General features: G+C 45.0%; 1 protein-coding gene across 14 annotated transcripts; it reads right to left on the reverse strand.

Annotated features, from left to right (window-relative positions):
• Window positions 1–117,412: 117,412 nt before the first annotated feature.
• On the reverse strand, window positions 117,413–674,767 carry PRR5 (proline rich 5). Of its 14 annotated transcripts, XM_029600065.1 has the most exons (11): window positions 674,468–674,767; window positions 524,253–524,377; window positions 478,104–478,172; window positions 397,601–397,714; window positions 334,021–334,101; window positions 280,937–280,985; window positions 271,469–271,526; window positions 232,985–233,076; window positions 203,754–203,894; window positions 137,317–137,455; window positions 117,414–118,737 (listed from the first exon to the last, which is right to left on the reverse strand). In XM_029600065.1, exons 4-11 carry the CDS (start codon window positions 397,702–397,704, stop codon window positions 118,184–118,186), a joined length of 1,218 nt encoding a protein of 405 aa, XP_029455925.1. In that variant the 5' UTR covers window positions 397,705–397,714; window positions 478,104–478,172; window positions 524,253–524,377; window positions 674,468–674,767; the 3' UTR covers window positions 117,414–118,183. The 14 variants fall into 14 exon arrangements, with proteins under 14 accessions (XP_029455932.1, XP_029455925.1, XP_029455929.1 ...); XM_029600069.1 differs by lacking the exon at window positions 478,104–478,172; XM_029600066.1 differs by lacking the exons at window positions 478,104–478,172; window positions 524,253–524,377; window positions 674,468–674,767 and adding exons at window positions 399,333–399,436; window positions 401,782–401,805.
• Between the last annotated feature and the right edge of the window lie 210,968 nt (window positions 674,768–885,735).

The raw sequence follows: 885,735 nt of genomic DNA on the forward strand, positions 1-885,735 counted from the left end.
TAGAACCATTCCAAAGAACGAAAAGATGATCCGACACTCTGAAGGCATTCGTAACCTCAAGGTAGCGCAAGAGGACCCTGCGCACATCCAACTTCTTCAGCTCCTGGGAGGATGCATCCGAGGGATCAAGATGAGAAAATGACGGGAGATCCACCGACTGGTTCAGATGAAACGCCGAAACCACCTTAGGAAGGAAGGACGGAATGGTCCGTAGTGAGATCCCAGACTCAGAGATCCGTAGGAAGGGTTCCCTGCACGAGAGGGCCTGCAGTTCCGAAACACGTCTGGCAGAGGTGACAAGAAAAACCGCTTTCAACGTAAGATCCTTCAAAGTGGCCCTCTTCAAGGGTTCAAAGGGAGGCTTACACAAGGCCCTGAGAACCAAATTTAGATTCCAAGAAGGACAAGGAGACACAATTGGAGGATGCAGACGTGTGGCTCCCTTTAGGAACCGAACCAAATCGGGGTGGGAAGCCAATGTCCGACCTTCCACGGGACCTCGAAGACAACCCAGTGCTGCGACCTGGACCCGCAACGAGCCACAGGACAAACCCTTTGCCAGACCATCCTGCAGAAAAGACAAAATATCGGGAATGGTAGCCCAGGTCGGACGGAGCGACCTGGCGACACACCAAGATTCAAAGACCTTCCAGACTCGCATGTAGGACAGAGACGTCGACACCTTGCGGGAACACAGCAGGGTGGCCACAACCGCATCCGAGTAACCTTTCCGTTCAGCCGGCGCCTTTCAAAAGCTATGCCGTTAGACAAAAGCGATCCGACTGGTCGAAACAGATGAGACCCTGATGTAGAAGATTCGGCAACGGCGGGAGCCAGAGAGGCGCTTCCGCGGACAGGTTGACTAGGTCTGCAAACCATGGCCTTCGTGGCCACTCCGGGGCCACCAAGATCACTTCCGTGGGATGATTTTCTATGCGACGCAGAACTTTGCCTATGAGGGGCCACTGAGGGAAGACGTAAAGGAGGATCGACATTGGCCAGGGAAGCGCCAGGGCGTCCACCCCCTCCGCCCCTGGTTCTCTGCGGCGGGCGAAGAAGCGCGGAGCCTTGGCATTCCGAAAAGTCGCCATCAGATCCATGGCCGGCCTCCCCCATCTGGCGCAGATGAGCTGAAACGCGACGACCGCCAGTTCCCACTCGCCCAGGTCAAGTTGGTGACGGCTCAGAAAATCCGCCTGAATGTTGTCCACCCCTGCGATGTGGGACGCGGCAATGTGGGGAAGATGCCTCTCCGCCCACTGGATTAGTAGACGAGCCTCCATGGCCACTGGGCGGCTCCGGGTTCCCTCTTGCCGATTGATATAGGCCACCGTGGTTGCATTGTCCAACAGGATTCTGACCGACCTCCCCGAGACCAGAGGAAGGAACGCCCGTAATGCCAGATGCACCGCCCTGGTCTCCAGACGATTGATTGACCAGTGTGACTGTCACAGACCAGCGTCCCTGCACCGAGTGCCACAGACAGTCCGCTCCCCAACCGAAGAGATTCGCGTCTGTAGTGACCACTGTCCACTCCGGAGCCACCAGCGAGACTCCTTGAAGAAGCTTGTCCTTCCGTAGCCACCACTGCAGGCTGGAGCGCGCTACCGCTGTCAGGGGTAATGGCAGTTCGAACTGTTCTGAGAGTGGGCTCCAACAGGAGAGTAATGCCGACTGCAATGGACGCATGTGCGCAAAAGCCCACGGAACCAATTCCAGCGTCGAGGTCATGGAGCCAATCAATTGTAAGTAGTCCCAGGCCGTCGGAGGTCGCATCTGCCGAAAGGCCTGGACCTGACCTTGTAACTTGCGACAGCGGTCCAGGGAGAGGAAGACCCTGCCTTGACGTGTGTCGAATAATGCTCCCAAAAATTCCAGAGATTGTGAGGATTGGAGATGACTCTTGGCTGTGTTGACCACCCAGCCGAGGGAGTGCAAAAGGTGCAGGACTCGTTTAACTGTGGCCCGACAGAGCTCCTCTGACTTGGCACAGATCAACCAATCATCCAGGTATGGGTGGACGAAGAGGCCCTCCCGACGTAGGTGGGCCACTACCACCACCAGAATCTTGGTGAATGTCCTGGGGGCCGTTGCGAGGCCGAAAGGCAATGCTTGGAACTGATAGTGCTTCCCCAGCACGCAGAACCGGAGATATTCCTGATGTTCCTTCATGATCCCGATGTGCAGGTAGGCCTCTGTGAGGTCCAGGGACGCCAGGAACTCCCCTGGGCGCACGGACGCGATCACGGATCTCAGAGTCTCCATGCAAAACCGCGGGTTCCAGAGACAACGATTGACCTCCTTGAGATCGAGAATGGGACGGGAGGAGCCTTCTTTCTTTGGCACGACGAAATATATGGAGTAGTGTCCTCTTCGTTGCTCTGAGACCGGGACTGGAACGATGGCCCCAAATTCTTCTAACCGGAGCAACGTCTGAAGGACCGCCAGCCTCTTGTCCGGGTGACCGCAAGGAGAGGGGAAAAACCTTGGTTGGGGAAGGCAAGCAAAATCTAAAGCGTAGCCGTGTTTTATCACGGAAAGAACCCACTGGTCTGTCGTGATTGTGGTCCAAGCCTCGTAAAATAGGGACAGCCTGCCCCCTACCTGTGGAACCGAGGGATGGACCGGCCGGACATCATTGGCCCGACTTACCACTCGGCACGGAAGAGGAGGAAGCGGGTCTGCCAAAACGTCTCCCACGAAAGGACTGAGGCTGCTGTCTACTGCCGCCAGACCGAAAAGAGGGAGAAGCCGAAGAGCCAGAGCGGGAAGGCCGGGGTTTCTGGCTGTTCTGATACCGGGAGCGAGAAGAGTAGGTTCCCTTGGAGCGTGCCCTGTCCTCCGGCAGTTGGTACCCTCGCTTCTCGCCCACCAGCTGAATCATGTCGTCCAGTTCCTTACCGAACAATAGCCGGCCCTTGAAGGGGAGAGAGCCCAGGCGAGACTTGGAGGCGCCGTCCGCTGCCCAATTCCTCAACCACAGGAGACGTCTGGCCAAGACAGCGGACACCATGGACCGGGCCGAGGTTCTGAGGAGGTCATGCAGGGCGTCCGCACTATAAGTCAATACCGCCTCAAGCCGCCCGGCCTGTCTGGTTTCTTCCTCCGAGAGGCCCTTGTTGGCCATGAGCTGTTGAACCCAACGGAGTCCGGCCCTCAGTGCGAAATTACTGCATATAGCCAGTCGAGCCCCCAGCGCCGAGACTTCAAATATCTTCTTCAACTGGATCTCCAGCTTCCGATCCTGAAGATCCTTCAGCGCCATGGTACCCGTGACCGGAATGGTCGTCTGCTTCGTCACCGCCAAGACCGATGCATCCACCTTTGGCACCCTCAGCACCTCCAAAGCTTCTTCCAGTAAGGGATATAGTTTGTCCATGGCCTTCGTGACCTTCAAACCCAGGTCCGGGGTATCCCACTCTCTATAGAGCAGATCCATGGAGGAGAAATGAAACGGGAAGGTATTGGGGGGACCACTCAGGCCCAACAAGACTGGATCCATAGAGCCACCCTGGGACTCCCCCGGGGGATCCAGTATCCCCAGTTCCCCCAAGATGGCGGGAATGAGGGGGGCCAACTCGTCCCTGTGGAAGAGGTGAATCACCCTCGGGTCATCACCCTCCGAAGCCTGCCCCTGCCGCGCCTTCCCCTGCGCGGGCATACCATCACCCTCTGCCCCCCTCGGGGGCGGGGACGGGGACTCCTGATCCTCCAGGTCCTCTTAAGTGTCCGATGTGACGATGTCATCCCTGAGTGGGACGGCCTGCAGTGGCCGTTTAGCCTTAGAAGGGCCCTGGATGTCCTCCGTCTGTGGGCATACCGTGGGTTACGCTGGGGGGGGTCCCCCAGGGCTCCTGCAGAGCTGGGCGCCTTTTAAGGGCCTTGAGGGCCTTAAATGCCCTATGCATGGCCAGGATAAAATCCGATGAGAACGAGGTGCCTGACTCCTCGGAGTCTGAGTCCGTATCCTGACCCCTCCCCCGCCCCGCGGTCCCCTCAGGAGAGACTGGTCTGGTCGCGAGTCGTTGCGGAGAAAGAGAGGGAGGGGAGTCCCTGGATCCCTCCCCAATAGGCCCGGACACTGCGGGGGCCGAGGGCTAAATGGTGGCGGTGCCCGTGTTCCCCTTAGAGAGCTTCTGAACCCCCGAGGAGCGCGTCCCCACCAAGATCGCGACTGGGGTCTGCCGCACGAAGAGCCCCCGGAGCGTCCCCGATGATCCCTCGCCCCCCGGGATGCAGGCCGAACACAGCTCATCCCGGGAGAGGTGTGCGCTGCCGAAGCCGCAGGCTGTGCAGGCTGTGCCACGTGGCATGCCTGCCCTGCTAACCTGATCAAGCGCGAGAAACAGAAAAAAATAACCCGCGAACCGCCCGGCGCGAGGAGAACAAAGGTGCAGTCGGATCGGGAAGCCGCCGCGAGGAGGAAAAAGTTCTTCTCTTTTTTTTTTTTTTTTGAAAACCACTCACCGGCGCTGTCCCCCGATGAGTCCTGAAACGGTCCGGCTAGGGTGAGTGAGCCGGGCTCCCCGGTATCACCCCGGCTGGGCTGTGGATGGTGGAATCCTCGACCCCCAAGCACCAGCAAAGGGCTCTACCAGGAGGGATGGCCCTCTCAGGGCCTGACAACCTCCTGGGAGCACTAACCGGCACTTCGCAAACTGAAGAAACAAAAAACCTTCTTTTTTTTTTTTTTTTTAACTTAATTGCAAAACAAGCAAGAGGATACAGCATGAACAAAGATCCTGCCTGACTGGCCTCCCACACTTAAAAAAAAACCTTAAACTCTTTCTAACTTCTTTAACCAGGCTGTGAGCTATGCACCCAAACCACTTGCTGGAAACAGAGAAATACTAGCAGGCTGTGGGCGGCACCCTGGTATATATAGTGGAGCTTGACAAGTTTTGCTCTGTTTCCACCTGCTGGTGCAGGGGCATAACCCAGGAGTCTGGACTGATCCAGTACGTACAGGGAACTGTAAGCACAGGTTTAATTATTCAACCCTTTTGGAGGGTTAATAACGGAAGATCATCCTCCAGCCCAGTCAGCAAGGGGTTACCATTGCCTGGCTGTGTCACCTGACCCTTTATGAAAAAGGGTGGGAGTGCAAGAGCATCTTGACAGGATGTAACCTTTACTAGGATCTCAAGTTTTCTAAAGCAGAGGAGTGATTAGAGCAGTGGGCTGCAAATGGGGGATGTCATGGTTCAAATCTTGCTGATACTCCTTGTTACCATGGCCAAGTCACTTCACCCTCGATTGCCTCATGTATAAACTTATGGAGTCAGGCATTTACTAAGCAGTAAAGGTCTTGCATTAGCAATCACACATGGTATCCCCAATAAAATCAAAGTATGCAAAGCAGTTTATTACTAGGCAATTTCATGGTAATACCACAGCTTGCCTGAAAAATCACAAGCCACATTATACTCATGAAAGTTAACTACAACTCTGGTAAAGGGCATCCTGATGCTCCTGGGGCAGTATGTCAAAGGGTCTGAGCAGCCTGAAGCTCCCCCAAAGTGTAAAAATAACCCTCCAGGGGTCCCCCATGCAGCCTCTAGAGGCAGCCCCAAAGCAAAAACATGTTAAATATATATTTTTAATGCACCACACAGAACCCTCCCTCCCTTCCCAACCCCACCACTTTGTCCAAATGCCACCTCTGGGCCAACCGCCAGGAACCCAGTCTCTGTCCACGCTCCCCCAACCCCCGACCATCTGACCCTCCCAGCTATAAGTGGTGCTGGCCAGCCAATTATCAACTAATGCCCCAGCATGTAATAAGGCATAGGTATAAAATTGGCCAGCTGGTGGCATTTTTCAAGGACGGCACAGGGCCTGAAGCCTAGGAGGCATTCTGGGCCCCACTAGACCACCAGGATTTAAAAGGTATGACTGGGGGACTTGAGGAAAGGGGTCCAGAGCCTTTGGAGAGTTCCAGAGGCCAGAGGGAATTTAGACAAAGGGCAAGGTTGGGGAGGAGAGGGCCTGTGACATGTTTTAAATGGTTTTTTTAAATTAAATTTTCTTACTTTGGGCCACCTCTAGAAGTGGTGGGGGTGAGAAAGGGGGCTCTAATAAGACTCCTGGATTTTTTTTAATCCTTTGATGGGTTTATGGGCTGCTCTGGCCATTTAACAAGATGGCAACCCTGGGCTAAAGGGCTGCCATCGCACGATATTTGTGGGACGACTAACCAGTAGGGATGTGAATCGTTATTTGACGATTTAAAATATCGTCAGATATATTTTAAATCGTCAAAAATTGTTAGAGCCGCGATACAATAACAATTCCCCCGATTTATCGTCAAAAAATCGTAAATCGGGGGAAGGGGGAGGGGAAGGGGGAGGGTGGGAAAACCGGCACACTAAAACAACCCTAAAACCCACCCCGACCCTTTAAAATAAATCCCCCACCCTCCCGAACCCCCCCAAAATGCCTTAAATTACCTGGGGTCCAGAGGAAGGGTCCTGGTGTGATCTTTTACTCTCGGACCTCCGGGTGCGTTGTAGAAAATGCGCCGGCGCTACCTTTGCCTTGTCATATGACAGGTCAAAGGTAGCGCCGGCGCCATTTTGTTTTTTGTCCCCCGACGTCAGGTGCGTAGGAGATCGCTCCCGGACCCCCGCTGGACCCCCAGGGACTTTTGGCCAGCTTGGGGGGGCCTCCTGACCCCCACAAGACTTGCCAAAAGTCCAGCGGGGGTCCGGGAACGACTTCCTGCACGCGAATCGTTTTTCCGTACGGAAAATGGCGCCGGCCATACGTGTTGCCTTACGGCCGGCGCCATTTTGCGCAAAATGGCGCCGGCCGTAAGGCAACACGATTCGACTGCAGGAGGTTGTTCCGGACACCCGCTGGACTTTTGGCAAGTCTTGTGGGGGTCAGGAGGCCCCCCCAAGCTGGCCAAAAGTCCCTAGGGGTCCAGCGGGGGTCCAGGAGCGATCTCCTGCCACGAATCGTTTTTCCGTACGGAAAAACGATTCGCATCCAGGAAGTCATTCCCGGACCCCCGCTGGACTTTTGGCAAGTCTTGTGGGGGTCAGGAGGCCCCCCCAAGCTGGCCAAAAGTCCCTGGGGGTCCAGCGGAGGTCCGGGAGCGATCTCCTACGCTCCTGACGTCGGGGGACAAAAAACAAAATGGCGCCGGCGCTACCTTTGACCTGTCATATGACAAGGCAAAGGTAGCGCAGGCGCCATTTCTACAACGCACCCGGAGGTCCGAGAGTAAAAGATCACACCGGGACCCTTCCTCTGGACCCCAGGTAATTTAAGGCATTTTGGGTGGGTTTGGGAGGGTGGGGGATTTATTGTAAAGGGTTGGAGTGGGTTTTAGGTTTGTTTTAGTGTGCCGGTTTTCCCGCCCTCCCCCTTCCCCTCCCCCCCACTGGACCCCAGGTAATTTAATGCATTTTGGGGGGTTCGGGAGGGTGGGGGATTTATTTTAAAGGGTCGGGGTGGGTTTTAGGGATGTTTTAGTGTGCCGGTTTTCGATTTACATGATTTACACGATTTACACGATATTTAAAAAACCCAAACTGCGACGATCCGATTCCCTCCCCCTCCCAGCCGAAATCGATCGTTAAGACGATCGATCACACGATTCACATCTCTACTAACCAGTGTTTTTTTCCCTGTGATATTTTACTGTCAGAGAAAATACCATGTGGTTTAACTTCGGTACCAAGTATTGCAACTTAGTAAACTCCACAGTACTTTCCTTCCTCCAGGGGAAAATACCACTGCTTAGTAAATAGACTCCTTAGATTTTAAGCCTTATGGGGATAGGGAAATATCTTCAATACCTGAATATAATCTACTTTGAAGTATCACAAAAGGTGGAATATAAAAGAAAACAATAAATGAAAAAAAAAGTAAAGGATCCTTGCATACTGGCACACAAGATTTTCCACTTGTTTCTGTTACACAGTATTTCACCCAGAAGCATGGAGTCCCTGCTGTTTATACCCAGTTCTGATCCTGAACAAGTAGATTTGGTCAGACTGGTGCCAGAGAAGGAGAAAAATTCCTTCAAACCCTACACTCATTGTTTCCAACAAAAAAATTACACACAGATAAATGAAAGTGCAATTTATGTGGATAATATTTTCTGGGGCAATAATAAAAGCAAAAGCTTCTGTAGACTTTTGCTTAGATTATTGATACAAATCACCAACATGGGTGGTTTTCATTATTGCCTCCCATGAACTGCCACACTCACCCATTGGGCCGAATCCCAGCTGCCACGCTCCAATGCCATCAGCAGGATCTCCTTCCCCGCACGGCGTGATGCCACTCCTCAGCACAGCAGGACGCCAACAACAGTCTACACCAGGGGTGGGCAATTAATTTTCCCATGGGGCCGCATGAGAAATTGGGATGGTTTTAGAGGGCCGGACTAATATAATTAACTCAGTTCTCAATAGCCCTACTTATGAAAAGACAGCAGTTTACCACCAATGCATGTCCTCTGAGAAAACACAACAAATAAGACCGATACAAACGCTTACATGCTAGCAAAATATCTCATCTCGGTAACAGACACAGAACCGACCTAACATACTCCCAGGATCTGTAGTAATGCACATAAACTAATCCGCACACAGTTACACCTGTATTATGGAATACACTCAAACAGGAGCAACATTATCTATGAAAAGGCAACACTACAAATATTAAATCAGGTCCTAAAAACCAATACACCTCTTATTAGGAAAACAGAACTAGCAAGCACTATAGATCCCCACACAGAAATAATTGTAAAACTGTACTAATAAGCAGAATAAATGTTTCAAAACAGCTGTGAACAGAATAACATCCAACAATTAAAAACTCATAAAAACTATTAAACATTCTCCAAACACCAATAAAATATTTCAAAAAAGCAGACATCACACAATTAAAATGGCAGTCAAGAAAAATAAACTTAAAGCCACCTTTACTTACCCCCTCCAGCAGCTCTCCTACTCCCCTTCCCTGCAGGCCGTGGCACACACCAGAAGCAGCAGTAGAAGCTGCTAAGCTCTATACTTATGGTCCTCTTCCTTAGTGCCCATGTCTCTCACACACACACCATACCAGTCATGCCCCCATGACCAGTTTCTGTCTCTCACACACCAATCATCTCCCAGTCTTTGGCACACACACACCAGTCACCTTCCTGAACAGTTTCTCTCATGCCATACACACACAGGCTTCCCACTCCCGTGTTCTACTTACATATATGGGCTTCTCACTCTCATAATCACTTTCTCTGTCTTTCTCTCTCTCACACACACACACACACACACACACACACACACACACACACACACACTCACTCACCAGTCTCTCACTCCCATGCTTGTTCTCTCCACATGCACAGGCTTCTCATTCCCATAATCACTTTCTTTCACTCTCTCACACACACACACACACTCACCAGTCTCTCACTCCCATGTTCTCTTTCAGATATACAGGCTTCTCCCTCCCATGATGTGTCTCACACACACCCAGGTTTCTCACTCCCATGTTCACTCTTCACATGCACAGGCTTCTCATTCCCATAATCACTTTATTCCTCTCTCTCACACACACACACACACACACACACACCAGTCACCTGATCTCACTCATGCATACACACACACACAGGCTTCCCACTCCCAAGTTCTCTTTCAGATATACAGGCTTCTCCCTCCCATGCTGTCTCACACACACCCAGGTTTCTCACTCTCATGCTCACTCTCTTCACATGCACAGGCTTCTCATTCCCATAATCACTTTCTCTCTGTTACACACACACCAGTCTCTCTCATTTCCATGCTCACTCTCCACGTGCACAGGCTTCTCATTCCCTGAATCACATTCTCTCACATTCACACACACCAGTCTTTTTCTCTCACACACACCGTCACCTTACCAAGCAGTCTCTCTCTCTCATGCATGCACACTCACCCAGGTTTCTCACTCCCACAACACCAGGCTTCTTACGCTCATGCTTTCCCACATACCCAGACTTCTCACTTCCATGCTTTTTCTCTCACACACATCAGTCACCTCCCTGACTGTCTCACACTCTCACATACACATCAGTCACCTCCCTGACTAATGTCTCACACTCTCACATACACATCAGTCATCTCCCTGAGCAACCACTTTCATTGTCTCTCACATACACACACACATCAGCTCTCTGACCAGTCAATCACACACAGGCTGGCTGGCTGTTTCTCTCTCTTTTTCTTACTCACTTCCTCTTCCTCCCCCCCCCCCCCCCCCGAGCACAAATGGGAGCTGCAGCAGCCTCCGCAGGCCAAGAAAGAAGAATCCCATCGGCTGCGGGAGGCTCATGCTGCTGACTCCTTTCTCGATTACCGGCTGTTTCAATTGCTCGGGGACCGACGCTGCAGCCGACGCGGCACGGCTCTTTCTCCTTCCCGCGCACCGCTCCGTGTATCACTTCCTGTTCCGGGTCAGGGGAGGGGGGGTGCAGGCGCGGGAAGAAGAAAAGGCCAGCCGCGGGTACCACAGCTTCTTCTAACACCGCTGCCGTTCCCACTGGGCTTGAACGTGCTGACAGCCCAGCGGCAACGGCAGCGGGAGAGACCGGGAGCGCGTGCCGCGGACCGGCAAAAAACTCCCACGGCCCGGTCCCGGTCCATGGACCGGTGGTTGGGGACCCCTGAGATAAAAGACCACGAAAGGCGGAACTGTGACATACCCTGTTTCCCTGAAAATAAGACATCCCCCGAAAATAAGACCTAGTAGAGGTTTTGCTGAATTGCTAAATATAAGACCTCCCCCGAAAGTAAGACCTAGCAAAGTTTTTATTTGAGAGCATGCCCGTCGCACAGAACACCAGAGCATGCAGCTGTGATTTTTTTATCCTGCAGGATTCACAGTTAGTTGTCATCACAAACCAACATAACCAGACAACTATTCAGAATATAATAAATGTTCATTTTTTTGTTCAACAATATATGTGAATTCTTCTTCATGGAAAAATAAGACATCCCCTGAAAATAAGGCCTAGTGCATCTTTGGTAGCAAAAATTAATATAAAACACTGTCTTATTTTCGGGGAAACACGGTATGTAGGAAAGAAACTCGAGCGAAGGCACGCTGCCCGATTGGCCGGTGCTGGGCAAGGCTTGCCCAGCACCGGCCAATCGGACAGCGTGCCTTCGCTCGAAACACTCCCTCCCCCCCCACCGGACGCTGTAAAAAAAACAGTTCATTCTCCGCTCCCTCGCTCCCCGCCAATCGGGGAGCAAGGGAGCGGAGAATGAACTGCTGCCTTCCCTCTAAAAGGGAAGGCAGCGTGCCTCATTCTCCGTCTGCTCTCAGCAGTGGGCGGGCCGGTCACAGACCGTAGGCGGGCCGGATTCAGCCCGCGGGCCGCCCCTTGCCCAGGTCTGGTCTACACTGTGGGACAATGCCAGTGCTTGCCCCAGGTCCCCCTAAGGCCAAGGGTGGATTCCGGGTAAAGATCAGCCCCGGGATTTTCCGCCCAGGCCGTCCCAGGAGATACCCTGTGGTCTGCCGAGCGCAGCTCTGTCGCGGCTGCACAGAGGCCCCCTCCTAAGACCTGCTGGCCCAGCACCCAAAGGCTCAACCCGAGGGATTCATAGGCTCTTATAGGCAAAGCTTCATTTGGGCCTCTGCCTTATCCAACTCTGCCAGCTGACGGTGGGGATATGCAAAGCTCCACCCTGTGGGTTGTGTCAACTCCACTTCGTTTAGAATTTCTTGATACACAACATCGGTGACATCCAAAATCAGTAAGGTAAATTTAGTGAAGCAAAATTCAAATAAAATTATTAGAGGACCATCATAACACCCATACTGGTGGAATAAGTCTCACCTATCTGGCAGGTCATATATAATCATTGATCCACAATCTACAATTCTTTTTTTAAATTAGATTGTTTTATTATGTAAATAAAATCTGCACTTTCCTTGAAAATTGATTCCTGGATCCAACCTCTGTAGACAACCCGACATAACATTATGTTTTGAGGCATGACAGCTCTGCGTCAGGGGTTCAGCAATGCCATGATGTCACACATTGGCTAGATAAAACATAGTACTTAAAGAACGCGACTGCAGGGGCCAACATTAAATCAATGATTAGTCATTGCAAAGCGTATGAAAACTTTTGTTAATGAAATGTTCGCAGCACAGAATCAAGTGCTCTCAGGCACTGAGACAGGCTCTCAGTGAATTACGACAATGCTGAGACATTGTGATTAAACCAGCCAATAAGGGTGGTGCTATCTTTGTAATGGATTGTATATTCTGCCCAAGATACATAAATGCCTGTGGCACCCCCTGGATGACTGATAGTCTCTGCCTGGGACTCTGTTCTTGAACCTATATGTGTTTTTCTTAAATGTCTTCTGAAACCTCTTCTACCTACAGCCAAATCTTACTTTAAGGACAGTACCCAGATGTTGCAATTCCTTGGGGACTTACAGGTTGATCATGAATGTTTGCACGTGACATTTGATATTGAGTCTCTTTAAACTGTCAGCTCCCAAGATCAAGCCATTGATCTTGGGAGCTGTCAGTATCCCAATGACCTTTTCCCCAGCAGATCCCCTCTTAATTTATCATCAAACTACACAAGCAGCATTCACAAAGAATTTCTTTACAGTATAAGGCAACATTTTTATGCAAATTAAAGGTACCGCCATGGGTGCTGCTATGGCACCCGACATTGCTAACATCTATGTGGCTGATTTCAAGTCAACATATATTCATGCTAGCACTTGGGATAATTGTCTGGTCTCTTGGAAATGTTACATCGATGACATTTTTGTCATATGGAGGGGTTCTGTTGAATCACTACTTCGATTTCACCAATGATTAAATTCTTGTAATTCCAATCTGAAATATTCTCTTAATTACTACATTGATCAGATCACTTTCCCTGACATTTGGATCATGAAATCTGGCTGATCTCTGAAAACTACTTATAGAAAGCCCCATAAGAGAAACAAACTCCTCACATAATCAGAGTTTCCATCGAACCCATCTGAAACAGAATCTCCCACTTAGCCAGTTCCTCTATCTTTGGTGGATCTGCTCTGATGTGCATGAGTATATGGCAGCAATTATGGCAGTAAGATTTGGACAAAGAAGTTACCCAGGAGTCATCATCAGATGAAACTATCGCAGGGCTCTCTTTAAATGACAGGCCCCCGCCCCCTAGGAAACCTTGGATTGACAAATGTGTGCCCTCATGTATTCATCTCTATCTGCGAGGATATGTCAGATTATCCATCAGCATATGGATAACCTGACATATCTTCGCAGATATGTCAGGTTATCCAGCAGCCTATTTTTGACACTTTTGTTTGCACTTGGCCCACTGTACATTTTGTCTAATCTCGAGGTCGGAACATTCATGACTGGGTAATGCGATCCAGTCCTCCTGAGGATGATGCGGTACATACGGCTGGTGGCCTTGAAGCATGCATAGAGTGCACAATTTGCAACATGCAACTTTCTAGCTATATCAACTCCCCTGATGCAAAGACAACCTTGCCCCATTCAGTGACAACTTGCAAGATCAGATTTGTGGTGTATTTATTACAATGTCCCTGTAGCCTGAAGTATATAGGCAAAACTACATGATCGCTACACACACACACCTTCTCAAGTATAAAAGTTGCCTTAAAACTCTAAAGATCCATGCCCCGATGGTGTCACACTTTTTGGAGAAAGCACATTTAATGACATCCAATGGGCTATCTTGGATAACACTGAGAATGCCTGGAGGGGGTAACTGGATAAAAATGTTATTAAGCCAGGAACAAGATATTTTATATGGACACTGTTTTCCAAAGGAACTGAATGTAGATATAGAATGGAATGCCTGTTTTTAACTGATTCTTTGCATTTCTCTATGCTTGCATTGCTGCCTTTGACAGTTGCCACTTCAATTAGTGACAACTGTCATTGATTGAGCATGTATGTCATGAATGCAGCTGCGCTATTCTAGGCATGTGCACCTAGTGTCTCGTGACATTTTTTTTTTTAAATTTTTTCTTTATAAATTTTCCAAAACTTTACAAAGTATCCACTTTGAATAAGCAATCTGGTATTACATACATAGGGAAAGAAAAAAGAAAACAAGTATCTTATTTTTAACAGAAAAAATAATTCTTTCCTATTTGTAATACCCGTTAGACCTCTAGAAGGAGGGGGGGTGAGTATCTGCACAATTTAGGAGATAACAAGGAAAATCAATGAGGAAAGGAGCCTCACAAACCATTTACATTCACATTATGGATTAGACATATTATTGCTCAGTTGTAACAAAGCTTTCTTCCCATCTGCAAAGCTCTTCAGCTGTTCTGGCTGGTAAACAACATAAGTGTCATCTTTATACTTTACGATACACTTGCACAGGAAGCACAAGAAAAAAGACGCTCCCAGTTCTAGCGCCTCTTTTTCAAATCAAGGAAGGCCTTTCTCCTCTGTTGTGTAGTCTTCGTAATATCACTATCTCTGGTTTTATCGGACTTATAACATCGCCAGGTTTGATAGGGGTAATGGAATCTAGGTTCTCAACACTTCCGATGACTTGACCCTCTTCAGCTTCCAGCACAAGGCCCCTGGCGGAACTCTCTCCGGTCTCTCCGGGTGCCTGAGCGGCATCACTCCCCGACACAGCCCCCTCCTCCCGAACTTCTCGAGCGTCCACATCAGGGCTTCCAGTCGGGCGAGGTGTCGAGGATTCTCGCTCGGACGGAGGTAGCCTCTGATCCAAAGGGCTGAGGGAGAACACTTCCGAGGTCGGGTTGCCATCTCCTTCCAGCGACCCGACAGCCGGATCACTCAAGCCCACTTCCAATGGTGGCGGAGCATTGTGGAATGGTCTTCTGCCCGGGGGGTAGCAAAGACATTGAGGGGTAAGTCCTCTGCTTCCTTTTTCGTTTCGGAGGCATATTAATTATTCGAAGAAACTTTCCAAACCTCGTGATATATTTAAAGAGCTCTTGATAGCGGCAGGTCACAGCACTTAATTCTGTGCTGCCTACATTTCATTAATGAAAGTTTTCGTAAGCTTTGCAATGACTATGTATTGATTTACTGTTAGTCCCTGCAATCAGGTTAAGTTCTATGTTGTTTCTTTTATCTAGCCAGTGTATAAAATCATGGCATTCCTGAATCCCTGACACAGAGATATCGTGCCTCAAAACATATAGGCCGATTCATTAAAAATTGCGGGATAGCCGGCGCTCCGTGTTGAGCATCCGCTCTCCCGATGTGCACCCAGGCACCCCTCCTGGGTGCGCAATTCTCTATTTAAATGAGGCTGCGTGCTAATAAGGAGGCACTAGGGACAATAGCGCGTCCCTAGAGCCTCCTTATTAGCGTTAGGGATGGCTGTCAGCAGGTCCGACAACCTACGCTCAATTTTACCGGCGTCGGTTTTCGAACCCACTGACAGCCACAGTTTCGGAAAACGGACACCAGAAAATTGAGTGTCTGGTTTCTAACCCGCCAACCGGTGGGAAGATTTTTTTTTTTAATTTTTGTAGGGCTGACGGCTCTAACTTCGCTAATATGAACGATTCATAAAAGAGAAGATCACTTCTGACTTAACAGAGCTAAGTACAAAATAATACTGAAAATTGGCGAAGTGAGTTGACCGTATAAGAGTGTGCTATTTGAACAAGACCATGAATACAACTTTTAAATAAACACCTCAGGTGAAGGGATGGTATTGAAGGATAAAAGAATCACACAATTGAATATAAAATATTAAAAAAATATATTAAATACGGAATTAGTACCAATAAGGCTATCACCGATTTCTGGTGAAGCCTATTTTACAATACCGAACATCTGTGTACACAAGAGAATATATTGTCCTCTGTTTGTTAGCATTTTGATATATTGAGAGAGGACAGTTTTGGGTTTTATAAAAAATTAAAAGCCTGTTATAAGAGAAAGCTCTTTACCATCTTACTAAATCTCAATAGTGAGTTTTCTTCCTTTAATAGATAGGGTAAAGAGTTCCACAATTCAGGTCCCTGTACATAAAGTAATTGTTCTCAAGATTCATCAAATCTGACAACTCTGAAAGAAGGGACATCTAGTTGTTACGAATCTTGTCCGTGGACCCCATCCCGCGGACAGGCCTTCACCTCTTCTCCAGCACTGCAGGCCTCTTCGCAGCCCGGACTGCCACTGAGCTGCGCCTCCTTCTCCCTTCTCGGCCTGCTGCTGTTCGTCTCCTGCATGGCTGGAGCCGCGCTGCCGAATCCTCCTTTGGGGGAATCCCCCATTGGGGATTTCTCCCTCTGCCGCAGCCCGAGTGCCGCCGCTGAAGCCTTTCTTCGTGGCAAAGAGCCGCCACCGCCGCTCTTTTCCTCTTCTTTGGGGCTGAAGGAAGCCCCTCTGCAGCTCCTCTTCAGCAGCAGGAGCTGCCTCCGGCTTTCTCTTCCTTCCGCCATGTCACTGCAGGCTCCTAGCTGCGCCCACTTACCTTCAGGGCTCCCTCTAGGGGCTGGCCGCATGGCTTTCTTTTCCTTATAAAGGGCCAGAAACAGGAGGCACTCCTGTGCCCTCCCAGATGACGTCTTCAGGGCTCTTCCTGGTCCTGCCCTATAAAAAGGCACTCCTTCAGTTCCTCAGTACCTTCGGATGGAGTTAAATCCTCCATGGAGCTTCTCCTTCGTTCAAGGAGTTCCACCACTTCCATCGTGGTCCATCTTGCTGCTCCTGACCAGAAGACTTCATATTCCATGTCTTCTTGTTCCTGATGTCTTCGTCCGACACTCCAGGTTTCCTTCCTCGTCAGATCATCCTCCTGGTATGTTCCAGCCCTTGGCTTCCCTTCTGTAAGCCTCGGGGTTTCTCGTCCATACCTAGATGTCTCAGACGTTCCTGACTCCCAGATGTCCAGGTGTCCATATGTCCTTCATCCTGATGTCCGTTGTCCTCTCTCCATGATCCTCTGATCTCTACTCATCCAGTAGTCCACTCTTCCTGTGTCCATTTTCCCAGATGTCCAGAGACCCTGATTTCCAGTTGTCTTCTCTTTCTGCAATCTGGATGTCCAGGTGACCTGCTCTTGAGGTTTTTCCTCTTGCGTATCTTCTTCTATCTCTTCTTCCTGAAGAATCTGCCAGCAGCCTTGCCGTCCCCTCGACCTCTCCTCCAGTCATCCATAGCAGAAGCATCCGGCATCCCCGGTCTCAGTCTTCAGGTGACTGGAATCGTCCCCGCTTGGACTTCTCTCAAGTGCTGTCCAGACTCTCTTCTCCTCTCTGTGCAAGTCCTGCTCTCAGCATGCTCCGCAACCAGCCTTCCAGGATGTGTAGGGCGCACAGCGGGACAGGGTGGTCCATGACCAGTCCACTTCGGGCTATGTAGGGCGCCCTGAGGGACACTACTCTCCCAAGACTCCAAGAGCCTCATCTCTTCTTCACCTTCAAGAGTATCCCCTTGTCCAAGTCTTCAAGAGTATTCCCTTGTCCAAGTCTTCAAGAGTATCGTCTTGTCCACGTCTTCAAGAGTATCATCTCATCCAGTCCAGGAGTCCGTTTCTTGTCCAAGTTTCATTAGTCCTCGTTTCCCTATGAATTCTGACTTTTTTGACTCTCACTGGTCCGGAATCTTCTACTCGGTATCTTTCCTCAGAGCTTCCAGCCCTCTGCCATCTGTAGTACGTGTTGGTTCAACAGAGGGTTGACCCACTTTGTCCTCCTCCTGTGTTCTTGCTCCACCCATGCTTGTACTAGCTCACCTGCATCGGGGTGTGTCTTGGGGCTCCTCCCTGAGCCACCTCAGGGCCCAAGGGCTCACTCTCTCTCAGGAGCAAGCGATTGCGCCTCCACGCCCTTCCCAGGGTTCCCAGGGTACGTTCGTAACAGAATCCAAAGGCTATGAGCTTGGTGAGCCCGTGCCTGTGTTGGGCACAAAATTTCTTGGTCAAATTTTAAATTTTTGTCTGGTTTAACTTTTTCCACAAAATTTTCTGGACAAATTATTTCTATGTGTTTGGCCTAATTTTCACCAGAAATTTTTCTGTAAATTTCCTGGACTAATTTCTTAAAATTTTCTGGCCAAAACTTTCTCAGAAATTTTTCTCAAGTTTGCTGGACTTATGTTACTTCTTTTTCTAATAAAATTTTTCTGAACTCTTGTTCCTTATATCTAAGCAGAAAATGTTTTCCCAAGTTCCAAACTTTACTTCTGGTTGCAAACAGACATTTTTTTCTCCAAGTTCTGAACTCACGGGTTCTTAAATTTTTTAAATAAGTTTTGTCTTTTCTTGGACTTACATTTCCTGTTCTTATGCAGGATTTTCTCTCCAACCTCCTGGACAAGTTGTTGTTTTCCACTCAGAATTGTGTACTAACCCCCTTGTCTCTTTTCAGTACGTCTGGTTTCCTACGACCCGCAGGAAGTGCCATCATCCAGACCTTCTTCGTTTCCCTCCAGTCCTGGAACGTTCTCGACCAGCAGGAGGTGCCTGCCACCATTCCAAGGACCATCTTCGTTCATTCCCACTATGATGTTCGTTCTTCCTGGTTTTCACACGACCTGCAGGAGGCGCCTGTACCCAGACCTCCACCTCCAGTATCAACTTTGAATTCTCGTCAATTACCTCCAAGCTTCAAGGAGTACACCCTTCAGCAACTCCAGGTTTCTAGGATTAAACGACCTGCAGGAGGCGCCTGCACCCTAAACCTGGTTCTGCTTCATCTTGCTCACCTTGCTCCTTGTCGGAGTAATTTCTAGCCGAACTTTTTCTCCAAGTTTGAACTTCACCATGGGGCTTCTCATCCCCTTGAAATCTTCTCAATAAGTTCACTTGGGATCCAGCTTTGATCCTGCGTTGCTCCATACAAGTGAGAAGTTCTACCTTTTCTCCATTGCAAGTGACTATACCAGTATTCTGTGATTCCTTGTTGTGCCAAGGCAAGTTGCTACAATCCAACGTTCACTGACATTTTCCTCCAGCATCCTTCCCTGCAGCGCCCTGAGCTGATAAATCAAAACCGGACTTTATGAATTCGCTACATCCGCTCTTCTGGTATTCATCCGGTGCTTAGTAAAGGACTATAAATGCCGTCCTGGCTTACCCATTGCCTGCTGGAGCCTTTGCTACCCTTGAGCCTCATTTCTATTAGCCGGCTCAATTGTCTCTATCCCGAGAGATATTCACTCAACTGCCTAACTGGAAACAATATGCTGAATCAATATCCTGCCTGAAAGTTCCGCACTGATGTCTGTTGACTTCCACGCTCCTTTACTATACGGGAATCTGCATCTACACGAAGTCTTCCTGAAAGACATTTTTCTTCCTTCACAGACTGAAGAGGAGTCACTATTCCTACTCATCCTTTTAAAAGAATTAGAACTGGTAACTTTGAGCTTCCTTGACTTTTTCACTTGTACCAGCTTTTCAGCAAAGGATCTTCATACCTCATGACAAGCCTTCCTTTGGTACCACGTTCTTTGGACTCTCTTGCTTTATCAAGCACACTGGGTTCTACTCGGGTACCTGCTCCTTGGGGGCCTACGTGTGCTCTCTTCAGAGACTGTCTCCTGCCCTTTCCCGCTTCTCGGTGTAGTGCCAACTTGTTTCATCAGAGACTGCCTATGCTCCTCCGCTCCTCGGGGCAGGGTCAACCTTTCACACAAGAGACAGTCTATGCTCCCTGCCCCTCGGGGCAGTCTTTATGTTTTACTTGGATCGTCCTACTCTTAATTCCTTGTGTCTATGTCAAGTTGTCAACTTGTTGCTTGTCTTCGCTTCAATTCCTCCCAAGCATTGGAGTTATGCCTTCCACCCTCAGCCATTGAACAGGCTTTGGGGGGGGGCGGCTTCAGAGGGGGTACTGTTATGATCCTGTCCATGGACTCCATTCAGCGGACAGGCCCTCATCTCTTCTCCAGTGCTGCAGGCCTCTTCGCGGCCCGGATCGCCACTGAGCCACGCCTCCTTCTCTCTTCACAGCCTGCAGCTGCTCGTCTCCTGCGTGGCTGGAGCCACACTGACAACTCCTCCCTCTGCCGTGGCCCGAGTGCCACTGCCGAAGGCTTTCTTCATGGCAAGGAGCCACTGCCACTCTTCTCCTCTTCGGAGCTGAAGGAAGCCCCTCTGCAGCTCCTCTTTGGCAACAGGAGCTGCCTCTGGCTTTCTTTTCCTTCCTCCACGTTGCTGCAGACCCCTAACTCCACCCGCTTACCTTCAGGGCTCCCTCTAGGGGCTGGCTGCGCAGCTTTCTTCTCCTTTTAAAGGGCCAGAGACAAGAAGCACTCCTGTGCCCTCCCAGAAGACGTCTTCAGGGCTCTTCCTGGTCCTGCCCTATAAAAAGGCACTACTTCAGTTCCTCAATGCCTTTGGATGGAGTTACACCCTCCATGGAGCTTCTCCTTCGTCCATGGAGTTCCACCGCTTCCATCATGGTCCATCTTGCTGTTTCTGTCCGGAAGACTTCATGTTCCATGTCTTCTTGTTCCTGATGTCTTCGTCCGATGCTCCAGCTTTCCTTCCTTGTAGGATCATCCTCGTGGTATGTTCCAGCCCTTGGCTTCCCTTCCGTAAGCCTCGGGGTTCCTCGACCGTACCTAGATGTCTCAGACGTTCCTGATGCCCAGATGTCCAGATGCCCAGATGTCCTCTGGTTCAGCCATCCTTATGTCCAGGTGTCCAGACATCCTTTGTCCTGATGTCAGTCATCCTCCCTCCATGACCCACTGATCTCTACTCATCCAGTAGTCCACTCTTCCTGTGTCCATCATCCCAGTTGTCCAGAGACCCTGAAGTCCAGTAGTCTTCTCATTCTGAGATCCAGGTGTCCAGATGTCCAGGTGATCTGTGCTTGAGGCTTCTCCTCTTGCGTATCTTCTTCTATCTCTTCTTCCTGAAGAAGCCGCCAGCAGGCTTCCCATCTCCTGGCCTTCTCCTCCAGTCATCCTTCGCAGAAGCATCTGGCATCCCCGATCTCAGTCTTCAGGAGACCGGAATCGTCTCTGGTTGGACTTCTCTGAAGTGCTGTCCGGACTCTCTTCTCCTCTCTGTGCACGTCCTGCTCTCAGCGTGGTCCGCGACCAGCCTTTCAGGTTGTGTAGGGCATGCAGCGGGACAGGGTGGTCTGTGACCAGTCCACGTCAGGCTGTGTAGGGCGCCCTGAGGGACAGCACTCTCCCAAGACTCCAAGAGCCTCATCTCTTCTTCACCTTCAAGAGTACCCCCTTGTCCAAGTCTTCAAGAGTATCGTCTTGTCCAAGTCTCCACATCTTCGAGAGTCTCATCTCGTCCAGTCCAGGAGTCCTCTTCTCGTCCAAGTTCCAGGAGTCCTCGTTTCCCTATGAGCTCTGACTCTTGACTCTCACAGGTCTGGAATCTTCTATTGCGGTATCTTGCCTCAGAGTTTCCAGCCCTCTGTTATCTCTAGTACATGTTGGTTCAACAGAGGGTTGACCCACTTCATCCTCCTCCTGTGTTCTTGCTCCACCCAAGCTTGTACTTGCTCACCTGCCTCAGGGTGTGCCTTGGGACTCAACCCTGAGCCACCTCAGGGCCCAAGGGCTCACTCTTTCTCAGGAGCAAGCGATCGCGCCTCCACGCCCTTCCCAGGACTCCCAGGGCATGTTCATAACACTAGTAGATTTTGTGTTGTTGAACATAGAGGTCTCAAAAGTCGATAAAATTTAGATGAAGCATTAAAACTGAGTGGTACAAGGCCATTCAAGCCTATAAAAAGAAGTATTACAATTTTAAGTTTAATATGCCAATTAATTGGTAACCAATGGTGCTTCCTTAAAATTATTGTAATATGGGCACAAGATCGCTGCAAGTTGCTAGACACTCTACTGCTGTGCTCCTCTTCGCCTGTTTTAGTTTCCTGCTCTGCTTTTCTTTATGGCTCTGAAGAGGAAGGTGAAAGACAGGGTTTTCCCCACAGAACCCTCCTTACCGCCTGGCCAGCAGTCTATTATTACCTTTCTGTCTAACGTGGAACCTACGCAATTTCCTGGTGGTGTGCTCCCCATTGCAGCATTTGATGAGGGAATATTTATTTATTTATTTATTTATTTGTGGGTTTTATATACCGGACTTCGTAGAAAACATCAGTTCGGTTTACATTATAACTTCAAACTCAGCAAACAGAGGCTTTACATGGAACTAATACAAAAAACAGTGGATAAAACTATACAATTGGCAACAAGATTTTATAAGGAAATTTAATTAGGAGTTGTAGGGAAGAAGTGATGACATTGAGAAATTGTCTTGAGAGGGGAGGAAGGAAAGAGGGCAGAAGAGGGGGGAGGAAGGGTGAGGAGGAAGGGAGAACGACGTAATCCAAAGAATGCAAAGCGGAGGCGAAAAGGATTGCAATGGTTGCATAGAGGGAGGGGAAGTTGGGTTGCATGAGTTACATGCGGTAGGGAGTGGAGGAATTAAACAGGTTGCAGGGAGCTATTTACAGTAAATGCATTGGGGCGGTTATATAGCAGGGATGTAAAAAGCTATTTACAAAATGTACAGTAGAGTGATTATGTAGATAATGACATAAAGTTGAATTTCCAAGTTGGTAGCAACAGTGATTGATATTTATCATGTACGAGATCATAGAGATAGAGCAAGAGAAACTGAAGGGAGCAGGTACGTTGGGGAGAGGGGCGTTAGGGGAGGGGGGAGGGAGAACAATGCGTGGTGGGGAAAGAAGATAGTGGAGAGATTGTGGAGAGAGGCGGAATGAGGGAGTTTTGGTGATAAGGACTATATGAATGCTTTAGTGAAAAGCCATGTTTTGAGTTTTCTTTTGAATGTTGCATGGCAGGCCTCTTGGCGGTGATCCAGGGGATGAGGTTTCCCTCAGCTCCCGGGAATAGTTTCTACTACCTACAGACATACGCACGCTCACTGATGATGCTGTCAGAGTGCTGGCAAGTGATTCTCTACCAGCATTGGTGCGGGTGGGAGCTGAAGGTGCCGCTTCATCTACCGCTTCATCTCTGCTTGTCTCTTGTGATACTGCAGCTACTGGCTCTGTCTTTTCCTGTTTGTCCTCTGACAATGTTGGCTTAGGAAGAGAACTGGTTTCTCCTTCAGTGGCTTCAGTTTCTTTGGCAGTTCCACAGCAGCAGGTCTCTTTCTAGATGCCAGCTAAGCCAACGGTCATAACTTTGGAATCTCTCTGGAAACCTTTGGAGAACTTTTCCAAGATTTTGTCCACCTCTGTTTCCAAAGTGGACTTGGTAATTTCCAAACTGGATCCCATAGTTGTGCTGCAGGATGATAAATCTATTCAAGAGCATTCCAGGAAACTCGAAGCTGTTCAACACAATATTGGGAAGATTCTTGCAATCCAGTCCTCTTCCATACGGGATATTGGCATTTTATCTCGTAGGTTGGAATTGATGGAGAATTTTTCTTGTTGGCTTAATCTTAGATTTTTTAATTTCCCCAAGGTTTTGGGTGAACTTCTGTCTGTTACCTTAAAGAACTATTTTTATCAATTTCTAAGTATCCCATCTGAAGAATACCCTCCTATAAATAACCTCATTTTCTCCCGTCTTCTCCTTCTGTGACTCCTTTAGCTGGGAATCAATTTCCCCCTTTGAGAATGAGAACCACACCAACCAACCAACCAACCAGAAAGTTACGTAATGGAGAAGGTCCAATGGAGAATGGAGACTGTGTCTTTGCGCTTAACTCTGAATTCAGAGTAAGAAAAACTGCAGGCTTTTCAGCAGAGAATATAGAAAGTACATCCATGGGAGTTTGCTTGGACAGCAAAGAGGAAAGGGGAGCAGAGACCAGTTTCAGTAATCAGTCCCAGGAGACAGTTGGTGGAGCAAGGAGGAAACCATCCCCCTGCTGCTACTGAGATGAAGAGGTTTAGTACAGTTAGCTAAGAGAGAGAGGCTGACTGCCTGTAGCATGACTAAGAGAGGAAAAAATAAACCTCCCCTCTTATGTCTGTATCAGAGCTTTGAACCGTGAATACCTGGTAAAGAAAATAAATGCTTTAAGCCTATGCTAGAAACCAAGCAGAGATACTTGTTTATGAACTGCTGGGAACTCAGGGTCATTTTCTCTTCCTACCTACACATTATGGTATAAAAGTACAGAAGCACTCATTGTATTAGACATTTATATGCAACTCATACTTCCAATCACAAGAGCTAGCAGATATTCTCTGATGAACTTAACTTTGTGAGCGTGAGAGCATACCAACACTTAGAGAGAGATCCTATTACCAGCTGGATACCTCAGAATTATTTTCTTCTATAAATCAAGCTTCGGCAAAGACTCTGTTTTTTTTTTATTGGTGACTGTACTTTCCCTAAACACATAACAGCTTGAACTTTTGGCAACCTGCATGCTCTTTGAGTAGTCTGGTATATTAATGTTTTTTCTGTGAGGGACTTATTTTAAACCTCATCAGCAGTCGACTTATTTATTTATTTGATTGATTTATATTCCATCCTTCAGGCATGACAAAGCAGATTACATTCAGGTATTTGTTTTCTTTTTGTATACATTTTATATTTGTTTATAAGATGTTTCTATTTTTATATATAATATATCTATATTCAGTTCTCAGACATTGTGTAACTCTGTTAATCTTTCCTCCATTGAAAGTGTAGTGAAGTAAAATTCTTCCTTTGTATTTGTGTCTACAAGGTTTCTGTTGCGCTCCCCGGCCGCACTAAGGCCACTGCCGGGCCTGCTTACCTCTCTCCTTCCTCTGGGGGCCCCGGTCCCTCCTCGCCGGCTGCTGCAGTGAGTCACCTGCGCCCCAGATGCCCAGCGCCTGCGTCTCCGGCTTTTTCCAGCTCTCAGGCCTCACAGAGTGGTTCGTGTGAGGGCCGGCACCATCTTGTGCTCCTACCATGTGACAGGGGCTGACCAATGGCACCGGTAGCCCCTGTGACATAATGAGGGCAAAGGCTATCGGCGCCATTTTGAATACTGGCAGCCGACGGCCTGAGTACAGGAGGTCGCTCCCAGACCCCCGCTGGACCACCAGGGACTTTTGGTAAGTCTTGTGGGGGTCAGGAGGGTGTGTGGGGGGGGGTTGTTTAAATTTGCTCCTTTAGACGGCCGAATAATTCGGCGAAGATTTGTTGTATTCGTGGGGAATCGAGATATGTTTCGCTTCCCCACAAATGCAATGAATATGGCCCTATACATAGGAAACATACATAGGAAATGAATGCACACCCCTAATACCTGGAACTGACCTCTGCTTGCCTTTGACCACGTTTGGACCGATACCTGGAACTGATCTCTGCTTGCCTCTGACCACGCTTGGACTGATACCTGGAACTGACCCTTGCTTTGGCTGACCACCCTCGGATGGATACCCTGGCTTTGACCCTTGCACTGCATTCGGACACTCTCTTTGCTCCTCCTGCGACCACCAGGTCCACCTACCTTGAAGCTACCTGCAGCCTTCCTAGACCTCTAGGCACTGACTATCCTGCCCGGAGGACCTTCACTTCCTGTCTCGTACCCGCGGTCTCTGGTACTCTCTATTACGGTTTAGCTCATTTGTTCATTGCCAGCCACGCACCCCTAGTCTTGGTGAGCATACCTCTCCGCTACCTCTCCGGGAGCCCACCAGAGGCCCACCTAAGTCTAGGCAGCCCGGGAATCTAAGGGCTCAACCCATGGAGCCCCCGGGCCATTATTGGTGAAGCTCCAGCTTGCCTCTGTCTCCTCGTGTGCTCCACCTCCTGGCGGCAGGCACCCTCTGAGATCCCTCAGAGGGCCAAACCAATCTTGCACCGGGCCAAGGGTCCACCTCCAGTGCAACAGTTTCAGGTGGGAGAGACTGTCAAGTCTTCTGTGCATGATAAAGGGTTGCATATTTCCAGAGATGCTGGGATAGCTGTGTCAGTGGCAGAATGAGAACAGAGGGCCTTGGAATCAAATATTATCCCTTGGGATGAGAACTCATGTTTATATTTATTTATAAGTGAGGGTTAATTTTGTTTTCTGTAATGTGAATCCCCCATTTTACCACATAAGAACATAATATGCCATACTGGGTCAGACCAAGGGTCCATCAAGCCCTGTATCCTATCTCCAACAGTGGCCAATACCCAAACATTAAATAGATCCCATAATACTAATGCTGGCAACAAGCAGTGGCTATTCCCTATTGATTAATAGCAGTTTATGGACTTCTCCTCCAGGAAATTATCCAAACCTTTTTTAAACCCAGCTACACTAGTTGTCTTAATTACATCCTTTGGCAACAAATTCCAAAGCTTAATTGTGTGTTGAATGAAAAAGAATTTTCTCCAATTTGTTTTAAATGTGCTACTTGCTAACTTCATGGCATGCCCCTAGTCCTTGTATTATCCCAAAGAGTAAATAACCATTTCACATTTATCCATTCAAGTTTCTTTATGATTTTGTAGACCTCTATCATATCCCCCCTCAGCTGTCTCTTCTCCAAGCTAAATAGCCCTAACCTCTTTAGCCTTTCCTTATAGGGGAGCCATTCCATCCCCTTTAACATTTTGGTCGCCCTTCTCTGTACTTTCTCCAGTGCAATTATATCTATTTTGAGATGCGGCGACCAGAACTACACACAGTATTCAAGGTGTGGTCTTACCACTGAGCGCAACAGAGACATTAAGACATCCTCTGTTTTATTTGGCATTCCCTTCTGTTATGTTCAGGTATGGTTGTGGACCCTGGATCGTAGTGAGAGCTGACTTCACCCACAGGGAGGAACCCTGTGGGACTCACCACGATAGGTGTGGCCTCAGCTGAGACGGACACAGTTAGTAACGAGACTTTATTACACTGGAACATAGGTGAAGTACCCACCGAGTGGGAAGAAAGACACAGTCCAGAGTAGTAAGGTGGCTCAGTGCTGATATCCCCAGTAGTGGCCCGCGGAGCAGGGTACGCCAGGGAACTCCTCCTTCTCCAGATGAGCACTTCTCAGGAGTAGATCCGGTAGTGGCCCGCAGCGAGGGATACACCGAGAATCAGCACTGATGTTGGTAAAAGAAGTGCAGGAGGTCAGCAGAGAAGAATAGATGAGGGTACTCACTCTGAAGTGTAGAAGCAGGTATGCTGAGGCAAGCACGGTAGTGGCCCGAGGCATGGGGTACACTGGAGGTTCTGTCAACAAGATAGTAGCAAACGAGTAGCGTACTCACAAGGCTGAACAAGGCTGGGTCCCATTATGACTAGATGGATTCTCCAGACAGGAAGGCCCTCCAAGGAGCAGATAGCCAGAACGCAACAAGGTCCCCGAGGAACGGGGAGCATTCAAGACCTGGAGTGCAGGAACAAGTTCAGAGTAGTGAATAGCGAAGCATCTCCAAGTGGAGTGGAATTCAGCAGGAAGGAAGTCCTTGCTAACTTGTAAGAAGCAAAGTCCAAATAGCTTAAATACACTGGCGGGTGACGTCATGCAGAGGGGACGCTCCTGAGGTTCCTGCCATGATGTGTTTAAGAGAGGGCCTGGCGCACGTGCGCATGCCCTAGTTAATCCCCGATTCAAGATGGCGGACAGGATTGCCCACGCAGTCCTGGGGACGCTGGGGAAGGTGGCGTTTGCAGGCAGAGACTGCCATTCTTCCAAGAATCGCTGGTGCAGGGAAAAAGGAGGTGAACATCAGAGGTCGCAGTCGTCTATGACCAATGGGCGCAACATTACTCCCCTTCTTAGGGCCCCTCCCAGGGGGTTTCGGCTTCCTTGGATGAGTTAGATGAAATTTACGAATTAAATCCTTGTCAATGATGTTATTAGCAGGTTCCCAACTATTTTCTTCTGGGCCATATCCTTCCCAGGATATGAGGTACTCCCATTGCTTTCCACGTTTACATATGTAAAGAATGTTATCCACTTGGTATGTGATGTCCACTTCGGCAGTAAGAGTAGCAGGTCTGAAGTCTTATTTGAAAACTCGGAGAGGATGAGTGGCTTCAAGAGAGATATGTGGAAGGCATTGTGTATCTTCATGGAAGTAGATAGTTGCAAGCTGTAAGTAACTGATCCCAGGTGGCAAAGAATGGGAAAAGGCCCAATGTAGCATGCAGCGAATTGAACAGATGGCAGCTTGAGACGGATGAACTTGGTACTGAGCCATACCTTGTCTCCTGGTTGGAATTGGGGTGCTGCTCTGTGATGAGCATCATAACATTTCTTGGCCAGTTGTCCTGCCTTTTGTAAAAGGCCTTTGGTTTATTCCCAAAGATGATAGAGTTCTTCAGCTGAAGCCTGGGCTGCAGAAGATGAAACTGACAAGGGTATTGGTAATGGAGGTAATGGCTGATGGCCATACACTATTTGGAAAGGTGTTGATCCAGTAGTGGCTGATGGGTGTGAATTCACGGCGAACTCGGCCCAGGGAAGCAACGGCGAACTCGGCCCAGTAGCTTTGTCTGGAGTTGACATAGGAGCATAGGAACTGTTTAAGTGTACGGTTTGTTCTTTCAGTTTGACCATTTGATTGTAGATGGTATGCTGATGTCAGGTCTAAAGAAATATCAAATTTCTTACAAAGGGTTCTCCAGAATTTAGCCATGAACTGTACACCTCTATCCAAGAGGATATGCTTCGGCATGCCATGCAGGCAAAATATATGCCATATAAACAGCTTTGCCAATTCTGGGGCAGATGGTAGCCCGGGTAATGCCACGAAGTGCGCCATTTTCGAGAAGTGGTCTACTGTGACTTATATGGTGTTGTTTCCGCTGGACACTGGCAGGTCAATGGCAAAATCCATTGCGATTTGCGTCCAGGGTTCCTCTGGGACTGTCAAGGGCTGGAGAAGACCCCAAGGGCGACCAGCTGGAGGCTTTTGTCTTGCGCAGGTGGTGCAAGATTCAACATACACTCATACATCCTCCTTCATTGAAGGCCACCAATAATACCTCTGTAAGGTGGATAGCATACGGGATTGCCAAGGGTGACCAGCTAATCGGGAATCATGAGCCCACTTAAGAAGTTTCTTTCTCAGGGTCTGAGGTACCACCGTCTTTCCAGCTGGAACAGTATGGGTAGTGGCCAGAATCACCTTATTGAGATTGATAATATGGCGAGGTGCATCCGGGACATCCTCTGAAGTGAAGGAGCGTGAGAGGGCATCTGCAAGGGTATTCTTGTCAGCAGGACTGTACTTGAGCAGAAAGTCAAACCGATTAAAAAAACAAAGGCCATCGGGCTTGGCTATGATTCAGTCGCTGCACATGATGCAGATATTCCAAATTTTTATGGTCTGTGTATACAGTTATCTGATGTTGTGCCACCTCGAGCCATGGGCACCACTCTTCGAATGCTAGCTTGATAGCCAACAGCTTTTTATCTCCTATACCATAATTTCTCTCAGCTGGATAAAAATGTCGGGAAAAAGAAGAGCAAGGGTGCAGTGTATGGGTGTCATTGTTCTGACTCAGCACGGCTCCTACTCTGACATCGGAGGCATCAACCTCGACTATAAATGGTCATCGAGGGTCCAGGTGGAGAAGGCAAGGTTTTTTGAGAAAAGCCTCCTTGAGGATTTGGATGGCAGCAACAGCTTCTGGAGACCATTGTGAAGGGTTGGCTCCCTTCTTTGTGATGGCAGTCAAGGTCAAGTAGTGGTGGATGAATATGCAATAATAATTGGTGAAGCCGAGGAATCGGCGGAGAGCTTTGAGACCAGTGGGTTGAAGCCAGTCCTGTATGCTTTTGGTCTTTTGTGGATCCATTTGGAAACCCCTGCTGGACACCACATAGCCCAGAAAGGAAACAGACTCCTGATGGAAGGCACAATTTTCAAGCTTAGCATAAAGACAGTTGTCCCATAGTCTCTGCAGGACTCTGGCAACTTCTATCTGGTGACTTTGTAGATCTTGGGAGAAAACTAGTATGTTGTCTAAATACACAGCCATGCATTGGTACAGCATATCTTGCAGGATCTCATTCATCATATTTTGGAATATGGCCGGAGCGTTACACAGGCCAAAGGGCATGACTAAGTTCTCAAAATGGCCATCATGAGTATTAAAGGCTGTCTTCCACTTGACCCCTTGACAAATGTGGACCAGATTGTATGCCCCTTTTAGGTCCAGATTTGTGAAAATCTTGGCCTCCTGGAGTCTGTCGAACAACTCTGAAATCAGAGGCAAAGGGTATCGGTCCTTTATGGTGATTTTGTTAAGTCCTCTGTAGTCTATACATGGGCGAAGGTATCCGTCCTTCTTGCCGATAAAAAAAAAACCGGCTCCGGCAGGTGATTTGGAAGACCAGATAAATCCTTTTTGCAAATTTTCTTGAATATAGGCCGACATGGCCTCAGTCTCTGATAGAGAAAGTGGGTACACCCTTCCTCTAGGGGGCTCCTAGTCAGGCTTTAAGTTAATAGCACAGTCGAAGGACCGGTGTGGTGGTAATACGTCAGCTGCTTTTTTTGAAAACACATCTTGAAAGGACGAGTATTGTGGCGGCAAATCTGGAAGAGAATTAGTGGTAGACATGCAGGGCACAGGTGTTACTTTCTTTAAGCATCTGTTGTGACAAGCCGCTCCCCATTGTGATAGTTCCAGGGTGCCCCAGTCAACCTGGGGTGTGTGGTCTTGGAGCCATGGTAGGCCAGTTACTACTGGATGAATGGCTTTGTCAAGGACCAAAAATGGGATGGTCTAGGTATGAAGAGAACCAGTGCACAGGCATATCAGTTATTTGGTGTAGGAAACTTCTCCGGGTAGTGGCTTGCCGTGTATAGAGGAGAGAAGCAGCAGAGTTCGTGTTGGAACGATAGGAATCCATAGGTTTTCCAACAGCCTTTTAAGTATAAAATTACCACCGGCTCTGGAATCTACAAGTGCTAGAGTCTGGAATTCAAGAGTCCCGAAAATGATTGAGACTGGAAGAGTCAGTGGAGGAGATGGGTAGTAAGACCTAGGAAGAGTCCTCCAGCGGATCCTAGGTCTGCATGTTTCCCGGACAGACGGGACAGGATTGAACCGCATGGCCAGGTTGTCCGCAGTACATACAGAGACCTAATCTCTTACGGTAGCGCCTCTCCTTGGCGGTTAGGTGGCTGTGGCCTCATTGCATGGGTTCATCTTCTTCAGTGATAGATGAAGGCATGGTCTGGGTTGCTGATGGATATTTCTTGGAACTCTTTACCTCCTGTGAACGTTCATGCAGGTGGCGATCAATTCTCTTTGCAAGGTCAATGAGTGTGTCCAAAATGTCAGGTAATTCACGTGCTGCTAATTCATCCTTGATGCGGGAGTTAAAGCCCTCTAGGAAAATCGCTTGTAGGCACCCCAGGTCCCAGTGAAGCTTTGAAGATAGGGTCTTAAATTCAATAACATAGTCCGGAAGTGGCTTAGCTCCTTGTTGGAGGTGTCAAAGAGCAGATCCAGCGACTGTCTTGCGAGCTGGGTCATCAAATACTGACTTGAAGAGAGCAAGAAAACCTGGCAAGTCACTGAGGATTGGGTAATTGCGTTCCCAGAAAGGTGAAGCCCAGGCCAGGGCTTTCCCATCTAAAAGAGACAGGATATATGTAGTCTTGGTACTACATTAGGAAAGTAGGTTGGTTGTAGCGAGAAGTACATACAGCACTGGTTGAGAAAACCCCTACACAACAGGGAATCTCCTGAGATGCGAGTGGGGGCTGGTAAAGGTACTGCAGTTCGTACCTTTACCAGCATCTTTATCAGGCATTGTAGAAATGATCAGTCGGGAATTCAACTGATTAAAAGCATTAGCCAATGTCTCTAAGGTCCTCTGTTGTTCAGCAATACGTTGGGCTAGGCCAGGGATGGCCTGCAGGGCTGAGACCTGAGCTGGGTCCATGGAGTTAGCAATCTGTTATGTTCGGGTATGGTTGTAGACCCTGGATCGTAGTGAAAGCTGACTCCACCCACAGGGAGGTGCCCTGAGGAACTCACCACGATAGGCATGGCCTCAGCTGAGACAGACACAGTTAGTAACGAGACTTTATTAGACTGGAATATAGGTGAGGTACCCACCCAGTGGGAAGAAAGACACAGTCCAGAGTAGTAAAGTGGGTCAGTGATGATATCCCCTGTAGTGGCCCGCGGAGCGGGGTACGCCAGGGAACTCCTCCTCCAGATGAGCACTTCTCAGTGTTAGATCCGGTAGTGGCCCGCAGTGCGGGGTTTGCCGAGAATCAGCACTGATGTTGGTAAGAGACGTGCAGGAGGTCAGAAGAGCAGAATAGATGAGGGCACTCACTCCAAAGTGTAGAAGCAGGTATGCTGAGGCGAGCACTGTAGTGGCCCGAGGCACGGGGTGCACCGGAGGTTCCATCAGCAAGATAGTAGCAAACGAGTAGCGTACTCACAAGGCTGAATAAGGCTGGGTCCGATATGAATAGATGGATTCTCCAGGCAGGAAGGCCCTCCGAGGAGTGGATAGCCAGAACATGACAAGGCCCCAGAGGAGCGGGTACCAAAAGCGTTCAAGACCTGGAGTGCAGGAATGAGTTCAGAGTAGTGAATAGCGAAGCGTCTCCAAGTGGAGTGGAATTCAGCAGGAAGGAAGTCCTTGCTAACTTGTAGGAAGCAAAGTCCGAATAGTTTAAATACACTGGCGGGTGACGTCATGCGGAGGGGACACCCCCGAGGTTCCCGCCATGATGTGTTAAAGAGAGGGCCTGGCATGCGCGTGCCCTAGGTAATCCCTAATTCAAGATGGCAGACAGGATCACCCATACCATCCCGGGGATGCTGGGGAAGGTGGCGTTTGCAGGCGGAGACTGCCATTTTTCCAAGCATCGCTGGTGCAACGAAAAAGGAGGTGAGCATCAGAGGTCACAGCCATCTGCAACCAACGGGCACAACCCCTTCCTAATAATTCCTAAGATTCTGTTTGTTTTTTTGATCACCACAGTACACTGAGCCAACAATTTCAATGTAATATCAACTATAATGCCTAGATCTTTTTCCTGGGTAGCAACTCCTAAAATGGAACCTAACATTGTGTAGCTCAGCATGGGTTATTTTTCCTTATATTTCATCTGCCATATGGATGCCCAATCTTCCAGTCTCTCAAGGTCCTTCTGCAATTTATCACAATCCGCTTGTGATTTAACTACTCTGAATGCTTTTGTGTCATCTACAAATTTGATCATCTCACTCGTCATAACTCTTTTTAGATCATTTATGAATATATTTTTTAATAACTTGTCCAAGTACAGATCCCTGAGGCTCTCCACCTTTTACCTTTTTCCACTGTGAAAACTGACCATTTAATCCTACTCTCTGCTTCCTATATTTTAACCAGTTTGCAATCCACAAAAGGATATCTCCTCCTATCCCATGACTTTTTACTTTTCCTAGAAGCCTCTCATGAGGAACTTTGTCAAACACCTTCTGGAAATCCAAATACACCACATCTACTGGTTCACTTTTATCCATATGCTTATTCACCCCTTCAAAAAAATGTAGCAGATTTGTGAGGCAAATACACATTTATAGCATCTCTCTTACATGAAAAATCCTACACACACTGAAACATCTCATTTAAACTGGGGTGAAGGCACTTAGCCATACCTCGGTATAGAAAAACCTTTAAATAAATTTACTGTTTTATGAAAAGAATATGCAAAAGAGAATAGTATTATTAAAACAAAGACTGATTCAATGCCAGTTACCTCCCTAGATATTTTTGATTCAAAGAACACTGGGACAACACATATTTTCTTATATTTCTCTATAGTTCAATTCACACTATGCCTTGCTCTTTGTTCTTCGCCTTACATTCCTTGAAGATGTTTTCAGCAAAACAAACAAAGCATCATCTCTTCCTTTATTTGCAGAAATTACATGAAACACATTCTTTTTTAGCCTATAATTACTCTTCCCTTACATCATGGAAAGACATCCATACTCAAGACACAGGCAATATTTTATTCTCTCATAAAACATCAATCCAGCATGTCCTCTGTAATAACAGGTAATTAGTGGTAGAATCTCTGTCACTGGAGGTTTCAAACAGCAAGTTAGACAAACATATATCTGGGATGACATAAGTGTAGTGGGTTTTGCCATGAGGCAGATCAGATGGCTTCTTGAGGTCCCTTTAGCTCTGTTTTTTTATGATTCTCTGATGCTATAAAATCTGATATACAATATAGCTGTCAGGACTGATTGGGGCTTAAATGGTCAGTTATGGGCTGTGTATCTTGGAGGCAAGAATCCAAGTCCCAGGGCAAGTTTCAGTCAGGACAAGTTGTACAGGTAGGAACAGAAATGGGATCAGGAGTCTCAGGTAAAGGCAAAGTCAGGATCAGGAATTCCAACTGAAAGCAGAATACCAGGAATCAACAGGGAATTGTAGTCCCCTGGAATTGAGTTGTACCAGTAAATGTCATGAGTATATGTGGGGTTTAAATACAGGTCTCTGTGCAGATCCTGGTTGATCACCATTGGTTGAGGGCATGGATTATGCATCCCTAGCATTAGCCAATTTAGCACTGCAGGATTCTCTATTCATCTAGTTCTCCTGCTGCTTCTGGTCCTAGATGTTACTGGCTCATGTCCCTATGTACCTGAGAACAGCAAATAATTCATATATAATTTTTGCATACTATGAAATAGTGCAGTTTGTCCTCCTTCACTCTCTTGTAAGTCTCAGTTCTCTGTTTAAAGAATGCTAGATAATGGGGGTAGAAAGGATGAATGTTTATTCCAAATAGGTAAGGTTTAAAATCTCCAGCCTCAGCTCTACCAAGCCCTTAAACAAAAAGAAAATAGAATAGAATCAACCTAATAAATGAAGGTTGACCGACGTGCCGCAAATGCGCAGTAGAGAGCAGCTCTACCGCGCATGTGCGGGCTAGCACGTCGGTCAGAGAGGAGCGTCAGCTCTTAAAAAACATGGCGGTGAGGCGAAGTATCGGCGGCGGCGTGTCGGTCAGAGAGGAGCAGCGCCAGGAGGAAATGGAGCCGTGTGAGGGCTGTGGTGAGGTGCGCACACGAGAGAGAGAGAGAGAGAGACCCGCGGCTCTGACGGACGGCGAGAGAGCACATCGGTCCGCGGCGCTGGGAGGAAATGGAGCCGTGTGAGGGCTGCGGTGAGGCGTGCACACGAGAGAGAGAGAGAGAGAGAGAGAGAGACCCACGGCTCTGATGGACGTGCATGCAAGGGGAGTGCAAAGGGACAGAGGGTGGAGGGGGAAGAGGATAGTAAGAAGAAAGGGGAGGGCCAGAGGAGGAGAAGTGGGAGAATAAGGAAGAGAAGGGTGCTGGACAGGTGAGGAGCAGTGAGGGAAAGTGGAGTGTAATGGAAGAATGAGGGGAGAGGGGGGCTGCAGGGGCAGACCAGCGGGTGATAGAATGGGAAGGGGCTGCAGGAGAGGACCTGTGGAAGAAAGGAGGAACATTGGGAGAATGAGAGATGAGGAGAAGGGAAGGTGGGAGGGGGTTGGGGAGATGGGGCAGCAGGACAATAAGAGGGGAGGGGAGCTGGAGGAGGGAGCATTGGGTGCAAAGGGAGAGAGGATGGAGGGGGAAGAGGATAGTAAGAGGAAAGGGGAGGGCCAGAGGAGGAGGAGTGGGAGAATAAGGAAGAGTGAGGAGCAGTGAGGGAAAGGGGAGTGTAATGGAAGAATGAGGGGAGAGGGGGGCTGCAGGGGGCAGACCAGCGGGTGATAGAATGGGAAGGGGCTGCAGGAGAGGACCTGTGGAAGAAAGGAGGAACATTGGGAGGTGAGGAGGAGCAGTGGGAAAGTGAGAGGGGGAGGGGGTTGGGGAGACGGGACAGCAGAAGAGGAGAGGGGAGCTGGAGGAGGGAGCATTGGGTGCAAGGGGAGGGCAAAGGGAGAGAGGGTGGAGGGGGAAGAGTACACATCCTGACACCTCCACACACAACACTTGGCTGGCATTTGGAGCAAACATCTCGCCCGTTTTAAAGGGCTTAACGGCTTGTTAGTGTATAAACAAACTACTCTCCTTTCACTAGAACAATATGACTTTACAATATGCCACTTGAGGGGAGGCAGCTCCATATGTTACTTAATGCTTACTTAGCTGAATTACTGAATCACCATGTAAAGTCTTCTTTCCACATGAACACTAGTTGCTCTTTCATTCTAGGAAGATTGGTCCATACTCCCTGCTGACCCACACTTTATGATTTGGCCTCCAGGGAGAAGGAAACAAGGTCTCACAACTAAGCATTGGGTAACATAGCACTTAGCATGAAGAACTTGTAGTCCTTCCCTGGGGACAATCGTAAGAATTCAACAGCATGGTTCAGACAGATAGTGGAACATCATCTTTAAGAATCTGAAGGTTATCTCTTAGAGCAGTAGTTTCAAACCTGGGGTCCACGAGATGGGAGACAATCAACGTGCACTGCTGAGAAAAAGTACAGGCTGACTTCGTCTCTGAGGAACTCTGCTCTAAGGGCCGGATTTTCAAAACGATATGCGTGCCGGGCCTATTTTAAAAAGGCCCGGTGATGCGCATGAAGCCCCGGGATGCGTCTAAGTCCCAGGGCTTTCAAAAAGGGGTGGGGAGGGGGCGTGGTGTGGACGGGGTGGTCCGGGGACGGGTCGGGGTCAGAGGCTCCCGGCACAGCGGCCATTTGACCTTATCTACATCCCATATTCTCACTGCACTAATACCCTTGCATAAATGCAGACTCAGACTAACCATGAGGCAAAAAGCTCACTATTATCCAATGCCAATGTATGAACCCTTCTCTTGAATCCACCAAACTACCCCCACACTCTTGTCAGCTGCCTATATTGATTTTAATTATTAAAATGTGGCCCACTCTATCTTGCTATTCAAACTCTTAGGGGCTAAGGTGCCCCATTCAAAGATACACCTTTGCTCCTATTGTGTCAACAATCTCTGTGTGTCCCCCTCTGCATCATAACATTTTTTAATAATGAAAAACTTGATGTCATCAATAACGTGGCCCTCTTGACTCCAATGGGACACTAACGGAGCTTTATCTTTTTTTGTTCTTACACAACTCTTATGCTCTGTTAATAGTTGTCGAGTCGCTCTATTTGTGTGACCTATATATACCAGAGGACAAGGGCATACTACTGCATAAACTGCCCTCTGGCTGGCACATGAAAACCGACCAGGGAGAGTGTAGGGATACCGCAGACTATCATGGCTAAACTGTTTAATTTCCAATATATGTTGACAAACTGCACAATGTCCACATTTCCATTGTCTGTTTTCTTGTGTCCATTGTGATGCCCCCCCCCCCCCCACACACACACACACACTTAATCTATTTAAACAAATTTTCCCCTTTTTGGTTGCAAAGATCGGATTTTCATGAAAACCTGGCAAAGACGTTAATACAATGCTGGATGATGCATTGTTTAATTTGTGTCATTTTTGATGAAAACGGAGCTGGTGTCCAGAATAATATGTACTTTACCGTTTTCATCAAAAATGAATCAATCAAAAACTACATAGACACTGGAATTATGAAAATGCCCTTCTTGATTTTTCTGTCTATAAGTAATTTTTGATGAAATGTACTTTTCTACCATGCTCTCAATCCATTAAGGAAAATAAATTACATACCTCTTTCTGCAATGTCCACACTATCCACATTGCACAGGAGCAGCTTTCTCAGCAAACCACAGCCATAGCTTCAAAATCTGGAGAGGAGCAACCTACCTTAAAGGGAAGAAGCAACTCTTGAACACTCCTCTTAATTCCTACTCATTGGGGTAGATTTTAAAAGCCCTGTGCGCCGGCGCGCCTATTTTGCATAGGCCGCCGGTGCGCGCAAAGCCCCGGGATGCGCGTAAGTCCCGGGGCTTTGCTTGGGGGGCGTGTCGGGGGCGTGTCCTTGGGGCGTGGTGGTGGTCCGTGGGAGGGGCCGGAGGTGTGACGGCGGTCCGGGGGCGGAGCCGAGTGCTCCGGCACAGCAGCCTGTGCCGGGGCAGGGAGCCAGCGACAGGCGTAACTTAACAAAATAAGGTAGGGGAGGGGGATTTAAGGTAGGGGAGGTAGGGCTGGGGGTGGGTTAGATAGTGGAAGGGAGGGAAAGGTGTGGGGGGGGGAAGTTCCCTCCGAGGCCGCTCCAATTTCGGAGCCGCCTCAGAGGGAATGGAGGCAGGCTGCGCGGCTCGGCGCATGCAGGCTGCTGATTTTGCGCAGCCTTGTGCGAGCCAACCCCGGATTTTAAAAGATACGCGCGGCTACGCACGTATCTTTTAAAATCCAGCGTACATTTGTTTGCGTCGGTTGCGCGTACTTTTTAAAAATCTGCTCCATTGCCTTTTGTAAGGGACTCAACTGCTATAGCATTGTGTCTGCTGCAACATCTGTCTTCCAGACTCCTTCTACCATCTGAGACCATGTAAGACAAAGGTCCCCAAACCTTGGCTGAATTTTATTCAGTCCCCAGCTGCAACAGCCTGAGTTTGATATGGCCTGCAGTGGTGGTGGTGGTGGGAGCACATTTTGCCGCTACCACCAGCTCAGAGACTTGAAGTCAGAAGTGCAAGTGGCAGCACTTCAAAGGGGCAGATAACAGGCTACCACTGACTGGCTGCATTATGCAATGCTGGTGTTAGTGCTGCTTGTACAGATGGAGCCACTTAGGCCAATGACAGGAAAAGAGGCTGCAGCACAATCATAAGAAGTTTTGGCCACTGTGGAGGGTGCTGCAGGCTAAGGGGAAGAAGGCACTGGCAGTGTCAAGCTGTGGGTTCTGTGGGGATGCCAGGGGAACCAGGTAAGGATGGCATTTTCTAGTGTTCCCAACCATCTCTTCTGAGTTTTGGGATAGGAAGCATGGACATAATCTCCTAAGGATGCAGGCCTTGGAGACACAGAGTGCAAAAATTCTCATTATTATAATCTAGAAACTAAGTCTGAGTGTCTCTCCCTGGATGAAAGTCTCCAGAAAGTTTTGGCTTTTTTTTTTTTTTTTGCTTATCCCACAAATCTGGCACATGTTGCAAGAGAGGGGAGAGATAAGAGGGGGAAAGGGGTGGGGGTAGCGAAAGCAATGAAAAGGGGAATGAAGTAGAGAGGGAACAAGAGTGCATGAAGGTCTTGAGTGAGAGATATTTCATCACACACACAAATACTCCATCCCTCCAGCCTCCATCCTTCCTGCCCCCTACTTCTCTGGGTGGGCAGATATTAAGGAAGAAGGGAAAGCAGGGGGCAAGGTTGCTAACTTTGGAGAAATCTAGAAATTAATTACTGACCCTCTATCTACTAGAGATGTGCATTCGTTTTTCACGATTTAGTCAATGCCAACGACATTGTCTAATTCGTCATTGTTGGGGAAGTTGGGAAAAAGAATCAAAATTCCACGAATTTTCGGGTTAAAGTCGGTTTTTTATTACTGCGCATTAACGGATGTTAGTGCGCATGGACTATCCGTTAGCGCGCAGTCGCTGGACGTAGTGCGCAGTACATGGCGCCTCACCGTACTGCGCACTAACGGATTATTAGTGTGCGCTAGGTACATGGCAGTGCGCAGTGATATATGTTAGTGCGCACTAACGTAAATTGATACTAAATTGACACTTTTTTTTAAATTGAAGGTTGAATATGTATTCCTATTGGGTGTCTTCTTGTTTTTTATTCATTACCAAGGTTACCAACAGCCAAGGTGCTGTTTTTTACAGATTGTTTTATATGGGGGATGGGGAATGGGAATGGGGGATAGAGCTATTAGCTTGAAGTTCTAATCCTACTGTAGTAGTGTGTCTGTGGATATTGTGATTATGTCATCAATCATGTGACTAGAATTTGTTTGATATATTATGCATAATATTCATTTGCATCATTTTTGAATTGGCCACTTAAATTAATAGGTTTATTTTCCCTCCTACTTTTAGTCAATAGGTAGCTATAATAGCTATATAATAAGGGGTACTCTGCTTATGTGTTGCTTTTGTTTTGTGAGTTTGAGGAGAAAACATCAGTCAATCAGTTTATAGCTAGCTGCAGCTGTTGATTTGATAGTTAATATTATACAGCCTTTATTGTTATTAAGGGGTACTAGCTGCTAGCTGGCTTAGCTAGCTGATACTAGTATCAGCCTATGATACTAGCAGCCAGCCAGTAGCCATTGCCACTAGCCACAGTAGCATATAGCTACTGCTAGCAGCCAAGTACCACTAGCCAAAATAGCCAATAGCCACAACCAGTGAGCTGAGCTGAGCTCTACTCTTTTTTTCTGTTTCTTGAGTGAGCTCTTTGTTCGCAGCATTCCTAGCCTAGGCATAGGCAGGCACCAGCACTCCAGTCCAGCAGCAGGGCTTGCTTATAAAGGACAAGGTGAAGGTACTAAGGTAGGTGCGTTGATTGCTTTCTGAACATTGCAGCAGTAGAGTTTTAATAGATTTATAAATATATAAAATTATATAATATTATATTTATCAATATTATATAGATGTATGTGTAATCTACTAGATTTATCACTAATAGTGTTTATAGCTAGCTAGCCATAGCCAGTGACACTAGGCTAATAGCTAGCTTGGCTATTAGCCTAGTGTCACTGGCTATGGCTAGCTATTAAAGCCAGTGAGTCACTACTATCAAATCAATTCTACTACTAAACCTATAATTGGCCAATAGTCTGTCCAATATCCTATATTATGTATCTTGTGCTTGGCTTGAGGCTTCTGCTCCTGTGTGTGAGATTTGTGGGTAAGACTTGAAGTGGGAGGGAGAAGTTATTTTAGTTCAAAGAACAGAATAGGCCTGAAAAGGTGTAAGGAATCAGGTAGGCGAGAATAAGGTAAAAGTAAAATAATATGTTTATTGGTATACAATCTTAAGTCCAAGTATTAAAAGTATCTAAGCATATACAGTTCTAAGCATATACAGTTCTAAGCTTAAGCATATACATCTGTATCCGTGCACAATATTTCGGCCAATACTCACTACACCCTTTTCATCATCAGCCTGGCAAGGAGAGAGCACATCACAGGCGAAAAAAGAAGGGGTCTTCACTTTGTACGTCTACAAAGGACAAAACATCACTTTGCTCTTCTGCAAAGGATTTTTCTCTCCCAGTTTGTCGTCCAAAGTTACCTTTCTTTTATAGTCTACTGTATGCCAGGTGCAAGCTTATGTGCGTGCGAAGTAATCTTATCTTTATGCCAGGTGCAAGCTTATTTATAGCCTACTGTATGCCAGGTGCCGAAGGGTTCATGCGAAGTGCAAACTTATTTATAGCCTACTGTATGCCAGGTGCAAACTTATTTATGCCAGGACAGGATTGCTCACTATCTGTTCTAGGGATGTGAATCGTGTCCTCGATCGTCTTAACGATCGATTTCGGCTGGGAGGGGGAGGGAATCGTATTGTTGCCGTTTGGGGGGGTAAAATATCGTGAAAAATCGTTAAAAATCGTTAAAAATCGAAAAATCGAAAAACCGGCACATTAAAACCCCCTAAAACCCACCCCCGACCCTTTAAATTAAATCCCCCACCCTCCCGAGCCCCCCCCCCCCAAATAACTTAAATAACCTGCGGGTCCAGCGGCGGTCCGGAACGGCAGCGGTCCGGAACGGGCTCCTGCTCCTGCATCTTGTCGTCTTCAGCCGGCGCCATTTTCCAAAATGGCGCCGAAAAATGGCGGCGGCGAATCGTTTTCGTACGGAAAATGGCGCCGGCAGGAGATCGACTGCAGGAGGTCGTTCAGCGAGGCGCCGGAACCCTCGCTGAACGACCTCCTGCAGTCGATCTCCTGCCGGCGCCATTTTCCGTACGAAAACGATTCGCGGCGGGAAATCGCTCCCTGACCCCCGCTGGACCTCCAGGAACTTTTGGCCAGCTTGTGGGGGGCCTCCTGACCCCCACGAGACTTGCCAAAAGTCCAGCGGGGGTCCGGAAGGACCTCCTGCCGTCCAATCTTTTTCGTCTATGGCCGCCGCCATTTTTCGGCGCCATTTTGGAAAATGGCGCCGGCTGAAGACGACAAGATGCAGGAGCAGGAGCCCGTTCCGGACCGCTGCCGTTCCGGACCGCCGCTGGACCCGCAGGTTATTTAAGTTATTTGGGGGGGGGTTCGGGAGGGTGGGGGATTTAATTTAAAGGGTCGGGGGTGGGTTTTAGGGGGTTTTAGTGTGCCGGCTCACGATTCTAACGATTTATAACGATAAATCGTTAGAATCTGTATTGTATTGTGTTCCATAACGGTTTAAGACGATATTAAAATTATCGGACGATAATTTTAATCGTCCTAAAACGATTCACATCCCTAATCTGTTCTTGCAGTTCAAGGATAGGTCATCTCCATTCCAGGCCGAATGTCAGTGCTGCAGCTGATTCTGCAATATCCCTTACAAAAGGATATGAAAAAATAGGAATAGGACTTCTCTAACCTCAATGCAGAAAAGCCTAGCCAGTCCTGCCAGGAGGCTAATGTAATGAGTGAACTGAAGTATTGCAGCCTAGTTTCAGTCTCAGTCTGCTGCAGTTTGATGCTCTGGCCAATGCATGGTATAAATTGCAATATAATATATTAGTAAGTATACTATATCAAATTATCAATTGTCAGTGTCACTCACTGACTAATAAATAATCACTATATTCTTCTTTGTCCTGTGGTCTGGGGGTAGCCTTAGCAATAGCTAGCTAGCTAATGCTATTAGCTCAATAAAGTTTTAAAAATGAATACCAAACTAATTTATTAACTTGTTTAATGTACTATATTTATTATATATTTCTTTGACCACAGAATCATAATGCCCCTACCAGTACCCTCTGGAAAAAAACGTGTTGCTAGTGATAGTGCTACTGGAAAGAGCTGTCTGCCAGTCCCTAGGAAAAAACTGCGATTTTTTTGAGAAGAAAGAGGATGTAGAAGTGCAAGGAAACTTGTTGCAAGGGAAGGAATGAGCAAAATTTGAGGGAAAGGTGAAAAGATTAGATGAAAGAATGGTGCTACAGAAAGTATTGGATGATGATGATGAATCAGATATTGAGGAGGAGGAGGAGGAGGAGGAGGATCAGGAGTTTTTGGCTAGTAAACATTCTGAGGAGAAGGAGGAGGAGGAGAACAGAAGCAATGACAATGTTAGTCAGATTGCAAAACAAACAACTACTGCCAGTGCCAGCAGTATTGCTGGTACCCTGTCCCCTACACCATTTGAACATCCATGTGTGACTACTACTACTACTACTACTACTATTTCTACTACTACTAGTATGAAAATGACAAGTATCCAGCCTAGAGTAAGGAACAGTACAAGGACATCAAAGATTTGGAATCATTATCATGTTGTGGCTGACCAGAGATTTGGACAATGTATCCATTGTAAAAAGATGGTGAGCCGTGGAAGAATTATTGGACATCTTACTAACAGCAACATGAAATATCACCTTGAAAGAGAATATAGAGCACTGTTGCTTGCAGAAGAAGCTGGTCCCACCGTGCTTGCCCAGGCTTCAAGTAAAGCAACAGGGAAGCAGCCACAGAAGGAAAGTAGTAGTACTAAAGAAGATACAGATTGTGTGCATCTGCAGAAGCAGCAGTCTCCTCTTCCTCATCCCCAGCAGCAGCGGCAAGCTACCATGGAGCAGATGGGGTGGTGTTCTTCTGCAATGTCACAGAGCAGGAAGCAGGCAATGTCTAAAGTGGGTACACGACATATTGCTCTAATGATTGCTTTGGATGATCAGCCACTGCAGATTGTAGAAAATGAGGGATTTAAGCGGATGCTCCATTATTTCGCCCCTTACTACAAACTTCCTTCAAGAAGTACATTTAGCCGTCAGGTGCTTCCTTCCCTATACAGAAAATGTCGTGCTGAAATGCAGATTGTGATGGCAAGGGCAAAGGGGAGGAGCATCCATCTCACCACTGATGTTTGGACTAGTATGAATGCAATGCATGCATATTTGTCTCTAACAGCACATTGGTGGCAGCTGGATGAGGCATTAATACCTGTAAGCAGCATTGGCAGTGGCAGCAGTAGCACCAGCAGCTCCAAAAAGGTTTCGCCAGGATACCATTGGGCTTTACTGCATGCTCAAGTGCTAGACAAGAGACATACTTCAGAAAATATCTTACACGCAATTCAGGGGATGATGGAAAAATGGAATGGGCTCCTTAGAAGCAGTGATATGGAATGCTTAAATGGATTTTTCATTACTGACAATGGTTCCAATATTATTAAGGCTCTGGCTGATGGTAGATTCAACGGCATCCGATGCTTTGCACATACCCTGCATCTGATAGTGAGGGATGCTTTGGGGCTTAGTGGCAAGGAAGGTGGTACTACTAGTTGTAGTAGTCAACTCCTGAAGCGGTTGATTGAAAAGTGTCGCAAAATAGCTGGGCATTTCAATCGTAGTGTAAAAAGTGGGAAGCAACTCAGAAAGAGGCAAATAGCAGTTGGCGCACCTTTGCACAACCTTCTTCAGGATGTGCCTACCAGATGGAATTCCACCTATCTTATGTTGGAGAGGTTGTCTGAACAGCAGACACCTCTTCATGATTTGGCAATGGCAACTGAAATTGGATTGGAAAATCCTCTTGGATGTCAGGACTGGACAAACATTGCACACATGGTGCATGTCCTCAAGCCTTTCAAAGTATATACTGATGCATTGAGTTCAGCTAATGCCACTTTGGGTGGTGTCATCCCTGTAATAAACTATCTGGAGGAGGTATTAGAGGAATTTCTGCATCATCCAGATTTCTCTAAGGAAGTGTTAATGCTTGTTAAATGCTTAAAAGAGCAAGTTGAAAAAAGATTGAAACCTCTCATGCAAAGGGATTGCTATATGTTAGCCACGATGTGTGACCCACGTGTGAAAGGCAGTATTGCTCTCAAGAACAATGCTCTTACACATTGGAGAAAAAAGTTGATTAAAATGGTTGAAAACATAATGTCTAACAGGGTCTGTTCCACTGGTAACGATGAAAAAGAATTAGTATCATCCTCTCAGTCTCCAACTCCATCCTGCTCAAGTACTAGTATGATCAGCTGCTCCCCTACCCCTTCCATAACACATCAAAATATGAGTCATTCCACATTTAATGAACTGCCTGCCATGTCACAAGCAATCACATCAGCTGTTGGCAGAAGAGTTACTACTACTGAGTCCTACCTGCAGGAGAATGTTTCAGAACTGCATGTTAAGAGTTTTCTGTCTGAGCCAATTCAGAGCATGGACTCAGATCCCTTGAGATATTGGGCACAGAAAGCTTCAATGTGGCCTGATCTTGCAATACTAGCACAGCACTTTCTTTCCTGCCCGCCAACAAGTGTGCAAAGTGAAAGAGTATTTTCAATGACAGGGAACTTAGTGAGTCCACACCGTGCACGTTTGTCTCCAGACTTAGTCGAGCAATTGGTTTTTATCAAAACGAACTTTCCACAGCTTGGGTATCCGAACTTTCCCTGTGACTGGGAGGAGTGAGCCTCTTGTTGAGGGCCGAGATCCAAGGTCAAGGGGTGGAAGAGAGGCTTGGCTCTATGCAGCTGTGCTCCCCACATCGCTTGCTGGGGCGCCCGGCCACAAGAGGCAGCAGCGGCCACAACATTGCCGCTGCTGCCTCTTGTGGCCCACAGGAGAAGCCAGTCTGGGAGTCACAAGACATGAACACTCTGTCCTGCTGCGTCTCCAACACAGGCTTCTCACTCCCAGGCTCCTTTCCCCCAGTGTCCACCTCTGAGGCAGGCAAGTCCTCGCTGGGTTCTTCTGCCTCAGCGTCCATCTCCGACAGCATGATTGTGTGAATGAAGTATGAAAGAATTTCAGGCCAATACAATATTAAATTGCACTTACAGTGCACAGAGAGGTTGATACTCTAACTAAGTAGCTAGTGGCTGTACTAGTAGTAGCTAGCTACTAGCTAGCTACTAGCTAGCTACTACTAGCTACTGGATATCCAAGTACTAGCTACTACTTGGATATCCAGTTTATATCCAACTAGTAGCTACTACTACTAGCTACTAGTTGGATATAAACTGTTACTGTTATATCCACTACTGTAACAATATATTGATTAACCAAATATATACAGACACCCTTGAGTGTAATAAAAAGAGAAAACTGAGCACCCAGAAGTTGTACATTTCTGAAGGATTTTTTGTTCATGAGTCTGCTTTCTCCTAGTCCTTACTCCTACTTTAGTATCACAAGCATTACATTTTTTGCTTCAAATGGCTGTCTTGGTCATGGAGCAATTTTTGGCATTGACGTGTGAGTCATTGCAGTAGCTTGAGTGCTGCACACACTGCACACAGTGCACAATATTGTATTAGCCAGGTTGAAAGATGTGTGAATGGTCAGTAGCCACGGTTGAAGCCTTGACATTGGCGCTACTGCTCACAAGTATACAACTTGTGCTAATTCAGCCAGACTGAATGTTGTATGGAAGTGTATGACTAACTTAGTTACTACTACTAAAACAATGAAATGTGTTGGATTATAATAGACATACATCCGTACATGTCTGCTCTTTGTAATTTAGTAGTACCATACTATATTATTTTGGAATAATTATTATTAGTTAAATGACTAATAAAATAATATATAAAAAAGAACAAGCAAACATTTACAATGTAAACAAATTTATTTTAACATATTTATATTTCACATATTTATATTTCACTATATTTCACATATTTATATTCCACCACCACAGTAGACACATTTAAAAAAAAAAAAACCAGGCCAGCAGCCCAGGTCAAGGCGAAATATGATGCCTTGACTTCATGATGTTGCAGCAGGGTCAGGCTCATGTGGAGAGGAGGGTGCTGCCACTGGAGAAACCTGCTCTGAAGCAGAGGGAACTGGCACCTCCTCCTCATGAGGCATCTCATGAGGAGGAGAAGCCATTTCCCTCTGCTCCTGAGGGGCCTCCTCCAGGGCTAACAACCTCCTCTCCTCATTGCACACACTGGCCTGCACCTCTCCGACCCTCTGCTGCAACATCATGTAGTCGGCATCATATTTCGCCTTGAACTGCCGTACTTCCTGCAGGATCTCCTCCAACTTTGAATATTGTGCACAGCAGCACTTACAGGTTGGAGGAGATCATGGAGGAAGTACGGCAGTGCTGGTGCTGGTGCTGGCACTGGCGCTGGCGCTGGTGGTGGTGCTGGCGCTGGTGGTGGTGCTGGTGGTGGTGCTGGTGGCAGTGGTGGGCCGCTGTGTCCTGGCAGCTTTTTCTTGGCCTGTAAAGAAATTTAAAAAAAATAATAATTCAACATGAGACACAGAACTATACATTATACATACATTACATAGTCAGATATGACAAATAAAAAAGCAAATACTACTGGATGCGTGTGAGCAAGTTTATAAAATAATCTACCCCTTATTTAGTTTATTGACCTTGAGGATTACAGAAAAATGAGGAGTCCATTGCAGGGGAGAAGGAGTGAGGGGGAGAGTGGAGGGATATCAAATCTATCAACATAGATTAGAGAGAATACATAATTTGAAGGATTGGAAGGAGAAATAATAGTCAATCTCAGGTTACACAGAATATGATGGTAGGAGATACACTACAAACCTCTTCTTTTTTTTCACCTTCAATTCTTTAGTTTACTATCATAGCCACTCAGTGTCATTTAATATATACAAATAAATAAATACACACATCCCCCCATTCCCAATCCCCAGCCACTATAACTGACTGATATAAAAAAAAAAGATTTTGTTTTTCAGCCTCAGATAATATATACTACTGTACTGGCCGTGCCAAGATATATTATTTCCTACCTAGACCACTACTTGTTGTTGCTGCCTCCGTCCTCCTCTGGTGACAGCTCTGCCTCCCACTAGGCCCAGGAAGCCCCGCCTCGTCCCTGCCTGGGTGTGGTTCTGTACAAGACAAATCAAAATTCAGAGAACAACAGTTAGAATTTTAAAAACAAGAATGAGATCAGACACAATGATTCATTCACTGTTATAGTAAAGAAACATTTTTAAACACAAATTCCATTACAATTAATTGAATAGTTGTGTAATGTGTGTTGTTCTTGTGTAGTATTCTGAAAACAACTTACCAGGCACGGAACGGGGCAAGGTTCGGCGGACCTCCTCGAGCCACCTACCCTCGTGCAATCGCAGATGGCGACCTGAAAATTAGAGGAATATACAGGAAAAAGAATAACATTGATTAATTTTTACAACATGCCCATGTTTTGCCTTGACCTACTAGATTATTTTTTATGCAACATACAAAAGTTAGTTATACATAAATACTATTTTATTTATATTTCAATGTGGCTTTCAAAAAAATCCCAAATACCACCATTTCAAAAAGATAAATATAAATATCAATAATATACCACAGATAATTTTATTTCCTTTGTAGTCTAGTTATTAAGTATTAATACTAGTATAGTATAGGGTAAGGGTGGTACACTAGTAGCTAGCTAGCTAGTAGCTAGCTACTAGTATTTCTGTTTTTTTTAAATATATTTACTTAACATTATAACTTTTATTACTTATAGTAGTTAATTATTACATTATAATTATATAACTCACTGTATGCTACTAGTAGCTACTGTAGCTAGTATTACTATCATACTCTATTTAATTTTCAATGACAAAATAATATACATAATTTATAATTGAATAATATGATCAACATTATTATTTCTCACCTTTCTTTTTGAGGTCTTCCACCTCACGAGGGTAGGAGGCCCGCCGGCAAAACTCCTCCTGGAGAGAGGCCCAGGCAGCAGTCTCCCTTTGCAGGTTAGGCCTGCTGCCTGGGGGGGGTGTAAAGGTTCCTCTCATCCAGGAGCATGAGCCGGGCCAGGAGGTCCACGTCGGCCTGGGTAAAGCGGGGCTTCCTGGACCTTGCTGCCACCTTGGAGGAGGACGGTGGGGAGGAGTCAGACTCCCTTTCACGTTCCATCCTACCATGAGAACATAAAAAAGAAGATGAAAAAAAGTATGTGCTATAGGACAGCTGTTTGTTCAGAAGCTCACACACTAATGCAGGGAGGGGCTAGGCAGCTCCCCCCTGTCTGTGAAGCCAGCCCTCAGCCCTCACCCTCACAGTGACAGTACACTATTCAGTTCAGTGGCAGGGACATGGGGGGAGGGGAGGAGTGAGGGTCAGGCAGCTGAGCTCCCCCCCCCCCCTGTCTGTGAAGCCAGCCAGCCTCTTACTACGTAATGCAGGCAGGGAGGGAGCTGTCTCAGCCCTCACCCTCACAGTGACAGTACGCTATTCAGTTCAGTGGCAGGGACATGGGGGGAGGGGAGGAGTGAGGGTCAGGCAGCTGAGCTCCCCCCCCCTGTCTGTGAAGCCAGCAAGCCTCTCACTATGTAATGCAGGCAGGGAGGGAGCTGTCTCAGCCCTCACCCTCACAGTGACAGTACGCTATTCAGTTCAGTGGCAGGGACATGGGGGGAGGGGAGGAGTGAGGGTCAGGCAGCTGAGCTCCCCCCCCCCCCCTGTCTGTGAAGCCAGCCAGCCTCTCACTACGTAATGCAGGCAGGGAGGGAGCTGTCTCAGCCCTCACCCTCACAGTGACAGTACGCTATTCAGTTCAGTGGCAGGGACATGGGGGGAGGGGAGGAGTGAGGGTCAGGCAGCTGAGCTCCCCCCCCCTGTCTGTGAAGCCAGCCAGCCTCTCACTACGTAATGCAGGCAGGGAGGGAGCTGTCTCAGCCCTCACCCTCACAGTGACAGACAGTACGCTATTCAGTTCAGTGGCAGGGACATGGGGGGAGGGAAGGAGGGGAGGAGTGAGGGTCAGGCAGCTGAGCTCCCCCCCCCCTGTCTGTGAAGCCAGCCAGCCTCTCACTACGTAATGCAGGCAGGGAGGGAGCTGTCTCAGCCCTCACCCTCACAGTGACAGTACGCTATTCAGTTCAGTGGCAGGGACATGGGGGGAGGGGAGGAGTGAGGGTCAGGCAGCTGAGCTCCCCCCCCCCCTGTCTGTGAAGCCAGCCAGCCTCTCACTATGTAATGCAGGCAGGGAGGGAGCTGTCTCAGCCCTCACCCTCACAGTGACAGACAGTACGCTATTCAGTTCAGTGGCAGGGACATGGGGGGAGGGGAGGAGTGAGGGTCAGGCAGCTGAGCTCCCCCCCCCTGTCTGTGAAGCCAGCCAGCCTCTCACTACGTAATGCAGGCAGGGAGGGAGCTGTCTCAGCCCTCACCCTCACAGTGACAGTACGCTATTCAGTTCAGTGGCAGGGACATGGGGGGAGGGGAGGAGTGAGGGTCAGGCAGCTGAGCTCCCCCCCCCCCCCTGTCTGTGAAGCCAGCCAGCCAGCCTCTCACTACGTAATGCAGGCAGGGAGGGAGCTGTCTCAGCCCTCACCCTCACAGTGACAGACAGTACGCTATTCAGTTCAGTGGCAGGGACATGGGGGGAGGGGAGGAGTGAGGGTCAGGCAGCTGAGTTCCCCCCCCCCCCTGTCTGTGAAGCCAGCCAGCCTCTCACTACGTAATGCAGGCAGGGAGGGAGCTGTCTCAGCCCTCACCCTCACAGTGACAGTACGCTATTCAGTTCAGTGGCAGGGACATGGGGGGAGGGGAGGAGTGAGGGTCAGGCAGCTGAGCTCCCCCTCCCCCTGTCTGTGAAGCCAGCCATCCTCTCACTACGTAATGCAGGCAGGGAGGGAGCTGTCTCAGCCCTCACCCTCACAGTGACAGTACGCTATTCAGTTCAGTGGCAGGGACATGGGGGGAGGGGAGGAGTGAGGGTCAGGCAGCTGAGCTCCCCCCCCCCCTGTCTGTGAAGCCAGCCAGCCTCTCACTACGTAATTCAGGCAGGGAGGGAGCTGTCTCAGCCCTCACCCTCACAGTGACAGTACGCTATTCAGTTCAGTAGCAGGGACATGGGGGGAGGGGAGGAGTGAGGGTCAGGCAGCTGAGCTCCCCCCCCCCCCCACCCCTGTCTGTGAAGCCAGCCAGCCTCTCATGCAGGGAGGGAGCTGTCTGTGTGACACTGACAATCTCTGTTAAACTTTTTTTCACTAAATTAGCATAAAATTAAATGAAGTACTTTGTGTGTTAAACTTTTAATTTCCCCTAATGTAAGTAACTTCATTTAATATTATTTTTATATTATTTTATGCTACTTCACCGAAAAAAAAAGTGCATTAACTATTTAACTTAACCAACTAAGTAACTAATAGTAAAGTAATACTGTATAAAAACTAAAACAAAATCTTATATATTTATTATATTATACACTTACACTGGTAAAGTTGTTGATGATATTGTAACTCTGTGCACAGCTCAAACACTCATCAGCTTCTCACTGGCACTGCTGCTGCTCTGTCTGACTCAGACAGCACGTAGTAAGAAAATAATTATTAGTGCGTGCAGCAAAATGGCCTCTGGGGACCTCACAGAGCATGCTCAAGAGAGCGCGCACTAATCCGCGTTTGTGCGCACTAACCAGCGGTAGTGCGCGCTATCCAGTGGTAGTGCGCACTAACTACGGATGAGTTAAAATACTGATTCTACATTCCCATTGGCTGTTTTCCAGGTGGTGCGAACCAGTGGGAGCCCAGAACCGTACATTTAGCTAACGAACTCCTTAAAAATTGATACGTTTTACTTAAAAGTTGCAATTTTTGGTAGTGCGCACTAGCATTAGTTAGTGCGCACTAACGGGAACCTTGGGCGCACTAACCCCGTTAGTGTGCACTAACTCAGTTCGTAAAAAAAACCAAACCACACGCGAAAAACTAAACTTTTAAACGAATCGGTCGACCGAAGCCCGACCCGATTCCTAAAAACGAAGCACATCTCTACTATCTACCACATCCCTGCAACCCTGGCAAACCTTGCCCCTTGCCTCTGCTCTTGCCCAGCATTCGAGTCACTGAAAAGGGACATGCATGGTTCCTCCTCAAACGTTTCTCAGCAAACTCAGAGGGGCTCTTTTCCTCCTTACTCACCTGTGGCTGAGCAAGCTCTCATGAAGACCTTCCCTCCTCCAAACCCCGCCCTCTCGTAGTATGTGGCCCTTCTCTTGAAGAATTTAGGGACCTTTGATGTAGGCTACAGGACACATGCAGTAGAATACTATAGCACAATCATGACATTAGATTAAATCTTGTTGCATTTACCTTTATTTTCTTGTTTTTCAACTTTCTCTTTAATAATTTCAAATTTTTTTAATCAAGAATGCACTTGATCTCAGAAACTATAAAACATCAATATATATATATTTGAGCTCTGACTGACGTGCCGCAAAGGCGCAGAAGAGAGCAGCTCTGACCGACGTGCCGCACATGCGTGGACCAGAGAGCTGTGACCGACATGCCGCGAATGCGCAGAAGATGTGGCATATAAAAGTGTACTGTAGACATCAACTCTAATTTTTCATTACAAATTTCCAAACATCTCACCCGTTTTAATGGGCTCAACGGCTTGTATTACACAGAAATAATCTCAAGTCAGAAAAACACAAATAATACTATTAGACCTCAATTGGGGAAAACAGAGCAGAAAAAAAGGAAAAACAAAAAATAAATAACAGGGAAATACAAGGCATACAATTACATCTGTCCATATTCACAACTAAGATTACTGTGGAATGGAAAGAGAAGACCTTTATCTCTAATAGTTTATTTAAACTTAATTTATCACCTATCCTGAATGCCCAAGATGAAGTACAAAATAAAAATAACAACAAAAAATAGTAAAAGCAGAAATACAAAATAGACAACCATATAGTAAATATACATATTTGGGCAGATTTCCTCAGGTTGCGCGCGTATGTTATTTTGCATAGGCTCGGCGGTGCGCACAAGACCCGGACGCGCATATGTCCCAGGGCTTGCAAAAAGGGGCGGTTCGGGGGTGTGGCCAGGGGGTGTGGTGTCGGCTCGGGGCGTGTTCGGGGACGTGGCGGCGGTCCAGGGCAGTCCGGGGGCGTGGCCGAGTGCCCCAACACAGTGGCCTGTGTTGGGGCCTGCCGCGCCAGCAGACATTCGGCGCACGCAAGTTACGACTGTCTGGAGGCAGGCGTAACTTCCTGGATAAAGGTTAGGAGGGGGATTTAGGTAGGGCTGGGGGGTGGCTGGTGGCGTCACAAACTGTCTAAATAAAGATATAATCTGTGTTTGTGTGTCCAGAGCTGAGCCTGACCTGTGGGCCCTCACGGGACCTTCCCCCGTGGGCGTGGTCAGCTGCCACAGTGTCCAAGTGTCCACCCAAACCTTACAAAACATAACACATGCCTGTGGGGTTCCCATCCCCTGCACAAGGCCAGAATAAGCCTATTTGGCATCCTAGGTGAACCTTTGGTCATTCACCCAAACTTACCTAATGGCAGCAGTTCCAGCACAGCGCTCTCTGCTACCCATGGCAGTGGCTCCAGAACAGCGCTCCCTTCTTTGGCAGTATTGGCTCTGGTACACCACCCCTTTGCACCTCATGCTGGCAGGATTTTGCAGCTCCCAAAATCTTGGCGCTCTAGATGACCACTTAGGCCTAGATTTTCTAAGACACCGAGGCGACGTGAATCGCGCGGTACAGGGTGGGCGGGGGGGGCAGCTTTTGCACCCAATAGCGCCATCATAAAAGGTGGTGCTATTGGGCGTGAAATAGGCAGCAAAAAGGGTTCTTACCTTTTCACTGTCCGCCATGTCTTCGCGGCATCCACCCTGGTGCCGCCCCAACTCCTCCTGTTCCGGTCTTGACGCCACCCCTTTTTAGTGATCGCACGCGAAAAGGGGCGGCGTGTGAAAAGTCCCTTTTCGCGTGCGATCGCTTTGAAAAATGACCCCCATAGTTTGCCTAATGGAAGCATTGTCCCCCGCAGGCAGCAGAAATAAACCGCAGCACCACATTGCTGATGCACCTGCAGAGTTCCCACCACCTATGGGCAGAAGAAAGGAACCACAGTGATGGAAGGAGAAGGTCACTACAGACCCAATCCTGCAGCAGCCAAATGCATCTGCAGCATGACTAGTGTGGATCCCCACCCATGATGGGCAAAGAAGGGGTCTGATAGTGGCTGTAGAAGAGGCTTGCAAAGCCTGGATGTGTGTGTGGGAGTGGGAACCTGTGTGTGGAAACCTGTTTATGTATGTGTGTATGGGAGTGTATGTGTGGGAGTGGGAGCCTAAGTGCATCTGTGTGATGTGTGTGAGGGTGAGGGAGCCTTTGTGTGTGAATCTGTGAAAGTGAGAGCCTGTGTGGTTTTTTTTTGGTTTTTTTTTTTAATACTTTATTTATCAGTTTGAAAGTTAACACAAATATATTCAATATTAGACACAAATCAATTTGCAAACATTAATTGGTCGGACAAAGCAAAAATCACTTATTAACAATGTTAAAATAACCTAACATTATATTTCTCGTCCTATACCAATCTCTATATAAATCAAACTTGAGAGAGCTGCATGGAAAATAGAAATTAAGGGAGAATATTTTTACCACTATTAACAAACAGGGCAATATTAACTGGGTATTCCTTTTCTTTTTTTTACTTCAGTTATGACAGTGGGGATGAGGTGGTTAATTTGCGTTGTTCTATGAAATTCTTCAAATGGTCGGGCATAAAGAAAATAAAAATCTCGTCTTGCTTTGAGATTAAACATTTGCATGGAAACCTTAAAACAAATTTGTAACCCAAAGCAATGACTTCTGTTCGGAAAGCCAAAAAGGCTTTCCGCCTTTGTTGAGTTGTTGCAGCTAAATCAGGAAAGATTTTCATTTCCTTGCCAAGGTAATTGATTGGGAATTTAGTAAAGTATTTTTTCATAATTAGATTTACATCTTCAATAGATGAAAAAGTTGCCATTAGTGTTCCCCTATCAATTATCTGAGCCATGGAATTTTCTAAAAAATTGGTAAGATCTCCTTGAAACATTTGATCTTCTAAAGGAATTGGATTACTAGATTTAGGTAGAAAGTAACAATTAGTAATCACTGGAGAATTCTCTAATACAAACCCCAAACCCTCTATCAGAAATTTTTTTAGGGAAATCAAAGATACTTCCCCCACCACCCTGGGGAAGTTTAAAAATCTAAGGTTTAACCGTTTGGCGTTGTTTTCGAGATTTTCCAGTCTTTTAGAGATATTTTCTCGGTCTTTGGCCTGTGTGTTTTTATGTGGGAGCTTGTGAAAGCAAGAGCATGTGTGTGTGTGGGGGGGGGGGGGGGGGGGAGCTGGTGAAAGAGAGCATGTGGGAGCCTGTGTTAATGTGTGTGGTGTGTGAGTGTGTCAGGGGAGGGGGAGAGTATGTGTGAGCAAGCATGTGAGAGTGAGTGCCTGTGTGTGTGTGTGTGTGTATGTGTGTTTTGTATGGGAAGAAGGGACGAAATTAAGAAGCAGGATGAGAGAGAAGAAACAGAAAGAAATGAGACTCTGAAAAAGAAATTAGGAAAAACCAAAAAGGGAAAACAGGAAAAAAGAGAAAGGGATCAACTGATTAGAAAAATAAAATGATCAAACTACAAAGGTAAAAAAAAAGTATATATATTTTGAGTTTTTAGCAATTGGAATATGGCATCTTTTGGAATGTGCATTTCTTATCATTTTTTGTATCTTGCTCTTTCTTTAGAATTCCACTAAAGCCCAAGAGTTACTTGGGCTTTTCATTTCAGTTTTGTCTGCATGTTTCTTTTTATTTGTAATCCCCCTATTTCTGCATTAGATAAGGGTCAGTCTGTGTTCTGCATGTGTCACTGAGATGCAATATTTCTGCTAGCATGTAGTTTCTCTGTAGGGATTTAAATCAGTCCAGCTTGTTCTGTTACCTCAGTAGCTGATATATTAGTGTTCTGGGACTGGTGTAATATTTATATTTGTTGCCTTTTCATAGAAAAAGTTGATGAATCCAAAGAGTTAGTGGTGTGCTATGATATGGCTAGGTTCTACATTTTTCTTTTTTTTAGCAGGGTTTACTTCACAAAGTAGTTGGCAGTGGAGGGGATTTTGTTTTGCAGCAGTAACACCAGAATGTAATGGTTTTGGAGAGGGGGGTTGCATGTTTTGTTGTAATGTGAACTTTCTTAATTCTGCTCTGCATCCACTGAAAATCTTAACTTCTTATGATCATTATAATTGCTGCTATTTTATTATAGTTATGATGTTCTCTGCCTTACTGGAAAGAGGATTCTTAAAAAATGCATTCATATTTGTTTTATTGTATGATTGATTGGATCTGATGTTTGTTATGTATTCTTGTTTGCTTTTTACATAATATTCTTGTGTATTTATAAACTGCAATAAATATAAAATAAATTAATACAGATTAATATTACATTTTTAATGTTATTAATATAAAATTGTTAATGTTAATAAGTGCTTGAAATTATTGAGTTAAAATATTTTAAAGTGTCACTCTTGATGAATGATGGCTGTTGCAAACTACTTAGAAATCTATTGTCAGGTGCACACTAAAAGGTGAATTTTAAAAGCCTGGCACACCAAAATCGTGAGATGCATGCTCATGTAGGGCTTACAGGCACCTGAAGTATTTTGAAACAGCCTACACACATGTCTATCTCCCGCTGCACACACATCTGACTCAAAATAAAAAAGGGGCATAGAATGGGCAGGGCATGGGCATTCTGGGGTGAGGCAAAGAGATGTGTGTGCAAATGTCTAAATGCCTGGGATCACGCGCAGGTATAGGACCACATAATGAGACACAGAGACAGCATTTAACTTTCATAAGGTGACTATGATAAAATGAGGAAAATGGTTAGGAAAAAAATTTAAGGAGGAGCTGCAAAGGTTTAGCACAGGCTTGGACATTGTTTAAAAAAAAACATCTTGGAAGCCCCGACCAGATATATTTCACATATTAGAAAAGGCGGGAAGGAAGGCTAAGTGACTACCGGCACGTTTTAAAGGTGAGGTGATAGAATCTATAATATCTAAAAGAACATCTTTCAAGAAATGGAAAAGGCATCTGAATGAAGAAAACAGGAAAGGGCATATGCACTGGCAAGTTAGTTGCAAAGCCTTGATAAGGAAGACAAAGAGAATTTGAAAAGAAGCTTGCCATGGAAAGGAAGGGAAGGAAAGGGAAAGGATGGGTATGTGAGAGGGGAGGTAAGGGGGAAAGGGAAGGAACAGGAGCAACATTGGCCCATATGGCCAGAAGAAAGGAGCAGGAGGGGCATTGGCCCATGTCCTAAGAGGAAAGAGTTGTTGTGCCATCAATGGCGTTGGCTAGAAGTGGAGGCTATTGTTAGAGGAAGAGGGTTGCACCATCAACAATTTTTAGCCAGGGCAACATTTACCCTAAAGCCAGCCATAATTACTTCTCTACTCAGCCTAATATGGAAAACTTCCAAATTTACCTCTGAGTGATTAAAGAAAAGAATCTCAGTCTTGGAGGCATTAAGGTTTAATGTGCTAATTTTCATTCAGTTAAAAATAGCACCAATGCTGGGACTTAGGAGATTGGTGGTGATGACTTCACCCTGGAAGCCGAGACTCCCCCGGGAGGAGCCCGTAGGAGTCCGGCCGCTGGGACTTAGGCGAGTAAGGACGCTGAGAAGGTGAACCAGGATCAAGCAGGTATCTTGGCTGGAAATGAGGCAAGGCACGGAGGCTGGAACCAGGCTGGAACTGAAGCAGGATACTGAGGCAGGAACCCGGCTGGAACTGAAGCAAGACACAAAAGCAGGAACCAGGCTGGAACTGAAGCAAGACACAGAAGCAGGAACCAGGCTGGAACTGAAGCAGGCTACAAGCGAGAAGTTAGCGAACTCCGAGACACACAGCAAATAGGAACCGCAAGGTAACCTCGTTGCAAGGCGTCTGCTAGAGGCAGGCGCCGACCTTATGTACCCGTCGGCGTCTGACATCACGGGAGCAGGTGGAGCAGTGAGTGGCGGGAAAGGGCCTATATCTTTGGCCTCTTTGCATGCATGCGCGCCTAGGAGGAGGGTGGCTGGCTTGGGCGTCCCGATGGCGTCGCCCCCGCGGGAACGCCGCTGATCAGGCCCGGAACCCGGCGAAGCTCTCCAGCGAGACTGGACCTGATGCCAGAAGCCAAGAGGTAAGGCCCCGGTCGCGAGTGCCGGGACCGGGACCGCAACAAGCACGATATTTATTTTCAGATAGAGTCTGTTCCAACATGACCAAAAGAATAATAAATTTGTAGATTATCTGCATAGCAGTGAAAATTGAAGTGATCTAATAACATCCATACAAAGGTGTAGATAAATATTAAATAGTATGGGTGACAAAATCACCCCCTATGGGACTCCACATTCTAAATCAGCGGTTCTCAAATTGTGAAGAGATTGGAGGTGTGTCTGTGTCCTATGCCAAGACCATTACGATACTGCACTCTTCACCTGCTCAGCTGTGGCCTGGTAGGATATGGCCAACTCCTTCTCCACAGTGTCTTTGCCACCCCATTGCCATCACCCCTTTTTCCACGTCCCCCCGACAGTTCCAGGACTATGGAGGAAAGAGGTGGGAATCCCACTACCCTTGCAGAAAGGCTATGGTGCAGCCCAAGAAATATAAAAAACTAGTAAGCGCGGGGTCTATCTGCAGCCAACAGTGCAAGGCCCTAAAGCAACCCAACCCCTTACACGGGTTTCCTAAGTAACAGGGAGCCTGTGCAGCAAGAGGGGGTTTCATTTCATTTTTTGACTGTATTTTTTGTGGTCACTTACTCTGCATTTAGTGAGTTTCTGTCTGTGTTCTTTGTGTATGACAGAGAGATTCTGCTGTTCTGTAGTTAGTTTCTGTGTAGGGATCTATAGCTGACCAGCTTCTTCTGCTATCTTCACAGGAGATGTATTGGTATTCTAGGTCTGGTGTAATATTTATACTGCTGCCTTTTCAAAAGTAGAGCTTTTGATGTGTGAATCCTAGGCGTTAGTGCTATTTTGGTATGGCAGGATTGTAATTTATGTGCTGAGTAATTTTTCCAGAGTTTTGTATTTCATAATCTGTTTGGCAGTAGAGGGAGCTTATCTTGCTGTTACTGAAACAATACTAGAATATGATACTTACTAATGAAATTAGCCTCCAGAGAGGTGTTCTTTAGCAAGGGTTTTACCCACTGCATGAATCAGGGGAGAAAGCTTCACCAAATTCATTATAATAAGTTTTTATTTATATTTTGCCTTTCATGACACTTCAAAGCGGATTACATTCAGATACTGTAGATATTTGTCTATCCCTGGAGGGCATTTTTCGCTGGTGTGGTCTATAGGCCTCTACACCAGACAGAAGAACTGGACAGATAGCTGGCTGAAGACATCCAAAAGGTGGGATGGAAGGGTGAAGTGTTGCTTGTTGGAGGTCAGATGGTATGGTTTAATATAGCAGTCAAGAAGGAGAGAAGTCACATAAATATCATAGTCTTAGATTTCAAAAACACAAACTTTGTTGAAATGGGGAAGTACCTCGAGGAGGAACTAGAAGAATGGGTGAAAATGGTGAAGTGGAACAACAGTGAACCAAATTAAAAGGATGTATAATAAAGGAAACAAATCTTTATGTAAGAAAAGTGAACAAAAGTAAGAGGAAAAGAAAATAGATATGGTTCTCCAAAGAGGTGGCTGAAAAAATAAAGGCAAAAAGATTAGTATTCAAAAAGTATAAAGGAACTCAACAAGAGGAACATAGTGGAGAATATTTGGTGAAGCTAAGAGACTAGGAAAGAAATCAGGATGTTGAAAGCTTGAGTAGAAGAAAGAATAGCCAATGAGGTAAAGAGAGGTGATAAGACATTTTTCAGATATATCAGAGAAAGGAGGAAGACTACAGATGATATTGTAAGATTAAAAGGAGACAAGATGTGTGGAGAAAGATAAGGAAAAAGCAGAAATAATAAACCAATAGTTCAGCTTGGTGTTCACCAAAGAAGTCCTTGGAGGATTACCATTGCTGGTTGACAAGAGTATGGATGGGAATAAAGTAGATAGAACCCTATTTACAGAAGAGAGTGATTTGGTGGAACTAGCAAAACTAAAAGTGGACTAGGCCATGGGGCTCGATGAGATACATCCCAGGATACTAAAGGAGCTCAGAGAGGTTCTGGTGGGTCCACTGAAAGACAAGTTCAATAAATCCTTAGAAATGGAAGTGGTGCCACAAGACTGAAAAAAGGGTGGTAGTGGTTCTGCTTCACAAAAGTGGGAGTACAGAGGAGTCTGGAAATTACAGGCCTGTAAGCCATACCTCGATGATGTTGTGCTCCGTGGCCGTGGCGCCCCACGACCGCGTCCCCCTACCTGACTCTCAGCGCCATGAAAGCCCCGGGAGAGGGCTCCGACTCGGGCCCATGCTGCCCGCTGCAGGGGAAGCCATCCTGCTTTCCTCAGCGGCCACCGGGGAGATACAAGATGGCCGCCGCCATGGGATCCAAAATGGCTGCCATCAACTCATTTGCATTTAAAGGGACCTGGTCCCTTTAACTAGACTCACCTGCTTCCAATGATCCAGAGCAGAGGAAGTATATAGGGAGGCTTCCTCTGCTCATTCCTTGACTTGGCAACGTCTCTTGCGAGTGTTGTTTGAGTCTGCTTGCCTCAGTGAGTTCCTGCTTCTTGCTCCTGTTACGTCTTGGTGTTCCTGGTTCCTGACTTCGGATTGGCTTACTGTGATTCTCTGGTTCTTGACTTTGGATTGGCTTACGGTGATTCTCTGGTTCCTGACTTCGGATTGGCAAGCGGCGATTCTCTGGTGCACGACTTCGGACTGGTGAGCGACGACCCTTTGGCACTCGACCTAGGACTCCTCCAAGACTCCGTCTCCAAGGGCCCACCTAAGTCCCAGCGGCCCGGGTCCCTACGGGCTCCTCCTGGGGGGACCGCGGGCTTCCAGGGCGAAGCTCCAGTTGGCCTTTGCACCGTTGCTCTGACCTCCCTAGGTCCACCTAAGTCCCAGCGGTCGGGTCCCTACGGGCTCCTCCCGGGGGAACCGCAGACCACCAGTGGTGAAGACTCAGCGCCTCATCTCGTCTCTTCGTCGCCTCCGTATTCGCCTCAGCCTCCGGTGCCAAGGGTCAGCTGGTCCAGCCTCCTGTTCTGCCTCGCCACCCGACAAGAGAGCCTACGGACTTTCCGAAAGGTATACCATCCTCTTGTCGGCCAAGGGTCCACAAGCCGGAGCATAACAGATGAAGAGAAAATTAATGGAAATGCTGCTGAAGGAAAGGATAGTCAATAATCTACAATCCAAAGGGTTACAGGATCCGAGGCAACATGGTTTCATCAGAGCAAGGTCATGTTAATCAAATTTGATTGGGCAATTTGATAATACGATAAAAAAAGAGCACTTGATATGATTTACCTAGATTTCGCAAAGTTCAATACTGTACTACACAGAAGGTTCATGAACAAAATGAGAAGCCTGGGAGTGGGTCCCAAGGTGATAGAATGGATATCAAACTGGTTGACTGACAGATGACAGGACGTGGTGGTAAACAGAACTTGTTTTAAGGAGAGAAGAGTGATAAGTGGAGTGCCTCAGGGACTGGTTCTGGGGCCAGTTTTATTCAGTATCTTTTTGAACAACATAAGGGAAGGGTTAGAAGGAAAGGTTGTCTTTTTGCAGATAACACTAAGATCTGCATCAGAGTGGACATATCTGAAGGAGTGGAGAGAATGAAAAGTGGTCTAAAAAGGTTTGAGAAGTGGTCAAAGGTTTGGAGGCTGGAATTCAATGCCAAAAGATACAAGTTGTGCATTCAGGGTACAAAATTCCAAAGGAGTTTTATGTGATGGGGGTGAAAGATTGATGTGCACAAACAGAGAAAGAGACCCTGGGGTGATAATTTCGGATGATCTGAAAGCAGCAAAGCAATGTGACAAGGTGGTGGCCAAGGCCAAAAGAATTGTAGTCTGCATCAAAAGAGACAAAACCAGCAGGAAAAAGGAGCTGATATTGTCCCTGTACAGGTCATTGGTGAGGTCTGGAGATCATATCTTAAAAATGATAGAGAGACAGTATCAAAGTAGTCCAAAGAAAGACAACCAAAATGGCATGGAGTCTGCATTAAAAGACATATAAGATGAGACTAAAGGACCTAAATATATATACCCTGAAGGAAAGAAGGTACGGGGGGATATGATATAGACATTTAAATACTTGAAGGGTATAAATGATACATGGGAAATGAGCCTTTTCCAGTAGAGAGAAAGCTGTAGAACTTTGGGTCACAATCTGAAGCTCTAAGGGGGTAGACACATGAACAACGTTAGGAAATATTTCTTCATGGATAGAGTGATGAATGCATGGAATGCCCCCCACCCCCGCAAAAGAAGTAGTTAAGATGAGAAAGATGAGAATTGTAATGGAATTCAAAAGAGCTTGGGATCCACATAGAGAATCCCTAGTGGCTAAAGGAAGGAAATGAAGATAAGGGGTAACCTGCATTGGAGTAACCTGCGTGAAGTGGCAGTTACTACCCTTATCACAATAATTAAAAGCATAAATAAATAAAGCTTGCAGGGCAGACTGGATGGACCAACTCGGTCTTTTTCTGCTGTCATTTACTATATTACAATCTATGGGCCTGATTTACTAAGGCTTTTCTCCCATTCTGTATTTATGGGAAAAATGCTTAGTAAATGAGGCCTTAAAGGGCAAGATTCATTAAGGCTTTTCTCCCATTTTGTATCTATGAGAAAATCTCTTAAAGATGAATTTTGAAAGCCTTATGTGCACCAAAGCCAGGAAGATTCGCATGTGTCTCAGGCTGGCGACGCCACATGGATTTTAAGGTGCCTGAGTATGTGCGTATCTCCCAGTACGAGTTCTTAAAAGTAGATTTCGCTGTTTGGAAAAAATGGGGGAGCTTTAATGTAGACCTCACTCAGAGTCGCTGAGATAGTGCTGCTCTGCAGTATATTCTATTATCTGGCTCTACGGTACAGAATCCCAGTGGACAGGGATCCTCAGGTTGTTCCAGATCTACCTAAGGATCCCCAACTCCCCCTTCAGAAGAGACCACATGGACTGGCAGCCAGCTTCGGCAAAGTGTCATACAACACTATTTTGCCTGTTACTCCTCATCTACTCCTTCCCCTTCCATGGAAGAGAACCCAGCAGAGTGGTTCAAGATGGTCTCCTCACTATCTTTCTTTTAGTCGAAGGTCCTCTGTCTGGGTCAGTGTGTAACAGAAACCACTTAGGCATAGTTAGACAGCATCATGATAATGGAGCAATAGGTACACTAGACAGTAGTAGACAAAGTACACTCTAAATAAACCTAACACCAAAGAGATGCGGCTGGCCTAATGTATTCATAGTGATTCTCACTCCAAAAGTGTCATATCTCACCATAGCATTCATGTAGGACTGCCAACACATTGTAGATAGCTTGCCATAATGTGCGCTTTCTTGCTTGCCTGGGCTACGCCTTGGACCCTGTCCTCTAGTGGCATAGATATGATGGAATTCTAGCACAGCTTAGGACATGGAGCCAAGTGCTCTAGAAGTCATAGAAATCACAAGTTGCTCAGCTGCTTAAAGGTTCAGCCTGAAGCTACAAGTTGACAGTTATAATCATCAGTCACAAATTCGACATGTTACAGTCAGATTCCTTATCTGACATCCATGTGCTTCTGAAGAGATCCACATGTAAATCAAAGGCATAGTGTCACATGGGCCTGCAAAGACACAGGTGTCAGTACTGCCTCAATTGTTTCAGAGTCAGTGCTGACATCAGAGTGCTCACCTAGCTGGCCTTCACTTACAACCTTTTGGGAAGCACATGTCAACTATTGTGGCAATCCCAAACTTCTCACAGGTCATTGCAAACTAGCATATCTCATAGGGGTTGCACACAAACATGCACAGCTGGGCCCTGCTACACCTAAATAAGCAAACTGTCAACTGTCATGTACAGATGATGAGGGCCTTGGCCCTTAGGCTATCCTGTTGGTTATGTTAGTTGCTTAGGGAGGCTAAACAAAGATGCTGGTCTACCTGAAGGATGGATTGGGAATAGGATGGTGTCATGCCTTCACATGTTGTTGAAAGTCATCTTTGAGTATTTTTTAGTGATGACTATAACAGCACCCACATGTCACATAACAAAAGGTTCACCGCACTGAACCCAAGGCAAAGTTGTGTTAGAAGTTAATCTAGCCTGACATGTCACAGTAGCCTTGGGGAAATATTGAGATGTTAGGATGCAACCAGGCCCTTTGTTTGTTTAGCTCAGGACTGGTCATGTTGTGCTGCTTTATGTAAGTACATGGAAAATCTGAAGGGTAGTATGTTTATTCTGATTGCTAGTAGCATTTACAGTCCTTATCCTGTCTGTGGCCACCCTTAGAGCACATAGGCTAATTAATTCAGGGGAGACAAGCTTGCAGAATGGTCATTTCACAAGCCGAATAGCCACTTTTCAGGTCTTTTCAGGCTTGAGGTCCTTGTTTGTCCATATGGCTGCCCTAACTTGTGGCTAGCATAGCAGAGCTGCTGTCCTATAGTATGGGTGTCCTGTGATGTTTGAGAATTTGTGACTTTGTGGATACAGAGACCAAAGCAGGTATGCTGATAAGACTCTCATTCATCAGTTCTGTGCATAGCATTAAGGCTAGAGGTATTATCAGCTGATGATCTCGAGAGCCAACAACAATCCTCTTTCAGAAGCCTGCCACTGTGCCAAATGTACTATCCAACAGCTCCCAGAGGAGTGCACTTTCATTGTTGTTATGTAGAAAGTCAAGCATTTAGGGGCTCCTGAGGCCTGGAGGGGTCCATGTACAGAACCAGGACAAATCAGTGAGCATACTTGCTTACAACAGATGCCTGTCAGGCTGCCAGATGTAGACAATCTTCTGTGAGGAGTAATGACACTCGCCAGCTCATTAGCAGGTAGGGACAAGTTTGGTACAGACATCATTGAAGGTTGATGACAAACAGGCCAGGAACAACAATATTGGACCTCAGTAAGTAACCAAAGTGCTGAAGGTAGTCTGTAAACAACAATGTCCTAATAGATGTGTGTGTCTATGTGTGTTTGGGTGAGTGACATTCTGTTTTAGCCTCTTTCTATATCTGTGTCTGGAAATGATGTTGGGCTCGTAGTTATTTTCATTACCACACCAATGCATTCACCAGAGAAGGTACTGTATGTGCACCAAATTAGAACACATTGGCTTTGGACACAAGTAGTCCTGTGCTTCCACTTTTTATGATGGTTGTTACAGCTATGCCAATATGTAGGCAGGGAGAAAATGGCCTCACATTGTAAACAAACATTCTACCTTGTCCTGACACTATTTATTCATTCATTCAGTCAAGAGGGGTGTGTGAAAATTGGCAGCATCAGAGCTCAGAGAAGGTGTGCCAATTTGCTGGATAATTAGATATCTGCCTGTACTATATATCTCCCCCCCACCTCTGGCACCTGAGGCTCTTCCACCCAGGACCTGGAGTGGGCCTATTTGTTTTAGTATTGGGGGTGTTCCTGATTGGAAGAGCTTTGGCTGCCAAGGAGGCTGTATTGTTTTGGAGGGGGAATTTAGCTGATGTAAACTTATTTTGGGGATGCAGGGATGGAGGGAATAGGGAGGAAAAATGGCACCCTCATGCCTGGAACTTTAATGTTGACTAAATAAATAGGTTGGGGGAGGGGTTCTGGGACAGCAGCCTGATGATGCCTGGGGGCAGGTGGGGTGGCAGGAGGCCTACCACGACTCCTATTTTATGTTCTCATTTTCTATACAGAGACTTACTTATCCACTTATCTGTAGAAGATATCCTGCAAACTAGACAGTGAGCCTGCCACACAAGACAGCATCACTTTAGGTTTACTCTGCCATATGTACTCGCTGGCAGGTTAGGCCTTTTGTAGCTGCAAATGTATTGGGTGCATAGATTAGGTAGCACTTTAATCCTACTGATTAAAGGGGATAGGTTTTGTTGCTAACTGGAGCCGCATCACTTGTCCACTACCCCGCCTAATGATTATGCACCTCTATCTACTAGCAGTCTGCGAGAACACCATGTCAGCTGATGTGTGACAACTGCAGAGGAGTCACGGAAGTATGAAGGATAGATATTCCCCACTGCCCAAAAGCAGTCAGTGATGAGGCCTGCTGTTGTTTGGGACCAGGCAGACTTCACCAGACTGGCTCCCACCCCTGCACTGCCTTGGATTGTTGATCTGTACATACATCTAAGCTAAGGATGATCTCTGGGCCTTACACCTGCAGCTGCACATTTTTGCTCCCTAGAGATGAACAAGATCTAGTGCTTTATGTATTTTCTAGTAAGCATATGACTAAAGACTTATGTGATGACAGCATTAGGTGCTAGACCCAGAGAGAAGGTCCATTATTTGGTCAGAGTTGATAGATCTTCACAGTGGAAGAGGCCCATGGTTTCTTATAGCTGCACTATGACATTCGCATAGCTATACAACCTATTGGTCACCAACAGCGTGAAGATTTTACTACGGTACCTCTAGCCAAGCATTACTACATCTATTCCACTGAACAGCATATGGAGGGACCACTAGCTAGATTGTGCCCGTCTCACATACATGCCCATATTGGAATCTCTGGATGTTCACTCTACTGTTCTCCACTAGTTTTCTTCCTTTTAACTCACCATTATTTCAGAATGGTCTTAGGCAATTCATCTTCCTCTATTAGGTCTTTAACTATTAGTATTCCTGAAGGCTCCTCACTGACCCCTACTCTATTTAACATCTATCTCCTCCTGTTATGTCACATTCTCTCACAGTTAGATATCTCTTTCAAACTGTATGCTTATGATTGCAATTATTTTCCCTATCAGGACCATTCATGGAAGGATATTAAGTTTTTTATCAAGAAAATTTGTTTGAAGAATGGCGGAGATTTGTCTGCAGCTTTGCGACGTGCAGAACAAGGTTTCATTTTTAAATGGAATACTACGATCCCGCATGGACTCAATGGTCCAGTTGAGTGGAATGCATTCTTTTAGTAATGCTTGTCTTTCTTTTTGGAATGTGTATGACTTTAAAGGCATGGATAGGGTCTTGTGGGTCAGCTGTTTTTTGTGAGTATATATAACACAGGGAAGGGAGTTGGACGTCAATTACGCCCTTTTCAAACGTGAAGTAGATGTCATTTCCGGGTAAGTGTCCGTTGAGAGACCACGTTGGTGAGTTGATGAATTTCTGTTAGATCATTGGGAAAGGATTTGACCATTCAAAAGCATTTTTATATGTTATAGATGGTGAATTCCCCTCCGGGACCTGATGTGGTATGATCATTGGGAAAGGATTTGACCATTTAAAAGCATTTTTATATGTTATAGATGGTGAATTCCACTCCGGGACCTGATGTGTTATGAATAATATTGATTGATTGTGTAATCATTCAGCTGAAGAATTTTTGAAGGTATCGTAGGCATTATGATTATGAATATACGGTTGTTAGCTCATTGGGAAATGATTTGACCATTTAATAGCATTTTTATATGTTATAGATGGTGAATTCCCCCCTGGGTCTTGATCTATTTATTTATTTATTTATTTAAAGTCTCTTCTATACCGATAGCCGTTCGCACATCGTATTGGTTCACAAAAAACACAAACTTTTGGGCAGAGCCCTTACAAGTAACCGAAAAATACAATTAACAGGAAGGGTGGATAATACTGGGAGGCAAGCAAAAACAATAAATAGATACAACAACTATAACATAAATAACAATGTACAATATTGATTGAATAATATTGATTGATCGTGTAATCATTCAGCTGAAGAATTTTTGAAGGTATTGTAGGATTTATGATTTTGACTATACGGTTTTTGGGTTTTAGGTGCGGGTAGTAAGGATTATTTTTTGTCATTTCTTTGTAGAATCAGATATCAATTGGGGCTATAATCTTCATAAGCTCAATATGAGGAGTTAAGAGTGGATATTTGGGTGCGCGATGTAATAGATCTGAAATTGGGATATATACTGAGCAAGTGGGTGGTAAGCAATATAAATCTTTTGGCTTTCTGCATGTCAATAAGGTACCTATCCTTGAGTAAGACGTTTATTGTATTTTTATTAATGTTTATTTAGATTTTCTATGAAGTTGATGACGATATTAAAGATATCTGTTGGAAAGGATTAATCAGGAAGAAATGTAAAGGATTTACCAGGAAGAAATACAATACTGTTTGGGAAGTCATTTTGGTTGTTCCTTGATGTTTAAGTCCATCCCTGAAGAAGCCTTTAAGATAAAACTGGTGAAACGAAGATCTTTGTTGGATGTTTAGGACTAACATCAGTACTTTAAAAAATATTTAAAAAATTAAAAATTATATACATTGTATAATTATAAAATTATATTTAAAAATTATATACATTGTATACAGAATACTTCATGTTCATTGATGCATATTGATTTTAGATGTGGGTGTATGTGTGATGGATGAGTGTGTTAGAGAGATTTTAATGTTAGATAGGTAATTGGTATACATGAATAAACGAATTTATTTGTTGAATATGTCCTCTTCTTGTGTACATTTTATATTACAGGAGAGGCCATGATCTGATATATGAGGAGATACAACATTAAGGATTATATTACTCAAGCAACTATACCAATTTTAGACCTCTCATGAGGTAGGACACAAAGCTATGATATATGTGGTAATTGTTCCCACTGTGCACATGCAGTGACAGATACAGTGTGGGCATGTCCTGAAACTGAAGAGACTTTTAAATTGAAGGGACAAACAAACAGATTGCATGTCCACATGGGTAGTGTATTTTGCTGAATGTGGGTTGTACCAAAGGGGCTATTAAAATACAATTAAATGAACATCAAAGGTGTATTATGACCCACAAAATGTATGCCCCGATGGTATAGCACTCCATAGATCAGAATCACTTTTGATTATCATAAATGGACTATCATTGAACAGATAGATAATTCTTAGACAGGCAGGGATCTGAGGTACAAACTTAGGACTAGCTTTAATAAGCTAAGATATTTTCTCGCAGAAGGGCCAAAATATTGAAGGAGGGTGGTATCATAATATTTAGATCCTTCCCAACAAAATATTGCTGCGACCCCCATCAATTGAAAGAGCCATGTGGGCTGAAACTACCTTCCCAAAAGTCTTCAAAATGCCACCAGGGTTCTTAATAGAAACCCTCGCCCCCCCCCCCCCCTGCTCACCCTGAGAATAACTCAAAAGGGAGCCCCGCAACAAAAGTAAAAAAAAAAGATTTTTAACCATGTGGTAACAACCTGCCCCTTCCCCAGACCTCTTCCCATTAAATCAAATACCCACTCTGGCCCAAGACAAATCGCTCTTTCCTTATCTTAACCTTCTACACCCTGCCAAGTGATGGGGCAAAGGTTGGTCAGCACCATTTTTGGAAAATGGCACCAACTGGGCCTGGGGCTAGGGGATACCTGAGGCCCTCCATTCACCACCAGAAAGATTTTAAAGATAAGGGAGTCAGAAAGCATCCAGGGGGCACTAGCTCACTATGGTAATTTTTAGGGGTTGTGGAGAGGGGGAATCCCTACCTGGGGTTCTCATTAATGGAATGTGGGGGCTGGGTGGTGGGAGGACACCTCTTGGGGGTATGGGGGTTAACAAAAGTGTAGGGGGGCTTGTATTGGGCCAAATGGGGTATTTGATTTAATGGGGAATGGTTTGGGGAGGGGGATGGAGATGGGACATTGCCGTGCGGTAAAAAATTTCTTTTTTTTTTTTTAACTTTATTTTTGCAGGGCTGTCTCAAAAGGCAGCCCTAGTGTGTGTGTGTGGGGGGGGGGGGGGAGGTTTTGTTTCAGTCCACTTGGCCCTTTAATTCTATTGCAGGAGCATCGGGACCTGCGTTAGGGTTCTGCTGCTTCTGTGTTAAAATAAAAAAAACTCAAAAGCTGTACATAAAGTAAGGTGACTGAAATATTTCTAAGTCACTAAGATTATTAAATTTACATAAAATTGAGTATACATTAGCAGCTTTCGATGCATTATGTGATTTTATGCATGCAAATGCATGCAAAGCAGCTAATTGTAATTTTTGTTTAAAAAAGGAGCGATATGGTGAATATTTGTTTATTTATTTCTATTCCGCCTATAGTGACTATGCCATGCTAGACGAATTACAAAGATAAACAAAACAATAAGTGACATAATACAAACATATCACTATTGACAAATTAAAATAGTTAAAAATATCAATTTTTACAGGTATGCTTCTCTAAATAAAGCTGATTTTACTGTCTTTTGAAACAATTTAAAATCTGTCCAGTGTATTTGCAGTGTTAACATCTGGCTGCCCCCTCCCCCCCTGATACCTTTAATAAGATTGTTGGAAGCAAAGGACCCTTCATCTTGCTTCAAGCGCCTCCATGCTGCTCTAAAACAGACAAACCTGGAAGCGTAAACCATACGTTAGGTTTACGCTTTCATTGCTGCCTCTAGTGCTACCTCTAGCACTCAGAACTGGGTCTAAAGTTATCCACCCAGAATTTAGCCAGATAAGTGCTAAATGGCTTTTGAAAATCTACCCTCATGTTCATAACAGAATGTTGCGTTCAGCCAACAAGAAATTTCTTGATATGCCTTCAGCAAAGGCCAAATGTTTTCAGGATACTGTTGTGTTCCGCGGCCGTGGGAGGCCACAACCGCGGTCCCCTACCTCGTCCGTGGTGGCGACCCACCGCCTCAGCTTTGGGGGAAACCCCTGACCGGGTACCCGTTGCCCCGGCGTGGGTCCCCGGCTTGACCGCCGGGTGGAGAGCCGTCCCTGCTCTGCCCCCGTGCTGTCCCTGCAGCCTTTCCTCCGCGGAGGAAATCCAAGATGGCTGCCGCCATCGCCGCCACTATCTTTAGGCATGAGGCTGCGCCTCCTCATTAGAATTAAAGGGACCTGATCCCTTTAATCCCCTACAGCTGTTCCTTATGAGCCAGAGCAGAGGATGTATAAAAGGAGGCTTCCTCTGCTCATTCCTTGACTTGGCAACGTCTCCTGTGAGTGTTGTTTGAGTCTGCTTGCTTCGGTGAGTTCCAGCGTCTTGACTCCTTGTTCCAGTTCCGTCTTGATTCTTGGTATTGACTTCGGATCGGCTAGCGGTGATTCCTGGTATTGACTTCGGATTGGCAAGCGGTGATTCTCTGGTGTGTGACCTCGGACTGGTAAGCGACAACCCTCTGGCACTTGACCCTGGACCTCTTCTGACCATCGCCTCCAAGGGCCCACCTAAGTCCCAGTGGCCCAGGTCCCTACGGGCTCCTCCTGGGGGGACCACGGGCTTCCAGGGGTGAAGCTCCAGTCAGCCCTTGCACCGTACGTCTGTTCCTCGACCTCTCAAAGGTCCACCTAAGTCCCAGCGGCCCGGGTCCCTACGGGCTCCTCCTGGGGAGACCATGGACCTCCAGCGGTAAAGACACACCTCCGTTCCTTGACGTCATGACTCTTGGTCCACCTTCAGTCACTCCTGCCTACAGTGCCGAGGGTCAGCTGGTCACATCTTCTGTTCCTGCCTCGCCTCCCGACGGGAGAGCCTACGGATCTTCCGCTAAGGTATACCATCCTCCCGTCGGCCCAAGGGTTCACAAGCCTGAGCATAACAGATATTAGAAAAAGGGACAGATATTAACCATTATGTATAATGGTCCTATATTATCATTGATGGCAATATAATTATATACTTTAGTGTCTAAAAATTTAAGATAAATCTTTCTATATTTGCTCGTTTGCTACTTTATTGATTTCTCGGAAGTAGTACTAATAGTGCAATAGTGTGGGGGGCTTTTAAGGTACTTTACAAACTATATATTGAACTGTACATTATCAGCAATTCTGTCTGTCTAGAGAAAGAAGCTCTTGCTGTTTTGTACCTCTGATTTCTGCAGGTGTTTCAAATCAATTTCTTTCTCTTGAATACTCTAGAGAGCCTTCTGCATTCTCTTTTGATATTGTATTATTACTTCCAGCCTAACACATGTTCCATTTTTAACAGCAAATAAGAGCCCTGCGATAGTTCTCCCTCACCTTTTTGTAAAACAGTCACTTCAAATATGATTTTGGCATTCTTCTGTTTCATCCTCTGATTACTGTTCTTTCAGCCAAGGGAAGCTTCAGGTAGCTGAATTTAAAAAGCAGACAGCAGGCTTGGTGACCTGCTGGCATTAGTCAAATCTTCTAACTCACTAATGAAGGCAGCTTTGTGATTTTCAGTCTCAAAAGCGGAACTTTTGTAAGTTATAATAAGAGTAATTCAAATATTAATGAGAGTGCTGCCATTGAAGTATGTGAAAGGGAAATGATTCAAGGAAGAGGATGAGTGCCTTAGATGGAAAAATTCATGCACACAGTATGAACTAATACTGATTTCTTCTGAGTAAAAATAAAAAGATATACTGCTATCAGCCTTTAATCTAAACCCTCCAAAATCCCTTTTAAGTTATTTTGTTAAACAGTTTTGCAAGAAACCATGATTTCCTTGAGAAGGCACAGCCTAAGGGGAAGAAAATGATCAAAAATCAGGATGAGGGTAAGGTTCCAAAGCTCCAGCAGTTCTAAATTGAGAAGTCTGGGGAGGAACATCTTAATATTCTGATAAGAGCAGCTCTACCTATCATCCTCAATATCCATCAGCCTGGTTTATTTCTTGTTTTCTCCTTCTATTGGCTCCTGGGCTTCCTTTCTTTTTCTCCACAGATAGTATACACTTCTAATTACAGTGCTCAAAAATACCGTCCCAGGACATCTCCTCAGAGGGAAAGTAACTTTAAAATGGGCGCACAGGTGTGCAACCAGATGCACTGCAATTTTATATCATGTGCACACATACACGCGCATGATATAAAATAGCTCTGGTTCATCTATATGTGCTCCTAATTTTAAGCTTGTGTTTGCACAGTAGCGTAGTGTCGGCTTTGAGCCATGCAACTGAGGGAATTTTATAACAGGCATACATCCAGCCCATGACCAGATTCATCAGTTCGTTTACCAGTTTAAGCAGTCTACAGCTAGGTCCTCCAGACCCCTCTGGTTGTTTAGCCTGCACTCCCCCAGTTAACCCAGACCCCCTCGAGCACTTAAAGGTGAATTTTAAAAAGCTAGATGTGAGCCAAAATTGGGAGATGGGCGCTCAACTAGCATCTGCGTACGTCCACCCAATTTTATAAGCCACCCACATACATGCACAAGTTCCAATGCAAGAATATCTTACATTGGGGAAAAAGGGGGAGGCATATGGGTGGGCAAGGGTGTTCTGGGATGGAGCCAAGTGATATGCATGCATGTTGTTACGTGCCTGGGCACGCACCCAGGTATACTGTAGCACAAAATTACTTCTTCTATGAATGTGGTGTACGTCTGAATAAAACTATTCCAGCCATCTATTAAGATGGTAACTTTAAAACGTGCACGTGGGCACACATATACACATGTGTATGGGTGCTTGGCCAGATGTGCTGCAATTTTATATCATGCATGAACATATTATAAAATAACCCTGCTCCTAATTTTATGCACACAGCAGCTTAATGTCAGCTTTGAGCCACGCAAGTGAGGGAATTTTATAACTTGCACGTGTCCAGCTCATGACCAGTTTCACCAGTTTGTCTACAAGTTTGCCCAGTCTATAGCTAAGTTCTCCATACCTACCTGGTTCTTTAGCCTGCACTCCCTGCAGTTAACCCAGACCCCTCAAGCATGTAATAGATGGACGGAAATAGTTTTATTCAGACTTAGACCTCATCATTAGCAGAAGTAAGTTTGCACTGCAATATACCTGGGTATGTGCGCAGGTGTGTAGGTACATGTGCACACATCTCTTGACCCCACCCCAAACACCCATGCCCCATCAACATTCCAACACTTTTTTTTCCTTATGCAAGATATTTGCGCATCAGTACTTGGCCGCATATGAAGATGGCTTCTAAAATTTATGGACATGTGCATATGCTAGATGCACATGTCCATCTCCTAATTTTGGCATGTGTCTAGCTTTTAAAATTCACTTTCAAATGTCGAAATGGTCAGTAGGTGTCACTTTTATGTTTTTTTTAATAGAAATAGAATAGTTTTTTTTTTTAAATATTGTTTTAAATTCAGTTTAGACTAATTAGGTTTTTTTTTCTCTTAGTTGTGCTGTTTTTAATGTAACCACACATGTCTGAGTGCAGCAGATAACTTAAAGACCACATGTGTGTAGGTGGGTGGGGGAGAGGTAAACACTACAAGACAGATCTAAGTGTAGTTGTTTTAGATGCCTTACCCAAATAGGCAGGATGTAAGTTGAACAGCAGGAGGCAGAGACATCTGGAAAGTACTATTGCTGAAAAAGGTCATGATGATCAATTAGGGTCTGGCACTGGATTGAGTCAATCAGAGCTTGACAATGCATTCTGACATAGCCAGGTATCCCCTGGCATTAGATAAGTTTCAAGAAGTTGTGGTCATAAGATAGCATGGCCTGACCAGAGCTACCTAGTAACCAAAAGGTAGCCAATCATGAACTAGACACCAACAATGACAAGCTAAGTTCTGTCTATGGTGACTATGTATAAAAGCACCAGCATGACAACTCAGACCAGGAAGAAGATCTCACCTGGAAGTGCTGAGACCTGAAGATATCGCAGAGGTTTCTAGCAGCAAAGAAGCACACCCGGTTACAGACTTCCTCAATTAGTCAAAGATATCTAAAGCAACTGAACTTTAGGGTTAGATGGGAGTTAGATATTTCTGTTCAGGATTATCTGATTAACTTCACAGGATAAGCAATGAATATGGTCAACTTGTATAATAAACCTTTCATGATTCTATTATGGTTTCCTCTTCATTTCAAATCTGAGGTAGGACCTGGGATTGAGGTGGGATGGTTTCCTAGGGTCAACAGTGTTCCGTGCGCCGGCCGCAGCAGACCCGCAGCTCAGCCCCCTCATCTCTCTCAAAGTGATCCAGCACCTGGTCCCTGTCTCTGGCAGCTGTTGGCTGCCAGCTCCATCCTCAGGCCGCCCCTAGGGCCTCCAGCTCTGCTACAGTTCCTGATGCTCTGCGTCAAGCCTCTCCGTGTGGCCCACGGAGAGACGCCGTCCCGACCAATGCCGCGCCCCTCCCTAGGCACGTGCACGTGCACAGCTGATCCTTTAATAGGGCCTATGGCGGGAACCTGGCCACGGTCCCAGATGATGATGTCAGCTAAGCTCCGGTATATAAGGCTGGGCTCCGCTCTCTCAAATTGCCTTTGCAACAGGTCCCCTCGCTAGTCGAGTACTCGTGGCTTCTTCTGTTCCTGGTTCCCGATCCTGATTGCCTTCGTTCCTGTTTCCTTGTTTCGGTGTTCCTGTTCCTTCAGCTCTCCTTTGGATTGCTACCTGGTTTGACCCTGCATTGCCTGATGATGCCATTGCCTCTCTCCAGCTCTGGACCGCTGCATCGCCTGACTACTCAGTTGCCTCTCACCAGCCCTGGACCTCTGCATCGCCTGACTACTCTGTTGCCTCTCTCCAGCCCTGGACCTCTGCATTGCCTGACCATGCCGTTGCTTCTCTCCAGTCCTGGACTTCCGCTTCATCTGACCATCCTTTGACTCTCTCCTCGCCTAGAACTCAGCCTTGCTTGCCACTGCTTCCAGACTTCTGGCAGCCTAGAACCCAGCTTGCTTCAAGACGCCTCTTCAGCCTTTGTCCTGGACGTGGTTCATTCAGGCTTCGGCCTGCTCTTGCTTGGGCGCTCTTTGTCAGACTTTTTCCTATTGGCACCAGGACTCTGCCTCGTCCAGTACAGACTGATACCTTCACCAGTTGCTGCATCTGGGCTGACCTCGATCCATCCATCGATGACCATTGATGGAGGCCACCTACGTTCAGCCGACCCCGACACCCAAAGGCTCAATCCGCAGGGAACGAGGGCTGGTATTGGTGAAGTGCCAGCTGGCCTCTGTTCATCAGCCCTCTCTGCCTGCCAATGGCGGGGACCCATAGGATCCCTCCTATGGGTAGTGTTAACCCCACCTCGGCCCAAGGGTCCACCTTCGGTGCAACAAACAGCTTACAAATGTATGCATTGGAATCAGCACAGAAGTGTTTTTACCTTATCATTTCACTATGACACTGCCCTTCAATGGTGATCAAGAAAAAATAAATTAAAAAATATACCGAATTATGGCCCATGGAGGTCTCCATTTTCCCATTCGGGCTGCAGCATGGAAAAGAAAGCAATTTGCTGCATTTCCAAAAATTTCAGGTTACCAAATTGGCAAGACCTAGCCTAGCAGGGCAGTGCCAAGGTTACACAGATCTAGGTATGACCAAGAGTTTACAAAAAATGTCAAACATTTATTTTTCCCTTGTAAAAGATAAAAATTAGAAAGACAGTGAAATTATTAATGTTGGATTCATGGACCCTTGAGCCAACTTGGACAGATGATGGCGCACTGTGGAGATACACAGTGGGTGTCGAAGCCGGGAGGCGGCACAGGCAGGAGACTAGGAGGGTCTTCACCACTGGAGACCAGAGGTCCCCCCCAGGAGGAGCCCGTGAGGACCCGGGCCGCTTGGACTTACGAGCGGACTCCTGCGAGTCGGTTTCCCGAGGATGGAGATGTAGAGCTGGAGCCAGGAGGCCAACAGGAACTTCACCACTGGAAGCCCGTGGTCCCCCCGAGAGGAGCTCATGAGGACCTGAGCCACTGGGACTTAGACGAGACCTCCTGGATGAACGCCGAAGTCAGGAACCAGTAGACGGAAGCCAAAGTCAGAAGCCAGTGGACGAAAGCCAAAGTCAGAAGTCAGTGGACGAAAGCCGAAGTCAGAAGCCAGTGGACGAAAGCCGAAGTCAGGAACAGCAACTAGCAACTCTTAATCAGAGTGAACCTTGTTGCAAGGCCAGGAGTGGAGTTGGTGCAGGGTTTAAATACCCTGGGAGCGTCTGACGTCACTCCTGGGAGGTGCTGTGTATTCCTGCGCTGGCCCCTTTAAGAATCGGGTCCCCACGCGTGCGCCTAGGGGGCGGGGACAGTCCAGACGTCGGCGGAGTCTCCCTCACAGAGGGAACACTGCGAAGAAACTTGCCGGCCTGAGTAGGCCTCAGGAACGCTGCGGCTGCCACCAGACATCCCAGGATAGGTGGAGGGCTGGCCCGCGGACCTCTGTGGGTCAGGCCTATAACAGTACCCCCTCTTCTATGCCCCCTTCCTGGGGGCTTAGCAGGGTGGCATAGATGAAACTGTTGAAGAAGGGATTTATCCAAAATGTTGGAGGCAGGCTCCCAAGAATTCTCCTCCGGGCCATAGCCCTCCCAGAAGAAGAGATATTCCCATCATCTGAGGTGGAATCGTACATCTAATACCTCTTTTACTTGGTAGACAGTGACCTCCTGAGCCGCGGGAGTGGCGGGTTCAGGGATCTTGTTGTGGAAGACGGACAAGACCAATGGCTTGAGGAATGAGACATGAAAAACGTTATGAACCCTCAGCGTAGAGGGAAGGCGGAGCCAGTAGGAGACAGCACCCACTCGTTCTGTGACTGGGAATGGGCCAATGTACCTCTGAGCCAAGCACATAGAAGGAACCCACAGGCGAAGGTGTTTGGTACTTAACCATATCTTGTCCCCAGGAAGGTCCGCGTACCTCTTTGCTGTGACTGCCGTGCATTGTAGTTTCTCCCAAGTAGAGCCCCAGAGATTGTGTAACTGTTTGGCTGTGAGTTGCACGGCTGGTGATGGAACCGCCAATGGCAAAGGCAAAGGAGGTCGGAGACGTCTCCCATAGACTACCTGGAAGGGAGACCTGCTGGTGGCCGAATGCCTATGGTGGTTGTAGGAGAATTCTGCCCAGGGGAGTAAAGCCACCCAGTCATCTCATAGGTTTCACAGGAAGGCTCAGAGGAAAGTTTCAAGGTTCGGTTTGTGCGCTCCGCTTGGCCATTGCCTTAAGGATGAAAGGCGGTCGTGAAGTTCAATTGGACCCCAAATTTCTTGCAGAGTGCTCTCCAATATTTAGCCGTGAACTGTAAGCCCCGGTCGGAGGCAATATGGAGAGGCAGTCTGTGTAGGCGAAAGATGTGCTGAGTGAAAAGACTAGCGAGCTCGGGTGCTGTTGGTAATTTAGTGAGGGGGATGAAGTGGGCCATCTTCGAAAACCTATTGATCGTGACCCATATCACTGTTTTCTCTTCCGAAGGTGATAAGTCCATAATGAAGTCGGTCGACAAATGGGTCCATGGTTGGGTGGGGATAGGTAATGGTTGAAGAAGGCCCTATGGGTGACCAGTCAGCATCTTTTGTCGAGCGCAGGTCGGGCAGGAGCTGACGTAGAGACAAACATCTCTCCTGACCTGAGGCCACCAGTAATATTTGGTCAGCAGATCCAAGGTCCGAGCGACCCCTGAATGACCCGTGGTCAACGAGTCATGAGCCCATGACAACACCCTCTTGCGGAGGCGAGCCAGCATGACCGTCTTACCCATAGGAACCACCTCTGAAGCTGAAAGAAGGACTTTGGCTGGATCGAGTTTATATCGAGGTGGCTTAGGTTTATCCTCCGTTTCTGTTGTGCGAGAGAGGGCGTCAGCTCTAATATTCTTGGAGGCTGGTCTGTACCGGAGGAGGAAACTGAAGCGGCTAAAGAAAACGACCATTGAGCTTGTCGAGAATTGAGGCGTTGGGCTCAGCACAAGGATTCTAGGTTCTTGTGGTCTGTATAGACGATCACGGAGTATTGGGCCCCCTCCAGCCACTGATGCCACTCCTCCAGTGCGAGCTTGATGGCCAGGAGCTCCTTGTCACCAATACTGTAATTTCTCTCCGCCGGAGAGAATTTTCAGGAATAACAGGAACATGGTAAGGGTTTGCCTTTAGTGGATCAGGCCAGCCCCTACCGCAAGATCAGATGCGTCTACCTCTACGATAAACTGACGCTGCGGATCTGGATGGTGGAGACAGACATCAAGAAGAAAGACTTCCTTCAGCCTCTGGAAGGCACTTATTGCCATCGGGGACCAGTTCTTCGCATTGGCACCCTTCCTGTTAAGGGTCGTAAGAGGTGCCACCATCCGGGAGTAATGGGGTATGAACTGGCAATAGAAACTAGCGAAGCCCAGGAAGCGTTGTAGGGCCTTGACCCCTACTGGCTGTGGCCAATCCCGAATGGCCGACACTTTATCAGGGTCCATGTGGAAGCCCGTGGGTGAGACTTTGTATCTGAGGAAAGGCAAGGATTCCTGCTCGAACTGGCACGTCTCTAACATGGCAAAGAGACGATTGTCCCAAAGTTTCTGTAGTACTTGCGGTGCATGGACAAATCTTTAGAATACATCAACACATCGTCGAGTTACCCTATGACAGAGGTATGCAAATTATATCCCTCAAGACCTCATTCATAAGGTTTTGAAAGACCGCAGGGGCATTGCATAAGCCAAAGGGCATGACCAAATATTCGTAGTGCCCATCTCTAGTATTGAATGCGGTCTTCCATTCGTCGCCGTGTCATATCCATACCAAATTGTGCACACCCCGGAGGTCCAGCTTGGTAAAGACCTTAGCTTCTTGCAGCCGGTCTAGTAACTCAGGAATCAGAGGTAAAGGGTACCTGTCCCGCCGTGTGTTGGTGTTGAGGCCATGGTAATCGATGCAGGGTCGGAGTGACCCATCCTTCTTGGCCACAAAGAAGAACCTGGCCCCGGCGGGGGAATTAAAGGGCCGAATGAAGCCTCTCTCCAAATTCTCCTGAATGTATGAAGACATGGCCCGAGTTTCCAGGAGTGATAAGAGGTAAACCCGCCCCCTGGGAGGCGTAGTGCCAGGGATCAGGTTTATGGCACAATCAAAGGGCCGGTGTTCTGGGAGGAGTTCAGCTTTCTCCTTAGAGAAGACATCTTCAAAATCTTGGTACTGTGGCGGGAGTGCCATGGGCATGGTCAAGAGAGACACACTGGGACGAGGAATATCTGTCAGGTAGGAGTCAAAACAAGATGGGCCTCAAGATGCGATCTGAAGTGTATCCCAGTGTATAACTGGGGAATGTTTTCTGCAGCCAGGGCAAGCTCAAGATGATAGGGTGAATGGACTTCTTCAGTATAAGGAAAGAGATTTCTTCCACATGTAGAAGGCCAGTGCAAAGAATCAAGGGCTTGGTGCAGGTAGAAATACTCCCTGGGAGGAGAGTACCGAGAATAGAAGATACCCGGATAGGAGGAATTCGGGGTTGGACACCAATCTGCAACTGCCGGATGAGGTCTTCGAGGATGAAATTCCCTCCTGCTCCGGAGTCGATCAAAGCCAACGTATCAACTGTACCCCTGGGGTAGGCGAGGGTAACCGGTACAGTGCATGAGGAGGCGGAAATTGTATTACCTAGGGTCAGCTCCCCAATGATCCCTAGGTTCTGGCGTTTCCCAGCCGCTCACCACATTGAGCTAGGAAGTGCCTCTTGCCACTGCAATATAGGCACAGGCCCTGAGTGTGGCGCCATCTTCTCTCTTCCTGCGAGATCGTACTTCGACCCAATTGCATAGGCTCAACACCTTGGTCTCCAGGAGAGGCAGAGGAGGAGGGTACCGGTTGGGGAAATGTAGACCCCAAGTTACCGGGTTTATGACCGCACTTCCCTTCACGAAAGCGGCGTTGGATTCGGCGGTCAACCTGCCCAGCCAGATCAATCAGGCTGTTCAGGTCATCTGGAGGGTCCCTCGCTGCTAGCTTGTCCTGGGGTTTTGAAGAGATACCTTCCAAGAATATGCCGTGGAGGCTGTCGTCCCTCCAGGCTAGCTCAGCTGCCAGGATACTGAATTCCACCGCATACTCGGCAAGAGATTGATTGCCTTGGCGTAGCTGGAGTAGCTCAGTGGCGGCAGTGGGTCTACGAGAAGGCCCATCGAAGATATGTCGAAAGGCCGAGACAAACTGTTTCAGATTCCCAAGAAGGGGGTCTTTATGCTCCCATAGTGGAGAGACCCAGGCCAGGGGTTTCCCATCTAGCAAAGAGATAATATAACTGGTTTTAATCTGATCCGTAGAGAACTAGGAGGGCAGCAAATTGAATCGGATGTAGCACTGATTGAGAAATCCGCGGCAGTACTTCGTTTCCCCCGAGTACCGTGAAGGTGCCGGGAGCTGTGTGGGCGTTACCGGTCCGGGATAGGCCACTGCAACTGGCGCAGGAAGTACTAGTGCAGGTGTTCCATCAATCCGATTGGCCAGTCTCTCTACATTCACCATCAGAGCATCAAGACAGACTTGCTGTTGCTGCAGACGCTGGGCAATTCTGGGGATGGCCTTTAAGTTTGCCATGTCCGCCGGGTCCATGGCCTTGCAAACTGTTGGATTCGTAGACCCTTGAGCCGACTTGGACAGATGATGGCACACTGTGGAGATACACAGTGAGTGTTGAAGCCAGGAGGCAGTACAGGCAGGAGACTAGGAGGGTCTTCACCACTGGAGACCAGAGGTCCCCCCCAGGAAGAGCCCATGAGGACCCGGGCTGCTTGGACTTACGAGAAGTCTCCTGCGAGTCGGTTTCCCGAGGATGAAGAAGTAGAGTTGGAGCCAAGAGGCCAACAGGAACTTCACCACTGGAGGCCCGCGGTCCCCCCGAGAGAAGCTCGTGAGGACCCGAGCTGCTTGGACTTAGGCAAGACCTCCTGGATGAACGCCAAAGTCAGGAACCAGTAGACGGAAGCTGGAGTCAGAAGTCTGTGGACGAAAACCGGGGTCAGAAGCCAGTGGACGAAAGCCGAAGTCAGAAGCCAAATGGACGAAAGCCGAAGTCAGGAACAGCAACTAGCAATTCTTAACCAGAGTGAACCTTTTTGCCAGGCCAGGAGTGGAGTTGGTGCAGGGTTTAAATACCCTGGGAGTGACTGACATCACTCCTGGGAGGTATTCCCATGCTGGCCCCTTTAAGAATCGGGTCCCCGTGCACGCGCCTAGGGGGTGGGGCCAGCCCAGACATCAGCGGCATCTCCCTCGCAGAGGGAATGCCGCGAAGAAACTTGCTGGCCTGACTAGGCCTCAGGAACACCGCGGCTGCCACCAGACGTCCTGGGATAGGTGGATGACCGGCCTGCGGATTTCCGTGGGTCGGGCCCATAACAGTTAAACATAAATAGGGACTGCTATTTGAGTAAAAGCTAAAATGAATCTTGATCAATAAATATAAATCACTGCTTAACAGGCACAAAAAAACCCTTCAAGGTCATTAATATTTCACCAACAGCTACTGGGATAATCTGTCATGCTGTTTTATGTCAAATCCTTTATCAATACTAATTTGCTACACTTGTTACTCTAGGGAGAGAGTCAGGGAAAAGCTAATAAATTTATTGTAAAATAAAACAATCTTTTTTATGTAAACCATTTTTTAATGTTTGTAATCAAATAATTAAAAAAAAATAAAATAGAAAGAATTTCCTAAGACAAGAACAAACACACCCATCAACAAACTGTTCACTTTATTGATATTTAAATGTCCCAAGGCAACTCCATTTCTGATCCAAGAAAGAGGTAAACAAATGTGTTTTGTTATACTTTCCACTTTAGTCAGATATTTTTAAAAGAAAGATTATTTAATTATGAATATATGCAAATTGGTGCTACTGCTTGCAAGTTTCAAACTTGTGCTAATTCAAGTCTTTTTTGTGTCTAAGAGAAGTGAAAACATATGCATATTTTTGGGAAACAAAGTATGGACAATAAATCTTTCACTGCATGAGAAATGGTGATTATTAAAAGTAGCATCTTGGAAGCCCAGATAAAATATATTCCATACATTTAAAAATGTTGAAAAAAGACCAAAGTACTGTTAGTATGTCTAAGTGGTGCTGTGAAAGATGCAATTAAAGCCAAAATGGCACACTTTAAAAATGAAAATCAGATTCTAATGAGAAAAGGAAGTGGAACCCTATCCCACTCTCTCTTCATACACAAGGGCAGAGCTGGGAGCTATAGAACCATCATGAACCCATGGTGTTCCCAGGTTCTTCTGACAATGGGAAGACTTGCTTCAGAGCCCTTTGAGCTCTGGACCTTATTTTTACCCTACAGTAAAAATAAAGCCAAACATTACCACATCACATTGTTAAAAGTTTACTGAGGTACTTGTGGAATAGTGATAATTTGATAAAATGTATACCTTCTTTAGGTAATGTCAATAACAAAAACAATCAATTATCAGCAGCAGGAGTTTCTTCTGACTCCAAGACCCCTATCAGGACACTACCTATGAGCCTCTGAGGCTGTGGGACTCCCTATTTGATTCCTGAATCAAGCTGATGATTTCTTCTCCTCTGACAATTGCACGGCAGTTATCCTGCACCAGAATGAGATTCTTCTCACTCTAGTGATTTCTAATCTGAGAATTCTCTTAACATATATTTTAGAAGAAATTCCTATTATTTTTCTCCTGTGTTCAGAATCTCCACAGCAGCAGGACATCCACTACCTGGAGCCTGAACTACTCCAAAGAATATCTCAATGTCTCAAAAAATTCACAAACCTGAGAGACTCCCAAAAGAGCAAGAAACCTGAGATAGGCTTCTCCTCCAAATGAATCTTATCAAGTTTCATGCTCAGAGCTCCTCAAAGCTGCTCCAAGCACACACTATCTCTCTCTTGCAGCTCCAGGGATTCTGGATTGTTTGTGGAGAAAGAGCAGAGAAACTTCTAGACTCCTTGAGTTGAATTTAGGCCACTAAAACCTTAGACATCTCCAAATGGACAGTGTCTAAACACTACTACACTTCCTTCGTGACATCATGGTTGTTTGTCTGTGGAGCATCATACCTCACACTAGTAAAAAACATTTGTAGATCCCCTAGCAAGGTGAGGAAAAAGAATAAGTATTGTCAAATTGCATGTAAAATATTAAAACATTAATAAGGAAGGCCAAGAGAGGAAATTTGTCAGAGGCAAAAACTAATAATAAAACCGTTTTCAAGTGCTTAAAAAGCAAGAAGCTTGTGAGGGTGTCATTTGCACCATTGGATGACCATGGGGTGGAAGGGACACTCAGCTCAGGAAAGATAAGGCCATCAAAGAAAAAGTAAATTAATTATTTTCTTTGGTCTTCACTGCATAGGATGTTAGGGAGATACCCATATTGGAACCATTCTTTGCAGGCAATGATTCAGAGGAACTACAACAAAACTCTGTAAATATGAGAGAAGTGCTAGAGCAGGGGTCGGGAACCCATGGCTCGCGAGCCAGATATGGCTCTTTTGAGGGCTGCATCTGGCTCGCAGACACGTGTCGCCATACTTCGCGGTTCCCCGCTGACCCAGCTGCTCCCCGGTCCTCCGCCGCCCGGGCTTAAAATGCTGTCAGCCCGGGCGGAACGCGGCAGGACAGCTGGAGTCAGCGGGCACCGGCGTGCTCTCTTCTCCTCCCCCCCCCCCCCCCGCGGCCCGGAAGAGGAAGTGGAGAGCATCGGGTGCCTGCGCGGGAAGAAGAGACCACACTAGCGTGGTCTCTTCTTCCGCGCAGGCACCCGATGCTCACCACTTCCTCTCCCGGGCCGCGGGGGGGAGGAGAAGAGAGCACGCCGACTGGAGTCATCCGGGTGCCTGCGCGGGAGTCATCGGGTGTCAGCCGGGTGCCAGCGCTGGAGTCATCGGGTGCCTGCGCGGGAAGAAGACTGCAGCGCGGCTCGGAGGAAAATGAAAATCTTCAACCGCGGCCGATGGGACTCCGCCTTCGCCTCCGCGAGGGCTGAAAATGAAGGAGGTTAGCGTGGGAGGTGGCTGCTGCTGCCGCGAGTTCCCGGGGGGGGGGGGGGAGGGGGAGAGAGAGAGTGAATGAGCGAGCAAGCATGTGTGTTTGAGATCCTGTGTGTGTGAGTGAGAGATTGCATGTATGTGAATGATTGAGAGCCTGTATATGTGAAAGAGAGTAGGTCTGTGATTGAGAGCTGCCTGTGAGAGAGAGAGAGCATGAATGTAAGTTTACCATTGGGAACCTGTATGTGTAAGTTTTGTAATTGAAAACCTGTTTGTTTGAAAGAGTATGTGTGTATGATTGAGATCCTTTGTGTGTGAGAGAGATCATGTGTATGTATGATTAAGAGCCTGTGTGTATAAGTAAGAGAGAGATCATGTGTGTCTGTGTCTGATTGACAGCTGGTTTAGGTGATGGAGCATGTGAGTATGTGATTGAGAGCCTGTGTTTAAATGAGAGAGAGAGACCATGTGTGTCTGTGTGATTGAGAGCTGATTTAGGTGAGGGAGCATGTGAGTATGTGATTGAGAGCCTGTGTTTAAATGAGAGAGAGAGACCATGTGTGTCTGTGTGTGATTGAGAGCTGATTTAGGTGAGGGAGCATGTGAGTATGTGATTGAGAGCCTGTGTGTAAATGAGAGAAAGAGAGGACATGTTGTAAGCATGTGAATGAGAGTCTGTGTGTGAGAGAAAAGACAGCATGTATTTATGTGATTGAAAGCCTGTGTGTGTGTGTAGCGTGAAAAGATAGACAGCATGTGTGTAAATGTGTAATTAAGAGCCTATATAAGTGAGAGAGAAAAAACATTTGTATATGTGAGTGACTGAGAGCATGTGTAGTATAGGTGTGTCATTGAGAGCCAGTGTGAGAGAGAGCACTGGTATGTGACTGAGAGAGGAGAAAGTTCCAAGCAAACCACCCCACCTCCTGCTAATTCAGAACAATCTCAGGACACCTGGATATCAAACGTTCCCAGGTATGCAGAGCAAAAAAAAATTTTGTATCCTTATTATTTTTCATTACTGGATCTTTGTGTCTGCTATTTTGAAATATTTTGTTGGTATCTGGAAATGTTTTATATGAGTTTTTAATTATTGGATATTCCACTCATCAGCTGTTTCGAAATATGTTCTTTTTGTTAGTACAGTTTTACTGCTGATGATTTTATATTTCTTGATTTGTTTTATAAGGATGTGTGATGTTTCTTTTTTCCTTTGTTACACTGCATACAGAGACTCTGGCTTGTTGCAGTTTCCAATTCAGTTTTTGTCTGCATGCTTCTTGTTATGCGTTTTGGTCTCTTTATTCTATGTTAGGTGAGGGACAGCACGTGATTCAGGTGAGGTTTTCTGCTGGCGTGTAGTTTCTGTGTAGGACTCTATAGCAGCCTGACTTGGTCCGTTTTCCTAATAGGAGATGTATTGGTGTCTTAAGGCCTGGTGTAATATTTCAGAGACTTATTGTACTTTAAAAGTGTGATCTTACATAAAATGCACACATTTACTTGTATTTAGTTTTAAACATATTGTATGGCTCTCATGGAATTACATTTTAAAATATGTGGCGTTTATGGCTCTCTCAGCCAAAAAGGTTCCTGACCCCTGTGCTAGAGTAAACTGGTAAACTAAATAGAAGCAAATCACCAGCACCTAATGGTATTCACCTCAGAGGTATGAAAGAACTGAAATATGAAACTGCAGATCTGTTGATTGTAATCTGTAAGCTATCATTAAAATCTACCATTGTTCCTGAGGACTGGAAAATAGTCAATGCAATGCTAATTTTTAAAAAAGGCTCCATGTGTAAACCAGGAAATGCAGACCAGTGAGACTGACATCAGTACTGTAAAGTGGCAGAAGTTGTTTGAAACCAAAGTACTGGCATGTGAATAAATATGATTTAATGGGGAAAAGCCAGTATGGATTTAGTAAAGGGAAGCCATGGCCATGCCTTATTAATTTATTAGAATTATTTGATGGTGATAAGAGCAAGCTAGTTGATATAGTAGATTTGTTTTTTTTCAGAAGGTGTCTGATAAAGTGATTCATGAAAGTCTACTGATGAAATTAAAAGGTCACAGGATAGGAGGTAATATCCCATTGCAGACAGATGAATAAAGGATAGGAAACAAAGAGTAGGACTAAATAGTCAGTTCTCTCAATGGAGAAATATTTATAATAGAATGTCCCTGGGATCTGTACTAGGACTAATATTGTTTAACTTATTCAAGTTTAGCTTGTGTTGGGATGTGTCAGAATACATATTTATATTAAAGGGATGTGCACACATTTTTTTTTTTCATTGGTGTTTTGTTTTTTGGGTCTGGGGTGGGCCATTTCAGTCCACGCGCCGAACCCGAAAACGTTTATCATTTCTATTTCGGGAAAATCCCAAAAAAATCCACCCCAACCCTTCAAATTATTTAACTATAATCCCCCACCCTCCTGACCCCCCAAGACTTACCGAAAGTCCCTGGTAGTCCAGTGGGGGTCCCAGGAGCAATCTCTCCCTCTTGGGCCGTCAGCTGCCAGTAATCAAAATGCAACCGGTGGCCCTTTGCCCTTACCATGTGACAGGGGCTACCGGTGCCATTGGCCGGCCCCTGTCACATGGTAGGAGCAATGGATGGCCTCCGCCATTTTGATTACTGGCCCAAATCCCTGTGCCCAGACTGTCCCACTGAGAGGACTGGGGTGAGAGGCTATAACCCTAATGCCCACCATCATTTGCTCAACTGAAGCTTCAAGGGAAATCTAGAACCAGTTAAGAGAGCATTTTTTCTCTCTGGCAGTTCCCAAGAGTTAGCGGTGATGAAAATGTCCAAGATCCTTGAATGTTTCAGGGCATCTGTGCCTCACTCTGGTTCCATGGTCTCACAGCTTAAGAAGTGCTATACCAGCATAATCCCTGACAAACAGATGCCACATAAGTGTGTATGTAGTTAATGTGTGGCAAACAAAATTCACTGGTCAATACATATTAACAAAATAATTTTATTGTAAATACACTCACATCAGTGGTACATGTTCCTAAACAAAATTGTGGTAAGTGATGTACAAACAAGGACCCTGACATGGCAGTGTTTCTCGTCAGGGCTGCATCAGGGGGAACCAGATGTTCCAGTATATCCATTAAACCAGTAAATAGTAAATACCATATTGAGCAGGAAGGCAAACACACACCTTAAAAATAGTTAACTTTTTGACAACAAACTGAGGAAGAAGGATGGAAGAAAGAAAGAAGAAGAAGAAAAGAGAGGAAGGGCAAGCCGGAAAGGGAAGGGAGAAGAGAAAATAAATTTGAAACAACAAAGCAGGTAGATAAAGGTTAAATTAAAAATTAAAATTAAAATTTAGGACTGGGACAATTAGGGGGTTGGGGTTGATAGAGGGAGGGGAAAGGGAAAGAAAACCAGAAAAAAAGGGGGGGGGGGAAGGGGGGGAGGGGAGAGGGATGGGAGAGGGAGGAGAAAGGGAAAGAGGATAGGAGAAAAAGGGGTGGGGGGGATTAAAAGAGGAGGGGGAATATGATTCATCTACCTTAAATACAGGAGCGTTTCAATGCAGGAACACTTTGAAGCTGACCGTATGCAATCTTAATTAATCCATAAAAGAGGAAAGAAGGTATAAAACCAATGCCTGACAAAATGGTTCCAAAAAATGTGGAGACTTACAAGGATGATGTGAGGGAGTTCGTGATGTAGTGGGAACCCAGACACGAATGTATGAGTGCTGAAAAACAGACAAGACGTGAAACAGTTTAGAACAAAGGAAAATGGAAAAAATAAAATAATAAAAATGGAAAGTAATAAGCAATAGAGATGTGAATTGGGTGCCAGAATCGGTTCTGGTTTCGGTATCGTGGACCCGCAGGAAATTTCGTTTCCCTGTGTCCAGATGGGGGTTTTTTTTTGGCTGTCCTGAGCTGAAAAAAAAAAACCCCTACCCTAACACTTTAGATCTAATTATTTACAATCCTCTACCCTCCCGACCCCCCAAAAACTTGCCTGAAGTCCCTGGTGGTCCAGCGGGGATCCCGGGAGTGATCTCCCATTCTCGGGCCGTCGGCTGCCATTAAACAAAATGGCGCCGGTGGCCCTTTGCCCTTACCATCTGACAGGGGCTATCAGTGCCATTGGCCAGCCCCTGTCACATGGTAGGAGTATTAGACGGCTGGCAACATCTTAAAAAATGGCCAGAGGCAGGCGCAACTTTGCCAACAAAGGTCGGGGGGGGGGGGGGGGGGGTTGGGGGTGGAAGGAAAGTTCCCTCCGAGGCCGCTCCGATTTCAGAGCGGCCTCAGAGGGAACAGGAAAAGCCATCGGGGCTCTCCTAGGGCTTGGCGCGTGCACCCCCTTGCACGTGCCGACCCTGGATTTTATAACATGCACGCGGCTACGTGTGCATATTATAAAATCGGGCGTAGATTTGTATGCGCTGGGTTACATGCACAAATCTACGCCCGTGCGTAGGTTTAAAATCTGGCCCTATGTTATTTACTATTTCTGGTTTATGGATATATGGAACATCTAGTTCCCCCGACGCAGCCCTGACGTGAAACATGGCCAAGTCGGGGGTCCTTGTTTGTACATCACATACCACAATTTTGTTTATGAGCATGAACCACTGATGTGACTGTATTTACAATAAAAGTATTTGTTAATATGTATTGACAGAGAATTATGTTTGACACACATTAACTACGTTATATCTTTCTCTATATGTATGTGCCACTTACTCCGCCTTCCTGTCTGCTTTTGCCCTATATGGGGTAGATTTTCAAAGGGTTGCGCACACCCCCCCAAAAACCTACCCCTGCCTCCCCCTGCGCGCGCGCAAGCCACGAGACACGCATAAGTCCCAGGGCTTCGAATAAGGGGCTGGCCGGGGGTGTGTCCATGGGCATGGCAGCGGGCCGGGGGCGTGGTGGTGTCCATGGGCATGGCCGGAGGCATGATGGCGGTCCAGGAACAGGGCCAAGTGCTCTGGCACAACAGCCCTGTGCCGGGGCAGGGAGCCAGCGGTGGAGTTACACCTGCCAGAGGCAGGTGTAACTCACAAAATAAGATGGGGGGTTAGTTAATGCTAGGGGGTGGGTTAGATAGGGGAAGGGAGGGAAAGGGGGGGGGGGGGCGAAAAAAAAAAGTTCCCTCCAAGTCTGCTCCGATTTTGGAGCGGCCTCAGAGGGAATGGAGTCAGGCTGCTTGGCTTGGCGCGCGCAGGTTGCACAATTGTGCGCGTGCTGACGCATGTTATAAAATCGGGCGTAGATTTGTTCGCGCCGGGTATATATGATAGACACACACATAAACACTTATGTATGTGTATGAGTATATATATATATATATATATGACACAGAATAATTGGCTTATTATTATTTGTGAAAATTATACTCTGCATATTCCAAAGTTATTCTTATTCACACACATAAGAAACATTGAAACAGAAATGATGGCAGAAAAGGACCAAATGATCCTTCCAGTCTGCCCAGCAAGCTTTAGGGATGTGAATCGTGTCCTCGATCGTCTTAAAGATCGATTTCGGCTGGGAGGGGGAGGGAATCGTATTGTTGCCGTTTGGGGGGGTAAAATATCGTGAAAAATCGTGAAAAATCGTTATAAAAATCGAAAAAATAATCGAAAAATCGAAAAACCGGCACATTAAAACCCCCTAAAACCCACCCCCGACCCTTTAAATTAAATCCCCCACCCCCAAATAACTTAAATAACCTGCGGGTCCAGCGGCGGTCCGGAACGGCAGCGGTCCGGAACGGGCTCCTGCTCCTGCATCTTGTCGTCTTCGGCCGGCGCCATTTTCCAAAATGGCGCCGAAAAATGGCGGTGGCCATAGACGAAAAGATTGGACGGCAGGAGGTCCTTCCGGACCCCCGCTGGACTTTTGGCAAGTCTCGTGGGGTCAGGAGGCCCCCCACAAGCTGGCCAAAAGTTCCTGGAGGTCCAGCGGGGGTCAGGGAGCGATTTCCCGCCGCGAATCGTTTTCGTACGGAAAATGGCGCCGGCAGGAGATCGACTGCAGGAGGTCGTTCAGCGAGGCGCCGGAACCCTCGCTGAACGACCTCCTGCAGTCGATCTCCTGCCGGCGCCATTTTCCGTACGAAAACGATTTGCGGCGGGGAAATCGCTCTCTGACCCCCCGGTGGACCTCCAGGAACTTTTGGCCAGCTTGTGGGGGGCCTCCTGACCCCCACGAGACTTGCCAAAAGTCCAGCGGGGGTCCGGAAGGACCTCCTGCCGTCCAATCTTTTTCGTCTATGGCCGCCGCCCTTTTTTCGGCGCCATTTTGGAAAAGGGCGCCGGCCGAAGACGACAAGATGCAGGGGCAGGAGCCCGTTCGGACCGCTGCCGTTCCGGACCGCCGCTGGACCCGCAGGTTATTTAAGTTATTTGGGGGGGTTTCGGGAGGGTGGGGGATTTAATTTAAAGGGTCGGGGGTGGGTTTTAGGGGGTTTTAGTGTGCCGGCTCACGATTCTAACGATTTATAACGATAAATCGTTAGAATCTGTATTGTATTGTGTTCCATAACGGTTTAAGACGATATTAAAATTATCGGACGATAATTTTAATCGTCCTAAAACGATTCACATCCCTAGCAAGCTTATGGTAGCTGCTGCACTGTGCAGGTTACCCCCATGTTTATCAGTCTCCCAGAATGTAACCTTCAGAGCTCTCTTTGGTTGCTGTTTGAATCTAATTCCCCTTTTCCCTAAGGATTTATCCCATCTTCCAGCTATAGAAGCTCAAACACTTGGGATATTGCTCTGTATCCAAATCAGCTTTTGTTGTTTTCCTCTTTTTGGTTCTTTTCCATCCTGGGTAGATGATCATCCATACTTAAATCTGTAATTCTTTTAGGAAGAAATTAAAAACCTATCATTTTAATCAGGCCTTTCTTTGGCTAATCCAGAATTTATTTTATTTCCTGGTTATTAATGGCTGTTGTGATCATTAAAGGCTCACTTTGGTTTACTTTTATGTTTTTATTGATTGGCATGCTTACTGCATTTTATGCTTATGTTTTTGATTACTTTATGGCTTTTTATATTTTTCACAATTTTTTATGTTCTCTGTATTTTATGCAGTTGTCCAGTTTTATATTATTTCTTGTCTAACTTAAATGTTTTGTTATACTTATAAATGTTTTACTGTGAGTCACTTAGAACAATGGATAATGTGGTATACAAATGTTTAAATAAATAAATGAAAAAACTGATTAATGTATTAAATAGTAATGTACACACCAGAATAATGTGTAATGTATAAAAGAACGATTTATGATATAAACTGTGCTCCTGCCTTCTCCCCAGGAGTCCTTCATGAGTGCTACTCCTCTCCATCCTCCTTCACCTCATCATGGCTCCTTTCCAAGTGCCTGAAGTGCAGAAGATATGATACAGAACTTCAGATGCCTGAAGCATGAACTTCAAACCTTTTCCATTGGAAAGGAAACTGTAGAACTGGGGGGTCACAAAATGAAATTCCAGAGGGGACAACTCAGAACTAACATCAGGCAATATTTCTTCATGGAGAAGGGTGGTGAATGCCTAGAATGTCTTTCCAGAAGAGGTGGTGAAGATGAAAACAGTAAATAAAAAATTAAAAAGCATGGGCTAAACACTGCAGATCACTAGAAGTAGAGGTTGGAAATGAAGGAGAGGGTGCATGGGGGTTGTTGTGGTTCGTAGGCTTTGTGGACCCTTGGACTGAGATAGGGGAGACGCCACCAGAGGGGTTGGGCCCCTCAGGACCCCACCGTCAGCAGGCAGAATCAGACAGGAGGTAGTCGAAGTCAATAGGCAGTTCGTGGGGTGGTCAGGCGTAGCAAAGGTCAGGGGCTGAAGAAGATCCAAAGCGTAGTCAGGCGAAGCGGAGGTCAGGTCTGGAGAAGATCCGAAGCACAGTCAGGTGAAGCAGAGGTCAGGGTCTGGAGAAGGTCCGAAGCACAGTCAGGCGAAGCAGAGGTCAGGGTCTGGAGAAGGTCCGAAGCACAGTCAGGTGAAGCAGAGGTCAGGGTCTGGAGAAGTCCGAAGCGTAGTCAGGCAAGGCAAGGGTCAGAGGCTGGAAATAATCCAAGGCGAATCACAGGCAAGAAGAAAGGGCAAGCAACAGGCACCCAGCTAGGAGGCTGAGCAGTTGCCAAGGCAAGTCCTGCTGGTCAGGGCTCGCCTAAAATGGGGCCCTGGAGAGATGACCTCAACAAGAAGGGCCATCGGCCGACTTGCTGCAGGCCCTTTAAAAAAAAGTGGAGAGGTGTGTGCACGCGCCTGGGAACCCAGGCACATGGGGCCAATGGCGGCGGTTTCTGCCGCACTTCTGTCCTCTTTCCCCATCTTCTCCCATCTGCCTTCCTCCCTCTCCCTCTTCCACCCCTTGCTGAGTGCTTTCACTCCTGTACTCCTCCCACCATCTCCCCAAGGCCTCTTCCCAGTCCATTATTTTGTAGACTTGGGTATGACACTGCTTATCCCTGGTTTGGAGCAAGAAGAATTGGATCTAGTCTTTGAGATCCTGCTGGGTACTTGTGACCTGGACTGGTTACTGATAGAGACAGGATGTTGGGCTTCTTGGACCTTTGATCTGATCTACTATGGCATTTCTTATGCTTTTATGATTATGGCTGCTAGAGTTACATTGGTGGAACAATCATTTGGAACATTTGTGCTGCTGAGATGCAATCTAAAGGACATTATTGAGGTTAAATAGTAAAATAGGAATTTTTAAACTGTAAAAAATAGATATTGCTTTAGGATAATTTCTGCATTTCATTTAGTCTTTTGCTAGTTGGAAAGTGTTAGGTTTACAGAGTGCCACACCACAATGGCTGACATGTATTTACAATTGTGGGGGCAGCAGTAGAGCTACAACATTTTAGAAAAGCAATATACAGTCAGAGACCAGTAGGTGTAGCAATTTACAATTCTAGTCAGGTCAGGGCTAAGCTTGAAATAAATCAGCTGCAGGACTGAATTTGAAAAGATATACATCTCAGCAAAATCATATCTCAACAGAATAATAGGTTGTAGCAGCATGCTCATGGACACTCATTTATGACGCCAGGCAGTTTAATTCTGATGCATGGTGGGGAGCATGTTTCCACTGCTTTCCAGGGCGGAGGTAGTTGTGGGGTTTGCAGGCTTTTTTTAAATTATTATTTATGCAGTTTTCCAAAATACAAAGAAGCAAACTCTTGTGTGGAAAAGGAGAAGACAGAAATTAAACATGTTAATTTGTACAGGAAAATAAACAAAATCTTACAAATCTAATAGTCCTCCAGAAGAGGGATCTAATTACAGAATTCAAGGTAAATATTACAAAAGAAAATGCAATAGATAGTCAAAGGAGTACAATATTAAGCAAGGTACTCAAACGACTAAGGAGGTAAATCCAGAGAAGGGACCCTCATCATAGGCTGTGGAATCAACTTGTCACTTGCAGGGTCATTCTTTATTGTGCAATGGGCCATTATCGTGTGCATGCGATACCAGCCACATCACGGTGGTAAAATGCTAATTAGGGAAAGGGGAGGAGTGTGGGTGGGGTTTGGGCGGTGTTAGGACCCGGTAGCGCTGCAGGCGATAATGTTTTACACATTAACGCTGGCAGCACTGCAGGAAATAACACTACCTTTTCCCGTGGCGCTATGGGGGGCGATAGTGTGCAGTGCGGCTGCACCACGGCAGGCAAAACCGCACCACCGGTGTGCAGCCAGCTGCATCTCGGTGCAGCTGGCTGGTGGTGGTGCTGGTGGTACCCAGTCCCATTCAGGTTCCAAAACAACTGTTACTAACATAATGGCAGATTCGGTTAAAGCGGAATCTGATGTTTCCAAAAACTGAGATGATTACTAATTAGTGGGAACCAAAGGATCCATATTCTGTGTGCCCGCCAAAGCCCTTTCTCATAGAAGGAAGATAATAAGACTTTGAAACAGGAGGGACTGCTTGCTCAGGAACTTTTAAGATTTCAATCAGATATCTCTTAAACATATTCTTGGCTGTATATTGTGGAAGTTTGGGAAACTTAATTAATCTTACATTTTTTCCACATATCACGTTTTCCAAGTTTTCCATCTTATATTGGAGGCTCTGATTTTCCTTTAATAGAACCTCCCGAGCGTTTTTTAAACCATGAATAACAACTTTAGCAGCATCCACAGATTATATAATAGAGGTATTGGAAGCTTCTAAGGTAGATAACCTTCTCTCTGAATCTTGTTCTTTATTCAACAATGTTTGCAGTCGAGATGTGACCGAAGCCTCTAAAGTCTCTATAGCGTCCCAAATAGTATCCAAAGTTATAAGACTGTGTCTTACCAGCTCAAAATGAATTTTAGGTGAGTCAACAATCGGTGAGGAAATCCTTTCCCCTTGGGAGCTGAAATAAATCTTCCAACGGTGAGTCTGCCGGCAAACCTGCCGATTCTTCACCTGTACCTGCTGCTGCTTCTTGAGAAATGCTGTCCCCACATCGGATTGCAGGGCTCCGGCATCATCAGTGCTAGCCCCTCCCGCCAGCACATCCGGGTCCTTAGCAGCAGCAGAGGTTTGCAGGCTTTTACTTGCTTCCTGAAGTGGGAGTAGTCATGTATTTGGCAGAACTCTTCTGGGAAGTATTCTATAGGGCAGGTTCTGTATGCGAGAAAGTTCATTGATGGGAATCCATTCCTTTGATTATGGTTCTGTAGGGGATGGTGGCCAGGGCAGTATTTGTAAGACAAGTGTAATGTGATCATGAGGCTTGCATCCCTTTATCAATCATGCAGTGGAGGTTTGTGTTAAATGGAGTTTGTGGGGGATTTATCTATCAATTCCTTATATAGCATGGTAGAGAATTCCAACTGTGAGGTTTCCATGGCATGGATTACAATGAAAGGACAGAGTTTTCACACTATATGTAAATTAGATGAGGCAATTCTTTAATGTTGACTGAATTTGTGGGAATATGGTTAGTTCTGAATCCAGCAGGACTCCAAGCTTTTCACTGTGATTTTAGGGGGAGCTCAAATATTCCAAATGGGATTTTCAAATCTGGGGACCTGGCTGTTTTGTGTTCTTCAACCAGAAAGTCTTCATTTTGTTGAGATTTAGATTCAATTTGTTTTTAGTCCATTCTTGGATGGCTGTGAGACACATACTTAGCTTTTTTTTATTGCAGTTGATGGGTCTGGGTCGATTGATAGAATGAGCTGGACAACAGCCACATAGATATAGGATTTATATCAAAGGTTTGGATCAGCTCTGCTAATAATTTGAAGTACAGAATACATTGAAAAGTATTGGTGACAGTATAAGCCCTGTGGAACCAGACAGGTCAAGGCCTAGGGTGTTGCTGTGTTGTCACTGAAATGAACATACCGTTGTCGTCAGATAGAAAGGAGTCAAACCAGGTTAGGATCATGCCACTTAGGCTGGCCTCTACTAGCCATGACAGCATGATATTGTGATCTACAGTGTCAAAAGCTGCTGAGAAATTCAATAGCACTAGTACCATGGCCTGGTACTTGTTCTCTCCAGTGTCATATGGGGAGCCATGCTTGAGGTAGACCAAAAGTTTAAGAACAGCTTAATCTCTAACATATTGTGAAACCTTGAAATTCAACCTTTTTAAAACTAGAAGATGCTCCTTCTCTGACATAGTTCTACTTAAGTTATAGGAAACAAATCTATGATACTAACGAGCATCTTAGTTCTTCCAAAGACAACTAATTTAGCATCAATCATAGGACTTGATATTTGGTTCTTACATGGCTAAGAAAGTTCTCTGGATAAACTTATTTAGCTAATTTAGCTGGGAAATTCAATGGTGCAGCTGTGCTGCTGAATTTTCCAAATAAGTTTTAAGTTAGCCAGATGTGTTTATAAGGCTGACTTTAGATCTGTTCGATAGATCAAATGTAGCCAGATAAGTCCAAATATTAGCACTTAGCTGAATAAGTCCTAATAGTGGCATTTAGCTGGCTAAATTAGCTGGAAAAATAGTTCCTCCCCATTGCACCCCTGTAATGAAATAATTTAACATGAATGACTACCCTTTGGTGAACTTAGAGGTCTCCCACACAGATATCCTCACAACCCTACTGTGAGAATATACAGAGGCATGTACCTGGCCCCAGGTTAAATATTTTGTTGCGCCGTTCGACCACTCAGGCCGTGGCTGATCGTACTTACCCACTCTCGCAGCGGATCGGCGGGCCTGGAAATGCTGGGAGGCCTTCCTTCGCAGCAGGGGCGCTGCCGTCAGCGAGGCCACGCCCCCTGATGTCATAAGGACGCGCGCGGCGATGTCAGTCCTTCGTTCCGGCCAGCCCCGGAAGTTCCCCACCCCTGTGGGGATTTAAACCCTCTCTCTTTTACTGCTATTTGAGTTAGCAACGGATTGGTATGCCCCGGTCTGAAGTTACTCTGCCGCTTCTATCCACTGGAAGCTATCTTCACCCTTCGGGGTTCTCTAACCTGGGTACCCGCTCCTCGGGGGCCCTCTGCTTATTTATAGGTGCCTACCCTCTGCTTATTTACAGATGCCTACCTTCTTACAGGTACTCGCTCCTCGAGGGCCTGTGTGTCTATTCTGGTGCCTGCTCCATTCTTCAACCTGCTGGGAATCCATCTATCAGTGACAGAGAGTGAGTACAACTTCTACCAGTCTGTCTCTCATCAGTTCCTCGCTACCTCTCTGCATCAGGCCCTACACCACCACTGTGGAAAGGGTCTCCTCTGCCGAGGACCACGGACTGCTAATGCTTATCCTCTCTACTGCTCATTGGGATTCTCTCTACTCAGCTACGGGACTGTGTTTAACATCTGCCAGTCTGTGTCTCCTACAGTGCCTTATTGCACATCTGCATCAGGGCCTTACACCACCATTGCATAAGGCCCCGATGCAGATCTCCCTCGCCAAGGTCTCTCTCTCTTTTACTGCTATTCGAGTTAGCAACGGATCGGTATGCCCCGGTATGAAGCTACTCTGCCGCTTCTATCCACTGGAAGCTATCTTCACCCTTCGGGGTTCTCTAACCTGGGTACCCGCTCCTCGGGGGCCCTCTGCTTATTTACAGGTGCCTACCCTCTGCTTATTTACAGGTGCCTACCTTCTTACCTGTGTGTCTATCCTGGTGCCTGCTCCATTTTTCAACCTGCTGGGAATCCATCTATCAGCTACAGAGAGTGAGTACAACTTGTACCTTTCTATCTCTCATCAGTTCCTCGCTACCTCTCTGCATCAGGGCCCTACACCACCATTGTGGAACGGGTCTCCTCTGCTGAGGACCACGGACTGCTAATACTTATCCTCTCTACTGCTCATTGGGATTCTCTCTACTCAGCTATGGGAGTGTGTTTAACATCTGCCAGTCTGTCTCTCCTACAGTGCCTTATTGGACATCTGCATCGGAGCCTTACTCCACCATTGTGGGACGGGTCTCCCTTGCCAAGGATTACAGACTGCTACCTGCTAACCTGCTCTCTACTGCCACCTCTGGTGGTCATCTTAGCTGTTCAATAAAAAAAACTATCTCTGTGTTTGTGCTATTGAGTATAGCCCGGTGCATCAGTCTCCCTATGGGGCTCCTCCCAGTAGGAGATAACATCACTGTTGCCCCTGAGAATCCACTAAACACCTCGATATCATAACATATTTACTTTATCTCTGACACAGCTGAAGCCAAACATGTCACTGAGGTTATAGGGAATAGGCCTCTTACACCATCTGCTTTCGGGGTGTCCCTTGCAATGTGGCAGAACAGTATCACAGCATAAAAAACTGTCTCAAACAGACAAAGAGAAGAAGAAGGAAGACAGAAGAACATATAGAGATGCCCCTGAGATCTCTTGCAGAAAGGACTTTGTCATATAAGGTTTGTGTCATATTGCATTATTATTATTGTTATGCATGTATTGTTTTTTATTGCATTATTATCATAACTGAGCTACATGATAAACCAATAGCCTGAGATCAATTTTTGGTTATTGTCCCTGAAGGGTGAGCATGGTATGATTGCGGCTCCCTTAGATATCCCCTAAACTGCCTTATGTGACAATAAACAAAGGATAAGCTGCTAACCTCAGTCTCTGAGGTTAGCAACTTATCCGGCTAATTGGCAGCCGCTGAACACAGTCAAATATTTAAACACCACCACTTAGCCAGATAACTCCTCACTTATCCAGCTAAGTGGCACTGAATATTGGCCTCATAAACTTCAAAAGATTATTGGGATCCTTCCTCAATTTTTTCTTTCTGCATTAAACCTGAGTATGCCAAAACTGAGCAGGCTCAGTACAGTAAGTGTTGGAGTGTTTATTTATCACAGGAAATTTTACATATCAAACTGATCATCTCATTTTGGTAAACTGAAAATCTACCAGGTCAAAACTTGGTATTTATTTATTTTTTTAAAGCATAGTTATGTTAAGAAAATCTCTATCCTGTGGAAGAAAATGGCTTTCAAAGCCCTTTTTTTAATTAAAAAATAATGTTTTTAAAATAATAAAATAATAAAACAATAAAATGAAATAAAAAAAATAAAAAATGAAAAAATTCCTTTTTATTTAAAAAGAATGTTTAATTTATTGATTTTTTAATCCTCTGGTTCTCTGGAGACAGGTTTGATTATAAAATTGCCATGAGGATGAGGTTGCAAAAGGACAAAGAATGCCTTGGTATATTCTGGGATGGTTTCCTGTTAATTGTTACATACTGTAATGGGAAATTCTTTGTCACAAATATCATCTTCCCAGCAATAAGTCATAATCAGAGAATAGTGAGATTTTTCAAACCATTAATGGGGATATATTTATACTGCCTGCTTGGCTTGCAGGTCCCTGGGTACATTGCACCTATGTACCTGCAAAGCTAAATTTGAAAGGGATCCCCTTTGAAAATGTAGGCCAGTGGGAGGAATGGCAGGTGCTTTATTCTTTTTTTTTTAAGCAGGTGTAAAGTACATGGATGAAAAAAGGCACAGGCACCTTTTCTCCCCTGACCTAATCAAATCCCCTGTACCCAGTGGTTAAAAGTGTGCACGCTATGAAAAGTGTGTACAATTTTAGCCTTCCTGGGTGAGGAGGATTGAAGTTTTTAGAGAAGCTTTTTATGTGGGTACAGCCCTTGTTTAGCCACATGAAGTTTTGAAAATTACTCTCCGAGGATTATTTTCAAAGTGACTTGTATGGTCAATAAGTGTTTTATTCATGTTACTCGACTGAATTATCTCCTTCCCTCCAAGCAATTGGAAGGCAGCATAGTGTTCCACAATGTATTTTAACTGCACTGAAAGGTGGTGTCCCCAGGGGATATGTTTAGGATAGAGGAGGGAAATAACACACAGATATTGAATTTCCAACACCAGGTATGTTATTTTCCATGAAAAATTACCTGCACAAAAAGGAGGTACAAATGTCCATGAATACTTTGTACCTGGAACAAGCTTCAATAGGGGCACACTTTCCCTTTGAAAATTGGTGCAACATCCACAGGTTAAAAGAGCCCATGGACTTTGTCCCATTGTGAACAGTTTGAAAATTGTCTGCCTAAATAAATATTTATGCTAGAAAAAATGCAGACTTGGAAAGCACTCATCAGGGGATTCTTTTTTATGTTTCTTTTCCTCTTTTTTCTATCTCATTTATCCGTATCACTGCCCTATTCCCCAGATGGTATGCCTGCATGGCTCAAGAAACCCTAGATGACAGCAAGGACTGGAAGAGTGCTTCCTCTGATGCACACTATAGGTGTTTCTTGTTAGCTACAAAGAGCCAGAATAGTAGTAGCAGTTCCTCCATTCCTGGGTCCATCTCCCATCTGGATATTCTGTGCCACAGCATATATTGCTGACTCTAAGAAATACTGGCTAAATATTGCACTATGAAAAAGCAAAACAAAAAAGTAACAGTATAATAGAGTCTTCAAAGAATCATGCAACTCAAAAGAAAGTTATTTGCAGAATTTCAGGATCTGGTAAGCATCAGAAATGGTGTTCACTCCAGAGACAGTGGTGAGGGAGCAGCCAGAAGCATTGAGATCAGAATCCCAAAACATATGAGGTACATTATCAAAGGCTTAGGGTCTATACAATAAACTTTAGTGTTCATGTTAAAGCCTTCCTGAGTAATCTAAAGTAAAAAGATAATAAAGGGGATGGAACAGCTCCTCTATGAGGAAAGGCTGAAGAGGTTAGGAACTGTGAAGGACTTCAAAGGGGCATGGGATAAACACTGTGGATCCATAAAGTCTAGAGGATGTGAATGAAGAGTGGGTGGCTCGCGGAAATGACGGCTACTGCCTGGAGATAATACCCTTATTCAATAAACATACAAATGGTTAATGGGACTCCAACATTGCTCTAAGCTTCAACGGCAAGAGGAAATGTGGAAAAAAGGATTTGCATTCACAACAAAGCAGGGAGTAGCTTGCTTGTTACGGTGGTTACTACCCCAAACCAAATAAGCCTGATACTTCACTTTCAATGCATATCCAGCATAGCTCTCTGCTTCAACGGCAGGGGAGAAAGACCGATACTTCACGCATATTCAGCATAGCTCTCTGCTTCAACGGCAGGGGAGAAAGACAGATACTTCATGCATATTCAGCATAGCTCTCTGCTTCAACAGAAGGGGGAATGAAGAAAAGTGGATTTATATACAGACAACAACCAACAAGGACTGAATTACTTAGTCTGGGTAAACAAATAAGCATGGGTATAGCTTGCTTATTGTGGCGGTTACTACCCCTAACTAATTAAGCTAGATATTTCACTTAAATGCAGTTCCAACACTGCTCTCTACATTAATGGTGGGGGTGGAAGGGAAATAGAACCAAAAGATTACTAAGAGCCAAGAGAAACAGATAAGTATGAGAAGAAAAAAAGTGCGAAGCTTGCTGGGCAGACTGGATGGGCCGTTTGGTCTTCTTCTGCCGTCGTTTCTATGGCTGTTCAGCTTGGAGAAGAGACGGCTGAGGAGGGATATGATAGAGGTCTTTAAGATCATGAGAGGTCTTGAACAAGTAGATGTCTCGATAATTTACTCTTTAGAATAATAGAAAATCTAGGGGGCATTCCATGAAGTTAGCAAGTAGCACATTTAAGACTAATCGGAGAAAATTCTTTTTCACTCAACGTACAATAAAGCTCTGGAATTTGTTGCCAGAGGATCTGGTTAGTGCAGTTAGTGTAGCTGGGTTCAAAAAAGGTTTGGATAAGTTATTGGAAGAGAAGTCCATTAACAGCTATTAATCAAGTTTAGTTAGGGAATAGCCACTGCTATTAATTGCATCAGTAGCAGGGGATCTTCCTAGTGTTTGGGTAATTGCCAGGTTCTTGTGGCCTGGATTGGCCTCTGTTGGAAACAGGATGCTGGGCTTGATGGACCCTTGGTCTGACCCAGCATGGCAATTTCTTATGTTCTTATACCTTTCAAAATTGCTTACATGTGCCCATATATTATAAGCATGTAAATGGGCTCATGTAAATTTACTATAGTATTTTAAAACCTGCAAGGAAAGGATATGCACAATTATAAAATAAGAGTAGATATGTACGCATACGGTAAATATATGATTACGTAAAAAGTATGAGCTGCACAAGTTTGTACTTATCTGGATAAATGCTGATTTATCCAACTAAGTAGCAGCATTTAGCAGGATAAGTCCAAAAAGTGCTTAAAAGGACAAGTAGTGCTTTTCAAACTTATCTGGCTATGTAAGCCTGCTGCTACTTGGCCAGATAAATCAGAATATAGCTGTTAGGTTTTGTAAGTTTCATGGACCCTTGGCCCGAGGTGGGAGTTGACTCTCCCTGAGGGGTTGAGCCCCATAGGGCCCCACCGCCAGGAGGCGAGGTGGAATGGAAACTCCGGCAACTGGACCATGGCTGTGGCCTAGGAGCAAGGAGGCATAGACGAGTTATCTGCGTCACAACCATGTGATCTCAGACACCTGCATTAAGGGCCAGATTTTAAAAAGGCCCGTTGACGCGCAGAAAGCCCCAGGAGGCATGTAAGTCCTGGGGTTTGCACAAAGGAGAAGGGAAGGGGGTGGGGCGTGGGAGGTCTGGGGGCGGGGCAGGGGCGAGGTCAGAGGCTCCAAGCACAGTGGCCATTTGCCGGTGTGCTTGGGATCGTGCGCCGGCAGTTGGCCGGCGCACAAAACTTACTTCAGCACCAAAAAAAAGAACTCAAAAAATATAGGGGGGGAAAGGGGGAGGTAGGGGAATGGAAGGTGTAGTGAGGGGTAGGGAATGAAGGAAGGCAGCGCAGCTCGGAGTGGGCTTGGCATGCGCAAGGTGCACAATTGTGCACCCCCCTTGCGTGCGCAGACCACGGATTTTATAACATGCTCGCGCCTGCGTGCGCATGTTATAAAATCGGACATACATGTGTGAGTGCCGGGTAGCATGTGCAAATGTACGCTCTTGCACAACCTTTCAAAATCTACACCTAAGGCAATACTGCGGGGTGCCCCAAGGACCGGGGTCTGAGAGAACAATCCAAGGTATTGCAATGCCAGGCAGTTCAGGAGACAGGATAATCCAGAGGAAGGATCTCCAAACCAGAGATGCACCGAGCAGGCCCGAGGAGCAGGGAAGCGTGGAGACAGGAACTCCGGTATGGTAACGCTGAGGCTACCCCGAGGAGTGGGAAAGCGGAGAGACAGGATCTCTGGCAGAGCCGCGCTGAGGTTACCCCAAGGAGCAAGGCAGCGCAGGGCAAGTCCCGTAAAGGAAGCGCAGAGCAGGCCTCCGAGGAGCGGGTACCCGGAGCCAGAGTCTAAGGTAGCAGAGCAGGGATCCTGAGCAGGAACCACAGGTCCAGAGAACGTACAAGCACCACAGGAGCTCAGGGAACTCGTTGCCAAGTTGGTTAGTGTAGGCCAAAGGAGGTGCTTAAATATCTCACACTTGTGATGTCTTCAGCCGGGGACGCCCCTGAAGTTCTCGTCATAGGGTCTTTAACGGGAGGCCAGGTGGTGCGCATGCATGCCTAGGAAGGGCCGGCGTCGGAGAGTAGGTCGGCGGTGTCCCAGTCGCCACGTGGAGTCCCGAAAGCCAGGAGGAATGCGGAGGTAGCGGCAAGCCACAGCCGCGAGCTTACTCGGAGTGTAGAGCAGGGCAAGACATGACATGACTTGGGTTGGCCGCGGCCGCCTGCGGCCGACGGTCATAACAATACCCCCCCCCCCCCCCGGGGGTTTGGGTTTCAAAAGATGTGAGGCGTGGAATTGCTTGATGAGATCCTTATCAAGGATATTGGTGGCAGGTTCCCAACTATTCTCTTCTGGCCCGAAGCCCTCCCAAGACAGGAGGTACTCCCACTTCTTTCCATGTTTCCTCACATCAAGGACATCTTGGATTTGGTATGTCATATCTACCTCAGAAGACAGTGGTTTAGGATCCAGTGGTTTTTTGGAGAAGCCGGACAATACCAAAGGTTTTAATAGTGATATGTGGAAGGCGTTGTGGATCTTGAGAGTAGAGGGTAGCTGGAGTTTGTAGGTGACTGGCCCCAAATGACGGAGTACCGGAAAGGGACCAATGTACCTGGGAGCAATGCGAGCCGAAGGCAGCTTGTCACCCGGTTTAAACTGGGGAGTTTCTTGGTGATGTGCATCAAAGAACTTCTTGGCCCTTTGCGCTGCTTGCTGTAGCAACTGCTTCATGCTGTTCCAGAGTTGATGCAACTCCTGGGTGGTCGACTGGGCCGCTGGTGAGGGAACAGATAATGGAAGTGGTAGTGGCGGCAGAGGCTTACGTCCATAGACCACCTGGAAAGGTGATGAAACGGTGGATGAGGATGGATGTGAATTCAAGGTGAACTCAGCCCAGGGAAGGAGACTGGCCCAATCATTCTGCCAGAGATTAATGTAGGCCCGAAGAAATTGTTTAAGAGTCCTGTTAGTTCTCTCTGTTTGCCCATTGGCTTGGGGTTGATAAGCAGAGGTGAAGTCTAAAGAGATGAACTTTTTGCAGAGGGACTTCCAGAATCGGGCAGTAAACTGGACTCCGTAGTCCAAGAGGATATGTTTTGGAAGACCGTGGAGCCGGAAAACATGGCGAATAAACAATTGTGTGAGCTGCTGTGCCAAAGGAAGGCCAGGCAGAGCCACAAAGTGGGCAATTTTGGAAAAGCGGTTAACGTTGACCCAAATGGTGTTGTTGCCCCCGGAGGGAGGAAGGTCTACAATGAAATCTGTCGTGATATGGGTCCACGGCTCACTTGGAATATGCAGCGGTTGCAAGAGTCCCCACGGGCGTCCCACCAGAGGCATGTGGCGGGCGCAAGTGGGACAAGACTCCACATAGGCCTGTGCTTCCTTCTTCATAGTAGGCCATCAGTAGAAATGCTGAAGAGTGGTCAGCGTCCTCGACTGCCCAGGGTGTTCTGCAGTCAGGGAGTTGTGAGTCCAATGGAGAACCCTCTCGTGTAGTTGACGTGGAACCACCGTCTTCCCAGGTGGAACCAGAAAAGTGGCAGACAGATTGACCTTAGCGGGGTTAATTACGTGCCGTGGATGTCTGGAACATCCTCGAGGTTTTTGTGGTCGGTATAGACCGTGATCTGATGCTGGACTCCCTCTCCGCAGGAAGAGAAGCATCTGGAAAAGAAGGAGCATGGATGTAAAGTATGGGTAGTCGAATACTGGCTTAGGACCACCTCTACTCCCACGTCTGAGGCATCGACCTCAACAATGAATGGGCGTTTTGGATCCAGATGATGGAAACATGGCTCACGGAGGAAGGCGGTCTTGACGTCCCGGAAGGCGGTCATGGCCTCGGGTGACAATGGAAAGGATTAGCCCCCTTGTGAGTCATGGCTATGAGTGGTGCGGTCAAAGTGGAGTAATGATGAATGAAGGACTGGTAGTAATTGGCAAAGCCAAGGAATCTCTGTAAAGAGCGGAGGCCCATAGGTTGAGGCCAATTGCGAATGCTTTTCAACTTCTGAGGGTCCATTCTGAATCCTTGATGTCGCCGAGGAAAGCAACGGTCTCCTGCTCAAAAGAACACTTTTTGAGCTTGGCATAGACTTGATTGTCTCGTAAGCGCTGGAGAACGTGAGAGATATCGTGGCAGTGGCTTTGTAGGTCTTTGGAGAATACTAAGATATCATCACGATACACCACAACACACTGATATAACATATCCCTGAAGACATCGTTCATCAAATTCTGGAACACAGCAGGGGCATTGCAGAGGCCAAACGGCATCACAAGGTATTCAAAGTGGCCGTCTCGAGTATTAAAAGGTGTCTTTCATTCATCACCTTTGCGGATTCGAACTAAATTATAGGCTCCCCTGAGGTCCAATTTGGAGAAGATTTTCACTCCCTGAAGCCTGTCAAAAAGCTCTGAAGGTCCTGATTAGAGTCACGAAACAGAGCCGCTCCTATTTCCTCAGTAAAGTAAGCTGTTTGAGCTATTTGATGCCTCCAAAACGCAAGGGGAAAGTGAGGGTTTTCCCCTTAATCCCCACGCAACTTACCGAGCAGGCTTTAATTACCAACTTTCTGACTCAAGGAGCTGTGAATGCCGGGGTGGTGTCCCCACTGTGACTTCAACTAGAGGAGAGTCGATTTCGCCAGGGGTGGAGGTTTCCCTCAGCCCCCCGACATACGACCACCGGCAGTCAGAGGAGAGCCATTGCAAGACGCCCTGCACGAGTCGCTGAGTGATGAGGTCAGCGGCGTGGGACTGCAGGAGGAACTATCACTGGCGATGGCACAACCAGGAAGCAGAAGAGAATTAGCAGGGGAGGATTCTGCAACTCCTGATGCTTCGGCTATTCCATAGTCTTCTGAAAGCATTGGGTGAGCGACCTGAGTTCCTTGTTAAGCCCGCAATCGTAACTTTGGACGCCCTGTGGGAGTTAACTGCTAGGCTTTCTGTAGCAGTGAAAGTATGTAATAAGATGGACTCACTGCTTCATTGAGCTCTAAAGTTCAAGCTCAGGAGAACTCTCGTTCAATTGCGAAGGCATCTGTTGTTAAAGATGTATCTGAAATTCAACAAATTAAAAGCTTTAATGTGGCAATGATCAAGGATAGAGCAGCCTTATCATGGAGGCTGGAGATGTTAGAAAATTGGAATCATTGTCTGAATTTAAGACTGATCAATTTTCCTCGGGTAATGGGAGGACTTCCAGTAATCACTTTTAAGAGGTACCTCTCTGAGGTACTTTTGCCTGAATCAGAGTTTCCACTGATTAATAAGGTGTATTTTTTGCCTTCTAGTAATGTTGAGAATCGTTTAACTACTGATACTGGAGTCCCCAGTTTAGATTTTCAGAATTTAACAACCTTTCTGGAATCCTTGGGTATAGAGATAATTGATCATTCTACTCTGTTAGTATCACTTATATCAGAAAAGGATATTAGTAAGTTAATGTCCTGGTATTTTCGATGTTTAAATTTCCTGTTTCATGGCTCAAAGATTCGTATGTTTCCCAATATCTCTAAAGTTACTCAGGAGAGAAGAAAGGGGTTTTTAATTATGAGAGAGGAAACTATTTCTTTAGGAGCCACTTTCTTATTGAGGTATCCTTGCAAATGTATTATCAAAAAAGATAATGATTGCTACATATATTTTGTCCCAGAACAACTGAGAACCTATTTAGATTCATATTCCACTTAATGCTTGAACCATTAGGGACCCAATTTTGGTTAATATATGGCAGCTCTATAATGTCAGGATAATGCTTTTTCCTTTTAAATTTCCTTAATACTTCTCATACTTACTGCCCCCTTTCTGGCGTGCTGTATTAAGATTTGGTATAACCCATAGAAAATTGTATTCCCTATTTTTTCGTTTGTTTTTGTATATTGTGGTTTCATGTGGATTATTCATGTTTCCTGATGCTAAATACTTATATGTATTGGAAAAGTTATAAGAATTAAAAACAAACAAACAACAAAAAGCTCTGAAATCAAAGGTAGAGGGTAGCAGACTTTTATGGTGCTCTCGTTCAGACCCCAGTAGTCGATACAAGGATGGAGCGAACCATCTTTTTTCCCCACAAATTAAAAACCCGCACCAGCAGGAGATTTGGAGGGTCGAATGAAGCCATTGGCCAGGTTCTCGTGGATGTATTTCGACATGGCCTGAGTCTCTATGAGCGACAATGGGTAAATTCTACCCCAAGGAGGCATCGTGTTAGATAACAAGTTGATTGTGCAATCGTAGGTACGATGCAGAGGCAGAGCGTCCGCGGCCCTTTTGGAAAACACATCTGCATATGAAGAGTATTGCGGGGGAAGGCCCAGAAGAGAAAGCAAAGTACTCAGGCAGGGCAGAGGTGAGACAGGCTCCAGGCAGTTGGCTTGAGAAGAGGAACCTCAGCAGGAAAGTTGTAAGGGGGTCCAGTCAAACTGTGGGGTGTGCTGATGTAACCATGGCAGTCCCAAGACTACAGGGTATATGCCATTGTCCAGAATGTGGAATGAAATGGACTCCATGTGCAGGGACCCTGTATGGAACAGGATTGGTGCTGTGGTGTGAGTGACCTGACCATGTAGTGGCTCTCCGTGGATGGAAGAAAGGAGTAAATGTACTGGGGAGCGGATGGTGGGAATCCGGAGGTGTTCAGCCAATTGTTTTAGAATAAAGTTCCCACCAGCCCCAGAGTCCACAAGGGCCAGGGTATGAAACTCCTGATTGTCCAGCTTGATGGAGATGGGCAGCGTCAATAGAGGAGAAGGCGAAGTCAGGCCTAGGAGCAGTCCTCCTGCTGAACCTAGGCCGGGGAGTTTCCCGGATAGACAGGGCATGTGGCTAAGGTATGCCCAGATTTGCCGCAATTGATGGCGTCGTCGTTCCATGGGAGAAAGCTGGCTCCGGCCCATTTGCATAGGCTCTTCGTCAGTTTTTTTTAAATTATAATTCATATTTTATTAATTTTTATAAAGTAATCATACATCTTACTTTATCAGAAAAAGAAAAGATATGTAAGAATCGAATTTTCACATTAAACAACTCCAGTGAGAAATTTCAAATACAATACTTTTCTGCGAGGTATAAAACTAAGAAATAAAGAAATTAGGCCCATAAATTTAAAGGGAGAAGAAAAACACAATAAGAAAGAAAACAGAAAAGAAAAACTGGCTTAACAGATATGGTGGATTTCAATACATGATTATCTTGATTATCTATGGGAATCCTTTACACAGGATTGTTGTCTAAATTCCTGGCATTTAAAAAGGATTTCAGCTGTTCTGACATGGTGAAAACAAAACATTCATCTTTTCCTCGTATTATAATCCTACATGGGTATTTTAATACGAAGTATAACCTAAGGATAATACCTGTACTCTCATATTTAAAAAAACTCACAGTAAAAACTTTTAAAAATATATCCGAAGCAGAAAGTCTCACAGCCTCACAGGCTTTCTGCTTTGGATATATTTTAAAAGTTTTTACTGTGAGTTTTTGCCTCTATGGCCAACTTCTTTTCAAATTCTCTCTTAGCCTATCTTATCAATGTCTTACATTTAACTTGCCAATGTTTATGCATTATCCTATTTTCTTCTGTTGGATCCTTCTTCCAATTTTTGAATGAAGATCTTTTGGCTAAAATAGCTTCTTTCACCACATCTTTTAATCATGCCAGTAATTGCTTTGCCTTCTTACCATCTTTTTTAATGTGTGGAATACATATGGACTGTGCTTCTAGGATGGTATTTTTTAACAATGACCATTAGATGATCGAGGGGTTAAAGGGGCACTTAGAGAAGATAAGGCCATCGTGGAAAGATTAAATGATTTCTTTGCTTCGGTGTTTACTGAAGAAGATGTTGGGGAGGTACCCGTACTGGAGAAGGTTTTCATGGGTAATGATTCAGATAGACTGAACCAAATCACGGTGAATCTAGAAGATGCGGTAGGCCTGATTGACAAACTGAAGAGAAGTAAATCACCTGGACCGGATGGTATACACCCCAGGATTCTGAAGGAACTAAAAAATAAAATTTCAGACCTATTAGTAAAAATTTGTAACCAATCATTAAAATCACCCATTGTACCTGAAGTCTGGAGGATAGCAAATGTAACCCCAATATTTTAAAAGGGCTCCAGGGGCAATCTGGGAAACTACAGACCGGTTAGCCTGACTTCAGTGCCAGGAAAAATAGTGGAAAGTGTTCTAAACATCAAAATCACAGAATATATAGAAAGACATGGTTTAATAGAACAAAGTCAGCATGGCTTTACCCAAGGCAAGTCGTGCCTCACAAATCTGCTTCACATTTTTGAAGGAGTTAATAAACATGTGGATAAAGGTGAACCGGTATATGTAGTGTACTTGGATTTTCAGAAGGCGTTTGACAAAGTTCCTCATGAGAGGCTTCTAGGAAAAATAAAAAGTCATGGGATAGCTGGCGATGTCCTTTCGTGGATTACAAACTGGCTAAAAGACAGGAAACGGAGAGTAGGATTAAATGGACAATTTTCTCAGTGGAAGGGAGTGGGCAGTGGAGTGCCTCAGGGATCTGTATTGGGACCCTTACTTTCAATATATTTATAAATGATCTGGAAAGAAATACAATGAGTGAGGTAATCAAATTTGCAGATGATACAAAATTGTTCAGAGTAGTTAAATCACAAGCAGATTGTGATAAATTGCAGGAAGACCTTGTGAGACTGGAAAATTGGGCATCGAAATGGCAGATGAAATTTAATGTGGATAAGTGCAAGGTGATGCATATAGGGAAAAATAACCCATGCTATAGTTACACAATGTTAGGTTCCATATTAGGTGCTACCACCCAGGAAAGAGATCTAGGCGTCATAGTGGATAACACATTGAAATCGTCGGTTCAGTGTGCTGTGGCAGTCAAAAAAGCAAACAGAATGTTGGGAATTATTAGAAAGGGAACGGTGAATAAAACGGAAAATGTCATAATGTCTCTGTATCGCTTCATGGTGAGACCACACCTTGAATACTGTGTAAAATTCTGGTCGCCACATCTCAAAAAAGATATAATTGCGATGGAGAAAGTACAGAGAAGGGCAACCAAAATGATAAGGAACAGCTCCCCTATGAGGAAAGACTAAAGAGGTTAGGACTTTTCAGCTTGGAGAAGAGGGGGGATATGATAGAGGATGGGATATGATAAAGGGAGGATATGATAGAGGTGTTTAAAATCATGAGAGGTCTAGAATGGGTAGATGTGAATTGGTAAGAACATAAGAAAACATAAGAAAATGCCATACTGGGTCAGACCAAGGGTCCATCAAGCCCAGCATCCTGTTTCCAACAGTGGCCAATCCAGGCCATAAGAACCTGGCAAGTACCCAAAAACTAAGTCTATTCCATGTAACCATTGCTAATGGCAGTGGCTATTCTCTAAGTGAACTTAATAGCAGGTAATGGACTTCTCCTCCAAGAACTTATCCAATCCTTTTTTAAACACAGCTATACTAACTGCACTAACCACATTCTCTGGCAACAAATTCCAGAGTTTAATTGTGCGTTGCGTAAAAAAGAATTTTCTCCGATTAGTTTTAAATGTGCCTCATGCTAACTTCATGGAGTGCCCCCTAGTCTTTCTACTATCCGAAAGAGTAAATAACCGATTCACATCTACCCGTTCTAGACCTCTCATGATTTTAAACACCTCTATCATATTCCCCCTCAGTCGTCTCTTCTCCAAGCTGAAAAGTCCTAACCTCTTTAGTCTTTCCTCATAGGGGAGTTGTTCCATTCCCCTTATCATTTTGGTAGCACTTCTCTGTACCTTCTCCATCGCAATTATATCTTTTCTGAGATGTGGCGACCAGAATTGTACACAGTATTCAAGGTGCGGTCTCACCATGGAGCGATACAGAGGCATTATGACATTTTCTGTTTTATTCACCATTCCTTTTCTAATAATTCCCAACATTCTGTTTGCTTTTTTGACTGCCGCAGCACACTGTACCGACGATTTCAATGTGTTATCCACTATGACACCTAGATCTCTTTCTTGGGTTGTAGCACCTAATATGGAACCCAACATTGTGTAATTATAGCATGGGTTATTTTTCCCTATATGCATCACCTTGCACTTATCCACATTAAATTTCATCTGCCATTTCGATGCCCAATTTTCCAGTCTCACAAGGCCTTCCTGCAATTTATCACAATCTGCTTGTGATTTAACTACTCTGAACAATTTTGTGTCATCTGCAAATTTGATTATCTCGCTCATCGTATTTCTTTACAGATCATTTATAAATATACAAGCCGTAAAGCCCGTTAAAACGGGCTACAATCCCTCTGTCTCTCACCTCCCCCTCATTCTCTCTCCCCTCACTCTTCACCACCCCCCTCCCCCACCCACTCCTCTCCACCCTCCCTCTCCTCTCACTCAGTCCCCCCCTCTCCCTCACTCCCTCCCACTCAGTCCCCCCTCTCCCTCCCTCCCACTCACTCAGTCCCCCTCTCCCTCCCTCCCACTCACTCAGTCCCCCTCTCCCTCCCTCCCTTCACCCACCTCCATTTCCTCCCGGCGCCGTAAGCGCGACTTCCCGCAACCCTCACCCGGCTCCATTAACTCCTCCCGCTCCTGCCGGCAGATCTCGGGGGGGGTCACTCCCGCGCGCGCGGCAGTGACCCCCCCGAGATCTGCCGGCAGATCTGGGGAGGAGAAGCAGCGGCACCGCGCGCGCGCGCGGCGCCGCTGCTTCTCCTCCCGCTCCTGCGGCCCCACCGCCATTTTTTTTTTCTGATCGACATCCTTGCCCGCACATGCGCAGTAGAGCTGCGCTCTACTGCGCATTTGCGGGCCGTCGGTCACAGGCCATTTATAAGGTAGATTGAACATTAAGGGTCCCAATACAGATCCCTGAGGCACTCCACTGTCCACTCCCTTCCACTGAGAAAATTGCCCATTTAATCCTACTCTCTGTTTCCTGTCTTTTAGCCAGTTTGCAATCCACGAAAGGACATCGCCACCTATCCCATGACTTTTTACTTTTCCTAGAAGCCTCTCATGAGGAACTTTGTCAAACGCCTTCTGAAAATCCAAGTATACTATATCTACCGGTTCACCTTTATCCACATGTTTATTAACTCCTTCAAAAAAGTGAAGCAGATTTGTGAGGCAAGACTTGCCCTGGGTAAAACCATGCTGACTTTGTTCCATTAAACCATGTCTTTCTATATGTTCTGTGATTTTGATGTTTAGAACACTTTCCACTATTTTTCCTGGCACTGAAGTCAGGCTAACCGGTCTGTAGTTTCCCGGATCGCCCCTGGAGCCCCTTTTAAATATTGGGGTTATATTTGCTATCCTCCAGTCTTCAGGTACAATGGATGATTTTAATGATAAGTTACAAATTTTTACTAATAGGTCTAAATTTCATTTTTTAGTTCCTTCAGAATCCTGGGGTGTATACCATCTGGTCCAGGTGATTTACTACTCTTCAGTTTGTCAATCAGGCCTACCACATCTTCTAGGTTCACCGTGATTTGATTCAGTCCATCTGAATCATTACCCATGAAAACCTTCTCCATTACGGGTACCTCCCCAACATCCTCTTCAGTAAACACCAAAGCAAAGAAATCATTTAATCTTTCCGCGTTGGCCTTATCTTCTCTAAGTGCCCCTTTAACCCCTCGATCATCTAACGGTCCAACTGACTCCCTCACATGCTTTCTGCTTCGGATATATTTTAAAAAGTTTTTACTGTGCGTTTTTGCCTCTACAGCCAACTTCTTTTCAAATTCTCTCTTAGCCTGTCTTACATTTAACTTGCCAATGTTTATGCTTTATCCTATTTTCTTCTTGGTTATTTACTCTTTCAGATAATTTTCTTCTTGGTTATTTACTCTTTCAGATAATAGAAAGACTAGGGGTCACTCCATGAAGTTAGTATGTGGCACATTGAAAACTAATCGGAGAAAGTTCTTTTTCACTCAATGCACAATTAATCTCTGGAATTTGTTGCCAGAGGATGTGATTAGTGCAGTTAGTATAGCTGTGTTTAAAAAAGGATAAGTTCTTGGAGGAGAAGTCCATTACCTGCTAATAATTAAGTTGACAGCCACTGCTATTACTAGCAGCAGTAACATGGCCACTATTGGAAACAGGATGCTGAGTTTGATGGACCCTTGGTCTGACCCAGTATGGCATGTTCTTATGTTCTTATTCTTCGAATTTTAAATTTTCCACAAAAACATTTCTTAACATGATTTGGGTGTTTTCTCCCAAGGCACGTGGAAAATTTAGAAATCTTAAATTAAGATGTCTAATATGGTTTTCTAGGGATTCCAGTCTTTTGGACTGGATCCCGTAGTCTTTTATTAATTTATAGTTCATAGATTTTATTTGCGCTGTTTTTTATTCCTCCTCTTCAACTCTGTTATCAAGGTCTTTAATCTGGCCCCCCAGATTAAGGTTAAGGGTTTATATCTCAGATTTCACTTTTATATATTTATTTTCACAATCCTTAACTAGCATCTGAGGCTAGGCACCTGGTCCCACAAAGTATCCAGGTTTACTACAGCCAGTTTTGGGGGCAATTGGAAAAACTCACTCCCTACCTGGACATTAGGCAACCCTGGAGAATAGACCGCTTGCGCCGCCAAGATCCTTCTTTCTTCTTTTGCAGGGTCAACTGGAGAAAAGGATGATTCAAGCTCCTCTATGGCCCTTGTCGATGCTGTTCCCAGCATACTAGAAGAAAATCGAAGTTGCAGCTCCATTCCTCCGTCTCGGCTTCCACCCCGCCGCTGAGTGGGTGATGTCATCTTTCTGCGCTGCACCTTGAACGTTCACTCGTGGCGCTGGAGGCGGTGGAGGTCAATAATCCGTGGGACTGAGAGTGGTTTCCCAATACAGTGCCGGAGCTCCCTCTCCTGACACTGAAGCAGGGACAGTATTGCCTGTTTTCTCCACCATCGAGGTTGCAAAAGAAGTTATCCGCTTTTGTCCATCAGGCAAAGCGGGTTCCGGGGGAAAAACCCATACTTAGCCTTTTCTTTTAGGAGGCATCTTCAAACAGGTAATGTATACACACGGAGCAACTTTCCTTGCAGCCGTTCATGCCACCATCTTGGGCCTTGGCTCTTCCTCAGTTTTGGTTTGAGCCAAGTTCAGCCTAGGTGAAGATGAGCGTTGAATGTGGGATGAGTTAGGTGTAGATCTTCTGGACGCTCGGGACTCCTGCGAACACTCCTGCAGATGGTGGTCAATCCATGCGGCAAGATCTATCAATGAGTCCAGTGATGCAGGTAATTCGCGGGCTGTCAACTCATCTTTGATTCAGGAGCTCAGTTCCTCGAGAAAAATGGATCGAAGACAGTCAAGAGTCCCAGTGAAGTTCTGATGCCTGGGTCCGGAATTCTATGACATAATCTGTCAGTGGCCGGGTGCCCTGTTGGAGATGTAGAAACGAGAATCTGGAAGTGGATTTTCTGCCAGGGTCATTGAAGACTGAGCGAAATAGGGCAAGAAACCCGGGCAGATCTCGAAGAACCGGATCCGCATGCTCCCAGACGGGTGAGGCCCAGGCCAAGGACTTACCATCCAGGAGAGAGAGGATATAAGTAGTCTTGGCAATCACATCTGGGAAGTAAGCCAATTGTAAACAGAAGTGCATGTTGCCTTGGTTCGGGAAACCTGTGCACATAAGAGGGTTCCCAGAAAATCTTGGAGGTGCCGGCAAGGGCATGGTCGGCCAGGGAACCAGTATAGAGGTGGAAGGGTTGAGCTTGGGAGACGTCGTAGTAGTGGTCACTGCAGCATCTAAATGAGTGCTCAAGTTGTCAATGGCAGCTGCTAGTGTTTCCAGGAACTTTTTTTGCTCACTGATTCTTTGTGCCAGGCCAGGGATGGCCTGGATAGCTGAGACTTCTGCTGGGTCCAGGACTTGACAATCTGTTTTGTAGGTTTCGTGGACACTTGGCCCGAGGTGATAGTTGAGTCTCCCTATGGGGTTGAGCTCCACAGGGCTTCACCGTCGGGAGGTGGAATGGAAACATCAGAAATTGGACCACGGCTGTGGTCCAAGAGCAAGGAGGCACAGATGAGTTGACTGCGTCACAGCCAGGAGATTGCAGACACCTGCACTAAGGCAATACTGAGGGGTGTGTCTCGAGGAGCGGGGTCTGAGAGAACAGTCCAAGGTATTGAAATGCAAGGCAATCAGGAGACAGGATAATCCAGAGGAAGGATCTCCAAAGCAGAGATGCACTGAGCAGGCCCGACGAGCGGGGAAGCATGGAGACAGGCTCTCTGGTGTAGTAATGCTGAGAAATGGGGAGGCGTAGAGACTGAATGTCCGGTGTGGTAATGCTGAGGCTACCCCGAGAAGCGGGGAAGCATAGAGATAGGAACTCCGGTGTGGTAACGCTGAGGCTACCCTGAGGAGCGGGGAAGCGTAGAGACAGGATCTCTGGCAGAGCTGCGCTGAGGTTACCTAGAGGAGCAGGGCAGTGCAGGACAAGTCCCAGAAAGGAAGCACAGAGCAGGCCCCCGAGGAGCGGGTACCCAGAGCCAGAGTCCAAGGTAGCAGAGCAGGGATCCAAGGCAGGAACTGCAGGTCCAGAAAAGGTACAAGCACCAGACGAGCTCAGGGAACTCGTTGCCAAGTCAGTTAGCGTAGGCCAAAGGAGGTGCTTAAACATCTCAGACTTGTGATGTCATCAGCTGGGGACGCCCCTGGAGTTCCTGCCATATGGCCTTTAAAGGGAGGCCAGGTGGCGTGCGCGCGCGCCTAGGAAGGGCCGGAGTTGGAGAGTAGGTCGGCGCCACGTGGCGTCCCGAAAGCCAGGAGGAACACAGCGGTAGCAGCAAGCCACAGCCGCGAGCTTACCCGGAGTGTAGAGCAGGGCATGACATGACATGAGTTGCGTCAGCCACGGCTGCCTGCGGCCGATGGTCATAACAATAACTGGATAAGTGCTGCAACTTATTCAAATAAGTTCAAATTTGTCCAAGTAGCGGGAAAGGTGCTACCTAGCCGAATAAGTGTGTGCAAATCATATACCTGTGTATTTGTATATCCAGATTTAAAAGGATATGCATATGGATTTTAATCGTGTTAATTTCACACTTTTACCCTCCCCGTAAGTTGGCTTTTACACACATAAGTCAGGGTATTTTATAACATGCATGTGGCAATGAAATAATCAGTTTTACCAATTAGTCTACCAATTTGTGCATTCCATCTGCAGCTTGTGAAGAACCTCCTGGCTCTTCAGCCTGAAGTCCCCCCATTGAACCGTCTGTCCAGTCATTTTTTCACTTTGATGATGTTTACAATCTCTTACACTAGATACTGAGCAGAAATAAATATGCACAAGTAAAAGAAATACATGTGTCACTTGGGCAGGTTTTAAAATAGCAACTTATGTGCATAAATATTGGCCCCACCTGGGAATGCCCCCCATCTTAAATGTGCAAAGTTATTTGTGTACCCTAATTTACACTTGTATGTTGCAGTTTTGAAAATAGCATATGTATTATTTTATACAAGCAAGTGCTAATTATTATGCGCACAATGTTTGAAAATTCATCACATAGTGAGCAATACAGAAAGGCCTTGCTGTGCACGTTAAAGAAGCCCAAAAAGAAGTTAATTCAAGAAAGCAAAAACATGTATCTCCGTGCGTGCAAATGAAGGACTACCATATGGAAAAAAGGGATTACCAAGTTCACGCTAATGAAGATTCATGATAATACAGCCCAACAAAGGCTGGTTCCAAATGAGCTGGCGGCCCAAAAAGGAGTAGGCCAATACTGCCTGGACAAAACTAGGAAAAGGGTAACAGCTTGGTTGTTCTCAGGGGTTGAAGAGATGTGAGACTGAGATGAGCTGGGCAAAAAAACCACTGTTTTTTAGGAAAAGGGTAAAAGCTTGCTTATGTCCAGGGATCGAGGAGATAGGAATGAGGTGAGTTGATTGTTCTTTCATTTTATTGATACTGTATTTTAAAGTTGTTTTTATAATTTTATTATTTTTCATGATTGTATTCAATTGTGTGGTGCACCGTTCTGATCAGCATGCTGAGTGTATGATACATAAAAAGCTGGAAATAAATAAATAGATAAATAGAAATATATGCTCTGCCGAGACAATACAGAGCCACTCAGGGTATATGATCTGCTGGTGAGCTATGAACTCACTAATCAAAATGACTATTATAGGGGATCAGTATAACATGGCATTTAGTTTTATATTGTGCTCTTGGCAGACTTTATGTTGTTTCAGCTGCCTTGTTGTAGATTAGACCCATTTTACTCCCCCCACCCCACTAAAATTAAAGGAAGTGCTCTCTCACAGAGTTGCTGATAAAATAATGCATCACACCACACAGTGAATATTTTTTTTTCTCTCGCAGTTTATGGCTAAATAATGGAGTGTACACAAAGCATTTTAAGAAACTAAAAAGTAAAGGAGTGAATACAAATCTTACATATTTTGCTACACTTAAATTTATGAATTCAACGGAAAATAGGGCAATTTATTGCTCCACCGCATATTATTGTTGAAGGGACAGTATGTACCTCTACAGTAATCTTCTAAGAAATTAAGACAAATTTCAAATGTGAAGGCTGCTTTTCTTTTGTCTCATCGTCTAAAGAGCTGCATTCTCTCAGAATGAAACCTTCCACTTAAGAAAGACATATACCAGCGTCCATAAGACGTATTACTAAAGAAGGCTAAAAAGGCTGGAGACTGAAAACTGAAAAAAAATAAACCAAAGTAAAAAGGAAGTTCAGACATTCTTCACACAATGCTCTGTCTGCTTGCGTCCATGTTATATCCTGTTGAATTTGAAGAGCCCCGTCCAAAGTCAATGAAAATTCCTTCAGAATCAGAGTCAATGGACTCTAAAATCTGGTCCACAATAGTCTCGGGGCTAGAGGAAGGGGCTGGAATCAAGGCAGAGTCTCTGGGCAGTTCGAAGAGCCTGTTCTGTGTGTCCTGGGAGTGGAAGTGTCCTTGCTGCTGGTCAGCTGTGCTTAGTTTGTGTGAACATTGCACGGAGCTCTTGCAGGGCCTTTCTTGCTCTCCCAGTAACTGATTTTTGCTTGTTGTCATGGAGATTTTGGAGCCGGAATCTGTGATAGTTGTGAGATTGGAGTATCCTTGCAACTCGATGAATGAGGTCATTTCAGACACAGAGTGCCTCCGAATGCCAGTGCCATTAGCTGCAATGACCTCAGTTTCATACTCCGCCACAGGTGTCAACAGAGGATTATTGTAACTCTTAGATCTCACAACTGGATTCTTGGTGATGATTTCACCTGACTTGGGACAACGTCTAAACAACCGTTTTTCTGTGAAAGGTAATGAGATTAGATTAGAATTAATTATAAAACATATGTATACATTTTTCAGTTTTCAAAGTTTCTTATCATTTTAAATCTCCTGGCTTAGCCATACTTGATGCTCCACAGGGATTTTGTGTAATATATTGCTTAGTGAACTTAAGGAAAAATAAATCATGGCTAAGACCAGAATCAGACAGCATCCAGTCTAAGGGCAGCTTCTCTGCACATTAATTAACAAACCTCCTACAGTCCCAGCAGTGGACGCACATTGTGTATCTCCTTTTTGCAGCTCTTTCCTTTGACCACTAGAGGGGGCACCATGCATATTGTTCCTCCTTTAACCAGAATTCCAGGAAAGCACCTGAATATTTCAGGTTCTCAAGCATACCCAGCAGGTACCACACATGAGAGCATCTGCTACAGGAATTATGAGATTGAAGTCCAAAATTATGCATCTTCCGCAATCTTTTAATCTTAAATCCAAAGGAGGCAACAAGTGCATGGCTGCATTTTCTGTCACTCAGTCTTTTTTCTTAGCAATGGACAGAAATGAATGTTCCATCCTCCATTATTCAAAGGATATACTGCAAATGAAATGACAATGCTATGAAAAGCTACTAAATATCAGGGAAGGAAAGTCCAGAGATGATGACATACTGCAGAAGTGGCACAAATCCATTAAAAGACTGTGCAGTGACCAACTGTAAGGTGGTACAGACTGATCTTTCTTTGACAGATTAATATTTACCTACTATGGTATTATTCCTATTATATTGAATTTTAAGACTCTAGATATTTTTATTTCTCTGGGACACTGTTCAATCCAGAGCAGAAATTAAAAATATGTTCACTCAGAAGCAGACAATTTGCATATGGAATAGCCTGTCATCATGAATTTAGATAAATCCCATCCCATTTCGCAGACAGTGCAATGCTCTAATTGCAAATTTCTGTGAGTTGAGTTTGCTGACAATTTCTGTTACAATGTAATATGAGTTATTCTGTAATAAGAGAAAATAATGAATATTATATCTGTTCCGATATGATTGTGAAAAACTGATAGAGTAAGGTGAAGGGAAAAAATTAATTATAAATAGAACTATTAAAGAAATTAGGCCTTGCTAGTATACTGGCAGGACAACGCAACATATCTGAATACAGGTTTTGTGATCGCTATTTTCTACTGGCCACATTTTTTACTTTCAGACACTTCAGGATCTATGAACTAATGAGCATTAGGGTTCACAAATACATATTAACGGCTGTTCCTAATGTCCATATCAAATGCACATTATTTCCATGCAAATTATCATTATGATGCAGTGACATGCATACAAATGAGCCAATTAGCAGAAAACTTTATGCTGCTCGCCTCATTAATTTCTAACGTTAGATCCAGCATTAATACCTAAGTACAATAATGCAAGAAAGTTAACTAACAGCTCAGGAGGGGCTGCAAGTTCAAATGGGAGGAGGACCTGGTGGGTCCAGGAGAAGCCATGTTTGCTTGGGGTTGGGTGGGATGTAGGTGGAGGTTTGCAGACCCAGAGGTAAGAATGTGGTTTGAGGACCCAAGGGGGGCAGTGGGATTGGGCATAGATCTAGAGGCCTAGACTCAGGGGGGCTGGGACTGAGGAGAGGTCACAAGTTTGTAAGCTCAACTGTAGTTGTGCTTGGGAACAAGAGGTCCAGGGATGGCGGTGAGGGTTGTCTGCAGGCTCAAAGACCTGACTGTGGAAGGGTACCAGTGATAGGGAAGTCATGGGCCCAGAAGTCTGATTGTGATTAGGGGGCTGGGCTGGAGGGCCACAGGACCAACTGTAAACAAGGAGGGATGGAAGGATTAAAGGTAGGGGAAACATGGGTTCAGAGGCCTGACTGCAGTCTTTGGGGGTGGAGGAGAGTTAGCATTTATTTTTATTTATTTATTTAACACTTTTCTATACCGACCTTCATGGTTGATGACCATATCAGATCGGTTTACATCGAATAGGGGAACTGTAACAAAAACTCGTTTGAACAGGAAGAGCAAAGTTACATTCAACAAGGATAGTAAACTTGGAAGCGTGGACCGCTGGAAAATAAGGCCTAGGGAAGCAATAAATAAAGAGTATAAACAATAGATGAATCAGAAGTAGTAAATTAAGTCCTTAAAGGTAATCCATAAAGCCATTGTTCATGAGGTTCTGAGGTTCATGAGCTTCTAAGGTAATCCATAAAGCCATTGTTCATGAGGTTGTACGGTTGTCTAGTGTGCATCAGGGGATCTGAGAAGGCTTGGCGGAAGAGCCATGTCTTGAGTTTTTTCCTAAAAATTGAGAGGCAGGGTTCCAGCCTAAGGTCTGAGGGTATATTGTTCCAGATAGCAGGGCCTGCTGTCGAGAAGGATCGGACTTTGGTTGAGTTGAGACGAGTGGCTTTGGTTGGCAGGGCTTGTAGAGTTCCTTTGTATACTTCTCTGGTCGGTCTGTTGGAGCTATGGAGTCTGAGGGGGAATTCGAGGCCCAGATGAAGGTGATTGTGTATGGACTTGTGAATTAAAGTGAGTGATTTGTGAAGGATTCTGTATTTAACTGGGAGCCAGTGTAAGTTATGGAGGATGGATGATATGTGTTCTCCGTGGTTGGTGTTGGTCAGGATTCTTGCCGCGGCATTCTGTATCAACTGTAGAGGTTTGGTGGAAGAGCTGGGGAGACCCAGGAGGAGAGCACTGCAGTAGTCTATTTTGGCAAATAGCAAGGCTTGTAGCACTGTCCTGAAGTCGTGGAAAAATAGTAGAGGTTTGAGTCTTTTTAGGACCTGAAGTCTGTAGAAGCAATCTTTGGTTGTGGTATTGATCATTTTCTTTAGATTTAGGCGGTTATCGATTAGTACCCCAAGATCTCAAGATCCCAAGATTTGAGTATTTTGGACCTAGGGGTCCAATCATGTTCAGGATTCCAGGGAACAAAAACTTGATTGAAGATGGCAGGGTTGCAGGGCCAGTCGCCCAATCATGATCAGAGGATTCAAGATTCGGGGGTATAGGCCCAGAGGCCAGATCATGGACAGGAGTTCCAGAAAAGCATGATAATTTATCCAAGAAACTTTTGTGGCAGCAAGCAGATTTCCAGGTTCTCTTTTCTATTCAAGGTCACTTTTCAAAGAGATCTATCCAGCTGAGTAAGGACTTAGCCAGCTAGATCAAAGCTTTTAAAAACTGACTGGGCTAACTAGCTAATTTTAGCGCCCTAACTTTCACTGGGTGAATAACTTTAACCAGTTAAACTCTGGATGGGTCCTAGGGCAGGATTAGGTGGTAGAGTGGAGGTGGTGGTGGTGGAGAGGGGGGTTGTCGTACACTTCTCCTCCATACCACTTTAATTTTTAGGCGGGGGGGGGGGGGTGGGAAGGGAGACTAGTGACCTCCTACTGTACTTTGAGTATGAGCCATGGTAGAGAACAAAGCTGGCCAGTTCTGATTAGCTGGCCAGTTCTGATTTCAGGTTAGCGCGCACTAACCTGAAATTTCTGGCTCCCCGAAAAAAAGAAAAGCCCAAACCGCAGGAAAATGAAATTTCTCACGGCAGGCCGAAACCAAAGCACATCTCTAATGCTTAATGTATGAACAATTGGCCTCTTCAGCAATCAATATGCTTATACAATATCTCATGTTCCCAGACTACAACAAATCATACATTTTCATAGGGGTAACTTGAAATGCTTTTTGATGAGTTGACAAGATTTTCCCTCTTTTTTCTTCCAGTCTGAAGGATTTCTATATTTTATTTTTGTTTGCAGTGATATATGGAGCATGTGACATACTCAAGTTATACTAACGTTTAAGCAGAAACAAGGGAAACTTACAAAGAGGTTTGTAAACCAGATTTATAAACTCGCACAAAGTTGATGGGTTTATCAATTTAATGAACCTTTTTCTCTTAATCTCATCTGGATTTCTTAAATTTGTGAACTGGCAGTGAATGTACATCAAACTTGAATGGATTTTTCCCTGATTTGCTGCTAAAACGTTTTCAGTTTTTCCATTTAATCTGAGCTAAATTTGAAATTGTCGGCTCAGTATGCTGTGGCGATCAAAAAAGCAAACAGAATGTTAGGAAATATTAGGAAGGGAATGGCAAATAAAACAGAGGATGTCATAATGCCTCTGTATCGCTCCATGGTGAGACCTCACCTTGAATACTGTGTGCAGTTCTGGTCATCATATCCCAAAAAGCATACAGCTATACTGCAGAAAGTGCAGAGAAGGGCGACCAAAATGATAAGGGGCTTGGAACGGCTGCACTATAAAGAAAGGCTAAAGAAGTTAGGGCTGTTCAGTTTGGAGAAGAGATGACTGAGGGGGGATATGATAGACGTCTACAAAATCATTAAAGGACTTGAACAAGTTAATCGGTTATTTACTCTCTCAAATAATATAAGAACTAGGGGGGCACTCCATGAAGTTAGCAAGTAGCTCATTTAAAACAAATTGAAGAAAATTATTTTTCACTCAGTGCATAATTAAGCTCTGGAATTCATTGCCAGAGGATATAGTTATGGTTAGTGTAACTAGGTTTAAAAAAGGGTTGGATAAGTTCCATGAGGAAAAATCCGTAAACTGCTATTAGGTAATTAATAAGCAATAGTAACTTGTGATTTATCTAATGTTTAGGTACTTGCCAGGTACTTGTGACTTGGATTGGCCACTAGGGATGTGAATCAGGCTTCGGACGATTGAAAATATCGTCGATATTTTCAAAATAGTCAGAAATCAGGGGCTCCCCCGAAATGATAGGAAAACCCCACAATATTGATCGTGGGGGTTCTCTTATCGTTTTGGGGGAGGGCGGGAAAAATGGCATACAAAAATAACCCCTAAACCCACCCCGACCTTTTAAAACTAATCCATTTGCTTCCCCCACCCTCCCGACCCCCCCAAAAACATTTTACAGGTACCTGGTGGTCCAGCGGGGGTCCCGGGAGCGATCTCCCGCTCCCGGGCCGTCGGCTGCCACTAATCAAATTGGCGCCGATGGCCCTTTGCCCTTTCCATGTGACAAGGTATCCGTGCCATTGGCCGGCCCCTGTCACATGGTAGGAGCACTGGATGGCCCGCGCCATTTTTAAAGATGGCGCCGGCCATCCAGGTACCTGTAAAATGTTTTTTTTGGGGGGGAAGCAAAGGGATTAGTTTTAAAGGGTTGGGGTGGGTTTTTTGTTTATCGGCTCGGGCGCAGCCGATAAACAAAACCGCGATCAGGCCCGATGAAAAAAACCCCACATGTGAATCGGAACCGGAATCCGAACCGATTCCGGTTCCGATTCACATCTCTATTGGCCACTGTTGGAAACAGGATACTAGGCTTGATGGACCCTTGGCCTGACTCAGTATGGCATATCTTATGTTCTTATTTAATTCCATCAACCTCAAATTAGGCAGGAATCTGCCTGGTTCCTGTCTGACCTAACATTTTCTGCACATCTCTACTTTTAAGGTAAAAAGAAAATGTATCTTTTGAGAAAATCATGGATGTGCAGATTATGTTGCACCCAGACCAGTTGCTGGGAATCATAAAGATTCAAAAGTGCAGTTCATCTAAATGTCCACCAAGTGGCAGCAGTTTATTTTCATTCTATACTGAATTTGACAAAGATTTTATTATACCTAATAGAGAAGAGTAAGAACCTTCTTACATACAGTGGTTTTCAGGTTCACATTTTGTAAAAACTTCACTAATACTACTCAACGATACCATCAGAAAATGTTTGAGTTAGTGCCAAGAATATTCTAGTCTATGAAATCACATGTCAATCTTGCTTCTCCCTAAATTGAAAATGGTCACTGACATATGCAAAACATTAAAGCAGCACGAAGGTAAATTTAATGCATACTTTTAGTACATAAAATTTAGCTCCTAGTCCTGGGCTGTTATAAATTACTGAGTTTGCTGACTCATCATGCTAGCAGTTTACAAATGGAGGAAGGACATTTCCTAGGTCTTTCCCCCAACAACAATGACCCAGTCCCATCCCCCATTAAGATTCCGATTCCTCCTCACCTTGGAAACAAATATCTTTCCTCCAGTTCCAATCTTCTTTCCCCCTAGAAACATATCCTCTTACTGGTTCTGATTCACCCCTCCCTTGCCTGGTTCAAATTTCTACCCCGCCACCTTGAAAACAGAGCCCTCTCTCACCAGCATACCCCATTCTATCTAGGCCAAGCTGGTAGGAGGAGAGTCTTACCTCTTACCAACTTGACTTTGAGCAATAATCTGCCACTATCCAGCGGCACCATATAACTTTGAATCTTGCTCAAGTGGTTCGAGGTTTACGGCTCTGTTAAACAGTACTACATCATCTTTGGTAGCTGAGCAAGTAATAGGTAAGAGGCTATTTTCCTGTTGGCTCAAGTTGAGTAGGAGGGGCTCAGAATTGTTCAGAAGGGGAAAGGAAAGAGGGGAGAAAGAGTGTGAGGTTGTAACAGGGACGAGATGCAGTGTGAGTTTTTTTTTGGGGGGGGGGGGTGTCCTACCAGGGCCGGCGCAACACACTGTGCAAGCTGTGCACTTGCACAGGGTGGCGGCTCCAAGGATGCGGTGGCCTGGGTCCACCAGTGGCCAAATTGAGTGGAGGCTGCAGGGCCACTCAGAAGACTCCACCACGTGGGCAGCCGAAGTGTAAAAAAAAAAAAAGAAAAACCACGGGATGCATATGCGGCTTGCTAAACCTCTGCCTGATCTGATGTAGGGGAAAATAAACACATCCTCTGCACTTGCCGGCAGCAGGAGCAGTGGCAGCATTTGAGCGACATCATCTCCTGCTGCTGCAGGGTCAGTCTCGCAAGAGAAGCAGCAAGATTTAACAGCTCCTACCACGAAACTGGCTCTGCAATAGTAGGAGACGATGTTACTCAAATGCTGCTCCTGCTGCTGCTGCTGCTGGCTCGTGCGGGATGAGGGAGAAGCCTAATACTAATACACTGTGCTAGGGAATCCCTGCACTTGAGTGGGAGGAGGAAGAGCCTGGGAGTGACTGGGTGAGAAGGTGGGGGAACAGCATAGGGAAGGGGAAGAAAGTGATGAAAGCATAGAAAGGGGAGAAAAGAGCAAGGAATGGAGGGAGGGAGAGGGGGAAAGGGGGAAAAAGGTAGTGTGAGAAGGGGAGGGAAGAAAGAGTCTCTGGAGGGAGAGAAGGGGGTGAAAATGGGGGAAGAGAGAAGGGGGTGAAATTGAGGGAGAGGGGAGGAAGAGCTGAGTGGTGAGGTAAGGAGATGAGAAGTAAAAGAAACAGCTGAGGTAATGAGGCCACGTCCGCCTGGGGGACCCTATCCATCTGCTGATGGCCTAAGTAGAGGAGAGGATTTGGGCTGCCGGCAGACCGCATCCCACCAGCAGCTCAAGTGGAGTGGAGGCCACCTTGTGATCCAGACCCGATAGAGGCCAAAGTGAAGAGACGGGCCCAGAGCTCCCAGGGGAGCAAATGGAAGAAAAGAAAAGGTGAAGCCTGTGTGTGTATGTGCGCATGTGGGAGAGAGGAAGTATGTGCATCTGAAAGAGGAAGTATGAGTATGTATGAGAGCAAGAATGTATGTGTGCATATATGAGAGAGATAGGAGAAAGTTTGTATGCCCTCCTTCCACCACTAATCACCAAGTATGGAGAGTGGGAATTGTTTTTTAATCCTTATTAGCTTTAATGATTGGGTGATTGATGTGTCTGCTGTTTTGAAATATTTTACTGGTGTTTGGGAAATAAAAAAACAAAACAATTTGAGTTTTTAAACATTGGATGTTTATTCTTCAGCTGTTTTGAAATATTTCTTTTCATTGTTAATATAGTTTTACTATTATGATTGATATTTTATATTTCTTGATTTTATTATTCGATATTTTAAGAGGAATGGCGGTTTCTGTTTTGCATTGTTGCACTGTAAAGAGTCTGGCTTTTTGCAATGTCCAGTTCAGTTTTTGTCTGCACATTTCTATTTCTACTATATGGTCTCCTAATTCTGTATTTGGTGAGGGTCTGTCAGTGTTTTGTATGTGTGAAAGAGGTGAGGTATTCTGCTAGTGTATAGCATCTGTGTAGGGTTGTATAGCAGCTTCGCTTGTTCTATTTTCCTAATATGAGGTATATTTGTATTTTAGGAGTTGGTGTTACATTTGCAATGTCATGTTTTCATAGGCAAGATTGTTATTGTTTGAGCGTTGGCAATTAGTGATGTTTTGGCATGAGAGGTTTGCTATATTGTAATTGTTTATAAGAACATAATAAATTGCCATACTGGGTCAGACCTAGGGTCCATCAAGCCCAGCATCCTGTTTCCAACAGTGGCCAATTCAGGCTACAAGTACCTGGCAAGTACCCAAAAACTAAGTATAGCCCACACTACTGATGCTAGTAATAGCAGTAGCTATTTTCTAAGTCAACTTGATTAATAGCAGGTAATGGACTTCTCCTCCAAGAATTTATCCAAACCTATTTCAAACACAGCTACACTAACTGCACTAACCTCATCCCCTGGCAACATATTCCAGAGTTTAATTGTGCGTTGAGTGAAAAATAATTTTCTCCGATTATTTTTAAATGTGCTACATGCTAACTTCATGGAGTGCCACCTTCCTTTATCCGAAAGAGTAAATAACTGAGTCACGCTTACCCGTTCTAGACCTCTCATGATTTTAAAGACCCCTATCATATCCCCCCCTCAACCGTCTCTTCTCCAAGCTGAACAGTCCTATCCTCTTTAGTCTTTCTTCATAGGGGAGCATTTCAATTCCCTTTGTCATTTTGGTCGCCCTTCTCTGTACCTTTTCCATCACAACTATATCTTTCTTGAGATGTGGTGACCACAATTGCACACAGTATTCAAGGTGCGGTCTCACCATGGAGCGATACTCAGGCATTATGACATCTTCCGTTTTATTCACCATTCCCTTCCTAATAATTCCTAACATTCTGTTTGCTTTCTGACTGCCACAGCACAGTGAGCTGACGATTTCAAAGTATCATCCACTATGAAGCCTAGATTTCTTTCCTGGGTGGTAGCTCCTAATATGGAACATAACATCATGTAACTACAGCATGGGTTATTTTTCCCTATATGCATCATCTTGCACTTATCCACATTAAATTTCATCTGCCATTTGGATGCCTAATTTTCCAGTCTCACAAGGTCCTCCTGCAATTTATCACAATCCGCTTTTGATTTTCCCACTCTGAATAATTTTGTATCATCTGCAAATTTGATTACCTCACTCATCGTATTCCTTTCCAGATCATTTATAAATATATTGAAAAGCATGGCTCCTGAGAAAATTGTAATCCACGAAAGGACATCACCACCTATCCCATGACATTTTACTTTTCTTAGGAGCCTCTCATAAGAAACTTTGTCGAATGCCTTCTGAAAATCCAAAAAAACCATATCCACCGGTTCACCTATATCTACATGTTTATTAACCTCTTCAAAAAAGTGAAGCAGATTTGTGAGGCAACACTTGCCTTGGGTAAAGCCATGCTGACTTTGTTCCATTAAACCATGTCTTTCTATATGTTCTGTGATTTTGATCTTTAGAACATTTTCCACTATTTTTCCTGGCACTGAAGTCAGGCTAACTGGTCTGTAGTTTCCCAGATTGCACCTGGAGCCCTTTTTAAATATTGGGGTTACATTAGCCACCCTCCAGTTATCAGGTATAATGGATGATTTTAATGATAGGTTACAAATTTTAACTAATAGATCTGAAATTTCGTTTTTGAGTTCCTTCAGAACCCTGGGGTGTATACCATCCGGTCCATGTGATTTACTATTCTTCAGTTTGTCAATCAGGCCTACTACATCTTCTAGGTTCACCATAATTTGGTTCAATTCATCTGAATCATTACCCATGAAAACCTTCTCCAGAATGGGTATCTCCCCAACATCCTCTTCAGTAAACACCAAAGCAAAGAAATTGTTTAATCTTTCTGCGATGGCCTTATCTTCTCTAAGTGCCCCTTTAACCCCTTGATCATCGAACGGTCCAACTGACTTCCTCACAGGCTTTCTGCTTCAGATATATTTTTAAAAGTTTTATAGTGAGTTTTTGCCTCTATGGCCAACTTAAGAACATGCCGTTCTGGGTCAGACCAAGGGTCCATCAAGCCCAGCATCCTGTCTCAAACAGTGGCTAATCCAGGCCATAAGAACCTGGCAAGTACACAAAACCTAAGTCTATCCCATGTTATTGTTGCTAGTAATAGCAGTGGCTATTTTCTAAGTCAAATTAATTAATTAAAAATCTCTCTTAGCCTGTCTTATCACTGTCTTACATTTAACTTGCCAGCGCTCATGCTTTATCCTATTTTCTTCTGTTGGATTCTTCTTCCAATTTTTTGAATGAAGATCTTTTGGCTAAAATAGCCTCTTTCATGTCACTTTTTAACCATGCCGGTAATCGTTTTGCCTTCCTTCCACCTTTCTTAATGTGTGGAATACATCTGGACTGTGCTTCTAGGAAGTTTTTTTGTTTTTTTTAATAATGTCCACGCCTCTTGCACACTTTTTACCTTTGTAGCTGCTCCTTTCAGTTTTTTTCTATTTTTCTCATTTTATCAAAGTTTCCCTTTTGAAAGTTTAGTGCTAGAGCCATAGATTTACTTACTGTCCCCCTTCCTGTCATTAATTCAAATTTGATCATATTATGATCACTATTGCCAAGTGGCCCCACCACCATTACCTCTCTCACCAAATTCTATGCTCCACTAAGAATTAGATTTAAAATTGCTTCCTCTCTCGTCCGTTCCAGAACCAATTCCTCCATAATACAGTCATTTATTCCATCCAGGAACTTTATCTCGCTAGCATGTCCTGATGTTACATTTACCCAGTCAATACTGGGGTAATTGAAATCTCCCATTATTAATGCACTACCAATTTGGTTAGCTTCCCTAATTTCTCTTAGCATTTCACTGTCCGTCTCACCATCTTGGCCAGGTGGATGGTAGTATACTCCTATCACTATACTTTTCCCCAACACACAAAAGATTTCTACCCATAAAGATTCAATTGTGCATTTAGTCTCATGCAGGATCTTTATCCTGTTGGACTCTATGCTATTCCGGTTATAAAGCGTCACCCCGCCTCCCAGATGCTCCTGTCATTGTGATATAATCTGTACCCCGGTATAGCACTGTCCCACTGGTTTTTCCTCCTTCCACCATGTCTCTGAGATGCCAATTAAGTCTATGTCATCATTCACTGCTATGCATTCTAAGTCTCCCATCTTACTTCTTAGACTTCTGGCATTAGCATACAAACATTTCAAAATGTGTTTTTGGTTTGTATTTTCATTCTGCTTTCTAATTGATAGGGATAAATTGGAATCTTTTAGCTCAGGTGAGTTTTTAATTACAGGCACTTGGATTACTTTTCATATTAATGGGATGCCCTAATTCTAATGCGTCATTAGTATCCTTTGAAGATACCTACCTCTGAACTATGCGCTGCTGAGTGACTGTTGGCTTTCCCCTTTGTTCTAGTTTAAAAGCTGCTCTGTCTCCTTTTTATTCATTGCTTTCTCATGGCTTTGTGATGGTCAAGTCCACATTCAACATACATTACAATAGGCCTAATATCATATGGGTATTTTTGCAGGGATTTCTGGTTGGCACCTCAGCAGTGCATGAAAATATAATATACAGGTTTGTTGTAAGGATATTTTCATCTCAGAAGACTGTACTCTAAATGTTATTTTAATGCAAAATCTATTATAGATGCATAATTTGTAATTGTGTGTTTGAGGGCTGGAGTAGGGGAGGGTATGCTAGGGCATCTGATACTCTTGCATTGGCCATGAGGTCCAGAGGAGAGGGGTGTGGACCCAGGTAGAAAGGAATGTCAGATTTTAAAGTTTAGACTACTGGAGGAAGATGAATGAATCATGGGGGCAAGGGGCAGTACACCACTTTTTTATATAGGGCAGCAAAAAATGCTAGCATCGGCCCTCGTTTACTGGTCCTATGATTTTGGGCTAGTTAATGTGGGAGAATAGAATCTTATATAAAGCACAGTTGCAGAATAAGGGTTTTATTCCATTTAGTGTTGTCATTTTATTCCATTTAGTGTTGTCACACTGTTCTGCATATAATCATCTTAGTAAATTGGGCACTAATAGGTAACCTTCCAAAAACAGTGCACTTTTAGTACACAAGCCTGAATTTTAGATCTTTTTCAAGAATTTGAAACCACCAAAGTATTTTCTAGAGGAATAAAATTTAACGAAATAACCCTTCACAAAAGTGGGCAATTCTGTTTGGAAGATAATTTTGACACTTTGTCTTTAACTACTGAACAACATTTAGAAAACCATTGCTTAATTTATATCAATTTAAGTGCAATTAGAGTTTAAACTTTATTATTTAATAGTCAAATCTTGAATTTAACCCTATTAGCTTGACTGTCTCTTTAATTACAGGGATATTTTGTGCAATTAATTAATTCTGCTGTAAAATACAGAAGAAGAATCTGGCAGTAAAATATATATCATTATATCTTGTTCAGTGGCAGTTTGCCAGTGCAGCGCAGAAGGGAGGTTCATTATTAATGAGGCATGGGTTTTCATCTTTTTCTCTTTTCATATGGTGGCAAGTATACATGTACTGGATACCATTCTTTTGATTCTACTTGGGTCTCTGGCATCTACATACTGTGTTGGCTTTCTCACCCTTCCTGGTCATATAATTTCCTTTTCTTTATAACAGAGATCTCCTTCATATTTTGCTTGTGTTTGTCTCATATTTCAGAAGGAGCAGCATTCTGTATTATTTTTTTTGCTTTTAAGACATTAATAAAAATTAAGGGGTAATTTTCAAAGGAGTTACATACGTAATTGTAACATATTATTGTAGCAATTTTCAACAGCCATTTACTTGAGTAAAGTGCACTTACCTAAGTAAATTCTATTGTAGCAATTATCAAAAGCCCACTTACTCGAGTATATGTCCTAAGAGTCCAATTTCCAATAGTTATTTAGGTCGCCAAATGTGCCTGTAAGTGGGCCCATGGAGATTTATGCAAGCATTTTTTAAACTATGTAGTGGGAGCCAAACATCAAATACCGCCTATTTCTGCCCCATAAGTACACAAGTATGTTTCAGTAAGCACATATATTTGTAATTCAGGAAAACGCATACTTTCTCTACCTATTTTATAAAATTACACTTACAATTATAACATGTGCATGCAATAACCCCACGTTGTATGCGGAGGCATGTATTTTGTAAAGAATACTTATACTCCACTTCTGAAAATACTTACATGTCCATGCACTTGCAACTATTGCAACTACCAGTTTACAGACACTTCTCCCAGTTCAACCTGACTCCACCCCCACCAATTAACCTAGACCTCCCACCCAAAGACTGCAGACAAATGCCAAGAGCAATTCACGTCTATGACTTACTTAGTGGTGTAACAGCGAGTGGACAAGTTTCATAATGTATGCACATGTAACACTTCCAAAACAGCAACTTCTGAACCCTATCCCAGAATGTCCTGAAATTGCTCCTCTCTCTCTAGTTAACATTTATGTGCAACACTGTAAGTACTCACGATGTTTCCAAATTAGCATATATGCATGTACATGTACTTACATAAACATATGCTGATTTTACATGTGAACCACCACGAAGCTCTTGGAAAATAACCCCCTATATATAACAAAGTACTACACAGGGAATTTATTTTCAAACATATTTCTCTACTTTTCTGTCTATTAGGAACTTTTTTTTTTGAAAATATATCATTCAATAGATTGCAGGATTTTCTTTGCTATAAATGAAACAGAAATCATAAGATATGTTTCTGTACTCAATAAATAGTATTGAACAGAAACCTGAAATCAGGTTATTTATTTTCACTTCTGTACATTTCCTGCATCAGAAATAAAACTATGATCTATAATTTTGACATTGGAAAGGTACTCTGTTAACTTGGTAATTATTTTAATTGTAAATGCTCTACCAAGAATAAAGCAAAATGACTGCTTTAGGAGGATAATTTTCAAAGAGACTTCTACGGCAAAACCAGTGTTTGAAACGCAGAAATGGCCTCTTACAAAGTTTTCTGCCACGTATAGGGGTAAACTTAGGGGTTTATGTCATTTTCGCTCACAAGTCTACATGGACTGATTGGAGGTGTTTCCAGGGAGGGTCTGAGGTCTGGGGAGGGCTTTGCGCTTTGATGGGACCTTAAATGGCATCCTGGTCACTAAAAATGTGTGCCTTGGCAGAAATATTCAGAAATGCTGATGATGGCAGAGGTTATCAAGGGGAATTTGGTATATCCCTTTAAGAAAAGGGGTAAGGGGGATCCACTAGGGCATTGTTTCCCAATCGCTGTGGCCTGGCACACTAGTGTGCCGTGGCTGCATTCTCTTTTTCTCTTTCCCTCCTGGCCTGCAATATGTCCTCTTGCCACTATGGGGTGTTGGAGAGCAGTGCTTATGGGCAGCTGCTCCTGCTTTCCCGCAACAGAAACTGCATGGGGGCCTGTAGTCTCATGAAACTTGCTGGTCTGTGCAGTTCCCTGGCAAAGGAGGAAGAAGCAGCACTGGGTAAGCCTGCTCCCAGACTTCTGCTGTTCAATGATTGAGGATGCAGTGGGGAAAGGGACACCTGAATATGCCACAGGGTATGGGGGCGAGGGAAGGGAAGGTGACGATGCCAGGAGATGGGGGACAGGGAAGCTGATGATGCCAGGGATTAGGGGAGAAGGGTGGAGGGAGAGAGAAGGTGATGATGACTCAAAAAGGTGGGGAGGAAAGGTGGAAGGAGAAGGAAGGTGATGGTGATGATGATGCCAGGGAGTGAGGCTGAGGGAAGGTGATGCCAGGGGTTGAGGGAATGGGAAGAGAAAGTCATGCCAGGGGATGGGGGAAGACAGAAGATTGATGATAATGTCAGTGGGTGAGGGGAATGGAGAGAGAGAGAAGGTGTTGATGCCAGGGGATAAGGGGGGGGGGGATGATGATGGTAATGCCAGGATGAAGAGATGAAGAGAAAGGGAAGGTGATAATGCCAGGAGGCGAGGGAGAGAGATGATGATGATGATGCCAGGAAGTGAAGGAGAGGGCAAGTGATGCCAGGAGGTGAAGGAAAAGGGAAGAGAAGATGATGGCATGGGAAGTGGAGAGAGAAGGAAGAGAAAGTGATGATACCAGGGGATGGAGAGAGAGAGGGAAATTGATGATGTCAGGGGTGAGGGAGGGGGTGGAGGGATTCAGAAGCTGATGATGCCAAGGAGTGCAGGCAGAGGAGAGTTAATGATGCCAGGGGATGAGGAAGAGGGATGGAGGAAGAGGAGAAAGAGATGATGCCAGGGGGAGCAGGAAGGTGCTGTTGATGTGATGGGGTGGGGAAGAGGTGGTGGTGATGATGCCTGGGTATAGGGAGAGAAAAGGTGATGATAATGATGATGATGATGATGCCAAAGGGTGAAGGAGAGAGACGAAAGCAGAGGGAAGGAGATGATGCCAGGGGGGAGCGGGAAGGTGATGATGATGGGGGTGGGGGGGGGGGGGGAGTGAAGGGAGAGGGAAGGTGGTGGTGGTGGTGGTGGTGAGTCTTGGGGGAGGTCCAGGAGGCCCCCCCAAGCTGGCCAAAAGTCCCTGGGGGTCCAGTGGGGGTCCCGGAGCGATCTCATGCCCTCAGGCCGTCGGCTGCCAGTAACCAAAATGGTGCTGATAGCCTTTGCCCATACTATGTCACAGGGGCTACCGGTGCCATTGGTCAGCCCCTGTCACATGGTAGGTGCAACCAACCAATGGCACCGATAGCCCCTGTGACATAGTATAGGCAAAGGCTATTGGCGCCATTTTGGTTACTGGCAGCCAACAGCCCGAGGGCAGGAGATCGCTCTGGGACTCCCACTGGACCCCCAGGGACTTTTGGCCAGCTTGGGGGGGCCTCCTGACCCCCAAGACTTGCCAAAAGTCCCTGGGGGTCCGGGAGCGATCTCGTCGTCGGCTGCCAGTAATCAAAATGGCGCCGATAGCCTTTGCCCATACTATGTCACAGGGGCTACCGGCGCCATTGGTCAGCCCCTGTCACATGGTAGGAGCACAAGATGGTGCCGATGGCCATGTGACAGGGGCTGACCAATGGTGCTGGTAGCCCCTGTGACATAGTAATTCAGAGGCTATCGGCGCCATTTTGAGCGAGGCAGGTACGCCGGGCATGGAGGGACAAATCGCTCGCGGGACCCTGTTGGACCACCAGGGATGTTAGTAAGTCTTGGGGAGGGATCAGGATGGGGGGAGGGGTTGTATTATATTTAATTGTAATGCTTGCGATGGTTTTTAAATTAAAAAAAAAAAAAATGAACCCCTCTCCCCGTACAAACCCGAAAAACGGATTTTTCCCGAAGTTCGGGGCCCCCGACCCACGACGAATTAGGCAATTTCAAATTCGTGATAAATGAACCACATCTCAAATCATGATTGCCAGGGGGTGAGGGAGAGGGAAGGGAGGAAAATTATGCCAGGGGAGAGGTGTGATTATGATGCTGGGGGAAGAGGGAAGGGAATGATGATGATGCCAAGGGCTGGGGGTGAATGAAGGTGATGATGCAAATGGGATGGGGGGAGAGGGAAGAGAAGAGAAAGTGATGATGGGGAAGTGAATGGTGTGCCAAAACGAAGTGAACCTTATGCCAGGGGGTCACTTTAGTGATGGGAACCACTGCACTAGGGGACGTTTCCTAGGGGATTGATGTAAGCTACTGCTGTGGTTCCTGAGAGTTGATCAGGGAGCTTCACAGTTCCAAGGAGGGCAGCTTGCCTATTCAGTCCAGCCACGCCAATTCAGTGAATCACTTATGGGCTCACAGATAGTGTTCAGTGTGTTCAGTGGTTGTGGAAACCTTTTATAAAGCGAGTAAACTGTACTGATGTGACAATGACAGAAAAGAATTCTGTGATTAGCTGTGGGTACTAAATCTCATCTGAAATGAGGAAGAATGAGAGTAGTTTTTGTACTACGCTATTCAAGAGAAGATTTGGAGGATGTTTATTTATTGTTGCTGTTGCTGCTACCCCAGTATGTGAATCCAGATTTTATCAGTGAATTTTGATCTTGTTAATCTCTGACTACTGGAAACCCCACAAAATAAAAGTTTTGTTTTGTTGAAAATACCTTTTCATTTAAGACCCTCTTTTATTCCACGGCATGGGTTTGAGAGATCTTGCTCAGTCCATGGAAGAATTACAGGTGCAGTCAGAGGGGGTCACAGAGAGGAAAGTACTATGTTGTGGTGCTTTCCCTATCAGATTGAGAAATATAGCCCTTGCCTCTGGCCTAGGTCCACTATATCATCTGCCTGACCATTTTTATTCTTTCTGAATTCACAGATAGAATGGTGCTTAGCTCTCAGGTATCAGACCCCTCTCTAATTTTATATGCCCTGAAAGGGGGGTTACACACTTATGTGCATATATTTGGATTTTAAAAAATGTATGCATAAAATTTCCTGAAAAAAATTCTGCACTCAATTTAACATGTGTAATTCTGTGCAGATAGTTTGAGTGATATAATTTTGGTTACTGGCAGCCGACGGCCTGAGGGCATGAAATCGCTCCAGGACCCGCCGCTCGGATACTGTCAAACTCTAAAAAAAAGAGACCATATCACACCCACACTTATCGAACTACATTGGCTCCCAATACACTCACGAATTCTCTATAAAGCACTCTCAATCATCCACAAAAGTCTGTTAAACACCAACCTCAACTGGATCAACCCCCCCCCCTCCTCCCCCGCACCTCCAATAGACCCACCCGCCCAGCACTCCAAGGAACCCTACGTGCCCAATCCATCAAATCTTTCAAACTCTCCTCCACTATAAACAGAGCTTTTTCTCTCGCCGGCCCCACCATATGGAACTCCCTGCCGCATGATATACGCCTGGAGACCTACACACCCAAATTTAAAAAAAAACTGAAAACCTGGCTCTTCCAGCAAGCCTACTCCATGTCACCCCCACTACATAAACCCCCTCTTTAATTTTACACATCGATCCATGACGAAGAATGCCTTATCGATTTATGACTAAGAATGCCTTTGCCCGCTGATTTTTGTACTTTGTACATTGCTACTTTGTTTTAGAGTTTAGAGTTATGTTTATAGTTCTTGTTGTAAATATTTATTGACTTATTAACATTATATTGTTTAATGTATTCACCTGGTTACATGTAAGGGCTCCGCCCAAAAAACTTAATTGTATTCCGCTGTTATATGTAAGGGCTCCGCCCAATAGTTCTTGTTTTTTGTGAACCGATGCGATGTGCGAACGGACATCGGTATAGAAGAGACTTTAAATAAATAAAATAAATAAATAATTTTCAAAGGGACAGAACATGCGTATTTTCCCTGGTATAACTTATGTTTGTGTTTGCTGCTTAATTTATATGGGCCGGTACAAATCAGCCCCACTATATAATGACCATAATCCTGAGTACAAACCTTGTATGCTTCAAAATAGAGCTTAAAAACCAAAAAGATATTATCTGGGCCAAGCTAGATTATATAACATTAAAAAAAAAAATACTCCTATTAGCCTTACCCAAAACACAGGCGGAGTGTGTAAAGGGTCCCTCGTTGGAGTACAGCCCGTATGTGCCGAGGTAGGGGGAAACCACTTTCTGTATCAGCAACTCCAGTTTCAAATATTCATCAGACACGCCTTTCGATTCATGCACCCCCTGAAATAAGATCCGAAATGTCTTTTCAATGACGGCATACATAGGCAAAAGAGCTCTGCATTGTAGTTATGTTTGATGTTATTTATGCATGTGTTGATTGTACACCACTTCGGACAGCTCTTTGTAGAGTTTGGAAAGTAGTAAATAAGAAATTTTAAATAAATTAATTAAATAAGTCACAATGATTTTCTTTTTAGCAAAACGTGTTTGTTAGAACAAGTATTTGATTACATTGACTGCTGCATTAAGGCTACTTAAGACTACTAGGTAGCTCTCAAACTGCTACTTTGCTCTCAATTAATGCTACCATTCATATTAAACTAGCCGTTAAGCCCGTAACAACGGGCTCGGTCCGTTTCCTTCCCACTCCCTCCCCCTCATTCTCCACCTCTCCTTCACTCTCTCCCCCCTCCCCCTCTCTCTCACCTCCCTCTCTCTCACCTTCCCCTCTCCTCTCCTCCTCTCCCTTCCCTCCCTCCCTCGCTCAACCCCCTCCCCCTCCCTCTCAACCCCCTCCCCCTCACCCCTCCTCCCTTCCCTCCCTCCCTTCACCTCTCCCTCTCTCAACCTCCCTCCCCCTCTCTCTCTATCAACCTCCCCCCTCTCTCACCTCCCTCCCCCTCTCTCTCACCTCCCTCCCCCTCTCCACCTTCCCTCTCCTCTCACCTCCCCCTCTCTCAATCCCCTCCCCTTTAAGATCATCCACAACCGGCAGATCTCGGGGGGGGGGGGGGGGGCTGTCACTCCCGCGCGCACGGCGCCGCTGGTTCTCCTCCCGCTCCTGCTTGTCATCGCGGCTGCCGCCGCTCCTGCTCCTCCCACTCCTGCTTTGCGGCCGCCGCCGCTCCTGCTTTTCACCGCCGCTCCTGCGGCCCCACCGCCATTTTTTCGTCGCTGCTGCTGCCGCCGCTACTGCTCCTCCCACTCCTGCTTCGCGGCCGCCGCCGCTCCTGCTTTTCACCGCCGCTCCTGCAGCCCCACCGCCATTTTTTCGTCGCTGCTGCTGCCGCCGCTACTGCTCCTCCCACTCCTGCTTCGCGGCCGCCGCCACTCCTGCGGCCCCACCGCCATTTTTTTTTTCGGGCTCGCACGGCTCTGACCGACGTGCTCGCCCGCACATGCGCGGTAGAGCTGCTCTCTACTGCGCATTTGCGGGCCGTCGGTCAGAGCCCATTTATAAGGTAGATTCTGCTCTGCATAACACAATAAGGACCAACCTACCAAAGTACATTAAGGGTAATATGTTAGCCAAAATACACTTATGTGCTAGTCCTCATTAATGTTGCCACAGCATTACCATGATAAAAATATTAATGAACCAAATCACATGCAAATATATGCAAAGCAGTTCATTAATGGGTTAAAACAAATCACATTAATCTATGAGATTTGCATTAACTCACCATCTAATGAAAAAAAACCCAACTACATTTCAATAAGGGAGGTGTAGTTAAGTTTTTGTATAAACTGTTGAGGACTAATGCACGGCCCAATAAGACCCGCTATCACCTCCCACCTGTTCAGCTCTGAAAGAGGAACCATGTAGGTTGTACAAGCAAACACAAAATATTTACATGACATTTGCACAGAAAAGAGCACAACATGAGCTGGATACAGAATTACATTACAGAAAAATGGCTGACTTGACAAACATTTCAAACTTGAACATGGCAGTAATCATCGAGTAATCACCTCTCAGATCATTCAGAATCTACATCAGTCTCACAAATGCAGAGAAGCAAACAAAGTGGAAACTTTTTTGAGAGCCATTTTCATTCTGCCTAACAATTCTTTCACAGTCTTCATTTTAGGACACAGACCTAGGTTCTGAACGATAGAAGACGCAAATGACTGAGCCAATGACATAGCTGAAGCCTTGGGAAATAGCATTATCATGCATGAGTTTCAGATGTGCACTAACTGAACTTTTTACGTTCTTTTGCACATGGTTAATATAATGTTAAAGCCATGTACACTTAGCAATTTGCCTGGGTAAAATTGCATGGCTGAAAATTGCTTTCTTCAAATGTAGATAAAGAATGTCCAGGTTTCATGGCACTTGTACATCAAGTTTCTTTATTGGTAAATGGGGTTCTCCATAGACAGCAGAATGGATTAGTCATTATGCATGGTGACGTCATCAGACAGCGCCTGATGATGAGCAGGAGTTTCTGTGTTTGCAAAACAGCCAGTGAGCCCCTTGGTGTCATCTAGAGTTTAAGCTTTAGAGAGGTAGAAGACTCTCCAGGGATGCAGATAGGTATTAAGAATGGCTAATTCATCCTTCTGATTACAGAGAGCCCCATTTACAGGTAAGAAACTTGCTTTCTCTATTGCTAGGCAAACATGATTTAGCCATTATGTATGTGGGATTCCAAGATGAAGGTCGCAATGTGGAATCACTTACTTAACGACAACCTTGTCCCAAAGTTACAGTCTCCTTGGGACATGCTGTCTAGACAGTAGGGGGACATGAAGGTGTGCACAGATGGCCAAGTAGCAACTTTGCAAATGTCTTCAAAAAAAGTGGTCCTGAGATATGCAACTGAAGTTGCCATGGCACTCCCTTGATGAGCCTTGCCAGCTAGTGTTACAATGCACTATATAGTCCGCTGGCTAATTGTACAGTGTTCCATTTGGTCAGCTGCAGGGTAGGCTCGTGACAGGTCACCCTCTGGAACTTACCCCAGCGCTGGTGACATCCACTGAACAGACAAGAATGCTGCTGTGATCCTGCAGGCCCCAGCCTCTGGTGTGATGCCGATGCCACCTGCACGCCACCATCATCGTGCCGCTTCTCTTGGGTCCCAGAAGTGCGTGCACGTGCCACACAGGAATACTTATACATAGAAATGACGGCAGAAGAATGCCAATAGGCCCATCCAGTCTGCCCAGCAAGCTTTCACACTTATTTCTCATACTTATCTGTTACTCCGACCGCTGAGTTGAGGGCCCTTATTGGTAACTTTTTGATTCTCATTTCCTTCCACCCTCTTAAAGTGCCAGTGGCAAGAAAAGCCCCACAGCGCCCAGTGATGACATCAGCAGGATTTTGATACTTAAGCGCAGCCTGCACTCCCTGTCACTCCCTCAAAAATGGGTGTCCTGCCTAGTAGCAGTACGTGTTACTCCTGCATTCCTGACTGTCCTGTGTTCCTGTTTGCTTCTGTGTTCCTGATCATTCCTACATCTAGCTTTGCTTTGCCCAGTCTGTCTCATCCAGCATTGTCTTGCCCAGCCTGTCTTGTCCAGTGTCCCACATGTGTCTTTGTCTATCCTTGGCCTTACTTCGGTTACTGACCTCTTGCTTGGACCTGACTACATTTTCCTGCCACCTGGACCTGACCTCTTGCTTTGCCCCAGACTACGCTTGCTTGCTGCCTACCATGAACCTTGGCTTATCCCAGTACCTCCAGCCTGCTACCAGTTCTGACTCCGGCTATCTTCACCGCCCTAGAGACCTGCCTACGTCCTGCTAGCCGCCAGAACCCAAGGGCTCAACCTACAGGGGAATGGGCTGGTATAGGTGAAGCTCCAGTCTTTCCCGCTACAGGGTATGTTCACAAGCTGTCGGTGGAGGTCTTGTAAGTTCACGTACAAGGCTGCGTCAACTATGCCACAGTATAGAGGCTCACTCCCATGCCACTCATCACAGTTTGCTGAGGCCATGAGCTTGGCATACTCATCCCAGGCCTCCGCCATTGACGGGTTAACTCACCAGCTATAACAGCAGCAAAACAAACTAAATAAGATGGCCAATTATCTCAAGGTTATGGCTATCTGTCCAGCTCCTGCTCCACTTGCTCAGGCACCTCTGGTATGGCCTACAACTTTCATGATTCATCTACCTCCACCTCTGAGATACGCTTGGGATCCCAATAAATGTAAAGGCTTCCTGAATCAATGCCGGATGCAATTTGAACTGCAAGTACTTCTCTTCCCATTGGATCACATCAAGATTATTTACATCTTATCCCTGTTGAGCGATTCTGCTTTAGCCTGGGCTTCACCACTCTGGGAGAGAGATGATCAACTTCTAGGGGATTTGAATACATTCCTGCAATAATTTTGCATGATTTTTTATGAGACTGGTCGCATATTGTGGGCCTGTTTAGGATGAGGAGGAAAACAACATGTATACATTCAAATGTATGCATGTTATTATTTCCCCCCCCTCCTCCGCTCACACAAATAGCAGGTGAAAAAGACTACATGCTTTTAAGAGGACCGGAAGGCTCATCTGCGTACTGCTCCCAGCATCCCCTGGGAGAGGAGTCCAGAAATCACCGTAAGCGTTCCAGGGATTGAATTCCACAGCCCCAGCTTCCAGAGGCCCCGCACCCTTTGCAGTAGAAGAGGACCGGAAGCGCACATTGTTAGGCGCGAATCTCAAACCCTTCAATTATTTGAGTGAAGATCAATTTAATGGTGGTTAAAGAGGATTGGTAAATATAGCTTTGGGAAAACTTTGGAGTTATAAAAGTTTGGAGAAAGGTGAAAAAGTGGGATATATTCTTAGAGTTTTTGTGTGTCTGTTTTAAGCAAGCCAGAGATAGTTAATTCTAGTGTCTGTCTTTCTTACCAACTCAACCCTTGATGTTTTGGCAAGAAAAACGTTTTCATTCCAAATCAAACAGGCTCTTATCTAAACCATACTATTCTACCAGCCCTTATTGAAAGTTAATCATCCCGTAGTAGGACACTAGTTGATTAATTAATAAATTCACCTGTAAATTTAAAGTACTCTAATTTCAACTCCTTTAGTATCCTAAACTTAACTAGGAACTCAAAAAAATTAAGATGAAGGCAGTAGTCCAGCAGCAAGAGGGGGGCTTTCCAGTCTTTTGCATTGAGTGTCACATGTAGATACCAGTCCATCTCACATACCCTCACATTGCTTCACTTACAGGAAAACATGCACCACAGAAGATCTTAGCAATCACTTATCATCACATCTCACCCAAGTAGACTTCACCAATCCGAACTCAGCGCTTCGATCTTGGAACACCATCACGGAATCGATAGCAAACAAGCTATGCCCTCTAACAACAAAAAAACCTCACCCCAACTCCTCCAAAAGGCAACCATGGTTTACCCTAGAACTAAGAAAGCTTAAACTACTGCTAAGACAAAATGAGGCTAAATGGCACAAAAACCCATGCACCATCACTCTATCTACCTATAAATTAACTCTTCACCAATACAAATCAAATACATTAAGATCCAAGAGGAACTACTACGCATCCAAGATCCACCACCTAATCTTCGACGCTAAAGCCCTCTTTAGCTACATCTCTAACCTCACTCAAATAAACCCATCAGAAATCGCTCTAAACCAAGCCAAATCTAAAGCGGAAGAACTAGCGCTATTTTTCAACAACAAAATCAGCAAACTTCTAACTCAACTGCCCCCGAACACCGCTTCTACTTCAACACCACATCAGACCGCCTTCAAAAATTCCCGCTTAGAAGAACTGGAACTCACTTCTTCCATTGAGATCCAAGGTATACTACGGAAAATGAAACCATCTTCTCACCCTTCGGACCACATCCCCTCGAAATTGCTTCTATCAATTCCTGACTCCATCTCCAAATCCCTGTCAGACATCATAAATTGCTCATTAATGCAAGGATCTTTCCCAGATGACCTAAAATTGGCCTCTCTCAAACCACTACTCAAGAAACCTAATCTAGATCCTAATGACCCAAACAACTACCGTCCGATCGCCAACCTCCCCTTCATAGCCAAGATTATGGAGAAATTGGTGAACACCCGACTCTCAAACTACATTGAAGAAAACAACCTCCTTTTCCCATCACAATACGGTTTCCGCAAAATACTAAGCACAGAGTCCCTCCTCATTTCCTTAACAGATCACCTCATCCTGGGCCTCGATAAAGGTCAAGCCTTCTTACTGATCCTACTGGACCTTTCTTCAGCCTTTGACACAGTTAATCATTCATTACTCATTAACCAGTTAGCCTCCATAGGTATCTCAGGCACAGCTCTAGCCATCCAGCAGACAATATACCATCCAAACTCCTGCTACTGATTCCAAACATGATTGCAGGACCTCTAGCTAATATTATAAACTGCTCATTAGCTCAAGGGAGATACCCAGATAGCTTAAAATCCGCTTCCCTTAAACCCCTCCTCAAGAAGCATAACTTAGACCCCAAAGAACTTGCTAACTTCCGCCCCATCTCAAATCTACCGTTCTTAGCCAAACTTACAGAGAAACTGGTTAACACTCAGCTATCAGAATATCTAGAGGATCACAACATCCTATTCCCCTCCCAATACGGATTCCGCAAATCTCGCAATACAGAAACACTCCTCATTTCCTTAACAGACCATATCATTCTGGGATTAGACAAGGGCCATTCCTTCCTCCTAGTTCTATTGGACATCTCGGCAGCCTTCGACACCGTCAACCACACCATCCTTCTGACTCTCCTAGCAGAAATAGGTATATCAGGTTCAGCCCTCAGTTGGTTCACGTCTTTCCTTAGTAACAGAAGTTACAAAGTTAAAATAAATAATAAAGAATCTCCTTCAACAAGGTCCTCACTCGGAGTACCCCAAGGATCATCGTTATCACCCACTCTCTTTAATATATACCTCCTCCCACTCTGTCAGCTTCTAACAGACCTTAACCTTATTCATTTTCTGTATGCAGATGACGTGCAGATTTTGATTCCGATAACAGAATCCATCGCAAAATCACTCTCACTCTGGAACAACTGCCTAAATCGGATCACCACCCTTCTTAACAGCCTCAACTTGGTCCTTAACGCATCCAAGACCGAACTCCTCCTCATCTCCCCTAACCAAGACAACCCACTCCCACAGACCATCCTTAACTCCCAGCTCATGCATACCCACGTACGAGATCTCGGGGTGTTACTAGACAACCGCTTAAACCTCAAGAAAATGATCAACACCACAACCAAAGATTGTTTCTACAGGCTTCAAGTCCTAAAAAGACTCAAACCCCTACTTTTTTTCCACGACTTCAGAACAGTTCTGCAAGCCTTGATATTTGCTAAAATCGACTACTGCAGTGCACTCCTCTTGGGACTCCCCAGCTCTACCACCAAGCCGCTACAGTTGATACAGAACGCTGCCGCAAGAATCTTGACTAACACCAACCGGGGAGAACACATATCTCCCATCCTACGTAACCTACACTGGCTCCCAGTGAAGTACAGAATCCTCCACAAATCACTCACTTTAATCCACAAAGTCATCTACAATCACTTGCATCTGGACCTCGAATTCCCCCTCAATCTCCACCTCACCAACAGACCGACTAGAGAAATATATAAAGGAACCCTACAGACCCCACCTACAAAAGCCACACGCCTCATCTCAACTAAAGACCGATCCTTTTCAACAGCAAGCCCAACTATCTGGAACGACATCCCAGCTGACCTCAGAATGGAGCCCTGCCTACCAACATTCAAGAAAAAACTTAAGACCTGGCTTTTCCGCCAAGCCTTCTCAGATACCCATGACACACAATAGTCGACAGAACTTCCTTTAGGAGCAATGGATTTCCATTTTACCCCTAAGCCCAGAATAAGAGCCTCCTGACTGCTCTGTTTATTCTAATAATTTCTCCGCTATCTCTAGCCTTTCCTTCCTTCCAGCAGTCTATGCCTCCAAGTTTAATTTCCCTGTTAAATGTAACTTTGCTTTTTCATGTTCAACCTTTTGTTTTTGGTTACTGTTCTTGGTTCAGTTCCCCTATTCGATGTGAACCGACCTGATATGGTCTCCACCATGAAGGTCGGTATAGAAAAGTGTTAAATAAATAAATAAATAAAATCTTGGTTCATATCATTTCTCAGCAATAGAGGATACAAGGTCAAGATACAGAACAAAGAATCCTCTCAACACCCGTCGTCAGTAGGAGTCCCACAGGGGTCCTCCCTGTCTCCTACTTTATTTAACATTTACCTTATACCGTTATGCCAACTTCTCACCGACCTCAACCTCAAACACTTCCTTTACGCGGACGATATCCAGGTCCTGATACCCATTAAGGATTCCTTCGCAAAAACTCTGGCTTACTGGGATAAATGCCTTCAAAAAATTAAACTCCTCCTCACCAGCCTGAACCTGGTATTAAATTCCGGCAAAACTGAACTCCTGCTCATCGCCTCAGAAAACAGCACCATCACCTCTGCACAACAAGCCACGCCAACAATCACACAAGTGAGAGACCTAGGAGTCTTAATTGATAATCGCCTGAATTTCAAAGCCACTATTAACAAAACCACCAAAGACTGTTTCTACCAACTACAAGTGCTGAAAAGAATTAGACCACTTTTCCATGCCCAAGATTTCAGAACCATTCTACAAGCAATCATTTTTTCAAAATTAGACTATTGTAACACCATCCTACTTGGCCTTCCCGCTTCATACACCAAACCGCTTCAGATGGTGCAAAATGCAGCTGCACAAATTCTGACAAATACCAGGAGAAGGGACCACATAACCCCCATTCTAAAGAGCCTCCATTGGCTACCTATACACTTTAGAATAATATACAAGGCCATTCTTACCACATACAAAAACATCAACCAACTGGCTCCCATTGACCTACAGATCCCTCTCCAACTACACAATTCGTCAAGACCGACAAGAGATGCATACAGGGGATCGCTACAGGTACCACCGTCCAAATCCACTAGACACTGCACACTAAGAGACCGGGCTTTCTCTACTGCCATTCCACCGTTATGGAACTCCATCCCCTCAAATCTAAGAACAGAACCATGCATCTCAACTTTCAAAAAAAGACTAAAGACCTGGATATTCACACAAACTTTCCCGGACACCAATTGATAGAACACCGCCAAGCTACCCCTAATCTCCAACTATACCATGGTTAACTAATCTCCAACATGGTTAACTAATCTCCAACTCGGTTAACTAATCTCCAAATACACCATGGTCATCCTTATCTTCTATCGTTTACCTGTGTGAATTTTAATAACCTTTCCTTTCTCTTCCTTCTCAGCCAAGTTCTTATCACCCTGTTATATGTAACTGCCTTTTCAACACCATTGTTATAGTTATGTTTACTATGCACCCCTGTTTTATGTGAACCAGCACGATGTGACTGCTGTCTCGAATGCCGGTATATAAAAATCTGAAATAAATAAATAAATATAAATAAATGTATGATTTTCTACCCACCAGTAAGAGATTGTATGTGTGCACTCGGTGTAAAGAACTCCTGGCTCTCAGGGAACGAGTCTGATCTCTGGAGGCTAGAGTAGCAGACTTGGAGGAGCTGAGGCAGACAGAGAGACATTGATCAGACCTTCAGGGACATAATAGCCAAGTCCCAAATCCAGTCTGGAAGCTCCAGTGCTGCATTGTATCAGAAAGGTCTCCCAGTAGGAGAACATCACCCTGGTGCAGCAGGAAGTGATCCTGTAGCAAGGACCTGTTCTCCAGGTGATGTATTGTCCTCTCACACTGAGGACAAGTCTCCTAGGGCTACTGCCCAGGAGGGAAGGGTTAGGCCGGCCATCATAGTTGGTGATTTGATTATTAGAAATGTAGATAGCAGGCTGGCTGGTGGGACGTAAGGACCACCTGGTAACTTGCCTTCCTGGTTCAAAGGTGGAAGATCTCATGCATCACCTAGATAGGATTATAGACAGTGCTGGGGAGGAGCCGGTTGTCATCGTACATGTGGGCACCAATGACATAGGAAAATGTGGGAGAATTTCTGGAAGCCAAATTTAGGATTTTAGGTAGAAAGCTGAAATCCAGAACCTCCAGGGTGACATTCTCTGAAATTCTTCCTGTTCCACGTGCAGGTCCCCAGAGGCAGGCAGAGCTCCAGAGTTTCAATGCATGGATGAGACAATAGTGTAGGGAAGAGGGATTCAGTTTTGTAAGGAACTGGGGAAACTTTTGTGGAAGGGGGAGACTTTTCCGAAAGGATGGGCTCCACCTTAACCAGAGTGGAACCAAGCTGCTGGCACTAACTTTTAAAAAGGAGATAGAGCAGCTTTTAAACTAGAACAAGGGAGAAAGCCAACAGTCACTGAGCAGTGCAAGGTTTGGAGAAATGCATCTTTGAAGGATACTGATGAAACAGGAGAGTTAGGGCATCCCAACAGAGAGCTTCCAATAAAAGCAAACGCAGACCATGTGTCTATATGTAAAAAATCACCAGAGCTAAACATTTCCAAATTATCCCTAAGAACTGAAAAGCAGGTTGTTAATACAAACAAAAAACACACTTTGAAATGTCTGTATGCCAATGCCAGAAGTCTAAGAAGTAAGATGGGAGAGTTAGAGTGTATAGCAGTAAATGATGAGACTGACATAATTGGCATCACAGAGACCTGGTGGAAGTAGGATAACCAATGGGACAGTGTTATATCAGAGTACAGATTATATTGAAATGAAAGGGATGATCAACTTGGTGGGGGTGTGGCACTTTATGTCCGGGGGGGGGGGGGGGGGGGGGGTATAGAGTCCAACAGGATAAAGATCATACAAGAGACTACATGCTCAGTAGAATCTATATGGGTAGAAATCCCCCATGAGTTGGGTAAGAGTATAGTGATAGGAGTATACTACCGTCCACCTGGACAAAATGGTCAGACAGATGATGAAATGCTAAGAGAAAGCAGGGAAGCTAACCAATTTGGTAGTACAATAATAATGGGAGATTTCAATTACCCCAATATTGACTGGGTAAATGTAACATCAGGACATGCTAGAGACAAAAAGTTCCTAGATGTCATAAATGAATGCTTCATGGAGCAATTGGTTCAGGAATCAATGAGAGAGGGAATTATTTTAGATTTAATTCTTAGTGGAACGCAGGATTTGGTGAGAGAGGTAATGGTGGTGGGGCCACTTGGCAATAGTGATTATAACATGATCAAATTTAAACTAATAAGTGGAAGGGGGACAATAAGTAAATCTACAGCTCTAACACTAAGGGGTAGATTTTAAAAGGGTGCACGTGGGCGTACATGTGCGCGGGCTACCCGGCACGCGACATGTATGCCCAATTTTATAACTTTCACACGCAGGCACACGCAATTTATAAAATCAGGGTTCGGCGTGCAAGGGAGTGCACAATTGTGCACCTTGCGCGTACAGAGCCGCTCTGCCTTCCCTCATTCCCTTCCCCCTCACCCCACCTTCCCTTCCCTCCCCCACCCCTTTCTCTCCTACCTTTTTCTTTTTTTCGATTTTATTTCAAAACTTAACTTCAGCCCTGAAGCTGAAGTAAGTTGCATGTGCCGGCCAACTGCCGGCGCACAATCCCAAGCACAGCAGCAAATAGCCGCTGTACCTGGAGCCTCAGGCCCCACCCTCACCCTGCCCACACCCTGTCCCCTCCCCTTTTTGCAAGCCCCAGGACTTACACGCGTCCCAGGGCTTTAGGCCCGGTGCGTGTAACCTTTTTAAAATCCAGCTCTAAATTTTCAAAAGGGAAACTTTGATAAAATGAGGAAAATATTTAGAAAAAAACTGAAAAGTGCAGCTGCAAAGGTTAAAAGTGTTTTACAAGCATAGACATTGTTTAAAAATACAATCTTAGACTCGCAGTCCAGATGTATTCTATGCATTAAGAAAGGTGGAAGGAAGGCAAAATGATTACCAGCATGGTTAAAAGGTGAGGTGAAAGAGGCTATTTTCGCCAAAAAAAAAAAAAAATCCTTCAAAAATTGGAAGAAGGATCCATCTGAAGAAAATAGGATAAAGCATAAGCATTTTCAAGTTAAGTGTAACACACTGATAATCCAGGGAAAGAGAGAATTTGAAATGAAGTTGTCCATAGAGGCAAAAACTTATAAAAACTTTTTAAAATTTATCCGAACCAAGAAACCTGTGAGGGAGTCTGTTGTACCGTTAGATGACCAATGGGTTAAAGGGGCTCTTAGGGAAGATAAGGCCATTGCAGAAAGACTAAATTAATTCTGTGCTTCCATGTTTACTAATGAGGATGTTGGGGAGATACCAGTTCCAGAGATGGTTTTCAAAGGTGATGAGTCAGATGAACTGAACCAAATCACTGGGAACCTGGAAGATATAGTGGGCCAGATTGACAAACTAAAGAGTAGCAAATCACCTGGACTGGGTGGTATGCATCCTAGAGTACTGAAGGAACTGAAAAATGAAATTTCTCATCTATTGGTTAAAATTTGTAACCTATCATTAAAATCATCCATTGTATCTGAAGATTGGAGGGTGGCGAATGTAAACCCAATAATTAGAAAGGGCTCCAGGGGAGATTCGGGAAACTATAGACTAGTGAGCCTGACTTCAGTGCCAGGAAAAATAGAGGAAACTATTCTAAAGATCAAAATCGTAGAGCATATAGAAATACATGGTTTAATGGAACACAGGCAACATGGATTTACTCAAGGGAAGTCTTGCCTAACAAATCTGCTTCATTTTTTTGAAGGGGTAAATAAACATGTGGATAAAGGTGAATCAGTAGATGTAATGTATTTGGATTTTCAGAAGGCGTTTGACAAAGTCCCTCATGAGAGGCTTCTAAGAAAACTAAAAAGTTAGGAATAGGAGGCGATTTCCTTTTGTGGATTACAAACTGTTTAAAAGACAGGAAACTGAGAGTAGGATTAAATGGCCAATTTTCTCAGTGGAAAAGGGTAGACAGTGGAGTGCCTCAGGGATCTGTACTTGGACTGTTGCTTTTCAATATATTTATAAATGTTCTGGAAAGGAATACGATGAGTGAGGTTATCAAATTTGCAGATGATACAAAATTATTCAGAGTAGTTAAATCACAAGCGGATTATGATACATTATAGGAGGACCTTGCAAGACTAAGATTGGGCATCCGGCAGATGAGATTTAATGTGGACAAGTGGAAGGTGTTGCATGTAGGGAAAAATAACCCTTGCTGTAGTTACACGATGTTAGGTTCCACATTAGGAGCTACCACCCAGGAAAAAGATCTAGGCATCATAGTGGATAATACTTTGAAATCATCAGCTCAGTGTGCTGCAGCAATGAAAAAAGCAAATAATGTTAGCAATTATTAGGAAGGGAATGGTGAATAAAACGGAAAATGTCATAATGCCTCTGTATTGCTCCATGGTGAGTCTACACCTTGAATACTGTATACAATTCTGGTTGCAGCATCTCATAAAAGATATAGTTGCGATGGAGAAGGTACAGAGAAGGGCAACAAAAATGATAAAGGGGATGGAACAGCTCCCCAATGAGGAAAGGCTGAAGAGGTTAGGGCTGTTCAGCTTGGAGAAGAGACGGCTGTGGGGAGATATGATAGAGGTCTTTTAGATCATGACAGGTGTTGAATGAGTAAATGTGAAGTGGTTATTTACACTTTCGGATAAGTTCTTGGAGGAGAAGTCCATTAACTGCTATTAATCAAGTTTACTTAGGGAATAACCACTGCTATTAATTGCATCAGTAGCATGGGATCTTCTTGCTGTTTGGGTACTTGCCAGGTTCTTGTGGTCTGGTTTGGCCTCTGTTGGAAACAGGATCCTGGGCTTGATGGACCCTTGGTCTGACCCAGCATGGCAATTTCTTATGTTCTTAAGAGGCATGTAGTACTTTGGGGGGCCTGCAGGATCCTGCCATGTCGAGTAAGTTCAAGAGGGTGACCGGTCACAAGCCTACCCTGCAGCTGGCCAAATGGAACACTGTACTAGATAATTTTCAAAGAGAAATGGCATGGGTAGATTCTTTATGAAAATTTGTGGACAGCATGCACATTAAAACCCTCAACGCATACCCTATTTGATGTACCCTATGGTCATGTCACTACTAAAATCTGGATAACTTTTGTTTAATCAGTGAGAGTGCATGTTAGTATGAGGGAGAGGTTACCATTCAAATTCAGCCCCTCCCTTTGTGGGGTCTGGAATGGCCATCCCTCTGAGACTCTATTTAGCATTTCTACATTGAAAGCTCGAGAGGCAGTCCCTTTAGGTTTCCAGAGAGTTCAAAGGTGTACAGCTTTTGCCTTTCTTATTTTTTCAGGCTCAGTCAGTAGAAACAGGCTAACCTAGCCTGGGAGTACTGGTGGTAATCTGTTCTGAGGAGGAACTCCAGTGTTAATATCATTTTGGGGAAAAGAAAGCATTTTGTTAGAAGATTCAGGAGGAAGTTTTGGCTGCCCTTCCTTCCTGTCTGAAGCAAGTTGCTTGTTTCAAGGGAATCCTTCCCATCAGGGATCCAGAGAGAAGAACTAAACAGTTTGTGCAAGAACTAAAGAGACCCTGAAGATCTGCTAACCGTAAGGGAAGTCAACCATAACTGTGGCTACCTATCTGATGTTTCACCATCCTGCGGAGAGAGAGAGAGAAGATTGGCTGTCTGTGCCATAGACTCTGTAACATTTTTATCAGATTGGAAAGGGTTTTTGTCCAGTTTGAAGAATCCATGCCCACCTGGGAGCTCCACTTTACTTAATCCAAAGAAAGGATGTTTTTTCTGGGCCCTGGTATGTGAGTCCTGCACAGATAGAGGGAAGAAACTGTAAACAAATCAAGATAATCCTGTGGTGCTGCAGTTAGTGTGCCATTCATCATCAGTGTTTAAACAGTAAAGACTTTCATTTTGGACACTAAATCAGTGACTCCAGAGTATTTCTTTTACACTTACTGCACCCACCTTAAGGTTAAGTACCTTCCCCAAGGGAACACAAAGGACCAAAAGGAATGTGTAGAAAGGACACCCCTTTTAACTTTGGAAGTATATCTTCCCCCTCCCCATCTTCAAAAGATAGTCAAAGTCATTGAAGAAGAAAGTAGGAATTTTGATTTCAATGTTATCATCCATCTGGGGACAATGACCTCAATAGAAATGTTATTCTTCAAGTACAGAAAGATTTCCAAAATCTAGGAAAGAAGATAAGATACAAGGCAACGACTATTGCCTTTTTGGAAGTATTACCTGTTCATGGAAAGGGAAAAAATAAGCTATGCCATATAGATAATTTCAATTCCTGGCTCAAAACTTGGTGTACAGAAAGTGGTTTTGGATATATTGGAGGCTGGAGTCATGCATGAAGCAAGAAAAAACTATATGGTAAGGATGGCCTATATTTGTCTGTAGAAGGAAGAAGGATGTTAAGTGAGATATTCAAATCATATATTATCAGACATTTAAACTAAAGAATGGGGGTGGCAGGAGATGGCCAATGAAATTGGCATGTCAGCCCCAAGCATTACAGGAAGTGGGAGGAAAAAATAACAAAATCAATCAGCTCAAAATAGCTGAAAATTGGATTAGGAAGTACAACAAATCAAGGGAGAAAAATTGGAAAGCTATGACCACAAATGCTCATAGTTTGGGCAACATAATCCCAGACCTGCAGGCCCTAATAGTGGAAGCAGACTTGGACACTGTTACTGTTATGAGACATGGCTCATAGATTCTCATGATTGGGATATGTCCATACCACACTATAACTTGTTAAGGAAGGATAGAGAGGACAGAAAAGGGGGAGGAGTAGCTCTTTATGTCAAAAACAATATACAAGCAACTGAACTGCAAGGAATGTGGGATAGAGAAGAAGCATTATGGATTATCCTAAAAAAAGATGATGGTGCATCCATTTTTACTGGAGTGGTCTACAGGGCTCCAATTCAAATGGAAGAACTAGACAGAGATCTGATCGAAGACATCCAAAAGGTAGGAAAAAAGGGAGAAGTGCTGAATGTTGGAGATTTTAATTTGCCAGATGTAGACTGGAGAATCCCTTCTGCAGAATCTACCATAAGTAGAGAGATAGTGGATGCCCTGCAATGGGCTCTGTTCAAACAAATGGTAATGGAACTCATGAGGGAGGGAGTTATACTCGACGTAGTGCTCACTAACGGGGATAATGTCTCTAATGTCTGAGTGGGTGCCCATCTGAGCACAAGTATTCATCAAACGGTATGGTTTGTTTTCGCAAATAGGATACAGAGAGGTCGCAAGAAGATATGAGTTTTGAATTTCAAAACCTTGGAGTTTGTCGAAATGGAGGTAGAACTAGAAGACTGTGAGAATATGAGAGACGTGGAACAACAGTGAGTCAAACTAAAAGGAGCAATTACAAAGCAACAAATCTATATGTCAGAAAAGTAAAAAAAAAAGTAAGAGAAATAAGAAACCAATCTTATTCTCAAAGGAGGCAAAAAGAACAAGAAATATAAATGATCCCAAAAACAGGAACACATGGAAGAATATCTGGTGAAACTGAGGGAGACTAAGAAAGAAATCAAGAAAGCAAAAAGTCTGGCGGAAGAAAGGATTACCAAAGAGGTAAGGCGAGGCAACAAAACATTTTTCAGATATATCAGAGAAAGGTCCAAAGTGGTACAGTGAAATTGAAAGGTGATAAAGATCAATGTATGGAGAGAGAAGAAGAAATGGCCGAAATATTAAACAAATACTTCAGTCCAGTGTACACTAAAGAAGACCCTGGAGAAGGATCTTTGCTAGTTGAGAAGACTGTGGATGGGGTGAAGTAAAGAAATTCTGTTTACAAAAGAGAATGTATGGGAAGAGCTAGGAAAACAAAGTAGACAAGGCCATGGGGATGGATGGGGTACATCCCAGGATACTGAGGGAGCTCAGAGATGTGCTGAGGTCTGCTGAAAGACCTGTTCAATAGATCCCTGGAAATGGGTGTGGTGCCATGAGATTGGAGAACAGCAGTGATGGACCCGCTTTAAAGAATGGGAGCAGAGAGGAAACTGGAAACCCTTTAGTGGTGGGAAAATTAATGGAGACTCTGTTGAAGGAAAGAATAGTGAACTATCTACAATCCGTAGGTTGCTCTACCCAAGACAGCATGGATTCACCAGGATAATGACCTGTCAGACAAATATGATTGATTTTTTTTGATTGGATGACTAGAGAATTCGATCAGGGAAGCGCGCTTAATGTGATTTACTTGGATTTTACTAAAGCTTTTGATACGGTCCCACATAGGAGACTCATGAACAAAATGAGAAGCTTGGAAGTCAACACCAAGGTAGTAGCATGGATTGCAAACTGGTTGACTGACAGGAGACAGTGTATAATGGTAAATGGAACCTTCTTTGAAGAAAGAACGGTGTTAAGTGGAGTGCCACAGGAATCGGTTTTGGGATGGGTTCTGTTCAATATGGGGCAGATCTTAAAACCTGCGTGCGGGCGTAGATTTGTTCGCGCAACCCGGCGTAAACAAATCTATGCCTCATCTCATATTAAATGCGTGCGCAGTCGCGCGCATGTTATAAAATCCAGGGTCGGCGCACGCAAGGGGGTGCACAATCTTGCGTGCGCTGAGCCGTGCAGTCTTCCTCTGTTCCCTCCGAGGCCGCTCCGAAATTGAAGGAACTTTCCTTCCACCTCCCCCCACCTTCCCCACCCTCTAGCCCTACCTAAACCCCCCCCTTACCTTTGTTCCAAAGGTTACGCCTGCCCAAGGCAGGCCTAACTTGCACGCGCCGGCCAGCTGCTGGTGCGCCTTGCTCCGGCACAGGCCGCTGTGTCGGAGCACTCGGTCCCACCCCCGGACCACCCCCGGACTGCCATTACGCCCTCTGACACACCCCCGGGCCGCCCCGGACCACCCCTGACTGCCATCACGCCCCAGGACCACCCCTTTTTCAGAGCCCCGGGACATGAGCGCGCAGGGGCAGCTTTTCGGGGGTTACGCGCGTAACCCTTTGAAAATCTGCCCCTATATTTGTGAGCCACATTGCAGAAGGGATAGAAGGTAAAGTTTGTTTATTTGTAGATGATACTAAGATCTGCAACAGAGTGGACATGCCTGAAGGAGTAGAGAAAATCAAAAGTGATTTAAGAAAAGCTGGACGACTGGTTGAGGATTTGGTAGCTGGGATTCAAAGCCAAGAAGTGCAGAGTCATGCATCTGGGGTGCAGTAATCAAAAAAAGCTGTATGTGATGGGCAGTGAAAGATTAATGTGCACGGACTGGGAGAGGGACCTTGGTGTGAATGTGTCTGGTGATCTGAAGGCGGCGAAGCAATGTGACAAGACTATAGCTAAAGCCAGAAGAAAGCTGGGCTGCATAGAGAGAGGAATAACTAGTAAGAAAAAAAAGAGGTGATAGTGTCCTTGTACAGGTACTTGGTGAGGCCTCTCCTGGAGTAGTGCGTTCAGTACTGGTGCCTGTACTTCAAAAATGATAAAGATAGGATAGAGGCGGTCCAAAGAAGAGCAACCAAAATGGTGTGAAGTCAACATCGGAAGACTTGATGAGAGGCTGAAGGATCTGAATATGTATACCCTGGAAGAGAGGCAGGGAAGATATGATACCTGAAACGTTTTAATGATGCACAATCATCAAACCTTTTCCGTTGGAAAGAAATCAATAGAACTAGGTGGTCATAAAATGAAATACCAGGGAGGATGACTCAGAACCAATGTCAGGAAATATTTCTTCACAGAAAGGATGATAATGAAAATGAAGAAAAGAGTGCATGGGGTTAACTTGCTGGTGTGGCGTTTACTACCCTTAATAAATAAGCCTTGATACTGTTAATACAACTGCATCATTATTCTCTGCTTCAAAGGAAGTGGAAAAAGGGGAATTAGATTCAGACAGCAACCAACGAGGACCCCGACTTTTATAGTTTGGAGAACAAATAAGCATCGGGGTAACTTGCTGATGTGGCTGTTAAGCCTGACATTTTTTATACAACTTCAACATTGCTCTCTGCTTCCACGGCAAGGATAAAGGGAAATTGGATTCAAACAGCATCCAGTGAGGGCCCTGACTTTTATGATCTGGGAAATTGATAAGCATGAGGGTAACCTGCATAGTGCAGCAAATACTGGCATAAGCTTGCTAGGTACACTGGGTGGTTCATTTGGTCCTTTTCTGCAATCATTTCTATGGATCCGGCCCTGGAATGGGAGGGAATGTGAACAAGCTAGGCCGGTGAGAGGGTCCAGTCCTGAAGAAAAACAAATTCTTTTATGGCCCCACCCATGCAGGGAAGGCACACCAGGGTGGGGTTGCCATGTAACTGTGGGCATGTTTAGGATGAAGAGGAAAACAACATGTATACATTCAATTTTCAAATGTGTACATGCTACTATTTCACCTCCCTCTTCTGCTGCTCACACAAATAGCAGGTTAAAAGTACTGCATGCTTTTAAGATGCTTATACTATAGTTGATAATTTTCAAAGAGTTTCTTTTTGAAAATTTGTGGAAAGCACGCACTTTAAATCCCTTAGTACGTATACTCTTCATATCAGTTATGCTCTTCAGCAGTTCATCAAGAAGCTGAACTACCTACGTACAGTCTCTGAATGCAACTTGCCTTGAACTACTAATGAAAAAGGCATGAGCAACATTTATAAACATAAAATAAATAAAATGAATGCATCGATGAGTCTTAATAAAAAGGCCATAACATCCTTATTTTGGCTTAAATTGCCAATTCTTTAGAGAATTAGTAACCTCATTAGTAATCTCATTAGTAACCTATCTTTGTACACCTGGTACAGTTCACTGTCACGTTTTATGAACAATAATCATCATAATCAGGGATGCAAAAATCCTAGGTAGGAAGTCTAAAATTTGGGGCCTGGCTTCCAATGGACAACACACTGATGTGGCCAAGGAGAGCTAAGATGGTTGCCATCAGCAGGATTTTATTGCCAAGTTGAGGGAAAGAGGCTGGATGGGTGGGAGGAATGTGCAGGGAAGAGAGGATGAGAGAAGGAGACAACAAAGGAAATCAATAAGTAAAGCTAAAATAAACCTAGAAAAAGTAAAAATCAAAATTGAAAAATAACAGACAAAACAAAGAATGAAAGTAAAATAGAAAAAAGAAAAGAAAAAGAAAAAAATAAATCTCCTTGGTTCCTAAAAGGTTTTGGCACGTGCCCAAGTTTTCTAAATATTTTTTCCCATTCCTGACAATAACAACAAAATCAGCTTTAGTAACTCTACTCAGATAGCTCTGAGAAAAGCTGGGAACATTCTGGAGCCTCCATCCCCAGCAGATGTCACTATAAGTTAAGCTTGCTACAGCAACTGCAGAATACAAGAATGTAATCAAGAAAGTAACAGAGTTAAGGTTGTGCACTCGTTTAAAAAGAATAAGAAATCTGAACTAAAAATCCCCTTTTCTGGTTTGGTTCATTTTAAAGAAAATGAATCTTCTGTGGTGCTCAAACACCAACATTTTTAGGTTATTCTTTTCAGGAAATAGCATGTGACATTTCCAAACAGTGCACACTATGGGGTAGATTTTTAAAAACAGCGCGATCGCGTACTTTTGTTTGCGCAGCAGGCGCAAACAAAAGTACGCTGGATTTTATAAGATACGCGCATAGCCGCGCATATCCTCTAAAATCCTGGATCGGCGCATGCAAGGCTGCCGATTTTGGGCAGCCGGCGCGCGCAGCCTGCCTCCGTTCCCTCTGAGGCCGCTCCAAAATCGGAGCGGCCTCGGAGCGAACTCTTTCGCCCTCCCCTCACCTTCCCCTCCCTTCCTCTACCTAACCCACCCCCCCTTACCTTTGTCCGTAGATTTACGCCTGCGAGAAGCAGACGTAAATCTATGTGCGCCAGCGGACTGCTGGCGCGCCGTCCTCCGACCCAGGGGCTGGTCCGGAGGCCTGGACCACGCCCCCGGGCCGGCGCCACGCCCCCGGTCCCGCCCCCGAAACGCTGCGCCCCGCCCCCGAAACGCAGCATCATCAGGTCCCGCCCCCAGACATGCCCCCTTCCAAAAACCCCGGGACCTACGCACGTCCCGGGGCTCTGCGCACGCCGGCGGCCTATGGAAAATAGGTGCGCCGGCGCACAAGGCTTTTAAAATCCGCCCGTATTTGTAGATGCTCTGCACCATTTCTGAACAGTGCATGTTAATAGAAATAGTGCGTACTATTTTATGAAATGAATAAAACATGAAAAAAACAAAAAACAAAATAAATTGTCAGCCTACACGTTAAACGAAACAAAACAAACCGAAAGTATAATCTATGGCTTATATATCTCTTGTGTGTATCAGCCACTTTGACAACTTTTCAGCACAGAAAGTTTGTAAGAAAAAAGGATATTTCCCGATTGTCCTAGGATGGTTTATGATCAGATACTCACACACTGCAGGTAATTTAGGACATGCAAATAACCAAACCTAAAGTGAAGAATTTCTTAAGAATTCAGTATCATTCATTTTTGCACAAATATGCTTCACATAGAATCCAAAGCAAAATGTTTTGTATGAACAGTAAGCTGTTCTCTTCCATTTCAAATTCCTATTTTCTTACCCTTGTCACTGGATGGAAGAAAAGTTAGAACTGGCTTAGGAAGAATGATGGATGTAGAATCATTCTCTTCCTTGGGCTTGCAAGAAAGCATCTCCACTATTAAATGCCTTGCACTTATTTTGGAAGTCACTAAAGTGGATTTCACATGATAATCGTTTTAGGTTTAAACATGAAAAGTACTCAGGCCTTTTAAATAATGCCCTTAACTTCCTACACTTTTGAAAGCTGGTAACATACATCAAATATATTTTTTGTATAATCCTGATCCCTCCTCCTGTTTTGTGTTCAACCAGCACACTTCTAATGTCGAGATGCACTTGTAGATTCTATTTAATTTCAAAATTCAAAATGATTGATTCAGAAGAACCAGATGTCTTCTGGTCTGGATCAAGTCTAAACCCAAACCCCTGCAACCTGCCCCACTTCAAAGTTCATGAAATAATTTCACAGATGTTTTATGCAGGGCAGGCAGGGCAAAGTACCTGGCTGCCCAGGATAACATGGGTGCCAGGCTAGGCCCTGAGCTGCTTTGAGCAGGTGAGGGTGGGGGAAGGAGAAGGAGAAAATGCATTGGAAGGGTCCTTCAGGGAATGCTGGAAATTATTGGGGGGGGGGGGAGGTTTTGAATATGGCATGTGTGTTCCTGGGCATCTGATTGGATAGTGCTTGCAGGGACCCAAGGAAATAAGGGAGGAGTTGAGGCGTGAAAAGGCAAGGGGATGGGTTTTTCCCCTTGTATTTTGGTTTTGATGCTCTGAGGTGTTTTACTTTGGGTCACCAGTGTAGAGTTTTTTGTGGGGAATGTTGCGCAAATCCCAGAGGGCAGTGTCTCAGCATCCTGACCAAGGGACATTGGTTGAGCCAGTGTGGCAGTGAGTGACAGCGACACTGAAGGGGAGGGGAGCTTGAGGCGCCTGGTCCTGTGGACGCTGCTGACGCTTTGAAAAGGGTGCCACGGGCGCTCGAAGTGGATTCAGGGCTTTTGGGGAATGCCTGCATGGATACGGGCCTTGGTGATACTAGCGCTTTGGTGCTGGGCCTTGGTGGGGGCAGCATCGGGTCTCAGCGGTGGTAGGGATGAGAATGTTCGAGAGCCATTGCCTGTTTCATGGGGTGCGTGTGTACAGAGCAGGGGGCATGGCCTATTGATGTTGGTGTGGGGCAAGCTTGACGGTGCGAGTGGCAGGCTTTTCTCAGAGGCGGGTTGGGGGGCAAGCACTCGCGATGGTTACAGAAGTAAGTGGCTCCCCTGGCTGCATTGACCCTCTCTGACCTGTGGCAACATTTCAATGCACTCTTACAATGCACACAGAAGAGCAGCCTGCACCTCCCACAGCAATGCCACAGCAATGGCCTCTCCTCCTTCCTGCCTGCATAGGCCTAGGCAACAGCACTTCTTCTTCTTGGTCCTCTGCATGTGGGAAGAAAGCAAGGCTATCGCCATGCTATCTCCAAAACTGTGGAGCTCTAGGTGACATCCTAGTTCTTCTACTAGCCCTGGATATGGGGGACTGGAGGGGATTTGAAGGGGGAGGGAATGAGATCAGAACTACTGTGGAGAATGAGTGACAGAATTTGGAGAGGGTGAGAGAGTGAAGGAATCGAGAAGCTATGGGATGTGAGGTGATCAAGGGGGATGTGCGATATAAATGAGGAGTTGGGAGTACAATCAATAGCTTGATGACAATAGGGAATAAGGTATTTCAAAGAAATCCCTTTGTAACTTTCTCCCCTTCTGCTTGGAACAGGTGTACAGGATGTAGTTAAGTTTGTAGGTTTGCATTACCTCCAGGAAAGAATTACAGATCTGGAAACAAAGGACTAACTGCCAGTCACATCTCCTGAGACTTTCTGGAAGAAGCTACTAGCCAGAAAACACACAATGGATCTCATTTTCACTTCAACAACAACTGAAAGTGAGGCCTGTCTAAGAATCCACGTCCACACAAATTCTCACAGAGCTAGGAGATGAGAGCTTTAGTCAGCCTGTGTCTAATAACAACTGTCCCTTTCAGTTGGCTCCTCTAAGTCTGCTCTGGGGCAAACATTATGTGGCAGGATGCCTGACATCTCCTGTAGTGTGCATAAAGAAGTACATACATGTTCGGAGCCACCAAGATGTACTTCAAATGCATATTCATCTTAGACAAAAATGAAAAGGAAAGCACCACCTAGTTTGTATATAAGTTATTAATTGTGAAAAATCAGTATGGGATGTGTTTCCCCTAGGCCAAGCAAACAACCCCTTCCCTTCTGCTTGGCCTGTCAGACCAATATTGGAAAAGATGCTGTGACGATCACAGCATTGCCTCTTTAACAGCAGTGAGAAATGGCTCCAAAATGGGACTTTTCTCCCTTTCTATTCTAAAGGAATAAAATAAAGTGAATGTGATACAGGCCAGCTTTCATAATTTTCCAAAAACAATAAAGAAAATAAAAAAAAATCTATCTTTGCTCCTATAGGAGACAACAGGAGCTGCAAGGGCTAGAGGGAGTTCTACCAGGACTTACTCCTGCTTTGAGAAAGAATAAATATATTTGACGCAAAGGCCTCAAGGAAGAGATTAAAAGCCATTCTGTGGAAGTTGATGAATAATCCTATGGGACAGGGCTAGAGACAGTCAGCTACTGGAGTATTTGAATGGGCTCTGCCTCCTGCATGTTTCAAATATCTTTTCATAGGCCATTCCACATACATTTTTTGAGTTTCAAAACAGTGGCTGAATATCCCGCAGTATGATAGTACATATTTTCAAAATTCTGATTTTTGACAGCTGTTCAACTATTAGAGGCCCAAACCATTAGGGATGAATCTTGAGAATTACAGAATGAATAGTTTTATAAAGCAGCTGTCTTATCTTAACCCATCTGTATTATTTTGGCTAACTTGAAAACCCTGGGGGGGGGAGGAGGTTCATAGCAAGACAACTAGAAATTTACCTAAGCAATATCAGTTTATAAACCAATTCTGTTATATCTACACTAAGCAGGGCCAGTGTAAGGGTATTAGGAGACCTAGGCAAACCTTCAACCTTGCTCCCTCCACCCCCACCCCAGTCTAGCCCTGACCTCCTCCCTCCCAGCTCACCCCACACAAAATTAAAAATTATGCATTTATAACAACAGTTTTTACATGAAAAAACACAAAGTACAGTCTTCTGGGGTAAAAATAGCACTTACAATATGTATATTTACATGCACGGCTGTACACCAACCAGAAAACCCTGCTAAAAGGCATAAAAAACTCTTAGAATCTATATAATACTAGGCCTATTGTAACACGCATTGGGTGTGGGTTTGGCACTCAGAAAGCTATGAGTAAACAGAATTACAATTACAATATAGTAAACATCCCATACCAAAACAGCACTAACTGTCAACACTCAAACAAAAAGAACCCTACCTATGAAAAAGCAACACTGCAAATATTACACCAGGCCAGGCCAGGCCCGGATTTAAGCATAGGCAACGTACTCCCTGCGCAGTTTTTACTTTATTTCAGGTACCATGAAAGAGGTGGAGAGGGAAGAGGAAGGGAATTTTAGCAGGAGGGATTCTCCCCAACCCACCCCACCACTCCGCAGGGAGGAGAGGAGGATAACACACCTCCCTCCACTGCCTATGGGCACATGTTGCCTTAATCCAGCCCTGATCTATAACACTAATACACCTCCTATTAGGAAAACAGAACAAGTCAGGTTGCTATAGATCCCTACATAGAAACTACATGCTAGTAGAATATCTCACCTCATTCACACACACATTCTTCTCCATACACACTGACTCTCCCATACATACGCTCTTTAACTTTCATATGTACACACTCCCGATCTCTCTGTCACACATACACACATTCATTCCCTCACACAGGCTCCCTCTCTGTCACACACACACTCCCTCCCTCTCTCTCACATACACCCTCTCACTCCCACAAGCTCTCTCTGTCTCTCACACACACAGGCTCAGATTCCTCCTCTCCGTCAAACACATACCCTCACACAAGGTCCCTCTTTCAGTCACTCACACACACCCCCTCACTGCTTAAAGGTGCCCTCTCTCTCATACATTCAGGCTTGCTTTCTCTTACACACACACTACACATTCTTTCTCACACTCGCATACAAATACAGTTCTCTTGCTCTCTCACTTCAGGCTTCTCTACTCTGCATTTTCGGCCGTGGGTGGGATGGGCTCCACCTGTGGCTCTCCTAGGCTTCTCTCCTCTATGTCTTGGCTGCGAGTGGAATGTGCTCTACCTGCCCCTCTCCTCTTCTTCTTCATCTGTGGGTGGGATAGGCTCTGCCCGCAGCTTTCCTAGGCATCTCCTTTTTCTTTGGTCGCAGGCAGGGCTCCAGCTGCGACTTTAGCCTGTCTCTGCTGCTTCATTGACCTGTGGGTAACACGGCTCTGCCCACGGCCCTGTTACTTGAGACTTTCTCCCCATCTTCAGCCATGGGCCAGGAGCTGCCCTGTGACTTTGGCTTAAGGGCCAGGAGCATGTGCTGGCGATTTTAGCACCCCCTGAGGGCTGGTGCTCTAGGCGACTGACTAGCGCCCCTACTGGATGCATCAGCTCTGCCATTGCTTCCCAGACAACTCGTGGTTACGAGTTGTCTGGGAAGCAAGCCTTCCCAGACAACTCGTAACCACCTCCAGTTCCACCCAACAATATAACCTCCTGGCACTGTAAATAATGCAGCCTCCTGGCATTGTAAATAATTAACTTATATTAACCAATACTGCTCTCCTCTTCTTCTCCCAGTTCTATTACCTTGTTCTTTGTAACTGCAACCCTTATGCACCAGTTTATAGTTTTATTGTTACATGCACCCCCTGTTCGAATGTAAACCGACATGATGTGATCTGTTCATGAATGCCGGTATAGAAAAAACATAAATAAATAAATAAATAAATAAATAAATAAATAAATAAATAAATTAAGCAGCATATAGCACTGCATAATGTAGTCTGGGAATTTAAGTTGTTTAAACTACAAAAAACAGCAATCAAGCAAGTTTGGCAGGATCTGCAAGTTATTTGCCATCGGGGAGAGAAAGATTTTTTTGTTGACAGAGATATTCTAGAGGATTTAGCAGAGGCATTGTCAATTTCTGATCATAGCAAAGCTCCCCTAGGGGCAAGAAACCCCTTGAGTATCATAAACCCTGTCTTTGAAATGATGCTCACTTTATTATTATTATTCTTGCTGTTTATCCCTCTTTGCTTCTGGGCAGGCTACCAACAGAAAGAGTTTTAATAATGAATCAGTTTCTTGCTTCATATGTTCTTAATCTGGAAATAATTTTTCTTACTGGGGGCTTTATTTCCTTGGAAGCCACAACATTTCTGGCAGAAACTCACCGGCTCAGAAAAGGTTCATGTTTCAGCTATCCCCAGTTCACTTGGGACAGTTTAGCAGTAAAGAAACTGGAAAATTGGAGGTTTATTTTCTACCCTATTAATGAATATGCTTGTAATAAAATTCAATTGTTTTACCTACACAGTAAAGAAATGGACAGATTTACATTTAATAAATGAGGAGGAAATATATCTGTGGCCCATGTGTAGTTCTAATATTTATGGCTGTGGACAGTTTTCAAATTAGAATCAAGACACTTTAGTGAAAAAATATTACAGCAAGAGCCCCATTACCCAGCATGCATGGGGAACTTCATGTCGGTTAATTGAATTTGCTCATTACCAAAGTTTTTCCACTCAGGTACTTTTGTTGAAATAAAAACCAAGTCCACATTTTTTACAACTTGATACAGAATTTATTTATATCCCACAATTAACAGTATAACACTCAAAGATCATGCCCCACATACTGCTTATCTCAACTCCTCCCCTCCCCCATATCTTATTCCTTCCTCACACACTCACTCCCTGCTCCCACCCCCACTCAATCTATCCCTATTCCCTCTACCACATTAAGGGGTAGATTTTATAAGGTGCGTGCACACATCTATTCTGCGCACGGTTCCTGGCGTGCACACTTGGATGCGCCGGTGCACGCATGTTATAAAATCCAATGGCTGCGTGCACATGTGTGCCGATTCTTATAATCCACGTGCATACTTGCGGGCGGTGTGCGCAAGGGGGGGGAGAATTTATGCAAATTCTGCACGGCGACGCATTCGGGCCTTCCCCAGTTCCCTCCCAGTCGGCTCCTTAATTGGAACTTCCCAACCCTCCTACCTAAACTCCCTCCCTCTTCCCCTCTCCTCCCCACCCCCTAAACCCTACCTATCTTTCTGTTTTTTTTGTGCTGTCCTGGCCTGCCCCTTTGAAGAGGCCCAGCACATGTGCACGTACTAGGGTTTACGCGCGTGGCCGGGCCTCTTTGAAAATTCGCGCAGTGCATGCACGGCCCAACCACGCGCATAAACCCCTGGATTTTATGCGCGCAGGCCTTTTAAAATCCCACCATAATTGTATGCAATTTGTGTAATTGTCAATAAAATACACTTTCATTTCTGTTCTCCGCTTACTGGAGGAGTACTGGTAGATCTCATTGCAGATAAGCAAGATTGTTTATTTTATCATCCTAGGGTAAAATTGCAATTACTGAGATAAGATGTAGGATCCTCTTCACCATTCCCCAAGTGCTCTTCCTTCCCACAATGCCCTCCTTTCTCTACTTCTAAATGTTGATTAGCATTATTTTTACACATTCTTGGGAATAGTCCCAGTGATTTTCTTTCATCCAGTGCTTAGTGTGGGGCTGTTAAGGAGCCAAAACTGTAGCCAAGCAATGTGGCACCTATGGCCAAGTGAAAAACTGAGCCCTCACCCATTACACGATGCCACGAGTTGGGAGACTCTGTTAAATGTTTGTACAGCAATGCCCACGACTGGTGTGTTGTGGAAGTGGACTCTCAGGCCGAGGCGTAGTTGGCGAAACCTGCAGGGAGGAGCCTTGCAGGTCCCCACCATCGGTAGGTGGAGCTGGCAGAAGCAGAGGCCCAACTGGAGCTTCACCAATACCAGCCCTCATTCCCCTAAGGTAGAGCCCTCTGGTGCCGGGGCTGGCTGGACTAGGTGTGGGCCTCTGTAGAGGTGAAGATCCAAGGCTAGGTAGACAAGGAAGGCCAGCACAGTTGGGTCAGACACCAATCTGGACAGGCGACAGGCAGGAGAGTCTGGATGAGACCGAGGTCAGAGGCAGGCAGTGTTCAATCGAAGAGAAAATACAGGTGGTGGTCTGTGGCAGGCGGAGGTCAAGCAGCGTCGAGTCCAGTCCAAGGTCAAGCCATAAGATCAATCCAAGGAAGATCATGAGGAGGAAAATGAGGGGCCACAGGAACATGAGGAGACGCTGAAGACAGATAAGAGGTAGACTGACCATAGACAAGGAGATCCAGAGCCAAACCAGACTGCAGGAGACAAGGATGGAAGACAGGGACTCAGGAACACCACAACGAAGAGAGGAACTAGAAAGCAGGATCAGGAATCAGTAATGCTGGCAAAGCACTTCTCCGGAAGGAGTTGAGCTATTGCTGAGGCATTGGAGGGGTGTCCAGGAAGGCCTTTTAACTAATAGGAGCTGTGATGTCATCAGGAGGCACCTCTGCTGGATTCCCTGCCACTGGCCCTTTAAGAGAGCTCAGTTGGCAAACGTGCGCGCCTATGGGAGGCCCGAGGAGCAGCCCTGGAGGAAGGCTGTCGGTGTTGAAAGAGACAGCTGCAAAGCCGATGGCACCCGGCAAACCGGAGTGCCCTAGAGTGGGGGCCTCCCCGGATGTTGGGAGGTGTCACATTGGGCCCAGAGCTGGCAGTGCTTCTGCCATGGTCGGCAGTGTGATGCACAGGGATCCACCCCCTCCCCCCAATGCCAGGATGCAGCGCACCTGCACGGCCGGCCAGGAAGTGAGAGCGGCAGTCTGCAGAAATAGCCCATGGACCGCCAAGTGTAACACAGTGCAAGGGTATTAGGCACCATAGGAAAACCTTACAGTCTGGCATCCCCCACCCCATCACACCCTCATCACGCACAATTAAAAATGATGCATTTATAACAGATTTTACATGAAAAAGGACATTCAAAGTATAGTCTTCTGAGGTAAATATATCACTTAGGACATGTATGCTATATTTACATGCACTGATGTGGTGCCAAACTGAAAGCCCTGCAAAAAAACAAGAGACTTTTGTAACCCATATGGTATTAGGCCTAATGTAATGCGTCTTGGGCATGGGCATGACCCTCAGAGAGCCAAAGAAAATAGAATTATGATGCAATAAACTTTCTATATCAAACCACATTAACTGCTAGCACTCAAACCGAACTCCTCTACCTATGAAAGTTAACACTGCAAATGTTACACCAGGTCTAAAACAGTAATATGTTTCCTATTAGGAAAACAGAAGAAGCCAAGCTACTATTGATCCCTACATAGAAAATACACACTATTGGAATACCTCACTTCAGTCATACATGAAAAACACAGAGAGACCCTTAACTATGGAATAAAGAGACCATAAAGTATAAACAGAAATATACAGAAAAAATCTGAACTGGAAACAGCAACAAGTCAAATTCTGTATGCAGTGCAACAATGGAAAAACAGAAGCATTACCATTTCTCATAAAACAAAATTAGTAAAACCATACCAATAAAAAGAATAATTCAAAATTAATGAATAGAATAGCAATAAATAGTCATATAAAAATTTTCCAAACACCAATAAAATATTTCAAAACAGACATCAAATAATACCCAACATTTATTTATTTATTTATTTATTTAGGGCTTTTATATACCGACTTTCTTGATACAAATCAAATCAACTCGGTTTACATTGAACAAGCAGTAACTATAAACAACCAATAACAAGAGACAATTTGAAAGGAGTATAAAGTTACATTATAACAAGGATATGTTAACTTGGAGTAGGAAATAAGAGAGGGCACGAAGAGCGGGTATAATATACAATGGAGTATGTGAGGGAGGCGAGGAGCAGTCCTTATAATAACTTTTAAACGTCCTTAAAGTAGTAATTTGTATACATGATTTAGAGCTTTTTTATATGCATAATTGCTAGAACAGATTGAAATCAGACTGTTGGGTTGGTGTTGGGGAAGGCTCGGCAGAACAGCCATGTCTTTAATTTCTTTTTAAAAGTTGGTAGACAAGATTCCTGCCTGAGGTCCGGAGGCATGGCGTTCCAGATGGTGGGACCTGTGATGGAGAATGTTCGGTCTCTGATATTTGAGTGGTGTGCAACTTTAATAGGAGGTACATGTAAGGATCCCTTGTAGGCATCCCTTAAAGGTCTAGCCGTTGAGTGCAGTTTGAGGGGGTGTAGCAGATCAAGGGGGGTCTGATGGTGAATATATTTATGGATGATTGTAAGAGATTTATGAAGTATCCTGAATTGTACTGGGAGCCAGTGGAGATCTTTTAGAATGGGAGAGATATGCGCTCTCCGATTGGTGTTCGTCAAAATTCTCGCATTTTGACTGCCATTAAATGACTGCCATTTAAAACTAATAAGGATTTTAAAAATCCTCCATTATCCATACCTGGGAACTTTTGATTTCCAGATGCCCTGCAGTTGTCATGGATTAGTTTGCAAAAAGGAAGTGGAGCTGTTGTGCACACACATGCTCGCTCGCTCCCTCTTACACACACATTCATACATGCTTCTCTCTCACTCTCACATGTACATATGCTCTCTTTCACTCTCATATACACACTCTCCCACATATATACATATATGCTTTCTCTCTCTCCTACACATGCTTTTTCTCACTCACATACACATGCACACATGTTCCCTCTCTCTCTCCTAAACACACCCATGTTCTCTCTCTCTCTCCCACTCACATATATACATGCTCTTACTCTCCCACATAAATACACACATGTTATCTCACTCTCCCCTTGAAGCAGAAGGCAGTCTCCTTCTATAGCCTCTGCAGCCAAGGAATAACTTCCGGCCATGGGGGTCATCCAGCTTTAGCCTTGGACTCCTTCTGGCAGAGCAGGTCAGGTCAGGGCAGAGCATGCTCCTCCTCCTCATCCGAAGCAGTGTAGTCCCACCGAAATCAACAGTGTGGTTCACAGGACATTAGTAAGTTACAAAGCAATGCAGCCCAGTCAGAATCAACAGTGAGGCTAGCGGGGCTGCACTGCTTTTCCACTTACTAAGGCCTTGCTGACCACGCTTATCAATTTTGGTGGGGCCCTGCTTTTGCTCTTACTGACGTCCCACTGGCTGCACTGCTCTGACACATGGTGGTGTTATGGCAGTCTTCCATAGTGGCACCAATGGTTGTGGACATATTGGCCACAGGCATGCTTCAGCCCTGAAAGGGGTGTGTGTGTGTGTCTGTGTGTGTGTGTGGTTAAGCAGAAGCATAAGATATGGCATGCAATCCTATCAAATTATGGGAGCAATTCTACTGTAAAAAAAAAACTGTGTGGCATGTACTTAATCAGATCACTGCGATGGTTTAACATTCCACATCATCTTATTTTGCAAAGTGTGCTATCTTCAGGGGATGGTTACAAGATCAACCATACTACAGTATGAAGGCTCTACCTGGGTGCTATCAAGCTAGGGTGAGAGAACATTATAGAGATCTCATCTTTGTGTATCTTTCCTCATTCCAAACCACATCAAATCTTCACTGATGTGTACTGTGTTGTTCGTACGTCTGACTGTGCATGTAAAACTGCCCCGCAAACCCTAGACCACCACCAAAACCTTACCTCGAGTTACTAGATGACCCTCCTATAGTGGTGTAAATAGATGATTAATACGTGTGCCACTGCAGAGGCTCTCTCTCTCTTTTTCTATTCCACGCCACTCCCCCTCCCCTCCCTTCTCTGCCCGAATCCCGTTTTGGGCATATCACACAGCTTAACGTCAGGAAAAAAAAGTGTAGATATTTCCAGTGTTTAAACGTGTGATAACGTGAATTACACTATCTCAAGCAAGGTTAAATGTCCCTCATTTCATAAACCCCCCCAAACTCCTCCCCTTTGACTACATTTTCAGAATTTGCATACGCATTGTGCGATCTTGTAGAAAAAACACATGCATTTAGGGCGTTATCGTGGGCGTTAATGCCCTAACGCATTTTGATGAATGACCTTGTAAGTTTGTAGCTGTAGGCAATGGAGGATGAAGTGACATGCAAGTCCTTTGTCCGATTAGGAGTATTACAGCATGCCACATTATATGAGAGAAACATTTTCACATATAACATGTACCAGATTAGAAACTATGAAAATGTAATAAAACAAAACACACAACAAAATACCAAATAGTCTTATGATTTTACATACAGCAACAGATTTTGTTGTAAGAAGAAACTTGCACAGTGTCAGCCACCAAGTATTATTGTCTCTAAGCAATATATTAGGTAAAGGCAGATGCTATCAGCTACATTTGCAAAGTGGCTTTGATCTGCTGTTTAATGCAGTATTTGCTGTCTGTTGCTTATAGATAATTATAACTTTCCCTGAGCCCAATGTCATTAGCCTGAGAGTTTCACAGCTCCTCAAGGGGCATAAGATGTACCAATTTAATAGCTTTCTGATGGATCTCTGAAAATGGTGGCAGATCTGTGGCTACTGCATATGGTAAAAAGAAACAAATGTGAACACAAGGCAGTAAATATCTAAAGCATTTTCAAGGAAAAAAGTATGATTATAGGATTGCTCGAGTCTCAAGGATATCACGGTTCAGCAAAATAGAGAGAGGAATCCAGGATACATTTTTAATAGATAGCAGCTCATCACTCAAGCTGTCTACAGTGTTCAGTAAATTTGCAATTGCTTTTCAGGTTTTGGCATTTTATAATTTACAATCTACTCTAATTTGCACTAAGATGGCCTTTGCAGACATAAAGCACCAACAATAAACTCAGGCTATTTTTGAAGGGGAATTCTGCGCTCCAAAAATTAAGATGTAAAATAATCCCCTGGGTTAAATGAGCTTTTAGACTCAAGCTAATTATGAGGTAGGTTACGATGAAGAGGGCTCTTTACTTCCGTTAGAAGCTTCTGGTTTTTCAAGAGCTCCAAAGCAGTGTTGTCACACTGTATTTATTTAGATATTTTATATACCATCGTTCCATGTAAAGATCGCAACGGTTTACAAAAGTAACATTCATAGCTATGTATTACATAAAGATGGGATACAGAGCTAGTATTCATCAACAGGCATCAGCTGAAATGTTCCATTACATATTAACTAAAGATCTAGGACATAAGGCGAGAGGTACAGAACATATAATAATAATACAGCAGATTTCACATAATAGCCAGTGCATTGCTTTGGGGTTTTACATTCACTTGTTAAATGTATACCTCATGTTTCAATTGAATTCTTTATCTTTCTTATTATTGTTGCTCTCTGCATTCAGATTATTTTAAGTTAGGTTGTGAGCATTTTTGAATAGCCATGTTTTTAGCTCACTTTTGGAATTTTTTTTCTATCTGGTATCAAACGTAGCATTTCAGGTACAGAATTCCATATTTACTGTGGAATGTGGGTTGTTTTTATTTATTTATTTATTTTAGAATATTTGTTGCCCGCCCTTCCTACGTTCAAGGCGGGGTACAAACATACACAATAAAATGGTATAAAAACAATGTTAAATGAAATAAATGGACAATAATAATAAATAAGGATAACATAAATATGCTATCACATGGAATTAGGGCACAGAGCTGAGAAATTGAAAAATTCTGGCAGGTTAAAACCAGAATAGGCCTTTTGGAATAGGTGGGTTTTCAGGGCTGCCTTGAAAAATGTGGGCTCTTTAATTAATCTAATTTCCTTTGGAAGAGTGTTCGGGGGGGGCTGCCAAGAGGAAAAGGCACATTTCATAGTCTCATTAAGGTGAACTATCTTTGGTGAAGGAACATCTAGTAATCCCTGACTCAAAGATCTTAATGCTCTTGGCTGGAGAGTGAATTTTCAAAGATGCTGCAACCCATAGAGAATGAATGTTAAGGAGAAAAGTATGAACAATGACAGCCAATTTGTATTGGATCTGGTATTGACTTCTGTTAACAGTCTAGCTGCAGAATTTTGGATAATTTGAACAGGACGAGTTATGTAAACTAGGAGGCCAAGAAAAAGTGAATTGCAGTAGTCAAGTCTGGAAAAGATAAGAGATTGTAGAACTGTACGAAAATCATTGGGATCTAATAAAGGCTTCAAATGGCGTAACAACCATATTTTGTGAAAAGAAGATTGAGTTAAAGTTTTAATATGGGCCTGCATTGAGAGAGACATCGAGATTGCAGACAACTTTTGATATGGAGATATTTCAATTATTAAAAACCTTACTGGAATAAATGAAAGTGGAAATTGGGACAGAATCATGATTTCAGTTTTTGTGACATTAAGGTCAAGTTTGTTCTGATTGAGCCAGCCATGGATGGTGGAAAGGCACAAATGATAAATTCTTCTGTAAGTGCCCATGATGCTTTAAGAGGGAAGAAAAACTGATTATCATTGGCATATAGCTTCTAGTGTACCCCAAGGCTGGTGAGAAGAGCGGCATAATGGAGTCAAATAGATGTTAAAAAGTGCTGCTGATAAAGCAGAGCCTTGGAGAACACCAGAGCTGAGAGGAATCCAGGTTGAATTCTCAGAACCAACCTTGACTTACTGCACTCTATTTGTAAGATAAGAGGTGAACCAAGAAAGAATAGAACCCATGAGCCCAAGAGACTGTAATCTTGAAAGAAGAGCTGTGTGATCAATAGTGTTGAAGTGCAGCAAGAAATATCCAGCAAAATGTGTGTCTTTTTGACATCATGTACATTGCAGGCCCAAAATGGCTGCCTTAATCCAGATAAATTAGCTATCAATCTGCTTGGATTATCATTCAATTGAAGGCTTACTTTAAGTGGCTAGACAATCAGCCAACAGAATTTGGAGCACTGAACTCCTCTTTAAATATTTCAGAGAAGAGCAGTTTTGTTCATTTCCAGCATATGTATTTGCCGTCTACCAAGTCTGATTTGGGTCAATTGATATTTCCTCTCAATTGTAAACACATGGTATCAAATGAGAAAGAAAAATATTTAAATGGGCCATAGTGGAGTTCTACATTATGAATGCCATTAACAGAGATAAATGTACTCTCTCTATACAGACTAAGTTAGATTAATATTGTTAATGTCCATAGAATTTTAGTGTTTTCCTTTAAGGGAGGTGCACGTTTGTTAATATGCAAACACCATTGTCCTTTGGCCTGAGCTCTGGGTTTGAAGAACCAGGAGAGGTATAAGGAACAGTAGCATGACCAGTTGCAGAAGGAGCAGCTGCTGGTCTGATTCTCACCCTTGTGAGAGGAAGCAGGGCCAAACAGGCCATTGCTATTGCAAAAAGTGAACAGGGGTTTAGCATAGTGGCACTTACAAGATGATGTAGAACATGGTAAAGTGCACTGAAAAAGTTGGAGGAGCAATAGTATAAAGCAAAGGAAAGCCAAATGCTGCAACAACACTGTGAAAGAATCCTTCAGTCATTTCGGATGACCCTTGGCATCGAGTGTCTCATTTTACAGAAAATGCCTATCTTCTTATATAGTACCTCCTTGCTGGGAAATTCCAAATCATCAGACTGGCCATTGTCCGAGACAGGATGCTGGGGCTTGACAGACCAGTGATCTGATCCAGCATGGCATTTCTTATATACGTTATTGAAGTTTGCTAGATATTTAAATGTTTCTTTATCTCCCATTCCCCTCTTTTATTTTTAAAGTATGTCTTTAGCGCCTTAATATTTTCATTGTAAGGCTTAAAGTACAGCACATGTGACATTTTGATGGCTCTCCTTGCAACTGTTTCCACTTTCTCAATCTATTTTGTAAATGTAGGCTCTAGAACTAAACAGATCTATGTGCAGAAGTACATTTACCTGTACAGAGGTATTTTTTACCTTCTTCTTTAGTAGGAATCTCTCTCTTTACACAACACAAAGTATATCACTTGTCATTGCCACTGCACATCAAAGATCATGGCACCCACGACCTTTTCCTGTTTGATGACTGATAGCTTCCCCTACCAATTTGACACCTTTGGCTTTCTGAATGAAAAGTTTAGGATTTTGAATTTTTTTGGATTAGTGTTGTTGGCTAATCCTTGACCTTTCTTTCAATTTCTTAAAATCATCTTTTAACATAACACAGCCAACCCAAAGGATGCTTGTATGAACTTGATATTGAGTGTGAGATGGGCATGTTTTGTGCTCTTTTATATCTATCTACATACACACACATCTCTCTCTTTGTCTATAATGTATTGTTTATGGCAGATAGAATGTTTCTCACTAAATACAATTAGAATGCAAGTGCATGATTTACTCCTAAAATGGTCCAATGGAATAAAAAGCTAAGAAAACCTAGTACAATTGTTAGTTCTTTATTGTCTTACTGAATATGTTAGTGCATGTATTAGACTTATAAAAAACAGGTAATAGTCCTAAATAGATCACTCATTAATCCAATCATTATTCAGCCAGCACAGGTCAGCAGAACAGGCTGGGTAGCTATTCTTTGCATTTTCCCAATCTGCAATGTTCCGCTCAAGCCAAGTGAGCATTAATCATTTGTTAAGTAAGTATAGCACTTCTCGTTCAATTTGTATGTTTTAGCTGACTTGGATGTTTTTACTAGCATGCACTGGCACCACAAGAAATCTCATATTTCAACCATGACAAGATGCTATATACATTTTTAATAAATCACATGAATCCTTTCTGAACCTGCATTTACCAGTTCTGGGAAGGCGCTGAGCTTTGTTGAAGGAAGAAACTATTTGATATTTAGGGATTCAGTCTCTTTTCTGTAGAAGTGCACCCATATATCCATTACAGGAAAGATAAAAATTGAAGGAAATATAAGGTTTAACTGAAGGAACAGCTTCAATTTGAATCTGTGAAGAACAGTTGGGGAAAAAAGTGGATCCTCTACTTTCAAACATTTTATTTAAGTATTGGAAAATATTGTGTGTTCAACTATGTCGTCTCAAATTTTCCAACCATTTTATATTAAGCAATTGAGGTGAAGTACACCCTATTGTGTCTTCGTGCTTAATTAAGCACCCATTCCTGCCAGCCTTTATTTAGCTAATAAAAGGCTGATTTAGTGTTTGCTTAAATGCATTTATAACAATCCATAAAATGCTAGTAATGAGCTGACAGTTCACATCAATGCTAACCTAGCAGTACCTGCAAGCTATTAAATTAGGCTGTATTTTACTGCTGATACCAGATCATAATTATGCGACTAGAGCTGTATTCTATTAATCTCTTTAGTATGGTGTTGTGTTTAACATGATTTTTTTTTTTGCCTGCTTTGACTAACCTTTGTAACTAGAGACAGCAGCTAGCATGTATTGCTAATCATTTTTCTGTGCTCCTGGAGAGTGATATCATTACTTACTCAAGCTAAAACAACACTGGTTTTATTTGTTGGCTTATGTTGAACAATTGCAGATAGCAGTATTGCTTTCAGAGATAAAAGTGAAATTGCAATATGAATGACCTATATTAGTGAAAGAACAAGTGGTGTTCTGGCTTACAGTACTACAGCAGTTCCCTCTTGGATAGAGCAAAACAGTCTCACACAGAGGATAACTTTCAAACCCATAAGTATTAGTGCATATTTGCATTAAGTGAATGAGCAGAGATATATCTTTAGTTTTTTATAAATTGCATAGCAGGAGCTGTGCAGTTTTTAAAATGCTGGGTACTTATGCTCTGAAAATACAATTATATGTTTCAGACACACGCATATTTCTACTGCCATAACAGCGCTTCCTTCTCCTACCTAGTTTATAAACATATGTGAATAAAAAAACAGAACATGCATGTTTAAAACCAGGTATTTTATAATGTACACATGTATTTGAAATCACCAGATCACAGATACCTCTGCTAGTTCACCCTGTTTGTTTCCCATTCACTGAGACCCTCTACCACTTCATCCTGAATCCCACTAGTTCCCCCAGACCTTTCACTCAAAAATTGCAAACAGGCAAACAGACAAGTACAATATCAATTGCTCTAGCTCAGAGGTTCCCAACCTTCTTGGAAGAATGGACCCCTCTTCAACCTCCAAAATTTTTGCAGATCCCCTCATGCTTCTCTTTTAATTTTATCTGCAGTTATGTGGCATATATAGAAAAGGTATTAATGTAATAAGGAAATAATTATATACACACCAGACTCACTGATAATATATAAAACTTATTCAATAATGCTTGCTGATATAAAAACAAATACATTACTGTAGCACAGTGGTAAATGAGCAAGAATGTACTCATATTCAGTAACTTATGTAGTGTAACTACAGGCAGCCATACAGCTTGATCTGTTTGAATCTGGAGCAACCAGATGGAATGGACTTATGGAAGGAAAGAAAGAGACTGGTGGGGTGGGGATAAAAAGACAGACTGGCAAGAGATGGACTGGTAGAGGAAGAGAGAGACTGGAAGAGGTGAGAGAGAGTGAGACTGGTTGGGATGGACTGGTAGAGAGAGAAAGCAACTGGTGGGGATGAAATCTGGTGGAGACAGAGAAACAGAACAACTGTCAGGGATGAACTAGTGGAGGGAAGGAGGGAGAGAGAGAGAGAGAGCAACTAGCCGGGCTGGACTGGTAGAGGGTAATAAGAGAGAGGCTTGCATGGGTGGACTGGTGGAGGGAGAGAGGGGAACTGGTTGGGATTGGACTGTGGAGCAAAGACAAAGAGTGAGAGACTGGTGGGACAGGGGAAAAGAGAGATGTTCGAGACAGACCCACATCACCAGGGGCGGATTCCCGATGACGACCGGCCCGGGGATTCGCCGCCCAGGTCGGGCCCAGGAGATACCACGTGGTCTGCCGAGTGCGGCTCTGTCACAGCCGTGCTCGGCAGACCACGTGACTAGAGCGACTGGCCCAGCGGGGGATGCCCGATCCCCCGATAGGCCAATCCGCCCCAGCACATCACTAAAAGGGAGATATGGAGAGGTTTGATGCACATATTTGCTTCTCAAAATCCCAACATGGAATTTAAAAAATATATTATTTATGAGGCCAATTTTCAGTAGGCCATTTAGTGGATAAGTTTGGCCGGATAATTTTAACCTTAACTGGCCATTGGTTGAATATGGCCTGTTAGACCTAAAGTTATCAGATAACTAGCTACTTACCCACATATCTTCAGAGGTATCCAGGTAATTAGTATACTTTTGAAAAAAAAAAGGCTCCAAGCCGTGGACCTTCTGGCCCAATGCCACCCCACCATCACCTCTCTCAACCCTTCCTCCCCCAGTCACCAAACAAATGGGCCCTAATCTTTAAAAGAGCAGAAGATGATCACCACTGACCCGTGCCTCCAGCCTCCCCTGCCCCCACAAAAACAAAAATTTATTCCTTCTGCCTCCCCCCCACTCAAACATTCACTCATGCCCCCCTTCCCAGCCAGGCATTCTTCAACCTACCCGGTTACCTTGCAAATCGCCCTGCTAGAATCGCTGTGCTAAGTGATCCTGGCATTCGCTTCCAGCAGTACTTAGGTAAAACTGATGGAAGAGACAATTTAAAGGACATATGATTGAAGTTTATAAAATTATGCGCGGTATGGAATAGGTCAGGGATGGCCCAACCCTGGTTCTTGAGAGCTACAAATCAGGTCATGTTTTTCAAGATATCAATAATGAATATGCATGAAATAGATTTGGCATATTATGGAGGTAGTGCATGCAAAAGGCCTCAGAACTATTGTCCTCCCCAAGCTATCCATGGATAACTGAGGGAACTGTGTGCAGAAAGGATCCATATCTTGTTCCTGAGTGCCCCTGGGTGCCAGTTAAAGGATCTATCCTGCCAAGGGGTTACTAAGCAAAAGCAATTTTTCTATTTAGCTTGAAGTATTATGCTTCCTGGAATGCAAATATCAGGACTTGATTTACTAAGGCTTTTCTTCCTATTCTGTGTCTATGGAAAAAGTGCTTAGTAAATGAGGCTCTTAATTTGCTTTGGTCAAAACTGTGGGTGGCACTGGTTTTATAGAATACAAAATTGTTCAAGAAAAGTTAAAAGCTTTCTATTTTCATCATATTATAAATTATACAGTTACAAAAGACAATTCTGAATGCGACTATCACATTTTCTACCAACGCTGAGATCTTGGATGTATGTTTTACTCAGAGCTCACATCATTGCCACTGGCATTACAAAATGTCCTGCACACAGACTGCAATGACTAATAGAACAGGTAGAACACTGCATTAGAGACAGATGCGTACATTAGTCCTTCCAAGCATATCAAATGTTTGGCGTACATACTGACATTTAAATATTTGTAGCATCCTTGAAAATGTTGCTGTTAACATTGCTGATGCCCAGTATTTAAAACTGCTTTCTTATCTAGCTGTATTTGTACAAACAAACCAGAAATGAAGGTAAAGATTTAGCCTAAGAAGCATGATGTGGGAGGAAAAGCTAGCATATATCATTATGTATGCACAGTATCTTCAATACCTTAATTACAATTTCACAGCTTCCAACAGACGCAAAATATCTTGTAAAAAAAAACAAAACAAAACAAAAAACATCTTTACATATTGGGAGGTCGATCGGACCCAGTGTCCGTTCGGCCAAGATAACGTGGGCTCAGGAACACTCGGGGAGCAGGCCCACGGTTTTCGCGGGTAGAAAGGAGGGGTGAGGCGGAGGAGCAGGGTCATATTCAGGGCAGGGCGAGCAGTTAGGGGGGTGAGGGGAGGGGGGAAGGTGTCGCATGGGATCAGGAAGGAGCTGAGTAGGCTCCTTCTTATACCAGGAGCTGCATGCAGGATAGTAATCCCACCTGTTTTGTGACCCCATGTCAGCTGGCCTATCCAGGCCAGCCAACACTCCCGCATCACTCAACTTGCCCAATCAGGGCCTTCTTATCAGGAGCCTACTCAGCTCCTTCCTGATCCCGTGCGATCCCCCCCTCCCCTCGCCCCCTAACTGCTCGCCCTGCCCTGAATATGACCCTACTCCTCCGCTTCACCCCCCCCCCCCCACCACCTGCCAAAACCGCGGGCCTACTCCCCGAGAGTTCCTGGGCCCACGTTATCTTGGCCGACCGGACTCTGTTGTGTCCTTGGTGGCTGGATCCAAGGTGGGAGCGGCCGACAGGGGGTACTCCAGCTCTGGTTGCTTTTTCGGAATTAAGTGAGGAGGTACAGAGATCTCTCTGCAAGAAGATTCGGCGCAGGAAATTCACTGATATCTTTCAGCTGTTGGAGGGCCGACGCGGAAAGCGGAAAGGGAAGAAACAGCTGGGGAGCAGGGATCGTTTCCCGGGAACTCAGATGAAGGTGGCGCGGAACGTCCATAACTGGATGAGGTCCTTCCTGCGCTTGGCTAGTGTGATCGGGCACAGGGACCCGTCTCAATACGGTCCTATGTTATCGTATGCAGACGCGATCTTGGCCGCAAGCAAGACGTATGAGGGGTGGTCGTAGTTGAACTACGACGAGCGTTTTCAGGACTGTATGGAGGAAAATAAGTTCGTGTCCTGGGGCACTCAGGACGTGGGGCTGTGGTTGACACAGATGGCCTCCAAAGCGTATCTGGGTGGTATTGGAGTGGGGGTGTCTCCAGGGGTTGGTAGTACTCGGCCTTTTTGGCAGGGGCTCCCCGCGGGTAGCACGGGTAAGTCGGGTCAAGGAGGTAGTGATATCTGCTGGTGGTTCAATCTATCCACGTGTATCTTTCCAGACTGCAAGTTCCGACACGTGTGTGCCAATTGCGATGCAGAACACCCTGCTTCTAGGTGTGTCAAGCGGCAGGGGGAGGGCCCCGATTCGATCCAGGGTCCCAAAGGCCCGGGTAAATGATGTGGCTGGGAGGGCGCCCACCCCCATTCAGATCATGGCAATGATGCCATGGCTGCAGAGCTACCTGGTGGTGGGGGTGGTGGGGGGGCGGCTGTGTTGTTGTCGTGGGGGTTTTAGGGAGGGTTTTTGTATCCTGTGTGAGGGGCGGGGCCCAGGAGGGGGTGGGGTAAATTGCCCATCGGTAAACGGCTGCTTGGGGTGGTTGCAGATAAGTAACAGACTGAGATTGACCTACCGTATTTTCCGGCATATAAGACAAGTTTTTTAACCCCTGAAAATCTTCTCAAAAGTCGGGGGTCGTCTTATACGCCGGGTATCGTCTTATAGGGCGTATACTGTAGTTGTCGCCGGTAATCCAAAGTTACAGCGTCTGGTGCATTCCCGGCGCCCTCGCTCCTCGAGTCACTCCCCCGGATGCTGTAAAAGCAAGCCCCTTTTGCCCAGCAACGGCCAATCAGGGAGAGAGGGAGCGCAGAATGAACCTTTTTTACTGCTTCGGCTGAAGCAAGCCCATTTTGCCCAGCACCGGCCAATTGGGCAGCGCACCTTCACTCCTCGAGTCACTCCCTCCCCTCACCGGGTGCAGTAAAAAAGTTCATTCTGCGCTCCCTCGCTCCCCGATTGGCCGGTGCTGGGCAAAAGGGGCTTGCTTTGGCAAGCCCCTTTTGCCCAGCACCGGCCAATCGGGCAGCGCGCCCTCACTCCTCGAGTCACTCCCTCCTGCTGTAAATGTTGGAATGCGTTGGAAGAGGGGTAGTCTTATACGGCGAGTATATCCCAAACTCTATATTTTAACTGGAAAAAGATGGGGGTCGTCTTATACGCCAGTCGTCTTATACGCCGGAAAATACGGTAGGTCGAACTGATGGGCCTTTTGGTCTCCCCCTTTTCCGGATTTGGTGTTGTCACCCTTGGCAGTGGTGCCAAAAAGGGAGGTAAGTAAGTACAGGTTGATTCATAACCTGTCCTTCCCGGAGGGCTACTCAGTGAACGACTTTATTCCAAGGGAACTGTACGCGGTTCGGTATGCCTCATTTCATTCAGCGGTGCACGCGATTAAGGAGTGTGGCCCTGGCGTGTTAATGGCCAAGGTTGATATAGAGTACGCGTTTTGTCTGTTGCCAGTGCACCTGGAGAGCTTCCGCATGTTGGGTTTTTGATTTAACAAGGCATTTTATTTTGATAAATACATGCTTATGGGTTGTTCCATAGCGTGCACTTATTTTGAGGCATTCAGTTCTTTTATTCATTGGGTGGTGGAGAGGATTTCCGGATCCATCTCTATCGTGCATTATTTGGATGATTTCTTGTTTATGGGGAAGGCGGACTCGGGCGATTGCGGCGATCTGCTGCGTTGTTTCCAGGAGGTCGCGGTTAATTTCAGGATCCCCCTGGCGTCAGGCAAGATGGAAGGTCCATGCACCAAGCTGGTTTTCTTGGGAATTGAGATGGACTCTGTCGAGATGGTGTCGCGTTTCCCGGGGGATAAGATCGACAGGCTGAGGTCACTGGTGAGTGGGGCTTTTGCATCGGTCTAAGTTGTCTCTGTGGGAGTTACTGCTGGTGGGCAGTCTCAATTTTGCCTGCCGGGTGATCCCTATGGCCGGGTAGTCTTACGTAGGTTTTTGTGTGTCATGTCTGGCGTTAAGAAGCAACATCATCGTATTCGCATGACTGCGAAGATTCGTGAGGACCTGCGCATATGGGACAAGTTTCTAATCGATTTCAATGGGGTGGCAATTTTGGCAATCTGACCCCATGTCCAGTCAAGATCTGGATCTGTTCACAGACACTGCCGGTTCCGTGGGGTTTGGAGCTTACTTTCAGGGTGTGCGGCTGGCTGGCTGGAGGCGTGGGTTGTTTCCGGCATCACCAAGAACATCACCTTTCTGGAGTACCCCACTCAAACATGGGGTACACGTTTGAGTGGTAAGAAGCTTGTCGTCTTCTGGTGTGTGACAACATGAGCGTGGTGGACGTTATCAATAAGAGGGCAGCGCGGTGTCTTTTGGTATCCGAACTGCTGAGAGAGCTGATACTTCACTGCATGTCTTTAAATGTGATCCTATGGGCCGGTCATGTTCCGGGCGTTGCTAACAGTGTGGCCGACTCTCTTTCTCGTTTCAAGTGGGAGTTGTTTTGAGAGCTCGCCCCGGATGCAGACCTGTATGGAACTTCGGTGCCATCTTTCCTCAGGAAATTTGGTTCCCCGAAGCCTGGAAGTTGCTATGAGCATCATTAGCTCCATCCATGTGGACAAGTTATGTAGGCAGCGCCCGTAAAGTCGTGGCATTTTTGTCTTCTGTGGGCTAGCAGGGGGGGGGTCCGGTTTCTGATGTCTTGATGTTGCGTTTCCTTGAGCATGCCCACCTAGAGGGGTGCTCCAAGGCGGCGGTGAGTCGACAGCTATCAGGATTTCCCTTCTTTATGAGGGCCCATGGGTGGGGTTTTCTGGTGGGACGGTTTGTGGTTCGGCGACTGTTGTTAGGCTGGGCACGGGAGGTGGGACGGAATGTGGACAGGCGGTTGCATATCAAGCATGACATTCTGTTGCAGTTGTGGGATGCCCTGCCGGGGATTTGCTCTTCGCAGTACGAGATGGTCCTTTTTCGGGTGGTGTTTGTGTTCGCTTTTTTCGGGGCTTTCCAGTTCAGTGAACTCATGGCCCGGTCTGCTACTAGCTCAGATTGTCCCGGGTTACTGGTGCAGCATGTAGTGGTTACTAGTGGGTCGGTGATATTGTCTATTCCCAAATCAAAGACTGATCAAGCAGGCAAGGGGTTGTAGTCTTGTTGCAAGTGGTCCCTGGTTTGCGTTCCTGTCCGGTGGCCAATGCACTGTGGTATTGTCAGTGTCGGGTTCCGGGGCCGGAGCAGTTTTTGGTGCATATGGAACTGCGGCCCTTAACGAAGTACCAGTTTGAAATGGTGCTTCGATTGGTGCTTGCAGCCATTGGGTTGGATGTTTTCGCTTCGGGACTCACTCCTTTCGGATTGGGGTGGCTACATCTGCTGCGTCCACAGGGTTGCCTGGAGGTGTGATCAGGAGGATTGGAAGATGGAGGTCTGATGCGTATGAGGGGTATGTACGTTCCAGGCTGGGGAAATTTTGAGCTGTACCTAATTCTCTTTTCCTTCCAGGTGCAGCGCCGGCGGAGAGGTCCGTTTGGATCGTTGGGCATTCATACACCTTTTGGGCTCATAGGCATGCTTGCGGACGACCCTATGGGCCTCATTTGGACTCATTAGTTGGGGCAGCGTGGTTCACTGGTTGGGGCAGCGTGGGATGGTTGTGGGACGAGTTGATTCCCTGTTTGCAGAGGGGCCGGGAGCATTGGGTCCGCCGCCGGCTCTGGTGATCCATGTTCGGGGGCAACGACTGGGGGTAAGATGCCTAGGCGTCAAGTTCATCAGCATGTTCCGTAAGGACCTGATGCTGGTTTCTATATTTTTCCCTCCTGCTATTATTTGTTGGATGGATATAATTGCAAGGCGATTTGGCAAAGGAGTAGAGCAAAGGCGAATCAGCAGATTGGCTCATGGCTGGTGCTGCTGTGGGTGGGCCGCCATATTCGGTTTGAATGGTCCTGGGGGGAGAGTAAGGGTTGTTCAGTAAGGATGAGGTTCATCTTTCCTTTCATTAGGGATGGATCTGTACCTTAACTCGATTCAGGATGCCTTGGAGGAGCTGTTTCTGCTGGTAACTGGGGCCGCATCTTTGGTGGGGTCACGGATATGTCATATCCATGTCTATGGCAGATGGCCCGAGCCACTACAGCTCATGTGTTATTGTTAATGATTGTTCCCTGCTATAACTTGTATTGGTTGACAACCGGGCGGGGGGGGTGGGCAGTTTGAGGTACGGACACTGGGGGGTCCACTGGGTTGGCTCCTTGCTGGTAGGTAGGCGGGGGTCTGAACTCGGTGCAAAGCGCTTGAATGTCAAGCCACGTGGCTGGTGTTGACCATCTTGCTGGTGAGTGGTGGACGGTTGGGGGGGGGTGGGTCCGTTGAATTTATAAACTGTGAATGTTATGTGCAGGGCTCGGGTCTCCCTGGTGTTTAATAAAAGCTGCGGCCTTTGTTAAGCCAAACTGATTGTCTGTGTATTATTGGAATTGCAAAAAAGGGGCGGATGCGAGTGAGTGATATCCTGGATGCCATGTTATGCACCCTGCCATTATATGTTCAGTTTGCTTAGAAGATATTTATTATATCTGGCATACTTAACCAAATGGATACCACTATTTCTTTCCTCCATGAGAAGGCTGATATGCTTGTTGAAATACTGAAAACAAACAGCACTTCCCATGGCTTGAAAAATAAATCCTTAAATACCTTCAGGTATGCACTTCTTACAATATTACAAAAAGCCCCAGCATTCCTAAGCATTGGAGCCATTAGTTTGAGCAATTCAGAGGTGTTTAAAACAGTGATAGAAGTAGATCTCCATGGATTACAGTCAATTATTCCATTATCCTGGCCAATCATTTTTTTTGACAGCATATAAAATTTGCCATAGGACCAACATATCAAAATAATCAACCATTTACATGTTTCAGGAATTTTAGAGAATGAACATTGAAGTAAGCAGGGGAAAAGGCTTAGAGGGCATTGGTTGAAATTTTTTCCAAGGTTGCCAATTGTAGGAGATATGTAACATAGCAATTTCCAGATTGTTTTGACAGTTTAAAATGCTATTTAATCTGCTGCCTATAATCATATTGCAGGAAATTTGTTTGCCTGCAATTACAACCAGTCAAGAAACAGTATTCCTACATCAGTTTTCATCTGTGCCTAACATTAATTCTGACTGCCCGATAAGTGATTTTGATTTCCATTTTTCGCTCTCATTAGCATCAGAACCTCAGGTGAGACTTATTTTTGGTCATTAAACATCTCAAGTAATTTCAGCTGTAAACAGGATGCTTTTTGGTGGCCTGGCTCATGTTTTTTCTCAGTCGTAACTTGCTCTATATTGCTCACTGTCATTAATGATGGGGAGAGTGGGGTATCCAAAGTTAAAGGCACCATGGGCTTTAATTCGTGGTTGTCAGTTCTTCCCTGATTGGACTCTGCCTTATGCTCACCTTTGATGCAACTCCAGCATTACTCTCTGCATCAATGACAGGGGATGGCAGAAGGAAATTTGAATCAAACAGTTACCAACAAGAGCCCTGAAGTTGGTGGTTAGTGAAACAGATAAGTATGGGAAATAAGTGTGGAAGCTTGCTGGGCAGACTAGATGGCCGATTTGTCCCTTTTTCTGCCGTCATTTCTATGTTTCTATGTTACAGTCCAGCCAATCACAGCCAAAAGTATTGGTAGTGGGATAACAGAAAAGTTGCTGTCTTTTGGAAGCATGTATGTACCCTAAATCTCACCCACAGGTGTTTTTGTTACATAATGTCTGGGATTTTCTTTCCATGGTTTCTAGTTATGACAGTCAAATAGGTAGGCATGAGGTCTTGAGCCTTGTGACCTAAAGCCTATTTTTTTCTCATGTTACCAAAACCATTCAATAGCATTCTATGCTTTTAAATTGAATAGTCTTCAATGCTTTATTAAAAGCACAGAAGAATAATGACAGAAAAAAAGCATACAGACTAGACAGTCTGCCCATCCACACCAACTGCTTAGCTCCTATATTCCCTACCACTCCTTCAGAGATCCCCAAGCTTGCTTCATGCTTTCTTCAATTCAGATACTGTCCTTGTCTCCAACACCTCCAATGGGAGGCTGTTCCATGCACCCACTACCCATTCTGTGTAAAAAAAAAAAGTTCTTTGGAATACTCCTTAGTCTATCTCCTTTCACCCTGATCTTGTGGCCCCACATTTCAGAATCTCATTTCTACTGAAAGAGGCCCACCAACTGTGAATTTATTCCTTGAAGGTATTTAAATGTCTCTATCATATCTCTCCTATTCTGCATTACCTAAAGGGAATACATATTTAGATCTTTAAGTCTATCCTCATATGCTTTATAATGAAGACCACATATATCAGAGAAAGAAGGGAGGACCAAAATGGTAGTGTGTGTGGGAGGAATGGGTGGAGAGACGTAGAATGGCAGAAATATTAAACAAATACTTCAGTTCGATGTTCACTGAAGAAGACCCAGAGAATGACCATGCTATTTGACAAGACTGTAGAAGGGAGTGAAGTGGACAAAACTCTGTTTTGCAGAAGAGAATGTATGGGAAGGGCTAAGATAACTGAAATTGGCCAAAGCCATGGGGCCAGATGAGATACACCCCATGATACTAAGGGAGCTTAGACATGTGCTGATGGATCCCATTGAAAGACTTTTCAATAGATCCCTGGTTCGAGAATGGTGCCACATGACTGGAGAAGAGGGAATGGTGGTCCTGCTATACAAGAGTGATAGCAGAGAGGAAGCTGGAGACTACAGGCTGGTAAGCCTCACTTTGGTGGTGAGAAAATTAATGGAGTCTCTGTTGAAGGAAAGGATAGTGGAACAATCTAAAATCCAGTGGGTTACTAGACCCAAGGCAGCATGTTTTCACCAGGGGAAGGTTCTGTCAGACAGATCTGATTGATGTTTTTTGACTGGGTTGGCTAGAGAATTGAAAGAGCGCTTGATGTGATGTATTTGGATTTCAGCAAAGCTTTTCTTTCTGTGGTCCCGCATAGGATGCTAGTGAATAAAACGAGAAGCTTGGGAATCAGTGCCAAGGTGGTATAGTGAATTACAATCTAGTTGACTAACAGGAAACAGCGAGTAATGGTAAATGGAACCTACTCTGAAGAGAGGTTGGTGCTAAGTGAAGTGCCACAGGGAATCGGTTTTGGTACCAGTCCTGTTTAATATCTTTGAGAGAGACACTGTAGAAGGGATAGAAGAGTTTGTCTATTTGTGAATGATACTAAGATCTGCAAGAAAGTTGGACACACCTGAAGAAGAAGAGAGAATGAAAAGTGATTAAGAAAGCTTGAAGAGTAGTAGAAGACTTGGCAGCTGGGATTGAATGCCAAGAAGTGCAGAGTCATGCATCCAGAGTGCGGTAATCCAAAAGAGCTGTATGAGATGGGGGGGGGGGGGGGGGTGTGAAAGTCTAATGTGACTGGGAGAGGGACCTAAGGATGATAGTGTCCAGCAAAATGAAGGCAGCAAAGCAATGTGACAAAGTGATAAATAAAGCCAGAAGAATACTGGGTTGCATAGAGAGGGGAATAACCAGTAAGAAAAAGGAGGTGATAATGCTCTTGTACAGGTCCATAGTGAGGCCTCATCTGGAGTACTGTGTACAGTTCTGGAGACCATATCTCAAAAAGGATAAGGCAGGATGGAGGTGATTCAGAGAATGGTAACCAAAATGGTGTGGGGTCTGTATCAGAAGATTTATGAGGAGAGAATGAAGGATCTAAATATGTATACCTTGGAGGAGAGGAGGTTCAGGGGAGATATGATACAGACCTTCAGATACCTGGAAGGTTTTAATGATGCATGAACCTCTAACCTTTTCTGTTGGAAAGCAGACAGTAGAACTAGGTGTCAGAAATTGAAACTCCAAGGGAGATGACTCAGAACCAACAAAGGGAAATATTTATTCACGGAGAGGATTGTGAATTCCTGGAATGCCCTTCCAGAAGAGGTTGTGAGGACAAAAAACAGTAAACAAATTCAAAAGATATGGGATAAACCACTGTGGGTCCTTAAAGGCTAGAACATGGAAATGAAGAAAAGGGTGCATAAGGATGTCCTGCATGCGGGTGGCAGTTACTACCCTTAACCAATAATCTTCCTGATTTTGACACAATTTAAACATTGCTCTCCATTCAACAGTGTGGGGTAAAGAGGAATTGGATTCAGATGACAGTCCTTACTTTTACGGTTTGGGACACTCATATGCAGACATCAGGGAAGAAGTGCAGAACTGCTTCTATGGCCAAGTCCAAAAGCAAAGCATGTTCATGCAGCATTGTCTGAATTATCAAGGCTGCTCACCCTGTAAAATGTTGCTAGTAGTATTACAACCCTTAACATAAGGCTTGGGGGTTAACCTGCACGAGCGGTAGTTACTAACATTAGAAACTTGGTGGGCAGATTGGATGGACCTGCCGTCATTAACATGTTACTATGTATGACTGTTTTAGTAGCTGCTCTCTGGAACTACACTTTTCGCTTATATCCTTTTGAAAGTTCGGTCTCCAAAACTGTACACAGTATTCCAATTAGGTTTCATCAGGATTATACAGAGGCAATATTTCTTCCTTTACTCCATTGACATTCCCCTCGCTATGCACCCAAACATCTTTCTAGCTTTTGCCATCACCTTATCCATGTGTTTGGATTACCTTAGGACTATCAGATATGATTACCTAGATCCTGCTCTTTTTTTCGTGCATAGAAGAATTTCTCCCCCTATACTATACCACTCCTGTGGATATTTGGAACCCAATTGCATGACTCTATGCTTTTTAACATTAAATTGTAGCTGCCAGATTCTGGACTGTTCCTCAAGCTTCATTAGATCCTTCCTCATGTGTTCCACACCTTCCTGATTTTGGTATCATCCGGAAAAAAAAACCCAAAAAAACATTTCAGATAATCCTTCAGTAGTATTGCTTAAGAAAATACTAAAAAAAAAAACCCTTGTCCATGGACATCTCTCCTCTGAGTGAACTCCATTTATCACTAGAGAGCTCCAGAGTTTCAATGCGTGGATGAGTCGATGGTGCAGGGAAGAGGGATTCAGCTTTGTAAGGAACTGGGGAAACTTTTGGGGAAAGGGGAGACATTTCTGAAAGGATGGGCTCCACCTTAATCAGAGTGGAACCAAGCTGCTGGCACTAACTTTCAAAAAGGAGATAGAGCAGATTTTAAACTAGAACAAGGGGGGAAAGCTGACAGTCACTCAGCAGTGCATGGTTCGGAGAAATGTATCCTTGAAGGATACTAATGAAACAGGAGAGTTAGGGCATTCCAACAGAGAGGTTCCATTAAAAGCAAACATAGTTCATATGCCTATATGTAAAATTCACCAAAGCTAATGATTTCCAAATTATCCCAAAGAACTGAAAAGCAGGTTGTTAAAATAAGCAAAAACCACACTTTGAAATGTCTGTATGCCAATGCCAGAAGTCTAAGAAGTTAGATGGGAGAGTTAGAGTATATAGCAGCAAATGATGAGATTGACATAATTGGCATCATAGAGACTGGTGGAAGGAGGATAACCAATGGGACAGTGCTATATCAGGGTACAAATTATATCGCAATGATAGGAGGATCAGCTTGGTGGGGGTGTGGCACTTTATGTCCGGGAGGGTATAGAGTCCAACAGGATAAAGATCATACAAGAGAGTAAATGATCAGTAGAATCTATATGTGTAGAAATCCCATGTGTGCTGGGAAAGAGTATAGTGATAGGAGTATACTACCGTCCACCTGGACAAAATGGTCAGACAGATGATGAAATGCTAAAAGAAAAAAAGGAAGCAAACCAATTTGGCAGTGCAATGATAATGGGGATTTCAATACCCCAATATTGACTGGGTAAGTGTAACATCAGGACTTGCTAGAGACATAAAGTTCCTGGATGTAATAAATGATTGCTTCATGGAGCAATTGGTTCAGGAACCAACAAGAGAGGGAGCTATTTTAGATTTAATTCTTAGTGGAATGCAAGATTTGGTGAGAGAAGTAACGGTGGTGGGGCCACTTGGCAACAGTGATCATAACGTGTTCAAATTTAAACTAATAACTGGAAGGGGGACAATAAGTAAATCTGCAGCTCTAACACTAAATTTTAAAAAGGGAAACTTTGATAAAATGAGGAAAATAGTTAGAAAAAAACTGAAAGGTGCAGCTGCAAAGGTTAAAAGTGTTCAACAGGCTTGGACATTGTTTAAAAATACAATCCTAGAGGCGCAGTCCATATGTATTCCGCGCATTAAGAAAGGTGGAAGGAAGGCAAAGCGATTATCGTCATGGTTTAAAGGTGAGGTGAAAGAGGCTATTTTAGCCAAAAAAACATCCTTCAAAAATTGGAAGAAGGATCCATCTGAAGAAAATAGGATAAAACATAAGCATTGTCAAGGTAAGTGTAAAACATTGATAAGACAGGCAAAGAGGGAATTTGAAATGAAGTTAGCCATAGAGGCAACAAATAATAAAAAAAAAAGTTTTTAAATATATCCAAAGCAAGAAACCTGTGAGGGAGTTGGTTGGACCATTAGATGACAGAGGGGTTAAGGGGCTCTTAGGGAAGATAAGGCCATTGCAGAAAGACTAAATAAATTCTTTGCCTCCGTGTTTACTAATGAGGATGTTGGGGAGATACCAGTTCCGGAGATGGTTTTCGGGGTGATGAGTCAGACGAACTGAACGAAATCACTGTGAACCTGGAAGACGTAGTAGGCCAGATTGACAAACTACAGAGTAACAAATCACCTGGACCAGATGGTATGCATCCTAGGGTTCTGAAGGAACTAAAAAATGAAATTTCTGATCTATTAGTTAAAATTTATAACCTATCATTAAACTCATCCATTGTACCTGAAGACTGGAGGGTGGCCAATGTAACCCCATATTTAAAAAAGGCTCCAGAAGCGATCCGGGTAACTATTAGGGATGTGAATCGTTTTTTGACGATTTAAAAACAATCGTCAGATATATTTTAAATCGTCAAAAATCGTTAGAGCCGCGATACAATAGCAATTCCCCCGATTTATTGTCAAAAAATCGTAAATCGGGGGAGGGCGGAAAACCGGCACACCAAAACAACCCTAAAACCCACCCCCGACCCTTTAAACCAAATCCGCCACCCTCCCGAACCCCCCCAAAATGTTTACTGTTTTTTGTTCGGGAGGGTGGGGGATTTGTTTTAAAGGGTCGGGGTGGGTTTTAGGGTTGTTTTGGTGTGCCGGTTTTCCCGCCCTCCCCCCTCCCCCGATAAAACGATTTTTTAATTAAAAAAAACCATGACGATCAGATTTCCTCCCCCCAGCCAAAATCGATAGAAGACGATCGATCACATGATTCACATCCCTAGTAACTATAGACCAGTGAGCCTGACTTCAATGCCGGGAAAAATAGTAGAAACTATTCTCAAGATCAAAATCATAGAGCATATAAGAGGACATAAGAACATAAGAACATAAGAAAATGCCATACTGGGTCAGACCAAGGGTCCATCAAGCCCAGCATCCTGTTTCCAACAGTGGCCAATCCAGGCCATAAGAACCTGGCAAGTACCCAAAAACTAAGTCAACATGGATTTACCCAAGGGAAGTCTTGCCTAACAAATCTGCTTCATTTTTTTGAAGGGGGTTAATAAACATGTGGATAAAGGTGAACTGGTAGTTGTAGTGAATTTGGATTTTCAGAAGGCGTTTGACAAAGTCCCTCATGAGAGGCTTCTACGAAAACTAAAAAGTCATGGGATAGGAGGCAATGTCCTTTCGAGGATTACAAACTGGTTAAAAAACAGGAAACAGAGAGTAGGATTAAATGGTCAATTTTCTCAGTGGAAAAGGGTAAGCAATGGAGTGCCTCAGGGATCTGTACTTGGACCGGTACTTTTCAATATATATATATATATATATATATATATATATATATATATATAAATGATCTGGAAAGGAATATGACGAGTGAGGTTATCAAATTTGTGGATGATACAAAATTATTCAGAGTAGTTAAATCACAAGCAGACTGTGATACATTACAGGAGGACCTTGCAAGAGTGGAAGATTGGGCATTCAAATGGCAGATGAAATTTAATGTGGACAAGTGCATATAGGGAAAAATAATCCTTGCTGTAGTTACACGATGTTAGGTTCCATATTAGGAGCTACCACCCAGGAAAAAGATCTAGGCATCATAGTGGATAATACTTTAAAATCGTCGGCTCAGTGTGCTGCAGCAGTCAAAAAAGCAAATAGAATGTTAAGATTATTAGGAAGGGAATGATTAATAGAACGGAAAATGTCATAATGCCTCTATATCGTTCCATGGTGAGACCGCACCTTGAAAACTGTGTACAATTCTGGTCGCCGCATCTCAAAAAAGATATAGTTGCGATGGAGAAGGTACAGAGAAGGGCAACCAAAATGATAAATGGGATGGAACAGCTCCCCTATGAAGAAAGGCTGAAGAGGTTAGGGCTGTTCAGCTTGGAGAAGAGATTTTTTATTTATTTATTTATTTATTTATTTAAAAGTATTTATATACCGCTTTTTAAAATAAAATGTTATCAAAACGGTTTACAACAGGTTAAAATAAAGTAAAAATAAAAATAAAATATAACTAAAATAAACATAAAATACATAAATTTAGCTAAGTAGCTAGATAATTGCTAGCTAAAAGAAATTATTAATTAAAAAAATAATAATAATGGTAACATGCCATGGGTAAACAGAATAGGTAAACAGAGATGGCTGAGGGGGGATGTGATAGAGGTCTTTAAGATCATGAGAGGTCTTGAACGAGTAGATGTGACTCGGTTATTACACTTTTGAATAATAGAAGGACTAGGGGGCATTCCATGAAGTTAGCAAGTAGCACATTTAAGACTAATCGGAGAAAATTCTTTTTCACTCAACGGACAATAAAGCTCTGGAATTTGTTGCCAGAGGATGTGGTTAGTGCAGTTAGTGTAGCTGGGTTCAAAAAGGTTTGGATAAGTTCTTGGAGAAGTCCATTAACGGCTATTAATCAAATTTACTAGGGAATAGCCACTGCTATTAATTGCATCAGTAGCATGGGATCTTCTTAGTGTTTGGGTAATTGCCAGGTTCTTGTGGCCTGGTTTGGCCTCTGTTGGAAACAGGATGCTGGGCTTGATGGACCCTTGGTCTGATCCAGCAAGGCAATTTCTTATGTTTATGATGAGTTTGGCAATTTCAACGAAATTGCCTAACTCGTTGTGGTTCGGGGGGTCCCTCCCCCTGAAACATATTTTCCACGAACTACGAGAAAAATTTGTTTTTCAGGTTTGTACAGGGGAGGGGCACATTTTATTTTTTAAAATAAAAAACCACCCCAAGCATTAAAATTTACAATAATACATTAAATACAACCCCCCCCCCCCACCATCCGATCCCTCCCCAAGAGGTTACTAACATCCCTGGTGGTTCAGCGCGGGGTCCCGTGACTGATTTGTCCCTCCGTGCCATCGGGCTGTGTGGCCTACCTTGCATCACAATGGCGCCGACAGCCTTTGATCTACTATGTCACAGGCGCTACCGGTGCCATTGGTCAGCTTCTGTCACATGGTAGGAGCACAAGATGGAGCCGGCCGTCCATTGCTCCTACCATGTGACAGGGGCTGACCAATGGCACCGGCAGCCCCTGTGACATAGTATGGGCAAAGGCTATCGGCGCCATTTTGATTACTGGCAGCCAACGGCGAGATCGCTCCCGGATCCCCACTGGACCACCATGAACTTTTGGCAAGTCTTGTGGGGGACAGGAGGGTCCCCCAAGAGTTGCCAAAGTCCCTGGTGGTCCAGCGGGGGTCCGGGAGCGATCTCCTACACTCCGGCCTCGGTTGCCAGTAATCAAAATGGCGCCGATAGCCTTTGCCCATACTATGTCACAGGGGCTACCGGTGCCATTGAACAGCCCCTGTCACATGGTAGGAGCACAAGATGGTGCTGATGGCCATGTGACAGGGGCTGAGCAATGACACCGGTAGCCCCAGTGACATAGAGGGTCAAAGGCTATCGGCGCCATTGTGATGCGAGGCAGGCCACACAGCCTGATGGCACGGAGGGACAAATCAGTCTTTGGGAGGGATCGGGATGGTGGGGAGAGGGGTTGAATTTAATGTATTATTGTAAGTTTTAATGTTTGGGCTGGGTTTTTTTGAGCTTCGTTTTCCCGCGTCATTTTTTGGGCCATTTCATTTTTCCCCGTTTAGTTTTTTGTTCGTTTTCAAAAAAACTAACCGAAGAAAAACGAACTTTACCCCGAAGCGTCTGACTCAAAAAATGACCAGGTAGAAAAAAACAAAGCTCATCTCTATCACTACTCGTTGTTCTGATTGTATTGTTCTTAACATTTTAGAATTTTTTTTACAATGGCTAGTCGTTGACATTTATTTTCCCCCTTACTAAAATAAACTAGCTTTTAAAATATTGTTGAAATAAGAGGAAACTATGCATATGCAAAGTTTATTACAGATTATACATTCCATCATTATAGTAACAAACATGTAGAATATCATGGCAGATAAGGACCATAAAGCCTGTCTAAACTGCCCATTTTTTATATAATTCCACAGAGCTAACCCAATTTCAGGCTTTATCCTCACATCCTCATAACTAAAGATCTTCTGTGCTTATCCAAGGATTTCTTGAAATTCTGTTACTGTTGGCTTCCAAAAAAGAGGGTAACCAAGCCAAAAACTCAAACAAAAATAGCCAGCAGCTAATACAGTGTAAACTAAATGAAAAGTGTCAGCAAGCCTGTCAGCATGTCCAAAAAACTGGACTGCTCATTCAAATTTTCATTCACTTTCAAGATTACAAACTATTTTTTTGGAAAATGTTTTTAAATCATATAAAATGATCACAACATTTGGGACTGTTATATGTATATTACAACAGTCCCGACAGTTGTGATCATTTTCTATGCTTAAAAAAATGTTTTTTTCAAAAAAATAGTTTGTAATCTTGAAAGTGAATGCTCAAATTTACTGGGCGGTTCAGTTTTTTGGATACACTGACAGGCTTGCTGACACTACATTTAATTTACTCTGTATTAGCTACTAGTTATTTTTGTTTGAGTTTTTGGCTTGGTTTCCCTCATTTTTTTTGATATTTTAGTTGGGTTATCTGTGGCTCTCTTTATGATTTAAATTTTCTACTGTTTTGGCTTCCACCCTCTCTACTGAAAGGCCATTCCATGTATCTACCTCCTTTGTGTGAAAACAACATTTATATAAATTACTCCCATGTCTATCCATTTACAGCCTGAATCAAAGGTCTCTTTTTCTGGAATTTTCTTTCCAGTGGAAAATGCTTGCTTCTTGTGCGTTATTTATATGTAAGGGAGTTTCAAATTTGTCTTTTACTATTATAGCATTAGTGTTCACAAAGACACTGCATGAATTTGTGATATTAAGAGTAAAATTGGTAGGTAGTTGGCACCCTCCAGGGGGAGTGTCAGATATTTAACAAAATAGCTGTGCCCTTGTGATTCAGGATGCTTTGGGGGTGCCTCTCTTACCAGAGATGTACTGGTGGAGGTACTTTTTCTAATGGGAGAGGACTGCCAGGCCTGATTCCTGTCCTAGGAGGGTGGCTAGAACCCAAAATCAGGGTGCCCAGACCCCTAGGACTAGGGAATTTCTGATGAGGGGTCCAAAGGGGAATTCATAGTGTTCCTGAAGATCCATTTCAGAGGGATTTCTTCAAATGGAGAGAGAAAATTACTGAGTTTTGGGTGAAGACAAGGAAGAAAAGTGTAAGTCTATATTCCTCATCTGACCAGAGAGAATGTTTCCAAGCTGGGAAAAGAGTGGAGATTCAAAGTTGAAATCAAAGAAAGACTATCAGACTTTGAGTGCTTGTTTCAAAGCTGCTGCTTGGAGGGAAGCAACAACTCCAGAGGTCCAACCTTATTCAGAGGAAGTTCCAGTTTGCAGAAAAAACTGCATCCAGAGAAGCAGGTACAGGGGAAGTGCACAGGAGGAGGCAGTGCCTGACCCAGACAGCTTACCTCGGTGTAGGAATTGCTTTTGTGAGAGATGCGCCCACATCCCATCCACAAGTTATCTGGTTAACTACTTAGCCAGATATGAACTTATCTGACTTAGTGGTGATGGCTGATCACAGCCAGATATTTAGTGGCTGTTACTTAGAAAGATAAGATGCTATTTATCAGGCTAGAGACTGTTGAATATTGGCCTCATAAAATTTCAATCATAATAGTAAAACCATACTAATAAAATTTATAACAATTTCAAAACAGTTGACAAACAGAACATCCAATATTTTAAAACTCGCAAAATGTTGTAAATATTTCCCAAACACCAATAAAATATTTTAAAACAGCAGACACAAAACCTTATAAATAAAACTCATATGGATAAAAAAGTCCCTTGCTCTCCATACTAGGAACTTTTGATTTCCAGTCACCATGCGATTGTTGTAGATTAGTCTGTGCGTACAAAGTACACAGACATTTTCCTCACACACATACACACAAGTTCATTCTCATACACACTTTCACATATGCTCTCACAAGTGGACACATGCTCTCCCACTCACATACATATTCATCATACCTGCTGACTCACATGTACTTCCACACACTTACTGACTCACATGCATTCACATATGCTCACTGGTTCACACACTGTCTCTCTCTCACATACGCACACATTGGGTCACATGTGCTCTCATGCAAATTGATTCACATGTGATCTCTTTCATGCTCACAAACAAGTTCACATACTCTCTCTCTCTTTCACACAAATGCTCAATGCCTCACACATGCTCTTTGTCACTCTTCTTTCTCTCCACCTCAAATAAGTTAAAAAAAAAAAAGTTTAATTTTCATTGGTGGTTAAAGGGGATTCAGGTAGGACGCCAAATAATTGGTGCTCCTAGGCACCCAACTTGAGCATTTTCTGTGATGGCCCAATCTGATGGAATTCCCTCCTAAATGAGTTGTGCTTGGTACTGAACTAAGAGGGCTTTTGGAGAAAGTTAAAAGTGTGTTATTCATTGAGGCATTCCAGGAATAAGAACAGTTAGTAAGGTAAATTAACCAAGCAGTTTTTTATGTTTAATGTCTATTGTGTTTTGCATTGTTTTATTGATGGTTTTATCTAATTATTTATGCAATCTGCTCAAAACAGCAGGTCCAGTGTGGAAGGGGCAGGCTGGAAGGCCCCCATGCTGTTTTGGTTTTTTAAAAATATATTTTTCCCCACAGCCCGATTATGAGGAGACTGTGGCTGAGTGTAGTGGGACCCAGGAGGTCTTCCTGCTGTGGCTGAGTGTAGTAGACCCCAGGAGGTCTGCCTGCTGTCTCCCACTGGCAAAGGCAGGGTAGGGCAGGTGTGAGGGGAGGCAGCAGGAGTATTTCCCACTGCCATGATGAAGATAAGGAGGGGAAAGTAGCAGATGGAGCTACCAATGTTGCTGCCTTGTGAAAACTGAAAAGGCAGGAAGAAGAGCCTTAGGGTATACTCCCACTGTAAAAGAAAAGCTGCTGCGGGGCCTGGTGTTGGTCACAGTGGCTTTACAGGCATGGTGCTACTGAGACCAACGCCAAGCACGTGATCAGCCTGACTAGCCCACTAGTGCATGCCTGAAGCCCCAATAGGCCAAATTCACCCCTGCTACTTTATATGTTTGCATCAGCCACAAAAGACAAACCTATTCTACCAACCCCTCTGCAATATCACTTATAAAAATATTGACCAAAATAATTTGATCTCATTATTAAGCAGGAATTAATATAAGTTTTTATTTTGGGTTTATAACAACCAAATTCCCCAATGCAACCCTGAACTTGGGGTATCCCCTGTGAGTCACAGGGTCAATCCACTCAATATCAGAGCTAAGTCACAAAAAACATCCATTCTCTTCAAACCCCATCTAATAGATTTTTCATAAGTGTGTCAATCTCCAAGTACAAAAAAAACCAGAGGGACACTTGAATGGTGTTTCAATATAAAATCCATACTATAGCAATTGTTCAACAAGAATGATTTGACATATGATAGCTGTAACGGGGGCGGGCAACATTCTGGCCGCTCCATGAGCCTTTTTGGCCAGGTCAGAGGTGTTCATGCGAAACCCTGAGGCTGGTGCTGGGAGGATAAGAGCCAGTCTGTGAACAGATTGATTTCAGGCACATGTTATGCAAAGATTAGGTCAGAAAGAGTGAAGACTGTTGAACAGGAGGGGTCGAGGCATGTAGCAGGCAAGGCGAGGTCTGGTAACAGGCTAAGTAAGGTCAAGGCAGGCAACAGACAACGTGAGATCCACTGAACAGAGAAAAGCCAAGACAGGCAACAAGCAAAGATATATGGGAACACTCAGGATATATGGTAATAAAACCTGTTGCTCACGCATCACCCAAAAGAATGAGCAAGCTTATTACAGGAAGAGCAATGACATCATCAAGGTGAGCCACAGGAAGTCCAGGGTGTTGGGCCTATAAAACCAGAACGTGAAGAGTGGCTAATGCTAACCAGGATGCAGACGAGGAGATGAGGCCAAAAACTATTTCAAAATTCTCACAAATGCCAGAAGTCAATGCTGGAGGTATGTTACAATATACTTTTTTTGCTGCTAAATCCATAATCCACAAATAAATGCTTTTAACCAGTAACCATGTGGTCCTTTTTACACTATTACTGGGAACCCAGCTATTTCTTCTAGAAATTAGGGACTATACAAAGATATTCCTTCCAGTTTATAGCTCTCTGTAAATGGTATCCGAGTATTACTGATGCTCTGGTTGCATCCTCTCCTTTACTTCCACTTCTCTTTTTGTTTCTTTGTTGTACCAGATAGGTACTTCCTTGACTCTCCTCTGTATACAAGATATCTGCTATAGGTAAGCACTTTGTAGGTGCCACTTCTCATTTCCTTTTCCTCTGCTTGCACTGGATGGCTATATTTTCCTTCTCCAAGATTTTGCTATATAGGCACTGTCTCTGAGGGAGCAAGATGAGAAATAAGCAAACTCCCAAACAACAAGGGAGAAAGGAAGAATGGAAAACCTTCCTTTAGAATGAAGTTCCACAATAAAGAATCTTCTCAAACCTTAAAAAGGTAAATCAATTTAAAAGTCTCTCTAATCGCCAAAAATCCATGTCCTATTGAATTGGGCCTAGGGCAGTGATGGCAAACTCCAGTCCTCGAGAGCCACAAACAGGCCAGGTTTTCAGGATATCTACAATGAATATGCATATGAGAGATCTGCATGCACTACCTCCTTTGTATGCAAAACTATCTCTTGCATATTCATTGTGGATATCTTGAAAACCTGGCCTGTTTGTGGCACTCGAGGACTGGAGTTCACCATCACTGGCCTAGGGTTTCTCCAGAAAAAAGAGAAAGCAGAGTTGCTTACCTGTAACAGGTATTCTCTGAGGGCAGCAGGTTGTCAGTCCTCACACATGGGTGACATCATTGGATGAAGCCACAGCATGGAAAACTTATGTCCAAGTTTCTAGGACTTTGACTGAGCCTCATTGAGCATGCTCACTCATGCATTATACCACATGGGGTCCCCCCAGTCTTATAATATAGAATTAAAATAAAATAATAGTTATAATACTCACTAAGTGGAAATCCAACTCCATGGGGAGGTGGGCCAGTTTCATGAGGACTGACATCCTTCTGTCCTCAGAGAACACTTGTTACAGATAAGCAACTGCTTTCTCAGAGGACAAGCAGGATGGCAATCCTCACACATGGGTGAATCCCTAGGTACTGGTGGCCCCTGAAACAAAAAAGGGGACCAACAAAACAGGTGCCAATGGGCACAACAACAAGTTTTGTTGGTAACAGGAGGAGGGGGTAGCCTGAAGAGAAAGAAAGGGTCCCCCAAGTGGGAATACAGTTGGATTCTAAATCTCAAACAAGTTCCGAAGGAAAGATTGGCTAAACCTGCTGTCACATCGGCCATCCCTATCCAAACATTCATTTCAATCGCCTGTATATAACATGTCTATTACTACTGTTGTTGTTTTAATGTTATTTTAATGTTATTTGTTGTTAGTATTTATTCAATTTTCTCCAAGTTCATTTTCCTGTTCCATGTAAGACTCGCATGTTAAGTCACTCCAATGTTATATGTAAACCGAAATGATTAGCAACATTGTTGCTAGAATTTCAGTATATAAAAAATGTTAAATAATAATAAATAAATAAACAGTAATATGATGTGAATGAGTGGATGGAACTTCATGTTGCAGCTCTGCAGATCTCCATGATAACTGCTTGCAAATGGGCCACCGACGCTGCCATGGCTCGAACAAAGTGAGCCTTGACATGGCCCCCAAGATGCAATCCTGTCTGGGCATAACTGAAGAAGATGCAGTTTGCTAGCCAACTGGAAAGCATCTGCTTGGCAATGGTGATCCCCAACTTGTTCTGGTCAAAAGAAACAAAAAGCTGGGTGGAGTTTATGGGCTTCCATGAGCTCCGGATAGGCCAAGGCTCTCTTGCAGTGCAAACTGTGCAGGACTTGTTCACCTTGTAGCAAATGAGGCCTGGGAAAGAATGTTGGCAGGATGATAGACTTATTAAGACGGAAGTCTGATACCACCTTAGGCAGCTACTTTGGATGAGTACACAAAGACCATCCTATCATGAAAAAACTTATTGTAAGGTGGCTAAGTCATTAAAGCCTGGAGCTCACTGACCCTGCATGCTAAAGTGACCAAAATTATAACCTTCCAGGTCAGGTACTTCAGGTCACAGGAGAATAGTGGCTAAAAAGGAGCTGAAACAACACCATGTCAAGGTCCCAAGACACAACAGGAGGCCTTAGGGGAGGCTTCAATTAAAGACGAACATGCCAAAATGTCTGTAGAAGAAGTGAAAAAAAGAGAGAGATTCAATTCTCTGCAAAATTCAAGGCTCTGCGGAAATGAAGAGACTGAGGGACCCCGCATGGACATGTGTTATAATGCATGTATGAGCATGCTCAGAGAGAATCAGTCAAAGTTCTAGAAAATTTGCCATAAGTTTTCCGTGCCGGGTTCTCTCAGATGATGTCACCTGTGTGTGAAGACTGTTATCCTGCTTGTGCTTAGAGAACTGAAAGAAATACTCCTCTCCCTTAGACTTTCAATACAAAAATCCACAACTTCTTTAGAGGTCTCTGCCCAATACAGACAAAGGAAACAACCGCTATGGCAGCCTCACTTGGGGGGGCTATGGCATAGATTGTGTCTTGTATCAAAGTCACTCCTGAACAGGAGAAACCCTGGAGGGTCACTGGGGAGCAACACTGGATGAGCTCACTCATGAATAGACCTGCTGCGTCTCAGAACGACCAAGGGAGAATGCTACCACTTGACCAGTTCTGGGGGCTGGCAACAAACCAAGTGCGGATGCCAGCCAGAGCAGAGCCATCCCTTCTCCAGGAATGGAGGAATGAGGGACACCCCTCAAAGGGATGCACAGTTGGGTGTCCAGAACGGAACCTGGTCAAATCCCCCCTTCCAGAAGGGAGAAGGAAGCAATGGGATCGAGGCCTCCCGATCTTGAAAGACCTTACAACTCCCCAGAGGAAAATTGAGGCACAATCGCTGTTGAGGTACTGAAGCGATGAACCCACCACAGGCAGCCAGCCTCGGATGGGGGAGGATGCCACCGTAATCCATGGAGGGGTCCCAGTGAAAACTATCTTACTGCCGCTTCCAGTCCCTTGCCCTGGCCTCCATGGAGACACACCGATTCAAGAATCGAGGCCCCAGTTTATAGAAAAACCCTGCCAGGGATGAAGTCTCAGAGGCTTCCTCACAAAAAAGGAATTTTGGACATGGGAGAGGTCAAAAGTCACATTCCTCTGCTGAAGGAGAAGAGGACTCCAAAATCATTCTCCCGATGTCTAATCCCCTCAGGGTCCAAGTCCTAGGTCAGTCCTGTGACTGCAGAACACAACCTGCTGTGTCCACATTGAGGAAAAAACACACACACACACACAGATGACAAAGATGGCAGAGAGCAACCGGAGGAATGAGCCCTCTGTTGTAAAAGCATGCTGAATGGTACTCATGCAGTGGTATCCAATCCTACGGATGGTGGCACACCTATGATCCCATGTGCCATGCCTGTGGGCAGAATTCGACGCCATAGCTAGGACAATGCACCATGTGCCAGAGTCAGTGGCTACATACTGCCCTACGACAAAGCACAGTGTGTGTGATGATACCTCCCCCGCCAGTGCTATTCAGCACTGTATGGTGCAAAACTGATGTGATGATGGCAAAACTCTGGTATGGCTGAGGACTGTACAGACAAGGAGAATATCATCTGCCATTGCCCGAGGCCCTTGGAATAGATGCCTAGCCTTTCCCGACCATGCATGTTGTACACCAATGAAGAAGAACACTGTGACGATGGCATCCCCAGAACCACTGGTGCTCTGGGAAAGGCATGGTGGAGGGTGGCATTCTATGGCGTCGCCCCCTCCAGTACCTGATAATGCTGTGAGAGGTGGGCCCTTGAACTGAATCGGGAATGGCTCACCTTTAATTCCATCAGGGAACAACAGAAGCAAAGTCCCTGGTGACCGAAGGTGCCCATGGGGTTCTGTGGTCTTATCCTGCGGCCTCCGATCGCAGCCACAGGTGGCCAGAGCAGTGACAGGGCCCATAGGGCCCATGGCGCTAATGCGTCACCAATGCAAAGTCACAAGAAGGGCACCCAGTGACTCTGCAACCAGGGCTTCGATGGCACTTGACCGAACCATAATAGGTTCAATGGCATATAGCGCCATCCCTGGTGCCACAGGTGCCCGCGGACACTGAACGTCTGATGGCCCCGTTGAAGACTCCAGTGCCCGAAGGTACCGATGTACTTGTGGTACCAAGGAGGCCATGGGCATCTGCAGGGAAGGGTCCTGCAGCCCATACACAGACCACCGATGCCAAGGAACAGATGACTGCCAGCACCATCAACTGTTCCCCTCGGCTCACTTATTCATCTGAGGGTGTTGATGCAGCGAGCCTGGTAGTCTCATAGGTACTACGGCTCTAATAGCAATAGCCCGTGAAGGGACAGTACAGAGTTCCTCAGTGCCTCGTGGAGGACACCATCAAGGAGCCTCTAGGGCACGAGACCACTGCACTTGGATGCCCCAGCATACCAGAGTGCCTAGAGTAGATGGTGACCCCTGCGTTCAATCCGTTCAAGGCCAAAATCCCCTGCCACTCAATGGCTGCAGGGTCATGCAGGGGCTTCCAAGAGCCCCAGCAGTCAATGGCCTCAGGGATAACCAGGGCGCTCAATAGAAAACCCAGCGCCTGGTCGGTGGTGCTCGATGTAGTCAAGGCAGGAACGAGCGGCATCGTTGGCACGAGGGGCCTCCACATTGGCCCTGTACCTCAATATCCTCGAGGGCATCAATGATATCAGGGCTGCACCGCAGCACAATGGCACTGAGGCCATGCCCTGCGCTGGCATCGAGGCCATGAACAGCCACGACCTCGTGGGCAGCCATAGCCTCAATGGTATGCACCTTGATGGCATCTAGGGCTGCTGAAGCATCGAAGCTATGCACCTCGATGGCACAGAGGGCTGCTGCAGCATTGAGGCTATGCACCTCAACAGCATTGAGGGCCTGGCACCACTTCAAACTCATCAGCCCCGATGGTGGCCATGCACGCACCTTGATGGATTCGATGGCGTCGATGGCATTGCGGGTGACAAGGGCCCTGCGGGTTTCGAGAGCAATGTGTGCATCGAGGGCACAGCAGCACTGATGGCACCGTTGGCACTGTGAGCATGGAGGGCACTTTGGCCTCGAGCATATCGAGGGCATCGCAGCATCAAGGGCACCATGGCATTGAAGGCACTGCAGCTTTGATGCTGCCATGGCACCGAGGGCAACATGGCACCATGGCATCGATGGCAGCACAGCCTCAATCCATGTCATCGGTTTGTGCTGCTACTGCGCCACCTTGATGTCCAAGCTGGTACAGTGAGACTCCACTTCCACTAATGCGGACAGCACAGAAGGCCTCTATGGCATCGAGGGCATACCTGCTTCTCGACATAGTCAAGGGTGACCATGGTGCACAATGGTGGACCTAGTCCCTGACACGGTCCTGACACTGATGCATCAGATGAACGGCACGCTGGTCACAGCTGTGCACAAGCAACCGTTACTGGGCATGGCACCGAGGTACGGCAGCAAGCTGCTAGCCCAGGCTCCTGCTCACCCTGTCTTCCAAGGAGATTGCACTGCCAAGACTGGCAAGCAGGAAGGGAGGCTACGTCTTCCAGAGCTCCCGCCCGTGGAGTCTAGTTCCTTGGGATGTGAGGATGATTATATACTATTCAATATTTTGCATATTATTTTCATTATAGTACAATATTGCCTGTTATACATAGATACAAAATTACTTTAACCTTGTACATGTAATTCCTTTAAAGCAAATATGTAATGGAGAAAATTCCAACCATTGTGTACCATAAACATGCTGAACACAATGCATGCCTACCTGTAGGATTAGAAGCATCTGAATAATAGAAGGTGGGACTCTGGCACGTGGACGTGACAGTGTATCTTCCAGTTTAATATTAAGTGCTATGATGTTCCTGAAATGTAGCAGAGCTAGTTGACGAACTGAAGGCTCCTTTCCCTGGAAACACAATTACAATAAAAAAGAAGACTAATCAATACAAACACATAGAAAGTTTTACGAACATATTGATAAAACTTACAAGAGATTTAAGTCTATCTAGTTCACATATTTCCTTATTGCCTTAACATGTTTACTCTATACTGTAATACTATATAAGTGACTAATCCTGGTTTCCTTGGAGAGGGACATATCCAATCCTGGGACCTGGGGCTGAAGACCCGTGAGCCATCCCTCTATTCCTTAAGGGAGGCATGCACCAGTGACAGCACTACCCAGCATGAGATGTTTGATGGCTAGAACTTATCCTAGTTTTTGAGATTGGGACTGTTTAAACCTTAAATCCTTTGGGAGAAGGCAACCCCTCCCAGACCCAAAGGACAAGGACCTGTGAGCCTTTTTTCTACTCCTTAGAATAGGCAAGCACCAGTGACAGCATAACATTGGCCAAAGAGAGATTTTTTGGAAAAGTAGAAAGTATTCCTATTTTGTTTGTGGGGAGGTTTGGTTGATCCACCCTTCCTTACTGGGAAACAGGGCTGAGACAGTCATTTTCCCATTCTCCACAGACCTTTCCTTCAGAGAACGCACAGACCACTGTAATTCAGGAAAAAGGACTAAGATCATAGAAACCATCTACAGGATCTCCACCCAAACAGACCAGGACACAGACTGGGTGACTGTGATTGAGTACTTGGACAAAGATAGGATTTTTCCGGTTCTACTGGGATTCACTCACAAGTAAGGTTTCCCTGCCCCCTGGGACAGCTTATGAACTTAAAGCATAAGTAATAAATTCAACGCCAGGAACCTGAGAGAAAGCAGAGTTGCTTAACTGTAATGTTGCTTAACTGTAACAGGTATTCTCCGAGGACAGCAGGATGTTAGTCCTCATACATGGCTGACATCATCAGATGGAGCCCGATGTGGAACACTTATGTCAAAGTTTCTAGAACTTTGACTAGGCGCACTGATCCCAGCATGCCCTATGACATATGTCCACACATGGTCCCTCTTCAGTCTTGTAACATAGAATTATGATAAAATAAAAAATAGGAGAAACCCAACTCCACAGGGTGGCAGGCAGGTTTCATGAGGACTACCATCCTGCTGTCCTCTGAGAACACTTGTTACAGGTAAGCAATACTGCTTTCTCCAAGGATAAGCAGAATGGCAGTCCTCACACATGGATGAATCCCTAGCTACAGGCTGCTTCCTAACACAAAAAGGGAACCAACAGACACCCAACCAGGTGCCACCAGGATGACACCGGTGCTATTGGTAACAGAGGAGGAGACAGCCTGAACCCAAACAACGGGCCCTAGGTTGGGAGAGTTGGGTTCTACACCTCAAACACGTTCAGGAGGACGAACTGGCCGAACCTACTATCGTGTCAGCCACCCCTAACCAGACAGTAATGGGACATTCCATGTCAAGTGGACCAATATAGAAAATCAACAACGCTCGACCTCCTTCAAATTGAATAAAATTTTGTGTGGATGTTCATTAGGGCCTCAAACAAAACTATGCAAAAATTTTCTGCTGGATCTCTATTGGTTCAAGAGCTAGAGGTAGCTGAATGGAGGTCACGCAGAGTACTGTGCTCTGCGCAACACAAAATGGCCACTTTGTCTGGGCACTGCAGCCAAACAATCCCTGTTAGGTGCCTCAAATTTTGTGAATTATTACAACCTCTGGTGCTAAGTTCCTATGCAAAGTTTGGAACCTAACATGACCTTGCTACCCTTTTTATGGGCCAGTGAAATATGTGAAACATTTTACAAATTAAATATAAGGCCTACTGTGATGCCTCATTGCTCCTGATGTATACTTTGATTCAGGCCATTACTGGATCAGTAGTCATGGCCCATGACATATATCTAGGATTTTCACTAGGAGGCTTTGCAGTTAACTGGAAGCAAAGATATAGTTACATAAAGACATGGTGCCACCTTTTTTTGCAAATTTTCACCATTTTTTGGCTGCAAATATCTCTACTGTGTAGTTTTAATTTTTTTCATTGTAATGTCATTTGAAAGAGCACCATTTTTGCTACAAGTGTCACCATATTTTATCTTGGACCCAACCTTGCTTTGGTCAGAATTACAGTCCAAAGTTAAGCATCCATTGCATGCATGAATGCACTATGTTAAAAAGAGCCATCTTTGGCACCCAATTGTGAAACATGCAAATGAGCTAGAGATGTGAAATTTTACATTGCAGCTCAGTTTACTATGCTTACCACATTTTTAGCTTTTGACACATTTGTTTAGACATATTTTCATAAATTAGTCATCAAAGTCTGTGCAAAACTTTGTATGCTGATTAGTTACCTTGCATTGGTCAGTGGTGGCTGAGCCACTGCCAATTCAGCAAAATTGACAACCTCATCACCTAGGGGCCACTCCAGATAGCCAGACAAGGTACTAGCCACAGGTTTCCAAGCTTTTATTTAAGCACACAACAAGAAAAGGCAAGCCGCTACATATGAGAATTGCTTAAACTGCAGATATAACAAAAATTCACTTAGCCTTTTTTCCTGCCTTGCAAATGCTTTTGAATTTCCCATCAACGTGTGACAAAGTGGCTTGTAAATAAATGTACTGCCTGCCTGATGAAATAGTTATGAGTAGGGATATGCTACCGTTTAGGACGAATTAGGCAATTTCAACGAAATTACCTAATTCGTCCTGGTTCGGGGACCTCGAAACCTGAATGAATTTTTCCTGAAATTTTGGTAAAAACTTGGTTTTGATTTAGTTAGTGTGCACTAACCCAAAATTTGGGTCCCCCCTGAATTTCAAAGGCCCGAACTGCGGGAAATACGATATTTTCTGCGGTGGGCCGAAAACGAAGCCCGAACCAAAAGGTTCAGGCTTTGCACATCCCTAGTTATGAGTGGATCGAGGGTAGCAATAATGTGCTATTCTGGAACCCAACAGGTGTCTCTAACCTAGTGGCCAAAAAAATAACCTGGCAGGACCTTGGGGGTGCAAGAAATTGACCAATACATCACATTCCTCAATTGAGACTTTGCATATATGGCCAATCCACCACAAATGATCAAAGATGCAAGCTAAATACTGACCAGTTTGGAAGTTGGATACTTGAAGGGCAGGAAAATATTCACGTTTATGCTCTGGAACAGTTGCAGTGAATGAGGTGACATCATTCAAAATTTTGCTAATGCAAATTTTAGTTGCAACAATAAGCTTGAATTGATGATTTTCTCTTGTGGCAGTAACTGTATGATCTTTGCTAAACCTCTCATCCTGAACAGGTCTGATTCTTTCAGTGTTCTCCTTTGGGATAAAGAAAAATTTTGTACCAGGGACACTTATCACAAATGTCAAATAGATCCTGTGGCATCAAAATTTGGTTATTGAGGGGGCTTTGTAGACTAGCATGGGCAACTAAACGTTTTGTGGTTCCACCAATCCTATCACAGGGTGATTTTCCATGGCTGGTGCCAAAAAAGTTCCAAGCTGTAAAATGAAAGTTGTTACTATGATTGCAAAGATTAATGACATTTTTAAAGTTTTTGTATTGAGCAGCAGAGCCATCGCTAAAATAGTGAATGTGCTCCAAAACTGGTAAAACACCCTTCAAATGCTTAATGAGTGTTCTCAAAAACTTGTGCACAGCTACTGTATCATGGCGCAAGCAGTCACTGATCATGCCTCTACAGAGACATTGAACATCAGAGTTGCAATAGTAAACAAACCAAGGGTGGAGTGATGCCTGACTATTTTCCCAATGAAATCCTTGCACTGCATCCTGAACAATAAAGGAATACTTTTCGATAGTTTCATCAAGATACATAAAACATTAGGGTGGGCCAGGACTTGTCTGCCAAGGAGGTCATTATACCACAAAGGGTCATTATACCACAAAGGCTGCTGAAAGTGTGGTTAAACGCGGTTTTGGACATACTAGATGGACGCCCAATGCAATACTGGGATTAGCGGATCCATAAGGCACATGCAAGCCCAGCCTATAGCAAATAGCGCCGATGGCATGCAAATCTCATTTAAATGACTCAATTATCTATTATTACCACCCAATACAGTAACACGCACCCCAAACTTGTGTATACATGATAAGTTTTTTACGTTTGAAATTTTGCACCTGCCTTACCCTGGCGTTATTGTACTGGAGCTAGTGGTAGCTGATGGTTCATGAAGACTCCTATGCTTTTCAATCATGGAAACTCAACATTTTTATTCTGCTGACCTCTTGAGTGAGCAAGCCAGAATAAGGACAGCCAGACGAGGAAGGTCAATTGTTAATGCAAACAATCCTGCCAACGATAGAAGCCGAGAGGACGCATGTGACGGTGCAGGCACAGGTTAGCAAGTAGCTCATTTTTTTAAAATCCTGTAAATTCCTTGTCACTGAATGCATAATTATACTCTCGAATTTATTGCAAGAGAATGTGGTTAGGGTGGTTTGTCTAACTGGGTTTAAAAAAACATCTGGTAGTTCCTAGAGTTGAAGTCCATAAAATGCTATTGACCAATAAGAAATAGTAGCTTGTTTGTGTACTTGTGACTTTTGGATTGGCCGCTGTTGGATTTGATGGGCCCTTGGTCTGATCCATTATGTCTTATGTTCTTATGTTTTCAGATGCAGCACAGAGCCATCCGTAGACCCTGCAGGCAGCGTATTATTCAGCCACAGACAACCCTCCTTGGATTGCCCAAGGTAGATGTGGTGCGAAGATTCAGTCTCAGCTCTTAGGCAATTTTGACCCTTTATTAGGACCTGCACAATGATACTGATTCAGTCACGCCTCGGAACCATACCATCCCTAGGCTGGTGAAACTTTTGTGCGCCTTGCATTTTTTTGCCAAAAGAAGTTTCCAGAATATGGTAGGTCTGGTTTGTAGGATAAATCATTCCTCAGTCTCGTGGCACTTTGGACAAGTCTTGAGTGTTATGATGAAATATATGAGGCAGTATATCTATTTCCCAGTGGTCTCTGGGCATCACAGCTATTTCAAAGAATCCATGAAGGATTTCCAGGAGTTGCCCTATGTGTTGGGTGCAATAGACTGCACCTATAGTGCACTGACCCTGAATTTGGAACAGGAGAGTGCATTCTGCAACTGAAAGTCATTCCATTCGATGAATATGCAGGTTGTATGTGAGTTGTATATCAAGGTTGTATGTGAGTTGTATATCAAGGTTGTATGTGAGTTGTATATCAAGGTTTCCTGGAATCTGCCATGATTCAAGCATCCTTGTCCATTGTCACTTGGAATAATTTCCCTGAAGAAAAATATGGCAATGGTTGGCTGCTCGGTAAGTAACAGTAGCTATATGAAGGCTTTATAGACAACCAAGTGGGATGGAGGCATGCGGGGCCCAGTACAAGTTCATTGTTCTAGCCAGAAAGTATTTTGGTACTACTATATTTGTAGGGGGATGGGGTAAAAAATAAGCCAGGTATGTATATGCCATATGTGTTTGGTGATGCTGCGCCAGTATTTTTTGATGCAATATTGCTTACCCCTTTTATAAGTGAAGGTGGCTATGCATGTAAGCCGTAGTTGCTGATTCTGCTCCTGGCCCTTCGCACCACAGCCAATAAACGGCACAACAAGGCACATGCCAGCACAAGGTCTGTCACTGAGTGGACAATGTGTGTTAAAAAGCTGTTTCAGATGCTTGGACTGGTCTGGTGGTGCTCTGCGGTACAGGACCAAAAGAGTTGCATGCATTGTTATGGCCTGCTGCATGCTACATAACATTGTGTTGCGCTTCAGGCTGGAAGTGGAGATCCCAGAAAACTTGCTGCCAGATCCACCTCTACAACTAGCAGCAGAAGCGGACAACATAGTGCGAAGCTCAGAGGTTTGCTGAAGGGTCATTATAGAATATTTCTTGTGTAAGTTCTTATCAGTGATACAAATAACCTCTTTCCTCTTTCCGAGATATTGATCATGTTGGCAATGAGCTGCTTAATTGTACACAAATCTAAATCCATTGTTTTGTGTTTTCTATTTCAGGCATTGTAATCAGAGGCTGATGGAGGGACTGAAGGATATACCAGACTCCAAAATTTGTTTTGTTTTCTTTAGTTTTTTCTTATTTTTTGTCAATAAATTAATTGTATTTGTTTACCAGAGTGTTTATGTGGATTAATATATGTCCTTTACAACTTTGTAGGTATGGATATCCCTTTCCTTCTCACCAACCCCCAATGTTGGTGTGTGTCCCCTAGCCCTCTCACCAGCTCCCATCGCTGGCATGCATTCCCTCCCCTCTCACCAGCTCCCATCACTGGAGTGTGTCCCCTCACCCTCTCCCATCGCTGGCATGCATCCCCCTCACCCTCTTACCAGCTCCCACTGCTGGCATGCATTCCCTCCCATCTCACCAGCTCCCATCACTGGTGTGGGTCCCCTCATCCTCTCACAAGCCTCCTGCATTGGCATCCCTCTCCTTGGCCTATCTATGGGGTGGGATCCAAAAGCACATAATGGACGCTGAAGTCCTGGATGTTTTTAATTAAGCCCAGGGCTTGGGCCTCCATAAAGGGCCCTTGTGACGTACATAATGCATGCCCAAATCCTGGGCCTTTCACAGACACCCTGGACTTGGGCATCCATTCTATACATCACAAGGGCCCTTGTGTGCATGGTCTTGCACATCCCTCCCCTGTGGCCATGCCCAGGCATCCATTTTGTGCGAGACCATTGACAGCATTACGCGAGGATGGCTGCCCAATTTCATTAGCACCACCTCTTTTTTCGCCCTGGGTGCCGGTGGGATCAAGACCGAGCAGATGCAGCCTGGCCGGCTCTCAGGACGACATTTAATGCCCAGGCCTCCTTTCCTCATGGCAAGTTTGGGTAAGGATTACACTAGGGTATAAAAGCTGGAATTTTAGCATAGACAATTGTTAACACATTTGTGCATTATTGTTGCAATTTTCAATCCAGATACAAATAGCTAAGAATATGCAATTGTCTCTGGCTTTGCAAACATTCAGGGACTGTGCAATTTCTATGGAATGGGTGAAAGCTACAGTCCCTGCATCATTTGTTTGCATACTAATGTTTGCATTTTTATTCCTACTACCAGGTGCAGGCATTGAAAAAGAGGGCCCAGAGACTAAGGCGGGAGGAGAGGGAGTGCATCTAAGCTCTCCGTGCCTGACGTGAGCAGCAGGACAGTGAGTGTATATTTAGATTCGCAGCTGAGTATGGAACCCTAGATATAAGAACATTTTGATTGTTGGTCACAATAATTTAATTATTGCAAACAACTACTCCTTGCATTCTTTGGAATATAGTCCAGTACCTGCTCTTTGCTCCAAAAATATCTACCTATTTGGTTTTGTGAGTAGAGATTATAACTCTAAAAAGAATGGAATGCCTTGCCATTACATCTGAGACAGGATACAAATTTTAAAGTGTTTACAAGGGAGTGAAAGCCTTGCTTTTTCAAAAGGCCTATGGGTAACTTGTTCAACTTATGCTTTATATATATTTGATGTACTTATTTCCTGTTTTATTGTACTCTAATGTATGTTTTTAAGGAAACTGCACTGAACAATAAAATGATGGAATCTTGCAGTATATAAGTTCGATAAGTTCTAAATAATAAGTAATCACTCACGGCAATGATCGGTTTAACTGAAATTTGGTTTGTCTCTATCTGTTGAGTACAATTGATAAATCTTGACAACTACCTCCCTTTGGTCTCCCTTTTCCTTTTGGTTAATGTTAGTAACGCTTTGGTATTTATCATTTCAGACACCTCCAGCACATCCACCGGCACCGAAGAGGAGGAGGAAGGTGGCCAAGTGCCACCGCCACCGGCAGGGAACCTTAGGCTCCACCACCATGGCCAGCAAAACCAATGGACAAACCACCGCTACCACTGCCTATGCATCATAGTCCCCTCCCCATTCCCCCCCAATGTCCCTGGAGGACGAGGAGGTTGTCGTCATTGATGATGAGTAGCCCTCCATAGACATGCCATCAGTGGCCCACCGTCTATAGGAGCAAGACACACCATCTGAGGAAGGGCCTCAGGAGGAAGGAAGGCCTTCTTCACTTGGATGCTCCGCTCGCTCTGCTGGTTCAGTTGAACCACAATATGGATGATATGGAAGGGCTCCTGTTGTATGTGGGGTACAATCTGGCAAAGTTTGTTCAAGGCCAAGAGCATATGATGGAGCTGTTATCAGCTATGGCTGGTGCTCAATCACTCATTGCCCTGTCCCAGCCCCAAACAAGCAGGCCACCATCTCCTCACCAGTGATGCTCCTCCTTGTCCCCCAGGGACCCAAACACCATCCCTCCCTTCCATCCCAACCCCTCCTTTTCTTTTTTCTCTTAAGAAAGTTTAGTTTTTTATTTTTGTAAATATTAAATGTTTTAATAACACTGGGGGTGAACAGCCGGCATGTGATGCTGGACATGGACTCTGATCTTTCTCAAGCTGTTCTCCCTGGCACATTGAGCCATTTGCCACCCATCTGCTCCACTGGGAGAACAAGCTGTGTGCCCTCTCAGCATCTGCAACAATGATGGTCCTTGGCCCCGCCCCCCAATGATGTCACCTGCTCGGGGGCGGGGGAGAAGAGCTGGCCTGCGATGCTGGGGGTGCACACGCTGAGTGCCGATGAATGTCCTTCAACTGTGAGTTATAGTCATTCTAGGTGATTTTAATCTGCATATTGATGCATCTCCTCTTTCTGCTCAATGCACCCTTTTTATTTTTTTTAATTTTTTTTACACATTTTGCAGTCTGTTGGATAGTCTCAAATAATTCATGCTCCCATTCATAGAACTCTGCCACATCTTAGACCTAGTCTTTGTCAATGATTCTTCCATCTCTCACTCGTCCGAATCTTTGAGTACCCAGGTATGACCATTAGTACATTAAATTTCTTTTACATATCTCTAATGCCAATCATATCTCACAGATCCCTACTTTTTGTTCTCATGGTCTCATTGACACCACCCAATTTCATGCTACCATTTCCCCCTTTCTTTCAAATTTGTCTTATGACAATTTTTCTGATGTGCTACATCAATGGAATTCTATTCTACTTTCTGTACTTCATCAAATAGCCCCTCTCAAAACAAATGAACTTCCCAAATAGAAATTTCCCCTTTAGTTAATGACTGCTAATGTTAAAACTGCAAGACAATATCTTAGATGGGCTGAACGCCTTTGAAGGAAAGCCTCTTCCTCTGAGCTTGCTCAAACTTTCCACACACTACTTAAGGATTATCAAGCCCTTACCAATTTTTCCATAAAGGAACATTTCTCTTCAAAAATACGTGAAGTAGGTTATAATCCCAAAGTTTTGTTCCATATAGCCAAGAGACTTACCAATCGTGCTACTTCTCAAAGTTCATTTCTTAACTCTCCATGTGCAGAGCCTGTCTCAATATTTTACAATCTTAGTTAAAAACTTTATACTCCATTTTCCGCAGTACCCGACTGGCACACTCATCCGTCTCCCCAAATTTCATCCCTTTGGAAAAGATTCAAGTTTGTATCCTCCACAGAGGCTGAAAATTTTATAGCCAAGTCCTCAGTCTCACTGCTCTTCTTCCCTTTTCAAATCCTCTAGAAACATCTTAGCCCAAATGTTTTCCAAACATCAATATGTCTCTCAGTGAAGGATCTATAACATTCTTCTTTGAAAAGAGCTGTAGTACGTCCATTGCTAAAAAAAGGATAACTTTGATTCCACTGATCTGGGTAATTATAGACCAATTTCTGCCTTGTCTTTTTCCACTAAAATACTTGAATATGCTGTACTAAGCAAACTCAATGATCATCTAGAGAAATTTGAGTTATTAGATTCCCATCAATATGGCTTTCAATGCTCTCTCAGCACCACGCTCTTACTTCTTTCTCTCACTGATACCTTAAGAAGAGGTCTTGACACTGGTCAACAATTTCTTCTCATCTCATTAGATATTTCTGCAGCTTTTGACACTATTGATCATAACATTCTTCTTTTTTGTCTTCAAGAATGTGGTCTCTCTGGTACTGTTCTCAACCTGTTTAACTCTTATCTTTCTGATCGAACTCAATCCATTAAATTAAAAAATGAATCTTTGACTCTCTTTTTCATCGGTTTTCCCCAAGGATCCGTACTTTCATCAACAGTCTTCAATATTTAACTTGCCTCATCTGTAAAATTCTTTCCACATTGACAGATTGTTACAAACTCTATGCAGATGACATCCAGTTTGTTCTCTGCATTCACCCTTCTTGGCATGACACATTAGAACATCTCAATATCTGTTTTTCAGCTATTAAAAAGTGGCTGAAATACCACAAACTTTCTTTAAACATGTCCAAAACAGAGTTCTTAGCAATACATAGTCCATACTCCTCTTTCAATCTTAACACAATCGCTTGACAATTTTTCTTTTCCTATTAAGAATCAGATTAGAAGTCTTGGTTATTCTAGATAGCACTCTCTCCTTTTGCCCTCAAATAAAACACACATTATTTCTCAGGGATTCTACAGACTTTGGTTCTTTCTGGTCTCAAAAAGCTTCTTCATCTCCCTGAATTCTGCACAGTTTTACAATCATCTACCTTCCCTGTGGTAGACTATTGTATTAGCCTGTATATGGGTATCTCTAATACTTCTTTACGACCATTACAGTTATTACTAAACTCGGCCACACATCTGCTTTTTGGCTTAAAATGAAATGACCACATTACATCCAATCTAATTGAATTATATTGGCTTCCAGTTCATGAAATAATCAAATACAAGGTCGGAATGATTATATTAAATTGTTAAATGACCAAACATGTCACTGGACCAACGCAGTTTTACCAACCTTCGAGATCTTTGCATTTTTCCCAATGTGATCTGCTTGAGATTTCTTCTCCGAGAGTCGCTCCACTGCATATTACCCGAGAGTGTGCATTTTCCGTTGCTGGGCCCACCCTCTGGAATTCTTTTCCGATTGACATCAGGCAATGTGACTCAGTTAAGAATTTCAGAAAGCAAGTTAAAACCTTTCTTTTTAACCTAGCTTATTTTTAAGTTTTATTTCATTTGACATTAGTTGATAATGATTTTTATTATATGTTGTTTCTTTATATGATAGTTTAATTTGTTTATTATTGTATGCTTTTATTTTATATTATTGTATTGTTTATCTTATGATTTTAATATTATGATTGTATTCCTGTTCATCGCCTAGTTCTTTTAGCATTAGGGGATTCATAAATAGCAATAAATGTAAATGTAAATAGAATACTTGTTGCTTGTTCTTATGGCCTGGATTGGCCACTGTTGGAGACAGGATGCTGGGCTTGATGGACCCTTGGTCTGACCCAGTATGGCATGTTCTTATGTTTCCGTGCTGTTGAATCTTCAACTATGATGACCAGCACAGCTCTTCAGTACTATCCCATTGCTCGAGGTAATATGCGGGGGCAATAATACTAGGGAGAGAGAAGAGGTAGTGAAAGAAGGAAGGTGATGATGATGATAATAATGATGATGCTGCTAGGGTCGGGAAGGGATTGGGCAGGGAGGAAGATGATGATACCAGGGGAGAGGCTTCACTATGATGTTGAAGGAAAAGGGAAGGGAGATGGTAATGATGGCTAAGGGTGGAGGGAGAGGGAAGAGAAGAGAAAGTGATGATGGGAAAGTAGGAGTTGTGCTACAATGAAGTGGCCACTGTTCCAGGTATGCCACGAAACAAAAATGGTTGTTGAACCACCTCTCTATAGAATCTTTGTTCACTGGCTGCCAGCGCTTGAGGAAACAAAATCATTGCTGATTAAAAAACATAACTTAATATAAAGGTTAAATATAGCCTGCTATAAAACATAAGTATAAGGAAGGACATGTCAGCATCATTGAAAAGCTGCACAAGACTTGCCCTGGGTCTAAACTGTAGCCTGTAAATAAGACACATAACAATAAAACTCTTTTTTATTGAAATAAGATAAAGCAACTCTGTCACTGTCAGTTCACTGACCTAAAGGCTGTCACTAAGTCTTGCACGGCCTCGATCAATTGGCCCATCAGGGAGGTCATAGTAGTGATGGCCGCAGCATTCTCGCGCTGCATTTGTTGGAGCATCGAGCGAACTGAATTCCACCTCTTGGCGACAGACATGTTGTAATCCTCTTGTCGAGAAATCAGGTCAGTCACCATGTTGTCGGCCAGCCCATTGAGGCAAATGATGGGCATGCCAGCCACCTCCTCATGCTGCTCGTCTGGGGCCCCTGTAGTCTCCACTGTGTTTCTGGGATGACGTCCTGCAAGGTTAGTGTCCAAGGGTCCTTGGGCTTTCTCTTCTCAAGCAGTTGGCTTTCTGGGGGGGGGGGGGGTTACTCTTCAGATACAGTAGGGAATGTAAATTCTGGCGTAGGAGGACATTCTGGACCTCCTTCAATACCATCTTCCACATTCTGGGTGTCCATGTTGCTCAATGTTGGAGCTGCAGAAAAGGATAGAGAAGGTCAATAATTAGTTCTCATGTGTTAACCACCCAAACACTCATGCAAACACAGTTGCCTGTTCAAAAAACATATACCTTTTCCTCTCCCTGTTTCACAGCCGTCAGGTGCACGCACTTCATCCACCACCTCAGGGTGCAGAATTGACTTGATCAGCTCCTCAACGGGAGTCAATGTGAGAAAGCATGCAGGACAACCACCTGTTCTGCACCGTGATGCCTCGATTTTCCTCGCTTTCACCTCTTTGCAGGTGTCACACCAGCAGTGCTGAATTTGCTTCACATCCCGTGTCTTGACCCCCAGGAGGCTGACTTATTTTGCAATCCATGCCCAAATTTGTTTCTTTGTGGATGCGAAAGCCTTGGATCTGAAGAACACTTTGTAGTTTTCACAAATGCTCCAGCACTTCTGCTTCTTCTTGGCATCAGAGAAGTGCACATTGCATGCAAATTTTGGTGGACTTAGGAGACCACTGAGGCCTGCCCGCTCTTCCTGCCCACCAGCCTGTCTATCCACCTGAGACAACTTTCTTTTTCCTCTGTTCATCTATCTGTTTACTTGGTCATTTGCATTGTCTTCGATGTTCTCCATTGAACTTGGTTGCTGTCGGAACTCATTTGAGACGCGGTGGCGCCATGTTTTGAATTGTTTGAAGAGACGGGTCTTTCCGTCCGGGATTGGAGAATATTTGCCTATATGAAGTTACAATAAAATCCCCTGAAAAAGACTGATGTACAGTTGAAACATGAATCATGTTGGGAATGTTGAGAATTGTGGTGGATAAGCTGTTTTTGCTGGTTTAAACGTTTCAACTATTTGGGCTAAGTATTCTACTTTTAACTACTTTTTCAGAATTATTTGATGCTTAAAAATTGGGAGTGTTGAGATTTATGACTCATAAAAATCATTGTTGGGTATATTTAAATTTATATTGGGAATAAAAATTATAGAAGGAGATACATTTTTGCAAGTTACAATAAATGATTAAAATTTCAGACTGCTCTAAAGGCTGAATACAGCTTGCGGCCCATTACGTGGCGAGAGGCTGCAGATTAAAATATCTTGGAGCTGTTTTTTTATGATATTGTCATTTGTGATTTAAAAGACTTAAAGGACTGTTTTATGTGATTTGGACTTTGATCCTTTTCCCTCTCTGTTTGTCTCTATTGTTGAACATAAGAAGTTGCCATACTAGGTCATACTAAAGGTCCATCAAGCCCAGCAACTTGTTTCCAGCAGTGGTCAATCCCGGATACAATCACTTGGCAAGTACCCAAACATTAAATAGATCCCATGCCACTAATAGCAGTTTATGGACTTCTCCTCCAGGAACTTATCCAAATCCTCCTACATTAACTTTTCTAACCACATTTTCTAGTAATGAATTCCAGAGCTTAATTGTGCATTGAGTAAAAATGAATTTTCTCTGACTTATTTCAAATGTGCTACTTGCTAACTTCATGGAGTGCCCCTTAGACCTTCACTAAGGCATCACTCATTCTCATTGCTTGACTGAGAAGTGGAGATGGCAGCCAGAGACAGCATCTCTGCCACGACTACCAGCCACTGCACACTCATATTTCTACAGCTAATTAACTGATTCATATTTATATGAATCAGCTAATTAACTGATTCATATTTATTCTAGTCTTATTCTAGTCTTCTGATAATTTTATAGACCTCTATTATATCCCCCCAGCTGTCTTTTCTCCAAGCTGAAGAGCTATTAATTAAGTTGACTTAGAAAATACCCACTGCTATTACTAGCAACAGTAACATGGAATAGACTTAGTTTTTCGGTACTTGCCGGGTTCTTATGGCCTGGATTGGCCACTGTTGGAAACAGGATGCTGGGCTTGATGGACCCTTGGTCTGACCCAGTATGGCATGTTCTTATCTTATCATTAGCCTTTCCTCATAAGGGAGCTGTTCCATCCTCTTTATCATTTTGGTTGTCCTTCTTTGTAACTTCTGTGGTGCAACTATATCTTTTTTGAGATGTGGTGACAAGAATTGCATACAGTATTCAAGGTGCGGGCTCACCGTGGAGTGATACAGAGGCATTATGACATTCTTCCTTTTATTCATCATTTCCTTCCTAATAATTTCTAACATTCTGTTTGCTATTTGAGTGCCACAGCACACTGAACCGACTGTTTCAATGTATTATCAACTATGATGCCTAGAGCCTTTTCCTGGGAGGTAACTCCTAATATAGAACCTATCATCATGTAACTAAAGCAATAGATTATTTTTCCTTATATGCATCACTTTGTCCATTAGGGATGTGAATCGTTTTTTGACGATTTAAAATATCGTCCGATATATTTTAAATCGTCAAAAATCGTTAGGGCCACGATACAATACCAATTCACCCGATTTATCGTTAAAAAATCGTAAATCGGGGGAAGGGGGAGGGCAGAAAAACCGGCACACTAGAACACCCTAAAACCCACCCCCGACCCTTTAAATTAAATCCCCCACCCTCCCGAACCCCCCCCCCCAAATGCTTTAAATTACCTGGGGATCCAGCGGTGGTCCAGAACGGCGGCGGTCCGGAATGGCCCCCTCAATTGAATCCTGTTGTCTTCAGCCGGTGCCATTTTTCAAAATGGCCGCCGCAAAATGGCGGCGGCCATAGACAAAACCGATTCGACGCAGGAGGTCGTTCCGGACCCCCGCTGGACTTTTGGCAAGTCTTGTGGGGGTCAGGAGGCCCCCCCAAGCTGGCCAAAAGTTTCTGGGAGTCCAGCGGGGTTCAGGAAGCGATTTCTTGCCGCGAATCGTTTTCCGTACGGAAAATGGCGCCGGCAGGAGATCGCCTGCAGGAGGTCGTTCAGCGGGGGACCGCCGCTGAACAACCTCCTGCAGTCGATCTCCTGCCGGCGCCATTTTCCGTACGGAAAACGATTCGCGGCAAGAAATCGCTTCCTGAACCCCGCTGGACTCCCAGAAACTTTTGGCCAGCTTGGGGGGGCCTCCTGACCCCCACAAGACTTGCCAAAAGTTCAGCGGGGGTCCGGAACGACCTCCTGCGTCGAATCGGTTTTGTCTATGGCCGCCGCCATTTTGCGGCGGCCATTTTGAAAAATGGCGCCGGCTGAAGACAACAGGATTCAATTGAGGGGGCCGTTCCGGACCGCCGCTGTTCTGGACCACCGCTGGATCCCAAGGTAATTTAAAGCATTGGGGGGGGGGGGGTTCGGGAGGGTGGGGGATTTAATTTAAAGGGTCGGGGGTGGGTTTTAGGGGGTTTTAGTGTGTCGGCTCACGATTTTAACGATTTTCACGATAGTTTACACACCCAAACGGCAACAATACGATTCCCTCCCCCTCCCAGCCGAAATCGATCGTTAAGACGATCGAGGACATGATTCACATCTCTATTGTCCATATTAAATTTCATCTGCCATCTGGACACCCAAATCTTCCAGTCTCTCAAGGTCCTCCTGCAATTTATCACAATCTGCATGTGATTTAACTACTCTTAATAATTTTATGTCATCTGCAAATTTAATTACCTCACTTGTTGAAATCCTTTCCATATCATTTATAAATATATTGAAAAGCACTGGTCCAAGTAGAGATCCCTGAGCACTCCACTGTTTACTTTTAGCCACTTAGAAAATTGGCGGTTTAATCCTACTCTATGCTTTCTGTCTTTTAACTAGTTTGCAGTCCAAGAAAGGACATTGCCTCCTATCTCATGACTTTTTCTTTTTCTTAGAAGCCTCTCATGAGGGACTTTGTCAAACCCCTTCTGAAAATCCATATATAACATCTATTAGTTCACCTTTATCCACATGTCTATTAACCCCTTCAAAAAAATGTAGCAGATTTGTGAGGCAAGACTTCCCTTGGGTAAATCCATGTTGGCAGTGTTCCATTAAACCATGTCTTTGTTATGACTTTGGAGGTGGACCCTCGGCCCGGCGATGAACATGCGCCCAGCCGCCGGAAGGCGAGGCCAATTCCAAGGTTCACGAGAGGTGGAAGATGGAAATCTGGATGCAGGCGCCTCCTGCAGGTCGTGTGGTCCAGATAGCTGGCGCCTCCAGCAGGTCGTGGGATCAGGAGCTGGTGCCTCCAGCAGGCCGTGGGATCAGAAGCAGAGCTGGCACCTCCAGCAGGTCGAGGGATCAGAAGCTGGCGCCTCCAGCAGATCGTGGGATCAGAAGCTGAGCTGGCGCCTCCAGCAGATCGAGGAATCGCTATGCACAGTCCAGAAATCAGTGCCAAGGGAAACTCCACAGCCGTTCCAGAAGTCCAGTACCAAAGAATATTCCGCAGCCGGTCCAGGGGTCGAGAGCCAGGAGAATACAACGCAGCCAGTCCAGGGGTCAAGAGCCAGGAGAATACAACGCAGCCAGTCCAGGGGTCAAGAGCCAGGAGAATACAACGCAGCCAGTCCAGGGGTCAAGAGCCAGGAGAATACAACGCAGCCAGTCCAGGGGTCAAGCACGGAGGATCAAACACAGGAACAGAACTCAGGAACAAACCACGAGAGCCAAGAAGCCAAGGCAAGGTCTGGGGCTCCAGACCTTGCCTTAAATAGTCTAAACCCCATTGGAGCCCACAGGAAGGTGTCCAGTCATTTCCTGTCGTGGCCCCTTTAATAACCAGCTTCTGCCACGCGCGTGGCCCTAGGGAACTCGGCGGGGGTGGAGCCAATGGAACAGGAGAATGGCCGACGCCGCGGCCATGTTGGTAGCAGCAGGAATCGCTGCAGGATGAGCCCGTCGACGCCGGAGAAGTCATCGTGAGCGGGGCGGTCTGCTGTGCCGGTGAGTGCTTGGCCCCGGTTGTGGCTTGCCGCCACCGGTGGCCATAACAGTACCCCCTCCCTTAGGCCTCCCACTAGAAGGCTTGGGTTTCCCTGGATGAGTAGCGTGGAAGTTCTTGAGAAGTTCTTTATCCAGGATATTAGCAGCAGGTTCCCAGGAATTTTCCTACGGCCCAAATCCTTCCCAAGCTAGGAGGTACTCCCATCTACGACCTCGTCTCCGGACGTCGAGAACTTCTTGACTTGATAAGTCGTATCGTCCTCCAGCTGCAATTGAGGAGAAACAGGAACCTTCCGAGAGGGCCACTTGAGGAGCAATGGTTTCAACAAAGATACGTGAAAGGCTTTGTGGATACGTAGTGAAGCGGGAAGACGTAGTTGATAAGTCACAGGACCTATTTGTTTAATCACAGGAAAGGGGCCAATATAGCGGGGAGCCAGCCTCATCGATGGGACCCTCAGACGGATATTTCTGGTACTTAGCCACACTCTCTCCCCTGGACGGAATTGTGGTGCAGGTCTCTGATGTCGGTCAGCGAATCGTTTTGTAGTATGTGCAGCCCTTTGTAGCATCTGTCGAGTGTGTATCCAAAGTTGTTTTAACTGTGTGGCAGTAAGCTGGGCCGCCGGAGAGGGAACAGACAGAGGTAGAGGCACCGGTGGTATAGGTTCCTGACCGAAAATGATTTGAAAAGGAGAAGACGCAGTTGAAGTACAGGTATGGAAGTTATAAGAGAATTCTGCCCAGGGCAACAATGCTGCCCAATCATCCTGTCGAGCATTAACGTAGGAACGCAAGAATTGTTTAAGAGCACGATTGGTCCGTTCTACCTGCCCGTTGGCTTGAGGGTGAAAGGCGGTGGTGAAGTCTAAAGCAATACGAAACTTGGCACAGAGGTTCCGCCAGTATCGGGTTGTGAATTGTGTTCCTCGGTCAGATGTGATGTGCTGGGGTAGACCATGAAGTCGAAAGACATGTGACAAACAATTGAGCCAAATGGGGAGCAGAGGGAAGGGCCGGCAGAGGTGTAAAGTGAGCCATCTTGGAGAATCGATCGATCACCACCCAAATCACGGTATGTCCTTCAGAAGCAGGCAGGTCAACAACAAAGTCGGTGGAGATGTGAGTCCATGCTCTTGTCAGTGCCGGAAGTGGTTGTAACTGCCCCCAAGGTCTCCCTACAGGATTCTTATGTTGTGCATAAACAGGGCAGGGATCTACGTATGCGTGAATGTCCTTGCACATCCCAGGCCACCAGTAAAATTGCTGAAGGAGATCTTGTGTTCGCTTACGTCCTGGATGCCCAGCCACCTGAGAATCATGTCCCCATTTCAGTACCTTATTGCGGAGTCTACTGGGTACCACGGTTTTTCCGACTGGAACAGAAAAGGTCGCCGAGAGAATGATGCGGGCTGGGTCAATGTTCTGTAGAGGTTCTTCCCCATCTTCACTGACAAAAGATCGGGACAATGCATCGGCTTTGATATTCTTGTTAGCAGGTCGATACCGTAGTTCAAAGTCAAAACGTGTAAAAAATAATGCCCAACGGGCCTGACGGGGGTTCAGTCGTTGAGCTTGCTGTAGATAAATTAAATTTTTATGATCTGTAAAAACTGTAATTTTATGTTGGGCCCCCTCTAACCACTGTCGCCACTCTTCAAAGGCAAGTTTAATGGCCAATAATTCCTTGTCGCCAATAGAATAATTGTGTTCTGCAGGTGAAAATTTCCTTGAAAAATAAGAACATGGATAAGAGGTTCCTCCTACGTCATTCTGGCTCAACACTGCTCCAACTCCCTCAGTGGATGCGTCAACTTCTACGATAAATGGGCGTCTAGGATCAGGATGGCGAAGGCATGGTCGTTGTAGGAAGGAGTTTTTGAGAGCTTGAAAAGCACCTACCGCCACTGCAGGCCAAGTTTTGACATTAGCTCCTTTTCGTGTGAGTGGTGCGGTCAACTTGGAAAAATCTTTGATGAAATGTCTATAATAATTAGCAAATCCAAGAAACCGTTGGAGTGCCCGCAGTCCGTTAGGTTGAGGCCACTCTTGTATGCTTTTCACTTTGGTCGGGTCCATTTGGAAACCTTGTTTAGAAATAATGTAACCCAAGAAAGGTAAGGATTCGGTTTCAAAAACACATTTTTCTAACTTGGCATATAACCGGTGTTCCCTTAGTCGTTGCAAAACATGTGCAACCTGTTGGCGATGAGTCTGTAAGTCCTTAGAAAAAATCAAGATATCATCGAGATAAACCACTACACAAATATACAACAGGTCTCTAAAAATTTCATTAACAAAATGTTGAAAAACAGCAGGAGCATTAGTTAACCCAAACGGCATAACCAGGTATTCATAATGTCCATCCCTGGTGTTAAAAGCGGTCTTCCACTCATCCCCTTCCCGAATCCAAACCAAATTGTAGGCTCCTTGTAGGTCTAGTTTGGAAAACACTCGGGCTCCTTGCAGGCGGTCAAACAGTTCCGCAATAAGAGGCAGGGGATATCGGTCCTTGATAGTGATAGCGTTAAGTCCGCGATAATCAATGCAGGGGCGTAATGTCCCATCCTTTTTATTCACAAAAAAAAAACACAGCCCCCGCAGGAGAGGTGGATCGTTGAATAAATCCTTTTTGTAAATTGTCCTGGATATATTCGGACATAGCCCGGGTCTCAGCGGCTGATAAAGGGTAGACGCGCCCTCGTGGCGGTTTGGATCCTGGAATCAACTTAATAGCGCAGTCGAAATCACGATGCAGAGGCAATGTGTCCGCGGCTTTTTTGGAAAATACATCCGCAAATTGTTTGTATGGATGAGGCAACTCCTTTAGGACTGAGGTACAGATGAGGCCGGAATCAGGAGATGTTCCTTTCAAGCAAGTCACACGGCATTCTGGTCCCCAACTAATAAGTTGTAAAGAAGTCCAATCGAATTGAGGATTGTGGCATTGCAACCAAGGAATGCCAAGAACCACCGGATGGATGGCTCTCTCGAGGACGTAAAAGGTGATTTGTTCTGTGTGGTCAGGCGCAATGTAGCAATCCAGGGGTTCCGTGTGATGGGTAATTCTTCCTGGTAAGGGTTCCCCATGGATGGAAGAGATGACTAAAGGCTTATGACAGAGACGAGTGGGAATTTGGAGTTTGTCCACTATTTCTTGTATTATGAATTCTCCTCCGGCTCCGGAATCTACTAAAGCCAGGGTAGTGAATTCCTGTCCTTCGGTATAGAGGGTAACTGTAAGGTGAGTGGGGGTTTTGGAGCTGTGAGGCCTAGGGACACCCCCCCCCCCCCAAGGTTCCTAGGCTTTGTAGTTTCCCGGACGGATAGGGAAAGTTGCTATTCGATGACCGGAACCTCCACAGTAAAGACATAGGCCTGCTCTGCAGCGTCTCTGGCATTCCTCCGGTGATAAGGGACCCCTACCTAGCTGCATGGGCTCCTCCACGGGTGTCTCGCTGGTGGAGGTTTCTCGAGGGTTCGCAGAGGTGGACTGTGGAACTTGGGAGACAACTGGTCGTCTTCTCCAACTAATACTTTCATGGGCCCTTTCTTGTAGCCGGCGGTCAATTCTAGTTGCTAGCTCGATGAGGACATTTAAGGAGGACGGGAGTTCCCGAGCGGCCAGTTTATCCTTAATCTTGACAGATAATCCCTCCAGGTATATGGTTCGAAGAACACTCTCTTCCCAATGAAGCTCGGATGCAAAAGTACAAAAGTCAATAGTGTAATCCATGAGAGAGCGCCCTCCTTGACGGAGATGAAGCAAGTCAGTAGCAGCGGCTGCTTGTTTCCCAGGTTCTTCGAAGATGGTCCGAAATAATTCCAGAAACCGTGGGAAATCCTGAAATACTGGATCTGAATGCTGCCACAGCGGAGAGGCCCAGGCTAGGGCTTTGCCTTCCAATAAAGATAAGATGTAGGTGGTTTTGGTTATATCGTCCGGAAAGAAAGGAGATTGCAGACAAAAATGCATATTGCACTGGTCGAGAAACCCCAGGCATAGACGAGGATCTCCGGCGTATCGTGGTGGAGCTGGTAAAGGAAGAACCGGGCGGAGACAGCCCTGTACTGCAGACGGCATTGGTGCAGCCAGAGGAGTTACTGCTGGGGTACTGGAGTGCGTAGCGACCACCGTGTCCAGTCGCGCATTGAGTCGCTCCATGGAAGCCGCCATGGATTCCAGCATACTCTGTTGCTCCATTAACTTCTGAGCCAAGCCGGGAATGGCACGCAGTGCAGAAGCCTCTGCCGGGTCTATGGCCTTGGCTTACTGTTATGACTTGGGAGGTGGACCCTCAGTCCGGCGATGAACGTGCGCCCAGCCGCCGGAAGGCGAGGCCAATTCCAAGGTTCACGAGAGCTGGAAGATGGAAATCTGGATGCAGGCGCCTCCTGCAGGTCGTATGGTCCAGATAGATGGCGCCTCCAGCAGGTCATGGGATCAGGAGCTGGCGCCTCCAGCAGGTCGTGGGATCAGAAGCAGAGCTGGCGCCTCCAGCAGGTCGAGGGATCAGAAGCTGGCACCTCCAGCAGGTCATGGGATCAGAAGCTGAGCTGGCGCCTCCAGCAGGTCGAGGAATCGGTATGCACAGTCCAGAAATCAGTGCCAAGGGAAACTCCGCAGCCGGTCCAGAAGTCCAGTACCAAAGAATATTCCGCAGCCGGTCCAGGGGTCGAGAGCCAGAAGAATACACCGCAGCCAGTCCAGGGGTCAAGAGCCAGGAGAATACAATGCAGCCAGTCCAGGGGTCAAGAGCCAGGAGAATACAACGCAGCCAGTCCAGGAATCAAGCACGGAGGATCAAATGCAGGAACAGAACTCAGGAACAAACCACGAAAGCCAAGAAGCCAAGGCAAGGTCTGGGGCTTCAGACCTTGCCTTAAATAGTCTAAACCCCACTGGAGCCCACAGGAAGGTGTCCAATCATTTCCTGTCGTGGCCCCTTTAATAATCAGCTTCTGCCACGCGCGCGGCCCTAGGGAACTTGGCGGGGGCGGAGCCAATGGAACAGGAGAATGGCCGACGCCACGGCCATGTTGGTAGCAGCAGGAATCGCCGCGGGACGAGCCCGTCGATGCCGGAGAAGTCATCGTGAGTGGGGCGGTCTGCCCCGCCAGAGAGTGCTTGGCCCCAGTCGCGGCTTGCCACCGCCGGTGGCCATAACAGTCTTTCTGTATGTTCTGCGATTCTGTTCTTTCAAATAGTTTCCACTAATTTTCCTGGCACTGAAGTCAGGTTTACCGGTCTATATCTTTCCAGATCATCCACTGAGTCCTTATTAAATATTGGGGTTACAATGGCCACCCTCCAGTCTTCAGGTACAATTGATGATTTTAATGACAGGTTAAAATTATTTTACTAATAAATCTGAAATTTCATTTTTTAAATTTTGGATCTCTTGTATGTGACAGATGAGGCTTTAATGGCTAGCCCCAATATTTAAAAAAGGCTCCAGGGGCGATCTGGGTAACTATAGCCCAGTGAGCCTGACTTCAGTGCCGGGAAAAATAGACCAAAAATGTAGAGCATATAGAAAGACATGGTTTAATGGAACACAGTCAACATGGATTTACCCAAGGGAAGTCTTGCCTAACAAATCTGCTTCATTCTTTTGAAGGGGTTAATAAACATGTGGATAAAGGTGAACCGGTAGATGTAGTGTATTTGGATTTTCGGAAGGCGTTTGACAAAGTCCCTCATGAGAGGCTTCTACGAAAACTAAAAAATCATGGGATAGGAGGGAATGTCCTTTCGTGGATTACAAACTGGTTAAAAGACAGGAACAGAGAATAGGATTAAATGGTCAATTTTCTCAGTGGAAAAGAGTAAACAGTGGAGTGCCTCAGGGATCTGTACTTGGACCGGTGTTTTCAATATATATATATAAACGATCTGGAAAGGAAAGGAGTGAGGTTATCAAATTTGCGGATGATATAAAATTATTCCGAGTAGTTAAATCACAAGCAGACTGTGATACATTACAGGAGGACCTTGTAAGACTGTAAGATTGGGCATCCAAATGGCAGATGAAATTTAATGTGGACAAGTGCAAGGTGTTGCATATAAGGAAAAATAACCCTTGCTGTAGTTACATGATGTTAGGTTCCATATTAGGAGCTACCACCCAGGAAAAAGATCTAGGCATCATAGTGGATAATACTTTAAAATCGTCAGCTCAGTGTGCTGCAGCAATCAAAAAAGCAAACAGAATGTTAGGAATTATTAGGAAGGGAATGGTTAATAGAATGGAAAATGTCATAATGCCTCTATATCGCTCCATGGTGAGACCACACCTTGAATACTGTGTACAATTCTGGTCGCCGCATCTCAAAAAAGATATAGTTGCGATGAAGAAGGTACAGAGAAGGGCAACCAAAATGATAAAGGGGATGGAACAGCTCCCCTATGAGGAAAGGCTGAAGAGGTTAGGGCTGTTCAGCTTGGAGAAGAGACGGCTGAGGGGAGATATGATAGAGGTCTTTATGATCATGAGAGGTCTTGAATGAGTACGTGTGACTCGGTTATTTACACTTTCAAATAATAGAAGAACTAGGGGGCATTCTATGAATTTAGCAAGTAGCGCATTTAAGACTAATCGGAGAAAATTCTTTTTCACTCAACGCACAATAAAGCTCTGGAATTTGTTGCCGGAGGATGTGGTTAGTGCAGTTAGTGTAGCTGGGTTCAAAAAAGGTTTGGATAAGTTCTTGGAGGAGAAGTCCATTAATGGCTATTAATCAAGTTTACTTAGGGAAAGCCACTACTATTAATTGCATCAGTAGCATGGGATCTTCTTAGTGTTTGGGTAATTGCCAGGTTCTTGTGGCCTGGTTTGGCCTCTGTTGTAAACAGGATGCTGGGCTTTATGGACCCTTGGTCTGACCCAGCATGGCAATTTCTTATGTTCTTATTTATGAGGTCATGGCAGCAATGCAGAAGGCAGAATACTGCATGGTGTATGTAAGAGAAAGGTTTTGGATAGTTTCAGGTGAAAGCCATCCTTTTATGGAAAGGAAAGCTGTGAGCAAAGGATGCAGACTAAAGATTGTATAGATGGGAACAAGTGTTTTGGAGATGTTTTTGGACACGTGCTGGTCTTGCCTGCCAGCTTTATATCTCATGTCCTGCAGCTTGCTATCTTGGAAGTTTGTTTTTCAATTGTAAAAAGTATTTGTTGGAATTAAGTGGTTTTGCCACTGTTCCTATGGAGCAAATAAGTGTTTCAGAAAGTATGTGGAAGCTGAAGTATGGGCACTGCATGTTTGGCTTCTTGCCCTCAGATCATGCTGACATCACAAGTCAAAGAACAAGATCCTGCTGTGTATGTATGGGTCAAGAATATGTTGTTTCTCTAAGTGACCTCATAATGTGCCCAAGGAGCTACAGGCTCAAAAAGCTTTAAGGAGCATTAGGCCTTTTTAATCATTGGTCACTGAGAGTTTTTAGCAAATGCTCCCGGTGGAAGCTAAACAGTGTGAAACGTGTTGAAATGCCCTCCAGTCCAAATTTTGCTGGTAGTGGCTCAGGAATGCAGTCCATATTTTTGAGCCACTACCAGCAAAATTTGGACTGGAGGGCATTTCAACACATTTTACAACATTTTACATTTAAAAAAATTTATTAAACGCCTAACACAGAATGGCCTAGGTGATATACAAAATAAACAGACATAATAATAAAAACAATGACATAAAAATAACATACATAAATATAAGTTTCATAAAGACTATCATGAGATATTCCAAACTATCATTAACGATATATCCCTGGAAAATCACAGTATTACATACGTGGAGTAAACTCATCAAAAAAGTTCAAAGGTTGACACACCATGAATTAACAATAGAGTTATAGCATGTTAATATTGTAATTATGCACTATTAAATGCACGGGTTAACAAATAGTTCTTGAGTACCATCTTGAATTTTTTAACATCATCCAACACCCGGATTTCAAAAGGGATTAAGTTCCACTGGACTGGATAAGTGTTCTGATAACTTCATCTGTTGAAGTATCTTCTAAACACCGTTTAGCTTCCACCGGGATCATATGTTAAAAATTCTCAGTGACCAATGATCAAAAAGGCCTAACGCTCCTTAAAGCTTTTTGAGCCTGTAGCTCCTTGGGCACGTTATATGAGGTCCATTAATGGCTATTATTTTATTTATTTATTTATTTAAAATTTTTATATACCGGCATTCATGTTGCAAACACATCATGCCGGTTTACATATAACAGGGGTGTACAGTAAACAGTTCAATAACCTATTTGTGTAGAAGGAAGCAGTTACAAATAACAAGGTAATAGAACTGGGAGGAGAGAAGAAAAGAAAGAGAATAACATTAGGTATAGGTATTTACATTAGTAATAACATTTTTACATGTGGAAGTGGTAGAATCTGGCTGAATAGAATTAATCGGTGTCCGGGAAAGCTTTTTTAAACAGCCAGGTCTTAAGTCTCTTCCTGAAGGTTGGGAGGCTGGGCTCCTGTCTAAGGTCCGGTGGGATGGAGTTCCATAGAAGGGGGCCGGCTGTTGAAAAGGCCCGATCTCTCAAGGTAATGTGTTTGGTAGTTTTGGCTGGGGGCACTTGAAGAGATCCTCTGAGTGTGTCTCTTGTTGGTCTGGAGGAGTTATAAATTTGGAATGGGACTTGTAAGTCGAGTGGGGTGTGTTGATGGATGGTTTTGTATATTATGGAAAGAGATTTGTAGAGGATTCTAAAGTGAACAGGCAACCAGTGGAGATCTTTTAGGATTGGAGATATATGGTCCCTCCTCCTGGAGTTTGTCAGTAATCTTGCCGCAGCGTTTTGTAACATCTGGAGGGGTCTAGTATAGGAGGAAGGTAGGCCCAGAAGGATAGAGTTACAGTAATCGATCTTAGAAAAAATGATGGCTTGTAGAATGGTTCTGAAGTCCTGAGTGTGGAAGAGTGGTCTAATTCTTTTCAGAACTTGGAGTTTGTGGAAACAGTCCTTGGTGGTTCTGTTGATGTAAGCTTTAAGGTTCATCCGGTTATCAATTAATACTCCTAGATCTCTCACCTGTGTAGTAGTTGGGATAGTTGGAGGATTAGAGATGGCATTATTATCTGGGGAGATGAGAAGCAGTTCTGTTTTAGAGGAGTTTAAAACTAGGTTTAGGTTAGCCAGGAGATGTTTAATTTCGAAGAGACAGTTTTCCCAGTGAACCAATGTTTTTGTGTAAGATTCTTTAATGGGTATCACGATCTGGATGTCGTCGGCGTAGAGGAAATGTTTGAGGTTAAGGTTGGAGAGGAGTTGGCAGATAGGTAAAAGATAAATGTTAAAGAGTGTAGGTGACAGTGAGGAGCCCTGGGGGACACCTATGGATGCGTCCATTCGTGAAGATTCTTTGTTCTGTATCTTAACCTTGAAGCCTCTGTTGGAGAGAAAAGATTTAAACCATGAGAGAGCTGTGCCTGAGATACCTATAGAAGCCAGAATGGAAGTGAGAATGGAATGATTGACCGTATCAAAGGCGGCTGATAGGTCCAGTAGAATTAAGAGGAAGGATTGGCCTTTGTCAAGGCCCATTAATATGAAGTCAGACATGGAGATGAGGAGGGATTCTGTGTTCAGTGACTTGCGAAATCCGTATTGTGATTGGAATAGGATTTTGTTTTCTTCTATGTATTCGGAGAGTTGAGTATTGACAACTTTTTCTAGAATCTTGGCTATGAATGGGAGATTGGCGATAGGATGGAAGTTGTTGGGGTCTTTAGGATCCAAGTTGGGTTTCTTGAGTAGAGGTTTGATGGAGGCCAATTTGAGGTCGTCAGGATATAGTCCTTGGGAGAGTGAGCAGTTTATGATGTCCGACAAGGTTTTAGCGATGGAGTCAGGGATGGCCAGGAGCAGTTTGGTGGGGATAGTATCCAAAGGATGGGAGGAAGGTTTCATTCTTCTTATAAGAGTTTGTATCTCTAAGATAGAGATGGGTTCAAGTGTTTCCAGACCATTGTTGTTGAGGGATGATTGTTGAAGAGACTGGTAAAGAGCAGGGTCGGTGGGATTAGAAGGCAGATGAGTTAGAAGGCTGTTGACTTTGTTGTGAAAATGAAGAGCAAGTTCTTCAGCTTTGGGTTGTGCTAGGTCGTTGGGAATCTCCTGTGGGATGATTTGGGTGAGATTGGAGACATAGGCGAAGAGGGCTTTTGCGTCGAAGATTAAGTGGTGAATCTTGGATGCATAGTAGTCCCTTTTGGATTTAGAGGTAGTTGACTTGTATTGATGGAGGGTGGCTTTGTAGATGGATCGTGTATTGGTGCTTGGGGATTTGCGCCAGTCGCTCTCTTTCTGTCTTAGATTTTGTTTTAGCTTTCTTAGTTCTTCCGTGAACCATGGTTGTCTTTTGGAGGCGTTTGGGAGTGATTTTTTGGTTGCTAGCGGACATAGCTTGTCGGCTATGGAATCTGTGATGGCTTTCCAAGAGCGGAGAGCTGTGTTCGGGTTTGAGAGATCAATGGATGGAAGTTGAGAGGCTAGGTGGGAGCTGAGGTCTTCTGTAGAGCAGGATCTTCTGTATGGGAAAGATGGTGAGGGCCCTTTGGAGGTGGAGGGTTTGTTCAATGAGAATGCGGTTGAGATAAGTGAGTGATCAGACCAAGTATAATCAATTATACTTAGGGAATAGCCACTGCTATTAATTGCTTCAGTAGCATGGGTTTTTCTTAGTGTTGGGTAATTGCCAGGTTCTTGTGGCCTGGTTTTGGCCTCTGTTGGAAACAGGATGCTGGGCTTGATGGACCCTTCGTCTGACCCAGCATGGCAATTTCTTATGTTCTTATGTTCACTTAGAGAAACAACGTATTCTTGACCCATACATACACAGCAGGATCTTGTTCTTTGTATTATCAGTGGTTTCCTGACTGCTTTGGATTTTTTATTTTTTGACATCACAAGTCAAGCATTCTTAATGTGGTTTTCCCACCTTTTTCTATAGGGGACCAATATACCAGAGTGACTTTGTATGTCTGATTAGAGATAATGAGGCTCATTCATATGGAAAGGAAGCAGTCAGTGCATATTTTGTGACTTGGAATGTGGCAGACATGAAAGGTCTCATTAATATACCCATTCTAGCACTATTTTTCCTCCTGTGCAGCCTCTGCTCCAGCTTTTAATAGCAAATAGTTTATTCATTGGCTTGCCCACATACAGTAACTATTCACCTTAGCTTTCATTTCAGTTGAGACTTGGCCTTGAACTCATTGTCTTCAACCTAGTCCTGGAGGCACACCTAAATCAGGCTGGTTTTCTGGATAGCCACAGTGAATGTGCATGAGATATATTTGCATACATTGGAGACCCAGTGTAAGTAAATGTATCTTGTGCATACTCATTACAGATATCCTGAAAAACAGACCAGTTAGGTTTACCTCCAGGACAGGGATGGGAACTATTCCCTGACTGAATAGTTATTACATTTTTATCCTAGTATTCTCTTCTTTATTTGAGCATAGACAGCAGAGCTAAATGTTAATGCAGCTACATCATTATTCTCATTATCCTCCATCTTGTTTATTGCCGTCAGCTACATTACATGCTTAAAACGGGAAGAACAAAGATAACCATAGACCGTTCTAATGAAAGGCTATAAGGAATAGGTGAGTTTTAGATTTAGTTTTGAAAAAAGAACGGAAAAGCATTCTGATGATCTGATGATAACTTTATCCACAGGAAAAAAAAGATCTTGAAGATGGAGAGAGAAAACAAGGAGACCCAGGACTACTACTCCTGGCTGTGGCAATTTGTTTTTGTATCAGTCCTAAGATGATGGTATAGAGGTACCAAACATTCTTTACCTGTACAGGGTAAAATATGGCCTGGAGCATTGGCAGGACATCACTGAAGAAGAAATCCCAAGTTTCAGCTAAGGTATCCAATAGCTTCTGCCCTGTAAAACAGAAGAGAAGTTATGGAATGCATTCTTGATTAATCCTCTTAAGACAGATTGGAAGAGGTGAAAACACAGTTTGCTTTTAGGGGTTTTCTTATTATTAATTGAAAAGAACAAAATAACAAGAGGCTGTCTCTAGCAAATCTTTGCTTTATTTGATGAACTTTCTACTTGAGTAAAATCGACCAGTCTGAAAATCGCCCTCTTCTGTCCAGCTTAAGTATTTGTGAGCTTCCACACTATGCTTACTTTTAGTCATGTTCCAAAGAAGTGCTTCCATGGCATGCTCAGGACAGGGGAGGAAGACAGCATGCAGGTGCAAACTGCAGGTGCAAAGTGACCACACCTTTTATATGCACATACTTTATTCTGGATAACTTTCCAAGAGAATCTACTCAGGTTGTTCGTTTTATTTTTTGAAAATCAACTACAAAGTACATGCATTGAAAGTGTGCCTGTACTTTGCAACTAAGCAGCCAACTTAAAATTGCTTCCCTAATGAACTGTCAACACATGCCAGAATAGGTACAAATGGTCTTGTCCAAAAGAGCTTACAATTGTCAACAGTTAATGTCCCCTTAGTGCAGGGTCTGAGACCTTTCCAAGAAGAAAACACTTTCTAATTATGTCGTTGACCAAAATATTACGAGCCACATTACACATTTGAGTACTAACACATCCCCCACATACATACATGATACACTGTTTTAAGATGTAAATGGCTCATTAGAAAATTTGACAGTTTTTATGTGAAAAAATTATGCATGTAACTCAATTTTGTGCGTTCTATTATGCATGCAAAAATAAAAAAAGAGGCAATCTGGAGGGCAGAGTTTGGATTTACATGCATATTTGATTTACAATTTAAAATATGGGCCTGATTTTAAAAAACATTTACATGCTTAAAATGGGTTTTACCCATATAAATGCACTTAGGCTTTTGAAAATTACTACAATATATGCCATTGAATTGTCCATAGGATATTCATGAGTAAATGAACTTTGCGCATGCAAATATCTTTTGAAAATTGCTACAATAATATGTTACATTTAAAAGTGTAAATCCTTTTAAAATTACTTCCTATATTCTCTGGTTTTGACTTAATTTTTCTATGCATATACTTTCTTGTATCTTCTATTACATTTGTATTTTCCCTTGTTTTCATTATACTAACATTCCAGGACTGTTTTACAAACACTAATATTTTCAAACATTGATTACTGCAACTCCTTATTACTTGGCCTACCCTCAGGTCTATTAAAACCATTACAGCTACTACAAAATGCCTCAGCAAGTCTCTTATTAGGGGCAAGGAAATTCAACCACATCACCTCCTCGCTGATAGCACTATACTGGCTGCCAATACAAAAGAATCCACTATAAAGTACAATAACTAATTTTTAACATAATTAATAATAGAAATCCCTGCTTATTAGGTGTCACTCTTCAACCATACGCACTAATGAACACTAAGACTGCAAAACAAAGGACTATTAATGGTGCTTACAATATGGAGTACACATTTAACACAAATAAGAGACCGAATATTTTCCATAGCGGGCCCCATGTTGTGAAATTCTCTACCAGAGTCATTACGACTGATAACAGAAAGAACAAACTTCAAACGTGAGCTGAAAACATAGCTCTTCAAAAATGCATATGATCTAACATAAAATAACAATATGAAGAAAACGATTTCAACATTAACAACATAGATCTTGCTAGATGAATGAACTGTAATTATTGTGAGGAGTAAAGTGTAATAAGACAATTCTCTGACTAATATGTAAATGTAATTGAAAAGGAACTCATTTATCACAAATCACTATATATCAACAATCTAGTTAACATGTTCTAATGTTGTGTTCACCCATAATGTGAATGTTGCTTTTGTAAACTGTTGTGATCTGCTGTTGGAATGATGGTATATAAAATGTTCTGACTGGAAAGGTGAACCCTTGGTCCAGCGATGAACGTGAGTCCAACTGTCGGAAGGCGAGGCCAAGCACGAGGTGATCAACGAAGATCTGGATGCAGGTGCCTCCTGCAGGTCGTGTAATCCAGATAGCTGGCGCCTCCAGCAGGTCATGAGAACAGGAGCTTGCACCTCCAGCAGGTTGTAAGAGTAGAAGCTGGCGCCTCCAGCAGGTCGTGAAAGCAGAAGCTGGCGCCTCCAGCAGGTCATGAAAGCAGAAGCTGGCGCCTCCAGCAGGTCGTAAGAGTAGAAGCTGGTGCCTCCAGCAGGTCGTGAAAGCAGAAGCTACCACAGCCAGTCCAGGGAACAAGAGCCGGAATCCTTCGCAGCCAGTCCAGGGGTCAAGAGCCAGAAAGTCCCACAGCCAGTCCAGGGGTCGAGAGCCAGAAGGTACCACAGCCAGTCCAGGGATCAAGAGCTAGAATATATATGCTACCTTTGCCCTCACTATGTCATATGGGCGACGTCAGCCCGTATGACATAGTGAGGGCAAAGGTAGCGCCGGCGCCATTTTGAATATTGGCAATACGGCCCGCGTGCAGGAGGTCGCTCCCGGACCCCCGCTGGACTTTTGGCAAATCTTGTGGGGGTCAGGAGGCCCCCCCAAGCTGGCCAAAAGTTCCTGGGGGTCCAGCGGGGGTCCAGGAGCGATCTCCTGCACGCGTGACGTCGGGAGCCAGGAACCAAAATGGCACCGGCGCTACCTTTGCCCTGTCATATGATAAGGGCAAAGGGCCACCGGTGCCATTTCTATTAACGCAGCCGTGGCCAGAGAGCGGGAGATTGCGCCGGGACCCCCCCACTGGACCCCAGGTAATTTAAAACATTTTGGGGGGGGTTCGGGAGGGTGGGGGATTTATTTTAAAAGGTCGGGGTGGGTTTTAGGGTTGTTTCGGTGTGCCGGTTTTCCTGCCCTCCCCCGATTTATGATTTTTTTGATGATAAATCGGGGGAATTGCTATTGTATCGCGGCTCTAACGATTTTTGACGATTTAAAATATATCTGACGATTGTTTTAAATCGTCAAAAAACGATTCACATCCTGGCCTGAACACAGGGCAAATCCAGCAGCGATTCATAGAGTTGTTTATACACTGAACTCTCCCAGCCTCACAAGGTTGTTAGAGAGTTATGTTCCTCAACGGGCACTGTGCTCTTCAGGATAGATTCAACTTGTTTTGCCTTTAGTAAGTAAGACAAGGGACTTTTTATTTATGGGCCCAAATTTATGGAATGAGCTTTCTTGGCAGTTACAAGAAGAATCTGATTTTTGTAAATTTAGGAAGAAACTGAAGGCCTATCTATTTATGCAAGCTTTTGATTGCTAATATTTTTTTAATATTAAAGATTATCTTTGACGTAAGTTTGTAATGTATTTATTGTATGTGTTATGTATTTGTGTTTATTATAATTGTGAATGTTTTAAGGTGTAATCTGCACAGAAAGAATTTGTTTTTGGAAGCTGCAGAATATAAAAAATGTGTAATAAAGAAAGATATTAACCAGTAGCCTAGATAAGCATGGGCACTGTGTAGAGAGATGAAACCCAATGAACACAAAACAGACATTTATTAATGAGAAGCCCAAACAAAATGTTTTATAATCCAGAATTAAAATTAAGCTCAGTGCAGAGGCTGGGAGTACCTTAACTGACTTCTCAAACTTGTTCCATTTTACTTACTTTGACTTCCAAAACAAATATTTCTAAATGCAATATTTTTGCATTCCTGATATAATAAATGGGCAAACCTGGCTGTACCACAATGCACTTTCTGTGCATTGTGCCTACAGGGAAGGAAATATTTTCTTTGCTTATAGTACACCAAAGGCTACTCTTTAAAAAAAAATATAGAAGATAGAGAAAGCAAGAATATACAAAGTGAGTACTCCTTTACTAAAACTTGGTCAGAACAGATTTCAATAGTGATTTTTCAAAATGTTCCAATTAATTAACTACATTTAAAGTATGTCAACAAGAAAAAGAGAAGCTAATACATTAAGCAAAAGACTATAATGCTGCCCAGAAAAAAAATGTGCATCTTTACCCACTGCATAACTGAAATGTGTGAGACTGTGGGCAGTTCTGCAGCATTGTGCTTTCTGTAAAATAACACAGCTCAGAACAAAATACAGCTTGGCACAGATGTTTCTGTTTCTTTGGTAAACTGGTTCAGTCCATACCAAACAAGTTTTTCTTCTGTGGGATGTGGAGACATTCCTAGATCCATGAGAGAATTTGATAGATCCCAAAGAGAGCAAATGTTTATCTGATTGTCACAGATAAGGCCTGGGGCTTCCGACATGAGGGTTTATGGAATTTGCATCTATTTCAAACAAAAGCCAAATGTGATTATTCCAACATGAAAGAAGCACTTGATATGCTCCAGAATTCTAGGTTACGTTTATGTTTTAAATTGTATCTTGACTTGGCTAAAATGAACAGTTTTTTTTTTAATTTTGTTTTTTAGAGTTAAAAGATGAGCGACAGACTTATTAAAATTATTTAGTAGACTGGCCCAGAGTTTTCACTGCAGTGCAAAAGACCCCCGATCAAGTCTCATTTTAACCCTTAGTGATGTGCTCAGTTCCTGGTGGTAGGCGCAAGAGGGGGAAATTAAGACTATCACCACTGAAGTAGTGTAATTCCTGCTAGCTCTTGAGTGCCAATGCAGGTGTAATCTCAGCAGAGACTTTTCTTCCAGGCTCAGTAAAGGGACCTGATTTGCTTGGACGGTCATCATGGAAACATATAGGGCTTTATTCAAAAAGAACTGTTTTCCAATTCTGCACCTATAGCAATAATCTGTATTGAATAAGGCAAATGGAAAAGAGAAAATTTTAAAAAATCCTCAATTAAGGGACTATTTAATAATATTTTATTCAAGAGAATTTAGATGTTGCATATGGGAAGACGTTTAGACTGTTTAAAACAGTAATAGTAGCTAACTTGATTTTTCAGATAATTCACCCTCCTTAAACATTATAATTAAGATTCCCCTTTTTTCTTTTGATTTTTATTTCACTCCTGGGTTTTTTTCAGTGTTTGAAATCATACCCTACATAGTCACTCTCACCTTTATGAAAGTAAGCAGATGAAGTTTACTGCTTGCAGTCATCACACCATGCACTATTGGCAGATAGATTCAGAAAAGGAGAATTTAAAAAAACAGGGGGGATCTGATTTTTATTGCTGAAAAGGTATAAAAATAAAAGAAACAAAAGAAGAAGTTATACAGACAAAAATAAGCAAGGTAATGTTTTGAAAAATCAAATTACTCCTGCTAATTATAGACATTGGAATTACAAGTGCTGGAAGTGCAACAGCACTCATTAAATTGTGTTGTGATTCGTCTTCTAAATAAATTGATGTGAGGGAAGGCTGAGCACTTGCTCAGGTGCTGGTGTGATGCTCACAAATATTCTAAGTCTCCTACCTTGTCTGGCTGAACTCCAGAAATTTTGACACATCTCTTGGCTGAAATGCCAGGGCCGCAGTCCAGAAGAGAAAAAACAACAGTAGCAGAAAGTGCGGTGAGTTTGTGTGAGAACTGCATGGGCAAATGTCTGTTAGTGCCGTTCTCACTTGCTCGTGGTCCTCATGTCTATCCCATCTTCCAGAACATTTCATGGTTAGAGCAGGTGCATGTGCTCAGAGGAATGAAGAGGAGAGGTAGCTGTGAGCACCATGAGTGGAGTTTTTGCTCACAATTCCTGTATAACATACAGCCCCTGACCCACAGATGAGAGGAGATGAAGAGCTCAAAGGATTAGAGAATGGGATGGGGGAATTAGGTAAAGAAATGAATGGAGACAGATAGAAGGACAGGAAAAGAGATTGTAGTGAGAAATGGGGATGGAAAGCTTGGAGGGGAAGTGGAATGATTACAATTTGGTTTAGGCCTGTAAAGGCCCTTTTGTAACATATCGGATGTCACTCTCTGGCAGAAGGGAAGTAAAATTATACTTACAGGGGCAGATTTTCAAAGGGATACGTGCGTACCCCCCGAAAACCTGCCCCAAGCTCCCCCTGCGTGCGCCAAGCCCATGTTGAATAGGCTCGGCGGCGCACGCAAGCCCCGGGACACGTATAAGTCCCGGGGCTTTCCTGGGGGGAGGGGGGTGTCGGGGACGTCGGGGGCGTGTTGCGGCACTGCGCCATCTGGGGGCGGGGCCGTGGTTCCAGCCCGGGGGCATTTTGGGGCGTGGCCGAGGCCTCCGAAACTGCTCCCGGGCTGGGGAATCGCGTGCCGGCCAGCTGGCCGGCGCAGGCGTAACTTTTCAAAGGTAGGGGGGGTTTAGATAGGGCTGGGGGGGGGGGTGGGCTTAGGTAGGGGAAGGTGCCGGGGGGTGGAAGGAAAGTTCCCTCCGAGGCCGCTCCGATTTCGGAGCGGCCTCGGAGGGAACGGAGGCAGGCTGCGTGGCTCGGCACAGCCTTGTGCGTGCCGACCCCAGATTTTAAAGGATACGCGCGTACTCTTGTTTGCGCCTGGTGCGCGAACAAAAGTACTCACGGGCGAAGTTTTTTTAAATCTACCCCACAGTGAATCCTGTTACATTTAATTTGGTTTCTTTTTAGCTTATATTATACAGTAAAAGTACATTAACCTTTCTCCTTTTCAAGGAGTTTGCCTTCCAAGCATTGTTGAGCATTGATTCACTCAGTGCAGTGTTGGGAACATGGATTCTGTAATGGGGCCCTAAAAGGATCAGTCTTAAAAAAACAAAGCAGTCCTCACACCAAGTGGTGTGTTCCAAACAAAACTAAAGTTTACTAAATTAAAAATGAGGCAGTTTAGCAAAACATAGTCTGATTTGCCATTATGTTTTTAGCTGTTCCCTATGGCTATTTGCTGTTCCCCCTCAGTTTGGGGTCTAAATTTGACGTATGTCTTAGGAGATTTTTTTCTTCTTAAGCATTCTTCTAATATGTTATGTTTAACCATGTACATTGCCTATTTTTATTGTCAAACATTCAATACATTTAATTAAAATGCATAAAAAGAGTTAAAAAAAATAACATAGTCTGCAGTACACAAGGCAGAAAAATAATTAGTAATGCCACACATGTTATTTCAACTATAGCAGATCAGACAATCCAAAAAGACATAAGTAAGACCTCAATCCACTTGAATACTGAGGCAAGACTTTGAAGATCCCTGTAAGTTCTCTGAAAAGGTATCTTTTCCCTATGAAACCCTTGTTATCCAAGAAAATCCTCTTCTCCTACACAAGAATGATAACATTCTACTGCTGGGTATCCCAGCTTCTTGGCTAAGGCTTTGCTTCTTTCTTCACCCTTGGAATATGGAAAGCTTTTTTGGGTCTCAACACTACAGTTTTGCCATGGAATCCTTCATCACCTTAGCAAATAGAAAAGAGGCAACCAAGCCTCTCCCCCTCCTTGAGCCCAGTAAAAGTGACAATCCGCTTGGTTGCCCCTCGCTAGTAACTAGGACAGTACCCATTCAAAACTCTCAGAAACTCCCAATGAACTCCCTCTAGTGATTCATTAAGCCACCTTTTACAGTCCTCCTTACTGATTCCATCCTTTATGAGATGGACCCATCTGTCATCCCTAAATGATTACACCCCTAAGGAACTCCCCTTAACAGAACGTTCTTCTGTTGTAACTTATAGTGGGGCCTATTGAGCCCTACATATAGTTTACTTAAAAATGCTTGCAAAAAAAAATGGAAGTATTTGCTGATCACTTTTAAATCAATCATGCTACAAATTTAAATCTTTTTTTTTTTTTTAAGTGTTGTCTTCGGGCCCGAGTTTCAAAGTTGTATGGTAGAAATTGTAAAAGTTATCCAGCCCAAACTTGAAACATGAAACTGTCAGGAGGGCCACAACTACATGCAATTCATTTTAATTTTTGGCTCAAAATACTAGGAAAGGACAATTATAGTCCAAACTCAAAGCCCTTTTCCCATTTTCTGATCTGGAAGTCAGAACTCCTCCAATTCAAATCTAATCCACATGTCTCAGTTCAACCCAAATCAGTCTATGGCATTTTAGCTGACTTCAATGATGTTTACTGTTGTGTAGGTTTGTTTTGTTCTTCAACTCCAGAAAATGTCAGAGTTGGATCAAATTCATACCAAACAGTATACCAGACTGGCCTTATTAAGGTTTGGCAGCCTGAGCAATCAAATACAGTTGGTGCATGCTTTTCTTCTGGAAACTGAGCTGCAATAAAAATAAATTTACTTTACATGCACCAATCTGACCTTAAGTGGGACTTAGAAAAACAAACAGTTACAAACAGCTGTGCAAGTCTTCAACTGGCCTTTGAGCCTACTGTCTTGTAATTAGGGCTCTTGATTTAAATGGAAATTTTAAAAAAATGTATTTATGCATGTTTACAAATAAATGCCAAGAAACGTCAGAAATGGAATTAACAAAAAAAATAAAATAAATCTGTCAAATCATGCATAAGAAAGAAAACAAACTATAAATCATGCTATGATACATCAACATTAGATTATTTGCCCCCAAGCCCTCAGTTAGTAGGGATCCAAGCCAAACATCCAAAAAGAAAACAAAATTATGAACAAATGATAGCCTTATAGTACACATTCAAGGTTATGCTGTATAGGAGAGCTGACTAATATCTAACCTTTCTTTTACAAACTCAAGGCCTATAAGATGTGTAGACAAAAAGATGATATATATATATATATATATATATATATATATATATATACTGGATATATATACTGGATATATATACTGGATATATATATACTGGATATATATACTTCTGTATATATATCCAGTGTACAACTTCTGTATATAACCATTGTACATATTTCTTCCTCGAATCCCTATTCACATTTCATCCCCATGCATCTGTTTGCACCCTCCCCCTGCCCCCCCTTTGTATCGACCCCCCCCCTCATCCCTCCCCAGTTACTTAGTTATTTGTTCTGTTACTGCGTTTTTACGTTATACACCGTTCTCTGTAAAGGCTATGCCTATATACTTTCTGTTGTAAGTTACTTGTGAACCGGCACGATGTGCAAACGGTTGCCGGTATATAAAATTAAATAAAATAAATAAATAAATAAATAAATAAATAAATAAATAAATAAAATGATATGGATTTGTTACTCAGGAATAATATTGTAAAGGATCAAAAAATACATTATTTATTTAAAATAATTTATATCCCTTATCACAACACTTAAGTAGGTAGCAAATAAATAATGCAAACTAAACAAACTTTCCAAAGACAAAATAATTCAGACATACATTAAATAAATAGTGCCTAGTGTTTTATTATCAACAGATAATTAATCTGACATTTGCGAGGAAAAACTGACCCAGCAGCTCATTAACCAATCTCTTGTATTCAGCAAAAGCTTTCTTTCCTGCGCGCAACCTTTTTAAAATTTGGCCCTAAGGCTTTTCTTCCATTCTGTCTATGGGAAAAGACTTTGATGAAGACTTTCTGCTCCTAACCACATTTGGAAAAACTCACACTTAGGTCTAGAAATGAAACATCGCAATAATGGAAAAACAGTTTTAGGATCCAATCATGCTCCAACTCCAGGACAAAATTCATTACTAATGTCATGCTCATTGCCAACTCTCAGTCTGATTTTTCAAGCAAGATTGATATGTCCATAGTATCAAAAGTCAGCTGACTTCCCTGCTGTTCACGGCAACTACTATACCTTGGCAGTCAGGGCATTGCCTCAGAAGGTATTCTGAGGATCTCAGTGAGATACCGCAAACATTTCTGAGGCTGGAACTAGATGGCATTTAAGGGAAATTAACAAATCTAAGATTTCATCTTCTAACAGCATTTTTTAAGTTCTCAGCTTTAGTATTCAAGACCTCACTTCTTTTATTTAAAAAAAACATCCATGCCCTATGTTCCAGCTCTTCCCTTCCTCTGCAATGACATAATACATTCACAACGATTTTGTAGTTTTTATTCCTGGTCAAATTTTTAGATATGGAATCCTTCATCTATACTGTTTATTCCATTATTTGTTCCCCTAGTGACTTCTCCATCTGCAAGATTGCCTCTCACATCACAATCAGAGTTTCCACAATGTGCATAGTTAGGACTGATTTGATCTCCACTTAAATGATTGGAAAGGGATCCATATGGAATCTTCTACTTCTTAGGGGATTTCTCTGGGTCAGACCCTCTGACCTCCAAACCAACACCAGCACTTGTTCCAGTCATTCCTGTGAGATCACCCATGGTTTCCCTCCAGTACAGCTGTTGAGCCCAAATGTGGGAGCTGTTTCAGCATCATCACACATTCATGGTGCCTTCTCCTCATGCTGATCTAACATGCAGCTTCTCGGTCACAGCATCCGACATGACCAAGGTGCTAGATGGTGACATCACTGTCTGTGCAAGCCATGCATGATCACTGAAACTCGAGACCTTGACCAAAGACACAACCGAAACATCCTGCAGGGCCTCCAAGGATATCACCAGGTAGCTGGAGTCAACATTCACACCACAATTTGATTTATCAGACTAGAAATAGTTCTGACCCTTCCTATTCCTAACCATAACAGGTTAAAAGAAATTAAGTTTAAAAGAAAATTAGCATTCCTAATGCAAGCAACATGCTTAGCCTAATCTGCCATCTTGGATCCATCAATTTTAATAGAATTTAAAGAATTAGTAACAGAACAGGATCTCTTTTCCTAGAGTCAGTAACACTGCCATTTCATTAAGAGCTTTGATACCATTAATATCTTTACTGTTAGATCACTTAAGGCAACACAAAAGAAACCCCCAGGTTGTTAACTTGGAATAAGGTAAGTTGAAACAAATTACTTTCTTTTAAAAGCATTTTATGCCCATGAATAACTTAATGATTTTGGACCTGATTCTCTAAGGGGTAGATTTTAAAAGAAGCGCGCGCTGCCTACATGTGTGCGCGCGCACATTTACACCCAATTTTATAACATGCGCGCGCAGGCGTGTGCATGTTATAAAATTGGGGATTGGCGCATGCAAGGGGGTGCACAATTATGCACCTTGCACACGCTGAGCCGCACTGCCATCCCCTGTTCCCTCCCCACTAACCTGAACTTCCCACCCCTTCCCCTAACCTTTCCTCCCCCTAGCCCTACTCTAGTCCCCCCAAAATTTTTAATTTACCTTTTGCGCCTGCATCTGGGCAGGCGAAAGTTTCGCGCGCCGGCCAAGTGCCGGCGTGCGATCCCAAACACAGCAGCAAATGGCCGCTGTGCCTGGAGCCTCTGACCCTGTCCCCGGACTGCCCTACCCCCTTTCCGCCCCTTTAGTAAAGCCCCGGGACTTACACGCGTCCCGGGGCTTTATGCTCGTCGCCGGGTCTTTTGAAAATAGGCCCGGTGCGCGTAACCTTTTTGAAATATGGCCCTAAGGCTTTTCTTCCATTCTGTCTATGGGAAAAGACTTTGATGAATCAGGTCCTTTCTTGGTAATACTCAGTAAGACTAAAATCAGCATCTTGCTAACTTGCACACTTCTTGCTGCTTTGCTCATTACTCTATACCTTGGTTTCTTTGTGTCACTGTACTTGCTGCCATACCCCTCATTTTATACCTTCAGGTGTTGATTCCACTGTTGGTGCTCTGTAACCCTCTTTTGGTGACTTGGGATGTTCTTTCCACCATTTGTTCTGTTTTGCCCTTCTTTTAAATGTATTTAGATTTAGCTCATGCCTTTTCAGAGGAAGCACAAGCACATTATATTCAGGTACAGTAGGTATTTCCCTGTCCCTAGAAGGTTTGCAATCTAAGGCCTAGATTCATCAAAATGCAATGTGTCTTCACAGTAGGCATCCCACAATTGCTTGTGTGTGTGTGTGTGTGTGGGGGGGGGGGGGTAGCCACAAAGCCACAATAGTGGGGCTCCTCCCCTGTAAACACATTGTGGCTCCATGGCATGTTTTTTTTGTGTCGTGGCCAAAATACGCAACACAACAGAACATGGCAGCGACCCTTTAACACGATGGTGGGACCGCCATCATCTTAAAGGACTGCTGATCATCAATAAAATTACCTGTGCTCAAAAAGGGAGGTTGAGCAGGGGTCACTGTTGACCCCAGTTTCAACCTGGGGCCGTCAATTGAGGCGGCCCCGACTCCCCAAAACAAAATATAAAGTTAAAAAGTATGCTTGCAGTGGCAGCCATCCCACCTTCCCCGCCCCCTCACCTTGTAAATGTTCCCGCATTGGGGACCGATGCGGCCTCACACCCATCCCTGACGGCACCATTTTCCAAAATGGCGCCGACCACATCTTGTCCCAGCCAGGGCAAGGTAAGAGTATCTCTGGAGGGGGGCTGGGGGGACATGGGAGGGGGCCTTGCTCTATCAGGGGGCTGGGGTAAGGGGGCCTTCTTCTTTCAGGGGAGGCCGGGGGTCTTGCTCTATTGGTGGGCCGGGGAAGGGAGGACTTCCTCAATCAGGGGGGCTAGGGGATATGCTGCCGCTGCCATGCACATACTTTATTTTTAGTTTTAGGGAAGTTGGGACCTCCTTGACCCTTGGTCCCAGGTTTAAACGGGGGTCAGCAATGACCCCCGCTCAACCTCCCCATTTGGCTGCATGCTTTTTTTTTTTTTTTTTAATTATTTTTTCCCCTGCTGCTTTAATGTGTGTCAGGAGCCTCGGGACTCATATTTAAAGGTCTATGTACTAAAGGACTAATGCCAGAACTTAACTATATCTCCTGATGAATTTCCCTCTGCAGTAATGCTTCAGGGTTAATTTCGGTTTTAATGTCAGATTCCCTAAATGCTTAGCATAGAGGTCTCCAAATCAGGTCCTTAAGGACCACAAACCAATCTGGTTTTCAGGATTTTAACAATTAATATGCTTGAGATATATTAGCATACAAAACAGGAATAAAAAATATCTTATGCACATTGATTGTGGAAATCCTGTAAACCAGGCAGGTTGCAGCTCTTGTGGTCCAGATTTGGCGCCCCCAGATTAGCGCCTTAACCATTTTAAAATGATTTAGTAGACAGACCTGTTATAAGCATAATTCTTATACACATTTACGTCAAGTTCAGTCTATTACTGGCCAGTCTGGAAAGCCTCATTTGATAAGAATAAAGCAAAACTCACTTACTAGGAGACTTAGGAGACAAGCTTGGGAGTGACCTTGTGTTTACTCATGCAAAATCAGACTTTGATAATTCCAATCTCCCATTCTCCACCAGTGCAGGTAAAAGTATGCTCACAACACACACACCTTAACCCACACACAAATAAAGGGTGGGGGAAGGTTTAGGGAGGCAAAGTACACATGGATATTGCACCATGTATATTTTTTGGGTGTGTACTTTGTGCCTGCTTCAATGTAGGCACAAAGTACACAGGTACATGCCTGCAAGATTTTCAAAGGCAAATTCAATTTTCCCTTTGAAAACAAGCTTGCAGTCTTGGGGGGGGGGGGGGGGGGGGGGGGGTGAAGGGGCTTCCACTCATTATTGACCTAGTGAGAAGGTTCATACTCCTCAGTCTACAGAATGACCCTCTGATATAATAAAGTCATCAAAATTCCCCTACTAGCAGTGTGATTGTCTTTGTTCTCACTATATAGGGCTTTCTAGAGAGATGATGAATAAGTTGTACCTGACAATAAACTACTGTCATACACTCTACACATCTCTACCACAATATCTCTATCATATACCCTACATATCTCTAAGAACATAAGAAGTGCCATGTTGGGTCGGACCAAGTCCATCGAGTCCAGCATCCCAGCTCTGACTGTGGCTAGTTCTGATCACAAGTATCCATCAGATCCCAATTAGTTGATTTATTTTTTGTATCTCACTCCCAGTGATTTGTTGGCTTTCCCAAGTCTACCTGGGTAATAAAAGAAAATTTTCGTTCCTGTAGTACCACGGATCAGTCCAGACTCCTGGGTTTGGCCCCTCCTCTAGCAGATGGAGACAGAAGTTTACAAACAAAAACTCTGCCTATATCTAGGCTGGTGCCACCTACAGTCCGGCAGTATTACTTAATGTCAGAGCAGGAAAATCACAAATCAAACTGGCTAACGAACCTTCTAACCAGGACCAACAACACCAGTCCAACAGAATCCTCATTACCGGTTCTCAACACCCAACTGGGAAAATGAACCCAAGATACCGATAACAGACAGAAAAGGAGCAAAATATCAAACAGACAGCAGCACGTACACTATGGCCTCTCCCGATAGTAGCACTTATCCGGGTGGGACTCTGGACTGATCCATGGTACTACAGGAACGAAAATTATCAAAGGTAAGAACCTAATTTTCTTTTCCCTGTACGTACCCGGATCAGTCCAGACTCCTGGGATGTACCCAAGCGCACTTCACCTGGCTGGGATCCGGAGAGGCCCGCTCTAAGCACACCTTCTCCAAACCCTCCCGCACCGGGAGTCTTGACATCCAAACGGTAGTGCCGGGAAAAAGTATGCAAAGATTTCCACGTGGCCGCCCTGCAAATCTCTTCCGCCGAGATATGTTGACATTCCGCCCAAGAAGTGGCCTGAGAGCGAGTAGAATGGGCACGCAGCCCCAAGGGCAGGGACCGACCCTGCAACATATACGCCAAATTGATGGCCTCTTTCAACAAAAGCGCAATGGTAGTCTTGGACGCCGCATTGCCCCTTCGAGGACCACTCCAGAGCATGAACAGATGATCGGAAACCCAAAACGCATTAGTTACCTCCAGATAACATAACAGGACGCGCCGCACATTCAATTTACGGAGGTCCATAGCCAAAGGATCCGAATCATCGAGTTGCAAGAACGACGGTATCTCAACCGACTGGTTGACATGGAAAGAAGAAACCACCTTGGGTAAGAAGGATGGAACCGTACGCAAGGATACCCCTGACTCCGATATCCTCAAAAAGGGCTCCCTGCACGACAAAGCTTGAAGCTCGGAAATCCGACGCGCCGAAACAATGGCCACTAAGAACACTACCTTCAGTGTCAAATCCTTCAAGATGATTTTGCGAATAGGCTCGAACGGAGCGCCACACAAGGCCCGAAGAACAAGATTCAAATTCCAGGACGGACAAGGCTGACGAATCGGAGGCTGCAGATGTTTCGCCCCTCGCAGGAAACGCGCTACATCAGGATGAGCCGCCACTGGTTTCCCCTGAATCAAACCATGTAAGGAACCCAGCGCCGCCACCTGAACCCGCAAGGAACTACATGAAAGACCCTTAGACAAACCGTCCTGCAGGAACAGAAGGATATCCGGCACGGTCGCTCGCATAGGAACCACGTCCCGGTCCAGACACCATGATTCAAACAACTTCCAGACCCTAACATAAGATAAGGAAGTAGACGTCTTCCGGGAGTATAATAGAGTAGCGACCACCGGTTCCGTGTAGCCCTTAGATCTCAGCCTTTGCCTCTCAAAAGCCAGACTGCTAGACAAAAAGCGATCGACCTGGTCGAAACACACGGGTCCTTGGTGCAGAAGGTCTGGAACATATGGGAAACGGAGAGGCTCCTCCACCGCCAGGTTCAGGAGGTCTGCGAACCACGGTTGCCGTGGCCACTCGGGCGCCACCAGAACAACGTCCGCCGAGTGTGCCTCGATCAACCACAACACCTTTCCTATGAGTGGCCACGAAAGAAACACATAGAGTAATACGTCCGTCGGCCATGGAAGAGCCAGAGCATCTACTCCCTCTGCTGCCTTCTCCCGCCTTCGAGCAAAAAACCGAGGCACTTTTGCATTGCGGAAGGTTGACATCAAATCGATCGCAGGTGTGCCCCACCGAGCACAAATGAGCCGGAAGGCATCCTCCGCTAGCTCCCACTCTCCTGGATCCAGCCAATTTCGGCTCAAGAAATCGGCCTGAACATTGTCTACCCCGGCTATGTGGGAGGCTGCGAAACAACTGAGATGACGCTCCGCCCAGGCGAACATGAGACGAGCTTCAGACGCTACAGCCTGACTCTTGGTTCCCCCTTGTCGGTTGATGTATGCCACCATGGTCGCGTTGTTGGACAACACTCTGACTGCCCTGCCGTGAATGAGTGGTAGGAACTCCAGAAGAGCCAGCCGAACCACTCTGGTTTCCAGACGATTTATGGACCACGACGCTTCCTGAGGCGACCACTGCCCCTGTATTGAACGCTCCCCAGCCGAGCAGACTGGCATCCGTGGTAATGACCGTACAAGACGGAATCTCTAAAGGAACCCCGCGACTCAAGTTGGCCGGACACAACCACCAATCCAAGCTGTCCCTGGCTGCCAGAGTCAGGGGCAGGGGCAGATGAAATTCTTCCGAGAGCGGGTTCCATCGGGAGAGCAAAGCTGACTGTAAGGGCCGCATATGAGCGAACGCCCAAGGTACCAATTCCAGTGTTGACGTCATGGACCCCAGCACCTGCAAATAGTCCCAGACAATGGGCACCTGCTTGGATAACAATCTGCGAACACGCGCTTGCAATGTGAACATTCGGTGTTGTGTAAGAGAAACCGTTTTCTGACGCGTGTCAAACAACACTCCCAAAAACTCCAGGGACTGCGATGGCGTCAACTGACTCTTGGAGACATTGACTATCCAACCGAGCTTGTTCAACAATTGGAGAACCCGCTGGATCGCTGCTTGGCAGAGCGTCTCCGACTTGGCATGGATTAGCCAATCATCCAAATACGGGTGCACCAACAGACCTTCCCTCCGGTGAACGTTCGAGGCGCTGTGGCCAGACCGAACGGGAGTGCCTGGAATTGAAAATGCTGCCCCAGCACTGCAAACCAAAGGAACTGTTGATGCTCTGCCCGAATGCCGATGTGGAGATACGTCTCCGTGAGGTCCAGGGAGGCCAGAAACTCCCCCGGACGCATGGATGTGATCACCGACCGTAAAGTTTCCATTCGAAACCGAGGGACCCGCAGACATTTGTTGACCCCCTTCAGGTCCAGGATGGGCCGAAACGTTCCTTCCTTCTTTGGTACTACGAAGTAAATGGAATACCGGCCCCTGCGAAGTTCGTTGACCGGAACGGGAACAATCGCGCCGAGCTCCCTGAGATGATCTAGTGTGGCCCGTATTGCCCGTCGCTTCACCTAGAACCCGCAAGGGGATACCAGAAAAAACGGAAATGGCCGGTGTAAAAAATCGAACTCGTAACCATGTCTTATCACATCTAGGACCCACTGGTCCGAAGTGATCCTGGTCCATTCCTCGTAAAAACGGCCGAGATGCCCCCCAATTCTGGGAATGGAGGAATGGACCGGCCGCCCATCATTGTGCAGGTTTGCCCCCCTGCACAGGCTGACCGGTGCCCGAACGACCGAAATGGTGCCCGCGAAAGGACTGCGAATAAGATTGTTGACGCTGTGCACTGTGACAAAAAGAAGAAACGGATCCCCGGGAGCCTTGAGGCCGGCGACTACCGCGAAAATGCGATCTGGAAGGGCCAGCCCCTTATTCTCCCCCAGGGATTCAATCAAATCTTCCAATTCTTTACCAAACAACAGTCTCCCCTTGAAGGGCAAGGAACCTAACCGTGCTTTAGAAGTAACATCTACCGACCAATGTCGTAACCACAACAGCCTCTGCGCGGCCACCGCCGAAACCATCGTCCTGGCCGAAGTGCAAAGAAGATCATAGAAGGCATCCGCACTATAAGCGATCACCACCTCCAAGCGACTCACTTAGCGTGCTTCTTCCGGTGACAGAGACTCATTGGCCAAGAGCTGCTGTGCCCAGCGGAGACCTGCCCGAAGGGAAAAATTACTACAAATCACCACACGAATTCCCAATGCGGAGACTTCGAAGATCTTTTTCAGCTGCACTTCCAGCTTCCTGTCTTGCAAACCTTTAAGAGCAGTACCTCCGGTGACCGGAATGGTGGTTTTCTTTGTGACCGCCGCTACTGCCGAGTCTATCTTTGGCATGCACAGCATGTCCAGGGCGTCCTCCAGTAAGGGATAGAGTTTATCCATCGCCTTCGCCACCTTCAGCCCCAAATCTGGAGTGTCCCATTCCTTAAACAGCAAATCTGAGGCAGAAAAATGCAAAGGGAAGGCTGAAGGAGGCCCCCGGAGACCCAAAACAACCGAGTCCATTACTCCGAGCCGGGACTCCTCCTGCGGCACCTGGATCTCTAATTCCCCCAGAATTTTCGGGATAAGAGGTCCCAGCTCCTCCTTCTGAAACAAACGGATCACCTTCGGGTCATCCCCCTCGGAAGCATGGGCCCCTCGGGAACCCAAGGCCCCTTGGTCTCCGTCCCCATCAACCCCCCTCGGGGGCTGGGACGGAAGCTCTGTATCCCTGGACGGGTCTTCCGGCTCATCCGTGTCCGTGGTCGATTCCAGCTCCCCCCTGGGAACCGAGGACCGGAGTGGTCGAGCCCTACTCTGGCCCTCCGACCCCGGACCTGGCTTGAACCTTTTCTCCGCCCGAGGCCCTGAATCCGGAGTGGAGGTCTCCCATGCCCTCTTCTTGGCCCATCTACGGGCCTTGAAGGCCTTATGCATAAGCAGAACAAACGCAGACCCAAAGGACGAGACCGAGTCCGAGGCCTCTTCTTCCTCCCCCTCAGAGGGATGTGGAGAGAAAGCCCCCATGGCAGAAGCGCGACTGTCCCCCTTGGGACCCCCCGCTGCGGGGATAACCTCGGCAGAGGGTCGTCCTCCCCCTCACACGCCGGCAACGTGCCTGCCGCGGCTTCCCTCGGACTTAAAATGGCCGCCGTTCCCGCCGGCGAAGAAAACAAAATGGTACCCTGACCCGGTGTCCCCCAAGCCGGCCCCGCACTAATCGCCGGCCTGCCGACCTCAGGACCGGCGCATACCTGCCTGCTGCCCCGGGACCCTGCCGGCGTCACGGACCCCCCCTCCCCGCCGGAAACGCATGACGAACACAGGCTGTCCCTTGACAGCCGCGTGGCCGCGGACCTGCAGGCCTGACATGCAGATCTCCGCGGCATCGCAGCCCCAACGAAGAAAAAAGGGTAGGCACAGTACAAAAAAGAAAAGATCTCCCCAGCGACGGCGGTCCTCTACCTCTCCCCTCACAGGAACAGGACAGGAAAGACGAGGCACAGACAAAAGAAGAAAAACCGGCAGCACTTTTTTTTTTTTTTTTTTAAACACACAGACACAGTAACCGGTAAATCAGGTCCGGGTCCAGCTGGGGGGAGGGAACCGGGCACCCCGATGTCACCCCCAGCCCTGATAGACGCTGACAGTGGAGCTCCCCCACATAACAGCAGCCTCAACCAGAGGGGATGGTCCCCTCAGGACCTCGCTACCCTCTGGGAGGCAGGCTTTGTGACCAGCAGGCAAGCCTCTGCAGTCCGAACCCCAATCCGTCGGCTTCCTACTCTCAAACTGCATTCCCTTCCTTTTTTTTTACATGCTAACTACCACCTAAATCTAGGCCTCAGGACAGACTGTAGGTTTGGCACCCTCTCCACCTGCTAGGAGACAGAAGAATACTGCCGGACTGTAGGTGGCACCAGCCTAGATATAGGCGGAGTTTTTGTTTGTAAACTTCTGTCTCCATCTGCTAGAGGGGGAGCCAAACCCAGGAGTCTGGACTGATCCGGGTAAGTACAGGGAAATGTTTATAGACACTTCCTTCAGACCTCGTACATTCCTCTTTTGAACTCCCACTATGTTGGTTACCTTGACTACATCCTCCAGCAACAGATTTCATAGCTTGATTGTGCGCTGAGTGAAAAAAATACTTCCTAAAATTTGTTTTAAACCTGCCGGTTGCTAGTTTCATGGAGTGTCTCCTAGTCCTAGTGTTCCCTATGTAATTGTTCCACCCCACTCATGATTTTATAAATCTCAATCATATCCCCTCTCAGACATCTTTTTTACAAGCTGAAGAGCACTCACCTGTTTAGCCTTTCTCCATAAGGGAGCTTTTGGGTTCCCTTTATTATTTTTGTGACCCTTCTCTGTACCTTTCAATGTTCGTTATATCTTTTTAAAGATGGGTCGAACAGAATAACACACAATACTCAAAGTGCGGTCACACCATGAATCTATATAAAGGCGTTTTGCTATACTCAGTTTTGTTCTCTATTCCTTTCCAATTAATTCCTAACATTCTATTTGTCTTTTTGACTGTTGCTGCATACTGAGTTGAAGTTGTTCAAATTATCCTTTTCCTGGGTGGTGACTCCTAACAGAGAATCCATTATTGTGTACCTGTAGTTGGGATTATTTTTTCCTAGGTGTATTGCTTTGCACTTGTCCACATTAACTTGCAGCTACAATTTAGATGCCCAGTCTTCTAATCTCACAAGGTCCTTTTGCAGTTCCTCACAATCTGTTCCTGTTTTAATGATTCAAAACTATTTTGTGTCATCTACAAATCTGATCACCTTACTCGCTGTTCCCATTTCCATAACATTTATGAATATACTAAATAGCATAGGTCCCAGTACAGACCCTGGGGCATTCCATTAACAACCTTTCTCCATTTTGAAACTGATCATTTAGTCCTAACCTCTGTTTCCTGTCTTTTATCCAGTTACCAATCCACAATAGGACACTACTCCTTATCCCATGATCTCCCAATTTCCTGAGGAGGATCTGATGAGGGACTTTGTCAAATGCCTTCTGAAAAACCAAATACATTATATCAACCTGCTCATCTTTATCCACATGTTTATTTACACCTTCAAAATAATCTATAATAAATTGGTAAGGCAAGACATCCTTTTGCAAAAACCATGTCCCCATGAAATCATATTTGAGTGGTGCAACAGGATGCTTGTCTTGGCACTCTTGGACAGGGTCTCTGACAACTCTCTGTAGTCTAGGACAGGCTTGACAATCTGCGGTGTGCCTAGGGCTTTAAGAAGCTGAAGCATTTCAACTTCACAGCCTATTTAAATGTCAGCTCGTCTTTTCCCTCTAATAAACTAAGGCATCAACTTAACTTAGTAGCAGCAGCATTCATGAGGCTCTGCTTCATCATCTTCTGAGGCTAGCTCCATGATAGGTTAGGATTGCCCTTCCCTGCTACACCATCTCCTTCTCTCTCTCTTTCTGCATCTCTCTTGCTAATGCAAAGACGACCCTATTTATTGAAGCTAGCAAGCTTCAGCTGACGGATGGGAACTCCTTGATCAGCTGCTCCTTGCTGAGATCATCTTGGAAGAAGATGGGAATGGTAGTTCCTTAGAGAAAGCCATCTTGAATTTCCTTATTTGGCTCTAATCATCCCCAATCTGAAAGCCTTAGAGCTGTATACTCTTGTGCAGGGATAAAGATCTAGAAATCCTTACAGTGGTGAGTAATTAAAAAATAGATGCTACCATTTTGCCCAGCACCAACGTCAGTCTCACCAGCCTATATTTTTCCAGATCTCCATGAAGCCCTTTTTAAAAACAGCTCTAAGAATTACCCTTGAATCTGCACAGTCACAGTGGGACCTTGCTTTAAAACAAGCTGCTCTGGCTGTCCAGGATTCAGCAGCATGTCATGCTTAAGCTTTAGCACAGTGTTATGACTGTGGCCCTTGGACCGGGACGAGAGATGATAATACCACTGAGGGATGGCCCTCATTGGATCTAGTCACCGGCAGGTGGTGCTGGTGAGGACAACCCGGCTGGAGCTTCACCTATACCAGCCCTCGTTCCCCACAGGTTGAGCCCTTGGGTGCCAGGGCCGGCAGGACTTAGGTGCGGGTCGCCTTGTCGAGGACAGAAGTACTGTAGATGAAGACAAGACCAGAGGTCCAGGTCAGGGCTGGCAGCAGAGGTGTGGAACGAGAGTCCAATACGAGGATCCAGGGCAGGCAGCAGATAGGAAAGGACAAGGAACCAGGCCAAGAGTCGAGACGGGCAGCAGACAAGCACAGACGAGAAGACAAGCCGAGGTCAAAACCAGGAGATCAAGCAGAGGAAGGAAGCACAGGAACTGGAGGGGGAGGAGGAGATTGGAAACAGGAATGGAGGCAAGGGCAGGAAAGCAGGAACTGGAACGCCAGGACTGGACTCAGGAGCCAAGGACTGGAGCAGGAACAGGAACGGAACCAGGATCAGTATCAGGATCAGCAACTGAAGACAGGAACTGGAGACATCTGGGTTAGCAACTAGCACTCCGAGGAGATGACCTGTTGCAAAGGAAAAGAGCTGGAGACTGAGGCAGGGTTTATATACCCCTCTGAAGTGACATCATCCATTGGGGCCAGGTCGAGGTTTCCCACCGCGGCCCCTTTAAAAGGCATAGTCTCCCATGTGCGTGCCTAAGGAGAGCCCCGCTGGATGGAGGATGGCATTCAGTGCCGCGTGGGAGTCCGCAGTTGGCTGGCCCTGGAGTGGGGCACACCTTGCTGGGCAGTGGTGGTAGTGGCCAGCAATGGAGGAGGTAGGGGGAACCGGCCGTGGCCTGCTGCAGCCAGGAGACACAACACACAGCATATGCAGCAGGGTCTTCAAGTGTCTACAACTAAAGTGGCTGCTATTATTAGGGGAGACACCCCGGCTGGAGACTCCGATATCTGAAAGGATTGTAATAGTGATTATGAGGAAGAAGAGACTAGTGAGTTGTGGTAGTGCTCCAGAAGGAGACTAAGGCCGGTTGCTTGTCACTGTTAAATTTTCACAGGATGAGAGATTGCAAGAGGGGGAGGAAGTTGGAGAGGAAAGTGAAATTCCCAGAACAAGTGCAGATAATACTACAGGAAAAAAGGGATCCCTGCTTCAGAGTAGGCAGATCATTACCACAATTTATATTCCCAAACAATTAGTGCAACTGACAGATTTCGCCAAAAAGAAAAGGAAAATCTGGGGGATTGCCTAGTGCATTTGTCAAAACAGGGTGCTGGGTCAGAACAGGTCTCAGATGATGAGCTTGCTGTGATAGGCCCTATCTGCCAAGAACGCTTTGTACATGATTGTGCATGCCACATACTTGCTGCTTTACCTATTGAGATAGAAATACCATGTCTCCTTAATGTAATTGGGGCAGTCCTTCAGGAGAAATATAGAGATTCTGGTGATTGGCTAGGACCTCGTAAGGCAGAAAAGTGGAATACTCTAAATGAGGGTGCCTGAGTACTAGGTAAATTGGGAATACAGTTAGCTATCCAAAAAGATTTACAGTCTTTTGCAGCTTCTTTTGGAATTTACTGGCTTTCACATATTACTTATCACCCAGTGGCAGCAGGCTTGATGGAAAGAATTAATGGGCTTGTCAAACATCAACTGATATTGCAGGGCAATCATACCTATACTGGGTGAGTCACTAATTCACCTGGTGTGGAATCTTACTTAAATGCTCGACCATCGGTACTTAATGTTTTACATTCCAACCTAAAGACCAAAACCACTATTTCTTTCGGAGACATATCAGAAAGGCTGTTCTCTGCTCTGTGCTCACAAGCTAGACCTAGATTAATGATACCTTCTGCTCCCGAAATGTCCCTCCTCCTTACTCATTTAGTTTGTTTCTACAGGACCCTCATTAGTAACAACTCAAATTCAAATTCATGATTTAGCCCATGGCCTCATTTAGGAAACACTACCATTTCATGTAATGTTACCATACTGACCTTTAGAGATGACACAATGGAGTATGTTCTCCCTCCCAAATGTGGGAGAAATACTTCATCCACCTTATGGCAAGCTGTGACTGCTAATATTTTTATTGGTACCATGGAATATCGTAACCAGATATTCTAGCAGTACCAGGTAATCAATGAGATAGCTTCAAAACCAGTAAATCATACTGAACTTTCATCCCAAATTAATACCTCATGCTTGCATTTGTGGAAAGAATGGTTTATTATTAAGATGATTATTCTTGACATCCAGTCCTCATGGCCCATTTCCCATCCTGACTGTTTTTAAACTCCTGTGTATTTCTCTTGCTGAGGGAATAAAATCTGAGCAACTCTTCCTGTTGATTGGACTGGAAAATATACCCCTGTGCATGCTTATTTGCCTATTTCCACTTTTCCCCAGCGCAGGCAGACAACAAGATCTCCCCTTTCTGGATTTGTCTGATCAGGACATTCAGAATGCCTTACAATACATACCTATTACTGCTGAAGAACGCCATAGACTGATGGGTTCCACATGGTTCCCATTTTCCATTCTATTGGACATCTCTCTATTGCTGTCCTGCTTTTACAAGCCTTAGTAGAAACCCTTAAGAATGCTACCCAGGTTAATCTCTGTGCTCTAGTACATCAATTAGCTGAAATTCATCATTATGCCATGGATAATGGGTAGTGGGAGTTATTTGATATTTTATGGATAATCTATGGCATTAGATTTAATCCTGGCAGAATACGGGGGTGTTTGCCAAGTACTAAATGATGAACTCGGTGCCCAGTGTTGCACAAAGATTACTGAATGTACCCCACAGGTACTAAACAGTACTAAATGGTTAAATTAACATTATAATCTTTCCCCAGGATGAGTTAAAGAACTTGATAGGGCTATTAGTATGTATGATTGGTGGGAACAGATTAAGGCATGGGGAAGGAAAATACTGATTTATGTTTGCATTAGCCTTGCTATTATATTTGGAATTGCTATTTTGATATGTATTATGAAAGCTATGACTCGTGTGCTTACTCTTCCTCTACGTAAGGTAGAAGTGCATATGAAGTACTACTAGTGATTACTCTGTTCTAAGATATGGTGGGTGGAATGTGGGAAATTATTTTAAGAAGATATTTAGTTTACATGAAGAACTTTGTAATGCGATAGAAATTAGTGGAGCAGAGAATCACTGATATTACTAGTGTAATTATTTGATATAAGGCCTTTAAGTTCTGAGAATAAATATGCCATTTTTCTTTGCCTGCTTGTAACAAAAAACAAGTCATGAGATCAGATATATTAAAGAGCAGTTACTCAGGAGGCTAACAGTGCAGATAGCATGGGAAAAACAGGACAGTAGTAACTCAGCCACACCTAACCATTTGCTGATGTGATATTTGGGGCCTCAAGAACACATGGAAGTAGTCCAGAGAAGAAACTAGAGCAAAGGATTTGCTCTTTTCTTTGCATTTACCAACCAAGCAAACAATTACTGTTTCAAACTTACTGGAAATTCCATCGGTACGCTTGGCAAGGCTAGACATCACCAGAAGACGTACTTTCTCAGTAGGTGGCCCCACACTCTAGAACTCTATCCCAGATCACCTAAGACAACTAACTTCTCACAAGGAATTTAAATTAATTTAAAGACCCATTTATTTTCAATGGCATTCAGATCCCTCTCTAACACCTGGTAGGCTTTCCCAAGGCATGTCTCTCTTACCTAACTCTACCCACCTATCCAACTCCTAATCCAACCCCTGCCCTTTCTTTAAATAAAATTATATTGTTTTATGGTATGTTTTTAAGTGTATTTATTATGTATGTTATTCCTGTAAAAGTGGTATATAAACATTTCTAATTAATTAAATAAATAAATAAATAAATAAATAATTAACTTACAAAGAGCAACGTGAGACAAATTGTTTTAAATCTGAGAAAGAACAGATCTAAGGAAAAGCTTTTGGACATTACAGTGGTCAATGAAGTGCCTGATGAACTGTTCCTGGTTTCCTGGTGCTCTGTTTCCTGCTCTACAATGATATATCAGACTCACATTGGAAACTGTGAAGGGAAGTATTTTTGTGTATATTCTTTAATGCAAACTCTAATCTTGTATGCTTTTATTGCTTATTTTCAGACTTATAAACTTCTATACTTGTAAATAATTGTGTTATGTATTTTGTGACATATAACCTACCAGTCAGCCACCTTTTACAGCATATGGCAGAGCATGAGAGAAAGAGCTTGTGTATGTGTCTGTGAGATGGCATGTGAGAGCTTTTATGTGGTAGAGAGCACATGAGAGCTTGTGTATGTGTGTGGCTGGGGAGAACATATGGGGTCTTATGCGGTATGTGGGAGAGAGCATATGAGAGCTTGTGTGTGGGGAAGAGCATGTGAAAGTTTGTGTGCGAGACAGCATGTGAGTGAGAGTGTGTGTGTATATTTGTAATAGCATATGACAGCTTGTACATGTGAGTGACAAATTGTGTGTATGTGTGGAAGAGCATGTGAGAGGTGGCATGTTTATGTGGAAGAGCATATGAGAATGCAATTGTGTGTGGGGGGAGTATGTGATAAGAGTTTGTGTATGTGTATATAAGAGGGTATGTAGGAGCTTGCGTGTGTATGTGGGAGAGCATTTGAGAGCTTATGTGTTTTGTGTACAAGAGCATGTGACAATTTGTGAATGTGTGTGGGAGGAAGCATGTGAGAGCTTGTGTGTCTGTGGGGGAAGCATGTAAGAGTTTGTGTGTGTGTGTGGGGGGGAAAACATGTGAAAGCTCGTGTGTGCGGGAGAGCATGTGAACATTTGTGTGTGCGGGGAGAAGAGTATATGAGAGCTTGTGTGCATCTGTGTAAGACAGCATGCAAGATCTTGTGTGTGGGAGGGAGAGTATGTGAGAGATTATATGTGGGAGAACATGTGAGAGATTGTGTGTATGTTTGGGAGAGCATGTGAAAGCTTATCTGTGTGTGGAGATCTTGTGAGAGCTTGTATGTATGTTTGTGTACATGAGCATATGAGAGCTGGTAAGTGTTTGTGGGAGAGCATGCGAGAATGCCACTTTGTGTGTGTGGTAGCATGTGAGCATGAGAGGCTGTGTGTGCCTATGGGAAAGTAGGTGTGAGAGAGCTTGTGTGTGTGTATATGGGAGGATATGTATGACCATGCGTGTGTATGTGGAACAGTGAGAGCTTGTGTCTGTAGGAGAGTATGTGAGAATTTGTGAGTGTGTGTGGGAAAGAGCATGTGAGAGCTTGTACATGTGTGGGAGAGCATGTAAAAGTTTGTGTGTGGGAGGGAATGCATGTGAGAGCTTGTATGTCTGTGTGCGGGAGAGCATGTGACAATTTGTGTGGGTGGGGAGGAGAGTGCATGAGAAGTTGTGTCTGTTTGGGACAGCATGCAAGAGCTTGTGTGTGTGGTGAGACCATGTGAGAGATTATATGTGGGAGAACAAGTGAGAGCTTGTGTTTGTGTTTGGAGAGCATGTGAAAGCTTATCTGTGTGGGGAGAGCTTGTGTGTATGAGTGTGTGTAGAAGAGCATGTGAAAGCTGGAATGTATTTGTGGGAAAGCATGTGAGAATGCCACTTTGTGTGTGTGGTAGTGTGTGAGAGTGAGGGCTTGTGTGTGCTTATGGGAGATCATGTGAGAGAGAGCACGTGTGTGTCTGTGTGTGTGTGTGTCTGTAGGACAGCATGTGGGAGCTTGATTGTGTGGCATAGCATGTGAGAATTTGTGTGTGGGAGAGCATGTAAGAGCTTCTGGGTGTGTGTGTTTGTGTGAGAACTTGTGCATGTAGGGGGAGAGCATATGGGAGCTTGTGCATGTGGGGGAGAGCATGTGAGTGTGTGTGGGACAGCATGTGAGCAAGAGCTTATGTGTGTGGAAGAGCATGTGAGAGCTAGTGCTTATGTTTCAGATAGCATGTGAGAGCTGGTGTTTGTGGGAGAGCATATGAGAATGAAATTGTGCGTGTGAGAACATGTGAGAGTGAGAGCTTGTGTGTGTGTATGGAAGAGTACATGGGATCTTGAGTGTGTGTGTGGAACATTATTTAAGATCTTGTGTGTGGGGGAGAGCATGTAAGAGCATATGAGTGTGGGAGAGCATATGAGAGCTTGTGTGTGTGTGGGAGAGTTTGTGAGAGCTTGTGTGTATGTGGGTGGAGAGCATGTGTGTTTTGGGGTGACAGCATGTGAGAGCTTGAGTGTGTAGAACATGTGAGAATACAACTTTGTGTGTGTGGGAGCATGTGAGAGTGAAAGCGTATGTGGATATGGGAGAATATGTAAAAGCTTGTGTGTGTGTGTGTGTGTGTGTGGGCGGGGTGGGGGGGTGAAAACGACATGTGTGTGAGAGCTTGTGTTTGTGTGGAAAAGAATGTGTGTGACCAGGACAGCATGTGAGAATTTGTGTGTGTGCCTGGGAGATCATGTGAGAACTTGTGTGTTTGTGTGGGATAGTATGTGTAGGAGAGCATGGTAGAGATTATTAGGGATGTGAATCGTTTTAGGACGATTAAAATTATCGTCCGATAATTTTAATATCGTCTTAAACCGTTATGGAACACAATACAATACAGATTCTAACGATTTATCGTTATAAATCGTTAGAATCGTGAGCCGGCACACTAAAACCCCCTAAAACCCACCCCCGACCCTTTAAATTAAATCCCCCACCCTCCCGAACCCCCCCCAAATAACTTAAATAACCTGCGGGTCCAGCGGCGGTCCGGAACGGCAGCGGTCCGGAACGGGCTCCTGCTCTGAATCTTGTCGTCTTCAGCCGGCGCCATTTTCCAAAATGGCGCCGAAAAATGGCGGCGGCCATAGACGAAAAAGATTGGACGGCAGGAGGTCCTTCCGGACCCCCGCTGGACTTTTGGCAAGTCTCGTGGGGGTCAGGAGGCCCCCCACAAGCTGGCCAAAAGTTCCTGGAGGTCCAGCGGGGGTCAGGGAGCGATTTCCCGCCGCGAATCGTTTTCGTACGGAAAATGGCGCCGGCCATACGCGTATGGCCGGCGCCATTTTCCGTACGGAAAATGGCGCCGGCAGGAGATCGACTGCAGGAGGTCGTTCAGCGAGGGTTCCGGCGCCTCGCTGAACGACCTCCTGCAGTCGATCTCCTGCCGGCGCCATTTTCCGTACGAAAACGATTTGCGGCGGGAAATCGCTCCCTGACCCCCGCTGGACCTCCAGGAACTTTTGGCCAGCTTGTGGGGGGCCTCCTGACCCCCACGAGACTTGCCAAAAGTCCAGCGGGGGTCCGGAAGGACCTCCTGCCGTCCAATCTTTTTCGTCTATGGCCGCCGCCATTTTTCGGCGCCATTTTGGAAAATGGCGCCGGCTGAAGACGACAAGATTCAGAGCAGGAGCCCGTTCCGGAGCGCTGCCGTTCCGGACCGCCGCTGGACCCGCAGGTTATTTAAGTTATTTGGGGGGGGTTCGGGAGGGTGGGGGATTTAATTTAAAGGGTCGGGGGTGGGTTTTAGGGGGTTTTAATGTGCCGGTTTTTCGATTTTTCGATTTTTCACGATTTTTAACGATTTTTCACGATATTTTACCCCCCCAAACGGCAACAATACGATTCCCTCCCCCTCCCAGCCGAAATCGATCGTTAAGACGATCGAGGACACGATTCACATCCCTAGAGATTATGTGTGTTTGTGGGAGAGCATGGGAGAGCTTATATATGGGAGAGCATGCGGTGTGTAATTGTAAGCATGTGAGTATGAGCTTGTGTGTGTGTATACCCCTGGCAAAAATCATATTCCATGGCAGATATTTTACAAAATAAATAAATCATCTTTTAAAATAACAAAGGATAAAACATCTGCAGGAAAAACAATAAAAAGTATCTTCAAAGGAAAAATCACAATGGTAAACAAACATTTGTGCTTGCCATGTAAAGAAGTTCAAGGGCAGAAGCCAGGAAAATATAAAATTTTCAAAAGGTACCATCTAAGAGATCAAATAAATCTTCACAAACAAAAGTGTATCGGCAAAATAAATGCAGAAAAACTTAGGCTTCAGATAAAATCATGCAGAATACCTAATCAAGTAACCTAATCCCAGTACAGGCATATTCAGTTCTAGAGATGTGAATCGAAACCGGAATCGGTTCGGTTCCTGTTCCGATTCCGATTCAAATCGTGCATTTTTTTTCGTCCGGCCCGATCGGTTTTTTTTATCGGCTGCGCCCGATACGATAAACAAAAAACCCACCCCGACCTTTTAAAACCGCTCCCTTAGCCTCCACCACCCTCCCGACCCCCCCAAAAACATTTTAAAATTACCTGGTGGTCCAGCGGGGGTCCCGGGAGCATTCTCTCGCACTTGGGCTGTCGGCCGATAAATAAAAAACCCACCCCGACCCTTTAAAACCGCTCCCTTAGCCTCCACCACCCTCCCAACCCCCCCAAAAAACGTTTTTAAATTACCTGGTGGTCCAGTGGGCCCAGGGAGCGAAGTTTTCTGAGTACCATGATTTTTGCATAACCTTCCTTTACTTTTAGTGATATGTGTTGTTTCAGATTGATTTCAGGGTCCATTATTATTCCCAGGTTACGTACTTTTCCCGGTAGTTCAATTTTCTGGTTGTCTTTGAGTATTATTGAGCTTTGACTGATTTCAGAATTTTTTCGTTTTAAGTGTAGAAATTCTGTCTTAACAATATTAATTACAAGTTCCATTTGTGTCAGTAGTTGTTTTATAATGCTTAGGTACATGTTGGCTAGGTTTAATGTTTTCTCTAGAGTGTCCTCTATGGGTAGAATTATTTGAATATCGTCGGCGTAAATGTAGTGTATAATTCCTAGCCCTGCAAGTAAGTGGCATAATGGCAGCATGTATATGTTAAAAAGGGTCGCAGATAGGGCTGATCCCTGTGGAACTCCTGTTTTGAGATTAATTTTTTCTGACAATGTATTGTTGATCTGAACTTGGAAAAACCTGTTTTTTTAGGTATGAATTGAACCATTTTAATGTTACGCCATGTAATCTGATTTCTTCCAGTCTATTTAGTAGTATTTTATGGTTTACTGTGTCAAAGGCTGCCGATAGGTCAAGCATTAGTAGAATATAGTGTTTACCACTATCAAAGCCTCTCAGAATGTTATCTGTTAGATATATATATTAATAAGGAATTTTTAATGTTGATAAATGCTTGAAATAAGTGAGTTAAAATATTTTAAAGTTTACTCATAATGTATAATGACTGTTGCAGACTATTTAGAAATCCACTGTTAGCACTCTAAAACATTATTTATTAATAAGAGTACAACTAGATGTCAATGCCTACTGCTCACCATGTTAACCTTGGGCTCAACTAAAAAATCAGTTCTGATTTTGCCACTTTTTATATGAGAGAGATATAGAGAGAAAGCTTGTATGTGTGTGTATGAGAGCCTGCATGTGTAAGAGAGAGAGCAAGCATGTGTGTATATGAGAAACAGAGCAAGCCTGCATATGTGTTTGAAAGCTTGCATTTGTAAGACACAGAGAGAGAGTGAACCTGTGTGCACAAGCCTGTGTAAGAAAGCAAGCCTGCATGTGTGTGTCAATGCCTACATGTGTATGAGAGTGAGAGCAAGTCTGTGCATGTGGGTGTGTATATGAGAGTGTAAGGAAGAGAGAGGGAGTGTGCATGTAAAAGCATGTGTGCATGTGAGGGAGAGAGAGTGAGTATGTGTGTGAGAGCATGTGAGAGAGTGTATGAAAAGATGAACATAATTGTGTGCATGAGAGAGGAGGTTTGTGCGGCCTCCCTCCCTCTCAATCCACAAAAATCTCAGAGTGACTGGAAAGCAAAAGATCCCCGATATGGAAAGTGGAAGATCATTTTTGGATGCTGTTTTGCAATATTTTATTGTGTTTAGGAAATATTTGAACACATTTATGTGAGTTTTTAATTATTGGAAATTCTATTAGTAGTTTTAAAATTATGAATGATGTTTTATATCTCTAGATTTTATTGCTTGATTTTTGTGATTAATGATGATGTTTGTATTATGCAGTGCAAAATGGAAAAACATAATCAGGCTTGTTGCGGTTTCCAGTTCAATTTTTGTCGGCAAGTTTGAAGTGTTTTTTTGGGGGGAGCGCCGAATCACTAGCTTGCCCTGGGCGCAGTGCAGGCTAAAGAACCAGAAGGGTTTGGAGGACCTAGCTCTAGACCGGGAAAACTGGTGGATGAATTGGTAAACTAGTCATGGGCTAGACGCATGTCTGTTATAAAATTCCCTCACTTGCACATCCCAAAGCCGACTTACGCTGCTGTGCGTGCACAAGTTTAAAATTAGGAGTACTCAAAAACGGCCAGGGCTATCTTATAACATGCACGTGTAGGTGCGCAGAATATAAAATTGCCTGCACACCGATTTGAAAGTTAATGTCCCTGGTTTATTAATTTTCCTAAATTACCATTGGTTTCTCCAAGAGAAATGTTTAAGAGATATTTAACTGAAGTTTTGCAAGTTCCTGAATAGTCAGATGACCTACCCCAGCTAAGGCAGGGAGGCCACAACTGGGGAGTGCTCTGCTTCCGAAGTAAGGGAGGGGGCAGAGGCTGGAGATGGGGGCCAGCAAACAAAATTTAAGGGTGGGGTCGCCCACCCTCCAGCCTCTTCTTTTGGCGGTTTTTGCAGGTGAAATTGCGTGATATGCTTTCCTTCCTGATATCATCCCCCCTCACCATGTCTGTGTGGCCTATCGGTCCACGACTCTAGGGCAGCATGTGTATGGGTTTTTGTTGGGGCAGTCCATCTAACTTCTTTCCCATTAGTACAAGAATTAAAAAAAAAGAATTCTGCAGGTGGGGGGGGGGGGGGGGGGGGAGAGAGTGGAGGCCCTCGAGCGCACAGGACATGCGGGCAGCAGCGCTTCATAGTCTCCACGTGTTAATGAGGGTAGGGTGGCAGCGGGTGAGGCACTTAGGCCTGCCATTGTTTTTGTTGCCCCTGCTGCTTACTGGGTGCCTGGTTCGCGCCTCAATTAGGCCTGTAGCCTTGTGAGCGACAGCGTGTGTCCAGTGAGTTTGGGGTGCATCGTGTAAGTGATGGGGGGATGAGACTGCTTCCCGTGAGTCTGTCTGTGCAGGCCACCTGCATCAAGGTCACCAGACGTGTCAGGGCAAAAGCAGCACAGCTCTCCTCTTACCCCAATGGCTGATGCTCCCTGGCTCAGCGCAGCCCCAAGCCCTGCATATGTTCCTGTCCTGCCTCAGGGGTTTGGAGCTGCTGCAGTGGGTAGTTATTGCCAGGCTGCACATCTTCTGGCAAAGCTCCATTACTTATGAGGCCTGTGGTCTCTTGAGGGTGCATTCCTTTGGTAGATCAGGGCTCTGGAAGTGCTCCTAGGTCAGCAGTTTCCCCACTCCCCATATCTGCCTAGCTGAAAAATTTAGAGATGAATGTGCGGCTTCCAGCACGGAACCTTGAAGTTAGGCTTTTCTTCCAGAAGGAGATAATGGTTTGTGTGGCGAGTCTAGCCTCTGGACAAGTTTGCCATGCAGCGTCTGTCTCCTTTCTTCAAGGGGATGTGCCCTGGATAGCCTGGTTATTCTTTGTCTACACCCGATGTGTGAAGCAGGCAGTTTGAAGCAGTATTAAGGCCCTATCATTAGAGCGGTTGGCTGAGATGGTTTCGAAGGGGTGGGGTGGCAGAGTTCCTGTATTCGATGCAGTCACTATTACAACCCATCAGGGCAACCATCAATGTTGTTCGACTGCAAAAGACAGCACAAGGGGGGAGACCAGAGCAGACAGCTACCTGCCAGAAAAGCCTTCTGTCACAAGCCCCCCTCCCACCAGTGCATCATGCGTGGCTACATCCAGGCAGGGACTGGTGAGAGTCTTCCCTGTCCATATAAGTCCCGGGAATCAGCATTTAAAAATAAATAAATAAATAAATAAAAAGTTTGGAGGGCCCGGGGGGAGCTTGAAGGCTGGAGAGCACTTGGCCTAATAGTGTCCTAGGACGGATGTGTGGCTCTCAGTGTTTCCTTCTGTATGTGGGCCACAACATTCTTTTCAGGCCTGCTGTCATGCGAGAAAGAGGGGGCCCTCACTGCATGCAGCCACTGGTGGCACCTACAAGACTTTTTACACCTATGGAGGGTCATGGTGCTTGCTAATATAAGTACTAGATGTTTGAGGCCTGCTGCCATTCTCGGGGTGTTATGCTGCTCTGTTCCTTTTCTTCCTCTCCTGGCACCTGCTGCAGTTAACATCCCACCCCACCCAATCCTCCCCTGTGCAAAGACTGCATTGCCAGAGGCCTACGGCACTCTTCTAAAGTGCAGGGCCCTACAGCAGAGTGAGGCAACATACAGTTGCACAGGCAGTGGCTGCAGGCAATGTATCTGAGGGTACTTGCAGCCTGTGTAGGGAGCAGCTCTTATCCAGCCTCCAGAAGCATGGCATGTTGTTGGCTCAGCTTCCATTAGCCCAGGTGGGAGGCTATTATATACAGTGGCCATGGGGTGAGGCCACCTGTGACTATGAGAATTGATCTGCTGGGCGGCACCAGAGTGAGGGCCACGGAGACTAGGCGGGGAGGATACAAGGTAGGGCGGGCTGTGCGGCACTTGATTTGGCAGCATGCCTCCTCATGCAGGCAGTTCAGATGGGCCCCTCGTTCGAAACCATGGGACAGCACTGTGTGTACAAATTGCAGTTCCTATCAATGGAAAGGGCAGTCTGCCTTAACTTTTCGCAGTCCATGGGTTAAGGCTCATGTTGTTGAGTGTTTAACGTAGGTGCATTTGAGCCTGAGTCAGAGTGCTAACATAATAATGACAGCAGAGAAAGTCCAAATGGTCCATTTAGTCTGCTCAGCAAGTAGTAACTGCTCAGCAAGGATTAAAGAGCGGCCCGGGAGGGAACTTCTCTACCCCCCTGCCTAATCTTCCTTCCCTTTCTCCTCTCCACCCCGACCCCTAAATCTAGCCTAACTAACCCTTTTTTTTTTGTTTTGTAACTTACCTGCTCTGATGAGCATTGGGTGGCTGCCAGCGCACGCTTCCCCGGGACAGTGACAATGGCGCTGTCCCAGCCTGCCCCCTTGCAGAGACCCGACACTTGTGTGCGTAGAGGGGCTTACATGCGTGGCCGGGCCCATTTTAAAATGTGCATGACATGCGCAAGGCCCGGCCACGTGTGTAAGCCCTGTTTTTACAGGAGCGGGCCTTTGAAAATCCACCCTCAAGTGTTGCAATGGGTATTCCTATGGATGACGACAGTAAAGTGCTAGCCTATCTGATGTCTCTATTGATAGCATTCTACTTATTCATGTTATATAGCATATTTCCGTAGGTATTTTCTGGGATAGCCCCAGTTGCTTTTCCAGGGCCAGTTATCTAGGGTAATGGCTGTAATTTCAAGGCAGGGCAATTCTTCGATTGTTCAAGAAGGTGAAATTCAATGTTGGTGCAACATTGGTGCTATCTTGTGGTTAATTCCCTTCTGGCGGTAAATTTAAATGTGATTTGTACCCATCCCTGCTCTAGTCTCTAATGTAAGTATACAAGCTTTAGAATAACCTGGCAGAATGTCTTCCACTGTATGAGCAGGTCACCATTTCTCAGTTTCCAGCATGCATTTAAGTCTTCCCGTGTTTTCTGATATGGATGCCTGTATACTGAATTATTCTTCTTGTATATTTGGCAAAGTGGTTCCGCCCTTGAAGCTGGTCTTCCATTTTCCTACTCACCATGGATAGGTGGCTGAAGTGATATTTGGCAGTTGCAGTTACCCTGTAGTTATAATTCTATTCACTGCCCAACGCTGTTTTGCTCATGCCTTGATGTGACCAAGAATCTTGGGAGGCCAGTATGGCTCTCGTCCACATTCATTCCTATGGGTGATACCAGTTATGGTTTTTCTGCGCTTCTGCTCTGGTACCTTGGGCTGATTGAGAAATCATGGGAGATCTGGGAGATGCAATGCAGAAAACATGGCAGCTGTGTCACCATATATCAAGCCTTCCAATATGTACTCTCTGACCTCTGCTTGGGATATCAACGCTTGTATCTTGCAGCTCTTCCAACCTTGTGTGCAGGCATGTGGTAGTGTTACCATATAGATTATGTACTCATCACTTTTCTTTACTGGAGTTCTAATTTTGCATCCTCTTCTCAGAACTTATAATGCTGGCAGGGCCCTGCTTTAGTCCATTTTCTTCACAGCTTCCAAAGTGCAGGTACCTCTAAATGCTCACTTTAGTCGATTGGTATGATGCACTATTCATCTATGCTTGGGAAATGTGTTTGGTGGACCCCTGGTAATTTGGGTGATTTGGGGATACCATAATCCCCTTCGAATATTACTGCTTACAGCACATCCCACATAATAAACCCTGTGGTTTTCAAGATGGGGCCTTGATAGGCACTCTTCTCCTTTCATGTAAAGGAGCAATTTAGATATAAACAACTAGGGAGATGGCAACAGAGAGATGGCGATGGTGGTCATTTGAGATGGCATCTATATGTATGGTTACCATGTATTATTTGCATGGCAATGTGTGGGGTGATTTAGAGATATCATATTCCCCTTCGATTACTACTGCACACAGTACATTCCATGCAGAATTCCAGGATGGGGCCTAGAAAGGCACAGGGCAGTATTCAGCCCATTCCAGAATGGAGGCAATCATATATGTTGGTGCAAATAAGCAGTATCCTTCTGTGAATTTAGAGTGGTTGTGCCACTTCTGGAGCAATATGCAGTATGGGGACAGATTTTAAAAGACTTATGTGCATAGGGGAGTTATGAGCGCGGGGCCTATTTTCAAAAGGCCTGGCAGCACGCGTAAAGCCCTGGGACGCATGTAAGTAGCGGGGCTTGAAAAAATGGGCAGTCCGGGGGCGTGGTCAGAGGCCTCTGTATGGCCACTCTGCCGGCAGGCGTAACTTCCACAATAAAGGTAAGGGGGGGGTTCGGGCTGGGGGGGGCGGGACAGGAAGGGGAAGGTGGGGGGGGGGGGGGGGAAGCCAGCTGGTCTCCCCGAGGGCTCGGCGTGCGCAAGTTGCACTACTGTGCACTCCCCTTGCGCGCACAAATGTAGGCCGCACGCGTAACCTTTAAAATCTGCCCCAATGTTTTCAGCATGATCATGTGTTACCAAGTCATTGAACAAGAGCATTGAGGCATGGTAAAGCGCTAGGCAGCATGAGTGGTGGTAAGAAATAGCAGCATCTAGGTTGGTGGGGTGCCCATGGAAAATGAGGTGTCACTACCGTTGGCTTGTGGTGGGGGTTGACCATGATCTGGGATGCAAAGCATGTGCAATTTTTGAAAGCTGGCTGAGTAGAGAATACCAAGTAGCATGGTATTCCTCCTCCTACGTTGCATAAGTGGGTGACAGCGGGATGAGTTGCCTATCAAGTCTTCGGCTTTCATGGCTGGGATTGGCCTGCGCACCACCCCAAATTGTGTTGGCATGCTTTATGAGTGACACCTGCTCTTTTACAGAGCAGGACTTCATTGCACCGCAGGGAACTTCACCGGTAATCAGGCTCAAATTGCTGGATAACCTGAGGGAAGAGTCTTCGACGGCTCTGCGTCATTAATGGTGCTACATGGTGGTAGCAATTTACTAGGAAGCACTTGTGAATTAGAGCACGGCTTCCATGCGTTCACAATGGACCTACATAACTGTAGAATGATCCTATGGAACATTTGGTGAATGGAAATTCAGCAGTTGAGGGCATGGTCACACTTGGAGATAGAGAATATATTAGTAATTGATATGTTTAGTAACTGAATTGCTGTATGCATTGATCTATGCTGTGGTCATATCTATCCAATAAATATCTTCCTATGGAATAATCGTGTGAGGATTGTCTATTAAAAATGTGACAAGAAATGTTGGGTCAGGGTGGGGATGGGGGGGGGATTAATTATAAGTGGGCAAGAGGAGGCAGTCACACCTGAGACGGCTGTGTGCTGCCAATGTCCAAGATTTATTATTTTCCTCCCTTTAAATGAAGAGAAGGAGATTTAGTAGAAGGACAAGAATTAGATCCTGTGGTTGATGAAGGGGATAATCCTAACTTAACAACAATGCTGGAGACTTCTGATTTTTCACTGGCTATGCCCTTTACTATGATTGTTTCCTTGCCTCTTGAGCCACATAGAGATTGGCTTCTGAGACTTTACTTTAGGCATGAGAATGATAATTTTTTACATCTTAAGTTGAAGGTGTTTCACAAACTCAGAAAAAGCAAAGACAGTTTTTTTTTTTTTAATGAGACCTTGGGTGTTACATATTGGTGGTATATTTTTCCTTAAATTTCCTTACAAATGCTTCATTAAATATCATTTTTCATATATTTTTTGAGCCTAGTCAACTGTCTCGCTTTTTAAGCGATACGTGATGAATGAAATCAGAACTGACTTCATTTTCTGTCCTTGACCTAGTATATTTTCCATTAGGTATTGCATTCCTATGATAATTAGGCCATGTTGCTATATTTATTTTCCTCTATAATTTCTTTTGGGTTGTGTAATTGTATCCTCCCCCTTTGAGGACTTGAAATAATAATTTAACATGTTTTATTTTCTGTATTTTAATTTAATGTTTATTTCCATGTTTAATTCTTGATTTTCTTTTTTCAAGATTCTATCTTGGATTGTATTTGAAAGTATGAAAAAGAAGTTAAAAATACACAAATAAAAAATACCCAAAATATAAACTGAACAAAAAAACATTCTCTGTACACGTCTACTAATTATGCAAAACCAGATTGTGGCACTGTTGCTCAGCTAATGCACCAACAAATACTACTTGTTTGTCAAAATCTATAGAAAAATAACAATTTTTCTGAATCTATAAGAAAAATTATTCTAAGTAATGAACAGTTTACAAGTATGAGAGTTGAGTTACCTTCATAAAATCGAATCTTATCTCTCAGTATCACCATGCCTTTGGTAAGAAGCTGATTCTGAAAAAAAAAATATTTGTTTAATTACTAATTAAATCTTCACCACTGCAGATAATGGAAGGAGGTACTACACTTTCATTCCAATAGCAGCTGAAGTACATATTCTGCTCTCCGACCTCAATCCTCTAGCACTTCTCCATTACCAAAGAATGTTTCATTTCCTGAGGGCTCACTGGTTAAACCTTCTAGATCATATTAAAAAATGTATGTTTATATATACACACACATAAACATTCAGTAAAAAATACCAACAATACTGTTTATTTTTCTATTTTAAACTGGCTGAATGAACGAAGACTAGATAGACTGTTACTTTACTCTTTTGCTGATATTTACTTCCTTGTTCCTTTTTTGTGTTTTGTTGCACCTGGTGGACATCATCTAGCTGGAGTGTGAATCATTGGACCAGAAATATTGACCATGCCAAGGGCCCAGGAAGATAATCCCCCCCAATAGACTTGAACCCCCACATTGTAGCACCCTGGATAATGTACACAGCAGAAACGGGGGACCAAAACCATAAAATAATGCCTGAACAGGGACCTGTGGGCAAGGATGTGAAGAAAAGAATCGAGGAAGAAATCCTCAATTTGGGAAGTAATATGTGTGGACTTGGAGTAATTTTACCAAAATTAGACCAATGTGTCAGAGCAAGAAGATGGTGGGCTCGAGCCAAACAACCATGAAGGAGGATACTGTGCACAGGTGTGGAGGGAGGAGCAAGATGTCATCACTCGGCAGCCTCTCATCCTAAGCTAATGTTCTAGGGCACTGTGAGACTCCACCTCACCATGAAGAATAGGGGACATCTGGCTTGCTTGCTGCACCTTAAAGCGACGGATCATGGAGACTAAGAGAGACCAAGTTTCAACCCAAGCCTTAGTGAGAAATCACTGGGTGACGATGTTGGACCTTGCTACTGTGGAGGACAACAAACTGGCTCAACTGGCAGAGGGAAGTCTGTCAGCTGAGACCTGGCCTGATGCAGTGACCCTGAAGCCTGGGAGCTGTTGGACCTATACCAACCATGGCCAACGTATGATACTTCTACCATAGAAGGCAGCAACAGTTGTCTTTACACGGTTGTACCATGGTGGCATCGGCAGAGTGGATCGAGTGCCATACACTTCAGAGATCCCAGCCTGTGGCCCTGTAGTGTTGCCAGTGTCTATCAGCAATATCCCTGGAGGCAGATACCAGCGTGTTTGGACTAGAAGAATCAAATACCAAGACTGTGCTGGTGAGTATTCTGTTCCATGGGGCTCTAAGGTGCTGGGATGGGCCGCTGCTTCCCAAAACTATTGAGGGTTGAGAGGAATCTGAGGTTGTTCCAGTTGAATTAACCCAGGAGGGGCACACCACCCCTCCACTGGAGGCTAGGCTGGATCCCGATGTAATAGTGGAAGAGGTAGTCAGAGGGAGTTTGATGTCTAGTGAAAGTGAGCGGGAGGAACCCTCATAGGCTGAAGCAGAGGAGGAGGTGGCGTAAACTCACGAGAGCTGTGGAATGCTTGACCCCAGTCTAGGACATCCTGCTTTATAAAGATCATTGACCATGAGTTGTGCCCGGATTGTGCAAGCTAGTCTAACTTTGCCGTCATCACAGGATTTTCCATCACTCAGGGCCCAGTCATCTTATGAGAGTTCCCTTGATTACCATAGCACATGGAGTGGATGCATCATCATCAGTAAAAATTATGATTCGAGGGAGTGGAATGTGGCAGTGAGCGCCACTATGGCTCATAAGCATTTCACTATAGTCACACCCAGGAAAAACATGGTGGTGTAAGAACTGAGAATCATGTTGGTCTTCGGCCATATATGCAATGATTTGACCTTTGTGCTTCCCTTAATGGAAGGGAAAGTTGGTTCGGCATAAAGTCAGTGCACTGTTTGACCTATATTATCCATATGTTCCCATTTATGTAATTAACTATGGATGAATGCATATGGGAGCATGCTACAAAGTTATTAAGGACAAGCAGAACAAACATTCAGGACGATACAGTACAGTGCGCTCCGATGGCATGTCCAACCCGCGGCACCTAATAGCGCCCTCAACATGCAAATGCATACCTATTAGGTATGCGCGCGGGATACAGAAAGTAAAATGTGCAGCCAAGCCGCACATTTTACTTTCAGAAATTAGCGCCGACCGAAAGGTAGGCGCTAATTTCTTCCGGCACTGGGAAAGTGCACAGAAAAGCAGTAAAAACTGCTTTTCTGTGCACCCTCCGACTTAATATCATGGCAATATTAAGTCGGAGGTCCCGAAGATTAAAAAAAGTTAAAAAAAAAAAAATTTGAATTCGGCCCACGGCTGTCGGGCCGAAAACCGGACGCTCAATTTTGCTGGCGTCCAGTTTCTGAGCCCATGGCTGTCAGCGGGCTCGAGAACTGACGCCAGCAAAATTGAGCGTCGGCTGTCAAACCCGCTGACAGCCACCGCTCCAGGCTAAAAGGAGGCGCTAGGGACGCGCTAGTGTCCCTAGCGCCTCCTTTTGCCCGATTCTACCGCACCACCTCATTTGCATACTGTATCGCGTGCAGCGGTGAGTGGCCGGTGCGCGCGCTGGGAGAGCGGGCATTCGTCCGCTCTCCTGCGTTTTTACTGAATCGGCCTGATTGTTCTCAGCAACCTGGATTACCCAGAGACCATTGAGTAAAAAATCAGAGACATAAAAGTCGGGAAGAACAACCGCAAAGATGGGTTTCACTACTGCTATAGAGATGGATGAGTAAACAAAGCACACATGGTTGATCTGGCTAGAAAAAGAATTACACCAGCATCCTGTTTCCATTCTTTTTCATTTTTGGGCAGGGGGAGTGTGACCTGGCTTTGACTGTCACTAACATTTTTCTCAAATTTTCCAAAATAGGCATTGGAGGGGATTTTTATTTATTTATTTATTTATTTTTAGAGTCCTTCCCCGGCTATAACTTCACCTTTTTGGAGAAGTCTTTAGTGGGATATAAAAGCTCCTGGAACATGCTCTGTAATTTAGTGGGAAGGCGACTAGAGAGTGGGACGGATTTAGTGGGTTGGGGAGAGGAGGAGGAGTTGGTGTTCTGGATGGTCCTTTCCTCATTCCTTGGGGTCTTGGAGTGAGATTGACTGTTTCTGAAGATTTTTTGGAGAAAATTGAATCAGTCTGGAGGGAAGATATTCAGAAGGATAGCCATGTTAGTCTGGTGCAGCAAAAATGACACGAGGTAGATGGCTCCTTATAGACTAACCAATTTATTGAGGCATACGCTTTCAAGGACAGAGTCCACTTCATCAAATGTAGAGAACGGCAAACCCTGGGATCCTGAAAAGCTGCATGTGTGAGAAGAATTTGTGGACTCTTGACAAAAGAACTCAAGAGACCTGGGAGGTTTATTTTGAGAGTTGGATTGCAGTTGGATATTTTTGTACTTCTTGGAATTTTGAAGATTTCTGAGCTTGGATATATTTTCCAGCTTTTGACCAGTGTATACTGGAGCTACACTCCAGCTATCCTAACCTACAAGGGGAGGATATCTTTAACATGGATGGTGGTGCAGGAAAAAGGAGAAGGAAACCATGGTCTTTCTAACTTTAATGTTTTTGATGCTGTTCCTAGTTTTCTCTATTTTGGCCTGGATACTTATTTTTTATTTTATAATTTGTATTCATTTTTCAATGCATAATTACAATATTTGCTTCCAAATAAATTTCATTTACATAAGTTAACATAAAATTTCTATGCAAATTTTTCCATTAAAGTGACAGACAAATTAAATAAGAAAATCAAGAAAACAGGGGCTTGTAAAAAGCGGTTCAATGAAAAGAAACAATTTCAACATTATAACAATTAGCACACAGGTGAGGTCTGTGACCTTTAATCTATGCATCAAACTTAACTAGCTTCTACATTGGGGTTGCCGTCCAAAAACTTGCGTAAGTCTAGTGGGTCTAAAAAAACATATTTATTTTCTTTATAGCTTAATATACATCTACATGGATATTTTACTATAAATCTACCTCCCCCCTGTTCTCAACCTCAGGCTTCATAAAAATGAATTTTCTCCTTCTCTCTTGCGTAAGTCTAGATAGATCTAGATAGATCCAAATTTCCTTTATGTTCTTACGTTCCAAAATATGAGTGAAATATTTCTTAAACATATCTATTGGGGTAATAGCAACTGAATAAGGAAAATTCAATACACACAAATTAGAATATTTCCCCATATTCTCCAAAGTCTCAATTTTCTTTGAATTTATGTTTTCGACTCTCAAAATTTCAAGCTGGTTTTGTTCAAGTTTTGCAACTCTACTTGTAATATTCTCAATTTTTTCATCCTGTTTTTTAACCCTCCCATCCATTTCCAATAAATGCTGATTATTTTCCATAGTAATTTTCGTTAAATTTAATATCGCAGTCTCCAGATCTTTTAAGCCTCCCCACAGAGAGTCCAGAGTTATTACTTGGGGCTTATCCTTCCCTAGAATTTCGGCAAGTTGTTTGGAAGGCATTTTCCCCTCAGCTGGTGAAGTCCCAATCTCGACCCGCAGTTTTTCTTCCTCCTCCTCCGAGGCTCCAATAGACTCTCCTGATGAAGAACCCTCCTTTGGCTTTGGAGATTTATCTCCCGCTGATCTCAAAGTCCTTCCTGCATTGCCAACCTCTGCAGTACTCTACTGCTTCTCTCTGCTCCTTCGTCTCAGCTTCCACACTGCTTCTTCCGTGGTAGAGGGTGGGGGTGGGGTGTCTGGTGCGCCGGGACTTAGTGAGACGTCTTCAGCCTGCAGGTTCAGCGTCTGCTCCAAGCCTACCTCTGCTGCGGCTCCCTCCACCGGCTTCGGGTCCACATTCTGAGCAAAGAAGGTCTCTATTCTCGGCTGCAGCATTTCGAGTAAGGGGGACGATGTTAGGACATCCCTTACCCGCGCTTTTCTCTTGGTATGAGGCATCAGTATTGAAGGAAAAAGCAATTAAACAATCCGAGAGTCAGAGCGTTCTTTCCGTGCTCCTCACTCCGTGGCCATCTTGCCCCCTTGGATACATAGGGGCAGATTTTAAAAGCCCTGCACGCGTCCCAGGGCTTTGCTTGGGGGCGTGTCGGGGGCAGCGTGGCATTCGGGGGGTGTTCCAGGGTGGGGCTGTGGGTGTGGTGACGGCCCGGGGGCATTCCGGGGGCATGGCCGAGGCCCCCGAACCAGCCCCTGGGCCGGGGAATGGCGCGCCGGCAGCTGGCTGGCACATGCAAGTTACGCCTGCCTCAGGCAGGCGTAACTTTCTGAACAAAGGTAGGTGGGGGATTTAGTTAGGGCTGGGGGTGGGTTAGGTAGGAGAAGGGAGGGGGAGGTGGGGGGGGGCAGAAAAAAGTTCCCTCCGAGGCTGATTTCGGAGTGGCCTCGGAGGAAACGGAGGTAGGCTGCTCGGCGCGTGCAGGTTGCACAATTGTGCATCCCCCTGTGCGCGCCAACCCTGGATTTTATAACATGCATGCGGCAGCGCGCACATATGTTATAAAATCAGGCGTATATTTGTTCATGCCGGGTTGCGCAAACAAATCTACGCCCGCGAATAACTTCTACCCCTTATTTTTTAGTTAAAGTAAACTTTTTATTTTGAAAACCACCAAGCGCTCTGTTTATTTTTCTGTTTTACCCTGGCTGAATGGACAGATACTGGATAGACTGTTAGTTTACTCTGTTGCCAATATTCACTTCTTTGCTCCATTTTTTTGTACCTGGTAGACATCATCCAGCTGGAGTGTGAACCATTGGCCCAGGAAGATAAATCCCCCCCACCGCTGGATTTGACTCTCAGAATCACAGAAAATATGTGATTAAAGCTTCCAGTTCACATGGTAACATAACAATATGTGGGTGTTTGTAAATATAATTTTTTACACGATAATTTAGATTTATTAATATGTAGATTGATTGATAATTATGCTATAACAAACATTATGGTTTTTGCAGTATTTTATACAAAACAGTTTCTAACCTAAAGTATATGTTTTGACTGTGTTATGATGAACACAGTGCAATTTAACTCTTTGCATCCTTCATATCTGAATATTTCATGTACAAAAAACCACATTGCTATGGTTTTTATACAGTAATACTGTCAAAATGTAATGTATGATGATTAATGTAACACTTTTGTTTCTACTGATTTGTCAACACATGTAATACACAGTCACCAACAGATGACAAAGAGTCATCACAATTAAGGACATTTGTTTTGCTGTTAACTACAGAATGAAAAAATTCATAGAAAGAGAAAGCTGTAGAATATGACAGCAGATAAAGACTGCAAGGCCCATTTAGTTTGCCCAGTTTCCCTTCCTGTTGCAATACCACAGACTCTATTTGACCTCAAGTATAACCTTCACTGCCCCAGGATCCTCTTTGCTTACGAGTAATTTCTTTTAAAACTCTACACAAACTGAAGTCAGTTATACAAAGGAAAGTACCCCACCAAAAGCTCCCAAATACAAATTACACCAGATAATTTGCGCATGGAATTTTTCAAGGAAAGTTAATGCACAACATTCAAAAGTATCACATAAATGCAAACCCCTTTCCCCAAGAACGCCTCTGCTCACTGCAGGCGAACTATTGTATATATAGAACATAAGGATATATGTCTTATGGCAAAAAAACTTCAGTGGTATACACCTGTGCATCCTCTACAGTCGCCAGAACACATTTGTTAACAGTCCCACTGTTATATGACTTTAGATCAAAGTGGTATGATCGAGCAGTTGCATTTACTGGCTCTGTTCTTTGGGATTTCTTGCCTGGAACAGTTAGGGCTGAGCAATATTTGAGGACCTCCAGAAAAAAATAATCATTTTATTGAGGCTTTTCATTTATTAGAATGATTTTCTCGTTTTTAAATATTTGAGATTTTCCGTACATTTATTCTGTTTTTCTACTTATATTTTAGTTTTGCTTTTATGTTTTACTAAAAAAATGTTTTCAACTTGACACTGAAAATTGGCCTCCTCATTGTAATCCGACAGCCCGCAGGCAGTGGGTTCGTAAAGCGCTGAACACTATGAAACAAGGCTTGCTGGCTATGGGGTAGATTTTCAAAGGGTTACGCACGTAACCCCGAAAACCTGCTCCTGCACGTGCCGAGCCTATTTTGCATAGGCTCGGTGGCGCGCGCAAGCCTCGGGACACGCATATGTCCAGGGGCTTTGAAAAAGGGGTGGTGAAGGGGCAGGGTCGTGGGCATGGCGCTGATCCGGGGGCAGTCTGGGGGCAGGACCGAGGTCTCCGGCACTGCGGCTGTGCTGGGGGTTGGCGCACTGGCAGCTGGCCGGCGTGCGCATGATACGCCTGTCAGAGGCAGGCGTAAATAAGTAAAAGAAGGTGGGGGGGATTTAGGTAGGGTTGGGGTGGTGGGTTAGATAGGGGAAGGGAGAGGAAGGTGGGGGGAAGCGGAAGAAAAGTTCCCTCCAAGGCCGCTCCGATTTCGGAGCGGCCTTGGAGGGAACGGGGAAAGCCATCGGGGCGCGCACAAATGTATACCCAATTTTATAACATGGGCGCACTGCCGCGCGCCCATGTTATAAAATCCGGGGTCGGTGCGCGCAAGGGAGTGCACAGTTGTGCACCTTGCATGTGCCGAGCCCTAGGGGAGCTCCGATGGCTTTCCCCGTTCCCTCCGAGGTCTCTCTGGCAGGCATAACTTGCGCACACCGGCCGGCTGCTGCGCGCCATCCCCCGGCACGGCCTCCGTGCTGGAGGCCTCAGTCCTGCCCCCAGACCAGCACCACGCCCACAGCCCCACCCCTTCCTGCCCCTTTTTCAAAGCCCCGGGACATACGTGCATCCCAGGGCTTGCATGCGCCACCGAGTCTATGCGAAATAGACTTGGCGCGCGCAGGAGAGTTTTTAAAGGGTTACGCGCGTATATTATGTGCGTAACCCTTTGAAAATCTACCCCAAATTTTATAAATATACCAGACTTTACAAAAGTTTTGTGCTACCTTATATATAATACTTTGTGAGCCTGATTTACTAAACCCTTTTCCTCCCATAAACACAAAATGGGAGAAAAGCTTTAGTAAATTAGTCCTAATGTTCTTAAATTTAGATGTCTAAGAAAATAAGTATTGGATGTTTTTAAATTTTTCACAAATAATTTCTTTTCTGAAAAAAAATAGTTTTTTCTATGTTTTCAAAATTGTGTGTGTGGCATTAAAAAAAAAAAAAATATCCCATAAATCGTTTCAAGCTTTGTTAGATGGCTTGCATAAGTGAAACTGCGGGGTTGCTCATGGTCAACACCAATGCTATACCATATTATTCTTAAACCAACCATAAGAAAGAGAAATAAAAAATGGAGGGACAGAAAAAAGGATGAAAAAGAGAGCAAGAAGGAATAGGGGACAGAGAACTAAGAGGCAGTGAGAGTGAAAAGTAGAGCGGGTAAGAGGAAAAGGGGGAAGGAACAAGATGATGGAGAGAATGCAAAGGAGAAGAGCAGAGATGAAAGGAAGAGGGAGAAGCCAAAATGATGAGAGGATAAAGAATAAAAGGGGGAACAGTCAGGCAGAGGAGCAGACAGTACTGCTGCAGGAAGGAGGAGCATATGCTTTGGCATTCAGTCAATGTCACCATTTTGATTTTGGTACCTCTGGTGACAGGAAGGAAACCAGCTCTATACTGCTGGCAAAGATTCTGAAGCAATTTTCAAGGGATGAATTTGGTCTTGGGGGGTCCAAGGGATTAAGGCAAAGAAAAATCTATGTGTTTCATTTTATTCTAGGATTTGGGCCCAGGAATCTCAAGTTAATGCAGGTGAATGTTCAAAGAAGTTATGCATGAAAATTTAACTACTTTTAGCGACTTTCAAAAGCCATTTACCCACGTAAATGCACTTTACATGGGTAAAACCTATGGACAATGCAATCGCATATATTGTAGCAATTTTTAAAAGCCCAGTTACATGGATAAAGCGCATTTACAGGTGTAAAACCCAATTTGAAGCGTGTAAATACTTTTGAAAATTACCTCTAAGGCTGCAAAAATTAACTGCATCCTAGAAGGTGTAGTTAACTTTACAGTATTAGGTGAGTTGCATTAAGCTTCATCGGTATTCAGCATTAATACCAAATGTGGCTATTTGCATTTTATTATAATTTTGATTAGGCTATTTACATGTGTATTAGGGTTATTATTACGTAACTAGTGATAATACTAACACATGAAAATATTTAGTATTGGGCATGGGTGTTAGCCAACGCTAGTAGGATAACTTCATGTATACTATAAATTTGAGTTCACAGTGACTGTAAAATTGGAATCATAAGAGATTTACTCATTGTACTGCTATTCAGTGATCTACACCCAATTGATGTCTTTTCACTGTTAACGATGTCAATGTGAGTAACTGGAGGTAACTGATAAACAAACATACCTGTAAATACTCAGTAAAAAATGATCCCAGCTCTGTTTTCAATAATTGCCTGTAGAGAAAGAAAAACACAATTTTAGTAATCATTCAGTCCAGTAGTAATAAATGTTTATGAAAGATGAGTACAGTAAAAATATTCTTTGGGAGGGTAATTTTAAAAGGTATTTATGCGGGTAGTGCCTGCATGAAATGTTTTCATCTAAATGTGCCTGCCTGATATGTAGGGAAAAATACATACATTGATGTACGCGCACCCAGAAAAAGTAGGCGGAAAAGGGGCAGGGCATGGTCATTCCAGAGGCAGCGCCAGCACTGACGAGCGTAACCCCTAATTTTCCTCGGCTGGCCCATGTATGATACATGCGCCACTTTGCTATAAGAGGAATTGATTTGTAAACTGCAGTCTCTGCTACCTGCATTGTACAAATCAACCGCTTTTCATCGCTTATAAGGACTAAAATTATTTAATGATGTCAATTTTATAATGAATACCTCTGAAGGTTTCTGTAACACCACCCCCGAAACCCCAACCTATTTCCCGAAAACTCATTCCAAATCAAAGAATCCCCTTACAACGGTGCATATATTGAGTGTTAGGCTGAGCCCTATAAAGAGTTTCTTTCTCTCTCTCTTTCCCCGAGGGTGCGTAAGATATGCGTGTAAAGGCTGCAGACAAACACATGTGAAGAGTATTTTTAAAATCTACGCGTATACTTCATAAAATAGCGCATATCTTTGCGCGTGGCAAGATATGCACATTTATGGGCGCATGCGCAGTCTTTTAAAATCTACCCGAGTATGTGCAATCATCATCAAGAATGCGTGAACACTTCTACACCTGCTATTTAATGTACCAAATTCAAACTTTCATTGACTTTTTTGACCTGTTTGGTATGCTGTCTTGTCATAGTGAATGGAAAGGTCAACTTACTAAGCCTAAAGGCAGAGGGTGGGTGAGGAGGGGAGGCAAACTGAGAAGTCCTTGCCCATAAGTTTTTTTGGTGTCTCATTTAACTTTTTTTTTGTGAGTCTATCTTTCCATCTTATCCCAGGTTTCCTTCCATTCTTTGGGGGAACCTTTCAATAGATGGCACTACATCTGGGGGAGTGTTGGGGAGAGGGAAGTTTGAGTGTCATGAGGCTGGTTTTATGATATCCTATATCATTCATCTGCACATTTTACGTTTTAATCAAGACAGATATTGAAAACTTGTACAAACCTGTTTTACATTTGTCTAATAAAGAGGCATACTGCCAGCTTCATTTTAAATTTAGAAACACCAAGGGGCAGATTTTAAAACCTGCGTGTGGGCGCAGATTTGTTTGCGCAACCCGACGCGAACAAATCTACCCCCGATTTTATAGCATGTGCGCGCAGCCGCGCGCATGTTATAAAATCCAGGGTCGGCGCGCGTAAGGGGGTGCACAATTGTGCAACTTGCATGCGCCGAGCCGTGCAGTCTGTGTCCATTCCCTCCAAGGCCGCTCTGAAATCGGAGCGGCCTCGGAGGGAACTTTCCTTCCTCCCCACCCCCCCCGCCCCTTCCCCTACCTAACCCGCCCCCCAGCCCTACCTAGAACCCCCCCCTTACCTTCGTTGAAGAAGTTACACCTGCGTCCCGGCAGGCGTAACTTACGCGTGACGGCCGACGACCAGCCTGCGATCCCGGGCACAGCGGCAAATGGCCACTGTGCCTGGAGGCTCAAGCAACGCCCCGCCCGCCCCGCCCCTTTTTGCGCATCCTGGGGCTTGCGTGCGCCGCCAGCGCGCGCAGGGTTTTTTTTTTTTAAGGGTTACACGCGTAACCCTTTTAAAATCTGTCCCCAACTGTATAGCTTCAAAATGTATTTCCAGGATAAAGGTTTTATGAGATATCTATTTTTTTCATCCTGTTTTAGTATTTTACGCTTAATATTAAGAAATTGACTCCTGTTACCTCCCAGTCCCTTTTCAAACAGTCATTCTTTGAAACCCTGTTATACAGGGTGATGAAAACATCCCTGAGAACCTACAGTGTACTAATGAAATTACTATTAATTTACATAGTAAGGACCAGTACTACAGTTATTTCAATTATAGGGCTCCCTTGGGATCCCTACTATGGCCTAGTAGCTAGGATATGAAGTGTTGAGGAATGCATCATCTTTGCCACAGCATCCCTATTGCAGGCTGCTGCGATGGTTTATTTCTGCTTATCAGCAAGCGATTCCTAGTGTCTGTGTGGATTTTTGCGTTTAGAGATATCAGGGCAAGAGCTAGACCCGCACACATGCATGCGTTTGCCGGCACACACACATAGACGCGCTGATTTTATAACATTCGTGCGTATTTGCACAAATGTTATAAAATCGGCTGTCCTTGTGTATATGCGTGCATGATTTTATATTGATGCGCGTGTATGCACGTGAATGCCGTCTCGTGCGCGTAATAGGCCTTTTTCCCAGCTCGCTCCCAATTTTCCCCACTAAACCCCCTAGCTAACCTGCCTCCTTTTTATCCTATTAGCCCCGAACCTTAAAACCCCGCTGACTAACCTCTTTTTTTTTTTTTTGTTACTTGACATATACCCCATCCATAGCAGAAGTAAAGTTACGTGATAGGGGACCATCGCACGCACTTATGTGCGTAACTACTGACTCGCCGACTTCATGGTGCAGGCCTGGCCCACCCAGGCATCGCCCCTTTTAGTGAGAAAAAGTTTTATGTGCATACTGGGAAATACCCGCGTACTCGCGCGGGTTTTAAAATCCACACAGCACATGCCAGGCCGAGTCATGTGTGTATGTTCCGGCTTTAGCACGAGTAGGGCTTCTATAATCGATCAGTAAATTAGTGAATTTGTGGTCCCTTAATTTCTTTCTTTGGTCTCTTCTTTCTCCCTAGATGGAATATGACTCTGCCCTGGGCATTCTAAACTTGGTCCTCCTATCCGCCTTAAAAGTTTCCTCTTGAAATTCTTTGGATTCATTGATCTTAAACTCTCCACATTTTCTCCTCTCCTTTTCTCTTGTACCTTGAAGGCACCTCCTTAGCTGTTTGCTCTTAGGAAGCATCAGTGTGGTGAGTCAGTTCTTCCTCTGTCTTTCCAGTTGTGGACCTGCTGTGTATCCATTCCTTTTTCAACCAATTGCCAGAATGGCAACAGAATCCCTGAGACTGAAGGACACCAGAATGACTTGGGAGAAGAAAAGTCTCAACTCTTCACCTCTCTTAGTAGGGTAGAAAGGGTGGGTAAAAATTCCTCCCAACAAAAATCAGACAATGAGTAACAACTCAAGATACAAAAGAAAGATAAATTACCATCCATTGCTTTTTACTTGGAAAAAAATCTCTTAATGAATATGACTGTTCAGCCAAGGCTTTGGGCCTGTGCTATACAAACTGAAAACTGAAAAGAATTAAATGTACTTTACTGTTTACAGTTGCATAGTGGTTACTAGAGAGAGCTGTATCAAATGCCATTCTGTTCATGTGGCATAACTACTTCAATAATTTTTTTTATTTCTAAACATTTGACCACGGTTATGAAACGTCCAGAATCCATCCAAACAGCGTTGTCCTTAAAATCATTTTAAAAAGATCTAAAGACTCATCTCTTTAAACTAGCTTTTCCAAGTTAATCATGGTTCTCTCTTGTCTACTTTTTCATTATACAGTTTCTAATCCAATGTCTGGCATTTATATTTATTATTTTTCACCTATATATGTATGTACAATCTGTGAACCACCGTGAACTGTAAATGTAATGTGCAGGCTACACATTTTTTAAAATAAATAAATATTTCACTTTTTCCTAAGTTAGTCACAAGACAGATTACAATCAAAATAAAAACATGATCTTGTAAGAAATATACAAGATGGATTTCATTAAAAATAATAAAGTAAGTGATGCACGTATACAGAGTAAACTAAGCTGAGAGAAGAGAGGACTCTCAGGTACATTGGGTATCCATTAATGAACAGAATAAAATAAAATGACTCGATGGATAAGGTGAATAGAATACACAGAACTATGGCCTGGATTTATCAAAATGCGGTAAGTACCGCATGCGATAGCAAAAGGGGCATGTTTTATGCTAATATAGTATTTATCGCAATTTGCGATAATTACCTGTGCGAAGAGCTAAGTTAGTGCACATTGTGATACCATTTCAGATTCTGCGATAAGTGCCAAACCTGATGTAGTTCCTGCATTCAACCACTGGGGGACCAGTTTTTCAATGAGAGAGAGAGAGCAAGCCTGGCCATAATATCATGGCCCATAGGCAGGTATTTTTATCCCTAGGGTAGGCCCACCTAGTAACTCGAGGTGGGGATTAGGTAAGTGTGTAGGGGGTTAGGGGCCACTTTGACATGCTACGTGACACCTACGAACAGAACAGTGGTCACTTGTGAAGATTTGCTGGCCTTCGGAGTGAGGAAACTCACTCCAAGATGAGATTTGGGCAAGGTTCTCTCAACCTAGCTTGATGTTACCCAGGTAGAGAGTCCATCAAGCTAGGTTGAGAGAACCTTGCCCAAATCTCATCTTGGAGTGAGTTTCCTCATTCCGAAGGTCAGCAAATCTTCACAAGTGACCACTGTTCTGTTCGTAGGTGTCACGTAGCATGTCAAAGTGGCCCCTAACCCCCACCTCGAGTTACTAGGTGGGCCTACCCTAGGGATACAAATACCTGCCTATGGGCCATGATATTATGGCCAGTCTCTCTCTCTCTCTGTCTCTCCCTCCCTCCCTCCCCAGGGCTCTGGAGCCTTCAAATCATCTGAAATAAGCCTTACGGGACACATCGCAAATGGTGATAAAACCTTACCGCATGGTCACGGCCGCTATCGCACTGCCTAACGCATTTCAAAGAGGTGTAGTTAAAATCTGCGTTATGGCTGTGCGATAGCTCTTCGCAGAGAGGCTAACCCAGCCCACTCTCCGCCCCTAACTCCTCCCATTTTTGGAATTTGCATCGCACCATACGATATGGTGCGATCGCATGCGGTAAACACGTTTTTGCATGCGAAAACGCCTTACCGCATTTTGAAAAATGACCCCCTATGTTAGTCACTGGTTGGGGTTAATAAGAAACCATTAAAAAGCATTACTGTGGACAGTCAAAACTGTGGGCTCGCGGTCAGGAAGAGCTAAGGTAGTCAACGTAATAGGGGGATGAGTCTGGTGTGGGATCTAGGCCAGGTGGTGAGGTAAGAAGTTTTAAAGTGGAAAGATGGCAGTATCTTATATCATATTTTTGGAACAATGCAGCAGAATGTGTGGGTTCTTGTGTATATTAGTCTGGCAGAAATCAGTGACAAGGAAGACTGAAGGGCCAGTTCGGACGATCTGAGTTCTCTTGTAAGAATGTGGACGAACAGGAGCTGGGAGAGATATTCCTGGGCCAGTTGATTCACATATTATGTATCCTGCTTTTGACCTAGAGCCAATGTAAATGACACAAGATTGGTTTTATGTGGTCTGTGGAGGTGGTCCCCCATCAAAACTCTGACTGCTATGCTCTGTACTAATTGGAGATGTTTGAGGTTGTACTGTGAAATTCACTGAATAGAGAATAACAATAGTTAGAACTCTGGGTTCCTGTGGTATATTTGTCAAGATTTTGTGGCAAAAGTTTGTAAATTCTGTGGCAGATTTTTTTTATTATGCGGCAATTCTGTGGTATATTTGCATAAATTTGAACTTGTTTGCATATTAACTATATAAATGTGTGTTTTACTTTATAAAAATAAAGGGTTTTTTTTTTAATATTTCTTGTATCTGTTTAATTTATTTGATTCTTTTGGAGAGAAAAGAATAACCAGTGCTGGGAAGAGAGAAGGGGGATAGAGAATGGGGGAGGGGAGAGGAAGGGTAGGGAAGATAGGAGATTTGTGTGATGATGAGGGACAGGGGATTTGAAAGAGAGATGGAGAAGGGATACCAGGGGGAGTAGAGGAGGGGGAAGAGGGATAGGGGATCAAAGCATAGAGGAAGGGGAAGGGGAATCAGGGAGCATAGGGAGAAAGGATTACAAGGAAAAGGATGAGGAACAAGTAGAGAGAGAAGGAGAAGATAACATAAGAACATAAGAAAATGCCATACTGGGTCAGACCAAGGGTCCATCAAGCCCATCCAAGATCAAGAGAGGGAAAGAGAGAAGATCCACTTTCTGCTGTCACAAGCCCTTCTCTCACACATTTCACTCCAAAGTTCCTCTGATTCCCTCATACCCCACACCCCCTCCAATCCCTTATTTACTCTTTATGCCCACTCCAGTCTTCTCACTCTCTGCCTTAGTAATTGCTCCTTTTAATTTGGCCCACTGTTGTTCCACATCTCTCATTTTCTCCCAGTCTTCTAGTTCTTCCTCCAGATACTTCCCCATTTCAACAAAGTCCGTGTTTATTTATTTATTTAGTTGTTTTATATCTCGTCATTCCAAGTGAAGATCACAACGATTCAATACACCACTTACTGGAGAAACGAAACAAACTCAGTTGCTATAGATCATTACACAGACATTACATGCTAGCAGAATGTGTCACCTTGGTCACACTCACAGAGTAGAGACATACCCACACCAAATACAGAATAAAGGATCACAAATTAGAACCAGCAATATGCAGACAAAAACTGAAATGGAAACCCCAAGACAGACAGACTCTGTGTCTAATAATGGAAAAACAGAACCACCATACTTATAAAACATAAATAAAATCAAGAAACATAAAGCATCAATTGGGGGGGGGGGGGGGGGGTAGGGGTGATTGCGGTATGCTCAAGGGTTACTCAGGGAAGGCTTGTTTGAGTACACATCCCTAACAGTTTCTACATTAGGTAGATTACAATGGGTTGTAGCTTTAACCAGCACAGGGCTTGGAAAGTCTTTCGATACATTTCTTTTAGTGTAGTCATGATTTATGATAGCTTGTCATGAGAATGACAATTTTTCCACCCCGTAATAATGTAAGATCTGCATGAAATCTGCCTGAGTCAACAATTATACAAGAAGGAAACTCCCCATCTAAAAATGTTTCTTCAACATTGCTTTTAGTAGCAAGGTGGCAGTTTGCTTAGGTCATGAGAATGAAAGACAAAAAAGGGGGGTGGGGGAGTTTCAAAGAAGACTTGATCATTTTCATTTTGTGTGCTTTTGGCTTTCATTCCCAGTTATTGTCTCTGGGATCTGTGTCCCAAACAATGTCACATCATCTCTGCTTGCAGCAGCTGGTGATTTCCTAATGTTGAGCTGACATACAGTGCTTGCTAATACGCAACTCCAAAATTATTGTGGTTCCAAATGCTGCCTTTAGATTTGCGCTCTCACAAGCACAGCAGAAATTGAAGTAAACCCTCTGATTAACCAAATTCCTGCAGCTCAAATTAGAGAGCAGCAAATGTACTATAAAGCTAAAGACATAAGTAGTGATTACATAGACATGTGGTATTTAGAATTCCAGCTTGCTTCTGTTCTTGACAACATTCATACATAGTGATTTATCACATAAGAAGAGTGTTAATGATCTCTCTTCCTGTGGGCCCTTTCACCGTGCATCTAGTGCAGTGGTTCTCAACCTTTTTTCTGTCAGGACACACCTGACAGATGGTTCTCACATGCATGACACACTTAACATATGATTGTCACGGGGCTAAATGTAAACATATATTCTGTATCTACAGGATCCAACCTGACCCCCCCCCCCCCCCCCCAACAATGGCTACAGAACAGAACTAGGACATTCCCCGTTCAATTTACCATTCAAAAAACATATTTCTGGTGTCATCTCAGTAACAGAAACGAACACTCTATCCTACTAGGTGCAATAGCCCTCCTTGTAAAAAAAAACAGTAATTTACCACCAATGTATGTTCTACTGAGAAAACACAACAAATAATATTGATACAAATGCCTATATGCTAGTAAAATACTTCACCTCGGTCACATACAAAGAATTGACCTTCACCAAATACAGAAAGACCAAAAATTACAAATATGGAAACAGAAACTGGAATGGAAACCCAAAAATGCCACTCTGCATTCTATGCAAAACAGAAATATAGCACCTAACAGACTTCCAGGATCTGCAATAATGTACACAAACTAATGCGAAGAAAGTTACATCTGCATTATGGAACTCAAACAGTAACAACCCTACCTATGAAAAGGCAGCACTGCAAAAATTACACCAGGCCCTAAACACCAATACACCTCCGATTAGGAAAACAGAACAAGCCAAGCTGCTATAGATCCCTACACAGAAACTATAAGCTCGCAGAACACCCATAGCTGGGTCACACACGCAGAACACAGACAGACCCTCGCCAAATACAGAATAAAATGACCATAAAGTTAATGTTTTTGTGTTGTTGCACTGCATACAGAGTTTGGCTTCTTGCTGCTCCAGTTCAATTTTTGTCTCCACATTTCTATTTATACATTCCTCAAAAAATGTAAAATAATTCTAAAACTAGAATATAATAAATGTTTCAAAACAACTGATAATGGAATAACATCCAAACATTAAAAATTTTCAAAATTATTAAAAATTCTCCAAACACCAATAAAATATTTCTAACAGCAGACGCATCACATAATACCCAATAATTAAAATGGCAGTCAATCAAGAAAGATAAACTTAAAAGGTAAGTAAAAGCCACTTTTACTTACCTTCTCCAGTAACTCTCCTAATCCTTTTTCTTGTAGGCCAATAGGACATACCAGAAGCAGCAAGGGCTGCTGAAGTTCTGTCCTCATACTCTTCTTCCTTAGGGTCCATGACTTGTCTATCTCACACACATACATACACTTTCTCTCTCACACACACACACACACACACACACACACACACACACACACACACACCAGTCATCTCCCTGACCAATCTCTTTCTCTCTCACACACACACATACACCAGTTACCTCCCTGACCAATCTCTTTCTCTCACACAGTCACCTCCCTGACCAATGTCTTTCTCTCACACACACACCAGTCACCTCCTTGACCAATGTCTTTCTCTCACACACACACACACCAGTCACCTCCCTGACCAATGTCTTTCTCTCACACACACACACCAGTCACCTCCCTGACCAATGTCTCACTCTCTCTCACTCACACACACACACACCAGTCACCTCCCTGACCAATGTCTCTTTCTCTCTCACACACACACCAGTCATCTCCCTGACCAATGTCTCTTTCTCTTTCACACTCACATCAGTTACCTCCCTGACCAATGTCTCTTTCTCTTTCACACACACATCAGTTACCTCCCTGACCAATGTCTCTTTCTCTCTCTCTCACACACACACACACACATCAGTCACCCCTCTTTCTCTCACATACAACAGTGACTTTTCTGAGCAATCTCTTGCTCTCACAAGTTTTCTTTCTTACTTACACACAAGCATTCTCTCATACACTTACACATATGCTGGCTCACTCTCTCTGTCTCACTTACTCACCCCCACCCCCAGCACACATGGCAGCTACAGCACAAGGTAGCCGGTATGCTGCTATTAAAAGCAGAGTCCTGACAGGCTAGAAACTGCAGCAGAAGTGACCTCCCCCACCCCGCAGCAGCAAGAAGGCAGCACTCAGCTGTTTTCTTGTGCTGCTATCATGACATAGAGAAGTCAGCCTTGAATATAATTCTATGCTTTTTCTTCTCCCCACCCCAGCCTTTTATTTATTTTTCTTTTTTTGCAGTTTATTATTATTTTTATATTTTCATGCTGGTGAGAGGAGAGGTCTGAGCCAGGGCAAAGGGGGGGGGGGGGGGCAGCGGCACCTACTCCTGCAGCCCCTGGCAAAGTGGCCAGCCAGCACAGATTTTCAGCTCTGAGTCCAGGCAGCTAATGGATGGATTTCCCCAACAGCTGTGCAGCAGGAAATCCCAGTGGCCACATTCTCAGCTGACTGCTCAGTGCCGTGATGATCGCAGCACAGGCAACCTGCTGAGTGTAGCAGGGCCGGGGAGAGCCTTGGGATGCGATTTCTGCAGCAGCAGCATGGCCTTTTCTTGTCATGTGCCCAGTAAACATCACTTCCCCTTCCGGGCCACAGGGACGGGAAGAAGAAAAGGTCACATTCCTGTTGCCGGCTTCCACGAACACTGCTACCGTTCCCCTCAGCGCTTGAATGTGCTGATAGCCCAGTCAGGAACGGCAGTAGTGTTCGTCTCGGTGAGGTGAAAAGGGGGAAATATCAGCGGGTACGCGACACACCTGCTGGTGCCTTGCGACACACCGGTTGAGAACCGCTGATCTAGTGACTAGTAATACACAGATAACAGAATCATTAAAAACACCATCAATATTTACATTTAATGCTGTCCTCCTTATGTATGCACACTAAGGAGAAATCAATATCAAAGATATGGGGCTCAGAACTAATTGCTCTGTTTTAGTAAAATATCGATATATTTAAAAATAAATGTTAATGAATACAAAAGGAAATCTGTTTTGGAACTATTAGGTCTTGAAGGGGTAATTTTATAAACAGCTTGCAGAAATTTGTGGATTGTTATATGCATGGAGGATAACCTTCAAATAACTCTGCGCAGCACCATATATGTGCATATATGGCCGGGAAGAGCTCAGTAACCCACAATCCAGTGGGAACACAGAGGAGATGATCACCTTTCAGGTGGCTGAAAGGAATCAGTAAGTTTGCTTGGGAAATTTTCTTTTAAGTGTTGGGGAGAAGTAAATTATTGGGGTATATTATTTAGTGTGTTGGTGCTTTTAATAGTCATTAAGGCAGCTAATAAACAGAAGTTAGTGTGTTTGTATTTCCCAACCTTCCCACCCATGCCTAGCTCATCCTTTAATTTTTAGGCAGGTGCCACCACTAAAAAAAAAGAAATCAGCCTTTTAACTTCACTTCACGAATTACCCACACCTTATTGAGAGTTTGATCATTAGCTGTAGGCCACTACCAGACATATAGTGAATACATTAATACATTTAAAAGACGCTAATTAGACACATTCCTACTTCAATAACAACCTAACTAGGAACTGAACAAATTTGAGATGAAGGCAGCAGTCCAGCAGCAAGAGAGGGCCTGCCAGTCTTTTGCATTGAGTGTCACATGTATGATTTTTTACCCGCCGGTCAGAAGTTTTACATGTGCATCCGATGCAAAGAGCTCCTGTCTCTTAGAGAACGAGTCCGATCTCTGGAGGCTAGAGTGGCAGATCTAGAGGAGCTGAGGCAGACAGAGAGGTATATAGATGAGATCTTCAGGGATATAGTAGCCAAGTCCCAGCTTCAGACTGGCAGCCCTAGTGCTGCCTTGGAGGAAGGTCTCATGATTGGAGTGTACCAACCTGGTGCAGGAGGAAAGGATCTTGTAGCAAAGACCTTGTCTCAAAGTGTTGCATTGTCCTTTCGCACCGAGGATGTGTCTCCAAGGGCTATTGCCCAGGAGGGAAGGGTTAGGTCGGCCGTCATAGTTGGTGATTCGATTATTAGGAATGTAGACAGCTGGGTGGCTGGTGGGCGTGAGGATTGCCTGGTAACATGCCTACCTGGTGCGAAGGTGGCAGACCTCATGTGTCACTTATATAGGATTTTAGACATTGCTGTGGAGGAGCCGGCTGTCTGGGTACATGTGGGCACCAATGACATAGGAAAATGTGGAAGGGAGGTGCTGGAAGACAAATTTAGGCTCTTAGGTAGAAAGCTGAAATCCATGTGCAGGTCACCAGAGGCTGGCAGAGCTCCGGAGTCTCAATGCATGGATGAGAAGATGGTGCAAGGAAGAGGGATCCAGTTTTGTTAGGAACTGGGGAACCTTCTGGGGAAGGGGGGAGTCTTTTCTGAAGGGCTGGGCTCCACCTTAACCAGGGTGTAACCAGACTGCTAGCACTAACTATTAAAAAGGAGACAGAGTATCTTTTAAACTAGAACAAAGGGGAAAGCCGATAGTTGCAGAGCAACACATGGTTCAGAGGGAGGTATCTTCAAAGGATACTAATGATGTATTAGAATTAGGGCATCCCAACAGTGAGGTTCCAGTAATAAGAAAAATAGTCCAAGTGCCTGTAATTAAAAACTCACCTGAGCTACACAAAATTCCCGTTTATCACTATCAATTAAAAAGCAGAATGAAAATACAAACAAAAAACACATTTTGAAATGTTTGTATGCTAATGCCAGTAAGTCTAAGAACTAAGATGGGAAAATCAGAATGTATAGCATTGAATGATGACATAGACTTAACTGGCATCTCAGAGACATGGTGGATGGAGGATAACCAATGGGACAGTGCTATACTGGGGTATAATTTATATCGCAATGACAGAGAGCAGCATCTGGGAGGCGGGGTGGTGCTTTATGTCTGGGAAGGCATAGAGTCCCAGGATAAACATCCTGTATGAGACTAAATTCACAATCAAATCTTTATGGGTAGAAATCCCTTGTTGTTGGGGAAGAGTATAGTGATAGGAGTATACTACCGTCCATCTAGCCAAGATGGTGAGATGGACAGTGAAATGCTAAGAGAAATTAGGGAAGCTAACCAAACTGGTATTGCAATAATAATGGGAGATTTCAGTTACCCCAATATTGACTGGGTAAATGTAACATTGGTACATGCTAGAGAGATAAAGTTCCTGAATGGAATAAATGACAATTTTATGGAACAATTGGTTCAGGAACTGACTAGAGAGGGAGAAATTTTAGATCTAATTCTCAGTGGAGCACAGGATTTGGTGAGAGAGGTAACAGTGGTGGAGCTGCTTGGCAATAGTGATCATAATATGATCAAATTTGAATTAATGACTGGAAGGGGGGACAGTAAGCAAATCCATGGCTCTAGTGCTAAACTTTCAAAAGGGAAACTTTACTAAAATGAGAAAAATAGTTTGAAAAAAACTGAAAGGAGCAGCTACAAAGGGAAAAATTGTGCAAGAGGCGTGGACATTGTTTAAAAATATCATCCTAGAAGCACAGTCCAGATGTATTCCACACATTAAGAAAGGTGGAAGGAAGGCAACACTATTACCGACATGGTTAAAAGGTGAGGTTGAAAGAGGCTATTTTAGCCAAAAGATCTTCATTCAAAAACTGGAAGAAGGATCCAACAGAAGAATATAGGATAAAGTATAAGCGTTGGCAAGTTAAATGTAAAACATTGATATGACAGGCCACAAGAGAATTTGAAAAGAAGTTGGCCGCAGAGGCAAAAACTCACAGTAAAAACTTTAAAAAATATATCCAAAGCAGAAAGCCTGCGAAAGAGTCAGATGGACCGTTAGATGATCGAGGGCTTAAAGGGGCACTTAAAAAAGATAAAGCCATCGTGGAAAGAATTAACCATTTCTTTGCTTTGATGTTGACTGAAGAGGATGTTGGGGAGATACCTGTTCCGGAGAAGGTTTTCATGGGTAATGATTCAGATGGACTGAACCAAATCACGGTAAACCTAGAAGATGTGGTGGGCCTGACTGACAAACTGAAGAGTAGTAAATCTCCTGGACCAGATGGTATACACCCCATGGTTCTAAAGGAACTCAAAAATGAAATTTCAGATCTATTAATTCAGATTTGTAACCTATCATTAAAATCTTCCATTGTACCTGAAGACTAGAGGGTGGCTAATGTAACCCCAATATTTAAAAAGGGCTCCAGGGGCGATCCGGGAAATCAGTTAGCCGGACTTCAGTGCCAGGAAAAATAGTGGAAAGTGTTCTAAAGATCAAAATCACAGAACATATAGAAAGGCATGGTTTTATGGAACGAAGTCAGCATGGCTTTTTCCCAAGGCAAGTCTTGCCTCACAAATCTGCTTCTCTTTTTTGAAGGGGGTTAATAAACATGTAGATAAAGGTGAACTAGTAGATGTAGTTTATTTAGATTTTCAGAAGGCATTTGACAAAGTTCCTCATGAGAGGCTTCTAGGTAAAATAAAAAGTAATGGGATAAGGTGGTGATGTCCTTTCGTGGATTACAAACTGGTTAAAAGGCAGGAAAGAGAGAGTAGGATTAAATAGACAATTTTCTCAGTGGATGGGGCTGGGCAGTGGAGTGCCTCAGGGATCTGTACTGGGACCCATGCTTTTCAATATATTTATAAATGATCTGGAAAGGAATATGATGAGTGAGGTAATCAAATTTGCAGATGATACAAAATTATTCAGAGTAGTTAAATCACAAGCGGATTATGATAAATTGTAGGACCACCTTGTGAGACTGGAAAATTAGGCATCCAAATGGCAGATCAAATTTAATGTGGATAAGTGCAAGGTGATGCATATAGGGAAAAATAACCCATGCTATAGTGACACGATTTTAGGTTCCGTATTAGGACCTACCACCCAGGAAAGAGATCTAGGTGTCATAATGGATAATACATTGAAATCGGCGGCTTGGTGTGCTGCAGCAGTCAAAAAAAGCAAACAATGTTAGGAATTATTAGGAAGGGAATGGTGAATAAAACGTAAAATGTCTTAATGCCTCTGTATCACTCCATGGTGAGACCGCACCTTGAGTACTGTGTACAATTCTGGTTGCCGCATCTCAAAAAAGATATAGTTGCACTGGAGAAGGTAAGGAAAAGGACAGCCAAAATGATAAAGGGGAATGGAATGGCTCCCCTATGAGGAAAGGCTAAAGAGGTTAAGGTTGTTTAGGTTGGAGAAGAGATGGCTTATGTGGGCATGTGATAGAGGTCTATAAATGTACTATATAATATGTACTACTTGCTGACTTCATGGAGTACCCCCTAGTCCTTCTATTATCTGAAGGAGTAAATAACCGATTTACATTTTCCTGTTCTAGACCTCTCATATTTACTCCTTCAGATAATAGAAGGACTAGGGGGTACTCAATGAAGTTAGCAAGTAGTACATTTAAAACTAATCAGAGAAAAATATTTTTCATTCAATGCATAATTAAACTCTGGAATATTTTGTCAGAGGATGTGGTTGGGGCAGTTAGTGTAGCTGGGTTTAAAAAAGATTTGGATAAGCTCTCGGAGAAGTCCATTAACTGCTATTAATCAAGTTGACTTAGGAAATAGACACTGCTATTACTAGCATTGGTAGCATGGAATCTACTTAATGTTTTGGGTTCTTGCCAGGTACTTGTAACCTGGATTGGCCACTGTTGGAAACAGGATGCTGGGCTTGAGAGACCCTTGGTCTGACCTATGGCAACTTCTTATGTTCTTATGACTATGGACAGCTTTTTTGTTGATAATTATGGCCAAATCTCTTAACTATGAATTGGAAGAACCCACAATTCATTGATAAGGATGGAATAATTTTATTTATTTTTTTTAACAGTCCACCTAAATCTGAAATCAAATATGGGCATAAGTTTCACCACTTTCCGAAGCACACTTAACCACCAAAATTCTCTTTGAAAATTATCCCTGAAAATCTACCCACATAAAGTATCTAATCTGTGTGTAGATTTTTTTCAGGAAAATCTACCGCATACTTATGAATGCAAAAGTATGAGTGTAAATGCAAACCCCTTGCCACCCTTGCTTCCAACTCCATCAGAGTCAACTAGCAAGTTTGCTTATTCATAAGCAGAATGATTTGTAGACAGTAGAATGAATTAGCTATTATGAATGGGTGACATTATCCGATGGCATGGACATGGAACCAGCTCTCAGAGTTCAGTGAAATCTTTACTGAACATTTGGGGAAGTTCCCACGTGCATGCTGCCTTGTAAGCCCCTCAGGCTACATCAGAACTTAAGGTTTTGTGAGGCAGTCAATTCCCCAGGGAGGACAGCAGGTAATGACTAATTCATTCTGCCCTCTATGGAGAACCCTGTTTACAGGTACACAAACGTTTTCTCTATTGACAAGCAAGCATGAAATAGCCATTACAATTAGGAAAGCCAAAGCTGAGGACTGTACAACAGAAGGACTTAACAACCTAGCCCCATCAAGTGGAGAGTGGACTACTGGGTGAACAGTTGATGCAGAATTGCTTATCCAAAGATAAAGTCTACTTGGAACATGCTGTCTAGACAGTAGTGGGATGTGAAGATGTGCACAGATGACTAAATAATAGCTGGGCAAATGTCAATAGAAGTGGACCTGAGATTAGCCATTGGAAGTCAACATGGAACACACTTGACAGAGTCTGTAATCTGTAAACCAGCCAGCAACTAGCAGTGTGCTATATAGTCTGCTAGCTATCAACTGCCCTTCCCAATCTATTGAAATAAAAAATATGAACATTTGAGAAGCTTGTCTGCAAGACTGAGTCCTCTTTAGATGATATGCCAGAGCTCTCTCAAAGTCCAATTAGCCCGTTCTCCTTTGTGTGCACGATGTCTTAGAAAGAATGTAAGCAGCACAATAGCTTCATTAATGTGGAACACAAAATCACTTTCAGAAGAAACTTAGAGAATCACCATATTCTGAAAATATTGATTGTTATTATGAAACCAGAGCCTATAGTTCACTTATTCTTCATGCCAAATTGAGGGCCATGAGAAACTATACTTTATATTTTATTTATTTTTATTTGTAGTATTTATATACCATTGTTCTGAAGTCAATCACAACAGTTTACAAAGTAGGAATAAACAACATAACAGGTACATAAACTTTATATAATACAAAGTGGAATCATATCAAAAAATAAAAACAGGCAAAGCAAGGATAAAATATCATGAGATAAAATAACACAACAAAAATATATAGTTAAAATATAAAAAGTAAAAAGAAAGTAAAAAGGAAGAAAACTGACTCCTAGTCTAAAATCATAACATCCTGCAAACCGAAGTTTAAAAAACTGCCTTAGCTAGACATTGTTCTCTTAAGCTAATTTAAAAAGCCAAGTCTTCAGTCCTTTCTTAAAAACAGAAAAGTCTTTTTGCAGCCTTCAATCCACAGGCATAGCATTCCTTAATTTAAAACTGGCCACTGAAATAGATCTCTCTCTTACCTCATTCAGGTGCACAGTGCGAATTGAAGGAACTGTCAAAAGGCCTTTATTTACAGGTCTTAAGTTCCTTTGAGGAGTATGTAAATGAATGACTGAGAAACTTCAAGTACACTGATGCAAAGAGTTTGAAAGGAGGTTTCATAAGTTGAGCTAAGACTACAATGAGGTCACAAGGCACTGGAGGTTTGCTATGCTACATTCCTTTCATGAATTTTGATATCAAGGGTGAAGAAGACCAGAACCCCTTCCACCCTGCTGGTGATATGCTGCAATGGCATGGAGATGAACCTTGACTGAAGAAATTATAAGGCCTGAGGACTGGAGGCAGAATAGATATGGAAGCAATTCTCTCAAGTCACAGGAAGAGGAGTCTAGCTGACTGGATCTACATCAAGTCAATAAACTCTTCCATTTGAAAACATAGGATGTTCTGCTGAAGGTCTTCTGGCAGAAATAAAAATATCCTTCACTTCTCTTGGAAGCAGCAAGAGAAAGACTACTATAAGCTCAACATCCATGCTGTGAGGGCCAGTGACAGCAGGTTTGTATGTCAGATTTGGAGATATTCCCAAAGGAACCAACAACTGAACTGACAGATGGAGATATGGATACCACACTTCATTTGGCCAGGCTGATGCTATAAAGCTTATCCTTATCTTGTCCCAAAGGACTTTTTGGATGGTCCTGGTGATTACAGGAATCTGTGGGTATGCATAAAGTAGACCACTGTACCAATCTAGCACAAAAGAGTTGAGAGTCTTTCTGCAGCTACTTGGATGCATAGAGCAGAGCTTTGACTTTTCAATCCATGTTGCGACCACACCTTGAGTATTATGTGAAGTGCTGGTTGCCCCATCTCAAATAAAAGACAGAGCAGAATTAGAAATGGTACAGAAGAGGAAGACAAAAATGTTAAAAGGGAATGAAAAAGCTCCCTTATGATGAGAGGCATACAATTGAGGCAGGGCTTCCCAAACTTGTCCTAGAGACCTCACAACCAGTCGGGTTTCCAGGATATCCACAATGAATATGCTTGAGATACATTTGCATATACTGAGTCTCTTATGACCCAGGACAGGTTTGGGAAGTCCTAGGTTAGGACTCTTCAGCTTAGACAGGAGACAGTTCAGAGGGGACATGATAGAAGTTTTCAAAATTATGAGTGGGGTGAAACAGGTAAATAAAGGACAGTTATTTACCCTTTCAATAATAAAACAAGGGGGCATTCCATGAAACTAACAAACATCATATTTAAAGCCAACCAAAAAAAGTACTTTTTTTTTTTTACTCAGCCTACAAGCAAACTGTGGAATCTTTCTCCTCTCTCAACCATGGGGGGATATTTAAAACACAACCCTGAAGAGGATGAGGAGACTTCCACTGTTCTAAAGGGAAACATCTGATAAGAACTTAAAATGAACAGAGTCTACATCATCCCTTTCTGAGTCATGACAGAAATCCAACACCCTATTGTAAGGACTTAATCCCAAATCTGGAAGTTAATGAGGAGATGCATACACCATCTTGCATTGGAGAGGTTCCATCCCTGGTCTCCAGAGGCAAATTAATTCTTCACTAGCTCTGACAGTTAGGCCACCAGAGGCTGGGGGATCCTGTGTGCTAATGGAAAGATACCCTCTTCGGGTCATCATTACTAAGGGTTGTTTGCACAGCCATGGAAGAACTCTGCTCCATGGCAGTCGTCGCTACCTTGATAGCAGCTGGCTCTGAGGAAATCTGTGCTGGTTGTGTTGATACTTTCGAACAGAACCTTGGTCCATTGACAGTGCTGGTGGTATGTCTTGCCATGCCCTAGATTCTGCAGTGGGATCCTTGAGTTTATGCACTGAAGTGCTCTGCTTCTAAATGACTGACGGTGCATTAGCATCCTGTGCCAAGTCAATTGCACCTTTGAGTGGGAGATCAATGTTTATTTATTTATTATTTTAAATCTTTTCTATACCGTCGTTTGGAAGATACCGTCACAATGGTTTACATCAAGGCACATAAAATTTATGATACTGTGATTTGCACATTTACAATGCAGAGAACAAGGACAGCATCCTGGTCAACCCAGGGCCCAGGTAAAACAAATGGCACTATGTGAATCTTCCATGATATGAATGATGATGGGACATATGTTGCTGGGGATATCACCCACCTTGGTGTTGAGGGGCCCACTCTGGCAGAGCCCTACTGTGATAGTGCTGAATTTTTCTTCAGCTCTGGGATGGATGGGACCATCCAGAGTGGGCCCCTCAACACCAAGGTGGGTGATATCCCCAGCAACATATGTCCCATCATCCTTCATACCAAGTAGCACTCTTCTTGGTACTTCTGGCTCCCAACCATGCTCAACACCCCTGACCTGAGGGAAATCGGGAACAAGCATCATAGATCAATCACTGGCCAGCCTCATAACAAGGCTAAGGACTCTTATCAACCATCTTCCTCAAGGTCTCCATCATCCAGGTACAGAGCTGTTGCACCCTAGGGGACATCCAACACAGATGTAGCAATTGATGGAGTCTTGGTCCAAAGCCAGGCAGTGATAGCAGATGGTAGGCATATCCATGATGGATATCCAGCACCTGCAGATACAAGCTTGTAAGCCGCTGAGTGTGGGCTTCCTAGCCTTGTAGTTTTCGGTACTCAGAAAAACTAAAAGGTTCTCTCTGAGGGGCTTCCAATGCAGCAGCAAACAATATAAGAAGCAATGAGGCAGGAAAAAGGTCAAAAGGTTAAAAAATTGTTAAGAAACACTGGGATATGTCTGTGCAGTAGCTCAAAGACAGACTGAGAGGTTCATGAGGCAGTGTGTGTGTGTGTGGGGGGGGGGACGGGACTCCCACACATGCTCACTAAAATCTTTATGGAGCTCCAAGAGCTAGGGACATGAGAGCACCATCAGATGATGCCACTCAAATGTAATGGTTCATTTCATGCCTGGCTGTCAATAGAAAATATGCACTTATATGATAGATGCATGTATGTTTATCCTCATATCAGGTGGGCAATTTTATAAAAAAAACAATTTCTGCAGTTAAGACACTATTTTATCCACAGAAATGCCTTTGAAAATTACCCTTCTTATGGTTTATACATTAAGACAGTAATAAAAACTTGCTAAATTTAATGAGTATTTACATTTGTGGATTGATTCCGATCAGTTTTGTTTATTTTAGCCTCATGTCCTTAGGGTTAATTACGATGGTCAATGGGTTAAGGTTTTTATTTTACATAGATTCACTGGATAACCACGTTACAATAATAAAAATTAATTAACTGCATTATTGTGTTTGTTATATTTCTGAATTACTTGGTCTGTATGATGTTTATATATACATATTAAATGTTTTTATATTGTATATACTGTTTTCTACTATTATAATATATATTTGTACTACCACATTGAACTTGGGAAACGCAGTTTGGGGCCGATGCAAAACAGTGCGCTCAGCCGAGCGCACTGTTTAACCTACGGTTGGATGTGCGTTTAACCTGAAATTAAAAATTAACCTGCAGAAATCTGAGGCTCTTCAAGCAAATAGATATTCTAGTTTAGAATCTCAAGTTTTTTTTATGGCTGGTGTTGAAATACCAGTCTTATCTCTTCGTGTTCAACTGGATTCTCATCTATCCAAAGCTCTCAATATTTCTAGACCTGTCCAAATGTATTTTTATTCTTTACATTTTATTCATCATTTAAAACTATTTTTGGACATTCATGACTTCTGAACTTTAGTACACGTTAGTCTTATCTAGAATTGATTATGGCAGTACTTCATATCTTGGTATTTTTCAGTTTCAAAACTACAGGTTTTGCAAAACAGAGTAGCTTAATTAATTTTTATTTATTGATGGATTTATATTTTGCATATTTCACGGTTCAAAATGGATTCCATAAAACATACATAAAGATACATAAAAACAAAAACATACACATTTAGGCCTGGATTCATCAAATTGCTATAAATATAGCAGAAATAGCACCTGTGATAAAAAAAAATGGGCATGGTTACCACATCGCATAGGCAATTTTCACAAATCACGATACGTTATCTCGTCATACGTTCCATCACGCGCATTGTTTTACATGGTGCGCGTTGACTTATGTGTGGCACATTTTTTTTGTTTCTATATACCAGTTTCCTGTAGCTGCCTCTTTGAAGCTGTGTCAGGCATTGAAGAGAGCACAGAGGAGAGTTGGTGAGTGGATTAGTGGGAGAAGGAGCTTATAGATTTCGGTTTCTGAGTGTGTTGTCTTGTTTTCTGTTATTATCTGTTTCCCTTTACCTTGGTCTTTTGTCTTCTTTGTTGGAGTGAAAGTTTTTGTTAGTTTGTCCAGTTTGTTTGTCTGTCTTTTTGTGTGGAGGAGTGAGGTGGAGTGGTGGTGGTCATGAGGATTAGTGGTAGTGGTGGTGGTGTTGTGCTGTGTTGGGGCTTGAGGAGTGGAGAATATGGAGCATGAGAGGCATAGGGAGAGAAGAGTGGAAGGTGTGAGGAAGAGAGGGAAGGAGGGAGAAGAGGAGGTGAAAGGACAAGGGCAGGAGGAGGAATAGGAGTAGGGACAGGGACAGGAGTAGAGATAGGCAGGAGAGAAAGGATGGGAGGATGTGGGAGGGAGAAGTAGATAGGCAGGCGAGGATGGAGAGAGGAGGACATCAGATTAGGGATAGAGAGAGAGAGCAGAGGGAGGAATTGGTAGGGCAGGTGAAGGAGGAGGGGGGAAGGGAGGGGAGAGGGAAGTGGGAGCATGAGAGAGAGGAAAGGAAGGCTACCTCTCCGGAAGCGGAAATGGCACCCTGTTCTGGCAGGCAGACAGTAGGGCAAGCTCATCTGAGGGCTTTGAGGTTCAGCATGGACATTGAAATGATCATTGCAGGGGGTCCTAGAGAATTATGCAATGCTGTTCGGCAAACTTGAGGCCAAGACATCGAGGGCAGCCAAGTGCCAGATCTGGCGCATGATCACCCAGGCTGTTTCCAGGCATAGCAGCATGATACAAAGTGTGGAGCAGGTGGCCCATAGGTACCGCGACATCAAGGCCCAACTGAAAAGCAAGTTGGCTAACCTCAACAAGTATATACATCAGACCGAAGGAGCCTCTTGTCCCATCATACTGACATCCAATGACTGGGCCCGGATGTCTTCGAGGGCATGGATGAGTGGCTGTAAATGGCAAGGCTGCTACAGTTGTAGAAAAGGGAAGATCTGATGTCAAATGGTACATGTGTATTTCTAAGCATTGGTACTTTTGTCTTCTTTGTTTCCACAGCCCTTATCCAAGACTCTGCCAATCCCAGCCATCAAGCCCCAGGGACCAGCAGCGCAGCAGCACTTTTCCATGGCCCCTTACTAATGGATGCACAGGCTCAGTTCAGGAGGAGGAGCAGCAGCAGCAGCAGCAGCAACACAAGCCTCCTCAGCAGATGTAGATGCTGGCACCCCTTGGCTCAGGAAGCCCACTCAATGTAAGCTTCAACATATCTGGCTTCATGGACGACCCAAACCTGAAATGTGAGCCAGTTGATCCAGCATAACCCAGCATACCACATCACTAGCATGAGTCTGCAGGCACCAAGCTGGAGCAGCTCACTAATCCCATGATGCCATGTTTGGAGGCCCAAACAGCAGCTCTGATCACATCCAGCAAAGCATCAGTACCAACACCAACAGAGCCCTCGATGCATGAGCAGCTGGACCGGCTGGAAAGGAGGCATGGTGTACATCTCCACCACATATGGGAAGAACTAGTGCACATGAGGAGGGCTGTAAACAGTCAGACCCAGGCCCCAGGCCACACATTATCTCACTACAATGGCAACATCGATTAACAACCTGACCAGCATCTTAATTCTCATTCTCCAACGCATGCTGGAGACTCAAACTGTGCCTTCCCCAGCATCCCAGGACTCCACGCCTTGCTGAAGTCCCCGGCCTGACAGATTCCCCCGGGGGAGGCCCCCAAAGATATGCTATCACCAAGTGGCAAGCCACAGTGTGGCAAAGGGCCATGATGCTGCAGAAGTGGTGGCATAGACTGGTAAGTAACAAGACTTGTGGAAAAAAGCCTAGCTGGGCCTCAGTACAGAATTCATGTGCCAGCTAGATGGGAGAAGCCTACTGGGCTCGTCCTCACTACAGAGTTCCTGTACTGGCTAGATGGAAGAAGCCTGCTGGGCCCATCCTCACTACAGAGTTCCTATGACAGCTAGATGGAATAAACCTACTGGGCCCATCCTCACTACAGAATTCCTGTGCCGGCTTGCTGTTGGGGATTGTCTATTGTTTGCCAGTGTTGTCCTTCTGCCAATACCCTGCCCGTACTCCAGCATCGTTGTTGCGGTCTCTAGTCATGGTCCTGCTGCTGTCTCTTCTTATCTCATCTCATCTCATCCTGCTGCTGCACTCATTCTGCTGTGTCTTCTCCTGGGCCTCCTGCCTTCATGCTGTACTCTTTGGTCCTGGTCCTGCTGCCTTTTTGTTGAACTCTGCTGCTGTGGCCTTTAGGCTGTCCCCCCCTATGAATACATTCTTTCAACGTGGACCGTGTGGGCCTTCACTTGAACTTTGTTGCCATGGCCTTTAGGCTGTCCTCCCCTTTTAGTGCACTCTTTCAACATGGACCTTCTCACCTTTTTTTCTTTCCATCAAATTTAACATCACATAGTTCCATCACATAGCTTTAACATTAGAATTGTACTGTAGCTATTGGGTTGCAACTTCCACTTTCTATGTTCTTTGCTGTAATCATGATTGTGCAAAAGGATAACATGCTAATACTGCATATGTAATGTTGCCAATTGTAACAATGTATGTACAGGTCTACACTTAATATGTTGATCACTTCACTTACAATGTCATGTGCTATCTGATATCTTGTCCTTGCAGAATTTGATTACTAAAGTCATTGACTTGCTTTGAAACTGTTGACAACATTTGTTGTACAATAAAGTAGTTACAGGTTTTGAAAAAGCATTTTCTGGTTGTGTATTTTCATTGTGTGGTTTTTGTCTTAAGGGTTCACTTGGTAAAAGGTTTCAGACACACTTGACCTTGCATGCTAGAGTGCCATTGGCCATTCCAAATAGGCACATTTCTGGCATGCAAGACCATATGGCCAGGGCCATACAATTCAAAGCTCACGCTAGCTCTTGCTGTCTTCCTTCTTTGGGAACATAAACAGCAAACTCCTTACCATAGAGATTCACTATTGGCTCCTGTTGGCTTTTCCAGAGAGCATACTCTTAGCTAACTCTTGGGTACATGGACATGCATGTGAGATGGGCACTAGCTAGCTAGTATTCATCTCCATATGCTGACTGGTGGAATAAGGGTATAAATGCTTGGCTAGAGGTGCCATAGCTAAGTGAAGCTCAGAATGCAGTTATAAAAATCCATTGGCCTCTTCCTTTGTGCAGATATATCACTTCTGACCAAAAACTGGACCTTCTCTGTGGCTCTAAGACCGAATGCTATCAGGACATAAGTCTTTAATCAGAGGCTTACTTGATAAGTACATAAAGCCCTAGGTCTGGTTCATTTCCAGGGAACATAAATGTGTAGCTGCAGGAGTCAATGCCATAGAGCACATAGTATGTATGTAAATATTGTGCTGTGTTAAGGTGAAGTTGCACTAAGCACCCACAAAACTTTATCTTGGGCCCATCTGGATCAAACTCTTTTTAGGTCTCACACTAAACAAAATATGTCATCTACTTGCAGCCTTCTCTAACACCATGTCAGCTGCTATGTGCCATCTGAGGAGCAGAGAGGGAGTTGTGTAGGATAGAAAATCCCCACAGGCTAAGAACAGACAGCTAGGAGGCCTGATATTGGTTGGGACTAGGCAGACTTGCACAGCTGCAACCCCTGTACTGGCCTGGATTGTGGATCCATATATACATGTTAGGTAAGGATCATCTGATCATTCCTAGGTCTACTTACTAGCAGATCGATACTCTAAGGCCGCGGTAGAAACAGTGCGGCAGTGCCGGGCGCACCCTCGTTCCCCGCACGCACAGTTCTCTTCACCTACCGCTCGATACTCTCTTCAAATTGCATGCAAATGCATGCCGCGTCTGCGAAGCGTTAGGCAAGCGTTAGGCCCGCGCAACCCATTTTACTGTATAGGCGCTAATACAGCGCCTATACAGTATCCTGGGTGCGCTGGTACCTGTCATTTCAAATGTCATTTCAAATGACATTTGAAATGACAGGCACCAGGAAGTGGATGGTTCCCCCCCCGCCGAAGGAAGGCGCAGGGCGAAAATTAAAACGGGAATAAAGTGTAAAAAATGGGGGTAAAACAAAGTGTAAAAAACCATGGACGACCTCCATATTAACATTGCAGCGTAAGTTGTTTATATATATGTATAAATACCTGTCACTTTCCGAATCCCCCAGGCGTGCGGTCATCGAGGCAGCGGTGGGAGCCGGCGGGCGGGTGGGTGCCCGTTCATCCAGGCGGCGGCGGTGGGAGCCGGCGGGCGGGTGGGCGCGCGTTGGATCGAGGCGGCGGCGGCGGGAGCCGGCGGGCGGGTGGGTGCGCGTTGGATCGAGGTGGCGGCGGGAGCCAGCGGGTGGGTGGGCACCCGTTCATCCAGGCGGCGGCGGCGGTGGGAGCCGGCGGGCGGGTGGGCGCGCGTTGGATCCAGGCGGCGGTGGGAGCCGGCGGGCGGGCGTGTGTTCGATCCAGGCCCCGGGCGGGTGGGCGTGCATTCATCCAGGCGGAGGGAGCCGGCGGCAAAAGCGGCCTCCGGCAGCCCCCGCCGGCAGTGAATGAATGCACGCCTGTTTACGCCCGTGCGATTTCGGCGCTCAAGGCGTGACGTCACGACGCTTGACGTCACGGCATGTGACTGCCTTGAGCGCCGAAATCGCACGGGCGTAAACAGGCGTGCATTCATTCACTGCCGGCGGGGGCTGCCGGAGGCCGCTTTTGCCGCCGGCTCCCTCCGCCTGGATGAATGCACGCCCATCCGCCCGCGGCCTGGATCGAACACGCGCCCACCCGCCCGCCGGCTCCCACCGCCGCCTGGATCCAACACGCGCCCACCCGCCCGCCGGCTACCACCGCCGCCGCCTGGATGAACGGGCGCCCACCCACCCGCCGGCTCCCACCGCCGCCTCGATCCAACGCGCGCCCACCCACCCGCCGGCTCCCACCGCCGCTGCCGCCTGGATGAACGGGCGCCCACCGGCTCCCGCCGCTGCCTCGATGACCGCACACCTGGGGGATTCGGAAAGTGACAGGTATTTATACATATATATAAACAACTTACGCTGCAATGTTAATATGGAGGTCGTCCATGGTTTTTTACACTGTTTTACCTCCATTTTTTACACTTTATTCCCGTTTTAATTTTCGAACACCACACTAACACCAAGTAGAGGGTAGGCAGTAAACTAACAGGTTAAGGGCGCGGCAAAATAGCGGGTTACAAAGGAGATAATCTGAGCGCGCGTCACAGTATCGGAGGGGAATAGCTAATTCCTTCATTATACAGCTAATTCGTTCATTTACATATTATATACATGCTGGGTGCGGAAAGGGTTATGCGTCTGTTTTAAGAAGCGCTAAGGACATGTGAAACTGGAGACTGTATCGCTGGATCGCCTTACGCGTCCGAATTGTGCGCTCACAGCAGGTTACAGACGGGAAATCTTCAACCGCACGTTACAGTATCGATCTGTAGGTTAGTTTACTCAGATAAGTGTTGAAGTTGGTATGTGTCTTCAAAAACAACTTCTCATAGGGATGCCGGCAGGCCATTAGCAACCCACCACCCCCAGCTATTATCAACATGCTGGCACAGAACATTTCCCCCACTCTTTTGCCATGAGGGCAACAGAGGCCCTCTCACTTCCTTACATTCCTGAATCCCCATACGCAGTGGACATTATCTACACCCCCCCCCCCCCAAAAAAAAAACCCCAAACAAACAGATACAGCCTCCCTGCCAGCTGAATTTCTTCGAAACAGGCCCAATCCCCCAAATACCAGTAGAAATAGGCCCATTACAGTTCCTGGGTGGGAAAACATCAGGTATCAGGGGCCGGGGGGGGGGGGGGGGGGAGCTGGTATACACTACAGGCAGGTACTCTTCTGGTAAAGTACTCCAGGAAATCTGAATTTATACACTGGCATTTTTTACATCCCCCTCAATTCAATTAGTAAAAAGTGTCAGGCCAAGGTGCAAGGTGGAATATTAGGTTAGAAAGTGTGTTGCTGTTTGCTCCCCATCCTACACATTCACATAACAGAAGCATCTATCATAAAGAGTGGAAGTACAGGCTTGCTTGTGTCACAAGCCAGTGTGTGCTAAATATGTGCACACACAGTGCATGCTCTGGTGTATGCATTGTGTTAAGGAAGGGAACAATGAGCCTTACACACCTTCAGACACCAATAGACAGAGGCTAACACAGCATGATACTCACACAGATCCATATACATAGAGTGTCATTACTTGGTACCTCCAGCACTTAGGTTACCTATCCAGTCCCAATTGTGATGTTTGATAAATAGTTTGTCATAATCATCAATGGTGTTTGTGCCAAGCTTCTCCCTACCTGCTAATGTTGTTGTCTGAGTCATTACTCCTCACAGAATATTGTCTACACCTGGCAGCATGAAAGACATCTGTTCGAAGCATACATAACTAACATGTATTAGTTACAGACAGGGGCCCCTCCAGCACTCAGATGGTCCTAAATGCTAGTGTTTCTACATAACCACACAGAAACTGAATAAGCCATACTGCCTATCACATGATACCTCTGGGAGTAATTGGTCTATCCATTTTGCACAGTTGCAAGCTTTGGATAGAGGCTGCTTGTGGGCTCACGAGGGCATGGCATGACATCCCGTTTTCTAGTTTTAATTCTATGCACAGAGTTGATGACTAGGAGTCTATCAACATATCTGCCTTGATCTGGATTTGCACAATGTACAAAATGCTCAAACACAATAGAAGATGCATCCTATAGGACATCTACTCTGCTGTAATGGCCATAAGTCATGCCAACCATGTGGACAAATAAAAACCTCAAACCAGAATCTACCTGAAAGGTGGTGACTCTGCTTGAAATTTTCGCATTCTGCAAGCTTACCTCCTGGGAGTCTGTAACATAGGTGCTTTAAGGGTAGCCATAGACAGGATAAGAAGTGTAACAGCTACTACCAATTTTAACAAACCAACTGCTCTGCCTATTTTGAATGTACCTACAGAAAGCAGAACAATATGACTAGCTCTGAGCTGCACAGGCTAAGGCGCAAGCAGCACCCTCACATCACTATATTTCCCAATGGCTACCTGTGGCATGTCAGGCTAGGTCCAGAGCTTAAAACATAGCTTTGACTTGGGTTGAATGAGGGGAACCTTTTGTTAGGTGACATGTGGGTGCTGTTATATTCATCATCCAACTTACTCTGACCTATCCATTTCAGAGGTGATTTTGCAAAACATGTGAAAGCATGATAGCATTCTATTCCCAAAGCAGCTTTCAGATACTCAGCCCAACATTCTTGTCTAGCCTCCATGAGTAGCTAACAGAGCCAACATGTCAGCCCAAGGGCCAAGGCCCTCATCATCTGTACATGAAGAGTTGACAGGTTGCTTACCTAGTTGTAGCAAGACCCAGCAGTGTATGGTTCTGTCCAACCCCAATTACCTATGCTAGCTTGCAATGACCTGTGAGAAGTTAGGCATTGCCACTATCTTAGTCAAGCACTTTCCAAAAGCCTTCAAGGGAAGGGCTGCTAGGTCAGCACTCTAATGTAAGCACTGACTCTGAAACAGCTGAGTCAGTGCTGTCATCAGTGTGTTTGCAGGTGCATGTGACATGATACACCCAATGTACAGGTGTATATCTTCAGATGCACATGGATATCAGCTAATGAATGTGGCTGTCAAATGACAAGCCTGTGATTGATACCTTAAACTTCAACCTGTAGTTTTAGGCTGAGCCTTTAAGCAGCTGAGCTACTTGTGATTTATATGATTTCTAGATCAGTTGGGATCCATGTTCAAGGCCCTGCTGGCATACCCTCATACCTTTGCAACTATTTCACCCACACATGAGGCCTTGGACAGGATCCAAGCTGTGGGACCACCAAGCAAGACAGCACAAGCTAGGAAAAGGTATTTACACTGTGTTGCCAGTCCTACACATGGCAGTTTTAGACTCACTATCAGTCAGAAAACATTAGGCATACCACATCTTTGGTGTAATCTTTACTTTGGGTACACTTTTTGTACTACAGTATTTTGCTCTTTTGTCATGAAGTAGCCTAACTAGGCCTACATGGTTTCTGTGACACAGTGAGCCAGATAGAAGAGCAGTGAGTAAAAGAAAATGAGAGAGGAGAGCAGCTGGAAAAACTCTGCTGGGTTCTCTTCCCCCCATGGATGGGGAAGGGGTAGTTGAGGCCCAACATAAGAACATAAGATATACCATACTGGGTCAGACCTAGGACCCATCAAGCTCAGTATCCTGTTTTCAACAGTGGCCAGTCCAAGTCACAAGTACCTGGCAAGTACCCAAACATTAAATAAATCTCAAGTTACTATTGCTTATTAATAGCAGTTTATGGATTTTTCCTCTAGGAATGTATCTAAACCCTTTTTAAACCCAATTACACTAACTGCTGTAACCATATCCTCTGGCAATGAATTCCAGAGCTTAACTGTGTGCTGAGTGAAAAAGAATTTTCTTTGATTTGTTTTAAATGAGCTACTTGCTAACTTCATGGATTACCCTCTAGTCCTTCTATAATCTGAGAGAGTAAATAACCAATTTACATTAACCTGTTCAAGTCCTTTCATGATTTTGTAGACCTCTATCATATCCCCCTCAGTTGTCTTTTCTCCAAACTGAACAGCCTTAGCCTTTTCTCATAGAGCAGCCATTTCATGCCCCTTATTTTGGTCGCCCTTCTCTGCACATTCTCCAGTGCAACTAAATCTTTTTTGAGATGCGGTGACCAGAATTGTACACAGTATTCAAGATGCGGTCTCACCATAGAGCGATACAAGCAAAGTAGCATTGTTTGACGCTTTGCTGAAGCTGGCTGCCAGTCAGAATGATGTCCTCGGCTTCTATGGCTGGACATGGGGGATTCTCTGGTAGATCTAGAAGTATGTCTATTGAGATCCCATGGCAATAAGCGAGATTATAGAATACACAGCAGAGCAATACTACCTCTGCCACTCTGGGTGGAGCATACATTAAAGCTCCCCCTGTTTTATCCAAACAGTGAAATATACTTCAGAGAACCCCAAAGGTATGTTCTATGATACAGCAGGTAGAACATAAGGCCTCATTGTACCAAGTCTCCACTGGCATGTTGGGAATAGCTAAGGGAGTGAGAAGTCAGGTCCTGCAACTGGATCCTGAATCTCCTGTGGCAAAAACAGAAGGGCTGCATCAATCACACCACCGTGACTTTCTGATATCACTGCCATCTCACAGCATGCTATAAGCTAAGCTCTAGCTTAGCATGAAACTTAAAAGCCTTTTTCACAAACCAAAGTCCATTGTGCCTTTTTCTGTGACACTATATGAACAGTTTAGCACTTGTTTATGCTGTGTCGCATCTTCCAGAATGCGAAACTGCATTTGGAGTTCCTACCAAATGTGTGCGTGTCACTCACTACCAAACTATCGCTACCCGTTAAAAAAAATTCATTGTTCATTTATTTTCAGCATCAAATTAAAGACAGCACAATATCGATATGTCTACAGTACTGTAACCCAAAGGCTGCATATAAGTGACTGTGGGCTGTACTGTGTTTGGGGCCCTCAGTCTATAAGAGCTCTTTAAGAAGAGATCAGTGAAGTGTATGAATGATTGATGCACTCATAATATTTCCTTAACATTGTGCAAAAATAAACAATACACTCATAATACAAATGTATGCACACAATTAATAGAATAATAGAATACAGATTATGCTCCATCATTCTTATGGTGTTTCATGTTGATTCATGAGTACACCACTTATTATTGACGGCCCGGATCCCTTGGTATACTGATCACTGTCACTGTTCTGGGGATGATAGAAGGAACAGAGGGGATGAGAGAAAGGAGGAGGATTCAGGGGCAGTGGCAAATTTATGCAAATGATGGAAGGATCAAGTTTCCCTCTCCCAGTCCTCAAGTGTACAATCCTGGTCTATGGAAAAGTTGACAGCCCCTGGGGAGGAGAGAAAGGATCTATGAGCCAGAGCCCTGGATCTTAGGTGCTTCAAAGAAAGTCCCTGCTTCTGCCTGACATTAGATTTGTGCTGGATTATTTTAAATTAAAAAAAAAAAATTTTCCCCCAAAGCCTTTAATAACCGAGTTTGTACCAACCTTACTCTCATCTAATATGGAGGGCAGGTGGAGCCAGGTCTCTGGATGCCCATGATAATGTGGGCATCAGGCTTGGCTCCTCCTGAGCAAGGCAGTGTGGCTAGGCAGGGGCGGTACAGCCATTAAAGTTTTGAACTTTGGTGCGCTGGGGTTTGAATCATGCAAGACACTGGTGGTTGGTTGTGCCCCAGTGCATCAAGGGAGTAAGGCATGTCCCCAGGGGCTGGTTTAATGAGCAGTTAGCTGGTGTTGCAGCCCCTTTTCCTTCTAGCGTGCCTCCTTGCATCAGCTCTTCTGCCTTTCAACTCAGTTTGGCTTCATTATGCCAGCTAGGGAGAAATCCAGATTGGGAGTGGTTGTGCAGGCTTTGTCCAAGGCAGGAATTTCATCGAGGCCTGATTGGGTGAGCATCGGTAGGCTTCCTGTGGTCTCGAATGTGCCAGTGTTGCTGTTTCCGGTTGATGTCTTGGACAATCAATGGAAGGCAGGGGAGGCATGTGGTTGTGGGTCTGAGGCGCAGCAGGGGCTGCCACATGCCGGTGGTGCATCAAGCGTTTTTCCATTTGCAGCACAAGGGCAGTCTGTGGTGGCTGGGGAACTTGTTATGTACAGTAATGCTACCACTGTACCGCATGGACAGTCAACTGACTGGCCGTGGCTGGGAGGTGCCACTGGGGCAGGCTTTGGGTGTGCGCCTAGGTCAGTGCCTGTTGGTGGGTCAGAAGCAGATGCAGACTCGAGCAGGTTGACTGCTTTGCCGGGTCCAGGGTGGGGCTGTTTCAGTGAGCTCTGTTGCAGTCTCTGTGTTTGGTCAGGGTCAGCAGTTCCCTGCATCATCTGATGCCTTGCAAGTGTGTGTTGGGGATTCTTCAATTTTTTCTTCAGTCTCATCTTTTGGGAGTTGGGGGGGGGGGGGGGGGTTGGTGAGGGTTTTTCCACTGCTGGAAGAACAGGCATTTTTCCTGGTGTGCCTGTGATTCCAGGCAACTTGGGGTCTGGGGCCCAGTTTGGCCATGGGTTTTTCAGATGTTTGGGGAGGTGGACGGTTTTTTGGTCCAGGAATGAGCTGGGGCAGGTCAGTCCGAATCGTGGAGTCTCTGATGGTCCTTTGGGGTTTTCTGTGACGGGCTGGAGGTGTGATCCTTCTGCTTTGGGTCAGTTGCTTATTCCTGTGTCTCATTGTTTTTCTGCTGCTGTTGGTGGGGGGCAGCAGAGTTTGGACATGGTTGGGTAGGGCAGGTTGTGGGGTCTCGTGTAGGGTCTGATCCTGTTTTTCAGGTGGAGAGTCATGGTCCTATTAGAGGAGAAGTCCTGGATCGTCCTGGGCCTTCATGGCACGAAAGTTGGAGTAATCTGCAGGAGATGGCCATACGTCAGATGGCCGTTTCTTCAGATGTCAGAGGAGTGGAGTCTATTGAGTCTGATGCACCTCGAGGAAGTCAATCTATTGCAAAGCAGTTTGGGAGGACTCCTATTCCTCAGGATTCAGTTGCGGTTGTTGAGTGTGTGGCTGCTGGGGGGTGGTGGTATTGTGAGTGTCGGGGTAGCTGGCTCTTCCAGCACTTGGGAGGTTAAGGGTAGTAAGCAGAGATGTAAGCGTCATGGGGTCACAAGAGATCTAATTGTTCTGACTCTAGACTTAAGACTTGGTTATTTAAATGCCTTTTACTGAATATGAAGTGTCAGCTTCGAACACCAAGTAATGAAACTAGTAGCGGGATGCAAACCAGTTAATCGAGCACTATGAATTGATAAAAGTGTTCCTTTTTATTGTTTGTCTGCTGTTTGTGGTTTTTGATAATTTTGATTTTACTCTTAGATTTTAATTGATTTCACCTTGCTTTTACTGTTCTTAATAGCTAACTTATTTCACACTTTTAACAGTTAGCCGTTACTATTTTATAACGTATTGCATTTATTATATGTTTTGATCCATGTAAACTGTTGTGAAGGCACGTCTGATGTAACGGTATATAAATTCCAATAAACTAACTAAACTAACTAGTTCTTCATCTAGTTCTTCTTCATCAGAGGAGAATGCTGAGGCTGTTGGTTAACCGGTTCAAGGGGGTGAAAAGGGGGTTCCGGCTTTGGTTGCTCTTACAGAGTTGTGGGTGGAAGAAAACAAATTAAGAAGCGAACGTTTACTGATATATTTTGTTTATTAGAGGGTAGGTGGGGTGAGCGAAAAGAGAAGAAAATGGGCAGGAATGTGGGATATAAGGGTATGGAATGGAAGGTTCCTAGATTGACACTGAATTTGGTTAGCTGCTTTCACAGACTGGCCAGTGTGGTGGGTCATTTTGACCTGTCTCAGTATGGCTCTTTGTTTACTTATCCAGATACAATTATTGGGGCTCACAAGAATTATGAAGGGTTTTCCTAGCTTAATTATGATGAGCAATTTAGGGATAAGATGGCAGGGAATAAATTGATGTGTTGGGGAACTCAGGATGTGAGCCTCTGGTTATAACAGATGATGAATAAGGCGCATGTGGCTGGTCCCTCAGTTTTGAGTCAGCAAGGACGTGTTGGGCAAGTGGGCATTCCTCAGCAGGGCTGGCCCTTTCATGCGCAAGGTGTTGGGGTCGAGCAAGGAAAACTGCAGCTAGTGCCGCAGACATCTGCTGGTGTTTTAATCGGTTGGGGTGCCTCTTTCCTGACTGCAAATTCAAGCACCTCTGCTCGGTATGTACCGCCGGCCACCCTGCTACTAAATGTCCCCGAAAAGAAGGAACTGGTTTCACATCAGGAGCTAAGTAATTTGAATATGGACAGGGCTCCTACTTCTGTTGTTGTTTCTCCTATGGTTTCTTGGTTGGAGTTGTATGCTAACCGTGAAGCTTCTAGTATTCTGAAGGATGGTTTCACTGTTGGTTTTCGAATCCCGTATGCTGGTAATCTAGCGAGCGGGGGTTCCAATTCGGGCTCAGTAAGCAAGTTGGAGGAGGTGGTACACCAGAAACTGGTTGAGGATCTCTCTTTGGGCAGGATTGCTGGTCCTTTTAGTGACCTTCCTTTTCCTAGAATGATTATTTCTCCCTTGGCTGTGGTTCCTAGAAAAAGAGCAGGGGACGTTCAAATTGATTCATAACCTGTCATTTCCTGAGGGTTCTTCGGTCAATTATTTTAATCCTAGGGCATTTTGTACTGTGTGCTACGCTTCCTTTGATTCATCGGTTCAGTTGGTTGACTGTTGTGGTCCGGAAGCCTTTATGGCCATGGTGGATATTGAGTCCACCGTCCATCTCCTCCTGGTTCACCCCAACAGTTTACCATTATTGGGCTTACAGTTTCGGAAAAGGAATTATTTTGACAAGTGTATGCCTATGTGCTGTGTCTCTTGTGCTTATTTTGAGATGTTTAGTTCCTTTGTGCACTGGGTCACTGAGCGGGTAGCTGGTTTTAGTGATATTCATTATTTGGATGATATTCATTATTTGGATGATATTTTGTTCATAGGGCCAGTAGGCTTTGAGGTCTATACTAGTATTATGGATAGTTTCTACAGTGTGGCTCATAGTTTTATAATTCCTATTGCACAGGACAAAACGGAGGGTCTCATAACACGTCTGGTATTTTTGGGCATTGAATTGGATTCGGTGGCTACAGTGTCCCATTTGCCATTGGCTAAGGTGGACCAACTGAAATTACTGGTGGCTGGTGTGCTGAGGGTGAGAAAGGTTATGCTTCGCCAAATGCAGTCGTTGGTGGGAAGTCTTAATTTCGCGTGTTGCATAATTCCCATAGGTCGTGTTTTCATGTGGCATTTGTTTGTGGCGATGTCTGGGGTTCAGAGAAGGCACCACCATATTAGGATTACCCATCGGATCCGTAAGGATTTGAAGGTTTGGGTTACTTTTCTGAGTGGTTTCAACGGTGGGTCAGTTTGGCAAGCGGAGCCACTTTCTAATTCAGATTTGGAGTTATTTTCTGATGCTGCAGGGGGAATTGGTTTTTGTGTCTATTGCCAGGGAGCATGGTGTGCTACTGTATGGCCTGAGGACTGGGTTGCAGCTGGCTCACCCAGAAATATTACATTTTTAAGTTATTCCCTATTATTGTTGCTCTGGTTATTTAGAGTGACAGATTGTGGGATAAGAAAGTGATATTCTAGTGTGAGAATCCCGAGGTGTGGAAATTGTTGAGGGCATCGACTGCAGCATTGATGTAGACTACTACACCAGTGGATGTTCCAAGGTGTTGCAATTCTTGTTTGTTCATGATTGGTCCTGGGGGCCAGTTTCTGAGGAACTGATGTCCAATTATATCACTTTGGCTAAAGAACGGGGCTTACCTAGGCTTCAGTGGCAGCCAATATTTCAAGTTTGTCTTTCTTTATCAAGGCTCATGGTTGAGGTAATCCGGCTGACAGTCGCATCGTTAAGCACCTGATGGCTGGCTGGTCGAGGGGTCTGCCTCTGACTGATGATGGTAGACTGCCCATCATGCATAATTTATTGCTGCAAATGTGGGAGTGACTTCCTGGCATATGTTTTTCTCTTTTTGAGTCTTATTTGTTTAGGACTGCTTATGTTTGGCCTATTTTGTGGGATTTAGACTGGATGAATTGGTGGATCGAGCTGGGAATTATGGGGATCACTCTGGCTTAAGGGCTGAGAATGTTTATTTGGAGGGGGTCAGGGTGCGTCTGAAAATCCACCGGCCTAAGATGGATAAGGCGGGGAAAGGATATTGGCCTGTCTTGTCAGCAGTGCCAGGGTTGCTGACCTGCCTGGTCTCTAATGTTTGAGCGTAGTTGCTTGTGCACTCAGTTGGGGGTAACCCCTTTTGGTACATGCTGATTAAGAACATAAGAAAATGCCATACTGGGTCAGACCAAGGGTCCATCAAGCCCAGCATCCTGTTTCCAACAGTGGCCAATCTAGGCCATAAGAACCTGGCAAGTACCCCTCTTACCAGGTACCTCTTACCAGGTACCCCTCTTACCAGGTACCAGGTACCAGTTTGCTGCGGTGTTGCATAAAGCTTTGCGGGCACTTGGTCTGGGGGATGGCAGGTACGGGACGCATTCCTTTTGGATAGGGGTAGCCACCTCGGTGGCAAATTCAGGCCTTTCTGGCAGTGTAATCAGTTGTATAGGTCGCTGGAAATCTGGGGCATCTGCGTCTTATGTGCGTTGGGATAAGTCATAACTGAGGCTATGTGGATATTTTGTTTGGTTTGTTTGCTGCGTTAATTTTCTTGTTTTTCAGATACAAGCTAGTGCGAACAGAGTGTTTGGATTATTGGATACTCTTGTGTGGTCTGGGCGTATTGCTGGGCAGTGAAGTGGCCTTAAGGTCCTCATCTTGGTATGGCCCGGCGTGGTGTGAGAGTGAGGTGGTTCGGGCACTGCAGGATGCGCTGGGACCAGTTGCTATCATTTGTTTAGTCATTATTGACCAAGTAGCCACCTCCTGCTGTGTTGCTGATTCATCTTGGGGGGCAACGATCTAGTAGTTTGGTCCTGCTGTCAACTCTTGGATGCAGTTCAAAAGGACTTTTCTGTTTTGATGTTTTGGTTACCTGGCACATTTTTGTGTTGGTCGGATATTATTCCAAGACCTGATGCATGGGTTCGAAAATTTGGGGTCATAAACTGAATAAGCAGATTGGTGCTTGGAGGACTATATGTCATGCATGCTTGGTCTTGGGATGTTTATAAAAGCCTTTATGGTAGGGACAAAGTGCACATTTCTGAGGTTGGTAATGATTTGTTTAATAAATGTTATTCAGGAGGGAGCCTTTGGAGTGTGTCCTGCAATTCGAAGTCTAGGCTGCATCTTTATTTGGTTGGGGGGGGGGGGGGGGGGGTAGTAGGTTACACCTATGGCGGAGTAGAATCCACTAGGTGGCGGGTATTCTGATGCTGTGTACCCTGTGATTGGGGTCAGTCATATGGGGGGACTCCTTGCTGGGTTATTGTAGGGAATCCGGTGAGTGGTTGGATGCTGCTGGTGGTTACAGGCCAACTGGCCTGTGGAGGGGAACATCTTGCTGGGATGTGACAGATGCACCCTTGGGAGTTACTGTATTTGGCATCTCTGGTGCATTATTGTTATGTTAATAAAGCTGTGGCCTTTTTGACATTCCAATCAGTTGTTTGTTGTATTTGTTCAGAGTGTGGGTCTAATCTGTAAAGGGAGCCAAGGTGAGGAGGACCAAAAATCCTGATTTCCCATATTAAGTAGATGGCAGGCAGAGCCAGGTCTCTGGATGCCCATGATAATGTGGGCACCAAGCTTGGCTCCTCCTGAGTGAGGCGGTGTGACTTGGCAGGGGCGGTACGGCCGTTAAAGTTTTGAACCTTGGTGTGCTGAGGTTTGAATCAATCAGGACACTGTGTCCTGATTGGTTAAGCCCCAGGGCATCAAGGGAGTAGGGCAGGATCCCCAGGGGCTGGTTTAAGGGGCGGTTACCTGGTGTCACGGTCCCTTTTCCTTCCAGCGTGGCTCCTCACATCCCTCCCACACTCCCTTGTTCATTACTTGTGGTTGCCACAGCTTGGGGGTAGCGGAGTTACCAGAGCTATGGCTATTTTGGGGGCAATGTTGAAGAATCCACTAGGTGGCAAGTTACTTCGATGCTGTGTACCCTGAATATATGCATGGGATTGGGTACAGTCACATGGAAGGGATTCCTTGCTGCGCTGTGGTGGGGATCCCGGTGAGCAGCTGGATGCTGCTGGTGGTTACAGACCAGGTGGCCTGTGAAGGGGAACATCCTCCTGGGGCGCGGCAGATGTACCCCTTGGGGGTTATTGTATTTGGCAATTCTGGTGAATTATGATAATAAAACTGCGGCCTTTTTGATCTTCCAATCAGTTGTTTGCAGTATTTGTTCAGAGTGTGGGTCTAATTTGCAAAGCGAGCAGAGGTGAGGGGGCCAAGAATCCTGGTTGCCCAAATTATATAAGCATTTTTATTGTTTTATATTTGGCATTAAGATATTTTATTAGTTTGTATTAGCCCTACTTTTGCTTTTATAAGTAATCTTTTATTTTATTCAGTATGGTAATTATTGTTGGTTGTTAGCAATTTGTGTTCTGTTTGTTATTTGTGTAGTAGACAAATTATGCATGTTTTTGGAGACCACACTGATTTTGTTAACTATGCTGTATATCACATTGAAAAAAACAAACATATAGCTGATAGAAAATGTCAAAATCATATCATCTGTGTTTCAGGGTGTTTCCTTCTGAACAGATCATTAAAGAGAGATAAAAGTGTCTCATTCGGGGACCGGCAGAGAGGGGAAGCTGCTTTCAGAGCAGAAATACCACTGGACCATCTCAGGATTCTCCAATCCCTTCTGGCTTGTGGTGGTTGTGATTTCCGGGTTCCCGCCCGGTGTCTGATGTCATTTTCCTGGTGCTACAAAAGATCCTCTTCAGCAGCGCCCCACTGCCGTTGGTGCATCAAAGGGTCACGTGGCTTTGATTTTTTCTTCCTCCATATTTTCATTGAGTGGATGGACCTGGATTTACTCCGAAGTAAGGCTTACTCTCTCTTCCTTTTGCTTATTTGCATTTCCCTTTGGACGAATAGGCAAGAAGAGAAAAGGAGCTGTACTCCTTCCTCCACCTATGCCTGCAGTGGTACCTTCTCTCTCTCAATCAACCATTGAGGGTTATATGCAGCCTTCTGGGACGAGTATTCCCACAGAGCTTGTCGGCTAGGCATGGGCTCCCATGCCACTTCTTTGGGGAATTCTATCTCCCTCAGCCCTGACTTACTTACTAACTCCTTTGAGCTCAGTGGTCTCAGCAAGTACTACGGAGGTCCCTCTGCAATCACAAAGTGATCAGAGTCCCCTCCATGAGGTGGGAGAACTTGCTTTGGTTGAGTCTCAGGACCCGGTAAGGAGCACCAATGAATCTTTGGTTTATTTGACCATGGGAGCTGTTTCAGCAGTTTCAGTTCTTGAAACTCTTGCACAGATAACACTAGAGACTGTTTGAATTGCAATCAAGGGTTTAGAACAGTGTCCAAATTTGATAAATGTTAATTCAGCAGTTGTACAAGTTCAAACTCAAGTAATTGCCCATGATCAAGTCCTTAAAAGTAATATTGAGCGCATTTCCTCTTTAGAAAAACAGTGTTGATTCTTTAGGGAAATGTGATTTGTCTTTGATTAAAGGTCAGGAATCTAATCAACGTAGATTAGAAATTCTGGAGAATAATTTGAGGAAATTACATTTGTGAATACTTAATTTTCCTAAATCTTTGAGTATTTCTCCAATCAAATTGTTAAGGAAATTCTACATAGAGGTTCTTAAAGTTCCTCCAGATTTGGTTCCTCCTATTACCAAAGCATTTTATTTACCATTTAGACAGAGTGGGAATGCTAATAGTCATGTTTCACCACATGTTAATGCATTAGAAAATTTGCAGCTTTTTTGCAAGAATCTCAGATTGAAATACAGGGCACTGCTACTCTGCTTGTTATATTTGCTTTAGAACACGATCGTATTTGGACTATGAAAATGTTTTTTTGCTCCACTAACAAATCCTTTTTAGGTCAACAACTTACCTTATTTCCTGATGTTGCTAAGGTGACCCAATTTAGAAGGAAGCTTTACTTGGCTAAAATGGAACGAGTGCTTGATATGGATGCATCATTTCTTTTGCAATTTCCCTGTATTATAAAAACAGGCGCTGACAAATATATTAACTTTGGTCCTGATCAGTTGGAAGGTTTTCTTCTAAATTGAGAAGGGCTCCTCCCTGTTCGTACCTGATGCTAAAATCCAATTTGTTTTATATAGTGAGATTAATTGGATATTGTGCTTTTTTTTTCGTTTGGATCTTATTTCCTATTTAGGCTCCCACATAGCGGTCTTATAGGATTTTTTTAATGCAAATTTTTCTTTTTCTTTTTCATTTCTTTTGTTAATCTGATATATTCTGGATGTCTTATTTTGACTTGTGTAAATTTAAAAATTCGAAAGAGGAGACCACGTGACCTGATGAGCCGGTAAGCTGTGTGCAGACCGTGCTCCTGGCTTCCCCACTGCCCCGCAGCGATTACAGGCATCGAACTTTTGAACAAAGTGGCGTCCCCAACAGAACAGGGCACGCAGAAGACAATTACAGCCTTCTTTTGCACCGACGAGGCCACCATGTCAGCGAAACCGCAAAGGAAAGACAAGCTCCCTACCCGGCAGAGTGAAGCCAAAATGGCCGCCGGACCCCCGAGCCCTGGAGCCACGACGGGAACGGCGGATATTGTGGGTGAGGTAACCGGGGCAGTGGTCAAGGCGTTGGAACCGAGATTAAGTGACTTGGTGCAAAAAATTAATTTGGGAAATGAAACTCTCTTGGAGATTAAGCATCAAGTGGTCGATACTCAGCAACGTATCGCTGATGTAGAAGCTGAGACGCAGAGTTTATTGCAGTCTCAAGGCACCCTGACTAAGAAAATCTCCGACTTAGAAAATAAAGTTGAAGATCTGGAAAACAGATCAAGGAGGAATAATTTGAGATTTGTTGGGTTGCCTGACTCCGTGGCTGACAGGGAACTCGCGCACGTGGTAGAATCATGGCTGCCAGAAGCTCTCAATTTGCCTAACCTTGTCGGCAAACTGATTGTTGAAACAGCACACAGATTGGGGATAAAAAAACCGGATGCCCCCAAACCCAGAGTGGTAATCGCACGCCTGTTGAATTTCAGTCAGAAATCGGATATCCTGCAGGCATTCCGCAAATGTGACTCACTGCTTTTTGAGAATCACAAAATCTTGATCTTTCAGGACTATTCTGCGGCTTTGTCTGCTAAGCGCAGAGAGTTTTCACCTATTTGTGCTGACTTATTCAAAAGGAAACTGAGATTTAATTTACAATATCCAGCTAAGCTTTGTATGGAACATAATGGAATCTGGCATAGTTTTGACTCTGTGGAGGAGGTGAAGCAATTTATGCATGATAAAATTGATCCCAGATGAACCGCTCTGCTTTACTGAAGCCGCATAGACTTGCTGGAAATATGTAGAGTGAAAGCCTCTTCTAATTCACTAAGCTCTGGTTGGGGAATGTTCTGGTCTCAGCACCCATGTTAGGAGCAATGTTTGGGGGGTTTTTTGTGTTTTTTTTTTTTTTTTTTTTTTAAATCTTTCAATTTCTCTTATGTTCTTTGCTCAGCCATATCATATTTATATGATGGTCAATGTTGGTGGGGGAGCTGGAGAAAGGTGGATCAAGTGGTCTCGCGCCTCCTATTAATGGAGGTTCAGAATTTGGTTTCTAGGAAGGGGGGGGAATGTTCGCCATGGCCCTTAAGGCTCTTGAAATGGTACAAAATGCAGGGGCATAGAAGTGATCGTGCCTTGAACATGTATGAGGAGAATTTCTGGACTAGGAGGCTTGCTCAAGGGTCATCTCTAGGCTGGGAGGGATGGACCCGTGGGAGTATACAAGATTATCTAACCATATGGGGTAATAGATTTCTCACTATAGAGTATGGCTGAAACCCTACGCTGCGTTTCTTGGAATGTAGCAGGTCTTGGGTCTCCCATTAAACAGGCTAAAGTGCTTCAATCCCTGAGATGTCATAAGGCGAACATTGCACTACTGCAAGAAACACACCTTACAGAAGGTGAAAGTCGAAAACTAACTCGAGACTGGGTGGCACAGGTGTTTTACTCTCCTGCTGCGGGTCAAAAAGGTTGGTGTTGCAATTCTTATTGGAAAAAATGTGGTGTTTGAAGAGGCTCAGAGTTTTTCGGATGCGGAGGGAAGATATGTTTTAGTCACTGGGAAACTGTTTGGGACGGTTGTTACATTATGTAGCGTTTATGGCCCCAATGTTTATAGACATAAATTTTTTCAGGACCTGATACACTTCATTTCTATCCATCAAAAAGGTTTACTTTTCATAGCAGGGGACTTTAATCAGGTGCTGGATGGCTCATTAGACAGATCCCCCAGAGGCACTGGGCCACGGCAGCGACTGGACAGAGGGTTGCCCTATTTTTGCCAACAGGTGCAGCTGGTAGACCCCTGGAGACTTCTACATCCGGACTTGCGCAACTATACTCATATAGGGGGTAATTTTCAAAGGAGTTACGTGCATAAATGTAACTACTATTGTAGCAATTTTCAAAAGCCACTTACTCACGTAAAGTGCACTTATGCGAATAAATCCTATAGACAAGTCAATGGCATATATTGTAGCAATTTTCAAAAACCCACTTACTCAAGTAAAGTGAATTTACCCCAGTAAACCTGGTTTTTACTCGAGTAAATGCTTTTTAAAATCAGGCCCATAGCGCGAGCACATTCCACGATGTCTAGACTAGATTATATTTTGGTGTCTCCACAGTGCTTTAATGCGCTCAAGACGGCTGAGATTGGTCCAGAGGAATGCTCTGATCATACCATGATTTGGGTAGAGATTCAACTTGGGGGCCCTAAGTCTGATCAGCCTCGGTGGCGCTTCCCGGCATACTTGTCAGAGGATGTGGGCTTCCGTTCTTTCCTTCAGGACAAGTGGCGAGATTACGCCCTTAACAACGCTCAGCATAGGGAAAACCCGGCGCTATTCTGGGAGGCGGGGAAAGCGACTATAAGGGGTGAGATTATAGCTTATGTCATACGACAGAGGCGGATTGCCAATAAACAACTTATAGACTTGGGAAATGAGGTTACTAGGGCTAGGAGGCACCTTACTAACCATCCCTCTCCACAAGCCAAACGTGATTACCGGGACCTTCTTTACACATTAAACTGTTATATTCATCAGAGGACACAGAGAGATTTACTACACCAGGTGCATAAGTTGTACAGGTTTGGGAACAAAATGGGGAAGCTATTGGCAAGCCAAGTCCGAGCCCAGTGGGGAATGACCTTTATTCCTATGTTAAAAGATACCTCAGGCGCCAGCCATACCACAAGTACCAAAATCTGTGCCATCTTCCGGGCCTTTTACGAAGGATTGTACACCAATGATACCCCTTCGCAGGCACATATGGCTGAAGCTAGTTTCTTTCACAAGTTAACACTTCCAAAAATTAGTACAGCTCAATTAGAGGCTATAAATGCCCCCATTACCAAACAGGAAATTTGGGACAATATAGGGGACAGTAAAGCGCATAAAGCCCCAGGCCCGGATGGGCTCAACGCGGACTTTTACAAATTACTAAAAGTGGAAGTTGGGGATCCATTACAAGCTTACTTTACTGGAATACCCAAGGATGGTTTCACTAAGGAGGCCACAATGGCGTATATTACTGTCCTTCCCAAGAGTGGCAAAGATCCCCTTAACCCGGCCTCCTACCGGCCAATATCCCTGCTAAATTTTGATGTAAAATTATTTGCCCGGATATTGGCCAACAGGATCAACAAGGTGTTACCGGAATTGATTTCCATCAGCCAGGTGGGATTTGTGAAGGGGCGGAAAGCCAGCAGACACCTTCTTAGCCTGTGGATGGCAATGACGCATTGCTCGAAGCATCGCATTCCGGCCTTAGCGGTGGGATTCGATGCCAAAAAGGCGTTCGATCGGGTGGCGTGGGAATATCTATTTTCTGTCTTACAGAAATATGGTTTTCAGGGAAATGTTCTCAGCAGCATTGCGGCCCTCTATTGACACCCCCAGTCCATGATAGTGGCTAATGGTCTATTGTCAGCTCCGTTTGAGTTATGCCGAGGAGTACGGCAGGGATGCCCCCTCTCCCCCTTATTGTACATTCTGTCTCTGGACCCCTTATTAAGGACGATCCAAGGTGACTCAGGGGTGGAGGGCTTGCAATTGAGGGGGTCCCAATTTAAGATTGCTGCGTTTGCAGATGATGTTTTGATATTTGTGGTAAACCCAGTTGCTTCACTTCCCAGAGTCCTGGAACTTCAAGCACAATTTGGGGTTTTTTCAGGATTAAAAATTAACAGGGATAAATCTGAAGCTATAGACATTCTTGGTTCCGTGAAGGGACTCTGGCCTGGAGTTTTCCCACTATGCTGGGTAACCTCCGAGATGAAATATCTGGGTATCCGAATACCAGTGAATGTACATAATTTATATGATGTGAATATTATGCCATTGTTGAAAAACACGAAACGGAAACTGTCGGAATGGATGAACCTGCCACTGTCCATCTCGGGGCGGATACAGTTGTTTAAAATGATAGAGTTGCCCAAATGGCTGTATATTATGCAAATGCTGCCTGTGTGGATCCGAAAGCACCATATACAGGAATTGAATGCTGCCCTTCGGAATTTTATTTGGCACAATAAGAAGGCCAGAATTGGTATGACTACGCTTATGCGACCTCACCACGAGGGAGGTCTTGCGTGTCCCAACATTCATATGTATAATATGGCCCTTTTGCTATGTCATCTGCAGGACTGGATACGGGGCACTAGTCTTTTTATTCCAAGGGATCTACTTAGAGACTGGTGTCACCCACTTGATATTTGCAATCTTATCGCCCCTAAATCAGCACTACCTGAACAAGTGCGGGACTTCCCTTATATTGGGGCGTGTAGGATGGCCTGGAAAAGACTGTGCTCTCAGCTTTCTATCTCCTGGAGGACGTTGTACGTGGCTTCCATATGGGGTCTTCCTCAATTTTCTCCCAGCTGGGACCCATCTATTCTTCACCAGTGGACTGAGTTAGGTCTGACTCATATTGAGCAGCTACTAAATCCCACCGGATCCGGATTAATGACTTTTACCGAGTTGCAGGCGCTTTATGGGATTCCAAAGACCCACTTTTACGCGTACCTACAGATCCGCCACTTTATTGCCACCTGGGACAGGAAAACGAAGACAGGGGCTTCGGGGGCTTCGGGAGAGCGTTTAGAGATGGTTTTCCCTATAACTCCTCATCGGACATCTTGTGCCACTAAGCTCCAGAAGCTTGCCACCTTGAACACAGCTACAAACTTGCAACACCTGACGGACAGTTGGAATAGGGATTTGCAAAGTCAACTTTCTCCAAAGCAACTAGAAGATTGTTTTCGCACCATAGGTTATTATACTGACAATGTACACTTAAGAGAAGTCCAATTTAAATTGCTCCACAGAATTTATATTACGCCGGATAAAGCTTGCCAATGGAAGATGACCACCTCATCCACATGTTTAAAGTGTGGGTATGTAGGGGCCAATCTCTGGCATAATTTTTGGGACTGCAGCTTTATCAGCTTATTTTGGAGGAAGGTTTTAGCCTACATGGGGAGACTACGGGACTGTGTTATTCCACAAGACCCACAGCTCTGCTTACTCCATTTATCGACTGACCCCAGGATGGGTACCAACACTAGTGCAATGGGCCGTTTCATGCGCAAAGGCTTTCTTTTAGTCAAGCAGACCATCTTGTCGCACTGGATGGATAAGGACCCGCCAACGTTTACCCAATGGCGTATAAAACTTCATCAGATGGTGATCTATGAACAGATAACAGCGAAGGCCACATTGTCGGCTAACAAACAAGACCAGTTTCTGGAAATCTGGAATCCATATCTCAGCACATTGAATCAGCGAGCAAGGAGTAAGATATTGGACTTTTACACCTGACCGGGACTAAGTCGCCAGACCCCATCAATAAATGGACTATTCACTCAGACTCAATTTTAGATAACTTTTATTAGCCCATAATACTATCACATAACCCATTCCTTTCCAACATTCCACCATTCTACAGGTCCAACATTCCAACATTCTACAGGTCTCAATTTTCTCCCCCCGGTTAGGGGGTTTGTGGGAGACATGTTTTCCTTTTTCCTTTCACTGGCATCCGTGTTTTGCACTCTCTTCTTTTCTTTTTGTTCTTTTATGGCGCATATTGATGTTATGATCTCCACTATCTAGAAGGTATTGTGTTCAAAGGTATGAAAATGTTAGCACTTGTATGAAGTTTGCCTACGCATGCAGAGTACGGAATGGTCAAGGGGGTATGGCGGAGGGGGAGAGGGGTAGGAGGTTTGGGTTGGGATAAGGGGGGATAGACGGGGACTGTGTATGCATGTAAGTTTTCAATATGTTATGCTCAACAGTTGTATTGATAAAACTTTATAAATAAAGGTTACAAAAAAAAAATTTCGAAAGAGTTAAAAAAAAAAAAGTGGCTCATTCCATAGACACAAAACTGCTGCACTACTTGGAATTAATATCTTTTGGGCATCGGCACAGGAAGATAGGCTCAAAATATTTAGCCAGCTTCTGAACAGGTTCATTGAAAAATATGATTTGCCAGGTCAGAAAGCATCATAAGTGATCATCTTAACTTTTCATCTATGGAGATCTGGGTTCAAATTAGCTTCCAACTGACATAATTTTCAGTTTTTCCTAGTCCTTGTTCGACACTTAATATCAGAAAACTACTATATGAACAGGCACAGTTATCTGTGTTCAGGCAGTCAGAAGAACACAGAAAATAGGATTAAGGTTCCCAGTTTACATTCTAATAATTATTAATGAAAAAGTTAAAGTACATGACAGCTCTGAAAGTTCCTTGTACCATCTTATTTCTGTCATTATGAGGATCCTGCTTTTCCAACTATTGATAAAAACTTGTGCTAGCAGCACCTAAATAAAAGGAATACATGTTAAACAGCTAAAATATACGTTTAAGGAAGATGATACGAAAAGGCTGAAGAGGTGCACTTAAAAATAAGATACATACCTTATGAAATTGCTCAGGGTGGGTTACTATAGAAATAAGAATAAGGACGCACCAAGCTAGATGTTATTACTTGTAACCTACAAATGCATTTTAATATTAAATCAAAACCACATAATATGTTCCTAACAAACAAGCTTAACTTACACACAGGTTTTTTATATTAAATTGTTACCGCTCCATGGCGGCACATGGTTAATTTGTAATCTATACCACTCATATTTTTTCATTATCGTGCCTTTTTGTAAACCGTTGTGATGGTTATCTAACTCAACGATGGTATAGAAGAGTTTTTAAATAAAATAAACATTGTGACAAATACAAAGAGAACAAAACCTATGATAAAATAAAAGCACAATATATAATTTAAATTATATCTATATATATCTATATACATATAGGTGAAAAGTAAATGGCTATATTAGAATTATAAGGAAAGTAGCACAAAATTGGGATATCAATTAATTAAAACTACCCGTGTCGCCAAAAACTCCAAACTAATCAATTGCTGAAAAAATGGCTTACTGAAATATTTGATTCTTAACCACAAAGAAAAAGATCAATCTTTTTTCACTTTCTGATTTTTTTTTTTTTTTGGTCAAAAATCAAATATTTCAGTAAGCCATTTTTTCAGCAATTGATTAGTTTGGAGTTTGGTGACACAAGTAGTTTTGATATATATATATATCTCTATATAAACAAGGACAGCACTCTACTGTTCTGCACTGTTAGCAGACATCTGCAAGGCACAGCTGAATATTCCCTTGTCTGGCTCAAATCTGTATCATAGCATCTAAAAATATTGTGGACGGAGCATGTTCACATACATAGTAATTTATGTAGCTCAGACTTTTAGCAGAATAGAAGCTGTAAAGAATAAATTTGGATAAGAAAGAAGAGCAACTCCGAGGGGAGGAGTTAAGATGGTGGAATGCTAGCTGTGTCTGCTCTGCTCGCTGAAAGTTTCCTCTAATCTTTTTATCCTGTGGCACCCGATATGCTCCAAAAAGGAAAGGGAAAGTTAGGGTGTATCCCTTAACACCCTTGATTCCCATGGGGCAGCGTACCATTCCGCAGTACCCAGCATTCTACCCAGAATCAGAGGAGGTGAATTTCCCCGCTGGTGAGACCGGAAGAGGAGCCTCTGTCTCATCTAGGGAAGTCTCTCTCAGCCCCCCGCCCTGAGGAAAGCGTCTTCGACTCCCTCACAGAGTACTCCAGAGACAGTGGGCTAGATTTTATAAATTTACGCGCGCGCGTACTTTTGTTCGCGTACCAGGCGTGAACAAAAGTACGCTGGATTTTATAAGATACGCATGGCTACGCGCGTATCTTATAAAATCCGGGGTCGGCGTATGCAAGGGGGTGCACATTTGTGCAACCTACGCGCGCCGAGCCTGGCGCGCGCTGCCTGTTCCCTCCGAGGCCGCTCCGAAATCGAAGCGGCCTCGGAGGGAACTTTCCTTCCGCCTCCCCTCACCTTCCCCTCCCTTCCCCTACCTAACCCACCCCCCGGCCCTATCTAACCCCCCCTACCTTTGTTGGCAGATTTACGCCTGCCAGAGGCAGGCGTAAATCTGCGCACACCAGCGGGATGCTGGCACGCCATCACCCGACCCGGGGGCTGGTCCGGAGGCCTCGACTACGCTCCCGGGCCGGCGTCACGCCCCTGACATGCCTCCCGCCCCGCCCCGAAATTCGTGCCGCCCACCCGACACGCCCTCTTTGCAAAGCCCGGGGACTTATGCGCGTCCCGGGGCTTGCGCGCACCGCCGAGCCTATGCAAAATAGGCTCGGTGCGCACAGGGGCCTTTTAAGAGGGTTATGTGCATAACTTATGTGCGTAACCCTTTTAAAATCCGGCCCAGTGTTTGCAACTAGTGAGCAGGTGAGCTCAGACATAGTTGCAGAGGGAGCAACCGCAGAACCTGTGAGACAAACATCTGCGACAGTGCAGGAGAGCAAGGTCCTTACAGCCCAAGCAGATATGCTTCAATCAGCTGGTACTGGTAATTTTTACCCTAAACCGACTGTGGTGACTTTGGACTCTCTCTGGGAAATAGTGGCACAACTAGTGTCTGCTGTTCAAAATTGCTCTGTTCAAATTGTTGCAAGTGTACCAAAAATGGATACTTTTTCACAAGAATGTAACTCCCAATTAGATGACCACAAAAATCGGATTCAAGGACTGGAAGATGGATTTAAAAAAGGGTTGGAAGTTCAATCCACTATAATTCAAGAGCAAGTGTTTTTGAATAGGAAAATTGAATTTATGGAATTATGTGTCGATGCTTGCTCTATTAAACACTTAATATTATAACTCCATCCAATCTAATTCGATATTTCCATCCCTTCGCTCCAATGCTGTTTACCCCAACAGGGTGCCTTGTTTCACCCTACCAGGGCTTCCTCAGGGGAAATCTTTAACCACTTCTGTAATATGAAAGGGATGTTCCCATTCACAACCGAGCACCTACAACACACAATTATGCAATTAACATACCCCAACAGCGTTGGAGCGAAAGGATGGAAATATCAAATTAGATGGGATGGAGTTATTATATTAAGTGTTTAATAGAGCAAGCATCGACACATAATTCTGTATTTTATGGGGTATGGTTTTTATTTGGTATGAATGAGGTGTGATTGTGAGATATGTGTTATTAGTGGGGTGAAGGGTTAGGATATGTCCGTATGATAATATATATGTGAGTCATACTACAGATTTATTATATTGATATGTCCACTTGTTTGATTGAATATGTTTGTACATTTTGATACAGTCTTGTGTAATATTAACACATTGTGTATATAGGGAAGAAGTTCAATATAAATAAAATAATAAATATTTGTGAAATTGATTATTATTGTGTGTATTAGAATTTAATATATACTGTATTGTGTAAAGTGTATGTTACAATATAGAATTAGATGGTTTATATATTTACCGATTCCCATAAGTGAGGTTAATTTCTATGGGCATTTTGTTCCGATATTTCCAGACCTAGCTAAGGCTACTCAGGAGAGGAGGAAAGGCTTCTTATCTTTACGTCAAGAAGCCCAGTCATTAGGAGCTACTTTTAAATTAAAGTTTCTATGTAAATGTATCTTGAAATTAAATAATGAAGTTTATGTATATTTCTCCCCTGAACATCTTAAAATATTTATAAATTCGCAAATTCACAAGTAAGCTCTATAACTCAGGAATAATACAAGGGGTAGATAGCATGTTATGAATTTTCCTTAAAAAAGTTGTTTTTTTCAGCTGTAATTTGTTTGTCATTTGTTCCTCCCTCTGCTCTCAAATACTTGTGGTCTATTATATAATGAATGTTATCTGGAATGGAATTACTACATTCTAATTTTAATTTAGTGTCTTTGTTTCTGTACAAAGTACTAAGGCTTTGTAATTGAGAAAATTAATAAAAAAAAAAAAAGAAAGAAAAGCAACCTATAGTACACATAAGGTCAACAGATAGAAGAGAGTCAAAACATGGCACATATGTAGAACCACTAGCTTTCAGGACTAGATCAATGTAAAGTACTCCAGACTCCAAATGAGATGCATTGGTAGGCCATGTATACACCACTTGTCTGTAATGTGTGTCTAGCTTCTAGCCAGCACTATAGACTACTTCATCTTTAATACCAAGGAATGTATCTGCTTTGAAATATAAAGATTATCTATCATCTGGTCATTGTATTTTCTTTCAAATCAGACCTATTAATCTAAACATTAAGTTTATCATGGACAGTAAACAAATACTTTTTAGTAAACTGGTTCTCAAATCTAATCCTTAAGTATTCTTAAAAGATGTGGCTGTTGGAGGAGGAGAGAATTGCCTATTTCGTGGTAACTTTGCCTGGCTTTGACCCTTTACTTTACCTTGGATGCTTATCGCGCTGTAGGACTGAGTTTGGACTTCCGGGGGAAGCGGTGGCCTGCCCCGACGGCAACAACAGCCAATCACTTTCAGCAACGTCGAAAGGAGGAGCCGGAAGTGGTGGATAAAAAGGCTCTCCGTCGGCGTTTTCTTCGAGGAGGAGAGAATTGCCTTTTTCGTGGTAACTTTGCTTGGCTTTGACCCTTTACTTTACCTTGGATGTTTATCGTGCTGTAGGACTGAGTTTGGACTTCCGGGGGTAGAGGTGGCCTGCCCCGATGGCGACAACAGCCAATCACCTTCAGCAACGTCGAAAGGAGGAGCCGGAAGTGGTGGATAAAAAGGCTCTCCCTCGGCGCGTAGCTGCCGACGGCGCGCGGTTTTGACCAGATTTGCCAGACTCCTTGAAGAATTTTGATAAATATCCTCAGGTAGGTTTTTTACTAGACTCTCTCCAACCTCCTAGGTGAAATACTGAACAAACTAGTAGAATAACCACCTGACTTCTCTGAATTAGATTCTTATTGCTTTATTATATATATTTATACTGAGTAAACGATGCCACACACCAAGAGAAAGGCCTTCTCTTGGTGCTTCGACAGAATCAGTCCAGAGAACAGTATCGGAATGGTTAAAATCTCCTCATAATACCCCTGTGGAGGGAGCCGCGTTAGCTGAAGTTTCGGAGCGGAAACTTCATCTTATGGCTGAAGACATCTCATTAAGTCCGGGGGTGCCTGAGATTCCATCTCCACCTGGTAAAAATGGAGACCTTCCCCAGGAGTTACCATGTACGCCCCAACAAATACAAGATACTCAGGAAGGACTACAAATATCAGAGACACCATCCGAATTAGGAGATACTGATGCCCACTTGTTTGTACCTGATCAAAGGAGTACGCCAAAGAATGTTAAGGATTTAGAACAAAGTAGTTGTCATCTGGCAGGGAATAGATTAGTGGATAATAAGAGTCAAAATGTTATTATAAAACCTGGATCTATTACTATGGAAACTTTGTGGAACTACATTTCTAAACTTGATGTATCTATTATGAAACTTGCTGATGTGGTTCATGAAACCAATGTAGTGGTAAAAAGAAATTCTGATGTGTTAGAAACTCAACAAAAGCAGATTCTTAATATAGAAAATCGTGTGACACCGGTTGAGAAATTCAGAACCTACAAATTAAGGCAGAAGGAGAAATACAAAGAAAGACTGAATTTTTAGAAAACCATATCCGTGCCTTAAATTTGAGAGTTATGAATTTTCCCAAAATAGATAAGATAAGTTCAGTTGAATTATTTAGGTCTTATGTTGTGCAAGTATTAGGGATACCAGAACAATGTATGCCTACTATAATTAAAGCTTTCTATTTGAATATAAATATTACAGCAAAAAATAGAGAGCAAGAGGGAATAGCGGATAGGGATGGCAAACATAAGACAGTTATTGATCCATCTATGAATCTGTCAGATTTTCTGATGAAATCCCAAGAGGAAATAAATATTGACAATCGTGCCACAATGCTGGTTACCTTTGCATTTGTTTCAGATAAGGAAAATGTTTTAAAGTATTTCTTTACGAATAGAGGGAAGACCTTCTATGGGCAGAAAGTCTGGGTATTCCCAGACTTTGTTAAGTCAACACAAATAAGGAGAAAGAAATTTCTAGCCTATAGGAAGAAGGTGATTGAAAGTGGAGGACAATTTTTATTAAAATTTCCCTGCAAATGTTTAATAAAATATAAGGGGCACAGTTATTCGTTTACGATTCCTGAACATCTTGGTTCACTGTTGGGGACTGAAGGACAGGCAGAAGAAAGTAAATGAGGGGGTAATCTACTTTGCATAAATATTAGTTTATTACAGGGAAATGTTTACGCTCCAAGTAACAGTATTTTTCCTATTTTTCCTTTTGGTTAATACAGAATATTTGTATTAAATTGTATAAGATTTTATATGATGTTTTGTTTTGCTTATATCTGTATTATTTTCAACCAAGTTGATCTTGTGAATGTATAAGATTAATAATCTGATAAATAAAGAATTTAAAAAAAAAAAAGATGTGGCTGTTTGACCAAATAAATGCAAATATTGCTATTGTGGAAACTCTGATAGACATGCCCAGTTGGATTACTCATGGCACAGATTTGGGAGTCACTGGTTTCATCTTTGATTTCTAAAAGCAGTTTTCACCTTGGGCAATAATAAAATACATTATCCTATGTTACTGGATGTTGTGCTATGCTATTTTATTGGTTATAGATTTATCTCATGTGTTTATTTCCATTTCTTTCCATGCAGTACTCACCTCACCCCTTCATTGAGATTGTAGAGTTCATGATCTGGAAGACCCTTGCGCTGGAACACAGCAATTACTCCATTGTGGATACTGCAAAAGACAGAAGAATGTGATGGGATTTTCACTCCTTCCATGGCAATCTACAAACAAGTGGCCAATTTATAAACAATTCTTTCTCACTTATTTTTCAATTTAATGTGCTACAGTATAAAATGAAGATTAGAAATACATTTGAAGACCTACTCTAGTCTAAAGAATATTTCTCCGTGGATGCCCATATAACCCTTAAGGGAAGGTCAGAAAAATGTGAATCTCAGAAACATTGTAATTGATGGAACCAAGAAATAAAATTGTCACTTACTATTAGGGGTTCAATTACAAGTTTCACTAAACTTGGAAAGAATATATGACTATAGTCATTTGGAGTGTATATAATTGCATATAACAAACCAGTTTTCCATATACATTTGTGTACAAAAGTTCAAGCATCGCTAATCAAATTGTATGTGTCAATGAATCTCAAAATTAACAGTAGCTGATAACGACTACATGGTACCATGCTAAACACCATACAAATTGTGGAGTAAAGTGCAAGGCACACTTGTAAATCAAAATAGAAGCAGCAAATGTGTGCTGCGAGGGTAAAGTGGTCTGATAAATTCCAGCAATGTCCAAATGTAGTTGCAAAAATGAGATTTTTATTTTTAAGGTTAAGCTGCAAGAAATCCTCTTTAAGTTAGCACTCTTTTCCAACAAGAATTCTTTTCTGCTGCAATCAGTCATATTGCATGCATATTTAATAGGATTTTCAAATTGTTATACCAGTCACACTGCACGTAGGTTTAATCAGGATATTTGCTCATTTGGTTCCTACCTGATGCAGCTTCGGCGAAACACAGTCCCGTGTTGGGGGACAGAGATGTACTCAATGGGGCAGATTTGAAGAGCCCTGTTGCGTAAATCCGCATGGATTTACGCGAGCAGGGCCTTGCACGCCGGCGGCGCCTATTTCCCATAGGCCTGCCGGCGCGCGCAGAGCCCCGGGACTCGCGTAAATCCCGGGGTTTTTTGTCGGGGGGCGGGGGCCGATCGACACGGTGTTTTGGGGGCGGGACGCGGAGTTTCGGGGGGCGGGCCGGGGCGTGGTTTTGGCCCAGGGCGGTCCGGGGACATGGCCGCGCCCTCCGGAACCGCCCCGGGTCACGTCTCGGCGCGCCAGCGGCCCGCTGGCGTGCGCGGATTTGCTTCTTCCCTCCGGGAGGCGTAAATCCACGGACAAAGGTAGGGGGGGGGGGTTTAGATAGGGCCGGGGGGGGGGGTTAGGTAGAGGAAGGGAGGGGAAGGTGAGCGGAGGGTGAAAGAGTGTTCCCTCCGAGGCCGTTCCGATTTCGGAGCGGCCTCGGAGGGAACGGAGGCAGGCTGTGCGGCTCGGCGCGCGCCGGCTGCCCAAAATCGGCAGCCTTGCGCGCGTCGATCCTGGATTGCGCGGCTACGCGCGTATCTACTAAAATCCAGTGTACTTTTGTTGCGACTGGTGCGCCAACAAAAGTACGCGAACGCGCATTTTTTGAAAATCTACCCCAATGTGATTTGGATGTATAATCCTTAAAAGTAAAAATCTCATTTTCGCAACTACATTTGAACATTGCTGGAATTTATCAGATCACTTTACCCTTGCAGCACACATTTGCCTCTTCTACAATGCTAAACACATCTTTCTATAATTTTTAATGAAAAATTAATATTTCAGATTTTAATAGATTAACAATATAAAAACAGTGAATATGGCATGTGCAAAATCTTGACACCCCTCCAGTTGATTCATTATTACTACTTTTGAAAAACATTAATAAGGCTAAAAAATGTTATTGACTCATTAGTCCTTCAGTTAATCAAGTGAGGATAATTCCATGACTGAGCCTTCTAAAATCTCTTTCCTCATCTCTTTCAGTTGCACCAGAATATTCTTCCCTGTCTTCCTCTTTTGAGTTTCTTTGCATTTTTGAATGCTGATCTTTTTGCCTTTATTTTTCAGCCACCTCTTTGGAGAACTATATCAGTTTCCTTTTCTTCTTACTTTTCTTTCATAAAGATTTGTTGCTGTTATAGCTCCTTTCAATGTGGTCTACTGTTGTTCCTCTATAGCTAAGCTTCTCCCAGCTTCTAGTGCCTTTTCAAGCTAGATTCCCATTTTAACAAAGTCCATATTTTTGAAGTCCAAAACCTTGATTCTCTTGCAAATTCTCTCTGTCTTGACTGCTATATCAAACCATACCATCTGATGACCACTGGTGCTCAGGTGGGCACCTACCTGACATTAGAGATACTGTCTCAATTTGTGAATGGTTCAGTATTGTGTCTCTTCCCGTGGGGTTCATTACCATTTGCCTAAGTCAAACCCCTTGAAAGGCATCCACAATTTCTCTACTTCTTGCATATTCTGCAAAAGAGATACTCTGATCCATATTTGGCAGATTAAAGTTACCAGCAAGCAACATCTCACATTTCCTTCACACTTTTTGGATGTCTTCAGCCAGTTCTCTGTCCAGTTCCTCTGTTTGGGTTGGAGGCCTATATACCATACCAGTGTAGACAGATGTGCCATCATCTCTTTTTAATACAGCATACAGTGTTTCCTCCTTTCGCTAAATACCCTTTATTTCAATTGCTTGGCTATTGTTCTCAACACAGAGAGTTACTCCTTTCCTTTTTCTGTCATCACTATACTTCCTTAATAGGTTATAGCCAGGTATCTCAATCATGAGACAAACTAAATCATGTCTCTGTAATAACTTGGAAAAAAATATCCAAGTCCACCTTCACCAATAACAGCTGCAGATCTGGAATTTTATTACCCAGGCTATGAGCATTTGTGCTCATAGTTTTCCAGCTATTTTCTCTTGGCTTGCTGCTGTTCTTGGCTTCCTTTTTGACCCTTCTGCTTAGGAATGGACTATTGAGCTGATTTATTTTGTTAATTTCTACAACTAATTCCTGTATTTGTCGGGGGACATTTCAGTTCCATTGCTTTCCGTCTGCAACCGCTTTCGTCTAGTTTAAATGTCTGATGACCTGAGCTTCTCACAGGATCATTGTTCCTTGCATGAACAGATGTTGCCTACTTTACCATGTAGCCTTATTACTCTTTCATATATGGGCCCCAGCCCCCGATATATCTAAAATTTCTTTAATTCCAGTTTTGGAGCCACATATTAACATCTATACGGCTTAGTCTTTTGCTTCCCTTTCCATGAATAGTAACTTCTGAAATACAATGAAAGAAAGTCACCCTCAGTGATACATAGCTGTGAAAGCATATATTGAAGTACTGTATAAAAACAGTTTTACTCTAGATAGATTAGCCACATATTCACATCTGCTCCCTTCCAAACCCCCTCAAGACAAAAATAGAGAAACTCTAACAAGATTAACTTGGCTACAAATACTTAACAATTCACATGTAATACAACTATCTAATTAAACAAAAAGGTTTACCATGTCTTTCCTGAGCTGCTGCTGTTCTCTCATCCCTATACACCCCCATTGATCAAGCATTCCTTAGCTAGCCAATTGCTGCAGAGGGAGGCACAATCTATAGCAAGATGTCAGAAGCATAAATGGGAACTGGTCACACAGATTGATTAGCAGGGGCAGGATTGATGTTAATGTCCTCTTCCAGAGAGGCTGTTGGTGAGACTATTTCGCTACTTTCTGCAACAGAAATTCGGAGGATTACCTTTTTTTCTCAGCCCTTTGCGTGTCAGCCCTGACGTCAGTCGCAGCACCGGAAGAACTCTACTAAAGGGCATTTGCTGCCACGCTTCAGCAGAGGCTGTTGGTGAGCAGCCCTTTGCGTGTCAGCCCTGACGTCAGTCGTAGCACCGGAAGAACTCTACTAAAGGGCATTTGCTGCCACGCTTCAGCAGAGGCTGTTGGTGAGACTATTTCGCTACTTTCTGGCAACAGAAATTCGGAGGATTACCTTTTTTCTCAGCCCTTTGCGTGTCAGCCCTGACGTCAGTCGCAGCACCGGAAGAACTCTACTAAAGGGCATTTGCTGCCACGCTTCAGCAGAGGCTGTTGGTGAGCAGCCCTTTGCGTGTCAGCCCTGACGTCAGTCGCAGCACCGGAAGAACTCTACTAAAGGGCATTTGCTGCCACGCTTCAGCAGAGGCTGTTGGTGAGACTATTTCGCTACTTTTCTGGCAACAGAAATTCGGAGGGATTACCTTTTTTTCTCAGCCCTTTGCATGTCAGCCCTGACGTCAGTCGCAGCACCGAAGAACTCTACTAAAGGGCACTCCTTCCGCGCGCAGCCGCCACCGGCGCGTTGCCAAGTCTAAGTCGTTGCCAAGTCTATAGTTGGGTCCAAGTCGCGCGCGCCCCTTGGGCGCGCGCGACTTGGACCGACTTAGACCGAATTGTCCGAATTGGCCAGGTTTACTAACTTTGCTTACCTTAAGTTTCGCCTATTAGAATCAGCGCCATAGAATCAAGGATTAAAATATCTCGCAATGCCAGCAAAGAGAAGGGGTAAGATTAGGGTGTTTCCCTCAAACGCCCGTATCCTCAACCCTGACTCAATCTGAGATTATTAAATTTTTGTCTCAGCTGGAAAATCAAGGGGGAACGGATGATTCCGTTGGGGCACATATTGGAGAACTGTGTGGCTCCCGTGAAGAGGCTTCCCTCAGTCCGGACACGCGCTTACCCCCGATACAACGCACTGAGGAAGATGGAATGGTTTCGACGCCACCCAATGAAAGGAGTGTTGCGACGGAACCAGAGGGCTCATCCGCCCCAAGGACTGTTGAATCTTTAATACAACAACCCCCTTTAGAGGGGCAGGTAACATTAGATAAGATACTGGAGGCAGTAAATTTATTTATTTATTTATTTATTTAGATTCTTTTTTATACAGAAGTATAGCGAGGAGCCTTCACTCCGGTGTACAATAGCTTAAGTCTGGTGGTATCTAGGTTAGAGAGGAAAATAGACAATGTGACATCTGATTTTCAAGGTCAATTATCAAATGCTCAAACTCAAAATACCCAAATGTTGCAAAAATTAAATGAAAATGAAAGGAACATAGTATCATTGCAAAAAGTTAATGTCTCCCTAATCAAAGATCAATTAGCAAGCTCTAGGCGTCTAGAGATATTGGAAAACCGGGTGCGTCATCTAAATATACGGATTGTAAATTTTCCACAGGTCCTTGGTGAGATTCCCTATATCTCTCTAAAACGTTATTTTAGAGAGGTATTATTATATAAGGAAGAGGATCTTCCTTCTATTAATTCTAGTTATTTCTTAATAAAAAAAATCCCAAGTTCCTGAAAATTTGACAAACTTTCTCGAGAATCAACTTCAGATGTTGTACACCTTAACACACTTGTAGTGTCTTTTATTACATCTCAAGACATAAACGGGTGTAATGAGGAAATACTTTAAAAAGTTTCCAACGATGTTTCATGGGGGAGGCAGTTAAATTACATCCAGACTTGGCTCCAATAACTAGAACAAGGAGAAGGGAATTTTTGGCTATGCGCCAACAAATAACATCTTTAGGATTCTTGTTCTTTTTGAGATACCCATGCAGATGTGAGATAAAGAAAGGGGTAAATTCATATATTTTTTATCATGTAGAACACCTGAAAACAATTTGTTGAATCCCAAATACCTAGTACAGAAAACAGACTGCCTATTAGCTGAGTCCTCCCCTGTCATTGTGCCATCTAGTGGGATATAGCAATGATCCGGAAATATAAATATAACTCCAGTTGTCTATGTGATACACTTGTATTTAAATGATATTGTTAAAAATTCTCCAAGTACTTTCCTAAACAGATTCTAAGTTATATTCAGCCTCATTTTCCTAAGAAGGATTGCCATTTTTCAGTTTAAGATTTATTTCATGTTACTTTATAGGATAAGTAATAATTTATTACTTCTCCAATTTCAAGATGTTGGAAATTGTAATATTAATACTTTTATTTTTATTTCATATTATATGAGTAGGTATGACTCATGATGCTTATTTAGTATATAATGTATTAAGTAATTGTGTCTTAAAGTATTTCCTGATATGTAAACATGAAAATATCAATAAATAAAGAATTAAAAAAAAAAAGTCCTCTTCCACCTTTTCCACCCTTGACTCCTCTTTCTTCCCACACTTCAGGAATGATCCAAACACTCTAGCCCCACTCCTTGAAACCAGACCCCAACACTCTCCTTTCCCCTCCACCTCATACTTCAGATCCTTCCCCTTTTCCGCTCCCCAGGCCCATCCCCAGAACTCTCCCTTTTTCCCAGATTTTATTCCAGCATTCTCATTCACCCAACAAAATGTTGAGATTACTACCTGATAATCTCCTTTTCCTTAGTGTAGACAGATGGACTCAGAACAAATGGGATAGTATCCGCGTGCTAGCATTTGGAGACGGATCTGACGTCAGCACGGGGTATATATATCCCCACAGGAAGCGTAGCAACTTAGTAATCTTCCTTGCAAAAGCTGTTATGGATGTGTGTACTGACGCTCAGTGAAAACAGGATTCCCCTGACCGATTGATAGTAGCTGGAGACCGCCAGCATTCCTAACCGGAAGGCGTTGACACCTGGTAGAGTGTACGCTCTTATAGAAATAGAGGACATGGCTTACCTTGCATCGGTGAAACCCATGTACACAGGCAGCTGGGCGGGATGCTGAGTCCATCTGTCTACACTAAGGAAAAGGAGATTATCAGGTAGTAATCTCAACATTTCCTGGCGTGTAGCCAGATGGACTCAGAACAAATGGGATGTACAAAGCTTTACTCCCAGCCTGGGCGAGGAGGCTGCCTGAGGCCCATGTAGTACCACCCTCGCAAAAGCTGAGTCCTCCCTGGCCTGGACATCCAGACGATAGAACCTGGAAAAGGTATGGAGGGAGGACCACGTCGCCGCTTTACAGATTTCTGCAGGTGACAGCATCCTGGATTCTGCCCAAGATGCCGCTTGTGCTCTGGTAGAATGAGCCGTGACTTGTAGAGGCGGAGACTTCCCAGCCTCTGCATAAGCTGCTCTGATAACTTCTTTAATCCAGCGGGCGATGGTGGGCCGCGAGGCCGCTTCACCTTGCTTTCTCCCGCTGTGTAGGACGAACAGATGGTCCATCTTTCGTAGGTCTTGTGTTACTTCCAGATATCTGGACAGCAATCTGCCAACGTCGAGATGGCGTAATAAACGCCCTTCTTCAGATTTCTTCAAACCCGCCGTGGTAGGCAAGGATATAGTTTGGTTAAGATGAAACTGTGAAACCACTTTAGGTAGAAAGGAGGGAACCGTACGAAGATGGATAGCCTCAGGAGTGATTCTGAGAAAGGGATCACGGCAGGACAGTGCTTGTAGCTCTGAGATGCGGCGTGCCGAACATACTGCCAATAGGAACACCATCTTCAAGGTTAGAGAACGGAGAGACAGTCCCCGAAGGGATCTGAAGGTAGATCCCACGAGGAAATCCAAAACAAGAATGAGGTTCCGTAAGGGCACAGGCCATTTTAGTGGCAGACGAATATGCTTGACTTCCTTGCAGGAATCGAGAAACATCTGGGTGCTTGGCGATGGTCTTGCCATCCCTCTTGGGACCGTAGCAAGACAGTGCAGCCACCTGAACCTTGATGGAGCTGAGGGAGAGACTCTTCTGAAGTCCATCTTGCAGGAAATCCAACACAATAGGGATTGTGGTCGCATGTGGATTGGTGCCATGAGTGTCGCACCATGCTTCGAATACTCTCCAGATCCTTACGTAGGTGAGGGATGTGGAAAACTTGCGAGCTCGGAGGAGTGTATCTATCACGGACTCCGAGTAACCTCTTTTCTTTAGTCTAGCCCTCTCAATGGCCAGACCGTAAGAGAGAATTGAGCTGGATCCTCGTGAAGGATGGGACCTTGACGTAGAAGGTCCCGGAGAGGAGGCAGGGGAAGAGGCTCCCCTGCCAGTAGTCTTCTCATGTCCGCGTACCAGGGTCTTCTTGGCCAGTCTGGTACCACTAGAAGAACTAGGCCCCGGTGTTTCCGAATCTTGTGGATGATGGCGCCCAGCAGAGGAAAGGCGTTTAGCAGAGTCCCTGGAGGCCATGGCTGAACCAGGGCATTGATTCCGTGTGAGAACGGGTCGCGCTTGCGGCTGAAGTATCTGGGTATTTGAGCGTTGGACCTGCCCTCCAGTAAATCCATGTCCGGAATCCCCCAGTGACCCACAATCATCTGGAAGGCTGTGGGTGACAGCTGCCACTCTCCCAGATTTAGGCTTTCTCTGCTGAGGAAGTCTGCCGTGGTGTTGTCCTTCCCGGCAATGTGGACGGCGGAGATGTCCTGAAGATTCGCCTCTGCCCAAGCCATCAGTGGGACGATCTCCAGAGACACTTGACGGCTTCTGGTTCCACCCTGACGGTTGATGTATGCCACCGTGGTGGCGTTGTCGGACATCACACTGACTGCTCTGTGCTTCAGTCTGTGAGCAAATCGAAGGCATGCCAATCGGACTGCCCGGGCCTCTAGACGGTTGATGTTCCATGCTGACTCTTCTCTGCTCCACCGCCCTTGTGCGGCGAGTTCTTTGCAGTGTGCTCCCCAGCCGCTCAGGCTGGCATCTGTGGTGAGCAGAGTCCACGTGGGTGAAGACATCTTCGACCCCCTGCTCATGTGGTTGGACTGCAACCACCACCGTAACTGGGTCCGTATTCTGGCCTGCAGAGGCAAGTGCGTGGAATAGTTCCATAGTCGGGGGCTCCAGCGAGAGAGCAGGGAGTGCTATAGAGGTCTCATATGGGCCCTTGCCCAAGGTACCACTTCCAGGGTGGATGCCATGAGACAGAGAACCTACAGATAATCCCAAGCTAGGGGCCGACTGGCTCCCATCAAAGACTTGGTCCAGGCCCAAAAACCTGTGGTAGAGCTCATAGGCATTGGAGGTCAACATCCGTCACTCACAGACGTAAGACTTGAAGAGGATGACGACTTGGGCTTTTACCTGGACATATTGTACTTTCAATTGAAAATTATTTATTTTTAAGAGTAGCACTTACATGTGTTGTTAAGGTGCTGCAGAGATGTAAAAAAAAAAAAATGAGGTAGAGATGGAAAATATAGAATACAGAAAAATACCAAGAGTGAATCACATGTCTATGTGGAATCTTGGACAAAATGAGCCTGAAGGGCTCACAAGGCAACACACATGGTAACTACCATACATGCTCAGTAAACGTTTAGTGAGTTCGGAGAGATAAGTCTGTTTGGTGCATTTTGGGTGATGTAATTGACCAGAAAAGTAGCAAACTCCTCTGAGGAAAAGCAGACTGCTTGCTCAGGCAGTGAAGAAGCCTCTATCTGAAGTGAAAAAATCTGGAGGAATTATTAAAAAAAAATTTTAAAAAAAATCTATTTGCTATTACTTGATATAGACTGGATGATCCTGCCCCAATTCTTAGTAAATGTACTTTTGCTTGTACAGCCAAGCCTGGCTCTGGATATTTGCTATACTGAGGAGTGGATGTGCTTGCTGACAGAGAGCACTCAAGTGATCCACAGAGATAGGGTTCTCAAGCTGGTCTTCCCCACTGCCCAGCATATACAAAGAGATATGGGGTATGGAATGCCAGTCCCTACTCACTGAGATAGCCTGTCTACTGCTACGGAGGGACACCTGGGTTACACACTACTATGATTTGATCTGGATAAAATCATGATAGTGCGTAATTGATTTTCGGGCTGAATTCAGTAGTAATTGTAAATAAACATGTCTCCTGTAAATAAAAATCCCTTGCATTCAAGTATAGAGGAAAAACTGTTGTGTGTCCAGGGATGCCTAACCTGACAGTATGACAAATATCTTTACATTATCAATATTAGGAACTGTTCAATCTCGAGTCTCAGACCTGATTTCTGAAACACACTAGGACCCTGCAATTACCAGAATGGATGAATAATGAAACAGGGGACTGCAGAAACAGTCATTTATGGGAAAGAAACGAAGCATCTTATATTACTGAAAGAACTTCCTTTTAACATCTTGTGCTAATGCCCTTCATCGATTCTGTGAAGTCTGGGCTAGTATTGTGTTGCTAAGTTGAGACTCTAGCATTCAGACACACTGCTAATTCATGATCATATTACTTTTGGCAGCTCTTGGTACAGAGTATGCCGTGATGAATAAGATGTGAGCGGTATTTAAAGAAGTGAACTAAGCAAGTGGTGCTGCACAGGTTTTTCTGTCTCGGAAGTAGAAGCTGCACAAATCTTTCCTCTGTACCACAGCTGTAGAACAGTCAATGATTAAATGCCTGCTATATTTAGTTACACTGGTGGAGTTCTTTCTGAACAGTGTTTGCCTTCCTAATAACAGAACAAAGAAACAGCTGGAGCTGATAACTGAAAATGCATCACAATATAAACAGGACTATAAGGAAAAGAAATAAATAAGGGTTAATAAAAGAGAAACAGAGAGAAGTGACCAGCTTCCCTATATTTTCAGGGTGGCAGGCTGGGGTGGGACAGTGCTGGCTTCTTTTCAAAATATTAAAAGTGGGGGCTTAAGCTTCCTGCTTACCACTGATCACAACATCTGATGCTGACTCCTGGCTCAGGATACTGCTCTTTCAGCAGAACTGAGCTGGTAGGGTGGAGGAGTTTTGAGTATTTTCAGCATGCTCAATATGTTCCTAACTCATTAGGGCCCATCAAATTCATACAGTGCTATATACTACTTACACAAAGACAGCAGAAAAGGCCAAAGGCCAATTCATATGTACTCTCCAAGAGGCTTCATGAAACAGTGATGGTCAAAGCATGATAAAGGGCAATGAAGTCATCCTACTGACAAACAAAGGAAGTAGCCCCATGCATGAATACCTCAGCCAGGAAGCTTGCACATTAACTTGACAGGTGTGAAACACAGTGCGGTTCCTGCTAAATCCTGCAATGCACTGAAATAACCACTCTGTTACAACGGATGGAGAATGTGACATAGCAGCAATTAAAAATAGCCATACGTTAGTGTAGCAACATGTTTTCAACACGAAAACTGAAGGAAAGGAAACTGGTAGGCACCCAATTACATGCCTTTATTCTGAAATGCCTTTTTCAGTTCTGTTCCTGCATATAAATATTTTTATTAAATAAGGCTCTAGGGCTTGATGCACACAGTTTCAATTTATTTTCATCTATGAGGAAACTGCATACTACACAGGCCTGGGGTTTCAAATCAAATAAGTAAATATGAAAGTGAAGTATTCTGTTTCTTTATCCTAAGAGCAAAATCGTACAGATCTTATACAGTCTGGCAGTACTATGGCCAGATATATCATCGTGAGGGAATCTTCCTGGCTTAAACTAAATTTGAAAAAATGAGTTTTATTTATTTTCAGCCAAATTTGTTTGCATATGTCACCAAATGTGTGCATAAGTGGGTCTACAGAGATGTCTGCTAGTATTTTATAAACTGTGTAGTAGAGCTGGGCAGAAATATGTGGTATTTTAAAAGCCTCACAGCTGGTGGGTATATCCTCTATTTAAGATAATTGTATAACAGAAAAAAAATTCAAGCATCACAACCCAGCTATCAACATTCAAATTCAGTGTGAGATATATATAACCAGGTCCAAGACTTTGAACTGGGTCCCAAAGTATTTTAAACTGATGTTATTAACATCCTCTATAAGATAATAAAATAGTTTTAGGGACATTCCAGTGCGGGGGTATGCGAGCACAAGTTGCTATTTTGTAAGTGGTATATGCGCATACGTATCAGTACATTTTACACCTGCTAATTAAGTCATAGAAATGAAATTGCACTTCCATCTGCAGTTTTAGGGTGGGGGTCTGAGTGTAGTGCTGGAAGGTCTGGGTCCAGGAGAACTGATGCAGGCATCAGCAAACTGGTGATTGCAAGTACGCACACAAGTATTTTCAGATGAAGTGTATTCTTTATAAAATATCTGCCTCCACAGATAATGGGTTATTACATGCATAAAATATATGTATGCAATTGTATAAAATGGATAGAGAAAATGGGTGTTTTCCTGCACTGCTTAAACGCCATAGGTAGGCTCAGCTGCGTGATGTTGCTCCCCTGAAGTAGCTGCCCTGTGCAAGTGCATATTTCAAACAGTGGGTTATGCCAGCCATGTTTGAACCCACAGAAATAAAATTTCATTCAGGAAAGAAGTTTGCACTAGTAATTATACATAGATATTTGATTATGCACTCTCCTGATCTGTCCCTTTTTCATTGAAGGAAAAACATGGGCATACCTTACCTGCATGGGAGGGAGGGGCAGAGGATTATAATCTCCATTTTTATTTGGGCAATCATGAGTTACAAAACTTTTGATTATTGCCCCATATCATTTTTTCAAGAGAAATGAAAGTCATTGGGATGATATATAATACTTGAACGCCAGGCACATATTGTCTTAACAAGAATTGTGTAAGTTTTGTTTTTTGTCGTCATTTACCGCGATGATTGCTAGATTTAAATCTTGTAATATTCTTATAACAATTTATGGTGAATTTTAAATAATTATTCAACAAATTATTTATTAAGGCCCATTGTGTCAAACTGCAATTCTCTAATGAAATTAATAGGGTACCCAAGATAAGAGAGATGCATGACCTGTTTAATGCACTTTATTCTCTGCTGCTAGTTCTGCGATGTACTTACTACTACTTATCAATCCTATAGCACTACTAGCTATGGCAAGCGCGACACAGATACACAAAGAGACAGTCCCTTCTCCATGGAGTTTGCAAGCTAGTTAAATGTAATCCAAACTTTAGGGAAGAAGATAATTGTTAAAAATATACATCAAAAAGAAGAGTGATGCTATATATGCAAATCAGTACTTTGGCTGTGATTTTGCTAGACATGCAACAGACATTTTAAAGTTCAAGAATAAAAGATGATAAAATGACAGTCATTTAAAAACTTTTAGGATTCTAAATTTTCACAGCAGACTAAAAATGCTAATCATGTCTGCTAAAACTAATTACTGCTATTACTACTTTATGGCAAATATAAAATCATGATTGAAATGGAAAGAGGTTTTACAAATAAAATGCAATATTGCAATACTGCACAACTAAGACCAAACCTAAAATTAAAGCTTTAAAAATTCAATATGGTGTCAACTATTTCAGAACAAAAAAATACTATGATTTAAAAATTGGAATTTCTATGCTACAAAATCACCCTGGTTAATGTGAAGCCCATCCCTTCAGGAAAGACTACCCCTTCCCCAAAAGGTTCCCCTGTTTCTTACAAAACTGAATCCCTCTTCCTTGCACCATCATCTCATCCACGCATTGAGACTCCGGAGCTCTGCCTGCCTCTGGGGACCTGCGTGTGGAACAGGGAGCATTTCAGAGAATGCTACCCTGGAGGTTCTGGATTTCAGCTTTCTATCTAAGAGCCTACATTTGGCTTTTAGAACCTCCCTCCTACATTTTCCTATGTCATTGTTACCCAGATGTACCACGATAGCCTCCCCAGCACTGTCTAAAATGCTATCTAAGTGACACATGAGGATCAAATCAAAGGTCCATCCAACCCAGTATCCTGTTTCCAACAGTGGCCAATCCAGGTCACAAGTATCTGGCAGAATCCTAAGGGGTAGATAGATTCCAAGCTACTTATCCCAAGAATAAGCAGTGGATTTCTGCAACTCTATGTTAATAATGGTTAATTAACTTTTCCTCCAGGAACTTCATCAAACCCAAATAGCTTTCACCACATCCTCTGGCACTGAATTCCAGAGCTTAATTATGCGTTGAGTAAAAAATTATTTTCTTATCCTTGTCTGCACTGTGAAACCTCCCTGGGTAAGTTGTGAAATATGTGGTTCTCGTCCTAATTTATTTCTCCATCCTTATACATGGGGTCAAAATGCTTGTTCTAGACTTTTCCAACCTCTCCTCTTCTCTTATGTATTTTACAGTCACTTCATCAACTCTCTTCTATATACTGGATAGTCTCTTGTGGATGAAACCTTTTGAGTGCCACTTCTCTCCTGCTTCTTCTATCTCTGCTGGATACTGGATGGATATCCTTTCTTCTTTTCCACTCTTTTATCAGATTGGCAAGAAATATTCCTTAAGCTATTTTAGGTTTTCTTGTAAAGATATCCACAGATTTAAGCTGTGGGTAATGCTGCCTGTTTAATAACTGGAATGAAAACAGTTCTGTCCTCAAGCTCCTGATGTCCTAGCTTGTGAGTCTGAACAGAAAGTTAAACCTCTCCTTTTTAGCTTCCAAAAGTCAGAGAGAAAACTCAGATCTTAATACCAAAACATTTATTGAATGATAAACAGTTTGATACTCACTGCGAATAGAATGGTATTGACAATAGCCACAGACAGCAGACCTAAGACAGCTGTGATGTGAAATTCTGATAGCTCAGTCAAAAGCAGCTACCAATAATAGCAGAAGCCAGCAACGGTGGGAAATAGATATGAAAGAAAGCAAGGGGACACACCATGAAGTTAGCAAGTAGCTCATTTTAAAGAAATTTGAAGAAAATTATTTTGTCACTCAGAGCATTGCCAGAGGATGGTGGTTACAGCAGTAGTGTAACTGGTTTAAAAAAGGTTTGGATATGTTTTCTAGAGGAAAAATGAATGATCTGCTATTAATTATTAAGCAATAGCAGCTTGAGATCTATTTAATGTTTGGGTACTTGCCAGGTACTTGTGACTTGGATTGGCAACTGTTGGAAACAGGATACTGGGCTTGATGGATCCTTGGTCTGACCCAGTATGGCAATTCTTATGCTTTTATGTTCTAAGGAAATAAGATGAAAAGAGCAAAGCTTCCAAGAGCCTACAGAGGATTCAAGAGAGCTGCAAGCTTGTCAAGAGCTAATTCCAAGCTGAACTTTCAGCAGGAAGTGAGTTCTTTCAAGGGGCAAAAGACCAATAGGAGAAGCAAGAGAGCACAGACAAAGGGAGAGCAAACAGGAATAGATTCACTCAAAAGCTCAGCAACATTTAAATAATAATCAGGAAAGAGAATACTACATATGCAGAAATTATGAGCAAAGCAAAAGTTGATCCAGGTGGCAATGTAATAAAGAATTACATATACATTTAAATTTGCTGCAGAAGATGGTTGAACTTGTAGAATGTCTAAGCTACCAAGGTGTATACTATGGAATACATGATTTCCTGTTTTACTGGATTTACATTGGTTCCCTGTTGAAAACTAGATTCAGTTTTAAATCTTGCCATTGGTCTTTAAAATATCGCATATGCTATAGGTTCTCACCCCAGACCTCAGGACATATGCTATAGCATAGGCAGGGAGCTGAGATCTGTGGGAGAGAAGTAATAGAGAATCTGAAATAGAGCTCTCTTATGCTGAGCCTCTACTTTGCAATGTGCTGTGAAGATGTCTGCCGACCACTTATCTTTTAGGAAACAAAATCAAACTTGTTTAAATGTGCAATTGGAACACTGAAAAATAAGAGTCCTGTTTCTAGTTCTGCAATTGACCAGATTATAGACTAAAGGTGCATATAGGAAGAGAGAAAGATAATAGCTAGACATGAGTTATTTCATGTCTATACCTCATATTAAATAGGCCTATAATATACATGAAAAAGAATATTCAGTGTTTTAAGGTAAAAATATCACTTATAATATGTGAATTAATTACATGCACCACTGTGGTACCAGCCAGAAAACTCTGCAAAAAAAAAAAAAAAATACCTGCAGCCATATGTAATTTGGACTATTGTAAAGCATGTTGGGTATCAGAAAGCTTGAAGTAAACTGGTTACAAATATAGTAAACTTCCCATACAAAAACAGCACTGTCATCACTCAAACAATAGCAACCCTATGAAAAGACAACACTGCAAATATTACACCAGGCCATAATACACCAATACACCTAATATTAAGAAAACAGAACAAGCCAAGCTGAAGAGCCTGACAGAAACTACATGCTAGCAAAATACCTCACCTCAGTCCCACATGCAGAACACACAGACAGACCCTCACCAAATACAGAATGAAGAGAAAGTATAACTAGAAACATGCAGACAAAAACTAAATTGGAAACCGAAACAAGACAGACTCCTTATGCAGGGCAACAATGGAAAAACAAACATCATGCCTCATTAAACATCACCATTCCTTATTAATCATCAAACAATAAAATCAAGATATATAAACCATTAATCATATTAATAAAACTATACTCATAAAAAAATATATATTTCAAATAAGATGATGAATAGAAAATCCAGTGATTAAAACATATAACAGTTTTATTAAAGTTTCCAAACATCAATAAAATATATCAAAACAGCAGACATCAAATAACACCCAATAATTAAAACTAAAGCTAAAAAAAAATATCCCTTGCTCTCTATACCTGGGAACTTTAGAGTCCGGTCACCCTGAGATTGTCGTGAATCAATCAGGGATAGGAGAACTGCACAAGCTTTAAGAACATAAGAACATAAGAAAATGCCATACTGGGTCAGACCAAGGGTCCATCAAGCCCAGCATCCTGTTTCCAACAGTGGCCAATCCAGGCCATAAGAACCTGGCAAGTACCCAAAAACTAAGTCTATTCCATGTAACCATTGCTAATGGCAGTGGCTATTCTCTAAGTGAACTTAATAGCAGGTAATGGACTTCTCTTCCAAGAACTTTCTTCTCTCTCTCATATATACACACTCTCTAGCATACATGTTCATTCTTACATAAAGTCACTTATATTCTTTCACACACATGCTGACTGGCTCACAAACTCTGGCTCACACATATTCACTGATTTAAATAGTTGTTTTGCTCACACATCTGCTCATTGACTCACTGCTCTTTCTCGCTCACACACATGCTCTGGAAACAACAGCAAGCCTGACTGTATTATTATGCAGTGCACCAACAGAAAAGCAGAAACATCATCATTCCTCATAAATCATTAAGCAAAAAGTCAAGAAATACAAAACATCATTCATAATATTAAAACCATACTAATAAAAATAATGTCAAGCAGGCAACAGCCAATGAACATTCAGTAATTAAAATGATTCACCTTTTTTTTTTTAGTTATTTCCCACATTCCAAATATTTCAAACAGCAGACACATGAAATTTTAAATAATAGGATTAAAAATCTCCAGCATTCCATACCTAGGATCTTTTGATTTCCAGTCACTCACAGATTGTTGTGGATTTGGGGAAGGGGGGCTTCACAATTTTTATCCTCTCCCCCCACACACATACACACATCATGTCACATACACAGGTTCTCTCTCACTCATATATATATGCTGTCACATAAACAGGCTCTCTTGCTCTCACACACCCACGCAGTGTCTCTCATTTTCACATACACACAAACATTCAGACACATGCAGGCAGTCTTGCTCTCTCATGCATACACAGTCTCTCAGACATACACAGGCTCTCTTATATGGACACAGGATCTCACACACATATGCAGGCTCTGTCGCTCTCATTTACATGCAGGCTCTGACACATACATGTTTGCTTACTTTCTCATGCACATATGTAGGCTCTCACACCCTACCACATGCAGGCTGACATATATACAGTGCAGGTGCTCTCTCTCATACACACACATAAGCATACACACCTACAGCTTTCAGGCCTCTCCCTTTCTTCTGGGCCTTGTCTTTTGCCGCTGTTGGATGGCAGCACTTCTCCTCACTGCTCGAAGGGAGGTGGAAGGAAGCCACTGCTACTGCGCAGCTCCTGCAAAGTTAGGGGAAAAGGGGAGGTCATGCAGCCTTACAGGCCTCTTTCCCGGCCCCAGAATGGCTTTCTTCCGGCCATGGCAGGATGGGCTCTGTCACGGCCTCGCAGGCCTCTCTCCCAGCCCTGCAAGTTTCTCTTCAGGCCACAGCCAGGATTGCCAACATTTCCACAGACCAGGATTGGTGGTCAGTAACAGTAAACCATCTCTTACCTGGCGAGTTGGAAGGTTTATCAGGATTAGAAGGCCCCGATTCCTGTTACTTTCCTGTCTCTTCAGGAAAGGAAGATATGACTGGGTTTCTAGAACAGACCCTTATGGCCCCCCCAAGACACCTGGCTGTCCACCCCTACAGGGGGTGGTCCTTTTCTCCATTTCCTGGAGAAGGGATTTCACTGCTCTGACTGGCACTCGCTCTGTTCTCCACGGGATCTGAGAGCAGGTTGGGCGATAGTGCTCTTCTTAGCTACTCCTAAGGCACAGCAGGTCTATTTTGCAAGGGAGCTATTCCAGATTCGGTTTCCCTGTTTACTCAGGGTCTCCTCTTCAGGTTAGCTCCCTGGTGAAGATTAGGAGTTTCTCCCATTTGGGAGTCACCTCTGATACCTGCTGAGCTCAATGGGAGTTTTTTGTGGATGACACCTTTTGCCAACCATTCTCACTTGTGGGATCATATCTCAGTAAGGAGGGTTCTAATCCATTTAATTGGCAAGAATGCCTTTCAACCTCATACCATATCCATGGCTGAGGGAGTTGGAGGACGAGGAACCCTGCAACAGAGGTGCTACTCTTTGATTGTGGTGGCTTGCAAGCTATACTTCCTCATTTTAGGGGTAAACCTGTCTGCAGACAGAAGAGTCCTAGTTTGGCATCTGTTGTTCCATTTACTGGACCACATGCTTCCTTGGGGGAAGTATATGTAATCATGGCTGAGGTACTAGTATTAAGGCCAGGTTGGTGGGCAGTCTGTTCCGAGATCACACTGACTCTGCCCTGGTACCCTTAGGGTTTCCAGGCTGATGAAGAAATCCTGTTCTATAGGGTTTTGTACTTGCAGCACCTCTGCTTCCTGACTCTTGGTGTAGTGTTTCTGGATTTCTTCCCTGGGGAGGGGGGGGGGGGGTCACTCAGTTTCAGCTGTTCCAAGCAGGCTGAGAGCTCTACCTTGGGGGATAAATCCCTACTGGAATCAGCAGGAAGTTATTCGGTTGGGATTGAGATATACAGCCTAGCAGCTTTTTCTCACACCTGCCGTCCAGTGGTCTGTTTCCTTGTGTTCTTCCCTCCTTCCAAATACCAGCTGGAATGCCATGGGGAGGAGAAGAAAAGCTAGGGTATTCATGGTATATCTTAAAAGGTTCTCAACATGGGATAGACTAGTTTTTGGGTATTTGTCAGGTTCTTATGGCCTGGATTGGCCACGGTTGGAAACAGGATGCTGGGCTTGATGGACCCTTGGTCTGACCCAGTATGGCATGTTCTTATGTTCTTTTAACCATCATGACACACCTGACAGATGATGCTCATGTGCGTGACACATTGCACACTACATTTAACAGCTATACAAAAAAAAAGATACTAGATATTTTGTTAAAAATGATGCAGGAAAAATATAACATTCTTTACTTTCAATAACTGCTAATAAAATACCATCATTAAATATTTTTTCACAAAAAATTTAATCTTTGCTTACTGCATCAGTGAGACATCTGGGACTGATATGCATAGGTGGCACACAGTTTTTCGATACAGACAAACTCTCATGCATTTCACTGTCAACTTCAGAAAGTTCTGACCTCTTCTGGAGTTTATACAGCTGAGTTAGGAATTTCCTCTTTCAACTCACGATACAAAAAATAAATTCTGATATCCCCTCAGTAACAGTACTTCAAAATCCCTTCCTTGCCAGCCACTTTGTGAAATAACATGAAAACCTGCTAAAAAGACATTTAGAAATTATATAACATACCAGCTATAACATAAGAGTACTAACACCTGGGACTTGAACAGCAACAACCTTACCTATGAAAAAGCAAGGCTGCAAATATAAAACACAGTACACTTACTACTGAAAAAACAAAGAAAGGCAGACTGCTCTAGATTGCTACACAGAATCTACATCCTAGTTACAGAATCCCTCACCTTTGTCAAATATGCAGAATGCAGACTGACTCTTATCTAATCAGAATAAAACACCATAAATTATAAACAAGCATACAGAGGAAAGCTGAAACTCCAAGAAAGGGGGGGGGGGGAGGGGGGGTTGCGGCAGGATGGCAGGGCAGGATACAGCATACCTGCAACATTTCTGGCTTGGATTGGTGGTGGCAGCGATTGCCAGGGTTGAGGGAAAAGCAGCAACAGGGAGTGGTGATGAGGAATTTTAAGTACCAGCTCCTTACTCTGCACTCTCCTTAAGCAACACCACATGTGGCTGTTATAGAAAGCATAGGCTTGCTATGTCAAAATTTTGGTGACGCACCTTCTATCCCTTGGTGACACACTGGTTGAAAACACTGTCTTAATGTATACCTGCAGGGAACAATACACCACGTTTTCCCTGTTTTTTTTACCAAGCTCTGGCCAGTACTGCCTATAGCTTCACTGGGTTGTCCAAAGTACCTTCCTGCTCACCTGAACTATCCTGTAGACAGGATGGATAGGCCTGCTCTTGATAGGGTGCATTGCAGGTGAGCTTTAAGCCTAGCTTAACTCCCTGCTTGGTGGTTTGGGCTAGCAATCCCATTTCAGTGATTGTCTTTCCTCCCCTGAAACTCTTGGACACTGTCATGCGTGATCAACTACGTCTGATACTTTGGTACATAGGGTCTGTCACAGACCCTGCCATTGTTGCTGATTATTCTTCCAAGCATTTGGAACTCCTTTTCCAAAAGCAACATTCCCCATTCAGCTAACACATCTGCATGTAACCAACTCTACATACATCTGTCTTTTACCAATAGTCTAAACCACAAATTACACGACCTTGTTAGTCCTCTCTAAAATATAGTCATAAACAACCAACAGAGGACTATAGAGTATAATGTACACTGATGTCCGGTATCACTTATATGAGCTGAAACCATACATTGATTGATTATAGCTTCAATATTTATGTATACCGTTTTTAATTTTTATAGATTTTCAATTGTAAGTGTTCCCAACTCGGTGGTATTTATGTAATAATTATTATTTTTTTTATCACTATAATCATTGTGAACGTCTTTTTTGTAATGAATGAATTGTCTAAAGATCGTTCTCTCCCACACGGAGATGGCATCCAACATAGGGACTAGATAAGTGTAAAAAACCTTTTGGATAGCAATATGTGATCTGGGGTGACCGTGTGGGAGACAGCGGTCTTTAGACAATTCATTCATCACAAAAAAAGACGTTCACAATGATTGTAATGATAAAAAAATATATATATTACATAAATACCACCTAGTTGGGAACACTTGCAATTGAAAATCTATAAAAATTAAAATTGGTATACACAAATATTGAAGCTATAACCAATGTATGGTTTCAGCTCATATAAGTGATATCGGACATCAGTGTACATTATACTCTATAGTCCTGTGTTGGTTGTTTATGATTTTACCAACAGTCACAGAAGAAAAAATTACAGAATTAACTGATTTCATCCTAAGAGCTATTTTAGCTTCCATGATGATATTTATTTCCAGATCAAGGAAATTGCTGTGGGTACCAGAAAGGTACTGTTGTGAGACAGCTTATGGGAGCACCTCACAAGTGGCCTCACTCACCTCCCGGCGCTGCCTGTGTGCTGCTACTCTCCATGGCTGGAGATGCTGCCAATACTGCCTCTGCCTTCTTAAACGGCCAAAGCGCTGCTGTCCCCAACGCTGCCTGGGCCTGGCCATAATTTCCTGTGGCTGAGAGATGCTACCAACAGGGCCTGTGATCTTCACGGCCTGGAACACCGCCAGCTTCCTCCCTCACTGCTGTCGCTGAGGTCAATGTCCCCTAGGTGCAGGCTTTCACCCCTGCTTAAGATTAAATGGATGGCAACAGGAAAATCCCCATAGCTTCTACTGATGATGTCACTGCTTCAGGTCTTTAAAAGGCCACTTTTCCCATTGCTCCAGGCCTTCGCAATATTACTGGTACTTCAAGGTCTCTGTGATCCTGGTCTCCTGGTTCCTGCGTCCAAGTCTTCGTTCCTGCGCTCAAATCTTCAGTCCAAGTCTTCAGAGTCCTTTTCAAATCTTCACTACTGCTGGTTCAAGTCTTTGGAGTCTCTTCCTTGAGTTCCAAGTTTCTGAGTCTGAGTTCAGAGTTCTCGATTCCTGTCCCTGTTCTCTGGAGTTCTTGTTCCAAGTCTTCAGAGCCTTTGTCTTGTCATGAATCTTCAGAGCTTTCAATCTTGTCTTGTCAAGAGTGACCAGAATCTTCAGCCTTCATCTGTTCTACGCTCAGCCGATCCTAAATGGTTAGTCTGAAAGGGCTTACGGAGGGCCAAAGGGTTACCCCAGAGACCAGCATGGGTTGCTGGTTCTTATCAGAAACATCCTAGCTCCTGATTCGTCTGTTCCTGTTCCAAGTCTCGCGTATTCCTGTTCCAAGTTTGCAAGTGCTCCAGTTACAAGTCTTCAGTTTCGCGGGAGCCTTTAGTTTGTCCCAAGGCTTCAGTCGTCAGCTTCAGCCTAGCCTGTGACTGGATGTACTCACCTGCCAGTGGCGTAGACCATAGCCAGCCCCGGGGTTGTGTCAGTATTGTCGCGGCACAGGGGCTCATGCTCATGTCTGTCCCGCTCACAATAGGCACTACAATATGTCAACCTTTTTATGGCAGAGTTATTAGGGAAATTCCTGATTGGATACCACACCAAACATTTCAGATATGACCAGTATATTAACAATGTTTATATGATTAGGATAGGAAAAGAGGATCTTGAACAATTTTCTAATACATTCCATCTTTTAATCAGATTCACATTTGACTACACCACAATAAAAAAGGTTTATTTTTGGACTATTGCAGTCTCAATCAACAATGGAAATTTATAAACGTCCATATATAATAAAAACTGAGAGATGCAGATACCTTCACAGGTCCTGTTTCCATCCTTCACATTAAAAAAAGTCTATTTTACATAAGTTGACTCTGACCTATAACACAGGGACAGATATCTCAAATTAGAAACTTAATCCTTCAAATGAAAAGTCTATAATCCCAAACTCACCCTTAGCAAAATTGTATTGTTTCTTAAGGTACCCAGGAGCACCTACTGCAATAAATACAGAGAAAACATACACAGCACAAACATTCTGTAGCAATTTACAATCCCAGAAAAAGACAATCATAAAACATTTGCGGTCACTGCATTTGGAGGATGAAATCACTAAAATAAATGTTCTGTGCTCCTCCAGTTCTAACTTTCTGAAACAAACCTAGTGAGAAGTGAACTTCCAAACGAAATTCAAAAAGAAGACATTAAGTCTAAAACTTTGAAAGATACCACTACAACATAGAACTACATGATGTACACAGCATTGTACCAACACTCAGAAGAGACAGTGCCAGCGTTATGGAGCTTACAATCTAGCCAAGATACACAGGCAAGACACACAAGAGAAACTTTGTTTTCTATCGAAGCTATGTGGCAAACTGTGCCAGCACATACTGTAGGGCTTTAAAGTTACCCCACAAGAGAATTTAGCATAAAAGGTATCACATTCATACTCTGTAAATGTATTACATTGGAGTGGAGTAGCAGCCTGAGCCTAGTGGTTAGAGCAGTGGGCTATGAACCAGGAGACCAGGGTTTGTGTCCTGCTGTTGCTCCTTGTGACCTTGGGCAAGTCACTTTACCCCCCATTGCCCGAGGTACAAACTTACAGGGTCATTTATCAAATTGCTTTAAGGTGTTTTTGTATACATTAAGCCCCCTTTAACGCATGTGAAAACACCTTTATCGCCGGTGAAAGCACCATAACACATGGTGCAATGCAAATCAAAAAAAAGGGAGGAGTTTGGGGTGTGATTTGTGACTGAGTGCGTTCACAATTTTGCGAAGCTGTATTGCATGGCTTTAACGCGTATTCATTTGTGTAAAGCCGTGTGATGTTTTTTTGCAAATGCCATTTTTAAGCTCCTGGAGAGCCAGCCTAGCTATCAGGGCCAGAGAGAGAGAGAGAGATGTTATCAAGCTAAGTTGAGAGAACATAGCACAAATCTCATCTTTGGGTGAGTTTCCTCATGCCAAAGGTCCTCAAATCTTCACAAGAGAGCACTGTTCTGTTCGTATGTCTCACTTTGAATGTCAAAGTGGCCCCTAACCCCTACACTAATACCTAAACCTCACTTCGAGTTACTAGGTGGGCCTCCCATAGAGATATAAATACCTATCTAGTGCAAGGGCATTATGGCTATTCTCTCCCTCCCCCCCCCCCCCCCCCCCTCCCCTGTGGTCCTGATAGCTAAGCTGGCTCTCCAGGACCTTAAAACTACTAAACATGGTCCCCCCAGTAGTTGTATGTAGGAAATACAACAATTCTGGCACTTATCACAAAGTGTGAAAAGGTTATCACAATTTGCTCTAAAATAGCATAAATTGCAATAAACTGCCTAGTACCATAAAGCACACCCTTTTTCCTATCGCATGCAATATTTAGTGCATTTTGTTAAATCCAAGACTTAGATTGTAAGCCCTCTGGGGATAGGGAAATACCTACAGTGCCTGAATGTAATCCACTTTGAAGCACTGAAAAAAGTGCGAAAAGTGGAATATAAATCTAAATAAATAAAATAAATAGTACTTATTAACCAATGCAAAAAATGTTGAGAGAGATGCTACAGTGGTGAAATGAGTCAGAAGTTCAATACAAGAATAAGCCTTCATAAACACAAGATAGCTCACCCCTGAGAAGAACAAGTCAACACTCCCATGAGGGAATGCTTTTTTCTGATTGTACCCAAGAATGTAAGACATTTTAATTTCACATGATCAAATACTTTGAAACAAACACAAACATTAGATTGCTCACTTATTAACAGACAAGGTCTTCCTACAGCTGTAAACCTACTGCCTGTGCCCCTCATCTTTCTTATTCCTGTCTATATACACCTGTCCCCAGGGCCACTGCTTTACAAAACAGCACCCAGGCAAGGATTGCTTACAGTACCTCCCCAACCCACCCTCCTGTAGCACTTAATCTCTGTGTAGAGGAAGGGTGTAGTTCCACATTGTTGCCACATTACAGGTTGGAACAGAACACTCCCCCATTCATGGATGCAGAATAGAATCAGGATGTTTATCCCTGCAACTCACCATACAAAACCCCCCTGAAATTCTAGTGTCACCTTTTCTCAGTAATGGCAGCAAAATTCCCTCCACTGCCAGACATATAGCACCTATTTAGCAAACCTGCCATCCCTAGCACACCGACTTCCAGACTCAAGTAGCAACAACCCTACCCATGTAATATTTGCAAAACTGATTTTTCAGTCAGCCCTAAACACCAATACATTACCTATTGAGAAACCAGAAGAAGACTGCTGTAGAGCCCTAAACAAAAACTACACGCTAGCAGAATACTTCCTCTATGTCACACATATGGGACACATGTTAAATTCACTTAATGGAAAAAGGACTTAAGTTTCACAATCCATGAGAATATTTTGGCTGCCCCTTCCTTCCTGTATCGGAGCAGGGTGAGTTGCATGCTTCCAGGGAATCCCTCCCATCAGGGATCTGAAGGAGACTGAGGAACTTAGAGACTGTGAGAAAACAAAGAGATTCAGAAGACCTGCTAACCATGAGTAAAAGAAACCAATGATCATGGAGGATACCCATCCAGCGTCTTCACCAATGGGAGAGAGAGAGAATTGCCTCTCTGTAGTAAGGACAGTTTCCTGCCCACCTAAGGATCCCCCTTGTCCACTGGGGAACTTCACTTTTGAATGCGCTACAGTGATGGCCAACCTTTTGAGCTTGGTGTGTCAAAATTCGTAAAAAAAACAAGCATAACTCGTGTGGTGATATTTGTAGCTCTAATAGCAAAAAGTTATAATTAACATATGTACTGTATTTATTAATAAAGCAAAAAAAAAAAAAAATTCTTTACCTTACCTGCTTAGTGACGTTTTTGTTGCTGAATTTCATTGGCTAAATCTTCAATTGAAGGTTGGTATTTCGTACACTTCAAGCCCAAGCAAGTGCTACTAACTTCATCTGTCAGTCGGTTTCTTTTATTGGTTTTAATATTATTTAATGCTGAGAATAAGGTCTCACAAAAGTACGTAGAGGGAAAAATTGTGAGTAAAGCCATCGCTAGATTTTTCAGAGTGCTAAAAGTGTCCAGTAATCGGTTCCAAGCACTCCAAATTTCCTGTTTGTAGTGGCACTCCTCTTCATTCTCCAAGTGATACCTTTCCAGATTCTCAAGCTTAGACCTCAAGTCGACAAACACCTGAGCCCAGATGCTGTCTTGAAATTCTGCAAGTTGCATCTCCAAATCATCAATTTGCATACATTGGAAACCATTTAATTCCAAACTACTGTAGACTACTACATCCGGATACTTAATTATTTTCATTGTCCGTTCCAGGCTTCTAAATTGATTAAATCTTTCACCGAACTGGTCAAGTAACGAGTTTAAAATATGCTGGTACTTTATATGCAAGAGCTCCATTTCATTTTGTACAGTTGTGCTGGCCTTCTCAAAATACTTTGTTACTCGAGGAAAATACTTATAAGTTTTAGTTTCTACATCTCGCTTGAAAATTTTAAGTTTACTTTCAAAAGCTTTTATGTATCCAAACAGAACGTCAATACTTTTGCCAAACCCTTGTAACTTTAAGTTCAGTTCATTAATATGAACAGAGAGATGTGTAAAAAACATCAGTGTGTTGACCCACTTATGATCATTGAGCTGAGGAAAGTTTCCCAGATCCTTATCCTCAAGATATACCTTAATTTCTGCTAACCGCTCCAGAACTTTTCCTCGGCTCAGCCATCTCACATTATTGAACATCAGCAGTCCACTGTAGGTTGAATCAACTTCCAGTAAAAGTGCAGAAAATTCTCGCTTGTGAAGGGGTCGAGCAGCTATTAAATTCACTATTTTTGTTACAACTGACATTGTCATTTAATTCAGTGAATTCTGCCTTGGCACATAATGCCTCCTGATGGATAATACAATGAAAAAGCACAAGTGGATGTCCAATAGCTTCCATAAACAATTTTACAAATCCCACTTTTTTCCCCACCATTTTGGGTGCTCCATCTGTCGTCACTGACCCAACTTTAGAGATATCAATGCTTAGGTCCCGGAATGTTTGTATAACAACCTTACATAATTCGCTTCTTGATGTACTTATTGGCACTGATTCTAACTTTATCAACTCTTCTGTCTTTGTGAGATCATCAGAATATCAACCAATAATGGCTAACTGAGCATTTGATGTGACACAGTAGTTTCATCAAGAGAGATCGAAGAATATTTACAATTATTTAAGTCTCTTTTTAACTGATGCTGTATGTTTGTGTTCAGTCTCATTATTCTGTCTTTCATGACATTTCTACTGAGTGGTAACTCAGATATTCGCTTAATAATTGCATCTTTATTCTGCATATCGTGAAATAGAGCTGGTGAACATCTTAGAAGAGTTTCTTTAATAAATTCTCCTTCACTGAGGGCTTTTCCATGTTGAGCTATGGAGTGAGCAATGTTGAAACTTGCAGATGCTAAATTTGTAGAGCCTCTTACAAATTTAAGGATGGAATTTGATTGATTCTTATAGAGGTGTAGCTGCCTGGAAATGTATTCCTTCCTTTCATCCTCACTTTTTTTCAATAGCTGGGAAAGATTAGTTTCAAAATGTCTATTTATATTCCACGTTCTGCTTACTACCGTTTCGTTACACAGTACGCAAAATGATCTGCCGTTTCTGTCAATAATGCCATACATCTCAGTCCATATCTCCTGAAAGGGTCGGCTACTGCTACTATCACTTCCTTTATTTAATCTTGTTTTTTTATTTTTTGGGTTCTCCATCAGGGGGGCAGTGACAGGAGATAGATAGCCTGTTAGCCCTGCAGGCAATTAGGGATTAACTAGACAAGAGTCTCAGATGAGGTGTTCCCTTCCCCCAGAATTGCTGAGCAGTAACTGTGTTCGGGTACAGTGATAGCTCAGTGAGGTCTTGGCAGGGTTAACTGTCTCTGATGGGGTGTTCTCTTCCCCCAGTATTGCTGGGTGGTAACTGTGGTGGGTACACTGGCAGCACGGTAGATTTTGGTACCTGCTTTAAGATAATGGCATGTGTGCAAGGAGCACACACGCCTGAGATGACTCTCCTATCCCCCAGGAGCTGTCTGCCGCTTACAGGGCAAATGTTCCAGTGTTTCCAGCTGCCTGGGTGCAAGTCTGCGGATGGGAGCTCTGGCTTCACTGCCTTCACTAACAGAGGTAAGATGGCGCCGTTCGTGCCACGCTCTCAATAGGAGGGTTGCCCCGCCTCTGGATGCTGACGCTGTCTGCTTGCTGCTCTGGGTTCACTACCTGACAGCATCCGGAGACGAGGCAACTCTCCTACTGACAGCGCGGCACGAACAGTGCCATCTTACTTCCGTTAGTGAAGGGCACTGTATTAAGGATCTGAAGCTAGGAGTTAGCAATCTGTTATTGATCTGATGCCTGATGGGAGGAACAATCAGATAGTAGTTAGCAATCCGCTCGGGATCTGTAGTTATATATGAGAGTTGAGGGTGGATCCTTGGACCAGTGGCAGATGACCACGCCCCCGGGGAATGATCCGGAGAGGGACCACCAGTCAGGCTCAGAGTTAGGAGACAAACACACACTAGTTCTTTATTAGACAGTATACTGAACCACCAGAGATGGCAGTAGTGAGCTGGCAAACCCGGCTGGGCTGTAGTCCCTCAGATTCTGGAACAGTGACCCCTGGAAGCTGAGCTGAAGAGAGACTGAGATATAGTGAGTAGGCAGGGTATGCAGATGTAACACTCACACAATGTTCCAATGAAGCCCAGGAGCTGGAAAGTATAGGCCCTCGAGGAGTGAGTACCTGGTTCCAGGGAAAGCTCAGAGAGAACGATGGTAACTCACTGATGTAGCTGAGATAGTTGGTAGTGAAGACTTCCAGGCAGAAGAGTATACGAAGTAAGTCTGGGATGAGGGTCCTCGAGGAGCGAGTACCGGTTCCAGACTGTCACCTGAAAAAAAAACAAGGAGAGAGTGAGGCCCCCAAGGATCGGGTACTTCTGGTAAGTCTGAGGAGGCAGAGTAGCTTAGACAGACAAAGCAAGTCCGTTGTCAATCCATGTCCTTGCTAACTCCATGGGTTAGCAAATTCCAAGACCTTAAATATCCGTCGCGGGTGACATCATCTTCGGGTGACGTCCCCGAGGTTTGCGCCAATGCTGGTACTTCAATCGGGGCCGCGCCGCACGCGTGCCCCTAGGCCTCCAGGAAACATAGAAACATAGAAACATAGAAATGACGGCAGAAGAAGACCAAACGGCCCATTCAGTCTGCCCAGCAAGCTTCACATTTTTTTCTCATACTTATCTGTTTCTCTTAGCTCTTTGGTTCTATTTCCCTTCCACCCCCACCATTAATGTAGAGAGCAGTGATGGAGCTGCAACCAAATGAAATATCAAGCTTGATTAGTTATGGGTAGTAGGGGAAGTAACCGTCGCAATAAGCAAGCTACACCCATGCTTATTTGTTTCACCCAGACTGTGTTATTCAGCCCTTATTGGTTGTTTTTCTTCTCCCCTGCCGTTGAAGCAGGGAGCTATGCTGGATATGCTTGTAGTATCAGTTTTTCTTCTCCCCTGCCGTTGAAGCAGAGAGCTATGCTGGATATGCGTGAAGTATCAGTTTTTCTTCTCCCCTGCCGTTGAAGCAGAGAGCTATGCTGGATATGCGTGAAGTATCAGTTTTTCTTCTCCCCTGCGGTGAAGCAGGGAGCTATGCTGGATATGCGTGAAGTATCAGTTTTTCTTCTCCCCTGCCGTTGAAGCAGAGAGCTATGCTGGATATGCGTGAAGTATCAGTTTTTCTTCTCCCCTGCCGTTGAAGCAGGATATGCATTGAAAGTGAAGTATCAGGCTTATTTGGTTTGGGGTAGTAACCGCCGTAACAAGCCAGCTACTCCCCACTTTGTGAGTGTGAATCCTTTTTTCCACATTTCCTCTTGCTGTTGTAGCTTAGAGCGATGTTGGAGTCACAGTAACCATGTGTATGTTTATTGAATAAGGGTATTGTCTCCAGGCAGTAGCCGTCATTCTGGCTAGCCACCCACTCTTTATTGACGGCCTCTTGATTTTATGGATCCACAGTGTTTATCCCACGCCCCTTTGAAGTCCTTCACAGTTCTGGTCTTCACCACTTCCTTCGGAAGGGCATTCCAGGCATCCACCACCCTCTCCGTGAAGAAATACTTCCTGACATTGGTTCTGAATCTTCCTCCCTGGAGCTTCAAATCGTGACCCCTGGTTCTGCTGATTTTTTTCCTACGGAAAAGGTTTGTCGTTGTCTTTGGATCATTAAAACCTTTCAAGTATCTGAAAGTCTGTATCATATCACCTCTGCTCCTCCTTTCCTCCAGGGTGTACATATTTAGATTCTTCAATCTCTCCTCATAAGTCATTTGATGAAGACGTTCCACCTTTTTGGTCACCCTTCTCTGGACCGCCTCCATCTTGTCTCTGTCTCTTCGGAGATACGGTCTCCAGAACTGAACACAATACTCCAGGTGAGGTCTCACCAAGGACCTGTACAAGGGGATAATCACTTCCCTTTTCTTACTCGATATTCCTCTCTCTATGCAGCCCAGCATTCTTCTGGCTTTAGCTATCGCCTTGTCACATTGTTTCGCCGACTTCAGATCATTAGACACCATCACCCCAAGGTCTCTCTCCTGCTCCGTGCACATCAGCCTTTCTCCCCCCCATCGAATACAGTTCATTCGGATTTCCACTCCCCATATGCATGAATTTGCACTTCTTGGCATTGAATGTCAGCTGCCATGTCTTCGACCACTCTTCCATCTTCCTTAAATCCCGTCTCATTCTCTCCACTCCTTCCGGCGTGTCCACTCTGTTGCAGATCTTAGTGTCATCCGCAAAAAGACATACCTTACCTTCTATCCCTTCCGCAATGTCGCTCACAAGATATTGAAAAGGACCGGTCCCAACACCGATCCCTGCGGTACACCGCTTAAAACCGCTCTCTCTTCAGAGAGAGTTCCATTTACCATCACACATTGTCTTCTGTCTGTCAACCAGTTTGCAATCCAGGCCACCACCTTGGCACTCACTCCTAAGCTTCTCATTTTATTCACCAGTCTACTGTGCGGGACAATGTCAAAAGCTTTGCTGAAATCCAAGTAGATGACATTGAGTGCTCTTCCTCGATCCAATTCCTTGGTTACCCAGTCAAAAAAGTCAATCAGATTTGTCTGACAGGATCTTCCAATGGTGAATCCATGCTGCCTCTGGTCCAGCAATTCTCCCGACTGTAGATAGTTCACTATTCTCTCTTTCAACAGTGACTCCATTACTTTTCCCACCACCGAAGTGAGGCTAACCGGTCTGTAGTTACCAGCCTCTTCTCTGTTCCCACTCTTGTGAAGCGGGACCACTACCGCTCTCCTCCACTCATTCGGCACCACTCCCGTTTCTAGGGATCTATTGAATAGGTCACACAGCGGACCTGCCAGCACATCTCTGAGCTCCCTCAGTATTCTGGGATGAACTTCATCAGGCCCCATGGCTTTGTCCACTTTCAGTTTCACCAGCTCTTCCCATACATTTTCTACTGTAAATGGAGTTACATCTACTCCATTCCCCTCCAGTTTCTTGTTAACTAGTGTCGGTCCTTCTCCAGGGTCCTCTTTAGTGAACACAGAACTGAAGTATTCATTTAATATTTCTGCCATTTCTTCGTCTCTCTCCACACATTGATCCTTTCCACCTTTCAATTTCACTATACCACTTTGAACTTTTCTCTTTTCACTGATGTATCTGAAAAATGTTTTGTTACCACTCTTTACCTCTTTGGCAATCCTCTCTTCTGCTTGACTTTTTGCCATCTTGATTAATTTCTTCGTCTCCCTCAGTTCTACCAGATATTCTTCTTTGTGTTCCTACTTTTGGGATCTTTTATATTTCTTGAACGCTGTTCTTTTAGCCTTTATTTTGTCAGCCACCTCCTTTGAGAACCAGATAGGTTTCATTTTTCTTTTGCTTTTCTTTACTTTTCTAACATATAGATTAGTTGCCTTGGTGATTGCTCCTTTTAGATTGGTCCACTGTTGATCCACATCTCTCTCGTTTTCCCAGCCTTTTAGTTCTTCCTCCAGGTACTTCCCCATTTCATCAAAGTCTGTGTTTTTGAACATCAAAACTTGGGTTTTTGTGCTTCTTTTCCGTGTCCTTTTTGTGATATTAAACCATACCGTTTGATGATCACTGGTGCTGAGGTGGGCACCCACCTGGACGTCTGAGACATTATCTCCATTAGTGAGCACTAAGTCGAGTATAGCTCCTTCTCTCGTGGGTTCCATTACCATTTGTTTGAACAAAGCTACTTGCAGGGCATCTACTATTTCTCTACTATTATTAGATTCTGCAGACGATTACAGCGTCGAGCCGGTCTGGGAACGCCCAAGGGTCCTCGGCAAATGGACGCCATGGCAGCCAATCTTCCCGCGGACGGAGAGAGAAGCGTCAAAGAGGTAAGGAGGGCGGAGAGAGGGCGTCGGGCATGGACGGACACAACACACTGTGCCGTGCATGTCAGCAAAAACGTCTCGGCGTGTCACCTCTGACACGTGTGTCATAGGTTAGCCATCACTTCGCTAGAGGATAGAGACTTCCCTGCTCTGGTACAAGTTACTCCTGCACAGATAAGGGGAGAAAGACCGTAAGAGAAAAGGAATCGTGTAGTGCTGAAAATTGATTTGTTGTCCATATTCCACCAAGTATTTGAACAGTAGACTTTATTTTTAGTCACTGAACAAGTGATTCCAGAGTGGTTTTTGGCACCTAAAGCACACTTTAAAGACATGTACCCCTCTCCATGGGAATGCAGAGACCCCTCTCCCAGGGACAATCCAAGGAAAGTCATCCTTAGCACTTGGGGCTCTGAAAGTTAACTGTTCCCCCCTCCTCAACAAAAAGAATCCACATCCCGGCGAAAGAAACTGCAGGAATAGCTAAAAACATAAGAACATGCCATACTGGGTCAGACCAAGGGTCCATCAAGCCCAGCATCCTGTTTCCAACAGTGGCCAATCCAGGCCATAAGAACCTGGCAAGTACCCAAAAACCTGGTCTATTCCATGTTACCGTTGCTAGTAATAGCAGTGGTTTAACACCCAAAGAGATTATAAATACGTTTATGAACCCATTAGAGTGCGGTCTGCCTCCTGGGATGGGGTTACATGTGCAACAAACTACAAAGATATAAGAGAGGCATAGTTTCCAAATATAACATATTCCAGTGACTAAACTAAAAATAAAATACTTTTTTCTACCTTTGTTATCTTGACATTATGTTTTTCTAATCGCACTTAGTCAGTCTCTCTTTTCTGCTTTTCTCTCATCTCCCTTTCAATTCCTTTTCCAGAATCTCCTTTTCCATTTTGCATTTCATCTCCTATCTTCTTTACTTTCTGCTCTACATCAGTCTCCTACATTGATCTTTCTTTTTCATCTCTCTTCTCCTTCCCTAAGTTTCCCACTGCTCTTGCCTCTCATATAGGGTCATTTTCCAAGGTGCGATAGCCCATTATCACAAAGGTAAAATTAAAATTAAGGGAAGGGGATGAGTTAGGGAGGAGTTTGGGAGGGGGGTCTAAGGTAATGGGGGGGTGGTTCCTCTGCCAGCGATAATGTTTTGGACATTATCGCCGGCAGTAGCACGGGAAAGAGCACCACCTTTTAGCGTGGTGCTATGGGGGCGATAGTGTGCGGCACGGCCTCACTGCAGCAGGCAAAACCGCACCACCGTTATGTGGCTAGCTGTATACTAGTGCTCTCCACCCCTTTTTTTGCCCCCTCGCCACCTTTACCACGGCAGCTCATCATTCCGCAGGAATGAAGATTCTAGGCCATGGTTAGATTTTACCCTTCCACCTCCTCATCCCGATTCCCTCTTTTCATCTCTCACCTTCCAGCTTTCCACCTTACATTCATGCCCTTCTCAGCTTTCCTATTCACCTCTGTCTCTCCTTCCCCAGCCTATTTTTCATTCCCATTTCTATGAACTCATCTCCTCCTCATCCTTCATCTACTTTACTCTGCCACTCATCCCCTCACTAGCCTTAGCACCTCCCTGCCTCCAACCATTTGTCTCAGTCTTTTACCCTTCACCCAGTCCTCCATTTCCCCTCTTTCACTTCCTCCCCAGTGTCATCCCTTTCCTTTCTCACCCTCCCTCCCCAGTCCTCCAGATCTTTTATTCCATCTCTCAAACCAGCTCCTCTTCTCTTACTCCCAAATTCATATCCATAGCCTCATCTCACACCCATTACTCATACTCCTCCAGGTAATCTAAAATATTCTCACTCATACCCCATCTAATCACTGAATCCTCATGTCCCTGCTCATTCTTTGGGGGCCAATGCAATACAGTGCGCTCAGCCGAGCGCAATGTATAACCCGCAGTTGGACGCGGGTTGTATAGGAGCTAACTAATCCCCAGGGGATTACCGCCTCTACAACGGGCATCCAACACAGAGTGAAACTAATAGTGCTCATCACATGCAAATACATGTGAATGAGGCTATTAGCTATTCACTCCCAATGAAAAAAAAAAAAAAGTGTGTGTCTAGGATGCACATTTTAGTGATCAGAAATTAACACCTGCCTGGAGCAGGCGTTAATTGCTGTGTACCCCCAAAACTAGTACAGAAAAGCAGAAAAAACTGCTTTTCTGTACTGCCTCCTACTTAATATCGTTGGGATATTAAATAGGAGGAACAACTCTAAAAAATGTTTTTTTAAAGTTTAAAAAAAAAAGCACAGCAGTCAGGTGCACAAAGCAGATGCTCAGTTTGCAAGCATCTAGTTCCTGAACCCCTGGCACATCCATGGGTTAGGAAAACAGACGCTGATAAATTCAGTAGCGTCCAGCCTGCTACTTCCATGCTCATCTTCTTGGGCCGGGAGGGCTTCAGCTCCATGCTGGCCCACTCCAATTATATCCGGCCACTGCTTGCAGCAGCTGGATGAGTCATTTAGAAACTGAAGTAAGCCTATTATGGTTTTAACATATTTAACAGAAATCAAAGGCCCTACTTATAGGTAGGGGACCTTCATTTTCAGTTTTTATTTTTGAAACCCCCACTCCCAAGGGAGAGAGTGAAAAGAGCATGCTACCATTTAAGTGAACTGCAGCACAGAAAAAAAAAAAAAGAGGACAATGCAGCTATGTAACATGAGCCCCCAGCCCAGGAACCCAGATTGAGACTGAAAAGGTTGCCAGACAGCTTACTGTGAAGGTGCTTAAATAACCATTGAATAGATGAAGTCAAGACTCAGGTAGGGGTTTGCATGTCACAGCCACCTGGACTATTGAAATATCATTTTAAAAATCGAAGGATAACAAAATACTAAATTACAGAACTTAGACTGGAAAAGTCCTACATTGGAGAATTCTGAATGAGAGAGGGATTTGTGAGAGAAATGTACTGAAAAAACAGTGCTAGGAAGCAAACAGATTCTCACCTTGACTAACAAGGGGAGTCAGACCCTTGGGTACCCAGTTCTCAGACAACAGAAAAAAAATAAATGCCGAGACCATCCAGGCTGGGTAACAGTGAATGACTGGCCATGAGCTTAGCAGAGTTAAAATCACTGAAAGCTAAGGCTGCAGAGGGCCTGAATCACTGAATGTTAAACAAGCCAATGGGCCTACTGGAGCTGTAAACCTCAAAAGAAGAAAAAAACCTCACCAAAGAAGGTGACCCTGGGTTCCCCTTGAGCAAGGGGACCCCAGCAGCAGATTGTGTGATCCCAGAGGAAGGTGTGTGCCCTTGCGGTAGATCAAGCATCCCCCAAGAGGAAGGGGACCACAGCGGCAGATTAAGCAGTCCCCAGGAGGGTGTGGACCCCAGCAGCAGATCGAGCAGTCCCCAGGAAGAAGGGGACCCCAGCGGCAGGTCTAGAGGTGCAGTTGGGTTTCCCAGGAGGGTGTGGACCCCAGCGACAGACCAGAAGGCAGAGTCATGTCTCCAGGAAGGCATGGACCCTCAGCTTGGCGCAGACCTTTTAGCAAAGCAGAAGCAGAACAGAGGAAATGGCAATAGTTTAGATACAACGGCCCCCCCCCCCCCCCCAGGCCAAAACTGCCTACAAGCTCAGTTGCATCTTTTCACATGGGTGAGACTTGGAAAGAAAAGGGGAAGATAACAATAACTCTCGATTAAGTGGGAACTCAAGAGGTCCTTTCTATTCTATATGGTGGTATACTGTGGGATCCACAACCCCAAATTGCCAAATATCAAATGTTCATTCTATTTTGTAGAAATGTACATAGTTGCATGACCTGAGACTACTAACCATGAGTAGATAAGTGTTCAGTTTGACATCCTATTAGCAATGTACATAGTCATGTAGAAATGTTTATACTTATATAGTCTAATAAACCTGTATATATTTGAATATACTGCCAGGCTTGTTCACAGTCCCATTTGTTTTCCTGGGGTAAAGGGAGGGAAATCACCCCTTCTTCCCAGGTGGAGAAGCCAGTCGCCAAGAACGTGAACGACTGACAAAGTCCTGCCCTAGGGGGGACTCCTGCCAGGTTGGTCCTGGAGCAAGGAATGCTTCGCGAGGTTAGCGGTCAAGGGGGCATTACATTTTTTTTTTAATTTTTCCCAGGAATTTATCAGGGTTTATTATGAGAAGAACAAAAACAGAAGAAAATCAGTGGAAAAATCGTACTCATTATTTTTCTGGGCAAATATCGGAATTTATTTTGGTGGACAGAAGCCAGGACAATAAAACAATATTAAACAGATTCTACCACTCACCAGCATACCTATCTCTTCTCCTATCCTCTGACTAGCATGTCACTTCTCTCCCCCATGTTCCCCCCAGTGCAATAGCATTCCTCCTTACTCGTGGTGACACCAGATGTCTCTCTCCTTTGGCAGCATGTTTACTGAGGATCCTGTGCTCTACAGAATTGCATTTCTACGGGGCCAAGGAGCCTGCCAGGAAGTGCCTCTGGTATGTGTAGCCTGCTTCAAATGCTGCATTAGCAGTGCCAAGCAGTAGGCACTTTGGCTGGTGAGAGGGGAAGGGGGAGATAGGACTTGAAACGCCACATTAGTGGCACTGGAGGGCACACACATTCCCTGGTGAGGGAAGGGACTCGAAATACTACAAGTGCTTTAGTCTGCACTGGTTTCCACAGCTGCTGCAAGCCTTGAAACACTGCATATGCAGCTCTGGAGCTGCTCTTTAATCAGCCTAAAATTAGGGTGAAAATCGGTTTAAATGCATTGTCTCATTTAAAAAATGTCGGGATTTTATGGGTGAACATCGGTTTGAACTGAAAACAACTTAAAGGTCAAATAGAGTATTGTGTTCTGCGGAAGGTAATTTGTTATAACTTCCTGCTCTAAAGGCTATGAAATTACAGATAACATGAAAAAGGGTCCTTTCTTATGCGGGTCCAGCACTGTTGACCTCGCTGGCATGGAGTATTCATTTCATTGAGGATTATTTGTGCTTTAGGAAACAGGTTAGAACTAGCTTATTCTGCTCCAAAGTTAATTAATACATGTGAAAGAATCTGAATCACCAAGTTTCTGTTTTGTTATTTTTGTTAAAAACAAGTTTGGGAGTTGGGATTTGCTCTGTAAGTACAGTATTTGAATATAAGTTTGTTTTATATGATAGTTTTGTATTTCCCTTTGTTTCTATTCTGCTTGGTGTCTGTCTATGGATTCAATAAGTGGTATATAAGCAGGGGCAGGCTATAGGAAACTATCAGCCCAGGGAATTTTTTTATAATAGGCCCACAACTTATATGTCTAACTCTTATATGCGCTTTCTGTGCAGCACATGCTTCAACAGCTCCGAAAGCATTCCAAGACAATCCTTTAGAGGTCCATCATGCGACCTAAAGCCAGACTATCTCTAACATAAATTTAATTTTTTTTCCCAAATAACTAAGAAATAGAGCACATACACTAGACTAGTAATGAGCATACTGAACTGCAGTCCCCCTTCTATCCAATCAATTGATTGGCCTCCTGCCCCTTCCCCACAAGTTTGGTTAACACAGTAAATGACATCAGAAAAAGACCCATGGTCCATCCAATCTGCTCAGTAGTTTTTTTTTTTTTTCTTTTAGTGAAGTAACTGCCACTCCATGCAAGTTAACCCCAATTACACAGTTATCACTTTTCTTCATTTCTGCCCTTTAGCTATTAGGGATTCTATATTTATCCCACACCCTTCTGAATTCCATTGCTGCTCGTCTTTACTACCTCTTCAAGGAGGGCATTCTATGCAGTGAAGAAATATGTCCAAATGTTCCCTAGTCTACTCCCTTGACATTTCATATCATGACTCCTACAGCTCTCTTTCCATTGGAAAAGGATGCATAAGTATGAAACATTAATACATATCAGGAATTTAAAGGTCTGTATCATATATCTCGTCTCTCCTCTCCTCCAGGATATATATATTCAGATCCTTCAGTCTCATCTCATATGGCTTTTGATGTAGATTCTTCACTATTATAGATACATATTAACATACTGTAGTTGCCTCTCTCTTGACTGCTTCCATCCTTTCTCTATCCTTTTTGAGATACTGTCTCATGTATATATATATTATATTCTGGATTTCTGGCCTGGTGTCAAGTCTCTTGGCAACCAATCAGCTCTTGAACCAATTGCCAAGCAATGAGGCAACTACACTGCCAACCAGTGGTTCAGCTACAAATAGACATACACTCACTCTCTCTGACACATGCACACAATCTGCTGTTGTGCTGCTGCTCATGTGCACACTAAGGGGCTGATTTTCAAAGCCTTACGTGCATAGGGAGGGTTATGTATGCCGGGCCTATTTTATAAAGGCCCAGAGACGGGCGTAAAGCCCCAGGATGCGTCTAAGTCCCGGAGCTTTACAAAAGAGGTGGTCTGGGGGTGGGGCCAGAGGCCTCCGGCACAGCAGTCATTTGCTGCTATGTCAGAGGATTGCGTGCCGGCAGGCTGCTGGCGCGCAACCTGCGCCTGCCTCCAGGCAAGTGCAAAATGTATAATAAAAATTTTTGGAAGAGGTTAGGTTAGGGTTAGGAAGCGGAAAGACTAGAGGAAGGTATGGGAAGGTCAGGCTAGGTGGGGAGGGAATGGGAGAAGCTCACAGGTATCGGCGCCCGCAGGGTGCACAATTGTGCATGCATGTTATAAAATCGGGCGTATATGTGTGCGCACCGAGTAGCGTGCACATGTACGCCCGTGCCTATGTATGAAAATTCAGCCCTAAGTGAGTGCTGCCAACCTTTCCCCAGTCTGCAACACCTCATCCCTTTCCTCGTCTCACCCCTATTCTCTAGGAGGCTCACTGGTTCCACAGGCAGTTGCACTTCTCAGAGTTTAGGCCAGCTATCTCAGACAGAAGTCTCACTTATATGCATGGGCATTTCTTCCTGGCTCACTCCCTTCCTTTCTGAGACTGTAGCTGGCCTCCAGTTCTCCAGCCCCCCCCCCCCCCCTCCCCCCCCCCCCCCCCCCCCCCCCCCCAAACACACACATGCACACGACTCCAGCACATTCCCATTAACTTTATGCTACACAGAGTCTGCTGCTTTAAAATTTATGGTTCTTCAGGCTCTGCTCTGTCTACCTACTCCAGGGGAGGAAGGACAAGATCCATGCTGCTGGCTTCCTTTGGGTTTAAAAAAAAAAAAGAAAAAAAAAAAAGAAAGTTTTGCAATGGCAGAGACTGCACGCATCACTACTACACTCAAGATTGGAGACATTAAATCAAAGCAGCTTTAATTAAAATTCTGTTTTCCCACATGGAGCCAGTGCAGCCAGGACCAGTGCATGGGTATTAGGCTCCCTAGATGAACTTTATAGCCTTGCACCCCCCACACAAGTTCCACCATCCCTACATGCAATTAAAAATTATGCATTTATAACAGATATACATAAAAAAGGTCATTCAATATACAGTCTTCTGAAATAAAAATATCATTTACAACCAACATGTATACTATATTTACATGCACTGCTGTAGTGCCAATCAGAAATACAAAAAAGATACTTAGAACCCATTTGGTATTAGGCCTATTGTCACAAGTGTCCGATATGCACTTGGCTCTTGGAAAGTCTTGCATAAAACTGAATTACAATTTAGTAAATTTCCCATACTAAACGACTGCCAGCACTCAAAAAGTAACAAACCTACCTACAAAAAGGCAACATTACAAATATTACACCAGGCCCTAAAACATCAATACACATCCTATTAGGAAAAAAGAAGAAGTTAGAGTGCTATAGATCCCCATATGAAAATTATATGCTAGCAGAATCCCTCACCTCGGTTATATGCAAAACACAGACAGACCCTCACCAAATACTAATGTGCAAATAAAAAACAAAATAGAAACCACAAGCAGCCAAAAACTCTATAAGCAGTGCAAAAATGAAAAAAAATGGAAACATCATCATTTTTCCTAAAACATCGAACAACAAAATCAAGAAATATAAAACCTCAATGATAATAGTAAAACTATACCAATAAATAGAATACATACTGTATTTCAAAATAATTGATGAACAGAATATCCAATAGTTAAAAAAACATACACATTTTTAAAAACTTCCCAAACATCAATAAAATATTTAAAAACTGCAGAAATATCAAATACTCAATAATTAAAACCAATAAGGATGAAAAAATCCTCTGCTTTCCATACCTGAGAACTTTTGATTCCAAACAGCCTGCGATTGTTGGGGTGGAAGTATGCATAGAATTTCTCCTTTCACTCTTAATATTCACACACATTCTCTCTCACACACAAACACACCCAGATGCTCAGTCACAAACATGCTTACTGACACAAACACACATTCTTACACTCACTGAGTCACACACACACACAAATGCTCACACACATGCACGCTCACTAATCCACACACACACACAATTGCTCACACATAATTGCACACTCACTGACACTCACACAAAGACAGTAACTTTCAAACAGACGCGTGGGCAAACATTTGCACATGTGCATCGGTCCACGCCCAGGAAAACAGCTATTTTAAAACTTGCAAGTGCATATGCATGCTTGGTATAAAACAACCTGGTCTTGAGCATGTGTGCCAAATTTTAAGTGGGCATGCAGATGGGCGTTCAAATCCCGCTTTACCACATAAATCGGGAGATTTTAAGAGAGGCATGCACCCATACCATTCCCAGTTTACCAGTTCGGCCACCAGTGCACCCAGTTAATAGATTGGTCCTGCAACCCTCCCTGCCCCCCCCCCCCCAGTTTGATAGCCTACACTCCCCTCCCCCTCCCCCCATTTACCCCAGATCCTTTAAACCCCTCAGAAAAGGCTTGATCCTATTTTTTGTTATTTTAACTTACACATCATCCATAGCAGAAATAAAGTTACGCAGCAGGGGCTCTCGGTATGTAAGTATTTACATACACATCTCTTGGCCAGGCCCCGAAATATCCCCACCCCTTTTTGGAAAATTTGGAGATGTGTGCGCCATGGCATTTACATGCATATATGGGCGCTTTTTAAAATACAGTTGGTGCACATAAACCTGACTTCTTTGTGCATCTCCTGATTGATACGTGCGCCAGGCTTTTAAAATTCACCTTAAATGCTCACTCACATCTCACTGACAAACCCAGATGCAAGCACTCACACACACACTCAGACACAAACTCACAGATACACACACTTGCATGTTTACACACGCTTGTACACACAAACGCTCACACACACTCTTTGAAACACACAAATGTTCAAATACTGCATGCTCAATGACACACAAAGGCAAGCAATCACACACTCCCAGACACAAAGTGTTCACACACAATCTCACTGACAAACACCCTGTCACATACATTCTCTCATGCTCACAGATACACACACACAATATCTCACATGCTGACACATACTAATCCCATGTTCACTCATTCACAAACGCTGTCTCACATACAGGCTCACTCAGTCACACATGCTGATTTAAGCACACACGGTCACACACATACTGTCATTCACATACAAATGCTGTCTCAAACACTCCCACATGCTCACTGACTCACACACGTTTATTTACATACAAACGTTGTCACACTCACACACCCATTCGCAAACAAAAACTCAGTCATTCACACTCTCTCATATACTTACTTACTCACTCAGAGACTCTGACTTGCCGACATACATGCTAGTTCTCTCCCTCTCCAGAATGCAGAAGTAGCAGCAACTTCCTATGATAAACTTTTTTTTTTTAAAAGCTTTTACTCACCTTGGTGGTTCGGGGGATGCAGGCAAAACTTCAAGATAACAGATTCTCAGTTGGATGCCTGTTGCTATGGGAGGTGGTGTCCCTTGCCGTGGGAAGGGGTGGACTGCAAGAACCCAATACTCTCTATTTATTTATTTATTTTTGAGGTGGCTCAAGTAAAAGGGGGTCCATGGCAAAGGAGAGCATGAGGCAAGGAGCTGGGGATGAGGCAGGCATGGGAGACCTTCTGCCCATTTTCCATCAAGAGGCGCAGAAGCAGAGTCGGTGAGGGGAGGCGACTGGATTGTTTCCCCACCTCCGTGGCAGAAGGTGGGTGAGGGGGTCCGAGAGAACAGCAGGACAACAGAGCTTCCACCGTGGGAAATGTCAGTGAGCGACAGCCTTTGGGGAGGCTCCCACAGTGCAAGAAGCACAACAGGGGACTTGGTGTTGGTCACAGCAGCCCCCACGGACTTGGGGCCTCTGCAATCAACCCTAAACATGTGATTGGCTAGATCGGCTCACTGAGGCATAGCCAAAGGCCTGACAGGCCAATTTATCCCTGTATATAAAAGTGTAAATAAATAAAACACATGGACTCAGTTCCAGAAATCTATGAGCCATTTACCCGCCTAGTGTCAGAAGCTCTCTTTTGTGCCTCACCATGTTAAAAGGAACAGAGTGACCATAATGAAACATTTTCTTGTGAAGGTGGATTATGTACAGCTATTCTTCACTGCTCTGACATGTGTTAGGCAATAACTGGAGCTTCTATGAAGCAACAGGAACAAAACTAAGTGCCAGGTGCAAGCTGTACAGGAACAGATGGAAGGAGGAAGAAATGGTCTTTCAAAAGCAGATGTGTCATAGAAACACAAAAGACTTACTTGGAACAACAAACTTCAACATTTAGTTCAGAGCTGCAACGCTACTATTGTGTAATAAATTGTTCAGCAGCTAAAAATAAATCCATGACCTGGCAGCAGTGCAATGCACTGGATATGTGCACAGACATTTTTCTTTTGTTTCATTTTGTTTTCCAGTTTACTATTTTTTTCCCCCCCATTTTCTCATTTTGTTTTCTTTGAAACAAATACAACCTGAAATTTAAATGAGAGACAAAAAAAGAAAAAAATATATATTATCGAATTGCTTCTGCTGCTGCTGCTGCAAAAGAAAATCTCCTAAGCCTCACCAAATCCCTCAGACTCTCTTACCAGAATGATATCTTCATTTTGTCTTAAATCTTGAAAACATAACAAAATCGCCACTTGGTTCTAATGTTTATCTAAGGTATTTACTGTAGCCTTACTCAAGATCAGTCTCTGAAATCGGAATCTGCACCGGAAAATTTTTTTTAGAAGGACGGGGGATGGTTTCATATATTTATTTTCCGACAACTCCCTCGGTGCCTTATCGTTTAATCATCAACACACCCTCCAATCTCCGTATTTTTATTTCGAACGTATTTTTTAAAAGACTTTTCAGAGATAGGCATCAGTAAATTCCATTCATTATTCTTTTTTATTTTTTATCTTATGTCCATATTTTCTTCGTGTAAAAACACTAGTGATTAATACTCCAAACCGTCAGTAATTAAGTTGTTGTACTTAGCTTTAAAATGTCTCGAATATTATTATTCGAGACATTTTAAAGCTAAGTACAACAACTATTCGAGGCTACAGTAAATACCTTAGATAAACATTAGAACCAAGTGGTGATTTTGTTATGTATTAGTTATATACTTGGTGGGAATCTCTGCTTTGAAATAGTGTTAAATCTTGAAGAGGCAGGAGTGATCCCTGGTCGATCATGCCCTGCCATTGCCACTATTACAAATGATGACAATAGATCGAGGCTGGCAAGGGTATCTAGGAGAGGCTCGGGAGATTTTATTTTGCAGTGGTGGCAGCAGGACTGAACCTTCATTTTTAAAACAAAATTAAAGAAAATAAATGAAATTTCATTTGTTTTTAAACCTAAATGAAATGGAATTGGAATGCATATCCCGGCAATGCACAGTCATAAGGGAGACTTTGGTTCAATTCTTATACAACCTCTGGTCACTGGGAAAGCAAATTGCTGGAGACAGAGGAGAGGAAGGAAATACTAGCCACAAAGTTTAACAGTTTAAGGAGCTTAAACTTTGTAAGTTATTTAAAGGGAATAGAAAATACCTAATAAAACAAAGATGCAGACAGCAGCCCAACAGCCAGATGGGAGTTATCCAATCTTTTGCACCAAATGCCAGATGTACCATTATCTGCCTGTTGGAGACAGGTTATATGTCTACAACTGGAGCAAAGAGCTCTAGCTTTCAGAGCTACAGTGGAAAACCTGGAGAAGCTAAGATAGGCAGAGAGGTATTTTGAGAAGACCTTGAGAAACATTGCAGAGTGGTCCCACCTCTACTATCAAGAAGAAAGGTCATCAGGAGAGACAGCATCACCTTGGCATGGGAGAACGTGATCCAGTAGCAATGACCTGCCTTCTAGGCGATGTGTTCTCCCCTTGCAGTAAGAATGCATGTCCAGGAAGGTAGGGATAAGACTACCATTGTTATTGGTGATTTGAAAATTAGGAATATAAATAGTTGAATAACTGATAGCTGTGAAGATTGCTGGGTAACGTGCCTGCCTGATATGTGACTTCATGAGTCACATAGAATCTTAGAGAGTACTGGAGAGGAGCTGGCTGTTGCAGTAGCTGTGGATAAAAATGGTATAGAAAGACTCAGGAGGGAGATTCTAGAAGACAAATTAAGGTTTCCACAGTAGAAGACTGAAATTCCTAAACTCGGAAAATGTACTTAGTCTCATGTTCAGGACCCAGATGCAGGATGAGTTCTGAAATCTCAATGTATGGATGAGATGATGGTGTAAGCAGGGGGGTTTAGATTCATAAGGAAATGGGAACTTTTTGGAGCTGAGGGCGTCAATTCCGATGGAATGAGCTTCATCATAACTAGAATGGAATATGTCCGCTGGTGCTAACAATTAGAAAGTGCAGTCTTTAAATTAGAGATTTTATCTGTATTGTCATTATAGTTTTATTTTATTATGCATTGATATCATTATTGCTTATTTGTTATGTATTTATTTTTGTAAAATGCTATATGCTCATTTTTTAATATGTTGCTTTTGATATATGGCTTGCATCTGTTCTCCATTTTGGGAAGGATTGTTTTCTTGAAATGGCAGATAACTTGTACCAAAAAATAAAAATAAAATAAACACAGGCTTGTACATACTGATGTTGGTGAGATCCATAAGCTTGATTTCTTCCAAGTCCCTTTTTTGAAGCCTAAAGTGAGGACAGACATTTTATTCCTCACAAGTAAGAGGTTATTTGTGATGGTGAATCGCAACATATAGTTCTTGATACTGAAGGGGGGGAAGAGAGAGTGAATGGAGCTTGTCAATATCTCATTCCATTACAGTTGTCATCTTCAACCTAATAGTAAGCCTGACGTCCTGGCATGCTCAAGGGAGGAGCTCAGAAAGGATAAGGCCATATCAGAACAACTAAATTAATTCTTTGCTCTGATCTTCACTGCAGAGAATGTTGGGGATATATCCACTAGGGTGGCCCTTATTTTTCAACTTTTGAAATTCTTTGCTCCCAACTGCTAAACTTGCTCCAATATATGAAAAGGTGCTCCTTGCCAAATTTCAGCTCAAATGAACTATTTAAAGGTGACCCCCAAAGGCCTTAAAGTTTCAAATTTCACCAAAAATTAGTATTTCTTATTCAAAACTTTTGTATTTCATTTTCAAATGTTGTTTGGGAAAATAATAGTCAAGCATAATCGAAAGAATTTAATTTTTAACTATTTTCTTCATACAGTAGTTTACATGAAATAAATATTAGCAAAGATATTGAGCAAAAATCGAAACCAAAAGAAAAATACATACGTCGCAAAATGACATCTAAAATGGAAATAGTAACAATAAAAATGTAATAAGATTGTTCCATTTCCTCGTAAGTTCTCTGTTTCCTTTTCTATGCATTCCTGCTTTTTTTCTTCACTGGCTTTAAATTTGCGATCAATGCCAGCCATGGAACTTGGTTGTCCTTTCTTGCATTGCAATAATAAAAACGGCTTATCCTCTTTGTTCTTAATGTTTAACATATTCTCATGTGCAACATCAAATAAATCATCTAATTTATGTAGGAATTTCATTCATTTTTTTGCTTCCACATCTGAGGCTCTACCCAACCGCTTTTGTAAATCTTGCCATTCTTTACATAGTGATATAACTTTTTCAATGCAATGATCAGTTTGTTTTGGGGGAATTTGTCCCTTTTCCCAAAAAACAAGAACTTCTTTTACAACTAAGGTTTCATTTCTTTGATAATTTAACAACACGTAAATTGAAGTCAAGAACACTGAGAATGTGCCAATTTGAAGGTAGTTTCACTCCTACAATTTGGTTTGCTATGCTTCCGATGAGACTACATTTGTAATCTTTCCGTAAGCAGTGCAAAAGTCTTGAAGTGGACGTTGATGATGATGCCATTATGTCGCACAAATGAACTACACTTTAGAAAGCACAAACTCACTAATACGAGAACTTACTAAAATCTTAACGAATAGAACTATAACTTGAAAACTGAGTCTGAACTTAGAAAATTGCTTTACTGGTTGTAAGACTTGAATTGAACTGACTGAGAGTTGTTGAGTGATGCCGTCTATATAAAGGCCTCAGAACTTTCTTGATGGTTGTAGAACTTTCCTCAACTTTCTATAACCTTCCAGAAGCATTTTTTTTATTGGAAATTAAATTCTCTTTCAAACATATTCTGTACTTCTTTTGAAAAAAGTATGATGAAGATAAAAACAGTTTAATATAAAAAATATCGATTTTGTTAAAGTCTGAAACTTCAGGACCTTTGGGGACAATTTTAATATTATCTGATTGAGCTGAAATTTTACAGAGAGTACTTTTACTCTCTGTAAAATTTTGGGGGTTGGGAGATGAAAAATATTTCAGTTCACAAAATCGTATACTACTAAGGGCCACCCTAATATCCACAATGAAACTATTCTTTCTAGGGGATGATTCAGAGAAATTGATCAAATCATTGTGAATGTGGAAAAGGTACTAGAGCAAACTAATAAACCAAATAGCAGCAAATCAGCAGGAATTGATGGTATTCACTCAAGAGCAGAAGGAGCTCAAGTATGAAACTACCATTGCAATTTACCACTGAACCTGAGGATTGAAGGATAACCAATGTAATAAGTTTTAAAAAGGGCTTGAGGGGAGCTGCTTCTTGGTGCCCACTTCCTTAAGGCCCCTATGGTGACTGGTTGAGACCTCTAGCTGGGACTTTGGCAGAGTGGATATCATCAGAGTGCCAGAGCCTTCAAAAGCAAGCATGCCACTACCAGCGAGCTGCCAAAGCCCTGTCATTTCCATTTAGACAGTATGGGAAGAAAGGAAAAGGAAGATCGTAACTTTTCCTACAACAATATCAACACCGGTGAGAAGACCAATGGATGTCAATTTGATTCAGCTAAATTCATCTGTTCAGATAAACCCCAGCAGTGAAGTGACAAACTTCTTTAAGCCCTGGAATGTGCTTCTCGTCTCCTTTACCTCAACCAGTTGAAGAGAGAGGGGTCAGGGGCTCTCTCATGATTACAGATTCACATGAACTGGTTTTGAGGTCCCAGCCAGGTGGAACCCAGGAAGGTAGTGGTTCTTCCTTAGGTGAAGTTTCCCCAGTGATTCAATTACCTGAAGGTTCTAGTACTTTCAAGTTTTTGCCTTCTCAAGGTATTTCAGCAGCTAACCAAAATGCGGTTCCAGAGGCTGTATCTTTTCCTCAGGCTGAAATGTACTTGGATCTGGAGATATGTTATCAGAACCTGTTGACATTCAACTTAATGACATTTGGAGAATGGTTACTAGGACAGAGATCTCTTTAGCTCAGACTGTATCTCAATTATGTTTATTTTCAGCCAGTGTTTTATCTAAATTATCTGACCTAAATTCTAGAATCGGGGGTCTAGAATTTCAGTTTGCATCATCCTCTGGATTGATTTCTACATTACAATTGATTGTGATGGCTGGTATTAAAGACAGTCTAAGTTTACATCTTAAATATGAGTTATTAGAAAATAAGATGAAGGTTAAGAATCTTAGACTACTGAATTTTCCAAAAACATGTTTACTTTCAAGGTTGGTGTTATTTAAGAAATATGTTGCTGAAATCCTGCAATTCTTTCAAGATAAGAATTTTGAATTATCTATTTGTTATTATAATACTGATAAAAAAAAAAGATATCTAACCCAGAGGAGGGAGCTTCTGATGTCTTTACCCCCACTGATAGCTCTGACTTGCCATTATTCTTGCAAAGCTCTCAGAAAAATATATCAACAAGGGCTACTTTATTTCATTTGCTTTAGAGTCAGATAAGGAACTAATATTTCAACTTTTCTTTAAATATAAGGATGTTTTAATCTGTGACCATAAGATACAGATGTTTCCTGATGTTGCATAAGAGATCCAAACTAAGAGGAGACTTTTTCCTTCAGCTTAAACAATGTGTCATTGGCTTAGGGGAAACATTTCTTTTAACATTTCTGTGTAAATGTGTAGTAGTTTATCAAAGGAAGAAGTTTATGTTTTCGGACCGCTGGTGGATAAATCAGGATGACTGATATGGTTAGTTGGGATTTTGTGGGTTATACTTACTTTATTTTTCTTTCCTTTCTTTTCTCCCTCTTTTTAATAGGGACTTGGGATACATTATGTGTGTTATTTCTTATGTAAAGCAGAATTGCTTACCTTTAACAGGTGTTCTCCTAGGACAGCAGGATGTCAGCCCTCACAAGTGGGTGACATCATCAGATGGAGCCCAGCACAGAAAAATTTTGACAAAGTCAAAACTTTGACTGTTCACACTGAACATGCTCAGCATGCCACTATCTATGTAATATAGAATCATGAAAAAATAAAATATTAAACTGGGAGAAAACCCAACTCTGTGGGATGGTGGACAGGTTTCCTGAGGACTAACGTCCTGCTGTCCTAGGAGAATACCTGTTTCCCGTCGATAGCAGGGCTGAATTAGCCATGCTGTCATGGGATCTGTCCGTCAGGTCCAGAAGGCGGAGCTTGATAAAGCAGAGGTTTAACTTTTAATCCCTCTGCGGCTGCGCGTGGTTTCCCGCGCAGGAATAACAGAATCACCTCAGTCTGTTTTTTCCACGCGCCAGAACGCACGCGGAGCTTCTTTTCTCGTCAAGAAAATGTCGAAATCAGGATTTAAACATTGCCGATGCGGCAGAGTTATGGCGAAAACAGACGGTCATGACCGCTGTTATCGCTGCCTCGGCATTCATCACAAAATAAAAGAATGCGAGTTCTGTGCCAAGATGTCCCCAAGAGCACAAAAACAGAGAGCCTACCGCATTCAGGAACTTTTAACCACTTCGGATCCTTCTGAAGTTCAGTCTTCACCGGGACAGGTGAAGACAGGTCATCATCAAAAGAAGAGACCAACTTCCTGTGGAAATATTTCAGAAAAAAGTCAGGGCTCTGACTTTCAAAGGGGTAGGTCCCCTCTTCGGGAACCGCATTCTTCTTCTAAACATGCCAAGCACGGCGCAGGGCGTACTTTACATTCAAGTAAGTCTGTGCATGATTATACGCGCCATACTAAGGCGCAGGAACGCACTCTGCCCTCTTCGTCGGCGCAGCACCGTAAAAAGGTGGCAAAACCGCGCAAACATTCTGCTGCGCGCTCAACGGCGCAACCCTTCTCTGCGCAACCGGCGCCGATGGTGGATCTTACGGGCGCAACACATCATCCCTTGGCGCAGTCGACAGCACTACCTTCTGCGCAGCCGACTTCATCTGCGCCAGTGGCACCGCAAAGATAGTCTCCGGCGCAGACCACCGCGCAGTCTACGCCAGCGCAGTCGGCGCCTCCACAAACGACGGCGCACCTACATGTGCTTTCTACTGCGCAGCTAGCGCAACCGGCGCAGCATCCTTTTTCTGCGCAGCAGACACAGCACCCTACTTCTGCGCAGATACTTCTTCAGAGCTCGTCTATCCACGAGCCAGTGAATATAGACACATCTACGGTACCCACGGACATTGTAAAGCCTGCGGGGTCCCAGTCAAAATCTCTTTCTACTAAACAGAGAGTTCAAGAGAGCACACAGCGACCAAAAGAATGGTATTCCCTTTCGGAAAAATCAAATCGGGGGGAGTTGGCGCAAGGTGTCCAATCAGTGTTGGTCCACCGGAAAAGGAAACATCATTCCTCCCATTCTACAGCTTCATCTAGCTCCCATCCTACTTGTAAATCCTCATCTCACAAACGTAAGAAACGACATGGTTCACATACCCGAACTCACAGCCAACGAGAACGTTTGCATGCTCATCGTTCTCCAGGTAGCCCGCCGACGTCTAAGATATCTAGACGGGTACAACCCGCATCATCAGTCTCGTCTTCCCAGTCTAAATCAATTACGAAGACATCGAGTTCCAGATCACCTTCTCATCGGTCATACTCAAAAAGTAGATCCCATACTCCTGCGCCTCGATCTCCTTCAACGCAACTTGCAATCCAGACTGGTCAGCGACCACAAATGCCGGAAAATGCGAAGGAAGCATTTTTCCAACTTTCTCAATCCTTGTCTGGTTTCTTCGAGACTATGGAGTCCACTTTCAGCATGCCTCCTCAAGATAGTCTACAGGATACAGGTAGTAGATTACCACAGATACGGTCTACGCAACAAACACAACCACTATCTCCTGCTTCAGCGCAGCGTGTTTCGCCCGCACTAAGCGCGCATACTTTTCAGGATTCTCTCTCACCGTCGCCATCCCTTTCACCGTCTTCTTCAACGGGATTTCCTTCTGATCCTATGGAACAACCGGCGGAACCATATTCACCACCGGAAGATCTTACATATCCCCGTTTTTAGAAAAAATGGGACAGATCTTAAAATTGCCACTACAAAAGGAGGCGGACCCACGTGCTGAAACCTTAGGTCTTCTTCGTATTTTCGATACGCCAGGTGAACCGCTTTCTATTCTACCGCATGAACTCCTTCACCAAGTACTTCTGAAGTCGTGGGAAACGCCTCAATCTATCACGGCTGTTTCACGAAAATCTGACTTAAAATTTCGTATGAAGAAGGAAGCACCTTATTCCCTGCCACAGCTTCCACATGAATCCATTGTGGTTGAGTCCGCTATGCAGCGCTTTAAGAAAATGAGGTCCCATTCTTCATATCCCCCAAATAAGGATAACCGATATTTAGACGAGGTGGGACGGAAGATTTTTCAAAATTCTATGTTGACAACCCGAATCTTGAACCATCAATTTTATATGGTTCAATATCTCTATGATTGCATTCAGGCAACTAAAGGCCTTTTATCAACGTCGGCTACAAATCCCCCACAAACGTTACATGATATGGAAGAGTGCACAAGACATCTCCTCAGATCCATTTATGAAGGGATGGAAAATTCCTCCAGAGCATCCGCAGTCTCCATCGCAGCCCGACGTACGGCGTGGCTTCGTTCGAGTTCAATTAGAGAGGATGTCCATCATAAACTGGCTAATCTCCCTTGTATTGGAGACAATCTTTTTGGAACGAAACTCCAAGAAACCGTAGGGAAACTCAAAGATGAAGCCATGGCAGTTCAGTCACTGCAATCATCTACATCGTCTCAGTTTCCTAGACATAGTTATCCTGCTAATCGCCGTTCGAGTTATGGTCGAAGACCTTATCGGTCCTATCAACCATATCGACCTCCAACTTATTCTAATTATCAGAGACCGCAGCAGCAGCCCCAACAGTCTCAATCATCACGTCGAGGTAGAGCCCGTGCCCAACGACCGCAACAACAACTCTCCACGACTGCTGCTAAACCTGCTCAGTCTTTTTGAGTCCACAGCCACCACTTTCTCTCCATGCTCCACCAGGAAAGATTCAGGCATGCTTCCCAAAATGGCAATGCATTACATCCGACCAATGGGTATTACAGATAGTCCGAACCGGTTACCAGTTGCAGTTTCTACACAAACCGAACCTGCCATTTTTTCCCCCAAACCAGTACACGAATTCACAGAATCAGCTACAATCGGAAATCTCCTCCCTTCTTCAAGTACGAGCTATTCAGAAATTATCGCAAGCCCAAGTCAACAAGGGGTTTTATTCCCCTTACTTCCTTGTGCCAAAGAAAACCGGGGGACAACGCCCCATACTAGACTTGAGAGAGCTCAACAAATTCCTAATAAAGGAAAAATTCAAGATGGTGTCTTTGAAGACAATTCTCCCTCTTCTACAACCCAACGATTGGATGTGCTCCATCGATCTCAAAGATGCCTATACCCATATACCAATCCACTCCAACTCCTGGAAATACCTATGCTTCACATACCAGAACATTCATTACCAGTACCGGGTTCTTCCTTTCGGCCTATCTGCGGCCCCCAGAGTCTTTACCAAGTGCATGGTAGTAGTGGTGGCTCATCTTCGGAAACAAGGCATGACAATTTTTCCGTATCTCGACGACTGGTTGATAGTAGCTCAATCAAGAAAAATGTTGCTAGACCATCTTCACCTGATAATCAACTGTCTGCAGGAATTGGGGTTGATCATCAATTTCGCGAAATCCCATCTTCAACCAACACAACAGTTGATGTTCATAGGAGCCCATCTCGACACCACACGGTGCAGAGCTTACCTTCCAACGGAAAGACAGCTTCTCTTACAACCTCTTCTTCAACATCTTCGCAGACGTCATACAACAACCGCGAGACACTTGCTAGTAGTCTTGGGACACATGGCGGCAGCCAATTTTACAGTATCCAACACCAGGCTCCATATGAGACGACTTCAGTGGGGATTAAAACGTCAATGGAAACAGCATATTCAACCATTGACTCACATGATCACAATTACTGCAGCCATGCAGCAAGACATCTCGTGGTGGCTGAACCCCACTGTTCTTTCCAAGGGAGCTTTATTTCGCAGTCCAAATCACGACTTGGTCCTGACGACGGACGCCTCAAGAAAGGGCTGGGGAGCCCATCTGGACATCTACGAGACACAAGGTCTCTGGAGTCCTGCCGAGCAAATTCTACAGATCAATTTATTGGAACTCAGAGCGATCAGGAAGGCGCTTCTCACTTTTCAACCTTATCTAAAAGGTCGCAGAGTAATGATTTATACGGACAACCAAGTGGCCATGTTTTATGCCAACAAGCAGGGAGGAACAGGGTCCTGGGCCCTATGCAAGGAAACCCTCTTAATATACCAGCATGCACATCTCCACTGCATTCATCTGCAAGCCACCTACCTTCCCGGAGTGGACAACGTGAGAGCGGACAGATTAAGCCGCATTTTCCATCCTCACGAATGGGCGCTCCAGGTGGAAGTCGCCCAACATGTATTCAATCAGTGGGGAACCCCAATAATCGACCTCTTCGCGACGGAGAACAATACACAACTTCCTCGTTTCTGCTCCATACGACCCAGTCTCCACAGAGAAGCTCAGGACGCTTTCCTACTGTCTTGGTCGCGGAATCTACTATATGCTTTTCCTCCAATTCCTCTCATATCAAGAACAATACAGAAATGCATGGAGGACAAAGCCTCCTTAATCCTCATTGCCCCCGCATGGCCTCGTCAACCATGGTACAGTTTTCTCCTCCGCCTGTCGCAGGAACCTCCGATTCCACTTCCACGACGTCCAGATCTCTTAATTCAAGATCAAGGGACATTACTGCACCCCATGCATGCATCTCTTCATTTGACAGCATGGCTCTTGAACGGAGCACTTTAACCGATTATAGTATCTCCAACCGTGCTCAATTGATTTTATTAGAATCCAGAAAGTTATCCACCAGACGAAATTATCAATATAAATGGCATCGCTATTCTCTTTGGTGTACTAAACACAGTTTGCAACCAATCACTTGTCCTCCAGAGAAGTTACTTGATTACTTATGTACACTTTTTGACGCTGGATTAGCTGCATCTTCCATTCGCGTGCACCTAAGTGCCATCTCAGCTTACCATGGACTATATAACAATGCCACTATTTCTACACATCCACTCCTTTCTCGTTTCATTAAAGGACTGTATCGCATCCGACCACCTGTCGCTAAACCGACAGTGCCGTGGGACATCAACACCATTTTGGAGCGTCTCATGTTACCTCCCTTCGAACCGCTGGACGCGGCCCACCCCAAATACTTAACCTGGAAGGTGGTTTTTCTGGTGGCTGTTACCTCAGCACGACGAGTTAGTGAATTGCAAGCACTAGTACACTATTTTCCCTACTTGCAGTTTTTTCCTCAAAAGGTAGTTCTCCGAACACACCCATCTTTTTTACCGAAGGTGGTTTCCTCTTTTCATATCAACCAAACCATTGAACTTCCTACATTTTTTCCCTCACCCCATTCATGTGATAGGGAAAAGCTGCTTCACACCTTGGACTGTAGACGAGTGCTGCAGTGTTACCTGTCTAGGACTCAGGCCATTTCCAGACCTTCACAGTTATTCCTTTCCTACGATCCTAAGGCACCGGGTCTAGCAGTTTCCAAGCGAACCATTTCTAGTTGGATTGTCTAATGTATTCAATATTGTTATAAGACTCATGAATTCCCTTTGTCTTCTACGCCTACCGCCCACCAAGTACGAGCTTGGTCTACTTCTTGGGCGCATCTCAGTAGTGTCCAGCCTGCAGACATTTGCAAAGCGGCCACATGGACATCACTGCATACTTTTACTTCGCACTATTGCCTCGATCAACAAACCTCACAAGATGCTAAGGTTGGACGAGCAGTATTGAACTCTTTGTCTCCTAATTTACAGTGACTGCCACATCGTCCTGATCACGTACTGCAGCTGCAGATGACGAACGTGATCCATGCTTTGGACTCCCATGACAGCATGGCTAATTCAGCCCTGCTATCGACGGGAAAAGCAAGTTTGCTTACCGTAAACGGTGTTTCCGTAGATAGCAGGATGAATTAGCCATGCTGACCCACCCTCCTCCCTGGCAGTCACTACGTCTTGGACTATTACAGCTTAATTACAGACTGAGGTGATTCTGTTATTCCTGCGCGGGAAACCACACGCAGCCGCAGAGGGATTAAAAGTTAAACCTCTGCTTTATCAAGCTCCGCCTTCTGGACCTGACGGACAGATCCCATGACAGCATGGCTAATTCATCCTGCTATCTACGGAAACACCGTTTACGGTAAGCAAACTTGCTTTACAGGTAAGCAACTCTGCTTTCTCCTAGGACATACAGGATAGTAGTCCTCACAAGTGGGTGAATACCTAGCTACAAGCTGTTCCTGAAACAAGGGAACCAACAGCCACCTAACCAGGTGGTAATGGGCACAACAACCGAGGTGCTGTTGGTAACATAGGGAATCAGTTGAACCCGAACAATAGACCTGAGGCAAGGTTTTATATCTGAAAGAGATTCCGGAGGACAGACTGCCTGAAACTGTTATTGTGTTGGCCGTCCCTGTCCAGACAGTAGTACGAGGCAAAGGTGTGGAGGGAACTCCATGTCGCAGCCTTGATCTCATCCTTGAGGACCACTCACAAATGGGACACTGAAGCTGCCATGGTTCGAACAGAGTGAGCCTTGACATGGCCCCCCTGCCTCAGTCCTGCTTACATATAGCAGAAAGAAATGCCGTCCGCTAGCCAATTGGACAAGGTCTGCTTGGTCATAGCAACTCCTAATCGGTTCTTGTCAAAAGAAATGAAGAGTTGCATGGATTGTTTATGGCCTGCTGTTCATTCCAGGTACAAGGCTAAGCCCTCTTGCAATCTAGGCTGTACAGAGCCAGTTTGCCCCGGTGCAAATGAGGCTTAAGAAAGATGGTGGGCAGAACGATTGACTGGTTCAGATGAAAATCAGTCACCACCTTTGGCAGGAACTTAGGGTGTGTGTGTGTGTATAACCACCTGATCGTGGAAGAATTTTGTATAGAGTGGATATGACACCAGGGCTTGAAGTTCACTGACTCTGCGCGCCAAGGTGACTGCTACCAAGAAAATGACCTTCCAGGACAAGTACTTCAGGTCACAAGAGCGCAAAGGGAGCCTTCATCAGATGGACCAAGTCCACATTGAGGTCCCAGGAAATTGCAGGGGCTCTGAGGGGAGGCTTCAGCTGAAGCAGACCCTGTAAAAAGTACCCCACGATAGGTTGCACTGAAATGGGTTAACCATCCACCCCCGAATAGCATAAAGATGTACTCTGACAGAGTTGGTCTTCAGGCCAGCCTCCAAGAGGTGCAGCAGGTAATCCAAGAATTTAAATGTAGAACAAGAGAACAGCTCTCACACCAAAAAGAGAATCTCTTCCACTTTAAGCTGTAAGACATCCTAGAGGAAGGCCTCCTGGACTCCATCAGGACCCAAGACACGCCCTCCAAGAGGTCCATGGGCTGTAAGGTCAGCTTCTCAACATCCAAGTCATGAGAGATAAGCCCTGGAGGTTGGGATGATGCAGTCTGAACCGATTTTGCGTGATGAGGTCTGGGAAGGTTCCCAGACTGACCGGCTCTCGCAGGGAGAGATCCTGTACAAGTGGGAACCAAATCTGCCTCAGCCGATAAGGCGTGATGAGAATCATAGTCCCCTGGTCCTGTTGGAGCTTCAGGAGAGTCTTTGACACTAGTGGAAGTGGAGAGTAGGCATACAGGAGTCCTGTGTCCCAAAGGCAGGCAAAGGCGTCCAATGCTGGCTTGCTGTTTCCCTTGGACAGGGAGCAAAACTGATTTACCTTCCTGTTGTAGGGGGAAGCGAAGCAAAGCGATCCATATCTGGGATTCTCCAGAGATGGAAGATCCGATCCGCAACCTCCTGCTTTAGGGAAGACTCGTGCGGGCGGAAGGAATGACTCAGGTCATCTGCTATAACATTCTGCTGTCCTGGAAAGTACATGGCACAGAGAAAGATGTCCTAGGACAGAACCCACAACCAGATCTGGATGACCTCGTGCTTCCCTGCTTGTTGAAGTACCACATCATCACCTGATTGTTGGTCAGGATGCGCGAAGACCTGGCATGTCTGAGAGATAGCTCAGCAATGGACACTAAGCTGAGCACTCGATTCCGGGACAAGAATGCTTGAGCCGTATTGAACTTGGCACCAATGAAGTCCAGCTGCGGTGATGGGAGCAGCTGCGACTTCGGGTAGTTGACCAGAAAGCCCAAGGTCTCCAAGACCCGAATGGTGGAGTATAGGGACTTCAGTACTCCCTGCCTTGAGGTGCTCTTGATGAGCCAGACATCCAAGTAGGGCAAAACCTGCACTCAGAGCCTCCTCAGATAAGCCCTCACTACTGCCAGGCACTCTGTGAAGATGCCAGTCCGAAGGGCAGCACCGGTGTTGAAAATGGCTCTCGCCCTTCACAAACCAGAGGTATTTCTGGTGGACGCGGGAAATTTCGATGAGAATGTAGGCATCTTTTAGATCAAGAGAGCAAAGCCAGTCTCCCCTCTGCAGGAAATGAGTCAGGGCACCCAGCGAGACCATCTTGAACTTTTCACGTTCAAAGAATGTATTCAAGGCCCTCAGGTCCAGAATCGGATGAAGACCCCCTGTTCTCTTTGGAATGAGGAAGTATCTGGAGTAGAAGCCACTTCCCCACTGGCATAACAGGTTCAACTGCCCTGGCCATTGTGAGGGCAGAAGGTTCCTTCAACAGTATTTCCTGATTTGCCGAGAACCCTCAAGAGGAGTATGGGGGAGAGTCTGGAGAGACCTCTTGGAAATTCAACCTATAACCCGACGAATGATGGACAGGACCTACAGGTCAGACGTGACAGCTGGACAATTGTCTGCAAAGAAATGCAGCTGGCCTCCAACCAGAAGGTCCACCATTGAGGGTATGGGTGGTTAGCTAAAGCTCCCTCACACCCAGTCAAAATCCCATATCAGGACTCTGCTGAGGTGCTGGCTGAGTCCTAGGGTTACGCGACTGTCTAGGGTAAGCTCTGGGCCCAGCCCGCTGAGACCGTGCCATAGTCACCAGAGGGTAGTACTTCCACAGGTGGTAAAAAGGGCACCTGGGTCGCAGACACAAGGATTTCTTGCCAGAGGAATGTTGGTCCGAGGTATTGTGTGAAAGATGCTGGAAGGTCTCATGATCTTTCAGCTATGCTACTACCTTCTTAGTCTTATCTCCAAAGAGATTCTCCCCAGTGCAGGGCAAGTCCGCTATACAGTCTTGCACCTCTGGGCAAAGGTCGGAGGTGCATAGCCAAGCCATGCAGTGTGCACCGATGCCCGCTGCGGCTACTCTTACTGCTATCTCAAAAACATCCTAGACGGATCAAACTTCATGTTTGTTGCACTCAAACCTTGCTGAACAACCTTCAGGAAGTCCTCCTGGAACTGTTGAGGGAGACGGTCTACCAGGTCCTGAACCTGCTTCCAGAGGTTCCTGTAATACTGGCTCATATATAATTGGTAATAGGCTATGCGAGCCAGCAACATGGAGCCTTGGAAGACTTTCATCCCCAGGGCATCCAGGGCCCTGTGTTCAGGGCCTGGGAGAACCAAGGCATGGGTACAAGACCTCTTCATCTTTTTGAGGGTGGACTCCACCATCACGGACTGGTGTGGAAGCTGGCGCCACTCAAGACCCATGGTTGGCTGCACAAGGTACACTGCATCGGTTATCCGGTTTACAGGCAGGACCGAGATGAGGTGCTCCCAGAGCCAGATAAACAATTCCTTAATTATGTCATGGACCAGAACTGCAACCACTTCCTTAGGCGCATCCACAAACTGGAGGACCTCCAGCATTTTGTGCCTGGAGTCTTCTTCAGTGAGGAGCTGGAAGGGAACTGATTCCGCGTGGCTCAGACAATGCCTGCAAATGTCAGATCCTCTGGAGATTGTCATCTCTCCTCCAGAGATGGATCAGAAGGCAGGTCCTTGGAATCATCCGAGGAAGATTCAGAAACCTCGTCCCCCCATGGGTCATAAGGGGGCATCATCATTGCTCAGATTGCCCAGAGACACTGGTGGGGGAGCCCTAACTGAGCTCGTGCTGGGGCGCTGAGGGCACCAAGGGCACTGAAGGCATCGAGGGCCTCGATGGTCCTGGCAGCGCAGGCAACGACAGTCACAGGGTTGGACATGGAAGAGGAACCACCAGACCCAATGGCCCTCCCACATCGGAGAAACCCACGATGGGAATGGTCTCCGATCGAGGCTGTACCGGTGTCCCCCATGGCAGCGAAGGCCCCGGAACATCGGCAAAAGCTGCATCAGCAGCGCACCAAAGAGCAAGTCCAGCTGGTCAAGCAATGGTGCCAGAATCAATGGTGCAGGCTCCGGCAGCCCCGAGGGGGCCGATGGCTCAATACCTTGTAGGGCTAGGCCAACCGCCAACCACACTCTGTGCTCCAACTCCTCCTCAAATGCTGACAATGACAGAACAGTTTGAGGAGGAGGTGGCATGAACTGGTCCCCCTTGGAACCCTTAGGGATACTGGTGCCGGCACTGGGTTCAGTGGGACCGCCTTGGGCCCTCGGCCTCAATGGAGGGCGGCGCCTTGTCGGCACGGAGCCACTTTGGGGGCATCTCAGCTGATGCCGGTGCTTTCCCAAGCTTGGAGTCATGAGAAGACGGTCTGATGCCGATACTTTCTTAAGTTCCCATGATGCTCGGCCCAGTCTTTCCCTGTCACCGACAAAGATGGTGAAGACCCAGAACTAGAAAAGGAAGAAATGGAAAGAGGCTGATCCCCAGCACCTAACTTGACCTGGGGAATCAGCAAAGGAGAAGACAGAATGAGACCGGTGACAACTGGGTCCTCCTCAATCCGAGGCATCAACGCCCCCGAGGCAGAGGTCCAGGGCTCAGACTTCCTGGGGCCCAACAATTTCTCCATTTTGTCAAGGCTTGCACGGCGACCCTTGGGGATTATCTGGGCACAGAACAAACACCTCCAGACGTCATGTGTTGCCCCCAGAAACAGAATACAGACCTCGTGGGGGTCTGTTATGGATATAGTCTAGGGGCGCTGGGGGCATCAGCTGAAACCAGACAATTTCATAGAAAAAAACTAACCGACGAAAGGTCGATGGCTGGCAGCCACCGGTAGATGGCACCGTCGGTAATCGACTGCAAAGAATGGGGAACTTACCATGATGCCCTCTAACTAACTGAGGGACCCAGCGAGGAAAAAGAACAAAAAAAAAAATCAAACGTGGCAGTTTTCCAGAGAAAAAGCCAGCACGAGCTCTACATCCGTGAGACGATAGCTCCACGGAAAAGAAGAGACTGAAGAGGAACCCCGCGTAGACGTGTGGATAGAGGCATGCTCAGTGTTTTCTGTGTAGGGCTCCATCTGATGATGTCACCCACTTGTGAGGACTACCATCCTGCTTGTCCTAGGAGAAAATTATGATTGACTGTTGCTTTTTTAACATATTTCCTTTTGTATTTAAATGCATGTATATGATTTAAAATTCAATAACAATAAAATTATAAAAAAAGGGATCCTGGAGAGATTTAGAAAATGACAGAGCAGTGAGCCTGATGTCAATACTGGGTAAAATGGTGGAAGTTATTGTTAAGAACAAAATTTCTTAGCTTATAAGTAAACATGGCTTAATGTGGAAGAGATGGCATGAACGTGGTAAAAGATTACAATTCTTTGAAAGTATAAATAATCATGTGGATAAAGGAAAGCCAGTCATATGAATCTGTATTTTCAGAAGGCCTTTAACAAAGTCCCTCATGAAAGACTATTCAAAAAAATATAGCATAAGAGGCAATGTCCTATTACCAAGTAATCAGATTTCGATCTGTGCAGGCAGTGCTAAAATCTGCATGTAACTTGTACATGCGGACTTTAGGAATATTCAAAATGAAAAGTTCACTTTGAAAATGCTTGGGTAATTAGCCCAGTATGCACACAAATTACCTCGCATAAAGTTACACTTGCTCGTCACAGGATGTACCTTGTGTGCGGTAACTTACACGCATGCATTTTAAAATCAAAGAGCATGCATGCAAGTTCCAACTCCATCCCACAAAATGCCTCTTCCCGTTACATGTAAAAGTATTGGCAAAACAGGGTTACACATGCACTTCTATGTGCCCTGAGCTAGGACTGATTTTATAGTAGCCATTTACGTGCATAAAACGTGTCTTTTATGCTCACAGCTTTGAAAATTCAGCCCAAATAAATGATACCTCACACTATTTACTAAAACCTCATGCTCCTTGAAAAAAATATTTTATTTTTTTTATGAAATGTATTGCAAACCATGCACTTGAGCAGTCATATCCTGCCAGGGCACAAGGCTCTTTAAGAGAATGAATCCCTTTATCTCTTTGTTCTGCTCCCCAGAAGACTGCAGTCTGGTACAGAATCCTCTGTGAGGGGCTATATTCACAGCATGTCATTTAAAACCAGATAAGCTTTTGAAATTGTATTAGAGTCTTTACTTTTTCTAGGCAGCCTTTTGGAGGAGTTGCACTGAGCTCAAATTATATTGTAGATAGCTCTAATATTTCCCCAAGTTGCTATAAGTTATGTTCAACTAATACACTGCAAGCAAACACAATATCTACAGCAAAGTGTGAGAGACATTTCTTTCCAAAGGTAGCATTTAGGCAGGCAATAAGCATACAGATGAAGAGGTTATTAACCTTTGACCCTGCTTTAAACAATAAATCCTGTTTCTTTTTTGCCCTCGCTTTCAAGTGAAGAGGGAATCGGCCATTAATGCTTCTCTTCCTCAGCTGTGCTGTGAACATTAGTTACCCCCTAATCACAGCCAAACCAGCAGAGATCTCTTCTCGAGCATGCTGAATTATTCATCCACACAAACATTAGTGCAAGGATAGAAAACAGCAACTAGGGCATCACAAGATTTATCCCACCTTTCATTTCATATTATAACATTTTCAATTCATAAGTACAAGAACAAGATAGGAATGAGGTTTCAGAGAAACAATATTTTCAAGTATAACCATATTTTTGGTTTTACCTTTCTAACTATCATTGGAAAAACAAAAAAACATCTGCTCATTAATACAGGACAATGCTAATGTTTGAGAACAAATATAATAGGCCTTGCTAGAAAACAGAAAGCCCGATTTAGAGCCAGAAGTAATAAGCATTTTTTCCCCCATGGGAACAGGAGACAAGTCTTAGTGAGTTAGGTCCTACAATAGGAAAAATAAAACCTCTTTAGTACATCTAACCCCTAGTGATTTGTATAGATTAATATCAGCTGCATGTCAGGACTTTATTTGCCAGGAAATTCTGACTCAACCAATCAAAATAGTTCAATCTTAGCATTTTCAGCAAAAATAGTCATGATAAATCACTATTTTTCAAGCGGGGCCACATTTCTCAGTGTGAGAGTCAAGATCATTGCTGGACAGAATGGCTGCACCCTGGGCAAAGAGGATCCCCCTCCAATGACATGCATGTCTAGCCTAGGGGGAGAGGGGAGGGATGTCCTGATCAATGATGTGGTTGGCCCTCCTGCTTAGGTGCCCTCAGACTGACTAGGGTAGCTAAAACAGGCTCTCTCTCCACTCCCCAAACACACTCTTTCCCCTTCAATACATTCTCTCCCCACCTCCTCTGCCCCCAACCCACATGCTGTCTTCCCACAATGCACTCTCCCACAACTCCACCCCAGTCAATCTGAACCCCAACGCCAACATCCTTCATCATCCTGTCCCCACACTCACCCACTCCAAGTCCGCTCTCTTCCCGGTTTGTTAATCCCATCTCACCTCTTCCGGAGACAAGCTGCCTCTAGGACAGCTGTCCTGTTTTCCTCCGGCATCGCATGGCACTCTGTGCGTTTCCACATGGTGGCCAGACTCCTGCACTGTTCTCACAGTCTCATGAGAATGATATGGGAGTTCAGGCACCGTGTGGCTCAAATTAACTGAGCAGATAAAAAAAAAATAGTACAGTTGTTGCCTTCAGCAGGTTTTCGGAGAAGGTGGGGGGAGAGCGTGCATTAGGGGAAGGCTCAAGGAGCCGCAGTTCCGGTCAGTGGGAGCAGCCACTGCTCCCAGGCCTTACAATAAAGAATAATACAAGAAATGGTGAACAGATTAATATGTAAAAGGCTTGAACAAGACCATAGTTAACATCAGGAATTGCAGATGAGAAAAAATATACTATTGTAATATTCATGCTGCATTATAGCAGAAAATATTAATACTGAACTGCATGAATGCCAGTAACTAGTTAATGCTGGCTGCTAGGAGGGAGCACAAAGGCTGCAGGGAGTAAGTATACTGTACAAGACCTTACCTGTTCCAGGTAGCATTGGAGCCAGCCCGTCGCTGCTGGGTTCCTCGCTCATCTAAAGCTGCCTGCTCTCGCTTGCCCAAATCAGTGAGGCTGGGCGAACTCATGAATTTCAACCTGCGAAGAGTCCTCATGGTCAGTGCCAGTCCCAGTCCAGTGTGTAACAGAAACACTATCCTTTTATAATAAAACACATTGTACACGGTCTGGATTCTCCGGGTGCCATTTAAAAAAAATAAAAGGCAGCAGTCTCTACACTGCACTCCTCTGCCAAGAGGCAAACAAACCTTTAATCAGTTGAACTCACAACCCTAGCCTCATAAAGCGTGGTTAATATTTTCTACAGCGGTAAAGGAGCTGAGCTGTTTGCTTCTGCTCTGCATGTTACAGAGTCCTTCACTTAACTAGCAGCTGCTCCAGACACTGCTTTTTATTTCTGTCCTCTGAGAGCCAAAGTAATGAACCTCAGTCCTTATAGCTGCATGCGCCATATGTCATAGTGCCAGTACCACTCTTCAATCAAATATTGTCGCGGCTGCCTGCATGGCTTTTATTTTACAACCGTGTTACTGGAAATGAAAGTAGAGTGAAACAGAGACAGAAAAACAAATCAAACTACTGACATTACAGAGAAACTTTACTGGAAAGTTTCACAAGCTGCTGGCCCACATGTTACAACACACTGTACACGAATGCTCAGCTAAATGGAATTTTGTTAGCTCTAGAAACACCAGATAAATACAGAAGTGAAAGGAAAAAGGAAAGGAAAAGAATCGAGAGCACGGATAATGGAAATATGACAAAGTGGCTGGAGTGGCGTGCACACATACAGAGATCCATATGCTCTAACATAGGAGCCAGCTTTTGAAAATGATTGGGTGTACTGAAACAAAATTATAGAGCCCCCCCCCCCAGCAAAAAATGAAAAACAGAACGTATGAATATAACTGACCAGCCTGTATTTTAATATCCAGAGAGGAGCAAGTAATGTGAACATGGGAAAGCCTCATGTGCCCAAAACAATCAGATAAGACCCACCATTCGTTCTTCTCCCCAATCTCAAATCATCCCCATCAGTTTCTTCCCTCCTGCTCCACTCCCCACCCACATCACACTCTCTTCCGGACCTTCTCCTGTCACCACCACCTTCTCGCAACCTCCCTTTTCTCTCATTTCCTAATCATCTCATCCCATCCTTACTACTACTACTTTATACTTCTATAGCACTACTCAATGTACACAGTGCTACAGAAAGCTTATAAGAGAGCTTACAATCTAATCAAGACAGACTATAAGGTTAATTCTCCCCCTCCTGCATAGACGTACTTTGAATTTTACATTTGGGAGGGAAGGGGTTTAATTCCCCTCTACCACCTCTCCTCTCCATTTCCCACTGACCTATCCTTCTCTTTTCCCTTCTCAGGATCCTCTTCCCATCCCTGTACTCCCTAGCAAGTTTCTCTTCACTCCTCCTTAGCCAGCTATCCTCCTCTGCAGGTTTGGTTCAGTCATCCCTTCGCTGTTTTCTACTCATCAGCCCATCATTGGTGGGCTCAGCTCACCTTTTAATTTGTGATTCCCCTCCTCCATAGGCTTGGATCACTTCTCTGCTCTGCACTCTCTTTACCGGAACTACTTCTACCCTCCCCACCCGCTGCAGCACTTCTCCCAGTGCTCAGATTCCAGTCCAGAGCCAGTCTCATGCCTGCAGAGTCCAAACAAGTCACTCCAGCACCTGAATGTCCTGAGCCTTGGCAGCTCAACAGTTAGTATCTCCCCAGCTGCACGTGGTGCTTCCTGCCCTTGATTTGGAAACCTCAGAGATAACTGCTGTCCCTCCTGTGGGATATAACAGGGAAATGTTTTGTTTATTTTTGTAACAAGGGGAACAACATTCATCTCATTTCAAACCCTTACCTCAGCCCCTTTCAATATTGGAGCTGCCAATTTTTAAGAGAAAGATTTAGAGCCAATGAAATTGCATGCCACCACAATATTGTCCCCTTCCCATACTTCCGGCAAAATGCTTTATTTACCCTGATGACTGTAAGGCTGGAAGCATAGGGCACATACCCCTTGTCCCCCACCCAAGCCCAGCTAACACTGAAATCTCCACCAAACTTAAAATAAAAAATGTATCAACCTTTGTGTCTGTACTTTGAATCTATCCTTTGGTTCTTCTGGCTCTTGACTTTTTCTCAGTTTCCTCTCTGCCTTACTCCTTCCTTTTTCTTTTAAAGCTTATTTTCTGGTCTTCATCTCATTTCTTTATCATTTGTAATTTTTCCTACATGTCTGTAACTCTTTCTATCCACCAGCTCTCGCCTCAGCGAATTAGCTTCTCTCTTCTCCTCCTGTCACTTCAATCTCTCTCCTCACTTCTTGTCTCTTTCCTCCACTATGATCTCCTCGTAATCCTTTTCTGCATTTACCTCCTCTCAGTCCCCACCATCCTCACAGCTCCTTCACAATCCTTTTCACCTCTCTCTTCCTATTAATTTCCTTCATCCTTGCTTTTCTTCTTATTACAGCTCATGTTCTCTTTCCCAGCTTGTATCCCTTTTCCCCTTCTCTTCTCACAGCCCATGCCACCTCTGGCAGTCTGCTCTGCTCTGCCACTCTCCCAGACATTCTCACCCTCACAGCCTGTCTCTACTCTTTTCTCCTACAGCTCCTCTCCCACTCCTTCTCCTCCTCAAAAGTTCCTCACCTCCTCCTCTCACAGCCAGAATTCCTTCTCCCAACCAGTATCCCCCTTTTAAAACCATCTCCCATCGTTTCTCTCAGTCCCTCCTCACCCTCCTTATAGCTCATCTGTCCATCTTTTCCTCTCTAGCCCTTCAATCAGCAGCTTCCCCCCCCCCCTTCACTGCACAGCCTGGCTGTCCTAGACTGCTGCTCTCTGGTCCCCAACTATTCAGACAATCCACAGCTGCTGGGGAAAGCAGGGGCAATAGCAAGGAGAGAGAAGCACTTCTTGAGAGGAAGGGAGCAGACAATCTCTCTCTCCCCCCAGCAGCTTCTGGGCTAGAGGCAAACACTGTCTGGGAAGGAGGCAGGGAACTGCTCTCTCCCCCCAGCTCAGTCTCTCCTCTCCTTCCAAACCCCTGCACAGCTCCTCAGAATTCTCCAGCTTCCCTTCTCCCTCCCCCACCCACTCTGTCCTTCTCACAGGGGCTCCTGTACCTACTGCTGATTCCTTCAGAAGCAACTCCACCAGGTAAAACAGCTCTGGGTTGTTATTTAATTAATTTATTTAATAATTTTTATATACTGACTTTTCATGCAAGCATATCAAATCGGTTTACAGTAGTTAGCAAATATTCATTTAAAAATATTTGCATTTCCAAAGAATAAAAGAAGCATACATAGTTTCATAAAGTAAATAATTAAATAGTAAACTAGAATAGTAGGCTAAGTAATCATAAAATGTAAACAATTAGAGAGGCAGTATAGTAAAAGTAGGTTTTGCTTTGTCTATTGGAGCAGTGGGGGTGGGGTGCTTGCAGCTAAAGGAATCATAGTCGGCTTTTCTTGTTAGTTCTGGAGCAGATAAGGCATTTCCACTTACTCTCTTTCATTTTTCCTCCATCTAACCTAAAAAGCAAGGGTTTTTTTTTGTTTTTTTACTTGCCTGGAAAAGGTTTTTTCCTTCTCTCTTAGTTCCCCATGTGTGCTGGTGTGAGTGCCCCACCCATCTGAGTAACTTTCTCCTTTTGATTTAGGTTTGTTTCTTCTTTTCTTAGTAGCCAAATAGCCACTTAACATTTCTATTTTAAACCCCTCCCCTCACCTAAGTAGCCTAAACATTTTTAGGTATTTTTCCTTCCCCCCTCCCCATTATAGCCTAAAGATTCTAGGCAGTAATTTGTATTTTTTTCTTCTTCCCCTAATTGCCACACTGCCTGTATGTAGCCCAACACAGGTCTCAGTGAGCTACTACCTACAGCTAAGTCAGGGCTACCTTGTTTTTTTCTTTTGTCCTTTTTTATTCTGCACCCTTCCCTCTCAAACTCACACACCATTTCCCACCTTACAGCCATTACTGGCCCTGCACATACACACACATTTCGCCCTTTTTCAAATATCTTTCATATATTTTCCTCCATACTAAAATATCAGAAACATTACTAAAACTAACAAAAAAGACAAGCAAGCTGAGCCAGATATATCCAAATCTCCACCTGTCAATGAAGTCTTGAAAGCCTGTGGCTACAATGTGGATGAGACACCAACCATCCAATCAGCCACAGTATCCATGCCACAGCCTATTCAAATACAAGTAGTCCCAGTCCCACCCCCCCCCCCCCCCCCCCCCCCCGCTCTAGGGAGTTTTCAGCCCCTTCCCAATTATGAAGATAGTTTCAGCTACAACTACTATCTTGGGCAAGCAAGAAAATTCAATACACTTTAGTGCCCACGGGTGCTCCTCGCTTCCAGAGAGAGAGCCTGTAACATCTGCCCCATGCACAATTGCTTTCATCCCTTCCCAAGGGACACCTGCAAAGCAGGACTATGTCATCTTAACCCTGGGAGGGAACCAACAAACCCCAAGTGCTTCTGCATCCACAGGGGAGATGACAATTTTTTTTTAACTCTTTATAATTTTTTTTATACAGTTAAGCATAGACTTGACAAGTAATAATATACAGAGAGGAAAAAAATAAAATAATCAGAATTAACATCTATAAACATTATTTCTCTGTATTATCCTGTCAGACCACATTAATGAGAAGGGTCCACTTGTAGATAAGAAGGAAATATATGACAAGTTATCATAAAAAATAGATATACCACAAGCAGCTAGTGTAAATTAAATTTGTTATAGTCTGAACAGCTTATTCAGAGCTTGTTCTAGCTATTTGAGAGTCTGGGTTGACTTTGCTATTTAAGAAGGAATTTAACTGTATAGGGTCAAAGAAAACCTATCTAATCCCAACATGCTTTATGACACATTTGCATGGAAAATACAACCAAAAAGAAGCACCCAAACTGATTACAGCCGGACGCATTATAAGAAAACGTTTTCTTTTTGCCTTTGTTATTTTAGCAATGTCTGGGAATATACACATTTTCTTTTCCCCCATAAAGACTGCGTCTCTATTCCTGAAGAACATTTTAAGGACAAAATCCCTATCTGAGTCCAAGGCTAGGGAAACAATCATAGTTGAAGTTTTTACTTCTTCTTCCATAGTAGTTTCCAAGAACGAAGATAGATGAGATGTATCTATTATGGGAGATACTGCTGGTCTTACATTCAATTGTGCAGTAGATTTTACCGGTAAGTAATAGGCTTTAGAAATTGGTAGAATCATTTATTCTTTTATCAATAAAGTCTCAAGAAAATATTTACGAAGCATCTCTGTCGGTGTGACAAACTTTTTCTTAGGAAAGTTCAAAATCATAAGATTGCAGTGACGAACACTGTTTTCCAAACTTTCCAATTTGTTTTGTAAAAATGAATGGCCATTTACCACTACATCCACAGATTTTTGCATTTTTACATCTTTCATTTCTTGAGCTGCTTTTTGTTCTATTCAGAGTTAGCAATCTGTTATTTAGGAGAGTTGTGGGTGGATCCTTGGATCAGTGGCAGATGACCATGCCCCAGGGGGAAGAACCTGAGAGGGACCACCGGTCAGGCTCAGAGTTAGGAGACAGACACACACTAGTTCTTTTATTAGACAGTATACTGAACCACCGGCGATCCCTGGAGGCTGAGCTGTAGAGAAACTGAAATATAGTGAGTAGGCAGGGTATGCAGAGTTCATGTACCGAACCTGATGGTAACACACAATGTCTCATAGAAGCCCAGGAGCTGGAATGTATAGGCCCTCGAGGAGTGAGTACCTGGCTCCAGGGAAAGCTCTGAGAGAGCGATGGTAACTCCCTGATGTAGTTGGCAGTGATGACTTCCAGGTAGAAGAGAATATGGAGCAAGTCTGGGAACGAGGGCCCTCGAGGAGCGAGTACCCCTTGTAAGTCCGAGGAGGCAGAGTAGCTTAGGTAGAGTAACCCTTGCTAACTCAATCTGATCTTAGCAAATTCTAAGACCTTATGTATCCGTCGCGGGTGACGTCATCTCAGGGGGATGCCCCTGAGGTTCGCGCCATCGCCGGTACTTCAGTCGGGGCCGCGCCGCGCCGCGCCGCGCGTGCGCCCCTAGGCCTCCAAGAAACATGGCGGGTTGCAGCATCTAGCTGGTCCAGGGACACCGGAGGACGCAGGACGCCGCGGCAGCCAATATTCCCGCAGGCGAAGAGGGAGGCGCCAAAGAGGTAAGGAGGGCGGAGAGAGAGCGTCGGGAACCAATGGGCACAACACTTTTTGAGCTTTTATTTCCAAAATTTGAGATTTAACCTCATTTACTTGACCAGTTAATTCTTGTTGTTGCATTACAAAACGGGAAAACTGAGCCGTTAAATTAGCAATTGCCTCCCATATATTTTCTAAGGTAATTTGTGAAGGCTTCACAAGATTACCAAGAGTTACCTCTGATTCAGGTTGTAGAGGTGATCCTTTCACATTCCCTGCAGAGTCAAACCGGAAAGTCTCTCAATTAGCTGGCCGGCTAACAGCTCCTACATGCCCATCCATCACGGCTCCACCCGACGCTGAGGCAGCCGACTGCCTACGATCTTCACTGCGTGACGGGAATAGGCTGATCACATCAGCCTTCTCCGCGGTGGGGCCAGGTGGAGGAGGGGCCTGACTAGGCTCCAGTGATAGAGATGATTCAAGGTCCGGACCAGGCTGCGTTGGAGCACTACTCGCCTCTCTGTCCAAGGACTTCACTTTGGAGCTACTGTTATTGGGGTTCCGGACTGTGTGTTGGTCCATAGGGCCAATAACAGGCAACATTATGCTTGCTTCAGGGTAGGTTCTTGCCTTACCCTTCCTTTTTCCCATACTAGCTCGAGGAAACTTCTTAAGAGAGGCAATTCAGTGTTTGGATTAGGGAAAAACCGGAGCTCCTGCCACTAGCATGCGGCCATCTTGGATTCCTTTGGGGAGATGACTATTAGGGAGGAATCCTCACGCTGCCCCGCCAAAGATCAGAGAGCCCTCTGCTCAACTGTGCGCTGCCAGGGGAGAGGGCATGACTTCATCTGGTGCTGTCCTGCAAAGAAGTGAGACACATCTTGGTGCCACAGTGGGTGGGACTCAACCTGGGACAGCTTCAGCACTACCCACCACAGTCAGGAGTGGGATGGGATCCCAGTTCGAAGCCATCAAAAAGGACCCCCAAGCAGGTGTCCGTGTCACAGAGGAAATAATTCTTAAACCCAGTATCACAGAATAGAGCGAGCTAGGAAAGCAAGGAGAGTGCAGTCAAGGGGAAAAGGTAGATGAACCTACCACACCCCAAGAAGGAATGGTGCTCATCCCATTGAAACTGAATGTAAATAAGATCGAAGAAATTCCATCCAAGAGACCGAATCTGCCCATGTCCAGCAAGCACAATACTATTTAGGGTGACCATGTGGTGCTCCCAGCTGGAGCCCCAGCCTTAGAAGATACTTGCCGGCCTGGTGGTAAACATAAAGGGAAGTGAAAAAAAAACACCGGATCTTCAGCTCAGGAGAGGACATTCCACCGAGGACTAGTCATTTGCCTCCATGTCCGACCGTGTCCAAGCCCTCGTACACAACTGTGGCGGCTACTGGTGTGGCTGCATCTCTCTTCAGCCAAATGAGGTTATTCCTAGTGGAGCGGGGGCAAATTTGACCCGTAAACATGGAGATCACTGCACCATGCTCCCCAGTGAGGAGCCGCAGGATTATGCCTCAGCCATGGCGAAGTTGGTGGGAGTACAGAACATCATCGCCTGTGGGAAAATGTATGGGAAGGCAGTCTTATTCCTGTTTTCCCTGGCAGCTACCCACCGGGCACTCACGGAAGGGCTGGTGCTCAAGGGGGTTTTCCATCCCCTTGAACCCCTAGATGACCTGAGTATGCGGGTCATCCTTTCTAATGTCCTCCCCCTTCCTGCCCAAGCATGCTCTGGAGTCACACCTCTATGCCCTGGGGGAACTGAGATTGCCCATCTTGGTTCTTCCAATGGGGCACAAGGACCGCACATTCCGCCGGATCCAGTTTTACAGGCGAGAAGTGTCAATCCAGTTGACAAAAGGCCAGGAGGAGGCTGAGGGGTGGTTCGCCATCCCCCACAATGGATATATTAACCGGGTGTACTACTCCTCCTCTGAGGAGGGTAGGTGCTACACAAATGCCTCAACCATGGTACCCTCCTCAGCCCCTCCACCAAAGACCTTTGATGACACCTCTGGCAAGCGGGCTCCTGAGGAGAACGCGGCCCCAGAGAAGCAAGGCAGGAAGATCCCTAACGCCAACCCCAACTCCTCTGCGAAACCACCAGCCCTGGAACAACCCGTGAGTATCCAGGGTCATAAGAAAAAGGTGACCCCCACCAACTCCACCCCTTTGGCAAAAAAGGCTCCTCCTGCATCTGGTGCTGTGAGACCCTCATCGGCTGAGCCTAACAATGAGGTCAGAGCATTGGGCAGTGGAATCAAAATGGGCCAAGAGCAAAAGGCCCCGCACCCCGACCACAAGTAGCCAGGTGCAAAAAAAGTCAATGGTTGAACCTATGACCAAGTTGAAGTCTGAATTATACTAACATACCAGAGGAAACTCGGCAATATTCAATGCCAAAAACAATTTTTTATTCAAGGAACACAATTTTTTTTTTATATATTACAAATGTGTCCGTGCTTTGTGTGGACTTCTTATACATCTATAATTCATTAATTAATTAAAATCTAACAAGTACACAATAAACAACATTGTTATCCATGCACACTTATTGCATTCACACCATACATTCATAAAACCCTAAATACTTATGCATTCATATGGCTTTATACATATTATTCTCCAGCAAATGTTCACAAAAAACCACTAACACATTATACAATACTCCCGACGAGATTTCTCGATTCGCCTGAGCTAACAGGCTTCCTCAGGGAAACTCTACAAATTTGACACTGTGGTATTATAGATAAATGTTCACAATATTTAACAATTTATTTCTCAATTGATGAGATAGATGGATTGCAATGTGTCTTCATTGGATTGTTGATATTCATCTCAAAGATTCTCTATCTTGTGTCGAAACGATGTTTTCAAAGCATTATACTATGCATATGTCATTAAGATGCATGTGATCCCCACAAAGTTTCGGACTACAATTAAAGTATATTAAATATTAATCACCATCTTCTTCTAATATGAAACATTTCTAAAAAACGCCAACCATTTATCAAATAGTGCCAGGAAAAATTTCTTACCGCCTACATGAACATTTCATATACGCCGTGTTGCCAACCTCAGGCATATATTTCCCTATTGTTATTCCATTCACTTCTCTTTCAAAATTTGAAACGAATATAAGGCGTGTATATTCATCTCATTTCAAGTTGAAGTCTGAGCATGCTAACAGCTCCTCAAATGTTTGTAAAAATACCCATATTAAAGCTCCAGCTGGGGGTACCCCATGGTCACCCGAAGATGCACCACCCCAGGAGATGGAGTCGGAGGAGGTGGCAGGAGAGGAGGCAATAGATGCCAGCAAGAGACCAATTATTACCCCTAATGAGAGTAGGGAAGATGTTGGAGATATACCCAAAGCAATCTGCCAGATCCATTGTAGCCACCTTCACCGGAGCTAACGATGGAGGAGGTTGAGCCCGTATAAGCCTCAGAGGCTGAGATTTAGGAACACTGAGGGTACTAGGCAGGTTGTGAAGGGAGATAGGGAGTAGTGAGGCTTGTGCTACCCCTTTCCAAAGTATTGTATGGAACCTTCCACCTTCCTCTTCCGTAACATCCCCAAGCTGAAATGACTGCATTCCCCCCCCCCCCCCCCAGTTTCGGTTCTGGAGCTTCCTAACTTCACAGAGTCTTGAAATTCCGTGTCGCTGTTAGAGGGACCCCCGAGGGCCATTATTTCTCCCCTCCCTCTCCTTTCACCATCGGTTGCAGTACAAGCTGTTATTGCTGCAGTCAGGGAGGGGGAGGGGACCCCCCTCGGGCGGTATGACCGACAAAGGCAGGGAGCTGGGTAAAGCCCTGGGGGTCTAGCCTTGGAGCAGGGCAGGGGGAGGGGAGGCAGATCCGGCCCAATTAGGGGAGAGCGTTGGGTACATTAGGGCTGAAGACACATCTCACAGCCCAGAGTCTGTACCCCTGATGCTCTCTCAAGAACAGCCAGCGACAGAAATAGACACAGCCAGATCCGGGGGAAGGGGACAGGCTGGGTGGGAACGGGCAGGAGAAATTGCCTAGCAGTGCCTCAGAGGGTTTCCTTTCTTAAAGCAAACCTCGAGCCCCCTTTGTTTTTTCTGTAGGCCAATTAAGCCCAGATTCCCCTATCCCCATCTCTGATCTGGACACTTTCCTCCAACAGCTGAGATGAAACATAAGTAGGGTGTACAGAGCTCTCGCGGTGGCCAGACAAGGAGTGTCTCCGCTGAGGCCCTCCTGGGCCACCTCTTGAAGAGCAAGATCGCGAGCTCGATGGACAAAAAACAAGCTCTTCGTTTCTGCTTGCAACTAGAGTTCCTCCCCTGAGGGGCTCAGGTATGCGGCAGTTCAATCTTGACAGAGGATGGCTTTGACAATCAGCACCTTAATACCAATGGCTGCAGGGAGAGTCTTCGCAGGAGCTAAGTACTCTCCTTTCTCCAGAGAGGAGGGTACTCCATAAGTATCCTGCAGGAGACTAACAGCACTCCAGAGAGTGAAGCCAACTGACTTCTGGCATGGCCCGGCAGTGCGCTTTTTAGCCACTCCGTTCATGCCGGGGGATTGGCTGTCCTGTTCGCAGAATCCCTGCAGGCCAACACTCTGAGCGTACGACCTGTCATGTCAGGTTCTTTGCTATGCTTGCGGCTCCTCGTCCAGGACTGCTTGATCAATTTAATCAATGTGTACGCCCCAGTCGAAGGAGTCACCAGGATGGCATTCTTTCACCGCTTGTCAGCCCTAATACATACCTTGAATGCTGCCAAGGAAGTGGTGCTCGAGGATGACTTTAACTGCACCCTCAAGGCCTGCGACCATCAGGGGCGGGAACACCACCCCTCCGCGGCGGCATGCTTGAAGAAGACTGTTAACTGCTTCTTCCTGGCCAATTTCTGGTGGCTACATCACCTGTCTGATTTCAGTTCCTTCACTTGATACCGGGTGGGGAAGGGACAAATCAGCCGCTACCGGTTCGACCGGCTGTACATCAGCAGCTTCCTAAAGTCACAAGCCCTCTCGAGTGCCATTCAGGTGGCAGTTTTCTCAGATCATTATCTGGTGGCCGTGAAGGTGAGGTTCAACTCGGCCATGCCTTTAGCCACTCACTGGCATTTCAATAACTCCTTACTGGAGGACAAGGGCTCTGTGGCAGCGGTCCAAGGGTTCTGGGTGGAATGGCGCACCTTTGAGGTGGATTTTACCTTGAGGAGCCTGTGGTGGGACATAGGAAAGTCCATTTCAAACGACTCTGTCAAGATTATGCCAGAGGCATCAACAGGAAGTAGAACCAAGAGATGGAGCCGCCTACAGGGGGAGGTGCTGCATTTCGAAGCCCAGCTCTCTGATGTTACGAACTAGGCTCTACGACATGAATACATGGAGAAGAAGAGTACCCTCTGTCACCTCGAGGAGCGGTGAGGCTGGGAGCCCTTTGTGAGGTCATGGATCCAATTTCTTCGGGAAATGGACTGCAGCTCGTGCTTCTCCTATGGGTTGGAGAAGAGGAAGGGTGCTCAGAGCAGATAACTTCCCTATTGTCTGTTGATGGGGCCCTCTCACGACCTGGAGAGAATCCGGGCAGTGGCTCTCAACCCTATCCTCTCTGGAGCCAGTCGACCCAGACTCCTGCAGGCTTCCTACCATCAGTAAGAACAGCAGAAACAGGCTAGAGAGATCCTTGACTCTGGCTGACCTTTCTGAGGTTCTGAGCCATGTTTGTAATAACAACTCTGATTGTTTGCAAATAAACAACTCTGACCAAGTCTTAAATCACACAATAATATATTTATTATACTGAGTATAAGCAATGGTATACGCAGGAAGCAAAGGTATACTTACAACAATGTACATAGCACATCTATGGTCTGGAACATTTGCTTAATTTTTTTCTTTTTGCAAGCTCTTTTTATATACATTTTCTGTAAGCTAATTGATAACTACTATTTGTTCCAAAACCACAAGATTTCAGTTAACCTTGCTGCTAAGTGCAGCTACTCTTTGTTCCCGTTTAATCTTATCTTACTTCATATGCACAAACTTTCTTCACAGATACCCTTTTTCAGATCTGTTATCTTCACAGATACCCTTTCTCAGACCTGTCATCTTCTTATCTTATGCTCATCCTGTGACTTCACTTGTTGACGTTTCACCTGGATTCTGCTAATGTGTGTGTTACTAGGCCATAGTTCATATGTTGCTTTGCAAAACTAGGCCATAGTTCACCATAGCTTCTTCTTCTTTCTTCAGAGCCTTAATTCATTTTGAGGCCTCTGGTATTTTTTCCTTCAGGATATTCTACAGCCAGAAGCCCTGCAACAAAAAACTGGGCATCGTTGGCCTGATGGTAGAATTCTTCCACCAATTTTTTGATCTGCTGGGACCCAATCTCCTGTGGGATCTAGCGGAGGCCCTGGAGACCAGAGAGTTGCCGTGCAGTGTTGACCCTGCTCCCCAAATCAGGGGATCTGCCCAACTTGCAGAACTGGTGACCGGTCTCCTTACTCTTCATGGACTATAACATTCTAGCCAAAACGCTGTTGAAAAAGCTAAGGTCCATGCTGGACCAGGTGATCCACAGATACCAATTCTACACGGTCCCAGGCCGCTCAATCTTTGATAACATCTTTTTAGTCTGAGACCTGATCTACTATTGTCGTAGGAAGGAGCTGCCAGTGGCCTTATTGTCTCCTATATCAGAAGAAAGCCTTCAACAGAGTGTATCACCAGTACCTCATGCAGACCCTGCAGGAGTTTGGCTTTGGCACCCAATTCAAGGGTCTTCTCTGCCTCCTGTATTCATCCACCGAGTGCTTAATTAAAGTGAACTGGACCCTAATAGTGCCCCTGGTTTTTGGAAGGGGAGTAAGTCAAGGCTGCCACTTGTCTGAGCAACTGTACATGTTGGCCATCGAGCCTTTCCTGTGCCTTCTGCTTAGGTGGCTCACTGGCATAGTGCTGCAGGAACCCAGACTATAGGTCACTCTATCTGCCAACACTGATCACGTGCTCCTCATGATCCAGGATCCCCTTGATCTGGAGAGGATGTGAGCCTGCCAGCGGGTGTATTCATCCGCATCCTCCACCAAGATCAACTGGACGAAATGCACAGGGCTTTTGATAGGTCTTCAGCGGGAGGACCTTGACCCAAGCACTGTTGATAATTTTTCATGGAGCCCGGGAAACCATAAAATACCTGGGGGTCCATCTTACCACTGAGAAAACTGGTCTTGCTGAACTGGTGAGAACTGGAGGAGAAGGTGGACGCTTGCATGAGGTCATGGTCGGGACTGCTTTGACTGGCGTCCTGTCACAGGAGAATCTTAGTGGTGATTCAACTGGTGTCCAGCATGCTATGGCACTAGCTGACTGCCCTGAGCACCCCCAACGGAGTTTCTTGCCAGCACCCAGAGGAAGCTGCTGGTTGACTTCTGGGCCGGAAAGAAGCAGTGGGTCTCTGCGGGAGTTGTGCCCCTTCCTGAGAAGGAAGGCGGACAAGGCCTCTTGTGCCTGAAGAGTTAGAAACACACCTTCTGGCTACAGACCCTGCAGAGATTTCTGTATGCAGATCCCTCTCCTCAGTGGTGATGACTGGCTGCTTTTTATTTTCGCCAGTTGGGTCGGTAGCAGTATGACTGGCAGCTCTTTGTAATAAAACCAGAATGGTACACTGGTCGCCTCCTGGTGCTGCCACCTTTCTAATGAGGCCTTATTAAGTATTGGTGCATGATTTCTGCCTCTAGGGGATTGACTGACCCTGTGGGAAACTACCGGGAAGAGCCCCACCTCTACAACCCCGCTCTGGGTGTGGAAATGTTGGAGTCCCCTGCGGTATGCAGTCAATTTTCCTCAGCCGGAATCACCAAGGTCGGCCACCTTATAAAGGCTGACCGCAATTCATGGGTGCAGCCCGCCGAACTGGCACTTGAACTAGGCTGACAGATTTAACATCCCTAGCCGGGGCCATTTATGCGATTGCTAACTATACACTCATGATACTGTCCACTCTACTGGAAGGGGCTCCTCAGGCGGGAGGTCCCTGACTATCTTCCATCCCCCCCCTTCTCCAGACCTGCACATAGGCCCCCATCATCAGAGCCTCCCCTACCCCATCCCAAAGCCTAAGCAGGCTACACAAGTTTTCTCCGGTAGCCTTTGAGGTGTTGCTGCAAAAGAAAATGTACAATCTATTGCTCCATAGCGTTCATTATCTCATCTTGGTCTCTCACCCAGATACAGTCTCGTGCTCCCTATTGGGAGACAGGGTAGGACCAAGATGGGAAAGTTTTTATAGCGTATTAACACCAAAGCGCAATGGAGACCTTTTGTGGCGTACTATGCATGGGGCAATATGCACGGGGAGCATGCTCAAAGCTATCATTGGTATGTCACCCCTGTGCTCTTTTTGTTCTTGCAGGGAGTCAGTCCAGCACATTTTTTAGAGCTGTTCAAAGGTGACTCATTTTCTATGCTTTCTAAAAACATTGTTGATGAAATTTTGGCTTGCCTTTTCACCGCACCTGCTCATATATGGGCAACGAATAGGAATGTCTTTCTTTGGGGCCTAACAGACCACCTAGTCAATTACCTTCTAGCAATAGCTATGCAAGCCATTAGGTGCACAAGAGAGGAAGGAAGAGCTGGTGGAGAAGCAGTTGACTGCGAAGTCTATTTCAGATCAGAAGTAAGATCAAGGATCCAAATGGAACACCATTGGGTAGTCACTAAAACCAAAGGATTTTTTTTTTTTTCAAGAATGGGCTATTCAAGATGCTCTCTGCTGCAACTCCCTCCCCCCCCCCCCCCCCCCACACTTATAATTTAGTTTTGCATATTTAGATCCTCCCTCCTTTTTTTTTCTTTATTTCATTTATGATTTTGTTTGGGCAGTGGGATCCCTTACAAGAGTGGTAACATATGATGATTAGCTAAAGGACACACATTTTAAATGGGTGATTGTTTTCTGCCTTCATGGTGAGTGTAATGTGAATACTTTACTGCTCCTTTCCTCCCCTTAGGGCAGTGATTGAGAGCTGTGAAGAAGTGCCATGCCTGATGCCAACTAAGGCAATTAGTTTTATAGTCGGACACGGTTTTTTTTTGTGTGGTGTCCCACGGGATGTGGGGCCACAGCATGATTGCTGCAATTGTTTATTCAGGCCACAGCTGTCCACCTTTGGACCGCTGAGGAGTCTGCATTAAAAATAGAAGCACTTCCTTACTGCCTTTCCCTACAGCTCTGCAGCATGGTGTTCTCAGCTTCCAATCCACAGGAGACAATATTGTTGATGCTCAAGCACCCACAGAGCTGGCACCTATGCGCTCTAGGGGGCTGATGTAATAAAACCTGCACTAAAAAGGGAAATACATTTTAGCACAGATTTTGGTTAATGTGTTCAGTAGAAACCAGCAGTATCATGGGCTACAGTAAGATAATGGGTCTCAAATAAATCAGGTGTAAATAAAAGTGCACTAAATTAAAAAATGTGCTAAAAATATATGAGAGAACCTGAAAATCCACACTTGGGCAGAAAAATACTTTAAAACAGGTGCAGGAAGGTAAATGCTTGAAGTTCGAAAGAGTGTGACCAAAATGGCCTTGCATGCATGACTGGAGCTGTGCATCCTGATTTGGACACAGTCTCACATGCCATGCCATTTGGGCAAGAGATGCCAAGTGAAATCAAAGAGTAAGCTCTCTGGAGCAGGCACCTATAGCTGAACAGAATGCACTGTGATGCTATGCATCCTGACTATGGAACAAAAGAATGTGAACTGTAAACCTGAAGGCGCCCACTTAACTTTCATTTCACTTGGCTCAAATGACCTTGCATGCAATAATGTGCTCAAGTAGAGATGCATGCAAGGCCAATGTGATATAGTGCTAGAGTTTAATGTTCAGCTATAGGTGCCTGTTCAAGACAGCTTATGCTTCAGTCTTACTTGCCATGCCTTGCCACAGTGGGGCAGGCACCTATAATAGAATATATACTGGCAACGTGGCACAATAGCCACTTGTGCAAGATTGACACTGTGCATCAGAGGAGAGGTGGAGGGTGTGTATGTGCATTCATTCTCTCTCTCTCTCCCCCCCTTATGTTGTTCATTTGGTAGTCCTCCCCCCCCCCCATATGTGTGTATGTGGAGGGGGGGGGGGGGTTAGTTGTGTATGTGAGGGGAGCAAGTGTCAGAGATTGTATGCATGTGTGTGTGTCTGGGGGCTACTGAAACTTCAACTGGCCCAATGCTGGAAACTTAACTCCTGGATCTGAGATGGAATAAAAATTAAGTTGCATTTCTGAGGGCCATATTATTCTATTGCTGTGCCCATGTGGTAGTGTGTTTCTACCACCCTGGGCACAACAATAGAATAACATTAGCCACCAGAAATATGAGTTTACATCACCTCAGTCCAAGGAGAGAGTTAAATGTCCAGTGTAAGCTTTCTGGGGCATGCACCTATAGCTGAACAAAAGGTAAGGTCTCTGGAGTGGGCACCTTCATTTTTACAGTACGCCCTTTCGACTCTGTGTGACCCAACTTTGGAGGACTGTTCAGCTATAGGTGCCCACCCCAGAGTTTATGCTTGGCTAAGCTAGCCATAGGTGTCTGCCCCAGAGGTCTTGTGCTTTGATTTTACTTGCCATGCCTTGCTAAAACAGTCTTCAATGCAAGAAATACAAACAATTCAATGTGTAACTGTTTCCGTTACAAAGTCCTATCCTTGACTGATATTTCAGTCAAGAATTCACCATTACCTAGGACTGATGCGTTAGATTAGTTATACAAAGCTTGCAAAGCCTATAGGAAATATCAATGAAAGCCAAATATATGTAACACTTGAAGGAGAAATAGGAAAGCAGAATAAAAATACAAACAAAAAACAAACTTTGAAATGTTTGTATGCTAATGCCAGAAGTCTAAGAAGTAAGATGGGAGAATTAGAATGTATAGCAGTAAATGATGACATAGACTTAATTGGCATCTCAGAGACATGGTGGAAAGAGGATAACCAATGGGACAGTGCTATACCGGGGTACAAATTATATCGCAATGACAGAGAGGAGCAGTCGGGAGGAGGTGTGGCGCTTTATGTCCGGGATGGCATAGAGTCCAACAGGATAAACATCCTGCATGAGACTAAATACAAAATTGAATCTTTATGGGTAGAAATCCCTTGTGTATCAGGGAAGACTACAGTGATAGGGGTATACTACCGTCCACCTGGTCAAGATGGTGAGATGGACAGTGAAATGCTAAGAGAAATTAGGGAAGCTAACCAAATTGGTAGTGCAGTAATAATGGGAGACTTCAATTACCCCAATAAAGACTGGGTAAATGTATCATCGGGTCACGCTAGAGAGATAACGTTCCTGGATGGAATAAATGATAGCTTTATGGAGCAATTGGTTCAGGAACCGACGAGAGTGGGAGCAATTTTAGATCTAATTCTCAGTGGAGCACAGGACTTGGTGAGAGAGGTAACGGTGGTGGGGCCGCTTGGCAATAGTGATCATAATATGATCAAATTTGATTTAATGACTGGAAAAGGAACAGTGTGCAAATCCAAGGCTCTCGTGCTAAACTTTCAAAAGGGAAACTTTGATAAAATGAGAAAAATTGTTAGAAAAAAACTGAAAGGAGCAGCTACAAAAGTAAAAAATGTCCAAGAGGCGTGGTCATTGTTAAAAAATACCATTCTAGAAGCACAGTCCAGATGTATTCCACACATTAAGAAAGGTGGAAAGAAGGCAAAATGATTACCGGCATGGTTAAAAGGGGAGGTGAAAGAAGCTATTTTAGCCAAAAGATCTTCATTCAAAAATTGGAAGAAGGATCCAACAGAAGAAAATAGGATAAAGCATAAACATTGGCAAGTTAAATGTAAGACATTGATAAGGCAGGCTAAGAGAGAATTTGAAAAGAAGTTGGCTGTAGAGGCAAAAACTCACAGTAAAAACTTTTTTAAATATATCCGAAGCAGAAAGCCTGTGAGGGAGTCAGTTGGACTGTTAGATGATCGAGGGGTTAAAGGGGCACTTAGAGAAGATAAGGCCATCGCGGAAAGATTAAATGATTTCTTTGCTTCGGTGTTTACTGAAGAGGATGTTGGGGAGGTACCCGTAATGGAGAAGGTTTTCATGGGTAATGATTCAGATGGACTGAATCAAATCACGGTGAACCTAGAAGATGTGGTAGGCCTGATTGACAAACTGAAGAGTAGTAAATCACCTGGACCGGATGGTATACACCCCAGAGTTCTGAAGGAACTAAAAAATGAAATTTCAGACCTATTAGTAAAACTGTGTAACTTATCATTCAAATCATCCATTGTACCTGAAGACTGGAGGATAGCAAATGTAACCCCAATATTTAAAAAGGGCTCCAGGGGCGATCCGGGAAACTACAGACCGGTTAGCCTGACTTCAGTGCCAGGAAAAATAGTGGAAAGTTTTCTAAACATCAAAATCACAGAAAATATAGAAAGACATGGTTTAATGGAACAAAGTCAGCATGGCTTTACCCAGGGCAAGTCTTGCCTCACAAATCTGCTTCACTTTTTTGAAGGAGTTAATAAACATGTGGATAAAGGTGAACCGGTAGATATAGTATACTTGGATTTTCAGAAGGCGTTTGACAAAGTTCCTCATGAGAGGCTTCTAGAAAAAGTAAAAAGTCATGGGATAGGTGGCGATGTCCTTTTGTGGATTGCAAACTGGCTAAAAGACAGGAAACAGAGAGTAGGATTAAATGGGCAATTTTCTCAGTGGAAGGGAGTGGACAGTGGAGTGCCTCAGGGATCTGTATTGGGACCCTTACTGTTCAATATATTTATAAATGATCTGGAAAGAAATACGACGAGTGAGATAATCAAATTTGCAGATGACACAAAATTGTTCAGAGTAGTTAAATCACAAGCAGATTGTGATAAATTGCAGGAAGACCTTGTGAGACTGGAAAATTGGGCATCCAAATGGCAGATGAAATTTAATGTGGATAAGTGCAAGGTGATGCATATAGGGAAAAATAACCCATGCTATAATTACACGATGTTGGGTTCCATATTAGGTGCTACAACCCAAGAAAGAGATCTAGGTGTCATAGTGGATAACACATTGAAATCGTCGGTTCAGTGTGCTGCGGCAGTCAAAAAAGCAAACAGAATGTTGGGAATTATTAGAAAAGGAATGATGAATAAAACGGAAAATGTCATAATGCCTCTGTATCGCTCCATGGTGAGACCGCACCTTGAATACTGTGTACAATTCTGGTCGCCGCATCTCAAAAAAGATATAATTGCGATGGAGAAGGTACAGAGAAGGGCTACCAAAATGATAAGGGGAATGGAACAACTCCCCTATGAGGAAAGACTAAAGAGGTTAGGACTTTTCAGCTTGGAGAAGAGACGACTGAGGGGGAATATGATAGAGGTGTTTAAAATCATGAGAGGTCTAGAACGGGTAGATGTGAATCGGTTATTTACTCTTTCGGATAGTAGAAAGACTAGGGGACACTCCATGAAGTTAGCATGGGGCACATTTAAAACTAATCGGAGAAAGTTCTTTTTTACTCAACGCACAATTAAACTCTGGAATTTGTTGCCAGAGAATGTGGTTCGTGCAGTTAGTATAGCTGTGTTTAAAAAAGGATTGGATAAGTTCTTGGAGGAGAAGTCCATTACCTGCTATTAAGTTCACTTAGAGAATAGTCACTGCCATTAGCAATGGTTACATGGAATAGACTTAGTTTTTGGGTACTTGCCAGGTTCTTATGGCCTGGATTGGCCACTGTTGGAAACAGGATGCTGGGCTTGATGGACCCTTGGTCTGACCCAGTATGGCATTTTCTTATGTTCTTATGTTCCTATTAGACCTATCAAATAGGGATGTGCAATCCGCAATGCATAAGTCCCTGTTCGTATGATTTGTGGGTTCGTGAAACGCAAGGCGATCCCCCACGAATAAAACATATCATATTAGTTTCATTCTTTGGTTCACAATGATTTTTTAGCGGCCGTTTGAAATTGGAGAAGGCCATATGGGAGTATCCATAGGAAAAACCAGCCCTTTCCTGTGAGTCATAAGTGACCTCACAGCCCTGTCATAGAGTGGGTCAGACAGGTTGGCAAGGAGACAAGAATGCAACCTATCAGACTAAGCATTTTTCTAATGCAGCCAATTGCCGCTCTCACTCAGTGCTCTGTGACGCTGTTCCTGATGATGCTGTACTATTTATACCTTAAGCACACGGTGTGCCACGCTCTTTCTTTGCGGGAGTTGTCCGGGGAGGTGGCTTTACTCAGAGCTAGTCTGAGTGCCTCAAATATGTATTCAATTACCAGCTACTTTGATAGAATTTTCCAATGAAAAAGATATTTGTTCGTTTTTGCTGCAGTGCCAGGCAGGCTTTTTTTGACCACACTTTTTTTTTTTATTGAACTCAGAAGTTCTCTCTGTCTTTCACACTGAGACAAGCTGCCAGCAATGGCATTTTGCTGCTTATCTTACCCCCCTGGAGTAGGTTGCAGGCAGTTTGGGTGGTGTGGGTGGGAGATAGTGTGTGTTGGTATTTTCAAACAAGAAGCAGCATCACTAGGAATTGTGCTTGCTCAGGCTTCCAGTCAAGTCTTTTCTCTGCTGTTCATTTTCTTGTGCACACAGAGCAGTCTCAGTTGTAGTGTTCATCTAGGCACTGCACTGCTTCTGTGGGCAGTTTTCCAGACTCACATACATTGGGACAGCAGTGCTCTTTTAAGCCAAATCCCCAGTAGGCCTCTTTTGTACTTACAAGTTTGGTGTGTGCACATACAGTGGTCTCAGTTGTAGTGTACATCAAGGCACTGCACCGTGCATCTGTGGGCAGTTTCTCAAACTCACATATATTGGGTCAGAGGTGTTCATTCACCAATAAAGAAATAATTCTTTTAATTGAAATCCCTAGTAGGCAGTGATATTAAATCCATGATGTCAGGGAAAGGTAGACGTGGTCGAGTGCTTGGGATTAGCAGAGGAGGCACTTTAAAAGGCAGTGCCAGTCCCCTATTAAAATTAAAAAGGGAGTTGTTCCAATCTAAAATCTCTGGAAGGGCAGGCAGTTCCATCCGGAAAAAAATGAAATTTAAAGATGATGCACCGCCCCCACCTGTTTCTGAACCTATAGTTTTGGAGGTGAGGGAAGGGGAGGCTGAGTCATGCAAGACAAAAGGGCGAGAACCAAAAGCAGCAGTGCGACAGCAGACTCGACTTAGTGTTGAAAATGTAGCGCAGGCACTGTTTGCTTCTGATTCCGATGAAGAATCATCTTGTGTGGGATTCTCAGAAATGGAAGAAGTAATAGCTGAAGAAGGGTTTAGGAGGATTAGTTAGTTCTGTCTTAGCCTCCACTTCAGTGCTGCAGGGGAGAGATGAAACTGACGATGATGAGGAGGAAGAGCAGTCAGCGCAGGCACAGAGTGTGACTGATGCCCCTGGCTTGCTTCTCAGGGTACACCCACTACTTCAACTCCAGTGCCAGCATCCACCCTGAAGGCTATAGAGAAGGAATCACGAAAGAAATCTGCGATCTGGAGCCACTTTAAAGTGACGGAGGACCCACGTTTTGCTCAGTGTAATTAATGTGCCAGGGCTATTAGCAGAGGCAAGGAAATGGGACATCTAACTAATTTTGGCATGATGCATCATATGCAGAAGCAACACCCAACAGTACTGCCATCTGGGGATGGTGGCAGTACCAGTCAGGGGACCCCTTTCTCCAGGCAGCGTAAAGTGCTTGAAAAGGAGCAGAGTCACCCCACACCCTCAGCCCCTTCTAGCAGTCAGGTGGCAGGCCAGCAGCCCCCTGCCATGTTTCAGAAGTGACAACCCACCGTGGATGAAATGGGGTGGTGTTCGGTAACGCTATCCCGGGGAAGGAGGCAGGCAGCCTCAAAAGTTGTAACCAGGAGAATCGGGGAAATGATTGCCCTTGATGACCAACCCTTGCAGTTAGTGGAGAATGTGGGTTTCAAGCATTTGCTGAAGGTCTTAGTTCCAAATTACAATGTCCCCTCCAGAACCACATTTAGCAGAAAGGTCAGTCCCAGCCTGTACAACCAGTGTCGCAGTCGCATCCAAGCACTGCTAGCTAAGGCAGAGGGGAGTGTGCATTTCACCTGCGATATCTGGACCACCATGAATGCTGCATACTCTTACCTCTCCCTGACAGCACACTGGTGGGACCTGGATGAGGCAGGGGCAGGCAGCAGCTCTATTGGTGAACAAGTATCAGGGTGGAGGTGGGCTTTACTGCACACCCACCTGACAGACGAGGCCCATACCTCAGCCAATATTCTAGCATGCATCAGACAGATGCTGGCGGGCTGGCAGCTACACCAGTGAGACAGGAATCTTCAGGCAGGGTTCTTTGTCACAGGCAATGGTGCAAACATGGTAAAGGCAATATGCGACGGGCGCTTTCAGAACATCCGATGTTTTGCACACACTCTGCACCTGGTAGTGAAGTCAGCTCTGGGGTTGGAGTCCAATCACCAAGAGAATGAATACACAAGTGCAGGAACATAGCAGCGCACTTCCACAGAAGTGTGAAGGCGGGGCAGGGTCTCCGACAAAAGCAGACTGATTTGGAGATGCCTTAAAAGCATCTCATTCAAGACACTGGCACCCGGTGGAATTCCACCTATATGATGATGCAGAGGTTGGTGGAGCAGCAAACACACCTTCATGACCTTTCTCTGGAAATGGAGATAGGTGTGCATAGTCCTTAGGGCATCATGATTGGTTAGTCATGAGTCAGCTGGTAAAAATCCTGTAGCCCTTCAAGGATGTCACGGAGGAGCTGAGTTCCAGAATTGCCATCTTGGCTGACATCATCCCTAGAGTTAATTTTTTGGAGGAAAATTTGAAGGGCTTTAGACAGGAAGAGGGAATGATAGCAGAGGTGCTGCATTGTCTGGACTTTTTGCACATACATGCTCGCCACAGTCTGTGGGTTTAATATGATTGCTATTTTTTTTTATATATTTGATTTTAACATCTTTTATTCTGCAATTTCTAGCTATTCAATATGGATAACTAATTCACAATGATAAAAACAACAAACATAAAATAAACCAAACATAAAATACATATCAACTCAAATTGATTCTTTCTAAACTGGCACATTCATTTGTAGGCCTGCTCAAATAATAAAGATTTCACTTTTTTCCTATATTTCAAATCACATTCCTCGCCATTACTGTGCTCCCCTAATTGAAAAAGATTTAGTTCCAGTTTCCTGTAACCAGAAATTATGTATGGAAAGTATCTCTGTTTACTACTTTAATTCAATAAAAATATTTAATCAATGAACAGACAGAAAACAAAACACCACAGCACATATGAATGGTATCTCAACAAAATTCTGAGTAGATGAACATAAAGAACGAAGAGGAGTAAAACATTTAATATCATCAGCTAAACAACGGTTTTCTATGTACATTGCTTTATACACTTGTCACAATTTTAAATTGCATTCTTTTTAGATGTGATGACATTTCTCTCAGCTTTTTCTTTTTCTTGTAAAATGAGGATTATTTAATTTTGCTTGTTTTTTGTTTTGAATGAGAATTTTTTGATGTTGCCTCTTACACTACCTCAATTTTCTGTTACAAGACTTCTTGTGTTTATATTTAAATTTCAATAAAACTAATTCCATTATTTGAAATATAGGCAAGCAAAGAAGATTTTATTTTCACTGCAATGCTTATTTCACTTCAGATTAAATACAGTTTGCACTGCAGCATGCTGAAATAACTGAGGAACTTGTAATAAATACTTAGGCAAACCTAACGATAGGAAATTACAGTAACCAACTTACTAATAATTAGCACTTGTACCACTAAATAAATTCTGTGATTCAATTATCTTCTTCACTGGTCTTAAACACAATTTATAAATAAAAATTCTAGCTACATTACTCACAGGGGATCTCATATTCAATTTAGAATCTAAAACTATCCCTAAATTACAAGCTATCTGTTTTATTTCTATGTTATTACTTTCAATCATTAGAGGAGGTATCACTTTGGGAAATCTAGTATGACCTAACCACAGAATCACTGTTTTATTCAAATTTGCAGAAAACCACTCAGTAATTGATCTTAAACTTTTCCCTAGGAAACTGCCCAATGGTATTAGAAGGAAGATAACACTGCACCTCAGTGTACATCCTATAAAATAATCCAAACTGTGAAATTAGCTTCCTTAAAGGTTGCGTACATAAATTAAAAAGTGAGGCATATCAAACCTTGTGGAACACCAATACTATTTGATTATCCCAGAGCACAATCATCAACTCACCTGCTGCAATGAGAAATTACTACTTACCTGATAATTTCCTTTTCTTTAGACCAGACAGATGAATCCAGAATCAGTGGGTTATGCACCTCTACCAGCAGATGGAGACTGAGCAGGACAGATCTCTGTGTGCCGGAAACCAGATAGGGAAGTCTATCAGGAGCCTTCGCAGACCCACATACTACGATCTCCTGGGCCAATCTGGTGCCACCAAAGTCACCATCCCTCTGTGACCCTCGACCCTCCGAACTATTCTGCCCAACATGGGCCATGGGGGAAAAGCATACAGCAGCATGTCCTCTGGCCATTTCTGCATGACAGCATTGATGCCCAATGACTTTGGATCTCTCCTGCGACTGAAGAACTGAGTTGTATTGAAGAAGTTACCAGCAGATCCACAAATGGAAGGCCCCAGCGATCAACTTCAGCTGAAATGCCTCATCTGACTTTGCTTGCTGCGAAAGTCTGCTCTTAGATTGTATTTTTCTGCATTGTGCGAGGCTGAGATCTCCTGAAGATGTACTTCTGCCCATTACATAAGTTGGTCTATGTCCTGTGACACTTGTTGGTTCTTGGTTCCTCCCTGCCAATTAATGTAGGCCACTGTCATTGCATTGTTTGACATTATCCAGACTGCTCAACCCTGCAATCTGTCATCGAATTGTAAGCATGCCAACTGGAATGCCCGGGCTTCCAGTCGATTGATGTTCCAGAGAGACTCTTCTGCGCTTCACTTGTAACCACTAGGGATGTGAATCGTTTTAGGACGATTAAAATTATCGTCCGATAATTTTAATATCGTCTTAAACCGTTATGGAACACAATACAATACAGATTCTAACGATTTATCGTTATAAATCGTTAGAATCGTGAGCCGGCACACTAAAACCCCCTAAAACCCACCCCCGACCCTTTAAATTAAATCCCCCACCCTCCCGAACCCCCCCCCAAATAACTTAAATAACCTGTGGGTCCAGCGGCGGTCCGGAACGGCAGCGGTCCGGAACGGGCTCCTGCTCCTGCATCTTGTCGTCTTCGGCCGGCGCCATTTTCCAAAATGGCGCCGAAAAATGGCGGCGGCCATAGACGAAAAAGATTGGACGGCAGGAGGTCCTTCCGGACCCCCGCTGGACTTTTGGCAAGTCTCGTGGGGGTCAGGAGGCCCCCCACAAGCTGGCCAAAAGTTCCTGGAGGTCCAGCGGGGGTCAGGGAGCGATTTCCCGCCGCGAATCGTTTTCGTACGGAAAATGGCGCCGGCAGGAGATCGACTGCAGGAGGTCGTTCAGCGAGGCGCCGGAACCCTCGCTGAACGACCTCCTGCAGTCGATCTCCTGCCGGCGCCATTTTCCGTACGGAAAATGGCGCCGGCCATACGCGTATGGCCGGCGCCATTTTCCGTACGAAAACGATTCGCGGCGGGAAATCGCTCCCTGACCCCCGCTGGACCTCCAGGAACTTTTGGCCAGCTTGTGGGGGCCTCCTGACCCCCACGAGACTTGCCAAAAGTCCAGCGGGGGTCCGGAAGGACCTCCTGCCGTCCAATCTTTTTCGTCTATGGCCGCCGCCATTTTGCGGCGCCATTTTGGAAAATGGCGCCGGCCGAAGACGACAAGATGCAGGAGCAGGAGCCCGTTCCAGACCGCTGCCGTTCCGGACCGCCGCTGGACCCGCAGGTTATTTAAGTTATTTGGGGGTGGGGGATTTAATTTAAAGGGTCGGGGGTGGGTTTTAGGGGGTTTTAATGTGCCGGTTTTTCGATTTTTCGATTTTTCGATTTTTTAACGATTTTCACGATTTTTCACGATATTTTACCCCCCCAAACGGCAACAATACGATTCCCTCCCCCTCCCAGCCGAAATCGATCGTTAAGACGATCGAGGACACGATTCACATCCCTAGTAACCACCTCTGTATTTTGAGAGCAGATCTCCACCTGCAGGTGGAGCCAAATTGAATAGTCCTGAGACCGTGGACTTCGAGACAGTGGGGAGTGCTGAAGAGGATATATGTGCACCCTCATCCACGGCACCACTTCTAGGGTTACTGCCATCAATCTGAGCACCTGTAGATAGGACCATACTGTTGGGCAACAGATGCTGTTGGGCAACAGATGCACCTGCACCAATAACTTCTGACTACAACCCTCTGGCAGGAAAACCCTGACTTGCTTCATGTTGAACCGAACATAAGAACGTGCCATACTGGATCAGACCAAGGATCCATCAAGCCCAGCATCCTGTTTCCAACAGTGGCCAATCCAGGCCACAAGAACCTGGCAAGTACCCAAAAACTAAATCTATTTCATGTTACCGTTGCTAGTAATAGCAGTGGCTATTTCTAAGTCAACTTAATTAATAGCAGGTATTGGACTTCTCCTCCAAGAACTTATCCAATCCTTTTTTAAACACAGCTATACTAACTGAACTAACCACGTCCTCTGGCAACAAATTCCAGAGTTTAATTGTGCGTTGAGTGAAGAAGAACTTTCTCCGATTAGTTTTAAATGTGCCACATGCTAATTTCATGGAGTGTACCCTAGTCTTTCTATTATCTGAAAGAGACTAAATAACCAATTCACATCTACCCATTCTAGACCTCTCATGATTTTAAACACCTCTATAATATCCCCCCTCAACTGTCTCTTCTCCAAGCTGAAAAGTCCTAACCTCTTTAGTCTTTCCTCATAGGGGAGCTGTTCCATTCCCCTTATCATTTTGGTCGCCCTTCTGAAATACTCTAGTGATTGAGATGTCCGAAGACTGCTCTTGGTCAGGTTCACCACCCAACCGAGCTCCTGCAACAAGGAGATCACCTTGCATGTCACCAGGAGGTTCTCTTCCAAAGACTTGGCCTGCATCAGCCATCCCATCCTTTCTCAACCCTGCCGCCACCACCACCATAACCTTGAAAAAAGTTCTGGGCACAGTGGCCAGATGAAAAGGCAGTGCTCAAGACTGATAATGACAACTGAAAACCGCAAATTGCAGAAAACGTTGGTGCTCTAGCCAGATGGGACTATGCAGAGCCAAGGAGGTCATAAACTCACTTGACTGCACAGCCATTAGTGAAAATGAGTCACCTGTAAATGACAGTTGATCCCTTTGAGATCTAGGATGGGATGAAAGGAGCCCTCCTTGGGCACAATGAAATAAATATGAGTATTGGCCTGTATTTTTTTTTTTTTTTGATATGTGGGCACTGTAACTACAGCCTTCAAAACTGATCAGCCTTGACAATATACACTCCACTGCCTGTCTCTTCTGTGGGGAGTGGCAAATAGACACCATGAAGATGTCTCGAGGAGCACTGCAAAACTCCAGCACATTTCCATTTCGTATTACCTCCAAGACCCACTGGTCTGACATGATTTCGACCCACCTCTGATAAAAGAGAGTGACCCACTATCTCCTGTTCCCAGGGATGAGTCTGTACCCTTTCTATCAGACCCATACAGCAAACTGTGCGGGTGAGCCGGCGCTCTGAGGCAAGCACCCGCTCTCCCAACGAGCGCCCAGGCACCTTTCCTGGGCACGCAATTCTGTATTTAAATTAGGGCCCGCACTAATAAGGAGGCACTAGGGACGCTAGCGCCTCCCTAGCGCCTCCTTATTGGCGGAAGCAGTGGCTGTCAACGGGCCTGACAGCCGACGCTTAATTTTACCGGTGAGTGTTGTCGAACCCGCTGACAGCCACCGGTTCGGAACACGGACGCCGGCAAAATTGAGCGTCCTGGGCCAAGGTGAGAGTTGTCTCCGCCCACAGGGAGGAGCCCTGTGAGCCACACCGTTGGTAGGCGCGGTCTCAGTGGTGTCAGACACAGCTGTGGAATAGAGTCTTTATTAAGAGAAGAGAAAGGCACAGCCCGTGGAGCGGGAGGTGCAGTAAAAGTATAGTACTGAGCAGAGGGGTATACCCAAGGGTGATACCTCTGATGTGAAGATCCGGTAGTGGCCCGCGGATTGGGGTACGCCTGAGAGGAGTCTCAGTAGTGGTAATGCGAAGGCATTCGACAAAGTCCCACATGAGAGGCTTCTAAGAAAACTAAAAAGTCATGGAATAGGAGGCGATGTCCTTTTGTGGATTGCAAGTTGGTTAAAAGGCAGGAAACAGAGTAGGATTAAATGAGCAGTTTTCACAGTGGAAAAAGGTGAACAGTGGAATGCCTCAGGGATCTATATTTGGACTGATTTGACGAGTGAGGTGATCAAATTTGCGGATGACATAAAATTATGCAGAGTAGTTAAATCTCAAGTAGATTGTGTTGAATTGCAGGATGACCTTGTGAGACTGGAAGATTGGGCTTCCAAATGGCAGATGAAGTTTAACATGGACTAATCACTAAGACCCAGTCTCTTTGCCCCCGGTTAGCCTCTAGCAATCCTCTCTGTTTAAGCCTGTAATTCCATTCAACCTTTAAAACCCTACGTAACCTCCACTAAACCCCCTGTAATTCATGTAATCCTTTAGAACCACTTGTAAACCTGTAAAAAGAGTAACCTTGTTATATTTAATACATTAGTTAACCTTTGTACCTTCTATCCCGTTTCCTTATTACTCTTGTTTTTGAGGTTCCGCTGTTTTTGAGCCTCCTATTGATTGTCCACCCCCCCACCCCTATTACTTGTACTTTCCACCTTTTGTTATTATGTAAACCGATATGATAATGTACTTGAATGTCGGTATAAAAAAGCTGTTAAATAAGTAAGTGCAAAGTGATGCATGCATTATAGGGAAAAATAACCCTTGCTGTAGTTATACAATGTTAGGATCTATCTTAAGAGTTACCACCCAGGAAAGGGATAAAAATTGTCGGCCCAATGTGCTATGGTGATCAAAAGAGCAAACAGAAAGTTAGGAATTATTAGGAAGGGAATGGAAAATAAAACGAAGGATGTCATAATGCCTCTGTATCGCTCCATGGTGAGACTGCACCTTGAAAATTGTGTGCATTTCTGGTCACCGCATCTCAAAAAGGATTTAGCTGCACTGGAGAAAGTGCAGAGAAGGATGACCAAAATGATATGGGGCATGGAATGGCTGCCCTAGGAGGAAAGGCTAAACAAGTTAGGGCTATTCAGTTTGGAGAAGAGACAACTGAGGGGGGGATATGATAGAAGTCTACAAAATCATGAAAGGACTTGAACAAGTTAGTGTTAATCGGTATTAACTCTCTCTGATAATATAACAACTAGGGGGGAGGGGGGCACTCAATGAAGTTAGCAAGTAGCTCATTTAAAACAAATCGAAGAAAATTCTTTTTCACTCAGTGCATAGTTAAACTCTGGAATTCATTGCCAGGGGATTTGGTTTCAGCAGTTAGTGTTACTGGGTTTAAAAAAGGTTTGGTTAAGTTCCTAGAGGTTGAATCCATAACCTGCTATTACGGTAATTAATAAGCAATAGTAGCTTGTGATCGATCTAATGTTTGGGTACTTGCCAGATACATGTGACTTGGATTGGCCACTGTTGGAAACAGGATACTGGGCTTGATGGACCAAATATGGCATTTCTTATGTTCTTATGCCACAGGTAATGGTAAGAACAGAACAGCGTTATGTACAATATGATAGCTGATAAAGAGCAATATTTATTTATTTGTTTGTTTGTTTATTTGAAATCGCTTGTATCCCGTGCCTGCTACAGATCTGTGGATGTTGGAATCTGTGGGAGGGAGTGCTAGGGAGCGCTTCCGATTCCGGGGAGCTGTGTGCCCATGGACCACGACGTGATTGCAGAGAAGAGCTCCGTGGAAGCGCCGCAGCAGGCAAGACGTGTCCAAGCACGGGAGGAGCAGTATATCTCCCATATGAAAACAGCACTGCCAGCACTCAACAGTAAAAACCTTACCTATGAAAAGGCAACACTGCAAATATTACACCAGGCCCTAAAACACCAATACAACTGCAGTTAGGAAAACAGAACAAGCCAAGCTGTTATAGATCCCTACACATACTCTATATCCTAGCAGAATACCTTACCTCAGTCACACATGCAGAAAACAGACAGACCCTCACCAAATATAGAATACAGAGATAATAAAGTACAAATAAACATGCAGACAAAAACTGAACTGGAAATCACAACAAACTAGACTCTGTGTGCAGTACAACAATGGAAAAACAGAAACATAATTATTCCTCTTTATACATCAAACAAAATTAAGAAATATAAAACATAATCAAAATAGTAAAACCAAACTCATAAAAAGAATAAATATTTCAAAACAGCTGATGACCAAAACATCCAATAATTTCCCAAACGTCAATAAAATATTTGAAAAGAGTAGATATATCAAACAGTACCCAATAATCAAAACTAAATCTAAAATAATTCCTTGTCAGAGTACCCAGGAACTTTAGATTCCATCACTCTGTCGTAGATTAATCAGGGATGGAAAATATGCACAAACTTTCTCCTCTCTCATACTGTATTTACAGTCTCTAACTTACTAGTTAATTCTCACACAAACTTCCTTATATTCTCTCTCATGCACATGCTCATTGACTCACTGTTGCTCACACACATTCCCACTGGCTCACTTGCTCTCACTTATGTTTACACACAGGCCCAATGGCTTAAATAATCCTCTTATTCGCACATATGCTCATTAGCTCACTTGTTCTCTCTTGCTCACACAAGTTCACTGACTCATTCGCTCTTACTCACATACATGCTCTGGAAACCACAACAAGCCCAAGTGTATTACGCAATGCAACAATGAAAAAACAGAATCATCATCATTCCTCACAAAACATCAAACAATAAAATCAAGCAATATAAAACATTCTTAATATTAAAACCATACTAATAAAAAGAATAAATGTCAAAACAGCCAATACACATCACATATTTCAAAACTGCAGATTCAGGAAACAACATTCAAAATTTAAAATAGGATAAAAAAAAATCCAGCTCTCCATGCTGTACAATAATTAAATAAATATCTAGGATCTTTTGATTTCCAATCACCCAAAGATTTTTGTGGATTTGGGGGAAAGGGGCTCCATTCTCTTTACATACACAGGTTCTCTTACTCTCTCATACACACATGCAGGCTCTTTCGATCTTATATACACATACAGGCTCTCACACACATGCAAGCTCTCTCTCTCTCTTATGTACACACAGGATCTCATACACACACACGGGTACTCTCTCATACATATGCTGGCTTTCTTTCTCATACACGTACCAGCTCTTTCTCTCATACACATGCAGGCGCTCTCTATCATGCACACCTCTCATTCATACACGCAGGTGCTCTCTTTCACCCACACATGCAAGCTGTCTATCATACACTCGCAGGCTATCACCTCACATGTAGGCTCTCTCTCTTTCTCAAACACATCCAGGCTCTCATATGTATATAAAGGTGCTCTCTCTCTTACACACATAAATACAGACTCTCTCTTACATGAGCACGCTGGTGTGTTCTCTCTCACACACAAAGACATGCAGGATATCTCTCTCTCATATACAAAGGCAAACTTTCTCTCACACACACACATGCATGCTCTCAGGCCTTCCACTTTCTTCTGGACCTCATTTGCACTGCTGCAAGTTGGCCACATTGCCCCTCACTGCTGGACCGGAGGTGGGAAGAGCCATTGCTTCTGGCAGCCACGCCTCACTGCAGACAATTCCTTCTTCCAGCCTGATGGGGGGGGGGGGGGGGGAGGAGTGATCTGCATGGTCCCGCAGGCATTTCTTCAGGCTGCGGCGGGTTGTACTCTGCTGCAGCAGAACCCTTCTTCGGGCCACTGTGGGTTGAGCTCTGCCGAAGCCCTGCCAAGAACTTCTTTAGGCTGCGGCGGCCCCTATTATTTACTTTGCGCACAGGTGGGGATCTCAGCAGGAGCTAAGAAGAAACCATGTAACCAGTGCAACTAGCTCACCAGGGGATGCTGGATCCCCTGATATAAGTGCACACAGGTGGGGCATTTTCAAAGGTTATGCACTATCTTACCCATATGTCTTTGCTATAGCTATCCCTGAGAGTGAATAACAGGATTTACATTTATTTATGGGATCTTCCAGGTTCTTGCAGCTTGTACTGATCACTGTCAGAGACAGGATGCTGAGCTTGATGGAGCTTGGTCTGACCCAGCATAAAAAGTCTTCTGTTCTTATGTAAAATTTCCCTCCTTATGTGTTAAATGTCAAACAAAATAAAGTAGTACATAAAGTATAATATGCAGTCCATTTCTCACCCCTTTAGCTGCTCCTATTCCAGCTCTCATTTATTCCTAGATCAACATCTCTCATCTCACTCGCATTCCTCCTTTCTCTCCTTCCCATCTCTCACCTCTATTTTTTCATCTTTTCTCCATCCCCCTTCATTCTCCTTCTGTCTCTCACTATACTTTTGGGTTGCAATGGTATCTCAATCTGCTGGACAGCGCTGTCCAGCTCAGTCAGTACAGTCATAGCCATGGGCATGGGCCCTTTTATACTGAAGTAACACAGCAGGCAGTGACATCTCCATATGCAGAAACCTGAAACCACACAGGTTCAGTGTCATTTCCTCTGCTTAACTGAAGACATAAAGTTTCTTATATATCCAACCTCTGATTCTTTGCCTTTTGAAAAGGAAATTCATCTGTTTTTAAAGATTTTAGAAAGATTATTTTTGACAACATTCTTGCTCTACTTTACTACATATATGTTCCTCTCACTAGCAGGAGTGGATTTATGCAAAAATATACTAGACCTATGTCAACTGCATCAACAATCTAGATGGAGCAGGCCTGCTCCTGTGGGCCACCAATACCGTCCCTGCCAGACCTCTAATTTCATTTACACCCTTCTTCCATCCTTTATGCAGTCCTCCTATTTCATTCCCACACTGATCACTCCCTATAGCTCCTACATTATTGCTGCAAATATTAAGACTCTGGCCATGCTCTGAACACAAGGCAGTGAGCACAGGGACTGAATTAGCCCATCCTTTGCTCACAAGCACCACAGTGGCTTGTCCCTTCCGGACTGACTCAGTACTAGAGCTCACTGACTTCTGTTCACAGCATGACCTAAGCCTAGATATTCACCACAGCAGCAGCTGCAGGTGGGGATCAGATACTGGATGTACACAGAGGAAGGGGAGAGAGCAGGGAAAATGAAATTGAAGATGTATAATGGAATGGTGAAGTGGAGGAAAAAGAATGTTATCGGAGGTATATGGTGGTGCGTGGAAGAGAATAGTATCAAGGGCTGCAGCATGGGGGAATGTCGGCTAAGGGATTGGGTATTTAGGTCTGGGTGGTCAAATGGGAGTAAATGGGGGTGTCCAAAAGCAAAATCCATCACAACTCACTAAATCCCTTCATTATATACCAACATCAGCCTACAAAAAATCCATCAAATTTATTGAAAGTAAGGAATAAAATACGTGTCAGTTACTCATATTTTTAGGTTATGACCCTTTTTGCTGATAAAAAGAGTTTGCCCATTAATCAATAGAAATGAGTCTCAGGGAAATGCATAAAAAAGGGAAAGCCAAATGTGTCATGACGTGAGGTAGTGAGCCCTTCAGCCTCTGTTAAGTTTGCTCAGCCTATCTTGTGCAAGCACAAGATAGATCTTAACAGGTGGCGGTTGATGCACCATGAAAGATCTTCTGTCTAGCCAACCCCCTCCCCCATGGATTGAGCCCATGAATTCTGGGGGCCAGCAGGACTTTCCAGGTCCGCGTCAAAGGTGGTAGTGAAAAGCTGGATCATGGCAGGCAGTGAGCAGAGCGAAGCTGGGGCTCTGTCCAAGGAGGAGCAGACTGAAGACAAGCAAAGTTGAGGTCCAGTCCAAGGTCAAGGAAGGCTGAAGACAAGGCAAAGTCCAGATCTGATCTGAAGTCCAACTGAGAGAGACAAGCCAAAGGAAGACGGTTGGAGCATGGGCAAGGAAAGAATTGGGACTGGAAGGCATGATAAGGACCAGGAGCAGAACAAGAATGAGAAGAACAGGCAAGAATGAGAAGACAAGGAACCAGAAATGCTGAGCAGCTAGTACTGCGGTGAAGCAGGAGACTTGTTCCGAAGGTGAAGGCTTGCTGCAAGACCGACGTCACCAATCAATGCCACAGGACACTTTCCTGCTGCGGTGCGTATAAAGGCCCAAAGTGCACACGGACACCTAAGGAGCAGGGCAGCGGTGGCATCCTGAGATGAGTGAGGCTAGCTGTGGTGTGGCTGCCAAGGCCGGCCCAAACTTACAGTACCCCCCTTCTAAGCCCCCTCCCCAAGCCTCTTGCTTTGGTTTTATGGTTAGATGAGGTGCCTGGACCTTCTCAGCGGGTTTCCAAGTGTTCTCATCTGGCCTGTACTCTTTCCATGAAATAAAGTGGTAGAGTTTTCCCATATTCTTTTAGCATTGAGGATCTCTTGTACTTCGAACTCTGTGTAGGAGTCCACAAGGGCTTCTGTAGGAGCTGGTGACTGCCCATTTCTCCAGTTAAGAACCACATGCTTCAATAATGAGAAATGGAATGCATTGTACTGGTTTCAGGATGGGACACGGACCAATGAAACGTGGAGCAAATTTTATTTATTTATTTTATTTATTTATAACTTTTATATACCGGCATTCGTAAAAAAACATCATGTCGGTTTACAGACAACTGAGAAAGGAAATTACAATGATAGATGGAGGAAGGATAGGAAGTTAAAAGGTGACAACTTTACTGTAGAGCCAACGGGCGCCACAGTTATTAAATGAGATTACATGTGGTTAACCAGGTTGGACATAAATTAATTATATACAAGAGGCGACAGAGTGGGGGGTAGCGCGGGGTGGGGGATGAAGCGCATAGGGGAGGCGGGAGTGGGGTAGGAACTGTACAAGGGGGCAGGTGGTGGCGATGGGAAGGAGAGGTGGTGACTGAATATCAGGAAGCCATAAAATGGATGGGGTGGTGAGGGAGGGAGGGTGTGTAGGGGGGCGGGGGGACACTGAGTGTTGAGGAGAAGTCAAATGCTAGGGTTGAGAGGCGTTGGGATAGGCCTGTTTAAATAACCAGGTCTTGATTCCTTTTTTGAATTGATTAAGTGAAGGTTCTAGTCGGAGCTCGGTGGGGAGGGAGTTCCAAAGGGTGGGGCCGGCGATGGAGAAGGCTCTCGCTCTGGTGTTTGTGAGGTGAGCAATTTTGAGTGAAGGGGTGTGGAGGGTGCCCGCAAGGGAGTTTCTGGTAGGACGGTTGGCCTGGTGGAAGTGTGGCATATCTTCGATCCAGGGGGAGTTATTTTTATATAGCGTGTTATGTATGATAGTAAGTGTTTTGTATTGAGAGCGATAGGTGATTGGTAGCCAGTGGAGGTTTTGTAATATGGGAGTAATATGATCAGTCATAATTTTGTGCATGAAAGCTTCAGATGGAGGTTTTGGGTGCTCAACCAAACCAGAGGTCCTGGCAAGATTGGAGGCACAGAATGCCTCCTTTTATCAGTACTCTTTTTAAAAGTGTCAGCTGCCTTACAAAGGAGCTAGTGGGTTTTCTCTCAAAGGTCCAGGATGTTGATAGTGGTTTGGTTGGCCACCGGTGTTGCTGTAATTAAAGGTACTGGAAGGGGCACCCTGGGGTGTCTTCCATGAACGATGAAGAAGAGAGAAGATCCAAAAGACTCCCAGGTGTGATTGTTATATGAATGAGCGTGGGTGCAGTGAGTGAAGAAAAGTGAGGGATAAATTGGCAGTAGTAATTTGTGAATCCCAGGAAGCATTGCAGAGCATTAAGACCTACTGGATGGGGCCATTCTCTGATGGCTGAAAATTTGGCCGTATTAATTTTCAATTCTTATGCAGAAATAATAAGGCCTAAGAAGGGTTATTCCGACTATTCGAAGGAACATTTTATCAATTTTGCATATAGATGATTGTAAAAGCATCTATATGCTTTTACAATCAGGAGGACTGTTCTGATCTGAAAATGCTGGGCAATTGTCCAAGAGAAAATTAGAATGTCGTCAAGGTTCACCAAGACGCATGTCTGCAGAAGGTCCCTGAAGACCTCATTCATGAACTGTTGAAATACTGCTGTGGTACTGGACAGCCCAAAGGATATGACAAGATATTAATACCTCATATTAAATGTGGTTTTACACTCATCCCCCTGTCTGATTCTAACCATGTTATAGGCCCCTGAAGATCCAGTTTAGTGAAAATCTTTGCTCTCTGGAGTCGGTCAAAGAGCTGAGAGATAAGAGGTATTGGATATTGATTTGTTTTTTTCTGGTAATGGCATTCAGGCCATGGTAGTCTATGCAGGGCCTAAGAGACCCGTTCTTTTTGGTGACAAAAAAGAATCTGGCTCCTTCAAGTGATGAAAAGGGGAGGATGAAACCCTTCTCTAGGTTCTCTTTAATAGACTCTGACATGGCCTGAATCCCCGGCACAGATAATGGGTAGATCCTCTCACGAGGAAGTGTTTTTCCGAACTGAAGATCTATGGGGCAATCATAGACCCAGTGATGGGGAAGAGTCTCTGCCATCTTCTTCCTATGTACATCCACATAGGCCACATAGGTTCACAAAAGGCCAGGAGATCCAAGACAACGATGACAGTAGAAGGGGCAACCGAATCGAGGCAATACTGTCAACAGTAGGAGCTCCAGGACTGGATGTCTCCTGTAGACCAGTCCACGGTAGGCCCATGTGGCTGGATTCAGGATAATCCCAGGATTAGGGAGTTGACAGAGCATCGGAGAATGTAAAATGAGACCCGTTCATGATGCAGGAGGCCCCCCCTGAGGGTCATGGCCTAATCCTTTTATTTTTCAAACAAGGGACTATGGACAACAAATTCCAGTTCTTATTCAATATTTTAGATAATTTATGTGAAACAGTAGAATGATGTAATACACAAGTGATCACCTCACACTCTGTTTCCTTCTTATAAAAGATCACGATTGCTGAATAGTCCTTTTTTGTAAGCTTGCCTAATGTATTTATATGGATATCCTCTTTCACTAAGTTTTAAACTCAAAATCTTAGATTCCCTCTTATAATCACCAATGTCACTGCAATTATGTCTAACCCTAAGAAACTGTGACACAGGTAGATTGTCTTTTAAGTTTTAGGGTGAGCACTATCATATTTTAACAAACTATTATGATCAGAAACCTTTCTGTATAATCTAGTGGTCAAACTCCTTTCACTGTTCATATAAATAACTAAATCCAAGAAATTGATGCTGAACAATCAAATTGTAGGGTAAATTGAATGTGTTCATTGCAGCTGTTGATCCACTTGTGAAAGGAATAAAGTTCTTCAATAGTCCCGTTTTCATAACAAAAAAATGTCATCTATGTATCTTTTCCAAACTATAATGTTGGTCAAAAAAGGGGAACAATAAATCCAAGATTTTTCAAAATCTGCCATATAGAGATTCGTTAAGAAAGGGGCCATAGCATAACCCATTGCAGTTCCAGCTATATGTTGATAATATTTATTATCAAAGATAAAATAGTTCTTTCTTAAAGCAATTGATACTAAACGTTAAAAAGAGACATTTACCAGTGGTTAGCATTGATCATCTAGATTATGATGGTACTTAACTTAATGACAGTATAGAAAAGTTTTTAAATAAAATAAATAATTTATTTAAAAAAAAAGTTGTAGGCAACATCAAATGTGGACATTGTCTTTGCTGTAAGATCATGGAAAGAACTGATTTTTTTTATAAATCCTTTTGACAACAAATATTAAAAAAAATTTCAATTGCAATAGTAATATTGTTATATATTCTATCACATGTCCCTGTTTAAAAGTTTATGTAGGATAAACTATAAGATCTGTTAAAATTAGGGTTGCTGAACATCTCAGTTGTCTAAGATTCATAATACAATTGCACAGATGGTTTCCCACGGTTTGCAATATGGTCACAAGTTTGAGGAATTAAAATGTATAATTTTGGATAGTGTAGCTCCTCATCCTAGGGGAGGTAACCGTAATTTAGAATTATGCCGTTTGGAACAGTGATGGATTTACAAATTAAGTAGCGTTGAACCGAATGGGTTGAATAGCAACATCGAGTGGAACCTGTTATTATGATTTATAAATCTTTTAGATTTTTTTTTTAAAGAAGTAACTGTTCATGTATGAATAAAAATTAAAATAAAGACTAACTTTTTGTATTTTAATATTCATAGTAAATTCATTGTTCAGCCATTAAAATGAGTCTTTTGAGAATTAAAAGCTGACTTGTTATCCGTTATGTAATGTGCCTATGGCACGTTTACATTGTTACATTGCTTGACAGCGTCTTTGTATAAAAACGTGTTAAATTTTTGATACGCCACAGTGCCATTTTTTAAGATGCTGAACAGCAAGCCTCTTGAGTGATGGCGTTCAATACATTGACAGCAAAGGAGTCTGAATAGTAGTGCTTGCTGCTTGAGTGACGGCAAAAATATATTGCCAGCAAAAGAGTAAAGTTCTAAAATTTAGAATTTGGTATGAGAATGTCTGAAAAAGATGTGGCATTAGCACATTAAATGTTAATTTTATTCTAGAGTTTTGAATAAGGTTAAGCCTAAATGTTAAATTTATAAGAAGCCTGGCTGAAGATATGAGACCTTCCTACCATTGAACTGCGCTCCGGGAATTATTTATTTGTGATTTTGACTTATAATCCCATGAAGTTCTAATGTTCATCGTGGAGAAGTTAACAATAACATACAATGCATCAGCATTTGTATGAGGCACTATTTTGGAAAAGATTGTGTTTCTTTAGGTGAAGAATGCATTCTCATTTGTTAAAGTGAGCAAAGTTTTAACATTGACATTTTTGAAAAAGTAGAGAATGAAAGTACAGGGTAATGCAGATGAGAATGAATTTACTCAATCCTACATTTAAGAAGTAATATTTCAAAGCGATAGTAACTCAATAATATACCTGGACTTGACCAACATTACTCAAATAATTTTATTTATGAAATTGTAACCAAACTTTATTGGCACCTGTTAGAACGTACGATATCCTACATTTACTTACCTTAGTCTATGTGCCTATTTGTAAACCGTTGCGATGGTATATAACTTAGCGACGGTATAGAAAAGGTTTTAAATAAATAAATAGTATTTTATGTTGAATTTTTTTTTTGTTTACACAGTAGCCTATTTGCAGAATAAGCCACGGGTGAAGTTGATGAGATGCACTGCACCTATCTGCATGAAATTCATATTTGTGAAAGTTTGGAAAGCACTTCATTTGTATGTTAATGGGGTCAAGTATGTACTTTACATAACTGATTGTAAAGGTTAATGCCATCTGTTTTTCCTTAAAAATTGTTATTATTTTTAAAGAATATACTTAAAAAGTGAAAATAAGTTTAGATAATTGCAGGGTCTATCTGGCAGTATTTCTGATGTACATTAATAGATAGGTACATGTGAATTATCCTGATGCAGCTATGCGAAACATGCCGATCATTGAAATTATTTTTGAAATTATTCATTAAGTGAGATTGTATAGAGAATCCTATGTTACTTTATTTAGAGCTTTTGTATACTACTGGAAAAAGTACTCAGCTATTGGATCTTTTTGATAAGATTTTATTGTTTTTAGATTTTTGTGTGTATTTCATTTTTGTTATAATAAATATTAATATTGATAATGCCACATCTTTTCAGTATCATTTTCAAGCTACCCAGTCAGTCTAAAATTGTATGGGATGTTTCTATGTTATGATTATCTTTTGATATCCCTTAACTTCGTGGGTCTATTTTGTTATTTGGGTAAGCCTTGCTAGAACACACAGTTAGACTCTCATCGTTGCATCAAAGCTCCATCACCAGGGTCCAAACTGAATTGCATACTGGCCCATATTTCAGAGGAGGAGCAGAAGGTCTGCTGCAGCGAAAGATGAGCAACTCAGTTCCTCAAACAGTCTTTGGAAATGCACCAGGAACTCATCCAAGTTGTTGAGCATGGAATTATTATGTTCACACAGTGGGAATGCCCAGGCCAAAACCTGCCCAGTGAGAAGAGAGAGAATGTAAGCTACTCTTGCCCGGTCTGAGGGGAAGCTTGTCAATTGTAATTCAAACACTGAGTCAGGAACACTATGCAGGCTTCGGGGTTCCCGTCGTATCATGTTGGAGGCAAAAGGTGAATGCCTCCCAGATGGGAGGAGTTGTATTGGGGAATTCAGCACTGCAATCAGTGGTTGTAGAACCATGTTCTGTGGCTGAACAGAGTCCATGCATTGGCAAAAGGTTTGAACAGAGTCTGTGAGCTGCTGAATTTACAAGGCCAGGCCTTGCAAAAGCTGAAACACTGGTGAGTCAACAGAACTCATAGCATTTGCAATATGTCATTACACAAGGTAGTGAGCACTTATGCTGCTATTAAGTTTGTGCAGCACGAGATAGGCCTTAACAGGTGGCGACTGATGCACCATGAAAGATTTTCTGCCTAGACAACCACTTACTCCTTGGGTTGAGCCTGCGAGTTCTGGTGGCCAGCAGGACTTTCCAGATCCGAGTTGAAGGTGGCTGTGAAAGGCTGGGTCATGGCAAGTGGTGAGAACGAAACTGGGACTCTGTCCAAGGAGGATCAGGCTGAAGGCAAGAGAAGTATCCAAGGTCAAGCCAAGAGAGATAAGCCACAGGAAGAAGACGGGGACTGGAAGGCAGGAGAAGGACCAAGATCAGAACAGGAACAAACCAGAACCACGCAGAAACAAGGAGACGAGGAACCAGGAACAAGGAGAAGCAAGGAACCAAAAATGCTGAGCAAGTAGCACTGCGGTTAAGCACAAGACCTGTTGAGAAGATGACGTCTTGCTGTAAGAGAGGCATTTAAATCTCTCAGCAAAGTGACATCATTGGTTGGTGCCGCAGGACAGTTTCCCACCATGGTGCCTACAAAGGCCCGAAGTGTACATATCCACCTAAGAGGTCCATGGCAGTGGGATGTCAAGCTGCGGCTGGCCTAATCAAATGTATTTATCAGTAAGTAATGTGCTAGTTCTTTTTCTTTTCTTTTTTTTTTTTGTCACAGCAGCTTATAATTATTGCTGAAGTTCAGGGCTGTATTAACTATTATCCAAGTGGATAAATCCCAGTCCAGGTAGTTTTAAGTACCTTCAAGGCTTTGGGTATTCAGGATTTTTGCAACTGCAGACTTCAATTTTGTTTTGTAGAACAATCTGTGCATTGTAAAAATGTGATCATTTGTAAACCAAAAACAGGGAATGCATTAAAAAATGCCAAGATCAGATGCCACCCCTGCAATCCTCACAATCCAAAACAATTGGCTTAATTCTACTTAAAACTTTAAAAAACCATAAGGTCCATGCACTAAAACCTGAACATTATTTTTTTTACTGTGAATATGCTAATAAATGTAACATGTATGCTAAAATGGCACTTAACATGTGATACAGTAAATATTTTAGCATATGCCCTAAATATCCTCAATAGCACATGAATACTATTAGTTTGCATGCTAACCCATGCAATTGTAGTTTCTATGTGATAATAGTATCTGGGCACTAAACAGCATGAATCTGCAACAAAAATAGCAGTTATACACTAAATTGAACGTGAATGGTCCTCTTTGACTTAAGATTCAAGCCATTACTGCACACCTGTATAAATGAGGTGCTGAAAGCAGAGGTGATAGAGTATTCGGACACCAGGAGAGCTGTTGAAAGAGAAAAAACTTCCTGGAGATAACAAACCATATAAAAAAAGCACATACCTAAAATGTCTGCCAAGCAGGAGAAGTACTCAAAAAGTGCCTCAAGTGTTGCTGACATTAATTAATCCTTGATATTCTGTCTCCTCCTCCCCCTATTAGTGTGTAGACTTTTTTAAATCTTAGAATTTATTTAAAAAGAAATACATATTTTTTTAAAGGGCTCAACTGGCACTGGTAAATCCATCTCACTGATGCCAGGAATGGAAATCTGCCAGCTCTGAGTTAGGATATTGGCATCCAACTCTCTTTCCTCCAAAAGCACCTTATAGTGTTGGGTCAGCAGCAGCAGCAGCACACTAATTGTTCATAATACCTCATAATGAACTTCATAATGCCCACAGTTGTCTTTGGACAGACTAGCAACAGCTATCACCAGCTGCCAACACCAGTGATTGTCCCATTTCCCATCCTCTAAAATTAATCTCCCCCCCACCTCACCTTCCATGGTATACACTATAGGCCAAATTTTCAAAGGCACACGCGCAAAAATCAGGATTTATGCGCATGGCTGGGTCTTGCAAAACGCCGCACGCATTTTAAAATGGGCCCAGCCACATGCGTAAAGCCCGACACGTGCACAAGTGCTGGGCATTTCCAAAGGGGCGGGCTGGGATAGCACCATTATGCGCTGTCCTGATGACTTGCGCGCTGGCAGCTGCCCGGCGTGCACAACTTACTTCAGCTCTGGGCCTGAAGTAAGTTCAGAAACAAAAAAAAATGGATAGATAGTAAAGATTTAGGGGTTGGGGTGGAGAGGGAAAGAGGTAGGAAGAGTAGGGTTAGGGATAGGAAAGTTCCCTCCCAGTCTACTCCTTAATTGGAGCGGACTGAGGGGGAACTGGAGGAGGCCCGATTGCATCGCCATGTGTAATTTACTAAAATTCACCCCCTCTGTGCGCATGTGACCATGGCCAATGGATTTTATAATATGCGTGCACCGGCATGCGCATGTTATAAAATCGGCGTTTCCATGTGCGCACACGCTCCTTTTAAAATCGACCCCTATGGCTGAGAAGTTTGTTCCTCGATGGTATAGCCATAGGGGTCGATTTTAAAAGGAGCGTGTGCGCACATGGAAACCGATTTTATAACATGCACGTGCTGGTGCGCGCATATTATAAAACTCATTGGCCATGCGCACAGAGGGTGTGAATTTTAGTAAATTACGCATGGCGACGCAATCGGGCCTCCCCCAGTTCCCCCTCAGTCCGCTCCTTTGAGAAGGGCCATAGACCAAAGGCAGAAAGGATGAAGAGGGATATCTAAACTTGGGTGGGAACAGCATGTCTTATGAGCATCTCTATTAGTTACTACACAATGCCTGTTATGAGGGAACTATTGCTCCACTGCTGCAACCTTTTCTCTGCTACAACACCTATCTTGTAGTCTATTCATATCATCTGAGACTATGTCGGTCTTACAACACCTGCAGTACAACATTTCAACACATTCATGACATTTGACTGGAACTTGTAGGAAGGATATTTATTTGTAATAGTTATACATCTGTATAACGATTGTATAACTACTGTGCAGTGTACAACAATGTTTGACAAACAGTTGTCATTGGTGAACCTTTAGACTGAAAATACATTTTCTTCACTAAATACTGTATATGTGGGATGTTTTTAAGTGCTCAAGTGTATGTTTGAGTCTCTCCTTTTTGACCTTCTCCTCCTGCCCTCTCTCTCTCTCATGTTCTCCTCCATCTCCTCCATCTCTTCCTTGTCCTCTGCTCCACAACCACCTCATGTTCTACTCTATCCCCATCTCTTCCATCCTATTTGGCTGAGCCCTTTCAATAACATGCATGCTAAAAACTTAACTCCTGGTCCAAGGCAGGTGTTCAATTTTAGTCCTTACAGAACATGTGCTAAACAGTCCATGGAGGAGAACACAATACACTATTTTGTGTATGCCCTTTAAAGCCTAGTTTGCATATGAGATTCCTTTATTGACGTGCAGATACACAAACTTTACCCACTAAGGTCACTGGGGGGCCAGTCTAGTTTGCATGCTATGTCCTTAATTCATAGCACACTTTCCCACATGCATGTTAAATGGCCTTATAGTGCATGCTAAGTTTTACAAGTAAATTAATTTATTTATATACCGTTATTCCAATATAGACCAAAACTATTTATAATTTAAAACATACATGGGGCAGATTTTAAAAGTTACGCGCGCGGCCTAAGTTTGTGCGTGCTACCTGGCGCACACAAATGTACGGCCGCTTTTATAACATGCTATAAAATCAGGGGTCGGTGCACACTAGTGCACCTTGCGTGCGCCGAGCCCTCGGGGAGACCAGCTGGCTTTACCCATTCCCTCCGAACTTTCCAAACTGTTATTTTTAAGATCCAGTATACCTGCTTTTCTATTATTGTATAGCTGTTCTTTAATAATCTGGTTAATATTGGCACAGAAGTGCTGAGGGGGTCCTTTAATAGGTAAGAACTAGAAGTTTCCTAAGGTGTCCAGTTAAGGCCAGTTTGGGTGTGGCAGAGAAGGTAAATAGTGACCTGGCTGGGCATTGCAGACTACTTGAGGCAGTCCCAGAGAGGTTCCTTCTTCTGTTCCTGTGCAGATAAGACTCTTAAATTTCTTCTGGGGGATAAAAGACTCTTAAATTTCTGGGGTGCTCTTCTGAGGGAAAAAAGAAAAAAACCAAAAAAAAAAACCCTGCTTGTTTTCTTTCACTATTCTTCTAATTGCTTTGTGCTGCACTAAAATCTGGGCTCTCTGAGCAGTAGAACTTCTGTGTTTTATACCTTTCTCTAGGTCTGTTATTATACAATAATTGTAACTGTTGCTTGCAAACTGTTATTTTTAAGATCCAGTATACCTGCTTTTCTATTATTGTATAGCTGTTCTTTAATAATCTGGTTAATATTGGCACAGAAGTGCTGAGGGGGTCCTTTAATAGCTAAAGGACTAATAAAGTTCCAGAAAGTGTCCTGCTTGTCCCAGGTTCAACTGTTTCCCTCCCACCCACCCCTGGGATTAGATTACTAATATAGACTGTCTAAATTAGCATTAGCAACAAGATCAATTAGTAAGTTAACAGCTAAGGACATACCAATCCAAAACTTAACCAATATGAGAACTATCCAATGCAACTGTTGTAGAGCCTTTATTCTGAGGGAAAGCATCTGGAGACTTGGAGCTTGCCCGATCTGTGCACAGCTCTCTTCTTTGAAAACGGAGCTGACTGAGGTTAAAGCTCAATTAGCTTCAATTAAAAGAATTACACCCATATTGCATTACTCAGAAAATAATTCCCCAACACCAAAGAATAACCAGGAGTCAAGAAAAAGAAATACAGTAGACTCAGGTAGGATAACACATGTGTCCCACAGTCACCCATTCTTGACAGATGGGAAGCCAACAAGTATACCCCCCCACTCAATCAGTTCATCAAGTAAATCATTAAAAAACAGGATCACAGTGGGCTCTGGTAGAATTAGACCTGTAACAAGGAGACACACACAGTATCAAATGCAACAAGAACATAAAGCCCTCCCTATATTAACTGAAGAAATTCTAGAGAAAAACATTGAGATGGATAACTCTGTCATCAATGGCACAACTGCAAAAGGAACAAGTAAAGTGAATAACAAATCTCAACTAAAGTCTCATAAGGAGTACAGGAAAAGCAATAACCGTAAAGAGAGTACCTGGAAAGCTATGACTACAAATGCTCATAGTTTGGGAAATAAAATCCCAGATCTGCAGGCCCTAATGACAGAGGCAGAACTGGACATCGTTGCTATCACAGAGACATGGTTCACAAATCTCATGATTGGGATACGGCAATACCAGGCTATAATTTGTTAAGGAAGGACAGAGTGGATAGAAAAGGGGGAGGTGTGGCTCTTTATGTCAGAAATAATATCCAAGCATCTGAGCTGCAAGGAAGTTGGGGCAAGGAAGAAGCACTATGGGTAGACCTAAAAACAGATGATGGAGCATCCATTTATATTGGAGTGGTTTACAGGCCTCCAAACCAAAAGGAAGAGCTGGACAGAGATCTGGTTGAAGACATCCATAAGATAGGTAAGAAAGGGGAAGTGGTGATCATTGGTGACTTTAATATGCCAGATGTAGACTGGAAAATCCCATCTGCAGAATCTAAAAACAGTAGAGCAATACTGGATGCCATGCAAGTATCTTTGTTCAAACAAATGGTATTGGAACCCACGAGAGAAGGAACTATTCTCGACTTAGTGCTCAATAATGGAGAAATCGTCTCTGATGTCAAGGTGGGCGCCCACCTCAGCAGCAGTGATCATCAAACGGTATGGTTTAATATCACTAAAAGAATATGGAAAAGGAGCACAAAGACCAGAGTTTTACAGTTCAAAAACACAGACTTTGAGGAAATGGGGAAGTACCTAGAGGAAGAACTAAATGGATGGGAAAATGAGAGAGATGTGGATCAACAGTGGACCAATCTAAAAGGAGCAATCGCCAAGGCAACTGCTCTATAGGTTAGAAATGTAAAGAAAAGCAAAAGAAAAATGAAACCTATCTGGTTCTCAAAGGAGTTGGCTGACAAAATTAAAGCTAAAAGAACTGCATACAAGAAATACAAAAGATCCCAAAGGAAGGAGCACAAAGAAGAATATTTGTATCAACTGAGGGAGACAAAGAAATTAATCAAGTTGGCAAAAAGTCAAGCAGAAGACAGGATTGCCAAGGAGATAAAATATGGTGACAAAACATTTTTCAGATACATCAGCGAAAAGAGAAAGGTCCAAAGTGGTATAGTGAAATTGAAAGGTGGAAATGATCAATGTGTGGAGGGAGACGAAGAAATGGCAGAAATATTAAATGAATACTTCAGCTCTGTGTTCACTAAAGAAGACCCTGGAGAAGGACCATCTCTACACAACAAGAAACTGGAGGGAAGCGGAACAGAGGAAAATCCATTTACAGTAGATAATGTATGGGAAGAGCTAAAGAATCTGAAAGTGGACAAAGCCATGGGGCCTGATGGGATTCATCCAAGGATATTGAGGGAGCTCAGAGATGTGCTGGCGGGACCGCTGTGCGACCTGTTCAATAGATCCCTAGAAACGGGAGTGGTGCCGAGTGATTGGAGAAGAGCGGTGGTGGTCCCGCTTCACAAGAGTGGGAACAGAGAGGAGGCTGGTAACTACAGACCGGTTAGCCTCACTTCAGTGGTGGGAAAAGTAATGGAGTCACTGTTGAAAGAGAGAATAGTGAACTATCTACAGTCCGGAGAATTGATGGACCAGAGGCAGCATGGATTCACCAGAGGAAGATCCTGTCAGACAAATCTGATTGACTTTTTTGACTGGGTAACCAAAGAATTGGATAGAGGAAGAGCGCTCGATATCATATACTTGGATTTCAGCAAAGCTTTTGATACGGTTCCGCACAGGAGACTGGTGAATAAAACGAGAAGCTTGGGAGTGAGTGCCGAGGTGGTGACCTGGATTGCAAATTGGTTGACGGACAGAAGACAATGTGTGATGGTAAATGGAACCTTCTCTGAAGAGAGAGCGGTTTTAAGTGGTGTACCGCAAGGATCGGTGTTGGGACCGGTCCTGTTCAATATCTTTGTGAGCGACATTGCGGACGGGATAGAAGGTAAGGTTTGTCTTTTTGTGGATGACACTAAGATCTGCAACAGAGTGGACACGCCGGAAGGAGTGGAGAGAATGAGACGGGATCTAAGGAAACTGGAAGAGTGGTCGAAGATATGGCAGCTGAGATTCAATGCCAAGAAGTGCAAAGTCATGCATATGGGGAGTGGAAATCCAAATGAACTGTATTTAATGGGGGGGGAAAGGCTGATGTGCACGGAGCAGGAGAGGGACCTTGGGGTGATGGTGTCTAATGATCTGAAGTCGGCGAAACAATGCGACAAGGCGATAGCTAAAGCCAGAAGAATGCTGGGCTGCATAGAGAGAGGAATATCGAGTAAGAAAAGGGAAGTGATTATTCCCTTGTACAGGTCCTTGGTGAGGCCTCACCTGGAGTACTGTGTTCAGTTCTGGAGACCGTACCTTCAAAAAGATAAAGACAAGATGGAGGCGGTACAGAGAAGGGCGACCAGGAAGGTGGAGGATCTTCATCGGATGACGTACGAGGAGAGATTGAAGAATCTAAATATGTACACCCTGGAGGAAAGGAGGAGCAGAGGTGATATGATACAGACTTTCAGATACTTGAAAGGTGTTAATGATCAAAAGACAACGACAAACCTTTTCCTAAGGAAAAAAATCAGCAGAACCAGGGGTCACGATTTGAAGCTCCAGGGAGGAAGATTCAGAACCAATGTCAGGAAGTATTTCTTCACGGAGAGGGTGGTGGATGCCTGGAATGCCCTTCCGGAGGATGTGGTGAAGACCAGAACTGTGAAGGACTTCAAAGGGGCGTGGGATAAACACTGTGGATCCATAAAGTCAAGAGGCTGCCAATGAAGAGTGGGTGACTCGCCAGAATGATGGCTACTGCCTGGAGTCAATACCCTTATTAAATAAACATACACAGGCTTGACTCCAACATCGCTCTAAGCTTCAACAGCAAGAGGAAATGTGGAAAAAAGGATTCACACTCACAAAGAGGGGAGTAGCTGGCTTGTTACGGCGGTTACTACCCCAAATCAAATAAGCCGATACTTCACTTTCAATGCATATACAGCATAGTTCTCTGATTCAACGGCAGGGGAGAAGAAAAGAGGGTTCGCACTCACAAAGCGGGGAGTAGCTGGCTTGTTACGGCGGTTACTACCCCAAACCAAATGGGCCTGATACTTCACTTTCGATGCACATCCAGCATGGCTCTCTGCTTCAACGGCATGGGAGAAGACTTATACGTCACGCATATCCAGCATAGCTCCCTGCTTCAACGGCAGGGGAGAAGAAAAACAACCAATAAGGGCTAATAACATAGTCTGGGTAAAACAAATAAGCATGGGTGCAGCTTGCTTATTGCGGCGGCTACTACCCCAAACTAATCAAGCTAGATATTTCACTTGGATGCAGCTCCATCACTGCTCTCTACATTAAAGGTGGGGATGGAAGGGAAATAGAACCAAGAGCTAAGAGAAACAGATAAGTATGAGAGAAAATATGTGTGAAGCTTGCTGGGCAGACTAGATGGGCCATTTGGTCTTCTTCTGCCGTCATTTCTATGTTTCTATGTTTCTATGTTTCCTTCCTCCCCCCACCTTCCCCTACCTGTCCCGTCCCCAGCCTGGAAAAAAAAAAACCTGTACCTTTATTTTACAAGTTACGCCTGCCGGCCGACTGCCAGTACACAATTCCAAGGCCCAGCGGCCGTGGAGAGGCTTCTGGCCACGCCCCCGGACCACCCATTTTTTTAAGCCCCGGGACTTACACGCGTCCCGGGGCTTTACGCGCGCCGCCGGGCCTTTTGAAAATAGGCCCGGAACGTGTAACTCCCCTACGCGCGTAAATCCTCCTGGATTTACGTCCATAGGGCTTTGAAAATCTGCTCCATAGTATATAAACTTGGCATAAAACTCCACAAAATAATATAAAACATGGCATAGATAGCCACAAAACAATATGAAAAGCAAATGCCTCTTCTCTATATAAATTAGGGTTCTCTTATCAATTTTACATTCACTCACTGCATTGAACTCGACCTCTCTGTTGCAATCAGAGTATAGGCCCCAAAAGCAGTCAAATAGAAATATCATATATTCTAAGGATAGGGATCTCTTTTTGCAATTTAAATGCTAAAGCAAAGTTGAGATTCTCATAAAAATTATATGAAGACTAAGCAACAGCATTTTCTTTTCAATTAGTAGAAAATTACATAAAGAATAAGTCATAACAACATGTGCACATTGTACTCTAATAACCACATGCTTGTATATGTGCCAAGGCTCAAGATCAAACTGAGTGTTTGTAAAACCTCTAACCCCCTCAGGAAATGTGGTTACTGAATTACTAGCAAGACTAGCTTGTGGAATATATACAGAATATTGTGAAACTACAATTTTCAGAGACAGCTTTTTTTTTTTACTTTACAAGTATAAACATTTTCTATTAGTAATTTTTAAAAGTTTGTTCAGCTGCTTCAGTAAATATTGGTGTTAACTTTGAATGCAATTATATAGTAATAATAGTGGATGTTAGCAGATAAGGATCAATTAGTTGACCCAGTTTGTCCATTTCCCCCTGCTTACACTACTCCAACACTGGTCATCACTTTTACTTGCCCTTACTACCACTTTTGCACTAAAGGAAATCTTCCAACTATCCATCATACAAGTTTGGCTACCTGTAGAAGGTAGTGCTTTATACTTTTTGCAGTTAGCTAGAGTTTGTAGCCACGTCATCCTGTTGGCTCAGACCTGACAATGAGATCTTAATGTCCATATTAAAAATGGTCTGGAAAAATGTTTGTAGGAATATGCTAAAATTAGTGCACCTGCATATATAAATTGAAGGATCATTATACACAAATAAGTGTTTAGCATGTAAGTTAAACAATAGCAAAGTTGCTTAGCTGTAGCAGGTGTTCTCCAAGGACATCAGGATATCAGTCCTCGCACATGGTTGACATCATCTGATGGATCCCGGCCCAGAACTTTGATCTCAAAGATTCTAGAGCTTTCAAACATGCCCTATTGAGCTTGTGCAGTTGTAGTTATCACCCTGCCCCCTAGGCAGAGTCCCTCAATTCTTGATATAGCTAATATATTGAGAAACCAACTACCAGGGAAAGTGGGTGGGTTTCGTGAGGACTGACATCCTCCTGTCCTCTGAGAACGCTTGTTACAGGTAAGGAACTCTGCTTTAACTGAGGACAAGCAGGATGGCAATCCTCACATATGGGTAATTCCCAAGCTAAAGTCTGCCCACACAGGACAAAGCGGGGAACCCCATACTGCTGAAAGCACCACCTTTCTCCCATTTGCCTTTGAGGCAGCTAAACCCATAAATGGGTTTAGGTGGGAAAAGAGTTGGGTTCTACAAAAGAAGAACAAGGAACAGACTTACACCTAGATTTATCATTTTGCTATAAATTTCGCAGGAATACCGCCTGCAATAAGAAAAGGGGCATGGCTAGGAAATTTGAAAGTTAGCGCAACGCGAGATATTTTGCCACAGCGCATAGGTATTTTAACGCACACTGGGTTGCAGTTTCACAAGCCGCGTTATGTCATCATGCAGTGCATCATCGCAGCATGCAGTTTTATTTCCCTGTATAAATACCGGCTTCCTGCACGTGGTGGTGAGTTGGTGGTAGCTGGTTGGAAGTATTTTGTGAGTTCTGAGTGAGGTGTCCTGTGGCATGTTTCTCATCTGTTTCCCTTTCCCTTTGTCTTTTGTCATCTTTGTTGGAATGAAAGTGTTTGTTTGTTAGTCCAATTTGTCTGTCTGGTTTTCTGTGTGGAGGTGGTGAGGAGGAGTGGAGGTGTGTGCTGTGAAGAGGAGTGGAGGTGTGTTCATGTGTGTCTGTGCGTTGAGGAGGTGTGTGTGTGTGTGTGTGTGTGTGTGTGTGTGTGTGTGTCTGTGCGTTGAGGAGGTTGTGTGTGTGTGTATGTGTGTGTGTCTGTGCGCTGAGGAGATGTGTGTGTGCTGAGGAGAGAATGGAGCATGACAGGCATGGAGAGAGGAGAGCAGAGGCATGAGGATAGGAGGGGGAGAAGGCAGGAGAGGGAGTAGGAGGATGAGGGCAGGAGTGGCAGGGGAAGAAGGAGTAGGGACAGGGGCAGGAGTAGAGAGAGGCAGGAGGGAAAGGGATAGGCGGGTGTGGGAGGGGGAAGGGGCTAGGCAGGCCAATGGAGGAAGGCGTAGGGCAGCATAGGGATAGACGGCAGAGGGGAAGGGAGTTTGTAGGCCAGGGTCAGGAGGGGGGGGGGGAAGGAAGGGAGGGGAGAGGAGAGGAGAGAGAAGAGCGGGACAGAGAGTGAGGAAAGGGAGGATACCTCTCCGGAAGAGGAAGTGGCACCCCCTTCTGGCAGCCGGGCAGCACCACGGCAGCATCTCAGGGCCATTAGGTTTAGTGTAGAGGAGAATAAGCTGGTTATCACAGGGGTCCTGCAGAATTATCAGATGTTGTTTGGCAACTGGGCAGCAATGACCTCAAAGGTAACCAAGAGCCAAATATGGTGCAAAATTAACCAGTCCATTAGCCGGCGCGCAGAGTGGCAAGAAGTGAGGAGCAGGACGCACATCAATATCATGATATTAAGGCCCAGCTCATGGCAAAGGTGGCATCTCGAACAAAGTATCAACGAATGACTGGAGGAGGGGCCCCATATCCAATCGTTGTCGCAGAGATGGAGCAGCGACTCATTGAAAAGCTGGGACCGGACGTTTTCAAGGTCATGGCTGAGCAGCTAGACACCTCACAAGCTGCAGCAGGTAAGTTCACCTCACCCATAAATGGACAGGCCGCAACACATGTATACATCAATTGGCATAAGATACTCATTTTGCAAAGAAGAAAATTGCACCTCTGATGACAAATCCAAAAAGGATACTTGCTGGCATATGTAGTAATGTCATCTCTTTTGTTTTCACAGCTCTTGCCCCCCAAGCTGCCGGTCCCTGCCAGGAAGCCCCAGGGCCCAGCTGGGAAGCATCAGAGACCAGCTAGGATGCCTCAGAGGCCAGCCATGGATTACCACCATTCTACAAGCCCTGCCTTATGGATGCACAGACCCAGGTCAGCGAGGAGGAGGAGCAGCAGCCACAGCGTCACCACCCATTGGTCATGCTGGATCCCCTGGACTCACCAACTACACTAGATGCATCCCTGAACCTTGAGGATTTAATGCAGGAAGGGAGCCAGGAGTGGGAGCCTACAGACACATATCCACGAACCAGCACACCACTGCATCAGGCACCACCACCATGCCCTCAGCAGGAAGAGACTACAAGCCCACTAATGCCCAGTTACCAACACCAGAACCAGCACCACTGACACCGGTACCAGCAGCACCAATACTCGTACCCGCAGCACTGACACCAGAATCTGCAGCACTGATACATGTTGCTGAGATGAGGCACATACATGCAGAGCTACAAGCATTGAGGAGGTCTGTAAACTGGCAAAGCAGGATCCTCTAACAGGATAGACCAGCAAACACTCAAAATATGAATACAATGGTTGCTGCCCTCGGCAACATGTCCAATGTGCTCACAAAATCCTCCAAGTCAAAACCCCACAGAAGTCCCCGTTAGGGGACACACCTGAGGGGTAGGCCCTCCGAAGCCATGGCCCCCTAAATGGGAAGCCATGATGTGGCCACGGTCCATCAAAAATAGCAAAACTTGCCCTACAAGCTCCAACAAGAAAATGTGAGAAGCCTGGACTCATCTAGATGGAAAAAGACAGCTGGGCCAGGCCTCACAACAGAGTTGCTGTGCCAGCATGCAGAATCGATGGTGTACTCTCATCCATTTTCATTCAGCACACTAACTGAGAAGGTTTCCTCAGTGCTTTGCACATATTCCAGCCTCTAACTCCCCTCCATTCTGTGTGCACTTGCTGCCTCTTATCATGTCTCACCTGCTACTCAATGCTGTTGGGGTCTCAGCTCCTGCAACTGCTGTGTCCATGCTGCTGGGTCTCCTCCTGGGCCTCGTGCTGTGGCCATGCTGCTGATGTCTCATTTCAGCTCCTGCAACTGCTGCGTCCATGCTGCTGGTGTCTCACCTCAGTTCCTGCAACTGTTGCATCTCTGCTGCTGGGTCTCCTTCTGGACCTCCTGCTACATCCATGCTGCTGGTGTCTCATCTCAGCTCCTGCAACTGCTGCATCCATGCTGCTGGGTCTCCTTGTGGGCCTCCTGCTGCATCCATGCTACTGGATCTCCTGCTGCATCTATGCTGCAATCTCCAGTCCTGGTCCTGCTGTCTTCATGCTGAACTGTTTGCTCTTAGATCCTGCTGCCTTCCTGCTGAACGTTGCTGCCTTGCCCCATAGGCTGCCCCTTGAGTGCACTCTTTCAACATGGACTGCCTGGGGCCTTTACTTGAACATTGCTGCCTTGTTCCTGAGCCTGTCCCCTTGAGTGCACTCTTTTAACATGGACTGTCTGGGGCTTTGACTTGAATGTTGCTGCCTTGTCCTTTAGGCTGTCCCTTTGAGTGCACTGTTTCAACATGGACTGTCTGGGGCCTTTTACTTGAACATTGTTGCCTTGCCCCGGAGCCTGTCCCCTTGAGTGGACTCTTTCAACATGGACTGTCTGGGGTCTTTACTTTACAGCACATAGTAGTGGTGTTGTAACATGTAACATTACAGCATAACTGTTTTTATTGGGGTGCCCTTCCTCTTTCTATGTTTTTAGTTGTAATCATGATTGTGCATTAAGGATAAGATGCTAAGCCTACATATGTAATGATGCCATTTCTAAGCATTTTTGTACAGGTATATACAGAATGTGCAGGTCATGAAATGTACATTGTTTTTTTGCTATTTCTTATCTTATCCTTGTATAATGTAATTACCTAATACCTAATTACCTAATAACTAATACCTAATTACCTAATACCTAATAATGTATATTTCCAACAGTGTATTATATGTTTTTGTTAATAAAGTGGTCACCTGTTTTCCAAAACAAGCTTCCTGGTCGCCTTTCATTGTGTGCCTTTTGTGTTAACATTTGAGATGGTTAAAGGTTTGCCCTCCACATGACCTTGCACATTAAAATGTACTGGCACATTCCTGCTTTTTACTTATGTAGCAGGCAAGACCATCTGACCTAGGCCATACCACAGAAACCTCAGGGTATACTGGTAAGGAGGACAGCCAGAGGTTACAAGGAAGCTCATAACTGGGGCCCTTCATCACTGGTTCTTGTTGCCTTCTTCACACACTATACTGTTAGCTAACTTCTGATTGCATGGCCCTGTATGTGACATGCAGAGTGGCTTCATGGGCAACACTGAATCTTGTGTACATGTACAACATGTGTAGCGGTAATTGGAAGTTAGTCATCCTCTGACAAGACTAGATTTTCTGCCCCCTTTTTGATATAAAGAATAAAACTATGTGAATGCCTCCATTTTTAGCTTGTACTGTAAACCTAATAGGACATGTACGTGCAGATTGTACTGACACAGTGTCAGCTGCTGTATGAGAAGTGGGGAGGAAGAGGAATAAGGGACTAATTTGTGGTCTACAATGTCCACGGGCAAATAGCAGAGGACATAGAGGCCTGGCGCTGGTGCTACAGACCAGGCACACTTCCACAGACTGCTTGCCACTTCTGTAATGGCATGGCTTGTGGGTTAGTATAATACGTGTAAGGTAATGATAACCTTACAGGTAGCATCCAGATACCTAAGGCAGCTCACTACAGGGTGCCTGCTCCCCTGTTGCAGCCCTATACACCCTGTGCTGTTTGCCTGTGGACACTGTGGACCACACAGTACTACTTCACTCCTCCTCCCTACTTTCACACAGCAGCTGTCACTCTGTTCCAACACTCAGCAAGTTCACAGTGCTGTGGCACGGCTTGTTAGGGTACTGTACAAATGAAGCACCTACAGTGGCTATCAAGGCCTGACCCAGACATTTCACTGCAGATATGGCTGCACCACTTCTATATCTGAACAGGAAAGGTACTATCCTTCAAATGGCGCAAAAAAGATTGGGCTACCCTGCCAGTGTTTACAGAGATAGAGCGAGTGTCAAAAGATGTGGACTGGGGTTACTATCCATATGTGAAGTGTGCATTATATGATCCACAGAGAGGAGGCAAAGCAGACCAGTGATGGCAAAATTGGACTGTATAACAGGAGTTCCATTACTCCTCAGCCACCAGGCAAGCTAACCTATCCCCACCCCGACATGCACGTATATCCCTATACTTGGTATATCAATACATGCTGTGTGTAAAGTTGCACAATGCTAACCTCTCATCAGAATCAGCCCAACTGCTATATCATTACCTAATCCTTGCAAATCCATGCTCCATCCACCACAGCATCCCCATATTGACAGCACTTTTAAGAACCAGCACAATCTCCCACCATTAAGTTGCAAGATTCTGTGTCAACCTAAGGTCTTGGTAGGCTGCATAACACCTATTAACGGAACTATTCTGCCAACTCCAACTAGTACATGGTGAAGCACCATTGGGTGGTGGGGGCATAGTGTGCACAACAGCCAAATGTCAACTATCGCAGTCAAGTTATACAGCATTTTTGACATGGCACAATTCCAACCAGCATAACTTGGCCCCTCTATGAACACTATGTATTAACTCTGAGTGTTACTGTACAAGGGGTTAGGCCACTGCAACCACTGCCCATATGCTCGCCTTTCAGAGGCACCTGATTTCAACAGGGCAACCACTCTAACAATGCTGTCAAATAGTAGTGTGCACTTTATGAATGTGCACATACTGCCTGCTCAGGGGTATGGACAGCAATGGCAAGAGAGGGACCTCAGAGTTCTGCAGCACCCACACACAGAGCGATTGACCAGGCAAACACAGCAGCTCATTCACCGAGTGACACACACACTTATGTTTGGAGTATGTACAACCAGATGTACTTCCAGCACCTACACATGTGAAATGAGTTGGTTCATCAAATGATTGTCATCAAACTACATTGAGCTCTGTGTGTGCTTCTCACTAAGGAGCCTACTGAATAAGGTTTTTCTCCCATTCTGTGTGTGTGGCAAAAAGGCTTTAGATGATGCCCTCAGTTCTAACAAGTTAGTCAGAGTCCTTCCAGGGCAAATATACAGATCGATCCAGTAAAGTGCGGCCGCGTTTACCCCGCTCCTAACTCGCGTTCTACTCACTTTCCGGCCACGTTAGCCATTCCTGCGATACACTATCCCCTTTAACCTACTCCTACCGCATCCTAAAATCCCCGGGCAACCCCTTCCGCACGCGGCATGTATATTGCATGCAAACAATCGAATTAGCTATTCCCTACCATCCAGTAACGCGCGCCCCGACTATCCCTTTTTTACCCTGCCGTTTTGCCGCACATTTAACCTGCTAACTTACCGCCTACCCCTACCCCTGCATTAGAGGCAGGGGTAAGGGTAGGCGGCAAACTTTCCCCTAGCCCCCGCTCTCCTGCCCTGGCCGCGTCCATGAGTGCTGGTCTCTGGGGCAGCCCCAGTCCTCTCCCCTCCTTCCGAAGCAACAAAAGCAAAAAAAATCAAAAAAACAAATTGCAAGAGAGAGAGAGGGGAGAGAGGACGGGCAATCCTACGCTCAGGATGGCCAGTCCCTCACCCCTCCTCCCGAGGCAAGGTGCGAAAAGCAGCCTTGCTCCGGGAGGGGGGGAGAGAGGACTGGCAGTGTGAAGCGACCAAGCGACTTACTTTTTTTTGCAGCCCTCCGGAGGATTGCCCGTCCTCTCTCCCCTCGCTCTTGCTACTTTTTTTTTCGCTTTACACTGCCAGTCCTGTCTCCCCTCCTCCCGGAGCAAGGCTGCTTTCGCGCCTTGCTTCGGGAGGAGGGGAGAGGGCTGACAATCACCCGCACGCCGGCTCCCGCCTCGATGACAGCCCGCCGGCTACCGCCTCAATGAACTCGCTCCCGCCGGCTCCCACCAGTAAGTTAACTTTTTTTACACTTTTGTTTTTTACACTTTTGTTTTAATTTTCGCCTGCGCCTTGCTTCGGGAGGGGGGGAACCATCCACTTCCTGGTACCTGTCATTTCAAATGTCAGTTGAAATAACATTTGAAATGACAGGTACCAGCGCACCCAGGATACTGTATAGGCGCTGTATTAAGCGCCTATACAGTAAAATGGGTTGCGCGGGCCTAACCCTTCGCCTAACGCTTCGCAGACGCGTCTTGCATTTGCAAGCAATTTAAATAGAGTATCAAGCGGTACGTGAGCAGGACTGTGCATGCGGGGAACGAGGGTGCGCCCGGCACTGCCGCACTCTTTCTAACGCGGCCTTGCTGTATCGACCTGATAAGTAGCTGAGCACCTAAACAAATGATGGCTGAGATATACATTACACCTACTTAGTGTGAGGTTGTCGCATGGGACCCTGAAGGGCCTAGGTAGCAGTAAATGCATGTCTGGCCAGACCGCAATACAGAAAGGCCATCAGCCAGCATGACAATGATATGACAGCTCTGGGAGCAGTAGGGCTATACATTCAGCACTATGTGCTCTTTACTATGTGAGCAGCTAGTCGGCTCATTACCTCTTCGGCTGACCTGATTTTCTCTACCCATAATGCTATACACAGACCACTTAATTGCCAGTGGAGCAGTAGACCTATCATGGTCAAAACAAACAATTGAAGTGACTTACAGCACATGATCTCAGCCTAGAGGATAGCAGCTCTTCTCGATTCCCTAGGAGTAGTGACACGCATGTGCATCAGCAAGGGCATGCAACCATGAAAGTATGGAAACATATGCAGCAATTTTGCAAACAAAACGCTCTGCAAACAATTTGGGTCAGGACTGCTCAGCCTAAGTGCTTTCCTGGTACTCAGATTTCGCTGCTGCACTGTAAGAGCTTATACGTATAGGTAAAAGTCCAGTATTCAGCATATGTAAACTGTTCATACATATGTACATACACCTGCACCGTATTAATGGCTTTGACGTTTAAGGCACAATGGCTTTGCACGTCTGTGACATCTTCCTATTGAGTAAGGCTATATGTAAGGGGAGAGTTGAAGGCAGGAGGTTCAAACACACCTTATTGTTGGCCTGTATGACATAAACCTTTCTTTTTGCTAGATGTGGATGATGTAAGAGTGGTTAGAAAATGAATTGTAACTGTAACATGTCATAGCCCATTGCAAATGACAAGTGAAGGGAGGACATTATCTGATCCCTAATGCTGCCTTCACTGAACGCGACATACATCCTGCAGTAGGCTCACCAAGAAGCTAATGCTACATATATGACATCACAATGGACAAGGGTCTCACCTTTTTCACAGTTTATTTTTAAACTGCATCGCTATATGTAGTCGGGTGCATGTGTGTTGTGGTGCATGCAAACACCAAGAGGAAGGCTAGTTTGTAAGGAGCTGTGTGCATAGTGTCTCCGACACGACACTTTCAGCAAGGCTGAAATGGAAGGGGTGCAACTACAGCTCTGTGATGTGCACATTACTCTTGCTATGTCTGTTCAATTTTTGTTTCTTGTAAATCCTGTGATAGCTTGGAAGCTATAAAATGCAGGCATTTCCTGAGATTAGCCTAACCAAGACTATCAATACCTTCATGCATGGTAGTAAGAGCAGGACTGGATCTACATATGCTGCCAATGTGGATGCAGTAGCAATTCCTAGTCTGCAGTATCTCTAAGTGCAGAGGCAGTTTTGTCACCTGTGTGGCCAAGGCTATGTGATAGTAGGCAGGCCCTATAGAGGGGTAGCACCTCACATGCACACATTTCTGCACCTTGGAATAAGGCTGTAACCAGCAAATTTGTTCTCTGAAACCTTTAAATATGTACCTGCACCTTTCAATTGTGCTTTTTTAAGGTTCAGTGTTATTTCCCATTTTTAGTTTCAACAGCTGCAGCTCTCAATGCACCAGGAGGAGCTGGGGTGCCAGCACATTGGTTGGTGAACGTCACACAATATCCCCAGTGTCAACACAATATCCCCATCCCTAACTAAGATAATCAACCTCTCACTTAATGAAGGAGTAATGCCAGATACCCTGAAAGGAGCCATTATTAAACCAATAACTATAGACCAGTCTCAAACTTACCCTTACTTGCCAAACTAATCGAAAAAACAGTACAAAAACAATTGTCTAAACATATAGAATGTAATAACATATTCTACCCAACCCAACATGGGTTTCGCAAACATTACAGTACTGAAACACTATTATTAGCTTTATCTGATAATATCCTAAGAGGTTTTGACACAGGAACACACTACATTCTAGTTCTATTAGATCTCTCCGCAGCATTCGACACAGTAAATCACAAAATTCTACTCAATAGATTGAAAGAAATAGGTCTCGCTAATAAAACAATAAAATGGTTTTAATCATATCTAAACAATAGATGTTTTCAGGTACAAATCAATAATACACTCTCGGACAAAGTCACACTGCTAACCGGTGTCCCACAGGGATCAGCCCTGTCGGCAACACTCTTTAACATTTATCTTCTCCCGGTATGTCACCTACTAGCGGGACTTGGAATCACACATTACTTATACGCAGACGATATACAGTTACTGCTGCCAATTGTAAACACCATTGAAGATACAATAAAACTTGCCAATATGTATCTTGAGATAATTAAACAGCTCTTAAATCAGATGGAACTGGTAATAAACATCGACAAAACGGAATTTTTACACCTTGAACGTAAAAACATACATCAAATTCAACCAACAGTCACAATTAAAAACAACCAAACCATTGAGCTAGCAACAAAAGTATGAAATCTAGGAGTAATAATTAACCCTGAACTAAACATGAAACAACACATCTCATTGAAAATAAAAGAAGGATATGCGAAACTAATGATCCTGAGAAGACTAAAACCTTTACTAACTCTAAACAATTTCCGCACAGTTCTGCAGGCAATGTTATTCACAAGTACAGACTACTGCAACTCACTACTTTTAGGACTACCACAATCTACAATCCGGCCACTACAAATATTACAAAACTCGGCTGCTAGAATTTTGACTGGTAAAAAAAAGAATGAACACATTACAGGAACGCTCGCTGATTTACACTGGCTCCCAATTGAACAAAGGATTCAATATAAGGCATTATGCATAATACACAAACTAATCCACAATGAAAAAGTTGAATGGCTCAACACTGCACTGCGCGTACATGTCCCGCAAAAAAACCTAAGATCTGCTAATAAGGCTCTACTAACTGTCCCCTTTGTCAAAACATCACGCCTCATGCAAGTTAGGGAGAGAGCACTTTTACTGGCAGACCCCGTACTATGGAACACCATGCCACTCGAACTAAGGCTGCAGAGTAATTTCAAAATATTCAAAACCAATCTGCAAACCTGGCTTTTCAAACAAACTTTTTATAAAGATAAAGAGAAGGAAAAAAACAGTTGACTGATAAGGACGCACCAAACTAAAAGTAGTTACTTGTAAGCTACAAATACACATTAATGTTAATTTATAACCGCCTAATATGATCCCAATAGACAAGCCTAATTTATACACATAGTTTTTTTTAAATGAATTGTTACCGCACTATGATGGCACATGATTAATTTGTAATCTATACCTTGCTATAAACCTTGCTATAAACCGTTGTGATGGTTATCTAACTTAACGACGGTATAGAAAAGTTGTTAAATAATAAAATTAACACATTTGTGAGCGGTAGGATGGGGTCCGCTGGGGAGGGCTGGCAAGGCACACCATGCTAGTTAGCCCACAAAGAGGCCGATGCAATACAGTGCGCTCAGCCGAGCGCACTGTATAACCCACAGTCAGACGGGGGTTGATTAGGCGCTAATGAATCCCCTAATGCAATAAGGGGATTAGCGCCTATTCAACGAGGATCTGACGCGGAGTGAGACTAATAGCGTTAATCACATGCAAATACATGTGATTGAGGCTATTAGCATTCACTTCAGATGCAAAAAAAAATGTGCATCTAGGAGGCACATTTAGCGCTCAGCAATTAACGCCTGCCTGGCGTTAATTACTGTTAATCTGTACTGCCTCCTACTTAATCTGTTAATCTGTACTGCCTCCTACTTAATATTGTTGCAATATGAAGTAGGAGGGAAAACAAAATTAAATAAAGTTAAAAAATAGACAAAAAAGAAAAAAACACTGGCAGTCGAGTGCAGGAAGCAGCGCTCTAATGACAAGCGTCTGTTTCCTGAACCCCTGGCTGTGCAGTTTTCCTAACCGGCAGACTGCCGACACCAATCAGGTTCTCGTTAGCAAGGAGGCGCTAGGGTCACTTGTGTGACCCTAGCGCCTCCTTGCTAACGCGACCCCCTAATTTAAATATTGCATGGCGTCCCCCTTGTGGGTGCCTGGGGCGCATTAAGAAAGCGGGCGCTGACTGTTCAGCGCCCGCTTTCTGTGCATATTTATTGCATCGGTCCCTTAGTATCAAGCAATACGTGGCTCTTTTAGTGTCATTATCATGCAGAACACACGGTGGCAGCACATGTCTTTGATGTAATTTTTACTTGCACCACAGTTTTCCCAGTACAGTGTACTACTGCATTGTGAAGACCAATGCTGAGTAGGCATACGTGTTTTCTGTTATACAGTGACCTACACATGGAAGCAGTGTGAGAAAGAAAGATAGCGCGGAGAGGAACAATGAACATACTTCTTGACTACCTCCCCTAAAAGGGGAAGTGGTATGTGAGGCCTATCAGGTAAAGTATAAGGTTTTGGTGAAGCTGGATGCCCTTCAGCATGCTCTCCTGGCGTCGTGCAGGGTGACATGGTGGATCTGGGGGAAGATCTGGATGTATCTCCATTGGTACTCCATGTCTTAGAGCGAGATTATGGAATACATAGCAGAGCAGCACTATCTTTGCCACTTTGGATGAAGCATACATTAAAGCTCCACCCATCTTGTCCAAACAGCAAAAGTGACTTTTGAGAAGTCCGAAGGGTCATTCAATGACACATCAGGTAGCACATATGGCCTCATTGTACCTCCTCTCTGCTGGTGTGTTGGGAATGGCAACGGGGGAGAGAAGCCAGGTCCTGCAACCGTAGCCAGAATCTCCTGTGCCAATGGCAGATTAAAAGCATCAATCAGAGCAATTTCACTTGCAGATGTGAGTGACAAACCACACCATCCAATAAGACTGTATAAGGTAGCCTGTACCTTTGACAAGCCTTTTAGGGTGGTTTGTGTAGCCTAAGTGCCTATCACATTGTAGTACACCAGTATATGTGCAGGCTAGCTGTAGCATTAAGGAGGTCAGCTGTTCATCACATGTGGGTATTGGAACTATTGCATGCCATGCTCTCACAACCCAGCAAAGGATACTGGTGTGTAGCAGATTGCCAACTTTGAAGAGATATATAAGAGCTGCTACACTGGTGTTACCTGCAAAGGCCGTACCTCATGGTGTGAATGCTAATGTCTGTGGCAGATGTGCAGTCTGTCTTGCATAGAAAACCAATTGAGAGCCCACATACAGGGAATATGGCAGGCCACCAACTTGCACATGACACTGCTTGTAGTATAGGTGAGTGAGCCTATACTGAAACAGTCTGTGACAATCTTTCGCACACAACTGTAACAGACCACATATGATGGTGCTGTGCTGGCAGTGTGGACAGTTGAAGCTTGTGAATCACCTGTGACTGTAAAACAGTAGAATAGGGGAGGATAGGAACAGGGCCATTTTGCTTATGAAGACATTCTAAGTATATATTGCCTGCTCACTCAGCAAGCTTTACATGACGTGCATCATTGGTGTAAATGTTTTCCACACTCTGAAGCATGAGGATAAAAAGCCATGGCCAGGGAGATTGGGCTGCATACATGATTGTACAAGCCACTTGTCATGCCACCAATCCTTTCCTCCCATGCAACCACCACCCATTTTAGTGCCATTAGCCACAAACACATATGAAAAGATGAAATTCAGAAATAAAAGTGTGTCTTACCTATGAGCCAAGCATCACCGTACATGCCAGCCTAAAAATTGTCAAAGAAGCCCAATTGGCTAAGTATAAAGGAATCATGCGCGATTCCCAGGAACCTGGGCACAATGTCGACTATGTGCATTCCAGTATCACAGACCACTTGCACGTTGATGGAGTGGAAGAGCTTTCTGTTGCGGTATGTCTCCTTCCTCTGACAGGTTGGAATAATGTCCACGTGAGTGCAGTCGATTGCTCTGACAAAATTGGTAAAGTGTGTGAAGGCATAAAACTCTCTCTGCAAGTCCATTAACTCCTGCCTGTTGTGAGGAAATTTAATGTAGTGAGGAATGCGGTCAGTTACTGCTTTGATGACCTGGGTGAGACAGCATGAGAAAGTGTATTAGGACATGCCCCCGACTACACCTACTGTGGTTTGAAAGAAGCCACTTGCCGTGAAATGCAGGGTGGCCAACAGTTTGGGAGACCAGGCATAGCATGGGACTTTTCGGTGACAGGATACAGATCCCCTCAGATGTCTTCATATAATTCCAGGATTGCCTGAGAGCTGAGCTGATACCTGCTAAGCACAAAGTCTTCCAGCATGCCCAGCAAGAATGTTCATGGAGGAAAGATCTGCTGCCTGTATCTCCTGTGCTGTGGCTGCCTGCGTGCCGGAGGGTGGCCCATGCCCTGAATCCATGGGACCCATGGCTCTGACTGCGCTGCTGTTACTTCCCTAGAAGGCCTTAGAACAGGCCTTGGCTGTTCCTGAGGTTGTTCGGGTTCCACTGTTGTCTGCGGCGAGCCTGCTGAGGCATCCAATATGCCTTCACAATTACACTTCCAAGAAACAATATGGCTTTAGGACGGCAGAGTCAGTAAAAATGGGTGTTTTTATTGGGCCAGGAAGGCCTGGTAAGTGTGTCCGTGATCATAGCTTTTTTCATCATGTACGATATTTGCTATGATAATAGCGCGATGCGTGATAATTACTTTTTCCACCATACCGCCCCCCAAAATAGGTGAAGTTATTTCCAGCAATAAATCCCATGATAATGTGCAATACTGTATCGCACCCAGTGCTAGCAGACCCCAATTTCCATAAACCCCACCCAAACTCCTCCCACTTGAATACTAACTGCTATTTTGCATACGCAAGGTGCGATGCACTATTTATCATGTGTGTTACGCCATTATCACGCACAATAACGTGTGTGATAATGGCGTAACACATTACTAACACCATTTGAAAAATGACCCTCTTAGTCACAAATACCCTGATATATAGCAGAGATGTCTAAGGCAGGGTGTGATGCAAAGTCCAGCAAGAAGCATAGTTTGCCTCATGGGACTATTACAGTCAGGATTTTGGATTAGCAAGCCCTGACAAGCAAAGTAGGTCTAGTGCCTCGTAGATACAGGAAAAGGCCTAGAGAATCAACCAAGAGAATGACTCTTGGATGAAGATCGTACAGTTTACATCGGTGTCATAAGACAACCGAAAAATCAACTGGGACCAGACAGCTCTTCAGAAAGAAATTGCAGGCCACTAGCACCTGAAGGACAGAATGCATTTGCAAAAATGCTCCCAGTGATTGGCTGATAAGCACAATGGGCAGAAAAACCCAAGCAACACTTGGAAGAAGAAGTGTCAATAGCATCCAGGTCTGTGGCAGACATTACCTGCCAAAGTACCAGACAGATCTGACCACCCAGGACAGGCATCAAGAGTGTTAGGGGATGAAAGTGTTAAGTCTGTGGACCCTTGAGCTGGCTAAAGGGTGAATTGGATTTGCTGAGGGGAGGCCCACAGCGTGGCTCGTAACCGGGAGGCGGATCAGGGCTGGAGACCAAGCAGGACCTAGGTGGGTCTATTGGTGAAGAGGAATCCGAGGAACTGTCTGAGTCAAGGCAGGCGGAGGTGAAGATCCAGAAGAAGTTCAGCGGTTGTGGCAGGCAGCAGCAGTGCAAAACGAGGAGATGGACCGGCAGTCAGGGCAGGCAGAAGACAGTGAACCCGGAGACAAAGCCAGGAGTCAGGACGGGCAGCGAAGCAGGAATACCAGTGAACGTACCGAAGTCAGGAGCCAGGAGGACAAGCCAAGGGAAGAACAGAAAACAGGAGCAGGTGAGGACGGAGCAGGAATCAGGAACAAGCTGGAACAGAGCAGGAATCAGGAACAAGCAGATGTCAGGAACAGCAACTCACTTCTCAGCAGAGACGACCCATTGCAAGGCAAAGAATGAGAGTTCCAGCAGTGTTTAAATAGTTGAAGGCGTCTGATGTCATTCCTCGGGGTGGAGTTGAGTTTCCCGCACTGTTCCATTTAAATTGCAAGCCCCTGCGTGCGTGCGTGCCTAAGGGGCAGGACCAGAGGCCGAGAGTCGGCGACATCTCCCTCATAGAGGGAGCGCCGCGGGAAGGCCCCGACAGGCCAGGACGGACCTAGAGGATGCTGCGGTCGGCAGAGCAGCCTTGGGTAGGCAGGGGGACCGGCCGTGGACCTCCGCGGACCGGGGCCTCAACAGAAAGGCAATTCCCGAATGGAATCACTAGCCCCAAAAACCCCTGAATAGGGAGCTAAACTAGACCAGAAGCTCACCCATGCTCCACCCTGTTAAGAATAGGCCTATCCATCCTGTCCACAGGGTAGCTCAGATAAGCAAGGAGGCACTTTGGTCAACCCAGTGAAATATGAAAACCTAAAGGCAGTATTGGCCAGAAATTAGTAAAAAACAGGGAAAAGGTGGTGTACTGATCCCTGCAGATATACACAAGATATACTATGAATGCCCTAGCTTTTCTACCCCCACCCCCACCCGACATTCCGACCAGAAGTTGGAAGGAGTGAAGAACACAAGGAGGCAGACCGATGCCTACAGAGATAAGAAAAAAACTGCTAGGCATATTTATCAACCCCCAACCAAAGAACTAACTACTGATTCCAATAGAGAGTTATCCCTGAGGTAGAGGTAGATCTCTCAACATGATAGGAAAGCTGAAACTGAGAGTGAACCTCCTGGGGAGGAAATCCACCAAGAGACAAACAGGATTTCTTTACCAACCTGATAACCTGAAAGGTACCAGGGAAGGGTCAGTCTGATCTCGGAACAGACTACCCAACAACCTGGCCTAGGTATCAATACCAAAGGCCATGATTACTTAGACTTTTCCCAAGGAATCATATGGTCCAATAAATGGAACAATGGTTGCATGAACCAGGACCTCTCTGCCCACAGACAAGTTTATCCATAAAAGGGGGAAGTATAGCTCGCAAGTCACCACAACAAAAGTGTAGCACCTCTGTTGCATGGTTACTCATCTCCTAACTCACACAGCTACAGATATAGGAAAGGCTGAAAGGCATACTGCCAACTGGGATCCAAATGGACCCAAATCCTTCTCACATGAGGTAGGGTCCTGCATGTGAGAAAGACTGGGAAGCGCGGTCATCCATGAAAACTGCACATTGTGCTCAGCAGGTATCAAAAAGTTGACTCCAGCACAGAAGAAACCCCTAATTTTCTCCAGGGAGCTGCCCAAAAGGGAGACCCCAAATACAACAGGGAAACTGAGTCTGGAATAATTCCCTAGTGAAATAGACTTGCTGCACCTTAGGATGATCTAGGAAAGAGCACTAATGCCAGACGTGCTCTCGGATCCCATAGGGAACGAAGAGCAACCACCAGTCAGAGGCAATGAAATCCCTTTTTTGGGAAATAGAGAACGAGGGCCAACCTGTAAGGGTCGTCTCTGAAAACCCAATCATATCTCACCTTTCTGAAGGGACAGGAAAGCAATGGAAATCAGGGCCTCCCAATCTCAAAAATCCTTCCTTCTCTCAAGGAGAGAGTAGGTTACTGTCGTTAATCACTAAGGTTCATAAGCGAACAAATTGGACACAAGTGGCCACCCTCTCAAATGGGGTAGGCCACCACAGTAATCCATGGACTAGCAAGAATGGTGCAATGGCCGCTGTTGCTGTTCCCCTCAATGCCCGCAGGTCCTGGCCTGAGGGGAGGTGCAGTGATTCAAAAGAATCAAGGCTCCAGCTTGGCAACAGACCTGCAAGGGATGGAGGCCCAGAGACTTCCCTCTTAAAGGGATTTGACATAAGTTAACATGGGAGGGGTCAAAAGACATACCACTCTCCTGTGGGAGGGAAAGACTCCCAACATTACCCTTCTGGTATCCATGCACCTAGTGGTTTGACCAGAAATGCAATCCCAGATCAGTCTTGTGGCAGCGGCACACAACCTGTTGTGCTCGCCATGAAGGAAACACATACACAGTTCTACACTAGAGGGCAACTGGAGCCTTCCACTTTTAAAACCACAGTGACAAGAACTCATGCAGCAGTAACCCATCTTGTGGATGGCGGCAGAACATACACACCCCAATGCCACACTTGTGGGTAAAATCCCACAGTACAGCAAGGACCGAGCATCACCTGTAAGAGTCGGTTGCTGTGCCTTGCCAAAAAGCAATCAAAGGGTGTGTGATCACGCCCTCCTCGCTAGTATCCCATCGCATCCAAAATTGTGAAACAAATGAGGAAGCTGATACCTTGACATGATGATGACAATCCTGCTATCTCTGGCACAGCTGTGTATGGCACCAAAAAAGAGAATGCCACCCGTCAGTGGCTGAGGAGCTTGGAGGACTAGATGACCCCCCACTGTACCTGCCCACACATGTTCTTGTTCAATGTAAACCGGCATGATGTCCCTGTCGAATGTCGGTAAAGAAAAGCCTTAAATAAATAAATAAATGATGTGCTCCACTGTTGCATTAACTCCTAATGGAGTCAGCATGCACAGTGTGATGATGGTGTCCCTAGTGCCACTGGGGTTCCTGATGATGGGTGGTGTTGCCCCCATGGTACCCACGGTACCTGAAAATGCTCCAAGAAGCTGATCACAGCACTTGAACTGGGATCATGAATGGCTCACCGCCCTTTCCATCACATAAAGGTGGAAGGTGTTAGGCGTGCCGTCCGCAGCAGACCCCCTCACCTTCTTCCACAGACTCCAGCTCCTGGTTCCTCCTAGCTAGTGGTGGTGGGCCACCGACTCTGACCTCGGGCCGCCCTCGGTGCTTTACCATGGTCCCCAGTCTTGCAGGTCAAGATTCCATTGCTTGTCGGGCCTCTCCGCATGGTCCAAGGAGAGACGCCACTACCCATACTGAGTCCCTAGCTAGGCGCGCGCATTGCTGATCCTTATGAAGGGTTTGTGGCAGGAACCTGGCCGCGGCCCCGGATGATGATGTCAAACTCTTCAGTGTATTTAATCTCAGGCCTCGCTCCATAGCGGTTGTCTTTGCAATAGGTCTCCTCGCTACTCGAGTACTCGTTGCTGCTAGAGAATCCTCTTTACTCTTCGTTCCTGACCTTCATTGTTCCCAGTTCCTGTCTTCTTCGTTCCTACCCTGTCTATGGTTTGGACTGACTCTACGGATATCGACTTTGCTTTGCTTGACTACACTTTAGCCTATTTCCAGAGCCGGACCTCTGCCACGCCTGACTTCGCTATTGCCTGTCGCCAGACCCAGACCTCTGCTATGCCTGACTACGCTATTGTCTTCTCCGTGATCAGACTATTGCCTTGATTGACTAACGCTATTGACTTCTCCGTGATCAGACCATTGCCCTGATCGACTAATGCTATTGACTTCTCTGTGATCAGAACTCAGCACTGCTTGCCACGACTTCCGTTTGCCGCTGGCCTTGATCGAAGCCTGTTATTTCCACCTCTTCTAGCCTACTCCCTGGATGTGGACTTATTAGGCTTCGGCCTACCTTTGCTCGAGCACCCAGCTAATCTCCGTTTCATTGGCACCCGAGTTCCAGTACCGTACCCAGTCCAGGGTAGGACTACGCCACCTATCGTCTGCTGTCTCTGGGCTGAACCAACCTCTCTTGCTAACCAACCTTGAGGCCCACCTAAGTCCTGCCAGCCCCGGCACCCAAAGGCTCAACCCACGGGGAACGAGGGCTGGTATAGGTGAAGCTCCAGTGGCCTCTACCTTCAACCCACTCCACCTGCTGACAATGGGGACCCGTAGGTCCTCACCTATGGGTTGTGTCAACCCCACCTCGGCCCAGGGTCCACCTCTGACGCAACAGGTTGCAAAGGCCATGGACTCGGTGGAGTCACGTGCCCTCCAAGCCTAGCATCCAAGGTACAAGAACAGCAGCAGTTTCTTGAGGCATTGGCCTCCTCCATGGATCATCTTCATGCCCGGCATGATGCCCTCACTAATAATCCAGTTCCTCTTCCAGCTCCTCCTCATCCACAGCCACCTCCATCAATCCCTCAAGTCTTGTTGGCACTCCCAGCGCCCCTGCACTTCAATGGTGACTCCAGACTCTGCAGAGGGTTTCTTAACCAACGTTACAAGCAATTCGCTCTGCAGCCCTCCATCTTCCAGGATGATTTGACAAAGGTCACCTTCATCTTATCCCGCCTTGAGGGGAAGGCGCTGGCTTGGACCTCCCCACTGTGGGAATGCTCGGATTCTTTGTTGAAAGAACTGACTCAGTTTGTGGCTGTGTTTTGACGGACCTTCGATGATCCTGGGCAACATGCCCTGGCAAGCACCAGCTTACTACATTTCCATTAAGGTCAAAGAAGTCTCTTCGACTATACCATCGAGTTTCGGACTTTGGCTACTGAGCCTGCTTGGCAGGAAGACTACCTCCGAGCTATCTACCTGGATGGACTCCCCAAATCTGAAAGATGAGTTGGCCGCCCGGGAACTCCCTTCCTCTCTCGAGGACCTTATAGACCTGGCAGGCCAAATCGACCATCATCTCCAAGAGTGTCACTGGGAGAGTCGGATGCCCAAGAAGCCCTCGCGGGTTTGCTCCCATTCACCACCTATTACCAACCCTGCTCTCAGCAGTGACACTAAGGTGGTCAAGATGGAAGAGCCTATGCAGTTGGGTTGTGGGCGGCTGACATCGGAAGAGTGCCTCCGGTGAAGACAAACCGGTCTGTGTCTGTATTGCGGAGCACCTGGCCACCATCTACAGACTTGCCCTATCTGTCTGGGAAACTCCCTGGCCCAAGTTCAGTAGGGGTCCTGAACTTGGGCGCAACTTCTCTGGCCCCTCAGTTATCTGTACCAGTTACCCTGATCTAGGATTCCCAGTCCTTTCCGGTTCTTGCTCTGGTAGACTCCGGAGCAGGAGGTAATTTCATTCTCAAGGACTTTGTTCAGCTTTTGGGCACAAAGACCCGCTCACTTGAAACTTCTTTATATATTGCTTCTATCTTCGGAGAGCCGTTACCCGGCCGAATTTCCTTGACCACGGAACCTGCCCAGTTGCACACTGGCACCTTACATACCGAGGAATTTGAATTGCTAGTGTTGGAGAAATCCATCCATCCCGTAGTTCTTGGACTCCCTTGGCTACAGACGCATTCTCCCCAATTCAACTGGGGTTCGTTGCAACTGGTGAAGTGGGGTCCTGCCTGCCACCAGTCCTGTCGCCAGAAAGTGATACCGCCATCTGTAGTTCTTCTGGATACTATGTCCTCTGGCATACCTGCTCCCTATGCAGCCTTTGAGGACATGTTCTCCAAGCAAAAAGCCAACCTTCTTCCGCCTCTTCGAAGGTTTGATTGTCCAGTCGATCTTCCAGGAACCATGCCTCCTCGAGGATGCACCTACCCTCTGTCTCTTCCCGATACTAAGGCTATGACGAAATATATCCAAGAAAATCTTGCGAAGGGATTTATCCGCCTGTCTTCTTCTCCCGCTGGGGCGGGATTCTTTTTTGTGACCAAGAAAGATGGGTCACTTAGGCCGTGTATTGACTATCACGGCCTAAACGCCATAACCCGTAAGGATAAATATCCCTTGCCATTAATTTCTGAATTATTTGATTGCCTCCAGGGTGCCTCCATATTTACAAAGCTGGACCTAAGCGGAGTGTATAACCTGGTAAGAATCCATCCCGATGACATTTGGAAAACTGCCTTTAACACCCGGGTCGGGCACTACGAATACCTGGTGATGCCCTTTGGTCTCTGTAATACGCCCTCAGTATTCCAACGAATGAATGAAATCTTCAGAGATCTACTGTACACCAAAGTCATGACTTACCTGGACGATACCCTCATCTTTTCTAAAGACCTTGATACCCATTGCGCTGACGTCCAAACCATTCTTCAGTGCCTCTGTGAGAACCATCTGTTTGCAAAATTGGACAAATGCTTGTTCGAGAAATCCAGCCTACCTTTCCTTGGTTATATCATCTCCTGGCAAGAGTTTGCCATGGATCCAGCTAAACTAAAAGGAATCCGGGATTGGCCGCAGCTGGTGCCTCAAGGCACTCCAGTGCTTCTTGGGATTCCTCAACTATTATCGCCATTTTATCCCACATTATTCTACGTTGGCTGCTCTGTTGGCAGCTTGACTTGTAAAGATCAAGACACGCGAAATTGGCCTTCTGAAGCCGTCACAGCCTTCCATCGTCTGAAGGAAGCCTTCCAGAAAGGGTCCTGTCTGCACCATCCTGACCCAAATCGTTCTTTCCTAGTGGACGTTGATGCCTCCACCATTGGGGCTGGGGCAGTCCTGAGTCAACACACCACCTCTGGTACCATAGTTCCTTGCTCTTTTTATTCCCATAAATGTTCATCTGCAGAGCAAAATTACAGCACAGGGGATCGTGAGCTGCTCACCATAAAACTGGCTCTCGAAGAATGGCGCCTGTGGCTAGAGGGCACACAACACAAATTCACAGTGTTCACCGATCATAAGAATCTGGAACATTTGAGTAAAGCACAATATCTCAACGCCTGTCAAGCTCGATGGGCCTTGATTTTTTCCAGATTCAATTTTGAACTTCGCTATCGCCCAGCCGACAAAAATCTCTGGACAGATGCCCTATCATGATCCTTCGAGCCTGAAGACACTCCGGAAGAACCTACTCATATAATAGACCTGGCCTGTATTTGTTTATCTGCCACTCACTCTGTTCCTGTTGGAAAGACGGTCGTGCCCTGACAACTCCGAGAAAGAGTTCTTCATTGGGCACATGATTCCAAATTCTCTGGTCACCCAGGATGAGCACAAACCTTGGCACTGCTCCAGCGGTTCTTCTGGTGGCCCACCATGGTCTCCGATGCTAAAGCATACGTCGAATCCTGTAACATCTGTGCACAGCAAAAACCCCTGGTCGGTCGACCTTGGGGTCTTCTACAATCACTTCCAGCACCCAAAGAACCGTGGACTCACTTGTCTATGGATTTCATCATGGATTTGCCGCCTTCAAGGGGTCACACCATAATATGAGTAACCATAGACCAATATTAAAAAATGTCCCATTTCATCCCTCTACCAGGCCTACCATATGCTCCAGAGCTAGCACATTTATTCTTCCACCATATCTTTAGGCTGCATGGCCTTTCCAAGGACATTGTTTCAGACAGAGGTCCTGAATTCGTTGCCAGGTACTAGCGCGCCCTCTGCCGAAAATTCGGTATTAACATCAGCTTAACGACTGCCTATCATCCCCACGCCAACAGGCAAGCTGAGTAAATGAATCGCTCCTTGAAGGCCTTCCTGTGCGCTTACATCAATGACCACCAAGACAATTGGTCTGACCTCGTATCCTGGGCAGAGTTTTCTCACAACTCTCACATCACCACTGCAACTGGACATCACCATTCTCAGTTGTCTATGGGAAACAACCATGACCACCATTGCCCATACCTCTATCAGTGCCGCCCCTGTGGCACAGGCTACTGCGAATGCCCTTAAGACGATATGCGTCAGGCTACTTCCCGGGCCAAGAGAACAGCTGTCAGTCGACGTCGCTCGGCTCCTGAATTCCTCCCTGGCCAGAAAGTCTGGTTAAGTACTTGGTATATCCGACTTCGAAGACCGTCCAAGAGATTTGCCCCTAGATATATTGGCCCTCTCTCTGTTACCCGATGCATTGGACCTGTTACATACCAGCTTCGGCTGCCTCCTACGGTGGAAATACATAATACATTTCATGTATCGCTCTTAAAACCTGTGATTCTATCTTGGCCTGCTTGGAAAGCCCCTGAGCCACCTCCATTAGTGGCAGAAACCAATACAACGTACAAGGTACACAAAGACCTAGGCGTCCACCGTAGGGTCCACCAGTGGGAATACCTCCTTTCCTGGGAGGGTTATGTACCCGAACAGAATTCGTGGGAACCAGCTCAGAACATCCTGGACAAAACTCTCCTCCTGAATTACCATCGTGCCCATCCGGGCAAACCTTGACCTCCAAGAGGGTGGTGTAAAGGGGGTGTACTGTTACGTGTGCTATCTGTGGCAGACCCGCGGCGCGGCCCCCTCACTTTCTTACACAGACTCCAGCTCCTGGTTCCTCCTCACTAGCGGTGGTGGGCTGCTGGCTCCAACCTCAGGCTACCCCCAGTGCCTCCGGCTCTGCCATGGTCCCCAGTGTTGCAGGTCAAGATGCCATTTCTCGTCGGGCCTCTCCACATGGTCCATGGAGAGACGCCACTACCTGCGCCATGCCCCTCCCTAGGCGCGCGAGCATTGCTGATCCTTAAGAAGGGCCCGTGACGGGAACCTGGCCGAGGCCCCGGATGATGACGTCAAACTCTTCAGTGTATTTAAGCTCAGGCCTCGCTCCATAGCGTTGCCTTTGCAATAGGTCTCCTCGCTACTCGAGGACTCATTGCTGCTAGAGAATCCTCTCTACTCTTCGTTCTGGACCTTCGTTGTTCCCGGTTCCTATCTTCTTTGTTCTTTTCCTGTCTATGTTTTGGACTGACCCTACGGATATCGACTTTGCTTTGCTTGACTATGCTTCAGCCTATCTCCAGACCCGGACCTCTGCCACGCCTTTATACGCTATCGCCTATCTCCAGACCCGGACCTCTGCTATGCCTGACTACTCTATTGCCTATCTCCAGACCCAGACCTCTGCTATGCCTGACTACGCTACTGCCTATCTCCAGACCCAGACCTCTGCTATGCCTGACTATGCTATTGACTTCTCCGTGATCAGACCATTGTCTTGATTGACTAATGCTATTGACTTCTCTGTGATCAGAACTCAGCATTGCTTGCCATTACCTCTGCTTTGCCGCCAGCACTGATCCAAGTCTGTCATTTCCACCTCTTCTAGCCTACTCCCTGGATGTGGACTTATTAGGCTTTGGCCTACCTTTGCTCGAGTGCCCCAGCTAATCTCCATTCCATTGGCACCCAAGTTCGAGTACCGTACCCAGTCCAGGGTAGGACTACACCACCTATCGTCTGCTGTCTCTGGGCTGAACCAACAAATCTTGCTAACCAACCTCTAGGCCCACCTAATTCCTGCCTGCCCCGGCACCCAAAGGCTCAACCCATGGGGAACTAGGGCTGGTACAGGTGAAGCTCCAGCGGCCTCTACCTTCAGCCCACTCCACCTGCCGATGGTGGGGACCCGTAGGTCCTCATCTACGGGTTGCGTCAACCCCACCTCGGCCCAAGGGTCCACCTCCGACACAACAGAAGGGAAGCCCAAAGTAACTGATGATGCCCATGGTGCTCTGCAGCATCCAACCACTTCTACTGGTGCCTACAGTGGCAATGGTGTCCTCAAGTGCCAATGGTGCCCTTGATCTCAGAAGCAATGGATTGCATCTAAGGCACCAATGATGCTGCGCCCAGGGCTCCATCAGTGCTTGACCACGTGACAGGTTCCTGCAGACCCGAAGGCATCGGTGACTTACAAACACTGCAGGCCAAAAATGTATGAGGGGCAATGGCATCAATGGAGACTGGTGCCTGAAGGCATCGATGGTCCGATGGTACCGATAATGTCTGCAGTGCTCGAAGGCAGAGACCCTGTGTCACTGAAGTGCCAATGGATGCCCCACGGCACTGAAACCCCGCATCAGTGCCCAAAGGAACCAATGATGGTGGGCGTCCTTGATGGTTCCTCTCGGCTTAGCTGCGGGCTCGATGGCATCCATGCCAATGTCCATGGCTGACGCTAGCCTCGACAGCAACTCCAGAGTTCAGCAGCACCGATGGTGCTTGAAGCCCCATGAGGCTTCTGATGCCTCATGACCCCAGTGTCTTTGGTGATGTATGGCAGCTCCGGCCACCTGAGATCCTCAGCACCCTTGGCACCTGAGAGTCCTAAGCCATCAATAGCACACTTCGATGCCCCTTGGTGTCCCTTCCAGATACCACCAAGGAGATTCTTCGGTGTCCCCAAAGCTCGATAATCTCGAGGGCACTGGCCCATGGTGCACCCTGGATGCCTTGGTGCTCGAGGAGCTTTGGGTCGATGGTAACCCCAGCGCTCGATGGCACAGCAGCTGCCACCAGCCCAAAGTCGCTGTTGGCCGCAAGCTTCCATGGAACTTGAGGGACGCTCAAGGTCAGCGCCACTAATCTGCCACATCAAGTCCCGATGGCACTCGGGTCGATGTCATTCCTCTGGTGCATCAAGAGCTCATGGTGCTCAACGGCATCTACAGCTCTCACCGGCCTATGGCATAGAAGGGCTTCTGCCCCCAACCATGGCAATCGACAGGATGCACAGCATTAGATAGCACCCACGGTTGATGGCCCTTACGGCATCAAGGGCTGTCACGCACCTTGATGGCATTGAGGGAACCCCGATACCTCGACGGCTTCAAGGTTGACCATGGCGCTCAATGACAGTTCTGGTCCCTGACATGGTCCTGACATCGATGCATCCGACCAACAGTGTGCTGGCACGGGTATGCATGGGTAACCATTACCGGGCATGGCACCGAAAGAGCAGCAGCAACACTGCTTGCCCAAGTTCCTGCTCACTTTCTCTCACAAGGAGACTACACTGCCCGGCAAGCAGGACAGGAGGATACGTTGTCCAGGGCTTCTGCTGCGGCGATTAGTTCCTTAGAATGTGGGAGGATGAGCTCTCCCCCCAGGAACAGTGCAGTCCTTGATCCCTTCACTGTCCGCACCTCCATCGATGACATGGAACTTCTGCCTGGGTAGAACTCAGGTGAGACCCCAGGCTCAGTAGCCTACATAGATCACCCATGGACTACATTCCATCAGTCCTGAAAGCTCCAGACAAAGGTACCAAAACCAAACAGAGCAAGGAGAGAACACAGAAACTAAACTGCAGGTGCAGTATATATTTATTTATGAATAGAATTAGAGTCTGCTAGGCGCACAGCGACTAAGGCCCACCATGTGGCTGGCAGAAAGTTGAAAGGAAAACAAAAAAAAAATAAAATAAGAAACAAATATAAAAATTACTGTAAGGAAAAGAAAAAGAGCTGCCGCTCCAGAAAAAATTACAACAAAAAATGTGAGGAGCTCAAAGCTGAATACCACAGGGCTACCATAATCTCTCGACCCCTGTACATATTACTCCTCTTGTACCTGTACATATTACTCCTTTTGTACCTGTTTTCACCCCCCCCCCCCCCCCCCCCGCCCCCTCCCCTGTCTCGACCACCCCTACCCCTCTTTCCTCAAGTTTGCTAGTTTTTGCTCTGTTTTCTGAGCTATGTTAAACACTGTTCCTTGTAAAGGCTTTGCCTATATATCCATTGTTGTAAGTTATCTGTAAATCGGCACGATGTGCAAACGGTTGTCGGTATATAAAATTAAATAAATAAAAAAATAAATAAAAAATAAGGGCTCTGCAACCACAGGGCTCCATGGATAAAAAAAGAGACTGAGGAATTCTGTCTAGAGGGCAGGATGATAACCACAGTTGCACATAGGGCATGTCTGAAAGTTCTAGAATCTTTGAGATCAAAGTTCCAGGCAGGGCTCCATCCGATAATGTCACCCATGTATAAGGACTGCCATCCTGCTTGCCCTCGGAGAAATACATGCCCCACTCTCCACACTATTTACCAAGAGCTTGCTAATGGCAAGCTATTTAATACCTGCCTTGGACAGATTTTAACATGAAAATGTATACACAACTTAGAAGATTCAGTTAACTGCAAATAGAGGGCCTGAAAAATAAAAGCCATGTATAGATGACACTGTACAATTAATTTATTTGTTTAAAAGTATTTCTTTGGTATTAATAAGTCCTTAGGATTGAAAACATTTGACCACTCTTCTTTATGACAATACAAACAGCTATAATATTTTCCCAGATATTCTTAAACATACCACAAATAGGCCTTATTGAACACAATAGACACTACAGGCTCTTAAAGCATTGCTTCACACCTTACAATGTACAAGGAACAGAAGTTTCATTCTAGGGTGGAAATGAACATGATTTAAGGCATTGGCATGATTTTTAGGATCACTGCTATTATTATTATAGTTAGTGTGGCCATGAGAACCGCATGTATTCAGAGATTTCACCCTGAATAGCAGTATTTCTGAGGGATCCAGTCATACCCACTGATTAGTCACAAAATTAAGGGGGCCCTTCTCCCAAATATACAATGAAAGTTTTCCAGAACACTAGGAAGACAGGAGGAGATTTGGAGGCAGAGGAGGTGACATAGAAGAAACACTGACACACACTTGAACACTTAAAAATGCATTTGCCTTTATTTACACAAAGTAAATGCATTTCCAAGCAATAGACTGTAGGGATGTGAATCGTGTGCCCGATCGTCTTAACGATCGGGTTCGGCTAGAGGGAGAAAAAAATCCGATCGGTGGTGATGTGAATCGGAATCGGTTCCGATTCACATCGTTAATTTTTTTTTAGTGAGGCCCGACCCTTTAAAATTGATCCCTTACCTTCCCCTACCTTCCCGAACCCCCCCAAAACTTTCTACGAGTACCTGGTGGTCCAGTGGGGGCGCAGGGACCGATCTCCCGCTCTCGAGCCATCGGTGCCATTTTGGCTGCCACTCAAAAATGGCGCCGATGGCCCGATAAAAATAAAAAAACACACCCAACCCTTTAAAAATGACCCCTTAGCTTCCCCACACTCCCGAGCCCCCCAAAACATTTTAAAATTACCTGGTGGTCTAGTGGTGGTCCCGGGAGCGATCTCCCGTTCTCGGGCCGTCGGCTGCCACTCATAAAGATGGTGCCGATGGCCCTTTGCCCTTACCATGTGACAGGGTATCCGTGCCATTGGCCGGCCCCTGTCACATGGTAGGAGCACTGGATGGCGGTGGCCATCTTTAAAGCTAAGGGGTAATTTTTAAAGGGTCGGGTGGGTTGTTTTTTTTTATCGGGCCATCGGCGCCATTTTTGAGTGGCAGCCAAAATGGCGCCGATGGCCCGAGAGCGGGAGATCAGTCCCCGCGCCCCCACTGGACCAATAGGTACTCGTAAAAAGTTTTGGGGGGGTTCGGGAGGGTGGGGGAAGGTAAGGGATTAGTTTTATAGGGTCGGGGTGGGCTTAGGGGTTGTTTTGGTGTGCCGGTTTTCCCGCCCTCCCCCCTCTCCCGATTTACGATTTTTCACGATAAATCGGGGGAATTTCTATTGTATCACGACTCTTAACGATTTTTGACGATTTAAAAAATATCTGACGATTTTTTTTAAATCGTCAAAAAACGATTCACATCCCTAATAGACTGCCAAAGAACAAAGGTCTTTGCTGTCACTGACAATGCTAATGTGGGCCAAAGACCACTGTAAGCGCTCAAAGGCTTGTGACTGAGCTGCAGTTTCAGCTTAAAAAGCTTCTATAAGTTCACCAATTCATTTGGTTTGAGTGAACAGCTAATTTCTGAAAGTTTTGAGGCAGTAGCAAACTATATAGTACAGTCACTATATGCCTACACTACAGAGTAGTTATAGATAGGGGAATGGTCAGATGCCAGTGACCTTTTGAGTCAGCTCAGTCAGACTGCTTGCATACCGAGCAGGGTAAGTAGGTCGAAGTGCCTGGCTGCCCAGAATAACACGGGGCCAGGCCAGACCTTGTGCTGCTCTGAGCTGGGGGAGAGAAGAATCTGTTGGTGAGATTCCTGCCTCGATCGCTTAGGGAATTTGTGAATTATGCTTCCGCATTCGTAGCTCCCTGATAGGGCAGGGAGCACAGGGACTCATGGGAAAAGAAGAGGAGTTAGAGGAGAAAAGGCAAGGTGTTGGATATTTGCCTTGCTTTAGGTTTTGGATGCAGTGAGTGGCGTGCATCCCACCCGCCCTTATTGTTTTTGTATGGAAAATTTGTTTGCAAAGTAGGTGTGGTTGTAGCAGCTTTTGGGGGTGGGTTGCCCAATCCTCATTAAGGTTTCAGAGTTGGCAGGATGGGATAACCGGTATAATCAAAGGACCGGCATTTGGAAAATACCCGTTGGTTGAAGCAATTGGAGCAGTTGCTCTGGGAACAGCTCTTGATGGGTGCTGTCGGGGGCTGTGCATCAGGCAGAGGGAGGCTGCCTAAAGCTTCCAAGCTGGGTGGCCTGGGGGTGTATTGTCTTGCTGGGATGTAGTGGATGAACACCAGGACTTAGGATTGGTTAAGTTTGGCTTGGGCTTGTTTTGTTGTTAAATATTTTGTAATAAAGCTGTGGCCTGTTGATTCCCGAGCGGTTTGTAGAGTGTTTTGTAAAAGGACGGATGCAGAGAGAGGTTGAAGTCTTGGTTACCTATGTTATCCTTTCTGCCCCCAACATCTTCCCACACTGCTCTTTGAAGATCCCCTACTGACACAAAATATAAATGTTTCTAAACACACATGCCAATTTTCTGCTCTCCTGGAACTCTGCTCACCTTTACCTCCTCTCCCGGAGTATAGTGGCTCTCCCACTTCTTCCCATATGCCAGGCTTTCTTGCATCTCCTTTGTAAACAAATAGTAGGAGACAAGAGGAAAAGAGAATTGAACATGCTCAGTTAAGTATGCTCACACTATTTACCTTCCCCTCTATAAATAACATGTTCATGCTGTACATTTTTGTGTTTCAGTGAATGATAATAATGTGGCCATGCTACCAGGAATATTTTTTTACTATCACCATGCTAAATCTTATTATATTACTCATTAAGAGAGTGGTATTTTAACATGCAAGTTGAATTTTTTTTGACAGACTATGATAAACTGCTTTTAGCATGGATTTTATTGCACAGGCCCATAGGTGACCTGCCATCTAACCCTAGTTATACATGAGAATGTCAAAGCCATGTTGTCACTCCATGTTTATCAACCTTCTTTCCACCTGGGAGTTCTATTCAGCTGTAAGGTCACTCCATGTATGTCAGTTTTGTCCTTTCCCCTTTCTGGCTCTCTATCAATCTAATTAGAAGCCTACATGAGTTTCCACTACCATTCTAAAATCCAGGCCCAGCTACTTATTTAACATACTTAACCCTCTCCCCTGCGCTTAACACTGCCCTGTATATCTGCCTCAAGAATTCTTTTTTTCTGTCATGGTTTTGTTTACTTTCACTTCTGCTGGTACATTATTCTAGACATCTAGACCAGGGATGTCCAACTTTGGTCCTTGAGGGTCATATGCCAGTCAGGTTTTCAGGATAACCCTAATAAAATATGCATGAAATAAATTTGCATGCACCTTGGCCCAGCTGTATGCAAATTGGTCTCATGCAAATTCATTGGGAATATCCTGGAAACCAATTGGTTTCCAGCCCTTGTATACTGAAATTTGATATCCTTGATCTATACACCCTCTCAGTAAAGAGGTATTTCCTCGAGGGTGGTCACGTGTTTGAAATTGAGAGTGTGCCCTTGGGCCACAGCACGAGCCCAGAGGAGAACCCAGGGCATGTGCTGTGGCAGGCAAGGCGAATCTGAGCACGGGCAGACAGGCTGAAGACTCGAATACTCTGACCTCTGCTGAACATGAACACACCAGGAGAGACCCAGCAATGCAATGCTGGTCTCTGGGGTAGCCCTCCGGCCACTCGATAGCCCTTTCGGACCCACTGCCTGGGGACGGCAGGTGAGAGGAAGGACTGATGATGACTCTGGAACACGGACAAGACAAAGGCACTTGGAGACTTGGACGAGATGAAGACAGGCACTGCACCTCAATGCATCCTACACAGCCCCTTATGGCCTGGTCGTGGACCCTGCTGTCCCACTGCGCGCCCTACAAAGTCTGAGGATGCTGGTCGCGGACCAGGCGTAGAGCGGGACAAGCACAGGACTGAAGCTCAGGAAGAAAAGGAATCCGGGCAGTGCTTGAAGAAGGGTCCAACTGGAGCAGGGCTCCAATGACTGGGAACAGGACTCAGAAACAGAAACTGGGAACAGGACTCAGAAACAGATTCAGACTTGGATTCAGGTTTAACTCATGGATGGTCATCTGGGGGCGAAATCCGGGCGAAGTCCGGGTCCCCACGGGCTCCTCTTGGGGGGATCTCGGACTTCCAGGGTGAAGACTCCACTTCCGTCTCTGTCTTGGCTCTGCCTCCCGGCCTGAGCCATCTCCACAGAGCTCTCTCTTCCTATCAGCGCACTCCGCCAGGCCGGCCCAAGGGTCCACCATTCTGTCCGCAACATTACCTTTATTTTACAGCTTCAACCAAACAAACATAAATAGACTGTTTAACTTCAGAACAGTGTATTCTCAATACAGCTTCATTACAGCTTCACTCAATGCTTACAACTTCCTTTACAGCTTCAGTAATGGGCAGCTTCCTCCTGGAGACCTGGGTCTGGTCTGACTAACCCACCTGAGTCCCAACTCTTATTCCTCCCCTGATGGGCCCCACTCACAGAACTCTCTCTTTAGGGGAATTAAGGTGGACAAGGAATCTAGCTTGGCCCTGCACAGGTTTAAGGGGGAAAATAGGGGCAATGCCCCACACCCCATTTCTGTTAAGGGTAGTAAATGGCACTCCAAGCAGGTTACTCCTAAGCCTTATATTAAGGGTAGTAATATTTACAATCAAAACTAAGCAACTGCCAAACCCAAATTATTGCTAGCAACATTTTTAAAAGGTGAATAGTCTTGATAATTTAGACAATGCTGCTTGAATGTTCTTTGTTTTTGGACATGGCCGTAGAAGTGTCCCTGCACTTTTTCTCTAATGTCTGTGTATTAGTACCCCAGACTGTAAAAGACAGGGCCCAGCGTTGGCTGTCATCTGAATCCAATTCCTCTTTAACTCTCACTGTTGAAGAAGAGAGTAATATTGCAATTGTGTCAAAATCATGAAAGCTAATTGGTTTGAAGCTCCAGGGAGGAAGATTCAGAACCAATGTCAGGAAGTATTTCTTCACGGAGAGGGTGGTGGATGCCTGGAATGCCCTTCCAGAGGAAGTGGTGAAGACCAGAACTGTGAAGGACTTCAAAGGGGCGTGGGATAAACACTGTGGATCCATAAAATCAAGAGGCCGTCAATAAAGAGTGGGTGGCTAGCCAGAATGACGGCTACTGCCTGGAGACAATACCCTTATTCAATAAACATACACATGGTTACTGTGACTCCAACATCGCTCTAAGCTACAACAGCAAGAGGAAATGTGGAAAAAAGGATTTGCACTCACAAAGTGGGGAGTAGCTGGCTTGTTACGGCGGTTACTACCCCAAACCAAATAAGCCTGATACTTCACTTTCAATGCATATCCAGCATAGCTCTCTGCTTCAACGGCAGGGGAGAAGAAAACCTGATACTTCACGCATATCCAGCATAGCTCCCTGCTTCAACAGCAGGGGAGAAGAAAAACTGATACTTCACGCATATCCAGCATAGCTCTCTGCTTCAACGGCAGGGGAGAAGAAAAACTGATACTTCACGCATATCCAGCATAGCTCTCTGCTTCAACGGCAGGGGAGAAGAAAAACTGATACTTCACGCATATCCAGCATAGCTCTCTGCTTCAACAGCAGGGGAGAAGAAAAAAGGATTCGCACTCACAAAGCGGGGAGTAGCTGGCTTGTTACGGCGGTTACTACCCCAAACCAAATAAGCCTGATACTTCACTTTCAATGCATATCCTGCTTCAATGGCAGGGGAGAAGAAAAACTGATACTACAAGCATATCCAGCATAGCTCCCTGCTTCAACAGCAGGGGAGAAGAAAAACAACCAATAAGGGCTGAATAACACAGTCTGGGTAAAACAAATAAGCATGGGTGTAGCTTGCTTATTGCGGCGGTTACTTCCCCTACTACCCGTAACTAATCAAGCTTGATATTTCACTTGGTTGCAGCTCCATCACTGCTCTCTACATTAATGGTGGGGGTGGAAGGGAAATAGAACCAAAGAGCTAAGAGAAACAGATAAGTGTGAGAAAAAAATGTGAAGCTTGCTGGGCAGATGGATGGGCCGTTTGGTCTTCTTCTGCCGTCATTTCTATGTTTCTATGTTTCTATGTTAAGGGTAATAACTGCCACTCCATGCAAGTTACCCCATGCACCCATTTCATCATTTCCATGATCTAGCCTTTAGGGATCCACACTATTTATCCCATGCCTTTTGAATTTGTTTACTGTTTTCAGGACAATTCTTTTGGAAGAGCATTCCAAGCATCCACCACCCTCTCTGTGAAGAAATATTTTCTGATGCTGGTTCTGAGTTGCCCCACTGGAGTTTCATTTCATGACCTCTAGTTTTATAGTCTGCTTTCCAACAGAAAAGGTTCAAAGTTTGTGCAACATTAAAACCTTTTAGTTATCTGAAAGTCTGTATCACATCTCCCCTGAACCTACTCTCTTCCAGGGTATACATATTCAAATCCTTCATCCTCTCTTCATATGTCTTCCAATACAGACCCCACACCATTTTGGTTGCTCTTTTCTGGACCACCTCCATCCTGTCTCTATCCCTTTTGAGATATGGTCTCCAGAACTGAAAAAATACTCCAAGTGAAGCCTCACAAAGGACCTGTACAAGAGCATTATCTCCTCCTTTTTCTCACTGGTTATTCCTCTCTCTATGCAGCTCAGTATTCTTGTAGTTTTAGCTACCATGTTCCACACTGCTTCACCGCCTTCACCGACAGTCACTGTCACCCCTAGATACCTCTTCCAGTCCGTGCATTCTTCTTATCCCTACTGATTTAACCACAATACTACAGTTTTTTGTGTTATCTGCAAATAAGCATATATTTTCCAAATCCTTTTGCAATGTCAGTAGTTAAGCCAATGAAAAGTATTGACCCCAGAACTGAGGTGCATCACTGGACACTTTGCCTTCACCACAATGGACTTCCCATTTATGACCATTCTAAATTCTGCTACTTACCAACTCACACAGTTAACAACATTCTATCCTATTCCCACAGTAGCTAATTAGCTTATCAGTCTATGCAGAATTGTATCAAAATCCTTTCCAGAATCCTGTAGGCCTGTGCACTGTGATAAATAAAGAATCTCTTTCACTGACCCATCTTCTGGTGGCTATAACCACTGCTACTCTTTAATCTACTGATTTGGTCACCTCAAAGAACTGTATCAAGTCTGTGTGACATGTCATAAGAACGTAAAAAGTGCCATGCTGGGTCAGACCAAGGTACATCGAGCATAGCATTCTGTCTCCATCTGTGGCCAGTCCAGGTCACAAGTTACCAATCAGATCCCCAATATTTGATCTACTTCTTGTATCTCACTCCCAGGGATAAGCGCTGGCTTTTACAAGTTTATCTGGCTAATAACTGTTTATAGACATTTTCTTCAGGAAACTTGTTCAATCCTCTTTTGAACCCCACCATGTCAGTTACCTTGACCACATCCTCCAGAAATAGATTCCATAGCTTGATTGTGCTCAGACTAAAAAATATATCCTATGATTTGTTTTAAATCTATCTGCTGCTAGTTTCATGGAGTGTCTTCTAGTCCTAATATCTGAAAGGGTAAATAACTGTTCCTTATTTACCCATACCACTCCACTCGTAATTTTATAAAATTACAATCATATCCCCTTCTCAGTCTCTTTTACAAGCTAAAAATCCCTAATCTATTTAGCTTTTCTTTATAAGGGAGCTTTTCCATCCCTTTTATCATTTTTGTCACCCTTCTCTGTAATTTTTCTATGTCCAATATGTCTTTTTTGAGATGGGGTGACCAGAACTGCACACAATATACAAGGTGATGTCACACCATGGATCTATACAAAGAAATTATGATATGCCCAGTTTTGTTCTCTGCAAATAGGGGTAGATTTTAAGAGGCGCGCGAACAGCTTACTTTTGCTTGCGCATCAGACTCAAGCAAAAGTACGCTGGATTTTAGTAGATACGCGCGGAGGCGCGCGTATCCACTAAAATCCTGGATCGGCGCGCGCAAGGCTATCGATTTTGTATAGCCTGCGCGCGCCGAGCCGCGCTGCCTCCCCCCGTTCCCTCCAAGGCCGCTCCGAAATCGGAGCGGCCTCGGAGGGAACTTTCCTTTGCCCTCCCCTCACCTTACCCTCCCTTCCCCTACCTAACCCACCCACCCGGCCCTGTCTACACCCCCCCCTTACCTTTGTCGGGGGGGGGGTGTAGACGTAAATCCCCCCCCCGACAAAGACGTAAATCCCCGCGCGCCAGCGGGCCTGCTGCGCGCCGGGCCGCGACCTGGGGGCGGGTATGGAGGGCGCGGCCACGCCCCCGGGCCGTGGCCACGCCCCGTACCCGCCCCCAAAACGCTGCCGACACGCCCCCGCAACGCCGCGCGCTCCGGCCCCGCCCCCCGACACGCCCCCCTCCGAGAACCCCGGGACGTACGCGAGTCCCGGGGCTCTGCGCGCGCCGGGAGGCCTATGTAAAATAGGCTTCCCGGCGCGCAGGGCCCTGCTCGCGTAAATCCGCCCGGTTTTGGGCGGATTTACGCGAGCAGGGCTCTGAAAATCCGCCCCATAATTTCTAATGTTCTATTTGTCTTTTTGATCACTTCACACTGAGCCAAACATTTCAAGGTTTTCTCCACAAGGATTCCATGGCCCTCTTCCTAGATGGTGACTCCTAACATGGAGTTCAGCAGTTTGCATCTATAATTGGGATTGTTTTTCCCTAGGTGCATTACTTTGCACTTGTCCACATTAAATTGCATCTGCCATTTAAATGCCTAGTCTTCTAGTCTCAGAAAATCCTTCTGCAGTTATTCATAACTCAAAACATTTTTATGTCACCTGCAAATCTGGTCACCTCGCTCGGTGTTCCTTTCTCCAGATCATTTATGAATACACTAATGGCACAGGTCCCAGTACAGATTCCCTGGGGTACTCTACTAATGACCTTTCTCCATTTGGAAAAGTGAACAAGTAGTCCTACCCTGTGTTTCTGACTTTTATCCAGATACTAATTCACAACAGGCCACTGCCTCCAATCTCATGATCACCCATATTTTCTAGTGTCCTATATTCAACTTGATTCAAGATCAAGTTGAATATAGGACCCCTCCCCTCCCTTTGTCCGTTTCTCACAATGTACATAGTAATCTCCTCCCTTGTCCGTTTTTCACTCGACCCTCCCTTTGTCCATTTCCCTTGACCCCCTAATCCCCAGTTGTTTGCTCCAGTCATTTACGCTTCCATGTGTAGCCCCACTCAACAATATGTATATTTTTTAAATATATCTTGTATATTTACTTATATAATATGATCCATTTATCCATGACTCCTTTCATGTACTCATGTATTTCATGTATCCATCAATATAACATGAACATATATTGATTTTCCCTTATAACATGTACATTTATGATCTCATGTATATTTATTATACTTTTACAGTTTGCAGTTCTGTTCCTATCAATTTCGCTCCTTCTACCTATCTTTCTTGCTTTTGCTTTCTCTCCTCTCTTCTCCGCTGCTCCCTCTCCCCCATCCTGTTATTTGTACTTTCTCCACCTATTTAACAGTTACAATGTAAACCGGCATGATGTACCCACGAATGTCGGTATAAAAAAGCCAACAAATAAAAATAAATAAATAAAATGTAATACTATCCTTTCCTTTATATAACTTTATATATCGTTCTATAACTTTGACCACTACTGAAGTTAGACTAGCATGTCTGTTATTACCTACCTCTTCCTTGTTTCCATTTCTATGGAATGGAACTAACATTTGCTCTCTTTCAGTCCCCTGGTACCTCCCCTGTTCTAAAAATAAGTTAAACAAAGCTGTGTGGGTTTCAGTCAACATTGCCTTGAGCTTTCTGCCTTCTGTGCATATAACCTATCAAGCCAAAATGCCTTATCTACTTTCATTTGTGGTTGTATCTTAAACACTTTCTCCTCTGCAAATATATTTGTCATAACATAATTTACATCTCTGTTTCCTGCACCTTCTTTATTGCACAAAATAATTTGTTTACAGTTTCTGCCTTCTGCTTGTTCCCTTCCTATTAATCCTTTGCTACATTTATATATACTATTCCTTTACACTTTTTGTCTTTCCCTTATACATCTGAAAGCATCTTACCTCTTTGGTTTACTGATTTAGCAATTTTCTCTGCCTGGGCATTTATTTGTCTGATTGCCTTTTTTCTTTTCTTTGATTTTTTCCTGACTATGCTTTGCTCACTCCTGATGAGGGCGGAGGGCAGAAAGGGAGGGGATGCCACTCTGGACTCTCCATTTGTGAATAGTTAGAAAATGTATTTATTTATTTAAAAAAAACCAAAGAGCACTTAAAGGGTCCTGTTGATCAAAATAAAACAGCAAAAGGCACCACTCTTGTCAAATATTTATAGAGGCTCCAAAACAAATATATATATTTCTTTCACAAAACTTAAATAGTAACAAGATAGTATGTATATATATCTCTTGTTAAATATTTATAGAGTTACAAAACAATAATATATACTTATTTCACAAAATTTCAACAGTGACAATATAGTATATTTATCTATATATCCCATCAGAAAAATTCATATATCTTTTGGAGCCTCTATAAATATTTGACAAGAGTGGTGCCTTTTGCTGTTTTATTTATTTTAAAACATATATCTGCACTAACCAACATTCTAAATGGGTACAATAAACATTCACAATATTTCAAAGGACAACATACAGACATTAACATAAATAGTAAAAACATTCCAATTGATAGGGAGTAAATGTGAAAAATATCTGTCTTAAGCCAAGTTGGTTCTACTGAAGAGGAATGTGTTATATTTGAAGACACTATGGGGCGGATTTTCAGAGCCCTGCTCGCGTAAATCCGCCCAAAACCGGGCGGATTTACGCGAGCAGGGCCCTGCGCGCCGGTGAGCCTATTTTACATAGGCTCACCGGCGCGCGCAGAACCCCGGGACTCGCGTAAGTCCCGGGGTTCTCGGAGGAGGGCGTGTCGGGGGGCGGGGCCGGAGCGCGCGGCGTTGCGGGGGCGTGTCGGCAGCGTTTTGGGGGCGGGTACGGGGCGTGGCTACGGCCCGGGGGCGTGGCCGCGCCCTCCGTACCCGCCCCCAGGTCGCGGCCCGGCGCGCAGGAGGCCCGCTGGCGCGCGGGGATTTACGCCTCCCTCCGGGAGGCGTAAATCCCCCGACAAAGGTAGGATGGGGGTTTAGACAGGGCCGGGCGGGTGGGTTAGGTAGGGGAAGGGAGGGGAAGGTGAGGGGAGGGCAAAGGAAAGTTCCCTTCTAGGCCGCTCCGATTTCGGAGCGGCCTAGGAGGGAACGGGGGTAGGCTGCGCGGCTCGGCGCGCGCAGGCTATACGAAATCGATAGCCTTGCGCGCGCCGATCCAGGATTTTAGCCGATACGCGCGACTACGCGCGTATCTACTAAAATCCAGCGTACTTTTGTTTGCGCCTGGAGCGCAAACAAAAGTAGGCTGTTCGCGCTCGTCTGAAAATCTACCCCTATGTTAATACCTCTTTCTAATGTATTTTTGTATTTTCATCATTGAATCAATAAAAACTAAACTGAAAAAGAAAAAAACCTTCCAATTAATTCTAAAGACTTTAGCTATTGCAACACATTTCCTTCAATTAAGAATTTACATATTCAGATTGTCCAACACAGAAATGTAGAAATGATGGCAGAAAAAAACCATATGTCCTATCTAGTTTGCCTATCCACATAACTGTTCGACTCTACAATTCCTACTACTCCCTCAGAGATCCCCTGTGCTTCTCATGCTTTCTTGAATTCAGATAGATAATGGCCTTTCCTCCACTACTGGAAGGCTGTTCCATGCATCCTGCACCCTTTCGGGCGGATTTTAAAAGCCCTGCTCGCGTAAATCTGCCCGGATTTACGCAAGCAGGGCCTTGCGCGCCGGCGCGCCTATTTTCCATAGGCCGCCGGCGCGCGCAGAACCCCCGGATGCACGTAGGTCCCGGGGTTTTTGAAAGGGGGCATGTCGGGGGCGTGTCGGGGCGGGGTCGAACGACGCAGCGTGTCGGGGGCGGAACGTGGCGTTTCGGTGGCGGGCCCGGGGGCGTGGTTTTGGGCCAGGGCATTCCGGGTGCGTGGCCGCGCCCTCCGGAACCGCCCCCGGGTCGGGTCTCGGCACGCCAGCAGCCCGCTGGCGCGCATGGATTTACGTCTCCCTCCGGGAGGCGTAAATCCATGGATAAAGGTAGGGGGGGGGTTAGATAGGGCCGGGGGGGTGGGTTAGGTAGAGGAAGGGAGGGGAAGGTGAGGGGAGGGTGAAAGAGAGTTCCCTCCGAAGCCGCTCCGATTTCGGAGCGGCCTCGGAGGGAACGGAGGCAGGCTGCGCAAAATCGGCAGCCTTGCGCGTGCCGATCCAGGATTTTAGAGGATACACGCGGCTATGCGCGTATCTTATACAATCCAGCGTACTTTTGTTTGCGCCTGCTGCGCAAACAAAAGTACGCGATCGCGCAGTTTTTAAAAATCTACCCCTTTGTGTTAAGAAATGCTTCCTTTGAAGGAATAACCCTAAAACCCTTCTTTAATCTATGCCAGACCAGGCATCTAGCCTGGTCCACCTTAAATCCTACAGGGAAAGAGAGCTCTATGGGTGGGACCCTGCTGGGAGGGGGATAAGTGAGTGAATCCAGCTGAGATCTCCAGGTCTTCAGGAACAGGAACTCTTGAATCCTCTCTGCATGAAGGTATTGTAGAGGTACACTGCTAAGAAGAAAGGCAATCTATTAATGTGCATGTTTGACTGTGAGAATAAAATTAAAGGTCCATGAAGAAAGGCTGAAGCCAACGTGATTTCTGTCTCCAGCCTGGGAAGATTGCTCAGCTATCCCATATATGGTGTCAGTTTGGGGATTTTTCTCTACATTTGGCACAGAGAAAACCCATGCCTCCAAGCGGAGAAAAGAAAAGAAAGAGAAAGTTTACCTAAAAAAGTGTGTTTGACACAGAGGTAGTTCTGCTAGTACTGCAAAGCATTGAAGGATTGAAGCACTCTGGCTCAGAGAAGAGCACAGAAAAAAGTGTTCCCCTTAAAGGAGAGTGGTCTTTGGGGCCTGAAGGGATGAAAAATTTAGGTTTATAGCGGATAAGAAAACAGGCTCCGCTTGCTTGAGTGCTTGGAACTAAGGGCTGGATTTACTAATGCCGCAAGGCATAGTGAATTCAGCAGTAACGGGGGGCAAAATGGGGGGCAGTCCTGCGATAGCCGGCAGTGATCGCACCTCTGCAGTACGATCGCTGCTGGCGTTGCGTCAAATAACTACACCATAAAAGGTGTAGTTATTCGGCGCGAAACTGGCAGCGAAAACTCAGCGTACCTTTCGCTGTCGGCGAAGTCTTCGCAGCATCAGCCCCGGTGCCGCACTGACTCCTCCTCTTCTGGGGCTGACGCCGCCCCGACTCTGCCCCAATCTTGGTATCGCACACAATAAGGGACTTTTCGCGTGCGAAACATCCCTTATCGCATGCAATCCACTTGGAAAATGACCCCCTAAGTAAGTAAATAGCTGAAAAAGCAGGATTTATTTTTCCTTTTTTTTCCCACCTTTGCACAGACAGAAAAAAAGCAGATACAGAATTAGTGAGCAGAACAGTGTGTGGTCCCTACAGACAGTGAAGCTGCACTGAGCACAAAAGGCAGCCAAGTGAAAGCAAGACTGAGCAGAATGTACAAGTGTTATTTCAGAGCCTCCAGGTGCAGCTACAAAAAAATGCCCTGATATATCAGGTTTTCTGGGCAAATGCCAGGAATGAACAGGAAGCATTCTGGGCATGTGTAACTGCCTCTCTGGCAGAGTTGAAACTGGAAGCTGAGGGTGACCAGCAGCTGAATGAATAACATGATTGCAACTCATCCCTTCAGAAAGACTCTACATCAGGGAGAGCTGAAAGCAGCAACTGGACTGAAGCCAAAACAGACCCAGATTGAAAGAACAGGATGGATACCAGAAGATTGCACCTATAGTGACTGAGTCTGAGATACCAGAAATGTCATTGTGGAGCTTCATTACCTGTCCTGGAAGAAGCAACTCAAACTGCCCAGAAGGGGGCAGTATAGAATGGCCTGCAGGATGCAGCATGCAGGAGCCAGAGAGGAGCACGGCAGAGAGGCTGAAGAGAAATGCTGCAGGCTGGCCAGAGATGCACTGTGAAGAAGCCAGCGGGAGGTGCTTCAGAGGGAGGCACTGCAGAGAGCCCAGAGAGAGGTGCTATGGGAAGCCTAGAGAGGAGTACTGCAGAGGAGCCAGAGGAAGGTGCTGCAGAGAGCCCAGAGAGAGAGAGAGGCATTACAGAAAGCCCAGAGGAAGACACTACAGAGTGCCCAAACACCAACATTGTGGAATGGCCAGAAGGAGGCACTACAGGAGGAGACGATACAGATGAGTCAGAAAATGCCATGGAAAAGCAAGTGGAAAAGACCCAACTAAAGGAATCCACACAGGAAGTCCAAGGAGTCTGGCCAGGGAAGGAGTGGAACCTGGAGCCAGCAATGGACTCAATTTAAGGACTGGGGGTTGACACTGGGCAAGGTGTGCAATTGATGTGGTGATTGTGCTCTCTGGGGTATCCCTAATGTATGGGGATGAGTTTAACCCTAGAACCATGATCCCAAGTCTAGCTGGTGGAAGGCGAGAAAAAGGGGAGTGAGGATTTGAGGCACTTCTCTGGATAGGATCCAGGGGGAGTGAAAATACTTGCACCAATGGGTCCAAGCTGAAGGGGACAGTATGTGAAGGAGTGGCCCTAAAACCCCTCCTTAACCTATGCAGGACCAGGCATCTAGCCTAGTCTACCTTAAATCCTACAGGGAAAGAGAGCTCTGTGGATGAGACCCTGTTAGGAGGGTGATAAGTGATTGAGTTCAGCTTGGAACAGGAGGCCCCATGTCTCCAGAAGTAGGAGCTCCTGAACCCTCTCTGCATGAATGTATTGTAGAGATACATTACTAAGAAGGTAGGCAGTCTACTAATGTGTATGTTTGACTGTGAGAATAAAGTTTAAGCTGCATGAAGAAAGGCTGGAGTCAGCACGATTTCTGACTCCAGCCTGTAAAAATTACTCAGCTATCTCATACTTCCTTAAATTACTCCTCAGTCTACCCCCTTTCACCCTTATCCCATGATCCCTCATTCCAGTCTCCTTTCCATTGAAAGAGACTCATCTCCTATGCACTGATGTTACCTGCACAAACATTAGTATTTTGATTCTTTTCCTAAATATTTTAACGCAATTCTCCAACATTACATTATCCAGCAACATGTTCCAAGTTTTTGGGCTGCCAAACAAAAATGTTCTCTCCCAAGTTTCACCTAAGTGCATTTGACATACTGATGGTACATCTAGTAATTTCTTCTCTTGAGATCTTAAAGAGCATAAAGGAAGATACATTCTCAAGGCTGAACTGATACTGACTCTATGTCATTGATCACTCTTAAATACCATCATACAGACATTGAGCTTAATTTACCACTGTATTGGCAGCCAATATGAGGTACATAGAATAGAAGATATATAAAATGGAAGGAATGGAAGATAGAAAGAAAAATAAGGTATTTCTGAAATGAAAATGTGTTAACAGAATTTGTGTGGGGTACATGGGGGGTGTATGTGTGGGAGAGGGTGATATGGGGTATGTGTGGGAAGGGGTATGGATGGTGTACTGTGCAGTTGGTGCGTAGTGGTATGGATAGGCTGTGGGGTGATATGTAGGAGGAGTATGGGGAGTGTATAGTGATGTGAGTGGTATGTGGGGGTATGTGGGGGGAGAGAGGGTGAAAGAATGCAGTCTTTTCCCTTTGCACTCTGCACTTTATTGCCCTCCACACTTTCACTTTTCCCCCCTCTCCTCCACAACTTCACTGGCTCCTCTTATGCATTCCCCCCAATCCCTCCCCCCATCTTCTTCTGTCCCTTATCCCATGCTTCCCTTCTCCTTCTCTTTCTTATTTTTTATTTAAAAACCTTTTTATACCGACATTCATTTGCATATCACATCAGTTTACATATAACGGGGTTAACACAACAAGATTTAGAAAATGAAAAAATAAGTTACATGAAAACAGGGCGGCGAAGGAACAAGATGGGAAAGAAGTGGAAGGATAAAGGGTCCAGAGGGCGGTTAGATAGGTTAACATAAAACATAGAATAAAATGAGATGGAAAAAAACTATTTACAACTATTTACAAAATTCTTCAACCCCCATGGCCACATCACCTGCAGCTTTTCTTCGGTCTTGTTTGGGCAGTGGGTCTTCTTTGCCTGCAGTAGCCTGATGTCCATGCCATTTAATCTCTGAGATACCAAGTCTTTTTCTGCCACTGGGGCTTCCTTTGTTTGAGTATTGGATCCTCCCGCAGTGACGCTGGGCATATGTGCACGTGCAGACACAATTCTCACATAACACCATAATAGTTTTATAAACAGAGGGACATGTTTGCCTGTCCTCTTCCTCTTGTGTATTTTAAACGTTTTGAATGCTTGTCTTTTTATGTTTGCTATTTCTGCAAACTCTTTAGTGAAACATATTGGTTTACTTATTCACTTCTGTTTGCTAAAAGGTTTTATACAGAGATTTGTTGCTGCATATTCATTCCTGTATTCTTTGTACGTGTGAAGGAGGCCCTAAATCAGGTCCTAGTCACTATAACTTTGTCTCTGAAAAATGTTCTAGGATGTCATTTAACCTCTACTTTTGGATTAGCGTGATAAAGGTTTATTAAGGGGATTTGGTATATTGCTTTAAGTAACAATATGAGGGAAATTCTCTGGGGGGAGTGTTATGTGGGTCAACATAAGGTTGTAAGAGCAAGAAAATGTCTTCTTTTGTCTTTGGTTTGGCTTTCTTCTAGAGTGAAGAGCTCTTGCAGGTGGTCTACTCAGTTCAACAATGGCCAGGAATGGGAAACCAGTGAAACATTGCTGGGCTCCTGGGTGGTGTTCAGTGGAAACCCAGGAGAAATATGGAACACAACAGCCTTGTAAAAATCCTATAGGGAGTAAACTAAACTGATGGGACAATGACTTGGAAGAATTCCATCAGTAGATATGGATACTGAATCTCAACTGAACTGAAGGTGAATGAGGGGTATTTTAGTGCTATGCTAATTTGCCAGAAATGTGTTTTTGTTGTTGCTGCAATATCAATGCTGTGTACCATGATTTAATCAGTGAATTTCAATATTTGACTCTTGACAGATGAAACCCCCAGATTTTAAAAATAAAGGTTTTTCTTGTTTGACGATGCCTTTTGAGTTAGATCCTCCTTATCCCAAAGTGTGGGTTTGTGAGTGGCATCTTTCAATGCAGAAGAATAAGGTTGAAGATTTTGGATTTAATGGAGTGCAGTTAGAGAGGTCACAGAGGGGAATGAAGTATTTTAGTTTTTTAGTTCCCTATCCAGCTGAGGGAATACAACTCTTGGCTCTGTGCCAAGTAAATGACTCCTGCTTGACTATTGATTTTTTTTAACCCACACAGTCTGCTGTTTGCTTAGCTTACAAACAGGCATCATTATATGTGTTCTGAAAGGGAGTTACACACGTTTTCAATGTTAACCTCTTTGCTTTTACCTTTTTAGCCACCTCTTTTGAAAACTATCCCCTTGCATTTCAGTAATTTTGATTTTTTTTTTCATATAAAGAGCTACTCCCCCCATTTTCTTCTGTCCTTATAATTCCTGAACAGATTATAGCCTGATACAGCCATATCCCATTCTTGGGATTTACTGAACCATTTCTCTATGAGAGCAACAATATCCAGGTCCGTGACTGCCATCAGGGTTTGCAGATCTGAGATTTGATTACCCAGAAGAGTATGAGCATTTGCACTCAAAGCCTTCCAGCTATTTCTTCTCTCCTTGATTACAGTCTGAACATTCTCATATCTAGTCAATTTACCTACCCTACTTCTCAAAGACAGGCTTGGGAAATCCTCACTTTTGGGTTTTTTGACAATAGTTTCATTTGTTCCTTATGGGTGACAGACCAAATTAATCAGCTGCCATTTACCATCCCCTCTGCTAATTCAAACACTGGTCAATGCACAAAGTTAATTTCTCACCAAAGATTCTTTATCCTGCCACAGACAGATGGGGGTCATCAGCAAGAATAGTCCTCATTTACTATCTATGGCTCCAGCCCTCAAAAAACTTAAAACCATACATTGAAGTAGCCAAGAAAAAAAGTAGCCTTTTCTTCCCTTTGAGAGTTTATAACTTTATCACTCCTGGAAGACACCACAGCTTAAGTCTCCTACAAGCAGCACCTCCCATTAATATATAATATTCTTTGACAGAATCCATCTTTTCCCTTTGTTAGTCTATTACTGCCATATAAATTGATAAATCCTGTAAATGTTTTCAGATCAACCTACTATAACTCAGGCTCTCTTTGTATCTCCATACTTTTGTGGCTTCTATGTGATCTGGGTCATTGCCCCTTCCCAAGAAGTGTGATCAGGAGATGGTCTGGGCTGCTGGTAGAGTGGACTGACCAAGAGAAGAGTATTGGAGAGTGAAAGATTTGTGAAAACATTTGTATATTTTTGGAGTTGAACCAGTCCTGAAGGAAGGGCCACCCCCGGGTTCTGAAAGGGCTGGGTTCTATATTTTTGTCTGTGCTAATAGTCTAGAACATGGTAGAAGAGTGTAAAGAGTTTTGTAAATCTTGACAACTGCTGAAAGAGTGTTTTGGATTTATCTGTTTTGAAGACTATTTTTGATAAAGGGGTTTTGCCACCTTTTTCCAGCCCTTGTTCATGCTGGAATTTAAAAGAGACTATCCTACCCTCCAAGGGAAAGGGATCATGGAAGTGGATGCTGGTGCAGGGGTGAGAACATTTAGGGAGTATCATGAAAAAAGAGAGAATGGTTTTTCTGACAGATGTTTTTAATGATGTACCTAATTTTTTCTCTGCTGGCTTGGAATTTGATTATTGGATACTAAGTCAGCGAGTGGAAATTGTGAATTTTTTAAATGTTATTTTCCCCAGAGGATTCCCCTGCCCAGTGACTAGAATCAGTGTAGTGAGACTTATTCAGGACAGTCGCATCCATGACCACACCAAGGGCCTAGGAGACTAAGCCTCTCCCCCCCTGCTGGATGGACTCCAGTTTTGTGGCTCCCTGGTTTCAGCCAGCCAATCAACTGGAGCTCCTGCCACATAAGAAAATTTCAACCTTTTCTGTGGAAGCTTCTGTCTCCTTTCCCAATTCAGAAACTTGGGCATCTTTCCATTCTTCAGTGCTCCTCACCACCACATTCCTTGCACATGCAACTTGCAGAGTGTAGATACTGAGTAGCAACTGCTAAAGAAGGAGGCCATCGCTGAGGAAAAGCTGCATCTGCGCCGCTGCCACCGCTGAATGGTAGAACTGTGTTAGATCCTGGATGACCAGCGGCCACTGCTGAGGAAAAAGCTATCTGCATTGCTGCCACTACTGCTGAGAAGGAGAGAACTATGTGGAGCCTGGAGGACTAACAGCTGCCACCACCACCACTGCTACCATCAAATGGAGAGAATTGTGCTGGAGGACCTGTGGCCACCATGGCAGGAAAGAGAAACAGTAATGCAACAGGAGCCATTACATCCAGAAGGAAAAGGATAAACTAATTCAGTCAGCTGGAAGAAGTATATGCTGGGAAGCGTGGAGAATAAGAGGGGATAGGTACATAGAGGTGGACATTGGTAGGCTAGAGGGACACAGCGAAGTATATCGCTGCTGGCCGGAGAGGGGGGGGGGGGGGAGAGGAGATTGTTGATTGTGGATGGAGGGGGGAAAAAGACAGGGGGACAATAGGAGAGAGGAGAGAGAAGGGGGAATGCCAATGTGGGCAAGGATGGTTGGGGATAAAGGGACAGATACTGGCTAGGGATGAGAGAGAGAAAAGGGGAGGGGGTGCTATGCAAGAGGATGTTGGCAGACTGTGCTTGTGGAGATCAAGAGAGGGAAATGCTGATATGGGAAGATGAGGGAGGCCCTCTGCCAATATCCCTCCTTTCTGTATTCTTCCTGCATAGCACCCTTTCCCCTTTTCTCTTTCTCATCCCTAGCCAGTTAAAAAGACTTGGTTATTTCTCTAAGCCTATTTTAACATGGGTGTAGTGTCCATAGTGCACGGGCACCCCCATTTTAAAATGGGGTGTGCCCTGCACCACCAATTCTGAAAGCAATCGTGTCTTTCCTGGCTCTCCCCCCAGATCAACAGTGCTGCTGACCACTACCACTAATGTTACCTCTAAGTTACACGCGTACGCGGGAAAGGTTCTGTGCTCCTGCATGCATGAAGCTCTAAGCTGCACATGTGCAGGCATGCACAGCTTGCCCCCTCTCAGTGCAGGAAGCCTGGCTGGGCCGTGGCAGACCTCATCCCACCAAGGCCCGAAGCAAGGAGGAGGCCAGCGGGGCCGTGGTGAAACCCATCCCGCCACAGTCCAAAACGAAGAGGAGGCCGGCAGGGCCATGACAGTCCCCATCCCACCACAGCCTGAAGAGAAGGCCAGTGAGGTGTGGCCCAAAGTAATGCAAATCTTTTCCCTGTACAACCCCCCCCCCCCCACACACACACACACACACACACACAGAACAGTTCTTCCTATTGTGGGTAACAGTACCTGCAATATCAGATTCACACATACACAGAACCTGCAGGTTGAATTTCAATAAAACAGGATTTTATGAACTTTTATGCAGGATGTTAAGAGCTTTGAAAATCAATCCCTATATGTGTAGTAGTATTTACTATACAAATTTGAAATATTACTTATTGCATGTAGGTTTTCTCCTATTTATTTTTATCATTTTTTAGATGTTCCAGTCATTATTTTAATCTTTCATTTTGTCTCTTATTGAGAGTATGGACTCCACATTCAGTCACTATCTTTATTACTATATTTAATAGAACACACGGGGATAACTTGTACAGCATGGCAGTTACTACCCTTAAAGGAACATATGGGGGGATAACCTACAGAGAGCAGCAGTTACCACCCTTAACAGAATGCATGGGGTAAACTGCACAGAGCAGCAGTTACTGCCCTTAACAGAATGTATGGGGGTAAGTTGTACGTTCATAAGAACATAAGATATACCATACTGGTCAGACCAAGGGTCAATCAAGCCCAGCATCCTGTTTCCAACAGTGGTAAAACCAAGTCACAAGTACCTGGCAAGAACCCAAACATTAAATATATCTCAAGCTACTATTGCTTATTAATTATTAGCAGTTTATGGATTTTCCTCTAGGAACTTATCCAAACATTTTTTAAAACACATTTATACTAACTGCTGTAACCACATGCTCTGGCAATGAATTCCAGGGCTTAACTATGCATTGAGTGAAAAAGAATTTTCTTCAATTTATTTTAAACTAGCCGTTAAGCCCGTAACAACGGGCTCGGTCCGTTTCGTTCCCACTCCCTCCCCCTCATTCTCCCTCCTCCTCTCACCCCCTCTCTCCCTCCCTCACCTCCCTTCCCCTCTCTCTCACCTCCCTCTCTCTCACACCTCCCTCCCCCTCTCTCACCTCCCTCTCTCTCACCTTCCCTCTCTCTCACCTTCCCTCTCACCACCTTCTCCTCCCGCTCCTGCCGGCAGATCTCGGGGGGGGGGGGGGGGGTGTCACTCCCGCGCGCGCGCGGCGCTGCTTCTCCTGCCGGCAGATCTCGGGGGGGGGGGTGTCACTCGCGCACGGCGCCGCTGCTTTCCGCGCGCGCGCACGCGGCGCTGCTTCTCCTGCCGGCAGATCTCGGGGAGGGGGGGGGTGTCACTCGCGCGCGGCGGCGCTGCTTCTCCTGCCAGCAGATCTCGGAGGGGGGTGTCACTCGCGCGCGGCGCCTCTGCTCCTCCTCCCGCTCCTGCTTCGCGGCCGCCGCCGCTCCTGCGGCCCCACCGCCATGTTTTTTGTTTCGGGCACGCACGGCTCTGACCAACGTGCTGGCCCGCACATGCGCGGTAGAGCTGCTCTCTACTGCGCATTTGCGGGCCGTCGGTCAGAGCCCATTTATAAGGTAGATGAGCTATTTGCCAACTTCATGGAGTGCCCCCTAGTCCTTCTATTATCTGAGAGAGTAAATAAACAATTTAAAATAACCTATTCAAGCCCTTTTATAATTTTGTAGACGACTATCATATCCCCCCTCAGTCATCTCTTCTCCTCATAGGGGAGTCATTCCATAATCCTTATCATTTTGATCACCCTCCTCTGCACTTTCTCCAGTGCAACTATATCTTTTTTGAGATGCGGCAACCAGAATTTCATACAGTATTCAAGGTGCAGTTTCACCATGAAGCAATACAGAGGCATTATGACATCTACCGTTTTATTTGCCATTCTCTTCCTAATGATTCCTAACATTCTGTTTGCTTTTTTGACCACCACAGCACACTGAGCTGACAATTTCAATGTATTATCCTCTATGAAACATAGATCTCTTTCCTGAGCGGTAACTCCTAAGATAGAACCTAACATTGTGTAACTACAGCAAGGGATGCATATAGGGAAACTACGTTTCCCTATATGCATCACTTTGCAGTTGTCCACGTTAAATTTCATCTGCCATTTGCAAGCCCAATCTTCCAGTCTCACAAGGTCCTCCTGCAATTTATCACAATCCGCTTGAGATTTAACTACTCTACATAATTTTCTGTCATCCGCAAATTTAATCACCTCACTTGTTGTACCCTATTCCAGATATTGAAAAGCACCAGTCCAAGTACAGATCCCTGAGGCACTCCACTGTTTACTTTTTTCCACTGGGAAAACATACCATTTAATCCTACTGTTTCCTGTCTTTTAATTATTTTGCAATCCACAAAAGTCCATTGCCTCCTATTCCATGACTTTTTAGTTTTCTTAGAAGCCTCTCATACAGGACTTTTGTCTCTAAAAATCCAATACACCACATCTACAGATTCACCTTTGTCTACATGTTTATTCAACCCTTCAAAAAAATCTAGATTTGTGAGGCGATGCTTGCCTTGGGTAAATCCATACTGGCTGTTTCTCATTAAACCATGTCTATCTAAATATTTTATGATTTTATTCTTTATAATAATTTGCATGATTTCTCCAACACTGATGTCAGGCTCATTGGTCTATAATTTCCCAGATCACCAGTGGAACCCTTTTTAAATATCGGGGTTACATTGACCAGTCTTCAGGTACAACAGATGATTTTAATGATAGGTTACAAATTAATTGAAATAGGTCTGAAATTTCATTTTTTAGCTCTTTCAGAACCTTGGGGTGTATAACATCTAGTCCAGGTGATTTACTACTCTTCAGTTTGTCAATCTGGTCTACCACATCTTCCAGGTTCACCGTGATTTGGTTCAGTTCATCTGAATCGTTACGGAATGGGTATCTCCCCAACATCCTCTTCAGTAAACACCAAAGCAAAGAATTTGTTTATTCTTTCTGTGATGGCTTTATCTTCCCTAAGTGCCCCTTTATCCACTCAATCATCTAATAGTCCAACCGACTCCCTCGCAGGCTTTCTGCTTTGGATATATTAAAAAAAGTTTTTATTATGAATTTTTGCCTCTATGGCCAACTTCTTTGCAAATTCTCTCTTAGTCTCTCTTCTCAATGTCTTACATTTAACTTACCAATGCTTATGCTTTATCCTATTTTCTTCTGATGGATCTTTCTTCCCAATTTTTGAATGAAGATCTTTTGGCTAAAATAGGCTCTTTCACCTTACGTTTTAGCCATGCCAGCAATCGTTTGACCTTCCCTCCACCTTTCTTAATGCATGGAATACATCTGGACTGTGCTTCTAAGATGGTATTTTCTAACAATGTTCATGCCTTTTGCACACTCTTAACCTTTGTAGCTGCACCTTACAGGTTTGATTTTTTAAAATATTTTTCTCATTTTATCAAAGTTTCCCTTTCGAAAGTTTAGTGCTAGAGCCGTGAATTTACTTACTGTCCCCCTTCCAGTCATTAATTCAAATTTGATCATATTATGATCATTATTCCCAAGCAGCCACACCTCCGTTACCTCTCTCACTAAAGTCTGGGCTCCCACTGAGAATTAGATCTAAAACAGCTTCCTCTCTCATTTGTTCCTGAACCAATTGCTCCATAAAACTGTCATTTATTAAATCCAGGAACCTTATCTCTCTACCATGAACTGATGTTTCACTTACCCAGTCAATATTGGGATATTTGAAATCTCCCATTATTACTGCATTACAAATTTGGTTAGCTTCCCCAACTTCTCTTAGTATTTCACTGTCTGTCTCATCATTTTGGCCAGGTGGACGGTATCATACTCCTATCGCTGTACTCTTCCCCAAGACAAAAGGAATTTCTACCCATAAAGATTTGATTGTGCATTTTGCCTCTTGCAGATCTTTATCCTGTTGAACTCTATGTCATCCCGGACATAAAGCGCCACCCCACCACCAAGTTGCTCCTCTCTATCATTGCGATATAATTTGTACCCTAGTATAGCACTATCCCATTGTTTATACTTTTTCCACTATGTCTCTGAGATGCCAATTAAGTCTATGTCATCATTCACTGCTATATACTCTAATTCTCCCATCTTCCTTCTTAGACTTCTGGCATTAGCATACAAACATTTCAAAGTGTGTTTTTTGTTTGTATTAACATTCTGCTTTTCGCTTGACAGGGATAAACTGTAATCTTTTAGCTCAGGTGTGTAATTATAGGCACTTGGACTACTTTTTTATTATTGGAACCTCTCTGCTGGGGTGTCGTAACTCTAATGCTTCATTATTATCCTTTGAAGATACCTCCCTCTGAACCATGTGCTGCTGGGTGACTGTCAGCTTTCCCCTTTGATTTAGTTTAAAAGCTGCTCTATCTCCTTTTTAAAGGTTAGCGCCAGCAGCCTGGTTTCACCCTGGTTTTGTGAAGCCCATCCCTTTGGAAAAAACTCCACTTCCCCAAAATGTTCCCCAGTTCCTTGCAAAACCGAATCACTCTTCCTTGCACCGTTGACTCATCCACGCATTGAGACTCTGGAGCTCTGCCTGCCTCTGGGGACCTGCGCGTGGAACAGGGAGCATTTCAGAGAAAGCTACCCTGGAGGTTCTGGATTTCAGCTTTCTACCTAAGAGCCTAAATTTGGCTTCCAGAACCTCCCTCCCAATTTTCCTATGCCATTGGTGCCCACATGTACCACCACAGCCGGCTCCTCCCCAGCATAGTCTAAAATCCTATCTAGGTGATGCGTGAGGTCCGCCACCTTCGCACCAGGTAGGCATGTTACCAGGTGATCCTCATGCCCACCAGCCACCCAGCTGTCTACATTCCTAATAATAGAAACAAATCACCAACTATGATGGCCAACATAACCCTTCCCTCCTGGGCAGTAGCCCTGGGAGACACATCCTTGAAACGAGAGCTGCACCAGGTTCATGCTCTTCAATCAGGAGACCTTCCTCTTCCAAGGAAGCACCAGGGTTGCCAGACTGGGTTTGAGACTTGGTTACTATGTCCCTGAAGGTCTCATCTATATACCTTTCTGTCTGCCTCAGCTCCTCCAGCCTGCACTCTAGCTTCCAGAGATCGGACTCATTCTTTGAGTGATAGGAGCTCTTTGTACCGGGTGCACACATATAACTTCTCACTGGCGGGTAAAAAACCATACACTTGACACTCGATGCAAAAGACTAGGAGCCCCCCCCCCCCCCCCTCTTGCTGCTGAACTGCTGCCTTCATCTTAAATTTGTTCAGTTCCTAGTTAAGTTTAGGTTGCTATGGGAGTAAGAATGTGTACAATTAGGGTCCTTTAAATGTATTAGTGTATTCACTATTTATCTGGTACTTACCTGCAAGGGAATGATTAAATAATTGATAAGACGTGGGGAATTTCTGAACTTATTTATATATATTCTCTTTTTTTTTTTATTTCGCCTATCAATCTAGGTGGTTTACAAATTTTTCACAGAAATAACATTTTTAGCGACTCTTTAATTTCCCCTGTAAACCTTTTTGCTGCTTAACTCTTCAGCCCTGTCACTTTACCTTTAGATATCCTTATAAGCCTCCTTAAAAAGCCAGGCTTTTAGCGCCAGGGCCAGTGCATCCATTAGGCGAACTCAGGCAGTCGCCTTTGGCGCCGACCAGTAAGAGGCGCCGAAGAGCCACCATGTGGTGCCGTGAATGGAGCATATCCAGCTTGTGGCAAAGAACAATAAAGATTCATTAGGCCACGAGCAGCGCCCTACCTGCTCGTGGCCCTGAGAAGCACACAGTCTGCATCTCAAATGAGGTAGAAGTTGAGGCGAGACGGGGGTTTGGAGGGTGCGGCACCACCGGAACGGGCCGGCGCAAAGCAGAAGGATACCTAAGGCACCTAATACCCTTGCACTGGCCCTGTTTAGCGCTACCCTAAATAGCTTATGATCTCTCATTAGCCGTTAACTCCTCCGGCACTGAATTCCAGAGTACTGGTCCTGCCACTATAATTGCTCGTTCATGCACCATGTTCAAGCAAGCTTGCTTCACTGAGGCAGTCACTAAAAGACTTTTATTCACAATAGTTCTCTTTGCGGCACATACTGCTATAATCTGGATCTCAACCGTCCATTTTCCAATTTATAGAGTACCTTATGTATTACTAACACTTTAAAATGGATTCTGAAAGATACTAGCAACCAATGAAGGTCCTTGAATACAGGCAAGTTATGTTCATACCTCCCCACTCCACAAAGTACTCTGGCTGTGGAATTTGGTAATAACTGTACTGATTTAATCATGTTTTTAGGTAACCCTAGAAGAAGTGAGTTACAATAGTCAATATTATTTAGTATTGTCATTTGCATAACTGTTAAAAGGCAGATTTTTTTTTTTATTGTGAAAATGTCACCTGCTTATAAATTAAAGGATGAGCTAGGAGTGGGAGAGAGGGAAAGACAAACACACAAACTCCCGGTTTTTGCCTGCCCTCTGACTAATATGGACATCTATGTTTTTTATAAATGTCTTACGTTTATTTGTGTGAAGTTTTGATTTATAGCACATTGTTCTAAATTATGCTATAGTTCATAGATACTCTGCTTTGCTTCACCATGAGTGCTTTTGTAATAAGGCATATAATAAAAATACATTTTCTTGTGCACCACCACTTAAGAATGATTTGGCAGCTGGGATTCAAGGCCAAAAAGTGCTGAATCATGCATCTGGGATGCAGTAATCCAAGAGCTGTATGTGATGGGGGGTGAATGACTAATGTGCACGGACCAGGAGAGGGATAGTAGGGTAATAGTGTCTGGTGATCTGAAGGCAGTGAAGCAATGTGACAGGACGATAATTAAAGGCAGAAGGATGCTGGACTGCAAAGAGCGAAATAACCAGAAAAGAAAAAAAGAGGTGATAATGCCCTTGTACAGGTCCTTGGTAAGGCCTCACTTGGAATACTGTGTTCATTCTGGAGACTGCATCTCAAAAAGGATAGCGACAGGATGGAAGTGGTCCAGAGAAAGGCAACCAACATAGTGTGGGATCTGAATCAGAAGACCAATCAGGAGAGGCTGAAGTTTTGTATATTTGTATGCCCTCGAGAAGAGGGAATGCAGGGGGGAGATGATACAGACCTTCAGATATTTGAAAGGTTTTAATGATGAACTCCAAACCTTTTCTGTTGGAACAGAAGCTGTAGAATTAGGGGTCACAAAATGAAACCTTAGCTGGGATGACTCAGAAACAACATCAGGAAATATTTCTTCATGGAGAGGGGGTGAATGCCTGGAATGCCCTTCCAGAAGAGATGGTGAGGGCAAAATAGTAAAATTAATTTAAAAAGGCATTGAATAAATACTGCAGACCCCTAGAGGCTGGAATTGAAGAAAAGGGATCATGTGATTAACTTGCACGAAGCAAGTTTCTACCCTTAACAGAAGACATGGGGTAAACTGTATGGAGCAGCAGTTGCTACCCTAAGCATAAGCAGCTTGCTGGGCAGAATGGATGGATTATTTGGTCTTTATCTGCTGTCACTATGTTACTATGTATTCTACTATGGGACAGAATGTGAATAGAAGACAGAAGTTAACTTTCTTGTCATTTATAAAGTATCTTAGAGAGTGTTTGATGTGTGCTGATTAGAAGTAATGATTTCCAATCTTTTTACTTTCTTGTTTACTCTCTGCATGAGACTGTTTGCAGAGGTCTGCTTCTTCAACAAACCTCTCCAGAGAATCCCCAGAAAAAGGAACACCCTTTATAAATATGACGGGTCATGGATGACATCATATTAGCTTAAAGGCACACACACCTTTTTCAATACTGACTGCTAAACAATGGAGAGATTACTAATTAGATGGGTAGAGTTTGAGGGTCATTTCTGTTGGAGATTAAGGATCACATCTATACAGAGCTAAAAGTCATACTTTTGGGACCAAGTTCAAACTTATGGCTACTTATACAAAGAAAACAACAGTAGTAGTATGCTTTAAAAATGTAGAGGCTTAAATTAAATAAAAACAACATTTAACAATGTCTTCCATCTCGTTGTGTTGTGAACAGAATGAGAGCATGCTTTCACTTAGCCATAGGTGTCAAATTGCCTGGCTTTGAATCTGTGTGAATGGCCAGTAGCTAAGATTGAAACTTGTGCGAATTCCGCCTCTTTCTGTGTATGCCTAGAGTAAAATTCTTTGTTGAATAAGGCCCTGTATTTGTCTATGCACACAGAGGCCAATGCAATAAAGTGCGCCCAGCCTGGTGCACAGGTTAACAAGCAGCTGGACGCGCGTTTTGGACACACGTCCATAACCCCCGATGCAATAAGGTGATCAGTGCCTCCAAAATGCCCATACAAACAAAGGCATAGCTAATAGCGCTCATCACATGTAAATGCCATGTAGTTGAGGCTATTACCTATTAGCCCGCAATGCAAAAAAATCACTGTGCGCCATTAAAATTTACGTCTGCTGCGGAGCAGGTGTAAAGTCTTGCTGTGTGTCACGGGATCTACTTAAAAACAAAAAATACTTCTTTTCTGTGGTCCCTCCTACCTAGGATCATTGCGATGCAAGAAGGAGGAACTACAGAAAGCAGCATTCTGAAAACAAAAAAGGCTTGAGGGAAAAAAAAATGTCTGGGCACACAAATCACACATGTACAAAATACATGCTCCAGGGCTTGTGTATACTGTGCATGTATATTGTGCCAGTAAATTCGCTGCTGCGGGATAAAGCGGACATTTCAGTGTCCGTTTTGGTAGCCCGCACACAGCCAACGGCGCACCTGATGCTAGGGACGCACAATTTACCCCTAGCGCATCTGTTTTAGTGTGGCAGCTCATTTACATATTGCGTAGGGCTTCCAGAAGAGGTTTATGTACGCACATTAAATATGGGCGCCCACTTTGGAGACATGTTTTTTACGCACACTTTATTGCATCAGCCTGACAGTGTGTGTAAGCAACATGTGCAAGACTTCGGCTGCAGAGCAAAGCAGAGATACTTATCTAGCAGGTGTTCTCAGAGGACAGATGGATGCCAGTGCTCGCATATGGGCAACTTCATCAGATACAGATAATGTCAGCCATGTGGCATCAGAGAAACCCATATTATCATATCTTCTGTCTCTCCTAACTGTAAGCAATGACACAATACTTTGGCAAACAACTCTGATGGCCAACAGTTGTGATTTTAGAATGAAACATTTTTGTTTTCAATTATTTCAATTAAGTAGGCTCAGTGTTGTTAATCAATTCCATTCATTGATGAATTGTATGACTTTCTCTTATAATGATACAAGAATGAGGTGCACTCAGAAACACACATGCATGCACAGACACAGTTGCTAGAGGCCATGCAAGGTGAAGGGGCTCGTAGTGTTACATTCCTCTTCCATCTGGAAGCTCTGACGAGCAAGACATTTACAAAGATATATCACCTAAAACATTTTCTTTCAGTTCATTTCCTAATATATTCCTATATTTAAAATAAACTTGTTAGTAAAGTACATTATAGTCACACACACTGAAATATTTTATTTATAGCACTGCTTTCTTAAACAGACTGACACCTTTTTCTAAATAAAAAATTTGCAGCTCTGATTTCAGCCATGGCTCTGTCTTTTAAAATCACCCTTGAGGTCACACTATGCTGTTTGACTATTTTCCATATTTCAATCTGTCTGCATCAGATTGGGATGAGGATCAGCACAGCAGGGCTACAAACTTAGCTGAAAGTGGCCAAATGAAAAACTTTCAAAAATGTACCTCCAGAATGCAATGCAAATATGAAACAGAGCGACATAAAATCATTAAGAGCAATCTCCATGCTGACCATACTATATAAAAAGAAAAACTGATGACAGAACTGCTACTTTCATCACAGTCATAATAAAAATTCCTATTTCTTCCCGATTTATCACCAGCAAATGCCATCTTCCTTATGAAGGCTGGCAACTAGGGCATGCCAGTTCTCTGTACTCAGGTTTACCCTTTGTTTCACCTATCTTAACCTTTCTTTGTTTGTGTGTCACGGGCCCAGATTGCTCTCTGCTTTCTTCTTGTATTTTTATTTAGATTTAGCTCCTGCCTTTTCACTTATAGCTCAAGGTGAGTTATAGTCAATTACAGCAGGTATTTCACTGTCATCATGAGGATTACCATCTAAAGGGCTTACCTTCTCTTCCTACCAGTTGTCATCCATCTTTGGCCTGGAGCCCAAAGAAAAAGGTTGCTGTTGACCCTGATCAGGGGAATGTTTAGAGAAGGGGTTGTTTGGAGGGAGGGATCAGAGGAAGGAAGGGTTTGAGAATTAATCAGCTAGAGAGGAACTGACTGTGAAGACTGATAAGATCAACTAAAGAGGGTGGAGGTTGAAAGAGAGGATCAGCTGGAATGCAGAGAGAATGAGAGTGGAGTGATTGTCGAAGGGGGTCAACTTTCAAAGAGTTTAGGCTCCTAATTTTAGAGTTAGACTTCTAAATTGACTCTTGAAAATGTATTAGTGGCAATTGCTTACATTTAGACTTCTAAAGTTCCATATTCAAAAGCCATTTAGACGTATAACTATTACGTTTTCCATCTAAATGGCTTACCCGGCTATATTCAGCACATAACTGGCCAAATTCTAGTCAAGTAACTAGTTCCCCAGTTAGAATGTAGCTGGATAAGAAGGGGGTGCTCCAGGGGTGGGCAGGATGTGTTATGGGGAGGAGCGGAGTTAGCTGCATAAGTTATTTGGCTAACTCCAATATTCAAAATTAGCAAGTTACCTTTTGCAACTAACTTTGCTCAGGCGTATAAAGCCCCCATCCCACCAAAAAACTAATAACCCACCCCACTCTACAGAAACCCCCAAAATATACAAATAAAAATTACAAAAAGTAGTAATTTGTACAAAATACCAATTAGTCTTATGGCATACACACAAAAAGGGGGAAAAAACTTCTCCCAATACCAAAAACATAATGAGACCAGATCCCTTCTCTCAAAACTTTTTCCATCAAAATGAAGTTCCACAAAGATTACCAGATCTATCTTCTTGAAAATACTCAACGCACCAAATCACCCCGCTATCGTTCAAGAGCACAACACATCAATTCCACCAGGAACTTCCAATATCACTACTAAAGCGGCCAAAGACTTCCAATATCATTATTTCCGCTGCATGGGAACTGGAAACTCCTCCAATACTATTCAACAGTCATCATCTATTTTTTTCTCATCTCCCACCAATATTTTCAAGGTACCTCAAACCACTCTTCATCACTTTACTTAAACTTCCTCAAACAATGATATCATCCAATGTAGCCACAAGATTACAAAAAACTGTCAGTCTTTGTGCATGAAAAGCATGTGGATAAATCAGATTCATGCATGCTTTTATGTGTACATAAAAGAGGTGTTCTGGGGGCAGAGTTTGGATTTATGCACACATTTTTTACTCACTCATATTTTGCCCTGTCAATAGTGGGTGTAACTTTGTGCAATTGAGTTTCTGAGTATACCGATGGCTAATTTTCAAAGCGAACGTATGCGTGTACATTTGCTTTGAAAATGTGTGGGAAGTCTGCAGATAACAATACTTGCAGACTTCCATTCTTTGAAAATTACCTTTCCTATGCTTGTAGATCATACCTGGAAAGACAGTGCTAGGCTGCAAAGGAACATCCACACAGCAGCTGAGAAGCAGGGGTGTTACCAAGGGCCAGTGCCCACAGTCTCAGGCAGCAGAAAACAACTATTTGGTTTACTGGTCCATGTAAGGAAAAGCAGGAGAGTAGATGAAACTGGGGTAGACAGAGCACAACTAAGAAGAGCTATTCTGCTCCTTAATCCAGCCACTTCCCTCCTGTCCTGTGTAGAGAAGAGGAGGGATGGGGGATCCTGGAATAGACAGGAGAAAAGGCTAACTATCATGATCCCTAACCCTGGTGATAAGGGAGTGAATACCAAGGCAGTACAAGAGGAGCTGAATGTTAGGAGAAATGAGAAAGGGGAGAATGCTTGGGTGGGATGCATAGAAACATGATTGCAGAAAAGGACTATATAGCCTACCTAGTCTGCTCATCCATACCAACTATTCAGCTTTACAACCTCTACCGTTCTTTCAGAGATCCTCTGTGTTTATCCCATGCTTTACTGAATTCAAATACTGTCCTTGTCTCTACTATCTCTATGGGGAGGCTGTTCCATGTATCCACTACCCTCTCTATAAAGAAATATTTCCTTAGAATATTCCCTCATCCCATTTCTCCTCGTTCTGGAGACTCCTTTCCTTTGAAAGAGGCCTGTCTCCTGTGCATAATACCTTAAATATCTCTATTGTATCTCCCATATTCTGCCTTTCCTCAAGAGTATACATGTTTAGGTCTTTACGTCTGTCCCCCATATGCTTTAAAATGAACACTATTGACAATTTTAGTAGCCACCCTTTGGACCAACTCCATCCTGTTTATATCCTTTTGAAGGTAGTATCTCCAAAACTGTATACAATATTCTAAATTATGTGTCTCCAGGGGCTTATACAGGCGTAATATCACCTTTTTTCTGCTGACCATTACTCTCTCTATGCAGCCAAGATTTCTTCTGGCTTTTGCATGAAAGAGGGTGAATGTTAGGAGGTAAGGAAGAAGTTTAAAGCTGGGGAAGCACAAGGAAAGGAGAATGCAGTCTTCTCCCCCATCTCCCTGATGTCAGTGATACAAGCTTGGGCTGTCTGGCAGATATTGGGGGCAGAGTATGAGACAAAGAGAAACACCCACACACATCCATGCACAAACATATGAGATCCAGAAGTAGTGATTGGGGAGGATTATGAGCCAGAGAAGGTTTTGGAGAGAAAAAAAATAGATATTGAAGGGGATTACTGTAACTCTTGGTTTTCTAGCTACTGCTATTCATGCATTACAGCTATTGCCGAATTCCACAGCAGGACTGATTTCCTGCCATAGCAGGAGAACTCATCTCTCTCTGATCATCATTGACTTCCTGTTGTCTGGCGAGGCAAGTATGAAGCTGCCTTTCTCATACACAAACTTTTTGGGAGTGATCTCTCTGCATGGGCAAACTCAATGCTGTATGTTTAATCCTGATTGGGTCCTAAGGTCCTCTCAACAAGGCTTACTTCAAGTTCCCTCAATCTGCAGCACAAGGCTGGATGGGAACTGTGGGTGATCCTTTTCAGTTGCTGGACAGACAATCTGGAACTCTCTGCCTTTGGTCTATGACTTTCAAATTGCATGAAAAATTTAAAAACAAACTGCTGAACAAACATTTGTTTACGCAGGCTTTTAATGTTTGAACTCTTCAGTTTACTGCCATTCTTTCGCTGACTGCCTCGCACTGACTATTTCAGTCCATGTCTTACCTTTAAGCTTATTTGATTTTAGTTTGTCATGTTTTAGTGTATTTTACTGTGAATGTTTTTACTTTGTTCACCGCTTAGGACTATAATAATTGTCCATATATGAGCTTTTAAATAAATAAATGACTATGGGTGAGAGTTAATGAGAAAGGACGACGGGGAACCATGAGAGGATAATTGTGGGGTAAGGGAGATGTTTCAGACTGGAGAAGCTGAGATGGGATGAGTGTAATGAAACTGTTTGGAGGGCCTGAATATGAGATGGTGATTGGGGAAGACAGACACAGTGTGGAGTTGTAATGCTGAAAGAACCAAAAAAAAAAATGGGTTAGCTATTGTGGGAGAAGGAAACCAAATAGCAGAAGAATGATGGGGGAGAGGAGGCAGGAAAACCCATTAAGGGAGAGATATAGGACTGAGGGGAAAGGAGGTGAGGTTTTGGGACGGAAAGAAGGAGAGGTAAAATCTAATTATAAGTGGATAGAGAAAAAAAGATGAGAAGCGAAAAATCAATGTCAAAGACAGATGTCTGAGAGGAATTGAAAAAGGAGAGGAGAAAGAAGAAATTGAAAGCAGTTTAAAACAGAGAAACATGACAGTAGAAAAAGTTTAGTAAAACTTAATATACCAGCTTTCAGAGTTCTCACAGTGATTTAGAGAGCTAAAACAGCATACACATTTAGATCTGCACAAATTATATAAATTAAACAAAACACACATTTAAAATGTAATATTATAATTTTTAATATTAACGAAGATTCACAGAAAACTATACAAAACACTGAAAAAAGGAGTTAGGGGAAGACCAACAAAAATGTAATTTAATTTGAAACTTCTATTCTGCTTTCTCATAAAAGAGCTTCATACATGGCCAAATACAATAAAAATTAAAAGCAACTTACAGTGCCCTCATCTAAAACCACACAAGTCACACTATACAAATGTGCATAATACAACAACAAAAAGATTACAGAGAAGAAGAAAAATATCAATATCTATTTATTGAATCAAGAAAATATCTTCTTAATGGTATGAACAGAGGGCAAATCCGGAGATGATAATCCCCTCACATAGGGGTGCGCACGCTATCTGGCATGCACACATGGACGCGCACACATGGGCGCACGTTATAAAATCGGCGGGCCACGTGCACATGCATGCCGGATTTTGTAATCCGTGCGTGCATGTGCGCGCGGCACACACAAGGGGGGGGGGGGGGTAGATTTTTGCTAGTTTCACTCAGCGACGCATCCTGGACTTCCCCAGTTCCCTCCCAGTCTGCTCCAATTAAGGAGCGGACTGGGAGGGAACTTCCCTACCCCCTACCCTAACCTCCCTTCTCCTCTCCTCCCCAACCTCTAATTCCTAACTTTCGCCTCTTTTTTTTTTTTTTCACAACTTACTTCAGGGCCTGCTGTACCGGCCGCCTCCAGCTCTGCCCCGCTCCTCCCCCTGGACCACCCCTCCTCTCCCCCCCAGACCGCCCCTTTTGTGAGGCCTGGCTCTTGTGCGCGTAACAGGGGTTATGCGCTCGGCCGGGTCTCTTCTAAAATGTGCACGCGTAACTCCAAGACTTTACGCACGGGGACGATTTTAAATTCGCCTGATAATGCACTAAAGACTGAACAACTAGACCAGGTTAGGGCTGTTCAGCTTGAAGAAGAGAAGGCTGAGGGGGAATATGATAGATGTCTGCAAAATCATGAAAGGACTTGAATAGGTGTGAATTGGTTATTTACTCTTTTGGATAACACAATGATTAGGGGGCACTCCATGAAGTTAGCAGGTCGCACATTTAAAACAAATTGGAGAAATTCTATTTCACTCAATGCACAATTAAGCTCTGAAATTCATTGCCAGAGATGTGGTTAAGGCAGTTAATGTAGCAGAGTTTAAAAAAGGTTTGGATGATTTCCTGCAGAAGAAGTCCATAAATTGCTATGAATCAATAGGGGAAAGTCACTGCATGTTGCCGGTATTAGTGGTATAGGATCTATTTAATGTCTGGATACTTGTCAGGTATTTGTGACTTGGGTTGGCTAGTGTTAGAAACAGGATGCTGGACTTGATGAACCCTCAGTCTGACCCATTATGGCAATTTCTTATGTTCTTAGCATCCGAGACACACCAGAGGTAACTTCACAATCTCTACTGCCCCTTATTCAAACACTGCTCTTTTCAACCAATGTGAATTATATAAAAACAATTTCACAGTCAACATTATGCTATCACTGCAAAATAAAAAGATATCTCTGAATCACAAGAAGAAAGTAAAAATAAAAGAGAATGGGACTAAAGCAATTAGATAAAATGTTCAGACAAAAAAATGAGGACCCTATGGGCCTGAAAATGTATTGGTGGAGGGGAAGGGGGGTCAAACAAGGCTAAAGGTTTGCCTATAGTGACTAGTATCTTTGCACCAACCCTTGAGGTGAGGTTTAGGTATTAGTGTAGGGTTTAGGGGCAACTTTGACATGCAGAGTGCGACGTACGAACAGAATAGTGCACTCTTGTGAAGATTTCATGACCTTCGGAGTGAGGAAACTCACCCAAAGATGAGATTTGTGCAATGTTCTCTCAACCCAAGCTAGGTTGAGAGAACATTGCACAAATCTCATCTTTGGGTGAGTTTCCTCACTCCGAAAGTCATCAAATCTTCACAAGAGTGCACTATTCTGTTCGTACGTCGCACTCTGCATGTCAAAGTGGCCCCTAAACCCTATACTAATACCTAAACCTCACCTTGAGTAGCTAGTTGGGCCTCCTATAGAAGTATAAATACCTACCTAGTATGAGGGCCTGATAGTTAGTCAGTCTCTCTCTTTCTCTCTCTCCCTCTATACTGAAAACAAAGTACAATAAAGCCATATCACACAGCTTAACCCAAATGAAAAAGGTGTAGTTAAAATCCACATTAAAGCTGTGTGATATGGCATTGCAAAGCTGGACCACTTGGCCAGAAACTCCTCCCCTTTTCTCAATTTGCATCGCACCATGCGTTATGGTGTTTTCGCATGCGTTAAAGGTGCTTTTCGCATTCGAAAATGCCATACAGCAAGGCTGTTGCTTTGATATTTGGCCTGCTTGGTCCTCATGGACATATTCAACAGTAATGAGGGTATGGCAGGACAAGAGCAAGCACAGTAAAAGAATCAGGTCAATATTCTGTCTCCATCTCACGTTCTCTATCTGCAACTTGAACCAATAGCTTAACTCCATCATTACCCGCAGACAGTGGAGGTCCTTCTTCAATTCCAAACTTTATTAACAGTTAAAACAATGAACAGTCTTATTGTATAAAACTGAAATAACAGCAACCAGCGTGGTCTGGGTCACTGAAATAAAGACAGGTAAAATGAGGATAAATCTGATGGGTTGACCAGATTAGCTGCTGACTCATATAGACTGAGCAGAGCTAACAGAAAACCATGAGGAAAAACACCTTGGATCCTTTGATTTCCAGTCAGAAATTAAATCTGAACAAAGTGTAGCAGAAGCTGTGAATATGCAGGCTGACCACCAGTTGGCAGTAAAACAGTAAACTGAAAAACAATGCAGAATAAGGCATGAACACAGAATTAGAAACAGAAACAGAAAAACTGCAGATGAAGTAGCACACTGTGAAAGCAGGACAACAGTGAATAAACAGAAAAATAGCAGTGGAGACAGGACAGTCTACTATGCATCAATCTGCAAGTATTTTGATTTGGTATGTTTCTGTCATAAAACCAAAACTTACTTTAGTTAATTCAATTAGTCAATTTAATATTTGAATATCAATTGATTTAACTAATACTGTACTTACCTTGCTTTTGAGACCCAGAGATTTTTGTGTTAAAGTCACTAGCATTTTTTGTGAGGAAATAAAGTTGGAGGCGGACTTGAGTACCAGTAATAATAAAAATCTATTCATACCCTGGAACAAATCAGGCCGGGCGCAATCGGGTGTGCATACCATGCATTTGCACGGAGTGGCATTTGCACAGAGTGGCAGGGAGGCCACGGGCCCCTGACACATGGTAGGAGCAATGGATGGCCCACAAGATGGCGCTGGCCATCCATTGCTCCTACCATGTGTCAGGGGCCGACCAATGGCACCGGTAGCCCCTGTGACATAGTAAGGGCAAAGACTATCGGCGCCATTTTGAATACTGGCAGCCAATGGCCCGAGTGCAGGAGATCACTCCCGCACCCCCGCTGGACCACCAGGGACTTTTGGCAAGTCTTGGGGGGGGGGGATCAGGAGAGGGGGGGGTTGTAGTTAATTAACTTTAAAGGTTGGGATGGGGTTTTTTGTTTTGTTTTGTTTTTATATTTTCTCCATAAGATGCACAGACATTTTCTCCCCACTTTTGGGGGAAAAAAGTGTGTCTTATGGAGTGAAAAATACAGTATATCTTTTTTGAGATGTGGTGACCAGAATTGTACACAGTATTCAAGGTGCGGTCTCACCATGGAGCGATATAGAGGCATTATGACATTTTCCATTTTATTAATCATTCCCTTCCTAATAATTCCTAACATTCTGTTTGCTTTTTTGACTGCTGCAGCACACTGAGCCGACAATTACAAAGTATTATCTACTATGATGCCTAGAACCTAACGTCGTCTAACTACAGCAAGGTTTATTTTTCCCTATATGCAACACCTTGCACTTGTCCACATTAAATTCAATTTGCCATTTGGATGCCCAATCTTCCAGTCTTGCAAGGTCCTCCTGTAATGTATCACAGTCTGCTTGTGATTTAACTACTCTGAATAATTTTGTATCATCCGCAAATTTGATAACCTCACTCGTCATATTCCTTTCCAGATTACTGACATGGGTATCCTGATGGTCTGATTTATACGAGCTGACATTTAAGATTAGAGACTTTAAAATCAGTTCAGATTAAGGATGTGCATTTGTTTTCAACGAAATTGTCTATTTCGTCTTGTTTCAAATAAAGTCAAAATTTTGGAAAAATTAGTATTTCGTGTTAGTGCACACTAATGGTACTTAGTGTGCACAAACTACATGTTAGTTTTCCTAATTTCGGACTTAGTGCGCACTAACGGAACTTAGTGCGCGCTGTGTGTTAGCACGCACTAACTAAAAATGTTACCAATAAGTTAAAAAGTGTCAATTGGGGAACAGTTCGTTAGCTAGAGGTATGATTCTGCATTCCCATTGGCTGTCTCCTTAGTTACTTGTTTGTGTTGTCAAGGTTGCAAGGTGGTTTTTGTTGGGGGATGGCCAGTGCCTGGTAACAAATGTAAACAAACAAGTGATATAATAAAACCATTAAGTTCTAGTCAGAATAAGCAAAAGCATGTAATGTAAATGCATATTTAAAAATCTGCCAATCCCTTTGCATTTTAGGAAAGGGAACCTGGCATTTTAGGATATGCATACTTTTAATTCTCCTGGTATCTGTCTGACCCCCTCATCCAGACAGACACCAGGGGAATTAAAAGTAAGTGGTGAGAGGGGAAGTGACTGGGGTGAATGTATGGGGTAACAGGTGAGAGAGAGACTGGTTGGGGTGATGACTGGTGAGAGAGAGACAGCCTGGTGTGTGTGGAGGTGACTGGTGAGAGGGGGAGTGACTGGGGTGACTATATGGGGTGACAGGTGGGAGAAAGACTGGTTTGTGAGTGGTGAGAGAAAGGCATCCTGGAGTGTGGGGGTGACTGGTGAAGGGGGAGTGACTGGGGTGACTATATGGGATGATGGGAGGAGAGAGACTGCTTGGGGTGGTGATTGGTGAGAGAGAGGCAGCCTGTTGGGTGTGGGTTGGAAGTGACTGAGGCGACTGTATGTGGTGACGTGTAGGAGAAAAAGGCAGCCTGGTGTGTGTAGGGGGGAGAGTGACCGGGTTAACTGTATGGGATGACAAGTCACCCCTCATACACACCAGGTTGAATCTCTCTCTCTAGACACCATCCCAACTAGTCTCTCTCCCACCAGTCACCCCGTACATTCACCCAAGTCACTTCCCCTCTCACCAGTCACCTCCCCCCCCCCCCCAAACCCACAGACTCAAATCAGAGGAACTCAAAATATCCTAAAATGCCATGTCCCCTTTCGTAAAAAACAAAGGAATTGGCAAACTGTAAATATGCATTTGGATTACATGCTTTTGCTGACTAGAACTTGATGCTATCATTACATCACTTGCTGTTTACACTTGTTACCAGGCACCGGCCATCTCCCTACAAACACTACCTTGCAACCTTGTCAACACAAACAAGTAACTAAGGAGACAGCCAATGGGAATGCAGAACCATACCTCTAGCTAACGAACTTTTCCCCAATTGACACTTTTTAATTTATTGGTTACATTTTTAGTTAGTGCACACTAGCTATAGTTAGTGCGCGCTAAGATCCAGTTAGCAAGCACTAAGTCCGAAATTAGGAAAACTACTTTCCATACCTGGGTACTTTTGATTTCCAATCACCCTGAAATTGTCGTAAATTAGATGGGGTGTGGAAGGATGCATAAAAACAGGAAACAGAGAGTAGGATTAAATGGGCAATTTTCTCAGTGGAAGGGAGTGGACAGTGGAGTGCCTCAGGGATCTGTATTGGGACCCTTACTGTTCAATATATTTATAAATGATCTGGAAAGAAATACGACGAGTGAGATAATCAAATTTGCAGATGACACAAAATTGTGCAGAGTAGTTAAATCACAAGCAGATTGTGATAAATTGCAGGAAGACCTTGTGAGACTGGAAAATTGGGCATCCAAATGGCAGATGAAATTTAATGTGGATAAGTGCAAGGTGATGCATATAGGGAAAAATAACCCATGCTATAATTACACGATGTTGGGTTCCATATTAGGTGCTACAACCCAAGAAAGAGATCTAGGTGTCATAGTGGATAACACATTGAAATCGTCGGTTCAGTGTGCTGCGGCAGTCAAAAAAGCAAACAGAATGTTGGGAATTATTAGAAAAGGAATGATGAATAAAACGGAAAATGTCATAATGCCTCTGTATCGCTCCATGGTGAGACCGCACCTTGAATACTGTGTACAATTCTGGTCGCCGCATCTCAAAAAAGATATAATTGCGATGGAGAAGGTACAGAGAAGGGCTACCAAAATGATAAGGGGAATGGAACAACTCCCCTATGAGGAAAGACTAAAGAGGTTAGGACTTTTCAGCTTGGAGAAGAGACGACTGAGGGGGGATATGATAGAGGTGTTTAAAATCATGAGAGGTCTAGAACGGGTAGATGTGAATCGGTTATTTACTCTTTCGGATAGTAGAAGGACTAGGGGACACTCCATTAAGTTAGCATGGGGCACATTTAAAACTAATCGGAGAAAGTTCTTTTTTACTCAACGCACAATTAAACTCTGGAATTTGTTGCCAGAGAATGTGGTTCGTGCAGTTAGTATAGCTGTGTTTAAAAAAGGATTGGATAAGTTCTTGGAGGAGAAGTCCATTACCTGCTATTAAGTTCACTTAGAGAATAGCCACTGCCATTAGCAATGGTTACATGGAATAGACTTAGTTTTTGGGTACTTGCCAGGTTCTTATGGCCTGGATTGGCCACTGTTGGAAACAGGATGCTGGGCTTGATGGACCCTTGGTCTGACCCAGTATGGCATTTTCTTATGTTCTTATGTTCTCCTGTCTCACTATTCACAAACCCTCTAACACATACCAACACTCTCTATGTTCCACATACAATCATACACACACACACATGCTTGCTCTCTCCATGTTCCACATACAATCATACACACGCACATGCTTGCTCTCTCTCTCTCCCCCACACATGCAATCATACACACCCAAGTTCACTCTCTCACATACAATCATACGCACTCTCCCACATGAAATCACACACACATGCTGACTCTCCCCCACATGCAATCACACTCACGTTCACTTGCTTTCTCCCTCATGCAATCACACACACATTTTGCCCTTTGTCACTCCCACATGTAATCACACACACACTTGCCCTGTCTCTCCCACATGCAATCAGACACACATACACACATGCTTACCCTCATGCAATCACACACACACATACTCACTCTCTTTCTCTCTCCCTCACATGGCAATCGAACACACCCAAGCTCTCTCTTTCACGTGCAATCATACAAACTTTCTCTCCCACATGCATCTCTCTCCCCCCAAATGCAATCACACATACACATGCTCAATTGCTCTCTCTCACAAACAATCACACACACATGGTCGCTGTCATTCCCACATGCAATCATACACCTGTCACCCTTTGTCTCTCCCGCATGCAATCTCACACACATAAGAACATAAGATATATCATACTGGGTCAGACCAAGGGTCCATCAAGCCCAATATCCTGTGTCCAACAGTACCCAACCAAGACACAAGTACCTGGCAAGTACCCAAACATTAAAAGAATAGATCCTAAGCTACTAATCCTTATTGATTAAGAGCAGTTTATGGACTTCTGCTCTGGGAATTTATCCAAACCTTTTTTTAAACCCAGCTACACTAACTGCATTAACTGGCAATGAATTCCAGAGCTACCATCTCTACTAAGGACATCACCAGTGTACCCCACTCTGTGGATCACTACCGCCTCTGCTGTGGACCTTCAGTAGCTCATTTAAAACAATCGGGAAAAAGTATTTTTCACTCAACGCATAATTAAGCTCTGGTGCCACTCTATTTCTTTAATAAAGACTCTAGACTGATACTGTGTCTGACGTCAGTTGAGACCTCGCCTCCCGATGGTGAGGTTCACGGGGCTCCTCCCTGTGGGCGGTACCATCTCTCACCTCGGCCCAGGGCCCACACACCACTAACCCTAACATTCACTTCCAATACTGTATCACTCTCTTGAGTTTTTGCATCCTAAATGCATTATTGTGCATTTTTTAGCATTAAATCTTAGGTGCTAGTCTCTAAACCATTCCTTGAACTTCATTAGATTCTTCCTCATGTTCTCCACACCTTCCTGGTTGTCTATCCTGTTGCAGATTTTGGTATCATGGGCAAAACAACAAGCCTTTCCTGACAATCCTTCCTCTAAGTTGTTCACGAAAATGTTAAAGGCTTACCACTAGTAACGGCTCTCTCCTCTGAGTAAACTCCATTTACCTCTACCCTTTGTTGCCTCCCACTCAGTCAGTTTCAATCCAGTCAGTCATTCTAGATTCCATACCAAGGATGCTCAATTTATTTATAACTCTCCTGTGTGGATCCTTACTAAAATCTAAGTACACTACATCTAGCACTGTCCCTTGATCCAACTCTCTGGTTACTCAATCAAAGAAACTGATCAGATTCATCTGACATGATTTACCTCTATTAAAACCATGCTGCCTTGGATCATACAATCCATTGAATTCCATAAACTAAACTATCCTCTGTTTTACTTACTTTCACCTTTATGAATAAGAACCGTATCTGCCCCTCTCCAGTTCTCCGGCACTACTCCCCACTCTAAAGAAGCAATGAAAAGCTCAGCCATTGGATTTGACTGGAATTTTCGGAGTTCCCTCAATACTCTCAGATGTAGCCCATCTGGCCTCATCGTATTATCTACTTTACGTTTAACTAGCTCCTCACGAGCACACTGTTCTGAAAACTGATTCGAGGTTTACCTCACTTCCAGTTTTATTTGCCTTTGTTTTATGTGGTCCTGCTCTAAGTCCTTCCGCAGGAAATAAACAGAAATATTTATTAAGCAAATTTACTTTCTCCTCATCAGCCTCTCCATATTCCTCGCCGTCACCTCCGAGTGTCACATTGCCATTTTGCATTTCCTTCTATCACTAACATATCCAAAAATAGTTGTGTCCTCCCATTTTATCATATTTGGTATTTTTTCTTCTATTTTAATTTTTGCATTCCTGACTACATTCCCAACTTCTCTTATCTCTTCCAGATATTGTTGCTGGCCTTCTACTTTCTGTGATCCCTTATAATTTATGAATGCTACCTCTTAAGAAAACTATAGTGGTCTCTTTTTCCTCTTCCTTTATTTACTTCCCTAACAAAAAGGTTAGTTGCCCTTATATCTCCTTTTAGTTTTGCCCACTGCTCTTCTACTTCCCTTAGATTTTCCCAATCAGCTAATGGCATCTTAAGGTACTCCCCTATTTTAACAAAATTAGTTTTCCTGAAGTCTAGGACCCTTGCCTTTGAATGAAGCTTCATCTCTTGTGCTCTAATACAGGACCTTGGTCCCCCCCACGCAGTTCCTCAAGCCAAATAGCTTGGTTTTTAGGATACCCCTAATATCCATAAGTAATGTTTGCATTCACTGGGAGCAACACATGCAAATATACGTCATGCATATTGATTAGGGATATCCTGAAAACCAGACTGGCTGGGAGCAAGGCATGTGGACCTGTTTGACTACCACTGCTCTAGAAACATAGGTTATTGTAGGTAAATGAGCATTCCAAAGCCAAATTCAAGCAAAAGCTTACAATTTATTGGAATAATATTTAAGTATCATGACTGGTTTCTTTACCAGGACAGTAAGAACTGCAGTTTGCCCAATTCCACTTTTATAAAGGTTAACATGTAGATAGATATTTAGTGCTATGTGTGCTAGAAATCTTGAATTTGGTAAAGTGATTGTCCAGTCGGTATAATGCTCCAACATGCATTCTTGTAGTCCTGGGGGAATTCTGCACTACTGCGGAGCACAGAATTTGCACAGCATTCCCCCTCTGCGCAGAATTGCCATTTTCTGCGCAGAATTACCAAATTCTGCGCAGAAAAGAGCAGAGGAGACCCCTGGCATGCTGCGAACGGAGCGCGTTCCGCATGTGCCGCGGGATGCGCTCCATTCGCGACGAAGATGAAGGCCCCGGCGCGCTGTTCACGGCGAAGATGGAAGGCCCCCGTGTGCCGCGAATGGAGTGTGCTCCAGTTGCGGCGAAGAAGGAAGGCCCCCGAGTGCCGCGAACGGTGAGAGAGAATGTGTGTGTGTGTGTGTGAGAGAGGAGGGAGGGGAAGGTGAGAGAGAGCAGGAGATTTAGAGAGCATGGGAGGTAAGAGAGCGAGTGGGGATGCTTGAGTGTGGTTTCAGAGAGAGGGAGCCTATATGAGGGAAGGGAGTGTGGGGTGAGAGAGAGCAGGAAAGTGTGAGTGTGGTTTCAGAGACAGGGAGCCTATATGAGGGGAGGAGGTGTTGTGGAGAGGAGGGTGAGAGAGAGCAGGAGGGTGTGAGAGAAGGCATGGGAGGTAAGAGAGTGGGGGGATGCTTGAGTGTGGGTTTCAGAGAGAGGGAGCCTATATGAGATTGTGAAGGAGTGTGTATGTGTGTGAGAGACTGGGAGCTTGTGTGTATGAAAAAGGGGTTGTGTGTGTGTGCGAGAGAGTGAGGGAGCCTGTATGAGGGTGTGTGTATGTGTATTAGAGAGAGAGAGCATGTGTGTGAGAGAGGGAATGACAGAAGGAGCCTGTGTGAAGGGCAGTACTGAGAACGGGGTCAAACTCTGGGACTGGCAATAGAGTGGAAGGGGTTGAGCCTAGAGGTGAAGGGGAGAGATACTGGCAGGTGGAGGAGTTGGAGCCTGAGAGGGCAAAGTGGCCAGGGGAGTAGGGAAAGACAGTGGAAGGGACACTCTTACAGTGAATTTTTAGGGAAATTCTGCTCAAAATATTTAAATTTCTGCATCTTTAAGCAATAACTTTTTTCTGTAATAATTTAAAATGTAATTACTTAAAGACTGTCATGTAAATTGTGTTATTTTGACCATTATAAAGTTTGCAGAATTTTGCAGAATTCTAAGTTTCTGTGTGCAGAATTTTACATTTTTTTTGTGCAAAATTCCCCCAGGAGTAATTCATATTTCAGCTGTAGAAAAAGTCCTGATCAAACCCTCTCTGCTTTAATCATTATTACTCTGATAAGGCTTCAAGGCCAGAACATCTAATGTACTAGCAGATCCTGCTGCTATCTGATTATGCTTTTCAATTCTATTATTAGCACATCAAGTAACACAGCTGAGCTTGGTCTTCACTGCAAAGCAACATAAAATTGGATTTTAATTAATAAATTGAAAAAATACAGCTCAAAAGCCAGAGAACAGTGGCATGTACAGTGTCTTGAGAGCTGCTTTAATGTCACTAGAGTCTAAAATTGAGGTTCTCAACCCAGTCCTGTGCATATAAATCTATCTCATGTATATTATTCCTAGCATATATTTTGAAAACCTGACTGGATGGACATGCCTCGAGGACTGGGTTGAGAATCACTGGTGCAAAATGTATAAAACAGTACTGCTTGCCTGGGACAGCACAACGCCTTTTTGATTGGAGAGGAGGCCATGCAAATTGCCCCTAACTCCATCCCAACTTTGTCCTCATCTTCATCCCCAACTGTCATTCTCTTACATACATCGGGTCTGGGAAAGAAGGAGGTAAGGGATCTGGGAACAGGAAGATAGGAGATCACAGAGGAGGGAAATGAAGAAGGAATCTTAGGCAGGAGATGTAGACAGATAAGGAGTAGAGGAGGACAGGGAGAGAGGGAGGACAGGATGGAGGGATTTAGGGGGGATAAGAAAAGGGAGTGGGAGGAAAGGAAGAAGGGCAGAAAAGACAGGTCAAGAGTGGGATAGGAAAAAAAGATCAAAGATGGGAAGCAAAGGAGTAGTAGTGGGGATGGATATGGAAGAGGAGGAGGAAAGATTGGGATGGCATGGAGAAGGAAGGAAGTCACAGCCCCCCGTCACACTTCCATCCTTTTTTCCCTTAGCCCTCCTTCCAAAGCCCCTTTGATCTCTCAATCTCCTTCTCTCACTTTTTCCCCTCACCCATCTTGGTTCACTCCCTTCCTCTCCCCTGTGAACCCCTCACTCACTCTGGTTCACTCCTGTCCCCATCCTATCTCTCTCTTTTCATCCAACCCCCCCCCCCCCCCTGGCCATTATCTCCAGTTCTCTCTGTCTCTCCCTCCTCCCACAATCTAGTTTTCTCTCTCCCTCCTTTGCCCCATTCCCAGTTCACTCTGTCCTTCCCTCCAACCCCTCCCCCGTTCGTGGTTAGTTCACTCCCTTCCACCCCAATCCCTGGTTCACTTTGTCCCTCCCTCTCTCCCCCTGTGATCCCCAGTTCACTTCCCCTTTCTATCCCCATTCCCCAGTTCACTCGTTCCCTCCTCCCTCTTTCCTCCTCTTCTACTTCCCCTGCATGTGTGTGTCGTCGTCGTCCCCCCCCCCCCCCCGCATTGCTGAGTTACTCTGTGTCCCCCGGACCTCTTCACTCACCACTGATTAAGTTAAAAAGGAGGAGGAGAAGACAAAAAGGAAGGTAATAAAATCCAAATGAATAAATGACCGAGCGAACAGGGGAGATGGAAAGGGTATAAACAAAATGGAAAACACTTCCAGGTGGCAGCAAATAAATGTTCATTGTATCACAGCCCCAGGATGTGATTAAACTGAAAACCCAAAGAAGGTGCTGGTCTAAAAAAGAAAGTGTAGAAACATAAGAACATAAGAACATGCCATACTGGGTCAGACCAAGGATCCATCAAGCCCAGCATCCTGTTTCCAACAGTGGCCAATCCAGGCCATAAGAACCTGGCAAGTACCCAAAAACTAAGTCTATTCCATGTAACCATTGCTAATGGCAGTGGCTATTCTCTAAGTGAACTTAATAGCAGGTAATGGACTTCTCCTCCAAGAACTTATCCAATCCTTTTTTAAACACAGCTATACTAACTGCACTATCCACATCCTCTGGCAACAAATTCCAGAGTTTAATTGTGCGTTGAGGAAAAAAGAACTTTCTCCGATTAGTTTTAAATGTGCCCCATGCTAACTTCATGGAGTGGCCCCTAGTCTTTCTATTATCTAAAAGAGTAAATAACCGATTCACATCTACCCGTTCTAGACCTCTCATAAGTGACAGCAGCAAAGGACTATATGGACTATCTGTTCTGTCCATCCACACCATCTATTCAGCTTTACAGACCCTACTACTCTCTGTTTTTACTAATAGAAAAACCTGCTGAAATCAGACAGAATGAAAGCAATCTTCTGTAGAGACAAATGACCAATTTAGCAGATATTGTGTGAATTGTTTAATTGCATTTATTTTTATTTATTGAACTTGTATCCTGAGAATCCAGGCTAATTAGCCAGTCTAGGCTGGTTACAGTAAACCATATAAATTTTGAATTTACACACTGAGACACCACATTATAATACTCAAAATATACACATATACAGATTCACAAAAAACGTAATTGTCTCACAGCGCATATGTCGTGCAGAGCTATAGAAATGTTAAGTAATAGTAGAAGTAGTCATAGGCATGAATATTGAAAATAGAGTTTTCCTAACATCCTATCCAAAGTTTTATAATGACAAAAAAAAATTGTATTTATCAGATATTAACAAAAGGAGGAGATGACCAGAAAATCAAGACAGAATAGCAAGGATTATAGTATGAAATGAAAAAATGATAATGATACTGACATCCTGTGGCTGCTACTGGCATTGCAGTTTCTAATTAATCTGTTACACCATCATTTTGTGGTCACTCCTGGTATTACAGCCTCTTGCCAGAAACAGTTATTAATGGTACATACAAACAAAATTAAACACCAATCTGGAAAAATGTCTCCTCGCTGCAAATGTACAGCTCAAAATTTTCCCAATTAAGCCTGACTCACTGAAATCAAATAAGAAGTGTAGGATTTTCACCAGGTCAGACCGAGTTTAGCAAGAATTAATTCTATGAGTTTAACTTTCAAAACCTCAAGAATACTTCTAAATTTGGAGAACTAGAATTTTTTTTACTTTCAAAATTTAAGATTTAATTGGACCCCTGCCAGTAAATGATGACTGTTGCAACCACAGCTTACCTGCTAAAAAGTATTGAAAATAAAATGCAGTATTAGATACTCCGAGATGTTTATGGTATTCCTGATTGATACTGGGGATAACGCTCGCAGCTGATAAGTTTGGATGGACAGATTTTTTAAAAATTCTGAAAGAGAAAAAAAAAGACAACATTTTTCTAAATTACAAGTTACTTTTATGAAGCAAAATCTGAACAAAAATCACCATCATGCATTTTACTAACATTTTAAGAATGAGACATAACACAATAACAATTAAAAGAAAAATGTGAACCAGAATAGGTTTGGGATTTAAATTTTGCCTGCTATGCAGCCTTATCATACCTTCTTGTCTCTTGAAATGACACCTCCTCACCAGCAGAGGCACTCAGTAAGCCTCACCTTTAGCCTTGTCAAGCTCCTCCTCTCTGCCCTTACCACACCTCAGCTTCAGCCCTATTTAAACCTGCCCTGCCATTCTAGCCTTGTTTTCTCATGGTGTCACTCCTGGCTCCATGACCTGACCCTTTTTCTGTCTTGCTTTGTGGTCTACGTGCCTTCTGCCTTTGCCTTACCTTGTGATCTATGGGTCTTCTGCCTTGTCCTGCCTTAAAGCCCTTGGGCCTATTCATTCTTGTATACTGCTTTGAGGTCTTTGGGCCTATTCTGTCTGTTCCAAGCCTTGCTGCCTTTGGAATTCTGTGTTCTTTATTCTGTGTTTCCCTTATCTGCCTTGTCTAAGTCCTGTCCTAGTCTGCCTTGTTTTCTTGCCCTGTCTGTTCCAGAGTCCTGCCCAGTCTGTCTTGTTGGTCTTGTCCTGTCTGTCCAGTCATCAGTCTTGCTTGTGCCAGAGTCCTGTCCTTGCTTTGTCTCACCCTTCTCTTGTTTAGTTCCAGGTCCTGCTTAGTATCCAGCCTTGCCTTTATCCTGACAGCCAAACCTTCCTGGCTTGTACTGCCAGCCAAGCCTGTCTGCCAAGCCTGCCTTTGTCCACACCTCGTCTCCAGTCAGCCATGTCCAAGCCTTGCATGTGTGGACTCACTACTATAAGGTACAGAGATCTACTGGCCTCAAGAGTCCAAGGGCTCAATCCACAGGGGAGGAGACTGGCTAGGCGGAAGACCAGACTTTGTCTTCTCCAGGTCTTGCCTTGCAGTCCTGTGCTGCTCTGCAGGTGGGTTTCCCGGACTCGGGGGCAGGAAAAGCTGCTGAATTCTCTCTTCTTTGCATGAAGATATTAAAAATTAGGGATGCGTTCTTTTGAAACAACATTGTCTATATTGCTTTATGTTTTTGTTTTGTTTTTTTAAATGAAACAACAGTAAAATACATAAATGTTGTTTTTAATTGTTTTGTTTTTAGTGCACACTAACTTGAGTTAGTACGCACTAAAAACAAAATGAAAAATCATACAAACATTTAAAAAACTAAAAGAAACTAAAAACACAAGAAAAATTATTGCCATGCACACCTCTAGTTATAGTCAAGCCATATTATGTGTGTGATTTCTAAACTTTAGAACAATGAAAGCATGTCAGTCTCAAATGTGGTTCTTTCATGCCACCAATGTTTTGAACACAATGTATTGGGAGCAGGAGCTAAAAAAAAATGTTAAAGTCAAGTTTTCATGACATTGTATTTGTACAAACTGCTGCTTAAGTGATGACTATCATTTGCTTTTCTGCATTAGTTGTCATGCAATTGTAAAATCCTAGCTGGGTGCCTTTCCTCAGGCAGAACAGAAACAGCTGGGGTAGTTATAATCTTTACAAAAAAAAAAAAGCCCAGCAGGGCAAGCAAATTAAGTATCACTGCTCTTCCATTCATATCACAGATTTCCACACTTCCCTTTCATTGCTAAAGTGCTAATACCATCAACTCTGCCTCTCTCCTTCCCTATACGTTATGACTATATCTCTCCTGAACAGCTTCTTGTTAACTTATGCCTCAGCATTACCAGCCAAGAAAAGATGCCCTTCTAGAGGTCTAGGACCTATATGTACTGTCTGCTTCAACTATTGCTAATTAAGGCCAACAGTCATAAACTGCAAACTGCATTGGGCAACCTATGTGGGCTGGAATTGCAGCATAGAAATTGACCTTATATTCCCAGTATACATAGCTAATTAACATACATGCTTTCAGGTCTCTGGAGTATTGATGGTCCACTGGTATTTTATTCCCAAATTGCAATAATTGAAGTAGATGATGAGTAATGACTAGAATTTTAAAAGGGCAAACAATCCAGACGGTTAATTTGAGCTGCAAAACAGACAAATGGTATTGGGGGTTCGGGAGGGGAAATAGTACCTCATGAGCATGATGGTGGTAAAATATAAATAGCAGGGAGGGATGAGAAGTAGAGATCACAGAGCTGGAGGAGAGGATGCTCATGGTACTGGAGAAAAGGGAGATCACCGTACCAAGGAAAAGGCACAGTTTATGCTATTGAAAAGGATGAAGAAGAAATTATTACAACGTTGGAGGGCATAGAAGGGAAGCTCAGAGTCACAGTGTGTGGGGGAGTCAACTACACACCTCCCGTAATTGTCTATGCATTGCAGGAGTGCATTTTCAAAGGCTTACGTGCCTTTTCCATAGGTAATAGAGTTAACCTGTCTAAATCAGCTATATCTGGCTGAGTGGATTTTTAGCTGCCAAGAAAGTAAGTATATATGTCAGAATGCTCACATTTTGGGCCACGCAGAAAGGGACATCCTGGTATATGTTTTAAAACTATACTATACCGGTATATTTATTTAGCATGCTGCTAACACATATATTTTATACAATCATATTAAATGATGGCAGAAAAAGACCCAAGTGGCCCAGCTAGGCTGCCTAGCAAAATGTTTATTTTATTTTTTTAATATTTTGGGTAGTAACTGCCACTCTATGCAGGTTACCCCCATGCAGTTTACCATTTATTTTCATTTTCATCCTTTAGCCACTGGGAATCCTCTTCGTTTATCCCAAGTCCTTTTGAATTCCATTACCGTTCTTGTCTTCACCATCTTTTCCGTGAAGAAATATTTCCTGATGTTCTTCTAGAGTCTACCCCCTTGGAACTTCATATTATGACCTCTAGTTCTACAGCTTTCTTTCCATAGGAAAAAGAGTGATTTGGGGGCATTATTAATACCGTTCAGATATTTAGAAATCTGTTTCATATCTCTCCTGTCCCTTCTCTCCTCCAAGGCCTATATATTTAGGTTGTTTCATCTCATAAATCTTCCAGACCCCACACCAATTTGGTTGCCTTTCTTTGACAGCTTCCATCCTGTGTCTATCCCTTTTAATCTTTTATCTTTATTAAAATGTATGAATCACTTAACATGAATCTAAGTGATGTATAAAAAAAACAATCATAAAGATTTGAAACACACAGAATAAAAACAAAATTGAGCAGATTGTAGGAAAATATCAGCCTGGGGGATTTTTTCAAAACCACCCCACAGGGTACCTGTCTGGCTCCTTCGTATACTTTCTGTGCAGCCCAAAAGCATGTCAAGCTGAGCCTTGTACGTCATGTGACCTGGAGCCTAGCAGAACTGAGCCAAAATATCTCCAAGATGAATTTTAAATTTTTCTTAAATATTTAAGTAGAGTACCCTAGACCATGGGTGAGAAAACTGAGCTGCCATCCGCTTTCCAGCCATTCCATTGTTAATTACCCTCCCACTCCCACCCCATAAGTTTGGTTAAATCTGTATATCATGGATTCCTAGCCTGGTGTTAAAGACTCTTGCCAACTAAACATACATTCTGCCACTGCTCGTGTGCTCGATAGAGTGCCCCCTGCTCTAGCACTGCCATATCATTATGTAAAGGTCTTGCTTGCCAGCCCTTTCCCATTTGCACCCTCCAGGAAACTTACCAATTCTAGAGCCAGAGCTCAGACCAACCACCTCAGAAAGAAGCCTCACTAACACTGCACAGGCACTTTCTCCTGGCTCACCTCTTCCTTGTTATGCCTGTCGGCCGCAGATGGCTGCAACTGCACGCACTTACATTCTGCACCATTCTCCAGCCCTCCTGGGTCTGCTCACGGCACAGGCCAGTCTCCTCCGCTGCGTTCCCCGTGGCTCCTCATGGCGGCTGAGACGCCATCGCCACCCACGTTATCTCCGGGCCCTCCTGGGTGCGCGCACGCACCACCGGGCCCTCCTTTGAAGCCTCTTTGGCGGGAACCTCGGGGGCATCCCTGTTTGATGATGTCATCGGATCAAGGTACTTAAGCTCCATTTCCGCCATCAGCTAACCGACTTGGCAACAAGTTCCGTACATCTCTACTAGCTCCTGCTCCGTGTTCTTATGGCTACGCTATTGGGCTCCGTTGTACCTTGGACTCTGTCTGGTACCCGCTCCTCGGGGGCCAGTGTGCGCTCTCTACGGGTACCTTGTCTCCTGGCCTCCCCGCTCCTTGGGCTGGCCCTGCGCTTCTGGGAGTTCTACTCTGCAAGGCTCCCCCCTGGAACACTTCTACCACTCAGGAGTCAACTATTGTACTTCCCCGCTCTTCTGGGTTGTGCCTACATGCTGTGTTGGACTGTCAGTGCTTCCCCGCTCCTCGGGGCTGTGTCCTCAAACTATACCAGAGACTCTCTTCACCGTCCCACTCCTCGGGGCCGTGCTCTCGTGCTACACAGCGACTGTTCACGCCTCCCCGCTGCTCAGGGTCGTGCTTACGTGCTACTAGACTGCCAGCACTTCCCCGCTCCTCGGGGCTGTGCTTCTCTATCATACTGAGACTGTCTGTGCTCCCCACACTTCGGAGTTCAACCTATGACATCATCTGAGACCTGACTCTGGCTTTCCTGCACCGCGGGTTGGCCTACGTCACTACAGCTTCACCTCCCATGCTTCACAGGGGGGTGTCTCCGGTATACCTCCTGCACGCCAGCCTCACGCCTGCCTGCTCTGCGGCCTGCCTGGAGCCTTCCCTTTCGGGGGGGTCTCAGTCCAAGTACTATTGTCAGCCTGCTTGTCTACTGGGACTTCTCCACAGTCTCACCAGAGCTCCCTGCCATGCCTGACCTCACCTCCTGGCGGTGAGGGCTTGTGGGGCTCCTCCCCACAGGTGGTAACAACTCACACTTCGGGCCAAAGGTCCACATACCCACAAACCATAACAATATCCCAGGATGGCAATATCATGGGCCTCACTGAACTATGTCTCTGTAATAGTAGCAATATCCAAGTCCGCCTCCACCATTAGGACCTGCAAATCTGGAACTTTGTTGCTCAGACTACAATCATTCATGCACATAGCTTTCCAGCTTTCTCTCTTGGCCTGCTATTCTTTCTGGGTACCTTTTCTTTCCTTCTGCTTAAGAGTGGACTAATTTTGTTCTTTTCTGTATCTGTGTGTGTTGGGGTGACATTCAAGTATCTGTGTGTGTTGGGGTGTCATTCCAATTCTATTGACTTCTTTCTGTTACCCAGGTCCTCTAATTTAAATGTGCAAGTGTATGCACATACTTTTAGCTGCATATCACAAGAATATCCAACGACTATGCACACGGTTGGGTTCGTTTGGATTGAAAAGTATCTACATACATTTAGGTGCTCTTTTGAAAATTCACCCTTCTATGTACGGTATATTGGCTTCAATTATGATCCACACACTGAACCTAGAATTTAGGAAGGAAACAAAGAAACTATTGTATAGTTCCATTAGTTCATTGCTTTACTTGCCATATGTAAAGAGTTTTTAAATATATTTGTTCTATTTTGGTCAGTATTCTGCACAAACTTTCCAAATGAACCCGCACTTCTTGGAGTCAGAAAATATATTGGAAGTACTTAAATGTGCTGTAGTTCATCTTCTTTCCTTGTCTTTCTCTGGCTTAGCAGATAAATTGGCCAAATCTAAATAGCATGACCAAGGTTAACCTTGAAGGACCAATGTTTTCTGTCAACTAAGCTATATACCGAATGTGTGCAACCAGCAAAAGCAGACTTAATGGTCTGTATGGGACGCTTCAGAAAGCCATTGCTCCAGACACCCACCATGCTGGCAATTTCCACATCCATTCACAACTTTCCAGTACCATACAGTATCCCTCAGCAGGGAAAGATGTTACCATCACTGCCACAGGGGTTCATTACAGCACCAGGTCTGCTGCATGCCGATAACCTGCTGGCAGAGACAGATGGTTCTTTGTTTGCCACTTCTTAAAGGGTCAGCTTGTACTGTTGCATTTATTTTTCTTTCCTCCTGTGATGTAAATAACCCATGAAAACATCTCTGCAAACTGATAAATTAGGTGGGAAAGCTATTTGCTTCTAATTTTTATTTTACTCCTAAAAAATGTAAAGTATCTTTGTCTAACTTTTTGTTTTATCCTCATGCTAATGAAAGTTATATTTCCTGAATGATGCTTCTAAACATTTAATGAAAGAAGGAAATGATTAGCTTGTGCAGTAAGAATACTGCGCATAGAGGGTTTGCAGGATAGAGGAAATGAGAGAAGTGATATGACAGTGTGGTATAAAATAAATATTTCTGTAGTGCAGAGTGCCATGACTGGATAAGAGCATCATGCCTGAAGTATGGGTAGTACTGCAGAAAGCAACCCTTCAAAAGGATGAGGGGAAGGAAACACTTTATACTAGGTTAAGGACCCATGTGTAAAAAAGGTAATAAAAGTTCCACCATATATATATGAAACTTGCCTCATATCAGTGGACATTCAGGACACTTCCCATTGGCCTATTCACATCCTTGATGTGTCCTTGGAAAAGTCCAAAAATGAACAAAACAAGGTCTGTGTGGTGGATTTTCAATGACTGTTGTATGCAGATGAAATCAGGTTCCAACATCATGTACTCAACACTGGTCCAGGAATCCTATCTTTGGATCCTAGGAGACAGAGACAGTAAGAGGTGGTCTAGGATCACGTCCCTGGGCTGCAGGCCAAGACAGTGAATATGAGAGCAAGGGAATTCTCTCCCCAGGCTCCAGAAGGAGAGAAACAGTGAACAATGGACCAAGGATCCATTCTATGGGCCCAGCAGCAGACAGGAGGAAGCACAGGACCAAGCATACCCTTCTCAGAGCACCAGAGGAAACAGAATTTGGCATAGGTCTAAGGATCACCTCCCAGGAGAAAACAGGAGTCAGAGCAGGACCAGGGATCCCTTCTCTGGGATACAAGAGAGAAAAGCATTGGCGTGGGACTAGAGTCACTCAAGAAGAGAGAGTTGAAATGGATATAAGGATTCCGTCTCTAAGGTCCAAGATAAAATAGGAGTGGGGGAGGGGGGGGAGGGGGAGAGGTATAAATTACTGACCTATACTTAACCCTATCCAGGACACTAACTTCTACCTGTGCTTATGTGACCCCCCTTATACTGTGTTCCTTTTTGGACTGGGAGGAAATGGACATGTGTCTAAAGGGACTGAAGAGCCTAGCATCTAGCTGCAACCTGTGTCAACATATTCAGGTATCTGAATCCTACATGTACTTTGGTTATTCTGCCTGCAAATTAAAAACAGCACATTTATTTATTTATTTTTAACTTTTATATACCAATGTTCCTGTATAGGATACATATCGCACCGGTTTACATAGGAACTGAACTGTCGCCATGGGGCGGGTACAAGGAACATGTAGTACAAATGAATTATAATATGGTATAATAAAAACATAGGGCTATACATGATATCACATCAAATAAACTTTTGGTGAATGCAAAAATTACGGGAAAACTGGAGTAACATGGATAACGGGTAGGACTAACACAAACTAGCAGGCAAGTTAAAAGGAAAGAAAAAAGAATGCATTAAGAACGTCTAACTTACAGGTTCATTAAGGGACTAAGTGATTTCTAACTGCGTGTTGAGCAGCATCTGGCTTACTGAGTTAATGTAGTCTTTGGCTCATGGGTAGTTCAAGTGCTAGGGGATATCTGGAATGCAGGTTTAGTTAAAAGGGCTCGGAGTCAATAAGCTAGTCTGTAGTTGTACATGATGCAATTGGATTAGAGGGGGTGAGGAGAGCTTAGAGTTGTCCTTTGGAAGACCAGGGGGCCTCAGTGAGAGATTATCTGGCTGAAAAGCCATGTTTTCAGTTTCTTTTTGAAAACCTCTGCCAAGAACCAGAGGTTCTTGGCAGAGGTCCGGAGGGAGCGAGTTCCAAAGGGGAGGACCAGCTGTGGAAAGGGCAAGCTTCCTTAATGAGGTTTTAGCCGGTGGGGTATACAAAGTGTCTTTGTATGCTCTTCTGATTGGTCTGTTCGAGATGTGCGGCCGTAGTTGGAAGCTTAGCTTGAGGGGGGAGATATTATGCAAGGTCTTGTGGATCATCATGAGAGCTTTAAAGAGAATCCTGTATTTGATTGGTAACCAGTGAAGGTTCAGAAGGATGGGGGTGATGTGTTCTCTTTTATTAGCATTGGTAAGAATCCTGGCAGTCACGTTCTGGACCATCTGTAGAGGTTTGGTGGTGTTAGCGGGTAGACCCAGAAGAAAGGAGTTGCAGTAATCAATTTTAGACAGGATGATGGATTGGAGCACCAAGCGGAAGTCTCGGAGGTGTAGGAGTGGTTTCAGTTTTCTTAGTACCTGCAGTTTGAAAAAGCATTCTTTGGTGGTGTTATTTACAAATTTTTTTAGGTTAAACTGGTTGTCAAGCAGAACACCCAGGTTTCTCACATGTGGTGAGTGATTAACTGATGTTTTGGCTGGTTGGGAAGAGCTTGGGGAGTTGAGAAGAACATTGTTGTTGTCATGAGCTATTAGAAGGATCTCCGTCTTGTTGGTATTGAGGACGAGGTTGAGGCTGGTAAGAAGTAGAACATAAGAACATAAGAGCATGCCATACTGGGTCAGACCAAGGGTCCATCAAGCCCAGCATCCTGTTTCCAACAGTGGCCAATCCAGGCCATAAGAACCTGGCAAGTACCCAAAAACTAAGTCTATTCCATGTAACCATAGCTAATGGCTGTGGCTATTCTCTAAGTGAACTTAATAGCAGGTAATGGACTTCTCCTCCAAGAACTTATCCAATCCTTTTTTAAACACAGCTATACTAACTGCACGAACCACATTCTCTGGCAACAAATTCCAGAGTTTAATTGTGCGTTGAGTAAAAAAGAACTTTCTCCGATTAGTTTTAAATGTGCCCCATGCTAACTTCATGGAGTGTCCCCTAGTCTTTCTACTATCCGAAAGAGTAAATAACCGATTCACATCTACCCGTTCTAGACCTCTCATGATTTTAAACACCTCTATCATATCCCCCCTCAGTCATCTCTTCTCCAAGCTGAAAAGTCCTAACCTCTTTAGTCTTTCCTCATAGGGGAGTTGTTCCATTCCCCTTATCATTTTGGTAGCCCTTCTCTGTACCTTCTCCATCGCAATTATATCTTTTTTGAGATGCGGCGACCAGAATTGTACACAGTATTCAAGGTGCGGTCTCACCATGGAGCGATACAGAGGCATTATGACATTTTCCGTTTTATTCATCATTCCTTTTCTAATAATTCCCAACATTCTGTTTGCTTTTTTGACTGCCGCAGCACACTGAACCGACGATTTCAATGTGCTATCCACTATGACACCTAGATCTCTTTCTTGGGTTGTAGCACCTAATATGGAACCCAACATCGTGTAATTATAGCATGGGTTATTTTTCCCTATATGCATCACCTTGCACTTATCCACATTAAATTTCATCTGCCATTTGGATGCCCAATTTTCCAGTCTCACAAGGTCTTCCTGCAATTTATCACAATCTGCTTGTGATTTAACTACTCTGAACAATTTTGTGTCATCTGCAAATTTGATTATCTCACTCGTCGTATTTCTTTCCAGATCATTTATAAATATATTGAACAGTAAGGGTCCCAATACAGATCCCTGAGGCACTCCACTGTCCACTCCCTTCCACTGAGAAAATTGCCCATTTAATCCTACTCTCTGTTTCCTGTCTTTTAGCCAGTTTGCAATCCACGAAAGGACATCGCCACCTATCCCATGACTTTTTACTTTTCCTAGAAGCCTCTCATGAGGAACTTTGTCAAACGCCTTCTGAAAATCCAAGTATACTATATCTACCGGTTCACCTTTATCCACATGTTTATTAACTCCTTCAAAAAAGTGAAGCAGATTTGTGAGGCAAGACTTGCCCTGGGTAAAGCCATGCTGACTTTGTTCCATTAAACCATGTCTTTCTATATGTTCTGTGATTTTGATGTTTAGAACACTTTCCACTGAAGGCAGCTATTCCAATGTGACCAAGTTTTGTGAAGAGACTCTATGATAGGGATGAGAATCTGGATGTCGTCCGCATAGAGGTAGTGCAGGATTAACTTGCAAAAGGACTGGGTGATGCAATATAAAATACAGGCAGGGTGTCACACACACTGCTGACTCTGAGAGAATTGAAGGTTCCATTGGTCCAACTTTAAAGTCTGTTAATTTTGGTGGCTCACGCAACACCACTGGTATCTCTTTGTGGCCTAGATGCTGCCAGCTAATGACCACTGCTGAGAGCGGCTTAGGATGCCACCATGCTGCATCCTCCCTGACTCTCCTTAGAAAGGCACACCCTAGCTCTTGCCATTTAAAGGTGCCACAGTGCGGAAATGATACTTGGTGCCTCCTGATGACATCACTGGTTCTCTGTTATATAAGACTTCCTGGGAGTACTAATAGATGCCTCAGCAATGAGTCTCCTACTTTTCCTGTGCATGCTGCCAGTGTCTCGTCTTCTTTGTCTCATCTCTTCAGCCCAAGCCTTGCCTTGTCTCTCCAGCCTGCCTTGCCTCGTTCCATCCAGCCTTCCCTATCTCGTCAGTCCCCCTTGCCTCACTCCTGTTTTTTCTTCAGACTGACTTCTGGATCTAACCCTTGCCTGGACCTTGACCATTCTTGCTTGCCGTCTGCCACTGACCCTAACCTTGACCTGGACTCGCTATCACTTTATACCTCGAGAGATTCACGCCTAAATCCTGTCAGTCCCCGAACTCAAGGGCTCAACCTGCATGGAAAGGGGCTGGTAAAGGTGAAGATTCTGATCGGTCTTGTCTCAGGGTACAACCACCAGCTATTGGTGTGGGCCTAGGAGTTTCACTCCCTAGGCTGTGTCAACCATACTAGAGCAACAAGAGTCCATTTCTATTACATAGACTAACCTTTAATTAGGGGGTTGGGTCTACACAGAAAAACCTGACCTTGGTTGGCACAGGATCACAATGAAGTCATCTAGATAAATTTAAATACTGCGGAATCAAAACACTTAAGTAAAGTTCAAGAGGAGCTTAATTAGAAATACCATAGTAGATTCTTCAGTAATTAATTTTCAGGATAAAAGAGAAAAATACCGTTTGGTATGAGAAAGAACGAGAGCAAGTGAATTAGCTCATTTTGTGTTTTATGCAAATAGAACAAATTAAAGAAATTGCTTGTGAGCTGATTGGTAGCATCCTATTAGATCTTGTGATAATTTCTAGTTGCTCTTGTTTACGTTTATACTTTCAGCAACAGGAGTCTACAAAGAAAACAACCCAAAACTATATACCTCATAAATGTATAAACACATATTGTAGTCTGAAAGAATAAGATAAGACACTTAATATTTTCAAGCATCAATTGAGCATTTGAATGGGACCGCAAGCAGAGACTCTGATGGTAGAGGTGTAACTTAGATTCCCCTGGCTAGCTAATTTCACTTCCAGGACAAGAGAGGAAAAGGTAGGTTCTTTGGCAGGACTTTCTTATATCTTTCAACGGGTACCAGAAGCTACAAGCAATTGAAGGATGGCTGGGAAATATTATATCACCAAACCTGCTGCTGCTGTTACCATTTCTACTGCTGTCCAGACAGATGTCCTGATCCACAGTGAGGAACCTCTTTAAGTTCTGTCACCTTCAGGAAAGAGGTGGCAGAACCTAAAGAGAGGATGGCAAGACTGAGAGGCATCCGGGAGAATGAGGACTACATTGAAATGCTTATCAAGGCATCTAAGATGGAGAACTCGAGCAGAGGGGAAGGTGAAACTGGTCCATGAGATGACAGTGGGACCCAGATTGCTACAGCTACTCTACACCACAGCTCCGATTTCCCTTAAACTGAAGAACTTTTATGCAGCCCTGGAAATAGAAGAGGAGGTGTCATCCCATGAGAAGGAGGAACCAGGACATGCAAACCTCAAAGCTGTGGGCACAGCAACCACTGCACCTAGGAGAAAGAGAGTAGTGGCTGTTGGTGATTTGCTTCTGAGGTGCATCCATCTGTCAACCAGACATGTTGTCCCGGAAAGTGTGCTGTCTGCCAGGTGCCAAAATCCAAAACATTAAGGAGAATTTATTGAAAATCCTCATGTTTACTCACCACTATCCAATGCTTCTCATCCATTGACGCGAATGATACTGCTAGATACTTCACAGATCATATCAAAAGTGACTTCATAGCCCTGGGAGATAGGGTAAAGCAGATAGGTGCACAGGTGGTATTCTCCTCAATGCTCCCAGCTAAGGATAAAGGCCCAGGTAGGGAAGCTTGCATTCTGGAGATAAATAAATGGCTGCATAGATGATGTTGAAATGTGTGTTTGGCTTCCTAAATCATAGGATATTTCAAAGATTGCTGAGCAGAAATGGGATCCATTTGTCGAAGAAGGGGCGCAGCAACTTTCAACACAGAATGGCAAACCTACTAAGAAGGGCTTTAAACTAGAAACATCGGGGATGGGTGAACAAAACCCTAAGATAAGTAAAACATTAAGGGTCAGATTTTTAATATTACGCGCGGGGGGTACATTTGTGCGCGCTACCTGGTGCGCACAAATGTACACCCGATTTTATAACATGAGCATGCTGCCACGCGCATGTTATAAAAACCAGGGTCAGCACACGCAAGGAGGTGCACACTTGTGCACCTTGCGCGCGCTAAGCCCTAGGGGAGGCCCGATGGCTTTCCCCGTTTCCTCCAAGGCCGCTACAAAACCAGAGCGGCCTTGGAGGGAACTTTTTTTTGGTCCCCCCCACCTTTACCTCCCTTCCTCTATCTAACCCACCCCCCAGCCCTACCTAAATCCCCCCCTACCTTATTTTGTTGAGTTACGCCTGCCTTTGGCAGGCTGCCGGCGCGCCAGGCCCCGACACAGGCCGCTGTGTCGGGGCACTCGGTCACTCCCCCGGACTGCCCATTTTTCAAAGCCCCAGGACATACGAGCGTCCCGGGGCTTGCGCGCTCCGCCCGGCCTATGTAAAATAGGCTCGGCGCGCGCAGGGGTAGGTTTTCGGGGGTTACGCACATATCTTACGAGCATAACCCTTTGAAAATCTACCCCTAAATATTCATATACAAATGGGAAAAAAAACCAATACTTGAAAAACTATGTACATAAAGCTCATAGTATGGGGAATGAAGCTTCAGATCTAGAGGAAGTCAAAGAAGAAGCTGATTTAGATATAGTAGCTGTCATGGAGACCTGGTATATGGAAAACCATGGCTACAATCTATTCAAGAAGGACTGGGTAGGAAGGAAGGAAGGAGGCATGGCATTATATATGTATTAAAGCAACAGTACTGCTGGGCTTAAGAAGTAAGGAAGAGACACTGTGGGTTAATCTGGAAAGAGGGAATGGAACATCTATTTATATTGGTGTAATATACAGACCTTCATCACAAACAGGAAATGGATAGAGATTTAATGGAGCATATTCACAGGATTGCTGTGAAAGGGGAAGTGCTGCTGCTAGAGGATTTCAGTCTTCCAGATACTGATTAGGACATTCCAACTGAAACATCTTCTAGAAGTAGGAATATCTTAGATTCTCTGCAAGGAGAACTGTTCTGTCAAGTGGCAACAGAACCTACATGGGAGGGAGCGATACAAAACCTGGAGCTTACCAAGAGGGACAGTATATCTCATGTTGTAGTGGATGATCATGTGGGAGCCAGTGATCACTGGATGGTGTGGTTCAATATTAGGATGCAAGAGATGAAGGTTCATTCTAAAGCAAGGGTCCCAGACTTCAGGAAAACTAACTTTTTCAAGATGGAGGACTACTTCAAGGAGTCGTTAGCTGGATGGGAAAATCTAGAGGAAATTAAAGGACAGTGGGCAAAACTAAAAGGAGATATAAGGGAAACTAGTCTTTTTGCTAGGAAAGTAAATAAAGGGAAGAGGAAATGTTTTTTTTAAAATAAGTAGCTGAAAAGATAAGGGAGAAAAGGTTAGGATTCATAAACTACAAGAGATTGCATAAAGAGAAAGACTCGATGACAATATCTGGGAAATTAGTCAGAAATGCAAAAATTCAATTAGAAGAAAAATAGCAAATATGGTAAAACGGGAGACAAGACCTTTTTTTTTAGATATCTTAGTGATAGAAGGAAGTGCAAAAGTGGCATTGTGAGACTCAAAAGTAAAGGGGAGGAATATGTAAAGACTGATGAGGAAAAAGCAAAATTGCTTAACAAATATTTCTGTTCAGTGTTCACTGTGCAAGGGACTGGAACAGGACCATATTAAACAAACACAAATAAGACTGGAAATGAGATAAACCTCAACTGATTTTCAGAACAGTATGTTCTGGAGGAGCTAACTAAACTTAAAGTACATAATCAATGGGGCTGGATAGGATTCATCCGAGGGGATTAAGGGAACTTAGAAATGTCCTGGCAGCTCTGCTGGCTGACCTTTTCAATGCTTCTTTAGAGTCTGCAGTATTTCCGGAAGGCTGGAAAAGGGGGATGTGGTTCCTGTTCATAAAAGTGGAAGTAAAGAAGAGGCAAGGAACTACAGGCCAGTTAATCTGACTTCTGTGGTGAGTAAACTAATGGAATCACTATTAAAACAGAGGATAATGCCATTTTTGGAATACAATGGACTGCAAGATAAGAGGTAGCATGGTTTTACTAGAGGTAAATCTTATCAGACAAATCTGATCAACTTCTTTGATTAGGTGATTAGAGAGTTGGATCAAGGGAGCGTGCTAGATGTAGTAGATTTCAGCAAGGCTTTTGACACAGAAGACTTACAAATAAATTGAGCACCCGTGGTATGGATCCTAGAGTGAATGACTCAGTTAGAAAATGACTGAGTGGGAGGCAACAATGGGTAGTGGTAAATGGAGTTTTCTTTGAGGAGGGTGGTGTTACTAGTGGTGTGCCTCAGGGATTGGTGTCTGAACAGGTTCTTTTCAACATTTTTGTGAGTGACATGATGAAAGGATTGTTGGGAAAGGTTTTTTCTTTTGCCAATGATACCAAAATCTGTAACAGGAGGGTGGCTACTAAATTGGTCAATGGTCTTCATTCTAAAGCATATGGGGATAAAGATCTAAACATGTATACCCTAGAGGAAAGGCGAGATAGGGGGCGATATGATAGAGAGAATTCAAAATCTTGAAGGAAGTTCTAGAATGAGGGGGTCAGGCATAGACTCAGGAGTAATCTTAGGAAATATTTCTTTACAGAGAGAGTAGTGGATGCATGGAACAGCCTCCCAATGGAAGTGGTGGAGAAAACACAGTATCTGAATTCAAGAAAAGTATGGGATAAATACAGGGGATCTCTAAGGAAGTGATGGGAATTATAATGCTACAATATTTGGACAGACTGGATGAGCCATACAGTCTTTTTCTGCCATTATGTTTCTATATGATGTTCCAGCACCAATAGGATTTGTACTTCTTGGATCTGTTTTTCCTGTGGATGTCGGAGCAGTTGAAGCATGCCTGTTCAGGCTTTTGGAGAAACAGAGGGAGCTATCTGTTGCAAAGAAAAAGCCCCAGGAGTTAGCCCTAGGGAAAGAATCATTTTCAGAGACTAAGAGGGAGCAAAAAAAGAGTCAGAGGTTTTGGAAAGTTCTCTGCTGGAGCTGTGCCAGGAATAAGTCACCATCCCACTGATCCTGCAAAGAAGCAAGCTGTGAGATCTTCACAGCATTAAGTAAGTAAGACAGCGACAATTTGAGTCCAGATAATTTTTTATGGAGAAGTGTAATTTCATACAATTTGAAGAGGAGCCACATTTTTCAAGTAGAGGGCACCTGTGTCAATGGGTACTTTCACAATCTTTGGCTCTATGGGATGGAAGACTCTCTTTTCAGAACTATTACTTAACTTGGAGAATTGGACCTACCCTCTGAATATCATTCCTCTATCTGTATTGGGAATATAATTTCCAGACCAGAGGCCCCCTCTGATTTCACAGTGCACTGATTCGTAGACTGTAAAGCTTTGTGGGGGGAGGGGGAGCGTTCCCTTCCTCTTCTATGCTCATCCCCTATTTTTTACTCATCAAAGACTCATGAGCACAGAGAGGCACTATTTGCCAAGGAAGAGAAACAATCCTGCAGAAGCAGGGTGCCTGTTTATTGGTTGCTTACATTCACTTATTCGTTGTGACTAAGGATATATTAGCAGGACTAGGTTTTCCCCACATCATTATTCTTTCTGAGGTTAAGAGAATTAGAGTGGTGTTCGATCTGTGTCAGATCGATCCAGTAAAGTGCGGCCGCGTTTACCCCGCTCCTAACTCGCGTTCTACTCACTTTCCGGCCGCATTAGCCCTTCCTACGATACACTATCCCCTTTAACCTACTCCTTCCGCATCCTATAATCCCCGGGCAACCCCTTCCGCACACGGCATGTATATTGCATGCAAACGATCGAATTAGCTATTCCCTACCATCCAGTAACACGCGCCCCGACTATCCCTTTTTTACCCTGCCATTTTGCAGCACATTTAACCTGCTAACTTACCGCCTACCCCTACCCCTGCGTTAGAGGCAGGGGTAAGGGTAGGTAGCAAACTTTCCCCCAGCACCCGCTCTCCTGCCCTGGCCGCGTCCATGGGTGCTGGTCTCCAGGGCAGCCCCAGTCCTCTCCCCTCCTCCCGAAGCAACAAAAGCAAAAAAAATCGAAAAAAAAAGTTGCAAGAGAGAGAGGGGAGAGAGGACGGGCAGTCCTACGCTCGGGATGGCCAGTCCCTCACCCCTTCTCCAGAGGCATGGCGCGAAAAGCAGCCTTGCTCCGGGAGGAGGGGAGAGAGGACTGGCAGTGTGAAGTGACCAAGCGACTTACTTTTTTTTGCAGCCCTCCGGAGGAGACGGCCATCAGCAGAAACGGATCGCGGCTCCCCTCCCCTGCCTCCCGGCGAAGATGGACGCCTGCACGGGGGAAAGCGGCCCCTGTGCATGCAATTGGCCGCTCAAGACGTGACGTCACATGCCGTGATGCCAAACGTCATGACGTCACGTCTTTAGCGGCCAATTGCACGCACAGGGGCCGCTTTCCCCCATGCAGGCGTCCATCTTCGCCGGGAGCAGCGATCCGTTTCTGCTGATGGCCGTCTCCTCCGGAGGGCTGCAAAAAAAAGTAAGTCGCTTGGTTGCTTCACACTGCCAGTCCTCTCTCCCCTCCTCCCGGAGCAAGGCTGCTTTTCGCGCCTTGCCTCGGGAGGAGGGGAGAGGGACTGGCCATCCCGAGCGTAGGATTGCCCGTCCTCTCTCCCCTCGCTCTTGCTACTTTTTTTTTCGCTTTACACTGCCAGTCCTGTCTCCCCTCCTCCCGGAGCAAGGCTGCTTTCGCGCCTTGCTTCGGGAGGAGGGGAGAGGGCTGACAATCACCCGCCCGCCGGCTCCCGCCTCGATAAACTCGCTCCCGCCTCGAACACGCGCCCGCCGGCTCCCACCAGTAAGTTAACTTTTTTTACACTTTTGTTTTTTACACTTTTGTTTTAATTTTCGCCTGCGCCCTGCTTTGGGAGGGGGGGAACCATCCACTTCCTGGTACCTGTCATTTCAAATGTCAGTTGAAATGACATTTTAAATGACAGGTACCAGCGCACCCAGGATACTGTATAGGCGCTGTATTAAGCGCCTATACAGTAAAATGGGTTGCGCGGGTCTAACCCTTCGCCTAACGCTTCGCAGACGCGGCTTGCATTTGCAAACAATGTAAATAGAGTATTGAGCGGTATGTGAGCAGGACTGTGCGTGCGGGGAACGAGGGTGCGCCCGGCACTGTCGCACTCTTTCTAACGCGGCCTTGCTGTATCGACCTGACAGTTTCTGTATATTCCCTGCTATTTTAAACCTGTTTAATTTGCTGTAAGTAAAAGTAGTCAACCTGAAACTTTGTGCGCTGTACAATTTGGTATTTGCTGCAGCAGGAGTGGGGGGGTTTTTTCTCCCTGGTTGGGGCCTGGGGTATTTGGAGCAGTGTGCGGAGGTCCAAGGAGTCCAAGCATGGTATCAGGGTTACCTGGAGATCCATTCTCTCTCCTCTCTAGATGAGTGCATGTACACCCTCATACTTTTTTCCCTTTAGTTACTGGAGATCAGAGTAGTTTATTTCTTCTTTCATCTCTTCTTGCTACAACTGTTGTGTCCTCCATTTTTGTAGTAGATGAAGGATTCATTTTTGGAATAAAGATGGTATTTTGTTAGCTTATTTTCTGCTAATGTACTTTTAGATATGCTTATCATTGGATATTCTGGTTATAAACCACCTTGGGTCTCCTTGGATTGAGGAAGGCAGTATATAAAAGTGAAAGTTATGTTCTCCCAGAAGGTTTTCCTACTCATTATTTTGTGGGAAGTGCTCCATTTATCTCTTTCAGCTTTGGGAAATGTGAACCTCTGGTATCTCTGTATTTTGCACAGTATAGGAGGAAATACATTTCTTTTTCTCTGGTGTTGAACTGCAGATAGTCTGGCATTTTGAGGTTTCCAGTTCAAATTTTGTCTGCATATTTCTGTTTCTAATTTGTGGTCAGTTGTTCTATATTTGGTGAAGGTCTATCTGTGTTTCACATGTGTGACCAAGATTAGGTAATATGCGAGCATTTTGCTGTAGAAGAGTCTGCAGCAATCCAGTTTGTTCTGTTTCCAATATGCACTTCCCAATGGGAGGATGTATTGTGTTCTACTGCAGTGGTTGTCAGCCTTTCATGATTACTGTACCCTTTTCAAGAGTTTTGGATGTTTTTGTACCCCCTAAGGTAACACAATTTTAAAATTCACAGAAAATACTATAGCCCCTAATCAAAAATATGCAAGGTGTCATATATTTGTCATAAAAGAAGGTTGAAAGTTATGTGGTAAATTATGGCAAATATTTTGTCATATCATCTGAAACCCTACCTAGGGTCACTGAAGGGTTCCTGCTCTCCAGGGTTAATGAGAGGTCAGTGAGCTCTGTGTATGGGTAGAGCTCTTGCAAGCTGTAAGCATCCTCTCTATTAAGGAGGGGTAAAAGGAGGATGTAGAGAACTGGTGCTGCAAAGGATGATATAATGTAGGAAATAAGATAGTAACTAGAGGAGGTAATTTCCTTCACCAGGGAATGAGTTGGGTATAGTGAAATTCTATATAAGAGGTCCCCAGGCATCTATGTGGTATTGTCTTGTGTCTTGAGAAGAGAAAGGGTTTGTGAGGCATCCAGAGGTTTCTGAAGCAAGGAACAGGAAAGATTCCAAGCTGAGGAAAAGGTTTATAGTAGCCTACTAAAGGGAGGACCCCCTATCAAGTAAAGGGGTAAAATTTTTGTCTGGGAAAGCTTCAGCAAGTTGAACTATTTATGAATGATATGCTCCATGGGCCTTGGGGCTGCAACTGTGGATAAGTGGGATCCCTAAGAATATAAGAACATAGAAAATTGCCATACTGGGTCCATATCAAGCCCAATATCCTGTTTTCAACAGTAGCCAATCCAGGCTACAAGTACCTGGCAAGTACCCAAATACTAAGTAGAAACTTTCCATATAAAAGAAACTAACATGTTTCTTTTAGATAGAGAGTTTAACCCTTTAACATTCAAAGATACAAACTTCAAGGGTACCATGGTGGTAATAATAAAGACACACCTATAAATACCTCTGGCATTATATAAGAAATCAAAAAGCACTGTTTAACCCTACTCCCTACTCCCATAAATGAACCAGCAAGAACCAATATCCTTAAGTAATCATACCCATGGCAATCCACAAGCAATATCAATTATTGATAAATTCCCCCTCTCCTTGCCCTATCCCAGAACCCAACCCCCTCCCTTCCCCTTTCACTCTTTTCAAGTAGAACCCAAATAGGCTCCATATTATAGAGAAAACATAGAAATGATAGCAGAAAAGGACCAAATGCTCCATCTAGTCTGCCCAGCAAGCTTATGGTAGTATCTGGCTCTGCCATGCCATACAATTCACCCCCATAGTTATCAGTCTCCCAGACCATCAAAGTCAGGGCCCTTGTTGGTTGCTGTTTGAGTCCAATTCCCCATTATCTCTTGCCGTTGAAACAGAGAGCAATGTTGGAGTTGCACCAAAAATATCAGGCTTATTGGGTTAAGGTTAGTAACAGCCACATCCGCAAGTTACCCCATGCTTATTTGTTTCCCAGGTCCGTAAAAGTCTGGGCCCTTGTTGGTTGCTGTTCGAATCCAATTCACCTTTTCCCCTGCCATTGAAGCAGACAGCCATGATAAGAGTTGCAGCAAAAGTCTGAAGGCTTATTGGATATGGGTAGTAACTGCCGCGCCAGCAAGTTACTCCCTTGCATTCTTTTCTTCATTTCCATCCTGATGCTTTTAGGGATCCCCAGCATTTATCCCATGCTCCTTTCAATTCTTTCACTGTTTTTGTCTTCACCACCTCCTCTGGAGGGACATTCCAGGCATCCTCCACTCTTTCCATGAAGAAATATTTCCTGACGTTGGTTCTAAGTTGTCTTCCCTGGAGTTCCATTTCATAACTCCTAGTTCTACTGATTTATTTCCAAGAGAAAAGGTTTGTCAAATGTGCATCATTAAAACCTTTCAGGTATCTGAAGGTCTGTTTCATATCGCCCAGGGATTAAATATTCAGATCCTTCAGCCTCTCCTCATAGGTCTTCTCATACTAACCCCACACCATTTTGGTCACACTCCATCCTGTCTTTGTCCCTTTGGGGAGACAGGGTCAAGGGTGTGAATCCATTTTTGTTCCCTTTTAATTAGAATAACCAAGAGATCACCTCCTCTCATCGGGGGAGTCACAACATCAATGACAATAAACTGTAAATCTGATAATGTGTGGGATAGTTGAATCCAATGAGGCACTAAAGGAGCGTTTTCTTTGCCTGTTTTTATGCTCGACTTGTGTTCAATGATGCGGGTTTTGATCTTACGGGATGTCTTTCCTACATACAATTTCTTGCATGGGCAGCTGATCACGTTTAAACGCTGCACTCGAATGGAGTTATTTTATTTAACATCTCTGACGTCATCAGCTCTTGCTGCATCATGATTGGTTAATGTGCCCCCGGCAGCCATATTCGCGCAAAAACGATAGGGTTTAAAACTCCTTCACTGATGTGGTTCCGATGAGCTCCTGAACAAATGTAAGACTGACTTTGATACAGGTATGCTTTATGTAAATCTATGTATGTATATATTTTGCCAGCATTTGCTTCGTTCCCAGTAGTATATTTGGTCTATTTGTATCCTTTCTTGTGTTACAGATGGTTGTGTGTTAAAATTACCCCCCCCCCTGAGGCAGCCGGACTGGCGAAACACGGTCCGTGTTGGGGGAATTGCTGCATAACATTGTGTTTAATTAAGAGGAGTAGCCACTTTGAAAATAAAGACTATCGGGTGGATTTTCAAAGCCCTGCTCGCCGGCGCGCCTATTTTCCATAGGCTTGCCGGCGTGCACAGAGCCCCGAGATTCGCGTAAGTCCCGGGGTTTTTTGTCGGGGGCATGTCGGGGGCGTGTCGGGGGGCGGGGCCGATCGATGCGGCGTTTTGGGGGTGGGGCCGATCAACGCGGCGTTTTGGGGGCGGGCCCGGGGCCGTGGTTTCGGCCCGGGGCGGTCCGGGGGCATGGCCGTGCCCTCCGGAACTGCCCCCGGGTTGCGTCTCGGCGCGCCAGCGGATTTACTTCTCCCTCCGGGAGGCGTAAATCCGTGGACAAAGGTAGGGGGGGTTTAGATAGGGCCAGGGGGGTGGGTTAGGTAGAGGAAGGGAGGGGAAGGTGAGGGGAGGGCGAAAGAGAGTTCCCTCCGAGGCCGCTCCAATTTCGGAGCGGCCTCGGAGGGAATGGAGGCAGGCTGCGCGGCTCAGCGCGCGCCGGCTGCCCAAAATCGGCAGCCTTGTGCGTGCCGATCCTGGATTTTAGAAGATACGCGCGGCTACGCGCGTATCTACTAAAATCCAGCGTACTTTTGTTTGCGACTGGTGCGCCAACAAAAGTACGCGAACGCGCATTTTTTAAAAATCTACCCCTATATGTGAACTTTGACCAGAAAGGATTTGCCTGCACTTCTAATTTATTTATATCTGCTGAGTGCAATTATCGCAATTTATTTATATCTGCTGAGTGCAATCTAATTTATTTATATCTGCTGAGTGCAATTATCGCTCGGTGTGCGATTGGATTTTCTCCCCATGTAAAGATTAACATATTTAGAAGTGAAAGAAAATTAACACAAAACTTTTGGACTTAGAACAGTAAATATACATCTAGAAGCCAAAAAATGAAATTCAGAACCTTCCCCCCAACCCAATAAGAAAAAAAAACCAAAAAAAACCCCTGATAACAGACTTGATGACAGACTTAAAGAGGATAAAAGTGGTGTTTTCCAGCACTGGCTGTCACTCCCACCCACCTACAATACTTTCTGCATATAATGAAACTAATTCAGAAAGGGGTAGATTTTCAAACAAGGCGCGTTGGCGTACTTTTGTTGGCGTTCCAGGCGCAAACAAAAGTACGCGGGATTTTAGTAGATACGCGCGGAGCCGCGCGTATCCGCTAAAATCCTGGATCGGCACGCGCAAGGCTATCGATTACGTATAGCCGGCGCGCGCCGAGCCGCGCAGCCTACCCCCATTCCCTCCAAGGCCGCTCCGAGCGGCCTCGGAGGGAATCCTCTAACGCCCTCCCCTCACCTTCCCCTCCCTTCCTCTACCTAACCCACCCCCCGGCCCTGTCTAAACCCCCCCCTTACCTTTGTCGGGGGATTTACGCCTCCCGGAGGGAGACGTAAATCCCCGCGCGCCAGCAGGCCGCTAGCATGCCGGGACGCGACCTGGGGGCGGGTACGGAGGGCGCGGCCATGCCCCCGGACCGCCCCGGGCCGTAACCATGCCCCCGGACCCCGCCCCCAAAACGCTGCCGACACGCCCCCTAAACGCCGCGACGACCGGGCCCGCCCCCGACACGCCCCCCTCGGAGAACCCCGGGACTTACGCGAGTCCCGGGGTCTGCGCGCGCCGGTGAGCCTATGTAAAATAGGCTCACCGGCGCGCAGGGCCCTGCTCGCCTAAATCCGCCCGGATTTGGGCGGATTTAGGCGAGCAGGGCTCTTAAAATCCGCCCCAAAAAGAATACCAGGCACAAAATCAAGCTAGGAAGATGCCAGTCACTCATCAACAGCAATGTTTCCAGAAACCTAGAAAGAGATGAGCAATGCTCTGCTAATAGTAGGATCATCACCAGTAGCACTGCCCCATGTCGTCACTGTTATCAACATGCACTGCACTGATGAAGCTATTATTTCTTTACTTTGTTGCACTCATCCAGCTAACCTATACCAGATACTCACTTGCGCAGGTGCACTGCTGAATATACCCAACCATTAGGAAGTGACAGCAGAGTTGTTTAGCTGTAAAAGATGATCTCCGAGGACAGGAGGATGTCAGTCCTCACACATGGGTGACATCATCCTATGGAACCCAGCTCAGAACTTTGATCATAAAGATTCTAGAGCTTTCAGCATGCTCCACTGAGCATGTGCAGCTGTTGCCAACTCCCTGTCTCTCAGGCAGAGTCCCTCGGCCCGAATGGAAGAAACTACTCCTAGAGGAGGCAGGAGGGTATTCTGAGGACTGACATTCTGCTGTCCTCAGAGAACCCCTGTCACAGGTAAGCAATTCTGCTTTCTCCGAGGACAAGCAGAATGGCAGTCCTCACACATGCGTGAATCCCAAGTTAGTGAGAGGCTGCCAAAAACAGAAAAAATGGAGAAACTCTTTAGTGCAGAAGCACCACCATTTTCCCCCTCGCTTTTTTCGGTGAGGCAGCTGACCTATAAGGGCTCTAGGAGGGAAAAGATTTGGGCTTTTCCCTTCAAAGAGACTGGTACAACAGACTGAGAAACAGAAACGCCGATACGTAACAAGGCATCCGAAGGCAAGGGCGTAATGTGAGCACAGGGCGAGAAGTCCACTGAGCCGCATGAAAACCAATACAGTCAGAGCTTCCAAACAGTGAACTCTGACAAGTACCAGCAGGCCTAGGACCCCCTGGGTACAAGCAAAGGCACAAATTACCAAGTAGAAGAGAAAAAAGCTCTTGGATCAAGACTGAAAACTTTTACTCTATTTTTTTTTATTTTGTCTTTGGTATCACAAGACAACTGAAAACTAGCTGGGGCTAGAGAGCCCGGCAGAAAGAAAACTATGGTTCACTATCAACCAGGAAACAAGACAGATTGGGCATGCAGAGCATGGAACCTAAATGTCCACTTGGAGAGGAAGTGGCAAGAAGCATCAGGGTCTGCAGCAGACCCCACCTGTCGAACTACTACAAAATCTGACCTCCAAGGTCAGATTACATAAAAACTAAGAGTGTCAAGGCATAAAGGGCTACTCCTCCACTGGGAGCCTCATGCCAAGACGCTGAGCAGGGCAATGAGATGTGACGAAGCTTAGCTAAACTATGTACTTCATCATCAGGGGAAGCCAGGCAAAAGGAAAGCATCTTAGCCAGGGATCTGGCCAAAGAAGGAAAAGGACTGCATACCCTTCCATAAATGAATATGCAAAAACCACTCTCATACACTTCCTAGCTTCCTCCTGGACTGTCTGACTGAAAGTCAAAAGAAGTGAAAAACACAAGTAGCAAACCCCTGGGATGCAGGAGAAATGAAATGTTTATTTATTTATCTCTTTATTTAGTGTTTTTCTATATCGGCATTCGTGATAATGATCACATCATGCTGGTTTACATTTAACAAGGGGTGTAAACAGCAAATAAACTAAAACTGTAACAAGTGAAGAGAAACTCAGCAGTTACAATAAAACAGGGATGTTCAAAACTGGGAGAAGAAGGAAAGGCTAGAATTTAACGGAGAGAGCAATTGTTTACAATGATCAAAGAATGTCTGACTGTGGTTGTTGGTGTTCAGTTGGGTTCTGGAAAGGCCTCCAGACTGTAGAAAACATACAGTTGGGAGACTTCCCAACCATACAAATCTCCTGCCAGGCCCAGTAAAGAGTTGCCTCTGAGATAGGCACACCAACACAGTCCATCTCCCCTCAGCAAACATAGGCAATGTATACTGAGTCCTATATTCCAATAGGATAAGAACAATCTGAGGAAGAAGTCCATAAACCTCTCTGCTGAGAGCAAAAACAGGAATGCTGAAAGAGGACTTCATCACTGATCTGGGAGCCAGAGGGTACCAAAGGAGGAGCAGTTTGATCAGCAGAAGAGACTGCTCACTAACTGAACATAGATATCAAACCCATAGCTCAAGATAACCTATTGTTCCACCTAACATTGTGGCACACAAGAGGAAACGTCCACATGGATAGGGACTGCCTTGTCAGCCAACAAATGCATCTACCAACAGGGTCACCTCTGAAACAGAAAATAAGAACCCTTAAGTAACTACAACATTTATGTATTTATTTATTTATTTATGCCTTTTATATGCCGTCGTTTCAAATGTAAATCACAACAGTTTACAAATATAGCATGAATTACATTTTTAGAGAGATAGTAAATTTCAAACTGCATTAATATAAAAGTATGAAAAGGATCCTCCACCCCTGAACCAAGCCACCTTAGATATAGCAAGCTGTCAGAAGGCAGACATGTCAGTCAAGAAATAAAGGGAGGAGACCTCCTCTCAGAGGTTAAGTGCCACCCAAACCGAATATCAACAAGCAGGAGCAGCACAAATTGAAGCTGTGTACATTGCACTCAGTAGGTATCCGAAGAGGCATTTTGCTCATGTGAGAAGACTCCTCATCTTCTACTGGGGAGATTTCCATGAAGGAATCCCTGACTCTACAAAAAGTCCCAATATGGGTAGCTCATTGGCTGTCACAAGTATCTCCACTGCACAGTAGTGCAAAGATGAAGCAAGAACTCCCAATGAAAGACCTTCGTATCCATGCAAAAAAAATGTCTAAGCTAATCGGGAGGATAAGGTATGGAACACAAACCCTTCCCTGAACAGAAAACAAAGCAGCAAGAGAGAACCTACTGGGGGCACTTCTTGAAAGCCAATAGTCAGACCTTTTATCCCCGAGGAGGGGGGAGGAGTGCGCACTGTTCAACCGGATTGGTTGGATTCTGGAAACTCTCTCACTCCCCAGACGAGAGCGGGGCACAATCACCGACCTATAAGATTCTATTGGTAACATATAGTTTCACTGATGGCCACCTAGACGAACCCTAGGGTCAACATGGCAACCAGGCACAGGAAAGGACAACAAAAATGATCCAGGTGGCCTATGTTGCTGCACTGATTCATGCAAATCAATGGCTGTATCATTGCTCTGGTCTGCGCCACACACCAGAAAGGGAATGTGCCCTGGAGGCTCCCCCTAAACGGGATCCAAAGAGTAAGCCAAAAAGAGAGGAGGCCCTTAAGGGCCTGTCCCTTCTTGATAGGAAGAGGTATCCCTGGCATCAACCCCGAAAAAAAATGGCGTGAATAGGAATGTATTCTTGGCCAAAACATCCCAGTGCACCAGCGACTGCAGCACACAGGTAGGTGATATATTCCGGCACAAGAAAAACATATACACACACTAATGGGAACTTAGTAATGGTGGTGCCCCTTCTCCAAATCTGTGTCCTGCAACAGCAGCACTGTGCACCACACCACGGTACTCCGTGGAGCCGACCCAAAACGCATGTATAGAAAGACAAAGCGCCCATGGCCTAGCAGTCCATGTTATGGCCCACACAGGCACAAAAACTGTGGCTGTGGACCGCATGTGAGGTGTTACCATTGTGTCATATGGCACCCCTAGGGTGCCAGACACATGAAGACACTAGAAGGCATACATAACGCCACCTGTCGATGGAAATCAAGAGCTGCTGCAATGATGCACCTGGCACAGGCAGTCCAGTATTAAAGGTATATCTTGGTATGCGTGGTGTCTGTAATTGATACCAGAGATGCACTTTATTGCACCTATCACATGCAATAGAAGGAAGGGCATGCAGGTACCTCCATAACAGGAATGGTGTCGACGGCACCCGCAGTGATGATAATGCCACCAACCACAGTACCCAGGAACTCCACAGTGCTGACAGTGATAGCAGCGCCCCAGCAGTGTGTGGTGTTGAGATTGGCGGTATAGACAAACCCCGCCAGTGGCAAACTCACCATCAACACACCACTGTCCCAATGAACGCTCTATGGTATCAGCAGTGCTCACCGCACATGAGCAGAGGAAATGGTGAAGACTAAAGCAACCTATGTCACTTGGAGACACCTTTCAATAGTGGCATCTCTACAACATTTACAGCACTTGCTGATGCTAACGGCATTCTGAGATGTCTACATGCTTAATGGAAAGGGCACCCATGGTGCTCAATGGCATGGAAGGTGCCCCAAGCAACTGTTGAAACTACTGGTGCATTATGGCATCCATGGTGCATGATGGCAACTCGGGCACTTGGTGGTGAATATGGCGCCTCACAGCAAACCAGGTGATCAGTGATCACCATGGCACTTGACAGTGGCTATGGGGCATGATAGGTGGTCGACAGAACTAATCCGATGGCATCCATGATGCCCACAGCACTTGATGGCTTCCATGACACCGGATGGTGTCCACAGCACTTGATGTCGAGGTGCCTGATGGCAACCAAGGTGCGGCATGGTGCCCCTGGCGATGGTGGCATACAGGGCAATCCTAGTGCCCGACAGTGTCAAGGGCCTTCAAAAAGCTCATTGGCATCCATGGTGTTTGTAGAACATGCTGTTGGAACAAATACCAGAGGCCTCAAAATGAATTAAGGCTCTGAAGAAAGAAGAAGCAGCTATGGTGAACTATGGCCTAGTTTTGCAAAGCAACATATGAACTATGGCCTAGTTTTGCAAAGCAACACACACATTAGCAGAATCCAGGTGAAACGTCAACAAGTAAGTCACAGGATGAGCATGAGATAACAAGATAACAGATCTGAGAAAGGGTATCTGTGAAGATAACAGATCTGAGAAAGGGTATCTGTGAAGAAAGTTTGTGCATATGAAGTAAGATAAGATCAAACGGGAACAAAGAGTAGCTGCATTTAGCAGCAAGGTTAACTGAAATCTTGTGGTTTGGAACAAATAGTAGTTATCAATTAGCTTACAGAAAATGTATATAAAAAGAGCTTGCAAAAAGAAAAAAACAAGCAAAAGTTCCAGACCTCGATGTGCTATGTACATGTTGTAAGTATACCTTTGCTTCCTAAGTATACCTTTGCTTATACTCAGTATAATAAATATATTATTGTGTGATTTAAGACTTGGTCAGAGTTGTTTATTACAAACAATTGGTGGAGAATGCGGGCATTCGTCACATGTTTGCGGAAGCAACTCTGATTATTTCTTGGGAAGAGTAGAAGATTCACGTTCTTCTGGTGTGATTCCCTAGGGCTCAGATTGATCAACTGCAGCCCAGGAGTAATCGGTAATTAAAGCCAAAAGTCCTGTGTGAATCGTGGTGATAGTTTTGAGAAAAGGCGCCTGAGGTTTTAACGCTGCAGCAATTGTTGTTTTTCTTGTATTTACTGTGTGGGTTAATATTAGCGTGTATATATTTTGTGTTCTTATTTTGTCTCGGTTACTATATACAGTTATATGTGCGTAGCCTAAGTAAACGACAGTTTAAAATGGTTAAAACACACCCAACCCCTAAAAGGGTCCCAGAAGGACAATTAGGACAGCCTAACACGTTACATACATTATATGTTAACAGTGATGATACATGTACGGCTGTCCAGCATGTAATTAATTTATTTCCATTTGATAAAGACCTTATTAAGAAAACAAATGACAAATGGGGTAAATACTCTGCTAAAGATTCCTTTCTTTCCTGGCCCATGGAAGGATCTTTGAAACTTAGTCATCTATTGCCATTGTTAACATTCCTACAAGATAATAAAAAGAAAAATAGTCTAGAGAAACATCTGCATGTGTGGAATTTATTTTCAGTGACAGGTGACTTATATACAGCTGATAAAGAAATAAAAAAGAAAAATAAGGTTATAGGTGAAATAGGATCAAAATCCCTAAATCCGCCCCCATATGTGACTACATGTCCCCTGCTGGAAGACAGTGATCACGAAATTTTAATGCCCATGCCCATACCAGCAGGCTATGGTCCGTTAAAAGGTCCTGTACAAAAGCCTAAACCCTTATATCCGGATTTGGAACAAGCAGCTAAATTTGAACGGGAAACTGCTGAGTTTTTCCCTGGAACAGATAATTTTAAAATTAAGGGATTAGTGCACCTGACACCTGCCAATGGCAAGGACTGTCAGCAATTACGGGCTGATGTGTTATCAGGTGCCCCCCAGAGTCCTTTATCAGAAAAGGCTCGAAAAGAGGAAGGGTCATCCTTGACACCAGAGATAATTAAAGAAAGGATTAAAATGATTGAGGAAGGTTCATATGGGGCTCCATGGTGGACCACTGTTAAGACAGGATTAAGCAATGCAAATATAAACATTCCTTGCCACCCAGAAGGGCCAGTAAATGAAGCACAGCTTGCAGAAATAAGGGAATTAATCAGCAAATATTGTAAGGAGTCAGAAGATTGGGAATATATTCAGAAAGGTCTAGACATATGGTTAAAATGTATACAAGATTTAAACTCGCCACCCTTTAAGGGAATAAGAAACAAGAAAGATAATTTGGAATTTCCTATCTTCCTAAGAGATAATGGGCAACAGCCACCCACTGCAGCTTATAAACCATATACACCAGTAGATATTAGTACAATTATACAAAAATTGCCTAGTATACATAAAGGAGCAAGGCTCTGGCTCGAGGCAATAGATACTAATACGGCCGGAACACATTTAGCCATAGGGGATTTTAAGGCGCTATGTGCAGCTTGCGGCATTAGTTTACCGCAACTATCAGCAGTAAGCGCACGTCCACGACTTATAACTCATATTGCTGATGGACTTCCTTTTCAGGGACAGGACAGGATAGATTTGGTAAATGCTTTAAATGTCCTGTATCCTACCAGCATAGATTTTACAGCCATCACCGCAGCCAAGTGGGATGGCTTAACTGATTTTGCAATGCACTTGACAAAATGTATGGACATGTATAAGGCACAAACCGGGCAGGATGCTGATATACAGCCAAACATCCCTGTATTTTTACATTTATTCTATGCTACTTTGCCTGCAAATATGCAGACTAATTTGAATAATGTTGTGGCACTTTCAACAAAAACATGGCCAGAGGTGAGAAACACTTTAATGCATTTCGCCTCAGTACATTGCAAAATGATAAGAACTTCTAATAAAGAGCAACAGAAAATGGCTAGCAAATTAATGACATTACAGATAGCGGACTTAGAGGAGAAAAAGAATATGAAAACACAAAGAAATCAGGCTACAGTAAACCTACAAGGTAGTGATATACAGGATTGTTATGTGATACAGGGTCCACCGCGTACCCCGTATGAAGGAATATATCAAGGAGCATATCCCTCCTATATCCCCCGAGGTCGAGGGATGAGAAGGGGAAGGGGAGGAAGAGGTTTTGCACAAGGGATAATGAGTAGACCGTCCCCTGATAGAAGAGCTCATGTGCAGTGTTGGAATTGCCAGTCATTTGGACACTATGCAACTGAATGCAGGCGATCAGGAGTCCCTGATCACACACAACAAACATTTTTACAGACACCGCCGGCGCTGACACCGCCGCCGCTTAACCAAACATTGCAGACACCACCGCCGTTATCTGCACCAGATCAGTTACAGGCTGGCCAACAGCCCTCACAATTCCCTGTGTGGGGCCAAGGTAATTATTGACAGACTTCGGGGAATGAAGGAATTATGCAGGGTGATACTGTATTTTTACAGAATTCAGAGCCGTTTGTGCAATTATTAGTAGGTCCTCAGCAGGTTCCAATGCAATTTTTGATTGATACAGGCGCTACATCATCTGTTATTTGTGTTAAACCAAGCGCTGTAAAAAGATCCATTGAAACAAATATCACTATTGGCTTTGATGGCAAGCCCAGTAAAAAACATTTAACTGAATTAACCCCAGTAGTAATTGACACTACACAAGGTAAAAGAGAAGCTTCAGTTAAATTCTTAATTGCTGAACATTGCCCTGTAAATTTACTAGGACGAGACTTACTTACTCAATTTGGATTAACTCTCACCTTTAAAATCCCAGCATCTAAAAGCCTCCTTTCATTACTCACTTCAATAGGAAGTGAGGAGGAGAATGAAATCCCGGATGAATGGAAATGGGATCAACTACCTTTAGATTTATGGAGCACAGAGGAGGCTCCTTATGGTAGAGCAAAAACAGCTCCGGCTTATCGAATTAAAACAGTACCATATGAGCTGGGACCAAATGTGAGCCCTTATCCAGTAAAAGAAAAATTAATGGAACCTACTATGAAACATATTGCTAGATTGTTAAAACATGGTATTATTGAAGAATCACAGTCACCCTATAATACTCCTTTATTCCCTGTGCCAAAAGGAGAAAATGATGTCAGAATTGTTCATGATTTACGTGCATTGAATGATATAGTGATTCCACAATATCCAGTTTGTGCTAATCCTCTGACATTATTACAAACACAGCCCATATATAAGTTCAACTCTGTCATTGATTTATCTAATGCATTCTTTGCAATTCCTCTACATACTGCTTCTCGTGATCTAACATCTTTTGTATTAGGCACAAAAGCTTATCGGTGGGCACGCATGCCCCAAGGTTTTACGGATAGCCCGACTGTATTTTCAAAACAATTGAACAAGGATCTAGAGCAGTTCAGAAGTATTTTACCTAAATCAGTATCTTTATTTACATATGTTGATGACATATTGCTTTCTGCTGAAACTAAAATAGAATGTTGTGAATGGACATTTAAATTATTACAAAGGCTTGGTGAGGCAGGATATAAATGTAATCAACAGAAATGTGTATTAGCTAAGACTCAAGTAAATTTTCTAGGTCAAATAATATCCTCAGCTACTAAACACATAACAAATGACCTATTGTTAGAACTACAGAAACAGGAGTTTCCCCAGAATTTAAAGCAATTACGAGGTTTATTGGGAACTTTTAATTACTGTCGACAATGGATACCAAGTTATTCAGCGCGCATTTCTCCTCTACTGAGGCACTTACAGGTACCGGCTGGTACTGGTTCTTATGCGCAAATAAAATTGACTGAAGATGATGAAATGGTAATACAAGATGTATTACAGACTTTACTACAGGCTGAACCCTTAGGTACTGTAGACCCCAGGCTGAAAGTGCATATATGGGTCCGAGACATGGGAAACACATGGGCTGCTTTTGTAAATCAAGAAGATACACCGAAACAAGCAGTGGCATTTCTATCTGGATCCTATAGTCCAGTGGAAATGGCTCTACCTGAAATTCCAAAGTTATTAACTGCTATTGTCGCCGCTATTGGTAAATGGCGAGCTATGATGCCATATAGCTCGTTAATTTTACATTGCGTTCATTCAATACACCATTTGCTAACGACTAGTCAGGCTGCATTGACAGCAACCAGATTTGGTAAATATCAAACAATATTGACTGGCCAAGATATAGTAACAGCACCTCTCACGAAAGCTCAGAATAAGTTATTAGATTGTTTTTTTCCTAGTAATGTACAGAGACAAATTGAAAGAAAAGACATCCCGGACCTTTTACTGACCCAGTTTGATCCCCTTGACAAGGGACTAATATGGTTTACAGATGGGGCACAGAAAGACCAGCAAGCGGCGTTTGCAGCATTAAGTGTTACACCCAGTTTAGATATTATTACCAAAATACAGTATCAAACAGGGAAAGGTGTAACAGCACAAGAAGCTGAACTCCTTGCTGTAATAGCAGCTTTGAAATCTTCAGGAATGAAAGAGCACTGCACAATCTATACTGATAGTTCATATGTAGTTAGTTCTCTACAATACCATTTATTGAAATGGAAAAGAAGGGGAATGATTACTGCAACAGGTCAGCCCTTACAACATATCAACAACTGGAAACAAATACTGAACTTATTATCAAAAAGGGAAGGGGTTGGTTCTAAAACTGCTATAGTATGGACGCCAGCACATACTGGACACATGAGCTTTGAGGCACAGGGAAATGACCTAGCAGATAAAGCTGCTGCAGAAGTGCTTACCGTGAAACTAATGACTATGCAAACACGGTTTAGCTCAGAATTAATGCATACTCCATATCCCATGCCACTTGACATATTCCATGAACAACCTAGTGGTGAGGAATTACAGAAATGGGTGACAATTGGATGTTATCAAAAAGGGAAAGAATGGCTCCACCCTAATGGAAAAAAATGTTTGACAACATCAGAAGTGTTGCGATACTTCTTTGCATGGCATGCAACCATGCATCTGTCTGCCACTGCACTATTAGCAGGCATACAAAGTAATCATTGGAACCAGAATCTTTATGCTTTAGCTGTACAGATAATTCATAACTGTTTAGTCTGTTCTACTCATATAGCTCGTCGAGGCCCAGCTGTGAGTCCTGGTAACTTGCCTATCCCCCAGGGACCAGGTTTGGAATGGCACATTGATTACACTGATATGATTGAAGCAGTTAAAGGAAAACGGTATGTATTGGTATGGGTGGATAGCTTTTCACATTGGATAGAAGCTTTCCCATGTACAAAAGAAACAGCTCATGTAGTTATTGATACCTTTTTACATAGAATTTTACCAGCCCATGGATGTCCGATCAAAATTGTATCTGATAATGGGACACACTTTAATAATCAAATTATGAATGAATTACAAGAGATCTGTAATATTATCCATCGACGTGTGTCAGTCTATAAACCAACCTCGAATGGTTTGGTAGAACGATATAACGGAATATTGAAAACCAAATTGAGGGTATTGCTAGCAGCATTAAATAAAAACAAAACAAACAAATTATATACCTGGTTGGATGTATTACCGTTGGCCTTAATGAATATACGGAATACGCCAGGTACAATCCATGAGATTACTCCATTTCAATTACAGACAGGACGGATTATGAATCCGGTGAGAATAAGACAAACTGATACTCAAGTAGAGTATTGGAAAAAAGTTCAGCCCCTAGTAGCCATGGCAGCAGATCTAATACAGACTGAATCGAAAAAGGTTCCTAAACAATCTTTTTGCGCTTCCTTTTCAGTCGGTGATCAAGTATTACGAAAGAATTACACCCACAAGACTTGGAAGGATCCGATATACGTTGGACCTTTCACTATCACAGACCTCAGCCATACTGCTGCTAAACTATCTGAACATTCCACTTGGGTACATTTGTCGGATATACGGACATTTAATCCGATACTATAATTGGACTGTTGCATTATCTTTTTTCTCTGAAGTAGACTGACGACTGAAGGAAATGAAAATGTTATGTTTACTAACCTGTTTATATGTACTAACGTATACATGGCCACTTGTTACTTCTTTCCCTCTCCAACAGGCCCCTGTTTCAGGATTAACAAATTTGTGGGTACAGACAATACAAGAATTAGTAAAGGCTCTTCCAGCAGATATTACGGATTGTATCGTCTGCACTCCACATCAAAAAGCCCATTCACATGTCCCAGCCATTTCCTTTCCAGTTCCATTACACCATATTTTAGGATTTAAAGATAATGGACAACACAATATGACCATAGATCCATTAGCAGGACAAACATGGACACAATATTTGGGTAATGCCAAACCTCCCCCACTTACAGCCGATTTACCAAAAAATGGTTTTCTTTGCCTTAGTAATGTTACTTCCCCGAACCCTATTCCTTGCAACTATACTTACTCCACATACAATACAACATGGATTATTCGTAAGGGAACCATCTACCCAGCACCCCCTTTCACTGACATTGTAATAAGCTGTAATTGCACATTTTCACATATTACTGCATCTCCTCCACCAGGTTGCCTCCCATGTATAGCAAATCTGTCCAAGATTGTACATGTAGCCACCGACACCCAATACATACGCACTTTCAATTCCACATACACTGTCTGTCCACGTCTGTGTGACCTCTTCAACATAGCAGACAATAACTGTTCATCTGAAAATGACTTATCTTTGGTTCCTTGTAGTGTATTAGGAAAATATAAATCTCCTTTTGTTTATGGCCCTTATGACAATAGCAATGATACCGTAATACAAAACTTTGCAAATCTTTATGTTGGACATTATTGGTTGTGTGATGGAATAGTCTTCCTCAAACTCCCTGCATACTATGAATTTTGTGTGTTAGTTACATTTAACTATTTTTCTCGAATTATTCCATTAAATCACCCTATGCATACCCGCTCCCGAAGGAGTGTTCCTTCAGCTGTCCCTGAAGATCAAGCAATCCAACTCTCGTTGGATTATATTAACTCCACCTACCCTTTAACTAAAACTAGATTAGATGCATTAAGTTATACCTCATGGTTACCATTTGCCCAACCTGCAGTTGCAGCTGAATTGGGAATGGCCATTCGGCGACTACAATCTGTCCTCCATGTAGTCACGCATGAATTAGAGATCGCCCTTAAAGCCCTTCAAGACACGGTAGATGAATTAACTACTGTTTCTACATATAATCGACACGGTCTGGACTATATATTGGCTGCCCAAGGCGGATTGTGTACAGTACTTAATAGCTCTGAATGTTGTACAGTAGTGGTCAATCGCTCTCATATAGTTTACAACGCAATGCAAAAGATACAAGAACTGGCTAGACTTCAAGTTAGCGATTTTAAGGGAGGAATCTCAGTAACTTGGTGGGATTCCATAACTTCCTGGTTTGCTAACTTATCTAGTCATTTGAAGGGGATAGTAGGAGTTTTGTTCGGATTACTGGTTTTAGGCATAATATTATGTTTTTGTATTCCATGTATTTGTTCAGTATTACAATATTGTCGACCAAAGATGCCAACATCAAAACCAGTAACCAATATGATAGCGTATAGCAATATAAATTTGAGGACTACTAGAATGATCCAAACCACAATCAGTACAGATGATAGCTGGGAAACGGAAAGTGAGAGCAGTTAAAAGGGAGGTCCTAGGGAGGTGTCCACAGATACAAAGAAGAAAACCCTAGTCTCTATGCTGTTCCCCTGTGTGAAGAATGAAGACACCTAATTTGAGCCAGAGTCAATCTGGCTCAAGGGAGGATTGTAGAACATGCTGTTGGAACAAATACCAGAGGCCTCAAAATGAATTAAGGCTCTGAAGAAAGAAGAAGCAGCTATGGTGAACTATGGCCTAGTTTTGCAAAGCAACATATGAACTATGGCCTAGTTTTGCAAAGCAACACACACATTAGCAGAATCCAGGTGAAACGTCAACAAGTAAGTCACAGGATGAGCATGAGATAACAAGATAACAGATCTGAGAAAGGGTATCTGTGAAGATAACAGATCTGAGAAAGGGTATCTGTGAAGAAAGTTTGTGCATATGAAGTAAGATAAGATCAAACGGGAACAAAGAGTAGCTGCATTTAGCAGCAAGGTTAACTGAAATCTTGTGGTTTGGAACAAATAGTAGTTATCAATTAGCTTACAGAAAATGTATATAAAAAGAGCTTGCAAAAAGAAAAAAACAAGCAAAAGTTCCAGACCTCGATGTGCTATGTACATGTTGTAAGTATACCTTTGCTTCCTAAGTATACCTTTGCTTATACTCAGTATAATAAATATATTATTGTGTGATTTAAGACTTGGTCAGAGTTGTTTATTACAAACATGTTCCATGACACCAAAGGAAGATGTCACTCTGGCACTCAATGGCAGCGGTGATGCCAGGTCCTTCTATATCACCCCTCTCTACAATGCAGACAGTGCTTGTTTGCATATCTGGTACCCATGGCACTGGACGGTAACCAGGGCATTTGCTGGTACCCTCAGTACTTGATCAAATGGCATCATTGTCACCCATGGCACCCAATGGCATCCACTGATGGTGCACACGGTGCATGATGGAATCTGTGGAGTTGATAGCACTCCGGCGCTCAATGACCACCATGCCACAGTGCTCGATGGCACTCATGCCACTTAACGGCATCAGTGGTGCCCATGGTGTTTCATGGTACTCATGCCACTCACTGGCAGCGATGGTGTCAATGGTGCCTTTGGCACACAATGGCACCAATAGCCCCCAACGGTATCAATGGAACCTATGGTGCTCAATGGCCACCATGCCAAGATGCTCGATGGCACCCATGCTGCTCAATGGCATTGATGGTGTATGGTGCCCACAGTGCCTGATGGTGCTCATGTTGTTGGCGGGAATTGAAGGTGCCTACAGGATATGAAGGCTTCCATGACACCGAATGGCATTAATGGTACCCATGACACATAATGTCCATGGCCCACGATCCAGGGTGCCAACTGGCATCCATGGTGCTCAACAGGTTTGTAGCGACCATGGCACTCAACAGAATCCAAGGCTCTCGATGGCGTCGACAGTATCCATTTACTCAATGGCATCCACGGTGCTCTAGGGTGTTCCTAGTGCTTGATGATGGCCAGAGCTCTCAATGGTACTCCTGGTGCCCCTTTCACTCAATGCAATCCTAAGGCCATCAGTACTCTGGCACAGATGTGCATGGGAAATTGATTCCAGGCTTGGTACCAAAATGATAAGGGGAATGGAACAACTCCCCTATGAGGAAAGACTAAAGAGGTTAGGACTTTTCAGCTTGGAGAAGAGACGACTGAGGGGGGATATGATAGAGGTGTTTAAAATCATGAGAGGTCTAGAACGGGTAGATGTGAATCGGTTATTTACTCTTTCGGATAGTAGAAAGACTAGGGGGCACTCCATGAAGTTAGCATGGGGCACATTTAAAACTAATCGGAGAAAGTTCTTTCTTACTCAACGCACAATTAAACTCTGGAATTTGTTGCCAGAGGATGTGGTTAGTGCAGTTAGTATAGCTGTGTTTAAAAAAGGATTGGATAAGTTCTTGGAGGAGAAGTCCATTACCTGCTATTAAGTTCACTTAGAGAATAGCCACTGCCATTAGCAATGGTAACATGGAATAGACTTAGTTTTTGGGTACTTGCCAGGTTCTTTTGGCCTGGATTGGCCACTGTTGGAAACAGGATGCTGGGCTTGATGGACCCTTGGTCTGACCCAGTATGGCATTTTCTTATGTTCTTATGTTCTTATGTGTATCAGCGAAGCTGATCGCCCAGGCTCATGCTAACCCTCTTTCCGAATGACATGCAGTGCCAGATCGATCTGAAAAGCAGGAGGGGAGGCTATGTCATCCAGGATACTAGCCAAGGTGACTAGTTCCCTGGAGTATGAGGAGTATGAGCGCTCCTTCCCATGGAAATATCTGGTTCTTTTTTTTTTTTAATGTATTTTTACATCCTTAGATAACAATACATGCATATCATTAGATGGGTCGTGGAAACACAATTATTAAATCTTTAAATCATACAATCCAGCAATTCTTATAATCACAAGAGGAAAAAAGAAAAATTAGGAAATTTTTAAATTTTTCCATCAGTTACTCGGCATTATATCGACCCATTATAAAGAAATAGGGAGAACCACGATGTATAAATTGGAGCTCAATACAACAAATTATCATATAGGAAAATAGGAGGAACAACATTTTTAATTATCCCATGTCTGGTTTAGGTAACACTTTGATTACTAAGGGAATGTGAATCAAATACGAGGGGGAAAGATTACTCCTTTCTGGATCCGGAACAGCTGAAAAACCTCCTTGGGAATTTAGATCCGGTTAAATAGTTTAGACGGGAATTCTATTGTACCTTACTTAAGTGGTTAAATTACATATTAGATAATTTGCTCCTTTTTAAGCTAGGAAAGGATTCTCAAAATGTTCCTGTAGTTAGAAGACCATTTGCATCAATTTTTTTTTTCCTGTTAATATTTCTATTGGCTTAACTATTGATGTATATGCTCTGTAATTGCTAACAAAATATTCTAGTAATTCTTGTAATGTACTGTGAAAATTCATAAATAAAAAATAAAAACAATAAATCTTGAGAATAGGTGGAATTGATTCCTTAGGTATTTGTAGTATATCCATACGTTATTTTTTAAATTGCTCCAACAATGCAATTAAATTAACATGTGGAAAATTCAATACTGTCAAATTTCTTGATCTTATCTCGTTTTCCATATTTTCAATTTTCCTGGAGTTTACCAATTCGCCTTGCACCAAAGTAGTTTGTGTGACTTGTAGTTGAGACACCTGAGTTTCCAAATCTTGTAATTTATTAGTATGAGTTACCAATAACGGGTCTATCTGACATATACGTTGTTGTGTTTCAGACATAATTGTTGATAAATTTACTATGGATGATTCTAAAAAGAGTAAGGCCTTCCATACTATTTCCAGCATAATTTTTTGTGATTTTGCCACATTTGAAACTAGTACAGCACTTACTACACCCTCCTGATGGCATTACTGCCCCAAACCTGGGGATGCAGTCAGGCCTTCTTGCCTCAGAGGTGTAGAGGTTGTCGGGGTCATATTCAGATCTTTACCCTCACTCATTTCCAGCAGTTGCTGGAGCGTGTGTGTAGGGAATCCAGTTCCTCTGAAAATCCGTGCACTTGTAGCTAAATCCTCTGGCTTCCCCCCAAAGGGCTCTGGCCTTCCAGACAACTTCGGTCGTGTTGCCGGTCCCAAGTCCAGTGATTGCTCAAAGCGAGGAGGTGAAGGCATCATGGGAGCCCCAGGGTTTAGCGATGTTTGTAAGTCCTGCGGCGTCGGCATTTGCTCCCTGCCTCCCGTCGCTGCGGACACTCTCTCCGGGGTCAATGCATTCAACTGGGAGAAGAAGTCCTCAATAGTTGCTTGAGAAAGGGCAGGTATCAGGGTGGTCGGTGTTTCCACCAGTATTTTACCCTTCCTCAGTGTGAGGCATAATGGCAAAAGGAAATCGATCAAAACTTGGAGCTCCTTACTGCCTGTCCTCCCTCGCAGTGGCCATCTTGGATCTCCCTGTCTCCGGCACTCGGAAACATCTGGTCCTGAATTCCTCCACAGTCTGCGCCTCAATCGATGCCCAGCAGTTAGACAGAACATCCTGGAACTCCTGCCTGGGTAAGAACTCAGGCAAGTTCCCAGGCTAGAGGCCTACTTGGAACATACATAGACGTCATGGGAAAATAAAAACACTAAGGCTCTGCCTGAAAAACACACAACCTGAAGCTCCAGAACTGTTACAGCATTAGTTATAAGGACAGCAAAGCTGAATCAGTAATCACATGGCTTTGCAGAAAAAGAAAGACTGAGAAACTCTGCCTGACAGACAGAGAGATGGATGCAGCTCCACATGCTCAGTAGAGCATGCTGAAAGCTCTATAATCTTTGAGATCAAAGTTCTGTGCTGGACTCCATCGGATAATGTCACCCATATGTGAGGACTGCCATCCTGGCAAGGGATGAGCTCATTCCCACAATAGAGTGGGAGCACTGAGAAAAGAGGATCACCTTGCTGGTGGCTGAAAAAAATCGGTAAGTACTGCTTGGGGAAATTTTAGAAGTTAAAAATTTTGGGTAGAAGTTAACTATTGGGGTATATTCTTTAGTGTATTTGTGTGTCTGTATTAAATATTAAATATACATCAATTACCTGACAAGAAATTTCAATATTTATTATAACAAAACATTAAAATTTGGTAATCACAATTATCATATCATCACAAACTTAATATATCAACACCACACATCCTACCACTCATTCACAACCACTCATACTTACAAATACAACATTGTTCTACAATTGCACTTTTCACAAAAACACAGTCTTATACAATTACATAATTCTAATTTTCCCCAAAATACTATCTTATACAACAGATCATATAAATTCCTAAAACGATGTTGCAAATCAACTAACCACAATATATGTACCTAAAGTACTATCCCAACATAATTAGCATACACAATTAGATTGAATCAAAGCTCCATTTCCAATATCATTGAAATCTTGTTCTCTATCTTCTCTGCTGTATATTCATTCAAAATCGGTGATACATTGCTCTTCTCCTTCTATATATTCCCGATAGGAGATACAATGCTCTCTCTCTCTTCTCCTTCTATATATTCCTGACAAAGGACCCTTGTTTCACCACCAGTTTCATCAGGTGATATACAATAAACACGTAGGAGATCACCATATTTTCATGCAGAAACCCTTCAAATTCATCCATATACGACATTTCCTAATATAACGATAAAAATCGCGCTTTAATATCCTTTTAACAAACAATCTACAAAACACATAAAAACACCTTCACTTGGAAATTATATGATCAATAATGTCTCATGCAACCTAAAAGCCATCTCATCAATATATAATCAACATTTAATAAACACTTAATTAACCTGGTCACATATAACCCATAAATCTTCAATCATCAAATGTCACAAAATTTATATCAAGTCCATAACACCTAATCTCATCTGTATCAAAACTCAACTACAGCCATCCCACCTAAATAACCTTCAACTCCAATGATTTTCTAATCAACTATCTTTTTTCAAAATAAATTGCCTCCAGTTCCTAAATCCACCCTTTCACTAACCTCCACTCTTTGTTGAAACACCTTATTCCCAAGGGCTACTCACAAATACACACATTGCGCCGTTCCTCTGTTACAAATGCAAACCCTTTATCCACAATCTGTGGCTATGTAATACAGAAACAAAAAATATAGGGGCAGATTTTAAAGGGTTACATACATAATATATGCGCGTAACACTTTTAAACACGCTCCTGCGTGCACCAAGCCTATTTTGCATAGGCCCGGTGACACATGCAACCCCCGGGACGCGCGTAGGTCCTGGGGCTTGAAAAAAGGGTCGGGGAGTAGGCGGGGTAGTGCGTTCTGGAGGCGGGGTGGGACCGAGGCCTCCAGCACAGCGGCCGTGCCTGGGGATCATGCGCTAGCATTCGGCCGGCATACGCAACCTATGCCTGCCCAGAGGCAGGCACAACTTAGAAAATAAAGGTAGGGGGTGATTTAGGTAGGGCTGGGGGGGGGGGGCGGAAGGAAGGTTCCCTCCGAGGCCGCTCTGATGGACTTTGGAGCGGCCTCGGAGGGAACGGGGAAAGCCATCGGGGCTCCCCTACGGCTCAGCGCGTGCAAGGTGCACAAGTGTGCACCACTTGTGCGCGCCGACCCCGGATTTTATAACATGCGTGCAGCTGCGCGCACATGTTATAAAATCAGGCAAAGATTTGTGTGCGCCAGGTTGCGCGCACAAATCTACGCCCCGCGCGTAACTACTAAAATCTGGCCCATAATATCTATACACATGGGATACCATGAAAAGATCTTCATCACTTCAAAAATAAGCCATTTTCACAATTATTGCCTACTGAGAACCCAAACGTTTTTTTACCTTTTAAATTCACAAGACTTCATGCAACTTCATAGCATCACTGCAGACATATGGTTCCCAAAAAACACTGCGGCTACGCTCAACAAAACCCACACCCTTTATATAATCGAAGGAAAATATCCCATATGCAATCAACTCAAAACTACCTCTAATTTATCATATGTATGCACTCCACTCTATATCCTGGTTTGATCCTGCTGGTTCCACCGTTATGGGTTATACAGTATCTGATAATGACTAAAAAATAACAGATATTATCTGGTGGGAGTGTAAGCAGAAGGATCCTTTTCTTTTACTTACTATAGACGCTGAAAAAGTGTTCAATCTAGTTCATTGCCGTTTTATCTTTAGTACATTACAGAAAATGAAGTTTGGACCTTTTTTCCTGCAATGAATCTCAAAACTTTATGATTATCCCAAAGTATGTATTAAAATAAATGGAGGTTACTCATATTTGTTTGAAGTAGCTAGAGGTACGAGACAAGGTTATCCCTTATCTCCATTACATTTTGCAATTTGTTTGGAACCTTTCACTACATATCCTTTACAGTTCCTAAATCTGTGCTGCAACGTTGGCAAAGGAGGTTGCTCCATTTCATTTGGAAAAGTAAGCCAACTAGGGTTGCAAAACGTTATTTGTTTCTTTCTAAGAAACAGGGAGGATTGGGAGTACCAATTTACAGGCTGATACCTGTCATTGAACGCGCGTTTTCCCTTACCCCTTATTCAGAAAGGGGTGGAAAACACGCGTCCAACCCACCGAACCTAATAGCGCCCTCAACATGCATGTTGATGGCCCTATTAGGTATTTGCGCGCGATTCAGAAAGTAAAACGTGCAGCCAAGCCGCACATTTTACTTTCAGAAATTAGCGCCTACCCAAAGGTAGGTGCTAATTTCTTTTGGCACCGGGAAAGTGCACAGAAAAGCAGTAAAAACTGCTTTTCTGTGCACCCTCTGACTTAATATCATGGGGATATTAAGTCGGAGGTCCCGAAAAGTAAAAAAAAGTTAAAGAAAAAAGAAAAAAAAAATTTGAAGTCGGCCGGCGGCTGTCGGATCGAAAACCGGACGCTCAATTTTGCCAGCGTCCGGTTTCCGAGCCTGTGGTTGTCAGCAGGCTCGAGAACCGACGCCGGCAAAATTGAGCGTCGGCTGTCAAACCCGCTGACAGTCGCCGCTCCTGTCAAAAAGGAGGCGCTAGGGATGCGCTAGTGTCCCTAGCGCCTCCTTTTGTCCGTTTCTACCGCCGGGACCCATTTGAATACTGTATCGCGCGCACAGGCGAGTGGGAGAGCCCCCGCGGACTTTACTGAATCGGCCTGTTAATTTGGTATCATGTGGCCTCCCACCTTAGGGTAATTATACATTGGCACACAACTCAGCCGACTAAACCTTGGGTATCCTTGGAGCAGGCAATCATTGGGAAAATGCTGCTACAGGCGTTAGTTTGGCAGCCAAAGAAAATGTGGAGACCCCTTCTTCAGATGCCAAACTCGGTATTGCACACTCTTCAAGTTTGGTAGGCTTGGAAGGGATTTTTGACTGGGCAGTGGAATTTGTATCTTAGTTCTTCTCTTTTTGATAATTCTGCTTTTGCCCCAGGCCTCACATCCTTTATGTTCCAATTATGGCAACAGCAGGGGATATCACGCATAGACCATGTGGGGGTAGGGCAGGGAGGGGTAAATGGCCCTTTAAGTTTCTCTGATCTTCAGCAGCTTTATGATCTTCCAGATGAGGAAGCATTTATATACTTAGAGATTTTTGAAAGAAAATTCCTAATCTGTATCACTCACGATCTTGCTAAGGAAGTATCCATTCGAATCTTGGTGTAGAAATACGGGAAAAATGGGGAAGCTATTAGCTAAATGTTATATTTTATTGAATAAGGACCCTTCTTCTAAACCTGGTTATATTTAGGACTGGGAAAATGACCCAGGGATCTCTTTATCAGATGAAAACTGGAAAAATGTTTTCTTAGCATTAGGGAAGGGACTTATTGCTACTAATCTAATTGAAAATGAATACAAAGTGCTTTACCACTGGCATTACACCCCTGTCCATTTGCACCGTTTTTTCTTTAATTACTTCTGATAGAAGTTGGAAAGAGTGAGGGGGCTTTGGATCGTTCTTTCACTTGTGGTGGGAATGTCTTCTCATTCAAGATTTCTGGAAAGCTGTTTCCAATTGGCTACAAGGAATTTTGGGCCTCACCTTTACACTGCTTCCACTACAATCATTGCTTAATGTACCCATTTCAGAGGGGGATTTATTTCAGCAGAAATTGGTGATACAAGTTGTCACAGGGGTGCAATGTAAAATAGCTAGACATTGGCATTCGTTACAGGCTCCATCCTTATGGGGCTTGCTACTTCGCATGTATAGCCTATACTATATGATCAAGATTATCGCTTTTCAACATTAATACTTTAGCCAAATTTAATAAAGTTTGGCTAGCTTATCTTCAGTGGCGGGATTCTACCTTTTCAGAGGGGGTTGTTGAGGCAGCGGATCTTTCTCCGTGATTTTGGGATTTGAGGGAATCTTTTTGTAATATTCCGATATCTCATTATTGTAGAGGTATGACAATGGGAAAGTATTTCATTATTCATAGGGTTGCTCCTAGATAGTATCTTTTTGGTGATTGATAATTACTGCTGCTTCTTGGTGGGGGGGGGGGGTAAGGGGGATAGGGATTGGGAGGAAAAAGATCAGGTATTTCTTATTCTGACAAACTTTAAAGGCTGAATATGTGTTGGGAAATATTAGGTCCAGTTATACTGTACCAAAAATGTTTTATGTACTATCCTTTGTATATGGACCATGTTCGCACTACTGTTGTTACATTTGTCTTTAATAAAATTTGTCAAATTAAAAAAAAAAAGTTGGTGGGAGAGCAAAGAGTAAGGATGAGAAGAGAGGGGTGAGCAAAAGGTAAGAAAAGAGCAAAAAGGGAGAAATATGAGAACTAGAGGGCAGAAGGAAGATAAAGGGGGAAAACCGAAAAGGGTGCCAAGAGGGGGGGATCTAGGAAGATAACATAGGAGGAAAGGTAAGAGGAATGGAAGAGTAAGCATAGGAGAAAGAGGAGGCAAAATGGTGAAAGGAGAGAAGGTAGGATTATAAGAGAAAAAGGGAGAAATAGGAGAAGAGGCTAGAAAAAGAAAGAGAATTTATTAAAATATCTGCAGCTGAAGGAAAGAGACAAATAAGAAAGAACTAAAATAGCATAGAAAAGGAGAGAGGACATCAGAGAGAAAAAGAAAATAAAAAAAGAGACAAGGGCAGACAATGAGAAGAGGGAGGCTGAGCCAGAAACTATTTTATGATCTTTAGATAATATTACTTTAATTAATTTATTTACTTGATTTATATTCTTCTTTTCGAAACTTCAGAGCAGATTATACACTTCAGAGTAAAAAGGAGTTCCTAGGGATGGGGGAAGAAGCCAAAAAGTCTTTACTGCAAACACCCCCCGCCCCCGCGCTAATCTCAGGGTGAGCCTAACTCAAACGTTTCCAGGTATGCCTGGAGGCGTTCAGAGAGTGGGAATTTTTAAATCCCATCATTTGTCCAGCTAAATTCCAAATTAGGCGGACAAATGCGCTGAATATTGACTTCGAGTACATTTGTACCGGGTTTCGGAGGGAGTCAAGGTCTCTGAACTCTGGCTGAGAACCTTCACTACAATGACTAGGCTGCAAGGGATGGGATTAACTAGTATGAAAAAGTATACTCTCATGAGAGTACATGCCAAGCACTGACTGTCAAACCAGACTAGCATGAAATTCATCAGTTGTAACTGGTAAAAAGGACATCAACACACAAGACGCTACAGCTCCACTAGTATTGTCTGTGATATGAGGTCACAGAAAGATAGATTACATGATCTCTTTACTGTTCTTTACTATACTTTGTACTAAAAAGCCTAAAAATGGTAGTTGTAAATGTAGATTCATTGTGCCATAGTCCCAATAGAGGCCGATTCTGACTAAGTTGCTGAAACCACTTCTCTCCCACCAAAAATCTCCCATACTGATTCATTATTATTTGAGCTATCTTTTTCCACAAGTCAGACAAAAATAGGATAATATCCCCCATCCCCATATGATAAATATTAAATGTACTGAGCAGTTTATGGCAAATATAAGCTCAGAATGGTGGAGGGTAGGGGTTGGGTGGGGAGGACCATATAGCACTTTTAATGTGATCAATTATCTCAGTCACTGACCCTGCCTGGTAATCAGTTCCTGCACTTCACTTTCATTGGGTTCTTCTGATACTGTGTTATATAAAGCTCTCTAGACTTCACCATAGATTTAGAATATAGAAATTCCTAGCATGGGGAGCAAAGTTATAGTTTCAGTCCATTCTTGAAAAGAAAAAGGGTGTGCATTTGCTGTAAGGTTATAAAAGCTGACTCCATGAGTCACTGGCGTGTTGTCGACCAGGGAGCTGGAGAGGTAGCAAGTGGCTGTGCTCTCTAGGGCTCCAGAAGAGGTCAGACTGCCTTTTCCTCTCCACATGAGTGAGTTTTTACTTTCTGATAAGGTTAGGAGGGAGTTGTAAGGGAAACTCAACAAATAATGCTCAGAAGTTACTTTTCCAAGTTCAGGGGGAGGAGGAGACTCATCTGGGAGGTTGAGTGCAACCAACCAAGTGTTGTGATACCAACTGCCTGTGAGAGGATTTCAAGTTCCACATGGGGTCCTAAGGGAGAGGAAGCTCACAGAGAGCAAAGGAGGTCCACATTTCTGCACTAGTTAGTGAATCAGCCTAAGAAACTGATGTCTTGTGATTCAATATTTTTTCTACTGACTAACTGGGACTCTCTAGGTTTATGTGAAGAACTGATTTACCTATACTTTTTCCTACTGTTGTAATGCTTTCCATGATTTTACTACAGTAAAGTATATTTTGAAACGCAATACTTGAAGTGTGGAGTTGTTTATCTAAAGAACTGAGTGTGATCCCCTTGGCTCTTGAGATTTAGTTGACCCCCATGGAAGAAACATGATCCAGAGTTGCAGCTGAGTTTTCCTCAATCTTATGGCATCTGAAAGCTACCTTTTGCCTTATATAGGGAGTGTCCTGAGAAAGGGGATTACAGCTGTGTTATGCCTTTTCTCCTATGAGTAAGCAGTGTATTTCGATTGGCCATGTGCCTACTGCCAATACAGGCCTTGCATTGGCACTTTGGACCCAAGCCCATGGAAGATATCGCATCATATGCAAAAGACGGGAGTAATGCTGCTGACATACATAATTGAGAATAAGAACTCCATGAGCCAGAGATTTTCTCCAGACTAAGCAAAGATTAACTGTGGATGGCAGGAGGGGTGGCCTGTCCTTTGGACAGAATACAGAAGAAAAGAGGAAAGGTGAATGGAAAAAAGTCAGGATGAGAAGCAGAGGAGAGGAAAAGGAAGAAAGGCTAGTGCAGAAATAAAAAGCAGCACAGCAAAGGAAAAAAGTTAATGTGAAAATTTTGCCATTTTAGAAAATTATATTATATCTTTTTAATTTTACACCCCTTATTAGGCATTGTATGAAAAAAATACAATTTTCATCTGTCTGCAGTCTCAAGATATTTAGCCTTTATTAAGCAATAAGCACTTGGGTCTCCTCACTTCCTGTCTGCAATGATCGGTTAAGTCAATGTAAGTTTCTCAATATTGCTGTCATGCACCTAAACCTCTCTCTACTATTCCTATAGAAATGTTGTCCTTTTCCAGCATTTCTCATCTTCAAGGTCAGATTATATATCTACAAGCCGTTAAGCCCGTTAAAACGGGCTACATTAACATTTTTTTTTGGGATCATTTCCTTCCCCCTCATGCTCCCTCCCACCTCCCCCACTCTCTCCCCTCAGTCACTCCTCTCTCTCCCCCCCTCCCTCCTCCCCTCAGTCACTCCTATCTCCCCCTCCCCCAGTCACTCCCCTCAGTCACTCCCCCCTCCCCCTCCCAGTTACTCCTCTCTCCTCCCCCTCCTCCCCTGAGTCACTCCTCCCTCCCCCCTCCCTCTTCCCCTCAGTCACTCCTCCCTCCCTCCTCCCCTCAGTCACTCCTCTCTCTCCCCCCTCCCTCCTCCCCTCAGTCGATCTCCGCCGAAGACCCGGAGCGGCGGCCCGAAGACCCGGAGCGGCGGGAGCGGCAGCGGCAGCCCGAAGACCCGGAGCGGCGGGAGCGGCGGCCTGAAGACCCGGAGCGGCGGCCCGAAGACCCGGAGAGGCGGCGGCATGCGCGCGAGGGAGGGACAGACTTCCTTCTGTCCCTCCCTCGCGCGCATGCCGCCGCCGCTCCGGGTCTTCGGGCCGCCGCTCCAGCCCAGGTCTTCGGGCCGGGGCCGGTGCCGCCGCCGCCGCTCTTCGGGCCGCCGCTGCCGCTCCCGCCGCTCCGGGTCTTCGGGCAGGTGCCGCTCCGGGTCTTCGGGCCGCCGCTCCGGGTCTTCGGGCCGCCGCTCCTGCCGCTCCTACAGCGCCATTTTTATTTTTAAAAGGCACACTGTGACCGACGTGCTCGCATGCGCGGTAGAGCTGCTCTCTACTGCGCATTTGCGGCACGTCGGTCAACCTTCGTTTATTAGGTTGATATACATAAACACAGAATATATGATCTATTAAGGTCTGAAAAATCTAATCTTGTTTTGGGGCTGATGTACTAAATGGTGTAACCGTCAGACATTAACACACATAAATGTGGTGTTTAATGCATGTAGTAATGGCTGATGTAATGAGATGCAGATTCGGTATGTGTTACTACAGATGGTAAAGTATGCACATTAAGTTAGGGGTAGATTTTTTAAAAAAGCGCGTTCGCGTACTTTTGTTTGCGCACCAGGCGCAAACAAAAGTACGCTGTATTTTATAAGATACGCGCGTAGCCGCGCGTATCTTCTAAAATCCTGGATCGGCGCGCACAAGGCTGCCGATTTTGGGCAGCCGGCGCGCGCCGAGCCGCGCAGCCTGTCTCCATTCCCTCCGAGGCTGCTCCGAAATCGATGTGGTAGTGCGATGTGGTAGTTATTGCGTGTGTTAGGGCATTATCGCGTGCGATAACGCCCTAACACACGCAATAATGGCCCATCGAATTTGATGAAAGACCCTATATGTCTATGGGAAAAATGCTTACTAAATGAGGCTCTTAGATTTCTCTCAGCTTGTATTTGGATAGACAAGAAACTAAATCTAAAATCCAAACAGGGAATGATCTATTTTGTACATGTTTGCATCTTCTTACCCCATCTGCATAGATTTTGCATAAACACTAATGCAATTTAATATACATATGTTGACAGCACTGTTAACTCAGCCATTGGAGCATTAATGTTAATGTGCTATAGTATATTTCTTTGTTGTGTGAGTGCAATTTTTTGTTTTTTTAGCCCTGATAACTGTTAATGCAAGTGCACAGCATGGGTGTGGGGTCACAAACTGATATCCAGCACTTACAGCATCCCCTTCTTTCTGAAACACAAATCACTCTGTATGTATAACTTTTATGCTTCTGATTTTTATTGATGACCCTTAGCAAAAATGTTTGAAAATATTGCCATAATGTACTTCAGGGGTTCTCAACCCAGTTCTTGGAACACACCTAACCAGTTTAGTTTTCAGGATCCCCTTAATGAATATGCATGCATAATCTTTACTCGGGATGTTTAGTCCCAAGAGCACACAATCTTTTTTATAACCTTCAGGGTTGCTCTGGCTAGCTGACCCCTTCCCAACTTGACTCTTGATCCCTGGGGGGGGGGATTCTTTCTATGGGGAGAGACTCTTGTCTATGGCCCACACAGTGGTGTATGATCCTGTGTGTGCTTCGGTAGCTCTGGCATCTCCGGGACGGAGATGTTGCAAAAGAACAGGCAGGGACCAGGAACAGAGTGTTAAATAATAATTTACTGATTAGTTTAAGGCAAAATAAAGTTCATCTTTAAATACTTATGCAGTTACAGCTGATTCTTGTACAATTAGAGTGTTTCACTCTGGATAGGTGTCCTTTTATTATAGCAAATTGGTTGAGCTTCCCATGGTGGTGTAAATTGTACACTCGAAGCTCTCCCAGTGGCTTAACTGAGATTTCTAGCTCAGGGGGTCGGAGTTTAGCATAGCAAAACTCCTTACAGTCCAGAGTCTTCCCAAATACCCAGCCCTGTATCCTGGTCCCATGTTGTTGGAGGTTCGGATGGGGTCTCCTTGATCTTACTTCTCTCCTTTAGTTCTTCTGAAAGGTGACTCCTCGGGTTGAAAAGTCTTAGTATGGGAACCTGCTGACCCAGCCAAGTTCACAGTGAGGAAGGGTGGTCCAAAAAAAACCCTCATCACAACAAAAGAGTAATACTTTCTGCTACAAAACCTTTCTAGACTGGACTTCTGCTGTCAGAGGTGCATGCCACATTCATAGGGAGAATGGGCTCACTAGTCTTCAGCCTCTGCGCTCTGAATCCAGCCAGCGAGGATGACCTTCATCAAAAGAACAGAGTGAAATGCAGTCCCTTCTGTGGTAGAGTTCTTCTAGCCTTCATGCATCTCGCACAGCGGCAGATTCCCGATGTCGACCGGCCCGGGGATTCGCTGCCCAGGCTGGCCCAGGAGATACCATGTGGTCTGCTGAACGCGGCTCTGTCACGGCTGCACTCGGCAAACCACGTGACTAGCGCGACCGGCCCACTGGGGGATGCCCGATCCCCCAATAGGCCAATCCGCCCCTGATCTCGCACAGCCAAGCCTTTCACAGGTGCTTGCTTCATTCAGGGAGTGAATGAACTCATTGGTCTTCAGTCATGGAGTGCAAGTTCCAAAAGGATTCAAGCCAAAAAGATATCCATACTAAAACTAAATACCTAAACAGGTTGTACACAGCAAATCCCCCTCCAAAAATGGGACACTGTGAGGTAGGGAGCAACTAATCCCAGCTCTCCTAGGTAGGAGGGCAAGCGGGGATGGATAGCTATAGATTTGTAAGAACAGGAGTGCTCAAACCAGTCCTACAGGCTCCCCCAGTCAGGTTTTCAGGATATCCCTAATGAATATGCATGAGATTTATTTGCATGTACTACTTCCTGCTGACGCCATAACGCATTTTGATAAATGAACCTATCATCTGGATAATTTTGATATTCAGTATAATCCGAATAAATCTGGTCATGCTGCAAGGCAGTCCTAAAGCCATCCAGATAACTTTAACTGGCTATATTCAGAAATCATATCCTATATTTAAAAACACAGCTTAGAGAGTCTTTGCAAAAGTACCTGTAGGAACTGTTTAGGTCCCTTCTGTTGATAAAAGCAATTGCTAATAACTTACTGGGCAAAAAAAAGCACACTAGTGATCTATAGCATAGGAAACAACAGTAGATTTTTCTTTAAAAAAGTGTAATATCTTATAAGATATGCCCAAGGACTTGCCTTGCCTTTCCGTATGAAAAAAGTTATGCTTTTGCAGTTCATTGCAGCAGGTTGGCTAATGGCTATCCATGCACAAAAGTGGCATATATAGTATTAGGAAAGCTGAGCAGAGACATAAGGAACTCCAGCTGGAGTTCCTTATGTCTATGCATCATCTAGGCATCATCTGCAATACTAGTACCGATGGGGAATGGCATGTGTGTTACTTTCTAATAGTGAGAAATCATGCTAACCACACAATACCCCAAAACAAAATCACATGGAGCAACAAGGGCAATAAAATCCACCTCCACAAATGAATGGCAAAACATCTACTGCTTTTGCAATAAATACTAACTCTATGAAGATTTTAGTTTCCATAGGCGCAGCATGGGAAGAAGTCCTTTTGGGGTAATTATTCAAACTGAGGCCTACAAACATATATTTTCATAAGGGAAACTCTCTTTGAAAATAAAAACTTGTCTTTATTTTTGGATTGTATTCTTACACCTCACAACCTGCCTAAAGCAGGCAACATGTATGCAATAATATCCATGCCATCATTCACTATTGTTCAATACTGTTTTTATTAGCTCCTGTGCGGAGTATGACTGCATTATGTGATCTGGCACCCATGCAGCCCAAGCTCTCTGCCTGTAGAATCGCTGTCAAGGGGATGGGCTATGGATATGCCGATACAAAATCTATCCAGACAGCAAACTTAAAATGCATTCCACCTAACTTCAAATTTATATCAGAGTAAGCAACTGCTTTATGAAAACATCTTTAATGTGCACTGTTAGAGAGTTACCCTGAAGGCTATAAAAATAAATTTCAAAGATAAAACATCTTAACTGCTCAAAATGAAAAAGCTGGAGACCTAGCTGACTTTAGAAAAACAGACTAAACAATTTGTGCTTCACAAACCTTCCCTATCCCTTTTAATGATGACAAATTTAGGGAGGGAAACAGAAAGCCAAGGTAACAGATCACAAGTCCAAATCTAAGTAGTAGCTGTTGATTTAGAGGTGATACTCCCATTCCAGAATTAGTCTCGAGAGCCAAGAGGTACGCTGTGATAATGACTAGCCACAGCCGTGAGAGGAGAGCAGTGCAATACATGACGTGAGTTGGGTCGGCTGCGCCACCCGCGGCCGACGGTCGTAACATTACCCCCCTTCCTAAGGCCCCTCCCAGGGGTTTGAGTTTTTGAGGATGTGTGGCAAAGAACTGCTTGATAAGGTCCTTATCAAGGATATTGGTGCAGGCTCCCAACTGTTCTCTTCTGGCCCAAAACCCTCCCACTTTTTTCCACGTTTCCTCTCATCAAGGACGTCTTGGACTTGGCATGTCACGTCCACCTCAGATGACAGTGGTGGAGGATCCGGTGGTTTTTTGGTGAATCTGGACAATACCAAGGGCTTTAATAGTGATATGTGGAAGGCGTTGTGGATTTTGAGAGAGGCGGGCAGCTGGAGTTTGTAGGTGACTGGACCCAAACGGTGGAGCACCAGAAAGGGACCAATGTACCTGGGAGCAAAGCAAACCAAAGGCAGCTTGAATCAGATAAACTGGGTGCTGAGCCACACTTTATCGCCCAGTTTAAACTGGGGAGCTTCACGATGAGATGCAACAAAGAACTTTGACTTTTGGGCTGCTTGCTGAAGCAGCTGCTTTGTGCTGTTCCAAAGTTGATGCAACTCCTGGGCGGTCGACTGGGCCGCTGGTGAGGGAACAGATACTGGAAGCGGAAGCAGTGACAGAGGCTGACGTCCATAGTGATGAAGCGGTGGATGCGGACTGATGTGAATTCAGGGCGAACTCCGCCCTGGGAAGAAGGTCGGCCTAATCATTCTGCTATAGATTAACATAGGCCTGCAGAAACTGTTTCAGAGTCCTATTCGTTCTCTCTGTTTGTCCATTGGCTTGGGGGTGATAAGCCGAGGTGAAATCTAAAGAGATGTTGACCTTTTTGCAGAGAGATCTCCAAAATCAGGCAGTAAACTGGACTCCACGGTCCGAGAGGATATGTTTCGGAAGGCCGTGGAGCCAGAACACATGACAAATGAACTATTTCGCCAACTGTGGTGCCGAAGGGAGACCAGGCAGAGACACGAAATGGGCCATTTTTGAAAAACGGTCGACGGTGACCCAAATGGTGTTGTTGCCTCCGGAGGAAGGAAGGTCCATGATGACATCCTTCGCAATATGGGTCCATGGCTGCCCTGGGTGTCCTGCAGTCAGGGAGTTGTGAACCCAACGGAGAACCCTCCGGCGTAATTGACAAGGGTCCACGGTCTTCCCAGGTGGTACCGGAAAAGTGGCGGACAGGATGACCTTGGCGGGGTCAATTATGTGCCATAGAGTGTCGGGGACATCCTCCGGAACGAAGGATCTAGAGAGCGCATCGGCTCGGCAATTTTTGTTGGTTGGTCAGTAGCGCAGCAGGAAATTAAAGCAGGTAAAAAAGAGGGCCAACAGGCCTGATGATGGTTCAAGCGCTGAGCAAGGTGTAAATACTCGAGGTTTTTGTGGTCGGTATACACTGTGATCTGGTGTTGGGCTCCCTCGAGCCAGGGACGCCATTCCTCAAAAGCTAGTTTAATCGCTAGCAGCTCCTTATCCCCGATTGTACAATTCTGTTCCACCGGAGAGAAGCATCTGGAAAAAAAGAAGCACGGATGTAAGGTATGGGTAGTCGAGAACTGGCTTAGAACTGCCCCTACTTCCACGTCGGGGGCATCGACCTAGACAATGAATGGGCATCTGGGATCTGGATGGCGGAGACACGGCTCCCAGAGAAAGGCGGTCATGAGGTCCTGGAAGGTGGTCATGGCTTTGGGTGACCACTGGGAAGGATTGGCCCCCTTGCAAGTCATGGCCGTGAGTGGTGCGGTCAGAGTGGAATAATGGTGACTAAAGGACTGGTAGTAATTGGCAAAGCCAAGGAATCTCTGTAAGGACTTGAGGCCCATAGGCTGAGGCCAATCGCGAATACTTCTCAACTTCTGGAGGTCCATTCTGAACCCTTGACTAGAAACTATGTAGCCAAGGAAAGGGATGGTCTCCTGCTCGAAAGAACACTTTTCAAGTTTGGCATAGAGTTGATTGTCCCGTAGACACTGGAGGACGCGAGAGACTTCGTGGCGGTGGCTTTGTAGGTTTTTGAAGAATACTAAGATGTCATCAAGGTACACTACAACACATTGGTATAACATATCCCTGAAGACCTCATTCATCAAATTCTGGAAGACTGCAGGGGCGTTGCAAATGCGAAACAGCATCACAAGGTATTCAAACTGGCCATCTCGTGTATTAAACACGGTCTTCCATTCATCGCCTTTGCGGATACGAACCAAATTATAGGCTCCTCTGAGGTCCAATTTGGAGAAGATTTTTGTTCCCTGAAGCCTGTCAAAAAGCTCAGAAATCAAAAGCAATGGACAGCAGTCTTTCAGGGTCATCTCGTTCAGACCCCAATATTCGATGCAGGGATGGAGCGAGCCATCTTTTTTTCCCACAAAGAAAAAACCTGCTCCAGCGGGAGACTTGGAGGATCGAATGAAGCCTTTAGCCAGATTCTTGCGGATATATTCCGACATGGCTCTGTGAGCGACAATGGGTAGATCCTACCCTGAGGAGGCTCTGTGTTAGGCAACAAGTTGATTGTGCAATTGTAGGAATGATGCAAGGGCAAAGTGTCTGCAGCCTTCTTTGAGAACACGTCAGCATATGATGAGAATTGTGGAGGAAGGCAGGGAGGATAAAGCGAAGCGCTCAGGCAAGGCAGAGGCGAGATAGACTCCAGACAGTTGGTATGGCAGGAGGAACCCCAGCGGGAAAGTTGTAAAGTGGCCCAGTCAAACTGCGGGGTGTGCTGTTGTAGTCACAGCAGTCCCAGAACTACAGGATGTATGGCTTTGTCCAGAATGTGGAAGGAAATGGACTCCACATGCAGAGATCCCGTGCAGAGCAGGATAGGAGCTGTGGTGTGGTGACCTCACCAGGTAGTGGCTCTCCGTGGATGGACGAGAGAAATAAAGGCACTGGGGAGCAGATGGTGGGAATCCATGGTGAGACCGCACCTTGAATACTGTGTACAATTCTGGTCGCCGCAACTCAAAAAAGATATAATTGCGATGGAGAAGGTACAGAGAAGGGCTACCAAAATGATAAGGGGAATGGAATAGCTCCCCTATGAGGAAAGACTAAAGAGGTTAGGACTTTTCAACTTGGAGAAGAGATGGCTGAGGGGGGATATGATAGAGATGTTTAAAATTATGAGAGGTCTAGAACGGGTAGATGTGAATCGGTTATTTACTCTTTCGGATAATAGAAAGACTAGGGGGCACTCCATGAAGTTAGCATGGGGCACATTTAAAACTAATCGGAGAAAGTTCTTTTTTACTCAACGCACAATTAAACTCTGGAATGTGTTGCCAGAGGACGTGGTTAGTTCAGCTAGTATAGCTGTGTTTAAAAAAGGATTGGATAAGTTCTTGGAGGAGAAGTCCACTACCTGCTATTAAGTTGACTTAGAGAATAGCCACTGCCATTAGCAATGGTAACATGGAATAGACTTAGTTTTTGGGTACTTGCCAGGTTCTTATGGCCTGGATTGGCCACTGCTGGAAACAGGATGCTGGGCTTGATGGACCCTTGGTCTGACCCAGTATGGCATTTTCTTATGTTCTTATCCAGAGGTGGTCTGTCAATTGTTTTAAAATAAAATTCCCACCAGTCCCAAAATCCACTAAGGCCAGGGTGTGGAACTCCTGATTGTCCAGCTTGATGGAGACGGGCAATATCAATGGAGGAGAAGGCGAAGTCAGGCCTAGGAGCAGTCCTCCTGCTGAACCTAGGCCTGGGAATTTCCCAGACAGATAAGGCATGTGGCTATGGCATGTCCGGATTTGCTGCAATATAAGCAGAGACCTGATTGCTAGTGGTGGCGGCATTCCTTGGGAGAAAGTATGCTCCGGCCCATTTGCATAGGCTCTTCCTCAGTTTTGCTTTGAGCCATGTTCAACCTGGATGAAGACGAACGTTGAATTAGGGACGAGCTTGGCAAAGATTTTCTGGATGCTCTAGACTCCTGCGAGCGCTCCTGCAGACGGCAGTTGATGCAACCGGCAAGGTCTATCAATGAGTCCAGAGAAGCAGGCAATTCAAGAGCCACCAACTCATCTTTGATCTGAGAACTCAGTCCTTCGAGAAAAATGGATCGTAAGCAGTCTGAATCCCAATGAAGTTCTGAGAACAGGGTCCAGAATTCTATGACATAGTCAGTTAATAACCGGGTGCCCTGTTAGAGGTGGAGAAGTGAGGATCCGGAAGAGGATCTTCCCCAGGGTCATCGAAGACAGAGTGAAATAAGGCAAGGAGCCCGGGCAGGTCTCAAAGAACTCGGTCAGCATGGTGCTTCAGAGGTCAGAAAGATTATCTGTTCCCACCTCTTTTAAATGTCATGACATTGTAATTCCCATAGTGCATAAGGAGCCTAGGAGTGATGTTCGATTCCAACCAAAACATGCAATAGCATGTTAAGTCAATACTCAAAACTGGGTATTTTAAACATCGATTGTTGAGGCCTCTCAAGAATATTTTGTCAGGTCATGATTTTCATAATGTTGTACAGGCCTTACTTCTCCATACTATACACTACTGTAACAGTCTTTTGCTTGGCATTCCGAAAAATGCACCACAAACTGTATAAGTGTTGCAAAACTCGGCAGCCAGACCAATTTATGGTCTAAGGAGAACAGCCCATATTTCACCTGCCCTTACAAAACTTCACTGGCTGCCAGTCAAGCAAAGGATCCAATTTAAAACTGCTTTATTGATTCACAAATGTAACAAATAGACTCTATGTCATGGATTAATCAAATGCTTCGCATTTATAACCCTCCTCTTCTCGCTCACTACAGAGTCACATTAAATAATTTTTTCTGTATCAGGTCCAATGCTATGGAACGTGCTTCCGTATCAGATGAGGATCACAAAGGGCACAAAATCGTTCAATAAAATGTTGAAGATTCATCTGTTTCAATAAGCATGCGAGTGTTAAAATGCTGTTACAGATGGAATATCATCAAGGCATTTAACTTTAGTTTTTTTTTCCAAAGCTAACATGCGCATGGTTAAGAAATGTTGTCTGTCTTTGTAGATTGATGTTTTATTTGTATATGTCATGATTTTATGAATGTACCTTAAATACTGTGTACAATTCTGGTTGCCGCATCTCAAAAAAAGATATAGTTGCGATGGAGAAGGGCAACCAAAATGATAAAGGGGATGGAACAGCTCCCCTATGAGGATAGACTAAAGATGTTAGGGCTGTTCAGCTTGGAGAAGAGATGGTTGAAGGGGGATATGATAGAGGTCTTTAAAATCATGAGAGGTCTTGAATGAGTACATGTGAATCGGTTATTTACACTTTCGTATAACAGAAGGACTAGGGGCACTCTATGAATTTAACAAGTAGCACATTTAAGACTAATTTGAGAAAATTCTTTTTCACTCAACGCACAATTAAGCTCTGGAATTTGTTGCCAGAGGATGTGGTTAGTGCAATTAGTGTAGCTGGGTTTAAAAAAGGTTTGGAAAAATTCTTGGAGAAGTCCATTAACTGCTATTAATCAAGTTGACTTAGGGAATAGCCTCTGCTATTACTGGCATCAGTAGCATGGGATTGTCTTAGTGTTTGGGTACTTGCCAGGTTCTTGTGGCCTGGTTTGTCCTCTGTTGTAAACAGGATGCTCGGCTTGATGGACCTTTGGTCTGACCCAGCATGGCAATTTTTTATGTTCTTATTTTGCACACACTGGTTTGGAGCAGCAATGATCGAGTACTTCCACTCTTGAGAAGTTTTGCCTCTGAGACTTTACCATATGGGCTGCAGTATACTTGGCCTCAGGCCTTGTACTCTAAAATTTCCCCTAGTCTGTTCACTGTTTATACCTAGCATTGAGAGAGGGGTGGAGGTGGGAAACTTGACAGTGACACACATCAAATATGCAGTCTACAAGTGTGCATATAAGTTGACATTTGTCTATAATGCACACCGTGCAACCCCTGCCATGGAGGCTTCTCCATCTAGTACTTGGAGTGGGCCTAATAGTCTAGTTATTTGGGGGTGTGCAGGCTACCCAGGGCTTAAACTGTCACTGAGGCTTTCCACTTTTTGGAAGGAGTAAGTCGGTATTAAGAAGCTATCCACTGAATGTGAGTGTGCTGGGATGGCAGGAACATGGAGTGGGTGCCGTAAGGCTATTGACCATTATGGCTCACTGATACTCACGTGGTGTAACTGTATATACATATGTATGTACCCAGAAAATATGCAGAGTATTTTGCTTTGAGCAATAGCTAATATCTCTTATAGTCCTGGTGCAATCTGTTACCACCCATAAAGCACATAGGTTGAGCACTCCTGCTCAAAACAGTTTGCAGATAGTTCCGTTTGCAACATCACTCCACATGTTTCTGTGTTTTAATGGTTGCAGGCCCTTGCTTATCCACATGCCTGTCACAACTTGTGGGGAATCAGGAATTGCTGCTGTCCTCTATGTTGTGCCTCATGTGGTGTAAGTCACTTTTACAGTTAGTGGTGAGCAGAGCAGGAGTGCTCCTACACTCTCAATGATCTGCTCTGTATAAAGCATTAAAACTAGAGAAACTGTTGTCAGCTGATGACTTCATGAGTCTACACGCTGCCTCCATAGTACACAGTGCTGAATGTATAGGCCTACTGCTTCCAGAGGTCTCATGTGGTTGGCATGATGGCTGACGGCCTTTCTGTGTTGTTCTCTTGCCAAACACGCATTTAGTGCCACCTGTGGCCTTGAGAGGCCCATGTCAATACCTCTGATAAAGTAGATGCCCTATATGCCTCTGACAGATTTGTTTTATGTGGCTAAGTATACATAATCATTGCCAAGGAAGGACTAGCAATACCTCATTAGCAGTTATGGACAAGCTGTCACAGACATCAATGTTGTTTGATGACAAACATTCCAGGAACATACACATTTCCTATGTGTAGGTGCACAAAGTGCTGCAGGTAGTACGTACCTAAAGGATAAGTGTGTCAGTGTGTGACTCAATACATGACATGCTGTGCTTCCCTCTGTCCATCTCTGTCTCTGGGAGTGCTGTTGCACAAGGAGGTCCCTCCCTTAACACAGCAATCCATACCATCAGAGCAGGCAGTGAGTGTGCATTCATTTTGCTCAAACTGCTTTTGAGCAGCAGGGATCGAGTGCTTCCACTCTTGAGAAGGGGTGCCTCTGAGAGTTGACTGTATGGGCTGTAATATGCATGGCTTCAGGCCTTCTACTCTAAAATTTACCCTAGTTTGCTCACTGTTTATACCTAGCGTTGACAGAGGAGCATACCACATCAAATATGCAGTCTTACAAGTGTGCATATTAGTTTACATTTGCCTGTAATGTACACCCTGCAACCCCCGTCATGGAGGCTTCTCCATCTAATACTTGGAGTGGGCCTAATAATCCAGTTATTTGGGGGTGTGCAGGCTACTCAGAGCTTAAGCTGTCACTGAGGCTTGCCACTTTAGGGAGGGAGGAAGTGGATGTTAAGATGCTGTCCACTAAATTAATCTGGGATGGCAGGAATGTGGAATGGCAAGGATCAGCTAATGACAGCGATGTTTGCCTGATTCAGATGAATGGTTTGGATGAGGGTTTAGTGGCAGCATCTAGTGAGATACCCGGTGTACGGGGTTGTGTATGTGTGTAGGGTTGGTTTGGTTGGTGGGTGCCCGAGGCCTGGCGGCAGTCCTAATTGAGAGTCTCTTTTTCTAGGCGCTGGTTTCCGTAGCCTCTTCTTTATTGATCATATCATGCACAGTAGACAAAGAGGCTTCCACCCCAAGCTGCATCATTGGACACTCACTCTGTCCTCTGTATACACTGGCAGGGTAGGGCTACCTTCTTTCTACCATTTGTAGGGCTATAGCTATCCTGTACATATATAGAAGTGGTGCAGCCATATCTGCTGTAGAATCTAGGGGACAGGTTTTGCTTAGCACTTTCGGCATTTCACTTGTACACTAACCAACCCTTCCCTTCGACACAGCTGTGTACTTGGTGACTGTTAAAACTGAGTGTCAGCTGCTGTGTGAAAACTAGGGAGGAGGAGTGAAGGGATAGTGTCTTGTCAAGAATGTTCACAGGCGAAGAGCAGAGGGCTTAGAGTGCTGCTGCTGCTGCTGCTGCTGTTTGGGATCAGGAAGACTTCCACAGACTAACCTCCATCCCTTTAGTCCCTGTAGTGGGCTGCCTTCGGGATCTGAATACTACTTGTAAGTCATCCTTACTTTACACGTATTATTTATTTATTTATTTATTTATTTATTAGTTTTTATATACCGCCGCTCATCAAAGATATCACGTCGGTGTACATAGAACAAAAATACGCAATTGCGTGTACATATAACAGAATAATAGTAGCTGAAATCCAAATTACATTAAAACAGTATAATACGGTATCAAGAACAACTTATTTAACTAATAATAGATAATAAAATATAGTAAAAAATAACTGTAATAGCATAACTTAATCTAATATCAAGGCAAAAAATGGAGGGAAATGGAGGGAAGAGAGGGGTGGGGAGCAAATTGGAACGGGAAGGAGAAGAAAGGGTCAAGAGGGAAAGGGTTAAATACATATATACAGAAGGCAAAATAAGAGGTTATAAGAATGGTAACAGAAGTAGAAGGAATGAGCAGAAAAGGGCATGGATGAAGTAAAAATTAAGGGTAACAGAATAGGGAAAAGATAGAGTAATAGATTAGGTAAAGATGGAGTAATAGATTAAGGAAAAGATAAGGATGGGGTAATAGATAAGGGAGAAGATGGAAAAGTATTATACAGATTATACAGATTATACGTATTATACAGATCCCCAAGCCATGCCAGTACAGGGGTGCCAGCTAGTGTGTAGAAGGCTGCCTGGTCGCAAGCAGCAGCTCTCTAGGCCTCGGCTGTTGGCCTGTGGACATTCTCAAGGTGACAACACTCCCTCACTCCTCCTCCCTGGTTGTCACAACCAGTTGACACTCTGTCCAACTATTTAAATACATCAAAACCCACCATTGTACTAGGCAACTTCAATCTTCACATAGACAAAAAGCCCTTATCCAACACCTGCCAAACACTAGTGGATATTATGACGGCACTAGGATTCACTCTAACCACTGACAAGGCCACTCACAGACCAGGCACTCTCTTGATATATCATTCATCAACCACAATCACCTGGAACACATCAAATCAGACTACACACAAATACCTTGGTCAGATCACTTCCTCATACAATCTGCCATTAAATATATTGAACCCCAATCAACATAGGAAAAAAAAGAACCCATCAACTTTAAATATTGACCACCCTATAACTTAGAAACCCTGAGAGACAGCTTAGAAGAAAAACTAACTAATTTAGACTACACCAACTGCCACTCTGCTACCACAGGATGGATGCAAATAACAAAAAATCTAGCTGATGAGACAAAGCCAATAAATTATATAAACATATATAAACATCAAGGAGCCCAAACAAACAAACAAACCCCTGGCACAATGAAAAAATAAAGGAAGTCAAAAGAAATCTAAGGAAAAAAGAAAAAGAATGGAGAAAAGAGAAAACAACCGAAAAACTAACTAAATACAGAAAACAACTAGCTTACTATAAAAAAAAATTCTAAATACAAAAAGACAGTACTACAGCACTAAAATAGAGAAATACACAAACAACCCTAGAACCTTATTTACCATAGTAAAAAACCTAACCACTGACAAATCTGATTCTCCACAAAACCTACCAGTGACTAGATGTAATGAAATAGCCACGTTTTTCAATGACAAAATCAAGAACCTAAAAACTAAAATTCCTATTACAACGAAGCAAGAAATTAAAATGAAAAAAAAAAAAGAGATGTTATACCATGGACAACATTCAATGAGATATCAGAACTAGAAATCGAATCAATGCTAAAAAAACCTAAATCCCGCCCCACATGCAAATGACACAATACCAACCATAGACATAAAAAAAAGTAGCAAACACAGTATACCCAACATTAGCAAAGATCGTGAATCTAACTTTAGAGGAAGGAACTATGCCAGAGACACTAAAAGGGGCAATAGTAAAACCAATTTTAAAGAAAAAAAACAGTGATCCACTTATCCTGAACAATTACAGATCAGTATCAAACCTTCCCCTAATCGCAAAATTAATAGAAAAAACCATCCAAAAGCAACTAGCAGAACACTTAGATAGCAATAATATCCTGTATCCATCACAACATGGCTTTCGAAAACACTATAGCACAGAGACACTACTGCTCGTGCTAACAGATAACATCATGAGAGGTTTCGACAGTGGTAAACATTACATTCTTGTGATGCTAGACCTCTCAGCAGCCTTTGATACCGTAAATCATGATACTTTAAATAGACTAGATGAAATAGGATTAAGTAACAAAACTATCAAATTGTTTAGATCATATCTAAGCAACAGATATTTTCAAGTACAAATCAAAGACGTAATGTCAGAAAAGATAAACCTTCAAACAGGAGTACCACAGGGTTCAGCCCTATTGGCCTCACTCTTCAACATATATTTCTTACCATTATGTCACCTGATGGCTGGTCTGGGCATCACACATTATATATACGCAGACGATATCCAATTAATACTACCCATTGACGAAACAATTGAAAAAACATTAAAAATAGCGAACATGTATCTAGATATCATCAAACTACTAAACCAAATGGATCTAGTAATTAATATTGAGAAAACAGAATTTATACATTTAGAACGAAAAAATACTGAGATCATTCAAAACCCAATCATACTAAAAAACAACCAAAAAATAGAATTAGTAGACAAAGTACGGAACCTAGGAGTAATAATTGACAAGGAATTAAGCTTAAAACACATATCTTTAAAAGTAAAGGAAGGATACGCCAAACTCATGGTGCTTAGAAGACTTAAACCACTGCTAACAACTGCCAACTTTCGATCAGTACTGCAAGCGTTGATTTTTGCAAGCACTGATTACTGTAACACCCTCCTACTAGGTCTACCATACACTTCGCTAAGATCACTACAAATATTACAAAACACAGCTGCTAGAATCCTGACCGGCAAAAGAGATCACATCACAGAAACCCTGGCAGAGTTACATTGGCTACCCATTGAACAAAGAATTCAGTACAAAACACTATGCACCATACATAAATTAATACATAGTGAAAAAGCAGATTGGCTGAACACAGCCCTTCGCGTACACGTCTGAGATCTGCCAACAAAGCACTTCTTTCTATTCCATCAATCAAAACAGCAAGACTAACACAAGTAAGAGAAAGAGCACTATCATTGGCAGGACCCATACTAAGGAACACCATGCCCTTGGAGTTAAGATTACAAAGTAACAACAAAACCTTTAGAAAAAATGTAAAAACCTGGCTCTTTAAACAAGCTTATCAAAAAGAGAAAGGAGAATAGTACCCAGGGGAAAGCAGGTACAAACAAGGGAACAACAAACACATAACCAAAATCAATATGTGTATAATTTTATTTGATATTTTAGTTTAAGTTTCATTTTGAGTTCATCAATAAAGGATAAAAGTACAATGATAAAGCTAATCTCGTATCCTAAACTGTTACGAGGAGAAATGGACATGATTCATTACACTTACCAATTATTATTATTTACAAACTATGTTACCGATCCTGAAGGGCACCTGTGTAACTTGATATACTTTAGCATCATTTTTATGTGCCTTAATGCAAACCGTTGTGATGGCTCCCACTGAACGACAGTATAGAAAAATGTTAAAATAAATAAATATTTATTTATGTATTTATTAATTAACTTTTTTATACCGACATTTGTGGGTACATCATGCCGGTTTACAATATAACTGAAGGAGGAAAATAAAAAAATCCAGGGTGGGGGGAGGGGAGCAGCTGTGAAGAGAGTAGGAACGAGCGAAGGGAGGGAAAGAAAGACAGATGGAAATAATATAGGAACCGTACCTGAAGGAGAAAGGTACAGAGATGGGAGAACCATCCGATAAGCACTATATATAACATTGCAAATTATACACTCAGAAGGGACTATATATAACAATGAAATTATACATTCAAAAAGCACTAAATACAACCTTGCAGGAAGTGATATCATTAAAGGTAAGGGGCTAAGGGAGGAGGGAAGGGAAGGAATATACAATGCTGCAGAGTTATGGGAAGATAACAGAGCATAGGTAAAGGGAGGGAAAAGGTGGGTGGAAAGGAGGATAACAGGGGGGAGGATAAAGGAGGAGGCACTATATACAGGTAGTTGGCTTATACGATTGTCAACATGGCGAGGGAAAGATGAGGTAGAGGAGAAGGCAATCAGTACAATAATGACAGGGCTCTTTCTCTGGTGGAAGTGAGGGAGCAGAGGGACTAAGTTGGGTCCGAGTCTGGGTAAGCCAATTTAAAGAGCCATGCCTTAACCCCTTTTTTGAATTTCTGAGAACATGGTTCTAATCAGAGCTCAAAAGGCATGGAATTCCAGAGAGTGGGGCCTGTGATGGAAAGGGCTCTTTCTCTGGTGGAAGTGTGGTGTGCGATTTTAAGGGTGGGGGTGTAGAGGGTTCCTGTGAGTGTGGTTCTGGTGGGACGACTGGAGGAACGGAAGCGTATCGCATCCTCGAGCCAGGAGTGATTGTGGTTGTGCAGGGAGTTGTGAATAATGGTGAGGGTTTTGTATCTGATGCGAGAGGAGATGGGTAGCCAATGGAGGTCCTTGAGAATGGGGGTGATTTGGTTGGCTTTGCAGGTATTTGTTAGAATTCTGGCCATAGCATTCTGCAACATTTGAAGGGGTTTAATAGTAGAGTAGGGGAGACCTAGAAATAGGGAGTTGCAGTAATCCAATTTTGAAAGTATTGTCGCTTGTAGGACTGTAAGGAAGTCTTGAGTATGGAACAAAGGTTTAAGTTTTTTGAGGAGGTGGAGCTTGAAGAAACCTTCCTTTATAATTGTGTTAATGTGATCTTAGTTAGCAAGTAGATGTCATATTTGATTTACTGTGAAAGATACAAATGGTTGGGTACAGATAGCCTTTGAGTCATGACACAAGTGAGGGGACCGAAGATCAAGTCCTGTGTGATGATCACTCTAACTTCCCCTTAACACCACAAAGCTCTACATTTATTTATTTATTTATTTATCGAGTTGTATATACCATCATTCGGTTTCGCCATCACAATGGTTTACAAGTTTCAATGGGTAAGATGTCAAGATGTTAGGATGGGAATTAACATCGTATTCATATTGGTTAACTCGTATTCAATGGATAAAGTGCACCTGAACTGGATTTAAGTACCAACCATAACAAATCTTGTAGCCATTCTCCTCAGCAAGCATACATCCAGAACTTCCCCGCCTGACTTTCCATATTATGTGCTCCCAATACCTCTCATCAAGCTCCCTCCCTAAATCTTTGATCCAAAGATCCTTATATTTTGCTATTGGGTCAGCTTCTTCACATATACAAATCTGATAAATCTTAGAGATCAATCCTCTATTAATTACTTTCCCAAGGATAAAACTCTCAAAGGGTAAGATAATAACAAATACTCTAAATAGTTGTAAACATATGACAAAATGTTCCACGTGCAATTAAACAGGTTCCTTAGTCTCCCAAGGCAGGACTTTCACCATCACCCCTGCCCCACAATCCTTAGTGTCAAAGTCTTAACTCTGCCCTTCCTCTGTCACACTGTGGCAGCGGAGGGGCAGAGACTCTATGGTTACAGTTGTCTCTCGTCTGTGCTCAGCGATGGAGGCTGCTCTCTGGCCCGTTTTTGCATCTTCTCTATGGTTCTCCATCTCAGCCCCAGTATCTTTGCTTCTGGTCCTGGTATGGGAAGTATTCTGCAATGTTTCGTAAGCTGGTGTGGAGTCTTGGTAATGCTTAGTGTGGTCACTTCTATGATCTCTTACAGATGCCGAAGACTCTCCATTGACCCCACAGTATTTACACTTTTCCTGCAGCTGTCTATGAGTCTTTCTGTGCCTGTCTGATGAGCTTTAGCAGGTTCAAGGGGGTGGGTAAGGTGGCTACAGGAACGCCAGAACGGAAGCAGGCCCTGAGAGTTGGCATGCAGGATGAATGAAATAGCTTCCCCTTACGTCCTACCGCAAACATATCTACTGCTTCATATGGGTTGCTCAGCTTCCCTGGATGTCTAATGTGAGCCCGGAATAACCCCTTGCGCTGTTTTAGGTGGCTGCCATTTTCCATGTACACAATATACTATATTGGGCAGCTAGCTATTGTCCATCTTACATACAAGCCCATGTAAGCAGGATTTAACTAACAGTATGCAGTGTGAAGAAGGCAACAAAATGCAATACTGAAGGTTCCCAGTAATATACTTCTTCCATATCTCTTGCTGTCTTTCTTAGGAGCATACACTGAGTATTTAATTGTATGGCCTAGTCCATATGGTCTTGCATCCTAGAAAAGTGGCTACTTGGAATGTGCCAGGACTTTCTAGCATGCAAGATCATGTGGAGGGCAAACCTTGTACCTAGTGAACCCTTTACACAAAAACCACACAATGAAAGGAGCCAACCAGGAAGTATATTTTTCAAACCAGTGAGCACTTTACTAGGGAAGACATGTAGGCCACTGTTTGAAATCAAGTCAAAGTCTTACATAATCACAATCTGCAAGGACAAGATAGCAAATAGCACAAAACATTGTACACTATGGGGTAGATTTTTAAAAATTTGCGCGATCGCGTACTTTTGTTCGCGCACCAGGCGCGAACAAAAGTACGCTGGATTTTATAAGATACGCGCGTAGCCGCGCGTATCTTATAAAATCCGGGGTCGGCGCGCGCAAGGGGGTGCACATTTGTGCAACCTGCGCGCGCCGAGCCCAGCGCGCGCTGCCTGTTCCCTCCGAGGCCGCTCCGATTTCGGAGCGGCCTCGGAGGGAACTTTCCTTCGCCCTCCCTTCCCCTACCTAACCCACCCCCCCAGCCCTATCTAAACCCCCCCCTTTACCTTTGTTGGCAGATTTACGCCTGCTAAAAGCAGACGTAAATCTGCGCGCGCTAGCGGGCTGCTGGCGCGCCGTCACCCAACCCGGGGGCTGGTCCGGAGGCCTCAACCAAGCCCCCGGGCCAGCGCCACGCCCCCGGGCCCGCCTCCGAAACGCCACGGCACGCCCCGAAACGCTGCGTCGTTTCGGGAACGCCCCTGACACGCCCCCTCCCCGCCCCTTTTACAAAGCCCCGGGACTTACGCGCATCCCAGGGCTCTGTGCGCGCCAGCGGCCTATGCAAAATAGGTGTGCCGGCGCGCGAGGGCCCTGCGCGCGTAAATCCGGCCGGATTTACGCGCGCAGGGCATTTAAAATCCGCCCCTATATGCACAGCACATTCTGTGTAAACCTATACATTCATTGTTTGAAATGGCATCATTACATATACTGGCTTAGCATCTTATCCTTTTGGCACAATCATGATTACAACAAAGACCATAGAAAGTGGAAGTGGCACCCCCATAGTTTGATATGAGCCCTGCTATGTGATGGCTAGGAAGAGGCCCCTGACAGTTCATGTTGAAAGATTGCACTCAAGGGGAAAGCCTATTGTGGCAAGGCAGCAGAGTTCAAGTGAATGCAGCAGGACCAGGACCAAACAGCATAGCATGGAGGCAGAAAGCCCAGAAGAAGACACAGCAGCATGGAAGCCCAGGAGAAGACACAGCTGCATGGAGGCAGCAGCAGCATGAGCTGAAATGTGATGAGACACCAGCATCCAGAGCAGGAGATAAGATATGGTGAGAAGAGGCAGCAGGACCATGACTGGAGGCCACATCAAGGAGGATAGAATTTGAGCAGAACATCAAGGTGGGTTTTAGAGTTAGGCTGCTGGACCACAATGGCTGATAGTAGACCATCCCTTCTGTTTGCTAGCCCAGGAACTCTGTAATGTGGACAGGTCCAACAAGCTTCTTCCATCTAGCTGGCACAGGAAATCTGTAGAGGGGCCCGCCCAGGATTGTTGGTGCAAATCTTATTTGACATTCTGTGCCGCAACCTTTGATCTTTTATTGCCCCTTGCTACATTGTGGCTTGCCACTTGAGGAGGCTCCCTTTTGAGGGCCTACCTTCGGACATCTGTCAGCCTGGGGACTGCTGCAGGGTGTGGACTCCAGTGAAGCTGAGGAAGACTCATTTGGCTGCTCGGGCATGCTTTGCAGGATCTGCATCAGCACGTTCATCATGGTATTGACTGCTGCAGCCAGCGACATAATATTCTGTGTGTTTGCAGCTGTCTGATCTCACAGGATCTGGTTCTACCTGTTGACAACCCTCCTGTGGCACACTAGCTCTGCCTATATGTGTCGGAGGTGTACCCCATGCCTCCTTTCTAGCTGGTTCAGCTGCTTGTGTACGGACTCCTCTATTGGTGATGGTGATGTTGGTGCTGGTGCCGGTGGTGCTGTAATGGTGGTGTGGAGTGCAGGACTTTGGGCCTCCAAATGTGGCATGACAGGGCTTCGGGGCTGCGCCTGCTGAGGACGTGATGATTCAGGCTGGGGCTGTGGTGTGCTGGCTCAAGTTTGTGACGATTCTATAGGCTCCAACTCAAGGCTGTGTTCCTCCATGAGTGGGATGGGTGAACTCAGGGGCTGTAGCATCTGCAATGGCTCCTGAACCTGTGGCTGCTGCTGCTCCTTCTCACTCACCTGGTTCTGGGCATCATCAGGAAGGGTCTGTGCTAAAGGGCTGCTGCGCTGCTGGTCCCTGCGGCTTCTGGCTGGTCCCTGGGGCTTCCTGGCTGGGACCGGCTACTTCTTGGGCAAGAGCTGTGATAACAAAACAGAAGACATAAGTACCATTTGGCATCAGAGGTGCACTTTCCATCTTAGCATTGTGAGCATCTTATGCCATATGATGTGTACACCCCTTGCTCCCTGCCCATTTACAGGTGAGGTGAACTTACCAGCTACGGCTCGCATGGTGTCCAGCCACTCAGCCTTGCCCTCGAAGACATCTGGTCCCAGCCTTTGCATGAGGTGCTCCTCCATGTGGGTGAGGAATATGGGACAAGGGGCTCCTTCTCCTCCAGTCCGCTGTATATATTTATTTCTGGCTTCCACCTTGGCTTTCAGCAGTGCCTTGATGTCCCGCTACCAATGGGCCACCTGCTCCCCACTTCTTTGGGCTCCACTGCACCTGGAGATGCCCTGAGCTATGTTGTGCCAGATCTGGCCCTTGGATGCCTTTGAGGTCTTGGCCACCCGGTTGCCAAACAGCATGGCATAATGCTCCAGGACCCCCTGCAATGACCATCTCATTATCCTGGACGCTGAACTTATTAGCCCTGAGACGAGGGCATCTTGCTGCCTGGCTGCCAGAAGGGGGTGCCACTTCCACTTCCGGAGAGGTGTCCTCCCTTTCCTCACTCTCCCTCCCACACCCCTCTTACCTACCTTCCTCCCCTCTCCTGTCCCTGCCCTTTCAACTCCCTTCCCCTCTGCCCTCTCTGTCTATCCCTAGACAGACGTCTTTCACCCTCTGTCCTGGCATGCCTATCTTCTTCCCCCTCCTGCCTCCTCCTCTTCTATCCTGCCTATCTATACTCCTGTGTCCCTGTCCCTACTCCTATGCCTCCTTCTCCTAGCACTCTTGCCCTCGTCCTCCCGCATCCTCTCCTCCCCCTCCTCTCCTCTCACTTCTCCTCTCCTCTCCCCACACCTCTCACACTCCATCCTTCCCACTCCTCCTCACCACAGACATCACTCATCTGCCAACACTCCTCCACTCATCCTCACTCCTCCACCACACCACTCCTCTTCTTTTCTCCACACTTCCCCACCACTACACCTCCCCTCCTACTCACTCCTCCACCACCATTCCTCTATTCCAACACTACTCCTCCATTCCTCCACCTCCACTCCTCAACCTCAAAAGACAGACAGACAAACTGGACTAACAAACAAAACTTTCACTCCAACAAAGACAACAAAAGACCAAAGCAAAGGGAAACATATGTCAACAGAAAACAAGACAACTCACTCAGTAATCATTATAAAGAACTTCCAACTAGCCACCAACACCTACCTACCTCTTCTCTCCAAACTCCTGACCCACCCTCAAAGAGGCAGCTACAGGAAGTTGGGATACATAAATGAAAAAAATAACGCACCACACACTAATTTTTCGCTAGCCACGTAAAATGACGTGCTGACACAACGCCGCATATGCGGATACAATGCTGCGTGCAGTATTTACTAGGGATGTGAATCGTGTGATTGATCGTCTTAACGATCGATTTCGGCTGGGGGGGGGAATCTGATAGTCTTAGTTTTTTAGGTTAAAAAATCATTTTATCGGGGGAGGGGGAAGGGCGGGAAAACCGGCACACCAAAACAACCCTAAAACCCACCCCGACCCTTTAAAATAAATCCTCCACCCTCCCGAACCCCCCCAAAATGTTTTAAATTACCTGGGGTCCAGTGGGGGGGGGGGGGGGGGTCCCGGCGCGATCTCCCGCTCTCTGGCCATGGCTGCGTTAAGAGAAATGGTGCCGGTGGCCCTTTGCCCTTATCATATGACAGGGTAAAGGTAGCGCCGGCGCCATTTTGGTTCCTGTGACCAGACGTCACGAGTGCAGGAGATCGCTCCCGGACCCCCGCTGGACCCCCAGAGACTTTTGGCCAGCTTGGGGGGGCCTCCTGACCCCCACAAGACTTGACAAAAGTCCAGCGGGGGTCCGGGAGCGACCTTCTGCACTCGGGCCGTATTGCCAATATTCAAATTGGCGCCGGCACTACCTTTGCCCTCACTATGTCGACATAGTGAGGGCAAAGGGAGCGCCGACGCTTTTTGGTTGGGACCACAACAGTACAAGTAAATTTAGGGGTGAATTGCTCGTAAGTACATAGGCCGTGCACGAGAAACTTGTATTTTAAAATCAGTAAATTATGCACGCATGTGCACATAGAGAACACATGATAAAAAAACTGGGCAGATTAGGGGTGGGTCAGGGTGGTTCCAGTGAGGGGCCAACATTTACGAGCGTAAATCCCAATTTTAAAACCACCAAATGTGGCGCACATCAGGCTGTTACCTGCACATATTTATTTCTGCTCTCGTTTAGGTGTAAGCCTGAAAAAAACCTGATTTTAGCAAAAAACTGGCTAGGTGACGGGTCTGGATAATATGGGGGGAGTGCAGGCTGAAGAACCCTAGGCATCATGATGACCTACCGATTGACCACTTAGTCCACCAGTTTCCCAGTCTAACCGGTTATTTCCTTCATGCGCGTATGTTTTTAAACTGGCTCATTTGCATGTGTTAAAGCTGAGAAGTCCTAAGGAAAGATACACAAAGAATATTTTTTCGCATAACTGCTTAAAATTAGGAGCATACATATGGGCATTAGGTATATTTTAAATTACCGTATTTTTCGCTCCATAAGACGCACCTGAGCATAAGACGCACCAAGGATTCAGAGCGGGAAAATTACAAAAAAAAAAAATGGTGTGCTAAACCGGCTCTGTTCCCGGGCGTCTGTGCATCTTATGGAGCAAATTAGGGTAGGGCATAAAATGTTTTTTTGTCCCCATTCCCCATCCCAACCCTTTAAATTTAATTAACTACAACCCCCCCCCCCTGACACCCCCCCCCCCCCCAAGACTTGCCAAAAGTCCCTGGTGGTCCAGCGGGGGTCCGGAGCCATCTCCTGCACTTGGGCCGTCGGCTGCCAGTATTCAAAATGGCACCGATAGCCTTTGCCCTTACTATGTCACAGGGCTACCGGTGCTATTGGTCAGCCCCTGTCACATGGTAGGAGCACAAGATGGCACTGACTAGGTCTGTGGCAAGGGGCTGTCCCGGGCCCCATCGCAGTATCCTCGGCAGGAGTTTTGGGTTTGGGTTGGGGGGGGGGGAGAGGGGGAGTTCCCACTATCAATACTTTTTTTCCCACATCTGAGAGATCGGATGGCACTATACCCCCAACGATTTTGGATTACTTTTGGGGTGGGATGAGGCAGTGTCAGCCTTGATGTTTTTGGAAAGGGAGATAGGGGCCACTATTAATTGATGACAAGTTTGGGGGGGCACTATTTCTTGATGACAGGGCTGGGAGGGGCTGCATCGTGCAAAGACTTATCTTTTTTTAACTTCTGGATGCTGGGGCTGCTTTGAGTAGCAGCCCTATGTTGAGCCAGGAATCAGCCCTGACCCCCACACAACTTTTAATTTTGGGGGGAATTATTTCTGCGGTCAGCCCTTTAAGGCGATGGCAGTCCTTTGAGGTTGGGGCTGCCATCACACCTAAAGCACCGCTAGCCATGCTTTATTTATAAATAAATATATATATATATATATCAGGGGTGGGCAATTCCGGTCCTCGAGGGCTGCAAACCAGTCGGGTTTTCAGGATATCCTTAATGAATATGCATGAGAGAGACCTGCATAACACTGCCTCAGTTGTATGCAAATCTATTTCATGCATATTCATTAGGGGTATCCTGAAAACCCGACTGGTTTGCAGCCCTCGAGGACCGGACTTGCCCACCCCTGATATATATATATATATGTTTTTGTTTTTTTAAATGCTTTTATTCTGCTTATAATAAAAAAATCATGCTAGGCAGATTACAAAGTGAACCTAAAACAATATTAAAACAAACAAAAACCAACAGTAGGACTAACACATATAAAAATACTGCTGTTTACAAATTACTAAAATCTGCATTGCTCCACGATATCAAGGCAATATGCTATCAATAGGCTTCTCCAAAAAGACTGTCCTTAAGCAACTTCCTAAATATTTTTATACCCTGCACCATTCTCAACTTCTCAGATAGTTCATTTCACAACTCCACACCAACAAAGGATTTCTTGTCTCTTATAATCGAGCAACCCTGACAGATGGTACCTCCAGCAAGCACTGAACAGAGAAGCATAAATCTTGCTGGACTGTAAAACTTAAATATCTTAAACACCATAATTAAAATTTTGAACTTTTTGCCATGAGACAAAATACAACATACCATACACCCACAATGGTTTTTTTTCAGGAGAGGGGCCCACTATTGTGGCAACAACCCCCCACGATAGTGGGAACCCACCCGCAAAAAAACATTGCGGTTTAATGCCTCTAGACTTTAATTTATTATATGCCGCTGATACAGGTTGACCACCAATTCAAAGTGGTGTACAACATGGACAAAATCCTTGAGCAGACAATGGTCCCACATCCAGCTTTTTCAGGCCAGTAAAGCTGCTGTTGCCTGGCAGTCATACAGATCTTTGTATATTTACAGATCAATTCATTCATTTACTGGCTAACCCAGATTTTACAAAGCCTCACCTTTGGCTGGAATGCAGGTCTCATGGCTTCTTCAGTCCAGGGCGATTTTGGTTTGGATTCTTGGAACAGTGGCTGCTTTATAACCTTAGCTGACTTATGTCTCCTCTCTCTCTCCCCTCTGCTGAACTCCTCTCCGGCTCTTAATACTTCCCCACCATGAAACCTTTCATTCTTCCTCACATTCATTTCTATCTCACTTCCACTTGGCCTAGCAGTGCCATTTGCATTCTGCTTCTCACCCACACCCTCACCTCTCCAACATATAGCATAAAACCAAAGAAGGACAATAAGGTGCAAACAAATATTAACCTTCACACAAACACAAATTACACAAGGCACATGTACAATCACTTTGATTATGATATAAAGAAAGGCAATCAGATACTAAATAAAGTAAATATAAACTAAACTATACCACACAGGAACAGTTAGTGTAAATGCAAGGCCAAGATATCTCATTCAGGGCTTCCAAGAATTTCTCCAAAAACAATGAAACTGCAAACCTCAGCACAATCTGTCTCACTCCCCCTTCCAAACAGCATTGCCAACACTTATTTTTTTAAACTTGGGTATTTGATAGTCTGCTGTTTTCCTGCAATATTTTGTCAATAGAGAGACTTTAGATAGTGTCATAAATATTGCAGGGATATTTATCATGTGCTACAGAACATTTAACGTATGAAAAGTTTCTGCTAATGAAAATGTTTAAACATACTATTCTGGAATAGGTAAGTCTCATTGAATAACATAACTATATTTTTTAGCAAATGCTAAGCTTTTCCACCTCCTGCGATTTCATGCACTGCTTGTTAAATCAGTGTTTCCCAACCTGTGTGCCATGACATGATGGTTTGCCTTCAGATCTTAGCAGGTGTGCCACGGAAAAGTCACCACTGCTAGCACCTGGTTTCTGCTCTCAGTACCTTGCAGCAGCAAGAGACATTAGTGGTGTCTTAAATTATAGGAGCTCCTGTCTGAGAACAAATGCAATCCTGAATGCCTCATCATTCAAAACCTACTTAATGGGCAGTATTCAAAGAATGAATAACTTGACCTCAAATTGTACAGTGCACACACTTCATATGGCACCTCCTAATCATTCCCCTCCTGATCATTGATCATTCCCCTCCTTGAGTCCTTCCAGCCTCTGTCTTAGCTCCAGGCTGAGTGACACAGAAAAAGTGTGCCCTGAGCATCGGATGTGACATATTCTGAGTGTTGACAGCAACAGCAATGAAGACGCTCTGGAAGCCACATGTGGCAGTCAAAGTAACTAACTGAACCGGCTGCCCACACCACACCAACGTCTCCTTTTCTCCTGTATTTGCATACAGAGGGAGCTGGTCCATTGTGATAGGTTCATGTGTGTCTTTGCCCCCTCCATTCCTTTTTATTGTTAAATTTAGAAGAGAGACTGGTAAGACTATCAGTGCCTCCCTGGCTCTTCTTCTGGCTGAATAAATCTTCTCTTCTTCCTGTCCACACTGCCTACTTGGTGGAAATCCGTCTGCATGAAACTTTTTTGTTAATGCCTTGGACTTGAAAAGTTTGGGAAACGCTCTTCTATTTCACTCTTGGGAATCTAATCTAATTTTTACTCAATCTAAGTTTTACTCAATAAGCCTTCACACAGTTAATGCAACTCCAACATTGCTCTCTGCTTCAACGGCAGGGGGAAATGTGGAAAAGAGGATTTGCATTCAGACAACAACCAAAATGTACTGACCTACACAGTCTGGGTAAACAAATAAGCATGGGGGTAGCTTGCTTATTGTGGCGGTTACTACCCTAAACCAATTAAGCCTGATACATCACTTTGAATGCATATACAGCATTGCTCTCTGCTTCAACGACAGGGGGAAATGTGGAAAAGAGGATTTGCATTCAGACAACAACCAACAAGGACTGAATTACACAGTCTGGGTAAACAAATAAGCGTGGGGATAGCTTGCTTATTGCGGCGATTACTACCCTAAACCAATTAACCCTGATACTTCACTTTGAATGCATATACAGCGTTGCTCTGTGCTTCAACGGCAGGGAGAAATGTGGAAAAGAGGATATACATTCAGACAACATCCAACAAGGCACTGATTTGTGCAGTCTGGGTAAACAAGCATCAGGGTAACTTGCTTGATGCGGCGGTTACTACCCTTAACCTTTAATCCTTATGCTCACCTTTGATGCAACTCCAACATTACTCTCTGCATCAATGACAGGGGGTGGCAGGAAATTTGAATCAAACAGTTACCAACAAGGGCCCTGACCTCGGTGGTCGGTGAAACAGCTAAGTATGGGAAAATGTGTGGGAGCTTGCTGGGCAGACTGGATGGGCCGGTTGGTCTTTTTCTGCCGTCATTTCTATGTTTCTATGTAATCTGAAAGTCTGTCTGCTTAAATAGACCCTGCAGTTGTGAAGAAAACAGTTTGCTATATATAACTGTATCTACTGAAGCTAATTTACTACATACTTTCTGATTTTTGTTTGTGTTTGGAAGCCATCTATGTTTTTGCTAGCTTGCATGTTTGTCTAATTGATTACTTAGAAACTGCCCCAAAAATCTTATGGTCATATGCTTGCTTTCAAAATGAGCTAGAGCAGCTTGTAACATTATGTAGGTAAAAATAGTAAAGAAAAGAACACAAAACAACAAAGTAAGCAGATTTTACAGGTGCACTCCAGAACCTCTCATAAAATGAAAAGAAATGGAATTCTATATTGCCCCACCTCAAACAAATTTTGTGTTATTTTGATATATCCCCATGCACACAAAGTGGTGAGAAAATTTGTCTCAGAAAAACTTTAATATGAGGGTGGCATCCATATGATAAAATTCAAATGATAAAATATACAAAGTGTGAAGCCCCCCCCCCCAACCTCCACCCCCTGTAACATGGACTATTTCAATTGTACTGTTAGTGTTAGGCAATAGATGTCACTTGGCCTAGTAATAAGTATCACCAGTGAGAGTTTGTGCATTTACAGTATGTATGTATGGCCCCACTGGGATCCCTACAAAGATATGGCCTTGTAGAATGGCCATGCAATAGAGCAGAGGCAGGAACATATTATCTATACCACAGCACCTCTATGTGAGGCTGCTGCAATGGTTGTTTCCTGTGTATATTTAAAGATAGAGGGGTTTTGGAATTTTGAGCTGAAAGTCTAAGGGAAAGTCTTGTTTCTATACAGCCCTTTTTCCTGGAGAAATCCTAGACCCAATTTAGTAGGACATGGATTTGTCAAGATTTAAGAGACTTTCTCATTGATTTTACCTTTTGAGATGACAGAAGATACTTCATTTTTTGAGCTTCACCTAAAAGGAAAATTCCCCACCTTTTCTTTCACCTTTATTTGAATATAAGAACTTGCCATACTGGGTCAGACTGAGGGTCCATCAAGCCAATACCCTGTTTCCAGCCATGACAAATCCAAGTCACAAGTACCTGGCAAGATCCCAAACAATAAATAGATCCCATGCTGATATCACACAGTGATAAGTAGTGATTATTTCGTAATGCTATTTGGTTAATAACATTTCTTGAATTCCTCTCCAGGAATTTGTCCAAACCTTTTTAAACCAAAGTACACTAAATGCTGTAACCACATCCTCCAGTAATGAATTTCAGAGCTTAATTGTGCATTGAGTGGAAAAGAATTTTCTCTGATTTGTTTTGAATGTGCTACTAACTTCATGGAATGCTCCCTAGTCTTTGAATTTTTTTGAAAGGGTAAATAATTGATTTACATTTACCCATTCTATTTCACTCATGATTTTATAGATCTTTATCATATCCCCCCCTCAGACATGTCTTCTCCAAACTGAAAGACCTAACCTCTTTAGATTTTTCTTGTAGGGGAGCCGCTCCATCCCTGTGTCATTTTGGTCACCCTCCTATGTACCTTTTTCCAATACAATTCTATCTTTCTTGAGATACAGCGACCAGAACTCCACACACTACTCTAAGGGCCGGATTTTAATACCTACGCGCGGGTGTACATTTGGGCGCGCAACTTGGCACCCACAAATGTACGCCCAATTTTATAATATGCGCGTGCAGCCGTGCGCATGTCATAAAATCCGGGGGCGGCGCGTGCAAAGGGGTGTACAATAGTGCACCCTGCGCGTGCCTAGCCCTTGGGGAGCCCTGCTGGCTTTCCCCATTCCCTCCAAGGCCGCTCCGAAATCGGAGCAGCCTCGTAGGGAACTTTCCTACCGCCTTCCCACCTTCCCCTACCTAACCCACCCCCCCAAACCTACCTAACCCCTCCCCTAACCTTTATTGTAGGAGTTGCGCCTGCCTCTGGGCAGGTGTAGGTTGTGCGCACCAGGTGACGGCCGGCCCGCGATCCCGGGCACAGCAGCAAATGGCCGCTGTGCGTGGAGGCTCTGGCCCTGCCCCTTCCCCACCCCCGGACCACCCCGCCCCCACCCCTGCTCCACCCCTTTTTTCAAGCCCTGGGACTTAAACGCTTCCCGGGGCTTTACGTGTGCCGCCGGGCCTTTTGAAAATAGGCCCAGCACGCGTAGGGCTTTGAAAATCTGCCCCTAAGTGTGGCCTCACCATAAAGCAATACAGGGGAATAATGAAATTCGCCATTTTATTCTCCATTCCTTTCCTAATAATTCCTAACATTCTGTTTGCTTTCTTGACTGCTGCCGCATTCTGAAAAGAGGATTTCAAAGTATTGTCCACTATGACAACCAGGTCCTTTTCCTCGGCAGTAACTCCTAATATGAAACCTAACATTGTGTAATTACAGTGTACATAAATTTTTCCCATGTGCATCACTTTGAATTTGTTCCCGTTAAATTTCATCTTCCATTTGCATGCTCAGTCTTTTGGTCTCACAAGATCCTCCTGCAATTTTACACAATCCACTTGTGTTTTAACAACTCAATAATTTTGTATCACCTGCAAATCTGAACACTTTATTCATTGTTCTCTTTTCCAGATCATTTATGAATTTTATAAAATGCACTGGTCCCAGTACAGATGCCTGAGGCACTCCACTATTTACCTTTCTCCACTGAGAAAACTGACCAATTATCCCTACTCTCTGCTTTCTAACTTTTAACCAGTTTGCAATCCAAAATAGGAATTGCCTTCTATCCCATCACTTTTTACTTTTCTCAGGAGTCTCTCATGGGACACTTTGTCAAACTCCTTCTGGCAATCCAAACAGACTAAATCCTCCGGCTCACCATTATCCACATTTTTATTAACCCCTTCAAACAATACAGCAGATTGGTGAAATAAGAGTTCCCTTGTGTAATTCCATGCTGGCTGTGTCCCATTAAACCATGTCTTATCTATGTGTTCGGTCACTGTTCTTTAGAATAGTTTCCATGATTTTTCCCAGCACTGAAGTCAGACTCACTGGTCTATAATTTCCGGGATCACCCCAGAGCTCTTTTCAAAGATCGGGATTACATTGGCTACTCTCCAGCCTCCAGGCATGGTGGTCGATCCCGAAGATAGGTTACAAATTACCAGTAACAGGTCTGCAATTTCATTTTTGAGTTCTTTTAGAACTCTAGGGTGTATACAAGTTGGTAAGACAATTTGCTACTCTTTAATTTGCCTATCTGCCTTATTACATCTTCCAGCTTCACAAAGATTTGTCTCCCCATCTGGCTCTTTCAGCCTAAGAGAGACAGTGGCCTCAGGGAAAAAAACTTGGAGAATGTAAGAATATTTGACCAGTATACAGTAGAAGCAAAGGAAATAGGAAGAGCATACACTTATCTGGTGTGCATCAGAGAGTTAAGAAGGTGCCTGACTGGCACTTTGAACTTTGAATAAATGGCGCTAAAGCACTGTGTTATTGCTGACAAGAATCTGTTAACGGGAAAGCAATACATAAATTGCCAGCGGGAAAGTGTCTGAAATATTTGAACTTTGAATTGGTAGCGCTAAAGCGCTGTGTAGTTACTCTAGAGTACTGTGTAATACCAACGGGAAAGCAGTATATAAAGCGTCAGCAAAAACACTTCAATTTTGAATAAATAGCGCTTAAACACTGTACAGTAGCGCCAAAGCGCTGTGTAACTTCTGACAAGAATCTGCCAGCGGGTAAGCAATATATAAATTGCCAGCGGGAAAGTGTTTGAAATTTTAACTCTTAACAAAGTCGCCGTGCAACACAGCATATTTTGCTGAAAGCAGCACTTAATATTTGAAGATAGAAGTTTAAAAAAAATGTACAAGAAATATAAGAAATATACTTGCTATATCTGCTCATTGTTAAAAAAGAGGAAAAAGAAAAAAAGGGAAAACAGTAAAATCTGTGAGCAAGACCTATTAGGAGAAGACCCATGATTATATATAAATTGAAAGATGGTGAATTAATGTACCTGTAGAACTACAGGATACACTAAGCAAGAACTATCGATAATTAGTGTGAGTTAAAACCAAGGTATCTCCACGAAATATATATGAGGTCTTTACTCACTAAGAAAAAATACTTTTGAGGTCTCTGCTCATTTTGTAAATTGAGACATGAAAAGTTTCCTTTGATGTGATGTCTGCCAATATTTAAATGGTACAAAAGAGAAACATAGAAGTAAAGAATGCAATCCAACCAGAGCATCAGTATCACTCAGGTACCATTTACAGGGGTGTCCGTACAGAGTCCTGAAAGTCCCTAACTTGCAGACAAATAGATGGAGGAGTTCCTAAATTTCAAGAGGGAATATCGATGGCCCCAGTAACACTGTTGCCACTGTTGCTGATTCAAATATTTGTTTTAGATTTACCACAGAAAAAGGCAGCACCAAAGAAAAGTCAGATCGCTGTTATTGCACAAGTGCGTCAGAGGAACCATTCAAGTGTCCCTCTGGTTCCTTTAATGCACTTGGTGATTCACACATTTAAACACCCAGGGCCTTGGAGGCCATTTTCTCCCCCCACCCCGATGAAAGATCCACCAGATGGGGCTTGAAGAGAATGGATTGTGTCTGTGAATGTAACTTAGTCTGGTATTAAGTGTGCCCTGTCATGGAACTGATTCTCAGATTTCTTGGTTAAAAGTAGAACCAAGATCAAGGAGAAGAACCAGCATGAACAGGATATGCAACCTGTGCTTTACACTGAGCTCAGTGGAAGCATTTTCAAAAATGATCGAACACTGCGTACAATTACAAGATAAACAGCAGAATCACAGCACTGTACAGTAAGTGAGATGAGAATGCCAAAATGTGGAAATTGGGCAAGCTAATATACCTGGTCATATGCTTGACAAATTCCTTGTTCTTTTTTCCCCAAACAGTGCAGCACAGTACAAACAGAAGATTATTGTGAGAACAGAAATTACACCAGCATTACAATGTTTTCACATGCTTGTGAAATTGTAATTAAAGGTAATACAGGTCTCTCTTAAACAAACACACTTTCTTATTAAATAACACTGTTTGATATTTTATAAAACCCATTAATCCTTATAAGTTGCAAGCATAACAGCTTGGCTATATTAAATGCCCTCATTACATGCTCCTACCTGCATTTTAGCCACTGTTAAAATCTGATTATTATATTTTCCCTGATCATCAAGGTTTACAAGCTCTTTTTTTTTTTTTTTTTTACTTTATATGTAAACATATGGACCCAAAAAACAAATCGGTAACCGATCCAGTGAGCTGTGTAGCAGTGACGACAATGAGAATCGGATAAAAGAAAGCCCTTTATTAAAACGCCCGACTCTGGCCGAGTTTCGCTCTTTTTGCACAGAGCTGCCTCAGGGGCAATTCATTCAAGCAGGACTTGGAAAAGTCAATATCGTATTGATTATCAGCGCGGATGATTTCACTCCAAAGCAGTTAGACTTTCATTTGTTCATTGAGCTCAATCAGCTGTAAGACTGCTCGTTATGTGGATTCAATATATATTGAATGCATTCAATTCCATTGCTGACACTACACAGCATCGCTACGTGAACAAATGAAAGTCTAACTGCTTTGGAGTGAAATCATCCGCGCTTGAATGAATTGCCCCTGAGGCAGCTCTGTGCAAAAAGAGCGAAACTCGGCCAGAGTCGGGCGTTTTAATAAAGGGCTTTCTTTTATGTAAACATATGGTCACACTAGTTCCAAATAAATCCAAAGTCAGTAGGGTCATCTGGATTCAATCCAAACGCCACCCCCATTTGAGAGATCCAACCTAAGAAAATTCCGCTCCCTGCCCACAGCCGTTTGTAACTAAGTGTCCTTCTGGTTAAAGCTGGGCAAAATTTACCCCTCATTATGATCTGAGTTGGTAACCATAAACTGACAAATACAAAACTGGGTTAATACTGGTTTATCTCTACCTACAGGAATTTAAATTATTCGTCCACTCCAACATCCAATTCCATCAATTATCACTCAATATTTCCATTGAGTTATGACTAGCCCAAAATGGCCTCCATGCATTGTACAAAATCAGACGATTTGTCAAAACCCTCAATAATATATCTCAGAAAACAAACCATCAAAGGTAAGAATACCAAAAGAAATGGCAAAAACACAATGTACAGTTTACTTTGTGGTTTGTTATGCAGAGGAACCATCATAATGAATAAGTAAGAGCAGAAACTATCACATTGACACCATATCTGTAAAAAACACAAGTGTAATCCCTCGTTGGAAGCTCCCAAGAAGGCAGGGTTCACACTCGGGCCCGAGGTTAAGTCCTGACAAAGTCTCTCATAGCTCCGGGGTGGATTCTCTGAAGCAAGAGAGGGGGATTGACCTGCAAGGCCTTAGGAGCTATATCTCTTTAGTAGGTGTATGCTCAGTCTTTGTGATATAACTCTGTCTCTTGTGCCAGAAACACAGGTCACCTAGAATGGTATTCCAAAATGTAAGTTTACCATTGCAAATCTTCAATTGCTATTAAATCGGCCCCATACACAATTTTCTCTTATTCCCATTCCCAACTTGTACTCCAGATTTCTCCCTTACTAGTACAAGTGTCCTTAACTATCTAGGTCCTGAAATGGTCTTACCCTCCAGGGCATGGAATGGTAAAGTGGGGGGGGAGGAGGAGTCAGAGCCATGGCAGGATCCCTTCTCCTCAATAACCCAAGATCCAGATGTTCTTCAAGATAATCTAAATCTCCCAACTTCTTTTCATATCCTGGGATGAAGATTCCATTGGGGGTCTCCAGATGATATCCTCTTACACTTGATTCTCCTCTTCAAATGTTATAAGAGCTCCAAATGAAAAGTCTCTCGAAGAATAGCTAGGAAAATTTCTCTTCCCCACTCTTGGGCAGGAAGGGTGGCAGAAAAAAAAAAAAGCTTCCAAACAAAAAGCTAAAACAAAAAATACTCACATTTTTTAAGCATAGAGTCACCACTCTCCATCTACTGGATGTGGAATTGGATCAGCAGGTCTTCTCTCTTCCTAGCCTTCCAGGGCAGATATTTCCCTTCCTAAGCCAGGACTAAAGTATCCAGCAAAAAAAAAATTTCCAAAAATAATCTCCAAAAGTCCTCAGACAATTCACAAAATATTGGGACACTACCACCAGCCAGACTATGAACTAGCATTATATTATGGGTATCTGCCCCATCCTGTATAGCCAGGGGTATAAGGCCTAGCCCTCAAAGGGATAGAGAAACCAGAGAAAAAGAACAGCTTATCATCCTTATGCTGCCACCCTGCCTGCCTTTGATCAGACACAAACTCACCACTCCTGCAACTCACAGGGAGTGCTCCTCTCTTAATTCATCTACCCCATGTGTTTGACTGGGCCAAACTAGTGGAAATCTCAAGGGCGTCTCTCTATAGAAGTCTCATAATTTATAGTCCAGATGCAATATTCAAAAGCTTTTACACAGGTAAATGCATGTTTACCTGCATAAAAAATTGGTTTGAATACTGCACTCCATCGTAGCATGGGTACTTTTACCCATGTTAAAACATGGGAAGGGATTAGGTCAGGGGAGGGAAAGTATGCAAAATCATTATGGGTACTTTTGGGCATGCACGTTACATTTGCTTCAAGGCAAGTGCAAAGTCTGTGAGCATTTTGCCAGATTTACAAAGAAACTTGATTATAGCCCTATCTATTTTTTTCTTGGCTTTTTCTCTGGCAATCAAGCATGCTAACCTGACAGGCACCAGAACTGTAAATTGTGATGATAAAATAACCTGGTGACTGGCTTGCGACAAGATCAAACCTGATTATGCAGGATCCAGTCTCATTAAAATACCATTGTGGCAGATAGCTGAAGTAACCTGAAGGAATCTGGACTAGTCAAACTGGTATTCAGATAACAGCAAAAAGTACAATCTAGCCTGTGTCTTTTCAGCCAGAACCATAAAAACAACAAGCAATATATTTTTTTTTCCAAAAGTCAGCCTCTGCAGCAGAAGACCGCAGCTGAAAAAAGACTGGCTTCACCGCACCCAGCAGAACACACATACAAAAGTCAATTTACATTGCATTACAAGTCACCTCTTTTATGACACGCAAAAACAAACTCATCTATAGATACTAACCCAAGGAAACAGCGATTACGATACGCAATCTTGATGCATCATGATGAGAATTTTTACCTTTGCCCAACACTGAAATGTAGGACAATAAGGCTGTTACAGAACAGGTAATGTAACAAACAGTGATTTGCTTTCCTGTAGTTTATGAAAATAAGAATTCTTGTTCAGATCTTTGTTTGTTATGCAGGTCTAATTTAAAGGGGCCTTGCGGAGATAAATAGCACTTTGTAAAGACAAGACCTTTGGCTATCCATGTTTGACTACTATGCGATTTGAAGTCAAATCTCTTTATGTTCACGGTTTTGCAGTAAGTTTTACAACACTACTGCTCAGTTAGAAAGCACAGGTATTAGGAAGCAGAAGGCGATTCTTCCAAGAGCTAGCATTTCTAGACAACACTGTCCTATTTCATGTCAGTTCCTGAAAAAATTCTTCCTCAGGTGTGTGTTCTTGTGCAAACGTTTTCAACGCCAGAGGGATACTATAATAGAAACATATTATAGCTGGGAAATGGTAAAATCTGACGATTAGAACTGTTACACCGCATGCTGTGATCTTTATGTTGAATTAGGTTCCATCTTCAAACTGAAAACAAACCAACAAGGTACTCAGGATTAGAGATCCCAAAAAATAACAGCAAAATTCTACAGTGCACCTCTTGAAGCTACAGGAAGTCCATATTAAAGGAGCAGTGCCCTCATACTATAAATTTTGGAGTGCACAGGAAGTTCAAGGGGAAGAAAGAAATTACAACTTTTCCGCTGGGTCATCATTCTTTTTTACTTAGCCCCTCTTCTAGATAGTCCTGAGAAGGCAGGGGTCACACTCATTCCTGGCGTTAAGTCCTTACACAGTCCAACAGACCCTGGGTATGGATTCTCCAATGGGAAAGAGAGGGAAGATAGTTTCAGGTACCAATGAGCAGGGGGTGACAATTGTGTGAATGCTCTCTCAACAGGTGTACACTGTAGATATGTATAGCAGACAAACACTGTAAAAAGACAGGACTCGTCTCCCTCAGTTCCTTGATTTGGCAACCTAAGAGTACGCGCCCTGCTTTGGTCCATGCTACCGCATCGACTGTCCATACGCTTATGGTTTGGGACCGGTGGAAGGTACAGCTGGCGGGAGATAGACGGTACTACTATAGCTCCAGTTTTCAAACGAATTCTAGATTCCCACAGGGCATGACATCTAAAACCTTTGGAGATTGGCTTAAAAAGGGAATTAAGAACTTCGGCTGATTATGGGGACTGGACGGGATTATTCCATACACCTCCCTACAGGCAACTTATGACCTACCATCGGGAGATATATTTCAATATTTACAAATTAGACACTTTTTTCAAGGGGAAAAGGTGGGGGGGGACCTAATCCTCGGCAAGACGCAATTTGAGGCTTGGTGTGATCAGGCGGACACCTTGAAGAAAGCTATCTCGCAGGTTTATAATTACCTCAATAAAGACCCCGTGGTTAAACCAGCGTATCAGCAGGCTTGGGAGAGGGATTTGCACAGATCCCTGTCGGAGGAGACGTGGGATCAGATATTTTCTTGCACGAAACGGGGTCTACCCTATTCGCAGCTGTTAGAGAACAGGTACAAAGTATTATTACGTTGGTATTATACCCCATCTAGACTACATAAGTTTAAGGCAACCTATGACGACCGATGTTGGAAGGGGTGCGGGGAAGAAGGTACGTTCTATCATATGTGGTGGACATGCCCTTATCTAGTCAAATTCTGGGATGAATTGGCCCTACTCATCCGAGCCATTCTCGGGACCGCGATAGTTCTTCAACCAGAGCAGGTGTTATTGAATCTTCCGTTTGAGTTGTCAATATTACAGGGAAAACTCATTAACTATATCTTGTCTGCTGCCAAATGTCAGGTTGCCCTGGAATGGAGGTTGCCTGGTCCTATAGCCTTTGGGAAAATTCATAACAGATTGCGCACTCTCAGTTTGTTACACGACAGCATCAACACTTTTAGAGCATGTGAAGTAGCTTCATCTCGGAGGGTATGGCAGCCATATAGAGATTGGCAAGCACGACAACATTCATCGATATCCTCATCCTCATAACAATTGTACCACAGTTTTCATTAATTAATGCTTTCCATATACACAGTCTACTCTTACTCTTACTTAATAAGCACATGGGGGATGGGGAGGGAGGGGTACTGAAAGGCAAGTGTGTTGGTGTGCGATGGTCCACGAGTTGAGCGCTAGATTGTTTTGTTACCTTACCATTATTGTATCTTGTTGACTTGTTAATGCCAAAGCTGTATTTATTAATGCACACTTTCAATAAAAAATTTCAATTATAAAAAAAAAAAGACAGGACTCGCTACATGGGTATTCCAACTTAATTTTACTGCAGATTTTAAATCTTTGTGTTATTTTTATTGTATTTTAAACTTATGTTGTAAATTACCTTGGACAGCTTGCTGTATGTTTTAATTGTGCATTTGATAATGAGTTGTAAACCGATGTGATGTTTCTTACGAATGTCAGTATTAAAAAAACAATAAATAGAAAAAAAAAATAAATGCGTGGTATAGAAAAACTGAAAAGTAAATAAATATATAAATAAATCTTATAATGTAATTAACATGCAACATACACATTTAATTCTGGTTTCATACATATCCCGAAGGTATTCTCCAACTTTACTTTCATTCTATCTGTGGAAGTGTCTCTTAGTATTAGGTCCTGAAATGTTCTTACCGTACAGGGTATGCACTGGTAAGCATCCAGATGAGCAAAGAGGTCTCCTAGATGTAGTGGAAATTCCCTTCCCAACAATACCTGAGGTCCGTATGTATTTCAGATAGCCCCCTCCTCTCATCTTCCAGGGTCTCCAGATTAACAAAAAAAATTATTTTTCTTACCTCTCCTCTCAAGATGGTAATATGGAATCTTTCAGAATGAAAGGTCCAAAATAGCAAGGAAAAATTCTTCTTTCCCCACTCTTGGGCAGGAAGAGTGACAGCAAACGTCCTCCCAAAATAAAAAAAGGAAAAATCTTTATAAAATACTCCACTTATACCAGAGTCCCTACTATCCACTCATGGGGAGTGAGATAGTAGCAACAGGTCTTCTCTTCCCAATCCTTCCCAGAGGCAGGGGGCTGCTCCCTTCTTAAGCTAAAGCCAGGGTATCCAGAAAATCACTAAAAATAAAATCTAAAATTCTTCAAACTGCACAAAGAGAAAAAACATAATACTGAGGCAACCTCACAAGCCTGGTTGTGGTCCAGAGAAGTAAACTGCCTCCTTCTTAACCTGGGACACTGGGCCATGAGACTAAACCAGGAATAGGAGCCAAAGAAAATTCCCCCTTAGACTGTCAACTCAAAACTGCCATACTGCTCCCCTGCTCTGCCTGCCTTCGAGCAGACAGGAGCCCACCATTCCAGCAGCCTCACGGAGGGGCGGGGGGGTTTGCTGTCAGAAAATTGTACGCTCCTCTCCCAACTCCTCTTCCCCCATTGTTATAAACTAGGGCCATCTAATGGTGATCCCAAAGGGTCTCCACATTCCGATGAAGTAGTAAAGTTAAAATTGGAGTTCCAGTCAAATAATCGCTTGATTAAAAAAATAATTCCAGCAAAATGTCATGGCTCCTCCTACATTACGTGTCAAGATAGCACGTTGCCCACTGAATGCTGTTTGAAAAGCTCCCAATTAGAGAGTGACTTAGCTTCCGACTAGCTGTTAAGAGGGAGTGGAGAGGACAGGGAGCAATTGTAGCCCGCGACAAGCACCCTCACAAAGCCTACATAACTGCTTAATGGGAGCTCAGATTTTACCTTTCGTGGGCCACATTTAGGTGGGAGGGGGCAGGCATGGATTTGTTTGGTTTGGTTTAATTTCAGAAGGCAGCTTCCTTTTTTTTTTTTTCTGGCCTTCTACCTCCATTGCAATCTGCCCCACCTGAGAGCTATGGCACCATGAGCCTTCATTTTCAGGCACCCAGGGTTTTCCCCCAGTTCATCATACTCCCTCACTATTTACCATCCAACTCAGTCACTGCAACATCATTCATTGTTTCATATGTAGAAATAAAGACAACTGAAAGCTGCCAGTGAATAGCCCTTGCCAGCCAGAGGAGGAGCCAGGTTTGGAGTTGAAGCATGTCTCCCCTGTGGCAATGTACTGTCACTGATCCAGTAGATCTGCCCTCTTGCTCTGGTGTTGCCTCAGGTACAAACCTAGAATGTAAGCCCTCTGGGGACACAAAAATACCTACAGTACCTGAATTTCATCCACTTTGAAGTGCTGTAAAGTGGAATATAAAAATCAGAAAAAAAAATAAATACTGCTCTGTGTAAAATAAAAAGTATAAAAAAACAGATACATTATGTCTTCTGCTTCCATTTGAGAAGAAGTAAATGCTGATTTACATTTAACCTACACAAAAAAATAGGGGCTTGCCTTGTCCAAAAAAAAAAAATTGCGAAACTGATACATAATGAGTTACCAACCTATAATGAAATGATAGTCCCGTAGATTTCTTCAGAAGGGTGGACAAACAAGTTATACTATAGGTGAACTAACTCAACAATGCATCTCTGATTAGCAATCAAGAGCTATGTCCCCTTTATTAGGGCCAGTGAAGCTGCAGCACAGTTACATCTCTCATTCAGATAGTTGGAGAGAAAGGCATGTTCTCCATATGCATTACCTTTCTACGTGTTGATCCATTTCACCATAGTCAGCACATTTTCAAATGATTTTACTTGGAGTAATTAAGCAGTACAATCAGCAGTTGGAAACTGCCCTCCATGCCTGCGGTTAAAAGTATGTAGTTTCCCATCATGGAAATATCTACCCAGAGGGCCAGCAATCTACATGGGAGGACTCATTGTGAAATCCCCCTGCATGTTTTACAGCACAAAGTCACAGGTATGGCAAAACCCGTGGCACCAGCCGACCCCTGTATTTTCAAAGGAAAACTCTTCTGGGAGTTCCCCTTAGAAAATGTACTTGTTGGCCCCTGGTACCACTATTCTCTTTTCATGCTTTTTGTTCATCTCCGCTAATCCACAATCTGTATTACTGACTTTATTTCTCTTTTCATAAAACTGTATGGTGCAGGACACATGGACTCAGCCAATGTGGCATTATTAAATACTACTAATTCTGAAATTATTTGCATTCTAAAATTGTGCCAGTGGCTATATATCTTTTAAATTAAACAGAATTTTCATTGCAGGGTCTGGGAGGAAGGAAGGACACAGATTCTGTGAAAAGGGGTCAGGGTTATCTGTAGGGCCCTAAAAGGCTCACACTTCACAAAATAAACAGTCTACACAAGGTGGTGTATTCTAAAAAGAAAAACAGATTTTACTTAGAAAAAATTCAAAATCAGAGGGTATTAAAAAAAACAAGTACACAATCCCAGAGCAGAAATCCAAGACAACCCATTCTTAAAATTATCCAAATTCATATAAGCAGTTAATGTTCCTTGTGCTTAAGTACAATTCCACAAAACTGTTAGCACCACCGGCCACGGCAAGCCGCAACCGGGGCCGGGTGTCATGGCCGCCGGCCACGGTGGACCGCAATCAGGGCCGGGCTGGCGGTCGCGAAGAAAATAGTTACCAGAGGCATCGGGCGTCGTCGAGGGCTCCTGCGGTTGCAGGCAGTCCCTTCTGCTTTCTCCTGCAGCCGCGGCCGCGTCCAGGCTCGGCAGCATGGCTCCTCGAGGGTTCGGCTCCTACCCCGCTGTCTTCTCTAGGGCCGCGCGTGCGGCTGAAGATTGTTCTTAAAGGAGCCATGACAGGAATCAATCATGGCTCCTCCTGAGACTCCTTCCCCGACATCCTGTACTTAAGGCAAGGTCTGGTCCTCAGACCTTGCCTTGGTATCAAGGTTCCTGGCTGGATTTGGTCCTGTGCTTCGTGGTCTTGTTTCTTCGTCCCTGCTTCCCTGCTCCGTGGATTGATTCTTGGCTTCTGACCTCTGGACTGGCGTTCGTGTTCTCCTGGCTTGACTCTGGTACTGTTTGCGATCCTTCTCCTGATTTCTCCTGGAATGGCTTCGGACCCTTTTCCTGTTTGATCCTGGACTGGACTTCGAACCTTCTTGTGCACCGAATCCTCGGACAGGCTTTGGACTACTCTTTGACTCCGTCCCCTAGACTACCACGACCCGCAGGAGGCGCCTGCATCCAGACTTCTCTTCAGTCTTCAAGGGAGTCTCCTAAGTCCCAGCGGCCTGGTCCCTACGGGCTTCTCCCGGGGGGACCTCGAGCTTCCAGGGTGAAATCTTCGTTCAACAGCTACAGCAGTTGGCCTCACCCTTCGACGGTAGAGACCTAAAGGGGATTGTTTCCTTTTAGGTAGTGCTGACTCTACCTCGGAACAAGGGTCCACCTTCCATTCATAACAAAAATAAGATCCCAAGTCTTCACCCCAATCAGGGAAAAACTGAAGAATCCCCTTGACTCCCAATTACTCACTAGTGGCAGGCTGGTAAAAGACAATTCTCCCCAATTTCAGAATTAGATTCCTTCTTCATGCCCCTCCCCCCCCTGACTACCTATTAAGACAGCCACCTCTCCTGCAGATCTGTTGAATCCCTTGGTTCCTTTAAGGCATTTCTCAATTTCCTTCAACAAGAACTCACCCCTCTCTTCTCACAATGACTAATGGAGTCACCATTTACCCTGTCAGTCTTAGGTGACATTGATCCTTAGGAATCTCCCTACTAGAACATTCCCTACAACAAAATATAGTGAAAACTAGAAACGAATCACATTCATTCTCTTGCATTTTTATGCTGAAGAACAGTTCTTACATGTTTAAGTCATGTAAGGCTGTTTTTTTATCTGTCATACACCTTATCATAAAAAGAGCATGGAACCTGCCCCTTGAATTGCTGATTGGAAGGGGAAAGGCATGTGCTGTGTCCCCTCTCGAGTCACTAATTGCCCCCAGAATCAAATGATGTCAACTATTTGGTGTGCGGGCCCAGTCACATGGGTGGGGACAATGGCAGGCCTGGACCAGCAGTAGGTGAGTTTCAGTCTCATAATGAGGATGCTGCCAATCAAGAGCCAGCTTCAACCATGCCATTGCTTCTGAATGTGACCTATCTCTGGGCCCTGACTTCCTGCCTTGGCCTCCTGGCACTGCCATAGTTGTGTGAAAAACACAAAGCTTTTCAACTACTAGCCCCACTTACCACTACAGCTGGCAATTTTCTCGTCCCTCTCATCCTTGAAAAGCCGATTGAGGAGGGAATGCGGCCAGCACAGCTCTTACCCAGAACTGTGCTCCTTGCCACGAGTCCTTCCAGAGCCACTTCTTGGCTTTGCCACACTAAGGCTCTTTGCTGCGTCCCTGCAGCTTGCCACTAATGCAGCCTAACTTGGGCCCTCCCATCTCGATGCCAGCACCGGAACCCGAAAACAAGCATCAAGCTTGCAGAACTCCCATTGGCATTGGCTCCTGTGCTCTAAAAAGGGGATGAAACAGTTTTCTGGGGTCCAGCTTATAGGGGAGATAGAGACCAAGTGTGGTCTGGTTTGAAGGAGACAGGCAATGTGCGCGGAGTCAGGCTTTGAGTGGTGGGAAAAGTGTGTGTGGTGGGGGTCCTGCTTAGGGGAGGAGGGCAAGAAGTGTGTGGTAAGATCCAGCCTGGAGGAAAAGGAGAAAAGGAGAAAGTGGTGGGGCTTAGGGGCAAGCAGGGGAAGGAGGAAGTAAGAGTGGTCGTATGTGAATGTGTCTGTTGGAGGACCCATGATGTACTAAAGCCCAAGTAATCAATACTCTGCTACCAGCAATCTGCCATTAATGACTGGCTTTCAGCTAATGTTAATAATGCCAGCATCTTCAGAATTCTATCATTCTTGGGAACCTTGGGGTTATACTATTTTTTAGACTCAAATACAGCTGTGGGAGAAACAGGTAATCATGCCTGAAATTGTATAAGAATTGTAAAAGTATATTAAATTCTAATGCAACTTAATTTTGCAAAGCTGTTTAGATAGGACATCCAGTCCTGATCCCCTGAATGCTTATTATACCTCTGGTTAAGTGTAGACCTTGGTTCAAAACAGCTGCTATCGGATCACATTGACTAACCGTCACACTGCATTCTACAATAGGAAAACAGAAGTAAGAATACAGGAGTTAGTGAACCCCTCTCCCCCTATCCCCAAGTTTCCAGGAATATGCAGTTGGTTTAAGTAGCTGAAATGTATAGTGTCCTGCCTGAATATGAACTGTCGATCTTTCAGCCTTCAGATTTACAATGAGAATGAATAAGAAGACCCCTAGAGGTGAGAAGCAAAGCTCCCAGCCCTATGAATTTGTACAATGCATGGCACTGTGAAACAGATTCTGGCGACATCAAATATAACAGCTTCCTAAGCTTCGAACTCTAATTAAAAGAGGAAGATTGTCTGCAATGGGTCAGACATGTAGTTCAGGATATTTACGGTATAACCCTGCCTTCACCAGGGGTCACCTTCAGAGCTTGCTGAACACTGGCCAACTCATTGCAGGCTCTGGAAACAAATACAGGTATTTGTGCTGTGGGGAGCAGGCTTTACCTGCAGGGCCCAAGGGAGCACAAAACAAATAAACAGTCCACATCAAAAATTGTGTTCCAAACAGAAGAAGTTTTTCTTAAATTCAGTCCATCAGAGATAGAATCACACCACAGTCCCAAAGAAAATAGATCCAAAAAATAGAGTACAGTTTCTTCCAGAATATCAACCATCACATATGCAGACACAGATTTGCTGCTGCTTAAGTTCCTCAACACCAGGAAATCAACAAATCCCATCAAGGCTTTACTCTTCAGACCTGTGCAGGAAATCAGAAGAATTCTTTGTTCCACTCTCAGTTACTCACACTGGCTGGCGTGTCCCAGAACAAATCCTCCTACTGCTTTCTGATGGTAATGATCGTTCTTGAATTGGCCCTTGCCACTTGCAGATGAAAGCCCTCTTTTTCCATGGATCACAGTGGAACCCCAAGACAAGACCACAGCCCCTGCTAACCTCCCTGACTCCCCAAAAAACATACATACCCTTCTGGCTCCAGGCATTGTGGAAGCACCATATATTTTCCCGTATCGCTATTGCCTTTGGGCGGAAGACCCTCCTATTACTTTCAATACCACTAATATCTACCTGAACCTCCCATTGCTATAAACCTCTTCATTTACCAACTGCACACACCCTATTGAACCCAGAAAGAATTAAACACACAATTTTGCTAAATAGTCAGATTTTCTGCCCACTCGTTAATGGATATCTAGAAACCCAGCTTCCTGGGGGTTTCCAATAGGAAAAAAAAGAAGTAGGGAGAGTTGTTACCCATTCTTTCTATAGTTCCCTGCTGGATTTTTAACTTTTTGGCTAAGACAAAAGAAATCCTTATTAGTTGGAAAGAGCTGTGGTAAATCATTGACTAGGCCAAGCTAAAATCACAAAGTGCCAAAATCACCAGCAGAATTTGGCAAGTCATGGGCACAGCAGTGCTATAATCTTCAGCAAAAGAATCTTGCCCAGCGGTTCTTCCCCTCCACTACCAGGAAGATGTTGGTCCAGTGGAGGATCAGAGATGGAGTTTGGTCCCCAAGGAGGGTATCACACAGTGACCAATTGGAATTTGGTCCCCAGGAGGAAGTGGACCCAGTACTAGAGCAAAAAAATAAAAGGCAGAGCACGGGTCCCCCTTGAAAGGGCATCAGCCTAGGGACAGAGAACGGAGCCCAGGAGACCACCAACAGCTAAGGGTCAGCTTGGTCATGACAGATCCCTTTCATATGACTTGCAGTAATCACAGGCCCGGATGAATCATACACATGGATGAGATTTGGGACACAGAAGGAAAGAGAAAAGGGGAGTGGAAATGAATCAGTGCAGCAGAACAAAGGGAGCTCAGGAAAGGTTTTTATTTAAATAGCTATTCCTTATGGGGATTAATACCCCTCACTGACCGAATGAACTGTTTAATATCCTCTAGGGATAGATATTTGTACTGTTTAGTATCTCCTAGGAATTTACAGTTACACATTTAATAAATCTTGTAAATACTGCTAGTGCTGTTTAGTCTCATCTGTTTTTGGGTTTCCTGGGGTAGAGAAAGGGAAATCCCACAAATTAAACACCATCTTTCCCAGGTGGAGGCGCTACGCATCAAGAATCCAAGGATTAATGTAGCCTGTCCGAGGTGGGGGAAGGGGTGGCTCCTGCCAGGCAGTTCCTGAACTCAGGAATGTCCTCGCTAGGTGGTTAGGGCCAGGAGGGCATTACAGTAGTTTCTTTCTTCTGTGTGAAAGATGTAGCAGTAACCCTGCAAGACAGCTACAATAAGAAAGAGCACACTTACAGCAGAAATTGGGTTTACAATGATCAATAACCTTGTCAGTTCATCATTTGTCATCAAAAAGGCTATTTGTATGATATTGCTCTTCTCCAATAAAAATTAGGAATGCATCAGTTTAATCATGAGAAAAAAAAAAAGACACCACTACTGTAAAGACCCCCTAGGTCTCAAATGGAGGTCCTTAGCTTAAACCCTAGGTTAGGACGTAGGAGAGGGAGACCATCTTTGACAAACACCTCCAGTGAGGCTGCTTGGATTGGTCAGCCCGCCTATACAAAAACAGATAGAGCGGGAAATCAGAATGAAATTTTTCAGTTAAACATTTTGTGAAAGGAGGTATATGTGGTTTGGAGTTCCTCCAGTCTCCAAAAAAATTCAAGCCCCACAGTCTGATACGAGAGAGGAAGAAGCAGATTCCTGTCCAGTGCCCAACCAGGCTAGCAGGATTTGTCTCAGTTTTGAAAGAGATGTTAATTTTATGAGAGATTTGTGAATCCTGCCTCAGGGAGGATTTCTTTTCTCCCAGTCTCAAGGAAGTCAAGGAAAAGAGGATTAGGACAGCAGTTTTCCTTGCCACAAGAGAGAAGCAGTCAAAGTTTCAAAGGAGATTTTGTGCTTTTCTTGGGAAGAATTTTTCCCCACCACTCCTGCCAAGCAAAAGAAGTCAAGGAGAACATGCGTTGCTGTTTATGGGACTTTCGACCTGAGAGGTCCTTTGGAACATCCAAGGAAAGAAAGAAGACCCAGTACCCCCCTAGGATCCTGGCTTCCCCCACCTGGAAGGTGAGGTCCTAGTGCTTTGCTAAGTTGAGGGGATTCAGAAGGGCCCCCATCTAACTGAAGGGTAGAGCAAAATGTCTAAGGGCAAAAGATCATTTATTTATTTAGATTTAGCTCACATCTTTATTCATTGATAGCTCAAGACAAAATTCTGATAGAAGCTAAAACATTGCAAGGCTCATCTAGTCTGTCCATTATCTTCACCCGTTACAATACTGGCTTTACCTTTAGTTCCTCTCAACTAAGGGATCCTCTGTGCTTATTCCAGGCTTTCCTAATTTCTGTCCCTCTTTTAGCCTTCCTCATCTCCACTGGGAGGTTGTTCTAGCCATCCACCACTATTTCCGATAAGAAATATTTCCATATGCTTCTGAAAAAAAAATGAACTACTCCACCTTGGGATTTAAATAAAATCCCCCACAATTCTAAGAAATAACAGGTGCATGCAGAGATACTTTGAGCACAATTCTGAAGACACCACATCCAGATGCAAAAACCATGTATATCTTGTATCTTGCACCTAATTTTCAAAGGGGATCTTTGCTGCTGCTTTTTTTTCCAGCAAAATTTCTCTGGAAAAATAATACATGATGTTTTGAAAATATAATTTTTGCAAGTTAATTTTCTGGTGCACCCAAAACGCCTCTCAGTTAATGTTGAATATTTCTCCTAAATGTAGTTCAATGTCCATGCATGGTGTGCATACTTTTACTTGTATGTGGCAGGGGAGGGAAGGGATGGGAATTTTCATTTTACCCAGATAAAAACAGATTTTTACCCACTGAATGCCTCTGAAAAAAATTGTCCACTCCATAGCTGTCATAGATTATTTTAAAAATTAAAAAAACATAAAAAATATTTCGTCCACCCAGGATTTAAACAGAAAGGACCTTATTCAAAATAGACTTTTTCCCCTCATTTTGTGCTTCTGGACACATCCTTTATTGAATATATTTCAATGAGCCTTTTTCTCAGTGAACAGTTATCCAACTGTCTAACTGCTCTAGCCTACAGGGAAAAATATGCAGAACTGTGTCTGTGTGAACGCTTTTGAGCTTCCAAATGTTAACCAAAAATAAAGTACAATATTTAGGTGACAGCTGTACAGCGCTATTGTTCAACATGTGTACCACACTGAATGGACACACAAGATTTGGGCTATATGCCTTTGGAAATCCAGAGGAAAATATGGAGCTATCGTTTCTGTAACTAGCAGGAAGTAAAATGTCTACACTGCTTCCTATAAATACAGTTGACAGTGAACAATTATATAACTATATCTGACTCTAAACGTGAGATTTTGGAATCAAGGTTCCCATCTTTAAAGCATTTCTACATAAGCAGTAATTAAGTTACATTGGTGGAATGTTACCACATGAGCTGGAGATCTCAGATTCCATCACTTTTCTGTAAACTTAAACTGAAAAAATGAAAAAAAAAAATTTGGTACACTCTTTGTAAATGATGTTCTCTGCTGTGTTTGCTTTCAATTAAAAGTGAAAGATGAACAAAACGCCACTGTCCAATTAGGCAATGGGTGGAGAAAGCACTTACAAATCCCAAAGCCTCCCCCAACACCACACCTTTAGGTGTTTTAAATGCAGTGGTAATGTTGTGCGCCCCGTCCGCGCTCAGCCCACGCACGGCCTTGCTTACCTTCCCAACTCCTCTGCAGGTCCCGGGTCAGCCTCTCCCGTGGCCACAGCTAGCTCTTCGAGGCCTCGGCGTCCCGCGGCGGTCGCCGGGCCTTCCTCAGCACACCAGGCCTCACGGCGGGGCTCGGCGTCCTCCGTGGCATCGGTCCCACCCCTAGGCGCACATGCACAGACCGCCTGGTCCCTTATAGGGCCAGGGGCGGTTCTTAGCTCCGCGGCGTGCCCTGATTGAGCACAGTACATCAGGAAGTTCCTGCCTTCACTTCCTTGCCTTGGCAATTGGGTCGACACCATGTGTGTACTAGTTTGCCTCAGTGCGTTCCAGTCTTGTTCCAGCCTCCTCCTGTTCCAGCGTCCTTCTGTTCCAGCGTCCTTCTGTTCCTGCATTCCCTCAGGTAGTACCTCTTGGACTGACTCTCTGGTACTGACCTCTGCCTCTTCTTGACTACGCTGATCGCTGCCTGGATTCTGACCTTCGCTTGCCTCCTTGACTATGACTGACCTCTGGAACCTGACCCCTGCTTTGGCTGAATACTCTTGGACTGACCTTTGGAACTCGACCCCTGCTTTGGCTGACTACTCTCGGACTGACCTTTGGAACTTGATCTCTGCTTTCACTGACTACATCTCCTGGAGCCTGGCCCTGCTCCTGGCCTTATCATCACAGACACTGTTCTGGCCTTCCTTGATACCCCAAGTCTCCAGTTCTGACATCGATCGCGCACCCTTGATCCTGGTGGGCACACCGCTATACTTCCTATCCTGGAGACCCTGCGAGGCCCACTTAAGTCCAAGCGGCCCGGGTCCCCAAGGGCTCCACCCGGGGGGACCTCGGGCTTCCAGTGGTGAAGCTCCAGCTAGCCTCTGCCTCCTCCTATGCTCCGCCTCCTGGTGGCAGTTGCTTCCTGAGTCCGACCAGGAAGTCCCTCCTCACTGTCTCAGGACAAGGATCCACCTCCAGGCGCAACAGGTAAAGCTGTTATTAATTTACAATTGGTCATCTCAATAAATAAAAAACATTTTGAAATAATTTAAACCTAAGGAAAGAGGGTAATTAGATAACTACTTGATAGAGTTAATGTTTGTGGATACTATTTACCTGCAAGCTTTCGTCTGAATTTTCAAAGCAGACTTATGAGCTGAAGTCCACTTTGATAGCAGGTTCACCGGGTATGGTGCACGTGGATTCACTACTTATACTTTTGAAAATCGAACATATTCGCGCAAATCCTAACTACAGCTCCTGGAATAAGGCCTAGATATATATGAAAAAGAGCCTGATACTGTATTATGCTGGTCAGAGCGGGAGGACTGTTTTTTTCCCTGAGATATACAGGACCTCAGACAAGCGAGGTGTTTTTGTAAGAGGTGGATCGGTGGGGAAGGGAACAGAAGGGTGATGTTAGTTTGGATTGTGATTGATTCTATTAACCAAACTCAAAACAAACATATTTCTGTTGGAAAAGTTTCTACATTCTAAACTTGAGTGAGTCATGCCATATGGGCTTAATTTTCAAAATGATTTACATGAATAAAACCCTGTACTATGCATGTGAAATTTTGCTTTGACAAATCAGCCCAGATTGTGCATGTAAAAGTACACATGAACCACAATGTTGCTCATATTTTTACTTGCAGTTGGAATAGGTGGTATTCTTTATGATATATGTGGTCTTGCCTACTTGGCACTATTAACGTGAAACTGGGTGGGAAAAAAACCCCATAATGAGCATGCTCAGATTCTGATGTTGGTGCAAAGAAAAGGCAAGAAATCAAACATGCTTACCTGTACTTGAAACAATTTGTTTGAATGTCTTATTAAAAAAAAAAATCCATGGACTCCAAAATGTAGAAATCAATGGGATAGACTTTGACACTAAAGCCTTACTGCAAAAACCTACAAAGTTTTATCATGAATGGGTGGAACCAGACTGCTGGCGCTAACCTTCAGAAAGGAGATAGAGCAGCTTTTAAACTAGAACAAAGGGGAAAGCCGACAGTCGCTCAGCAGCACATGGTTCGGAGAGAGGTATCTTCAAAGGATATTAATGATGCATTAGAATTAGGGCATCCCGACAGTAGGGCTCCAATAATAAGAAAAGTAGTCCAAGTGCCTGTAATTAAAAACTCACCTGAGCTAAAAAATTCTAAATTATCCCTATCAATTAAAAAGCAGAATAAAAATACAAACAAAAAACAAACTTTGAAATGTTTATATGCTAATGCCAGAAGTCTAAGAAGATGGGAGAATTAGAATGTATAGCAGTGAATGATGACATAGACTTAACTGGCATCTGGGGAGCTAGCACGAGGAGGGACGCGCAGAGAGACCAGAAGCGCGGCAGCAGCTGAAACGGCTCAGAGGGACGATTGGTGGAGGTTCCCTGAACAGCCCCCGCTCACCTGATGTCATCACCCGCAGCCTCAATATAATCCTGAGGTTAGCGGTGGTAAGCCGGGAGCTAGCACGAGGAGGGACGCGCAGAGAGACCAGAAGCGCGGCAGCAGCTGAAACGGCTCAGAGGGACGATTGGTGGAGGTACCCTGAACAGCCCCCGCTCACCTGATGTCATCACCCGCAGCCTCAATATAATCCTGAGGTTAGCGGTGGTAAGCCGGGAGCTAGCACGAGGAGGGACGCGCAGAGAGACCAGAAGCGCGGCAGCAGCTGAAACGGCTCAGAGGGACGATTGGTGGAGGTTCCCTGAACAGCCCCCGCTCACCTGATGTCATCACCCGCAGCCTCAATATAATCCTGAGGTTAGCGGTGGTAAGCCGGGAGCTAGCACGAGGAGGGACGCGCAGAGAGACCAGAAGCGTGGCAGCAGCTGAAACGGCTCAGAGGGACAATTGGTGGAGGTTCCCTGAACAGCCCCCGTTCACCTGATGTCATCACCCGCAGCCTCAATATAATCCTGAGGACAGCGGCGCGCAGCCGCCGGCGCGCCGAAGCCGCGCACCAAAGGGGCGCGCCCCTGGGCGCGTTTTTGCGTCTTGTTCTTCCGGTTTTGGACTTGGCTTTTCTGCATTATTTTGAATGGGAAAGAAAAGGAAGATGAAGATGGCAGCCTCAACTCCAGTTCGTGGAACTGTATCCGGACCAATGGACCAACACCTCACGAGGAGGGTAAGTCAATCTACCCGGGTAGATATACCAGATATCTCCTTCTCTTCAGGGGCATCCGTTAGTCCCGCCACAGACCGGGCCCCCAACATATCCCCCGGCGAGATGGGGATCAGTAAGAACCCTGATACCCCAAATTTGGCCTTAAAATCGCCAGAAGCCGGAGGGAAGTCACCAGGGATGCAGGAAGGTGCTTCAGCTAATAATGAGAGGGGATTGCTACCGATAGGTAGCCTGACTGAAATAGAAAGCGATGCTGAACCACCGGATAACATTACCCTGGTTGACGTATGGAGGGTGGTCACAAAAATGGAAAGAATGCTTTCTCTTTCCATGGCTCATTCCACCAGTCTGGAATTGGAAACCAGGAAGCGCTTGGAGGACCATAATAAGAGAATTGTACAATTGGAGAGTGCTAGAGAAATATATGATTCCCAGATGAATACACTACAAGCTACAAGCACAGTATTTATGAAAGATTCACTAATGATCTTTAAAAAAATGGAGACTCTGGAAAATGCAACAAGGAAAAACAACTTAAGACTTTTGAACTTTCCCTGTATTAGGTTATTGTCAGCTCAAGAGCTATTTAAAAGATACGTAACAGAAATATTGGGAATAGTCAAAGATTTGTTGATATCAAAGATGTATTATCTACCAGTTAGAAAGAGAGAGGTAGTGACTTCAGAGGCTGGGCTTGATAGCTTGATACCAACTAGTCCCAACTTAACGGATTTTCTAGAATCGTCTAATGATAATATTCAAACTAGGGCTACACTACTAGTTACGTTTAGTTTGGAGAGTGAAAAGAATCTGGTTCTTCAGAACTATTTTAGAAACAAAGATGTTATGTATTGTGGTCAGAAAGTACAAGCGTTCCCAGACGTTTCCAAAGAGACCCAAATGAGAAGGAAACAGTTTCTAGATTTGAGACAAAGAGCTCTATCTATAGGGGCTACCTTTTATCTCAAATTTCCCTGCAAATGTTTAATTACTTTTCAAAGAAATAAATTTGTATTTCTGGATCCTTCTCATTTGGAGTCTTTTCTTTTAGACAAAGGTGGTTGAGCTGGGGCCACACTCCTAAGTATGGGGGAATACTGGTTATTGAAAGTAGGCATGCACCTAATAATCATAGTAATTATGAAAATTTCCTATATTAGTTACTTATTTTGGCTCCCCTTAATGAGGGCTTGATATTGTTATTCACAAGGTAATGTGGTTGTTTGTTTTGGATATTTATGTTAAATATTATTCTTGTGAATCAATATGTCTTATTTCTTTTCTGTAAAATGATGAAGAAATTATAATAAACTATAAATAAAAAAAAAAAAAAGACTTAACTGGCATCTCAGAGAGATGTGGAAGGAGGACAACCAATGGGACAGTGCTATACCGGGGTACAAATTATATCGCAATGACAGAGAGGAGCACCCAGGAGGCGGTGTGGCGTTTTATGTCCAGGATGGCATAGAGTCCAACAGGATAAACATCCTGCATGAGACTAAATGCACAATTGAATCTTTATGGGTAGAAATCCCTTGTGTGTCGGGGAAGACTATAGTGATAGGAGTATATTACCGTCCACCTGGTCAAGATGGTGAGACTGACAGTGAAATGCTAAGAGAAATTAGGGAAGCTAACCAAATTCGTAGTGTGGTAATAATGGGAGACTTCAATTACCCCAATATTGACTGGGTAAATGTATCATCGGGACACGCTAGAGAGATACAGTTCCTGGATGGAATAAATGATAGCTTTTTGGAGCAATTGGTTCAGGAACCGACAAGAGAGGGAGCAATTTTAGATCTAATTCTCAGTGGAGCACAGGATTTGGTGAGAGAGGTAACAGTGGTGGGGCCGCTTGGCAATAGTGATCATAATATGATCAAATTTGAATTAATGACTAGAAGGGGGACAGTAAGCAAATCCACGGCTCTCGTGCTAAACTTTCAAAAGGGAAACTTTGATAAGATGAGAAAAATAGTTATAAAAAAACTGAAAGAAGCAGCTACAAAAGTAAAAAGTGTGCAACAGGCAAGGTCATTGTTAAAAAATACCATCCTAGAAGCACAGTCTAGATGTATTCCACACATTTAGAAAGGGGGAAAGAAGACAAAACGATTACCGGCATGGTTAAAAGGGGAGGTAAAAGAAGCTATTTTAGCCAAAAGATCTTCATTCAAAAATTGGAAGAAGGATCCAACAGAAGAAAATAGGACAATGCATAAACATTGGCAAGTTAAATGTAAGACATTGATAAGACAGGCTAAGAGAGAATTTGAAAAGAATTTAGCCGTAGATGCAAAAACTCACAGTAAAAACTTTTTTAAAATATCCGAAGCAGAAAGCCTGTGAGGGAGACCGTTGGACCGTTAGATGATCAAGGGGTAAAGAGGCACTTAGAGAAGATAAGGCCATCGCGGAAAGATTAAATGATTTTTTTGCTTCGGTGTTTACTAAAGAGGATGTTGGGGAGGTACCCATACTGGTGAAGGTTTTCATGGGTAATGATTCAGATGGACTGAACCAAATCACGGTGAATCTAGAAGATGTGATAGCCCTGATTCACAAACTGAAGAGTAGTAAATCACCTGGACTGGATGGTTTATACCTCAGGGTTCTGAAGGAGCTAAAAAATGAAATTTCAGACCTATTAGTAAAAATTTGTAACCTATCATTAAAATCATCCATTGTACCTGAAGACTGGAGGATAGCTAATGTAACCCAAATATTTAAAAAGGGCTCCAGGGGCGATCCTGGAAACTACAGACAGGTTAGCCTGACTTCAGTGCCTGGAAAAATAGTGGAAAGTGTTCTAAACATCAAAATCACAGAACATATAGAAAGACATGGTTTAATGGAACAAAGTCAGCATGGCTTTACCCATGGCAAGTCTTGCCTCACAAATCTGCTTCACTTGTTTGAAGGAGTTAATAAACATGTAGATAAAGGTGAACCGGTAGATGTAGTGTACTTGGATTTTCAGAAGGCGTTTGACAAAGTTCCTCATGAGAGGCTTCTAGGAAAAGTAAAAAGTCATGGGATAGGTGGCAATGTCCATTCGTGGATTACAAACTGGCTAAAAGACAGGAAATAGAGAGTAGGATTAAATGGACAATTTTTTCAGTGGAAGGGAGTGGGCAGTGGAGTGCCTCAGGGAACTGTATTGGGACCCTTACTTTTCAATATATTTATATATGATCTGGAAAGAAATACGAAGAGTGAGGTAATCAAATTTGCAGATGATACAAAATTGTTCAGAGTAGTTAAATCACAAGCAGATTGTGATAAATTGCAGGAAGACCTTGTGAGACTGGAAAATTGGGCATCAAAATGGCAGATGAAATATAATGTGGATAAGTGCAAGGTGATGCATATAGGGAAAAAGAACCCATGCCATAGTTACACAATGTTAGGTTCCATATTAGGTGCTACTACCCAATAAAGAGATCTAGGCGTCATAGTGGATAACACATTGAAATTGTCGGTTCAGTGTGCTGTGGCAGTCAAAAAAGAAAACAGAATGTTGGGAATTATTAGAAAGGGAATGGTGAATAAAACGGAAAATGTCATAATGCATCTGTATTGCTCCATGGTGAGACCGCACCCTGAATACTGTGTACAATTCTGGTCGCCACATCTCAAAAAAGATATAATTGCAATGGAGAAGGTACAGAGAAGGGCTACCAGAATGATAAGGGGAATGGAACAGCTCCCCTATGAGGAAAGACTAAAGAGGTTAGGACTTTTCAGCTTGGAGAAGAGATGGCTGAGGGGGGATATGATAGAGGTTTTTAAAATCATGAGAGGTCTAGAACGGGTAGATATGAATCCGTTATTTACGCTTTCGGATAATAGAAAGAGTAGGTGGCACTCCATGAAGTTAGCATGTGGCACATTTAAAACTAATCAGAGAAAGTTCTTTTTCACTCAACGCACAATTAAACTCTAGAATTTGTTGCCAGAGGATGTGGTTAGTGCAGTTAGTGTAGCCATGTTTAAAAAAGGATTGGATAAGTTCTTAGAGAAGTCCGTTACCTGCTATTAATTAAGTTGACTTAGAAATTAGCCACTGCTATTACTAGCAACGGTAACATGGAATATGCTTAGTTTTTAGGTACTTCCCAGGTTCTTATGGCCTGGATTGGCCACTATTGGAAACAGGATGCTGGGCTTGATGGACCCTTGGTCTGACCCAGTATGGCATGTTCTTATGTTCTTATGTAATTAGGGTCAGTGCTAGCATTTTGCTGCATTGTGTTAACAATTACTGTACTGCTCCCCTGCGTTCATTCAGTCTCTGTCCCAGGCCCATCATATAAATCCCATCGCCCTCCAGCAACCTATAATTTTTAAAAACTGACACCTGCTGACCCCACTACGGAACCCATGGTCAAGGGAAAGATATTAGGTTCCCTAGGAAAACCTTACAGCCTTGCACACATGCCATCTCCCCCTCCCCCCCTCCAACACACACACTTCCTCACCCTCTACAAACACACACCATTATGCATTTTTAACAGATTTTACATTAAAAAGAACATTCAAAACTACAATCTTCTGAAGCAAAATTATCACTTATAACATGCATATTATATTTACATGCATTGTTGTGATGCCAGCCACGGAGAAATTACTACTTACCTACTTACCAACGAGTGGGATGTACCAAAGCTAATCTTGAAAAGGGTGGGAGGCTGCCAGCGGATCAGTCTAAACTGCCCGCGTAAAAGCGTCATTCTCCCTAGGCCTAACATCCAAGCGGTAATGCTTGGAGAACGTGTGCAAAGATGACCATGTCACTGCTCAGAAAAGTTCAGCATGCAACAAAAACGAAGTTCCACCCACAATAGCACCTGAGCCCTTGTAGAATGCGGCTAATCTGTTTTGGTAAGGCAACTTCAGCAGCCACACAGGCTGCCATAATGACTTCCTTAACCCAGCACCAATCATTTCCCACATCGCTGGTGCTCCCTGCTTACCTCCACCATGGTGCTCAAACAGGCAATTAGACTTCCGAACATCCTTAGTCACCTCAAGTACTGCAGTAAATGCCACTTGACATACAAGGAACGCAAAAGACGATACTCAGCTTCATCTCTGTCTCTGTCCAAGCCCAGCAGAGAAATTGTCTGATTCAAATGAAACTCCAAAACCACTTTGGACAAAAAGGAAGGCACAGTCCGAAGCTGGACCGCACCCGGAGTCATACGGAGAAAAGGCTCATGGCAGGATAGGGCCTGCAGCTCAGAGACCCAACTTGCCAAACAGATTGCTACCAGAAAAACTGTCTTCAATGCAAGCCATCACAAGGAAAGAATATGCAGTGGTCAAAAAGTTGGACCTGCCAAAAACTCAAGGAGCAAGTTAAAGTCTCACAGAGGCACTGGAAGCTGTAAAGGGGGACAAAGATACTTAACTCCCTGCAAGAACCGGGACATGTCCGGATAGGAAGACAAAGGTCCTCCTACTGACTCACCCCCTAAAACAAGCCAGGGCTAACACTTGAACCTTCAAGATGTTAAGGGACAAACCCTTAAGCATTTTATGCTGTAAAAATTCCAAAATCAAGGCAATATCCACCTTTAGCTGTTGAGTACTTCTCTCAAAACAGCAGGCATCAAAGATCCTCCAAACTAACCTAGGTTAAGAAGAATGGAAATTACCACAGGCAAAAAACCCTGCTTCAACAAACGATCCCTTTCAATGGCCAGTCCACAAGACAGAATCGATCAGGAGCTTCATGCAAAATGTACCCCTGACGTAACAGATCCATCCAAGACCCCAGCCTGAGGAGACTGCACACTCTACAATAGAAATGCTAAGCTAATTAAGGCAGACGACCCCCTTACTTCCTCCCTTCCTAATCTTATGAGATTTGTTTTTTCCAGAGTGTCAATCAGACACTCTGGTAACAGTCCAAGATGGGCCATCACTACAGGTGACATCATTGATATGTGCTGAGTAATGATTTTCAGTGATCTGCTCAATTGTGTCCAGGGAGGGAGCTGCTGTCCCACTAAAGCCAGGGAAGAGGTAGGAGCATTGTATCCCTGAGCAGGGAGAGCCAGTCACAATCTAAGCCAGCTATAAAGCCATTTGTGGGCCAGAGACAGAGTGGGAATTTATTTTATTGTAGATTTTTTAGTTTTAGTTTTAACTCACGCTATTTCAGTGGCAGCTCATGGTGAATTATATTCAGGGACAGTAGGTTTTTCCTTGTCTCCAGAGAACTTACAATCTTATGAGTTAATTTTCAAAAGCATATATGCACCTAAGTGACTTTTATTCACATATGTACTATTTTAGATGCATCATTTACCCATGCAAATAAGGAGAAGTCTAGGAGCATTCCAAGGCAGGGCCAAGAGTTGTTTTTATAAGATACTTACAGAGTACATTTGGTAAAATATTCATGCAATTTTACACCAGCTAATTAACTAGCGCATTTGATATCAGACTTTTCTGTTGTCTGCTACTGGCTGAGTGGGAAGTCTGCATGAACTGGGGGGGGAGGGGGGGTCAGGGTAAAGAACTAGTAGGGTCTCAATGATCTGGAGAAGGAATGGGTGAACTGGAGGAGATATTGCAAACTGATTTTAATTACACACCGCATGATTTAAAATATGCAGACTTCCACATGTAAATCATGGTTTTATGTGAGCAAGTTATATATTTTTGTGCGTAAAATATATGTACCTATATTTATAAAATAGGTAGCAACAGTATGTCCTTTAATTGCTTTGCAAGTATTCACATGTAAGCAGACACACCCAAGTTTTTACCTGAGGCAATGGAGGGTGAAGTAACTTGTTCATGGGCACAAACCGTGTCAGAAGAATTGGAACCCTGGCTTCCCTTGTCCACAGCCTGCTGCTCTACCCACTGGGCTACTCCACCACTTCAGGAGCACACCACCATGGAGAGAAGGCGATGCAAAGCTGTCCTCTGGGCTGCATTACTACAAAGGGTCCAGGTTTTGGAAGGTATAATTACAGGCAAGCAAAGTCTATGGAGATAGCAGAACTTAAAATAGCTCCTGCCATGCCCATCCCTTTATTGGAAATCCTCTCAACACTGCCAGGTTCATTGGGATTTTCTCCTGCTGGTTCCATGAGTTACTACAGGACTGGGAGGAGGAGGAGGAGGAGGCAGGATAGAGCAGAGTCCAAAAGTGGAAAGAAGGATGGGAGGGGGGGTTCCAGGAGTGCAGGTGCAATGTTAAAGAGCAGCTCCCTATCATCCTCTCCCTATTAAAGGCTACATACTAGCAAACAAAAACATCATCGATCTTCTTTTAGTAAAAATCACATTTCCTGATTCATCTATGCTGTATACACTGGAGCAGTCATAAGATAAGTTTATAAATCGAAGAACTTCACTAAATCAGAAAATAAAACTGATTGTGATGTCAGAAGATTTTCAGCATCATGATCAATGCTTAAAACAGCAGTACCATCAAATTTGTTACACTAATTAATTGGACAAACAGAATTGTTATGACCCCATTTTCAGTTCCAATTTATGCCATTCTTGAGATATCAATGTTCAAGATATTTCAGCATTCTTCCTATTGTTAGGTAGCTCCATGAGCAAGGAAATCATGGGGGTGCTCTGCTTAACCTTAATCAAACCGACATCACAGACATATGTAAAATATAAAAAACTGTATTGTAGATTCAGGGAAGGAGATCTTGAAGGACAGAAACGTAACAGCAAAAAAAGACCATATGACCTATCTAGTCTGCCCATCCATTCCAATTAATTTAGCTTTACAATCCCTAACCACTTCAAAACAAAAATCACATCAAAGATCTTGATAAAATATATAAAAATGCTTCCGATTTTGCCCTAGATAGAAAACTACTTCACCTCCAGAACAAACAATTTTTGTTCTGGAAGGTGAAGTAATTTGCCCAAGGCAAGTCAGTAGGATTTGAACTCTGGCTTCCTTGATTTACGACCCACTGCTCTAACCACTAGGCTACAGTTACATTTGAAAAAAAAAAAAAGGTACACAAATTTTATTTTGAAAGTGTGAAAATATGAAAAATAAGAACACATTATGACAAACAAAAAAGTTCCACCCAGAACTAATGAAACCTCCTTCCAGGATGCATGTGTGTTCGTATGCATAGATCCTCCAAAAAACACCCTGCCAGAACCCTCATATTCCCCCAGCTCCAATATGTCCTGAAAATGTGCAGTGAATTGGATACCAAATACAATGGTTTTGTGGGGACGTAACAAACACAGAGATATAGAGGTCAATATTCAAAAGCCATTTAGACAGATAACTCACAATATATCCATTTAAATGCAAATTTTGCCATGTTCAGTCACCTATCTGGCTAAGATTACATTATACTTCCAGCACTAGAAGTGTTAGAAGCGGCACTGGAACAGCCAGGAGCAAGTGAGTTTAGACCTCACTCATGGCTGGGATCATTTTGGGGATCAATTTTCGCAATCTTTATCACAACGAAAAAGGAGTGGTGTGGGTAGGGGCGGTGCAAGAGTATTTGGTGCCCTAGGCAAACTTTCAGTCATGCACCCCCTCCCCCAACTTACCTATAGAGGGACGCTCCAGCCCAGCACTCCCTCCTACCAGTAGCAGTGAGTCCAGCACTGTGCTCCCTTCTTTGGCTGTATTGGCACTGGCACAGCATCCTCTCTGTACCTCATACTGGTGGGATTTTGCCACCTCTAAAATGTTGATGCTTTAGGCAACTGGCTAGTTTGCAGGGCCAGTGCTAGATTTTTGCTGCCTATGTAAAAATTTACTGTGCTGCCTCCCCCCCCCCCCCCCCCCAATTCATTCAGTGCCTGTCCTGGGCCCATCAAATAAAGCCTAGCTCTGTCCTGCAATCTATATATTTTTTTAATGATAAGCCCCCCCCCCCCCACCCAGAATTCATGGATAAGGAAGTTTATTAGGTACCCTAGGCAAACCTTGCAGCCTTACAACCCCCCCCCCCCCCACCACCACCACCACCACCACCACACACACACTCCCACACCCTTTACAGACACAGACAATTAAATTATGTATTTATAATAAAATTTACATGAAAAAAGAGTACAGTCAAGTGTACAGTCTTCTGAGGTAAAAATATCACTTAAAACATGCATATTATATGAATATGCACTCCTGTGGTGCCAACCAGAAAACTCTGCAAAAAAGACACTTGGAGCTCCTATGGCATTAGACATTTTGTAATGCATACTGGATGTGAGCTTGGACCTCAGAAAGCCATCAACAAACAGAATTACCATTACAATATAGTAAACCTCCCATACCAAAACAACCCTAACAACCTTATCTATGAAAAGGCAACACTGAACATATTACACCAGGCCCTAGAACACCAATAAAACTCTTATTAGGAAACCAGGCTGCTATAGATCCCTTCACAGAAATTACATGACAGCAAAATACCTAACCTCAGTCACATATGCAGAACACAGACAGACCCTCACCAAATACAGAATAAAGGGATTTGAAAGTATAAACATAAACATGCTGAGAAGAACTGAAATGGAACCCACAACAAGCCAGTTCCTAATGCAGAGTAACAATCGAAAAACAGAAACATTACCATTCTTCATAAAACATTAAATAAAATCAAGAAATATAAAACATCCATTATAATAGTAAAGCCATATTTATAAAGAGAATATTTCAAACCAGTTAATGAATAGAATATTGAAAATTTCCCAAAGACCAAAAAATATTTCAAAAATCTGATGAATAAAAATTCCAATTAAAAGATATTCTATCCCACCCCCCAAAAAAAAAAAATATATATTTCAAAAGAGCAGAATCATCAAATTATACCCAATAATTACAACTAATAGAGATTTAAAAATCTGCTCTCCAAACCTGGGATCTGATTTTCAGTCATCCTGAGACTGTCATGGACTTGTGGAGGTAAGGCCGCACAAATTTTATCTCTCTCACACACATGTACAATAATACATTCATTCTCTCACACACTCCCTCTCTCTAACATATACAGATACATATGCGACACATAGGCTCTCACAGGCACACAAACACACAAACTTTCACACAGACACATTCACAGGCACACAGGTTCTCACCCAGACACATAAAGAAGCTCTCAGACACACACATAGGCTCTTACACATACACACACAAACAGGCTCTCAGACACACACAGTCTCTCACTCATTCACACATACATAAAAGCTCACACACACACATGGTCTCCCTTTATCATCGGGCTGTGGTGGGATGAGCTCCACCAGGGGAAGAGAGAGAATAGGGCCTCAGGCTCTTTTATTTTCCTATTTCTTTACATTCTGAAAGTGCTAATTACCTGGATATCTTTTGAAGATACTGGATAAATAGCATGTTATTCAGCCACACAAGACTGGATAACTAAAAAAAAAAAACAAAAAAACCCTAAAGGGCTATATTCAAACAGCAGGTTAGGGTTTTTTTTTTTTTGTTTGTTTCTCTTTGTATCCGGCTACATGTAGCCAGATAACTTTAGTCAAGTATATTGAGCGGGATGTTTATTCTGCTGAATATATCGGATAAACTGGCCCACTAAGCCGCTTACTGAATATGACCCCCATATGTCCTTCCCTTTAGAAAGCAGACTAAAAAGAAAGGTGACCTCGGAATAACCAAACAAGGAAGCAGGAGAGGCATGAAATATGCAGGTTGCTAAATCTCCTAAACGTTCACTAGAATAAAAACTGCTCCTCCCGCTCACAAGTAAAACAAAGCAAATAAACCATAAAAATGAAAAATGACTGCTTATGTCATAGCTGACAGACCAGAGATATTTACACAGCAGTCTCCAGAAGTCCTGCCCTTCAACTGTGACAAAATGGTAAGAAACCCAAGAAATACTCCATTATAAAAAATATATCAGCAATACAAATATCTCATTCTAAGTCCATACACATTTATACATTTCTAAATTTGTAGGTGAATAAAACATTTTATCAGAACTGTGTATTCCAATGAGAAGCCCTTCATGCCATAGACATCGATACCATTCTAATCCTTGCATTACTCACTGATTTGTGGGCAAGCCTATTTTCCAGGTTATATGCAAGGAGAAGATATACAAAAGAAAACAGAAAAAAAAAACCAAACCTCTTCATTAGCTACCCTTTATACCCTGCATTCCTGAAGCTCTGATTTTAGAGTAGGGGTCCCCAAACTTTTCAAGGGACGGGTCACATAGGAAATTTCAGATAATCAAGAGCGCCAGAGATTGGGGGTGGAGTGGGTTGGAGTTTGCAGATTGGGAGTTGGAGAGGGGCCTTTGGATGATTTGAAATACTTGGAAAAGGAGAAAACAGGGTTCCTAGCAATGTAGTAGATAACATGTGAATAATATTTATAGATTTCCCAGAAGTTGGCAACCTTGCCACACCCCCAAGAAACCTGCTCCCTGAATTTTCCTTCCTTTGCATCTGTCCCTACCTCCCTCCCCCCCTCCCCCGAGTGGAGTGAGTGTGTTTGTATGTGGTGCACAACATCCTCTTCCCTCTCTCACTTTCATTAAATGCCTTCCCTCCATTTTCTTCTCATTCACTTCACTCTCACCCCTCCCCTCCCTCTTGCTGTCTCTTCCATCTTATTCCCTTCCTTCCCCCTCTCTCATCCTACTTGCTCCCCTCTTTCCTTCTCTCCTCTCCCCTTGCTTCACACACCCTAATCACTGCACTCAGCTCACTCTACTGTCATTCTCTCCCCTTCTTTTCCCTTCCTTAGCCTCCTCATTTACTTCCCTTCCTTTTCTACATCGAGATCCCATCTCCTCCCTTACCTGTACTCACTCCCCCACTGCCCTTCAAATTGGTAGGACAAGGCCTCCCCGCCAGTTGCTTTGTTTAGTACAGCGGATCCCAGGGTATCTTCTGCCACTGGAAGGGCCTGGTCTCCCTGCCAGGAGCAACTATTAATTGTGCAGTCCTGGCACCTCTTCTCCCTGCCAGCCGCAGATAAAAAAAAAAAATCATTTTCTCTAGGGGCCGAATTTGGTTGCGTGAAGGAAAAGCTTGAGATTTGGGCAATGTTCTCTCAACCTAGGTTGAGAGAACATTTCTCATCTTGGAGTGAGTTTCCTCACTCTGAAGGCCAGCAAATCTTCACAAGAGACCACTGTTCTGTTCGTAGGTGTCACGTAGAATGTCAAAGTGGCCCCTAACCCCCTACACTCTTACCTAAACCCCACCTCGAGTTACTAGGTGGGCCTACCATAGGGATACAAATACCTACCTATGGGCCATGATATTATGGCCAGTCTCTCTCTCTCTCTTTCTCTCTCTCTCTCTCTCTCTCTCTCTCTCACATCATTAACAATGGCCCCCTGGTGGTTGAATGAAGGAAATACAACAGGTCTGGCACTTATTGCAGAATCTGAAAATGGTATCACAATTTGTGCTAACTTAGCTCTTCACACAGGTAATTAGTGATAAATGCTATATTAGCATAAAGCACACCCCTTTTGCTATCACATTTTGATAAATCCACCCCTAATTTAGCTAGATACCATGCTTTTCATCCATACTAGATCCCACTGCATGCCACATTTTTATGCTTCAAAACCCTTCTACTTCAGGTTTTGTTTATACTGAGGTGTCTCACAAAGTCTCTGTGTATGCTGATAAATGTTCTATTATACATCTCCAAACCCACAAAGTCAGCTCCACAATTTGTCAGGCTTCTCTCTGCTTGTGGCCTGGTTATAAGTGTATCCCCCATATTTGGGTTTTCCTCCGTGAGTCACAAGGCACACACTCAATACCAGGGCTAGGTCTCGGTGTCACTTTGTCCTTCTTTCAAATCCCTGCCTGGAAGGAACTCTGAAGGCAAAAGGGAGGGGGGATAAACATGGGTAATTGCCAGGTTCTTATGGCCTGGATTGGCCACTGTTGGAAACAGGATGCTGGGCTTGATGGACCCTTGGTCTGACCCAGTATGGCATTTTCTTATGTTCTTAAACATCCTAGGTCTTGAGCATTAGGGGATTGTCTTTTAATGAGTAAGAACATAAGAACATAAGAAATTGCCATGCTGGGACAGACCAAGGGTCCATCAAGCCCAGCATCCTGTTTCCAACAGAGGCCAAAAACCAGGCCACAAGAACCTGGCAATTACCCAAACACTAAGAAGAACCCATGCTACTGATGCAATTAATAGCAGTGGCTATTCCCTAAGTATAATTGATTAATAGCCATTAATGGACTTCTCCTCCAAGAACTTATCCAAACCTTTTTTGAACCCAGCTACATTAACTGCACTAACTACCTTCTCTGGCAACCAATTCCAGAGCTTTATTGGGCGTTGAGTGAAAAAGAATTTTCTCCGATTAGTCTTAAATGTGTTACTTGCTAACTTCATGGAATGCCCCCTAGTCCTTCTATTATTCGAAAGTGTAAATAACCGAGTCACATCTACTCGTTCAAGACCTCTCATGATCTTAAAGACCTCTATCATATCCCCCCTCAGCCGTCTCTTCTCCAAGCTGAACAGCCCTAACCTCTTCAGCCTTTCCTCATAGGGGAGCTGTTCCATCCCCTTTATCGTTTTGGTTGCCCTTCTCTGTACCTTCTCCATCGCAACTATATCTTTTTTGAGATGCGGCGACCAGAATTGTACACAGTATTCAAGGTGCGGTCTCACCATGGAACGATACAGAGGCATTATGACATTTTCCGTTCTATTAACCATTCCCTTCCTAATAATTCCTAACATTCTATTTGCTTTTTTGACTGCTGCAGCACACCGAGCCGACGATTTTAAAGTATTATCCACTATGATGCCTAGATCTTTTTCCTGGGTAGTAGCTCCTAACATGGAACCTAACATCGTGTAACTACAGCAAGGGTTATTTTTCCCTATGTGCATCACCTTGCACTTGTCCACATTAAATTTCATCTGCCATTTGGATGCCCAATCTTCCAGTCTTGCAAGGTCCTCCTGTAATGTATCACAGTCTGCCTGTGATTTAACTGCTCTGAATAATTTTGTATTATCCGCAAATTTGATAACCTCACTCGTCGTATTCCTTTCCAGATCATTTATATATATATTGAAAAGCACCGGTCCCAATACAGATCCCTGAGGTACTCCACTGTTTACCCTTTTCCACTGAGAATATTGACCATTTAATCCTACTCTCTGTTTCCTGTCTTTTAACCAGTTTGTAATCCACGAAAGGACATCGCCTCCTATCCCATGACTTTTTAGTTTTCGTAGAAGCCTCTCATGAGGCTTCTGATTTGTTCCATGTAAATGGCCATGTTAACTGTTCCTTGTAAACTGTTCCATGTAAACTGTTCCATGTAAACTGCCACCCGGCAGTAATTATTACTGTTCTCTGTGAACCGGAGCGATATGTATTGTATACAGGAGCTCCGGTATATAAAAAAACCATAAATAAATAAATAAATGAGGGACTTTATCAAACGCCTTCTGAAAATCCAAATACACTACATCTACCGGTTCACCTTTATCCACATGTTTATTAACCCCTTCAAAAAAATGAAGCAGATTTGTTAGGCAAGACTTCCCTTGGGTAAATCCATGTTGACTGTGTCCCATTAAATCATGTCTTTCTATATGCTCTACAATTTTGATCTTGAGAACAGTTTCCACTATTTTTCCCGGCACTGAAGTCAGGCTCACTGGTCTATAATTACCCGGATCGCCCCTGGAGCCTTTTTTAAATATTGGGGTTACATTGGCCACCCTCCAGTCTTCAGGTACAATGGATGATTTTAATGATAGGTTACAAATTTTAACTAATAGATCAGAAATTTCATTTTTTAGTTCCTTCAGAACCCTAGAATGCATACCATCCGGTCCAGGTGATTTGCTACTCTTTAGTTTGTCAATCTGGCCTACTACATCTTCCAGGTTCACAGTGATTTCGTTCAGTTCGTCTGAGTCATCACCCCTGAAAACCATCTCCGGAACTGGTATCTCCCCAACATCCTCATAGTAAACACGGAGGCAAAGACTTCATTAGTCTTTCTGCAAGGCCTTATCTTCCCTAAGAGCCCCTTTAACCCCTCTGTCATCTAATGGTCCAACCGACTCCCTCACAGGTTTCTTGCTTTGGATATATTTTAAAAAGTTTTTATTATGAGTTTTTGCCTCTATGGCCAACTTCATTTCAAATTCTCTCTTCGCCTGTCAACTAACAAGCTGTATACAAAGTTGGTATTCCAATGCAGCTTTACTGATAAAATTAGCTCAAACAAGAAAATGGCATTGGGCATAATCTCTCTCACAAAATGTCCATAGAGCAATGCAAACTCTGATCTCTTGATCTATCCCTCCCTATTTCCTCTTTTAATAAAATGTGAAGCCACCCTGGGTAGATTAGAAGAATATGGGATCATCTTTTTCCAATTTATATCCCCATCCAAATATTTGGGATCCAGATGCTTGATCTTGAACTCATCTATTTAACTGATCTTGAACTCTTACATGTCTCCTCTCCTCACTCATGTAGGCACCTCCTTAGCTTTTATGCTGTGATTGAGCATTCAGTATGGTAGCTCAGAATCTCTGCTCCCCTTTATGTGATGAAACTGTCTATGCAGCCACTCCTTCCCCACACTTTTGCTAGACTGGCAAGGGAATCCTTTAGACCAAAGGCCTTCAAAGAAACTTCTCTTACTCCTCTCTTTATGGACAAGAAAAGTGGATAAAAGCTTCCTCCTGAACAAAAGCCACACAGAATCATTAATTGTAAAACTCACTAGACATCAACAACTGGGTGAAAGCTGGAAATTACTCTACTTTATATTCTACTTTTCAGCACTTCAAAGCAGATTACATTCATGTACTGTAGTTATTTTGCTGTCCCCAGAGGGCTCATAATCAAAGTTTGTACCTGAGGCAATGGAGATAAAAGTGACTTGCCCAAGGTCACAAGGAGCAGCAGTGGGATTTCAAGCCTGGGTTTGCTGGTTCAAAGGCTGCTGCTCTAACAACTAAACTACTCCGCCACTAGGCCTTTGGGCTTTTACTTTGACAAATTAAGAGAACTGAAAGGAAACACTCAGCTTACTAAACCCAAACTAAAAAGCCAAATAGGTAACAGGGGACATTTCCTTTTATGCAAGCAAGAGCATACCAATACGCAAACTCTAGCATGGGTACTGAGATATACGTGGCACATTCCTTGACTCTATATATTCCATGACCCTAACAGCTAGGTTAAGCCTCTTCATAGGTATCCCAATGGGGACTCTACATAAGATTTTGAAAAGTTACCCCTTCATTTTTCAGATTGGCTTTAAGGGACCTAATTCCTACATGTTTAAATTCAAATTGGCAAGGAATAGTTTTACCTTGTATCATGATGTTAATTATCGGAATCTATCCAGAGTTAGCTGTACAGTAGGTTTTTTTGGCTTGTACAGCAAGTTTCGAGTTATGATTCAGAGTTAAGTTTCTAAATTGATACTCATTATCCAATTTACAAACACTTGATTTGACTAAGACACCTGATCATCTCCCAGCAGGCACACATTGGATGACAATGAGGTCATACCAGTAGGCAGAGTACCAGGGATTTCCTCTTCTCAAAAACAGGGTCACAAACATTAGGGGTTTAGGAAGACAAGCCAGGTAAGAACAGGTGTTTTTATTGGGCCAGGAGTGCCTGGTAGGTGTGTCTGATAGAATACCTCTTTTTATCACATGTGATAATCGCGGCAGTAATAGCTGCGATCATGGCCGCGGTCACGCGATAAAGCAGAGTTGCTTACCTATAACAGGTATTCTCCTAGAACAGCAGGATGTTAGTGACATCATTGGATGGAGCCCTGCGTGGAAAAATTCTGTCAAAGTTTCTAGAACTTTGGGCTCTGCGTGGCTCCCAGTCTCTTTGACCTGGTAGAGAAATGCTGCGGCAGATGCCATGTTTTTTCCTACCCCATGTAGAGCAACTCTGCAGAGCGAATGGGTGCAAGGATGGGAATAAGATCATAGCCCACCACAACCTAGTAATGCATGAGTTGCCAACTCTGGTCCTCAAAAGCCACTAAGAGGCCTGGTTTTCAAGATATGATTTTTAAGGTTTTTAAAGATATGATTATTTAAAATTTGTACTAGGTTTAAAACAATTGTCTATAATTTTTAATATGTTGTGAACTGTTACAATGGACTGTCTTAGTGATGTATACAAAACCTAATAAATAAATAAATAAATAGTTAGTGAATATGCATGAGATATTTGCATACAACAAAGGCAATGAATGCAGGTCTGGCTCATGCATATTTCATTATGGATATCCTGAAAACCAGGTCTGTCTGTGGCTCTTGAGGACTGGAGTTGGCCACCCCTGTAGTAATGGATCATGGCCCCAAGTTTTGAAAAACATTGCTGTAGAGTCCATGTTTTCATACTGCATTTATTAGGCAAATATGCTGCTGCCAGTTAATCTGGTTTTTGGTGAGACCATATTAGAAATCTGTAGAAAGCCCATTAATATTGTGAAATCTTGTGTCATATCTGATATTCTCCTACACAGTAAACATTTTGCTATTTTAATTTTAGACTTCCATATGTTCTCCAGCACTTAAAATAAAGCCTACCCATTTCTAGCAAACCAAGATTATCCCATTATTATCCCCAGTATAAAAAGTATTGTTCTGGCATCCGACACTACCTAACTGACCCTACAGATGTTTATTTAGTTACAGCAAGGGCAAAAAGGGACAAAAAATGCTGCACTATGTTTCAGAAAGTGCAACATCACTTTCAGCTTCACTAAACTAAATGAATACATCCAAACTAGCATGGTTTTACTCCCCTTGGATAATTTACCATACTAAATGTGTTCTGACAGGCAGCATATGGTACTCACGTAGATTCAGTTGTGAGTTTCTAATATTTCCTCTAAAACTAATTATTAATTCCATTTTCAAGAGAACAGGCCAACCAGGCAACTGACATTTGTTCTACTGGTTACATCTATATTTAGCATTACCATAGTTATCTTTTTTCTTTCTGCAGAATATATCCATTTATGTTTGTTAACTAGCAGGCTATTTCCTGACTGTTGGCTTTCTGTACTTAGAAACTGGGGGGGGGGGGGGGCCGGGTAGTCTTTCCAAATGGGTTAAGTTTAGTACATACCATGCAAGAATGAACCTCACTTGTAAAACAGGGTATGTTAGACATTAGCTCAATCAGTATTTTTGCCTGGTCTTTTCTATCATACTGATGAGGGTGATCCTCTGATCTCAGGTGTCATTTGGCATCAAACATCAGAACTATCATGCTGGTCTATGCCGATGACAGTGGGACGATTTAACATTCACTTAGATGTTATCCAGTTGAAAGCTGAACTGGTCATGAATGGCATTGTGAGCACGTGTCAGACTTGCTATCATTACTCAATGGGCCCAAACATATGAGCAATCTAAGATCAAACATATAAGTAAAGAATTGCAGAGCAAGTCATATGTTCATGGATGTTTTTCAATTTTGAGCTAGATCCATAAACTTTATGGGAAAATGTTACTTTGGATCCTATCTTTAATACACATATACACAGTACCTACCTGAAAATGTGGTTGCTGTAGGCTTAATGTGTGTACATTATATCTCAAACCATACTGTTATCCTAATGTACGAAAATGTGGACCCCTTGCCCGAGGGGGAGTTGGCGCTACCTGAGAGGGTGAACCCCCGCAGGTTCCCACCATCGGGAGGCGAGGCTAAACTAATGCAGGGGACGGCTGGAGCTTCACCAATACCAACCCCGTTCCCTGTGGGTTGAGCCTTTGGGTGCATGGGGCCAGCTGGTCTTAGGAGGGCCCCTGTGAAGACAGTAGAATGGTCGATGTTCAGTCCAGGGTCAGAAGCGAGAGAGTCGTCGGGAGCCGGTCCAAGGTCAGAAGCCAGAGAGTCGTTGGAAATCGGTCCAGAGTCAGAAGCCAGAAGATCCGTCCGCTGGGGCCAAGGGATGGAGCTGGAGCAGGAAGAGGACTTGGAAGGCTGGGACATGACTCAGACAACTGGAACAGGACTCAGAGGCTGGAACAGGACACAGAGCACCAAGAAGCACTGAAGACTCCACCAAGGCAAAGCAGACCTGTTGCCATGTCGGGGAGGAGCAGGTGGAGTGGGCCTAAATAGGCCAGGAGGGATGACATCATCCAATGACGCCTCCAGGCATTTCCTGCGCCTTTCCCTTTAAGAGGGATCCCTGGTCGTGCGCGTGCATCTAGAGGGCAGGCCCAGCAGGCTGGGAGGACGGCAGCGTTCCGTGGGCCTGCGGAAGACCGGCGTCGCTGGAGGAGGACCTGGGGACGTCTGGGAGAGGCACTGAGGCAGGCGGCCGGCCACGTGCAGCTGAGAGCCACAGTGAATGGGGGCGGCACGGCTGGTATGCGGTAAACATAACACAGAAAAAGAATACATAAGCAATTTTCTTTTTAGAAATAAGTACTAAAAAAAACTGAAGTGTTGTTCTACAGATCCCTTAAAGGACAGCTATTATGTTTTTAAAGAGGCAGCCTTAGTGTGCAGTCAGGTCCCTAGTTAAATACTTGTGAGATGTGGTTCATCATTTTATAGCAATTTTTCATAACATGTCACATTCATAGATTCTTTTATCTTAAAACTACTAATATTTATCCTCTTATTTCCATACTATTTAAATATTTGGTGTGGGTAAACAATCATACTATGGATCCTAAAGAGTAACCAAGCATAGTCAACAATCATGTCCTATATAAACCAAGCCCTGACATCCTGGTTGCTAGCTATAAAATAAAGAAAGCGTCTGATACAATCTCGCATAGGAGGCTTGTGTATAAAATGAGAAACTTAGGAGTGAGCGCCAAGGTGGTGGCGTAGATTACAAACTGATTGACCAATAGTAAACAGTGTGTAATAGTAAATGGGACCTACTCTGAAGAGAGAGCTGTGTTAAGCAGAGTGCCACAGGGATCAGTGTTGGGACCAGTTCTGTTCAATATCTTTGTGAGCGACATTGCGGAAGGGATAGAAGGTAAAGTATGTCTATTTGCGGAAAATACTAAAATCTGCAACAGAGTGAACACACTTGAAGGAGTAGAGAGAATAAAAAGAGATTTAAGAAAGCTTGAAAAGTGGTTGAAGATTTGGCAGCTGGGATTCAATGTCAAGAAGTGCAAAGTCATGCATCTAGGATGTAGTAATCCAAAAGAGCTGAATGTGATGGGGGGTGAAAAACTGATATGCACAGACCAATTGAGAGATCTTGGGTAATAGTGGATGAGGATCTGAACATGGCAAAGCAATGTGACAAGGCGATAGCTAAAGCCAGAAGAATGCTGGGCTGCATAGAGAGAAGAATAACCAGTAACAAAGAGTTGATGATGCCCTTGTACAGGTCCTTGGTGAGGTCTCACCTGGAGTATTGAGTTCAGTTCTGGAGCCCATATTTCAAAAAGGATAGAAACAGGATGTAGGTGGTCCAGAGAAGAGCAACGAAAATGGTGTGTGGCCTGTATCAGAAGACCTATGAGGAGAGGCTGAAAGATCTGAATATGTATACCCTGGAAAAGAGGAGGTGCAGGGGAGATATGATTCAGACTTTCAGATACCTAAAAGGTTTCAATGATGTATGAACTTAGAACCTTTTCCGTTGGAAAGAAAACAATAGAACTAGGGGCACGCAATGAAACTCCAGTGGAGATGACTCAGAACCAACGTCAGGAAAGATTTCTTCACACAGAGGGTGGTGGAGGCTTAGAATGCCCTTCCGGAGGATGTGGTGAAGAAGAAAACAGTCAAGGAATTCAAAGGAGCTTGGGATATCTACAGGCTAGAGGATGGAAATGAAATGTGTGCAGGGGATAACTTGCTCATTTAGCGGTTACTACCCTTAGAAGAAGGCATGGAGATTACTACCCTTAACCAATATGCTTTGAGACTTTTAATGCAACTTCAACACTGATCCCCACTTAGGTGGCAGGGAGAAAAGTGGAATTGGATTCAGATGACAACAGAGGGCCCCAACTTCCATGGTCTGGGATACTGATACACAGACAGAAGGGAAAAAAGCATAGGACTGCATGTAAGGCCAAGTCCTAAAGAAAACAAAGAGTGTGCATGAGGGTAACTTGTTGGTGCAGCAATTTCCACCTTTAATCAATAAGCCTTCATACTTTTGATGCAACTCCAACATTGCTCTCAGCTTCAATGGCAGGGGAAAAGGGGTATTGGATTCAGACAGCAACCAACGAGGACCCCAACTTTTACTGTCTGGGGAACTGATAAGCATGGGGGTAACCTGACCGGAGCACCAGTTACTACCATTAACAGAAGGCATGGGATTATTACTCTTAACCAATAATCCCTAATGCTTTTAATAGCAACATCACTCTCTGCTTCAAAGGAGAGGGGTGGGGGGTGGAAGGAAGAGGAATTTGGATTCAGAAACAATCAACACAAGCCATGACTTTTTTACAGTTTGGGGTATTGCTGCACAGACATAAAGTAAAAAACACAGGAGTGCTTTTACAGCCAAATCCATAAGCAAAGCACGTCAAGCAGCACTGACTGATACATGGAGGTAATCTGCACGGTGTGACAGATACTATCATGGGAAGCCTGCTAGACAGGCATTTCTATGCTTCTATGTACGCTGGCTGATAAAGCGTAATATACTATCCTTCTGTACACATTCATCTTATGCTCAGAAGCAGCACCAACCTGCAGCAGGATGTCCCCAATCAACCTAAGAAGAAAGATAAGGCAATTTTGCTGCTCCTACAAACACTCCTCAAACAGATGTGACCAGTAGTCAAGTAGTACCATTTTTATGACAGCTGACTATCGATTTACATTTTATTTTGTAATTCGTATCTGGCATAATCTCACATGGTGTTACGGCTCCAGTCCGCAGAGCTCCGTGCCCGGTTCCTCTCCCTACCTCGGGGCTGCTAAAGCTGTCCGCAGCATCCTCTGTGCCCAGCCAGGCCTTGTCGGGGCCTTCCCTCAGCCCTCACCAAGAAGGGAGCGAATGCCAAGGCTTGGCCTCTGGCAGCACAACATGCCTTCCAGAATCTTAAAGAGGCCTTTCTTCTGGATACTTGCTTACACCACCCAGATCCACAGTGCCAGTTCATTGTGGAGGTTGATGCATCAGATCTAGCCATGGGGGCCGTTCTCAGTCAGGTTTCCAACAAGGGCAAATTACTACCATGCTCATATCTTTCTCGAAAATTCTCACCAGCCAAGAAGAATTACAGCATAGGAGATAAGGAATTACTGGCCATTAAACTGGCATTTGAAGAATGGCGCCAGTGGATGGAGGGGGCCCAACATACTATCATCGTTTACACAGATCACAAGAATCTGGAATTCTTGTGTCAGGCTCAACGTCTCAATCCAAGACAAGCCCGATGGTCCTTATTCTTCAGCCGTTTCAACTTTTCACTACGCTTACAGACCCGCTTCTAAGAATATCCGGGCAGACCCCTATCCCGTACCACGGAGACAGAGGACACGCCTAATCCACCTCAATACATCTTAGACCCAGCCAAGGTTTTCATTGCCGCCACGGACGTAGTCCCTATTGGTAAAACCGTGGTTCCAATCCGCCTACGAAAGAAGGTTCTATCATGGGTTCACGATTCTCTGACTGCAGGACACCCTGGTAAGGCTCGAACCTTGGAACTTTTAACCAGATACTACTGTTGGCCTCAACTCAAGAAAGATGTTCAGCTGTATGTCACTTCTTGCCCCACCTGTGCTAGGCAGAAACCCTTGCCTGGTCATCCATGGGGTCTTCTACAGCCATTACCCATTCCAACAGAGCCATGGATGCATCTTTCTACTGATTTTATAGTAGACTACCACTGTCTGATGGGAAGACTGTGGTATGGATTACAGTTGGCAGATTTTCTAAAATGGCTCACTTCGTACCTCTACCCAAGCTGCCAACTGCACCAGAACTAGCACAACTCTTCACCCAACATATATTTCATATACATGGACTTCCACTGCATATCCCCTCCGACCGAGGCTCACCATTTACTGGAAAATATTGGAAAGCACTATGTAAGAAGTTCGGGATCCAGTTGGACTTTACTTCTTCTTTCCATCCGCAGGGCAATGGTCAAGCGGAATGCACACATTGGTCTTTAAAAGCTTTTCTCCAAGCATTCGTAGGAGATAAACAAGATGACTGGGTAGCCTTATTACCCTGGGCAGAATTCTCGTATAACCACCATTGTCATTCAGCTACCGGACTTTCCCCTTTCCAACTGGTTTACGGGAAACAACTCAAGCCTTCTCTGCGCCTGCCTCTGACTGTACCATCTCCGGTAGCGCAACTTATGGCCCAACAGCTGCGAGATCTTTTGGAATCTACACAAACCAAGTTGCAGCAGACAGCCACTTCCGCAAAAAGATATGCAGATAAGCATCGGCATCCTGCTCCTGTATTCTCTCCTGGAGACAAAGTCTGGTTAAGCACCAAACACATTCATCTGTGGATCCCATCCATGCACTTCGCTCCTAAGTACATTTGTTGTCACAGAGAGAGTGGGCACAGTTTCTTATCGCTTACGCCTCCCATCCACCCTAAGGATTCACAATGTATTTCATGTGTCCTTACTCAAACCTCTGGTTTTGTCGGTCTTCCACAACAAACCACCAGAACCCTCCAAGATCCTGGCAGAAGAAGAGACCATTTACCAAGTGCGAGATGTCTTAGATGTATGCTTCCATCATAGGAGATGGGAGTATCTTCTCTCTTGGGAGGGGTGTGGACCTGAGGAGAACACCTGGGAGCCCGTTTCCAACATTTTGGACAAAGCTCTTCTCCATAGATTCCACTTGGATCATCCTGCTAAACCCAGAACCCCGGGGAGGGGGCATAGGAGGGGGGGGGTACTGTTATGGCTCCGGTCTGCGGAGCTCCACGGCCTGTTCCTCTCCCTACCTCAGGGCTGCTAAAGCTTCTCGCGGCGTCCTCCGTGCCCAGCCGGGCCTTGTCGGGGCCTTCCCGCAGAACTCTCTCCATGAGGGAGACACCGCCAACTCTCTGCTGCTGGCTCCGCCCCTTAAGCGCGCGCACGCAGGGGCTGAAAATTTAAAGGGACCAGCGTGGGAAACTTAGCTCCACCCTGGGGAATGATGTCAGTCACCTTCAGACATTTAAACCCAGCTGTGAGTGCCACTCTTTGCCTTGCAATGGGTCTTCTCATTTGAGAGTGAGTTGCTGTTCCTGCCCTTCCAGCTTGTTCCTGATTCCTGCTCCACTCCAGTTTGTTCCTGATTCCTGCTCCGCACCAGCTCATTCCTGATTCCTGCTCCGCTCCAGCTTGTTCCTGATTCCTGCTCCCTCCACGCCTGGTCCTAGCTCCTGCCCGTCTTGACCTCTGGCTTATCTCCGGTTTCCCTTGCCTGCCGCCTGCCCAGACTACTGGTCCGTGTCCTCGTATTGCACTGCTGCCGCCTGCCACGACCTCTGGACTTCTTCTGATTTCTCTCTTTCCGCCTCCCGGCTACAAGCCTCACTATGGGCCTTCCCTCAGTGAATCCTCTTCATCCTCTAGCCGGCTCAAGGGTCCACAACTCAACACATAGCAAATGTGTTGAGTTGTGGACAGCAGATAAAGACCAACTAACCCATCCAATCTGCCCAGCTATCCTCCTCTATGGTTTTCTCATCAAGCAAAAATGAACATAAGAACATAAGAACTTGCCATACTGGGTCAGACTGAAAGTCCATCAAGTCCAGCATTTGGTTTCCAACAGTAGCCAATCCAGATTACAAGTACCGGGCAAGGGGAAAGATTGAGAGGTACACTGCTGTTGGAGGACCTTTGTGATCTGGTGGTGCAGTGGAAATTTCAGTCCCTGCCCCATCATCGGTGCCCCCAAGCTGTCATCATCATGCAGTGACTGGGACACATAAAAGCAGGGTCTCAGTCCTGTGCACAAAGGGGGAGAGAGAGAAAGGTATAGCACCGCTGGAGGAGGACCTTTGTGGTCTGGTAGTGCAGTGGGAGATTGCAGCCCTTGCACCATCGTCCGTGCCTGAGCTGATGTCATCACATGGTGACCGGGACACATAAGAGTGGCATCCCAGCAGTGCGCCGCTGCTGGCACACAGATGAAGCCGTGTGCCAAAGGGGCATACCTCTTCTGGAAGTTTTTTTTTTCTCCACAGGTGTTTGGCTTGAGACTTTGCCCTATGGGAAGGAAAAGGAAGGGCAAGTTGTGGACTTCTTCAACAACTCCTTTAGAAGTTCGTGGGCCTATTGACATCCGGCTAGTATAGCAGCCTATAGAGGGCATGAGTGGAGAAATATCATCCAGTTCTGGGGCTTCTCTAAGCCCTAGCCAGAATCTACCACCACCACCACCACAATCTACAGGTAAGTCTATCCAAGCTACTGTTCTTCATTCCTCTGTTGCTGCAAATTTAATAACTCCTTCATGTGCAAGTCAGGAGGGTGAAGGAGAAACTACCCAGCATTCTGATGCAATTTTTTAGACAGCACAGAGGACCCTATCTAGGTGACATTAATGGATGTTTGGAGAGCTGTGGCCAAGATGGATAAGACACTATCTAATGCAGTCTTAACAGTATTCTAAATTTATGGGGACTTTAAAGTTAAAATTGAAAAGTGTGAGACTCATGTTGCCTCTCCTGAGGCGACTACCAGTACTCTCTCTAATCAAGTATTTAGCTCGTCCTTTGTCAAAACTGTTTTCTCTTGCATAATAATATTTAGGTTATATAAAATGTTCAGAGGGCAAGCAATTTATGTTTTCTTAATTTTCCTGTTACAACATTGTTGTCACCCTATGAATTGTTTGAAAAATATATTCATAAGGTTTAGGCTACCCCTCTGATAAAGAAATGGCTATTTCAAAAAATTTGTATTTGACTAGTTATAAGAAGGATACTAGAGAAGGTAGAGAAATTGATACTTTAATGGTAGCTAGTGCAAATCTATCTGTTTTCCTAGAAGCTTGTATAGATGGTTTTCCAGTAAGGGCCACTTTGCTGGTCTAATTTTGTGCTGAGAAAGATAAAGACTGGGTTTTCCAAAATTTATTTCTTGTAAAGATTTTTCCTTTCGTGGGAAGAGGATTCAAATTTTCCTAGATATAGCTAGATCTACCCAAGTCCTCCTGCCATGACAAAATGTTCTTGTTTTCGGAGGGCCCTTCTATCTCCCTGTAAGTGTCTGGTTGAATATCAAAACAATAGGTTTATATTTATAGATCCTGCACACCTTGAAAATTTTATTTTAGATAAGAGAAAGTAGTAGCTATTTTTCTGCAGGAATGAGGGTGTTTAGCAACTAGATTCATAGAGAAAATATACTCTCATATTTTCCTTTTTATAAATTTTCCTTCATTTTTTTGTGTCTCTTCCCCCTGTTTTTTCTTAATTACTTATTTTTAAACTATGATGGAAATATGGATTACTGTTTTGGTTGACCAAAGGCTATTGTGTATTGGTTATGTTTCTTCTTTCCCGTTTTCCACGTTGAATCTGAAAAAATGTTATAAAGAATAAATTATAAAAACAAGTACCTAGCAAGTACCCAAACATTAAATACTTCCCATGCTACTAATGCCAGTAATAGCAGTGGCTATTATCTAATTCTAAATCAATAGTACAGATGTGCTTCGGCTGAACCTTTCGGTTCGTCCTTCATTATTGGCCCGCCGTGGGAAATTTCGGTTTCCAAAGGTTTGAGCCTTTTTTTTTTTTTTCGGCTGCCCCAAATTTCGGGTTACTGCGCATTAACGGGAAAATCTGCTTCGTTTTTCGGGGTTGCTGAAACAGGAAGAATTAGACAATTTCATTGAAATTGTTTAATTCATCCCAGACAAATGCACATCTCTAATTAATTACATCAACATAAGAGAACTCATAAATATAAACATATGGTATTTGTATAATTTACATTCTTTATTCATAAGATAACATATTAAAACAATCCTAACTAGACAAAAAATTACTATCTAGCACAAACATTGCTTAATTGTCCAAGTGTTGATTTGTTTGTGTATATAAAGCTTTGGAATTGTGTATGGGGTTACATCATCATTACTCGACGTGATGTTGTCAGTTCCGGGTGTGACCTAAGTAGCCAGCCAGTTGAGCGTTTGTTCAGGTAAGCAGACTTTTGTTACATTGTATTACATTTTGTTTCTTTGGTTGCAGTGTGAGCAACCGGGGATAAGGAGATAAAACAATTGAACATGAAGTAGTTTCTTCCAGCGAGTTGAAAGATTATTGCATACAGAGCTGGTTTTAAAGACAGGAGGTGCAAATTTCAAGACAATGCAGAGAAAGCAATATAAAAGGTAGAATTTGTGATTTGATGGGTTATAGATATTTATATTAGTGGCTGTTGGATTGTTTATAATGTTTTTGAATTATTTTTAAGACAGTGAAAAGAGGGCAATGTAGAAGTTCGTTGGCGATATATTTTCCCTGATGAAGCCCGGGGAGTACGGGTGAAACAAGGTGTCCTTGTTGGATGGATCCAGTGGATGGTGCTGACGTAGTCTTTGAAAGTTTTGGATAATACAAGTCATTGGGTGGAAACCTTGTGAGGATTTTGGAGAATAATTGCTAAGCTTTGTTGGACTTGCTGTGTCAATGTGAAAGTATTTACCAAGTGTTTATCCTTTTCAAATGTTGAACAATCATAGTGTATTATACTTATTATATATTTTGGGATAAACTGGGTTTTATTGGTATCACATGGGATTTGTGCAATTTATGGTGGGTGGTTTTAAAGTGAGAGACTGAATGGTGGGGTGAGGTGTGTATGTTTGTGCTAGATAGTAAATTTTTGTCTAGTTAGGATTGTTTTAATATGTTATCTTATGAATAAAGAATGTAAATTATACAAATACCATATGTTTATATTTATGAGTTCTCTTATGTTGATGTAATTATATACATAGAGAGAACCTAGTATAGACTTTACCCTCAGTGTGTATTACCTTGCCATCTCTAATTAATATCATATTATGAACCTTCCAAACCTTTTTTAAACCCAGCTATACTAACTGCCCTAATTACTTCTTCCGGCAATGAATTCCAGAGCTTAATTGTGCGTTGAGTGAAAAAGAGTTTTCTTTGATTTGTTTTACATATGCTACTTGCTAATTACATGGAGTGTCCCCCAAGTCCTTCTATTATCTAAAAGAGTAAATAACCAATTCACATTTACCCATTCTAGTCCTCCCATGATTTTATAGACATCTATCATATCCCATCTCAGCTCTCTGTTCTCCAAGCTGAACAGCCCTAACCTCTTCAGCCTTTCCTCATAGGGGAGCTGTTCCATCCCCTTTATCATTTTGGTTGCCCTTCTCTGTACTTTCTCCATCACAACTATATCTTTTTTCAGATGCAGCGACGGGAATTGTACACAGTATTCAAGGTGCGGTCTCACCATGGAGCAATACAGAGGCATTATGACATTTTCGGTTTATTCACCATTCCCTTCCTAATAATTCCTAACATTCTGTTTGCTTTTTTGACTGCTGCAGCAGACTGAGCAGACAATTACAAAGTATTATCCACTATGATGCCTAGATCTTTTTCCTGGGTGGTAGTTCCTAATATGGAACCTAACATCGTGTAACTACAACAAGGGTTATTTTTCCCTATATGTAACACCTTGCACTTTTCCACATTAAATTTCATCTGCCATTTGGATGCCCAATCTTTCAGTCTTGCAAGGTCCTCCTGTAATGTATCACAATCCGCTTGTGATTTAACTATTCTGAATAATTTTGTATCACCCGCAAATTTGATAACCTCACTCGTTGTATTCCTTTCCAGATCATTTATAAATATATTGAAAAGCGCCAGTCCAAGTACAGATCCCTAAGGCACTCCACTGTTTACACTTTTCCACTGAGAAAATTTACCATCCACGAATTTACCATCCACGAAAGGACATCGCCTCCTATCCCATGACTTTTTAGTTTTCTTAGAAGCCTCTCATGAGGGACTTTGTCAAACGCCTTCTGAAAATCCAAACACACTACATCTACCGGTTCACCTTTATCCACATGTTTATTAACTCCTTCAAAAAAATGAAGCAGATTTGTTAGGCAAGACTTCCCTTGGGTAAATCTATGTTGACTGCATTCCATTAAACCATGTCTTCCTATATGCTCTACGATTTAATTTTTTCATTTTTTATTTTCAGAATTTTCCACAATTACAATACAATATGCAATTAGAACACGGTACATTAATGTATTTATTACAATCTACAAATCAAGAAATCAGGAAATTTCTGTACCTAAATATAAGAAAATGAGGGGCAAGAGAATCATATGAGCGAATTACAAAGAAAATTATTTTATATATATTAAGGTAATAGGTAGGAAATAGCACCTAAATCCCTTATGCCGATTCACCCCTTGGAGTGCTATGCAAGTGGCCAGCCAAGAACTCCTTAAGCTGCTCCGGTTCGAAAAATATATAATTATTATTCATGAAATGAACACAACATTTATTTGGATATTTTAGAACAAAACGGGCACCCATCCTTAAAACCCTACTTCTCATCCCCAGAAACTCTTTTCTTCGATCTTGGGTAGTTTTTACAATATCAGGGTATATCCAGATTTGTGCCCCATAAAATTTGGTTAGCCTGTTCCTAAAGAATAATTTCAAGACATTATTGCGGTCAGTGACGAAGGCAAAAGAAACGAACATAGGCTTTCTTTCGGTAATTTCAGATTCAATTGAAAGTTCAAGCAATTCAGATATATTCATTGGATTCTCCTGGACTTCTTCACGATTTTGATCTTTAGAATAGTTTCCACTATTTTTCCCAGCACTGAAGTCAGGCTCAAAGGTCTATAGTTTCCCGGATCGCCCCTGGAGCCCATTTTAAATATTGGGGTTACATTGGCCACCCTCCAGTCTTCAGGTACAATGGATGATTTTAATGATAGGTTACAAATTTTAACTAATAGATAAGAAATTTCATTTTTTAGTTCCTTCAGTATCCTAGGATGCATATCATCCGGTCCAGGGGATTTGATACTCTTTAGTTTGTCAACCGGCCGATTACATCTTCCAGGTTCATAGTGATTTGGTTTAGTTCGTCTGACTCATCACCCTTGAAAACCATCTCCAGAACTAGTATCTCCCCAACATCCTCATTAGTAAACACGGAAGCAAAGAATTTATTTAGTCTTTCTGCAATGGCCTTATCTTCCCTAAGAGCCCCTTTAACCTCTCGGTCATCTAACGGTCCAAGTGACTCCCTCACAGGGTTCTTGCTTCAGATATATTTTAAAAAGTTTTTATTATGAGTTTTTGGTTATATTTATTTATTTATTTATTTAACACTTTTTTATACCGGCATTCGTAGGACACATCATGTCGGTTTACAAGTAACTGAGAAAGGAAATTACAATGAACGAGGAAAGAGGGCTAACTGGATAATATACAAAAGTACAGGTGAAGAGAGTCAACGAGCAGAGTTACCACTTTTGCATTCATGCTAGGGTTAGATATGCAAGTGAAACTATAAACAATGTTAAGGAAGCATGTGCACTTAAGAACTTAGCATATGGAACTTATTTACAGTATGAAGGAGGCAAGTGCACGTATGTACAGATAAATGCTGGTGCAGGGGGGAGGAAATGAGGGAGGGAGCAGGAAGGGAAAGGAGAAGGGAAAAGGAGCGGGGGGTGGAGGGAACAGGGGTACAACAGAGCAAGGGTACTTTCAGGGAGAGATTGCTAGGGGGTGAAAGGGCGGGGTAGGAGAAGATTGAGGGGCGCTGGGGGAGGGAGGAGGGGGGTACAGGGAAGGTATAGGGGAGGTCAGGGAGAAGGTAGGTAGGCTGAGCGGGAGCTGAGGGGGTTCAAGGAGGAAAATGACTAGGATCGGGAGGAATTGGGGTATGCCTGTTTAAAGAGCCATGTCTTGATTCCTTTTTTGAAATGGCTCAGGGACAGTTCTAGGCGGAGTTTGGCGGGGAGGGAATTCCAAAGGGTGGGGCCCGCAATGGTGAAGGCTCTATCCCTGGTGGTGGTAGTAAGGTGTCCAATTTTAAGTGAGGGGTTTGGAGAGTGCCAGCAAGGGAGTTTCTAGTGGGGTGATTAGCTTGACGGAATTGTGGCATATCATCAAGCCAGGGTGAATTGTTATTGTATAATGTGTTATGGAGGATGGTAAGTGTTTTGTATTGGGAACGGAAGGTGATGGGGAGCCAGTGGAGGTCTTGGAGTATGGGAGTGATATGGTCAGTTTTTCTGGTGTTTGTTAGGATTCTTGCCATAGAATTTTGAAGGATTTGAAGGGGTTTAATGGTGGAGGCTGGGAGGCCTAAGAGAAGGGAGTTGCAATAGTCGAGTTTAGATAGTATGGTGGTTTGCATAACAGTGCGGAAGTCGTGGGCGTGGAGCAGGGGCTTCAGTTTTTTGAGGACTTGAAGTTTATAGAAGCCCCCTTTTAGAAGTGATTTAATGTGAGGTTTGAAGCTTAGTTGATTGTCTAGGGAGATACCTAAATCTCTGACACTGGGCGGCAGTGTGTACTTTTGTGAGGCATTTTGGATCATTTGGTGGATTGAGTCGATTGGTTGATTTGCTAGGATGAGGATTTCAGTTTTAGAGGCGTTGAGTGCTAGGTGTAGATTGGAGAGGAGAGAATTGATGGATGTCAGACATGTTTCCCAGTACTGGAGGGGTCATTGATGGATTTCTGAATGGGAATAAGTATTTGTACGTCGTCTGCATATAAGAAGAATTTTAGTCCTAGTTTGGAGAGGAGGTGGCAGAGTGGAAGTAAGTATATATTGAAGAGGGTGGACGATAAAGAGGAGCCTTGGGGAACGCCTTGTGTGAGGGGAATGTGAGTGGATTCAAAATTATCAAGCTTGACTATGTACTTTCGGTGGTCAAGGTATGAGGAGAACCAGGATAGGGCTGTGTTTCATTTTAAATTCTCAATTCGCCTGTCTTAACAATGTTTTACACTTAACTTGATAATGCTTATGCTTTATCCCAGCGGTTCTCAACCTATGGGTCGCGACCCCGGCGGGGGTCGAACGCCCAAAACGCAGGGGTCGCGCGCTCCCGGTCTCTCCCGCTGCCGTTGCCGCCGGGCTGTCAGCACGTTCAAGCCCAGCGGGAATGGCAGCGGCGCTAGAAGAAGCTCTGCACCCGCGGCTGGGCCTTTTCTTCTTCCTGCGCCTGCCCCCCCCCCCCTCCCGTGACCCGGAACAGGAAGTGAATCGTGGTGCGCGGGAAGGAGAGAGAGCCGCGCCGCGCGAAAAAGTAGCAGCGGCGGCTGCAGCATCGGCCCCCGAGCAGTTGAAGCAGCCGGTAATGGAGAAAGGAGAGAGCAGCACGAGCTTCCCGCGGCCGATGGGATTCTTCTTTCTTGGCCAGCGAGGCTGCTGCAGCTCCCATTTGTGCTCGGGGGAGAAGAGGAAGTGAGTGAGAGAAAGAGAGAGAAGCAGCCACCCAGCCTGTGTGTGATTGACTGGTCAGAGAGCTGATGTGTGTGTGTGTATGTGAGAGACAATGAAAGTGATTGCTCAGGGAGATGACTGATGTGTATGTGAGAGTGTGAGACATTAGTCAGGGAGGTGACTGATGTGTGTGTGAGAGTGTGAGACATTAGTCAGGGAGGTGACTGATGTGTGTGTGTGAGAGAGAGAAAAAGCATGGAAGGGAGAAGTCTGGGTATGTGAGAAAGCATGGGCGTAAGAAGCCTGGTGTTGTGGGGGTGAAAGAAAGCATGGGAGTGAGAAACCAGGGTGAGTGTGCATGCATGAGAGAGAGAGACTGCTTGGTAAGGTGATGGTGTGTGTGAGAGAAAAAGACTGGTATGTGTGTGTGAATGTGAGAGAATGTGATTCAGGGAATGAGAAGCCTGTGCACGTGGAGAGTGAGCATGGAAATGAGAGAGACTGGTGTGTGTGTAACAGAGAGAAAGTGATTATGGGAATGAGAAGCCTGTGCATGTGGAGTGAGAGACTGGTGAGTGAGTGAGTGTGTGTGTGTGAGAGAGAGAGAGAGACAGAGAAAGTGATTATGAGAGTGAGAAGCCCATATATGTAAGTAGAACACGGGAGTGGGAAGCCTGTGTGTGTGTGTGTGTGTGTATGGCATGAGAGAAACTGTTCAGGAAGGTGACTGGTGTGTGTGTGTGTGAGAAAGTGATTATGAGAGTGAGAAGCCCGTATATGTAAGTAGAACACGGGAGTGGGAAGCCTGTGTGTGTGTGTGTGTGTGTGTATGGCATGAGAGAAACTGTTCAGGAAGGTGACTGGTGTGTGTGTGCCAAAGACTGTTTGGGAGATGATTGGTGTGTGAGAGACAGAAACTGGTCATGGGGGCATGACTGGTATGGTGTGTGTGTGTGAGAGACATGGGCACTAAGGAAGAGGACCATAAGTATAGAGCTTAGCTTCTACTGCTGCTTCTGGTGAGTGCCTCGGCCTGCAGGGAAGGGGAGTAGGAGAGCTGCTGGAGGGGGTAAGTAAAGGTGGCTTTTTAAGTTTATTTTTCTTGACTGCCATTTTAATTGTGTGATGTCTGCTTTTTTGAAATATTTTATTGGTGTTTGGAGAATGTTTAATAGTTTTTATGCGTTTTTAATTGTTGGATGTTCATAGCTGTTTTGAAACATTTATTCTGCTTATTAGTATAGTATAGTTTTACAATTATTTCTGTGTGGGGATCTATAGCTGCTTGCTAGTTCTGTTTTCCTAATAAGAGGTGTATTGGTTTTTAGGACCTGATTTAATATTTGTAGTGTTGCCTTTTCATAGATAGGGTTGCTCCTGTTTGAGTGTATTCCATAATACAGGTGTAACTGTGTGCGGATTAGTTTATGTGCATTACTACAGATCCTGGGAGTATGTTAGGTCGGTTCTGTGTCTGTTACCGAGATGAGATATTTTGCTAGCATGTAAGCGTTTGTATCGGTCTTATTTGTTGTGTTTTCTCAGAGGACATGCATTGGTGGTAAACTGCTGTCTTTTCATAAGTAGGGCTATTGAGCCTGGAAATAGAAGGAGTTTGAGTTGCTGTTACTGAGATGTCACTAGAACCAGAATATCTTTTTTGTAGGGTGAGTTGTATGGGGAATGTCATAATTCTGCTTTACATCCATTATTGTGGGTCAGGGGGGTTCCTGTGGATACAAACTGTACTTTTACATCTAGCCCCGTGACCATCATGGGTCAGTGTGCCATGCATGTGAGAACCTATGGTGAGTTGAGTTACATTCACATTATAAATGTCATAATTAAATAAGTGTGCACTAAAATCCAACCCCATCCATAACCCCGCCCCCATATGACCAAAGCCCCGCCCTCACCCCACCCTCACGGGGCGAGGGCGGGGCGAGGGGTCACCGCAACATGAGGAACTGTATTGCGGGGTCACGGCATTAGAAAGGTTGAGAACCACTGCTTTATCCTATTTTCTTCAGATGGATCCTTCTTTCAATTTTTGAAGGATGTTTTTTTTAGCTAAAATAGCCATTCACCTCACCATTTAACTATGCCGGTAATCATTTTGCCTTTCTTCCACATCTTTTAATGTGTGGAATACATCTGGACTGTGCATCTATGATTGTATTTTTAAACAATGTCCATGCCTGTTGAACACTTTTAACCTTTGCAGCTTCACCTTTCAGTTTTCTTTCTATTTTCCTCATTTTATCAAAGTTTCCATTTTGAAAATCTAGTGTTAGAACTGTAGATTTACTTATTGTCCCCCTTCCAGTTATTAGTTTAAATTTGATCATGTTATGATCACTATTGCCAAGTGGCCCCACCACCATTACCTCTCTCACCAAATCCTGCGTTCCACTAAGAATTAAATCTAAAATAGCTCCCTCTCTCGTTGGTTCCTAAACCTATTGTTCCATGAAGCAGTCATTTATTACATCCAGGAACTTTATGTCTCTAGCAAGTCCTGATGTTACATTTACCCAGTCAATATTGGAGTAATTGAAATCTCCCATTATTATTGCACTGGCAAATTGGTTATCTTCCCTAATTTCTCTGAGCATTTCATCATCTGTCTGACCATTTTGTCCAGGTGGACGGTAGTATACTCCTATCACTATGCTCTTACCTAACACACTTGGCATTTCTACCCATATAGATTCTACTGAGTATTTAGGGCCGGATTTTAAAACAGTTATGCGCTAAATCCAGAGGATTTACACGCATAACTGGCCTTACGTGCGCCGGGCCTATTTTAAAAAGTTCCTGCGCTGCTGTAAAGCCCCGGGACACATGTAAGTCCCGGGGCTTTACAAAAGGGGCGGTCTGGAGTGGGGCAGGGGCGGGGCTGGGTGGTCCGGAGGCGGGGTGGGGGCAGGGCAGAGGCCTTCGACAGAGTGGCTATTGCCGCTGTGTTGGAGAATCATGTGCCGGCAGCCTGCTGGCGCGCTCAACTTGCGCCTGCCCAGAGGCAGGCACAAAAGGTAAGACAAAGGAAAGGGTGGGGGTTAGAGTAGGGCTAGGGTGGAAAGGTTAGGGGAAGGGGTTGGAAGGTCAGGTTAGGGGAAAGGGAATTTCCCTTCCAGGCCGTTCAGTTTCGTTCCCTCCCTGGGAGGGAACGGGGGAAGGCAGCGCGGCTCGGCACGCACAAGGTGCATAATTGTGCACCGCTTTGCACGCCCCAACCCCCGAGTTTATAACATGCTTGCGCCTGCACGTGCATGTTATAAAATTGGGCGTACATGTGCGCGCGCCAGGGAGCGCGCGCATATGTACGCTGCGCATGCTTCTTTTAAAATCTACCCCTTAGTCTCTTGTATGATCTTTATCCTGTTGGACTCTATACCCTCCCGAACATAAAGTGCCATACCCCCACCAAGTTGATCCTCCCTAACATTGCAATATAATTTGTACCCTGATATAGCACTGTCGCATTGGTTATGCTCCTTCCACCAGGTCTCTGTGATGCCAATTATGTCAAGCTCATAATTTACTGCTATACACTCTAACTCTCCCGTCTTACTTTTTAATCTTCTAGCATTGGCATACAGACATTTAAAAGTGTCTTTTGTTTGAATTAACAACCTGCTTTTCAGTTGTTAGGGATAATTTGGAAATCTTTAGCTCAGGTGACTTTTTACTTATAGGCACATGGACTACATTTGCTTTTATTGGAACCTCTCTGTTGGGATGCCCTAACTCTCCTGTTTCATTAGTATCCTTCAAGGATCATTCCTCCGAACCATGCACTGCTGAGTGACTGTCGGCTTTCCCCCTTTTATAGGCACATATATCAGTGACTACCTTTGTGCAGTCAAGATAGGCAGACTCTTCAGGTATACCTCTGAAGCGCAGGTTCCCCCTCCTGGATCGATTTTCTAAGTCTTCCACCCAGTCTTTAAGCTTCACATTATCATCTCTTAAGAGCTGCAGTTCCTTCTGAATGCTTTCATTAATACTGCCCTGCTCTTCTAGCCGATGCTCCGCAGTTTCCATACGGTCTCCCAATTCAGCACATTCTTTCGTCATTTCAGTGACAACAGATTTGAGTTCCTGTTTTAATAAACTCATATCTTCCCACAGGTCACCAAACCACTGCTTAAAATCTTCCCTGGAGAGAGGCAGGTCAGGCTAATTTACTGATGCGCAACTCTCCTTCGTGCCTGATGTACCTGTGCTGTCGCCATTTGCCCCTTCATCATCCCCACCTGGGCTGTCAGGAGTTTACGCCACAGTTGATTCAAAAGAGAACTGCATTAAATCAATTAATTTTTTGTGCACAGAGATCTTTAAAGCGCCAAGAAGCAGAGGAGGAAGTTTGGACTGTCAGATTTCCTCAACTACCATGCGAAGGGACGAATTCTCAAAACTGAGGTCAGGAGCATCTATCTTAAGCCACCATTCGTTCGCATGAAGTCACTTCCCTCTGTTTCCTGTCTTTTAACCAGTTTGCAATCCAAGAAAGGACATCGCCTCCTATCCCATGACTTTTCAGTTTTCTTAGCAGACTCTCATGATGGACTTTGTCAAACGCCTTCTGAAAATCCAAATACACTACATCTACTGGTTCACCTTTAGCTACATGTTTATTCACCCCTTTGAAAAAATGCAGCAGGTTTGTAAGACAAGTGGAAAAGGGTAAACAGTGGAGTGCCCCAGGGATCTGTACTTGGACTGGTGCTTTTCAATATATATATAAATGATCTGGAAAGGAATACGATGAGTGAGGTTATCAAATTTGTGGATGATACAAAATTATTCAGAGTAGTTAAATCACAAGCAGATTGTGATACAGTACAGGAGGATCTTGCAAGACTGGAAGACTGGACATCCAAATGGCAGATGAAATTTAATGAGGACAAGTGCAAGGTGTTGCATATAGGGAAAAATAACCCTTGCTGTAGTTCCATATTAGGAGCTACCACCCAGGAAAAAGATCTAGGCATCATAGTGGATAATACTTTAAAATCGTCGGCTCAGTGTGCTGCAGCAGTCAAAAAAGCAAACAGAATGTTGGGAATTATTAGGACGGGAATGGTTAATAGAACGGAAAATGTCATAATGCCTCTGTATCGCTCCATGGTGAGACTGCACCTTGAATACTGTGTACAATTCTGGTCGCCGCATCTCAAAAAAGATATAGTTGCGATGGAGAAGGTACAGAGAAGGGCAACCAAAATGATAAAGGGGATGGAACAGCTCCCCTATGAGGAAAGGCTGAAGAGGTTAGGGCTGTTCAACTTGGAGAAGAGACGGCTGAGGGGGAATATGATAGAGGTTTTTAAGATCCTGAGAGGTCTTGAACGAGTAGATGTGAATCGGTTATTTACACTTTTGAATAATAAAAGGACTTGGGGGCATTCCATGAAGTTAGCAATTAGCACATTTAAGACTAATCGGAGAAAATTCTTTTTCACTCAATGCACAATAAAGCTATGGAATTTGTTGCCAGAGGATGTGGTAGGTGCAGTTAGGGGGTCATTTTCCAAGGAGTTACCGCAGGTGATAATTCCGCTAACAGCCGTTAACACGATTTGCGAATGCAAATTTTAAATTTTGTATTCAGGGGGTGGAGTTGGGGCAGAGCAAATGTAAAGTAGGGAGGAGTTATTGTGTGCCGCGATGAGTTGAGATTTGGGCAAGGTTCTCTCCACCTAGCTTGAGGGATTCTCTACCTGGGTAACATCAAGCTAGGTTGAGAGAACATTGCCCAAATCTCATCTTGGAGTGAGTTTTCTCACTCCGTAGGTCATCAAATCTTCACAAGAGACCACTGTTCTGTTCGTACATCTCACGTTGAATGTCAAAGTGGCCCCTACCCCCCTACACTAATACTTAACCCTCACCTTGAGTTACTAGGTGGGCCTCCCATAGGGATACAAATACCTGTCTAGGGAGGAGGCTCTATAGCAAGGTGCTCTCTCTCTCTCTCTCTCTCTCTCTCTCTCTCTCTCTCTCTCTCTCTCTCTCTCTCTCTCTCTCTCTCTCTCTCTCTCTCTCACTCCCCCTCCACAGCATAATGAACTGCGATATATACTGGCAATGTAGCCCAAATTGGGATAATAGTGCAACTTGTGATAAGAGCTTTTCACATAGCTGATATCACAAATTGCGATACACATGCTTATTAGCATAAGGTACACCCCTTTTTGGTATCGCATGCGATACCAATGCGATATTGGAAAATGAGGCCCTATATCTTTAATCCTTTATGGCATTTTAACAAATCACTTTCCTCTCTTAAATTAATTGATAGCTCATTCCAAAGTTTAGGTATTGCTGCTGAAAAAGTCCGATTTTGTAAGCGCACATACCTAAAAGCTTTCACTGATAGTAACGGGAGCTGAAATCTGTAATTTACTCTTAAACTTCAACCACAAACAGCCCACAGTAAACAATTTCTGAAATAAGGAGGACATACACCTTTTAATACCTTAGAGGCCAGTACCAAGCACTTAAATTTGTAACTTTGTGCAATAGGCAACCAGTGTAACTACCTAATTAGCATACCCACTGAAGAATCAATAACCAGACATGCTGCAGTAGTTTGTATGATTTGCTGTTTTCTGAATGATATATTTGGGAATCCTAAATACAATGATTAATCTGAGACAAAACCAGTGCTTAAGTCACTTTCTTCGAAGTATAAAGTGCTAAAAAGTTTTCAAGTATCTAATCAATCTTAAATTCAAATAGGCATTTCTAGGAACAGTCATTCGATATCTGCTTCTGTAAGAAGAACAGGGAATCTAGTCTTACTCCCAGGGATTTCACCTCTTCCATCAAGTGTCATTTAAACTACTGTCAAGATCAGGTCCCTCCGCTCAGCGTGCTGTGGGGCTTTGCTGGGCTTCAGGCCTCTGGCTTCGCTCCTATGACACGTCTTTTCCCTTGCACAGCTCAAGCATAGCGCTGCTATGGACTCCTCACAGCCTCTAGTCAGAGTGCCAGGCCCAGTCCTGGCACTCCCAAGCAGTACACAGAAAAAGGATCTTAATCAATAAGGAGTTTAATGTGGTGCTGTAGCTCAGCAGCTGCAGCCTTATATTAATGCGGGGTTGTCCTTACAAGCCCCAGGGTACACAGCATTTAAAACACAATTCCCTTCCCGCCTGTCTCATACATCCATACAGCAATACAGGCTTTACCATCCCCCAACCTCCTGGTTATTCCACCTCCATAGAGGAACAGCTGGAGCTTTCCTCTCCCCAGCTTACCTCCATCTCCTCCTCCAGAGACTCCGAGGAGCCGGGCTTTTGTGGCCAGGTCCACCACGGAGGCACGCCCTCTTCTTCAGCCTCCATAGAGCATGCTGAGTCATAGGGATCAGTCCCAATTTCCTCCACCTGTTCCTGCTCAGGCTCCAGCCAGGGGTCAGGTGTTGGTTCGGGGAACCTGGGAAGTGTAGTCTTTGCTACCTTCCTCAGCGCCCTCCGGTGGCTAAGTTTGGTACCACTAGCTTCTGCTCGGCTGTGTCTCAGCTGTTTCTGCCCCGGGCCAGGTCGTACTGCATCACACACCCCCCCCCTTTTAAAAACCCTGGAACTCCTCACCCGAGTTCCAGTCTTCTCCCCCAACCGGGAAAGGAAATCAGCATTAACATGATCCCTACCAGCTCTGTGTCTAACCTCAAAGCGATAGGTTTGGAGGGTAAGATACCACCTGGTTAATCGGGCATTGGACTCTTTCATGAGGTGCAACCATTTTAAGGGTGCATGGTCCGTCACTAACACAAAGGGGCGTCCCGCCAGGTAATATTTTAGTGTTTCAATAGCCCACTTAACGGCTAGACATTCTTTCTCAATAGTGGCATATTTTTCCTCATGGGGGTGAAGTCTCCTGCTAAGGTACAAGACCGGGTGTTCCTCCCCTTTGTCCACTTGGGAGAGAACTGCCCCCAACCCACACCCTGAGGCATCCGTCTGTAACAGAAATGGTAACGTGAAGTCAACCGCCTTCAACACGGGATCTCGGCACAAGGCCCGTTTAAGCCTCTCCACCCTCTCTACCTCCAGTGGGCCCCACCGCAACTTGTTTGGGGTCCCCTTCCTTAACATGTCATTTAAAGGGGTGGCCAGATCGGCAAAGTGTGGTATGAACCGTCTGTAATATCCAATGAGCCCTAAAAAGGCTCGGAGCTGCTTCTGGGTCTCGGGCAGCGGGTAATCCCGAATGCACTCCACCTTATCCAGCAAGGGTTTCACCAACCCTCGCCCCACCAGATGTCCTAGGTATTTAACCTCTCGTTGGGCAATCCTACATTTAGCCGGGTTGGCCGTCAACCCCGCATCCCTAAGCGACTGCAGTACTGCTCTAACCCTTTTTAGATGTGATTCCCACTCAGTGGAATATATAATGACGTCGTCCATATAGGCCGCTGTATATGCTATATGGGGGCGTAACACCAGGTTTAGGAGGCGCTGACAAGAAGCCGCAGCTCCTTGCAGTCCAAACGGCATACGCACGAACTGAAACAGCCCTGCTGGGGTAGCAAACGCTGTTTTCTCTCGCGAGGACTTGGCCAAGGGAATCTGCCAATATCCCTTGGTCAGGTCCAGGGTGGTTAAATACTGAGCCCGTCCCAGCCTCTCTACTAGTTCGTCAACTCGTGGCATGGGGTAGGCATCAAAAGTGGATATCGCGTTAACCAACCGGAAATCTATACAGAAACGTAAAGTTCCATCTGGCTTAGGCACCAGGACAATGGGGCTACACCAGGCGCTACTGGACTCTTCGATGACCCCCAGTTGCAACATCTCCTCAACCTGCCTTCTAACCTCATCCTGCATGGCTTCAGGGAGGCGATAGGGCCTCCTCCTAACCACCTGTCCTGGCGGTGTTGTTATCTCATGCGTGATTAGCGTGGTTCGTCCTGGCAACGGGGAGAACACGTCCTTGGCCTGTTCAACTATCTCCTGTATTTGGGCTCTTTGCCTGGGAGTTAGCTCCTCTCCTATCGGGACCTCGACTTTTTTACTAAGTTCCCTTACTTGTGGACCTAAATCCACCTCTTCCTCGGATATCGTATCCGCGGACATACTTTGCCTCTCTACCCAAGGTTTCAGCAAATTGACGTGATACACCTGGGGTCGCTTAAGTCCTACCTTGACTTGATAATTTAGGGGCCCCAGGCGCCTTAAAATTGTCCCTGGGCCCTTCCACTTGGCCAAAAGTTTGTTAGGGGACGTAGGCACCAATATTAAGACCTGATCTCCCTCTTGAAATTCCCGGTCCCTAGCCCCGCGGTCGTAATAGGTCTTCTGCCTTTCTTGAGCCTGCTCGAGATTTTCCTTGGCCAAACCCAGGGCAGTCTCAGCATGCTGCCTAATACCCCCAATGTAACTTATGATGTCCTGAGGTTCCGCCTCAGCCCCTGTCCACTGCTCGTGTATGACATCGAGCAGACCCCGGGGTTGTCTCCCAAAAATAAGTTCAAAAGGTGAGAACCCTGTGGAAGCTTGGGGCACCTCCCTGGAGGCAAACAACAAGAATGGGATGAGGCGATCCCAATTACTAGCATCTTTTTCTAGACAACTGCGCATCATGGACTTCAGGGTTTGATTATAGCGCTCCACTAACCCATCAGTCTGGGGGTGGTACGCTGAAGTTCGTATATGTTTAATACCGAACTGGGCCCATAGGCCTGCTAATTCCCGGGACATAAAATTGGTACCCCTGTCTGTCAGTAGTTCACGTGGAAAGCCGAACTGGCAAAATATCCTTATCAACTCCGGGGCTACCACCCTTGCCCCAGTAGACCTCAAAGGGACGGCCCACGGAAATCTGGTCGCGTAGTCTAATACCACGAGAATATACTGATGACCGCGTTTACTTTTTTCTATCGGTCCAATGATGTCTACCGCTACCCGATCCATTGGTTCATGTACTACCGGCACGGGTACCAAGGGTGCCTTAGGGGGGGCCCTTGGGGCGACCAACTGACAGTTGGGGCACGAGCTGCAAAACTTCTTAACTGTGCTGTAAATACCTGGCCAGAAGAATCGCCGCTTGACACGGGCTAAGGTGCTATGCAGGCCCAAGTGTCCGGCCAGGGGATGGTCATGCGCCAGTGACATAACTTCGGGTTGAAACCGTAGGGGCACTAACAGTTGTTTATGCGGTCCCTGTCCCTGCAGTCCTTCCTCTACCCTGTACAGTAATCCCTTCTGGACCATAAAGTAGGGGTATATCATAGCCTCTTTATTAGCAAGCTGTTGTATAGATACTTTAGCCTTTTCCCAGGCCACCTTCAAGGCTGGGTCCTTAACCTGCTCCTCTTTAAACTCTGGGAACTGTGCTAGCAGGGAGCCTATCATTTCTTTAGTGGACCCCTCGTCCTCACCTTCCTCTGGGCCAGTCTGTCTCCTCTTCTCCCTCTTTCTCTCCGCTCGGGGCTTACGACTAACCCCGGGAGTTTCCACCACCTCCCCCCTCCTCAAAGGGAAAAATCTCTCCTAGAGGGGGTTCATGCTCACGTACCTCTTGTGTCTGGGCTTGGGCTCTTGTGGTTATCAAAGTTTGCCTGCCCGCCAACACCTCCGCGAGGTGCCTCCACTCTCTCCCCAAAATAAGGGGCACCGGCAATCCTTCCACTATGGCTATCTCTACGATGTCCTCATGGGTTCTCCAACGTACCAGTACCTCATGTACCGGGTACCTAACGGCCGTACCATGTACACATCGTATCACCACCTCCCCTTTTTGGGCTTGGGGCATCTTGAGTCCCAAAGCCACAGCCAGTTTCTTAGAGAGCAGTGCCTGATTAGTGCCAGTGTCTATTAAGGCCTGCACTGGCTGACCATTAACCCGAACCTGCTGAAAGTAGGGATTCGGGTCTCTGGATACTGCTTCCTCCCTTCGCTCCGGTGGGTGGGCATATGCGGTAGCTAAGCGTGGACACTCCCTTTTGAAGTGCCCAGCTCCCCCACAATGGAAACATCGCCCTGGGGCCGGCCTTACCCCCGCCTCCCGTCCTGGGCCTGTCTCTTCCTGCGGTCCACCCCTTCCACCGAGCACCTGTAAGGGACCTCTCTGATTCCTTGCAACCCCTTGACTACCTGCCTTGCTCAGACCTGGTCCTTTAGACCCTTTCTCTTTGTTGGAGGATGCGCCACCTCCCCTAGCTGCTTCTGCCTCCAAGTATCTCTCTGTATTCACTATCGCCCTCTCGAGCCCACTTGCTCCTTGGCGAATCACCCAGCTCCTCATTGGAGGTGGTAGTGCTCCTATATACTGTTCTAGCACTATCAGCTCCATGAGCTTAGTCACCGTTTTCCCTTCGGGTTCTAGCCATCTATATGCGAGGTCCTTCAAATGCTGGGCCAGGGCCCGAGGTCTGTCTTTCGGCTGTAACCAGGTTTCCCTGAATTGGCGCCGATACCAATCCTGGGTTATACCCAGTCGGTCCAAGATGGCTGTCTTCAGCAAGGCATAGTTCATGGCCTGCTCCGGGGCCAAAGCCCTATAGGCGGCTTGGGCCTCGCCTGTTAAACAAGGGGCCAACCGGGCAGACCATTGTTCTCTGGGCCAACCAGCCACACTAGCCACCCGTTCAAACGTGACCAGGAAGGCCTCAGGGTCATCCCCTGGACCCATCTTCTCTAGGTGGATACCGTGCATGAGGTCCATCCGGCCTACTCCGCCAGTCCCAGTCATCGGGTGTGGGGTACCTGCTGTTCCAGTAGCCTGCTGGGCGGCCCAGAGCTGGGTGACCTTGCGCTGCTCCTCCAACATCTGGATCAACGGGAGCTGTTGCTGCTGCTGGTGATCCATCATGCGCTGAATCATGTGCTGCATGGCCTCTTGCTGCTGCTGCATCTGGGTTGCCATCCATTTTAGCACTTCCTCGGACGCCATGCCTTCACTGGGTCAGTAGAAGCACAGGTAGTTGACCGCTGGGTCTGCCCTCCAGTCAGCGAGTTTCAAGGATCCCACTGCTGCCACCATTTGTCAAGATCAGGTCCCTCCGCTCAGCGTGCTGTGGGGCTTTGCTGGGCTTCAGGCCTCTGGCTTCGCTCCTATGACACGTCTTGTCCCCTTGCACAGCTCAAGCATAGCGCTGCTATGGACTCCTCACAGCCTCTAGTCAGAGTGCCAGGCCCAGTCCTGGCACTCCCAAGCAGTACACAGAAAAAGGATCTTAATCAATAAGGAGTTTAATGTGGTGCTGTAGCTCAGCAGCTGCAGCCTTATATTAATGCGGGGTTGTCCTTACAAGCCCCAGGGTACACAGCATTTAAAACACAATTCCCTTCCCGCCTGTCTCATACATCCATACAGCAATACAGGCTTTACCATCCCCCAACCTCCTGGTTATTCCACCTCCATAGAGGAACAGCTGGAGCTTTCCTCTCCCCAGCTTACCTCCATCTCCTCCTCCAGAGACTCCGAGGAGCCGGGCTTTTGTGGCCAGGTCCACCACGGAGGCACGCCCTCTTCTTCAGCCTCCATAGAGCATGCTGAGTCATAGGGATCAGTCCCAATTTCCTCCACCTGTTCCTGCTCAGGCTCCAGCCAGGGGTCAGGTGTTGGTTCGGGGAACCTGGGAAGTGTAGTCTTTGCTACCTTCCTCAGCGCCCTCCGGTGGCTAAGTTTGGTACCACTAGCTTCTGCTCGGCTGTGTCTCAGCTGTTTCTGCCCCGGGCCAGGTCGTACTGCATCACACTACTCAATGCTGAGAAATTCTGTCTCCTACTCAAGCAGTTCGATTTTACTGGAATTCAAGACTAACCCTTTCCTTTTTAACCAATCTCCCACTTTCTGTAAACAGGCATTAGATTGCTGAACTACTTCCATGCTATCCTTATCCAATGGCACTATCTGTATTATCAAAAACGAGCATTTGATATATTATCTTATATACCAAGCTGTTTAAATATGGCATAGAGTTTTTGTCATAAAAGGACCATCATCAACCCACGTTGAGGATACTTAATAATTGTTCATCTCTATAGCGTATACAGGTCCAGTTTAATCATTGGTCCGTATCAATGTAGCATGAAAGTTGCTGCTAACTTTTTGTGCACTTTTTTTTATCTTGCAAATAAAATTGAAACACATGCAAGCACTTCCCTGTATATCTTTTAGGGAGTAGATGAGTTCTTTTCATCAAAAATAGCAGGGGCATGGGCATGATATTTTTGATATTATAATGCCTCTGAATCAGTCCATGGTGCGAGCATGTGCAGTTCTGGAAGCCCCATTTCAAAAACAATATGGAAAAACTAGAAAAGATACAGAGCAGGACAACTAAAATAATAAAGGGAATGGAACAGCTCCCTTATGAGAGGAAATGAAACAGGTTAGGGCTCATTAGCCTAGAATAGGAGATATGATATATAATCTTGAGCACGGTGGAATGGATAAACATGGAACAGTTATTTACTCTTTGTAGTTCTAGGCCTATAGTCTTCCTCAACTCATGCAGCATGGTCCTTCTCTGTTTAAATCCTATCTAGACTCACCTTTTTGAGACTGCTTTTAAATCTTTGACCTTACTGTCTGCTTTTAGCCTCATTAACTAACTTTGTTTTTCTTGTTCTTTTCCTTCTTTTCCTTTTTTAACCATTGTGTTACCTTATGAAATGCCCGAAGTCTATTGCCCTGTATGTTTGTCTTATTAGATTCTAAGCTCTAATGCACAGGGACTGTGTTTTGGTGTGTTTGTACAGCATTGCGTATGTTGTGTAGCACTATAGAAATGATAAGTAGTAGCAGTAGAACTAAGGGACATTTCACAATGTTAATAGGTAGCATATTGAAAACAAATTAAATTCCTTCACTCAGCACTCAATTAAACTATGAAATTTGTTGCCAAAGGATGTGGTGAAAGAATTTAGCATTGCTGGTTTTAAAAGGGGTTTGGACAAGCTCCTGGAGAAAGAGTCCATAAACTATTCTTAGCCATGTAGACTTGGAAAAGCCACTGCTTACTTCTAGTATGGTTAAAAGCCGGGAGGATTGATCTGTTCTTTGGGATTCTACCAGGTACTTGTGACCTGGATTGGCCAATGTCAAAGACAAGATGCTGGGCATAATGGCCTTTGGCTTGAACCAGTATGGCATTTCTTATGTTCTATTCTAATAACTCAGCTCTCAATATCTTCCACTTATTATAAAACAGTGGACAGGGCCAGTTTTGAAAAAAAAATGGTTGAGACAGAAGCAGCTTAAATGTGGGATAAAGGCTCACACAGGCGAGAGTCAATGATCGAAAGGCATTAACTTAAGTTGCAAGGAGAGCAAAAACATATGAATTTTTTTGGTATAATCTTAAAGTAATGAAATTCTCAGCACAGTAGCCAGTGATCCCCGGTGTGGGAAGAGTCACATGCTTATCAAAGATAGTGTTTTCAAAACAAGATGTAATCAGCATTTGTATTTAAATGAAGTAACAAAACAGTATTTTTAAATATAAAAGTCCTAAACACACATGAGCAGCTTTCAAGCTCAGATATTCACAGGCAAGTTTGCAATTAAGATGCCACTTGTAGTATAGTCTCCAAAACTGTAAAAAGTTCAAACAAGTAGTCATAGCTGAGTATTTATCCATATATCAAACCAAGTCCCCAAATAGCCCTCGGCATTCTGAATAGCCAAGTCCCTTGATTTTCCTAAGGCTATTAATTATTTGGGCACAGGGGAAAAAAAGACTAAAACATCATCTTCTCTTTCAGCTTTGGTTAAATTCCAGCTTCACCCTCAGCCACACCTGTCCCCACCCTCCACACTTCCTTCTCCCCTCCCCTTCCTCTTCTTTTACCTCTCCCCTACAAGCCACAAGCTGCCTTTTTAAAGAATCTAACACATCAACAGGCCGATATAGTACAGTGCGCTCCGGCGCACTGTTAACCCGCGTTTGGACGCGCGTTTTCGACATGCTAGCTTTACCCCTTATTCAGTAAGGGGTAATAGCGCGTCGAAAACGCGCGTCCAAACCCCCCCCCGAAACTAATAGCACCCGCAACATGCAAATGCATGTTGATGGCCCTATTAGTTATTCCCACATGATTCAGTAAGTAAAATGTTCAGCCAAGCCGCACATTTTACTTTCAAAAATTAGCGCCTACCCAAAGGTAGGCGTTAATTTCTGCCGGCACTGGGAAAGTGCACAGAAAAGCAGTAAAAACTGCTTTTCTGTACACCCTCCGACTTAATATCATGGCGATATTAAGTCGGAAGTCCCAAAAGTTAAAAATAATTAAAAATAAAATGTTAAATTGGCCCGCGGCTCGCGGGTTGAAAACCGGACGCTCAGTTTTGCCGGCGTCCAGTTTCCGAACCCGTGGCTGTCAGCGGGTTTGAGAACCGACGCCAGCAAAATTGAGTGTCGGCTGTCAAACTCGCTGACAGCCGCCGCTCCTGTCAAAAAAGAGGCGCTAGGGATGCACTAGTGTCCCTAGCGCCTCTTTTTACCGCGGGCCCTAATTTGAATATTTTTTTTACTGAATCGCGCGCACAGGAGAGTGGCCTGTGCACGCGCCGGGAGAGCAGGCGCTCACCCGCTCTCCTGCAACTTTTACTGTATCGGCCTGCAAGTGAGGCATGCCAAAAGAGAGGTCCAAAATCACCTTCCTTGACCTCCACCCCCACGGACCAATTAGCATCCAAAGGCTGGATTCTGTCAGCATAATTACAACTAGCCCCTCCCCTGGACTGTTCAACTTATACATATTCATCAGGCCCATGTGCACTGTCAGTTCACTTCATCACAACCACCAAAAAATGTTTTTAAAAATGTGATTATCAAATAAAACAAATAAGTATTAAAAACAAGATTTCCCATTTTCTTTGTAAATTATATTTCATTCCTGATGAGCTAAAAGAATATGAAGTGTTTGGAAATTACAGGTAACACATTCCAGCCACCACAGATTTAAGAATATTGAGGTTCTGCTGTGCTAATCGCAGTTATATAAACATCTGTGAATATCTCAAATTAGTTCAGCTATTTACAATTCTGGAATACCATCAGGAAAAAAATATTTTGGAAATAGGAGCTGTGTCTATGACAAAAACGTGCACGTTTTCCATTCTTAAGAAGAAATAAAAGAAAGAAATTTAACTGGACAAAAAGCATGACCTGGTTATAAGACCAACAGAGAGAGGAGTAGAGCTAAGAAACATGGGGAACCTAATGCTGCAGTTTTTAATACAATATTCAGGTGGACTTAAGCAGCTAAACATGAGGGGCAAGCTAAGATACACCTGGTCAGCCTTTTATAGCAATATAGATTCGTTTACAAGCAGTCAATTCACCTTTAATTTCCTAACAATTGAAGCCACATGAACATCTTGCACTTCAGATTTCATTAGAAGAGCTACACAACTTCATGTTATTCCCTTCTGTAATTTGTAATCCAAGAATACTATTTTTATCCTACCGCACCAACCTACACTGCTCTTCCCTCACCACCCAAAGTTCTGAGATGTACAATGTTTTTTTTAAAGATCACCACCAACCTCAAAAAAGGTAGTGAAACCCTACTATATAATTCAGTCCACTACCAGCATCTTCCTACTGCGCAACTTAAGTTGCTAAATGCACAGCACCAAAGGTGAAATAGTTTTTACTGGTTGTATAATGTTCTTCTACATAAACCTTGACAATGTCCAGTGACTGGACAGCTCCAGTGCAAGGTTACGCCCTTTAAATATGTAAACTGCCATCATTTACTCAATGTGAAATTAAATTAAGAAACTAATTTCCCACCTTTGGTTAACTTTTACCCACGCTTGATGTATTTTAGCTTAAACAGAAACAGCATCTCAGCAAATACCATTTCATACGCTTGAAATAAGCACTACATGGAGGGCAAACGAACCGAAGAGCTTATGCCCCTCCGGTCTACTGGAGGGAGGATGCAGGCGTTGTGACAACGGACATCAAGCCCATGAATTAATAAATTGCTCCAGACTCACCGTTGCAGGTTTCTCACAGCATCCGCCAGAGCTGCCGCTGCATGTCAGCCCAAGCTGGCAGCACAGACAGTCTCGGCTGGAGGGGAAAAAATGCAAAGTAACCTCGGCACAACGGATCCGGGCAGGAGAAAATCAGCCTGTCACCCCCGCCCCCCACCGTGAAAAAGCAACAAAAGTCACAAGGGCTGTGCGTGCTCCCGCCCTGCCTCTTCTGAGACTGTCGCACTCCTCTCTGTTCCTCGCATTTTTGCTGCCATTTTCGTCTGCTTTGGCTTGGCTCTTCTCCTCCTCCTCCTAGTGCTGCATCGTCCGTGTTTGTGCCGGCTCCCGCCCCCTTCCTTAGGGGGGGATGCAGCGCTGCTGTCTGCACTCGGGAGCTCTATCAGAGAGTGCAAGACTTCAAGCGGAGACAAAATAACGAACTTTTGCCCAAAACATCGCTGATCGGACTGGACTATCTAATTTTTATGACTTTTTGTCATATTGTGGTTGCAGTTTGACTTGCGACTCGAATTGTATGATGGGCTGATCTCCCAGATCACTCAGAACGGCAACTGTCAAAAACCACATGAGTAATTCTAACCCTTCTCAGCTATCATTTTTCATTCTTTGGAACCTGTGAATTGGGTCAGCACGAAGGTGATTTGCTTTTGAGGTGCTAGAGAGGAAAGCAAAGCACGTTGGAGGAAAATGCGGCAGGACTGACTGCTCATTGCTTTGCCTTCTGCAGCAGTTCAGTGTTGTCGCCTTGTGATTTGTGTTGTTGGTGTTTATTTGTTTTTAAGGGAAAATAACTGCACGGTGCACCGCCATCAGTCCAAAAGGAGAGCGGGAACAGGAGAGAAAAGCCCGGCCGGGTTAGGAGGTAAGTAGTGGGGGACAGCGGCCCAGGAACGCGGTGCAGGCCCGAAGCACGTGGCTAGAGAGCGGAGGAGGCGAAATTGTGGCGGACGCCACCCTTCCAATCGCAAGGATTCGTACTCTCCTCTGCCGTTCCTCAGGCCTCGCTCCTTCAACTTCTGCACTTCAGCCGCCAGTGCAGCACAGACGGCAGAAGAGGGGCTGGATTTAGGCACAGTCAACATAGGCACCCGAAAACTGGGATTTCTGGAGTGGCCAGTGGTGACATTTATAGTAGGGGCTTCAGTGTCGCTCCCCCCTTGCCTTAAGACACAAAAGACACTTAGAACACATGACATTACTCAGAAAACCATGAAAAAATAATTATAATATAGTAATTCCCTGCCATACCAAAACAATACTAACTGCCAGCTTTCAAACAACCCTACCTATAAAATGGCAATACTGCAACATATTACACCAGACCTAAAACACCAATATACCGCCTATTAGGAAAATAGAATATGCCAGGCTGACTAAAAATACCTATACAATTAAAAAAAACAAAAACCCCTATATCTACAAATATTGCACAAAGCCTTTTAAAACTATATAGGTTCCTTCTTCAGATATCAGATCAGTGACATTCACATCTGATGACGTCCTATATTATCTCAATAGCTCACATACAGTATTTTTGAATAATTCTTACATAGCTTTTATTGAATCTATCACAGCTTGTCAAGAATACAATTCACCCCCAAGTGACAAAACACTAACAACCAGGACTCAACAACCATACCAAGAAAAAATAGCATTGCAAATATTATTCAGGCTCTAGAAGACAATATACCTTCTGTTGAAAATAGAACAAGTCAAACTACTATAGACTCCTACACAGGAACTATACAATAGCAAAATCCCTCACCTCGGTGAAACATATAGCACACAGACCCTTACCAAATACAGAATAAGGGGTCACAAATTAGAAACAGAAACAAAACAAAAACTGAACTGGAAACCCCAAGATCAGACTCTGCAATGCAACACAGTAAAAATAAAATCATCACTACACCCCAACACTGCTTCCGCCTGCTCCTATCCATCCTCTAGATGCAGCTGATCTTAGGCCAGGACTAAGTCCAAAGGTGCCTACTCCTCTCACCCCAGAAGATTCCCTACCCAGCACCTCCCTTACTTCCCCTCCTCCTTCTGCCCCCTACCCTCTTCCAACCATTGCCCTGACCCCACTCTCCCCTACCCTCTGCCCACCATGCTCTTTAGCCCCTCTCCTCACCCATTCACCAATCCCCTCCCTCTGCCCACTAGCTCCTTGAGCTCTCTTATCCCTCCCTCCTCCCTCCCCAAATCCTCCCTCTGCTCACCATCTCCTGAGTTCTTGCCCCCTGTTCTTCCCCTTTAGCTCCCTCAGCCTCCACTCTCTTCCCCATCCCCCCTGTGCTCCCATCTCCCCAATCCCTGACCCCCTCCCTTTGCCTACTATCCCCCTAACCCCTCCCTCTGCCACCCACTCTATTCCCACCATCTCCCTTAGCCTCTCCCACTGCCCACCATCCCCCTCCTCCTAGGCTCTTCATCCTGGCCTCTTTCCAGCATTCTCTTCTCTCTATTACTCCTCCCCCCCCCTCCATTGCTTGTCATTCCCTTCCTCTCCCTCCCCATTTCCCTGTACAAGAACAAGATCACACTCATTTCCCCCTCCCTTCTCCTTACTGGTGTCAGATCTCTTCATTGTGTTGGTCAGCTCAGTGTGGATGCAAAGGCAGCAGCAGAAGGCAGCACTCTCTCCTTCAGACATGCCACTCAGCATGGACTGTGAATGTGATGGGAGTGGGAGGCAGAAATTCTTCAAGCTAGGCCCTTTACACCATGACCGTGTTCTTTTGAGGCCGGACCAGTGAATCTAATGATAGTGGGACTCAGAGGCAGGCCTTTAGAGCCGGGCTGCCAAATGGAGGGAGGAGGCAGAGACAGAAGTAGAGGTGGCAGCAGCAGCACCATGCAGATTAAACAGCTGCTACATGCACCTCTCTCTCACCTTCGTTCTGCATCTGTGCGGAGACATTGATGCAGTAGCCATACGGACTTTGGAGACAGCAGTGCCTCCTGAGTTTCTTTCCTTCCATTGCTCGACCAGACATTACAGTGGCCAGTTACAAAAGTAACCAGACATTGATAACCCTACTGGAAATTGGGAGAAGCCACTGCAGCTGCACAAAAACACGAAAAAAAAAGGAAATCAGGGCTGGAAATTTACTGAATCCCTTGAAGGCCCTGACCGCATACCACTGGTCTTCTCCCCTCTGCTCTTTGATTTCCAGGAACAAAACACCCCTACCCACAGTCCTCTGTTTATGGGTGCCCTCATCTTAAATCCGGTCCTGGCTGCTACACGCCCCAACCTGCCTGAGATGTTTTCTCACCCAGCCCTTCTTTGTACCACCCTGTTAGGCATTGGGAGTTGCCCTGGACTGAGCCCAGTTGAGGAACACTGCAGTACCTGAATAAAGTCTGTGGAACAGCAATCGGGGTTCCCCTGCCCCCTTTTTCAGTATGCGATTACAAAAAAAATAAAACAGATGTTGCTTAATATTTGGAATTTTTTTCTGTTTTATTACACTTTGCACTGTTTTGCCACAGATACAAATATTAGAAAATGTGCTTTGACCTGCTTCTGTCCAGTAGGGCAAAAAGATGAATTTTAGCTGCAGGGGATATATTAAATCAAATATCAATGCAAACAAAAACAGTTGTAACTAAGTAATATATTTGTGGCACCTAGTTCTAAGTATGTCTTCTAATAATTCCTGGCCACAATAATGCAATTTAAAAAACAGAGGATTTACTGTGGAACACTGCAATATAAGCCACATGGTTTCCAAGCTCCTGCATTATTCTGTTTACAGCCAACATTGTAATTTTGAGCACATAGAAGTTAATTAAATTGCTCTCAAGGTAGCAAAGTGACTGATGAAGAGGGATTTGAAACTAGGTCTTGAGGTTTCACAGTTTTGAGATCTCACCAGCTGGCTAGACAGTGCTAAAAATGTGTGGGCACTAAACATTTGTACTGCATTTCTGTCATACCCCTGCAACACATACAGGCACATTCTTAGCTCCTGGTATCTGGTGAAACTCTAATGGGGAGGGGAGGAGGTGCAAGGCTCTACAATACTTCTGGTGGCAGACTTTGTGAAAATCTCTGGTGACTTTGAAGCTAAATTGGTTTGCAGTAGTTAATGTGCTTGCTGGGTTGTTTGAACTAAATACAATTTAAGTTATTAAGGTGTTGGATTTGATGACCCTTCTTAATGTGCACCTCTATTTTCTATCAACATGAAATTCCACTGAGGAATATACACAATTATATTGCTCTATCTTAATTCAGAATGAGAAGATAACCAAATAAGTTTGCTTTGCATATGTATGAGGTTGTGAAACATAATTGTAAAGCACTAGGGGTGTTCAGCCAGTCAGACTGGTTGCTGCTGCCCTCCCCTCTTTTCCTTGTGAAAAGCCCTGCAGAGAAATCAAACACATCCTCCACTGCAGGCTGCATGGGAATCATTTTTCAGGGCATTCATTATGTGGTCCTCTTGCCAAACAGGCCCACAATAACACAGGCTATGTATTAACTACAAAAAAATGTGTAAATAACCTGTCCTGATCATATTTCACTGTAAAACGAGTTTCATTTACTGCAGCAGATGTCAAGTGAAAAAACGAAACTTCAGGAAAAGTTTACTATGTACATATTTGAACTTAAGATAGCTTCTCTGCTGCCATTAACTTAATAGTCAGTGTCACCACTAACCACATTACCTTCAGACAGTAATCGAAACATCTATATTTAATTAATCTGAAGGTTTTTTTTAATTACCAAAGTGAGATTGTAGAAACAGAAGAGGTAAAGCAGCAGCTGAAGAGAGCCATAAACAGCTTGGCAATACTTACCTGTACCCCTGCCCTTTTGCTAGGGAAAGAGCCGGAATGGGTCTGAGATCAGCCTGAATGGGGAAACACGAGAGGTTAAAATCTTTTTATTTTTAATTTCTAAGGGCTTTTTTATGCTTGCATAGTACTGTGAAATACCAGTGGCAGAGCAGTTGAAAGAGACCTATGAGCAGACTCTAAAATTTACTTTGTGAAGACAAACCTTTGTTGTATTCAAATTATGGCTGCTCCCTGACTTTCTAGTAACAGATGCTCAGGGTACAGACACAATCAATTTTTACACAGTTGAATCCTGCACAGTCAACAAGCCAAAAACATTTTTTAGTGGCCTTCCTCAAGCTAATGTTCTCTGTGTTAGGATTAGTTAGTGTGTTGGCTCTGGTCCGAGGTGAGAGATGGTACTGCTCACAGGGAGGAGCCCCATGAGCCTCACCGTCGGGAGGTGAGGTCTCAGTGACGTCAGAGTCTTTATTAAAGAGAAAAAGCGACACAACCCGAGGAACGGGAGGTGCCAGAGAGGAAGTCTTACAGACCCAGAGACACAGGATCCATGGATAGGAGAATACCCCCAAGTGGATACCTCCGTAGAGTAGATGATGATTCACAGAGCGGGGTACACTGAAGGTCCTCAGCTGAGTTGGTAGTGGTCCGCAGAGTGGGGTACACCAATGAGGTCCTTAGTAGAGATGGTAATGATCCGCGAAGCGGGGTACACAGGAGAGGGTCCTCATTAGTAATGATAGCGGTCTGCAGAGCAGGGCACACTGATGAGGTTCTTAATAGAGATGGTAATGGCCCGCTGAGCGGGGTACTCATGGTGAAGGTCCTCAGTAGAGGTGTTAGTGATCTGCAGAGCAGCGAGCACCAGTGAGGTCTTCAGTAGGGATGGTAGTGGTCCGTGAAGTGGGGTACACCAGAGGAATCCTCGGTAGAGCAGGAGGTAGTCTGTGGAGCGGGGTACTCATGGAAAGAGTAGCGAAGGTTCCAGAGAAGTCCTGGGGAACGGGGCAGGCAGAAGTCCCAAGCGATAGACCCTCCAAGGAGCGGATAGCCAAGACGAGGAGAGGGCCCCTGAGGATTGGGTACCCAAGATGTCTATGCCTGGAAGAAGGAACTGGAACGCAGGTCCTCTGAGAGTGAGGTGTATTTAGCAAAAAGGTTTCTCTTTGCCAAGTCATCGGTAGGTAGGGCCAGCTGGCTTAAATGTCCTAGAGGGATGACGTCATTCGGAGGGGATGGCTCCTGCCATGAAGACTTTAAGATTGGCCAATGCGCGTGCATGCCTAAGGATGTCCGACGGCGGTTGGTGGTATCCGTGCAGCCCTGGGAGGCCTGGGAGTGGTAGGCAGGCCATCGGCAGCTGGCGGAGGCTGCCAGTCTACTTCACGGAGTCAGGGAAGTAAAGAAAGAGGTGAGCAAGAGTGGTTGCAGCCATCTGTGACCGATGGACGTAACAGTACCCCCCTTCTTAGGGCCCCTCCCCGGCGGTTTCGGCTTCTTAGGATGTGAAGTATCGAATATTTTTATCAATTCCTTGTCAAGAATGTTCCCAGCAGGCTCCCAGCTATTTTCTTCGGGACCAAATCCTTCCCATGAGATCAGATATTTCCAACGCTTCCCGCACTTGGTTACATCCAAGATGTCCTCAACCTGATCTGTGATATCTTCTTCTGAAGCTAGCAGTTGGGGTTCTGGAGCTTTCTTGGAGAATTCCGATAGGATGAGCGTTTTTAACAGTGGGATGTGGAAGGCATTATGAATTTTGAGTGAAGTGAGTAGACGAAGGTTGTAAGTGACCGGGTCCAGCCGGCGGAGTACGGAAAAGGGCCCGATGTATCTGGTAGCAAAGCGAGCTGAAGGTAACTTTAGGCAAATAAAGCGGGTGCTGAGCCACACCTTGTCTTCGGGGTTCAACTGAGAAGCTGCCCGATGATGGGCATCGTAGAACTTCTTTGATTTTACGGCGGCTTGTTGCAGAAGCTGTTTTGTATGTTCCCAGAATTGATGCAGTTCTTGAGCAGAGTCTTGCGCAGAGGCTGGCACCCGTACAATACTTGAAAGGGCGATGACCCAGTAGACGTAGACTGATGGGAGTTCAAAGCAAACTCTGTCAACGGCAATAAGTTGGACCAGTCGTTCTGCCGAGAGTTTACTTACACCCAAAGAAACTGCTTCAGGGTGCGATTAGTCCTTTCTGTCTGTCCATTGGCCCTGAGGGTGATAGGCTGATGTGAGGTCCAGGGCGATGTCAAATTTTTTACAAAGCAACCTCCAGAATTTAGCTGTGAATTGGACACCCCTATCCGAAAGGATGTGTCTCGGAAGTCCATGAAGACGGAAGATGTGGTGTATGAATAGTTTGGCTAGCTCCAGGGCAGAAGGAAGGCAGGGTAGTGCCAAGAAATGAGCAGTCTTCGAAAAGCGGGCCACGGTGACCCAAATAGTGTTATTGCCATTGGAAGGGGGTAGGTCCACAATAAAATCTGTGGAGATGTGTGTCCATGGCTCACTAGGTCTGGAAGAGGTTGTAGGAGGCCCCAGGGACGGCCTGCCAGTGGTTTTTGACGAGCGCAAGTGGGACATGATTCCACATATGCGTATCCTGATCAAATTGTAAGCTCCTCTGAGGTCCAGTTTGGTAAATATCTTGGCCCCCTGGAGCCTGTCAAATAGTTCGGAGATTAATGGCAGGGGGTAGCGATACCTCAGTGTAATCTCATTTAAGCCGCGGTAATCTATGCACGGCCGAAGGGAGCCGTCCTTTTTCCCCACAAAAAAGAACCCTGCTCTAGCGGGAGACCTGGCAGGCCGAATGAAGCCTTTAGCCAAATTTTCTTGTATATATTCGGACATGGCTTTCGTCTCTGTCAGGGAAAGTGGGTAGACTCTTCCTCGGGGAGGCTCAGTGTTGCTCAATCAGAAGAACAATGCGGAGGTAAGACATCCGCAGCTTTCTTCAAGAAAACATCCTGGAAGGAGGAGTACTGGGGCAGAAGTCCCGGAATGGAAGGCAGTGTGGCTAGGCAGGGGTTCGGGGACACAGTCTGCAAACATTTTTTATGGCAGTAGTTACTAGGGGTGTGCATTCGTTTTGAACTTATATGTAAAACGCTACTTTTTTTTTTTTTTAACTTAAAAAAGTGATGAAGCGAAAACGATCGGATTTCCAACTTATTCAACATAGCTATGTTGAATATGTTGGAAATCGCGATCGTTGATCCTAAATAAAAATTTAAACCCCTCACCCTCCTTAATCCCCCCCAAGACTTACCAAAATTCCGTGGTGGTCCAGCGGGGAGTCAGGAAGCCATTCCTCTATTCCTTTGCGAGGACCACGTGACGGCCGCGTCACTCCGACGTGACGCGGCCGTCACGTGGTCCACCGCGGTTCCGCTCCCAGACCCCTCGTTGGACACAAACGGAACTTTTGGCCAGCTTGGGGAGGTCAGGAGGCCCCCCCAAGCTGGCCAAAAGTTCCGTTTGTGTCCAACGAGGGGTCCGGGAGCGGAACCGGGTGGACCACGTGACGGCCGCGTCATCGACGTGACGCGGCCGTCACGTGGTCCTCGCAAAGGAATAGAGGAATGGCTTCCTGACTCCCCGCTGGACCACCAGGGAATTTTGGTAAGTCTTGGGGGGGGATTAAGGAGGGTGAGGGGTTTAAATTTTTATTTAGGGAACCGGTGTACGTATGGACATAGACTCAACTTATGGAATTCTCCATATGTCCATATTGACCGAAATTGACCCCCCCTTTTCGACTTATGGACTTATGAACATAAACCTTTTGTCTGCACATCCCTAGTAGTTACCCCAATGGGACAGTTGGAGAGTACTCCAATCAAATTGCGGTGTGTATATTTTCAGCTATGGTAATCCTAGAACCACTGGATGTATAGCCTTGTCCAAAATCAGAAAGGAAATAGTCTCTGTATGCAGAGATCCTGTGCAAAGTCGAATGGGGATCGTGGAGAAGATGACTTCACCAGGTAATGGTTCGCCAAGGATAGAAGAGAGCAACAATGGTGTCGGCATATGGACAGTGGGAATCCATAGATGTTCTACGAGTTGCCAAAGAATAAAGTGTCCACCGGCTCTGGAGTCCACTAGTGCCAGGGTGTGAAATTCCTGGGCTTCTACTTTAATAGTGACAGGCAGAGTTAATGGAGGAGAGGGTGCAGTCAGGCCTAGGAGGAGTCCTCTGGCAGATCCTAGGCCAGGGAGTTTCCCCAGATGGAGTGGGCAGGAGGGTACCGCATGACCCGATTGGCCACAATACATACATAGGCCTACCTTCTGGCAATGATGTTTAGGCAATAGAGGAGGACCAGAAGGCTCATCTGCATACTGCTCCAGCATCCCCCGGGAGAGGAGACCAAAGGTCACAGCAAGCGATCCAGGGATTGAATTCCACAGCTCCAGCTTCCAGAGGCCCTTTGTAGTAGAGGAGGACCGGAAGGCTCATCTGCATACTGCTCCCAGCATCCCCTGGGAGAGGAGTCCAGAGGTCACCGCAAGCGATCCAGGGATTGAATTCCACAGCCCCAGCTTCCAGAGGCCCTTTGCAGTAGAGGAGGATCAGAAGTGTGTGCCTATTGGCATGTGAATCTCAAACCCTTCCATTAACTGAGTGAAGATTAATTTAGCGGTGGTTAAAGAGGATTGGTAAGTATAGCTTTCAGAAATTTTTGGGCTTATAAAAGTTTGCTGAAAGGTGAAATTAAGGGATATATTCTTAGAGTTTGTGTGTGACTGAGGTAACAAGCAAGCTAGAGATAGTTAATTCTAGTGTTTGTCTTTCCCACCCACTCAACCCTTGATTTTTAGGCACGAGACACTCTCTCATTAAAAATCAATCAGGGTCTTATCTAAATCATACTATTGTGTCAGCCCTTATTGAAAGTTTAATCATCCCCTTGTAGGACACTAGCTGATTAATTAGTAAATTCACCTGTAAATTTAAAGTACTCTCATTCCAACTCCCTTAGTCTCCTAAACTTAACTAGGGACTCAGTAAACTAAGATGAAGGCAGCAGTCCAGCAGCAAGAGGGGGGCTTTCCAGTCTTTTGCATTGAGTGTCACATGTATGATTTTTTACCCGCCGGTGAGAGATTATATGTGGCACCCAGTGCAAAGAGCTCCTGCTCTCAGGGAATGAGTCCGGTCTCTGGAGGCTAGAGTGGCAGACTTGGAGGAGCTGAGGCAGACAGAGAGTACATTGATGAGACCTTCAGGGGCATAGTAGCTAAATCCCAAATCCAGTCTAGCAGCTCCGGTGCTTACTTGGATCAGAAAGGTCTCCTGGTTGGAGAACATCACCCTGATGTAGCAGAAAATGATCCTGTAGCAAGGACCTGCTCTCCAAGTGATGTGTTGTCCTCACACTGAGGACAAGTCTCCCAGGGCTACTGCCCAGGAGGGCAGGGTTAGGTCAGGCATCATAGTTGGTGATTTGATTATTAGAAATAACAATAGCTGGGTGGCTGGTGGACGTGAGGACCATCTGGTAACTTGCCTGCCTGGTGCAAAGGTGGTAGACCTCATACATCACCTAGTTAGGATTATAGACAGTGCTGGGGAGGATCCAGCTGTCATGGTATATGTGGGCACCAACAATGTAGGAAAATGTGGGACAGAGGTTCTGGAAGTCAAATTAGGATGTTAGGTAGAAAGCTGAAATCCAGAAACTCCAGGGTTGCATTCTCTGAAATGCTTCCTGTTCCATGTGCAGTCCCCAGAGGCAGGCAGAGCTCCGGAGTCTCAATGCGTGGATGAGACGATGGTGCAGGGAACAGGGATTCAGTTTTCTAAGGAACGGGATCATTTTGGGGAAGGGGGAGACTTTTCCGAAAGGATGGGGTTTAACTTAACCAGAGTGGAACCAGGCTGCTGGCACTAACTTTTATAAAGGAAATAGAGCAGCTTTTAAACTAGAACAAGGGGGAAAGCCGACAGTCACTCAGCAGTGCATGGTTTAGAGGAATGTGTTCTTGAAGGATACTGATGAAACAGGAGAGTTAGGGCATCCAACAGAGAGCAAATGTAGTCCATGTGCGTATAAGTAAAAAATCACCTGAGCTAAAGATTTCCAAATTATCCCTTTCAACTGAAAAGCAGGTTGTTAATACAAACAAAAAACACAATTTGAAATGGCTGTATGCCAATGCCAGAAGTCTCAGAAGTAAGATGGGAGAGTTGGAATGTATAGCAGTAAATGATGAGATTGACATAATTGGCATCTTAGAGACCTGGTGGAAGGAAGATAACCAATGGGACAGTGCTGTATCAGGGTACAAATTATTTTGCAATGATAGGGAGTATCAACTTGGTAGGGGTGTAGCAGGGTATAGAGTCCAACAGGATAAAGATCGTAACAGAGGGTAAGAGTTTAGTGATAGGAGTATACTACCCTCCACCTGGACAAAATGGTCAGACAGATGAAGAAATACTAAGAGAAATCAGGGAAGCTAACCAATTTGGCAGTGCAATAATAATGGGAGATTTCAATTACCCCAATATTGACTGGGTAAATGTAACATCAGGACATGCCAGAGACATAAAATTCCTGGATGGAATAAATGAATGCTTCATGGAACAATTCAGGAACCAACGAAAGAGGGTGAGAGATGTAACGGTGGTGGGGCCACTTGGCAATAGTGATCATAACATGATCAAATTTGAACTAATAACTGGAAGGGGAACAATAAGTAAATCAACAGTTCTAACACAAAATTTTCAAAAAGAAACTTTGACAAAATGAGGAAAATAGAAAACAAAATGATAGGTGCAGCTGCAAAGGTTAAAAGTGCTCAACAGGCATGGACATTGTTTAAACATACAATCTTAGACAGGATTCCACACATTAAGAAAGGTGGAAGGAAGGCAAAACTATTAACAGCATGGTTAAAAGGTGAAGTGAAAGGGGCTATTTTAGCCAAAAAAAATCTGTTGTGCCCGGTTGCAGATGGCTGCGACCTTTACTGCTTACCTCTCTTTTCCCTGCACCAGCGATTCTCAGCCATGGCGGCCTCAGCCTGCAAACACCGCCTTCCCCGGCGTCCCCAGGACGGCGTGGGCGATCCTGTCTGCCATCTTGAATCGGAGATTACCTACGGTACGCGTGCGCGTGCCAGGCCCTCTCTTATTCACATCATGGCGAGAACCTCGGGGGCGTCCCCTCCGCATGACGTCACCCACCAAGAGTATTTATACCATTCAGCCTAGCCTATGCTTCCTACAAGTTAACAAGGACTTCCTTCCTGCTTATTCCACTCCATTTGGAGACGCTTCGCTTCACTACTCTGAATTGGTTCCTGAACTCCTGGGCTTAGAATGCTTTAGGTACACGCTCATCAGGGGTCTTGTTACTTCTGGCTATCTGCTCCTCGGAGGGCCTTCCTGCCTGGAGAATCCATTTATCCTTGTTCGGGATCCTGCCTGTTCAGCCTTGGGAATGCTATTCTCGCTTCCACCATCTTGCTGACGGAACCTCCGGTGTACCCCATGCCTCGGGCCACTACCATGCTCATCCCAGCTACCTTTCTACACTACGGAGTGAGTACCATCATCTACTTTGCTCTGCTGACCTCATGCACCTCTCTGAACTACTACTCGCTGATCCTCAGCATACCCCACGCTGCGGGCCACTACCGGATCTACCCTGAGAGGTGTGTCATCAAGAGAGGAGTTTCCTGGCATACCCCGCTCTGTGGACCACTACCAGGGATATTATCATTGAACAGCCTTACTACTCTGGACTGTGTTTTCTCTCCATCCTGTGGGTACTTCCCATGTTTCCAGTATAATAAAGTCTCTTACATCTGTGTCAGCTCTCACTACAATTCAGGGTCCACAACCATACCAGATTATAACAACATCCTTCAAAAATTGGAAGAAGGATCCATCTTAAGAAACTAGGAAAAAGCATAAGCATTGTCAGGTTAAGTGTAAAACATTGATGAGAGGCCAAGAGAGAATTTGAAATGAAGTTGGCCGTAGTGGCAAAAACTCATAATAAAAACATTTTAAAATATATCAGAAGCAAGAAACCTGTGAGGGAGTCGGTTGGCCCATTAGATGACTATGGTGTTAAAGGGGCTCTTAGGGAAGATAAGGCTATTGCAGAAAGACTAAATGAATTCTTTGCTTCTTTGTTTACTAACGAGGATGTTGGGGAGATACCAGTTCCAGAGATGGTTTTCAAGGCTGATGAGTCAGATGAAATGAATCAAATCACTGTGAACCTGGAAGATGTAGTAGGCCAGAATGACAAACTAAAGGAACTCAAAAATACAATTTCAGATCTATTAGTTAACATTTGTAAACTATCATTAAAATCATCCATTGTACCTGAAGACTGGAGGGTGGCCAATGTAACCCCAATATTTAAAAAGGGCTCTGGGGTGAACCGGGATACTGTAGACCAGTGAGCCTGACTTCAGTGCTGGGAAAAATAGTGGAAACTATTCTAAAGATCAAAATCACAGAACACATAGAAAGACATGGTTTAATGGAACACAGTCAACAAGGATTTACCCAAGGGAAGTCTTGCCTAACAAATCTGCTTAATTTTTTTGAAGGGGTAAATAAATCTGTGGGTAAAGGTGATCCGGCAGAGGTAGTGTATTTGGATTTTAGGAAGGTGTTTGATAAAGTCCCTTTAGTTTTCTTCTAAGAAAACTAAAAAGTCATGGGATAGGAGGTGATGTCCTTTCGTGGATTACAAACTGGTTAAAAGACAGGAAACTGAGAGGAGGATTATTTATTTATTTATTTATAGTTTTTATATACCGGGAGTTCCTGTATACAATACATATCACTCCGGTTCACAATTAACAGAAGAACTACTGCCGGGGGGCAGTTTACATGGAACAAATCTTGGAACAAGTAAGAACAGTTGATCTAAATAAATAGGAAAAAAACAAAACTAAGCTCACTTTAAGTAAATAAATAGGCAATAGATAGTCTTGATTAAATAAGGCAGAAAAACCGTACATTAAAACCAAAGGACAGGGTTGTTAAATCTTCTAGTTCTTAGCTCTCAGGGAATGCTTGCAGGAAGAGCCAAGTCTTGAGTTTTGCCTTAAAGGTAATATGGCACGGCTCAAGGCGGAGGTCTGGTGGTAGAGAATTCCAGAGAGATGGGCCCGCAGTTGATAGAGCGCGTTTTCTCAGGGAGGATTTTGCAGGCTGGGTAATCAATCTGTTTTGGTATGCTCTTCTAGTCGGCTTATCCGAAGTATGAATTTGTAGCTTGAAGGTTAAGTTGAGTGGGGATATGTTATGTAGGGCCTTATGAATCATCATGCTGCTTTTGAACTGTATCCTGTATTTAATGGGGAGCCAGTGGAGGTGCTGGAGGATTGGGGTGATGTGGTCTTTTTTTTTAGCGTTGGTGAGAATTCTTGCTGTGGCATTTAGGACCATCTGGAGAGGTTTGGTAGAGCATGCGGGGAGTCCCAGCAGAAGTGAATTGCAATAATCCAGTTTCGGGAGAATGATGGCCTGGAGCACTGTGCGGAAATCTCTGTAGCGTAGAAGTGGCTTTATTTTCTTTAAAACTTGTAATTTAAAGAAGCATTCTTTGGTGGTGTTGTTAATGAATTTATTGAGGCTGAATCTGTCGTCTAGAATTACACCCAGATCTCTGACTTGCGGTGAGGTGGAGTATCCTGAGGTGTTTGGAGAGTTGCTGGAAGTAGTCAGGGTAGATTTTTCCGGTGCTATTATAAGGATCTCCGTTTTATTGGTGTTTAGAACCAGGTTGAGGCTGGTTAGAAGCTCGTTGATGGTTGAGAGGCATTTATTCCAGTAGGCCATGGTCTTGTGTAAGGTGTCTGTTATAGGGATTATAATTTGAATGTCATCCGCGTATAGGAAATGGGTAAGCTTGAGGTTAGTGAGGAGGTGACAGAGTGGGAGAAGATAAATGTTGAAAAGGGTGGGGGAGAGTGAGGATCCTTGTGGTACCCCCATTTTGGCTTGGATGGGATGAGATTCCTTGTTGTTTATTTTGACTCTGTATGTTCTGTTCTCAAGGAAGGATTTAAACCAGTTGAAAGCTGCTCCTGTGATGCCGATGTCTGTGAGTCGTTGTAGTAGGCTAGAATGATTCACAGTGTCGAACGCTGCTGACAGATCCAGGAGTGCGAGAAGGCAAGGTTGGCCTTTCTCCAGATTGAAGATAATGGTGTCAGCTAGCGTGGCTAGTAGTGATTCTGTGTTCTTTTTCCTCCGGAATCCAAATTGGTTATCGGTGAGGATATTGTTGTCATCAAGGAATTCAGAGAGTTGTCGGTTGACCACTTTCTCCATAACTTTGGCTAACATAGGAAGGTTTGCTATAGGTCTGTAGTTAGCAGGATCTGTGGTGGGAAGGTTGGGTTTTTTGAGGAGAGGTTTAAGCATTGCGGATTTGAGTTGGTTGGGAACTTGGCCTTGGGTGAGAGAGAGGTTGATGATATCTACAAGTGGCTTGGCCACGATGTCAGGGATGGAACTCAGCAGGTTTGATGGGATATGGTCTAGGGGGTGAGTAGACGGTTTTATCTTCTTAAGGATGTTTGCTATTTCCAAGGTGGACGTGGGTTCGAGGGATGTAAGCTCTGCGGTGTAAGTGTTGGGTTGAAGAACGGGAGTTATAGTAGTCAATTTTATAGTGGTCAATTTTCTCAGTGGAAAAGGGTAAACAGTGGAGTGCCTCAGGGATCTGTATTTGGACTGGTGCTTTTCAATATATTTATAAATGATCTGGAAAGGAATACGACGAGTGAGATTATCAAATTTGCATATGATACAAAATTATTCAGAGTAGTGAAATCAGAAGCGGCTTGAGATAAATTACAGGAGGACCTTGCGAGACTGGAAGACTGGGCATCCAAATGGCAGATGAAATTTAATGTGGACAAGTGCAAGGTGTTGCATATAGTGAAAAATAACATGCAGAAGGGATCTAGGCATTATAGTGGATAATACATGGAAATCTTCAGCTCAGGGTGCTGCAGCGGTCAGGAAAGCAAACAGAATGCTGGGAATTATTAGGAAGGGAAATGGAAAATGTTGTAATGCCTCTGTATTGCTCCATGGTGAGAACTGTGTGCAATTCTGATCACCGTATCTCAAAAAAGATATAGTTGCACTGGAGAAGGTTCAAAGAAGGGCAACCAGAATTATAAAGGGGATGGAACAGTTTCCCTTTGAGAAAAGGCTAAAGAGGTTCGGGCTGTTCATCTTGGAGAAGAGACGGGAGCACTGAGAGGAGAAGATTACCTTGCTGGTGCTGAAAGGAATCAGTAAGTTTTGCTTGTGAAATGTTTTTAAAAGTATTGGGGAGAAGTAAACTATTGGGGTATATTATTTAGTTTGTTTGTGTGTTTGTGCTTTTAATAGTCATCAATCAGCTAATAAACAGAAGTTAGTGTGTTTATTTATAAATAGTCAGTAAGGCAGCTAATAAGCAGAAGTTAGTGTGTTTGTATTTCCCAACCCTCCCACCTCTCTCCCACCCACCCCTAGCTCATCCTTTAATTTATAGGTAGGTGCCTTGGGAGACTGTGGCTGGCTCCGCCTACCCTACTCCTCGGCACCGGGAGTTCCGACGGCTCCCGTGCAGCCGCAGGAAGGCCCCCTCGATGCCCACACCAAACCCTGTCTGTTTTTGCAGCTGCCGCCGCCAGGACTACACCATCCTCCGTGGCAGGGGGGCCGACATCTGACTGCCTCTTCACGGCACAAGGCCACAGATCGATGCTTCCTGCAACCCCTTCTGGGCAAGGCCCTCCCTAGGCGTGCGACTGAGCCTCCTGCAACCTTTTAAAGGGCCAGCCACACCAAGTGTGTCCAGCCTCCTGGATGACATCTGAGGCCTGGGGCTACTTAAGGGAGCTCCCTCTTTCGGTTCCCTGACTTGGCAATGAGTCTGCTTCACCCGGTAAAGTCTTCTGTGCTGCGTTGTTTCCTGTTCCTGCCTTCCAAGTCCTGTTCCTGCCTTCTGAGCCCTGTCCCTGCTCCAGCTCCCATCCTTGGTTCCTGCGGACGGATCTTCTTGCTTCTGACCTCGGACTGGCTTTCAGCAACTCTCTGGCTTCCGACCTCGGACTGGCTTTCGGTGATTCTTCTGGCTTCGACCTCGGACTGGCTATCAGCAACCCTCTGGCTTCTGATTCTGGACTGGCTATCGGCGATCCCCCGGCTTCTAAGCTTGTGTTATGGTTAATGGTGTATGGGTGGATCCTTGGACACTGTGGCAGCTGACCACGCCCATGGGGGCAGTCCTGTGAGGGACCACAGTGTCAGGCTAAACGCCGGACAGACAAACCCAAATTTGAATCTTTTATTAAACAGTTTATGGAACCACCAGCGGTGGCAGTAGTGAGTAGTGGTTGTAGAGCCCGGCTGGGTGCGTCTCTCACAGAACGCTGGAACAGCAGATCCTCTGTAGGGCAGTGCTGTAGTGGAAAGAGACTTAGAGTTAGGAGCACACAATAACATTAGCATTCAGAGTCCCAAGTAGAAATAGGAGAGCTCCGAGACAGGGAGAGCAGGCCCTCCAGGAGCGAGTACCTGATACTTTAGAGCAGAGAGACTCAAAGGCGTTGTACTCACTAGCCGTAGCAGAGATTCCACTAGATTCCGGCAAAGCAGTACTGTGGAGAGAGATGTTTTCTGTACTCACTGATGGTGACTGTAAGTTAGTTCTTCCAAGTAGAAGGGTAGATGTTGCAGGCAGTGACACAGGGAACATGGGCCCTCAAGGAGCGAGTACCAGTTTCTTGATAGCACCTGAAAGAAGCAGAGAGGCCCCCGAGGAGCGGGTACTACCTGAAGGGTAGTAAGAGTTCCAGATAGAGCTGGAGTGGCAGAGTAGCTTAGGAACGGAGAGCGAATCCCATCCATATGAATCCTGTTGCTAACTCAACGAGCTAGCAAATATAGGCACATATACCCTGAAGTCATGATGTCAGAACAGGGGGACGCCCCAGAGGTTCGCGCCAACATGAACTAAACGATGAGGGTGGCGTGCGCGCGCCCTAGAGGTACCTTGAAGGAGAATGGCAGAAGGCAGCACCAAAGCCGGTCCGGGGTCGCCAGAGAGAACAGCAAGCAAACGCCGTGGCAACGATCAGTCCAAAGTGAGCGGGAGGAGCCGCAAGTAGAGCGAAGTAGGTGGGGCGAAGCCATCGAAGACTGACGGATGCAGCAGTACCCCCCTACAAAGGACGGCCTCCGGCCCTTTTACCAGGGTATGGTTTGTGTGGATGCATCTGATGAAACTGAAGGAGCATCTCTTTGTCCAGGATATTTACCATCGGCTCCCAAAAATTTTCTTCAAGGCCGTAACCTTCCCAAAACAGAAGGTATTCCCAAGTTTTGCCACGTCTTCTTACATCCAGAATAGCTTCAACCTTATATTCAAGGTCTTCTTCTGTGGTAATAGAAGTTGGTTCTGGAGACTTGGATGAGAACTTACTGAGAATGAGTGGTTTCAAAAGTGAAACGTGGAATGCGTTGTGGATTTTCAATTCAGGCAGTAGCTTCAGACTACGTAATGTTGCCAAGATGTCAGAGAATTGGAAACGGTCCAACGTAGCATGGGGCAAATTGAGTAGAAGGTAACTTTAGTCTCAAGTGCTTAGTTGACAGCCAGACTTTGTCACCAGGTAGAAATACAGGTGCTTTAGAATGATGAGCGTTGTATGATTTCTTTGCTCGATCACCCGCTTTTATTAGCATATTTAGTCTGAATCCATAATTGATAGATATCATCAGCAGTGGATTGAACTGCTGGGTACAACACTGAGAAAGTCAGTGGAAGTGGTGGTGAAGGTAGTCATCCATAAACCACTTCGAATGGTGTTGATCCAGTGGATGACGCTGGATGTGAGTTAATGGCGAATTCTGCCCATGGCAACAGTTCAGCCCAGTTATTCTGACAGTAACTCACATAGGCACGAATGAACTGTTTTAGGGTCCTATTCATCCTCAGTTTGGCCATTAGATTGGGGATGATAGGCAGATGTATAATCCAGAGAGTTGTCAGCTTGCACAAAGCCTTCCAGAATTTTGCTGTGAATTGAGATCCTCTGTCAGAGACAATGTGCTTCGGTAGGCAATGTAGGCGAAAAATGTGGACGATGAAGAGCTTAGCAAGCTCCAAGGTTGAGGATAAGCCAGGCAGCGCCACGAAATGGGCCATCTTACTGAAACGGTCAACCGTCACCCAGATAGTATTCATTCCTCCAGAAAGAGGCAGATCAACTACAAAGTCTGTAGCGATGTGAGTTCATGGCAATCCCCAAGGCTGACCAGAAGTAGGCTTATGTTTGGCACAGTTGGAGCATGATGCTACATAGGAGTACGTGTCTTCCGTGATAGTAGGCCACCAATAGTACTTCTGTAATTTCAGCAGGGTACGGTGTTGACCAAGATAGCCTGCCAACTTGGAATTATGAGCCCAGTGTAAAAGTTTCTTTTTGAGGTTCTACGGTACAATCGTTTACCGGAAGGCATGGGATGAGTAGCCGCCAAGATGACTTTCTTCGGTTCGATGATATGCTGAGGTTCTTCAGGAACATACTCAGAGAGGAAAGAGCGAGACAGAGCATCTGCTCTGGTATTTTTGTCTCCGGGACGATGTTTGAGCATGAAGTCAAAGCGATTAAAAAACAAGGACCATCTGGCTTGTCTGTGGTTAAGACGTTGCGCATGACGGAGATACTCTAGATTCTTATGGTCCGAGAATATGGTAATTTGATGTTGGGCGCCTTCGAGCCAAGGCCACCATTCCTCAAATGCCATCTTAATAGCCAGGAGCTCTTTATCTCCGATCCCATAGTTCTTCTCTGCAGGAGAAAAGCTTCGCGAGAAAAAGGAGCAGGAATGTAAGGCTTTAGAATCTCCAGTTTGGCTCAACACGGCCCCTACTCCAACATCTGAAGCATCAACCTCCACGATGAAGGGTCTGTTGGGGTCTGGGTGACGCAGACATAGCTCTGTGGAAAAGGCAGTCTTTAATTTCTCGAACGCGGAAATGGCCTCTGCAAACCACTTTGAAGCATTAGCCCCTTTCCATGTCCTAGCAGTTAAGGGCACTGTCAAAGAAGAATAGTTCTTTATGAAGCTTCTATAGTAGTTTGTAAACCACAAAAATCATCTCAGGGCCTTCAGACTGGTAGGTCGAGACCAATTCTTGATACTCTCTAATTTTTGGGGATCCATCTGGAAGCCTTGTTTCGATATGATGTAGCCAAGAAAAGGCACAGATTCTTTGTGAAACTCGCATTTCGTCAATTTGGCGTAGAGACGGTGTTCTCGAAGTCTCAGTAATACTTGTTTGACATCTGCTAGATGAGTAGACATATCTTGTGAAAAGATGTCATCTAGGTAGACAACGACACATTTGTACAGAAGGTCCCGCAGAATGTCGTTCATCATGTTCTGAAACACGGCGGGGGCATTGCACAGGCCGAAAGGCATCACCAAATATTCGAAATGGCCGTCTCGAGTGTTGAAAGCTGTGTTCTACTCGTCACCTTTGCGAATGCGAACCAAGTTATAGGCTCCCTTCAGGTCAAGTTTTGAGAATATCTTGGCTTCTTGAAGTCGATCAAAAAGCTCCAAGATGAGAGGTAAGGGGTATCGGTCTTTAATCGTGATCTTGTTCAGACCTCGATAATCGATACAATGATGCAGTGTGCCGTCCTTCTTCCCCATGAAGAAGAAGCCTGCGCCCGCAGGAGATTTAGATGGTCTAATGAAACCCTTTTGCAAATTTTCCTCAATGTACTCCGACATGGCTTTGTTCTCCACCACCGACAAGGGGTAGACACATCCTTTAGGAGATTCAGCATTAGGTTTCAGTCTTATGGCGCAGTCATAAGTTCTATGTGGCGGAAGGATGTCAGCAGCTTCTTTGGAGAAAACATCATGAAATGATGCATACTGAGGCGGAAGTCCTGGCATCACTGGTGCTGTAGGCATACAGAGAATAGGAGTAACCTCCTTTAGGCATTTGCCATGGCATTCTGGGCCCCAACGGGAGAGTTCCAACGTGGTCCAATTGAATTGCAGCATATGCAGCTGCAACCAGAGTAACCCCAGAACGATAGGGTGCATAGCCTTCTCCAACACAAAGAAGGAAATTTAATTCAGTATGGCGAGCGCCGGTGCGAAGGATTACCCGTTCGGTATAGCAGGTAACAGCACTCGGTAAAGGCTCCCCATGTATAGATGATAAGAGTAGTGGAGTCTTCATAGTGGTGAGGGGAATCCTCAAGTGCTCCACTAGACGTTGAAGAATAAAATTAGCTCCTGCCCCTGAGTCCACCATGGCAAGAGTCTGAAACTCCAAAGGTCCGCAGATCAGAGAGACAGGGAGAGAGAGCGGAGGAGAGGGTGTAGTGAGATCTAAGAAGAGTCCTCCTGCAGGACTTAGGCCCTTCCGTTTCCCGGACATATCGGGCATGTTTGGACTGCATGACCAGCTTGCCCACAGTACATGCACAATCCATTCCTCTTCGGAAGTTTTCTCTCTTTGGATGTCAGGTAACTGCGACCAAGTTGCATCGGTTCTTCCCCACTGGCAATGGGAGTCAAAGGAACCATCCTGAGTGCTGGTTTAGCACAAACTTCCTTCTGAACAGGTTCTTTACAAGGCTTGAGCTCTTGCACCTTATCACGAAGCCGGTGATCAATTCTAGTAGCTAAGGCCACTAGCTCATCCAGCGAGTCAGGTGTTTCGCGAGCAGCCAGCTGGTCCTTCAAGCAGGAACCCAAACCTTTGAAGAAGAGAGTTTTCAGGCATCTAGGGTCCCAATGTAATTTAGTCGCAAGAGTCTTGAACTCTATAGCGAAATCAGCCAGGGGTCGGTTGCCTTGCTTCAGGTCCACCAATGTAGAACCAGCAACAGTATACCAGGCAGAATCATCAAAAACGGATTTAAACAAGTCCATAAATCCGTCAATATCCTGAAGTATAGGGTCTTTGCGTTCCCACAGCGCGGAAGCACAAGACAAAGCCCTTCCATCCAGGTAGGATAGAATATAAGTAGTCTTGGCATAGGCTGTAGGGAAATGAGTAGGTTGCAATGCAAAATGCATACAACACTGGTTTAAGAAGCCTCTAGTTCTCTGAATCTCTCCAGAAAAACAAACTGGAGCAGCAAGAGGCACAATAGTCTTTATAGTTACTTCAGGTAACTGACCTTCATTACTGGATATAGAACCTTGATTCTTTTGTGCGTGCAGCTGATGAAACGCAGTAGTCAATTTTTCCAATGCGTCTTGTTGTTCAGCAACACTCAAGGCCAGGCCTGGAATGGCCTGCAAGGCGTTGAGCTGAGCCAGATCCATGGAGTTAGCAATCTGTTATGGTTAATGGTGTTTGGGTGGATCCTTCGACACTGTGGCAGCTGACCACGCCCACGGGGGGCAGTCCCATGAGGGACCACAGTGTCAGGCTAAACTCCGCACAGATAAATACAGATTTGAATCTTTTATTAAATAGTTTATGGAACCACCAGAGGTGGCAGTAGTGAGTAGTGGTTGTAGAGCCTGGCTGGGCGCGTCTCTCACAGAACGCTGGAACAGCGGATCCTCTGTAGGGCAGTGTAGTGGAAAGAGACTGAGAGTTATGAGCACACAATAAGATTAGCATTCAGAGTCCCAAGTAGAAATAGGAGAGCTCAGAGACAGGGAGAGTAGGCCCTCGAGGAGCGAGTACCTGACCCTTAGAGCAGAGAAACTTAGAGGCGTTGTACTCACTAGCAGTAGCAGAGATTCCACTAGATGAGAGGTCTGGCACCGGAGCAGAGAGCAGGCCCTCGAGGAGTGAGTACCTGAATTCGGACAAGACGATGGACCAGGAACCATGGGAACATAGAAATGACGGCAGAAGAAGACCGAACGGCCCATCCAGTCTGCCCAGCAAGCTACGTACTTTATCCTTTTTTTATTTTTATTTATTTATTTATTTATTTTTTATCTTTTACTCTCTCCCACCTGTTACTATTGACTTCCAGTACCCTCCAGCCCTAATTCCCCTCCACCCCACCACCAATGTAGAGAGCAGTGCCGGATCTGCATCCAAGTGAACATCCAGCTCAATTAGGGGTAGCAACTGCTGCAATAAGCAGGCCACACCCCTGCCCCATACTCTTACCCACCCCTGTTTTTTTTTTTTTGTTTGTTTTTGGGTTTTTTTGGAGATGGCAGTCCTCCATCCTTTCGCTCCGTGAAGGTGGAACACCAACCACCGGCATCCCGCTCCGTGAATGCCTCTGTGGCTACTGCCACTCCGTGCAGTGTTTTGCTGTCTCCTCTTTATTCACATCCTCTAGACTTGATGGATCCACAGTGTTTATCCCACGCCCCTTTGAAGTCCTTCACAATTTTAGATTTCACCACTTCCTCCGAAAGGGCATTCCAGGCATCCACCACCCTTTCCGTGAAGAAATACTTCCTGACATTGGTTCTTAGTCTTCCTCCCTGGAGCCTCAGCTCGTGACCTCTGGTTCTGCTGATTTTTTCTGATGGAAAAGGTTTGTCGTAGTCTTTGGATCATTAAAGTTTTTCAAGTATCTGAAAGTCTGAATCATATCACCCCTGCTCCTCCTTTCCTCCAGGGAGCACATATTTAGATTCTTCAATCTCTCCTCGTATGTCATCCGATGAAGACCCTCCACCTTCCTGGTTGCCCTTCTCTGTACCGCTTCCATCTTGTCTTTGTCTCTTTATAGATACGGTTTCCGGAACTGAACACAGTACTCCAGGTGAGGCCTCACCAAGGACCTGTACAAGGGGATAATAACTTCCCTTTTCTTACTCGATATACCTCTCTCTATGCAGCCCAGCATTCTTCTGGCTTTTGCTATCACCTTGTCGCATTGTTTCGCAGACTTCATATCATTAGATACTATCACCCCAAGGTCTCTCTCCTGCTCCGTGCACATCAGCCTTTCCCCCCCATCAAATACAGTTCATTCGGATTTCCACTCCCCATATGCATGACTTTGCACTTCTTGGCATTTAACATCACACATTGTCTTCTGTCCGTCAACCAGTTCGCAATCCAGGTCACCACCTCGGCACTCACTCCTAAGCTTCTCGTTTTATTCACCAGTCTCCTGTGCGGAACCGTATCAAAAGCTTTGCTGAAATCCAAGTAGATGACATCGAGCGCTCTTCCTTGATCCAATTCCTTGGTTACCCAGTCAAAAAAGTCAATCAGATTTGTCTGACAGGATCTTCCCCTGGTGAATCCATGCTGCCTCTGGTCCATCAATTCTTCCGACTGTAGATAGTTCACTATTCTCTCTTTCAACAGTGACTCCATTACTTTTCCCACCACCGAAGTGAGGCTAACCGGTCTGTAGTTACCAGCCTCCTCTCTGTTCCCACTCTTGTGAAGCGGGACCACACCGCTCTTCTCCAATCACTCGGCACCACTCCCGTTTCTAGGGATCTATTGAACAGGTCACACAGTGGACCCGCCAGCACATCTCTGAGCTCCCTCAGTATCCTTGGATGAATCCCATCAGGCCCCATTGCTTTGTCCACTTTCAGATTCTTTAGCTCTTCCCATACATTTTCTACTGTAAAAGGATTTTCTTCTATACCACTTCCCTCCAGTTTCTTGTTGTGTAGAGATGGTCCTTCTCCAGGGTCTTCTTTAGTGAACACAGAGCTGAAGTATTCGTTTAATATTTCTGCCATTTCTTCATCTCTCTCCACACATTGATCCTTTCCACCTTTCAATTTCACTATACCACTTTGGACTTTTCTCTTTTCGCTGATGTATCTGAAAAATGTTTTGTCACCATTTTTTATCTCCTTGGCAATCCTCTCTTCCGCTTGACTTTTTGCTGACTTGATTAATTTCTTTGTCTCCCTCAGTTGAATCAAATATTCTTCTTTGTGCTCCTCCCTTCGGGATCTTTTATATTTCTTGAATGCTGTTCTTTTAGCTTTAATTTTGTCAGCCACCTCCTTTGAGAACCAGATAGGTTTCAATTTTCTTTTGCTTTTCTTTACATTTCTAACATATAGAGTAGTTGCCTTGGTGATTGCTCCTTTAAGATTGGTCCACTGCTGATCCACATCTCTCTCATTCTCCCATCCTTTTAGTTCTTCCTCTAGGTACTTCCCCATTTCCTCAAAGTCCGTGTTTTTGAACTGTAAAACTCGGGTCTTTGTGCTTCTTTTCCATATTCTTTTAGTGATATTAAACCATACCGTTTGATGATCATTGATGCTGAGGTGGGTGCCCACCTGGACATCAGAGACATTATCTCCATTAGTGAGCACTAAGTCGAGTATAGTTCCTTCTCTCGTGGGTTCCATTACCATTTGTTTGAACAAAGTTACTTGCATGGCATCCACTATCGCTCTACTATTTTTAGATTCTGCAGATGGGATTTTCAAGTCTACATCTGGCATATTAAAGTCACCAACGATCACCACTTCTCCCTTCTTACCTATCTTATGGATGTCTTCAACCAGATCTCTGTCCAGCTCTTCCTTTTGGTTTGGAGGCCTGTAAACCACTCCAATATAAATGGACGCTCCGTCATCTTTTTTTAGGTTGACCCATAGTGCTTCTTCCTTGCCCCAACTTCCTTGCAGCTCAGATGCTTGGATATTGTTTCTGACATAAAGAGCCACACCTCCCCCTTTTCTATCCACTCTGTCCTTCCTTAACAAGTTATAGCCTGGTATTGCTGTATCCCAATCATGAGATTCTGTGAACCATGACTCTGTGATAGCAACAATGTTCAATTTTGCCTCCGTCATTAGGGCCTGCAGATCTGGGATTTTATTTCCCAAACTATGAGCATTTGTGGTCATAGCTTTCCAGGTTCTCTCTTTAAGGTTATTGCTTTTCCTGGACTTCTTATGAGACTTTAGTTGAGATTTGTTATTCACTTCACTCTTTCCTTTTGCAGTTGTGCCACTGATGACAGAGTTATCCATCTCAATTAGCTTTTTCTTTTGGTTATGGATCTTGAAATTCTGCATGCATTGGGTTTTTTCTCTCTTTTCTGGTAACACTTCAATGTTTTTCTCAAGAACTTCTTCAGTTTTTAATATAGAGAAGACTTTTTGTTCATTTTGCATTTGGTACAGTGTGTGTCTCCTCATCACAGGTCTAATTCTACCAGAGCCCACTGTAATCCTGGTTTTTAATGAATTCCTTAATGACCCGTTTGAGTGGGGAGGTATACTTGTTGGCTGCCCATCTGTCAAGATTGGGTGACTGTGGGTCACATGTGTTATCCTACCTGAGCCTATTGTATCTCTATTTCTTGACTTCTGGTTTTTCTGTGGTATTGGGGAATTATTTTCTGCAATGTGGGTGTAATTTTCTGCAATGTGGGTGGTAATTTTCTGCAATGTGGGAATTATTTTCTGCAGTGTGGGTGTAATTCTTGTAATTGAAGCTAATTGAGCTTTAACCTCAGTCAGCTCCTTTTTCAAGGAAGAGAGTTGTGCACAAATTGGGCAAGCTCTAAGTTTCCAGATGCTTTCCCTGAGAATAAAGGCTCCACAGCAGTTACATTGGATAGTCCTCATTTTGGTAAATTTTTTGATTGGTATTTCCTTTACTGTTAACAATTTACTAATTTATCTTGCTGCTAATGTTAGGTTAGGCAGTCTTTATTAGAAAACAAACCCCAGGGGTGGGTGGGTAGAGGGGTAGGGTGGGAGGGTGGGAGGGAGTCAAACAGTTTAACCTGGGACAAGCCACAGATGACGACGAGGGAATTCCCATGAAGACAGAGTGCCTTGAAGAAGCTGGAATTGACGAGAAGTCCAGGAGCGGACTGGCTTCTTGCGAAGGCGCTGAAGGACTTGTGGAGAGCCCTTTTATAGTGCAGAAGAGGAGACACCCGGATGACATCATCAGACAGGGCCACGGAGCCTTTCCGCTGCGGGCCCTTTAAATAGGCAGGAGAGGCACGTCTGTGCGCCTAGAGGAGGCAGAAGCATGGACAGGGACGGCAGCCATGCCACGCAGAGGAGGGCTGGAGGCGACGCTAGGCCATGAAACAGGTTCCAGCGTCAGCGGCTCCAAACCTCTAGGGTAACAAAGTCGGAGTTGGCCTCCGGGCCGCATGAGAGGATGATGTGGGCGGCCTCCAGGCCGCAAAAAATGGAGTTGGGACTGTAGGCAGCAGAGGTAAGAGGCTGCTCGCACCTAGGCCCGCGAGCAGCATCGCAACAGGGGAAAGCCAACAATCACTCAGCATTGCATGGTTTGTAGTGAGGTGTCTGCAAAAGATACTAATGATACAGGAGAGATAGGGCATCCCAACAGAGAGGTTCCAATAAAAGCAAAAGTAGCCCATGTACCTATAAGCATTCACTTGATTTAAAAGATTTCAAATTATCCTTGTCGATTGATAAGCAGGTTGTTAATACAAACAAAAAACATACCGTATTTTTCGCTCCATAAGACGCACCTGACCATAAGACGCACCTAGGATTCAGAGGGGGAAAATTTAAAAAAAAAAAAAATTGTGCTAAACCGGCTCTGCGTCTGGGCGTCTTATGGAGCAAATTAGGGGAGTGCATAGTTTTTTTTTTTCTCCCCATTTTGTTTTCGGGTCTGGGGAGGGCCATTTCGGTCCACTCCCCAGATCAGAAAATTTTTCTTTCTGTGAGAACCCCCAAAACCCCCCCCCCCCCATCCCAACCCTTTAAATTAACAACCTCCACCCCCCTGACCCCCCCAAGACCTGCCGAATTAATTTCCTGCAACCCCCCACCCTCCTGACCCCCCCAAGACCTGCCAAACGTCCCTGGTGGTCCAGCGGGGGTCCAGGAGCGGTCCGGGAACGATCTCCTGGGCGTGAGCCGTCGGCTGCCAGTAAACAAAATGGCGCCGACGGCCCTATGCCCTCACTATGTCACTGAGACCTACCAATAGCAGCGGTCGGTCTCAGTGACATAGTGAGGGCATAGGGCCGTCGGCGCCATTTTGTTTACTGGCAGCTGACGGCCCTATGCCCTCACTATGTCACTGAGACCGACCAATAGCAGCGATCGGTCTCAGTGACATAGTGAGGGCATAGGGCCGTCAGCTGCCAGTAAACAAAATGGCGCCGACGGCCCTATGCCCTAACTATGTCACTGAGACCGACCAATAGCAGCGGTCGGTCTCAGTGACATAGTGAGGGCATAGGGCCGTTGGCGCCATTTTGTTTACTGGCAGCCGACGGCCCACGCCCAGGAGATCATTCCCGGACCCCCGCTGGACCACCAGGGACGTTTGGCAGGTCTTGGGGGGTCAGGAGGGTGGGGGGTTGCAGGAAATTAGTCAGGTCTTGGGGGGGGGGGTTGTAGGAAATTAAGTCGGCAGGTCTTGGGGGAGTCGGGGGGGTGTTTGTTAGATTTTTGTTTGGTTTTTTTTTTATATTCGCTCCATAAGACGCACATACATTTTCCCCCCACCTTTGGGGGAAAAAAAGTGCGTCTTATGGAGCGAAAAATACGGTACTTTTAAATGTTTGTATGCTAATACAGAAGTCTAAGAAGTAAAATGGGAGAGTTAGAATGTATAGTTCTGAATGAAGAGGTAGACATAATTGGCATCTCAGAGACTTGGTGGAAGGAGGATAACCAATGGGAATCTGCTATACCAGGGTACAAATTATAATGCAGTAATAAGGTGGATCAACTTGGTGGGGGATTGCACTTTATGTTCTGTATGGCATAGAGTCTAAAAGGATAAAGATCTTGAAGGAAAATAAATACACAGTAGAATTGTTATGGTTAGGAATCTCATGTGTTGGGGAAGAATAGCGTGATAGGTGTATACTACCTTCCATATGGCTAAAATGATCAGACGGATGATGAAACACTAAGATAAATTAATGAAGCTAACAAATTTGGCAGTGCAGTAATAATAGAAGTTTTCAATTACCCCAATATTGACTAGGGAAATATAACATTATGACATGCTAGAGAGGTAAAGTTCCTGGATGGAATAAATGATTGCTTCATGGAACAATTGCTTCAAGAACTGAAGATTTTGGATCTAATTCTTAGTGGAATGCAAGACTTGGTGTGAGAGATAACTGTGGTGGGATTGCTTGGCAATAGTTATAACATGATCAAATTTGACTTAATGACTGGAAGGGGGACAAGAAGTAAATCTATAACTCTAGCACTAAACTTTCAAAAGGAAGACTGATAAAATGAGGAAAATGGTTAGAAAAAAACTGAAAAGTTCAGCTACAAAGGTTAACTGTAAAACAGGCATGGCCATTGTTTAAAAATGTCATCTTGGATGCGCAATCCAGATGAATTACATATATTAAGAATGGTGGAAGGAAAGCTAAATGAATGCCAGCATGGTTAAAAGATGAGGTGAGAAAGGCAAATAACTAATACATTAATTTGTAATCCCGCTACTAATAATCTGTAATCTGTCATTTAAAACAGCCACAATACCTGAAGATTGGAAGGTGGCCAATGTGATACCAAATTTTAAAAAGGTGCTCCAAGGGTGATCTGGAACATTATAAACTGATGAGCCTGATGTCAGTGCCAACAAAATGATGGAAGCCATTCTTAAAAACAAAATCTCTCTCTCTCTCTCTCTTCTTCTCTACCCCCCCCCCCCCCCTCCAAAAGGTGGATGTTCCAAACCACAGTGCAATACACTATCACACAGCTTAACACTCCTGAAAAAGTTGTAGCTAAAATCAGCATTGAAGCTGTGCAATAGGGCTTCTCAAAACAGTAAACCCACTCCTCCTCTTTTTCAGATTTGCATCGCACCATATAATATGATACTATCACATGCATTAACGGGGCTTTTCGCATGCAAAAACACCTTAACGCATTTTGATAAATGAGGGAGTCAGAGCATTATCAGGCTGTGGAATCTATTGCCAGAGGATATAGTCAGGGCGACTAGCAAAGTGGGGTTTAAAAGAGATTTAGACAAGTTCTTGGAGGAAAAGTCCATAAAACATTATTAGCCAGGTAGATTAAATAAAGGTGTTGCTATCCCAGGGAGCAGTTAACAGGAAATAGGTTTACTTCACGGAATCTGCTGGGTCCTCTTGACCCAGACTGGGCAGTGTTGGATACAGGATGTTGGACTTGATGGACCTTGGTATGACCCAGCTTGGCATTTCTTACGTTCTTATGTAGACACAGGCTTACAATATTCAGAATGAAAATACATTACTACAGGCAATAAGGCAAACAAAATATTGAAAACTTCCTACACAAACATCTGGGATAGAGGGAATAAGGGACAGAGAGTTAGGGACAGCACTATAAGTAGGGAATCTAGCCAATTCCGTTTAGTTCAGTAGAAATTTCAGGGACGTCATAGCACATTGTGATGTCATTGAGCATTTTGAAAACTGCCCTACCTGTTATGGGAGTCTCAGTTTAGTGGACCCTTGGGCCAACATGCAGGAGACTGGGAAAAGTTGGTCAATGTCTCTAGTAACTGGCAGGCCGGGAGGCAGATGTTCAGGCTGGATGAGAGGTGCTCTTCACCCTGGAAGCTGGTACTCCCCCGGGAGGAGCCCGTAGGAGCCCAACCACTGGGACTTAGGTGGCTTCACCCTTGGAAGCCGAAGCCCCCCGGGAGGAGCCCGTAGGGGCCCGGCCGCTGGGACTTAGGCGGTAGTGGATCAGGACTGGGAACTGGAACCAGACTAGGACATTAGGTCAGTACTGTAACTGGGTACGGGCTCCGGAACCAGGCAGGAACTGTAGCAGGCTCGGGTACAGGAACCAGGCAGGAACTGTAGCAAGACTCGGGTACTGGAACCAGGCAGGAACTGTAGCTGGCAAGCAGGAACCAAGCAGGTACTGTAGCAGGTAAGCAGAAATCAAGCAGGTACTGTAGCAGGCAAGCAGGAACGGAGCGAATAGCAAAGCAGGACGCTCCAGGGCACAGCGCAACAGGGATCCGGTAGGTAAGCCCGTTGCAAGGCAAAGACTGGGTGGCCGCGGCCGGCTTATCAAGGCCGCAGCGTCTGATGTCAGGAATTGGGCGGAGTCACCACTGGCAGGAAATGGCCTAGAAAAGCACCCAAGTGGCGAGCGTGCACGCCTTGAGACAGGGCATCCACGGAAGGCTTCCCGGCGGCGCGGCCCTCGCAGGGACCCCGCCGAACAGACCAGGAACTAGGCCAACGAAAGCGGGAACAGGTCCAGGAACACGGAGGTAAGGGTCTGGTCGTGGCGCTCACGGCCAGAACCGCAACAGTACCTCCCCTCTTAGCCGGTCCGGGTTTACTCGGGTGATCCAGATGGAACTGCCGTAATAAGTCTTTGTCAAGGATGTTATGGGCCAGTTCCCAAGAAGTATCCTTGGATCCGCAACCCTCCCAGGCGAGCAGGTACTCCCATCGGCGTTGGTGAAACCGGACATCCAAGACCTCACATACTTGATATGTGACCTCGTCTGGTACTGAAGGATCCTATGGTTCAGGAGCCCGGGAGTGGTATCTGGATAAGACAAGAGGCTTCAGCAATGACACGTGGAACACGTCATGTATGCGCAAGAAGGAGGGTAGGCGTAGTCAGTACGAGACTGCTCCCACTCATTCGGCAACTCGGAAAGGCCCACAGAATCTTGGAGCTAGTTTTCGAGATGGAATACGTAGCTGTAAATTTTTGGTACTAAGCCAGACACGGTCTCCAGGGAGGTAGATAGGTGCTGGCTGACGATGGCTATCCGCCCATTTCTTGGCGGACTGGGCGGCTTTACGGATCTTTCCCTGGATAGACGTCCACAAGGAAAGAAGCTGACGAGCTGAAAGTTGCACGGCTGGGAGTGCATTAGGTTCAGCTGAAGGCAAGGGCGGTCGAAGTTGCTTCCCATAGACGACCAGGAAAGGCGAACTTCCAGTAGCAGCATGCGTGTGATTATTATACAAGAACTCCGCCCACGGGAGTAGCTTGGCCCAACTATCTTGGCGTTCATTGACGAAGGAACGGAGAAAGGACTTCAAGGTTCGGTTGGTTCGTTCCATTTGCCCATTACTTTGAGGATGAAACGCAGACGAATGACTAAGTTGCACATTGAAGTGTTTGTAAAGTGCCTTCCAATAACGAGCAGTGAACTGTGGTCCTCGATCGGAGACTATATCCTGCAGGAGACCGTGAATTCTGAAAAAATATTGGGCGTAAAGGTTAGCTAGGTCGAGTGCAGAAGGCAACTTTGGCAGGGGGACAAAGTGTGCCATCTTGGAGAATCGGTCCACGGTTACCCAAATGACCGAATTACCTCCTGAGACGGGGAGGTCCACGACGAAGTCGGTGGAGATGTGTGTCCAAGGCTCCACTGGGATGGGCAATGGTTGCAACAGGCCCCTGGGTTTCCCGATGAGCGGCTTTTGCATGGCGCAGGTCGGGCATGAACTCACAAAGGCTTGGACGTCCTGTCTCACCGTTGGCCACCAGTAGAATCTGTTCAACAAGTCTAAGGTCCCTTTACAGCCAGCATGGCCCCCCCGTGAGGGAGTCATGGGCCCAAGTGAGAACTGCTCTCCGGGAGCGACATGGAACGACGGTCTTCCCTTGGGAGGACACCAAGGTTGTAGCTAGACTGACTTTCGCAGGTTCTAAAATAAACAGGCATGTCAGGGGTCTCTTCGACCACAGAAGAGCTCGAGAGCGCATCGGCTCGAACATTCTTAGAGCCGGGTCGATAGCGTAAGATAAAGTCGAACCGGTCAAAAAACAGCGACCACCGGGCTTGCGTTGGGTTCAGGCGTTGAGCTTGCTTCAAGAATGCTAGGTTTTTGTGATCGGTGTAAATCGTAACCGGATGGTTGGCTCCTTCCAGCCATTGTCTCCATTCCTCCAGGGCAAGTTTCACGGCTAGCAACTCTTTATCTCCAACACAGTAGTTGCTCTCTCCCAGGGAGAATTTCTTCGAGAAATATGAACAGGGTAGCAATTGTCCAGAATCTGAGTACTGGCTCAGCACGGCCCCCACGGCCACATTGGAGGCATCAACTTCCACCACAAAGGGCCAGCTGGGATCCAGATGATGAAGGCAGGTGTCTAACAAGAAGGCTTCCTTAAGAGCCTCAAAAGCTTGGCAGCCAGGAACAGGCCAATCCACCGCGTTGGCCCCCTTTCGGGAAAGAGCAGTCAATGGGGCCACGATGCGGGAGTAGTTAGGAATAAAGTGGCGGTAGTAATTGGAAAAGCCAAGGAAGCGTTGCAACGCTTTAAGGCCCTTAGGTCGGGGCCAATTCTTAATTGCCGCCACTTTCTCAGGATCCATTTGAAAGCCTGTTGCAGAGACTATGTAGCCCAGGAACGGCAGGGACATCTTCTCAAAGCTGCATTTTTCCAATTTCGCATACAAGCCATGCTCCCGAAGTATTTGGAGCACTTGTCAGACATGCTGACATTGCGAAGGCAGGACCTGGGAGTAGATTAACACATCGTCGAGGTAAACGATTAAGCAGGTGTTCAGAAGGTCCCGCAACACCTCATTCATAAGTGGCTGGAACACCGCCGAGGCATTACATAAGCCAAAAGGCATCACGAGATACTCATAATGCCCGTCTCTGGTATTAAACGCGGTTTTCCACTTGTCTCCGGTACGGATTCTGACTAAGTTGTACGCTCCTCGTAAATCCAACTTTGTGAAAATCTTCGCTCCCTGGAGACGATCGTGCAGCTCCGAGATTAGCGGGAGCAGGTAACGGTCTCGCTTAGTAATGGAATTTAGGCCTCGATAGTCTGTGCACGGTCTCAGTGAGCCGTCCTTCTTGCTGACAAAGAAGAAACCTGCCCCTGCAGGCGACTTGGACGGGCGAATAAAGCCCTTGGCCAAATTCTCAGAAATGTACTCGGACATGGCCCGGGTCTCAGGTAATGATAAGGGATAAACCCTTCCTCGGGGAGGCATGGTACCAGGTAACAAGTCTATAGCGCAGTCATATGGACGATGCTGCAGAAGGATCTCCGCCTTGATCTTGGAAAATACGTCCGTAAAGTCCTCATAAGGTGCAGGAGGACCTAGGGCAGAGTGCATCAAGGGAAGTGCGGGACTCCTGGGCACTTTCATACAATTAGCTAAGCAGAAAGGACTCCACTTGACAATCTATAACGTATCCCACTGAATCGTGGGCGAGTGCTTCTGTAACCACAGCAACCCTAGCACCACGGGGTGGACAGCCTTATCCAACACTAGGAAGGCTATCTCCTCCGAATGGATCACCCCGGTGCGGACAGTAATGGGTGCCGTGCGCATCAGGACAGGTCCTGGAAGGAGCATCCCCTGGATAGAGGTAATTCGTAACGGGACCTCCCGTCTTTGCGTAGGGATACGCAACTGGGAGATTAGGGCCTTCAGGATGAAATTACCTCCGGCTCCTGAATCCAGGAACGCCATCGTCTCAAACGAGCCTCCAGGATATTCCAGGGTAACAGGGACGGTACATTGAGGAGCTGTAGCACAGCCTAGGAGGAGATCCTCCCGACCTCATAGGCTTTGGCGTTTTCCGCACACTCCTGGCAGCGTGCCAAGGAGTGGTCCTTCTGACCACAATATAAACACAACTTCAACAAACGGCGACGTTGCCTTTCTTCAGCAGAAAGGAGGCCCCGTCCCAGCTGCATAGGTTCGCAGGTGGGAGCATCTGAACGAGAGATCTTGGGAGCAGATACAGGTCTCGCTAGCCCACGAGCAGGAGTATGGCAAGAGGAGCGCTGCTCCTTGGCCCGTTGTTGTAGGCGGCGATCAATGCGAGCAGCCATCTCTATCAAGTCGTTGAGGTCCTCCAGCAGATCTCAAGCGGCAATCTCATCCTTTATGCATCCGGAAAGACCCTCCAAGAAGATGGCCTTAAGACTACCATCCTGCCATCCTACTTCTTGGGCTAAAGTTCGAAACTCCATAGCATAATCTGCCAAGGAGCAAGCCTCCTGTTGGAGTTGCAGCAGATCAGACGTAGCCGTGGCTACTCGGGCGGGCTCATCAAAGACCTGTCAAAAGTTCGAGATGAACTGTTGTAAGTTCGTTAGTGAAGGTTCATTGTTTTCACAAAGGGGAGAAGCCCTTATTAAGGCTTTCCCATCAAGCAGGGACAGGATATATGCCACTTTCACCGCATCTGAGGGGAACTGCCATGGCAACAGGGAAAAGCGTACAAAACATTGGTTTAAAAAGCTGCGGCAGGTCCTTAAATCCCCAGCGTAGTGGGAGGGTGCTGGCAGCTGAGTCTTGGCCCTCGGGGGCTAGTTCTGGGGCCGACGAGGCCCTGGCATCCAATCGGGCCGATAGCTCCCCTACCGAACCAGTAAGGACCTCGAGGTATTGTTTTTGATACTGCAGCTGCTGGGCCAACCCAGGCATGTCCAAGGGGACAGGCGCATCCGCCGAGTCCATAGCCTTGCAATCTGTTATGGGAGTCTCAGTTTAGTGGACCCTTGGGCCGACCTGCAGGAGACTGGGAAACGTTGGTCAATGTCTCTAGTAACTGGCAGGCTGGGAGGCAGATGTTCAGGCTGGACAAGAGGTGCCATTCACCCTGGAAGCTGGTACTCCCCTGGGAGGAGCCTATAGGAGCCCAACTGCTGGGACTTAGGTGGCTTCACCCTTGGAAGCCGAAGCCCCCCCGGGAGGAGCCCGTAGGGGCCCGGCCGCTGGGACTTAGGTGGTAGTGGATCAGGACTGGGAACTGGAACCAGACTAGGACAGTAGGTCAGTACTGTAACTGGGTATGGGCTCTGGAACTAGGCAGGAACTGTAGCAGGCTCGGGTACAGGAACCAGGCAGGAACTGTAGCAAGACTCGGGTACTGGAACTAGGCAGGAACTGTAGCTGGCAAGCAGAAACCAAGCAGGTACTGTAGCAGGTAAGCAGGAACCAAGCAGGTACTGAAACAGGCAAGCAGGAACCAAGCAGGTACTGTAGCAGGTAAGCAGGAACCAAGCAGGTACTGTAGCAGGCAAGCAGGAACGGAGCGAATAGCAAAGCAGGATGCTCCGGGGCACAGCGCAACAGGGATCTGGTAGGTAAGCTCGTTGCAAGACAAAGACTGGGTGACCGCGGCCGGCTTATCAAGGCCGCAGCGCCTGACGTCAGGAATTGGGCGGAGTCACCACTGGCAAGAGATGGCCTAGAAAAGCACCGCCTAGAGACAGGGCGTCTACGGAAGGCTTCCCGGCGGCGCGGCCCTCGCAGGGACGCCGCCGAACAGGCCAGGAACTAGGCCAACGAAAGCAGGAACAGGTCCAGGAACACGGAGGTAAGGGTCTTGTCGCGGCGCTCATGGCCAGAACCGCAACACTACCATTGGCTGACATGAAGTATTTTAAAATTTGTCCTGCAATGATCAGATAAGAAAACTAGCAGTGGCCAATGGCAGGGCAGCTGTCAACATGCTCCATATCAATAAGAGGTTGATGTGACAAAGTGTGTTGTGCTTGACAAAAGCATTAACATACAGAAAACCAGCAGATAATGTATGCTATTCCATTTATGAAATATTGGCAGTTTTTCTGTGGGTTATTTAGCTAGTATGATGTTCACGGCAAAATCTATGTAAAACAAGGTAATGAGCTGTATAATTATGCAATTCAGCTCATTACCTGTTTTCGCAAAGCTAAATAATGCGTGAACAACTGTGAAAATCTATGCAGTCTATTGAAAAACTTAACTACACCTCAAAGAAGTGTAATTAAGTTTTTTTCTGATAATGGCCATACAAAGGAATGAAATTCAATGTTCAATATTTAGCTAAAAACTGATTTGCATGATTTTATAGCACCTTTGTACATTGGCCCCCAAGTGTTCACACATCGATTTGTTTTATATTACCAGCATTTGAAGCTGTGTTTTATAGTAAGTTTCTGGCCAGTTTGTTTTTTGGGTATTGTTGAAATGTTGCTCTCCTCCCCTTCTACCTCTGATTTTCCTAATCCACCATTATGAACCTGTTGCTCACTGTTTTCAACAAACGCTTAGCTATCTCTCTTTTTAGATACCTTTTGTGGTTTAAGTTGAAAAGTTAGTGCAAAAGGCACAAACACTGTCATCTAATAATATATCACCCTTCAGATACTGCCGGATTATTTTTTATGTCCTTGTCAATGAGCACAAAACTCTGCTGCACACCTAAACAGCTAGTGGCATGTTTTTCTCCATTTTGCCTCACATCACTGCCATCCTCTCTAATAGCACTCTTAATTCAAAGTACTTGTTCTGGTCTCCAAAAGTCTTCACAGTCTGCCCTGCCCTTCCCTTAGTTCTCTTCTCTTATCTCACACCTTTCACTTCTCACCTGTACTTGAAAGTCTCCCTGCATATCAGAGCCTTACTCAAATAGTGACCTCTTCTGGCATCCAGAACAAAGTCCCCAGGCTCTAAAATCCTCTACTTTCTCCTCTTCCTCTTTTCAGCTGTCTTAACAAAAGCAAATAGCCCTTTCCAAGCCATCTATAAGAGCTGCCATAATGGCAACCAATCAAAGCAATGCTTAAGTGAGGTTGATATATAAGGAAGAAAAGTGCAGTTTCTTTTCAGTCTTTAGAAAATCTATATATCTTCTAACATGCACAGCAGTAATGTACTATATAACATTTTTTTAAAATGCTCACGCAAAAACAAACTACTAATTCCCAATGTTATTTTCTCTGGGAATGTTCATGTTTTGCTGTGCATTATGAGACGTGGTGCACAACAAAATTCTTGTCTTTTTTGCACGTATAATTTCATTCTTGTAGCTGTAAAACAACAAGTTTATAGTAGTGGTAGGAACTGCTGGTGGAAAAACATACCTGCATCCTTGACCGTATACCTGGGTTTACACTGGACCTATAATAGGAAATTGTCAGAAGGAGAAAATGGTCATAAGAAAGTAAACCAGTTAACTCCATGACTAAAAAGTGGAAATGCAAGAAAATGAAGCAAAGAAGAAAGGAGCCTTAAATGTGCAATCTAGTGCCACCAAACATTTCCATAGATCTTCCTCAAATTTTTCAACCAGCCATCCCAATGAGTCCCAAAGAGAGATAACTAAGATACCTGCCATTGTTCATATGGTGTCAGCTTTCTCTTCTTCTTTACCAAACAGCAAGATGGACCATTCTGTGTCTCACCAAAAAGTAAGCAGCATGTATTCTGCTCCTGCAACTTGCTGAAAACAAGGTCTGTAGAAAAAGGAATGCTTTTTCATGGTTTCCTCTTCTCCAGTATTCGCACTTGTTTTATACTGAAGCCTGAAAGTATAGTTTTCATTAATACAAACTTCTCCATTGATATTTACATGATATCTCCCTTGAAGAAATGTAATCAAATAAACAGTCAAACTAGGGGGCCACAAAAAGAAACTCCAGAGAGGATGACTGAGAACCAAAATCAGGAAATATTTCTACCTGGAGAGAGTGATGGATGCCTGAAATGCTCTTTCGGAACAAGTAGTGAGGACAAAAACAGTAAATGAAGTAAAAACAGCATGGGATAAACATTGTTGATCCCTAAAGGCTAGAGGTTGGAAATGAGGAAAAGAGTGCATGCTGGCAACCTGCATGCAGTGGCAGTTACTACCCTTAATAGAAGTCATGGGGATTACTACCCTTAACCAATAAGCTTTCATGCTTTTTGATGCAACTGCAACATAGCTCTCCGCTTTGATGGGGGGGAGGGGGGGCGGGGGATTGGATTCAGATGACGGCGAACCCTGGGCCCCGACTTTTATGGTTTGGGATACTGATACACAGACATTAGGGAAAAAGTGCAGAACTGCTTCTATGGCCAAGTTAAAAAATAAAGCACATTCAAGCAGCATAGTCTGAATTATCAAGAAGGCTGCTCACCCTGTAAAAATATTTCTAGCAGTAATTTTGTTATGGGTTTGACAGTTACCTGGTATTGATTGTTAATATTACTACCCTTAACATAATGCTTGAGGGTAACCTACAAGGAGCAGCAGTTACTACCATAATTATAAGAACATAAGAAATTGCCATGCTGGGTCAGACCAAGGGTCCATCAAGCCCAGCATCCTGTTTCCAACAGAGGCCAAAACCAGGCCACAAGAACCTGGCAATTACCCAAACACTAAGAAGATCCCATGCTACTGATGCAATTAATAGCAGTGGCTATTCCCTAAGTAAAATTGATTAATAGCCATTAATGGACTTCTCCTCCAAGAACTTATCCAAACCTTTTTTGAACCCAGCTACACTAACTGCACTAACCACATCTTCTGGCAACAAATTCCAGAGCTTTATTGTGCGTTGAGTGAAAAAAAATTTTCTCCGATTAGTCTTAAATGTGCTGCTTGCTAACTTCATGGAATGCCCCCTAGTCCTTCTATTATTCGAAAGCGAAAATAACCGAGTCACATCTACTCGTTCAAGACCTCTCATGATCTTAAAGACCTCTATCATATCCCCCCTCAGCCGTCTCTTCTCCAAGCTGAACAGCCCTAACCTCTTCAGCCTTTCCTCATAGGGAAGCTGTTCCATCCCCTTTATCATTTTGGTTGCCCTTCTTTGTACCTTCTCCATCACAACTATATCTTTTCTGAGATGCGGCGACCAGAATTGTACACAGTATTCAAGGTGTGGTCTCACCATGGAGCAATATAGAGGCATTGTGACATTTTCTGTTCTATTTACCATTCCCTTCTTAATAATTCCTAACATTCTATTTGCTTTTTTGACTGCTGCAGCACACTGAGCCAACGATTTTAAAGTATTATCCACTATGATGCCTAGATCTTTTTCCTGGGTGGTAACTCCTAATATGGAACGTAACATCGTGTAACTACAGCAAGGGCTATTTTTCCCTATATGCAACACCTTGCACTTGTCCACATTAAATTTCATCTGCCATTTGGATTCCCAATCTTCAAGTCTTGCAAGGTCCTCCTGTAATGTATCACAGTCTGCTTGTGATTTAACTACTCTCAATAATTTTGTATCATCCGCAAATTTGATAACCTCACTCATCGTATTCCTTTCCAGATCATTTATATATATATATATATTGAAAAGCACCGGTCCAAGTACAGATCCCTGAGGCACTGCACTGTTTACCCTTTTCCACTGAGAAAATTGACCATTTAATCCTACTCTCTGATTCCTGTCTTTTAACCAGCTTGTAATCCACGAAAGGACATCGCCTCCTATCCCATGACTTTTCAGTTTTCATAGAAGCCTCTCATGAGGGACTTTGTCAAACGCCTTCTGAAAATCCAAATACACTACATCTACCGGTTCACCTTTATCCACATGTTTATTAACCCCTTCAAAAAAATGAAGATTTGTTAGGCAAGACTTCCCTTGGGTAAATCCATGTTGACTATGTTCCATTAAATCATGTCTTTCTATTTGCTCTACGATTTTGATCTTGAGATAGTTTCCACTATTTTTCCCGGCACTGAAGTCAGGCTCACCGGTCTATAGTTACCCGGTTCGCCCCTGGAGCCTTTTTTAAATATTGGGGTTACATTGGCCATCCTCTAGTCTTCAGGTACAATGGATGTTTTTAATGATAGGTTACAAATTTTAACTAATAGATCAGAAATTTCATTTTTTAGTTCCTTCAGAACCCTAGGATGCATACCATCCAGTCCAGGTGAATTGCTACTCTTTAGTTTGTCAATCTGGCCTACTACATCTTCCAGGTTCACAGTGATTTTGTTCAGTTCGTCTGACTCATCACCCCTGAAAACCTTCTCCGGAACAGGTATCTCCCCAACATCCTCATTAGTAAACACGGAGGCAAAGAATTAATTTAGTCTTTCTGCAATGGCCTTATCTTCCCTAAGAGCCCCTTTAACCCCTCTGTCATCTAATGGTCCAATCGACTCCCTCATAGGTTTCTTGCTTTGGATATATTTTAAAAAGTTTTTATTACGAGTTTTTGCCTCTATGGCCAATTTAATTTCAAATTTTCTCTTCGCCTGTCTTATCAATGTTTTACACTTAGCTTGACAATGCTTATGTTTTATCCTATTTTCTTCAGCTGGATCCTTCTTCCAATTTTTGAAGGATCTTTTTTTGGCTAAAATAGCTTCTTTCACCTCACCTTTTAACCATGATGGTAATCGTTTTGCCTTCCTTCCACCTTTCTTAATGCGCGGAATACATATGGACTGCGCCTCTAGGATTGTACTTTTAAATAATGTCCATGCCTGTTGAACACTTTTAACCTTTGCAGCTGCACCTTTCAGTTTTTTTCTAACTATTTTCCTCATTTTATCAAAGTTTCCATTTTTAAAATTTAGTGTTAGAGCTGCAGATTTACTTATTGTCCCCCTTCCAGTTATTAGTTTAAATTTGATCATGTTATGATCACTGTTGCCAAGTGGCCCCACCACGTTACGTCTCTCACCAAATCTTGCATTCCACTAAGAATTAAATCTAAAATAGCTCCCTCTCTTATTGGTTCCTGAACCAATTGCTCCATGAAGCAATCATTTATTACATCCAGGAACTTTATGTTATTTTGTTACTATATATGTGAATTTTCAAAATGTTACGCACATAAAAATGAGCACATATGCATATAAGTATATTCTGCTTGTGTATTCCAAATTTTATAAAAGTTCTAAATACTTGCATATTTTCACTTTTGTGTGCACATATGCATGTGTAAAAAAGGGGCAGTCTAAAGGCTTTCCAGAGATGAGCCAGCAGTTACACATGTAAGTTGCTATTTAAAATACATTTATATGCATACGTTTTCCAACTTACTTGCATATTTTTACACCTAATTATCTGGTGTAAGTGATATTAAAGATTATTTTTGTGTAGTATTGACTGGGTAGGAGGTCTGGGCGAATTGGGGGGAGTTTAACATGTAGAATCCTACTTCTGATCCTACTCGACCTTTCGTCTGCATTTGACACGGTCAATCACTCTCTTCTCATCAACCAACTAACAGCCATAGGTATCTCTGGCACTGCCCTATCTTGGTTTAGAACCTTCCTCAGCAACAGAGGATATAAGGTTAAGATTCATAATAAAGAATCCTCTCTTCACCCCGCGTCAGTAGGAGTCCCTCAGGGCTCATCCCTGTCTCCTACCTTGTTTAACATTTATCTGTTACCCTTATGTGAACTCCTCACTAACCTCAATCTCAAACACTTCCTCTACGCCGACGATATTCAGGTCCTGATCCCCATCAAGGAGTCACTCGCAAAAACACTGTCTCACTGGGAAACCTGCCTCCAAAATATCAAACAGCTTCTCACAAGTCTCAACCTGATACTAAATTCATCAAAAACGGAACTTCTAATCATCACACCAGAAAACAGCTCCCTCACACACACTCATCCAACCTTACCAAACACTACACAAGTGAGAGACCTAGGAGTTCTAATTGACAATCACCTAAACCTGAAAGCGAACATCAACAAAACCACCAGAGACTGCTTTTATAAGCTCCAAGTGCTGAAAAGAATACGACCTCTCTTCCACACTCATGACTTTAGAACGATTCTACAATCAATCATTTTCGCAAAGCTGGACTATTGTAACACCATCATGCTTGGTCTCCCTTCATCACACACCAAACCATTGCAAATGGTCCAAAATGCCTCCGCCCGTATACTCACTAACACCAGGAGAAGAGAACACATAACACCTATCCTGATGGGCCTCCACTGGCTGCCTATCCACTTCAGAATAATCTACAAGGCCATTCTCACCATTTTCAAAAACATCCATCAATTAGCCCCAATCGATCTCCATATCCCCCTCCGATTACACTACTCAACAAGACCGACAAGAGATGCTTACAAAGGATCACTTCAAGTACCTCCAGCCAAAACTACCAGACACATCACGCTTAGAGATCGGGCCTTCTCCACAGCTGGTCCAACTTTATGGAACTCCATTCCCCCGGATCTTAGAATGGAACCCAGCATCTCAACATTCAAGAAAAGACTCAAGACGTGGCTGTTCACGCAGGCCTTTGCTAACTCCAACATTACTTAACTCCCTTCAATCAACATACTTCGCTAGTAATAGCATTAATAGCCACCCCTTATAATGTTATTATATATATTTATAATTATCTGATCTTCATTTTCCTTCTTACTCCAAGTTATTGATTCCCTGTTACATGTAACTGCTTTTCTGCACTATTGTTCAAATTGTAAAGTTTATTTTAATTGCACCCCTGTTTCTTGTGAACCAGCATGATGGGACTATCGTCTTGAATGTTGGTATATAAAAAAACTTAAATAAATAAATAAATAAATAAATAAAAATAAATAGAACCAGGAGGGTCTTGATAACATGGGCAAACAGATTAAGTAATTGGTAAAACTGGTAATTTCATCAATGTCTGCATGTTATAAATACACGAAATTACACGTATAAATAAAGATGTACTCAGGTAAGTCCTATTCTACTTTTATGTTTAAAAATATGCACATATAGGTAACCCCACCCCAGTGTGCATGTATTTCATGGGTGGGGCCATAAAGGTATTTGTAAGTTCTTGAGGGCAGGAACCTTAGAGTATGGGTCCTTTTGGTTGGGGGGAAAGGTGTCAGTAGTATAATTGGTACACTGTCAATCAAAGTTTGATGCATCCAATCAGCATTTACTTCCAGTCTAATCCCCACCCACTCCCTGCCCATTCCTGCCTCAAACTCCACCCACACTCCTCCCATTCCCACAGAAGTGAATGGGCAAAGCCCCACCCATGCCTCACCTAAAACCACATCCCCTCCTGCCCCAAAACATGCCCACAGCCTCCCCCAAATCATGCCCTGTCCACCCCAAACCACACCCATTACTTCACCCAAATACCTTCCACCTTATAAAAGTGAATAGAGTAGCCCCTCCCATTCTCTGCCCTATACTACACCCCTTCCACACCAAACCACACCCTCAGCCCCAAACCACACCTCCTATGATGTCTCCAGAAATGACACTTGACCGCCTTTTGATGACATCACCAGAAGCAAATAGAATGCTAGGAATTATTAAGAAAGGAATAGAAAATAAAACAGAGAATATCATGATGTCTCTGTATTGCTCCATGGTGACACCTAATCTTGAATACTGTGTTCAGTTCTGGTCACCACATCTCAAGAAAGATATAGCAGAATTAGAAAAGGTGCAGAGAAGTGTGACCAAGATGGTAAATGGGATGGAACAATTCCCCTATAAAGAAAGCTAGAGAGATTAGTGCTCTTCAGCTTGGAGAAGAGACAGCTGAAGGGAGATATGATAGAGGTCTATAAAATAATGAGTGGAATGGAACGAGTAAACATTAATCAGTTTTTACTCTTTCAAAAAGTACAAAGACCAGGGGACATACAATGAAGCTACTGGGTAATACATTTAAAACTAATAAGAGAAAATATTTTTTACTCAACGCATAATTAAGTTCTGGAATTCATTGCCAGATGATATAGTGAAAGCTATTGTTACAATGCTGCTCACAGGCCCCAGCCGCGAACAGCCTCTCACCTTCGCTGGCCCTGATCTCCGACGCTGCCGTCCTCCCGTAGCCCGGAGGCCACCGATGCTGCTGCCTTGCGTGGTCCGAGTGCCACCACCGTGCTTTCTTGTGGCCTGGAGGTCGCTGATGAATCCAATCCTGGCGCGGCAGGGAACCCGTGGCTGCCTTCTCCTTCGTGGTAGAAACGCCGCCACTGATCTCTTCTTCGCGGCCTGGAGGCTGCTGACTTTGCTGCCTCTCTTGCAGCCCAGAAGCTGCCGACATCCCAGCCTTGTCTCGCAGCAGGAGCACTGCCCTCGGCCTTGCTTTGCGGCATGGATGCTGCCACCGCTGTACCCAGTCCTGGCCTCTTCCTAGGTGTGCAGCTGTGCCTCTCTTCAGTATTTAAAGGGCCTGCAGTGGGAAAAGCTCCACGGCCCTGCCTGATGTCTCCCAGCATCGCATCTTCAGCCCTATAAAATGGCTCCTCACCAGTCCTTCGTTGCCTTCACAAGGAGTTTGCCTGCTCCTGGCTGCTCCATTCCAGCTCTTCATCCAGGAGGCTCCGAGGTCCATCGTCTCTCCTTCAAGGTCCGGGTTCTTCGTGGGAGCTCCCTTGTCTTCGTCCGTGGTTCCTGGTCTCTTGTTGGATTGTGCGTCTTTGTCCATCTGTGCCTTGTCTTTCCAGTTCTCTGGTTCCTTACTCCAGATGTCCTTGTCTCCAGATGTCCTTGTCTCTAGATATCCTCATCTATAGATGTCCTCATCTCCAAATGTCTCAGTCTCAGTAGTGTGGCACACAGCCAGAAACAGATACTTTATTAAAAGGAAGGAAAGTAATGTCCACAGTATTAGTAAAAAGGAAGCACTGTCCTGGGCAATGGGAGTTACCCAGAATGAAACTCAGTGCAGAAGATCCGGTAGTGACCCATGGAGCGGGGTACGCCGGAGATCCCCTCTGGAAAGAGCAGGCACCTCTGGATACAGATCTGGTAGTGGCCCGCAGAGCAGACCACTACCCAAGAAAGTCTGTACTGTAGATGTTGGTAACAATGCCAAACTCGAACGCAGTCCTGTGCAGGTGGAGAGCAGGAATATTGTAGAGTAGGAATGAAGATAGACTTTTACTGAAGAAGGGAGGTAGTGGTCCGAGGATCGGGGTACGCCGCGTAGGTTCCTCAGTGTTGTCCAGAAATAATGATGTCTGTAGAAGTAATCACAGTAGGTGATATCCTGGAGCAAGTAGATTAGAAAAGCAGATCGTTAGCAGCTAGGCAGGAAGGCCCTCCGAGGAGCGTATAGCCGTGAATGCAGGGGAGCCACCGAGGAGCGGGTACTCAGAGCGTACAGTAACCAAAGCTGTAACAGGAACAGGAAGTCCTTGAATGAGCAGAGTACAGCAAGACAGAACTCCTTGCTAACTCGAGGAAGGCAAGGGATGGCTCCATTAAATACGCTAGTGGGTTGACGTCATCGGGTGGGAACGCCCCCGAGGTTCCCGCCATGACGTATTCAAATAAGGCCCTTGCGGGCACACGCACACCTAGGAAACTCCAGGTCCAAGATGACAGCCGGCGGCACCCAAGCTGTCCCGGGAACGCCGGAGAGGTCGGCATGAACTGACAGACACCACCATTCTTTCTAGATGAGATGGAGCAGAGAAAAAAGAGGTGAGCATGAGAGGTCACAGCCATCTGCAACCGACAGGCATAACAGTACCCCCCTTCTTAGGGCCCCTCCCCAGGGGTTTCGGCTTCCAGGGATGTGCCCTGTGGAACTGTTGGATTAAGTTAACACTTGTTAATCAAGGGAGCAGTGAGTCACTCAGGCTGACTAACTGAAGTTAGACTGTTTGTACATATAGGGAAAAATAACCCATGCTATAATTACACAATGTTGGGTTCCATATTAGGTGCTACAACCCAAGAAAGAGATTAGGTGTCATAGTGGATAACACATTGAAATCGTCGGTTCAGTGTGCTGCGGCAGTCAAAAAAGCAAACAGAATGTTGGGAATTATTAGGAAGGGAATGGTGAATAAAACGGAAAATGTCATAATGCCTCTGTATCGCTCCATGGTGAGACCACACCTTGAATACTGTGTACAATTCTGGTCGCCGCATCTCAAAAAAGATATAATTGCGATGGAGAAGGTACAGAGAAGTTCTACCAAAATGATAAAGGGGATGGAACAACTTCCCTACGAGGAAAGACTAAAGAGGTTAGGACTTTTCAGTTTGGAGAAGAGACGACTGAGGGGGGATATGATAGAGGTGTTTAAAATCATGAGAGGTCTAGAACGGGTAGATGTGAATCGGTTATTTACTCTTTCAGATAGTAGAAAGACTAGGGGGCACTCCATGAAGTTAGCATGGGGCACATTTAAAACTAATCGGAGAAAGTTCTTTTTTAATTAACTCACAATCAAACTCTGGAATTTGTTGCCAGAGGATGTGGTTAGTGCAGTTAGTATAGCTGTGTTTAAAAAAAGATTAGATAGGTTCTTGGAGGAGAAGTCCATTACCTGCTATTAAGTTCACTTAGGGGCGGATTTTCAGAGCCCTGCTCGCGTAAATCCGCCCAAAACCGGGCGGATTTACGCGAGCAGGGCCCTGCGCGCCGGGAAGCCTATTTTACATAGGCCTCCCGGCGCGCGCAGAGCCCCGGGACTCGCGTAAGTCCCGGGGTTCTCCGAGGGGGGCGTGTCGGGGGGCGGGCCCGGTCGTCGCAGCATTTCGGGGGCGTGTCGGCAGCGTTTTGGGGGCGGGTACGGGGGCGTGGCTACAGCCCGGGGCGGTCCGAGGGCGTGGCCGCGCCCTCCGTACCCGCCCCCAGGTCGCGGCCCAGCACGCAGGAGGCCCGCTCGCGCGCGGGGATTTACGCCTCCTTCTGGGAGGCGTAAATCCCCCGACAAAGGTAAGGGGGGGTTTTAGACAGGGCCGGGTGGGTGGGTTAGGTAGGGGAAGGGAGGGGAAGGTGAGGGGAGGGCAAAGGAAAGTTCCCTCCGAGGCCGCTCCGATTTCGGAGCGGCCTTGGAGGGAACGGGGGTAGGCTGCGCGGCTCGGCGCACGCCGGCTATACAAAATCCATAGCCTTGCGCGCGGCGATCCAGGTTTTTAGCAGATACGCGCGGCTCCGCGTGTATCTACTAAAATCCAGCGTACTTTTGTTTGCGCCTGGAGCGCAAACAAAAGTAGGCTATTCGCGCTCGTTTTAAAATCCGCCCCTTAGAGAATAGCCACTGACATTATGGCCTGGATTGAGATTACTTACCTGATAATCTCGTTTTCCTTAGTGTAGACAGATGGACTCAGAACAAATGGGTATAGTATGCTCGTGCTAGCAGTTGGAGACGGATCTGACGTCAGCACGGGTGTATATATACCCCAACAGGAAGCGTAGCAACTTAGTAATCTTCCTTGCAAAAGCTGTTATGGATGTGTGTACTGACGCTCAGTGAAAAGTGAAACAGGATTCCCCTGACCGATTGATAGTAGCTGGAGACCGCCAGCATTCCCAACCGGAAGGCGTTGACACCAGGTAGAGTGTACGCTGTTATGGAACATATGACATGGCTTACCTTGAATCGGTGAAACCCATGTACACAGGCAGCTGGGCGGGATGCTGAGTCCATCTGTCTACACTAAGGAAAAGGAGATTATCAGGTAAGTAATCTCAACATTTCCTGTCGTGTAGCCAGATGGATTCAGAACGAATGGGATGTACAAAAGCTTTACTCCCAGCCTGGGCGGGAGGCTGCCTGAGGACCATGTAGGACCGCCCTCGCAAATGCTGAGTCCTCCCTGGCCTGGACATCCAGACGGTAGAACCTGGAGAAGGTATGGAGGGAGGACCACGTCGCCGCTTTACAGATTTCCGCAGGCGACAGCAGCCTGGATTCCGCCCAAGATGCCGCTTGTGCTCTGGTAGAATGAGCCTTGAACTGTAGAGGCGGAGACTTCCCGGCCTCCACGTAAGCTGCTCTGATAACTTCTTTAATCCAGCGGGCGATGGTGGGCCGAGAGGCCGCTTCCCCTTGTCTTTTCCCGCTGTGCAGGCGAACAGATGGTCCGTCTTTCGTACTTCCTGTGTCATTTCCAGATATCTGGGCAGCAATCTGCCAATGTCGAGATGGCGTAATAAACGCCCTTCTTCAGAGTTCTTCAAACCCGCCGTGGTAGGCAAGGATATGGTTTGGTTAAGATGAAACTGTGAAACCACTTTAGGTAGAAAGGAGGGAACCGTGCGAAGATGGATAGCCTCTGGAGTGATTCGGAGAAAGGGATCATGGCAGGACAGCGCTTGTAGCTCTGAGACGCGGCGTGCTGAACAGACCGCCAATAAGAACACCATCTTCAAGGTTAAAGAACGGAGAGACAGGCCCCGAAGGGGTCTGAAGGTGGATCCCGCGAGGAAATCCAAAACAAGGTTGAGGTTCCACAAATGCACTGGCCACTTCAGTGGCGGACGAATATGCCTGACTCCTTTCAGGAAGCGAGAAACATCTGGGTGCTTGGCGATGGTCTTGCCATCCCTCCTGGGACCGTAGCAAGACAGCGCAGCCACCTGAACCTTGATGGAGCTGAGGGAGAGACCCTTCTGAAGTCCATCTTGCAGGAAATCCAACAACAGGGATTGTGGTCGCATGTGGATTGGTGCCATGAGTGTCACACCATGCTTCAAATATTCTCCAGATCCGTACGTAGGTGAGGGATGTGGAAAACTTGCGAGCTCGGAGAAGTGTATCTATCACGGGCTCCGAGTAACATCTTTTCTTCAGTCTAGCCCTCTCAATGGCCAGACCGTAAGAGAGAATTGAGCCGGATCCTCGTGAAGGATGGGACCTTGATGTAGAAGGTCCCAGAGAGGAGGCAGGGGAAGGGGCTCCCCTGCCAGTAGTCTTCTCATGTCCGCGTACCAGGGTCTTCTTGGCCAGTCTGGTGCCACCATAAGAACTAGGCCCCGGTGTTTCTGAATCTTGTGGATGATGGCGCCCAGCAGAGGCCATGGAGGAAAGGCATATAGCAGAGTCCCTGGAGGCCATGGCTGAACCAGGGCATCGATTCCGTGTGAGAACGGGTCGCGCTTGCGGCTGAAGTATCTAGGTACTTGAGCATTGGACTTGTCCGCCAGTAAATCCATGTCCGGAATCCCCCAGTGATCCACAATCATCTGGAAGGCTGTGGGTGACAGCTGCCACTCTCCCGGATTTAGGCGTTCTCTGCTGAGGAAGTCTGCCGTGGTGTTGTCCTTCCCGGCAATGTGGACGGCGGAGATGTCCTGCAGATTCGCCTCTGCCCAAGCCATCAGTGGGGCGATCTCCAGAGATACTTGTCGACTTCTGGTTCCGCCCTGACGGTTGATGTATGCCACTGTGGTGGCGTTGTAGGACATTACTCTGACTGCTCTGTTCTTCAGTCTGTGAGCAAATCGAAGGCATGCCAATCGGACTGCCCGAGCCTCTAGGCGGTTGATGTTCCATGCTGACTCTTCTCTGTTCCACCGCCCTTGTGCGGTCAGTCCTTCGCAGTGTGCACCCCAGCCACTCAGGCTGGCATCTGTGGTGAGCAGAGTCCACGTGAGGGAGGACATCTTCGACCCTCTGCTCATGTGGTTGGACTGCAACCACCACTGTAACTGGGTCCGTACTCTGGCAGGCAGAGGTAGGTGCGTGGAATAGTTCCGTAGATGGGGACTCCAGCGAAAGAGCAGGGAGTGTTGTAGAGGTCTCATATGGGCCCTTGCCCAAGGTACCACTTCCAGGGTGGATGCCATGAGACCGAGAATCTGCAGATAATCCCAAGCTATGGGCCGACTGGTTCCCATCAAGTACTGGATATGCGTCTGGAGTTTTAACCTTCTCTTGGTAGTGAGACTGACTGTGTCTGCCTGGGTGTCGAACTGTACTCCCAGGTATTCCAGTGACTGGGAAGGCTGAAGGCAACTCTTGCTGAGGTTGACCACCCAGCCCAAGCTTTCCAGAAGGGCGATCACTCTGTCGGTTGTCCGATGGCTCTCCTCTCGTGATTTCGCCCTGATCAGCCAATCGTCTAGGTAGGGATGGACCAGAATTCCTTCCCGCCTGAGGGCCGCTGCTACCACGACAACCACCTTGGTGAAGGTCCGCGGTGACGTGGCCAATCCGAAGGGCAGAGCCCTGAATTGGAAGTGATGACCCAGAACCTTGAAGCGTAGGTAGCGCTGATGATCCGGATGGATCGGGATATGCAGGTAAGCTTCTGACAAGTCCAATGCAGTGAGGAATTCTCCTGGCTGTACTGCGGTCTTGACGGAGCGCAGAGTTTCCATGCGAAACCTCGGGACCCGTAAGTATCGATTGACTGACTTGAGGTCCAGTACAGGCCGAAAGGTGCCCCCTTTCTTGGGTACCATAAAATAAATGGAATAGTGTCCAGAATTCACTTCCCAGGCAGTTACTGGGATGATGGCTTTCAAGGACAGGAGCCTCGCCAAGGTAGCTTCCAATGCCGCCTTCTTGTGTATGGGACATGAAGATTCCACAAACTTGTCCGGATGGAGATGATGAAAGTCCAGATAGTACCCCTCTCGGATGATGGTGAGGACCCACTGGTCCGACGTAATCTCGACCCATCTGGGGTAGAAGAGGGTTAACCTGCCCCCTATGGCTCCGTCCCCCAGATGAATCAGCAGATTCTCATTGTGAGGCGCGGCCGGGACCTGAGCCCGGATCTGCTCCCCTCTCGCGCTGCTTGGTCCGAAAGGACTGATTCCTGGCCTGAGGACGAGGTGCCTGGTAGCGACTCCTGTAGGGAACGAAGCGCTGTGAACTCCTGCCCCTGGAGGGCCTTGGAAAGGCGCGCTGGCTCCTTCTGAACCGATCTTCCGGCAATCTAGGCACTGGAGAGGCACCCCATGTACTGGCCAATTTATCCAGGTCGCTGCCAAATAGGAAAGAGCCCTTAAAGGGCAATCTGGTGAGGCGTGTCTTCGAAGGCGCATCAGCTGACCATTTCCTGATCCAGAGCTGCCTCCTGGCGGCTATGAAGGATGAGATCCCCTTGGCTGTTGTCCGGACTAGATCTGATGCAGCATCCATGACGAACGAGAGAGCGGACTCCATGTCAGCTGCTGGAGCGTTGTTCCTGACCTGTGACAAACAGGCACGCGTCACCACTGTGCAGCAGGTTGCAATCCGTAAAGAGAGAGCTGCCACCTCAAAGGTCTGTTTCAGAATGGCGACCAGTCGCCGGTCATGAGGCTCCTTGAGGGCCGTCCCCCCTTCAACTGGAATGGTAGTGCGCTTGACCACAGCGCTAATCAAGGCGTCCACCTGAGGGCACGCCAGCAGGTCCTGGATAGCCGGTGCCAATGAGTACATGCCCGTCAGTGCCCAGCCCCCTTTGAAGGAAGCCGCTGGTGCCGCCTATTCTAAATCTATCAGTTGTTGTGCTGCTTGCAAGAATGGAAAATGGCGGGCTGTAGGACGAAGACCTTCCAGCAGGGGGTTCTGCACAGAGGGTACCGTAGCGCTAGGACCTGTAGTATCCAACTCCGCCAGACACTGAGACACCAGGTCGGAGAGATCCTCCTTAGGGAAGAACCGCCTCATGGTTCTATATGGCTCAATCCCTGGGGGAAGTTCCCCCTCGTCCGGGAGTTCGGACTCGTCCGGTGAAAACTCCTGGTCTGACTGATCTGGGCTGTCCAGCGGCGGGAGGTCCCACTCACGATAAGGGCGTAATGGTCCAGGAACAGGATCCGCAGGAGTCGCCACCGCAGCAGCCGCCGCAGCAGCCGCCACAGTCGCAGCCACTGCAGGAACCGCAGAAACCGTAGGAACAACAGGAACAGCAGGAACCGCAGGGCCTGGACGGTAAGCCGTTTGCATCTGTACAAAGGCATGAATCCCCTTAAAGAGATCCACCCAGGAAATTGAAGCAGCCTCTAATCGCCGGGGTACAAGATCCCCCGGGATTCCCGATTGGTCGAGACTGCCCGCTAAATCCGGGGTAGCCTCTGGGGAACTGTCAGCAAATCGTGGCTGAGAATGGTCCTGGCCCGAGGGTCCCACGGCCTCCTCACATTGGGCACATAGGGAGTCTGGCTCTTCACTGTGCGTGGCTCGAAGCTGGCATGCAGAGCAGAGGCCGAGGGCTTTAATGCCGGAGGCAGGCGGCGCCCCCGCTGAAGACGCTGAGGCGTTCTGTTCCACTGAAAAATATGCGCTGAATGAAAAGCGGGCACAATATACGCTTAATATAACAGGCGCACAATAATAATATGCGGCAGCAATATACGCTGAATAGAACAGGCGCTCAACAATAATAACAATATGCGGCCAATATTGCCCACAGGCGTCTAGCCCAATGCGGCTCACAATATACGCACAATGATAAGCAATAGGCTTTCAGCAATATGCAGTTAGCAATACATGCTCAGGGGCATTCAATAGGCTCTCAGCAATAAGCGGTTAGCAATACACGCTCAATGGCATTCAATAGGCTCTCAGCAAAATGCGGTTAGCAATACACGCTCAAAGGCATTCAATAGGCTCTCAGCATTAAGCGGTTAGCAATACACGCTCAATGGCATTCAATATGCTCTCAGCAATAGGCGGTTAGCAATACACGCTCAGTGGTATGCAATATGCTTTCAGTAATAAGGCAATATACGCACAAGGAGGAATAGAGCTGCGCCTATTACGGGCGCTCAATACCTTAACAAGGCCCACAAAATGGCGCCCTCCACAGCGTGCCACGCCGCCGATCCTCTGTTCCTCGGAGACCAGAAAAAAAGAGATGTACGCCTTACCTGATCCTCGGCGCTTCCCGGCTGGAACCCGGGCGGTCTCCGGCTGCGGGGGGAGAGGGCAAGTACCTTCACCGCCGCGTTTGAGGATATGCACCCGCTGCCTCATCCACGCCGGGACCGAGGCGCCTCGTATGCCTCACCCGAACCTCGCCCGGGGGCTATGTCCCTGCCGCGATTCGGCCACCGGACCGAGGACTTAAACCTCCGGGGGATCACGGAAATCACCCCGGGAAACTCTACTGGGGGAGGGACCTTAGGGTATCACCGCAGGAGTGCGGGGCTCGATGTTGTAGAAGTTGTAGTTGAAAGAAAGTAGAAAGTAGAAAATAGAAAGTAGATTTGGAAAACACGCTCAGCGAGCGTGCAGGCTCTCCAAACTGCTTTGGAGACGGAAATTACTAAATTGCTACGCTTCCTGTGGGGGTATATATACACCCGTGCTGACGTCAGATCCGTCTCCAACTGCTAGCACGCGGATACTATACCCATTCGTTCTGAGTCCATCTGGCTACACGCCAGGAAATGGTGGAATTTCCATGTAAATACTTTTTTTGATGATGGTTTGAGTGGGGGCTAGTTGAAACACATCCAAGTATGATTTCAAGCATTCTTCAGACCGCTGATGTACAAATGCCATAGTGCTTTAGAATATATCTTGCTTCCTGGCAGAGAAGTTTTTCTTCTTAGACTTGCAGGTAGGTTTTTGAGACTTGGCACATTTGCGCTCCTTTGTTTTAAAAGGTCAAGAGGCCCCTATTGATTGGTTCTCTTTCTTTTAAAAGCTCTTCTAATCCACTAATCCTGAGCCTGTCTATGCTGTGTTGTCATTCATTTTATTCAGAATGACTGTTGTGACATGGCCAATAAAATCTTTGGTGATATTTCATGCTGGAAAAACTAAAAAAAAGACAGCGTGACTGTTTATATTCATATATCCACATATATAATTATAAATGTTTCAGTTTTCAAAATATACCTTTATTATTTACTCAGTGTTCTTATTTTACTGATACATGTACCTAAACAATTCTTGCTATCACAATGAATTGAATAGCAATGAATCCCCACATTCCCGATTTCTAAAATCCCTAGGATTCACCATTCATATCCCTCTCATACATCCTCACACATCCATCCCTATCATAAAACACTTATTTCCATTGCATAACCATTTGTCTTATCATAAACACATTACAACTCCAAAATGTATTGTGCTTTTCTTATAATCGTCCATCCAATGTTAACCTTTACTTGGAAATCCGCAATGTTATATGCGCTGACATGTTCATAATTTCAAAAGCCACAGTCTTTTTTCTTTTAACACAGGATCCTCTTCATCTGCAACAGACGGGCATAACAATTAAAAGTGCATCAGCCCTGACAATCTCATAGCAGAGACAACAGAAAGGTGTGAGTGATAAAAGAAAGGGAATTACAGTAGCATATTTTCATATTCTAATTCTGAATAAAATATATCTGTCCTGGAATTCACACCCCTTCTGAATCACAGAAATAAAGTACAGAAAGAGTGTAAAAGGAGTAGAATGTAGGGATGTGAATTGTTTTTTGACGATTTAAAATATCGTCCGATATATTTTAAATCGTCAAAAATCGTTAGGGCCACGATACAATACCAATTCCCCCGATTTATCGTCAAAAAATCGTAAATCAGGGGAAGGGGGAGGGCAGGAAAACCGGCACACTAAAACCCACCCCCGACCCTTTAAATTAAATCCCCCACCCTCCCGAACCCCCCCCCCCCCCCAATGCCTTAAATTACCCTGGGGTCCAGCGGCGGTCCATAGCTAAATCGGGGGAAGGGGGAGGGCAGGAAAACCGGCACACTAAATCCCCCTAAAACCCACCCCCGACCCTTTAAATTAAATCGGGGGAAGGGGGAGGGCAGGAAAACCGGCACACTAAATCCCCCTAAAACCCACCCCCGACCCTTTAAATTAAATCCCCCCCAAATGCCTTAAAGTACCCTGGGGTCCAGCGGCGGTCCGAAACGGGCTCCTGCTGTTGAAGTGTGTTGTCTTCAGCCGGCGCCATTTTGCAAAATGGCCGCCGCAAAATGGCGGCGGCCATAGACCAACACGATTCGACCGCAGGAGGTCGCTTCCGGACCCCCGCTGGACTTTTGGCAAGTCTTGTGGGGGTCAGGAGGCCCCCCCAAGCTGGCCAAAAGTCTCTGGGGGTCCAGCGGGCGTCCGGGAGCGATCTCCTGCCGCGAATCGTTTTCCGTACGGAAAATGGCGCCGGCAGGAGATCGACTGCAGGAGGTCGTTCAGCGGAGGTCCGGAACCCTCGCTGAACGACCTCCTGCAGTCGATCTCCTGCCGGCGCCATTTTCCGTACGGAAAATGGCGCCGGCCATATGCGTATGGCCGGCGCCATTATCCGTACGGAAAACGATTCGCGGCAGGAGATCGCTCCCGGACGCCCGCTGGACCCCCAGAGACTTTTGGCCAGCTTGGGGGGGCCTCCTGACCCCCACAAGACTTGCCAAAAGTCCAGCGGGGGTCCGGAAGCGACCTCCTGCGGTCGAATCGTGTTGGTCTATGGCCGCCGCCATTTTGCGGCAGCCATTTTGCAAAATGGCGCCAGCTGAAGACAACACGCTTCAACAGCAGGAGCCCGTTTTGGACCGCCGCTGGACCCCAGGGTACTTTAAGGCATTTGGGGGGGTTCGGGAGGGGGGGATTTAATTTAAAGGGTCGGGGGTGGGTTTTAGGGGGATTTAGTGTGCCGGTTTTCCTGCCCTCCCCCTTCCCCCGATTTAGCTATGGACCGCCGCTGGATCCCAGGGTAATTTAAGGCATTTGGGGGTGGGGGATTTAATTTAAAGGGTCGGGGGTGGGTTTTAGGGGTTTTTAGTGTGCCGGTTCACGATTTTAACGATTTTCATGATATTCTAAACACCCAAACGGCAACGATACGATTCCCTCCCCCTCCCAGCCGAAATCGATCGTTAAGATGATCGAGGACACGATTCACATCTCTAGTAGAATGTAAGTGTATGTCAGACACCACAAGTCATTGCACATTCCCTCTATCAGCCAGAGTAGGGTCCTATGCTTATCTTTTCATTTCTTCCCTAAGCTAGAAGAAGTTCAATTAGACGGTGAAGACACCACATGTAGCAATACCAGTAGTACATCTTTGGAAGAGGGGGATGCAATTGAGTAATTAGGGAACCCATGTTATATGTTATTTAAAGATAGGAAACCTGAATGGGCAAGGAGACAGCTGAGAGAACCGAACTACAGAAAGCACACTCAAAGATCCAGAGGCAAAGATTCATCAATGATCTACAGCATAAGGAGACTGAGTAGTAACACTGGACTTCATTTGGAAGAGTTAAGTGTATTCACCAGGCTTGCCAGGTTATTGTTACGGGACCGGGCCGGGTCCCGGTCCCTCCACTCACCTCGGGGCCGGCCCGGCCCGTGCAACGCTCTCTTCGGCCCCCTGAGCCTGTCCTGCTGCCTGCCGCAGCGCCTCCACCGCGAGGGAGACGCCGCCGACTCCAGTCGCTGGCTCTGCCCCCCAGGCGCGCATGCGTGCGGGGACTCCCCTCTTAAAGGGGCCAGCGCGGGAAACCGAGGATTGCCTGCAGATGACGTCAGACGCTGCAGAGTATATTACCCTGCAGCTGAGAGAAGATCTTCGCCTTGCAACAAGGTTCCTCAGGTCTCCGGTCTGCTGTTGCTGCGTTCTTTGGATTGTATTTTGGTCTCGACCCGGCTTGTCTCCTGACTCTCCTCCTGGACTCCGACTTGATCTTCGTTGCTCCTCTGGTTCCTGGTGTTCGCCTAAGACCCAGCGGTCGGGTCCCTACGGGCTCCTCCTGGGGGGACTCCGTCTTTCCTCTGGTTACCGAGTCCTTGGTCGCATAGGACTCCACCTTAGTCCAGTTTCGTAGCTTACTCCGAGTTCCCCGAACCGCCTCCCGGTTGGGACACTTGCTGTGGTCTTCTATAGCACTCCATCCTCTGTTCCAACCAGTCCAAGGGTCCACGAGCATAACAGTTATCATGAAAGAACAAGTGTTATTTTCCGAAAAAACAAGTCCAAAACACGTGAGATTGAAACTTTTATTCGAATATATTTATACACAGAAAACACTTAAAACACTTAAAATACTTTTGTAATCCACACAAAAAGCTGACTTTATTGTAATAAATTGTTGTAGCTCTCACAGTTAACTAAAAAAAGCTCTATCAATGACAACAGCCAGTACTTCTTTGTGCTCTGTATTGTCAGCATTGTTATGATACATATTTTCTTTGAATCACTTCAGCATTTTACTGGCTGTCAAGAAGTTGGTACAGTAAATACCCCGGTGTCTCATTCCATAACTCACTTGCAATATTGCTGAAAGAGGTGCATTAGCCATTCGATTTCTTGTCTTGGACTTAATTACATTTACTTGAGAGCAGACTCTCTCAACATCTGCATTACTCAGAAGCAGTGCTAAAAGCGAAAGAGCAAATAATGCTAAATTCCCATACGTACATTCATCACTAGCATCTCTGTAGTTGTAAACTTCAATCCAAAGAGCTTCCGGGTTTGTGTCATAGCCATCTTCCATTGCACCAAACCGAGTGATTTATACTGAATGTCTAGCATCCCTATGTCACCTTTGAATAACTTGATAAATTCCAGAGCATAAAGTGGCTGTTTCACTTGAGGTAGTATTGCAGAAGAGCTGAAAGATGTCAGCGATTGCCACAACTTTATGTTCTCTGGGAGTCTGTTCTTTATTTGCTTTGTGGCCTCAATCAGGAACCCCATGCAATGATTCTTTATATCCGACACTTTGGTTTGATCCTGTTTCAGCTCTTGAAGCAAGAGATGGAAATCTGCTCACAAATCAACTGCAGATATAGCCAGGAAGATAGAAGCATCAGAAAGATTCAAAATAATAAGATCCTCATCAGATGATGGTTCAACTGCAGGGATCACGAATTGCAATAATATCGAGTGAAAAAATGACAGCAGGTTATCTTGCATCACAAAGTGATTACCAGATTCTAGTTGAAATAGTTTGTTAATTCTGTTAAACTGCTGCAGTATTCGTATCAAAAAATGCAGGTATAACTTATTGACAAGATCATTGTACATGCTTGACAAAATTTCAGCATTGTAACATCTTTCCTTGAATTTGTACAAGTTAAAGTGAAGTTTTAATTCATCCCACTGAAACAGAACACATTTGCAGCAATTATACATGGGCAGCCATCTGGTGTTTGACAGCTAAACAAGTCTAAGAGGGTCCTGTCCATCATTTATTGTTCTATACAAGTTTGCATAATTTCTGTGTCGCTGGGCACTGTGAGAAAACCAAGAATATGATCTCCCAACTAAAAACTCTAAATGTCGAGGCAGTTGTTCTACAGCTTTGCTTGCACACAGCTGAATTGAGTAACACACACACTTAACCAGCTGTAAATCTGCATTTACTTGTTTCAGGTTGGTGTGTACACCAAGATGTGTTTGCCAGTCATAACGTTGCATCCATCAGTACCTATTCCAATACACTTGCTGAAATCAATGTTCTTTTTTTTTTTTTTAGCAACTCCAGTACAGATGAGGTTATATCATCAGCTGTTTCACTCTGCAAATCAATTAAACCAAAGAATGTAGAAACAATAATGTTTAAAGCTGTGCTGAAGTATCTCAGAACGACAGTTGATTCGTCAAACTTACGTCTGTGCTTTCATTAATAATCAATGAGTGGCACATTGTTGATGTCATCTACTAGTTCTTAGAGTAAACAGGGCACAATCACATTGCAAATTAAGGGGCGGATTTTAAATGCCCTGCGCATGCCGGCGTGCCTATTTTGTATAGGCCGCTGGCGCGCGCAGAGCCCCAGGGCTTCGTAAAAGGGGCGGGGAGGGGGCGTGTCGGGGGAATTCCCGAAATGATGCAGCATTTCGGGGGCAGGCCCGGGGGCGTGGTGCCGGCCTGGGGGCATGGTCGAGGCCTCCGGACCAGCCCCCGGGTCGGGTGATGTCGAGCCAGCAGCCCGCTGGCCCGCGCAGATTTACATCTGCTTTTAGCAGGCGTAAATCTGCCAACAAAGGTAAGGGGGGGTTTAGATAGGGCCGGGGGGGTGGGTTAGGTAGGGGGAAGGGAGGGGAAGGTGGGGGGAGGGTGAAGGAAAGTTCCCTCCGAGGCCGCTCCGAAATCAGAGCGGCCTCGGAGGGAACAGGCAGCACGCGCTGGGCTTGGCGCGCGCAGGTTGCACAAATGTTCAGCCCCTTGCGCGTGCCAACCCCGGATTTTATAAGATACGCGCGGCTACGCGCGTATCTTATAAAATCCAGCGTACTTTTGTTCGCGCAAATTTTTAAAATTTTCCCCTAAGGTTCTACACTTGGTTCTGTGAAGCCTAATGTCTTTGAAATGCATCACAGCTGTCAACTCACATAGGTGATCAACAGTAGTTACTGCACAGTGACAGGCTATAAAACAAGCATACTTCAGTTCCTGCTGTTGCATGGTAATGTTTCGTTTTACTGCAGTAACACCAAATTCTGTGAGTCGTATAGATGACAAAGGAGCCACATTTTTTGCATGCTTCTCCATTTTAGCATGTTGCAGGAGGTCTGCATGATAAGCATGAATTTTGCATTTGCAAAATATGCACATAGCCTTACTCTCATTGCCGACAACAAGCTGAATCCACACTTTTAGTTCACATTCCTCTTCCCATGCTTTACAGTACCTTTTACTGTATTTAGCCCAGTTCCTTACTTTAGCCATAGAGATTAAAAGCATTTAGTAGAGTAGCAGCCAAAGACAGAAACAGCAGGTATGGACAGGCTTCCCATCTGAAACTGGTAAATCAACAATAAAGTCGATGGACAGGTGGGTCCAGGGCTCGGTAGGAATTGGTAGCGGCTGAAGAAGACCCCAGGGACGTCCGTGCAGGGGTTTTTGCTGAGCACATGTGGGACATGACTGAACGTAGAGGCGAACGTCCTTCCTCAGTTGTGGCCACCAGTAGAATTCAGATAGGAGGTCCAGGGTCCCAGCCACTCCTGGATGCCCTGCAGTCAGGGAATCGTGGGCCCAGGCTAACACTCTCTTACAGGAACGGATGGGCACAACGGTCTTCTCTGCGGGAGCCACCTCAGCCGCCGCTAGAGGACTTTGGCCGGATCCAGAATGTACTGTGGCGGAGGGGCATCATCTTCTGTCTCCGTCGTACGGGAGAGAGCATCCGCTTGAACGTTCTTAGAGGCGGGTCGATAACGCAGGGCGAAATCAAACCGGCTGAAGAAGAGAGACTAGCGTGCTTGTCGTGGGTTAAGGCGCTGGGTGCGACACAGATACTCCAGGTTCTTGTGGTCTGTGTAAACAGTTATCTGGTGTTGAGCCCCCTCCAGCCATTGGCACCATTCTTCAAAGGCGAGTTTAATGGCCAGCAGCTCCTTGTCCCCTATGCCGTAGTTCCTCTCAGCGGGGGAGAACTTGCGGGAGTAATAGGAACACGGCAAGAGTTTCCCTCCCTTGGATAACTGGCTCAAAATGGCCCCAACCGCCATGTTGGAGGCATCGACCTCCATGATGAACGGGCGTTGGGGGTCTGGGTGATGGAGACAGATGTCTTGGAGAAATGCCTCTTTCAAGTCCTGGAAAGCTCGTACAGTAGTCTGCGGCCAGTGCTTGGCGTCAGCGCCCTTCCTGGTAAGGGCCGTCAGTGGAGCCACTTTTTGGGAATAGTGGGGGATAAACTGCCAGTAGAAGTTGGCAAACCCCAGGAAGCGTTGGAGCGTTTTCACCCCTTGTGGTTGTGGCCAGTCCCTGATTGTGGCGACCTTCTCAGGATCCATAAGAAACCCGGTGGAGGATACAATATACCCTAGGAAGGGTAACGAGTCCTGCTCGAAAATGCACTTCTTGAACTTGGCGTACAATTGATTGTCTCGCAGCTTCTGAAGTACCCGTAGGACATCCTGGTGGTGTGTCTCCGGGTTCTTGGAGTAGATGAGTACATCATCGAGGTAAATGATGACCGAGGAGTGGAGCATATCTCTGAGAACCTCATTCATGAGGTTTTGAAAAACCGCTGGAGCGTTGCAGAGGCCAAAGGAAATGACTAAATACTCATAGTGGCCATCCCTTGTATTAAATGCGGTTTTCCATTCGTCACCGGGACGAATTCGCACCAAGTTATATGCTCCTCGGAGGTCCAGTTTGGTGAACACCTTGGCCCCTTGTAGCCTGTCCAGGAGTTCCGGTATCAAAGGCAGGGGATACCGATCGCACCGGGTTATGCTGTTCAAGCCACGGTAATCTATGCAGGGTCGGAGGGATCCGTCTTTCTTCGCTACGAAGAAAAAGCCTGCTCCAGCCAGGGACTTAGATGGTCGAATGAACCCTCGGTCCAGGTTCTCCCGGATGTATGCAGACATGGCTTGAGTTTCCGGAAGGGACAACAGGTAAACCTGTCCTCGTGGCGGCGTGGTACCTGGGAGCAGGTTGATTGTGCAGTCAAAGGGGCGGTGCTCCGGGAGGATCTCAGCCTTCTCTTTGGAAAACACGTCGAGATAATCCTGATAGTGGGATGGCAGACCCAGGGTCGAAGTCAGGAGAGGAATCGGTGGCCGAGTGACCGTGGCTAGACAGGAATCAAAGCACGCTGGTCCCCAGGATGCCACCTGAAGGGAATCCCAAGCAATTACGGGCAATTGCTTCTGAAGCCAAGGTAGGCCCAGGATAACCGGATGCATGGACTTCTCTAGAATGAAGAAGGAGATCTCCTCTTGATGCAGAATGCCCGTGCGTAGAACGAGAGGCTCGGTGCGGGTAGTGATGGCACCAGGAAGGATTCTCCCCTGAATGGAGGACACGCGGAGAGGGGGTCTTTGGGGTTGTACTCCGATCTGGAGTTGTTGAACTAGTTCCTGAAGTTACCCCTTGCTCCAGAGTCGATCAGAGCTTGCGTGTCGAACTCCCCCTCCGGGAGGAGTAAATCACCGGCACAAAACATGGGGAGTCGGAAGCGGTATGACCTAGGGTTAGCTCCCCGACTGTCCCTAGGTCTGAGTGTTTCCCGGACGTTCACTACAACGGGCAAGGAAATGGCCCTTGTCGCCTCAGTACAGGCATAGGCCGAGCAACCGGCGTCTCCTTCTTTCTTCTTGGGAGATGGGTCCCCGACCCACCTGCATGGGTTTGATGTCTTGGGCCCCTGAAGAAACAGGCGGGGAACTGCCGCTGCGGGAAGGAGTAGATCCAATGGGCCCTGGCCTATGAGTCGGCCTTTTTTCTCGAAACCGGCGCTGGATGGGGCGGTCCACATGGCCTGTGAGATCAATCAGAGCGTCCAGGTCATCAGGGAGGTTGCGGGCCGCCAATTCATCTTGCAGTTTTTGGGAGAGACTCTCCAGAAAAATTCCGTGCAGGCTGTCGCTCCCCCAGTTTAGTTTGGCGGCGAGAGTCTGGAACTCTACGGCGTGTTCTGCCAGAGGCCGGTTCCCCTGGTGTAACTAGAGTGACTCTGAGGCAGCAGTAGATTTGCGGGAGGCTTCGTCAAAGACCCGCCAAAAGGCAGAGATGAAATGCACCAGGTTGTCCAGGCAAGGATCTTGACGCTCCAAAAGGTTGGAGGCCCATGCCAGGGGTCTCCCGTCCAACAGAGAAATAATAAAACTTGTCTTGACCCGGTCCGTCGAAAACTGAAGCGGAAGCAGGTAGCACTGGTTCAGGAACCCTCGGCATAGATTCACGTCCCCTGAATACTGCGAAGGTACTGGCATCTGGATGGGAGCTGTAGTGGCGGAAGTGGCCCCGGTTCCTGGTACAGTGGAGCTGGCAGCCGTGGCTCCATCGACACGGTCGGCCACCCTCTGTACAGTCGCCGTCAGAGCATCGAGGCAGGTCTGCTGCTGTTGCAGCCTCTGGGCAATACCCGGAATGGCTTTCAGGCCGGCAAGGTCCGCCGGGTCCATGGCCTTGCAAACTGTTACGGTCGAGGACCCTTGGGCCGGTTGGGACAGAGGATGGTATGCTATGGAAGGCCACAGCAAGCGTCCAAGCCAGGAGGCGGCTTGGAAGAGGCTCAGAGGAGGCTTCACCACCGGAAGACCGAGGTCCCCCCAGGAGGAGCCTGTAGGGACCCGGACCTCTTGGACTTAGGTGGAGTCCTGTGCGACCAAGGACCCAGGTAACGGCTGAAGAGACGGACAATGACTGGACCAAGGTGGATGAAGAGACTTCACCCTCGGAAGCCCGCGGCTCCCCCGGGAGGAGCCCGTGAGAGCCCGAGCTGCTGGGACTTAGGAGAAACCTCTGGGCCAGTAAGTACTGGATACCTGAGATGAGGCAGAAGCTGAAGTCGAAGTCCAGGAGCGAAGCCGGGTCAGGAGCCAGGAGTCCGAGATCCACACCAGAGCCAGGGACGAAGCAGGAGACTGAGTCAGGAACGGAGCCGGGTCAGAAGCCAGAAGGTCAGAAGACCATACCAAGCCAGAAACAGAAGCCGAAGATGAAGTCGTGGGACGGAGCCGGGTCAGAAGCCAGAAGTCGAAGCCAAAACCAAGGGGTGGAGGCAGGAGGCAGGTCACAAGCAAGCCGGGTCGAAGACAGAAGCAATCATAGAAACATATAGAAACATAGAAATGACGGCAGAAGAAGACCAACCGGTCCATCCAGTCTGCCCAGCAAGCTTCACACATTTGTTCTCATACTTAACTGTTTCTCTTGGCTCTTAGTAATCTTATGTTCTAATTCCCTTTTCACCCCCACCATTAATGTAGAGAGCAGTGCTGGAGCTGCTTCCAAGTGAAATATTAAGTTTGATTAGTTGGGTAAGCGGCAGCATAGCTCTCTGCCATGAAGCAGAGGGCAATGCTGGAAATGTGTGAAGTATCAGTTTTTCTTTTCCCCTGTCATTGAAGCAAGGAGTCATGCCGGACATGCACCGAAAGTGAAGAATGCCTTGAAAGTCACATTAACTATCATCAAATATTGAAAAGCCTAATAATTGGTAATACCTATAAGCCCATGAACCCATCCCTGTTTTTTTTTCTTTTTTTCTTTTCTTTTTTTAATTGGGAGATGGATGCCCTTCATCCTTCTACTCTGTGAAGGTGGACACCTACCACCGGCCACTGGCATCCCGCTCCGTTAATGCCTCTGTGGCTACTGCCGCTCCATGCAGTGTTTTACTACCTGCTCTTTATATGCGTCCTCTAGAACTGATGGATCCCATCCCTGGGTTTTTTTATTATTTATTTAATTGGGAGATGACAGCCCTCCATCCTTCCGCTCCGTGAAGGTGGACACCTACCACTGGCCACTGGCATCCCGCTCCGTGAATGCCTCTGTGGCTACTGCCGCTCTGTGCAGTATTTTACTACCTGCTCTTTATATGGACACCTACCACTGGCCACTGGCATCCCGCTCCGTGAATGCCTCTGTGGCTACTGCCGCTCCGTGCAGTATTTTACTACCTGCTCTTTATATGTGTCCTCTAGACCTGATGGATCCCATCCCTGTTTTGTTTTTTGTTTTTGTTTTTTATTTAATTGGGAGATGACAGCCCTACATCCTTCCGCTCCATGAAGGTGGACACCTACCACTGGCCACTGGCATCCCGCTCCGTGAATGCCTCTGTGGCTACTGCCGCTCCGTGCAGTATTTTACTACCTGCTCTTTATATGCGTCCTCTGGACCTGATGGATCCACAATATTTATCCCATGCCCCTTTGAAGTGCTTCACAGTTTTGGACTTCACCACTTCCTCCGGAAGGGCATTCCAGGCATCCACCACTCTCTCCGTGAAGAAATTCTTCCTGACATTGGTTCTTAGTCTTCCTCCTTGGAGCCTCAGCTCGTGACCTCTGGTTCTGCTGATTTTTTTCTGTTGGAAAAGGTTTGTCATTGTCTTTGGATCGTTAAAGTTTTTCATGTATCTGAAAGTTTGAATCATATCACCCCTGCTCCTCCTTTCCTCCAGGGTGTACATATTTAGATTCTTCAATCTCTCCTCGTATGTCAACCGATGAAGACCCTCCACCTTCCTGGTCGCCCTTCTCTGTACCGCCTCCAACTTGTCCTTGTCTCTTTGTAGATACGGTCTCCAGAACTGAACACAGTACTCCAGGTGAGGCCTCACCAAGGACCTGTACAAGGGGATTATCACTTCCCTTTTCTTACTCGATATTCCTCTCTCTATGCATCCCAGCATTCTTCTGGCTTTTGCAATCGCCTTGTCGCATTGTTTCGCCGACTTCATATCATTAGACACTATCACCCCAAGGTCTCTCTCCTGCTCCGTGCACATCAGCCTTTCCCCCCCCATCGAATACAGTTCATTCGGATTTCCACTCCCCAAATGCAATCCAAGCTCAAACAGCAACTAGCAAGACAGGAACACCTAAGGAACCTCGTTGCAAGGCAAGGAAGAACCAAGAAGCAGGGCTTAAAATAAGCCAGGGCGTCTGACGTCATCCAGGGGCAGTCCTGACGTTTCCCGTGCTGGCCCCTTTAATTCTCCAGCCCCTGCGCGCGCACGTGCGCGCGCCTAGGGGCTGGGGCCAGCCGCGGCGAAACGCTAGCGTCTCCCTCGAGGAGAGAGAGCCGCGATAGAGACCCGAGCAGGCCTAATCGGTCCACGGCAGCCCGGGCCGGCCTCGAGGTAGGTGAGGGACTCGGAACACGGCCCAGGGCCGCAACAATTGCATCTTTTCCAGCACTCGATTTTGCATCTCAGGCCTGGACAGGAACAGCAGTGTGGTGATTGTAGTGTGGACCAATTGGTGGTGTTGGGGACACCCAAGGACTCAGCATTGTAACTCTTCCAGGCTTGATTTTGCATCTCAGGCCTGGACAGGAGCAGCAGTATGGGGATGAAGTGTGGCCCAACTGGTAGTGTAGAAGACATGGCAGGACTCAGCATTGTTGTGTTGTGGCCCTTGAATTGGCTTTTCAGGCCGTGGAGTCAGCAGCAGTGTGGTTGTTATAGTGTGCCCCCAGTAGTGGTGTTGGAGACACAGCAGTAGTCAGCAGTGCATCTCTTCTAGTCCTCGATCTTGCGTCTCAGGCCTGGACAGGAACAGCACTATGTGGGTTGAAGTGTGTCCCAACTGGTGATGTTGGGGAAACAGCTGGACTCTGCATGGTATGTTGTGGCCATTGAATTGGCTTCTGAGGCCATGGAGGCAGCAACAGTTTTTTTGTTTTAGTGTGGTCCCTCTGTCGGTAAAAGAAAAACAGTATTACTCAGTATTGTATTTCTTCCAAACCTTGATCTTGCATCTCAGGCCTGGACAGGATTAACAGTGTAGTTGTTGAAGTGTCTCCCATCAGGCGGTGTTAGGGACACATCAGGAATCAGCATTAAATCTCTTCAAGCCCATGATCTTGCATCTCAGGCCTGGACAGGAGCAACAGTATGTTGGGTGAAGTTTGGCTAAACTGGCAGTGTTGGGGATCCAACACTACTCAGCATTGGTGTGTTGTGGTGCTTGGATTGGTTTTCAGGCCGTAGAGGCAGCAGCAGTGCAATTGTTGGAGGGAGGGCCCTCTTTAGGTATTGGGAACATAGCAGGTCTCTGCATTGCATCTCTTCCAGCACTCGATCTTGCATTTCAAGCCTGGCAGGAGCAGCAGTGTCATTGTTTAGTGTGGCCCCCACTGGCACTGTTGGGGACATATCAAGACTCAGCATTGTATCTCTTCTAGCACCCAATATTTCATCTTAGGCTTGGACAGGAGCAGCACTGTGAGGTGTTAACTGTGGCCCAACTGGCGGTGTTGCAGACACAGCCAGACTCTGCCTGGTGTGTTGTGGCCATTGGATTGGATTTTCAGGCAGTGGAGGCAGCACCATTGTGGCTTTTTCCCCAATGCCCCACTGGTGGCGTTGGGGAAAAAGCAATACTCAGCATTGTATTTCTTCCACCCTCAATCTTCCATCTAAAGCCTGAACAGGTGCAGCAGTATGTTGCTGTAGTGTGGCCCAATTGTTCGGTGTTGGGGACACAGCATTGTTTTTTTTTTCTGGCCCTTGGATTACCTTTTTGGGCTGTGGGGACAGCAGCAGTGTGGTTGTTGAGGTGTGACTCCAGTGGTAGTATTGGGGTCACAGCGGGACTCAGTATTGTATCTCTTCCAGCCCTTGATTTTGCATCTCAGGCCTGGTCAGGAACAACAGTGTGGTGACTGTAGTGTGACCCAATTGGTGGTGTTGGGGACACCCAAGGACTCAGCATTGTAACTCTTCTACGCTTGATTTTGCATCTCAGGCCTGGACAGGAGCAGCAGTATGGGATTGAAGTGTGGCCCAACTGGAAGTGTGGAAGTCACAGCAGGACTCAGCATTGGTGTGTTGTGGCCCTTGAATCGGCTTTTCAGGCTGTGGAATCAGCAGCAGTGTGGTTGTTATAGTGTGACCCCAGTGGTGGTGTTGGAGACACAGCAGTAGTCAGTATTGCATGTCTTCTAGTCCTCAATCTTGCATCTCAGGCCTGGAGAGAAGCAGCATTATGTGGGTTAAAGTGTGTCCCAGCTAGTGATGTTGGGGACACAGCTGGACTCTACATGGTATGTTGTGGCTATTGGATTGGTTTCTGAGGCCGTGGAGGCATCAACAGTTTCGTTGTTTTAGTGTGGTCCCACTAGCGGTGAAAGAAAAACAGTATTACTCAGTATTGTATTTCTTCCAAAGATTGCCCTTGCATCACAGGCATGGACAGGCTGGGGACCCAGCACGACTCAGCATTAGTGTGTTGTGGTGCTTGGATTGGTTTTGCAGGCCGTGGAGGCAGCAGCAGTGCGGTTGTTGAAGTGAGAGCCCTCTTTCGGTATTGGGAACACAGCAGGACTCTGTATTGCATTTCTTCCAGCACTCGATCTTGCATCTCAGGACTGGACAGGATTAGCAGTTTGGTGGTTGAAGTGTGGGCCAATTGGCTGTGTTGGGGACACAGCAGGACTAATCATTGCTTATCTTCCAGCCCTTGGTCTTGCATCTCATGCCTGGACAGATTCAGCAATGAGATGGTTGTCTTTTCGCCCATCTGTCTGTGCTGGGGACACATCAAGACTCCTCATGGTATGTTTTGGCCATTGCATTGGCTTCTCAGGCATGGAGGCAGCAGCAGTGTGGTTGTTGTAGTGTGGCCCCACTGGCTGTGATGGGGAGAGGGCAGGACTCCGCATTGCATCTTTTCACCCCACGATTGTTAGTCTCTGGCCTAGAAAGTAGCAGCAGTACTGTTGCTTTAGTATAGCCTAACTGGCGGTATAGGGGACATAGAAGGATTAAAAGTTTGTGTATTGTGGCCCTTGGATTGGCTTTTCATGCCGTAGATTCAGCAGCAGTGTGGTTGTTTTAGCATGGCCTCAGGATGGAGTTTGAGACACAGCAGTGTCAGTATTGCATCTCTTCTAGCCCTCAGTCATGCATATCAGGCCTGGACAAAGCAGCACTGGGTGGGTTGAAGTGTGCTGGGGACACAGCAGGACTCAGCATTGCAACTCTTCCAAGCTTGATCTAGCATCTCAGGCCTGGACAGAAGCAGCAGTATGGGGTTGAAGTGTGGTCCAACTGGTAGTGTAGAAGACACAGCAGGACTCAGCATTGGTGTCTCGTGGCCCTTGTGTTGGCCTTTCAGGCCATGGTGGCAGTTGTAGTGCAGTTCTTGAAGTGAGGTCCAACTTTCAGTGTTGGGAACACAGCAGGAATCTGAATTACATCTCTTCCAACCCTCGATCTTGCCTCTCAGGACTGGACAGGAAAAGCAGTGAGATGACTGAAGTGTGGCCCATCTGGTGGAGTTGGGGACACTGTAGGAGTCAACATGGCATTACTTCCAGCCCTTGATTTTACATCTCAGCCCTAGACAGGAATTCCAGTGTGGTTGTTGTAGAGTAGCACAAATGGTGGTGTTGGGGAAACAGTAGAACTCAGCATTGCATCTCTTCATCCCTCAAAAATGCATCTCAGGGCTGGACAGGAGCAGCAGTGTGTTGGTTGTAGTGTAGCCATCAGATGATGTTGGTGATACAGCAGCACTCCACAAGTGTGGGTTATGGCACTTGGATTGGCTTTTGAGGTCATGGAGACAACAGTAGTGCAGTTGTTTTAGTATAGCCCCACTGGCGGTGTTGGGTACACAGCATTACTCAGTATTGTATTTCTTCCAGCCCTCGATCTTGCATCATGGACCTGGACAGGAGCAGCAGCATGGGGGTTGTAGTGTAGCCGAACTGTTGATGTTGGGTACACAGCATGTTGTGTTGTGGCTATTGGATTGACTTTTTGGGTTGTAGAGGCAGCAGCAGTGTTGTTGTTGTTGTAGTAAGGCCCACTGCTGTTGTTTGGGACACAACAGGACTCAGCATGTTGTGTTGTGGCACTTAGATTGGCTTTTCAGGCGATGGAGGTAGCAGCATTGAGGCTGTTGAAGTGTGGCCCCCACAAGTGGAGTAGAGTAGACTGAAGAACTCAGCATTGCATCTCTTCCAGCACTCGATTTCATATCTCAGGGCTAGACAGGAGCAGCATTGTGGAGGTCGTAGTGTGGCCCTACTGGTGGTGTTGGGGACACCTCAGAACTCAGCATTGTATATCTTCCAGGCTTGATCTTGCATCTCAGGCCTCGACAGGAGCTGCAGTATGGGGGTTGAAATGTGGCCCAGCTCGAAGTGTTGAAGAAACAGCAGATCTCATCACTGATATGTTGTGGCCCTAGGATTGGCTTTTCAGGATGTGGAGGCTGTCGCAATGCAGTTGTTGAAGTGAGGTCCAAACTTACATAGTTGGGTAAACAGCAGGAGTCAGCATTGCATCTCTTCCATCCCTCGATCTTCCATCTCAGGACTGGACAGTAGCAGCAGTGAGACTGTTCTGATGTGGCCCATCTAGCGGTGTTTTGGACACAGAAGGACTCAGCATTGCATTTTGTTCCAGCCCTCGATATTGTATCTCAGGCTTGTGCCAAAGCACCAGAGTGGCTATTGTAGTGTGGCACAACTAGCCGTATCTGGGACACAGTAGGAATCAGCATTGCATTTCTTCAGCCTTCGATTGTTAGTCTCTGGCCTGGAAAGGAACTGCAGTATGGTTGTTGTTGTGTGGCTTAACTGGCGGTGTAGGGGACACAACAGGATTGAACATTGGTATATTGTGGCCCTTGGATTGGATTTTCAGGCCTTGGAGTCAGCAGCAGTGTGGTTGTTGTAGATGGCTCCAATGGGGTGTTCAAAACACAGCCGTAGTCAGGGCCGGTGCAAGGGTATTAGGCACCCTAGGCAAACCTTACAGCCTCGCACCCCCTTCCCCTACCTCCCATACACAATTTTAAACATATTTTACATGAAAAATGACATTCTGAGGTAAAATTAATATACATGTTGTTGTGATAATTTCATGCACTGTTGTGATGCCAACAAGAAAACTTTGCATCTTGGAATTCATATGGCATCATACCTATTGTGATATGTTTCGGCATGGTCCTCCCGTATCAACACAGTACTTTCTGCCAACACTCAAAGAATAACAACCCTACCTATGAAAAAGAATACCACAAATATTACACCAGAATCTAAAATATCAATTCACCTCCTATCAGGAAACAGAACAGACCAAGCTACTACAGATCCCTACAGAGAAACCACATGCTAAAAGAATGCTTCATCTCAGTCTTTGCATGCAGAACACAAACCCTCACCAAATACAGAATAAAGCCACATAAAGTATAAATAGAAATGTGCAGACAAAAACTGAACTGTAAAACGCATCATACCAGACTCTATACAGTACAACAATGGAAAAACAAAAATGTCACCATTCCTCATGAAACAATCAATAAAATCAAGATATATAAATTATTAATCATAATAGTAAAATCATACTAATAAAATAATTTCAAAACAGCTGATGAATAGAATATCCAATAATTAAAGACTCATGCAAATTTTGAAAGCTTTACCAAACACCAATAAAATATTTCAAAACAGCAAACATATAAACACTACTCAATAATTAAAATAAGGATAAAAAGTATCCCACAATCCACAGCTGGGAACTTTTGATTTTCAGTTTGAGCTAGTCATGGATTAATGAGAGGGGCTGCTATACAAAGACTTTCTCTTCTCTCTCACATACACAAGCTCCAACACAGCCATACTCGCTTACTCAAACATATTCATACACACACTCACTCTCTCCCCCACATGCTCTGTCACACACACACATATGCACTCTCTAGTCTCTCCTCCATATGCTTTCACATACACTTACACTTGCTCTCTCTCTCCTCTACATGCTCTCTCTCACACACACACACGTTCTCTCTCCCCCTCATACTGTCTCTCCCCCACAGGCTCTCACCCCACACACTCACTCTTCCTCACATGCTCTCTCACAAACACATACTCTTTTTTCCCCACATGCTCTCTCTCCTCATATACGCTTATATACACATGCACTCACACATGCTCACACGCATATATATTTTTTACTCTCCATCCTAGGTGTAGGCAGCATTTCTTCTTGGACTTCCATGGCATCAGCAGTCTTCCTCGTTCAGCAGAGATGCTGCCTCTTTTCTGCAGTGCGCCCAACCGATCCTGCCTTTCTCCTGCCCTGCAGCCTGGCTGATTGATGCCTCTCTCCTGCTGCGTGGCCCAGCTGATCGCTGCCTCTCTCCTTTTGCACGGCCCGGTCAATTGCTGCCTCTCTTCAGCTGCACAGCTCGACTGATCCTGCCTCTCTCCTACTGTGCGGCTGGCCGATGTTGCAATTGACCCTCTCAGTCTTTTCTTCTGGCCACTTCTTCCAGCTACGATGATTGGGCATCCTTCTTCCTGCCCATGCAGGCCCACAACACATTTCCTCTGGTCTTCAAGGGCTAGAAAAAGGAGGTCCAATTGCCTAGGTCAGCAGTTCTCAACCTTTTTTCTGTCTGGCCACACCTGATAGATGGTCCTCACATGTGAGACACACTGAACACATGACAATCACAGGGCTAACCCCACCCCCACCCCGACCCTCAGTAATGGTATAAAGCAGAACGAGAACATTCTCCTTAGAACTCACCATACAAAAAAGATATTCTGGTGTTATCTCAATAACAGCAACACAAACTCCCTCTATTAACAGGCGCAATAGCCCTACTTAAAAAAAGACAGCAGTTCACCACCAATGCATGTCCAATTGACAGAACGCAACAAATAAAATGAGGTATTTTATGTGCCTATGTGCTAGTTAAATATCTCACGTTCGTCATAAACACAAGATCGACCTTCACCAAGTACAGAAAGACCACAAATTACAAATATGGAGACAAACTGGAATGAAAACCCAAAAAAAGGCACTCTGCATGCAGAGCAAACCTGGAGAAATGGAAACAGAAATATAGCACCTAACAAAGTCCCAGGATCTGCAATAATGCACACAAACTAATCCGCAGAAAGTTACACCTGCATTATGGCATGCACTCAAATGGAACAACCCTACCTATAAAAAGGCAACACTACAAATATTAAACCAGGCTCTAAAGACCAATACACCTCCCATTAGGAAAACAGAAAAAGCCAAGCTGTTATAGATTCCCTCACAGAAATAATTGTAAAGCTATATGAAAAAAATGTTTCAAAACAGCTGATGAACAGAACATCATCTAACAATTAAAAACTCTTAAAAATTATAAAAAATTCTTCAAACATCAATAAAATATTTCAAAACAGCAGACACATCACATACTACCCAATAATTAAAATGGTAGTCAATTAAGAAAAATGAACTTAAAAAGCCACCTTTACTTACCCTCTCCAGCAGTTCTCCTACTCCTTGCCCTTGCAGGACACACCAGAAGCAGAAGTAGCTGCTGAAGCTGTCCTCACGGTCCTCTTCCTTAGGGACCACAACCAGTCTCTTCTCTATCTCTCTCTCTCACACACACACACACACACCAGTCACACCCTCAGGACCAGTTTCTATCTCTCACACACCAATCATCTCCCCAACCAGTCTCTCTCTCTCTCACATACACACAAGCACACACATACCAGTCATCTCCCTGATCAGTCTTTCTCACACATACACACGTCACCTCTCTGGCCAGTCTCTCTCTATCACACAATGCTCTCGCTCTCTCTTACTTACACACAGGCTTTCAATCACACACATGCTCTCTCTATTTCACTTACATACAAGCTCTCAATCACACACATGTTCTATCTCACTTACAAACAGGATCAATCACACACATGCCCCCTCTCTCACAGCCACAGCCAGCCAAAAACATGCTCCATCTCTCTCTCGCACACACACATTGACACACACAAGCACCCTCCCTGACTCACACAATATAACCACACACTTACGCACATACACATCACATACACACACACACACAGAAGCACCATTCCTTTCTCACATACACACCACATACACACACAGAAGCACCATTTCTTTCTCACATATACATCACATACACAAACACAGAAGCACCATTCCTTTCTCACATACACACCACATACACACACACAGAAGCACCCTCCTTTTCTCACATGTATACCACACACACATACACACACAGAACCTCCATTCCTTTCTCACATATATACTACATACACACACACAGAAGCACCATTTCTTTCTCACATATATACCACATACACACACACAGAAGCACCATTCCTTTCTCACATATACATCACATACACAAACACAGAAGCACCATTCCTTTCTCACATATACATCACATACACAAACACAGAAGCACCATTCCTTTCTCACATATACACCACATACACACAAACTGAAGCACCATTCCTTTCTCACATATACACCACATACACACACACGGAAGCACCCTCCCTTTCTTACATACACATCACCCACACACAGAAGCACCCTTCCGATCTCAAATACACACACATACAAAGGCCCCAGCTGAACAGCTCGTCTTCGGCCCTCCCGCCTGATCTCCGGTGGCAGCTAGCAGCATCAGTCTTCATTTTTTCGGCCCCCACCGGCCTGGCATAAGCAGCAGCTTGCAGCACCGGTCTTCATTTCTTCAGCCCACATTGGCCTGGTATCTGGCGGCTGCTAGCAGCACCGGTCTTTATTTCTTGTGGCTAGCAGTGATGGTCTTCTTTTCTTAGGCCCCACCGGCTGTGAGTAGCACATGGAAAATCGCTGGCCTAGGTCCTGAAGCTGCCACCAGTGTCGGTAATCGGGACACATTTTTTCACAATTCGGAGCAGGTCTGATGGAAGCAGTTGGTGGCTGCTGGATCGCCCCTAAACCTGTGGCACCTTAGATGATCACCTAGCTCGCCTAGTGCTTCCACTGGCCCTGGCAGTAGTCATCATTGTATCTCTTCTAGCCTTCGATTTTGCATCTCAGGCCTGAACAGAAGTAACACTATGTGGGTTGAAATGTGTCCCAACAGGCAATTCTGGGGAAACTGTAGGACTGTGCATGGTAGATTGTGGTCACTGCATTGCGTCTGAGGCCATGGAGGCAGCAGTGGATTGGTTGTTTTAGTGTGGTACCACTGGCAGTGAAGGGGAAACAGCATAACTCAGCATAGTATTTCTTCCCGCACACGATCTTGCATCTCAGGCCTCGACAGGAGCAACAGTGTGGTGGTTGAAGGTTGGCCCATCTGGCGATGTTGGCGACACAGCATGGCTCAGCATTGGTGTGTTGTGGCCCTTGATTTGGCTTTTCAGGCTGTAGAGGCAGCAGCAGTGCGGTGTTCAAGAGAGGGCCAACTTTTGGAGCTGGGAACATAGCAGGACTCTGCATTGCATCTCGTCCAGGCTTGATCTTGCATCTCAGGCCTGGACAGGAGCTGCAGTGTGGTGGTTGAAATGTTGCCCAACTGACGGTGTTGGAAACACAGTGCGGCTCAGCATTGTTCTGTTCAGGGACTTGGATTGGCTTTTCAAGCCATGTAGGCAGCAGCAGTTTTGTTGATGTAGTGTAGCCTTACTGGCAGTGTTGGGCATACCACAGGGCTCAGCAGTGCATCTCTTCCAGCCCTCAAACTTTCATCTCAAGCTTGGACAGAAGCAGAAGTCTGATGGTTGAAGTGTGCCTGAACTGATGGTACTTTGTATACAGCAGGTCAAAGCATGGTGTGTTCTGGCCCTTGGACTGGCATTTCAGGCCTTGGAGGAAGCAGCAGCAGTGTTGTTATTGTAGTGTAGCCCCACCGACAGTGCTGGGGACACAAAAGGACTCAGTATTGCATCTCTTCCAGCCCTCACACGTTCATCTTAGGCCTGGACAGGAGCAGAAGTGTGATGGCTGAAGTGTGGTCCAATTTGCAGTCTTGGTGACTCAGCAGGACACTACATTGCATCTCTTCCAGCCCTTGATCTTGAATCTCAGTCCTGGACAAGAGCAGCACTGTGCTTAATGTAGTGCAGCCCCACTGGCAGTTTTAGGGACAGAACGGACTCAACATTGCATCTCTTCCAACCCTCGATATTGTATGTCAGGGCTGGACAGGAGTAGCAAAGAGGTGGTTGTAGTATGGCCCATATGTCAGTGTTGGCGACACAGCAAGACTCCATATTTGTGTGTTGTGGCCCTTGGATTGGCTTTTGAGATCGTTGAGGCAGTAGTAGTGCATTTATTTTAGAATGGCCCCACTGGCGGTGTTGGGGACAGAGAATTACTCAGTATTGTATTTCTTCCAGCCCTCGATCTTGCATCACAGGCCTCGACAGGAGCAGCAGCATGGGGATGGAGTGTAGCTAAACTGTTAAGGTTGGGGACACAGGATGTTGTGTTGTGGCCATTGGATTGACTTTTCAGATCATAGAGGCAGCAGCAGTATGGTTGTTCTAGTAAGGCCCACTGCCATTGTTTGGGACACAACAGGACTCAGTATGTTGTGTTGTGGCACTTAGATTGGCTTTTCAGGTGTGACGGGGTCACTATGCTAGACCAGGTAGGAAGAATAAAGCCAGGAACAAAAACTCCCTGGAACCAAAGTCCTAGAAGGAGGGGGAAGAAAACCCAGGTGACACAGTCAAGCATGTACACTGGTGGCTTCCCCTGTAACCATAGAGACAAACACAGGTGTGGGAGGTTAAGGGTGGGACTTCCCTGGAGCCAATCAGCTGGCAGAGGAGGAGGAGTTTGTAGAGTATAAAAGGGACTCCCTAACCCAGCAGTTGCAGTCTCCTGCTGGAGACTGAAGGAGAAGGACCATGCTACCTGCTGCTCTGCAAGACTGGAACTTTGGGGCTCCTGTGTAGATGGAAGATGGATGACTGGTGTGACTTCCAGGAAGGTGAGCCGGGAGATATAGGCTGTGTGACTATCTGGATGTGCCTACTTAAGGATATTATTTGAGAGACTGCCAGCGGGTGGTTGTATCTAAGGGACAAAGAACAGATCCCGAGAGATACTGTGGGAGGTGGCAGTAAGGCCCTGGGGCCAGACTTTTGAACTGCATGACATTATAGAGAACTTCTAATTGAATCTGCAAGTGGCCAGGAAGGCTCTTTCAGGGACGGGACTGGTGAAAGCGTGACACAGGCCATAGAGGTAGCAGCAGTAAGGTTGATGAGGTGTGGCCTCCACAAGTGGTGTAGGGAAGACTTTAGAACTCAGCACTGCATCTCTTCCAGCACTCGACTTCACATCTAAGGTCTTGAGAGGAGCAGCACTCTGGTGCTTGTAGTATGGCCCTACTGGTGGTATTAGGGACAGCCCAGAACTCAGCATTGGATTTCATCCAGGCTTGATCTTGCATGTCAGGCCTGGAGAGGAGCTGGAGTGTGGTGGTTGAAGTGTGGGCCAGCTGTCGGTGTTGACATCATCACTGATGTGTTGTGGCCCTTCGATTGGCTTTTGAGGTTATGGAGGCAGCAGTAGTGCAGTTGTTTTAGTATGGCCTCATTGGAAGTGTTGGGGAGACAGCATTACTCAATATTGTATTTCTTCCAGCCCTCGATCTTGCATTGCAGGCCTGAACAAGAGCAGCAGCATTTGGGTTTTAGTGTAGCCAAACTGTTGATGCTGGGGACACAGCATGTTGTGTTGTGGCCATTGGATTGACTTTTCTGGTTGTAGAGGCAGTAGCAGTGTGGTTGTTGAGGTATGGCCCCACAAGTGGTGTATGGGAGACTGCAGATCTCAGCACTGCATCTCTTCCAGCACTCAATTTCACATCTCAGGATTAGTATTGTGGTGGTTGTAGTGTGGCCCTACTGGTGGTATTGGGGACACCTCAGAACTCAGCATTGGATCTCTTCCAGGCTTGATCTTGCATTTCAGGCCTGGACAGGAGCTGCAGTGTGGTGATTGAAGTGTGGCCCAACTGAAAGTTTTGGGAACACGGCACAACGCAGCATGGTGTGTTTCGGGCCTTAATGGCAGCAGCAGTGTTGTTGATGTAGTGTAGCCCCACTGGCAGTGTTAGGGATACAACAGGACTCAGTATTGCATCCCTTCCAGCCCTCAAGCCTTCATTTTAGGCCTTCACAGGAGCAGAAGTATGATGGCTGAAGTGTAGCCCAATTTGCAGACTTGGTGACTCAACAGGACACTGCATTGCATCTCTTCCAACCCTTAATTTTGAATCTCAGTACTGGACAAGAGCAGTACTGTGGTTGTTGTAGTGCGGCCCCACTGGCAGTTTTGGGGACACAACTGGACTCAGCATTGCATCTCTTCCAGACCTCAAGTCTTCATCTCAGGACTGGACAGGAGCAGACGTGTGATGGCTGAAGTGTGGCCCAATTGGAAGTCTTGGTGACTCAGCAGGAATCTGCATTGCATCTCTTCCTGCCCTTGATATTGCATGTCAGGGCTAGACAGGACCAGCAGCATTGGGGATTTAGTATAGCCAAACTGTTGATATTGGGGACACAGCAAGATGTGTTAAAGCCTAGGGATGTGAATCGTTTTTCAACGATTAAAATTATCGTCCGATAATGTTTATATCGTCTTAAATCGTTATAGAACACGATACAATAGAAATTCTAACGATTTATCGTTAAAAATCGTTAAATCGTGTTAGTGCGCACTAACTCGAGTTAGTGCGCACTAACTCCCCGTTAGTGCGCACTAACTCGATTTAGTGCGCACTAACTGAAAATGATACAAATAAACACTTTCCAGGTCACTGAAGGTCAGTTAGGAATGAATATGTGTTCCTATTGGCTGGCTGCCCTCTTATCTATTGATGTTACCAAGGTTACCACTGAGGTGATGGTTGGGGGGATGGGAAATGGAACTGGAAACTAACGAACACCAACAGAAAATGAAACAAAGTGTTCACACTTCCCAGGTCAGTAAAGGTCACTTAGGAATGAATATGTATGTATGTATTCCTATTGGCTGGCTGTGCTCTTATCTATTGATGTTACCAATATGGTTGGGGGGATGTGAAATGGAAACAGTTGGAAGCTTGACAAAAAAAGTAATGTAATGATCAGCACTCACGTGACTAGAACTTGTTTGTTTATTATTTTTGTTAGCAGGCACCTGAAATGCTAGTGCATGTTGAATTTGCCAATCACTGTGCATTTTAGAAAGGTGGTCCTGGCTGGAACTGTACACAGTTCAAATATATGTAATTGATTGTTGGTAAGTGTATTTTTTAAGTAGCCACACTGGCACCAGTATGTTTACTTTTCCTCCTACTTAACTCACTAGCTCAGCTTTGTAAGAAGGGCTTCTCTGCTTGTGTGTTGTTTTTGTTTGGTGTGAGGAGAGCAGAAACATCAGATCTTTATTCAATCTACTACAGTCATCTCTTACAGTGCCCTATCCCTATTAATACCAGGAGTGTTGTGATCTTCCTGCACACAGTGCCCTAACCCTGATACCAGTCTGAGACAGCTCCCTCCCTGCATTACTAGTGAGAGGCTGGCTTCACAGACAGGGGGGAGCTGCCTGACCCTCACTCCTGACTTCCCCCATGTCCCAGCTAGTGAATGGTGTGTGGGTAAGGGGGGGGGGGGGAGGATGGTGAAGTCTGAGACAGCTCCCTCCCTGCATTACTAGTGAGAGGCTGGCTTCACAGACAGGGGGGAGCTGTCTGACCCTCACTCCTGACTTCCCCCATGTCCCAGCTAGTGAATGGTGTGTGGGTGAGGGGGGGGGGGGAGGATGGTGAAGTCTGAGACAGCTCCCTCCCTGCATTACTAGTGAGAGGCTGGCTTCACAGACAGGGGGGAGCTGCCTGACCCTCACTCCTCCGGGGTATTGTGATCTTCCTGCACACAGTGCCCTATCCCTGATACCAGGGGTGTTGTGATCTTCCTGCATGCAGTGCCCTATCCCTATTAATACCAGGAGTGTTGTGATCTTCCTGCATGCAGTGCCCTATCCCTATTAATACCAGGAGTGTTGTGATCTTCCTGCATGCAGTGCCCTATCCCTGATATCGGGATGTGTGCAAGAAGATCACAACACCCCCGGTATCAGGAATAGGGCACTGTGTGCAGGAAGATCACAACACCCCCAGTATCAGGAATAGGGCACTGTGTGCAGGAAGATCACAACACCCCTGGTATTAGGGATAGGGCACTGTGTGCAGGAAGATCACAACACTCCTGGTATTAATAGGGATAGGGCACTGTGTGCAGGAAGATCACAATACCCCTGGTATCAGGGTTAGGGCACAAGTTCTAGTCACATTGACTGATCACATTACTTGTTTTGTCAAGCTACCAACTGTTTCCATTTCCCATCCCCCATATACTGTCAGTCGGAAACTTGGTAACATGAATAAATAAGAGGGCAGCCAATAGGAATACATATTCATTCCTAAACTGACCTTAACTGACCTGAAAAGTGTCAAATTGTATCATTTTCAGTTAGTGCGCACTAACTCCCAGTTAGTGCGCACTAATCGGAAAAAACGATTTTTAACGATTTTTTAACTAAAAAATCGTGCCTAAGACGATTTTCTTGCCCTGCCACACGATTTCTATCGTTAAGACGATATGGAAAACGATTCACATCCCTATTAAAGCCATTGGATTGACTTTTTGAGTTATAGAGCCAGAAGCAGTGTGGTTGTTGTTTTGTTGTTTGGGACAAAACGGGACTCGGCCTGTTTTGTTGTGACACTTACATAGGCTTTTCAGACCATGGAGGTAGCAGCAGTGAGGTTGTTGAGATGTGGCCCCCCACAAGTAGTTTAGGGGAGACTGCAGAACTCAGCATAGCATCTCTTCCAGCACTTGATTTCACATCTCAGGGATAAGAGGAGCAGCATTGTGATGCTTGAAGTGTGCCCCTACTGGTGGTGTTGGGGACATCCCAGAACTCAGAACTGGATTTCTTCCAGGCTTGCTCTTGCATGTGAGGCCTGGAGAGGAGATGGAGTGTGGTGGTTGAAGTGTGGGTCAGCTAGTGGTGTTGAAGAAACAGCAGGACTCATCATTGATATGTTGTGGCCCTTGGATTGGCTTTTCAGGATGTGGACGCTGTCAAATTACAGTTGTTGAAGTGAGGCCCAAACTTACATAGTTGGGAACACAACAGGGGTCAGCATTGCATCTCTTCCATCCCTCGATCTTGCATCTAAGGACTGGACAGGAATAGCAGTGAGATGGTTGTAGTGTGGCCCATCTGGCAGTGCTGTGGACACAACATTGCATCTCTTCAAGCCTATAAAAATCCTTCAGCTCGGGCGGGACAGGAGCAGAGTTGTGATGGCTGAAGTGTGGTCCAATTGCCAGTCTTGGTGACTCAGTAGGAATCTGCTTGTATCTCTTCCAGCCCTCGATATTGCATATCAGGACTGGACAGGACCAGCAGCATTGGGGTTTTAGTGTAGCCAAAATGTTCATGTTAGGGACACAGCATGTTGTGTTATTGCCATTGGATTGACTTTTCAGGTTGAAGAGGAAGCAGCAGTCTGCTTGTTGTAGTAAACCCACTGCTGTTGTTTCTGACAAATCAGGACTCAGCATGTTTTGTTTTGGTTCTTAGATTGGCTTTTTAGGTCATGGAGGTAGCAGCAGTGAGGTTGTTGAGATGTGGCCCCCACAAGTGGTATAGGGGAGACTGCATAACTCAGCATTGCATCTCTTCAAGCAATTGTTGTACTCTTCCATCAATGATTGTACTGTGGCCCATCTGGCAGTGTAGTGGACACAGCAGGACTCAGTATTGCATTTTTCTAGCCCTCGATCTTGTATCTCAGGCCTGTAGAGAAGCACCAGTGTGGTTATTGTAGTGTGGTGCAACTGGCGGTATCTGGTACACAGCAGGACTCAGAATTGCATATCTTCCAACCCTTGATCTTGCATCTTATGCCTGTACACGTGCAGCAGTGAGATGGTTGTCGTTTGGCCCATCTGGCTCTGTTGGGGACAGAGCAGGACGCTGAATGGTGTGTTGTAGCTATTGCATTGGCTTTTCAGGCCGTGCAGACAGCAGCAATGTGGTTGTAGATGCGTGGGTTGCCTGGCTTTGTTGGGGAGACACAGGACTCAGCATTGCATCTCATCCAGCGCTCAATCTTTCTTCTCAGGCCTGGACAGGAGCAGCAGTTTGCGGTCTTGGGGACTATACAGGACTCAGCATTCCAAGTCTTCCAGCCCAGGATATTGCTTCTCGATCTTGGAAAGGAGCAGCAGTGTGGTTGCTGTAGGTGTAGACCAAATGTCGGTGTTCAAGACACAGTAGGACCTTGCTTTGGTATGTAGTAGTCCTTGAATTAGATACTATTGCTGAGGAGGCAGCAGTAGTGTGGTTGTTGATGTGTGACCCAACTAGCAGTGTTGGGAGTACAACAGAACTCAGTATTGCATCTCTTTCAGCCCTCGGTCTTGAATCTCAGTCCTGGACAAGTGCAGCACTGTGGTTGTGTAGTGTAGCCCCACTGACAGTGTTGGGGACACAACAGGACTCAACCTTGCATCACTTCCAACCCTTAAACTTTCATCTCAGGCCTGACAGGAGCAGAAGTGTTATGTCATTAAGATCATCCATTATACCTGAAGACTGGAGGGTGGCCAATGTAACCCCAATATTTAAAAAAGGCTCCAGGGGCGATCCAGGTAACTGTAGACCAGTGAGCCTGACTTCAGTGCCGGGAAAAATAGTGGAAACTATTCTCAAGAACAAAATTGTAAAGCATATAGAAAGGAATGATTTAATGGAACATAGTCAACATGGATTTACCCAAGGGAAGTCTTGCCTAACAAATCTGCTTCATTTTTTTGAAGGGGTTAATAAACATGTGGATAAAGGTGAACCGGTAGATGTAGTGTATTTGGATTTTCAGAAAGCGTTTGACAAAGTCCCTCATGAGAGGCTTCTACGAAAACTAAAAAGTCATGGGATAGGAGGCGATGTCCTTTCATGGATTACAAGCTGGTTAAAAGACAGGAAACAGAGAGTAGGATTAAATGGTCAATTTTCTCAGTGGAAAAGGGTAAACAGTGGAGTGCCTCAGGGATCTGTACTTGGACCGGTGCTTTTCAATATATATATAAATGATCTGGAAAGGAATATGACGAGTGAGGTTATCAAATTTGCAGATGATACAAAATTATTCAGAGTAGTTAAATCACAAGCAGACTGTGATACATTGCAGGAGGACCTTGCAAGACTTGAAGATTGGGCATCCAAATGGCAAATGAAATTTAATGTGGACAAGTGCAAGGTGTTGCATATAGGGAAAAATAACCGTTGCTGTAGTTACACGATGTTAGGTTCCATATTAGGAGCTACCACCCAGGAAAAAGATCTAGGCATCATAGTGGATAATACTTTAAAATCGTCAGCTCAGTGTGCTGCAGCAGTCAAAAAAGGAAATAGAATGTTAGGAATTATTAGGAAGGGAATGGTTAATAGAACGGAAAATGTCATAATGCCTCTATATCGCTCCATGGGGAGACCACACCTTGAATACTGTGTACAATTCTGGTCGCCGCATCTCAAAAAAGATATAGTTGCGATGGAGAAGGTACAGAGAAGGGCAACCAAAATGATAAAGGGGATGGAACAGCTTCCCTATGAGGAAAGGCTGAAGAGATTAGGGCTGTTCAGCTTGGAGAAGAGACGGCTGAGGGGGGGATATGATAGAGGTCTTTAAGATCATGAGAGGTCTTGAACGAGTAGATGTGACTCGGTTATTTTCACTTTCGAATAATAGAAGGACTAGGGGGCATTCCATGAAGTTAGAAAGTAGCACATTTAAGACTAATCGGAGAAAATTCTTTTTCACTCAATGCACAATAAAGCTCTGGAATTTGTTGCCAGAGGATGCGGTTAGTGCACTTAGTGTAGCTGGGTTCAAAAAAGGTTTGGATAAGTTCTTGGAGGAGAAGTCCATTAATGGCTATTAATCAACTTTACTTAGGGAATAGCCACTGCTATTAATTGCATCAGTAGCATGGGAAGTTCTTGTTGTTTGGGTAATTGCCAGGTTCTTGTGGCCTGGTTTTGGCCTCTGTTGGAAACAGGATGCTGGGCTTGATGGACCCTTGGTCCATCAAGGGTCCATGATGGCAATTTCTTATGTTCTTATGTTCTTATGGCTGAAGTGTGGCCCAGTTTGCAGTCTTGGTGAGTCAACAGGAATCTGCATTGCATCTCTTCCAACCCTTGTTTTTGAATCTCAGTCCTGGACAAGACCACCACTGTGATTGTTGTAGTGAGGCCCCTCTAGCAGATTTGGAGACACAACAGGACTCAACCTTGCATCTCTTCCAGTCGTCAAGCCTTTATCTCAGGCCTGTACAGGAGCAGAAGTGTGATGGCTGAAGTGTGGCAAAATTGGCAGTCTTGGTGACTCAGCAGGACTCTGCATTGCATCTCTTCCAGCCCTCGATATTGCATGTCAGAGCTGGACAGGACCTTGAAAGAGGTGGTTGTAGTATGGCCCTTCTAATGGTGTTGGGGACACAGCAGGATTGCACATTTTTGTGTTGTGGCCCTTGGATTGGCTTTAGACATTGTGGAGGTAGCACTAGAGCAGTTTTAGTATGGCCCCACTGGAGGTATTGGGGAGACAGAATTACTCAGAATTGTATTTCTTCTAGCCCTCTATCTTAAATCGTAGGTCTGCACAAGAGCAGCAGCATTTGGGTTTCAGTGTAGTCGAACTGTTGATGTAGGGAACACAGAAGGATGTGTTGTGGCCATTGGATTGACATTTCTGGTTGTAGAGGCAGCAGCAGTGAGGATGTTTAAGTAAGGCCCACTGCCATTGTTTGGGATACAACAGGACTCAGCATGTTGTGTTGTGGCACTTGGATTGGCTTTTCAGTCCATGGAGATAGCAGCAGTGAGGTTGTTGAGTGTGGGCTCAAAATTGGTGTTGGAGAGTCTGCAGAACTCAGCACTGCATCTCTTCCAGCACTCAATTTCACATCTCGTGGATAGACAGGAGCAGCATTGTGGTGGTTGTAGTGTGGCCTTACTGGTGGTATTGGGGACACCTCAGAACTCAGCATTGGATCTCTTCCAGGCTTGATCTTGCATCTCAGGCCTGGATAGGAGCTGCAGTGTGGTGGTTGTGGTTGAAGTGTGGCCCAACTGACAGTATTGGGAACACAGCACAACTCAGCATGGTGTGTTTTGGTCCTTGGACTGGTATTCGGGCCCCCCAAGCTGGCCAAAAGTCCCTGGGGGTCCAGTGGGGGTCCGGGAGCGATCTCCTGCACTCGTGACGTCGGGTGCCAGGAACCAAAATGGCGCCGGCGCTACCTTTGCCCTGTCATATGATAAGGGCAAAGGGCCACCGGCGCCATTTCTATTAACGCAGCCGTGGCCAGAGAGCGGGAGATCGCGCCGGGACCCCCCCACTGGACCCCAGGTAATTTAAAACATTTTGGGGGGGTTCGGGAGGGTGGGGGATTTGTTTTAAAGGGTCGGGGTGGGTTTTAGGGTTGTTTTGGTGTGCCGGTTTTCCCGCCCTCCCCCTCCCCCAATTTACGATTTTTTGACGATAAATCGGGGGAATTGCTATTGTATCGCGGCTCTAACGATTTTTGACGATTTAAAATATATCTGACGATTGTTTTAATTCGTCAAAAAACGATTCACATCCCTAGTATGTTGTAGTCCTTGAATTAGATATTATTGCTGAGGAGACAGTAGTAGTGTAGTTGTTGAAGTGTGACCTGACTAGCAGTGTTGGGGACACAACAGGACTCAGTATTGCATCTCTTTCCGCCCTCTGTCTTGAATCTCAATCCTGGACAAGTGCAGCAATGTAGTTGTGTAGTGTAGCCCCACTGAAAGTGTTGGGGACACAACAGGACTCAGCATTGTATCTCTTCCAGCCCTCAAACTTTCATCTCAGGCCAGGAAAGGGGCAGAGGTGTGATGGTTTAAGTGTGGCCCAACTGGTATTCTTGGTGACTCAGCAGGACTCTGCATTGGATCTCTTCCAGCCCTTGATTTTAAATCTCAGTCCAGGACAAGAGCAGCACTGTGGTTGTTGTAGTGTGGCCCCTCTAGCAGTTTTGTGGACACAACACGACTCAACCTTGCATCTCTTCCAACCCTTAAACTTTCATATAAGGCCTTGTCAGGAGCAGAAGTATGATGGCTGAAGTGAGGCCCAATTGGCAGGATTCTGCAATGCCGCTCTTCCAGCCCTTGATACTGCATGGCCCCACTGGAGGTGTTGGTGAGACAGCATTACTGAGTATTGTATTTCTTCCAGCCCTAGATCTCTCATCGCAGGCCTGGACAAGAACAGCATCATTTGGGTTTTAATTTAGCCAAATTGTTGATGCTGGGGACACAGCCATGTTTGTGGCCATTGGATTCACTTTTCTGGTTGTAGAGGCAGCAGCGGTGAGGATTTTGAAGTAAGGCCCACTGCCATTGGAACACAATAGGACTCAGCATGTTGTGTTGTGGCACTTGGATTGGCTTTTCAGTCATGGAGATAGCAGCAATGAGGTTGTTGAGGTGTGGCCCCACAAGTGGTGTAGGTGAGACTGCAGAACTCAGCACTGCATCTCTTCCAGCACTCAATTTCACATCTCAGGGCTAGACAGAATCAGCATTGTGGTGGTTGTAGTGTGGCCCTACTAGTGGTATTGGACACCCCAGAACTCAGCTTTGGATCTCTTCCAGGCTTGATATTGCATCTCAAGCCTGGACAGGAGCTGCAGTGTGGTGATTGAAGTGTGGCCCAACTGACAGTATTGGGAAAACAGCACGACTAAGCATGGTGTGTTTTTGCCCTTGGACTGGCATTTCGGGCCTTGGAGGCAGCAGCAATGTTGTTGAGTTCCCCCAGCGAAAACGACCAGACACATCACCATAAGAGATCGCGCCACCTCCACAGCTGGCCCTCTTTTGTGGAATTCCATTCCTACAGACCTCAGACAGGAGCCCTGCCTCCCAACTTTTAGGAAAAAACTTAAGACTTGGTTATTCAAACAAGCATTTCCGGACACAACCCAATGACACATTCCAATGACTCCTAAAACACCACTCCTCTTGTATATAACATTTATTCTGTATACTATATTTAAATTGTATATTGTTTAACCATCTCTTTTCTCTCCTCTCTTCTTCCTTCTCCAAGTTCGGCTACCCTTGTTAAATGTAACTGTACTTTCGGACACCACAGTTCTAGTTTTTGTTTATAATGCACTCCTGTTCGATGTAAACCAGCAAGATATGTTTTCATGATTGCCGGTATATAAAAACTCTAAATAAATAAATAAATAAAAATATAGTGTAGCCCCACTGGCAGTGTGGGGACACAACAGGTCTCAGCATTGCATCTCTTCCAACCCTCGATATTGCATGTCAGGGCTGGACAGGAGCAGTAAAGAATTGGTTATAGTATGGCCCATCTGATGGTGCTGGGGATACAGCAGCACTCCACATTTGTAGTCTTTGGATTGGCTTTTGAGGTTGTGGAAGAAGCAGTAGTGCGGTTGTTTTAGTATGGCCCCCAGGAAGTGTAGGGGACGCAGCATTACTTAGTATTGCATTTCTTCCAGCCCTCAATCTTGCATCGCAGGCCTGGACAAGAGCAGCAGCATTGGGTTTTAGTGTAGCCAAACTGCTGATGTTGGGGACATGCATGCTGTGTTGTGACCATTGAATTGACATTTCAGGTAGTAGAGGAAGCAGCAGTGTGGTTATTTTAGTAACGCCCACTTCCATTGTTTGGGACAAAACAGGACTCGGCATGTTTTGTTGTGGCACTTAGATTGGCTTTTCAGGCAATGGAGGAAGCAGCAGTGAGGTTTTTTAGATGTGGCCCCCACGAGTGGTGAAGGGGAGACTGCAGAACTCAGCATTGCATCTCTTCCAGCACTTAATTTCACATCTCAGGGCTAGAGAGGAGCAGCATTGGGTGCTTGTAGTGTGTCCCTACTGGCGATGTTGGGGACACCCAGGAACTCAGCATTGGATTTTGTCCAGGCTTTATCTTGCATGTCAGGCCTGGAGAGGAGCTGGAGTGTGCTGGTTGAAGTGTGGGCCAGCTGGTTATGTTGATGAAACAGCAGGACTCCTCACTGATGTGTTGTGGACCTTGGATTGGCTTTTCAGGATGTGGACGGTGTCACAGTAAAGTTCTTAAAGTGGGGACCAACCTTATGTAGCTGTGAACATAACAGATGTCAGCATTGCATCTCTTCCATCCCGCAATCTTGCATCTCAGGACTGGACAGGAGTAGAAGTGAGATGGTTGTAGTGTGGCCCGCCTGGCGGTGTTTTGGACACAGCAGGAGTCAGCATCGCATTTTTTAGAGATCTCAATCTTGTATTTCAGGCCTGCACAGAAGCACCAGTGTGGCTATTGTAGTGTGGCGCAAATGGCAGTATCTGGAACACATCAGAACTCACCATTGCATATCTTCCATCCCTTGAACTTGCATCTCATGCATGTACAGGTGCAGTATTGAGATGGTTGCCATTTGGCCCATCTGGCTCTGTTGGGGAAAGAGCAGGACTCTGCATGGTGTGTTGTTGCCACTGGATTGGCTTTTCAGGCCGTGGAGACAACAGCAATGTGGTGGTAGTTGTGTGGGTCCACTGGCTGTGTTGGGGAGACAGTAGGACTCAACACTGCAACTCATCCAGTGCGTAATCTTTCTTCTCAGGCCTGGACAGGAGCAGAAGTGCGATGGCAGAAGTGTGGCCCAATTTGCAGTCTTGGTGACTCAGCAGGATTCTGCAGTGCATCTCTTCGAGTCATCAATATTGCATGTCAGGGCTGGACAGGAGCAGGAAAGAGTTGGTTACAGTATGGCCCATCTGGTGTTGAGGACACAGCAGGACTCCACATTTGTGTGTTGTGGGACTTGGATTGTCTTTTGAGGTTGTGGAGGCAGTAGTGCAGTTGTTTTAGTTTGGAACCACAGGAATTGTAGGGGACGCAGCATTACTCAGTATTGTATTTCTTCCAGCCCTCAATCTTGCATTGCAGACCTGGACAAGAGCAGCAGCATTGGGGTTTTAGTGTAGCCAAACTGTTGATGTTGGGGACACAGCATGTTGTGTTGTGACCATTGGATTGACTTTTCGGGCTGTAGAGGCAGCAGCACTGTGGCTATAGTAGTAACGCCCACTGCCGTTTTTTGGGATAAAACAGGACTCAGCATGTTTAATTGTGGCACCTGGATTGGCTTTTGAGGTGATGCCCCTCATGTGGTGAGGGGAGACTGCAGAACTTAGCATTGCATCTCTTCCAGCACTCTAGTTCACATCTGAGGACTAGACAGGAGCAGTATTGTGGTGGTTGTAATGTGGCACTACTGGAGTTGTTGGGAACATCCCAGAAATCAGCATTGGCTCTCTTCCAGGCTTGATCTTGCATATCAGGGCTGGACAGGAGCAGTAAAGAATTGGTTATAGTATGGCCCATGTGATGGTGCTGGGAACACAGCAGGACTCCACATTTGTGGTCTTTGGATTGGCTTTTGAGGTTGTGGAAGAAGCAGTAGTGCAGTTGTTTTAGTATGGCCACACAGGAGGTGTAGGGGATGCAGCATTACTCAGTATTGCATTTCTTCCAGCCCTCAATCTCGCATCGCAGGCCTGGACAAGTGTGGCTATAGTAGTAACGCCCACTGCTGTTTTTTGGGATAAAACAGGCACTTAGATTGGCTTTTCAGGCCATGGATGTTGCAGCAGTAAGGCTGTTGATGTGATGCCCCTCAAGTGGTGTAGGGGAGACTGAAGAACTTAGTATTGCATCTCTTCCAGCACTCGATTTCACATCGCAGGGCTAGACAGGAGCAGTATTGTGATGGTTGTAGTGTGGCACTACTGGTGTTGTTGGGAACACCCCAGAAATCAGCATTGGCTCTCTTCCAGGCTTGATCTTGCATCTCAGGCCTGCACAGGAGCTGGAGTGTGGTGGTTGAAGTGTTGCCCAACTGACGGTGTTGGGAACACAGCACAGCTCAGTATTGTTCTCTTGTTGGACTTGGATTGGCTTTTTGGGCCATGTATGCAGCAGCAGTGTTGTTGATGTAGTGTAGCCCCTCAGGTAATTTTGGGCACACAACAGGATTTAGCATTGCATCTCTTCCAGCCCTCAAACTTTCATCTCCGGCTTGGACAGCCACAGAAGTGTGATAATTGAAGTGTGTCCGAACTGGTGGTATTTTGTATACAGCAAGACTCAGCATGGTGTGTTTTGGCCTTTGGACTAGCATTTCATGCCTTGGAGGCAGCAGCAGTGTTGTTATTGTAATGTAGCCCCCTCTGGTAGTGTTGGGGACACAAGAGGACTCAGCATTGCATCTCTTCCCGCCCACAAACATTCGTCTCAGGCCTGGACAGTAGCAGAAGTGTGATGGCTGAAGTGTGCCCCTTTTTTAGTGTTGGTGATTCAGCAGGACTCTGCATTGCATCTCTTCCAGCCCTCGATATTGTCAGGGCTGGACAGGAGCAGGAAAGAAGTGGTTGTAGTATGGCCCATCTGATGCTGTTGGGGGGATACAGCAGGACTGCACATTTGAATGTAGTGGCCCTTGGATTGGCTTTTGAGGTCGAGGAGTCAGCAGTAGAGCAGTTGATTTAGTATGGCCCCACAGGAGGAATTGGGGAGACAGCATTACCGAGTATTGCATTTCTTCCAGTCCTCGATCTTGCATTGCAGGTCTGTACAAGAGCAGCAGCATTTGGATTTTAGTGTAGTCAAACTGGTGATGTTGTGGACACAGCATGATGTTGTGGACACAGCATGATGGACACAGCATGGACACAGCATGATGTTGTGGACACAGCATGGACACAGCATGGACACAGCATGATGTTGTGGACACAGCATGGACACAGCATGATGGATTTACTGTTCTGGTTGTAGAGGCAGCAGCGGTGAAGATGTTGAAGTAAGGTCCACGGCCATTGTTTGGGACACAAGAGGACTCAGCATGTTGTTTTGTGGCACTTGGATTGGCGGTTAAGTCCATGGAGATAGCAGCAGTGAGGTTTTTGAGGTGTGGCCCCACAAGTGGTGTAGGGGAACCTGCAGAACTCAGGACTGCATTTCTTATAGAAACATAGAAACATAGAAATGACGGCAGAAGAAGACCAAACGGCCCATCCAGTCTGCCCAGCAAGCTTCACACATTTTTTCTCTCATACTTATCTTCCAGCACTCGATTTCATATCTCAGGGATAGATAGGAGCAGCATTGTGGTGGTTGTAGTGTGGCCATTCTGGTGGAATTGGGACACCCCAGAACTCAGCATTGGATCTCTTACAGGCCTTATCTTGCATCTCAGGCCTGGACAGGAGCTGCAGTGTGGTGGTTGAACTCACAGTGTTGGGAACACAGCATGACTCAGCATGGTATGTTTTGGCCTTTGGACAGGCAATTTCGGCCTTGGAGGCAGCCGCAGTGTTGTTGATGTAGTGTAGCATGGTTGAGTCTTGTTGTGTTGGGGACACAAGACTCAACCATTCATCTCTTCCAACCCTTAAACTCTCAACTCAGGCCTGGTCAGGAGCTGAAGTGTGGCCCAACTGTTATTCTTCATGACTCGGCAAGACTCTGCATTGCATCTCTTCCAACCCTCAAATCTTCATCTCCGACGTGGACAGTAGCAGAAGTGTGAGGGCAGACGTGTGGCCCAATTCGCAGTCTTGAGAATTCAACAGGACTCTGCATTGCATCTCTTCCAACCCTTGATTTTGAATCTCAGTCCTGGACAAGAGCAGCACTGTGCTTGTTGTAGTAAGCCCTCACTGGCAGTGTTGGGGACACAACAGGACTCAGCCTTGCATCTCTTCCAACCCTTAAACTCTCAACTCAGGCCTGGTCAGGAGCAGAAGTGTGATGGCTGAAGTGTGGCCCAACTGTTATTCTTCATGACTCGGCAGGACTATGCATTCCATCTCTTCCAGTCCTCGAAATTGTATGTCATGCCTGGATATGAGCAGCATTGAGGTGATTGTAGAATGACCCATTTGATTGTGTTGGGGATACAGCAGGACACCACATTTTTGTGTTGTGGCCCTTGGAATGGATTTTCGTGCATGGATGCAGAAAAGTTTTGGTTGTTGTAGTGGGGCCCCACTGTCTGTTTTGAGATTCAGAGGACTCAGCATTACATCTTTTCTAGCCCTTGATCTTGCATCTCAGGCATGGACAGGAGCTGCAGTGTGGTGGTTGAAGAGTGGCCCAACTGACGATGTTGGGAACACAGCATGGCTCAGTATTGTTCTGTTGGGGGACTTGGATTTATCTTTTCGGGCCATGTATGCAGCTGCAGTGTTCTTGATGTCGTGTAGCCCCACTGACAGTTTTGGGCACAGAACAGGTTCAGCATTGCAACTCTTCCAGCTCTGAAACCTTCATGTCAGGTTTGGACAGCAGCAGAAGTGTGATGGTTGAAGGCTGTCCGAACTGGTGGTATTTTCTATACAGCAGGACTCAACTTGTTGTGTTTTGGCCTTGGACTGGCATTTTGGGCCTTGGAGGCAGCAGCAGTGTTGTTGTAGTAGTGTAGCCCCACTGGCAATGCTGGGGACACAAGAGGACTCAACCTTGTATTTCTTCCAACCCTTAAACTCTCAACTCAGGCCTGGTCAGGAGCAGAAGTGTAATAGCTAACGTGTGGCCCAATTGGCAGCCTTGGTGACTCATCAGGTCTCTGCATTGCATCTCTTCCAACCCTTTATTTTGAATCTCAGTCCTGGACAAGAGCAGCACTGTGCTTGTTGTAGTAAGCCCTCACTGGCAGTGTTGGGGACACAACAGGACTCAACCTTGCATCTCTTCCAATCCTTAAACTCTCAACTCAGGCCTGGTCAGGAGCAGAAGTGTGATGGCTGAAGTGTGGCCCAACTGTTATTCTTCATGACTTGGCAGGACTCTGCATTGCATCTCTTCCAACCCTCAAATCTTCATCTCGGACGTGGACAGGAGCGGAAGTGTGAGGGCAGAAAGGTGGCCCAATTCGCAGTCTTGAGAATTCAACAGGACTCTGCATTGCATCTCTTCCAACCCTTGATTTTGAATCTCAGTCCTGGACAAGAGCAGCACTGTGCTTGTTGTAGTAAGCCCTCACTGGCAGTTTTGGGGACACAACAGGACTCAACCTTGCATCTCTTCCATCCCTTAAACTCTCAACTCAGGCCTGGTCAGGAGCAGAAGTGTGATGGCTGAAGTGTGGCCCAACTGTTATTCTTCATGAGTTGGCAGGACTCTGCATTGCATCTCTTCCAGTCCTCGAAATTGTATCTCATGCCTGGATATGAGCAGCATTGAGGTGATTGTAGAATGACCCATTTGATTGTGTTAGGGATAGAACAGGACACCACATTTTTGTGTTGTGGCCCTTGGAATGGATTTTCGGGCATGGATGGAGCAATGTTTTTGTTTTAGTGGGGCCCCACTGTCTCTTTTGAGATTCAGAGGACTCAGCTTTACATTTTTTCTAGCCCTTGATCTTGCATCTCAGGCATGGACAGGAGCTGCAGTGTGGTGGTTGAAGTGTGGCCCAACTGACGATGTTGGGAACACAGCACGGCTCAGTATTGTTCTGTTGGGACTTGGATTTATCTTTTCGGGCCATGTATGTAGCTGCAGTGTTCTTGATGTTGTGTAGCCCCACTGACAGTTTTGGGCACACAACAGGTTCAGCATTGCATCTCTTCCAGCTCTGAAACCTTCATGTCAGGCTTGGACAGCAGCAGAAGTGTGATGATTGAAGGCTGTCCGAACTGGTGGTATTTTCTATACAGCATGAATCAGCATGGTGTGTTTTGGTCCTTGTTCTCGCATTTCGGGCCATGGAGGCAGGAGCAGTGTTGTTATTGTAGTGTAGCCCCACTGGCAGTGTTGCGGACAAAAGAGGACTCAGCATTGCATCTCTTCCAGCCCACAAACGTTCGTCTCAGGCCTGGACAATAGCAGAATTGTGATGGCTGAAGTGTGGCCCTATTTGAGTGTTGGTGACTCAGCAGGACTCTGCATTGCATCTCTTCCAGCCCTTGATTTTGAATCTCAGTCTTGGACAAGAGCAGCACTGTGGTTGTTGTACTGCGGCCTCACTAGCAGTTTTAGAGACACAACAGGACTCAACCTTGCATTTCTTCCAACCCTAAAACTTTCTTCTCAGTCCTGGACAGGATCAGAAGTGTGATGGCTGAAGTGTGGCCCAATTGGCAGTCTTGGTGACTCAGAAGAACTCTGTATTGCATCTCTTCCAGCCCTCAATATTGCATGTCAGGGCTGGGCAGGAGCAGGAAAGAGGTGGTTGTAGTATGGACTATCTGAAGGTTTTGGGGATACAGCAGGACTGCACCTTTGAGTGTTGTGGCCCTTGGATTGGCTTTTGAAGTCGTGGAGGCAGCAATAGTACACTTGATTTAGTATCGCCCCACTGGAGGTGTTGGGGAGACAGAATTACTCAGTATTGTATTTCTTCCAGTTCTCGATCTTGCATCGCATGCCTTTACAAGAGCAGAAGCATATGGGTTTTAGTGTAGCCAAACTGTTGATGTTGAAGACACAGCATGTTGTGCTGTGGCCATTGGACTGACTTTTCTGGTTGTAGAGACAGCAGCAGTGTGGTTGTTGTAGTAATACCCTCTGCCATTGTTTGGGACACAACAGAACTCAGTATGTTGTGTTGTGGCTTATGGATTGGCTTTTCAGGCCATGGAGATAGCAGCAGTGAGGTTGTTGAGGTATGGCCCCACAAGTGGTATAGAGGAGACTGCAGAACTCAGCACTGCATCTCTTCCAGATCTCAATTTCACATCTCAGGGCTAGACAGAGCAGCATTGTGGTGGGTGTAGTATGGCCCTACTGGTGATATTGGGGACACCGCAGAACTCAGCATTGGATCTCTTCCAGGCTGGATCTTGCATTTCAGGCCTGGACAGGAGCTGCAGTATGGTGGTTGAAGTGTGACCCAACTGACAGTGTTGGGAAGACAGCATGACTCAGCATGGTTTATTTTCACCCTTGGACTGGCATTTCAGGCCTTGGAGGCAGCAGCAGTGTTACTGATGTAGCATAGCCCCACTGGCAGTGTTGGGGACATAACAGGACTCAGCTTTGCATCTCTTTCAACCCTTGATTTTCAATCTCAGTCCTGGACAAGAGCAGCACTGTGTTGTAGTGCGGCCCCCCTGGCAGGTTTAGAGACACAAAAGGACTCAAACTTGAATCTCTTCCAACCCTCAAGGTTTCATCTCAGGCGTGGACAGGAGCAGAAGTGTGATGGATGAAGTGTGGTCCAATTTGCAGTCTTGGTGACTCAACAGGACTCTGCATTGCATCTCTTCCAACCCTTGATTTTGTATCTGAGTCATGGACAAGAGCAGCAATGTGGTTGCTGTAGTGCAGCGCCTCTGGCAGTTTTGGGGCCACAACAGGACTTGACCTTGCATCTCTTCCAACCCTCAAGCTTTCATATCAGGCATGGACAGGAGCAGAAGTGTGATGGATGAAGTGTGGCCCAATTGGCAGTCTTGGTGACTCAGCAGTAATCTGCATTACATCTCTTCTAGCCCTCAATATTGCATGTCAGGGCTGGACAGGACCAGATGCATTCGGTCCTGTCCAGCCCTGATATGCAATATTGAGGGCTAGAAGAGATGCAATGGCCTTTGGATTGACTTTTTGGGTTGTAGAGGCCGCAGCAGTGTTGTTGTTGTAGTAACGCCCACTTCCGTTGTTTGGTACAAGATTTTTCTTTTTAGGCCATGGAGGTAGCAGCAGTGAAGTTGTTGAGATGTGGCCCCCACAAGTGGTGTAGGGGAGACTGCAGAACTCAGTATTGCACCTCTTCCAGCACTTGATTTCACATCTCAAGGCTAGAGAGGAGCATCATTGTGGTGCTTTTAGTGTGTCCCTACTGGTGATGTTGGGGACACCCCCGGAACGCAGCAATGGATTTCTTCCATGCTTGATCTTGCATGTCAGGCCTGGAGAGGAGCTGGAATGTGGTGGTTGAAGTGTGGGCCAGCTGGCGCTGTTGATGAAACAGCAGGACTCAACACTGATGTGTTGTGGCCCTTAGATTGGCTTTTCAGGATGTGGACGCTGTCACAGCACATTTTTTGAAGTGAGGCCCAAACGTACGTAGTTGGGAAAACAACAGGAGTCAGAATTGCATCTCTTCCATCCCTGATCTTGCATGTCAGGACTGGACAGGAGTAGCTGTGAAATGGTTGTAGTGTGGCCCATCTGGCAGTGTTTTGGATACAGCAGGACTCAGCATTGCATTTTTTCTAGCCCTCGATCTTGCATCTCAAGCCTGTACAAAAGCACCAGTGTGAATATTGTAGTGTGGCGCAACTGGCGTTATCTGGAAAACAGCAGAACTCAGCATTGCATATCTTCCAACCCTTGATCTTGCATCTCATGCTTGTACAGGTTGAAGTAGTGAAATGGTGTGGTGTAGACATTGGAATGGCTTTTGAGACCATGGAAACAGCAGCAATATGGTTGTAGATGTGTGAGTCCACTGAATGTGTTGGGGAGACAGCAGGTCTCAACACTGCATCTCATCCAGTGCTCAGTCTTCCTTCTCAGGCCTGGACAGGAGCAGTGTACTGGTTGTAGTGTGGCCCAATTTGCTGTGTTGGGGACTATACAGTACTCAGCATTCCATGTCTTCCAGTCCTTGATATTGCTTCTTAGTCTTGGAAAGGAGCAGCAGTGTGGTTGCTGTAGTGTAGTGTATGCTGTGGTCCTTGAATTAGATTTTATTGCTGAGGAGGCAGCAGTAGTGTGCTTGTAGAAGTGTGACCTGACTAACAGTGTTAGGGACACAAGAGGACTCAGTATTGCATCTCTTTCAGCCCTTGGTCTTGAATCTCAGTCCTGGACAAGTGCAGCACTATGGTTGTTTAGTGTAGCTCCAATGGCAGTTTTGGGGACACAACAGGAGTGAACTTTGCATCTCTTCCAACCCTAAAACTTTCATCTCAGGCCCTGACAGGAGCAGAACTGTGATAGCTGAAGTGTGGCACAATTTGCAGTCTTGGTGACTCTGCAGGACTCTGCATTTCATCTCTTCCAACCCTTAATTTTGAATCTCAGTCCTGGACAAGTGCAGCACTATGGTTGTTTAGTGTAGCTCCAATGGCAGTTTTGGGGACACAACAGGAGTGAACTTTGCATCTCTTCCAACCCTCAAACTTTCATCTCAGGCCCTGACAGGAGCAGACGTGTGATGGCTGACATGTGGCCCAACTGGTATTCTTGATGACTCTGCAGGACTCTGCATTGATCTCTTCCAGTCCTCGAAATTGTATGTCATTCCTGGACAGGAGTAGCAATGAGGTGATTGTAGAATGGCCCATCTGACTGTGTTGGGGATAGAGCAGGACTCCCCATTTGTGTGTTGTGGCCCTTGGAATGGATTTTCGGGCCTTTGAGGCAGCAGCAGTGTTGTTGATGTAGTGTAGCCCCACTGGCAGTGTTGTGGACACAATAGGACTCTGCATTGCCTCTCTTCCAACCCTTGATTTTCAATCTCAGTCTGGGACAAGAGCAGCACTATGGTTGTTGTAGTGTGGCCCCACTGGCAGTTTTGGGGACACAACAGTACTCAACCTTGCATCTTCATGACTCAGCAGGAATCTGCATTGCATCTCTTCCAGTCCTCAAAATTGTATGTCAGGCATGGAAAGGAGCAGCCTGCCCATACTGGTGGTATTGGAGACACACCAGAACTCGGCATTGGATCTCTTCCAGGATTGATCTTGCATCTCAGGTTTGGACAGGAGCTGCAGTGTGCTGGTTGATGTGTGGCCCAACTGACAGTTTTGGGAACACAGCACAACTCAGCATGGTGTGTTTTAGCCCTTGGACTGGCATTTTGGGCCTTGGAGGCAGTAGCAGTGTTGTTGATGTAGAGTAGCCCCACTGGCAGTGTTGGGGACACAACAGGACTCAGCATTGCATCTCTTCCAGCCCAAAAGCATTCATCTCAGACCTGGACAGGAGCAGAAGTGTGATGGCTGAACTGTAGCCCAATTTGCAGTCTTGGTGACTCAACAAGACTCTGCATTGCATCTCTTCCAACCCTTGATTTTGAATCTCAGTCGACAAGAGCAGCACTGTGGTTGTTGTAGTGCGGCCCTACTGGCAGTTTTGGGGACACAGCAGGAACCTGCATTGCAACTCTTCCAGCTCTCGATATTGCATATCAGGGCCTGGTAGGACCTGCAGCATTGGGGTTTTAGTGTATCCAAACTGTTGATGTTGGGGACACAGCATGTTGTGTTATGGCCATTGGATTGACTTTTCAGGTTGTAGAGGTAGCAGAAGTGTGGTTGTTGTAGTACCGCCCACTTCCATTCTTTGGGACAAAATAGAACTCAGCATGTTTTGTTGTGGCACTTAGTTTGGCTTTTCAGGCCATGGAGGTAGCAGCAGTGAGGTTGTTGGGATATGGCCCCCACAAGTGGTGTAGGGGAGACTGCAGAACTCAGTATTGCATCTCTTGCAGCACTTTTTACATCTCAGGGCTAGAGAGGAGCAGCATTGTGGTGCTTGTAGTGTGTTCCTACTGGTGATGTTGGGGACACTCTGGAACTCAGCACGGGATTTCTTCCAGGCTTTATCTTGAATGTCAAGCCTGTAGAGGAGCCAGAGTGTGCTGTTTGAAGTGTGGGCCAGCTGGCGGTGTTGATGAAACAGCAGGACTCATCATTGAAGTGTTGAGGCACTTGGAATGGCTTTTCAGAATGTGGACTCTGTCACAGTACAGCTGTTGAAGTGATGCCCAAACTTTCATAGTTGGGAATACAACAGGAGTCAGCATTGCATCTCTTTTATCCCTCGATCTTGCATCTCAGGACTGGACAGGAGTAGCAGTGAAATCGTTGTAGTGTGGCCCATCTGACAGTGTTGTGGACACAGCAGGACTCAGCATTGCATTTATTCTAGCCCTCAATCTTGTATCTCAGGCCTGTACAGAAGCAACAGTGTGGCTATGTAGTGAGGCGCAACTGGCGGTATCTGGAACACGGCAGAACTGAGCATTGCATATCTTCCAACCCCTGATCTTCCATCTCATGCCTGTACAGGTGCAGTAATGAGATGGTGGTTGATTGGCCCATATGGCTCTGTTGGGGTCACAGCAGGACTCTGCATGGTGTGTTGTAGCCATTGGATTGACTTTTCAAACCATGGAGAGAGCAGCAATGTGGTTGTAGATGTGTGTCCACTGGCTGTGTTCGGGAGACAGCAGGAGTCAACATTGTATCTCATCCGCGCTCAATGTTTCTTCTCAGGCCTGTACAGGAGCAGCAGTGTGCTGGTTGTAGTGTGTCCAAATTTGCGGTCTTGGGGACTATACAGGACTCAGCATTCCTTGTCTTCCAGCCCTTGATATTGCTTCTCAGTCTTGTAAAGGAGCAGCAGTGTGGTTGCTGTAGTGTAGCCCAGCTTTCGGTGTTCGGGACACAGTAGGATTCTGCATTGGTATGTTGTGGTTCTTGGATTAGATTATATTGGTGAGGAGGCAGCAGTAAAGTGGTTGTTGAAGTGCGACCAGACTAGCAGTATTGGGGAGACATCATATGTCAAGTCTGGACAGGAACTGTTGAGGCTAGACTGCTGTGAGGGTAGATGGTGGACCCTTGGGCCGGCCTACCGGAGATCACGGGGCAGGCCGGGAGGTGGAGACACGATCTGGCGAAGTTTCACCCGGAGCCAGGGACCCCCCCCCCCAGGAGGAGCCCGTAGGGTCCTGGGCCCTTGGGACTTGGGCACTGCTGCGAATGTCCAGAAGGGCTAGTGCGTAGGAAGGCGGAAGGCCCACTAGCAGCAGAGGCGGCTCGAGGATTGCCAGAGAGTCACAGAGAAAGGCTAGGTCAGGAAGCTGGCCCAGGAGGGACACTCGGGGCCAGAGCAGGCAGGCAGAGGTAAGAGTTTGTAGCAACCCGGGGCGGGGTTGGCGGCAGGCTGTAGCGAGGTCGGAAGCAAACCGGAGTCACAGCAGACAGCAGGCTGCGGCGGAGTCAGAAGCAAACCGGAGTCAGGGCAGGTAGCTGGCTGTAGCAAAGTCAGAAGCAAACCGGAGTCAGGGCAGGTAGCTGGCTGTATCGAAGTCAGAAGCAAACCGGAGTCAAGGCAGCGGGCTGTAGCGGAGTCAGAAGCAAACCGGAGTCAAGGCAGGTAGCAGGCTGTAGCGGAGTCAGAAGCAAACTGGAGTCAAGGCTGGAATCAGGGATTCAACAGGAAACGCAAACTGGAAGCAACTAGTCAGCTAGGAACCTCGTTGCAAGGTGTTTAGTGAACGACTGAACGCCGGTTATATCGGGAGCAGTGCGTGATGTCAGCCGAGAGGGCGGAGCCAAGCTTCCGGGAGCTGGACACACAAGAAGAGCGTCTTCGCACGCGCGAGGCCGGAGAGGAACAGGCCTGCAATGGCGTCTGCCACGTGGGAAGCGTGCGAACGGAGGGCCCCCCGGGGCCTGGGCCAGGCGGAATCCTGCGGCTGCCGGAGCGGAGATAGGCGGGCCTGAACCCGATCAGGAGAGGGGGGGGTCGGGATGCAACAGTACCCCCCCCTTTACGGCCCCTCTTTAGAGGACCGGGTTTCTCAGGGTGTTCAAGATGAAACTGCTGAAGGAGGGACTTGTCCAGGATGTTACGGCTTGGTTCCCAGGTGTTGTCCTCGTCGCCACAACCCTCCCAGGCGAGGAGGTACTCCCATCTTCGGTTGTAGAATCGTACGTCTAGTACTTCACGTACCTGGTACGTGGGATCATCGGCTATGGGAGTAGCGGAAGGGTCCGGAAGCTTGCAGTGGTAGCGGGAGAGGACCAGGGGCTTTAGCAGAGAGACGTGGAAGACGTCGTGGATCCGTAGCGAGGATGGCAACCTCAATCAGTAGGAGACGAGACCCACCCTTTCGGCAATCCGGAAGGGTCCACAGCACTTGGGTGCAAATCTCCTAGAGGGAAGCCGGAGATGAATGTTCTTCGTACTGAGCCAAACCCGGTCTCCAGGCTGATACATGGGTGCCGGGCGTCGGTGGCGATCAGCTGTTCGCTTGGCGGCAGAGGCCGAGGCAGCCAACTTGTCCTGGGTTGTTTGCCAAAGAGTCTGTAGTTGCTGCGCCGTCAGCTGAGCGGCCGGGGAAGCACTGGGCGTGGAAATGGGGAGCGGAGGTTTAAGCTGCTTCCCATATACCAGCTGGAAGGGTGAGAGTCCGGTGGCGGCATGATACTGGTTATTATAGGCAAACTCGGCCCAGGGTAGAAGCTCAGTCCAGTTGTCCTCCCTTTCATTGATGAAGGCACGCAGGAAGGTCTTTAGGGAGCGGTTCATCCTTTCGGATTGACCATTGCTCTGAGGGTGGAAAGCGGTGGAGAAGCTGAGCTGAACCTTGAAGTATTTGCAGAGGGCCCTCCAGTACCGTGCGGTGAACTGCGGCCCTCGGTCAGAAACGATATCCTGGGGAAGCCCATGAATCCGGAATATATGTTGGGCGAAAAGAAGGTCCAGTTCAGGTGCGGATGGCAGCTTAGGCAACGGCACAAAGTGCGCCATTTTGGAGAAAGGTCGACAGTGACCCAGATGACCGTTTTCCCGTGTGACAGTGGGAGGTCGACCATAAAGTCTGTATCGAGGTGGGTCCAAGGTTCTGTGGGAATCGGGAGAGGCTGCAGAAGACCACACGGAGGGCCAGGACTGGGTTTTTGTCAAGCACAGGTGGGACAAGAGTTCACGTAGGTGCGGACATCCTGCCGAATGTTGGGCCACCAGTAGAACCGGTTGAGAAGTTCCAATGTCCGCTCCCGCCCGGCGTGGCCTCCAGTGAGGGAGTCATGGGCCCAGCGCAGGGTCTTTAGTCAGTCTCGTCGGGGAACCACGGTTCTATCTTGGGAAAGGACCGTCAGGGCTGATAGGCGGACCTTGCTTGGGTCCAGGATGTATTGGGGAGGCTCAAGGTCCTCTTCAGACATGGAGGTTCGTGAAGGGGCATCGGCCCAAAGGTTCTTTGCTGCAGGGCGGTATTGTAATGTAAAATCAAAGCGGCTGAAGAACATGGACCACCGGGCCTGATGGGGGTTTAACCGCTGGGCTTGGGACAGAAACTCCAAGTTCTTGTGGTCAGTGTATACGGTGACTGGGTGTTTAGCTCCCACGAGCCACTGCCTCCATTCCTCGAAGGCGAGTTTGATTGCTAAAAGTTCTTTATCTCCAATGGAGTAATTCACTTTGGCTGGGGAGAATTTCTTGGAGAAATACGAGCAGGGTAATAATTGACCTGAAGCGGAGTGTTGGCTGAGGACCGCCCCAACGGCCATGCTGGAGGCGTCGACCTCAACGATGAAGGGTCTTGCCGGGTCCGGGTGACGGAGACAGGTGTCGGCCAGGAATGCCTCTTTCAAATCAGAGAATGCCTTGACGGCGGCGTCGGGCCAGTCTTTGGCGTCGGCTCCCTTTCTGGTTAGGGCGGTGAGGGGAGCGACCCTCTGGGAGTAGCGCGGAATAAAATGTCTGTAGAAGTTAGCAAACCCCAGGAATCTTTGAAGAGCCTTGAGACCGAGGGGTTGAGGCCATTTGGTTATGACCGAGACCTTCTCGGGGTCCATCCGGAAGCCAGTGGACGAAATGATATACCCCAGAAAGGGCAAGGACTCCGCCTCAAAGATGCATTTTTCCAACTTGGCATAGAGGTGGTGATCCCTTAGAGCCTGTAGGACTTGTCTGACGTGCTGGCGGTGAGATTCCAGGTCTTTTGAAAAGATTAGTACGTCATCTAAATACACGATGCCGTGAGAGTGTAACATCTCGCGTAAGACCTCGTTCATGAGGTTCTGGAAGATGGCCGGGGCATTGCAGAGTCCAAAGGGCATTACCAAGTAATCATAATGCCCAATCCCTAGTATTGAAGGCTGTCTTCCATTCATCTCCAGGATGTATACGGACGAGGTTTTAGGCCCCCCGAAGGTCTAGCTTCGTGAATACTTGGGACCCCTGAAGGCGGTCCAACAGTTCAGGGATCAGCGGAAGGGGGTAGCGATCCCACTTGGTAATGGCGTTCAAGCCTCGATAGTCTATACAGGGGCGAAGTGAGCCATCCTTCTTTGCCACAAAGAAGAAGCCGGCTCCAGCGGGGGAACGAGAAGGGCGAATGAAGCCCTTGGCAAGGTTCTCTGTCACGTACTGGGACATGGCAGCAGTCTCTGGCAGGGACAGCGGATAAACCTGGCCTCGAGGGGGTGTGGTGCCTGGCAATAGATCAATAGGGCAGTCGAATGGCCGGTGTTGAGGGAGAATCTCTGCCGTCTCCTTGGAGAACACGTCGGCGAAGGCTTGATACGGCTCCGGTAAGAGAAGAGATGAGCAAAGCTGGAGCGGCATCGGAGGACGCGGGACCTGTAGGCAGTGTGCAAAGCAGTAGGGACTCCACTGGGTCAGCTGGAGGGTGTCCCATTGAATTACCGGGGAGTGACGTTGCAGTCACGGTAGTCCGAGGACCAGAGGATGCACTGCCCGCTCCAGAACCAGCAGGGAGATCTCTTCAGAGTGGAGCAGTCCGGTCTGAAGGGTCAAGGGGCCCGTGCAGCAGGAGATGGTCCCTGGGAGCAATGTACCTCGGATGGACGAGATACGCAGTGGAGGAACCTTGGGTTGCGTGGGGAGTGATAGCTGGTTTACCAGGTCCGCTACGATGAAGTTGCCCTCGGCCCCAGAGTCGATGAAGGCACGAGTCTGAAGTTCCCCACCGGGGTATTTAAGAGTCACTGGTATAGTGCATTGAGGAGCTGAGCCCGCAAAGCCTAGGAGTAGCTCCTCAGGGTAACCTAGGCACGGTCGTTTCCCGGACGCTCCGAGCAGTTGGTGAGGAAGTGCCCCTTGCCGCCACATTAGAGGCAAAGGCCCTGCGAGCGGTGTCTCTTCCTTTCTTCCGTGGTCAGTGGAGATCTGCCCAACTGCATAGGTTCTCTGGGACCGGCAGAAGCAGGTGGTACCTTGGGTGCTGGGGCCCTGGTGGTACTCGAGGGAAGCGGTGGGGCCCTTCGATAGGAGCGTGTCTCCTTGTCTCGCTGCTGTAGACGGCGGTCCACCCTTCCGTCAATCTCAATTAAGTCATTGAGGTCATCCGGGAGATCTCGGTCCGCTAGCTCATCCTTGATACGGCTAGCTAGACCTTCCAAGGAAGATCCCCCTAAGGCAGTCATCCCGCCAGCCGACCTCCATGGCTAGTGTATGAAAGTCTGTAGTATAGTCCGCCACTGAGCGCACCCCCTGCCTGAGGTGCAAAAGTTCAGAGGTGGCTGTAGTTTGGCGTGCAGGGTCGACGAAAGCTAGGCGGAAGTTGAGAACGAACTCCTGAAGATTCTGTAACAAGGGATCTTGACGCTCCCACATGGGAGAAGCCCAGTCAAGTGCTTTGCCATCCAGCAGCGAGAATATGTAAGCCACTTTGACTGCGTCCGAGGGGAACTGTGCTGGTAGGAGAGTGAAGCGGACATAGCACTGGTTCAAGAAGCCTCGGCATGTCTTGATATCCCCGGCATAGCGAGTCGGTGCAGGCAACTGGGTTACCGATGCGGAGCTGGGGATGGAAGCAAGGGGTGGAGCTGGAGGCGGGTCCGGTTGAGAAGCCCCCAGATGGCTGACCAGCTGTTCCACGGTGGCAGCAAGGGTGTCAATGCAATGCTGTTGTTGTTGGAGGTGCTGTGCCATCCCAGGGATGGCCTGTAGACCTGGAGCCTCCGCCGAGTCCATGGCCTTGCAAACTGTTGCGGCTAGACTGCTGTGAGGGTAGAAGGTGGACCCTTGGGCCGGCCTACCGGAGATCACGGGGCAGGCCGGGAGGCGGAGACATGATCTGGCGAGGTTTCACCCGGAGCCGGGGACCCCCCCGGGAGGAGCCTGTAGGGGCCCGGGCCCTTGGGACTTGGGCACTGCTGCGAATGTCCAGAAGGGCTAGTGCTAGGAAGGCGGAAGGCCCACTAGCAGCAGAGGCGGCTCGAGGATTGCCAGAGAGTCACAGAGAGAGGCTAGGTCAGGAAGCTGGCCCAGGAGGGACACTCGGGGCAGAGCAGGCAGGCAGAGGTAAGAGTTCGTGGCAACCCGGGGCGGGGTTGGCGGCAGGCCGTAGTGAGGTCGGAAGCAAACCGGAGTCACGGCAGACAGAAGGCTGCGGCGGAGTCAGAAGCAAACCGGAGTCAAGGCAGGTAGCAGGCTGTAGCAGAGTCAGAAGCAAACTGGAGTCAAGGCAGGCAGCGGGCTGTAGCGGAGTCAGAAGCAAACCGGAGTCAAGGCTGGAATCAGGGATTCAACAGGAAACGCAAACTGGAAGCAACTAGTCAGCTAGGAACCTCGTTGCAAGGCGTTTAGTGAACGACTGAATGCCGGTTATATCGGGAGCCGGGCGTGACATCAGCTGAGAGGGCGGAGCCGAGCTTCCGGGAGCTGGACGCACAAGAAGAGCGTCTTCACGCGCGTGAGGCCGGAGAGGAACAGGCCTGCAATGGCGTCTGCCACGTGGGAAGCGCGCGAACGGAGGGCCCCCCGGGGCCTGGGCCAGGCGGAATCCTGCAGCTGCCGGAGCGGAGATAGGCGGGCCTGAGCCCGATCAGGAGAGGGGCGGTCGGGACCGCAGCAGGAACAGCAATGAAGTGATTATAGAATGGCCCATCTGACTGTGTTGGGGATACAGCAGGACTCCACATTTGTGTGTACAGCAGGACTCAGTATGATGTGTTTTGGGCCTCGGAGGAAGCAGCAGTGTTATTGTAGTGTAGCCCCACTGGCACTTTTGGGGACACAAGAGGACTCAAACTTACATCTCCTCCAACTCTTAAACTCTCAACTGAGGGTTGCTCTGAAGCAGAAGTGTGATGGCTGATGTGTGGCCCAATTGGCAGACTTGATGATTCAGCAGGACTGCATTGCATCTCTTCCAGCCCCTTGCATGTCAGGGCTGGACAGGACCTTGAAAGAAGTGGTCGTAGTATGGCCCATCTGATGGTGTTGGGGACACAGCAGGACTGCACATTTGTGTGTTGTGGCCCTTGGATTGGTTTTGAAGTCTTGGAGTCATCAGTAGTGCAGTTCTTTTAGTATGGCCCCATTGGAGGTTTTGGAGAGACAGAATTACTCAGTATTGTATTTCTTCCAGCCCTCGATCTTGCATCACATGCCTGGACAAGAGCAGCAGCATTTGGGTTTTAGTGTAGCCAAACTGTTGATGTTGGAGACAGCATGTTGTGGTTGTTGTAGTAACTCCCAGTTTTGTTGTTTGGAACAAAACAGGACTCAGCATGTTTTGTTGTGGCACTTAAATTAGCTTTTCAGGCCTTTGAGGTAGCAGCAGTGAGGTTGTTGAGAGGTGGCCCCCACAAGTGGTGTAGGAGAGGCTGCAGAACTCAGCATTGCATCTCTTCCTGCACTTGATTTCACATTGCAGGGATAGAGAGGAGTATCATTGTGGTGCTTGTAGTGTGTCCCTACTGGTGATGTTGAGGACACCCCAGAACTCTGCATTGGATTATTCCAGGCTTGATCTTGCATGTCAGGCCTAGAGAGGAGCTGGAGTGTGGTCGTTGAAATGTGGGCCAGCTGGTGGTGTTGATGAAACAGCAGGTCTCATCACTGATGTGTTGTGGCCCTTGGATTGGCTTTTCAGGATGTGGATGCTGTCACAGTACAGCTGTTGAAGTGAGGCCCAAACTTACGTAGTTTGGAACACAACAACCCTCAAACTTTTATCTCAGGCCTGGACAGGAGTAAAAGTGTGATGGCTGAAGTGTGGCCCAATTGGCAGTTTTGGTGACTCAGCAGGATTCTGTATTGCATCTCTTCCATCCTTCGATATTGCATGTTAGGGCTGGACAGGAACAGCATCATTGGGATTTTAGTGTAGCCAAACTATTGATGTTGGGGACACAGCATGTTGTGTTAAGGCCATTGGACTGACTTTTGGGGTTGTTGAGGCAGCAACAATGTGGTTGTTGTATTGGGGCCCCACTGTCTGTTTTGAGATTCAGCAGGACTCTGCATTGCATCTCTTCTAGCCCTTGATCTTGCATCTCAGGCTTCGACAGGAGCTGCTGTGTGGTGGTTAAAGAGTTGCCCAACTGACGATGTTGGGAACACGGCAAGGCTCAGCATTGTTCTGTTGGGGGACTTGGATTGGCCTTTCAGGCCATGTGTGCAGCAGTAGTGTTGTTGATATTGTGTAGCTCCACTGTCAGTTTTGGGCACAAAAGGATTCAGCATTGCATCTCATCCAGCCCTCAAACTTTCGTGTCAGGCTAGGATAGCAGCAAAAGTGTGATGGTTGAAGGGTGTCAGAACTTGTGGTATTTGTATACAGCAGGACTCAGCATGATGTGTTTTGGCCCTTGAACTGGCATTTTGGGCCTTGTAGGCAGCAGCAGTGTTGTTGTTGTTGTAGTGTAGCCACACTGGCAGGGTTGGGGACAGTAGAGGATTCAACCTTACATCTCTTCCAACCCTAGAATTTTCAGCTCAGACCTCATCAGGAGCAGAAATGTGATGGTTGAAGTGTGGCCCAATAGGCAGTCTTGGTGACTCAACAGGACTCTGCATTGCATCTCTTCAAGCCCTCGATATTGCATGTCAGAACTATACAGGAGCAGGAAAGAAGTGGTTGTAGTATGTACCATCTGATGGTGTTGAAGAAACAGCAGGACTCCACATTTGTGTTTTGTGGCCCTTGGATTAGCATTTGAGGTCATGGAGGCAGCAGTAGTGCAGTTGTTTTAGAATGGCCCCACTAGAGATGTTGGGGACACAGCATTAGTCAGTGTGGTATTTCTTCCAGCCCTCAATCTTGCATCGCTGGCCTGGACAAGAGCAACAGCATTGAGGTTTTAGTGTAGCCAAACTGTTGATGTTGGGGACACAGCATGTTGTGTTTGGCCATTGGATTGATGTTTTGGGTTGTAGAAGCAGCAGCGGTATGGTTGTTGTAGTAAGGCCCACTGCCGTTGTTTGGGACACAACTGCATTTCATGCCTGGACAAGAGCAGCACTGTGTGGGTTGAACTGTGTACCAACTGGGTATGTTGTGGACACAGCAGTGTTCTGCATGGTGTGGTGTTGCCAATATTTTTGGGCCATGGAGGCAGCAGCAGTGTGGTTGTTCATGTGTGACCTACTGCCAGTGTTGCAGACACAGCAGGACTCAGTACGCATCTCTTGCAGCCCTTGTTCTTGAATCTCAGGCGTGGGCAAGAGCAGCAGTGTGGTTGCCTTAGGATGGTCCAATTGGAAGACACAGCAGGACTGAGCATTGGTGTGTTGTGGGCCCTTGGAATGGCTTTTCAGGCCATGAAGTCAGCACCGGTGTGGTTGCTGAAGTGTGGCCTCAATGGTGGTATTGGGAAAGTAGCAGTTCTCAGTATTGCATGTCTTTCACACCTCAATCTTTTATCTCAGTCATGGACATGAGCAGCAGTGTAGTGGTTGAAATATGGCCCATTGGCATCTTGGGGACTCAGAAGAATTCAGCATTGCTTCTCTTCCAGCCCTTGATCTTGCAACTTAGGCTTGGAAGGGCGCAGGAATGTGTTTGTTGTAGTGTGGCCCCACTGCTGGTGTTGGGGACACAGAAGGACACAGCATTGTATCTGTTCCAGCAGCCAATATTTCATGTTAGGCCTAGACAGGAGCAGCAATGTGAGGTATAAAGAGTGGAACAACTGGCAGTTTTGTGGACACAGCAGGACTGTGCCTGGTATGTGGTTGCCATTGCATTAGATTTTCAAGACGTGGAGGCAGCAGCACTGTGGTTTATATGGTGTTGCCCCACTGACGGCATTGGGGACAAAGCATTATTCAGCATTGCATCTCTTCAACCCTCAATCTTCCATCTAAGGCCTGGACAAGAGCAGCAGTGTAGTTGCTGTAGTGTGGCCCAATTGTTTGGTGTTGAGGACACAGCATTGGTGTGTCCTGGCCCTTGGATTAGCTTTTCGGGTTGTGAGGGCAGCAGCAGTGTGATTGTTGTCGTGTGGCTACAATGGTAGTATTGGGGTCACAGAAGGACTTAGCATTGCATATCTTCCAGCCCTCAATTTCATATCTCAGGCCTGGACAGGAGCAGCAGTGTGGTGGTTGTAGTTGGCCCAATTGGAGGTGTTGGGGACACCCCAGGACTCATCATTGCAACTCCTCCAGGCTTGATCTTCATCTCAGGCCTAGACAGGAGCAGCAATATGGGGTTGAAGTGTGGCCCAACTAGTAGTGTAGAAGACACAGCAGGACTCAGCATTGGTGTGTTGTGCACCTTGGATTGGCTTTTCAGGCTGTGGAGTCAGCAGCAGTGTGGTTGTTATAGTGTGGCCCCAGTGGTGGTGTTGGAGACCCAGCAGTAGTCAGCATTGCATCTCTTCTAGCCCTCAATGTTGCATCTTATGCCTGGACAGGAGCAGCACTATGTGGGTTGACGTATATCCCAACTGAAGATGTTGGGAACACAGCAGGACTCTGCATGGTCTATTATGGTCCTTGGATTGGCTTTTCAGGCTGTGGAGTCAGCAGCAGTTTCGTTGTTTTATTGTGGTCCCGCTGGCGGTGAAGGAGAAACAGCATTACTCAGTACTGTATTTCTTCCAACCCTTGATCTTGCATTTGAAGCCTGGACAGGATCAGCAGCATGGGGGTTGAAGTGTAGCCAAACTAGCAGTGTTGGGGACACAGCATGACTCAGCATGTTGTGATGTGGACATTGGATTAGATTTTAGGGTCACAGAGGCAGCAACAATGTGGTTGTTGTAGTATGGCCTACTGCTGTTTTTGGGGACACAGCAGAACTCAGCATATTGTATTGTGGCCTCTGGATTGGCTTTTCAGGCCGTGGATGCAGTAGCAGTGCGGATATTGAAGTAAGGCCCAGCTTGCGGTGTTGGGAACACAGCAGGACTCAGCATTGCATCTCTTCTATCCCTTGATCTTGCATCTCAAGTCTGGTTAGCAGTAACAGAGAAGTGGTCGAGGTTTGGCCCATCTGGTGGTATTGGATTTACAGCAGGACTGAGCATTGCATATCTTCTAGCCCTTGATCTTGCATCTCACGCCTGGACAGGAGCACCAGGGTGGTTCTTGTAGTGTGGCACAACTGGAGGTGTAGGGGACACAGCAGGACACAGCATTGGTGTGTTGTGGGACTTGGATTGGCTTTTCAGGCTGTGGAGACAGCAGCAGTGTTGTTGTTGTATGTAGCCCCACTGGCGGTGTTGGAGACACAGCAGGAGTCAGCATTACATCACTTCTAGCCCTCGATCTTGTATCTCATGCCAGGACAATTGAAGCAATGTGAGGGTTGAAGTGTAGCCCAAGTGGGGGAGTAGGTGACACAGAAGAATTCAGTATTGATGTGTTGTGGCACTTGGACTGGCTTTTAGGCCATGGAGGCAGCAGCAGCAGCAATGTAGTTGCTGAAGTGTGGCCCCACTGGCGGTGTTGGAGACACAGCAGGAGTCAGCATTGCATCTCTTATAGCCCTCAGTCTTGCATCTCAGGCCTTGACAGGAGCAGGAGTGTCTGTGTTGAAGTGTGGCCCAACTTGTATGTTGTGGCCATTGGATTGAGGCAGCATCAGTTTGGTTGTTGTAGTGTGGCCCCACTGACGGTGTTGGCAACATATCAGGAATCAGCATTACATCTGTTCCAGTTTTCGATCTTGCATCTCAGGCCTGGAAAGGACCATTTATATGCGGGTTGAAGTGTGTTCCAACTGGTGGTGTTGGAGACACAGTAGGATTCAGCATGGTGTGTTGTGCCCATTGATTGGCTTTTCAGGACATGGAGGAAGCAGCAGGGTGGTTGTTATGTGACCCCACTGGCGGTGTTGGGGACACCCCTGGACTCAGCATTGTATAGCTTCCAGCGCTTGATCTTGCGTCTCAGGCCTGGAAAGGAGAATCAGTGTGCGGGTTGAAGTATAGCCCAATTGGCAGTCTAGGTGACTCAGCAGGACTCTGCTTTACATCTTTTCCAGCCCTCAATATTACATGTCAGGCCTAGACAGGAGCAGCATAGAGGTGTTTGTAGTATGTCCCATCTGATGGTGTTGGGGATACAGAAGGACTCCACATTTCTGTGTTGTGGCCCTTGGATTGGCTGTTTGGGCCATGGAGGCAGAAGCACTGTGGTTGTTGTAGTGTGGCTCCACTGTCAGTTTTGAGACTCAGCAGGACTCAGCATTGCACCTCTTCTAGCCCTCAAACTTTCGTCTCCGGCTTGGACATGAACAGAAGTGTGATGGTTGAAGTGGAGCCAAACTGGCAGTCTTGGAGACTCTGCAGGACTCAACATTATATCTCTTTCAGCCCTCTGCCTTGAATCTCAGCTTTGGACAACAGCAGCAGCGTACTGATTAAAGTGCAGCCCAACTGGTGGTATTTGGTATACAGCAGGACTCAGCATGGTGTGTTCTGGCCCTTGGTCTGGCTTTTCAGGCCATGTCGGCAGCAGCAGTGTGATTGTTGTAGTGTGGCCCCACAGGTGGTATTTGGTATACAGCAGGACTCAGCATGGTGTGTTCTGGCCCTTGGTCTGGATTTTCAGGCCATGACGCCAGCAGCAGTGTGATTGTTGTAGTGTGTTCCCACTGGCAGTGTTGGTGACACAGCAAGACGCAGGATTGGTGTGTTGTGGCCTTTGGACTGGATTTTTGGGTTGTGGGGGCAGAAGCAGTGTGGCCCCACTGGTGGTGTTGGGGACACTGCAGGACTCAGCACTGCTTCTCTTCCAGCCCTCGATTTCGCATCTCAGGTCTGGACAGGAGCTGTAGTGTGTGAGGGTTGAAATGTGGCCCAACTGGCGGTTTTGGAGACACCTCAGAATTCAGCATTGGATCTGTTTCAGCCCTTGATCTTGCATCTCAGGCCTGGATAAGTGCAGCAGTGTTGGGGTTGAATTGTGGCTGAACTGAAGGTGTTGGAGACACAGTAGGATTAAGCATTGGTGTGTTGTGGCCCTTTGATTAGTTTTTCAGACCATGGAGGCAGACTCAGTGCGGTTGTTGAAGTGAAGCCCAACTTGCAGTATTGGGAACACTGCAGGACTAAGCATTGCATCTCTTCCATCCCTCGATCTTGCTTCTCAGGCCTGGACAGGAGCAGCAGTGTGGTGGTTGAAATGTAGCTGAACTGGAAGTGTTGGGGACACAGCAGGACACAGCATGGTGTATTGTGGCCTATGGATTGACTTTTCATGCCCTGGAGGCAGCAGCATTGTTTTTGTGGTAGTGTAGCCCCACTGGCACTGTTGAAGACATTGTTGAACTCAGCAATGCATCTCTTTAGTCCTCAATCTTGCATCTCAGGCCTGGAAAGGAGCATCAGTATGTGGGTTGAACTGTTGCCCCACTGGTGATGTTGGGGACATCCCTGGACTCAGCTTTGTATATCTTCCAGCCCTTGATCTTGCATCTCAGGCCTGGAAAGGAGCAGCAGTGTGGTGGTTGAAATGTAGCTGAACTGGAAGTGTTGGGGACACACCAGGACACAGCATGGTATGTTGTGGCCCTTAGATTAGCTTTTCATTCACAGCGGCAGCAGCAGTATGGATGTTGAAGTGTAGCATCAATGGTGGTGTTGTAGATATAGCAGGACTCAGCATTCCATCTCTTCCAGCCCTTGATCTTGCACCTTCGGCCGGGACAGGAGCAGCAGTGTGGGGTTTGGCCCTAGTGGCATTGTGGCTTACACAGCAGGACTCGGCATAGCATCTCTTCAAGGTCTCGATATTTTATCTCAGGCCTGGACAGGAGCAGCAGTGTAGGGGTTGAAGTGTGGCCTACTTGAAGGTGTTTTGGATACAGCAGGACTCTACATTGGTGTGTTGTAGCACTTGAATTCACTTTTCAGGGCATGGAGGCAGCAGCAGTGTGGTTGTTGTAGTGTGGCCCCACTGGCGGTGTTGAGGACAGAATAGGACTCAGTATTGCATCTGCATCTCAGGCCTGGACAGGAGTAGCAGTGTGGTTGTTGTATGGTGGCCTAACTGGCGGTGTTGGGGACACATAGGGATCTAGTCATTTAATGTTTGGGTACTTGCCAGGTACTTGTGATTTGGCTGGCAACTGTTGGACACAGGATAATGGGATTGATGGACCCTTAGTCTGAACCAGAATGGCATATCTTATGTTCTTATCAGGACTCAACATTACATTTCTTCTGGCCCTCTATCTTGGATCTCAGTCCTGGACAGGAGCAGCAGCATGGGGGTTGAAGTGTCATCCAACTGGCGGTCTTTGGTATACAGCAGGACTCAGAATGGTGTATTGTGGTCCTTGGATTGGCATTTCAGTCTGTGGAGGGAGCAGAAATTAGGTTGTTGAAGTGATGACCCACTGGCGGTGTTGTGGGACACAGCAGGACTCAGGATTGCCTCCCTTCCATCCCTCGATCTTACATCTCAGGCATAGATTGGATCAGCAGTGTGGTGGTTGAAGTGTGGCCCAAGTGGTAGTGTTAGGATCAAAGCAGGATTCAGTATTGGTGTGTTGTGGCCCTTCCATTGGCTTTTTCTACATGGAGGCATCAGCAGTGTGGATGATGGTGCGGCCTCAATCATGGTGTTGGGGACACCCCAGGGCTCAGCATTGCATTTCTTCCAGCCCTTGATTTTAAATCTCAGGCCTGGACAGGAGCAGCTGTGTGGTGGTTGTATTGTGGCCCAAGTGTCAGTGTTGGGTTCACAACAGAACTCAGCATTTCATCTCTTTCAGCCTCGATCTTGCATCTTAGGCCTGGACATGAGAAGCAGTGTAGTGGTTGAAGTGTGGACTAACTGGCAGTGTTGGGGACATAGCAGGACTCGGCATTGATGTGTTATGGCCATTGGAGTAGCTTTTCAGGCTGTGGAGGCAGCAGTAGTGAGGTTGTTCAAGTATGGCAGTGTTGGGGACAAAACAGGACTCAGCATTGCATCTCTTCCAATGCTCCATCTTGCATCTCAGGCATGGACAGGAGCAGCAGTGTGGGAGTTGAAGTGTGGCCCAGCTGTCAGTGTTGGACACACAGGAGTACTCAGTATGGGGTGTTGTGGCACTTGTACTAGATTTTGGGCCGTGAAAGCAACAATAGTGTGGTATATGAGTGGTGACCCACTGGCGGTGTTGTTTATTTATTTATTAAAAGCTTTTATATACCGACTTTCTTGATACAAATCAAATCAACTCGGCTTACATCGAAACAAGTAGTAACTATAACCAACCAAAACTAGAGACAATTTGAAAGGAGTATAAAGTTACATTATAACAAGGATGTGTTAACTTGGAATAGGAAATAAGAAGGGGCACGAAGAAAGAGTATAATATACAATGGAGTATATGAGGGAGGCAAGGAGCAGTCCTCATGATAATTTATAAACGTCCTCATAATAATTTATATACATGATTTAGCGCTTGTTTATATGCATAATTGCTAGAACAGTTTTAAGTCAGGCTGTTGGACTGGTGTCGGGGAAGGCTCGGCAGAACAGCCATGTCTTTAATTTCTTTTTAAAAGTTAGTAGACAAGATTCCTGCCTGAGGTCCGGAGGCATGGTGTTCCAGATGGAGGGACCTGTGATGGAGAATGTCCGGTCTCTGATATTTGAGTGTTGTATAGCTTTAATAGGAGGTACATGTAAGGATCCCTTGTAGGCATCTCTTAGAGGTCTAGCTGTTGAGTGCAGTTTGAGGGGGTATAGCAGATCAAGGGGGGTCTGATGGTGAATATATTTGTGGATAATTGTAAGTGATTTATGAAGAATCCTGAATTGTACTGGGAGCCAATGAAGATCTTTTAGAATGGGAGAGATATGCGCTCTCCGATTGGTATTCGTCAAAATTCTCGCCATTGCATTTTGGAGTAACTGGAGGGGTTTTACAGTGGAGGCCGGGAGTCCTTGCAAAATGGAATTACAGTAGTCGATTTTGGAAAACAGAATGGCTTGGAGGACAGATCTAAAATCATAATGGAATAGGAGCGGTTTGAGTTTTTTGAGTACTTGTAACTTGTAGAAGCACTCCTTTGTAGTATGTTTTATGAATTGCTTTAGGTTCAAGTGACTATCAATAATGACTCCAAGATCTCTAGCGTGGGATGTTTGTAAGTTGGTCTGGAGCTGGTGTTGAAAGGAACTGACTTCAGGAGTGATTAGTAATAGTTCTGTCTTGGAAGTATTGAGCACCAGATTGAGGCTTGAGAGGTGATGATTGATCGTTTGCAGATGAGAGTCCCATAACTTGAGTGTTGATTTGAGTGAATTGGATATTGGGATTAAGATTTGAACATCATCTGCATAAATATAGAACTTGAGTTTCAGGTTTGTGAGTAAATGGCAGAGAGGGAGAATGTAAACGTTGAACAGTGTAGGCGATAAGGAGGAGCCCTGGGGGACTCCGAATGGGGCGTTGGTGTGAGAGGATTCCTTGTTCTTGATTTTAACCTTATAGCCTCTATTGCTAAGGAAGGAGTCGAACCAACTAAGGGCTGCTCCTGTAATACCTATGTCTGATAGACGGTTTAGAAGGGTATTATGATTTACCGTATCGAAAGCTGCAGAGATGTCAAGGAAAGCTAAGAGGAATGATTGTCCTTTATCAAAGCCAATGTAAACTTGATCGAGGAGTGATATGAGGAGTGTTTCGGTATTGTGTTCTTTTCGAAAACCATATTGTGATGGGTGAAGAATATTATGGTCTTCTAAATAATTTGAAAGTTGTTTATTTACAATTTTCTCCATGATCTTAGCTACAAACGAGAGATTTGATATAGGGCAATAGTTGTTAAGGTCGTTCGGATCCAGGTTCTGTTTTTTGAGTATGGGTTTGAGAGTGGCCATTTTGAGAGCATCTGGGTATATTCCATGTGAGAGGGAACAATTGATAATATCGGCTAGATATTTGGATATGTATTCTGGTATGAGAATCAGAGATTTGGAAGGTATTTGGTCTAGTGGATGGGTTGAAGGCTTCAATCTTTTTATCAGGTTTTCCACCTCTAAAGTGTGAGTAGGGTCAAAGGAATCCAAGCTTATGTCTGTGTTCCGTGGGTGGAGGGTATTCCGAGGCAGTGAGTTTAGGTTGGTTGGTAATCTAGCCAGGGTGTTCGAAATTTTGTTCTGAAAGAATACAGCAAGATCATTGGCTTTCGCTTGGGCTGTGTCGTCTGGAATAGTAGGGGGCACAGTTTTGGTGAGTTCCGATACATAGGAAAATAGTGCCTTCGCGTCAAACATCATATCATGGATACGGTGGGCATAGAATTCTCTTTTTGTTCGAAGCGTTATTGTTCTGTAATGGTGGAGAGCGGCTTTGTATATTGTTAGAGAATGTGGGTTGGGATTCTTCCTCCATTCTTTTTCTTTCCATCTTAGATTTTGCTTCAGGGTACGGAGCTCGTTAGAGAACCATGGCTGCTTGTTTTTTTGAGAGGGATTTATGATTTTTTTTGACAGTGGGCATAAGTTATTGGCTATCATTTCTGTGCTGCTTTGCCAAGAGGTAATAGCAGAATTGGGGTTGGATAAATCCAGGTTAGAAAGTTCTTTAATCAGCGAATTGCCGAGGTCTTCTGAAGGGCATGGTTTCCTGTAGTACAAGGTGGTCATCTGAGGGGGTGCCGGAGATCTTGTCAATGACCTAATGTTGGCAGTGATCATGAAATGGTCTGACCATGGAACTGGAAGGCATAGCGGAGGTGAAAGTGGAATGAGGTTGGAGTTTGTAAAAATAAGGTCCAGAGTATGTCCTGCTTTGTGTGTGGGCTGGTTAATGTGTTGCTTGAAGCCCATGTCCGAAAGGGCTGACAGGAAAGCTTCACAGTTAGAAGATCTGGGGTTGGCATCAATGTGAAGGTTAAAATCTCCAAGGATTATGGCTGGGGAATCTAGTTTTAGGTATTTAGCTATGATTTCCACCATAGGAGAAGCATCTTGATCCAGAAGTCCAGGGGGAGCGTAGGTGAGGAGGATTTGGAGCGACTTTGATTTGAAAAAGCCTACCTCCAATTTAGGTATTGTATTGATAGGTTGTAACGTGAGATTTAGAGATTTTTTGGCAGCTATGAGGAGACCTCCCCCTTTTTTCTTTTTTCTGGGTATGGAGAAGATGTCATAAATCTGTGTAGGAAGTTGATTTATTAAAGCTGTGTCTGCGGGTTTCAGCCAGGTCTCAGTAATAGCACAGATGTCTGGCCTGGCATCAAGCAGGTAGTCGTGAAGGATGTGTGGTTTTTTTGTAATTGACTGGGCGTTGAATAGTGTCAAAGTAAAGAGAGCTAGCCCGAGTAGTTGAGTAATGGGGGAGATCATCACCGGAGTTAAATTTCTACGGGTTATAGGTTGGTATCGTAGCGACGGCCTCATCTTGAAGAATGTGTTGTGATGTAAAATGTGAATTGGGTATCCTAGCATCATGATGGGAATAAAGAGATCTCTTTGTGTCACTGCAGGGCTCTGCATTGCATTTCTTCCAGCCTTAGATTTTGTATCTCAGGCCTGGACAAGAGGAGGAGTGTGTCGGTTGAATTGTTGCCCAACTGGTGGTGTTGGGGACACAGCACGACTCAGAATTGCATCTCTTCCTGCCCTCTATCTTGAATCTCAGGCCTAGACAGGAGCAGCAGTGAGGGGGTTAAAGTGTGGCCCCACTGGCGATGCTGGAGATACAGCAGAACTCAGCATTGCATCTTTTCCAGCCCTTGATCTTACATCTGACACATTGAGAGAAGCAGCAGTGTGGTGACTGAAGTGTGTCCCAATTGGTGGTGTTGGGGACACAGCAGGACTCAGCATGGTGTGTTGAGGCCAGTGGATTGTCTTTTCAGACCCCGGAGGCAGCAGCAGTGTGGTGGATGTAGTGTTGCCCTACAGGCGGTGTGGGGAACATAGCAGGATTCAGCATTACATCTCTTCCAGCACTCAGTCTTGTATCTCCCGCCCGGATAGGAGCCGCAATGCAGTTGTTGAAGTATGGCCCAACAGACTGTGTTGATGACACAGCAGAACTTAGCACTGGTGCGTTGTGGCTACTGGATTGACTTTTCAGGCCGTGGAGGCAGCAGCGCTGTGGTTGTTGTAGTGTGGCCCTAATGTCAGTTTGGAGATACAGCAGGACTCAGCATCGCTTCTCTTCCAACCCTCGATTTTGCATCTCAGGACTGGACAGGAGATGCAGTGTGGGGGTTGAAGTGTGGCCCAATTGCAGTGTTGGGGGATACAGCAGGACTCATGACTTGCATATCTTGCAGCTATTAATCTTGCATCTCAAGCCTGTACAGGGGCAGCAGTGAGGTGGTTGTGTGGCCCATATGGTGGTGTTAGGATCACAGCAGGAATTAGCATTGCATCTCTTCCAGCCCTCAAACTTTCATCTCAGGCTTGGAGAGGAGCAGAAGTGTAATGGTTGAAATATGGCCGAACTGGAAGTCTTGGTGACTCAGCTGCAGTTGGTTGTTTTAGTGTGGAGCCACTGGTGGTTAAGGGGACACAGCATTACTCAGTATTGTATTTCTTCCAGCTCTCGATCTTGCATCTCAGACCTGGACAAGAGTTGTAGTTCGGTTGTTGTAGTGTCGCCCAATAGGCGGTGTTGGGGACACACCAGGAATCAGCATCACATCTCTTCCAGTCCTTGATCTTGCATCTTAGGTCTGGACAGGAGCAGCAACTGTCGGTGTTGCGGACACAGCAGGAGACATCATTGGTGTGTTGTGGCCTTTGAATTGGCTATTCATCCATGGAGGAAGCAGCATTGTACATGTTGAAATGTGGTCTAAATAGTGGTGTTGGGGATAGAGCAGAACTCAGTATTGCTGCTCTTCTAACATGCAATATTTCATCTTAGTCCTGCACAGCAGCAGAAGTGAGTTGGTTACAGTGTGGCTGACATTTCAATGTTGTAGCCCTTGGATTGGTTTTTCAGGCCATGGAGTCAGCAGCAGTATGGTTGTTGATGTGAAGCCCAACTTGTAGTGTTGTGGACACAGCAGGACCCATCATTGCATCTCTTCCAACCCTTGTTCTTTCTTCTGAGGCCCGAGCATTAGCACCAGTGTGGTTGTTGTAGTTTGGCCCAGCTGGCAGAGTAGGGAACACAGCAGGACTCAGCATTGGTGTGTTGTGGGATTTGCTTTTCGGGTAGTGGAGGCAGCAGCAGTATTGTTGTTGTAGTGTGGCCCCACTGACGGTATTGGGGACACAGCTGGACCCAGGATTGCATATCTTCCAGCCCTTGACCTTGCATACCAAGAGCAGCAGTGTTTGGGTTGAAATATGTCCCAACTGACCATGCTGGGAAAACAGCAGGAATCTGTATGGTGCGTTGTGGCCATTGGATTGGCTTTTTAGGCTGTAGAGTCAGCAGCACTGTTGTTGTGTAGTATTGCTCCAATGGCTTTGAGGGTTATACATCATGACTCATATCATATATATTTGACTCATATCATATACATATATGATATATATGTATATGATATGTATATGTATATGATATGTATATGATATGATACATATATATACATATATACGTATATATGTATATATGTATATGTATATGATATGTATATGATATGTATATGTATATGATATGTATATGATATGATACATATATATACATATATATGTATATGATATGTATATGATATATCATATCATATACATATCATATACATATATTTGACTCATATCATATACATCATGACTCATATCATATATATTTGAGACACCATATTTATATTGTACACCTGTATATAATTAACCTTCTCTATCTCTCTCTATTTCTTACAATCCCAGTTCATTAGCCCTTGTTAATTGTAACTGCCTCTCTTCATCACGTTATTTTGTTTTTGGTTGTATTATTCGCACCCCTGTTTTCTGTAAACCGACATGATGTGAACAAGTTCATGAATGCCGGTATAAAAAAACCTTAAATAAATAAATAAATAAATAAATGACTCAGTACTGCATCCCTTCCAGCCCTTGATCTTGCATCTCAGGCCTGGGCAGGAGCAACAGAGTGATGCTTGAAGTATCACCCAACTGGCGGTGTTCAGTATGCAGCTGGACTCAGCATGGTGTGTTGTAGCCCTTGGATTGGCTTTTTGGGCCATGGAGGCAGCAGCATTGTGATTGTTGAAGTGTGGTGCAACTGGCAGTGGTGGGGACACAGCAGGACACATAATTGCATGTCTTCCATCCCTCAATCTTGCATCTCAGGACTGGACAGAAGTAGCCATGTGGTAGATGAAGTGTGGCCCAACTGGCATTCCTGAGGACACAGGAGACTGAGCATTGCTTATCTCCCCATGCTTGATCTTGCATCTCAGGCCTGGAAAAGAGCAGTAGTAAGATGGATTACACCTCTAACAGCCCTTGATCTTGCATCTAAGGCCTGGCAGAAGCAGCACTGTGGTGGTTGAAGTGTATTGGGGACATAACAGGACTCAGCATTGCATTTATTTCAGCTCTCGATCTTGAATCTCAGTTCTGGATAGGAACAGCACTTTGGTTGTTATAGTGCATCCCACTGGCAGTGTTGGGGACACAACAGGACTCAGCATTGCATTTCTTCCAGCCTTCAAACTTTCATCTCAGGCCTGGACAGGAACAGAAGTCTGATGGTTGAAGTGTGACCCAACTAGAAGACTTGGTGACACAGCAAGACTGTACATTGCATCTCTTCCAGCCCTTGACATTACATGTCAGGCCTGGACAGGAGCAACAATGAGGTGTTTGTAGTATGGCCCATCTAATTGTGTTGGGGACACAGCAGGACTCCACATTTGTGTGTTGTATCCCTTGGATTGGTATTTTGGGCTGTGGAGGCAGCAGTGCTGTGGTTGTTGTAGTGTGGCCCTACTGGTGCTGTTGAGGACACAGCAGGACTCAGGATTGCCTCCTTTCCAGCCCTCGATCTAGCATTTCAGGTTTAGATGGGAGCAGCAGTGTGGAAGTTGAAGTGTGGCACAAATGATGGTGCTAGGGATACAGCAGGACTCAGTAATGGTGTGTTGAGGCCCTTCATTTGGCTTTTCATTCATGGAGGCATCAGCACTGTGGTTGTTGTAGTGTGACACACTGGCAGTGTTGGGGACACAAAAGGACTCAGCATTGCATTTCTTCCAGCCTTTAAACTTTCATCTCAGGCCTGGACAGGAGCAGAAGTGTGATGGTTGAAGTGTGGCCCCACTGGCGATGTTGGGGACAAAACAAGATTCAGCATTGCATCTCTTCCAGCCCTCGATTTTGCATTTTAGGCCTGTAGAGGAGCAGCAGTATGGGGGATGAAGTGTCACCCAACTTGCGGTGTTGGGGACACAGGAGTACTCAGCATTGGTGCGTTGTGTCCCTTTGATTGGCTTTTCAGGTTGTGGGGATAACAGCAGTGTGTTTGTTGTAGTGTCACCCCACTGGCTATGATGGGGACACAGCAGGACTCAGCATTGCTGTGTTGTGGCACTTGGATTGGCTTTTAGTTCATGGAGGCAGCAGCAATATGGAAGTTGAAGTGTAGCCTCAAAGGCGATGTTGTGGACATAGCAGAACTCAGCATTGCCTCTCTTCCAGCCCTTGATCTTGCATCTTAGCCCTGGACAAGAGCAGCAGTGTGGAGTTTACACAGCAGGACTCAGCATTGCATCTCTTCCAGGCTTCGATATTTCATCTCAGGCCTAGACAGGAGCAGCAGTGTAGGGGTTGATGTATGGCTCAATTGGCAGTATTTGTTGCGTACAGGCGGAGCTGTGGACCCTTGGAGGCGGAGCTGGGGCAGAGTAGCAGAAGACTTCACCCACGCGGTGCGGTACCCCCCAGGAGGCGCCCGTAGGGACCGACCGTGGGGACTAGGGTTTGAGAAGTTCGGGAGTGGCTGGTACAAACTGGAACAAGAGCAAAGGACAACCAGCAATTGGAGTTCAGAGTCTATGGTAGCCCACGAGCAGGACCAGGGGCCGGATGGAGAATTGGGCCCAGGCTGGCAAGGGAGGCAGGCGAGCGTGCCAAGCCTAGAAGTCAAGGTCCAGCAGGCCCAAGGTAGGGGCCGAAGGCCAGCAGGAAAGTCAGGAGCAATCCGGGGTCGAAACCCAGGAATCAGCAGCAAGACTGGAGTCCAAAGTCAGTAGCCAAACCGAGGTCGGGGCAGGTAGCAAGCAGGAGCGTCAGGAATAAGCCGGAGTCGAAAACCAAGAATCAGCAGCAGAACTGGAGTATCAAGCAAGCAGGAGCATCAGGAGCAAGCCGGAGTCGAAAACCAAGAATCAACAGCAGAACTGAAGTATCAGCAGCAACTCAAGGCACAGGAACTGTGTGAACCTCGTTGCAAGGCAAAGTGAGGAAGTCTGGTGTCTGCTTATATACTCTTGCCGATGAGTGACATCACCTTGAGGGCGGAGCAGCATTTCCGGGTACTGAGGCTTAAGTACCCAGCCCTCGCGCGCGAGGCTGGCGAGGTGGGCGGAGTCCGGGGAGGCTTCCGCGGCGTTTTCGTGAGGCAAGGCCGGAGCCATATGGCTGGACCCAGGCGAGCTATGGCGTCCCTCTCCATGGACCGGAGGAAGGCAAGAGAACCCGGGCTTGAGTGGAGCGAGACCAGAGCCGAGCGGGGAGTCCTCACGAGGAAGCACAGAGACCACGCGGTCCGGTAGTCCCGAAGCAGAGCGTCCCCCTCCGTGGCCCCCGGGAAGGTAAGAGGCCCCGAGCCTGACGGGGGTGGAGGCGGTCGGGACCGCAACAGTATTGGGGACAGAGCAGGACTCTACATTGGTGTATTGAGGCACTTGAATTCGTTTTTTAGGCCGTGGAGGCAGCAACAATGTGGTTGTTGAAGTGAGGCCCAACTTGCGGTTTTAGGAACACAGCAGGACTCAGCAATGCATTTCTTCCAGTCCTCGAACTTACATCTCAGGCGTGGACAGGAGCACCAATGTGGGAGTGGAAGGGTGTCCAAATTGGCTGTGTTGGGGACACAACAGGACTCAGCATGGTGTGTTGTGGCCACTGGATTGACTTTTTAGGAAGTGGAAGAAGCAGCAGTGTGGTTGTTGTAGTATGGCCTCACTGGCAGTGTTGAGAACAGAATAAGACTCCATATTGTATGCTTTCCAGCCCTCAATCTTTCATCTCAGGCTTGGACTGGAGCAACAGTGTGGTTGTTGTATGGTACCCTAACTGTGTTGGGGACACACAGGGATCTAGTCATTTAATGTTTGGGTACTTGTGACTTGGTTGGCCACTGTTGGACACAGTTTGCTGGACTTCATGGACCCTTGGTCTGACCCAGTATGGCATATCTTTTGTTCTTATCTTCTTTTCAGGACTCAGCATTACATCTCTTCCAGCCCTCTATCTTGGATCTCAGGTGGGGTAACGTGGGGGTTGAAGTGTCGCCCAACTGGCAGTCTTCAGTATACAGCAGGAATCAGAATGGTGTTTTGTGGTCCTTGGATTGGCTTTTTGGTCCATGGAAGGAGCAGCAATTAGGTTGTTGGCCCCACTAGCCCTGTTGGGGACACAGCAGGACTCAGAATTGTCTCTCTTCCAGCCCTCGATCTTGAATCTCTGGCCTGGACATGGAGCAACAGTGTGGTTGTTGTAGTGTGGCTCCACTGGTGATGTTGTAGACACAGCAGGACATGTCTTCTAGTCCTCAATCTTGCATCTCACACCTGGAGAGGAGCAGCAGTATGGGGGTTGAAGTGTGTCCATAGTGGCAGTGTTGGGGACACAGCAGGATTCAGCACGTTGTCTTGTGGCATTTGGATTGGCTTTTCATTCTGTGGAGGGAGCAGCAATTAGATTGTTGAAGTGTGGCCCCACTGGCAGTGTTAGGGACACAGCAGGACTCAGAATTGCCTCCCTTCCAGCCATCAATCTTGCATCTCAGGTGTAGACGGGAGCAAGAGTGTGGTTGTTGAAGTGTGGGCCAACAGGCTGTGTTGGTGATGCAGCAGAACTCAGTGCTGGTGTTTTGTGCCATTGAATTGGCTTTTCAGCCTGTAGAGGCAGCAGCATTGTGGTTGTTGAAGTGTGGCCTCAAAGGTGATGTTGGGGACACAGCAGGACTCAGTTTTGCAAACTTTCCCAGCCTTTCATTTGGCTTCTTTGGCCTAGACAGCAGCAGCAATGTGGTTGTTGAAGTGGTCCAATTGATGGTGTTGCAGACAGAGCAGGCAGATGCAGTTAGTCAATCACAGTCACTGGATGTTGCTGGATGTTCGACGTAGGCCCCAGTGCTGTAATCGCGGCATGGCAGGCAGAAATGTAGAGCAGCCAGCAGCTACAGGACCTTCATGTTCCTTTTATTCATCTTACCATTTACATGGCAAATCTGGAAAGCCAAGCAAAAGCAGATTAATTTTAAGGAACACTAGCTTCTCCATCAAGTGTGGTGACAGTCTGGAGTGTGAGGGCTTATGATATCTTCTGTCATTGAAAACATTCATTCGTTGGGGCCTGATGTAATATTTGCAGTATAGCTTTTTCATAGGTTGAGTGCTGGCAATTATGATATGGAAGGTTTACTATATTGGAATTGTAGTTCAGTTTTTTCCTGACTTTCTGTGGGCCAAATCCACACTCAGTGCACTTTACCATATATTTATTTATTTAGACATTTTATATACTGTTGTTCCATGTAAAGATCACAACGGTTTACAAAAGTAACATTCATAGCTATAATCAACAAATAACGATGGGATCCAGTAAACTGCCTTGATTACCATGAGAAAGGTAGTTTATTAAGGAGCAGATTTTTAAAAAGTACGCGCGCGCGTACTTTTGTTTGCGCACCCGGCACAAACAAGAGTACGCTGGATTTTAATAGATACGCGCGTAGTAGAGATGAGCTTCGTTTTTTACTACCGGGTCGTTTTTTGAGTTGGACGCTTCGGGGTAAAGTTCGTTTTTCTTCTGTTAGTTTTTTGGAAAAACGACCAAAAACTAAACGGGAAAAAACGAAACCGGCCCAAAAAACGACACCGGAAAACGAAGCTAAAAAAAAGCCACCCCAAGCATTAAAATTCACTTTAATACATTAAATACAACCCCTCCCCACCATCCCGATCCCTCCCCAAGACTTACTAACATCCCTGGTGATCCAGCGGGGTCCCACGAGGGATTTCTCTCTCCGTGTCTTTTGACTATCGGGCCTGCCTCGATCAAAATGGCGCCGATAGCCTTTGCCCATACTATGTCACAGGGGCTACCGGTGCCATTGGTCAGCCCCTGTCACATGGTAGGAGCAATGGAGTGCTCTGACCTCGCCCAAGACTAGCCAAAAGTCCCTGGGGGTCCAGTGGGGGTCCAGGAACGATCTCAAATTTTGAGCGAGGCAGGCCAGACGGGACGAAGGGACAAATCGCTCACGGGACCCCGCTGGACCACCAGGAATGTTAGTAAGTCTTGGGGAGGGATCGGGATGGTGGGTGGGGGGGTTGTATTATACTAAATTTTAATGCTTGGGGTGGTTTTTTATTTAAAAAAATAAAATGTGCCCCTTTCCCCATAACCCGAAAAACAAATTTTTCTCGGAGTTCAGGGAAAATCTGTTTCGGGGAGCGGGGCCCCCGAACCACAACAAATGCACATCTCTAGCGCATAGCCGCGCGTATCTTTTAAAATCTGGGGTCGGCACGCACAAGGCTACTCAAAATCGGCAGCCTGTGCGTGCCGAGCCGCGCAGCCTGCCTCCTTGTATAAGCCCTAAGAGAGAGTGTGTCACACACAGACTCCCACCGTTCACCAACCTCTCACACCCCCAGGGGGCAGATCCTGGAGAAGGATGGGAGGCAGGCATTAGGGAATAGAGTTCTATTTCTAGACCCAGGAGGTGGGGCAGCCAAAGGCCACACCACTCCATTAAACATTTATCTGGTGCCCCCTAGTGCGGTCACCGAAGACTGAGAACAAAAAAAAAACAGGCCCAAAATCTGAGTGGTTAGAGCAGTGGGCTGCAAATATGGGAAACCAGGAATTAAATCCTATTGCCATTCCTTGAGACTTTGGGCAAGTCACTCCACCCTCCATTGCGTTCTCCTGCTCTGGACCTCGGTGATTTCACCTGCACTGGGCAATTGGGGGGGCGCCATTTCATCCTTTGCCTCAGGCAGCAGATCAAATTGTCTTGCTCTGCCCCTACCAACAACTGCAGGCTTCCCACATCCTTTGCCTGACATGATGGACTTTTTTTTATCTGCTGCAGTGCTGGACAAAAGATGTTTTCAATTAATCTTTATTTCTGAAAACTTGGTAGATGGATGCGGGACAAACTGATGACATTTGTGTGACTAACAGACAGGCTGATGCAATAACAGTGCCCATTAAAACAGGCGTTCATGACTGAGCATCTGCTCTCTTAATGCACTCAGGTCCACCTCTCCTGGGTGCCCGATTTAATATTTAAATGGGCTGCCATGGTAAAAAGAAGGCATTAAGGAAAATTTTGCATCCCTAGTGCTTCTTTGGCATCAGTCGCCCAGGACAGGTAACTGTCAGCGGGTTAGGAAAACGGACACTCAGTTTTACAAGTGTCTGTTTTCCTAACCTGTGCACAGCCAGGGGTTAGGAAAATGGACACGCCTTAATTGCGCATTCGTTTTCCTAACCTGACCGCCGGTAACACTTTAAACATTTTTTTATGTTTGCGGTTCTCCTTTTTTCAGTTCCTCCGACTTAACATCGCCACAATATTAAGTCAGAGTTAATTGTTAAGAGTAAAAATGTACATGTCAGGTGCACATTTTTTTTTTGCATCCGGGGGTAATAGCTAATAGCCTCATCAACATGAATTTACATATGATGAATGCTATTAGCTTCACGCTGGTTTGGATGCACGTTTTGGACGCGCTAGTTCCCTTATTGCACGAGGGGTTTTGGGTGCACATCCAAAATATATGTCCAAGCGCTGGTAAAGCCATGTGCTTGGCCGAGCGCACTATATTGCATCGTCCTGAGAGAAAATACACTATAGTAGAATAACTATTATAGCATTTTGCATTTTGCTCTGCTGACTACAGTGCAAACAGATGCACACACACAGAAAAAGCACAGTGCACTAGTAAATGCAGTAACAAAATAAATGTATCCACAAAGTGGCTGGCTGTACCTGTGGTGGTAACTGGCACAGACCTACAGCACTCTTTATGGATGCACTGTCATATCTAACTGACCCAGACCCAGAGAATTAAAATAGCCTTTCTGTGTTGGATATAGTGGCACAGCTCAGCTACAGTTCTGTTACTACACTGGCTAGCAACAGGTTTAAAATTTAATAAATCATTGCCAAAAGACCCATTGCCAGGCAGGTAGCCTGCAGTGCCTTCCCCCAGGAGGGGAGAAGGTGATGATGGAAAATACTAACCTTCCTGTATGTCAGTGGCAGTGACAGTGAGATGTTAAAAAAAAATTAAAAACCTGTGTAGATTAACACAGTGTGACAGCAACTAACAGGATTAGAAAAGATGAAATGTTTCTAATCATGAACCAAAGCACCGTTGATAAGGAAGACTGTAGTAATTACAGAATTTCCACACAACAGCAAAGCAGGATCCTATTTTAAACTGTTGGATGCTCGGTGGGCCACCAAAGGCAGCCCGTCTTAGTGAGAAGAGACAAAGAAAAACAGGTATTAACGTGATCCCACATCTAATGGGATTCACACAGGAGTGAAAGGGAAAAACGTGTCTAACAGTGTAAAAATGAATAGGTCTGTGAGTATTCACATGGATGAATCAATTTAAATTTAAAGGGAAGATAAGTAGGCTGGGTAAGGCAAGAGGCAAAAAACAGAAGTTTGTGTGTTTGTATTAAATAGGTTGTCAGAAAGGCAGGCAAAAAACCCAGAAGCTTGTGTTTGTATTTCCCAACTCTCCCATCCCTCTCCTACCCACCCCTAGCTGATCCTTTAATTTATAGGCAGGTGACACTTTCACAATAAAAAAAAATTAAAAAAAAAATTAATCAGCCTTTTAACTTAATTTCCAAATTCCTGATACAGTCTGAATTAATGCAGCTTTTATTAGACCCACATTCCAAGTGTTTTGCAGCATTTTAAAGTTAGTCTGATCACATATAGGGTTCAAGAGGGGTATATAATTCTTTCTCCCTTATATCTTGTTTTATTTTACTGACTTTCTTCACTTTCATGTGCAGGGACTCGCCCAGGTGATTTAGTAGCCCTACAAAGACATTATTTTATATGTAGACACAAAGCATAAAGAGCATTTCAGTGCAAGTATTTTACCCTACACACACATCTGAATTTGTCTGTAGTTCCAAATGTTTATTCTATTCCTGATTGAAGATTAACACAGTTAATTATTCCTGATTGAAGATAGATTGATTGAAGATAGATTGATTGAAGATAGATTGAAGATAGATTTCATTAGTTGCAGAGTTTCTTTTCCAATTTTTATGGTACAAGAAAATACAGTGCTTATAAGCCATTTTTAGAAGTTATGGTTTATGAATTTGAATATGCTTTTAACAAAACTAGTAATGAATTATCACAGCCATATGTATCCCAATGCAACGTATTTGTTATTGTAAAAGGACAAGGTTGTGTTTCCATTTATGATAATTTTGAATTAGTAATAGATTTGGTCTACTTGGTGGGGAAAACTGTAAACTGGCTCACATTTCTAGGGGAAATTAGCAGTGGTTTCTTATGGTTTGCTCTAGTTCTTCTTATAGGTGTGAAAGCATTGTGAATGTATTTGCCTACCTGTTTATTGTTTTTGGGCCTAAAACAACATCTCCTATTACTTTGAATACAGTCAACATTCAGAGGCCAAGTATGACACAGAACCTCTATGTTTCTCTTAATACAGCAGCTTCCCTAGTAAGAGACCTCCTCAGGATGAGTCATGTTGACAAAGACAGGTAAGATCAGAATCAGCCTTCTGACAACCTAAGACAGTTGCATGGCCCTGAGTGTGATGATTGTCCCCAATCATTAAGAGGGAAATAATTAATGTCTGCTTCATGAGAAAGCTACCTTATGTTAACAAGTAACTGGAACAAGAAGGCCTGAACAGAATGGGAATGCAGAGTAAATGTGAAAATGAGAAAAATGCCAAGAAAGTAAAAGTTATTGAGTAAGCAGAGAATGTGTGATGTCTGAGAGACGCGTGAGGGAAATGTGCCAGCAATGTAAGAGAATATGCGAGCCATGTTTAACAGAGGGTAATGCAAATTTACAACAATACTATGTTTACTCCCATAAGGAAACACAATCTCATTCTTTCGGTTTCCACTATCTTGATTTCTTTGTATAAGATTTGGTTAGCCCACCATTAGGATATGTAATGCCAGGTACGGGCCATCCAGAGTGAAGAATTAGAAGTGCTAATTCTTCAAGAAGGGAATGATAATAACCTGGATTAAATAATCAAATAATGAAATTAATGGAACAGTTTTGCACAAGAGAAAGGAATGTGTTTTGTTTTTATGAACAGGCCTTGCATGAGAGACAGAAGCAGTTTGTGTAGGGAGCTGTCTCCAGCTCAAGGCCTAGCGTACCAAGATAACGGTACTTTTACATCATTAGTTTAGGTAAAGGTTGATTACTTCTGCACTCCAAAAAAGGGAGCTATCCCAAAACAAGAGAGAAAAAACGTTGTAACAGTATTAGTATATAAGGATGTAACGTATAGCTTAGAAACTGAGAAGGCTTTGGCAATATGTCACTATTAGACGCTCCAAGTCACTCCCAGGAAACCTGTATCTTTGCTGTATTCTTCTTCTGACTTTCCTTTGCTTTCTATAATAAAGAGTATTATTGAGAAATATAAAGATTGTGAGTGTTTTTCTATAACAAACCAGCCTGCGCAGTGAAACCTCTGAGTGCAAAGAGCCTCAGATAGTAAATTAAGAACTTCTTGTGAGGTAAGAAAGGTAAAGTCCCTGCCCTGCTGGTAAGGTAGGTAGGGAACTAGACAGTCTCCGAGACAGCCACCCTTGGGACTATAAACAGTTGATAGAGGTGAGGCAGTTGTCCCATGTCTGTAGAGCTCTATGTACCAAGTCTGTGAAGAGGATGAGGATTTGGACATCGTCCGCGTAGATGTAATGGGTGATGCCTATGTTTGAGAGGAGTTTGGAGAGGGGTGACATATAGATATATATGGAGCGACAGCGGGTTCAAGTCCCGCTGTCGCTCCTTGTGACCTTGGGCAAGTTACTTTACCTTCCATTGCCTCAGGTACAAAACTTAGATTGTAAGCCCGCTGGGGATAGGGAAAATACCTACAGTACCTGAATGTAAACCGATGTGATATCTCAGATCGAATGTCGGTATATAAAAATAATAAATAAATAGATATTGAAGAGTGTAGAGGATAAAGAGGAGCCTTGGGGAACACCACGGTTGAGGTTAATGGGATCAGATTCATGGTTACCTAGCAAGACCTTGTAGTGTCTGTTTTCTAGGTAGGATTTTAGCCAGAGGAGTGCTGATCCAGTGATGCTGATATCAGAGAGGAGGGTTAAGAGAATGTTGTGGCGCCATTTTGAGTATTGGCGGGATGGCGATTTTGAGTCTCAAAATGGCGCCGATCACCTTTGCCCTCACTATGACGGCGATCGGCGCCATTTTGAGTATTGGTGGGACGGCGATTTTGAGTCTCAAAATGGCGGCGATCGGCGCCATTTTGAGTATTGGGATCGGGCGGCCGGTGTGAAAGGAGGTCGCTCCCGGACCCCCGCTGGACTTTTGGCAAGTCTTGTGGGGGTCAGGAGGCCCCCCCAAGCTGGCCAAAAGTCCCTGTGGGTCCAACGGGGGTCCTGGAGCGACCTGCCGTCCGACGCCAGGCCAGGACTCAAAATGGCGCCGATAGCCTTTGCCCATACTATGTCACAGGGGCTACCGGTGCCATTGGTCAGCCCCTGTCACATGGTAGGAGCACAAGATGGCGCCGATGGCCATGTGACAGGAGCTGACCAATGGCACCGGTAGCCCCTGTGACAAAGGCTATCGGCGCCATGATGAAACTAGCACCGAGGGTGTGAGTGAGTTCCCGGACCCCACCGCTGGACCACCAGGGAGTTTTGGTAAGTCTTCCAGATAGGAACTGGTATTCACTCCTTGAGGGCCCATGTTCCTGAACACTCTGAAGATTCTCTACTGCCTGGAAGCTATCGTAGATACAGACATTTGTGAGTTACCATCGCTCTCTCAGAGCTATCCCTGGAACCAGATACTCGCTCCTTGAGGGCCTAACCCTTTACAGCTACTGAGCTTCCTTAAGACCTTATGTGACTTTTGTCATCCAGTTCTGGCTATGAACACAGCATATCCTGCCTATTCACTATCTATAGTTTCTCTACAGCTCAGCAACCTTGGGATCGCTGTTCCAGCACCTGAGGGACTTCAGCCCTGCCGGGCATATCACCTCACTACTGCCACCTCTGGTGGCAGTAGACAGCATAGGAAACTGAAGAAGGTACTCACAGAAGGAAGTTCCAGGAACTGAACCTGAGGTTTGGGTTAGGCGAAGTCCAAGGCAGAAAGGCCCTCCGAGGAGCAGATAGCCGAGATGCGGAAGGGCCCCCGTGAAGCGGGTACCCAGAGCGTCCCAATGCCACGAGTAGAACTGAAATAGAAGATCCCAATGTGGAGTGGACTTAACAAGAGAACTCCTTGCTAACTTGTCTTAGCAGTGGGCTGGTCAGCATAAGTATACCAGCAAGTTGACGTCATCGGGAGGGGCGTCCCCGAGGTTCCTGCCATGACGTAAACAAAAGGATGCCCTGCGCACGTGCGCACGCCTAGGTGATTCTGGAAGTAAGATGGCGGTCGGCAGCACCCACACCGTCCTGGGGACGTCAGGGAGGTCGGCGTTGACTGGCGGATGTAGCCACTCTTCCAATGATTGACGGTGCAGGGAAAAAAGAGGTGAGCATGAGAGGTCACAGCTGTCTGCGACCAACAGGCACAACACCTCACAGGTCTCCACTGTCAGGAGGCGAGGCCGGAGAGGAGCAGGGTCCAGCTGGAGGTTCGCCACTACCAGCCCACATTCCCCGCGGGTTGAGCCCTTGGGTGCCGAGGCTGGCTGGACTTAGGTAGGCCCCTGCAAGGACGAGTCTGGAGGGCGTGGACAGCTGGAGGTGAGGCAAAGTCTGGTCCACGGTCAGAGGCAGGAGGCAAGAGGCAAGACGAAGTCCATTCCAGGGGTCAGAGACAGGCAGCAAGAAGCAAGATGAGATCTGGTCTAAGGGTCAGAGGCAGGCAACAAGAAGCAAGACAAGATCCAGTCCAGGGGTCAGAGGCAGGCAGCAAGAAGAAAGACGAGATCTGGTCCAGGGGTCAGTGGCAGGCAGCAAGAAGCAAGGCGAGGAGAAGTCCAGTCCAAAGGTTAAGGCAGGGAGGTCCGTCCTAAGGGGAGAAAGAGAGAAGGGCTGGAGCCGGAAGGCAGGATCAAGAAGGCAGGATCAGGAACGCTGGATCCCACAACAAGGTGACCTGTTGCCAAGTAATCCAATGGGTGTCCGTCATGGTCTTATATAGGGTGGAGGCCCTGATGCCATCCGAGGAGTCCGGCGGCGTTTTCCTGCCGCAGGCCCTTTAAATCCCCCCTGGAGGTGCGTGCACGTGCCTAAGGAGAGGCCTCATCGAGGAGGAAGTCAGCGGCATCCCATCTGCCGGCAGAGCCGGGGCGGACCCAGCGGCATGGGGAAGATGCTGACCGCATTGGGAGGAGCTGGGTGCCGTGGCCAGAGAGCCCGGCGCTGGTGTAGGTGCTGTGGGGCATCGGAGAGCCGGAGAGGCCGGCTGAGACAGCCCACGGCCAATAAGTGTAACAGTACCCCCCTTCTAGGCCCCCCTCCAGGGGGTTTAGGCTTGCTGGGATGGGTGGCATGGAACTGTTTTATCAGGTCTTTGTCTAGAATGTTGGCAGTGGGTTCCCATGAATTTTCTTCTGGGCCAAAGCCTTCCCAGGCAAGTAGGTATTCCTATCTCCATCCCCTCTTTCTTATATCCAAACCTCATGCATTTGGTAGGTGGTGTCGTTGTGGCTCTGGTGACTTCATGGAGGGCCAGGATAGTAATAGTGGCTTTAAGAGTGAGTTGTGGAAAGAGTTGTGGATCTTCAAGGATGGTGGCAGACACAATTGGTAGGTCACAGGACCCAGATGATGGAGAACTGGGAAGGGTCCGATGTAGCATGGGGCCAAGGCATAGATGGGAGCTTGAGGTGGATGAAATGCGTGCTGAGCCAGACCTTTTCGCTGGGCCGGAATTGTGGGGCTGGCCTCCGGTGGGCATCTCTGGCTCTTTTGGCTTCGCGCCCAGCTTGCTGCAGTAGCTGCCGCGTGCATTCCCAGAGCCGATGCAACTCTTGTGCTATTAATTGCGCTGTTGGAAAGGGAGCCATCAGAGGTAGTGGCAGAGGAGGGAGCGGTTGCCTCCCGTAAACTACTTGGAAGGATGATGACCCCATACTGGAGGAGGAGTGAGAGTTGAGGGCAAACTCTGCCCACGGTAATAATGCGACCCAGACATTCTATCGGAAGTTGACATAAGCATGGAGGAATTGTTTCAAGGTGTGATTGGTTCTCTCTGCCTGGCCATTTGCCTGCGGGTGGTACGTGGTTGTGAAGTCCAGCGCAATATCGAACTTCTTGCAGAGAGCTCTCCAAAATTTGGTTGTGAACTGGGAGCCACTTAGGAAGACCATGGAGGTAGAAGATGTGTTGGACAAAGAGTTGTGCTAGTTGAGGAGTGTATGGAAGACCCAGTAGTGGGACGAAATGTGCCATCCTGGAGAAGCAGTCGACTACTATCCAGATGGTGGTCTTGCCTTTGGAGGGCGGTAGATCCACAATTAAATCAGTGGAAATATGAGTCCAGGGTTCTTTGGGCGCTCTTAGGGACTATAACATGTCCCACAGTCGGCCTGGCTTCTGCTGGGCACAAAAGTAACACTCATTCATGTAGGCCTGAACATCTTTCCTCATGATAGGCCACCAGTAGAAGCGCTGGATGGAGGCCAACGTGTGAGCCCGCCCAGGGTGGCCCGCAACACGGGAATCGTGGGCCCACCAGAGAACTTTGTCACAGAGTCTGCGAGGCACGACTATCTTCCCAAGCGGTACAGTCGCGGTGGCAGTGATTGGGACATATGCAGTGTCAATGATATGCCGCAGTGGCTCACAGGTGTCGGCAGAGATGAATGAGCGAGAAAGGGCATCAGCCTTGATGTTCTTGACTGTGGGTCAATAACGGGGAATGAAGTTGAAGTGGGTGAAGAAGCGGGCCTATCAGGCCTGCCGTGGGTTCAGTTGCTGAGCTTGGTGCAAGTATTCAAGGTTTTTGTAGTCAGTGTACACAGTGATGCAATGTTGCGCCCCCTCCAGCCAGGGGCGCCACTCTTCAAAGGCGAGTTTAATTGCTAGGAGTTCTTTGTCCCCAATTCCATAATTTCTCGGCGCTGGCAAAAATCGCTTCGAAAAAAAGGAGCAGGGATGAAGAGTACCGGTGGAGGAGTGCTGGCTCAGGATGGCTCCCACACCTTCGGAGGAGGCGTCTACCTCCACGATGAAGGGTTGTTGAGGGTCCAGGTGCCGGAGGCAAGGCTCGCGGAGGAATGCGGCATCTAGGAGTTGGAAAGCTGCCTGTGTTTCGGGCGGCCATTGCTTGGGGTTTGCCCCTTTACGTGTCAGGGCCGTGAGGGGTGCAGGCAGCCTAGTGTAGTTGTGGATGAAGCTGCAATAGTAATTGGCGAAGCAGAGAAATCTTTGTAGAACCTTAAGGCTGACCGGCTTAGGCCAATTTCAGATGCTTGTAAGTTTTTCAGGGTCTATCTGTTGGAGGACGCGGGTGACATCTCGGCGATGGGTCTCGAGGTCCTAGGAGTAATCAAGATTTCATCGAGGTAGACGACTACGCAGTCGTAGAGTATGTCTCAAAACACCTCGTTCATCATGTTTTGGAAGATGGCCGGCGCATTACAGAGACCAAAGGGCATGACTAGGTACTTGTAATGGCCATCACGGGTGTTGAAGGCCGTCTTCCATTTGTCACCCTCCCAGATGCGAATCAGGTTGTAGGCCCCCTGAGGTCCAGCTTGGAGAAAATGTGGGCCCCCTGTAGATGGTCAAAGAGTTCCGTGATGAGTGGCAACCAGTAGCGGTCCATCTGGGTGATAGTGTTCAGCCCTCAATAGTCGATACATGGGAGAAGTGTCCCCTCTTTCTTGGCCACAAAAAAGAAACCCACCCCCGCGGTGGAGGTGGATCAGCAGTTGACGTCATTCGCCAGGTTTTCTTGCATGTATTCAGACATGGCTCTAGTCTCAGACATGGATAAGGGGTAGACCCGGCCCCGGGGAGGTTCTGTGCCAGGCAGCAGATTAATGGTGCAGTCGTACTGGTGATGCAGAGGCAGGGTATCAGCTTCCTTCTTGGAAAAGACGTCCGCATAGGCCACATATTGGGGTGGAAGCCCAGGAAGGAGACGTGTGGTGGCAAGACAGTGTTGGTGAGCTACAAACTTCAGGCAGAATGGGCCCCATTAGGAGAGCTGAAGAGACGTCCAATTGAATTGGGGAGAGTGCTGTTGGAGCCAAGGCAGTCCCATGACTATGGGATGAATGTCCTTGTCGATGATATGGAAGGTCAGGTTCTCCTCATGGAGGGCCCCTGTGCGAAGCCTTTCAGGAATGGTGGTATGGGTGACTCAGCCCGATAAAGGTTCCCCTCAGATGGATGAAAGCATGATTGGGACCGGGGAGACGCAAGTAGGTATTTGGAGGTGCGTTACCTGGTGCTCCATGATGAGGTTGCCTCCAGCTCCGGAATCTATGAGGGCCAGGATATGAAAGTCCTGGTCGGCCAGTAGGAGGGTCACAGGAAGTATGAGTGGGGGAGCTGGGAGAGTCAGGCCTGGAGGCAATCCCCCACTGTGACCTAGGTCCAGGAGTTTACTGGCCACACTGGACATTGGGCTAGCAGATGTCCAGCCTCTCCACAGTACAAGCAGAATCCAGAGCATTGGCGTCGGAGGCATTCTTCCGGGGACAGCTTGCTGTGGCCTAGTTGCATGGGCTCCTCTGCAGGGGACCTGACCAGGGCCAAGCTCTGCTTGGGAAAGAGTGAATGCTGGGAGCAATGGGGAGCAGGAGAATGTCTTTTAGAAAACTGCTGTTCTCGAGACTGCTCTTGAAGACGGTGGTCTATGTGGCTGGCCAAGTCTATGAGGGCATCGAGAGAGACAGGTAACTTGTGGGCAACCAGCTTGTCATTTATTCAGGCCATCAGATCATCGAGGAAGATGGAACGTAGGCAATCCTCGCCCCATTGAAGCTCCATGGCCAGAGTCTGAAATTCGATAATGTAGTCAGCTAAGCCATGGGAGCCCTAGCATAGGTGAAGGAGAGATGAGCCCAATATGGCTTGCCTGCCAGGATCATCAAAGATGGCATGGAAAAGGACTAGGAAGCCAGGCAGGTCCCACAATATCAGATCCGCATGCTCCCACAGAGGGGAGGCCCAGGCCAAGGCCTTGTCATCCAGGAGGGAGAGGATATACATAGTCTTGGTGAGGTCGTTGGGGAAGAGTGCGGACTGGAGACAAAAGTGCATGTTGCACTGGTTCAGGAAGCACCGACAGTGCGCAGGATCCTCGGAGAAGCTTGGCGGAGCTGGGAGTGGAATAACTGGTCGTGCCGCTGGCATGGGAGAGATGTAGCCCGGCGTTGAGGGAGCCAAGGGGCCAGAAGGAACCAAGGAATCCAGATGGGCGACGAGCTGTTCCACCACTGAGGCAAGAGTTTCCAACACCTTCTGCTGCTCGAGTATCTTTTGTGCCAGGCCTGGAATGGCCTGTAGGGCGTATGGCTCCGCCGGGTCCATGGACTTGGTAATCTGTTGCGAACCCGGTACTGAATGTGGACGCTTGGCTCAAGGTGGAGTTTGCTGTACCTGAGGAGGAAAACCCCCTCAGGTCTCCACCATCAGGAGGCAAGGCCAGAGAGGAATAGGGGCCAGCTGGAGCTTCATCACTAAAAGCCCACGTTTCCCACGAGTTGAGCCCTTGGGTGCCAGAGTTAGCTGGACTTCAGTGGGCCCCTGTGAGGATAAGCCTGGAGGGCATGCACGGCTGGAGGTGAGGCAAAGTCTGGTCCACGGTCAGAGGCAGGAAGCAAGACAAAGTCTGGTCCAGGGGTCAGAGACAGGCAGCAAGAAGCAAGATCCAGTCCAAGGGTCAGAGGCAGGTAGCAAGAAGCAAGACGAGATCTGGTCCAGGGGTCAGAGGCAGGCAGCAAGAAGCAAGGTGAGGAGAAGTCCGGTCCAAAGGTTAAGGCAGGGAGATCTGTCCGAAGAGGCAAAGGAGAGAAGGGCTGGAGCCAGAAGGCTGGATCAGGAAGGCAGGATCAGGAATGCTGGATAAGGAACGCTGGATTGGGAAGGATGGATCAGGAATGCTGGATCCCACAATGAGGTGACTTGTTGCCAAGTCATCCGATGGGTGTCCATCACGGTCTTATATAGGGCAGAGGCCCTGACATTATCTGAGGAGGCTGGCGGTGTTTTTCCATTATGGGCCCTTTAAATCCCCACTGGAGGCATGCATGCGCACCTAAAGGGAGGCTTCATTGAGGAGGAAGTCGGCAGCATCCCATGTGCCGGTGGAGCCGGGACAGATCCGGCAGCGTGGGGAAGACACCGACTGAACAGGGAGAAGCTGGGTGCTGTGCCCAGAGAGCCCGGTGCTGGCATAGGTGCTGTGGGGTGTCGGAGGTCTGCTCGGACGGCCCGAGGGGTGTAACAGCAATAAAATGTCCGTAATAGTTGGCAAAGTCCAAGAAACTTCATAGCGCCTGTAATCTTCTTGGCAGGGGCCAATCCTGGATACGTTTAAGTTTGGCCGGGTCCATGCTAAACTTACTAGAGACAATGAACTCTAGGAAGGGAAGGCTCTCTTGTTCAAAAAGATACTTCTTTAGTTTGGCATACAACTGGTTGTATAGGAGACGCTGAAGCACCTCGTGAATGTCTTGGTGATGGGCATTAAGATCCTTGGAAAAAATGAGGATGTCATCGAGGTATACCACAATACATACATATAGGAGGTCCATGAAAATCTCATTCATTATCTTTTGGAACATGGTTGGGACATTACATAGCACAAATGGCATTACTAGGTACTCGTAGTACCCATCTCGCATGTTGAATGCCGTCTTCCATTCATCTCTGGAGCAGATTCAGATTAGATTGTAGACTCCCTGGAGGTCAAGCTTTGTGAAGATCCTTGCCTGTTGCAGGTGATCAAATAGCTCCGATATCAGAGGCAGTGGGTACCAGTTCTTTTTGGTAATTGTGTTTAACCCTCAATAGTCAATGTAGGAGCAGAGAGATTCGTCCTTCTTTGAAACGAAGAAGAAACCAGTGCCGTCTGAAGAAGTGGAGTGGCGCACTAACACGAAATATGAATTTTTCCGTATCTGAAAAAGGATAAAGACAGGATAGAGGCAGTCCAAAGAAGAACAACCAAATTGGTGAGGGTCAGCATTGGAAGACTTATGAGGAGAAGCTAAAGAATATGAATATGTATACCCTGGAAGAGAGGAGGTGCAGGGGAGATATGATACAGACCATCAGATACATGAAAGGTTTTAATGAAGCACAATTGTCAAACCTTTTCTGTTGGAAAGAAATCAATAGAATTAGAGGTCATGAAATGAAACTCCAGAGAAAAAGACTCAGAACCAATGTCAGGAAATATTTCTTCACGGAGAGGGTGGTGAATGCCTGGAATGCCCTTCCAGAGGAGGTGGTGAAGATGAAAACAGTGAAGCAATTCAAAGGGGTATGGGATAAACACTGTGGATCCCTAAAGGCTAGAGTATGGAAATAAAGAAAAGATTGCATGGTGGTGGTAACTGGGGTAACTTGCTGGCTTAATGCATCAAGGCTTAATGCAATTCCATCATTGCTCTCCTCTTGAAAGGTACTGGGAAAAGGGGAATTGGATTCAGACAGCAATCAACGAGGGTCCACACTTTTACAGTTTGCGGAACAAATAAACATGGGGGTAATTTGCTGATGCAGTTTTACTACCCTTAATCATTAAGCCTGATACTTTTTTATGTGACTCCGTCATTGCTCTCTGCTTCCTCGGCAGGGTTTAGGGAAAATTGGATTTGGACAGCATCCGCTGGCCCTGACATTTATGCTCTGGGAAACTGATAAGCATGAGGGTAACCTGCATAGTGCAGCAGATACTGGCATAAGCTTGCTGGGCAGACTGGATGGATCATTTGGTCCTTTTCTGCCATCATTTCTATGTTTCTGTGTTTCTATGCTCCTATGTAATAAACAAGCATAAGTCTGCTTTGAATATTATACCACCAAATCTATCCACAAACTCTTATATTTACTATTTACTATGTGGAGAATTTTTGGTAGAATTTATGCACATTTGTTTGAATTTTGAAATATATGCATGCAATTTAATGGCCTCTCCAACTTTGTCCCTAGGAATATCTTTGCTCTTTTGGGGTAAACTTGCAAATGAACAGGACGTTTACTTGCATATCGAGCAGTAAATTTTCAAGCCCATTTCTGAGGGTAAAATAGAGCTTTACACAAAGAGAATTATTTGAAAATTATCCTGTAAAAGTTATACAAATGATACTGGGTACATGAATAATAATTATGATGTTATTTTTAACCAAAGTAGGATGAAAACTTAGTTATTTTGACTTCTGTTTCTTAAGTCATAACAACATTGACCTAACGATTATTTGAATGATACACAAAATGTCAGTGAGGGGACTATCCTTACCATTGTTAAGTTATAAAGAAATATAGTGCAGGTGAGAACATTTTTAGTCATATCACTTTGTGCAAAAGTTTGTGAGATCAAGTAAAAAAATAAGTAGATATGTAAATATTTTATGATGTGAAGCTTCCTTCTTTGGTACAGAAATTTGCAATTGGTTATGATAACTAGGGATGTGAATCGTTTTTTGAATATTTAAAACAATCGTCAGATATATTTTAAATCATCAAAAATCGTTAGAGCCGCGATACAATAACAATTCCCCCGATTTATCGTCAAAAATCGTAAATCGGGGGAGGGGGGGAGGGCGGGAAAACCGGTACACCAAAACAACCCTAAAACCCACCCTGACCCTTTAAAAGAAATCCCCCATCCTCCCGAACCCCCCCAAAATGTTTTAAATTACCTGGGGTCCAGTGGGGGGGGGGTCCCAGCGCGATCTCCCACTCTCGGGCCACGGCTGCGTTAAGAGAAATGGCGCCGGTGGCCCTTTGCCCTTACCATATGACAGGGCAAAGGTAGCGCCGGTGCAATTTTGGTTCCAGTGATCCGACGTCACGAGTGCAGGAGATCGCTCCCGGACCCCCGCTGGACCCCCAGGGACTTTTGGCCAGCTTGGGGGGCCTCCTGACCCCCACAAGACTTGCCAAAATTCCAGCGGGGGTCCGGGAGCAATCTTCTGCACTCGGGCCGATTTGCCAATATTCAAAATGGCGCCGGCACTACCTTTGCCCTCACTATGTCGACATAGTGAGGGCAAAATGGCACCGGCGCTACCTTTTAAATGTTATCATTAGGGATGTGAATCGTGTGATCGATCGTCTTAACGATCGATTTTGGCTAAGGGGGGGGCGGCGCTACCTTTGCCCTCACTATGTCGACATAGTGAGGGCAAAGGTAGCGCCGGCGCCATTATGAATATTGGCAATACGGCCCGAGTGCAGAAGGTCGCTCCCGGACCCCCACTGGACTTTTGGCAAGTCTTGTGGGGGTCAGGAGGCCCCCCCCCAAGCTGGCCAAAAGTCCCTGGGGGTCCAGCGGGGGTCCGGGAGTAATCTCCTGCACTCGTGATGTCGGGTCACAGGAACCAAAATGGCGCCGGCGCTACCTTTGCCCTGTCATATGATAAGGGCAAAGGGCCTCTGGCACCATTTCTCTTAACGCAGCCGTGGCCAGAGAGCAGGAGATCGCCCCGGGACCCCCCCCCCCCCACTGGACCCGAGGTAATTTAAAACATTTTGGGGGGTTTGGGAGGGTGGAGGATTTATTTTAAAGGGTCGGGGTGGGTTTTAGGGTTGTTTTGGTGTGCCGGTTTTCCCGCCCTCCCCCGATAAAACGATTTTTTAACCTAAAAAACTAAGACGATCAGATTCCCCCCCCCAGCCAAAATCGATCGTTAAGACGATCGATCACACGAGTCACATCCCTAATGATAACATTTAAAATGCGAATTTCTGCCTAATAAACACTATATTAAAAATTACAAATGCTTTTTTCCTTTTATGATCTATGCACAAAATAGAGTTAGCTGTGATTACAGATACTAATCAATACTAAGGCAGCTTTAAAACTGCTCAATGTCAACCAATGGCAAAAGACCTTTAAAAATGGTCAGTGACATCAAAGCTGTCTCTGATTTCTTTTTTTAAACGAACTGAACTGAATTGGGCTATTTTCCTCTAGGAAAGAAAAAGAAGGGTTTGTAAGAGGCAAATGTATGAAGCATTTTTTCCATATTTATTTATTTAATTTATATTCCATCTTTTAGCCACTTCAAAGTGGACCAAAGGCAGGAATTTTCATAGGTGTAAAATACCTACCATATACCTCATTTTCAAGGGGAAAATGCACATGTACTTTTTTCTTGGAAATTGCCAGGAATAAAAAGTACCCACAGATGTTGCACCTGCTTCTGGAATGGGTAAAATCTGAAATACAATCACTGTGCATTATTTTATGATCACATCCAAAACATGCTCCAAGGAATTTGCTTCCCTTAAATGTAAATTAAAATATGCATATTGAGAAACATTTGCATATGATACTCCCTCCCTCATTTTCATATGGAGTAAGCGTTCATTTTAGTGCTTAAACCTTAGTCTGATGGAGGACCATAGTAAAGTGCTTGTTAAGGCCTTACTGCATAGCATACTGTTTAAAATGTTCCCAAAGCCACTTTAATATGCATGGTTACATTATTGTATAGGTCCAATTGTATCTATGGGAAAAATACTTAGTACATTTGTGTGTTTTAAATCCAAACTAAATTATCTCAATAAAAAAGCCCTCTTTGCTAGCACAGTTTAAAATCATTTCTGTCATATTGCTTCTGTTTAAAAGCATCTATCACTACCCTCTAGTGGGCTAATATGAACATTAAAATTCAACCTTACAAGCTAGAGATGTGCATTCATTTTTAAGGAAAGGGGTTAATTTTCAAAAGGATTTATGCATATAAATCCCGGTTTATGTGTGTCAGTTGGTTTTAAATACAATCTTGGAAGCCCAGTCCAAATGTATTTCATGCATTAAAAAAATGAAAGGAAGGGGATTGTGTGGGTAAAAGTAAGTGTGTAACTTAATTATGCACATACTTTTCTATGCACTTGCAGTAGGTGTTTTAGGAAGCGCAGGTTGGGGCAGGGAAACATTTACGCATATATTTTGATTTTCAAACATATGTGCATGAATGTACATGCAGAAAGTTAGGCCGGCATCTGAGCAGGTATAACTTCCTGTGCATATGTGTATGTGCATATTGGGATGACCTGTCAATTTTCAAAGTGAACTTATGCACATAAGTCTCCTTTGAAAATTTGGACTGTTTGAAATTTACTCTTGAAATGAAAAAATGCAACAAAAATACCTTCATTCGGTTTTAAAACAAAAAGAAAAAAATAACCCTCTGAATTTTTCTTATTGACTTTCATTTTGGAATGCCAATATAAAAATAAACAATCCACAAAACAGCAAAATTGCCCCTCCCTCCCACCCCCACAGAGGTCTCTTATCACTTCCTTGGGGTTTGTGAAGTAGAAAGGGGTAAGAGTGATTCCCAGTCACTATGCTTAGTCAGGTTCTAGTTTGAAAATGGCAGTAGCCAGCTCTGAGACTAGTGCCATTTTGTTGTATGGCTGTATAACAAAATGACACCAGCCTCAGGGCCAACAGGTGCCATTTTTTAACCAGAACCCAAGGTTAACATGGGTGGGCACTGTGGCCAGCCCTCCCATACCACCCTGCCCTCATCCCTTACCTCATTCTATGTTTGATTTCACAGTAGTGGCTACAAAATGTTTTCATTTTCTTGCATGTGTTTCCTGTCTCTTCACTATCTCTCTGGCGTGTCTCTTCTATTTCTTTCTCTTCCTCAGTGCTTAAAGCAACTAATTTATACAAGTGTTAATCTTTCAGACTACTGAAGAGCAATTATATAAATAGGCTTCCACCTAGCCCAGGTATTCCTAAAGGATAAATAATTACCTGCCAAAGTAAATAAAAACATTGATGGCCTCAGACTTTTATATGTCTAGCCCAAGGGCGGTGGTGTTTCCCACTCGTTAGCCTCCTTAAATGTGAAGGGAATCGTGGACTGGAAATGATTCTCATGCCTCGAGATCAACTAACTCCTGCATCTTTAAGGGGCTGACCTAGATGGGATATGATCCTGCTGCTGGGGGTATGGAACAGAGCCAAAAGAGAGGGGGCAAAGGCCCCCTAACCCACCCATGGCTAAGCCTCGACTTCTGTCCCTTTCTACTTTGCAGACCCCTGAAAAGGGGTAAGAGATCTCCGGGAAAGCAGGGAACTTTTGGGGAAGGCCAGGGTGGGGAAAGGAGGTTAATTTTTTTTTTTTCTTTTGGTGCTGTTAGGTGGTGGGCAGTTTCTTTTTTACTTTTTATTTCTTTTTTTTTAATACTGGAACCCCATATTCAGCAATATGATGAGCTGACAATTTATTTGGCTAAAATTAGCCAGATATATTGTCACATATATTCAGTGAAGCACAGCTGAGTAGGTGCTCTGCTGAATATAGATGGATAAAATCCTCGTTAGCTAGATAAAGTTATTCTGCTAACTTTAAGACTGCTCTCCGGCACAATCTGACTTAGCTGGCTAAGTTATTGGCTATCTCTGGATACTGGAATTAGCTGGATAATGTATCCAGCTGAAGTTATTTATTTATTTGTAAGGTTTTATATACCATCATTTAGAAAAATTCTATCACAACAGTTTACAAAGTAACTAATTAAAATAATAAAAACCTCTCAGAAGAAAGCCAAAGAAAGGTATAACATAATCGTGTAGAACAATAACAATAAATCATAACAAATATTAAAACCTCTCGTAAAAAGACATTGAAAGGCATAAAATGATCATACAAATACAATAAAATAAAGCAGTTAATAAAACATATATAAAAGGAATATAAGCAATTTTAAACTGATTGTCCTGCTCCACTTTTTGGAAATACTGGTCCTGGCCATAATCGTTATAGGCCCTGCGGAACAGCCAAGTTCCGCAGGGCCTATCATATTTTGCTGTAGTCTTAGTTGTTCTGCATCTTAGAATGCCCCTGGAATCCTTCCGATTTATCTAGATTTTATATGGCTAAACAGTTAGCTGGATAAATTGGTCAAAGTGGAGAGACATTTAAAACTCATGGTTTGTGTCTGGCTAAATCCCAAACTTAGGGGGTCATTTTCTAAGCCTATTGCATGTGAAATGGGACTTTTCACACACGAAAAGTCTCTTTTCGCATGCGATAGCTTCCCGGAGGCAAAGTCGGGGTAGAGTCGGGGCGGGGAGGGGAGGAGTTGGGGTGGCGAGGGGGTGGCGAGGAGGAGGACGCGGTGGTGTCTTTGCTGTTTAATGTTGTTTAATTTGATTCAGTTATTGAAAAAAACCTTAATCAACATTAAATGAACCAAAGCATAAATTAAAAAAAACATGAAACAAAAACGTTTTTTGCACACCCATATTACAATTAGGGCTGGATTTTCAAAAGATTTCGCATGTAACCGGCCTTACGCACACCGGGCTTATTTTCAAAAGACCCGGCAACGCGCGTAAAGCCCCGGGACTTACACGTGTCCCGGGGTTTTACTAAAGGGGTGGGGCATGGGAGGGGTGGTCCGGGGTGGGGCGGGGTCAAGCTCCCGGCACAGCTGCCATATTTGCTGCTGTGCTGGGGATCGTGTGCCAGCAATCAGCCAGATTGTTCTATATGGCTCCAACCCCAGAGGAATTTCCCCATCCTGCCGGGAGTAAGGATTGCCTTCATCATCCATGCCATCTGGGTCCCTATCAGTGTGACCCGCAACAGGTCTAGACATACTCCAATGCTTACCCACAGCACCAGACATGCAGAGATCTCTATAGGAGTACCACCTAGTAACTCGAAGTGAGGTTTAGGTAGTAGTGTAGGGGTCAGGGGGCACCTTTACATGCAGAGTGAGACGTTCGAACAGAACAGTACACTCTTGTGAAGATTTGATGTCCTTCGGAGTGAGGAAATGCACACAAAGATGAGATTTGTACAATGTTCTCTCAATCTAGCTTGATGTTACCTAGATAGAGAGTCCATCAAGCTTGGTTGAGAGAACATTTTGATTTGTTATTTTATTTATTTATGGACATTTTGATATTCCACCTTTTCTCAACATTGGTCTCAAGGTGGATTACAATAAAATTTAAATGAAGAGGCATTCAAAGCATAAAATCAATCAAAATGTGCAATTAGAGTACCGATGTGATCTGGCATGAGAAACCCATTTGTGAAAAGTATAAGACCCAGTTGAGTCCCTATTGTATATAACAGTCCCTCAATAGGAGTTCTGGGCTGGAAAAATGGATCTTATAGGAAGGCCTGGGTGAGAAGTCATGCCTTAGCTTTTTTTCCTGAACTTAAGGTAACATGGCTCCAGGTGCAGAGTTAATGGCAGTCATTCCAAATTTTTAGAGCATAGCAGCTGAAAGCTCAGAATCTGGTGCAGGACAATCTAGTGGTGGTTAGCAGAGTAGAGGAAAGAAGAGCTATTTGGGGGGATCAATGTTCTCATGATAGCATTTAAGGGTAGAGAAGTTGGGAGAGCTATTCAGAGGCCTGTCTCTTCAAGCATTTGAAAACAATGCAGACAGTGGGGTACTAAGTGGGGAGCGAGGAGGCAGTCTGCCCCGGGTAATAACAGAGGTAGGGGTACCATTACCTTGGTCCCACAGCAGTGCGGAGAAGTAATGTACTAGCAGGGTACCTACTCCCTGCCAGCAAAAATGAGGCCCTGCAGTGGAAGAAGAGGCCCTGTAGTGCCGCCGGCCTTTCCCTGGAGCCAGCAGCAGAAGAAGATGCTCTGCGGTACTGCCAGTCTTTCCCTGGAGCTGGCTGCAGAAGAAGAGCCCTGCAGTGTGCACCGGCCTTTCTCCGAAGCCAGCGGCAGAAGAAGAGGCCTTGCTCTGCAGCCAGCCACCGAAGAAGAGGTCCAAAAGATGTGTTGAGAGAGCAAGAGATTGGTCTTATGACAGGGTGTGTGTATGTATGAGAGGGTGTGTGTGTGTGTTTGAGAAGGTGCCTGTGTGTGTGAGAGGGTATGTGTGTGTGAGTATATGAGAGGATGTATGTGTGTGAGAGTACATGCGAGTGGGTGTGTGAGTATATGAAAGGCTACCTGTTTGCGTAAGGGTGTCTGTGTGTATATGTGAGGGTGTCTGTGTGTGTGTATATATGAGTGTATGAGAGGGTGTGTGTGTGCGTGTGTGTATGAGTGTAGGTCAGGGTGTGTGTGTGTGTTTCAGAGGGTGCATGTGTATATGAGAGGGAGTGTATGAGAGGATGTATGTGTGTGTGAGTGCATTCGAGGGCGTGTGCGAGTGTATGAGAGGGTGCCTGTTTGTGCAAAGGTGTCTGTGTGTTTATGAGAGGGTGCCTATGTGTGTGTGTCTGTGAGTGCCTGTGTGGGTTTCTGTGAGAGAGTGTGCCTGTGCATTGTATGAGAGAGAACTTGTGCATGTGTGCCTGTATATATATGTGTGAGAGGGGTTAAAGTTTGTGTGCTTTTCTCCAATCCAGGACAATCTCAGGATGACTTTAAATCTAAAGTTCCCAGTATGTCAAGTGAGATATTTTTATTTTAATCCTTGTCAGTTTTAATTATTAGATGTGATGTCTGTTATTGTGAAATATTTTATTAGTGCTTGGTAATTCTAGTCATCAGCTGTTTTGATATGTATATTTTTTAAGTATGGTTTTACTGTTCTGATTGATTTATATTTCTTGATTGTATTGTTTTGAGGAATAGTAATATTCTGCTTTTCCATTATTGCACTGAATACAGAATCTGGTTTGTTGTGGTTTCCAGTTCAGTTTTTGTCTGCATGTGTGTGTGTGTGTGTATTAGCGTGTGTGAGAGAGAGAGAGGAAGCATGTGTATGGGTGAGAGAGGAAGCGTGTCTGTGTTGTGAGAGAAAACAGAGGAAGTGTGTATGTGTGTGTTGTCTCTCTCTCACACACACACACACGCTTCGTCTTCCTCTCTTTCTCACACATACACACTCAGTCACCAAGGGGTAGATTTTAAAAAAATACGCACACACATTCATTTAAGCGTGCTATCCAGCGCACGCACATGGACGCGCAATTTAATAACATGCGCATGCCGGCAAGTGCAGTGTTATAAAATCTAGGGCAGCGTGCACAAGGGGGTGGTGAAAATTGCAATTTACTCATGGTGACGAGATCGGGCCTCCCCCAGTTCTCTCCCAGTCAGCAGACTGGAAGGGAATTTTCCTACCCCCCTACCTACCCTCCCTCCCTCTTTCCCTCTCCTTCCTGACCCCTTAGTCCTTACCTTTTCTTTCTTGTTGTAGAATTACACCAGCTCCTGAGCTGGCGTATGTTGTGCGCGCTGGCAGGCTGTCAGCACATGATCCCCTGGCACAGCAGCAAATGGCCACTGTAGGAGCAAACTCCAGCTCCCCACCCTGCCCCCCACCCCGCTCCTTGTCTTTGGCCTGGCTCTTGTGCACATAACAAGGGTTACGTGCGTGGTCTGGCCCCTTTTAAAATGTGCGCAGCATGCGCAAGGCCTGGCCGCGCACATAACCCCCATTTTTTACAGGCGCCGGTCATTTAAAATCATGCCGCAAGTGTGTATGTGCACATGTGTGTGAGAGAGAGAGGGCGCATATTGTGTATGTGTGTCCCCAGTCTACGACAATCTTAGGATGACAAATCTGAAGAATGGGAGATTTTTAAAATCCTTATTAGTTTTAATTATTGGGTGTTATTTGATATGTCTGCTGTTTTGAAATATTTTATTGATGTTTAGGAAATTTTAAAATTATATATGGTGGGGGGGGGGGGGGGTATTAAAGGAAGCCAAAGTATTTTAGGTATGCTACTGTGCAGAGACTTTTGAATTACTCATTACTCATAAATATTATTCATGGGATAAAAACATTGTTGAGAAACTGTCATATAACCTGCAAGAGCAATGACTCTCACAAAGTTCAACGTACAAAAAGGAAAATAATGTTGCCTCCTTCTAAATTCTTCTCAAGGTCTAGTCTTTACCAGGAATGAAAAGTTGGCTACAAGGTATAACCCAGGGATAGCCATATCTGTACATCTACACCTCCTATAGTGCGAGGACAAGGGAAAGAGAGAAAAAAGGAAAGGATAGAATGAGAGGTGAAGTGGAGAGAAGAGAAAAAGGAAAGAGGAAATAAAGGCAGGCAAAGGGAATATAGAACAAGGAAAAGCATATATAAGCGAGGAAAGAGGAGTGAGTGGGCAAAAAAAAGAAATGGAGTAATGAAGGGGAGAGGGAAATGAAAAGGCAGGAAGGGGAGGAAAGATGAAGGAGACAGAGGAAGTGGTGAAGGAAGCAGAAAATAGTGAGGTAGAAGGAAAAGGAAGGTCATATAAAAGAAGGGAGAGAGAAGGTAAATGTGAGGTGCAGGGAGAGGGGGAAAAGGAAAGTAGGAAAATGAAGGATGGTGGGAAAGGGCAAATGGAGGGGCATGGGGAAGGGAGGAGGACAGGGGATGAAAAAGAAAAGGGCATGGAAAAGCAAGGAGAGGGATAAAAGTGAAGGGTGGGGAGGAAAGAGGGAAGAGGAGAATAGGTAAGAGGGTAGTGAGAAGAAGAAGACCGGGATTGTGGAAAAGGGCAGAAGAAAGGAAGGATAGAAAAGAGGGAAGGGCAGATGTAGGAAACATGTAAGAAGAAAAGGAGGTGGACAGGAAAAGAGGGGAAAGCAAGTGAGAGAGTATAAAAGAGGAAGGAGATTGAGGATAAGAAAAGGAGGGACAATGGGGAAATGGAGGAGAAGGCCAGATAAGAGAAATAGGAGGAGGAGATGTGAGGAGAATAGGGGAAGGAGAGGGGTGAGGAAAGCAGGGAAGGGGAAAGGAAGGAGAGGGAAAAGAATGTGAAGGAAAGAGGGGGAGGAAGAGGATGTGGTGTGGTGGAGGGAATAGGGAAAAAAGAAAGGGAGGGAAATGGGGAATGTAGGAAAGGGGGAAAGAGGGAATGAGGGAGTGAGATGGAGGAAAAGGCAGGGTTGGGTGGAGGGAACAGGGCAGGGAAAATGGAAAGGTGAGAGGATAGGAAAGGAGGGAGAGAAGAAGGGAAATGGATGGGAAGAAGGAGGAGAAGTGAAGTGCAGGGGGAAGGAAAATGGAAGGAGGAAAGGGATGGCAGGTGAGAGGAAGAATGAGAGAAGGGTTCAGCAAGGTGGCAGGGAAGAATAAGGAGAAGGAAAGGGAAGAGGGAATAAAAAAACAGGGAAAAGGAGAGGTGATGGCAGGGGGATGGGAAGGGATAGAAAGGGATAGAGGAGAAAGGAGGAATAGGAGAGTTGGGGAGGAATCATGCATAGGAGTGGAGAAAGGGGGGGCATGAAAGGGAAGGGGAAGGATGCAGGGAAGAAGAAAAGGGAGGAAAGCAAAGGTAGAAAACAGAGGAGGAAGGGCAGGGAAGAGGGAGAGGAGGAGGAAAGAAAGAGAAAAAGAAAAGCAGGGAAAAGCAGAGGAAGAGGTATGTGGGAGGAAAAATGAAATGTGGGTAAAGAGGAAAGAAGGAATGGGAAGAGGTATGAGAGGGAGGGAAAATAAAAGAGTAGGGAGGAGGGAAAGTATGGGAAGGGGAGGGTGGGGAGGGTGGGGAGGGAAGGACAAAGAGGGTGAAAAGAGGGCAGAGAAGAGAGGGAGAGAGAGGAGGATAGAATGGGAGGGTGAAGGGCAGGGAGGAGACAGGGACATGGATAAAGGAAGGGGCAGGAAAGGAGAGGAAGAATGAAGGTGAAAGGTGAGGGAAGGATAGAGGGCATGGAGAGAAGAGGATGAATAGGGAAAATGAAAGTGCAGGGAAGGAAATAAAGAGGGGAAGGGGAAGGGAGAAAATAGAAGGAGTGAGGAAAGAGGAAAAGAAGAAAGAGAAGATGGAGAATGGAACAGAGGAGAGAAGGAGTGGGAGGAAAGGGAAGCAGGAGGGATGTGATAAGGAGGGAGGGAAGGACAGGGATAAGAAAAGGAAAGTTTCAGGGGAAGGAGCAGGGAAAGATAGGGAAGGAAAAAGGGAAGGCAGTGGGGACGGGGAGAAAAAAGGGACAGGGAGAGGTGGACGGGAACTAGGATAGAGAGGGGAAGAAAAAAAGGAATGGAGAAGGTCGTGGAAAAGGGAAAGATGAGAGATGGCATGGAAGGCTTAAGAAAGGGAAAGGAGGGGATAGGAAAGAGGGAAGGGGAAGGAATAAGGCAGGGAGAAGAGAATGTGAGAAAGGGAAGAGGTTGCAAGAAGTGCAGGGGGAGAAAGATTGGAGGAAGAAATTAAAGAGATTCAGGAAAGAAGGAAGAGCAGACAGAAGGGACAGAAGAAAGGGTAGGAAAGGAAGGGCAAGGATAGAATAACAGAAAGGCAAAGAGAGAGGGGAGGAGGAAATAGAAAGAATAGAGAAGGAAGATAGAGAAGGGAAAGGGAGAGGAGGGGCAGGAAGAAGAGAAGACAGACAGAAATAAGGGTGGAGTGGGGAAAAGTAGGGAGGGATGGGTCTGCCGCTGCTCTTAGCATTCCTCTCTATGTGGCTGGAGCCGAGCCGCTGACTCCTCCTTCGAGGGAAATCCCCATCTGGATTCCCTCCTCCTCCATGGCCGACTGCTGTCGTCGAAGCTCCTCTTCGCAGCAGGAAGCCGCCGCCAACCTGCTCCCTCTTCCACCATGCAGCAGGATGCCGCCGCAGGCCTCAGCTCCGCCCTCCAGCCTCCAGGGTCCCTCTAGTCACAGGCGCACGCCTCTTCACTTTCTTTAAAGGGCCAGATGCAGGAAGCACTCTTAAACCCCTCCGGATGATGTCTTCAGGGCTCTTCCTGGTCCTGCCCTATTTAAAGACCCTGCTTCAGTTCCTCAGGGCCTTCGGATGGAGTCACACCTCCCGTGGACATTCTCCAGCTTCCAAGGAGTCCATCTTCTACTCCTGTCCAGATGCCCTGGGTCTCATCCCTCATCGGATCTCCTGTGTGGTATGTTCCAGTCCTCGACTTCCCTGCCTAAAGACCTGGAGTTCCTCATCTGTGTCTAGATGTCCTGATGTCCTCTTGTCCAGATGCCCCCTCATCCGCTTTCCAGATGTCTCAACCTCTTGCCCAGATGTCCACTTGTTCAGAGATCCAGATGTCCAGGTGTCCAGATGTCCAGATATCCCGATGTCTGTGTGTCCGGAGGTACCATTCTCTTGTGTACCCTTTTCCTTCAATCTTATCTCGATCCTGAAGAATCCACTGGCAGCCTTGCCGTCCACCGGACTCCGTCTCCAGTCATCCTTCATGGGAGTAAATCCGTCTCATCCGGTGGCCGTCTTCGGGTGACTGGAGTCTCCTTCCAGCTGGACTTCTCCCAAGCACTGTCCAGATCCTCTTCTCACTCCTGTGCAGGTTCCACACTCCGCGTGGTCCGTGACCAGCCTTCCAGGTTGTGAAGGGTGTCCCGAGGTACAGCGGGACAGGGTGAACCATGACCAGTCCACATCTGGCTGTGTAGGGTGCCCTGAGGTACTGTGCCGTTCAAGTCTCCAAGAGTCTCGTCTCATTCAAGTCTCCTAGAGTCCTCGTCTCTTCTATGTATTCTGACTCTTTTCTTGTTTCCAGGATCCAGAATTTCCTGTTCCAGTTCCTAGTCTCTGGGTTCCCAGCCCACTGCCTCTGTCTGACTTAACTGGGGTGTGTAGCTCAGTGGGGGGCTGACCCTGTTCGTCCAGTTCCAGTGTACTTGCTCCGCCCGTGCTTGCACTCTCTCACCTCCCTTGGGGCGTTTCTTGGAGCTTCTCCCTGAGTCGTCTCGTGGGGCAAGGGCTCACTCTCTCCCAGGAGCAGACGATCGCGCCTCTGTGTCCCTCTTCAGGGCCTGCAGGGCGAGTTCGAACAGATGGAAGTAAGAATGAAGGGCTTGCAGAAAATGAGGGTGAGAAGGGAAAGGCAGAAAGAAGGACAAGGAAAGCAAGAAAAGGGATGAAAATGGAGGGAGAGGAGGGAGAGGAGGAAAAGGGTGACAGAGTGAGGAGAGGAGAGTAGGAATGAGGTGGAGAGGGAGGAAGGAAATGGAAATGGCAATAAAGGGAAAAAGGGGCAGCAGGAAAGAGTGTGGGAGGAAACAAAAAAGGGGACAGGTACCAGGAGAGGGTGAGATGAAAGAGAAGGGTAGGGAGAGAGAAAGAAGAGAGAAAAGGCCAGGGAAAGAAGGAGGGAAAGAGATGGAGAAGTGAAAGGGAGAAAGAAAAGGGGAAGAGCAGGGAAAAGTGGAAGGAAAAGGAGATAGAAAATAGAATAGGATAAGTGGGCATGGAAGGGATGGAAGAAGAAAAGGAAGGGGAGGAAAGAGGCATGGTAAGAGCAAGAAGGAGAGAGGGTGAGAATGGGGAAGGAAGGTATGAAGGGCAAGGAGGAGAGAGAGTGGAAGAGGAAAGAAGGTTAAGCAGGAAAGAAAGGAGAGCAGGGGGAAGATATGACAAGGAAGTAGGAGAGGAAAGGAGGGGAGGAGGAAAGGAGGCATGGGGAAAGAGGGAATGGCATGCAAAGAAGAGGGGTGAAAGAAGAAAAAACAGGAAGGAAGATAAGGAAGGCTGGAGAGGAAAGAAGGAAGGGTAGGGAGAGGACAGGGTTGGGGAGAGGAACAAGGGAAGGGAGGAAGAAGAGAGGCTGCAAGGAAAGAAGGCAGGAAGTTGATAGACAAGGGAGGATAGAAGGGCATGGAGAAGGGACGGTAGGGAAGGAGGAGAAAGAAAGAAGGAGGTCAGGGCAGGGGATTGTAGGGGAAAGATAAGAGGAAAGATGGCGCATAAATAAGATGTGATAGAAGATGGTGGGAAAGAAGGGGAGGGGAAGTAAGGGAGAGGCAAAGCTAGTTGGGGAAGTGAAGGAGATGGGAGAAAGGAAAGATTGGGAGAGTAATAAGAGAGGCAGGAGGGTAAGTATGGAAAGTAAATGAGGCAGGTAGGAGGTGGGAGAGAGGAGGAAGGTAAAAGTGGAACATTAGGGAGGAAGGGTGGTTTGAATCACTTTTCAGTTCCATGTGGAACTTAGTTCTATGCTGCAATAGTCTCACCTTTGTACTTTCGCTTGAGTTCTAGAAGCTCCAAGTCCTTCAGTCTCCTGACTCCCTGAGCCCCAGTCAGCAAAGATCCACACTGCTTGCTGCCAGCCTTTGAAATGATACTGACACCAAGCAGCCTTGCTTTTTATAAGCCTCCTGATGTCATCATTACCTCAATAGAGGGTGGCAGAGGAGTGGAGAGGCGGTAGAGGAGGATGGACTGAGTTCATTTCAGCATTAATTAATTAAAATAATGAAATTAATGATCCCTGAAATATCCCATCTGTAACTCCCTGTACAGCATGATCATTTTTTCTCTCCCTGTTTGAACTCAGCCTTTCCTTGACTTGTAATGCCAGGTTTGCATAATCCCAGCTCCCTGCTCCATCACAATACAGTGAGGTTGTCATTGAGAATAAGCCATAAATTTTATCTTGATAGCAGTAACTGAATTTTCTTATTAAATAATGGAAAGGTAAGACATAACCTGAGAGGTAATCTTAACTGTTGTTTTTGGAGCCAGCAACCACACATTTACTACTACTACTAGCCATTTCTATAGCACTACCAGTGATGGATTTAGGATTTTGGTGCCCCTAGGCACTGTTGGTGCTGTCACTCTTCCCCCCCCCCCCCCCTTCACCCCCTTCGATGTCGAACAAGGAGCAGAAGGTCTAAGGCATAGTCCCCCCCTAATCTGCTGTAACAGCTGTAGGGTAGATCCTGTGGCATAAATTAAAAACTTCTGAAGCAAATTGGCAAACATTTCCATCTTTTATATTACATGATAAAAATAACAGTTTTACACTATTACTATAAATAATTTTATTTTTATTGGGTGAAGAAACATTATCCCAAGTTTCAATACAGTAAAGAGACCTCAGGGATGGGGAGAGGAAGGGAGGAGATTCAGAAATGGGTTGAGGAGAAAGGGAGAGGAGTGTGAGAAGGAAAGAGAACTAGGGATGGGAGATTAGGAATCTGGGATGGAGAAGAGGAGACAGAGAGGGAGGTTCTTGAATTGAGGAAGGGGAGGAGGGAGTAGGTGCAATTGGGGAATGGATTCCAGGATCTGGGAGTCAGAATCCAAGATCAAGGGAGGGTGGATTTGAATTGCAGTGGGTAGGGAGGGCAGGACGAAGGTTCCCTAACTTGCTCTGGGTGTGTTTGTTGGTGTATGTGTGTGAGAGAAAGGAATGATGCTTCTGTGTGTGTGTGTGTGAGAAAGGAATGGTGCTTCTATGTGTGTTTGTGTGTGTGTGTGTGTGTGAGAAAGCAATGGCGCTTCTGGTCCTTAGGACTATACAGTAGGACTATACAGGACTATACAGTAGACTATACAGTAGATTAGTCTATGAACTCCAGTAGATTAGTCTATGAACTCCACACCACAATAAACAATGAACCGGCATGATGTCTCCTACTAATGCCGGTATAGAAAAGTTATTTAAATAAATAAATAAATAAATAAATAAACCATAACTATAATACTATGTGTAATAAAACTACCGGTGTAAGTACCTTGGTACAATTGGTCATGAACTACTTTGCTAAATGACTATGTCTAATGATAGATTGTAACCGAACCTTTGACGGCACCTGTTAGAATGTACTATTGTACACTTTTACCTACATTAAATATGTGCCTACATGTAAACCGTTGCGATGGTATTTAACTTAGCAACGGTATAGAAAAGTTTTTAATTATAAATAAATACATAAATAAATTTGTATTTATACTTTATGTGGCTTTATTCTGTATTTGGTGAGAGTTTGTGTTCTGCATGCAAAGTCTGAGATGAAGCATTCTTTTAGCATGTGGTTTATCTGTAGGGATAAGAACAGTAGCTTGGCCTGTTCTGTTTTCCTGATAGGAGGTGTATTGATATTTTAGATTCTGGTGTAATATTTGTGGTATTCCTTTTCATAGGTGGGGTTGTTATTCTTTGAGTTTGGCAAATAGTACTGTGTTGATATGGGAGGACCATGCCAAAATATAGGAGTGTGTACATATATATGTAAATTATATATGTAAATTATATTGTATATGTAAATGGGTACCCATGGGCCAGTATGGAGAAAAATCCCCCGGGCCACTATTTTTCCTCAATCTGCCCCTGGGCAGGACCCGGAACAGCGGTCATGCTGCTGCTGCGACAGAGGAGCAGCGTAAGCTGGAGCAGGGCCGCAGAACAGGCCCCGACGTTATCGGCGGCATGCTGCCGTGAAGAGGAGGTCTGGATGGGGCTCAGCCGCAGGGGAGGTCCCAGCTTCGGCAGCCTCTGGGCCGTGAAGCAAACACAGTCACCGGCGGCTTCCTACCACATTGGGGAAGGCCCAATTCCTTTCACACACACACACACACACACACACACACAAACACACACAGAAGCACCATTCCTTTCTCACACACACACACACACACACAGAAGCACCATTCCTTTCACACATACACACACACACAGAAGCACTCTGCCGATATAAGGCCCCCAGGGCGGCGGCTAGCAGCATCGGTGTTCACTTCTTTGGCCCCTGCTGGCGCCCATCTTCATTTTTTCGCCCCCGCCGGCCATGATTTTTATTTCTTTGGCCCTCGCGGGCTTGGTCTCCCACGGGGGCTGTCTGGGAGGCACCGGGCCAGCCCATCTCCTTTTCTTCGGCCTCTGCCGGCCATGATTTTTATTTCTTCGGCCCCCGCTGCTCGGTCTCCAGTTGGGGCTGGCTGGGTGGCACCAATCTTCATTTTTTCGGCCCTCGCGGGCCTGGTCTCCCGCGGGGGCTGTCTGGGAGGCACCGGGCCGGCCCATCTTCTTTTCTTCGGCCTCCGCCAGCCTCGATTTTAATTTCTCTGGCAGGGGCTGGCTGGGTACAGCTACCAGCTACCACCTGTGTCGGCCCTGATTCGAGAGGTGGGGGGGGGGTACTATACTATTAGCCACGTGGTCGAGACCACGTGACCAGCTAGACCGGCCCACCGGGGGAAGCCCAATCCCCCGATAGGTCAATCCGCCCCTGGTCCTGCCCAGCTTCCTCTTAGGGGCAGTCCTACGGTTTCTCACCAGATTTAAAGTTCCAGTAGGGAGCGGTCCCTCTGGTTCCACCTGCAAGCTCCTCCCAAGGAGTTGCCTCCTTAGCCCTACAAAAGTGGCTCAGTTGCCACTTCCACTTCACCTTGGAATCAGGTCGTTCCTCCTAGGACATGGATCACTCCTACCTCACTGCTGCTCACTCCAGATCGTCTTCTCTGCTGACCACTTCCGGAGCACCATTCCGTCCTTGGGCTCCTTTCCAGGTAGCGGGGACACCGGTCTGGCAGGACCGTTACCGAGCACCCTCGTCAGGTCGTCACACTTGTGTCTCCTGTTCCAAGTGTCTCCTATCCCAGCATCTCCTGTTCCGGTGTCCCCTGTTCCAGCGTCTTCTCCTCCAGTGTTCCTGTTCCGTGTCTTCCTTGGTAGTATCCCCTGGACTGATCTCTCGGTAATGACCATTGCCTGCCTATGGACCATGTTGGATTGCTGCCTGACCTGACCTCTGCCTGTGACCTGACTTCTCTGGACTGACCTCTGGTAACTGACCCCTGCCTTGGCTAACTATTCTGGACTGATCTCTGGCTCTTGACCCTTGCTATGCATTGGACTTTCCCTGCTGGCCTTTTGCGACCTCCGGACTTTCTCCTTGGATAATGACCGTGCACCCTTGTGTAATGGGTCTCCTCTGAATTGTCTCTTCCGAGATCCTGTGAGGCCCACTTCAGACCATCTTCTTCTGTACTCCACCTCCTGGTGGCAGGTACTCTCCGAGCCTGACCGGAGGGCCGTACCAACCCTCCACCAGGTCAAGGGTCCACTCTGTGCGCAACCAGTGTGTATATGAGAGAGAGGAGAAAGTCTTTGTATCGCAGCTACCGCCTCCTCTCATTAATCCATGACAAGCTCAGGCTGAAAATCAAAAGTTCCCAACTATGGATTATGGGATATTTTTAATCCTTATTTTAATTATTGAGTAGTGTTTATGTGTTTGCTGTTTTGAAATATTTTATTGGTGTTTGATAAAGCTATCAAAATTTGCAGTCTTTAATTATTGGATATTCTATTCATCAGCTGTTTTGAAATTATTTTATTAGTATTATTTTACTATTATGATTAATGATTTATATATCTTGATTTTATTGATTGTTTCATGAGGAATAGTGAACTTTTTGTTTTTCCATTGTTGCACTGTATAGAGTCTGGCATGTTGCGTTTTACAGTTCAGTTTTTGTCTGCACATTTCTATTTATACTTTATGTGGCTTTATTCTGTATTTGGTGAGGGTTTGTGTTCTGCATGCAAAGACTGAGATGAAGCATTATTTTAGCATGTGGTTTCTCTGTAGGGATCTGTAGTAGCTTGGCCTGTTCTGTTTTCCTGATAGGAGGTGTATTGATATTTTAGATTCTGGTGTAATATTTTGGATATTCTTTTTCATAGGCAGGGTTGTTATTCTTTGAGGGTTGGCAGATAGCACTGTGTTGATATGGGAGGACCATGCCGAAATATATTATAATAGGTGTGATGCCATATGAATTCCAAGATGTAAAAGTTTTCTTGTTGGCATCACAACAATGCATGAAATTATCACAACAATGTGTATATTAATTTTAGCTCAAAATGTCATTTTTCATGTAAAATATGTTGTTATAAATGCATAATTTTAAATTGTGTATGCGGAGGTGGGGGGAGGGGGCGCCAGGCTGTAAGGTTTGCCTAGGGTGCCTAATACCCTTGCACCACCCCTGCATGTCAGAACGTCACATCTAGAAAAGGAGCCCAGAGTGCTAGCACCTTTGCCAAAAGAGGGAAACCCAGTTTGGTGCTGTTGCTAGAAAATGGGAACACTGAGTATCTGGGGGCAGGTAAAAAGACAAAGAAGGGAGATGGTGGGGGAAAAAAGAGATAGAAACAAGAGATAGAAATATCGCTCCATGGTGAGACCACACCTTGAATACTGTGTACAATTCTGGTCGCCGCATCTCAAAAAAGATATAGTTGTGATGGAGAAGGTACAGAGAAGGGCAACCAAAATGATAAAGGGGATGGAACAACTCCCCTATGAGGATAGGCTGAAGAAATTAGGGTTGTTCAGCTTGGAGAAGAGACGGCTGAGGGGGGATATGATAGAGGTCTTTAAGATCATGAGAGGTCTTGAACGAGTAGATGTGACTCGGTTATTTTCACTTTCGAATAATAGAAGGACTAGGGGGCATTCCATGAAGTTAGCAAGTAGCACATTTAAGACTAATCGGAGAAAATTCTTTTTCACTCAACGCACAATAAAGCTCTGGAATTTGTTGCCAGAGGATGTGGTTAGTGCAGTTAGTGTAGCTGGGTTCAAAAAAGGTTTGGATAAGTTCTTGGAGGAGAAGTCCATTAATGGCTATTAATCAATTTTACTTATGGAATAGCCACTGCTATTAATTGCACCAGTAGCATGGGATCTTCTTAGTGTTTGGGTAATTGCCAGGTTCTTGTGGCCTCGTTTTGGCCTCTGTTGGAAACAGGATGCTGGGCTTGATGGACCCTTGGTCTGACCCAGTATGGCAATTTCTTATGTTCTTATGTTGGAGGGAGAAGAGAGATAGGGGCATTGCTGCTGCTGCTGCTGCTGCCAGTGAAAAAGGAGGGGAGAGAAGAGGTAGACTAGAAAAGAGTGGGCTAAAAGAGAGTGAGGGGGATGCAGGGGTGGAGGGGAGTAAGAAAGAGAAGGGGTGAAGAAGAGAGAAAGTGAGAAGATGCAGGAATCAAAGAGAAGAAAGAGGGAAAATGCTGCAGCAGTGGGGGGAGAGAGAGGCATGGGGGTGGGAAGAGAAGATGCTGCAGGAGGCAACAAAACATCCAGGCAGAGTCTGCAACCACTGCAAGTGCAGGTCTAGTTGTGTGGCAAGCTAGCTAGGGAGCCAGGGGAGAGTGAGTAGGGAGAAGGGGTGAATGGGGGAGGATGTTTGAGAGTGGGAAAAAGAAGGAAAGAAAAAGGGTAAAAGCCAGATTGATGGCAGAGATTGTGAGGGTAGGTGGGAAAGTATGGGATGAAGAAGAAAGATAGGCAAGATCAGGAGAAATGCTCCTGCTGATTTTTTTTCCAGCAACAGGCAGGTTAAGGTTCTGTGGGATGGCTTACCAACTACAGCCTGGCTTCCAGTCCTCTTCTGCACCATGAGCACTCACAGCCTGTAAGAAGGGGGAGGCAGAACACAGAAGAGGGAGCCCGGTGAGACTGCAGTGCACACAGATGGTTTGAGCCAGCTGTATTTGAGATGGTCTCAGTCCGCCTCATTCCCATGTTGCCCTGCTCTTACAGTCCCAGAGTGCACACATTACATACAGCACATGCTTCTTTGCTGCGTTTGGGCACTTGAGGGCCGCTCACACACAGGAGTGATGTCTGAGCAGGTGGCAGAGATAGGTGCCCAGCTCCCTCAGCTTCCAGTCCCTTGTTCATTGTCTTTCATCTATTGCCAGAGGCTGCAGGACACTTGTCCTTTTTTGTACTAAATGTGGTACTCCACCTCACACTCAGGCAGGTCAATGCAATAAAGTGCACAGTGTACAGGTTTACACACGGTTGAATGCGTATTTTGAATGCGCTAGACTAGCACCCAATGCAATAAATTACATTTACCTCAACAAGACCTAAGATCATCTAATAAAGGCCTGCTATCGATACCTACAGTCAGATCAGCACACCTGAGTGAAGTCAGAGAAAGGGCTATTTCAGTAGCCGGACCAAAGCTTTGGAATAGTCTGTCATTAAATTTGAGAATGCAGGACAATCTGAAGAAGTTTAAAAAAGATCTTAAAACATGGTGTTTTTTACAGGCATACAGAGATAACACCCAAGAGTTTCAATTAATTTCAATGATTTTATTTTTATTAATGTTTTATTGTATTTATTTCTGTTTCTTAACTGTCTTAAATTAATTTATTATGTAAACTGTTAAGATAGAACATTTTGTTCTGGGCAACGGTATATAAAAATTGCACAAATAAATAAATAAACAAATAAGGGGTTTAGAGCTTCCAAAATGCATGCATCAACAGCTGCTTAGTCAATAGTGCTCATTACATGTGAATTCCATGTAGATGAGGCTCTGATGCAGCACATCTCCTGGTGCCAACGCACCCGTGTTACTGCGGCAAACTTAATTCCAGCCCTGGAGCTGACATTAAGCCATTCTGCCACTCAAGGGCTTCTGGTAACAGCTGATTTAAAAGAAAATATCGATGGTATGATTTATAAACTGCTAGAACTCGATTCTCAGCTAGTGCAATACAAACAGCACACTTTATGTTTAAATTTCTTTTATTAATTTTCAATCTTATTAACAAGAATAGAAACATACAGAATACACAGTATAATCAGGTGCACTGGTTGGTTCTTCCCAGCACCCATACACAGAAAGAAAACAATTCCAATCACAGCAGATCCCCTTCCTGCCTCCCCTACTTCCCCAGAGCACGTTATATCATGAAGTTCATACGTATTCCATTCTGTCTATGGAAGGTCTTCAAGAAATCCTTGTCAAGGATATTCTGAGAGGGTTCCCACGAGTTCTCCTCGGCCCCATAGCCCTCCCAAGCTAGGAGATACTCCCATTTGCCTCAACGTCATCGGACATCAATGACTTCTCTTACCTGCAGAGAAGTATCAGGTTCTGCTGAGACGCGTGGAGCTGGAGGGTCTTTCTGAGAAAGCCAAGACAAAACAAGAGGCTTCACAAAGACATGTGGAATGTATTGTGGATGCCCATGAACCAGGGTAGCTGGAGCTGATAGGAAACAGCTCCCACTCTTCTGAGAACTGGAAAAGGACCGATATACTTCGGGGCCAGCCAATGAGATGGAAATCAGAGACGGATGTGTCATGCACTCAGGCAGACCTTCTGGCCAGGTCAGAAGAGTGGACCAGGTGTCGATGGAGATCCTAGGTGCGCTGAGCGCGCTCAGCAGCCTGCGAGAAGCATTCTCTTACTCAAGTCCACACTTGGCGAATGGTTTGAGCCATGGATTGTGCTGCAGGAGATGGAACCATCACAGGAACAGGAAGAGGCAGACGGGGCTGCCTTCCGAAGACCACTGAAAAAGGAGACACGTTGGTGGCTGCTGCGAGATGAGTATTATGTGACAGCTTGGCCCAAGGGAGAAGGTCTGACCAATCATTCTGTTGGTCGTTGCGTATGAACGTAGGAATGTTTTCAAGGTCTGATTAGTTCTCTCGGCCTGCCCATTGGCCTGAGGGTGATAGGCTGAGGTATAATTCAAGGAAATACTGAATTTCTGACATAGGGAGCACCAGTACTTGGTGGCGAACTGTGGTCCCCGAACGGAGACAACCTCCTTGGGGAGTCCGTGAAGTCGAAAGATGTTTCTCAAGAAGAGTTTTGCTAATTCCGGGGCTGACGGAAGACCCAGCAATGGGATGAAGTGCCCCATCTTTGAGAAGCGGTCGATTACGACCCAAATCATTGTGTTGCCTTGTGATGGGGGAAGATCCGTGATGAAATCTGTTGAAATGCTGGACCAAGGTTCAGTAGGCGCTGGAAGTGGCTGTTGCAAGCTCCAAGGCTTTCCTGTTGGCGGCTTTTGTTGTGCGCAAGTGGGACAGGAGTTCACATAACTCCGAGAGTCCTGTACCATGGTGGGCCATCAATAGTGCCGGCACAGCATCTCCAGCATTCTGACACGGCCAGGGTAACCTGCTAGCTTTGAATCATGGGCCCACCTTAAGAGCCGCTCTCATAGTCAGCGAGGGACGACAGTCTTCCCAACTGGAACAGTAGTGGTTGCTGCTATTGATATACAGGCAGGATCAATGATATAACTAGGAACGTACAGAAGATCCTCGGGCTCAAAAGATCGAGACAGCGCATCAGCTCGCTGATTCTTGGAACCAGGACGGAAACAGAGATTAAAGTCAAATCTCTCAAAAAAGAAGGTCCAGCGGGCCAGACGGGGATTTAGAAGCTGAGCCTCTTTGAAGTGCTCTAAGTTCTTGTGATCTGTGAATATAGTGAATTTGTACGGCGCCCCTCCAACCAGGGGTGCCATTCCTGAAGATCTAACTTCACTGCTAGTAGTTCATGATTGCCAACTGTGTAGCGTAGTTCTGTGGGAGTGAACGTGTGAATAGAAGGAACAAGGAATTAACTTGCCCATGGGTGAGTGTTGACTTAGGACAGCCCTGGTTCCGATTGCTGAGGCATATACCTCCACTACAAATGGACATTTTGGATCTGGGTGATGGAGATATGGACTGGAGCTGAAGGCATCCTTGAGCCTCTGGAAGGCCGCGATGGCTCTAGGTGTCCAGATTCGGGTATTGGCCCCCTTCTTAGTCATTGCTGTAAGTGGGGCGACCATGGAAGAGTAGTTGGCAATGAAGCTTCGATAATAGTGAAGCCTAGGAACCATTGCAATGCTCGAAGCCCGACTGGCTGGGGACAGTCACGGATTCCTTGGACTTTCTCCAGGTCCATGGAAAAGCCACGGTCAGATATTATATATCCTAGGAAAGGTAGATGAGTGCGTTCAAACAAACATTTCTTTAATTTAGTGTACAGGTGATTCTCTCTTAATCATTGGAGGACAGTACAAACATGTTCACGGTGACTTTCAATGTCCTTGGAGAATATCAGAATGTCGACAAGGTAGATGACAACAAACTTGTACAGAAGGTCCCTGAAGATCTCATTCATGAGACTCTGAAAGATAGCTGAGGTGTTACATAACCCAAAGGGCATGACTACGTATTCATTATGGCCATCCCTAGTATTAAATGCTGTCTTCCAGATGTCATCAGGTTGGATACGTACTAAATTGTACGCACTTCTCAAATCCAACTTGGAAAATACTCTGGTGGTTTCAAGGTGGTCAAATAATTCACTGATAAGGGGTAGTGGGTAACGGTCTTTGTGCATTATAGCATTGACCCTGATAGTCAATGCAAGAACGAAGTTCACCATCTTTTTTCTTCACAAAGAAGAACCCCGCTCCTGCGGGCAAATTGGATGATCTAATAAACCCCTTCTCCAAGTTTTCTTTTATGTACGCTGACATAGCCTGAGTCTCAGGCTATGAGAAGGGATAGGTTCTGCCTTTGGGATAGTCGTGCCCAGCAGAAGTTCAATGGGACAGTTGAACTTATGTAACAGAGGCAAAGTGTCTGCTTTCTGTTTTGAGAATCCATCACTGAATTACGCATACTGTGGAGGCAGACCAGGAAGCATTGTAGACTTCAAAACTGGTATCACGGGAGACACCGGCCGGAGACAAGTAGCTTAGCATTTCGGACCCCACTGTACCAGCTGTAGGGATTGCATGAGTCTGGAGCCAAGGCAACCCCAGAATTACCAGATGTGTTGAGCGTTTCAACACATAGAAGGATGTTTCTTCTTTATGGAGGGTACCCACTGAAAGGTGAATAGCTACGGTCCAATTGGTAATTAGACCGGGAATATGTTCTCCTTGAATGGAGGCAATACAAAGACTCACCTTCAATGGTTGAAGGGGTATTTCCAGGAGTTTGAAGATATCATCCATAATGAAACTGCCACTCGCTCCCATATCGATGAGAGCAGTGGTGGCGAACATGTGGGCCTTGATGTCCAGGGATACTGGAACCAAAAGTTAATGGCCAGAAACAGTTGTGCCCAAGCTCGGGACCCCCGCCGGGCTCAGGCATTGCAGTTTCCCAGACAGACCGGGCAGAACTGCAGACGATGTCCAGGGGTGCCACAGTAAAGGCAAAGCCCATCTTTCCTTCAGTGGAGATGTTCTGTGAGAGACAACCGTCCCCGGTTCACCTCCATAGTTTCCACCATGGAGGAAGGTGGTGGTGCTACGTTCCTTGCAGGAGTGCAGGGTGCACTTGCAGGGCATACTGGAGAAGAGCATAGAGTCCTTACTTCTAGGCGTCTTTGCTGGAGACGATGATCGATCCTTCCGGCAAGGGAGATCAGGTCCTCTAGAGACGTAGAAGTTTCATGGACGGAGAGCTCATCCTTTAGAGCAGATGAGAGTCCATCTAGGAAGATGGCTTGCAGGCAATCCTCTTGCCACCCAAGTTCTGTGGCTAAGGTTCGGAACTCCATCGTGTATTCAGAGAGGGTCCTTGACCATTGACGAAGATGGAGTAGATTATGACTGGCGATAGCCATCGACCAGGATCTCCAAAGGTCTGCTTGAAGAGAGCAATGAAGTCAGACATCTTGGAGAGGATGGGATCAGAATGTTCCCATAAGGGAGAGACCCATGCCAGAGCCTTCCCTTCCGACCGGGACAGGATGAAGGTGACCTTAGTGATCTCCTTCAAAAACAAGGAGGTTGGAGAGCAAATTGCATAAAGCACTGATTAAGGAAGCCACGGCAGGAGCGTGGATCTCCATTGTATCTAGGAGGTGCAGGAATTCCCAGAGTTGCTCTAGGAAGTATAGTAGCCGGGAGGCCTACAGGGTTGGCCATAGCAGTCTCTTGTAACTGGGAGCATTGCTCCTCTACTGAAGAAGCCAGCGTCTCCAGCACTTGGTTATGTTGCTTTACTGTAGTGGAGAGTCCTGGTAGGGCTCTGGAGGCGGGAGACTCCGCCGAGTCCATGGCCTTGGCAACCTGTTGCGCTTGGGGGTGGACCCTTGTCCTGTGGTAGTACAGGGACTGTCCACAGGGGATGGAGCACAGAAGGAGACAGAGGCAGTGTAGAGCTTCATCACTGGAAGCCCAAGGTCCCCCCGGGAGGAGCCCATAGGGACCCGGGCCGCTTGAACTTAGGTGGGCCTTGCAGGGTCTCCTGGGAGAGTGCAAGTCTGGCATGCCCACAGATGCTAGAGGACTGCTATTGGGTTTGAGGCTGGAAACAGGTTGGAGGAGAGCGAACCAGAATAGAGATGGCAATGACAAGGCTAGGGACAGCGCCAGAATCAAGCAAGGTCAGGCAAGCAAGCTCAGAGTCCAGAAGTCAGTCCGAGGAATGGTCAACGAAGCAAGGATCAAGATCCAGAGGTCAGGCAAGGTTGAAGAGCAAGTTGAGGTCTTTGGCAGGCAGCAGGCAGGCAGGCAGATCAGGAACAAGCTGAGGTCTTGGGCAGGCAGGCAGGAAGGTCAGGAAGGTCAGGAACAAGCTGAGGTCTTTACCAAAAGGACAGTACGAGGTAAGACCGGGGAGACGAACAACGAACACTGGAACAAGCAGGGCTAGGAAGCAGGAACAAGCAGGAACGGAACTGGAACTGAAGGATCCTGGAACGAGACTAGGAACAAGCAAGCAGGAACACAAGCAAGGGCAATCTCAGGAACAAACCGACCCGATTGCCAAGGCCAGGAAGTGAGGCCAGGAACTTCCTTTTAAAATGAGTTCAATCAGGGTGTGCCGCGGAACTAGGTCCCGCCCTGGAACCTACATTAGGGCGGCTGGTCCGCGCGCAAGCGCGCAGGGGCATGGCTAGCTACTGCTACACCAAGGCCTGGCGTGAGGCCTGGCGTGCAGTCGAAAGCCTGGCGACTGCCGCCGCAGGACACCGGGGCATAGCTGGACTTGCAAGGGCCGCGAGGGAGACAGGACCATGACCTGCTGTGGAATCCCGAAGGTGAGCGGTCCCGTTCATGGGACGACTGCGGGTGGGGCATGCAACACCTCTCACATAAACACATATTATGAACTTGATTCCTCCATTGTACAATCGTCTGTGGATTTCCCTCACCCAACACTGCAATATAACTTTTTTTTGCCACTATCGAGACTTTACGTATCCAGAGTCTTACAAATTTTTGTCCAAGTGCAATTCCGTATAATTTATCGAAGAGGAGTACCTTAGGCTGAAAGGTCAATATTTCATCTGTTACTCGGTGATTATAACTGACAATAGACTTCCAGAAGTGACATATCTTAGGACATACCCAAAATTGATGACCCAAGGTTCCTGGCATGACATTACATTTAGTACAAATATCTGATGATGTTATTTTCATAGTAAAAGCTAATTTTTAAGGGAAGTAATATCGCATGACAAATTTATATTGTATCTTGCATAGTCCTATATTACATATAAGAGACCATTTTCTCTTAAAGCATTGTGCATATTGATCTTCTATCAAATCTAGTTCAAGTTCTGATTTCCAAGCTCGTAAAGTATGCCCATACTTTGCATTAGGTTTGTTTTCTTATCAGAGTGCGATAAAGAGAAGATATAGTATGCTGGATTGGATCTTTCATATCAAACAGATCTGAAAGAAATTCCCTGCTTTCACTTGCCCAGTCTTGTACCTTAAGGGACTGAATGTAATGCTTAACTTGCAAATATGCATAAAAATGCTTTTTATCCCAATCAAACTCTGTGAACATATCTTGAATGGATTTTGCAGTTCCCTCCTCATTCAAAAATTGAGATATGTTCTCAATCCCTCATGAGTCCACTCTGCAAAAATCGATTTTGGGTCCCAGGCTTAAATTGCTCATTGATTCTTATTAGGGTCGATGTAATAAGACCTGCGGCAAAATAGGTGCTAGCTATTAGGGATGTGAATCGTTTTAGGACGATTAAAATTATCGTCCGATAATTTTAATATCGTCTTAAACCGTTATGGAACACAATACAATACAGATTCTAACGATTTATCGTTATAAATCGTTAGAATCGTGAGCCGGCACACTAAAACCCCCTAAAACCCACCCCCGACCCTTTAAATTAAATCCCCCACCCTCCCGAACCCCCCCAAATAACTTAAATAACCTGCGGGTCCAGCGGCGGTCCGGAACGGCAGCGGTCCGGAACGGGCTCCTGCTCCTGCATCTTGTCGTCTTCGGCCGGCGCCATTTTCCAAAATGGCGCCGAAAAATGGCGGCGGCCATAGACGAAAAAGATTGGACGGCAGGAGGTCCTTCCGGACCCCCGCTGGACTTTTGGCAAGTCTCGTGGGGGTCAGGAGGCCCCCCACAAGCTGGCCAAAAGTTCCTGGAGGTCCAGCGGGGGTCAGGGAGCGATTTCCCGCCGCGAATCGTTTTCGTACGGAAAATGGCGCCGGCAGGAGATCGACTGCAGGAGGTCGTTCAGCGAGGGTTCCGGCGCCTCGCTGAACGACCTCCTGCAGTCGATCTCCTGCCGGCGCCATTTTCCGTACGAAAACGATTCGCGGCGGGAAATCGCTCCCTGACCCCCGCTGGACCTCCAGGAACTTTTGGCCAGCTTGTGGGGGGCCTCCTGACCCCCACGAGACTTGCCAAAAGTCCAGCGGGGGTCCGGAAGGACCTCCTGCCGTCCAATCTTTTTCGTCTATGGCCGCCGCCATTTTTCGGCGCCATTTTGGAAAATGGCGCCGGCCGAAGACGACAAGATGCAGGAGCAGGAGCCCGTTCCGGACCGCTGCCGTTCCGGACCGCCGCTGGACCCGCAGGTTATTTAAGTTATTTGGGGGTGGGGGATTTAATTTAAAGGGTCGGGGGTGGGTTTTAGGGGGTTTTAATGTGCCGGTTTTTCGATTTTTCGATTTTTTAACGATTTTTCACGATTTTTCACGATATTTTACCCCCCCAAACGGCAACAATACGATTCCCTCCCCCTCCCAGCCGAAATCGATCGTTAAGACGATCGAGGACACGATTCACATCCCTACTAGCTATGAGCATGGGTTTTGATCACCGCACGCGGCTGAAGATGCTTCCGCGGGATGGAAAAAATAAATTATGCAAATGATTTGCACGCAGAAATCTGCGCACATATGGAGAAATGCGCTTACCTAAGTGCGGAAAGCGCCGATAATCCGCGCATAAAAGCGAGCGAATGGGTCTCCCTATTAAGTGAAAGTATGACCCTGGAAAGTATTGTTTTATATTTCACATAACTGTGTTGCAGAAAATATGGCAAATATTTTCATGGATGCTAATTCAAACTGGCATAGCAGTGAGATATGTGCTCAGTTGGGCACCAATTTGGATGCTTAGGTGCTGACACAGGCACTCAGCCGGGAGCGAATATGGATGCTGTGGCGCCCAGAAAGGAGCCTAGCAAATGTTGCCACTCAGGCACTGAGCTAGGTGCTTAGCTGGTCATGAATCTATGTGATTGGGTGCCCAGAAAGGAGCCTAGCAAATGTTGCTGCTCAGGTGCTGAGCTCAGCGCTTACTTGGTCGCAAATCTATATGATCAGGCGCCCAGAAAAGGTAGGTGGCCAGCTTAGGTAGGTGCCTAGGGAAGCACCTACCTAAGCTGGCCACTCTGACACCGAGAAAAGCGCCTAGCGATGCTGGCTGCTCGGTCGCCCAGAAAAGTACCTAGCAAAGCTGGCCACTCAGACACCGAGATAGGCGCTCAGCTAGATGGTTTTCAGGATGCTCAGATGCTAACATAGCCCCCCCCCCCCGCCCCCCCGAGTCGGCGTTGATACTTAACTCGTTCCCTGACCATGGCGGTAAAAACCCTGCATTAAAAAACCCGCCCTAGCATTAGCATGGCTCCCTGCATTGCCTATGATTAACTAACAACCTCCTTTTCATGCTGTTAGCATGCATTCACACAGGAAAACCCATAGATCTGTAAGTGCATTCTTACGCGCTTTTTTCCCACATACAAAACCCTAATTACATCCTTGTATAGGGCTTTGTTCGGGAAAACACACGTACAAATGCATGTACAGGTGTGCACAAACCCTCGGCAGCTTCAGCGCACTTTATTACATCGGCCCCATTGGCAGCAGCTGCGAAATAGAGCTCCTTAAATGAAGCATCAAGCATGAATATCTACAAGCACAAATCTGTGGTTTGACCAATAGACTTCCCTAGGCATAGTTGTGGACACAGAAAGTAAAACATAACCGAGATTGGAAGAAGCCAACAAACTCTGTTCCATTTTTATTGGAGTATAAAATCAGATTTCCAGCAACTAATCGGCTACATGCCCTTAAATTACACACCATATTATACAACTTCAGAAAGACTAGGACATGAGTTTGAAAAAGTTCCATTGCTGCCAATACATATTGCTTAATTCAGAAATGCAAATTAGCAAACAGAGCAAAGACTGCACTCAGTAATAAAAGTTTCTCCACGAGTGCAGAAACATATCACATAGTCCAATTTTTAAAGTTCCAAACAATCTTTTTATTTTTAAATGAATGGCAACTCCACTGTTATCATATAAATACTTCAAAGGGTCCCCCGACACGGACCCGTGTTTCGCCGAGGCTGCGTCGGGAGGAACAGTTGGTATTATAACGAAGTCTAAAAACAAAACATAAAGATGGACTATGTTAAAGTGGACTACAATACCGACCTGTCCCTCCCGACGCAGCCTCGGCGAAACACGGGTCCGTGTCGAGGGACCCTTTGAAGTATTTATATGATAACAGTGGAGTTGCCATTCATTTAAAAATAAAAAGATCGTTTGGAACTTTAAAAATTGGGCTATATGATATGTTTCTGCACTTGTTGTGGTAGAACTGTTAATTCAGAAATGAACATTTTGGACCAAACTGTTCCTGTGTTCCAGTGCCAAAAAAGTATCTCTGTTGCTGCTGAATTTCTTCAGAATACAAACCAGAATTTCAATGAGGGGCCATTGCAATTGTGGATGCACAGACATGTCTCCAGGGTGCCTGATACATTTGAGTGCTAGGGACGGTCAATTTTTCCCTAGTGTATCCTTTTTAACGTAGCAGCTCATTTTAATATTGCATCGGGCTCCCAGAAGAGGTGACTGTGTGCGTGTTAGGAAAAAGGGTGCTCAATACGATTGCCTGTTTTAATGCACATCTTATTTCATTGGCCTCAGAAAGGGGTTAAATTTCCAGCACAAGTTACCTTGTGCTGGAATGGTATGCCAGAGTTGGGATGTGCAGCACCAAAATGCATACTGTTCAGCGGAAGGAACTGCTCAAGAGAGCTTACACTAGAAATGTTACCTCCTTCCTTTATCCTTGGTCTGAAGTGGAATAAACTCACATTTCTGGTGGCCAACTTTATTCTTTTGCTGTGCCCAGTACGGATATGCAGGGGAAAAATATTTGTTTTTGTTTTCGGGAGTTTTTTTTTTGCAGGAGTTTTTTTCCCCACTAATTTCAGTTTGTGGATTGCTTGATTCATTTAATTTGTGATAAAAAAAACCAAATCAAGCAATAACCCCCCGAAAAACAGCCAAAAATAAAAAATGGAGACTCCTGCCTGCTCGGAAACATACCGGAGCCAAAATCCTCCCTGGCCCCCACTTACCCAATTTGTAGAAGTTCCACTGGCGAGGCCTAGGTTAAAGTCTCGACCTTGCATAGGCCAAAGTCACAGTGACATACTGCGCCCTCGGCCTATGCAAGACCGACGCCTTGGCAGAACCCAAGCTTGACCCTGAGGCCTGGCCTGGAGGCCGGGTTCCAACACCAGGGCCTCAACCTAGGCCAGAGCCTGGTCCCAGGCCTGATGCTGTGATCAGGTCCCGACACTGGGGCTGGGGCACGGACTCAGGCCGACACAGCGATCTGGTTCAGGAGGCTGAGTTCCTATGCCGAGCCCTTGGCCCAGACTCCAGCCTGACACTGTGACCCGGTCTGGATGATGGGTCCCGATGCCAGGGTCTCGGCCCAGACCCAGGCCCAATGCCATGACCCAGCCCAAAGACTGGGTCCTGACGTAAGTTCCTCAGCCCAGACCTATGCTTGACGCTGTGACCCAACCCAGAAGTCGGGTCCCAATGCCTGGACCTGAGCTAGGCTGCAGCCCAGATGCAGGCCCAATGCCACAACCTGGCCCGGAGGCCAGATCCCGATGCCAGGACCTCGGCCCAGACCCAGGCCTGATGCCGTGACCCAGGTCCCTGCATTGGGACCTGGATGCTAGGTCCCAATGCAGGGGCCTAGGCCCGAATCTAAGCCTGAAGCTGGGGCCTGGGCTAGAGGCTGAGTCCCTATGCCTGGGACTCAGCCTTCAGCCGGCGCCATTTTCCAAAATGGCGCCGAAAAATGGCGGCGGCCATAGACGAAAAAGATTGGACGGCAGGAGGTCCTTCCGGACCCCCGCTGGACTTTTGGCAAGTCTCGTGGGGGTCAGGAGGCCCCCCACAAGCTGGCCAAAAGTTCCTGGAGGTCCAGCGGGGGTCAGGGAGCGATTTCCCGCCGCGAATCGTTTTCGTACGGAAAATGGCGCCGGCAGGAGATCGACTGCAGGAGGTCGTTCAGCAAGGGTTCCGGCGCCTCGCTGAACGACCTCCTGCAGTCGATCTCCTGCCGGCGCCATTTTCCGTACGGAAAATGGCGCCGGCCATACGCGTATGGCCGGCGCCATTTTCCGTACGAAAACGATTCGCGGCGGGAAATCGCTCCCTGACCCCCGCTGGACCTCCAGGAACTTTTGGCCAGCTTGTGGGGGGCCTCCTGACCCCCACGAGACTTGCCAAAAGTCCAGCGGGGGTCCGGAAGGACCTCCTGCCGTCCAATCTTTTTCGTCTATGGCCGCCGCCATTTTTCGGCGCCATTTTGGAAAATGGCGCCGGCTGAAGACGACAAGATTGAGGAGCAGGAGCCCGTTCCGGACCGCCGCTGGACCCGCAGGTTATTTAAGTTATTTGGGGGGGGTTCGGGAGGGTGGGGGATTTAATTTAAAGGGTCGGGGGTGGGTTTTAGGGGGTTTTAGTGTGCCGGTTTTTCGATTTTTCGATTTTTCGATTTTTAACGATGTTCCGGCGAGGGATGGGGTTCGGGAGGGTGGGGGATTTAATTTAAAGGGTCGGGGGTGGGTTTTAGGGGGTTTTAATGTGCCGGTTTATCGATTTTTCGATTTTTCGATTTTTAACGATTTTTCACGATATTTTACCCCCCCAAACGGCAACAATACGATTCCCTCCCCCTCCCAGCCGAAATCGATCGTTAAGACGATCGAGGACACGATTCACATCCCTAATTTCTACATTTTTGCCCTTGTCCTTCCATATTTATCTACTAATTTGTTCAGTGCAATCTCTGTCATTGTCTAGATTTCAATATTTTTTTCTTTCTGTCTTCCATTTCTTTCTACTGCTCCCATTTTTACCATTTAATTGTCTCTATCAACACTACAAGTATTAAACCTTTATCTTTCTGTCCACATAAGTTTCCTTTTCCTTTTCTCTTTCATGTCTGACAATTTTTCTCATCTACTAAATACATTGGTCTTGCATTTGGTGCACATTCACTTCCCTTTTACTTGCCACTTTTCAATCATTTTTTCTTACTTGTATCCATTTTATTAAACTGCAGTTTGCTATTCACTGTAGACATATTAAAATGTTTTAATCAGACTTTCATCAAAAAAAAGTTCTGTCATGCAAACCAAACCATACATAGATGCTTGGTATTACTGGATATTATTACTCATTTTTAGTTAAGCCAAATTTAAAGCTTTATGCTATTTTATTTTTTCGCTGCAGTGTGCGCGAGAGCTACACAGACTTTCTCTGCTGTTCTGGGCGTCACATCAGCAGGTCGGTTAGCACTCTCTCTTCTGTGCATGCGCGGCCCGTCAGTGAGAGCTGCAGAGCCGCTCTCTAGTACTGCGCATTCTCGGCACTTCAGTCCCAGCTCCCTTATAGGTATGATACCTAACATTTAGAATGCTTTACTCTACATTTGCTATAATTTCTACATTTTTGCCCTTGTCCTTCCATATTTACCTACTAATTTGTTCAGTGCAATCTCTGTCATTGTCTAGATTTCAATATTTTTTTCTTTCTGTCTTCCATTTCTTTCTACTGCTCCCATTTTTACCATTTAATTGTCTCTATCAACACTACAAGTATTAAACCTTTATCTTTCTGTCCACATAAGTTTCCTTTTCCTTTTCTCTTTCATGTCTGACAATTTTTCTCATCTACTAGATACATTGGTCTTGCATTTGGTGCACATTCACTTCCCTTTTACTTGCCACTTTTCAATCATTTTTTCTTACTTGTATCCATTTTATTAAACTGCAGTTTGCTATTCACTGTAGACATATTAAAATGTTTTAATCAGACTTTCATCAAAAAAAAGTTCTGTCATGCAAACCAAACCATACATAGATGCTTGGTATTACTGGATATTATTACTCATTTTTAGTTAAGCCAAATTTAAAGCTTTATGCTATTTTATTTTTATGACTTAGTCAGATTTTCAGTACAGTTCTTCTAGTTTTCAAAATAACTCTTTTCTGAAGCCCTCCCCTTTAGTCTCTTCTTTGCCAATCATTATTTTTTTTCTTATTTTACAAGTTCTATTTCTTTTATTGAATATCTGTATTAGTAATTCATTTTTTAAATGTATAGTAGTACCATAAACTGCACAGTAGATGTCAGCAAGGTACCGCAGATCAAAACTTCTGCATTCCCAGGATTTCAGGACATGCAAACACTTCAAGGTTTGGAATATAAGATTTATTAACCGACTATAAAATAAGTCATTATTCAGCTTCCTTCCTCTAGTTATTTGCAGCATATGCTATATTTAATAACTGTGTTTTATAGCTTATTATTTGCAATGATTTGTAAACCAGTCAGTTAAGGAAATATTTCATTTGACTTCTGTTCATATATATCTTTTTATAATCCCCAACTAATGTAGACCTTGGCAAGTTTAACTTCAAAACTATATATAGTGAGTTTTGACAGTTTTACCTGTTTGTACAAGTTCCACTAGAAAAACAAACAAACTCTGGATCCTCACGGAAGGTATTGACAGTGCCACCATTAGAACACATACTGGTCACATTGCTGCTATAACAGTGGGTTCTTAATCTCGTCCTTGAGAACCAGCCAGTCAGGTTTTAAGGCTATCCCCAATAAATATGCATAAATAACACAGAAATTCTACAGTGGTACAAAATACCTCCTGGTCCTCGTTGATATATCAGCAGCATTTGATATGTTGAAACACCGTTTCAATCTACTATCACTTTTGCTGATATAGGATTATTGGGAATGGTTTTAAAATGAGTCACATCTTAATTTTTTTTATTTGCATTTCAGTCAAATTCATCCAAGCATAATTTGAGAAAGAAAAAAATGCACATAACATCAGAAACAGTACTAGTACAAGCAAAATAATTAAAGTAAATCATTACCAGTGCATTATAACGAGACCAATATATGGAGAAACCAAGAGAAAAGCCTGGGAGAGCTATAAAGGTAAAATAAATAGAAAAAAATAAAAGGAGCTAGTAGCTCAGATCATTAAATTATTACAGGACTTCCCAATGTATATCTTCAAACTGAAAGATGATATTAAAATATAGAAGGCTTCTTGTAATCAATAAAAGAGAAGGTTCAAATAGAGCATAATTATTCCTTAATATCAAAGAGTACAAGTAAATATTTACAGGGAAATTCCAAGGGTAATTATCTCTTGGTGCATAGCCAAAAATATCTTTCTTCCTTCTTGAGTTACCCTATACAGATCAGGAAATATCCAGATTCTAAATGCCATAAAAGGAATCTGGGAATCCCTAATATAATGACGTAGTATCAGTCTGTTAGAAAAACAAAAGTCAAAGCAAAGTAGCTCTATGGACTTCACTCACCATGGATTTTTCTAAAACTCCAGAAAGATCCAAACTATCAGGAGACTGACACCCCTGCCCCCTAGGTCCTTCAGGTCCCCTGGTTTCAACTCCTTTACTAAAGGAAAGGAAAGGGAAAAAAACTTTAGTTATAGGAGGGAGAGCTGTTGGAGTTACAGTCTAAAAAGACCCCAGCAGCTTAATAGCAGCTGTCAGAGGAGCTTGGATTTATTCCTTATCTCCATTGCACAAGTGGTTGTGGCTAAGTTAGGGGTTATTTTCTAAGGCTATCGTACGCGAAAAGTCCCTTTTCGCGTGCAATAGCTTGCCGGGTAGCGCACCCAATAGCGCCACCTTTCACGGTGGCGCTATTGGGCGCAAAAGCCGGCAGAGATAACACCGTGGTAGTACGATCGCTGCCGGCTTTCGCAGTCCCGCTCTCACCTTCGCCTTCCCTCCCCCCGTTACCGCTGGGATTTGCCATTCTCTGCGAGAATGGAAAATCCCGGCCTTATAATATTTAACAATAAAAGTAATTCTACTTAAAAGATAACAACATTTTATCTTAATGGATTTTATTCAAAGAAAATAAAACAAGCTACATGGTAATGGCAAGTTGCTCTTTCTCTATCACCCTGTCTGCACACATTAGACTGGGGCTAATACAATTCTAATTTCTCATTAAAAGAAACCAATCAAAACAGTGGGGCAGATTTTCTAAGTTTGCAGAACTTAGAAAATCCAGTGGTAACAGGGGGTGGGGGAGGGGGGGGGTCCTGCGCTAGCCAGCAGCGATCGCACAGCCGCGGTGTGATCGCTGCCAGCGACGCGCCAAATAACTACACCATAAAAGGTGTAGTTACTCGGCACGAAATAGGCAGCGAAAAGGCTCCTTACCATTTCGCTGTTTGCACCATCTTCACGGAGTCGGCCCCGGTGACGCCCCGACTCCTCCTCTTCTGGGGCTGACTCCGCCCTGATGTCTCCTTTGCAGGCGTGTGCTACGATTTCTAGCTATCACACGCTTGCGCTGGTAGCGCAAGCGTGTGATTGCCTTAGAAAATAAGGCCCATTATTCTTTAATGACAAGCTTCCTTTCATCACATCCTTATTTTTGTTATCATACAGTTGGTCTAATCATAGATCTAGTCAAAGGTCTGCACCTAATCAGTTATTGCCCCATATACCTATGTTCTAATACAGTATTTAAGCAATACCTGTTTTCCTCCATTCTAGATTTCATCAGCCATACCATGTTGGGGTGTCTGATGCAATACTAATGCAATACTTTGTAAGGTTTTTCATTATAAAAAAAATTGCTAGCACTGTATTACGACTATGGGTCTAAGTGCAGATCTAAAAATAACTGTATTTCTAAGATTTCAGTAACTTAGCAAACAGCAGACTTACTAAGCTTTGCAAAATATGTGTATGAATGTTCTACTGTTTTATTCTGTATAGCTGATCTATGAAGATGGAGACCTCAAGACCCAAAAATAAGGGTATTTCTACTCTAAATTCCATAGAACATCACAGAGAAATTTTGTTAACTTCCCATAAATATGTGTGGCACCATATCAGGGTCTGGCTACTAGATGCCACTATCCCTGTCATTAGTAGCAGCCATCCATCCCTTCTAAAGAGTTCTATTTTTGAGACAAATTGAGTTCACTCTGCTGCTTTGGGGAAAGTTATCTTTACTGGCCATATTCAAGGGACAGGGGCTGAAGACCATTGAGCCTATTCACAACCTGAATGTGGCAAGCACCTTTGTTGTATGATCCCCAGTTTAGGAAGAAGTATGAAGTATTTTTGGACTTTGAATTAGTAGGGAGGTTTTGGATCCCCCTTCCCCACTGAGATTGCAGTGTAGGAGTAATAGCCTGAACCCACAGAGTTTTCCACAAGAAAAATCCCAGAAGTAACAGCTAAGCAGTAAGAAACAGCTGAACCATAGGAAGTAAGAATCAGAGAAGGAGACCCCATCCAGATCTCTGCACAACAAGGAACCAGGACAGGCTGGGTGTCCAAGGGAAAGAAGATGTCTAAAGGTAGGAGTTTTGCATTGTAAAGGGGACTCCTCAATTAGGATTCCCTCATAGCTGCTGGGAGAGTATGCACACTTAAAATCACCATGGGCTCTACACCGAGATCAGTAATAAGAAAACCTACCTACATTGAAAGGAAACTCTGAAACTATAGTCAAATGTACACTCATCATTTTGAACAAATGGACTTTATTTAATATTTTGAATCAATAAACTTTATTTTAACACCCAGTCCTGGTCCTGTCTAATTATTGCTACAGCCTCTCACCTCATAAGAAGCACTTAAAGTACAGCACATACTGGTGACCTTCTTTCATCGTCTGGGCCATAAGAGAGAGCTTCCCCCCATAAAAAGGATTCCCCATAGGGATTAAGAATCAGTGTGGGAGTAAATGATGCTGGGCTTGATGCTGGGCTTGATGGACCCTTGGTCTGACCCAGTATGGCATTTTCTTATGATTAGCCGGAGCAGCCCTGAAGATATAAATTAGATTGTGTGCCCTTGGAACTTAACACAACCCGAGTAAGGGTTACGTATGTCTTGCAAAGTCCAAAGGAGAAAACAAAGATACTTTAGATAAGATCACACTTCTGAAATTCAAAGATCTTGCAGAGTTCTCCAAGTTCTCAATTCTACAATACATTACAGCTCTCATTGCCGTACAGGTGCCGTCCTCTGGGGTGAGTGTGCCAGAGTTAATAAACTCTGGAACAACACCAGCGCACAGCATCAGAAGAAAGAAGATGATGACATGGAATTTGCATGCCAGCCTGGGCTCCAGGCTTGTGTTTGACTTTAGGCTGAAGCCCAGGTGTTGGGACATGGCCTCTAGGCCAGGCCCTGCCATCAGGACTGACTCAGGGCTGATGCCCTGGTTGTGGCGTTGGGCCTGGGTCCAGGCTGAGATCTTGGAATCTGAACCTGGCCTCCAGGTGGGATCGTGGTATCAGGTCTGGGTCTGAGACCCAGGTATCAGGACCTGGCCTCTGGTCAGGCTCTGGCCACAGGCCTGGGTCCGAACCGAGACCCCAGCATCAGGTCCTGGTCTCCAGACTGGGTTGCGGCATCGTACTTGGGCCCAGATGTCAGGGCCCAGGCTCCATGGCAGGTTGTGGCTTTGGGCCTGGATCCAGGTTGAGGTCCTGGCATCAGGTCTGGGCCCAGGTCCTGGCCTAGGCCGAGGCACAGGCTTCCTGATCCAGCCTTCATCGGATACCTGATGTATAAAGTATGTTTTTTTAAATTATATTCAGGGGTCTCGGCTGAGGCCCCAGTGTCAACGTGGGCTTCTGCTGAGATTCCAGTGTCATGCTCAGGCCTAGGCTGTGGCCCCTGCTTTGGGCCTTGGCTTATGCCCTAGGGGAGGCCCTGGCAATGGCATCGCGCTCAGGGATACGCCATGGCCTCTGCTTTGGGTCTTGATCTATGCCCTAGGTGAGGCCCTAGCTTCAGGCTATGTCCCAATGTATTAGTTTGAAATGAATTGAATGAATAAGGTTTGTTTTTTTTGGGGGGAGGCCCTCAATTAAGTTTGAGGCTCCCCAAATGAAACAAATCAGCCTTCTTCATTGCATTTTACTCTTTTGTTTTAAACAAATGCATATTCATATTGCTAATGAGGTAATAGAATTTTCTAAGGAAGTGATAACCCTCCAAAAGAAGACCTTAATAGAACAGATGTATTAACAAAGGATTCTATAGCAACCAAGACTTTGGAAGAGGAATTAGCTCAAACCTGAGAGGAGAAATCATGAGCTTCCTCCTGCTATCTCATGCTGATCTTTAGCTCCTCCATCTACTCAGGACTCCACCTCTCCTTTGTTGCCCTCCAAAACTGAAGTACACCGTTGCTCCACCATCAAACCCAATCCATCTGAAGATATGGAAGTTGGCATCACCTCAGTGGCTAGTACCATCTTTTCCAAACAGGCTAAGACTGCTGTGTTCAACTCTGACTTCTTCTCCGCTGCATAGGGAGCAGGGGCAATTGCTCTTCTGTCAGGACTCAAATCCAGTTTTGCTATTTCTCCATGGTGGCAGTGGCACTGGACCCAGCCAATGGGTCCACATTGGACAAAAGATGAAAGAGCTCCAGGATAGAAACTTGGCGCATGCCAGATACCCATCTGGCATGTGCCACCGGAGGAGCTGAGGGATTCCCCTGGATCTTGCCCTTCCTTCTCACCATTGTAATACAACTATAAAGGTAAGAAAAAAATCTATAACCATGAGAGTACTTCTTCCTGTTTTCTCCCTCAAGTTGCCATCTTGGTTCCCCAGTCCACATCTTAACTTACAGATAGGACACAACACTTAGGGGTAATGTTTTGGCATGATTTGTCCTTCTGTGCAAATATTAACATTGTGGTAAGAGCAGCATTTTTGAAAACTATGTCTCTTGTGAAAGCTGAAACTGTTTTGAGTTTTCCCGCCTTTTGTATGATGCTCCAAGGGTTGGTTTTAACTGGGCTTGATTACTGTAATTCGATTTTTAATGGGCTTCTGGTTGGCAGGACTCTTCAGATTGTCCAGAAAGCAATTGCAAGAAATCTAACTGATGCAAGTTTGACAAATCATATAATTCCTGTATTGCAGTCTCTTTAATGGCTTCCATTTTCTTAGTGGATAAAATTTAAGGCCACAATGATTATCCATAAATTATTGAACAATTAAGCATCTTTGGTGGTAATTTTCAAAGGATTTAAATGTGAAAAAATGGCATATACATGCATATGTTGAGCAGAAATGTGCATACCTGATTTTTAAAAAGGTTGACATATGCACATACAAGCAAAAGTAAATATGTGGGTGTGTTTGGGACATGTCAGGTGTGATTAGCATTTTTGCAAATACTTTGCTATTTTATAAAGAATGTACATGTGAACATTATTATGACTATCAAATACTTTTACAACAGCTAAGTTATGCACCAAATTCAAACGTGCATTCTTTTTTACTACTTGGTGTTTGGTGGCTGGCTTCTTCCAGTATGTGGACACTGCAGCAGGATAAGAGGAAAGACAGAGGTGGAAAGACAATCTGGAAAATTGTACTCCTTGCCCAGAAGTTTGCCTGCTACCTTAAATTTTGTCTGGTTTGTTTGTTTTCTGTGGGTCTGTGTGTGTGTTTGTGTGTGTGTGCACTGACAGGGGCATATGGGGTAGGAGTGAATGAGTGTGACTGGGGCATACTAGGCCAGACTGGTGCATACTGGGAAGTTGAGTGAATGTGACTGCAGCATACTGGGCCAGATTAGGGTATACTGAGGGGGAGAGGGGAGTGAATGTGACTGGGATATGCTGGGGCTTGAGTGGCAATAATTAATTTATGGATACTCATGGCACAAGAGTTGAGAAAGGAGAGAGAACAGAATTGGAGGAAAAGAAGGTACCCCTTATAGAAAATATACAAGATTAGGGCACAGGTTTTGGATCTTTCTGAAGAGCAAATTATTAGGGGTGTGCATTCGGATTGACCGCATTAGTGAAACGCAACTCTTTTTTTTTTTTTACTTAAAAAATTGATTCGACATAAACGATCGGATTTCCCACATATCGAACATAGATATGTTCGATATGTGGGAAATCGCGATTGTTGAGCCAAAATAAAAATATAAACCCCCTCACCCTCCTTAATCCCCCCCCCCCCCCCCCAACTTACCACAACTCCATGGTGATGGAGCGGAGTGAGGACGTCATTTCTGCAATCCTTGGCGAGAAGCATGTGACGTCGGCGGTGGTGGTGCTGCAGCAAATGCTTGGGAAGGTTGCATCCAGGGAACTGATGGCTTACATTGAGCATTCCATACTGGATGCAGTTGGTAGGGTGACATCTGCTGCAGCATCTCCCCTTAGTCAGCGGTCATGTCCTACAGGTCCTCTTGCAGCATTCTAACAATGCCCTGGATCTCCTGACTAACACTCTACATTTTCTCATTCACCACTTTCTTCAGGTCCTGGATGTTCTGCTGTAGGTCCATGGTCTGGTCTGCAACTCTCTCAATTAATTGCAGCATAATGCTTTCTACTGGCATGCAAGGCACCTCTTCTTCTCTACCAGAGAACATAAGAACATAAGAAAATGCCATACTGGGTCAGACCAAGGGTCCATCAAGCCCAGCATCCTGTTTCCAACAGTGGCCAATCCAGGCCATAAGAACCTGGCAAGTACCCAAAAACTAAGTCTATTCCATGTAACCATTGCTAATGGCAGTGGCTATTCTCTAAGTGAACTTAATAGCAGGTAATGGACTTCTCCTCCAAGAACTTATCCAATCCTTTTTTAAACACAGCTATACTAACTGCACGAACCACATTCTCTGGCAACAAATTCCAGAGTTTAATTGTGCGTTGAGTAAAAAAGAACTTTCTCCGATTAGTTTTAAATGTGCCCCATGCTAACTTCATGGAGTGCCCCCTAGTCTTTCTACTATCCGAAAGAGTAAATAACCGATTCACATCTACCCGTTCTAGACCTCTCATGATTTTAAACACCTCTATCATATCCCCCCTCAGTCGTCTCTTCTCCAAGCTGAAGAGTCCTAACCTCTTTTGTCTTTCCTCATAGGGGAGTTGTTCCATTCCCCTTATCATTTTGGTAGCCCTTCTCTGTACCTTCTCCATCGCAATTATATCTTTTTTGAGATGCGGCGACCAGAATTGTACACAGTATTCAAGGTGTGGTCTCACCATGGAGCGATACAGAGGCATTATGACATTTTCCGTTTTATTCATCATTTCTTTTCTAATAATTCCCAACATTCGGTTTGCTTTTTTGACTGCCGCAGCACACTGCACCGACGATTTCAATGTGTTATCCACTATGACACCTAGATCTCTTTCTTGGGTTGTAGCACCTAATATGTGTAATTATTGTGTAATTATAGCATGGGTTATTTTTCCCTATATGCATCACCTTGCACTTATCCACATTAAATTTCATCTGCCGTTTGGATGCCCAATTTTCCAGTCTCACAAGGTCTTCCTGCAATTTATCACAATCTGCTTGTGATTTAACTACTCTGAACAATTTTGTGTCATCTGCAAATTTGATTATCTCACTCGTCATATTTCTTTCCAGATCATTTATAAATATATTGAACAGTAAGGGTCCCAATACAGATCCCTGAGGCACTCCACTGTCCACTCCCTTCCACTGAGAAAATTGCCCATTCAATCCTACTCTCTGTTTCCTGTCTTTTAGCCAGTTTGCAATCCATGAAAGGACATCGCCACCTATCCCATGACTTTTTACTTTTCCTAGAAGCCTCTCATGAGGAACTTTGTCAAACGCCTTCTGAAAATCCAAGTATACTATATCTACCGGTTCACCTTTATCCCCATGTTTATTAACTCCTTCAAAAAAGTGAAGCAGATTTGTGAGGCAAGACTTGCCCTGGGTAAAGCCATGCTGACTTTGTTCCATCTTTAAACTTTCCTCTTTAAAGTACCTGGACTCATCTCAAGCATATTGCAATACGTTAGTGTTGGAGGTTAAGTGTAGGTGGCCCTCAGGTCGTATTCCTCCTCCAACAGAGCCTAGGGGCACCTGGCACTTACAACCACCTCCCTCTCAATCTCCTCTCTGACAGTCCTGGACTCCATTGACATTTCCTCCTCACATTGTCATTGTTTTCCTTTGGGCTTTCTGGTAGTACTCATGCACACTGTTTAACCCTTCCAATGCCACTGGTTCTAGGACCATCAGATTCTTGGCTAGTCTTTTCCCCTGCATAAGAACATAAGAACATAAGAAAATGCCATACTGGGTCAGACCAAGGGTCCATCAAGCCCAGCATCCTGTTTCCAACAGTGGCCAATCCAGGCCATAAGAACCTGGCAAGTACCCAAAAAAAGTCTATTCCATGTTACCATTGCTATAAGGTAACAGTGTAAATAATGACATTACATATTTTATCTGGCAGTTTCTCTTTTCTACATCTGTGCCATCTTTATAGGAAAATAGCTCAAAAGTCAAAAGTTTACAGCCTCTTGCATCTCAGCTATCTTGCAATCTAGCATTCTCTTGGGTATCAACACTTAAATTATACACTTGTTTCTCTCTTACACATATGCACAAAAACAGCTGGGAGTGGCTATTGAAAGCTGACCCTATCTGTCTACAGTACCTGTTAACTTTGTGGACCCTTGGGCTGATCGGAACCGAGGGATGGAAGGCTGGGAGGGTTCCCAGCAGTGGTCCCGATCGGGAGGCGGCAGTGGCAGATTCGAGGATGGCTGGAGGAAGGAACCACGGAAGGCCCTATGCGACCAAGGGCTAGAAGGGTGATGCGGAGAAGGTGAGACTGACCTGGTGGTAGGAGATCTTCGCCCTGGAAGCCGGTACTCCCCCGAGAGGAGCTCGTAAGAGTCCGGCCGCTGGGACTTAGGAGATTCACCCTGGAAGCCGGTGTCCCCCCAGGAGAAGCCCGTAGGGACCCGGCCGCTGGGACTTAGGTGGATCCTCGGAGGCGGAGTCCAGAAGAAGTCCAAGGTCGAGAGCCGGAGGGTCGTCGTTCACCAGGCCAAGGTCGTGTACCAGAGAATCACCGAAAGCCAGTCCGCGTCAGGAGCCAGAGAATCACCGAAAGCCAGTCCGCGTCAGGAGCCAGGGAATCACCGAAAGCCAGTCCGCGTCAGGAGCCAAAGGAAGACAGAAGATGAAGCAGGAACACCGCAACTGGAAGCAGGAACAAACCTGGGAACCTCGTTGCAAGGCAGGGAAGGCTTGTAACTGCAGGGCTTAAATAGCCCTGCAGCGTCTGACGTCAGCAGAGGAGGAGCAGGGCTCTCCCGCGCTGGCCCCTTTAAATCCAGGGCTCAGCCGTGCGCGCGCGGCTAGGGGGCGGGGCCAGCCGCGGGAGGATGCCGGCAGCCATGTCGGCGTGGCAGCGCCACGTCCCGAGGCCTGCACGGCCCGTTCGGAGTCGGAGGGGACCGGAGCCGGGTGCAGGTAGGCGGTGGCGGTCCCGGCCGGCCCGGGGTCGCAACAGTACCACTGACTAACTCAATAAATTATATATGTATTTATAGTGTAAAATGCTGATCAGTGACCAACACTTAAGATCAGACAGAATGAGCCAGAGTCCACTAGCCCAGAATATGGAAATCTGAGTAGGTGAGGGAGAGCTGCAGTTGTGAGAACAAGGAGGTTCTGCTAGTGCTAACAGCATGATAACATGATGCAATAAATTTTGGGTATCAGAATAAAAACAAAAGTTTCCCACGAGCTAGCTAGTTTGTGAGCATGAGAAAGAAGACAGATGTTGGTGAAAAAGGAAGTATTTTCCAAGCCATTTCTGGCTTGTTTGGAAAATTTCGAGGGAACAGACTGCACTTGACAGAAGGGCCAAAAAAGGTCAGAAAGTACTATATTGAGGGATGAAATTGTGTATTTATGAAGGGACTTAGCTAATGCTCTTTGAAGGAGTTCCAGAAGGACAGGTTAACTCACAGCTTCAGAGTTGCCTGTTTTTCTCCTTCCCTTACTTTGTGTACCTGTATATGAATATATTGATATATCAATAAAGTTCCTATATATTGATCTATTTGTGGTCCTGAGTATTGGTCATAGGGGTGGATAAGCACACATATTGGTGACCCCCCAACATGATTCCCAGGGGCATTGTGCTCTGGAAGAGCCAGGAAAAACAGGACAGAAGGATCGCAGAGTACCCCGGCAGAGAGGCGGGAAGTGTCGTGAGCATAAGTGCTTGGATTCCGTAAGAAGACAACTATAAGGAAGTTGTAAGTATAATTTCTTTACTGCTTTTATAAATATTTATTTTACTGTGGGGACGCCCACTTGTATTTTATCTAGTTTTAGCTCAGATAGTGAAGATCGATTATGTCTGACTCAAAGGCACAGCTGTCTATTGATTTGATTTGTGTGGCATTTCCTCTTAATAAAATGCTTATACAAGAGTATATCAAAAAAATGGTTTAAAATCACTAAGTCTAACCCTTTCTTAAGCTGGCTAGCAGTAGGTTCCCTTGTACATTCTGTCCTTGCTGGTTTGAGTACTTTTCTTACTGAATGTAAACAGGGAAAGTCTTGCGACAGGCATTTACAAATTTTAGGATTATGGGATTTGGTGCAGAAGGGTGTCAGCTTTCATGCTCCCCTGTCAGTACAAAATGGAGCCCAGCAGATGCAGCATGGTCTTGGGATACTTAATCCCCCACCTTATGCCCTGCAAAGTCCCACCATGAATAATTCTCTGGCAGGACAAGCTTCCATGACTACTTCCTTATTCCTAAACCGGCTAGTAGATTACGGGTATAGTCCTCTCCCAACCACCCCAGCGCTTGATATGCCACAGGTTTCTCCACAGGTAGGTCCTGTTTTACCTACTCCAGTTCAGAAAATTCAGCCCTATTCAGCCCCAGATCTTAGAGCCCCAAGCCAGTGATCTCCTATCAGGAGAAACTCCCGACAGTTGTGGTTGGATAAGGGTAGATGGTTATGTGCAAGCCTACTCAATAGTAACTCCAGGTTCTCAAAAGACAATTGATAGGTTGCAAACATATCTCAAGCAGGGAGGGAAATTACAGGAGGAAAAGGCAAGTGAGGAAGAGAGCAATGGTGATGAAAAAGAAGGGTCAGAGGAGGAAGATGTAAATGTTGAAGTGAAAAGTGATGTAGAAAGAGAAGGTGTGGATGAGGAAGATGGTGTAGAGGAGTTGGAGCTGGAGAAGCCTGTTAAGCATGTTGATGAGGACCAAGGGTCCCAAAAGTCAGCACAGTCTGATAGGGAACAGAAAAAGTCCCAAGGCTATCACAAAAAAGGTAGAAAAAGTCCTCAAACTCGTCTCAACCATAAGGAATTAAGTTGAGGTTTCTCTCAGGATATAGAAAGTACAGAAAAACAATGCCCTGTTACTTGTCCTAAGTCAGGTAATACATTACTTCCCAAAGAACTAACTCCCAAAGAAATAGAAGCCTGAGGTAAAGATTATAATTGGTACTTTGTTAAACCTTGGGTGGATAACCTAACTGGCCAAACGGAGGCTTTGGCTCCTCAAATTACCCCTTTTCCCCGGGAAGGTTCTTTCTCTCATTTTCATATGAATATAGTCTGATATGTAATTAATTCCTTTTTAGCAGATCCTCATTGGAATAAGGAGTATTTGCAAGAGGGCCTTATGGTATGGGAAAAATATGAAGAGAAAGGAGAAAATCCTGCTACTCCTCTGTACCCCTTGATATTTAAACTGTCCTGAAGGGCATTTGGCACAGCCAGTACCTACATATGCTCCCTGGTCTTTTACTGACGTGCACAATTTAGTGGCCAAATTGCTGCGGTTATCACTAGGAGCAGGTCCCTGGAAATATGCTTTTGAGAAACCTATGTCCACTTACACTTTGTGTATTGGTGATCTTAAGGCAGTCCTGGCTTCCTTACTGGGGGTCAATGTGGATCACCTTTTCAAGGAAGCTGGCCTGCCATTTATTACCCAGACACAGTCTAATTATGATGGGTCCCCTTTTAATAACAGCCGAGCCCAAATATGGCAAGCTATGTGAAAATTATACCCCATTGTCCAGAATATATCAGATTTAATGTCCCGTCGCTGGGGCACTTCCCAAGATATTCTGGTATTCTTGCCATCATTCCAGGAAGAATGCTCTTGGCACACAGAGACTCCTTTTGATGCCCCTGGTATGCTGCCTTTTTTTTTATCAAGCTATTAAAAAGACATTACCATACCGCAGCAGTACAAAAATGTTTAGATAGTATGATGGGGATGGGAGCGAAGACATGGCATGAAATTCAGGCACATATTTTATACTTTGTCCATCAATACAATGCAGAGTTAGAAAAGCCAAAGGAAGAACTAATAAAGCTAGTCTCAGTGGTGTGCTATGAAAATTAAAGCTGTAGAGCAGGAAGTGGCAAAGTAAAAACCAGATAAAAGTGCAAGCATTACACGGCCTGAGGAATCTGATGTATATCCTGATTTTGATTATTTATGGGAATTTGATGAAGACCAATTGAATTCCCCGAATAATTCTTACCCAGCAGCATTGATCCAGTGGCAGGGTCAAGAAGGAAGACAGGAATATAGTAGAGGGAAGTGAGGTCTCAGGGGAAGTGGAAGGCAGAGCAGCAATTTTAGACAGAATATTGATTGTTGGAACTGTGGTAAATGGGGTCACTTTGCTCGCTCATGAGGAGCTAATAGAAGAAATGGACCATGTGGTGGAGCTGACAACTGTGACTGCTGGGATGGGGGATTTTCTGCCTGGGAACTGTCTCATAACCTCCCAAATTATCAATGTCTTAGACCCCAATGACTACAGGCATTTGTGTGCTTACATGTAGGGGCATAAGAACAACTGGTTACACTGTACATTAATGGGTATCCGGTTAAAATGTTAATTAATACATGAGATACTAGTAGTGAATTAACAACTTTACCATCCGATTTTTTTCTTTCTACCAAAACAAGACCCACCATGGGGTTTGAAGGAGATGTTGCTCCAACCCAAATGACTCTCCCATGCCAAATTGAATGCTTAGGTCAGAGATTTACAGCTCCTTTCTTATATTCCCCATAGTGTCCAGTTACCCTTTATAGGCATATATCTTTTAACTCAGCTTGATTTTGAACTGTCTTTTCTTCCTTATGAGGAAAATGCAGCATTACAACTCCTGCAGCATACATAACATTACAGCTAGCCAGTAAGTCATTTCTGCCTCTCATTTTGCTACAAGAATCCCCAGTTTGGTCTACTCCACAGGCTCCATTTGGATTAGCTAAATCAGCACAGCCTGTTAAGATAACACTGCGGAAGGGTGAGCGAGGACCTCGTAAGGCTCAGTATGATTTGTCTCTAGTCACAGTTGAAGGGATAAGGGGAGAAATTTCAGTACTGCTAGCTCATGGGATCATTGAGCCTTCTCTCTCCCCGTATAATACCCCTTTGTACCCTGTTCTGAAAGACACTGGTCACTGGTCCATGCCCTCCGTCATCTTAATTACTGAGTTGATCCTGAATTTCCATGCATGGAAAACCCAGCTACCCTACTGCAGTGCCATACCCTGGGCACTGTGCATAACATTCTAGATTTATCTAATTAATTTTTCTACACCCCATTACACTCAGCCTCATGCCCTTTGACAGCCTTTCAGTATGAGGGACAAAAATTTCAGTGGACTAGACTCCCCCAAGGTTATTCAGAAAGCCCCTCTGTCTTTTTTACAGTTCTGGCCAATGTTCTGGTGCCTTTCCAAGCATAGCTGCCACCCGATGTAACACTAATACAGTATGTTGATGACCTACTCCTCACCGGTCCCTCAGTTGCCTCCTTGCATTTATGGACGGAGTGAATACTGCTGCTATTAGCCAATGAGGGGTTTAAGGTAAACATTTTGGGCATATGGCTTGGTCAAGGAAAGGAAATAGATAAAGGCATGCAGGAGGAGACCCAGAGAATAGCTACTCTAGAAACTGTAACTCAGATGAGAGGACTTTTAGGGATTTTGAATTTTTACAGATTATAGATTCCAGCTTATAGTACCCATTCAAAGCCTCTCAGGAGACATCTTAAGGGAAATGTTAAAGGTTCTGACCCCATTACACTTACACAGGAAGATCAGGAAGTTATTTCTGAATTGGTACAGGCTGTTATAACAGCACCCCTTTTATCATTCTACACAGTAGGGTAGTGGTTGCAGCTCAGCGTGAAACTGAAAACCCCTTAGCATATTTCTCTGGATCATTTTCAGCAGTGAGGATTCTTTTACTGAATGTAAGCAAGCAGTGGTGGCGTGTGCACAAGCAGTTTCAAAATTGTATGATCATATACCTGGGGTTGATATTTCCCTGAAGCCCCCCCCATTCAGTTGCACAGTTACTGAAAGACTCTTTAGTCAGTTTCTCAGCCCCTAGCTCAGGCAAATATCAAGCTATCTTACTGAATTCCCGAGTTACAATAAAGTCATTTCCTAAGAAGCCACCTTATACCTTTCTGTCCCATATGTTGCAAGCAATTCTATGGAGTCCAGAGCATGTTTGTGGTGCAGCAGTATTACCTTTGCCTCTGGGCATTACAATAGGGGCAAGCCCAGTACCAGAAACCCTAAACTGGTTCACTGATGGCTCCTGCACTCAGGGAAAAACATGATTTGTGCACTTGCTTTTCCATGACATTCTTTTCAACTTGTTCATCAGGAGCAGTGCTTCTTATCACACACAGATAGTACACAGTGTGCTGAACTGTCAGCCCTGGCCTGGGTACTGTCACAGTTGCCCTTCCAAAATCAGGACATTAATATTTACTAGGGATGTGCATTCGTTTGCAACGAAATAGGAAACAAAGATATTTCCTATTTTGTTGCATTTCGGGGGGCTGACAAAACAAAAGGAAAACCCATGAAATTTCGTGTGGTTTTCCTATCGTTTTCTTGGGGGGGGGGAGGGGAGAAAGGGCACATTAAAAAAAAAACCCCAAACCAACCCCAACCCTTCAAATTTAATTAATTACAAACCCCCACCGTCCCAACCCCCCAAGACTTTCCTGACCCCCCCCCCCCAAGACTTGCCGAAAGTCCCAGGTGTCCAGCTGGGGGTCCCCGGAGCGAAATGTATTGAATTTGTGAAACATTGTATGCAATGTTTTGTTTCTACCCCAAAGTGAGGACCGTATGTGCCACTAGGGCATTTGCCTGTGCCTCAAGGTCCCTTTCTTGAATGGTATGCGGATTTCACTGATATGGGTGTCACTGAATTGGGTATCAATATGTGTTAATATTAGTTTGCCCATTCTCCTACTGGGTGGAGGCATACCCTTGTAAACATGAGATAGCAGAATTTATTATTGCGCAGGAGGTGGATCCTTGGGCCGAGGTGGGGTTGACGTTACCCGTAGGAGGAATCCTATGGGTCCCCACCATCGGCAAGAGGAGTGGGCTGACTGACGGAGGCTGGATGGAGCTTCACCAATACCAGCCCTCGTTCCCCACAGGTTGAGCCTTTGGGTACCGGGGCCGGCTGGAGTTAGATGGGACTCCATATGCAGTCGTTGAAGAGAAGATGGAGAAGTCAGCCCAGAGGCAGCAAAAGCGGAACTGAGGAGTCTGTACTGGATGAGGTGGAGTCCCAGAGACCTGGGCGCCAATAGGAACCAAAGTCTGACAGGGGGAGCCCAAGCAAGAACAGGCTGAAGCCTGAAATGCCAAGTCCAGGACATAGACAGTGGGAGCGTCATAGAACAGGCTGAAGTCAGGGCAGGTGGCAAACAAGGAGCATTGGCAAGGCAAGGCTGAGGTCTGGACTAGGAGATGATCAGTAGCGTGGTCAGGTGAAGCAGAGGTCTGGACTAGGAGATGATCAGTAGCATGCTCAGGTGAAGCAGAGGTCGGGTCCAGGAGAAGATCAATAGAATAGTTGGGCAAAGCAGAGGTCAGGTCCAGGAGAAGATCAATAGCATAGTCGTACAAAGCAGAGGTCGGGTCCAGGAGAAGATCAATAGCGTAGTCGAGCAAAGCAGTGGTCAAGTCCAGGAGAAGATCAGTCTGTAAGGGAAGCTGGGAAGCAGGAAGACAAACCAGGAAACTCGAAGGGAACAGGAACCAGGAACACAGAGGAATCACCAGGAGTCAACGAAGTACATGACCAGTGTGGAGACCTGTTGCAAAGGCAACTAACAGGAGCTGAGCCCAGCCTTATATACTGGAGCCTCAGCGACGTCAACATCCAGGGCAGCGGCCAAGTTCCCACTGCAGTCCCTGGCTTCAGAAGTGACACATGGAAGGCATTTTGAATTCCCAAAGTTGGCGGCAGCCGAAGCTGGTACATAACAGGTCCAACGCGACAGATGACTGGGGAGGGTCCAATATATCTAGGTGCGAACCTTTGGGAAGGTATCTTAAGATGATGTACCGTGCACTCAACCAGACTTTCTTGCCAGGGAGGAACTCAGGAGCAGAGCGTTGATGAGTATCTGCAGACTTCTTGGCCTGGGTTACGGCTTGGCGTAGGCGAAGATTCATCTGATTCTAGAGTGCCTTGAGGGCATCTGCAGTAGCTTGCATAGCAGGAGAAGGTACTGACAGTGGTATGGGCAGAGGTGGTCAAGGTTGCTTACTATAAACAATGGAGAAAGGTGATGTGCCTGTGGCAGTGGCAATATGGGAGTTGTGGGAGAACTCTGCCCAGGGAAGGAGTTTGGACTAGTTGTCTTGACGGTTATTTATATAGGCATGAAGAAAGGCTTTCAAAGAGCGATTCATATGCACAGCTTGTCCGTTTGTCTGTGGATGGTAAGCTGTAGTTAGGCTGATGTTGATGCCAAACTTAATGAAAAGGGTGCACCAGTAATGTGTGACAAACTGTGGACCTCTGTCCGAAACAATGTCCTTGGGTAAGCCGTGCAGACAAAACATGTGGAGGAAGAACAAGCGTGACATTTCTGGAGCACAAGGTAAGCCCAGTAATGGAACAAAATGGGCCATTTTTGAGAACCTGTCAATGGTAACCCATATAACCATGTGACCCTTGGATGGTGGTAAGTCCACAATGAAATCCATGGAGAGATGCGTCCACGGTTCTTTGGGAGCTGGAAGCAGTTGGAGCAGACCCCAATGTCAACCGACCGGTGGTTTCTGTTGAGCGCAGGTATTGCAGGAATCAACAGCTGGAAGAAGAGCTAGGGTTCGTGCTCTCCCTGGGTGTTCAGCAAACTTGGAATCGTGTGCTCATTGGAGAACTCTTTCATGGAGGCAATGAGGTACAACAGTTTTCCCAGCTGGGACTGGATGAGTCGCAAACAAGTAGATACAAGGTGGGACAATGATATGACCGGGTTCTTCGGGAATATCTTTGGGTTTGAAGGAACAAGACAGGGCATCTGCCCGAAGATTCTTTTCAGCTGGACGATAGCGAAGTTCAAAGTTGAACCTAGAGAAGAACAAAGCCCATTGGGCTTGATGGGTGTTGAGATGCTGGGCATGCCTCAAGTGTTTAAGGTTCTTATGATCAGTAAATATCGTGAATTTATGCTGAGCACCCTCTAACCAAGGGCGGCATTCCTCCAAGGCTAATTTAATAGCGAGTAATTCTCGGTCTCCTATACTATAGTTTTATTCTGTGGAGGAGAACTTGTGAGAATAGAAAAACATGGAACTAAAGATCCGGATGTTGAATGTTGGCTCAGAACGGCCCCAGCCCCAATAGCAGAGGCGTCCACTTCGACCAGAAAGAGGTGGTTTGGGTCTGGATGGTGAAGGCAGGGTCCAGAAAGGAAGGCCTCTTTGAGGCATTGAAAATCTGTAATGGCTTCTGGGGTCCAGTTAGGGGTATCTTGGCCCATAAGGGTCATCGCAGTGAGAGGAGCCGCCAAGGTTGAATAATGGGAGATGAAATGGTGGTAATAGTTTGTAAATCCAAGGAATCGTTGCACTGCTTTGAGGCATCCAAGGCAGAGACCAGTCTTGGATTCCTTTAAGTTTTTCAGGGTCCATGGAGAATCCCTGCTGCAAAATTATATACCCTAAGAAGGGCAAACTAGACTGTTCAAAAAGGTATTTGTCCAACTTTGCGAAGAGATGATCTTTAGAAAAGACAAGGATATGTTGAAGTACAAGAGGTCTCTGAAGATCTCATTAATCATACGTTGAAATACTGCTGGAGCATTACAAAGGCCGGAGGGCATCACCAGATATTCATACTGCCTATCTCTGGTGTTGAAGGCCATTTTCCAGATATCTTCGGGGCAGATACGCGCCAAATTGTAGGCTCCGTGTAGATCCAATTTGGTAAAGATGGAGGCTCCTTGTAAACGGTCGAACAGTTCTGAGATCAAGGGCAATGGATACTTGTCTTTGCAGGTGATGGCATTCAAGCCGTGGTAATCACTACATGGCCTTAGGGATCCGTCTTTCTCCGTGACAAAGAAATATCCCGCTCCAATGGGAGAAGTTGATGTCAAATGAACCCTTTAGCAAGGTTCTCTCGGATATACTTTGTCATGGCTTTAGTCTCTGGTAGTGACAGAGGGTAGGTTCGCCCACGAGGAAGCATCATTCCAGGCAAGAGTTCAATGGGACAATCAAACCTCCGAAGAGGTGGAAGGATGTCTTCCTTCTGCTTTGAGAAGACATCTTCAAAGTCTGCATAAGCAGCTGGAATGCCAGAGGATGTGGTAGCCAGGGGAACAGTAGGAGGCAGTGCCACCTTTTTAAAGCAGGACTGGTAGCAAGTTGGACTCCACTCCACCAGCTGGAGCAACCCCCAGTCAAACTGGGGGGAATGACGTTGGAGCCAAGGTAGTCCCAGGACTACCGGGTGAATTGATTTTTCCAGAACAAGGAATTTGATTTCTTCAACATGGAGGGCACCAGTGATGAGACGAACTGGCTCTGTAGTCAAGGAGATTCAGCCAGGTAATGGCTCACCATAAATTGATGCAATACACAAGGATGTTTCCAAGGAACAGAAATCAATACTCAATAGCTGAACTAGATCCTTGAGAATAAAATTTTCTCCGGCTCCGGAATCAACCAGAGCAAGGACTGTGAAGGACCAGGAGTCCCAGGTCAATGTAACTGGTAAGGACAACTGAGGGGCCAGTGAGGTAGCGCCCAAGTTTAGGACCCCTACTGAACTTAGGCCAGGTAGTTTCCTGGACGGACAGGGCAGGTCTGAAGATGGTGGCCTGGTGCTCCACAATACAGACATAGGCCTGATTATCTCCACTGGAGACGCTCTTCGGGGGACAGCCACCCACGGCCCAACTGCATGAGTTCCTCCACTTTGGCTACAATAGGGACCCTACTCAAAGATTGCAGTGCCTGCATCATCAGGGCCAAACATTCCGGGCCCTGCATGGGAATCACCTTTGACCAGCCAGTCATCCAGGTAGGGGAAGACGTGCACTGCAAGGCACCTGAGATGCACTGCCCCCACTGCCAGGCACTTGATAAAAATGGGAGGGGTAGAGGCCAAACCAAAAGGCAGCACCCTGTACTGGTAATGAGCCTTCCCTACCACAAAGCGAAGATACTTTCTGTGCCTGGGGAAGATGGCAATGTAGGCGTAGGTGTCCTTGAGATCGAATGAACAAAGCCAGTCTCCTCTTTTGAGAAGGGGAATCAGAGTGCCAAGAGAAACCATTTTGAACTTTTCTCTTGCGAGAAATTTGTTAAATACCCTGAGATAAAAAATGGGGCGCTAGTCCTCAGTCCTCTTTGGTATGAGAAAATACCTTGAATAGAACCCTTGGCCCTGCTGAGGATGAGGAACGGGCATTACCACTCCTGCCATGAGAAGGATGGATAGCTCTGACCAAAGTATGACCTGCTGGGAGGATGAACCCCATGATGGACATGGGGGAGAGACCTCTGGGATCCTTCTGAAATTGAGACAATACCCCTGGCAAACTATGGTAAGGACCCACTGGTCCGAAGTGATGGCTGCCCAGTGATGGCCGAATTAAAGAAGTCTGTCTCCCAGTGTCAGGGTACATCTTGCTGACCCATGCTCCCTCGTCTCCAGTCAAAAGTCTGTAGCCAGGTCCTTTTGGGGGGGCTGGCTGGGACCTAGGGGCTCGCTGTTGATGGGAGTGGCCTCAGGAGTTAGCATGGGGATATGAGAGTCCGAGAGACGAGGGGGGAGTTAATATTTCTGCTGCCAATAAAAGGGCTTCCTGCGACTTGGACTGGAAGATTTCCTGACAGAGTATAGAAGGTCTGAAGCACTAGCGGAGAATTGTTGAAGGGTTTCATGGTGATCTGTCAACTGAGCTACCACATCCCAAAACGCTTTTCACCCATACATGAGACGTCAGCCAACTTCTCGTGCACCTCTGGTCGAAGGTCAGAAGCATGGGGCCAGGCCATTCTATGGGCGCCAATGCCTACTATGACCACCTGGGCTGCTGTTTCAAAAACATCATAGATGGATCTCATCTCATGTTTTCTGGCTTCCAGACTTTGCTATACAATCGCAGAGAATGACTCCTGTTGCTGCTGCGGTAGGCATTTTGCGAGTTCCTGGACCTGTTTCCACAGGTTTCGGATGTACTGGGTCATGTATAAATGGTAGGAAGCGATTCGGGCGATTAGCTTAGCACACTGAAAAACCTTCCTACCCAAAGCATCCAGTTCCTGTTGCTGGAGCGCTAGGGAGCGAACCCACTTCCAGGAAGAGTTGTGTGCCCTTGGACCATGACGCAACTGCAGAGAGGAGCTCCTTAGAAGCGCCGAGGCAGGTGAGATGTATCCCAGCATAGGGGGACAGGCAGAAGACCAGGGACTCACACCTCCGCTGAACCTGATGCATCAGTAGAGACCCAACAACGCAATGCTGGTCTCTGGGGTAGCCCTCCGGCCACTCGATAGCCCTTTCGGACCTGCTGTACGGGAACGGCAAAAGCACCAGGATGGACAGAGGTCGAGGCAGATGATGGAACTGGAACAAGATGAGACTTGAAGACTGAAGACAGATGATACTTGAAGACGAGGATCAGACGAGGACTTGATAAGGATGAGCAAGGTTGAAGAGAAGAACATCAGGGACACTGATGAACACACTCAGTATGAAGGTATCCAGCCATGACTCGTAGCAGCATCCATCCTGGACTGAGGCTTCGGGGACCCAGCATAATCGACACGGCTAACCTGAAGAAGTGGCGGCTTCAGACCCAATGCAGAGAACGAATCAGAAGTTCAACCAAAGTTGAAGAGGATGGTCCACTAGGAGGTAAAATCTGAGAGGAAGGCTACCCTGACAAAGGCGCCAAAGAGTCAGAAGGCTTCCTTGATGAAGGAGCCCAAAGGTTACGAATGCTTGACAGCGAAAAGACTGAAGATGAGGATGTCAAAAGGATTCTGAAGATGAAGACAATTTGAAACAAAGACATCAGGTACGTTAGGACATCTGGACTTCAACTCCCAGGACACTCAGTCAAGAACATCAAGGCGGTGTCAAGAGAACAGGAGAACAACTGGGACATCTGGACATCTCGACGTCGGACACCCAGGTCACCCAACCAAGAGCAGTGAGGAGGCTCCGAAAGGCAGAACAATAGGATGATGGACTTCTGGAAGGTCAGGACATCAAAAAATGAGGACTTCAGGAAGATGTGAAGGTGAAGACATCAGGAGAGTCAGACGAAGACATCTGAAGACAAGGACTTGGGATACGGCGAGAGACCAAACATGGAACGAAGATGAGACGAAGGATCAGGAACCACAGAAGAAGACGAGGGAATTCCCATGAAGAACAGAGAGCCTTGAACAAGCAGAGCTGGACATCAGAAACTCCTGGACCGAAACACTGGAACAAATGATCCAGGAGCAGTCCGACTCCATGACTGACTCCTTGCGAAGGTGAAAAGGAACTGAAGGCTGAGCCCTTTTGTAGGGCTGAAGAGGAACACCCAGGATGACATCATGAGGAGGAGCCAGGAGGACTGGCCCTTTAAATCCAGAGAGGAGGCATGGCCTCGCACCTAAGGAGGTAGGAGGCAGGACCCTGGAGAGCAGCCATGCTGCAAGGAATGAGAAATCAGGCCTGAGGCATCGGAGGCAGCTCCTTCTGCTAAAGAGAAGCTGAGGGCAGCTCCAGCCACTGAAGAACACCGGAGGTGGCCTCTGGGCTGCGAAAAGGAGCTCTGGGGTGGCCTGCTGGCCGCAGAAGAGGAAGGTGGCGGCAACAGTCCTACTAGCGCCGAAGAAGGAGAATGTTGGCAGCTCCAGCCACGAAGAGGGACGCTTCAGGGCAGCCTCCGGGCCACGTGGGAACAGCGTCTGCGGCCTCCTGGCTGCGGGATAGAGAAAAGGCATCGGTGGCTCCTGCCGCAATGAAAAGAGGTCGGCGGCGGCCTCCTGGCCACAAGAAGAAAACAGCAGCGGCGGCTGACCCTCCACGGAGCATGGCGGCGGCTCCTGCCGCGTGAAGATAGCATCGGGGCTGGCAGAAAAAAGGTTAGAGACTGCTTGCAACCTAGCCGCGGGCAGGATCGTAACAGTTCCCTATGCTCCCACCCTGGAGGGGCAGAGCAATGAGTGTGGGAGTGCTTTGCCTTTTTGAGAGTGGACTCCACAACTACAGACTGGTGAGGGAGATGACATTTCTCAAAACCTAAGGCCTGCTGAACTAGGTAGGTGGCATCTACCTTCCTATTCACTGGAGAGATGGCTATCAGGTGTTCCCACAACCAAAGGAGAAGATCCTTAAAGATGTCATGAATGGGAAAAGCCACTATCTCCTTAGGAGTGTTGACAAATTGGAGGACTTCCAACATTTTATATCATAATCCTCCTCTGTGAGAAGATGGAAGGTGATAGCTTCAGCCATGGCCCTGACAAAACCTGTAAAGGAGAAGTCCTCCGGAGGGAACCGACACCTTTCTTCTGGTGATGAAGGCTCTGACAGGAGGTCATCAGAGATTTCAGAAGAAGACTCTGAAGACTTGTTCCCCCAATGGTCGTATAAGGGCCTTCTTCCTCACTGAGGCCATCACGAGACCTACGTGGGTGAGGCCTGTGTAAATCCTTGACCCTGAGCTCTGAGGGCCTTGAAGGCACCAAAGGCACTGAGGGAATCCATGGTCCCACCAGTAGCAGAGGGACCAGAAGCCATGGGAGGTTGGAGGGCCCAGGTAAAGCCTCGGGGAACTGAGGCTTTTGGACCACGGCGCCAGATGCATCTTCCTCCTTGGAGGACCCAATGATGGTGATTGCCCCTGAGGGGGACATCCATGGTTGCTGGGGAACCAAGGGAAACCTCAGGCACCGGCTGCATCGGGAGGGCACCGAGGATGACATCCAGATGCTCGAGCAGAGGCGCCAAGATAGACAGTGGAGACTCCAGCACCGGTATGGTGGCTGGTCTAGGGGGCGGTTCAATGCTCTGCAGAGCTAGGAGCACCGCACTCTGCACCCTGTGGTCCAACTCCTCCTAAAAGTCTGGTGAGAACAGGACTGAAGGAGGGGGCTGAGGCATCATCAGTGCCTCCTCGGAACTCTGAAGGGGCACGGTGCTTGGCACCAATGTTGGTGGGGAACGGCTGGGACTCCCAGGTTTATTGGAGGACCCTCCAATAAACCTCCCGGGTTTATTGGAGGGCCTCCATACCACGGAGTCACTTTGGTGGTGGTATGACAGCTGCCGGCACCGCAACAGAACCAAAGCCATGTGCTGACAGCGACTGGTGTCGATGCTTGCGGGATCTTCCATGGTGCTTGGCCTAGTCTTTCCTCAGCACCGAGGAGGTGGAGGATCCCAATGTCCTAGAAATCAGTGACACCATAAAGGAATTTTCACCATCCCCTTGGTCTTTAGAAGATGTTGCTGGGGGTGTGGTGAGGGGGAGTATATTGAGTGTCTCCCCCCCAACCTCTGGGTGTCAATGACTCCAATGCTGGTGTGGATGGAGAAAAGTTTTTGGAACCAAAACGTTTCTCCATTTTATCGAGTCATGCATGACTGCCCTTGGGGGTCATCTAACCCACAGCGGACACCCTAGGATGTCATGCCATGCCCCCAAGCAGAGGATGCAAACCTTATGCAAATCCGTGATGGACATGGTCCATGGGCACTGGGGGCACTGACGGAAGCCGGATGACGCCATGAAAAATAGCCAGCACGTGGTCGATGACCAGGGCCACCGAGAAGTGGGATGTTGGGAATTGACCGTGAAGAAGGGAAAACATTTTATACTTACCGTGCCAAGGAGATATACTGACCGGTGAATGGGGAATCAGAGATGGAATTTGAGAAAAATTCCAGTATAGCCTTTTAAGTTTTCAACGTTATTCCACTGTCTCCGGCACTTTTCTGTTTCCAAGTTCACATAACCTTGTTTTATTGTAACTTTTCTTCCTCTTCAATAATATTGTTACAACTCCCCTGTTCCTTGTGAACCGATATGATATGATTTGTATCATGAATGTCGGTATAGAAAAGAGTTAAATAAATAAATTTAAAGCACAAAAAAGGCAAATGAAGCAGAGCTCCAAAAGACCGCGAGGCTACTGCACTGCAGAAAAAGAGAGACTGACGGGGGACCTTGCATGGACACGCGGATAGCATGCTGGGCATGCTCAGTATGCCAGTCAAAGCTTCTGGAAACTTTGACAAAGGTTTTCCATGCAGGGCTCCATCTGATGATGTCACCCATCTGTGAGGACTACCATCCTGCTTGTCTTAGGAGAAATGTATAATCCTAGACATGCAGAAACTTATTGGTCTAAATTTTCCCATACTCACCAGGGACGTCCCAGTTGTGTTTCTTTAACACCCTGGATCCCTGAAGCTCCTATGTTTTTAACTCATATCTTTGCTCATAAGTAGGTCCACAAACGAGCTACTGATGAAGAGGCAGTTACATGGGATCCTCTGTCATATACAGAGAGAGATGGACTTATTGCTGCTTCTGCACTTATTTTAGATGCAGGACATTCTACTGCCTGATTGGCTACTAGTATATTATGCTTACAACCTGTGGTTGAAATGTTTAAGAATATTACAACCTCTACTTTGTGCCATACTGCCACACAATTGAATGAAATAACTGATACCTTATAGGACCAACATCTTGCATAGATCTGCTATTAGCATCTCAGCACATAGCATCTCTGCCATGTGCTCCAAGCCTCTTATAGAAGACTCTGTATCGCTCCATGGTGAGACCGCACCTTGAATACTGTGTACAATTCTGGTCGCCGCATCTCAAAAAAGATATAATTGCGATGGAGACGGTACAGAGAAGGGCAACCAAAATAATAAGGGGAATGGAACAGCTCCCCTATGAGGAAAGACTACAGAGGTTAGGATTTTCAGCTTGGAGAAGAGACAGCTGAGGGGGGATATGATAGAGGTGTTTAAAATCATGAGAGGTCTAGAGCGGGTAGATGTGAATTGGTTATTTACTCTTTCAGATAATAGAAAGACTAGGGGCACTCCATAAAGTTAGCATGTGGCACATTTAAAACTAATCGGAGAAAGTTCTTTTTCACTCAACGCACAATTAAACTGGAATTTGTTGCCAGAGGATGTGGTTAGTGCAGTTAGTATAGCTGTGTTTAAAAAAGGATTGGATAAGTTCTTGGAGGAGAAGTCCATTACCTGCTATTAATTAAGTTGACTTAGAAAATAGCCACTGCTATTACTAGCAACGGTAACATGGAATAGACTTAGTTTTTGGGTACTTGCCAGGTTCTTATGGCCTGGATTGGCCACTGATGGAAACTGGATGCTGGGCTTGATGGACCCTTGGTCTGACCCAGTATGGCATGTTCTTATATTCTTATGTTCTTAAGACAGTGTTGTGTTGAAATTACTGTTCACACTCCTATAATTTTTAATCTGTCTAAACATTTAAAGGAAAATTACAGTTTGCCTTCTGGCTGGTTAGCTGACCCAGAGTGAAGTAAGCCCTTACTCTTACTCTGGGAACAAATTAGAGCTTGGGGTTATAAGATCCTGGTATATTTATTTATTTTATTTTATTTTAACATTTTTCTATACCGTCGTTTGTTGGGAACCGTCACAACGGTTTACATTAAGGCACATAAAAAGAAGCTAACGTATCTTAAGTTACATAGGTGCCATTTGAGGGTCGGTAACATAGTTTGTAAATAATATTAATTGGTAAGTGTAATGATTCATTTCCAATTCACATTGTAACAGTTTAGGTTACTAGATTACCTTTAACATTGTACATGTATGTATTCATAGGAATAGGAATTTTTATTGCAATAGCCCTTGTAGCTTTTTGAATTAAAACTATAATCCAATGAGTTGCTCACCATTTCTTCCTAGTCAATGTCCCTCCTGAGCCCCCTGAAGTACCTAAGCCAAATCCCTCTTCATCCTATTGTTTTATATACTGCCATGCAGCCAGCATCTGAATTGTATGCTACTATTTTGCCTGCTTTAAGTGACCAAAATTAGAGAGATTTCTTTGGTAAGCATTGTATACATTTATCTACTTACACATACTTGCTCACACATATACAAAACAATATTTGCTGTCTTGCATTTTTATTAAGTCTACACATTTACTCTTTACATTTTGAAATTCAGTTATACATTCATTATAGCTATTTCCTTTATATTTACGTGTGTATATATTTTGCAATAACAATATATATATATATATATATATATATATATATATATATATATATATACACACTAGATTCATATGTGCATTTTACTTACAATATATAGACTCTTTGAACTTCCCTTCCGACAAGAATATGTCATCCTCTGGATCCCAGCATTGCTGCGGTTACCATAAATTTGGGAACTTGTAGTCAGGTGGTTGGGTATGGATAGCATTGATTCTCTTTCTCTTCACCATTGTGGCTTAAAGCTCTGTCTCTGCTGCCAGAAGTCTGATGCCATCCTCCTACACCTACAGTGCAAACTCTCATGCCGCCCTACTTTCTCTCCAAGCTGTGAACCTTGGTTAGTCACTTGTTCACCAAGGTTCAAGAGGGAAATGAAAAATTTTGACCAGTGACCAACACCTAAGGTCAGACAGAATGAGCCAGAGTCTTCTAGCCCAGTATGTGGAAATCTGAGTGGGTGAGGGAGAACAGCAGCTGTGAGAATAAGGAAGATCTGCTAATAACAAGATACCACGAAGCAATACATTTTGCGTATCAAAATAGAAACAAAAGTTTCCCAAGAGCTTGCTTGTTTGTGGGCATGAGAAAGAGGACAGATCTTGGGGGGAGGGGGGAGGGGGGAAAAGGAAGTATTTTCACAAGCTGTTTCTAGCTTGTCTGGAAAATTTCGAGGAAATAGACAGCACTTGACGGAAGGGCCAAAAAAGGTCAGACAATACTATATAGAGGGATGAAATTGTGTATTTAAGAAGGGGCTTAGCAAATGCTCTTTGAAGAAGTTCCCAAAGGACAGGTTAACTCACAGCTTCAGAGGTGCCTGTCTTTCTCCTTCCCTATACTTTGTGTACCTGTAAACAAATATGTTGATTTATCAATAAAGTTCCTATATATTGATCTATTTGTGATCCTGAGTATTGGTCATAGAGTTGGATAAGCACACAATAGGTATGGTTTTACATATTATTATAGTTATGACATATAAGCTCCTTAAATTCCTTTCTTACAAACATGGCTCACCTTGGTGACCTTGAGGATGTGAGGTGTCCAAATCTCCAACACTACTCGCAGCTTCCTCAGAAATAGTGCTCAGGACCATCCATTCTGCCTGGATGAAAATAATTTGGCTTGCAGGCCCCTCTTCCCTTATCCTGGCTTCTTTATTCTTGACCTGGCATTGGAGGTCTCACCGCTTCCTGCTCAGGACTTGTATGCTACTATTATTGTGGATGATTGCATTGAGTCAATGGTGGATTTTTTTCCCAGGTCTGCTCTTTCAAGTAGGATCCCTCTTCTCCATGACTCCTTCCCATATAAGATGTGCTAGATCTTTCTCTTTCTCTTTATCTTTTGCAGCTCCAAAGGTTAAAATTGTTCAACAGGCATGGGCATTGTTTAAAAATACAATCCTAGACATGCAGTCCAGATGTATTCCACACAATAAGAAAGGTGTAAGGAAGGCAAAATGATTACAAGTAAGTTAAAAGGTGAGGTGAAAGAGTCTATTTTAGCCAAAAAAAAATCCTTCAAAAATTGGAAGAAGGATCCATCTGAAGAAAATAGGATAAAGTATAAGCATTGTTAAGTTAAGTGTAAAACATTGATATGACAGGTGAAGAGAGAATTTGAAATGAAGTTGCCGTAGAGGCAAAAACTCATAATTTTTTTAAAAAATATGTCCAAAACAAGAAACCTGTGAGGGAGTCTGCTGGACTGTTAGATGACCAAGGGGTTAAAGGGGCTCTTAGGAAAGATAAGGCCACTGCAGAAAGTCTATATGAATTCTTTGCTTCCGTGTTTACTAGTAAGGATGTTGGGGATATACCAGTTCTGGAGATGGTTTTCAAGGGTGATGAGTCAGACGAACTGAACGGAATCACTGTGAGCCTGGAAGATGTAGTAGGCCAGATTGACAAACTAAAGAGCAGCAAATCACCTGGAGCTGATGGTATGCAACCTAGGGTAATGAAGGAACTAAAAAATGAAATTTCTGATCTATTAGTTAAAATTTGTAACCTATCAATAAAATCATCCATTGTACCTGAAGACTGGAGGGTGGCCAATTTAACACCAATATTTAAAAAGGGCTCCAGGGATAATCTGGGAAACTATAGACCAGTGAGCCTGCCGTGGTGTTGTCCCTTCCAGCAATGTGGACGGCGGAGATGTCCTGAAGATTTGCCTCTGCCCAAGCCATCAGCAGGGCTATCTCGAGGGACACCTGTTGGCTTCTGGTTCCGCCCTGTCGGTTGATGTAAGCCACCGTGGTGGCGTTGTCTGACATCACTCTGACTGCTCTGTTCCTCAGTCTGTGAGCAAATCGCAGGCAGGCTAACCGGACTGCCCGTGCCTCTAGTCGGTTGATGTTCCACCCCGACTCTTCCCTGCTCCACCGCCCTTGGGCGGTGAGTTCTTCGCAGTGTGCTCCCCATCCGCTCAGGCTGGCATCTGTGGTGAGCAGAGTCCACGTGGGGGAGGACATCTTTGACCCCCTGCTCGTGTGGTTGGACTGCAACCACCACCGTAGCTGAGTCCGCACTCTGGCCAGTAGAGGTAGATGCATGGAGTAATGCCAGAAGCGGGGGCTCCATCGAGACAGCACGGAGCGTTGTAGAGGTCTCATATGGGCCCTTGCCCAGGGTACCACTTCCAGGGTGAATGCCATGAGACCGAGAACCTGCAGGTAATCCCAAGCTGTGGGCCGACTGGCTCCCATCAAGGACTGAAGACGCGTCTGAAGTTTTAATCTTCTCTTGGTGGTGAGACTGACTTTGTCTGCCTGGGTGTCGAACTGGACTCCCAGATATTCCAGAGATTGGGAAGGCTGTAGGCAACTCTTGTTTAGGTTGACTACCCATCCCAGGCTTTCCAGGAGGGCGATCACTCTGTTGGTTGCCGATGGCTCTCCTCTCGCGATTTCGCCCTGATCAGCCAATCGTCTAGGTAGGGATGGACAAGGATTCCTTCCCGTCTGAAAGCCACTGCCACCACTACGATCACCTTGGTGAAGGTCTGCGGCAACGTGGCCAGCCCGAAGGGCAAAGCCCGGAACTGGAAGTGGCGTCCCAGCACCTTGAAGCGTAGGTAGCGCTGATGATCCTGGTGAATCGGGATATGCAGGTAGGCTTCTGATAAATTCAAGTCCGTGAGGAATTCTCCTGGCTGTACTACGTTCTTGACTGAGCGCAGAGTTTCCATGCGAAACCTCGGGACCCGTAAGTATCGATTGACTGACCTGAGGTCCAATACGGGCTGGAAAGTGCCCTCTTTCTTGGGTACCATGAAATAAATGGAATAATGCCCAGAATTCGTTTCCCGTGCAGGTACAGGGATTATGGCTTTCAAGGACAGGAGCCTCGCCAAGGTAGCTTCCAATGCTGCCTTCTTGTGGATCGGACACGAAGATTCCACAAACCTGTCCGGAGGTAGATGATGGAAGTCCAGAAAATAACCCTCTCGGATGATGGCGAGGACCCACTGGTCCGACGTAATCTCGACCCATCTGGGGTAGAAGAGGGTTAACCTGCCCCCTATGGCCCCGTCCCCCAGATGGATCGGCTGAATCTCATTGGGAGGCGCGGCCGGGGCCTGAACCCGAGCCAGCTCCCCTCTTCTGCTGCCTGGCCCGAAAGGACTGGTTCCTGGCCTGAGGTCGGGGTGCCTGAAAGCGACCCCTATAGGGAATGAAGCGTTGGGAGCTTCTACCTCTGGAAGGCCTTGGAAAGGCGCGCTGGTTCCTTTTGAACCTGCCTTCCGGCAGTCGAGGTATAGGAGAGGCACCCCATCTGCTGACCAGTTTATCAAGGTCGCTGACGAACAGGAAAGAACCCCTAAAGGGCATTCTGGTGAGGTGTGTCTTCGAAGGAGCATCCGCTGACCAATTCCGTATCCAGAGCTGCCTCCTGGCAGCCACAGAAGATGAGATCCCCTTGGCTGTTGTACGGACAAGGTCGGATGCAGCATCCGTGAGGAACGAGAGAGCGGACTCCATGTCTGCCGCTGGAGCATTGTTCCTGACCTGTGACAAACAGGAACGCGTCACCACTGTGCAGCAGGTTGCAATTCGCAAAGACAGAGCTGCCACCTCAAATGTCTGTTTCAGGATGGCATCCAATCGCCGGTCGTGAGGTTCCTTGAGGGCCGCCCCCCCCTCAACTGGAATGGTAGTGCGCTTGACCACCGTGCTAACCAAGGCGTCCACCTGAGGGCACGCCAGCATCTCCTTGATTGTCGGATCCAGGGGGTGCATGCCTATCAGGCCCCGCCCCCCTTTGAATGAGGCCGCTGGTGCAGCCCATTCCAGATCTATCAGTTGCTGTGCAGCTTGCAAGAAGAGAAAATGGCGGGCTGTAGAACGAAGACCTTCCAGCAGAGGGTTCTGTGTAGATGGCGCCGTAGTGCTGGGGCCTGTAATATCCAACTCTGCCAGGCACTGAGATATTAGCTCGGAGAGATCTTCCTTGGGAAAGAACCGCCTCATGGTTCGATATGGCTCCACCCCCGAGGGAAGTTCCCCCTCCTCGGAGGGTTCTGATTCAGTCTCCGAGACATCAGGGTCCGCCTGAACCGGACTGCCCGGAGGCGGGTGCGCTCGCCCACGATAAGGGCGCGAAGGTCCAGGGGCAGGGTCTGCTGGAGCAGCAACAGGAGCAGCAGCCACAGTAACCGCAGGGCCTGGACGGGAAGCTGATTGCATCTGTACAAAGGCATGGATCCCCTTAAAGAGATCCACCCAGGAAATGGAGATGGTCTCAAGCCGTCGGGGTACCAGGTTCCCCGGGATTCCAGGTTGTTCGAAACTGCCTGCGAGATCCGGGGTGGCCCCTGGGGAACTGTCAACAAACCTCAGTTGAGACTGGTCCTGGCCCAAGGCTGCCACTGCCTCCTCACATTGGGCACAATGGGAGTCTGGCTCCTCGCTGTGCGTGGCTCTGAGCTGGGATGCTGAGCAGAGGCCGAGACCTTTCACGCTAGAATCAGTATGTTTTCAATGGAATTGTACATTTCTTAGGAAGAAATGCAAGTTTTCAGTGAAAGATACAAAAGTGAATTTCTCATGCTGAAATGTGTTTCTTTCAGTGTTAGAACCAAGTTTTCAATGGTTTTGTACATTTCTGAGGAGAAAATGCAAGTTTTGAGTGAAACATGCAAAAGTGATTTTCTCATGCAGAAATGTGTTTCTTTCACTGTTAGAACCAAGTTTTCAATGGTTTTGTACATTTCTGAGGAGAAAATGCAAGTTTTGAGTGAAACATGCAAAAGTGATTTTCTCATGCAGAAACATGTTTCTTTCACTGTTAGAACCAAGTTTTCAATGGTTTTGTACATTTCTTAGGAGGAAATGCAAGTTTTCAGTGAAAGATACAAAAGTGAATTTCTCATGCTGAAATGTGTTTCTTTCACTGTTAGAACCAAGTTTTCAATGGTTTTGTACATTTCTGAGGAGAAAATGCAAGTTTTGAGTGAAAGATACAAAAGTGAATTTCTCATGCTGAAATGTGTTTCTTTCACTGTTAGAACCAATGTTTTCAATGGATTTGTACATTTCTTAGGAGGAAAATGCAAGTTTTGAGTGAAAGATACAAAAGTGAATTTCTCATGCTGAAATGTGTTTCTTTCACTGTTTAGAACCAATGTTTTCAATGGATTTGTACATTTCTTAGGAAGAAATGCAAGTTTTCAGTGAAAGATACAAAAGTGAATTTCTCATGCTGAAATGTGTTTCTTTCACTGTTAGAACCAAGTTTTCAATGGTTTTGTACATTTCTGAGGAGGAAATGCAAGTTTTCAGTGAAAGATACAAAAGTGAATTTCTCATGCTGAAATGTGTTTCTTTCACTGTTAGAACCAAGTTTTCAATGGTTTTGTACATTTCTGAGGAGAAAATGCAAGTTTTGAGTGAAACATGCAAAAGTGATTTTCTCATGCTGAAATGTGTTTCTTTCACTGTTAGAACCAAGTTTTCAATGGTTTTGTACATTTCTTAGGAGGAAATGCAAGTTTTCAGTGAAAGATACAAAAGTGAATTTCTCATGCTGAAATGTGTTTCTTTCACTGTTAGAACCAAGTTTTCAATGGTTTTGTACATTTCTGAGGAGAAATGCAAGTTTTCAGTGAAAGATACAAAAGTGATTTCTCATGCTGAAATGTGTTTCTTTCACTGTTAGAACCAAGTTTTCAATGGTTTTGTACATTTCTGAGGAGAAAATGCAAGTTTTGAGTGAAACATGACAAAGTGAATTTCTCATGCTGAAATGTGTTTCTTTCACTGTTAGAACCAAGTTTTCAATGGTTTTGTACATTTCTGAGGAGAAAATGCAAGTTTTGAGTGAAAGATACAAAAGTGAATTTCTCATGCTGAAATGTGTTTCTTTCACTGTTAGAACCATGTTTTCAATGGAATTGTACATTTCTTAGGAAGAAATGCAAGTTTTCAGTGAAAGATACAAAAGTGAATTTCTCATGCTGAAATGTGTTTCTTTCACTGTTAGAACCAAGTTTTCAATGGTTTTGTACATTTCTGAGGAGAAAATGCAAGTTTTGAGTGAAACATGCAAAAGTGATTTTCTCATGCTGAAATGTGTTTCTTTCACTGTTAGAACCAAGTTTTCAATGGTTTTGTACATTTCTGAGGAGAAAATGCAAGTTTTGAGTGAAAGATACAAAAGTGAATTTCTCATGCTGAAATGTGTTTCTTTCAGTTTTAGAACCATGTTTTCAATGGAATTGTACATTTCTTAGGAAGAAATGCAAGTTTTCAGTGAAAGATACAAAAGTGAATTTCTCATGCTGAAATGTGTTTCTTTCACTGTTAGAACCAAGTTTTCAATGGTTTTGTACATTTCTGAGGAGAAAATGCAAGTTTTCAGTGAAAGATACAAAAGTGAATTTCTCATGCTGAAATGTGTTTCTTTCACTGTTAGAACCAAGTTTTCAATGGTTTTGTACATTTCTGAGGAGGAAATGCAAGTTTTGAGTGAAACATGCAAAAGTGATTTTCTCATGCTGAAATGTGTTTCTTTCACTGTTAGAACCAAGTTTTCAATGGTTTTGTACATTTCTGAGGAGAAAATGCAAGTTTTGAGTGAAAGATACAAAAGTGAATTTCTCATGCTGAAATGTGTTTCTTTCACTGTTAGAACCAAGTTTTCAATGGATTTGTACATTTCTTAGGAAGAAATGCAAGTTTTCAGTGAAAGATACAAAAGTGAATTTCTCATGCTGAAATGTGTTTCTTTCACTGTTAGAACCAAGTTTTCAATGGTTTTGTACATTTCTGAGGAGAAAATGCAAGTTTTGAGTGAAAGATACAAAAGTGAATTTCTCATGCTGAAATGTGTTTCTTTCACTGTTAGAACCAATGTTTTCAATGGATTTGTACATTTCTTAGGAGAAATGCAAGTTTTCAGTGAAAGATACAAAAGTGAATTTCTCATGCTGAAATGTGTTTCTTTCACTGTTAGAACCAAGTTTTCAATGGTTTTGTACATTTCTGAGGAGAAAATGCAAGTTTTGAGTGAAACATGCAAAAGTGATTTTCTCATGCTGAAATGTGTTTCTTTCACTGTTAGAACCAAGTTTTCAATGGTTTTGTACATTTCTGAGGAGGAAATGCAAGTTTTGAGTGAAAGATACAAAAGTGAATTTTCTCATGCTGAAATGTGTTTCTTTCACTGTTAGAACCAAGTTTTCAATGGTTTTGTACATTTCTGAGGAGGAAAATGCAAGTTTTGAGTGAAACATGCAAAAGTGATTTTCTCATGCTGAAATGTGTTTCTTTCACTGTTAGAACCAAGTTTTCAATGGTTTTGTACATTTCTGAGGAGAAAATGCAAGTTTTGAGTGAAAGATGCAAAAGTGAATTTCTCATGCTGAAATGTGTTTCTTTCACTGTTAGAACCAAGTTTTCAATGGATTTGTACATTTCTTAGGAGGAAATGCAAGTTTTGAGTGAAAGATACAAAAGTGAATTTCTCATGCTGAAATGTGTTTCTTTCACTGTTAGAACCAAGTTTTCAATGGTTTTGTACATTTCTGAGGAGAAAATGCAAGTTTTGAGTGAAACATGCAAAAGTGATTTTCTCATGCTGAAATGTGTTTCTTTCACTGTTAGAACCAAGTTTTCAATGGTTTTGTACATTTCTGAGGAGAAAATGCAAGTTTTGAGTGAAACATGCAAAAGTGATTTTCTCATGCTGAAATGTGTTTCTTTCACTGTTAGAACCAAGTTTTCAATGGTTTTGTACATTTCTTAGGAGGAAATGCAAGTTTTCAGTGAAAGATACAAAAGTGAATTTCTCATGCTGAAATGTGTTTCTTTCACTGTTAGAACCAAGTTTTCAATGGTTTTGTACATTTCTGAGGAGAAATGCAAGTTTTCAGTGAAACATGACAAAAGTGATTTTCTCATGCTGAAATGTGTTTCTTTCACTGTTAGAACCAAGTTTTCAATGGTTTTGTACATTTCTGAGGAGAAAATGCAAGTTTTCAGTGAAAGATACAAAAGTGAATTTCTCATGCTGAAATGTGTTTCTTTCACTGTTAGAACCAAGTTTTCAATGGTTTTGTACATTTCTGAGGAGAAAATGCAAGTTTTGAGTGAAAGATACAAAAGTGAATTTCTCATGCTGAAATGTGTTTCTTTCAGTTTTAGAACCATGTTTTCAATGGAATTGTACATTTCTTAGGAGGAAATGCAAGTTTTGAGTGAAAGATACAAAAGTGAATTTCTCATGCTGAAATGTGTTTCTTTCACTGTTAGAAACCAAGTTTTCAATGGTTTTGTACATTTCTGAGGAGAAAATGCAAGTTTTGAGTGAAACATGCAAAAGTGATTTTCTCATGCTGAAATGTGTTTCTTTCACTGTTAGAACCAAGTTTTCAATGGTTTTGTACATTTCTTAGGAGGAAATGCAAGTTTTCAGTGAAAGATACAAAAGTGAATTTCTCATGCTGAAATGTGTTTCTTTCACTGTTAGAACCAAGTTTTCAATGGAATTTGTACATTTCTTAGGAGAAAATGCAAGTTTTCAGTGAAAGATACAAAAGTGAATTTCTCATGCTGAAATGTGTTTCTTTCACTGTTAGAACCAAGTTTTCAATGGTTTTGTACATTTCTGAGGAGAAAATGCAAGTTTTGAGTGAAACCTGCAAAAGTGATTTTCTCATGCTGAAATGTGTTTCTTTCACTGTTAGAACCAAGTTTTCAATGGTTTTGTACATTTCTGAGGAGGAAAATGCAAGTTTTGAGTGAAACATGCAAAAGTGATTTTCTCATGCTGAAATGTGTTTCTTTCACTGTTAGAACCAAGTTTTCAATGGTTTTGTACATTTCTGAGGAGAAAATGCAAGTTTTGAGTGAAACATGCAAAAGTGAATTTTCTCATGCTGAAATGTGTTTCTTTCACTGTTAGAACCAAGTTTTCAATGGTTTTGTACATTTCTTAGGAGGAAATGCAAGTTTTCAGTGAAAGATACAAAAGTGAATTTCTCATGCTGAAATGTGTTTCTTTCACTGTTAGAACCAAGTTTTCAATGGTTTTGTACATTTCTGAGGAGAAAATGCAAGTTTTGAGTGAAACATGCAAAAGTGATTTTCTCATGCTGAAATGTGTTTCTTTCACTGTTAGAACCAAGTTTTCAATGGTTTTGTACATTTCTGAGGAGGAAATGCAAGTTTTCAGTGAAAGATACAAAAGTGAATTTCTCATGCTGAAATGTGTTTCTTTCACTGTTAGAACCAAGTTTTCAATGGTTTTGTACATTTCTGAGGAGAAAATGCAAGTTTTGAGTGAAAGATACAAAAGTGAATTTCTCATGCTGAAATGTGTTTCTTTCACTGTTTAGAACCATGTTTTCAATGGATTTGTACATTTCTTAGGAGAAATGCAAGTTTTCAGTGAAAGATACAAAAGTGAATTTCTCATGCTGAAATGTGTTTCTTTCACTGTTAGAACCAAGTTTTCAATGGTTTTGTACATTTCTGAGGAGAAAATGCAAGTTTTGAGTGAAACATGCAAAAGTGATTTTCTCATGCTGAAATGTGTTTCTTTCACTGTTAGAACCAAGTTTTCAATGGTTTTGTACATTTCTGAGGAGAAAATGCAAGTTTTGAGTGAAAGATACAAAAGTGAATTTCTCATGCTGAAATGTGTTTCTTTCACTGTTAGAACCAAGTTTTCAATGGTTTTGTACATTTCTTAGGAGGAAATGCAAGTTTTCAGTGAAAGATACAAAAGTGAATTTCTCATGCTGAAATGTGTTTCTTTCACTGTTAGAACCAAGTTTTCAATGGTTTTGTACATTTCTGAGGAGAAAATGCAAGTTTTGAGTGAAACATGCAAAAGTGATTTTCTCATGCTGAAATGTGTTTCTTTCACTGTTAGAACCAAGTTTTCAATGGTTTTGTACATTTCTGAGGAGAAAATGCAAGTTTTCAGTGAAAGATACAAAAGTGAATTTCTCATGCTGAAATGTGTTTCTTTCACTGTTAGAACCAAGTTTTCAATGGTTTTGTACATTTCTGAGGAGGAAATGCAAGTTTTCAGTGAAAGATACAAAAGTGAATTTCTCATGCTGAAATGTGTTTCTTTCACTGTTAGAACCAAGTTTTCAATGGTTTTGTACATTTCTGAGGAGAAAATGCAAGTTTTGAGTGAAACATGCAAAAGTGATTTTCTCATGCTGAAATGTGTTTCTTTCACTGTTAGAACCAAGTTTTCAATGGTTTTGTACATTTCTGAGGAGAAAATGCAAGTTTTGAGTGAAAGATACAAAAGTGAATTTCTCATGCTGAAATGTGTTTCTTTCACTGTTAGAACCAAGTTTTCAATGGATTTGTACATTTCTTAGGAGAAATGCAAGTTTTCAGTGAAAGATACAAAAGTG

This window comes from Rhinatrema bivittatum, chromosome 4 (assembly GCF_901001135.1).
Source record: "Rhinatrema bivittatum chromosome 4, aRhiBiv1.1, whole genome shotgun sequence".
Lineage (NCBI taxonomy): Eukaryota > Metazoa > Chordata > Amphibia > Gymnophiona > Rhinatrematidae > Rhinatrema > Rhinatrema bivittatum.

Bases quoted from the DNA above. Each gene is read 5' to 3' on its own strand.
- PRR5 (XM_029600077.1), bottom strand. From the start codon at position 397,731: ATGAGGACTCTTCGCAGGTTGAAATTCATGAGTTCGCCCAGCCTCACT. The intron at 280,986-334,020 runs GTGAGTACTGCA...CTTTCTCTACAG, and splicing joins AATCTCAATGAAGGGGTGAG to GCAATTATTGAAAACAGAGC. The intron at 271,527-280,936 runs GTATGTTTGTTT...TTTTTTTTTCAG, and splicing joins TTTTTACTGAGTATTTACAG to AATCAGCTTCTTACCAAAGG.